At 44.5% G+C, this 1,115,314-nt stretch overlaps 20 protein-coding genes, 6 long non-coding RNA genes, 1 other non-coding gene and 3 pseudogenes across 94 annotated transcripts; 18 read left to right on the top strand and 12 right to left on the bottom strand.

Moving 5' to 3' along the window:
- Positions 1-1,486: 1,486 nt before the first annotated feature.
- On the bottom strand, positions 1,487-12,576 carry GRM2 (glutamate metabotropic receptor 2). Of its 4 annotated transcripts, none has more exons than XM_025456025.3 (6): positions 12,444-12,576; positions 10,152-10,737; positions 6,960-7,797; positions 4,225-5,300; positions 2,261-2,441; positions 1,487-2,041 (listed from the first exon to the last, which is right to left on the bottom strand). In XM_025456025.3, exons 2-6 carry the CDS (start codon positions 10,599-10,601, stop codon positions 1,968-1,970), a joined length of 2,619 nt encoding a protein of 872 aa, XP_025311810.1. In that variant the 5' UTR covers positions 10,602-10,737; positions 12,444-12,576; the 3' UTR covers positions 1,487-1,967. The 4 variants fall into 4 exon arrangements, 3 of the variants coding, with proteins under 3 accessions (XP_025311810.1, XP_048953971.1, XP_048953972.1); XR_004807188.2 differs by lacking the exon at positions 1,487-2,041 and adding an exon at positions 2,977-3,131 and having other exon boundaries at positions 2,304-2,441; XM_049098014.1 differs by lacking the exon at positions 10,152-10,737 and having other exon boundaries at positions 6,960-7,094; positions 12,444-12,558.
- Positions 12,577-15,256: 2,680 nt separating this feature from the next.
- Positions 15,257-45,577, bottom strand: TEX264 (testis expressed 264, ER-phagy receptor). The gene is given in 7 exon segments (XM_025456024.3): positions 15,257-15,845; positions 19,268-19,307; positions 19,309-19,437; positions 32,501-32,722; positions 42,045-42,337; positions 44,545-44,619; positions 45,359-45,577. Coding segments are annotated over 5 exon segments (942 nt in total). The 5' UTR covers positions 42,303-42,337; positions 44,545-44,619; positions 45,359-45,577; the 3' UTR covers positions 15,257-15,552.
- A 190-nt stretch (positions 45,578-45,767) lies between these two features.
- On the top strand, positions 45,768-48,214 carry LOC118351570 (uncharacterized). The gene is made up of 2 exons (XR_004807190.2): positions 45,768-46,267; positions 47,929-48,214. It is a non-coding gene; the product is annotated as an uncharacterized LOC118351570 (long non-coding RNA).
- RAD54L2 (RAD54 like 2) lies at positions 48,149-174,296 on the bottom strand. 8 transcript variants are annotated; one of them, XM_049098535.1, is made up of 24 exons: positions 172,259-172,359; positions 169,585-169,729; positions 155,391-155,572; positions 126,004-126,196; positions 79,203-79,404; positions 77,684-77,823; positions 76,940-77,056; positions 76,391-76,617; positions 75,391-75,573; positions 75,067-75,200; positions 73,515-73,711; positions 71,895-72,237; positions 71,032-71,209; positions 69,497-69,748; positions 69,157-69,275; positions 67,408-67,526; positions 65,066-65,165; positions 63,902-64,107; positions 63,337-63,509; positions 62,634-62,830; positions 59,383-59,582; positions 58,209-58,298; positions 55,762-55,854; positions 48,149-54,094 (listed from the first exon to the last, which is right to left on the bottom strand). In XM_049098535.1, exons 4-24 carry the CDS (start codon positions 126,140-126,142, stop codon positions 53,100-53,102), a joined length of 4,404 nt encoding a protein of 1,467 aa, XP_048954492.1. In that variant the 5' UTR covers positions 126,143-126,196; positions 155,391-155,572; positions 169,585-169,729; positions 172,259-172,359; the 3' UTR covers positions 48,149-53,099. The 8 variants fall into 8 exon arrangements, with proteins under 8 accessions (XP_048954492.1, XP_035558336.1, XP_048954493.1 ...); XM_035702443.2 differs by lacking the exons at positions 155,391-155,572; positions 172,259-172,359 and adding an exon at positions 174,211-174,276; XM_049098536.1 differs by lacking the exon at positions 169,585-169,729 and having other exon boundaries at positions 172,259-172,375.
- LOC112665854 (SNRPN upstream reading frame protein-like) lies at positions 86,755-86,937 on the top strand. Its single transcript, XM_035702448.2, has one exon. It carries the CDS (start codon positions 86,755-86,757, stop codon positions 86,929-86,931), a length of 177 nt encoding a protein of 58 aa, XP_035558341.1. The 3' UTR covers positions 86,932-86,937.
- On the top strand, positions 133,438-133,950 carry LOC112665853 (cytochrome c oxidase assembly factor 3 homolog, mitochondrial-like). Its single transcript, XM_035702447.2, has one exon. It carries the CDS (start codon positions 133,438-133,440, stop codon positions 133,756-133,758), a length of 321 nt encoding a protein of 106 aa, XP_035558340.1. The 3' UTR covers positions 133,759-133,950.
- Positions 172,443-180,327, top strand: LOC112665855 (uncharacterized). Of its 2 annotated transcripts, XR_007404404.1 has the most exons (5): positions 172,443-173,114; positions 173,292-173,381; positions 175,316-175,509; positions 176,019-176,082; positions 180,220-180,327. It is a non-coding gene; the product is annotated as an uncharacterized LOC112665855 (long non-coding RNA). The 2 variants fall into 2 exon arrangements; XR_003140580.3 differs by lacking the exon at positions 173,292-173,381.
- Positions 180,328-191,483: 11,156 nt separating this feature from the next.
- DCAF1 (DDB1 and CUL4 associated factor 1) lies at positions 191,484-269,070 on the top strand. 7 transcript variants are annotated; one of them, XM_025456012.3, is made up of 25 exons: positions 191,484-191,607; positions 206,558-206,675; positions 211,732-211,808; positions 214,174-214,247; positions 216,933-217,046; positions 224,072-224,209; positions 225,733-226,245; positions 226,550-226,651; positions 231,046-231,204; positions 232,933-233,112; positions 234,180-234,389; positions 235,105-235,274; positions 238,162-238,286; positions 239,228-240,491; positions 241,085-241,283; positions 242,634-242,716; positions 243,281-243,365; positions 246,105-246,338; positions 246,924-247,017; positions 247,551-247,655; positions 247,868-247,941; positions 248,663-248,764; positions 258,116-258,124; positions 263,713-263,965; positions 268,105-269,070. In XM_025456012.3, exons 2-25 carry the CDS (start codon positions 206,566-206,568, stop codon positions 268,161-268,163), a joined length of 4,533 nt encoding a protein of 1,510 aa, XP_025311797.1. In that variant the 5' UTR covers positions 191,484-191,607; positions 206,558-206,565; the 3' UTR covers positions 268,164-269,070. The 7 variants fall into 7 exon arrangements, with proteins under 7 accessions (XP_025311797.1, XP_025311796.1, XP_025311799.1 ...); XM_025456011.3 differs by lacking the exon at positions 191,484-191,607 and adding an exon at positions 196,887-197,045; XM_025456014.3 differs by lacking the exons at positions 191,484-191,607; positions 258,116-258,124 and adding an exon at positions 196,887-197,045.
- On the bottom strand, positions 241,723-263,713 carry LOC125753130 (uncharacterized). Its single transcript, XR_007404201.1, has 3 exons — positions 256,195-263,713; positions 251,752-251,912; positions 241,723-244,725 (listed from the first exon to the last, which is right to left on the bottom strand). It is a non-coding gene; the product is annotated as an uncharacterized LOC125753130 (long non-coding RNA).
- A 3,479-nt stretch (positions 269,071-272,549) lies between the features above and the next one.
- On the bottom strand, positions 272,550-275,908 carry RBM15B (RNA binding motif protein 15B). Its single transcript, XM_025456018.3, has one exon. It carries the CDS (start codon positions 275,587-275,589, stop codon positions 272,899-272,901), a length of 2,691 nt encoding a protein of 896 aa, XP_025311803.3. The 5' UTR covers positions 275,590-275,908; the 3' UTR covers positions 272,550-272,898.
- A 1,972-nt stretch (positions 275,909-277,880) lies between these two features.
- On the bottom strand, positions 277,881-281,586 carry MANF (mesencephalic astrocyte derived neurotrophic factor). The gene is given in 5 exon segments (XM_025456019.3): positions 277,881-278,306; positions 279,623-279,764; positions 280,503-280,630; positions 281,357-281,532; positions 281,534-281,586. Coding segments are annotated over 5 exon segments (669 nt in total). The 5' UTR covers positions 281,572-281,586; the 3' UTR covers positions 277,881-278,121.
- An 829-nt stretch (positions 281,587-282,415) lies between these two features.
- Positions 282,416-791,259, bottom strand: DOCK3 (dedicator of cytokinesis 3). 16 transcript variants are annotated; one of them, XM_035702450.2, is made up of 54 exons: positions 790,842-791,259; positions 712,851-712,934; positions 662,464-662,504; positions 620,436-620,491; positions 595,551-595,647; positions 489,499-489,647; positions 472,707-472,791; positions 448,929-448,970; positions 448,153-448,307; positions 409,237-409,318; positions 404,070-404,130; positions 402,646-402,793; positions 390,110-390,198; positions 385,099-385,224; positions 374,945-375,069; positions 373,145-373,307; positions 372,508-372,614; positions 371,760-371,931; positions 371,288-371,385; positions 368,555-368,638; positions 367,385-367,485; positions 363,942-364,023; positions 359,242-359,412; positions 356,158-356,350; positions 352,087-352,214; positions 349,568-349,672; positions 347,514-347,612; positions 337,754-337,848; positions 335,499-335,574; positions 334,875-334,975; positions 334,556-334,614; positions 332,253-332,401; positions 324,927-325,012; positions 322,548-322,574; positions 322,316-322,411; positions 317,464-317,524; positions 316,855-316,948; positions 314,275-314,423; positions 309,170-309,256; positions 307,617-307,721; positions 303,825-303,966; positions 302,434-302,600; positions 302,216-302,302; positions 301,575-301,754; positions 300,860-300,943; positions 300,620-300,736; positions 298,289-298,410; positions 296,889-297,027; positions 296,222-296,369; positions 292,114-292,232; positions 290,862-290,949; positions 286,916-287,038; positions 286,298-286,380; positions 282,416-285,500 (listed from the first exon to the last, which is right to left on the bottom strand). In XM_035702450.2, exons 1-54 carry the CDS (start codon positions 791,233-791,235, stop codon positions 284,991-284,993), a joined length of 6,531 nt encoding a protein of 2,176 aa, XP_035558343.2. In that variant the 5' UTR covers positions 791,236-791,259; the 3' UTR covers positions 282,416-284,990. The 16 variants fall into 16 exon arrangements, with proteins under 16 accessions (XP_035558343.2, XP_035558345.2, XP_035558344.2 ...); XM_035702452.2 differs by having other exon boundaries at positions 292,114-292,214; positions 296,222-296,303; positions 349,526-349,672; XM_035702451.2 differs by having other exon boundaries at positions 296,222-296,303; positions 349,526-349,672.
- Positions 288,566-300,642, top strand: LOC112665850 (uncharacterized). The gene is made up of 4 exons (XR_003140577.3): positions 288,566-288,991; positions 289,139-289,841; positions 290,425-290,594; positions 299,611-300,642. It is a non-coding gene; the product is annotated as an uncharacterized LOC112665850 (long non-coding RNA).
- Positions 594,596-594,699, top strand: LOC112666132 (small nucleolar RNA U13). The gene has a single exon (XR_003140757.1). It is a non-coding gene; the product is annotated as a small nucleolar RNA U13 (small nucleolar RNA).
- On the bottom strand, positions 599,884-601,776 carry LOC112665847 (RNA transcription, translation and transport factor protein-like; annotated as a pseudogene).
- LOC112665849 (cofilin-1-like) lies at positions 699,932-700,639 on the top strand (annotated as a pseudogene).
- On the top strand, positions 747,643-757,418 carry LOC112666089 (eukaryotic initiation factor 4A-I-like; annotated as a pseudogene).
- Positions 791,260-815,199: 23,940 nt separating the features above from the next.
- Positions 815,200-842,682, bottom strand: MAPKAPK3 (MAPK activated protein kinase 3). Of its 5 annotated transcripts, none has more exons than XM_025455987.3 (12): positions 842,498-842,655; positions 841,976-842,243; positions 829,964-830,086; positions 824,175-824,314; positions 822,930-822,994; positions 822,405-822,484; positions 819,910-820,033; positions 818,652-818,727; positions 818,178-818,302; positions 817,641-817,726; positions 817,287-817,367; positions 815,200-816,595 (listed from the first exon to the last, which is right to left on the bottom strand). In XM_025455987.3, exons 2-12 carry the CDS (start codon positions 842,189-842,191, stop codon positions 816,440-816,442), a joined length of 1,272 nt encoding a protein of 423 aa, XP_025311772.1. In that variant the 5' UTR covers positions 842,192-842,243; positions 842,498-842,655; the 3' UTR covers positions 815,200-816,439. The 5 variants fall into 5 exon arrangements, with proteins under 5 accessions (XP_025311772.1, XP_048953587.1, XP_048953588.1 ...); XM_049097630.1 differs by lacking the exon at positions 829,964-830,086 and adding an exon at positions 824,455-824,591 and having other exon boundaries at positions 842,498-842,648; XM_049097631.1 differs by lacking the exon at positions 842,498-842,655 and adding an exon at positions 832,467-832,643 and having other exon boundaries at positions 841,976-842,112.
- Positions 842,683-846,902: 4,220 nt separating this feature from the next.
- On the top strand, positions 846,903-852,305 carry CISH (cytokine inducible SH2 containing protein). Of its 2 annotated transcripts, none has more exons than XM_025455992.3 (3): positions 846,903-847,061; positions 850,229-850,449; positions 850,697-852,305. In XM_025455992.3, the coding sequence occupies exons 1-3, from the start codon at positions 847,042-847,044 to the stop codon at positions 851,227-851,229; spliced, it is 774 nt and encodes a 257-aa protein (XP_025311777.1). In that variant the 5' UTR covers positions 846,903-847,041; the 3' UTR covers positions 851,230-852,305. The 2 variants fall into 2 exon arrangements, with proteins under 2 accessions (XP_025311777.1, XP_048953743.1); XM_049097786.1 differs by lacking the exon at positions 846,903-847,061 and adding an exon at positions 847,338-848,436 and having other exon boundaries at positions 850,225-850,449.
- A 21,773-nt stretch (positions 852,306-874,078) lies between these two features.
- HEMK1 (HemK methyltransferase family member 1) lies at positions 874,079-884,505 on the bottom strand. 14 transcript variants are annotated; one of them, XM_049097605.1, is made up of 13 exons: positions 884,354-884,451; positions 884,080-884,217; positions 883,244-883,346; positions 882,768-883,114; positions 882,389-882,480; positions 881,987-882,080; positions 877,751-877,885; positions 877,421-877,485; positions 877,098-877,147; positions 876,037-876,145; positions 875,099-875,194; positions 874,833-874,946; positions 874,079-874,490 (listed from the first exon to the last, which is right to left on the bottom strand). In XM_049097605.1, exons 4-13 carry the CDS (start codon positions 882,993-882,995, stop codon positions 874,397-874,399), a joined length of 1,077 nt encoding a protein of 358 aa, XP_048953562.1. In that variant the 5' UTR covers positions 882,996-883,114; positions 883,244-883,346; positions 884,080-884,217; positions 884,354-884,451; the 3' UTR covers positions 874,079-874,396. The 14 variants fall into 14 exon arrangements, with proteins under 14 accessions (XP_048953562.1, XP_048953561.1, XP_025311764.1 ...); XM_049097604.1 differs by having other exon boundaries at positions 882,768-883,119; positions 884,354-884,450; XM_025455979.3 differs by lacking the exon at positions 884,080-884,217 and having other exon boundaries at positions 884,354-884,455.
- A 1,450-nt stretch (positions 884,506-885,955) lies between these two features.
- Positions 885,956-899,390, top strand: C20H3orf18 (chromosome 20 C3orf18 homolog). Of its 10 annotated transcripts, XR_007404086.1 has the most exons (10): positions 885,966-886,235; positions 887,286-887,401; positions 887,753-888,141; positions 891,002-891,027; positions 891,569-891,716; positions 892,939-893,866; positions 894,973-895,082; positions 896,134-896,820; positions 898,924-899,034; positions 899,149-899,390. XR_007404086.1 is itself a non-coding variant. In XM_025455983.3 (6 exons), the coding sequence occupies exons 3-6, from the start codon at positions 887,908-887,910 to the stop codon at positions 893,017-893,019; spliced, it is 489 nt and encodes a 162-aa protein (XP_025311768.1). In that variant the 5' UTR covers positions 885,956-886,235; positions 887,286-887,401; positions 887,753-887,907; the 3' UTR covers positions 893,020-894,471. The 10 variants fall into 10 exon arrangements, 4 of the variants coding, with proteins under 4 accessions (XP_025311768.1, XP_025311769.1, XP_025311770.1 ...); XR_007404082.1 differs by having other exon boundaries at positions 896,134-899,034; XR_007404084.1 differs by having other exon boundaries at positions 898,924-899,390.
- A 10,641-nt stretch (positions 899,391-910,031) lies between these two features.
- On the top strand, positions 910,032-913,897 carry LOC112665834 (uncharacterized). The gene is made up of 2 exons (XR_004807472.2): positions 910,032-910,322; positions 913,620-913,897. It is a non-coding gene; the product is annotated as an uncharacterized LOC112665834 (long non-coding RNA).
- Positions 913,898-943,455: 29,558 nt separating this feature from the next.
- On the top strand, positions 943,456-1,081,834 carry CACNA2D2 (calcium voltage-gated channel auxiliary subunit alpha2delta 2). Its single transcript, XM_049098208.1, has 42 exons — positions 943,456-943,708; positions 969,009-969,090; positions 1,014,170-1,014,287; positions 1,016,052-1,016,171; positions 1,020,011-1,020,144; positions 1,020,607-1,020,726; positions 1,049,950-1,050,009; positions 1,057,188-1,057,232; positions 1,060,427-1,060,568; positions 1,063,856-1,063,987; positions 1,064,150-1,064,207; positions 1,065,087-1,065,137; positions 1,065,262-1,065,361; positions 1,065,469-1,065,627; positions 1,065,863-1,065,970; positions 1,066,068-1,066,146; positions 1,066,685-1,066,734; positions 1,066,907-1,066,996; positions 1,067,169-1,067,240; positions 1,067,444-1,067,518; positions 1,068,852-1,068,926; positions 1,069,003-1,069,074; positions 1,069,161-1,069,232; positions 1,069,337-1,069,398; positions 1,070,279-1,070,355; positions 1,071,490-1,071,510; positions 1,074,182-1,074,242; positions 1,076,356-1,076,453; positions 1,076,657-1,076,747; positions 1,076,865-1,076,927; positions 1,077,077-1,077,180; positions 1,077,436-1,077,534; positions 1,077,627-1,077,715; positions 1,077,916-1,077,966; positions 1,078,194-1,078,265; positions 1,078,379-1,078,531; positions 1,078,687-1,078,739; positions 1,078,854-1,078,909; positions 1,079,071-1,079,197; positions 1,079,345-1,079,454; positions 1,079,554-1,079,636; positions 1,079,728-1,081,834. The coding sequence occupies exons 1-42, from the start codon at positions 943,494-943,496 to the stop codon at positions 1,079,866-1,079,868; spliced, it is 3,840 nt and encodes a 1,279-aa protein (XP_048954165.1). The 5' UTR covers positions 943,456-943,493; the 3' UTR covers positions 1,079,869-1,081,834.
- Positions 988,567-990,196, bottom strand: LOC112665833 (uncharacterized). Its single transcript, XR_003140567.3, has 2 exons — positions 990,006-990,196; positions 988,567-988,760 (listed from the first exon to the last, which is right to left on the bottom strand). It is a non-coding gene; the product is annotated as an uncharacterized LOC112665833 (long non-coding RNA).
- Positions 1,081,835-1,084,168: 2,334 nt separating the features above from the next.
- On the top strand, positions 1,084,169-1,088,899 carry TMEM115 (transmembrane protein 115). The gene is made up of 2 exons (XM_025455954.3): positions 1,084,169-1,085,486; positions 1,088,131-1,088,899. Exons 1-2 carry the CDS (start codon positions 1,084,636-1,084,638, stop codon positions 1,088,333-1,088,335), a joined length of 1,056 nt encoding a protein of 351 aa, XP_025311739.1. The 5' UTR covers positions 1,084,169-1,084,635; the 3' UTR covers positions 1,088,336-1,088,899.
- A 637-nt stretch (positions 1,088,900-1,089,536) lies between these two features.
- LOC112665828 (transmembrane reductase CYB561D2) lies at positions 1,089,537-1,093,679 on the bottom strand. Of its 3 annotated transcripts, none has more exons than XM_025455967.3 (4): positions 1,093,544-1,093,679; positions 1,091,530-1,091,681; positions 1,091,034-1,091,071; positions 1,089,537-1,090,364 (listed from the first exon to the last, which is right to left on the bottom strand). In XM_025455967.3, the coding sequence occupies exons 2-4, from the start codon at positions 1,091,654-1,091,656 to the stop codon at positions 1,089,861-1,089,863; spliced, it is 669 nt and encodes a 222-aa protein (XP_025311752.1). In that variant the 5' UTR covers positions 1,091,657-1,091,681; positions 1,093,544-1,093,679; the 3' UTR covers positions 1,089,537-1,089,860. The 3 variants fall into 3 exon arrangements, with proteins under 3 accessions (XP_025311752.1, XP_025311750.1, XP_025311751.1); XM_025455965.3 differs by lacking the exon at positions 1,093,544-1,093,679 and adding an exon at positions 1,092,108-1,092,263; XM_025455966.3 differs by lacking the exon at positions 1,093,544-1,093,679 and adding an exon at positions 1,092,099-1,092,255.
- NPRL2 (NPR2 like, GATOR1 complex subunit) lies at positions 1,092,279-1,095,777 on the top strand. Of its 2 annotated transcripts, XM_025455951.3 has the most exons (11): positions 1,092,279-1,092,505; positions 1,093,055-1,093,146; positions 1,093,259-1,093,427; positions 1,093,567-1,093,675; positions 1,094,161-1,094,297; positions 1,094,384-1,094,481; positions 1,094,602-1,094,638; positions 1,094,757-1,094,850; positions 1,094,933-1,095,050; positions 1,095,332-1,095,474; positions 1,095,560-1,095,777. In XM_025455951.3, the coding sequence occupies exons 1-11, from the start codon at positions 1,092,428-1,092,430 to the stop codon at positions 1,095,625-1,095,627; spliced, it is 1,143 nt and encodes a 380-aa protein (XP_025311736.1). In that variant the 5' UTR covers positions 1,092,279-1,092,427; the 3' UTR covers positions 1,095,628-1,095,777. The 2 variants fall into 2 exon arrangements, with proteins under 2 accessions (XP_025311736.1, XP_025311738.1); XM_025455953.3 differs by lacking the exon at positions 1,094,602-1,094,638 and having other exon boundaries at positions 1,092,291-1,092,505; positions 1,094,384-1,094,455.
- A 679-nt stretch (positions 1,095,778-1,096,456) lies between these two features.
- Positions 1,096,457-1,100,951, top strand: ZMYND10 (zinc finger MYND-type containing 10). 3 transcript variants are annotated; one of them, XM_025455950.3, is made up of 12 exons: positions 1,096,457-1,096,567; positions 1,097,203-1,097,311; positions 1,098,238-1,098,354; positions 1,098,475-1,098,528; positions 1,098,649-1,098,783; positions 1,098,890-1,098,978; positions 1,099,071-1,099,171; positions 1,099,499-1,099,671; positions 1,099,893-1,100,018; positions 1,100,101-1,100,222; positions 1,100,343-1,100,468; positions 1,100,557-1,100,951. In XM_025455950.3, the coding sequence occupies exons 2-12, from the start codon at positions 1,097,240-1,097,242 to the stop codon at positions 1,100,630-1,100,632; spliced, it is 1,191 nt and encodes a 396-aa protein (XP_025311735.1). In that variant the 5' UTR covers positions 1,096,457-1,096,567; positions 1,097,203-1,097,239; the 3' UTR covers positions 1,100,633-1,100,951. The 3 variants fall into 3 exon arrangements, with proteins under 3 accessions (XP_025311735.1, XP_025311733.1, XP_025311734.1); XM_025455948.3 differs by lacking the exon at positions 1,096,457-1,096,567 and adding an exon at positions 1,096,701-1,096,940; XM_025455949.3 differs by lacking the exon at positions 1,096,457-1,096,567 and adding an exon at positions 1,096,707-1,096,893.
- Positions 1,100,952-1,101,236: 285 nt separating this feature from the next.
- Positions 1,101,237-1,109,990, top strand: RASSF1 (Ras association domain family member 1). Of its 4 annotated transcripts, none has more exons than XM_049097935.1 (6): positions 1,101,237-1,101,509; positions 1,103,369-1,103,475; positions 1,107,775-1,107,879; positions 1,108,060-1,108,357; positions 1,108,478-1,108,593; positions 1,108,946-1,109,990. In XM_049097935.1, exons 1-6 carry the CDS (start codon positions 1,101,260-1,101,262, stop codon positions 1,109,180-1,109,182), a joined length of 1,113 nt encoding a protein of 370 aa, XP_048953892.1. In that variant the 5' UTR covers positions 1,101,237-1,101,259; the 3' UTR covers positions 1,109,183-1,109,990. The 4 variants fall into 4 exon arrangements, with proteins under 4 accessions (XP_048953892.1, XP_025311740.1, XP_048953893.1 ...); XM_025455955.3 differs by having other exon boundaries at positions 1,101,242-1,101,509; positions 1,109,036-1,109,990; XM_049097936.1 differs by lacking the exons at positions 1,101,237-1,101,509; positions 1,103,369-1,103,475 and adding an exon at positions 1,103,501-1,104,168.
- Positions 1,109,991-1,110,846: 856 nt separating this feature from the next.
- Positions 1,110,847-1,113,838, top strand: TUSC2 (tumor suppressor 2, mitochondrial calcium regulator). The gene is made up of 3 exons (XM_025455973.3): positions 1,110,847-1,111,153; positions 1,112,258-1,112,378; positions 1,112,510-1,113,838. Exons 1-3 carry the CDS (start codon positions 1,111,008-1,111,010, stop codon positions 1,112,573-1,112,575), a joined length of 333 nt encoding a protein of 110 aa, XP_025311758.1. The 5' UTR covers positions 1,110,847-1,111,007; the 3' UTR covers positions 1,112,576-1,113,838.
- Positions 1,113,839-1,115,314: the final 1,476 nt, after the last annotated feature.

Genomic DNA, 1,115,314 nt, shown 5'->3' on the forward strand with positions numbered 1-1,115,314 from the left:
GGAGTGGTGGTGGAAGGAAAGGAATGTCCTCAGAGGACTGGCCCTTAGAAGCTTTTTACCCACCTCTTGCCCCCAGGTGATGGGTGACAGGGATAGGAGAGTCTTCACTGAATATCCCTTGTACCTCTTTAGCCATGAACCATGTTAATTACTACCTTAAAAAATTATAATTATTACATTTTAAGGCAAAGAGCTGACACCATGGAAGGAGGGTTAGTTTCCCGGTGCAAAAGCATCAGAGCTCACTCTGGCCTGTCCAGGGGCTGGGAATATGGGCAAATGTTTCCTGGGTCCAATTTGGCAGGAAGACCCAGAAAAGGCCACATTGGAAGCAGAGACCAGCACCACAGGTACCATGGGACACTGCCCCGGTGCTTAGCCACTGAGGGCTACATGCAGGCCCAGGGCATTCAAGACCAGAAATCTGGAAAAGAGACACTCCGGTAGGCTCACCAAAATTAGCTAATGAAAATACAGGATGCCACACCCCTACACTTCAGGTATCTGCTGGAGAGGAAAAGCCATTCCTACAATTTTTTTTTTCAGTTTTCTGTTTATGTTTTTAAAATTGTTAACCCAAATTTCTACAACCTTGCTGGCCTGTAAATGCAAATGAGTTAACTTCAAAATAGCCAATGTCCTTGGCCTGCCAATCTCCTGAGCTAGGACCTTGTCCCTCTGTGATACTCCCACCAGAAGTTGCCAGGTTCTGCTCCCCTTTGGGCTGTGTGCCCACTGCCACCTCCGCCACAGGAGGGCAGTGGTTGGTTGAGCACTGTGGCTGAGGCTGTGCCACTGCACCCTCTCCTGGTGAGCCCCGGACGGCAAGTGGGGGGGGGCACCCAAGAGTTCTTGGCTCCGCCCCCCTGCTCCTGGGTGAGAGCTCCTCCAAGACTGGAGAAAGGTCCCTTCTCCCACCTCTCACAAAGTCCAACAGCAGATGGCCTCTCCAGCTGCCCAGCCTCTGTTCTTCCTGCTTCATCGCTTCCCTCCTCATGAGCTCTTTCTGGCTTTGTACAAGCTGCATGAACAGGCAATGTCCAGCTCTGTGTCTGCTCTTGGCTCCCTCCACACCAACACTCAGCCTGGCTCTGTGCTAACCAGTAGCTCCTCCAAGGGGCAGGTTGGCCAGCTGTGGAAAAGCCCACAGCTACCTGTCACAGTCAGTGGCCCTTCCTGCCCCATTGCCCACACCATCCACATCTTCCCCTGGACTGTCACATGAGCCTGTGTCCATTGAAGCCTCCTGCCCTCATCCCACTAGTTCCTTGGCTGCTCTGCAGTGGCTCCTTCTCAGAGAGGATGGCTTTTTCATTTTCTATCTCTCCATAAAGCAGGGCTGGGTCTGTCTTGCTGGCCACCAGGTTCTAGCATCTGGCACAGAGCAGGCACAGAGCAGAGTCAACAAATACTATTGAAAGGAAGATTAGGAGGCTCTGAAGGGCATGAGGAGTTTCCCTGGGTCAAAGGCAATGAGTGATTTTTTTTTTTAAATAAAGACACTTTATTTACAGATAATACAAAATAAACCACAGGACAAACTACTATGCAAGGAAGGGATGGCCCCCACAAAACCCCCCTCCCCATCCCAGAAGAACTTATGTAAAAAATTAAAAAGGCCCTAGAAGGAAGGAGAGGTGGGGCTGGAAGCACCTTTGCTGATTGGGGATTGGGGCCCACAGTCCTCAGCCATCCTGTTCCAGGGCAGAGTAGACCCTGGCTTGCTTCCTTCGGAGTCCTGGGCCTAGCAAGGAGGGGACACGCTGCAAGGACAGTTGGTGGCTGTTGCAGAGGCTGCTGGGCCAAGGACCCTGACTTCTGACTCTGAAGGGTTGGAGTAAGTGGGTTTTGGGGATGGGCATGGGAGTGGCATTATTGCAGTGCTCCAGCTGACTTCTTCCTGGCCCTGTATGCGGGTCTGCACCAGGTTCCAGGGAGCAGCTGTGTCAGGGAGGAAAGCAGGGTCCTCAAAGTGACGATGTTGTTGAATCTACCACCTCACGGCCGTTGCAAACGGTGGGGACAAACTGGGAGCCAGATCCTAGGAAAGGAAGCCAGAGATTGGGGCCAACTCTGAGGTCCTTCACAGAGAGGGGGCAGCAGAGGAGGCAGGCTCCTTCCCCCTTCATTCCTCCCTCTCCTGTCCAGCCTCATCTGAGGGGCCCTCCACCTCCAGTCAAGGAATCCCAGCAACCCAAGGAGTATCCCCCATGCTGAGGAGCTGAGGCAGAGAGAAGACTGCTTAGGATGAGTTGCTGACCTTGGCCGAGGCTGGAGCTGGCCCTGGTGGCGGCGCTGCTGAAGCGGCTGGTGGGCGCACGGTGGCTGACCACATTCTTCTGTGGCTGGAAAAGGATGATGTGCAACTTGGGTGCAAAGAGACAGCCGAGCACCACAGAGCCACTGAGGCTGACTGATACGCACATGGTGGTGGTCTGTACCTGGGATGGGTGAAGTCAAGGATGAGTCTGGCCCCAGCATCCCTGCCCAGGCTATGGGGGTAGGGAGTAGGGAAATGGTAAGCATCCAATACCGGGCCTTGGTCCATTTGCTAAGCCCCAAAGGATTTCTAGGAAGGTGGGCACAGTCCCAGCATCAGCCTGTGGACCACCTTCCCAGGGAGATCAAAATTCCAGCTGAGGGCGTGAACATGCAGGGGTGCAGGGGTGTATGTGTGCATTGGAGTACACGTGCTGGTGTGTGTATGAGTGTGTATCTGCATGCATATGTGTGCAGGTATGTGTGTGTGCATGAGTGTGTGCCTATGTGCACGTGTGCATGTGTGAGTACTATGTGTGTCCAGGTTAGTCCTTAATCACCTATGATTGGCATGCAAATGCAAATCATATGCAAATGCAGGCTGAGTCAGAGCAGATTCCCTCCCCAGCCCTGGCCTCCACCAACCAGGCAGGTGGCCCAGCAGGTGCAACAGCAGCCAAGCCCAGCCGCCCTGGCCCCCAGCACTGCCCACCATACCTCTGTCCTGGGGGAAAGGGCCTTTCCAGGGGCTCTTGTCTCGATTTTCCTGCTCCTTTAATTGTTAAGATTGTCAGTTCAGACCCTGCTCTACACTCCCAAGCTGAGTGACCTTAGGCAAGGGATTGAACCTCCCTGAGTCTCCGTTTCTTCGTCTGTAAAATGGGGAGAGCCACGGAGTTTACTCCAGAGTCGTGAGGACTCACCAAGATGATCCTTTTATTGTTCAGAGCTCAGCTCATTGTCACCTCCTCAAAGAAGCCTTCCCTGACCACCCCATCAGAAGCAGCCATTGTCCCCTTGAAGCTAAGGAGACCTACTGAGACACTCAGTGCCAGCTGGAACTTTGCTTGGAAGCCACCAACTGGGGTGCCATTTCCACCTGCTTTATCCTTCCTCAACCCTGTATCTCAGATCTCAAGTTGCTCTGTGCTTCACCTTCTCTGCCTTCCCTGCTTTCTTCTCTCAACCCCAGAGCTGCACACTGCACAGTTCTGAGAGGCATCAGAATTGTGCCCTTTGGGGCCATATGGCCTGATAGCCTTGCCATTCCCATTCCTGCTTTCCACTCTCACCTCCGCCTACCTTCCACCATCTGTGCCTCCTCTCCTTGAGGGAGGTCAGTGCACACCTTCTGCTCCAGTCAGCCTCTGTATTGACTACCCTCCCCTATCTTCTCCACCCAACTTATCCAAATCTGCCTGTCTTGCAGAATGCAGTTCAAGGACTCCTCTTCCAAGAAGCCCTCCATGATTCCCTCTAAACAGACACACATCATACCACACCACACCACACCTCCCTCTTCTGTGCTCTTTCTAGGACCTTTGGTCAACCTAACCAAATCAGCAACATTTCCTGACTCAATTCTTTAGTTGATCCCCTGATCACCCACCCACTAAACCAGGTGTCCCCTTCTGCAGCTAACCCCTCAGTGGAGCAGGGCAGTTCATTTGGACATATTTCAGCTCATGCATCTCCTCAAGCTTAGAGCATGACATCCAAGTCCTAAAATCTCAGCTGTAACTCCTCCACCTCCTTGGTCATTGCCTTAGGCCCCACTCAACCCTCCTGCCCACCCCCCCCACTGGGGTCCAGTCCCACCTGGGTCACCACAAGCTGTGTGCCCATGGGTGAGCATTCAGCCTATTGGAACCTCTGAGTTATCAGAAGAGTAAACAAGATACTGGGAAACAGAAGGTCCAGTGTCCACTCCCACCCCCAGCTGCCACTCTGCAGCAGGTAGCTCACCCGGTAGTCACTGGAGGTGACATAGAAGATGGGCAGGAAGGCCAGCCAGATGATGCAAGTGGTGTACATGGTAAAGCCTATGAATTTGGCCTCATTGAAGTTCTCAGGGCACTTGCGGGTCTTGAAGGCATAGAGTGTGCAGAGTGCGATGAGGAGCACGTTGTAGGCCAGTGAACCCAGCATGCTTGCATCTCGATGGTTGCAGCGCAATGTTACCACCTCCCGCCGCTCTGGGGCTGTCTCCTTGCCCGTGCCTGGTGCTTCCACCACCAGCCAGGCAGCTACAATGAGCAGCTGGCCCGAGATAAGTGCCAGGCAGATGGCCACCTGCGAGGCAGGACTGATGAAGCGTGGTCGCTGGGCTCCCTCCCGGGCCCCACCAAAGATGCGTGCAATGCGGTTGGTCTTGGTGAGCAGAGCTGAGTAGCAGACAGAGAAGGCGGTGCCCAGACCAAGGCGCCGTAAGGTACACACCACCGTGGATGGCTTGGCAATGAAGATGAAGGTCATGCAGTAGCAGAGGAAGACACCGCCCAACAGGATGTAGCAGAGCTCCCGTCCAGAGGCCTTGACCACTGGTGTGGCATTGTGCCGCACAAAGACACCCAGCACAAAGAGGGTCGCCAGGGCACCTAGACAGGCGATGGTGACAGGTCCCACAGCCCAGGCATCACCCCAGCGGATGTACTCCTGGGGCAGCTCAAAGCAGCCGGTCAGGCTGGCATTGGGCCAGTAACCCAGGCCACAGTCAGCACAAGTGAATTCGTCCAGCCGGTACTCGTAGGGCTGGCAGGGGATGCAGAGCCAGCAGCAGACCTCCCCTGGCTGCACGCTCTTCACTTCATTCTGGAGACAGGGCTCACTGCAGCGAGAGGCGGGCAGGGAGCTGGCCGAGGGCGAGGCCCATGGGATGAGGCTGGTATCCAGGGTTAGGCCTTCTGCCCAGTAGCCTACCTTCTGGTAGCGATAGCGCCCACTCCCTGCCCGCAAATAGGTGAAGATGTTGTAGCGACCAATGCCATCACCAAAGCGGTCAAAGCGGACCTCACTGTGCGTGTCAGCCGGGCGGAAGGGGGCTGGAGTTGGGGAGGGAAGAGAGGGTTGGATTGGTGGGTAATCTTGATGTGACCTCCACCCTCACCCTACATGGAACCCAAACCACAGAGCTGAGGCCACTCCTTGCTCTTCCAAGCCTCACCCCAACACTAAAGTTAGCCTTCCTCCCCGCCATTTTTCTAAGTGAGAGGCTACAACAAATCTCAACTCTAAACTCCGAATAGAACCTGAACCTCAAAGCCTAGGCACCTCCACAGACCAACTGCCCTCACCAATCCCCAACCATGACTCTCCAAAACCTAGCCTTATACCTACTCTCCCATATCTTCCAACCTAGATCCCAACCTTATCATAAGACACACCACAGCCCTCTCCCCAGACTTAACATGGACTTCCTCCCAGCTAAATTCAGCCTCATGTCCAGTCCTGGTCCCACTTAATCCACTTAATGACAATCCAGACCCTCCAGTCCTACTACTAACCCCAATGCTAGCCAAACCCCAACCTCAGTGGTCATCTATAACCACTGATGGTCACCAGGATGTACTCATCAGGCAGCTCACAAGACACTTCAACTCCTCATCTCCCCTGGCCTGGGAACCTCACATCTCCCAGCCAGGCTCAGGAGGAAGCAGGATCCCTGTCATCCCAGGTGCCACTGAGAAGTTGGAGTTCATGCTAGCATATGATGTGCTTAAGGCCCCACCATGAATGGTGCAGCCTGGAGTCCCTTGAAGGTCCCCCACAGCCTGAGGCATCAATTGTTCTTAAAACCAGGAAGTTTATTAAAATAAATTTGGGTATGAGGGCGCCACTTAACTGGCTCAGTCAGTTAAGTGTCTGACTCTTGATTTGGGCTCAGGTCATGATCTCAGGTGGTGAGACCCAGTCCCACATCAGGCTCTGAGCTCAGCAGGAAGACTGCTTCTCTCCCTCTCCCTTTTCCCCCTGCTCCCACTCATGCGAGTTTGCTCTCTCTAAAATAAATAAATCTTTTTTTAAAAAGGCCTATGGGGCACCTAGATGGCTCATTCAGTTGAGCGTCTGCCTTCAGCTCAGGGCTTAGGTTGTGATCCCAGGGTCCTGGAATCAGACCCTCCTGTCTGGCTCCCTGCTCGGGAGGGAGTTTTCTTCTCCCTCTGCCCTTCCCCCCACTTGTGCTCTCTCTCTCTCTCTCTCTCAAATAAACAAAATCTTAAAAATAAATAGATAAATAAATACCTATAAAAATAGATTTTGGTATGAAGAGACTGGCCACCTTGAATGAAAAAAAAATCAAGTCTAGGAATAAATTTTCTCAGAAAACGGAGTATTTCTTGCTCACTTTTAACCCATCCTTACTCTGACTCTCACTAATGTTTTCCTGCCTGAGAATGGGCTTGAGTACCGCCAGTTCCCACTCCCTGCAGGATAAAGAGTCAGGAGGGAGAGAATTCAAGGCCCAAACAAGAAACTAGAGACCCTCCAAGTGCAGTACCATGCCAGAAAGTGGAACCTCAGTCCTGGCTCCAGTTGGAGAGCCCTGGCTAGCCATCCTTGTCCTGGCTCTGCCAGCACCCTGGGTGACTCCCTTGCTTGCTGTAGGCCATGTTCCCTTAGCCAGGTAATGGAACCTGAGGACCCACTCCCTCCTATCCTCCAAAGGCCAACAGCTGGTGGCTACTGGCTAGCCTCATTACCATCAAATTTGACGTTGAGTACGAAGTCCTTGTAGAGCCGGCGTCCGTTGACAGGCCGCATTGCATCACAGAGTTGGGTGGTGTTGGGGCAGAGGGCTCGGTGCATGTTGTGCAGCGCATGGGCCATGGCATACACTGCATTAACGACAAACATGATCTTGGACTCTTGCTCAAAAGGCACGGCCTGTAGTGAGTGGGCTGCGCAATCTCGCCGCCGGAAGCTACAGTGGAACCTCTGCTCCCAGAACTCACGGAACCAGGGGTTCCGGCTGTTGTTCCAGGGGTCCAGGCTCCGGAAGTAGGAGGCAAAGTCACTGATGGGATAGGAGGCCAGCTCAATAGTGATGGCACCCTCAGCAGCCCTCTCACTGCCTGCCACCACACTCTCCAGGGCCCCCCAGCCATCGCTGGCCACCCAGGTGAAGCTGGCATTGAGGCGCTGGGTAGCCGCGAGGAGCTCGCGGGCATCCTCAGAACGGGTGAACAGGACAGCCACACGGGCACTGGGCTTCTGCAGCAGGGCTCGCACCACACCCTCAAAAGCTGCGCGGCTCATGGCACGGCCCACTTTCTCCGAGGTGGCCACACAGATGTTGCGGGCACGGGCCTCTAGCTCAAAGGCTTCGATGCCTGTCTCGCCATAGTCACCCTCAGATGCCACAGTGGACACATAGGTCCAGTTGAAGAAGCGGAGAATCTCAGCCATGGCTTTGGCTTGGAAGAAGTCGGGGGGCACTGTGCGGGCAAAGTAGTCATAGCGGGACTTGTCACTCAGCTTGGCGCTGGTGGAGGCATAGCTAATCTGTGGGATCTGAAATAGCCGCAGGAGGTTGGCCACCTGGGAGAGGGGTAGAGCAGGCAAAGATCAGAGATCAGGTCAAACTCAAAAGACAGATGTGTTCTTCACAGCTACTCAACCTTGGGATCAAATGTCTGTGTGGTCAGCCTTGAGGTCTCCCTCACCCCAAAGACCTATATCCTGTCTTGATGTGTCTTCCCTCTAAGGGCACGGAGTTTTCCTTCCCAAAGGCTGGGAGAGAGAAGACCTAGGGCTGAGGCACCAGGCTCCTGAACCACACTAGAACCCTGCTTTCATCTCCCTTCAGATGCATAGCAGTAGCAAAAGTAGGGAGGCAAGGGAAGGCCCAAATCCTGAAAGGGGAAGAGGTTGGCACTTGGCTGCACAGGGCAGCAGAGGGCACTAGCTGGCATTTGGGCTGCTCAGGGTTCTTAGGTTTTCTATGTATTTGGAGCAGATATCCCTTTGCCAGAGTCTATCCCGATGGAATGATAGAGAAAGAAGAAAAAAGCTTCCCCAGGAAAGAAGACCAGATCTGAAAGCCTATGGCCTTGAGAACCCAAGAATTGGTCTCTACTGGATGGCTGAGCTTGAAATAAACAAGGCTTCCTGCTTACCACTGACTGCCTGGGACCAGCCCCCAAGAGTGGGGTCCAGACAAGGACCTGGTGAGATGGGTAGGTAAGAGCAGGACAAAATCCAGTTCCCACAGGAGGGAGTTAGGTCTGTCTTTGCACGCAGGCTCTTACTGTGAATCTCAATGCCTCTCTTGTACTTTCTGCATGTGTCCCTGGGCAAGTTAGCAAAACTCTCTGAGCCTCAGTTTCTCATTCCTGCCTGACAAGGCTGCTGAGCAGATAAAAATGAGAATGTATGTGAGGCCACAGTGACTGGCATATGGAAGACGAGAGGGATTTGGGCAGGAATGGGGAAGAATGATTAACAGGCAGGTGTAACCTAAGGATGAAGGGCTGGGTCTTGTTTTGACTCAGACAAGGAAAAAGTAGACCGATGTTAAAGTGTGGGTCCTGCTATAGGAGGCAGCAGCTTGGGGTGGGAGGAAGGTGACTGGGTCCTGGAGATGAATGCATGGAGCCCTGAAGAGAATTATGGAGAGGGTGGATGCTAGGAAGGCACCTCAGAGGCCCCTGAAGACATCAGCCAGTGGGAGGTGGCACATGTAGGTGGCTGCTACCGGCCACCTCCAGTAGGTGGGACTAGCAGAACCGGTAATTCACTCCCTGCAGTAGGGGGATGAGCAGGCCTCCCTGATCCTAGGCCAGAAGCTGCCTCCATAGTGCAGACTCCTGCTTCATTTCTCCTGAATAAGAATTCCACGTCAGGGGTCCTGGCCTGCCTCTAATTCCAGTGCTCTCAGCCAGACTCCTAAAAGAAGCTTAAGCCCCAGCCAAGGCCCTCCTTGCAAATCCCGACCCTGATCCCAGTTCTGACCTCATCTGGCAGCCTGTTCTGGGGACCAGGCAGGCAAGGGTCCAGGTAAGAGGTGGGACCCAGTCTGGGAGGGGGAAGATCCCACTTGGGCTAAAGCAGCGAGGTGTGCTCAGGGATATCAGCTGGGCCAGTACAATCTGCTTACCTCTTGTGAGAAAGCAGGAGGATGGAGGACCTTGTTTCCACCCCTTCAAATCCTGTCTGTACCCCTTGAAGACCCTAGGGGACTCTCCCCCTGCTAGACACATTCTGCTTTTCCTTCTCCAGGGTCTCCACCCCTGTTTCTCTTCTCTGGGGTTCTCCTGGCTTCTGTCTTCCACCCCTTTCAAGCCCATGGAGAGATAATCTGACAGAGCTGGAGGCCCTTAGCTGAGGGCCCTGGGGGATTGTTTTCACGTGCCCAGCACCTGCCTCTCTTCAAGCCTCAGTTTCTCCATCTATAAAATGGGGTATTAATAACAGCAGCTAATATTGATTACGCCTGATACATGTTTTGCATGTATTATCTCATTAGATTTCCAACACAACTCTAAGAGTGGCAAATGTTAGTATTGTCCTATTATTCTATAAGGAGGAAACAGAGGCATAGAAGAGAGAAATAGTGCCCAGAGTCACATAGTACTGGGAGAGCCAGGGTTCAAACCTGGAGTTCTGACTCAAGAGGCCTGGCTACTAAGCTTCTCATGGCTGTTTAACCTCAGGGGTGTGTGTGTGTGTGTGTTTGTGTGATGGAAGCGGGATCTTTTCCTTACACAATCTCTAAAAATCAACCCCCACTATATGACAGAGGCATTTTCTTAGTATCACACAAAAAGCTACTTATAGGAAGCTCCTAGTCCCTTTTCCAATGTGTGGCATCACGGAGCCCCTGTTCAGAGGGAATTCTGGGCTCCCACCTCCAGACTCCCTACCCAGCCCCCAGTTGGATAGCCCCTACATACCTGGATGGAGACATCGCTGTAGGAGCCGCCAATGACACCAGTGATGGCAGTGGGAGCATCACCGTGGGTGGCATACGAGCCATCGGGGCAGATGTGGCGTGAGCCATCGGCACCACGGCTAAGCGAGGCACGCACGAAGTCGAGTGCCTGCTCCAGGGCATGTGTGTCCTTGGAGCAGCTGTCGAGAATATGCGCGCCCAGGCGCACGCCTGGCAGCAGGTGTGGGTCACGGTTGATGCGGTCCAGTGCAAAAAGCATGGCCTCCAGGCGCTGGATGCCACGATGCTCATTGACAGGCCCACACTCCTCTGCTGGGCCACCCTTCTGGTGTACTGGAAACAGCCCACCCAGGACCAGGTCCCCCTCCAGGGTCAGCACCTTCTTGGCAGGGCCCTCAGCCACAGCACCCCATAGCAGCAGCAGTGCCAGGAGCCCAAGCAGTGATCCCATAGTCCCAAAGGGGATGGATGGGTCCAGCAGACCTGGGCCTCCGGGGGATGAGGATAGAAGCAGCAAAGGCAAAGAAAGGAGGAAGCAGGAACCAGGAAAGGACAGGCAGGAAGAGAATTTAGAAGGGACCCAGCTCCTGCAGAGAAAGAGACAGACAGACAAACAGGGAGAAGTGGAACCCAAGAGTGGCCAACCCTTCTAACTCTGCCTTCCCCAATTCCCTTCCCTAGGGACTTTTCTAGGGAGTCAGGGAGAGACAATATCACAAACTAGGCTGAAAAGCTCCTGGGACACCCTTTGGCCTGTTTCTCAACCTTGCCCTGATCTGGGTCTGTAGATGGGCTCCATGCCCATTCCATACTCAGCAGAGAAGGAGGGAGGCAGAGAGTAGAGGCCCAGACAAGTCAGAAGACCTGAGCCAACACTAATCCTGTTGTGAATCAAAGAGTGTCCAAGACCTTGTACAAAGCTTCTAGGACCCCAAAGTCAATACTGCAGCAGTGGCCAGGTTAGAGTATAAACTTGGGGCTCTAGTCCCTATGCTGAGACTTGTGTTTCCAGAGATGGGCCATTGTGGCTGAAACCCACCAGGAAAGAGGGAAGGAAAAAGGTTTCCAAAGGGTAGTTTCCAACTCCTACAGAGACTGGAGCCCAGGTGAGCACCCAAGGGTCCTAGCCCCTAGTTCTTAAAAATCCATCCCCAGAGCCCCCTGACTGAGGAAGTAATAGAATCTCTAGGCCCTGGGAGTTTGACAGCAAGGTGGAGAGGCTGGCCCCAGGGAGGGTCACTGAAGTGGCCTTAAGTGGTCTTAAGTCAACAGGGAAAGTAGATGTGAGCATATGTGTGTCCAGAGTCAGGGGCAATTCATCTGGTCAGAATCTCAAAACACTGCTCAAGATGAGACTTTTGGACACCTTAGCTCTGCATTAGAATGCTGTTCGAGACTTTATGCCTCTGTTTTTTCTTCAGCTCAGATCCAAGTAGAGACAGTCATCATCTCTCATCTCCCTATCGTCATCCTCTCCCCATCCTGTCCACCTTGTCCCTGGCCCTCAGAGACCCCTCCTTCCCTCTTCCACTCTGCAGTTCATTGTTTGTACCCCAGCTACCCTCCTGGATGCCCACCCCACACAGGCTCTCACAATCACGCAGGCTTGGGAAGGCTGGGAGAGGGAAACTGAGGCTGAAGAAGGCCAGCCACTAGTTCAAGGACCCCAGGTCCTGACCACAGAAACTGGTATTCTTCACTTTGTCCCTCAGCTCCCCAGGGTTAATCTCTCCCTGGTGCCAGGGCAGGGAGACTGGGATCCTGTGGGTACCCAGAAAGAAGCAGTTCAACCAGGCAACCAGGAGAGAGAGAGGCAAGCATGAAGACCAGGACAGATAGGGAAGGGACCCAGATGGGGGCTGAGGCCCAAACTAGTCAAGACCACAAGCCTCTCACAGGGGCAGCCAGGACCAAAATCCAGACAGGGACAATACCCTGGAGGGAGACAGAACCCCAGAGGTAGACAGCCAGGGGGCCTGTGCCACGAAATCCGGGCAGGGAGTGATTGAGCCCGAGAGGCTAACACAAAGACAGAGGCACAGACAGACAGACCAGAGGATAGAAGGAGAGGAGGAATGAAGGAGCGTGATGCAGGGCGTGCGTTCTCTGGGGAAGAAAGGCGGGATGCCTGGGGCTGTCTTCCCGCTTCCTGGAGCTCCTGGCAAGCACTGTCTGGGCGCCCTGGCCCGTCCCGGCCCGGGCGCCCCAGAACTCGAGGGCCCACGGGTCTCCAGGACATGGGGTCAGGATCGATAAGGTTGGCGGTGGCCGCGGCACCACGGGCTTACCCTACCTGGCGCGCCCGACTCCGGCGCGGAGAGAAACGGAGAGGAGCCGGGGGCGCAGGGTTCCAGCTCTCGCTCAGTGGCTTGCTCCCTCGCTCAGCAGCTCTGCGCTCTCCGCCCGCCAGCTCGCCCGGCCGCTTTCAATCGCGGCCCGCCCCGCCCCTGGCCCCGGCCCGCCCCCAGCCCCTCCTCCGTTCCTCCCCACTCCGGATCTCCCGCTCCCAACCCGGCCTCCGCCTCCCTCCAGACTCCAGCACAGCTCCTTGCCCGGCGCCTCCGGCTTCTGTTCTTCGCGGGGCTTCTGTCCCGGAGCTGTCCACCGCGTGGTGCTGAATCCTCGGGCGCTCCTGCTCTGCGCAGGAGCAGGTGTCTATCAGGCCCCCTCCACCCCGTGGTCACACTGCAGCCCACAGAGCAGCGGGTACGGGACACAGGGACGGGAAGGTCACTGAGTCCAAAGAGGTATACACAGTGTCATGGGTCCCATCTTTGAGAGCGGAGGGGCTAGCCTTAGGGTTGCAAAGTGCCATTGGGAGATATGTAGAAGGACACCTGGGAGATAGGTAGAGAGCTTAGCCTGCTGCAACAAGTCTGTCCCTGTCCTCACATCCATTCTCTCCAACCACAGACTGCAGCTCAGTCCACAAGCCAGGCTTGGGGTAGGGGCATATGCCTTTGGCCCGATGTGAGAGCTGGGGCTTGAGTCACTAGGAGGAAGACATGGGGGAGGGGTCAGAGGAGGATGGGGTTTCCTCTTCCTGCAGATGACCTTTAAAGCTGCTACCCACCACCACCCCCATACCTAGCCCTGACCTCCTGCCCCACCAACCTCCACTAATCCCCACACTCATGTACAAAGGGTATTTATGGCAAAAAGATATCAACCTGGGGTGCGTGGGGGGGTGCTGCAGGGCCAGGGACTAGGGTCAACCCTAAGGAACATGCTGGGGCTGGCAGGGGCATCTTGGGGAGGAAGGGAATAGGGAAGAGGCTCCTGAAACTGGCTGCTGTGTAGGAGGGAATGGGAGCTGGAGCCCAATCAGAGGGAGGACAGCTCTGAGAAGATGCTCTTGACTCTTCTTCCCTCCTGCAGCAGAATGGAGGACGCCCCTGGGTAGAAGGTGGTGGAAAAACTGCAGCAACCAATTGTGCTGAGGGTTTGGGGAGGGGGCCTGCACTCAAGTTTAGCCTCAGAGCCTGCATGCACACCAGGTGCTAAGGCAAAGAACATCCCTACATATGCTCCCCTGGTGCTGCCCTTCCTTCCACAGGTGTCAGTAGAGGCAAAGCTAGCTTAGACACATGCTAATGAGCACATGCCAAGCCCAGGTCCCTCTGGCACATACATCTACATGTGCGTGTGGCAGTTAGGGGGCAGGAGTGTCACCAAGGAAGGACAGGCTTTTTCCCTGGACGCAAAACCCTGATGCCCCACTATGCTGGGAAAAGCTCAGCTGTAAAACAGACAAACACATCAAACCCAAACAAACCCAAACTCCACTATTAATGGGAGGTGAGGTGACAGCAGGATGAGGGTTCAGAGTTGTCAGACAAGGCTGGAGAGACAGATACACTGTCTTCCAGCTCTGGCTGCTCTCATCATCTCTGGCTGGTTCAAAGCAACTGCTGCCTGGGGGAGGTGAGTGATGAGCTGAGCCATTGGAGCAGTGGGGTTGATAGCAGCAGGGTGCTGAGGTGAGAGGAGCTGCACAGCAATCCCAGCCCACTCACTAAGATAGCCTCACAAAAGACCTAGGGCTTTAAATACAGCATCAGTCCCAGAGGCCCATTACACGGCCCGCAGCAAGCAGGCTACACAGTGCTGCTGCAGCACATGGACAGGCAGTTATGCACCCGGCTACGCAGCCACCACTCCCAGCTGTGCCCACAAAGACATATACCCAGTCTTAGTCTTATAGAGCTGTACATATGGACACGACCACAGAGAAGTACACACAACCACACACACAGCTTTACATGTAGACACATAACTGTATTCATGGACATACATGTGGACATGTCTACACATATACAGATAAACTCATAGACATAGCTGTACTGACCTATAGCTTTACACATGAACACACAGTACAGCTGTACACAGACACAGAACTACACATGGAGAGCTGTATATGGACAAAGCCCCCAAAATGATGCTTCTAGCTGGTCAGTCTCACACCCCTATTAGTACCTCCACACATAGTTAAGACACATAAAGGAGAGCATCATGTGAATATAATAACCACATAGCCATCCACACAAACACAGCCATACCCAGCCACAATCACATCCTAATGCCTGCTTGAGTACAGCTTCACGCAGGGCTACCACAAGCAGACCCATCCACGGTTACACACACAGAACCAAAGATGTGTGTATGTATGTGCTTCTGCAGGTACATAGTCACTGACAGGCACAGCAGGGATATCCTCACCTGCTGAGCAGATACCAGCATGAGCACAGGTACACTCGAGCCACAGACACAAAGGCATCCCTTGGAAGTAGAGGCTGTGAGTTCCCCACTCCTGAGCCCTGAAGGATACCCTATGCTTGGCTCTCACACTCCTTGACCTGCTCTGCCTGTTTCCCGGCAACCTGGGGGAGCCTCTGGGACAGATTCAATGGAGGAGCAGCTGTCAACTGGGGCCACAAAGCAGGGAGTAGAGAGCCTTCAATATTCCTTTCCTCCTCTCACCCTATAGTACCTTGCCACATTTCCTCCTCTCCTCAGCCTGGGGGTACTCCTGCCCACTCCCAGCCTGTCTGCACAGGGCTCCTCAAGGTGAAACACACACACACAAAAGCACAGCCCAAATCCAGATGAAACAGGAAAATCATTTGCTTTATTCTGGGTCCTGGAAGCTCCAATGTGAATCTGAAAAAACATGTCAGAGGGGCGGTAGCCCCGGGGTCTGGGTGCAGAATATAGTCCCTGGCTTCTTTGGCCCTGGAAGCCGAGAGGGTGGTGAGAAGGCTTGGCTAGAGCCCGGGGCAGTGGAAGTCAGGTCCCCCTGAAACCCCTGGCCCCAGCTTGGGCCTGAGAGGTGAAGAAGAAGAGGGCTGGAGAGTCTGCTCAGTTCCTCAGCAAATGCACCCCAGAAGGGTACAGGCCTAGGGTTACTCCTCACCCTTTTCAGGAGTACTAGGTTCCCGGGGCCATTTGGTAGCCCCCAGGGGCTCAACCTCAGGGCTCAGCCTTGGCTCCCCCAGGGGTCCCTCGCCTTCCAGGTCCAACTCTTCAAAGGATGAGCCACTGGCGCCTGACTCGCTATAGCTGTGCTCACTACGGGTATCACCGTCGTCCCAGCCACGGCTGCTCACTCCAGGGGACAGTGTGGCAGCTGAAGTCTCCCGGCTGCCAGGACCCACCTCCAGGCTTACAGAACTTGTGTCACTCGTCGTGTCAGCTCCTGTGCCAGGAAGAGGGAGCACACATTAGCTAGGACAGGGAGAGGACAGACGCCCTGCCATTTGCTTAGGAACCGGCATGCACAGTGTGCTCATGAATAATAAAGTAGGCCCTAGCTCAGGAGGCTCATTCCAGCTGCCCTCTGCCCTCACCAGAGCTGCACTGACAGGGCAACGGGAGGGAGGGAGAGGGAGAGAAAGAGAGAGAGCACAGGCAGGCAGCCTGCTATGCACTCCTCTCCCTTCCCCTGAATTAGCCTTACAACTCCCTGTGCTCTCACAAAGCCTGCTGTCCCCCTCCCCCCAACAGTCCATTAAGGACCACTCAGCCCTGAGGTGAGGATCTGAGGATAGAACAAAGAGACTCAAGCTAATGTCCCCTTCTCCACATCCCATTTCAGGCTTGGAGAGAGGTTTGTCCAAGGCCAGCTATAGATAGTACCCATAAGGCATGAGGACAGGAGAATGGACCAGGAGGCCTACTCTCTTGTCCCCTCCCCCATGCAGGGCTCCCCAAGGAGCAGCTATATCTAGGAAGGCAGCTGGCCTCAGCCTCTTGCCCCGGTTAAGTCCTGATGTGAGAGGGCAGCAAGGGTATGGAGAAGTGGGATAGAGAAGTCCTGAGAAACCAGTTCCAAGGAAGGAGTGTACTAGGATAAAGCTTTTTAAAGGCTTTCTTCCCCTATGCCTGGGTCACCCCAGAGGAACCCTTAATTATCCCCAACCATTACTGGTGGTTCATGCACCACAAAGCAGCAGAAGGGGACCATGAGAGCACTATTCTGGCAGCTGGAGAACCTTGAGACAGGGCTGAGGGTCCAGATCCCTCCCAGTCTGTTCCTCCCACCCCTAACACGTCCTCCAGGCAAGGAGACACTTCATCTGCCCTGTTCAGGAGCAACCCCTTAATCCCTTAATTTATCTCCCCATATCAGAGGCACTGACAACAGTTGGTGAGGGGCAAGGAGGAACAAAGAGCCCAGGCCCACTGTGTAGGAATCTAGATTGAAAGAAGGCTGATATGCCTCCCTTCTGTGTTATCCGGAGAGAGGCAGCTGTCAAACATCACAGAGGTGAGGGGTGGGCCAACTTCCCCAGATCTTGTCTCCATGGTGATGGAGCCCAGAGCCAGGAGCAGCTGGGGACTGTCTGTTTGGCATTTGGACTTGGCCTGCAACTTTCACTGAGCCTCAGATGGGGACTAAAGTAAGGGTGGGGGGATTTGAGGCCTGCTCCTCCTGTTCCCTTGGCTCCAAGAAGATGCCCCTTGGGCCTATTGGCAGAGGTGAGGTGGGCTCTGGAAGTGCCAGGCTACTGGCCTAGGGCCCTCTTCTTGCTGGGGCCCCAGTCATGGCATCCAGAATACAGGCAGCCAAAAGTGAGCCTGGGCTATATCTTCAGTTATGAGTGGTTGCCTTCTAACTCTGGGGCAGGACTCCAGCTCTTTATTCCCTCTTTAAATGACAATCAGTGCCCCGAGTGCTACAGGCCTGAAAGGAGCAAATGAAATGGGGCTCCCAGGCCCCATTAAACTGTCATGTTCCACCAGCCCACCTATCCAATGGCTCTCTTGGGACCCAGGATGGGAACCTGCCTGCTTGCCAGGAGGCTGACTCCTCCCTCTCCCAGCTTCTAGGATAGGAATGATCAGAAGAAGGAGTCCAGGGATGCCCCTTCAGGCTAGGGCCCAGTATGCTAAGATGAGGACAAGCCCTGGAGACATGTGGACACTTCTGGCAAATAACTCCAAGGCAAGAAAAGTGGCATCCCTCCAGCCCCACCATGGTCTGCACCAGAGGAAGTTCCAAAGTCTTGGGCCTGTGTCCCAGGGCAGAAAAGGCCAGGCAAAGAAGGGAAGCACCTATGTCTCCAGGGCAGCTAGGGCAGGGAATGAAGCTGCCATCTTCACCCCAGTCCCTCCCTCCTCCACTGCCCACAGCCAGTGCAAGGAGATCAAATATTCATTGCCTCTTTGGAGCTAAATAATACATCAATGTAATAACAGGCATAAGGCAGCTAATCACCCCCTTTCACCTCCTAGCCCAAGTGGGGGCCCCAGTGGGGAGGCAGGCAGGGGCAGGCCAAGCCTTGGGCAGCCAGGCCCCCAGCATACATTGCTGTGCAAATGGCATGCACCTGGCAGGCACATACTCAGAGTCTGCCCTGAGTGTCAGGGCAGACCCTGTCAGAGGTAGGCAGACCCCTCGGCACTCCCACCAAGGAGTGGGCGGGCAGGCTAGTGCGGAAGACAGGCCAAGGCGCTGGGGGCGTGGGAGCCACACTGTAGCCAGCTGTAGCCGGTGCCAAGCAGTCCTTCAACACCCCTGGCAGGCAGTGTTTGGGAGAGAAGCTGGGTGGGTGGGCCAAGCACGGGGATGTAGGCAGCAGAAGGAGGTTGAAGGAAGGTCAAGACATCCCCCTTCTTGCCCTGGGGACTGCCTGGGCCTGCTGACCTTGTGCCATGTCTTGTGCTCACAGTAGGGGCACTGGAGAATGTCTGCCGGGCACTACCAGGCGGGTGGGAGCAGTGCCCCACGGAGGTAATTAAACAGCAGATGAAGTTAACTGTGTTGGACATGGCCTCTAGGGAGTGAAGACTGCCTGCCTCTCAATACCCCCACCCGCCGCCACAACATACGCCTCTCTAGGGTGACCTTGGCTATTGAAGATTGGCTGGACAGAGGAAGTCTCCTAAAGAAGGAGGGATACCTGCTCTCCTCCCCACTGTCCATTGGGGGGAGTGTACCACTCCCACAGGTCATGGACCTCCACAGTTCAAGGCTCCAGCAGCATGGACTAGGGCCCCCCTGCTCCTGGGGAAAGCCTAGGGTCACAAGAGATGATGGCAGGGAGGTGGGTTGAGAACAGACAAATTACCAGCTGGCCTAGACATGGAGTATGAAGGCTGGCTCTGGTGGAAGGGGCAGGGCACTTATCTCCTGGCCCCCCTCGGCAGGCTTTCTGATTGTTCTTCAGCAGGGAGAAAGTAGCTGCCTCTGGGTGGGGCTCCGTATTGGAAACACCCTATTCTCCTCTTTACCTTCCAGATCAGTGCCAATCTCATTTCCTGATGAGCTCCACCCAAGTGATGCCTTTCCTGAACAGCCTCATTCTCCTCCCATGAGCATCCAGCTGTCTGTGATCTCTGTATCCAGGGTACTCCCCGTTGCATCTGGAGGGAATTCGGGCAGGGTCTTTGTATCTGTACTGCCAGGGCTAACACACATGAATCCAAATCCAGATGGATCCACATATCTAGAAATATGCAATTCTGCATATGGGTCCTGGGGTAGGCAGGTCTCCTTCCACCACTGCCAAGTTTAGTCTGGAACACTCACAGTGCCAGTCCAGGCAGGAAAAAGTCTCCTCAACCATGCCCCACAAGTCCAGGGATAGGCTTCACACAGGGCCCCACCCTCCATACCTGTGCCATCCATCTGGGTGTCACTGGCCTCCTGCAGGCCCCCGGCTTTTCCGCTCTGTCTCCTTCACCTCAGGCACATAGAAGTCTCCCTGCCGTGCCAGTGGACACATGAAATAGATCTGGTCTTGCTGGTAGATCTCCAGCCGAGGGTGGGCACACAGCTTCCGCTCCTTGTCAGAAAGTGGCAGAAGGTGGAATGAGCCCTACAGGGCTTCTGACCCACTTGTCTCTGAGAGGCCCTAGGAACTATCTATTGTTCACTTCCTCCCAGAGGGCTGGCTCTGCCTTTTGCCTCAATCTCCCCCAAGTACCAAACCCCTGCTGAGGGAGGGACACCAGGACAGGGCCCTAGACTCCAGGAGGCAGTGATCTAAAGGACCAGGGGGTCCTTGGGACAATATGCTGGGACAGGTGCTAGAAGAATCCAGGGGCCTGGCACCCTAAGCCAACCTACTTGTATGTCTGCAACCAAAAAGCTGTTCCAGAAAGCACTAGCCTCAAGCTATGATGCTTAGCATCCCAGACTACCCCAGGGACAGGGACCCCATGAACTCTGGCCCCAGGCACCCAAGCCAAGCCACGTTCTAACTTCCCATCCCAGGATCTCCTGACCCTGACCTCTTTCCCACCCTGGACAATGCTGACTGACCCAGAGCTCTCAGAAAAGGCCAGGGTCCCTGACCCTTAGGCTTTCAGCTCCTGCTCTTGTAAGCATGTTACCAACAAACCCTGGACAGGGGCTCCAGGCCAGCAGAACCCCTCTTCCACTCCCATTCCCTACTGGTTTGGGTCTATGCCAACCTCTGGGATTATCAGATGTGGTTGGTTCCCACCCCTTCTAGCACCTGTCCAGAGTTCCAGCCAAGGGCAAAGAGGCAGACCCTACACCTAGAGGCATAGACAGGACAAGTAGAACTACCACTGAACATTATCCTGACTCCCCAGTATGCCAAAGTAGCAGCTTATAGGGCCCCAAGCTCTGAGACAAGCACATTACTTCCCTCTGCCCAGATGCAGAGCCCAAAGCTCCCCTCCCCCAGTGTGTATGGAATGGAGCTCAGAGCTGCACTGAGGCAGGCAGGGATGATCAGAACAGAGGTCAAGAGCGCACTGCTCCCCAGCCTGTCCCCCTTTCCTGCCATGGAGTGCAATTACCCACTGAGATGACTGTGAGGCCCCGGCCCTGTCACTGCTCACCCGCCAACCTTCACAACACGACTATTTATAGCACCCGCCTGGCTCTCACCACGAGCTCTGAAATGAGCCTTCCACTTAGCGGTAATGAAAGACTTATTGCCTGGTAGGGAGAAGCCACTCTAGGGCTCCACTTGTCCGCCTGCCTGGCCAATATTAGGGTTGAGGAACCCCTTCCAACTAAAGTAGTGAAGAGGGTTAAAAAAAATGAACCCCCCCCTGCCTCCAGGGAAAGAGAAGAAAAAAGGTGGGCCCATATGATTTATCAGCCAGGATGTCCAGCAGCCAGTGGGGGGGCAGGGTATGCCTAGGAGCCCACAGGGGAGATGGATGGTCTGGCCAAAGTCTAGCTACAGCTCAGCTAGCCTGACAACATGGGTAACCCAAGCACGGTCCTGCACATTAAGTCTCCATGCGCTCAAACACAGAGAGGAACACCCCAGCCCTGACACCGCAGGGTCAGTGAAGAAGTCATTACTTTTAATAGTTTTGAGTCCAGTATTTTATTGCCAACCTGACTGCTCTTTGTGCCACCTCATGATTCCATGGGTCCAGCTCCTCCCATCTCTGCACACACTGATGGCTGCCTCTTCTTCTTCAACTGCCCACATACTTACCCAGCCCTGGTCCTCAGAAGGCTGAACAAGGAAGCCATGGAAGCAGGAGCTACCAGGCTCTGGGGCTACCCTACTGCCAGCACTTGGGAATGAGCATCTGCCAAACCTGAGCCCCATGCAGTGAACTGAGAAATGTCGCCAAGCCCAGGGTCAGAGGACTCCCTAAAGAAGGTCTAGGTCCTTCCCTGATAGCTAGAGGGAAGAAAAAGGCCACTGAGTGCAATCAGGGCATTCAAAAGGTCCAGAGGAAATCTGCTAAGTGGTCATCAACCTGGTAGCCCATCCCTCAAGGGCTGTAGACATTTGGCTTTGAAGGATGCTCCCAGGAACCACAACCTGTGACTACCAAGAAATTCCAGGGACAATGGAACCCCACCTCAACCCTTGTCAACATTCAAGCCAGGCAGTAACAGGGATGATAAGAGGGAGTAGTCCTCTTTATCACTCTCCCTTCTAGGCTGGGCATCAGGGTGGGCAGTACCAGGCAGCCACCATTACCACCTGCTCTGCCAGCCCCCTCATTGGCAGGCGGGAGGCAGCTCTGCGGCTGCTCTGCGCATCTGCCTCCTCCGGAGAGCCCAGCTCTGAAGTTGCCTGGCTGTGGACAGCCCCGTTGCCATGGAAACTGCATCCTCCATCCTTGCCGTCGCCTTCATCTCAAAGCCATCGGGGAGAACAGAGGAACAGGGGAGACAGAGGAGAGAGAGAAAACTGGTCTGGCTACACAGCCCTTCCTTCCCTGCCTAGCTCTTCCTTCTTATAGCATCCCACACAGGGACTGCCAGCCGCCCAAGCCTGCCCTCAGGCCCCTGGAGGGGCAGCCTCCCACCCAAGCCCAGCCTGGTCCTACCCCTACCACCTGGGGGCCCCTGGAACTAATTAAAAATCTCATTGACGGCTTAGCCTCAAATCATTTTAACACATGCCAGGTCCTGCCAAAATTCAGACTCAGGAGAGGAGCAGGAAGAAGGCAAAGGTGCAAACTTCCAACTCAGGCCCATAGGCAAGAGAGGGAGTTTTTAGTTGTCTCCATGGCATCTCCTCAAGACTCACTCTGCGTTCTGCCCCCAGAGCAATAATAAGCCCAATCAGGACTGGGGCAGGGGAGGAGGGACAGAACTAGCCATAAGCCCTGTCTCTAAGTGATCAGCAGAGGACAAGCCCTTTCCTTCCAAGCCAGGTACAGACTCTGAGGGAAGAGAGGGTAACCGTGGGCCAGCTCGCAGGTCCTCACTGCACAGCAGGAGCTGTGGCCTGGGCCACATGTCAATGAGCTGATAAATATTGGAAAATCATTGGAGGAAGGCAAGACCAGCTGCTTCTCCCTCAGCTAGCCCCAGGGAGCCCTTGGAGAACAGACTGCCAAGGGCCAAGGACACCAAGTCAATGGCACACTGGGCTAGGACTGCTAAGGAAAGGGGCCTGGATGGGCCTGATGTCCTTCCAGCCCTGGGAACACCCCTTCCCAAAGCCCAGACAGCCAGAGGCCCCAGGAAGCATCACCAGGACAGGGGAGCCTGCTCTGGCCACTGAAGCTACTGGCCATCTGATGAAGCCACAACCCAGAGCAACTCAATCCTACGCAGAATCAAGGGGACCACAAGGTTCTCTCCAAGGAAGGAGAGATGCAGACATCCACAATCCTCCTCACCTAATAGGAAGAAGTTGCCATGTTAAGGTGCCATCAGGAACTGCTATAAACTGGATTCAGGAATTCTAATCTCTCAGACATATATCTCCAAGGCTTGCTTTCCACAGCAGAAATAAGAGAGGGACTCGGAATACTATTCACAATGCAGGGACTTCCAGATGGCCTCAGTCACCAGCACTTCCCCCAATACCACTGCTGCACCGACATGGGCTCACCCCCTGCCAGGGGTGCTGGCAGACAAGGGAAGGGGCGGTGTACATAGGCTGCCATGGTGCCACTGCCTCAGCTACCTTGGGAACACACCCCACATTCTCTTATCACTCTAGGATGAGCTCATTCCTGAGTAGTGGGCATGGATTTAGCCCATGCAGCTCAGGGCTCCCACAGAGACTTAGATGGCAAGGTTGCCCCACAGCACCCACACTGCTTCCCCTGTGAGTTTATATTGCATCAGAAGAAGGGAGGAGGGGGGAGAGAGAAGACCTGAACTCCTATTTGGGCACCAAACAACCCATGCCTTTGGCTAGGGGTGGGGAGGAGGTGTGGGGCAGAAAAGGTCAGGTCCAGGTGGAGACTGAGGGTGGATCCTACTCCCAGGCTGCCCAGAGGCTGGGTTTGCTCAGAGCTGGGTGGTCTCAAATCCCCAAAAGGATGAGGCAATGGGTACAGGCCAAGGATTGGGTCACACATCTCCCACCTCTACTTGAGCCCCAGAAAAAGTTCTGCTCTGTTGTTTCTACCCAATCACAACCCCCTAACCTCCTACCTCACTGGCATGAGGGACCCTGGGCCTTCCTGCTTACCCTGAGCTGCCCAGTCCTTCCTTACATCCCTCCACTCCAGGCTGGACAGCTGGGCAGCTACACAGGCAGCAAACAGCTGTTGCATCCCACCCGAGGTGGTGGCGTCTCCTCACTGGGTGAAGTGAGGCATGTTCATTTTTAATTACAGAGACACCAACATGTACCCGCCTGCACACAGCACTCCCTGCAAGTGGGGGCTCAGACCCTGGAGGCCCCTTAGGCAACTGGTCTGCATCGCACGTGCAAAGTGATGGGGGAGGCACAGCAGGCGCTGTTGCAGCTAGAATGTGGCACATTGTTATTATTCTGCCCAAGAGCTTCCGTCAACTTCCCTCTCCCTGGCTGCCCCTCATCCTCACTGGGCCTCCCAAGAGCCTCTGGCCCAGAACCTAAACCTTCTGTGGGGCAGGAGGTGACAGCAGGAGATAGCTCTGCAGGCCTTGCAGAGCCAGCAGGGAGAGCCTGCAGAAGGGTTGGTGAGCATCCTCCCCCTTGTAGCAGGAGGGCCCAAAGCTATGAAAATGAAAGGCCAAGGAGACAAGGAGAGAGATGGGGCTTCCATGGAGGGAAGTGAGGAAGCAGAAGTGGCAGAGAGAGCTCAGGCAGGATCCCGGAGCCTGGCCATTGACAAATAGGTAGTTTCTCTCTGTGTCTCAATATCCTCAACTGTAAAATAAAGAGACTGAAACAGATGATCCTAAGAAAAGTGAGAACTGGAAAAGGTGAATAAAAACACCATCACTGAAAGATAATTATATACTTGAAAAACCCAAAAGGAATCAATGGGAGAAATTACCACAAATGTTAAGATTGCAAAATTAACAAAAAAGCACAGCCCAGTTTTCTGTGTGCCAGTCAGCCAGTTAGAAAATAAAATGAAGCAACAGATGAAGGCCCTCTTGGGGTTAGGTCTATCTGGGAGCCCCTCAAATGGCAGAGGAAGGGATGGCAGAGGAGCCAGGCCTGGGTGGGAGGCTGGGGAAGACTGCAGAAAGGGGAAGGTGTGAGGAAGAGCGGGGTGCGGAAGCAGGGTGCTGTGCCTGGCACCCCAGCCTGCTGTGCCTGCTGGTGCCACTGCCTCAAGACTTTTCATTTTCACCTCAGAGCTGACAGCTTGCCATGTAATTTACACCTCTGCTCATATTCCTGTGCACCCAGGCTCTGGCTTCCTGGGCAGCTTGAGAGGGGGCCTCAGCAGCCATCAGAGCAGGGTGGGCTGGGGCACTAAGGAGCAGGGGAGGGTGATTCCTTCTAAGTAGGCACAGGGGACCCCTGCTCTGAAGCACCCTAGTATGTATCTGGACCAGGAAGCCTAGCCTTTCCCTCGCTAGGGCCCACAGAGCCAATTTCCAACACCAGCTCAGTCCTACTCTGGCCGCCTTGGGCTCTCGTGGAACAGGACCAGGAGAGGGGAGTCTGAGGGTACTCAGGGAGACTATGGCTTGGGGGCTCAGCCCTGGGATCCTCCACTCTCCTTTCCAAATCTGGGAGGGAAGTCACCGACTCCAGATGCTGTTGCTACCACCACAGGCTCACCCCTTTCCAAGATCCAGCCATTCTCTGCAGCATCTGTGCAGTCAAGGACCTTGAGCCCCATCCAGTTCACAGGCTGATGAAAATGCTACTGATTGATGATCCAGCAGCAGGAAGGCTGCTCAGTGCAGATGGAACCATGAAGGCTAGCACCTGGGAGCCAGAAGCATCAGGAAATGCCAGAGGGGAAGGACAGGTGGGCAGGTAAGGATGAAGAGGAGAGGGGGAAGGAGAGGAGGTAGGTGAGGAGAAGGCAGCCCTGAATTTCTCATCTCCAACTGGTATCTCTGACTTCTGTCTTCCATCTACCCCCAGGAAAGCCCTTCTCCCTAGAGCCTTAGGTTTCCAATCTATATAACCAGGCAGCTAATCTCCCCTTATACGAAGGCTCTGTTAAGGGACAAAGTGTTTCTGCTCGGGAGGGCAAGCCTCCTCAAAATCTCTCCCCCTTCTCCTCCCTCGTTGCTGGAATCCCAAGCTTTCTGGAGAAGAGCAATAGAATTCTTCCTTGGTAAATCCCATCTGCCTGGGGAATAAGGCTCCCTCTGAATTAGTGACAGCCCAACCCCACAGAACCATCCAGACAAGCCTCAGCCCCCAGGGTCCTGCAGGGCTGCCAAGCTACCACATTTGAGCTGGTATTTCAAGAGTGGTGGCTCCCACACCCGCCCCAGCAAAGGCTGGCTTTGTGCTTTCAGTTCTGAGGTAGGGGAGTGGGGAGAGGTGTAGCCAGAGAGACTGAGGAACAGGTTCCAGGGCCTAGGCCAGCAGTGAGGAGACCTGGCCTCCTATGGGCAGCTCCCTAAGTGGAGAAGGGAACCCAAGCCCTGGTAAGGGAAGGGGGGAGGGGGCTTCTCTTGGCTTGAGGGTATCTGGGAGTAGAGTCATTCAGAGCTCAGTTCTGTGGCCTCCACCTCTCCCTCCTCAACTCCCTGTGCTGAAGTCCTATTCCAAAGCCCAGCCTAGACTAGAAGCAGTCATTTATCTACTCAGACACCATCAACGGTTCCCTAGAGCTTCATCTCCTGGGTCCAAACGCTTGCTCCTCCCTTGCACTCTAGCCACAATGTACATAAAAACCATGCCCAAATCAGTAACTCTGCCTGACCTGCCCTTTCACCTAAAGAATGCTACCCTTCCTTCAAGGCTGAGGACAAATGCCACCACTTTCCAAAGGTTGCTTTGCCTTCCCTGGTGAATCCATCCTTCCTCTCCCTATCCCACTCTCCCTGGGCATGGCTAAATCCTGTGTCTGGGAGAAATGGGGGAGAAAAGAATTCTGGGGGCCCATCACTCAGCCCCAGGTCTTGGTGCTGCTGAGAGTGCTCTTCTCCCTGAGTTGAGACAGCCAATTAGCATTCGGCAGCACTGGCAAGTGAGCTGGCCCTGGAACACCAGTAAGGGAAGCCTGGGAATGGAGCCGTCTCTACCTCACTGAGGGTGAAGACATGAAGCTCAATAAGGCACCTGCAGCAGCTGCATCCTGTGCCCAAAGTGACTGCCAACGTCTCCCATAATGGGCACCTGCTGGGCAAATGGGCAGCCAGGTTCTCCCTGCCCTTTTCTTTTGGCTCCTCAAGCTAACTCCCAAACCAGCAGTTTCAGCCCTGACTCTGCCCGCCGGGCCTACAGACAAGGGCCAATTAGATGTTGACCCAATGTGCTGCCATCCCAGGCCCACCATGGGGACCATCTCAAGTGTATCCCAAGTTCATGACAGGTCTTGGGCCCAGCACTACTCATGGATGGGGCAAAGTGGCAGAAAGCACATAGCCATCAGAATGATCCTCAGCCCAGGGCACCCAGTCTGGACTCAGCCACTGCTTCATCCATTGACCCTGCGTAACCTCCCCTCCTCAGCCCTCAAGTCTCCCCATTTGTAAAATGATGGGAATGTTGGCTTTGATTATGACCCTATGATTGCCTCCTAGTTGCTTCCCCCATCCCCTAAATAATACCATATAAAAGGCTCAGTAAATAACTGCTGAGTAAGCAACTGAGCGGAAGGGCTGCCAGGTGGCCTCCCTCATGAAAAATAAAGTTCCAGACCCTTCCATGTTGTTCAGCACAGGTGATAGGCACATAAAGAGAGAGGACCCCAAATTTCATACCCCACTGGGGCATCCTCACCTAGGTTCCCACTGCCAGGGCTATGTTGCTTCCCACTGGTGTTCTAGCCCCAGAATGGACTCAAATTCCCCACTTCCCTGCACTGACTCCCTCAAAGTTCCCCAGGTAGGTAAAGGGGAAACACAAAGATTCTGAGCCACTGGACAGGACCCTAGGCTCTGACCATGCTGCCTCTCAAGAAGAAGCAACAGACTCCCACAGCTCAATAGGCTGACTCACTCCCACAGGCACCTTGCTGAGGCCACTACTCCTTAGGGCCAGCTGGCTGCCCTAGGACAACACCATCTGATCCACCACTCAAGAGTTCAGTCACTACCACCCCAGGGAGAACTGCAGGGCTCCCCTCAGGTCCAACTCCCAGTCAGTCATGCTCCCCAGAAACAACTGCCTCTTTTGGCAGCCCTGTCCCTGCCTGCACACAGGACAAGCCCTGGTGTCTCCCAGATCCATTCACACTGCAGCTGCCACAGTGTCCTCAGGATCTGCAATGGACAAGCAGTAGGCCAGGGGTGAAGCAGGATATTGCCAAGCTGTGTACCTCTCTGAGGACTGAAGTTTAAAACCACTTAAATCTCAGATGCCCTCCTCCAAAGAAAAGATCACGAGGTCATCTGGTTCATTAAAACCCAGAGGCAGAGCTACTCCAGTTGAAGCAAGTAAGGGTCCAAGTGCAACCCCCAAACCTGGCAGCCAAGCCATGGGGACACCTCAGCATAGTCATAGGCTCCTGCCCCAGAGAGGTCTGAAAACTATGGTCTGAGGTTCCTGCCCACTTTAAAACCCCTAGTAAGACAACCCTGTCAACCCAGCTGTCCCAGAACTTTACCACCAAGACACCTCCCAACCAACCAGCTCACTATATCCACCCTACCCACCCTATCCCCCAATTTCTCCACAATTCTATGGAGAAAGAGCCAATGTCTGACTCCCAAGGCCTGCCTGCACTTCCCAGCCAACCAGCTTCCACATGGACAATGCCCTGTGTCTTCCTAAACTCAGGAGAAGATAGCCAAACATCACAAGGACCCTCTCCCTGAAAACTCCTGGAAGGCAGGGACCCTGGGAAAGGGATTTATGAAGATTAAGGATTCCGTTGAGAGGAAGTCAGGCACAAGGGAGAATTGGCTAAGCAGTCTAACACTCTCAGTGACCTCTCTGCCAACTGCTGAGTTCAGGGGCCTCTCACACACAAGGCATCCCCAGTCCTCTCACTTGGTCCTGGTCTGTCCAGGTGCCCAAGCCTTCCCTGGATACTCATTAAGACTGGTTTTATCCTGTGGTGAATTCTGGGGCCCTTGCTTTTTGCTCTGGATAGACACCTGGGTCCCAAATCAACTGTGGCCCTACAATTTGATGGAAGTTCAGCACCCTCCTGCAGCTGCCAGAAGACTCCCTCATTCCTGAAGCTCAGGGGGTGATCTCTTTCTGTCCAAGTAGGCCATCTCCTTGGACTCTGGTGGAGCAGCCTAACAAAGCTGGGGCACCTTCCACATAAAATGATAGTCACATGGTACCCAGGCATCCCCTCGCACAGATGCTGCCCAGATTGCTCTGCCTGGGGCCCCCCAGTGGTTTATGTGAAGAAAGGCAGAGTTTTAGCCCTTACAGCTCAATTTGCCAGGCTACCAAGCTGAAGAGGGCTGGCCAGAGAGTCAGGGGCTTTCACATAGATCACAAAGCTGGAATCTATACATTCCACAGAAACCTGACAAATGACTCTCTTTGGGTTCCTCACAGTGACCCCTAGGACGTTTCTGTCCCATCAGGTCAATCCTACCCCAGTCTCAGGCACATCTGCAACTGCCAGGACAGCAGCTGCTCTCTACCTCCCTCACCCAAAGTTCTGAGACCACTCACCCCTGTCGCCTGTCCCAGCCTGCCAAGTCCTCCCTCCCATCCTTCTGGCAGCAGGGTTACTGGCCTCCCTTACCCCTCACGCCTCCTGAAACAGAAAGCCAATGGTTGCTGTCATTCTATTTGAAACACCTCCCCAGCAGACCTAGCCTCAGATCCAGAGAGAAAGCAGAGAGGTGGAGAAAAAGAAGGGTGCACATATGCGTACACACACACACACACACACACACACACACACACACACACAGGCAGCCAGCTGTCAGAGCTGGGAGAGCCCACAGTCTCATTATCAGCCTCCTTTCTCTGGTCCCAGGCCAGTGGGGAAGAGGGCAGCTGTGGGAGGGAGCTTTCTATTCTTTTCTCTCTGTTTCCCAGGCTAAGAGAGGCCCAGGGCCACTCCTCTATCCACTGCAGGCTGAGCCCCTTCCTCGTTCACATGGTACGCCCCCCAGAATGTAAGATCAGGCTAAACACAGGGGCAGAGGTGACCTCTGCCTCCAGAAACCATCAGAGCACCTTGGGCCATGTCTCCACTGTGGGAAGGCTGGCATCTCTCTCACTCTCCCAGCTGGTGGCCAAGCCACAGCAGCATGCCTCACAGACATCCCTGGAGAAGCCCCTTGCTCTCTCTTGTATCTTTGGCTTCCTTATCCAAGGCAGGAAAGAGAATGGTGGCCCCCTGCTCCAGGCCCCACCCCAGGAGAATCAAGCCCAGAACACAGCTGACAGGCTCCCACGGGAGGAGGAGGAAGGAGGAAGGGCTTTCATCAAAGAGGTGACGTCAAAACCAGGCAACTTGTGAAGCTGTCAGGGGCCGGGAAATTTGGACAAAGGTGTCTAAAAATAAACCCCTGAAGCCAGGAAAAGGCTTTGGTGGCTGAGTTGCTCGCCACCACACCACATGCTACACGTCCTGTTCTGAGGTCTGGAACCCAGAAAGTCTCTTCCCGGGGTGCACCTCCAATCCTGAGGTTGAGGATGGCATCTACAGGACTAGAGACACTGCCCAGCAGCCTTCTTCGGTGAAATGGTTGAGGCCCCCTCAAGATGCATACTAAGCAGGCCTCAGGCACCAATGTCTGCCTTCCTGCCCTCATCACCAACCAGCTACCCCACCTCCTGCCTCACTCTGCCCAGAGTCTCCAGTCCAACTCACCCCCAGGCAAGCAGCTCCTCCTCAGCACACTTCTGGCTGCCACTGGCCAGCTCACAAAGAACTCCACCTCTATTCTCCCCTGCCCCTGCCCTACCACAGCAATAGCCGTCCTGTTTCTTCTCTTCCTGTCCTTGACCAAGAAGGCCACAGCTGGTGACCTATTTAGACTCCTTTCATCTCCTTAACCAACACCTGTCTCAGCTCCTATTTCCATCACCAAGGCCTTGTCCCTTCCTCTAGGCTGCTCTGGAAAACACCCATCAGGTTCCTTCAAATCCATCAAATTCAAATTCCTGCTTTCTTCCCCCGAACCTTGACCCCAGCCACACTAGCCATGCCCTCTGCACAGCCTCTGCCTAGGAGCTGCCTCCAGGGCATACACTTTCCACAAGCTCAGGTCCCTTAAGATAACCACCAGCCCAATCTTCTCTGAGGTCTAGATCACACATAGCACTGGGGATTCCACACCTCTACCTGAATGTTTCTCAGGCAGCTCCCCACTACACAGCCTACTGAGCTGGTTGCCTCCCAAACCAGATCCTCCCTCGGATCTCCGTATTTCAGTGAAAAGCACCACTACACACCTGTCCACCTGCCCAGGCTGAAAGGAACTGGAGCCTGCTGTGACTCTGCCCTCCCAGCTCCTCCACAACATCCAATCCATACACAAGTCCATTAGTTCTGGGACACCTCAATAGCTTAGTGGTTGAACATCTGCCTTTGGCTCAGGGCATGATCCCGTGGTCCCAGGATCAAGTCCCACATTGGGCTCCCCATGGGGAGCATGTTTCTCTCTGTGTCTCTCACTAATAAATAAATAATACCTTAAAAAAAATCTCAACAAGTCCATCAGTTCTATCTCCAAAATAGATTGTAAATTTCCACCTTTTCTGCACCTCTACAGCCACTGCCCCAGTCCAAGACAACCATTCACATAGAAATCCTGCCTCCTTAAAAAAAAAAAAAAAAAAGAAAAGAAAAGAAAAAAAGAGAAAAAGGAAATCCTGCCTCCTAAGCACCTCTGCTGGCCCCTGCGATCTGGATCTAGTCCCACCTTGCCCAGGATGAGAGAGCCTGTCTTGTACATGTATGACTAAGACGGTCAGATCATGTGTTACTTTCCTGGATGGAACACTACAGTGACTTCCCAGTATCTTTAGGTCACCCCATGACCTAGGGTCCCACTCTGCTCCCACTCTGCTCTGCTTGGAATCTTCTTATCCCCTTCTCCAAGGTTACCTTGGAGAGGTTACCTCCTCCAAGAGGCTGTACCTGACCACTCTATCCAAGTTAGTCCCCGCACTTCCTCACCATTCTTTTCTAGCACATATCCCATTTTTGTCTGACATTTATTTTTTAAGATTTTAAGTTATCAAAAAAAAAAAAAAAGATTTTAAGTTATCTCTACACTCAACGTGGGGCTTGAACTCACACCCTCAAGATCAAGAGTTACATACTCCACTGACTGAGCCAGCCAGGTCCCCTATCTGACATTTATTACCTGTCTCTACCACTTGCTGTAAATGCCTATTTCATATACCAACGCTTCACATTGTATCCAGCACAGTACATAGACATTCAATAAATTCAAGTTGAATGGATGACTTTCAAGCCCAACTGAGTCATTCCCTAGTACTCAACTTTACAAAATGTTCTAGAGGACGAAGGATGTGCAACAGGGAAAGTTTAAAAAAATCTGTGGAAACAGAGATGCACAATCAGATCTCCTGGTGGTTGGCTCTTTTCCTTCCTCCAAGTAACCCAGTCTGCAAGCACTGCCAATGACCAGGTCAGGAACTAAAGGAGACAGGCTGCTGCTGCTGCCCCAGTCCTGTGCTCAGGGAGGAAGTGCATAAGCTCATGCAGGAGCCAGGCCTGGGGCAACACATGAACACCTGGGGACTGCCAGCCCCTGGAAGCCTCAGGGCTCTTGCTCTGTGGGCCCCCAGCAGGAAAAGGTCAGGGTGGACCTCTCCATCCATCTGAGCCTGGAGTGGGGAGCTGAGAACTAAAAATGTCTCTGGTCCAAGCAAGAGTTGAATTGATCAGGCTAGGTTTCTGAATAAGCTCCCTACGCTCCTAGTAGATGCTTTGGCATCCATAAGGTCTCGGGCATTTGGGATGGATGCAACAACCTCTACCCATCTTCCTAGCTCCACAGGCTGCTCTATGAGGGCCCCAGGGTGCTGCCCTCACAAAAACAGCTTTTCATCCCAGCCTGGACAGTCCTCTCTGGCTCCTACCCAAAGGACTAGCTGTCCCCCAACATACACATACACTAGACCTGTCTCTCACCTTGATGTAGGCATCCAGGGCAGGGTGGACACGGCGGGTAGCCAGCCAGATGGACAGGGTAGAGGTGTAGGGGAAGGTGGTTGTCACCACATGGCTGGGTGCTGGGAAGGAGAACACCTTGAAGCCAAATTTCTGGTAGAACTGAATGAGCTCAGGGGAGGGTGACTCCTCACCCTCACTCAGAATGCTGCCCACTGCACAGCGGCACTTCTCAGGGGGTACCTGGGGAGGAAGAAGAGGTGTGTCAGGGTTGAACAAAGGAATGAGGCTCTCAGAACTCTTGCCACCTAGGTTCTGTGCCAGCTTAGGCCTGGAAGAAGCAGGAGTTCCAAAAGGTCACAGCCCCAGATACCACAATGGAGAAGAGTATTTTCCTTTTGAAACTTACATGACCCCAGTCTATGGCATCCTGCTATAGGACTCATCCATCCTTTCATTTATGCCTCCAACAAATATGCTATGCCCTGTGCTGTGGAAGGGGTACAGGAAACACTGGTCAGGAAGCAGGACCACACTGAACTCTGGGTTGCTGATGAAACAACCATCTTTGGGGAAGATCCTCATCCCCAAACCCTCAGGCTGGGCCAGCTACCATCACCAAAGCCTCCAGACCTTCTCTGTAACCTGTGCCCCATCCCAGGCCCTGTCACACTTGCCAAGTACCTTCTTGTCTCAGCTATAGATTGCTGGTTTCCCTCCAAGTGTCTCTGGGCCCCCAGTACCTGTACATCACTGCACTCTGCTCCCCTCCCTAGCTGCCCTCCCTCCCCTGAATCCCATAAACCTAAGGCAGGTCGGCTCAATATTAGTCTCCAACACTTACTAAGCCTGACCCCAGACTTACAAGGTCCAGCACTCACCTCTTCTCCTGGCATCGAGGAGCCCCAATTTGTCTCACTTCCTGCAACTGAATATATACCAGTCCCTGATACCCCCAGGGGTATCTGATCCTAAATCTAAGACACTTTTCACGGACCTTGTTCTGTTAATCTTGGATTTCCCTCAACCTGAAGGTCCCTCTCTCCCACTACCTGGGTCCCACTGGCCCTTAAATTCAAACTTCCGCTACCTTCAATTGCTTCTCTTGGCTTACCTTCACAGCACCTGAAGTTATTTTTACCTGTTCTTCCTTCTGCTCTCCCTTTCTAAGCCCTGCCAACAATCCCCTAGGGGTTTCTCAGCCTAGTCCAGCCCTGTCCTTGGAATCTCACTTTGCCTGGGACTAATGCACCCACTCCAGGTTCTCACTTCCATGCAGTCCCTGGGGGTCACTCCCAGCTCTCTGCAGCTAGGGGCCCCTTGCTGCCCCTTAGAATCCTATGTCATTAAGCCTAGTTCAGGACTTTTCTGGCAGGCAATATGGTGCAGTGGTCAGGACCACAACTTCTGGAGAGAAGCAGGACTGGGTATGAATCTTGAGTCGTGTAACTTTGCATAAGTCTCTTGGTTTCTTGGAGTGAAAGTTCCTTACAGGATTGATGTATTGAATGAGATACTTCATATTAGGGTTCAGCCGGGTACAGCACTCAGAAACTGCTATAAAGGTCATTGGTTATCAGCAGCTATGACACAGGCCAAAGAAGTGACCCTTGGCCTGCAATTCACCAATTCACCATTCACCAAACTTCTGAACACGTAGTTCCTCCCTGCCCATTCTTTAGGTTCGAGCACCCTCCAGGGGAGTCTTTCAGGGTAGCTTGGTGTCACACACCAGCACCCCCTCCAAACACACAACATTTTGCTGTGAACTCCTGCTTCCATCAACTCTACCTGGTAGCAGTCACTTTGGCTGGCCTGACACTCCTCCCACCCTACCCAGGCAGAGGCACAGGAGACAAGTGCAGTACCACTTCCCGACTATAGATGGTGCAACTGCTCCATTCACATCCCAGGCTTGAGGCAGGAGGCTCTGGCAAGGCCTCCCGCTGACAGACTTAGGGACAGTGCCCACTGCAATGCCAATCACTATGATCCTGAGCCCAGGAACTTATAGATGTACAAAAGAAATATTCAATACAGTTTAGATGAAGAAATGGGTTAGAAGGTCACCTGACTGATCATCTCTGGCCTACCTGGGTTTGGGTCCCGGGGTCTTTTGTGTGATCACTTCAGCAGCCTTTATGGAGCTCCCAAGTTCAATATCCTCCTTGATCCCCCAAAAGCACAACACCCCAGAAAGCACCACAACACCCGTGACCACCCTGCTCAAAACTTTTCAATGGCTCCCAATTCTGCTCTAGGTTGAAACTCTTGAGCCCAGCATGCAATGTTGTCTTAAGTTATCCATGCAACACTGCCTGGATTTGTCCACACACTCCCCTAGCACTCCTTTTTTGCATTCCTAGGCCCCAGAAGGGGCCAGAACCCAGGTGAGCAGGTGTCCACTGAGCATCTGAATGGCAGAGGGAGGGGCAAATCCAGGCTTTGGGCCAGCCCGCCTTGCCAGCCTCCTCTCCCACCACAACCCCGCACACACCCACACAGAACTATTTGCAGCTCCCCAAACATGCCACGTCCTCCCATGCTTCCTGCCTTTGCATAAGCTACTTTCTCTGCTTGGAATGTCCTTCTTCACCTTACTCCAGGGTCCCTTCTGCCTGGGAAATTCCTGCCCATCCTTCAAGATTTAGCTCAACCAACCTCCTCAAAGCCTTCTGATGCTCCCTGCCTAGAGCCCTTCCTCTGTAATCTCAAATAACCAACTGAAGGAGCAGGCCTTGTGCTGCACAGTAACTGATGGTCTCTCCATCTCTCCCCACCACTCCAGGCTTCTAGGCAGAAAGGCCCAGGATCCTGGGTACACATTAAGTTCTTGGGGTATGCTCAGCAACAACACATGCACACACAGGCCCTGCACATTAGCAAAATTCTTCTCCCTCTACCTCGAAAGAGGAACTCCCACTACAGGGAAGGGAAGAAGCTAATAAAGAGACAGGACTCAGGATGCCTGGATGACTCAGTGGCTGAGCACCTGCCTTCCACTCACGGTGTGATCCCGGGGTCTGGGATTGAGTCCCACATCAGGCTCCTCATAGGGAGCCTGCTTCTCCTTCTGCCTATGTCTTTGCCTCTCTCTGTGTGTCTCTCATGAATAAACAAATAAAATCTTTAAAAAAGAGAGAGAGAAAGAGACAGGACTCCTGAGATCTGGGAGGTGTGTTAGCCACAGGTATTCTCTTTCTGCCTGAGCAATCCCTCAATTCCACAAGTGAGGATACTTCCTGCCCTGTTCTGCCCTGGCCAGTGACTAAAGGGCATCCTAGGAAGTTACTCAGCAAACCCATCACCAGCTAAGCAGCCCTGTACTGAGCTGGAACCAGAAGGAAGCTGAACCAGGCACATCTCCAGCAAAGAGATGGAACAGGCCCTAAGACCAGCTGGGGAGTGGCAAGGCTGATCAGGGGAAGGCTTCCCTGGACTCCCTGGAGAGCCCATGCCCACCACCAGGAGAATGGCCCGCTAAGGTTGTCAAGGGCATGGAAGATAGAAGAGTGTCCTGATAGCTAGAAATTCCACACACCTTGGTTCAATGCAATGCCTCGATTTGGGCCTGACCCTAGGAGGTCAGCCTGAGCCTTTCAGTTCCAACTGCTTACTCCCTTTCTTCCCTGAATCAGTCATTTCTTTAGGTACCTGAGCCCAGAACAAGAGCTGTGAGAACTCTTGGCATATGAGAAGAGGGCAGTCTGCTTGGAATCTAAAGCTTCTGGGTACAAGCTGGCCCCAATGCTCCTTCCAAAGAGGTCTTGCAGTACCAGGTTGCCCTTGTCGGTGAGGCCATCATGAAAAGAAGTCCCTGCCTGGCCAAGACTTCATGGAGTCTAGAAAATGGACAAGACTGTTATCTTCCAGGATCAAGGAAGAAAAAATGGTGTAAGCTGGCCCAAACCAAACCCAGATATTGAGTTCAATAGAAATGGCCAGCCCTAGATCCATAACCTGCAACATCTGATGAGGACAGATGCAATGCCTGCTGATCCCAGGCCCAGAAGGCTGCCATGACTCCTCCCTGGCTAGCATACCCAGCCCTGTGTAAGGTGACAAGTAGGGACAGTACCCTTCACTGGCACTGGTACCCCTGAGGAGAAACAGAGCAGCCACAGCTGTTCATAATTGGAGGGTAAACAATGGGTTCATTTAACCTTCAGGGTGCTGCAGGTCAACACATCAAGCCCCACAGGTCCAACTTCCCCAAGCAGGTGGTATCCAAAGGCAAAAGCTGGGCTGGTACTAGGTCAGGATATGGGTGACACAAACAGCAGGGCCAGAGGACAGGACCTATATTTCAGGCTGGAGGGGAGGGGAGTCGGCAGGACACCAACCTCCAAAGAGGGGTCCAGGGGCTTTCTGGGAACTCTCACCTAGAGGTCTTTCAGGGCCTTCTTTTCACCCCCAAGCATAATCCTAACAACAGCTGATATCTGACAAGGTGCTGTCTGCCCCAGTTGTTGCCTTCCACCCATCAGCTCATGCAATCCAAACAACACTGTGCAATAGGTACCATTATCAACTCTGTTTCTGAGACCCAGACAGCAAAACTATTCAGCAAGGCCCATACAGCAAGGCATTGTTGGAGTTAGGATTCAAACCCAGTAAGACTGGCTCCAGAGCAGTGCCACAGGACCCAAAGCCACCTGGGAGCCCTAAGAAATAGGTCCTGGCTAGGAACAGCCTGTATAACAGAGTCTCCCTATGCTGCACCTCCTCTCATGGCCCAGGCAACCTGCAAGAGCCTAGGCCAGAGGTAGGCAAGCATGATTCCCAAAATTACAAAGTCCTAATGGCATGAGGCCCAGGGGAGGGGACTGCTAAGTATCTACTGGGGGCCAGGTACTGAGCCTCATCCTTATTTAGTCCCCAGAAAAACAAAACTCGAGGTAGGGATTCTCAGAAAGAACAAGTGACTTCCTCAGAATCACATTCTAGTAAGCGGTGGGGCCTTGATTCAAACTCAGAAAGAGTCCAAAGACCTCTTCTCCCACACCTTCCTCCCTACCAAAGGCAGCTCTACTAAGAGAGATCTGTGTCTTTCTAGTGCTGCCCCACACAGTTAACCCACTGCAGAGCAAAAGCCTGGACTCCATCCAGAAGAAAAATCATCACACTGGGGTAGGGAGGGAATGGCCTGGGCCCTTGGAAACAGCAGTTAGCCCACATTCCCACTGTCCTTGTTGAGGTCAACCCTGGGAAATCCTACTCTCTCATTACTTCCCAGGCTCCATGTGGTCTTAGTGCCTCCAGGGATGGCAGGGGAGGCCCCATCCCCACACACACTAAAGGGGAAGGGGAACTGTGGCATAAGCCTAAATCAATACTTTTACCAGCCTTAACCCCTGCAGACTTGAAGGTCCCAGGCTGACTCTCAGTGGACTAGGAGAAAAAAGGGAGCTTCAATACAGTCTTGTTTACTAAAGGCAGAACCCAAGCACCACCAGTTCTCCAATCTGCCTGAGACCTGGGGCAAGCACCCCCTCCTAGGCTTCAGCCAGGTAAACTGAACCAGCTGCTATGCCCCATTTGCCTCAGCCAGACTCCCCATAAGGGCAGGCAGACAGGTTGCTTAAGGCAGTGTAGGTGGTAGCAGCAGAGGGTGGAGCAGGAGGTAGAGGGCCAAGATGACACACAGGACAGATCCATGGGCATGGTAATAGCCACTGAGCCAGAAGGGTCCATCCACAGGCCAGAGCTGGCTAGGATCCAGTGAGCCACTCACGATCCTCCTGGCTCTTTCGTTCCCCTCTGACAACCCCAGGTTCCCAGAGAGACCAGGCTAAAGTCACTGTCTAGACCCCCATACCCCACCTCAGAAGCAGGGATGAGGGCAGAGCAATCTTGATTCCTCTCCAGCTTTACAAGAATAGAACTGGATCTGTATGTGTATGTTCCCATGTACACTGTGGGGAGAGGGCAGGCACAGATCGGTGACTGACTCTGGAACTCATTCCTTTCCCTTGGTACTTAGAAGAGGAAATGGCCGCACTCCAAGAATGCTGGGCCCTGGAGAGGAGAGGAACACCTATGAGCCACTGCCAGGGTCTCTCCACTTCCTGTCACATTTTCCCTCATTCATCCTCCTACCTCTCCAAAGGCCCTCAGGCATGGAGAATGGAATCCTTTTCTCTTGCCCAAGAACCAGTTGCCCAGACCCTAAAACTCCCTCCATACAAAACTCTCACGACCTGGAGTTGACTGACATATATAGGCTGACCCTCCAGGACACAGAGTTAATGATATATATGCTCCAAAAGCATCTGACATGAAAGAGTCTACAGCAACTTGCCTTGGCGGTGCCCTTTCCTGTGTCACTCCTGGGCCCACAGTCAGACCAAGTGAGGCTTCGCCAGGCCTTTCTCAGAAACCCTGTCCAGCTGAATCCAGGAGCTGAGGCCTGGAAGGGGAGTGGCTAGAGAGCTGTCAGTCTGCACCTCATGGGGGAGGGCAGCATTGACCGCAGGTGGCCACCTCTCACCTGGTCACTCCCTGCCCCACTCACAGAGCCTAAAATAGCCTCATTCCTCCGCACGCACACTCACACAGGAGCAGGTTCTGGCTCCCATTGTGCTCACTGGGGAGGGAGAAGGTATGGGGATGGGCCACAGAAAAGCTCAGCCTATATCCTGCCCCTCTATGAATCAAAATATGCAGGGTCCCATGCTGGACACTGCTTAGGGAGGCAGCCTAGGAAGAAGGCTTGGGTTCTTAGCTTTCCCTAGGCCTGGATGGGGTCTCTCAGCCAGGCTCCCCTGATACACCCACACTGAGAGGTCCTGAAGGCTGGGCCCCTTGGTCCTCACGGAGCCCAAGTGTCCAGCAGCGTGGCACAGATCAGGTGCTCAAACATGTGTTAAATAAAAACAAGAAGTATGAGCGAACTGTATGAGATCAATACCTCAACTCTTGCTCTCTGATCCTCAGTCTCCTCCTCTATAACATCAGCAGTGTGGACCAGACAGTCTGCGATAACCAAGAGCACCTAAAATGTGGGGGTCCATGGTTCCTTAAACCCTCTGTGAGAATCCCTCCTAGGTAGAGAATATACTGCCCAGCTCTCAGAGTAGATGGAGACTATACATCCCTAAGCTATTCTAGGTGTCAGGGTATGACCCAGCTCTGACTGGGGATACTGGTATCTTCTGGAGTGACCCAGGACTGAGAGGGACAGGATCAGAGGGGCCACTTTGACTTATACATTCATTCTCTGAGCCAGCCAGATGTCCACAGCCAAGCCAAGGGTCTAGGCCTTGGTCCTGAGTGCACAGGATGATGCTTCAGTGCACCTAATTAGCACGGATGTTTTATCCACCCATTTTTTGTTGTGGTTAAACAGCTATCAAGAGCCAAGTGGCAGGATGAATGCCTCACATATGTCACCTAATTTAACTCTTGCCAGACAACATACGAAGCATATATCTTAACATGGCTCTATAGATGAAGAAACAGAAACTCAGAGATATTATATGATATGCTCAAGATCACACAGCATGACAGTGATGAAACAGAATCAGAACTCAGGACTGCCAACCTTGAGGCTGTACTCTCAGGCTGTGGCCCCACCCAGACTGGCACCCAAGTCAGGCTGCACCCAACCAACCCTGGACATCCAGGCCCACCACCTCCTCAAGGACAGCTATATGGTGGGTTGCCTTGAGGCAGTGGCTGGGCCAGGAGGCCATGGGGAGAGCACACCATGCCAGGATTCTTCTATCTCACTGCTCCCATTGTGCTCACTGGGGAGGGAGAACAGCCTCCCTGGATCAGCCTCTAGCACTGACCCCAAGGTACATTGCTTCCTTGGCCCTTTCCTATTCCGGAATTAGCATTTCCAACCTAAGAGGCAATGCGCTGCTTTAGTAATAGAACATGTGGATGAGGAAAGAGGTGACTGCAAGGACTCTCCTCCTTCCCACCAAGGCCTTGCAGAGGGCTCCAACTAGGCCAGATACTGAAGGAGGGGCAAAAACTTACAGAACAGAGCCTGTAGGAGTGGGGGTCGAGCATCTGGTCGAGCTCCTGCCCCGCATCACCTAGGCTCCAGCAATCTCGACTCCCACTTACTGCCATCTCCCAACCATGTGACCTCAAATCCTCATTGTCTACTCATCCCTCAACCAGGCCATGCCACCTCTCACTTGGGGCAAGCCCTATCTCCTCAATGGCCTCCCTGTCTCGTTTCCTCCTCTCCTCCATCTGCCATCCAGTTAGCTTCCTAAATTATAGGGGGCTGTGTTGCACCTTGCCTCCCAACCTGCTGTTCCTCCCACTGCCTGGCCCAGCAAACCCTTCTACCGCTTTCTTCAGCCACCACGTGTTCACTGGCCACACTTCCCCCATTGTCTCATGTCTGCAAGCCTTTACTGTTGTACTTCCCTCAGCCAAGAGGCCCCTCGTGGCACAGCAAAGTTCGACTCGTGGGAGAAGTCCCAGGTAGAGTCTGCCTCCTCTCTGAGCCTCTCAGGCAAACTTGAGGTATCCTCCCCAGACCCAGAGCTCCAAGCTCTGTGGGCATCAAATTACAGTGCCTATTAGAGATTCATCTATAGTGCTGACTTGCCAACTGCATGAAACTTTTTGAGGGCAGGGCTAGGTTTGTTCATCTCTGGAGTGTAGGTGTCGAGCAGAACCTGGCACAGAGTCAGCACACCCTTGCTTCTTTAAGTGCCCCCGTGAGGCTTGGTAGCAGATAGCAGGTAGGCAGTAGACCCTGCTTACTTGAGCTCTTCAGGCAAGAAAACCAGAGCTGGGGATTCCCAGGGCTCTGTCTGCCAAGACTCAGAGCTGAAGGCTGAAGAACTCTTGGTAGAGCTGCCAGCCCACGAAGCTGTGGGCAGTACCATCCCATGGTATGGCAAAAGGCCACATTGGTGAGACCTGACCCAGGACAGGCTGTAAGTACAGCCAGACACCCACAGGGTGCCAGTGATGCTAGGCTCATCTCTGACCCCAGCATCCTAAACATTCTGGGCAGCTCACCTGGTTCCACCTGTCACTCCCTTCACTCCCCCTCCAAACCAGGCAGTGTAACATCCAAAGAAAGGCCGTATCACTGAGGCAGGGGCCACTAGAATGAGGTAGGATTTTAAGCTCTATGCCCAGGACTTGCTCTCTCAACAGCTTGAGGAGCTGTAGCCACAGCAGGAAAGCTGAAAGAGGGAAGGCACAGAAACAAGATACGACCCCAAAGAGCAGGTGGAATCTGAACAGCTGGTCTTAGAGTACTAGCCTCAAGTGGGGATGGAAGAGAGAGGGACAGCAAGAAGAGGCAGGAGACCAAAGCCCTGGAAGAAACTAGGGACACACAATGATGTGGCCCCTGCAGTCAGAAGTCCATGGGTAGCCATGAGCCGAGAATCAGATCTGGAGAAGTAGAAAGGATACCTGGAGTAAGACTCCAGGCTAAATCTGAAAGGAGCTTCAAGCTCACAGAGGAGGTGGTCTGTAGGACCAACTCATAGATTTTCCCACCCCTTCCTCAGAAACTACAATACCCCTGCCCCATGTCCAGCCATGGGGTGGAACCCTAGCCAGGGAACAGAAGGTTCCTTACCACGTGGGGGTTGTCGTAGTAGATGGCGATGGAGCGGAGCTTGGGGGAGACACTGCAGCTCTCGGTGAAAAGCCGCCCAGTCTCGCTGTAGGGCCCAATGTGGAACTTGTAGGCCACGGTGACATTGCGGATGGGGGGTGAGCCGGCACTCACCGTCACCCCAGCCAGCAGCCCTGAGTATCCAGCAAAGGCCAGCAGTGTCAGCAGGAGCAGCAGAGTCAGGCCCCCAATCAGGCCTAGGAGGAGCAGGTCAGACATGGCTCTGTGCCCCCAACACCGTGCCCCCAAGACAGCTGCAAAAGAGACAGGAGGGAGAGGAGGCTGGTAGCCTGCTCTGACCAATGTCCCCACCTGCCTGCCAACCACTTCTGGCCCAATCTCAGTCCTGCCTTGGGTGCTCTGACCCAGGAGGGGGAGGAGCCAGGGTGTTTACACACAGAGTGACCCAGAAGAGAGCTATAAAGGATGACTGAAGCCACAAGCCTCTTTATTTCTTAATCACAATTGTTGAGGATCTCAGAGCAGCTCTGCCTGTCAGCTGGCAGCCTTGGTCACACCTGGGGAAACTGAGTCATAGAGGAGCACAGGAGTGAGTCAGCCAGGGACATACTCCCAGCACTGACCAGCCTCCCCAAGATGGGCAAGACGTCAGCCAGGCTGCCTTTTCCCTACATTACCCCTTCCTTCCCACACACTGCCACACTGCCTGCCCAGCCTCCCCAGGCCTCATGGACCACTGCCAAGGGGAAGATGGGCAAGTGCTAGGCCCAATCATTTATCAAAAAATAGGGAAACCATAAGGAAAAAACCCCAGGGAGAAAATGACCCAGGAAGAGACTCTCACAGGAAACTCTCCTTTGCTAAAGCACATCTGTCCCTCAGAATCTTGTTATCCAGCCAATTCATCTATCCAGAACCAAGGAAAAGATGAAACCAGCCTGAGCAGCCAGAACAAAGTCCAGCACTGTGCTGCCCAGACTTGAGCCACTGGTGCTAACAAGCTTCACCCCACTTTTTCAGCCCATAGATTAGAAACAAGGGGGAGGAAGGAAAGTTTGCTAGAAATGGAAACACACCAGGGAGAACAATTACTCCCTGGCCCAAACACTTCATCCCATGGGGAAAGGGTGCTGGCATCGGGGGAGTAACAGCTGGGGCCACTTGCTGGCCTTATTCTTCCCCTCCACCAGCATCTCCAGGTGTTTTTTGTGGTTTTGATCCTGCCACCCCACCTCCTCTACTAGATAGTTCACAGCAAGGCATGAGGTGAGGTGCGGGAGTCTTTTTTTCTTTTTTGTGTTTATGTTGTTTATCTGACAATTGCCCTCTCCACTGGCCTTTCCTCATTCCTTTTTGTGTAGTACAAGACATTCATATCAAGGAAAGAAAAAAAAAAAAAGCAGAGAAGCTATCCAAGAGCAGGCCCAGAACACAACAGAGGCTGGTATGTGAGCCATTTAAGGCAGACCATTCAGCCTTCCATGAAGCTTGGGGCCAGAAGTCTAAACCTCTTATACAGAGGGCTTGACCTGAATCACCCAGGGGGGAAAAGAAAATCATAGCACAGAGAAGACTGTTTAAAGAGGAAGGGAAACATATGACCCACTAGAGGAACATTCTCACCCCAAGAATTTAAAATTCAAAAGATTTGGGAGCTGTAAGACAACACTTCAGCCCTATAGAAAACTTAGTTCTGTGGAATAATTTGTTCCCTGTGGGTTCTGGGAATCAATTTTTTTTTACTGAAAAATTCTTTGGAGTCAATGTACACATAATGTTTGCCTCATAAAGAGGCAAACTAAACTCCTACATCTTTGATGTCCTAACATTGAGGTGCATCACATTAGTCTTCTTACCCATATGTGTTCCTGCCCCACAGTTGTGCTTCTTTTTGGATGCATTTTGCCTCCACTTAATTTCATTCCTGTTCTCTTTGGTGATAACGATGATGATGATAAATCTTTCACCAAGTACTTACTATATGCCAAGCACTATCTAAATGTTGAAACACAGCTACTTTATTAATCCTCAAGACAAGATAGATAGGTATGAATCAAGAGGTTAAGAGACTTGCTTAAGGTCACACAGGTACTAAATAGAGCCCCAGACTAAAATGCAGGCAATGGGAATCCAAGCAGTCTGAATCCAGATCCATTTCCACATTTCTCCTTCCCGATGACAAGGTTTCCTCAAGCATTTAATCCATGCTGGGACATGTCTGAACCCAAGGCTCTCAGCTGGGAGCTCTCACTCAGCAGCTAGGTCTCTCAGTTGCCTTGAGAGTGACCATCCCTCATTTGACCTACCCTCTTTGCTGCACACTCTCCATCCTCCTCAAAGCAACGCAGTTCCCACCTCCCTCTTCCTCTCACCTCCTGAACTACCCAGAAGGGAGGGGAAAATGGGATCCCAGAACTTAGGTCTGCACAAGACTGAGGCAGGGAAAAGTGAATTCCCCCATATTCAAGAGAAGGGCAGGAGGAGGGCTGGGGAAGCTCACCTGAAAAGACAGGCTCACTTTAGCAACTCATAGCATCCAGCGCCGCAGGGACCAGGTGCTTCAAGTGCTCCAGTGCTGGGGGCAGAGAGAAAATCACCACTGAGCTGGGCACCCCTGCCTTGACTGTTCCCTCTTCAGGGAAAGCCCACTAGGGCCTCTACAATAACTCCCTCTTCACCACAAGGTTGCACCTCTACCTCGTCCTCCTACCCCTTCCGGAAATCAGAAGCCGAACTCGGCCTCGGAAGGTCAGCTCAGGGTGGGGCCATGCTCACGCCCCCGTTCTTGGGAGTCCTCTTCCCGGAGGGTTCCGGCCACTGCACCTGGCTCTGAAACAGCCCCGGCCGCTGATACGGGGCAGGCTGTCCCCCTCTGGCTTCAGTTTCTCCTCAGGTCAGAGACCGGGGGTGGTCGCCTCAGGCGGCGAGGTTGTGGGCGGGCTGTCCCGCGCCGGCTTCCTGAGGCTGCTCCCTTGCGCCGCGGCAGCGGGCCAGGCCTTTCAACGTCGGCGCCGGCGGAGAGCAGACAGACCGCGGTTCCGAGTGGCCTGAGCGGGAAGGGGGCGCGCCGCCTCCCACTCTGGGCTTCCAGCCCTGCTCACCCGCACCTCGCGTATTTACCCAGAACCTTTCTTTTCAGCCACGACCTCACCGGGCCTCACACACCTCCCTAAGTTAAGAGACGCTAAAGTTTGTAGCCACCGCTGCGAGGCGCGGCCTCCAGGGGCAGGGGCGGAGCTAAAGTGCGGTTCTGGCCTCAGTTCCCCACCCCCACACCCCGCTCCGGCTTCACTGCCTCGGGGCGTGCCGCGCACCGGAGGCCGAGGCAGGGGCGGCCCGGGGCGGTAGACTGGCCCAAGACCTTCGAGCCCTGGGACCGGGTGGGGGCCAGCTGCGGGTGAGACGAGATGCAAAGAGCGGCCTGGGCCGCGAGGATCACGGAGGGGACGCGGGGGCCCCTGAGGTCACGCCCGGGCGGACGGAGTTCCAGGCCCTCAGCGCGCGTGGGGCCGCCCCGGCGGGGACGCCTCTCCTCTGGCTCGGCCCTCACCTCAGCGGCCGCCCGCCGCGGACGCCGATGGGCGCAGGCGGCTCCAGCCTAGGTCGCGGAGCCTGCGCGCGCCCGCCCGCCGCGCACGCTCGCTCCGCCCCCTCTCGCGGCGGGACGTGGCCGTGGCCGTGGGCGCGTGCGCGCGGGCCCCGGAGGGCGGAGGCCTGCCCCGCCCAGTCTCCATAGCAACGAGCGGCGCCCATTCCGCTCCTCCCCAGCCGTCGGGGGCGGAGCCCGCTGAGCACCTTCCCGCCTTCCACCACTTACCGGGCCTCAGTCGTGGGAGGCCGATGGCAGTCAGCGTGGTGGGTCGCAGTAGAGAGCTGGGCTGGGATCCAACAGGGAAGACCGCACCAGAGTGAAGCGTTTGAAAAGGCTTGGGAAGTTCAGCACAGCAGCATCCGCCTCTGGCATTTATTTGTATCACACTTCGTCTTGCCACTTTCTCTCACTGAAGCTTCCCGGTAGACCTGGGAACCCAGCAAGGCAAGGCTACTTGCCCCCCTTTTACAACTGAGGAAACTGACGCCCAACTTGGACTCAGGGAAGAAGCGAGCGGATCCAACCTCTGCAACAGCGCAAATGTCAGTCATGTCTCCCAACACTCCACCCCACCTCACCCCTAACCAGAGCACAGGAGTGGTCGTTCATCCATCCACCCAACACTTATTCAGTAAGCTCTCTGCCAAGATAGTTCTAGGGATTGGGGATACTGAGGGAGCAAAACCAACGCCCCGCCCCCTTGGAGCTAACCAGGAACCGCCCCCCTCCGGGCCCCTTTCTCTTGAGCCCAGGATGTGCTTGGGCGGAGGTTGGTCTGCCCTTCTAGTTAAAGGTGTTCTAGCTAACTCCCAGATCCATTGTAAGCTCCTCGAACATAGGTTGAATCTTCAGCTCATATTTCCGAGAGGACCTACAAACTACAAAGCACTCTTCTAGAGCCCCAAAGATCAAACTTTGCCCTCCTGAGAGGCCCAGTCCTGCAGTGGAGGGGCAGGGGGATGGGACAGCTATGCTAAGCTTGGCTACAAGACAGGCTGGGCCAAGAGCTAACTTGGTGCTCCTGACACGGAAGATTGCTATTGGAAGAGGAATCATCTTAAAGTGGATTCCACTGCTGCACTAGCAAAGGGCAGAGTGGGCACAGAGGCACTCATAATCCTGGCTTCCTTTCCCACCACTTCACACAGTTCCTTCCACAGGCAGGAAAGGATGACCCTCATCCACAGGGCCAAGACTGTCCTCAGCTCTCCAGACAAACACTGGCAGAAAGAGCAGCTGGCCTTTCACAGGCACTCAAGGTTGGGTTGGCAGGGTCATGGCAGTTGTTTTGCTTATGGACATCAAATACATGATCAAATCCTTTAAGTGTTCCAGGTAAGTGGGCTATACACTTAGAACCATTTCCTGTGAGATAAGGGCCAGTTCATGGTTCAGAGACAATACAGCTTCTGCCCACAATATTTGCTGGGGCGTTTTTCTTGTTCTCAGAATCTGATGAGTTTCTCCTAGGAAACCGTTGTATGGAGCTGCCTTTCCTCTTGCCCTCTCTGCTCACTTCCTTCAGGCTGGTTGGGGAATTCCAAAGGCCAACTCAGAGTTCAGGGTGTGCCTTAGGAGCTTCACCGCCTCTGTTGTGAGAGTCAGCCTGAGACTAAGGCTGCTGGCCATAAGACCCCCCTACCTCCTTTATCTCGGTCAGCTTCCCAACTGAGCAAGCCCAACCCTGGTAGGGATCTCAAGACCTCAGCTGGCCACCAGGAGGCAGCAGCCAAGACAAGCCACCAAGTGAATTGTTCCTCTTCCCTTTTGAAACAGGTGTAAGCTGACATGTTCACCTAGCCATCTGCCCTATCCACACTCCACTCCCAGTTCTCTCCCCCAATAACATATATTCTCTCATGAGCTCAGATTTAGCCTTTTTTCCCTCCTGCCTTTCTCTGTCCAAGAAATCCCCACAGAGCTTCTTTAATTCTCCTCCAGTAAACTTCCAGAGACTGTTTCCCTAGGGCTCCTCCCCTTACAGGGGCCAAACTTGGAGAGACAAAGGGTGGACTACCCCCACCTTCCCTTATCTCCTCATATTCCAAAGCCTGGCTAATTCTGTGAGGCAGTGGTTAGAATCACTAACTCAGATGACAAATGGAGAAGACATATACAGTGTAAGATGGTCTGCAGACCCTGCCACCAGCCATCTCCCACCCTCTGAAGACATGCATGCTGTACCTAATCCCCAGCCACCCACTGGTTAGGGCTGCGCCAACAGGACTTGCCTTGATTGAGGACCATCTATCCTCAAGCTACTCTGAGTCAGTTTCACTGTTTCCTCTATAGCCTGGAAATGTGGTTTTCTTCAGCGAGCAAAGGCAGAAAAAGCCTAGTGAACCCCACTGCAACAAAGCCTGCCAGCAGTCTGCCTTCTATTCCCACCTCCCTCTCCCAACCCACCAAACCCAAGTGGCATCTCAGTGTCCACTATACTCTGGTTATATCCCTTTCACCACCATCCAGCCAAATAGCTGTTCAGACAATTCCTTGATCAAACAACACTGCCTTCTTGAGTTTAAATTTTATTTTACAAAAAGAGAAATAAAGAAAACTGATAGGCAGTTATACTGACTTACAATTGTTCTGTTTGCTTTTTTAAAAAAGTGACATGAAACACAAGTAAAAATAAATACGTCATAGAAACAGCCAGTTGCCCAGTCTCTGGGGCAGGAGCACCTGCCCTGATGAGAGAGGAGGGAAGCCCATGATCACACCAGCAGCTGGAGCACCCAGCCACAGATGCTCCTCAAAGCCAGGTGCAGCAGGTCCCAGGCCTCAGGGGGCATCCTGAGGAAAGAAGACGGAAAACCAAAGCCAAGTGCCAGGTCCCTGGGGCCATTTCATATCCCCCTACTCTTCCCGGCAGCAGTGTGGCCTTAGTGGTTATCCATTGCGACCCCCTCAACCCACCTGGACCCTTCCCCTGACCCTTCTAGAGAGGGTACAGGAAAAAAACCAGTCTTGGGCAGGCTGAGGGGGATTTTTTTCCCCGTGAGTCCCCAGCCCACCCTGAGTAACACAACCAGATAACAGTTTACACCCATGCCCATGAGTGCACACTCTATCTCGCACGTGCACACGCACGCACCCATGTACACGCACACACACTCATGCACATACACACTTGGGCTGAGCTCTCTTCCAGAGGAGGGTCCTGGGTCAGGTCACAGTATGAGGTCCCCTCTTCAGAATATCATCCCAGTAGTGGTAACAGAGTATCTAAATCTCCCCAGCCCTCTGCACTAGACTCTGCAGCCTACCTGGCTACCGCTTCCCAATGCACTGGATTACTATAACCAACTAACTTGTGAAAGGAAAGGGGCAGACTCGGGTCCCTGAAGAGTGAAGAAGTTGGACACTGCCTGCTTGGGAAGTTCATCGTTAAGACTTGGGTATTCATAAAAGGCCTAGGGCCAAGCTAGTGGCACAGAAGAGACATGAAGGAGTCACATTGGAACACGTAGGGCAGAAGAGTCAGTAGAAGGGGACAGAGTCTGAAGGTGACTGATGGAAAGCGCAGCATTCTCAGGCCTTGAGGTGCAGATTTCCTGGGACCAAGTTAGAGGAGGGCCAGAAAGTCTTCTGTGGGTCCATTGGGGTTAAGAGCTCTTCTCTCAGAGGTTTTTTGGGGAAAGAATGACTTAGCTGAGTGCACAGGAGGCCATGGCTCAGAAGAGAAACTGGTTTCCTGAGAAATCACAGGAAACAAAGTGGGAGGAAGGGGGTCATGGCCAGGAACACTAGGAATAAGGAATGTAAACCCCCCAGACTTTCCCCAGGGGATGAGGACTCAGTTCCAGAGCAACGCTAAGCTCTAACGGACTGAGACCAAGGGCCTTGCTCTGCTGAAAGCTTTGGGAGTGACAGTCCCATCCAGACTGCTACAGTTTGGTTGAGTGTTTCAACCTATCAGCAAAACTTTACCCCAGCTATTTGCTTCATGCCCTAGAGAGGGGAATTTCATATTTAGTTTTGAATCACAAGTATACAGAGAAGTACCACACACTAATTCCTAGGGAAGAGAGTTCCAGGGACCAGAAAGATATAGATGCTCAAGAAGCATAACTTGAGGGGGTGAGGACTTGGCAGATATCCGATGATCTGATCCAACATGGTTCACTTACTTTCTTACTGAAATGGCTACTTTGTCTCTGGTTCAATTTTTATCCACAAAGATATTAAGAAAAGGAAATTGTGTATCATTACAAATGGTAATCCTGAATCATTAATGTAGTGTTATATACCCTAGCCTGAGGATTTAGGCTAACTAAACCAGAAGGATGGGACTTGAATACATCCTATGGAAGACAATGGTGAGGGAAAATTCTGAGGGGCCTGACCTACTGCACCCCACCCCCACCTCCATCCCATATCACCACCCTTCCTTTACTCAGCCCTGGATGGATGGCAGGTGGAAGCCACCACCAAGTGTTTCTGATCAAAGAGGCTGTAAAACATGTAAAACATGTTCTTAGGCTCTGAGACGTTTCCTGCTTCCCTCACACACATGCTCATGTTTGGTGTGCATGCACACTTGCCTACCAGCATACATAAAGAGACAGCAGAAAAGTCAGAAAAGTGTTTTTCAGATTAAAAAACAAAAACAAAAAACCCCCAAACATGAAACTGGTAGCATTCCAATTTCCCATGATCCCACCCTATCCCCCCCTATACAATAAATGCTGCACATATCAAAGAAAGTCTTCTCTAGCCAGGTCAGCCTCCCAAAACTATTGCCTCTTCTGACCTGAAACAAGACCCAGCCCCTGGAATCGGTGGGTAGAGAAAAGGTATGTGCTGCCTCTCAGAATACCCATTCACTTCCTGGTACCTTCAGAGACCCATCCCTCCAGTGACTGGTTTCAATTCCTTGCTGATAGTTTCCAGATTCTCAGAGCCTGCTGCTATAATTTCCTAGAGGTGAACACAGACATACTCCTCCTTCCCCAACACCATACACACATACACACACACGCGCGCGCGCGCGCACACACACACACACACACACACACACGTCTCTGGGATCTCAGTATTCCGGGGCCTTAGAGGCATCAATTGTAGCCCAGGTTGTGAGTGTGCTCTGCAAATCAGAGATCCAGGCTAGCTCACTCCTACTGCACCAGTCTCAAACCTGAGAGCCCACTCCAACTGAGTCCCTTCAGCATCCATTCTTGGGATGCATCTGGAAGAGAAAGCACTGGTTGGAACTGCTATTTTAAAATTATTAAAATAATTTGCATAGCTAAATTGTAGATCTAAGGCTTCTATGAGTAGGAGAGTTAAGTGTCTGACAGGGTACCTATGAAAACAGAGAGTGAAAGCTCCTTAAGTTCCACTTTTGGTGCAACCAGACAGCACATAAACGCGCGCATGTGCATGCACGCACGTGCGTGCACACACACATACACACATACACACACATGCATGCAGCCCCATCAGCCATTTCCTTGTCTCTTCTCTGGGGACAATACCCCAGAATGTGCTAAAGCCCTACAACAATGGAAACAGGCTGGTCAGAAGAATTGCAGAAGCAGCTACTATTAGGGGTGACCTGGCTAAGCTGCCTCCAAAGTTGGGAAGAGGCAAGTGCAGCAGCTGCTCAGTGGGGAGTGACCCATGAATAGGTGGCAAAACTGTAAAGCCAGACAGGTTTGTTCATCATAAAGAACTGCCTAGCAAAGTCTTGGTAGCAGGGGGAAAAACAGCCAATAGGAAGACAGCCAGTGTTTATACTTAAAGACTAGATGCCCCTTTCCCCACCACTGACAAGAAAGGTAGACCCAGAATGCCTGATGCATTCTTTCAGACAAAAGCCAGACTTAAGGCTCCTATAGAGGAAGGGCTGCTCTGTGTTCCTTCAGAGGACAGAGCTAACAAACACCAGGCCCACAGTAATCATCTGATAGACTGAGGAGGCCACAGCATTTCCCAATAGGAAACCAACAGCCTATTCTCTCAACCCAGCAGTCACCAATGCATAGTTTCACTGTTCAGCACAGAGGGCCTGCCTCTAACGTCATCCGAAGAGGACATAGCTCCAAGTTGGGGGTCACTGACTTCCCAAGAGCAAACTCCATGATCCCAAGTTTCAATCTCTGTGGAATGAGTCTCACCCCCACTAACTATCCAGTCACAAGATTCTCTGATCTTCCTGAGAGGCCATTTCCCGAAAACACAGTTGTTTAGTGTAACCTTTGGTCAAGCCTAACTCTCTTTCCTTGGTCAATTCACCATCTACCTGGGATTTATTCACCAGCAGCTATGGGGTCTGGGAGATCTTAACATTTCCCTTCCTATTTCCTACCCTCCCCAAATCCAGCCCCACCCCCCCCCAAACAAGACACAAGGAAAGTCCGAATAATAAATAATTGCCCATAAAAAATAAATTAACATGGAGCTTTCTAGAGGGGAAGGAAAGGAAAAGGAAAGGCCACAAGGATAGGCAGGTGGGGGCTCAGTTCCATCCTTGTGAAGGTCTATTCTGGCCACAACTTCATGACCTCTTGCTCATATACCGCAGTATCCCCATCCCAGCCTCTGCACACAGACAATCTCACACCCTGGGAAGGGAGATCTGCTCAGAGACAACCACTGGGGAAAGATACAGAGATTGATAATGCCCCATTTTCTCTCATAATTTCCCCTAAATTCAAAATAAATGTGGCTCTGATAACCAGGGACTTGGATTAGCTGGGCCTTCTTTTCACCCAACTAGAAGGAAACTTATGGGTTCCATGGCTCTTCTCCTGGGCTCATCCCAATGTTCCTAATAATAGTTGCCATGAACCACCACACTCTTATTTCCACTTTAAAAACAATAAATTCATTTTTTAGTTTCCCCCTTAGTCTCTCCCACCCTCCCCTCCCACCTCCATCCCTGCTGTTACATACACGTATAGACATAAAAACACACATGCACGCGCACACACACACAAACACACATACCTGGTCTGCTTCTTTCCTGCCCCTAAAAGGACTCCACTTCACATGAAATCTCCATCTGCTCTCCCTGCCCACCCTCCTTCACTTACCCTTCTTCCCTCCCCTCCCCTCTCTAGGCCAAGCTAAGTCACCCAGTAAGGCAGCTCTCTTGGGAGAGAATGTTCCCAAAGACAGAAATGGGATGTGAGCTTCTATACTCAGATGGCAAGCAAGCAAGCACACAGCATAAGCAAGGCAGGCAGGAAGAGAGGCAGGCTGCCCTGCCCCTCCATTCCTGTTTTGGGTCCCTGATTTCCCACTATTGCTGCTCTGTTGGCTTTTTTTTTTTTTTTTTTTTTTTTTGCCTCTTTTGTTAAACAGCAACAGAGCCCTGCCATTATGGTCAACCACCTTTCTTTGTCCTCTTCCTTTTCTCTCCTGCCAAGTGCCCAATCTCAGAAAGCCCAGATTGCTGCCTTTCAGCTTGGTGGGCAACCTGCCGGGGGCTCCAAGTGAGGTGGAGAGGGGCTCCCCAGCTATTTACCAGTGACCTCTATCACATCATCGTCCTTATCCTCATCGTCATTAGAGCTGAACCCCACCTCAGCAACCTCATGAGAGTCAAATGGAGGCACCTGGGACCGGAGGAGGCCACTAGCTGGGTAGCCTGCATGTGGGGACATGTAGCCTGGGTAGACAGACATGCCCCGTGAAAGGTTGCTGGGTAAGACAGGGGAAGGAAAAGGCGCGAACATCCTCGGCTCGGACAGGAGTGGCTGTGAGAATGGGAGTGAGTAGCTGGGTAGTATCCCTGGAACAGAGGGGTTGAGCATGAAGGTGGGGTTGCTGGCAGTGACTGAGGTAGCCGTGGAAGAGGAACTGACGGGGCCTGCTGGCACCAGAGGGTCAGTAGTCACTGGAAATACCAGGCGGGCATCTGCCAGCAAATTGGACAGCTGGTAGTAGGAGGGGGTACTGCCCATAAACAAGGAGTTCTCCCCAGCCTGGGAAGTGAAGGGAGCGGTGAGGTTATGGTTTAAGGAGACGGGTGGCATGGCAAACCCGCCAGAAACTGGATACCCGTGTTCATACGGCTGCACGGGGGCTGGCAGGTGGCCCTTCCTGGACCGCCGGCGGGCTGACTCCTGGGCAGCAGGCGGTGTGGCCAACTTTCGCTTATGGCCCCGTAAGTCCAACACTGGGTTCCTGTCACCACAGGGCTGGCCGGTCACCAAGAGGGAACTATTGAGGCAATGACCCCCATGTCGAGGCTCAGTCCCGAGAGCTGTCCCAGGAACAGCAGTGCTGTCCACAAGTTGGGCTGGGGGTCCAGGCAGGCAGGCATTGGAGCTTGGGGAACTCTGTTGGGATTCCCTGGCGGCAGCCACATCTGCATACTGCTGGAGCTCACTGATGATCTCTGGGCTGTCTGGAGAGACGGGCCGAGCCAGCCCCTCAGGGTCGGGGGCTTTGGGTGATGAGGCACTGTGTCTGCCATTGCTTGTGGAGTCGAGAGAAGGCCCCTGGGAACCTGGGGAATAAAATGTAGGTCACTGAGAGAAGGAGGACATAGGAAAAATTCCATTAAAAAATAATCTTGTCCTGTGGTCCTCCAAATTCAAAGAGTATGATATCCAAACAATATCCTTCAGTCAACTTTTCCCAGTCACAAAGAAAGAAATCCTTTGATTGAGGAAACAAGTCTATGATAAGACATGTAACTTCTCCACATCCCAGTTCCCCAGTCTGTGAAACTAGATCAAGGTGAATCCTAGGAGATAATGAATATGAAATGCTAAGAAATCCTTCTTATATCTAGCTGGATTCTTTCTGAGAAGGGACAGAGACAGCCAGTGACCAGGATGGGACAGAAAAGGAAAATGAAGTTTAAAAAGTGGTCCATTCTTGTTTAAAAACAAAACCAAATCCACACTGTAAAAGACAACTGGGACAAGTGAGAATACAGCCTGGATTTTAGGTAATACTATGGAGTTGTAGGTTTTTGTTTCAGTGTGATAATGGTGTTGTGGCTAGGAGGAGAATCTCCATACTCTTAAAAGATGTGTGCTGAAGTACTTAAAGGCAAAATGACATGACATCTTCAGCTTACAAATAGTTCCAGTAATAGGAGAGAGAAACAGAAGAAAGTTTATGAGAATAACAGTCATTGGATCTAGATGTGGGGTACATGGGTGCTGTTCTTTCAACTTATCTATAGGTATAAAAATTTCCATAATAAAAGTTGGGAACAAGAGCAGTGTAGTGCTCATACTCCATGGCAGGAGGATAGATGAAAGCCACGCTATAGAGGAGAACCTGGCGAGAGCTCCTAACATTATTAATGTGCCACACACACTCTCTTTTGACGTAATCCCACTGGTAATCCCACTTCTAGGAATTTATCTTTTAGACATATCCACATGATTATGACCTGTTGCTGTTAAGGGGGGGGGGGCAGAGTGGGGCGGATAAAACAATCTAAATGTTCAAGGACAGGGAACTCGGTAATGCACTGTGTTATACCCATCTAATAGTGTCCTGTGCAAACCATCAATGAGGCACATCTAAAGAAATGATAAGGAACAAGCACTGAGATACACTAGTGAGTGAAAAAAATAAAAATAAACAGTATGGTATTGTCAGTTAGCATTTATTTTAAAAACATGGAGATGGGTGCCTGAGTGGCTCAGTTGGTTGAGCTTCTGACACTTGGTTTTGGCTTGGGTCAGGACCTCAAGGGTCATGGGATCAGGCCCCATGTTGGGCTCTTCACTCACCCCAGAGTCTACTTGTGAGTCTCTCTCCTCTCCATCTGCCCTTCCCCACCCCCACTCTCTCTCTCTCAAGTAAATATATAAATCTTTAAAGAAAATGGAGAAAAGAAAAAAAAAATGGAGAAAAGTTATGTATATATATTTAACACAGAGACTGACACACATACATAGAAGTGCACATACATTCCTGTATATGTATAATAGATCTCTGAAAAAAGCAAATGAGAAAAGCACCTCCAGAAAGGAGCAATAGATGGTTGGGGGCTTGTAGGGAGAAGAACTTACTTTTCACTTTACCTCTCTTACACCTTTTGTTGAATTGTGAACCATGTATACATTATTCAAAAAATAAACTAATTACATACCAAACAAAAACAAACAAAAAAATGCCATGTAGATCTATAGAAAGTAGAAGCCACTATACCTGAGGCAGCCATCCGACCATCTTCTGGGACCTTCGGTTTGCCAGTTGCCCGGACAGCAAAGATCCGCCCATCACTGGTGCGGATGTATGTCCCTAAGAAACAGGAGGAAAACTGCTAGGAGCAGACATGCAATCAGCCAACTTTGGGAAACTCTAGGCCTAGACACCATGGGTTGGGAAACAGCTATAAAATTAGGTCTCATACCCTCTCTCAAGGTCCCTAAGATAACAAGTGGAGCACTGAGCTATGGGCCTGAAATTATTCATTCATTCCACACAGCACGACTACCATGTCTGAGGTATTGTTCTAGACACTGAAGAGCACAAGACAGAAAAGGGCCCTGTCTCATGGGGCTCAGCCTCTAGAGGAGGAGAAAGACAAAGATGCCAGAAAATATCGGGAAAGGTTAACGCAACGGAGGAAATAAACAGGGTGCTGGGAGAAAGAGTAAGATGGCTGCCTTGGTTCTGGCCAAAGGACTCTGGCAAGGGTCTTCTTCTTGATCTGTGAGGAAGGAGCCTCATTGCCTCAACACTCTCTTCTCCCTTGGAATAATTCAAGACCAGCATTCTATTCCCATAGGACACTAACCTACCTTCTGTCTTTTGATCAATCTCCTGGAAGGTCAGAGGTCAGCAAACATTTTCTTAAAGGGCCAGTTAGTAAATATTTTTGCCTTTGTGGGCCATGAGGTTGCAACCACTCAACTCTGCTACCATAGCATGAAAACAGTTGGAGGTGGCTGTTCTCCAAAGATCTATCTTTATGGACTCTGAAATGTGAATTTCATATAATTTTCAGGTTCCACAAAATATTTGATTTTTTTCAACCAATTGAAAATGTATAACCCATGCTTAGCTCACAGGTACAGAAACAGGAGGCAGGCAGGATTTGGCCCATGGGCCATAGTTTGCTGACCTATGCTCTAGGCTAAGACAAGCCTAGTAAAGGGGCTGGGTATAATCTTCTCTTTATGTCATGTGCTTCATGGCATCTTTTTCCTGAGCCTAAAGGTACTTTGACCCAACAAGGCAAGGTCAAAATCTCCTTGATAAACAAAGAACCCCAAGGAGCCTCATACAGTAAAGGATGATATGAACAATAGGCTCAGATTGCATCCTGACAATGTCCAGTCCAAACTTCTAATTCCAGCAATCTCATCTCCCTCTGTAAGGAGGCCAGAAGCAGTGGACTTTTAAAATTACCACACTCAAGGGGTGTCTGAGTGGCACAGTTGGTTAAGCATCCAAGCTTGGTTTTGGCTTAGGTCATGATCTCGGGATTGTGGAATCAAGCCCTGCACTGGGCTTCACATTCAGCACAGAGTCTGCCAAGGACTCTTTCCCCCTCTCCCTCTGTTCCTCCCCATCCCTCTCTAAAATAAATAAATAAATCTTAAATTGCCACACTCAAAATATCTGTCATGCAACCCACATATACTAATTCATCTACTCAATGCATTTCCTAGTTGGAGACCTCAACTCTACTCTGAGCAAGTGGGTAAGGGGACACAATAACATATATGTTCACTTATAATCCATTCCACAGCTCTTTCTCTCCACTTTTGGAATCCCTGTGTGTAGTTTAAATGCCAAGTATTAAGCTTTCGATGGCCAAGGCATCCATCTTGATTGAATAAACAAATTGCACCTGTATGACACAGCTTCTAACTAAAGAACTAGATAAGGAAATAGGCTGTCCTCACCAAGTTCCCCTTGCAGAGAGCCCAGAGTAACCCAGAAAGCTTAACCTTGAATGGACCCTGCTTTTCCCTTCCCATGCCCTAATTTCTGCTCTTATGTTTTAAATTCATCAACAAAAGTAAACTCCAAGACACTAACCATCCCAACACCTGGACTCTAGTAAAGACGCAAGTCTCCTTTCTCTCTCTCTCTCTACCTATGACCTCACTGTGTGGCCCTGGAATGCTGTATGCCCTCCAGGATCTGTGAGTAATAAACCTTGTTTTTTCAAAGTTCACTGGTGGTTGTTGCTAAGGTACATCTTGCAATCATAGTAAGAACCACAAGTGCCAATTCAGCCATGACACTGGCTCTGGTAAATGTCTGTGGGGGCTTGCCACAATTAGTATACCAACAGGCGAGTCATGAGGTGCTTTTAGCTAAGAATATCATTATCAATAGGCTGAGACTGACACAAAACACAGTTGTCTATCCAAACCCATCGCAACATTCTCCAAAAAAACAATGGCGAAATGCACGGGCCCTAAGTCTCTTCTTTTAAGCCACTAACAAGTCTCTTTTGGGCCTGCTCCAACTCTGCTAAGCTCTTAAAATTGTCTTTTTCTCATGCTTCTTCCACATGTGACACTCTTATAGGATAATCCCTAACCTCCCTCTAACTCAAGCCATATATATTTCTTCTGCTTCCTAGCTCCACACTCTGAACCAAAGGTAAAGGATGGGCATCTTGCTCAGGCTCTCACCTTTTGTCCCACGGATGATGTGGATGCTCTCACCAGCATTAATTCTTGCCTGCACATCTGTGGAGCTGTTGAGTCCAGGAATAACAATATCTAGTGAAGAGAAAGACCTCATATTTAGATTACTTGATTGAGAGGGCAAGAAGATGCTAAGTCTCCATCCTCCCCTGTTCCTTAGTAGCTTCCCTAAAACCTCTCAGTGGAGTGGAGGTCTGAACCAAGGAGGATGAAGCAAGCAGGACTTCTTCTCACAGTTGTCTAACAGAGAATACTAGGAAAATGAGAAACTTTTTAGAAACCCAATCATCTTTCTGATCAATTTCCTTTGATTTAATTAAAAATTCATAGAGTTTTAGTTTGGAAAAGGTTCTAGATCAGGTGGTTTGTTTGTTTTCCTCCTCCCTAAGCTATCTGCATCCATCTGCTCCACATCTCTTTAGACTCCAAAAGTGGCCTCATCTTCTTCCTTGCTGGTATTACTTCACACCTAACTAAAAAATAAAAAGTATGTTCAAGAATCAGCAGAGAAGTAGGATCACAAGGGGTTCCCTTTTTATTTTTACCCATTTCACAAATATTTTACAATAGACATGCATTATTTTCATACTCAGAAAAATCAAGATATTTTTATTAAAATTTATATGCCATAAATATTTCTAGATAATAAGATGAAACACAGCTCCAAGAAATGCTTTCCTTCCCAATTACCCTGAATCACAGAACCAATCGCAGGGACAGACTGATTGCCAGCCTCCTACCACAGGCCCACCATGCTCAACCCATATCACTCACAAAGAAAGAAGCAAGTGGCATTCACGTATTCTAATTAAGTAGGGAGTTTGATGTTGTCCTTTATACACAGCTAACCCTACAGTTAGACAGGACTCAATACATTCATACCTCTCTCAGACTAACCCTGTGTCCCAGTGATATTTCCACAACCTCTGAAGTGCTCAGAGTCTATCCCACATATCACATTTTAAAAAACCCTGTTCTGTTAAAATTCTTAAGATACTCCATCAGAATGCAAATTCCTCAAGATCAGGGACTATCTTCTCTATTTTTACCCACAGTGCCAATGCAGTAAGGCCTAGAATACAAAAGGTGTTTAATAAATACTTCCTGAACAAACAAAAAGGGACAGGCAGCCCCAGAAGAGGACCTAGGAATTCCCAACCTGTTGTGGTGACCACCTTCTGCACAAGGACCCCAGCGCGCTGCAGGTAGTTGATCGGGAAGTTCATAGCTGGATTTGTGCTAGAGGCAGAGCTTACACTGCCTCCCAGTGGGACATGCCGGGGCATCATGGGGATGGGGGTGGACTGCACAGGGCGAACACTGGCCACAGGCTTCTCATCACTCTTCAGTGTTGGCTGCCTATGAGAGAAGGACAAGCAAACTAATAAAGTTCAGCAGAACAGCCCTTACTTACCTTTCTGCAAAGGCTGCAGAGCTTCTCTAGATTCCCCCATTCTACAGCCTTACTTGCTGCTCAGAAGGATCAGAAGAATCTGCAGAGTAGGAGTAATTCAAAAGGAGACTAGAGGGGATCCCTGGGTGGCGCAGCGGTTTAGCGCCTGCCTTTGGCCCAGGGCGCGATCCTGGAGACCCGGGATCGAATCCCACGTCAGGCTCCCGGTGCATAGAGCCTGCTTCTCCCTCTGCCTGTGTCTCTGCCTCTCTCTCTCTCTCTCTCTGTGACTATTATAAATAAATTTAAAAAAATTAAAAAAAAACAAAAAACAAAAGGAGACTAGAGGTAGGACCAAGACCGAGTGCAAGTGAGGGATAAAGCCTCTCAGAGTCTAAGAAGAATCAGATGTTGGTGAATAATACCTTTATGGAGATGCAAGGTGACACCTGCTCCTCTAGAATTTGGACTGTCTACATACTTTAGGAATTAGTCCTTGGAGGGAAGTTAGGGAGAGGTAAAGATGCAATAAGGGAGAAAAAACTCTTAAGAACACAGTGCATTGCCAAGTTGAAGACAAATGGGTGAAACTTTCCCACTCACCCAAGGAAAAAGGGCCATGTGATGTCACACATTCAGGTTCTCTTGAGAGAGCATCTATCCAACTTCAACCATCTTTACTCTCTGGAATCTCAAGTTTCTTTTTTTTTCTTTTCTTTTTTTTTTTTTAAGATTTTATTTATTTATTTATTCATGAGAGACACAGAGAGAGGCAGAGACATAGGCAGAGGGAGAATCAGGCCCCTCGCAGGGAGCCCAATGTGGAGACTCATTCCAGGACCCCAGGATTATGACCTGAGCTGACAGCAGACACTCAACAGCTGAGCCACCCAGGCATCCCTGGAATATCAAGTTTCAATAAGTAATGCAGACATCTCTCTCTCCTCCACATTACCTTTCATTGGGCTCCTCCGGGGACCAGTGTCCAAAGTGGCCCTCTTAAGTCATCACCACCACAAAAGCAGCAGCAGCAGCCAAAAAGCTGTTCACAGAATCCAGGCTTCTAAATGGCACATGGCCATGGCCATCCTGAGCACTAGCTATGCATGTCTTAAGCCAGCATGCCAAAAATGCTATCCCATGGCGCTCCTCATTCTTTACCTTTTCAACTGGATTTGGTACCCTGAGAAAGCTATTCCTGATTCAAGATTTTTGAAATTAAGACCCTGTCTATAAGCATTCTGAAGTTTGTGCCTTTGGTCTTTAGTTTTGGGGGAGAACCTCCCTGGACTGGTATATTCTTCCTTACCTGACTGAAGAACATTGCTCTGAGGTTGCGATAGGCACCTTTGGGCAGCCCTCTGGGCCCTGTGGACTCCCACATTTCAAGATAGGCCAAACAGCACAGCTAACTCACCATTTCTGGGTCCCATTTCCTTAGTCTGCCCAGGGTGGCTTTGCAGGAGCTACAGGGCTCTCGTCAGAGGTCAGTGGGACTCTTCCCAGGATCCAAAGTCAGATCAGAGTAAAAGTCAGGGTAACAGGAACCTATTGTAAGCCCCCTACTCTGGAGGAGCTAAAGCGAGGAAACTGGGCCTGAAACGCTCTTCACGTACACCCAGACAGGAGGAGCAATCAGCAGGATCATAGTATGGCTTATCAAGTGCTATGAGAGGCTAGTGCCTCCCATAGGGCCAGAGCTGGGCCAAAAAAGAAGCTGACATTACCTCAGAGCCCAACCAATTTGTCACATCTTCCCCCCGCCCAACCCCCCCCCCCCCAAAATGGCTTTTCTTCCACTAGCTTTAGGTTTGGGCATTCCTGTTGTTACATGGGAAAGCCCAGAAAAGAGAACAAAAGGGGTGGAGGACAAAAAAGGAGAACATTCCCAGGCAACACAATCCTGGAAAATGACACAGAAATAAAGTCTGAAGGCTATGAAAGAGAATAATGTTTTTCTTCAAAGCATCTTGTACCAAAAAGCAGCAAATTTACTCACCAAATGTAAGAGTCTTTCATAAAATTTACACGGTTTCAGTTCTTTTACAATCTCATTTGTCATTTTTTAACACGTAATTTTCATAAGAAAAAAGTTTTAAATCGCTACCCTCAAATAAAAGAATCTTTAATTCAAGATAATAAAAAAGTCTTTTAGGGGATCCCTGGGTGGCGCAGCGGTTTGGTGCCTGCCTTTGGCCCAGAGCGCGATCCTGGAGACCCGGGATCGAATCCCACATTGGGCTCCTGGTGCATGCAGCCTGCTTCTCCCTCTGTCTCTGCCTCTCTCTCTCTCTCTCTCTCTCTCTATCAGAAATAAAAATTAAAAATAAAATAAAAAAGTCTTTTAACAAACCACTCAAAAATTAAAAAAATTAAAATAAACAAACCATTCAATCAGGTGGCTGATTCTGGTAAGGCCTATGAGGCACTTTGTCTTGAAATGAAAAAAAAAAAAGGACATAGATTAACAGTTTTGTAATGTCTTAGAAAGAGCAGAGCTCTCTCTTCACTCAGCAATTGGCTTCCATCACGTTAATACTCTGAACAGTTCTAGAAGTTGTTTCAAGAAAAGTATTTTTTTCTCAGGATCATGGCACAACCACAGAATAAAATCTCATTAAGAGCAGGAAAATTCCTTGACTATAATCTAAGACCCACAAAAGACCTGGCCTTCACCCTTGAACTTCACTGCTTAAGCAAGATCTAGGACCAAGGCACTATGGATATGAAGGCAGCTATGTGGAAGGGTTAGGCCTCTGTGTCTTAGGAAGCTGCACTTCTCCAGGAGTCCAGAAGGACTCTCCTAAGTCATAAGGCCAGTGGCTCACTCTTCCAGCCAGAGCCATTTAAAACACCAGGGCTGCTGAACTGCTTTGGCACCTCATCCAAGAGCAGAACCTGTCAGTTCACAAAAGGCAACGAGCATGTTGTAGGCTCTCCCTTTGTTTAAAAACAGAACCAATCAAAACGTTTGGGCTGACCCAGCAGCATATCTTCCTCCTCTTTCAGTGACTCACCAGTTTCTCTGACTGAAAGCAGGGATGCTGGTTAGGCTCTGGTCACTGGCGGGGTAATATTGCGCATATGATGGGCGGGTGTAGGGGACGGATGTGCGCTTATCTTCTTCATAGCTTTTCTTTGCTGCTTTTTTCTCAGCCTTGGTCAGCTTGTGATCCTTTCGATTAAGGAGCAATGACTCATGCTCAAAAGGCTCCTGGGGACACAGGAGGATGTTGATTTAATTACCAATCTTTGCGCCAACATGACTGATATACAATGAAGTTTCCTCTGAAAACAAAATAGGGCTGGCTATCTCCAACACCTGCAAAGAACCTGCTCACAGACACCCAGGCAGGTTTACCGTCTTTTTGACAAGAGTAGAATTCACGACTCTAACCCGGCCCCACCTTTACAAAACCCAAGTCTACTTTCTATATCAAAAGGATGTTAAAGTTCAGAGAATTAAGACTACATTTCTAGAATTTCCTCCCTTCTTTCTGCTAGGAAAAACTCACACTGGCCAAATTATTCCACATAGCTGAGCTGAGCACTCCCAGGACAAGACTGGGGTAGGAACAGGTGGCTGGGGGACTGCATGGGGCAAGGAGAAGAATCAGCTGAGTTCAAGTCCTCTGCATGGAACAAAACTTTAGTTTTGCCAGATAAGCCTCCCTCAGGGAGACTACTGTACCAGGAACTGCATGCAAGCCAGGTTCTGACCTTGGTGATGAGGTGAGGGTACTTCAGACAGGCAAGTTGCAGGACTGGCTCCTTGATCCCCTTTACATTCAAGGATGCTTGGGGAGCTGGCTCCTTCTCAACAAAGTGCAGTAGGTTCTCCACCTCCTTCCGGGTAAAGTTCAGCATTGGATTGAGATCATCTACCACCCGATCTAGAAGGGAGAAGACATGGAGAAAGTCAGTACATGGCAGAGAAGACTACAAAAGCATAGCTACAAAGGTTGGCAGAGAAGAGAGGTTGTTACTGGCATAATTATCACTAAAGCTAAAACTACCTCAGGCCATCCCATATTTAAAAGGTCTGAGGCTCTGGTGAAGTGGAAATATTATAAAAGAAACCTGCACACCTAGCTCAGCTCTTTTCATTATACCTGGCCTCAACAAGTTGAGTTCAAGTCCCTCTTAAAGCAATTATTTGAACTGGGATAAGATGTGAGGAACTGCTGATTTTCTGTGATTCAAACCTACATCTGTTCCCACTCAAGCCCCTCCTCTCCCACCACTCACATAATAAGGATAGTATTGAGCCTGAAGGATGCCCTACCTGACATGCCCTGCTTGGAAATCTGACGGTCATAGATCTTCTTTTCAAGGGTGAAATCAGCCACAAGGCGATAGATATGACAGGGCTTTTTCTGGCCATAACGGTATACCCGACATACTGCCTGGGCATCATGGCAAGGGTTCCAGGAAGCATCAAACACCACCACTCGGTTGGCACCGATCAGATTTACACCCAAGCACCCGGCCCTTTAAAACAGAAGCCAACAATCACAGAACTTTTAGTTTAAAAACAGTTTTAAAATTGGTTTTACTCTGTGATTCCTGCCCCAGTATTACCTCCTTTGTCCTAAGCACAACATACTGGAAGATTCTACTGTTCTGCTGATGAACAGTACATTCCTCAAGCACTGAAAAATATGCCCTGATAATCCAAAACAGAAGTGCCTACCAGCTCAGAAAGAAAACCCACTCACTCGGGAATCCCTGGGTGGCTCAGTGGTTTAGCACCTGCCTTTGGCCCAGAGCGTGATCCTGGAGTCCCGGGATCGAGTCCCACATCAGGCTCCCTGCAAGGAGCCTGCTTCTCCCTCTGCCTGTGTCTCTGCCTCTCTTTCTCTGTGTTTTTTCATGAATAAATAAATAAAAATCTTAAAAAAAAAAAAAAAAGAAAGAAAAAGAAAACCCACTCTCTACTCCTCTGTACTGGGAAAGGCTCCTGCATCCCGGCTCCAGAGCAATGTCACTCAAAGGGAGACATCTGTATCCAGATGTTTCTGGTGTGTTTAGTCTACCAGATAGGAAAATGACTATTTCATACCCATCAAGGGCATTGTAGTGGCAGAACAGAGCATAGCTTTCAAGCTGCTTGGCATGAGACAAATAATGCCACCAGCCTTTAATAGTTACATTACACTTTCTACTTTTTAAAGCACTTTGATGTTAATCCCATCATCTAAGAGAATATTTCTGAGAGTAGAGCTAATTATGCCCATTGTTAATGAAGTTCTCAAAGAACTTCATGACACTATCATGATCACCCTCCTGATACAACTTCCTTTTGGGATCCCCTGTGTGACCTCAAAAACAAGTCACACACCTGAGCAGATCTCTTCTCACAGAACTTGGATGAGCCTTTGGGTATCTGCCTATGTGACCAACTGCCCTGAACACAGCCCTCTGACCTCACCTCTCAGGATCCACTCACCTTGTGGACAGAAGGAATAGCCAGGTGGTGAGGTTGCTGGGATCATTGAACTGATTAATGAGCCGCTCCCTCTCAAAGGCAGGGGTGCTACCATCTAGCCCTAGGACAGAAGGAAAATCATAAGAAATGGACACATGAGGGCAGAGGTACACAGCAAAATCACTGGGAAAACGTGTTTTAAAAACAAAAACCAAATATACTACAATACTCAGATTCCACTCGCTTGGACATTTCATGGGTTTATGGTGAGACCCAGACATCTATGATTTAAAAATACCCCATGTGCAACAAGGATTATAAACCATGTTTCTCCCTTTAGTATTTTAGGTCAATTCCAAAGTTCCTAGACTTCAGAGTGCATAAGAATTATCCTAAATAGGGCAGCCTGGATGGCTCAGCGGTTTAGCGCCGCCTTTGGCCCAGGTTGTGGTCCTGGAGACCCGGGATAGAATCACAAGTCAGGCACCCTGCATGGAGCCTGCTTCTCCCTCTGCCTGTGTCTCTACCTCTCTCTCTTTCTCTGTGTCTCTCGTGAATAAATAAATGAAAATTTTAAAAATGCTTAAAAAAAAAAGAATTATCCTAAATAGGGAAGCTTGGTAAACATTGGCTCAGGGTGACCTCTCTGCTTCAGTCCTGTAAATCTTGGTGAGTGCAGAAGGACCAAGAGTTCTATTTTGATATGGATTATATCCCTCCATCAGGAATTTGTTAACAAACTCCTATGATTAAGGACTTGCTCTAAGGAGACATTAAAAGGAACAGATCTGGAACAGTGGAATGGGGTATATGGCTGAAAAGAGGGAAGCTCAAAGGAAGGAGAAAAAAGTAATCTTCAGTTTAGAGGAAGCATGAATAAGAGAAGAGGGGGCTTTGTCACCCCAGGGAAAAAAGAGAAAAGGGCGAAGCTAAAGAGATGAAACACCACATGGAGAACTGGATTGCTACTGCTATAGGAAGCCTTAAAGTGCCTGTATTAGAGGCTCAATCAGCACCCAATCGGAGTTCTCACAATTTCCAAGCACAGCTCAGCACTGACTCACACTTGGCAAGCCTGCAGTCAACAAAAGGCTGTGGGCTAGGTCCTGTGCTAGAGGTCTTCCTACAACCCCCTGCACCTCCATTCTCTAAATACTTCCTTTAGGCCAGTGCTTCTACAACAAGGGTGATTTCCTTGCCCTCCCCCTCTAGAGGAGACATTTGGTAATGTGTGAAGACATTTTTGGTTGTTAAAACTAGGTGGATATTAATACCATCTAATACCAGGATCCCTGGGTGGCGCAGTGGTTTAGCGCCTGCCTTTGGCCCAGGGCGCGATCCTGGAGACCTGGGATCGAATCCCACGTCGGGCTCCCGGTGCATGGAGCCTGCTTCTCCCTCTGCCTATGTCTCTGCCTCTCTTTCTCTCTCTCTCTCTCTCTCTCTCTATCTCTCTCTCTCTCTCTGTGACTATCATAAATAATAAATAAATAAATAAATAAATAAATAAATAAATAAATAAATAAATAAAGAAAAAAAATACCATCTAATACCAGGGACGCTGTTAAACATCCTACGATGCACAGGACCACCCGCCTAAAAAGAACTATTTGGCCCAAAGTCAATATGCAGACAGTAAGTACCTGAGGTTAATATCTCTCAACTTTTGCTTTTCATTACCACCCTCTTAAGGAGCCTTTTTATACATTTTTTTTTACCAATCAACATGCCCTTCATGAAATTTTAAGTATCACAGATAAACTGCCTATGTTTATTTATTACATGCCCATTTGTGCCCTATACTTTTGAAAAGTTAAAAAAAAATTTGTCCCCTCAAGAACTAATTTTTACCCCTTTAGGGACACGATCTCCCCTATAGAGAATGCATGATCTGGGCTTATTTACCTTCACTCTGCTTCTTCTTCCTAGAATGACCTTTGGGCCACACTAACTCTATATATTTAAGTTCTGCCCATATTTGCAAGTCTACTGCAAGTTCCACCTCCTCTTCAAGGAAGCTTTCTCCAACCATCCTCCCCGCAATGATTCTGTTTTCCTTAGAAACTGTTAGGGCGCTTGACCAGTACTACTCTGCATTTGTCTTAGAGTTGTCAAATGAAGACAAGGCTTATGCTTTCTACTTCTTTCTCTGCTCTCCCCCTATCTCACCCAAGCTCCTCAGCCTCCAGAATAATCCCTCACACACAGCAGCTTGTTCTCAGTGTCTCTCTGCTCCTTGGCTACTCCAGATACTCCTATGCAATTGATGGAGAATGGAGTAGAAGACAAAAAGGCAGAGAAGGAAAGGGAATCCTTAAGCAGAACCTGCCAAGACTCTAGAAACAAAGCAGCAATGAACTCACGGAAGTAGCTGACGTTTCGAACCCACTTCTGTACTCCTTGCCCATCAGCACCAGGTAGACAGGGCACTTCTCGTTTCCCTAGGAACTCCTCGATGAGAGCCAAGGTGGAAAGGCTCTGGCTGGAAGGGACAACATTTGGTTCAGAAGGCTCCCAGACCCAAGGGAATCTTGTTCCCCAATGGGCTCATAATCATGTGCAGCCTTCTGACAGTAGGAGCTACTAGAACCTGGCCCCTTGAGGGATAACCCCACAAAGAACCCCCAAGGGTATTCTCCCTAGCTCATAATGGGAGCAAAGTCATCCACACATTTATTATCACCACTTCACTACATATGTTACCCTATTACTTCCTCAGTTGAAAAATTCTGGGGTTTAGCTCAAGGCATAGTAACAAATAGCATCATTAAAAACCAACATTGCATGAATATACATTAGATGTAATTATAGGCCACAATCAATATTATCTGTCTCACTAAGGAGACAGAATTATTTGGCTGCTTTCAAAAGTTATACAGAGAGAGAGGCAGTCTTGTATATGTTAAGTGATAACATAAAACCAGTGGAACACTAGACTGTCCCCTAGTTAGAATCACTGCTGTCCTCTCAAAGTGTGTCACACATGGAAATCCTTACTCTGGGAGGCTCCCATTAGCTCTTGTTGGAGCATTATTTAGTCAGAACAACAACAAAAATCAATCAACTCTATGTCTATTTCCCTGAGGAGTCAGGCCTTGATGGACATCAAAGTTCTGGCCAGACTGAGAATGTGACTCTGGAACAAACTGTATTATTTATTTGGCCTTATAAACAAAGTATATGTAAGTTCCACACCCAACACTGGGCTTGAACTCATGAGCCTGAAAGCAAGAACTGCATGTTCTACCAACTGAGCCAGTCAGGTGCCCCCCCACAAAATCTATTTAGTTAAAAAAAAATAAACGTTGGGTAAGGACTGAAGCAGATTAGACCACAAGTCAGCAAATGTTCTCTGTAAAGGGCCAGATAGTAAATATTTTTAGGATTTGCAGACTATACACAGTCTGTCAAATATTCTTCTTTTAAAAACACTTAAAAATGTTTTTTAACATTTTTAAGTGTTTTTAAGAAAACATTTAAGTTTTCTTCTTTTTAAAAACACTTAAAAAATGTAAAAGCTAGGGGTGCCTGGGTGGCTCAGTTGGTTGAACGTTCGACTCTTGATTTCAACTCAGGTCATCATCTCAGGGTCGTGAGATCCAGTCCTATGTTGAGTCTGCTTGTCTCTCCCTCCTCCTCTGGATCCCCCCACTCAGCTTGCTTATAAGCACTATCTATCTATCTATCTATCTATCTATCTATTAATCAATCTTTTAAAAACAAATGTAAAAACTAGCTCTATCAATCAATCTTTTAAAAATAAATGTAAAAACTAGCTCTCAGGCAGGCCATAGGCCAGATCTGACCTGGGCCATAATTTAAAGAATTAGACTATGACCTCCGATGTCAGCCTAGTGTTTTATTTTTTATTTTTTTATTTTTTTCAGCCCAGGGTTTTAAATTGTTCTCTGCAGAGAAACCACATTGGGTAAAATAAGAAAACTCCAAGAAAGAGATGAAATGTAAGAAGGTCCTCACAAAAAGCACTGGGCTGAAGAGGCATGAAGGAAAAAAAGTGGGGGAGCTGTGGTGACCCAAGATGGTCTCACTCTGCAGGGGCTGTGTCACTCTTCTACAGAGACACAGTGTCATAGGGGAATTTCTCTTTCTACCTGAACACAAGAATCTTGTCCCCAAGCTTCACACTTTCCTCAATCAGGTGGAAAAGCAGTACCATCTTAGGAGAGTTCTCTAAGACCCCAGTCTGGTAATTAGTCAAAAGGTCCTTAGCCTGTAAGACAAAAATGAGGCAGCTTAGAGCAGGTCCATGACAGAACACTAGAAATAAAATTCACCTTTCCCAAGCAGAGGCTCATGGGCAACCTTTATAGTTCCCTGCAGAGACCTTGGTAGTATAGTACACTGTGCAGCCCCCACCATTTCCCCACATAGAATTTGTACCATCCCTTCTCAGCAGTGGTTTATGGGCACAGAAGGATCTGCTTGACTCACCCATTCATATGTAACAATGTTGTTGCCTCTCTCCTGGAAAGGGTTGAAACCAACCCCCTGTAGGAACTTGCTGTTGGTTGCCTCTCCCATCGAGGAGGCCAAGGTGCTGTCTTCCCCCTTGCCTTTTGTTCCCTGGGATGGGCAGCGGGCACTAGTCCCCGCTGAGCCAAGCTCTTCCACATCTAGGTCCTGCTCATTGGCCAGACTCTCCTTCTGAAGGGCTTCATATAGCACATCCGGGTGATTCCAGATCTGAGGTTCAAGTTAAAGGAGAAATGGCACAGGGCAGAGAACAATCTAAGGGTATCCAGGAAGCCTGGAAACATGCACTTGCTCAAACACACACCTCCCATAGCATAGTGTCACACCAAAAATCAAAGTATCTCCAACCCCCTCATATCCAAAGAGCCTACACATTCATTTTAACTAACCAGCTGTGACCATTGTAATGTGAGTGAAAGAGTTCATACCAGTGGGCATGCCCATGTTTGGTACATAATCAGAAAGGCTATGTCAAAGCCTTGCATTCTTATTTAAATAAGAATAATAATGTTCCTGATTTGCTGTGTGGCTATAGCCAACGACTACATGAAACTATGAAATAAGACTAATCTCTCCCTATGGACAAATGTATCTGACTTACAGATGACCAACCAGAAGTCATTTCAAGGACTACTCCTGGTAGGAGTTGAGAATTCGTGGGGTACAGGGGGCTGGGGGAATGGGCGGGTGGGGGGACAGGAAGGGCATGTTGGCTCAAACACTATGTCTGCTCTAGCTTTCTGGCTCTGGTCTAGGACTGTGGCTACAAAACAAACAAACAAACAAACAAACAAACAAACAAACAAACAAACAATTTGAAATCCCATCTGTCCCCTGACATACACCTTCAGCTGACTTATTAAAGCAATGGTCAATTGGGAATAATAACCAACAAGTCAGCTGAGAGCTGTCAAAGAAACAAGCCCCTCATTAGGCAACAGGGAGCACATACTAAAGATAAGTCAGGGTTTATCCACCTGTTCATGAAGCTTGGTGCTGAAGATACCTGGGCCCTGCTCTCCCCAAAACCATCTCAAGCATTACGAGGATGAATGATATCTCAATCTCATTAAACACAGAATCAAACAGAAGGTACCCCAATAACTTGTCTAAGCTATATATTTCTTGAATCTTGATTACATTAACAATCATAAACTGCCCCACAATGTTCTTCCATTACCCCATTTTTCCAAGGGAAAAAATTGGTGAGAAAGGAAGTGGTTTCTCAAATTTTGTACAAATTGTACAAATGAATTGCACAACCTCAAGAAACACCATTTATATCCTCGGCTATGAGTGGCACCCCCAGGAATTGTGCAGCACACATTGGCACACCTCTCTTTGGGCTCCCCTGTTCCCTGATGCAGCCAACCGGGGAAGTAGCCCCTCTCATTTTATTCTTCCTTTATCAAGGACTCCCAGTAGGAAGAACTCCCTTGGGACTGTGTGCATCCTTCATCTGTGTGTCAGTATTCCCTGAGGCCTCAACACACCTTGCAGCACACGCAGAAAGCCTTGAGGGGGTTCAGCCCCAGCCAGCCACTGCTACCACAGTCTCGGAAGCGGTCCATAAACTGTGTGTACAAATCTCGCTGGATCTTCGAGAGCCGCACCAGGATTACATTTTCTTCCTTGGCAGGGAGATGAATCTTCAGCACAGTGTGGCCTCTCCTACAAAGGTAGAGATCAGAATTGTCAAGCCTGTGTGGCCAGGAGAGGTCAGTGCAGGAAAACAAGAGAACCTTGCATTTCTGCCATACCTCCTCTTGATCTCACCGTTCACAGCAGCCTTGCAATAATGAGAACTGGTTTAGCGACCATCAGAAGAATCACATTTTAAGACTAAGAATTAAAGCAAAGAGGATAGGGTGGCAGAGACTGGGAACTTCAGATTGGTACCTGGATCCAGGGCTATTTCTTTAAGCTTTCTGCACACATGCCATCTTAACAAGCAAAAATAAGGGGATTGCTTTAGACTATCCTAACTACATCTACCAAGATGCTGAAATGGGTGAGGCCATGCCCCTGAGAACCAGCACTTGTATGCTTTTGCCAAGTCAGCAGAAGGCTAGCTCTCTTTTGCTTTTCAGTAAGTAAGGCAGGTATCCCTGGAAACTTCAAAGATTAACTTCTGAGGGAAGCACTTCTAAGCCAAACTTTCAGAGGACTGAAACAGTGGCTATCCATCATCTGTGTGCTATTCACGAAAAGCTACTCACTAAAAAGAAAGTTTTACTATCACCCACTAGGAATGGACCCTCCTGCTGTAACAGCTCCCCTTTGGGACAGCTTTGCATGCCCATTACACCAAGGTCTCCCTGAGGGTTCAAAACACAGGGCCCTAAGGATGGCTCACCTTTGCACAAAGCCTTCTAGGAGGCTGTGCAATACGTGGCTCCGGTAACGCATTAGGCGAACATCCTGAGGCGTGCTGTCAATACACTGTCCATTCAGAATGGGGCGTTCAAACATGTTGCTGAACTCCTGCCGGGTGCCAAGGAAGTCTGGGCGCACAAAGTCCACCATGCACCAGTACTCAATGAGGTTGTTCTGCAGGGGGTACCCGGTCAGCACCACCCGACGGCGAGAGCGAATGTTCTTCAGGGCCTGCGAGGTGCTGGCCTGGCAGTTTTTGATGCGGTGTCCCTCGTCACAAATCACCACATCAGGGCCAGGGCGGCATAAGGCCTTCTCAAACTCTAGGGAGGGAAGAGGATCCGGAGTCAGAGGGTGAGAGGGCCTGCTCTTAGTCAACAATATGAGAAGTAGGGGTGCACCCTGGAGGAGACAGAAGAAATGAAGGAAGCAGGAAAGCAAGAGTCAGCCCCCATTAGTGAAAGGGAGCCAGCCATCCAGGCTCCTGTGCATTTGGTGTGACATATTAACCTGGACTATTGACTCTTGCAGTAAGTATCTTTTCCTTTCCTTATTTTTTTTTCTTTTAGGCTAAAAGTAAAACACCTTGCATTCCTAGGGCTTATACCAACTGGTGGCAGAGAGTGTGACTTTACAAAGTACCAGACTAGGATTAAAAACGAGTCTGGGTGAGACTGATGGGAATCATCCAGACATTGAGGTGGCTCTCACCCTTGTCAGCGTCTTGGCACCATCTATGGACTGGCTGGTGGGGAGCTAGCTAAAGGACAAAGTCTTCCTGGAGTTACCTGCCAGAATTTGCCATTGCTAAATGGCAAATTCATCCCAGCACTACCAAAGAAGCAAACCTAGAACATAATCTACAGATGAAGAGACCCCTATAAAATGAAACAGCTTCTGAACTTAAAACAAACTTTTTTCCCAAATGGGCAAAAAACCCTTAGAAGAGGGAACAGAACTAGAACTATGAGAGGAATGGCTTTCAGTAAAAAAACTGGGTTAATTCTTTTATAAATTCATAATATTATCACTGCTCTGTATGCCAGTGATATAAATCTTTTATAAATATTTTCTTTTTTTTTTTTTTTAAAGATTTATTTATTTATTCATTCAGAGAGAGCGAGAGAGAGGCAGAGACACAGGCAGAGGGAGAAGCAGGCTCCATGCAGGAAGCCCGATGTGGGACTCGATCCCGGGTCTCCAGGATCACACCCCGGGCTGCAGGCGGCGCTAAACCGCTGCGCCACTGGGGCTGCCTATAAATATTTTCTTATTGCTATTCCAGAACACCTCTAGGACGAAGTGAGGTGAACGGTCACTCTCCCAACTGCTCTGTGAGAGAAACAGGGCCAGATGGGCAGAGGAGTCTCCCTGAGACAGCCTGTATGTGGCCCACCCAGAATTCCATAGCAGGCAAGGAGAGCAGTACCTTCTCAAAGCCACTGGAGGTCATTCCACCTATCTTAGGGGTCAGGATTTCTGGTTCATGACAATACAACTCACATCAATAATCTCCATATCTGACTTGGTGCTACTGCAGACACTATTTCTTTTTTCCTGAAATACCACCCCCAAGAGTATCCAGGGATAGGCTGCCTACCTCTCCGAAACTCCTGCTGTCGATCTTCCTCATCTAGATCAATGATGACCGGGTGAGAACGTTTCTTGGTTTTCTTCGATCTACCTGTGGCAAAGGATTTCTTCAGGGTGAGGAGTCTGTACATTTCGTAACCCATCAGCAGCACCCCACCCTCTGACACCCAATCAGCCATCACTTTAGCACGAGCTGCCATTGTCCTGCAAGAGTGAACAGAGAAAAAATTACTGCTTCCACTGGTCCCTAGGAAGAATTGCTCACAATCAGAGCTATGATGATGGACATTCAGTGGCAGCATCACAGTGGCCGGCCAGCTGCCCCTGGACTTTCCCAGCATCTCAGAGATGTTCATCACACTGAGGACGGACTGGTTGGCTGATGACAGTTAAATAGTAGAAAAACAGAAATACAATGGCACAAGGCAAACAAAAGTGACAACTCCTGGGACACCTGGGTGGCTCGGTCAGTTAAGTGTCTGACCCTTGATTTTGGCTCAGGTCACAGTGTTGTGCTCAATCCACACCCAGCACAGAGCCTGCTTAAGATTTCTCTCTCTCCCTCTCCCTCAGCCCCACCTCTTTGTCTCTTAAAGAAAAAGTGACAACTCCCTTAGATATACATGCATGGCTATAATTCTACATTTGAGAGAAAGAATTTCAAGTTATTCCCATAATAAATACAAGGTAAAAGCAAGGACAATATTCCACATTTTACCTGTCCAGGCCCTAGTGAGTAAAGAACCAAGGATAAGCAGTAAATGAGAAAAAGTAGCAAAGCCCAGATGACACTCAGCACAGTTCCTCTACTCCTAAACAACTGAGCCCTGACTGTAATTCATTAACTGCATGTGGACTAACAGTCCTGAAATCTAAGAAAAAAGAGCAGGTGATCAAACCATTTAGGGGGCCACTCACAGTTTTCCCATTTTGATGTATGTGACCAAACATCACAAAAGGCAGCCTCTGCAGAAAACAAAGTCTATCTTCTCAATTATCCATGCCAGTAAGGGGAAAGGATAGCATGGATAGCTAGCTTGAACCAAGAAACAGTTTTAGAGTTTTGGAAATCAAGTTGAATTTATGGAATGGAAATATAAATAATTTTATTTAAATCTAAAACAAAAGCTTGTACTTTTCAAAGCTGGAAGTTGTACCATTAAAGGTCAACTATAGATAAGTGCTGAAAAGAGACTGCTGATTATGCTTCTAAGAAAGAGAAATGTAAAAGGTGAAAAGTTAGAAGGTGGACAGTTTTATTTCATCATGTTGAATTCTATTACTATCCACATGGGAAAATAAGACGATGTATGCATATTTTTCAGAATATAAAAGCATCTTTAAGCAGAATGTAAGAAATTTCCCAGGCTACCCAACTCTGACTTTACTGAAAAGCTAGGTAGGGAAAAAAATGAGTAAGGGGGGAGGCGGGGCAGGACACATTGAGAAACCAAAAGAATCTAGGAAGGCAGGATTCAAATGCAAATAGACTCCCTTAATATCCAGACCCAGGGAAGAAGTTTAAAAGGAAAGGGCAAAGCGGAAGGTAGGCCACCTACTTGTGCTCATCATTCAAGATGTGAACTTTAAAGAAACGAGGCTGGACTTCTTCAGGCTTGTTGTCAGCTGGAAGGGCTTCAGGAGCTGGAAGCCACATGTTGAACTCTGCCAGCCAATTCTGAAGAGTATTAACCTGTCAGATAGCCAAGTCCAGAAAGATGGTTTTAAGAAATAAGCTCAAAACAAAAACAAAACAACAAACAAACAAACGAGCAAAAAGAAACAAGCTCAAAGCTGGGCTCATTGAGCTTTTCAGTACCCAGCAAGGCATTAACTCAGACCTCCTCTGGGGCTGACTAAACAATGCCTTCCCCAACTCTTACCGGCACAATGGCAAGGACAGTTTTGGCTGGCGTGTGGCGGAAGAGGACGTCAATGAAGGAGATCACTTGCAAAGTTTTCCCCAGACCCATGCTGTGGGCCAGAATACAGCCAAAACCACTACTGGTCTTAAACCTCTCAAGAGATTCAACCAGGTTATCATACAGGAACCGGATCCCACCAATCTAACAAAGGACAAACACAGACAATAGTTAAAGGAGCTGGCAAAGACCAGGGCTCTAGTTTTATTCATTTTGGAATTAGTCAGAATTAAGTAAATGAGCAGGCACCACAGCAGACAGTTGGTATGGACAGCTACAGAAGTTTCCTGTACCCTGACTAGTCTATAGGCTGGTGACAATTTTCTTGGAGAAAACACAGAAAATCATTCACCTGGTAAAATGGCCCATATAAGGCGAAAATCTGCAGTACCAAATTCTTGACAGGGCCTCTCACTCAGCCCTTGGTTCTTACCTTAAGAGAGTAACTACTAATGGAGTAACTACTCCATTAGGAGTAGTTCTTATTAAGGGTTGTTATGTTAAGTCATCTCTATCTTCATGGAACTTCCACTCATTGGTCTGGGTTCAGGGCTCTGGGTCAATACAAACTACTCTGCCCCCTCCTATCAGAAAGTCCCTCAGACTCCTGACTCTTGGATCTCTTCTGGAACGACTTCCAGAATCAAAGCAATTTCCTAATCAAAGCACTGCCCTCTAGATAGCATCTTAATCAGTCTTGCAGATCTCACAGAAGGAAGCTCAAGATCATCAAACCAAGAGATCCAGCACCTCCTACACAATAGGGCATCTAAGGCTTGCCCTTCCCATTCATCAGAAATCCTGAAGCATCAACTGTTAGGAGGAAGGATCAGGCCTTTCCAATAGCTGCTTGAGGTACCAAACAAGTATTTCATAGACTGTGGTGCTAAAAACTACCAGCAGGTGATGCCCTCAGCAAGGAAGCTGAAAGGAAACAGAGGAGAGTCCAGATCTGCTGTACCTGATGAGGTTTCACTGCCCTTGCCAACTGCGGGGCCAGGAAGACATTCTCCTCCTCTGGAGGGTGGTTCAGGTTGACGAGGACCCGCCCCAGAGCATCACGCTGGTTTAAGATGTCATTCACATGGGTGCCACCCTTCTCCTCTTCCTCATCCTCCTCACTGACAGACTCACTGCTGTCTACAATGTGCAGAGTGTCCTCCTCTCCAGAGCTCAGTTCAATCACCTCTGAGACAGCCAACAAAACAAAAACAAAAACCCAGGGAGCAGAGATAATTTATTGCCCATCATTAAAGCATTATAGCATGGAAATAAAGTTAGAATTTGTCATCACTTGTAAAATTTTAAGTTTTATTATTTCTCTCTTCCAACTTCAAATTAAGATAAGATAAGGGAAAACTCTACATTTACAAGGAGACTCAGGGACATTTGTTATGGTCAGACCCCAAACCAAATGGAGAAGGACTAATTTTTATTCAGAGGTACAGCCAATTACTCGGGGTGAACATTGAGTAAGGAGAAAGTAGAGGTACCTCTGGCTCAACCTTACCATCTCTACTGCTTTTTTCATCCTCACTGCCACTGCTGCTGTCCAAACAAATGACTTCCTGGGCCAGCACCCGAGGAGGCAGCTGGGGACCATCGCTTGCTCTTAAGACAATTTCCTCTAGGGAAGGAAAGATGGAAAGGAATGTGACAACCACATTTAGCTCAAACCCATCTCCCCAAATGATTCATCAGTTTCTTTCTTTGTTGCTTTCAAGGGGACTGAGGAGAGAATTAGAGGGGGGTGTCTCAATCCCCTTCTGTCCCCCTAACTTCCCTTGTCTTTACTAGTTCTCACCTCTGAGTGTCCACCTGACCACTAGAAGAGATCCTAATCCCTTGGCAGGTTATGATCCAAAATTATGGGAGAAAAAAAATCTAAATAATAGGTCAATCTGAGGAGTATATTTTTTTAAAAAAACCACTTATTATCATTATTGCTTTATTTTGTTTTTTTTTTTTAAAGTAAAGTCTATGCCCAATGTGGGGCTTGAACTCACAACCCTGAGATCAGGAGTCACATGTTTTACCCACTAAGCCAGCCGGGGGCCCCTGAGGGGTACATTTTTATTCACTTAACTTTTTAGATGTTTCTGATCATTTGCTCCTAGAAAACTGAATGACTGAGAGGCCATGGTCTTAATTCCCACGGTTTTATTTCAGATCTGCCCTTCACCACTGTGTGTCCAAGGCCTCTTCTCCCTACACTGCAGGGCCTCTCCCACTGCCTCCACTGCCCCTGGCTTACCGGGAAGGAACTCCAGGGGAACTGTAGGAATGGGAGCTGCATAATCCTTCCTCTGCTGCTCCAGGCGTTTCCTTCTTTCCAACTCTTCCTGTTGTGCTGCTTTGGTAACCGGCTCCAATTGATCCTCCCGGAGCAGCTTTCTAAATATTACAATAAGAGTGAGCATTTGGGTTGGTTTACTTGAGATTTGGGCAACATAATGTCAAACTAAAGAGCTCACTGCTGAGCTCAGAAGTCTGAGGCAAGAGAAAGAGAAGCTCCATCAGTCCCCACACATCCATGCAATAGGCAAGGTTTAAAAAAAAAAAAAAAAAGGACTTCAAGGCTCAGGTGATTCTGGGCCAACATTTTTTCCATATTATTTAACTTCCTGAGACATGCCACTGAAGTTTCATCTTTTTTTTTTTTTTTTAAGATTTTATCTATTTATTCATGAGAGAGAGAGAGAGAGGAAGAGAGACAGGCAGAGGGAGAAGCAGAGGGAGAAGCAGGCTCCATGCAGGAAGCCTGATGTGGGACTCAATCCCAGTAATCCAGGACCACTCCCTGGGCCAAAGGCAGGCACCAAACCACTGAGCCACTCAGGGATTCCCCCCTGAAGGTTCATCTCTGCACATAACAGATCCAAGAACAAAACAGAGCAATTCGTGATTCATAAAATAGAAAAACAATATTTAAAATAGAGTTGTTATATGGGAAAGTAGGATTATAGATGATTCTGCATCTTTATTTCCTAAATTTTAAGTAATGTTTTTAAGCTATCATTATGATTTAAAAAAAAATGAAAGTAGGAGGAGAAAAAGATCTCGGTGATCTCCTTTCAATAGCAAAAAGGGTTATGTGGCAGAAGGAAGAGCTGTGAGAGATTTGGACAGTTAAGGAAGCTCACATCTGCCACTCACTTAGGTCAAGGAAAAAGCCCTACTTTGGACCAGACAATTCCTACCAAACGAAGGTGAGCTCTAAGAAAATGAGGATTCAACTTATCTCCTCCTGTTTTTGTTGTTTTGTTTTGTTTTTATTAAGATTTTATGTATTTATTCATGAGAGACACTGAGAGAGGTAGAGACAGGCAGAGGGAGAAGCAGGCTTCCATGCAGAGAGCCCAATGAGGGACTCAATCCTGGAACTCTAAGATCATGCCCTGAGCCAAAGGCAGATGCTCAACCACTGAGCCACCTAGGCATCCCTATCTCCTCCTGTTTTGAAACATAAGGGAAAAATAAAGGAAAAAACAGAGTCCAACCAGAGTTCCCTATCATCTTTAGGCTGCCCCCAGAGCCTCCAGAGAGTAAGAGACTCCCCAGCACAGCTTGAGCGTCCACCACAATTACCCATAACCTCTCACAGCATGAGGTTGTCCTGAGCTGCATCTCTCTATAAATCAGGAACACAGATTACACCTTTCTTCTTTGATAAAGGGACTCTCTTGCTCAAACCAGTCCTGCTACTGACAGCCTTCAAATGAAAGTAATGCCTCTATTCCTTCCCTTCTCCTCTTATCCTGAGCACAGCTCACCGTATGTTTCTCCTCATATGGGAGGGCTTCTGAGCTCTCTTCTTTTTGGGGTCCTCGGAGGCTAGGCTCTTGCCTTGGTGGCGCCTAAGCTGCTCTGAAGGCTCAGACTGAGATGAGGTAGTTGAAGTGCACCGTGGTGGCCGCTGCCCATCTTCGTCCAGCTGGGCACACTCAGTGCCACACATGTCTTCCAGGGATGGGTCTGAAAAGACAAAGAGAGAAAGGTGCCAGGGACTGAACTTTACAGGGAGAAAAATTGGTTTGTTTTTTTTTTTTAATTTTTATTTATTTATGATAGTCACACAGAGAGAGAGAGAGGCAGAGACACAGGCAGAGGGAGAAGCAGGCTCCATGCACCGGGAGCCTGACGTGGGATTCGATCCCGGATCTCCAGGATCGCGCCCTGGGCCAAAGGCAGGCGCCAAACCGCTGCGCCACCCAGGGATCCCGAAAAATTGGTTTTGATGCCAGGCAAACCTGAGTTCAAATCTCAACTCAGCAACTTATTAGCTGGTAAGCTAGGGCAAATGACTTAAAGCTCTTTGAATCTCAGTGGGCTGATCTATAAAATGAGAGGAGTGATGTATACATTTCAGAGTTGTTACTGAGAACTAAATAGTGTGCATGTCTAGAACCACGCTGCTCCAGAGTAGGCTCACAACAAATGATAGCCATCATGCTTGCTTTAATTTAGCACTCTGCTCAGAGTGAGGAAGCTTCATGGCCTCAGAATGCTTTGAAAGGGGCAGTAGATTCCAAATTCAGCTCACACTCATTTGTGTCTCATCTGCCAACAAGAGAAATATCCCTCCTTTCAGGGTCCTAAAGCGTTCATTCCTTCTTTTTTTTTTTTTTTTTTAAGATTTTATGTATTTATTCATGAGACACACAGAGAGAAACAGAGACATAGGCAGAGGAGAAGCAGGCTCCCTGCAGGGAGCCCAATGCAGGACTTGATCCGGGGATCACCACTTGAGTCAAAGGCAGATGCTCAGCCACTGAGCCACCCAGGTGCCCCGCATTCACTCCTTCAATTCACTGGCCATTTAATGACAGCCTACAACATGCCAAACACTGTTTCAAGATGCTTCAAGGGATGTTTAGAAGACCTCTTCCTTGTAAGAAGTTTGTTTTCTAGAGATAATAAGGCAAGATGTGCTAACCACCACAGGAAGGGCAGGCCAACTGACCTAAAGAACTTCAAAATATAAGACATTACTTTTCTAGCCAGAGATAATTAGCTAAATCAAGAATAACTGCCTTAGAGTCACAAGAATATGAAAGATACTACTTTGTGGTGTGATCACACAAGAATTTTTGAGAGGTAAAATCTGAGTGAGGCCTTGTAAAGTGACAATGTCTAAAGATACTGCCTTAAGGGGGGGGGGGGTGGAAACGAGGAAATTCCTGGCAGAAAGAATGTCATTTGTGGCATCAAACACAAGCAAAGACTGGGGTTGGTGTAGGAGGATCCGTGTGCACATCCCTCTTCCTCAGTCTGCTGAGCAGCATTCTGTTTACTGGATGGGCAAGCCTTGATAGTCACACAGACCGTAAGCCTGTCCCCAAATCCACCAGAGCCTCCCAACTATAAGCACTACACAACTAAAAGGTCTTCCCCAAAAGTAAGAGCAATTTAAAACTAGAACACAGGGATGCCTAGGTGGCACAGCGGTTGAGGTCTGCCTTTGGCTCAGGTCGTGATTCTGGAGTCCTGGGATCAAGTTCCACATCGGGCTTCCTGCATGGAGCCTGCTTCTCCCTCTGCCTATGTCTCTGCCTCTCTCTCTCTGTGTCATTCATGAATAAATAAATAAAATCTTAAAAAAAAAAAAAACTAGATCATAAATGCTGTAACTAAGGTGTCAATGAAACTTGGCTTTCAGGCAGGTAGGAAGGACTCAGGAAGTCTGGGGTTTTGGTGGGATTTTTTTTGTTTGCTGTAATTTATTTTTATTTTTTAAATTTTTTTAAGGATTTTATTTATTTATTCATGAGACACACAGAGAGAGAGGCAGAGACACAGAGGGAGAAGCAAGCTTCCCATTGGGAGCCAGATGTGGGACTCGATCCCAGGACCCTGGGATCATGCCCTGAGCCAAAGGCAGACACTCAAACACTGAGCCACCCAGGTGTCCCTTTTGTTTGTTTTTTAACTAAAGATTTGCTTGTTTGCTTATATATTTATTTTAAAGATTTTATTTATTCATTCATGAGAGAGAGAGAGAGAGAGAGAGAGAGAGAGAGAGAGAAGCAGGCTCCTCACAGGGAGCCTGATGTGGGACTCAATCCCAGGACCCAGGAATCACTACATGAGCCAAAGGCAGATGTTCAATCACTCCCACTCAGGTGACCTGATTTGTTTATTTATTTTAGAGAAAGAGAGCATGGGCAGGAGGGGCAGAGGGAAAGGGAGAGAGAACCTCAAGCAAGCTACACTGACCATGAGGCTGAAAGGGGGCTCAATCCTACAACCCCAAGGTCATGATCTGAGCCGAAGTCAAGAGTCAGACATTCAACCAACCACACCACCCAGGCACCCCATGTTTTTAACTAAACTTTAAAGTTTATTTGGATTTCACCAGTTTTCCACTAATCACTAATATCCTTTTTCTGTTATAGGATTCCATCCAGGATATCATACTGCATCTAGCTCTCATGTCGCAGTCTCTCTAAACTGTGACAGTTTATCAGGCTATTTTTGTCTTTCATGACTATGACAGTTTTTTGAAAAGTACTAATCAGGTGTTTTGTAGACTGTCCCCTAATTTGAACATCTAATATTTTCTCATGATTAAACCACAGAAGTAAAGTGTCTTTCTCATGACATCTTACCAGGATACATGATATCAATATGACTTATTACTGGTGATATTAACCTAGATCACTTGTTTAAAGTGGTGTCTGCCAAATTTCTTCACTATAAAATTACTACTTTGTCTTTTCCATATTTTTATTCATTAGAAGCAAATCACTAAGCCCAGTCCACATTCAAGGGGAAGAGAATTAAGTGCTATATCCTGAGACGGGCAAAGAATTTCTGGACATATGTTAAACCACGTGAAAATATTTGGAGTGGTAGGGAACTGTGAGGCTTTGAGAATGCAAATATCCTGTTTCTAAAAATTTACCCACCAGTTTTAACATTCATCAATGGCTCTTACCTGGAGAAATTATTACTATGGTGTTCTAATGGTGGCTATTTCCCTCTGTGTCTACATTTATTATTTGGAATCCTTCTCTTCTGTAAGGAAGATTTTGTCCCTTCTCCCTCATTTACATATTCAAAATTTTTTTATGTCAGTATGGACTCAGATGCCAAAGGGGGGTAAATAAGAAACACTGAATACTGTAGGCTTTGATAAAAGATACAGTGTTGCCATAGGCCTCAATGAGTGAACCAGTAAGCTGATGTCCCCACACCAAAAGAAAAACATACCATAAGTCATCATCATATGCACTTAATCACCAAAAAAACAACAAATGGACCATCTCATCAGTCAGTGGCAAGTCAAAGAATCATGAGTGTCTCAGACACTCCATCACTGCTTACCTGCTATGGTTTACTATACTTCTATTACCATTGTGAGTTCCTTATGATCTCTTTCATATTGATGCCCGGGTTCTAGAACAGCATGGAGTTGGAAACTAACGTTTCCTGAGAGATAACCGGGCACAGGGGTTCACTGTGGACACTGAAACCAGACTTCTGGGGTGTGAATGTCAGTTCTGTCCCTTATTTGTTCCTCAATTATAATAAGGGAATAACAACTGTCATGCTATTCCTCAGTCCGACGGTTGAAGAGATAGTTATGTGAGGTAGCCTAGATGAAGCTCTGGAACAATGCTCGACACGTAATAAATACCATATAAAACAGCTGCTGCTTTGTCTAGAACTACTACCATTCCAGGTACAAGGAATGGGTTTGGTTTCTTATCTCCTTTTTTTTTTAATAACTGCAAGGTGAATTTTGCTCCCTTCATTCTAAATTTGAAAACCAAAGCCCTAAAAAGTTAAAAAAGAAATAGCTGGTCTATGGGTATATCATAAACAAGAAGAAACACAGGAGCAGACAGTTAACAGAATGAGCTTCATAGGTAGTACTAGTGCTGAATCCTGGCTCTGTCACTTACTTACTAGCTCTATGTTCACAAGTTCAACTTCTCTGAGCCATAGTTCCCCATATTTGTAAAATGGGGATGTCAATAGCTCTCTTCAGGAAAATATTCTTTTTTACACCCAGGTCTGCACACTCCATGGAACTTCATACTCCCAACGACATTGAACTGTCTAGCAGCAAAGCTACAGGGCTTAGTCAGCCATGCTGAGTAGTAATATTTATTTGTGTGGAAAATTCAAACTTTAACTTTTTTATCCTAATCAAAAATCAGAAAATAAGAAAGCAAAAGGAGGAGAAATGACATAAACTGCTTTGTTCTCACAAAGTGTTTCTTACAAATACGCATTTGTGTGTATACCCCTCACACACATACCACCAGCCACATGAGACTATTGACCACATCTTTTTCTAAAACTCTCTGCATGAGACTACTGCAAACTAGCCACTGATGCCTTTTCCTGCCCCTTGCCTTTTAGTTTAGCCTAACACACTAAATGAGCATTTATATGAGCATTTGAGTACCAGCTCTGCGCCAAGGCACAATGGAATGATGCACATGGGAAAACACATGAGGTGAGCGCCTAATAGCAACAAATCTTGGGGAAAGGACACCCAATCCAGCCTTGCCTAGGGCTGGGCATGGGGGGCAGAGTGCTTCCTTGAAAGGTGAAACCTGGGTTTAATCTAATACAGTAAGTAGGCACCAACTACTACAAGGGGGAAAAAACATTCTAGGGAGATATAGGAGCATAAGCAAAAGGAATAGAGACTTTAGACAAGGTGGAATAGTTGGAAAGATACCTGCAGTTCAATACTGGCTAAAATTAATTAAGCAAAACAGCAGCAGGAGGGGCCTCCCAACCCAACAACCACTTCCCTACCTCTCCCCAGGGAATAACCCCTTATCCAAGGCAGGCTGAGGTGTAGACCCAAAAACCTTCCTGGATGCTGGCACAGACATCAACCCCTGTCCCAGGGAGGACTACTTTCAAGACCCTTTTTTCCTAGCCTTCTACATTCCACTGACAACCGTTTGGTGAGGAGAGGAAGTTAATGTAGCCAATGTAAAATTTGGGGCTGGGGGAGGGTAGTGGGTGTGGACATATGTGCACAAATGCACACAACACTCACATGTCAGTACCCAGGGTGATTTACTCTCCTGCAGCAGCAGTGGAAGCATCTTCCTTGGCCCTCATGCTGAGTGGTCACTGAAGGTTTTTAGTTAAATAACTTTTGCTTTTTGAAAAGCAAAGGGGAAATGGCGAAGGGAGGCACCAGTCAAAAAATGTTCATGAGGGGTAATGCAATACCATTAACAGGAGGGAGAAGTTAAAACATCACAGTCCCCTCTCCATTACCACAGGATCCACAGCAGGCCTTTTGTAAAAAGACATCCCAAAGACAGCAGAGTCCAGGGTGACAAAGAGCATTGGGAATGCAACAGGAGCCTTGGCTCATGCACATCTTCCACCCACTGAGAAAGTAAGGTGCTACTGCTTGTGTGCCCAGCCAGACACAAGAACTAAAAGAGAAGCTCCATAAGAGCTGCAAGTCTCACTGGCTGCCCTCTCAAGTTTACTATCCTCCCATCAAATAGTCCTCTCCTATTTCCTCCTGAAGCACTACAAGAGGAAAAGTCAGCAATTCTGTTTTCCTTAAGAAGAATTACCATTCCTTCAGGCCTCTCACCCCTCAAAAGAGCTAATATTTCCATGGCATTATCACATATTATTGTCATCTCTCTCCTAACTCACAGTTAATTTTTCCCTCCTAAAGGAAGAGGCTATTATATTCTTCCTCCCAAAGGAATAGGTGGCTGGACAGCAGAGTCCCTAAGAGGGGATCTCTCTTGCTAAATGGCTACTTCCATCAACACTACAGCTTGCCCTACACAATTACATGAGGCTGGGTTGGCACACTACAACTTGGTGTTTTGCTAGGTCCTCTGACCTGGTTCTGATAATGAAATTCGATGTTCTCCTGGCCTTAAGGCCTTTTGTTTCTATTTCACAAGCCAATTTATTGGGTAACCACTTGGAGGGAACAGGTGGAAGCAAAGTTAGAGAGTAGGCAGATAGGACAGAGTCACAGTATAGAGGATAGGCCTTGAATGTCAGATTAGAGTCTGAACTTGGTCTATTGGGCAGAGAAATTTGTTGCCAACTGCTGTATTTCCTTTTTCTGGTTTCTGTCTTGTAGAGGTCTGTTTCTGGGGGGAGGAAGACAGAATCTGATATCACAAATTCACAAACATTCCAACTTGTGCGGTCTCGCTATAATTCCTGTTTGATTCAGGGTTGAATGTGTCCAAGTACAGTAGCAATTTTAAAATGATCATAGTATATATAATTCTCACATACACATAGTAGAGACAAAGAAGAGACAAAAGTTTCCCCTTTATACTGAGGATACAGGTCCAAACCGGCTTCTTACCAACTGGTATTCTTCGAATGAATCTTCAGCTTCTGGGTTCAACAATTACTATTTATTTGTTAAAGAGTTTTAGTTTATAGATGTACTAATATTTAAAGTTTGTTGTAATGTAAGTCAATGTTTTACAAGTGCTTCATTGCTGCTTCATGATGCTTATTATGAAGTTTCTGGTTTTTACAAAACATTTTGTACCACATCTTAAACTATTCTTGATAATAAATTATTATTTCAAAAATCCTATAATTAATTTTCCCTAAATCAAAATGTAACTTTCCACTGCATGCTCTTTTGTATCTTCTGAATAACGTACCATGTGAATTTACAACCTAGTTAAAATAAATTTAACTTTCAAAAAAATAGCCCTCCCTAAAATTCTGAAATATAATCTACCAAAAGCCACTAATGAAAAAGAGAAAAGAGTCAACAAAGAGGTAATGAGACATGCGGCTTAAAAGTCAATGATTATTACCACCCAAATGCAGGATCATAGAATCAGATCTGGTTGCAAATACCCCTGAACTTTCTCCTTCACGTGAGCCAGCTGTGAGCAGCAATCACCAGAGTTATATAAACACCAATGAACACTTACATAAGCTTCTCAGGAATGAGTTATGAACACCACCACAACAAATATGACTAGGCAAATGAGGAACGTTGAAAGAAAAATTTGTTTCACTCATTGGGGGTATGAGATATAAGCACTTCCAGGAACCTTTCTTTCTCTAGCTGTTCCACCTCTTCTTCTTCCTTCCCAATCCCATCTGTATAAACAAAGTTCAGTGAATTCCAAGTTTTACTATATGCCTCCTGATGTGATCCAATAGGATGTATACACTACAGCTATTATGTATGTGTGCCAAAACGTTACTTGAATCTCAACACACCTTGAGATCTCACTACTAGTTTGCAAAAATACAGGAAAAAAGGACCATGTTGACAGAGTGGAGTGGCCACTGGAGATGCCTGACACTCTGTTCTGAGGAGTGACCAGCTGTGTGATGGAGCAGGCCAGGGATCGCTTACACCTGAGATATACTACAGGACAGCACGTACCAGAGGTGGAAGTCCAAGTCAAACGCAGAAGGACAGCCTCACTGAGCAACCAAGAGTGTCATCTGTACCCGAAGCGATTTCAGCAGCAGCCAGTACCTGTGGTGGATTTCCAGGTGAACTGAGGCATTCTTAGCTGAGACACCAAGATGTGGTTAAAGCAGTATTAGAACATCCAGGTAGCTGACTTCCAAGCAAAAAACCAACTGACAATGTATTGATGTATTTGAATCAGTTGACAACGTAATAAAGATAATGTCCATGGTTTTTAGAAAACAAAAGAATTATATTAAATTTGTTAAGCAAGACTACAAGGATGCAATCAGCAAAATCTAGAAATGCACAAAACTACAATAACAACTGAATCCTAAAAAAAAAAAAAAAAAAAAAAAAAACTGAATCCTTTTCTTCTGCAAGCAAGTTGCAAGAAAAAAAAAGAAAAAAAGAGGTAGGGAAAGTTCAGATTGAAGAGATTTAAAAGACAAATGAACTAAATGTGGAACTTGTATGGATTTTAGCAAACTGGCAGTAAAAATAATCTTTAAACGATAATCAGGGATTATCTGGATATTTCATGTTATAAGGAATTACTGATTTAAAACATTTAGATGCGATAATGGTATTGTGTTTGTTTTTGCTTCTAGGAGAAGATTGAGTAAATACACTATGAAGTTTACCGATAAAGTGTTACAACATTAAGGATCTACTTCCAAATAATCCAAGGTTGGGGGGAAACAGATTAAACAAGACTAGCCTTGTATTCACAACTACTGAAGAGAATACTGAGAAATACAGGGTTCATTTACTACTGTCTCTTTTTATTTCATTTGAGATTTTCCAGAATAAAAACTTCATGGCTGTTTAATTTTAGAAATTTTAACAGAAGATAAAAAATAATAAGCACTAACCTCTAAACTATTTAGATATCAACTTTTCCACATTTGTTAATATACATTTGCATATTTTATCCTGGTAACCAATGAATACACATCATTTTGTGTTCTGCTTTGGTCACTTATTACATACATATAAGTATTTCTTTGACATAGTCCACATACTCATCATTTTAATGGCAGGCTATCAGTATATCATAGAATGCTTTGTCATTCAGACTAGTTCTTAGTTTTTATTTGCGTCTACAATGGCATAAATATCTTTGTACAAATTATTTTTCCTTTTGATTTATTTATTTATGGTACAATCCACTACAGTTGGGGAAATGAGAGAAGAGCTTAAATGTTCGGATATTGGCAAACTTTTTCTATGAAAAGCCTGATAGTAAGTGCTTTAGGTTTGTGGATCATAAGGTCTCTGTTTTAACTACTCAAGTTTTCCAGAGTAGCTCAAAAGCAGTCATACTTAAACATATAAGTGAACAAACATAACTGTGTTCTAGTACAATGTTGTTCACAAAAATAGGGAAAAATAATTTTGAAAAAGAACAAAAGAGGACACACACTTCCTGATTTCAAAACTTACTATGAAGCTACAGTAATCAAAACAATGTGGAACTGGCATAAAGACAGACGTATGGATCAATGAAAGGATAGAGAGCAGAGAAATAAACCCTCAAATACGTGGTCAAAGGATTTTCAACCAGAGTACCAATACCATTCATAGGAAAAGGACAGTCTCTTTAGCAAGCAGTGATGGGAAAATCAAATTTCCACAGGCAAAAGAATGAAAATGGACCCTTACCTTATACTATATACAAACATTAACTCAAAATGGTTCAAAGACCTAAATGTAAAATCTAAAACTATATAAAACTTAGAAGAAAACATAAGGGGAAAACTTCATGACACTGGGTTTGGCAATGATCTCTTAGACAGGAAACCAAAGGCACAGGTAATAAAAGAAAAAAAAGACAAACTGAACTTCATGAAAACTTAAAAACTGTGGGCATGAAAAGACACTGTCAACAGAGTGAAAAGACGACCCATGGAATGGGAGTAAACATGTGCAAACCATGTATCTGATGAGGGATCAATATCCAGAATATATTTTAAAAAACTCCTAAAATTTCAACAGCAAAAACCAAACTGACTCAAAAATGGCAAAAGATATAAACAGACATTTCTCCCAAGAAGATCTATAAATGGCCAATAAGCACCTGAAAAGATGCTTAAAATCACTAATCACTAGGGAATTGTAAATCAATACTACAATAATGTATCATCTCACATGCATTTAGAATGGCTAGTACTAAAACAAAACAAAACAAAACAAAACACACAACAACCAAAGAACCAGTGTTAGCAAGGATATGGAAAAGTCGGAACCCCTGTGCACTGCTGGCAAGAATGTACAATGACACAGATGCTATGGAAAACAGTATGGCAATCCCTCAGAAAGTTAAAACATTGGATTGCCGTATGATCCAGCCATTCCACTTCTGGATGTATACTCAAACTGACAGTAGGGTCTTGACATGACATGCAGCCATGTTCATAGTATCATTTTTCATAAATAGCTAAGATGTGGAAACAACCTACGTATCCAATGATGGATGAAGGAATAAGCAAAATGTGATAGATGCATACAATGGAATATTATTCAGCTTTAAAAAGGAAGGAAATTCTGACACATGCTACAGTATGAGTGAATCTTGAGGACATTATATTAAGTGAAATAATGCAGTCATAAAAGGACAAATACTATATGATTCCATTATATGAGGTACTTAAAGTAGTTAAAATCATCAAGACCGAAAGAATAATGGTGGTTCCCAAGAGCTAGGAAGAAAAAGTAATGGAGTGATGGTTTAATGGGTATAGAGTTTCAATATGGGATGATGAAAAAGTTTTGGTTATGGATAGTGCTGATAGTTGTAGAACAATATAAATGTACTTAATACCACTAAATCCTACACTTTAAGATGGTTAACATAGGTGCCTGGGTGGCTCAGTCAGTTGTGCATCCAACTCCTGATCTTGGCTCTGGTCTTGATTTCAGAGTTATGAGTTAAAAAATAAAAAATTAAAATGGCTAAAATGGTAAGTTTTATGTTACATATATTTTAACAAACACAGTTGGTGTAGTCATTATGCTAAGTTAACGAAGTCTGACACAAAAGGCTTCATATTGTGTAATTCCACTTATAGAAATGTCCAGGACAGATAAATCTTATTAGATCGCAAGTAGGATAGTGGTTGCCAGGGACTGGGAAAGAGGGTGACTGCCTATGGATAATGGGGTTTCTTTTTGGGGTAATGAAAATGTTCTGAAATTAGATAGTGGTAATGGTTCAACAACCTTGATATACTAAAAATCACTGAATCATAAGCTTCGAAATAAGAATATATACATATTTTAAAATATTATCTTGGTGCTTCTGCATCTAACTAAAGTGGAATAGCTTGAGGCAAACCAATGCTTGTTAGAAATATGTTGTCAAATTTAAAAACAATAATAACAACAACAAAGCCTTTTGAAGGCATTGAAGAGATGCTGAAAGGACCAGAAGTAGAAAGGACAGGAGCCTGGGTGGCTCAGCAGTTGAGCATCTGCCTTTGGCTCAGGGCATGATCCCACGGTCCCGGGATCAAGTCCCGCATCGGGCTCCCTGCATGGAGCCTTCTTCTCCCTCTGCCTGTGTCTCTGCCTCTCTCTCTATCTCTCATGAATAAATAAATAAAATCTTAAAAAAAAAAAAAAAAAAGGACAAGATTCCAGAGAAAGGGAAATCAAGAAGAAATGAGCCAGCATTCTACTGCCATTTATTCCCCTCTTTTGCCAAGTCTGGGTGCTGGGGCAAGCAGAGTCACCAAAATAGAGGGCTGTCAATATGAAGCAAAGAAACCAGAAGAACTTTTGACCATTTCATAGGACTAAAAAAGACAAAACTTGACAACATGAGGGGCCACAATCCTGATGAAATGGGAAAGGCAGAACTGAGCCAAAAACTAAACTCAGTTTATTTACATTCATTTACTCCACTCTAAAGCTGAATGAGATGAGAGGTTAAGAAAATACACAGAAAACCACTGAAAAGCAGAGCAGATGTTTCTGCAATCTTGAGGTGCAGAGAAGATAAGGATTAGAATTTAGGAACCACTAGAGTAGATGGTCCCAGTGAACATCTTGGCTCTCAGCTGGAACCCATGTGGGATGGCCACACTCTAGAAACAGGGGTGTGCCAGAAGTAAACAAAGGCTTCTAAACTATGATCAGCATTTAATCAGCTTTGTCCTGCTGGATTAAGGTGATCAGCCCCACTATATCTGCCTAGGAGAGGAAAAGGAAACCCTCTCTAAAGATATCATCCATAGTCTCAATAATTTTTTATAAACATGCTCAGTGTTCAATGAAATATTACCAGGTGTGCCAGAGACAAGATCAAATGATCAAAAATTAAGAGGGACAAACAGACAACAGAACAAGAATCACTGGCGATCTAGATATAAAATAATAATAAAATGTGCAAAAAAACAAAGAAAGAAATGGAGAAAAAAAATGAAAAGATGTATAATGTCAACTAGGTAACCAGAATATTTAAAAAAAAGAGAATCAAAGGAAATTCTAGAAACATATAGTAACTGGAATCTAGAAGCTCTGTGGATGACAGGTAGGATAAAGCAGAAAAAAACTAAAAACACAACAACAACAAAAAACATTCCTATGGAAATTATAAAGCAAAACTGTTGAAAACTAATAAAGAAAAACTGTACAAGCAGTCATGAGTGGGGGAGAACACATTACCCTCAAAGGAGCAACAATAAGAACAATGGATTCTTGAGACATGAAAGACACTAGAAGACAGTGGAAAATTTCTAAGTTTTGAAAGAAAATAACTGGCAATCCAGAATTTTGTACCAGCTAATATATCATTCAAAACTGAGGACAAGGGAATCCCTGGGTGGCTCAGAAGTTTAGAACCTGCCTTTGGCCCAGGGCGTGATCCTGGGGTCCCGGGATCGAGTCCCATGTCGGGCTCCCTGCATGGAGCCTGCTTGTAGAACTCTCTCTCTCTCTCTCATGAATAAATAAATAAAATCTTTTTTAAAAAATGAGGACAAAATAAAGCTACTTTCAGACAAACAAAAACACAGATTAAATCTGTTGCCAGAAAACATATCCAAAATAAACACCAAAGGAAATCCTCCAGAGAATCATCTCAGACAAAAAAGAGAAATGAAGGAAGGAATGAAAGACAAAAGTGTTCCTAGCCAAAAAAAAAAAAAAAAAAAAGTGTTCCTAGCCATTTCCAATTGGCACTGCTTGATTTGATGTTTATTCAAATAAACTCCTAAAAATAAAAAAGAACAACAAAACGGGTCTAGGTGTGGAAATATAAATGAATACTAACTAGAGAAAAACAACAGTTTGTGGCATTTAAAATGTGTAGAGTTAAAATAAGGATATATAACATAAAAGGCAGGAAAGAGGTAAACAGATTTAAGATGTTCTAAGGTAGGGTGCCTGCATGGCACAGTCAGTTAAGCATTCAACTCTTGGTTTTGGGTCACGTTGTGATCTCAGGGTGTTGAGAAAGAGCCCCACATCAGCTCCACACTCAGGGCAGTCTGCTTGGGATCCTCTTTCCCTCTCCTTCTGTCCTTCCTGCTCATGCTCTCTTTGTCTCAAATAAATAGATCTTTTTTAAAAAATTAAAAATAAAAAAAATGTTCTAAGAAATTGGAAGGTAATAAAAGCAGTGATTTATATTAGAGAAGGACATATACTGCAATTTAGGATAACCACTAAAAGCATAGTAAAAGATTGTGTAACTAACAAGCCTGTAGGGAATCATTAAAAAAACAAAAAACAAAACAAAACAAACAACAACTTAATCCAAAGGAAGGAAAAGAACAAGATAGAAGACGAGATAGAAAATAAATACCAAGATGATAAATTTTAACACAACTATATCAATAATTACATTAAATATAAATAGACTAAATGTTCTAATTCAAAAACGAAAACTGTTAGACTGAATTAAAAAAACAAACCCAACTAACTGGTGCTAGCATGAAAAACTTAATAGAAAAAAGTTGAAATAGAAAAAAAAAGTAAAAAAACCGACATTAATTTAATGTCTGCTAACTAAAAGCTGACACATCTATACCAGGTGAAAGAGATATTAGCATAAGAAGTATTACTGGGGGGGAGGGGCACCTAGGTGGCTCAGTTGGTTAAGCATCTGCCTTTGGCTCAGGTCATGATCTCCTGGGATCCAGCCCCACATTGGGCTATCTGTTCAGCAGGGAGTTGTCTGTTTCTCTCCCATCCTCTGCCTGTGCCCCCTCTGCCTCTCTGCTCATGCTCTCTCTCTCTCTCTCTCTCTCTCAAAGAAATAAAATCTTAAAAAAAGCAGCTTTACTAGAAATAAAAAGGGATGTTTCATAATGACAAAAAGGTCAATGTACAAAGAAAATATACTAGTATCAAATCTGTATGCACACAATACCTTAGCTTCAAAATAGATCAAAATTGACAAAACTGAAAGAAGAAATACAGAAATCTATATTTCAGAAATCTACAATCATAATGAGAAACTAACATGATCACTTCTCGGCCTTTTGGCTAAGAGCAAGTGTAGAAACTAACATGATTCTTTCAAGAATAAAAGCCAATTGACAAAAAATACCAGTCAGGCCACACAAGAACTGAATGAAATATAATTTAGTTTCATTAACGAACTTATTTAGAACACTTCACTCAACAATGACAAATGAGATAAACAAATATCACACATTCTAAATGTGCCCCCCCCCACACAACACATTATAATCACACATTCTTTTCAACAGCTTATGCAGGATTTATCAAAATTGCCCATTTACTGCACCATAAAGCAAATCTCAACAAATTTCAAACATGGAATCATTCATTGTATGTATCTGGCCACAGTAAGAGCAGAATAGAGATAGTAAATTCTAGCAGTGCTAGAGAAAGAGCAGTGCCAGGGCAACCAGGGAGTTCTAAACTTGCCAGAGTTGAAAGATCTCATTAACATCTTGTATAAAACACCCCTATCATCCAGCTGAGACAAAAGAAAGACTGTCCCTAGGAGTAAGAACCATACTCCAGAGTAAGACCTATACTAGATCCTCCCTGAAAAGCCTAAAACCAAGCCCTGACATGGTCTGCAAAATTCAAAGATTGAGTCCTATACTAAATTAGATTGGGAAATATCTTGAACTTTTTTCACAGATTGGTACTAAATGGCATAAAACCAAGGCTTCACAAATTCAAGGTGATCAATCAGTAATTGAACTGCCCACTAAAATTAGAATGAGTACTCTTTAGAGGAAGATCACAGAATGCAGAGCCTCTATGATAATTATGTACAAAGACCATCTTATTTAATTAAAAATCACCAGTAATGCAAACAAACAGGAAAAATACCCATAGTCAAGAAAAATTGAATCAAGAGAAATCTAGGAGTGCTTATCTGGTTCAGTCAGTAGAGCTTGCAACTCTTGATTTTGGAGTGGTGAGTTTGAGTCCCAACGTTGGGTATAGAGCTTACTTTAGGAAGGAAGGGAGGAAGAAAGAAGGAAGGAAGGTAGGAATAGAGGGAAGGGGATCCCTGGGTGGCGCAGTGGTTTAGCGCCTGCCTTTGGCCCAGGGCGCGATCCTGGAGACCCGGGATCGAATCCCACGTCAGGCTCCCAGTGCATGGAGCCTGCTTCTCCCTCTGCCTGTGTCTCTGCCTCTCTCTCTCTCTCTCTCTCTCTCTCTCTCTCTCTCTGTGTGTGTGTGTGTGTGACTATCATAAATAAATAAAAATTAAAAAAAAAAAAAAAGGAATAGAGGGAAGGAGGAAGGGAAATTTTGATGGCCTAAATGTTAGGACTGTCAGCCAAGCAGTAACCATGAGAAATGAGAAATAATAAATGTTACTGTATTAAATCATTTAAGTTTTGGGGAAACTTATGACATAGTATTAGTAAGTGACACAGAAACTTGCTACTCTGGGTATATAAAAATTAAAAATTTAATAAAAAATAAAACTATGGCCTCGTGTTTGGGGTCAAGTGGTTAGTGGAAGCTAGAAGAGCCATGAGGAGACTTTATAAAAGCCCACAGGGCCTCAAGGAGATGAAGGCTTAAAGGAAAATGTTATAGGAAGCTAAAGGAAAAGAAACACTGTTTCAGAAGGTTTAGCAACTCTATCACCAGCAGTAACAAAAAATTAATGGGCCTCCTGGCTAAGTCTGTTAGGCATCTGACTTCAACTCAGGTCATGATCTCAGGGTCCTGGGTCTGGCTTGCACTGGGCTCCACGCTCAGCAGGGAATCTGTTTATCCCTCTCCTGGGCCCCTCTCCACACCCATGTATAGTCTCTCCATCATGTGCATGCTCTCTCCAATAAATAAATAAAATCTTTTTTAAAAAACATGAAAACTTGAAGTCAAATCCAGGGTAGATCTGTAAGATTCTTTGTTATGATATCAGAAATATTTAAAGTAATACCTCATTGACCTTTTCAGACAAAAGGCCTCCTAAAGATTCTGCAGGCATGCCTAACAGATCTTTCTCTGTTAAAAAAAACAAAAAAAACAGAACTTAGAAAAATCTGAGAGTATTATCCTATAGCAACCTCCCAAGAAGGCCAACCAGGAAAGAAATTATCTTTTTTTTTAAACATTTTATTTATTTATTCATAGAAACACACACACAGAGAGAGGCAGAGACACAGGCAGAGGGAGAAGCAGGCTCCATGCAGAGAGCCTGATGCAGGACTCGATCCAGGGTCTCCAGGATCATGCCCTGGGCTGCAGGCGGCCCTAAACCGCTGCGCCACCAGGGCTGCCCGGAAAGAAATTATCTTGAAGAGATTTATGGATACAGTTTTTATCTAATGAAGTGGATTTTATGCTGATACACAAGTTTATAAAGCAAATATATGAGCCTGAACTAAAAGGGATATAAACAATACAAAAGGAAAAAAGGATTTAGACTGTCAAACTTCTAGAGGCAATCAGCCAGCAACTGCAATCCAAGCTACTTTTTGTGAAATGGAAGGATTATTCAGAGGGTAGAACTAAGATCCTAGAGAATAACAACAAAATCCCTGGAGAAATATTGAGCTCCCAATAAGTAATACTGAGTTCTAATCAAGAAACTAGCAAAATGCTCAGCTAGTGATTTCAGAACTGCTATGGATCAATGATTGCTGTGTGCCTCTCATTCCCTTCTCTCTTCCAACCTCCTCTGCTCCATCTTTTGAATGAGAGTATATATCTTGTCCCCATAATCTTAAGTTGATAGAGAGGCAGATAATTGGTCTCTTTAGTTCACAAAAGTCTTCAGATAAGAGAAACTGTACTTAAGGAGTGAACATAAGAAACAACGATTGAAAGCCACATTCATACATAGATCTGAGTTATAGTCTTGGACTATAAACTGATGCTGTACTGGGATGAAAGTTTGGGGGTCCTGAGGAAAGGAGGCAGCGTATTTTGCATAGGGAATGATGTAAATTACTGTGGCCAGAGGGTGGAATGCGGCAGTTTTTTCCAAAGATGAATGCACTAATATCTTTTATTGAGAAGTAGAGTCTAATCTTTTTCTTTTGAGTCTGGGTAGGCTTATTACTTGGTTATAACCAAAAGAGCAACATAGAAGTGAAACTGTAACTTCCAAAGTTGCATAAAAGGCAATGTAGCTTCACACCCAGTTTGCTATTTTAACTGCAGCCACTATCTGACTGCAATTGAAATTGATGAGTCTAAAATTTTTATGAAAATGCAATGGTCCTAGAGTAATCAAAATAATTTTTTAAGACAACAACAAAGTTGCAATTCTTGTACTACCTGATTAAAACTACATGAATTATGATTTTGAGCAAGGACAGACAGTTATTAATGTAATACAGTCCAGGGATGCCCAGGTGGCTCAGTGGTTTGGGTCTGCCTTTGGCTCAGGGCGTGATCCTGGAGTCCCAGGATCAAGTCTCACATCTGGCTCCCCATGGGGAGCCTGCTTCTCCCTATAGCTGTGTCTCTGCCTCTCTCTCTCTCTCTCAATCTCTCTCTGTCTCTCCTGAATAAATAAGTAAAACCTTAAAAAATATAAAACACAGTCCAGAAGTAGACCACATATTTGTGGTCAACTGATTCTTTACAAAGGTACCAAAGTAATTCAATGAAGAAAGATAATCTTTCCAAAACACCATCTGCATTAGATACAATCCTCACCTCATTCCATAGCATACAGAAACAATTTTAAGATTTTATTTATTTATCCATGAGAGACACACAGAGAGAGGGAGGCAGAGACACAGGCAGAGGGAGAAGCAGGCTCCTTGCAGGGATCCCAGGACTCTAGGACCGTGCCCTGGGCTGAAGGTAGACACCCAACCACTGAGCCACCCAGGGATCCCTGAGAAACAACAATTCAAAATGGATCAAGGCCTAAACATAAAAGCTTAAGCTATACTTTTAGTAGATAACATAGTGGGAAATCTTTGCAACTTTAGAGTAAGTAAAGATTTCTTAAGCAGGACACAAAAAGCTTGAACCACAATGGAAAAAACTGATAAACTGTCCTTCATCAAAAGTAAAAACTTCTGATCCTTAAAAGAAAAAATAGGGATCCCTGGGTGGCGCAGCAGTTTGGCGCCTGCCTTTGGCCCAGGGCGCGATCCTGGAGACCCGGGATCGAATCCCACGTCAGGCTCCCGGTGCATGGAGCCTGCTTCTCCCTCTGCCTGTGTCTCTGCCTCTCTCTCTCTCTCTTTCTCTTTCTCTGTGACTATCATAAATAAATAAATAAATAAATAAATAAATAAATAAATAAATAAAAAAAGAAAGAAAAAATAAATCATAGTCTTGTAGACAGTGTGTGTGTGTATATATATATCTATATATGTATCTAATAAACAACTTGTATCCAGAATATATATATATTTTTTAAGATTTTATTTATTTATTTATTTATTTATTTATTTATTTATTTATTTATTTAGAAAGTGCGAGCATGTGGAGGGAAAAGGAGTGTGGGCAGAGGGAGAGGGAGAGAGAGCATCTTGAGCAGGCTGTACTGAGCACAGAGGCCAACATGGGCCTCAATCTCATGACTCTGAGATCATGACCCAAGCCGAAATCAAGAGTCATGCACAACCAACTGAGCCACCCAGGCACCCCTACAACATATTCTTTTTTTTTTTTTTTAAGATTTTATTTATTCATGATAGACAGGGGGTGGGGGGGTCAGGCAGAGACACAGGCAGAGGGAGAAGCAGGCTCCATGCTGGGAGCCGGACGTGGGACTTGATCCCAGGACTCCAGGACCACGCCCTGGGCCAAAGGCAGGCACTGAACTGCTGAGCCACCCCGGGATCCCCAATATTCTTTAAAAACTCTACAGCTCAATAAGAAGATAACAACAAAAAGCAAAAGAGGAGGTGCAAATATTCCACAAAAGAGATACACAATGTTCAATGAATACATGGAAAGATATTCAATATCATTAGGGAAATGCACATTTAAACTACAATGATAGAATAGCTAAAATTAATAATACTAACTGAAAGAAGATGTCAACTACTTCCATTTTGACCTCAAACTTTCTAATTGATTAAGCTCTTCTTTCCAGCTTATCTCTTAACTAAGGCAAAAGACCCTGATGCAGGTAAAACACTCCCTGATGGGAACCAAAACTACCACACTTCAAGCAGTAAGAACTGTCTTGAGCCAGCAAGATCTCAGGCAGTGATTGACCCTAGGACAATGATTGACTTGACCTTCACTGCCCACCTGCACATAACCACTGACCTTCGTCCCACATTTTCCTTATATAAACCTGGAAGTATTTTTAGCACTTTGGAGACAGCTTGGGACACTAGTCCACTATCTACCCCATGTTGGCCTCACTAAAACAAATTCCTTTCTTCTTTCACCACCATTAGTCTCTCTGCCTTTAGATTTTGTCAACAGCAAGTAGCCAAACCTGCTGTGTTTGGAACCCCAGAGCCAGGTGCTCTTACACCTCTGTGCTTGGCTATATGACCATACCAAGTGCTTACATGCACACTACTGGCAGGAGTCTAAAGTGGTGTAATCATTTTGGAAAACATTCTGGTAGTTTCTAATAAAGTTAAATATATACCTACCATATGACCTAGCAATTCACATCTTGGTATTTTATCCAAGGGAAATGAAAACTTATCTCTAATGATTAAAAACCAAGTTAACTTCACAGGAATGTTCAGAGCAGCTTTACTCATTAGATTAAATGTCTATCAATAGGTGAATGGATAAACAAGTTGTATTTAACTTTTTGCAGTTGGAATACCATTCAACAATAAAAACGAACAAACTAAGGACATGTGCAACAACAGATGAATCTCACAGATATTATGCTAGGAAGAGGCTAAACGCAAAAAGAAAAAATGTACTATGTAATTCCATTTATATGAAATTCTATAACAAGAAAAGCCTATCTATAACGACAGAAATCAGTTCAAGTGATCTCCCAGAAAATGGACTACAAATGGGTATGAGAGGACTTTCTGGAAAAATGGGTATTTTCTGAACCTTGATCAGGTAATCATATTTGTCAACAGTTACCAATTTATATATGTGAATTTTACTGTATGTAAATTATACAGTAAAACTGATTTTTAGAAAGATTTTATCCATTTATTTGAAAGAGAGAGAGCAAGAGCAAGGGAGGGGCAAAGGGAGAAGGAAAAGTAGACTCCCCACTGAGCAGGAAGACTGATGTAGGTCTGGATCCCAGGAACCTGGAACCACAACCTGAGCCAAAGTCAGAAGTTTAACTGACTGAGCCACTCAGGTGTCCTTAAAGTTGATTTTCTAAAAATCTGTGATATTGCTAAGTTATACTTAAAAATCTGTGATATTTAAGTTATACTTAAATGTAAATCCACAGCCTAAAATCTGTAATCAAAAAATAATAAAGAGGGCAGCCCCGGTGGCAGCGCAGCGGTTTAGTGCCGCCTGCAGCCTGGGGTGTAATCCTAGAGACCCGGGATCAAGTCCCGCATCGGGCTTCCTGCATGGAGCCTGCTTCTCCCTCCGCCTGTGTCTCTGCCTCTTTCTTCGCTCTCTCTGAATGAATGAATAAATAAAATCTTTAAAAAAATAATAATAATAATAATAATAATAATAAAGAGTGAAAACCAATGCTGTAAACTTTCTTCTCAAAAACTGACAAAAGAACAAGAAATTAAACCTAAAGAAAGTACCAGGAAGAAAATAATAAAGATAAGAGGAGATGGGGCGCCTGGGTGGCTCAGTCAGTTAAACATCTAACTCTTGATCTCAGGCTTCTGAGTCCAAGCCCCATACTGATCTCCAAACTGGGTGTGGAGCCTACTTTAAAAAAACAAAAACAAAAACAAAAAACAAACATAAGAGCAGTTGAATCAAATAGAGAGTAAGTTCTTTAAGAGCAAAAAACAAAAACAAAGTTGGTTCTTTGAAAAGACAAGCATAGTCCTACGTCCTCAGAAAGCCCTACCACCATTCCCACCACCGCCCTGGCTAAAGTAGACCCTTCCTCCTTAGCCCTGGGGCTCTTTCTCTTCCTTTATGGTCTACATGGTTCTTTTGTTGTTGTTGTTGTTTTAAGATTTTATTTATTTACTTGAGAGAGAGAGAGAGAGAACATGAGTAGGGGATAGGAGTAGAGGGAGAGGGATTAGCAGATTCCCCACTAAACAGGGAGCCCAATGTAGGACTCAATCCCAGGACCCAGAGATCACGAACTGAGCCAAAGGCAGATGCTTAACCAACTGAGGCACCCTGCCACCCAGGCAACCATCTACATAGTTCTTATCAAAATCTGAAGTTACTTTAATAATTTGATTCAACACTTAATCATCTGTTTCTCCTTCAAGGCAGGGACTCTGTCCATTTCTTTCACCAGTGTATCTCTAAAGTCAAACTTAAAATGCTTGCCACATAACAGATGCTCAAAAAAACCCAAAAGTCTTGATTTTTTTTAAATGAGCTTGTTTATATAAAAATTGCTGGGGAGTCCGGGTGGTTCAGCAGTTTACTGCTGCATTGGGCCCAGGGCCTGATCCTGGACACCCGGGATTGAGTCCCACATCGGGCTCCCTGCATGGAGCCTGCTTCTCCCTCTGCCTATGTCTCTGCCTCTCTCTCTCTCTGTCTCTCATGAATAAATAAATAAAATCTTTAAAAAAAAATTGCCACTAGAGGGACACCTGGGTGACTCAGTCGGTGAAGCAATCAACTTGATTTGGGCTCAGGTCATAATCTCAGCATTGTGGGATTAAGCCTCATGGTGGGCTCCACACTCAGCGGGAGAGTCTGCTTCTACCTTCTCCCTCTGCCCCTCCCCCTGCTCATACGAACACACTCTCTCTCTTTAAAATAAATAAATGAAAGTCACCCTCGTGCCTCAGTCGGTTAAGCATCTGTCTTTGGCTCAGGTCATGATCCCGGAGTCCGCAGATTAAGCCCCACATTGGGCTCCCTGCTCATCAGGGAGGCTGCTTCTTCCTCTACCCCCCACACCTCACTTGTACTCTCTCTCTCTCTCAAATAAATAAATAAATAAAATCTTTAAAAAAATAAACGAATCTTTTTAAAAATTGCTACTAGAGAAAAAAATGCATATGAATAAAAAAATCTACTGAAGTATATCAGATCTTATTAAATATGTTTATTTATCATATGTAGGCACATATTGACAGTTGTCTAGGACCAGCCTTCTCTGACTCTGCAAATGTCATGGAAAGCCAATATATTTGCCAACAGGCCTTAATAACTTTAAAAGTCATGCAAGCCAAAATGTGATTCACCTTCAAAATAATGCTGGAAGCCAGATTAAGAGAAAAAAAAAATTCTCATTATACTTGCTCTTTGGGAAGAATAAATTTTCATAGTATTAATATACTAAAAAGCATTAGTGGATTCTAAATTAAACACATTTTAAAAAATGCAATCCAAGAGCAAGGGAACCAATACCATTCTGACTATTTCATGAAACAAAATAAGACACAAAGAGAAAAAATGGCCAGCCTTCCCACTTGGCTCTCACAAGCAGAGGGGAATGAATGCAAATCATTTTCAGATATCAAGCCTACATAGGGTTTCTCAACCTCAGTACTGCTGACATTTTAGACTGAATAATGCTTTGTTGTGGAAGACTGTCCTGTGCATTGTGGGAGGTTTAGCAGCATCCCTAGCCAGACTATAATCACACCTTCCCAGTTGTGACAACCAAAAATGTCTCCAGATATTGCCAAACTGTCCCCTTGGGAACAAAACCACTCCCTATTGAGAAACACTGCTTTTAGCACAATCAAGACAAAAACTATAAGGAAACAATTATTTCTAAACACAACTACACACCTTTTCAATCAATCTGAAATTCTAGCCCTGTGCTGTGAATGATTTAACTTGGATTCTGCTCAGCATCATGATGATTTTTGGCCTTCTCTGCAACCACAGGTAAAAATTACCGGGTTCTCAGCAAAGCAGCAAAGCAGGAACCTCTGAGCAAAAGGTGGAAAAGCAGACAGACTAAGGCTGATTCCTTGAAAGAGTCTAGTCTCATTTCTGAATAACATTTAAGGAGTTATGAGAAAATTTAAAGCAAATGCCTGGTTCTACGAGAGTCTTATAGAAAAGTAATATCTAAAATAACTTCATAAAATCAAAATTTAAAAATCCATATAAAACCATAGATGCTGATGAAAACCACATTCCAATCTTTAAAATATGCATTCCCTATGTCCTCTTACTGTTTTCGCCCATGAAATAAATGACTATCAAATCATGCAAAAGCTTATTTAAACTGACTACAATAAAATTACAGATTTTTTTTTTACAACAAAGAACACTGTAAATGATGTTAAGAGATAAGCTACAGAATATATGCTATTTACAATGTAAATAACAAAGGATTAGTATATCCAGAATATAATAAAGAACACTTATAAATATGAAAAACTTCAGGACCTCTAATAGTCAAATCTGAAATCATGACTTCAGAAATTTAAGTTGGTTCTTGAAATATTTCTTCACTTTCTCCAATTTTATTATTCCATCAGCCACAAGAAAACATCCTCTAATTTTGTCTCTCCTTAACTAAAGTCTTCACGTTAAACACAAATGCTGAATTACACACTCAGCCTGATTAATGCCATCCTTCCATCCCCCAGAATTCCAGAAGCAATCCCACACCTAGCCATCGTAACACGTTAAGGAAAGGAAACCCTAGTGCCCAGGGTGCGAAGGTGGAGAAAGAGCTGAAGCCTATCTGAAACTGGCTACAGCCCATCCAAGACCAATACCTGAGCCAAGGTACCTAAGTGACTGTGGCATCAAGCAACATGCAGCTAGGTGCCTGGGGCAGGGTGTCTTCCTTTCAGACTCTGCCAAAGGCCTCAAGTGATAATATACTAGCCAGTCTTTCCTCAAAATTTCCCCCTTGCAATTTTACTTCCAAAAGTCTTTCATCTCACAAGTAAAAAGAAATAGGTTAGGGGGGCCTGGGTGGCTCAGCTGGTTAAGCATCTGCCTTTGGCTCAGGTCATGATCCCAGAGTTCTGGGATCAAGCTCCAAATCAGGCTCCCTGCTCAGTGGAATCTGCTTCTCCCTCTACCCCTCCTCCCACTCATGCTCTCTCTTGCTCACTCTCTCTCTCAAATAAATAAATCTTTAAAAAAATTTTTTTTTAAAGGAACAGGCTAGGGATCTTAATGGGAAGACAGAAGCAATGAAATGTTTCCTTGCTTCCCAAAGTATGAGTGATTCAAACATGGAAAAAATAAAAATAGAATTAAATACTCAAGCTTAAATTATCCCTGGAAACTTCAGAATTACTAAAGGGTCAGTGCTTCCTCCACTTGCCATTCAGCACTACAAGGAATAAAGTGGCTCCAGAAGCTGCAGCTGCTTGATGTTATATAACCAGTAAGAGGTATCATAACTGGAGCTAGTTCAAGGGCCATGTCAGTCCATGCTGGGCTCCAGCTCTTCATGGGAACTCCAACTGGCAAGCCTCTCTCAAGGAGGTTAGAAAGCAATCTCCTGGCACCCCCATTGAGCCTGAAAGCTGAGATTTACAGAAGCAATCAGGATTTCTGCATCCCCAAAATGAGGATTTTAAAAGAATGAAGAGAACAAGCCTGTTTGTGACCTTAAGGATCTGTGGCCCCTCCCTTTGGAGCTCAGACTGGTAAAGCCCCACATACATTCCCCCACCTGGAAATCCATTTTAAATGGTAGCAGAAGCACAGAATAACATACAACTCTTTCCATAGCATGAGAACTCCACTAGGGCCCCATGTAAGGGTATTCACAATAAGCAAGAGGAAACTAGGACAGTGTAAGTGCTGCCTCTTTTAAGAGGGAATTAGCAAAGAAATAAATACCAATAGCTCATTCCCTTTCTTTTGAGAGAGGACTTGGGTACACAAACTAAGGTGATAATCCTCCAAAATTGTTCTCGCATCTGTGAACCTAAGAGTGAAGAAGACAGTAAAACTGGTCCAATGGGCAAACAAAAATATGCTAGTAACCTGTATGGCAGTGGGGGTGGGGTGGTGGTTGGTTGTAAATTAACAGAAACTCCTTTTACTATTCCATTCTACTGATGAACACTTTGAAGCACTGAGGCTACAACCACAGAAAATAAAGCCACAAAATTCCCAGAGGGACTTGTTAGTTGAGAAAAGGCTATGAACAAAGACTGGGGTTTCACAAGCACAACATCAGACTTCACAACAGAAATCATGGTGGGAAAGCACAGGAAGAAAGAGAGAAGATACCTTCATAAAATGCCCCAATTAGAGAATCCTGCTACAGCACATAACTTCCTCTACAAAATGCATTCATGTGTAACTGAAATATTTAAATGATCCCTTCAGACTCTAAATGATCAGAATTTCTGATCTGACAGCAGAGAAGTGGGTAGGTTGAGAAGCAAATACTGTGGAGGGCTGGGCCCAATGATCAGTCCCCACAGTCCATCCTCAAGAGAGCATCACTGAAAGTCACATCTTGGCAAAATAATAAACTAGTTCACATCACAGATCTTTGGAACAGTCTTGTTGGTTGGAACCTTAAATGTTAACTCTATGAATGCAAAAGACTATAGAGGGTGACTTTGATCAGAGAAAGAAAGGTAAGGCCTTTCCAATTGATCACATTAAAAATTAAACAGGGATCCCTGGGTGGCGCAGTGGTTTGCCTCCTGCCTTTGGCCCAGGGCGGGATCCTGGAGACACGGGATCGAATCTCACATCGGGCTCCCAGTGCATGGAGCCTGCTTCTCCCTCTGCCTATGTCTCTGCCTCTCTCTCTCTCTCTCTCTCTCTGTGACTATCATAAATAAATTTAAAAAAGGGATCCCTGGGTGGCGCAGCGGTTTGGCGCCTGCCTTTGGCCCAGGGCGTGATCCTGGAGACCCAGGATCGAATCCCACGTCGGGCTCCCGGTGCATGGAGCCTGCTTCTCCCTCTGCCTGTGTCTTTGCCTGCCTCTCTCTCTCTCTCTGTGTGTGTGTGACTATCATAAATCTAAAAAATAAATAAATAAATAAATAAATAAATAAATAAATAAATAAATAAATAAAAATATAAATATAAATATAAATATAAATATAAATAAATAAACAACAAACCTTTTCTGTGGGCAAAGAAAATATGTACTTATCCAGGAGCACACTGCAGCCTTGCTTCCCGATGGGTGAAGGGGATAATTAAAAAAGAGTGGCTAAGAACAGAAGTACAAAGTCTATGGTGAAAGAGCATTCCATAGTGGCTCTCCTAGCACCTTGCACCAGAGCAGCAACTCTTTAGACTTCCACCAAGCCTCATCTTTCCTTTTTTCCTCTCCTCATATTTAGTCATGAATTCTATGCCTGAAGAAGGTACCTAAATATCTCTCTCCTCTTCTCTCCACACAATGGTACTACCGGGTCTGGTTCCTGCTCTGGCCTCTAGAGTCTCCCTGCTTCCGGCCTGCTCCTCCTATAATCCACACTGCAGAGTGAGCTTTCTGAATCTACTTCAGTCAGTTTCCAGGCACTCAGGATCTTTTAAGACACTTTAGAATGGTCCCTTCTGCCCTTAGGATAAGACCTAAAATCCATCAGGCCCTTCCAGATAGCTAGCCTCCAGCCTTCTTTCTGACCACCAAGTACTTCTCCTCCACCCACACCATGCTCTCTAGTCTCAAAAGCATAATGCTGTGTCCCTCTTTCCCCACCTCCTTATCTAACAGGTATGTATTAGATTCTAATTTCTAATTTACTTCTAACCCATACTCTCTTTCAGGTCTCTGCCTGAAGGTTAGCTCCTTGAAAGCCTTCTATAAGGTTTCTTCCTTTTTATTTTTATTTCAGTGTGTTCCCAAGATTGCTAGGCTGCAGTGCCTGTCAATATATCTGTGGAGAAAAGGTTAATAACTGTTGCTTTCTCTCTTGGTATGCTGTTTGGGGAATTTTATTTAAACTGGCACACCCTGCTTCTGTACTCTTAATTGGACCAAAGATTACTTTAAAACTTCAGAAGACGATTCAGAGAATATTTTAAAACCTTCCCTTCAGGAAGGTTACTGGGAACTCTGAATCAGGACAGAGAAAGCAGCTAGCGAATGGCTATAAACCCCTCAACAGGTCTGTGGTGAGCCCTACTAGATAATGGACCCAATGCACTGCCTCCCCAGTCATGCTGGAGGCCAAACAACAACCGCTCCAGTCACTAGAACTGCCCCCAGAAGCACTGGGGCTCACCTCACCAATAATACTTACTATCAGTTAGATTCATGTTACAAATATTATAAACATTGGGGTGCTTGGGTGGCTCAGTCAGTTAAGTGTCAGACTCTTGGTCTCAGCTCAGGTCTTGATCTCACAGTTGAGAGTTTTGGAGTCCCTCTTTGGGCTCCGTGCTGGGCATGGAATTTATGTACATACATAAATAACATTAACTCATTCAGTCCTCAAAACAGCCCTATTAAGTAGATGATACTATAATTATTCCCATTTTACAGATAAGGAAACTTGCTCAAAAAGCTGTACATAGTAAAGACTGGATTTGAACCCAGGTGACTGATCTGTCTCCAGAATTCATGCTCTTAGCCACCATACTGCATAATTTATCCTCTATTCCCATTTCCCTTCATGAAAGTTATATAGAAAAAAAATAGAGTTCAGAGAAAGAGCTACATATGTACTGTGCCTCGGTTTACAACAAAAGGTGTAAGAAAATGCAATACAGAATTCTGGATCAATTAGATGATCATATTTGGGGAAGAGAGGGATGAACCTTGACCCTTACCTCATACCATACAAAAATCAATTCATGATGGATCACAGACCTAAATGTGAAGGCAAAACACTTAAAGCTTCTGGAAAATAGAATATCCTCAACCTTGGGGTAGCACAAAGCACTAAACATAAAAGGAAAAAATAAATCTGATTTCATTATAATTAGAACATCTATTCATCAAAAATACAATTGAAAAATGAGCATAAAACTGCAAAAAAAAAAAAGGAAGAAGAAGAAAACTCAATTAAGAGGGTGAAAAATCAAGCAATATAGAAGGGAAAGATGTATGTGTAAGTGTACCCAATAAAATTCATATCCAGATATGGAGAATTTCTATAAATCAATAAGATATAGATGAAAGGAAAGAAAAATGCTCCAAAAAATGTGTTCAGACACTTCCCAAAAGTGAAAATGGTCATAAGTATGTGGAAAAAGGCTAAGATCTTAAATAATCAGGGAAAGGCAAATTAAACAAACCCACAATCAGAAGCTCCCATCCCCTGGATTATTGGGAAGAGGGTTAAAGGTCCTTCAAAGTCACTCTGAACAACTGTGTCAATATCTGACATGCTTTCCTAATGCAGATTTTCAAAACAATCTTCTCCTCCCAGCACACCCAAACTCTACCTATTTGTGTTTTTAAGCTTGGAATGCAGAAAAGGACAGGAAATGGTATTAAAATTGGCACTACTTCATTTCTACCAAGAAGTCAACCTATCTTTCTCTGACTTATTTCACTTAGCATAATACACTCTACTTCCATCCACATCATTGGAAATGTAAGTTTTCATTCTTTTTGAGGGCCGAGTAATATTCCATTATATACACATATATGTATATATAATGGAATGTATGTGTGTGTATATATATATACACACATATACATACAAACACACACATATACTTACCTACACATCTTCTTTATCCATTCATCAGTCGATGGACATTTGGGCTCTTTTCATAGGTTGGCTATTATTGATAATGCTGCTGTAAACATTGGGGTGCATATACTCCTCCAAATCTGTATTTCTGTGTCCTCTGGGTAAATACCTAGTAGTGCCACTGCTGGATCATATAATTCTATTTTTAACTTTTTGAGGAACCTCTATACTGGCTACACCAGTTTACATTCCCTTTCTTTCTTTTCTTTTCTTTTTTTTTTTTTGCTTGTTTTAAAGATAGTATGTATTCATTTATGAGAGACACAGAGAGGCAGAGACATAGGCAGAGGGAGAAGCAGGCTTCTCACAGGGAGCCCAATGTGGGACTCAATCCTAGGACCCCGGGACCATGACCTGAGCCAAAGGCAGATGCTCAACTGCTGAGCCACTAGGCCTCCCCTAGTTTGCATTCTTAAGGAAGGCACATGTTGTGCTATATGTAAGTGACGAATCACTGAAATCTACTCCCAAACCAATACTGTGTTGTATGTTAACTATGTAAAATTTAATATTTTTTTTAATTTTTATTTATTTATGATAGTCACACAGAGAGAGAGAGAAAGAGAGGCAGAGACATAGGCAGAGGGAGAAGCAGGCTCCATGCACCGGGAGCCCGACGTGGGATTCGATCCTGGGTCTCCAGGATCGCGCCCTGGGCCAAAGGCAGGTGCTAAACCGCTGCGCCACCCAGAGATCCCAACTATGTAAAATTTAAATTAAAAAATTAAACATTAAAATTTAAAAACACTCAGAACAGTTTTTTTTTGTTTTTTTTTTTTTTTAATGTCACTCTACACTCTCAATTTAGGCTATTCTGAAAGATCAGTCCAATGACAGATATTCAAGTTGTCTCAGGAAAAAGTTATACAATTTTCTGGGGCGGGGGAGAAGGAGGATAAAACAAATACAGAATAAAAAGATCTGTCTTGGGGAACCTAGATAACTCTGTCAGTTAAGCATCCGACTTTTGATCTCAGTTCAGGTCTTTGATCTCAGAGTTGTGAGTTCAAGCCCTACATTGGGCTCCATGCTGGGTGTGGAGTCTACTTAAATAAATAAAAATCTAAAAAAAAAAAAAAAAAAAAAAGATCGTCTTAAATCCGTAATTTTTAAGAAAACAAACAAACTTCTATTTATTTATTCCAGAGAGAGAGAAAGACAGCAAGTGAAGGAGTAGGGAAAAGGACAAGGCGACTCTGTACTGAGCTCTGAGCCTGACGCAGGACTAGATCCCAGCATCCTGAGATCATGACCTGAGCCAAAACCAAGAATCAGATGCTTAACTGACTGCTCCACCCAAGCGCCTTCGTCTTAAATCTGTAATTTAAGGAATGGTGCTGGTCATCTAAGTTGAGAAAAAAATGCTGAAATGCAATAGAGATCTATTTACCCTGTCTGTACTGCATTCAGTCACATGGCTAAACTGGCCTTTCAAGCTCATTCATAGCCCTTTTCTCTGCTTTGGTGATTTTTCTTCTTTGTTCCTAAAAAACATGCCCATCCTTCCCCGTCCTCATCTAGAACAAGAGAACAACAGATCTAGAGTTTAGGTTGCAGAATTTCATCTTGTGGAAGTGAACCTAAAAGGCTTAGCAAGGTTTGCCCAAGATCACAAAAGTTTAGATGAAGATGATTACTTTGGCCTGAGGGCCCCTTTAGCAGCTGAGGCAAAGGCTTTTTCCCAGGCCCTAGGCAGTATGGACTGCCCCCAATTTTCCTGCCTCATCTATTTCTCCTTCCCTACCAGAAAAGCCCCATTGGCAAAAAGTTAAGATAAAACCTTTCAACTTTTAAAAAAGCCTCTCCTTGGTCTTCATTTACTGTTTTGATTTCCTTGTATACCAAAACTCCTCAAAAATACTGTCTGTTCTTGGGGTCTCCAATTTCTCTCCACCTCTTCTTGTTTATGCCCTATCATGGCATGGAAACTGCTCATCAAGGGCACCATGAACTCCCATACTGCTAAATCCAACAGCCAATTATTCTCCTTTAATTTTAATTCCAGTGTATTAACAGTGTTATATTAATTTTAGATGTACATTATAGTGACTCAATAGTTCCATATCTTACTCAGTGCTCATCAAGATAAGTCTATTAAGGGGGCACCTGGGTGGCTCAGTCAGTTAAGTGGCTAATGTTGGCTCAAGTCATGATCTAGCCCCACGTTGGGCTCCATGCTCAGCAAGGAGTCTGCCTCTCCCTCTCCTTCTGCCCCTCTCCTTGCTCATAAAATCTCCCTCAAATAAATAACTGAAATCTTTAAAAAAAAAAAAAAAAAAGATAAGTCTATTCCTAATCCCTTCACCTATTTCACCCATGCCTCCACCCACCTCCCCTTCCGTAAGCATCAGTTTGTTCTCTATAGTTAAGATTCTATTTTTTATTAGGTCTCTCTTTTCCCCCTCCTTTGTTCATTTTTTAAATTTCACATAAGAGTGAAATCATATGGTATTTGTCTTTCTCTGACTGGCTTATCTCACCTAGCATTATACTCTCTAGATCCATCCATATTGTTACAAATGGCAAGATTTCATTCTTTTTAATGGCCAAATAATACTCACAAAAGAGTGAGTATAGAGTATTATCCACCTCACATCTTCTTTATCCATTCATCTCCTGATGGATACTTGGGCTGCTGCCGTATTTGCCTATCCTAAGTAATGCCACAATAAACATAGTGGTACATGTAACTATTTGAATTTGTGCTTTTGTAATTTGGAGGTAAATACCCAGTAGTGTGATTCCTGGATTACAGCGTAGTTCTATTTCTAATTTTTTGAGGAACCTCCATACTGTCTTCCACAGTGGCTGCACCAGTTTGGATTCCACCAACAGTAGTACACTAGGGTTCCTTTTCCTCCACATCTTCGCCAACACTTGTTTTTTGTGTGAGATATCACTCAGTGATATCTGTCATTTTGATTTGCATTTCCCTGATGATGAGTGATGTTGAACATCTTTCCATGTGTCTGTTGGCCATTTGATATCTTCTTTGGAGAAATGTCTGTTAATCTCTTCTGCCCATTTTTAATTAGATTATTTGATTTTTTTTTCAGTGTTGAGTTGCGTAAGTTCTTTATATACTTTGGGTACAACCCTTTATCAGATATGTCACTTGCAAATACCTTCTCCCATTCAGTAGGCTGTCTTTCAGTTTTGTTGGTTGTTTCCTTTTGTGCAGAAGCTTTTTATTTTGATGTAGTCCAATAATTTATTTTTGCTTTTGTTTCCATTGCCTTCAGGAGACGTATCTAGAAAGATGTTGCTATAACCAGTGTCAGAGAAATTACTGCCTGTGCTCTCTTCTAGGATTTTTATGGTTTCAAGTTTCATATTTAGGTCCTTAATCCATTTAGTTTAGTTTTATGTATGGGTGTAAGAAAGTGGTCCACTTTCATTCTTTTGCATGTAGCTGCCCAGTTTTCCCAACACCATTGTTGAAGAGACCTTTTACCCTTGCATATTCTTTTCTCCTTTGTCAAAGATTAAGTGACCATGTAAGTGTGGGTTTATTTCTGGGCTTTCTATTCTGTTTTATTGATCTGTGTGTCTATTTTTTGTGCCAGAACTTTACTGTTTTGATTACCACAGCTTTGTAATATAACTTGAAGTCTGGAATTGTGATACCTCCAATTTTTTTCTTTTTCAAGAATACTTTGGGGCTATTGGGGGGGTCTTTCTTGGTTCCATTCCAATTTTAGGATTATTTGTTCTAGTCCTGTGAAAAATGCTGTTGGTATTTTGGTAGGGATTGCGTTAAATCTGTAGGTAGCTTTGGGTAGTATATACATTTTAATAACATTTGTTCTTTTGATCCATGAGCATGTAGAATATCTTTCCATTTCCTTGTGTCTTCAATTTCTTTCTTTTTTTTTTTTTAAAGATTTTATTTATTTATTCATGATAGTCACAGAGAGAGAGAGAGAGAGAGGCAGAGACACAGGCAGAGGGAGAAGCAGGCTCCATGCACCGGGAGCCCGATGTGGGATTCGATCCCGGGTCTCCAGGATCGCCCCTGGGCCAAAGGCAGGCGCCAAACCGCTGCGCCACCCAGGGATCCCAATTTCTTTCATCAATATTTTATAGTTTTCAGAATACAAGTCTTTTACTTTTACCTCTTTGGTTATGTTTATTCCCAGGTATTTTACTATTTTTGGTGCAACTGTAAATGGGACTATTTTCTTAATTTCTCTTTCTGCTGCTTTTTTATCAGTGTATGGAAATCCAACAGATTTCTGTATATTGATTTTGTATCCTGTGACCTTACTGAATTCATTTATCAGTTCTAGTAATTTTTGGTGGAGTCTTTAGGGTTTTCTATATATATAATCATGTCATCTACAAATACTGGAAGTTTTATTTCTTCCTTACTGATGTGGATGCCTTTTATTTCTTTTGTTGTCTGCTGTGGCAAGAACTTCCAGGAATATGTTGAACAAAAATAGAGTGTACATCCTTGTCTTGTTCCTGATCCTAGGGGAAAAATTCTCAGTTTTTTTCCCCACTGATAATGATGTTGGCTCTGGGTTTTTCATATAAAGCCTTTATTATGTTGAGGTATGTTCCCTCTAAACCTACCTTATTGAGTGTTTTTTATCATGAATGGATGTACTTTTTCTGCATCTACTGAAATGATGATACAATTTTTATCCTTTCTCTTAATTGATGTGATGTATCACATTGATTAATTTATGAAAATTGCAAATATCCAACAGTCAATTCTTTTTTTTTTTTTTTTTTTCAACAGTCAATTCTTATTCCTCATAGTACTCTGGCTATTGCTAGACTTTGACACAGTTAATCACTTCCTCCTTGAAATAATTTTTTTGGGGGGCTACCATAGCAATTTTCTCTTTTCTACAACCTCAGTGGCCATTTCTCCTCAGTCTTGTTTCCTAGACCATCTTCATCCCCCTCCCCACCACTGAGTGCCTAGCACTTAGTCACTCAGACCACTTTTCTCAACTTCTCTTATTTCTGGGATGATCTCATCCTGTCCCATGATATATATTTATACACAGATATATCCCATGTTTTTATCTTCAATGTAGAGTTCTCCTCTGAACTTCAACTCCATAATCTAACTGCCTTCTAGATATCTCAACTTATCAAATTTAACATGTCTCCAAAACGAGGCTTTGTCTGTCCCCAATCTGTTCCTCTCCCTCAATCTTCCCAAGCTCAGCAAATGGCATCTTCAAGTTGTTCAGTCCAAAAACTTTGGAATCCATCCTTGTCTTCTCTTTCACACAATCTATATTCACTTTATCAACAAACCCTATTGCTCTATCTTTAAAACATATCCAGAATCTAACTACTAACCATCAAGCCACCAATCACCTCTTGCCTGGATCTTGCAGTATCCTCCTAGTTTGTCTCTCTGCCTTTTGCCCTTATCTCCTTTAGCCTATTCCCTACATATCAATCACAGTGATCTTTTAAAACCTAGACCAGATCTCATTCCTCTGCCCAAACCTTCTAGTAGCTCCCATCTCACATAATAATGCCCCACACGGTCTGATCCCAAGGCTAGCCTCTCATCCAGACATATTCTGCTTCAGCTACCATGGCTCCCTTGTTGTTCCTCTCACACACTGAGAAAGCTCCTGCCTTTGGATCTTTGATCTTGCTATCCTACCTCTCTGGAATGCTTTTTCCCTAGACAATCACCAGACTAGCCCCCTAACTTCCTTCATGGCTCACTCAAAAATCACCAGTTCAAGTGAGGTCCTTCTTGACCATGCTACATAAAATGAATGCAATATCTTTTCTACCTAATGAATAAAAATCCCATGTGTAGAGGCAATGTTATCCCCTGTTATATTTTCAATGCCCATGACAATGCTTAACAAAGAGTAAGTGCTCAATAAATATTACTGAATGACTAAGTGAATGCATTCCTTTCCCCTGCCACTCTTGCACACTGTATTGCACTCCTAATGTCCTCTGCTCTCTTTGCAACCTGCCACTCTTTTAGGCATTGAAACTCACTGGACTACACAGATTTTTTACATAATTTGACTCCTAAAAGACTCTATTAGGTACCTTTCTCACAAAAACTTCATTTCGGGTGCCTGGATGGCTCAGTCAATTAAGTGTCTGCCTTCAGTTCAGGTCATGATCCCAGGATGCTAGGATCAAGACCCATGTCTGGATCCCTGCTAGCGGGGAGCCTGCTTCTCCCTCTGCCCTCACCTTGCTCATGTTCTCCCTCACCTTGCTCATGTTCTCTCTCAAATAAATAAATAAAATCTTTTTAAAAAAATTTCATTTCAACAAATGCATTTAATAGCCTACTCTAAGAGTCTTATAAATAGATGGTGGTTGGTGGGCTGGAGAATAGTCATTTGGACCTCAGAGAGATAAATAATCTTATTCAAAAAAAAAAAAATCTTATTCACTGAACATCTAAAGAGAAGTCTCTAGCAAAATGTCATTACATTCAATTCTCAGTTCTGATTCCCCATGACTTGGATAGCTAATAGAGATGACAAAAACCATCATTCAAGTAAAATGAAAGCACATATCCATACAAAGGCTTATATATGAATGTTCATAATGGTTTTAATTATAATAGCACAAAACAAAAAGGAAAGAAAGATGGAAGGAGGGAGGCAGGGAGGGAGAACCCACAGGGAATAGATAAACTGGGGTATACCCATACAATGGAATACTATGCAGCAATTAAAAGAAATGAACAATTGATATACACAACATAGATGAATCTTAAAATAATTATGCTAGGTGAAAGAGGCCCAATGCCCCAAAAGAGAATGAATACCCTACATGGTTTCAATTATACCAAAATTCTAGAAAGTATAACCAATAAGGACAGAAAGCAGATCAGTGCTTCAACAGGGACAGGGTTCAGGGCAAAAAAAAGGAAGGAATTCAAAAGGGAATAAGGAAACTTTCAGGGGTAATGAATATGCTCATTATCTTGATTTTGATGAGAGTTTTAAGGGTATATACATACCATACAATTAAACCTCAATAAAGCTGGAAAAAAACAAAAATCCAATATACAGTACCCTGACTATACAGCTTAAGTGGGATATATTAAAAGAAAAAAAAAAAAAACTGCAAAGAAAAAAAAAAAACACACTATTGAACTTTAGATTTATTGTCTGTAACGGAACTATCTGAAACTATTTTGAGTCTACCGTAAAACCAAGCAAGTGAAAAAATACACTGATGCTACTGAGAACCAGGTTCTCACCATGAGAGAAGGGACTTCAGATACGGAATGGGAGAAGGATTAAAATTTAGAGCATTGTTCATGAACACAATTTTTAAAATAAACGTATTTCCTAGCTCTACAGACCAAAAGAACCTACAATCAGGGATGTGTGAGTGGCTCAGTGGTTGGCGTCTACCTTCAGCTCAGGGCATGATCCCAGGGTCCTATGATCGAGTCCTGCATCAGGCTCCCTGCAGGGAGCCTGCTTCTCCCTCTACCTATGTCTCTGCCTCTCTCTGTGTGTCTCACATGAATAAATGAATAAAATATTAAAAAAAAAAAGAACCTACAATCAACGATATCCCAGAAGTACTGAACACATGTATAGCCCAGATCTTGGTTTCTCAGTACCATTTCCTTCTAAAAGAAACCAGGAATCTTTGGAGAAAAAGCCAATTTCCAGGTTGGAATAGAGAAAATACAAGGTAGGCCTGGAACACTGCTGTGCCAGAAAGAAAAGGTAGTGTTCATAAATTGTAGGAAACATGTCAAAGAACACTGAAGTTACCTGGAACACACTCACGCTCCCACTAGCCAAATCTAGGACAATTTGAGCATCAAAATAAACAACAGAATGGATTCTATCACTCTGAAATCTTTTTTACAGATTTTATGTATTTATTTAAGCAGCGGGAGGGACAGAGCAAGAGAGATAGGGAGACTCCCCACTGAGCATGGAGCCCGACACAGGGCTCAATCCCAGGACCCTGAGATCATGACCTGAGACGAAGTCAGACACATAACCCACTCAGCCACCCAACCAACTCAGCCACCCAGATGCCTCTATCACATTGAATTTTTTAAAAAAAGGATCTGAGACCCTACAGGTATTTCTAAAATAATAATAATGATGATGATGATAAAAAATAAAGTGAAGAGGGAAAACTCATCTTTACTGAAAAATACAAATAAATGTAGAAGGAAACAGAATCAGGTAAGTCACCATTTTGCAGCTACCATATTAAGAAAGTATGTAGGTAGGAATCATAAATGGAAGCTGAAAACACTGGGTAAAAGACTGGAGGCACAGGATATTCCCAGAGTTTTAGGTTCACAGCAAAACTGAGAGGAAGATACAAAGATTTACCATATATCCCTGCCCTAACACTCGCATAGCCTTTTTTTTTTTTGCCCCCGGAGAACCTATTTTTATTCCCGGTTGAGACCTTGAGCCTCTTCTCTCCATGTAAAGGGTACAGCAATGTCAGGGCACAATGAGGTCAGTATCTGCTCCTCACCAAACCACCCCCACCAGCCCCTGGGCCACAGCTCTAATGCTAACTGATGAGGAGCTGAGCCAGCCAGCTTTCCTCAGGACGGACAATGGCTTCATGAGAAATACAAACATGTTTGCAGTAAAATAAGGAGTCACTATCTTAACCAGAAAGGGGGTGCAAATGGTGGCATCTCAGGCACTGAGACAGGCGAGGGGAGATGGGGTTTGAGGGTTAAGGGTCTCCCGCGGTATGTGTATGGGGGGGGGAAGGCTATCCTTTATTCTCTGCATTGAGAGTCTCTGATCCCATGCCCCATTATCAATATTGCCCAGCAGAGTGGTCCATTTGTTACAGTGGATGAACCTACACTGTCACATCATTATTACCCAAAACCCATAGTTTACATTAGGGTTCACTCTTGATGTTGTACATTTTATGGGTTTGGACAAATACATAATGACATGTATCTATCATTATAGTATCATACAGAGTAGTTTCACTGCCCTAAAAATCCCCTGTGCTCTACCAACTCACCCCTCCCTCCCCTCTAAAGCCCTGGCGATCACAGTTCTTTTTTTTTTTTTTTTTAAAGATTTTATTTATTTATTCATGATAGACACAGAGAGAGAGGGGCAGAGATACAGGCAGAGGGAGAAGCAGGCTCCCTGCGGGGAGCCCGATGTGGGACTTGATCCCAGGTCTCCAGGATCACACCCTGGGCTGAAGGGCGGTGCTAAACCGTTGAGCTACCCCAGCTGTCCAACCACCGTTCTTTTTACTTTTACTTTTTTTTTAAAATATAAACAGAAAAGTAAAAATAAGTGGAATATCATGGAATTACAAAGCCACCATAATTCTGAAGAATTTTAAATGGCACACATAAAAAGGGATACACAATAGCATTCTAGTTTTGTAAAAATACATATTTGCATAGCAAAAAGACAGCAAAAACTATGACAAAATATCTTGCTATCTCTGGCTGAAGGAATTATGAGTGATTTTGTGTCCTTTATAATATTTTGTATTTCCAAAATTTACCGAATAAAGCAAATATTACTCATGGTCACAGTTATTAAATAGTAAAGTAAAAACAAACAAACAAACAAACACATAAATCACAAAAAAAAAAATAGTAAAGTCAACAAGCCACTTGGCATTACAGATTTTGAAATATTATCCAAATTCTAGCCACATTCTCTAAAGAAGGATCTAGGACATTAGGCAATCATAGCATCCATAATGTTTCTTTAACACTATTCTTAGAAAATAAATCTAGGTTCAAAATAAGGATATTTGGGATCCCTGGGTGGCGCAGCGGTTTGGCGCCTGCCTTTGGCCCAGGGCGCGATCCTGGAGACCCGGGATCGAATCCCATATCGGGCTCCCGGTGCATGGAGCCTGCTTCTCCCTCTGCCTATGTCTCTGCCTCTCTCTCTCTCTCTCTCTATCATAAATAAATAAAAAAAAATTTAAAAATTAAAAAAAAAACAAAATAAGGATATTTAATGTGACAGAAAGACCATAATAAATGGTGCAAACTTTATAGTTTTCCATTAACCTATGCTGCCTTGTGAAGGGCTCTGGGGGCTTCCATATGAGGGAAAAAACATTGGGTAGGACTCCCATTAGATTGCTGAAACCATTCCTCCCAGGTGCAATTCTTTATGAAATAAAACCACACATTCTGATCTTAGTACAAATTTCTGGAAGTTCTCCCACAGTTCTTGCACTTCCAGCTGCTCAGAGAGCATGACTTTTACTGCAGGGTGTTAACCATTTACTGATATGTCCAGAACTCACAGTGAGGATCTGAAAGAGCAATGACTAAGACCCAAACAAATAAACCTGGGCTTCCAAGTATATCTCAAACTGCCACCACTGGCCCTACCTGCTGAGGGACCTGCCTATTGTCATCCCAGACCACTCTGGCCTTTACTCTAAGCTCCAGCCACCATGGCCTCTACATTCCTGATTCTTAAACAAGCAAATTTATTCTCAACCAGGGCCTTTGCCCTGGCCCTCTGCCTAGAACATTTTACCCCTGATTCTTTACATTGTAAGCAAAGAGGAGAAACAGAAAGGGGTCAGAGAAAAAGCAAAAAGCAAACTCCCTGCAGGAGAGTCAGAGATCTAGGGGTTGAGAAGGAGATCAGCCTTCCCTACCCAATGATACAAGATGAAGAAGGTCAGCCTGAGGCCAGAGTTAGCTTTCTGTCAACAAGATGGCTATGAAGCAGGTTCCAGAAGAAATATATCTAACTGCAATTCCAGGATCTCAGTACCCTGATATGCCATGTAAAATGGACAAGAATAAAACGAAAAAGAAAAAAAAAGAAGAAGAAAAAGGCCTTCACATTCTAAAAAGATGTACCCATCAAGGCAGTCTGTGCCCAGATCTTGACTAATGTAAACTAGGACTTGTCAAATGTTTCCACTGAGGTGTTCCTAAATGCCTGCAGAAAACGTTCTTATCCTTTTGGGACTGTCAGGGTACCATTCAAACTCTACTCTAAAATTTATTTGAAAAAAATCCTATTTTACTTTAAAAATGCATATTAATTCTAGTTTCTATGCCTAATTTTCATTACAAAAATGTTTTTAATTCCTTACCAGTTAAAGTACTAACCCTCAAGCCCCAACACCATTCCCCCCAATCTCCTGATAAAATTGGCACTCCAACAAGTTCTATCATGTTCATCCTGAAGCTCCATAAACTTCCAATATGCCTACCACAACCCAAGGAACCAAGTTTGGAAATAAAACTCTTCAGCAAACAATCATTCTTAGAATAACCAGGAAGTTCTTAGTCTGCAGTTTTTGGCTAGGGCTTTGGTTTGTTCTCTGGTAAAACTCCTTTAGAAAAACCCTACTCTTCTCTTAGCTTAAGAAGGCTGCTCACAACATGGGCCAAAGAGCTTCAATGAGTAGAATGCTCTCAGAAGAAAAGGGCAGTGGTAGCCCCAGAACCCTGCTAGAGAACCAGGCAAAGGCTGGAGAAACTGACACAGGTAATAAAGTAAAAATACCATAGGAAAGAAGTGGGGCTTCTGGCTTTTCCTTGCAAATATTTCACAAGAATAAAGGTAGCCTACAAGAAGTGCAAGTGGTAGTGGAAGGGGGAATCATATTATTAACTAAGATTCATCATGCACCTGGAGAACAAGCAAAATTAGGAACTGGATCCATTAATCCAGGTGAATGTTAACAAGAAATACAAGTTCTTATTTAATAAATATCTTTAATTTTAAGCATCTCCTCCACTCACCAAACCTTTAGGGCATATTTAGGTTCAGGTTTCTTTCCCATGTCTCCCTGCTGAAGGGTTACAAAAAGCTACCTTGGGGAAACTGATGTTAAGATTTTTGCCATTTGTATAGATGGGAAAACACTTGGAAATACCTCTTGATCTAAACTCTATCACTTGTGGTTGCCAAAGCCATGAAAGGAAGAATCTACTATAGGCTTAGAGTGGAGTGACGCTGAGGAAAACAAATGTGCCAACAAACCACCAAGGCAAAGGAAGATCTCTTTACAAAGCTAAGTAAACATAGGACTCCGTGACATGAACAAGCCATGTCTTACTTTCACATCCACTAAAACACACATTAAACAGCAACTGAGGGACACCTGGGTGGCTCAGCAGTTGAGCGTCTGCCTTTAGCTCAGGACGTGATCCCAGGGTCCCGGGATCAAGTCCCCACATCGGGCTTCCTGCATGGAGCCTGTTTCTCCCTCTGCCTCTGTCTCTGCCCCTCTCTCTCTCTCTCTGTGTGTCTCTCATGAATAAATAAGTAAAATCTTAAAAAAAAAAAAAAAAAACTGAAAAATCTTTTTTTATAAAAGCTAAATTATTCTAGGAGTTTCCTTCATCTAAATATTTCAAAGTATCTTATCTGGGATAAGATATTGGACCTAAAGCTGAGCTAGAAAAAAATACCAAGCCAGAAAAACCACATTTCATAAGGAAAGTCAATTCCAGAGGCACCAGGTTTTTTTTGTTTTTAAAGATTTTATTTATTGAGATGCCTGGGTGGCTCAGTGGTTGAGCGTTTGCCTTCAGCTCTAGGTGTGATCCTGGAGTCCCAGGATCAAGTCCCACATCAGGCTCCCTGCAGGGAGTCTACTGGTCCCTCTACCTGTCTCTGCCTCACTCTCTATGTCACTCATGAATAAATAAATAAAATCTTAAAAAAATATATTTTATTTATGTGAAAGAGAGAGAGAGCACAAAGCATGGAGGGGTAGCAAGGGAGAGTGAGAAGCAGACTCCCAGGTGAGCAGAGAACCCGACTCAGGGCTCGATCCCAGGACCCCAGGATCATGACACAAGCCAAAGGCAGACATTTAACCAAATGAGCCACTTAGCCATCTCCAGAAGCACCAGGTTGTGAACTTCTGCCTCTGATAATGATAGACCCTAAAGGTGCTGCCATCTAATTTCTCCCACCATTCCAAAAGAATAGAGAAAATCCACACAGACATTAGGAGAAAAAAATGGGAATGAAAAACCAATCCAAAATGTCTTACAACATGCCATAGTCCCCCAATATGTTAGAAATGGAAAGCAGTCTTCTCCCCACTCTTTTTAAAAAGATTTTATTTATTTATTCATGAGAAATACAGAGAAAGAGGCAGAGATATTGGCAGAGGGAGAAGCAGGCTCTGTGCAGGGAGCCCAATGCGGGACTCTATTCCAGGACCTTGGTATCACGCCCTGAGCCAAAGACAGATGCTCAACCACTGAGCCACCCAGCGGCCCTCTCCCCACCTTTTTAAAGACAAAATCAGGGTGCTGCTCCCCTAAAGCCAAAGCCTCCATGTTCTCAGACTGCTATCCCACATGTCAACATTCAAAGATCAGTATCAAAGGGAGTCAATGCCCTAACTTAACATAGCAAAGCTAAAAATATCTCTAACTCCCTCACCCACTACCTATCTATCCCATTCTTCCCACGTTTGTATAGATTTCATCATCCTCCCAAGTTTTACCTGTTCGATCTTCAACTTGCCCCACATATGCAATAAGTCACCAAGTCCTATGAATTCCACCAGAACAACTCTGACCTTTTACTCCTCCTATGGGGTGAAGTGACCCCAACAGTTCAAATACTCACTAACCTTTCTATCTAAAGGTAGAAAGTACTACCTTAAGTGCTACCACAGACCTAATTGGTCTTTACTATCTACAAGCCATCTCTTCTGTACACTGCTAAATAACATTCCTAAAAATTAAAGGTCTAATGAATGTTCTTCTGTAAAAACTTCCATCAATTCAATGTTGCCTTTATTTTGTTTTTCCCATGCTGCCTTTAAAACAAATTCTAACTCCTCCCTAACTTGATTCCAGGCTATCACTCCAGTCTCACTCTGGTCATCCCTCTAATGTGTAACCAGTTCTATACCAAATAAGATAGGTCATCATTCTTTAGCATATGTCATACTTGCCCTTCTACTATGCCTTTACTCATGCTATTACTTCTAATTATCCTCTCATGTCTAGTCAGCAGTATTACCAATCAACCTCTCTCCTAAAAGCACAAATTGAGAGAGAAAGCAACCCATCACAGGCAAGGTAATTACATGAATCTATAGTCTCAGAAGTAGCATGGGTTTGAAAAAGGAGCACCACTTTGGAAACCAAAGGCCCAGTTTGTCATTTTCTGCCAAAGTTATACTGAGTGAGCCATTTGCTTTTCTGAGCCTCAATCTCATCTCTAAAGTATATCTGCCCTACCTAACACACAGGATTATCAAGATAATCAAGTAGGATAAAGTGTGCTAAAATGCTGTGAGACGATGAACTAAAGCAGTACTTAAGAGGGAAATTTACAGTTTTAATTGTTTTTATTAGGAAAAAAACATAAGCACATTCTTTAAGATTTATTTATTCATTTGAGAGTAAGCAAGAAAGCACAAGCAGGAGTGGCAGGGAAAAGGGCAGAGAGAATCTCAAGCAGACTCCCTAGTGAGTACAGAGCTGATGTGGGGTTCAGTATCATGACCCTGAAATCATGACCTAAGCCAAAACCAAGAGTTGGGCGCTTAACCAACTGCACCACAGAGGTGCCCTGGTAAGCTCATCCTTAAAAAGTTTGAAAGTGGGCAGCCTGGGTGGCTCAATGGTTTAGCACCACCTTCAACCCAGGGCGTGATCCTGGAGACCAGAGATCGAGTCCCACGTCAGGCTCCCTGCATGGAGCCTGCTTCTCCCTCTGCCTGTGTCTCTGCCTCTCTCTCTCTCTCTCTGTTTCACATGATAAATAAATAAAATCTGGCAGCCCTGGTGACTCAGCGGTTTAGCGCCGCCTTTAGTCCAGGGCCTGATCCTGGAGACCCGGGATCGAGTCCCACGTCAGGCTCCCTGCATGGAGCCTGCTTCTCCCTCTGCCTGTGTCTCTGCCTCTCTCTCTCTCTCTCTCTCTGTGCCTCTCATTAATAAATAAAAAATAAAATCTTAAAAATAAATAAATAGGGATCCCTGGGTGGCGCAGCGGTTTAGCGCCTGCCTTTGGCCCAGGGCGCGATCCTGGAGACCCGGGATCGAATCCCACGTCTGGCTCCCAGCGCATGAAGCCTGCTTCTCCCTCTGCCTATGTCTCTGCCTCTCTCTCTCTCTCTCCCCGTGTGACTATCATAAATAAATAAAAATTAAAAAAAAAAGAAAATAAATAAATAAATAAATAAAATCTTAAAAAAAAAGAAGTTTGAAAGTACTGTTAAATAAACCCTAATGAAGTAGAAGAAAGAATATTATAAAGTAGAGGTTACAAAGAAATCAAACACAAATAGAGGGAATCACGAAAGTCAAAGGACAGTTTTTAAAAACATTAGTAGAATTATTCAATGTTTGTGTAAATGAGGAGGAAGCCTATAAAAGTAAGTTATTGTCATCCAATAGAGATGAAACTTAAAAAAAAAAAAAAAGGAGCTGAAGGGTCTTTTCCTTTTCCTTCAAAAGGAAAGGATTTCTCAACCTCAGCACTACTGATATTTGAGGACAACAGTTATGTGTAGGATGGAGTTTTCCTATGCAATGTAGGATGCTTAGCAACATCCCTGGTCTCTGCCCACAAGATGCCAGTAGCATCCTTCCCTTACCTTCCAGAAGTCATCACAGTCAAAACTGTTTTCAGACATTGTAAATTGTCCCCTGGGAGGCAAAATCATCCCAGGTTGAGAAACACTGCTCTAAGAGAACAAAAGGCCACATCACATTATACCAGCTAAGACTATTCATAGCTATTTCTAATTTTAGAATAGCTTGCTGCTCTACCCATTAAGACTGTGGGATGACCAGCAAGCCAAGGCAGGAAGGGCAAGACTGAAAAAATAGGCAGGTCTCAGATGTTCAGCAAAATTGCAGTATTCAATTTTGAGAGAACCAGGAAAACTACAAGCTCTAAAACAGAGGAAGAGTTGCCACAAGTAACAGAAGTATCACTTCTATTTGGGAGTGACTGGATGATTAGAGCTCGAAAACTACTGTGAAACATCAAAAATTGATCAAATTCCAAGAAGTGAAATACCCCAGCAGAGCAAGAGAAGAAGACAGTACCTATGGAATATATTTTTTAAGACTCTGAACTTCATAAGTAATAAAATAATTCATTTGAAATGTTAAAAAATCATCTCATCTGAGAATTATATATTTATTCTTTTTTAAAAACTCCAGTCATGGGGCACTTGGGTGGCTCAGTTGGCTAAGTGTCTGCCTTCAGCTCAGGTCATGATTCTAGGGTCCTAGGATCGAGCCCTGTGTCCGGCTCCTTGCTCAGCAGGAGCCTGCTTCTCCTTCTCTCCACCACCTCATTCATGCTTTCTCATGCTCTCTCTCTCAAATAAATAAAATCTTTAAAAACAAAAAACAGGGCAGCCTGGGTGGCTCAGCAGTTTAGCGCCGCCTTCAGCCCAGGGCATAATCCTAGAGTCCCATGTTGGGCTCCCTGCATGGAGCCTTGTTCTCCCTCTGCTGTGTCTCTGCCTCTCTCTCTCTTTCTCTCTGCGTCTCTCATGAATAAATAAATAAAATCTTTTTAAAATAAATAAATAAAATAAAAACAAAAAGAAAAACAGAAACACTCCAGTTACATAGCTATACTATTCTGAAACAAACCACAATTACATTCTCACCACTTCTAAATAAATAATAATAAAGTCCACAGAAGCATGACTTTTTTTTTTAATAATTAAGAATCTAACAAGGAAAACAGAATTCCAAGAAGCCAAGATAGAAGACAGCGTGTATATATCGATTATACCCATCAGGAGCATCTAAAATCCAATTTAAACTTGACAAGATTCTAGGGGGTGCCTGAAAATATAATTCTGAGAACCCAAATGATAAAAAGCAAAAAGTGATGCAGACACCTGGGAACTCTAATGCCATCTTAAGAACCATGAGAGCCAAGTAAGATAGTCTGATGGTGTACCCCTCCAGCACTATCCTCCCCTATTTCTATTTATTCTACTTTATAGAAAGGAACTACAGAACCAGTTAGGGAGACTCCAACTGAACAAACTAGCAGTGTATAGCAAACCATATCAGGAAAAAAATAAATTAAAATGGTAATTTCTCTCCCAGCAATGAAGTGGAAATGGAGCAGAGACTCCTAAACAGTATAAATGAGGGAAAACTGATCCCCGAACCATATGACATCTGTTAGGATGAATGAGAACTGAACATAGTACTTCAGCAAAGAAAAAGGACCAATGTTCATTCTTTTTGAATCTGGAGAAGAGTAGTAGCATATTTTCCTAGGCTCCTGCAATGCTCAGTTCTACCAAGGTGGTTTGTTATAAACAGACAAAAACTATTCCTCAGTCAATAGGAAGCTTACAAACAACTAAATCCTATGTCATGAAAGGCTAGAATTAATTGAGAAGCCTTGTGGCTGGCCAGATGACCTGACATTAGACCGAAGATGAAAAGAAAAAGTCAATGGCACTTCAACAAGTTGGGGGCAAAGGAAAGGGTGGCCAAATAGGAGTCCAGAGGGTCTACTAGCTATGGAGGTGCAGTTCTCTCCCCTTAGGAGCAATTTACAGTTACTGGTAGTGACTGAAAAGCAAAGCAGCACCACAGGAGATGCAATAAACTTTCTGGAGTGGTGAACTTACCATCCGAGAATCTCTCTCCACATAATCCCCTCATGTCCATACAAGAAGAATTATAATTTCAGGAAACTCATGGTTACCCCCATGCCTGCCTATGGCCACCTGATGAATCCATGACCCCAGACCACAAAGTCTCACCACAAGGACTCTGCCATTGACTCCTCTATGACTTGGGCAAGAATGCTTCACTCTCAAATCTTTGGATCTGAACCTGCACATCTGTCAAAGACAAGTTAAACACTAATGTTTCTTCCAGCACTAAAGTGAAGCCTATATAGGACAATCCATTTCCTGAAAAACAGCATATGGGTTAACTGTTGCTGTTACCAGTCTCTGCCTTCTCACAAGAGATGACCTAAGAAATCCAAGTGAAAATACCATGCTCTCCCAGCAAAAAAAACCCATGACAAGAAAAGATAAGGCCATCTATGTCACTCACTAAGAGCCACTTACCATCTAGTAGGTCTTCCGCATCATCCCTGCCGTGCTCCTCCACTGCCACCTCCTCCTCCTCCTCCTCCTCTTCCGCATCCTCCAGCTCCACGTCCGGGTCCAGGTCTGGATCGCTCCCTGAGGCGGATTCGTCTGACATGGCTCCCAGAGGTCCTCAGTGGGCATTACCGACTCATGGTCCACCACAGGGGTCCTGGAAGGAGGACAAGAGGCATCAGAATCACCAAGCACTTCACTTAGGAACAGGAATCTTTCAAAGAGAAAATGCCAAGGATGAATTTCAACCTTCTTCACAAGTGCACTGACACTGATACATGTTTTGGGGACTCTGCCAGCTCAAGCTTCTCTTAGGTGCTTGGACAAGAAAAAAAAATTTTTAAGAAAATATTTTAAAGTGAAAAAACAAACGCACTCTATGTCTCAGAATTTCCATTTCTTCATTCCTTCAATTTCCTGAGCACCAATTCTTCATATCTTGATATATCCATACACATATATATATACATTAAGGATATTTAATCACAGACACTATACTAGGCTTTGGGGACACAATAGGAAGCACAAAAAATTATGTTGGGGGTTGGTCTATGCCAGAAGGAGATCAGAGGCCAGAGGGCGCCACACAGACATCTGGAGGGAGTGTGTTCCAGGCAGAGTGAGCAGCAAGGGCAGAGCCCTGGAGTGAGAGTAACTGAGAGTACTCAGGGAACAGGGAGTGGGTCCTGCCTGGAGCTGCCTTAGTGCACTACCTAGAAGATAGTACACTCTCCTATCACCTGGATGGAGGGCATCTAGCAGGCACCACACTGCCATTCTTCCTAAGTATGTGGGGAGCTTCAGGCTCCTATAACCATCTCTACTCTGAGGCCCTGCCCTATCTCTTATCCCGGTTCCAGCTCCATTTCTTCCAAGAAGTCTTGGTCAACTGCCCCTAGTCTTCTGGAATCAATTCCCTTTTCTGAACTCCAGTAACCATACTTGACCATGCTGACCTTCACATGGGCTACCCGGCAAAGTGGTTTGCCTTCTGTGGTTTCTCAACTGCAGACCCAAAAGAAACCACTAAGGGCAGGGGACTAAGTGGGAACTGTTTCTTTGTATCCTGGAGATGGAAGCATGTCCTATTCAGATCATTCATTCATTCACATTCACTCCCTCATTTGTCAATTTGCTCTATTATGTCTACTATGTGCCAGGTAGTATGCATGTCTGTCTGTCTCTCTCACTTGCTCTACTTTACTATTAGCTATAAAGGTCATTTCTCCTTGAGAGGGAACACAACAAGATAAAGAGAAAGCTAGACAAACTGCTTTGTCATAGAGCAAACATTAGCAAAATGTTAACATAAAGATTCACTGACCAATTATTTCAATTATTCTATATATTTCAAATTTTCCATAATGAAATGTGGGGGAGGAGCACAAAATAAATAATCTTTTCTAAGACAAACTGCTACAGACAACCACATCCACAATCAGGTTATCCTAAAATTCCTCCCTTCTCCCAAAATAAAAACCAAAACACAAGTCTCTAATTATTCAACACAAAAACTATTCCAGAACTGAAATCTCTTATTAAGGTCCAGACACAATTTGAAACAGAACTTTTACATTCTCCTAAGAAGATAGAAACAAAATGAAGTAAACTGAATCCTTAGAGTTCTGGAAAACTAGAATTTAAATTTAAGACTGTTTAGTTAACAACCATAGGAATTACGAATGTTGTGTGTACTGATGGATCATGTACTTAGCCTCTCAAGGAAATGAAAGCAAAAAAAACAGCTGAAACATGATTTAGTAATAAAATTTAAATTTTCTCGTTAATAGCATACTTCCAAAAACACCTACAAAGGGTGTTAAGGCAGAGGAAAGAAAGGTGTTCCACAAATACAAATTAATATAACTAATGTATTCACTGAATAACAAAGCATATTCCAAATTTCTGAGGGAATAATTATCTTATGTCTTTAAGTTCATTAAGTTTTAGAAAGGAAGCAGTAAATCAATTAGATGTCATCAGCTTTGGAAGTGAAATTTATTCTGAATATGTGTATGATGATAATTCAACAGCAGCTACTCTGTGTGGAAGTCAATGTTTGTAATCAGCATAACCCCTCTGGTTCATCCTACACTGCTTGAGATAAGTGTTTTGCTTACAGCGTGTTTGCCTGATTATGGAGTAGCTTTTAGAGGACAATTTTTAATTAGCCAGTACCTTTAAGTAATCTGAATGCCTGTCATTTTAGAGAAGAAATTGTGTAGTAGTGAAAGAATGACAATCACTTAGATGTAAACAGCAACAAGGAGACGCCTCCTGTAAGCCCCCAGTTAATATCTTCAAAAACCTCAGCCCCAAGCTCCTGATAGAAGCAAATATCACTTAAACATCAACAACCACACATACTATTAGAATATGAGACATTGGTCCAGACTCCTACTCAAAACATTTTAAAAACAGGACACTTTGGAGACGCCTGGGGGGCTCAGTGGTTGAGCATCTGCCTTCTGCCTAGGGCGTGATCCTGGAGTCCCGGGATCAAGTCCCTCATCGGGCTCCCTGTATGGAACGTGCTTCTCTCTCTGCCTATGTCTCTGCCTCTCTCTCTGAGTTTCTCATGAATAAAAAATAAATTAAAATTTAAATTAAAAAAAAAAAACACACAAAAACCCAGGACACTTTAAAACAATACCCAGGTGATCAGATGCCCAAAACGGAGAATACACTAGAAGTGATGGATTTCTTAAGTCCCACCAAAATTGGTTATTTTCTTTCCCTACCTTCTTTGAACCACCAAATTTCTTTACAGAGATGACACAATGAATTCTTTACTCTTCAGAATCACACCAACTACTTAAGGGGCAGGTTTTGCTGTTACTGATCTCTTTCAAGAAAGTAACAAAGGGAAAACAGCAGGGGAAAAGCTGATCCTGGCCGGCAGCACCGCAGTCAATTACATTCTGTCTCTATGGAGCTCCACCTACACATACGAACACTTCCAAGTCAGTACAGTCTTTCAAACACAAAGAAGGCAGCCCTGATTCAAGAAATTAACTCTCAGTAGAACTGTTAAGCAGACATAAGGAAAAAAGTTGGTAAGGCAAAAATGCATCTCCCTCATTTGCTCCTCAACCCATGTAAAACTCTGTCTCAATCTCCAGGGAATAGGAACTCTAGGAGAGATTATGGGTATGCTGTACCTTAATGAGGACCTGTATTCCTACAAAGCAAATTCTGGGAATCAAATTCTATTTTAATGAAACTGGAGAACTAGCTATTTAAAGAAGCTCTAAAAAGAACCACTCGGAAAAGTAAATATTCAATCTCTAAGTAATATGTTAATGTCTATAGTTTAATATATTGGGTTTACTAAAGGAGGCTGTAATTATGAAGAAACCCACAGCCAATCCCTTTCCAGCTCTTTATAGCAATCTTTTTTTTTTAACTTTTTGTTTTTGTGGTATATTTTTTAATTGGAGTTCGACTTGCCAACATATAGTATAACACCCAGTGCACATCCCATCAAGTGCCCCTCACAGTGCCCCATCACCCAGTCACCCCTTCCCTCCGCCCACCTCCCATTCCACCACCCCCTGTTCGTTTCCCAGTTAGGAGTCTCTCATGTTCTGTCACCCTCTCTGATATTTCCCACTCATTTTCTCTCCTTTCCCCTTTAATCCCTTTCACTATTTTTTATATCCCCTGAATGAATGAAACCATACAATGTTTGTCCTTCTCCAATTGACTTACTTCACTCAACATAATACCCTCCAGTTCCATCCACGTTGAAGCAAATGGTGGGTATTTGTTGCTTCTAATGGCTGAGTAATATTCCATTGCATACATATACCACATCTTCTTTATCCATTCATCTTTCGATGGACACCGAGGCTCCTTCCATAGTTTGGCTGTTGTGGACATTGCTGCTATAAACATCGGGGTGCAGGTGTCCCAGAGTTTCACTGCATCTGTATCTTTGGGGTAAATCCCCAGCAGTGCAATTGCTGGGTCATAAGGTAGCTCTATTTTTATCTCTTCGAGGAACCTCCACACAGTTTTGGAAAATGGCTGTACCAGTTCACATTCCCACCAACAGTGCAAGAGGGTTCCCCTTTCTCCACATCCTCTCCAACATTTGTTGTTTCCTGTCTTGTTAATTTTTACTGTTCTCACTGGTGTGAGGTGGCATCTCATTGTGGTTTTGATTTGTATTTCCCTGATGGCAAGGGATGCGGAGCATTTTCTCATGTGCTTGTTGGTCATGTCTGTGTCTTCCTCTGTGAAATTTCTGTTCATGTCTTTTGCCCATTTCATGATTGGAATGTTTGTTTCTTTGTTTAATAAGTTCTTAATAGTTCTGGGATACTAGCCCTTTATCTGATATGTCATTTGCAAATATCTTCTCCCATTCTGTTAGGTTGTCTTTTAGTTTTGTTGACTGTTTCTTTTGCTGTGCAGAAGTTTTATATCTTGATTAAGTCCCAACAGTTCGGGGATCCCCGGGTGACTCAGCAGATTGGCGCCTGCCTTTGGCCCAGGTGTGATCCTAGGGTCCCAGGATCGAGTCCTGTGTCAGGCTCCCTGCGTGGAGCCTGCTTCTCCCTCTGCCTATGTCTCTGCCTCTCTGTGTGTCTCTCATGAATAAATAAAATAAAATTTTTTAAAAAAGTCCCAATAGTTCATTTTTGCTTTTGTTTCTCTTGCCTTCATAGATGTATCTTGCAAGAAGTTGCTGTGACCAAGTTCAAAAAAGGTGTTGCCTGTGTTCTCCTCTAGGATTTTGATGGATTCTTGTCTCACATTTAGATCTTTCATTCATTTTGAGTTTATCTTGGTGTATGGTATAAGAGAATGGTCTAGTTACATTCTTCTGCATATGGATGTCCAATTTTCCCAGCACCATTTATTGAAGAGACTGTCCTTTTTCCAGTGGATGGTCTTTCCTGCTTTGTCGAATATTAGTTGACCATAGAGTTGAAAGGCCATTTCTGGGTTCTCTATTCTGTTCCATTGATCTATGTGTCTGTTTTTGTGCCAGTACCACAAAACACACAGCTTGATGATCACAGCTTTGTAGTACAACTTGAAATCCAGCATTGTGATGCTGGCTATTCGGGGTCTGGTTTTCTTTTTCAATATTCCACTGGCTATTCGGGGTCTTTTCTGATTCCACATAAATCTTAAGATTATTTGTTCCAACTCTCTGAAGAAAGTCCATGGTATTTTGATAGGGAATGCATGGAATGTGAAAACTGCCCTGGGTAGCATTGACATTTTCACAATATTAATTCTTCCAATCCATGAGCATGGAATATTTTTCCATATCTTTGTGTTTTCCTCAATTTCTTTCAGAAGTATCCTGTAGTTTTTAGGGTATAGATCCTTTACCTCTTTGGTTAGGTTTATTTCTAGGTATCTTATACTTTTGGGTGCAATGGTAAATGGGATTGATGCCTTAATTTCTCTTTCTTCAGTGTCATTGTTTGTGTATAGAAATGCCACTGATTTCTGGGCACTGATTTTGTATCCTGCCACACTGCCTTCCATCTTCAATCCTAAGACCTTCAATCTTAAGATGAAGAAAAAGGTTCCTCTGATTTGCTAAGTTCAAAAACATGGACACCTGTCTATAAAGCAGTGCCTAGCCAAGAATCAGTGAAATTAATCATGCGGGCACAGCCCTAAGACACAACCCTGGGGAAGAGAATACACAGAAGAGAAAAACACAAAGACAAACACATACTTGCAAAGTCTTCACAAAGCAGACCATGCTTAGAGAGTCTACACTCAAATCATAAACACACAGTTCATGTGGCACATACTGCCTCCCCCCTTCAGGGCAGCCCATGCAATTTCAGAGATGTCTTTCTGGTCCTCAGCAGCATCCTGATGCTGTGTTTGATATAAAAGAAACCATTCCAAGGGATGCCTGGGTGGCTCAGCTGTTGAGCATCTGTCTTCAGCTCAGGGTCATGATCCCAGGGTCCCGGGATCAAGTCCCACATAGGGCTCCCTTCATGGAGCCTGCTTCTCTCTCTGCCTCTCTCTCTCTGTCTCTCATGAATAAATAAATAAAATCTTAAAAAAGAAAGAAAGAAAGAAACTATTCTAAACTGCCATGTCCTCATTAATTTTGGTGACCTTGAGTTGTATTAAATTTCCTCAAATTATCTCAAAGCAATTCCACAGCCGAGTGCCACACACACTTCTTTTTCCATTAAGAATATAAACAAAACCATGCATTTATGCTAATATACAAGGGGGGAAAGCCTTAAGAGCATGAAAACATTCAGTCTAAAACTTTAGGCAACACTTATCCAAAGAAATTGCATTATTCAAGCAGTTTATATAATTCAAAGACTTACAAAAAAAAAAGTTTAGTCCATTTCCAGTACTCACAGAGTATCAAAAGGATTCTTCCAGCCTGCTGAGAGATCCACTATGGATCTCTTAAGTTATTTCAAAACACCTTTTCTGGGCAAGAGAAAAACCTGACACATATATGTAGTCCAAATGCCTTTTGATTATCTTTCAGTTACTTAAAAACACATTTAATACATACAGCCGCAGCCACAGAGCTAGAAAGTGACACAGCTCAAAATATTTTATTTGGAAATCTAAGGAGACTTCTGGCAATATGGACCTTAATTAAGACAGAATAAGGAAGAGAAGGTGAACAAAACATTCAGGACTCCAAGGAGCAGGGCCACAGGAGACAACTCTCTCTAAATGGCAATGCAGTGAAGCCAGGTCCAGGGACTCAGCACCAAGCACAACGAGGAACTGGAGCCATGTTTATAGAATCAGTCAAGAAATCTAAATTCTAGCCATGCTTTATGGGAAACTAGTTGCACAACCTTGGTCAAATCAGTTCTCCCTCAGCTTCCATCATCCCTTTTACACTACCCAGGAGATAGACCCAAGTTCATCTTCCAGATTCTATGACAGCAGTTCTCAGAGGGTGGTCCAGGGACCCCTGGGATCCTCAAGACTCTTTCAAGGCAGCCACAAAGTAAAAATCATGCATAGGTTAAAGAGTCATTCAAAGTGCAAGATAGACCAATAGATTTTAATGCAACAGAATATAAACAGTTCTTTGATATAATTTCAAATTCCATATTACAATTAATCTTGAAACTACCACTAGTCAGAGTTATGGTACAGCATCAAAGAATACAATTATCTGAAAAGGCTATTAACATAGTCCTCCCTTTTCCAACTACATTCTTCATCTGCTTCAACAATACAGTAAGTCAACAAAACAGTAAGTCACGACATAAAGAAGCAGATCTGAGAATCTGTCTCTATTCAATCAGACATTTTCAAATTTTCAAATCTGTAAAACAATTCTACTCCTAATTTTTTCATTTTGGAAAATATAGTTATTTTTTATTAAAAATTATTTATGTTTTGGACTACGAAGGGTGGAGCAGCAACATGGCAGTGCCTGGTGCAGGTGACTCTCTCAATGCTAAGAGCGGACAGGCCCCTGTGGCTCAGTGCATTGACCCGACCCGGGAGAAGCTGACTCCCGCGCAGCTGCAGTTCATGCGGCAAGTGGAGCTCGCCAAGTGGCAGAAGAGGCTGCCGCAAAGGCGGACCCAGAACATCCTGACCAGCCTGGGCATCAGGGCTGTGGTGTTAGCTATTTATGGCTACACCTTCTACTCCGTGTCCCAGGAGCGTTTCCTAGATGAGCTAGAGGATGAGGCCAAAGCTGCCCGAGCCCTAGCCCTCGCGAGGGCATCAGGACCCTGAACCAGATGGACACTGCACGTCTCCAACCCGCTGGAGCTCCTTTCACGTGGTGGATGATGCCCGGTGACCCTGTGGAAATCCAAGCCTGCACACAGCATTGATGGCCTCAACCTTGAACGATGAGTGAGCCCAAGAATTTATTGCATTTGGCCAGGTCAAGGGAGTATTGCCCACCTTACACAAACTGTGTCCACTGAGCCCTTCTTGTAGTTTGTTTCATTTTTTGAGAGCTGTATAACCTTGGCTTTTCTCAGGCTTTCAGACTTTGCGGTTTACCCTCTTTACCTCCCTGGGGCTTAACTGTTATGGAGGTGGCAGCTGTGTATAATGTTGGAGCCTGAAGTGGGAAAGATGGAGTTAGGTTGAGAATAATAAACTGAGTCACCTCTCTTGGAGCCAAAAAAAAAAAAATTATGTTTTAATAAATAAAGAGTTTATAATTTTTTTAAAGAAATTGATATTTTTGTTTTAGTTTCTAACACAGTAAACATTGACCATTATAAACCATATAAACAAAAGCTTTATGGGATCCTTCAATAATTTTTAAAGTATAAAAGGATTTAAGAACAAAGTGTTTGAGATCTATGGTCTTAGAGTCCCTATTTTCAGGTATCATAAAGAAAAATTAGCATTTTTTAAAAAATGTAACAAACAGAACCACATTACATGAATAACATAAATATTTAAACAGCTCCATTCTGTATTCAAACAAAAAGTACAAGATTAATCTAATATATTAATGATATACATGGGTTATTTTATAAATATAATTAACCATCAAGGGCAAACTTTCCCAGTGACTTAAGTTAATATTACATTTCCAAAGTCAAATTTTTACTTTTGCTATGGAATCTCTGCTATCCACATGCCACTTTAAATAAGTGGTCAAGGGTTGGGATGTCTGGGTGGCTCAGCGGTTTAGCACCTGCCTTTGGCTCAGGGCATGATCCTGGAATCCCAGGATCGAGTCCCACATAGGGCTACCTACATGGAGCCTGCTTCTCCCTCTGCCTGTGTCTCTGCCTTTCTCATTCTCTCTCTCTCTCTCTCTCTCTCTGTCTCTCATGAATAAATAAAATCTTTAAAAATAAATAAAACATTTTTAAAAATAAATATAACATTTTTAAAAATAAATAAAATGGTCAAGGGCTGAGGTTCCCTGTGCTTGCCCCCAAAGCTTCCCTAACTTAGGTCCTTCATCCAAGAGGTCACTGAGCAGCATATCCCTGCAGGATCAGTCCCAGGCATTTTGAAGAAGTAGTAATAAAACTCTAGAAGGCTGCTACTGAGGGAAGCAAATTTTAAAAACTCATTTTATTCTCCATGGAGTCAGCTGGAAAAAAAAGGGAGAAAGAGGGTGATAAACAATCGTGTTGGGAAGATATAAGCTAAAGCAGAGTGACAGCTTTGGCTACGAGAAGGCTGTGTGATATAGGCTCTGCTCCTCAGAGGGACATGGGCTCTGAAAAATCCTCTCCCTCTCTCTCTCAATCATAAACACACACCACCAGTATAATGTGAGGGTGATTAAAAAAAAAAAAAGAAAAGAAAAAGAAGAAAGTAAGTTTCCTGAATCTCTGAATATAGAGGATGAGGCATGAGAGCCCTGCAAACATTAGGCACCAACTTTGGTGAAGACTTCTCTGTATCTAGTCAACCTATCCACCAGACACAATCCTGAAAACTTCTAAGCCAGTAGCATTTCGACAAACCAAAGCTTTTAAAAATAAGACTATAGCAGAAACTCTACATAAATCCTTCTATAATACAAACAATAAACACAATTTTCCGAGTTGATATGGATCACTTTTGAGTTCCAATTGTCATTCATTTTAAAATAGCTGTAACTACATGGTATACAGGTTACATACTATGGTTTTTCCTAAAATGGCATCTATTACAGACAAAAGTTTTAATGTAGGGCTACTATTTTATGACATATACTCATATTTCCAAAATATTCTACAGGAAAAAAATACAACATACTAACATGACTGTTTTTACATGGTTACTCAAGTTTTTCACTTTGGCTTTGCCAAGTGACTTGGGCACTCCGTGTGCTTAGCTCTTAAACACATAGGTAAATTCTTAATATCTTTTTTCTTTTTTTAAAGTAGGTTCCACACCCAACATGAGGCTTGAACTCATGGCCTTGAGAACAAGAGTTGCATGCTCTACCAATGAAGCCAGCCAGGCAGGTGCCCCAACATAGGTAAACTCTTCTGGCTCTGCTTCTCTCAGTTCTAAAATAAATGGTAATATTAGTCAGGTGCAGACCCCTATGGTGCTTGTGGTACAAAACAAAAATGTATTTGGTCTTTTCCCCTGGTTCCTGGCAGAGCTCCCAAAATCCTTGGAATTTTCTGAGTGACAAGAGTGTCTTTTGCTGTTTACACTGAGCCTCCTTTTGATCAGACCTGAATTTGTGCCAATGAAGTGACTTGGGTGGGGCCCCCAGATAGCCTCAGGATGGGACTGGTCATCAGAAAGATTGAGTCTAGAAGGTTGGCACTTTCAGCCCTACCCACCAACCTCCCAAGATGGAGATGGGGAGCTGGAGATTAAGCTCTATAAAAACTCTTGAACATTTAGATTCAGAGAGCTTCTGAGGTCAGTGAACACATCAAGATACTAGGGGAATGGCACAACTAGAAAAGGTATTGAGCTCCATGCCACCCCTCCTCTATACCTTGCCCTATGCATCCCCTAGGCGTCTTCTTCCATTTGGCTGTTCTGATCTACATCCTTTAAAATAAACCGGTAAACATAATCAAAGTATGTTCCTGAGTTCTAAGAGTCATTCTTAGAAATTACTGAGCCATTTTGAGTTTATCTTTGTGTATGGTGCAAGAGAGTGGTCTAGTTTCATTCTTCTGCATGTGGATGTCCAATTTTCCCAGCACCATTTATTGAAGAGACTGTCTTTCTTCCAGTGGATAGTCTTTCCTCCTTTATCGAATATTAGTTGACCATAAAGTTGAGGGTCCACTTCTGGATTCTCTATTCTGTTCCATTGATCTATGTGTCTGTTTTTGTGCCAGTACCACACTGTCTTGATGACCACAGCTTTGTAGTACAACCTGAAATCTGGCATTGTGATGCCCCCAGCTATGATTCTCTTTTTTAAAATTCCCCTGGCTATTCGGGGTCTTTTCTGATTCCACACAAATCTTAAAATAATTTGTCCTAACTCTCTGAAAAAAGTCCATGGTATTTTGATAGGGATTGCATTAAACGTGTAAATTGCCCTGGGTAACATTGACATTTTCACAATATTAATTCTGCCAATCCATGAGCATGGAATATTTTTCCATCTCTTTGTGTTTTCCTCAATTTCTTTCAGAAGTGTTCTATAGTTTTAGGGTATAGATCCTTTACCTCTTTGGTTAGGTTTATTCCTAGGTATCTTATGCTTTTGGATGCAATTGTAAACGGGATTGACTCCTTAATTTCTCTTTCTTCAGTCTCATTGTTAGTGTATAGAAATGCCACTGACTTCTGGGCATTGACTTTGTATCCTGCCATGCTGCCAAATTGCTATATGAGTTCTAGCAATCTTGGGGTGGAGGCTTTTGGGTTTTCTATGTAGAGTATCATGTCATCGGCGAAGAGGGAGAGTTTGACTTCTTCTTTGCCAATTCGAATGCCTTTAATGTCTTTTTGTTGTCTGATTGCTGAGGCTAGGACTTCTAGTACTATGTTGAATAGCAGTGGTGAGAGTGGACATCCCTGTCTTGTTCCTGATCTTAGGGGAAAGGCTCCCAGTGCTTCCCCATTGAGAATGATATTTGCTGTGGGCTTTTCGTAGATGGCTTTTAAGATGTTGAGGAATGTTCCCTCTATCCCTACACTCTGAAGAGTTTTGATCAGGAATGGATGCTGTATTTTGTCAAATGCTTTCTCTGCATCTAATGAGAGGATCATATGGTTCTTGGTTTTTCTCTTGCTGATATGATGAATCACATTGATTGTTTTACGAGTGTTGAACCAGCCTTGTGTCCCGGGAATAAGTCCTACTTGGTCATGGTGAATAATTTTCTTAATGTACTGTTGGATCCTATTGGCTAGTATCTTGTTGAGAATTTTTGCATCATACACTGTTGGTGGGAATGTGAAATGGTACAGCCACTCTGGAAAACTGTGTGGAGGTTCCTCAAAGAGTTAAAAATAGACCTGCCCTATGACCCAGCAATTGCACTGTTGGGGATTTACCCCAAAGATACAGATGCAATGAAATGCCGGGACACCTGCACCCCGATGTTTATAGCAGCAATGTCCACAATAGCCAAACTGTGGAAGGAGCCTCGGTGTCTATCGAAAGATGAATGGATAAAGAAGATGTGGTTTATGTATACAATGGAATATTACTCAGGAATTAGAAATGACAAATACCCACCATTTGCTTCAACGTGGATGGACCTGGAGGGTATTATGCTGAGTGAAATGAGTCAATCAGAGAAGGACAAACATTATATGGTCTCATTCATTTGGGGAATATAAATAATAGTGAAAGGGAATAGAAGGGAAGGGAGAAGAAATGGGTAGGAAATATCAAAGGGAGACAGAACATGAAAGACTCCTAACTCTGGGAAACGAACTAGGGGTGGTGGAAGGGGAGGAGGGCGCGGGGTGGGGGTGAATGGGTGACGGGCACTGAGGGGGGCACTTGACGGGATGAGCACTGGGTGTTATTCTGTATGTTGGCAAATTGAACACCAATAAAAAATAAATTTATTATTAAAAAAAAAAAAGAAATTACTGAGCCAAGGACACCTGGGTGGCTCAGCGATTGAGTGTCTACCACTGGCTCAGGACGTGATCCCGGTGCTGGGATCAAGTCCTGCATCAGGCTCCCTGCAAGGAGACTGCTTCTCCCTCTATGTCTCTGCCTCTCTCTCTGTGTCTCTCATGAACATATAAATAAAATCTTTAAAAAAAAAAAAAAAGAAAGAAATTACTGAGCCAAAGGAGAGAGTCACGGAACTCTTGATTTACGGTCAGTCAGAAGTATGGGTAATCAAGGACTTGCAGCTGGCATCTGAAGTAGGGGCAAGTCTTGCAGGAGTTCGTCCTTAGCCTTAGGGTCTCTGCTAAATCGAGATAGTGTCAGAAATGAATTGTTGGATCCCTGCTCGGTATCTGGAGAATCAGAGAATTGGTTACTGGTACTGGAAAACATCCCAGTGCCACAAGGATTTAAGTGACAAATCACAGAAAAAAAATTATATATGAAAAGTACAGAAAGTCTGAAGATCCACTGTTTCTTGACTTCCCATGTACAAAAATAAATTGTGTATTTACTTCAATGCAAGAGGTAACCTGCACCTTTAAACTATTAAATGTCACATTTCTGGTGGACTTAGATTATTAAGTGGTGCAGAGATTAAAAATGAAAATCCATATTAGGTTCACCTCTCAAATCACAAAAAAGGAAAAGAACCACAGATCAGTCAAATCTGTTTCAGATGCATTCTTTTCTGTATTTCTAATGGACGATAAAAACTGATTATGAGGAGAAAACTCACAGAACCAATAAGGATCATTAGTAATTTAAGCAGTTCAAAATACATATAAAGTCTAACCATTACCTGTCTATTAGATACTTCCCTTAGCCAACAACACACCCTCTTACACTACCAAATCTATTAGCAGCTGCCAAACGTGGAAGAATAAAAATGAGTCCTATTCAAATACAACCCCTTTCTTCTCAAAGTGGCAGCACCCTTCTCTAGAATGCCATGAGGAAGTCAGGATTAGAATGCAAACTAGAAGGTAAGAATAGTGGGGCTAACTGTGTGCACCCCACCATATATGTAAAATAATTCTTGAAAAATTGTTTCAGATTAGAGGAGACTAAATGCAATGTGGGATCCTGGATTAGATCTTGGACCTGGGGAAGAAAATAGCTATAAAAGCCAGTCCTGAGGACAACAGTTGAAGCAACTGAATATGAACTATAGGTTATACAATAGTATTGTATCAATATCATGTTTCCCAAAGAAAATGTCTTTGGGGTGGGGGGCGCTGCTGGGTGGCTCAGTCCATTAAGCATCCAACTCTTGATTTTAGCACAGGTCATGATCTCAGGGTCCTGAGACTGAGCCCCCTGTCTGGGCTCTCCGCTCAGGGGGGAGACTGCTTCCCCTCTCTCTCCCTCTGCCCCTTAACCTACTCATGTGTACAAGCATACACATGCTTGCGCTCTCTCTCTCTCTCTCAAATAAATAAATCTTTAAGAAAAAAGAAAATGCGGGATCCCTGGGTGGCGCAGTGGTTTGGCACCTGCCTTTGGCCCGGGGCGCGATCCTGGAGACCCGGGATCGAATTCCACGTCAGGCTCCCTGCATGGAGCCTGCTTCTCCCCTCTGCCTGTGTCTCTGCCTCTCTCTGTGTGACTAGCATGAATAAATAAATAAAATCTTTAAAAAAAAAGAAAAAAGAAAATGCCTTTAGGAATTACACATGAAGCATTTAAGAAATACACAACGAAATTAAAAATCTTCTAAAAGACAGTTTAACAAGAGAATAAAATTATCTATTCCTAGTTCTCCAAAGATTTAAACACTTGAGTACGAAAATCTTATTTCAAAGTACAGAATTGAAAGATTACCTATCTGACTATTCTCTATAGTTAATTAGTAACACATCAGTATGAAACTTCCTTTTCTTTAAGACACAAAAATGTAGGGTTAAAAGGCTTATAATTAAGCTTCCCAGCATCCCCATGTGCAGACAGGATGTCCTGGGTAGGAGATAGGCCTCTCTCTCTCTCTTCTCTTGAGCCCAGCAGGAGCTGGAATCATCTCTGAGGCAAGTCTCACCTGGGTTCCCTCTGGAAGGCTCTAGGTCTGGTCAATATCATAAACAAATAGCACCCCACAGGCAGGTAGAAATTGGACTCACCAGCTCATCCTCCCTCTTTGTATAGATGTGGTCCAATCTGAATAGTCTTCTAAGGAGCCTTATGTAATTTATCTAGATTACATGTTTCACTGTTACTTATGGCCAAGGTTACTGAACCTGTGCTCAGTTCTTAGGCTCCTACACACACATACACACACACACACACACACAGATGCATGTGCATGCATGCACTTCAGCATTACAGAAATAAGGAGCTTAAAATTCATACCACTGAACCACTTACTTAAGTACACTTGCCCTATGTCTCTCTCTGGTCATGAGTATTGATGAAAACAGTGATATCTGAACATTAGCAAAACTAAGTGGAAAAAAGAGTGTACACTTGACCTAAAGCCAATATAGTGAAGTAGAAAAAAAAAAACTGCTTCTTTCAAACTTCTCTCTTCTCTGGGGAAAAGCATATGGAGTCTGGACAAAACTCAGGCTTCAGATTTTGTAAGTAAGAAGAGGACCTGCAGGGGGTGCCTTGGTGGCTCAGTGGGTTAAGCATCTGCTTTTGGCTCAGGTCATGATCCCAGGGTCCTGGGATGAAGCCCCAGAGTCTGGCTCTCTGCTCAGTGGGGAGTCGGCCTCTCCCTCTGCACCTCTCCTCCACTCATGTTCTCTCTCATGTGCATTCACTCTCTCAAATAAATAAAATCTTAAGAAAGAAAAAAAGAAGAAGACCTGCAGGAAAACCTCATCTCTATAAACAAGATAACAGATGTTGACCATCTCTCAAAGACTGGAACATGGCTTGTGTAGTAGATGCACACACCAAACCAGGTACCTCTCATCCCTCTTCAGATAAAGATGCTTATTCCATGAAAACAAGCCGTAACTTCATTGCACCATATAGGATGTACAGAAACCAAGATAATTCACACAAGAATCTTATGGCCATGATACTGTCTTGGTAGAGGGGACAAAGGGCACAGATTGAGATGAACAAAAAGTCTGAGGAAATACTTTAAAGAAAAAAGTAACTGACAGTTATTTTGTAGAAAGAATGGTCAAAGGAAAAGGCAGAAAGGTTAGTGATGAATTCAGTCCAAAACCTAGATATGATATAAAAAGACACTATGCTAGGCATTATGGGAATAATACAAATATATGCCTCACAGAATGATGCAGAGTAAGAAGCTATAAGACTATCTGACTCCAAAACAGAAAGAATCAATGTCATTTTGGGACACCAAAGAAATCTGTAGCATTTGAGTAAATAACAAATACCAAGTCAAATCTAGTCTTTTTTTTTTTTTTTTTATGATAGGCACACAGTGAGAGAGAGAGAGGCAGAGACACAGGCAGAGGGAGAAGCAGGCTCCATGCACCGGGAGCCTAACGTGGGATTCGATCCCGGATCTCCAGGATCGCGCCCTGGGCCAAAGGCAGGCGCTAAACCGCTGCGCCACCCAGGGATCCCAAATCTAGTCTTAATTTAAAATGATGTCCCATGGGACGCCTGGGCGGCTCAGCGGTTGAGCGTCTGCCTTTGGCTCAGGGCATGATCCCGGAGTCCCAGGATTAAGTTCCACATTGAGCTCCCTGCATGGAGCCTGCTTCTTCCTCTGCCTATGTTTCTGCCTCTCTCTCTCTCTCTCTCTGTGTCTCATAAATAAATAAAATTTTTTAAAAAATAATAAAATAAAATTACATCCCTAATACAAAAATGGAAAATGACATTTTTGTCCCACTAGGAAATTTACAATGCATTTTCCCCCTAATTATACTAAACATTTGCCCTAAATACATTCACACTCTCTTATTTGATCCCTGGTGCCCAAGATATTCATTCACCCTCATGCAGTTAAGGGCACAGTCCAGACCCACATGGTTTCTCTCAAACCAGGGTGAGGCTGCCCTGGAATTAAACCACAAGCCTCTGCCACCATCAGCACTTACTATGCCGACCTACAACAGTTGGCAACCACCATCCTAGAATAATCTAGTTGACTGAGAGTGAAGAATACAAGTGGAACACCTAGAGATAACTGCCAAATCTCAAGGGCAGAGACTCCAGGCCTGTGTTTGGGTGAGATTAAGAAAGTTCCAATCTTCTGATCATTTACTCAACAATTAGTTATTGCTACTTGTTCTTGTGGCTTGTTCTCAAGTGGACATTGCCCCAGCACCATGGCTCAAATAAAAATGTACAAAAAGGAGAAAAAGAGTGACAGAAAAAGGACAAGATGAGGAGGTAATCCTTCCTCCTGCTCACCACAGCATGCAAGAATGAGTGTGACTCACTGTTACATCACAGTGAAGCTAAACAAAAAACCCAGCTAAGACAATGATGGCTCTGGCATAGTTAGAAATGCAGGGCTAGAGGCTGCCATTCTGCCAAGCTAATTGAGAAACTATTAAACTACTACTGTCACAGGTAGTTCCAGAATCTCCTAATTCCATTAAATAAAGATTAAAAAAAAAAAAAAAAAAAGGGCAGCCCCAGTGGCACAGCGGTTTAGCGCCGCCTGCAGCCCGGGTCGTGATCCTGGAGACCCGGGATCCAGTCCCACATCGGGCTCCCTGCATGGTGCCTGCTTCTCCCTCTGCCTATGTCTCTGCCTCTCTCTCTCTGTGTCTCTATGAATAAATAAATAAAATCTTAAAAAAAGAAAAAAAAAAAACAGTGGCTTCCACAGCAAACAATTTGGACAAGTAAGGGTCATCACATGCCAAATGTCCCATTTTAAGATAGTGCTTTTTTATTTATTTTTTTATTTATTCATGAGAGACATAGAGAGTAGAGAGAGAGAGAGAGAGAGAGAGACAGGCATAGGGAGAAGCAGGCTCCTTGCAGGGACCCTGAGGAGGGACTCGATCCCAGGTCTCCAAAATCATATCCTGGGCTGAAGGGGGTGCTAAACCGCTGAGCCACCCGAGCTGCCCGATAGTGTTGTTCTTAATGAAGTTATTATCATTAATTATTTTTGCACTAGTTTGGATATGACATACTAGGCAGGCCTCTATATATATGGGTGTGTGTGTGTATACATATATGTGTGTCTGTGTGTATATATATATACAGCTATGTATATATATATACATATGTATATATGTGTGTGTGTGTGTGTATATATATATATATATATATATATATATATATATATGATTTATTTGAGAAAGAGCACGCTCGTATGCATGTACAAGCAAAGGGAGAGAATCTTGAGCAGACTCTCTGATGAGCATGGAGCCAACTACAAGGGCTGGATCTCATGACCCAGAGTCAAAATCACGAATTGGACACCTAACTGACTGAGCCACTTGGGTGCCTCTGTATATTCTGGACTAGATGTTAGTATTATACTAACTGAAGTTACTCTTTACAATAAATAAAGTACTGAAATTATAATAATACATATTTTGAGCTTGGGCTCAAAACTGCCACTAACATAAAAGTATGGAAAGAACCTGTATCATTTTACAAATGCCTTTAAGTGCGGAGTTATCTTGATCACGAACTATGATACATTCCATTTCAAATTTCAGATTTTGTAAAAACCAAGATTAAGTGTGATATTTTACAGCTTCCCTATGGATTACACTTTTGCCCCAAAGCCTATAAAATTATTATCTGCGAGTAAGTACTTGAATATTGGTTATGCAAGAGTCATGAAGGTAGGACAGTACCAGAAGATGATATCAGGTCAACAGCTCTAGAGCTTTCTAGTAGAAACCAACAACATAGCACCACAATGAATAAAGTCCATCTAACAATTTGGATAAGGGCTTCCTGCTTCTGCTTTGTACCTTGGCAGACAGGAGACCTTGTAAATACTCCTGCTGCAAAACACCTAGAAATATGGATAAAGTTATGTATAATACACATCCATTTTAAATCACATCTGTTTTTGCATACACACAAAAAAATTTGAATAGACCAAGGACCAAGAATTAAAGGCAAACTGCAAATACAAATACTCTTGCTGACCCTATGGCAGTCCTAGGAGAAGAGGAGGGTACCAATCTTCTGGGTAGGTGTAAGTCAGATAAGAAATAATCCCTTGAGGTTCAATGAAGCTGAAAAGGAAAGAAAACGTTGAAAAACTGCAACCTCTACATAAAGACAGGAACTTAAAGAGGTATACTCTCAGGATTCCTGGGTGGCTCAGTGGTTTAGGGCTTGCCTTCGGCCCAGGGCATGATCCTGGAGTCCCGGGATCAAGTCCCACATCAGGCTCCTTACATGGAGCCTGCTTCTCCCTCTGCCTGTGTTGTCTCTGCCTCTGTGTGTGTGTGTGTGTCTCCCATGAATAAATAAATAAATTCCTTAAAAAAAAAAAAAAAAAGAGCTATACTCTCAGAAAAGAGTGGTGTAGAAAAAAATCTAACCACCAATACAGAAGACAACATAAAAGCTTATGTCAACCTTGTTTGGAGGAAGGATAAAAAATATTCAGTCTACATGGTCCAAGAAATTAATCAATACTAAAATGGTCCAGGAGCACCTGAGTGGCTCAGTCAGCTAAGCATCTGACTCCTGATCTCAGGTCACATCTTGATCTCAGGGTCATGAGTTTAAGCCCCACATTGGGCTCCATACTGGGCATGAAACCTACTTAAAAAAAGGTGGGGGGGGGGCAACCTGGGTGGCACAGTTCAACTGTGTTCAACTCCTGGTTTCAGCTCAGGGCCGTAAGATGGAGCCCCACACTGGACTCTGCGCTCTGTGTGGAGTATGCTTGAGATTCTCTCTCCGCCCCCTCTCCCTCAGCCCTTCCTGCTCAAATAAATAAATAAATGAATCTTTAACAACAACAAAACCACTAAACCAAAGTGGTGCCAGGCAAGTGATAGATACGAGTTGCCAAGAAGTAAATGTAACACATCCCTGGGACATACCTCAACCTGAGCCACGTATGAGTCCCATAGATAAAACATTACTGAAGATGAGCTTACAACCCCAAATTACAAACACATAAGCAATTAATCAAACAAAAGTTTTAGTTTCCTAAAAACTTCTGATAATAAAACTACCAGATTAAAGGAGATAAACTACATACTATCTGAAAAGAGGCAGAAAAAACTTTAAAACCAGGACACCTGGGTGGCTCCACGGTTGGGTGTCTCTGCCTTTGGCTCAGGGTATGATCCCAGGATCCAGGATTGAGTCCCATATTGGGCTCCTTACAGGGAGCCTACTTCTCCCGCTGCCTGTGTCTGTGCCTCTCTCTCTGTGTCTCTCATGACTGGATAAATGAAATCTTTAAAAAAAAAAAAAAAAAAAGCTTTAAAACCCATGCATGATGACAAAAGCAAACAAACTCTTCACAAACTAGATGAAAACTTCTTTGACTGGATAAAAGGAATCTACCAAAATCCACCACCCAAAATAATAAATAAAAATTCTGACAGCCATCCCAAAAAGTCATTTCTTGGCATTAAAAATCAGTTTCAAAAAAAAAAAATCAGTTCATATAACACATTTAGTATGAGACACTGGGGCATACACTATAAATTCAGGAATAAGATACAACTGCATGCTACCAATATTTCTATGATTCTTTTTTTTTATTCTTTTTTTTAATATTTATTTATTTACTTTAGAGAGAGAAAGAGTGAGCGCAAGCAGGAGAAGGGGCAGAGGGAGAGAATACCCAAGGAGATTCCCACTGAGCGCAGAGCCCAACATAAGACTCAATCCCAGACCCATGAGCTCAGGACCTGAGCTAAAACAAGAGTCAGATGTTCAATCAACTGAGCCACCCAGGCACCCCAGAGTTGTTAGAGATTCTAACAAACAAGTAAGACACACACACAAAGCATAGAGACTGAAACAAAGAAAGAAAATTGTCAACAATAGAGGATCCTATTATTTCAACATAGAAAATCTACAGGTAAACTAATATTAGAAATACAGAAAAGTGGGGATCGCTGGGTGGCTCAGTGATTTAGCGCCCAGGGCGCAATCCTGGAGTCCCGGGATCGAGTCCGCGGCGGGCTCCCAGCACGGAGCCTGCTTCTCCCTCTGCCTGTGTCTCTACCTCTCTCTCTCTCTATGTCTATCATGAATAAATAAATAAAATCTTAAAAAAAAAAAAAAAAGAAATACAGAAAAGTTTAGTAAGGCAATTAGATGAAAGAACAATATGGAAAGGTCTATCTTTAAAAATATATTTTTTATTTGTATTTATTTGAGAGAGAGAGAGAAAAAAAACACAAGCAGGGGGAGAGGCAGAAGGAGAGGGACAAGCCAACTCCCTCTGAACAGGGACCTCAATGCAGGGCTCAATCCCAGGGCTCCAGGAACATGACCTGAGCTGAAGGCAGACACGTAACCGACTGAGCCACCAAGGCACCTCAGATCTATCTTATTTCTATACGCAGTCAACACTCATTTAGAAAGTATAATGTTAAAAATAATACCTACAAGAGTAACAATGACCATAAATTATCTGGCAATAAATCTAGGGAAAGATATGTAAGACTTTTGTGGCAAAAAGTGTAATGCTTCACTTAAACAGACCTAAATAATCAGAAAGATTTGACATGTTCTAAGATGGACACTATTACAGAATGTCAACTTTCTCTAAAAACTCCACGCACTTCTAATCAAAATCCCAAGGCACAAAATATGTAATATAAAGGGAAAGATCAATAAATTTCACTACATCAAAAATGAAAATATAAACAAAGCAAAGATAAGCAACAGTCTGGGGGATATCTGCAAGCATAGGACCAGTAAAAGGATTAGTATCCACAATATACGAGAAACTCTTAAAAACCAATAAGAAAATAAAAGATACAACTAGGTAACTCTTAGAAGAGAAAACTCAAATGACCAAAAACCATTTCACACACATTTGAATAATTGGAAATATCTAGCAAGGTTAAAGATTCCCAGCCCTATGAATCATAAATTTTGCTCTTAAAAAATTCTAGAACAGGTATACAAGGAAATTTGCAATCTACATTGTATCATTGTAAGGATCAGTGGGCGGGGGGGGGAAGCAATCATTCATCATTCATTAATAAGAAAATGCACAATTGTTGTCCTCTCACCTAATGGAATATTATAACACAACTTAAAAATAAATGAACCAGAATATAACATAAATCAATATGGATAAACTTCAATAGCATAATATTAAGTGAAAAAGAAAGTTACAAAAAAAAAAAAAGAAAAGAAAGTTACAGAAAATTAAATACAAGATAATATCCATTTATATAAAGTTTTAAAATATACAAACATCTAATTGTTGTCAAGAAAACATACATGCAGTAAGAGAAGGAAAACATGCATGGGAATAATATATAATTCAGCAGAGTGTTACTTCTGGGGGTAAGGAAGTAAATGTGACTAAGAAGTCAAATATCTTCACTCTGGTTTGTTTTTTTAAGTATGAATATCTGAAACAGAATTATGATATAATATCGAGATATGACAAAGCTGGAGGGTCGTAAGTATTTTTTGTTATATTATTCTGATTACTTTTCTATATGTTTGAAATAAATGAAATGAACAATAATTAACCACCACCCAAAATAATAAATAAAAGTTCTGAGAGGCAGCCACCCCTAAAAGTCATTTTTCAGCATTAAAAATTAATTTCAAAAAAAGCAGTTCTGGGGCACCTGGGTGGCTCAGTCATTTGAGCAACAAACTTTGGCTCAGGTCATGATTTCAGAGTCATAGGATCAAACCTGAGTCGAGCTCTGTGCTCAGTGTGGAATCTGCTTCTCCCTCTCCCTCTGTTCCTCCCTACCCCCACCCCTTTCTCTCTAAAATAAATAATAAAAATAAAATCCTTTAAAAAATCAGTTTCAGCTCTTATGATGGAAACTTGGATAAGTGGAGGTTCATCACATCATTCCAGCTGGTAACCCAACCCTCAATCACCTTTGTCAGTGACTTGGGGACACACACTACTGGCAATATGATCTGCTGAGTTTCCTTCCACAGGCATGCTAAGTTTCACAAAATTCTCACATTAGTGCCAACTGTATTAATATGTATAGATTTTTTTTAAGTAATAAGAATCAACATTTGATTAACATAAACACACTGTGAAGGAAGACCACACTTGCCAATTAAACAGGAGAGCATCTAGGCTAGTTTCTTCAATAGGCTATCTCTGGTTTAGACAAGAAGCCAATATCCATGGTGTACTAAAACCTAAGAATATTAATTAGCCTCTTCTTTAGAGGGTTAAAGGAAAAGAAAACTCCACGTTTGTTTGTTAGTTTGTTTTTATTTTAAGTGGACTCCATGTCCAACATGGGGCTTGAATTCAATACCCTGAGATCAAGAGATACATGCTCATGCTCATGTTCTACCAACTGAGCCAGCCAGGTGCCTGAAAAAGGAAGACTCCAAGAGCACTCCTTATACTCCAAGAACACCCCTTATGCCTCATATCTAGCCATTTCTAACTCCTTGCTCTGTTTATATTTGGTTAGATGTCCTAGATAACAAACTTCACATCTTCATTTATATATAACGTAGGATTCAAAGTCTACTGTATTTTACTAACTGGCCCACTGTAGGCATGTGTTTTCCTATGTAAGGCAGAGAGACAAATTCCTTCATTCTTTGGAAAGGATGCTCCTGGACTAGATTTCCTGGGTCTTTACCAAGCCCTGGCAGCATCTTCAAAGACTTCAGAAGATTTATTATCTATACAACACATTAACACCAGGATAAAGACATTACCACCAGCTGACTCAAAACCCCGAAAAACACATCAGTAGCTGAATCAGTTATTTAGTCTGCTTTCCAAAAAGTGTTTCCTCTAGGCTGCCTCTAAACTTGACAGAAAGTAGAGTGATCTTTCCCTTATCTGAGATGGTCTTCCTTCTGATCTATCATCAGAAGATCACTGGTAACCTAACACTACGTCACGACGCCTAAGTCATCCACCTCACTTCATCTCATCACACAGGCATTTTATCATCTCACATCATCACATGAAGGGTGAGTACAATACAGAAAGATATTTTGAGAGAAAGTGACCACATTAACATAATTTTATTACAGTATATTGTTATAATTGCTCTATCATTTTTATTGTTAATCTCTTACCGTATCTAATTTATAAAATTCAACTTTATTGTAGGTATGTATGTAGAAGAAAACACAATATATACAGGGTTTGGTACTATCTGCAGCTTCAGGCCCCCACTGGGGCTCTTGAAACATATCTCCCACAGGTAAAGGTCGGGGGGGCTGTTGTAATCAATTTTTAAGGAAGATTCTAAAATAACCATAGTATAATTAGGGAACTGAGAGGAACATTAGTGAAAGGAAAGGGATTATGATCATGGAGGACAAGCTGATACTCTACCACCTAGTAACTAATCCTCCCATACCTGGGCGTTTTCCAGTGTCAGGGAAAGTCAATACTTCCATTATCTGCAGACTTAACAATCAGTTAAAACTCACTAAATGTACTACCAAATGCTTACACATGGAAAAGAGTTAAAAAGGAATAAACCGTTCTCAGCAAAATGATAAAGCAAATACTATGGTACTACTACATTCTAACTGGTGACCCTTGTGATTTTTGATAAACACACTGGGGCTGATGAGGGGTGGGTGGTAGAAGGTAGAAGGAAGGTATAGAGACCATGACTTTACAAACCAAGAGGTTCTTTTACTAAAATTCTCTGGGAGGTGCTTGGGTAGCTCAGTAGGTTTAGGCATCTGACTTTTGATTTCAGCTCAGGTCATGATGTTGGGGTCATTGGGTAGAGCCCCCCAACAGACTCTGCACTCAGCATGGAATCTGCTTGTCCCTCTCTTGCCACTTCTCCCCACGTGCACACATACATGTACACTCTCTCTCTAATAAATAAATAAAATCTTTTGAAAAATAATAAAAATAAAATAAAATAAAAATGCACCTTCTCTGTACTCTGACATAAAGAGGCTCTGCAATCTTGGATCAAGCTCTTCTATGAAGCTTCAGAGAATGAATAGAAGTGATGATGGAGAACCAGTACTTGAAAAGCTCAAATACCATATGAAACCAAAGCCAGTATTGGTTTGGCTCCTGGGGTTCTAGTCAACAAAGAATACTGAGTAGCAGTAGAGGTCCACTCAGCTCAGTATTTAGCATACTCTAAGTTCAAAACATGGCCTAGATCTATACTCTAAAAACTACAGAGCACTTATCAAAGAAATTGAGGAAGACACAAAAAGATGGGAAAATATTCCATATTTATGGATTGGAAGAATAAATATTATGAAAATGTCTATGCTACTTAGAGTAATTTACACATTCAATGCAATCCCTATCAAATTACCATGGACTTCCTTGACAGAGTTAGGACAAATAATCCTAAGATTTATATGGAACCAGAAGAGACCCAAATAGCCAGAGGAATGTTGAAAAACCAAAGCTGGGGGCATCACAATGCCTGACTTCAAGCTGTGTTATAAAGCTGTAATCATCAGGACAGCATGCTATTGGCACAAAAACAGACACACAGATCAATGGAACAGAATAGAGAATCCAGAAATGACCCTCAACTCTATGGTCAACTAATCCTCAACAAAGCAGGAAAAAATAACCAATGCAAATATAGTCTCAGGACGTCTGGGTGGCTCAGTGGTTGAGCATCTGCCTTTTGCTCAGGGCATGATCCCTGGGTCCTGGGACTGAGTCCCACATCGGGATCCTCTCGGGGAGCCTGCTTCTCCCTCTACCTATGTCTCTGCCTCTCTCTCTGTCTCTCTCATGAATAGATAAATAAAATCATTAAAAAAAAATAAACAAACAAACAAAAAAAAAACAGTCTCTTCAATAAATGGTGTTGGGAAAATTGGACAGCCACATGCAGAATGAAACTAGACCATTCTCTTACACAAAGCTAAACTCAAAATGGAGGAAAGATCTAAAAATGAGACAGGAATCCACCAAAATCCTAGGGCAAAACACAGGCAACAACCTTTTTGAACTTGCCCACAGCAACTTCTTGCAAGACACATCTATAAAAGCAAGGGAAACAAAAGCAATAATGAACTATTGGGACTTCATCAAGATAAAAACCTAGGATACCTAGGTGGCTTAGTGGCTGAGCATCTACCTTCAGCTCAGGGTGTGATCCCAGGATCCGGGATCAAGTTCTACATTGGGCTCCCTGTCAGGTGCCTGCTTCTTCTTCTGCCTATGTCTCTGCCTCTCTCTCTCTCTGTGCCTCTCGTGAATAAATAAATATTTTTTTAAAAAAGATAAAAACCTTCTGCACAGCAGAGGAAACCGTTGACAAAACTGAAAGGCAACATACAGAATGGGAGAAGATATTTGCAAATGACATATCAGATAAAGGGCTACTAACCAAGATCTATAAAGAACTTATCAAACTCAACACCCAAAAAGCCAAACAATCTAGTCAAGAAATGGGCAGAAGACATGAAGAGATATTTCTCCAAAGAAGACCAACACACAATAACCACATGAAAAAAATGCTCCACATCACTTGTTATCAAGGAAATACGAATAAAAACAGTGAGATACCACTTTACACCAGTGAGAATGGCTAAAATTAACAAAACAGAAACCAACAAATGTTGATGAGGATGTGGAGAAAGGGGAACCCTCTTACACTGTTGGTGGGAATGCAAACTGGTGCAGCAACTCTGGAAAACAGTGTGGAAGTTCCTCAAGAAGTTAAAAATAGAGCTACCCTACGACCCAGCAATTGCATAACTGGGTATTTATTTACCCCAAAGATACAGATGCAGTGAAATGACGGGACACCTGCACCCCAATGTTCATAGCAGCAATGTCCACAATCGCCAAACTGGAAAGAGCTGAGATGTCCTTCGACAGATGAATGGATAAAGAAGATATGGTGTGTTTATATACATATATACACAATGGAATATTACTCAGCCATCAGAGAGGACCTACCATTGACATGGATGGAATGGATGGAACTGGATGGTATTATGCTGAGTGAAGTAAGTCAACTGGAGAAAGACAATTATCATATGGTTTCACTCATATGTAGAATATAAGAAATAGTGAAAGTGACCATAAGGGAAAGAGGGGAAACTGAGTGGGAAAAAATTAGAGCGGAAGACAAATCATGAGAGTCCTAACTCTGGGAAAGAAACAAAGGGTTGCAGAGGGGGAGGTAGGTGGGGGGTAGGGTAACTGGGTGATGGGCATTAAGGAGGGCACATGATATAATGAGCCCTGGATGTTTTACTGTATGTTGGCAAATTGAATTTAAGTTAAAAAAATTTTTTTAATTAAAAAATAAACAAATACAAAAAACATGGCCTGGGAGAAAAATCTGCTAGAAGAAATGCAAAGATGGAGTAAACCAGGAAATAGAGCCAGTTAAAAAGAGGAAAGGCCAGAACTGAGAACTATTTAGGAGATAAACAGGTAATGGAAGAAGACTGTTCTTCAAGTCTCAGTGAAAGTGTAAAAGACACATGAGGCATCTCTTCCAGGTTTCTCTAACCAATGCCTAGGGTGCTGCTGTCACCTCCTCCTCAGACACCAGCCCAGGCTGGAGACCAGATGTCATGCATATGCCAGCTTTTACTATCAGCAATGTTGAAGAGGAAGTGGGTATATCACAGAGTGGTGTTAGAGAGACTCAGGTTAAAGGCACCACTTAACTGGAGCAAATTATTTACCTTCTCATCTGAGTAATGACACCTTACACATCAGGTGCAGTAAGGTTTCACAGAGCATATGACCCAGCAACATAAGTACTTAATAACCTAGCACAATGCAAACAAATACTACATCAATGTGAAACTTATTACACTTATTACAAACTTATAGCCTTATTGCAGCTCCAGCCCATTTGAAAACTCCAGTAGGTGAGACTGCCCAGTATACAGTAGTATGTTGGTTCTCATATATTCAACCAATGTTCCACTTAGGGAGAGACCTGTTTTTCTTTCCAGTGTAACATCTACCATAATACGTACTATCTGGTTTCTAAACAAATAAAACTGTTTTTGGAGAGCTCATCTCTGTGGACAGCAGCTGAGTTACTATACAGTTTTACCCAAAAGTTAAGTAAAAAATTGGTCCTATGCCCAGAAAATAGGCATTCCATCCAGACAAAACTGGATAAACCAAGTCTACAAACAATGAGTGAATAAAACAGCAGGGAAGAGAAGAATACACAGACAGTAAGAATAACCCACACCAAAAGGCCCACTCACAGAACCAAATAGGGCTCTGAAATGTATCAGTTCATATCTGTAGCAATCAGGTGAGGCAAAAGTTAACAAGTTAACTGTTAAGATACCACCAAAGTTACTAAATGAAAAATATCCAGGACAGAGATATTCTGCCTTTAGGCTAGAAATAAGATTTATGTAAGCAGTAAGAACCAAATGTTCTACCCACATTAAGATTCAAGATTCCTTGTAAGAGGCTAGATAGCTTGAGAGACATAACCTGGGAAAGGAAGAATATCAGCAGATACAAAATTTAAACATATTAAATGTGAAAGACAAAACAGTTTTCACTTCAATAGGCTATCTTACTGAGCTGCTACTATTGCACAGATTTGATTTCTTGCGAGTAATGCAATGATTTTATACTTCACAAGGCACTCTTTGCTACTTTCGCTTATGGAATAATAGTGCGAGAAGTGAATCTTCACGGGGGAAAAACTAGCCAAAATACCCTTGATGTGAAATTGTTAAAATGCTATCATAGTACATGGTTTCAATTTAATTTTAATTTAATAAAAGAAAAAAAATTCAAGCCTTCCTCTAAGCATCTAAAATGTTTTTTAAAACATTTAATATGAAATATCCACTCTAGTGTCAATAGATGAGAAACAAGTCTAGAAGGGAACATCTGATAGATGAGACCAGGTCACAAGTCTCTCTGATAGAGAAATTTAGGCTGAGAGCACTGGTTGGGTCAGTTGGGTGAATTCCAATTTGCCCTAATCAGAGTTTGCAAGACAGACCTGGTGAGGTTCATAAACAATTAAGTCTACCAATATATGAAACAGATGGCTCTATCAAAGAGGCTTCTAACCTTTACAGGAAGAATCTGAGAGCATAGACACAGTAGAACAAATTTCAGGAAAGAGTTTCAAGACCATTTTTATAATATACTTTTTTTTTTTTAAGATTTTACTTATCTATTCATGAGAGACACAAAAAGAGAGCGAGGCAGAGACACAGGCAGAGCGAGAAGCAGGCTCCATGCAGGGAGCCCGACCTGGGACTCGATCCCGGGTCTCCAAGATCACACCCTGGGCTGAAGGCGGCGCTAAACCGCTGAGCCACCCGGGCTGCCCTATAATATACTTTTGTATAAAAAGTACCCAAAAGGCTTATTAATATTTAAATCCCAATTTAAAAAATAAAGTAACACTCATGCAAGTATTTATATATGCACAGGAAACACACAAACACAAAGGAAGTGCACCCAAAGGTTAACTGTTTTTATCTCTGGGTGGTAGTTTTACCAAAAAAGTTATCTTCTTTATTCTTTTGTTTTATAATAGATATGACTTTATAGTTGTAAAATCAGCATTTTGCCTTTATACAAGTATTCTCTCTCTGTAAAGTCAAGCCATCAGAGAACAAATTCACCTTGGCCTCATCCCTATCCTTAGTAGTATCGTATTTTTCAGGCTGTGACTGCCCCTATTCATATTCACATCCAGTGACCACACTCTCATTCTGCCAACAAAAATTCACTAGGTACCTACTACACGGGCTCCATCTTAGCTAGGGCCCCCATGAAGGCCTAAAGCAGCATGTGAAAAAAAATCATCAATAAAGTCACCTTTGAAAAGCCTTTTCAGGACGCCTGGGTGGCTCAGCGGTTGAGTGTCTGCCTTTGATTCAGGGTGTGATCCCGGAGTCCCAGGACCGAGTCCCACATCGGGCTTCCTGCACGGAGCCTGCTTCTCACTCTGCCTATGTCTCTGCCTCTCTGTATGTCTCTCATGAATAAATAAATAAAATCTAAAAAAAAAAAAAAAAAAAAAAAGCCTTTTCAATTTTTCAATTGTCCACATAAATATAGTATATAGTTCCATGTATGTATTCCTGTAGAGATATATACACTGAAAATAATTCCAAAATGGTTATAGTATTCAGAAATTAATGTGTTTTGTTGCTTGAACCAGTCCAAAAATTTTATGAAGATTCCAGCTTGCAGACTTTCCCTATTTATCATCTTCCTTATCATTTCCAACAAATCTTTTTAAGTCAACAATTCTCTATGACTCCCCATTATCATTCTACTTCTCCTTTTTTTGGTAGAATATTATCAACTCATCATCACACCACCTAAATAATTTCTCTCCTACCAATGGTCAAGAATTCTTTAAATGTATAGATTTTGTCAACCATATTAATTATAACAACACTGCCTGTGGGTATTCATTCACTGAGTAAAGTGGTGAGTAGAAATTACCTCACTGTTTAAGTCATTATTTCTTGCTCTTTTTTTTTTTCCTTTTGCAAGGAATAGTTCAATTTAAGGTTAGATATAATTCCATTACATAATTAGAGTACCTTTTTATTGGGAGTACAAAAAAGGAATCAGTGTTGGTGGACCTACTGTCAATCCAGTTAAGGACAGAGTTAAGATTATATTTATTAAGTGCCTAATGAATGATAGAAACCCCAAATGCACCAGAGTTCAGACTAGGAAGCAACAGCATCTTCTACAGAGGCTACAGGTTTGAATACTCTTGGAAGGCTTTCTAGAGAAGGCTGACCTTGACACAACCCTGAAGCACAGCAGAATTAGACAAGTGAGGAGGGAAGGAGAAGACATTATCCACACAGGAATCAGAGCTTGGATCTGAGGGATGCTGAAAAGGCAGAAAAGTGTCAGGTTTTCTAGGAAAGGAGATAGAGGGGCAGCCTGGGTGGCTCAGTGGTTTAGCGCCGCCGTTGGCCCAGGGTGTGATCCTGGAGACCAGGGATCGAGTCCCACATCAGGTTCCCTGCATGGAGCCTGCTTCTCCCTCTGCCTGTGTCTCTGCTTCTCTCTTTCTCTTTCTCTGTCTCTCATGAATAAATAAATAAAATATTAAAAAAAAAAAAGGGAGATAGAACAATTCATCACTGAATAATGATTAAACATCTACTGACCAGTACTTGTAGGCACTAAAGATATGCAGAATCCTGGTCAAAGAGTGATAAATGGGAGCCCTTTAGGGATCATCCCATCAACTGACACAGATATGTAAGCATACACTGTAAGCAATTTGGTAAGTACAACATATGACTAAGGTTCAACTGATGAGGGCAGCCCTGGTGGCACAGCAGTTTAGCACCGCCTGCAGCCCAGGGCGTGATCCTAGAGACCCGGGATCGAGTGTCATGTCAGGCTACTGCATGGAGCCTGCTTCTCCCTCTGCCTGTGTCTCTGCCTCTCTCTCTCTCTCTCTCTCTCTCTCTGCGTGTGTGTCTCTCATGAATAAATAAATAAAATAAAAATCTTTAAAAAATAAAAACAGTATTTCTTAAAAAAAAAAAAAAAAAAGGTTGGGATCCCTGGGTGGCGCAGCAGTTTGGTGCCTGCCTTTGGCCCAGGGCGCGATCCTGGAGACCCGGGATTGAATCCCACGTCGGGCTCCCGGTGCATGGAGCCTGCTTCTCCCTCTGCCTGTGTCTCTGCCTCTCTCTCTCTCTCTCTCTCTGTCTCTCTCTCTCTCTGTGGGACTATCATAAATAAATTAAAAAAATTAAAAAAAAAGGTTTAACTGATGAATGGATTAACAAAACGTAGTATATCCACAGAATGGAATATTATTTAGCAATAAAAGGGAATGAAGTACTGACACACATGCTGATGAACCTTGAAAACATCACACTAAGTGAAACAACCCAGTCACAGAAGGCCACATACTGACTGATTCCATTTATGTGAAATGAGAATAGGCAAATCCATAGAAATAGAAAGTAGATTAGCAGTTACCAGGAGATAGGGGGAAGGGAGAATAGGGAGTGATGACTTAATACCTATGGGTTTCTTTTTGTAGTAATGAAATGCCCTGGAATTAGATGGTGGTAATGGTTGTATAATCTTGCAAATGTACTAAGAGCCACTGAATTGACTTAAAAATAATGACATTTATGATATATGAATTATATTTCAGAAGGAAGGAAGGAAACAGGGGCACCTGGATGGCTCAGTTAAGCATCAGTCTTGCTTTCTTTCAGCTCAGGTCATGATCTCAGGGTTGTGAGATCGAGACTCATCGGGCTCCGTGCTGGGTGTGAAGCCTGCTTAAGATTCTCCTCTGTCCAGAACACCTGGGTGGCTCAGTGGTTGAGCATCTGCCTTCAGCTCATGGTGTGATCCCAGGATTCAGGATCGAGTCCCACATCGGGCTCCCTGCGAGAAGCCTGCTTACCTCTTCTGCCTATGTCTCTGCCTCTCTCTCTGTGTCTCTCATGAATAAAAAAATAAATAAATCTTAAAAAAAAAAAATTCTCCTCTGTCCTTCTCCCCCTATCCCCTACTTGCATACATGAGCGGGCTCTAGCTTTCTCTCTCTCTTTCCCTCAAAAAATAAATAAGTAAAAAATAAAAACACAAATAACACTCTGGTGACTGCATGGAAGCAAGATTAAGTAGGAAGCTGCCATAACACCGGGCAAAAGGTGGTGACACCATGAACCACAGCAGGGACAGTGAGAAAGGAGAAAAGTGGAAACATTAAAGACTGAGGACACAAAACCTGTAAGGCTTCAGGAGCCAACTGGAGCTCCATTAGGGCAGCCTTGCTCACCAATATCTCCCCAGCATCCATCACAGTCCTTGGTACATAGGGACGGCTCCATAAAATTTTTTTAAGATTTATTTATTTATTTATTCATGAGAGACCTAGAGAGAGAGAGGCAGAGACACAGGCAGAGGGAGAAGCAGGATCCATGCAGGAGCCCGATGTGGGACTCAATCCCAGGACTCCCGATCATGCCCTGAGCCGAAGGCAGACACTCAACCACTGAGCCACCCAGGCATCCTGGGCTCCATAAATATTAATGAGATTGTTATTTAATTTTTTTTTTTTTTGAGATTGTTATTTTATTGACATTCTCTCATTATATCTTCAAAATAATACCATGAGGAAAGTAATGTTATCCCCATTCACAAAGAAGAAACCTAAAGTTTATTAGAGAGGTTAAGTGACCTATCCCAATTATACCCAGCTATATAGTGGTAGTTCAACTCAGACTTCTAACTCTAAGTTCTTATCAATGGCCCAGGTTTCCAGCTTGAACAATGGTGTAGGTAATACTGTTGTTAAATAATAAAATGCCAGAAACAGCTGGAAAATGAAATGGGGTCAGAGATACAGATTTGAGTGTCCCTGCCATACTCTGGTAGCTGAAGTCCCAAATATGTAAGAGACTCAGGGAGTATGTGTAAAGGGGGAAGGAGAGTAAAGGAAGGTCAAACCATGAGGGAGTGGAGAAGAAAGCCTGCAGAGAAAGTCGTAGAGGCAGAGGAAGAACCAGCCAGGGGAGTATGCTATTCAGGAAAGACATCAGCAAGATGGGCATAATCAAGAGTCAAAAACTACAGAAATTTCACATATGGAGGGATCATGGAACCACAAAGACATTTTAGAAGGAATTCTAAAAGGAATTGAAGGCTGCCTGGTGTTTCCAAAACCTGGTGCTTTTCAGGGCATCAGAATCTGAAGACCTTATTAAAATACATAGTTCCCGAGTTCGTACCAATAGTGATCTAGTATAAGTGCCTCGGTCTCATGAAGCCTCTGTTTTCTCATCTCTAAACTGCAAATAATAGCATCAAAGTCATACTGTTATTCTAAAGACTTTATATGCATTAAAGAAGCCCCACAGATAATTATGACACTATTTGAAAACTGGTTTTTAGAAATCACAGCTACAGGAACCACAGGACTTTTAACTGGAGGTAGATGGGGGAAGACAATCCTTTTGTGAAGAACTGCAAAGATTGAAGAATGGAGGAAGGAAAATCAGCTGTCACAACCCTGGACTAGACTTAAAGGGCTTGAGTTAAGGGAAATGCAAAGAAACCAGAAAAAAATTAAGAAAGGGTAAGGCATTATCAAGGAAAACTCAACAGAATTTTCTGCCCAGGAAGGAATAAGAGGAATTAAATAGGACTCTGGGTGGGATCCCTGGGTGGCTCAGCGGTTTGGCACCTGCCTTCGGCCCAGGGCGTGATCCTGGGATTGAGTCCCGCATTGGGCTCCCTGCATGGAGAAATAAATAAAGAAAGAAAATAAAATCTTTAAAGAAAAATAAAATCATAAATAAAATAAAATCTTAATAATACTTGTAATAATAAGTAATAATACTTGTGCCTCAAGTAAAGAAATAAAATCTTTAAGATAGATAGGATAGATAGGATAGATAGATAGATAGATAGATAGATAGATAGATAGGACTCTGGGGCTTAAAATCTAGATGATTCCAAGAACAATGGCATACCTTCACCAAAATCAGGAAGAACAGAAGGGTACTTGGTTTGGGAAGGAAAAAATAAATTCACACAAGGTATTCAATAAGGAATGAGTGAAAATAAACATCAAAGAGTTAACTGGCAGTAAATGTGTTCTGAATAGGAAAGCAGTAAATCAATTAAGAATATGGGCTCTGAAAAAATAAATAAATAAAAAATAAAAAAAGAATATGGGCTCTGAGATAAGATGGTCTGGGTCAGAGTCCTAGCACTGCCACTTCCTATCTAAAGAACATTAAAGAAGTTCCCTAATTTTGCTAAGCCCACATTTAATTTATAAAATGAGAATAATGAAGTGTATACTTCATATAAGATTTTTTTTAATTAAATGAAAAAATAATTAACACATTGCCTAGCACACGGTAAGTTAAATTTCTTTTTTTTTTTTTTAAGATTTTATTTATTTATTCATGAAAAACACAGAGAGAGAGACAGAGACAGAGACATAGGCAGAGGGAGAAGCAGGGTCCATGCAGGGAGCTCAATGTGGGACTTGATCCCAGGATTCCAGGATCACGCCCTGAGCCGAAGGCAGACACCCAACCGCTGAGCCACCCAGACACCCCAGTTAAATTTCAATAAATGTGATTACCTTTAGTTATCCCATAATGACACAGTGTTAACAAAGATTCTTCAGAGAAGCTAAGTCATATTATTCAAGAGTTAGAAAAATCTCACAACTCTGAGACAGGACAGGAAAGGAGAGGATTCTTTGAATTTTGGAATCAAGGAATTAGTACCCATCTGTACCATTTCACAATCCAGGCCTTCTTTATTCTTGACTATGTAATTATCACATCTTTTGAACACTCAGGTTTAAAAACATTTCTGTAAATGTTCTTACCTTGAAGCAAAGTCCACTTTATTTTTTTTTAAAGTTTTTATTTATTTATTCATGAGAGACACAGAGAGAGAGAGAGAGAAAGGCAGAGACACTGGCAGAGGGAGAAGCAGGCCCCATGCAGGGAGCTTGACATGAGACTCAATTCCGGGACTCCAAGACCACGCCCTGGGCTGAAGGCGGTGCTAAACCGCTCAGTCACCTGGGCTGCCGGCAAAGTCCACTTTAGTTCAGGCACTTATTCCACCACTATTTATTGCAAAACTATAAGCACAACAAATTGTATTAGACACTGTATGATGCAAAACTATACATAATGTACCTGTACTAAAGGGGATTACAAACTAGAAGGTAAAAAAACAAAAAAACTTATGCAAATATATGAAACCAGGCATACTGTGAAATGTCACTGAAATAACACCAGTCATGAAGAGTCGGAAGAGGGAGGACTCAATTCCACAATGTGGATGAAGTGTCACCTGAACTAAGCCTACAAAGATGGTCATAATTTCAATGGCCCAAATACAGGTTTGAGGAAACAACATGAATACCACCAAAGGATACAATGTGAATACAGATACAAAGCTGAAAAGGCCCAAAGATGTGTTCCAGGAAGAGCCAGGAATCAAGATTACCTGAAGATCTATCCATGAGGTAACTAGCCCTATGCTGATGACAAATGAGAGCAAAGAGTCACAGGGTAAAGCCTGGATTTCCCAGACGAGGCCCTGTGGGGAAAATCAGAAACTTGTTTGGGGAGCAGAATGGTGGCTCTGGTTCCATCTATGCTGAGGACATTTCTAAAACTACCTTTTCACAGCTGATAGGCCTTTAAAGCTACAGAAGACTTCAGACTCTAATCCAGCCCTTCCGTCCTTCTGCCTAAGGACATCAAGACCAAGAGAGATGACTAACTGCCTAAGCCATGACATTAGTGGCCAAGATGGAGTTGCAACCCTAGTTTGCAGACTCAATTCAGTGCACTTTACACTCATCCCACTGGCCAGACAGAAATGTCCAAAAGTCAAGATGAAATATAGGTTATAGAATTGAGTCACCTGGACACACTGAAGTGGTGGGAGTGAAAAAGCAAGGTCTCTGAGGGCCAGGAATGGAAGAGAAAAACAACAAATCTGGGTTACATCCATATCCAGGGGGATAAAAGGAAGGGCTTCTACAAAAGCACATCTGAGAGACAGGCAGAGAATCAAGACAATGTAGAACCCTAGAAGTCAAGGTCAGTGTTTCCTCTTCAACTAAAACATACATGTTCAAAAAATATCTGCTGAATGAATGAATGGATAAAGACAAGAGTGAGACAAAAAAATGTTTGTGCCTCACATAGGTGAAGCACTGTGCTAAATACTTTATGTAGGAGTATATATGATAATCTCACAATAATCCTATGAGATAGAATTATCATGATTATCCTCACTACCATTCAAGAGGAAAAAAACATGCTTATAAATTACCCAAATTAAACAGCAAGTATCAGAGCCAGGATTAAAAATCAAGTCCAGCAGTGCCTGGGTGGCTCAGGCAGGTAAGTGTCTGTCTTCAGTTCAGGTCATCATCTTACCTGGGATTATGCCCCACATTGGGTTCCCTGTTCAGCAGGTAGTCTGCTTCTCCCTCTCCCTCTGCCCCTTCTCCCACTTGTGCTTTCTCTCTCTCATTCTCTCTCAAATAAATAAATCTTTTAAAAAACAATAAAATAAAAAATCAAGTCCTCACAAGTCAGGAAATAGTGTTAATTTTTATTAGGGTAGAAAATGGCAAGGTAATGTTTAAAAAATAGAATGTTCTTATTAGTAAGGCATAGTGACAACGTCTGAGATTTCGCTTTGAAATATGTCAAAAAGAACAAAAAAGTGGGGAGGACAATTGAGAGAAAAAATTGGGGAAATGTTGATAATTGTTGAAATTGGGTAACAGGTACATGGTATTCATATACTATATTCCCTGTTGTTGTTGTATATGTTTGAAATTTTCCATAATAAAAACTCCACTCCTGCATGGCTTCCCTCCCTGCAAAGATGGTGGAAAGTGAGTTGGTCAAAAGAAGAAACAAACATCAAGAAAAAAAATCACTGTCCCAGCAGTACGGAATTCACCTCAGATAGTGTTCAGAAGAAATGCAAGACCAGAAGCCAGACTACAAAGCATTAAGAGACATAGATAAAACAGGTGGTAAGGAAATGGCAGTAAAATTGCACTTTAGATAAGAAACAGGGATAAGGGGCGCCTGGGTGGCTCAGTCAGTTACACATCTGCCTTCACCTCAGGTCATGCCCTGGGATCAAGCCCGGAATTGGGCTCCCTGGAGCCTGCCTCTCCCTCCTCCTCTTCCTCCCCCCTGCTTGTGCTCATGTTCTCTCTCCCTCTGTCAAATAAAATGTTAGAAGAAAGAAGAAAGAAAGAAAGAAAGAAAGAAAGAAAGAAAGAAAGAAAGAAAGAAAGAAAGAAAGAAAGAAAAAGAAAAAGAAAGAAAAGAAAAGAAAAGAAAAGAAGAGAGAGAAGAGAAGAGAAGAGAAAAAACAAAACGAAACAGGGATAAGAAAGAGAAGACTAGGGATCCCTGGGTGGCGAAGCGATTTGGCGCCTGCCTTTGGCCCAGGGCGCGATCCTGGAGACCCGGGATCGAATCCCATGTCGGGCTCCCGGTGCATGGAGCCTGCTTCTCCCTCTGCCTGTGTCTCTGCCTCTCTCTCTCTCTCTCTCTCTCTCTCTGTGACTATCATAAATAATAAATAAAAATAAAAATAAAAAAAAGAAAGAAAGAAAGAATGAGAAGACTAGGGTAACATGAGAGGCCCAGAACTAAGTAAAGTTACTATGGTTCTACCTTACATGTACGTAAAAAACAAAAGGGGAGAGGAGGATAGGAAGATGCTGGAAAGGAGACACTGATTAATCAACTAATTAATCAATCAATTAATATATACAAACACATGGAAAGACGCTCATCCTCCTCAATAAGAAAATGTTACCCAGGCTTCAAAAAAAAATTAGTTCAAAATTAGGCTTCAAATTGGCAGAGATTAAAAATATTGATAATGTTCCGTGATAAAGGAGAACGATAAATACAATCTTTTCAGTTATTTGGTATTATCTAGAAAAATTTGAAACATGCATATCCTTTTTTTTTAAGGTCTTATTTATTTGAGAGAGAGTCAGCACACACAAACAGGGGTGAGGAGTAGAGGGAGAGGGAGAAGCAGACTCCTCACTCAGCAGGGAGCTGATGTAATGGGATCAAGACTGGAGCCAAAGGCAGAAGCTCAATTGACTGAGCCACCCAGGCACCCCAACATGCATATGTTTGGCACAGAAATTCCACTTGTAAGACAGTACAAAGAACTATACAAAGTATAGAAATATGTATACAATGTATACAAAGAATACAAAGATACATATACACAAGGATCCTTGTAGCTACAAAGACAGAAACAAATGTCTATCACCAGGGGACTAGAAAAACTGAGACAAATATATAATATAATATGTAACTATTAAATATATGATAGATAGGTGTATTAAACATGGGAAAATGCCCAAGATAAAAGCATTAAATGGAAAAAAGTCACAGAAGAGTAGATACATTGTAATCCCTTTTCTGTAAAAAGGAATTACTTTACCTCTCTTCCTCTCACACACATATACATATACCCTTACACACATTAGCATAGACAGTGGGAAAAAATGTGGATATAGGTCAAAAAAATTTTTTTAAGATTTATTTATTTATTTGAGAAAGAGAATGAGCACACAGACCCACACAGAGGACGGGCAGAGGGAAAGGGAGAGTCTTAAGCACACTCTGTGCCCCATGCAGAGTTCTATCTCAACCACCCCAAGATCATGACCCCAGTCAAAACAGAGCAATTTTTAATGGTATTTTATACTGAGACACAGGATTATGGGTTTCTTTCCTTATTTAAAAAGGCCTAATTTTGCTGTACTCAAATACGACTAGTATAATCGGGGGGGAGGGGGGTTAAAAAGCCAAGGATTTTCCAAAAGCAAAAGACTGAGCGATGAAAGTGTCATGATAGAAAGGTTAGGGTTGAAAAAATAGGGAGCAGGAGCCTTAAAGTGAGGTCACAGTCAAGAAAGAGGAAGATGGAGAGTAGGTAGATCTACGGCCTACGGTAAAAATGAGCCTTGAGGTACCTGGCCAGCTCAGCTGGTGAAGCTGCAACTCTTGATCTCAGGGTTGTGGGTTTGAACCCAAGTTAGGTATAGAGAATACTTAAAAATTTTAAAAAGAAAAAACGAGCCTTGGGAAACATACAAGCAGTTGCTATGGGAAATGCCCTGAGAAGGCAAAGGAGTACCATGAGGGACAGACAGAGCTCAACTCAGGGGGGAAGTGGGAACTGCTGTCAATCAAGACATCCCATTTTCTTGACTCCTCCAAAACACTTAGCAGCCTAGGATTGGTTAGCAAAAGAAGCCCTGGGATCAAATCCCGCATCAGGTTCCCCGCAGAGAGCCTGCTTCTCCATCTGCCTATGTCTCTGCCTCTCCATGTCTCTCATGAATAAATAAATGAAATCTTAAAAAAAAAAAAAAAAAGAGGGCAGCCCGGGTGACTCAGTGGTTTAGCACCGCCTTCAGCCTAGGATCGAGTCCCATGTTGGGCTCTCTGCATGGAGCCTGGTTCTCTCCTTTTGCCTGTGTCTCTGCCTCCTCTCTCTCTCTCTCTGCGTGTCTCATGAATAAATAAATAAAATCTTAAAAAAAAAAAAAAAAAGAATTTTTTCCCAAACTTTATTTTGGTCCAATTGCTATACATCATCACATTAGGAGGAAGATCACTACTAGCGTCAACTGTTGCAAAAACATCTCGACCTGGGCAGCCCAGGTGGCTCAGCAGTCTAGCGTCGCCTTTAGCCCAAGGCCTGATCCTGGAGACCTGGGATTGAGTCCCACATCAGACTCCCTGCATGGAGCCTGCTTCTCCCTCTGCCTGTGTCCCTGCCTCTCTCTCTCTCTCTCTCTCTCATGAATAAATAAAAAAAAAAAAAAAAAAAAAAAATCTCCACCTGGCTCTAGTTTTTCTCTTGAGCACTAAGTGATCTGTGAGGAAGGTGGGGCTTCCTCTAGGTTCCTCCCCCATCCAGCTCTTTCAAAGTTTCCTGGCTGTTGTTAACAGAACAGGTGGTCTACGCCCTGTGTGGCACTAACTTCTTTGTGTGTACCTTGTACTGGCCAGAAGCCTGAAATAAGGAATAACTGTAACCCAGAGTGAAGCCCAAACGATATCCTATAAAGACATAAATGGGGTCCTAAACTTAGAATCAGAAAATCTGGCATCAAGTCCCAGCTTTTCTTCTTATTGGCTTTATGCACTTGAAAGCAAGCCACTTCATCTCTTTGTTTTGCTTCCCCATCTGTAAAATGGCACTACCTGCTTCATAGGGTTGTTGGGAGGGCAAAGTAAAGGAAATGTATATTAAAGTATTTTATGAACTATATCATTCATATGCAAGGTATAATTATCATAAAGCAAACATTTTCATTTCTGCCTATGTACAACTTTCACTGATGGTATCTTAAGACCATTAAGTGGGCACGGGTACTCCCAATGTGTCTATCCTGGCTGAAATGATCCTTGTTTTTATTGCTTCTAACCTATAATATAACAATTTCCTTCTCAAAATCTCAACACTCTTCACAAAATATCTTCAACTTAACTGCTTGCCATAGTTAACACGTCTTAAACTTTGCTTCAGTTTTCCTTATATCAATTTTTTTTATCTTTAACTACAGTTACTTTTCATGCTTTCCTTTTCTGCAGTCTGTTATGTTCGTTACCTGCATGAAACAACTGCATTAAATAGGCTTTAAAAAGGTTCCTCATACCTAGCCCTTCAGTGGGATTCCTATGTGGTCTGATCAACCATGAAAACTAAGTCAAAGTAATTTAGATAGTACACTCCCAAGTTAATTTACCAAGAAGAACCAAGAGGGTGACTTAATGAATCAGCACAATTCCATAATTTCTAGGTTAGTAACTCAGAACACTTAGCCTCCTACCAAAGAATTAATTCATTAGTTTCAGTGTTAGTCCGGTATTAAGCTGAGCAAAGAACTAGTGTTACAGATAATTTCATAGTCACTGAACTCAAATTCCTGAATAAAGTTTGGGCAAATAATCCTTTATCCCTGAAAATGCTGATATTGAGCTCAACTTCCAAAAGAAAAAGTCACAACATACTGGTGTTAAATCCATTACCCACTCCCAGGCTGGCTGGCCACTAGTGTCTGGAGACCTTGTGACCCAAACTGACTAATCACTCTTCTTCACACATGAGAACAAAGTCCTCAGAGCAGTAAATGGCCAAATGAACATCTAGATAATACCAATGAAAAACTTTTATTTCTTCCAAAGCAAACTGTTCCAAGACCCACAGAAAGCAAGGAATAGCCCCCCAGCCTGAAACCAAAAACATATGGAATAAGCAATACATTTTCAAGCAAAATACTGCTTTTAACAACATGGAAGTACAAAGGCAGAAGCACTATTTCAGCTAGGATGAGATGCAGCCATAAAATCAGAATTCTCATCACACCACCAGCTCCATAAGGAATGACTTCCTTCAGTCATTTTGCATTCAACCAACATTTACTGAGTACCTTTTCTGTGCCAGAGATGGTTAAGTATTAGGATATAAGGATAAACAAGACAAGGTCCTGCTCTCAAGTAGGGCACAACCTACCACGGAAAACACACAAATATACCAAAAGTTAAGAGTACAGTCTAATTATGAAAGAAGCTTAAGCAGATTGCAAAGGCCACACAAAGAAGCATTCAGCTTAATCTAGAAAGAATCAAAGAATCTTTTAAGAGATAGTGGTGCCTTAATTCCTGGTAAATGCAAGCCTAGGAGTCAGAAAATCACTAGAATGGAGAGGAAAATTAGCAGGAGAAATATCCTACGCATGCCAGGACCCTTAAGGAGTTTACTATCACTAGGGCCTCAAGTGCCAGAGAAATTGTGGCAGAGGAGGGACTAGAAAGGAAGATACAGAAGAGGCTAGGTCATAAAGGTCCTTCTGAGATGTTGGAGTAGAGACATACCAGGATCTAGATGTTCATCATATTTTAAGGTCAAAGGAATACTATTTACTTTTTTTTTTTTTTTTTTTTTTTTAGGATTTTATTTATTCACAGAGACAGAGAGAAAGAGGGAGGCAGAGACACAGGCAGAGGGAGAAGCAGGCATCATACAGAGAGCCTGACGTGGGACTTGATCCAGGGGCCCAGGATCACGCCCTGGGCTGCAGGCGGCGTTAAACCACTGCGCCACCGCGGCTGCCCTATTTACTTTTAACTGGAGTTAAAGACCAGCCAGAATGGAGGGGGAATTTGACTGAGGAAGACTAGAAGAGATTTGGGGCCAGTTATTTCTAATCAGTTCTATCAGGCTCATATTTATTTTTCTCTTGACTTTTTTCCTCTCACAGGGGAAAAAAATAAAACTGAACAATTCTGTAACAAAGGCTGTGAACCTTCTGTTCGTCAAAAACATTTCTGAACAGAGTGCTATATTCTATCAAAATAGACCAAATTAGAGAGAGATGACAAATCCCTCCAGCATCTGGAGTCTTCCTAGCAGAAAGACAAAACCAGGTCTCTGATAAGACGAAAACTATAGAAACATCCTGACCATGGCCTACACAGAACATCATGCTGCCTGGCATGGGAATGCTTACAGTTCTCAAAACAAGGACATACCAAACAGTTACCTCCTGGCTTCTCCACAGAAACTGCCAGGAAAAAAACCTACCAGTGCCAGGAATGACCTTGGACTTTATAGTATGATCTCCTGCCCACCAGTACTAGATAAAGACTACCTCGACAATTCTCTCACCTGTCCAGAGTTCAAACAGGTATAGGCAGCAGGCTGCCTTCCTCAACAAGAAACTGAGCCCCTCATCCACGCATGGCACCCAGCTATATTCCTAATTAATACTACTGAGAATAGTGCCACCATTACTACTTCTAACTACACTAACAGCTACTAACAACAACACACTACTACTAACACCAAGTACTGACCACCCACAAAACACTAGGCCCTCATCTCCAGTCCTCAATACAATCTGCAGAGAAGGTTATAGTAACCCTATTTTACAGATGAAAAAAATAAAATAAAAAACAAGGCTCAGAGAGGCTAACAGCTTACCCAGGTCAAAAAGCAAGCAAGAGGTGGAGGTGGGGTGACTCTAAAGATATGCCCTCCCTATTGTACTAGGTATCTCAGAACTTTCCTAACTAAAAAAAGCAAAAACTCTGAGCTTTCTTTCCAAGAGTTCCTGAAGTTGATCCATTTGACTAAAAGGTAGTCAAATCAAAACAACATATGTAAGCTAGTTTTTATTTTCTTTGGTCAAGTGAATATTCTAGATAGAGAATAAAAGGTATTTCAAAGAATTTGTTATGTGAATGCCTTGCTTTTAAATTTCTTCATTTATTTTTGGCCAAAATATAAACACAGAGAAGACAGCAAAGGATAGAATTTCATTCTACTAGATCAGAATGGAGATTAGCAATTAAGGCAAAAAAAATTTTTTTTCAAATAAAATTTACATTATATTTTACGCAATGAATAACAAAGGGCAAGCAATTTCAAAGAGACTGAGCCTTACCTCAATCTTATTCCTCCTGTTCTAGGGGACAGCACTCCAAGTGATCAGCAGATATTCCCAGCCTACATACAGTGAACCAGACAAAGGGGATAAGCAACGCCTTCATGCTCCCAAACCACAGTGGAAAGGAAAGTGTGACGGCTTCCTGGGGAACCCAAGCACATATACAGTATTCATAAATCACTTTTCATCCCGACACACAGAAACAAAATGTTACCTGTGGTTTGTCTACAGAAATACTTAGTTAAGGGGTGTATTTAAATGAAATCATGCAAAAACAATCCCATACTAATGTAGCTAACCTTTTTCATGGAAATATATAACCAACTGTCAATAGTCAAAATTAATACTGTATAAAAACTTCATTCAACAGTTTTACCAATTAAGAGCTTCATATACTTGAATCACTTCTTCCTTCACAGGCCTATAGCCACTTCTGAACTAAGAGCTACTATTAAAATGTCAAAAATGGGATCCCTGGGTGGCGCAGCGGTTTGGCGCCTGCCTTTGGCCCAGGGCGCGATCCTGGAGACCCGGGATCGAATCCCACGTCAGGCTCCCGGTGCATGGAGCCTGCTTCTCCCTCTGCCTGTGTCTCTGCCAATCTCTCTCTCTCTCTCTCTCTCTCTCTGTGACTATCATAAATAAAATTTTTTTAAAAAATGTCAAAAATATCAGATGCCCTACACGGTATCTTGCACAATTCAACAGATATTGGTTTATGAAAAAATTAATGATTTAAAACAGAAAATTTTTAAAGGAAAAAAGAAATGAAGGGAAATAAATGATTTTTTAAAGATTAAGGGGAAAAAAACAATCCCAGAACTATTAGTACAACTACAGATAGAATTACCTCACATTCCACCTGAAAATTTATAGTATACTCCAGTACCTCTTAACACTAAATAAACTCAGAAGGTGCAATGACTCTGACACTGTTTTTTCCATCTAGGATTTGATACCTCATCTACAGACAACACACCAACTTTTGTCTGAATACTACAAACAGAGCTCTGGTGCACAGCTGCAGGCCTCAGAGCTGGAGTTTGCACACTGCCTTTGAAGAATAGAGACGAGACACAGTGTACAGACCAAACTCATTGAAGGCGGATAACACTTCTAGTGAAGATAACGTCCTGTGAGAGCTCAAATAGCAGTCACTAAGATTTAACAGATTTAACATAATGACTTCATGGCAGTAGGAGAAAACGAAGTTTCGTGAATTTGGGGATACAAAAAACTTCTAACAACATAAACAGTTAGGGTCTTCACATCCCCCTCTAGAGTTGCACACATTAAACAATGACACAAAAGTCAGTGAAAAAGGGATCTTAAATTAATCTAGATTTATAAGAATTGGACTGAAAACCCCTATAATTTACATATATCACAGTGTCTAAGTTTGTCTAGCATTACAAACAATAGCCCCAGTGCTGAAAAGAAAGTATGAGTCACAATTCAAAAACAGGAGGAAAAAAAAAAAAAAACTGAACAGAAGAAAGCTTTGGATCCAAATAACCACACACACACACACACAAAAAAAAATTTCTTTACTTAAAATATTGTCAATGACAGCCACCATTCTGACTCGGGAGTGAGAAGGAATGATTTCACACTACCTTCTACTCAGGAACAAGCTCCTTCAAACCCCCAGAAGCCCTTCCCATTCCCATCCACCTTGGTGTCCTGCCACTGAGAGAGTCAGCCACATCCACTAGCAAGCACTGGAATTCAAACAGATCTGAGTCACCCACTCCCCCGCAGGAAGAGGTCATTCTCTATCGGGAAGCCCACTCTGCGAAGTTCTTGATCATCTCCCCAGGCTGCCACCACCATGGCCCACATAAAGCAGCCTACCAAACTCGGCAGCCTACCCACACACTCCTCTACACTCTCGAAATCACAACTCCGGCCTCATCCTATCGCCCAGGTGGCCAACGCTACTCACCGTAGCACTCTTGTGACACTCGGTCCCCCTGCCCGAGAATCTCTCAACGCCAGGATGCACCTGGGCCCCGGAGAATCAACTCCCCCGTGCGGGGCTGAGCTCCTGCCTTTCCAGGAACTAATCCTTGGACACCCACCCCCACCCCCACCCCCACCCACCCACCCCGCCCGCAGAGAAGCTAAACTCTCAGTGCCTCTTCTCCCCAGCCAGACTCCATCTAGTCCGCCAAGTTCACAGACCTCGGGCGGCGGCGGCGGGGAGGGAGAAGAGCCATCCGATGCGCCTTAGGGATCAGGCACAGTGAGTGAGGCCCCTAGAATTCCAAACGCAAGCACCACCACCACCCCCACCCCCACCCCACCCCCCACCCCCAGCCACCCCACTACGGTCAGCCTCCAGGGCGTCCGCATCCAGCGTCAAGAGCGCACGCCGCTGGAGTTCGTCTCCGTGCCCCCGTGACTCCCTTTCCTGGCTACCACGATACAAAATAGAAGCCACCGAGGCCCCAGGTCGAGGCCAAGACCGCCCCCCTCCCCCCCACCAGGCTCCGGCCACTGGAGTTTCCCAGTGAGGACCCAGCTCCCCAAGGCCCGGGCCGCGGGGACCGGCTTGCTGCCCCAGGCCGCTCAGCGCCATGGGCCGGGCGGGCCGCGTCCCCACTCGGTCCCCATTGTTGCGGGTCCCGGCGGCCCGAGCCGGGGGCCGGGGGCCGGCACCGGCACTCACCTCCCGCGCCGCGGCTCTGGGCCGCGCAGGGCCGGCAGGGCCAAGTGGCCGCGCGTCCCGCGGCTCCGGCCTCGGCGGCGTCGGCGCCCGGCGGAGGCGGGGGTGGCGGCGGAGGCGGGAAGCGGCCGGCCAGGCCCGGGCGCCGCGGGCTGGCTCCGGCCGAGCGTCGGTCTTCTCCGGCGGCGGCGCTCGCAGGCTCCGCTCGCGGTCCGCGCCAGAAAGCGTCCCCCTCCCGGCCCGCGCGCCCGGCCGCCCGGACGGGAACACGCGCCGCCGACAGTAAAGTTCCGCTGAGAGCCGCCCGGAGGCCGTTCTCCCCCAGCGCCGGGTGAACCGTGATTCTTCCCTCCCGGATAGAGCCATCTCTGCCACAGATGACCGTTTCAGGAGTGAAAGCTCTACGAAAATACCAGGCCTGAATCCACCTGGGAACGGTTCCGGGGTGGGATCGACAGAATGGGTCTGCACCCCGCCAGCTACCTGGCTACTAAGTGCTTCGACTGAACCTGGTTCCTCTTCGCTCTTCACTTAGGGGAGGCTTGTTAGGATTGAATGAGATGATGCAAGTGCCTGGCACGGAGATGTGGGGCCCAACATTGGGGCCCGATCATTGGTGATGCTGCTAATGATGATTGCTGCTATTACTACCATCTCATACAGAGGTTGTGCACAGCCCTCAAGGACCCTTGAAATTGATGCGCACCCTGTAACTCTGGGTTCACACACACACACACACACACACACACTCACACACACCTCCTTTCTTTTCCTATTGACTGAAGCTATCTTCAGAACCCCCTAAAAGAAAAGCAGGGAAAAGAAAGGGCTTTTTTAATCACTGACACGGGGACAACAGGTAAGGATGCAGATTCTCCTCCCTTGAGTTGGGAATTGCTGCCTTGTGGGCTCTAGTTAATGAGAATAGTGTACTGTGTCAGCTCTCTCCCTACAATCTCAGGTTTTCCTCCTCCCTGCTCCTCCTCCTCCTCCTCCTCCTCCTCCTCCTCCTCCTCCACCACCTCCTCCTCCTCAGCCTCAGGTCCTCCTCCTCCTCCTCCAAGGAAGTGAACATCGGCAAGATGATTTAAAAAAAAAAATCTAAAGACGGATCTTTTTTTGGAAGGTTTGTTTTGTTTTCTTTATAAAATCAAGAGGATAAAAAAATCTTTTCTCTTTCCCACTTCCTTTTCCTTCTAGGCCTTCACACCTCTGGATATCAGACATAGTTATTTTTGGAACAAATTAGGTTATAAAAATCCAAGTGTGTGTTCCAAGCTATTGATGGGAATTTAGATCTGCAGAGGTCCTCCAAAAAATATTATTGCTTTTCCATGTTCTCAAATGTCCCATTCTCAGTCCTGTGGCTACTGAGACTCAGGACATTTTGCCTTGATACCCTTCTCCCTTGTCTGAAGGGACTTTCCAGAAAGGCTCTGATATCAGTCATTTGCACCTGAATAAAATTTTGTCACTGTGTCACACACTTATACATTTCCTTTTAGATTATCCCCTGGGAATAGGGAAAGGGCTCTGTCTAAAGGCATTTTGATAACCAGCTGGAAACGCAGGCTCGTGGATTAGAAAGCAGCCCTCTCAAAGCCTCTGGAGGCTCTCTGCTCCCTCAAGTAAAAGGACTTCATCCTATGCTCTTAAAAGACAAAGGATCCCTCAAAAGCTCATTCACTTTTCTTAGCATCCTGAGGTCAGATCAAAACTCTGATGCCTCCTTGCTCCAGGTCTTGAATTTTCCTAATTGGCCTCTTAGTTTGGACTCCTTGTGTGACACATAAAGCAGATTTGGTCTCAAGAATTGAAGCAGGTTTAGATAAGAACCCTTAAGATAACCAAAGTGAGAAAAAAGAAGCCAGTGAAGCTAGGCAGATGCTTGGAAAAGGAATCATATTGTTTATCTCCCCTCTAAAAGACCAAATACACAACCATCAAAGACTTACACTTATCTTCCTCCTTTGTTACTGAGATTGGAGCAACAAGGGCCAGCACTTGCTCCCCTTCTATTCCCTCTTCCCAAGATGCCATTGTCCTTCTGTGACATCACTATTTCCTTTCCTTCCAGGAGCTTCCTTGACTACTTGGATAATATTATGCCCTCATGATCACCTCTAGGGATCATAGTATCCCCAATTCACCTATAGGAAATGGATTCTATTAGGAGGAGTCCCTAGAGTGAGTTAAATGCATACCTTCTTGTTGATGGCCCTATGTTCAAGAGAGGTTTAAAAATCTGGATCTTCCTGCTAAAATTAGGGAATTCACCAGCAATTTGCTAATCAATCAGAAGCTAGATCTAGGCCTCCTCCATCACTGTGAACTCACACTTGGAAAAAACACCCCCTACCTTTTCCCTGTTTCACCAGCTCCTCATTCCATAGGAGCCAGCTTAATCCTTCCTCCACCAGCCAGACTTCCATCCCATCCCCACTTCTGGATGCCAAAGATCCCAGATGCCATGATCACTCTGAACCAGGTTCCAAAATGGCAGATGATTGTATTTCTTTCTTCAACAGCCGTCTTATTCTTGGAATGTTTTTTTAAACTATCTGCTTACACACCACTTCCTTCATACTAGATTATAATCTCTAGGAGGCTTTTTTTTTTCTTTCTAGGAGGCTTTTTAAAAAAAATCCACCAAAGTCTAATGAAAGCCTGGCAAAAATTGCTATACCATAAAATTCCACGTTCAGCAATTATTTATTGAGTACCAGGCACTGCTGGATGCTAGAGAATAGTAATAAGACATGCCAAACATAACTATAAGCATTTTATAGGTATTAACTCACTTAATCCTTACATTGACATTGTGAAGTATATACAATTAGCATCCCTCCAAAGTTAGAAAAACTAAACCTGAGAAAAAGGAGGTTGGGGTTTGAGTACAGAACACTTAGGGCCAGAGTCCACTCATAATCACACACTAAAGTGAATGAAGAATTGAGCTTGGAGGACTCTTCTCTGTAGAGTGTGAACTAATAAAATCCTGTTCCATGTGGATGTTCATTCAGCAGATATTTATTGTCCTGTCCCGAAACTGTATTTCAGATGCTGATCTAGGCCCTGAGGGGCACAGCACTGAACAAGAGAAAACATATCTCTGCTCTGAAGTAGCTCTTCTAAACAGGAAAGATAAACACTACAAAATCAAATTCTAATGATTGCTGAAAAGAACATACAACAGAGATCCGTATGGGAGAGGCAGTCAGGACAGGGGAGACATTGGATAAGACCCTGATGAGGTAAGACCCTGAATGCCAAGAATGCTAGAAAGACACACATAAAGGCTCAGGGAAGAAGAATTCTAGGCAGAGGGACCAGAGAGCAGGGCAGCACAGTGTGTAGTGAGAGTCCCAGACGATTATCCTAGAGAGAAGTGGCCTGTAAGTCTGCTCCCAGATTGCATGGTTTTGAGACATCACTTTTAGGGTTCGCCCTGGAAAGGGTGTGAAAGATGCTGTTGATCAACTGTCCTAGGGAAGCAGCACAGATTACTGTACCTGATAATTGACCATGTATATCTGTTAAGTCCATACACAGTTGTCATGGAAACAGTTGCTTTTAAGAAAGAATATTTCCATTCAGTTCCATCAACTCTATCCGCTTCCTCAGAGAAGCCCTCCATGACTACCTACCCAGTCTAAGTAGCTGCCCAGGCACCATTTTACCACCCTATTTTCTCTATCTGCAGAGAATTTAATGCTATCTGATATTCTTCTTCATTGGCTTATCATCTCTCTCCCCTAATTAGATTGTGAAGTCCATGGAACAAAGAACTTTGTCAATCCTATCAAGATCCCCAAGACCTAGAAGAGGTACAGAAAAACTCAATAAATATGCTTACCAAGCATGAATATGTGTTGGGCCCATCCTTGAAGCAGGCCTATGAGGCACTGGAGATGAAAGGGGAGGAAATAAAGAGCCCTTGGACTTTCTGGCATACCTGGTGGAACTTACCTGAATCCTGATACCCTACAGAATGAGGTCATTTCTCCAAATCATGGGCTATGGGAAAGTAAAAGGGGTGCAAAGAGATCCCCTGCACTGGGTGGGGATGTAATGAAATGGAAGACTTTCCAAAAAGAACCCTTAAGGATAAGGCCTTGGGGAACAGCATGGGGAAAATCGGGGAAATAGATAAGAAAAAAGTCATCTTACCTCTTAACTGTAGAGAATCAACCAATGGGTACCAGAGGGGAAGTGGGTGAAATAGGGATGGGGATTAAGGAGTGTACTTGTTGTGATGAACACCAGCGATTAAAATAGAAACCTCAAGGGCAGCCCCAGTGCCTTAGCAGTTTAGTGCTGCCTTCAGCCCAGGGCCTGATCCTGGGGTCCCAGGATCGAGTCCCATGTTGGGCTCCCAGTATGGAGCCTGCTTCTCCCTCTGCCTGTGTCTCTGCCTCTCTCTCTCTCTCTCTCTCTCTCTCTGTGTGTGTGTCTCTAATAAATAAATAAAATCTTTAAAAAAAATAGAAACCTCAAAAAATAAAAATAAAAGATGCATGGCTCAGTCAGTTGAGTATCCAACCCCCGATTTTGGCTCAGGTCATGATCTCGGGGTCATGGGATGGAGCCCCATGTTGGGAATCCACGCTCAGCAGGGAGTCTGCTTGAAGTTCTCTCTCTCCCTCTCCTTTTACCCCTCCTTTTTAATCATGAAAAGGCCAATTTGGATGCTTTTTCACTTTTCTCACCTAATTGCTCTGACTAGAACTATAATTGACCATGTATATCTGTTAAAATAAATAATTCTTTAAAAAAAACAAAAATAAATCATCCTAGCTGGACTTCGGGATTTGGCTTGATAGGTTGGGATGTATAACTTCTGACAGCTCTTTAGTGGCCACTCCTAGATCACCTCAGAGCCAGAGGTTTGGTGGGCTGGGTGGGAAATGCAAAGGAGTCTTGACTTAAGAGTCATGAGGATTTGCCTACCCTCACTACACATGGATCCTCCCAGAGGCAGGGTTCACCTTCATGATAAAAACACTCAGAAAACTAGGAAAGTGGGATGCCTAGATGGCTCAGCGGTTTAGCGTCTGCCTTTGGCTCAGGGCGTGATCCCGAGTCCCACATCAGGCTTCCTGCATGAAGCCTGCTTCTCCCTCTATCTATGTCTCTGCCCCTCTCATGAATAAATAAATAAAATCTTTTTAAAAAAGACAAATAAGTTTTTAAAAAAAGAGAACTAGGAAAGCAAGGACCTTCATTAACATGATAAACGGCATTTATAACAAATCCACAGCTAATACCATACTCAAAGGTGAAGTACTGAAAACTCTGAAAGCTTTCTCCAGACCAGGAACAAGATCAGGATGTCTGTTTCACCACTGCTATTTAACATTGTACTGGAAGTTCTAGTCAGAGTAATTAGGTGAGAAAAATGAAAAGCATCCAAATTGGCCTTTTAATGATTAAAACAAAAACAAAAAGATAAATACTCAACATCTAGAAATAGAAAGAACTTACCTCAACATAATAAAGGCCTTATAAGAAAAGTCCACAGCTTATATCATATAGTCAATAGTGAAAAACTTAAATTTTTCCCTCCAAGATCAGGAACAAGACAAGGTTGTCCACTCTCACCACTTCTTTTTTTTTTTTTTCAAAGGATTTTTATTTATTCATGAGAGAGAGAGAGGGACAGAGACACAGGCAGAGGGAGAGAGAGAAGCAGGCTCCATGCAGGAAGCCCGACATGGGACTCAATCCCGGGTCTCCAGGATCACACCCTGGGCTGAAGGCAGCGCTAAACCGCTGAGCCACCCAGGCTGCCCCACTCTCACCACTTCTATTCAACACAGTACTGGTGGCCCTAACCAGAGCAATTAGACAAGAAAAGGAAATAAAAGGCATCCACATTGGAAAAGAAGTAAAATTATCTGTTCACAGATGTCATGATTTTATATGTAGAAAACTCTAAAGATTCTCCACCCCCACAAATGGACTAATAAATATTCAGCAAAGTTGTGGAATACAAAACCAAAATATGAAAATCAGCTGCAATTCTATATGTGAACAATGAATAATCTGAAAAAGAAATTAGGAAAACAATTCCACTTACATTAGTATCAAAAGAAATAAAATACTTTGGAATAAACTGAAGACCAAAGACTTATACTCTGAAAACTATAAAATATTGGTATAAGAGATTAAAGAAGATACAAAGAGGGGATCCCTGGGTGGCGCAGCGGTTTAGCGCCTGCCTTTGGCCCAGGGTGCGATCCTGGAGACCCGGGATCGAATCCCACGTCGGGCTCCCGGTGCATGGAGCCTGCTTCTCCCTCTGCCTATGTCTCTGCCTCTCTCTCTCTCTCTCTGTGACTATCATAAATAAATAAAAATATTTAAAAAAAAAAAATAAAGAAGATACAAAGAAATAGACATTCTGTGTTCATGGACTAGAAGACTTAATATTGTTAAAATGTCAATGCTACCCAAAGCAATCTACAAATTTGATGCAATCCCTATCAAATTGCAATGTTTTTGTTTTGTTTTTGTTTTCTGCAGAAGTAGAAAAATCCATCCTGAAATTCATGTGGAGTCTCAAGGGATCCCAAAGGGCCAAAACAAAACAATCTTGTAAAAAGAACAAAGCTGAAGATTATCTGATTTGAAAACTTACTACAAAGTTACAGTAATCAAAAGAGTGTGGTACTGGCATAAAGACAGGCATATAGGCCAATGGAATAGCAGAGAACCCAGAAATAAACCCTCACAAATATGGTCAAATGATTTTCTACAAGGATGCCAAGACCATTAAGTGGGGGGGGGGGGGGGAGGAGAATCTTTTCAACAAATGGTGATAGTCACATGCAAAAGAAGGAAATTGGACCTTACACCATACACAAAAATTAACTCAAATAGATCAAATACCTAAATGTAAAACCTAAATCTATAAAACGCTTAGAATAAAACATTGGGCAATAGCTTTATGACATTGAATTTGGCAATGATTTCTTGGACATGACAACAAAGGCACAGGCAACAAAAGAATAGTCAAATTTGACTTCATGAAAATTAAATACCAGTATGCATCAAAAGACACTATCAACAGAGTGGAAAATGCAAACCATGGGATGGAAGAAAGATTTCAAATCATATATCTGATAAAGGATTGATATCCACAATATATAAAGAACTCCTACAATTCAATAACAAAAGACAAGTAACCAGATTCAAAAATGAGTGAAGGACTTAAGCAGACATTTATTTCTCTAAAAAAGATATGCAAATAGTAGGTATGTGAAAAGATGCTTAAAATCACTGATCATTAGGGAAATGCAAAGAAAAACCACAATGAGATACCACTTCATACCCATTAGGATGCCTTTTATACAATAATGCAAAAAAAAAAAAAAAAAAAAAAAAAGAAGAAGAAGAAGAAGAAAAGAAAACCCAGGAAATAACAAGTGTTAGTGAGGATGTAGAGAAATTGAAATACATATTGTCGCTGATAGGAATGTAAAATGGTGCAATCACTGTGGAAAACTGTTTGGCAGTTCCTCAAAAAGTTAAGCATAGAGGTGCCTACATGGCTCAGTTGGTCCAGCATCTGCCTTTAGCTCAGGCCATGATCCCAGAGTACCAACTCTGGGCTTCTGGTCAGGCTCCCTGCTCAGCGGGGAGTCTGTTTCTTCCTTGCCTTCTGCCCCTCCCCCTCTCCCTGCTCTTTCTCTCACTCTCTCTCAAATATTTTTTTAAAAAAGTTAAGCATAGGGCAGCCCCGGTGGCGCGGCGGTTTAGCGCCGCCTGCAGCCTGGGGTGTGATCCTGGAGACCTGGGATCGAGTCCCACGTCGGGCTTCCTGTAGGGGGCGTGCTTCTCCCTCTGCCTGTGTCTCTGCCCCTCTCTCTCTGTGTCTCTCTTAATAAATAAACAAAAATCTTAAAAAAAAAAAAAAGTTAGGCATAGAATTATTACTATTAACCTAACAATTTTACTCCTAGGTACATATCTCAAAGAATTGAGAAGAAAAAAAAAAGAATTGAGAAGGAAGACTCAAACAGATACTTGTATGCCTATGTCCGTTGCAACATTATTCACAATATCCAAAAGGTGGAAACAATCCAAGTGTTTATCAGCAGACAAATGGATAAACAAAAGCAGTATATTCATACAATGGAATGGAATGTAGCCATGGAAGGAAAGAGGTACTGTGATATGCTACACATAGTACCATATTGAAAATATGCTGAATAAACCGATCTAGACACAAAAGCCTACATATCGTATGATTTCATTTACATGAAATATCCAGAATAGGTAACTCCATAGACACAGAAAGCAGATTGGTAGTTGCCAGGGCTGAGGGGTAGGAGCCAGCAGAGGAGACAGTGAGTGGAATGGAGAGTAACTGCTTCATGGGTAGAGTTTTATTTTGGGGTGGTGAAAATATTTTGGAAGTAGAAATGGTGATTGTATAACATTGTGAATGTACTAAATGCTACTGAACTGTTCACTCAAAGTGGTTAACTTTATGTTATGTGAATTTTACCTCAATTTTTTAAAAAAGAAACTAAAGCTCAGAAGTTGAGCCAGCAACTGGTAGAGCCGGCAACTGGTGGAGTCAGGATTTGAACCTAGTTTAAAATTTTTTTAAATATTTATATTTTTATGTATGTTACACAGTGAGAAAGTAGGAGAATTTATTTACTTCAGGGGTAAATGACTTAACACTAGGTATTTTTCTGAGAGCAGGTTTATTATTTACAAGGGAAAAGAAACGATGCCTTCTACACCATAGGTGTTCAATAGTTCTTTTTTCTGAGCAGAGGAGGAAGAATGGTCACCATTTACAGGCTTCAAGGTTTGGCGAGAACTTGAGATTATCTGGAAGGAGCTGTAACTCCCTCCACGCAGTGGGAAAGAGGGGTGTCTTCCTCAAGGATGGGGTTTGGGGGAGGGACCAGCTCCTCCCACATGTTCTATGACCTTGGGCAAATCATTTAACCTCCCTGAGATGGGTTCTTCATCTGTAAAGTGGGAATAGCATGCTTGCAATGGTGAGAAAGAATTGAGAAAATGCCTAAAAACATTCTTTGAAGGCGCTAAATGTATGCGCAGGTTTATTTAGTTCAGAAGAAAATTAGGCTAACATCTTTACTGTTAAGTCAATCCCACTATCTTCTTCTAGGGAAGATTATAGGCTCGTATTCACCTCTACAAGAGATTGGCTGGGATTCCCAGACTCAGCTACATTTTTGCAATTATCTCAGGCATCTATTTCGTTCTTATTGGAAATTGTATTTGACTCTTTCAGATAGAACTAGATTGGCCCATCTCAGTAGCTCCAAAGTCTAGTACAGGATTGGGTTCCATGAACATGTATTGGACAGAATATTAGGGGTGTCCATGGTCCCTCTTTGCCATAAGGGGATTTAGTTGCATTCAAAAGACCCTGGGGATTTGTTATACAAATATGAAAAGCACACAGCCCCTGAGGCTCCTGGGAATACAGGCACACAAACATAATTATGATACAGTCTTAACTCCTGTGAGAACAAACTATCAGTGGGGGTTCAAAGGAGGAAATATTTGGTTTGGACACTCTAAGAATCTAATCTCCCCTTTGGCTCCTCCACACCCCTTTCAAGGCCTTACTCTGCTCCCATATGTGTTTTTAATTGTTGGGTGCCCAGTAATGTGTGATTGGACCAATTCAGGCCACAGGGCCACCATCCTTCCTGCTAAACCTCTACTCCCAGTTAGTAAACTCACTCTGCTTTAATGCCTGGGCCAAATGTCATCTCATTTAGATGGCCTACATGAATGTGAAGGCCAGTCCTTTCTCTGGGCTTTCTTGGCACCCACAAATATTTATTAGTCACATTCTGTTTCAGCCCTGAAGACAGTTATACAAATTGTCCTAAGAACTTATGTCCACTGGGGGAAGCAGACCAGTAGCAGACAGACCACTCAAGAGAGAAGCACAAATTAAATACCATAGGAGTTGCAGGAGATACCTTTGGGGACTACTTAGCACATACTCCCCTTTCCAAACTTCCCACCCACTCAGAAGTGAGTCCAGAGGAGTATGTTTGTGTTGTGTGACTCTAATTACAGATGGGTCAATTGGACTCTGTACTCCAAAAATTTGGAATTAAGTTTCAATGATACAGAAAGCTAGGAAGCAATCAGTCAGAGGGCACTGGGCTGAGAGGCTCAGAAAAGGGGAGGGAGAGGATCCCTGGGTGGCTCAGCGGTTTGGCACCTGCCTTTGGCCCAGGGCGCAATCCTGGAGTCTCCGGAGCGAGTCCCACGTCGGGCTCCCGGCATGGAGCCTGCTTCTCCCTCCTCCTGTGTCTCTGCCTCTCTCTCTCTCTCTCTATGTCTATCATAAATAAATAAATAAATCTTAAAAAAAGGGGGGGGAGGGAAGGAAGCACAAGGGCTCCCACCTGAGGAGTCCAAAAAGTACCCCCTTCTCTTACAGTCAGTACCTTGTTTACCTTACAGGAGTTTCAGGGTTTTTGAACATCATCACAATGGCCCCAACTGAGCCAGGCAGGCTCCCAACCTAGACTGGGGTAAAAGGAGAGGAGGAGACAGGTAGGTCAGCTCAGAAAAAGGAGTGAGAGTTGATTGAAAGACAGAAGAGGATTCTGAGCAGGTGCTGAGTCATGAGAGCCTCTTGAACTTTATTGCGGGCGTTTGGGTTGGGTCCTTAGCATCTGTGTTTCTATTAAGCTTTCAAGTGAAGCCAGGGCTGTTGTTTCTGGTCCCCCTGCTTTGAGCAATGAGGCTCTAAGCAATCATACCCTCTCTAGCTTCTTTGCCTCTCAGGCAAGCTCCTCTCTCTACAAAAAGTATCTTCAGGTAGGTAGGTGTCACCCTGTCTCCTCCCTTGCCTTAACCCCACTTTGAGTTATGAAGACCTAGCCATGCCATTTCCTAAACAGCTTTGACTTCAATTTGTCCATTTGTGCCCTCTTTTCCCCTCCAGTTTAGTACAGCAATAGCTCCTGCTCAGACGATCATAAAGTTCTTACTCCTCCCCCTGATATGATCCCCTGCCTTCATTCCTATTGCAATTTAAATTGCAAGTTGTCTTAGGCTTTCTTTTCTTTTCTTTTCTTTTTTAAGATTTTATTTATTTATTCATGAGAGACACACAGAGAGTCATCAGTGTCAGCCCCATTCTTTTTCCCTTGTCTTGCTCTCTACCCAGTTTAATCTATCAGGGACCATAGAGAATTTTCAGCTCTTCACCAAAATTTTTACGTAGAGATCCCTCCCTGGGTTTCAGGGATCTGTGAAGATCCTGAATATGTATGTAGACTTTGAGGTGTATGGGCAGTTCTCTGAGGAGATGATCCATAGCAAGGTAAAGACCTATAAGCTAAATTAAATAGACAATAGGAAAATAGAGAAAATTCATGAAATCAAAAGTTGGTTCTTGGGCAGCCCAGATGGCTCAGCAGTTTAGCGCTGCCTTTGGCCTGGGGCCTGATCCTGGGGTCCCAGGATGGAGTCCCACGTTGGGCTCCCTGCATGGAGCCTGCTTCTCTGCCTCTCTCTCTCTTGCTCTCTCATTCTCTGTCTCTCATGAATAAATGAATAAAATCTTTAAAAAAATACTAGCAAATCAAATTTAGCAGCATAATAAAGGAATATATACCACATCCAATTGTGATTTATTCCTGGAATGCAAGGATTGTTCATCATACTTCAATCAATCAAGGTAACCCACTACATTAACAAATTGAAGAGGGGGAATCCACATGATCTCAACTGATACAGAAAAAACATTTCACAAAATTAAACACCTTAATATGATAAAATCACTAAAAAATTAGTAATAGAAAATACTTTAACATGTAATATTATATTACATGTCATATGTAAAAGCCCACAGCAAAAAAACCAAAAAACTTGCAGAAAAAATCACAAAAGCTTTTTTTAAAAGATATTTATTTTTTATAAATTTATTTTTTATTGGTGTTCAATTTGCCAACATATAGAATAACACCCAGTGCTCATCCCATCAAGTGCCCGTCACCCAGTCACCCCCACCCTCCGCCCATCTCCTCCCCCCACCTCCCCCTCCACCACCCCTGGTTCGTTTCCCAGAGTTAGGAGTCTTTCATGTTCTGTCTCCCTTTCTGATATTTCCCACTCATTTTTTCTCCTTTCCCCTTTACTCCCTTTCACTATTTTTTATATTCCCCAAATGAATGAGACCATATAATGTTTGTCCTTCGATTGACTTATTTCACTCAGCATAATACCTTCCAGGTCCATCCACGTGGAAGCAAATGGTGGGTATTTGTCGTTTCTAATGCCTGAGTAATATCCCATTGTATACATAAACCACATCTTCTCTATCCATTCATCTTTTGATGGACACTGAGGCTCCTTCCACAGTTTGGCTATTGTGGACATTGCTGCTATAAACATCGGGGTGCAGGTGTCCCGGTATTTCACTGCATCTGTATCTTTGGGGTAAATCCCCAGCAGTGCAATTGCTGGGTTGTAGGGCAGATCTATTTTTAACTCTTTGAGGAACCTCCACACAATTTTCCAGAGTGGCTATACCAGTTCACATTCCCACCAACAGTGCAGGAGGGTTCCCTTTTCTCCACATCCTCTCCAACATTTGTGGTCTCCTGCTTTGTTGATTTTCCCCATTCCCACTGGTGTGAGGTGGTATCTCATTGTGGTTTTGATTTGTATTTCCCTGATGGCCAGTGATGCAGAGCATTTTCTCATGTGCTTGTTGGCCATGTCTGTGTCTTCCTCTGTGAGATTTCTGTTCATGTCTTTTGCCCATCTCATGATTGGATTGTTTGTTTCTTTGCTGTTGAGTTTAATAAGTTCTTTATAGATCTTGGATACTAGCCCTTTATCTGATATGTCATTTGCAAATGTCTTCTCTCATTCTGTAGGTTGTCTTTGAGTTTTGTTGATGGTATCCTTTGCTGTACAAAAGCTTCTTATCTTGATGAAGTCCCAATAGTTCATTTTTGCTTTTGTTTCTTTTCCCTTCATGGATGAATCTTGCAAGAAGTTATTGTGGCCAAGTTCAAAAAGGGTGTTGCCTGTGTTCTCCTCTAGGATTTTGATGGAATCTTGTCTCACATTAAGATCTTTCATCCATTTTGAGTTTATCTTTGTGTATGGTGAAAGAGAGTGGTCTAGTTTCATTCTTCTGCATGTGGATGTCCAATTTTCCCAGCACCATTTATTGAAGAGACTGTCTTTCTTCCAGTGGATAGTCTTTCCTCCTTTATCGAATATTAGTTGACCATAAAGTTGAGGGTCCACTTCTGGATTCTCTATTCTGTTCCATTGATCTATGTGTCTGTTTTTGTGCCAGTACCACACTGTCTTGATGATCACAGCTTTGTAGTACAACCTGAAATCTGGCATTGTGATGCCCCCAGCTATGGTTTTCTTTTTTAATACTCCCCTGGCTATTCGGGGTCTTTTCTGATTCCACACAAATCTTAAAATAATTTGTTCCAACTCTCTGAAGAAAGTCTATGGTATTTTGATAGAGATTGCATTAAACATGTAAATTGCCCTGGGTAACATTGACATTTTCACAATATTAATTCTTCCAATGGCTTCCCTGGGGAATTCTGAAAAAGTCAGTAACTGCCACCAGAGGCCTGACTGCAGCATCACCAGTTAAACCATGTGACTGAGCTAGTGACAAAGCCTCTGGTGCCTCAGCATCCTGAGATAAAGGGTGGGAAAGATCTGTTCCCACCATCTCTCTCCCATGAGTGGCAGCTGAGAGGAAACCATGGGACAGGGACAGCTTTAGAAAAAACAACAATAACAACAACAACAACACAAAAGCCAACCCATATTGAGCAATTACCTGGGTCAGACTAAGTCTTTTACGCCCATTAGCTCATATAATCCTTGCAAACACTATAAGAAGGACACTATTCTCTGTATATATCAGTTTATTTCTGTCTACTTACTATTTTTAGAGCAGTTTTAGGTTCATGGCAAAATTAAGCAACAAGTACAGAGATTCCGAAACCCCCCTGCTCTCCCACCCCCCAGCCTCTTCAACTATCATCATCCTCCACCATAGTGGTATATTTATCAGAGTCAATGAGCTACAATGAAGTGTGGACTAACACATCATCATCTCCCAAAGTCTATAGTTTACATTAGGGTTCATTCTTGGTGTTTGTACATTCTATGGGTTTGGAAAAATGTATGGTGACAAGTATAGTTTTAATTTCAATACAACTTATTTTTACAAAAGCAGTACATGCTTAGTGGCTTCAAAGCTAGAATACAAAAAAAAGCTTATATGAAAAACCAACCCTGGGATGTCTGGTGGCTCAGTGGTTGAGCGTCTGCCTTTGGCTCAGAGTGTGATCCCGGGGTCCTGGGATCAAGTCCCGCATTGGGTTCCTGGTGGAGAGCCTGTTTCTCCTTCTGCCTGTGTCTCTACCTCTCTCTGTGTATCTCTCATGAATAAAAAAATAAAATCTTAAAAAAAAAAAAACCAACCCTGCCCTGATCACTCTTCCTTTCTAATCCTGGGCCCAGACCCCAGTGGCAGAATGGCATCCTTATTACGTGGTCCTCAGCCTCAGGAGGTTGCACCCTTAGTACTGAGGTAATGAACCTTCTTTCCTGGGTCAGGAATATCAAAAGGGACTGGGGACAAATAGACCATTGGGGCCAAATGGTCAGAATGGCTGAATATACCCTCTACCCCAAGGTCAGCCAGGCATCTCCAATAAGACATCCTAGAGGTTACTATAAAATCCCCACTCGCTTCTTTAGAAGCTCCAGCAATCAAGTTTGGACTTTTGCCAGATGAGGAGAGCTAAAGCCCAGCACAGGAAGGCTGCCTTTGTGAAGCTGCTGGGGTGGAGGAAGATTGGGTTGTGGCTGTCTTTGTATCCTGGGCAAATTTCTCCCCTCTGGACCTTGAGATCTTCATGTAAAAAATCAGAGGGTTGGACAACTGATCACTAGGACATTGCCTCTGCTGAAAGAGGGAGTCTGAGGGTTGGCTGCTTAGCAGCCCAATCTCTGGTGCTCTTCTTGTGAGCTGGGTACTTCCTCTTAACCACCCTCAAAGTAGGCGCTCATTTTAACAGATGAGGAATTAAGACCTAGAAGGGTGTCAGGGTCACATAGCTAAAGAGGGACAGGGTTCTAAACCAGGGTGCAGGGGCACATGGGTGGCTCAGTGGTTGAGCGTCTGCCTTTGGCTCAGGTCATGATCCTGGGTCCTGGGATTGAGTCCCACATCAGGCTCCCCTTGGGAGCCTGCTGCTCCCTCTGCCTTTGTCTCTACCTCTCTATCTCTGTGTCTCTCATAAATAAATAAATAAATAAATAAATAAATAAATAAATAAATAATCCCCCCTAAAATAAATAAACCAGGGTGCATGTTCTCCTTCTCTGGAGCTGGATCACTGACCCTTCTGTCTTGTCTGGCTTTCACTAGAATAGGTGTTCTGGTGTATGTGTGGCAGGTGAGTGGGTGTGTAGGTAGGTGGGAAACAGGGGATCCCATGGCTTCCAGTAGCAGCAGGGTCCATCTCGGCCCCCAGGATTTCAAGCCTCTAGGCTCCATGTCAGGGTGAAGAACATCACACTCATGTCCTATTTGATGCCAGTCTCTACTCCCAGACCAGTATTTCTCTGCCTTGGCTGTAATGGATCACCTGTGGAACTTTGGGAACCAATGATGCCTATGACCCATCTGTAGAGATACTGATCTAGAGTTGGCACTCCACAGGTGATTCCAACGTGTAGCCAGTGTTGAGAACCCAGCCTGTCAGCTTACTGAAGGGCCTGGTTTGTTGGCTCATCATGCCTGGCCATAGGGAATGTCTGCTTTTCTTTGTTTGCCTCCCTAGCCATAAGGGCAGAACAACCTTTGCTTTAAGATACAATGTAACTATCTCTCCCTGTAACAAGGTCCACAGAACCATTATTCTGGCCTCTTGAATTTGCTGTCCTTAGAGTAGTCAAGGCCAGGATGCTTTTTATAGATTCTTTCCAAGGAAAGCCCCTGGAATCCAGTTTTGCCTGCTTTGGGGGCAAGGAGCTCATCTTACTTGAATCCCCTCTACTCTACATCTTTGAGGAAAAGAAATGGCGAGGGCAAGGCTTGCTCTCTACCCAGGCTGCCTTAGGTATCTTCTGGCTCCTAGGTAAGGCTTGCTGGCCCCATGAAATCAAATATGTCCTGCATTCAAAAAGGACAAGAACAATTCTGGAGGCTACAAGAATTTCAGGAGAGAGTCAGACAAATTTGAATGCTACCCAGAGAATGAGAATCTCCCATCTCCTGCTTAACTGAACTCAGGTACAGAAAGGTGCCTGTTTTAGGGTATCTATGTGGCATTGGGCCACAGGGGCCTGGATGCTGATTTCAGAACCCATAAGTCTAAGTTAGGAGCAGATGGCCAGATGAGAGGTGAGTTGGGGATGCTGTGGCAGTTATAAATAAGCTGGACCAGAACCAGGAAACAGAAGTGGTAGTGGGGAGAAGATTCTCAGGACAGGACCCTGAGGTGGCTACTAAATATGGCATTTGTTGGCTTGTTTTCTTTCTTTGTAAAGCCTGGAGTGTGAAGTCACAGATTAATGGCAGGTCAAGCTTAGACGGGGCTGGAAGCCACATGACAGTTTTCTTTCTTTCTTTTTTTTTTTAATGTTCAAATGTAATTTTATTTTTTTATATAATAAATTTATTTTTATTGGTGTTCAATTTACCAACATACAGAATAGCACCCAGTGCTCATCCCATCAAGTGCCCCCCTCAGTGCCCATCACCCATTCACCCCCACCACTCCCCTCCCCGCCCTCCTCCCCTTCCACCACCCCTAGTTCGTTTCCCAGAGTTAGGAGTCTTTTTTTTTTTAATTTTTTTTACATTTTTATTTATTTATGATAGTCACAGAGAGAGAGAGAGAGAGAGGCAGAGACACAGGCAGAGGGAGAAGCAGGCTCCATGTACCGGGAGCCTGACGTGGGATTCGATCCCGGATCTCCAGGATCGCGCCCTGGGCCAAAGGCAGGCGCCAAACCGCTGCGCCACCCAGGGATCCCCAGAGTTAGGAGTCTTTATGTTCTGTCTCCCTTTTTGATATTTCCCACACATTTCTTCTCCCTTCCCTTATATTCCCTTTCACTATTATTTATATTCCCATATTCCCTTTCACTATTATTTATATTCCCTAAATGAATGAGAACATACAATGTTTGTCCTTCTCCGATTGACTTATTTCACTCAGCATAATACCCTCCAGGTCCATCCACGTTGAAGCAAATGGTGGGTATTTGTCGTTTCTAATGGCTGAGTAATATTCCATTGTATACATAAACGACAGTTTTCAAACTGAGTTCCTTTGAATCCTCGGGAGTTCCTCAGAATTGGTAGTAACTCTGCCACACCGTGTCTTGCAACACCTAACATAGCTTCTTTTATCTACTTAATGAATAGCTGTATAAGATTTCACTGGGAAAAACAGGATTCTACAGTAAATTAATACTAACAAAATTTGAAAACCACAGATCTAGTAAACTTCTGATGGGGAAACTCGCCCAGGATCATCCTCTATTCTTTTGCTTAGGCTAAGCCTGTCCCAACAGTTCACTCACAAGCTCCACAGAGTAGACAACAAAAGGCCCTCTGGGAGGCATGGCTTGAATGCTGCAACAATAATGGCAATGAGAGGAGCCACAAAGGGAATGGCTGCTCTCAACAAATTGAAGGACACAAAACCCAGAACTGCAGTGCCTGAGAAGCAGGGCGAAGCTGCCCTGGCTCTAATGTCCAAAAGCCCTCAAGATTCCAGTGTGTTCTTACCCTCAGGGAAATGTGGGGGCCTGGCCTCAGAGGCAGGGCTCTAGGGTTCCAGGCTGCCCCACTACTTCCTGGGAGATTAGCCTTCTCCTTGAGAGAGGCAGCTGGGCACAGCCACTGAATCCCTAGACTATGGGCCCTTGCGGGCAGGACATGAAATCTCTACCTTGTGCTGCATTCTCCTCAGCCCAAGAGACACAGGGCACAAGGCTAGGCATAGAGACAGAACTCAGGGATCCTCAAGACTGAACATATTTTTTTGTTGATTTGTTTTTGAAACAAGGCTTCGCTCAAATAGCTCTCCCTATCCCTCACAAACAAACAGTGGCTTTCTACCCTACATGTAGTGAAACTTTCTTCTTCCTTCTTTTTTTTTTTTTTAAGATTTATTTATTTATTTATTTACTTACTTATTTATTCTGAGAGAGAGAGAGAGGCAGGCAGAGACATAAACACAGGCAGAGGGAGAAGCAGGCTCCATGCAGGGAGCCTGATGTGGGACTCGATCCCCGGTCTCCAGGATCACACCCTGGGCTGAAGGCGGCACTAAACCCCTGAGCCACCCAGGCTGCCCCTCCCTTCTGTCTTCTTTCCTGGCTTGGCTCATATGGTGGTGAAAATCTCTACTTTGGGGAGAGTGGGCTCCAGGCACTCCCATTTCTTTTTTTTTTTTTTTTTTCTAAATTTATTTACGATAGTCACACAGAGAGAGAGAGGCAGAGACACAGGCAGAGGGAGAAGCAGGTTCCATGCACTGGGAGCCCGACGTGGGATTCGATCCCAGGTCTCCAGGATCGCGCCCTGGGCCAAAGGCAGGCGCCAAACCGCTGAGCCACCCAGGGATCCCAGGCACTCCCATTTCTTATCCCAACTTTCTTCCTCTGAGCAGTCCGATGGGTATCAGGGCTATTTATCAATGCAGGAGAATTTGAGATCATGTGCTTGCCCAGGAAACAGGTGGAATATTCAGCTACAAGTGAATCATTGATGTATTGCACTGAGGAGAAGATTGGGTCCCCGGCTCAAAGGTCTTAACCTCTCTTTGCCACAGAATATCCAGAACATCAGATTAGAAATTTCGTATGTTCTCAGTTTGTGTGGGGCCCTCTAGTCCCCCTCTTCCCTGGTTTCAAGGGACAGAATGATGGCCAAACTCCACAGATCCAGGCTCCTGCTGTTCTCACCTGCTGACCATGACTAAGATCTGAGAAATTGTCCTCATCCCCAGGTCTGTGACTGACCCCCTCATGCTTTACAATCTGAGCCTCTCCAGACCGTACACATCTCTCCAGAGTTCAAATGCCGCTTCTGAAACCCTCCGTACCACAAGTCATGCCTGCTTGTCCTAGTCCCTGGTCCTAGTCCCTGGTCCTGTGGGGAGGCAGCCAGCTTTGTGACTTCACAAATGGCTATCTTGTGACAAGTTTGGACCGGATGAAGCAGAAGCTGGGCAGAGGGGCTCCCCCCAGAAACATCATGTGACTTTTCGTGGAGAGACATCCCCACCTCTGAGGGAATGAAGAGGAACTGCCTCATGGTAAGAGCCCAGGACATCTACACGTAGAGACACCTTTCCTTGATGACTTTGGGTTCCAGTCCTGACTGGATATTCCTGGCTACACTGGCAATATTTTTCAGAGGTCCAGGCCCATTGCAACCAGGTTTAGGCAGGAGCAGGAGGTGATGCTTACTTCAAGTGATAGTGGTGAGCCTCTCTCTGGTTTTTGAATCTGAAGTCAGACCAGCTTCCTCTCATTAGACAAAGCCATTCTTCTCCAGGCTTTCCAAAGTGAAAGGACTGATAGAAGCTTTATGTGGCTCAAGTCTTCATCAGGGTTGGCCCTAGCAGTCTCCAGTATGCATCCAAATGGCTCAGGACTGAGATCCCTGAATTCCATAGAAAGGTCTCATGACCACAAACAGGTATTGTCAAAAATTGAAGGTCTTTTCTCTCCAGGGCTGACTCCACTGTTGTTTCTCCTGAAAGAATTTATGATTCCAGGAACCTGAGGCAAAAGAGGTTGGGGGTACTTTCTCTTTACCTTCCTTGCACCTGTTCCCCCACCTCTGGAGCATAGCCCCAGGGCAGGCCCCAGGAATCAACTGGCAGCCAGGTAGGGGCATCTGAAGGTCCTGGCGGGGGGGTACCTGGAAGGCAAAGGTTGGCCCTCTTCATGCACTAGCGCTTGTTTGTGCTGCGTGGGTTCATTGAGAGGGGAGCCCAGGGTATATTTCTGGCTAACCCCTCCACCCTCTACTTTGATTGTGACATCACTGTCCTGTCAGAGGACCTAGAGAAAGAAGCGAGCGTGCTCTGGGAAAGGGTTCCAGATGCAGGTTTCATCCTGGCAGGGAGCCAGGGTGGATAGGCTGGTTTGGGGAGAATGACATGTCTGGCTTTTACATCCAAGGGGCTCCTTGGCCTTGACTGCCTTCACCTTTTTTTTTTTTTTTTAAGATTTCATTTATTTATTCATGAGAGACATAGCAAGAGAGAGAGAGAGAGAGAGAGAGAGAGAGAGAGAGATAGGCAGAGGGAGAAAAAGGTTCCCAGCAAGGAGCCCGATGTGGGAGTCAATCCCAGACCCCGGGATCAGGACCCGAGCTGAAGGCAGACGGTCAACCGCTGAGCAATCCAGGGATCCTGACTGCCTTCACCCTTGATCAGTGGTAGCCCTTGAAGACATGAGGATGGCTAGGAGTAGATCTTCTTAAACCACCCTCTGACCTATGATGTTTTCAGTTCTGGGCTGGGACAGAGAGTGGATAGTGATCCCTGGGGGTGGTTACTTCACTACTTCCTAGCACTTCTTAAAATATGCCTGATGATTTTTCTGGTGAGGTGCTCATTTCTCATTTAAATGAGGAAAGTCTGAGTTCTTCCAGCAGGCAGTCCTGAGGAGTGGGGGGCAAAGAGAAACCAGCGGAAGAATTGCAACAGTGATGGCAGCATTAGATCAAGAATAATCAAAATAGGGATCCCTGGGTGGCGCAGCGGTTTGGCGCCTGCCTTTGGCCCAGGGCGCGATCCTGGAGGCCCGGGATCGAATCCCACGTCGGGCTCCCGGTGCATGGAGCCTGCTTCTCCCTCTGCCTGTGTCTCTGCGCCTCTCTCTCTCTCTCTGTGACTATCATAAATAAAAAAAAAAAAAAAAAAAAAAAAAAAAAAAAAAAAAAAAGAATAATCAAAATAATCAGAGTAGGAATAGTCATCACTTCCCTGGCAGTTGCTGTGTGCCAGGCCTCAAACTAAGCATTTTACATGCATTATCACATTTAATTCTCAATGCTAGAAAGGAGATCTTATTCCCACTTTCCAGCCAAGGAAACTGACACTCAAGAGGTGAAGTGATTAGGGCAGGGTCCCACAGCTGGTAAATGGGAGCACCAGTATTAGGATGGAGGTCTGTTTTCTTCCAAAGCTGGACTCAACTGCTGACACATTTTCTGCAAACTCTTCCCAGGAAAGAGGAAAAGCTATTTTCTCATTCTTGACCATAAGTGATAGAGTTAAAGAGAGAAAGGTGAAAGGGAAGACCTTGAGCCTTCCATCACCCACATTGTCAGCTTGCCTGCTTGGCCTGTCTAATCTTTAATGAGACCCATTGGGAGCCAGCTGTTCTGATTCACTTCTAAATATTTTGCAGATGATTTAAGAGGGGCTCTGGGGGCCACTGGTGGGGAGTCCTTGGGGTCTGTGGCTGAGCAGTGGTTCTGGGGTTGCCAGATAAAATATAAGATGACCAGTTCACTTTTAATGTCAGATAAACCATATTTTTAAAAATATAAATGTGTCCTAAAGATTGCATTCTGGGGGTTCCTCAGTCTTGCTGGGCCCCTAGTAGGTGGGAGCTGGGGTGGGTCTGGGGGTTGGGGGGAAGGTCATTGCTTCATTTTTCACTTGAGCCTCAGGCCTCTCTATAGAGGAGGGGAATAGGAGGCAGGACTGGGTTCTGGAGATGCAGGTGCAGTGGCCACTGGACAAGGTGGGCTTAAACTTGTCTTTGTGGAGCTTCAATTTCTTCCTCTGCAGAATAAGAGTGGTGGGTACGAATGCTATTATACAGGAGTGGTTGTTTTGCACACTGCATGGGCAGTGGGGATAGTGTTACATTTCTCTAGAGGGCTGCCATGGTTCTCAGGCAGGGAGAGGGCACCCACCAAGCGAATGACTGGAATTCCCTCTTTGTCCAGACTGGGGTCCCCAGAGCCTGGCAGCCCTAAGCTTCTCTATGGTGGCTCCTGTGACCCTTGGACACTTGCTGCAGCAGTCTTGTTCAGCCAACAGTGGAGCAAGGGTGGATGTGAGATAGCTGGCTTTGTTTTCTGGCCCCAAGGAGTTGAAGAAGGTGGCACGGGAACTGTGTGGCACCAGGGTGGGGATGGGCGGGTGAAAATACCTGGACCCTGTGAGCCTGGAAGTAGGTGACTGGAGAGAAGGAGTGATAGAGAGGGGTGGAGCATCCTGAGGCCGAGAAGACTTGGTGCTATTGATTTTCCTACTCCAGTGCACGGGCATACTTAGTAAGGGTGAGGGCAGGTAAAGCATATCTGAGTCTGTAGCCCTTGGTGTTGGGGCCAGGGATGGGCTGCTCTTGCTCTTTCTCTGCCACCATGCAGCCCTATTAGCATGACTTATTGCCCTTTTGGATGGTGGCTGCTGCTTTCTGAGGCACACCACAGGGAGGGTTTGGGCACAGGCAGAGCAGGGGGAGACAGTCCAGAGATGTTCTTTCAAAGAGGCCCAAGAATCTCTTTCCAGTGATTCAGGAGTAATGTGCCAGACCAAGCCAGGTGTGTGGGTTTGTGCTTGCATGTTCTTAGATGTGAAAGTGATGTCTTTGCATATGTGTGCCAATGCATAGGTGTGCATTCTTCTGTATCAGGTACATGTTCCTGTCCTGTGAAATATGTCAGTATGCCTGGGAAGTGTATGTAGCCCGGAAAACCAGGGTGTTGTCCCTTCTGCTTCTCAGAATGGGAATCTGGATGTGCCATCAGTTGTGTGGCTGTGTGTATGTGTGTTGGTAGGGGTAGGGAAGCTGCAGGCATTATGGAGCAAAGATTCTGGAGGGAACAGCTCTACAGGCCCTGTAAAGCTCCTGCTCTGCTTCCCCAGTCTCTTGGGTCCTGGCTTCTCCAAAGCCATCTGTGATGCTCTTCAATCCCATCATTGACCAGGGGGAGGGGGGGTGGGGTGGGGGTGGGGGGGGGGGCAGTCTGGGTTTCTGAAGGAGAGCAGTGCCATCTGGTGGTAGACTAAGGTTGCACCAGGAGCAGGTGAGCTTGGACTGTGGGTTCCTGTAAGGGCTCTTTGAGAACCCCAGCCAAATGGAAGTCACCATGAAGTTAGCTAGACCATGGACAGAGAGGGAGGGTATCTAAAGCTTACATGTTTCAACCTCGTGCATTTTGGGTATGTGGCTCAGGGAGGCATGGCAGGAAAGTCAGCCAAAGGAGTGCTGGAGGATAGGTGTAGGAAAGTTGTGAGTGCAGCCTCTGGACCCACAAACCTGGGCCCCATTTCTTGAGCCACCTCTCTAGGTTCAGATTTCTCATGTGTGTAGGTGGCTAACTGTATCTACCCTGCGGGATGGTAGTGAAGGTTATATGAAAACGTTTGGTTTAAACACTTGGCTCAGAGCTGAGCCTGAGGTGAAGTCAAAGGAAATGGTAGTGGCCATTATTAATACAGGTAAAGTTCCAGAAACACATAGGAGAGAGCTGTGTGTCATGGCAGGTGAAAGGTTTGCAGAGAGGTGACAGGTTTGTGGCACTGCTGCCCCACACTCTAGAATTTCGTGCCTGAGCAGTTGCTCCAAGTTACACACTTAAAATGAGAAGGGAAGTCTCTTTTCTGGAAAGAGAGGAATGGAATCAAGAGAACCACATCCAGGCTCTGGCTAGCTTCTTAAAAGTGTGGAACCTAAGCATAGCAGCAGGATTGCTGCATCCTGTGTTCCCACCCCTTTGAAAGTGGTGTCTGTGAGGACTCCATAGAAATGCATAGAAACTTGTTCAGTACTTCTAGAGAAAGAAAGACTGGGTAGGATCTTGTCAGGGAGAGATTCTGCTCAGCTGTGGCATCATATTTATTTTTCATGTCCCTAAAAAGGGATACCTGAGTTAGAGTCAGGAGTTGTTCTGGTTCCACTGCTAATTGGTTGTGGAACGTGTTGGGCAACTCATTCACTCTCTGGGCCTTTTCTCAGACGCAAAATAAAGGAATCAAATTAGATAACCTCTGAGGTCAGCCCTGCCTTACTCTATGGTCTTTTAATTTTTTCCTTTTCTCTTCCTCCCGTGAGACTTAGGATAAGTATTTATTGATCCTACAGGTTAGGTCTTGAACAGAAAGACAAAGAAAAACCAGTGTCTTCTGTTTAATGAGTGCTATGATTTCTGATCCTCCTGTGTGTAATATTTTCCTAGATGCTGGTATACTCTAGGTATAATGGGGCCAATGAGAGAATAGAACAGAGGTTCACCCCTGCCACAAAGGGGAGAATAAGGTACTGAGAATGTGTCAAGTGGTTGTAGCCCTGGCTTGGGTGGATCGGGTCCCCTCTCTATTCGCTTCCGCCTTCCGAAGCCGCCAATGAGTACACAGCAGTTCGGATCTATGCGGAAAAACTACAAAGTCCAGAAGTCACTGCGCGGGGAGTAAGTACTCAAGCACCAATCAAAACTAGCGGGCCCCGTTCCTATAAGCGGAACTTCATTTCCCAGACGACCCCGGGGCTCTTCGATTTCTCCTCCCGCCCCCTGCCAGCGAGCCTCGCGCCAAGTCGGGGCGCGCGCGCGCTACCGCGCGCGGGGCACGTAGCACGCGAGTGACGCATAATATGTGGGCCGCTCTGGATCTGTGGTCGCGCTGTGTGTGAGTGAGGGAGAGTGAGTGCGGGACCTGAGGCGGTGTGTGTGAACTGTGGCCGCTGGCGGGGTCAGGGGGGAGCGGCGGAGCCGCCCGGGAAGGTGAGTGGGGAAAGGAGGGAGACGGCTCTCTGGGAAGGCGGAGAGAAGACAGGGCGCGTGGCCGGGCAGGAGGGAGAGTGGGCGCCGGACTGGGGGAGGGGCGGCACCTGCCTGGGCCGCCGGCGGGGAGGGGGCGGGCCGGGCCGCCAGGGAGGCTGGGTCCGGGGCCTGACAGGACTTTGCCTCCTCCAGATTCTTGGCTCGGGGGCGGGGCCTCCACGCTTTTCTCCCAGTCCGCAAAAGAAGCTTCCCGAGAGTAACTCTTCCGCCCGGATTGGGGGGTGGGGGTGCGCTTGCCCCTGCCTGGAGGAAGGGTGCCTCTCGTTCCCCTCGTCAACCTTTTTCCTTCCAAGTCTTCCCATTTTCCGTTCCGTACGGGCTGGGGGGCTCCATCTTCCCTGCCGTACGGCGGCCCCCTTCCCAAGCTGTGTCTCCGCCTCCAGCTCCAGTCACCTGGGCGGGCTCTCCCCTCCCTCGGCCTCGTGCCACCTCCCTTTGCACCCGTCCGGCTTTCTGACCGGGCGAGGAGGGCGGAGCTTTCCGGGCACTCCTCCCACCCCCATGGTGGAGGGGAGGGGTGGAGAGAGAGGTGTGTGGGTCTTGCCGCGTGGAAACAAACCTCGGAGTGCCTGCCTAGCTTCCCGGGAGCCTATTTCCGGGGGTTATGGTCGTTTTCAGCTGGGGTGATAGGCATTTCCTTAACTCTTCTCTTCCTAGACGGTTTCTCACTTCCTCTTACTGTAGGGTTAGCGCTTGGGTTTCGCATCTGTTGAATAATTTTGGAGTGTGTAATGGTTCTTTTTAAACCCCAAACGTATGGAAATGTCTTTCCATACCATCCCATTGTCCTGTTTTTTTTTTTTTTTTTAACTCTGCTTTTTCAGGGAAGCCTTTTAATTAGTGTACACGTTTAATTAGCATCATATTCCTGTTCTATATGCTTTGTTAATGTATAGAGTGAGAGGTTCATTGGCAATGTCGTCCTGTAATTTTCTTTTTCCAGTGTATTGGAGTTTAAAGTTTACATAAGCTTGTATATTGTAGACTCTTTAGGAATTGATTTGGTATTTTTTTGCTTGATGCTGGCGAGATTTTTGTATAAAGCAGTATTATTTTTGAGTTGTGATATTTTGGATGGCAAGGAGGTAATGGATACAGAAAGTGGATAATATAAAGGAAGTCATTTTATGAACAAAATCTCTGATTGAGCACAGTGTTTTACTGTTCTTGTAAAGTTTTTTGATAGGGGAGGAATCTGAGAATGAACCACAAACATAGTTTGAAGTTAATGAAGTTGGGTCTATATCAGTTTCCTTATTATAATTTTGTAGTTGACATGGAGGCTAGTAGAATATTGTTATATGTGATCTTATCTGTCAAACCAATTATTGGGTAAATTTTACTTGAAGCTCTAAACTTGGATTTCTCACCTCTCTCCTCCTTTTTTTTTTTTTTTTAATAAAGTAGAATGCTTTTAGATTTGTTTCATGATTTTAACCTTGTGAGATCTGTCCTTTACATGTACTTGATTTTAGTCTTTCGTATAGTTTCTACTGAATAGGCCATTATGAATCATGTATTTGGGGAGGACAGATTTTATGATTTAAAAAATTCTAAAAGTTTACAAAGTAGCAGAAAAATGATAGAACTAGCATACTCTGAAAAATCCTTATCCTACCATTATCCCTCAGAAAGTCTGTTACTTGCACAAAAGTAATAGGTATTATCTGTTTCTTGTGTGTTCTTCCAGAGATATTCAAGGAGCAGGTGCATACACACGCACACACACATTTTGCTTTTTTCTTTTTTTTTATAATTTTTTTTCTTGTGATGAGAACTCTTAAGATCTGTTTTCTTAACAACTTTCTTTTTTTTTAATATTTTATTTATTCATGACACACACACACACACACACACACACAGAGGCAGAGACACAGGCAGAGGGAGAAGCAGGCTCCATGCAGGGAGCCTGACGTGGGACTAGATCCCGGGTCTCCAGGATCACGCCCTGGGTTGAAGGCAGTGCTAAACCGTTGAGCCACCCAGGCTGCCCACATTTTGCTTTTTTCATTTGGCATATATATATATATATTTTAAAGATTTGTTTATTCATGAGAGACACAGAGACAGACAGAGACACAGGCAGAGGGAGAAGCAGGCTCCATGCAGGGAGCTCAACATGGGACTCAATCCTGGGACTCCAGGATCAGGCCCTGGGCTGAAGGCGGTGCTAAATGGCTGAGCCACCCAGGGATCCCCTCATTTGATGTGTATTTGAGATTTGGTTCACATTAGGAAAGGAAATGCTTTTTAATTTTTTCAACTTCTTAATTATGGAAATTTTCAAATAGTTGAACGAATAGTGAAATGAACACTTGTTTATCCATTCAGATTCAATAATTATTAATATTTTGTTATATTTTCTCTATAGATGTGTATTTTTCTTATTTTGTGGAATCATTTGGAAGTTAGTTGCAGATACATCACCCCTAAATATTGGCAGGCAACATTTAGGATAAGGATGTTCCACATATTTTTTGTAGGGCTTTATATTATTTCATTACATGGACAGTATTACCATTTAATCCTCACAAAAACCATTTCCATTTTACAGATAAGGAAATTGAGATTGGAGAAGTTAAATAACTTGACCAAGATCTCACAGGTTTATCTGCAGAGTTGGCATGTGAATGCTTGAAACCCTTTTCTACGAAGTTACCAGTTGATTGGTCTTTGGGACTTCTCTGAGCCCGTTTTATCATATGTAAAAAAAAAAAATAGGGACGGTGGCTGTGAAAATTCACAATAACATAGGAAATCACCCAAATGTCTGTCCAATATTAATATTTAGTAATTGGGGGAATCTCAGGGTGGCTCAGCTGTTTAGCACCTGCCTTCGGCCCAGGGCCAGATCCCGGAGTCCCGGGATCGAGTCCTACATCGGGCTCCCTGCATGGAGCCTGCTTCTCCCTCTGCCTGTGCTTCTGCCTCTCTCTCTTTTTCTCTGTGTCTCTCATGAATAAATAAATAAAATCTTAAAAAATTCAATAATTGGTAACTATTGTGTTATTACGGATAGGCCATAAATTCTGTATACCACTTAGCTCACTTTAAAACATGGTGAATTGAGTAACACACCATCACTGTTGGATGCATAACAGGATGACTGCACCTTTAACGTTTTATATTAATTGTCTTTCATTGATAACTAAATGAGTTATCATTGTTATTATTTTAGTCTGAGTTTATATTTTTCTTGGGCAAGTGATCATTCCCAAAGTTATAATTATTCTTCATCATAATTAATTGCAAGTTTTGAAAATGATGCCAAAAGAAGATGTTTCTGGGGATCCCTGGTGGCTCAGCGATTTAGCGCCTGCCTTTGGCCCAGGGCGCAATCCTGGAATCCCGGGATCGAGTCCCGTGTCGGGCTCCCTGCGTGGAGCCTGCTTTTCCCTCCTGTGTCTCTCTGCCTCTCTCTCTCTCTATGTCTATCGTAAGTAAATAAATAAATCTTAAAAAAAAAGAGAAGATGTTTCTAAATTAAACTCTAAAATTTTAGTATTTTGGGGCACCTGGGTAGGCTCAGTGGTTGAGTGTCTGCCTTTGGCTCAGGTCGTGATCCTGGGGTCCTGGGATCAAGTCCTGGATCAAGCTTCCCAGGGGGGAGCCTGCTTCTCCCTCTGCCTGTGTCTCTGCCTGTCTCTGTGTGTCTCATGAATAAATAAATAATATCTTTAAAAAAATTTTAGTATTTTAATGCCCTTGAGTTGACCTTTATTAAATGTAATATTTTCCTTAAACTTTGGCTTTATATGCTCTACTGTGTTGATCACTTATCAAAGAGACATTCCCTCCTGATCTTTTTTTTTTCCACTTTATTTTTTAGTTATTTTTAGTTTTTTAAAGTGGGCTCCATGGGGCTTGAACTCATACAACCCTGAGATCAAGGCCTGAGCTGAGATCAAGAGTTGGACCCTTAGCTGACTGAGCTACCCAGGCACCCCGTTTTTTCCGCTTTTAAAAGAAATTGTGGTAAAATTCACATACCATAAATTGATCGTTAACCATCCATAGGAGTTGTTTATATATCCTGGATACTAGATCCTTATCAGATACATGATTTGTAAATATTTTCTTTCTTTTTTTTTTAAATTTTTTATTTTTATTTTTATTTTTTTATTTATTTATGATAGGCACACAGTGAGAGAGACAGGCAGAGACACAGGCAGAGGAAGAAGCAGGCTCCGTGCACCGGGAGCCTGACGTGGGATTCGATCCTGGGTCTCCAGGATCACGCCCTGGGCCAAAGGCAGGCGCTAAACCGCTGCGCCACCCAGGGATCCCTATAAATATTTTCTATTTCATGGTTTGTCTTCTCATTTTCTTGATTATATCATTTGATGCACAAAAGTTTTAAAGGTTGGAACCAATTTTTCTGTTTGCTCTTTTGTTGCTTATGCTTTTGGTGTCACAAGTAAAAATCCCTTGCTAATTTCAAGGTCATGAAGATTTATCCCTATGTTTACCTTTCAGACTAGTATAGTTCAAGCTTCTACATTTAGGTCTTTGTTTTATATGATATGAGTCAGGGATTCAACTTTATTCTTTTGCATGTGGATATCCAGTTTTCACAGCACAATTTGTGTGTTTTTTTTTTTTCTTTAAGATTCTAATTTATTTATGAGAGACACAGAGAGGCAGAGGCCTAGGCAGTAAGAGAAGGAGGCTCCCTGTGGGGAGCCTGATGTGGGATTTGATCTCAGGACCCTGGGATCAGGCTCTGAGCCGAAGGCAGATGCTCAACCACTGAGCTGCCCAGGCGTCCCTTCACAGCACAGTTTGTTGAAATACCATTTGACTTTCTACTAATGGTCTACTGGTCTTTCAATAAATTCTTTTCCCTGTTGAATGGTCTGGCACACTTGTTGAAAAATAGTTAGCCATAAATGTGAGATTGTATTGCTGGGCTCTCAGTTCTATTGCATTGGTGTTTGTGTCTATCCTAATGCCATTACCATACTGTTTCGATCACTATAGCAGTATCTAAGCTTTGAAATCAGAGGTATGAATTCTCCAACTTTGTTCTTTTTAAGATAGTTTTGGTTTTCAGTATTTCCATTTTTGCAAAAAAAGGTCAGTAAAATTTTGACAGGGATTGCATTGACTGTTGACCACTTTAGAGAGTATTGTCATCTTAACAATATTAAGTCTTCTTATCCATGAACATAGGATGTCTTTCCATTTATTTATTTAGTTTTTCTCTAATTTATTCCAGCAGTGTCTTGTAATTTTCAATGTATAAATCTTGTGCTTTTTGGGGTAAACTTATTCTTAATATTTTATTATTTTTGATGCTATTTTAAATGATATTGTCTTCTTTTTTGTAAGCTTAACTCCCCCCCCCCCCCCCCCCGTGATCTCTACATTCAATGTGGGGCTTGAACTCACAGGCCTGAGATCAAGAGTTGCATGCTCTTCTGATTGAGCCAGCCAGCCAGGGGCTCCAATGAAATTGTTTTTTTTCTTTTTTTTTTTTTTAAGATTTATTTATTTATTCATGAGAGACCCAGAGAGAGTGAGGCAGAGACATAGGCAGAGAGAGAGAAGTAGGCTCCATGCAGGGAGCCCAATGTGGGGTTCAGTCCCGGGACTTAAGGATCACGCCCTGGGCTGAAGGCAGACGCTCAACTGCTGAGCCACCCAGGCGTCCCTTGTTTGTTTTCTTGTTTTAAAGATTTATTTAGTTCTTCCTTTCCAACTTGGATACCTTTACTTTTTCTAGCTTACTCTGGCTAGAACTCCAGTACAATATTTAATATAAGTGTGAAAGCAGGCATCCTTGTCTTTTTTTGTAATTTTAGGGAGAAAGCTTTCAGTCTCATCATTGAGTATAATGGTAGCTGTGGGTTTTTTAAAATACCCTTTACCATATTGAGGAAGTTCTCTTCTGTTCCCAGTTTGAGGTTTTTTTTTTCTTTCGCAAAAGGGTAATGGATTTTATCAGATGCTTTTTCTTTTTTAAAAGATTTTATTTATTTATTCATGGGAGACTTAGAGAGGAGAGAGAGAGGCAGAGATAGGCAGAGGGGGAAGCAGGCTCCCCACAGGGAGCCCGATGCAGGACTTGATCCTGGGACACCAAGATCATACCCTGAGCTGATAGCAGACACTCAGCCATCTGAGCCACCCAGGCGTCCCTCAGATGCTTTTTCTATATCAATCAGATGAGCATGTGTTTTTTTTTTATTCATCCTATTAATATATTACATTAATTGATTTCTGTGTGTCACACCCACCTTTGCATTTCTAGGATAAATCCCACTTGGTCATGATATATGTTTCTATTAATGTGCTGCTGTATTCATCTCGCTAGTATTTTGTTGAGGATTTTTGCGTTTCTATTGATAAAAGGTATTTGTAGTTTTCTTGTGATGGCTTTATTTGGCTTCAGCATGAGGGTAATACTGGCTTCATGGAATAGATTAGGAAGTGTCTTTCCTCTTTTGTGGAAGAGTTTGAGGATGATGTTGATTTTTTTAAAATGTTTTATTAGAATTCACCTGTAAAGCCATTTCGCTCTCATACTTTTAGGACGTGCCTTAAAAGCTTAATTTTGCTGTTAAGTGCTTTGCACAATTTCTAGATCTTTATCATAAAATCCCCCCTTAAAATCCTTCCTCAAGATTGTCAAGGTCGTGGAAAACAAGGAACAACTCAGAAAGTGTCATAGACCAGAGTACATAAAGGAGACATGACACCTCAATCCAATGTAGTATCCTGGATAAGATCTTGGAACGGAAAAAGGATGTGAATGGAAAAACTGGTGAAATCTGAATCAAGTTGATTCAGATTTTTTTGTTTTTAAATCATTTATTTTTCTTTAAGATTTTTAAATTTATTTATTCATGAGGGGGGCGGGCAGAGACATAGGCAGAGGGAGAAAAGCAGGCTCCATGCAGGGAGCCTGATGTGGGACTCAATCCCCCGTCTCCAGGATCACGCCCTGGGCTGAAGGCAGGCGCTGAACCGCTGAAGCACCCAGGCATCCCTCAAGTTAAGTTTAGGTAATAGTAATCTACCAATGTTGGGTTTCTTAATTTTGACATTATATAACTATAAAATGAAATGGCAGCATTAAAAGAAACTGGGTGAGGGATATATGTGAATTCTCTCTACTACCTTTGCAACTTTTTTGGTAAATCTAAAATTATTCCAAATAAAGTTATTTAAAAAAATGCATAGTTAGTCAATTGTGGTTGGCTTGGGTTTTCTCAAGTTAAAGCTTGGGTTTTCTCAAATTAAAGTCAGAGGTCCTATTAGTCACACTGCAGCATTTCCTTTTTGTGACTCTGGCTAGAAAGACTGAAAATGTGGATTCTTCTCTGTAGAAAATAATGTTTTAAATTAAAAAAATTTTTTTGAAATATTTATTCTTCTTTGGTGACATGAATCACTGTTCGTTATTAGAATTGCCTCTACTTTATTAAAACACGATGTTTACATTTTAGAGTTGGTGGTATCTTTCCCATGTATTTCCTTTGGCCTTATGGTGGGTATCTTTAGAAGAGTCCATTATAATCCTAGATCAGCCAGTAATCTTGTGCTAATATTAGACTGTTTTCGTAGAATTGTTGCTTTTTCTGTGAAAATACAAATTTTGCATGGAAGGTCTGCCATTTTGATCCTAAGGCCACTTTGGCAAATAAGTCGATCTGTAAACCATATAAACAGTTGGGTCTTATCCCTTTTGGAGCCCTTTATAAATAACCCTCTCTTACTCATGTGAATTTCTCATGCAACTCCTTCAAAGCTTGTTTCAGCTCCCTGTCCTTCTATATCCCTGGGCTGACCACTCAATCCAGCAGCTTCTCTCTCTCTAGCCTCTCATGCTCCTTTCAGGAAATCAGCTGTGAGAGAAGTTAGGAAGCCTGATGGACAAATGGGCTTATAATTGTTATACACCTTCCCAGTTTTCATGCTGATAATGATATCCGCTTTAGTTTTTGGCCTTCTGTTAAGAATGGACAGGGGGAGACGCCTGGGTGGCTCAGCAGTTGATCATCTGCCTTTGGCTCAGGGTGTGGTCCTGGGGTTCCGGGATCGAGCCCCACATTGGGACTCCCTGCATGGAGCCTGCTTCTCCCTCTGCCAATGTCTCTGCCTTCTCTCCATGTCTCTTATGAATAAAATAAAATCTTTAAAAAAAAAAAAAAAGTATTGACAGGGATAGGGGTACCTGAGAGGCTCAGTCAAGATTGAGCCCCTGCATGGTAGGGGGGTCTGCTTCTCCCTTTCCCTCTTCTTCTGCCACTCCCCCTGCTTGTGGTCTCTCTCAAGTAAATGTTCTCTCTCTCTCAAATAAATTCTTAAAAAAAAAATTAACAGGGACATGTTGTTTATCTTTCATAAACTTCACCTGGAAGACTTAGAAGAGCAAAATATTTTGGAGCAGTGGTTTTTGCTACATTTTCTATTAAAAAAACTTAGCTTCAAAGTTTTGGACCTTAGAGGTCTAGATTAGAGTTTTGTGTGTCTGATATGTAGGTGTATGCATTTTTTAAAAAAATATTTATTTATTTTTTAAAAAAATATTTATTTATTTTTAGAGAGGAAGTTGGGGGAGGAACAGAGGGGAAAGGAGAGGGGGAGAGAATTCAAAGCTGACTCTGCATTGAGCCCTATTTGGGATTTGCTCCCATGACTGGGAGATTATGACCTGAGCCAAAACCAAGAGTCAGACACTTAACCACCTGAGCCACAGAAGTGCCCCAGGTGTATGCATTTTTGAGGAGAGAAAATGAGGACCCTAGCTTTCTGTCTGTTCTTAGAGGGGTTTCTAATCCTAAAAAGGGTAAGAATCATGATTTTGATTCAGTTCCTTGTCTCATTTGACAGTTGAGCAAATTGAGGTTGGGAGGGGGTGAAAGGACTTGAAGAGTATCCTGGTTCCCAGTGCTGAGTTTTCCATTGTGTCACAAATAAAATTATCTGAAGAGTCTAGAAGTTAAGCATTGTTGCTTGCTCACCTCTTTTCTCCGTCCTCACTTTTTTTTTAAACTTTTTTTTTTTTTTAAGATTTTATTTATTGGGATCCCTGGGTGGCGCAGCGGTTTGGCACCTGCCTTTGGCCCAGGGCGCGGTCCTGGAGACCCGGGATCGAGTCCCACATCGGGCTCCCGGTGCATGGAGCCTGCTTCTCCCTCTGCCTGTGTCTCTGCCTCTCTCTCTCTCTGTAACTATCATAAATAAATAAAAATTAAAAAAAATTTTTATTTATTCATAGAGATGCGGAGAAAGAGAGAGGCAGAGACACAGGCAGAGAGAGAAGCAGGCTCCATGCAGAGAGCCTGACGTGGGACTCAATCCAGGGTCTCCAGGATCACGCCTGGGGCTGCAGGCGGTGCTAAACCGCTGCGCCACCGGGGCTGCCCCCTCCTCACTTTTAGGAAGTATGTCAGGTTTATTTGCCTGTGTTCATGTGTTACTTATGTATATTTTTGATTCCTTAGGCCAAGCCATGACTACAGTAGCGGTGCATGTGGACTCTAAAGCTGAGCTCACTACCCTGCTGGAGCAGTGGGAAAAGGAACATGGCAGTGGGCAGGACATGGTACCTATCCTTACCAGGTATGAACAATTATTATTATTTTTTAGAAATTCATTTTAAAAAAGGGAAAAATTAGAGAATAGTATGGGAACATTTTCATCTTGACTATGAATTCTAAAACCGTTTTGTCTCTCAGAACTAGTCTTTATCTCAGTACTTCTTGAAGCTCTTTAAATTTCTTACTTTTCCTCTCAGGCTGTTGGTCCTTATTCTCCTTTGTAGGTTCTTTTCTTGTGTTTCAACCTTAGGGTTTTGTTGGTGGTTCTTTTTTCTCTTTACCCTATATATTCTACCTAGATAGTTTCATTCCTGCCCATGATTTAAAACATTATTCTTAGGTTAACTTTCAAGTCGCTATTTCTACTTTAGACATTTTTTAAAATTTCAGACTCTTTTCTCAGCTGCTTGGTGTACACATCTTTACCTGCCTGTTTGCAGACACCTGAAACGTACCATGTCTACAGTAGGGCTTATCATCTTCATCCTGCCTCCTTTCTCCTTCACAGTTTGTACTTTTGTACTCCCCACCTTGGTGTACGGTGTCTTCCTGTACTAGCACAGTTCAGTCTCTACACCCTGTGAGGATTTCTACTTTCTCTTCTTCCCCAGTCCCCCATACCACTTCCTTCATTAGATACTGGTTATGTTTTGACTGGCCTCTTAGGCAGTGTGAATTTTCTCTCCATCTCTAGATTACCCTCTTCTAATACATCTTCCTCTTTGCTAAAGAGTCTTCTTCCTTATATACAAATCTAATTGTCATACCTTTGATCATAATTCTCTGGCTCTGTTTTTCTTTCAGAATAAAATGTAAACTTTTTAGAGGGGCCAGTGAAGCCATTTATGGTTTGGCCTCTATCTCCTTTCTCTGCCTCCTAATGTTAGTTTCCTTCAGTAAGGGATAGTACCATATTTTCTAATGTCTGTGTGTGTTTACACTTGCTATTCCTTGCCTGAAATGCCTTTCTTTGGTACATCTATCTGCCTGGCAAACTCTCACTCAAAAAGCAATTTGAGAATCATGTAGAATTTGTAGAACCTTCTCTGACTTTGACATCCACAGGTGTGGGTTTGGGCACTCCTTTATTTTCTTTATTAATACTCCAGTTATGTGTGTGTGTGTGTGTGTGTGTGTATGTATACACATACAAATGTATATATAAAATGTGGTATAATTATAATTCTCCCCTTCTTAACTCTTACCACATTGTACTAAAATTATTTTTTTTGCATGTGTAACTTCACTAAATTGTAAGTTTTTTTTTTTTTTTTTTTTTTAATTATAAATGCTTTATAGACAGGTACTGCACTTTTATTGGTGTCTCCTCAGGCAGTGACTTGTGCATGCCTGGTACATAGTAACTCTGTGGGACATTATTTTCCTGAATGATTGTGTGAAACAGGAGAGTGAAAAATAAAGGCTGGAGAGGAATGCCCATAGGTTTTCTAAGTAGGAGGTTCCTGGAACATGGAGATCTTTAACATTTAGCCTTTGATATGGCAGAGGAAAAAGCCTTTTGTTTGTGCAGTGATGTATTCTATATGAATAAAGAGAACTATGGTCCTATGAAAGTTTAAGAGGGGCTAAATGCTTTGTTGCTCTTGATGGGGGAATATGTAAAAAGTACAGATTTTTTAGGGACAGGATTATTGCTGACTGGTGGAAAGTGGATTTTAATTTGTAGAGGCATTGGAGATTAAGAACTACTAATCACAAGATATTTGAAATGCAGCCACATGAATTAAAGAATCTGATTATTGTGCAGTTAAAACGTGGATTGATGTAACTATGAGAGGATAAAGACATAAATGGGGATGATAATGTCAATGGTAGAGTCACTTAATTGGAAAAATATTTATTGAGAACATATAGTAAAGATACTCATTGTTTTATTTTTAAGATTATTTCATATCCATGATCATATTTGACCCTCAACTTTGTCACTGTGCTATGATATTCAGTAGTGCAAAGCCGAAAATAGAGGGACTCTGTCTTCAAGGAAATAACCATCTGGGAAGTAACTAACAGATATGAAACAATGCAGAATAGTACAAATAAGTATATAATGAGGTGCTAAATTTGGGAAGTATGATTCCTGAATATTGCATGGGTTATGAGAATGAATGAGTCAGTTTCTTTTATTCACTCAACAAGTATTTGAGGACCTTTTGTGTGTGGGAATTGTCAGATACTTCTCTGAACCTAATTTCCTCTATTGTCACTAGAAGTATCACTGAGAGCTACATTGTTAAACTACAACCATTCTTGGAGCTGCTTGGAAAAGACAACATAGGTAGACAGTGGAAAGCTAAGCTTGGAATTTTGGATTTTAACTCCTAACTCCACTGGGCTTTCCAATATAGGATGTGGTAAAGTTTTTTTGGAATAGGGACTTGAAAGGTGGTAGAATATAGCTTGATGAAAAGCAGAGAATCAGACTTTTCTAGGAAAAGTGAAAAATGTGACTCCCTAATTGAGAGTAGAAGGAACTGGGACATGTTTTTGTGACAGTGAGGAAATGGGCCTCACCAGAGTGGAAGGTGAATATAAGGTGGAAATGGAAAATAAAGTTACATGGAGCAAGATCTTTAAAGGATCAGCAAGTGTGAGAGATAGTAGGATGAATTAAAAGTATAGTTTATTTTAGAAAGGGGCAATTCCCATTATCCAAATTGTGGGTGTATTAGTTCATTGAATATTTCCTGAAGTTCTTTCACATATCTGTGGTCTCCCCCTTATCCCCCAGCTTAGCTGGCTGTAGGTTTTTCATTAGAAAAACAATGAATTTCAGGCTTGCCTATTTTATTGGCCACAGCTTTCATGATTTTTGGTCAGTTTTCCTAAGAAAAATGTGTGGCTTCTTATAACTTTGACTTTTTTTTTTTTTTAAAGATTTTATTTATTTATTCATGAGAGAGACAGAGAGAGAGAGGCACAGACACAGGCAGAAGTAGGCTCCATGCAGGGAGCCTGATGTGGGACCCGATCCCGGGTTTCCAGGATCACACCTTGGGCCGAAGGCAGTGCTAAACCACTGAGCCACCCGGGCTGCCCTTACCTTTGACTTTTTATTTATTATTTGTATTGTTGTTTTGTTTATTATAATCAAGCCTTTGACTTGATTCTGTGAAAAGGGACTAGCATTGGACCAAGCTATGTGAGTACTACCCAAGTTCTGTGATTTGTTTTTTTATATTACTGAGATATATACTGTATAGTACTCTGCTTGATGGATTCTCTACTTGTAAAACTATCACCTATATCAAGTTAAAGAACTTGAGTACTGTGTCCACAAGGCTCCTTCCTGCCCTGTCCTAGTCAAATCTACCTTAAATTACTTTTCTGTTTGTTTTTGATTCTCAGTATTCATTACAATAACACTTAACTAGCTTTCACATGTCAGGTTTTGTTTTAAGCAGAGAACATACGTTACCGTAAACATCAAGGAACCTCTATAAGATAGGGACCTTTATTTTACAGATGAAGCATAGAAAGGTTAAATAACTTGACCAGAGTCACACAGTGGAAGAGGTATGGTTTGAACCCTGGCCAGCTGGCCCCAGAATCCATGTTTTTTTTTTTTATTTTTTTTATTTTTTTATTGGTGTTCAATTTACTAACATACAGAATAATACCCAGTGTCCGTCACCCATTCACTCCCACCCCCCGCCCTCCTCCCCTTCTACCACCCCTAGTTCGTTTCCCAGAGTTAGCAGTCTTTACGTTCTGTCTCCCTTTCTGATATTTCCCACATTTCTTCTCCCTTCCCTTATTTTCCCTTTCACTATTATTTATATTCCCCAAATGAATGAGAACATATAATGTTTGTCCTTAGAATCCATGTTTTTAACTTCCATTGTGCTATATTGTTAGTTTCAACGGAAGATACTGATAGATCTTATATTGTGTAATTCTAAACATATTTTGTGTGGTAGCCCTTTGTGGCAAAGTGAATTTTCACAGCTTGAAGGGGAGAGTAGAAAAGTAGAAATATTTTTGAGCCTTAATGGGGAAAAATATGCCAGAGTGGGCACAAGTTTTTCCAGGAAGCTAACCTTTTAAGACTAGGAAGTATGGTTTTGTGGACATAATACATACAGGAGAGTTTGAGTTAGGACAGAGCATAATATATGTTGGAGAGTGTATTTGCCTTGTATTTGACTATCATGATAGGTTAAAGTGTCATTCTTGCTTAGGGTATTCAAAATGTGATTTTTCTTGTTTCAAAAAAAAAAGAATGCATGAATAAAAAAAAAGATGATTGATACATGCAAAAAATAACATGGATCATTCAAAATATGCTGAACTCAAGAGACCAGTTACGAAAAGGGTATATGTCATTTCATTTGTATGACATTCTAGAACAGGCAAAACTAATCTGTGGTGAGCAGATAATTGGTTGCTTGGGATAGGGGTGGGAGCTTAGGGGGGTGAGGAATGTTACAGACTGAAGTAATAGGACTTTGGCCATGAAACAGTTATGAACTTGGACTCTTTGAAGAGCAAAGAAGGCCATGTGACTAAAGCTTATGAAGGGAGAGTGGATAGTAGAAGTCAGAGATGCAATAGAGGCTAGATTAGTATAAGCCATGGTAGTACTTGGGTATAATTGAAGTTATTGTGGTAAGTTGTTGGGAGATGGAGAATGAATTGTGTCAAGCACTAAAGCAAGAAGTTGGGGAAAAGGCTGTGGCAAGTAGTTCAGGCAGTTGATGGTGTTCTGGGCAAGGATAGGAATGGTCAAGATTGAAAGAAATGATTGAAATCAGGAGATGGTAGGTAGGGCTAACAGGAATTGTTGTGGGGGATGAGGAGAAAAGGAAGGTTTTAATGATGACTTAGGCTTCTGAGGAGATGGTAGTGCTATTTTTTGAGACAGGAAAGTGGAGATAAGGAGTTTGGGAGTGGAAATTGTTTTATGAGATGATTGCTTAGATCTCTGTTCATCAAGAAAATACTTTTTGCTAACTTTTTGCTTTTATTTTACACCTTCATTGTTGAATTGACTATTGTAGGTGGTGGTACATTTTTTTGTGTACTTGTTTAGAGTTGACCCTGTCTTCCCTTTGTGCTAGGATGTCTGAATTGATTGAAAAAGAAACTGAAGAATATCGTAAGGGGGATCCAGACCCATTTGATGACCGACATCCTGGTGAGACCTGTGTTCTCTTAAGCCTGGCTCTAATTTTCTTAAAAAAGAAAATAGCTTAATAGGAAAATTTACATTGAAATAGCATCTTTCATGATAAGTTGTAAGATCATCTAATTGTTAAAATATTGCTCAAGGTGGAGGTAGTGAGGAAAAATAAATTCCTGGAAAATTGAAATATTTGTAATATTTATCGAATAGAAGATAACTAACTTCAGGGAACTAAATTATGTTTTATAGCTTACTGACTCCATTGGAATGTTACTTAAAAAGAGAATAATGTTCTCTGTTCTTGACTTTTAGCCCCAAAGAGGTTATCCTCTGTGCCTTCATCTTTCAAACAACAGTTTGAAACAGTTATGTACTTGGATTCTTTGAAGCAGAAAAAGGGATAATTATGCCTTAACTAATGAGGAAATGTAGTTGAAAATACATTCAGTGCCTTGTTTTTGGTTATAAAATTGATACTTGGAACCTTGAATAATAAATAGGTTTCTTGATGTCTGCTTTAGTATCTCAGCAGCTAAAGTATGGCATCTCATGTTAATTTGGTTTTATTTTGGGCTGATTAGAACCATGACAATCCAGTCTGCTTTGGCATGGAATTAGGTATGATATAGAGCTATATGAGACTGGAGACTTTACCATTTTATGTTTTCTCTAAGGTAGAGTACTAGTGGGTAAAGCTTAAATCATATGAGCCCATGCTGCATATCAACTTTCTCTGTGTAAAGTCAGAAGCAGTCTTTTGTTGGAAAAAGAGATTGTATGTGGAGAGATATGAGAATGAGTGAGACTAATTAAAAAAAGGGCGTTGTATGCCTACCTGAATGGTATAGGTTAATTTCTATTTCCTAGATTTTTGTTCTCAAATATAAGTAAGTTAGGCATTTCAGATTGAGTATCCAGTTATTTATGTAATACTTGTTGCACTTGTCCTAGGCATCCCCACTTGTGACTTTAGAGGATTACTTACCTATTTAATTCTTTTTTTTTTTTTAAAGATTTATTTATTTATTCATTCAGAGAGAGCGAAGAGAGAGGCAGAGACACAGGCAGAGGGAGAAGCAGGCTCCACACAGGAAGCCCGATGTGGGACTCGATCCTGGGTCTCCAGGATCACACCCCAGGCTGCAGGCGGTGCTAAACCGCTGCGCCACCGGGGCTGCCCTATTTAATTCTTCAGTAAGGCAATCAAAGCATGAAGAAGTACGAATGTGAATGTGAATAAGAAATTAAGTTAACATTTGGGGTTATGAAAAGAATTAAAAGAGAGATGATCATGTTTAGTGACCTTGGAAGGGATGAAATGGTAATGAGGAAGAAGGAAGAGACAGAATTATACCCTTTTTTTAGTAGTAAATTTAAAGAGTTATTTTTTCCTCCCTACCTCTTACGTTAAGCAATAGTTGTCATTAGGCATAATTTCTATTAATAAAAATGAGGGTGTCATTTTCATCATTTGTAAAAAATAAACAGAAAGTTAGGTAATCTGAGGTCCTCCTCTAGTTTTTATGATACCATTCTGTAACTTTTCTTTTTGTAATTTACTTTGGAATACTAACTATAGCTTGGTAGAAACTTTGAATCAGTAGCTCACGTCTTTTCTTCATCCTAAATTGTATCCTTTGACTAAATTTGCCACTCTAATGATCTTAAAGGAAAATTAAAATAGATGGTATCTGTTTTAAAAACCAATAATTCCCTCAATCATTAAGTAATTCTTTTACCTTTAGGCTGTGTATTGAGTAGATCCTAGGTTCCTGGCCTTTCTTTCCCCAGGAACTCAGAAAGTTAAGATGGCCAAAGTTACCATATCTTTAGAGTTGGTGATTGCTTAGTGGGATTTCCCCTCCTGTACCCTGCCCCCACAACCTGGGGTATCATTACAGGTTTGAAGATGCATCTCTGCTATTGTTGGCATTATAGTTGAAAGATTGGACTTGGGAGTCTTATCTCCTCCAGGCCACCCATCACAATAAGTTGTGCTTCCTACCTTAATCTGGCTGGGATATCAGGGTTTTTCTTTCTCTTAAATCTCCTTTATGATTCTTTTTTAGACCTTGTACACTCTTAGTAATGCTGGTCTGGGTCTATTGCACAATTATTTAATTTAGCATTGCTGGGAGATATGCTGGGAGATGGGAAAGTTAGCAGTGTTTCGAGTTTTTATATTAGCACTTTTAATTTTAGAGTATGTTTCTTATGAAATCTAATTCATCAAGAGAATCTTTTCTTTGTTTCCATTTATTTTTGCAGCATTTTAATAGTACTTGTAACAACCTAGGTGCCTTTCCAGAGGTTTAATTTACTTGACTGGGATGACTTACTCATTCCTTTGTTTGTTCCTCCCCTCTTCTTTTGGTAGGTCGGGCTGATCCAGAGTGTATGCTGGGCCACTTGCTGAGAATACTCTTCAAGAATGATGATTTCATGAATGCAGTAGGTTTGCTTTTTACTTTTCTCGAGAGATTTTCATCAGCAGATGCTATACACTTTATTATTTGTGAATAGTTTGCTTTCTCCTAAAGTCTTGACAAAATTGGGAATAGAGTGCGTAGATTTTTTTGTTTGTTTGGTATTGGTTCAACGAGATAAGCATCATGGATTTCTTTCTTACCAAAGTCTTGGTTGTGGCTAAGGTGTTTTCTTTTGGTGTATACCTTGTTCAGTTGAATATCGTCAAGGACTCACAAGGCGTCTGCTCATCCTTGGGCAAGGTGATTTTGAGTTTGGGAATATAGACATTTTCTTGGGTTTCTGAATAGAAAAGTAAAAGTAATATATGAGGCATGATTCTGCACTGAGACTGTGGTGTGTGCATTGGGCATGTGGAGGGAGAGAAAGATACTAAGTCGGCTCTTGAGAAGTAAATATATCTATTTCTAGTGTTCACAGCTCCTGAGACATAGTAATGGTTCAGTAAGTTGTAGCTATTAGGTTTGTTTTGGGAGGCCGAATTGCATGATGTTTGAGAGCATGGGTTTTGGGGTCCGTGTTTTGGATTTAAATGCAGTTCTATTGTTCACTGACAGTTTGATCTTGGGGCAACTTAAGCTTCTAACAACCTTCATTTTCTCCAAGCTTTATTTTCCTTTTTTAAAAAAAGATATATTTATTTATTCGAGACAGAGAGAGAGGCAGAGACACAGGCAGAGGGAGAAGCAGGCTCCGTGCAGGAAGCCTGATGTGGGACTTGATCCCGAGACTCCAGGGTCACGCACTGAGCCAAAGAAAGATGTTCAACCACTGAGCCACCCGGGCGTCCCAAGCTTTATTTTCCTAATCTATAAAATAGGGATGATCTTACCTTAAAGATATTTTTGTAGTCTTTAATGAAATTAATCATGAAAAGTTCTTTTTTTTTTTTTTTTAAAGATTTAATTAATTTATTCATGAGAGACACAGAGAGAGAGGCAGAGACATAGGCAGAGGGAGAAGCAGGCTCCATGCAGGAAGTCCGATGTGGGGACTCGATCCAGGGACTCCAAGATCACGCCCTGAGCCGAAGGCAGATGCTCAACCGCTGAGCCACCCAGGTGTCCCATAAAAGTTCTTAACGCAGAACCTGGTACATGAGGTACATGAGGGCTCAGTAAGATTAGCTATTATTATTGTCTGTATTGTATTAGCTCCTAAATTTATTTCTCAGTTATCAGCATCTCTTCTGTACCTCAGGTTATTTCCAGCAGCCTTCTAAATATTCCCACCTGGATATTCTCCACAGGCACCTTGAATTCCACATGTCTAATTGTTGCTCTACAGTCTTTTTCTCTTGTTTTCTAGCTCAGTGATGGTGTCCCTGTGTAGCCAGCTAGAAGCTATCCTTTATTTTTCCAAGCTCTCTTATTCAGTGAACTTACAGGTCTTACCATTCCCATTCTATTAACCTTCACAAATTCCTCCACTTCTTTCTGCCCTTGTTGCCAGACTTTAGTTTAACCACTACCATTTCCTGGCTATTACAATAGCCTCTTAACTGATTATCATCTTGTCTGTTCTTCAACCTATTCACTTTATAGCGCAGAAATTTTTCTAAAATGCAAAAAGTGATGGCACCCTTTTGCTTACAATCCATTAGTGGTTTCCCATTGCCCTAAAAATAAATTTTAAGTTCCTTAGTTTGAAATACAAACCCAGTTTCTCTTTGGCCTTTTTGTTCTCTTAATTTTAAATTGTCACCCTTTGGCTCTCCTCCCCTCCCTACTCCTTAGCTATTCCTACTTTTCCTTTACAGTCTGCCTTAGAATCCCTTCTCCTTTAAAGTCTTCTTTGATTCCTCTGCAGGGGTTGGGTGGCCTCCTACAGGCTTCTGTAGCATTCTGTATTCAATGATACTTGTTTTTCTGTCACCTCTTTTGGATTATGAGCCCTTTGATGGTGGGACTGCATCTTATTCACTGTTGTATACCCAGCACAGAACACAGTGCCTCTTAGTAGTAGAGATTGAGTAATATTTGAGTGCCAAGAGGAAAGTTTCGTTAATACATTTATATATATAATTAGAATTTATGTGTAATATTAAATGTATTTATGGTGTAAGTACAAAGTTCAAGTTTTTTATTCACCATTGTCAGGAATGGGCAGGGGGTTATCTTGCCCTACTTTATCCTTCTGAAAAGGAGTAGGGGGTAAAAAAATGATACTCTTTGAGCTTTAATTCTGTGGTTGTTGATAGGTTGTTTTGTAGGGGGATTTGATTTTAAAGCTGCAGAAGAAATAATATATGACTCCATCATGGCTCAGCAGGATTGTAACTGTTTATAATAAATAAAGGTGTAATGAGAAATCGTTAGTTCTTAATATCCCTGAGGCAAGTGATGGGAATATATTAAGGATTTATTAGAATTTATTCATTTACTTATTTTATTTATTTGTTTATTTTTAAATATTTTATTTATTTATTCATGACAGACACAGAGAGAGAGAGAGGCAGAGACACAGGCAGAGGGAGAAGCAGGCTCCATGCAGGGAGCCCGACGCGGGACTCGATCCCGGGTCTCCAGGATCACACCCTGGGCTGAAGGCGGCGCTAAACCGCTGGGCCACCAGGGCTGCCCTTTATTAGAATTTATTAATATGATTGGGTTGAATTTCAGATGAAAATTATTCCTCCTTTTTTTATAGCTGGTGAATGCTTATGTGATGACAAGCCGAGAGCCCCCTTTAAACACTGCAGCTTGCAGACTCCTTCTGGACATCATGCCAGGGCTGGAAACTGCTGTTGTCTTTCAAGAAAAGGTATTTACTAAAAAGAAAAGTCATCATTTTATTTTTAAGTTGGATGTTGATCTGTTTGATTTGTCTTTGTTAAAATATTATAGATTCTTATAACAATAATGTAGAAATGTAAGAAATCAAGCAATAAGAAAAAATCTAAGAATAACTGTTTTCATGCTGCTTAGGTGCTATAGTATTTCTTAAAATCTTAAGGTCATATGTTTTTATGATCTCATTCAAACTCTTATTCTTAATGAGTTGTCTTAGTGAGGAAGGACTTTCTACTTTGAGGAGGCTCATTCTCTTCTTCTTGGTATTTATTTTTTAATTTTTATTTTTTTTCTTTTGGGTGGTATTTAAAATTTCTTAATATTTGAAGACATATTTTGTGCTGTGTTTTATCCTAGGGGTTGGTAATATTTTGTCAGCAAGATGGGAGCTTACATTCACATAATGTGTCTGGGAAGGCAGACACAGATAAACTGATAATTTCAAATAAGGATAAGTACTAGGAAGACCAGAAAATGATAATTTGATAATGACTGTGTGTGTATACTTTAAACGTAAAAAATTACTCTGTTTTTATAAGTAATGTAGATATTTTTGTTCTCCGCGTTAAGAATTTGCACATGGCTTGCTTTCTTTTTCAAAGTCATTAAAATTTAATCTTCTGAAACAGTCTGTAAGCCTTAGTGTAGTTAAATGTATAAACCATTCTTTTTTTAAGATTTTATTTATTTATTAATGAGAGAGAGAGAGCGTGGCAGAGACACAGGCAGAGGGAGAAGCAGGCTCCATGCAGGGAGCTTAATGTGGGACTTGATCCCGGGTCTCCAGGATCAGGCCCTGGGGCTGAAGGCGGCACTAAACCGCTGAGCCACTTGGGCTGCCCTAAATGTATAAACCAAATGGAAATAGATTTTCACTTAACTTTTAAGAAAATTTTATTATAGAATTGTGTAACATAAAGGCTTTTCAAGAATAATGTTGCAATTAATGCTACAATTGTATACAGACTAGATTTAAAAATCCCAATTAGGGATCCCTGGGTGGCGCAGCGGTTTGGCGCCTGCCTTTGGCCCAGGGCGTGATCCTGAAGACCCGGGATCGAATCCCGCGTCGGGCTCCCGGTGCATGGAGCCTGCTTCTCCCTCTGCCTGTGTCTCTGCCTCTCTCTCTCTCTCTCTCTGTGTGACTATTATAAATAAATAAAAATTAAAAAAAAAAAATCCCAATTAGTTTACTATTGTGGGAGGCTAAAAAATATCTATATGCTTGTCAGAAATATTTTAATATGAATTCTTTTGAAAACAGAATGACAAGTGAAGCATTTATAGCAATGTGTTTATATATGCAAGATTTGTAGATTACAGATGATTTTACTGTGCTTTGTGAAAGTTTCCTGGTTGTCATTGTAGGAAAACCATCTCTGGTTCCTTTATAGTTTCATCATTGTATATTTAGAATGAAGTACATACCCTTTGGATGTCAGAAACACTAAGGGATATTTTGAATAATAAAGCTTTCTGCAGTTGGAGAACACTTTTGTTTCTTTTTCTTTTCTTTTCTTTTTTTTTTTTTTAGAGGGGAAGTGGGGAGAGGAGGGAGAGAGAGAAACCCAAGCAGGCTCCATGCCCAGTGTGTGGAGCCTGATGTAGGGCCTGATCTCACTACCCTGAGATCGTGACCTGTGCTGAAATCAAGAGTTAGCTGCCCAAATGAATGAGCCACCCAGGTACCCCCAACAGTTTTGTTTATGAATAATTTTTTTGGGAGAAGTGAATTATTAAGGAAAATCATAAGAAATAACATAACCTTGAATCCAGTGTCCTAGAAACGCAGATTAAAGACTTTTTTTTTTCTTTATTTATTTATGATAGTCACAGAGAGAGAGAGAGAGAGAGAGAGAGGCAGAGACACAGGCAGAGGGAGAAGCAGGCTCTATGCACCGGGAGCCCGACATGGGATTCGATCCCGGGTCTCCAGGATCGCGCCCTGGGCCAAAGGCAGGCGCCAAACCACTGCGCCACCCAGGGATCCCGACATTTTTTTTTTTTTTTTTTTAAGATTTTATTTATTTATTCATGAGAGAGAGAGAGGTAGAGGTACAGCAGAGGGAGAAGCAGGCTCCCTGCAAGGAGCCTGATGTGGGACTTGATCCTGGGATCGCGGGATCATGCCCTGAGCTGGAAGCAGATGCTCAACCGCTGAGCCACCCAGGTGTCCCACAGATTACAAACTTCTTGGATATTATGAGACCTTACTGTTGGATTACATAATCTTTATCTTTCAGAGTATCCTATGCATATTTCTTGATATGAATCAATATCTTATTTCTTTAAAAAAACATTTAATTATAGTTTGTTAATGAGTTGGAAATCATTATTTTTGGACAGATTGGCTACTGGTGTTTCACAGAGCTGTGGTTAAGATGCATTGCTTAGGGCAGTGTTTCTCAAACTTTGTGAAACATAATGTTTTTACATGCAATCCATTACATACATTGTATGTATGAAAAGTTTTTTGAACATTGTTTACTCTTTGTTTAGTGCATTCATATTTTGTTTCCTTTTTAGAGGTGGTTGCAAGTCACTAAATTGATTCTACTACTTTTAGCCACCATTTTATAAAGTTGCTAATTTGTACTTTGAGATACTGAAAATATCTTTAAATTTTATCTTTTTTTTTTTTAATTTATTCATGAGAGACATACAGAGAGAGGCAGAGACATAGGCAGAGGGAGAAGCAGGCTTCCTGAAGGGAGCCCAATGTGGGACTCAATCCTGGGACTCTGGGATCACGCCCTAAGCCAAAGGCAGACGCTCAACCTCTGAACCAACCAGGCATCCCAGTTATTGATTTTTCACTTCATTCCATTGTGATTGGAGAAAATTCTTTTTTTTTTTTTAAGATTTATTTATTCATGAGAGACATAGAGAGAGGCAGAGACACAGGCAGAGGAAGAAGCAGGCTCTCTGTGGGAAGCCCAATGTGGGACTCAATCTGGATTCTGGGATCACGCCCTAAGCCAAAGGCAGACACTCCACCGCTGAGCTACCCAGGCATCCTTGGAGAAAATTCTTTATAAGCATTTATTCTTGGGACACCTGGATGGCTCAGGGTTTAGCGCCTCCCTTTGGCCCAGGTCATGATGTTAGAGTCCTGGAATTGAGTCCCACATCAGCCTCCCTGCATGGAGCCTGCTTCTCCCTCTGCCTATGTCTCTGCCTCTCTCTCTGTGTCTCTCATGAATAAATAAATAAAATCTTAAAAAAAAAAAAAAGAACAACTTTTAAAATTTATTACCAATGGTGTTGCCTAACATGATCTATCCTGGAAACTGTTCCATGTGTACTTAGGAAGAATGTATATTCTGATCTTGTTGCGTGGGGGTATTCTCAATATGTCTATTAGGTCTAATTGATTTATAGTGTTCAACTCTGTTTCCTTACTGATCTTCTGTTTGGTTGTTCTATCCATTATTGAAAGTGGGGCATAGAGTTTTTTGTTGGGATAATAAGTTCTGGAAATATAGTGGTGATGGTTATGCAACATGGTGAATGTACTTAATCCCACTGAATTGTACCCTTAAGAATGGTTTGAATGGTTCAAAATTATTGAATGTAAAAGAATTACAACTCTCAAGAAAAGTCCAAGACTGTGGGAGACAAATGGCCATTTGGGAAAGGAACCAGAGAACTACTGGATATAAAAAGTAACAGTTACTGAATTTAAAAACTTAGTAGATGAATTAGAGTTAAGTTTAGACTCAGCTAAAGATAGAATTAATAAACTGGAAGATTTAATAGGATAACCAATAATAAAGCCCCTAGAAATGAGAGCTGAAAAATAGGCAAGAAGTTGATATATAGAGACTAGAATTAGAAAGTTCCAAGTGTATCTAAAAGGAATTTTTAGGAGGAGAGAATAGAAAGAAAAGGGAAAGGTAATATTCAGGGAGATGAGGCTAGGATTTTGCAAATTAATTGAAGACGTGACCACTCAAGATTCAGGAAGCCCAATAAAGAAATACTAAAGACAGATGCGATCTTAAAAGCAACCAGAGTAAAAAAGATTCCTGCAAATAATCAAACAGAATGAACTTTGCCACAGCAGCAAAGGTAATAGTAGAGGCCAGGTACTAGTAGAAAATGTCTTCAGAGTACCTTTGTAAACCTAGAAGTATTGACCAAATAAACAAAAGAGGGAACAAAAATTCTGAGTAAAATGTAGATAGAAGGAGCTCATTGGAGTTAGTATTTTAAAGTTCTTACACTGTTTGGAAAGAGGGGAAATAAAAGGCACTTAAAATACTAAATATGTTTTCATGTCAAATGTTTTTCCTTTTTAAAGATTTTGTTTATTCATAAGAGATAGAGAAAGAGACATAGGCAGAAGAAGAAGCAGGCTTCTCACAGGGAGCCTGATATGGGACTTGATCCCAGACCTGGGATCATGCCCTGAGCTTAAGGCAGACGCTCAACCACTGAGCCACCTAGGCTCACCTCATGTCAAATGTTTTAAAACAAAAATTTTCAAAATGTATTTTTCAGAGTGTTAATTTTTTGAAAAGAGGTTAAAGTATATAGAAATATGTGGGATAATGACTCCATGACTCTAAGGAAAGGTTTAAGATACACAAAATGTACAAAATTTAAAAGAAAATATTGTTAAGTCTGATTACATAAAAATTAAGAACTTGTGTTTATCATAAAACACCTTTAAAAGATGTGTATTTCATAGAAGTAGAAGCCTGAATGGTCAGTAGGCATGAACTGTGCCTAACCTTATTAATAAATGAGGAAATTAAAATTAAATGCAATGCCTTTTTTTCTTTTTCTTTTTCTTTTTTTTTTAAAGATTTTATTTATTCACTCATGAGAGAGACAGGCAGAGACACAGGCAGAGGGAGAAGCAGGCTCCAAGCAGGGACCCTGTTGCGGGACTCGATCCTGGGTCTCCAGGATCATGCCCTGGGTTGAGGGTGGCATTAAACCGCTGAGCCACCTGGGGTGTCCGCCTTTTTTTTTCTTTAAGAGAGAGCATGTGAGGGTCGAGTAGGGGGAGGGACAGAGGGCAAGAGAGAGAATCTTAAGCAGGCTTGCTCCACACCTTAGCATGGAGCCCAACACGAAGCTTGATCTCATGACCCTGAGATTGTTGACCTGAGCCGAAATCAAGAGTCAGACACTTAACGGACTGAGTCACCCAGATGTCCCTGCAATACTGTTTTTTTTTTTCATTTGTTTTTATTGAAGTTTGATTTGCCAGCATATAATGCCCATTGCTCATCCCATCTAGTGCCCTCCTCAGTGCCTGTCACTCAGTTACCGAACCCCCCCACCCACTTCCCCTTCTGAAATATTGTTTTTATACCCACCAGACTGTGGAAAATAAAAAGTGTGACAGTGGCCATGTTTTGACAAAGGTGTAGAAAAAAGAACTATTCACTGTTGTTGGAAATATGAATTGTTGCAGTCACATTGGAAGATAACTTGGCATCCTTCAGTAAAGTTGAGCGCATACATATCCTGTGATTTAGCAGTTCTGATCTTAGATTTCATCCTAGGGATATGCTTGCACAAAAATAGTTGTAGTTGCTTAAACTAACAAAATAGCAGCAAAATATGGAGGTGAAGAACATCTGGAGGTTGCTACTTGGGATCAGACACCCTTCTGCCACTCATATTTCTTAACCTTATTGTGACTCCGTTTTCTCTTCTGCAGGTACTTACCCAAACATATAGGGTTGATACGAGAAATTAATAAGTTTTTTAAAAAGATTTATTTATTTATTTATTCATGAGAGACACAGACTGAGAGAGAGAGGCAGAGACATAGGCAGAGGCAGGCTCCTCGCAGGGAGCCTGATGTGGGACTCAGTCCTGGACCCCAAGATCATGACCCAAATGAAGGCAGCTGCCCAACTGCTGAGCCACCCAGGCATCCCTAAATATTTTTTTTTTTTGAATTTATTTATTCATGAGAAACACAGGGAGGGAGAAGCAGGCTCCATACAGGGAGCCTGATGCAGGACTCGATTCTAGGATGTCAGGATCCTGACCTGAGTGAAGGCAGATGCTCAACTGCTAAGCCACCCAGGTGCCCCGAGAAATTAATAAGTAGTTATGTCCAAAGCCTATCTTACGTTGAATGCTGTGGGTGACAGCTTCATGTAACTATAGGTGAATGTAAAAAACATGTTGAGTAATAAGTTGAAGAAAAATACAGTACCATGGGGTTTATATAATTCAAAGTATGATACATTTAACAGAAGTTTAATAGGAAAATTGTTAAAATTCCGTTACTGTAGATACCCTTTGGGGAGAGAGCATAGGAGTGGCACAAAGAGGGACATAGGGAAGGTTTTTATTAATCTCAGTGGTAGATCATGGGTGATTTTCATTTTCTTTGGATTATATATGTTTGCATGTATTATTTCATAATAAATAAGTTTGGGATATGTGGAGTTAAGTACTTCTTTGATGGATGACTTCTCATTAATATTGTTAATTGTGCATTGTGAATTTCAAAGGAGGACATAGAATTTTTAGTGCTCCGTACTTGATTATTGAACATTTTGGGTCTTAAACATCTAATGTAGGACTATATTATGTGGTTATTGACCTTTAGCTTGGATTTTAATGGCTAAATAGGAATCTATTTCACAGATGCTCAGCTATTTTTTTTTTTAAGATTTTATTTATTTATTTGAGAGAGCAAGAGCCAGGGAGAAGGACAGAGAGAGAGAGAGAGAGAGAGAGAAACAGACTCCCTGCTGAGCAGGGAGCCGATGTGGGGCTCTGAATCCCAGGACTCTGAGATCATGACTTGAGCTGAAGGCAGACACTTAACCAACTGCCCCGATGGATAGCTATTTTAACTAAACCATTTGGAAACTTAGTTTACTTGTGCTTTTTAATCTTATAAGCAGCATTGAAGTATTTTATTAACTTTTTTTCACAAGACTGAAATCTTTGCTTATATCTTTAATTATGAAAATGATCTTTGCTGAATTGTACTATTTCATTTTCTTTACTATATAGGAAGGAATCGTTGAGAATCTTTTCAAATGGGCCCGAGAGGCTGATCAGCCATTGAGGACGTATTCTACTGGATTGTTAGGAGGTGCTATGGAGAATCAAGATATTGCTGCCAATTATAGGGATGAGAATTCACAGCTGGTAAGGATTATGTTGGAATTTCTTTCTGTATAAGATTGGAGCATATTCACAAGTTTTTTCTTGCTACCTGAACTCAGATAGTAGATCTTATTCATTACTTTGTATTGGAGTATAGCTATAATTTCGATATTGGAAGATTATTTTTCACGTTTTGATTTTACTTTTTTTAAAAAAGATTTTATTTATTTATGAGAGAGACAGAGAGGCAGAGATGTAGGCAGAGGGAGAAGCAGACTTCCTGCAGTAAGCCCGATGTGGGACTCGATCCCAGGACCCTGGGATCACAAACCCAAGCCAAAGGCAGATGCTCAACCACCAAACTACCCAAGCGTCCCTGATTTTACTTTTTTTTAACTTGAAATAGACATTTTCCATTTTGCCAAGGATCATGATAGTTTGTACTAGGTAAAGAATAGTACCATCCCCTTTCTTTTCCCAATATTTGCATTATGAAAATTTTAAGCATATAGCAAAATAGAATTTACAGATAGTAGCTATATACATCCACTTAAATTATTTGTGAATGTTTTAGTATACTTATTGTATACCCATCCACCCACCTTTCTTTCTATTCATCCACCATTTTTTGCAGATAACTTTTTTTAAAGATTTATGATTTTATTCATAAGAGACACAGAAAGAGAGGCAGAGACATAGGCAGATGGAGAAGCAGGCAGGGAGTCTGATGCAGGGCTCAATCCCAGGACCCAGGGTTCACAACTTGAGCCAAAGGCAGATGCTCACCCACTGAGCCACTCAGGCGCCCCTGTTTTTTTTTAAAAACTAAGCATACTACTACATTTTAGGGTTGGCTTAAAAAAATAAGTACTTTTTTTTTTTAGATTTATTTGTTTATTCATGAGACACACACACACACACACACACACACACAGAGAGAGAGAGAGAGAGAGGCAGAGACATAGGCAGAGGGAGAAGCAGGGTCCCCACACGGAGCCCCATGTGGGACTCAATCCCGGATCCTCGGATCATGCCCTGAGCTGAAGGCAGACGCTCAACTGCTGAGCCACTCAGATGTCCCAAAAAATAAATACTTAAAAGAAAAAGTGAAAAAGCGGTAAACTTGAAAACTAGATCATGTAATTATGTAGATGGCAGTATCTAACAATACAATTTATAACAGGTACAAGTTTGAGAAAACCTTCATGTTTTATTTTCAAAGATACTTTTTAAAAATCATGAATATGTCTGGTGTCTTCCTCATTAGGTGTGATGGTCCAGCCCAGCTTGATCTAGGTAGATCAATTGTGAAAGATGTGTGATATGTAAATGTGGTTTAGGTTTTCTGGGACATTTTATGAGGAATGAGACTTTTAGCTATTGCTTATTTTATCAAACTATAGAAATAAAGTCAAAATATTTATTAAGTCTTTACCATTTCCAGATATTAAGATGACTGCTTGAAGATTTAGTTTTCCTTAAATGGAAATAAGAATATTTATTAAGAATCCTTTAAATTAAGATGCAGGAGAAATAAAGCTTTTTACTCCAATATCTATTGATAGGTGGCAATAGTACTTCGAAGACTGAGGGAGCTGCAGCTTCAGGAAGTGGCTTTACGGCAAGAAAACAAGCGTCCCAGCCCACGAAAGCTCTCCTCTGAACCTCTTTTACCTCTGGATGAAGAAGCTGTGGATATGGACTATGGTGACATGGCTGTAGATGTAGTGGATGGCGAACAAGAGGAAGCTTCTGGGGACATGGAGATCTCTTTTCATCTTGATTCAGGCCACAAGACCAGTAGTAGAGTGAACTCAGCAGCCAAACCTGAGGAAGGAGGATTGAGAAAAAACAAGGCAGCAAAACAGGGTGACAGAGAGAGTTTTAGGAAAGCCAAGCAGAAGTTGGGTTTCTCAACGTCTGATCCAGATCGCATGTTTGTTGAGCTGTCTAATAGCAGCTGGTCAGAAATGTCACCTTGGGTGATTGGCACCAATTATACCCTTTATCCTATGACCCCTGCTATTGAGCAGCGTCTTATTCTCCAGTATTTGACCCCTCTAGGAGAATATCAGGAGGTAAGGTTACTGTTCATGCTTTGGGACTATTGTGCTTATTTCTGAGATAATTTATGGTAGCATTTTATACTTTGATATGTTTTTACTCTAATGCAAAAAAGGCTTGGCCCTAAACTGGTGAAGTCTTATGCTACTGGTAAAGTCTTAGGTCCCTTCTGATGCAGCTCTCTTTGATAAAAGTGTGTTTGTATGTTCATAAAGGAATAGAGGAGAGGTATCTCATTTTTAAAAATTTTTTGTACTCAGAATAGAAAATATGTGAAAATAAAGCCAGTGTTAAGATTTATTTTTGTCTTCATTTCAGTTACTTCCCATATTCATGCAACTTGGATCACGGGAACTGATGATGTTCTATATTGACCTGAAACAGACGAATGATGTCCTGCTTACGTTTGAGGCCCTCAAGGTAAAATTCTTTTCCTTTTAGATTTTATTTTTACCCAGTCTCTACAACTCAATATGGGGCTTGAACCCACAGCCCTGAGATCAAGAGTTGCATGTTCCATTGACTGAGTCAGCCTGGTGCCCCACTCCTGGTAAAATTCTTAAAAATATTAGATACTGGGATCCCTGGGTGGCGCAGCGGTTTGGCGCCTGCCTTTGGCCCAGGGCGCGATCCTGGAGACCCGGGATCGAATCCCACGTCGGGCTCCCAGTGCATGGAGCCTGCTTCTCCCTCTGCCTGTGTCTCTGCCTCTCTCTCTCTCTCTCTCTCTCTCTCTCTCTGTGACTATCATAAATAAATAAAAATTAAAAAAATAATAATAAAATAAAATTAAAAAAAATATTAGATACTGACCATTTTATTGACATGGATCTTACCCACGTGTTTACCACGTGTTTGGTCTATGGCATCTCTGGATTTTATTGCTCAGGGCTTTCTATTGCCAGATGTGACAAAATTGTAATGAATGAAAATTTCTTATTTAGATAGAACACATGAGGGTTACCAAGTGCTTTCACAGAAATTCAGGGGTCAATTCTAGGGGGTTGAATATTAATGTAGAAACTGGATCTAGATTTTGGAGTGGCCTCAGTTATTATTGCTGAATAGGAATGGAAAACTGTGTAGTACCTTATATCTTACTAATTTTTAAAATATTACCCCTGTCAGGCACCACCACTTTTTCTGAATTTGTAATTATATATACTGTGTGATGTTAGATTATTTAGATTGAACAAAATACAAATCAGAAAAGAGGTAAAGAAATAAGAGGCCCACCCGAATTCAGTAGAGGTAAATGATTTCCTAGGGTGCAGAGGTATTAAATATGGGAAGGCAGGTTAGTCTAGCCCACCAAATCCATACTTTTCTATGATAATAAAGGTAATCTGTATGGAGAGAGAGAAGTTGAATGAATAACATTGTGGCTGTCATATAGTTCTACCAAGCAGGTAACTGATGAACAGAGTGCTTTTCTGTGAATGTTTACAATGTTAAGATTAATAGATCAAATCTTTATGATTTGGTTAAGAGAGACAGTCATGTAAGCCTATGATTTCTTTTAGATATTACAGGTGTTGTGGAAAAAAGTATAGGATACAAAGGAAGAGGTGGTTTCTTCTACCTAAGAAATGTTTCCAGAAAACACCTCTGAAAAAGAAGTGATGCGCCCTCTGGCTCTTTAAAGTTACAACTTGAAGAAAAAAAATAAAGCTACAACTTTATATTTGATATTCCAGAGCTGTGCTGTCCAACAGAACTGTTAGTAATGATGGAAATTTTTTGTATCTCTGCTTTTCAGTACAGTGGCTACTGGCTGTATGGGCACTTAATATGTAGCTAGTGCCACTGAGGCATTGAATTTTTATCTTAATTTTAATTTAATTAGCTGCATGTGGCCAGTGACTACTATATTGGAAAGGACTGTTCCACAGTATTTTGAAATGAAATAGAAATGAGGAAAATTGTCTTTCAGATCCCAGAAATTTTAAATTTGGAGGAGGACAGATATACACTGGGGTTACTTAGGTTCCTGTGTGTGGATGTGTGTGTGTGTGTTTGTAAATTCATTATACTTTGAACAATGAGATGAAGCTGGAGGTCAGAGTTCTCTCTGCTTCAAAGGTGTTGCTTTCCAGTGTAGCATTCTGTCCTGAATAGGATATAGCAGAAGAGGGGATTTGGGCAGTTATTATTTCTATAGGTTACATATGAGGAGTTATAATGGGTGTCATTATTAAACTGTTTCCATGCAGAGTTGTATAAAGGATTAAAGAAAATAAAATAAGGGTGAATAGGGAAAAATCACAAAAGAGATCTTTATTATGGAGAAGTAGTAATGTAGATGGGGCCCCTGGGTTGCTCAATTAGTTGAGCATCTGGGCTCTTGGTTTTGGCCCAGGTTGTGATCTCAGAATTGAGCCTTATGTTGGTTCAATAGAGCCTTATGTTGGTTCTGTGGTTGGTGTGGAGCCTGAGATTCTTGCCACTCTTTCTCACTCTGCTCATCCTCCTACTTGGGCACGTGTGCGTTCTCTTTCTCTCTCATAAATTAAAAATAATTAATTAATTTAAAAAATCTTTAAAAAAGTAATGTAGAGGGGCACCTGGGTGGCTCAGTGGGTGAACATCTGCCTTTGCTCAGGTCATGACCCTGGAGTCCTGGGATCAAGTACTGCAGCAGGCTCCCTGCAGAGAGCCTGCTTCTCCTGCCTGTGTCTCTGCCTTTCTCTCTGTTTCTCTCATGAATTAAAAAAAAAAAAAAATATATATATATATATATATATATATATATAATGTGTGTGTGTGTGTATATATATACACACACACAAATATATGTATATATGTGTATATATATAGAAAGGTGTACTTTTTTATTCAAAAGGAAAACTCAGTTGTATAGGAGGAGGGACAGGTATTGAAATTAGTAGAAACAAAATGGATTAAAAGAGTAATTTGAACCAGCCCTTATATGGAGACACATCATAAGGACTGAAAATAGAATCTCTGTTTACACTAGTGATCTAGGTTATAGGCTTTGTATTGGTATATGTGCTGCTGAAGCAAGCACATAAGCTTTGTATTGTTGTAAAGGGTGAGCCTGCTTATTCTGTTTTCCCACCTACCTATCCTGGCAGTGAAATTGCCACTTTATGGTAGTGGCAGACATGTGAAAGACTATACATTCAGTGGCTTAAGGGTAGGAGGGGAACCATATGTGGTTTAGCTACTTCTTGGGAGATGGATTTGTTTAACAGACAAAAAGACTAGAGAGGGAAGGGATTTGAATTACATATAAGGATTAATTGGAATATGGATGTTGAGAGAACTTCCGAAGAGGATACATGCCTGTCTTTTTTAGCCATTGACCTTGGCAAGATTTGTATCAAATTATGGACTTGCCAATCTGTGTTGTCTGCACTTGTGCAACTTGTGTCACCACCCAGAAGACACCTTGGTAGGAGAAACAGGAGGGGGAGCTCTAGTTCTTCTGAGGCCCTGTCCACGTTCGCCTAGGTTCAGTCATCAAGTAGCCTGCTGCTTAGCATTATACTTCCTGCCTTTAAAATTGACCCCGAAGATCAGGTCCAGTGGAGAAGCTAGTGGTTATTGAACAGGAAGTTAACAAAGTTTTAAAGATAACAAACTTTTTTTTTTAAGATTTATTTATTTATTTATTTGAGAGAGCAGGGAGAGGGGCAGAGAGAAGGAGAGAAGCAGACTCCCCACTGAGTAGGGAGCCACATTAGGGGCTTGATCCCACAAAAGTTTGAGATCACAACCTGAGCCAAAATCAAGAGTCATCACTTCCTATGGAGCCACCCAGGTGCCAACTTTTAAAGGTCAATTTAAGGTGCATTCTGATAAGTTTCAAAAATTTTACTAGTTTTGGTAATTTGTTGAAGATGGTATGTGGGGTCATATATATTGAGAATCAGTATAAAAGAAGACAAAGTTTGTTATTTTATTAGATGATGAATCCGTGACCGAGCCAAAACTAGAACATAGAACTGATTACGTTAGAAGGATTTATTTTTATTTATTTATTTATTTTAAATTTATAATATTTTTTTAATTTATTTTTTTATTTATTTATGATAGTCACACAGAGAGAGAGAGAGGCAGAGACACAGGCAGAGGGAGAAGCAGGCTCCATGCACCGGGACCCCGACATGGGATTTGATCCCGGGTCCCCAGGATCGTGCCCCGGGCCAAAGGCAGGCGCCAAACCTCTGCGCCACCCAGGGATCCCATGTTAGAAGGATTCAAATGGGAAGGTTAAAAATCCTTTAGGGAAGCTATGTAATAAAATGGTTATGGGATTATGCCGTTTTTTTATAGCAGTATCTTTCATATCTTGTTTTTCACTCTTATGAAAACCTTTGATGTTAGAAGGGAATATTATAAAATCTTAGAGTTTTTTTGGATTTTTGGTTTTCCTTTTTTAAAATCTTTTACTTTATTTTAATTAATTAATTTAGGATTTTTGGTTTTCCTTTTTTTTTTTAAAGATTTTATTTATTTATTCATGATAGTCACACACACACAGAGAGAGAGGCAGAGACATAGGCAGAGGGAGAAGCAGGCTCCATGCAGGGAGCCCGACGTGGGATTCGATTCCGGGTCTCCGGGATCACGCCCTGGGCCAAAGGCAGGCGCTAAACCGCTGCGCCACCCAGGGATCCCCGGGTTTTTGGTTTTCCTTAAGCAATACTGGTTTTACTTCTGTTATTAGGGAGTGGTTGTCTACTTCAGGGGATTCCTTCTATTTAGCAGTTTGACTTAATGTTTTGTGAAGAGATTTTGTGATTATTCTAGATTGTTCCACAATAACATGTGTCCCTTTTGCTTATTAGCACCTTGCATCTCTCCTGCTCCATAACAAGTTTGCCACAGAATTTGTTGCACATGGTGGAGTACAGAAATTACTGGAAATTCCTCGTCCTTCTATGGCTGCAACTGGTGTATCCATGTGCTTGTATTACCTGTCCTACAACCAGGATGCTATGGAAAGAGTAAGTCCAGTCCATTTAGGGTATGGAAATAGAATTGGGCAGGCAGTCACTCTAACACATTCACAGAATGACTTTTGGGTAAGACAAAATGAATAGTTAGAGTAAATTTTATTGTATTATTTTAAAGATTTGTCCATTTATTTTAGAGAGTGTGGGTGGGAGGAGGAGGGGGAGAGGGAGAGGATGAGAGAATCCTCAAGCAGACTGCCTGCTGAGCATGGAACCTGCTGTGGGGCTCAATTTCAGGATCCTGAGATCACAACCTAAGCTGAAACCAAGAGTTGGACGCTCATCTGACTGAGCCACCCAGGTGCCCCTTGGAGTAAATTTTAATGAAAGAAGCAAAGAGCATGAATATATCACCTTTAGAAAGCATTCTAAAATGTAAAATTGTTTGCAAAAGTTTGTTTTTTCCTGACTTCTGAATAAAAACAAGCAAGATGGATTAGAGTCTTGGGGCTTTATTTAGTTTATGCCATTTCTGTTGAATTAATATTAGTTTTGGGGCTCTCTTCAGGAGTACCTCCCTCATGGAGTTATATTTTGGATTTTGAGTCAGCCTGTTATAAAAACAGTAGATAAGACTTTGTGTATGTTATCAAATATTGGGTGGTGGAGATAATAAAATAATTCCAGTTGTTTTTGGGGCTCCAGAGGTTCCCCATCTGGTTCTTCAGTTTTTCCAGTTAAGACTTTTTTATTTAGTGATTAAAAAAATATTATTAAGTTATATTTGAAAAATAATGGGTCCTTAGACACACTTGGGGAAGATTTTATCATTTCTATGCTTGGAATATTTTTCTAATATTCTATGTGGTGTGGCTTTGCTGGTAGAGTGAAGTTGGTAAATTCTTGGGCTATGGCTTGATTCATCTTTGCATATGTATTAAAAGGTAATGTCTTAGTTTTAATTTTTTTCCCTCGAGATCAGCATTATGCAAAGATATGTAGTCTCTTTGAGAGTAGTAACCTAATCAATCTGTGGGTGTATATACAAAATTAATTATGGCTAAGATAAAAAAAGCAAACCTGGGTAATGCTGTAGAATTCATCCATCTATAAGAGACATCAGATGTGTGAAATGAATCAGTGAGTGGTTGGATAACAAACTTGTAGACTTTAGTATCAGAAGGCTTGGTCACTTTTATCACCCTGGGGAAGTCCTTTATCTCTTTGAACTTCTTTCTCTCTCTCTCTCTCTCTCTCTTTTTTTTTTTAAGATACTTATTTGAGAGAGAGAGAGACAGCACAAGTAGGGTAAGGGGCAAAAGGAAGAGAAGCAGACTCCCCATTGAGCAGGGAGCCCAACACGCGGCTCAATCCAGGACCCTGGGGTCATGACCTGAGCCAAAGGCAGACGCTTAAACTATTGAGACACCCAGATGCCCCTCTTTCTTACCTTTTAAGGGGCAATCCTAATACCTATGGAACTGAGCACTGTGAGCATTAAAGGATGTTAATATTTGCAAAATTTGGCACTCAGTAAATACAGCTCAGATTTAAGTATGTATCTAAATTTAGGTTTTCAGGTTTGGAATAGATTGTTACAGAATTTCATTTGTAACTTAAGCTTTAAACTCAGAATGACTGGATTAGTAGTGATCATTGCATTCTGCAAAGATATTTATACACTGCAAAGTTACTCACTACACTGGTGAATTTTTCATCTCTTTTGAAGGTTCCTTTGCCTGAAATTTTTAAAAATTATGTTTTGTTTATTGTTTGCAGGTTTGTATGCATCCCCACAATGTTCTGTCTGATGTGGTGAACTATACCCTGTGGTTAATGGAATGTTCTCATGCCTCAGGATGCTGCCATGCTACCATGTTTTTCTCAATTTGCTTCTCCTTCCGGGCCGTGTTGGAGCTCTTTGACCGCTATGATGGTCTTCGTCGTCTGGTGAATTTGGTGAGGTTCTCGATGGCTCCTCAAAGTGAGGAGTAGGGGTCCAACTTCTCTTCACTATCTTTCAGCAGTGTTGAAGGGAGGAAGCTTTTTTCTTTCCTTTTTTTTTTTTTTTTTTTAAAGATTTAATTTTTAAGTAATCTACACCCAACGTGGGACTTGAATTCAAGAGTCATGTTCCACCAACTGAGCCAGGTACCCTGAGAGGAAGCTTTTGACTGGAGGAATTTTGCTGTTATTCTCTGTGAATGAAGTCTTTTTCCTCTCTACAGTATCAAATTTCTCTTCCTCTTAAGTGGTTAGAGGACTCTGTGCTAAAAGACATGTCTTGAATATAGTAATTTCATAAGGGGATTTGTGTCTATAATCTTGATCTTCTTAAAAGCAATGGCTATGTACCTGAATGTCTTTCAACATGTTTAAGAGCTATGTAATTTTGGGACGGCTGGGTGGCTCAGTGGCTGAGTATCTGCTTTCAGCTAGAGCCTGATCCTGGGGTCTGGGGATCGAGTCCTGCATCGGGCTCCCTGTGAGGAGCCTGCTTCTCCCTTTGTCTATGTCTCTGCCTCTCTCTCTCTGTGTCTCTTATGAGTAAATAAACAAAATCTTAAAAAAAAAAAAAGCTATGTAATTTTTCTTTTTTCTTAAATTAATTTATTTTAGAGAATGCATGTGCCCAAGCAAGGTGTGGGAGGGACAGGGAGAGAGAGAATCACAACTGGACTCCCTGCTGAGCAACAGAGCCCAACATGGGGCTCAGTCTCATAACCCACGAGATCATGACTTGAGACGAAACTATGAGTCGGATGATTTAACCAACTGAGCCACCCACGCACCCCAAGCTATATAATTTTTCAATAACTTTGTTTTTTATTATTATTTTTAATAACTTTATTTTTAAAAGCCGTTTTGCTTTCATATGGCTACTCTTAGCATGTTGTATGGATAAACTTTGATGTTTGTCAATGTTGTTGAGCATAAAATTTTAATGTAATCTTTTTCTTCCTTTTACTTTTTTCTCTGTTTTTCCCTTCCTCCTCTTTTGCCCTATTTTGTCTCTTTCTTAATAGATTAGTACTTTGGAGATTCTAAATTTGGAAGACCAGGGTGCACTTCTGAGTGATGATGAAATATTTGCCAGCCGCCAGACTGGGAAACACACTTGCATGGCCTTGCGCAAGTACTTTGAGGCCCACCTGGCCATTAAATTGGAACAAGTGAAGCAGTCCCTTCAGAGAACTGAGGGTGGCATTCTTGTCCATCCTCAACCCCCGTACAAGGTGAGAGGACCTTGTCTTAAAAGGAAAAATTGTTAGCTCTCCATAGAATCTTAGTCTTTTTTTTTTTTTATTTATTTTTTTATTTTTTATTTTTTTTTAGAATCTTAGTCTTGAAAGTCATTCAGATCAGTATGGCATATCCATTGTTGGTGTATACATGCCCTTTGGAGGCAGAACACTGTGAAAATGGGTGTACCAGGGACTTGTTTTGCTCCCAGTTCTAGGTTGCTACTTCTCTGGGATATTAGAACTAAAAGATGAACTGAGGTGTGTATAAAAGGGCTTTCTTTTATGAAAAGTACTAGATATCCTACCTCCTTTGTGGAATTTTTTTCCTGAAATGGTACATCTGTTACTCCACTTCTCTATCATTTTTTAACTTGGCTGTGTTTTAGAGTGAAGATTAATATCTGCATGTTACAAAAATCACATATTGAAAACAGACCAATTATTTTATGTGGTGCTTCTTTAGCTGTAAAACATGCATCAACATGTTGAATGTTTTGTTAACTTTTTTGGGCAAAATGTATTGTGAGTCTGGTTATAAATAAAAGGTTAAACAAATATTATTTCACATGTGAGCTATTGACTCATTTGTGGAATTCGAAAGCTCTTATTACTTAGCTTTATTAAAACCTGTTGGCCACTGAGCTGTGATGGAGAAGGTAGCAGACAGGTAATAGAATTCCTTAATAATGTGTATATTTCCTTATAGGCATGTTCATATACTCATGAACAGATTGTGGAAATGATGGAGTTTTTGATAGAGTATGGCCCAGCGCAACTGTATTGGGAACCAGCTGAAGTCTTCCTCAAACTTTCTTGTGTTCAACTCTTGTTGCAGCTTATTTCAATTGCCTGCAATTGGAAGACCTATTATGCAAGGTGGGATTAGGGAAAGGTTTTAAATGAAATTGGATTTTGCTTTTTGGTATAGTTGATGTTGGTTTGTATATAGTGTATGCTTAGCAAACCTTTGTTGAACTGAAGTGAAATTTTGGGTGTGAATTTGAGAAATTAGAGTAAGGATGATAATATCCATATGTTTTTTTAAAGATTTCATTTATTTGAGAGAGCAGAGAGAACACGAGCGAGCAGGTGGGGAGAGGGAGAAGCAGGACTCCCCGCCGAGCAGGGAGACTAACATGGGAGCCTGATCCCAGGATCCCGGATCGTGACCTGAGCTGAAGGCAGATGTTTAACTAACTGAAGCCACCCAGGTGCCCCAAGAGGATAATATTTTTAATTTAAAGAATACTTGTTTATATTTATGGTTCTGATGATGAATACTGCATGATATGCAGAGATCAACATCTCTACTCTCAAAGAAGCTGTATAATTTACACAGCTACAGAGGTAGGGTTGAAGTCCTGTCTTGAGACTGCAATCTAGTATTTTTTGGTACTTAGACTGTAAATATCTCTCTACTGTTTGACAGCCACATGTAATGTTTATCTTCCTCTCACATAAAACTGTATTTTGTGCTTTTGTTAATGATTTTCACGATTCAGTTAAGATTCATTGGTGCAAAACAGGAAGAGGCTCAGAAAAGGACAGCTGATAGAATTAGGAGCTTGGGTGGCTTCTATTTGAGGATGATGTAAAATAATGAAAACTATATTTTGGAAAAGATAGAATCTGAAGAGAAGATAACAGTTTATAAAGAGTGGCTCTTTACTTTTTTTCCCTACCCAGCCATTGCTATTAAAGACAAGATAGGCTTATTTAGGGTGCATATGGCTTGTTTGAGAAATGTCAGGATATCAAATCTTAAGGAGATAACTTTTTGCAGCAGCCACTTCAAACTTTTTGGTCTCAAGACCATTTTATTAAAAATTATTGAGAACCTCAAAGAGCTTTTGTTTTTGTGTTAAAATCTATTGATAGTTAACATTTGAAAAATAAAACTGAGAAAGTATAAAAATACTTATGAATTTACTTAAAAATCTGAGTTAATGACATCGATTAGCATTTTTTATGAAAAATTTCCATAATAAAATCTGATAATTTCAGCAGAGTTGAATAGAGTATGGCTCTATCTACTTAATACTTCATATCTGCCTCTGTATTTACTCTTTCGTGACATCACACATGACATAGCCTCTGGAAAGCTCCAGTATCTATCTGCCTGTAAGAGAATAAGAGTGAGAAAGTATAATATCTTGGTGTTATTATGAAAATAGTTTTACATCAAAGGACTTTCTGAAAGGGCCTCAGAGAACCCTGGGGTCCCCTAACCACACTTTGTGAACCATTGTTTTAAAATATTAAAGTAGGTTATTATAAGTACTTAAATGTTGTTGAAAAGATGAAAGCTCTAAAGAGAACTAGGAAGATTATAAAAACATTTCTTTGAGTGGTAAATCCATAGAAATGTAAATATATTGGGAATACATACTGTAAAAGTTTATTTTTAGAAATAAAATTAAGTACGTCTGTTTAGAATATACAGATCCTTAGAAAATTATTCTTAGCCACTGTTAATTTCTCCAGTCTTTTTTCTATAATGTATGTAAATATACATAATTGAGAATATAGTATTTAACCAAATTCATCTTTTTTATGAAATAATTAAAAATATAAAAAGGTACAGAGACCAATAAAACAACTACTTAGTGCCCAGGGTTGGCATGTGGTGGCATTATTCTTTCTCAGTTCCTTTTTCTGCCTTCCCATAGTGACCAATCTTATGAAGTGCATTCTCTCCATTTTTTTTCATGTTTTTATATGTATGTGTGTGTATGTAAACAGTAATGTAATACTTCTTAGTTTTTTAACATATATTATCCTGCATGTATCTTTTGCAACTTGCTTTTTTCACCCTATGTTTGAGATTTATGTGTGATATTTATTTGAACTCTTGTATTTCTTTCTTTTTTTTTTTGAACTCTTGTATTTCTATATTAGTTTATGATTCTATTGATGGGTATTTAGTGCTCGTTACTTCTTTTTTGCTGTCATGTGAATGGTACCACAAACCTCTTTTTAGAGTTTCTTTGAGGATATGATGTATGTAGTCTGGATTATAGGGCACCTGCATTTCATCTTTAGTAGATGTTGCATACCATTTTCATCTCTCACCAGCAGGATATGGGGGTTTTCATTTCTCTACCTTTTTTTCAATAACTGGTAATGTCAGACATAAAATATTATCTTATGTTCTCCATTTCATTAATGTTGTATTTTAGCCTTTCCCTTTGTCCTTTAGAGTTCTTTGAAAACAACTGTCTGCAGTGCAGAGTAGTTCATATGAATGTACCATAATTTGACACTCATGTATTCCTATTGTCTTTTAGATTTTCTAATTCTTTTGTTATTTTAAATGATGGGGTAATGGACATCTTAACACCTAAATGCTTGTTTGTACTTTTGATTATTTCCTTAGGACAGATTCCTCCAGGTGAAATTTCCTGGACCAAAGTTTATGCGCATTTTAAGAATCTTGTTTCCTATTTCTAGATTATTTTCTCAAAAGAGGGTCCTATTTCTACTTCCACCAAAAGTTTGAGAGAGCATTTGTCTTTATACATCCTTACCAGCATCGGGGATTATCCTTTGTTTTTAATCTTAGCAGCGTGAGTGGTGAAAATTCCATTCTCATTGTTTTGGAAGTAATGTCATGGTGACTTACAAATCCTCTCTTGATGTCATGTCTAGGGACAGAGCCACACAGGTAGTAGTTCTGATCCATTGTGTATCTCTCTCTTTTTTAACTCTTGTTTCTTTTGGCTGTATCCTAGTTTCTATTTGAGTAATTGTTTTTCCTGTCCAGGAATGACACTGTACGCTTTGCTTTGGATGTCCTGGCTATTCTCACTGTTGTGCCAAAAATCCAGCTCCAGTTGGCAGAATCAGTGGATGTGCTGGATGAGGCTGGCTCTACTGTCTCCACTGTAGGTAGGTTGTACCTTTCCATTTTTGTGATTGCTTGGTCTGGATTTGTTTTTGTTTGCTATTCTGGCCATGTTTGTTTACTTAATTTGCAACATTAGAACAGAAGGTAGTAGTGGAGGGTGCGTTGTCCCATCTATGTTGTGCCATACGCTTTTATTTAAGGGAAGTTAAGTTAGTGAACTCAGGTTTTCTGAGTAGTACATGTGCTATGATGGCACATGTTCATTCTTGAAAACCTTATACATTGTAGAGTCTTGTGCTAAAAATAAAGTTTGTGGGAAAAATGGGTTGGGACAGACAGTAAAAAACTTAAAACTACTTCATAATCTGAGCTCTAACAAAATCCGTAATTGGCAAGCAGCTCAGAATGGACAAAAGCAATCATACACAAGAACAAAAGGAAAATACAGTTTTTTGAAATATACTTTATTAAGAGAAGGGCTGGTAAAGGCTCTTGCTAAGGTGAGCATGCAGAGTGGTGTGACTGGTTGTGAGTCTTGGGTGTACCACTTTGGGGAGAAAGCCTGAGATGCAGCTATTTGTTTTTACCTTTCTTCATATGTAGCAAAAGGGGTTCCTGATGCCACTGTGACATCCAGGCTGAGGGCTCTTCCCTTTTTTGCTAAAGGTTTTAATTTATTCCTACTATTTTTCTTCCCCTTACCCAGGAAAAATTGCACATAACCCTTAGTGACTTTCACATAATACTGACATCATTCCCCTATTTAACAACTGCATATGATGTATTGCGTCATGAAGATATATTGTAGTAGAACTGATTGCATTTTATTCAAAAAAATTCTTGTACTTTAATACAACAGTGTGGTAGTTTTAAGTGGAACAACATGAATGGAAGTCTGAATTTTGACTCTGGAACAGTCATTGAAGTTGCTTGTTAGTTTTATGAGGAACAATATGAAATGTTTTGTATTTCTACTCCATAGGTATCAGCATTATTTTGGGAGTGGCTGAGGGTGAGTTCTTTATCCATGATGCTGAAATTCAGAAGTCAGCACTTCAGATTATTATCAATTGTGTGTGTGGCCCGGATAACCGAATTTCCAGTATTGGCAAATTCATCTCTGGAACTCCTCGGAGAAAGCTGCCTCAGACTCCCAAAAGCAGCGAGCACACCCTGGCCAAGATGTGGAATGTGGTCCAGTCCAACAATGGCATCAAGGTGCTCCTGTCCTTACTGTCCATCAAGATGCCCATCACTGATGCAGACCAGATAAGGGCTCTGGCCTGCAAGGCCCTAGTGGGCCTATCACGCAGTAGCACCGTGCGGCAGATCATCAGCAAACTGCCTCTTTTCAGCAGCTGCCAGATTCAGCAGCTGATGAAGGAGCCTGTTCTGCAGGACAAGCGCAGTGACCATGTCAAGTTCTGCAAGTATGCTGCTGAGCTCATTGAACGAGTATCAGGAAAGCCACTTCTCATTGGCACTGATGTGTCTCTGGCACGACTGCAGAAAGCAGATGTTGTTGCCCAATCGAGGATTTCCTTCCCTGAGAAAGAGCTGCTTCTGTTGATACGAAACCATCTCATTTCTAAAGGGCTTGGGGAGACAGCAACTGTGCTGACAAAAGAGGCTGACTTGCCCATGACTGCTGCCTCTCATTCTTCTGCCTTCACCCCAGTCACTGCTGCTGCTTCTCCTGTCTCTCTTCCCCGAACCCCTCGCATGGCCAATGGCATTGCAACTCGACTGGGCAGCCATGCTCCTGTGGGTGCCTCTGCCCCTCCTGCTCCCACTGCCCATCCTCAGCCACGGCCCCCCCAGAGTTCACTAGCTTTGCCTGGACCATCTTATGCAGGCAGTTCCCCCTTGATTGGTAGGATCAGTTTTATCAGAGAGAGGCCATCACCCTGCAATGGCAGGAAAATCAGAGTGTTGCGGCAGAAGTCGGACCATGGCGCCTACAGCCAAAGCCCAGCCATAAAAAAGCAATTGGACAGACATCTTCCGTCCCCACCTACGCTGGACAGTATCATCACAGAATATCTTAGAGAGCAACATGCTCGATGCAAGAACCCGGTTGCCACCTGCCCACCTTTCTCTCTCTTTACTCCTCATCAATGCCCTGAGCCAAAACAGAGGCGGCAAGCGCCAATAAACTTTACCTCAAGGCTAAACCGCAGGGCATCATTTCCAAAGTATGGAGGGGTGGATGGAGGGTGCTTTGATAGGCACCTTATCTTTAGCAGGTAAGGAGAGGCCACCTCCCTGGGAATTGGAATGATTCTTCTATTTAAAACAAAGTGTATGGGTGATACTAGTATAGAATGATGAATCCAGAATGCCAGACTGTTTGTTGGCCTGAAATTCCAGTGATTATCTCCTTGTGTGAATACATGAGTAATGTAACTATACCCCCTTTTGTCAACCGTGGGTTCTTTGTGTGATTGTTGTATATTGTTAGGATACTCTGTGTTCTTGTTATAACTATTCTGTTTTCTAGAACCCATGCACCATGGTGTGCCTAACTAGACTCCCAAACTATTTTTTTTTTATTGGTGCAAGTTGTTTCCTACTCTGATCCTTCACAAATTTCATATAAGATGATGGAATCGCAAGGTTTAAACATGGGGATTTTTGTTAAAATTTGTAAGTAGAAGTCCTTTTCTCTCACTTAAAATGCAAATGAACCACTGAACGTCACTGTGATGTTTTGGAAGAATTTTAAACATATGTGTTTTGTTTCTTCTTTCAGACTTCTAGCAAAGTTTTCTTTTTTGGAGTCCTTGTGCATTCTTTGTTTCTGATTCTTCTTTTTCCTTTCTTTCTTTTTTTTGCTTAGGTTCCGTCCAATTTCAGTGTTCAGGGAAGCCAATGAAGATGAGAGTGGCTTCACTTGTTGTGCATTTTCAGCACGGGAGCGGTTCCTGATGCTTGGCACCTGCACTGGGCAATTGAAGCTCTATAATGTGTTTAGTGGACAGGAGGAGGCCAGCTATAACTGTCACAACTCGGCTATCACACATCTTGAACCTTCCAGAGTAAGGATCCCTTCTTAGGTTGTTCTAGGTCATTCTTCTAAGGTGGGTTGGTGAGCTGTGGGCTTGTAGGCTGGCTCTTTATTTGTATATAAACTTTTATTGGAACATAGCCATGCTTATCCATTTATATACGGTCTGTAGCTGCAACTGTGCTACAATGGCAGAGTTGAGTAGTTGTGACACAGACATATGGCTCACAAAGCCCTTCAAGTGAAAGTTTACCAATCCTCTTCTAAGAGGGGGAGCTGTGTGTGAATGTGAAAAAAATTTTTTTTTAATTTGCCTCAGATGGAAACAGTCTATTAGCTATGATCACAGAAGTTTTCTTTTTGTATTAGGAAGAAATCTCAAAGTACTGTTTTTAGGAAAACATTATAGGATCCTAGTGGGTCCTGGTTTATTAGTATTATTCTGTGGATGGAATTGATACTTTGGTTATTTCTTTTTTTTTTTTTTTTTTTTTACAATTTTTTATTTATTCATGAGAGACACACAGAGAGAGAGAGAGAGAGAGAGAGAGGCAGAGACACAGGCAGAGGGAGAAGCAGGCTCCTTGCAGGGAGCTTAATGTGGGACTCGATCCCAGGTCTCCAGGATCACGCCTTGGTCTGAAGGCGATGCTAAACTGCTGAGCCACCGGGCTGCCCTGTTATTTCTATAAGTCATTAAGAAGTCTATATAATTCATTAAGATGACAAGGGTAATTTCCTTGATTTTAGAGTAAAGGAGACTCAGCTCTTATTGGGCTTTTTTTTTTTTTTTTAAGATTTTATTTATTTATTCATGAGAGACAGAGTGAGAGAGAGAGTGGGGAAGGGGAGGCAGAGACACCGGCAGAGGGAGAAGTAGGCTCCATGCAAGGCGCCTGACGTGGGACTCGATCCTGGCAGGATCACACCCTGGGCTGAAGTCGGCGCTAAACCGCTAAGCCACCCAGGCTGCCTGGGCTTTTTTCTTTTGAAAGAATTTTAAGAGTTTTTAGCTAAGAAAGTCTAACAAATTGGTATTTCAGATGAGGGAGACTGAGGTATAATATAGCCAAATATTTAAGAAAGGAGGAACCATCTTTGACATCCAAGTTTTTTCTTCCCCTACCCTTGTAACTATTATATTTTTTTGTTACTAGGTCAGGAGGATTTAGTATTTCCTAAATTTAAGTATTTTTTTAGGACATTGCATGTGCACATATTGAAATTCTAGCAGCTTCAACCATTTCTTGGTTCTTTGTGGAGTTTTTCTGTTTTCTATATAATACAGTAGTATTTTTTTAAGCTTGCATTTTAAAATGCTAAGGGCAGGTAGCATTTATATAAACGTGATTACCCACTGTGGGCCTCCTTCTTCTTTTAGGATGGGTCCTTGCTGTTGACATCTGCTACTTGGAGCCAGCCTCTGTCTGCACTTTGGGGAATGAAATCAGTATTTGATATGAAGTATGTATCTACTTTTATAACCCTAGTCTTTCTGTTCTATAAATCACCTAATTTGTATTCCCCTTCATCCAGTTCTTCAACTTGAAGCCTTTTGGGAAAAGATGAATGCTGTGAGTTATTGTTAGTTTCTCTTTCTCATCTGTGGCTCATATTTAATAAGATTGTATCCTTTTTAATTCCAGGATATTCTTACCAAGTATTCTTACCACTCCCATCACACAGCTGACCCTTCACTAATCCAAAATGGCACATCTGTGTATTTTCTCATGTTCACATATGACAGTTGCACTCTTTATCTTTCAAAGACATGTGTGGCCATTTTTTTTTTTTAAACCAAGTAACTCCTGTTAATTACCTGTAATTAATTCTTTTGGGTCTTCTTGGTCAAACATGGAGGAAAAAATTTTTTTTTTTTTTAATATTAAACATACAATTTTTCCTCTTTCGTTGCTGGGAATCCTGAGATGAGTATGGTCAGGCAGGAGGCTGAGAATCATGTTTATTTTCAGTGTTGAGTGGATATGTTCTGAAGGTCCATTGCTTATGTACTTCTGTTGTTTGTAGGCATTCCTTCACAGAAGATCACTATGTTGAGTTCAGTAAGCACTCTCAGGATCGGGTCATAGGTACAAAAGGAGACATTGCTCACGTAAGTACTTAATCCCCTGCTTTCAAGCTAATTATGCCCATTTGTTTGTGCTCAAAGCTCCTGGACTGAAGGACAGTCCTAAGGGCAACAATAAATTACTTAGTGATATTCTTTGTAGATAGAATCTAGAAGTGTAATTAAGTAGTTCTAAGCTATATGGGACCAAACATGAACTAATCTGGCAATTCGAGAAAGATGTCATTAGCATAGCAGTTATTTTCAAATACTTACTAAGTTTTAGATGAATTTTAAGTCTCTGCCTTTATGAAGCCTTACTGGGGAGACAGTATATAAGCAAATATATAGTATGTCTGTTGGTAAGTGCTGCCAAGAAAAAGAAGCAGGGTAAGAGGAAGTGGTGGTGATGGTGTGGGGGACTTGTATTTTATCTAGGATAGTCAGTATCACTGACTGGGTAATGTTTAAGGAATATTTTGAAGGAATTGTGGATGTCATGTAGATATTTGGGGGAAAAGTATTTTAAGATAGAGGGAATGTCAAGGGAAAAGTCCTTACTTGGGAGGTGGGAGAGAGAGGAGGGGGAACAGCTCAGGTCAGTGTCAGGGGGAGAGGGTGACATGTCATAGTAGCATCTGACAGGCTGTTGTTAGGACCTTTGACTTTTCCTGTGAATGAGATGCAGACACTATAGGGTGAGCAGAGGACACATGACTGGCTGTAAAGTTCCTAAAATGTGAGTCTAGAGCAAGAGCAGGCTTTCCAGTTAGGAGGGTGTCATGACAACTTGCATGTGAGGCCTGCAATGGGCTGGGCCCAGTTGAGCATGGCACAGGTGATGAGAAGTGATACAGCTAGGCCCTGGGATTCTGGATGCATGCAGTTCTTCTATTAGACATTCAAGTAAGAAATGGCAGTTGAATATACAAAATGGGAATTCAAGAGAGAGGTCTGGGATAGCAGATACTAATACAGGAATTACCTACATGTTGATAGTCTTTAGAGCCATGAACCTGGATGAGATCATTAAGGAGGCTAGAGAAGAGAACTGTGGGGACAGTCCTAGGATGTGCCAATATTTCAGATTTGCCATGTGACCAGGACTTGGGAGGGAGACCAAAGAGAATGGCCAGTAAGACAGCAGGAGACCTTATGAAAAAAATATACCACAGACGGCAAGGGAAGATTCTTTTGAGGAAGACTCGATCAGCTGAGTCAAAAACTATTCATGAGTTTTTAAGATGAGAGTTTGAGAGGTGCTTTTGATTGAACAATTGGAGCTTTTTATTAACCACGTGAGGAGCTACTTCTGTGCATCAGGGCCAGTCTGATTAGAGTAGGTTCATGAGAGAACAGGGAAGTGGAGGCACTGAGTAGAGACCAGTCTTCTGAAGTATTTTTGCTGGAAAACAAAGCAGAGAAGTGGGGTATAGTAGCTTGAAGGGGGAATTCTCTCAAACTCTTCACTTGAAAATGTTAAAATACATAGAAAAGCTGAAAGAGTAGTACATATACCGACCACCTAGATTCAGCAATGTAATGTTTTACCATTTTTCTTTCTAAATATATGTATGTGTTTCTGAATCATTTGAAAGTTAGTTGCAGACATCGGGACATTTTATCTCTACGTCTTACAGCATGCATAGTCTAGCAATAAGGACATTTTACTACATAATAATATTCTATTATCAAACATAAGAAAATTTATATTAGTTCCCAAATAATCATCTAATATTCATCCGTACTCAGTTTTCCCCATTGTTCCTTTGTTCCTGATGTGTTTGGTTTCAAGTGCCTTTTTTTTTTGAACCAGGATCCAGCCAAGATTCACATAATTGCATTTGGTTGTTATGTCTCACTAATGTTTTATTTTATTCTATTTTTTTAAAAGATTTTATTTATTTATTCATGAGAGATACAGAGAGAGAGAGAGGCAGAGACACAGGCAGAGGGAGAAGCAGGCTGCATGCAGGGAGCCTGCTGTGGGACTCAATCCTGGGTCTCCAGGATCACGCCCTGAGCCGAAGGCAGGCGCTAAACTGCTGAGCTACCCAGGGATCCCCTCACTAATGTTTTAAAGCCAAGCAGCATTTCTTTAGTTTTCATGACATTGACTTTTGAAGGGACCAGACTAGTTGTCTTGTCTCATGATCTCAATTTGTTTGTTTTCTTGTGGTGTCTCCTTATTTGTTCCTATATTACAGGAGGATTTTTTTTTTTTTTTTTTAAGATTGGAAATATTATATGTGTAAGCTGATGGGAAAGATCTGGTCTCTCTGCATGGGTTTCACACTGTAGACTTTGGAACTGTTAGTATTGTAGGCTAAAATACTGGGAAATTTTAAGGAGAAAGGGTCTTTCATTGATACCTTTCTCCAAAAAGTGACCCTTTAATAGTATCTGGGTAATTATTGGTCAATCCATATGAATTTCTCCATTTCAATCATAGAAACATTTTCTGTTTCTTGAAAGGAGGAGGGGTAGAAGAGGGTTTTCATATCTTTATTGCAATCTTTTTTGTTTTGTTTTGTTTTTTTGCAATCTCTCTTTTAATTTTCCTGTGGGAAAGAGACTTTTCAAACCTTGAATGGGAGCCAAAGCACTTAAACTTTGCTTGGATTGGTATAGTCTTCCTACTTTTCAGGTATTCTACAACATTAGGACTTCCATGATTTTGTTGGGATTTGGAAAGCATGGAAAGATATTTTACACAGCTTCTCTTTGAATTGTCAGTGGATGGATTGTTCTGATTTTTCTCTTCCCACCCCTTCTTCTCTAAAGATTTATGATATTCAGACTGGCAACAAGCTGTTGACTCTGTTTAACCCAGATCTTGCCAACAACTACAAGAGGAACTGTGCCACCTTTAATCCTACAGATGATCTTGTCTTAAATGATGGCGTCCTCTGGGATGTCCGCTCTGCACAGGCCATCCACAAGTTTGACAAGTTCAACATGAACATCAGTGGTGTTTTCCATCCGAATGGACTGGAGGTCATCATTAATACTGAGATTGTATCCTTCATACCTATGTCTTACTTCCCATTTGTTAGCTGGTTTGTGATGCAGAAATAATTTATCTTTCTACCAACATCCTGTTAAAGTATCCACACAGGTAATAATTTGGTGCCTCTCCTTTGATTGGAAGTGTTAATCTCCAGTGGTTGATAATTACCAATGACTTTGATGAGCATGTTTTTCTTTGTATGGAGAAGAGTGACCAGATTCCTCCTTGTGCTTTTCCAAGTATTAAACAGATTTTCATGTCTTCAGAACAATTTTACTTTTGCATTACAGAAATCAGTTGCTAGATGTAAGAGTAAAATGAAGTGCTACTATTGAGAAGAAGGGAATTTGTATCACTTTCATGTATATATGTGAGAATACCATAGTAAGTTTTCAGGGACATTATTCTATAATACGCATTCTAAATGCTTTTGTTTTACTTTGAAAGCATTTTTATTCTGCCTTTAAAAAAGTGTACTTTTAAGGCATTCATATCTCACAGGAGGGGAAAAAAGTGGTATTTCAGAATTTTCCTCATGAAGTTGCATAAGAAATTTTGTATAAAATAGTTTTCCTTGACCACTCTCCTCCTAGTGGGATCTTCGCACTTTCCATCTTTTACACACAGTTCCTGCTCTGGATCAGTGTCGTGTGGTATTTAACCACACGGGGACAGTGATGTATGGAGGTAATAAACTTTTTACTTTTCTACATTGTTATTTTTCTCTTTTCTCTTCCTCCTCATTAATTTGTTTGGAAATGTCTTTCAAATGTGAATTGGAAAGCATTTTAAGGCTGTAACATAAAAGACAAAATGATAGCACAAATGGTGACAAAGTTTGTTGATGAAAATAATGTTGATTTAGGGTGAAAGGCCACTAGTTTTGAAGATAACAAACTTTGTATATAGAGAAATTTCATGCATTAATTTCCCATCTGTATCTTTATGAACTTGAAGAATCTTTGCATTTGTGGTCTTGTGATGTTGTAAGCCTTTAGCTGTAATACTTGCTGAGAGCTAGATGAGAGGTTGAGGATCCTGTTTGGTGTATGCAAGGAGGATGCATTGAGAGGAACTAACTAGATAGAGTGAATTTACTACAACGAAACTCACTAAAGTCTTGATTGTCCATTAATACTTCTGCACTTGTGAGTAGGGGATGTTTCTTATGTCTAATTGTATTTTGCTCCTTGCCCCTTTTATCCCTTTTTCCCAATTAGCTATGCTGCAGGCAGATGATGAAGATGACTTAATGGAAGAGAGGATGAAAAGCCCTTTTGGATCATCCTTCCGAACATTTAATGCAACTGACTACAAACCTATAGGTAAGCATGAAGAAACAGACATTCATTTTGTCATGTTTTGTTTTCCTTACGTAATCCATCTCTTTTCTGTAGTTTTTCATTGAAAAGCCAAGAAGTTATGGAAATATTTATGAACAATCACCTTGAAATTCCTTTAGAGGAATTTTTAAGGTGATTGTTTTAAGGTCACAGCAATAGTCCAGTCCTGAGTCTTGTCACATTCTGTTTTCCAGCAACCATTGATGTGAAACGGAACATCTTTGACCTGTGTACAGACACCAAAGACTGCTATCTTGCTGTCATTGAGGTAAAGTGAGCCAACAGAAACCTTGCTGTTTTGTTCTGATGTTTAGAATAATTTTCCAAGTTTTACAGGCATTTTGTCTGATCTAAGATATGTTCTAAAGTTGATGCATTTCTGAAGGTGGTTATTGATAACCTACTCATTTGATCAGGAGATAGACATTGTAAGAGATATAATAAGAAAATTCCAATATAAAACGATATGGACAATCTTATCTTCTAATATCTTGGAATCACTGTTATCCCTTTCTTTTTTTTTTATTTTTAAAAATATTTTATTTATTCATGAGAGAGAGAGAGAGAAAGGCAGAGACACAGGCAGAGGGAGAAGCAGGCTCCATGCAGGGAGCCTGACGGTGGGACTCGATCCTGGGTCTCCAGGATCAGGCCCTGGGCTGAAGGCAGTGCTAAACCACTGAGCCACCCGGGCTGCCCCTGTTATCCCTTTCTTAAAGGAGTCTAGATCTCTTGCCAGAGCAAGATAGGTTCATTCTAAGGATGGTGGTCTCTCTTTTGTATCCCTTGCTCTTCTAAAGCCTTCTCATCTTGCTTTCTTTCCCTTTCTGTGTTCCAGCCAACATTTTCAGAATTAGTTCAAGAATTTTGAGTATCAGAAGCTTTGACAGTTATAGGGTCAAGGTGCATGGGTGCTAGTCATAATTGAGATGTAGATGTGGGCCTTCTGAAAACTAACTGCTCTTTTTGGACTGGGTGTTCTATTTCAGAACCAAGGCAGCATGGATGCTCTGAATATGGACACAGTGTGCAGGCTGTATGAAGTGGGCAGGCAACGTCTGGCAGAGGACGAGGATGAAGAAGAGGACCAGGTCAGTGGTCTTTGAGATTTCTTGTTTCTAAACAATGCTTTATAGAACAATAGATTTTGCTCTTCTGCTTTTTGCCATAAAGATTTTTTATTAGTCTTTGCTACCTGTTGGTATATTCTGCAGGTGTATCAGCCATACAATTACTAAAATAACTAAAACTCAGAAGAAAGTAGATTTTTGTTATTCTAAAACTTTAACCCCAGTACTTGATGGTCTTGTGAGTTCCATTTGTAGATTAATTTGGATGTTAGCAATCTCTGAAATTGTTTTAGATGTTAGATGTTTCCTTGAACTCACTTTTGGACCAGTGCCCTGTATGGCTTCAGGATGAGCAGTCCCCATATTCCCAGTGTCAGTACAAAACAATGTCAGTCTGCTGAGATGGGTCTTAGAAAATGGCTTAATAAGCCTTGTAAAGGTCTGGTTTGCATTTTCTGTTTTATGGCATAGTCTCTTTTCACAGTAATCGATTGGAGCTTATAAGTAAAGAAGATTTTGATGCTTTTGGAAATTAAACATTTATTAAATGTGGATAGATAGTATGTTTCACAGTTTTTTTCATAGGGGATTTTAAGTTATGGTCAAACTATGCTAGATGCTTGCCTATGTGGTGTATTGGTATCTGTTATGAAGAGTTTCTTAAACTTCTGACTTTGAGCAGATCTTTCCTTTCAACTGGGCTCATATCACATTCTCTATGCATAAAGCTCCTATAAATATCCATGCTTTTGTGTGTTTCAGCTCCTTTGGGTAGATACTAAGGAGTGCTTTTGCTATGTTGTATGGGAAGATTTATATTTAGTTTCATAAGAAACTGACAAACTCTACCAGAAAGGCTGTATACATACATTTTGCATTTTCACCATCAGTAAATGAGAATTCTTGTTCCACATCCTTACCAGCATTTGATATCATGTTTTGGATTTTGGACATTGTTATCAGTGTTTTGGATTTGGGACATTCTGATAGGTATGTAGTAGTATATATCACTATTTAATTAAATTAAAAAATTGATAGACATTCCTTTTACACACAGTCAAAATGTGTGGTTTGATTTTTTTGGAGTAGAAAGGAATTAGTCTTGTAGTTTTATGAACCTCTACAAATGTTCTCTGAGAATGATTTATGAACCTTTGACACCCTTCCTGATGGCTGATACCAGACCAAAAGGAAGGAGACTTTCTCTACAATCCCTTTTGGGCTCCTCCCGCATTTCAGGGAGCTTCTTTTTAAGTGGAAGGCTCTCATTATTTTAATTTGCATCTCCCTGATGGAGCATCTTTCCGTATGCTTATTTGCCATTTGTAGATCTTTGATGAGGTGTCAAAGTCATTGGCCTATTTTTTAAATTGGGTTGCTTGTGTTTTTATTGGGGTTTTATGAGTTCTTTAATATTTTGGCTAATAATCCTTTACCTGCAAATATTTCCTCTTAGTTTGTAGCTTCTCATTCTCTTGACAGTGTCTTTCAGAGAGCAGAAATTTTTGTCTTCATGAAGTCTAGTTCATCAGTTATTTCTTTCATGAATTGTGCCTTTGAGGTTGCATCTGAAAAGTTTTCAAACTCAAGGTCATCTAGATTTTCTCCTGTTAATTTTCTAGGAGTTGTATAGTTTTGCATTTTGCATTTAGGTCTGTGATTCTTTTTCTAGGAGTTGTATAGTTTTGCATTTTGCATTTAGGTCTGTGATTCTTTTTGAGTTAATTTTTGTGGAGGGTATAAAGTCTGTGTCGAGATTCATTGATTTTTTTTTTTTTTGGATATCCGGTTTAAATTCCATTTGTTAAAGACTTTTTTTCCCATTGTATTGCCTGTGCTCCTTTCTCAAAGATCAGTTGACTATTTGGGGGAGATGGGGAGCAGATGGAGAAGGAGAGAATCCTAAGCAGGTTCCATGCCCAGCACAGAGCTTGACATGGGGCTCTGTCTCATGACCATGAGATCATGACCTGAGCTAAAATCAAGAGTTGGACACTTAATCGACTGAGCCACCCAGGCTATTGACTATTTTTATGTAGATTTATTTCTGGGCTCTCTACTGTTCTGTTGATCTATTTGTCTATATTCTTCAGAACCACCGTCTTGGTTACTGTCATTTCATAGTAAGTTTTGACAAAAAGTTGGTATAGTGTCAGTCCTCCAACTTTGTTGTTCTTCAGTATTGTGTTGACCATTTTGGGTTGTTTGCTTCTCCATATAAACTTTTGAATCAGTTTGTTGATATCTGCAACATAGCTTGCTGGGATTTTTTTTTTTTTTAATTTTATTTACTTATGATAGTCATACAGAGAGAGAGAGGCAGAGACATAGGCAGAGGGAGAAGCAGGCTCCATGCACCAGGAGCCCGATGTGGGATTTGATCCCAGGTCTCGAGGATCGCACCCTGGGCCAAAGGCAGGTGCCAAATTGCTGCGCCACCCAGGGATCCCGCTTGTTGGGATTTTGAATGGAAGAGCATTGAATTTATTTCTATACCAGGTTAGGAAGGTCTGACATCTTGACAATATTGAGGCTTCCTGTCCATGAACATGGACTCTCTCTTCATTTATTTAATTATTTGATTTTGTTTATCAGAATAATGTAGTTTTCCTCCTACAGATCTTGTACATATTTTGTTAGGTTTATACCTAAGTACTTAATTTTGAGAAGTGGGGCAAATGTAAGTAATACTGTGTTTTTAATTTTAGTTTCTATTTGTTCATTCCTGGTGTACAGGAAAGCTGTCCTAGGAAAGATTATGAATTCACTTTGTGTCCTGCAACACTGCTATAATGGCTTAATTCAGTTTTCATTGTCAGTTCTTTGGGATTTTCTGCATAGAAAGTCGTATCATCTGCAAACAAAGAGTTTTATTTCTTCCTTCCCAGCCTCTACCCTCTTTTTTCCCCCCTATTCTTGTCTTACCGTATTAGCTAGGACTTTCAATATGATGTTGAAAAGCAGTGATCTTGATTCTGATCTTAGCAGGAAAGTTCTGAGTTTCTTACCATTAAGAATGATGTTAGTTGTGGTTTCTTTATAGATAGATGTTCTTTATCTAGTTGAAGAAGTTCCCCTCCATTCCTATTTTACTCAGAGCTTTTAGTTATGGGTGTTGGGTTTTGTTAGTCTTCTTCTGAATGTGTTGATACGATCTTTTTTCTTTAGCCTGTTGAAGTAATGTATTACATTAATTGATTTTAAAATGTGAACCAGCCTTGCATAGCTGTAATACATTCTATTTGGTTGTGGTGTGTAATTCTTTTTATACAATGTACAATATTTTGTTGAGGGTTTTTACATCTGTGTTCATGAGAGATGTTGGACTGTAGTTTTCATTTCTTGTGTAGTAGTCCCTTCCCCACCCTCCAGCCCCCCATCTGTAGTTTCACTTTTCTGTGGTTTCACTTTCCATGGTTTCAGTTACTTGCAGTCAACTCCAGTCTGGAAACAGATGTTCCTCTTTCTGATGTATGGTCAGAAGGTCATTAGTAGCCTACATCACAGTGCCTCATTCACCTCACTGCATCTTACCATGTAGGCATTTTATCATCTCACATCATCACAAGAAGGGTGACTACAATACAATCAGATTTTGAGAGAGAGACTATATTCACATTAATCTCTTACTATGCCTAATTTATAAACTAAACTTTATCATAGGCATGCATGTATAGCAAAAATATATATATATATATAGGGTTTGATGTTGTCCTTCGTTTTCAGGCATCCACTGGGGATGGGGTATCTTGGAACATATCCTTATATCCTTATTGGATAAGGAGGGGGGCCTTACTGTAATCTCTTTGGAGTTGGTATTAGGGTAATGCTGGATTCTTACAATGAATCAGAAAGTATTTTATCTGCTTCTTTCTCCTAGAAGAGATTTTAGAGAATTTATATATATATATATGTACATGTATATGTACATATGTATCACACACATATATAATATATTATATATGTATTATGTTTAAGTAGGATTCATCAGTGAGCCCATGTGGGCCTTGTGCTTTCTGTTTTGGAAAGTTATTAATTATTGATTAAGTTTCTTTTTTTAAATTTTTTTTTTTTTTAATTTTTATTTATTTATGATAGTCACACACAGAGAGAGAGAGGGGCAGAGACACAGGCAGAGGGAGAAGCAGGCTCCATGCACCGGGAGCCCGACATGGGATTCGATCCCGGGTCTCCAGGATCGCGCCCTGGGCCAAAGGCAGGCGCCAAACCGCTGCGCCACCCAGGGATCCCTGATTAAGTTTCTTTAATAGCTAAAGCCCTATTCAGATTATCTATTCTTCTGTGCATTTTGGCAAATGGTGCCTTTCAAAGGGTCAGTTCATTTCATCTAGGTTATTGAATTTGTGGTCATACAGTTCATAGAATTCTTTTATCCTTTAAAATTTTTTTCTTAAAGATTTTATTAATTTATTTATTTTTAAAATATTTATTAGAGAAAGACTTTGTGTGTGCGAGCAGGGGGAGGTACAGTGGGGTATGGAGCCTGATATGGGGCTTGACCCACAACCCTGAGATCATGACCTGAGCTGAAGCCAAGAGTCAGCTGTTCAACCGACTAAGCCACCCACCCAGTTGCCTCAGAATTCTTTTATCCTTTTAATGTCCATGGGATCTATAGTGATGTATCCTGTCTTTCATTTCTTTTTTTTTTTTTAATTTTTATTTATTTATGATAGTCACAGAGAGAGAGAGAGAGAGAGAGAGGCAGAGACATAGGCCGAGGGAGAAGCAGGCTCCATGCACCGGGAGCCTGATGTGGGATTCGATCCCGGGTCTCCAGGATCGTGCCCTGGGCCAAAGGCAGGCGCCAAACCGCTGCACCACCCAGGGATCCCTCATTTCTGATATTAGTAATTTCTGTCCCCTTTTTTTCTTAGCGTGGCTAGAGGCTTATCAATTCTATCAGTCTTTTTTTTGAGATTTTATTTATTTATTTGAGAGAGAGAGATCGAGCAGGGGAGGAGCAGAGGGAGAGGGAGAAACAGAAGCAGCATCCCCACTGAGCAAGGAGCCCGAAATGGGGCTCAATCCTAGGACCCTGGGATCATGACCTGAGCTGAAGCCAGACTCTTAACTTACTGAGCCACCCAGGTGCCCCCAATTTCATCAGTCTTTAATATTTAAAGAATCAGCTTTTTTGACTGCATTGATTTTTCTCTGTTAATTTCCTGATTTCAATTTCATTGGTTTCTACTCTAATTTCTGTTATTTCTTCTTCTGCTTGCTTTGGATTTGATTTGCTCTTCTATTTTTAGTTTTCTAAGGTAGATGCTTAGCAACTGAATTTAGATCTTTATTCTTTTCTAATATGTATTCAGTGCTATAAATTTCCCTCTATGCACTGCTTTCATTGCACCCCACAAATTTTTATAAGTGTATTTTCATTTAAAGTATTTTTTGAGATTTCTTCTTTGACTCATGGATTCAGAAGTGTGTTGTTCAATCTACAAGTATTTGGAGTTTCCGAGCTATATTTCTGTTACTGATTTTTAGTTTAATGCCATTGTGGTCTGAGAGCAAACATTATATAATTTCTATTTAAATTTGTTATGGTGTGCTTAATGGTCCAGAATGTGGTTTATCTTGATGAATGTTTCATATGAGTTTGAGAAGAATGTGTATTGAGTTGTTGGACAAAGTAGTCTATGGATGCCCATTATATCCTGTTGATTGATGATGTTGATCACTTCAAAAATGTCCTTACTGATTTTCTGCCTGCTCTTTCCTTTTTTTTTTTTTTTTTAAGATTTAATTAATTTATTTGAGAGAGAAAGTACAAGTAGGGGGAGGAGCGAGGGAGAGGGACAAGCAGACTACGCTGAGCACGGAGCTTAGTGTGGGGCTCAGTCTCAGGACCCTTGAGATCATGACCTGAACCAAAATTAGGAGGTGGGTACTTAACACTGAGCCACCCAGGCACCCCTTTATCTTTCCATTTCTGATAGAGGGGTATTGAAGTTTCCAGTTACAGTAAGTGGATTCGTCTATTTTGTCAGTTTTTGCCTCTTGCATTTTGATGCTCTGTTGTTAGGCATATGTATGTTACGGATTGTTACGTTTCCTTGGAGAATTAACTCCTTAATCATCATATAATGTCTGTCTTTATCCCTGGTAACTTTCCTTAGTCTGAGTGTCTTGGTCTGAAAGTAGTTACCCTGGCTTTCTTTAATTTGTGTTAGCATGATATAGCTTCCTCCATCCATTTATTTTTTATTTTTTAAAGATTTTATTTATTTATTCATGAGAGACAGAGAGAGAGAGGCACAGACACAGGCAGAGGGAGAAGCAGGCTCCACGCAGGAGCCCAATGTGGGACTCGATCCTGGGTCTTCAGGATCACGCCTGGGCCGAAGATGGCACTAAACCGTGGAGCCACTGGGGCTGCCCTGTCCATTTATTTTTAATCTATATGGGTCTTTCTATTTGAAGTGGGTTTCTGGTAGACAGCATGTACTTGGTCTTGTTTCTTGATTCACATTGATAATGTTTTTTAATTGATGCATTTGGAATATTGACACTCTAAGTGATCATTGGTATAGTTGCCTTCGGGGCACCTGGTTGCCACCATATTATTAAAGGCCGATTTACAGCAGGTCTTTTCACCCAGCACATCATATCCAGGTATCAAGAAAAGAAAAAAATTACAGGATGCCTGGGTGGCTGAGTTGGCGGAGCATGTGACTCTTGATCTCAGGGTTATGAGGTTGAGCCCCGGTCATCAACACACGTTGGCTATAGAGATTGCTTAAGAATAAAATCTTCGAAAAAAAGAAATTTTAAGACCTACTAAGAAGGAAAAAAACACAGTTTGAAGAGACAGAGAAAGCAATGGAACCAGACTTAGATATGACAGGAGTTATTAGACGAGGAATTTGAAACAACCATGATCACTGACTAACCCACCCAGGTGCCCATTACCAGTGGTTTTTGAATGCCTTATTTATTAAAAGATAGGCTTTGGAGTTTAAACCACTTTACCCAGTGCTTCTAGGGAATTCCCTAGTGTGGAAGGGGATTTCTGTTAATGTTTTCCAGCTTCATGGCTTGGAGAGTCCTCAGTGATCTCCTTGGTTTCATGGATGAGAAGGAGCCTGTTTTGTTGAAAGTTCACGTGAGTTTTGAGATACGGACAAAAGGGAGAGGTCTTCAGAAGGATACTTGAGGATTTTTTGTTGTTTGTTTGTTTTTTTTAATAGGCTCCATACTTAGCATGGAGCTAAAACATGGGGCTTGAACTCACAACCCTGAGATCCAGACCTGAACTGAGATCAAGAGTTGGTCGCTTAACCAAGTGGCTCACTTGAGATCTTTGTGACATGGATCTTCATGTTCTCTTGAGTGTTATACTATTTAACTTGTACATGTTGGTAGTGTTTCTTGGTAGCAGAGCCCACAAGTGCTACTAGATCCTCCAAATGTTACATGGTTACCTTGATTTGGTGGTTTCTTAATAGTGGCCAACTGTTATCTTAGTCACCTCACTCAATGCATACTCTTTTCCACTGTAACTGTCATGAAACATGATGTAGTTTATCCTTGAATAGATACAGAAGATGATGTTGTTGAGCTATTTGTCAGTATGTTACAGTGGTACAGATGATCTCATCCTCTATGGCTTCATTCATCACTACTCCCGTCACCTGTAGATCATTACCACTTATCAGTTGTCTCAAGCTTCTTGGATGTTGCACGTTGTACTGTAAATTTAAAGCAGAAATGGAGTTTATTTATCAATACCATTATTCCTACCCTCCTAACATCCTTGCAGTTTATGAGGGAGTGGCAGTAATAGTCTTGGGACTGTCACCTGGATCCAGTCCATGTGGTACCTATTATCTTTGAGGAAGAGGTCAGGAGAATTAAAACTAGCATTGCCCTAGACACCTTGGGATCTGGAAGGCTGCTGTTCTCAGGATTGGCCTCATTCTTCTTGCAGACGTAAAGTGATGAGAAGTGAGTTTTCTCATGGCTGGCTGTGGAAGCAAGAGACCACCATAAAAGAACAACTTTAGGGAAGGGACTTCTTGATTCTTTTCCTATGCTTCTGTTTAACTTTCCTTTTGGTAAGGTTAAGAGAGAAGGAGAAAGGGGGCTGGGTAGGGTAGTTGTTGGGACTTCTGACTGTGGTACAGGAAGGAAAAATAGAGACTTTCTTGTCACAAATAGCCAAGGTCGAGAGAGGCAGGCTCAAGAAGGCCCTAATGAATGGCTCTAGGCCATTGTGGACTATGTGTCTGTGTAGGCAATGTAGGTGAGTTAGCATTGCTTCTGGATTTCAAGGCTTGTTTCATTACCTAATGACATCACTGTCCTTAGGGATCATCTGGTGCATTGCACTTTTGAAGGACCTCCTTAGAGATCTGGTTTTACTCTCAAGCCCTTGGCATTTTGATTTTGATTTAGAGTTGTTTTAGTGGGAGATACCATATCTATCTAAGCACATTTCCTTTGTCTCCTGAATTCTGTTGATTTATGTGTCAACTTGGAATCTTGCAGTAGTAGTATTTTGCAGTATTTACTACTATTTCCATTAGATTTCTGTCTTCCGTGTGCCAGCTTGATTTTATTTTTAACTCCCTTTCCTTTGTGTGCTTCACCTAATTTTAAAATTAGAGACTTAATTTTCTTGCAAGTCATTTGCCATTCAAAGTTTTGTCCTAGTCTAGATATCTGCTCTCAGGTCTCCTCAGATGTCCCAGGTATGACTTATATGGCTCAGGGATGCCAGCACCTGTGACTGACACTTTGAATTTGCCTTTTCACCTTAGCAAAATAAAATTAGAAGTATGAATGATCAGCTGCCACCTGATAAAATTGTCCAGCATAAAGTGCCTATATAAATATTTATTAGAAAGCTTTATTGAGATATAATTTACATACCATAAAAATGGTTGTTTTTTGCCCTTACATTTCCATAAATTTGGAGATTAACAAGAAGGAACAAATAGAATCAATATATTGTTGAATGAAAACATCTATGATGTATTTGGCTTCCATAAATATTTGGTTCCTAAGGTTGCTAGTCCTCCAGCCTTCAGGCATTTGATGAAAGCAGAGATAAGCCAGTCATTTATGAAAGCTCATACTATCCATTGGAATTTTGGTATCTGTGTTGTTCTTTTACAAATCAATTCAGTCAACTTTGATGTTGGCTTTTAGGAAAATTATAAAATCAGATTAGTAATTGATCATTGTTTCTAGATTTTGAAAAGGCAATACATTTCAACTAATTATAGTTAACCTTAAATTTAAAAAACAAAAACAAGGGAATAATGCTCTCTTTTCTCCACTCCATTTTGGAATCTGGGACACACTGTGTGCTGTGCTTCCTGTGTGTTCTCCACTGCCTAGAAGCGGATGGTAAGAGTCTTTACTGATTACACACCTGCTATAAGCCTGGTCATTGATTCCTAAAAGACCTTTTTCTCCCCACTAAATTTTTTAAATGTATGTGAGTTAGATTCTACCTGTGAGATGAAAAACCACAAGTTTATGACTCTGAAATGAACCTTTTAATGATTGTTAAACACCAGGAACAACTGTCAAAAAGAGAAGCAGGAGTTTAACTTTTATAAGATAAGACATGTTGAATGAACTGTCAAGAAGAGTAGGCTCAGATTTCATTTCATTTCATTTCATTTCATTTCATTTCTATTTATTTATTTATTTATTTATTTATTTATTTATTTATTTATTTATTTAAGATTTCATTTATTTACTAGAGAGCGAGCACAAGCCAGGGGCAGCAGCATGGAGAGAGGGAGAAGCAGGCCCCTGCTGATCAGAGAACCCATTGTGGGGCTCAATCCCAGGACCCTAGGATCATGATCTGAGTGGAAAGCAGACGTTTAATCAACTGAGCCACTCAGTCACCTCTAAGCTCAGGTTTTAATTACATTTTTATAAAGTTATCTTGATTTTTAGATTAACTATTCTTAAAGTATGACCAGAAGTTTGGTTTTCTAAGAGGTTGGTTATATTTTTGAAGGTAATATATGCTAAAAGCAAAAAAATATATTTATATCTATATATATATATTTTTTTATATCTATATATATATATGCTAAAAGCTGTTTCTCTTGAAAATGAGACATATTCAAGAAGAATTTTGAATGGTCTAGGAACAAATGCTGCACTGATTTAAAAAATCAAATTGTTAAAAAAAAATCAAATTGTTTAAGTTCTAGACAACAAGACAGTTGGATGTAGCAGAGAACATCAGTGAAATACCTGGAATTACCTTTTTGGTTCTGTTTTTGGGAGTCTGTGGATAGGGTATATTATTACAGAAAAGGAGAACATTAGAAGATACTTATACAGAGATTCTTCATTAGGGGTGCACTTCACAGTTCCTGGGGAAACTTTCCAAAATCCATGTGTGTGAGCTTCACTTGTAAAAGTTAGCTCTGTCAGCCTGGACCCTGGGTGTGGTTTGGAATTTGTATTTTGGGAAACTTTTTCCCAGGTGCTTCTGATGATCACATTTGAGTAGGAGCCACTCACCTCTTTATCAAGAAATTGGGATTCACAGAGGTTGGCATTAGAGAGTTGTTCAATAAGTAGTGCTTCCCTTGTAATTCTGGAACATGGTCAGTATTTATGGATCTCCTGTGGTTTTGGTTCTGGGAATGGAAAAGACCATAGAGAGCTGGAGAGACTAGAGACGGGCAAGAGAAGGGAGATGCATTAGTGAGTGTAATGAGAGTGGGTAGGAGGGAGTCCTGGGTACCTGACATTTGTGGGAAACAGTAGTCAATTGGATGTGAAGCCATAGGAGTGGGAGAAGTGAAAGATAGTTGAGATTTTCAGCTGGTAACTGGGAGAAGTATAGAAAAGGTACTGGCTTTAAAGGTGCTTTTAGAATTAGAGTTAGTTTTAGAATTAAGAGATTTTAAGTTTCTATGGTATGAATGGATAGAGCCACCTGAGAGTTCAAGAATTAGGAATTAGAGGAAATATGAAGGCAGAAATTAAAGTTGTAGGAACCTCTGGGCTGAGGAGATTTGCAAGAGACCAGGTACAGATGAGCCCATTGTAGAGGCCAGGATTGGTGTCAGTCACCAGAGAGAAGCCCCATGATTGGCTCTCCAGGCCTTCCTGTTCCTTTAGGAATGTTTCAGTCATTGTAATAGGAACAACAAACTTTTGTTGAACACTTTGTATATAATAGGCACTTTTCAAAGTGATTATATACATACATGTGTACACATTATTTCCCTCCTTTAAGCCCTAGCAACAACCCTATGAGGCAAAGTAAGTCATCCAAAAATCAGTTATTCCATCTGTAGAGTTTGGGTTCAGTGGCAGCAGCCTGGCTCCAGAATAAACACCATTAATTACTGCCCTATGGAGTGATGGGGTAAAAGTCAGAGTCCAGTGTTAGAGGAGGAGAGAGTGAGGGAATGAGTGAGCAAGTGGCGGTGGGGTACATGGAGGCCTGGAAGCAATGTGGAGCCTGTGTGGATGGAGCAGTGTTTAGGTTTGGGCAACTTTGACCCTCCTCAGGGGTGAGAAGCCAGTGGAGAGAAGTGTTGAAGGTGGGTGTGTGGGGGTGGCAGGTGGGTGGCAGTGGTAATGAGATCCAGAGAGGACTGCTGTGCAGAGTATGAATGAAAGGCTGGCTTCCTACTCAGACCAGGGTTAAGTCAGGTTCAGATGTGGAGATGGGATCAGAGGGCAGTGGAGGGAGCTCATACCAGTTGACCTCCTTTCTGTACAAGGAGGGGAATTGGGTTCTTTAATTTGCAGGGGTTTGGGATTTTGGATAACCATGAAATTGACTTAACAGTAGAATTGATGGGCAGCCCGGGTGGCTTAGCGGTTTGGCGCTGCCTTCAGCCTAGGGTGTGATCCTGGAGTTCCGGATCGAGTCCCACGTCTGTCTCCCTGCATGGAGCCTGCTTCTCCCTCTGCCTGTATTTCTGCCTCTCTCTGTGTCTCTCATGAATAAATGAGTAAAATCTTAAAAGAAAAAAAAAATTGAGACAATTCTGGATTCTAGCAAGATTTTTGTTTTCATTAAGTAATAATTTTTAGTTTCTTTTCTTTCCTTTTTTTCTTTTTTTAAAACCACTTTTGACAACTCCTTAATTCTTTAGATATGAAAGAGAGGGGTTCATGTTACCAACTAGGTAACTAAACCAGCAGAGAATGCTGCTAAAATTACTTTCTAAACTCACTTTTGGGTTCAGCTACAGAATTAGATTCTATATTTTGTTTTCTTTCTTTTTTTTTTTTTTTAAGATTTTATTTATCTGAGAGACAGCACTAGTGGAGGGGCATAGGGAGAGGGAGAAGCAGACTCCCCATTGAGCATGGAGCCTGACGTGGGGCTTGATCCCGGGATGCTGAGATCATGACCTGAGCCAAAGTCAGACACACAACTGACTGAGCCACTCAGGCGCCCCAGATTCTACAGTTTTTTGGACAGATCTTGTGAGCCTCTGTTTCATGATTTGGGTTTCAGATTTAAAATTTAGAAAGTGAGTATACGGCCATATCCATGTATAACAAAATACGTGTTAAACCAGCATTGGTCATTAACCATGGAGTTTAAAAAATGATGGATTCAGGTAGACTTTCCTACTCGTTTCCCTTGCCCTGTCATGGTCACATAAGTCCTCATGGCCTTCCAGGATGAATATATATAAACTATTTCTTCTACAAGATTAGGTAAGGTTAGATTTGTAATAATCTGGAATGTTATCTGTAGTTCAGAGCTCAGACCCTGATTGACCTATTTTCTAAGAATGCTTTTGATTTAGGAGTTGTTTGCAGTTCTGGATCAGCTAGGCTTTGATATTTTTAGAAGTGAAAAAGAAGGGTCTACCTAAATTTGCTGGTTATTAACAGGTGCCTGTTTGAACCATGTAACCTTTTATATACCCACTCAGCTGTGGACCTTTAAAAGTTATGGGACGTTGAAAATTCATGTAAATTGCCCGTGTTCACACACCATGTAATTGGCAGGGCTAAGATTCTAACCAGGCGTGTTTGATCCCAAAGCCCAGGCATTTTCTCCTGTCCCATACTCTTTATTTATTTATTTTTTTCCATACTCTTTAAATAATGCCAAATGTGTATCCGTATCAGTAACTGTGTATTAATTTCGGAATCAAAAATAAAAATAAAAAAGTTCTCTTAATTTTTAAATGTAATTATATTGTCCCATAGAGGCTTAAGAACCATAGGGCTGTGGATACTCTGTTCTTTAGTGTACTTGTTTTTAACTATGGTACTTTATTAATGGATTAGAACTAATTTTGGTCAAGGCCATGAAAATATGCCTGAAGAGAGGCAAAAATTGTAATCTGGTAAGCACTTTGGATTATTTCCCTGAATTTTGACCTTTCTCCCTTTTTCCTAGTATTTGTATGAGCTGATGTGCTTGTAGGGGCTAAGGAGCTTGTCTCTGGTTCAGTTTGTCATTACTGCCTCCAAGCACTCTCAATGCCTTTCCAGTAAGTGAATGCTTAGTAGCCATCCATATGGAGGTAATAATGTAGCCTAGGCTGTGGAACAGTGATCTAGGCTATCATGTGTGTTCTCATATACAAGCACGTGCAAGTTCTGGTTTAGACCATACACACATTTGTACAAGCCTTAGGTTTACTGGGTAAAGGGGTTAGTCTTTCCGATATAGCTGCCAAAAATTGTTGAAAAGTCTAAGTCACTGGGCCAAACAGTATATCAAAAGTCTCTAAAGGGTGGTTCCAAAATTATCAAAAGTCCATAAAGCATGGCTACTTTCTCTGCTGAACATTAGTCTAGTTTATATTATAGATGATGAACACTAGTGGCCAAATAAGTACAACATTTTAGGTTTTTAAGTGATTGGCATGCAGCAACACTTTTTTTTTTTTTTTTTTCCCAGCAACACTTTTAAAAATGTGTTTTACCTATTTTTTCCTGTATATCTTGGGCTTATTCTTTTTTGACTCTCCTTAGGATGATGATGTATTAAATGAATTTTATATTTTATTATTGCAGGAATTAGAGTCCTTTTGCTACTGGCAAGGTTGACAGTTGGTGTTTGAGAAGAAGGATAAGTGAATGATGGTCACATTTACTTGGGGAATACCTGTTACTCTTTTCACAACAGGGGTGTCTTTGTTTCCTTTCAAGCAGAAGACACAGTTTGGATTCTAGTGCAAAGTTGAAATCTGTGGCAGATGCTAGAATGTATCCTTTACAAAGCCCAGTACAAAGCCAGTATTTCATTAGTTTTCTTGGAGTTTTCCTGACTGTCTGAAGATCTCTTGAGAATGGAGGGAAGGACAGTTTCTCTAGCACACTTTGTGTTTTCATGTGTGTGGCTTGTAACAGAAAATGTACATATCTATGTTCTGTATTGTAAAGTCAGTTTTATTGGATCATTAGATACTTATGATAGCACTGTTAAGAGGTTTACCTACTTCTTTATAAGATCAAGGGCAAGACCTTGAAGGGTTTAGGCTTCAGCAGTTGTGTTCTTTGACTCAACTTTGTGTTGACTCAGCAGTTGTGTTCTTCCTCTGTCTTGTTAAAGCACTGATTTTTAGATTCCAGTAGAAGCTTTTGTTCCAGTGGCCCAACTGATTTCACTTGGTTTGGTTGATGCAGGAGAGAGAGAAGAGCTCCCTTGGTTTTGTTATTAGGTATTTAGGAACCTAGAATGTTGATGGCAGAGCCTTCTGTGAGTGAGCTATGTGTTTTTTCTTGGATAAGGGCTGTGTAACCAGTAATGCCTTTGTGGAGTGACCAGTAATCCTTATCTGAGAGGTGCTTTGAGTATCTTGGGGGCCATGTGTGTACCTGTCTCAGGCTTCATTAGATTCTCTAGATTACCACTCTCTCTCTACTGACAGTTTCCTCCACTGCCCTTTGGGAAGGAGGGAAAGACTGCCCATGTGGCGCATGTGGGTTAGGCCTCTCTGTTTTTCCTAATGGACCTCATGCTCTCTTACCAGGAAGAGGAAGAACAGGAAGAAGAAGATGACGATGAAGATGATGACGATACTGATGACCTAGATGAGCTTGACACTGACCAGTTGCTGGAGGCGGAGTTGGAGGAGGATGACAACAACGAGAATGCAGGGGAGGATGGGGACAATGACTTTTCTCCCTCTGATGAGGAGCTAGCAAACCTTCTAGAGGAGGGAGAGGATGGGGAGGATGAAGACTCTGATGCAGACGAGGAAGTGGAACTGATCCTGGGGGACAGTAAGTCTAGGGCCGACCCTGAGGCTGAACCTTGGGACCCAGGGGAAGGTCCCTTCCCTGCACCCTCCCAGGAAGCAAGCCACACAAGGGTTCTGTGCCCCCATAACTATAGATTCACCACTCTGACCCCTTGAGGAAAAGCAGTTTCATATCTCTGATCCTCTGTTCTTTTACCAGACTGTGTTACTAAAAGGCTGTTATCTTTAAAATAGAGGTTGGCAAACTTTTTTTCTGTAAAGGCTGGACAGTTAAATATTTTACACTTTGTGGGCCATATGGTATCTCTTGCAGCTCCTTGGCTCTGCTGTTATAGTGTAAAAGCAGCCAGAGATGAGACGTAAATTAATGATTGTGGCTGTGTTTTAGAAGTAAAACTTTACTTACAAAAATATGTGGTGGGCTTGGTTTGGCCTGTGGATTCTAGTTTGTTCACTCCTGCTTTAGAGGATCAGCCTTAGAATGGAAGGCCAAAAGGTAGTGCTTCCCACCTAAGTGCCCTGTCCTAAGGGGCAGAGCTGGAATTGGCAGCTGCTTATGGGGTGCCCTCCCTGCTTCTTTCTAAATTTATAATGTAAAAGCCCCTTTGTGGAAGAGTCTTCCTGTATGCTTTTGCCTAAGCCCTCTTAAAGGCCAACTGACAAATGTTTCTCTTTGGCTTGTTTTGTTGTCCCCACCCCCTCTACGTTATAAAGTACAAGCTCTAATTTTTCTAATAATTTCCCTTTAGGACAGGTTTCTGAAGTCAAATTGTCCCCTGACTTTGCTAATGAATCCTGAATAAACCAGCTACTAGCTCTAAGAGTCTGCTACTTCTGCAGTTATAGTCTGCCCACTTCAAGAGGATATATCTGGCAGCATCACTGTGACGTGTGTCACTGCTGACAGACTTATGCTTGCGGTGATCTTGGTTCTTGTGCTACCCTGGCTAACTGGGGGGTAATCCCTGTGATATCCAGCCATTTTCATGTTGCTAACCAGGCCATGATGCTCACAACTATGGCACATATTATGCCTAATGTGGTAGCCACTAACCACATGTGGCCATTAAAATTTAAATTAAAGATTCATTTCGTCATTTTGTGTCCACATTTGAAGTATCTGGTAGCCACATGTGATTACCATATTGAACAGCACAGATAGAGAACATTTACAGGAAATCTGAGTGCTGGCCTAGGCCCAATTTATGCCAAAGCTCTTCATAGTAGATCCTTGGTTTTTATAATCATTGGTGGTTGGTGGTAGGAGGAAGAGTGTGCATGTACATGTGTGTGGTAGCAGAGGGTGGGTGATAGTGTTTATTTAAGCATACGTATAAAAGATTCTATTCTACAGTGACCCAAGTCCATTTTCTTTGGGATAAAATCTTATATGTGCTTCTAGCCCTCAAGATTGAAGGTGGGTTTGGCTTAAGGGAGACTTTTTCTTACATAAGTCCTCTTACCAAAGTTGTATATTGAGGAAACTGGGGCGGGAGGGAAGTGGGGCTGGGAGTGCGTGCTTTTTATCTGCTCATCTGCTGTTTACAAGCTTCCATTTTTGCATATTTGGAGGTTGAGGTGATTCAGTGGAGGAGGACTTGCCTTGTCCCTAGTCGTGGTCAGAGAGCCAGCTAAGAAGGATTAAAGGGCAAGGCACACATGACAGTATTCAGAGTAAAAGGGCAGTTTTTACTGAACCTTTTTGTCATCTGTGAATAGTGCCATGTGGGATACAAGTTCTGTTTCCTTCAATTACAAGTAACAAGGTAGGAGAGCACTAGTATGGTATGCCTGACATGAGAGGATCACTAATTTTTTTATTCTTAATTTGAATATAAAGCCACTAAATTTGTATTTGGCCTATAAAATTACTGCCTCTTTTAACTCTTTAGGAAATTCCTTCCTTTAGGCCCAAGAGGTACTGGAAAAGCTTAATTCTTTTATGAACAAGAATATCACCTTATTTTTGTAGGAATATTTATGATGTAAAAATGCCATAATAGTTGACAACTTGAGGACATTTCAGTTCAGGCATTAGAATTGAGGTGGTGATATGGAGGTGGCATGAGTAGTGTGTCCTGCATTCCTGTTTGTTTTAGAGAGGCCTCCAGGAGCTCACAATAGAGCAGGCAGGAAGAGCATTCTCTGTACCCTTGGTGTGCTGATATTTTGCTGTAGTAATCATCTAGAACATTAGTTCTTAACCTTTCTGAGCTTATAGAGCTCTTTTAGGATGTGATGAAAGTCCCCGAGACTATAGAAAACCACACTCCCATGCTATCCCATAACTTTGTGAGGCCCCAGATCCCATAGAGCCCCAGTGATTGGTTTCAGATGTAGAACCCCAACCCTAGGAAGAGAAAACACCTTGACTCTAAAGTCTTTTTTGTGTTTCTCTGTTCTAGTCAGTTCTACCTTCTCTCAAAGCCTGTATGTTATAGAGCAGCAGGTTAAGCTTTGCAGGTATTGATTATTTACATCTAGACTGCCTTTGTCTCAAAGGGCCTTTCAGAAGAGGCCCTGACCAGGGTCTGGAGTTGGGTTTTTAACACTTGAGGATGCGAAAAGGCTGAGGAAGGTAGAGAAAGGAGCCATTGACCACCTAGAGGGAGTCCGTGCCTGGTCCTGAAGGTTCTCAAACACTGTGCCTGACGGTTATTTGTGTAAAGAAGACTGTGTCCTGGTCCTCATCCAGCTGCATTCATACTCCTTACATGTGATGCAAAGTTATTAAGACTCTTAGCAGCCGTAGAACTGATGGACTGGTCTCAGGCAGTTGGTCTGGCATGGTCAAATCATAGACTGCAGGAGCACTGGGAGTCTCTGGGGGTCTGCCTGGGGCAGGACACGGCGCTGTGCCTGTTGTCCCTTGTTGGCACTTCCTCTCGGAGGTCTTGCAGCAAGGAAGCTGATGAGGCCATTGGGCTCACCTTGTTAGGTGTGTGTTTCCCCCACTCTTCACCAGCTTTTGGGCTCTGCTCATGCCCTCTTAGGCCCAGGAGTCCTGGCTTTTTCCAGACATCTCTTTTGTTTACATCCAGGACTTTTTTGTATCACAGCCAGGCGTTTGCTGATTTTTCTTTATCTGTTTCAGTTTTCTTTGTAAAGGAGATTGTGGTGAATGAAAGATTTGGGAATGTGAGGCGTCTGGGAAAGGCTGATGGGGAATTCTGTGGAGCCACTGGTGTCCCTCTCTGCATGGGAAGCCCACGCCTGGGGATTCATAGTCTATCCGTCCACTTCCCTGGAAACCTTGTTATAAAATGGTTTCACACCTTCTTGAGCTGTAATCAGAGGGGGCACGGAGATCTTTTCCTTACCTTCACTCAGCAAATACTAGAGCCCTGAGGAGCTAGGTACTATGTTTCTCTCCAATTTTGACCAGCCACACATGATGTATCGATCTCATTTTGAAGGTTCTTTTGCCTAGTTTCAATCCTCAGTGGTTCCTTGCAGAGGTGTTACTTAGTGTGGTCTGCTCACTGCCTGAGAAGGCAGGTGGTCAAGTGTAGGGCTCCTCCTGTGCCAGAGACCTGGTGCCACCTTCCAGGAGGTCATAGTTGCTGCCTGCTGGCCTCTGGTCTGGAGTTTCCAGGTACTTGTTCTCTGGTATTGCCACATTCTGGGAACCCTTTTGGGAACTTGTTCCCTGCTGATTCTGTTCAGAACTACAGAGGAGTGAGTCCTAGGGTGACATCTCAACCTTTATGAGGCCTTCTGTTAAGAGCTGTTGTTTGAAAGAAATCTCATTCTTGCCTAAGGCTCAGCCTGCTTAGTGGTTCTAGGTGGGTCAGGTAGGTCTGTGGTCTGTGCACCCATCCCAGGAGGAGGATGTGAGGCTAAAGAGCTGCCGAGGCTCATTCATTTCTCCCTTGGCCCTGTCCCTTCAGGGCCCCCCAGTCAGGGAGAACCTCTAAATGGCAGAGAGTGTTGCATCCAGGTCTTTTGAAAGGTACAAGAGCAAGAGGTCCCAGGAGTGGCCACTGTTGCCAACAAGTATATTCTCCAGAGCCAGCTCCAAGGAGTTAATTGGTGTGTTTTCTTCTAGAAACTGGTGATTAACTTTGCTTAGGTATAAATGTATGTATATGTAGGTGCTTCCTTTGTGAAAGCTTCCCATAAGCCTGATGCATAACCTAGTCTTTCCCTCTTACCTTTCAGCGGACAGCTCTGACAACTCTGATTTGGAAGATGACATCATCTTATCTCTGAATGAGTGAGGAGCCGTCACCATGTGGAAGACATTCTTGATAGGCGAGAAACTGAATCAGATGAATTCAGAACACCTTCCTTTCCCTTTCTCCCAGGGCTGTCTTTTAAGGAACTGCATGCCCTGCATTCAGAGGATTATGGCTTAGAGAGCCTCACTGGAATCTGAGGGTCCTTCTAAAAACAATAACAACCACAAAAAAGACAACAGGGGTTAGGCCCTATTCTGCTTCCCCCTTCTCCTAGGATGGACAGCTCTTTCCTCAAGGGGAAAAAAAAACATGTCTCTGGGGTTATTTCACAATATATTTTCTTTGTATAACGTTCTTTACTTAAAGAACAAGAAATAGTTTTTTATAAAATTTAAAAAGAAAAAAAAAAACAGGCATTTATAACTGAGGGTATGAACTTATATCCACCAGGTCTCTTGTCCCTGCACTTCATTTTCTATGGAAGAAAATGATGTCTAAAGAACAATATAGAGGCATTTTTACATACGTATTTAAATGAAAAGGAAAATCGTGGTTTCTTAAATTGATAAGGATTAAGAATATTTTATTATAAATATAATATATGATTTTTTAACCTGTTCTGTTGCCTCATATGCTGTCAGGTTAATTTGTTTTCCTTCGTGCCAGAGGTGGGGAAGAAGGTAGTGCATTGCTTGCTGAGTAAATGCCTAGATTCACCCACCTTCATGGTTTGGGGGCAGCAAGGTCGTTGTGGATATTGGTTTTGTGGAGTTGAGGGAACTTAGGATATAAGTTCACTCCCTCTATTTTTCTTTGTGATTCAGTTTTTCAAAAATTTTTTTTTCTTCCCTTTCTCCCCAATGTGGAAATTACAAATCAAAGGCCTTTTTCTTTAATGTAAAGTGTATTTATTTAAAAAAAATACAAAATAAACTACAAGTCTGTCTTTGTTTGTTTATGGCCTTTCCCTGTTCTCTTTTACCAAAGTGCAGTGGTCCCTTTCCCTGCACCTCTAGCCAGCCAGTAGAGAAGACGCCTTCCGAGAGGCAGTCCAGGATGGTGGTGAGAACACATTCTGCCCAAATAAAGCACTCTGGGGAGAAAAGTAGCTTAGTCACAGTGTCTAACCCTGGTCTGCTGCCCTCCCCCAGAGGGAGTATCGGTTTGTGCCCGAGAAGCACGCTGGGGTGGAGGAGGAGGTGCTTGGGTCTGGTCAGCTGTGGACACCTCTCTGTCCTAGGTTCTGACTAAAGAAGGCAGCTCTGCAGTACAGATCTAGTGGAGCTGACATGATTAGGGGTCCTGGGTGCTGGCAAAGCTAAGGAGTGGCCACCTCTCTAGTTAGTTGGGTGACTGTCATTACGATTTCCTCAAGGGAGAGTTAACAGCGGACCAGAGCTGTTTTTCACTTTTGGCAGTTTGGAGGCAGCGGGGGCTGGGCCGGCTGGGTTTAGACAGGTCTCAGGCCTCTGAAATCAGCCTGTGGTTGGTGAACATGGGGAACCGCCAGGGAAAGTGCCACATGCTCTGACCTTTTCACTTAACCCACCTCACCCTTTCCTCCTACAATAAATAGGAGATTGCAGTCTCTTCGAGTTGTCCAAGTAACAGCTTCTTGGTTTCTATTATGTAGGTATCAAATAGCTAGGGACTTTTCTCCCTTTGCTGAGAGAAGAGGGGACAAATTTGGTTGTGAAATAAACAAGACAAGACGGGCTATAACTCACCAGGGGCCAGCAAAGCCCTGCTGGGCTTCAGAGCACCATACAACTGATCGCACACTGAAGTGGGCCTGTGTCACACAGGTACCTCTTGGTCCTTTAGAGAGCAGAGGTCTCAGCTCTTATGTTGCTTCATGCCTCAGCTTAAATGGGTTACTAACACCTAACCAGTGGAGTAGCCTTGACTGCTGGTGCTGGATGGGTGCATCAAAAGAAAGCAGGTTAAAAGTCAAGAAGTAAAAACGCTATTCTAGTCATGAATTCAGCTGAGCTGCTGCTGGCTGCCTCCCTCAACTCTGCCAACAGCTCTTGGGAGTGCCTGCAGGTCTCTGTGGTGGCGATGGGGGCCTCCAACAGGGAGGCGCAGTTCTGGTTGACTTGACAACTCGCCCTTAGGGCAGCGCCCTGAGAGGCTAAGGAGACATCAGCCTTCTTTCTTACTATACCAGAGCTGAAAATCTGAGTCACTCAGAAGAAACCCATACAATTTGCCTCAGATTAATTTCCTCCCCCCCATTTAAGTGACACCTCAGACAGGATCTGAACCCGCAGGTGGAGGCGCTGGACCCCTGCAGTTAAATTGTTCTCTTTGTGGGGCAGTCCTAAATCAACCAGCGCCTTGACCTCCTGCCCTACGAGGGCTGGCCAAGGCCTGAGAGTTCACAGAACCTGTGTCTTAAGAGCCAAAGGAAGGAAGTGGTTGAGAAGAGGGTCACACAGTGGGCTGTGGTTCTTTACCAAAACTCTATAGTTCTTTTTGGGGCCAGAGAGCACCTATCCCTGGAAAGTAGACAAAACAAAGGTTGAAGTGTCTTCTCCAACCACATTTCCTAGCAGGTTTATATCTGGAAATGCTGCTAGGTGGTGTAGCATTCTGGGTTCTGAGCACCCACCCTATGAAGAACAGCCCAGAGAAGTTTTGGACGTAACAGGACAAGGCAACTCTGGCTGATGCGTGACCGAGGCATTTCTCAGACATCTGCAGGAAGCCCTGCAATACGCCTTCAAGCCACCCCTACCTTGTTTACTCTGAACAAGGCCCATTCCTGCTTCTGGCAGTACGAGCTACCCTGGGATGGTGGCGCTGGGGTCAGCTGGTCCCCTCCACGGACTTGCTCAGACACCTGGCAGTTGTGCCACAGCTCAAGTACAAACTGGCAAACACATTTAACACTTCCTTTGTTCATGTTTTCTGTTGTGAACATGCCTGTTCTCTCATGAGCACCAGCTATAGCCCAGTGAGCAGTACCTCCCCAGGCACCTTCCCCTGTTCATTTTAAATCCCTAAGGTCTCAAAAAGCCACCTCTTCCCTGATCCTTGTGAAGCATGTATCGTCCAGGCAGTCCACCCTCCAGGCCTCACCCTCCACCTCAGGATGGTCTCTCAAAGCATCCCAGCCGTCCCGTGTTGCCCTGCATGGACTGGGAGTGGACCAGGCCAGGAGAGTGGAACAGAACCCGGAGTTCCTGGCCATTTGGGGGGCTCACTTCTCTGAGGCTTCTGTTGTCCCCCAGCTCTGACAGTGATCCTTTGGGACATCCAGACTGCCACACAACACACTCTGAAAAGTCTATTTGGGCAGTGTTCTATGTTGACAACTGCTCTATGACTGGCTTCCCTCCTTGGTCGACGGTGCTGTCCTATGACCTCATTAGAGACCAGGGATGACAGCATTTTTCTCTTTCAAGCCATCTTTCTCTCCCAGCTGGAAGATGCCTCCACATTCCTCCCCAGCTTGGCTTCAGTGGCTCTGACGAGCACTGCCCAAACACCTTGGCACCTGTGACTTCATTTCCCCACAGAAGCACCCTTCTCCCACCTCAGCAGCAGGGCAAGAGGCTGAGGCACACGTTCTCACCTTACACCCGTGAAACTGATTAGTTAAGAGTATCTGTCTAATCCACCGTGCTCCCTGGCAGCACTGCAAAAATTCTTCAGTCCAGGGTTTGTAGGGTCCCCTACAAAGCTCTAGGTACTGGGAAGAGGTCCCCTCCACTATACATCAGCCCCAAAACAACCAAAGGAAGAACCAGAATTCACAAACACTGGGTAAATTTCAAGAATTAGCCAAGAGAAGCTTCCTCCCACCCTCCATTCCAGCACTTGGCCTTCAGGGTTCCTGGGGGGTCTGAGGCAGCTCTGCCTCCAACGGGGTACTCCTGGGCTGCCATGTTAAGGCTGGAAGGGAGGCTGAAAAGAAGGGGAGCCTGCTTCAATCTGTGACACCAAGACGCTGTGGCATCAATACTGTACTCTTCTTCCCCGTGTCTACAAGACCACAGAACTGCTAAAGACTACCTGCCTGCAAAAGGCCTCAAGATTAGGCACATTGTCCAACAGCTACGGTTCAGACAGATCAACACACACATTTAGGGCAGAAAACAAGAACTCCAAAACTACCAAAGCTGCCGGCTATAGACCTTAGGCTCACCCCCTTCCTTTGCATGGGCTCTGCTCAAGCAGGCAAGGCAGGGTGCCAGAGGCAAAACGAAGCCCACCTGCTCTCAGCCAAGGTTAAAAACAAATGTGAACGCAGTCCCGACTCGGCCCAAAGAGCTGAGGGGCCGAGAGCCACCAACACAGCAGGACTTTGAGCTAATACCAGTGCTGTGAAGTTGACGTAGGGCATTTGTGTGCGTGTAGTGGGGAAAAGTCTTCCATTCATTGAGGAAAAACTCGATTAAACCAGGACTCTGAACAGGATTAAAAATCCATCCTCTGACAAAGGTTTTACTGACAACTTTCCATACAGTTAGTCAAAAAATAAAAAAAATACAGAACACAGCAGACAGTATCTCGTACACTAGAAATCAACGTGACAGGAGTCCCTTTTCTCATTGCTGGAAAAAAACAAAACAAAACAAAAAAACAAAATCCCCAAATTTAAGAACTTAGTTTTGGTGGGGGTCAGGACTCTGGTTCCCCCATCAAATGAACCAAAATAACCCAGCAGAGAATTCAAACCAAGGGGTAGGATGTGGGGAAGGGTGGTGGTCGGATTTTAAAAGAACTGCTTTTGTGACACAAACGCGGAGCTGGAGCCAGGTCTGGGCTAGGCAGTGTCTCTTACTATAACTATCACCATGTGTTCCTCCTCTAGCTTGCCCAATGTCCTCAGTGCTGACTGGAGGTACTGCTGTGAAAAGTCGCAGGGCGGGAAGGCGTAGAGCATGCCTGTGCTGTCTCTGCCCTTGGACCCACCCACCGGCAGGCTGATCACCCCTGCGGCCTGCTTCTGTTTCAAGTAGGAGACCAGGTTCCTGAGAAGCCGCCTCTGTAGGCCTGGCTCCACCGTGGGCATCCCCTCAGTGCCAGGCCCGCTGGGGGTCGCCTGGGTGGCTAGGAGCACCGCATAGCCATTGGGGCTCCCCTGCTTGATGCGCCGCGTGACCTCATCGAGCTTGGGCTGGTCCAGCCGCAGACGCTGGGCAATCTTCAGCTGGGTCAGCTTGCTCCCGGAAGTGTGGTCTTTGAGGAGGCCCGTGATAACCCCTTGGTCCCCCTCTAGGATGTGCATAGATGTTGGGAAGCAGCTGTTTTTCAACACTAGGAGCCCATTCCAACCCAGCTGCAGTGTCTGGGCATACTCGGAAAGATTCTTGAGCTTTTTGGTCTCGTGTTTTGGCTCTTCCAGAGGCTTGGGTTCAGCCTCAGCGGTCCGATGATTGCGCTCGCTCTCTCGGGTCTTCTTCCCATGGGAAGAGTCTGGAGCCTCGTGGTGGTGGTGGTGGCTCCGCTCCTCAGCCCCGTGTCTGCTGTTGCTGAGGGAGTTGCTGCTCGACTCCTTGGTCCCATCACTGGAGTGATTCTCCTTACGGCTGCGCTCAGGAGTGCGGTCAGAGCCCCGGTCCACCTGTGGCCCACCACCCTTGGTCCTGCTCCTCTCCTCGTAAGGGGAGTGGGTTGTCCTCCCGCGGTCACTGGAGAGGCTCCTCCGCTTCCGCCTCTCCTCCCAGGGCTTGGGCAGGCCACGGTCCCCATCTCCCCAGCGCTCCCCACTCCGGCTGCGCACTGAGCGGCTGTAGCCCTCCAGGCTGTTTCGGCGGTCAGAGCTTTTACTAGGGCTGGTCCAGTCCCCTTCCAAAAAGGTCCGGTCCCGGTCTGAGTACAGGAGGTGTGGGGGGGTCCTATCCCGCACCCGGAGGTCTGCATCCAGGCTTCGATGCCGGGTATATCCATCTGGGAGCAGCTCATAATGCACAGGGAGGGGTGAGGGCTGGTACTGCTGGGGATACCGGGTCTCCTCTGCTTTGGCAAAATCCACACGCAGCCTTCGGTCTGGACCACCCAAGGGAAAGCCCCTCATTTTTGCGCAGGCGGCCTGAGCTGCATCCAAGCTCTCATACTGGATGTAAGCAAAACTATCTCCCTTGACGTGATCAATGGTCCGAATGCTCCCGAAGCGGTCAAACTCCCGGGCCAGAGCGGCCAGTGAGGTGTTAGGTCCCAGGCCGCCCACCCAGAGGCGAGTGGTGGGGTTGGCCTTGCCATAGCCTATCTTAATGGGGTTTCGGCCAATCACCCGGCCCGACATGGCCACCTTGGCCCTGTGGGCCATGTCTAGATTCTGGAACTTGAGGAAGGCATACGCACCACCCTGGCCACGGGCAGGTCTCTTGATGACCACCTCCTCAATGATGCCGTACTTCTCAAAGGCCCGCCGCAACTCCACCTCGGACACGCTGTGGTCCAGGTTCCCGATGAAGAGGTTGCGCGTGGCCCGCTGGTCGTCCTCAGGCATCAGGTCCTCCTCGCACACGGCGGGGTAGCCGTATGGGCGCCCGCGGTCGTCGTACAGACCGTAGTAGTCCAGGGCCCGCTCCCGGGACAGTCCTACTGCGGCGGCGGCGGCAGCATCCAGGGCAAAGGCCGCCGCGGCGTGGCGGGCGCGGGGCTCCCGTAGCGGAGGGGCGGCCACTGGGGACAGAGAGCGCTGCTTGTACTGGTAGCCGCCGTGCAGCGGCAGGTAACCGAGCGGGTCGGCGGGCGCGGGCGGCCCTGGGGGCGGCGTGGAGGCGGCAGCACTGCTGCTGCTGCTTCGCCGGCTGCTCCCGCCGCCGCCGCCGCCGCCGCCGCCGCCGCCACGCAGGTACACCGGCTCCACCTTGAGCGGCCGGTCGTAGAGCAGCAGCTGGCGGGCCAGGGCGTGCTGGCGGGCCTCGCGTGCGTCCTGCGGGTGCCGGAAGTTCACGTAGGCCACGCGGCCCAGCTCTGGCGTGTGCGACAGGCGCAGGCTGATCTCGCCAAAGCGCTTGAACTGGTGGAAGAGTCGGTCCTCGAGGTGCTCGGCGGGCAGCGCGGGGCTCAGGCTGCTGATGAGCAGCGTCTTGTACTCGGGTGCGGCCGCCGATGAGCCGGGCCCCGCGGGCTCGGCCCCGGGCGGTGGCGGAGGTGGCGGCAGCGGAGACGCGCGAGGTGATGCACCTGAAGCGCCTGGGTCCCCGGAGGCCTTGCCACCGCGTCCCCCGCCGCCAGCGCCCGAGCCCGAGGAGCGGCCGCTGCTCGCACGGTGATTCGCGTCCCCGGCGCCGCGGCCGTCGCGATGCCCACCCCCGCCGCCCCCGCTACCGCGGGGTTTGTCGCGGGCCCGCGTTGGAACGGGATGCTTGGCGCCGCCCGAGGCCTTGTGCGCCGCCCGCCGCCCGCCCGCCTCCGCCTCCCGTTCGCGCTCCCGCGGCCGCTTGGCCGACGATGACGAGCCGCGCCCGCTCGGGCTCGAGTCTCGCTCGCTCTGCCTCTTCATGGCGCCGGCGCGGCGGGCGGGCGGGCGGCCCGCAGGCCCCTCACAGCGGCGGCGGCGGCGGCCGAGGAGGCAGCGCCCCCGGCGCCGCCATCTTGGACAAAAGGACTCGGCGCGGCGGTGGCGGCGGGGCGGGGCGGGAGCGGCGCCCAGGGGCTGGGCGTCGCATTATCAGGCAGCGCCGGACTGTCACGTGACCCCGCGGCGGGCGGGGCGAGAGCTACGCCGGGTGTGCGTCATCGGACTGCGCCGCCCCCATCACGTGACCCCCGGGGGCGGGGCAGGGGCCGGGAGGCCGGCGGGCGATCGCGGCCCGGCATTGAGCTCTGGCGCCACCGCGCGGCCTTGGGGCCGGGCTGCGCGGAGATGGGGGCCATCGCGAGAGCGGGCCTGGTTCGCTCCTGCCGGCCCTAGGCTTCCCGCTTCCGGCGCGGGGGCCCGCGCTGCGTGGAACAGGAGTGGCAGTGCCTGTGGGCGCCGGGCTCCCGACTCTTGACCAGCGGCCTCTTTACGTAGCATCCCCCGACTGGTCCGGGGTCGACGGTGAAGAGGATCTAAGCACGCCGCTCCCTCAGCCCTGTCCAGCGCCCACGCCCCACAAAGCAGGGATCCTCCGCATTCAGGTATCACCTGCTGCGGTCCCTGGAAAGGCCGCGATGACCAAGGGCTGTCCATGCAAAAGGCGAGGCTCAGCAGGGTTGAGGCGGAGAAACCCGCGCCAGCAAACCCGCCGTTTACCGAGTGCGAATTGGCGCCACTAGGCTGCGGCCCTCCGAGCAGTGGGCTGAGGGCAGGGCCACGGAGCCAAGGGCGAAGAGAAGGCCAAACCCAGTCGTTAGCACAGCTTGCTACGCTTACCTCTTGAGGCTGACCAGTGCCCTTCTATCCACTTCGAGGGCCAGGACCTCTTCTCCAGAGGTGAGGTGCGGGGGAGGCGGAGAGAATCCTGCCTGGGTGCCCAAGCGGCCTTGGGATGGTTTTATTCCCGAGAGCTGCTGGAAGCATCGCAGAACCTGACCCTTCTGCACGGAAACCGTGGGGGCGGGGAAGAGGCTGCCAGTTCCTCCTCCTCCTCCTCCCATGACCATACATAAAGCAGCTCCTGGAGCAGCTGAGGCAAGTGCAAGGGGAAAGCTCTTAAAAGAAACATCTGTAACATTGTCTGATCTTAACTCCCCTTCCAGCAGGAATGAGTTAACCCTTTGTAGATAACCGTGGGGGTCAGCCCTAGAGTGGGAGTGGTTGGGTTGTTTTTCTGTTCCTGTGTTCAGTGTGGCCTGTAGGCCATGGCCATCTACTTCCTAAGATTTCTATCGCCAGCCGTGGATTTTCCCAGCACCTATAAGGGGCTCAGGACACACTGCGCTGGTCACATCTCAACAGCCCACCTATTTTCCCCAAACAAGAAAGTCTCGGCCTGAGGAGTAGCTTAGCGTTCTTGCTTTCCTCTTAGACATCGTGATGAGGATGTGCTGAATGTGGGGCTGCTGTTGGTTGTCATTTGTGGAAGCCACGGCAGGTTGTAACAAGGCCTACATAGGCAAACTGAATTCAGCCAACTGCACAAATGTGATCTGCAGTCTTCCTAGGAAAGCACTGCTTTAGTCCTTCTTTCTGGTAGTCTCCGGAGGCCTGAGATGCAGAGGGGTCTCCACCAAATCACAGCTCATGCTGACAACTAGGTTTCCCAAAGCCAACCCTGGAGATGAACTAAAAAACCAGACTTGGGACAAGACCTCATCGATTAGCCTTATCTTGGGAAACAATGCAAAAGGGAGTCTCTCACTGATTCTTTGTATAAACCAACTCCTGCAAATCGAGCAAAACTCCAATTAGGCATCAGAACTTGGAGCTGAGAGCAGACCACAAACTCAGATGACCACATAGATGGCCAGATCTAGACAGTGCTTGGCGGAGGTAGCCAGGCTGAGAGCATCTTAGAAATGTGATGGTACAGGATGCAGGCAGTTACTGAGGTCATCCTCCTGGAAAGCCACACCAATCATACTCTCAGTCCTGCAAGAAAGCCCCTCCCTCCTAACACCAGATGCAACTCCCTGTTGTGCTCTGCTGGGAGCTGTGTGGCCTCCTGCTCCTCTTGTGTGACTTCGCCTCAGTGACCTCAAGTGACCTTGGAGGGGGCGCCTCAGGCACAGCCTCCTCCAGGACTTGCTCCAGTCCTGCTCAGCACCCTCCCTGTGCCTCAGTCCTGCCCTGGAGGACTAGAAAGCATAAACTGGTGGGATCTTCATTAGGGTCCAAATCCTATTTCAGATTAACTTTAATTCTCCAAGGACAGCTAGAAATTTTCTTCCTTTAATAAAAAATTCCCAGACACACTTTGAAGTCCTAGAGAAAACCAGCAACAGAATAAAGTGAATCCCCCCAGGGGGGCGCTGGAGAGCCAGCATCGTCAGGAAAGCTCCAGGCTTCACACGGACTTTCAGGAGCCCGCCTAAAAAATAAATTACAAAACGGCTGTGGGGAAGGCGCAGGTGCGCTGCCTTCCCTCAGGGGCAGCAGGGGCGGGGCAGACTACAAGTCAGTCCGTGAACTGGCTGCCTTGGGGGCATATTTAGGCATCAGTTCATTAATCTTCCGTATGTAGTCAGACTTCTCTGCACAGCCTTTGCATGTCTCCCCCCAGTCGTCCAGAATCTTCTTGAGCTCTCTAACCCGGAGCTTCTTCAGGTCCACCGTGCGCAGGTCGATCTGCTTGTCTGGGGGAGAGAGCAGGGAGAGCTGGTGGGAGCAGCAACAGACACCTCCCTGCCCCAGACACGGTCCCAGGACGGGTCACACCCACAGGGCCCCCCAACCCTTAAAACAAGCAGCCCTACTGGCTGGAGGGGGGACAGATGCTTCCAGATGCATGCTGGTGTGTCAGCACCCACGGCCCCACACCAGGGGCACTGACCCTTACAGGACAAAGGTGGTTCCCGCTCCCCAAGTGCCTTGACAGTCACTGTAGAGTGACAGCTCCAGGGTGACAGAGCAGATAGATCCCCCAGCTCCAATTTCCCACCATAGGCCCTGGTCGGAAGCTTGCCCTCCATGACTGCTTGTGACCAGAGGCCTGGGGCCAACCGCCCGTTCCAGGGCACCTCAGGAGACCAGACATCCTTGATGCAAGTGGGCAAACACAGGCCCTTGGACACTTGAATCGCAATAAAATAAGTTGGTGTTTAAATTTTATAGACAAGGACAACTATTCCTGGTCCTTACTCTTTCTGAGCACCTGGCCTGCTTTGTTCTACCAGAGAGCTCTTCCACAAGAGGTGCCGCAGTGCCAGCACTCTTCAGAAGCATACACCAGTTCTCTTCAATATAGTCAAGATTGCTGGGCCTTCAGCAGGATGAGCCTATTAAGCCCAAGTCAGCCCACATCCCTTCTCTGCTCAAAAACCCATGTTCCTGGGGCCTGGGTAGCTCAGCCAGTTAAGCGTCCAACTCTTGATTTTGGCGCAGTTTGTGATTTCAGGGTCATGGATCGAGCCCCTCATTGGGTTCTACAGTCAGTGGGGAGTCTGCTTGAGATCCTCCCTCCATGGCTCCCACACCCTAAAACAAATCTTAAAAAAAAAACAACAAAAAAAAAACACCTCTCTGTCCCCCACCCCCTGGACAAAACCAAAACAAACCAACCCGCATTCCCAACTTTATTCAGATTAAAGATCTGAAGCCAAATCTTCACCAACCTGCAAGGCCCTCTGTGACCTGTCCACACATCATGCCACTGCCTGCCTCTGCACGGCCTATTTCCTCTGCCTGGAATGCTCTTCCATTAGCTCCCTTTGGCTCATCTTCTACTGCCTTGAAAGTTGGCTCAATGTCCCCTCCTTGGGGAGGTTTGTTCTAACCTCCACCAACCAAGAATGCCAGATCCATAGCCCCTCACTTCACACCATCTAGCCTGCTGTAGATCTCACACACCCTGGCTCTGGTTTCTCATTGGCCTCTTCCAGCTAGAAAGTCAACTCCATAAAGCTTGAGCACACATGCTCTGTGTTGGTTACACAGGCCTGGCCACACTCACCATACTTTAGCTCACAGATCTGGCTGTCCTTCTTCTTGAGCTTCTCACAGACCTTCTCCACAGGGATGTGGTGGGCCAGGGGCTTTGACACCTCGTTGATGATTTTAGTGGCAGCATCGTCTGTGGCCCCAATGTAGTAGCACTGCAGCAAGAGAGGACAATGGCCTTTAGGCGCTGGAGAGCCTTCTCCTCCACAACACACTGACACCTCAAAACCTCTGTTTCTGGCAGGGACCTCATGTTCCCATGCCCTGCCTGGACTGCCATCAGACTGTCAGTGTAAACCCCGGGCTCTTAATACATGCCCGGTCCTCAAGCAGACAGCCTCCAAGTAAGTTTACGAGTTACCAGGATTCAGACCTTTACACAGACAAACCAGCAACCGCCAGGGAGAGTAAAGCTACAAAAGCTGTCATTTTGTCAGGGCTCTTGTCTTCAATTCAGCCCCAGCCCACCCTGTGCCCACTGTTCTCCTGTGTCCTTGCACGTGGCCTCTGGTACTCACAAAGGCTGTTCCCTCGGCCTGGGATGCTCTATCCTGTCCAACAATGACGACTCTTCCTCAGAGAGATTCTTGACTATTCTGCCTAAATCAGCACCCACCCTCTCTGCCAGAGCACCCTGGTCATTTTCTCCAGGACCCTCATCTCACGCCATCATTTGTTTGCCTGTCATTTCTTACCGCTGATACTCCCGGTGCCCAGCACATAGTAGGTGCTTGATCAATTCTAACAGGATGAAAAATATCCTAACTGCAGACTGCAGGAAAGCACTTGCGTCCCACAGCAGCATCCGGGCAGAACAGAGGACCTCCTGAACAGCAAGTGGACAGGGCCAGCCCGGGAGGGTAACCAGCCCGGGAGGGTAACCAGTTACTCACCAACCGATTCTCTTTGCCTCTTGCTTCCCGGCAGAATTTTATAAGTTCTTTTTCAATAGAGGATGGTGAGAATGTGACATCTCTGTCTTTGAGGTCCTGATAAAATCTTCCCAGATAAGAGATGCAGACTGGAAAAGAGAGGGGAGATGCTCAGCAATCACCAAGTTGTACCCCAATCCACCAGGAGGAAACTCCGTAAGCAATTTTAACAGGAGACACGGAGGTGAGTTTTTCCGTCACCGGGGTTTCTCAGGTGCCCGACTCAACCCGGCTCCAAGTTGCTGGGGTCCCCCCGCCCCCGTACACCCAGGGCACGCGGGGTACGAGCATCACCCGGTGACCTACACACGGCTCCTCCCTGCTCCTTCCACAAACTTTAAGGCGAGAATGAACACGTGTCCTTGAGATGGACTGACTGTGACCTCGTAAGAGGCCAAGCCGGAGGGCGAAGACAAAAACGATCCCAATGCTTCTCGTTTCCAAACACAACGCCGAACCCCGAGGTGCGGCTTCGCAAGCGCACGGGCCCGGCGCGGTGCCCACGGCTGGCCCTAGGGGCTCCCGACCTGAGCCTGGGAGAGCCTCTGCTCAGTGATGGGAAACGACAAAAACTCCGGCGTTCTCTCAACGTCAAGCCAAGTTTTCTGCACGACCTAGTCCCAACTTTTTCTTGTCGGGCCAGTTTCCTAGGCCCAGGAACTATGTTCTAGGCCGGCGTCTGCCCCTCGGGCAGACCCCGCTGGGGCCGGTCGCCGCCCCCTCCCGCTCCAACCCCGGCCTCTCGGCCGCTCGGTGGTTTTCGGCGCCGCCGCCGCCAGGCGGGCCTCGGGGCGCGGACCCTGGCCCTGCCGCACCTTCGCAGTCGCCCGGCCGCAGAGTCCGGCCGCCGGGCAGCACGCTCAAAGCCAGCGCCACCGCCAGCCCGTGCGTGGCCCACATCCTCCACCGCCTCCGCCGCCGCCCGACTGAACCGCGCCCGCCGTGCGGCGCTACCTCCAGGTCCCGGCCGCGCGCCGTAGTTCCCCATTGGTGGGCGGCCCCCGCGCCCTCCTACTCGCCGCGTTCCCATTGGTCCACGGGCCTCGGAGCCCAGACGGGCGGCTCCACGCTCCCCTTCCCTATTGGCTCGTAGCGTCGCCCGCCCTTGGCCCTAGACAGTTGTCGGCCGCTGATTGAACCAGGGTGGCCCGCAGGAAGCGGCGGCGGGGCCGGCGGAAGCGCCTGGGCCGCCATCTTGAGTAGGGGCAGCGGCTGCGGCTGAGGCCGGACGCCCTGCGCCCGCTGTACGGTCCTGAGTACCCCCTGCTCTGGGCACCACGCCCTCCCGGAAAACCCCGCGGGCTTCCCCTCCGGGAGCTCCCAATCTTGGCGCAGGCCAGCGGCTGTGGAGTCAGCCGCGGCCCGAAGGGCAGGCTCCGGGCCGCTTCCTTTTCTTTGCATTTTTTCACACAATCCCGTGGGCGGGGGATCCAGGCTCCCGCGCCCGAGGCCCGCCGACTAGATCCGAAGGTCCGCTTCAGGCCGGAGGCCGCCTTGTTCGGGCCGGCCGGACACTGGCAGGGCGGACAGACGCCGGGCGGGAGGACTTCCCATAGGAAGGGCCCCCCCGAGCTACCATCCTAGGCCCCGGGGGAGCGCCTGGCCCGGTTGGGCGCTGCGGCTTGGGATCCGAGCCGGCCTCCCCGGGAGCGCTCGGGGCCCTGGCCGCCGGGGGCGCCTCGCGAGTAGGTCGGCCACTGGCGCTCGGAGGGGGCTTTCCTCGCCGGCTGCCTCCTTTCGAGTGCGAGGCTTGGCTGGCTGGCTCTGTGCTCGGTGCAGAGGTTCCTATGGGGCTACAGGGCTTGGAGCCCAGCAGCGGGGGTTGGAGAGGGGCACTTGGGCTGCTCCCATTCAGTGAATTCAGTGGGTCAGTATCAGGTATTCATCTTTAATTCATTTCACAGCAGTCAAGGGAGTGGGGAAAGGGGGAAAATCAAGTGGCAGATATTTACATCTAAAATTCACATTACTTGTTGGATTTAGAACATGCTACCACAATATATACAGTAAAATACCTCTTGGGACACTAGTACAAATTTTTTTTTTAACTTTGCTTTCTGGTACAGGTAAGATCATTTTTAAATCACTTTTTTTAAACATAAATACACAAAAGAAATGGTTAGAAGTTTTCTTATTTTAAATAAGCACAGAATGCCGGAGGTTAAAAACACATTTATAGGGCTGAATACCAATTGGACATCACACTCTATACATTTTTTGCTCAAATTCCTGTACAAATACACAGCATTCAAATAGGTATTTACAAATAAGCTTGAAAGAATGAAAATCAGTATTTCACAATCTTTTCAGAGGATTCTCATTTCTGACCTCCCACTTCCCCTCAGACTGGCGTTCTCCAACGAAAGGGATTTGGATTATGTCCTTTTCATCCAGTTAGGGAAAATGGAAAGGGAAAACACAAACCTAGTTCACCTTGCATAAAAAAGCAAGGCCAAAGCAACCCACACTCCCCTCCCTACTATCCTGTGCTACCAGGTGGAGAAGGTCGATGTTCTTATGTGATGACTGCCTTGTCCAGGGAGTGATGTTCAGAAGTGCCCTAAGATCTAAAGATGCCCTCCTACCTAAAACTCATACCCAGAGCTAGCCCCTGACCCTCTAACACTTGTGAACACCAGATGCTTCAGGCCTGCCCTCTGATGTTGAGGTTGCCATGACTGACCCACTCTGCCTGAAGCCAGCCTTACAGTATCAGAAAGGACCCACACTGGTGAGAAACACCCTCCAGATACCCTGAAGGTAAGCGGCCCTCCATCTTTCCCAATAAGTTACTTGCTGGTATTCCTGTTCAATAAGCTGGCGTTTGTTTAAAAGAGAACACCCTGACCGGCCTTGTCTGTTTGGAAAGAGGAACTGTGGGGAAGGGATGGGATCTAGGGCCCCAGGCCTGGCCACGGAGGTCAGGCCAGTAGAACTATGGGAGAACACACCTGCTCAACAAGGAGAAGGCCGCCTTGTGACCATCAAAGTTAGGAACTCAGGCAAATGAAAGAAAAATATTTTATCTGTAGGCTTTTTTTTTTTTTAGAGTAACTTAGAAGCACCCTGGTAAAATACTATTACCACCCCACCCTATCCCCCCAAATAATAAACCAAGAGGAAAATCAGTGCCCTGACCTGAAAAAGTTTCCTATAAAGATACCTCTGCACTCTGCCCAACAGACTGGGGAGGCTGGAGAAACTGCCTTCCTGCCCGCCCGGAACCCTGAGTGCTGGTCCCTAAGGGCCTGGAGCAAGGGGTGGGGGGGCGGGGACGACTGCACTTGGCCACTTGGGAGAGGATAATTCAACCTGCATGGCTCTCTGCTTCCAAAAGGAGGAGCTCCGTCCCACCCCCTTTACCCAGGAGCTTGCTGAACCTGACCAGGAGTCCTCAGGGCTGGAAGCCTGGCTGGGCAGCCAGCCCCACGGCTCAGAGGTAGTGCTGAAAATCCCTGATTCAGGAGCTGGATGACAGGCATTCTGGCCACTTCTGAAAGTTCAGAGGATTTCCGGCCCCTGCCACACCCTAGCCTCATTACTATGCCAGCTCTTTTCTCAACACTTGGCCTCCTGGGCCCTGGGGAGGAAGGTGGCTAGGGTCGTCCCTCTGGCTCCACACCCCTCCCACAAACCCCAGAGGGCAGAGAATCACCTTTGCAGATCCATTTGCCAAGGGGGCTCCTGCAGGACATGAGGTGTATTGAGAGTGGAAGTGAGCAAATGGTCAGAAATAAAAGTGATGGAGGGAAAAGTCCAAGGTAGAGTGGGAGGCAGGGCTGGCCCATGGAAGCCCGGCAGTGTGCCCTGGGCGTGCAGTTAGGCCAGGTCACATGCCTGAGCTGGCAGGATGGCCCAAGCAGCCCCTCAGTTGCACACTCCTGGACTCAAGACTGGGCAGGTGGGTAGGCATTTGTGCAAAACGGCTTGTAGCTCCCCTGTCCACCTGTGACGTGTAGTCCACGTGGTCCTTGCAATCCCTGAATACAACCATGAGCTCTTCTGTCCATGCAGCAACGGAAGAAGTCCCTAGTGCAATTTCCATTCTTCTGTGCATCTCTGCCCTGGAGGGAGGGCCTGGGCTCCTACCTCTGGGCCCCACAAAGCTGCAAAGCAATTCTGTCTGTGCAATATCTCCGAATAGCTCCACGTGGTCTGGAACTGCAGGAGGAAGAAAGCATCTACTGCACAAAGGAAAGAAAGGAAAACCCATAGAAATGGAAACGTAGAAAATGAAATAAAAAGAGAAGCCACAAGCCTTCATGCTGCTGCGGCCTCTGCACATGGCAACACACGAGTTCACGGCAGTAGAACGTAGACTCGGGGTGGTTCTCTCCTGAGTGCCAGGCCTCTCTGGCTCCCTGGCGGGGGGGACTTGCTTTTCCGACCTGGAGTGGTTGGGCAAGCTGCTCACTGAGGGCGGCATCATAGCCGCCCCCCACCCGCCCCTCACTGTTCCCCACGGCCGTGCTCCCATGCCATGCGGGCCTGCTCTTCCTTGGCACTCCCGGGGGGCAGCGAGGCTTTGCGGTGCAGGCCTCGAGGCCTGTCGGCATCTTCACGTAGCAGCACGCCCTCATCGTGCTCTAGGGCCGGCAGGCGGGTGTGGTAGGGCTTGGGGGGCAGCGCAGGCGGGTCCATGGGGTCCTGAGGGATGACGCACCCTGGGGCTGAGTGGCTTCGGCATGGCTGGGCCTTGATGGAGTCCAGGACGGCGGACTCGGAGAGGCTGTAGTGGACAGGGAGGTAGGGTGGCTCAAGATCTTCATCGGCGTTCCAGGCCTGGCTTGGCATGGAGTCCATGGTGTCGGTTCGAGGTGGGGCCTCCGAGGAGTGCCCAAAGTTACTCTCGCTCAGGGAGGACACGCCGCTGCTGGCACTGCCAGACAGTGTAGAGTTGCTGCCGTCCAGACCCGACTGGGGGCTGGTGGGGGAGGCCGGGATAGGGTGGAGAGGAGACTGCAAAGGAAAGGGTGGGCACGTTAGAACCCCTTCTCCAGGTGGGCTGGCTCCCGTGGGAAGAGAGGGCCAGGCACTTGTACACATCAGCTGTACACATGCATCTTTAGCAGCCATCCCCTGGCTCCCCCTGCCCCCAGCAAGCTAGTGGAGCCCCAGAATCAGCTGCATTTGTGTGAGCAAAAATGGCCCTGCCCTGGTTGCTAGGCACTTGTACCCTGTGGCTCTGGGGTGCTGACAAAAGGGCTGGGTCATCAGGCCATTGGGGACAGCAGAAAGAATCCTAGGGACCATGGGCCAGATGAATGTATTCTGCTGCTAAAATCTGTGACAGAGTCCATCTTTTCCAATGTGCAGAAAAATGAATGAGTTTTCACGAGGCTTTGCTGCCGCCTGCTTCTTGCTTTTGACTGGACTCTAGTTTAAAATGCTCTACCATCTACCACGGGCATATTTCTTTACTTCTTGAAGGGTAGTGTGCCGATAACCCACGGTGTCAGCAAGGAGCCCCTCCAGCCCCTCACTGCCCCTTGCCCATGCACTCTGTGCTCTGGGTCCCACGTGTTGCTGTCCCCAGGACCCTCTAACCTCCCTGTCCCTGTCGCTTTGGTTGCAGGACACATCAGTCATCTGCATCCCGAGCGTGGCTCTGGCTGCTCCCAGCTTCTGCCAGGTTGGGAGCTCTGGGACAGAGGAGCAGGGGAAGACTGCAGTTCTTTTTGTAGAGCCAGGTGATTCCAGAGGAGATGAGAAGATTCTTCTCACACCCTGGTGGGGCTGTTGCTTCAGTACATTACCTTGCGCAGAGTCCGGGCAGGCAGGGCTGGGGGGGTGTCACCCAGGGGGTGGTGGAAGGCGTCAAAGTGTAGGGAGTAATGACCTGCAAAGGGAACAGAACCAGAGCCTCAGCTGGGGCTCTTCTTGGGCTGTGTGCCAGCATATCCTGCTGAGCCAACTGGGCAGCCATAGGAAGAGGCTCCTGGGGACCCCTCAGTATTGAAGGCCACAGAAAAACCTTTTTTCACTGGAGTTCTCCGAAACAGGCTCCTGGAGTAAAAGACACCTGTGCCACACAAAAGGTCAAGAAAGTCGAGTATGTCAGAGCCCATGGAACGACGGGCCGCAAGCAACTGCAGCTCTCTGACAAGTTGGTAGGCAGCGGGCTCAGCACAGTCAGTTCCATGGTCTTCAGCCCCGCTGGCTGGGAAGGCATTACTGAGTTCACCTGTTGTACTCGGAAACCTCACTGACCCCAAAGCCCAGCAGGATCCTTCCTGTGGTTGGGATGTGTTTTCCTTTGCTGAGTCAGCCCAGAGAATGGCCCATCTTCTTAGTTTGGAGGGCTCTGCTGCCCTTGCCCCTGAGTAGAGTCTGTCCCAGGGACTATCTGGGGGACCCGCTGGAGGTCTTCTTACCATGCAGCAGGCTTCGGGGAGGCACTGGGGGGGCCAGGATGTGCCCCATGTGGGCAGACAGGAAGGGCTGGGCCTCTTGGGCTCCGCTATCCAGGCTCCAGCTGCTGGGGGCTGCTGGCACCGCTGAAGGGTGGAAACAGATGGCATGAAGGGAGGTTACTTCTTGAGCCATCCTCAGGGAGAAGCCTGTCCTACAGCCTATGGCTTCTCCAGGTGTCTGCTAGGTACCCAGCACATGTGAGAACGGCATGCCAGCCTCTAAAAATGCTGGCCAAGTGAGACACTGTGGCCCATGAAGGAGGGACAGAAGCTGCTTAAGAGGATGGCAACAGAGGGAACTGACATCTGAAGAGTACTCGGGGAGAAAGCTGAGAGGGCAGCAAGAATCAAACAGCAAGAATCTGCCTCTGGGACTTGCCAGGAGGAGGATAGAGAACAGAAGAAGTGAGCAAAGCAGAGTGGAACGGGCTGATGAGAGAATGCAGACATACAGCAGGCCATAGGGCTCCTCCCCAGAGCCAGGTCAGGGCTCTCCAACTGCCCTGGCCCAGTGGGAAAAGCAGGGAGCATGGTGGGTGGGAGCCAGAGACCACCCCTCCTAGAGCTAGTGCACGGATAGGGGGTGGGCAAGGGCTGTCTTCCAAGGTGCCTGTGGTAACAAACAAGCTGTGCTCATCTTACTACTTCTCTGCCTACTGACTGGGTTTGGGAAGCACAGGGGTTTTCAGGCAAGGACTAGTGTTCACTGTGCCTGCTGGAGGAAAGAGTATACAGCTCAAGAGCTGTGGCTCATGTCTGGCTGGACTGGCAGCTTCCAGAAGAAGGAGGACTATAGAGCCAAGGGTGCTTTTAGGCCTGCAGAGAGGCCCAGTTCCTGGCACCCACATGTCATGGATACAGGATAGAGTGGGCACTGGACAAGGGGAAACCAAGAGTGTCTACCTATGCTAAGGAAGGAGTTCAGTGCCAGAATGCTTCCCCTTCGTCCCCCAGCTATGGCTATGGTGAGTGACTTTGCAGGAAGGGAGACAAAAAGAGGAATGGCTGGAACTTGAACTCTGAGGGTGCTACTCTGCAGGATGTAAATCCTGTTGGCCAACAACTGGAGACCAGATCCCACTGACAAGAAATGTACCTTTTCTCTGATGGGGCCAGGCAAGCATAATATCCCTTTTGGGCTGTCAGCAGCAGCGAAGAAGCTCACAGTCCAGGCACCTAGGTGCTGGCTTTGTTCTGAGGCAGCTATAACTAAACTGTGCCTCAGGGGGCTGGGGTTTAGAGTCTCCATGCTCCAGGTACTGACTGGGGAAAGCTAGGGCCTGATGGGACCTAAGAGGTTCAGGAAGGGAAGGAGCTGGAATCTAGCCTTCAAGAAGGATGTGGCCAGGAGCAGTCGGGCCCACATAGTCTGGGGATAAGGTGGTGATGTCCTTTCTCTCTTTCCCCATGCTTCTGGAACTATAGTGGGCCTGCAGCAAAACACAAAGTAGAACTCCACTGTCTGAACAGCTTCAGTTCTCAGGACCATTCAGTGTCTTGGGATGGTTGATGGCTGGTGGTAGGAGGGAGGGAATGGTGGTGACCAGGTGGGCAGACCCTCAATTGTGACTAAAGAGAGCAAAGAATTCTGAGTCTGATGAGCACCACCAGGTAGATTCCACCATAAAGCCTCCTCAGGAAGCCAGGGGCACCGGAAGAACAGGACAGACCCATTCTCACATAGGCTTCCTCAAAATGGAGCAGGAGCTTCTGGGTCCTCAGCACTGAAGCTTTCTATCTCCAAAGAGAGAGGTTCCAAAGAAAGTCACCTAATGTCAGAAATTAAGAAGCTTGGGAGATGGGTATGGGCAGCTCCTCAAAGGGGTGCTAACAGTGCAAGACCTCACATGTACGTCTAGGCCCTGGAAGACCTGTGGGGCCATAGAAGTTCACCCACAAGAGCCAAAAGAAACCTGCAGGCAAGGGAGGCTATGGGGGAAGAAAGCTGGCAAGGCTGCAGTGCTTTACAAAGGGTGCCTGCTTGAGTCACTCCATGTGAACCAAAAGTCATCCAGTTCACCTTGTAGCCTGAGATTAGTGAGTAATGAGGCCTATGGACTTTTGCTATGTGGCACAAGTACACTGGGACTAGGGGAAAATCTAAGAAAGAGTGACTTAGCATGGGGGGGAGGCAATCCCTGCTGTGGCCTGGCCATTTCTCTCTCTCTCTGTTTCTGTTAACAGAGGTCCAGCACTAGCCTGAGGTCCCCACTGCACAGTCTACAGCCCTGAGGGCAGGCTTATCTGGGCTGGGAATCACTGGCAAAGAGAGATGACCACAAGTGAGAGGTGGAGTCCTTGTGGGACTCAGGATCCTGATGATAAGAATGGTGACAAGTATGTACAGCTCCTGCCCTGGAGGATCCAGGTAGAGACTTAGGGAGCTATTACTCTGGCCTGTGTGTTCCCACTAGGTAAATGTCTCATTTGCTGCCCTCGAAGTGCCGGCATTGTGGAGTGGATGTGCTTGCAGTGGGCTCAGACTCTTTCCTTCCCACACCTGGGAAGTGTCCAGCTTCTTGCTGCAGCCTGGTCTGAGGCCTGATGCTTTTCTGTGTCCAGCTGGTGTAGAGTCCTGGTCTGGCCACCAGCACCCATTTGAGCTCTGAGCCTGTCTGTGCTCTTGGCTAGCTGCCAGAGGGCTCCGCATCTCAGGTGAAGAAAAGGCACTGTGGATTTGGGCCGCTGAGGCACTCTGTAACAGGTGCAGGGTCCAGGTAGGCTGCATATTTCAGGGATGTGCCGCCTTGAGGCTAGGAAAGCATCTTCAGCCGGAATCTCCGTAGCCTTTATGGTTGAGCACCTGGTGCTGATGTCCACCAGCCACTGAGGCTGTGGACCTTGTGTCTGGTCTCCTTAAAGAAGACACAGAGGCCTGTCCTCAGTGGTGAGTAAGGAAGGAACAATGACAGTGGGGATAGCAGACAGCAGTTGGTGAGGAGGTGCAATGACAACATGACAGCTTTTTAAGGACAGGTTCTGATGGGACAGCAGGTAGTATACCCGGGGACTGAGTGTGCCCTACACTCCAACATATGGGGGAGAGAGAGGGGAAGCTACAGGGAGGGGGGCTGGTATGGGCCAGGTTCTGGGTGGCAGGTGTGCTAGCACAGTCCTCATAAAGGTATTGCTCTGGGTTAAAATGAACTCAGATCTCCTCATGTGAGGCTTTGGGCCAAGGTCCTGTGGGTCCAAGTCTGCTTCTTCCATCAGCTTGCTATGGCGGAACACCAGGTAAAAGTGCACTATCCACACAGCCTCTGTTCTATGGATTGCCCAGCCTCATGCCCAAGCTGATGGGCCTGCAATGTATAAGACGGACTCACAGCAGCCATTGGCCAGAGTGGTTACAGGAAGACTAGACTCAGAGTACCTGGGCCTCCCTTAGAAATGACTGTCTCTGGGAAATTCACTTTGCCATGTCTCTGGAAAATTCACTTTGCCATGGTCTGTCCTTCCCATTCTTCTAGGGGCTTGTTTGGCCCAGGCCTATTCTGGACAAGAAGGAGAGGTACCTGAGGGCCCAAGCTGAGAGTGACCAAAGGGGCCACAGGGCCGGCTGAGTTCTGAGGCTGGTTGGAAGGAGCCCAGAGGAGTGACTGCCCACAGCCTGAACACAGCAGCCTGAGTTTCCATAAAGGTGGGCTCAGGGCAGGTGGAAGCTGGAGCCTCTCTGAGGGTGGACCCTGGGGAGGGAGATCTATAAACTAACAGGATCAAAACTTAGCATCAAGCCAGACATCGGTTTAACAGTGAGCACAGGAGGTGATCAGGACTCTGGACAGACAGACAGGCCTGGGTGTTGAAGGATGGCACAGCCTTGGCCAGTTGGTGCTCAGGGACAAGAGTCAGACGCTCAGGATGGGAAAAGACATGGGGGGAGGCCCCCTGGGAAGGGGAACAATACCTTTTTCAGCCACAGACAGATTGGGATCACTGCAGGGTTTGCAGGATCCGACCACTTGCTGGAACAGGGCCCGCTGGAAATTTGGCAGCTGAGGGAAGGAGAGAAGTATCAAAGAGGGTGAAAACAACCAGTTATACCTTGGGGAGCAATGCTGTGGGCCCAAGAGCCAGGACATTTTAAGAGAAGACGGGGAAATCAAAGCAGTGGTAGGGTTCATGCTTGAGATGTGTTGAAAAGCTCAGGCCAGCCAAAAGAAGACTGTCCCTCGCTGTCTGGCTCTGAGTGCTGCTATGGCAACATTGGAGTCACCTCCCTACCATGCCTGGCTGGGCTCCAAGCTGTCTTGGGCATGGCCAAGAGAAAGGACATAGGCACGTGAAGGTGTCTACCGGCATCCCTCTGTCCTGCAGGGAGACCCACTGGCAGAAAAGGCTGAGGGACCCCTTGACCCCTCAGCAGTGGCAGACTTGGCCTCCTGAGGTCCTCACACAGGCCCAAGTCAGCACTGAGGGTAAGAAAAAAGGGCAGCACTCAAGCCGAGAAAGTCACGGACAGGACCCACTGTTCTGATGCACAGCTGCCAAGCAGGCCTGTTCCCTCTGCCTGGCGGGGCTGATCAGGCACAGAGAGGTACTGCTGAGCAACTCCTGGCACTCTGGAACTAGGTAACAGTTGCTTGGAGGTGACTCTCATGGACTCTGATAGAAGGGTAGGCAGGCTGGGTGGGGAAGGAGTTAATCTCCCACAGCTTCTGGTTCAAGACCTCTAGGTAGGGTGTCTGGAGGGCTGTGCAAACGGCATGGAATAGTCCCAGCAGCCAGTGAGGGGTTTCCGGTAGATGGATGGCCAGATGAAACAGGCAGAGTTTGCCCAAGTGAAGATGGCCTTTACACACACACACGGAGAAAGGCCATCCTCCAGACCCACATCTACCACTGCCTTCTAGGGACAGGAAAGAGCCAGTTTCCTCCACTAGAGGGAGGAGTCCAGGAGACAGGCAAGAAGGACAGATAGCTACACAGGCAACAGTGGCTCCACCACACCACCATTCTTCCCACAGTTGCTCTCCATCTGGCTTGCTGAGCCTCAGAGCCACTGTAGTCCCCATTCAGGGGCCCAGCAGCCTTCTGAGGGTCTCATGGCAGAACGAAGGAGGCACGGAAGACAATACAATAAGCCTAGCAGATGCAATGAGAAAAGCCCAGGCTGACGAACTTGCAGCAGAGGGCAGTCAGGAGTCTGTGTCTACTACCTGTCCATTCTCCAGAATGGCTGCTGGATACATGGCACTGCTTGGGCGGTCCCGGTGTGTGGGCAGCAGCAACATCATTTCCCGGGCGTGGCGGTACTTATCTGGCAGAGAGGGAGAGCCTGTAACCAAGTGAGAACAATCACGCACAGATGACAAGCCACAGATGAAGGGCCCAGCAGGCAAGCATCCTTGGGGCCAGGGAACCAGGGTAGATGTCCCCTCGCAGCTGGGGTGAGGATGAGCTCAGCAAGCACAGGAGGAATGAAGCAGAGCCTGCTGGTGAGATGGGGGGTAGGGGTGCTGAACCTGACGTTCCGGCGGAGGTGGTGATGCAGGCCCACTGACAGAGCCCCTTCACCATGCTCAGAGGCAGGAGAACTGAGGACTGGAGCCAGGCCCCAAAGGGCCCCCTGCATCCAGCACTCTTGGGAGATGGATGTGGCCTGGATCTGGGCTCTCTCAGGGGGCCCAGGCATGGGCACAGGCCGGCTTGCAATGGAGTCATCACACAGAGACAGACACTCAGATAACATAGTGGTACAGTTCTTGTTTGATACACTGTGTCTCCATACACTTACCTTCTCCAGACACCATTGGCCCTGTTCTCAGCTGGCTCCCTAGCACCTTTTCCCAGAGGCTTCTCCTTCCCAGATTCCAGGCCCCCAGAGCCTGGTCTCTGCTTTGCTGGCCATCCTACTGCAGCCCCAGAGCCAGACTGGCAGGAGCTCCAGAGCCCTGCACACAGGTGGCTCTCTGGGGTTTCTCACTCTGAGACTTCCCTTCAGTGAACTTGGGAGTCATGGAGCTAGGCTGAGGGTTGTGGGCCTTTAACCCAAGGCTCTTGAGTTGACTTGGTTCACGCTTTTCTCTTGTGAGGTTTCTGTGGTGACCTCTGGCCCGAGGGGCTGTTACAGAGGTCAGACCACCCTAGATTTGTGGCCCAGTTTCCATCAATGCAGGCCATAGCTACAGGCCCAGAAACCTGCTAGCCCATGGTCCTTGAGGGGACCTTCCACAGAAACAGATCATAACTTGCTGGCTTTCCTTGGGAATGGATAATTGAGAAGGCCCTCCACATGTGTACCACTCATTCTGCCAGACACCAGCACATCCATGAGAAACTGGCTGCCTCTGGCTGGCTCAGGTGATTGAAACCCTTCCGTGGCATGCCCTCTGTGAAGCTGGTGAGCTCATGAGCTCCAACTGAGAGGTGAAGCTGGAACTCTGGAGGTGCTATGTCTCTGAGACCCAGGGTCCCTGAGTGTGCAGGGCACACACTGTCAGGGCACAACTATAAAAGGTCTCTCTAGTCAGCCTGCCCCAGGAGTCCTTGAGATAGCCCTCCTGTACTCATTTTAGACCAAGAAGATGAGGCATAAATTCTTTGCAGAAGTCAATATAATAATAATCAGTGGCTGTTTAGAGAACAATAGAAAAGAGCTCCTAATCCCACTGATTTCTATAGTGCCTTCCCACCAAGAAACTGAATGCTCCCTGAACCCTGCCAGCCACAGCTCTGGACAGGGCTTCCCTCCACTTAATGTGCTCAGAAAGAGATGTGTGCCTTTTCACCAATTCAGTTACATATGACTTCTACTGACACCCATCCTACACTAGGCATGTATCTGGCACATGACATACTGCCTCACTGGGGCTGACTATGGTCCTTGACCTTGCAGAGCTCACTGCCTGCTTATCAGGCCAACCTCAGATCTGCATACTCAATGTCCTGATACGTGTTGGGGGTGTTAGGATGGAGGGATGGAAGCCTGCAGGCCCTGGGTGCTCTGCAGAGGATCTGAAACCGTGTGATGGGGGCCTCTCTGGTACTATAACAAAGGGGTGCTCTGTGCTACGGCTGCTTTTCAACTCTACCATCTACTTCTCTCCCACTGCTCTCAGCCCTGGGAAGCCAATCCCATGGGAGCAGAGAGTGATGGATACTTTTTGTGAATATATTTAAACATCACAAGAACTTTTTTGTCACAGGACTTCTGCACTACTTGAGCTGTGGTCTGGGTAAACCCAAAGGAAGCTAAGTCCCAGCACGACTGAGTTATTTAAAGAGGATCAGAATCCCCCTTTCCTGGGATCCCTGGGTGGCGCAGCGGTTTGGCGCCTGCCTTTGGCCCAGGGCGCGATCCTGGAGATCCGGGATCGAATCCCACGCCGGGCTCCCGGTGCATGGAGCCTGCTTCTCCCTCTGCCTATGTCTCTGCCTCTCTCTCTCTCTCTCTCTCTCTGTGTGACTATCATAAAAAAAAAAAAAAAAAAAAAAAAATTCCCCCTTTCCTAACCCCAATTAGTCTTTTCACCACTAGAGGGAGCTACCTACTTACAGAGTTTAGAGTGTGCCTTCCACGCCTTCTGGAAGGTTTCCAAATCAACAGGGACCACAGCAGAGAGTATCAATAGGCTTGGCAAGGAAGACCACTGGTGTCATGACCACTCCTGGGTGTGGAGGAAGTACTTCCAATGCCAAATACCCTCCAGAACACCTTCTCCTTCAAGGCCTTCCCTTCCACCCATAACACCAGAAACAGAGTGGACTGCTTTCTTCCTTCTGGGCCCCCAGAGCATCTCCACTGCATCTCCCACATTTATCTGACAATATCAGCTTCCTCTGTGATGTCTAGTCTAGGTCTTCTCTCTATCCTCTCTCATAGGGCCCACCGCTGGTAGGTTACATACAGGGCCCATGGTTTCCTCCATATTGGCCTGCACATGGATTGCATGGATGGTGTAGCCTGAAGTGAATCCTGCTCTTTCTTAGTTGCCTCTGCCATCATCACCATACCCTGCCAAGTTCCATTTAACCTCTCTGTTTACTTTGTGTTTAATGTCTACTCCAGAAACGGAAAGGCCTTCTGTAAACCTTTCTCTGTGATATTCTGGAGTTTGATCCTGGTGATAGCTTGCCTCCAGAGATGGCAACCATCAATGCCTTCCCTCCAAAACACAAATGCCACTCCTCACATGAAGAGATGGAGTCTCCTTCCCCACCCTGGTATCTAGGTTGGCCTTAGTGACTTGACCAGACAACAGAATGTGGCAAAAGGGACATTCTGGGATTTCCAAGCCTAGGTAATAAGAAGCCTTGCAGCTTCTGCCTAGGTATCTTGGAATGCTTGCTCCGAGAAAATTCAGCTGCATGTTGTGAGAAGCCCAAGCCAGGGTGAAAGGCCCTAAGTAGGGACTCAGGTCAGTAGCCCCAGCTGAGCTCCCAGGTAACAGTTACCATCAGCTGTGTGAGTGAGCCATCCATCCTGGATGTCCAGCCTAGTTGAACCTTTAGATGACTCTAGCCCTAGGTGACATCTGACTGTAGGCTCATGAGAGACTGCAAGCCTGGCAGCAATAGCCAGTAGTGACTGGCCGGTGAGCTCTGACCACTCTCTTCTGTTGCCATCCCGCACAGTCATTCCGGGAAGCACTAGTTACTACAGCCAAGTATACCATTCTACCACAAATGCTTCTGTCTAAATGGACAGAGAATCAAATTTCACTGTGAGAACTAGGATCAGACTTTGAAAAAGATGCTTGCTCCCAGAGAACAATATTTTTTGCCAAATGATAAGAAGTCGGGCAATAACTGGCAAAGTACATGGCTTTTCACAGAGCTTTTTACATCTCTCCTGATTAAGCCTTTCTCAATTGAACAAGGTCTTTTTGATTGTTGTTACTTTTTAGAATAACATTTTTCAGGGTTAAATTTAGTCCTCAAATTGAGTTTTCACACTGTGCATTCACATTCTATTCCTCAAGACAAGACTCACTGTTGCCTTCACTTTGATTTTTATTCTTGCAAACATTTCAATGGAAAAGAACTGAGCTTTCTCATGGACTGTGTATCCTCTTACTGAGGTGGAGATGTGACAGCGGGCCACCTCTGTGGCAGCACAGCAACATCCACTGCTCAGAGCAGGGCCTGGAGCCAGCCAGAGAGAGAGCCAGGGCTAGGAACCCTTGAGTCCTTAGTGCTCAAAGGGGAGCATTCTCTAAGTCCCAGGGCCACTTTCAAAGACAGAGCCACAGATGAGAGGAGGACAGGTGGGGCTCATGAGGCCCTCTCCTCTCCCTTCTGCAAGCAGCGCCCTGCCCTCCTTACCTCGGGCACTGGAAGGGGCAGAGGTAATCATCTGGGATGGTGCTGAGTGAGTGGAACTCAGGCTGGAGGAAGAAGGGCTTGCCTGGGACGAGGACAGAACAGAGACGTTGGTGACTGAGCCCTGGTACCTGGGGTTGGGATACGCGAGCTGCAAAGGGAGAAAAATCAGCAGGATAGAGGTCTCAATGGCCAGGATTGTAGGGCTGACCCAGAGTTGGCTTCTTCATGCCATGAGGTGCCAAGACCCGGTGTCTGATGCAATACCCTAGGTCTGATGGAGGCCAGGTTAATGGCTGGCACTAAGGGTCACCCACACCACCCATGGAGCAGGGTTGTTGGGTTGACTTTAGTGATGGTGCCCACTGAGGATGCAGGACTTAGCCGTCAGGAATGCCAAGGAAGGAGGGCAATTTGGTGGAGGACCTCTCCCATGGGATCTCTAAGAGCAACCAGGACTGAAGCTAGATTTCCTTCTTGGGAAATAAAGCCTGGGAACTGTGACATGGGATGGTGTGGAGGGAAGGCAGTTTTACTGGCTCTGGGTGTTCTAAATTCAGAAACTAGAAAACTAGGCAGTGATGCCAGTGCTCAGATCAAATCAGCCAGTAGAGAGGTGAGTCCTCCAGATATGGTGCCCTGGCCCATTCTCTTTGGACAGCTCTGGTACCTGCATATGATGGTATAGGTCCTCGGGAGCCTCGCCCATGGAGCTGTCACCCAGCATCACCACGTTTCCCGCTTCACTAGATGCGTGTGAGGAGAGAGAGGATGATGAATGGCGGCCTGTGCCCATCAAGTTCATGGGGCTGTGAACAAGAGTGGTAAATAGGGAGGAGTCAGGCCTGGAGCTGAGAAACCTTGCTAGGTGGTAGGAGGACAGTGTAAGGGGATGTGTGAAACAATCACCTCGAGCCTCAGCCACCAGTGGCCTGGAGGGTTTCATACCTAATACTTATGCCTATCTAAGGTTTGGAGCAGTTGTGAGCCCAACCTGCTGCTCAGGGTTCCCCTGGTGTGGGAGGGCCAATAGTAGGCTGGCAATATCTCCACCTGGAGTTAAATGGTTTATGGCCACTCAGTCTGATAATAACAGCAATTTCTCAGGAGGATTGAAAATGATATGCTGAATCAGGTCAAGGATTCCAGGTCCCCTTGCTATGGGGTGTTAGTCTGAGCCAGCAGCCACCCCCTGCTGGGATTTGCTCCTAGGCCAGGAGCATCTTCCTGGAATGGGCAAGCTATTAAATAGCTGGTTGGCAACCATCTATTGGCTTTTTTACATGTGTGGTCACAGGCTTGCTAGTACTCTCCTCTATCAACAGTAGGCAGCCCCTCATTCATTCCTTCCATCTCCTTTATGGAGGCCCAGTCTGTGCTGATTGACTGTTTATGCTGCAAAACAAACCCAAGAGTGAGGGGCTCCTCTCCCTGGCTCCTCCTCTGAGCTGGCCTTCCTGCCCTGGAAACTTGGAGTATCTCCAATTGAGCCCAGACAGACCAGGACTCCTGAGTTCAGAGTAGCTACACCTTGATGTGTTTCTACTTTACCATGTGCTTTTCTCCCTTAAACCGCCTAGTGATCTTCATTCCCCTTGGGATCAGGTCCAAAGGCCTGAATAAACGTGGCCCATTTAGAGCTGGAACTGTCCCCCTTCCATGTTCTGGAATCCTGCATTACAGCCACGAGGCTCTGCTGGTGGGGATGACCAGGCTGGCTTATTTACTTCCTGAGGCATTTGCATGTGTCTGTCTCTTTCCCAGATCCTGTTTCATCACCCTCCTAACCTCAGCTCATTTCTGCCTCACAGACTTCTACTTATCCCTCTAGACTTACCCCAAATGCCCCCTCCTCTGTGGTCTCATGATATCATGCACACTCCTTTGTCACCCAGAATGACTGGATGTGAGCGTGGGTCCTGTGGCAAGAGCTGTGTGTTTGCTGTGTGCCATGAGTAAGACAGTATGTGAGCAAGTACACACACCTACTATTTCAGACTTCCTAGCTCTGACCTTTGACATCCAGACTTCCCTCTGTCGAGGGGACCCTCCCCAGCCCTAAGGCCATACCTGTGCCGGTGGGTCATCTTGATGTTCTCAGGGCTCATGGGACTATGGGATGCTAGGACATTTCCCCGTGGGGTGCTGGTGCCTGAACATGCAGGACTTAGCTTGTCCAAACCCGGAAACTCCTGTTGAGAAATGAATGCCCCTTCATCAGAGTAAAGAATGAGTAAGTAATTAAGGGGTGAGTGGGTAGAGTGTGGGCTGGTGGTAAAAATATAAAAGAAAAAGAATCTGATACTGTTGGTTGAACCTGAACTGCTGACTACTTTTGGGCAATGGCCCCTTCATGACTAAAACACCCTTCTAATGGCACTGGAGTCTAAACCAGAGGCCAGGAGGCCCTGGGTTAGTCCCACTAAGAGAATGCATCTGGAAGAAGCTGACATTGCTCTGAGTTCATAGGAGTGTGTTAACAGGCATTCTCAGGACAGAATAAGAGTAATAAGAGCTGGGAGCAGGAGAGGAAGAGTTGATTATCAGCTGTCAGACAGTGGGCACCTTTTACAGAAGTTGGGTTTCTTGGATTGTTAAATGGTTCGGCTCTTAGGGACCTGGGTTAAGTTGCCTATGACACAGTCTATGGGAAGATAGGATCCCAAATCCTGATATTTGTCCCTGAAAAAACAGTACAGTTCTATTTTGGCATGATTAAATTCTTATTAAGTAGATAGACATCTTAGCAGAAATTTTTGAACCCAAACCCTCCTGGGTAACACACATTGGTCTGTGTTCCTATCTGTGACTCTGGAGAAACAAAGCACTACTGTCTAAATTCCTTCAATCCTTCACAATCCGTGGGTCATAAGTCCTACTGGGGATGTTTCTGAGATTGACCTGAAGAAGCAGCTGGTTTTCCAACCCCCTCCTGCCACAACATGGTGAAATATAAAAAACAAGGGCAAACTGGAAAAACACCTGCACGTGTTTCCTGGTGACTCTGATGTATGCAGGTGAGTATTTTCTGATTTTTGCTGCAGTGACCCAACAGTCTTGCATGGCAGAGAACATTTCTCACCCCATTGGCCAGGCTCCAGTCTGCCTGGGTCACCTGCTGTGATGTGGAAGTTTGCACACAGTAGAGACCAGCCAAGAATGAGAGTTCATGGAATACCCACCAGATTCGGTGCTATTACCCAGTTCTTTACTAAATGGACATCTTAATTTTAAGGGGGAAACACTTCCTCTGCATGTTTCACCCTGAAATACTATGACAGAATCCTTACAAAAAGGACAAATTTCAGGCTCTGGAAAATGTACCCATTTGTCAAACTACAGACAAACTTCTTTTTCTCTTTTTACATTTCATGCTATCTATACCTGTGCAGGAATGGCTGGGGGCCTGAGATCACCAGAACCTCTACCATCAAGAACAAGGCAGGTCAACCCCAACAGGTCAGGTCCACTGAATCTGAATGGTTCAGCTTCCCCCAGCCCAGTGATCATCCCTGAATAAGGAACTCTTGTTTTTGATGGCCTTGCCCTACACTGAACAGCTACTTCCCTTGCCACAGTACCTGGGTTCACACCCCTTGAGATCTGGCAGCCAACCTGTTCAGCAGATAAGTTTTTCTAGAAAACACTTGGGAGTGTTTTGAAAATGGTTGAAAATGGGGTAAGAGTATGTAAACAGGGGGCTCAAGACCACTGAACTCTAGTCCTGGAATACAGGCTCTTCTTTTGCCTGTGTGAATCATTCCTCAGGCCAAACCCTGCTACGGAGGCCTAAGAGCCAGGTTAGAGTCAGGGAGAGCTTCTGGAGCCTGGGCCCACCCTAGGTTTTGTCAGATGTGAGTCTGGGTTACCAGACATGTTGGAGGAAGAGGGATGGACAGACAGAAAGTAGGTAGAATTTGGGAAAGGTAAAGAGAAGGAAGAGGGATGGGGGAAGAGAAGGAAGAGGGATGGGGGAGGAGATGGCATGCAGATGGCGAGGGAAAGATGGGAAAGAGGGAGATGGGGAGAGAGGGCTGGCTCAGGCTATGCCTTACCTCTGCAGGGTCTTGGGATGAAAAATATCTCCAAAGAGATATCTACGTGTGGGCCTTATACTTTAGCTCTTTTCTTTCTCATATGAAAATCTCTCGTCACCAACACAGTATCTTGAAAAATGTTCTTTCCCTTGAATCTGACTCCTCCTCAGGGAGGGGAGTGAATGAGGGGATCCTGGGCATCCTTCCCCTGGATAGAGCACTCACCTCTGCCTCCTGCCCCTCTGTGGTGGGAACAGCTTTCTTTCACATTCCCCGCCCCTCTCCCCTTCCTTTGGCTTGTGGCACTCTGCAGGAAATGACACCCTTTTCTACTGCAGCAGGGGCATGACAGGGATCAGCTTACATGGTAGAGACTGGCACGCATCATCTGGAACTGATCAATCAGCTTCTTATGCAGGGGGCGCATCTCTGGGTGCACAAACTTCTCGTGAACTGCCAGCCCAACTCCAAGGACGTGGACCTATTAGGGTGACAGACAAGGACACTCTGCAAGCCAAGGGGGTAGCCCTTGAGAACTACAGGCATCCTGTGGTACATAGCTGTTCCCTTCTGGCCACTGGCCTCTAAGCTCTGCAAGACATACCTGCTCCTGCATGAGCTCCTTGAGCTGAGTAATTTTCTCTGCATCTCCTGGGTGCTTGGTGATATAATCTTTATCAAAGAAAGCCTGTGAAAGGAAAGGCTAAGTCAGGAAGACTCTTTTCAGGACTACCACTTACAGGAGGTCTGGGAAGCCTGAGTGTAAAGTGCCTCTTGAAAGGCAGATCCTCCCCCCTCAAAGGTATACACACCATCTCTAGTCTGGCCTGCTTGAACCTCCTGCAATCACAGGTGTGTTTTTTGTACCTAAGAAGGACTGAAGGTAGCCAAATAATTTAATCCTGGAGGGCTGGTCCCAGTCCCTCAGGGAGCCTGGATGGCCTGCGTGGGGCAGGCAGGGCTTGTGGTCAGGGTGTGGGACCACTCTCTTAGCCACACACAACTTGCTTCTTGTGAAGGGCTGAGCTCCAGGGCTCCTCTTGGAGGCCACTTAACACCTTCCATAATCAGACAGATTACCCATCTGTCAGAGTTCAGAGAATAAAAAAGAAGAGAAGGCCCCCTGGGAGAGCCAGGCCACAGAAAAAGGGAGTGGTAGGGAACTTAAAAGCCTTACCCCTGGACCATCCTCAGTCAACTGAGGCACAGTGAGGAGAGGGCTAGTTGGGAAAGCTGTCTTAGGAGGTTGGAGTCTCAAGAAGAGGCACCCAACCCACCTTCCCAGCAAGATCATGGGTTTGGTCCAGGACCTAGCTCACCTCTTGGTAGCGTGCAATGCCCCCATTGACAGCTGCATCGATGACACCATTCAGGCACATGCTGAGCAGGTTGATGTTGCCATGCACCTGTTTGTGTTGATACTGGCTGATGAGGGCCCGTAGCTCCTGGTTCTTATTCTCAACCACTTGGATGGCATTCTCCAGAGGACTTACCTCCACCTGAGGGCACACAGCATACAGTGTCATCTCAGGTACAATGACAACCCTTCCCTTAGCATAGTCCTAAGAGCAGTGGTGATCTAAGACCAGTGGTGCTGATTCCCACCCTTGTTCCTGTGGATTTAAGATTCCTTGACCTCTTTTGAATTTTTTCTTCTGATCTGTAGGTACTTAGAAGTACAGTAAATAGTGAAGAGCACCAGTTCTGAAGTCTGAGAGCTCTGGCTTCCTGAACCTCGGAGAATAGTTTCCACATATGTAAACTGGGAGATTAAAAATACTTGCTGCCTAGGGATGTTATGAGGATTCAAAGAGAGAAGGTGTACAGAGCTGCTGGCATAGGATTGGCTTGTGGCAGCCCAAGCCAGGCAGGTGGCTGAAGCTCGCTTTCTGTCTTCAGTCCTTAAAGGAAGGTCCCCAAAGCCAGGGCTGAGGGTCAGCACATCTGAAACATATCTCACCAATTCCCTCCTCTCCACTTCGAACCACCGAGAGATGCCGGGCAAGCTGTGGGTGAGGGTCAATGTGGTGCGCTCGATCCACAGGCTCTGTAAGGAGGGCACAGGCGGGTACAGGCCATTAAGCAATTTTTGCCGTGCCTGCCTGCCTGCCTGAAGGATGAGACACTGATGAGATTCCAAGAAAGTGGGGCTTGCCCGGCTTTCCTAGAGTTGTTCACCTTGAATTCATTCTCCTTGTCCTTGGGGCCTTTGTGAAAAGGCCTGTCGTACCGGAACTTCCTCACATTGTTGACACGGTAGAAGCTCTTGACGCGATCTGGGACCCTATCCATCTGCAGGACATCCACATAATCTGGAATGGGTGTCACTGCGTAGATCTGCAAGTCTGGGCAGGAAGTAAAGGGGAAACCCAGGCTTGCCAGAAAAATGGATCTGAGTACTCATCCCCGTTATCCCCTAAAGGAGAAGAGAATACCACAGCCCCTGTCCCCTACTGGTGGCAGCAGATGCATCTCAAGGGCCAGATGAAACCCAAGTGCAGTTAGACCAAACCTCCCTATCTGTATCCTCTTCCTGCTCTAGCACTGCGTCTCCTGAGCACCAGCCAACATGAGATGTCAATAGCCAAGAAAAAATGGAAAGGGGTCAGGAGAATGCAGGTGCCCACCCTGCAGGAGCAAGAAAGTTGCAAGGGCCAGGGCCTGCCCACTGTAGGTAAACTGTATTTCCTGAAGAAGAATCTTTTAATAACAGTACTTTTTGGGGGATCCCTGGGTGGCGCAGAGGTTTGGCGCCTGCCTTTGGCCCAGGGCGCGATCCGGAGACCCGGGATTGAATCCCACGTCGGGCTCCCGGTGCATGGAGCCTGCTTCTCCCTCTGCCTGTGTCTCTGCCTCTCTCTCTCTCTGTGTGTGACTATCATAAATAAATAAAAATAAAAAAAAAACAGTACTTTTTGGGGTCTTTGTGGAGAGATATCATGGGAGTCCACCTGCTCTCCCATCTCTGGAACAAGCCTGTACAGTCATCATGACTGTCATGAGGTCTCCAAGGAAGCTATGTGAAGGGGAGGAGGGAAAGGCTAGTGTTTGCAACCAGACTTCCAAGTGCCACTAAAACCACAGGCACTCCCCATCGCCTTCCCGACTCCCTCCACATCCACTCCCAATGCTGTACCTCAGTCCTCCTCACAAAGACAAGGCATAATAACAGATGCACATAGAAGCAGGGCACAGAAGTGGTGGTTATCCCTGTGGTAAGAGCCTTGGTGGACCCTAAATCATCCTGTTATGTGACTGTTCCTAGATGCCTAGACAGGTCCTTCACAGGGCAAGGTAGGGACTAAGGTAATGGTAGCAGTGAACCTCAGGGATAAAGGTCCCCCTGAAGCTCTACTTAGGCACTCCATGGCTAAGGGCATGCCATGGCTGCCTCTGTGAGGCATGAGGGCCCTCCTACATGTGGGTTCAGTGATGAGGACACACTCTATTCAGGACGTATGGGTAATCTAGTCTGTAAGGCCAACAACACAGCAGAGACACAGCTGACTGGGTGGGCCTCACCTCCCAGGATCCCAAAATGCCATCCCCCACCAAGCATCAAAAGATACACTGGGCATCACACTGCAGGATGGCATCGTCAGGGTGGTTGGGGTGCTGCATGGCAACAGCCTGTGGGAACTCGCTGAGCATCCTCTGCTGGAAGGCCTCCAGCCTCTCGTAGTCATGGCCTCGGCACACGTATTCTTTGTTCTGCCACAAACAAGAGAACATGCTCTATGCCTTGCCTCCAGTCTCCTGCCTCCACATGGCTGTCATCAGCTACTCACATCACAAGCATGTCCTAGGAGCTCCTGTGATAGGCATAGCAGTCAGTCCCTGCCCTAGGGGAAGCGATGATCAGAAGGAGGGGGACAGACAAAGGTAGACTTGCACTGTGATGTGGCAACCTGGAGGCAGGGCACAGGCTGTGGGAAGCTTGGAGGAGGGAGGGTATCTTACCCAGGAAGGGATTGAGGTGGGGGGGGGCGGATTTTAGAAAAAGTCACGCCTGAAGGGAGTACTGAAAGGCCCAACTGGGTCAGCTCTAAGAGAGAAGTGGGGAAGGGCACTCTGTGTGGGTACAGTGACAACCAGGGCCTGCTTTGGAAGGACTACTTTTATTAGCTGGGAAAACAGTCTAAATATCGCCCAGTGTTCAGTAGGTATTCAACAATTACTCATTGCACTGGCAATAAATTCCTTTGCAATTACATCAGCAGAACAAACTGTTAGGACATCATCCTAACTACACATTTCTTAAAACCTTGTGTTACATCATATTTGGTTTGAGTTAGGTCTCAGTTTCTCTCCTGGTGGGCTGATGACATGACAAGGCGCCCTCAATCCTGATGCTCTGCCTACCTCACAGCTGGTCACGCATGAGTGAGTGGAAAACTCGTTCAGACCTCTGGTGACATGGGTCTGCCTGCCTAGCTGCCTCACTAGATTCACTTTGACAAAGTGGCATCAGGCATGGCAACCCCTCCTCTTGGCATATTTTCAGAGGAAGAGAGACAGAAAGGTCCATAGGGCCAGCCATATACTTACCGGTACGGGGATGATCACTGGCCAGGCCTTGGAGGACCTTAAATTTTTTTGGAATAGAACCTCTGCCCCCTTTTCACTTCCCCTCTTACTATGGGAGAACTCAGCTAAGGCTGGGCCACATGTCTGGATGGATCAGAATGAAAATACCAGAAGAGAAGTCAAGGTCAGGAGGAGCAGGCTGGCCTCTCTGGTGGAACACACCAACAGTCAAAGGACAAGAGACATTTCTAAGTCCCTTGCCTGATAAGCAGAACTAACAAAGAAGATAATGATAAAGAACTGGTCTTTTCATATCAACTTGCAAATGTACTATCCTTACCAGTATTTATTCATGGGTCAAATGAAGAGAAATAGAAATTCCCCCAAGAAGGGAGGGCTGGATGTTTTCCTGACTCTGAGCAGATTAGTAGATAATCTCGCTTTGTGAAGCGAGAGAGGCAGATGGTCCAGAGAAACCAAGCTGACAGAGCCAAAGTAATAGATGGCCTATGTGTTCAAAGGAGGTGAGGGAGTGGCCTAGCTTTCTGGGGAAGACTCAGCAGGAGGAAGGCACATAGCATCGACCTTGAGGCTCGTTGTTGGTTTCAAGTTTGCCTGCATAATCTTCATGTGAGACAGATCTGGCTGCCATTGCTTTGTACTTGGTCCTTGCCATCTACCAGGCAAAACAGCTACCTCCACTGGGACTTATTCCATTTGCCAAAGATTAACTGAGCAGCTGCAGTAAGGGAAGGCAGCATGTGGCTAGGCCAGGCAGATCTGTATGCATGAAACATAGCTCCTAGGAACTGCACCTTGTGTGGAGATGGTGATGGACTGAAGTGTGACGTTTCCTAATACCCACTGCTATTTTTCCTCCATTACTGGCACCACTGAACATTCAGACCGTTGTTTCCAAGCATTATTTGGATGGGCCAGATGCATGCTCTGCATGTCGTGAAACACCGAGATGCCCTGTGACATGAGCATGTGGGGTGGAAGCCAGGGAAAACTATGATGGAGACCTCTGTTTGGCAGAGACAGAAATGAGGATACCAGGGCCCGATTTTGTAACATCCAAAATAATGATGTTTGATTGATGATGATTTTAAGAGTAAAATCTGGTTTTGATATACAAATTATGGGACCGAACAACGAGAATAAAATGACAATAAAGCATAATTTTCAAAGACAAAATGAGAAAGAAGTTATAAGGCCAGAATCATTAGTTTGTCTAAGGACTTTCTAGAGATGCTTTTGGTTTCTGATTCTTGTGTGATTCCTTCTTTCCCTTCCGCTGACCTCTACTCCCATTGCTTTTGCATGACCTAAGCTTGTGGGGGCAATAAGGATGCCACTTCTGAAATGCCTGAGGTGGATGGTCCCTAGAGAGTGAACAAGTCCAGTTCCCCTGAGGAGACCCTTTAACTAATTAATTAATTAATTTAAGGGAGACATTAAGGGCACCTGACCGGGGATCCCTGGGTGGCTCAGTGGTTTAGCACCTGCCTTCGACCCAGGGCGTGATCCTGGAGTCCCGGGATTGAGTCCTGTGTTGGGACTGCATGGGGCCTGCTTCTTCCTCTGCCTCTCTCTCTATGTGTCTCTCATGAATAAATAAATAAAATCTTAAAAAAAAAAAAGGGCACCTGACCTGTAATGTGAGATCAAGCTCATCGCTGATCACTGGCTAAAGCAATTTCTCTGATAAGACAGGATCTCAAACATATCAAAGTGATTCTATGAACTTTCCCAACTGCTTTTTGAGAATTGCAGACACAGAACTTTAGTAATATATTGGAACTGGGGACATTCAGAGCTAGCCCTAGTTCTCAAGAGCCCTAAGGCCCTTTCATCAGCACAGCTTCATTTTTTTTTAAAGATTTTATTTATTCATTCATGAGAGACATGGATAGAGAGAGAGAGAGAGGCAGAGACACAGGCAGAGGGAGAAGCAGGCTCCACACAGGGAGCCCGACATGGGATTCAATCCTGGGACTCCAGGATCATGCCCTGGGCCAAAGGCAGATGCTTAACTGCTGAGCTACCCAGGGATCCCCATCAGTACAGCTTCATTTAGGCCACCTGAGAACACTCAATCCCTCTGGGCTACAGCCTACAAGCCTCCGACTGCTCCTGGAGCCTCTGGCTTTTGTGGAATAAAGAAGAAAATTACAACTGTTCAGCTAGTGTCAGTCCATCTATCCTCAGTCATTCCTTCCACTCTGTTGGTGTACCCAGCTCAGACTTCCAGGGAATGATGGGGAGAAATGGCTTTTACCCTCCTGGGCCAGAGATCTGGCTGCTTAGAAAAGGCTTTCCATAACTAGATCCCCTCTGGCAGCTCCGACAAATTCTCTGAAATCAACAGGTTCTCCATCCTGGCTGCATAGCCTATAGTACAGCCAGAGGGAGAACCATTATCTTAAATGACAAACCAAGAGGCCATCCTACTATTGAGGTCAAGGCTGTATTGGTATCCTATCTGGCTGAGAATGGTCACAATGGAGGATTCCAGGCACTGGAACTTGAAGTTGGAAGGTTTCTAGACATACCTTATGGGACATTCTCAGACTTGGTCATTTCCTAAAGGAATAGGTTTTGGTAAGAAAATCACCCTTATATATTCCAGGTTGCTACAAAATAGTACAGCAGAGTAAAAGTCTAAAGTTGGCAGCCAGTCCAGTCAAACAAAGTCAAATGCCTTTTGTTCACTAGTTAGTCCTTCAAAAAATAGTATTCAGTAGAATAGGGAAAAAGGTTTAAAAAAAAACCCAGTTGTAAATGAATTATGTGTAAAATATAAGTTCTTGTGACTACCTCAATGGACTCACCCGAAGAAAGAAAGGAAACTTCCTGCCATAGAAGCCGACCCGAAAGAACTCGGGTTCTAGGCGTTGCTGCTCCATGATGTTGTCATAGTAGCTGGCCTCCATTTTCTGTGAATGAAAAAGGCAGTTGCCTTCAGGCTGGCCTGACTGCTAGTGGTGTCCAAAGCAAGTTCTCCCAGGCCCAAGAAGACATTATCTTTTGGAAACAGAACATGGCAACTCAGACTGTGTAAGAAGTGAGCCCTTTACCATGATCAGCCTCTTCTCAGGTGGCAGCATGATGGCAGAAGCAGACCTCCTCCTTCATCATCTTCTGACAGTGGGGTGGGGACAGTGGCTGAGTGTCCTACCCAGTGTGACCCAGTGTGTAGACCCAACCCCACACAGATCCAGGCTTCTTGGTCTTTCAGGGGCACATGTTTAACATGGACTTCCCCCAGGGATTTCTGGTTTTGGTTGACACTCATTACACACAAGTTGACTTCTGGCTGGTGTTAGTTATAGGTGGTTGGTTAATAGCTCTTCTCAGCACCACTTTCCATCAGTCCAGCTGCATTGCTCTTGTCCATCTATCATCTGACTGACAAGGCTAACAGTCATAGTGAGAAAGTCTCAGTTGCCAGTATCACTGGTACTGTTCCAATTTAGGGGATCTTAAACTTTAAAAATTCAACGAATATCCATGATATCTGGCATTACCAAGGTGAGTATATTTCTTAGTACTGGCTGACCTGGCTTTACATTCAGAAAAACTTGCTGAATTTTGACTAGGAAGGTAGCTCTAGTGCACTCAATCAAGCCAGCTTGCTGGAGAGCAGTGGCCGTCAAAGACCAGTCAAGAAGCTACTTCTAGAGAACCCCATTTGTTATATAGACCCCAATCCCTACCTGGAGCAGGAAACATGGCAGAGCTACCACACGGACTGGGTGGAGGAGGATGGTGAGCTGAGACTGCCGACTTCTCTCTGCTAATGAAGTCTGTAGCTGCTTTGACTCATAATCCAGCACTAACAACCAGGAAAATTTGGGGAGACCTTCAAAGTCCATGGGACATTTCACTTAATTTTTGAATATTTTGCATCAAAGAATGGAGTAAGAACAAGGTGCTTGAAAGTGACCACAAGCCAAAGCAGAAAAAGATCTTATAAAGTTTTCAGATGAAGCATCCCTGAACAGAATCATTTTAGGAAAGCTTCTCTATAAAGTTGAGCTGCCACCTCTTTCTTCCTTGAACCCCCTCCATCTTATTCTGCATATGCTGCTTCTCCCTTCCCTGAGCACCAGTGGCTCCTGCGGTCTGGATATCATCCTTTGTCATGAGCACCAGTGGCTCCTGCGGTCTGGATATCATTCTTTGTCATATGCGTGTTTTAACTAGTTCCCCAGTCAGACTGTAAGTGTCTTGAGGGCAGGAACCTTGGCCTCTGCTTCTCTCATACTGTCCGCAGCACTAAAACAAGGGCTAGGCCCGCAGTGAATTCTCACTCAGAAGTTGATGCCAGGAAAGTGCTAGCACCTCCAGTCAGGTTTGGGATAGGGGAAGGGGCCAAGCTCACCCGAATCCAACTGAGGCTCTGATAGTCGTAGAGGCTCTCATACTGACATGCCAGCTCCCTGCACAATGGGATCCCAAACTCCCAGCTCTGTGTCAGAAATAAAAACAAGGCTTCAGCACATCAGACATCCTCAGAACAGTCCAAGCTCACATGGAACACATCAAAGGGCACAACCAAAGGCCTCCTGCAACTCATCACAAGGAACATCCACTCAAGAGGAATCTGTGGAGCACAACACATAGTGCTGTGGCTTTCTAGCTCAAGGCATAGCTCTCAAGTTTCTCCTCAAATGTCTTTACTTCAAAGAGGCCTTTCCCTGATTACCTCATCAAGGATAGGAACTCCCCCATCCCCTGCATTCTGTTTTGTTATTCTCTTTATTTTAAAAAAGTATTTACTTTTTTGTGTATTAGTCTCAATTAGATGACAAACTACATGAAGACAGGAACCCTGTTTATATACTTTATCCTCAGAGCCTAGAGGAGTGCCAAGCATGAGCAGGTATTCAATAAAGATTTATTTAATGAGTGAATGAAGGTAACAATGACTTTTACTATTTTTAAGTTTTTATTTAAATCCCAATTAGCTAACATACAGTATAATATTAGATTCTGGTGTAAGGGATCCCTGGGTGGCGCAGCGGTTTGGCGCCTGCCTTTGGCCCAGGGCGCGATCCTGGAGACCCGGGATCGAGTCCCACATCGGGCTCCTGGTGCATGGAGCCTGCTTATGTCTCTGCCTCTCTCTCTCTCTCTCTCTCTCTCTCTCTGCGACTATCATAAAAAAAAAAAAAAGATTCTGGTGTAAAATACAGTGATTCAACACTTCAATACAATATTCAGTGCTTACCACAACAAGTGTACTCTTAATCCCTATCACCTATTTCACTCATCCCCCCACTCTCTCCCTCTCTGGTAACCATCAGTTTGTTCTCTATAGTTAAGAACCTGTTTCTCAGTTTCTCTCTTTTCTCCCCTTTGCTTATTTGTTTTGCTTCTTAAATTCCACACGAGTGAAATCATAGGGGATTTGTCTTTCTTTGACTGATTTATTTTGCTTAGCATGATACCCTCTAGCTCCATCCATGTTGTTGCAAATGGCAGGATTTCATTCTTTTTGATGGTTGGGTAATAATATTCTCTTGTATACATATATACCACCTCTTCTTTATCCATTCATCTGTCAATGGACACTTAGGTGGAAACAATGACTTTTAAATTAAGATTACTGAAGCTCAGAAAAAAGTATGGAAGCCAAGCAGATAGTGACTACCCAAGGACTTAGTAATGGCTCTATTTCCTTTATAGAAATATTCTAGTCTTAAAGAAGGTTTCAAATGATCCTTACCTAGTCAGATCCCAGGGTGCCTCTGAGGTGTGGCCTCTGATATGGTGATAGGCCCACATAACGAGTGCCTAAGGAGGGCTTAAAAGGCCTTCACTGAAGGCCAGTATTGCTCATTTCCTCTGCTTTTTAATATAGTGCTTTGTTTTGTTAGATTGGGAATCATTGGCTTACTTGATATTTCAGCTAGGCTCTTCTCCCCAACTTCTAAGTTCTAATTAAAATTTTTTATTATAAGACATTTTAAGCATATAGAAAAATAGAAGAATGAACCCCTAGGTACTCATCACCCAGCCTCAAGAATGTCCAACTAATCGCCAGTCTTGTATCATTCAGACCCCAATTGCTTATTGCCCCCCAGAGTTTTTGAAGCAAATCTCAGACATCATATAATTTCACTCAGTCATATTTCAATATGAATGCATAAATAATAAGAACTATATTTTAAAAAATATTTGAAATAGCATCAGGGAGAAGGATAACACTATGTCATTTGGGACGTGTTTCTCAAAAAGAGCTTATTATTTCTATCCTTTGAAAGAATTAGTGCCATATGGATTGAAACTGCAGGACCAATTAAAAATATTAAAACAAATCAAAGGGAATTTTTAAATAAACTCTAGCTCCCTGAGCCAATACAATGCCTCTGCCTCAGTGGGCTAGAAAACCTCTTACACCCCCATACTGCATCTTTCAAGGGGGGACATGTCAGCCCTCTTTCTGGCTCCAAGTGCCACTAAGGCAGGCTTCAGCCAAGTACCCACAACAGGGTCTGCCTGGCAGGCAGCTCCATGGGGGCTGGCTAAGCAGCCCAGCTGTGCAGACTTCTGGCCAGCTTGCCAAGAGCACCCCGTGGGGAGCTGCTCATTTAGGTGATGAGAACCCCACGTGGGGCTAAAGGCACTCAGTCTGCTGACAGTAGCTCCTGCTAAAGCAGATCTTCTCCCCTACTGGGATCAATGCTCATCTGCTTTGCTGGCATTTCTGCCCTAATTTGTGTAATCTGCTCTCCTGCTCTAAGCCCTCCTCCTACCTACTCCCAATTATCCTTAGAGTGAGCCAGGACCAAGAGTTTGAAGACATTCTGTCAGCCTTAATGGATTGTGCTGGAACCCTGGTATGTCTGGGTGCTTTGAGAGCTGCCTTTCAACAAGGGTAAGGAATGTGCTGCAGGTATACTGCATCCCTGCTATAGTTTTTCTCTTGGTCTCCTTCTTCTGGCAGAAGACAAAGCCAACTCTAAAACTCCTTATCAATGTATGAAATCCAGTTATTTCTACCAACTCTGGCAGACGTATGCTTTTACACATCCTTGTGGCCTCTCTGAAAGGGATGGCAAAAAAGTTACATGATTTAGGGCTCACTCTAATAAAACTGGAAAGGAGCTTTGTAAAGGCCTGGGACTCCAGCCTGGTGGTCTTTGTACTTCTGTTTACACACAGCATATAAGAAGCAACAGATTCAACATTCCTTCAGAGGAGCATGGGCAACAGCAACCCTTAGTAGGAGAGCCCAAGCCCAGCTCCACAGAGAAGGCTGTGGAATACTGATTGGGTACTGATGGTCTGTATGCCAGATAATTAGAGGTCAGAGGCCTTTGTCCAGCTTCCCTTCCTGTTTGCTCCCTCTGTCCTTTGATGGAGGACTTATTCCCATCTTCACACCTCTCCTTCCTTCTTTCAACTCCCACTCTGCCAGACCCTTTTTGAGTGCTCCTCTCTGTCTGCCTGGGAATGCTGACCCTCTGTGGACTGGAACCCAGTCCAGCTTGGGGCAGGCTTCTAGGTTAACCACCTCACCACTGGAGAGAATGGCCCTGGGCTAGACTATGACCTTGAGTTGAACTTCTGACTCAATCCTTCTAGGTGCTTATGAATAAACACAGCATCACAGGATGTTGAGTTGTCTGTACGTGGCAGATAACAGAAAGGCTGGATGTGTATGGGAGAAAAGTGGAGAGCCCGCCTTGTGAGGCAGGGTGTGCTGGCAGTGCTGAGGGCTAGAACTACTTTCCCTGCTCCTCCCCAGATTTTCCTTTTCTGCTTTCCTCCTGTTGCTAAAGTAGGTTTTCTCCTGGCACCAAGAACCCTATAGGAACACTTTTGTGTGTGTGTGACAGCCAGGTTTTGCTTTTTTTGAGCCCATAAAAAAACTTGAATGCTTTCAAGAATTGGTTAGCCCTATCTACTGGTTCTATCAGGTACTGATACACAGAAACTGGACCTTCTGTATGAACCCGAGAGGATGAATCTGACAAACATCTCTTTGAGGATGAGCTTATGAAAGGGCACAGAACCTGTTCCCTCAGAAACTCACAGCAAAAACAGGGCTGCTAGAGCAAGTGAGGGATGCTCAAGAAGGTAGTCCATGGAGTCTTCTGGTCCTCTCCCCTATCCTGGTCATCTACAGTACTCAGGCAGCTTTTGCATTTCATTCTCTTGTCTTAGTTTACTAAGCTGTAAACTTCCTTTTCTAAACACTACTGTGTGCTTAGAGTGTGGAATGAAGAGGGGAACCATTCTCCTACTGGTAGGCTCCATCAGATTAGGTTAACTCTCCACTCTGTACTCTGTGTCCCCAGAAAGAAAAGAGAATACACTAAAAGCACTCATGCACACTCCTACAATGCTCATGCCACTCCTTCCAAGCTGGCAGGGCTTGCTGGGCATGTGGATAAACGGCAGACTCAGCTGGGCTGGGTACCAGAAAGGCAGGCCTGAAAGTGTACTGGTGTGGGCCCTAAGTCCCAGCCCTGGACTGGCAAGGAGAGGAGGCTTCGGGATGGCACTGTGGATCAGTCATGCATGGGCCTCCTCCTGCGTTAGGTTACATGAGAGCTCCTGAGGATTTGGAAAGGTTCCTGCATGGATGAATGCTTCTAACAAAGATATCTCCTATGTTAAATAAAACTGATGAATGTTTCCTGATTTCTGTGCAAAACCCATCAATGTTTAAATCTTTCTTTTTTATGATGAAAAAATTCATTTAAAAAAAAAAACAATTTCCATTCAAGTCAGGAATTCAGCCACAATCGTTCCCTGAGTGATCCAAATTCAGCTTTTTAAAGCATACTCAAAGCTGAATAATCAGCAAACACTATTAACAAGACCCGAAACCAGCCATTCCAGTACATGGGCCACAACCAACATTAGATGGTCAGAGGGTCCCATGAGAAGCCTTCTGGAAAATGGGAACAGGATAGCTGGGAAGTCTCCAGGAGGCCAACACCAATGCTTACAGTGCCTGTCAGGATTACAGATTTGAGCTTGATAGGGAAGAACCACAATGAAAGAAGTTCAGTCTGTGCTGAGAGAAATTCAAGATAACATGTACAAGTGAGAGGCAGGACATACCTCCTTTGACTAAGGTTAAAATCTACTCATTCTTACAGCTTATATTTTCTATGGCAGATTAGGAAAGCTACATTAATTCTTTAAGTAAATCTAATAAATGTAAGTGGGGCCCAAAAACCCCTGCTGTAGGAGCAGCAGCATTTATAGATGTGCAAAGCTGGTATGTGGGGTTGTCTCTTACACCCTCAATCTGGAATTGGCTTCTAAGCCACAGAATTAAACTGTTATATATCTTTTTTCCCCAGAGAAAAAAATCATGCTGCCTCCAAAGGTAATGCACACCCATGGGCATCTATCCACTCACCGCCCCACACACCACCCTCTAGCTTTTGCCCTTCCCTACGTGTCGAGATGCCATGCATTATAGCAGAAGTGTAAGAGTTGAAAGGCTAGTGTAATGGCACCTACCTTGCCTTTGTTGAAGTAGTGGATGATCTTGCGGCATAGTCCCTCTTTCCGCTGCCACTCTGTCTGGGATGGGTAGTGCAGGAATTCCCGCAGTGGCCGTTCCTCCCACTGCAGCAGCTCACAGTAGAGAAGCAAAGTGAATGCGGCCTCTGTGGGGACAGGCAATGTGGAGGTCCAGGGGCTTCTCATCAGGGGTCCAGGAGTAGCCTGGTGCCAGGCGACTAGGCTAAACACCATGATAGGGCAGGGCATGTGCAGCCTGGATCAGGGACACTGGATACCAAAGGTAAGACAGAGGGACTGTGCAGCCAGCCAATAACCCTTGCCCATAGCTTTCAGGGGCCTAAGATCCTGGCAGACATTTTCCTCTCATGGCCTAATCACTAATGGGGGGCTCCAGATAAAGGATGGACTAGTTCCCTGAGAATCTGTGCACAGGTTGCCTTACTTTGGGACACTGACCTGTCAGAGAGTTGTTGGGTTCCTTTTTGGTCAACTAACTACAGCTTCTTTCCCAACCTTTTCAGACTGGCTCTTGTGGGTGAGCACTGACCAAGACTTCCCTCAGCCCTTCCTAAGCCAGCCCCAGTGCCTCTAGCATGGTTTTTTGACCTCAGCATGGCCCTTATCTCTACTATTTCTAAGAGGACCAGAGAGGAGTATAAATGGTGGTAACTATCTGATGGGCATGTAGCCAGAAGCTCCATTCCAGCATCTAAAGTTGATGCTGGAGCCAGACCAGAGGACCAGTGACACCTTACCCTGGATGTGGAACTGTTGGAGAGGGTTACAGAAGACAAAAGCAACTAAATACTATGGTTCCCTAAATTCTAAGGCATGTGTCACCCTGAATTATAACCACTGTTGTACTTGCTCATTTTTAGTGGGCCTCTCCTACTGGCAAGGTGATTAGCCCAGTTTCTGCTTGGCCTTCAAGGCCTACTCACATCCACGCCCCATGACTGTGACGAATCTCATTTCTAACTATCCCATAACCCCCTTCTAGTTTTAGCCAAATACAGCTACCTCCAGCCACTCTCCAGGCTCCTTCTAATAGTCTCTCTGCCTGTGCTCTGGCCACTGACCTTCCTGTCCAGGGATGCACATGCCTCCTCACTGGATCCAGATGGGAAGTCCTTTCTTTCTGGGGGCAAGACCCTGAGGCACTCAAGGCCTCCTCTGGAACTGAGGAAACCAGGTGAGATCTTTTCCTTTCTTGGCTGTATCCTTTACAGATGTTATTCCTGAGGCCACCAGAGATGTGGTTCAGCACCCTCTCTCTATCCAAATCCCTGACCCAGCCTCTCAGTCATGGCCAGTCCTTGAGGAGTTTAGTAAATGCCTCTAGAGTCCATGAAATTTATCAAAATCTATTACTTCACCACTTTCTCAGAGGGTTGCTGGAATCATGAGTGGAAGCAGAGATTGTCATAGTCAGCCCAGTCATTTCAGATTTTAATTCTTGCCAACCTGTGTGGTCAGGAAAGGTTGTATCTATGCCATACAGTCTCTTACATTTAGAGATAAGGAAGGAGGACTCTGTGTTTCTATAAATCCATCTAATTCTAGTCATGTTTATGGACAAGAATAGCTTGAATTTCCTGGTCTGTCACACAAATTCAAGTTGTATGGCTCAAAAGCAAGGATATGGTGGCTGGTCACTACAGTGAAGAAGGTGGCTATTTGGGGGGAACTATGGTACAAGGTGATCAGGCAGGAGAGACATGCACATATACCCACCTAACTAAGAGCGGTACTCAGTAAACAGCATGACAGGCAGGCTGACTGCTGTTAAATTTATTCCATTAGAAAAGGCCTTGGGATGCCTGGGTGACTCAGTGAGTTGAGTGTCCGACTCTTGATTTCAGCTCAGGTCATGATCTCAGGTGGTGAGATCAAACCTGGAGTTGGGCTCTGTACTCTAGGGAAGTCTGCTTAAGATTCTCTCTCTCCCTTTCCCTCTTCCTGCCCCTACCCCTCCAAAAAAAGAACAGGCCTTAGTATGGATTAAGTTGTAAATACAATGAAAAGGTGTCTGGCCTGTCAGAAAGCCAGATGAACCCTCTCCATATTCTCCATTGGGAGCTCAAAGTGGGGCTGCTGTGCAGTTGCAGGGCAGGGCAGTGTAGGCTGCAAAGCAGTTCTGCCAGTGAGTTCTGGAAGTCCCAGGGTTAAGTGGGTATTTCTGTGTTATGGTCTCCCTTAGCTCTGGCTATGGAGGTCCTTAGGAAGGCTCTGCTCATGGAGTGACACTGAGCTCAGGATGCTCTGAACCTAGCACATCAGAATTTGAGGTTACCCTTGAGGCCTCACAGTGAGTAGATATGAGGCAAGGAGAGAGCAGAACAGCTTCAGACAGCAGAGGACCTGGCATGGCAGTACAAGGACGATTTCTGCCCACTTTCTCTCCACTACATGTTGCAAAGGAGTTGAGGGAAAGCAGTGAGGTGAAGGCACAGCACAGACCCCAACACTCTGCTAAGATCTGGAAGGTACCAGATCAGAGCCTTTTTCTGCCAGCTGTGCATTCCTGTCCAGCCTGTCCTCAGGGGGAGGCATGACTGTCCCCCTTCCACTCACCTGTATAGTTTTCAGCCTGCAAATGCATATCACAAAGCTTATGGATGTAGCGGATATACATCTCTTCTTTGTTAATTTCAGATTTGTAAAAATTCTATAAGAGAGAAGGAAATATACATAAAGATGAGAGAGGCTTCCACCAGTAGTGGCCATACCTGAGCTCCAGGCAGCTGGCCAAGGTCCTGGGTGTGCTGGGCAGGAGAAGGAGGGCAGGGTATGGAGGCATTCAGCACCAGAAAAAGAAAGGACCAGCCAGAAGGCACACCTGCTCCCCAGGTGTGGTGGAGCCTGTGACAGATCTGCAGGAGTGCTAAGTAGTGAGAAAGAGGAAGAGTGCCAAGGCAGACTGAGAATTAGGATATGTCAGGGTTGACTTGACCTTGCCAAGAGGCCAGGGTGGAGTTTTGCCCAAAGAGAAGCTCATGTCATTCCTTTTCCAAATGGGAATGTGACTGATGAGGTGCCAGTCTCCACGATACCAGGGACAAAGCTGAAATCTTGACTCAAACCCTTAGGCTCACAGCCACTGTAGAAGGGCCATGCCCATCACAGTGCAGGACAGAAACCATTCCACTAGGCAGATAGGAAGAAGGGCCCATGTCCTCTCACCATCAGGTTAACAGTGCAGCCAATCTTCTTATTCTCTGTTTCCTCTCCTTTCATGCAGTCCCTGGAAGGGAGAACACAAAGGAATGTCCCATGGCATAGAACTGCAGTATCATGGAGGTATCAGTATGACTAAACCCTAAATTAGGATGCCCTCCAACAGGAAATGCTTCCACAGATGGGGACTGTACAGTGAGCAACCTCTGAGCTTTGGGCCCACTTTTAGGGTTCAAAAGTCTCTGTTCAACTGAACCCCTCATTCTGGTGGCAGAGTGTAGGGCCCAGATAGTACACAGGGCATTAAGTGGCACTGACCAATATCCTCAGCACAGAAGAATTTATCAGTAAAACAGAATATTGAATCCCCAAGTCCCCAAGGAGAGGCACAGAGCTTTTCTTTCAGGGAAGTTTCTTTTTTTTTTTTTTATAATAAATTTATTTTTTATTGGTGTTCAATTTGCCAACATACAGGGAAGTTTCCTTTTGTAGGATAGTGTTTAACAGAAGCTAAGATGCTCTACTTCATGGACTGAGCTTCAGGACTCTGTGGCTACAGCAACCATAGCATGGTTGCCATGTTAACCACCTCACTGGCTTTTCTCCCTGTGGTCTCCTTCCTGTGCATTAATAAGAAGCAGCACATTTGAAGTTTCTTTCTGGCTTAGGGGTAGCTTCAGCCAGGGCTGGGTGTAGTAGGGGTCAGGGCTGGCCTGGGAGACACAGAACAATGGGAACCCTGAGAATGGATCTTTCCCTATGGAGAGAGGGGTCAAAACTACACTCCTCTTGAAGAAGCAGAGGCATGGCACGAAGAGACAAAGGAGAAGGAGAACCAGACTGGTGAATCCTGCAAGAAGCCTCCTGTGCACACAGCCAGTCAGAGTCCCATTTGCCTGTTGTGCCTCTTTGGCACCCCATACTGCTCTGGTATATAGATACAGCTCCTTGTATAGCTGTAGGTTAGAGAAAGGCTGCATAAGCGGGTTTATGGAACACTAAGATCAGGTGGAGAGGGTGCCTTGGCTTTCTCCACCTACAGGCATGGGGCACAGTGAGGAGCATCACGACTGAGAGTCAGGAGCCCTAGTCCAAGTCACTGAACCTCTGGGTGATCGTTTGACAAATGCAGTTATCTGCACCTTCCCAGCTGCAATCCAGCTCCCAGAAGGATGATGACTTTTTTGGAAGAAAGAATACTGAGAAATCTACACAACTCTCATGATATTCCACAAAGTCAAGTGTCCTTCCATCTATGGAGGGTTACTATCAGAGTTGGTGGCTCTTTGGGATTTGAAACCAAGGTCCTTCTTGTTGGGTTCCCTAATATCAGTCATAGGTATTTGGTTCCTTTGTAGCCAGATATGGGTGTCCTGAACATGCCACTGCAGAACCTTTTAGATGAATAGGAAATGCCCCTTTTGGAGCTAGCAGGGATGGGAAACTGCTGTGACTTTTCAAGAGGAGGGCCAGATGGTCAACTTGTTACAAGCAACACACAAGGTAGCAGGAGGCATCTGTCTCTCCAATAAGTTGGCCCCACATAGGGCAGTGAGATCTCAACTAGATACTTTGGCATTAAATGGTTTGTTTTTTTCTAGAAAGCATCTGAAACACTTACCAGGCATCACCTTCTGTTTGGCCATAACTAGAACTTCACTGCCAAGTCAATTAAACAAAAGCAGTGGCCTCAACCCTGTGGTGCTAGGGACATTTCCTATTCATCTTTGTGTGCTATGACCACCTTTCCGATGCACTGCAAACAGCTAACATTTTTCTTCTGTGTGGCTACTCAACAAAGATGATACCTTTTATTTTTTATTTTTTAAAGATTTTATTTATTTATTCATGAGAGACATAGAGAGAGAGAGAAGCAGAGACATAGGCAGAGGGAGAAGCAGACTCCACACATGAAGCTTGATGTGGGACTCGATCCCAGATCCCAGGATCATGCCCTGAGCCAAAGGCAGACGCTCAATCGCTGAGCCACCCGGGCGTCCTGAGAGGGTATCTTTTAAAGCCAATGACTTGGGTGCAGCCACTGCTCTGCTCTCCTTCACTCTTTCTCTGGAGGATGAATAGGGAAGACTCTCCTAAAAAGGCTTCTGAAGCAACTGGCTGCGAGCATCTCGCTGGTGCTGATCTAGAGTAGGGCCAGGGCAGCCTTTAGTGAGACTGGAGAGGTGTGAGAATGAAGGTTCCATAACCTCCAGTTCCTCTGATTCCACTTAAATCCTCAAGGGTTTGGCAACTCTATCTCTGTCCTAAGAACCACTCCCCCCAACCCTGACCTCCAGGGGGTCTGCTTCCTCACATGGAAAGTATAGCTGCCACCAGTGAGCATCTTTATATCTGACATAAAATGTCACTCACACAAAAGCTGAAGACATTAACACAAAAGTTGAAGAGGTACTCTTCAACTCTGAGGTACTCAGATGAGGTTCATGCTGGTCTAAAACGGAGTCTCCCACTCTAGGTTCAGGTCATTCTGGAGTATAACCTAAACCTATTAATTATTTGTATAATTAATGTATATACATTTAACTGCCAACAACTATTTTCTTTTCTTTTTTTTCCAACTATTTTCTTAGTAGGTTCTTACTGAACTAAACTGCATTGTGGTTGAAGAGACTTCCTTGGTTTCTGCATGGTCTCCCAATCAATCAATATGTACTGTATACCTGACAGAGAACCATCAAGTCTCCATGCAGGGAACCAGGGAGATAAGGACAAGGTCCCTATCCTTAAGGAGCTGCTCTCTTCAATTGAATGAGTCAGAAAGGTGACAAATGATCATCATTCAAGGTGACTGATACTTTGAAAAAAGTATGTGCAAAGATCCAGGTAAGCTCCTATCTGCAACAGCCTCCTTGATGGAGCTTGGTGGGACGCAGTATGTAAAGAAGCCTAAAGAGAAGGATGTGAGTGGTGACAACATGGATGAAGGGGCAGGGCAGGGCTCCTGAATCAGATGTGGGTTCAGATCCTAGCAGTGGCATTTCCTACCAATGGTATTTCTTCACTGATAAAAACCAGGATAACTCTTCAGGACTGCATATGGGCTTAGATACAATGTTTATCAAGCACAGAGCACATGATATTTAATATTTTATTCATTTATTTATAGAGATGAGAGAGAGAGAGAGAGAGAGAGAGAGAGAGGGGCAGAGAGAGCAGAGGGAGAAGCAGGCTCCATGCAGTGAGCCTGACGTGGGACTCGATCCTGGATCTCTGGGATCACGCCCTGGACCGAAGGCGGTGCTAAACCACTGAGCTACCTGGGCTGCCCCACATGGTATGTTTTTAATAGATAAGAGCCATTATAAACATTATGGTGTTTCCTTTCCTGTTAACAAGGAGCAACAGTAGGAGGTTAGAGTGTACACATGGGCAGTGGGGACTGTCAGGGGACAGGGCTGGAGACATGGGCAAAGGCTAGTTAATGAAGGACTTTTATGCCTTGTGAAAGAGTATGAACCTTGTTTTTTTTTTTTTTTTTTAGGAACCATTTCTGAGACAATAAATGGAAGAGAATGAAATTGGTTTTGGCCATGAATTTGAGTTGTTTGTACAATGTAGGTACAAAAATAAAAAAGACAGCTAGAAATTAATTTTGACTCTTTCTGGTAGGCCACAATGAATAGAACTGACCTTTAGTAAATGTTTTGGTGGAGAAAAGGTTACAGAGTTTTGTCCACCCTTCTTCCCTGTCTGATGGCAGGTGCAGAAAAGGTTGGGAATGTGGCATGAGCAAAGGAGTTCACTATTCTAAAAGGGGTCCCCAAAAGGCCACTTGTGACCTCCTTAGACCCCCCCCCCCCCCAAATGGGCTAAAACTCACAAAAGCACAACTGTGCTACAGGAAGAAGGGATGCTTAAGATGCAAGCCCATTTCTCAGGAATCTCATTTCCATGTCTGGCTAGTGCACTGGACACCTGAATTTTTGCAAAGCAGAAGTCTTGGCATAGCAGTACCCTCTATTCAGCAGCCACTGAAGGTGGCCTCCACTCCCTCATTTCCTGATACGTGGATTGAAAGTGCTCCCCCTAGTGTTTGCACATCTTGTAGCAGAGAAGAGACAACTACTGCTTGGTGATGGATTTCTTCTGTTATTCTTCCTCACTCCCTAGCACCTTCCTCTAGGCTCCCAAAAGGTATCCTTAGCCACCATATGAACTCTGCTGGGAAAATAAACCTGTCATGGGGGCCTCATTGCCACTTCTGGAGTAATTCAAACCCATGATATGATAGAAGGCAAGACTTCATGAAAAAATTAATTTTACATGAATTCTCAGAGTGAACACAGCATAAAGATCTCTCAGCTCACAGTCTGCTTCCTCTAATCTGTTCATGGCCAGGACCGAGGAATAGAAATAAATAGACTTTAGGCAAAGAATAGAGGCATGGAAAAGTAGGGTCTCCAGTCCCTGGAAAAACCAACTGGAAGTCCTATGAGGTCACACTTCTGCACCAGGTGACATTTCCCTACCCATCTGCCATATAGCCCTCAGGAACATCTGCACAAAGGCCTACAGTTGTTTCCTGCATTGCTAAGCTGTGCCCATTCCTCTGAGCCTTTTCTGGATGGAAAGCCAGTTGGTGGCATATCCCTGGGATACCCCCCGGTGGCACATATTATGGGGGAATCCCAGGAAGCCCTGGCCTACTTGTGGGAGAAGGCTCTTTCCCTCTCTTTCCTGCCCATCAGTAGATTCCTAATGACTAGTGATGGCACTGAAAACAAGAACATGGTTTTGAGGGCTACATGGGCTCAATTTTAAGGTCAGGGGATGTCCTTGCTGAGGAAAATATCCTGATCAGAGAAGAGGTCAGGTAGGTAGTTGCCTGAGAAGATACCTGTAGTCAAGCAGACGTTCCATGAGGCGGGTTACTGAGGTCACAAAGGAAATGCCAGTTTCACGCCATGTTTCCTGTTCAACCTTCTCCAGCAGGCTATTGGTAGGAGGGTAGGGGAAACAAACACAACATACAATTCATGAGCCTTCCCTGGGCACCAGAGTGAGGTCCCGGAGCCCATGGGGCCTGTGATGGATCTGGAGACGGCAGACTTACCACACTGCAGTCTTACCTGGGGTAGGGCCCAAACAGCTGGGTTCTACTCCATGCAGCAGAAAGCAAAGACAAGGTGATTACTGAACTGGCAGGAACAGATGAGCATATTTTTCCATTTTCCTGTATAAGTTCCTAAGGATGCCAATGAACTGAGGAAGGTGTTTTAAAGCCCCAGCCCTTTAGTGTCACTGTGAGGTTTGAGGTGAAATAGCAGCTGAGTGAGAGCCCACTGAGGATGGATCTGGCTTTGTAGTTGGCTGTCTACCTCTATCACTGCTCAAGAGGCATCCTTGGCAAACATACAAACTTATCTTTTCACATAAACCAAGAAAAAGGTTCCAACTACTCTTGAGGGTCCAGTATGAAGAGTAGTGAGGTAGCTCCAGGAGCTATATCTAGTCATCTTCACTGTCCAGGGATGCTTTCCTGTGAAATGTACCAGAGCCAAGAGCTAAACGCCCAGGTCCTTTTCTCATCTGCCAGCCCATGTTCCTGGTACCTCAGGGCAGCCTCTGGCTTCTCTGCCTTCTTACATATCTCTCCTAGGGGATGATGACCTGGACTCTCTGCTTGCTCCAGTGATAAGCCCAGGTCCAGGTCTCTTTCCTGATTCTTTTCCACACTGTCTCTCACTCCCTAAAAGTCATGAAAAGTCACCTGGAATGGCAGGTTCAGATAGAGGTCCAGCCTGGCTGCTGTTAATGCTGCCATGATGGTGATGGTCTTCCCCACACAGTGTGTGGCTTTAGCCAAAGCTTTTGGGAAAGTGAAGCTTTCCTATGTGACCCATATTACTCTAGAGAGAAGGCAGAACCATTGCTCTGGCCTCTAAGCTGTGTGGATGAAGCCGCTGTCAGTATTTTCTCAAACTACAGAGCTCTTCTGTCTTGGAGGACTGAGAAAGGTATTCTGTGAACAAAGAAGCCTGGGAAATGCTAGTCACACACCTTTTGGAGGTATTTCACATCTTTCTTTGTGTTGTAGGCTTTGAGAAATCCTAAAATACAGAGGACTGTTCAATTTTGTCTAATTGAATCTTTTTCTGAACTGATTAGCCCATGATCCACATATTTTTTTTTCCCAGCATCTTCCCCTAAACACAAATTGGGAAATGCTGCTCCATGGCTCTCAGCAGCTTTTTATCCTCAGACATGACTTAGAAGAGTTTATGAAACACTATTTGGTCAGGTAATCAGTAACTACAAGTTATTTGTGTGCTTTTTTCCTCTGTAGTAAAATCATCTGCTAGTGACTTAGGAAGAGATTTCTCTGCATTATTTCCATAATTAGAAACATCTTCAGCTAAAAGAAAAATACTATAATATGGATTAATTTTCATGAATTATAATTATTTAAATTTCAAATAAATTCAAATTTATTGTGTGACTCATCCAAGAACAAAGTGGGCAGGATATAGCAGAAAGATTTCCTGCTGTCAAAATTAGAAGATCTGAGTCTTCCCTCACAGAGCTGCTTCTCACTGGTCATTCAACTGAAGGCCTGCTAACACTTACTTTCTTGATCTCAGTTTTATCACCTCATCAGGGTAATTTTTGCTCTGACCACTTCACAGGTGTGTTGTGAGGATCAAGCAAGAAATGTCAACATATTCTGTACACTGTAAAGTTCTAAGCAAATGTACAGTATTATTATTGGAAAAATATGTTACAGGCTTATCTTTAAAATGACACTAAAACAAAATATTAAAGCTGGAAATAATGAGTAAGATGTGAGGGGACTTTAGAGCTGAAAGAGTCTTAAGATTTTGTTTTTTAGGAAGATAAAGTGTCCAACATCACTATCTAGGAGGACCATGGCTCCCCGGAGTCCCTCTTTTGGACTTAGCCCTATGGCAATTCCTATAAGGTCTCTTGGCCTCCATCAGTTCAAGACAGAAGCTATGCATGGTGGACTTGGGAGAACCCTTGACATAATTCAGTACAACCTCATTTCACAAACAGGGAAGCTGGCCTGGAGAGTGGGTACAACGTGTTAAAGTCACAATATCCATGGTAATGTTTTTTTTCAAGCTAATTATATCATGTTACAAACCAGGGACTTAAGTTTTTTCCTCTTAGAAATGCCAGCACTGAGCCCTCGCTGAGTCTCCATGGGCTGTTTGCCCAGCTGGATACAGTGCATGCTATGAAGACATATGATGATCCTTTTCCTATCAGCAAATATAAGAGCTCGGAGTTATTGCCCATCTCTACCTCTTTAGTCAACTATGGCAATCCCTGAGAGAGCTTGCTGCCTAAATGCCACCTTCCTGTTGACTAGGAACAACCCAGGTCTCTCCTGATACCTACCCTCTGAAGCTTGGGTTGCACTACCCTTTATCAGCCCACTTCACCCCCTCCCCCAGCGTGGGGTGCCATGGGCTGAAACAGCTTACAGCAGGCCGAAGAGCTCCCTGTAGCTCTCGTCGCCTTTCCCTTCTGACACCATGCTGTCCAGTTTGTCAATCAGCTCGGCCTCCACCTAGAGGGAAGCAGAGACTTTGTAAACCCATGCTGACTTCAGAGGAAGGATGGGAAATCCAGGTCCTACCACAGGTGAGGATGATGGGGAACTCCTTCCTGATTTTTTCCTTGTACCAAAAAAATCCTAGGGAAGGCAGGATCTCATCTACAGCACCAAGAAACCACCCTGTCTCCCCCGATTAGGAAGGCCTCCCACTCCAGTGGTTTAAATAAAAGTTGGAACTTACACACCTCAGATACTCTTTTCCCAGTCTAGGGACAAAAGGCAAGGATTCCCTGGAAAGAAAAGTATTTTGGATCCAAAAGAGGCCTTTATCAAGTATTCATCTTTCTTTAAAAATGCTCATTCTGAAAAATTTGTGTAAGTAAAATATATTTGGTTAGAATTTTCTCCTCTAGTCAGCCAGTCAGAAAGGAAGCTTGCTGCAGAGCTAGTCCTCACTGTAATGGCTGATATGATTCTGAGGTGAGCCAAAGATGAGTGCTTCATTCAGAGATTCTCCTTCAGGATACAAAGCTCTGCTGTTTGTCCTAGGACCTAAAAGCCCTTGGAGCGGCTGCTGCTGTCTCATCACTGGGGCCTCTGCATTTGTTATTGAATTCCTAAACTGTAGGGAGCAAGACTGCACTTGTTCCCACCTCACTGATCTGCAAGGCATTCAGCAGTGCTCAGCCTCTTTTCTAATAAGCCTCCCTGGATTTACTCTGAGGTGGGAAATTAGTTGTAAGTGGTGTGAGATAAAAATCTTTAAAACCCCTCATTAGCCTTTAAAATGTGGTATTGTGGTATTATTTATACAGATAGTTCATATAAACAAAAATGGCATGGCTGCTTTTAATGATGAGCTATAACAGAAGCATTTTCTCACTTCACATAGGGCCAAAGAGTCCTAAGGCAATGAAGTAATAAAAAAATAATTGAATTAGGAAATTCATCAAAAGCAATTATGGCTTCTGAAATCCCTTCAGCAGAAAATGAGAATGGATGAAGAAATACAGTCCTGTTATAGTGGGTCTGCTATGTGGCCAGGATCGACTCTCATACATTTATGTTTGGCCTGGTGAGTCAGCTGCTTGAATATACATTTCAGAGAAAATAGAAAATCTGAGACCAGGGGTCCTTAGGGATCAATGCCATCCATCCTTTTTTGTATGGAGAAGAGCCTTCAGCAAGGACTTGCCTGGAGTTATACAAAGTCAGAAAGAGCCAAGCCCAGAGGCCAAGGTATCTCCTTCTTGGTTCAAATTTTATCTTGTCTTACTGGGTCAATCATCTGGCTACAAGCCTCCTAGGGGAAGAAGGGTCTGTTTATAACAAGGGATCTCTCTTAACACATGCCATACAGGAAGACTGCATTTTTCAGAACAGGGCAAAGGTGGGGAGGGGACCTGGAGCAGCAGAGAGTAAAATAGTGCACACATGGGTGCAGCAGTTGCCTGGGGTTCTCAAAATGGGTCTCTGGGCCAGCATTATCAGTCATCAGAGATGTTATAGAAGTGCAAATTTTCAGGGTGCCTGAGTGGCTCAGTTGGTTATGCATCCAACTCTTGATTTTGGCTCAGGTCATGATTTCAGGGCCATGAGATTGAGCCCTGCATTGGGCTCCAGGCTCAGTAGGGAGCCTGCTTAAGATTCTCTCTCCCTTGCTCTTTACTCCTACCCCCACTTACGTGCCTGCAGGTGTGTTCCCTCTCTCAAATAAATAAATAAATCTTAAAAAAATGCAAATTCTTAGGCTCCCAATGGATCAGAAACTTGAGAAGGGGAGATGCACCCTGTTTCAAACAAGCCTTCCAGGGTAGTTCTGATACCTATTCAAGTGTTAGAACTTCTGTGTTAGGCAAAGGAGCTGGTGATAGAAGGCTGTGGGGACATTACATCATCAACCTCTGCAGTCTGGATAAAGGAAGAAGTTTTAGGAGAAACTGAGAAATCCAAAATAGGGAAGGCTGCAGATCAATGTATGCAAAACCAATGTCTTTAAGTCAAATGAAATGCTAAGTTCTTCAAATATATCATGTCATAATTGGCAATACTGACAATTTTAGGTTTGCAGAATTACTTTTATTCTATGGAACCAGGATTCCTAAAGTGACAAGTGACACCTTGTTATTCAAGACATATCAAGACAGATTCAACAACATCTGTCTTGTGACAACCAGCCACCTACTTCCGAGCAAGATAAGATATTTCCTCTTTCAGCTTATGTTTCCTTGCTTTTGAAGCAGTAACAGAGGTTAACAGTCCTCTTTGGTATTCCTGTGCCCTAGCTCTTGGAAGTGTTCAATGAATGCTAGTTTGGATTTTCGTCTCCATGAATCTAGCATGTCTCAGGTACTATGTTGAGTTCTAAGGAATAAAAGCACAAGAAATAGCCCTGTTCCCCAATAGCTAGCTCATCATCTGGTAGAGGAGGGAGGGACAACAGCTGACACAGCTCAGCATGATCAACGCTTGGGACAGTGCACAGAGAGGGTGGCCTGCAGTCTGAGACATCAATGGACAGCAGAATTTTGAAAAGTAGTGTTGTAAAAACTTAAGGAAGGCTTTTTGCTCTTTGATCCAGTGATTACAGGTGAGTTTACCTAAGAGAGGAATTAGGAATGGATATGTTTTTTGCAATATTACCAACAAAAATCTGGAATGAATCTGAGTTTCTAAAACTAGGAGCCTAACTAAAAACACTGTGATCTAAGCCATGCAAAGGAATTCTGTGGCCTCTAAACTGACATTGCAGTACCAAGAAGCATTAACTGACTGGAACAGACAGTGATGACAAAGTACTACTAAAAGGGAGATGAAAACTCAATAGACACAATGGTTCCTGAAACAAAATACACTTTTTTTTTTTAACTTCAAAACCTCAATGTATGGAAAATGTCTAAAAAAGACATACCACACCCCACTACCCAAGTTACTAATTAGTAGGATTATGGATTACATTTTTTCATTATAGCTTATTTATAATTTAAATTTTTCTACATTAAATAACTACTGGTTTTATAAGTAAAAGAAATATTTTTAGTAGGTGGGAAGAAGTAAGGGAATAGTTAACAGAGCCAAAGCTGTGGAAAGCAAAATTGGAATCAAGACAAAAAGTCACTGAAAATTGATGATTAGAAGGTAACGGGTGATCTTGAAGACAGCAGCTTCAACAGAAGTGGGTACATAATACACACTACACTGAACAGATAGGAGGAGGGTCAGAAGCAGAAAAAGGGGGATGCAAAGAGTAGACCACTCTGTTAAAATATTTGATAGGGAAGCAGCAGCAGGATTTTTCTAACCAGGGACAACAAGGTTTACATGGCTTGCTAGATATCAATTATTCAAAACAGTCTTTTTCGGGGGAGGGCGAGGCCAGAGGGAAAGGAAGAGAGAGAATCTTAAGCAGGCTCCATGCCCAGAATGTAGCCCAACATGGGACTTGGTCTCACAACCCTGAGATCATGAACTGAAATCAAGAGTTGGACTCCTAACTACTAAACCACTCAGACACTGAACAACAGTCTTAATGAGTGAAAGAACACAGCTTAACAGCTGAGTCTTAAAGTGTGAGACAAAGGAGTTCCAACTTAGTCTTCCACAAAGCTAACCTTCTTTATTCAGGAGTAGTAATGGAGGAATGCAGCCTAGCCCCTCTTTTAACAGACTCAGATGATCCATGGTGCAGCTCTGCAATGCCATCTACTTCTTGGTAACTAGGTTCTCTCATCAGGCAGTTGTGAATTTTGCACAATTAGAAGGCTGTGACAACACAGAAAAGCAACAGTTTTTTTTTTGTTTGAAGTTATTATTTCCCCAAAATATAAAGGCATTAGAGCTGCATGCTCCCCAAATGGATTTTTATGTTAAATACTATTTACCCATGATAAAGAGCATCTATAAAAAACCTAGAGCTAGCATCATACTTAATAGTGAAATACCAAATGCTTTCCCCAAAGATAAAGAGCAAAGCAAGGTTGTCCACTCTCATTACTCTTATTTAACACCAGACCAGAGGTCTTAGCCAGTGCAATGAGGTAAGAAAAAAAAAATAAGGGGTGTCTGCATGGTTCATTCGGTTAAGTGTCTGACTTTTGATTTCAGCTCAGGTCATGATCTCAGGGCTGTGAGATCAAGCCTTGCATCAGGCTCTGCACTGGGTGTGGAGCCTGTATAACATTCCCTCTCTCCCTCTCCTTCTACCCCTACACCTCCATTTGCACCTGCACACATTCTCTCTCTAAAAGAAAATATAAGAAGAGAAAATAAGAAACATACAGATTAGAAAGGAAGAAACAAAACTGTCTCTGTTTGAAGGTGATATGATTATCTAATAGAAAATCCCAAAGAATTTCCAAAAACCTTCTGGAAGTAGAAGTGAGTTTAGCAAAGGTGCAGGAAATAATATTAATATATAAAACAACTGCATTTCTATGTACTAGCAACAAACTGAAAAATAAAATTTAAAAATCAGAATAATTTATAATAACACCAAAAATAGGAAATACATATAAATCTAACAACATGTATAAGATATGTATACAGAAACTATAAAACATTAGTGAAAAAAATAAAAGAATATCTAAAAAAATGGAGATACATTGCCTTCATTGACTAGAAGTATTAAGTATTACTAAGATAGCAGTTCTTTCCAATGTGATCTATAGATTACAATGTACTCTCAATCAAAATTCCAGCAAGAAGTTCTGCAGATGTTGACATGCTAATTCTGAGACTTATAGTTAAAGGAACTAGAATAGCTAAGAAAACATTGGGGAAAAAAAAGAACGAACTTGGAGGATTTACACCACTTGATTTTAAGGCTAACTATAAAGCTACCATAACCAAGAGAGTGTGGTAATGGTAAAAGATAAGACACAGATCAATGGACTAGTAAGTCCAGAAAGAGAACTGCACACATATGGTCAACTGATTTTTGATATAGTCTTTTCTTTCAATAAAAGGTATTGGACATCCAAGTGGAAAAAGAAAAAAAAAAAAGAGTCTTGATCCCTACTTCACATCTTATACAAATGTTACCTCAAAATAGGTAATAGATCTAGATATAAAATTATATAACCTCTAGAAGAAACACAGGAGAAAAAAATTTGTGGTCCTGGGTTAGGCAAAGGGTTCTCAGATATGATTCCAAAAGTATGATCTATAGAAGAAAATTACTGATAAACTGGACTGCATAAGAATTAAAAAATTTTGTTCTATAAAAGACACTGTTTGATGTAAATGAGAAGACAAGCTAAAGACTGGGAGGAAATATTTGTAAAACATATATTCAACAAAAGACTGACACCCAGGTTACATAAAGAACTCCCAAAATTCAACGATAAGAAAACATATAACCCAATTAAAAATGAACACAAGTTTTGCATAATAATTTCACCAAAGAAAGTATAAATATGGTAAACAAAAATATTAAAAGATGCTCAACATCGTTAATCATTAAATGAATGGAAATTAAACCACCATGATATACATCTATATGCCTATTAGAATGGCTAAAATAGGGGCACCTGGGTGGCTCAGTTGGTTAAGCGTCTGACTCTTGGTTTCAGCTAGGGTTATGATCTCAGGGTCCTGGGATCGAGCCCTCTATTGGGCTCTGCACTCAGCAGAGAGAGTCTGCTTGAGGATTCTTTCTCTTTCCCTCTCCCTTTGCCCCTCCCTCCACTCACATACACACACTCTCTCTCTAAAATAAACACATACATCTTTAAAAAAGAATGGCTAAAATAAACATGCAGAGAGATAATACTGAATTCTGGTGAGCATATTGATCAACTAGAACTCTCATACAATGTTGTTGGGAAATGGTATAGCCACTTTGGAATAAAATTTGATAGCACCTCATAAAATTAAACATATATTTACCACAACATCCAACAATCCTATTCCTAGATATCTACCTAAGAAAAATGAAAGTTTATATTTATGTAAAAACCTGTAAAGAAATGTTTTTTAAGCAGCTTTATTCGTAGTCAACAAAAAGTGGAAATAATGCAAATGTCTTTTAGATGGTAAATAAACTGCAATGGAATACTACTCAGCCATAGAAAAACTGACATGTGCAACAGCATGGATGAATCTCTTGATAGCATTATGCTGAGTGAAAGAAACCAGTCTCAAAAGGCTACAGGGTACACGATTCCACTCACACGACCTTCTGGAAAAGGCCCACCTACAGTGGTGGAGAACAGATCAAGGGTTGCCATAGGTTAAGGACAGGGGGAAGGTCTGACTACAAAAAGGTAGCAAGATGGAACTTTTAGGAATTTAGGAAATCTTGGTTGTGGTGGTGGTCACATGCCTATATGCTTGCCAAAACTTGGAGAACTGTGAATCACAAAGAATGAGTTTTACTCTTTGTAAATTTAAAAATAAATAAGAATTAAAAAATTATTGTTTGCTGTTTCTTACTGTTATAATCACTCACTTTAAGATCACTGCTTTAACTCAGAGTCACAGGGTTGGGAGGGAACTTAGTGGGGAACTGGTACAGTCCCCAATCTGATACAGAAATTTCTTAGAGGCCTCCTGGGAACTTCTGCTTGAGAATCACCAGCAAAGAATTCCTCATCTCCTAAAGCAGGCCAGCTTACACTGGACAGCTCCTGTTACTAGCAAGTTATTTCTTTTATTAGATAAAATCACTTTTCCTGACACTGATCCCTACTGATTCTAGGTCTATCTTCTAGAGCTACACAGAGAAAGGAAGGGGCATCTCCTTTACCTTAGAGGTAGCAGAAGGTCTGCACAGAGGGACAGCTTGAAGCTACTTAGTCAAAAGCTAAGGGCTTACACCTCCTGAACCCACCTCTCTCTGTAGGGGTCTGTGTAATTCTGGGCTACCCTGAGCTATGAAGTCATCTGGTCTCGGCTCTAGTCTTAGAAATGCCCAGATCATGCACCAGAGAGGAAGGACAACATGCTTCCAGGGCCCTCTCCTGAATGAAGCTGGGAGGTTACAGTCTCAGCCATTCTCTCCTTGAACAGAAAGTTTCTTTCATATGATGCTCATTCCTTTCCTCTGATTCTTTCTGACCTCTAACTTCATAAAGAAAATCTATAAATCAATTCTGGCTAGCAAGTAAGGGAAAACCCCTGAATAGGATTCAAGATGGCCAAGCTCTGGCCCATTCCCACTGGAACCATGGTCTGGCCATTTGGATCATCTGCCTGGACAGAAGGGGTCCATGCAGAGGAGAGCACCCAGAATACTGTCAGGCATTTGTCTTACCTGCTTGAAGTTGCCGTTTTTCCTCTGCTCCCAGTCCATCATGTCATGAAAGATGGGAATCATGATATTCCGCACTTCTGGCTGTGGGACCAGTGTCACGCCCAGAAAAGGACCAATCATTCCCGGAATAAAGTGGATCTTATGTTCACCTGAATAACAAAACCCAATAGATATTAGTTTATGCTTTCTTTGCTCCTTCTACAGAAGCTTCCCAAGTAGGGCCACAGTATTTACTTTCAACTGCCCTGGAAGCATCTGAGAACAAAGCAAGCTCTTCCCTATGGCTTTCTGAGAATTCATAGGTAAAACTGGCCTAGCCCAGCTAAAACAAATGTTCAATAGGCACAAACTGCCTTTCCAAAGAATTCATGGAAGGCTCAGTAAACTATCTGAAAATCATTCCGAGGTCAAGGGACAGAATTCATTACGTTAGACAGAAAAGGATTTTTGAATAACCCTATGATAGTTTCAGATTGTCCTGCTCAGGGTTTATTTAGCAAGAAAAATCCATATATTTCTGCTTAAACACTATCCTTGGGGGTTCTACCTCTGGTCTAGCAGCTATAGGCCTAAAATTCATGAGCCTCTTCACTGCCTGTGCTCATGTATGCCCAAGAGGTTTTCTCCTTAGTTAGCAGGAGCCTCCTGCACAGCCCTAATAGGACAGAATAGTTCAGGGACTGTCTGTGATCCTCCCCATCCCTGCCCCTTGTCTTCCCATTGCATTTTTGATGGTAGCACTACATCTACCCAGGCCAGCTCAGCATATCCTCCAATGTTCTTATGAGGTCTTTCCATAGGAAGTGGGTAATGCAGGTTTCCCTGTGACTGGCCTGTAATCTGAGGCATATTTCTAGAGGCCAGGGCTAGTTCAGAGGACTGTGGGATAGAACTTTCCTCTTCCTAGTAGTGGTGAAATAGAATGAGCCATCTTCTAAGAGCTCTGCTTTCAGTCCTTCAGAAACTATAAAGAGGACAAACTGCGGGCCTTGTAATGATTGCTCCAGCCAAAGTAAAATCAGTTCTTGAGGACCAGAAAATTCCATTTGCACCAAAAACCAAAATGAAGCAGGAATGGCTTTATCAGGCAAACTTGGCATCTATTTTTATTTCCTCCATTGTGAAAGCCTATCTAAGGAGCAAATGTTAGCCCTGAGGCTGACTCTACATATTCCAATCTCAGTATTTGGTACGGTTTGTTAGTACCTTGTGTTCCTGGGAATATGAATGTCAGGTTGAGGATTAAAATCTATACCCTGACTATGCTGGATGAAGGATGTAGGAATACTGAGGCTGGAAAGCCTTGGTTAAATGTATCTTCATTCATGGAGGGAAGCCTTAGTGTTAACTGGCAGGGATGCCTCATACCTTGTTTGCTGCTTCCAGGGTTAGTGATTGAGATGGTTAATGGAAAAGTAAAATTTTATGCCCATCATTCCTAAGGCCTCAGAATCATGATCTCAGTTGAAGAGTAATAGGAAGTATAATGGCCTCTCTAGCATCCTGAGAGGCCACTTAGAAGCCTATATACCAAAGGATGGCTCTCCTAGTCACTGGGGCAATCCAAGGATTCTATCAAACACTGACAATTTCAGATCAAAAGCACTGGATATTAGAGAAGCTACAAATAGAAACTGCCAAAAGAAAGCGGGATAAAATCAATTTCACCTAGGGGCTACAATTCCCTTCTTGTGTGCAATCATCATGTAATTGGTGGCAGAAACCTGATCTGCATGGTCTTAATACCAGAGACACCAAAAGTGTTTCAATATTTATGAAAATGAATAGCTGCCCTTGCTCATTTGCTGAGTATTTCCAATATCTATGCTTCTATACACCTATCATGATAAACACTGAGTAATGTATAGAATTGCAAAATCACTATATTGTATACTTGAAACTAACACAACACTGTATGGTAATTATATTGGAATTAAAATTAAAAAAAGATCTATGCTTCTGAACCTGCAACATCTGGAGTGGGATAGCACAAAGGATCTTACCAGCATGAGTCCTTAAGCTGGGAAAAACTCCAAGAGCCTTTATATTCTTCTCTTTTTGACTTCAGTTCTCAAAAAAAGGAGTGTGCATATGTGTTACTGGGGTCTTGCTTCTCGGCCTCTCTTTGCCAAGAGCTCTGTGCATGTGTGCTATGCCACCTAGCTGAGGTGTTACATTAAAGATATGTAAAGGTCTCTTGGGTCTGAGTTAGTATTCATAAATCTGGGGGAATTTGTTAGTCTTGTCACTTTTTATTTGGCTATGCAATATGTGGAAGGAAAAAATAGGGAGAAAAGACCTACCCAAATTCTGCCACATGCTGAACAGTTCATAAGCCATCATCACACGCATGTCCCCATACCTGGAAATAGTAACAGTGAAGCCAGCTTTCAGTGGAAGAAAGTTCAGGAAGGCAGGGCCACAAAATACAATAAGGCTAGCACTTCTGTTTCTAATGCTTCCTCCCAATACTGAGTCATTTGGCTGTCAACTGAACTCTCACACTTGGCTCCCTGGGAAGCTACCCAGTGAGAACCTTGTGGACTTCTGAGGAGCCTCTCACTTAAACATAACCCCATCTGGGCATGTGATAGGGAGGTGAAGAAGAGACATATGTCTTACTTATCTAGAATCTTCTTCCTCTTGGCTGAAGTGATGATTTCTAGCTGAAGGCTTGGCTGATTTATGAACAGAACTGCCAGGCTAAAATAAGAATTCCACACCTAGAGAGACAGAGAAACAGAAAACATGTGACAGCCTGAGTCCTTAACCTTGCAAAGAGAAATTCTAAATATATGGATGTAACAGAGAATTCATTTCACAATTTTAAATCTTGATTTTTTTTCTCCTTTTCAAGTATCTTTGCAAACAGAACTTTTTTTTTTCTTTCTTGACTCCTTGAAACCAGTAGTGTTGATTCTGGGCTAGAAAGCCTACTCCTGGTTGTCTGGCTCCCAGTACCTCCAACAGGGGGGCTCTTAGGTTATATCCTAGTCACTCTCAAACTTGGAAGTGGTTCAATACTTTACAAATATTTTAATAAAGCAAAAATCAGTCAGCTTGCCCCAGCTCTTAGCCACCCATCCGACACCTAGCAGTCCTTCTGAAATTCCTGACCTGAAGAATTGTTAGCAAAATAGAATGGTTTTATTTTTATTTTAGTAAAAACAAAACAAAAATAGTGAGCTTGTTTTCTGGCATCCTAGTGTTATTACAAAGATAGTGATGGATTTCAGGAGCTCCTACCTTAAAGTCAAAGTCTGTCTCTGTGAAATTCTTGTGCAGTGCAGAAGACAGGTACTGGACAGTAGTGACGATAATACTGCAGTAAGGGAACAAGGCATTGGCAGGGTTAAAAGACTAACAATAGTGTCCAATAACTTAGCATCTATGACCTATGAGTAAACATCTTGAGTACAACTTGCTCTCATATAAGATATGACTATAGAGATAGATGGCACGAACCTCACAGAAAACTGATCTTGGAGAAATGCCCCATAGTTGGCAGTACAGGATAGAAAGAACATCAGTGGGTTCTAGGCTTGGTTTTGCCATTATCTGGCTTTGGCACAACTTCTGTCTGGGCCCCAGTTTCCCTGCCTATAAGAGGGGATAGGAGGAATTAGTTGGTTCTTTAAGATTTCTTCTAGTTCAAAGAGGGATTCTAGTATTTTGAGGACTTCTGGGTAATGAATGTATATTATGGGCTTCCAGAGGGCTTAGAGTATAATTTTATTATTTTACTTGATAATAAGGGCTTATAATGATTAAATCCCTATTGTTGTCACATAGTATTATTTTTATCTATAAGTTACTTGTTTTCAGTCTTTGGTCTAGAATATTAGTTCCTCAATTTTAACCTGGGTATACATAAGGAGCAATGGGAGGCTGGCTTGCTGGAGCCGAGGTTCAAGTAGAAAGGAAATGAAGTGGGACAGGCAGAGAAGGGTTTGATTGCCTTGGGTGCCTGGCAAAGGAACACTGAGCACTCTGGCTTTGGTGCAGAAGAGGGGCAAGGCAAAAACAGTGCCTAGTCTACTGGCAAGGCAAAAACAGAGAGCCTAGTTTACTGGCAGAGGAGGTGACAAATTTGAAGGGTAAAAGCCTTGGAAGAAGAGGCTGTTCCTGTAGGATGGGCTCAGGGCCCTGAGTGCGCTGAGAAGAGCTAAGAGATAGAAACAAGAGGGGGGAAAAAATAAAGAAACAAGAGGGAGTCAAATGGAAAATCCACTATTTGAGAAAATATGTATGCAACTTTGTTTATAACCATTCTTGCATTCTGTATAAAATGTTTGCAGTTTTGAAAAAAGAAAAAAGTGCCCTTTATATAAAAGGTACAAAGTGGAATGATCATGGTGATAGCTTGCTAACAAATCTAACATAAGTAATATCACTACGTTCTGCATAATGCTGACATAAAAAGCAGATCAGGGTGCCTGGGTGGCTCAGTCAGTTAAGCATCTGACTCTTTTTTTTTTTTTTTTCCAGAAATGGCCATTTTAATGCAGAAAACCATGATAATTTACAAAAGCATCTGACTTTTGATTTCAGCTCAGGTCATGATCTCAGTTGTGAGATCAAGCCCTACATTGGGTTCTGTGCTGGGCATGGAGTCTGCTTGGGATTCTCTCTCTTCCTCTCCCTCTGTCCCTCTTCCTCCACTCTCTCTGAGAGAGAGAGAGAGAGAGAGAGAGAGAGAGAGAGAGAGAGAGAGAGAGAGAAAGAAAGAAAAAGAAAGAAAGAAAGAAAGAAAGAAAGAAAGAAAGGAAGAGAGAAAGAGAGAAAGAGAGAAATAAAGAAAGAGAAAGAAAGCTGATCAGTGGGAGAAGGCAGCAGGTTAGCGAGTGGAGGCCAAATGGCCTTCTCCAGAGTAGAGGGAGACCTGATGAACCACTACTATGCTACCTGCATCACCCATCTGGTTTGCCAATTAGGCTAGAAATATGAATGGAACAGGCAATTTGGGGGCAGTCTAAGAGTGAATTATGTTGCTGGAGTCAGAAGTGGTCAGAGCCTTACAGCCAGTTTTCGGGTGGGTAATTAGCACTAGCTATGGGAGGCAGATAGTGTCTGGCAGACAACAGAAGTCAAATCAAGAGGAGGTCTTGGGATAACTACCTGAAACTATAGAGCAACAGAGGCCAGTGGTCCATGGAACAGGCCTCCCTCAAGGAGGATCCTTCTTTAGGTATTATTATTTCACATTCTTTACATTCCTTTTCTGTCCTGACCATGACATCTCTGTCAGGCACTTAAGGCTCCATTTTGAACTACCTTTAACACTTTCGTCTTCTTGAACTTATGGTAAATGGTCGTGTCCATCTGATTATGCTTCCAAATATTTTTCAAATTTACCCTGTCTTCTCTGCCCCCATGGCCTTCACAATGATCTCTGTCTTGCTTTCTCTCTCTGCCACACATATACACACGCACATACATACTCTCTCCTTAGTCTGAGAATAGCTCTGTTGATGCTGGGTGCAGGCCCCTTCCACACTCACTTGCTTGTAAGAAGTCTCATCACCATCCAGTCCCGAGGGAAGACACTCATCTTCATCAGGTTCCGGAAGACACAGAAAATCTTCAGCAGGAATTCCTGATCCAGCAGGAAAATCTGATGTGAGACACCACTACCACTATAGCATGCATTTCCTTTACAGGGCTCTCCTGACCTCTAGACCAGGAGAATGGATGGGACTAGTGGGTTAGATTCTGGTTTCCGTTGTGAGTTATTTTTTTTAGAGGCCTACATGAAAGTGAGATCTAGGCACTCTATCAGGCCAGGTGGGAGCAGACCCAAACTGGGTAGAACAGAGCCAGTTCTATACCCCAAGCCCAGTAGCTAAAACCCAAAGTGTAGAGAAGGCTACAGGCCAGCAGAACTGGTATCCAACTGGGTTTGTGAGTCTCTTTATTTGGGCCATGACCCTTGAGCACCTGACTATAAGAACCTGTCTTTTGGCGCGGGTGCCGGGGTGGCTCGGTTAGGTGTCTAACTCTTGATTTTTGGCTCAGGTCATGATCTCAGGATCCTGAGATTGAGCTCCATGCTCAGCCTGGTTTCTGCTTCTCTCTCTCTGCCCCTCCCCCCACTTGCATGCGCGCTCTCTCTCTAAAATAAATAAATAAAATCTTAACCTGCTTTCTTGGATGTTAAGAACACATTGACAGGAGAAGCATTTTAGGAATGGCAGAGTAAAGACCTCCATAATGTGCTCCTTCATTGAAGTAATGAGAATACTGGCAAAGTCAGGTTAAGCAAAGATTTGTAAACAATCCAAGGAGTGTTATTCAAGAAAAATAGTTGAATTTCAATAGAAATAGTGAACTTTGTTGCACTTTAGCTTGTCTCATTACTCTTCCTCTTCCTACCTCTATGGTATCCTCTTCCTACCTCTATGGTATCCTTGAAAATAAGCAACTGCACAACCACAGTGGTAGTGAGCTCCTGAAAAAACTCCCGCCCCAAACTGCTACTTTTCTATCTGTCTGGCAGAAACCTGGGAAGTCTCCATTCAGAGGGCTTATTTGATCTGACCCAGAGCTCACTCAGTGAAGGCTTTTTACCTAGAGTATTTATGGGAAAAAAAATCAGCCATAATAATTTAAGATTCTAGCCGTATGAAGCAGCCATATTGTTAGGGCATCAAGAAAACTGCCAAAAGAATTAAAAGAAAAATCTGGGGAATGGGATATCTCTAGGGAACTTTGAAAAGCTCTGACATACTCCTTGGTACCTAGAAGTCCACACACATGTTTAGGGCTGTGCATATTCCCAGGAAAGACCTGAGAAGCGTAATCTCTTATCCTGGCTGATTTTGAGGCTCTTTGTAAAGCAGGACGTGAAAGCTAAGGCAGTAATATAAGCTGTTGGAGCACTGAAGGTGAGCCCCAACACACACATACAGACATTCAGCAAAGTATCAAAGACTTATTGACTTAAGACATTTTAGAAAATTTCTGTCCAGGTATTAGCTGACCACTGAGCTAACAGAAAGAAGATCTCAGTGGCTGGACACAACAAAGAATATAGACATTGTAGAATTAGTCCAAGAAAGTCACTAAACAAGCAACCAAATATATATTAATAACAACAACAAAACAATAAAACGTAAAAACCCCTGGGATGTGGTGGGGGGGATATAATTTCCAGAGTTGCTGAATTATTTAAATTGTCCAGTTTTTAACAAAAAATTATAAGATAAGAAGTTAAATATGGAAGTATGACCCATACACAGGAAAAAAGAAGTCAACAGAAACTTTACTTGAGGTAGCTCAAATGTTGGACTTATTGGGGAAAAAAACTTTAAAGTAGATGTTTTAAATATGCTCACAGAATTAAAGGAAATCATGCCTAAAGAATTAAAGGGAAATACAAGAACAATATCTCAACATATAGAGAATATCAATAGAATAGATAGAAATCATTTTAAAAGCATCATATAGAAATTTTAGACTTTAAAAGCACCATAAGTGAAATGTAAATCTTGCTAGAGGGGCTCAACAACAGTTTTGAACTGACAGAAGAAAGAAGCAGCAAATTTAAAAGATACGTCAGATTATCCAGAGGAATAGAAAGAAAATGAAGAAAAACAAACAACATGAGACCTGTGGGATACCACCAAGTATAAAAACATTATAATAGGAGTGTCAAAAAGAGATGAGAGAAAAAGAGGAAGAGATTTTGAAGAAATATTTGAAGAAACATTGGTTAAAAACTTCTCAAACTTGAAAAAAACCTTTAATCTACACATCTAAATAGTTCGACGAACTCCAAATAGGAAAAAAAAATCAAAGAAATTTACAAACAGACATAGTCAAACTATCAATTGTCAAAAATAAAAAAGAGAATCTTGAAAGCAAGAGGAGAAAAATAATTTATCATGTACAAATTATTCTCAATAATAATAGGTGACATACAAGCAGATATGATGGAGGCCAAAAGGTGGTGGAATACCATATTCAAAGTACTGACATAATGTCGATAAAGAATCTTAAATCCAGCAAAACTATCATTAAAAAATGAAGAAGAAATTAAAACATTCTCAGATTTAAAAAATACTGTGAGAATTTGTTATTAATAGAACTGCTCTAAAAGAAATACTAAAGGGAGTCTCAGACTTAAATAAAAGGACACTAGACAGTAACTTGAATCCATATGAAAAAAGAAAAAGTACTAGGAAAAATGGCTCTACAGGTAAATATAGAAGATAATATATAGGTAAGTTTGTAACTCTTTTCCTATTTGATTTACAAGGCAACTGCATAGAGCAATAACTATAAAATTATGTTGATGAGATTATAAGGTATAAATATGTAATTTATATGATAGAGACAGCAAAAAAAGGGAGAAAGGATTGGAGCTTTAGTGGAGTGAAGTTTTTGTGTACTATTAAATGAAATTGGTAGATTGTTTTGAGATGTTAATTATAATTCCCAGGGCAATTACTAAGAAAATAACTATAAAAATACACTAACAGAAACAATGAAGGAATTAAAAATATTAAACATAAAAGAAGGCAGAAATAGAGAAATAGAGGAAGAAAGAAGATATAAGACAGATTTAAAACAGCAAAATGGTAGGTGTAAATCCTAACTTATTGGTAATTATATTAATTATAAATGGATTAAACATTCTAATCAAAAGGCAGAGATGGGAAGATGGAAAAAAATACACATGATCCAATTGTATGTGGTCTACAAGATACATAACTTTAGATTCAAAGACATAAATACATCAAAAGTAAAAGGATAGGAAATATATATGATGAAAAATGCACCCAAAATAGAACTGGTGTGGCTATTTTAAACAATAGAGACTTTAACAAAAAGTGTCATTAGAGACCAAAAAGGGACATTTTATGACAAAAGAGCCAATATGTCTGAAAGACTTAATTATAAACACATATGCATTTAAAATAGAACCTCAAACACATAAAGCAAAACCTGACAGAATTAAAAGGAAGGAAAAATAGACAATTCAACAATGATAGCTGGAGGCTCCAATATACTACTTTCAATTGTGTATAGAAAAAACTAAATAGAAGATCAGCAAGGAAGAAGAAATCTTAAAAAATACTATAAACTAACTAGACTTAACATCTATATGACACTCCTTAACAGTAGCAGGATATACATAGAAGGATATATGCATTTTCTTCTCTAGGACAGACGTGATGCTAGTCCAAAAGAAAGCCTCACTATATTTTAAAAGAACTAAAACTCATATAAAGCATGTTTTCCAACCATTATGGAAGTGAGTTAGAAATCAATAACACAAGGAAATTTGGAAAAGTAAAAAAAATATGTGAATTAAACAATATATCCCAGGTAACCAATGGTCAAAAAACAAAGCATAAGTAAAACAGGAATACTTTGAGAATAATAAAAATGAAAATACACCAAATCAAAATGTATGGGATGAAGCTAAAACTTACAGCTTTAGTGCCTACATTAAAGAGAGTGAGGTCACAAATCAATAACTTAATTTATGCCTTAAGAAACTAGAGAAAGAAGAGCAAACTAAACATAAAGCAAGCAGAAGGAAGGGAATAATAAGTGATACAGAGATAGAAAAATAGAGGAAAAAATAAAACCAAAAATAGGTTCTTTGAAAAGATCAACAAAATTGAGAAACCAAGAAAAAAAAAAAAAAAAGAAAAACAAAAGCGAGAAAGATGACTCAATTACTAAAATTAGGGATGAAAGAAGGGAATAATTACCAATGTTAGAGAACCAGAAAGGATTATAAGGGACTACTATAAACAAATGTATGCCAACAAATTATATAACTTAGATGAAATGGACAGATTCTTAGAAAGATACAATCAAAATTCATTTAAAACTAAACAAAATCTGAAGAGACCTATCATAAGTGAAGAGATCAAATTAATAATTTAAAATCTTCACACAAAGAAAAGTGCATGACCAGATGGCTTCACTGGTGAATTCCACCAAATATTTAAACTAGAATTAGTACGAATATTTGTCTTTTTGATGATATCCACTTTCAGTGTGAAGTGGTATCTTATTGCAGTTTTGATTTTCATTTCCCTAATGACTAATGATGTTGAGCATCTTTTCATGTGTGTTTTGACTGTTTATGTATCTTCTTTGGGGAAATGTCTATTAAAATACTTTGCCCATTCTTTTTTTAATAAAATAATTTTTATTGGTGTTCAATTTACCAACATATAGAATAACACCCAGTGCTCATCCCGTCAAGTGGCCCCCTTAGTGCCCGTCACCCACTCACCCCCACCCCCCGCCCTCCTCCCCTTCCACCACCCCTAGTTCGTTTCCCAGAGTTAGGAGTACTTTGCCCATTCTTAAACCAAGTTGCTTTTTCATTCTTGAGTTGTAAGAGTTATTTATATATTTTTCATGCAAGTTCTTTATTAGATACATGATTTGCCAATATTTTCTTCCATTCTGTGAGTTGTCTTCACTTTCTTGTTGGCATCCTTTGAAATATAGTAATTTTGATGAAATCTAACATCGATTTTTTCTTTTCTTGCTTGTGCTTTCGGTGTCATAACTAAGAAATCATTGCTAAATCAAGGGACATAAAGATACACTTTTTTTTTTTAAGATACACTTTTGTTTCCTTCTAAGAGGTTTATAGTTTAGCTCTTACATTTAGGTCTACAATCCCTTTCCAGCTGTTTTTTTCATATGGTATAAGGTAGAGGTTAGATATTAAGTTGTTCATCATTTGCTGAAAAGACTTCTTTACTCTTTGTATTGTCTTGATAATATTATGAAAATCAACTGAGTGTAAATATAAAGGTTTATTTCTAGACTCTCAATCCAATTCCATTGATCTTTATGTCTATTTTTATGCAAGCACCAATTCTGATTACCATTATTTCGTAAGTTTTGAAACTAGAAGTGTGAATCCTCCAATTTTTTCTTTTTCAAGATTGTTTGGCTATTCTGAGTCCCTTTCATTCCTCTATGAATTAAAGATCAGATTGTCAATATCTACAAAAAGGCAGCTGAAACTTTGAGAGGTCTTGTATCAAACCTGTCCATCACTCTGTGAAGTACTGTCCTCTTAATAATATTAAGTTTTCCTATCTATTAACATGGGGTGTCTTTCCACTTATTTAGGTCTTTTTAAATTTCCTTTCCTATCTATTTTGTGTTTTTATACTATTATAAATGGAATTTTCCTCTTAATTTCCTTTTTGAAGGAAGGAATATTGCCAAGAAATATAATTGATTTTTGTATATTAATTATATATTGTGAAAATTTGCTGAACTTATTACTTCCAATAGTGTTTTTATGAATGTCTTAGGATTTTCTGTATTCAAAATCATGTCATCTGAGGATATAAATAGTTTTACTTCTTCCTGTCCAACTTCGTGCCAAATTGCTCCAGCTAGATCCTCTAATATAATGAGTGTAAGTGGCTAGACCAGCTATCTGTCTTTCTCTTGTTTCTGATCTTAAGAGGAAAGCATTCAGTCTTTTGTTATTAACTATGATGTTAATAATTTTTCATAGATGCCCTTTATCAATCTAAAGAAATTCCTTTCTATTTCTAGTTTTTGAATGATTTTTATCATGAAAGTTTGGTGGATGGATTTAAAAAAATGTTTTTTTTAAAATATTCATTATGATGGTCTTGTTTTTGTCTTTTATTCTATTTAATGGTGTATTATGTTGATTAATTACCGCATGTTAAGCAAATCTTGCACTTCTGGGATCAATCCCACATAATCATGGTGTATACTTCTTTTACTACGTTCCTGGATTCAGTTTGCTAGTATGCTGCACTTATATGTTTATAAGGGATATTGATTTATAGTTTGCTTTTCTTGTGATGTCTGCCTTTCGTTTTCATGTCAGGGTAATATGGACCTCATAAAATGAGTTGGGAAGCGTTCTCTCCTCTTCTATTTTTTTTGAGAGCTTGTAAAGGATTGGTATTAATTCTTCTTTAAAAATCTGGTAGCATGCACCAATTAAGCCATATGCTCTTGGGCTTTTCTTTGTGGGAAGTTATAAATTATTAACTTGATCTTGTTATTTTGTGAGAAGTCTTTTAAGATGGATATAATCAGAGACACTGAATTGTACCGTTTAAAAGTATAAATTTTATGGTATGCAAATTATATATCAATAATGCTGTGATAAAAAAAGAATAAATGTGCTGAACTCTATATTTGGTGTGGTGGACTGCATATGTCCCTCATCTGTTTCAGCTCAAATCCTCTAAAATGACAGTCAAGTAATAAATATATACCCACAGAGACAAAGGAAACAGGAAATAAGAACACAGTAATGAGAAGAGGTGAATACATTTTTTTTTTGAGGTGAATACATTTTGAAAGCTTGTATGTTACTGACTTAATATACTTGAGAAAGATGATAGCCAACAGCCTTGGGAAGTGACAGCAACAGGAAGCAAGAATCTCAGAAACTGCAGGCATCACTAAGTACCTCTGTGGGACTGGGATATGAAGGCTGAAAACAGGAAGACTGATTTACAGTCTCCCAAGACCTCTTCTGTCATCTCTTCTCATCTCATGTCCTTGGGTGACCAGGCTTTCCCCATCCTGTCAGAAGACTGAGGGCTGCTTTCTGGAGTAGTTGATCACTGAGGATCTGTTCTCAAGGATATAGCAACAGGTAAGGGCTGAGATACCAAAATGAAAATAGGCATTGAGAGAAAGTTCACCTGCTGAGCTGGAAGGTTCCCAGCCTCTTTTTGCTATTTGATCCCAAAATATTGGTGGGCTATTCCATTCCTAGGAAGGGAAAAGGATTCTTTTTCTCAGGAAACAGACAAGTCCAAGAGCACAGACTAGTTGATACAGAGATTAGAGGAGGCTCTGATCAGACTTTTTTCAGTCAGCTACAGGGAAGGCCTGCACACAGATACACATACACAAAGCGCTTCTCATTAGCACCAGAGTGCCTCACTTTAGACATAGACTAATATTCAAAAGATGAATGGATAAAGAAGATGTGGTTTATGTATACAATGGAATATTACTCAGCCATTAGAAATGACAAATACCCACCATTTGCTTCAATGTGGATGGAACTGGAGGGTATTATGCTGAGTGAAATAAGTCAATCGGAGAAGGACAAACATTATATGTTCTCATTCTTTTGGGGAATATAAATAATAGTGAAAGGGAATATAAGGGAAGGGAGAAGAAATGTGTGGGAAATATCAGAAGGGAGACAGAACATAAAGACTCCTAACTCTGGGAAACGAACTAGGGGTGGTGGAGGGGGAGGAGGGCGGGGGGTGGGGGTGAATGGGTGACGGGCACTGAGGGGGCCACTTGACGGGATGAGCACTGGGTGTTACTCTGTATGTTGGCAAATTGAACACCAATAAAAAATAAATTTATATTTAAAAAAAGGAACAACGAAAAAAAAGTCTCTAGTAGGAGGAAAGTCTCTAACATGAAAGTTAGAGACTGAAATAAATAAAAACAGGGCAAGTTTCTAGGAAAAGAAAAAGTGACTGGACAGTATCTGACAGATCTGATCTTGGGGAAAGCTGGAAGAAGAGGTTTATTACAGAAAGGGAAAAGAAGAAATCCTAGCCAGATTTGAAAATCAAAAGAAAACAAAAAATGTGCAAATAACAAAAGAGGCAAATAATTCCAGGAAAAAACCAATAAGTTTTATAAGAAAGGAAGTGTAATAGTGTAGCAGCTGGCCTGCCACAGTATTTACCTAGCTGTAATAAAGAAGTCGATTGCCGATTTAAACAAAAATGTATGCAAACTATATTGGAAGAATGAGAGGAAAGACTTGTGTGTGAGAGAGGAATGATACAGGAGAGTCACTCTCATTTTCCATGGGAATACGAAAATAGATAATAACTACCAGTTAAAATTTAAAATGGCAGTAGAAGTTTAAAGAACAGCTTTTGCTATTCAAAGTGACTGCTTTTTGGAGAATAGAAACTTGATATGAGGCTGAACCAGGGAACAACCATTTCATGTTATAAGCTTTGTAACATGCTTTTGGCTTTTAAGAGTATGTATACATATTCACTGTATATTAAACTATACTAGAATTAAAATTTAAAAACCCATAAGGTCTGGGTATAATGCTTACATATAGCAGGCTTTCAATAAATGAAGAATAAATTTACAATAAAAAATATGTATACATATTGCTGTTATAAAAATAAACTTGTAAATAAAAAGTAAGAGAATGATGACAGCCTAAGCTTCTGATTGTGAATCAGTTAGTAGAAAACACAAAGGATGAAAATAATCTAGAATAGCTAACACTGGATTTTCAGGCTCTACAACCCAGCTCAAGCACTGCTTTGGTCTCTGGCTAACTTTTGGTTCACTTCAAGGGCTGTCAACTCATCCCTCCAAGAAGACAGTCTGACCTTACTGAAACGAGTTAATGACAACAATCTGCAGAGCTCCATGTCTGTGGAAAGGCAGGCAAGACCAGATACTAGAAAGTGACACATAATACTTATTAACTGATACAATATGATTAATAAAGGTCATAAAAATGAAAAAAGGGTAATGCATTACTATGAAATGCAAATGACTTGGTTCTGAATAGAGGCAGAGCATACCACTAAAATTTGCAATAGTTTGTTTATCCAGGGATGAATTGAGTAGGGCATTCTAAAGCAAAGACAAGCCCCAGAAGTTTGTCAACAGCTAATACCACATGAAGCTTGGGAATGTTCTTCTGTTTTGTGGATCATGGGCCCATTTTTCTGCACTATCTGCCCCAGTGGTCTAGATCCTGAATCTGGTAGCCAATGGGCACTGCTCACTTTTGCTTTCTATAGGGCACTTCCAGAAATACATGCTAATGAAGAAAAGTCATCATCATTATTATAATTATAGCTATTAAACAGCAAAGTCTGGTTTGCAGGGGCAAAATATAAGGTGACTGTTGAGTCAATAAGAAAGGGAAGAGTTCTGGTTTGTGGATGACTACTACGACCTAGAGCAGCCTCTCACTGAGGCAAATAGTCATAGGACTGCTAGGAGTCAGGGAAGACTTGCTAGTGTTACTAGAATCTGTCTAAAAATATAAAAAATTAAAAAAATAGAATCTGTCTAAGAACATTGCTGGCTTTTAGCTTCTGGGAGCACATACATCCCCAGTTGTAAAGGGGGCTGGTGAACCCTTCACCCTAGGCAGTCCTGATCACTTGCACTTGCCCCCTGGTAGGAGGAAAGCCCTTGGAGAGTCTTAGCTGCATGCATCCTTTCCTCAAAAGTCAGTTTTGAGATAGGTTTGTTGCCCACCTTGAGTTCATCTTTGCTCTGGAAGTTGTCCAGGAGGTGCTGGTAATGGGTGTCACACATCTGGCGGAGCAGTGAAAGAAGGCAGGACACATACTCACCCTGGGGATCAACCAAAAAAACCACTCAGCACAGCTAGTCACAAGGGCTGTGTTTCCCCAATCCACAGAGGGCAAGGAGAGAAGGAAGGGTCTGAAATGGCCCCAATGATCATGAAAGGGAAGGGGAGGACTCTGGCCCTGAGAATGAGTTTTCTTTTCTGCTAAAGAGAGGTCTGAAGGGCTTGGGAGTTTTAATAAGACCTCTGCAGCATGGGGCTAATGGAAAAACCTTAACCTGTAACAAAGAAGTACTGCAAAGTGAGACAGAGAGTCTAGATTTTTCTCCTAGGAAATTTCTGGCTAAACAGTCCATTGTCACTATATATTTCCAGGCCACCACACTGAGGTCTAAAGGGGTTCTTCAGAACAGGGTACTTGGCCTTTTCTGGGCAGAATTTGGGCTCTTCCCATCATACTGGGTTGGAGTAGCCCTTCTACAAGGATCTCTTGGGGACCTCCCAGAGCTTATATATGGTTACTGGACCAGGAAGATGGAACACAGTAGGTCAACATAGCTTTCTGGAAACCAGAGGAGTCAAAACTGACCTTTATGAGAAGACGTTAGGGGCTTTAAGATAAGAAAAAAATCTGAGGATAAAAAAATGAATCTTTAAAATTTCTTTAAGTTCCAACTGCAGTAACATGGAAGAAAATCTTGTTTTAAGGACTTCAAGATTTTCACCATCCTATGGCAATTTCTGTCATGGGGCAGCTGACCAAGTGTTTTTAAACTCATGGAAATTTTACAATAGATTTTATTGTCTCTCAAAGAATTTCTACACACACAAAATTATTATAGCATATGTATACACAGAATATATATACATGTATATGAACCACAGTTTTATCTGAGAAATGGGCATAATAAGCCATAATTCATAGATTTGTTATGAGGGTCAGAGGAATGAATATATATAAAGCTTCTCAGTGGACAAGTCCAGTACATAAAGGTGTGCTTGGTAAATTATGCAGTTATTATCATCTTCACTACATCTATGTGATTTAATATTGCTAAATGAAAGGGTACAGAGTAGAGTTTGGCTCACAGCAAGCACTGTGTGGTTGTTGGATAGGACAGGTTACCAGGACATAGCAGGGCACAATTGTTTTTACCTGCAGCCAGAGTGCCCTCAATAGGAGCTCCCAAGGGAACAGACATTCTTTCTAAACCCAGTGCTTCAGAACACATGTCTGCTCTCTGCTCTCTCTAGCATGCTGGAGCTTGGCTTACTCCCACAGAGGACTCACTTCAAAGAAATCACTGTAATCTCCCACCTGCCAACTGGAAGAATCCATGCAATCTGTTAATGGAGTTCTAACATCAGGGTTAAGAAGTCCACTCTGGGTACAGGAGTGGGGGCTGTCTCTCTGCCTCTTCTGAGAAGCCTCTGCAGGCCACTTCTCTTCTGTCCAGTAAAATCAGTGCAACTCTACCTCATCACAGTTTTCCGGATGCTAGATATTTGGATACAAACATTGTAGACAAAAACAACTAATCTGTAGATACAACCTAATTCTAAGAAGATTATTCTGCTAGTGCACAACATTTAGGAGAACCTGCTCCTGTAAGGAAAAGTCTATTTTTCACCTTCAATCTCTTACTACATCTCTGCTCCATTCTACACAATAGAAAATGAGTTGGCATAAAAGCAAAGGCCAACAGAGACAGTGTGCAGAGAAACAGGACAAGAAGCATTCCCTGCATCAACTCTATAGTAAATTTCTGGGACTATGAACCTAGAGCTTTCAGAGTGGAGATGGGAACCAGGTGCAAAAAGGGAAGAAGGCAGCATGCTGACAACCATGCAGGAAGGGAGGTGGAGATGGAGGTGGTGCAATGAGGAGGTGGGGGTTGGTGTGGAGGAGCCCCAGGTTAGAAAAGAAAGCAAGAAAACCTGAATGTTAGTTACTAACAGTGATCTCGGCTGTGCACTGCGGGCACCGCTGCCCTCTTACCGCCTCCTGAGCGTGCGATTTGCTCATGATGGTGAGCAGAGTCTGCAAGAGCACGTCCAGGAGGCTCTCCACCATCATTTCTACCTCCTCCATGACATCTGCCTCCTGGAGCGAGCAGCGAGAGAGCACACCGTTAGCACCCAGGCCAGGCTGACACACAGCTGGCAGCACTTACTAAGTCAGCGACGTCAGGAGTGGTCTTCTGACTGGATTCTTAACACTGAGCTCCGGCCTCACTAGCATGCAGTGTCAAGGAACCTGGACAACAGCTCTGAGAGAAGGTGAGGCGAACCTGCCTCTGTTGCCCTGGTATGGTGGCCAGGGCCTTCGCCTAACCCAGCACCACCTGACACCCACAGTTCTGAACCTCAAGTAGATACATTAATCACAATATACAGGACAGAAGTGACCGTCCTGAGTTACATGTTTTCTTTGGTTTCCATAGAAAAATCAGGAAAAAGCACAACACTGCTAACACTGTGAGAAAATGGTAAAGTGTTCACGCCATAGGGTGTGGTAGTAGCACCTTCACTATTGCTAACACAACTGCTAATGCACATAGAAGTATCTCAGTCTTTAAGATGATTGTTTTCTCCTCAGGATTTTCTCCTTAGGTGATCTCAAGCTTTGCTGGCCCCAACTGCTGCTCAGATATGGCTGCATCTCACTTCTAGCTCCTCAGCATTTTTGCTTGTGTTCCCTAGTTCACCTGAAGGACTCTGGTCTCAATGTGTCTTTCTTGGGCAGACTCACAGAAACAACAGAGCATACCTCCTCACTAAGTTCTGCTTCTCAGCCACCACACTCTAAATTTAGAAAGAGTCTGTGCTATCCTTTTACAGGCCTCTCAACACTGAATCTCAAATCAGATTTTATTTATCTGAAAGATTCCCATTGTCCCTTCTCTAGCCTCTTAATATTATTACTGGTATAAATGTCCATCTGTCGATCCATCTACCAATCCATTATTTATTAAGCCTTTACCATGTGCCAGTCACCATTTGTGAACCTGAGTATACAGAGGTAAACAACAAAGATAGTATTGCTACTCTCATGGAGCTTAAATTCCACCCCAACCCATTCATTCAATGTAATTATATTGTGCCCTAGTCCACATGAAAAATGTGAGGAGCTCCTGGGGCCAAAGTCCTCTTTCTCATCTGCTGAAGTGACTGTAACACTCTGATTTGGAGTAACAGTGTGATGTCTGACTAGTTGTAAGCTACTAATTGCACCCAACTCTCTAGCCCCACAAATAGAACCAGACCATTCCCTTCAGGCTTTTACCTGTTTCCATTCCTCTTCCATTCCTCTCCCGTCCTTTATTTTCTCCCTTTAATTTCTCTCCTTCCTTTAGCAATAAGCCTCCAACCTCCTCAAGTCTGACCTTGGGCTGCTAAAAGACCTTATGTGTCTAGAGTTGCCTCTCTGAGGCCCAGTGGGAAGGAGAGCTGCCAAGCCTTGCCTGGAGCCAAGAGCAAACAATAGGGCCACTACAACCACCGTAGGCACTCTGCCAAGTGAGGCCCCTGACACCAGATGGCACTTTAAGTCTAGAACCAGAGCACCCTATTGGGTCCCTAATCCTGCTCAAAGCAATCACGCTCTTTTCTTTCAGGACTTCTCCTGCTCTACATGGATAGCCTAACCTTGTACATTCTTATCACCTGGCTTCTGGCCTTCATTTTAAATGTGGTTGAAATTTTATTCTCCAGAAACTTTATTTCAGCTTAGTACAATGTTGTAATAAAAAACTCATTCTTGTTCTTGATTTCTCTCTTTATACTTCCCTAGTTTACAAACTTTCTCTAATATGCATTTCTTCTACTATAATATGTATAAAATAAATATCATTAAAATAGATTCCTACCCTTATTCATGCCTAATACATGTCTTTCCTTCCTTCCCTCCCCTCCCACCACAGAACTCTTTTTAAAATAAAAAGTAAAGAGGAAAGAAAATAGACAAAAGCATTACTAGTTGCAACCTCATCTTTAAAGTGCAATTCTCCCATCCATGAGGCTCAGAGCTCCTGCGGGCAACAATTATCTCTCGTACATCCTGACCTCATCTGGCATGGTATAGGAATGCCATATGGGTGGAATCAAGCTGCTAGGAAGCTGACAGAAAAGTCTGAATGAGCAAGCTGCCTCTCAGCCTGGGCCTACCTCCCTGTGCTTGTGCCTGAGTATCCTCAGAATACTCCCAGGAACACAGGATTAATACCTTTTGATAGAAATAGAACATGGCACAGGATTCGGCTTTCTGGTGTTAAAGATAACTACATTTCTGGGTGGATTTATGGAAACGCAACTTTTTCAAAAAGCAAAGCTGCTGTGTGAAGAAGCCTGCTGGGCATACACAGGCCTCCATTCACTTGGGCACCTTCCTCTCACTGATGAAAGCTTCTCTGAGGAATGTACAAAGTGATGTTTGTTGCTTTGTGTCTGGCTAAAGTAATACAAGACTGGGGCAGAGCTGATGGGGAGAGGGGGGTGGAGCAGATGTGGGGCCACTACCAGAGAGCTGGTCTTGACGATGGAGAAGATGCTGCCGAGAATCCCTGAGCAGATGAGCAGCTCTTTCTGCTGCCTCAGGTGAAGGTGAATGTGATGGAGAACCACGGGAAGCAGGATGCGGCGGGATTCTGAGAGAGAAAACACAAGGGTGAAGCAGCCCTTCAGAGAACTAGCTACCTCTGGAAGCCAGTGACACTGGGGGTCTTAAATGGTCTTAAAACAGGTGGGGCTAAAACTGGTGCCAAGCTGGAGGTCACTCCTTCCCTTCTGAGGGCGTAAAAGACCACTTCTGGACATTACGAAGACATCCCACAGCATTGTCTTTCCATCTCTCTTTCCTTCTTTCTCATTTTAAGCCTCAATGTCTATGGCATTTTGTGCAGGATGAACATTAGGCTACTTCCAAACAAAATCTCTTAAATGACTAGATTTCAAATTAAAAGCATAGCTTACAGTGAAAATTCCATTTACATGACACACCTAGTTCTGTGAACTCTACTGATTGGACCTGCAGACTTGATACGGATTATAAATGGTCGTTTTTTATGACGCTCTGGCTAGGTGGCCTGGCATGAGCATTAACTTGGTGGCAGCCATTAGGTCTATCTCCTAATGGCTCAGGGGACAGGTCTGGCATGTTCAGAGCAATGAGTAGAATAGTAGCAGGACTTTGTTTTGTCCTAAACCTTTGATAATGAGCTAATGCTAATGCTTTTCTCCTTAATGTTACCTGAACAACATTTTCATCAGGAGATGACTATATTTAGAACTGTCAGGAAGGCTGAATCCTCGTTCAAATTCCTTTATTAACTCACCCTAAGGAACCTTAGGCAGGTTCATTCCTCCTATAGGCTTGCTTTTTCCCATCTGTATGATGAGGTACTAATGGCCTTTTCTGCATTTACTTCACAGGTGTGATGAGAAGACAAAGTGAAATACAAGTGTGAACATTTCTGGTGCTCTGCACTCCTATGTGGTCAGTGACTGTGTGACTCTGCAGGTACTCTCCTATCTGGCCAACATGATGTAGTCAGATTACCAATAATAACAACAAACAAGCCAGGGCATTTTGGATTTATTGTTCACGTCTGACCATAATTAAGTGTTCCAGACAAAATTCAGAAAGAATTGTTTTTTTCAGCCAGAGACCAATTACATGACTTACAAGAGATTTGGGGCTGTCTTGTCAAATACTTAGAATATATTCAAATAAAATGAATGACAGCTATTTTATGTTTAAAATGATGGTTGGACAAAAGAGGAATTCATAATACATTCTGCAGGCCAAAATACCAACAGAGAAGAATTTATAACAACCAATAACTACCTGCAGAGAAAACAATAGTTTCTTGCCAGAACCTGCTGAAGAAGAGACCAAACTGATGTGCTCTGAGAAGACTTTTAAGTGTTGCCTAAAAGACAACACTGGTAAAAATCTCGCTTCAAGGGAGATGCTGCAACTCAAACATTCAATGAAACAGAGATGCAAATGAAAATCTGGTGGTGGCCTGTCATCTCAAAATCCAACTACAAAGTTCTACTGTCACATAAAGTTTAGAACGGTTGTTGTTAAGTGATTATGGGAAGGAGTAAGTACGTGCAAAAATGTTAGAAATAAAGGATGTCAGTGAGGGCACTTTGCTGTCCCCCTTCCCACGTTCTTTAAGCAGTGCACAAAGCTTGAACGTATGCAGTGGCCTCCGTGTCAATGCATACAAACCAGTGCTAAAAATCTCCAGCCCATGAAGTGGTGAAGGGAGAAGTGTTTACTATAAATAGTTATTGGTAGAGAAAAGCTAACTTTCTTAGTGTCAGCTTTGCCATGAATAATACACTAGCAGAATTAAGTTAAAGGGAACATTTATTTAGTATTGCAATTGTGTAGCATTTGGTTGAGAAATTATTGTTCTTATATTTTAAAAGTCAAAGATTTTTACTACCAAAAATTCTAAAGGTAAAAATTCTAGAGACACCTGGGTGGCTCAGTGGTTGAGCACCTGCCTTCAGCCCAGGGCATGATCCTGGAGTCCCAGGATGGAGTCCCGCATCGGGCTCCCTGAGTGGAGCTTGCCTCTCTCTCTGTGTGTCTCTCATGAAATATTAAAAAAAATTCTAATAACAAGTGTTTCGTTACTGTTTGAGATTTATTTTTGTAACACAGAAGTTTATCCTATGACTGTGATATTCCATTTAAAGGCTAAGGCTCATATTGATCTTAATTAACATTTGGCCATTGAGCACTTGGTACTACTGCCAGGCTGATAATGCTAAATGTAGTTTAAGGTATGAATCCAGAGGTTCTTTCTGAAGGGAAGTCTGGGCTGTTTATTATTTGTTAGGCTGCCGTGAGCTCTTGGGGTGTGGAGGGCTTACTGTTTATTTCTTTGTCTAATCCTTAGAGGTTCTTTCAAAGACTGGAAAGGAATCTATCTGAGACAAGGAACAAAGTAAACACAGTGGGTCATCAGGGCTCCCTTTCAGTGTCTCTCTAATTTCCTTAACTTACTCTTTTTTTTAATAATAAATTTATTTTTATTGGTGTTCAATTTGCCAACATATAGAATAACACCCAGTGCTCATCCCGTCAAGTGCCCCCCTCAGTGCCCATCACCCATTCACCCCCACCCCCCGCCCTCCTCCCCTTCCACCACCCCTAGTTCGTTTCCCAGAGTTAGGAGTCTTTATGTTCTGTCTCCCTTTCTGATATTTCCCACACATTTCTTCTCCCTTCCCTTCTATTCCCTTTCACTATTATTTATATTCCCCAAATGAATGAGGACATATACTGTTTGTCCTTCTCCAATTGACTTACTTCACTCAGCACAATACCCTCCAGTTCCATCCACGTTGAAGAAAATGGTATTTGTCATTTTTTTTAAATTTATTTTTTATTGGTGTTCAATCTACCAACACACAGAATAACCCCCAGTGCCCGTTACCCCTTCACCCACATCCCCCGCCCTCCTCCCCTTCTACCACCCCTAGTTCATCTCTCAGAGTTAGGAGTCTCCACGTTCCGTCTCCCTCTCTGACATTTCCCACACATTTCTTCTCCCTTCCCTTATATTCCCCCTCACTATCATTTACATTCCCCTAATGAATGAGACCATACAATGCTCGTCCTTCTCCGACCGACTTACTTCACTCAGCACAATACCCTCCAGTTCCATCCACGTTGAAGCAAATGGTGGGTATTTGTCATTTCTAATGTCTGAGTAATATTCCATTGTATACATAAACCACATCTTCTTTATCCATTCATCTTTCGATGGACACTGAGGCTCCTTCCACAGTTTGGCTATTGTGGACATTGCTGCTGTAAACATTGGGGTGTAGGTGTCCCGGCGTTTCACTGCATCTGTATCTTTGGGGTAAATCCCCAATAGTGCAATTGCTGGGTCATAGGGCAGGTCTATTTTTAACTGTTTGAGGAACCTCCACACAGTTTTCCAGAGTGGCTGCACCAGTCCACATTCCCACCAACAGTGTAAGAGGGTTCCCTTTTCTCCGCATCCTCTCCAACATTTGTGGTTTCCTGCCTTGTTAATTTTCCCCATTCTCACTGGTGTGAGGTGGTATCTCATTGTGGTTTTGATTTGTATTTCCCTGATGGCCAGTGATGCGGAGCATTTTCTCATGTGCATGTTGGCCATGTGTAGTATCTGTTCTTATCAGTTTAATATCTGATACGTCCTCTATCCTTAACTTACTCTTATCCCTTTGGGCTATACCCTTCACTCTTGTTCCCCCTCCTTTCCTTCTGCTTTCCCAACCTGCTAGAGGTGTGGCAGGCCCTATGCTTGGCAGCTGTAGACTTGTGAGCCTGGAAATTGCTCTGCAGGCCATCCCATGGGCATGGCCCAGGCTGTGGGTTCTTAAGGATAAATCATGAGTGAGGCAGTAGGCCTACATCTTGGCTGCATTATCTAACATAGTTCCTCAAATACTCTGCATTTTTAGGGCCACAGGCTTCTTGCATAATGGCTGATAAAACCAATCCTTTGGTTACAACTTGATAACACCCTGGAAAGGAGGAAAGGTGATTCTGACTCTCATCCCAACGTGATTTACCTGAGAAAGAAAACAGGCGGCTATCCACAGTTCTGGCGATGGACTGTAGCTTCACCACATCCATTGACTGTCCAATGTGCACAGTGCTGGGCATGCTCCCTAGAGTCCCTCTGACAAACTCTGCCACCTCCTGCACGGTGAACATCTGCAGCAGCTCATCAAAGATGGTTGGGAAGGAATTAAGGAGTGCAGCCTGCAGAAGCAAGTGAGGCTGTGGTTAGCACAGAGTAAGGTGTCTAACTCATGTGATCAGACAATCATACCCAGGGGTGAGAGGCTGAAAATGCATTGCAGCACCCCTGCCTCATGGAGGCTCCTCCAGGGCCTTTAACTCCACACATCCCCTACAGCACTCTTGGGGCATGGAACACAGGAGCAGAAAGGAAAATAAAACAAGAAAATTTGCTGGGGCCCAGGCCACTTGAAGCTTTCATAATTTGCCAATACATTTGCTGGCAGGAGAAGGGAATATAAAAAGAAATCAGCTCAATATGGTTTAATAGCCATAGCTGTTTTGCTCACAAAATGGATTTAAATTTTTTGTCTGTCTCTATGGTCAAACTCTCAACTTTCTAATTTTGGTCTCAAATTCAAGCCGGGAATTGCTCAAAGAAAATACGGTGGAGAGAGCTGAGCACCACCAAGCAGCATGAGCTGAGCTCTGCTCACAGCCCTGTAGCCAGCAATCTAGCTCTGAAAACTGAACCATTTTCCCAGGATAGGGACATTGACTTGAATATATAAAATCTGACGACTTTGTAAATCATGTCCTTCATGTGATGCTTGGCAGTGGCAAGTATAAATCCACAAGGTTGGAGAATGTGTGGATTTAGTCAGCTGTGAACTCTTGAAGACTGGGGGTGATGCTGGCATACAGTCTGGCAACCTAGGTGGCCCAGACGGGAGTGTTTGTATTTGGAGATTTCTCTTCATGGATCTCAGCTCTGGTAGACCCATGAAGTGGCCTCTTCAGGACAATCTGATAATAGTTCCAGAGCCTTTCAGAGGCAGTGTAGTATAGGAAAAAGAAAACAGGTATTGGAATTAAACAGACATGAGTTCAAATCTCAGCTTTACTACATATCTGTCACATAATCTTGGGGGAGTTACTGCCTATTTCTCTGTTTTTCTCATCTATAAAATGAGAATGATGCTATCACTTATCTCCTGGTATTGGCACGAAAAAAAATTAAGTGCATTAAGTTAGTTTCCAGCAGAGTGCCCAGCACCTCACTGGTCTTTGATAAATACTGGTTCTCCTTCTTCTATGTGGAAGCAACACAAAAGAGGCTTTCCTACTTCTCAGTCCTCTTACACAATTAACCCAGAATCCACAAAGGGGAATGGAGTGTCACTGTGAGATCAGAAAGTGAGGGTGCATTCCTCTCACGTGGCAGGTAGTGATGGGGAGTGGGGTGGGGCTGCTTTCCTTAACTGCTTCAGCAGGCAGTAGATACTTGCTTACAGTAAGTGAAAATTTATGCCATGGGGAAACAGGCTGGTTATCATACTGTAGTCTGTATTCAGGCCAGACCTAAGGACAGAACTTAGATGAATTCTATCTACAGATTTATAACTCCTTGGGATATCAAAGAGATTTTTTTTTTGCAGCAATTAGAACAAGCACAAAAACCTATTATCATAAGCAGTTAGATACAAAAGACAAAGTGGGAAAAACAGGCCTTTCATAATCCACAACAAACCGTAAATGTTTTCTTAAATGGCGAGCTTTCCTATACTTATGCACTGGGACAGAAGGACATTGGCATCCTAACATCTCCTAGTAGTCAAAGAAAAGACATATAATCTGACTGAAACACAGACTTGCTGAGAATTCTGAAACTCATAAAACATGAGCCTGACACCAAAGAAGCAGGTCTAAGCTGAGACTAGATCTGAACTCTCCTGATGTGATAGGGACATGCCACTGAGTACAAGGCATTGCTAAGTTCTGAGAAAGCATATCTGCCTTGCTCGGCTAGCTACCTCTGAACACCTCATATCTCTGTATGCTGAGGGGAAAAGTAGGTGTCCTGGGCCCTTCTTGGTTTGAACAGATGGGCAGGAGGACAGATAGGAGGAGGAGGATGCATTGTGTGAGGTGTTTCACAAGGGAGGCCATGGAATGACCTTTTCTTATAGAGACACTAGAAACCTTAGGGAATTCCCACTCTTTTATAAAGTCTAGCTTGCAGTTGCTCACATGTTCTTTGGTCCAAGGGGCTTAAAGGCAATTGGCATCAGGGGCAACATACGGTCAAATGGAAAACAAAAAGCAGACTATTCTAATCTTAAAGGAGGCATTTAAACATACATTTGCACTCATGACAGTCCTGGTAGCAACTGAATGAATGGACGGGAGAGTGATCATTGCTGATAGGTTTTGAGTAGTAATTGGCTTCAAAAAAAAAATCAAAGAAATGCATCTATTAGATAAAATTCTGACATTTATTTATAAGAGAAAATAACCCCCTTGTGATAGGGTATGTAATAAACAATATCCTTGATCCTTTCTAGGGTGAGGCTCCCTGGAAAAGGTAACAGCTGACTGGAGATTTGTAATATAAGGAAGTAAATTTTCTTCCCACACTGATATTTCTAATAAAATTTAATCTTAATTCTTAACTGAAGTTTTCTAGTTATGTCTGCCTATTTTACTCTTAACTTCTGGAGTGGATAAGTACTAATCTAAAGTTTATTTTTTTAAGTTTCTTTAAATTAATAGAGTGACTAGGAAACAAAATTCTCTATACATTCTGACCATTCCCTCTAAATAAGATGTTCATAAATGACAAATATTATGGTAACTAAATAAATGTGGTGCAAAGAGGGCTTCTGAGAATAAGTTGTGCTTCTTCTCTACCATAAAGTCACTGGGCTGTTTTATATTTGGCAGCTGGGGCAGAACTGGCTTTGAAGTAAAAGTAGCGTTTTGTTCTATTAGGTATTTCCTTGCAAATCACCTCTCACCCAAACCTCAGGAGTCTGGCAGTGCTTCTGCAACTCTAGAAGCCAGAGGACAAAGAAACAAACAGGGAAGGCAGACAAGAACTCAGCAGCAAAACATCCCTGCAGCTCAAAGACCTGAGTGAAAAGAAGTGTTTCCGAGTTTCTGCTGTCCAGACTGAGCACAAAGCGGATGGACTGGAAAAGTTCTTGGATGCTGGACCGGAACTGCTCCTCCTCCATCCCACAGGTGGCTCGGGAATACAGGATCCTTGACTGCACAATAAACTTGAAAAGGTACTCCAGGGCCTGGAGGGGATAGAGAGGTGTTACAGATAGCCAGAACTAACACAGTAGGGCATCAAGGGCAAAGTAACAGTAAATTCTACACCAAAATCAGGTGATGGACAATTTCAACTGTGGAGACAAGCACTTTTTTTTTTTTTTTTAACTTTTCCTCAAAAGCCCAAATGGGCACTGAACAGAAGCTGACTTCTTACTGAGAGAATCACCAAATTGTTTCACAACTCTTTTTGTGGTTCTGGAAATGAGGAACCACAGACTGTTATGGGAGCAGTTGAATTCAAGAACATACAGGATCAAAAGAAAATTAAGTTTCTTTGCATTTTTTTTCAGGTTTGGAAATAGGAGGCTTCAAAAGCAATGATTTAACTTCTCTTGAATTTGTTCCAAGAAGGAATTAAGGAGACTTCTGCACCTTTGAGATATAGCTAGGGCCTGATACAGTGCCAGCCTTCTCACTGGGGATCAAGTCTAGAGAAAACTTACCCCAGGTTGCACAGCCCCAGGCAGAACTGACACATTCACTCTCTATCCTCTTCCAAACCAGGACACATTCCATACCCAATTTTTGACCACTGCAGAAGATGAAGCTCTCATAACATGTTTTAGGAGCAGAATCTCACTCTGAGGAGTCCCTGCAGCTTGGCCCATGCTTATGAGCACAGTAATTATCTTTTAAAAGAACAGATTGAAAATCTAAGACTCTGCATTCTCATCAAAGAAATGCCACAGATTTTCCAGATACTGGAAAGGCAGAGACACTAGAGAAACTTATCCAAGAATGAAACAAATGGAGTTCAGCTACTTAAAATATATAGTAGGAAATAATTCTTAAGCTACCTTTCATGACCTATGCATGTATAAGGTTTGGCAAAACAAACAAACAAACAAAAAAACAAAAACAAAAAACAAAACAAAACAAAACACACTTTGTTTTGTGGCCCAGATAGAATTCAGTTGGCATTGCAGAATGGCTAGGTCAGAAAAATGCATCTTCCAAACCTTGTACCAGTAGAAAAAAGTTACAGTGTGTGGCCTTATCAGCATAAATGCTACAGCCTCTGTTTCTGTAGCCTTTTAATGGTGGTCTGGAAAGAACCAGGAAAATCTGTGCTACATACTCTAATTTTAAAAAGAAAAATGACCATTTTTTCTTCTTTCAGTTTGAAACAGCTAACACAAGAAAAGTATTGAATGGCTTGAAACATCCACTAGTTTCACAGTAAAAGACAGAACTAAACAGCAGAATTTCTTGCACTTCCTGAGCATGAGTGGTGGAGCCTATGAGATTTATGTAAAGTTCTAGGGTGCTCCTAACCCTGTGTGGAGACAATGGACACTTAAACTGTGGGTGAAGAGTTTGCTCTGTCAAATTCTACTTAAGTTAATAAACCTGAAGGGAAAAGCGATCCTAAGAATTATTATAACCCTCTATCACAAGAAGATCCACTGTGCTTGCTCTTTCCTGATGCCTGGAGGACCTGATGCAGCTCAGCAATGAAAAGTGTGCTATCTTTTTAGAATGTTGCCAAATACCATCCTCAAACCCACCAAAGATATCTCCTACAGGCCATTCACAAGGGAACAAACAACCGAGTAAGAAAATCAAGGACTCTTTGTTTTCACTTTCCTTAGTGGTCAAACTTTCTTAGAAAGGTCATGACTTTGAAAGTGAAAGGAAGACATGGGGTATGGGTGGCAACATGTATTGAATCAAGAGTAATGAAGAACAGGTTTCCTGGTCCACACTTTATCACACCGAAAGGAGAGTTGCCAGACCAGAACAATGTGTATACATGAAGGATGAAAAGAGGATTGGATATGGACTTACTGATTTAGTCAAGAGGATTTATCAACTAAAATTTGATGAAGGGGGGGATCCCTGGGTGGCTCAGAGGTTTAGCACCTGCCTTTGGCCCAAGGAATGGTCCTGGAGGCCTGGGATCGAGTCCCACATGGGGCTCCCTGTGTGGAGCCTGCTTCTCCCTCTGCTTATGTCTCTGCCTCTCTCTCTCTCTCTCTCTCTGCATCTCTCATGAACAAATAAATGAACTTTTTAAAAAAAAATTTGATGAAGGGGAAATGACCTGATAGAACCTTAATATGGTATAGATTAGTATGAGATGCCAGTCAAACAAGCTTGAAATGATGAGAATAAATATGAAAGTACCTCAAAAAAGTGCTCCCCCAAAGGGAACTCCTCTTTCTCTTCACCCAAACCTGATATCCTGAGGTACATCTCCTGAGGTAACCCTGAGATCAACCTAGCTGATCTAGCTAGACTCCTTGGAACCAGCCTCAGTTTTTCCCTTCTGTTACCTCTCACATCAAATTTATCATTTGAAATCCCTTGCTTTGGTCATTATCAGCCACTTTTTGGTTGCTTGAAAACTCAAGCTTCCCAGGGTTTTGTTTTTGTTTTTGTTTGTTTTTGTTTTGTTTTGAGACCAGAGAGAGAAACTTAAGCAGTCTCCATGCCCAGTGCATAGCCTGATACAGATCATGACTTGAGCTGAAATCAAGAGTAGGAAGCTTAACCAACTAAGCCATCCAGGCACCCCCTAAAGAGGGTTTTAAACATGCTGTTTCTTGTTTGGAATGCTCATCCTCCTACTCTGAACATTGATTTAAGTCCAGAGGTTACCTCCTCAGAGAAGCTTTTCCTAAAATGTCTGAAGTAAACCTTCCTCTCCAGCTAGTCTATCCTATGATCCCGTTTATTCCCTTCATAGTATTCATCAAGTTTTTTTTCACGGACTTTGTGTATTTATCTGTGTTACATGTCTGTCTCTCCTCCACTTGAATGGAAGTGCTATGAAGGCCTAGCCTTTTCTGCTTGGGCCCCTGCTGAATCCCCAGTGACTACTACAGTGTTTGACACATGGCAGGTATCAAGCAACACTGAGTGACTGGATGACTGAATGAATTATTCTTAGGAGAACAACTTCTGTGTTTGCTTCAGTATCCTGAGCAATTAATTTTGAGACTCACATAGAATATCTTGCATTTAACTCAATTTTTATCCCCTCAAATATCTATGAGGCATCTGACAGGTACTGGGTTAAGAGAAGAACAGAACTCAGGCCCTGCCCCCACATCAAACTCAGAACACTGCTCTACATCTGTGCTTCATGCATGCTTCACTGGGAATGTTTTCTTCAAGGGGAAAGGCTTATCTTACTCCTCTTTGCATCCTAACACCCACGATAGATGCTGACTGCTTTGTAGATACGTATTATTTGAAGGAGCACAGAAATAATACTTGTGGCCTTAGAGTTTTACAGAATGTACAGAGAAGAGGCAAGGGAACACAGACCTATGACTCTGCCTCTTCAGTCTGATGATGCTTGGGGAAACACCTGTCTCACCTGTTACCATGTGGATAAGAACAGCAAAATCACAGGCCCAGTAGTACTTAGAGCAGATGATGTGAAATTAAAAGAGGACAGAGAAAAAACAGAACTTTGTTGCCCTTCTTTTATTGCTAACTGGAAAGGGTGGGAAAGACATAGTTAAAAAGCAAATGAAAAAAAAAAAGTAACTCAAGAACAAGAAAACGTAGGGGCCAAAAGGGAGAAAGCACGGACTCGCTGTGAGTTCCCAGAGGTTATGGCGGCTTTCTTTAAATAGTTATCTGGAGAACTGTTGAGCAAAAAAGGGATCAACAGTCTCATAGGTGGTTCATTACAGTAGAAGCAGTACCATAAAAAGAAGTTACCAGAAAGTTAACTTGCAATGAGGATTTCAGTACCCTGAAAACTGGAGCTGCCCAGAAATGCAAAGGGCTGCCTTATCATGGAACCTGTCCATAGAGGAGCACTGCCAGGGGTTACCCTGGGTTCCTCCAAAGGTCAAGGTTTTAAGATTATCTTCTTCTCAACACATCCATAGATAGTGCATCCACACTTAGGTCTTTTTTTTTTTTTAATTTTTTTTTTAAATTTTTATTTATTTATGATAGTCACAGAGAGAGAGAGAGAGAGAGAGGCAGAGACACAGGCAGAGGGAGAAGCAGGCTCCATGCACCGAGAGCCCGATGTGGGATTCGATCCCGGGTCTCCAGGATCGCGCCCTGGGCCAAAGGCAGGCGCCAAACCGCTGCGCCACCCAGGGATCCCCCCACACTTAGGTCTTTTTATTTAAAACAGTTCTACAATGTTTAGTTACCACTGAACAAGGGAAATTGTTGGAAGATCAGTTCTAATCAATGTTGCCATCAACATTTAGAAGGAGATATGATGCTTTGGCCAGCAGAAGCAGAGACGGATGCTGTTGACAAAAACTAGATAGGCAGGATGGCCAGGAGCTACATGCACATCATCCATCCTGCCTGCCTTAAGATAACATTATCCAGAATAAAGATCTTCTGGGGCAAAACCAAGGTGAGGAAAGGGGAGTTATGTGGTCAACAGCATTCCTGAAAGCACACTAGTGTACTAGGATGTCTGCTTGTCCTGCACACTATAAACCATTGAGATTACTGACAAACAACTGCAGGGGTGGTCCCTTTATGTACAGTGAGCTTAGTACATTACCCGCATGGCTTCCTGAATATGGTCCTGTCGAATCAGTTCTGCTGAGCAGTCCATGTACCACTTCAAACAGCGGATGAGCTCCCTGGGAAAGAGAACAGTTCCAGAAACCCCACTTTAATTCAAAAGCAATGCAGCTTGAAATTTTTGCAGCCCAGAATTAGCCACACAGGAATAATATCCTGCTGATGAGCCAGAATGTAATGATGGATCCATTAGGCTGTGGAATCTCCAGATCATCTGAGACCAGACAACATATCTCACTCAGACAGCCTACTTCCTCCACAGAGGTGCTACATTTTAATTAGCAATTATAATCATTCTTTCTCACTCTCCCTGACACACATTTATTCTTTGATTATAAGAAATTACCCCAAATCCCGGATTTTACATGTATTTTTATTTTGTCTAAAATTGCTATGTCTCCGGAACATACAACAATTACTAGTAAATAGTAGACACAGATAAAGGTATATAGTCCTGTATGCTCCTCCTTGCTTCACCTTTATCCTATATATTTTATTTCCTTAGGCCCAAGTAACCTGAGTGAAAGGAGATGACAAGATCAGAAGGCCTGCTCCTTTATGTGGCAATAGAGCACAGAAGTCAAATACAGGCCTTGGTCAGACAGCAGGGTTCACATCTGTGGCCTATCAATTTCTAGCTCTGTATCCTTGGGCAAGTTATTTGATCTCTTTGTGCCATTTTCTTTATTTAAAATACAGAGAAATCAATAGTACACTTCAAAGTTATTGTGAATACTAATGAGATGATGATGCTTAAAGCACAGCATAGTGTCTGCCCTACAGACTGACATCAAAGCACCAGAGTACCAGTAACTCCACAGTCTTGTTACCTTGGGTTTTACTTATATTTACAAAACTTGTGGTAATTCCACAGAAGAAAGTGATGGCTTTTTAAAAAATTGCTTCAATCGTTCTAAATAACCTGTTTCCCATGTTAACTATTTATATTTTTTATCAACTTTTTATTTCTTTGACATTTATTTGTGGGTGCTATATTTACCTATTCACGTTTCTCATGAAAAAAGCAAGACTTACTTTTAGTAGCTTTGCCATCATTTCCTAGAAGGAAAAGTATGACAAGTATGTAGCAAACTATGGTTTAAAATGTCAGCTCAAAGACCATACATAGCTAATACCCTACTCAACAGTGAAAGAAAGTTGTTTCTCTAAGATTAGGAATTAGGCAAGGATGCCTGCTTTTGCCATTTCTATTCAACATAGTACTGGAAGAACAACAGTTAAGCAAGAAAAAGTAATAAAAGGCATCCAAACTGGAAAGGGAGAAACAAAGTTATCTTTGCAGCTGACTTGGTGTTATATATAGAAAAAAACTGAAGATTCCACAAAAAACCTTTTAGAACTAATAAATGAATTCAGCAAAATTACAGGATATAAAATTAATATACAAAAGTCCTTTGCATTTCTATACACTTACAATGAGCACTTCAAAAAAGGAAAAAGGAAATTATGGGAAAAAATCCATTTATAGTAGCATCAAAAAGAATAAACTACTTAGGGCCAACTTAACCAAAGAGGTGAAAGACCTGTAGAATTGTACTTTGAAAACTATAAAATGTTGTTGATAGAAATTAAAGAAAATATTAATAAATGGAAAGACATTCATGTTCATTGATTGAAAGACTAAATACTATTAATATGTCAACACGACCCAAAATGATCTACAGATACAACACAATCTGTATCAAAATCCCAATAGCAATTTTTGCAGAAATAAAAAAATTCATTCTGAAGTTCATATGGAATCTCAAGGCTCCCCAAATAGCCAAAACAATCTTGAAAAAGAACAAAGTTAGAGGACTCATATTTCCTGATTTCAGAACTTACTATAGAGCTACAGTAACCAAAACAGCATGGTACTGGCATAAAGACAGGCATACACATCAATAGAATAAATAGCCCAGAAATAACTCCTCACAGAGACAGTCAAATGATTTTCAACAAGGGTGCTAAGACCATCCAATGGGGAAAGGATCATCTTTTCAACAATTATATTAGGAAAACTAGATATCTATGTACAAAAGAATGAAGCTGGATTCTTATGTAACACAATAAACAAAAATTAACTCAGAGTGGGTCAAAGACCTAAATGTAAGATCTAAAACTATAAATTAAATTTGTAGACAAAAACATAGGGGAAAAGCTTTATGACATTAGATTTAGCAATGATTTCTTGGGCGTATCATCAAAAGCACAGGAAACAGAAGAAAAAATAGATAAACTGGACTATATCAAAATTGAAAACTTTTGTACATCAAAAGATACAACAAAACCAAGAGAAAGAAATGCAATGGGAGAAAATATTTACAAACTGTGTACCTGACAAGGGGTTAATACTTAGATTACATAAAGAATTCCTAAAACTCAACAATAAAAAACCAACCTGCTTAAGAACTGGGCAAAGGACTTGAATAAATTTTTTCTCCAAAGAAGATACACAATAAATACATGAAGAGATGCTAAGCAACATTAATCATTAGAGAAATGCAAATTAAAATCACAATGATATACTACTTCACACCAATTAAGGGTGTTTACTATAAAACCCCCACTCTTCCCAAAAAACCCAATAGAAAATAACAAGTCTGGGCTTGAGGATGTGGAGAAACTGGAACCCGTGAACACTGTTAGTGGGTATGTAAAAATGATGTGGCCACTGTGGAAACTAGTATGGTCATTCCTCAAAAAATTAAAAAAATAGAACTATCTAACTAACAAACTCATGATCCCACTCCTGGTATATGTCCAAAAGAAATGAAAGCAGGGTCTTGAAGATATATTTGTATACCCATGTTCACAGCAGCATTATTCACAACCAAAAGGCAAGAGCAACCCAAGTTATTTATCAATGGGTAAGTGGATAAACAAAATGTGGTATATATGCACAGTGGAACATTATTCAGACATTAAAAGGAAGGAAATTCTGACACATGCTACAACATGAATGAACCTTGAAGACATTGCGGTAAGTGAAATAAGCCAGATACGAATAGGTAAGTATTGTATTATTCAATTGACATGAGGTATCCAGAATAGGCACATTCAGAGATAGAAAATATAATGGTGGCTGCCCAGGGGCAGGGGGAGAGGTGATGGAGAGTTAATATTTAATTGGTACAGAGTTTCAGTTTTGGAAGATGAAAAAAGTTCTGGAGATGGCTGTTGTACAACAATGTGAACATACTCAATGTCACTAAGCTATATACTTTAAAATAGATATTTTATATTCTATGTGCACTATGTACACTTAAAAATAGAATATTTTATAGTATATATATTTTACCACAATTAGAAAAAAATTAATTTAAAAAAAGGTCAGATGAATGAATGGTGGTTGTCACTGAGCTTTTTTTAAGCTTGTCCTTCTATCCAAACACAAGTCCTAATGCTAAATGAACTTACTTGTATGCCAGGGCTCCAGCAAAGTGCTTCTGGATGTATGTGTCCATTACAGGCCGGAAGTGGAAATACTTAATGTCTCTGAGCAGGTTGATGATGAATACCTGGAGGACATGAAGGGTACCAGGGTTCACTGAAGGCCTTGGACTTCTCTCCAGCAGAAAACAGAACTCATGTTTCTCTAAAGAATGACATACTGTCGGTATTTTCTCTAGTGTTCCCCATGGGAATGTAAGATTTCTATTCTGGGTCTGTATTTCTGTCTTGTCTCTTTTATTCCTATGGCCCCCAATCTCTGAATTCAGACTTGGGGCTTATCTGTCTGTTCTAGTATTACTATAAGTCTCTCTCTTCTCAATAATGTTGGGTGGTGCAATACAGATTTGGAAAAAGCAAAACAGTACCTATGTAAGGTGGCATAAATACTAAGGTGTTTCAAAAAACTTAGAAAAGAGAGGGAAAAAAATTTTTTTTTTCCTCTGAGCTAGCTCAGCCTATGAGAGGCTGTGATCTTCAGAAATGGGGCTGGCAGGCCAGGAGAACAAGGAAGAAGAAAAGTCAAAGGGGCAAGCTATGCAAGTGTCATTTTAACTCTCACTTCTTCTCATCTATCAAGTAGACTTAGAGTATGTGGTTCCCTTTGAATGGACAGCACTCCTATGGAACTGGATATATTAAGCTAAATGCACAGAACATTCAAATCACTGCCCATTCTCACTAAGCAACCTTTGGAGACTCCAGTTTCCAAACAACTGCACACAGGGAGACAGTGTGATGCTCAGACCAGAGCAGGTGAGTCTCTGCTTTTCTTGGTGGTTATATCCTCCTGTGTAGGTGAAAGAACAAGCCATCTGGTTTCCTATATTAGTCTCCGAGCATTCTGTTTTTATAGGTCTCTATTTCAGAGGTTAGGCAGCTCTGCAAAAATGATGAGACTAAGTATACGAACTGCAAAGTTGAGGCATGGACCAGACCAGGCTCAATTCTTCAAATCTGATACTGTAGGGATCTACCTGGTAAGTTGGTTGGGTGGACTTCCTTGGGTGACACTTTTCAACTAGAAACTTCTGTATCTTGTGTTGACTCATTCTATAAATTGTTTCCCTTGGATTTTTAAAAACATTTGACAGAAATAATTAATAAGAATGAAAGTCAGGAAGGATGATAACTTACCAAAGACTGAAACACCAACAGGCCATATTTCTCTGTATTATCATCCAAAATCACAAAGAGTGTATCTAAGATGTCTTGCAGAAACTGTAACATAAAAATCAGGGGGCTCAAGTGTTAGGACCTAGTACAAGCTTCCATACACCATACACCAATGAATTTATCTTCCAATAAACAAACTCAAAAATCTCCCAAGATCTCAAATCACTGTTTAAAAATAAATGAGTATCCTACGTCTACTTAGCTAAAGGATAACTAGGTGGACTCAGGGTGTTTGCACACAGCCCAAGGGTCCTGAGAGAGATTTTCAGAGGCTCTTTCTCCTGGGTAAGTGCTAAACTTCTAAGAGCAGTTACCTAAAAAACACAGGACATCCATGTAGATTATAATTTTGAAACAAAGACAATTGTAAGTGATTCTGATGCCAAATTAATTTTGAGAAAAAGAGCTCACTTTCCCAGGACCCCAGAGAGTGCAGGAGTTCCTTACTGTCTACTGTAGCCTAACTCAATAGAGGACACTTGAACAAGGGTGTGGCAAGTAGGTCTTAAGTACAGAAACCATGTTTTGGTCTAGAAATCAGTATTCTGGGAGAAGAGAGGAAGCTGCTGATGAGGGCTATCAACAAGGGTAAAAGATCTGGAAGCACCATTTTGGTTTTGTTATGTTTTGTTTTATTTCTAACATATGCCTTTTTCTTTCTGAGATGCAAAATCCATGGAAAGGATGAATACTCACGGATATTTGCAGTCTTTAAAAGTCAAATCTAACATTCTGTCAGTCAAAAGGCAATTGAATGATACTATGTTTACAGTTTATTTTATAGCAATGTCTAATGTGGTAGGTGTGGATAGGGGTGCTGATGGGCAGGACTGGCCACAGGATGATTGTTGATCATCTAGGTGATAGGTACACATAGGGTTCTTTATACTATTTTACTTTTGTGTATGCTTGAAATATTCTAAAAAAAGTCAAAACAAATTTTTTTTAATTCTAGCAGATTCTTTTCATACTCTTCTGGTGGCTTGAAATCAATTATTGATGCTAAAACCATATATGCTGATAGGATATTCTCTTATCAGGAATAAAACAACTCAGCCTTAAAAAGATTACAGAGTTTTTAAATACATTTTTGTTTACTAATTAATATTTTTAATATTTAGAAGAAAAAAATGCCCTGAAGATAAACTGATTTTTAGTTTCAAAAACTAGTATTAGCAGGAGCACCTGGGTGGCTTAGTTGATTAAGCGCTCAACTTTTTTTTTTTAAAGATTTTATTTATTTGAGAGAGAGAGTACAGAGAGAGAGAGAGAGAGAGCATGAGCAAGGAAGGGCAGAAGGAGAGATAGAAGCAGGCTCCCCACTGAGCAGGGAGCCTGACATGGGGCTTGATTCCAGGACCCTAGGATCATGACCTAAGTTGAAGGCAGATGTTCAACCATCTGAGCCACCCAGGTGCCCCTAAACACCCAACTCTTGATTTCAGCTCAGGTCATGATCTCAGGGTTGTAAGACTGAGCCCACGTCAGGGTCTGTGCTGGGCTTGGAGCCTGCTTAAGATTCTCTCTCTCCCTTCCTCCCTCCTTCCCTCTCTCCCTCCCTCTCTAAACAAAACAAAACTAGTATTAGCTTGTTTAAGAGTTCTTTGTTTCTGCCTCTCTCTCTCTATCATAAATAAAAAAAAAGTTTTTAAAAATCGATGATACTCTGATTAATTGATGAAAACAAAATTCAGACAAGACTTTATAAAAATACACAGAGGTATACAGACTTTAAAACTGTTTCTCATTGGGAGACATCATGTATATTACTGAGTCAATGGAGCTGTAAAATAAAGTATTGGCAGGATATCTGTGTTGATTTGGTAATTACAATGACAGAACTAAGAATGCTCATTGATGGACAAGGTGCCTTCCTGAGATTTAGTCTCTATCCTACATTCCACTGCTCTTGCTGATCATCAAAAGCACCTCCATTTTCCTCAGCAGAGTTCAGTTCATCGTGTAGAATCCACCTGCAGGGCTTACAGCATCAGGAGGTACTTCGGGGTTTTCTTGTGCTAAAACCAGGTGGGCAAACACTTTGTACAATGCAGAGAAGCCCTTATGGAAGACAACTGAGGACTGGTAGTATTGTTGTCAGTCTGCTCAGGTCATTAGATGGGAAATGTCACAAAGGTACCTGGAGAAAGCAGTTGAGGCAGGGAGTAGGGAAGGATCCCTGGTATAGACTGAGAGACTGGGCAAAATCAGAAGCTCTAGGTTAATGGAGAGTATTTTGAGTTCTCCTATATAATCAAATGAGTAGAGTCAGAAAAAACTTCAGGCTAGGTTTGTGGTTAAAGGGTTACAAATAAGGAAAATAAGAGAGACCTAAGGAAGGAGAGGAGACAACACAAAGCACTGGGTGTGTTTCTGAGAGGATGGTTTGACCACTACCCTCTAATTATTGTTTTGCTTTCTAGGAAGAAAAATAAGTCAGAAAATAGAATTTATAACCTAAATATAGTTTCTTTTTTTCTAAATATAGTTTCTAAGAGGTATAAGCCCAATGTGATACCTCTAAAAAGGGAAGCTAACAACAGTAACAAAAAGGAAAAACAACTTTATTTCTACTCATCTGATTATATTTCAAGAAGTGGTCTTAGAGGGGTACTGGTAGAAATCAAGGGGAAGTAAAGACCTTCTGCCCAGATTCTTGCTCAGGCAGCATGTATGAATTTCAGAAAGCCATACCTTAACAATTTCTTCCCCACTGACATGCCGCAGTCGCCCTAGGATGTCCATGATCCGGTCTGGAAAAGCCTTCCATTTCAGCAGAGCGAGGAGGTCCACTAAAAAGCAAGTGCAAAAGATGGTGAACACTGACTATGCCAAGGGCAAGCAAAACCCAGTCTCTCCCTGCCAAGGACAGGCGGAATATAGAGGAAGAGAAATAGCCACAAGCATTAAAACAAATCTCTTTAGTGCTGACGTTAAGGCCAAAGGCACATCCATGAAGTCTAGAGGTATACTCCAGAGCTGCTAAAACCACGGGAAATCTTAAAGGCTGTTATTGCCAAGTGGTTCCTCCAACTTCAGGTGAAAAGAATGCCCTCATTGTGGCATGAAAAAGCAATGAATTTCTGTCTCCCTTAGTATGCATCAGCAATATGAAACCAGCCAGTGAGGACAGGGAGGGCAGTACCCTGCAGATCCCATCACCTACCATTCTGGGTGAGTTTGGTGGAGGAGAGCTGCGTGGAAATGAAGAAAGACTCTTTGGTGCTGCGCTGGAAGATGAGGCTGGAGGGGATGTTAGGGCAGCCATTGTAGTCCTCTTTGCAGCAGGGCAAGCCCAGGTACAGAGCATGGTTGTTAAAGGTACTATTCTCATCACACTACAGGCAAAGGTAGAGAACAAAGAATGTTTTCTGAACCATGCCATGTTTAAAAATCAGGTTGCAGGAGATTTTTTGATGTTGATGTTTGCTCTCATCTTCCTGAGACTAGATCTTGGGCCTCAGGTCCTCTTAGAAGAGTGATTTCTGTTTGGAAACTCCCAGAATGGCTCACATGCCTTTTAAAGAGAACATGTTGGGGCAGGTGGCTTCCACCTGGTGTGCAGGCAACTTTGGGTGGCAGCTGTGTTGCAACAGCTGACAGAACCACGATCTCAAATGGCAGGTCTCTGAATGTTTGAGCCAAGGCCACAATGGCACAGAGGAGTTGGTAACAGATTTCTATTACTTGTGAAGTGGGAGGTGGGAAACAAAGGGACTGCTGACATTATTTGTGGAAGGAAGGCCACTGTGGCTGGAAAACAAAAGCCTGCCCACAGTTGTCCTGCTGTCATCCACCAGGGCATTACCCTGGATCCTTTGTCCTGCCCACTGAAAACCACCTAGCTGAGAACTATGTGTGAGAGTTGTCTTAGGGGTGTGAGGGTTGAGGTAAAAGACAGCCAGGCTCCATACCTTGTACACATAGAGCTCATGGATGTCATCTGAGAGAGTGGTGCCATCATCCCGCATCAGGGGTGAGAATGCAAAGCCAAAGAGTTTCTTTTCCCCTTTGTCCTTTGCTGCAACCAGAGCTAAGTGTTAGTTGTTTTTACCCCTCACTCTGCTTTTTAACAGAAATTACCCTGGTGCTTATCACCTACGTTCCTTACTTTTTCTTCCCTTGCTTTCATTAATTAGGTAGCTACCTGACTGCAGGACTGATGTACTGGACTGAATTTCCATTTATATCCCAAGGTACACAGGCTACCTAGACCCAAATAGAAACTAGATTGCTGGGCTTGATAAACCAGAGGCTCTTTAAGAAGCAGTTTAATATGTAGAAAGGAAATACCCAAAGGAGAATGACACTGGTAATTATTCAGTGTCTGGGTCAGACACTAGGAAGGGCCAGTACCAGGCGCCACGTTTTGAATAACCATCTCAACAACAGCCTCTGATGACATCCCATCTTTGAGGACCCATTTATTCAGAACTCCTCATTTTCTTGTCCCAATAATAAGAACCCTCTGAATTCTCTTTCTGAGGAAAGAGCTCTGAGACAATAGAACATTCATATCCTCCAAGGAATGTGGAGAGAAGTCTCACTCACTGGAACAATGTCTGAACTCGAAGCGCAGGTGGGAGCCCCGGAACCGGTCAATGGGGATGGGCAATTTGATAATTTCTCCCCAGCGAGGACTATTACTGTGGTAGAGGACAAAGGAGTGGTAGGAACTCCTATTTGGCTCTCCTGAACCCAAGCTTATGCAATCCTGAAAGAGAGAAGCAAAATAAAGTGTCATCCTCCCAGAGGAAGACCCTGGATTTCTCTGTGGCACTAGAACACTTTCTTCTTTGTCCAGGTCTTATTTTCCCACCAGGCCAAATCTATAAGATGAGAAAATTCATTTGACTTAAATTAAATACTTTTGGAAACAACTGTGTAGATGGCATAAAGAATCAGCAGTCAACAATGCTCCTTCTTTTCCTTGGGGTGGAAGTAACCACACACACAACTCAATAAGCTGAAGAAGGTACCTAAACCACTAAGAAAGGCTCTTCATCCTCATTAAGAAAGGAAGCAAGGAGTCCACAGGAGAAATCAGCCATACATACACTTCACCTGATCAGAAAATTAATTAATATATAAAGTGAAAAGACCTTGTTTTCTAATCTTCCTTACCCCAATGTTGCACTGGCATTTTAGGTTGCCCTTGGCTAACTGTCCTTGGGTATAGATAAGGCAGACCAGATTTAACTTGGCCCCCTTTCCGAATACTGCCATAAAGATGTAGTCCCATATTCCTGGAAGACAGGCAGTTGCAGGCAACACTATCAGGGGCAGCTCCCTGTCTGCACATGGGTGGTATGAGTAGCTGACAGCTCTGCTGATCTTGGCATTATCCATGCAAACAATGAAACAAAGGATATGCCTTAGGCCTTGAGGTAGGTTTTTTACTTTTTTTTTTTTTTTTTTTTAGTAATCTCTACATCCAACATGGGGCTTGACCCAAGATCCTGAGATCATGAGTCACATGCTCTTCCAACTGAGCCAGCCAGGCACTCTTCTTTTAAATTTATTTCCTTGAGGTGAGTTTTTAAAATGAAACAGAAATCATTGTTTCTATCACCAATTAAACATTCTCCTCTATTTCTTTCTAGTTTGGGGAGATGATTTTGACTACTTTTACCTTTTTTCTTCCACAAAATGTGGATGATCATTCCTGTTCTGCCTACTTCACAAGGCTATTGTCAACATACAGGAGTAAGATCTGTAAAAGAGTAATCTGCCTTCTATCAAGTACTATGCAAATGATGCCTTGTTGTTTGTCAGGGACTTCACCATGACATACCAACCATGGAAAAACAACATTCCAGGACTTCACTTTGAATGAAGAATGACAGAAAATATACTTGCATTTTATACTGGCATTGGTTGGAAATAATCTTTTAGAGCCTGACTCTGCTATTCCTTGTCATATTACTTGTTACCAGCAAGTGAGTGCCTAAGTCCCACAATTGACCAAAGAGCAAATGTAGCTTTATTAGCTTAAGGAACAAAAAGAGTGGGGCCTAACAACAGTTACCAAAAGTAGGCAGCTTGATGCTAGACAGAATGGCATAAAGAGTAACATGTAGGACAGAACTAGAGGGAACAGGTCTAAATTGGAGCAGGAAGGATTGAGGTCAGACACAAGGAAGAGTTTCTAAACAGGTTGTCTGACACTGGAAGTCATTATCAAAGCATACTGTAGGGTTTCCTTGAAGAAAAGAAAAGGCAGAGAAGAATGCATATGCAGTGATGTGAGTGCAGTCTGCATGAAGAGAATGGGTCTCTGGACAAAGTCCATAGACTTGCTAGAATTATTACAGGATAAACCTCCATTCCAAACTGACTGGCAAATCTTACCTTCAGTATTTCGCCATCTGCGTAAAGCACATACATGGTCACTTCAATATTCTTTTGTACACTCTTTCCTCCTCTCTCGAAATCTCCCTTCTCCAAGGTTAGGTACAGGTCGTTGCGGATATCGCCTACAGGGAAAGAAATGCCATTTCTTCACAACCACAGAAGCCATACTGCCCCTTGTGTATGGAGGACCAGGCTAGCATTTGAGTCCTCCAGGGTTCAGGTGGGTGCTCAGGGCATTGCAAGCTTGGTTAATAAGAGTGGACAGTCTACCCATATCAGTGCAGCAGTACTCAGGTTGGTTAGTTGGACATGTGTGCTCTAAGTCTGGATTCTAAAGGTGTTCACCACACCTTGTCCAGGGTGGGAAAAGGTGGGGTGGAGAGTCTTTTCTTTTATCATAGATGACTGCTCAGTCTCTCAACCCTCTAGGAGAATAGCTGAAATCTAAGCCTTCCGAAGGGGAAAAACTTTAGAATATATAGTATTCTAAATTTCTTATTTTTATCATGTCTATATGCTTTAACTACTAATCCCTCCTCCTTTCCCTCCAAAATAAATTAAAAAGTAGTTGCCTTTTTCTTCTATGGGTTTTCTTTTTTCGACTTGTAACCCTTCTGAGTCTTCCTTTTTTTAAAATTTACTTAAATTCAATTAGCCAACACATAGTACATCATTAGTTTCAGATGTAGTGTTTAATAATTCATTAGTTATGTACAGAGGATACACTAGTTTTTCCTTCTGGAGGCTTAGATCCAAATCCTGTCCCTTGAGGAGTGCCAGACCCAGGTTCCTGGGCTGTCATTTTTTTTCTTCTTTGTGTTGCAAGTGCTCTGGGAACAGGTGACTCCAGAGTCACAGGTGCTAAAGCACTGGGGTGACAATCTGTTGTTGCTCTCCCTGCTACCCTGTGCTCTGACTCCTGCCCACTTTGCCAATATCTGCTGCTAAAGACTGGGCAGGAGAAGCTCAAACTGCAAACTGAAATGACCTAAGAAGTGACCACATCTGCCTTTTTTAGGGGAATGGGATTGTCTGTTCAGATATAAGAAGAGCTCATTTGCCTGCACTAAGCTTCAAAATTTGTAACATGACCAGTTTTATTCACATATTCTAAAGGGCTTTTGAATTTCAGAAAAAAAAATGTAGTAAAGTCTCTGGGAAAAAATCTTCGAAGAAAAAATGGCAAAGGAAAACACACAAGGCCAAAGTGAAGATGTGTTAGTCTGAAGAATTCAATTGAGAGGTGATAGAATGATTAACTTGCAAAGCAAGTCAATTTGGAGTATTTTTTTCTACCTCAGTTCTTAGCAAACCTGGCATATCTAAAAATGTTTATTACTTGGAATCACAATGGCATACAGGTATTGTTTTTGGTTAGCAAGTGTCTTTCTGGTACATGATGATGGCTCCTTTTCTGTACAGACCACCTCTCTGATTGTGGAAGTGTCTCAATGTCTCTTATGAATGAAACATGACAGACTAGGACTGGCATATACCTGGGTTTTGAGTTCTTCATGACCAGACATTCTATTCTTCAGGTCATCTTACTATACCAGGAACGTAGCCATAGTTATTTGGTTGCATAATGAAGCTCTTAAAATATTTCCACTCTAGTGGAGAAGAGCAGCCCATAAGAAGCAATTAATTATTCTCTGACAGCCCAGAGAACTTTCTCTAATATGTGAAAAACATCATGTTTCCCAAATAGCCCTGAGGCTACCATGAAGGGAAAGGAAAATACATTCTGGAAATCACATACAAATACAACTAACTGCTGGATAGGTAGGACACCCTAGAGGGTGTCTCTCCTTTGCAGTTCACACAGACTTCTCCCCTGGGGTGAGGAGAGCCTCTACTTTGAATTCTCCTGAGTCTGTACTTTAATCTGCCTCCTTTGGGCATCTCTGCTTGGGCCTTCCTAGCATATCATGAAAACAGCACTCAGGTGTGCAGGAAGGGTAGGAAAGGAAAACAGAAGGGAAATTCAAATCCATCAGTTTGCTACTATATGGGCAGAAGCTGAGTAAAACCAGTACTGAAAGTAAAAATCAAAATTAAATGGGAACTTTACTGTAGGTTATTGCTATTATAATGGGATAAATAAGAGTTGGTTATACCTTGAATTTTTAATAACCGAAACATACATTTTAGAACTTTCTTTTGATGTAAGTCTTTTAGTTACACATTAGCCTTTCTATGGAATTTAAGTAATTATTAAAATTCTAGGCTGTTTTGGCATGAAGTGAATAGTTCGGAGAATTTTAATGTCTAATCGAAAGAATAGGTGCTTTGTTTAACTACTACTCTTTTTTTTTTCCTGAAGATTTTATTTATTTATTCATGAGAGACACAGAGAGAGAGAGAGAGAGAGAGAGAGAAAGGCAGAGACACAGCAGGCCCCATGCAGGGAGCCTGATGTGGGACTCGATCCCAGTACTCCAGGATTACACCCTGGGCCAAAGGCAGGTGCTAAACCTCTGAGCCACCCAGGCAACCAGCACTCTCTAGAAATTATTCAAGATAATACACATGACTTGTAAAAGCAGATACTAGCTCTTGGCAATAGTATTCTAGCTTGTACAAACATTTTAAATTTCTGTGACTCTATACAAAAGTTAGCTATAAATAAATGTGTCCTTCAAATGAAACATTTAAATGTTTCCTAACAATATGTGATATAGAATACTCATGCAAAAGAAAGTATTATCTTGGAGACTGATGACAGAATTTGGTCTGTGTTGATTTTATAGGGTGAGCCCATGGTTGCTGGGCAGCTCCTCCAAGGCATTTTAAATCAAAATGTCAATTTCATAGGAAAGAGCTGAGCTAGATATTCCTACAGTTTTCATTCTTTTTAAATTTTCTAGAATGCCTTTAGTGGTATCTTGCTGAGCAAATTTATCAATAGAAGTAAACATACCCTCTGAGTTACAGACTGAAGCAGCTTGATTTCATCAGATTTTTTGCTGCTCTTTATTTGGAGAACAGACTTGCCTAAGACTGGGGCTATTCTCAGCAGAATGGATATTAGCCTGCTTTATGGGTTGCAATTTTGCAAATTATGGCCTCAATTTCAAGAACTGTGATAGTTAATGTTGCTGGGGCCTTCTTGTCAAAAACTCTCTGGGGGATCATTTAAATAGAGCTCTCCACTAATTCTCCTGGAACTAGGAGAAAACCTAAGAAGCGTCAATGTGAAAGCCCTCAAGATTTAATGACCCAGCCCTGCCTTATCAATAGCCTCCTAGGTTCCCTGATCTTCAGCTGTCCCTGTTACATGTTCACAAAGCCTACCAGTGGAATCATGCATTTGGATTAAGGCACTGTCTCCAGGAGGCTCCTGTAAACTTTAGCATCAATTGCAAGGAAATATTGAGAGGTTCGAGGACAGGCAAACTACAATGAGGATGGGAAAGAGAAGGCCTGAGCAGTGATTTGTGATATTAGTTTGCAGACCACTGGTTGGCTGGCTGTATTCTAACCACCTAGGGAGCTTATTAAAACTAGATTTCTAGCATCTACCCCTTGAGATTCCAGTTGGTCTTCGGTGGAGTTTGTGTACGTACATTAAATGAACTAACAAAATCACCAGGTGATTCTGATGCTCTCCAGGGTTTAAAGCCAGGGGACCATAGTTTAATGCCATGGGGTTTGCTGGGAAGATGCTTATGAGATCTGACTGGGTGTGCGGGGCTAGGCAGCTCTTAGGCAGCACAGAGAAATGCTGAAAGCATTCTGGGAAGGGGAGGTTTCTCTGTACAGTGTGGGAGTCGGTATCATTGAGGGTGGCTCTGCCTCCCTTTATTATATGACCTCTGCTTCCTGAGGTTAGCCGAGTTTTTGTAATGGCATCAGCAACGCCTTGTATCTCTGAGTGCTTAGTGCTCAGCTGACATGCAACAGAGTTTCTTGAATGGAAAAATGATTGAATGAAGTTGTTCTAGTCAGAGGGCCTCAGAATATATTGTCTCTTCCTTTTCACAGTCTCCCAGAGTAGCCAATGCCAGCTGATGGTACAGCTGCATACCAGGAGACTAGAGACTTAAGAAGGGTAGGCAGAGATCGGCAGACTTTTTCTGTAAGAAGACAGGTAGTACATATTTTAGGTTCTGTGGTTCACATAGGTCTCTGTTACATGTCGCTTTCACAACCGTTTTAAAATGTGAAAAAACATTCTTAGCTGGCAGGTGGCTGGATTTGGCCCAGGGACTATAATTTCCTGATACCTGGCTTGGGAGAGTTTACATGTCAAGAACAGTTTCACTACACTACAACTATACATCAGATCCAGATTCTTCTAAGTCTACACAAGCAGGTGCTAGGCAGGTGCAAGGTAATGAAACTAAGACCACTTTATTACACCAAGGATTGGTCTGAAACATTCTGGGGTCTTTATGGAGTGAGAGGTCTTAAAAGGAAACTGTTTTTCAGCTACCAAAAACCTTAGGGGGCTGGGAGCACTGTGACAGAGCTGCATCCAACAGTGATAGAGAACCGCATGCCTCAGTGGCCAGGCGGGATCCTCTGAAGACTGGCATCCTAGTATGACACTGAAGAAACTGAACTCACAATGTGTTTGCACTTCTCTTCTGAGAGCAGATTCTAGCAATTTCAGAACCTCTGAAGTCTGGCTCAGGCACCAGAGCATCTGTTAGGAAGAGAATCTCCTGCCAGACACTCCAGCTTTACCAGGAATTTTGGGGCCACACGGTTACAGCCTATCTGGAATTCTATCCCAGGAGAAATGATCCAGGACAGCCCACACAGGTTTGGGCATTCAGACTTGTTTGGATTATTATATTCATGCTCCTTCTGTATAAATTAGTCACACCACATTTTAGGAGGCTTTGGGTTCAAGGATACTAGTATTTATTACTGTATTACTTATACCTTGTCTACTTCTAGATAGGGTTATCAGGGATAGTGCTTTCTTTCCCTTAAGACCATGTGAAACTAGAACTAACCTACTCTTAGAAGACACAGCAGCCTGCTCAGGACGGCACCAATTTTATCTCTTGGCAGAATAGGAGTAAAGTCTCCTGACAGCATCATGGAAATATGGAGACATTAACAACCATTCAACTTAGACATACGACTGATGTTTTATTTTGTTGTAGTTCTTATTTTAAGGAAGAGACCTTCTCTCTCCAAAAAAAAACCTCTTCTTCAGAATATCCAGGAGGGATGGGTTCATTACTTTTAAACCATGTCTTCAGTGTCACACTTCTAGTGGTTTGTACTGTTATGAGGCCACGGATGTTCTCTGCTCTATCAGGAAGATAGGAATGGGCATAGTACAACATCATTATGTTGTTATTCCTTTCTTGGGTCAAGGATGTGATGATCTTTCAACCTGCTCTGGGACCAGATATGATCATTCCTAAACTATCCCTTACATATTGCCAAAACCTCATTTGACACCCAGACTTACCACAGTCCTATAAATCTACTTGTGGTAAATACTTTCATCACTCCCTTTGAGGAGAGCTTTCTTTCAAAAGTCAGGTCTCTGTGTGTCTGCTTTTTGTGTGAGATGTGTCCAACAGAGCAGAAAAAAAGCTTTCTACCTTTGTGATTCTGTGTAGCTTGGTATAAGTATATCTCATTTTCTTTTCAGTGGAAGTGGCTGATGCATCTCCTAAAAATCTTTCTGTGTAGTTATACACCTAGGGCTTGTTAAGGTTTTTTTTCTTAATATTTTATTTATTTATTCATGAAAGACACACACAGAGAAAGAGAGGCAGAGACACAGGCAGAGGAAGAAGCAGGCTCCATGCAGGGAGCCCAATGTGGGATTCAATCCTGGGTCTCCAGGATCATACCCTGGGCTGTGGGCGGCGCTAAACCACTGAGCCACCTGGGCTGCCCTTATTAAGGTTTTTTAAACATTCCAATATGTTCTTAGTTTCCTCAAATCTCAATGAGCACCTAAAGTTATACATAGTATTCTAGGCTGGGCTGGTATCTTCTTTTGTTTTATGTTTTGTCAGTTACCCCAAAAAGTGAGGCTGATGAAGGATTAATAATGTACATGATACCCCACCCAATATTGCAACATTCCATGAGACAAATGAAGATGGAAACAAAGCAGGCAGAAGCAGACAGGGCACACAAAAGCAGGAACTTACACCCAACTATCTTCATCTCTGCACCAGAAAGAAAGGGGCGAGAATGAAGGGACAGCACAAAGAGAGACAAGAACAATTAAGACAGACAGGAAAAGAGAAAAAAAAAAAATCATCACTTGCAGGTCGGTGATGAAGCATGCACTTTTTATCAAGGGTCAAAGCAAAGGACAGAGTGTATTTCCGAGCACGAGGGCAAGAGTCAGAGGGTCCCCTAGAAGGATGCCATGCCTGCAGAGCTGTCTTCTAAGGGCAAGTTTGGAGCAATGCAGAGAGGAGCACTACCTGTGCCAGGTCTGACTCAGGGAGGGACAAAGCCTCCCTAAGGCAGAGTCTCCCAAGGACATGGTTCTCAAAAGGGGTCCCAAACTAGCAGCACTACCATCACCTCAGAGCTTGTAAGGAATGCAAATTGTTGGGTCCCACTCCAATCCTACTGTATCAGAAACTCCTGGGGGTGGCCAGCAGGTTGTTTCTCCAAGCCCTGCAGGTGACTCAGATATGTACTAAGGATGGAGAACTACTTCTTTGGGGGAACACCTAGTCCTCAGCCAGAGCACATTACATCAAAGGGCAGGTTTCTTCTGACAAGATGGAAGACCATTTAACTCATATGAAACGTGGCCCATATTGCCCACAGTAAGTGAAAACCTTTAAAAATTCAAGACTTAGAAAGTAAGTTAAAATGTAATTCCCACAGGCCCCTGACAGAACTCTGTATTCCTACTGACTCCAGGAAACAGACTTAACAGGAAAGCTAAAAATTACAGAGGGATATATAGAAGGTGGTAGCCAGGCTCTGCTGGCCAGGCATGGTCTGCAAGGAAGAGGGGATAACCTCCTCCTGAGCAAAAACTTTTAAATCATTCTTTTCAGTTTACAGTCTCCTGGCCGGCAGTTTTCTTTAAAGTTTTATTTTGGCTACTTCACTGAGAACAATGTTAACTCCAACTGGTTCACCTGGAACACTTGTCCTGCTTTAGTAATTCCTGCCCATCTTCTTGAAAATAAATCTAGGAAGGGAGTTATTAAATGAGTTTGGAGAGAAGGAAGAAGTACCCACATGAATATGGTAACCAACCTATAAAAGGCTGTGAGGGCTTGGTTTCAAAATTAGGCTTAAATTCTCATATCTATTTGTTCTTCTATAATCTAGAATATCATCTGGTTGGTATGTCTTCTCTGAGACCTCCTAGAGCACTAGCAACAGCAATTCTGCCTCTTGTTCACCACCATGAGTCATGAGCAGAGTTGGACCTCAGCTGTGGCACAGAATAGTACATCTGTGGTTCACAGTGGTCACGTGGTGTGTTACACACCCATGGAAAGCAAAGGGAGACCATCAAAGAGACCTTTTTCAAAATGATATGTTGGATACTGGGGTGGCTAGAGCCTGGTTGAACTCTGTAACTCAGAGATCTAAGCTCTGTCAGTATGCTTTCATAAAGTCCCATCTAGGCCATCCTGGCAAAAAAAAAAAAAAAAAGACCTCCCCAAATAAGTGCCTGGAAATTTCTATCAAATTTTGGATAGTTTTAAAACAAGAATCACAGTTTATGAGTCATTCTAATTTTTCCATTTACTCTAATTTCTCAGACTTAAGTGTTGAAATCTCACAGTTACTGACATAATTCATTGCCTTGTTCATTTCCCATATATATGTCCATGTATCAAGAAATTGCAACTTCTTGTAATTTGGTCTTACCAGCACTATATGGGCTGGGGGACTGCTGTAGCCAGTACAACATTCCCACAGGGGAAGGGTGGATCAGCTGCAGGAAGTCTCACCAAGGGACTTCAGAGCATATGGTTTCCTAAGAGAGTGGACTGTGATGTAAAACATTCCTGTACACTTCCTGCTGTTCCAGCAGAACCTGCAGGCCAGCCCTATCACTATGTCTGAGAATGGCAAGCTCACTCTGATGATATCTTGGAGTGCATTAAGAGGTCAGTCAGTTGTTAGCTCACAACTCTGGGAGTGGCCATCTGCAAAAAAGCTCTTTTCTCACGGGGTGGAAGGGTAGAGGAGGAGACAGATTATGCACAAAGGACTGCTTCCTGCCTGTGAGGCAATCATTAACTTTCAGCTCTAGCACTTAGTACTCAAAGGCAGACAACCCAGGAAGCAGCATACTCACAGGCCTGGCCTGGACCTTTCAGGGTCGCCCAGTGTCTCAGCCCTGGGAGGGGAAATCATATGATGGTCCCTTAGCTGACTAGGGGAGAGAACGTAACTACCTTAGCTTTAGCTTGCCTCACCAGTGCCTAATACAGCTGATTCCTGGACAGGCCTAGCATACCCAGAGGTCCTTTATACACCTATTTATCATTGATGCAGAGAGATGTGTTTTGCTCCACAAAAAGATTTCTTTCCACAGATGAGAGTTAGACAACATAACTCTTGAAATTAAACTTTGTTAAAATTTTTTTTTTGACTGAATTTTGTTCCTTTTTAGTCTCTATTCACTTGGTTTTAATTCTCTGTGAAGACTAAAAGGAAAGAAATGTATAATCTTAGGCAAAAAAGCTCTTAAAAGATAGGAAGAACTTTAAGTATATCTCTTAGAATATATTTTACCACCTCATGAGCCTGGATAACCAAGTTTTAAAAAAAAATCACCAGATCAATTTTGGTAAGCATCTATTTTTTCTTCCAGACATTTTGCTAAGAAGCCAGGACTATGCCTGGGCTCTTCTTGTCCTGATAACCAGGGGTGAGAAATGGTGTCAGGACAGGATGGAAGAAGTACCCTATGAAGGATATTGATGGGAGCCTTTCATAAGTATGAAGTCTCCCTAGCATTTAAAGATAAACATGGAATTGATTGAGTGGCCTAGGTTTCCCATTCAAAAGATTTTTCTGTGTGCACGAGCAGAAGATGAAGGCTGTTCATAGCAGCTTCCTCTGCATTCATAGTGTCTATGGAGAGGGGATGCAGGCAATAGAAAACAAGTCCAGGCACACTGTGGGAAGTTGGAAGGCAGTTGGAATCCATTACGGGGCCCTTCCCTGTGCTCAGGTCCTACTCCTCTTTGGGTATGTGCTGACAAATATTTCCAACAAGTGGATTTAGAATACCACGAAGAGCTCTAAATAGGTGATATATAGTAGAGTGGTGACAATCAGTTCAGTCTGGCCTGCCCTGGCTGTTTCAAACAGAAGCAAACAAGCTTTTATCAGATCATTAAAATTCAATGGAAAAGGTAGGTCCATAACTCCTGTAATCCTTCAGAAAAGCAGTTATTAGCCTGTTCTGATTTCCTTCTCTTTGTTACTTATCAGACTACCTGCCCTCCAACTGAGCCATGCCTCTATCCTTCCCTCAATCTCTAGGGCCCCCTTGGCTCTGATGGTCTGTTTCAATCCCCTTCTCTAGCTTTGCCTGCATCGACCTGACTAGGAAACATGAACCTGGGACTGACTTTCAAGAACCACACTTGACAGTTGATGCATTCCCACTTTCTGCTCTGGCTCTCCACTGGGCATTAAATGAGAAGAGTGAGCCAATTCCTGAGAAACTGGCTAGGTAGTACTATTCCTAATGCCTAACATACCATTTGCCTGATTTCTTTTCTGATACATTAAAATGTATCTGCTTTTTCTACATGAATTGGATTCATCAATTCTACAGGCACATATTTTGGAGTATTCTTCCCATTAAGGAGGAAGGTCTTGTGAGCCAATTCTTTTCTAAGAAATGTAATGGAAGAGAAGAGTGTATAAGACATCCCCAAGAAGAGTTCCATGTTGGTTCCTAGCATCCAGTCTCTACAGGAGACAACAAAGCCCATCTGCTGGATTGTCATGTTGCATAGGTGAATATGATGTGGGGGCTTTTGGAAAAGAACAGATGCCAACAGAGAAACCCTTGACTACAGATTGTAGTCAGCAACTTGACTTGGAATTCAGCAGCTTTTAATGGCTGCAGGGCTTCTCCACAGCATAGTTCACCATCTGCTCATGAGAACACCAGACCTCATCCTTCTAACCCCTCTCCCAACCTAGCCCCAAGAAGTACTGCCTACCTGGCATGATGACATCAGGAAATCCCAATTTTCTTGTTATTGCCAATCCCCTATTAAATATCATGGGGTTTTCTCTCCTAATCTGTTCCATGTCTCCACGAAGAAGCTGTAGAGAAATAATAAGACCTGCAAAAACAAAAGCATTTTCTTATTCAGAATACATTTCCACCCTGTATTCTGGTACTAGAAAACACAGTAAAGAGTCACATTTTTTTTTCTGGAGGAAAATATGCAAAGTTCAGCACTTGAGAAAAATTTTGATGCAGAAAGTATATGTTATTCTAAAGAAACATTCTAGAAAGCTAAAGGATCTTTTTTATTGTTTCAATTTTTATTTTAATTCTAGTTAACATATAGAATATAATACTGGTTTCAGGGGTAGAATTTAGTGATTCATCACTTACATGTAACATCCACTGCTCAACACAACACACATGTCCTCCTTAATATCCATCACCCATATAGCCCACTCCCGCCCACCTCCCCTCCAGCAACCCTCAGTTTGTTCCCTATAGTTAAGAGTCTCTAGGGGGTGCCTGCATGGCTTAGTTGGTTAAGCATCCAACTCTTGATCTCAGCTCAGGTCTTGATCTCAGGGTTTAAGCCCCTGTTGAGCTCCGTGCTATGCATGGAACCTACTTAAAGAAAAAATAGAGTCTCTTGTAGTTTAATTCCCTCTTTTCCCCCCATGTTCATATATTTTGTTTCTTAAATTCTATATATGAATGAAATCATGTTGTCTTTCTCTGACTTATTTTGCTTAGTATAATACGCTCTAGCTCCAACCACATCGTTGCAAATAGCAAGATTTCCAGTGTGTGTGTGTGTGTGTGTGTGTTTGTCTGTACAACATCTTATCCATTCATCAGTTGATGGAGATATGGGCTCTTTCCATAATTTGACTATTGTTGATAATGCTACTATAAAACTATAAACATTATGCATCAGGGTGCATGTATCCCTTCAAATCAGTATTTTTGTATTCTTTGGGTAAATATCCAGTAGTGCAAATTGCTGGGTCATGGGATAGGTAGTTCAATTTTTAGCTTTTTGAGGAACCTCCATATTGTTTTCCAGAGTGGCTACAGCGGTTTGCATTCCCACCAAGAGTGCAAGAGGGTTCCCCTTTCTCTACATCCTTGCCAACATCTGTTGTTTCCTGTGCTGTTAATTTTAGCCATCCTGACAGGTGTGAGGTGGTATCTCATTGTAGTTTTGATTTATATTTCCCTGATGATGAGTGTTGTTGAGTATCTTTTCACATATCTGTTGGCCATCTGGATGTCTTCTTTGGAAAAATGTCTATTCATGTACTCTGCTCATTTCTTTTTTCTTTTTAAAGATTTTATTTATTTATTCATGAGAGACAGAGAGAGAGAGAGAGACAGGTAGAGGGAGAAGCAGGCTCCATGCAGGGAGCCTGATGTGGGACTTGATCCAGGGTCTCCAGGATCACACCCTGGACTGAAGGTGGTGCTAAACCACTGAGCCACCTGGGCTGCCCATATTCTGCTCATTTCTTAACTGGTTTACTTATTTTTGGGGTGTTGATTATGATGAATTCCATATAGATTCTGGATACTAACCCTTTATCAGATATGTTGTTTGCAGATATCTTCTCCCATTCTGTAGGTTGCCTTTTATTTTGTTGACTGTTTCCTTCACTGTGCAGAAGCTTTTCATGTTGATCAAGTCCTTATAGTTCACTTTTGCTTTTGTTTCCCTTGCCTCCAGAGACATGTCTAGTAAGAAGTTGCTGAGGCCGAGGTCAAAGATGTTGCTGTCTGTATTCTCCTCTAGGATTTTGGTGGTTTCCTGTCTTATATTTAGGCCTTTCATCCATTTTGAATTTGTTTTTGTGTGCCTCCCTGCACTCTGCAGGTGTCTTTTTCACTAGAGCAAGTATGACTGAGAACCAGAGCAGCAGTGGGTCCCTCTCCCATAAGACCAGCACAAATCCCCTGCACACACCAGGTCTATGGATCATAGAGTACTGCAAAGCTTCCACTTTAGTAGAAATAGGACCATTTCATCTTACGTTAAAGATTGTCCCATAAGAAAGTAATTGCACGAACTGACATTTGTTTGGAATATTGGAGAGTCAGCAACCTGGTCCCTGTACTCTCCCCAACCCCATCCCTGTGGAAGAGCTGGATGAGGATTAATAATATAAATTAACCCCACCCCAAGACATGTAAATAAAGCTGTATAACAGTCATTTAAAATACACAGAAAATCTAATGTGTCAACTGTTTTATTTGTCTTCACTTGTTTTTAATGACCTTCGCGCTACTAGAATTACTAAAAATTAGGTCTGTGGCTACGTGTCTAAGAGGCCAACCTAAGGGAGTTAGTGCTGAATGATATACTTTTAGTCTCAGCATTTAAAACTAATATAGCAATTCCTTCTGCATTTTTGTATGATTTGAATGGAACAGAAAGCACTACTGATTTCTGAAACAGAATTGCCAAGGCAATGACCTGTCCTTGATGTTTAACAAAGATGAGTGACAGTTTATAGCAAAGTAAAATTTCAATGATGATATATCTTTAATTAGGAGACTAATAAAGACCTGAACTATTACTTGAGTAATCTATAAAATTTTCTGACACGAAGACTCCAGAGTCTTCCTGCACTGGAAACCTCATGCTCAGAAGCTTGGCAACAGAGTGGAAAGCCAGTGACCTGGAGTTTGGAAACCTGGGTTCCCTGAGTCAGCCACGAAGTCATTTCATGGAACTTCAGTTCCCTCTTTTATTTAATGAAGGAGTTGAAACAAGTAATTTCCAAGATCTCAACCAGCTTCTAAGTCAAGCCTTGCCTAGAAGATGTCAGATATATACTTCAAAGAGGAGCAGCCTATTTCTCTTCCTGGCTATTCTATAAGTGCATGGAGACCTTCTCTAACTGGGCTATCCTCACTGAGGCTCTCTGATGTCTGGGAAGCCTTTGTAACACTGTGAAAAATGGCCAGTGTTTGTGAGTTCTGGACAAAAACCACAGACACTGAAGATCGTACCATCCCTGCTCACTCTGGGGAGTGAGACACAATTCAACATCTTGACCTGGGGAGGTGATGGTGGAAACTAATTTTTCAGTTGTTTAAAAAAACGTAATATTACTACCATCTTTCTTTTAAAATGTTCTCCATATTTTAATCATACAAGAACTTGTAGCCAAGGGCAGCTCTTTACAAATCAAGTAAGTAAATAAAGCAAAGAACACCATAAATATAAGTGAATGGTAGTCTTCCAAAGTACCAGTAACTTTCTTATATTTTAAAAACAAGATTTTATTTGCTTCTTGCTTTAGCTTTGTTTTAGAAATATGGGCTCCCCTCTCCTGTAAGCACACTGCATGGAGCTCCTTGGCATCCAGGTACATACATAGGAAAAAACAGTCCCTTAAAAATAATGAGAGAGACCCTGAGGCTTTCCGTGCTAGAGTTTTAGAGAAACCAAGTACTCCCAGCAAAGGTCTCAAACTTCGCAGCCTCTGGTGTGGAGCTGCTCTGAGGACCCTCACAGTTAAATATCTGCTGACCCTGATAAAGAAAAAATTAAGTTCTTTTTTTTTTTAATTTCAAATTAGTTAACATACAGCACTGATTTCAGGAGCAGAATCCAGTGATTCATCACCCACATATCACACCCAGTGCTCATCCTAACAAGTGCCTTCCTTAATGCCCATCACCCAGTTAGCCTACCACCCCACCCACGACCCCTCCACAGCAACCCTCAGTTTGTTCTCTATATTTAAGGGTCTCTTATGGTTTGCCTCCCTCTCTGTTTTTATCTTATTTTATTTTCCTTCCCGCCCTCTATGTTCATCTATTTTGTTTCTTAAATTCCATATATGAGTGAAATCATATGGTACTTGTCTTTCTCTGATTTATTTTGCTTAGAATAATGCACTCTAGATCCATCCATGTGGTTGCAAATGGCAAGATTTCATTTTTTTGATCACCGTGTAATATTCCATTGTATATGTGGACCACATTTTCTTCATCCATTCATCAATGGACATTTGGGCTCTTTGCATAATTTGGCTATTGTTGATAATGCTGCTATGAACAAGGGTGCATGTGTCCCTTTGAAGCATCATTTTTACCCTTTAGGTTAATACTCGGTAGTGAAAACTTAGTTCTTAATAACTTTGGAGACTGCCATGCCTTGCAGTGGCTTTGCACTTTCTGTGCAAAAAAAAGGCCCACTTCCTGTTTACAACAAGGCTATGGAAGTTAAAAAACAAAGAAAATTATGTAAAAGATTATGAGATAACTGAGAGATTAAAACTACTAGAAGAAACATGGTTCTGCATACATTTGATAGCTATCTTCAAGTGTGCATAAAAGCTCAGAGGCTTTTAAATAGTGCTTCTAATTTAATCAAGCAATTAATGTTTAATTTAGATAGTACAATCTTTCTAATGTGTGGAATTGCACCAAGATTTAGATAGGAATCAAGCAGTTTTAAAAGAAATGGAGGGAAAAGGAAAAGAAGTTGAGCTAAGATAAAAGCTGTTATAAAATAAAGATTGTTTATTCCAGTTCCGAATGATATTGGCACACTAATCACTGATTCTCATTAGTGTCAGGCTTTCTTGGTGATGCTAACACTGAACAGGAATAGAAAAGGTGATTATTAATATCTGTCTTTTATTTTTGGCTGGGGTGTGTATTATTTGCTCAGGAAAACACGGACTTCACAATGTGACAAACCCTGCAACACTTTTGTTCCCTCTGGATTTAAATTGGAACTCAAGTTACCTATCAAAGCACATGGAATCCATTATAGAAAGAACAGAAAAATGTATTTTGGTTGGAAGTAATTAGGAGAGGTCTCAAATTATCACAAAAGAAATAGTAGAAAGTGATTGCGGAGGAGAATAAATGTCTGTAGGGAATTGAACTTTACATATGGCAACAGATCAAGCACAAATTCACTGAGGTCTGTATGATTAGCAACAGCAAATGCAAAGCAAAGTTTTCTAGCCAGAGAAGTATGTTACCATGGCTGGCGCTGGGGGCAGAATACTTGGCGCTGGACTTGCGGATGATATTCTCATGGATCTGGGACCACTCACTCTCATTGTTGCACCTGCAACAGAAGGACAGGCATTATGGCTCTTATGGCTTTTTCAACATCTGGTCTGATGTTCCAACTGAAATGCTAACTTTGAAGGGAAATTTCAAACTCACTTTCCTATGTTTTACTAAAGGCCTGTTTTCCATTTAGGCCCATAGAAGATTCACACTTGGGGGAAGTGCTGAAATTCTAAAATGAATCTCAACAAATATTTTAAGTGGCAAAATATCCTATTCTCTGAAGCAGCAGTCTCCCACATGACAAGTTTTTCTCTTCCAGTCCCTTATACACACACACACACACACACACACACACACACACGGTTCCAGAGGCAAGTTCCTGAGAGGGAAAATACTAGTTCCTTAAAAAAAAAAAATACTACTGTTCAGACACTGCCGTGCCTTGAGCATTGGTTTTGTACGATCATTCAGTAGTCATTATACTGGCCCCAGAGGAAAATCCTGCTAATAAGCTCCGGGCAGTGTAGATATTTGCTTGGGGCTGTTTTAGCCAAACCAAGAGAGGAAGAAAAGTTTAGGAGAGCAGTGAGTTTGATCCACAGTGAAATCCTCTGTAGTCAAGGAGAAGGAGGGCTTAGCAGAGAAGGCTGAATGTCTGAACATATAAAGTCCTTTCCTAGGGGCTTCAGGATTGGGACAAAAGAGAGAACAGAGGAACAGCACTGCACCTCTGTTAATTTCTGACATTTCAGAGTCTTCCTGCAACCACACAAGTACTTGTTAAAGTTTAGAAACAGAGACTAGGAATTCCTCATCTTAATGCAGACACCACAATGAAACAACTGAAATGAGACTAGGGTCATCTGTTGAAAATTCCATGTGACATCAAGAGTCCCCATAGCCTTAGCTCCACCCCTCTCCCTGTTGCATAGGAAGGTATGGATCCATACCTTCTGATCCTAAAATGGAAGACCAGGACAAAGAAAAGCTCACAGGATCTTTTCATGGTTACTCAGAAGGGTGCAGTCCAGTACAGCCACTTCAAACAGGAAACTCAGTAAGAGTCTTATCATGAGAAATGATTATGATTTTTTATTTTCTCAGTCTGACTTGGTAAAATGCCCTCTAGGTCCATCTGTGTTGTCAAAAATGGCAAGATCTCATCTTTAATTTTTTTTAATTTAAATTCAATTTAGTCAACATATATGTATTATTACTTTCAGGAATAGAATTTAGTGATTTATCAGTTACATAGAACACCCAATGCTCATTATATCAAGTGCTCTCCTTAATGCCCGTCACCCAGTTACCCCATCTCCCCACGCACATCCCCCTCCAGCAACCCTCAGTTTGTTTCTTATAGCTAAGAGTCTCTTATGGTTTGTCTCTCTTTGTTTTTATCTTATTTTAGTTTCCTTCCCTTCCCCTACATTCATTTGGTTTCTTAAATTCCACATGAGTGAGATCATATGCTATTTGTCTTTCTCTACCTTATTTCACTTTGCATAATACCTTCTAGTTCCATCTGCATCCCAGCTAATGACATGATTTCATTCTTTTTGATGGCTGAGTAATATTCCAGTGTGTGTGTGTGTGTGTGTGCGTATGTGTGTGGGTGTGGTGTGTTAAATACATCTTCTCTATCCATCCATCTGTTGATGGACATCTGGGCTCTTTCCATATTTTGACTATTGTGGACATTGCTGCCATAAATGTTGGGGTGCATGTGCCCCTTTGAATCTTTTTTTTTAAAGATTCCACAATATTCCTGTGTGTGTGTGTGTGTATGTGTGTGTATACCACATCTTCTTTATCTACTTGTATATCAATAGACACTTGGGTTGCTTCCATATCTTGGCTATTATAAATAATGCTGCAATAAACATAGGGGTGTATATATTTTTTTGATTAGTGTTTTTGTTTTCCTTAGGTAAATACCCAGTAGTGGAATTACTGGATCATAAGTATTTCTGTTTTTGTGGTGAGCATAGCATAAGGTATAGAGAAGATGAACTGCTATGTTGCACACCTGAAACTAATGTAATGTTGTGTATCAACCATATTCAGATAATAATAAAAAAGAAATCAAAGAGTAAGGAACTGAAAAAATAGTATAGACTTAACAGAAAAAAAAGTCATATCATGTGCCATCCAAGAGTGTGAAGATTAACTACATAAAAGGGTTTATAATAAAGAAGCCATTCAGAGATAAAGGAAATTATTCATTTTGTTGACTTTTGTTAATTTTGTTACTCAATCAGTGACTCTTTAGAGTTTTTAGTCAGTAAAAAGTCTCATTTACTCAGAGATGCTGCAAAAATTATCAAAGATGAAGTTCTCATAGTCCAGAGCTGAAAGGATAATTTCTACTTACAGAATTCCTTCCAAACAAAGGAAGGGGGAAAGTGTTCTTTAAGATGAGCACTTGTGATTTAGCAACTCAGTTGGAAATCAAAAGTGAGAGGTGCTGGCAACAGCACATCTAGCCCTTCCTGTCTGACATGCACACTGTCTCATCTCTTCCAAACAGTCGGTACATCAGAGAAGTGCCCAGCTGGTGAGGTTTCAAAGACGTGTCTTTCTGTCAGTTTTTTTTTTTTTTTGTCACTTTCTAGGTTTACAAGATCAGTAGTTACTTTCTTTAACAGAAATCTGACTACAGTTTGTCATAAATAACATACTCCCCCTCTCACTTCAAAAGAAGAGTCTTGAAAATTAATTCCCTCCCTCCAATAGATGGTGTAATTTCAGCATTTCTCCTGTAAAATACTAATTTTTTTTTGCAATATAGTGGAGACAGTGCTTTGTCAACCACGTTCACAGTGACAATGTGTATTAATTCATTCATCTCTCCTCTTCATGGCCTTGGTTCAGCCATTATCATCTCTTTTCTGGACCTGTGTAGTCACCTCTAACTGATCTTTCAAATATCTCCTTTTCCTGAATGCCAAGGAGCTGCTCAAATCATCTGAAAATAAGTGGACGTGGTGTCATCAGCATATTTTAACCAATCACTAGGATATTTTGTAAGGACAAATTATAAATGTAAGCATTTATTAAATAATCAAATGAGTTGTGATTATAATGAAGCATGATTATGTTATATCCAATCAAATTAATACTTAGAGCATGATTACTGATGTTGCCAGTTTGTCCTCAATCATAAGACACATGAGAGACTATGATCTAAAAGAGGTCTGTATGCCTCTGTAGCAGTCTGTTTCCTCACAGAGGAGATAAGCAGCACAGCACTTCAACTACTACATGTCCAGGGATTTTACTCAAGGAATAGGACAGAGAGGTGAGAGGTTTTTGGTTTTTCTACATGGGATTCACAAGTGCTCAGAGGCACCGGAGAAGGAGTGTAGGTTCTTCTCAACAGAATGCAGAGTACTCTTCTCATTCACTCGTGTACCAAAGCACAAGCTAGCATTTGCCTCTTCCCTACAATGTCTATAACTTCTTAATTTCTGTGTTTCTGATGGTTATTCACCCAACTTTCTTCTCCTCTTTCTCCAGGGTAAGCAACACAAAAAAATGTTTAAGACATTTTAAAGGATTTTAAGACCTTTAAGTTTGCATTTTAGTTTTTATTTTTTTAAGTTTGCATTTTAGAAGGAGGTCTACTATATAGATAGGCAATGGTTGGGGTATATTCCCATATTTTATTTCACCTTAAGTGAATTAATCTCATAATCCGGTAAGATAGGTATTATCATGTTCATTTTACTGAAAAGAGTGAAGTGGAGCTGGAGTCTAAACACAGATCTACCTGGTCCCCAAAGCAAGACTGGTAGGCAGGGTTGGGGTTGGGGGCAAAGAGAAAAAGGCTGAAGACTATAACTCTGAAACCTTACTTCTGCACCAGGCTTCAGGGCACTGTGTCTTTGAAATCAGTCAGCATTCTCATTTTGTCTCTACCTAACTACAACTATTTGGTCGTGACTATGGTTGACAATTGAATTTAGTGCAAATATTCCAATTAAAATTCTTTCTCTTTGGGTATTATTTTGGCCTTTATTTGGTTGAAAGTCCTAGTAAGCTAGAAAATAAGCAACAACCTACAAATTTAAAACACTACCGATGCTGACCATTGTTTCATGTAGTCCTTATTCCTTATTAAAATGCAAAAAGGGGCAGAAGTATCCAGAGGATGAAGAAAAACAGCACATATTTCTATAAAAATGGGCTAATTGAACAGAATCTCCAGGACCAAGCTGACACAAATACACCAATTTTATACATTCTTGATATGCTCTCATAGGCCATGAAATTGCATTTTATTTATGAAAAATTTAAACTGTTTTACAACCTATATATGTTTATTTTGGCACAGAGTATTAAAAAAAGACAAATAGTGCGTGCACATACATACACACTTTAACAGGAATACTTTTACTCCTTCTTTTTCCAGGTGGTAGAAGGGCTTCCATAAGTAATATTTCTGCCCCATTTAGTCACTTTCCTGGGAGAAAGAGAGACCTCTTTGGCCAGAGCTTCTAGAAGAAGGACCTGGGCACAAACATCTCAGTTCTGCCTCTTCCCTCTTTTGGGACCAACCTGTTTGCAGAGAACACACAATCCCTTCTGCACCACCAGGTTCCATGTTGATGATGACTTTAATAGTCTTTCTGACTCAGGGTTCATGTTAATCACAAGTTGTGGTGGGTTGAATGGTGGTCCCTAAAAAGATATATCCATATCCTAATCTCTGGAACCTGCAAATGTTACCTTATTTGGAAAAAAGGGTCCTTGCAGATGTAATTAACTTAAGGATCTTGAGATCAGAAAATAATCCTGGATAATCTGGGTGAGTCCAATTTCAATGACAAATGTCCTTAGAGAGTGGCAGAGGAAGATTTAGGACATGGGAGAGAAGAAAATGCAGATAGGAGAGGAGGAGGCAATGTGACCACAGAAGCAGAAATTAGAGTGATGAAGCCCCAAGTCAAGGCATGCTGACAGCCCCCAGAAGATGCAAAGAACGGATTTGCCCCTAGAGTCTCCAGAATGAGTGCGGTCCTGCTGGCATCTTGATTTCAGACTTCTGGCCTCCAGATTGTGAGAATAAATTTCTATGTTATAAATCACCATGTGTAGTAATTTGTTATAGTAGCCATAGGAAACAAATACAAAAGTCCATGGGCTCATAGATCTAAACCATGATTTCAAAAAAGTTTTCTTGCTAATCAAAGTGACATGTTTATATATACTATTTATACATATTTACACAATACATATGTACATACACACATTATAAAATTCCATCTATGCTATTCTATATTATATACCCATTTTTATCTATACCTGCTTATTAACATTGTGCTCTTAGAACCTATCTACTGATATCTTTTAACCCCCTCAAACTGCAACAAACAGCATTTTATTCTGAGTTTACTAAGCTGAAATTGTTAAGTAATTGGGAATGAAGATTGACCTTTGTCAAGTATCTTTTTTGATATCAGGATGAGTATACATACGTCTTTTCCCTTTTGGATGACTAATATGATGCATTATATGCTAATTGCACTGTGATCAGAGAGTGTGGCTTGTGCCTTATGTAATTTATGGAAATTTTTTCTATGAATAATTTTAAAAAATATTTTATTTATTTATTCATGAGAGATACAGAGAGAGGCAGAGACATAGGCAGAGACATAGGCAGAGGGAGAAGCAGGTTCCATGCAGGGAGCCTGATGTGGGACTCGATCCTGGGACTCCAGGATCATGTCCTGGGCTGAAGACAGGCACTAAACTGCTGAGCCACCCAGGGATCCTCAACTATGAATAATTTTTTATAAATGTTCCATGGACACTGGAAAAGATATATTCCATTTATTGGATAAAAGATTTGTCTAGAGGTGGGAAGACCACATGGCCTGGCGAGCTGGGATACTCCATTTATGCCTGCTGTGCTGGCAACAGCAGCATTCCTTTTGACTATCAGAATGTCCTGATTTAGATGATAAATTATGCTCACCCTATTTGGAGGTAGGAGGACAAGAGGTTAAGAGCCTCTTAACCAGGCTGCTCAGGCACATGCCTCACCACTCTGTGCCCTGTTACCTATCTGTAAAAGTAGGGTAACAACAGCCCATGGTGAGCATTCAAAGATGCTGTTATTATCTGTCACATCAACCTTATTCAGATTCTCTCTTAAGTCAGAGTTAATTACTTGATTTAAGTATTTATTTCCATCCTTCATTTTTGTCTTTCTGTATGTCAAGAGGCATGTTAAAAGTCTCTTGCTTTTATTGTGCTTTTATCCTCTCTTTGTATTTCTAATAAATTGACTAACAAATTTGAGTTTTATGCATAAGGGTCATGACAATTAGATCTTCACTATAAATTATACCATATATCATATAAAATGATATGAGCATATAAAATGCTCTTTATATCCCTGTGAAGGAATAAAAGGGCATTCTGGAACTCTGGCAAGCTGGAGGCAGAGATGTTGGCAAGAACACCTAGGCTTGGGCAGCCCGGGTGGCTCAGCGGTTTAGCGCTACCTTTGGCCCAGGGCGTGGTCCTGGAATCCCAGGATCGAGTCCACGTTGCGCTCCCTGCATGGAGCCTGCTTCTCCCTCTGCCTGTGTCTCTGCCTCTCTCTCTCTCTCTCTCTCTGTGTCTCTCATGAATAAATAAATAAATAAAATCTTAAAAAAAAAAAAGAACATCTGGGCTCTTGGGCTGCTTTCTCTCACCAGTTAAGAAAGATGAATTTGGTCAACTTCTTCTTTAAACTAGAGTACGTGGACTGTTGAGCAAATTTTATGTGACTACCATAGGTAATGAAGATATTATACATTGAATTATATATTGTAGTTCAGATGTAAAAGTGGAGCTTACCTATAACCAAGAGTCATTAGTAAAACAAAACAAAACAAATCCTAGGAAACTCCTTTTTAGATGGCACGTAGTATGCCCATGATTTGGGTATATCTCATTGCCTGAGCCACTGGTCCACCTGTTTATTTACCATCTTTTTCTGTTTGACTCACTAGTTCATATGGATTTCTTTTTTTGGTCTCTTATATTACCTTATTCCTTTTTTTTCCTTCAATTTTGTAGATGAAGAAACTGAAGTTCAGAGAATTAGGGTGATTTTCCCAAAACTCACAGCTTCTGTCTACCAATCACCTCATCTATCTAATCTATTCATCTATCTAATAGATGAAAGCATTATCTTTTTTAAAAAAACACACACAAAAAAAAACCCAAAATGGAATCACACATACCACTGACTACTTTTAAATCAGCTAACAGGGACAGGGACGCCTGGGTGGCTCAGTGGTTGAGAATCTGCCTTCGGCTCAGCCTGCTTCTCCCTCTGCCTATGTCTCTGCCTCTCTCTCTCTCTGTCTCTCATGAATAAATAAATAAAATCTTTTTAAAAATCAGCTAACAAAGTTGTTATATCAAGGCAGATCTGTGTTTGTCTACTCTTAGAACCATCATTCTTTCAATGTGACTTTCCTGCAGGAACAGCACAACAGAAAAGGAAGGGGGAAGACAGATGTGTTTTCCAAGCCTGTGGCAGAGAATATTTGAGACCTCAGTGTGCCAACACTTCTATGTTAGAGTCGTGAGCCTCCTCGCCTCTACATGAACAGGACTCATCCTGAGCTGACTTTCTTTACTCTGGCTCATTATTTAGTGAGTTCTGTTTTGCACTAGCACTAACACACAAACAAATCTAACTAGGCTGTGAGGCTAGAGATGGTGGGCACTGCAAATCAAAACAGAGTAGTTCCATGGGCACGGACCTACTGGATTTAGATCTTCTTTGTAATGGCCCGAGCAGACATTTGGCACAGGTCCTCACACACTAATAATACAGCATATAATAGTCCTGGGTGGATGATGATCCATGGAAAATTGTAAAGGAATGATCCATGGAAAATTGGGAAGGCCTGGGCTAGGAGAGGGAGAAATATGAGTCATTTACTTCCTTAAATGATTTGTAAGTGAGGAGCAGCATTTTCATCCAACATTGTTTTATATATATAAAGACTTGAGCCTTCTTTTCTCTGTACGAAAATGAGGATGGCCCAATGGCCCTTCACTCCTTTTAAGAATGGGCCTCCATTTAAGAATACCTCTTATACAAGTACCCTCAACTCAAGGCAGTTTCGTGGATAAGGTGGCTATGAAACAAAGACCCCAAAGTGTTCAGAGGAAATGCATGTCTATCTCACAAAAGGAGAGAGTCCCTTCCAGTCATCACAAAAGAGAACAGATTGCCATCTTATATTTATTTCCATTCTCACAAATCCTCTCACGTTATGGGGCATTCTCCCCTGTATCCTTTTTTTTTTTGGATGCCACAGCTATTTTGGGTAAGTTACATAGCCTGAAATTATCTGAATCAATGCAAGTTTTAGATGCTTATATAACTTATCTGACAGAATTGGTTAGAGACTTTTTTAAAAGAGCAAAACCACATAGATTTAGTAATTACCCTTGGTATGACCTCCAAACTGAATAGCTGGATGTTACTGTAAAGCTCACCTTAAAAGCAGCATAGTAAGCAACTCTATCATTAAGGTCACATACCTGGGTCTATAGGACAAATAAAGACACAGAAACAGCAAGTGTCCAAATATTCAGCAAAAATGTAATTGAGCCTCAAGATGAAATTCCAGTGAAAGCATTATCAAGGATTTAAAGAGTGAAGTATCAAAACCAACCTGATGGAAGTAAAAGAACACACCTTGGAAAACTGTATCAGATGACTCAGAAAGTGGCTCTAATGCTGACAAAGACCTGATGGCATGGTTGCATATGAGGAATTTGAATAAAATCTTCTCGTAACACATGAGAGTGGAGAAAATATAATAATACTTCTCAATTTTATATAACATGTGATTGAATATGTAATGGGTAATATACAATTTTTATAATATGACTTAAAATATAACTGACATAATATATTTAATATTCTAGGTCATTATTTACCTATTTCATTAAGGTTGGCCTAAAAATATATATTTAGACTGTGTCGCATTGTGAATTTTGAGAATGGTCATTGCATATGCAAAAGCATCTTGTATTGGTCACATGCATTATTTATGGCACCTTGACTTCACCCTAGTGTTGGCTTTAGCTTCTTAGCACTCCTCTCCTTTTGTGTCCTAGGCTCCAGGTTCAACATGTCCTGGGCCTGCCTGTGACTCTAGTCCCTCTGGCCACGAGGAAACATGATATCCGTATTTGACTGAATTGCAAATAGTGGTTATCTATGATTTTTCAGGATTCTGTCTCATTAGGAAGCAACCTAGTTTTCATGTCTCAGCTTCTTATTGATATTTTCTTAAAATTATGTGGGATCTTCACCACATACACACATGATATTAAACAACATCTATAAAACCAGAGTAATGGCTATAGCAAGAGACACACAGGTCCTTGAAACTTCATTGGTTGAGGCCAACTGAATAATGACAGAAATGATGAAAATGTCAACAGCTAATGAGGTATTACGCCAATTCACTGATTAAAACTATACAAGGTAAGAAACAAAAGCAAAAATGAACTATTGGGACTTCATCAAGATAAGAAGCTTTTGCACAGCAAAGGATACAGTCAACAAAACTAAAAGACAACCTACAGAATGGGAGAAGATATTTGCAAATGACATATCAGATAAAGGGCTAGTTTCCAAGATCTATAAAGAACTTATTAAACTCAACACCAAAGAAACAAACAATCCAATCATGAAATGGGCAAAAGACATGAACAGAAATCTCACAGAGGAAGACATAGACATGGCCAACATGCATATGAGAAAATGCTCTGCATCACTTGCTATCAGGGAAATACAAATCAAAACCACAATGAGATACCACCTCACACCAGTGAGAATGGGGCAAATTAACAAGGCAGGAAACAACAAATGTTGGAGAGGATGCGGAGAAAAGGGAACCCTCTTGCACTGTTGGTGGGAATGTGAACTGGTGCAGCCACTCTGGAAAACTGTGTGGAGGTTCCTCAAACAGTTAAAAATATACCTGCCCTACGACCCAGCAATTGCACTGTTGGGGATTTACCCCAAAGATACAAATGCAATGAAACGCCAGGACACCTGCACCCCGATGTTTATAGCAGCAATGGCCACGATAGCCAAACTGTGGAAGGAGCCTCAGTGTCCAACGAAAGATGAATGGATAAAGAAGATGTGGTTTATGTATACAATGGAATATTACTCAGCTATTAGAAATGACAAATACCCACCATTTGCTTCAACGTGGATGGAACTGGAGGGTATTATGCTGAGTGAAGTAAGTCAGTCGGAGAAGGACAAACATTATATGTTCTCATTCATTTGGGGAATATAAATAATAGTGAAAGGGAATATAAGGGAAGGGAGAAGAAATGTGTGGGAAATATCAGAAAGGGAGACAGAACGTAAAGACTGCTAACTCTGGGAAACGAACTAGGGGTGGTAGAAGGGGAGGAGGGCGGGGGGTGGGAGTGAATGGGTGACGGGCACTGGGGGTTATTCTGTATGTTAGTAAATTGAACACCAATAAAAAATAAATTAAAAAAAATAAAAATAAAATAAAAATAAAATGTAAAAAAAATAAATAAAAAATAAAACTATACAAGGGTTTTTTTTAATCCTTGCAAAATCCTGTCCTAACAAAGGCTAAAGCACTATCAATACCAATTATTAAATCCTTAAAGCTTCCAATTCAATCTAACAAACATGTGCCATGAAACGTATTGGAAAATATTGCTTCTCCTGAGGGCTAGATTCACTGTGCTGATGTGGATTTAAAACACTAATCCTAGAGGAATTCCATACTCTGCACAAAATCAATTTCACAAACATGAAGTTGGAAGTCTATTTGACAGTCTTCATATTTTCAAATGGAAAAATTATACTACATTTTGACTGTATTAGTCCTTAACATTTTTTTTTGATAATGGTCTTCTGTTGTTTTAGAAGCAATTAGGCCAATTAAGCCTGACAGCATGATTTCAAGAGGGATGCTGTGCAAGCCCCTATTCACAATGAGAATCAGTAGTAAAGCAAGGAACAGCTGATACATGCAAAGAGATGCAATTTGGGAGTGCTACCTATAAATTTTGGGAGTGCCCCTGGGAAAAATAGAGTGGAGTAAGAAGATAATGATGATGATTTTGGATTTCATTTAGTCCTCTTCAAAGGAGGGAAGTGTATCAAAAGCAGTTCCCAATAGCCATCAATGAAGAGATTTGGTATATGGAAAAAGTCTGTGACTAATGAATAAAAGGAAGAGAAAACCCACCAAAATTTCCTTTGTAAGTTACTATTCCAAAGGAAGATCCTTATCCCATAAAGAACACCACTCTGAACAGAACAGTGCTTAAAGCAAAATAGGTAAATAAGGAGGTCTAGACTTTTATTTTAAAATTAATAAAATGTAGTTGATATATAAAGGTTCAAATTAAGTGTAATGGTGAATTAAGTTCATTTCCTGCCTGAATCAGAACAGATAGTACAGAAAAATATTAACATACATAAAATACAATATTATGATAAAGATATATTATCATGGTGATGGATAGTATTAGATTTCAATTGGAAAAACAGTATTGGGTTAAAACCAAAATAAGACAGATGATTTTTTAAAAAAAATTCTCATAGTTAGAAACACTTAATTTAAAAACTCACTAAACTCACCACAGATCATATTTTCAGCACTACTATTCACTCCTAAGTCTGCAAAGACGGATGGTATGCCTGGATTCTGTTCTTTTTCTTCATTTATTTTTTTCTACTGCTTAACAAGAATCAGGAGGAGATGCATCCCTCCTATAAGGCAGATCCACTGGTTAATGAACACTAAAAATAATGCCATGACTATTTGGGTGTGACTTATGGATCTGTGGTCACAGAAATGAAGAGTGAAACCACAGATCCTCAGAAAAACTTGCTTTTCTTCAACTTGACTTGTGATCATTCTCTGAAGCGATTTGTATCAGGATCTAGCTCAGTTACAATAGCTAGGGGGCAAGTATTAGACAAAGAAGACTCTTTTATATCCAAAACACATGAGAAATTACATTATTACTTGAGATGACAAAGCTCAAACACAGTATAGATCCTTATCCCAAGGTGGGCTGGTCTTAGTCATGTGAACAGATAAGATCGACAGTACCTATTCATATCACATGGGCAACTATATATAAATGTAGTAATAACTACATTATTAGTTTTTCTGTAAATATGTAATAATGTTGGTTAATCCTAGACAGAAGAGGTAGTAGAGAAGGCTATATACCAGATTTCTAGTTTAGGCTAGAGGTTTCCAAATTCAGCTGCTTCAGAATCACCTGGAAGGCTTATTAGAAATACAGACCTGATTAGAAATATATTAAGAACATATTAGAAATATATAAAAATCTCTGCATTTTCAAAAAACTCCCTATCTTATACTGCTGCTTTCAAGGGTCATGCTGGAATGTCTTATGTTGTAAATTATTAATATTTCTGATATCTGTTACTCACGTGTAAACCTTAAGAACAAAATCCTTTTCTTCCTTTAATTCTGTGAGAGACTGTAGAACATCCAGGATGCTTAGGACTGCACAGCCATATGGTCGCCGGTAGTGCAGGTGAGCGGGGCCTTTCTTTGAGTCATTCAGGAGCATCCGCCCTGAAGCACAGTAGAAAACACTGGTCAGATTGGGAACTCCATGCTCTTCTCCAGTATCACCTGACTGTCATCCAAGGATGCCAGAGTGATAGGCACCTTAGAGAGTTATCTCTAAATTGGAAGACTCATTTAGAATTGAAAGGAGCCATCCAAGGATGCAGAATATTTATGTGGAGGAATGCTAAACAGGCCTTTGGCCAGGGCTCTCCCCCTGCACCACATTCAATCAATTATCCTTATTATCTATGTTAATACCAATAGTTCGTTTATTAATCATATGAGAATGAAACAATGGTTTTATAAAATTCTTAGGAAAATCAGTATGTTAATAGATTTAAATTTCTTAGGCATATTAAGGATACAAAGTTTAATATTTTAGTTGCCAGGTAAAAACTATATATGCAAAGATAAGAACAATGTGTTATTCTTCCAGCCAAATTTTGCTGTCAAAGCTGCTCCTAAACCACTGCCAGAGTGAAAGTTGTCTCAGAAGGAATGGGAGCAAAAAAAAAAAGAAGGAATGGGAGCTTGCTCTTCCTCCTACTGAGGCTGTGCCTATGGAGCTGGCAAGAGGACTTGCAAAAGCAGAACCAGAACTTCAGCAAATGCTTACGAAGTATAGCAAAACAAAAGTACAGCAAAATTGGTGTTTTGTACAAGATATGTACAAGATATGCCAGAATCCAAAACTATGGAGGAAGACTTGGTTAGTCCTAGCACCCCAAATTATGCCAAATGCTTCAAATAAGGCTGAGTAAATCAACCATAGAACAGTAGCAAAAATCACTGTTTTCATCTTAGGTGGGATAAAAGTGAAATACCATACATTGACTGCAGTAAGGATAGTTAACTGTCATTTTGTGGAAAATAGTACAGATACATACTTCTGGATACAAAACACAGCAAAGGCCATTTACCACCTGTTAAGATGGCAACCCGCAACCTGTCGTAAGATCTCTGCAGTGGAAAATGTGGTACAAAGGCAAGACACTGGGATGGAAAGAATGCCAAAAAAGCAGACCACTTAAAGAGTCTGGGTCCAAAAACAAGTTGGGAGCAGAAGATTTCAAGTGGAAAAAAAAAGCTTTCATTTATGTCAAATTCAGCTACCATAGCAACTGAGCTTAAGGTAGAGTTTCAATACAAGCTGGACTCTCATCCTGAGACCTAACATTACAGGTAAGAGTAAGGCAGATGACAAAGCTCAAACACAGTATAGATCCTTATCCCAAGGTGGGCTGGTCTTAGTCATGTGAACAGATAAGATCGACAGTACCTATTCGTATCACATGGGCAACTATATATAAATCTCTCTTCATATCTTTGCTGCTCAGATCCTAAGAAAAGAAAAAAAAGTAAATTAAGGCATTGAATATACAGAAAATAGTAAATTTCATTTTGAACCTCATAATCATCAGCTTTTGTTACTTTAGCATATGCTATAGGTGGGGTGGGGGACCAAAAGCACATTGTGGTTTAGTGTTTATAAGATTCCTACAGTGAAAGTTTGAATAACTTATATGCCTGTGGAACTCTATTTTATTTGTAATATTTTCCCAGCTTTTATTTAGAACACCTAACAAGTATCTCTAAGAGTTCTCACATTAGAAATCTTCATAATATTGCCTTATCTATGTTTATTCTAACATCACATAAAACATTTTAAGACAAAAGACATGCTTAATGCAGAAAAAAATGGGAAAACAAAAAAGTTTATTAATGACTGAAATTCTAAAAGTTTACCCTTTACTAATTTTATCTTTATTCTGCGGTCCACAATGATTATTATACACTAGATATATTCCCTTGAGAAAAGATTACTTTGGCCTTAGTGAAACCTCAATAATTTGATTTTCATTTCTAAATTTAGATATGCATCATCTGTACTGAAGTATAAAGCTGAAAATAATCTTATCTAAAAAATTCTAAAGGCTTCCTTTAAGTAAACAAATCCGATCCAATAAGTAATTTTTAAAACTAGAGTTATGAAAATAATTTTATACATTAAATTATGTTTAGAACACATTTTGAAATAAAATGTTCATTTATGGGTATTTTACTTTAACATGTTGTACTTAAAATAATAAAACTTTCTTTAAATATACTGTTTCAGACTTCTCACCAGGTCAACTTGCTGCTCACTCAGACACACTGCTGTGAATCAATGAGGATTGGTGGAATAATCTCTGTCCTTAATGGGACAGTTTCCCAAGATTTCTCTTTGGCTTCTAGGAAAAGGTCCCTTAGATCCCTTTCCTTCCCATCTTTTATCTTTTGATTGGTCCCAGATGCTTGTCTCTTCTTAAAAAAGCAGGGAAAAGGACAACCAAGTAACAGTTATAATTTCAAATGAGCTTTGAGATCCAGAGTCTCCATGTTTGCTTTATTTTTATAAAAAAAAAATATAAAACTTTCTTACAGGGTTAGGACTATGGTAAGGCAGGCAAGGCACCCAAGGTGCAAAGTTTAAGGAGGTCTCACTATCAGGATCTTGTGCTTTGCTTGCCTTCTTGTAGTCCCAGCTCTGCTCTGTAGAGTGGTCTTAAACATATGAAAGGAAAGGAGACATTATAAAGTAATGTGCAATGGTGAAATTTAAACTTTTAGATTCTAGATCATTATGAAGTTACACCAAATTTTTGATGGAATAATGAAATATGCTTATAATGAAATGGGTTACAAAATAATTCAACATAAATTTGTATCTTTGGAATCACAAAGAAATATTTTTACATGAAAGTTGTCTTTTGAAACTGAAAAAGGATGTTCAGGCTCCATTTCACCAATTCCTTTAATTTAGAAATGGGGTTTAAAATTATATCCTCAAAATATCTCTGTATTTTAACACTTAAAATGGCTACTAAATAACAAATAAAAATTAAAAAAAAACCAGATTACCACTTTCATGTGCTTTTTTGGGGATCGAAACATGTCTATTTACTGAAAGATAGAGAAATGATGACACATTTCGAAGTGAAATGGTTCCTTCTACATAGCTTGGACTGTATTAATCTGAACTACCAAATAACGTATGATAATACCTACATCTAAGAATTCATGCCAGTTACCAAAGATGATCAAACACTAATCAGATCAGTTGATCTGATATGATCACTAACATATCAGCATAGGACCTCTCTCTTGGCTCTAAGTGATGAAAAGAAGAAAATGGAAATATAATTTATGGTATTTTCCAAGTAGATGGAGTAGGGGCCCTTTCTGACTATTTTGTAAAAGGTACTCAGAACTCTCCGTGGTATATATTTGAAGTCAGTAAATATAAAATGGGAATAATCAGTGCAAAAAAATATTTTAAGTAAAATTATTGTTTGTGAGTTCTACACAATTTCAATGTCGAATTTCAATGTGAAAGCTATCTTATTAAACCTAAGTGTATGGTTAAACACAGTTACCATAGAGTAAGTAAACATTCACTCTTCAAGATTAAGCACTGAGTGTGACTATCCATGTTAAAATACTCACAAAACCTGTAAAACCAAGATGGGAAAAGGGATTCCCACCATTCACTTGGTGAGGACAGTTTCAATTTAGATTTACTCACTGAAGCATACCCTCCAATCCTACATAATTAAAAGCTGGTTCCCAACTATATGGTAGTCATAGGGCAGTAACTCAGGGTTCAGCATCTTGGACTCAGTTACTGATGTTCCATTTGAAACATGGAAAGATCAACTCATTTTCCTGTTCCTGAACTGCCCTTTTTCTGTAGAGATAATAGAATTTACAAATATAAAACAAAGCCAATTTATTCATACTTATGCTATAGAAGAAGCAGAAGATACGAATAAATATAGAAAATACAATGCCAATGAATGCAGGGAAAACAGCACAAGTTTATTTTCTGAGTTGGTCATTCAAATATAATAAAAAATAAACATATTCATTTACTTATGTAACAAATCATTACTGAAGTCTTAGTATTTGCCAGGCATTGTATGTGATGCACTGGATATCTAATAAGAAGTAAGTTCACAGACATGCTCTCACATGCTCATACACATAGCCATTGTTTATCAAGAAAGTTAGGAAATCACAGTAGACATCCACATAAATATGAAACACCTCCTTCTAGATACAATTCTTCCTTGATAGGGAGCTCTGAACTCTAACAAGGTAAAACAAACAAACAAACAAACAAACAAACAAAACCACCAGATTTTACAGAGAACAAGGCTGAGCCATAAATAATGTGATGGTCTGCAATGTGACTCTGAAGTCTGTTTGAGTAATCCTGCAAAACTGCTCAGTTTGTCAGGGTTCCCTCTTCTTGATGCTAAGGTAAACTAACAGGTTGGCACTGACCACAGCTGTGGCTGCATTTTCCTGTATTACTCTCACATTTTGTAGCAAATATGTCAATCTGGAAAACTCCTTTAGCGCACGGGAGGAACTCAAGTCTTAGATGAAAAATAGGTTCCATCAAAATTATTATTTCATAAAGCTTAAAGCAAAACATGAAAATCCTGGCTAAGACAATCTTGTTCAAAAATTTCATGTGCTTTGTAAAAATCTCTCAAATCATTCTTTGGGATCTTAAAAAAGGGCTATACACTGCAAAGGGAACTATAGAAGTGGTATTTTTAGCAGCCTTGTGTCTTCCCATTGTGGCAGAATAGGAGCACAACATGAATGTTATATGCATCTTTGATTTATAAAGTCAGAGCTACAACTTATGCCTCTGGGCCCATACAGATAATTAAAGTGCTGCAAAATGAGAATTTTGATTTACTGTAATTACATTCAAATATCATCATAATTAAGTTCATTTTTCAAGAGAAAAGGACTGCACTCCTAGTCAAGGATAGCACAAGCACACAGTTCTGTTCTCATAATGCCAAAGGACAAGGAATCAGTGATTTCTTTTGCTGCTTTACCAAAATAATATCAGAGAAAGGATCTAGAAAAACCTCCTAAAGTCACTGAGGCATTCTAGACAGATGGTTTCTTTCTATTTGTTTCTATTTCTTTTCTCATTTCTATTTCTTTTTGTTTCATTTCTTTCTATTTCATTTCCTTTCTCATTTCTTTCTATTTGTTTCAGAAAGGTGGCCCCAAAGGACCTCCTCAGTGTTTAGACACTTTCACTTCAGAAGCTCTCTCCCAATATTTTAATCTAAATCCCCATTAACTGCAACTTGTACTTTTTCCCTTGTTTTTTTCCTACTGAAGAAACAGTGTTGCTTCTCCCAGACTATACCATCTCAACTCCCTTAACTATCTTCATAGGTCTGCTTTATTTTTTCTTTCTTCCTGAATTATCTCCTGAGGTCTGAATGCTGAGCTCAAAGATGGGTTAAAAAAAAATCACTTTAGCTTAACTAGATTTATAAATGCTTCTGTACATCTGGAGCATTTTCAATAGAAGCTATCCCTGTAAAGTGGCTTCTGATTCTATAGTAACATTGTTTTGAGGTTTTGAAAAATAAAGTTGTAGTAAATGAACAAAATAATCCAATTTTATCTTCCAGAGAAAGTCACATATCAGGTACCTAGGTAATCCCATTTATGTTTAAGAGGTACACTGTAAAAAGAAGAGGTACACTGTAAGCTCTGAGACACCTGACTGTCAGCCATCAATCATGCACCCCATACCAGGGCAGTGGCACTGTGAGATTATCACACCTCCCAGTGTTAATGGGTCTTAGTGTATCTCAGTATCATTGAAGCAAATCAAAGACTCCATGACAATCAAAACTTGTTTAAAGTTGTAGCACAGTCTTGTTTTCTCCTTCAGCAAATAAATTAACCGAAATAAACAAAGCTGCACATTAGTTTTTTTTTTTTAACTAAATAAAAAACATTTAGTAAGTCAGAATCAACTTGAAGAATACACAAGGCAATGTGGTATTGTGAGGCTGAGCACCTTCCAGAAGCAGATTACTATGTCTTCTTTGAACTGATGAGTGTGTGATCCTGGAGACCATGAATGACAGCATGGTTATTCAGAAAAAATGAAACTACAGATCAGAGGAAAAGATTCTTCATTTGATATGTGAGAGAGAAGAACTACTTAGTTTGTCTCTCTCTATATGCATTCACTAAAAAACTGCAGAACTGTAAATTTGGTTGATGCCTTTAGAAAATTATACTTCTACATCAGAGAAATTCCCAGTGGCCTTGAATAAGAATAGTAAGAAAGACTTCTTTCAGATTTCGTCTATTATATTAAATAGCTTCTAAAATCTATATTAATAAAAGGTACTTGATTATATTTCTTTAATGAAGAATTCAATTAAAACTATAGCTGATTTCAGTTTTCTTTAAATATTTCATTAAAACTTGATAGAAGCATAAATCAAGTCCTAATCTTCCCAGTGTGTGGGGAGGTAAGAATAAATGCTCGTTTCCAGGGTGACAATATCCACATAGCAGACCCCTGGTTAGAGTCAACAGCAGAGAAGGGAAAGAGAATTTGCACATACTGTAAAAAGGGCACACATTCGTTCTATCTTCTCTGGGTTCCTTGGCCCACCATTCTTGTTCAGTCTCACCAGAAACCGCTCACTGAAATGTAGGAGAGAGAGACAGAAAAATGTAAGGGACCACATGCTCCAGAACAAACAAAAAGGGCATTTATAGAGAAGCCCTAAACACTTTCAGAACAGCTCATCATGACAGGCAAGGCCAAAAGTACATATCTAATGGCAGGACACTATTTTTCTTGCCAAGCAGCATGCAATGGACACTACAAACTGCCTAACAGCTGTTGCTATTTATTTGCTGGTAGTGGCTCTTATCTCCCTAAAGGTGTGTGTTCCCTGAGGGGAGCAATGAAGATTGTATCTTTTATTTTTTTCTCCAAATACCTCCAAAGCTCTAGTCATAATACTAAGCCCATAACAAGCATATACATTCTCTGATGTGAACACTCAAATCATAAAAATATCCATCATACTTGAGCCAAAAGAATCTATATTATCCAATTTACATCTCTTAAGAATAATTTCAGGACTAAGAAAAAAATGTTACAGGGGCTTACAAAATTTGGGCAAAAAGTCAAAGAGAAATAATGTATTATAACTAAAGCTGCAAGGTGCCTGGGTTGCTTAGTAGGTTAAGCATCTGCCTTTGGCTCAGGTCATGATCTCAGGATCCTGGGGTAGAGCCCCACATTGGGCTTCCTGCTCAGTGGGAAGTCTGCTTCTCCCTCTCCCTCTGCTCCTTCCCTCTGCTCATGCTCTCTCTCTCAAATAAATAAAAATAAATAATAAAAATAACTAAAGTTGCAATCAGAATTTAATAGGGCCATTAAAATACTTTATTGCATAAACAACACAGGTTAATTCCTGAAGTAAATTATTGGATTAAAAACCTGAGATACAGTGTTTATGACATCTGCAGAGGTGTCTCCTCATTCTCTTACTCCTGCCTGCTCCTTCTTAGGATTTCCCAATTTCCCATCTCTTCATCCCAAGGCTTCCCCATCAACTGCAACAAGAAAACTGAGCCATGGCAAAGACCAGGTATGTGATTCTAAAAGTAATTTACTTCTCCTGTGCCTACAATCATGTACTCACCACATATATGTGGTATCAGTGAAAAGGTCAATATTAAAATATTGTCTTAGAATTATAAGATTTAATATCAATTTCACAGGTTGCATACTTTGTTCATGTATTCATTTGTTCATTTAGTCAAATAGTTACTATGTTCTGGTGCTAAACATGGGAATACAAATGTTGACAGGATACATACAAGGTACTTTTCTTCATAGAGCTTGTCATTCTGGTAGACATATACAGAAATGAAGCTCAGAAAATATCTGGGCCAGATACAAATGAGATTTTTTTCAGCCAGAAGGTTGGATGGCAACAAAGAGAGAATGCGCATAGAAGGAGCAGGAAAAAGGGCTTTGGTCTGAATCCTGAGGGACGTTGATATTTAGGAAGAAAGAAGTAGAACTAGCAAAGTAGACACAGGGACAAATAGGAAAACAAGAAAAATGAGGAGGAGGTGGGATGCTATGCTAGTCAAGGGAAGAAAATGTCTGAAAGAGGACGGAGGGGTCAGTGAGGTCCAAGGCCAGTGAGAATCACATGAGATAAGCACAAGAGCGTCCCTCTAGCTGTTCAGAACAGAGACTACTGTGATTCTTGCAATAACTGTTTTAGTGGGATGGTAGAAACAGCCCAGTGTGAGGAATAAGAAGTGAGGAGATAGAAACAATGAGTCTAGACTACTCTTTAATAAATGGCTATGGAAAGGTAAAAGTGATGAACTTATATTTGAATAGGTACATTGGGTTGAGGGAGGTCTTTATTAACATGTGGGATAACACATATGTTTATATTTAATTAGTTGTCAATAATTTCAACAGAGCAAAGAAATTTCAACAAATAGTACTCAACAATCCATATGAAAAAAACTAAATCCTTGATTTAGTTTGCCTTGATCCTTGCCTACAAAAGATTAACTTGAATGGATCACAGACATAAATATAACAGCTAAAACTCTAAAATTATAAGAAAACACAGAAGAAAATGAAGACAAGTACCTTTGTATATATTATTCATATTTGTATTTCCGTATTTAGCATAAAAGAGAAAAATCTTTGTGATCTCAGATTATTGAGTATCATGAATCACAACAAAATGATAAACTGAACTTTTCCAGAATTAAAACCATCTTCTCTTGAAAAGACACTGTTAAAGTGCAAAGACAAGCTATCGACTGAGAAAATATTTATAAAAACTCATCTAAGAAAGGACCGTATTAAGAACATATTATGGAGTTCTGAGAGTTCTTTATAAGTAACAACTCAATTTAAAAGTGGACAAAAGATCTGAGTAGATCTTTCACCAAAGAACATACAGGGATGGCAAATAAGCTCAAGAAAACATTAATCATTAGAGAAATGCAAATTAAAAGTATAGTGAGATACCTCTACACACCTATGACAATGGCTAAACTAAAGATGAAGTATGCCAAGGGTTGGTGAGAATGTAGAGCAACTAGACCTCTCATAAACTGTTGAGGGGAAGGCAAAATGGTATAGCCAGTTTAGAAAACAGTCTGACAGTTTCTTATAAAGTTAAACTTAGACTTATTATATGATCAAATCATTCTACTCCTAGGTATTTACTCAGGAGAAATGAAAACTATGTCCACACAGAGGACATATACGTGAATATTTATACCAGCTTTATCACAACAGCCAGATCGCCAGAATAGCCATAAGGAGATGAATGGACAATCCAAATAATGGAATCTCCATACAATGGAATATTCCTTCACAATAAAAGAACTACTAAGATGTATAATAATATGGATGAATCTCAAAAACATATGCTAAGTGAAAGAATCCAATCAGTCACAAAAGACCATATACTGTATGTCTCCACTTATATTATAATCTGGAATAGGCAAACTATAAGGAAGGAAACTAGATCAGGAGTTGTCAGGCCTGAGGAAGGAGGGCAGGGAATGACTGCAAAGGTGCATGAAGGAACTTTCTGGGTGGTTTCACAACTATAAATGTGTTAAAAGTCACCAAACTATGTATTAAAAAGAGCAAATTTTACTATATGTAAATTACAGTTCAATAACCTGACTTCAAAAAAAGATGGGGCACACTGAAGAACATTTGCTTTTAATAGGACAATGTTTGTAGACAGTGAAGTCCTAAAGACAGAGGAAAGAGAAAATAACTGACAAAGGAAAAGGTAGTTCCCACCTCCTTGGGAAAACAGAGAATCAAGGAAAGAATGGAGGAGGAAACAACATGTATAGATACACATAAGTTAGTAGTTTTAGTAATGGAAAGTTGAGGTTTATCAAAGGAACAGGAGATAAGAACATCAAAGTAACATCTTTCTGTTACTGTACTGGATCTATCCTAACATGTATATTTGCATTTAACAATCACCCAGTTAGCTCTTAACTTGATACACGAATAGAAAAACATTGGAAGTTTATGTCTTCTCAAGAGAATTTATCATTACTTCTGCACTCTTTGTTGAAGGAACACCTGCAACTGCTCTATCACATTACCAACCGCTCAAGGACAGACATCTACAAAGCAGGCTGTTGTTGGAGCTGCTGGACATCCACAGAAGGGTATATGATTTGGAGGGGCTACATCAAGCTCTGGTCCAAAGAAAAAGGGTACATAAAGCAAATTCCTGAGTGGACAGGGTTGCTGGCCCTATCAGAACCCAAGAACTTCTCTTTCTCAACAGTGAGAGGAGGCCCCTCAGTTCTCACAGTGCCCACAGGACCTTCACATGTCCTAGAGCCTTTTATGCTTCCGGTTTTGCCTGGCCTTCTTCACAATTTGTGAAACTGAAAATAACTTTTTTTTTCATTTCATAGGGCTGAGGATATACATCTAGTTATTTCCTATTTTGCTAGCTTTTCCAATGGGAATGATAAACAAATAATGCTTTCTGTTAACATTCACACTATTTGAAGGCAAATATCTATCCAATGTTTCCTGAAGTGGCCCTCCCCTGACCAAAAAAAGTGGGAAATACTGCATTAAACATGGTTAAACAGTTTTCTATCCTCTAGGACTTTTCAGAGGCTTAAAATACTATATGTTTTAATATCAATGGGACAGATGACATTTGTCTCCACAAGCTGCTTTTATGTAAGGCAATAGAGTCTGTACAAAGTTTGATAAATGCTGATCAAATCTACTTGCCAATGAGAGCTACAGCAACCACTCACATTTCCCAAAGGTCTGAAAGGAACTGTAGCCAAGAGAGTAAAATTTATTAATGAGATTTTAGGAACATCACCTATATGAGAGCAACAGGTCAATTTTCCTCTTTGGTAAGAAATATGGGTAAGAAAACTTCAATTCTTTCAAAAGAAAAAAGAGATGGTATTAAATTCTTACTTTTCAATAAGCAACATAGTAAGAGAACTGCTCCACATTTAGTTGTCTTTATGATGAGCTATGCATGAAGAGTATATGAAGTTATATTAATTTTATAATTTCATATTATTGAGCATGTTGCTACAAATGAATTCCATAATTTGAATCTGTGGCAAGTCTAACAGAGTGTTTCAATTTTAAGATGACTTGATTTTATGAAAGTTCTAATTCACACACTCATACACATCTCTGTCAATAGGAATTCATGCATCCCTACAGCAAATGTTCAGTGGCCACCAATAAGATGCCAGCCTATGTTGAGGCAGAGAGTCTCTGATACTTAGGAAGGATATTTCTTGAAGACTCTGTTTTGGAAATACAAGCATGTTCCTTAAATAAGTTCAGAGGAATTCTTTCAACTCTTTCAATTTAATCTTCATGTTTCTCATTTGGTTCTCTGTGGAGATGGATAGCAACTACTTAACATCTCTTTCCTGATAATCTCCCAGGTGCTTAAAAACAGACAAGTAGCCCCAAGGCCATAATACATAGCACAATCAAACAGATTAAAAAATCTCTAGTATTTCCTCACAGATTCATTTTCCAATTTAGATCATTTGGCTTTATTTTTCAAGTTCTTCAAGTTTTCCCACTTCATTCTGAAGCACAAGAGCAGAAATGCATAAAGGGGTTTCATAAAGGCAAACCAGTACTGTGGCTTTCAAATTTATTTTTAGTATCAGCTTTTTCTCTTCAATAAAACCTTACACTGTTCAATATATGCAAAATTGATAAAGATGGCTACTTTAGCTCAAAGAGAGGAAAGGCTGGGGGTGGGGGAAAGAATCCTCCCAATTTAGGCCTCTCTCCTAACCACCACCTGCCCTGAGACACTTCAGGGCTCCAAAGAATACTTTTGTAACTTTGTAAAATTCAAGGATTCATTCCAGCCTTCTTCCCTCCTTTTCATTCATTTCAACAGGCATTCATGAGCCTCTACCATATTCCAGAAACTGAGATGGATACTGGGAATAGAGAAATGAATGGTGCCTCCCTATCCTCAAGATTTTGAGTCTACTGGGAGACAGACACACATAAACCCAAAATTACAACACAATGTGAAAATGCTAGAATTACACAGAAAGGGGCTACTGACAAATTCTATTGGGATAGGGATAGGCTGCCCAAATGAGATACTGTAAAGTATTCTTGCAATATTGCTAGGCTTTCAGTATTTGGTAAGATGTAGTTAGAGATGAAAAGAAGGGGATTCTAGGAGAGTGCTCCAAGTGCAGATTCTCAAAGGTCTGAGGCAGCTTGATGGTGAAAAGGATTCAACCATGAGTTAGGAGGGCACTGGAGATCTGAGGAGTGGTCAAGGATGCTATGCAACACAGAGTGGACAAATTCAAAGTGGACTTGTATGTGAGTGTTCTCCAAACTTGGCTATTATCAGAAGTAACTGGCAACTTATTAAAATACAGATTCCTGGACTCCGTCCCATGTTTTCTGGATCAGAATCTTTATAGGAGGATGCCTGGGTGGCTCAGCAGTTGAGTGTCTGCCTTTAGCTCAGGGTGTGATCCCTGAGTTCTGGGATCGAGTCCCACATCGGGCTCCTTGAGAGGAGCCTGCTTCTCCCTCTGCCTGTGTCTCACCTCTCTCTCTCTCTGTCTCTCAGGAATAAATAAATAAAATCTTTATTAAAAAAAGAATTTTATAGGAAAGGACTCAGATTTCTGGAGAGAGTGCAAAAATCTGCATTTTAAAAAAAGTCTCGGTTTTTAGGATTAGCAAGTTTGGAAAATCCCCATTACGCCCTAGAGAGGCCCAGGAAGTTCACCTATGAGAAGCAGTGTTGACCATCCTAAGTTCTTAGAATGATTACTTGGGCCACAAAGTTGAAAGCAAGTTGAACATAGAAAATACTCTGAAGACAACTAGAATAGCCCCAGAAAGCTATGATGCAGTTTGGGAACAGAAGAGAGGAGAATGGATGTAAGATACAAACTGACCACATGCAGTAGTTGACTGGATGTGGTAGTAACCAGGGAAGATAAAAAGTTCAGACATGTATGTTGAATTTGAAGTCTCCGTAGAATATGCAGGTGAAAAAAAAAACAGGAGGATTAAAGCCCAAGTCTGAAGTTCAGGGGAAAAGACATGGGTGGGAGATGAAGCTCTGGATACCCAACAACTTGCTATAGCAACATGCAGCAGCAGCCACTTACTATCTTTTATATACTGGGCATTGTTGTTTTATTTATTTGAGAGAGAGCATGTACAACATGTACAAGGGAGGGGCAGAGAGAGAAGTAGAAGCAGACTCCTCGCTGAGCAGGGAGCCCAATGCAGGGCTCCATCCCACGATCCTGGGATCATGACCTGAGCCCAAGGGCAGACACTTAACCAACTGAGCCACCCAGCGCCCCTGTACCAGGCATTGTTTAAACTGTTTCTTTTCTAGCCTAATTGTATTTAATCCTCATAACAGATATTTAATCTCTGAAGAAACAGAGACAGAGGTGCAAAGTTCCTGGTGTGAGATCAGAAAGTAGAGAGAGAACAGTGAAGTTGGAATTATAATCTGAATCTGTTTGACTTCAAAGCCCATACTTTATCTGTATTTCATCCTGTGAAATGAGCATTGGGAAAAAAAAAAAAGTGATGCGGGAGCGGGAGAGGGATTCCATGGGTAATGCTTGCCCATGAAATACACAGTGAATGTCTGTGTCACATGGGCTCCCAGAGGTGCTGCCTGAAGGAAATCCAGCTAACCCCATAATCCCTATTACCTACAGGGGACACTTAACCCATTTGATTAGAAAATTATATGAACTAGGGGTGGTAGAAGGGGAGGAGGGCGGGGGGTGGGTGAATGGGAGACGGGCACTGAGGGGGGCACTTGACGGGATGAGCACTGGGTGTTATTCTGTATGTTGGCAAATTGAACACCAATAAAAAATAAATTTATTATTAAAAAAGAATTTTGATTGAGATTTCACTGAATCTATATATTGGTTTATGAAGAGGATTTTAATATATATATATAAATAAATATATATATTTAATGTAAAAAAAAGAAAATTTATGCTAAACTCTCATCCCAGTTCTGCTGGTGACACTTAGTCTGTTTGAAGTTTATGGCACTCCCATCCAGGAGACTGAGAGGTGATGGGAACAATGGTTTGCCTGATTTGGAACAAGCAGAGACTTGAATGACAAACAATCCCAGGAAACAGATTCTTTTCATTTTCTCTGAAGCAAAAGAGACACATGAGTAAACCTGTTATCACATATTCTCCAATATGTGATAATAGTAAACCTATTATCACTATTCTTGAATAGTATTTTTCTAATTATACAGCCCCTACAGGGTCTTTAGAAATCATGTACTTCTCATGAAATCAAACTAAATGGTAGCTTAATGATCAGTTATGTGGGAAGCTACAGTTTTTTACTCTAATGATTTACGCTCTCAGTCCAGGATCAAGCTCCCAATTCTAACAACAAAAAGCACATATATGAGTAAATGGGGGTGCAATGAGGGTGAAGTTTTGCTGACAGGACAGCACAATGCTGAGTCAGTTCATCTTTGTCACCTTCAACATTCAAGTCAAAATGCTTCTAAGAAAAGTGTATATCCATGTGGCAAAGTTAGGCAGAGGGAATGACCCTGCCTTTTGTGTTTTTCTAATTACATCTATGGGGTCTAAAGAAGTATCACACCTTTATAGTTCTTAGTTGTAGGTAAAGCAGTCTGAAGTGTTATAGGAAAATAATCATATTAGCCCTTGATGCCAAATAAGCAATGTTAGAACAGTGGTTTGCTTCTCTGTATTCAAGGACAGCTCTTTAGTCTGGCATAGACAAATGCACCCTTCATAGATAGGTCCTTTGGAACTTCTTAAGAGTAACTCAGACTTAGTAGTTCAGAAAGAATGCTAAACAAATAATTTAATGAAGGCTGAAAAAGACCATTTCTCTAAGAACACATTCATCAAGTGTATAGAAGGAATACTACTTCATAATTTATCTGACTGTACTTAAATATATGGCCAAGCACTATCATAGAAAAATAAAGCACTTAAGAGCAAATCACTGATAACATGATCTAATGTCTTTCTATTTATTTATTACAATGTTTCCCAATGTATTTACTATGCAAACTGGAAAGACTCAAATAAATGCTAAAGTGTGCTTACATACTAAGGCTTCATGTAAAAACTGTCTTGGCAGTAATACAGAAAAATGACTGTCTTTTATGAAAGATCATACCCAACATAGTCCAATCATGGTGTTTCCTAATGGATATTCTACTAACTAGAAAAAGATGACCACAAAAATTCACTCTTTCACTAGTAGGTTGTGACTGCAAGTAAAACAAACTTTGAGCAAACGTCACTCTCTCCAGGAATTCAGTGCATGAAACTTTTCAGTCTTCACAGTTATGCTCTGGAAATTTCTATACGGCATAATGTAAATGAAACACACACCAAGGTTTTGAACAGGATGACAGCAATTATCAACGCGTGTACTACATTTTATAAAATTTATCAGCATTTTTTCATACATTACCTCATATGATATGCAGGAACCTGGCAGGAGTACTCCAAGTTTTCAATGGAAAGAGTATCTTCCTGACCCTGCTCCCTTTCTCCCTTGTCACCTATATTTATATTGATAATATTTTGTTCTGTGCTTTCCTGTTCTTTGTTCAGAATATAAACAGTTTTGTCTCTTAAATTTCATTCATTTACTCACTACACGTTTTTCTGTTTGGCATGATATAGAGTAAGAAGAATATATATTCACAGATGGAAGCAAAATCATAGCATTTGCCTGAGGTTTTTCATGGTCTGCTATTTCTCTCTCTCTCTCTCTTTCTCTCTCTCTCTGCTACAGACTTGGGATATTGTAACTACATAAGTCCTCTAAGGATACCAGAATATACATTATTTATATTTATTAGCTTGTTCTTGTCACTATTTCTGCTGTTGTTTCTATGCTTCAATGAGGCTGTTTTGCTGTTTAATATATTATATGTCAAGAGGGAATCCTGATGGGAATAGCAGAGCTTACAGAAACCAAAATAAATATACACAGGAGAAACAGAAAAATCTTGATTGTTTTCCGAGTGGAAGCTAGAAAACTGAGCCAACTTGAAAGCCCAATGAATATTTAAATCCATCAGACATTTTACTAGACATTTTCTAAGCTTTTAAAGAATAACACTGAGAAGCCCAGAAATAATCTCAAGGAACAACAGCAAATAAAGATTTCCTAAGTACTAAAACTGAAAGTATTTAAAAACTCTAATTTTTTTCCAGGAAGTTTAAAATATAGGAACAATGTTCACTGTAACTATGTCAAATTCTCTTTTATTCTTCCTTAATATGGGACAATTAGTGATGTCATTTTTTGATACATATATCTGCTTTATTATCTCAGTTCATTTCAAAATGTGCAGTTGCCGTCACAATTGTCCATCATTACATGTACTGTAGATTTTATATGATTTTAATGTGGTAAAGATGTGCATAAATTGCTATGTCTTTGATTTTTTCTTTCACTTCTTATTTCATGACCCTCACTCAGATAGGCTCATCTGTGCTTGTAACAAAATAAGACCCACCAGCTACCACATGAGTGTGTACTTTCTTCCTTCCCAAGCTTTTCTCCTCACCTGTTTGTGTCCCTGTAGCTCACTGGGGTGCCTGCAGGAACCGATCCCCACCAGATTCAGTAAATGTTCATTGGGGATGGCCACCACTGAGGCAGGCGTGCTGGGTTCCTCGTGGAACCCAAAGTGATGTCATTTTTAAAAAAGATTTATTTATTAGAGGAGAAGTCCAGGGGAGGGGCAGAGGGAGAAAGAGAATCTCCAGCAGACTCTCTGCTGAGTGTGGAGGTGAAAGCAGGGCTTGATCTCACAACAACCTGAGCTGAAATGGAGTCTGGTGCTTAATCAACTGAGCCATGCAGGCGCCCCTAGTGATATTATTTTAAAAATAATATTATAGTAACATAGCTAATAAAGTATAGAGACAAGATTTCTACTCGTGTCTGGATTCTCCAAGCCTGTACTCATTCCCATTGTCTTCCGTGATATATATTTAAATGATGAAAATAAGAACATTGATCAAAAAGCAATAAATCAATTTGAAAGTAACTATACATCTCTAAATATTACATACCTATAAATGTACACAAATGTATACATCTGAGACTAAAAAAGGATTTTCTTGTTCTTAATTTTACTATTTTGCTTCATGTTTTCCCCTCCTCTTGATATTCCATGCCCACAGACTCAATCTACCCACCCTTTCTGCCATGATCCTTCACAACCAGTTCAGGAGATCACTCAGCCTACCAGGTTCTATGCTGTGCTGTACACAATATGGTAGCCACTAGCTGCATGCAGTTACTAGTATTTAAACTTAATTAAAATTAAATATAATTAGAAACTCAGTTCTTGGTCAGTGTTAAATAGCCACGTGAAACTAGTGGCTACCATGCACACCATAATGTTCTGCCATACATAGAACATTTCTATCATTCTGTTAAGTTCTATAGGGTCTGTGGGGGGTCAGTGGGACAAAAGACTCTGTACTGCATAGCAGCACTATTCCAAGGTACAAAATTATAATGCTAGCAACACTAGAGCCAGTCTGCATAGGCAGGGTTTGAGGGTTGGAGGAAAGGTGTTCAGAGGGCCAGATTTAGGAATGACACTCCCTAGGTGCAGACATTCTTAGTTCCTAAAGCTTAGAAATGGGCATGTGAGAGGTAAGTTGACCTCTGAAAACCTAGCAACCAAAGCATAGATAAGGAGTGGTCTGCACGGATGGGCTAGGCCAAAATTCTGTGAGCCAGGAGCATATGGCCAAAGTGAGACAGTCTGAGACGTCAATAGCCAAGGATATGGGACAAGAATCCAGGAAGTCCGATAGAATATAAAGAAATGCCAGTGAGCACGTCCCATGTGGTCTGCCCTCTGGCCCTTTCCAAACTTTTTCTTGAGAGAGAGGCAGCCTTGTAGCTTCATGAAAGAAGGTGTACTAAGGTCAGAGATTTGTTCTACCTGTGCTTGTGGCTGGGCCAAGACAGCCAGATACTTGTGCAGGCTTGGAATGGGGATTTGGTAGTTTCTGAGTACTTTGATCAGTGTAGGGTGTACAATATTTTTCAGTAAACATAATCTCTTTTCTGCATTTAGAATGCTGCAGCACAAATTCACTACACATGTTAAGACAGACTTAGCTAACTCTTGCCTATCAGCCAGGCTACTCTGGGTATTTTTAAGGCACATATAGAGTCAGACTTTACCTTTCCCATGTCTTGTATGTAACTCCTATAGAGTGAGGTGGACCAAAAATAAATGGGCAGATTCTGAAGCCCAGGTCCTTTAGGAACAAGTCCAGGTATCTTCAGTAACCTTCCATCTCTAGGCAGGTCAACCTGTATTATCACCCCTATACGCATCTTCTGCAAACATAGCTTGAACTATACAGGACTTCCTTTATTTTTTTTTTAATTTTTTTTTTATTTTATTTATTTTATGATAGTCACACACAGAGAGAGAGAGAGAGAGGCACAGAGACACAGGCAGAGGGAGAAGCAGGTTCCATGCACCGGGAGCCCGACGTGGGACTCGATCCCGGGTTTCCAGGATCGCGCCCTGGGCCAAAGGCAGGCGCTAAACCGCTGCGCCACCCAGGGATCCCCAGGACTTCCTTTAAACAAAAAAAAAAAGATTTCACTTATTTATGAGAGAGAGAGTGTGCGTGCGCCAGCCAGGGCTCCTCTCCCTGTATTTTTTTTTAAAGATTTTATTTATTTATTCATGAGAGACACACACACACAGAGAGGCAGAGACACAGTCAGAGAGAGAAGCAGGTTCCATGCAGGGAGCCCGACTTGGGACTCGATCCTGGGTCTCCAGGATCACACCCTGGGCTGAAGGCGGCACTAAACCGCTAAGCCACCTGGGCTGCCCAGGACTTCTTTTCTTAAAAAAGAAATCTTCAGTACTGCTCCAGCTCTGCAGATGAAGCTCATAAGCTTCCACCTGGCAGACCAGACCCTCTAGCATTTGTCCTCTGTCTCCCTAGATTCTTTTACTTCTATCAACATACCTTGTTTCAGGCCAGATGGGCCTGCTTGTCTTTCTCTAAAAAGCATTCTTTTTTCACTACATCCTATCTTTCTACTTTCCTCTTCTGCTCAAACTCTGCCTATGCTTTGAGGCCTAGCTCAAACATGCAGTGTAATGAAGGCTTCTTTTTTTTTTTGTAATGAAGGCTTCTATGGCCCTGTCAGAAAGCATCTGTCCTCCACTAACATCTAACCATTTATGGCTATGCCTGTGACAGGCTAGCATTAGAGCTGGTGTGTACATATGTGACACCTTCTCTGTGCAGAAAAGAGTTAACATAGCAGGCCTGAGGCTGTTATCTTAGAAAGGTATGCTTTCAAGGTTAGCCTTTGGCTGACATCTGGGAATTTACTTCTTAAAGAAGTAAACAGAACAGTTAGGGGTGGCTCACTGTGCCTAGACTGTTTTTGTGGGCAATATGGCTTATGCTGAACATCGGCTTCCTTTCTGGGAATTCTGTACATGGTAATCAAAGAGTGCCTATGTGACAGCTCCCTATAAACATGGGATAATGAGTCTTTAATGGACTTCCTAGGGGAAAACACCGCACAGATATTGCTGCACTTTCAAATGCTGGAAGAGTGTGCTCTGTGTGATCCCTTTACGTGAAGGAGAAACCATAAGTAAGCCTGCACATGGATTCTTCTAAGCTTTGCCTGTGTTTTTCTCCCCTATGATCCAGCTCTGTATCCTTACTATGTCACTGTAATAAACCTAAGCTATGGATACAGCTATATGCTGAATCCCAGAAGTCCTTTTAATGAATGACCACTAGGGGTTGTCCTGAGGTTCTCTAACATATCCTTTAAGTCCAGCGTCCTTATCTGCAAAGTAGCAGGACAGTGTCTCCTGCAGCCCTCAAAGAATCAAGCATAGAGGCTTACAGCTTACAGAGACTTACTAAATAAAAATAAATTTTACCTAATGAAATCTTGACTTCTAATGACTTTATGTTTTTAAGGACAACACAATTAAAATATCAAGGTAGCTGAGAGCAAAATAAGAAATAATAAAAGGGTAGTTTTCCCCACAGAAGGCTCCTATCTGTACATACACAGCTTTTTTTCCTGCTTTAAAGGCTCTCAAGAGCTTCACAGCAATAAATGAATATTCTGAATGTGCCTGCTGCCGCCATAGGGCTCTGATGATATCTTAGCATCATGGAATCTCTCTGCTATCCTGTCACCCAGGCAAAGCTGGCAAAGATCATGCTACTTAAGTCCTAGGGAAGACTGCCTGCCAGGTGCCTAGCAAAAGCAGGGTCTCTGTGGTGGGAAGAATCTTTGCAGCGACAACCAATCTTTATATGCCCTTCCTGTCTTTCACAAGCCCAGCTAAAGCATATAAAGAACACTGATGTTTAGATTCAAGAGCAAAGCTTAAACATGTATAATAAAGATGATAACTGTGAATATTTACTGAAATTTACTATCTTCTAGGGCCTTGTTCTAGGGACTGTATTGTCACTTTAATTACGGAGACACTACTATTTTGTTTTTTCAAACAAAAGGTCTCACATATTTATTACTGAACCAACCTACTGGTGCAGCAGCAAAGTAACAGAAAAACCATCTTCTCAATAAAACATGTTGTTCAGGTAGTAGTGATGTTTACAGAGTGATATGATGCGAGCAAGTGACCTCACACAGCATAAATATGTGTGCCATCTCATGTGTGATTCCTTATAGACCCAGCTTGGTGGTACTCCAATGTCTCCTCTTGGAGTTATACTTGATTTCATTACCAATTTTCATCCAAATCCATTGGGGAATGTGATGATTCTGCTTTTGTTTCTTGGCCAGGAATCACCTGATACTGATATTTCTGTGAGAAGATATGGCAAAGAACAGTCAACTACACACACTACAATGGGGGAGAAAAGGCGAGATACTATTTTATAGTTGAGCAAATGAAGGCACAGAGGAGTTAAGCAGTGTAGCTTAGGAGGCAGCATTAACCATAGTAAGATAGGTAGGCTTGCTCTGTCAGGAGTGTGAGTTCAGAGTTTAACACAAGGGCAAGGACAAACTTTGGAAATCAAGTCCAGGAATCTTGATAGGTCCTGACTTACAGGAGTGAGGCGAGAGAATCTCAGGCAGAACTGGGATTGGCGATGAACCATGGGTGGGTTGAATTATCTTCAGGGGCAGTGGGATAAAGCCACAGACTGGTGATGGATGATCACACCCTGGTCAGAATCAGAGTGTGGAGCCAGAACTGACAGATGGAATAATGTGGATGCCAAGGCATAGCTACTAAGATAGCACAGGACCTGTTCCTAGGGGGCTATTTCTGCCTTAAAGGGGAGTTCTCAACTTGTGATCAGACAGGTTTCAGAAGCTCTGTGTACCCTCAGAAGATGGATGTAAAGGGGTTATGTTAATTGCTTGTGTGCACAAGCAATCTTCCAAGAATATAGTACCAAAGGATCCTGTTCTCCTCACTGGTTTACATCTGTGTCTTCATTCATCCATAAATCTTGCAAGCCCATGTGCGATACCAGGATGCTCTTCTGGGCATGGGAAGCTCACTGCAAGGTGATTCCTCCATTTTCTCTATAGCCATATATATATATTTTACTTTTGGCCCTACACAAATGTCACTAACCAATTAAGATAAATTAGGTCACTTGTAATTCTGAAGCTATCCATATGGTACTCAGCCTTATCAGTTTAAGCTATAATATACTCCACAAATTTCTTTTTTGTTTTGTTTTGTTTTAAGATTTATTTGAGAGAGAGACAAATTGTAGAGTGTGGGGGAAGGGCAGAGGAAGGGAGTCTTAAGCAGACTCCAAGCTGACTGGGGAGCCTGATTCGGGGCCCAATCCCATGACCCTGAGGTCATAACCTGAGCTGAAACCAACCAAGAGTTGGACACTTAACCAATTGCACCACCCAGGCAGGTGCTTCCATCCCACAAATTTCTTAATGGAAGTAAAAAGACGTTTCAGTGCAGAAATTCAAAGCAAACCAAGAAGTAAAACAACTTATATTTCAGGGTTTCTGAAGCAAATAAATGTTTAATTTTTGACCTCAGTTTTTCCTTCAGCTTTTCTCTTAAATCTGGGCTGCTGATGTGCTTCCAGTGATAGAACATTCAAACATCGAGAATCTGTATCTTAGGGGATTGCTGATGGAGAAATCTACTTATTTTTGGAAGGTATGGTAGGCAGTCACCAAGTACAGATCCCTTGGCTGCTGGAATCCATGACTATGACCATTAAGTCTCCTTAAAATTTTCTGATTTCTATCTTCTGGTGTTCCTGCAATCTGCTTGCCTATTCTTTCACAAATCCCTGTGACATTATGATGTAACAGAAATACAGGGGGTGGCGGGGGGGCAGACCGGGACTTGAATCCTGGACTGGACACCAGCAAACTGTTCACACTCCAAGTTGATGTAGGGACTGAATTAGGTGACATTGTAAAGCTCCTGGCATGGGGCTTGACACATCATATGTACCCAAGGAGTACTCACTTGTGTCCTTTTCTATTTCTCCTTTTCCACAAAGATTGATCTAAACCTTTAATTCTTCCTTAATCCTCAATGGAAAGTAAGTCTTTGGAGAAGGATGTATTCCAAATTTATCATAGCCTAATCCAATTTATTTGTGATTCTAGGCACTTCCATTCCTCCTCTCCAGCCCTTGTGTGACCATGCCCCATTGCACTATCTCTTCTCACTACCTTCATGCTCCCTTCTAAAAGCTCCTTCAGCCCTGCTGTTCTTTCTTTCTTTTTTTTTTTTTTTTACCAAACTTCTTCTGAGTATCCTCATCCCTGCCTCTACATTTCTGTACTACCCATTCAATCACCTGTTAGCTTCTTCTTATCCAATGGTTAAAACACATCATTTAAAACCTCCCGATAATCTCCAAATTTAGTCATTGTCATTGTGTCTCAAAGTAATTTTCCATCCACTAACTTCCAAACCTGCACTTTGGCTATAAAATTCCCATTTTTCCTTGTAATCATAGTTGAGCCCAGTCTCTCTCCTCTAAGACAAAATCCTATTGCAGTGGTCCTTAAGCCCGTCATAATGGTTCTGAAAGTCTGTCTTTCTGTCTTTAACAAGTGTCTGAATAATATCTTTCTTTAACAAAAGCCCTTTGGCGATCAGTGGATATCCCAAGCAGGGCCCTGACATCTCTGGCAGAAGCTTTCCACTGGCTCTAATAGACTGTGGTCTGCAGTAGCTGTATTTGAGAAGACTATAGCAGTTACTTAAATGATTTTTTGGGCCAGGATGGAGCAGTGGATCCTTTGAGAGCTCTCTTCTGTTGACTAGCAACTGGTGAGAATGAGCAGGCCAAGGTGTGCAGTCAAGTAGATGCTGGGACAGGAGTGGGACTGACTAACCTGCCTGAATCACTCTATATATGGCTTTGGCCTTGAGGCAGAAGTAGAAATGAGGGAAATGAGAGAATGCTTTTTATCTGAATTCATCTAGATTCTACACAAATTCATTTTTCTAACTGTAGAGTTAATGCTGGAAGTCCATCTTGATAGTTTATAACAAGTCATTATTTCTTTTGATAAATGTTACCATCTCACTTCAGGCTCTGTAACATTTTTGGGTTGCACATATAATACTCAAAATAGAAGTGAGGGAGGAATTAATGTGTGTGTATCGTGGCAATTTTCTAGTTTTCAATTTAAGTTGAAAAACTTGCTCAAAAGTTATTGCCACTTTATTCACAAAGGATTTTCCTTCTACCATAAGTTCTCTGTTTTATTCTCTAGTGTCTTGATGATTTTGACATCTACAATCTAGCAATTTTCTAATAAAGACTAATTAAATTTAGCCACAGAAGCAATTCTTATCATTTTGAATATACCTGAAATTAAAAAAAAAGATTTTATTTATTCATGAGAATATACAGAGAGGAGAGAGAGAGAGAGAGAGAGAGAGAGAGAGGGAGGCAGAGACACAGGCAGAGGGAGAAGCAGGCTCCATGCAGGGAGCCTGACATGGAACTCAATCCTGGGTCTCCAGGATTACGCCCTGGGCTGAAGGTGGCGCTAAACCGCTGAGCCACCAGGGCTGCCCTATACCTGAAATTTTTATACCTAAAATCATACTCTCTTAATGTGGAGTTGGCTTTTAAGACACCATGAACATGTAGTTTAGAATGTGAAAAAACAAAGGACCAAAATATTTCTAGGCAATATTTTAGGATTCCATTTAATTTACCTATGGGATTTTTATTTTTTAAAGGATTTTATTTATTAAATTGCAAGAGAGAGCGTGCACACATAAGAAAGGAGGAAAGGCAGAGGGAGAAGCAGGCTCCCCACTGAGCAGGGACCCTGACATGGGGCAGGATTCCAGGACCGAGATCATGACCTGAGCCCAAGGCAGCTGCTTAACCAACTGAGTCACACGGGCACCTCTATTTCTGGGTTTAGCTATACTTCTTTGTATTATTTTATATATCCTTAATTATTCATGATAAATTTCGTGTTAATATTTTCCTATTTTACATAAAAGGTAGAAATAATTTCTACTTTAGAGGCTATATTACCATTCCCCATCATCCTTTCTGCTATAGTTGTCATATGTACTACATGTACATACATTATAAATCTTCAAAAACTGTTATTTTTGCTTTAATAGTCATGTATTTTTTAAAGTTTAGAAGATAAATAAACTTTTATATTTACCCATATATTTACCATTTCCAGTGTTCTTCAATCATTTCTGAAAATATGGGTTTTGCTCCAATTCTTTCCTTTAGCCTGGAGAATTTTGGTTAGCATATCTTGAAGTGCAATTCTGCTGGTGATATATTCTCTCTCTTTTTCTTTATCTGAAAATGTCTTTATTTTGCCTTCATTCTTGACTTTTTCCACTAGATATATAATTTTGTGTTTGTTCTTCAACACTTTAAAGATGTTTTTCTTTTTTTTTTTTTTCTAGGGTAAGTTGTTTATTAATCCCATTTATTATCACTGTCTTAATATACCACAAAAATAATTGTTTATTTTTCTTAATAAAACATGCATAATGGATAATGAGATTGTTTTCCAGTGAAGCCTGTCTTGTTACCAGGGTTTACTGATCTTATTGATATGCAAGGAAATTCTGTAAATCTCTTTATAGCTTAGTGTAGGATAGGTAGCAATGACAACATTGAAAGCTATTGTTTTGAAGGGCAGCAAGCTATTAGAGATTTGTCAGTAGAAATATAACGTCTGCAGTCGGTGCATTTTGGAAACATGAAGAGGTTACAAGACATTAGCAAAAAAATATCTGAAATAAAAATGAGGGGGGATGTGATGATTATAATCTTATGACCACAAAAGTGAAGGAAATCAAGAACACAGTAGGAGTTAGACCACATACTGGATAGAACAGTGGCTCCCAGAAGCCCTAATTATAGGGTCCTCTCTCACTGCTAAAAAAAAAATAATCATATGAAAATTAGTAAAGAGAAGTTAGAGATGAAAACTTAGTCTAGTGGTTCAGTTGAACTACTTTGGAAGAAGTCTGAAAAGGTTTGGAAAAGAATTATATTGCAAAAGCTAAAATCAAGAGATAAACAAATTGCATTATATGTAAAATGTTTATGTAAATCCTCACACTGGGAGTAGACTAGGAAGAGGCTGGAGTAGGAAGATCCTAAGTTTAGCTTATCCCACAGATATACCTAGATAACAGCCATAGTGGTGTAACTAACCCAGAAAACCACTTAAAGACTGGTAGAACAGACTCTCCACAGTTAAGCATAGAGCATACGCCACCTTGAAAATGGTTGGAAGGGTAGAGATGTGGTCAGAAATGAGACTAACCTTTCAAATTAACCACAAATGGTAGGGACACCACAAGCACAAAGAAGGGAGAGGAACAAACTCCATACCATGTACCCAGACACAGAGGTGGGAAAAGATGTTTTTCTACTTTCTTCTGGTCTCTATAGTTCCTGATAAGAAGCCCACAATCACTTGAATTGTATTTTCCCTGTATCCCTGTATACAATGTGACATTTTTTACTAGCTACTTTTAAGACTGTATTTTTTTTATTTTTTGGTTTTAAGTAGTTAGACAATTATGTGTCATTTATCCAGTTTGGTGTTTAACAGGCTTCTTAAATCTGTAAATTCATGTCTTTCACCAAATTTGTTGAAGTTATTTGTTATTATTTCTTCAAATGTTTTCTCTGACCCATTCTTTTTTTCTCCTCTTGAAATTTCAGTGTGAGCCTTTTGAAATTGTCACCCTATGGTTTTGTTGTTTATTTTGCTACATTTCAATATTTTTCTTTTTTCTTTAGACTGGATAATTCATATTGGTATTTATATTCACCGATTCTCTCTGCTACGATCTCTTGGTTCAATTAACCTCACATCCAGAGATATTTTTATTCCAGATATTCTTAATATAGATATTGTATTTTTCAGTTATAAAATTTCCATATGGTTATTTAAAAAAGTATTTTATATTTTTGTTGAGATTTTTACTATTTATTAATTCATTGAATATGTTATAACAGCAGCTTTAAAAGCCCTATCTGATAATTTCAACATCTGAGTTATCTCAGGAGTGGCTTCTGTTGATTGCCTTTTCACCCAAGAATGGGTTGCATTTTTCTGGATCTTTGTCATGTCCTAAAATTTTAGACTGTATCTTGCACATTGTAATTGTTGTGCTATGGAGATGCTGGATTCTTTTATAGTTTCAAGAGGGTTAGTATTTTTGTTTTAATAAGAATTAGCTTGGTTAGACTTAATCTGTAATGTTTCTCCTATGATTGATGACAAGTCTCAAATATCAGTTTTCAGTTTTCTTTCAGCCTTAAGTTGCTGTCTTGAGTTTTTCTTGCCTATTTGTGGTTCAGGAATCAACCTGCTGACATGGGCAGAATTCATATAGAGAATTTGGGACTGTCCATCTCCTACACTCTCTCCTCTCCAATACTCTCTGCAGTGGTCATGCTTGCTCTAGACTCCATCCCTTGGTTCCTCAGACTAAAAATATGACAGGCTTTCTGCAGGAGTTTTAGCTACCCCATGGTGTTCTGAGACCATACTCAGACAAAAACCACAAAAGCAGGAAATTCAACATGTGTTGATTCCTCTCTCCACGTTTTTACTCCCCTCCAATATTGGCCTGCTTTTGTTCATTCTGCAGAACCTTAAGGTGATTGTTTTTTGGTTTTTAACCAGTGTTAATAGGTAATCGTGAGAGGTCTTGCCTGTTAGACCACCACAACAGAAATGAAACCAGCATAGTTCTACCTTTAAGGCACCCTCATTTCTCATCTATCTATCTATCTATCTATCTATCTATCTATCTAGTTTATTTATTTATCCTTAAATTGGCCAAGGGTAAGGAAACTGATATAATTTCATCCCTTGGCTCCACCTTATTAATTTGGAAGTCATTTTGAGATCCACTGATGAGAGGATGGTAGACAAGAGGTCTTTCCCCTGGAAGACAGCCCCATAGTATTTATATTCACGTTCTCAGTAAGACCTACGCTGAATACTTTATTCAAGATAGCAAATACTCCCTTACAGTTTACTTCTTTATATTAAAATAACATTTACCCCTCCAAATATACTATACACTTTATTTATTTATTTATTGACTGACTCCTGCTACCAGAACGTAAGCTTCACGAGAGCAGGAATTTTTGTGTGTTCTATTCACTGCCATATCTCTAGAGACTGTAGCAGTGGAAGCACATAGTAACTGCAAATTAAATATCTGATTTATAAATAAACGACTACACCAATCTACTATAACTTCTACTTCTGGTACCCCTTAATTCTCCATAAGCCTCTCTAGGCAGGGATATTTTTTGTTTTTTTGAACTTAGGTCAGAAGCATTAGTTGCACTGTGCATTATCATCTAAATAGAGCAGAAAGCAAATTTCTTCTAAACAAAGATCTTCTTAAAGAACGTGACCATTTCTTTAACTGTTTTCATTTAAACTCTGTAACACACTGTATTAAAATTTTTTTGTCGCCTGACAGCTAAACTCAGAGCATGATAACCACTGGCAACTTCTAATGTTATTCTCAGATGAAAAAAGACATGGGTTTAACCATAGACCAAAGTACATGTCTAAAGGAAGTTTCACTTTGTGTATTCCTTAGCAGATTTTCACTTTAACGTTTCTGAACAAGACCTGATGCCCTGGGCATATATATGAAAGCATGCTGGGTTGGCTTGGCCACTGGAATGAAATATATTAGGTTTAAACCAGATTTACATTCATTCCATATTTTCAATTTTGTGTTACATAAGAAAATATATTAATGAAAAAACTTGCAAAATAATAGGATTATATAGAGATTCACTCAAATATTTGTGTGTGGGTTTCTCCATCCACAGGTCCCTGGCTTTCTTTATATGAGAGAGAGTGAGCTAATTTTCATATCCATAGATCTCTAATATCCAAGGAAGATATGCATATTGACAATGACTCTAGAGATCAGAATAGAAAAGGAAAGTGATGGTGACAGTCACCTAAGCCAGGGTACTAGCTCCTCTTATTTCTCCTGGGACTCACAGGAAAATCCTTGGACTGGGAGTGGGGTGGTGGTGGGGGGTAGAGGGAGAGGTGGGGAGTGGAATGTTGGGTAGTGAGCTGGAGGCTATGTCCCAGACCAAGTTAAAGGAGGGTAGACCATACCATGGGGCCCTGAGTGGAAGGACCAGGACTGAACTTCAGGTCCCTCACTGGCTGTCTGAGCTCCTGCCAGTAAGATCCAGTTGTATTGTAAGACATGACCTTTTTCGCAGAGGGAAGCAAAACTGTTTGACTTAATAAACAAAATTCTCACACATCATTTTAAAAGAAAATTCCTCTCCATAACACCTGAGATTTTCACAGAGGCAAATTATCTCATTTGAGTAGCACACTGGACTCTCAAGGAGAGTTCTGTACTTCAACTATAGAAACAGCTGATTTTCAAGAAAAAGTTAATTCCACACAAGGGTATTCAAAAGCTGAATAAACTCTAGGAGAATAATAAATAAGCATTTTAGCTTGCTTTGCACAGCAGCTATGAGAAGATAGCTAACATAAGTGTTTTCATGTGATAATAAAGAAAAGATGAAGTTTTTGAAGGCAACTTTGTGTTCCCAAAGCCTAGCAGAAAAATCTGGCATACGGAAGGCTCTTTAGGGAAAGCCAGTTGAGTGATGAAATCAATCACTGGTACCCTGAGAATTTAGAGCACTTTGCTAAATTGGTAAAGGGCCAGCAAGAAAACTAGGCACATTAAGAGAGGGCCAGCATGTAACCAGAGGTACACAAAAAATAAGCTAGTTACCCAATAACACTCCTTGCATGAAAAAGGAAATTCACATAATAGAATAAGTGAATCCATACAGAACCAAATATAAACCATAACACAAATTCAATTCTAAAAAAAAAATTATTTGTACTATTTTGAGGAGGTAATTATGTGGTAATTATTAACTAGATTAAGATAACGGTTAATGATCTTAACAGATATGTATTCAGAAAAAAATTAAGGCAATGCATTCCTTTTATAGACGGGGAACCTATGATATTGGGGAAAAATACAAAGGACATTTTAAACTCTGGCCTTTTATAGGCTTTCTTCTTCTATTACCTAATTGTCACTTAACACAAAGCAGATGTATATTCCACACTGACATCTGGAGCTGGCCATTTGATGAAGGGGAGAAATATAAATGAAACATTCTGGTCTATTTATCTACTCATATAGCAAAGTCAGTGTTTGTTATAACTTCCTATAATTGTCTCTCTCCTAAGAAAGTTGCCAGTCACTTTAAGAAAGTATCACTACCAAAACTTTAAATGTCTGTCAGTTCAAGAATTCTTTTTAGGAATTTTAGTCCCTTAAAAATTATTGAAGATTATAATGTACATTATATGCATACAGACATATATTTTTGACCCCCACAAATATAACCCATACTAAACATACAACTGTAAACTTGCTGTTTTCACTGAAGAATATTTCACTAACTTTAAAAATATATAGAACAGGTTGATGTAGAGATAATCCCTGCTGTAGGCAGATTCTAATATGGTCCCCCAAAATTTCCTCCTCAATCTTGGAGTTTCATAATCCCTGTGACTGTAAATATGGTGGCATTTACTCTCATGATTAGGTTATGTTATATGACACAATTGAATGCAAGATAGGGAGGCTGACTGGGTGAGTACGACTTGTGCCATGAATCTTTTAAAAGTGCAGAATTTTCTTCTGCTAATTGCAGAAAAGACAGTCAGAGGTTCCAAGCATGGAAAAGATTCACTGCACTGCTGATAACCTAAAGATGAAAGGGGCTGCATAGCAAGGAAAGCAGGTGACCTTTAGCTGCTGAGAGCAGCTCCTAGCTGAAAGCCAGCAAGGAAATGGAACTTCAGTCCTACAACTACAAGAAACTGAATCCTGCCAACAACAACCAAAGATCTTGGAACCATATTCCCCTCAGAGTTTTCAGACTAGAATGCAGCCCAGCTGACACTCTGACTTCAGCTTTGTGGTACCCTGAGCAGAGAACCCAGTCATGTCTTGGCAGACTTCTAACTGACATAATAGTGAACTAAAAATATTGGTATTCTTTTATCCATAAAATTTGCTATACTTTGCTGTGCAACAATTGAAAATTAATTCAGTTCCTCTCTCACTTCTTTCACCTCAATCTTTTCAAAGGTTATACTATTATTTAGTTATCTCTCTACTTATAGACATTTAGACTGCTTCAAGATATCTGCTATTACAAAAATAACACTCATATATGAACCCAAGTTTATTGATGTCAAGTTGTTCACAGTATAGGTATACAATTAAAAAAATGTGTTCTATGACTCCAAAAACACAAGCAACACAAGAAAAAAAAAACAGATAAAGTGGACTTCATCAAAATTAAAAACTGTTGTGCATCAAAGGACATTATCAAGAAAGTGCAAAGACAACCAGCAGAATGGGGAACATATTTGCAAATTATATATCTGTATCTAGTATTCAGGAAATACAAAGAGCTCTTACAACTCAACAAAAAGACAAACAACAATCTTGAAAAAGAAAAACAAAACTGGAGGTATCACAATTCCAGACTTCGAGTTATATTACAAAGCTATAGTGGTCAAGACAGTATGGTACTAGCATAAAAACAGACACATAGATCAATGGAACAGAAGGGAAAATTCAGAAATAAACGTACAATTATATGGTCAATTAATCTTCAGCAAAGGAGGCAAGAATGAAATGGGAAAAAGACAGTCTCTTCAAACAAATGGTGTTGAGAAAATAGGACAGCTACATGAAAAAGAATGAAACGGGACCACTTTCTTACACCATACACATAAATAAACTCTAAATTAATTAAGAACCTAAATGTGATACCTGAAACAATAAAAATTCTACAATAGAGCCAAGGCAGTGACTTCTTGGACATCAGCCATAACAACATCTTTCTAGGTAAGTCCTCAAGGCAAGGGAAACAAAAGCAAAAATAACTATTGGGACTTCATAAAAATAAAAAGCTTCTGCACAGCAAAGAAAATGACCAACAAAACTAAAAGGCAAACTATGGAATGGGAGAAGATATTTGCAAATGACATATCTGATGAAGGATTAGTATTCAAAATATATAAAGAACTTATACAACTACCAAAAAACAAATGATCCAATTGAACAATGAATGGAAGATATGAACAGATATTTCTCCAAAGACATACAGATGGCCAACAGACACATGACAAGATGCTCAACATCACTCATCAAGGGAAATGCAAATCAAAATGACAATGAGATATCACCACACCCCTGTCAGAATGGTTAAAATTAAAAACTCAAGAAATGACAAGTGCTGGTGAGGATGTGGAGAAAAAGGAACACTTGTGCACTGTTGGTGGGAATGCAAAATGGTACAGCCACTGTGGAAGACAATATAAATGTTTCTCAAAAAATTTAAAACAGAACTGCCCCATGACCCAGTAATTGTACTACTGGGTATTTACCCTAAGATTAAGAAAATACTAATTTGAAGGGATAAAGGCTCCTATGTTTATTGCAGCATAATTTACAACAGCAAATTATGGAAGTAGCCCAGTGTCCAACAATGGATGAATGGATGAAGAAGATGGGGTGTGTGTGTACACACACATACATACACACATACAAACACACAATGGAATATTACTCAGCTATCAAAAAGAATGAAATCTTGCCATTTGCATCAACATGAATAGAGCTAGAGAGTATAATGCTAAGTGAAATAAGTTAGAGAAAGACAAATACTATATGATTTCACTCAGATGTGGAATTTAAGAAAAAGAATAAATGAGCAAAGGGAAAAAAAGAGAAAGAGGCAAAACAAGAAACACACTCTTAACTATACAGAAAAATTGATGGTTACTAGAGGGGAGGTGGATTGGGGTATGGGTGATGGGGATTAAGGAGTATATGTGTCATGACGAGCACTAGGTGATATATGGAATTGTTGAATCACTATATTGTACACCTGAAACGAATATAACACTGTATGTTAACTACACTGGAATGAAATTTTTTAAAAATTGGTTGTTTATAGCAGCATTATCAACAATAGCCAAATTATGGAAAGAGCCCAAATGTCCATCAACTGAAGAATGTATAAAGAAATTGGAGGGATCCCTGGGTGGCGCAGCGGTTTGGCGCCTGCCTTTGGCCCAGGGCGCGATCCTGGAGACCTGGGATCGAATCCCACATCGGGCTTCCGGTGCATGGAGCCTGCTTCTCCCTCTGCCTGTGTTTCTGCCTCTCTCTCTCTCTCTCTCTCTCTCTCTCTGTGAGACTATCATAAATAAATAAAAATTAAAAAAAAAGAAATTGGAAAAAAGGAGCTTGTGGTATATCTATACAATGGAATATTACTCAGCCATCAAAAAGAACGATATCTTGCCATTTTCAAAGATGTGGGTAGAGCTAAGAGTGTTTTATGCTAAGCAAAGTCAGTCAGTCAGAGAAAGATAAATACCATAGGATTTCATTCACATGTGGAATTTAAGAAATAAACACATGAACATAGAGGGGAAGAGAAAGAGACAGGCAAAGTATAAAACAGACTCTTTTTCTTAGAGAACTGAGAGTTGGGGGGGTAGGAGGGGGGGATGAGCTAAATGGGTGATGGGTGTTAAGGAGGGCACTTGTGATGAGCACTGGATTTTTTAAAAATTTTTATTTATTTATGATAGTCACAGAGAGAGAGAGAGAGAGAGAGAGGCAGAGACATAGGCAGAGGGAGAAGCAGGCTCCATGCACCGGGAGCCCGACGTGGGATTCGATCCCGGGTCTCCATGATCACGCCCTGGGCCAAAAACAGGCGCCAAACTGCTGCGCCACCCAGGGATCCTGAGCACTGGATGTTTTATGTAAGTGACACATCACCATTCTATACTTGAAACTAATATTACACTATATGTTAACTCACTGGAATTTAAATAAAAACTGAAAACAAAATATTCAGTTAAAAATATATTTTAAATTTCTAAGAAAAAAGGACAAGTAATCTAATTAAAAATAGGCAAAGAACTTGAATACACATTTCTCCAAAGAATATATACAAATGGGGAATAAATACATGAAAAGATGTGCACATCATTAGTTACCATTAAAATGCAAATTAAACCACAATGAGGTACTAATTCACATTCATACCCTGCAGGATAGCTAGAATAAAAAAAAAAAGAGAAAAGAACAAGTGTTGCTGTGGATATGCAGAAATTGGAGCCTTCACACATCACTGGTGGGAATGTAAAATGGTTACATCTCTGTGAAAAACAGTGTGGCAGTTCCTCAAAAGTTAAACATAGAAATACTATATGACCCAGCAGTTCCACTTCTAGATATTTAACTACAAGAATAGAAGGCAGGCAATCAAACAAATACATACACATATATGTTTGCAGTAGTACTATTCACAATAGCCAAAAGGTAGAAACAGTGCAACTATTCAACAGTGAATGAACAAATAAATAATTCATGGCATATCCATACAATGGAATATTAATTAGCCATATAAAGAAATGAAGTACTGATGCTATGTGCTACAACATGAATGAACCTTAAAAAATATTATACGTGAAATTAGTGATCACATATTTTTATATGATATGATTTATGTGAAATATCTAGAATACATAAATCTATAACAATGGAATGTAGACTGGTGGCTGCCAAGAGCTATAAGCAAGGGTGGCCTGAGGAGGGAAATAAAGAATAACTGCTTTTTAGATTCAGGGTTTCCTTTTGGGGTATGAAAATATTTTGGAAGTAGACTGAGGTGATGGTTGTACAACACTGTGAATATAATAAATGGTACTCAACTATTCATTTTAAAATAATTAATTTTATGCTATGTCAACCTTACCTCAATTTAAATAAATGTGTTCCATTTAATTTTTAATATTTATAGCTTATCTGTGTCTCTTTTCTTGATTACTCTTGCTATTGGTATGCCTATTAAATTATTTTAAATTGAAGATAATTAACATACAGTGTTATATTAGTTGCAGGTATACCATAAGATGATTCAATAATTCTATACATTTCTCAGTGCTCATCAAGATAAGTGTACTCTTCATCTTCTTTTTCACTCCTCCCCTTCCCCACCTCCCTTCTGGTGACCACCAGTCTGTTCTCTATATTTAAGAGTCTGTTTTTTTTTTTTTTTGTCTCTTTGTTTGGTTTCTTAAATTCCATATATGAGCTAAATTATGTAACCTGTCCTTTCTGTCTGACCTACTTCACTTAGCATTATATCCTCTAGGTCCATCCATATTTTTGCAAATGGCAAGATTTCATTCTTTTTAATGTCTGAGTAATATTCCATTGTGTGTGTGTGTGTATGTGTACACATACCACATCTTCTTTATCCATTCATCTAATGATGAACACTTGGGTTGTTTTCATATCTGGGCTGTTGTAAATAATGCTACAATAAACATAGGGATGCATATAGCTTTTCACTAGTGTTTTCATTTTCTTTGGGTAAAGATCTAGTAGTGGAATTACTGGATTACATGGTAATTGTATTTTAAGTTTTTTAAAGAACCTCCATACTGTTTTCTACGGTGGCTACACCAATTTGCAACCTCACCAACAGTTCCATACCAACAAATCATACAACTCTTAGAAAAAAAACACAGGCAGTCCTTTCTTTGACATCAGCCACAGAACATTTTTCTTGATGTGTCTCCTCAGTCAAACCAAATCTTGATATGTCTCCTCAGAAATCAAACCAAATTAAGCTACTGAGACTACATCAAAACAAAAAGCTTTTGTACAGCAAAGGAACCATCAACAAAACAAAAAGACAACCTACAGAAAGAATGGGAGAAGATATCTGCAAATGATATACCTGATAAGGGCTTAGTATCCAAAATATATGGAGAACTAACAGGATTCAACATCAAAAAAAGTGATCCAATTAAAAAATGGGCAGAGGATCTGAATAGGCATTTTTCCAAAAAAAAAAGGTATATCAGATAATCAGCTTTTATTATATTGACCCTTTAAGTTCTATTATTATTTTTTTTCTTCTGCTTTCATTAGGTTTACTTTATTTTTCTTTTTCTAGCATCCCAATCTCAAAATGTAAATAATTTATTTTTCATTTTTTGGGGGGTGAGGGGCTACTTGCCAATGATCTGGTTTGTTAACAATTGATGTGTAAACATGGAGGAGGTACTCAACAAAACAGGGGCACAGGAAGGCATCCACGCACCGACAAACATTTATGCAATGTTTAGGCAGCTGCCCACAAAGGCCAGCAATGTGGAGGTAGCTAAAGAAACAGCTGTATCATGGCTCTTCCATGAGAGTAATGTGCACTGTCAATGGCAGTCTTTGACCGTACTTAAGGTCACATCTGACTCTATGTTGGATTAGAGAATCTAGGGGTTTGTGAACAACTTTATTTCTTAAATTTTAATTGTATCTGTGTCCAACAGTGCTTTCTTTAGAAGTCAATTAGGGTGGATCCCTGGGTGGCGCAGCGGTTTGGCGCTTGCCTTTGGCCCAGGGCGCGATCCTGGAGACCTGAGATCGAATCCCATGTTGGGCTCCCGGTGCATGGAGCCTGCTTCTCCCTCTGCCTATGTCTCTGCCTCTCTCTCTCTCTCTCTGTGTGTGTGACTATCATAAATAAATAAATAAATAAATAAATAAATAAATAAATAAATAAGAAGTCAATTAGGGGCAGCCGCGGTGGTGCAGCGGTTTGGCGCCGCCTGCAGCCCGGGATGTGATCCTGGAGACTCGGAATCGAGTCCCACGTCGGGCTCCCTGCATGGACCCTGCTTTTCCCTCTGCCTGTGTCTCTGGCCTGTCTCTCTTTCTCTCTGAATAAATAAATAAAAATATTTTTTTAAAAAAGTCAATTAGTTCAAAAGTTTTTTTTGATTGTTGTGGTGGTGACACCTTTAATCAAAACACCATAAATCATCAGTGAGCTTCATGTCTTTCCCCAATTTATACTATATCCATTAAGAACAAAGCATTTGGGCCCAACTTAGATGTTCTAAATTCACCATCACCATAGAGTGAAATGGTGGGGAAGAGAACAATTTCTATTTAACAACTTTGGCTTTTCCATCCTCTGACAACTGTCAAAGAGTGCATGGTTCCTGAGGAAAAATCTTATGAGAGCAAAGCAAATAAGCAATCTTTTATTTGTGCGTTTATGTCTTTCATCAGTAATGAAAATTTTCACTCTTTTCTATTGTTCTGTGATTCTAGTTAGTGTTTATTATACTCTCATTCTATTCTCCATGTCCCATAATACTTCTTTCATTTTTCATCTCCTTTTTTTTTTTTTTTTTTTTTTTTTTTTTTTTTTTTTAGATTTTATTTATTTATTCATGATAGTCACAGAGAGAGAGAGAGGCAGAGACACAGGCAGAGGGAGAAGCAGGCTCCATGCACCGGGAGCCCGACGTGGGACTCGATCCCGGGTCCCCAGGATCGCGCCCTGGGCCAAAGGCAGGCGCCAAACCGCTGCGCCACCCAGGGATCCCTCATTTTTCATCTCCTTATGTGTCTTTGCTACATTCTAGATAGTTACACTCATTTATTCAACAAATATTTATTGAGCACTTAATAGGTGGCAAGCACTGGTTTAGGCACTTGGGTACCTCAGTAAACAAAATAAAAACATCACTGCCCAGGAGGAGCTTTTATTTAAAAAGGTAAAATGAGGAAACAGTTAAGTGATAAACATGATAAATGACTAACCTATGTAGAATATAGGAAGTGATAAATGCCATTTAAAAAAGAAGGGAGTAAGGTTAGTTCCTCCTATTTTTTTTCTTCAGAAGGAAAGATAATTTTATTTTTCTGTAATAAGATCACTGGTTATCTTAGAAAATTCTGTTTCAGAGCATGAATAATGTTTGTCATACTGGTTATGTGATACATATAACATTTGAGCTAGTAACTCTTAGATTGTTATCAGGTGCAACACTTGCTAGGAAAATTCACATCGCCCCATATTTCTTTTTTTAATCACTTTATTGAAGTATGATTGACATGAAAAGTTGTATATATTTCATGTATACACTGAATGAGTTTGTAGGTAAGTATATACCCATGAAACCAGCACCACAATCTATGCCATGAACATATGCATCACCTTTAAAAGTTTCCTCCCACTCTAATTATTACTATTTTTTATAGTGTGAGATAAAAATACAAGATATGATCTACCCTCTTAGCAAATTTTAAGAAACACAACACAGTACTGTCAACCATAAACACTATGCTGTACATAAAGCTCTAGGACTTACTTCATGTAACTGGAACTTTGTACCGAATACCTCTGCATTTTCCTTCTCCCCCTCAAGGATCTGACAATCATGATTTTACTCTCTGCCCCTATGGGTTTGACTATTTTAGATTCCTCATATAAGTGGTATCACGTAATATTTGCGCTTCTATGTCTGGGTCATTTCACAAAACATAATGCCCTCCAAGTTCATCCACATTGTTGCAAATGGGAGTATGTCTTTCTTTTTTTAAGGCTGAACAATATTCCACTGTACGTATATACCACATTTTCTTTATACATCCATCCACTGATGAACATTTAGGTTATTTCCATGTCTTTGCTGTTGTAAACAATACTCAATGAACATGGGAGTACAGCTATCTCTTTGAGATTCTAATTTAAATTGTGTGTGTGTGTGTATGTAAAGATGGGATTGCTAGATCATAGGGTAATTCTATTTTCTATTTTGTGAGGAATCTCCATATTGTTTTCCACACTGGCTGTACCAATTTACATCACTAACGTGTACAAGGGTTCCCTTTTCTCCACACTCTTCCCAATACTTGTTATCTTTTGGTTTTTGATGATAGGTATTCTCATAGGTGTGAGGTGATATCTCACTGTGATTTTGATTTACATTTCCCTGTTGATTAGTCATGTTGAACATCTTTTCATAGCCTATTGCTTATGCATACGTATGTCTTCTTTGGAGAGATGTCTACTCAGTTCCTTTGCCCATTTTTATTTATTTTTATTTTTATTTTTATTTTTTTTTCCTTTGCCCATTTTTAAAATGGGTTTTCTTTTCACTGCTGAGCTGTAGGATTTCCTTATATATTTTGAGTATTAATGCTTTACCAGATACACGGTTTGAAAATATTTTTGCCAATATCATAAAGCTGCTTTTTAATTTTTTTGTCTGTTTCTTCCTTTGCTGTGCAGAATAAAATTTTTAGTCAGATATAATCTCATTTGTCTATTTTTTGCAAAAAAGCTTGTGTTTTTGGTGTCATATGCAAAATATCATTGCCAAGGTCAAGGTCAATAAGCTGTCTCTCTGTGTTTTCTTATAGGAGTTTTAAGATTTAATGTCTTACGCATTAAGTCTTTAATCCACTTTGAGTTAATTTTGGGGAATGGTGTGAAAAATTTCATTCCTTTGCATATGGATATCCAGTTTTCCCAACACCATTTATTGAAGAAACTATCCTTTTCCCACTGTGTATTTTTGGTACCCTTCTCAAAGATCAGTTGACTGTTTATGTGTAAGTTTCTTTCTGGGCTCTCTGATCTGTTGCATTAGTCATTATGTCTGTGTTTATGCCAGTACCATACTGTTTTGATTATTGTAGCTTTGTAATATATTTTGAATTCAAGTACTATGATGCTTCCAGTTGTGTTCAGTTTCTTTTTCACTGGCATTTATTCTCCAACCTTAAATGACTTTCTAAATTATTTGGCAGTAGATTATTGTACATGTTAGGTATACATAAAATGTTTTCTTAATGACTGAAATATTCTCTTTTTTGCCCTTTGCTCTTCTCACATGTTCTCACTTTTTCAGATAGCTTTGTTTCTGTATGCAGAAACTATTCCCATGAAAATTCTCATTTCTGTGACATCTTACCTGTATCCCAGATGCCCCCACCACATGACCTGTGGGTTATTTAGTTATCACTTCAAACTCAACAAATCCCAAATTGAACTCATTTCCTTCACTCAGCTGGCTTCAATAATTATAGCACCACTCTCTGTCTCCAAAGTAAAACAAACAAACAAACAAACCAAAACAAAAAAACAAACCCACTGAATTACAGGTTTTAGAAATAGAAAAAGTGATTAAGAGGAATAACTAAGTTTATTGTTACATTTAGTAGAACTAATCGTTTCAGCAAATAATTATTGAGTACCTACCAAATGCCAATACTCTGTTAGGTTCAGGGGATTTGCTGGTGAATAAGATTAAAAAATCTGTTCTCATAGTGCTTACAGTCCAGTGATGGAAAACAGATAATAAAAAAGGTAAATATGTAAGCTATTTAGTATTCTAGATGGTGCTAAGTGCTAAAAAAGAAAAAACCCATAAAACAAGGAAAAGACACTGAGAATATGCATGTGTATGTGGGAAATGGTGGTAATGATGATTTTTTAAAAAGATTTTATTTATTTATTCATGAGACACACACACACACACACACACACACACAGAGAAGCAGAGACACAGGCAGAGGGAGAAGCAGGCTCCATGCAGGGAGCCCAACGCAGGACTTGATCCCGGGTCTCCAGGATTGCGCCCTGGGCGGAAGGCGGCACTAAATTGCTGGGCCACTGGGGCTGCCGGGTAATGATGATTTTAATTCTAAAATTTTATTTGAGAGAGAGAGAAAGTACAAGTGGGGGATTGTGCAGAGGGAGAGGGAGAAGCAGACTCTCTGCTGAGCAGGGAGCTTGATGTGGAGGTGGTGATCCCAGGACCCTGAGATCATGACCTGAGCTGAAGGCAAACGCTTAACTGACTGAGCCACCCAGGTATCCCTGATAGTTTCAATTCTAGATAGGGTGGCCAGGAAAAGCCTGAAAGGATGATATTTGAGTAAAAACCTAAGAAGGTGAGGATGCAAGCACCGTGATGATATCTGGGAAATAGCAGATGCAAAGAAAGGCCCTAAAGTAGAAACATGTTATATTTCAGGGAATAGCAGAGGCCAGTATAAAGTAGAGTGATCAAGGGGAACAATAGGAAGTCAGGCTATAGAGGTAACAAGGCTGGGCATGATGCCCTATCTTCTCTTATCTTACTACTAGTTTCCTTATCCTGGGGCTTTATCACTTCATGGCTGCAACAGCTTCTAACTTACCTGTTTTCTAATTTAACCTATATATTACCACTATGATAATATCAACTCATCATTTTCAGCATGTCATTCATGGCATCCCCTTGCTCAAGGATTCATAAGGGTTATTCATAAGCTTACTGTCAATACAAACCTCTTCCTGTCTCTAATAACCTCTTCTAATTACCTGCATATATACTTTGGTGTCTTTGTTGTGTCTGACTCATGCTTTTGTCTTTGCTACTTTTTGTGCTTGAGTATCTTCTCTTCTTGAATTTACAATAAAATCCAAAATGCATTCATGGCAATAAGGTCTTGTATAATCTGATCCTTGACTATCTCTTCAATCCCCTCTTTATATATTCTTTCCTTTTCTCATTTGCAACATTCTAGCAACACTGAATGCCATTCAGTTCTCTGAATACAGTTTTTCCATGCATCAGGCCTTCTGTCTAGATCTCATTATCTACTCTTTCTGTTTACTCATACTTTAAGCCTTCAACATGGATGCCATAAGTGCCTCCTCTCACTACAATTCACATGAGGTTTCAGAGCACTCTGCATGATTTTCCTTCATAGCACCTATCACATTTTTAAAACTAATATACTTATTCATGTCATCATATGTTTAGTGATCTCTCTAGTAGAAAGAAGTGTTCTCTCTTATAAATCATGAGCTCTAGGAAGACAAGCAGGTATTTCTCTTGTTCACCTCAGTATCCCTAGGTTCTATCCTAATGGCTAGTAGATGATTAATAAATATCTGCTGAACAAATGAATTAGCACATTATCTAGATCCTGACCACTCTTAATTATACTACTTTCATTTTCTCCAAGAGCCTGGCTTCACAGCCTTTCAATGATCCTCTTTTTCTCTAACTTCTTTTTTAAAAAATTGTTCTTTGAATATGGAATTCAAAACCTTGGTGACAACTGATCTAGCTCACTATGACAGAAAAAGCTGTCTCTCTCAGTGTATTACATGGTAAAGTTGACTGTATCTCTTTCCCACACTATAGTTTAATTCTAAATACAAAGCAAGGTCTAATATGTAATTGATTAGAAAAAAACCAACAACCAATGATTTACGTAAGACTGCTCACTTTTTTAGCCTAAAAAACTCAGTAAAAGCTTCTATCTAAAAAGATTGTATTTTTTGTTTTTTCCTGACTGTTTATTGTGCTTAAAGTCTTGCTGCATCTCAGTAAGACATATATATGCCTTAATCTTACTTTTCCACTTAGCTTTGATACTTAAAATTGGGAAAATATATTGTCACACCTTCTAGAAATCCTGTAGTGCCCTGATCAGACCTCCTCAGGGTCAGGGACATTCCTTTTTAACCTCTAAATCCCAAACAATTATTACAGGGGCCCACAAACAAGAAATTCTTGCCAAAATATTCAACTAAATAAAAATTTCTCGATCAGTACTTATTTGACAGATGAATGATTATTCATTCACTCACTCAATAAATATTTATTTAATGCTCTAATATCCAAAGTCCTGTGCTTAGTACTGGGGCAGGGGGTGGGAGGGATGGTACAAAGACCACAAGAATGCTCCTATTCCAGTCGGGGAAATCTACATGCATGTGTGTAATTACAATTTCACATCTAATTATGGAATAAAGCTAGGTACAGGGTGTTAACATGTGCACAATGAAGTCCCAGGGCCGGACTATACTCATAAATATTGAGGAAGGTTTCGTATAGCTGAATTTCAATGGACAGGAAATTACCAAGCCAACAAGGATAGAGAGGCATCAAAGAGCAAGGTATGTTTAAGGAAAGACAACTAAGTCACCAAGATGTAGGAAATAAGGTTAAAGAAATAGAATTATATCATGCTGGTCCTTTTATATCACATTAAGTAACAAGGGCTGTAGGTTAACTGAGAGCTGACATGAAGTTTGCATTTTTAAAAGGTTAAGTATGGTGGTGGCTGTGGACAATAACTCAGGGTAGTCAGTAGATTCAGGGAATCTGTATTTGGTAGAAACGTGAAGGATCTGGGATGACAACAGGGATGGAGTAGGGGGAGTGATCTGATTGATATTCGGGAGACAGAAGTTGCTAAGATATAGCGATTAATTGAGAAGGGAAGGAGACAGGAGCCTAAGAGGATGCCAAAGTTTCTGACATGGATCTCTGAGCAAATGATAATGCCTTTCACTTGATTTAAGGAGCACAAAAGGAAATATGTGTGTGAGGAAAGAAAATGAATTAAGTTTAGGTATCCTGAGGTAGAAATATCTGAGGGACATCCAAGGACAGATGTCTGGTAGGAAAAAGAAAATGAAACTCTGAAGCTCAGGGGAGAGGTCTTAATCGGAGATTTAGATTTCAAGGCTAAATATTTATGATTTTGTACACAATGATAAAATGTCACAAAACCAGTTACAGCTACTAAGGCCCTACCAGCTGCTGTTTCCTCCTTCCTGCAGATCTTTTTAATACTCATCAGTCAATATCTATCAGGATGTGCTATGCAGGTTTGCAGTTTGTCATTCATGGGAGCCTCTCTAGGTTTGCCTGTAAGATCAGCAATGAGACTCAGCGTGCAGGAACATCTGGTCCTCTCTTTAGCCAGCTCCCCCTGCTCACGTATACTTTTTGGCACAGAGGTGAGAGTGTCCTGGCAATACCAAATACTAGACTAGCACTGTTTGATTGATAATCTGATTGCTTTGTATCAACACTCTGTGCACCTAATGTAATATATCCCTAACCTTGCATGATTTCCAATAACTGCTTCTAGGAAGTAATATATGCCTAATCATTATGATAGCAAACTTAGCTGGTATCATCAGCTCAATGAACTAAAATTTTTGAGGGCTTATACAACTATACAAATGCTAATGGAAAGAAGAAGGAACACTTACCAATAAAACCTAGATCTAAAATTCTGCAAAATAAAATAAAATAAAATAATAAAATAAAATTCTGCTTATTAGTTCACTCTTAAAACTAAAAGTAAATGGTTATTTTCAACTAAGGACCTTACAGGTTTATTATATGAATGGAAAGGTGGTATAGTTCTCTAATAATAGGGATTTTTAAATGAGCAAAACATTTCTAGCAACTCTACAAAAGATTTTTTTTTACTTTCTTCTTTTAAAATGTCTTATTGTTTCTTGAGGCTCAATTATAAAATAATAAGTGATGCATGATGCACTTATGATCCTGCATGGATTATAAACCAGAGCAGGGGTGTCTCTGCTGGGTGTGGATCTTCTCTGTGCAGTAAGCCCTATAAAGCATGTATTGGGCATGTACTGGGATCATGGAAAGAGAAGACACTAGCACTCAAGGATGATAAAGTAGGGTACTCTGGTTTTCAAACTGCAATCCAAGGGCTTTCAGTGGTTACACACAGCACTGAGTGGGGGAAAGGGCATAGTGAGATTCCTATTATTTACCTTTTCCCTCCAATAGTAAAGTAGTTCTATTTCATTTATTGAGCTTTCTCATATAACTTAGCTTGAAAAGAATTCTTCCACATACAAAAATAAGTAATAAAGTTTACAAATCTGGCCTACTAGAAATACAGAGGCAGCAAGAATCTGCATCCACATAGCCCTGGCCTGAAGTTTTCTTGCCTGTGCACAGCAGCTGTAGCTACTATTCCTGCCACAATTACCTTCTACCACAGCTTTCCTAGACACACATAATGGGAGACACCAATGACAAGAAAACCCACATGCTCCCATCAATGAACTCATCATTTTATCTCTATACCAAAATGAAGCAAGGTGCTTTAATTTTCAGGGCAAGGTGTGTCAAGGTACTGTGGAACATGCTAATTAATTGCTTTTTATGGGTACTGTTATAACTTCCATTCTTAATTTTCCTATATATAACATACATTTGGAAAAATGGACACCTGTTTTCAAGTTTTATGTAAAAAAGCAAAATAAAAGACCCATAAAGCACTCTGAATGCAGGAAGTTTCCAAGCAATATAGAAGTATCCCCAAGTTTATTTTCTCTCTGCCCCACCTGGAAGACAACCAGAGAAGTGTTTGGACTCCCTAAAATTGGCTACAATGATCATATCACCCCATCAAAGCCTTGCTGGCCTGTAATGAAAGCGAAGCCTTGAGTGTCTCCTTGACTCCTCTCCACCTTTCAAGAAGAAAGCGCTGCTGCAGTTGCTCATGTTTAATTGCTTCACTGCTCTGCCAAGATACATGGTCTACTGAGTATCAGACCCATTCTGTGGCCTCATTTCCAATCCAAGGAGAAGAGGAATGATGGAGTCAGACCGACCTTCCTGTCTGTCCAGAAGATGCTCTCCCCTTTGCAGGGCTGGAATGGCATTGAGGGCTGAGGCTGCTCTCAGACAGGAAGACACCATTAGCCTATTCCCCTGTGAACCCTCTCTTCCACCTGTAGTAAGGCAGGGGCCAAGGCTTCCTGCATTCTAGAGCTGGGCCTCTGCTGAATTTGCTTCATTCTGTGTTTCTCCTATGCGTTTCCTCTGGCACTGAATAAATGCATCCTTTTCTCTCCCTGAGGTGGTGACAGCCAAGACTGAGATTTGAATTTCCATATGGAAATAGGCATAGGATAAAAAAGAGGCCACACACAACTTCAAGGTACACTGGGATTTGAGGCAAAACTCCCAGCTAAGTAAGAGGTTACTTTATCTTGTTTTTCCTTCTCTGTGCATCTATCTTCTCTGAAGGCCAGAAATGCTTATGACCCAGGCAATACCATCCTTATACAGTCTCAATCTCACCACAACTTCTACTAACTTTTACCTGATCTGCTTGCCTTCTCTCATATCATATAAGGAAAAGAAGACATCGGTGTCTTCCCCAATGGTATTGTAGGTGAAACTCTTCAGGCTGAGGAAGAAGTGGTGTGGCACTGGCATCCGACAGGCTTCCCCATGACGTGGGCGCATTGTATCTACCTAATGAGGAAGGCAAAAAACAGTGATTCCTACTTTAGTTATTCACTATATTGACCATAAATAAAATGAAACCTAAATGACTCTCTTCATACTACCAAAGGGGATCACTGAAGAGAGACAGAGGTGTCTTCTGCTAGTAGGGGAGTGCTGCATCAATATGCTTGGTTTGAGGTGAGCAAATATGCAGCTGGGAGAAGTAAACTGAGTGAAGGAGCTATGGGAACAGCAATTCCAACTTATGAGTGAATTATATATCTTCACCAGGTCACACACTTCTAAATCCTCCAAGTTATTCCTTGGAGATGCTGTCACCCTGATGATGTACTTGATTTACATTGTTAGATGGTAATAGATACCATTCTAAATGACATTCTACTTTCTTCCAGATGGATTCATTTTAGTCTCCCAGTCCATATTATTTTAATTTGTGCTTATGTAAATTTGCACAGAGGAATGAGTGGAATGGCCAAATCTGCTTGGAGGTCAGGGCTATTTAGACGAAAGGAATCACATGATCAAGATGTCAGTGATGGCTATCCTTGCCTGATGCATTCCCATGCTGTGATCTCTTAAAATGAAGTGCTGAGGCAAAAGACTGGGAGATCTAGTTAAGCTGCTTACCTGGGATGTGCTTTGCTGGACACTCTGTCGACTAGATAAGTGCTGTAGAAAAAAAAAAAGAAAGAAAGAAAGAAAGAAAAAGAAAAATTCACTCAACTGGGAAGGAAACTAACTTTTATTAAGCATCCTCTACATGCTAGGCATTCTGGAATCTTTTACATATATGTTCTCATTTAATTCTGAAAACCTTTTTAGAACAATGTTATTTGTATTTGACTGAGGCAACTAAAGGTTGATGTAAAGAAGTGATGTGCTGAAGATCATACAGCAAGAAGGTGGCAAAGTCTGGATTCAAACTCTCCAGCTCAAAGTACCAGTCAAATCACAGGTGCTTGCTACTGGATTTATGCTTTGGCGCTGTTCTCTCCACCCTCTACCACATCCCAAGCTGTAAGATCCAGCTTCTTCAGGCTCTACACTGGAGGAAGTCTTTAAATCCCTCTCAAACATGCTGTTCCTTTGCTGCTGGCTCATGTTAAAAGCATATTTCAATCCCAGCTACATGTAAATGAATTATGAAATCAGTCTCCCCAAGAGATATTTTCCTTGACTGTAAAACTAACATAAAAGCTTTTATTGTTTTCCTCATAGAGTTATTGTGAGGCTCAAGTTATATAATAGGATGTAGCACAATACATTAGTTAGGGACCTAACTGCAGAAGTCAGGACATTTAGTTTTACATCTTGACTCACATTTGTGTTTGCTGATTTACAAAGTAAGGATAATATTTTGTACTGAACTCAACCTCATAGGGTTTTGTGCAGATTGACCTGGCACAGTTCCTATTATATTGTAAGTGGCTGATCAGTCTCATTTTATTATTACTGGTATTCTTCTTTATAAGTAGTTATTACAGAAAAGTCCGTCACATTTAGGAGACCCTGGCCAGGAAGAATTGTGGGTTCAAACAATTCAGTCTCTGGTCTTGGTAAACTCAACAATGAGAGTTTCTATCTGTTTCCTTTGGGTCTCAGAAGTGTGAGACAGCACTCATTTGGTGAACTACTCTACATCACATGAGTAGGAAGGATGGTCGCTAAGTAGAATAGTTTCATTTCTTTTATTTAGGGTTAAATGTATTTGGAAAACTGAATACAATTAAATATTAATTTAAATGTATTTTACTAGCTGTATTTGCCAATTATTAAATATTCATGTGTATTATTAACTATATTAGTTAATTATTATTGACTATTAATGTTCATTCTTGGGACTAGATTATTCCATGATACATATTAAATATCACAAAATAGGCCACCATCAGCTTGGGAAATCATCGCATAAAATGTGATGTAAGAAGAAAGCATCATATGCAAAAAAGGTTTAAAAAAATCAAGTCTCCTATGGTTCACTGGCCCATATACTACTGGGAAGTTTACTGGCCTAAAATACTTTCCTTGGTTTTATTTTACTTTCAGGGGCTGCACTAAGTCATTCTTCTCAAGTGGATTTACTGATTAACTCTTAAAAATCACTACCAATCTTAAACATAAATGTTCAGTTATACTATATATAGAATTTTACAGCTAATTTCAGTGTAAAACATCCCTGTTGACAATAACAAATGTCATTCTAGATTTCAGAAGCATAAATTTGAGGAGAACTTTCAAACCAGTCTAAAAGCACACCACATGAGTGGCCAGAGAAGGGCATCAAAACTGGCATTCTGGAACATCTTTCATGGCACTATAAGGAAAAACCACTTCCCTGTTACCAGGCAGTATTCAGCTGGCCAGCTGATACATCCCTCTTCAGAACCATCACCACCTGTATTAGAGCTATAATGTATTATGTATATGTCTCCATGTTTGCTACCCAATTCTAGACTGCCCTCCCAGGGAGCAAAAAACCCTATCTTAATTGTCTTTATATCCTAAGTACATCAAAAGTATAAATTCATTAAGAATTTCATGGACATTGCTAGTGGGAGTATATATTGTCATTGTGAAAAAAATATGGCCTAATATATTAGAGCTGAAGATGTGATTACCTAATCATTCAGTAATTTGTCTCCTGATTATAAACCTTCAAAAAATTGCTTGCTGTTAATGTTATAATTATATTTTCTAATTAATAATATAAAATATTCAAAGACTTTTGTGAGTATATATAAAATATTTGGCTGGCCAGAGGTCTATCTATCTGGTCAGCCAAATACTAATACTTCTTTCCTTTAAATCTGTATTTCTGGGGCACCTGGGTGGCTCAGTGGTTGACTGTCTGCCTTTGGCTCAGGTTGTGATCCCAGGGTCCTAGGATCCAGTTCCACATCGGCCTCTCCGCAGGGAGCCTGCTTCTGCCTCTGCCTATGTCTCTGCCTCTCTCTCTGTGCCTCTCATGAATAAATAAATAAAATCTTTAAAAATAAAATAAAATAAATCCGTATTTCTGATAATATGGGTAACTTATCTTTTCCTAGGGAAACTTTTTTATTTTAGCCAAGTTTTCTCATTTATTACTAGATAATTAAAATATTCTCTTACAATTGCTTCTGTGTTCCTTTATGTTTGGAATAAATTTTCCTTTCTCATTAAAAAAAAATGTATGCACTACATTACTGTTCTGCTAAATTTCCTCCATATAGAAGGCATTTTCATCCCTTTGAAGTCTCTGGTTCATTTAGCCTACAAAAGTCTACCAATATGAAAAAAAAAAAAACCCACTGCTGCTTTAGACATTCTATTCAGCTGAATAACACAATTAATTGCCTGCTATAAAGGTTTAGAATTATGTTAACTATTGTGGGTCTTACAAGGAAATATAAGACATATCTAGTCAGGATCGCTAATAAAATGATGCTTCATTGTTGGTAAATAATCCAATCATTTAATTTAGTCCAGAAAAGAAAGTACAAACACTGATCTAATAAAAATATTAATTACCACTGGAAGATAACAGACTAACACAGTTCCCAACACATGCTAATGTGGAAAGATAATAACATAACAGGAGGTTATAACATGAGTGCTCTGTTAGATCCTCGCACAATTTAGAAGCTCTTATACAACCTTCAAGTGTCTACATTCCCCAAAGCGGCATACCTAATTAAAATTAATATAAATACTTTGTTGTTGCCCTTTGAAATGCTTTCTAGTTTGGGCAGCACCAATTCTCTGTTGCTAAAAGTGGATTTGGACATGTTACTATGCAGAAGCAAGAAATGAGGAGCATTAGTGGCTTCCTCTGGCTCCTGTCATATAGAAGAGAAAATCCATTTGTGCATTTAAAGAGATTTTTATCAATTATTACCACTCATCATTTGCACAGGGGATTGTTGCCTTTTTTTTTTTTAAGAAAAACAAAATGTTCTAAATGTCAGCTTAAGGTATAATCCTACTCATAAAGGTTTCCTTGTAAAATGAGTGACAGAGTATTAATCAGAAAGTTTCACATAGAATCTGTAATCTCCAGTAATAAATACATTTTATTTATTTATTAAAGATTTTATTTATTCATTCATGAGGGACAGAGAGAGAGGCAAAGACACAGGCAGAGGGAGAAGCAGGCTCCATGGAAGGAGCCCAACGTGGGACTCCATCCCTGGTCTCCAGGATTACACCCTGGGATGAAGGTGGCGCTAAACCACTGAGCCACCCAGGCTGCCCTCCAGTAATAGATTTAAATGTTAATACAAAAATGTTCTAAATGGTTATTCCTTTGAAACTTGTTGATAAATTTAAAATATAACCCAAACACTTACTGTGCATTTATTTACTGTATGCAATTTAACATAAAAATAAGTGGTTTTCAATAAATGTATGGACTTTCAAAAGGTTGGTTTCAAATGGTTTTTCTTCACTATATCTAGTTCTTTCTAAAAGCAAATACATGGGATAAAATACAGAAAAAAACAATATGAAATGAAAACAATTAAAAGGGGCTTGAACTTTTCTTTGGCCTTTTTGGTAAGTTAACATTTTAAAATTAACATTTAAGTATGCTAAACATAATATAAGCATACAGTATTAAAAGTTAAATAACCCTAAAAGCCTTGAAATAAAATTATCAGTCCTCTACTCACCTGTACTATTTCCTAGAAGTAAGTACTTCAAACTTTTTACAACTTTTTTTCCAAAATTTGTCGAATATTTCTAAAGGTCACATTTAGTTTTAGATTTACCTACTGGCTTCTTATAATGGCAGCTAAGGATTTCCACATCTGTTTAAATCAATTTCCCTTCATTTATCTTCCTAATATTTCACAAGCTTTGGTTAAAACTTGTTTATAAGATTGTAACTTTTAAATATTGTTTACTGGTGAGCCAAATAGTGTACTTCAATTACATTTCCTTTCTTCTACTACATTCTGCTTTTCTTTGGAATCTCAGTTGTATTTAAACTATAGCATCTTCTCTTATGCCCTCCTACAACTCTATAAAATACTTTTCTTTTTAAAATAAAATACCTTTGAAAAACATTCTCCATGTGGTAAAACTATCCAATATTGTCTGAAGTCGTTTTCCTCCTGGAGAGGTTTCCTGGCTGCCCTCTGCCTTCATCTGAATCAGTTACTCTCCAGGTCTATTGCATGAATGTCATCCTGGAACCTCCCTCTGATGGTAATCTGAGAATTCTTTGCACCTCTCCTGGTAGTCAGAATCCTTTTGCTGGATGGCACATAACAGCATCTTTTGGTTTATTCCTTCATTTTAAAGAAATAATTTATCCTTCAGTAGTTTCCTGAAAAATGGTTAAAGAGACTTTTTGTTTGTTTTGATAATTTGGGTGACCAAAATTTTCTTTAGGCTACTTTCCCATTTGATTGATAATGTAGCTGAATAAAAATAACATTCTAGGTCAAATTTTATTTTCCTCAGAATTTTAAAGGCAATATTTCATTATTTTCTAGTCTTCAACGTTACTACTAGGAAGACAAATGTTATTTTTATGATAAATCCTTAATAGGTGACTTATTTTTCTTGCTGGAAGCGTTCAGCTTTAGTGAGCTGAGATTTCATAATTAAGTGCTAAATATTTGTTAGGCCCTTTCAATCTGGACACTCATATCTATGTTCTGGAGAAGTTTTTTTCAGCTTTATTGAGGTATAATTGACATAAAACATTATATAAATCTAAGGAACAGAACATGATGATTTGATACATATATAATACTGCAAAGTGAGTACCACAATAAGGTTAATTACATACTTCATCTGACATAATTACTTTTTTGTTATTGGTATGGTGAGAACATTTAAGTTCTACTCTTTTAACAACTTTCAAGTACAAAATATACTACTGTTAAGTACAGTCACTATGCTTCACATTAGATCCCCAGAACTTAATCCTCTTATAATATCTCATTTTCCCTTCTCCCCAGCCCCTGGAAACCATCAATCTACTGTGTTTTGGGGTTCTGCTTTTTTAGATTTCATATATAAATGAGATCACAAAGTGTTTGTCATTCTCCGGCTTATTTCATTTAGTATAATGCTCTAAAGGTTTATCCATGTTGTCACAAATGGCAGGATTTTATTCTTTATTATGTATGATTAATATTCCATTGCATGTATACTATATTTTATTTATCCATTCACTCATCAATGGACACTTAGATTGTTTCTGTGTCTTGGTTATTGTAAAAAAGGCTGCAATGAACAAGAAAGTGCAGTTATCTCTTTGAGATCCGACCCTGAGATCATGACCTGAGCCAAAATCATAAGTGGGCCACTCAACCAACTAAGCCACTGAGGTGCCCCAAGAGTTCTCTTTTCTATACATCCTTGCTGTTATTTATCTCATCTTTTAAAAATTGTTTCTTTTATTTTTGATTATTGTAATATAAATGACATATGTTAGTTTCATGTCTATAACACAGATTCAAAAATACTATTATTAAATGTTCACCAAAGTTGTGTAGTCACTTTCTGTCACCATTTGATGTTATTACAATATTATTGACTATACTTCCTATGATGCACTTTCCACTCCATGAATCATTTATTTTATAACTGAAAGTTTGTACGTACCTTGTCTTTCTGATGACAGGCATTCTAACAGGTATGAGGTAATATTTCATTGTGTTTTTGATTTGCATTTCCCTAATGATTGGTGATACTGAGTACCTTTTCATGTATTTTTGTGTCTTCTTTGGAAAAAAGTCAGATCCTTTGCGCATTTAAAAAATCAGATTATTTGTTATTTGCTCTTGAACTTAAGGAGTTCCTTGTGTATTTTGATTATTAAATTTTATCACCTATATGGTTTGTGAATATTTTTTTCCAATTCTTTTTTTGAAAGATTTTATTTATTTGAAGGAGAGTGAGAGAAAGGAGCGGGGGGAGGGGTAAAGAAAGAGGGAGAGGCAGACTCCCTGTTCAGCTGGGAGCCTGACCTGGGGCTCAATTCCTGGGACTCCTGGATCACAACCCTGTGATAAACAGCTGAAAGCAGATGTTTAACCAACTGAGTTACCCGGGCACTCCTATTTTTTCCTATTCTGTAGGCTGACTTTTCATTTTGTTGATTGTTTCTTTTGCTGACTAGGAGCTATTTTGTTTTAATGTTGTCCCACTTGTTGATTTTCACTTTCACTGTTGTGCTTTTGGTATATTCAAAAAAACACTGCCAACACCAATGTCAAGAAGCTTTGCTCTGTGTTTTCTTCTGGGAGATCACAGTTTCAGGTCTAATATTTAAGGCTTTAATCCATTTAGAGTTAATTTTTGTGGTGATTTTAAGACAGAGACACAATTTCATTCTTCTGAATGTGAATATCCAGTTTTCTCAATATTTACTAAAGAGACAATCCTTTCCCCATTGAATATTATTGGATCCTTTGTCAAATATTAGCTGATCATACATGTGTGGGTCTACTTCTGGGGTCTTAATTCTGTTCCATTGGTCTGTGTGTCTATTTTTATGCCAGTACCACACCATTTTGATTACTATAAATTTATAATATAATTTGAAATCAGAAAGTGTGATACCTCCATCCTTGTTCTTTCTCAAGATTGCTTTATCTATACAGGGTCTATTGTGGTTCCATTTGAATTTTAGGATTTTTTTTCTAATTCTGGAAAATTCCACTGGCATTTTGATAAGGATTATATTGAATCTATACATGGATTTATGCAGCATGGACATTTTAAGAATATTTCTTCTTCCAATTCATAAACATGGGTATCTTTCCAATTACTTGCATCGTCTTCAGTTTCTTTCATCAATGTCTTATAATTTTTAGTGTATAGCTCTTTCAGTTCCTTGATTAAGTTATTCCTAAGAATTTTATTGTTTTTGATACTATTGTTATTGGGATTGTTTTCTTTATTTCTTTTTCAGATAGTTCATTGTGAGTGTATTCTGACTTTTGCAATTAACTTTTGTGTGTTGATTTTGTATCCCTGAAACTTAACTGAATTTATAGTTAACAGTTCTGGGGGACAAACTTCAGGATTTTCTATATATAAGGTCATGTCACATGCAAATAGAAACAATTTTACTTTTCTCTTTCCAACTTGGATGCCTTTTTTTTTTCTTGTCTAATCGCTCTGGCTAAAACTTCCAATACTAGGTTGAAAAGGAATGGTGAGATTAGGTACCCTTGTCTGTTTCTGATGTTAGAGGAAAAGTTTTCAACTCTTCACTATTGGGCATGATGTCAGCTGTGGGCTTGTCACATATGGTCTTTACTATGTTGAGGCAAGTTGCTTCTATGTCCATTTTGTTGAGAGGTGTTTTTTTTTTAAATTATTTTAGAGAGCGAGATGAGAAGTGAGAGGCAAAGGGAGAGGGAAAGAGAGTCCCAAAAAGACTCTGTGCTGACCCTGAGATCATGACCTGAGCTGAAACCAAGAGTTGGGCACTCAACCAACTGTGCCACTCAGGTGTCCAATTTTTTTTTTAATCATGTTAGGATGTTGAATTCTGTCAAGTGCTTTTTCTGCATCTATTGAGATGATCCTATGATTTCAATGTATCATTTCATTAATGTGGTGTATCACCTTTATGCTGAACAATCCTTGAATTCTAGGAATAAATCCCACTTGTTCATGGTGTATGATCCTTTTAATAAGCTGTTGAATCTGATTTGCTAGTATTTTGTTGAGAATTTTTGCACCTCTATTCATCAGGGATTTTGGTCTGTAGATTTTTTTTTTTTCCTGGTATTCAGTCTTCTTAAATGTTCAATAGAATTCACCCATGAAGCCACTTGGTCCTCAGCTTTTGTTGGGAAGTTTTTGATTACTGATTTGCTCTCCTTACTTGTTACTAGTCCGTTTTCTATTTCTTCTTGATTTAGTCTTGGTAAATTGTATGTTTCTATCTAGACTGTCCAATTTGTTGGCATATAATTATTCATACTACTTTCTTATAATCATTTGTATTTCTGTTGTATCAATTGCAATGTTCCCTTTCATCTACAATTTTATTTGAGTTCTCTTCTTTCCTTGGTAAGTCTAGCTAAAGGTTTTTCAATTTTATCTTTTCTAAAAACAAAACAAAACAAAACAAAACAACCCTTCAAATCTTAGTTTACTTTCTTGATCCTTTCTATTGTTTTTCTATCCATTTTCTATATTCTTAGCAGGACTTTATCTCCTTCCTTCTGCTAAATTTGGACTTTGTTCTTTTTCTAGTTCTTTGAGCTATTAAATTCAGTTGAAATTTTTCTTTTTTTTGTAATGCAGGCATTTATTACTGTAAACTTTTCTCTTATAATTGCTTTATTTATTTAATGTTTAATAAATTTTAGCATGCTGTGTTTCCATTTTTTTGTCTCAAGATGCTTTTTAAAAAAATTTCTCTCTTGATTTGTTCTGTGACCCACTGGTTATTCAGGAGTGTGGTGCTTAATTTTCATACATTTGTGAATTTTCCAGCTTTCTTTCTGTTATTGATTTCTAGTTTCAAATAATCATTGTCATAAGAAAAGATATTTCATGTAATTTTAATCTTCTTAAATTTGTTAATACTTATCTTGTAGCTTAACATATGATCTGTCCTGTAGATTGTTCCATATGCACTTGAGAAGAATGTGGATCCTATTTTGTTTTAGGATGGAATATCTGTTGGTGATAAATGTCTGTTAGGTCCATTTGGTCCTAAGTATAAGGACCTAAGTCAAGTCTAATGTGTCTATGTTTTTCTGTTTGGATGATCTATCCAATGTGGAAAGTGGGGTATTGACATCCCTGTTATTATTATATTGCTATTTATCTCTTTAGTTTCATTAATGTTTGCTTTCTATATTTAGGTGTTCTGAAGTTGGGGACACATACATTTACATCTGTCATATGTTCTTAGTTAACTAATCCTTTCATCATTATATAATCACCTTGTCTCATTACAGCTTTTGACTGAAAGTCTATTTTGTCTGATATAAGAATAGCTACCACTGCCATCTTTTGGTTTCCATTTAAGTGGAGTATCTTTTTTTCTATCCCTTTACTTTCTGCCTATATGTGTCCTCAAAGCTAAAGGAAGTCTGTTGTAAGTAACATATTCTTTGATCATTTTTTAACCTATGTAGCCACTTTATATCTTTGATTGAAAAATTTAAACCATTTACATTTAAAGTAATTAATGAGGAGGAGGGGCAAGATGGCGGAAGAGTAGGGTCCCCAAATCACTTGTCCCCACCAAATTACCTAGATAACCTTCAAATCATCGTGAAAATCTATGAATTTGGCCTGAGATTTAAAGAGAGGACAGCTGAAACGCTACAGTGAGAAGAGTTCGTGCTTCTATCAAGGTAGGAAGACGGGGATAAAAGAAATAAAGAAACAAAAGGCATCCAAGGGGGAGGGGTCCCGCGAGGAGCTGGGCTAAGGCCGGGGCGAGTGCCCCCAGGACAGGAGAGCTCCGTCCCGGAGAAGCAGGAGCTGCACCAATCTTCCCGGCAGAAACGCGCCCGCAGGGAGTTGGAGCAGGACTCCAGGAGGGCGGGGATGCCCTCAGGCTCCCGGGGACACTAACAGACACCTGCGCACCCAGGAGAGTGCGCTGAGCTCCCTAAGGGCTGCAGCGTGCATACATTGACCCGGGAGCAGATCGGAGGGGCTCGGGCGCAGCTCCGCGGAGAGGCGGCTGCGTGGCCTAGAGAGCTAATCCAACAGCGCAGGCCCGGGAGCACAGGGCGCCGGGACACAGCCCAGGATCCGGCCTCCCCCTGGACAGGCAGAGGCCGGGAGGGCACAGGACCGCAAGGACACTCCTGCCCGGAGCTGAGCAGATCAGCGGCCCCGCCCCGGAGCCTCCAACCCCTGCAGACGGAGATCTCTGGAGTTACTGCGGGAGCTGACTCCAGGGCTCCAGAGCTGGCCCCGCCACTGTGGTTTTCCTCCAGGGGCCTCACGGGGTAAACAACCCCCACTGAGCCCTGCACCAGGCAGGGGGCAGAGCAGCTCCCCCAAGTGCTAACACCTGAAAATCAGCACAACAGGCCCAACCCCCAGAAGACCAGCTTCCAGTTGGACAAGTTCCAGGGGAAGCCAAGGGACTTAAAGTATACAGAATCAGAAGATACTCCCCCGTGGGTTTTTTTTTTTCTTTTTGATTTCTGATTGCTTCCCCCACCCTTTTTTCCCCTTCTTTCTTTTTCTTTCTCTTTTTCTTCTCTTCTTTCCTTTTTTTCTTCCTTTTTTCTTTTTTCTTTTTCTCTTTTCTTTCCTTCTTTCTCTCTCTTTTTCTCCTTTTCCCAATACAACTTGCTTTTGGCCACTCTGCACTGAGCAAAATGACTAGAAGGAAAACCTCAACTCAAAAGAAAGAATCAGAAACAGTCCTCTCTCACACAGAGTTACAAAATCTGGATTACAATTCAATGTCAGAAAGCCAATTCAGAAGCACTATTATACAGCTACTGGTGGCTCTAGAAAAAAGCATAAAGGACTCAAGAGACTTCATGACTGCAGAATTTAGATCCAATCAGGCAGAAATTAAAAAGCAATTGAATGAGATGCAATCCAAACTAGAAGTCCTAATGACAAGGGTTAACGAGGTGGAAGAACGAGTGAGTGACATAGAAGACAAGTTGATGGCAAAGAGGGAAACTGAGGAAAAAAGAGACAGACAATTAAAAGACCATGAAGACAGATTAAGGGAAATAAACGTCAGCCTGAGGAAGAAAAGCCTACGTTTAATTGGGGTTCCCGAGGGCGCCGAAAGGGCCAGAGGGCTAGAATATGTATTTGAACAAATCATAGCTGAAAACTTTCCTAATCTGGGATGGGAAACAGGCATTAAGATCCAGGAAATAGAGAGATCCCCCGCTAAAATCAATAAAACCCGTTCAACACCTCGACATTTAATAGTGAAGCTTGCAAATTCCAAAGATAAAGAGAAGATCCTTAAAGCAGCAAGAGACAAGAAATCCCTGACTTTTATGGGGAGGAGCATTAGGGTAACAGCAGACCTCTCCACAGAGACCTGGCAGGCCAGAAAGGGCTGGCAGGATATATTCAGGGTCCTAAATGAGAAGAACATGCAACCAAGAATACTTTATCCAGCAAGGCTCTCATTCAAAATGGAAGGAGAGATAAAGAGCTTCCAAGACAGGCAGGAACTGAAAGAATATGTGTGTGACCTCCAAACCAGCTCTGCAAGAAATTTTAAGGGGGACTCTTAAAATTCCCCTTTAAGAAGAAGTTCAGTGGAACAATCCACAAAAACAAGGACTGAATAGATATCATGATGACACTAAACTCATATCTTTCAATAGTAACTCTGAACGTGAACAGGCTTAATGACCCCATCAAAAGGCGCAGGGTTTCAGACTGGATAAAAAAAAAAACCGTCTATTTGCTGTCTACAAGAGACTCATTTTAGACAGAAGGACACCTACAACCTGAAAATAAAAGGTTGGAGAACCATTAAACATTCGAATGGTCCTCAAAAGAAAGCAGGGGTAGCCATCCTTATATCAGATAAACAAAAATTTACCCCGAAGACTATAGTGAGAGATGAAGAGGGACACTATCTCATACTTAAAGGATCTATCCAACAAGAGGACTTAACAATCCTCAATATATATGCCCCGACTGTGGGAGCTGCCAAATATTTAAATCAATTAATAACCAAAGTGAAGAAATACTTAGATAATAATACACTTATACTTGGTGACTTCAATCTAGCTCTTTCTACCCTCGATAGGTCTGCTAAGCACAACATCTCCAAAGAAACGAGAGCTTTAAATGATACACTGGACCAGATGGATTTCACAGAAATCTACTGAACTTTACATCCAAACTCAACTGAATACACATTCTTCTCAAGTGCCCATGGAACTTTCTCCAGAATAGACCACATATTGGGTCACAAATCGGGTCTGAACCGATACCAAAAGATTGGGATCATCCCCTGCATATTCTCCGACCATAATGCCTTGAAATTAGAACTAAATCACAACAAGAAGTTTGGAAGGACCTCAAACACGTGGAGGTTAAGGACCATCCTGCTAAAAGATGAAAGGGTCAACCAGGAAATTAAGGAAGAATTAAAAAGATTCATAGAAACTTATGAGAATGAAGATACAGCCATTCAAAATCTTTGGAATGCAGCAAAAGCAGTCCTAAGGGGGAAATACATTGCAATACAAGCATCCATTCAAAAACTGGAAAGAACTCAAACACAAAAGCTAACCTTACACATAAAGGAGCTAGAGAAAAAAGAGCAGATGGACCCTACACCCAGCAGAAGAAGAGAGTTAATTAAAATTCGAGCAGAACCCAATGAAATCGAGACCAGAATAGCTGTGGAACAGATCAACAGAACCAGGAGTTGGTTCTTTGAAAGAATTAATAAGATAGATAAACCATTAGCCAGCCTTATTAAAAAGAAGAGAGAGAAGACTCACATTAATAAAATCATGAAAGAGAAAGGAGAGGTCACTACCAACACCAAGGAAATACAAACGGTTTTAAAAACATATTATGAACAGCTATATGCCAATAACTTAGGTAATCTAGAAGAAATGGACGCATTCCTGGAAAGCCACAAACTACCAAAACTGGAACAGGAAGAAATAGAAAACCTGAACAGGCCAATAACCAGGGAGGAAATTGAAGCAGTCATCAAAAACCACCCAAGACACAAGAGTCCAGGGCCAGATGGCTTCCCTGGGGAATTCTATAAAACGTTTAAAGAAGAAATCATACCTATTCTACTAAAGCTGTTTGGAAAGATAGAAAGAGATGGAGTACTCCCAAATTCATTCTATGAGGCCAGCATCACCTTAATTCCAAAACCAGACAAAGACCCCACCAAAAAGGAGAATTACAGACCAATATCCCTGATGAATATGGATGCAAAAATTCTCAACAAGATACTAGCCAATAGGATCCAATAGTACATTAAGAAAATTATTCACCATGACCAAGTGGGATTTATCCCCGGGACACAAGGCTGGTTCAATACTCGTAAAACAATAAATGTGATTCATCATATCAGCAAGAGAAAAACCAAGAACCATATGATCCTCTCATTAGATGCAGAAAAAGCATTTGACAAAATACAGCATCCATTCCTGATCAAAACTCTTCAGAGTGGAGGGATAGAGGGAACGTTCCTCAACATCTTAAAAGCCATCTACGAAAAGCCCACAGCAAATATCATTCTCAATGGGGAAACACTGGGAGCCTTTCCCCTAAGATCAGGTACAAGACAGGGATGTCCACTCTCACCACTGCTATTCAACATAGTACTGGAAGTCCTAGCCTCAGCAATCAGACAACAAAAAGACATTAAAGGCATTCAAATTGGCAATGAAGTCAAACTCTCCCTCTTCACCGATGACATGATACTCTACGTAGAAAACCCAAAAGCCTCCACCCCAAGATTGCTAGAACTCATACAGCAATTTGGCAGCACGGCAGGATACAAAATCAGTGCCCAGAAATCAATGGCATTTCTATACACGAACAATGAGATGGAAGAAAGAGAAATTAAGGAGTCAATCCCATTTACAATTGTACCCAAAAGCATAAGATACCTAGGAATAAACCTAACCAAAGAGGTAAAGGATCTATACCCTAAAAACTATAGAACACTTCTGAAAGAAACTGAGGAAGACACAAAGAGATGGAAAAATATTCCACGCTCATGGATTGGCAGAATTAATATTGTGAAAATGTCAATGTTACCCAGGGAAATTTACACTTTTAATGCAATCCCTATCAAAATACCATGGACTTTCTTCAGAGAGTTAGAACAAATTATTTTAAGATTTGTGTGGAATCTGAAAAGACCCCGAATAGCCAGGGGAATTTTAAAAAAGAGAACCATGTCTGGGGGCATCACAATGCCATATTTCAGGTTGTACTACAAAGCTGTGGTCATCAAGACAGTATGGTACTGGCACAAAAACAGCAGACACATAGATCAATGGAACAGAATAGAGAACCCAGAAGTGGACCCTGAACTTTATGGTCAACTAATATTCGATAAAGGAGGAAAGACTATCCATTGGAAGAAAGACAGTCTCTTCAATAAATGGTGCTGGGAAAATTGGACATCCACATGCAGAAGAATGAAACTAGACCACTCTCTTGCACCATACACAAAGATAAACTCAAAATGGATGAAAGATCTAAATGTGAGACAAGATTCCATCAAAATCCTAGAGGAGAACACAGGCAACACCATTTCTGAACTCGGCCACAGTAACTTCTTGCAAGATACATCCACGAAGGCAAAAGAAACAAAAGCAAAAATGAACTATTGGGACTTCATCAAGATAAGAAGCTTTTGCACAGCAAAGGATACAGTCAACAAAACTAAAAGACAACCTACAGAATGGGAGAAGACATTTGCAAATGACGTATCAGATAAAGGGCTAGTTTCCAAAATCTATAAAGAACTTATTTATCTCAACACCAAAGAAACAATCCAATCATGAAATGGGCAAAAGACATGAACAGAAATCTCACAGAGGAAGACATAGACATGGCCAACATGCACATGAGAAAATGCTCTGCATCACTTGCCATCAGGGAAATACAAATCAAAACCACAATGAGATACCACCTCACACCAGTGAGAATGGGGGAAATTAACAAGGCAGGAAACCACAAATGTTGGAGTGGATGTGGAGAAAAGGGAACCCTCTTACACTGTTGGTGGGAATGTGAACTGGTGCAGCCACTCTGGAAAACTGTGTGGAGGTTCCTCAAAGAGTTAAAAATAGACCTGCCCTACGACCCAGCAATTGCACTCTTGGGGATTTACCCCAAAGATTCAGATGCAATGAAACGCCGGGACACATGCACCCCTATGTTTCTAGCAGGAATGTCAACAATAGCCAAACTGTGGAAGGAGCCTCGGTGTCCATCGAAAGATGAATGGATAAAGAAGATGTGGTTTATGTACAATGGAATATTACTCAGCCATTAGAAACGACAAATACCCACCATTCGCTTCAACGTGGACGGAACTGGAGGGTATTATGCTGAGTGAAGTCAGTCAATCAGAGAAGGACAAACAGTGTATGTTCTCCTTCATTTGGGGAATATAAATAATAGTGAAAGGGAATATAAGGGAAGGGAAAAGAAATGTGTGGGAAATATCAGAAAGGGAGACAGAACATAAAGACTCCTAACTATGGGAATCGAACTAGGGGTGGAGGAAGGGGAGGAGGGCGGGGGGTGGGGGTGAATGGGTGACGTGCACTGAGGGGGACACTTGATGGGATGAGCACTGGGTGTTATTCTGTATGTTGGTAAATTGAACACCAAAAAAATTAATTTATTAAAAAAATAAAAAAGTAATTAATGATAGGGCAGAATTAATTCTTGCCATTAAAAAAAAACCTGTTTTCCAAAAATATATATATATATATTTCTTGGCTCTTTCTGTAGTTCCTTTATTCCTGTCCTCAGCTCTCTTGTCTTTCTTTGTGAATTGATGTTTTCCCATAGTGGTATGCTTTGATTCCCTTCTCTTTATTTTGCATGTATCTACTGTAGGTTTTTGCTTTCTGGTTACATGAAGCTTACATAAAACATCTTATAACTGTAACAGCCTATTTAAGAGGATTACAACTCAACTTCAATTCCATACAAAATCTCTACCCTTTTACACAACCCCTCCCTCTTTACATTTTTTATGTTCCAATTTATATTTTTTTATATTATGTAACCATTAGCAAATTATATTAGCTACAGTTACTTTTTCATGTTTCAAATTTTTATTTAAATTCTAGTTAGTTACCATATAGTGTAATACTGGTTTCAGGAGTAGAATTTAGTGAACTGTAACTTACATACAACACCCAGTACTCATCACAACAAGTGCCCTCCTTAATATCCATCACTCATTTAGCCCATCCTCCACCTATCTCTCCTCCAGCAACCCTCAGTTTGTTCTCTATAGTTAAGCACCTCTTATGGTTTGCCTCCCTCTCTCTATTTTTCTTCCCTTATGTTCATCTGTTTTGTTTTCTTAAATTCCATATATCAGTGAAACCATTTGGTATATATAATATATATATAACCTCTTTTTATCCATTCATCAGTCAAAGGATATTCAGGTTCTTTCCATAATTTGGCTATTGTTGATAACACTGCTATAAACATCAGGGTGCATATGCCCCTTCAAATCAGTATTTTTGTATCTCCTGGGTAAATACCTAGTAGTGCAACTGCTGGGTCATAGAGTAGTTCTATTTTTAACTTTTGAGGAACCTCCATGCTATTTTGCAGAGTGGCTGCATCAATTTGCATTCCTACCAGCAGTATTCCCTTTCCTCCACATCCTAGCCAACACCTGTTTCCTGTGTTGATTTTAGACATTCTGATTGGTGTGAGGTGATATCTCACTGTAGTTTTGATTTCTATTTCCCTGATGATGAGTGATATTAAGCATCTAGATGTCTTCTTTGGAAAAGTGTCTATTCATGTTTTCTGCCCAATTCCTAACTGAATTATTTCTTTTTTGAGTGTTGAATTTGATACTATTTTTTTATAGATTGTGGATACTAACCCTTTATCAGATATGTCATTTGCAAATATCTTCTCTCATTCTGAAGGCTGCCTTTTACTTTTGTTGTTTCCTTCACCATGCAGAAGTTTTTATCTTGATAAGGCCTCAGCAGTTCATTTTTTCTTCTGTTTCCCTTGCCTCCAGAGATATGTCTAGTAAGGAGCTGCTATGGCTAGTGTCAAAGAGGTTTCTGCCTGTGTTCTCCTCTAGGGTTTTAGGTCTCACATTTAGGTCTTTGATCCATTTTGAATTTATTTTTGTGTATAGTGTAAGAAAGCAGTCTAGCTTCATTCTTCTGCATGTTGTTGTCCAGTTTTCCCAACATCATTTATTGAAGAGACTACCTTTTTTCCATTGGATATTCTTCCTGCTTTGTCAAAGATTAGTTGACCATATAGCTGTGGGTCCATTTGTAGGTTTTCTATTCTGTTCCATTGATCTATGTGCCTATTTTTGTGTTAGCTATAGTTATTTTAAATTTTTCTGTCCCTTAACCTTTTTTTTAAATTTGTTTTTTATTGGTGTTCAATTTACCAACATACAGAATAACCCCCAGTGCCCGTCACCCATTCACTCCCACCCCCTGCCCTCCTCCCTTTCTACCACCCCTAGTTCGTTTCCCAGAGTTAGCAGTCTTTACGTTCTGTCTCCCTTTCTGATATTTCCCACACATTTCTTCTCCCTTCCCTTATACTCCCTTTCACTATTATTTATATTCCCCAAATGAATGAGAACATATAATGTTTGTCCTTCTCCGATTGACTTACTTCACTCAGCATAATACCCTCCAGTTCCATCCACGTTGAAGCAAATGGTGGGTATTTGTCATTTCTAATAGCTGAGTAATATTCCATTGTATACATAAACCACATCTTTTTTATCCACTCTTAACCTTTTTAAAAAAAGATTTTATTTATTTGTGAGAGACACAGAGCGAAAGGCAGAGACATAAGCAGAGGGAGAGGCAGGCTCCCCATGGGGAGCCCGATGCAGAACTCGATCTCAGGACCCTGGGATCATGACCTGAGCCAAAGGAAGACGCTCAACCACTGAGCCACCCAGGTGTCCCATGTCCCTTAATCTTTATACTAGAGTTATAAACCACCACACTACAGTATTGGAGTATTCTGAATTTGACTATATACTTACCTTTACCATTGTGTTTTATCTTTCCATCAGTTTTCATGCTACTAATTTGTTTTTTTGTTTTTTTTTTTTTCATTTCAGCTTAAAGAACTTGCAGCATTTCTTGTAAGGCAGATCTGGTAGTTTTGAACTCTCTCAGCTTTTGTCGGGGAAAATCCTTATATCTCCTTTATTTCTGGAAGGACAACTTTCCTGGGTAAAGTATTCTTGGCTAGCAGGACTTTTTTTCCTTTCAGCATTTTGAATATGTCATCCCACTCTCTCCTGGCCTGCAAGGTTTCTGTTAAGAAATATGCTCATAGCCTTATGGGGGTTTCCTTGTAAGTGACAAGCTTCTTTTTTCTTGTTGCTTTCATGATTCTTTGATTTTTAGACAGTTTTATTGTAATGCTTTGGAGAAGGATCTCTTTGAGGATTGAAATTGTTTGGAGACCTATGAATAATATCATGAACTTGGATGTCCAAATCTCTCCCCAGAAGCCACTATCACTTTAAATAAGCTTTCTGCCCCTTTCTCCTTCTCTTCTTTGGTACTCTAATAATGTGTAGATTAATTATCTTAATGGTGTCTTAAAAATCTCACAGGATTTCTTCAATCTTTTTTCTTTTTTCTCCTTCAACTTGATAATTTCAATTTACCTGTCTTTGAATTCACAGATTCTCCTGTTTGGTCCATTCTAATATTGAAGCTCTCTATTGAATTTTTCATTTTTTGTATCCTTCAGCTTCAAATTTTATTTGGTTATTTTTTATGTTTTCTTTTTGTTGAACTTTTCATTTTGTTCTTATTTACCTGATCTTGTTGAATTGTTTTTCTGTGAGAGATATAAGCTCTCTAAGCATCTTCAGAACAGTTATTTTGAATTATCAGGAAATTTGTTTATTTCCATTTCTTTAGGGTCATTGAAAGTTTAATGTGTTCCTCTGGTGGTATCATGTTTCTTTAATTATTCATGACTCCTCTACTATTGAATAATTATCTGTGCATGTGAAGAGCAGTCATTTCTTCCAGAACATATTTGGCTGACTTAGAAGTGAGGAAAGACCTTCACCAATGGGTGGGGGTATGCCAGGGAATGCTGTGACTTTGGGTCTAGTGGTGCAGGGTGCCATATCCATGTGGCAGCTCTGGGCCCAGGAATGTGTATCTCACTGGTTTAGGCCATGTGGGTCCACAACAGCAACAACCATGTGATCCTTGTGAAGAGCTGCAGAAAGTCCACAGTGTCTGCAATGATTGCTGGGGTCCTCAGTAGCTCTTCCAAGTCCAGCAGCTAGGAATATGAGCAGAGAGCAGTGGTGGCCAGAGGTAGTAGTGTGTATCCTCAGCTGCAGGTACCTGCAAAGTGTCAGGGGAAAGCTGAAGACACAGAGGTAAGGTAAGGGCTGGGACCAGCAGAAGAGGCTGATGCCAATTGCACATGCATTAGCAACTGCAGGGGCCCTGGTTGTTGGCATGCATTTGTGCAGCTCTAGAGGCAGTGAAGACTGGGACAGGAGTTGGGTTGGCAGTAGGCAGATACATACTTGCAGGGGCTAGCTTTAGGTGAGCCCAGTGATGCAGGCCATTGACAAATGTCAAGGGCAGATATGGGCCCATAAGCGGCTGTGGGGGGCCTTGGCTGCTGTATACACTTCTCTGTCTACAGGAGTTCACCATGGGAGCATGCACAACAATGGAGGCCAGTGATGGAAGTCAGGCCAGCAGTGTGCAGGTATACAGTTGCATGGGCTAGGCATGAACATATACATAACTGTGAGTGTCAGCCTTGGGAGTCTAGGCTGGCATATTACATATTCATAGCCACAGAGGCTACAGCTGGCTGCTGCATATTTCATGCCCCAGCAAGGGGTAGGGAGAGAGCATGAGATGGTCAGGGGGTTGGCATCTGTGAATGCAAAGTCCTATGGAGTGAAAAACTTGGTAAAAAAAAAAATCTGCAGGGGTTCTGTGGCAGCTTTGCTGGCCATTGGTTTCTTCAAAGGTGAGAGATGCTGGGGTCCTCTGTGAGCAGTCTGCTGGGATCCATGACGAGGTCCTCAGGGATGAAAGCTGAGGGAGTTTGCAGCATCTATAAGGATTGTTGAAGTCCAGCATTAAAGGATGCTGGGATCCTATGTAGAGCAGCCCAGTTGGAACCATGGTCACTCTCGCTGTATGGCTGACATGGGTAGCCCCTACCCTTTTCCTTGGTCCTACCTATCTCTAGATGTATCAACTTTGCCAGTCTCTAGGTGGGGTAAAACTAAAGTGGGTCTTTGTACAGTGGCCTAAAGGGCTGGGAAGCTGGTAGCTCAAGGACTCAAGGAGAACTCCTTTAGGACAGGGAGTTCTTTCTTTTCTTTTCTTTTCTTTTTCTTAAGATTTTTCTTTTATTTATTTATTCATAAGAGACACAGAGAGACAGAGAGACAGAGACACAGGCAGAGGGAGAAGCAGGCTCCCTACGAGGAGCCTGATGTGGGACTTGATCCCATGACTCCAGGATCACACTCCAGGCCAAAGGCAGACGCTCAACCGCTGAGCCACCCAGGCATCCCTAGGCCAGGGAGTTCTTTCTTGGTGCTGAGCAGTACCAGTTTGGGGTATGGAATGATGCAGGAAAATGAAATTGTTCTTCTTACCCTTTTTTATGGTTATTCTAAGGTTTTGCTCTACTGTATTACTGAAGCTTCTTAAGTGAAAGCTTTCTCCTGAGCTCTCCCAGAGCTATTTTTCATTTGTGCTGAATTACTGATCTTCATGGGGAACAGAGGATGGAAAACTCCTACTCCACCATCTTGGTGATATCACCACCCTGGAAAAGTTTTTAATAAGATTTCTTTGGGAATTTTCTTTCTTTTTCTCTGTTTTCTCTTCTGAAACTCCATTATCTGGATATTGGACCTCTTGGACCAAACCTCTAACATTTCTCTCCTATTGCTAACTTTTTGTTGCTGTCATCCTATTTTCTAATCTTTATGTCGAGTTTATCCCAGTTATCTCATTTGTAATTTTTTAGAGCTTCTTCAATTGCTTCTTCGATTGCTCCAGTTTCCTGGTTGTTTCCTCATTTCTCTTTGCAGACAGCAATCACCATATTCTTCTACTGACTTGTCTGTTTCTTCCAAGTTCTTTTCACATATATTTGTTCTGGTCTCTAACTTTTATGTGGGAGGTTTGCTTCAATGTTTATTGATGCTTGGCTGTCTGGAAGTGCTATGTAGGATCTGCTAACGCTGGGTCTCACTGTATGGAGATCTAACGAAGGGAGTGGTCAACTCCTTCAACAGCTTTAAATACCACATATACTCTGATGACTGAAACTGTTCTATCTGAACTTCACTTCTGAGGTCCAGACTTTCACCATCTCAGTTTGGCAGTTTAAAAGTCATCTCAAACTTGAAAGGAAAAACCAAACCAATACACTGATTCCCACTGCTATATTCCCAAACCTGCTTCTCCCACAATATTTCCTATTCCACTTTTTAAGATCAAAGTCGGGAAGATCAAAACATGAGAGTCATTCTTCTCTGACCTTTCTCTTTTTGTACACACATACCAAATCAATCTATTAACAACTCCAAATGGATTTATCTCCAACACACATTCAGAATCCAACAATTTCTTATTATCTTCTTTGCTCCAACTCTAGCCTAAATACTGAAAATTAAAATATTTTTGTTTGAATGACTGCTCCCTGCTTCCATTCTTGCCCCACTCCAGTCCTTCTGCATACATCTGCTGGAGGGAGCCATTTAAAACATAAGCCAGATCATGTAATTCCTCGGCTCAAATGCCTTCACAGACTTTTGTCACACTTAGAATAAAATGCAAAATTCTCACCAAAGTATCTTCTAAGCTACTACTGTGAGGGAAGTTCTTAGCCTCAAACTCTCTCTTCACTTTCCACATCTAATTGATCAAGTTGATTTTTTACTAACACCTACATTCTCTATTGCATTTCTTTTTCATTTCTGTTGCTAGCTAGTCATTATTTATGGCCCAAATCATTTTTATGGTGTCCTTCCTCCCTGATTCCAGTCTTCTGCATCTTATATTCTCTATAGACAGAGACAGCATTAAAACTCATATCCAGGGGTGCTGGGGTGGTTTCAGTCAGTTATGTGTCCAACTCTTGATTCAGTTCAGGTCGTGATCTCAGGGTTGTGAGATCAAGCCCTGCCTTGGACTCCATGCTGGGCATGGAGCCTGCTTGAGATTCTCTCTCTCTTAAAAAATAAAATATAAAACTCATATCCCAAAAAAAAAAAAAACTCATATCCAATCACGTTACTCCCTTGGTTACATCAGACTACTGAGCAGAGTGTACTTTGGGGCTTACAACACTCTTCATGATCTGACCCTTGGCTCCTTCTGCATCTTACTATCCCAATCACTAACACATACTTATATGCCAAAGTTACCATATATCATATAGTTCCCAGGAACTACCACTTCCCTATGCTGTGTGCCATCTGGGAACAGCTCTCCTTTTTTGTCTTCTGGGTTAACCCCTGTCCATGCCTCAAGATTCACCTTCTGTATTACTGCTGCTGGAGCTTTCACTGATTTTTCCCAGCCCTAAGTAATCAGTCACTCCTTCTAACAACATCAGTGTATATGCAACACATATATGGCTACTGTTTGTTTGTGGTCTATTTGATCCCACTAGAATAGTTTCTAAGCATGAGGACCAATTATAGACTTCATGGGCAATCATCAGAAGGAACTGCCAATTCCCTAAAACTGAGTGTAAACTTTACATGTAAAACCATACTTGGGTTGTCCTGGGAAGAAATTCTATCTGATCTTCATGACCCAGAAAGGGTTAAGAACCAATACTGCAGATGGTGATATTCTTGAGGAAAGGGATAAGTCTTGTTCATTTTTAATCTCTACATCCCATTTTATCACATTGAACAGAGCATAATTAAGGCAACTATACACAAATGCTTTTGTACACTAGCAAATACACATAAAGCAATTGATAGGTTACTTGTATATTATTTAGGCAAATTTCCAAAGATTCTCAAACAGGCAACATCATATCCTCAAAGTTCCCCATAAAAAATTACATTTATAATTCTTTCTAAAACCTATAATTCTCACCAGTAGATACTTCTCAAATACATAACTCCTCAAAGGTTTTACTCAGTCCCTTAGTCTAAGCATAATAGTTGCCAAAAGTTTCTGATGTTTGTTTTACCTTAAAAGTTTTTACCTTTCTTTTAGCTACTTCTCATTCAGCCTGTAAAATATAATCTTGATCGTCAATTAACTCAATACATTTTAATAATAGCCAACAGACAGCTAAGGATGTATCAGGTCTGTCTCACTTAGAAATATTGGTACCTTATTTATAGGTTTAATCATTACATTAACCAATAAATTGGCTCTTTATAGCTTCAACTACCTTCTATTTTTAAGAAGTGGGGAGAGACAGAATTTTGGTAACTTCTACAGGCTGAAGGAACTCCATTCACCAGAAAAACAAACAAATAAATGACCCCTGGATATTATGGTACAGCATTACACAGTAATGCCATTTAGAAAACTAAGGTGGTATGTTGTGTCATAATAAGGAAGACCCCTTACCTACAGTGGGACGGACAAAGGAACAACTTTAGCAATACTGTTTCATAGTATAACTAGGGATGAAAAAGGAGGAAAAAAATGATAAAAAAAAAAACGAGGTGTACAGGAACATGCATACTCTGCGTAGATTTCTTACCATTTTATAGAGATCTGAGACACTAATCTGGTCTGAATCCACTACTTCAAAGTCCTTTCGAGGCACCAAATCCAGGCCCAAATGTCTAGTAAAAAGAAAGAACACACTCAGCATGCCATGTCCTCAGATTACTCATCTTTCTTTATGTAACTGGAAGCTCATAATTGCCATGACCTTGTGGATAGAGATTAAGACACTACCCCAACAGGGACATGCTTTTATCCAGTAATACCTAATTGTGCTCACCTAAGGTAAATAAATGGGGTTGGAGATTTTAAGACTGACAATTTTAATCACCAAGAAGTTTCGTCTTGTGATGGTAAAAAGAATCCATTCAGTATCATGTCTATAAGAGAGTGCTTGAGTTCGTTAAGGATATATTTTCTATAGATCATTAATAAGTCGTGTTTTTTCTCTTCCTCCCAATCCTACAAGTATGTTCAAGACTCAGTCAAGCATTACTTTCATTAGGATGAAAAAATTATTCAGGGTCTAAGCAGATTTGTAATTCAACACATAAAAAATTGCCTCCAAAAGATACTGAACCCAAAGAAAGGTATGTTTGAGTTTTTATCTCATTTTCAATTTAACTGATACTGACACTGGTTATAGTACAGACCTTAGCACATATTAGCCAATACCTTAAGAAACTTTATATGAAACTGTAGCCAAGGAGTATTACTCCTAAAAAAAATACCCCATATTTGGAATTTCTGGTATAATTTGGGGAGGCAAGAATAAGAGATGGTGATTAGTGACTAACTAGGGCAGGCAGTTTGAGGCAGTGTAAATAACTCAAGACAGTCAGACTCCTGGGTTCAAATATGGTACATAATTTATGTTCAGTAAATGTTTTAGCTCTTTTCTCACTCTCTAAACCTGGAGTCAAATGGAGCTATGGGGCTGTGGACTCCAAAATTGCTTACAACAGTATGTATGTGTGTTCATGTATGATTTTTTTTGAGGAGAGGATCTATAACTCTCATCAGGGTTTCAGAGCTTCTTGGTGACCTTACTATACACTCGAACACTAGGGTTATAAATTACTGCATCTGGCAAAAGTATCCCATAGACAATGAAAGAAGTATATATATTTTTCTCTTCAACTAGACTATGAACTACTTTTAGAAAATGCTAGCAAAACTAATTCTGTAGTCTCTTTCTGTGGATAAAACTACCATTATTTAAAATAAAACCGAAGATGGTGGAAGAGTAGGGTCCCCAAGTTGCCTGTCCCCACCAAATTACCTAGATAACTTTCAAATCATCCTGAAAACCTACGAATTCGGCCTGAGATTTAAAGAGAGAACAGCTGGAATGCTACAGTGAGAAGAGTTCATGCTTCTTCTTCTTCTTCTTTTTTTTTTTTTTTGAGTTCATGCTTCTATCAAGGTAGGAAGACGGGGGGGGGGGGGGGGGGTTGGGAATAAAGAAATAAAAAGCAACCAAGGGGTAGGGGCTCCGGGAGGGGCCGGGCTAAGGCCGCAGGGTGAGTGCCCCCAGGACAGGAAAGCCCCATCCCGGAGAAGCAGGAGCTTCACCAATCTTTCCAGAAAGAAAGGTGCTCGCAGGGAGTTGAAGCAGGATCCCAGGAGGGGTGGGGATGTCCTCAGGCTCTAACAGAGGACCTGCACCCCGGGGGTGGGGGGAGTGCACCACATACCGCAGCCAAGCTCCCTAAAGGGCTGGAGCGCTTGCCCGGGGGACCCGGGAGCAGCTCCGGCTGTGGCTCAGGCAGAGGGGGCTGTGCGCCCCGGCGAGCACGATTCCATCAGCGCAGGTCCCAGAGCCCAGGGCACCGGGGGACATAGCCCATATCCGGCGCTCCCCCCGGGACAGGCAGAGGCCTGAGGGCCCAGGACAGCCAGGATGCTCCTGCCACCGAGCGGCCCGGAGCTGTGCAGATCAGCAGCCTCCACCCCCGGAGGATCCAGGCCCCTGCGGACTGGGAGCTGCGGTAGTTACTGTGGGAGCTGACTCTAAGGCTGGAGAGCTGGCCGCAGCCACTGTTGTTCCTCCTGAGGCCTCATAGGATAAACAACCCCCACTGAGCCTCACAGTGGCCTCACAGGATAAACAGGCACCAGGCAAGGGGCTGAGCAGCTACCCCAGGTGCTCACACCTGAGAATCAGCACAGCAGGCCCCTCCCCCAGAAGACCAGCTAGACGGACAGGGGGAAAGTGAGTTATTGACCAAGCAGCACTGGAAAGTTCCAGGGGAAGTCGAGGGATTTACAGTACATAGAATCAGAGGATACTCCCCCTTGTTTTTTGTTTTGTTTGCTTCCCCCCCACCCCTTTTATTTTCTTCTTTTGTCTTTTCTTTTTTCTCTTCTTTTTCTCCTTTTTCCAGTACAAATTTTTTTTGGCCACTCTGCACTGAGCAAAATGACTAGAAGGAAAAACTCACCTCAAAAGAAAGAATCAGAAACAGTCCTCTCTCTCACAGAGTCAAAAAATTTGAATTATAATTCAATGTCAGAAAGCCAATTGAGAAGCACAATTGTAAAGCTACTAGTGGCTCTAGAAAAAAGCATAAAGGATTCAAGAGACTTCATGACTGCAGAATTTAGATCTAATCAGGCAGAAATTAAAAATCAATTAAATGAGATGCAATCCAAACTAGAGGTCCTAACGAGGGTTAACGAGGTAGAAGAACAAGTGAGTGACACAGAAGACAAGTTGATGGCAAGGAGAGAAACTGAGGGAAAAAAACAGAAAATCAATTAAAAGATCACGAGGATATGTTAAGGGAAATAAATGACAGCCTCAGAAGGAAAAATCTACATTTAATTGGGGTTCCCGAGGGTGCCAAAAGGGACAGAGGTCAAAGAATATGTATTTGAACAAATCATAGCTGAGAACTTTCCTAACTTGAGAAGGGAAACAGGCATTCAGATCCAGGAAATAGAGAGATCTCCACCTAAAATCAATAAAAAACGCTCAACACCTCGACATTTAATAGTGAAACTTGCAAATTCCAAAGATAAAGAGAAGATCCTTAAAGCAGCAAGAGACAAGAAATCTCTAACTTTTATGGGGAGAAATATTAGATTAACAGCAGACCTCTCCACAGAGACCTGGCAGGCCAGAAAGGGCTGGCTGGATATATTCAGGGTCCTAAATGAGAAGAACCTGCAGCCAAGAATTCTTTATCCAGCAAGGCTCTTATTCAGAATAGAAGAAGAGATAAAGAGCTTCCAAGATAGGCAGAAACTGAAAGAATATGTGACCACAGAGCCAGCTCTGCAAGATATATTAAGGGGGATTCTGTAATAGAAAGAGGAAGTCCAAGGGAACAATCCACAAAAACAGGGACTGAATAGGTATCATGATGACACTAAATTCATCTTTCAATAGTAACTCTGAACGTGAATGGGCTTAATGACCCCATCAAAAGGTGAAGGGTTTCAGACTGGATAAAAGGGCAAGACCCATCTATTTGCTGTCTACAAGAGACTCATTTTAGAGGTAAGGACACCTACAGCCTGAAAATAAAAGGTTGGAGAACCATTTACCATTCAAATGGTCCTCAAAAGAAGCAGGGGTAGCCATCCTTATATCAGATAAACTAAAGTTTATCCTGGAGACTGTAGTAAGAGATGAAGAGGGATACTATATCATACTTAAAGGATCTATCCAACAACAGAACCTAACAATCATGAATATTTATGCCCCGAATGTGGGAGCTGCCAAGTATATCAATCAATTAATAACCAAAGTTAAGACATACTTAGATAATAATACACTTATACTTGGTGACTTGAATGTAGCACTTTCTACAATCAACAGGTCTCCTAAGCACAACATCTCCAAAGAAACAAGAGCTTTAAATGATACACTGGACCAGATGGATTTCACAGATATTTACAGAACTTTACATCCAAACACAACTGAATACACACTTTTCTCAAGTGCCCATGGAACTTTCTCCAGAATAGACCACATACTGGGTCACAAATTAGGTCTTAACTGATACCAAAAGATTGGGATTGTACCCTGCATATTCTCAGATCATAATGCTTTGAAACTAGAACTAAATCACATGAAGAAGTTTGGAAGGATTTCAAACACGTGGAGGTTAAGGACCATCCTGCTAAAAGATGAAAGGGTCAACCAGGAAATTAAGGAAGAATTAAAAAGATTCATGGAAACTAATGAGAATGAAGATACAACCATTCAAAATCTTTGAGATACAGCAAAAGCAGTCCTGAGGGGGAAATACATCGCAATACAAGCATCCATCCAAAAACTGGAAAGAACTCAAGTACAAAAGCTAACCTTGCACCTAAAGGAGCTGGAGAAAAAATAGCAAATAGATCCTACACCCAGTAGAAGAAGAGAGTTAATAAAGATTCGAGCAGAACTCAATGAAATCGAGACCAGAACTGTGGAACAGATTAACAAAACTAGGAGTTGGTTCTTTGAAAGAATTAATAAGATAGATAAGCCATTAGCCAGACTTATTAAAAAGAAGAGAGAAAAGACTCAAATTAATAAAATCATGAATGAGAAAGGAGAGATCACCACCAACACCAAGGAAATACAAATGATTTTAAAAACATATTATGAGCAGCTATACACCAACAAATTAGGCAATCTAGAAGAAATGGACTCATTTCTGGAAAACCACAAACTACCAAAACTGGAACAGGAAGAAACAGAAAACCTGAACAGGCCAATAACCAGGGAGGAAATTGAAGCAGTCATCAAAAACCTCCCAAGACACAAAAGTCCAGGGCCAGATGGTTTTCCAGGGGAATATTATCAAATGTTTATTTATTTATTTTTTATTTTTTATTTTTTCAAACGTTTAAAGAAGAAACCATATCTATTCTACTAAAGCTGTTTGGAAAGATAAAAAGAGATGGAATACTTCCAAACTCGTTCTATGAGGCTAGCATCACCTTAATTCCAAAACCAAAGACCCCACCAAAAAGGAGAATTATAGACCAATATCCCTGATGAACATGGATGCAAAAATTCCCAACAAGATACCAAACAATAGGATCCACAATACATTAAGAAGATTATTCACCATGACCAAGTGGGATTTATCCCTGAGATGTAAACTGGTTCAACACTCATAAAAAAATCAATGTGATTCATCATATCAGCAAGAGAAAAACCAAGAACCATATTATCCTCTCAATAGATGCAGAGAAAGCATTTGACAAAATACAGCATCCATTCCTGATCAAAACTCTTCAGAGTGGAGGGATAGAGGGAACATTCCTCGGTATCTTAAAAGCCATCTATGAAAAGCCCACAGCAAATATCATTCTCAGTGGGGAAACACTGGGAGCCTTTCCCCTAAGATCAAGAACAAGACAGGGATGTCCACTCTCACCACTGCTATTCAACATAGTACTGGAAGGCCTAGCCTCAGCAATCAGGCAACACAAAGAAATAAAAGGCATTCAAATTGGCAAAGAAGTCAAACTCTCCCTCTTCGCAGATGACATCATACTCTACATAGAAAACCCAAAAAGACTCCACCCCAAGATTGCTAGAACTCAAACAGCAATTCGGCAGTGTGGCAGGATACAAAATCAATGCCCAGAAGTCAGTGGCATTTCTATACACGAACAATGAGACTGAAGAAAGAGAAATTAAGGAGTCAATCCCATTTACAATTGCATCCAAAAGCATAAGATACCTAGGAATAAACCTAACCGAAGAGGTAAAGGATTTATACCCTAAAAACTACAGAACACTTCTGAAAGAAATTGAGGAAGACACAAAGAGATGGAAAAATATTCCATGCTCATGGATTGGCAGAATTAATATTGTGAAAATGTCAATGTTACCCAGGGCAATTTACACGTTTAATGCAATCCCTATCAAAATACCATGGACTTTCTTCAGAGAGTTGGAACAAATCATCTTAAGATTTGTGTGGAATCAGAAAAGACCCCAAATAGCCAGGGGAATATTCAAAAAGAAAACCATAGCTGGGGGCATCACAATGCCAGATTTCAGGTTGTATTACAAAGCTGTGGTCATCAAGACAGTGTGGTACTGGCACAAAAACAGACACGTAGATCAATGGAACAGAATAGAGAATCCAGAAGTGGACCCTCAACTTTATGGTCAACTAATATTCGACAAAGGAGGATAGACGATCTACTGGAAAAAAGAGTCTCTTCCATAAATGGTGCTGGGAAAATTGGACATCCACATGCAGAAGAATGAAACTAGACCACTCTCTTGCACCATACACAAAGATAAACTCAAAATGGATGAAAGATCTAAATGTGAGACAAGATTCCATCAAAATCCTAGAGGAGAACACAGGCAACACCCTTTTTGAACTCAGCCACAGTAACTTCTTGCAAGATACATCCACGAAGGCAAGAGAAACAAAAGCAAAAATGAACTATTGGGACTTCATCAAGATAAGAAGCTTTTGCACAGCAAAAGAAACAGTGAACAAAACAAAAAGATAGCCTACAGAATGAGAGGAGACATTTGCAAATGACCTATCAGATAAAGGGCTAGTATCCAAGATCTATAAAGAACTTATCAAACTCAACAGCAAAGAAACAAACAATCCAATCATGAAATGGGCAAAGACATGAAGAGAAATCTCACAGAAGAAGACACAGATATGGCCAACAAGCACATGAGAAAATGCTCCGCATCCCTTGCCATCAGGGAAATACAAATCAAAACCACAGTGAGATACCACCTCACACCAGTGAGAATGGGGAAAATTAACAAGGCAGGAAACAACAAATGTTGGAGAGGATGTGGAGAAAGGGAACCCTCTTGCACTGTTGGTGGGAATGTGAACTGATGCAGCCACTCTGGAAAACTGGGTGGAGGTTCCTCAAAGAGATAAAAATAGAGCTACCCTATGACCCAGCAATTGCACTGCTGGGGATTTATCCCAAAGATACTGATGCAGTGAAATGCTGGGACACCTGCACCTTGATGTTTCTAGCAGCAATGTCCACAATAGCCAAACTGTGGAAGGAGCCTCGGTGTCCATTGAAAGATGGATAAAGAAATGTGGTTTATGTATACAATGGAATATTACTCAGCCATTAAAAATGACAAATACCCACCATTTGCTTCAACGTGGATGGAACTGGAGCGTATATGCTGAGTGAAATACGTCAATCGTAGAAGGACAAACATTATATGGTCTCATTCATTAGGGGAATATAAAAAATAGTGGAAGGGAATAAAGGGGAAAGGAGAAAAATGAGTGGGAAATATCAGAAGGGGAGACAGAACATAACGACTCCTAACTCTGGGAAACGTACAAGGGGTGGTGGAAAGGGAGGTGGGCGGGGGTTGGGGGTGACTGGGTGACGGTCACTGAGGGGGGCACTTGATGGGATGAGCACTGGGTGTTATGCTATATGTTGGCAAGTTGAACTCCATTAAAATAAAAAAGAAATATAGAAGGTGTTAGAATGCTAGCAGCTATAAAAGTAAAATAAATGGAGATATGTGTATCAAAAATAGGTCAAACTTTAGACAAAGACAAATATATGATATCAGTCACTTGTGGAATTTAAGAAACAAAACAGACGAACAAAGGGAGGAAAAAAAGAGAGACATACAAACCAGGAAACAGACACTTAACTATAGAGAAGAATCTGGTGGTGACCAGAGGGGAGATGGGTGTGGGATCGGAGAAATAGATGATGGGGATTAAGGAGAGTACTTGTGATGAGCACTGGGTGTTGTATGGGTGTTGAATCACTGTGTTGTACACCTGAAACTAATACCACACTGTGTGTTAATTCATGGAATTTAAATAAAAACATAAAAAATAAAATAAAATAAAACCATGTGAAAAAATAAATTATTTTATTTAAAAATTAAAACCATCTATACATCCAAAATACATTTGTTTTATTTATAATTTGTGACCTATTTATAGGAAAAGGTATGAAGAGATTAAAGAAGTTTCAATAAGATTGCTAAAATAAAAACAGAAACTCAAAACTATATGAAAAAGGTAGAAACAAACATATTAATTGTATAGGCTAATATGATAACCATGATTAAGAATGAAAATTTAGATTGGTGCTTTTTAGTGGGGGAAAAAAAAGGATATACCTATTTTTCTACTAAAAAGATAAAATCTCAAGCCTTTCTATTATATATTATAACTTACATTATTCTTTAATAGAAAAACATGAGTTTTTATAGGGTGCCTGGGTGGCCCAGATGGTTAAACATCGAACTCTTGATTTTGGCTTAGTTCATGATCTCAGGGTTTGAGATTTAGTCCTGTGTTGGGGGGCTCTGTGCTGGGTGCCAAGCCTGCTTAGGATCCTCTCTCTCCTTCTGCCCCTGCCACCCATGCTCTTTCTCTCTCTCTCTCTCGAGAGGGAGAAAAGAAAAACATGAATTTTTAAAGAAGAAATAACTTTGGGTACGATTATTGAAGTTAACGTATTTAAGTTGAGAAGCGATTTGATTTTTCTAACACTAGGATCCTGCCTTCTTATATCAAAGAAATATTGCATTTAGTCACTTTATTAGTTATCCTTAATTTCTTTGATATAATTTCAGGTCTCTAGCCTCCAACACTTACTGCAGGTAAAGGCAGCAGTGTCATGGAAAGTACGAGAAAGCTGAAGCACAACCTTTCCACCTCCCTTGTCATGAAAAGCAATTTACATCATAAAGATAATTTTGCAGATATGATCTCAAAAGTATTTAAAATACTTTTATAAGCATGTAGAAAAGCAGTGAAAAGATAATAGATGACATTAGTATTTATATTAGGGAAATGGAATCATACATTTGAGCACTAAAAACATTTTCCAATTTTCTATAGTCATGCTATCAAAACTTTTTTAAATACAAAAATGAGAATCAAAATTCCATACATATTCTTTAACCATTAGTGCTCATAACATATATGATAGTTAAATGTCACAGTTAAGTAACAAAAAGGCCTGTGTGAATATTGCAAACAAAACAGGTATTTTCAAAACGATAGCATTAGAAATAAATCCAATGGACCTAAATCAATACGGCTGGGATTCAGTGTATGTGCTGTGTGGTTGTGCACCATACACAGGGATGGGCTGTGTAGACTGGCATTTATGCAAATTCTGTCTCAGTACTATGACACCCTTAGCTTGCTTGTCCACTCAACTGTCCATGCATACACCCAACCACTCACTCACAGGGATTCTCTGAGAACCTATAATTTCCCCCCCATGATCTTGGATACAGGGAATACAGCAGTTTTGAGGCAAGCAAATGTTCATAATTCTCCCAAGAATAGTATTTTCTGTCTCCTAGAAGTCACCAGAGCACAATACTTTTTAGATTCTTGATTTCATTATTTAGGAAATAAGAAAATTATTAATGAGAAATCTGCTAAAACTGAAGACTGAGTTCCTTCTACTAGTCCACTAGTCTTCAATGGAGGAAGAGTAATTTTCAAAAGCTAAATTGGAGGACTGGCCTCATTGGAAAAAGGCAGAGATGCTGCATGGTGAAAAGCCACAGAGGCTCACTACATATTTCATTCCGGAAAGGAGGTTTCTGGCTATTTCTGTCTGTAGTTTACCCTAAGAATAGTGAACAGCAAGTACAGAGAGTGGTTAATTTAGTCTCTTCTCTGTCTTCCTAGCACAGGGAGGTAGGGCAGCAGAGTTCTGAGGAGCATGGGCTCTGATGTCAATTGCCTGGTTTGCATTTTGGCTCTTCCCCCAGGCCACACTGTCATATCTATCATAAGCTACTGTAAAGCATTTAGCGCACTGTCTGGCATTGTAAACTGCCACTCCTGTTATAATTATCATAAGTATGTGTTACTTTACTAGCCAAAACATGGCCTAAAGTATAAGGACTGTGATCAAAGAGATACGATGTCTGAAAAAGAGACTCTTGAACAGATGGACACAAGCAGGAGGTATACATCGGTATACAGATGTAGTATAGAGCTGTTTTCAAAAATGGTCTTACTAATTGTTTAGGTGAACAGTCTTCACAGAAACATTTAGTGTTGTCTCACCACATGCCATTGATCACTCACTCATTTATTTCAATAATTCAATAAATATTTATTAGCATCTACTCTGTGCTAGGTTCACGCTGAACTTAGGGACACAGTGATGAATAAGAGATACTCCCAGTCCTACATTCTTTCAGGCACACCTCTTAAAGGCCCTGAATCTCTATACCAAATTCTTTGAATTTTACATTTCCTTAGAATGTTCTCTATTCTCTTCTATTTTCCATGTTACCGTTTTCTTCTGTGGTTCCTCATCTGAACCACAGAACATAGAAAATAATGTGAAGTTAACTAATTACAGACAATGGATGTTTTAAAGCATCAGCACTTAATTCTCCCCCAAAATTGGTTGAGAAAGGCTAAAGATATTAAGATTTCCTGTAGGTACTAGCTTTTTCTAATACTCATAATAAAGAGAGCATACAGATAATAACTACACTAATGAAAGTATATTTATATAATAAGATATAAATAATAATAGCTACACGGGACGCCTGAGTGGCTCAGCGGTTGGGCATCTGCCTTTGGCCCAGGGCGTGATCCTGGGATCCGGGATTGAGTCCCTATAGGGCTCCCTGCACGGAACCTGCTTCTCCCTTGGCCTATGTCTCTGCCTCTCTCTCTTGCTGTATCTCTCATGAATAAATAGAAATCTTTAAAAAATAAAAAAAAATAAAAAAATAATAATAGCTACCCTTTGCTGAACATTTACACGGGATAGGATGGAGATATCTATCTATCTATCTATCTATCTATCTATCTATCTATCTATCTATATCTCTTATATAGGCACCAAGGGAAGTAGACAGTATTAGATCCATTTTATAATTGATGAAACTGAAGTCCAGAGAGGTTAATGAAGTCAACTATGAAGGGCGCAGAGGTGGGCTTGTCTCAAACTATATCTATCTTACTCTGAGCCTATGGTATTTTCACTGTACCTGCTATCTTCCTACTAACAATTATGAAAGTTAAACACTAATAAGTGACTGTAATCAATTCAGTCATTAACAGTTTGAGGGATAATTTTGTGCAAATATGTCAATCCAGAAGGAAACAAATACAGGTTGGCGAATGAGTGTCCACCAGGCATAAGAACAAACCTATTTTATTACTTAGATTCACGTTCACGTAGTGCCTGTCAAGTGCAGACATTGTGCTAAGTGCAGATGAGCAAAACAGATGCACAAAGAGTGAGAGAGAGATAAAGGAAATTTACTGATTTGAATATAACTTCATGGAAGGATTCTGACACATGCACACTTTAAACATAGTTATCTCTGACTTCTTGGATACAGCAAGATAGTAACTGATGGGCACAACACCCTATATCAGAATAACTCTAAGAAGAAGTTGTTGGAAACTTCTACTAATTTCAGATGTCCTGAAGCTCAAAAATATAAGCACATTCGTAAAGGCAAAGTACTGAGCCATAAGTCCTTCTGAGTCCTAGCTACAAATCTATTCAGAGGAAACTTGTTGGCACAAAGGCTGGGGTGGCAGTATTTTCTGCATACTACAATCCAAACTTCTGCTTGTGTTGCTTCCTCTAAAAGAAATTCCCTTGGTGAGGAATATAAACTATGGAAAAAGAAGGGGATATGGGTGGGTTAGGACATATGAAAGTCTAAGGGAGAGAGTACAAAAGAGAGAAGGAGTAGAGAGACTATGATAGAGGGAGAGAAAGATAATATAAGAACTAGAAGTTATATATTTATTGGTGATTTGTCTTAATCATTGAGACCAGAATATAAATATATGAATTATTTCATTTGATACTTATAATCTACAGAAACATCATTCTAACTCAACAAAAGCTTATAAAATTTTTACACTGTATTCAAATCTGTACTTTCTACCTAAAGAAGAAATACAAAAATCTTACAAATTATTCTATGAATAAAGCATTTCTTACTTAGATATTTTTCTAAGGCAAAGATCAATTAAGCTGTGTTGGTTCTGGGTTAACACAAGTTCAACTTAGGTATGCTATAGTAGTGATGACATTAGAATAAAAATAAACTTTTAGCAACACTTTTATGGAAGATGTTGAAAATATTAACACAATGAAATTCTATTGCTAGATAAACTTTTAAAATTCCACTGGAGAGGATATAATTAACTGACTTAGTCTTTGTATAGGAGACTTACGCAGAGATAATGGCTAGTTTATTTGAGCAAACTTTGTTTTATGCCCTTCCTGTATTTCAGTTTCTAAAAATATAAGAACACAACTTACAAGTACTGATTTTTACATGATATAATTTTAGTAATTTTAACTTATGGAATGAGTGTACACATATGCAAACAGGCTAACAAGTATAAACCAAATAAACAAAATAAAAATTGTGGTTATAAAGACGTGGAAAGCTCTGCATTTATTTTAAACTCTAAATAAAAGAGTATAATACCAATTTAGTTTCTATCCTAGAAAGTTCTAATTCAATGTGAAATCAAATATACACTATGGGACATAGAGTGTTCATACTAGGAGACTAGAACAAAATCAAATAACCCATAGACTAGAAATACTGGCAATAATTTGCTTAGTTTTAAGATTCGCACTTAAAAATAATCAGAGAGATGGTAAGGTCCTGCATAAAGTTTATGGGCTTTGGGATCAGCTCTGGGTATAAAAACCAGTTCTACCACTCACTGTGCAACAATAGAAAAAGTACTTTGGAGCCTCAGTGTCCTCATCAGGTAAAATGGAGCTCTTGTCTTGGAAGAGCATAATAGCATTTTATTGTAACAATGCATATGTTAGGGGTTCCTGGGTGGCTTAATTAAGCGTTCGACTTTTGGCTTCAGCTCAGGACATGATCTCATGGGTTGCGAGAGCTCTGCATCATGATCCCTGAGGAGTATGCTTGATTCGCTTCATTTGCCCTTCCCGAACTCACATGTGGACACACTCTCTCTCAAATAAATATTTGAAAAAACAAACAAACCCAACAATGTATGTTAGTCCAAGCACTTACCACTGTGATATAAGTAGATGTACTCAATAATTAATAGCTGTTATTAATAGCTTCTAAAATAAGTTCTGAAAAGGCAGAGCTATGATGTCTGTGTAAGGGCTTATAGAAAAGGCATAAAAGTTAAAAAATTATATGATTCATATTTACTTTTATCAATTAAAGCATAAAAATATATTCCACAAACACTGGAATGCATCTCCCACATGCCAAGATATGCTAAGCTTCAGTATTTTATGGCACTTATAGAAGCGTGGTGGTTCAAAAAATGTGGAACTCTGAGGCATAAAACAGGAACAACGGATATGGTTATCAGTGCTCAGGTACTGTGTGGAACATGTCTTCTTTACATAACCTAATGTACAAAGTGACTTTATTTTTACAGTATACTATCCCTTCTTTTAAAGTAAGAAGGAAAACTTTTTAAGCAAAAGTTATTAATGAAAGTGGGATAACTGCAATTTACTGACAGGTATTTACAATGGCCTTTGCCTTTTTCAAATATAATTTGAACTCATTTCCAAGCTATCATCTTAAGTTTTCAAATTTGATTGCAAAATCTGATTGGTCTGCTCTCCAAGTTTTATTACAAAGATGTACTGAGGGGATCCTGGGTGGCTCAGCGGTTTAGAGCCTGCCTTTGGCCCAGGGCGTGATCCTGGATTCCCGGGATCAAGTCCCACGTTGGGCTCCTGCATGAAGCCGGCTTCTCCTTCTGCCTGTGTCTCTGCCTCTCTCTCTCTGTGTCTCTTGTGAATAAATAAATAATATCTTTAAACAACAACAACAACAAAGATGTACTGATATTTGTTAGTATTTTTCTTCATTTACTAGTATGCACAACTGCAGCTAAACTATAACATAATGACTTATATACAACTTAGTGTCATCAGTTCAAGTTTACAGTTTGCTTGGCACATGGTGATGTTACTTTTGCAATTATTACTGTCATTAATTTATTAAACAAATGTAATAATGCCATTTTATAAGATGGCACTGTTTGAGGCTGAGGGACAGAATCAGCTATGCTGTAAGCTAACATACAGCATTTTGCCAGATTTTTATTGCCCAAAATTTGATCTAGAGAAAGCTGTCTGATCTATGGTACATCTGAAGTCATATTATATCATACCAGGAGTCTATGATGTATGCCAAGCAACTCTACTGACAGTCATGAAAGGGTGTAATTTAATGAAACAAACAAGGATAGTATGCTATCACTTTAAAAGGTCAAAAATAGCCAATTTAGGGTTGTACTTGTTTTCTTTTCTAAGGATGAACAGCAGCCACTCTTGGTTGGATTGGCTGTATTAGATTCTATTTCCTCTTTCCTGATTTGCTTTTCCATTTCTTTTTTTTCTTTTTTAAAGATTTTATTTATTTATTCATGAGAGACACACACAGAGAGAGAGAGAGGCAGAGAGAGAAGTGGGCCTTACAGGGAACCCCATGTGGGACTCGATCCCAGATTCTGGGATCACACCCTGAGCTGAAGGCAGACGCTCAACCGCTGAGCCACCCAGGTGTCCTCTGCTCTTCCATTTCTGTAAGAACATATTCTCAAGTCCCCCCCCCACCCATTTTTAAAAAGATTTTATTTATTTATTTGAGAGAGAGAAAAAGAGAGAGACAAAGAGCACGAGCAGGGGGGAGAGGGAGAAGCAGGCTCCCCACTGAGCCAGAAGCCTGACATGGGGCTCCATCTCAGGACCTAGGAATCATAACCGGAGCCAAAGGCAGAAGCTTAACCAACTGAGCCACCCAGGCGCCCCTCCCAAGTCCCTTCTTAAGAAACGGGTCATCAAAGGTAACTTTCACATTCATGAATGCTTTAAAATGGCTTTGGTTGGCCTTTACACTTGATTAGATAGTTTGGCTGTTTATAAAAATCTGGCTGGCAAATCATTTCCCAACAGAATTTTGAAAATATTATTTCACTATATTCTAGGATCCATTGTTACTGATAAAACTTTCGAGGTTGGTGTGATTCTTATTCTTTTGTAAGACTTGTGTCCCTGCCTGAAAATCTTTTAGGATCTTCTCTTCATCCCTGGAATATTAAAATATCTTAAAGTACATTGCTGTGGGTTTTGGGTCCCCACTCCATTCATTATACTAGGTATTGGGTGGGCTCTTCAATCTAAGACTCCTGGCTCTTTGGCTCTGGTAAATTCTATCACTTCTTTAGAATTTTCTTTTTATTGCCTTTGCTCTTTTCCTGGAAATTATAATATCTGATGTTAGACTCCCTGGATTGAACTGCTCTATTGCTCTTTTTCCTCAACCATTTCCCATCTTCTTGTTTTATTTTCTCAGAGATAATATAAAATGATCTTACTGCTCTCTTCTTGAATGTTTTATTTTGGAAATCACATTCTCCATTACTTTTTCAGAGTATTTTATTCTACATAATGGATCTTGATTCTCTTTGAGGATGCACAGAGGATTTTTTTTTTTTTTTAGAAGTTCTTTACTACTAATATCTAGTTGCCTCTGGGGCCAGGTTATTTCCTTGGGGGGTGGGCAAAGTATTGTTTTGTTTATCCTGGTCTCTCTCTCTCTTGTCCGGGGAAGGATTTTAAATACCTGGTGATACTTAATTTTCCATCTCAATTTAAGAGGCACTAGAAGTGTGGGGAGTTTTTGCACATGGTGGGTGACTAGCAAGCTTCTCTTCCCAGTAAGTGGAAGGGATCTGGTCATTACATTTTGGAACTCTTAAATGGTAAAATATGGAGAACTCTGCAATAAGGTCCCAGGGCACATTCTTGTTGCCCAATTCCCCCCAGGCAGTCTGTCTTTGTATATGTTTATCTGAAGGGGAAACATCTGGCTGCCATTCTTTCTACTTGTGGCAGTGGGTTATTCCTTTTTATGTACTTTTAAGCACCAAGGCACACTCCTATCCTCCATGATTCTGCAAACTGCAGGACAGAACAACTCTTTCATTAGCTAAAGTTTCTTCCACATATACTTGGCTTCCTCCATCATCACTAAATATTCTATACATTTTCCAGCTTTTAGAAAGGATTTCATATACCTCATTTATTGCTGGGCCCTCTACCATTCTTTTTATATCACTTCAATGATGTCTTGAGAGACATGGGAGAGGGGATAAAGACTTGTACTAAAATATATTTAAGGTATATGTATATCTTAAATAGAAAGCAAACTGCTCACTTCAAAGTTTAATGGACTTGACTTTAAGATAATGAGACAAAATCGCTTGAAAATTATATTAATTATATGTAGGAAGAAATATATTTGAATACTATCTACTCTAGCTTCCCATGCCAAAGTCTTAGAATACTACTTATATAAAAACAGCAAACAATCATACCTACTGCATAAATGCAGGACTACCTTTGAATGACAGATTAGTTAAGAATACTCTCAAGTACAGATGTAGACAGGGTTCATTTGTAGTATATGCTTAATCAGATTAATTGTGTGGCTATAAAATACAAAAGACACAGAATTCACATGAAAAAATAGATACTAAAAGATGAAACAGAAGTGTACTCTGATTCATGGATCCAGAATCAAGTAATTCGAGCTAGAAGAAACCTCAGAGGATAATGCAGTCCAATTATTTAATTTTCAAGAAGTAAAAATAAAGACTGAGAGAGTTTCAGTGTATAGAGCCAGTACTTTGCTAACCTAAAAGAAACAACTACTCATAGTAAAAATGATCAAAGCTTAGTGGAGAATATAACAACATCATTTCATCACTAAAGAGAAGCTTTGATCAGGTACAAACTCTGGAAGAACTAAGTTAACATATATGTAACTGAAATGCCCAAATGATATTCATACTTACTCATTACCCCAGTCCAGGCGCACGGTGATATGCCGTTTAACCTCCCGCACCTGATCCTGAGTGAGGTGACCAGACAGTAGCTGCCTTCGAAGGTCAATAAGTTCATTCATCACATGGCGTAGCTTGTAGAAAAGATCTACTTTGTGTTTCTGAAAGGGCATTTTTGGTGTTGGGTGAAATGAAAAAGGGATATGGAAAGAGAATGAAAAAAGAAAGAGAAATAGTTAAACTATGAAAAGTGTTCATTTCTCTAACCTTCTAAAAAAGGCAATGTAAAGAGGAGCATATTTATGAATCTTAAAGTCCTTAGTTCCTACTGCCTAAAATTCTCTATATAATGACATCTCAAGTAATATAATTGATCTGGATCATGCAGAATACCATTTATCTCTACTCCATTCTGGAGAATTCATTTTCTAGTAAGTCAGAGTTACTAAACTTTATCAGAACAGAAAGTTAAACAGGGGCCTAGAGTTGCTTTCTCTGTCAGAAGTTCCTATGTACGTAACGTCTCTGTTTCTTTAGGAGGGATACTCAAATTGCAGAGGGCACAGGGAGAATCACTTGCCCTACTTTGAAGGAACTAAGGTTTCAATAAAGAGCTACAGTCTCTAGAGTAACATTCACACTCCAGGTTTCCAGGCCTCATCTAGTTTTAATTAGCTTTTGTAAACAATATGTGTCCCTAGTGTCACAGGTTTCTATTCTTTTCAGTTTAATAATGTGTCACCTTTATAAGAGTTAAGTGGAAACATCCTAATGAACTTAATTATGGTTATCATAGGGGTTTCAATCTTATAGGCAAAAAAATTTAAATGCCATGACAGTAGATGATTGAGGAAAAAACTCAAGACTATAGATTTAAGAACTAAAGTCTTATTTGTTCACAAGTATCATCTTGGTTTGGAAATTTTTAGATTTATGTTTCTGTTATAGAGAAGCAGGATTTTATATGATAACTAAAAGCCTTGGAATGTAAGTTATCCATAAAGAATGCTCTTTAAGGTCATATCAACCTGTACCATAAGATTAGGAAAGCCTCTATCTAGAATTTCCCCTAAAAAGATCTCTGCCAAAATAAGCTTGATTAAAGTAACTATAAATAAAATTAATAACAAAGCAAATTACAAACTAGCAGAATCAGCTAATATTCTTAGGTGGCAGTGACATTATGATTAAAATGTTCAGGACATCATGCTACTTAGAAATCATCTAATGGAGCATGAGACCTTTAAAGGTCTATCTCAGAGAGAAATTATTTTTAAGTAGAAGACCTTAGGAATCATGCACTCTAATGATATCATTTCAAATAGCATGCGGTCCTTTCTTCACTTGATCATATGAAGAAAAGTTAAGTACCTTGATGGCACACAATGCTGGCAGAAGGGCAGAACTCACAAATTCTTGCCAGTTCAAGTAACAAGGCCTAAGCAAAGTATATCATCTGGAAAATTGAGATCTTAAGGTAAGCAATAAAGGCAATGTGGTCTTTGCTTCCAGCACATGCATTTTTTTTTTTTTTTATAAAACAGGGTTACCTGTCTAAGTTTAAAATAGAAAGTTAAATTCCCATCAAACCATATGCAATAATCTACTGCATATACACATAAGCATTTATTCATTCACTTGGTTTACAAATGCTTATGGAGCACCTGATGAGTGCTATCACTTTATTGTGATCAGAAGTCCCTACTTTCAAAACAAACAAAGTCCCTACTTTCAGGACACCTGGGTAGCTCAGTGGTCTTCAGCAATGGTCTTCAGCTCAGGTTGTGATCCCAGGGTCCTGGGATTGAGTCCTGCATCAGGCTCCCACAGGGAGCCTGCTTCTCCCTTCTGCCATCTCTCTGCCTCTCTTTCTGTGTCTCTCATGAATAAATAAATAAATAAATAAATAATTTTTAAAAATTCCTTACTTTCATGGCTTCATTCTAGAGAGCAGAGACAGATCAGAGACAAATAAATAATGGTGGTGATATGTTCTAAAAAGAAAATTAAAGCAGAATAGGGAGATTAGGTGGCCAATGGTGGGTTGGCTGGGGGAGTAGGGGAAGATACTGCTTCAGGTAGGGTGGTCAGGGAAAGGCTTCTTTGGAAGCTAAGCTTTAAGTAGAAACCTGAATAAAATAAGGTGACAGCATTTGGGAGAACCAGGGAAGTTTATTACACTGTTTGTTAACTAACTAGAATTTAAATAAAAACTAAAAAAAAAAAAAAAAACCTGGGGAAGTTTTTGAAGCATAAGAAACAGCAGGAACAATTGCCCTGATGTGGAAGTAGACGTGGCATGTACATGGAGAACATGCACCTGCAGCAAAGTCAACAAGGGGGGAGAGTGGTGATGATTGAGTAAGAGAGGCAACAGGGACCAGATTAGGCAGGGCTTTTGTGTAAGCCATGTTAAAGGGTTTGGCTTTTATTCCAAGTAAGACAGGGAGCCACTGGAGATAGGGAGCAGAAGAGTGACATGATAGGACTTATGGCTTGAAAACGTCACTCTGAGTGCTGCGTTGAGAATAAACTATGAAAAGGTAAAGAGGAAAGTAGGAGTTCCAGTCAGAAGGCTATTTATTACAACAATCCACAGGATGGCAGATGACTAGACAAGGGTAAGAATGGTAATGTAAAACTTTTAGGGCTTGGAGGTTTCTAAGTTTTGTATGTAGAGATGTTAGGATCTGCTGATGGATTAAATGTGGGATATGAACGGAGTCAAGGACTACTCCTTTTCCTGGCCTGGGGAGCATGTCTGGAGGAGGGAAACAAGGTTCAATTTGGAACATGCTGGGTTGACACTGAGATCCAACATCTGGAGGTCAGGAAAGTGAGGAGTATCTAGCAAAGGAAACTAAGAAGGAAAAATCAGTGAGATGACAGGAAAAGGAGTGTACTGAATATAGGGTTTAAAGGAGGACCCTGTCAAATGCACTGAGAGTTTAAATATAGACTGAGAGTTAGCCACTGTATCTGGCATTGTGGTGGCCACCAGTAACTACCATAAAGGCAGTGTTTAATTCAAGAGTATTGGGAGTAAAGAGAATGGGAACAGAGTACAGATAACTCTTTTGTAGAATTTTCAGTAATTGGAAGCAGAGAAATGAGGTAGTAGAACAGTATTGTGCAATCAGGAGAGGGTGTTATTAAATGAGACTATTTGTATGCTGAAGAGAATGATCTAGTAAAGAGAACAAATTTGATGATGCAGGTGTTAAGTCCTCCAAGAAGAGATGCATTCCAGGTCAGAAAGGAAGGCTCTATTTAGGCTGAATATTCTATATATTGTCACAGAGGAAAGGCAAAGAACAAGGATTTGGGAGATTTGGTGACAGGAGAACTAAATTTTTTCTCTGGGTGCCTTATTCTCAAGGAAATAAGAAGCAAGGTCATCAACTGAGAGTGAGTAGGGTGGGAGGGGGTGTTAGAGATTTGAGAATAGAGAAGATATAAAACAATTTCATAGGGAGTGGTAACACAATCTCAGCAGGTGATAGGTAGTTCAACTGTCAGATGGTTTTGAGATTTGTGAACACTAACTAAGAGTGTGGTTATGTGTGTGGTTTTTTTTGGGTTTTTTTGGTTTTTTTTTATTTTTATTTATTTATGATAGTCACAGAGAGAGAGAGAGAGAGAGAGAGAGAGAGAGAGAGGCAGAGACACAGGCAGAGGGAGAAGCAGGCTCCATGCACCGGGAGCCCGACGTGGGATTCGATCCTGGGTCTCCAGGATCGCGCCCTGGGCCAAAGGCAGGCGCCAAACCACTGCGCCACCCAGGGATCCCTATGTGTGTGTTTTTAAGCCAAGTGTAATGATGTATATTGATACTGAAATATCATGTATGTATGTATATATGTAGTACATTTATGTATGTGTATGCATGTATATCTATGCACAAATGCACATACACAAAATATTTATGTAATATATACATGCACACATATATGATATTGATGCCAGAATATACTAATAGAGTCTTTTAAGATACTAAACATTTATTTTCTTAATCAAGAATGTAGGGATTTTTAAAAAGATTTTATTTATTTATTTATTTGAGAGAGGGAGTGAGAGAGATCACAGAGGGAGAAGGGAGAAGCAGACTTGCTGCTGAGTGGAGAGCCTAATGAGGGCTCAATCCCAGGACCCTGAGATCATGACCTGAGCCAAAGGCAGACACTTAGCTGACTGAGCCATCCAGGCTCCCCATTAATCAAGAGTTTCTAACAGACTGTACTGTCCAAAGATGACTACAATACCTCCCAAGTACTATTCTGCAAAAATGTGACCCTCACATTCCTCTAGTATGAGACGGAATTTATTTCTTCACACTTCTGAATCTGGGCAGGCCCTGAGACTACTCTGATCAATTGAACACAACAGCAGGGAATTAAAGCAAGTCCTAGAAGCAGCCCTTAACTTGTCTGGCAGCTTCAGCTTCCTGCCTCTTGGAATACATGCTCCTGAGTACATTTTCCAGCTGTCATGCTGTGAAAAGTCCAAGTTGCATGGAGAAGCCACAAGGAGACACTCCAGTAAAAGCAGTCCCAGATGTATGAGTGAGCCATCTGAGATGCTATGCCTAGCCCAGTATAACATTCAGGGGACTATAGCTCCCACCCAAATCTGACTGTAACAGAATGAGAAACCCTATGTGAAAACCATCCAACTGTGCTCACTCTATCCAGAGAAGAATTAAATATAATAAAGGGTGTTTTAAGCCACTAAGGCTTGGGGTAGTTTGTTATGTAGATAGTTGGGAAAATTGTTCAGTATTTTTTCCAAATAGAATAATCAGTTATTGCTTCTAATTATACGAAGCCAGGAATGCTAATCCTGCACTAAGAATGAAATGGAACACATAATCAGAAAGTAGAACTATTATTACAATCCATGTGGTGCTAATTTTTCTTCAGTCCAACCTAATGACCTCTTTGACCAGAAGACCTAGCATTAGAGGCTGTTCCACTAGCACTGCTCTGATGCCACACTGCACTCTTGGGTTTGCTACCAGAAAACACACACCATTCAAGGTGAGCAATCCTGAGTGACTGGTACCAGAGCAATTTACCTAGGATCACTTGACAGCACAGGACAGCTGAATGTCCCACTCAAGCTGAACAATCCTATTCTACGAAGAGTCCTGCTCCTCAGTAAGTTAAAATAACAGTACAATTAGGTTGGTGGTGAGGTTTAGCTTTCCAGTGTAATCATCCCTAGATCCTGTCAAGGCTAAAATAAAAGCAGGAAAATTAAAAAAAAAAAAAAAAAAGAACAAAAAGCAAAAGAAATCTATGGCCCTTCTTAACAACACGCTCAGCCTCTCTAAAAGCTCCATAGTCTAATATTTGTCAAAAAAAAGTTGTAGAATATTTGGGAAGTATATTGAACAGTCAGTAGAAATGATACATTTAGAATAATTAAACTACTCTGCAACCACAAGCCAAGCAGAATTTGCCTCCTCATTGTGAAAGAATCCCTGGAACTCTGCAAGAAAAAATGTGAGTTTTAATACTTCTGATTTTACTTTATTTTTTAAAAAAGATTTTATTTATTCATTTGAGAGAGAGAGTATTAGTGGAGGGGAGAGGCAGACTCCCCATTGGGCAGGGAGCCAGACACTGGGCGCAATCCCAGGACCCTGAGATTATAACTCGAGCCAAAGGCAGATGTTTAACTGACTGAGCCACCCAGGCACCCCTTAATACTCCTGATTTTAGAATTATTTTTACTAAACTGATTGTAATCCAATGTGGAAAGAAAGGCTGTGCTGCAATGCTGCTTCTTACAGTTAGCAAAGGAGCAAGGCTACTAAGTGTCCATCACCAAGTATGCTAGCTTTATTCTAAAACTACAATGCACAAAGACTGGTTAACACATGCTAATGAAAGATTATAAAAATCTAATTTAAAAATTACATCAAAGTACTGCTACCCTCAAAAAGAACAATTTCCTGCCATGAGTACTAAAAACTTAAGGTGAAAACCAATTTAATGGACGTTAGACACTGCATCTAACTTAAGTTGCTCAAGTTGTTAAGAGCAGATTCCCAATCTCTCTACATTTTACTTCTTATTTTTGAACATTCTTTTATTTATATATAGGGAGATGGCTTATTTTCTCACTTTATTTCTTGAAAACAAACTAATCATAAAGAACTTGGGTTTACTCAAACTTCTGAAACTATTATAACACTGTATATTAATTATACTTGAATAAAATAAATACATTTTTTAAACTCCAGAGATGCCTGCATGGCTCAATGGTTAAGCGCCTGCCTTCAGCCCAGGGTGTGATCTTGGAGTCCCAGGATCACGTCCCACATCGGGCTCCCTGCATGCAGCCTGCATTTCTCTCTGCCTGTGACTCTGCCTCTCTGTCTCTCATGAATAAATAAATAAAATCTTAAAAATTTTTTTTAAACTCCAGTAATTTTTATTGCTGTTAAATAAAGTCTACTATCATGAAGTAACCTCTAATCCTATTCAAACTGTTTACATTATACATCAGAGCTCTAGGACTCATCCCAGTGTAATATAAAAATATCTATAATGCAGTACTTGCAAGCCCAGTGACTTTTCTGCCAAAAATATCGTTAAACTCAGGAATTTAGACTGTCATTTTAGGTTGTTCCACACATAGTTGGGCAAGGCTTGAAACTGAGTTCAAAAGAGAAATTTCTGTGAAATGAAACAGTATCTAAATCCAAGCAATTTAACAAGGATCTTCAAGCACATATTTGCAGGGAGTAAAAATACAAATGTGGGAATTCTTTTTAAATTGTTCACAAATATGGGAGTATGCCTAATACAATCTACTTGCCTTGCATACATATTTATTCCTCCACCTCTGGGGGGCCAAGATATTTTCCTCATTTCACTCTCAACCCAAACAGACCCTCCCTCACGGAATTAATGAGAACCAAAATAACACCCTTCATAACGTCAATCTTTTTTTTATAACACAAGTATTTGCAGGAGAGCTAAGACTTTAAAAATTCTTTTTACTTTAGTTTAAATAAGTTGATCATATTCTTTCCTAGAGCAGATATGAATCTTCATAAGAAGGAAGCAAAGTCAACTGAAAGGTAAAAAAAATATTAGCGATACAAAAACTGGAGACAGCAGTTGCTGCTGTCAAAGTCACACATTCACAATTCTGAACATGATGAATTTACCTGACAGTGGGATGTGGACAGCTCAGGCATTCTCAGGCTCACGGTTGCCACCCTTCTACACAAGACGGAACAAACCCTAAGAGAGCATTTAATCTGTCTCCAGGAGGTACCTACCTCTTCTTAGACAGAAACCAGTAAGAAATCAGCCCCAATCCTACTCCAAATGCTAAATATAAAAGTTGGAAAGTAGGCAACTTGTCAGAAATTAAAAGACTGAAAACGAAGCCCTGGGGACAAGGAGGGGGAATACAGCTGGGGAGGGTAAGAGGGTCAGAGTGAAATCAGTAAGAACTGGGTCTGTTATCTATACAGAAAGATTCAGGGATTGGAGGTACCAGGAACCCCTGAAGGGGTGTGTGTGTGTGTGGTAGGTCTGAAGTGTGTACCTGGGGAATGGAAACAGAAGTGGTTATAAGTCTTTTAAAAGTTTGTAAGACTCTTAACTATGGAGAACAAACTGATGGTTACCAGAGGGGAGGATGTATGGGGGGATGGGTGAACTAGGTGATGGGGATTAAGGGGTGCACTTTGTGTGATGAACACCGGGTATCGTAGGAAAGTGCTGAATCACTAAATTGTATAACTGAAACTAATATTACATGGTATGTTTATCTGAAATTTCAATAAAAACGTAAAAAACAAATAGAGTTTTCTAAAGTAAAATAATAAAATAAAGTCTATCTTTTTTCTATTAAAAAAAAAAGTCTTTAAGACCTTCAGGTCATTATCCCTAACTCTATTCTGCCAGGCTTTCTCTTTTTCCATGTGATAGTTAACTCTCTGCAGTGGTTATAACAGGGAACCATACATTGGAGGGCCCCAGATAGAGCTGATGGTGTCCAAAATAGTGAAATTAAGTAAAAAATTATATAGTAAATGATAGAATCCCTGGTGCCCTTCCCACATTGAGCTCCCAAAATGCTGCCAGCCAGGCTTATACTTTCCTAGAAAGGAGTATGCAAGGTTCCTCACTAGGAAAATTCAGCCCAGGGGAAAAGACCCAGAAATACTGATGTTGCTCTCCTTCTCCAATGAAAAGTCAGTTCCTCTTCTGATCATTCCATATTAATCTCCTCTGGCTAGTAAATACTAGTCCATTCACAGAGCTTTCTGGCCACTTTAACACTCTTAAAGATCAACAGAAAAGTATAACATATAATGAAGTAAACTTCCAACTTGAAGTAAAGAGACCAAAACAATCAGAAAAATGGAAACTGGGGAAACATACAATGCCAGAAGTAAAAGAAAATTTCAAAAAGGTAATAGTTAGTATTTTCAGATAGCATAAAGATTATAGTATATCCATGAAATAAGAAGAGGATATAACAGAAAAGGAAAAAAAAAAAGATCTAGAGCCCAAAATAACTTTTGAAAGTTCTAAGTAGGATCAATGTAATTTAAAGCAAAATTCAGTAAAAGTGATAAAATAATAAATTGAAGAATTCTGCCAGAAAATAGAACAAACAAAGTAATACAATGGAAAAATGGAGGAGAAAATACAAGAAAATTAGTGAATCTTTCCAGGATGTCCAATTCTAATAAATGAATTGTAGGAAGAGAGAATTATAGAAACAGATGGGAAAAAAACATCAAGGAACTAATATATGTCCTAGGACTGAAAGAAATGAGTTTCTAGAATGATAGAACTTACTAAGTAGTCAGCATAATCAAGGAAAAAAGATAAAACTAAGACACATTATTGTAAAACTTAAGAACACTGGGAACAAAGAGATGACCCTAGAATCTTTCATGGAAAACTTGTCAATAAAAGAATAAGGAACTAGAATGACACTGGAGTCAACAATACTAAAAGCTAAAAAATAATGAAAGAATGCTTTTGAAACTTCTGTAGTTTATTTATAACCAAGAATTTTATATCGAGCCAAACTATCAACCAATCTAAGGGTAAAGGCATTTCAAATATGCAAAATTTCAAAACAAATTCTCACATATACTTTTCTCAGTAAGCTATGCAGACAGTGATTCATCAAACTAGAAAGTAAACCAAGAATTAAGATCCCACTGATTTAACCCAGGAGACAGAGGGACCTAGGAGAGGGGCAAAGAAAATCCTAAGGCCAGATTAACTCAAGAGGTTAAAGGGTTCCAGACAAGACATCACTGAGAAAAAAAGTAAACTGGTATAATACATACAATGTTTGAATACGCTCAAAGATTTTCATTTTTGCCAGAAGGTTAAGACTTAGAAAACAGAGGAAACAAAACAAATAAAAAGAGAGACAATTATTAACTACAAAAAAACCCCAAAATTACATAAGGAAGGAAATGTAACCTTAGTTCATTATATGGCTCAGATATGAAAGCAGTCATATAGGCATAGTAGCAATTGTGTATTGATTCAACAACAACAAAATGGTAATACAACTACTTAGTAAGTATTGGAGGAGGGAAGAGTATACACGTATGGAGAAGAACATTCAGAGCTTAATTTCTCATCTTCTATACTAGGAAATCATGAAATGATACCTAAAATAGAAAAGAAATCAAGATACATATTAAAAGAAAATATTTAGATGTATGAATTATCAGAAGAAATAGCTAAAAAAACTGAATCACATGCATGTGCAATGGGAATCAGAAATGGGGAGAGACAGGGCCAAAAACCACTATTTTCATTAAAAACCCAGTTGCCTTGGGGATCCCTGGGTGGCTCAGTGGCTTAGCGCCTGCCTTTGGCCCAGGGCATGATTCTGGAGTCCTTGGATCGAGTCCCACATCAGGCTCCCTGCAAGGAACCTGCTTCTCCCTCTGCCTATATCTCTGCCTCTCTCTCTCTCTCTCTCTCTCTCTCTCTCTCTCATGAATAAATAAATAAAATCTTTAAAAAAAACTTCAGTTGCCCTTAATATATATGATTTTAAAACCCATATAAACATATCTTTGATTTTTTAAAAGATGAAATTAAATAACCTCTACCATAAAAGGTCCTCCTAACCCTCCTATACCCTCTACCCCAAGTGGCTTGCTCTGGGTCACAAACTTAAGCTATCCAATCCAGGCTTCACTGATGTTTATTACTTCACATATTAACATGAAACCAACCAAACCTAAAATAGTGCAATGATTCCCTGTCAGAATCAACAAAAAAGCGAGACCATTTATATATCTTATTCCCAGAGTGGATGAGAAAGGAAACACGTTACACAGCAGAAGAATGCCCTAGAGAAAGCTTTGTCTCTTAACTACAGCATAGTATCTGTTCATTCAGAGCTTTCACACTCCAGTGACAATACATACAGAACTGGGATGATAGCTGCCCTGCCAACCAAGCCCCTTCAGGATATGACTCACCCTGCTGCAGCAAAGAAAGGGAGAAAGCAAAAAGTGCACATTTGCATTCAGTTATCTATTTTTTAAAAGATTTTATTTATTCATTATGATAGACAGAGAGAGAGAGAGGCAGAGACACAGGCAGAGGGAGAAGCAGGCTCCATGCTGGGAGCCCGACGTGGGCCTCAATCCTGGGACTCCAGCATTGTGCCCTGGGCCAAAGGCAGGTGCTAAACCACTGAGCCACCCAGAGATCCCCCTGCATTCAGTTATCTAGAGATGCATCACAAACAGTACTTTCACACCAGGTTATAATGCCAAGGGCATTAAGGGATTGTGTTGTGCTAAATCCTACCAGTCTGCTCTAGCCCTTTTAAATGACTCTGTCTTACTTACTGAAACAAAATAGCTGGAAACTTTAAACAAAAACACAAACTTCTTCACCCTCTCACTCCACCCTTTACCGTTTTCCCTCAAGTTTATGACCATTAAAAACACTGAAATTTATCTAGACAATCTCCTGCCTTCCTACTACTGAATCTTGCTCTTGAGTTTCATGATTCTTTAACGTAGAGACAACATACCATAGTGGGTAAGAGTATTGGTTCTAGGGTCAGAATGTGTGGTCTTCTATTTCAACCTTGCCAACTATGGTGCTTTGGGGAAATTTATTAAACTCTGTGACTTTTAACAAAAACAATAAAAAGAAAGCATTTCTCTGGGGTTATTATAAGTATTAACTGTGCCTGGAACCTAGTCAGTGCTCTTTTTTTTTTTAAAGATTTTATTTATTTATCCATGACACACACACACACACACACACACACACACACACAGAGAGAGAGAGAGAGGCAGAGACACAGGCAGAGGGAGAAGCAGGCTCCATGCAGGGAGCCTGACGTGGGACTTGATCCTGGGTCTCCAGGATCAGGCCCTGGACTGAAGGCAGCGCTAAACCTCTGAGCCACCTGGCCTGCCTGGGACTTACTTATAAAAGCAGAATTCAAAGTAAACCACTAAAATGAATATACTATGAAAACTTTGCTGATAAAATTTTAATTTTTTTTTTAAATTTTTATTTATTTATGATAATAACAGAGAGTTACAGAGAGATAGTTACAGATAGAGAGAGAGTTACAGAGAGAGATAGTTACAGAGAGATAGAGATAGTTACAGAGAGATAGTTACAGAGTTACATGATAGTTACATGATAGTTACAGAGAGAGAGAGAGGCAGAGACACAGGCAGAGGGAGAAGCAGGCTCCATGCACCGGGAGCCCGATGTGGGATTAGATCCCGGGTCTCCAGAATCGCGCCCTGGGCCAAAGGCAGGCTCCAAACCGCTGCGCCACCCAGGGATCCCAAAATTTTAATTTTTTAAATTACAGCGTAATTAACATGCAGTATTGTATTAGTTTCAAGTGTTCAATATAGTGATTTAACAATTCTATACATTTCTCAGTGCTCATCATAATAAGCATACCTTTAATCCCCAACACGTGTTTCAACTATCTCCCAACCTACCTCCCCTCTGGTAACCATCAGCTTGTTCTCTATATTAAGAGTCTGTTTGTCTCTTTTTTTCTTTGTTTGTTTGGTTTCTTAAGTTCTACCGATGAGTGAAATCATATGGTATTTGTCTTTCTCTGACTTATTATGCTTAGTGTAATACTCTCTAGATCCATCTATGTTATTGCAAATGGCAAGATTTCATTCTTTGTTGTGGCTGAGTAATATTCCGTTATACCTTTATAAATATATATTTAAATATAAATAAATATAAATATACACACAAACACACCCCACATTATCTTCATCCATTCGTCAGTGAACATTTGGGTTGCTTCCATAATCTGGCTATTGTAAATAATGCTACTATAAACACAGGGGTCCATATATCTTTTTTGAATGAGTGTTTTCATATCTTTTGATAAATACCAGTAGTGGAATTATTGGATCATATGGTATTTAATTTTTTGAAGAACCTCCATACTGTTTTCCACTGCACCAACTTATACTCTCACCAATAGTGCAGGAAGCTTCCCCTTTTTCTATATCCTTGCCAATACCTGTTATTGTCTTTTTCACTTTAGTCACTCTGACAGGTGTGAGGTGATATTTCAGTGTGACTCTGATTTGCATTTCCCTAATGATCAATGATACTAAGCATCTTTTCATGTGTCTGCTGGTCATCTGCATGTCTTCTTTGGAAAAATATTCATTCATGTCTTCTGTACATTTTTAAACAGAATTATTTAGTTTTTGGGTGTTGAGTTATAGAGGTTCTTTATATATTTTGGATATTAACCCCTTATCAGAAATCTCATTTTCAAATATTTTCTCCCACTCAGTAGGTTGTCTTTTAGTTTTTTGACTGTTTTAACTACGGGAAACCAACTGAGGGTTGCTGGAGGGAGCAGTGGGTGGGGAGATGGAGTAAGTGGGTGTGGGCATTAAGGAGGGCATGTGATGTAATGAACACTGGGTATTATATACAACTGATGAATTACTGAACTCTACATCTGAAACTAATGATACACTCACTATATGTTAACTGAATTTAAATAAAGTTTAAAAAAATTAAAGCACTAATTCAAAGAGATGTGTGCACCCTTGTGTTTATATTACAACATTTACAATAGTCAAGATATGGAAGCAACCTGAGTGTCCATGAATAGACAAATGGATAAGGGAGATAGAGTGTATACACACACACACATACACCACACACACAGGAATATTATGAAGCCATAAATATGGATGAGACCTTGCTACTGCAATAACATGAATGGACCTAGAGAGTTAGTGAAATAGGTCAGACTGAGAAAGACAAATACCATATAGTTTCACTCTATGTGGAATCTAAAAACTAAATGACTAAACAAACAAAAACGCAGAATCAGAGCTGTAAATACAGAGAACTGATGGCTGCAAGAGGGATAGGTGAAGAGGAGTGAGAGGTACAGGCTTTCAGATATGAAATGAGTAAGTTGTGGGAATAAAAAGCACAGCATAAGGAATATAGTCAATGATACTGTAATGCATTATATGGTGAAAGATGGTAGCTACCCCTGTGGTAAGCATAGCATGATGTATAGAGAAGTTGAATCACTATGTTGTACACCTAAAACTAACATTGTATGTCAATTATAATTTTAATTTTTTAATTACCAATTAAATACTTTGTACACTTTAAGTATCTTATATTTTATCAATCATACAGCTTTACCTTAATAAAGCTGTAAAACACAAGAGAACAAAAAACATAAATAGAAGTGAAATGTACACAATAATTGAAAAATTAGAAGGGGGATACTAAATCTATTCTGGTATAAGGGTCTTACATAGGGTTCTGATATGGCATACATAATTTGTACATCATTATATGCAGTATATTCTACTGTAAGGTTTTCATATAAAGTTCTTATATATTATAGATTCTAGATACTAGTCCTTTATCTGCTATGTCATTTGCAAATATCTTCTCCCATTCTGTAGGTTGCCTTTTAGTTTTATTTTTTCATAAGTTGCCTTTTAGTTTTATCGATTGTTTTTTTTGCTGTGCAGAAGGTTTTTATTTGGTGAAATCCCCAGTTTGTTTTTGCTTTTGTTTCCCTTGCCTCAGGAGATGTATCTAATAAGAAGTTGCTCTGGTCAAGGTCAAAGAGGTTGCCCTCTGTGTTCTCTAGGATTTTGATGGACTTCTGTCTTACATTTAGGTGTTTCATCCATTTTGAATTTATTTTTGTTTATAGTGCAAGAAAGTGGTCCAGTTTCATTCTGCATGTGGCTGTCCAGTTTTCCCAACACCATTTGTTGAAGAGACTGTCTTTTTTTCCATTGGATATTTCTTCCTGCTTTGTCAAAGTTGACCATTTAGTTGCAAGTCCATTTCTGGATTTTCTATTGTTCCATCAATCTATGGATCCGTTTTTGTGCCAATATCATAACATCTTAATGATTACAGCTTTGTAATACAGTTTGAACTCTGGGATTGTGATGCCTCCACTTTCCTTTGCTTTTTCAACATTACTTTGGCTATTCAGGGTCTTTTCTGGTTCCAAACAACTTCTGGGATTCCTTGTTCTAACTCTGAAAAACACTGGTGTTATTTTGATAGGGGTTACATTGAATGTGTAGATTGTTTCAGGTACTATAGATATTTTAACAGTATTTTTTTCTTCCAATCCATGAGCATGGAATGTTTTTCCAATTCTTTGTGTCTTCCTCAATTTCTCTTTCTGTTGCTATTTTATTGGTATATAGAAATGCTTTTATAACCTGTGACTGTACATTGCTTTTATAACCTGTGACTATACTGAATTTATGTATCAGGTCTAGCAATTTTTTGAAGGAGTGTTTCAGGTTTTCTACACAGAAAATCATGTTGTTTGTGAAGAGTGACAGTTTGACCTCTTCCTTGCTGAACTGGATGCCTTCTCTTTCTTTTTGTTGTCTGTTTGCTGAGGAACTTCCAGTACTATGTTGAACAACAGTGGTGATAGTGGACATCCCTGATGTTCTTGACCTTAGGGGAAAAGCTCCCAGTTTTCCCCCATTATGATATTAGCTGTGGGTCTTTCATAAATAGCCTTTATGATGTTGAACTATGTTCCTTTTTTCCATACTCTCTTGAGGAGTTTTATCAAGGAAGGATGGTGTATTTTGTCAAATGCATTTTCTACATCTACTGAGAGGATCATATGATTCTGATCCTTTCTCTTACCAATGTCATGCATTATTTTAGTTGTTTTGCAGATACTGAACCACCATGGAAGCCCACTTGATAATGATGAATAATCCTTTTAATGTACTTTGGATTCAGTTAGCTAGTATCTTGTTGAGAACTTTTGCATCCATGTTCACTGAAATCGACACCCCCAAAATAAATAATCCCATTAAGAAATGGGCAGAAGATATGAAGAGACATTTCTCCAAAGACATACAAATGGCTAACAGACACATGAAAAACTGCTAAACATCTCTGATCATCAGGGAAATATAAATCAAAAATCACAATGAGATACCACTTGACTCCTGTCATAATGGCTAAAATTAATAACTCAGATAACAACAAATGTTGACAAGGATGTGGAGAAAAGGGAACCCTTTTACACTGTTGGTGGAAATACAAACTGGTGCATTTTGCATTCCCACCAACAATCTAGAAAATATAGAAGTTCCTCAAAAAGTTAAAAATAGAACTACCTTATGACCCAGCAGTTGCACTACTATTTACCCAAAGGATACAAAAGTGCTGATTCAAAGGGTCACATGCACCCCAATGTTTATAGCAGCACTATCAACAATAGCCAAATAATGGAAAGAGCCCAAATGTCCATTGACTGATAAATGGATAAAGAAGATGTGGTGTGTGTATACACACACACTCACACACACATACACATGAGAATATTCTTCAGCCATAAAAAAGAATGTAATCTTGCCATATGCAACAACATAAATGGAAATAGAATGTATTGTGCTAAACAAAGTAAGTTGTCAGAGAAAGACAAATATAGGATTTCGTCATGCAATTTAAGACACAAAACAGATGAACATAGGGAAAGGAAAGGAAAAATAAGACAAAAATAGAGAGGGAGACTCTCTATTTTTGAGACAGAGACCATAAGAGACTCTACAGTTAAGAGAACAAACTGAAAAAAAAAAAAAAAAAAAAAAAAAGAGAACAAACTGAGGGTTGCTGGAGGGGAGGTGGGAGGGAGGATGATCTAAATGGATGATGGGTATTAAAGAAGGTATTTGTTGGGATGAGCACCGGGTGTTATATGTAAGTGACGAATCACTAAATTCTATTCCTGAAACTAATACTACACTATATGTTAACTAATTTGAATTTAAATTGAAAAAAAAAAAAAAAAAAGCAAGGGATGCCTGGATGGCTCAGAGGTTAAGCTCCTTTGGCCTGGGGCGTGATCCTGGAGACCCGGGTCGAGTCCCATGTCTGGCTCCCTGCATGGGGTCTGCTTCTCCCTCTGCCTATGTCTCTGCTTCTGTGACTCTCGTGAATAAATACTAAATAAAACAAACAAACAAACAAACAACATGACCAATAGTTATAGCCTTTAAAAAAAAAAGAAAAAAAAAGCAAGTTCTTATATATTTTAAAAAGTCAATCTCAGAAACAAAGAGTTGAATGCTGCTTGATGAGATGGGTGGGGGACAAGGAGAGATATTGATCATAGGGCCCAAACTTCACTTACAAGATGAGTAAGTTCTAGAGATCTAATGATACAGCATGATGACCATACTTGGTAATATTGTATTGTATACTTGAAATTTGCTAAGACAGTAGATCTTAAGGATTCTCACCATACACACAGAAAAAAAGTAACTATGTGGGGGAATGGATGTGTTAATTAAATTGACTGTGGTCAAATATTTCACAATGCATATCTATATCAAATCATCTTGTTGTACACTTGAAATATATACTATTTTATTTGCCAATTTTACTTCAATAAATCTGGAAAAAATAGGCATATTTACTACAATGCAGCAATCTTATTCCCAGTGATATCCCAAAGAAACTCTGACACAGTTTCTTGAGGAAGCTTTTGCAGGATGTTTACTACAAAACTATTTGTAGGGCAGCCCCGGTGGCCCAGTGGTTTAGCACCACCTTCAGCCCGGGATGTGATCCTGGGGATCGAGTCCCACATCAGGCTCCCTGCATGGAGCCTGCTTCTCCCTCTGCCTGTGTCTCTGCCCCTTTCTCTCTGTCATGAATAAATAAATAAAATATTTTTAAAAAAATTTTTAAAAAAATTTATTTATGATAGTCACACAGAGAAAGAAAGAGAGAGAGGCAGAGACATAGGCAGAGGGAGAAGCAGGCTCCACGCACCGGGAGCCCAACATGGGATTCGATCCCGGGTCTCCAGGATCACGCCCTGGGCCAAAGGCAGGCGCTAAACCGCTGCGCCACCCAGGGATCCCATAAATAAAATATTAAAAAAAAAAACTATTTGTAGCATCAGGAAGTTGGAGGCAAACTAGGAGCAACAGCAAGAAATAATAATCTAAATGTACACAAAGCAGGGGAACCCTGGGTGGCTCAGCAGTTTGGCGCCTGCCTTTGGCCCAGGGAGAGATCCTGGAGTCCTGGGATCAAGTCCCGTGTCAGGCTCCTGGCACGGAGCCTGCTTCTCCCTCTGCTTGTGTCTCTGCCTCTCTCTCTCTCTCTCTCATGAATAAATAAATAAATAAATAAATAAATAAATAAACAAACAAACAAATCTTAAAAAAAAGTACACAAAGCAACATATTGTTTGGGGAAATACAAATTACAATAACTTATGCAAAATTAAAAACACATGCACAAAATCTGGGAGGAATAATAACATATCTAAGAACATATGTTAAATATATTAGAATAATTGCCCACAGTAGTGGCAGGGGAAGAATAGGAGTAGAGATAGAGAATAATGGGAGACATATGTAAATAAACAAGGGAGAAGCCTTAAGTGGACAGATGATAGTGTGTGCCATAAACTAGCAGCTTTGAATATCTCAAACCTCACCTGAGGCTCAAAAGAAAATATAATAAACACAACAGTATGTCAAGTTATTACTCTACAATGAGAAACATTAATAGAGCCTGATATTAGCACTGACCTTGGCAACACTATACATAAACAGTCAAAACATCAGAAGGTTGCATATCTGGAATAGACTCTAACAATGGGAAATGAGTGTGTTACTTGGATATTCAAAGGATAGTTTGATGGTCTCATGGATACATTTCCACAATGTAATGAAACCAGAACTCTCTCTGCTGTATAAATGCCTCTCTGCTTCTATGAAATTTCCACTGGTTCTGATTATTCTTAATGGTTTCTACTGCAGTACCTAGCTTTTACCTCTCTCTGGGGCAAATCTTAAATTCTACTTTATTTTATAGCTGACTTCTGAAAAATCAGTTCTCTCCCGCCTGGATCCTGGAACCTTGCCAATCCATTGCATATATACCTCAGCTTACCAGATAAAACATGCCCCAAGAAGGGAAGGAGTAGAGCCAGTCTAACTACAAACTATCTGATTGGGCAGTATTGACATTCAACTCTGAAATACTCCTTTTTCCTCTACATGTCTATTATTTAAAAATCACCCTTCTAACAATTTTTCTTAAGATAAATTCATATTAGTTCCTAAAAAGTCTAAGAGGCAGTATTATTTTCCTAAGGTAATTGCAAGATGCTATGAACAATTATATATTGCTTTTGTCATTAACTCTCAGAGATAAAGTTTATTTTCTCATTTCAAAAGTTCTTGGGAATGATAACTTCATTTTTACTTTCTTTTATTGCCTTTCAGGCCAGATGTAGCACTGAAGTAAGACCTAACCTCTAAATTGTTTCTTACTGATATTCACTGACTTACTTGATGCAATGAATTCCTCCCCAGTAAGCCTTTTCTCTTAATCTTCAGTATACATTGTTTATAGGACCTTTGACTCTGATTAGCATTTGTTAAGCTTATGGTAGCTTTATGTCATAGTTCAAGAATCATGAGCAGAAAATCAGAGTTCTCCTTTAGTTGAAAATAAAATACTTTGGAATTCAGTAAGATGAAGTGATATGAAGTCACTTTAACAACACTGCTATTAAGTAAGGAACAATACAACAAATAATAATAATCTTTTAATTACTGTCAGTATTGTTCCTTATTTTAATGGCAGAATCACTCTACTTGCATCTTAGAATAAAAGAACTCATGTCATGTTATGACTATTTATAAAAAGTAAGTTTAATTCATAAGCAGGATCACTTTCAAATACAAAGGAGAATAAACAAAAGTCTATTTTTGAATTACACTCGGGTAAAGCTATTTCAAGGCTCAAATCCAAGGAAATGACATATGCAAAGAAAGAGCACTGGAATGCTCTTAATTCTCTTTTAAAAAGTCCTTTTCTTTCTGCATTAGGAGCTATTGTCAAACACTAGGAGAACATGACTAATACCCAAACCTGTTATCACCATACTCTACAATTAACAATGAATCAACATGTGCCCAACTTCTTAGCTCCTCTCAGATATTTGCTAAGAGAAATAAAAGTTCAAGAAATCTATGCTAAGTTACTCTTCTTTCCCATGTTAAAAATAATAGGGGCACCTAGGTGGCTCAGTGGTTGAGCATCTAACTTTGGCTCAGGTCATGATTCCAGGCTCCTGGGATTGAGTCCCACATCAGGCTTCCTGTGGGGAGCCTGATTCTCCCTCTGCCTATGTCTCTGTGTCTCTCCTGAATAAATAAATAAAATCTTTAGAAAAAAACTTAAAAGAACACTACACCAGAAAGATACCAGCTCACACTCGTCAGAATGGCTAAAATTAACAACTTAGAAAATAACAGATGTTGGCAAGGAGACCGAGAAAGAAAAATCCTATTACACTGTTGGTGGGAATGCAAACTGGTACAACCACTCTGGAAAACAGTTTGGCGTTTCCTCAGAAAGTTAAAAATAGAACCACCCTACAATCCAGCAATTGCACTACTAGGTATTTACCCAAAGGATACAAAAATAGTGATCTGAAGGGGGCACATGCACCCAGTGTTTATACCAGCAATGTTCACAATAGCCAAAATATGGAAAGAGCTCAGATGTCCATTGACTGATGAATGGATAAAGAAGTTGTGGTGTATATATACACAATGGACTATTCCTCAGCCATTAAAAATAATGAAATCTTGTTATTTGCAATGACATGGATGGAACTAGAGTGTATTATGTTAAGCAAAATAAGTCAGAGCAAGACAAACAGCATATGATTTCACTCATACCTGGAATATAAGAAACAAAACAGATGAACATCAGGGAAAGGAAGGAAAAGTAAAGTATGATGAAGACAGAGCAGGAGGCAAACCATAGGAGACTCTTAATTATAGGGAACAAACTAAGGGTTGCTAGAAGGGAGGTGGGTGGAGGTATGGGGTAACTGGGTGATGGGCATTGGGGAGGGCACATGATATAACAAACACTGAATGTTATATGCAATTGATGCATCACTGGGTTCTACCCTTAAAACTGATAATATACTTTATGTCAACGAACTTGAATTTAAATAAAATCTAAAAAAAGAACAACCCAAGAAACACTACTTCTCTTTAGAATTCTTAGGGGTAATATTCACTTACCTAGACCAATTTCCTTTCTATATATTTAGTCTTAGAAATGACTGACTTAATATAGTTGGTACAATACTGTTGCTTTTAACAAGGTCATCAATGGTTAAGGAGAAGGAAGACTAGTTAAAACGCAGTGCTCTTTTTTTTTTTTTTTTTTACATGATAAGACAATGTCTCAGTCCTTTTGGGCTGCTATAACAAAATACTATGGATTGGATGGCTTATATACAATAGAAATCTATTTCTCACAGTTCTAGAGGCTGGAAATGCAAGGTCAGGGTGCCAGCTTGGTTAGGTTTTGGTGAAGGCCCTCTTCTGAACTTCAGACTGTGGACTTCTGTGTCTTCACATGATAGGAGGTCTTAGGAAGCTTACTAGTGTCTCTTTTATAAGTGCTTTTATAAGAGCACTAAGACCATTCATAGGGCTCTACCTTCATGACCGAAGCACTTCCCGCAGGCCCCACCTGTGCCATCACATCAAACATTAAATTTTCAACATATGAATTTGGGGGGGACATAAACATTCAGACCATAGTAGACAACGATTTAGCTTAAGACTCAGGTGACAGATTCATCAGATATACTAAAATAAGCTGAAAGAGCTGGGTGACTCATTCCTTATCAGTAAGTTGTCTTCAGGAAAGAAAACCAACATGTTTATAGGGGCTGGGATTTTTGCCAGTATTGGCTTACTGCTACTTTCTAGGGCATAAAATAGCTTTTTTAAGTACACAAAGTTTGATAATGATTAAAAGAATGAGATAATGAAAAAGAAACCTTATTAATGGTATATGGGTATGATGCTATTCAATAAATCTTTTTATAGATTCTCTGAGAAGTATTTTAATAAAATTCACCATAAAACGGAGGTCCTATAGGCTGTAAAAAAGTTCATGAAGATAGGTATTGTGCCTATTTCATTTACAGCTACATCTCTAGAATCCATAACAACGTATGACATGCAATAAATGATAATTATTTCAGAATGAAAGAATAAATGAAAAGCTCACAAAATCATCACATGGAAAATCATAGAGAAAAGAAGGAAATGATATCACAGAAGTCAAGATAATGGTGATTTCAGCAGAAGAGGGTCACAATAGGCTTTCTAATATTCTATGTGTGTGCATGTGTGTATACACACATCTTCCTTAACCGTCTGTCTATCCACGGACATTTGGGTTGTTTCCACATCTTGGCTATTGTAAATAATGCTGCAATAAACACAGGGATGCATATATTTTTTTGAAGTAGTGTTTTTGTTTTCTAAATAAAATTAGTGTTTTGTTTTGTTTTCTACCCAAAAGTGGAATTACTGGATCATATGCCATTTCTATTATTAATTTTTTGAGAAAAGTTCATACAGTTTTGCATGGTGGCTGTACTAATTTACATTCCAAACAATAGTGCACAAGAGCTCTTTTTCTCCACACCCCCCCCAACACTTATTTCTTGTCATTTATATATAAATGGTTTTAGCCATTCTAACAAGTGTGAGGTACAACTCATTGCAGTTTTGATTTGCATTTCTCTGATGATTAATGATATTGAGCATCTTTTCACGTGTCTATTCTCCATTTGTAGGTTTTCTAGAAAGTATTTAAATAAAAAGTAGAGCAAAAGGTGTGCATGACAATGGCAGAGTAACAGGTATAAGACTTTAGCATAAGAGAAACTACCTGAAGGTAAAATGTTCATCCATTTATGTTGATTACCTCTCAAACTGCCAGGTAAAGAGTATTTTTGTCTCTAGACTTAGAACTGATTAACAAGAACAATAAATTCTGTGAAGGTTTGTTGTATTATAAACAAAGGGTGCCAGGTATCAGGGCTTGGTAGATCACAGTTCTACTTCATTCTAGCCTCTCAAGAAGGAATATAGTATTGAAGTTTCACTCCCCAAAGAAAAGAGTGACTATCTAACAAATCAATCCTTCCACAAACCCCAGTTCAACTCTGGGCAAAATACAAAACAAACAAACAAACAAACAAACAAAACCCAACTATCTGAGAGTTCTGGAGACTGAATGAAGGCAAACAGATTTTGGAAGGGAGTCAAATGTGAAGCTATTAACATGAAGTAAACAACACCTTCCCCACACTTTTTGAAAAATGATTTTGTCTTAATGGAAGTTGCAGTCTTCATTGCTCCCAAAACTCTAATAAAAAGCCAGTAATTTTTACGGCTAAAGGAAACAGGAAAAGATTCTGGGCAGTCAGAGTACTATAAAGGGGAGAAAAATAACTAATAAGGAGACAGTCTGATAAGGGTAACCCTGAATTCTGCGTTTAAATACAGATCAAGGGGATCCCTGGGTGGCTCAGCGGTTTAGCGCCTGCCTTTGGCCTGGGGCGTGATCCTGGAGTCCTGGGATCGAGTCCCACATCGGGCTCCTGGCATGGAGCCTGCTTCTCCCTCCTCCTGTGTCTCTGCCTCTCTCTCTCTCTCTCTATTACAAATAAATAAATAAATCTTTAATAAATACATACATACATACATACATACATACATACATACATACATTCATACATATCAAGTCTCTGGCTGGCTCCTGAACCATGCCTCCTTGGAGCAAACTGAAAGCAGCTTGCACCCAAGGCTTAGAGAACTGAACCAAGATCTGAGCTACTGTACTGCTTTCCACAGGCATAAGAGCATGCAGGTAGCATCGAGCCAAATTAACTGTTTGCTAAAACCAAAACCTCAACACTCTTAGGAGCAATGTAAGAGAATCCAGATTCTCCACAACATAACATTCACCATGATCAGGACATAATCCAAGGTTATTATTCTTTTAAATCCAAAGTTATTTGATCTGAATCTCATGAGCTTGGAAAATGTTACTTAGTTTCAAGGGAAAAGACAATCATCAGATGCCAAATCTGAGATGTCAAGATATTGGGATTATCAAACACTTTAAAGGAGCTATTATAACTACATTTAGTGAAATAAAGGAAAATATGCTATTATTAATGACAACAAATCTCAGCAGAAAAATAGAAAATATAAGCAATTTTGGAAATTTTAGAACACAAAATATGAGAAAATTTAAAAATTCACTGAATGAGCTTAATGGCAGAATAAAAATAACAAATGAGTCAATGAACTTGAAGACAAATGAACAGAATAAATCTGATTTGTAAAGAGAAAATAAACTTGAACAACAAAAAAAGTAGAGCCTCAAAGATCTGTGGAACAACTTTAAAATTTCTACCATAATTAGAATCCCAGAGAGAGGAGAGGAGAAAGAATGAGGCAGAAAAAAATATTTGTAGATGTAATGGCAAAAACAAAAAACAAAAAAAAACCTTCCCAATACTGGTGAAGGACATAAATTTAGAAGTTCAATAAGCTTATTAGCAAACTTGCAAACATACTATGTATAGTTATACCATATCCAAACTATGAAACACCAAAGATAAAGAAAAAATATTAAAACGGTAAATTATAGACAGCAAAATAATGATTCACATTTACACTGATTTTTCATCAGAGACTACAAGGCCAGATCACAATGGAACAGTATATTTAATGTACCAGAAAAAGGCAATCCAAAATTCTAACTCCAGAAAAATATCATTCAAGAATTGAAGATGAAATAAAAACATTTTAAGAAAAAGGGAAATGGGATGCCTGGGTGGCTCAGTTGTTTAAAGTGTTTGCCTTTGGCTCAGGTCATGATCCCAGGGTCCTGGGATTGAGCTCTGCATAGGACTCTTTGCTCAGTGGGGAGTTGGCTTTTCCCTCTGCTCCTTATCCTCTCTCTGCTTGGGTGTTCTCTCAAATAAATAAAATCTTTAAAAAAATAAAAAGGAAAATTAAAGACAATATTGCCACCAAACTCACATGATAAGAGATGTTAACAAAAGTTCTTTATAACTGAAGGGGAAAGGACACCAAAGGAAAACTCCTGGACTTCATAAAAGAGTAACATTGGAAACACTAAATATATGGGTAAACATAAAGAATATTTTTGCTCTTAATCTTTTTTGTTAGAAGAATTTGATGTGTAACACTGTATATACATTTAAGGTACAAAGCATATTATATTAATACATTTGTATATTATAATACAAATGTTGATCACATACATAATACAATATTATTGTCTATATTCATTATTCTATCCATTAGATCTCTCTGACTACTTACTACTCATTACAAGTTTGTACCCTTAAACGCTATCATTCTTATCCCTCCCTTCATCCCATGGTAACCACCATTTTACTTTGTTTTTTACAGGTTAACTCTTAGATTATACATATAAGTGACACTGTAAAGTACTTCTCTTTCTGTCTGACTTATCCTGCTTAGCATAATATGCTTAAAGTCCATCCATGTTGTCATAAATAAGAGGATATCCTCCTTTCTTGTAGCTGAATGATACTGCATTATGTGTATGTCCCACATATTTGCCTACTTATCTGCTCATGGGCTTTTGGGTTGAATCTTGGCTATTTGTGTGAATAATGCTGCAATAAACACAAGAAGGCATAGATCTCAATGAAATCCTTTTATTTTCTTTGGGTATATATCCAGAAGTGCAATTGCTGTGTAGTATGATAAATCTATTTTTAATTTTTTGAGGGAACTTCATATTGTTTTCCATAGTGGTTGGGCCAATTTATATTCCCACCAATAAGAAATAAAGGTTCTCTTTTCACTGCATCCTCATTAACACCTGTTGTTTTATTAGTCTTCTTGATAACAGCCATTCTAAGAGATATGAGGTGATCTCTCACTGTGGTTTTGATTTGCATTTCCCTGATGATTTAGTGATTATTTAGCATCTTTTCATATATCCACTAGCCATTTTGATATCCTCTTTGGAGAAATGGTATTTAGTTCTTCTGCCCATTTTTAAAATAGAGTGTTTGAGTTGAAGTTCTTCATATACTTTTGGATAATAAGCTTTTATCTAATATATGGTTTGAAAACATTTGCTCCCATTCTGTAGGGTATCTTTTTATTTTAATCAATTGTTTCTTTTGCTGCAAAGAAGCTTTTGGGTTTGATGTAGTCCTGTTTGTGGATTTTCTCTTTTGTGGCTCCTGCTTTTGGCGTCCTGTCCAAAAAAATTACTGCCAAGACCGAAACTGATGAACTTCTTCCCTAAGAGCTCTTCTAGAAGTTTAACGGTGTCAGCTCTTATGTTTAAATCTTTGATCCATTTCAAGTTAATTTTTTATGAGTGGCATGAGATAGGGGTCCAATTTCATTATTTCCCAGTTGTTTTCCTAGTTTTCCCAGAACCATTTGTTAAGAAACTATCCTTCCCCATTGAGTGTTCTTGGCTCTGTTGTCACATATTAGTTAACCATATATGACAGAATTTAATTCTGGGCTCTCTAATCTGTTTCATCAACCAAAGTGTCAATTTTTGTTCCAGTATCATATCCTATTTTTGTTACTATGGCTTTTCAGCATAGTTTTTTTTTTTTTAAGATTTATTTATGATAGACAGAGAGAGAGAGAGAGAGAGAGACAGGGGGAGGGAGAAGCAGGATCCATGCCGGGAGCCTGACGTGGGACTCGATCCTGGGACTCCAGGACCACGCCCTGGGCCAAAGGCAGGCACTAAACCGCTGCGCCACCCAGGGATCCCCTCAGCATAGTTTTAAATCTGGAAGCATACCTCTGGCACATTTGTTCTTTTTTTCTCAAGGTCACTTTGGCTATTTTTGTGGTTTCACAAGAATTTTAGGATAGTTTCTTCTATTTCTGTGAAGAAGGCCTTTGTTTTTGGTAGCGGTTACACTGAATCTGTAGGTGACAGCCATTTTAACAATATTAATTCTTCTGATCCATGAACAGGATGTCTGTCCACTTGTTTGTGTCTTCTATTTCTTTCAGCAAAGTTCTGTAGTTTTCATTGTACAGAACTTTCACTTTCTTGATTAGACTTATTCCTAAGTATTTTATGCTATTGTGAATGGGATGGTTTCTTTTTCTTTTTCAGATGCTTCATCATTAGTGCAAAGGAATGCAATTGATTTCTATATGCTGATTTTGTATTCTGCCATTCACTGAAATCACTGATTAATTCCAACAATTTTTTTTTTAATTCCAACAATTTTTAAATGGATTCTTTGGGATTTTCTATATACAGGATTATCAGTGAATAATTATAATTTTACAAAAAAATAATTATAATTTTACTTCTTTTCCAATTTGGATGCCTTTTATTTCTTTGCCTTGCCTAACTGCTCTAGCTAGGACTTCAAGTACTATATTGAACAGGACTGGTGAGAGTGGCTATCTTTCCTTTGTTCCTGACCTTAGAGGGAATGCTTTCAATTTCTCTCCACTGAGTATAATGTAAGCTATGGGTTTGCCATATACAACCTTTATTATGTTCAAGTATGTTCCTTCTACATCCAGTCTGTTAAGGGTTTTTATCATGAAAAGACGTTGTAGCTCTTAATTTCTTTAAAATCTGATTGACTAAAAAATTATAATACTGTCTTAAGTGACTTATACTATATAAAGATGTAATACAGATGACAAATACAACAAAGAATGGCAGTGGGGTGTGTTTTGTAAATATACATATACAGTTGTAAGGTTATTTATATTTCATATGAAGTAAAACAATGTTAGCACTGCATGACTATGAAAAGCTATGGATGTATATATTATAATTCCTAGAGAAATAATCCAAAAATGCAAAGAAGTACAGAAAACAGCCAATACATAAATTATAATGGATTTTTTAAAAATATCCAAATAATTCCAAAAAATATGATAAAGGGGAAAAGAAGAAGGAAAAAAAACAGATGAGACAAACAAAAAAATAGCAGATGTAAATCAGTATTAATAATTACACTAAATCTATGGAGAATCAATACTCTAATTAAAATGCACATAATATCATAAAGGGTAAAATGCAATATTCAACTAAATGCCACCCACAAGAAATGTATTTTAAATACAAGGACACAGAGAAGTTGAAAGTAAATGGAAGAAAAGATATTTTATGCAAACAATAAGCATAAAAAGGCTGGAGTGGCTATATTAACATAAGATAAAATAAACTTCAAGACAAGAATACCATTGCCAAAATTAATAAAATTTTACCCCTTAAGTGGATATGCTATATTATATGTAAATTATTCCTCAACAAAAAAATTTTAAATTATACAGTATCATTAATAAGCACTTATGGAAATAGAGTGTCATTTAGGGGTTGGGATTACTAACACAAAACTGCGGCTGAGGGGCTAAAGCACATTATGGCTAAAAGCAATTTCCTGTTTTGTTAAAATTACAAAGTAGTTGGGGATGCCAGCTACTTCTCCCAAAATAAACTTAAGAAAAACAAAATGAGAAGTGAAGATTCCAGGGACTAACCACACACAAGGGGAGGGGGGAAGAGAAGAAGGAGAGGTAGGAGTATGAGAATAAGAGACAACTTGGGAAACAAAGAAGCAGAAGACTATCTCTTTTTTGTTGTTGTTGTTAAAGATTTTATTTATTTATTCATGAGAGACACAGAGAGAGAGGCAGAGACGAGAAGCAGGCTCCCCACAAGGAGCCCAATGTGGGACTCGATCCTCGATCCTGGGATCACACCCTGAGCCAAAGGCAAGCGCTCAACCGCTGAGCCACCCAGGTGTCCCACACAGAAGACTATCTTAAACTGATGTGTGTAGAAGGTGGGTAACCATAGCACAGGACACCACTTTCAATAATTTTTTTTTCTTTCCCAAACATTGAGAACGTTATTGTTGGTTCTTTTACTATAAAATCAGCAATAACAATTAGGGTTGTTCTATCAGCAGGATAAAATCAAGATAAAGAACATACAGGGGAGTTACAAAAAGAGGGAGGCAGTTGAATCCAATAAAGACAACAAATATGGACCACCCTGAGTAGAAGATAGGATGGATCATCCATCCGTCTGTCAGCTTGAAGTTAGGGACATCTCTACACTCCTATTCAGCAGGAAGAAGTTACAGAAGATAAGACATTCTTCCTTCAACAACCTTAAAGATTTAAGGGTCAAAATTGTTCAGGGGGGAAATGATGATGGAACAGAAGGCTCATTGAAGACAAAGCCCAAGCAGACACCATGTAACGTCCCCACACCAACCCCAACCCCCACTCCAGGATGGGATATATGTGATACTCCTACAGAAAGCTGTCAAATGTCTTAATGTTAATGCCTTACTAGAGGGAAAAATAACCCTGACTTGACAATGGTAAGGCCTCTGGTATCCTGTGAGTCTTCTTTAACATAAGAAAATCCTTTTGAAATCTCCCTTTTCCTTATCTCCCCCAACTCCCAAGTATATATATAATCAATCACCCATTATGACCCCAATGCATCAGCTCTTTCTGCCCACAGATCCTTTCTACTTTCCCTGCAATTTAATAAAACTACCATTTTGCACGCGCATGCACACACACACACACACACACAAAAGATAAAGAACAAACTTTGCTGGAACAAAAGTACTGCTGAAAATGAGTGTTGGCACAAACATCTACTTTCTCTTGCTTCTCCACTCAAGCCCCAAGGCTTGTGAATTAAAACATAAAATAGCTTCCATCCAATGTTGCTCCTCCTTAAGAATTTAATAATACAATAATGACCAGAAATTGCCTGGAAAAGTAATGCAAACTAGAGTTATCAACATGGTTTTGTGATTCTTGTATTTTCTTTCCTAAAGTTGATCTCTTAAAACTGACAAGGATAAATAGGCATTAAAGCCCAGATTTCTTTTTTTTTTTTAATTTTTTTTTTAACTTATGATAGTCACAGAGAGAGAGAGAGAGAGAGGCAGAGACACAGGCAGAGGGAGAAGCAGGCTCCATGCACCGGGAGCCCGATGTGGGATTCGATCCCAGGTCTCCAGGATTGCGCCCTGGGCCAAAGGCAGGTGCTAAACCGCTGCGCCACCCAGGGAACCCTAAAGCCCAGATTTCAACTCTAGTTCATACCAAGATATATTACCAACAGTGTATATGATCAAGGAAAAAAAGGATGAAAGGATGAAAATAAACAAAGCATGGAACCAGAAAAAAAGGTCACTGATTAAAGATGTATCAAACTGAAAAGTATGAAAACTTCTGCCTCCCAGTGATATAGAATAGCTGGAGCAGTCCAATGCTCCTGTGAACATAACTAAAAATGCTAGAAATATACAAAATGCATCTTTTTAAAGCTTAAGAGTTTTCAAGACAGCCAAGCCTTACAAGGCCAAGATTCAAGAAAGAAGGAAAACAGTGAGGTGGGTTCTATGATGTGGGAAACAAAGGTCGAAGAAAAATTACTAAATTTCCTTATTACCTACAGCCCATTGACAAGTTGTTGAAATAGGTAGAACTTTTATTGAAAGAATAAAAAATAAGTATTAATCTAATAATTAGATTAGATTATTACTCTAATAGATTAGGTTATTATTAATTATTATATCTTCTCTTATATATTATTAGATAATTATATATATATTATATTATATATTAATTATAATTACCATTACCCACAAACAACATGACCTATTATATATGCACAGAACTTCCAAAAGAATCTACTTGTAGGGATCCATGGGTGGTTCAGTGGTTTAGCGCCTGCCTTCAGCTCAGGGCGTGATCCCGGAGTGCCAGGATCGAGTCCCACATCAGGCTCCCTGCATGGAGCCTGCTTCTCCCTCTGCCTGTGTCTGTGTTTCTCTCTCTCTCTCTCATGAATGAATAAATAAAATCTTAAAAAAAAAGAATCTACGTATAAATCATTACAACTAATTAATGAGATCACTAAATACAAAGTGAATCTACCAAAAATACATGGATTTTAAAAACTGGAAAATAAATGACTAAAATTTTTAACCTGCAATAGGAACAATTAACACATATTTCTAAGGATAAAGCTAATGAAATAAAGGTAAGACCTCTAAACTGAAAATTACAAAACACTGAGAAAAATTACAAACTTATATAAATAAAAGAGGTATAGACTATGTTCATTGATTAGAAAACCTAATATTGTTTAAATGTCAGTTCCCCTAGAAATGATCTACAGGTTCAAATATAATCCCAATCAAAATCCACAAGGGATTTAATGAGGGGGAAAGAGCAAATTTAACATTTCTTAAAACTAAAGAAATGCTCATTTTATTTTTTTTATTTTTTAATTTTTATTTACTCATGATAGAGAGAGAGAGAGAGAGGCAGAGACACAGGCAGAGGGACAAGCAGGCCCCATGCACCGGGAGCCCGACGTGGGATTTGATCCCGGGTCTCCAGGATCGCGCCCTGAGCCAAAGGCAGGCGCCAAACCGCTGCGCCACCCAGGGATCCCAGGAACGCTCATTTTAAAATTTAGGTAGAAATGTCAAGGGCCAACAATAGCCAAGAAAATCTTTTAAATATTCCTTAAATCTTAAAGACTCTGGAGAATTTATATTAGCAAATATCAAGACTTGTAAGTCCGTATTAATTAAGACATGTTGTATTAGTATAAGAATAAATAAATAAACCAATAGGATAAAATAGAAGCTATAAACAGACTCAAAGATATATGGTCACTAGGTTTGTGACAAAGGTAACACTGCAATATAGTAAGAAAAGGATTTTCTTTTTGATACGTGTGCTAGGTCAACTGATGAACTGACCTCATATTTCCGGGACCAAAATTCAACTTCAGATATACAGATTTAAATGTGAAAAGTAAAATAATAAAACTTCTAGATTATAACACAGTCATGAATTTCTGTTAGACAATTATTTCTTAAACAGGACACAGAAAGTGCTAAGTATAAAGGAAAAGGCTACTACATTAAACTATTATGAAATGAAGACTTTCTGTCCATTAAAAGACACCATTAAGAGATTAAAAATACAGGCTGCAGTGTAGGATAATATATTTCTAACAGTTTATACAACAAAGAATTCTATGCAGGATAAATAAAAATGTCTACAAATCAATAAAAAATATATATTTTTAGACAGGAGAAGAGAGAGAGACCAAGCAGGGGAGGGGCAGAAGGAGAGGGAGAGAGAAAATCCCAAGCAGGCTCCACGCCCAGCACAGAGCTCAATGAGGGGCTCAATCCCACAACCCCAAGATCATGAGCTGAGCTGAAATCAAGAGCCAGAGGCATAAGTCACTGAATCACCCAGGTGCCCCAATAAAAATTTTTTAATTTAATAGAAAAATTTTAAAAAACCACGAAACTTTAAGAAACTGATACCCAAACAGACCGTTATCTTATGAAGAGATATTCAACTTCAGTAGGCAAAAACAAATTAAAAAAATAAAGTCACAGTGAAACACTGATATGTGCTAAACTGAATGGCTAAAATTAAAAACACTGACAAAGCTAAGAATTTTGATGGGGAAAAAAACATGAAACAACTGAAATTGTCATATATTGCTGCTAGGAAAGTAAATTGTTCTATTTAGAAAGTTATTTGGCAGTGTCTATTAAAGTTGGCTATTTGCCTACTTAGGTAATAGGTAATAACCCAGCAATTCCATCCCATCCAGCAATAATTATATTGCAACATCTTTGCAAAAGCCTTTAATACCTTCATGGATATATATACATAATCCTGAAAAACAGGTGTGAATTGACCTACGAACTGACAGTCCACTCAATTTAATTCCAAATCATCATTATCCAGTCTTTCTGGAAAGGCTATATTCTATTTATATTTCTTTTACTGTCTTGGATAATAGGGATATCTGAGAAATTAAAGTACTGTCATTTCTTGGGATATTTAAGATATTTATGAGAAGGGACTACTTTCTTCTATTCACACCTCCACCTTCAAAAATTATCTGGGTTTCACAAATCATCAAATCTCTCAAAGGACCAGAATAATCTCTTCTTATATGAAGAGATTGATAAATAGATGATGCAGGTTCGAGTCTCTTATCAGTCTTCCTAAGCAGGCCACTTGGAATTCACTCCTGAGCAGCAGGAGTTTGGTGGAAAAGATCCGGAAGTGGTTGGTATAACTGCTAAGGAAACAAATGCCCTACAAGAATCAATTGCTGAATTATATATGCCATATGTCCTCTGTTCAAAGGAAGAAAGGGACACCTGGGTGGCTCAGTGGTTGAGCATCTGCCTTCTGCTCAAGGAGTGATCCTAGGGTCCCCTGATCAGATCAAGTCCCACATTGGGCTCACTGCAGGGAGCCTGCTTCTCCCTCTGCTTTGGTCTCTGCCTCATTCTGTGTGTGTGTCTCTCATGAATAAATACAAATAATGTTAAAAAAAAAAAAAAAAAAAAAAGGAAGACAGAGTGCCAGTTTACAGAGAACACAGTACAGAAGACCAAGCTGAAAGAACTAACAATTATCTCTACTGTGTGTCTACTTCTAGAATATATTTCTGTGTGACTTAGGCGAAAGTAATTTTATGACTAAAAGAGTAAATGCAAAGTTTTTAATTTGGAGAATGTAAGCCTTGAAATGGGCTGAGCCTTTAAAAGCACACAGACGCTGTAAGCTCAGAGAAATAATTACGGTTATCATGAGGTTTATGGGGATAAAGTTAAATAAAGTAGAATATTTCCTCAAAGGAAAAAAGGGTTTCAAAAAGGTCTATAAAAGCTAGAGATAAAGGAAAGATATCTTTTCTGAAAAGAATCTGAAAAGTTTAAGTACTCGCATGGACTGAAAATGACAAAGATTTTGGCATTCCCAAGAACAAATGCTGAAACAGAGAAAGAAAGTAGCAATTACATAACAGGGAACATGAAGTAAGGAAAATAGGAAAATATATAAAGCTCCTAATTACATTTCAGATAGTTAAACTCTTGCAAAATACATCTCTTGTAATCTTCACCACAAACCTGGAAGGCAGATATTGTTGTACTCTTCTCCACTTGGTAGATGAAGCATGTAAGGTTTGGAAGGGCTATATGACTCACTCACTCTGGTCACTGCTTAGATGCAGCAGGGGTAAGACTCAGAGCTAAAATGAGTTTCCTAATGCACAGAACCATTATAGCAGCACTGTGAGATAATACTATCACCTCCATGTAGTGGTAAGGAAACTTTCAGCAGAGTGCTCATGTAACTTCATCAATTACTTTTTCATGATGTTATTATGCCTATCCATTAAGTCACACATTTACCAAACACTACTATGTGCCCAACCCCATGGTAAACATTATAGATGAAAAAAAGTCACTGACTTTAAGAAGCTTAAACTCCAGAAGGGTTGGTGACAAGGCCCGATGAATGAACAAAAATTTAGAATATACTCAAATAAGTGCTATTTCAGACAGGTAGCTATGGGAGGTGGGCACTGAACTCTGGGAAGGTTTCTCAGAAGTGGGTATGCCGGAGCAGGGATTAATGGGATGAAGATACTAGAGGTGTGGAAGAATTAGCACCTTCCGGGACTAGTCTTCTGGAATGATTTAGAGCACTGGATGTTTATGGGGAAATAGGAAGATTAAGCTAGAGAGGAAAGGAGAGCTAAATCACAAAAGGCCTTGTATACCATGTTACAGAGCCCAGGCTGCATTCTGTACACGACAGCAAGCCACTGAAGGCATTTAATCAGAAATAAAATGATCATACTTATGATTAGGAAGTGACTCTGGAAGTAATGTGAAGAATGTTGGATACAAGTGATGAAGGAGGTGGAAATTGCAAGGGAGAATGAGTCTGGAACAGTAAAACTAGGTAGGAAGTCCAGGTAGGAAATGATGAAGGTCTGTGGAGGTACAGCCAGAAAGGAAGTGATAGATTTCAGAAGTATTTAGGAAACAAGTGGTGAAATTTGATCATTCAAAGGGGTGAAGAAAAGGGAAGAGCCTATGAGGACTCCCAGGTTTCTTCATAAGGTGTTTGAGGGGACTGTACTGGAAGCTACTGGAGGAGCATTTTTAAACATATTGAATTGAAATATCTATGGGATCTAGTAGAGAAGTACAATAAATAGTTGGCTATACAAGCCAGAAATTCATGGCAGAAGTCCAGGATGGAGCTATAGAAATTTAGTTTGTGACTATAGTGGGTATGTATGAGAATACCCAAGGAGGTTATACAATGGACAAGAAAACATGGCTAAAGACACTGAAGGGGGAAAGGCAGAAAAAGAGAGATCCATGAAGCAAAACTCTCACATAATTGTATTTTACATATCCAGATATAGAATATTCAGTACTCCTAATTCTTCAGATTTTTACACTTCAGTAAGCATAATACACATACAATGAGTAGATGAATACTGAAGGATGTGAGACACAGATAAGGCTATCAAATAAGCTAGGTGTTCTGCAGAATCCCCAATCAGTACTATTTTTGCCACAGAATAACAAAATGTTCATGCAATTCTAGTACTTTTTCCCTAGACTGTCATCATCTAAAGGCAGCAGAAAAATACTCTGTCAGACTATGGGCTATTTTTTCCTTTTGAAAATACTGAAAGTAAGAAAAACTAAAATGTAGAGTAAGAATGCAGGTTCTGGATTGGGTTCCATAGACAGCTGGTTTGTCTTTTGGATGATGGCAGTGGAAGTGCAAGGAGCCATCTTTTTGAGTGCTCTGGGCCTGTCATCACAGAAGCCTCTCAAAAAGAGCACCCTGCAGGCCCCCTTCTTCCACTGAGTGGAGAGGACAGCTTTGCCTTCTGTTAGACTCAATTTACTCTGACTGCAGCTGAGTCTTGAACAGCATGGGCTTGAACTACACAGGTCCATTTACACACAGTCTTTTTTCCTGATAAATACAGTACAGTAAATGTATTTTCTCTTCCTTATGATTTTCTTAATAACATTTTCTTTTCTCTAGCTTACTTTATTGTAAGAACACAGTATGTAATACATATAACATACAAAAAAATGGGTTAATCGACTCTTTATGTTACTTGTAAGGCTTCCAGTCAACAATAGGCTGATAGTAGTAAAGTTTTTGGGGAGTCAAAAGTTGTACAGGGAGTCAACACTCGTAGCCCCTACATTGTTCAAGTGTCAAGCGTACTTCTTGGATGTTCATTCTTCAGCAAGTACTGACAAGGTAGTTAAGATCCAGTCTACTACTTATCACTCAGAAGTACCTCTGAGATTCAGTTAGTAACAGTGTCTTTAGCAATGGCAGTTGAAAAGGTACAATGCAGTTGAATGTACAATTTTAATAGTATATTCCTTATATTGTGTGTGGAAGAAATGAGAAAAAAATTTTAAGTAACAAAAAAGGCATACATAGTGAAAGAATTCTATTAATAGTGATCTTAAAAATCTCAAAACCATTTGCACATCAAGAGTGCATCTATACATCATCATGTAATTCTGTTACTGACAATAATTAAACTGCATAATTTGTCTTAGAAAATTCTTATTTAGTGATATTTCATATGCATAGCCAAATTACCAGCTATCTTATTAGTTTGAATATGAAACTGTCGTTTTTTTAGGTTCAAACAGATCAAATATCAGCAATTTTACGTGATTTAACTTAACAGTTCCAAAATAGATGCTTCTTCAAGAAATTCCACCAACAAAGGCATTTATGGTAAATCATCAATATTTACGAAGGACCCACAATGTGCCATGCACCATTTTAGATACTAGGGTTACAGCAATGCACAAAATTTTTTAAAAAAATCCCTTCTCTCATGAAGCTTCCATTATAGTAAAAAAGAAAAAAATTACATAAGTAGAATATATAATATCCTAGAGGTGATAAATGCTACAGAGAAAAAGCAGGATTGGGAAATAAAGGAGTGTGAGGGGGAACATTTATAATTTTTTTAAAAATTTTAAAATTTTTATTTATTTATGATAGTCACACACAGAGAGAGAGAGAGGCAGAGACATAGGCAGAGGGAGAAGCAGGCTCCATGCACCGGGAGCCCGACGTGGGATTCGATCCTGGGTCTCCAGGATCGCGCCCCGGGCCAAAGGCAGGCGCTAAACCGCTGCACCACCCAGGGATCCCGAACATTTATAATTTTAAATATGATGACCAAGAGACTGTGGCTGAGACTACAACATCAGCAGAGATATGAAGGATAAGATGGCAAGACCTATAAAGAAGGTCATTACTCTTAAATGAAGTAATGAAGGAATTTTAAAGTCAAATTAACTCCATCTCTACAAAACACTGTTCTCAAATGAAGTATGAAACATTAAAAATATATAGGCCTGAATAACCAATATGGCTTAAAAACAGAAAGACTATGGGAAATCTATTCCATTTAAATAAGCTACATCCTTAAACCAAGTCACTGTGATCATCACTATTCTACATTTCCATAGAATAAGGAAATTCTAGCCATCTATTGAGAAATGATGCAGGAAGGGTATACTTACCTATTTTACAGACTGGGGTTATGTCAATGCATAAAACAATTCTTAAAAATCTCTCATGAAGGTTGCATTATAGTACAAAGGGGAGAGAAATTACTTAACTGCAAAGTAGAAAATATAGTATCTCAGGGATGATTAATCATGTTTTAGGCTCTTACTGGTTCCAAAATTCTGTTTTCATAAGCATGGGTGTAATCATAATCTCTAGTATACTCATGGTAAGAGAAGGCTTAAGTGTTTGTTATCTATTAACTATTTAGTTACCTATCTATTGCTGCATAGCAAAATACCCTACAACCTGGTTAGAAATTAAAAACATGATCTCATAGTTTTTATGGATCAGGAATCTGAGAATGGCTTGGTTGAGTGATTCTGGCTCAGGATCTTTCATAAGGATAACAAGTAGTACATTGACCAGGGCCTCAGTCATCTCAGGATCTGGCTGAAGTAAAATCGCTTCCAAACACACTAATTGGGCCTCTTCACAGTCTGCCTTGAAATAAAACAAAACAAGTAAGCAAAGGGAAAAAATGAAAGAAAGATAAAGCAAAAACAGATTCTTATTTATACAGAACAATGTGATGTCATCAGAGTGGGAGGGGGTTATGGGGATGGGTTTAATAGGTGATGGGGATTAAGGAGTGCACTTGTGATAAACATAGGGTGATGATTTATGGAAGTGTTGAACTATTAGACTGTATACCTGAAATCAATATAATACTGTATTTTAACTAACTGGAATTAAAATAAAAACTTAAAAAAGAAATATGGCAGCTAGCTTCCCCCAAGGTGATCCAAGAGACAGAAACAAGAACCCAAGATGGGAATTTTAGTCTTTCTAAAATCTAATCTCAGACGTGAAATCCTATATCTCTTCTGTTGTATTCAATTCATTACAAGCAAGTCATTTACATTCAGCCCAAACTCAAGTGGAGATTTCACAAGCATGGGAATACCAAAAGATAAGGTAAGGCTCACAGGGGTACATTTTAGAGGCTGCCTACCACAAACACTTTTGCCAGATATATTTACATATTTAAAATTTACATATTTAAGATTTCCTGATCTTTAGGAAGGTATTCCCTAAATATTTTTACATGAAAATATTTATGTAAATTTTTACAGAAAAAAAATTATTTTTATGTATTTTTACATGAAACATGTTAATTTTTGGTTAATACCCTAACAGCTAGCAGAGCCAAAAAGCAAGAAGTAGGTCCAGTGAGACCTACCACACATAAATCCTTAGAGTAAATGTATGACTTTCATTTATTTGCACTTTTGTGAATTGTTCTGTTAATGGAAACTGTACCTATAAATTTGTCTCTCTTAAGATTTAACGAATAACAAAATATATAAGGAAATGTGAAACACAGTGATTCTAGACTTACACTTTTATTGTAAATAGACTCTGTCTCTTATGCTTTGATATATGACCCTTTGCTCTCATTCCCAACTAATCTACAGACTACAGAGAATAATAATATATTACTCAGGTTGAACATATTGTTTTCTGCTAAAATTGCTAAGTGGCTCTTTAAGAAATATAAAAAGCCACTAAGATCTTTTTGAGGTATTCTTCTCATTTTCTTTTTGTTACTACTTTTTTAATGAATTGACAGAAAAATTCAAAGCACTGAAGAGAGCTATGGAGAAACTCTAGAAGTCTGAAACATTATTTTATGTTGGGAACAAACATTCACAAGTTTGCCTCTTTTTAAATGTTTCTAGACCCTACACCATATGATCTAGTAATTCTACTATGAGATATTTACCCAAGAGAAATGAAAAGACATATACATAATACATGTACATGATGTTCATGACTCTATTAGTAAGGGTTCTCCAGAGAAACAGAACCTACAGGAGGTGTGTGTATATATATATATGAAGACTTATTACAAGGAATTGGCTCACAAAATTATGGCATCTGAAGAGTCTCAAAATCTGTAGTCAGTAAGCTGGAAACTCAAGAGAGTTGATGGTATAGTTTGAGTTTAAAAGCAGGAAAAGACCAATGTCCTAGTTCAGCAGTTAGGCAAGAGCCATTCACCCCTTACTCATGGAAAAGTCAGCCTTTTGTTCTATTCAGGCCTTCAACTGATTAGATGACAGCCAACCACATTAGGGAGAGCAATCTGCTTTATACAGTCTACGAAGTCAAATGTTAAATCTCAATCAAAACACCCTCACAGACACACATAGAATAATGTTCAAACAAATATCTGGACATCCTGTGGCAATCAAGTTGACACAGAATTAACCATCACAACTGCCTTATTCAGAATAGCTCCAAGTAGGTAACAAGACAAATGTTCACAAACAGGTAGACAACTTGTCATATATCTTGTCCAATGCAGTACTTCTCAGGATAAAAAGAAATTAACTGTGTGACATTAGAAAATGGTACAGTATGCTCTTAACAATAAAAGAAAGTTAGGGTGAAAGATGGAGAGAGGTGAGTGGGGAATGGGTTATAGGTATTAAGAAGGGCACTTGTTATGAGGAGTAGTGGCTGCTTTAAGTGATGAACCACTGAATTCTACTCCTGAAACCAACATTGCACTGTATGTTAATTAACTAAAATTTAAATACCACATTGAAGGGAAAAAAGGAAATGGCACTTTAGGCAGCTCCAAGCATTTGTTTTCTCACAGAAACACTGAAAAACAAAACAAGCAAAACGATCAAAACCAATATTCTCAGAACTCTGGAAAATAATCAAAAGATTATAGAATCCAAGTGAATGCTGAACCAAGAAAAATGCAACCTACAAGTGATAGGAAAGTTTTGTGTTGTTTTTATTTGCTCTTGCCTAAGACCCTTTCTAGTATGGCACAGTTCTAAAGCAGTAGCAGTCTTAAAGTGGCAGCAGGCTGTGTTTCGAGTAAGGGACACTGGTCTTTGGTTCTAAAGGGAGCAGAGCAGACTTTACTCAGAAATAATTGTGTGTGTATGTTTTAACTTGTCTGGGGGATCCTGACGGACTGATGGAAGACACTGTCTCTCTTTAGCCTAATTTGGACACAGGTTGGAAAAGCATGCTTCCTTAGAAAATGGTATAAACTAACACACCACAGACACCTGAGACCAAAAAGTATGGTTCAATACATAAAATAGACAACTTAAGGTCTAGAAACAAAACGTGGGATAGGTTTTTTTGAAATTAAGACACTCAAAAGTACGCATGCCAAGACAAGACCAGAGAAGACCCTCAGCTTCCACCTTGGGCTGATTCCTAGGGTCAATGTAAGCCTACCTAAGTTTTAAAGAAATATTTACCACAGAATCAACATCAAAAGACAAGAAGTGCTTGGTGTTCTTGTGTGGTACAATTAGCATTTAAAGAAATCTCTCTCAAAATCACAGCTGAACCACACTCAAGGAAGAGCAACTTCAGTGACCACACATGATGAGGAATATATATATTTAAGTTTGGTGAAGTCAAGAGACTTTAATGTTTGACCTGAGGTACACTAAGAGAATAGAATTACCATTTAGCAAGATGGGGAAGAGCAAACTGAGGGGACAGGGTATAAGAGTTTGTTTTGCACATGCTGAGTTTCATATTTTTATTAGACATCCAAGTGAAGATGTTAGATAAACAGTGAATATACGGGTCTGGTGTACTAGGAAAATGTCTGGCTAGAGATATAAATTTGTGAGTCATCAGTATAAAGATCAGTATTTAAAGTCACAAAGCTGACAAAAATCTAGAGTATAAGGAAAAGCTAGAGGAATGACCCTGTGGTGCTCTAAGTTTAGAGGTCAGAGGATATCTACTGTATAGTTAAAACTGAGTTTCTATTTTGAGAAATACCTAATATAAATATGTGAATGAAAGCAAGGGGAGGACTCCTGGGTGGCTCAGTGGCTGAGTGTCTGCCTTTGGCTTGCATCATCATCCTGGGGTCCTGGTATGGAGTCCTACATCAGGCTCCTCATGGGGAGTCCGCTTCTCTCTCTGTCTATGTCTCTGCCTTTCTCTCTGTCTCTCTCATGAATAAATAAGTAAAATCTTCATAAAAAATCTATATAAAAAAGAAAGGGCTAGCTACTATCTCCAGCCCTTGACAGTCTACCATATAAGTCTCTACCACAGACAGCCAGTCCAGTGTCTAGCCCTAAAGGTCCTCCATGTATGAATACATGAATTATTTATTTTTATTTTTTTTTAAAGATTTTATTTATTTATTCATGAGAGACAGAGAGACAGAGAGGCAGAGACACAGGCAGAAGGAGAAGCAGGCTCCATGCAGGGAGCCCGACATGGGACTTGATTTCAGGTCTCCAGGATCATGCCCTGGGCTGAAGATGGCGCTCAACCGCTGGCCACCCAGGCTGGCCACCCAATTCTTTCTAATACATGAATTATAAGAAAAAAAAATACCACAGAGCTCTATTGCAATGGCTATGCCACAGACTGAAAAGGATATATGGAAAAATCAGAACCTCTGCTAGTAGGAATGTAAAATGGTGCAGCTACTTTGGAAAATAGTTTTGTAATGCCTCAAAATGTTGAACACAGAATTACCATATGACCTAGAAATTCCATTCCTAGATATATAGCCAAAAGAAAGGAATTGTACATGAAAGTTGATAACAGGATTATTCATTCTAGTCAAAAAGTGGAAATAGGCCAAATGTCTACCAATACTCAAACAGATAAACTATATACATAGTATACCCACACAATGGAATATTAGTTGGCCACAAAAAGGAATGAATACATGCCACAATGTGAATGAACCTTGAAAGTATGCAAGGCAGAGGAAGCCAGACACAAAAGTTCAAATATTGTTTGGTTCCATGGGATTTCTTTTGGGAGTAATAAAATAGTACGGTATTAGTGATGATAGCTACACTACTTTGTGAATACACTAAAAAGCCACTGCATTGTGTACTTTAAAAAGTGACTTCAAAAGCAATAAAACTGCGGCTCCTGGATGTCTCAGTGCATTGAGCATCTGCCTTCAGCCCAGGTCATGATCCCAGAGTCCTCAGTTCAAGCCCCGAACTGGGCTCCCTGCTTGGCAGGGAACCTGCTTCTCTCTTTCTCTGCTACTCCCCCTGCTTGTGCTTGCTCTCTTTCTCTCTCTCTGTCAAATAAATATATACAATTGTTTTTTTAAGCAGTAAAATTAAGTGTCTCTGTAAAAATCAGTCAAGAGAGTCACAAAATAGAAGGATGTAAAGTATGATACCATATACCTAAAACATGGTAGAAGAGTAAAACTTTAGGGCTCTTAGAATGAATTCAAACTTAAGCAATCATCAAGGTAATACAGACTGCTATATGCATAAGATGTCTTATAACCACAAATCAAACCCAGGAATAGATATGCAAAAAAATAGAAAGAAATCTAAGTATATCACTAAAGAAAGCCAGAAAAACATGAGAGAAGAAAGGAACAGAGAGAAAATACAAAAACAAGAGGGATGCCTGGGTGGCTCAGCAGTTGAGCATCTGCCTTTGCCCCAAGGTGTGATCCTGGAGTCCCGGGATTGAGTCCCACATCAGGTTCCCTGCATGGAACCTGCTTCTCCCTCTGCCTAATGTTTCTGCCTCTCTCTCTGTGCCTCTCATGGATAAATAAATTTAAAATCTTTTTAAAAAATAACAAAATAGTAATAAATACAGACTTATCAATAATTACTTTGAATGTAAATGGTCTAAACATTTCAATCAAAAAATACAGGATGCAGAATGGATAAAAAAGCAAGCCTTATCTATATGCTGCCTACAAAAAGACTCATTTAGACCTAAAGACACATGTAGATTGAAAGTGAAAGGATGGAAAAGTATTTATCATGCAAATGAAGTAAAAAGAAATCTGGTATAGCAATACTTATATCAGACAAAATAGACTTTAAAACAAAGATTTTGACAAGAAACAAAGAAGGACACTAAATAATCATACAGGGAAAAATCCAACAAGAACATAAAAAAATTGTAAATCTTTATGTCCGCAACATGGGAGTACCCAAATACATAAAACAGCTAATAACAAACATAAAGGAAATAATCATTGTAATACAATAATAATAGGGGACTTTAGCACCCCACTTACACAAATGGATAGATTATCCAAACAGAAAATGAACAAGGAACAGTGACTTTGAATGACATGTTGGACCAAATGGATCTAAAATGTTCCACCCTAAAACAGTGGAATACACATTCTTTCAAGTATACATGGAACATTTTCCAGAAGAGATCACATGTTAGGGCACCAAAAAAGTCTAAGCAAATTCAAAAATACTGAAGTCATACCATGCCTCCTTTCTGATGATATAAACCTAGAAATCAACCACAAAAAAAAAAAAAAATCTAGAAAGTTCACAAGCACATGAAGGTTAAATAATATGCTACTAAACAATGAATAAGTCAACTGAGAAATCAAAGAGGAAATTAAAAAATACATGAAGATAAATAAAAATGAAAATATAATAGTTCAAATTTTTGAGATGCAGCAAAAGCTATTTTAATAGGGAAGTTTATAGCAATACAAGCTTACCTCAAGGAGCAAAAAAAATTAGGTAAACAACCTAATCTTATACCTAAAGGATCTAAAAAAGAATAAACAAAACCCAAAACCAGTAGAAGGAAGGAAATAACAAAGATTAAAGCAGAAATAAATGAAATAGTTCATCTGTTTCTGAAATTCCACATATGAGTGAAATCATATGGTATTTGTCTTGCTCTGACTTATTTCACTTAGCATAACACTCTCTGGCTCCATGTTGTTGTGAATGGCAAGATTTCATTCTTTTTGGTGGCTGAGTAATATTCCATTGTTTATAGATATGACATTTTCTTTATCTACTCATCAGTCGATGGACATGTGGGCTCTTTCCATAGTTTGGCTATTGTTGATAATGCTGCTATAAACATTGGGATACATGTGCCCTTTAAATTCATATTTTTGTATCCTCTGGGTAAATACCTAGTAGTACAATTGCTGGGTCATAGGGTAGTTCTTTTTTTAACTTTTTGAGGAACCTCCATGCTGTTTTGCAGAGTGGCTGCACCAGTTTGCATTCCCATCAACAGTGTAAGAGGAAGCTCTTTCTCCAAATCCTCACCAATATCTGTTGTTTCTTGAGTTGCTACTATTAGCTGTTCTGACAGGTATGAGGTGGTATCTCATTGTGGTTTTGATCTGTATTTCCCTGGTGATGAGTGATGTTGAGCATCTTTTCATGTGTCTGTTAACCACCTGCATGTCTTCTTCGGCAAAATGTCTGTTCATGTCTTATGCCTGTTTCCAAACTAGATTATTTATTTTTGGGGTGTTGAATTTGATAAGCACTTTATAGACTTTAGATACTAACTAACCCTTTATCAGAAACAGATGAATATATGGGAAGGGAAAAAAAGAGGGAAGGAATCAAACCATAAGAAATTCTTAACTACAGAGAACAAACTGAGGGTAGATGGAGAGAGGTGGGCAGGGGATGGGCTAAATGGGTGATGGATAATAAGGAGGGCACTCATGAAGAGCACTGCGTGTTATATGTAAGTGAGAAGTCACTAAATTCTACATCTGAAACCAATTTTACCATATATTAACTAGCTAGAATTTAAATAAAAACTTAAAAAGAAAAAAATAGTAATTAAAAAAAGATAAATAAAATAGAAACTAAAAAACCCCAATAGAACAACAGATCAACAAACCCAGGAGTGGTTCTTTGAAAAGATCAACAAAATTGGTAAACCTTTAGCCAGACTCATCAAAAGGAAAGAGAGGACTCAAATAAACAAAATCGGAAATGAAAGAGGAGAAACAACAAATGACACCACAGAAATACAAAGAATTATCAGAGAATATTATGAAAAATTACATGCCAACAAATGGAACAATCTAGAAGAAATGGATAAATTCTTAGAAACATATAACCTCCCAAAACTGAATCAGGAAGAAATTTAAAATTTGAACAGACCAATTACCAGCAATAAAATTGAATCAGTAATTTAAAAAAACTCTCAACAAACAGAAGTCCAGGATGACACAGCTCCATAGATGAATTGTGCCAAACATTTAAAGAAGAGTTAACTTCTTCACAAACTATTCCAAAAGACAGAAGAAGGAAAGCTTCCAAATTCATTCTATGAGGGCAGCATCACCAAAGCTAGATAAAGACACTATAAAAAGAGAGAGAGAGAGAGAGAGAGAGAACTACAGGCCAATATCTCTGATGAACATAGATATAAAAATCTTCAACAAAATATTAGCAAACCAAATCCAATGATACATTAAAAAAATCATTCACCACAACCAAGTGGGACTTATTACCAAGATGCAAGAGTGGTTCAATATTCACAACTCAATCAATATCATACATCACACCAACAAGAATAAGGATAAAAACCATGGGATAATTTCAACATATATAGAAAAGCATTTGAGAAAGTATAATTCAAAATAAAAATCTTCCACAAAGTAGGTTTAGAGAGAACACACCTCAACATAATAAAGGCCTTGTATGAAAAACCCACAGCTAACATCATACTCAATGGGGAAAACAGGGAGCTTTTTCCCTAAGATCAGAAACAAGATAAAAAGGTCAACTCTCACTTTTATTCAAAATAGTACTGGAAGTCCTAGCCACAGCAATTAGACAACAAAAAGAAATAAAAGGCATCCAAGTTGGTAAGGAAGATGTAAAGCCTTCACTACTTACAGATGACAGGATACTATAAATAAAAACCTCTAAAGACTCTACCAAAAACCTACTAAAATTGGTAAGTAAGTTCAGTAAGGTCACAGAAAATAAAGTCAAAACACAGAAATATGCTGCATTTCTATACACTAATAATGGAGTAGCAAAATGAGAAATAAAGAAGACAATCCCATTTATAATCTCACCAAAAATAATAAAATACCTAGGAATGAACTTAACCAAGGAAGTGAAAGGCTTATACTCTGAAAACTATAAAACACTGATAAATGAAACTGAAGATGACACAAACAGAAAGATATCCGTGATCATGGATTGGAAGAATAAATATTGTCGAAATGTCCACACTACCCAAAATAATCCACAGATTTAATGCAATCCCTATCAAAATACCAACAGCATTTTTCACAGAACTAGAACAGATAATCCTAAAATTTGTATGGAACCACAAAAGACCCCAAATAGCCAAAGCAATGTTGAAAAAGAACAGACTGGAGGTATCATAATCCCAGATTTCAAGATATACAAAGTGGTAGTAACCAAAATAGTATGGTACTGGGACAAAACAGACACATGGATTGATGGAACAGAACAGAAAAGCCAAAAATAAATTTATGCTTATACAGTCAATCTATGACAAAGGAGGCAAAAATATGTAATGGGGAAAAAGTCTCTTCATTAAACTGGACTGGAAAACTGGACAGCAACATGCAAAAGAGTGAAACTGGACCACTTTCTTACATCACACACAAAAATAAACTCGAAATTGGTTTAAAGACCAAAGTGTGAGACCCTTAGAATCCTAGAGAAAAACACAGACAATAATTTCTCTGATACCAGCCATTATTACATTTTTCTATATATGTCTCCTGAGGCAAGGGAAACCAGTAAAAATAAACTATTGGAATATATATTTTAAAAAAAGCTTCTTCACAGCAAATAAACAACAATCAAAACTAAAATACAATCTACTGAATAGGAGAAGATATTTACAAATGACAGATTCAATAAAGGGTTAGTATCCAAAATATATAAATATACAACTCAACACCAAAAAACCCAAATAATCCAATTAAAACTGGGCAGAAGACATGAACGGATATTTCTCCAAAGAAGAGATATGGATGACCAACATATACATGAAAAGATGCTCAACTTCACCTATCATCAAGGAAATGCAAATCAAAATGACAATAAGCAATCACCAGAGACCTGTCAGAATGGCTAAAATCAACAATACAAGAAACAACAAGTATTTTTGAGGAAGTGGAGAAAAAGAAACCCCAGTGCACTGTTGGTGGTACTGCAAAGTGGTGCAGCCAGTATGGAAAACAGAAGGCAGGTTCCTCAAGAAGTGGATCCTAGATCAGGTAGGATCTAGTAACTCCACTACTGGGTATTTACCAAAAAAATATGAAAATACTAATTCAAAAACACCTATGTACCTCTATGTTTATTACAGCATTATTTACAATAGTCAAACTATGGAAGCAACCGAAGTGTCCATTGACAGATTAATGGATAAAGGAGATATGGGGTATATAGATAGACTATTAACCATAAAAAAAGAAGAGATCTTGCCATTTGCAATGACATGGATGGATCTAGAGGATATATTGCTAAGTGAACTAAGTCAGAAAAAGACAAATACCATATGATTTCACACATATATGGAATTTAAGAAACAAATGGAGAAAATGAAGAAAAAAAGAGACAAACAAAAAAATAATCAAATATAGAAAACAAACCGATGTTACCAGAGGAGAAGTAGGGAAGGGCAATAAGTGAAATAGGATAAGGGGATTAAGAGTACACTTATTGTGATGAGCAACAATATACAGTTGTTGAATCACTGTGTTGTATACTGAAGCCAACAGAACGTTGTATATTAAAAATAATAGAATTTAAAAATTTAAGGATAAAAGGGTGACTTTGTGGTGTATGAATATCTCAATAAAATAATAATTTTAAAAAAGGATATAGGCCTTTGATACCTCTCTTCAAAAATTTCAGATTGAGTTGAAAAACTGACAAGTTAACCAACAACTGTTATCTGTACTTATATTTAACTGATAATGAACACAGATTTTCAATTTGGGTTGTCATTTTCTGGTATGTCATTCTATAGATTTTTTCAGCAGAAAAATTCTTTAGTAGTATTTGCTTAATCAATAGCAAATAAATGCTATACCACAATAAGCAGCGATTTTAACTTCTATTTTTTAATTCTTAAAGAAACCTTGCTGTTAATTATATGAATTTAAAATTCAATAAAAATTAAATAAGGGGCTCCTGGGTGGCTCAGTCTATTGAACATCCAACTCTTGATTTTGGCTTGGGTTGTGATCTCAGGGTAATGAGATTGGGCCCCATGTCAGCTCTGCTCTGGGCATGGAGTCTGCTTCAGATTCTCTCACCCTCTTCCTCTGTCCCTCCTCTCCCCTTAAAAAAAAAATTAGATGAATATTACTTAAGTACAGATTAATGATAACATTTCAAGCCAACATTTTGGGATGACTGTTTCAAGTTTTGAAATTAACCAAAACAATGTCCAAAAGAAAAAATTCTATAATCTATTTACTCAAAATCCAGGATTTGTGTTTAAATATATTTCTTACCTGAATTATAGTTTTTTTATTTATAAAATAAAGATTTTTAAACTAACCTAATTTATTGCTTTGTATATTAAATTTCAGTAATCCCTTGTTTACAAAGAAGTCATAATATTGTTTTATAAATTCTTTATTGTTCAGTTTTATAAGTTCTGACTCATTAGTATCCAAAACATCAGATATGTCATTCGCAAATATAATCTCCCACTCCAAAGTTTGCTTTTTAATTTTGCTGTTTCCCTCACTGTGCAGAAGCTTTGTATTTTGATGAAGTCCCAATAGTTTATTTTTACTTTTCTTTCCCTTGCCTCAAGAGAAATATCTAGTAAGAAGTTGCTATGGACCGTGTTAAAAGGGTTATTGCCTGTGTTCCCCTCTGGGATTTTAATGATTTCCTGTTTCACATTTAGGTCTTTAGGCAATTTAGAGTTTATTTTTGTATATGGTGTAAGGAAGTAGTGCAGTTTCATTCTTCTGCATGTCACTGTCCAGTTTTCCCAATTAGCACCATTTTGTGAAGATACTGTCTTTTCTATTGGATATTCCTCCTTCCTTTGTCAAAGATTAATTGCCATATAGCTGTGGTCCATTTCTGGGTTTTCTATTCTGTGTGTAAGTGATGAATCACTACATCCTATGCCTGAAACTAATATTGCACTGTACATTAACTAGCTGGAATTTAAATAAAAACTTGGGAAAAAATTTTTTAAAGTAATAAAGAATGTTTATTCTTAACAAACATAATGTTTGTTAAGTTCAATAGAAATATATTCATTCACTTATTTGATTTTGTTAGGCCTAATGAATATTTATTAGGAAAATGAACAAACGTATACATACAGGTGCACTATTAGGTGATATACAAAGATAAACAAAACAAATACTTCAGGGAATTCACAGATTAGTGGGGGAAACAATAAAAGCTTAATTATAAACAGAAGAAATCATTGAATGTAATCCACATAATAGTGTGATAACAAATAATCAGGACATCTACTTCTGTCAACTGCTAGGGAAAGTGTCTTAGAGGAAGCAACATGTAAGTAGAAACCAAAGAATAAGGAAGAGTCAGAAAACAAAGAGCCAGGGATGAACATTCCAGGCAGAAGAACAAGCAAGAGCAAAGATCCCAGGTGGGAAACAGTTTGGTGCTTTGGAAAACGGGACAGGGAAATAGAGATGCAGGCAGGGATCAAGCCCAGGGTTTGGCATTTATTCTAAATGCAATGGGAACCACTAAAAGGCTGACCAGTGAAAGGACACAATGATCCCACATGCATTTTAAAGAGATTATGGTTCCTGTAGTGTGGAGAGACAAAGGGAAAAAAAAAATGCCATACACATCCCACTTCTTCTCTTTTAGGCCAGTGTTACATAGATGGTTTCCCCTCCTCAGATTCAAATCAACAAAAAAGGGATCCCTGGGTGGCGCAGCGGTTTGGCGCCTGCCTTTGGCCCAGGGCGCGATCCTGGAGATCCGGGATCGAATCCCACGTCAGGCTCCCGGTGCATGGAGCCTGCTTCTCTCTCTGCCTCTCTCTCTCACTGTGTGCCTATCATAAATTAATAAAAATTAAAAAAAATCAACAAAAAAAGCAGAGATGGAAAGAAATTGAGAGACTCAAGATATATTATGAAGACAGAAATAATGGGGCTTACTGAAATATTATTTATGTTTTAAAGAATAATGAAGAAAAGGGAATTATAGATTTTTAAAAAAAAAGCACTGGGAAGAACACTTCCTAAGAGGGCATATGAGATTTTTTTTAACTTTATCAAACAAATGAATACATCATAATTCTTTTAACTAGTCCCTACTGAAGATTTTTTGGTTATTACTATCGTCTACAATTAGCAATGATGGTCCCACAGATTTTCTTATACTGATATAAGACCAGGGAAAGCTTATCTGTGTCATAGTCTTAGAAGTGGAACTGCTTTGCAGAAGGATGTGCATGTTTTACAGTTTGAGAGATATTGTCAAATTGTACTCCAAAATGTCTATATCTAGGGACACCTGGGTGGCTCAGTGATTGAGCATCTGCATTTGGCTCGGGGCATGATCCTGGGGTCCTGGGATCGAGTCCCACATCAGGTTCCTTTGTTGGGAGCCTGTTTCTCCATCTGTCTGTGTCTCTGTCTCTCTCTGGGTCTATCATGAATAAATAAATAAAATCTTTTTTTTAAAAGGCTATATTTACATCAACATCAAACACTGGGTATTGTCAATCTTTTTTGTTTTGTCAACCTGATAAGTAAAGTTCCTATCTCCTCTTAATTTGTATTTACTTCAATGTATGGTTGGACATGTTTCCACATATTTATTGGTAGTTTGTACTTCCTTTTTAATGAAATGCCTACATAAACATTTTGCTATCAGCATTTAGAAAAATATCATCAATGGCTGTTATTTAGTACTGCTTTTGGTTCTGGCCAAAATTCTTCCAGAAACTTTAAAATCATTCTGCTATACAATCTTTCTTAAGACATGGAGCTGTGTTTTTTTGTTTTAGAAAAAGTAACTGCTGTGATGCAGAAAAAATAGCCAAATGACATTTCCATTTATAGACTAATACAATGGCAAAATGTGGGAAAGTGAAGCAAACTAACACTGTGGACATAAATGTTTGTAAATCTGTATATACAAATACGAGCATGGCAAAAATAGGCTGAAGGTCTCCAGGGGTTACACAGATGCCAGCCACAATCTATTTCTTTCAGGATATGTTTGCCAGCCAGCTGCCTTTAGGTTGAGTTCCTCGTCTACTAGCCAACTACTAGACTAGTATCTACTAGAGTCAACTCACTCTCAAAGAAGAAAAGGCATAAATGATATGAGATCACCGAAGAACAGAAAACACAGAGCTCTCTTGAGAATGTAAAAAAGAAGACTGCACCCCCAAGTAAAGATGGTATAAAAAGCTACAGTTACATTCCCCCCGCCTTTTTAACTGTTTATATTTGGGATGGCTATACATATGTGTAGTCAGCAATGTTTAAGTTTCAGGCTGATATTTTTATATGCCCACTTCTCAATTCTGACTTATACAAAACTACCTTCCATGAGTTGTATAAGAATTTTTGATTGCCCTTCACATTTCTGGTAACTTTAGCAATGTTATTAAAATAAATTCCTTATAAAGATATCTACATCAGAATTGATATCCAAAACTAACTACCACTGTTAACAGACATTAGGTGTGGTCTCAATATCCTGCATAATACTCTATAAACAGGAGTTTGACAATACTTAATGCAAGAACAAATGGCTAAATAAATTGATGCACCAATGCCTGACATTACGAGACTCTGACCACTTTCTCTAGGTTGGAACACTTCCTATTATGTGCCTACCAACTAATGATCTTCCTATCTTTTAAATTTACTTTTTGTTCTTGACCATCCTTCCTGAACTGTCATTTATCTCCAACTTTTAAGACCTGCAGTACTCACTGCCTTTAGTACTTATTAGGGAGTAGGCTGATTTTTTAAATTGCCCTTTATCACCTCTCTTCTGTGAACCTTTCCTTCCCCCAAGGTCTGTAAGTATCTTGAAATTTGGGGCCATATTTTATAATTATTTTTTTTTTTTTTTTTTTTTTTTTGTTCATCAAATGTGAGCAATTTTATTTTATTTATTTTTTTTTATTTTATTTTTTTTTATTGGTGTTCAATTTACTAACATACAGAATAATACCCAGTGCCCGTCACCCATTCACTCCCACCCCCCGCCCTCCTCCCCTTCTACCACCCCTAGTTCGTTTCCCAGAGTTAGCAGTCTTTACGTTCTGTCTCCCTTTCTGATATTTCCCACACATTTCTTCTCCCTTCCCTTATTTTCCCTTTCACTATTATTTATATTCCCCAAATGAATGAGAACATATAATGTTTGTCCTTCTCCGACTGACTTACTTCACTCAGCATAATACCCTCCAGTTCCATCCACGTTGAAGCAAATGGTGGGTATTTGTCATTTCTAATAGCTGAGTAATATTCCATTGTATACATAAACCACATCTTCTTTATCCATTCATCTTTCGTTGGACACCGAGGCTCCTTCCACAGTTTGGCTATAGTGGCCATTGCTGCTAGAAACATCGGGGTGCAGGTGTCCCGGCGTTTCATTGCATTTGTATCTTTGGGGTAAATCCCCAACAGTGCAATTGCTGGGTCGTAGGGCAGGTATATTTTTAACTGTTTGAGGAACCTCCACACAGTTTTCCAGAGTGGCTGCACCAGTTCACATTCCCACCAACAGTGTAAGAGGGTTCCCTTTTCTCCGCATCCTCTCCAACATTTGTGGTTTCCTGCCTTGTTAATTTTCCCCATTCTCACTGGTGTGAGGTGGTATCTCATTGTAGTTTTGATTTGTATTTCCCTGATGGCAAGTGATGCAGAGCATTTTCTCATATGCATGTTGGCCGTATCTATGTCTTCCTCTGTGAGATTTCTGTTCATGTCTTTTGCCCATTTCATGATTGGATTGTTTGTTTCTTTGGTGTTGAGTTTAATAAGTTCTTTATAGATCTTGGAAACTAGCCCTTTATCTGATATGTCATTTGCAAATATCTTCTCCCATTCTGTAGGTTGTCTTTGAGTTTTGTTGACTGTATCCTTTGCTGTACAAAAGCTTCTTATCTTGATGAAGTCCCAATAGTTCATTTTTGCTTTTGTTTCTTTTGCCTTTGTGGATGTATCTTGCAAGAAGTTACTATGGCCGAGTTCAAAAAGGGTGTTGCCTGTGTTCTTCTCTAGGGTTTTGATGGAATCTTGTCTCACATTTAGATCTTTCATCCATTTTGAGTTTATCTTTGTGTATGGTGAAAGAGAGTGGTCTAGTTTCATTCTTCTGCATGTGGATGTCCAATTTTCCCAGCACCATTTATTGAAGAGACTGTCTTTCTTCCAATGGATAGTCTTTCCTCCTTTATCGAATATTAGTTGCCCATAAAGTTCAGGGTCCACTTCTGGATTCTCTATTCTGTTCCACTGATCTATGTGTCTGTTTTTGTGCCAGTACCACACTGTCTTGATGACCACAGCTTTGTAGTACAATCTGAAATCTGGCATTGTGATGCCCCCAGATATGGTTTTCTTTTTTAAAATTCCCCTGGCTATTCGGGGTCTTTTCTGATTCCACACAAATCTTAAAATAATTTGTTCTAACTCTCTGAAGAAAGTCCATGGTATTTTGATAGGGATTGCATTAAACGTGTATATTGCCCTGGGTAACATTGACATTTTCACAATATTAATTCTGCCAATCCATGAGCATGGAATATTTTTCCATCTCTTTGTGTCTTCCTCAATTTCTTTCAGAAGTGTTCTATAGTTTTGAGGGTATAGATCCTTTACATCTTTGGTGAGGTTTATTCCTAGGTATCTTATGCTTTTGGGTGCAATTGTAAATGGGATTGACTCCTTAATTTCTCTTTCTTCAGTCTCATTGTTAGTGTATAGAAATGCCACTGACTTCTGGGCATTGATTTTGTATCCTGCCACGCTACCGAATTGCTGTATGAGTTCTAGCAATCTTGGGGTGGAGACTTTTGGGTTTTCTATGTAGAGTATCATGTCATCGGCGAAGAGAGAGAGTTTGACTTCTTCTTTGCCAATTTGAATGCCTTTAATGTCTTTTTGTTGTCTGATTGCTGAGGCTAGGACTTCCAGTACTATGTTGAATAGCAGTGGTGAGAGTGGACATCCCTGTCTTGTTCCTGATCTTAGGGGAAAGGCTCCCAGTGCTTCCCCATTGAGAATGATATTTGCTGTGGGCTTTTCATAGATGGCTTTTAAGATGTCGAGGAATGTTCCCTCTATCCCTACCCTCTGAAGAGTTTTAATCAGGAATGGATGCTGTATTTTGTCAAATGCTTTCTCTGCATCCAATGAGAGGATCATATGGTTCTTGGTTTTTCTCTTGCTGATATGATGAATCACATTGATTGTTTTACGGGTGTTGAACCAGCCTTGTGTCCCAGGGATAAATCCTACTTGGTCATGGTGAATAATTTTCTTAATGTACTGTTGGATCCTATTGGCCAGTATCTTGTTGAGAATTTTTGCATCCATGTTCATCAGGGATATTGGTCTGTAATTCTCCTTTTTGGCGGGGTCTTTGTCTGGCTTTGGAATTAAGGTGATGCTGGCTTCATAGAACGAATTTGGAAGTACTCCATCTCTTTCTATCTTTCCAAACAGCTTTAGGAGAATAGGTATGATTTCTTCTTTAAACGTTTGATAAAATTCTCCTGGGAAGCCATCTGGCCCTGGACTCTTGTGTCTTGGGAGGTTTTTGATGACTGCTTCAATTTCCTCCCTGGTTATTGGCCTGTTCAGGTTTTCTATTTCTTCCTGTTCCAGTTTTGGTAGTTTGTGGCTTTCCAGGAATGCGTCCATTTCTTCTAGATTGCCTAATTTATTGGCGTATAGCTGTTCATAATATGTTTTTAAAATCGTTTGTATTTCCTTGGTGTTGGTAGTGATCTCTCCTTTCTCATTCATGATTTTATTAATTTGAGTCTTCTCTCTCTTCTTTTTAATAAGGCTGGCTAATGGTTTATCTATCTTATTAATTCTTTCAAAGAACCAACTCCTGGTTCTGTTGATCTGTTCCACAGTTCTTCTGGTCTCGATTTCGTTGAGTTCTGCTCGAATCTTTATTAACTCCCTTCTTCTCTTGGGTGTAGGATCTATTTGCTGTTTTTTCTCTAGCTCCTTTATGTGTAAGGTTAGCTTTTGTATTTGAGTTCTTTCCAGTTTTTGAATGGATGCTTGTATTGCGATGTATTTCCCCCTTAGGACTGCTTTTGCTGCATCCCAAAGATTTTGAACGGTTGTATCTTCATTCTCATTAGTTTCCATGAATCTTTTTAATTCTTCCTTAATTTCCTGGTTGACCCTTTTATCTTTTAGCAGGATGGTCCTTAACCTCCATGTGTTTGAGGTCCTTCCAAACTTCTTGTTGTGATTTAGTTCTAATTTCAAGGCATTATGGTCCGAGAATATGCAGGGGACAATCCCAATCTTTTGGTATCGGTTCAGACCCGATTTGTGACCCAATATGTGGTCTATTCTGGAGAAAGTTCCGTGTGCGCTTGAGAAGAATGTGTATTCAGTTGAGTTTGGATGTAAAGTTCTGTAGATATCTGTGAAATCCATCTGGTCCAGTGTATCATTTAAAGCTCTCGTTTCTTTGGAGATGTTTTGCTTAGAAGACCTATCGAGTATAGAAAGAGCTAGATTGAAGTCACCAAGTATAAGTGTATTATTATCTAAGTATTTCTTCACTTTGGTTAATAATTGATTTATATATTTGGCAGCTCCCACATTCGGAGCATATATATTGAGGATTGTTAAGTCCTCTTGTTGAATAGATCCTTTAAGTATGATATAGTGTCCCTCTTCATCTCTCACTACAGTCTTTGGGGTAAATTTTAGTTTATCTGATATAAGGATGGCTACCCCTGCTTTCTTTTGAGGACCATTCGAATGGTAAATGGTTCTCCAACCTTTTATTTTCAGGCTGTAGGTGTCCTTCTGTCTAAAATGAGTCTCTTGTAGACAGCAAATAGATGGGTCCTGCTTTTTTATCCAGTCTGAAACCCTGCGCCTTTTGATGGGGTCATTAAGCCCGTTCACATTCAGCGTTACTATTGAGAGATATGAGTTTAGTGTCATCATGATATCTATTCAGTGTTTGTTTTTGTGGACTGTTCCACTGAACTTCTTCTTAAAGGGGAATTTTAAGAGTCCCCCTTAAAATTTCTTGCAGAGCTGGTTTGGAGGTCACATATTCTTTTAGTTGCTGCCTGTCTTGGAAGCTCTTTATCTCTCCTTCCATTTTGAATGAGAGCCTTGCTGGATAAAGTATTCTTGGTTGCATGTTCTTCTCATTTAGGACCCTGAATATATCCTGCCAGCCCTTTCTGGCCTGCCAGGTCTCTGTGGAGAGGTCTGCTGTTACCCTAATACTCCTCCCCATAAAAGTCAGGGATTTCTTGTCTCTTGCTGCTTTAAGGATCTTCTCCTTATCTTTGGAATTTGCAAGCTTCACAATTAAATGTCGAGGTGTTGAACGGTTTTTATTGATTTTAGGGGGGGATCTCTCTATTTCCTGGATCTGAATGCCTGTTTCCCTTCCCAGATTAGGAAAGTTTTCAGCTAGAATTTGTTCAAATACATATTCTGGCCCTCTGTCCCTTTCGGCGCCCTCGGGAACCCCAATTAAACGTAGGTTTTTCTTCCTCAGGCTGTCGTTTATTTCCCTTAATCTATCTTCATGGTCTTTTAATTGTTTGTCTCTTTTTTCCTCAGTTTCCCTCTTTGCTATCAACTTGTCTTCTAGGTCACTCACTCGTTCTTCCACCTCGTTAACCCTCGTCGTTAGGACTTCTAGTTTGGATTGCATCTCATTCAATTGATTTTTAATTTCTGCCTGATTAGCTCTAAATTCTGCAGTCATGAAGTCTCTTGAGTCCTTTATACTTTTTTCTAGAGCCACCAGTAGCTGTATAATAGTGCTTCTGAATTGGCTTTCTGACATTGAATTGTAATCCAGATTTTGTAACTCTGTGGGAGAGAGGACTGTTTCTGATTCTTTCTTTTGAGGTGAGGTTTTCCTTCTAGTCATTTTGCTCAGTGCAGAGTGGCCAAAAGCAAATTGTATTGGGAAAAAGAGAAAAAGAGAGGAGAGAAAGAAGGAAAGAAAAGAGAAAGAGAAAAAAAAAAAGGAAGAAAAAGAAAAAAAAAAACGAAAAAAAAAAAAAAGAAGAAAAAGAGAAAGAAAAAGAAAGGAGAAAAAAGGGGGTGGGGGAAGGAAACAAATCAAAAAGCAAAACAAAACAAAAACAACAACAACAACAACAAAAAAAAAGAACCACCGGGGAGTATCTTCTGATTCTGTGTTCTTTAAGTCCCTTGGCTTCTCCTGGAAGTTGTCCGTCTAGCTGGTCTTCTGGGGGAGGGGCCTGCTGTGCTGATTTTCAGGTGTTAGCAGTTGGAGCTGCTGTGCCCCTGCCTGGTGCAGGGCTCAGTGGGGGTTGTTTACCCCGTGAGGCCGCAGGAGGAACAGCCCCAGTGGCGGGGCAGCTCTGGAAACCTGGATTCAGCTCCGGCAGGAACTCCGTCTGCAGGGCCTGGAGGCTCCGGGCGGGGCCGCTGATCTGCTCAGCTGGGGCAGGAGCGTCCTCGCTGTCCTGGGCCCTCCCGGCCTCTGCCTGTCCCGGGGGAGGCGGGATCCTGGGCTGTGTCCCGGCGCCCTGTGCTCCGGAGCCTGCGCTGTTGGATTCGCGCTCCCGGGCCGCGCAGCCCCTGGAACCGCGCAGGCCCCTCCGCACGGAGCCTCTTCCTCTGCCCGAGCCCCTCCGAGCTGCTCCCGGGGCCGCGCAGCCCCCTCCGCGGAGCCGCCGCCCGAGCCCCTTCAGCTGCTCCGGGTCCCGCCGGGTCCCGCCGGGTCCCGCCGTGCGCGCTGCAGCCCTTAGGGAGCTCGGCGCACTCTCCTGGGCGCGCAGTTGCTGTTACTATCCCCGGGAGCCCGAGGGCATCCCCGCCCTCCTGGGTCCTGCTCCAACTCCCCGCGAGCCCCTTTCCCCCGGGAAGGTCGGTGCAGCTCCTGCTCCTCCGGGACGGGGCTCTCCTGTCCTGGGGACACTCGCCCCAGCCTCAGCCCGGCTCCTCGCGGGGCCCCTCCCCCTTGGAGGCCTTTGTTCCTTTATGTCTTTTTCCCCGTCTTCCTACCTGGATAGAAGCGCGAACTCTTCTCACTGTAGCATTCCAGCTGGTCTCTCTTTAAATCTCAGGCCGAATTCATAGATTTTCAGGATAATTTGAAGGTTTTCTAGGTAGTTTGGTGGAGACAGGTGATTTGGAGACCCTACTCTTCCGCCATCTTGCTCCTCCCCCCCATATTTTATAATTAAGTGCATTCTCCATACCCTATCCCTTTTCCTAACTGCAAAACACAGTCCTCAGAGGAGGAGGAGGAGTGCAAGAAATAATGGCTGATCACAAATTATTTTTTTGCTTAAGACTCCCCCCTAATCTTAGATTCCATACTGTAGCTCTTTGGTAGCTTCTCAGGTAACCTGGCCTCCACCTTCTCAGCATGTTAAACTGGAAAAAGCTATGTGAATGATGAACAGCACTTCAGAGCCCAAGTGACATTTTAGAGCCTTATTGCTAAGAACTGTGCCTCTTAATTAAATATTAAATAAGTTTTGTAGGTGGCACTGATTAAACTGCTAAAAAAACTTCCATATCTGAATCTGCTTAAGACAAAAACTAAAAAACAAACAAACAAACAAAAAAAAAAACAGCAGCAGTCACTCCTCTGTCAGTTAAAATTAGGGTCTTTATTATAGGTGTCAAAGGTTATTTATGTCAATTGGCTCTTCCAGATTAATTTAATCATCCAAACAAGGATATTTCTCCTACTGAGAATGTTTAAACAAGTGACAATAATACTTATGTACATCAATACAGAATGCTATATAAAAAATAATCCTAATAATGTCAATCCAAATCCTTTTTGCTGTTTCAGGAATAGAGAGTTACTTATGGCCTATGGAATTCCTTATCTTTCACCACATACCTAACATAACATCATAATTCAATTTAAGTAATATAATTCAATTTATCACACTGTTGTGTGTTTAAAAAATCAAAATTTTTGTTGCTTTTGTTGCTTCTCATCCTTTTTTTATTCTTTATATATATATATATTTTTTTTAAAGATTTTATTTATTTATAGAGAAAGAAGCAGAGACATAGACAGAGGGAGAAGCAGGCTCTATGCAGGGAGCCCGATGTGGGACTTGATCCTGGGACTCTGAGATCACACCCTGAGCCGAAAGCAGACACTCAACCGCTGAGCCACCCAGGCATCCCTCATCCTTTCTTTTTTATGCTACACAATATTAATAATAACAGATACCACTCACTGAGCTCTCAGTGATCTAGCTACTGTGCTAAACACTCTTCACGGTCTTATCTAACTGAATCCTCAAAACCAGGCATACAAGGTCACACTTTTCCTTAGATAATTTTGGGACTTTCTATGGCTCTGGTAAACATCACTAATGACTGTCTATAACCTCATTCTCCAATTCCACTCTCCCTTTGCAAATCCACACCTACATTTTCAAACGTTTATAGAGATCTCCTAGATGTCCAAAAACAAACTATTTTCCCACTTTCTTCCTCATCTTCAGACATATACACACTATTCCTCAAAGTCTGCTCATCTTCTTATGTTTCATATTTTAGTTAACACAACTACAGTACACTGGATTTCTCAGGCAAGAAATAACACAGGTTTGAAATCACACTGTCAGAGTTTGAAATATCTCAATTGCTCAACAGCCATGCCAAATAGGAAAAGTACTTAATCTCTCCATGTCAGAATTTCCTTTACTGAAAAACTGAGGATATTAATAGTATCTATCTCATAAGGTGACTGTGAAGAATAAAAGCAAATATACTAAATTGTTTATAATAGTGTCTAATATACAGTATTACTTGATAAATTTACATGTGAAATAGTTTATTGTAATTTTCTTTGACTTCCCCTTTTCCCTTGCCAACCACATACAGTAAGTTGCTGGATTTCACTAATTCCAATTTTAATTTTTTTCTTGTATGCAACCTCTGCCATCCTTCTAGCCCAGGCTCACAGTATTTCTCACCTTCACAGATTCCTCAGCCTCACCACTCTACTCTACTCCATCGTCAATGCTGCAAGAGCAGGCATTATTATATCCTTCCATTGCTTAAAAACCTTATCAAAAATTTTTTAAAAACCTTATAACCTAAAACTTTTAGCCTCTTCTAGTTATGTATTATCAAGACTTATCATTAAGGCCCTCTGGCTAGGGGCAGCACAGATTAGACCCTATGAGGCCTGACCAACAATAAGGATTTGGGTTTTGTCCTGAAAATCAAGGTAAGCCATTAAAGGATTCTAGCTGGGCAATGTCATGATCAATTTTTTAACTGAAGTGTAACTGATATATAACATTATATTGGTTTCAGATATACAACACAGTATTTGCATACATTGCAAAATAGTCACTACAATAAGTCTAGTTACCATCTGTCACCATACAAAAAGTTACAAAAACTTTTTCTTGTGATGAGAACTTTTAAGACTTACTGTTAGAAACTTTCAAGCATGCAATATAATATTACATACTATAGCCACCATACTGTACATTTCATCCACATGACTTATTTTATAACTGGAAGTTTGTACCTCTGGACTCCCTTCACCCATTTCACTGCTCCCCAACCCCATTCCCCTCTAGTGGCTGTTTTATGTATTAGAAGTTTGGTTTTGTTTGCTTATATTAATTTTTTAAAAGATTTAATTTATTTATTCAAGAGAGACAAAGAGAGAAAGGCAGAGACATAGGCAGAGGGAGAAGCAGGCTCCCTGCGGGGAGTCTGATGCAAGACTCAATCCCAGGACCCTGGGATCATGACCTGAGCCAAAGGCAGATACTCAACCACTGAGCCACGTAGGTGCCCCTGCTTACGTTAATTTTTAAAAGGTAATTTTGACTATAATATGAAGACCAGAATATAGGAGCCTAAAAATGGAGTTGTACATTATACTACAGTTTAACTGGTGAGAGATGATGGATCAGAATGGAAGCAATGGAGGTGGAGAGATTTAAAAATATGATGAAAGAAAGAAAGAAAGAAAAAAAAGAAAAGAAAGAAAAGAAAAGAAAAGAAAAGAAAAGAAAAGAAAGAAAGAAAGGAAGGAAGGAAGGAAGAAAAGAGAAAAGAAAGAAAAGAAAAGAAAAAAGAAAAGAAAAGAAAAGAAAAGAAAGAAAAGAAAAGAAAAGAAAAGAAAGAAAAGAAATAAAGGTAAAAGGAAAAGATATGTAGTAGCAAAAACATGGAAAATTAGGTGATGAGTTTACAGTAATTTTTCATATGCATGGATAAGCTGATATGGAATGGAGAAAGACCAAGCTAAAAAAGCAGAAGAGGCTGGGAGTCTTATTTTGGAAGTACCAGGTTTGACATGCTTTGAGACAATCACAGAGAGAAGATAACTAGGAAGGTTTCCAATTCCAGTTATTCCAGGCTGAGTTATTTAAATCTTCATGCTAAAAATATCTAAAATTACTGCATAAAATATTTCAAAACCCAGTTTCTTAAAAGCATCAAAGAGCCAACAATACAATAAAGAATTATTAAGCCAAATTTGAAAGAAAGTAAAAACCCAAAGAAAGAAGCTAAGCAACCTAACTCCATTCCCCTAAGGGCAATGGCTAATCTAGGCAAAACCACAGCACTGAGCCTGTTCAGGCTAGAGACACAACGTGATGTGAGAACTCACCCAAGTGAAAGGTCTAATGGGAGACACTCCCACATTAAACTAGCACCTCAAAAGACTACACTCTGGATATTGAGAAACTAGAAGTAAATCACATTACTCCACAGGACTGAGGAGATGGTCTACCACTACAGAAGATGAGAGTAGAGAACCTTTTCCCTAAAGGCTGTAATCACTATTTTAGTGCTTTTCTGTATATTTGATGTTCAATGTACATCCTGGTGTAGGCCAAAAAACCTCAACTTTATTTGTTATAAGTGGTTCCAGACTAGCATTCCTAGATCTAACAAAATTAAATGCAAATTCTCTCCAGAGGAAGGCTCTTCTGCTTTAGTCCTCAAAGTACCACTATAAATAAAATTTCAAAACAATGAGCAATATAGCCAAATATCCAAGCACCTCAGGTACCAGGGTAAAACCAGTAGCAGAACATCAAACATCAAAAGCAGACTTAAGTTACTGGAATTATCAGACAGATTGTAAAACAGCTATGCTCATTATATTTAGAGGTGGCAAGTAGGCAGCTGGATATATGGGTCTAAATATCAGAAGAGAAGTCAAAGCCAGAAATACGTTTCTGGTAGACACTGGTAGAGAGACAATTAAAGCTGTGGGTATGACCTAGGAAGAGAGTAATGAGAAGAAGAAAAGGGAGTGTAGGACTAAGCCTTAAGGAACTCCAACATTTAAAGCCACTGGAGTTCACAGAACCACTTTGGATCCAAACCTATACCCAATTCCCAATCATTTTGAGGCCTATGCACCTAAGATTTTACTGGGTTCCTATGTAATAAACTAATAACATTACTTATAATAGTAACTGAGAAAGTCTATTCCTGACAACTGGAAAACCTAAATAGTATGATGAACTTTGTTTTCCTTTCATGTATCAAAAGTTATGCTACACAAAACCATCTACAATCTTCTGAATATCCATGTACTTTCACATCCTCATGTTCCTTCTGCTTGGAAAACTTCCCATTTTCTCTACTAATGAGAATTCTAATTATCAATGAGATAGCTCATAATTCTGTCTTTTGGTATCCTTTTTATCATTTCCAGACACAGTAATATTTCCCCCACCCCCACCTCTACTTCCTAGAGCCCTTTCCTCATATCTCTTTTACAGCTCTTATCACATAGCCCTATTACCTGTGTACTGGTCCCTTTAGTAAGAACAAGAGCTTCCTGAAGGCAAGGACTACATGTAAGTTATCTGCAAGAATAGGCGCTAAAATATTAAATGAAATGTGTAGTGAGCTTATTAGTTGGCAATAGTAAAAAGACAGAAAATTTCCAGGTAACACTAAAACTAACCCCATTTATAAAAGTACTTTTAATCTTCATTCCCACTTTAAATTGTCATTTTTTGTCACTGAATAAAATATGGTCACATGAACATCCAGATTAAATTAAATGTGCATATCAGTGATGTGTATTTTATCATTTAGATTCTAAATATGTGGGATTTTAGTATTTGGTGGCTACACATAGACACAATGAAAATCTCTTTTAATTATCCAAGAAAAAGAAGCTATGGGCAAACTGTCAGTATTTGTCATTATTTTAACAGTCATGAGTATGAATAATATATCTCACCTAAACACAGGATTCTAGTCAACAAAGTCAATGAAAAAAATTCATTATTTTTCTAGTTTCTGAATATGATAGTTAAATATATTAAATGAATGAGGTTACTCCTATAACAGCAAGATAATAAAAATCGCTTTGAAAAAGCTCAATCTTGAAACATTAGGACTTTAGTTCAGTTACTCAGAAAAGCAACTGGACAGCAAGCCGTACATTAATATATTTCTTTTATTTAACCTTAACCAACATGAAAATTAATTTTAAATGTAAGACTCTAAGTACTTCTCTAGTGTATTCTTGCACAAATAAGCCATAATATAGTTATTTTCTCTTCAGCTAGAGATAGGGGGTAGAAGGGAGAAAAGTAAGAACATGGGACTAAGGCAGAGTTGGAGGAGTTGGATTGATAATATACTCATTATGTGGCCTTGAAGCAAGATTTTCCTGCCAAAGTCATGTTTCTTTTACCTGTCAAAGGTTTTTACAGCACTCTGCAAGCCAGTACTCTTTACACTGCATCCTATTAGTCAGTCATAAAATCTACCTAGAGGGTTGGGATAAGCAACTACTTTAAAATAAACCAGAAAAATAAAGATAAATAAATAAAAAGAGGAAAAAAATAAAATAAACCAGAAAAAATCATGAGTGCAATGTATAGAAAAAGTATTGTTTTATTACTTTATAAAACATTTTATTCCTTTATACTTGTTTCAGTGTATCTCTGGGTATGTCTGTGTTTATTTCTTATAGATATACTTGTATACATAAATTTTTTCTATATATGTGTATTGGGTTGCAATATAAAATATATTTATTTTTTTAAAGATTATTTATTTATTTTAGAGAGAGTAAGGGTGTGAGAGGAGGTAGGGAGAAAGAGAATTTGTGAATAGAATCCCCACTGAGCGCAGAGCCCAGTGTGGGGCTCAATCCAGGACCCTGAGACCATACGACCTGAAGCAAAACCAAGGATCTGCTGTTCAACTGACTGAGCCATCCAGGCGCCCCACAAAATGTATTTCTAACTGTGGGTTGGATGCAAAAATTTTACAGTCACCTGACACCAAAAACACTCATTAAAAATGAGCAAAGGACCTAAATAGACATTTCGCCAAGGAGGACATAAAAACAGCTAACAGACACATGAAAAAAATGCTCAACATCACTGATCATTAGGAAAATACAAGTCAAAACCACAATGAGATACTACCTCACACATGTCAGAATGGCTAAAATTAACAACTCAGGAAACAACAGATGTTGGTGAGGATGTGGAGAAAGGGCAACCCTCTTACACTGTTGGTGGGAATGCAAACTGGTGTAGCTGCTCTGCAAAACAGCATGGAGCTTCCTCAAAAAAGTTAAAAAATAGAACTACCCTATGACCCAGCTATTACACTACCAGGTATTTAAAAATGCTGATTTGAAGGGTCACATGCACTCCAATGTTTATAGCAGCATTATCAGTAATAGCCAAATCATGGAAAGAGCCCAAGTGTCCATTGACTGATGAACAGATAAGGAAGATGTGGTATATGTATACTATGGAATATTATTCAGACATCAAAAAATGAAATCTTGCCATTTGCAATGATGTGGTTAGAACTGGACTGAATTATGCTAAAAGGAATAAGTCAGTCAGAGAAAGACAAATACCATGATTTCACTCATATGTGGAATCTAAGAAACAAAACAGATGAACACAGGGGAACAGAAAGAAAAACAATAAGACGAAAAAGAGACAGAGGCAAACTGTAATAGACTCTGAACTATAGAGAACAAATTAGGGGTTGCTGGAGGGGAGGTCAGTGAGGGAATGAGTTAAATTGGTGATAGGTATTAAGGAGGATACATGCTGTGATGAGCACTGGGTGTTATATGTAAGTGATTAATCACTAAATTCTACTCCTGAAACCAATACTACACTATATGTTTACTAATTTGAATTTAAATAAAATCTTGGTGAAATAAGTCAATCGGAGAAGGACAAACATTATATGGTCTCACTCATTTGGGGAATATAAAAAATACTGAAAGGGAATAAAGGGGAAAGGAGAAAAAAAGAGTGGGAAATATCAGAAGGGGAGACAGAACATGAAAGACTCCTAATTCTAGGAAACGAACTAGGGGTGGTGGAAGGGGAGGTGGGCGGGGGGTGCGGGTGACTGGGTGACGGGCACTGAGGTGGACACTTGACGGGATGAGCAATGAGTGTTATTCTGTATGTTGGCAAATTGAACACCAATAAAAAATAAATTTATAAAAATAAATAAAATCTTTGAAGTAAATAATAATAATAAAGGACATATTTGCTACAGATTTAATATATCAATCCTACCAATGTGTACTCAACAGCAGAAAATCAGTATCATGGTAAAGAGACTATAAGGAAACAAAAGGAATTAAGAATGCACATATCTGTTGACATATAGCCCTTATGGGACGTAATCACAAAGAGAAGCAGCAGTCTTTGCTAAAACATTATAATGTCTATGGCTGAAAAAGATGAAACACCAAGATATTCAAAATGGACTGGAGAATAAACAAAAAGCAGAATCAGAACTATAAATATAGAGAACTGACAGTTGCCAGAGGGAAGGAAGGTGGGGAGAGAGGTAGTATCAGTGAAGGGGAATGGGCTTCCAGTTAGAGAATTGTTAAGTCATGGAAAGAAAAGGCGCTGCATAAGGAATATACCAGATAAGGAATACCATAAGGAATATATAGTATTTTATTAATAGAGTTGCATGGTGAGAGATAGTAGCTACACATGTGGTGACTATAGCATAAGGTATAGACTTGCTCAATTACTATATTGCACACCTGAAACTATGGCATAATTGTGTGTTAACTATACTTAAAAAAAAATAGACTAAAAAAAAAAAAAAAAAAAAAAATAGACTGGAAATTAGAGAATGTTGCCCAGAAAATGGACAGAGTTAGTATGTGGTTGCTAAGCAATGAGTTTCCAGGCTGTAGCACTTTAGGATTACAGTGTATTGTTTCTATAAATGATACTTTTCCCACAAATCAAAGTACTATGCTTGAACAACTTTTGGATCCTTCCATAACACCCCTTCTTGTAAGATATAAGCCTAAGCTTAGATTGATATAAAGAGTTCAATGTAAATGTATACTGTTTCTATGATATGTACTTTAATATGCTCATAAAGAGTTTTTTTAAAGATTTATTTATTTATGATAGACATAGAAAGAGAGAGAGAGAGAGAGGCAGAGACACAGGAGGAGGGAGAAGCAGGCTCCATGCCGGGAGCCCGATGCGGGACTCAATCCCGGGACTCCAGGATCGCGCCCTGGGCCAAAGGCAGGCGCTAAACCGCTGAGCCACCCAGGGATCCCCTGCTCATAAAGATTTTTAATGCTATTCTTTTAAAATATAAAATGTGCCATATGTAAGGCAGAAGCAGAAAGAACAGATCTAGCATAATGTCAAGAGAGAAAACCCCAAAGAATGTGGTTATTCAGAACATCCAGAAAGGCAATGCAAACTGTATTTGGTTCATTTTGAAATCCCACAAGATATTCTAATAAGAGTGAAAACCAACCTAAGAAAGACTGTATCAAGACCATGTCACTCTGCAATTGGATGAGGACAGAGTACAGTGTGTGTGTGAATTAATCACATTTGCATATTTGACCATGGAATTTATAGTGTCCAAACTCATCTTCACAGTTGAATATGGAATTTGTCATTCTTGAAGATACATGTCACAGACAAAATCAAAGAGGATTAAAGGGGTTTACAGTAAGGAGGAAGGAATGGACACAATGTAGAAGGGTTTTGTTTTAGATTGTAATTCCACATGTGCATAGTTTTTAAAATAAAGACTTTTTAATAACAGTTTTAGCTTCACAGCAAAATTAAGAGGAAGGTAGAGATTTCCCATATATGTTCCTCCACACGCATAGCCTCCCTCATTATCAAGGCCCCCACCAGAGGTGGTACATTCCTTACAAATGCTGGCCCTACATTTACACATCATTATCATTCAAAGTCCATATGTACAGAAGGGTTCACTCCTGGTGTTTTATGTTCTGATCTTCATTATTTTCATTTTTCTATTTACTTTACATTCATATGCTCTTCTTCCTCCATTTTCTTAAAATGGATTCTGAGATTACTGAGGTCATTCTTTTTTTTCCTAATTTTTTAAATAATAAATTTATATTTTATTGGTGTTCAATTTACCAACATACAGAATAACACCCAGTGCTCATCCCGTCAAGTGCCCCCCTCAGTGCCCGTCACCTATTCACCCCCACCCCCCGCCCTCCTCCCTTTCCACCACCCCTAGTTCGTTTCCCAGAGTTAGGAGTCTTTATGTTCTGTCTCCCTTTCTGATATTTCCCACACATTTCATCTCCCTTCCCTTATATTCCCTTTCACTATTATTTATATTCCCCAAATGAATGAGAACATACACTGTTTGTCCTTCTCCGATTGACTTATTTCACTCAGCATAATATCTTCCAGTTCCATCACGTTGAAGCAAATGGTGGGTATTTGTCGTTTCTAATGGCTGAGTAATATTCCATTGTATACATAAACCACATCTTCTTTATCCACTCATCTTTCGATGGATACCGAGGCTCCTTCCACAGTTTGGCTATTGTGGACATTGCTGCTATAAACATCGGGGTGCAGGTGTCCCAGCGTTTCATTGCATCTGAATCTTTGGGGTAAATCCCCAACAGTGCAATTACTGGGTCATAGGGCAGATCTATTTTTAACTCTTTGAGGAACCTCCACACAGTTTTCCAGAGTGGCTGCACCAGTTCACATTCCCACCAACAGTGTAAGAGGGTTCCCTTTTCTCCGCATCTTCTCCAACATTTGTTGTTTCCTGCCTTGTTAATTTGCCCCATTCTCACTGGTGTGAGGTGGTATCTCATTGTGGTTTTGATTTGTATTTCCCTGATGGCAAGTGATGCAGAGCATTTTCTCATGTGCGTGTTGGCCATGTTTATGTCTTCCTCTGTGAAATTTCTGTTCATGTCTTCGTGGATATATCTTGCAAGAAGTTACTGTGGCCGAGTTCAAAAGGGGTGTTGCCTGTGTTCTCCTCTAGGATTTTGATGGAATCTTGTCTCACATTTAGATCTTTCATCCATTTTGAGTTTATCTTTGTGTATGGTGCAAGAGAGTGGTCTAGTTTCATTCTTCTGCATGTGGATGCCCAATTTTCCCAGCACCATTTATTGAAGAGACTGTCTTTCTTCCAATGGATAGTCTTTCCTCCTTTATCGAATATTAGTTGACCATAAAGTTCAGGGTCCACTTCTGGGTTCTCTATTCTGTTCCATTGATCTATGTGTCTGCTGTTTTTGTGCCAGTACCACACTGTCTTGATGACCATAGCTTTGTAGTACAACCTGAAATCTGGCATTGTGATGCCCCCAGATATGGTTTTCTTTTTTAAAATTCCCCTGGCTATTCGGGGTCTTTTCTGATTCCACACAAATCTTAAAATAATTTGTTCTAACTCTCTGAAGAAAGTATTTTGTATTCCATGGTATTTTGATAGGGATTGCATTAAACATGTAAATTGCCCTGGGTAACATGGACATTTTCACAATATTAATTCTGCCAATCCATGAGCATGGAATATTTTTCCATCTCTTTGTGTTTTCCTCAATTTCTTTCAGAAGTGTTCTATAGTTTTGAGGGTATACATCCTTTACCTCTTTGGTTAGGTTTATTCCTAGGTATCTTATGCTTTTGGGTGCAATTGTAGATGGGATTGACTCCCTAATTTCTCTTTCTTCTGTCTCATTGTTCGTGTAGAGAAATGCCACTGATTTCTGGGCACTGATTTTGTATCCTACCGTGCTGCCAAATTGCTGTATGAGTTCTAGCAATCTTGGGGTGGAGGCTTTTGGGTTTTCTATGTAGAGTATCATGTCATCAGCGAAGAGGGAGAGTTTGACTTCTTCTTTGCCAATTTGAATGCCTTTAATATCTTTTTGTTGTCTGATTGCTGAGGCTAGGACTTCCAGTACTGTGTTGAATAGCAGTGGTGAGAGTGGACATCCCTGTCTTGTTCCTGATCTTAGGGGAAAGGCTCCCAGTGCTTCCCCATTGAGAATGATATTTGCTGTGGGCTTTTCGTAGATGGCTTTTAAGACGTTGAGGAATGTTCCCTCTATCCCTACATTCTGAAGAGTTTTGCTCAGGAATGGATGCTGTATTTTGTCAAATGCTTTCTCTGCATCTAATGAGAGGATCATATGGTTCTTGGTTTTTCTCTTGCTGATATGATGAATCACACTGATTGTTTTACGGGTGTTGAACCAGCCTTGTGTCCCAGGGATAAATCCTACTTGGTCATGGTGAATAATTTTCTTAATGTACTGTTGGATCCTATTGGCTCGTATCTTGTTGAGAATTTTTGCATCCATGTTCATCAGGGATATTGGTCTGTAATTCTCCTTTTTGGTGGGGCCTTTGTCTGGTTTTGGAATTAAGGTGATGCTGGCCTCATAGAACGAATTTGGAAGTACTACATCTCTTTCTTTTTTCTAATATAGACATCTAGTGTTTAAGTTTTCCTCTAAGTACTGCTTTAGCTGCATCCCACAAATTCTAATATGTTGTGTTTTATTTTTTATTCAGGTCATTTATCTTCTCATTTCCTTTTTAATCCTTTAAAAAATTTTTTTAGTCAGATGTCCTGTTTATTCAGGTTCATAAATCAGTAATCACAGAACTGTATCCTGATAAGTCCTGCATATCCCTCTTCTGCCACTGTCACCAACAACCTCATCCCTTATTTCCTTTTTCTTTCTTTTTTGTCTCATGGACTTTTTAGAAGTTATGTGTATTTTTTCCAATATTTTTGCAAATTTTCAGTTATGTTTCTATTACTAACTTCTAATTTAACCCCACTGTAGTCAAAGAACATACTTTGTATAACGTAAATTCTTTCCATTTTATTAACACTTGTGTTATGACCCAAATGGCTTACTCTGTTAAGTGTTCTGGGTGTACCTGAAAAAAATATGTATTCTGCTGTTGTTGTGTGAAGTATTTCATAAACACCAATTAGATCAAAGTTGGTCAATACAGTTATTCAAGTCTTCTATAATTCTTACTAGTTTTCTAATTGTATCTAATTATATTACTGAGTGAGAGAGAGAAAGGTACTGAATTGTTACTGTAACTGTACATTTGACTATTTCTCCTTTCAGTTCTAGGATTTTCTTCATGTATCTTGAAGCTTTACTATTAGGTACAAGAATGGCTGGGTAGGACTCTTACATCCTCTTGATGAACTGATCTCTTGATATAATAAAATGACTCTCTTTATCCTTGGTAATATTCTTTGCTCTGTAATCTACTTTGATATTAATATGGCCATTCCAGTTTTATTCTGATTGTTTTCACAGAATATCTTTTTCTATACTTTTGCTTTTAATATATTTAAAGTTGGATCTGTTGGGGTGCCTGCATGGCTCAGCTGGCTAAGCACCTGACTCTTGATTTTGGCTCAGGTCATGATATTAAGCCCCAAATTGGACTCTGTGCTGGGCATAGAGCCTGCTTAAGATTCTCTTTCTCCCTCTCTCTTTGCCCCTCCTTCTGCTTGCACACATGCTCTTTTACTCTCTCAAAAAAAATTAAAAAAATAAAGTGGATTTGTTATAGGCATCATTAGTTGGGCTTTTTTTCTTTCAAGATTTTATTTAAATTAAAGTTAGTTAACATATAGTATAGTATTAGTAAGGTTAAAATTTAGTGATTTATTACTTGCATATAGCACCTAGTGCTCATTATAACAAGTGCCCTCTTTAATGCCCATCACCCATTTACCTCATGCTCCCATCCACCTCCCCTCCAACAACCCTCAAGTTTGTTCCCTATAGTTAAGCACCTGTTATGGTATGCCTCCTTCTCTGTTTTTATCTTGTGCTCTTTTTTTAAAAAAAAGATTTAATTATTTATTCATGACAGAAAAAGAGAGAGAGAGAGAAAGAGAGAGGCAGAGACACAGGCAGAGGGAGAAGCAGGCTAAATGCAGGAAGCCTGACATGGGACTCAATCCCGGGTCTCCAGGATCATGCCCCAGGCTGAAGGCGGTGCTAAACCGCTGGGCCACCGGGGCTGCCCCATCTTACTTTTTAAATCCAATTGACAATCTCCATCTTTTAATTGGGGTGTTTAGACCATTCAACCTCTGCCATTTAAATTGAGTGTTTAGACCATTTACATTTAGTATGATTATTAATATGGTTGTGGTAAAGATTTACCATTTTTCTATTTGTTTTATATTTTTCCCCACCTAGTCTATGATTCTCCTTTCTTCTTCTCCTATTTTGGATTAATTGGGAAATAGTCATGATTTCATTTTATCTCCTATATTGGCTTACTAGTCATAACTCTTTGTTTTATTATTTTATTTTTTAAAAGATTTGAGAAAGAGAGAGAGAGAGAGCAGGGAGGGAGGGACAGAGGGAGAGGAAGGGAGAAAATCTCAAGCAGACTCCCCGCTGAGCCAGAAGCCTTACTGTAGAGCTCAATCTCACAATCAAGATCATGACCTGAATGGAAATCAAGAGTCAGAAGCTTAACCGAGTCACTCAGGTGCCCCTGCTTTGTTATTTTAGTGTTTGCTTTAGGCTTTATAAATATTTATTTATGTTAGAGAGACAGCATATGTACACAAGTTGGGAGAGGCAGAGGGTGAGAGCCTTCAGCAGACTCCCTGTTGAGCATGGAGCCCCCTGCGGGCCCGATCTTATGACCTATAAGATCACAATCCATGAGATCATGACCAAGAGTCTGATGCTTAACTGACTGAGCCACCCAGGTTCCCCTGACTTAGGCTTATAGCACATGTCTTTAATTTACCACAGCCTATCTTCAAGTGATATTATATCACTTCATGTAAAGTATAAAACTTTACAAAAGCATAGTACACTTCTATTTCTCCCCTCCCAGCCTTTATTACTATTGTTATTCATTTTACTTACACATATGTTATAAACCCCACAGTGCACAGTTAACATTTTTGTTCAAACTATCAGTTATCACTTAAAGGCATTAAAGTAACTAAATTGCTGTTTGAAACTATTTTTTTTTCCATTTTGAGTCTGTTAATCCCATCTAGTTTCAATTTTACCCCAAACGCTGAAGTTTTCATCTCTAGAAATTCAACTTGTGCTTTTTGTATCTTCCATGTACCACTAAAGTTTTTGAACATACTAAATCTAATTGTAACAACCATTTAAATGTCCTTGTCTTCCAATCCTAACATCTATGTCAGTTCAGGGTTGATTTCAAATGATTAATTACTCTTCTTTATAGATCATATTTGGGTCCTGGTAATTTCTATATTTCTTTTTTTCTAAGCTTTATTTATTTATTTATTTAAGAGAGAAAGACAGTGTGTGTGTACAAATGGGGGGAGAGACAGAGGGGAGATGGAGGAAGAGAATCTCAAGTAGACTCCATGCTGAGTGTAGAGTCCAAGGCAGAGCTCAATCCCACAACCCTGAGATCATAACCTGAGCCAAACATAGAGTCAGATGCTCAACTGACTGAGCCACTCAGGTGCCCTGGGAATTTCTACATTTCTATAAATATTCTTGAGTTTTATTCTGGGACACAGTTAATCATTTGGAAATAGTCTGATCTTTTCAGGTCTTGCTTTTATGATTTATTATTTTCTGTGTTCAACCAACAGATAATAATTCCACACACCTGAGGTAAAACCCTCCTGAATAGTCTACCTAATGTTCCATGAATCACAAGTTTTTTTCAGTGTGGTTAGTGAGAATAGGCACTATTACCAGTACCATGTGTCAGATACTGTACTATAATCCAATCTTATGATTTTTTTCTCCAGCCTTGAGTAGTTTCCTCACATGTGTAAACTGGTCATCACCTTGCTGATTACTCTTAGGGGACCCTCTGAAGATATCTAGGATTTCTCTCTTCCTTCTTATTCTGTCCTCTTCTCTCTCTGTAGCTCTCTCCTCTTAAGTACCATTACTTGACAACTTTGGCTGTCTTGTTCTCACCAGATCTCAAATCCTGGAGTCCACTAGGCTCCACTTAAATTTCACCTCCCTGTGATGCAATGTGGAAACTCTTTTAAGGCAGTAAGCTGAGATAATCTTAGGGCTCACCTTATATCTAGTCTCTCAAAAGTCACTATTCATTGTTGTTTGATGTCCAGTTTCTTTATATTTTGTCTGAGTTGTTGTTCAAGTGAAGGATATATAGAGTCAGTTACTCCATCTTGGGTAGGAATAGACGACTACATTGATTTTTAAATGTTAAACTAAATCTGTATTTCTGAGATAAACAACTCTTGGTCATGATGTGTTATCTTTTTTATATAGCTAGATTCAATTTGCTAATATTTTGTTTCATGTCTAAGTTCATGAACTAAAATAGATACAATTAATGCCACAAGGGGAGGGATAACACTGCCATCCCATCATATTTACTATAAGTAATTAGAATGAGAAAAGCCTAAAGACAATCACAGAAGTACAAAGCTTATGTAATACTTTAGAGATGCTGATAAAAGCAACTCAGAACTTGCATGTAATATAGTATGGGTACATTCCACAAAATATTTTACAAGAGTATTTAACAAACAATGTATTTAAAAAGCTAGTTTGATGCATTTAAAATTGAGATTAACAAAGCTATTACATAAAAGGGGGAATATTTATATACTCTATGACTACAAAGATCGATATACTCTATGACTACAAAGATCTATAAAAGAATCAAGTAGAACACAGAAGGTATCAAAGCACAAACAAAGAAGAACAGGATTTTAGATAGATATATATAGAATATCCGTATCCTATATATATCACATATATGATACACACACAGAGAGCCCTGGTCATTAGCCATATTTTCTGAGCTACAGATCTCACTGGATCTGTCTCCTTGCATAATAATAGTATTTTCCTGCAAGCCTTTGAGTTTTAATAGAAATCTGGCTTAAATATTGATAGCATATATGGATTTATTGAAGATCTGGTAGTGTCGGCCATTCTTGCTCTTAGAATGAACTGGATATTCTCTACATCTGTCTAGAAATATAACTGTTTCCCATGGCAGGTATCATTCTAAGCCCCCATGGAAACTAGGAAGTGAGAAATAAAATCTCATACAAAAGAATTCCATAGACTTCACAAAATTCACCCTGGTGTGAAAAGTGGAGAGAGTCACTTTAATACCAAGATCAGGGCACCTGGGTGGCTGAGTGGCTGAGCATCTTTGGCTCAGGTCATGATCCCAGGATCCTGGGATCGAGTCCCACATTAGGCTTCCCATAGGGAGCCTGCTTCTCCCTCTGCCTATGTCTCTGCTTCTCATGAATAAATAAATAAAATCTTTAAAGAAAAAAAAAACAAGGTCAGGGAATTATATAACAGTTTTTAGCTATCAGCTGAGGAACCTTCACTCAAGCACACATTATAAATCATAACTTTAAAAAAATATACCTTGGAAGTCTTTTGTTGACATGGGTTCTTGTTAGGTGGATGATTTCAAAGACTTCTAGTAGTTATATACTATGGACTAAGCAAAATTATGCTTTAGATTTCTCTCCATAAGAAATGAGAATGGAGAAACATTTAAAAGATCCTAGTACCTTTCTATTAAAATTCTGAGACCATTTCATACACATTATACTGAATGGATCAGAAGTGTAATAAGAACAAAGGAATGAATCAAGATGGTAAGAGGATAAATTATATCCTGCAATGCTTGTACTGCCTTTGGAAGAATCATATTCACCCTAAAATAAATGTTAATTGACTTTCATTTCATTTAACCTTCAGATAAATAAGATGAAGTCTAGTTAAAGCCATACTACTATGATCTCATCTTTGGTCCCTGGGAAAACACAGTGTGTTCCTGAGTTAGTAAACTCAGAGTTTTTGAACTTGTTCTTCCTCTGACAAGACCACTTTTCAGATACTGCCATGGTTCATTTCCTCACACTCTTCAAGTTTCTGTTCAAAAGTCACCTTATCCAGAAGGCCTTCTTTCACCACTGTTTATAAAACAGCAATGCAATATTATCCCTAACGTTCTTATTTCTCTCACCTCATTCTTTCATTCCTTTGCATGTAACATCATTTGATATTTTACCATATTTACTTGAATCTAAGATACCATCCAGTGTAAGTCACATCACTATAAAAGAAAAAAGGCTGAAAATTATAAGGGGTCATTAACTGGAAGATATTTTTTAATTTCTTTGACAAGCTAACCTGAAAATTTATATGGAAATGCAAAGGACCCAGAATAGCCCCCCAAAAAAATCTTAAAAAAAGAAGAACAAAAGTAAAGGACACACACTTCCAAACTGTAAAACTTACTATTAAACTATTGTAATCAAGACAATGTGGTGCTGGCATACAAACAGGAATACAGAACAATGTGACAGAACTGAGAGTCCAAAAGTTTTCCCTTATCATACTTGTGTTATATTAATTTTTTACTATGGAGGGAAATTTCAGTCTTCTCAACAAATAATGTTGGAACAATTGCACATCTATATGTAAAAAGATTAGACTTTTATCATATACCAAACAAAATATTAATTCAAAATGGTAATGGGGGACGCCTGGGTGACTCAGTGGTTGAGCATCTGCCTTCAGCTCGGGTTGTGATCCTGGAGTCCTGGGATTGAATCCTGTACAGGCTCTCTGCAGGTAGCCTGCTTCTCTGTGTCTCTCATGAATGAATAAATCTTTAAAAACAACAACCACCACCCGAAATGGGTAATTGGTCTAAATTCATAAAACTTAAGAAGAAAACATACAGCAAAAAACAAAAACAAAAACAAAAAACAAACAAAAAAAACAAACATATAGTGACCGTGGGTTAGGTAAAGAGTTCGTAAATATGACAACAAAGAACAACTCCTAAACAAACAAAAAAAGATAAATTGGATATTAAAACTAAAAATCTCTCCACTTCAAAAGACATTTTAAGAAAATGAACAGAACAGCCACACATTCTGAGAAAATAATTGTAAATCATGTATCTGACTTTTAAAAACCTTACATAGAGAATATATAAAGAACTTTTAAAAAATGTTATTTAGTTGGAATATAGTTAACATACAGTATTACCTTAGTTTCAGGTGTATAACATATGGACTTGACAGCTCTATACTTTATGCTATGTTCACCAGAGTGTAGCTACCCTCTGTCACCATACAACACTAGTACAATACCATTGACTATATTCCTTTCATCTCTGTGACTTATTCATTGCATAACTAGAAGCCTGTACCTTGCATCCCTCTTCACCCCTTTTCCCCTAGCTCCTGATGCCCCCTTGCCTCTAGCAAGTTCATCCTCTGTATTTATGGGTCTGTTTTGGTTTTGTTTCTTTTGTTTATTAGATTACACGTTAAGTGAAATCATATGGTATTTGTCTTTGACTTACTTCATTTAGCATAACACCCTCTACATCCATTCATGTTGTCAAAAATGGCAAGATCTCATTGTTTTTTACGGCTAACATTCTTTTGTGTGTATATATGTGTGTGTATGCGCACATGTGCATGTGTATACACACATATGCACTACATCTTTACCCACTTAAATATTCATCTACTGATGGACACTTCGCTGCTTCCGTATCTTGGCTATTGTAAATAATGCTGCAATAAACATACAGGTGCAGGGGCCTCTGACTCTTGGGTTTCAGCTCACATTGTAGTCTCAGGGTGGTGAGATCAAGCCCTGGGTTGGGCTCTGTGCTCAGCATGGAATCAGCTTGAGATTCTCTTTCTCCCTCTCCTTCTGCCCCTTCCCCCATATGCATGTTCTCTAAAACAAATAAAATCTTTAAAAAAACATATGGATGCATATATCTTCTTGAATCACTGTTTTCATTTTCAATTTCCACCTAGTAGTGGAATTATTAGATCATATTATATTTCCATTTTTAATTTTTTGAAAATCCCCCATGTTGTTTTCCTAAGTGGCTGCACCAATTTATATTCTAATCAACAGTGCACAAGGGTTCCTTTCTATCTCCTCACTAACATTTGTTATTTGATACCAGCCATTCTGACAGGTGTGAGATGACATCTCATTATGTTTCTGATTTACATTTCCCTGGTGATTAGTGATGTTGAGCATCTTTTCATGTGTCTGTTGGACATCTGTATGTATACTTTGGAAAATGTCTATTCACATCTTTTTTCCATTTTTAAAAATCAGATTAGTTTTTGAGTGTTAAGTTCTTCATATATTTTGGGTATTAACCCCTTATTGGATATATCATTTGCAAATATCTTCTCCCATTCAGAAGGTTTCCTTTTTGTTTTGCTGACAGTTTTTTGCTGTGTAAAAGCTTTTTATTTTGATGTAGTCTCAACAGTTCATTTTTGCTTTTGTTTCCCTTGCCTCAGGAGATATCTAGTAAAAAGCTGCTGATGCCAATGTCAAAGAGATTTTGCCTATACATTTTACGGTTTTAGGTCTCACATTTAGGTCTTCAATCCAGTTTAATTTTGTGTTACGTTGTGAAAATATGGTCCAGTTTCTTTCTCTTGTATGTAGCTGCCTAGTTTTCCCAGAATCTTTTATTGAATAATCTGTCTTCCTCATTGTATATTCTTGCCTCCTTTGTCACAGGTTAGTTGACCATATAAGCATAATTTATTTCTGGACTCTGTTCTGTCTCATTGATCTATTTTTGTGCTAGTACCATACTGTTTTGATTACTATAGCTTTGTAGTACATCTTGAAATCTGAATTTTTTAAAATATGTATTTATTTAAGAAAGAGAGAGAGCAAGGGGAGGGGCAGAGGAAGAGGGAGAGAAAGAATCTCAAGTAGACTGCCCACTGGGTGGGGAGCCCCATGTGGTGCTCAATCCTACCACCCTGAGATTATGACCTGAGGTGAAATCCAGAGTCAGATGCTTAACCAGCCACGCCACTCAGGTGCCCTGAAATCTGAAATTTTGCTATGCCCGTCTTTGTTCTTCTTTCTCAAGATTCTTGGGCATTCAGGTATCTTTTGTGGTTTCATACAAATTTCACAATTATTTGTTCTAGTTCTGTGAAAAATGCTATTGGTATTTTGATAGGGATTGCATTGAATCTGTGGATTGTTTGGGGTACTATGGAATTAATATTGATTCTAGTAATCCACAGGCATGGGATATCTTTACATTTGTTTCTATTGTCTTCAATTTCTTTCATCAGTGTTTTATAGTTTTAGGCGTACAGGCCTTTCATCTTCTTAGTTAAGTTTACCCTTAGGTATTTTACTCCTTTTAGTGCAATTGTAAATGAAATTGTTTTTTAATTTTTCTTTCTGCTACTTCATTATTAGTGTGTAGAAGTGCAACAGATTTCTGTGTATTAATTTTGTGTACTGCAACTTTACTGAATTCATGTATTACTTCTACAAGTTTTTGGTGGAGTTTTTAGGGCTTTCTACGTAGAGCATCAGGTCATCTGCAAATAGTGACAGTTTTACTTCTTTAACTATGTGGATGCTTTATAAAGAACTTTTTCATATTAATAAGATGGCAAAGAACCCAACAAAAATTGAGCTTAAGATTTGAATGGACATTTTACAAAAGAAGATATATGAATGGCCATTAAGCATTTGAAAAGATGCCAAACACCATTAGCCATTAGGGAAATGTAAATCAAAACTGCAAGATATGCCATTTATAACATAGATGGACACAGACAGTATTACATTAAGTGAAATGAGTCAGAGAAAAACAAATAACATATGTTTTCACTTATATGTAGAATCTAAAAAACAAGGTTACCTCGGTGGCTCTGTCAATTAAGTGGCTGCCTTCAGCTCAGGTCATGATCTCAGGATCCTGGGATCAAGCCCTGGTTGGGCTCCCTGCTCAGCAGGCAATCTACTTTTCCCTCTCCCTCCACTCTTCCCCTTGGTCAAGCTCGCTCATGCTCTCTCTCTGTCTCTCTCAAATAAATAAAATCTTTAAGAAAGAATCTAAAAAAAGAAGAAGAAGAAACAGCAGACCAATCAATCTATAAATACAGAGAACAAACTGATGGTTGTCAGAGGGGAGAGAGGTGGGAAGATGGGCAAAGTAGGGGAAGGGGAGTGGGAGATACAGGTTTCCAGTTATGGAATGAATCACTCACAGGAATAAAAGGTACAGGATAGGGAATATAGTCAATGGTAGTACAACAGCATTGTATGGTGACAGATGGTAGCTACACCTTTGGTGAGCAGAGCATAATGAATAGAGAAGTTGAATCACTATGTACACCTGAAACTAACATAAACATAATGTGTCAACTATACTCAAAATTTTTAAAAAACAGCAAAAAAAAACCCCAAAACACCAAACCTTATAATAAGATACTATTTCTCACCCACCAGAAGAGCTTTGATTTTTTTTAAAAGGCAGATGATAACAAGTGCTGCCAGAAATATAAAGAAAATGAAACCCTCACACACTGCTAGTAATAATGGAAAATGATACAGACACTGTGGAAAAGTTTGGAAGTTTCTTAAAAAGTTAAACACAAATTTACCCTATAACCAAGAAATTCTACTCTTAGGTATCTAACTCTACCCCAAATGAACATGTCCACAGAGAGACATGTAAATAAATGTTCACAGCAGTATTATTCATAATAATAAAAAAAAACGTACAATCCAATGTCCACCAACTACTGAATGGATAACAGAATGCACACATAGAATGGGATGCAATTCAGGATTAAAAGGAATGAACTACTGATACATGAATGATACAATGAAATATTGATACATGCTACAATGTGGATAAACTCCAAAAACATTTATGCTAACTAAAAGAAGCCAGATACAAAAGGCTATGTATCACAAGATTCCATTTAAATGAAATGCCATAGGGCAAATATACAGAGAAGGAAAGCAGATAAATGGTCACTCGGGGCTTTGTGGGAGTGTGGATTGATTATAAATGGACATGAGGGACGTTCTTGGAGTAATGGAAATATTCTAAAGCTGGATGTGGCGATGTTTGCACTACTCTGCAAATTTACTAAAAATCATCTAACTGTATACACAAAATGGATGACCTTTAAGATATGTAAATTATTAAACTATTTTTAAAAAAGCTTCCCAATTTTTTCCCCAATTTTTGATTAATCAGAAATATGAAACACCCTGTTTTTCACAATATATTAAATACATTTCTTGTTTGTTCATTATCTGTTTTCCACTATAGAAAGTGAGCTTTGAAAGGACAGGGACTTTATCTTTTCTGTTAACTGCTGAATCCCCAGCAGCAAGGCAGGGCACTGTAATTACTGAACATCGAACAATATGCTGAAATGTATTGAACATTTAATATTCATGAATGAATACATGAATTATTGTTTTCCTCTGAGAAGAATATCAAACATGTATGATGCTCTGCATTGCCCACTATTAATCCCATACCCTTCTACAAGTGTACCCCGAACAGTGATTATCAAAGACTTATATAGGTATTATCATAGTTGATCCTCACAAAAGCTTGAGGACACAAAAAAGATGAGAGAGAACAGAGACTGGGACGGACATGTTGGTCTTGAGCCACCTCTAGTACATCTGGGCAAATATCACTAACAAGCCAATAGGCAGCTAGAAATAAAGGGATGCTGTTTAGTGGCGTGATCTGGCTCATCACATCTTGTGACTCATCATTTTTGTGAAACCACAAGTCTGAGTGAGCAGAGGCAGTGTATACAGGAAAAATTAATGTGCTCTTCTTTCCACAGAAAGCAACTTAGTCAAGGAGAGTTTACAAGTAGAAAAATAACATAATAAGAGTAACATAAATAGTTAGAGGAAAAAACAAACTAAATCTTACCAGAGAGGACGAAATTTCAAATGACAGAATATGGGACTGGATAGAAAGAAGGGAAGCTGAAAGTCCTATCAAAGGAAGAATTGCTACAGGTAAGAAAATATATGGTGCCTGCAGGGTAGGAGAAAAAGAGAAGAACAATCTACAGAAAAGAAAAATAAACTGAGAGTCCATAAAATTAAAAAAAAAAACAACTTGAAAATAAGCTTTCAGAGAGACAAAAGAATAAAGTAAGGAAATTATAGAGTGAAAAGTATGGTTATGTTAGGTAATATGTAATTTAGAAATCCTTCTTTTTAAATTTACCTAAATGAAGTAAAAAAACAAATGAGGAGAACCAGAATTATTCTCACACCTTGCTCAACTGCATGTTTTAATACAAATATTTAAAATGTAATAAAGATATTTAGGGAATAATACAAACAATCTGTCATGTATCAGAAGGTTTCTGGATGAAAATTTGAAAGTCTCCATCTGGTGTATTCTGATATTCTGTCTGGCGTTCAACAATGTAAGCATTCCTTAAAATATTTACCTGAGCGCCACAGATTTGGTAAACAGAAATGCTATTTGTCTTTAAAAAAAAAAAAAAATCCCTCCCTAAAATACATTGTTCTACTTTAACAATGTGTTGCTATGGAAGTGCTCAGAATGAGGAGATAAAAAGCCAGTGCTCTGTTTTTAGCCACACCAAAGGGAAAAGTGTCCCAGCATTTGGTTCTGACAGATTAGCAGTGTTATTTTCAGAATAAGGCAATCCTAAAATCATCCAAGATTTGAAACGCCAACTAGGTAATGTTAGATTACAGAGGCTAAAGGAGTAACTAGAAATGAAACCTAATGCTCATTAAATGTCAGTTTTTAAAAGCAAGTGATTTTATATTAAGTTTCAATTTGAAGCCAAATTGAGTATCAATACCCAGCTATAAAAATTTTCTTCTCTGTTGACAGAAAGGTTTTCTTTCCATGTTTACACAATAGCTATTTATTTGCAATATTATGAATCAAAATCTTAAAGTTTTAAACATTTGAAACAAATCTAGAAATATTAACGAAAAGGTTTAGTACAATATTACAATTTGTCCACTTCTTAGAAGTATCCAGATGTTTCAATGAAAACTGATTAACATAAAATACCAACTTAAAAAAATCCTTATAATTAATAGTTAACAAGAACTGTCAGTTTGTTCAACTTAAGTGAAGCATGGAAAACTTGGGAGTCAAAGTAGAATACCCTATTCTATTTCCATTTTGCCTACTTATCTAATTAGAATTTATCTCCTTCAGCTGATTATGATACTCTTTATTCTCTAATTTTCAGTTTCCATATCTATAAAACAGAAGCAGAGGGTAAAAAAGCAATCTTCCTTCCCCAACTTCTTAAACATAGTAAAGATAAAGTGAAAAAATGAACACCAAGCACTCAAGCTCCAATATACCAACCACATATATGGCAATATTATCATACCAAAATTCAACCTGTACTTCACAAAATCAACTAGGCTAGTTGTTTTTATTCAATTTCAAATCACAAATAGCTGAAATGAGTTAAGCCCAACTCTGACTCACAAAGGTACGGATAAAGAATCTCTGAAGACTCCGGGAATCTTCCTCTGACAATGTGTGATTCTTAAAATAACCTGTATGCACCAACATAATCTTGCAATCACTAGTGCATGGGTACTCAAATTTTTATTTTTTATTGGAGTTGCTCTCCAACCATGGACTTTTTCCTATTCTCACATATTTCCCCAAAAAATCTTCCATAAAAGGCAATTTGTTGTTTTTAAAAATTAGTGTCTTTTTTACTGGTTTCTAAGAGATCATTTATGACTAAGGATGTTAGCCATTTGCCATACATTGCAAATGAAATACCACATTTTCTCGTCAATACTTTACTGTGATGTTTTACTGTTTGGCTGGACAGAAGTTGTATATTGAAATATAATGTTCTGCCTTAAAAAAAAAAAAAAAAAAAAAAAAAAATAATGTTCTGCCTTCAAATTTTCTTTTAAATTCTGAACAAAATACAAACACAACAGTCGCTGATGGACTGATGAGCTTAAAAAAAAAAAAGTAGTGTATAGGAAATATGCAGCTGTCCTCAGTAAAAAGTCAGAATCATAGTCTAGGCAGGCTCAGCTGTGGATGAAGTCCCATGAATGAGTAAATACTGATTTGAAATGATAATCTGCAGCACTAGTGTCATCATCCTCAGAGGGCATGGAAAAGCTAACAGCAACATACATCAGAGTCATCATTTAGAGCTGGGAGTAAGGGTAACAGCAAGAAAATATATGCAGCTTCTAAAAGCAGGTTTCTTAAAAAAAAAAAAAAAAAGGTCTTTCTTTAGGAGAGAATTTTGAGAAAAACAGGCATCTGCTTTCTTGGAAATACTCTTTTCTATGAACAACAATAACAATTTCTTAGCCCCCAGTTTAGTCTTTTGGGGAAGAAACAAATTTATACCCTTTGAACCAGTTCTAAAACTGTTGTGTTCCTCCAAGTTTTTGATACCTACTTTTGGAACATCTAATACTTGAAATAATCACTTCCAGCTCCTTTTAGGTAAAAACATTTCCCAGGAATTAGGAAAGTATTGTAATATTTTAGGCATTTTAAATATGCTGCTGTTGTAACTCAAATTCACAAAAAGCAAGTCTCAGAAGTGGTTATATTACATTGAAAGAATGTCCTTGGGTATAACTTGCTCACCCAATGCTCTGCAAAGAGGACATGCAACCCCACTGGGGCTGCCTCTGAGAGAACTCAAGCTTCCCAGCCAGTCCATCACTGTTTGCCTGAAATATTAAATGCATTTCTACTGAAAGTGTGTTTATTTTTTTTTAATTTTTTATTGGTGTTCAATTTACTAACATACAGAATAACCCCCAGTGCCCGTCACCCATTCACTCCCACCCCCCGCCCTCCTCCCCTTCTACCACCCCTAGTTTGTTTCCCAGAGTTAGCAGTCTTTACGTTCTGTCTCCCTTTCTGATATTTCCCACACATTTCTTCTCCCTTCCCTTATATTCCCTTTCACTATTATTTATATTCCCCAAATGAATGAGAACATATGTTTGTCCTTCTCCAACTGACTTACTTCCCCCATGAAAGTGTGTTTAATGAAGACTAATAACTCAGCCCAAACTACATTAAACAGGATGCCCTTTTTCACAGAAACTTCAATTTTACAGAATGTCAGAAATGAGTGCTGTGATATAACTGCCACAGTTCATAGAGGTATCCAAGGGTAAGTACAATGGAATCAAGTGTTAAGGCATCATAGCAGTAATGAGGTCCTAGGTTTCATTTTTCTCAGTCTTATTTTAGAACTGTGTAACTCCTCATAGTTTTCATAAAATGTCCTTTCTCAAGATTAAAACAAGACAACAGCTTAAAATGTTCTTAGTAAAATTATGAATGATTACTATTAAAGAATTATAGGACAACCCAAACAGCCTTAGTGATCCTAATATGAATGAAGGAAAAGTTCTAAAAACAGATTAGACAAAATAATACATCTTTAAATAATCGTTTACATCCACTCTTCTATGGACATAGATCAGGACCAAATGGTCACCAGTGGATCAATATTTCAATGTCATTTTTACTCTGATAACTGCCCCTAAATTGGTTTAAAGTAAAAGCCATTATGAAGTCCATAAAGAATTCATATTGGAACAAGATACTGGTTTTTTATTTGTGAATTCACATGAAGTCAAATATGGAGAAGTAATGAGGATTATTTTTACAATGTACAAATACAGTGAGTCTTTCTGGGATTTGCTTAGAGACAAGGTTTGAGGCAAAAAGAACACCTCAGATTTGTTCACCCATCAACTCCCATCTAGTAAAACCCAGGAGAGGAAGCAAAAAGGGAGGTAGCATGTTACCATGTCACCTTAAGTAATTTCCTAGTTCTGCAATTTACCAGAGTATAAAGTGAGAATGTTAATGCCATCTCACAAGACTGTTATGAGTAGAAAATGGTTATAAATGTATAAACAGTGTTGAGTCCATATAAATCATCAATAAATGATGGTCAGTTTTTGTTAAGGGAAGAGAACCCCTGGGGAAAGCTGTTTTAAAGAAGAAACAGAAGCACTCTGGAACATAGAACACTTACTCTAAAATGTAGGACTATCACAAATCAGATAGAGATAACCCCTCACATAACATAAAACCTATAAATAATAAATAACATGAAAATGAAAACAAAACATCTAATATCTGACTGAGTGAGGAAAATAAAGCCAGAAACTACTATAACATCAAAATACAGAGAACTTATCATTGCATCTGCACTTATCCTCAGGGTACCAGCTAATCCCTGGGTTTTAGCCAAGTATCTTAGGTCAGAGCTAGATGGGAGGTGGGATCAAACCCTGCAAGGCTAGGATTCTAGAAGGCAGATACCCTTGGCGAATAAATTAGGAGGAAATAAATCCCATCACACACAGAGATACACATGATGAAGTATGTGTCTCAGCCTTCATTATAGATGGAATGAGGCACAAAAAGGAATACTAACTCCAAATGAGCATTCCCATGGGTCTGAGGAGGGAACCCACTCTACTGTTACAGCTTAAGAAATTCCAATCTAAAATTTTTTAGGTTTTTACTTAAATTCCAGTTAGGTAACATACAGTATAATATTAGATTCTGGTGTGCAACATAGTGATTCAACACTTCCATACAACAACTGGTGCTCATTACAGCAAGTGCACTCCTTAATCCTCTTCACCTATTTCACCCATTCCCTCACCCCCCTTCCTTTTGGTAACCATCAATGTGTTCTCTATAGTTAAGAATCTGTTTTATGGTTTGCCTTTTTTCTCCCCTATGTACATCTGTTTCACTTCTTAAATTGCCACGTATGAGTGAAATCATATGGTATTTGTCTTTCTAACTTATTTCCCTCAGCATAATATACTCTAGCTACATTCATGTCATTGCAAACAGCAAAATTTCATTCTTTTTAATGGCTGAGTAATATTCCACTGTATATATACACACCACATCCTCTTTATCCATTCATCAGTCAATGGACACTTGGGATGTTTCCTTAATTTGGCTGTTGTTGATAATATTGCTATAAACATTGAGGTGCATGTATCTCTTTGAATTAGTGTTTTTCTATGTGGGTAAATATCTAGTAATGCAATTGCTATATCATAGGTAGTTCTACTTTTAACTTTTTGAGGAAACTCATACTGTTTTGCAGAGTGGCTGCACCAGTTTGCATTCCCACAAACAGTGTAAGGGGGTTTTCCTTTTTCTGCATCCTCACCAACACCTGTTTTTCCTGTGTTGTTAGTGTTAGCCATTCTGACTGGTGTGAAGGGATATCTCACCATAGTTTTGATTTGTATTTCCCTGATGATCAGGGATGTTGAGCATCTTTCATGTGTCTGCTGGCCATCAGTTTTGGAAAAAGTGTCTATTCATCTCATCTGCCCATTTTTAACTAGATTATTTGTTTTCTGAGTCTTGAGTTTTATAAGTTCTTTATATATTTTGGATCCTAACCCTTTATCAGGTATGTCATTTGCAAATATATTCTCCCATTCCAAAGGCTACCTTTTAGTTTAGTTAATTGTTTCCTTTGCTATACAGAAGCTTTTTCTTTTTGATGAAGTCCCAATAGTTCATTTCTGCTTTTGTTTCCTTTGCCTAGGGAGACATATCTAGACAGAAGTTGCTATGGCCGATGTAAAAGAGGTTACTGTCTGTGTTCTCTAGGATTTTAATGGTTTCCTGTTTCACATTTAGGTCTTTAATCCATTGTAAATTTATTTATGTGTATGGTGTAATAGAGTGATCCAGTTTCATTCTTTTGTATGTTGCTGCTCAGTTTTCCTAACACCTTTTGTTGAAGAGACCATATTTTTCCCAGTTGATATTTTTTGTTGCTTTACCAAAGATTAATTGACCACATAGCTGTGGATTCCTTTCTGAGTTTTTTTTATTATGTTCCATTGATCCATGTGTCTATTTTAGTGTCAGTGCCATACTGTCTTGATCACTACAGCAAACCAAAAACCATAATAAATATAATCAAAGGAATAAAACTAATCAGAGGTAAAAGATTTGTACTCTAAAAAATAAAATAAAAACCATGATGAAAGAAATGGAAGAGGACACAAAGAAATGGGAAACACTCCATGATCATCAACTGGAAGAACAGATATTGTTAAAATGTCTATACTACCCAAAACAATCTACACATTTAATGTAATTCCTACCAAGAAACCTCAATCTAAATTTTAACATGTTTTCAGATACATAATACCACAAGAACCTGGCAAAAACAAATGCAAACTTTCTCTGAGAAATGTTTTAACCCCAGCTTTAAAAAATTCCTAGAGTTAGAACTCCAAAGAACATCAGCTCAAAAAAACACCAAAATCAGGATTAAAGCAAGCAAATATGAGCAAGTCAGCAAAAAGACAACTGAATCAGAATAACAAAAAATGAAGACTGAAATGATTACATACAGAATATTAAATGGGTATCTATAATATGTTTAAATAAGTAAATGAGTACAGTATATACCAAGAAGAAAAAGGCTGTAAAAATTAACCAGACTTAAAAAATAACCAAACAATTCTTGTTTTGTCTCTCTTACTATTTTCCTTGTGCTTTTCTTATATTCCACACATGAGTGAAATCATGTAAGATATTTGTCTTTCTCTGACTGATTATTTCACTTAGCACAATACTCTCTATTCCATCCATGTCATTGCAAATAGCAAGATTTCATTCTTTTTACAGCTGAATAATATTCCATTGTGTATATACCACATCTTCTTTATCCATTCATCAATCAATGGACACTTGGGCTACTTCCGCATCTCGGCTATTATAAATAATGTTGCTATAAACATCGGGGTGCATGTATCCCTTTTGTTTTTTTTTTTTTTAAAGATTTTATTTATTCATTCATGAGAGACACGGGGAGAGAGAGAGAGAGAGAGGCAGAGACACAGGGAGAGGGAGAAGCAGACTCCATGCAGGGAGCCTGACGTGGGACTCAATCCTGGGACTCCAGGATCACGCCCTGGGCTGAAGGCAGGGGCTAAACCGCTGAGCCACCCAGGGATCCCCATGTATCCCTTTTGAATTTGTGTTCGTGTATTCTTTGAGTAAATACTCAGTATTGCAATTGCTGGATCAGAAAGTAGTTCTATTTTTAACTTTTTGAGGAACATCCTCAAAGGTCCCACTGTTTCCCCCAAAGGCCCTACCAGTTTGCATTCCCACGAACAGTGTACAATGTTCCTTTTCTTCCACATCCTCACCAATACCTGTTGTTCTTGTGTTGCTGATTTTACCCATAAGACTCTTAATTATAGAGAACAAACTGATGGTTACTAGAGGGGAACGTAGGCGGAGAGGATGGGTTAAATAGGTGATGGGGATTAAGGAGTACACTTGTGATGAACACAGGGTGATCTATAAAAGTGTTGAATTACTATACTGTACACCTGAAACTAATACAATAGTGTATGTTAACTGGAATTAAAATTAAAACTTTTAAAAAGTAACCAAAGAATTTCTAGAACTGACAAATATAATCAGTATAACTTAGAGAAGCAGAGAGTAGATCAGTAGTATCAGAGGCTGAAGGAATGGGGAGACGTTGCTCAAAAGATACAAAGTTGCAGTTACACAGGATGAATAATCCAGAGATCTAATATACAGGTGTGATGACTAAACTTACTATTACTACACTGATTACTAAAAATATGCTGAGACAGTACATTTCAGGGATACTCATCACACACAAAGAATGGTAACTATGTGAGGAGGTGGTGACATGTTAATTAGGTTGCCTCTAGTACCCATTTCACCAATTACATATGCATTGAATCATCATGTTGCACACCTTAAATTATATGCAATCTTCATTTTAAATATATAAGTAATGAAAAAAATTAATTGACCGCATCTATCTGGTCAATTATGGTCTCTATTCCACTGATGTATATGCCTATCCTTTTGTCAATAATACCTTTTGTCTTGATTATTACGCTTCTTAGTAACTCTTGAAATCACATATACAACGACCTCCAACTGGGTTCTTCCTCAAGTTTTCTTTGGATACTTCAGCCATTTGTATGTCCATATATATTGTAGAATTAATGTAATCAATTTCTATTAAAAATGCCACTGAAATTTTGCTTGTTACTGTACTGATGCATACATTAATTTTGGAGTGAATGGACATCTTAACAAAATTGAGCTTACCACTCTACAAGCATGACTTCTTGCTCCACTTATTTAGGTCTTCTTTAATTTCTTTCAGTAATATTTTACAGTTTTTAGTAGGCAAATGTTACACATATTTCATTAAACTGACCTAATATTAACTAGGCATGCTTCACAGTTTCTTAGCATATTTTGTGTGTGGGTGGTAGTGGGGGGTAATTCCAGGCCTTAAAATAGGATGTAAGTGTATGTAAGATAGAAACAGTCCAATTTTAACATTCTGTTTCCATACATCTATCCCTGTGTTATATTATTGTGTTAAAACAATTCCCCAATGATGATATAAAAGTAATCTAGGAACCCTAATAAATCATTTCTTTTGCAATACTTTAAAAAGAACACTGAAATAAAAATTCACTTCACAAAGAAAATTTAGCTCACTAGAAAAGGCAGTATAACAAAATGAAATAATATCTACTACTTAGGTAATCTGTTCTTTAGTTATCACATCTTCATGAATTCAGTAACTTTTCAAACAAATGTAAATTGAATATGCCTGCATTTGTATAGAAACAATTTAAAATTTTTTCTTTCCACTTCAATAAATATAGACAATAATAAAGGCAAGTCCACTGTTTTACAGAAAAAATAATATTAGTGAATTAAAAGTAGTGGTAATCAATCATTTATTGAGTCAATTCACTTTTCCTTCACTGACATCTCATATATCAATTAGACTTGTGTTTGGCTACATTTTATAAACCTGATAAAAATAATCAAATACAGGATTATTTTTTCACATAACAAAAAGTTCCAAAGTGAATAGTCTATGGCACTAAAGTGACTCTACAGTATCAGCAATATCTTAGACATCTATTTTTGTGCTCTGTAATCCTTGGAAGGTGATTTTTAACCTCATAAATGTCATCTCCTAGCAATAAGATGGTAATTCCACCATATACCTATGTAGTAAATTCACTTGTTTTTTTATAGAAAAACAATGGCTTTTCCAGAAACCACTTGTAGAAACTTCTGCTTATAGCTCATGGCCAGAAATGCATCACATAGTCTCTGCTAGCTTCAAGGGTATCTAGAAAGGTTGTACTTTAGCTGTACACACTGCTGAGCTAAACAGTTTGGGGCTCTTTTAATAAGGAAAAAGAGGAGTGTGGATACCGGACAGCCACAAGGATGTCCACTGAAATATTATTTTAGATTTTAAACCTAGCTAAAACAAAATATATTAAAAGTTATCCTCAATTGAAAATACCAGGCTTAAAAATCATTAAAAGGGTGGTAGGAAATATCAGAAAGGGAGACAGAACATAAAGACTCCTAACTCTGGGAAACAAACTAGGGGTGGTGGAAGGGGAGGAGGGCGGGGGGTGGGGGTGAATGGGTGACGGGCACTGAGGGGGACACTTGACGGGATGAGTACTGGGTGTTATTCTGTATGTTGGTAAATTGAACACCAATAAAAAATAAATTTATTATAAAAATAAATAAATAAACTTATTATTAAAAAAATAAACAAAAAACCCCCACTGATTTACAGAGTATATTTGGAGAGAAAACCTTTTAAAACTATCACTTTGTTATATATAAAATATATTTGAAAAGGCAACAAGAAAAAGAAGTTGCCCTTCTAAAGATTAATATTTTTAGGATAAAGTGGAATGGAGGCTAGGATATCTTTGTAAAAAATGTAGGACTAAAGAAGATGGAAGAGTTGCTTTAGGAACAGACTCCTACAACAGGAAACGTTATTCCTATTAAATAACAACAAAAATGAAATAATGAGTAAGCATTTAATCAAGCATTTAAAAACAGGCCAACCACCATTCTAAACTTTTATACCATTTAAGCGACCTGACAACCCTAGGAGGTAGATACCATTATTATCTCCTAGGAGGAAACTAAGAAGCACAAAATCACACAGCTACCAAGTTTGAATTTGAAGTCCGGGAGTATCTCTTCAGAGCTCATGCACTTAGCCACTCTATCATGTCTCTCTGCTGAATTCCTCTCATATGGACCCTAAACATATGATGAGGTAAGCACATATGTTCTTAATGCTTGGCAAATCAATATTCTTAGGATGACCATAAAAATGAATTTTCTATCCTCTGTTGTTTAGGTGGACCCCAACATGACATGCCACCTTCAATTTATAAATTTAATCTTCCAAAGATTAGAAAGATACTATACAGCAGAATTTAGAGAGCTGTGCTTTCTTTCTAGTAAAATCTAGGAACTGTTCATTTCTTAGGGCTTCCTAAAAAAAATTAAAAACTTTTTACTTAATACAAAGTAGAAATGTTAAAAAGCACACTTTAATATCTATATTCTATTAGCAATGTGTGTAATATTTTCCTATAACATGAAAATATTGTTATGTTAAGGTATATTCCATCACAAAGGAAAAGTAAACTACAGGATAAAATTCACTACAGATCCCACTTAAATAAAGGTAAGTTTTAAATATGAAAGCAAAAATTCTAATATCATGTCATCCTAAAATAATACAAATAAATGACTAAAACAATTTAGATACCATTATAAAATGCTTCAGTTATATACTTAAGGAAAAATTAATATTCCAAAATTAATTCAAGTACACATAATTTTATATCTGTAGTGTCACCTTTTTTGTTTTTAAAGTAGGCTCTGCGCCCAACATGGAGCTTGATCCTGAGATCGAGCACATGCTCTCCTGACTGAGCCAGACAGGCATCCCTATAGTGTCATCTTAACAGACACTGTAATTGCTTGTTAAATCCACTCATAGAAAATGAAAACAACTATATATAGTTATTTGATAAAGACTTCTTACTTGTTGGAAATTCTTTTTTCCCATTGCTGTGAGAACTCTAAAAATGAAGAATAAAGATAATTCTGGATAATACATTTATTTTCTACTTTTATTAATAATTGACCTCAACTGTTATCTTGGCAAAAGGAGAAAGATACCTTTTGTTTGTGTGATTTTTTTTTAAGATTTTTAAACTTATTTTTGAAAGAGAGAGAGCATGAGAACACAGATGGAGGAGAGGGAGAAGTAGACTCCCCACTGAGTGGAGAGCCCAAGTAGGGCTCGATCCCAGGTTCTGGGATCATGACCTGAGCCGAAGACACACATTTAACCAACTGAGCCACCCAGGTACCCTGTGTGTGATTTCTAATGTGCTTTTGTTTAAAGAAACCAAAAAGTGCTTGTAGCATAAATATTTAAAATTTCACAATCTTTTTTTTGACAGGAATGGGTAATGATATCACCATTTTCCATAAACAATGGTTTTCACATCAGAATAAGGTTACTGGAATGGGAGATTTAGGTTTTAACTGCCTCAGAGGGATGGAGATTTTTCCATCCTGGCTCAAGTATTACATACACTCTTATCCTAGCACTCCATTATACCTCATTATACAAATGAAGTCCACTGCATTGAGTCTATATTTCTCTACAGAGAGAAAGAAACTTAAGTGATGAAAGTATCATTCTAAATACCATCTATATCAGAAAATAGATGTCAATTATGTATACCTGGAGAGACATATAATTCATATCAAAAACAAGATAATACTGACTGAGTGCTTAAAGATTTATATGCAATTTTATTTAATCTCTAACAACCCTGTGAAATAGTTTTCTTGTGTATAAATGAGTATTATAAATCTAAGACTTAATAAGAAGCCTAACATAAGGTGACAGGCCCAGATTTGAGCCTAAGTCCAAAGCCCTTTCTCTAGAATTTAATATATACTTGCTGATGCTGTGATAAAAGCTAAATACAGCAAATTAATTAGTATAATCTCCTATGTTCAGCTCTTGTACATATATCTTATTCACTTAACACTGGTAGTATTATTTTACAATATCATTCATTATTTTAATGAAAGTTTTATTTTTTCCTAACAATTAAAATAATATATATTAATAATTCAAAATTTTTTAAATAGTTAAGAAAAAGACATCTAAAATCTTGGCCCCTCAATCTCCATTAAAATTATGGTGCATTTTCTTCATGCATATTCCAAATATATTTTCATAATACAGGTGGAATTATACTTTATATATAATTTGTACATAAACTCACCTTATTATATACTATTTAAATTTTTCTAATGGCTCTTTAGATGTAAACACTAAGTCATCTATGTCTTAACTGGACCACAGTTGGCACATTTGGAGAAGTAAATTTATTTTTGCTACTGCATATACTGCTTCCATGGAAATATTTATGAAATAGAGATTTACTCCATTCTCATATTTAACCTTATTATCTTAAAACAACTTCCCAGAATTAGAATTACTTTTATTACTTAAAAGTCTGAAGAAATTTAAGGCTTTTCCTAAATTATTTTTTAGATAGGCTAACTAAAACTTGATATCCACTAGCAAAGTATGGAGAAATTCAATGGTAGAGGATAATTTTTACTTTCTTAACTGTTAATTTGAAGGAGAGTATCTAGGAATGGTTAGGGTTATCTCATCATCTGATTGATTTAATTTACACCTCTTACTAGTGATACTATTTCCTTAGTATATTGTTTTGTGAATGTCTTGTCTCTATCTTTGCTGATTATCTACTGGTGTTCTTACTGGTTTTCTTATTTTTATGTACTTTATACACAGAAAGATGTTAATCTTCATAGTTATACATGTTGAGACTTGTTTCTCAGTTTACTCTTCATCTTTTATTTATATTATTTTTCTTTCATTTTCAGAATCAGATAAATTAGACTTTAAAAGTTGTTACCTAGATTCATTTTGGTTCTTAAGTATACTTTTTCCTCAAAGGACAACTACGTTATTACTTACCTTTTAGTAAAGTCACATTAAGAAGAACTATAAGGCTTGAAATTAAGTAGAGAAAACAAAGGAGAATGTTTAGCTATCTTACTGACTTCAATAATACAACAAATTTATTCTCTTCCAGTAGAAAGAGTCATGTGGAGAAAATGTATATTCATTTGTTTTGAATTTTATTGGCTACACATCTGACCTCCTACATCCATTATAGAAAAACAACAATCATTTGACTACTTGTCATATTGACAATATTTTTAAAAGAACTAACCAAAAACACTGCAATTTGTTAAAATGATAAAGAAAGGCAATATTCCATGTCAGAAGGTAAATTTAAAAATTACCATGGCAATTTCAAATTTTAGTTATAAAATATCAAAAACTACTGTTCGCAGCTGTCCTTTCCAATACAGCCTCCTCCTACTCTCAAGGTTTTCCATGTCTCTCAAAAATCAGTGAGTATATTGGCCTCAAAGCATACCTGAAAGATTTTTCAAATTTTAAATGTCCCAAGCTATTGCATTAAATAGCAGCTCTAATTTATTCACATTTCTGATCCTGAATCCTTGATAGACTGTAGAGCTGCCATAACAGATCCAGAATGCCTGTGCTCTCTTGAAAAAGAAAAAAAATGTATTTTCTTTAAAACACCAGTACTAAAAAAAAAAAAAAAAAAAAAAAAAAAAAAAAAAAAAATAAACACCAGTACTGTTTTCAAGTTTTTATTTAAATTCCAGTTAACACACAGGTAATATTAGTTTCAGGTGTAGAATTTATTGATTCATCACTTACATTCAGCATCTCGTGCTCATCCTAATGAGTGTCCTCCATAAGCCCCATCATCTTCTTAATGTATTGTTGTATCCTATTGGCTAGTATCTTGTTGAGAATTGTTGCATCCATGTTCATCAGGGATATTGGTCTATAATTCTCCTTTTTGGTGAGGTCTTTGTCCGGTTTTGGAATTAAGGTGATGCTGGCCTCATAGAACGAGTTTGAAAGTATTCCATCTCTTTTTATCTTTCCGAACAGCTTTAGTAGAATAGGTATGGTTTCTTCTTTAAACGTTTGATAAAATTCCCCTGGGAAGCCATCTGGCCCTGGACTTTTGTGTCTTGGGAGGTTGTTGATGACTGCTTCAATTTCCTCCCTGGTTATTGGCCTGTTCAGGTTTTTTATTTCTTCCTGTTCCAGTTTTGGTAGTTTAGACGCAGAAATGCGTCTATTTCTTCTAGATTGACTAATTTATTGGCGTATGGCTGTTCATAATATGTTTTTAAAATCGTTTGTATTTCCTTGATGTTGGTAGTGAGCTCTCCTTTCTCATTCATGATTTTATTAATTTGAGTCTTCTCTCTCTCCTTTTTAGTAAGGCTAATGGTTTATCTATCTTATTCTTTCAAAGAACCAACTCCTGTCATCTATTTAACCCATCCACCTCTCCTCCAGTAGCCATCAGTTTGTTCTCTATAATTTTGTTTCTTAAATTCCACATATGAAAGAAATCATATGGCATTTGTCTTTCTCTGACTTAGTGTGCTTATCATAACATACTCTAGCTCTATCCACATCATTGCAAATGGCAAGATTTCATTTGTTTGATGGCTAATATTTCATTGTGTATATATATCACAATTCTATCTGAATCATTCAGCAGCCAATTGACATTTGGGCTCTCTCCACAGTGTGACTATTGTTGATAATGCTGCTGTAAACATCAGCGCATGCACCTCTTTGAATCAGTATTTTTGCGTCCTTTGGGTAAATGCCTACTAATGCAAATTGCTAAGTCATAGAGTAGTTCTATTTTTAACTTTCTGAGGAACTTCCATGCTGTTTTGTAGAGTGGCTGCACCAGTCCACATCCCCATCAACAGTGTAAGGGGGTTTCCCCTTCCTCCACATCCTAGCCAACACCTGTTGTTTCTTGTGTTGTTGATTTTAGCCATTCTGACTGGTATGAGGTGATAGCTCTCTGTAGCTTTTGTTTCTATTTCCTTGATGATGAATATATTGAGCATCTTTCTGTGTGTCTGTTGGCCATCTGTATGTCTTCTATAGAATAATGTCTATTCACATCTTCTGCTCATCTTTTAGTTGGGTTATTCATTTTGGGGGTGTTGATTTTTTAAGTTCTTTATATATTTTGGATACTAATCATTTATCAGATATGTAATTTGCAAATATCCTCTCCCATTCCATAGGTTGCCTTTTAGTTTTGTTGTTTCCTTCACTGTGTAGAAGCTTTTCATTTTGATGAAATCTCAAGAGTTTATTTTTGCTTTTGTTTCCCTTGCCTCAGGAGACATATCCAGAAAGATGTTGCTATGGCCAATGTCAAGAGGTTACTGCCAGTGTTCTCTTCTAGGATTTTTATGGTTTCAGGTCTCCTATTTAAGCCTTTAGTCAAATGGTACTTTTGTAAAAATTTGGTTTCCAAGTGCTCATTGCTAATATATGGCAATATAATTAATTAATTGAATGAATGAATGAAAGAAAAAGAGAGTATTTTGAGTTAATATCCTGTAACTGTTTAGGAGTATCTTTGGAACACTCTAGTGGGTTTTGTTGTTTGTAGATTATTTGGGATTTCCCATGTAGCCAATCACTATCTGCAAACAGGATTAGCTTTTCTCCTTCATTCTAATCTGTATCTCTCTTCTTCCCTTGCCTTGCCTTATTGCACTAGTCAGGTCTCCTAGTAGTAAGCTGAATAAAACTGTTAAAAGCAGACATCCTCACCTTGTTCCCAAAAGCAAACTCTCACAATTAAGCATGACATTTGCTGTAGTTTTCATAAATGCCCTTTTTCAGGGTGAAAAAGTCCCCTTTATTCCTAGTTTGCTGAGAGTTTTTAATCATGAGAGAGTGTTGGATTTTCTCAAATGCTTTTTCTGAAACAATTGATGTGATCTACTAGTTTTTTTTCTTTAGTCTGTTGGTAGAATTTACCAGTGGAACCATCTGGGCCCAGACATTTCCTTTTTGGAACGATTTTCATAAATTTAATCACTTTGAGGAGCACCTGGGTGGCTCAGTGGTTGAGCATCTGCCTTTGGCTCAGGTCAGAGCCCTGGGACCGAGTCCCACATCAGGCTTCCCACAGGGAGTCTGCTTCTCCCTCTGCCTATGTCTCTACGTTTCACTGTGTCTCATGAATAAATAAATAAAATCTTTTTATAAATAAATTAATAAGATTTTATTGCTTTGATAGCTGCAAAAAAACTTTGATAGCTTTTTTGTAACTGAGATTACCTATTTTTATCTTGGGTAAATTTTGGTGATTTGTGATTTTCAAGGACTTGTTTTATTCATATAGATTCTCACTTAAATGTATGAAGTTGTTTATAGTTTTCTCTCATTACCCATTTAATGTCTGTGGCATCCACAGTGGTATTTCTTTCTTTAGTCCCAATATATTGGTAACTACTATTTTCTCTTATCTTCTATGCCAGTCTTGGCAGATGTTTATTAATTTTATGGATATTTTTTAAAACTGACTTTTGGGTTGATTTTTTTTTTAAGATTTTATTTTATCATGAGAGACACAGAAAGAGAGAGAGAGAGGGAGAGAGAGGCAGAGACACAGACAAATGGAGAAGCAGGTTCCTCACAGGAAGCCTGATGTGGGACTTGATCCTGGGACTCCAGGATCACACCCTGAGCCAAAGGCAGATGCTTAACTGCTGAGCCACCCAGGTGTCCCTCTATTTTTCTATTTTTAACCTCATTAAATTCTGCTCTAGTTTTCCCTTCATTCTGCTTTCTTGAATAGGAGCTGAAATTACTGATTTGACACCATGGATTTTTTTTTTTCTAATAAATGCAGTTAATGTTAAAAATGTCCTCTCAGCACTGCTTTACCTGCATCCCACACATTTTAATATATTATATTTACATTTATGTTCGCTTTAACATATTTTTTATTTCTTGATATTTCCTCTTTGACCATGGATTATTTAATAGTATATTAATTTTTAAGTGCTTCAATATTTTCCTAGTGTCTTCTGGTTGTTGATTCTACTTTGTTTCTATTAGCATCAAAATATCCTTTGTATGATAGGAGTTATCATAAATTCGTTGAGTTGTTTTATGACCCAAGATATTGTCAATCTTGCTAAATGTCCCATGTATGCTTGAAAACAACCTGTATTCCAATTTTATTGGATGAAACATTCTAAAAATTTCAATTAGATCCTGATGGTTGATGGCACTGTTCCATCCTTAATTATCCTTGGTGAATTTTGTCAAGTGGTTGTAATCAATTACTAGGGAAAGGGTTATAAATCATCAAGTATAGGAGATGATTTCTCCATTTTCTCTATCAGTCCCTTCAAGTTTTACTTCATTTATCTTGCAGCTCTATGTTTTGGTGCATGTATATTTAAAATTTTTATATTTTCTTGGTGAATTTTTTTAATAAACTTATTTTTTATTGGTGTTCAATTTACCAACATACAGAGTAACACCCAGTGCTCATCCCGTCAAGTGCCCTCGTCAAGTGCCATCCTCAGTGCCCGTCACCCATTCACCCCCACCCCCCCGCCCAACTCCCTTTCCACCACCCCTAGTTCGTTTCCCAGAGTTAGGAGTCTTTATGTTCTGTCTCCCTTTCTGATATTACCCACACATTTCTTCTCCCTTCCCTTATATTCCCTTTCACTATTATTTATATTCCCCAAATAAATGAGAACATACAATGTTTGTCCTTCTCTGATTGACTTATTTCACTCAGTATAATACCCGGCAGTTCCATCCATGTTGAAGCAAATGGTGGGTATTTGTCGTTTCTAATGGCTGAGTAATATTCCATTGTATACATAAACCACATCTTCTTTATCCATTCATCTTTCAATGGACACCGAGTCTCCTTCCACAGTTTGGCTGTTGTGGACATTGCTGCTATAAACATTGGGCTGCAGGTGTCCTGGCATTTCACTGCATCTGTATCTTTGGGGTAAATCCCCAACAGTGCAATTGCTGGGTCGTAGCGCAGGTCTATTTTTAACTCTTTGAGGAACCTCCACACAGTTTTCCAGAGTGGCTGCACCAGTTCACATTCACACCAACAGTGTTAAGAGGGTTCCCTTTTCTCCGCATCCCCTCCAACATTTGTGATTTCCTGTCTTGTTAATTTTCCCCATTCTCACTGGTGTGAGGTGGTATCTCATTGTGGTTTTGATTGTATTTCCCTGATGGCAAGTGATGCAGAGCATTTCCTCATGTGCATGTTGGCCATGTCTATGTCTTCCTCTGTGAGATTTCTGTTCATGTCTTTTGCCCATTTCATAATTGGATTGTTTGTTTCTTTGGTGTTGAGTTTAATAAGTTCTTTATAGATCTTGGAAACTAGCCCTTTATCTGATACGTCATTTGCAAATATCTTCTCCCATTCTGTAGGTCGTCTTCTAGTTTTGTTGACTGTATCCTTTGCTGTGCAAAAGCTTCTTATCTTGATGAAGTCCCAATAGTTCATTTTTGCTTTTGTTTCTCTTGCCTTTGTGGATATATCTTGCAAGAATTTACTGTGGCCGAGTTCAAAAGGGGTGTTGCCTGTGTTCTCCTCTAGGATTTTGATGGAATCTTGTCTCACATTTAGACCTTTCATCCATTTTGAGTTTATCTTTGTGTATGGTGCAAGAGAGTGGTCTAGTTTCATTCTTCTGCATGTGGATGTCCAATTTTCCCAGCACCATTTATTGAAGAGACTTTCTTCCAATGGATAGTCTTTCCTCCTTTATCAAATATTAGTTGACCATAAAGTTCAGGGTCCACTTCTGGATTCTCTATTCTGTTCCATTGATCTATGTGCCTGTTTTTGTGCCAGTACCACACTGTCTTGATGACCACAGCTTTGTAGTATAACCTGAAATCTGGCATTGTGATGCCCCCAGATATGGTTTTCTTTTTTAAAATTCCCCTGGCTATTCGGGATCTTTTCTGATTCCACACAAATCTTAAGATGATTTGTTCCAACTCTCTGAAGAAAGTCCACAGTATTTTGATAGGGATTGCATTAAACGTGTAAATTTCCCTGGGTAACATTGACATTTTCACAATATTAATTCTGCCAATCCATGAGCATGGAATATTTTTCCACCTCTTTGTGTCTTCCTCAATTTCTTTCAGAAGTGTTCTATAGTTTTGAGGGTATAGATCCTTTACCTCTTTGGTTAGGTTTATTCCTAGGTATCTTATGCTTTTGGGTGCAATTGTAGATGGGATTGACTCCTTAATTTCTCTTTCTTCTGTCTCATTGTTCGTGTATAGAAATGCTACTGATTTCTGGGCATTGATTTTGTATCCTGCCGCGCTGCCAAATTGCTGTATGAGTTCTAGCAATCTTGGGGTGGAGGCTTTTGGGTTTTCTATGTAGAATATCATGTCATCGGCGAAGAGGGAGAGTTTGACTTCTTCTTTGCCAATTTGAATGCCTTTTTTGTCTGATTGCTGAGGCTAGGACTTCCAGTACTGTGTTGAATAGCAGTGGTGAGAGTGGACATCCCTGTCTTGTTCCTGATCTTAGGGGAAAGGCTCCCAGTGCTTCCCCATTGAGAATGATATTTGCTGTGGGCTTTTCGTAGATGGCTTTTAAGATGTTGAGGAACGTTCCCTCTATCCCTACACTCTGAAGAGTTTTGCTCAGGAATGGATGTTGTATTTTGTCAAATGCTTTCTCTGCATCTAATGAGAGGATCATATGGTTCTTGGTTTTTCTCTTGCTGATATGATGAATCACACTGATTGTTTTACGAGTGTTGAATCAGCCTTGTGTCCCAGGGATAAATCCTACTTGGTCATGGTGAATAATTTTCTTAATGTACTGTTGGATCCTATTGGCTCGTATCTTGTTGAGAATTTTTGCATCCATGTTCATCAGGGATATTGGTCTGTAATTCTCCTTTTAGGTGGGTTCTTTGTCTGGTTTTGGAGTTAAGGTGATGCTGGCCTCATAGAACAAATTTGGAAGTACTCCATCTCTTTCTATCTTTCCAAACAGCTTTAGGAGAATAGGTATGGTTTCTTCTTTAAACGTTTGAAAGAATTCCCCTGGGAAGCCATCTGGCCCTGAACTTTGTGTCTTGGGGGGTTTTGGATGACTGCTTCAATTTCCTCCCCGGTTATTGGCCTGTTCAGGTTTTCTGTTTCTTCCTTTTCCAGTTTTGGTAGTTTGTGGCTTTCCAGGAATGCGTCCATTTCTTCTAGATTGCCTAATTTATTGGCATATAGCTGTTCATAATATGTTTTTAAAATCGTTTGTATTTCTTTGGTGTTGGTAGTGATCTCTCCTTTCTTATTCATGATTTTATTGAGTCTTCTCTCTCTTCTTTTTAATAAGGCTGGCTAATGGTTTATCTATCTTATTAATTCTTTCTTGGTGAATTAATCCTCTTATGATTTTGTGATATCCCTTTGCCCCTGGTATTTTCTTTATTCTGATGTCAATTTTTTCTTATAGTAATATAATTCTTAAAATATTTATTTATTTGAGAGAGAAAGAACATGAGCAGCATGGGGGAGGAGCAAAAGTAGAGGGAAAGAGAGAATCTCAAGCAGACTCCCTGCAGGGAGCTCAATACAGGGCTTGATTTCAGGACCCTGAGATCATGACCTGAGCTGAAACCAAGAGTCAGATGCTTTAACCAACTGAATCACCCTGGGTACCCCACTTATAAAAAGTAATATAATTAATTTTATTTTTATTTATATAAGAAAGAAATAACCATAATTAATATAATAATCTCTTTTTAATATAGCTTTCTTCTGATTAGTGTATGCATGGCATATATTTTTCTAACTTTCACCTCCTGTGTTATTATAAATGAAGTCAGTTACTTAACAGACAGCACACAGTTAAGTCTTTTTTATCAACTCTGTCAATTTATATATTTCTATTATTTATACGTTAGGATTTAAATCCACATTTTAGTATTTGTTCCCTCTGTTTCACTTTCCTCTGTTTTCCCTTTCTTAATTTCTTATAAGGTTACTTGAACATTTTTAGTTATTCCATTTTGGTTTATTTACAGTATTTTTATTATGTTACTTTATTAGTATTTTTAATGATTGCTCTAGAGATTATAACATACATACATAAATTATAATCTACTCATATCAACATCTTACCACCTGAAATAGAATGCAGATACCTTACCATAATCTATGCCGCTTTCCCTCACCACTTTAGATACAACTTTCTTAAATATAATATAACCTTGATATACATTGAGAACTGTACCAGTGTCATAATTTTTGTTTTGTATCCTCTAAGACAATTTTAAAAACTGAAGAGACTTTACCCCTTCCATTGCTTACTTCACTCCTATGTTCCAAGTATTCTTCCATCATCTCTTCCTCTATAGTTACTATTTTAAAACCAATCCACTATCAATACATTTTCTTAGCTTTCCTTTATCTGAAAATGTGTTTATTTCTCCTTCATTCTTGAAGTATATTTCTCCAGGATACACAATCTGGGGTAACATCAATTTTTTTTCTTTCAATGGTTAAAAAATGTTGGGCTACCTTCTTGTGTCTTCCGTAATTTCTTATGAAAAATCTGCTGTCATTCAAATTGCCATTTCCCTAATAGGGGAACACACACACACATACATACACACACACACACACACATACACACACACACACAATGGAGTATTACTCAGCCATTAGAAGGGACAAATACCTACCATTTGCTTCGACATGGATGGAACTGGAGGGTATCATGCTGAGTGAAGTAAGTCGATCAGAGAGACAATCATCTTATGGTTTCACTCATACAGGGTATATAAAAAATAGTGAAAGGGATTGTAAGGGAAAGGATGGAAAATGAGTGGGAAAAAAATGAGTGACAAACCATAAGAGACTCCTAACTCTCTCGGGACACCAACAAAGGGTAGTGGAAGGGGAGACAGGCAGGGGATGGGGTAACTGGGTGACAGGCACTGAAGAGGGCACTTGATGGTATGAGCACTGGGTGTTATATGTTGGCAAATCGAACTTCAATAAAAAAAAAAGATGTGGTATGTATGTATGTATGTGCATGTACACACTCACACACATATATAATGGAGTATTACTTAGCCATCAAAAAGAATGAAATTTTGCCATTTGCAATGACATGGATGGAGCTAGACTGTATTATGTTAAGTGAAATAGTTAGAGAAAGCCAAATACCGTATGATCTCACTCATATGTGGAATTTAAGAAAGAAAACAGATGAACATATGGGAAGGGGAAGAAACAGAAAAGGAGTGAGAGAAATAAGCCATAAGAGACTCTTATTGACAGAGAACAAACTGAGTGTTGATGGAGAGAGGTGGGTGGGAGATGGGCTTGACATGTGGTGATGAGCACTAGGTGTTGCATGTAAGTGATGAATTCTACTTCAGAAATATTGCATTGTATGTTAACTAAGTAAAATTTAAATAAAAAATTTAAAAACATGAAAAAAGTGGTATACTTAATGTAAGTACTAAGTAATGTAGAGAATTACTAAATCACTATCTTGTACACCTGAAACTAATCTAACACTGCATATTAATTAAATTGGAATATTAAAATACATAAAAATTTTAAAATACATATATACATATGTATATACAAAGATTTTTTCATTTAATTTTCAGAAGTTTAACTAATGTGACTGTACATGGATTTATTTACATTTATCCTGTTTGGAGTTCACTCAGCTTAAGTCTGTAGGCTTACGTCTTTTGCCAAATTTGGGAATATGTAAGCCATTATTTCTTCACAGTTTTTTTTAGGTCCACATTCTGTCCTATCTAGTACAGAATGCTTCAAATGTTAGATCTTTTGTTATTGTCCCAAAGGTCTCTGAGGCTATGCTTACTTTTTCATTTAGTTTTTCACCATTATTAAGATTGGATAATTTCTTTTGATCCATCTTTAAGCTCACTAATTCCTTCCTCTCTTCTTTCCATTCTGGCATGGAGCCTATCCAGTAATTTTTAAATTTTGGTTACTGTATTTTTCAGTTCTAAAATTTCCACTTGATTCTTTACATTTTCTACTTCTATTGCTGCAGTTTCTTATGTTTTCATTTGTTTCAAGAGTGTCTCTAATTGTTTAGTGGAGCAATTTTACAAAAACAGCTTTAAGATCCTTGCTGATGATTCAAACATCTGTGTCATTTCGAAGTTGGCATTGTTGATTTTCTTTTCTTATTAGAGTCGAGATTCTTCGTATAACAAGGAAATTTGGTCTGTACACTGGACATTTTAAGTATTATCCTATGACATTAGGAGTCCTATTTAAATCTTTTAATTAGCAGGTCAACCAGCTTAGCTTCAGAATGTAATCCTAGGCTCACTTTTGTGGACTGTCAATTTAAATGTCAATTTAGTATATAAAGTCTTTCCAGTACTCTTCTAGTTTCCCCCATTTGTGTGTTATGTAGATAGCAGAACTCCACTTTACTTACACTCTGCATGGATTTGGGTGGGGAAAAGCACTGCCTTATTTCAGCAGGACAAGGATGAAAAACAGGGTATTCTTGACATGGTGTACTAGAGAAGGGCACTGTCTCATTAATTGGGGAGATGTGAGTCAGTCCTGCCTACAGGCTCAGCTTGGGAGGGACCCACTTATTATTACAGGGGAAGTGGAAATCAAGAGCTCTAACCACAGGGTCCTCTGTAGAAGGATGCTTCTTCCTTACTTCAGAGCACAGGAGGAAGTCAGAGTTTTGCCCACAGAACTCTGTAAAATAAGGGCATCACCTTGTTAACACTGGGTAGTTGTGAAATCCAGAGTCCCACCCACAGGCTCTGCTGAGGAAGGTGCCACCTTGCAAGTACTCGTGAAGTTGCAGTTGGAATCCTCCTACAAGCCCCACTCAAGAGAGGTACTGCCTCATTACCACAGCAGGAAGGGGTAGAAGGTCAGAGTTTGGCCTGAGGTTCCATTGGAAAGGGACATCTTGTTATTGCAGGTGTGGGGAAGAGTGTGTGTAAGATGGAAGTTCTGATCACCAATTCCACTACTGTAATGCCTGTTGGGTGGGTACAAGGGGGTGCAGCTTTTATTGCAATGTTCTCTAGAGAACAGAAAGGATAGGTTAAAATTAAAAGGTTTCTGTCTTGATCCTTTTGTAGTTCATAAGCATGGTGATTGAGTGTTGATGCCACTATATGACATGTGCTTCACTCAAACCTTATTACAACCTCTGCACATAACTGGTCTGATATGAAGGGGAAAAAAGGTTTCTGTTTTGCTGGGTCATCCTTTGGCTAAAAGGAAAAGGTTTTCTTTGGTGCTTTCTGTGTGCACCCATTAGTATTCCAAGTGGTGGGCTTCTCTAGAGCCCAGACCAAAGTATATGAGAGGCAAGAAAAAACAACAATCAGGGACCTCACTCAATCCTTGAGTTCAAAGGTCCCTAGTCACTCCACCTTCCTTTTCTTTCAGAGTTTTCTGGTAGATGATTTATGGGTTTTGTCCAGGATTTTTGTTGTGATTAGTAAGAGGAGTATAACAGAATGTTCAGATGGAATAAACAGAACCCAAACCTTGACACTTATTTTTAGCCTAGATTTTGTGTCCTCCATTCACTCTATGCTTCCAGAGTATATGGACTAGGTTTTTACTATTCTTTCTATTAATTGTGGGCTTAGAGAAACATGTCCTATATAGCATACCCTTTAAGCTTAGTAGCTGTAAGAAACTGTTGAGACAACTTCTTGGCCTTTACTCACCTTTAGGTACACAATGAAACTCTTAAGTCTGTACATTCATTCAGTAAACACCTGTTTTATGAAAGCTTCTGGGGCTCCAGCAGTAAGGCAGCTAAAATTCCTGGTGTTATGGAACTTATATTCATTCTAGTGACTAGGATAGCATAGAGGGACCGGAGGCATACGAATAATGTGTTTTCTTCAGGTTGAACAACACTCAGTATACAATGTTTCAGTTAATATTAGGAACATTGAAAAGTTGTGATTATTCATAAATCTAAAAATTTGTAATTGGCATATATAAGATAATTCTTTTTTCATAATAGAACTTTAATGATCTAGTAAGCTAGTTATCAATACTTACCACATAGAGTTGTTTCCATAGACTGGCCCATTCTTGTAGAGTTGCTGTAACCTCAGTCACAATAGAATCTTCAAGTGGAACCACAGTTTCATACTGCCTAGAACCAGAGCCACAACAAATAGCCACATTATCTTTCATAAAATACCAGAGTGCTATCTACTGACCTTTTCAATGTGTGTAACTCAAACTTTAAATTCATGCAAATACAAAGGAGAGTTACACCCAACCGACTTTAGACTCTTTGCCATAATATACTGCAATATTTAAATGAACTAAATTAACATAAAAACATCTGCGTTTTCTATGTAAGTCCTCAATTTTACTTTCAGAAATACTGTCTTTATTTTTTTTTAAGATTCTATTTATTTATTCATGAGACACATGGAGAGAGAGACAGAGGCAGGGAGGCTCCCCATGGAGAGCCCAATGTGGGACTCAATCCCAGGACTCCAGGATCATGCCCTGAGCCAAAGGCAGACGCTCAACTGAGCCACCCAGGCATCCCTAGAAATACTGTCTTTACAACAGTTTTTTAAGGGGCACCTGGGTGGCTCAGATGGTTAAGCGTCTACCTTTGGCTCAGGTCATGATACCAGGGTCCTGAGATTGAGCCCCACATTGGACTACCTGCTCAGCAGGAGGCCTGCTGCCTCTTCTCCCTCTGCTGCTACCCCTGCTTATTTCTCTCTCTCAAATAAATAAATAAAATCCTTAAAAAAAAGTAAAACTAACTTTTTAAAAAGACTTTTTTAGGCTTTTTTCTTTAAGGCCATATACTGCCCACATCTTGCTTAAATTAATTTTTTAAATTATTAATGTCCTTTAACATTTACTAGTAATGCAAATTAGCTCCTGCTCTTGGTATAAAAGATCTGATGAAAATGGGATAAAGGGCACCCAGGCACTGGTTTTTGAAACATTTTATAAACTCTCCCTTATATGGGTATTGTATTTCCTTTGAAAATTGTGTCAGTAGAGGAATTCTGGGTCTGGTAGAAGAATTCTGATCTTGGTAAGTATCAGAAAGATGCTGGGGTTCCCTTAGTCCCATCCAGTATGGTGTCAGTCCCTGTGCTAACTGCCAAGGATTTATCAGTGAACAAAAGTGGACAAGGTCCATATCTTCAGAGATAGGGACCAGATAAGGTCTCATCGGAAGATAGGGACCTTGATTTGGGGAATATAAAAAAATAGTGAAAGGGAATAAAGGGGAAAGGAGAAAAAATGAGTGGGAAATATCAGAAAGGGAGACAGAACATGAAAGACTCCTAACTCTGGGAAATGAACTAAGGGTGGTGGAAGGGGAGGTGGGTAGGGGGTGGAGGTGACTGGGTGACGGGCACTGAGGTGGGCACTTGACGGGATGAGCACTGGGTGTAATTCTATATGTTGGCAAATTGAACACCAATAAAAAATACATTTATAAAAAAATAAAAATAAAAAAATAAAAGTCAGCCTGCAGAACCAAAAAGAGAGAGAGAGAGAGAGAGAGAGAGAGAGAGAGAGAGAAACAAAAGCAAAAATGAACTATTGGGACTTCATCAAGATAAGAAGCTTTTGCACAAAAAAAAAAAAAGAAGCTTTTGCACAGCAAAAGAAACAGTCAACAAAACTAAAAGACAACCTACAGAATGGGAGAAGATATTTGCAAATGACGTATCAGATAAAGGGCTAGTTTCCAAGATCTATAAAGAACTTATTAAACTCAACACCAAAGAAACAAACAATCCAATCATGAAATGGGCAAAAGACATGAACAGAAATCTCACAGAGGAAGACACAGACATGGCCAACAAGCACATGAGGAAATGCTCCGCATCTCTTGCCATCAGGGAAATACAAATCAAAACCACAATGAGATACCACCTCACACCAGTGAGAACGGGGAAAATTAACAAGGCAGGAAACAACAAATGTTGGAGAGGATGCGGAGAAAGGGGACCCCTCCTGCACTGTTGGTGAGAATGTGAACTGGTGCAGCCACTCTGGAAAACTGTGTGGAGGTTCCTCAAAGAGTTAAAAATAGACCTGCCCTACGACCCAGCAATTGCACTGTTGGGGATTTACCCCAAAGATACAGATGCAGTGAAACGCCAGGACACCTGCTCCCCGATGTTTACAGCAGCAATGTCCACAACAGCCAAACTGTGGAAGGAGCCTCGGTGTCCATCGAAAGAGGAATGGATAAAGAAGATGTGGTTTATGTATACAATGGAATATTACTCAGCCATTAGAAATGACAAATACCCACCATTTGCTTCAACGTGGATGGACCTGGAGGGTATTATGCTGAGTGAAATAAGTCAATCAGAGAAGGACAAACATTGTATGTTCTCATTCATTTGGGGAATATAAATAATAGTGAAAGGGAATAGAAGGGAAGGGAGAAGAAATGGGTAGGAAATATCAGAAAGGGAGACAGAACATAAAGACTCCTAACTCTGGGAAACGAACTAGGGGTGGTGGAAGGGGAGGAGGGCGGGGGGTGGGGGTGAATAGGTGACGGGCACTGAGGGGGGCACTTGACGGGATGAGCACTGGGTGTTATTCTGTATGTTGGCAAACTGAACACCAATAAAAAATAAATTTATTATTTAAAAAAATAAACTAGTGTTTTCTTCTTGTTGCAAAAAAGAAGAGAAGAGAAGAGAAAAGAAAAAGAAAAAGAAAAAGAAAAAGAAAAAGAAAAAGAAAAAGAAAAGAAAAGAAAAGAAAAGAAAAAAGAAACAACAAATACCCACCATTTGCTTCGACGTGGATGGAACTGGAGGGTATTATGCTGAGTGAAATAAGTCAATCAGAGAAGGACAAACATTATATGGTCTCATTCATTTGGGGAATATAAATAATACTGAAAGGGAATATAAGGGAAGGGAGATGAAATGTGTGGGAAATATCAGAAAGGGAGACAGAAATGAAAGACTCCTAACTCTGGGAAATGAACTAGGCGTGGTGGAAGGGGAGGTGGGCGGGGGCTGGGGGTGACTGGGTGACGGGCACTGAGGTAGGCACTTGACGGGATGAGCACTGGGTGTTATTCTATTATGTTGGCAAATTGAACACCAATAAAAAATTTAAAAACAATTAAAAATATAAAGATAGGGATCTTGTCTGGAGAAAGAATCAACAAATAATCACAACATATTGATATAAACAGTGATGAATCTAAGAAGGAAATTAAAGTGTACAACCAGTGATTTTAGCTGGGGGACATGATTTTTAAAAAGGATCAGTGAAATCTTCTCTAAACAAGTGTTAAGGCCCAAAAGATGCAAAAGGTCATAACAGGAAAAATGTATAGGGAGGAAGTGTGTAGGGAAGAAGAGAAACAGGTATAGTGCCACCTGCAGAGGAAACAGTATACAAGAAGCCACCGATAAGGGAAAGAATTTCATGATAAACAAGAACTTTAAAAAGGCTGGTATGCTGAGGCCAGCTCTCAACCAGCCTTTTCAAATGATACTAAACATTCCAGATCTTAAGTAAAATGAATGAAAAGTTACTGAAAGGTTATTCAAAGGAGGGGCACCACTTGATAATATTTTTACAATGCTTATGCCAGTTGTGAGAGATAATGAAGTATTTTCTGGACTAAAAATTTTAAATACTGATATGCTAAGGTGATTAGAACCCATAATTCTGATTTATTAGCCACAATCAACCACTTGGAAAGTGCAAAGGTAAGTGTATTTCACAAAATTAGCATTATGTATTATGACTTTACACAGGAAGATAGCTGACAAACCACACTGTATTCAAAGATGACTCAATGCATTAATATCAAGTGTCAATGAATAAAGTTACTTGATGATGTTTTATGGCTTTATTATTTTATTTTGTGTGCTTTATTTCAGCAGATAAAAAGAATCTTCTTGGAATGATGCCAGAGCATTATCCATATTCATCAAATTTATAAGCTGATTAAAATAAAAGCTTTCATCAAGGACTTTGTGAGAGTAAAATGTGATACATTTTTTTCCTTGTGTCATTAGCATCCAAGGTAGTGATTCCTAGACTCAACTTGACCAATTATTTCAAGTACTACTACAATACTTTTTAAATAAATGGTTTAATTTACTTTAATTTTTTTTTACTTTAATTTTTAAAAAGTAAGTCATGCTGAACTTCTCAGATGAAGAGTACAGCCAATGGCAAATGCCAGACCTGAAAAAGAGGAAGTCTTAATGACTTCCTACGCAAAACTGAACTGAATGATAAGCCATCCTTTATTTCTCCAAACTACTGGATAACTGGGTATAAATGTTAATTTCTGAAATTATTTTTATATGTGTTAATGCTATAAAGATAATCAGGAGATTTATAGAAACAATCAGACAAATTACAATTTTTTCCCACTTTCCTGAACTTTATTAAAGAAAAAGGAATGATGGTAAATCTCAAGAACATAGTCAATTTTCTAGGATTCTTCCCTCAAAAATGTGACATTTGATTTCCAAATACATGCCAGAGCATAACATGGTTCCCAATTATACTAAGTAGGTGAGAAGCTGAAATCCTAAAACATTCATCTTCCAACTTTCTCCAGTCTGTGGTTTGTCTTTGGATCAGCAATAATTGCCTGAACAGCTACTATGGCTTCATTAATTTTTTTTTTCTGTAGCTCTCTGAGCTATATTCAGCAATTGCAGAATTTGAGCAGTTTCATTATGAACTGCATCTCCTGTGTCAAAACCAAGACTGTGTTTATCTATTGCAACAGGCAAGCCCTCTTTTGTTTGGTTTGCTTTAGCAACTGCATCTTGTGTCAGGCACTCCTGGACCAAAACGTGAATTGCCTTAAGCATTACCAGGTAATCATCAGGACGCTGAATCTGAAGAAGGTTAGCCAAAGCCAGCCTTAAAATCAGGATTATTTACATCCAAATTGATAAATAGCTCAGCATCTTTAGCTGCATTGTCAGCATTTTTGTATTATCAGGTGCCAAGTCCTTGTATTTTTCAGCATTATCTCCACATTCAAGTCTAACAGCTAAACCAAGAAGCCAGTCAATTGCATCTTGTCAATCTTGAATCTTGAGAAGACAGTTAACATCTCTGAGATATTTTTCAAAGAACTTGGGCCAGTCACTGCTGTGGATGTTTCTTAAATCACCTCTCTCTTCGATCTTGTAGTGTCTGATTTTCTGGTCTTCAAGCCAAACAATAGAGTTTCTAAATTCTGTTTCATCTTTGCAGTTGAAGCCAGCCAGGTTGTGGTAGTTGAGGGTCATCAACTTGCATCGGAACATGGTCCCCCTGTCTCGCTTCAGTCCCCCGGGGCTTCAGTCGGGAGAGGGGAGTCAAGGAGGTACGGGACGAGAAATTACAATCTTAATGACAAAACTTAAATATAATTTAAGCACAAATAGGTGCTATGTGGTATCAACTATGAGTTCTAGTGCAGTTCTGAAGGACAGAGTTCACTGCAAACTGATGATCAGATAAAGCATCATGAAGGAAGTAATGTTCCTAAAGAAAGGTTAGGTCTGAAAGGCAAGGAGATAGAAAGAGCCCTGTTGGCTCTAACAAGCTATGAAAAAGGTACAGAGAAATAATGAGCAAAACTTTTTAACATATTAAAAAAGATTCATGCTGGGGACACATGGGAAACTGAAAAGATAGAAAGGTATTGTCAGGGCAAGGTTAAGAGATTTAAACTTGACCCTATGGAAACAGACATGGAGATGTTATAAGAGTGCTGTGGTTTGTAAGATTAAAGCAGAAATGATGTATGGAATAAAGGAGAAAGTTTCATCTATTACATGTTCAGCTATTTTAACTAGGGAGACCCATGGGAAATTTAAAATGTTCGTATTTTAAAACCATAAGGTTTTGGATTCACCTCAATTTATACTAATCTAAGTTTAAACTAAAACTAACTTATTTTTCTTAGATCATAATACACAATCAGTATCACAGACTCTTAAAATACATATATAGAATTATTACAAACACATTTTTCCACAGGCCAAGTAGAAAAAAATTCCTACTGAACCTCACTTGGAACTATGGCTTTTAGCAAGCTCAAGGGCTAAACAGATTGGACCTGAAGCAGTCCCCTCCTCCCCTCAGCCTAAGGTCAGGATCTGCCATAGCCCCAAATAGCTCTAGGGAAGGAGATCTAGCATTCTGTTTTAAGACTTGGTTCTACACGGGGGCTTTAGGAGCAGGCAGAGGTAACTGCAGAAGCACTAGAGGGATGTGCTCAGAAGAAGAGAAGGGAAGGAAAAACAAAATCTTTCATTTCCAAAAGCCAATATTGTAAAACATATGAAAATATAATGTCAAGGCTTAAAAATAATATTAAAAAAATCTTTTCAGAATATTATAAAAATCTGATAAACATTTTTATATGTTTATAATGTTTAGAGAAATGAATAACTTCCATTTTAAAAAGGAAAAGTATGGCAGGCCCCTGAGTGGCTCAGTTGGTTAAGTATCTGCCTTTGGCTCAAATCATGATCCAAGGGTCCTGGGATTGAGCCCTATGAGCTCCCTGCTCAGCGAGGAAGCTGCTTCTCCCTCTCTCTCTGCCTACCTCTCCCCCTGCTTGTGCTTGCTCTCTCTCTCTGCCAAATAAATAAATAAAATCTTTTTAAAAATAAAAAAGGAAAAGTATGAAACACAGGCAAACACAAATAAAACAAGAGACAATGAATGTGGACAGAAGAACCAATGAGAAATTTTCCAAATGAAAAGTATTATGAAGAAAGTGTCCATTGATGGTTTAATAGAAAAATGAAATGTAATATGTATATATAAAGGAATGGTATTCAACATTAAAATAAATGAAATTTTGATACATTCTACAAAATGGATGAGCTTTGAAAACATTATCTTAAGTAAAATAAGCCAAAAGAGCAAATACTGCATGATTCTATTTACATGAGGTACCTAGAATAGGAAAATTCATAAATAAAGAAGAAAGGTTCCCAAGGGCTGAAAGAAGGGGGAATGGGGAGTTACCTAAGAGCTACAGAGTCTCTGTTTGGGATGATGAAAAATTCCAGAGTCGAATACTCATGAAGGTTGCTGCCAACACTGTGAATATACTTAATGCCACTGGATTACACTCTTAAAAAAAATGGTTGAAATGTTCATTTTATGTTATGAATATTTTACCACAATTTTTAAGATGTCAAAAAATAACAGCAGTGGGGAAAAAATAACAAACCTCAACAGAAAAGATACATGTTGGGCAGAATTCAAGAGAAAAATAATAGCAAGGTAGTACTGAATAAATCACTCCATAATGTAATCAGAGCAAAAGAGTAACCCAAGTATGAAAGACTACTTAAGAGACATAAGGGAGGGGATGCCTGGGAGGGGATGCCTGTGTGGGTCAACAGTTAAGCATCTGCCTTTGACTCAGGGTGTGATCCCAGGATTCTGGGATCAAGTCCTGCATTGGGCTCCCTACAGGGAGCCTGCTTTTTCCTCTGCCTATGCCTCTGTCTCTCTCTCTGTGTACCTCATGAATAAATAAAAATTAAAAGAGAGAGAGAGAGAGAGAGAGAGACATAAGGGAGAAGTAAAAGAATTCCAATCTACCCGTAACAGGATTCCTAGGAGAAAAGAATGGCGGCGTTATAGAAAACTGTGGTTTTCTTTTTCTTAGCTCTCCAGTATTATAACTCCTTTCTTTGATAAAAACCCCAAATGTAGAGACAGAGTGGCCTTCTACTATACAAGCAGAAAATAACAGACACTTGATTTCTCAGCCCCTCTATGACTATGGTAATGGCTTATTACCTGAGCTCCATCTATCCCAGACTTAGAAAGGGAAACCAATTACCCAAAGAAACAGAGACTACAAAGAAACCAACTTGGTGGCAGCTACAGTTAGTTTCCAGAGGCAGCAGTCCTGTGGAAGGATTCAGTTTTAAGATAGTGAGGGGACTAGAGGAGGCTGAATTAAATATGGTAGTCAGGATATGTCTCATTGAGATTTGAGAAAAGACTTGAAAGAAGTGACAGAGTTTTAGCTAGGCATAGTACTCCAAGGAGAGGAAACAGCATGAACAAAAACTTTAAGGCAGAAGCATATCTGATATGTTTGAATAAAAGCAAGGAAGCCAGTGTAATTGAAGCTGACTGAGAAATAAGTAGAGCAGAGGAGGCAAAGTCTGATCATAAAACCCTGTAAGCCTTTGTAAGAACTTTGGTTTTTATGCTGAGATAGGAGCCATTGGAAGGTTTTAAACACAGGAGTAACATGATCTAACTATTTTTTAAAAATTACTCTGGCAGCTATGTTGAGAATAAACTGTTTAAGAGGGCATGAATAGAAGGGGAGAGAGCAGTTAAAAGATACGGAAATAATATAAGTAAGAACCATAATCATAGAAAGTCCCTACTTGGGGAGAGGCAAGATTGTGGAAGAGTAGGGTCCCCAAATCACCTGTCCCCACCAAATTACCTAGATAACCTTCAAATCACCCTGAAAATCTACGAATTCAGCCTGAGATTTAAAGAGAGAACAGCTGGAATGCTACAGTGAGAAGAGTTCGCGCTTCTATCAAGGTAGGAAGACGGGGGGGGGGGGGGGGGGGGGGGGGGAATTAAAGAAACAAAAAGGATCCAAGGGGGAGGGGCCCCGCGAGAAGCCGGGCTAAGACCAGGGCGAGTGCCCCCAGGACAGGAAAGCTCCATCCCAGAGAAGCAGGAGCTACACCAATCTTCCCGGGTGGAAAGGCACTCGCAGGGAGTTGGAGCAGGACTCCAGGAAGGGCGGGGATGCCCTCAGGCTCCCTGGGACACTAACAGACACCTGCGCCCAGGAGAGTGCGCCGAGCTCCCTAAAGGACTGCAGCGGGCACGCATTGACCCGGGAGCAGCTCGGAGGGGCTCAGCGGCTACCACAGGCATATATTAGTTTAAGAGAATGATGTCATAAACTCAGTAGGCTGTGTTCATTCCTTTTCATTCATTTTTTTTTCCTTTTTTCTCTTCTGACTGGATATTTTTAAGTGACTTATTTCTGAGTTCACAAATATTTTCTTCTGTTTGATCAAGTCTGTTGTTGATACTATTAATTACAGTTTTTATTTTGTTTACCATATACTTCAGCTCTAGAATTTTGAGTTCCATTTCTCTGTTGAACCTCTCATTTTGTTCATTTGTTCTTTTCCTGATTTCACTATCCATCTGCGTTCTCTTATAGCTGCTGAGCTTCCTTAAAATAATGTTTAATTCCTTTCCAGGCAATTTATAGACTCTATTTCTTAGGATGGTAAATGGAAAATTAATGTGCTTATTTGGTGGTGTCATATTTCCTTGATTTTCCTTATTCCCTGATGTTTTTGCATTGCTGTCTTTTATTCTAAGAAGTTACCTTCTCCAGTCTTTACTGAGGGCCCTCAGGAGAGAAATGCCTTTACTAGTCAATCCAGGAATAAATTCTAAAGCTCTCTTAGATCTTTTCTATATATGCCATAGCTCCACATCTCTGATTACTGCTTTAGTGAGAATTCTTAATATTATATGCCTTCTCTTGATCTCACAAAGCCAGGCCAGGTGCTGACTGATAACTTCTCACTTTCCCTAGAGCAATACCTGAAATGCTCGAGTCATATGCCTTCTCCTGATCATGCAGAGCTTATCTGGCTTTCTGCAGAATCACAAGTCATATGCAAAGGCTTGCAACTCACCATCCATGGAGCACATGAAATGTAGGTGATATAGTTACAGGAAGAGTGGGTAAGGCAGCCAGAACATTCTAAGTGTCCATGAGCCAGTTAGAAGAATCTGTAGGAAGATGTTCCCACTGGTTTATAGGCAGGCTTCTTGGTGGGAGTCTCTAAAGTGGCTAGTTAGTCAGATCTGTGGTTCTATGATGATTTGTGAGCCCTGGTTGTTATGAGTCCTCACATCTCTTACCAGCTTCCAGCCTCTCTCAACCACTTTGCTGTGCTGATTACTTCAGGATTCTAAGCATGGAGCCTCTAAAGTGGTTAGTCAGTCAGATCTGTGGTTCTTTGATGACTTCTGAGCTCTGGTTGCTGTGAGTCCCATCTCTTAACTGCTTCCAGCCTTTCTCAACCACTTTGCTGTGCTGATTACTTCAGGATTCTACGTATGATGAGAAAAAAGCAGGCCTCTAGGGCAGCATCCTATATGGCAAGAAACTTAAGTGCTCATTCACTGCTCTCACAATCCCCTAGTAGAAAAACTGCAGGCCAAGTGAATCTCTCTTGGCAATAAGCTGTGACTCCTTTGGGAAGGATGACACAGGTAAAGTGAAACTTTTCTTATCCTCTTCAATGCATCTATTCTCAGATTTTTCGCTTCAACAGTATGCTACATTTCTTGAGTGGAATCTCAACAGAGCAGAAATGGAAAACAATGTAAAACTTCAAAAGTAGCATCCGGAACGTAATGTCCATTATCTAAGTCCTGAATCCAGATTACACAAAGGTAATCTCGTCCATTGCTAGTTTTAAAGATTGATGCTTCTGTGAGGACATGGTAGAAAACTCCCATTCCACCGTCTTGCTTGTCACTCTTCAAGTCCATTTTTATTTTTATTTTTATTTTTTTTAATTTATTTTTTATTGGTGTTCAATTTACTAACATACAGAATAAACCCCAGTGCCCGTCACCCATTCACTCCCACCACCCGCACTCCTCCCCTTCTACCACCCCTAGTTCGTTTCCCAGAGTTAGCAGTCTTTACTTTCTGTCTCCCTTTCTGATATTACCCACACATTTCTTCTCCCTTCCCTTATATTCCCTTTCACTATTATTTATATTCCCCAAATGAATGAGAACATATAATGTTTGTCCTTCTCTGACTGACTTACTTCACTCAGCATAATACCCTCCAGTTCCATCCACGTTGAAGCAAATGGTGGGTATTTGTCATTTCTAATAGCTGAGTAATATTCCATTGTATACATAAACCACATCTTCTTTATCCATTCATCTTTCGTTGGACACCGAGGCTCCAACCACAGTTTGGCTATCGTGGCCATTGCTGCTATAAACATCGGGGTGCAGGTGTCCCAGCGTTTCATTGCATTTGTATCTTTGGGGTAAATCCCCAACAGTGCAATTGCTGGGTCGTAGGGCAGGTCTATTTTTAACTCTTTGAGGAACCTCCACACAGTTTTCCAGAGTGGCTGCACCAGTTCACATTCCCACCAACAGTGTAAGAGGGTTCCCCTTTCTCCACTTCCTCTCCAACATTTGTTGTTTCCTGCCTTGTTAATTTGCCCCATTCTCACTGGTGTGAGGTGGTATCTCATTGTGGTTTTGATTTGTATTTCCCTGATGGCAAGTGATGCAGAGCATTTTCTCATATGCATGTTGGCCATGTCTATGTCTTCCTCTGTGAGATTTCTGTTCATGTCTTTTGCCCATTTCATGATTGGATTGTTTGTTTCTTTGGTGTTGAGTTTAATAAGTTCTTTATAGATCTTGGAAACTAGCCCTTTATCTGATATGTCATTTGCAAATATCTTTTCCCATTCTGTAGGTTGTCTTTTAGTTTTGTTGACTGTATCCTTTGCTGTGCAAAAGCTTCTTATCTTGATGAAGTCCCAATAGTTCATTTTTGCTTTTGTTTCTTTTGCCTTCGTGGATGTGTCATGCAAGAAGTTACTGTGGCCGAGTTCAAAAAGGGTGTTGCCTGTGTTCTCCTTAGGATTTTGATGGAATCTTGTCTCATATTTAGATCTTTCATCCATTTTGAGTTTATCTTTGTGTATGGTGAGAGAGTGCTCTAGTTTCATTCTTCTGCATGTGGATGTCCAATTTTCCCAGCACCATTTATTGGAGAGACTGTCTTTCTTCCAATGGATAGTCTTTCCTCCTTTATCGAATATTAGTTGACCATAAAGTTCAGGGTCCACTTCTGGGTTCTCTATTCTGTTCCATTGATCTATGTGTCTGTTTTTGTGCCAGTACCACACTGTCTTATGACCACAGCTTTGTAGTACAACCTGAAATCTGGCATTGTGATGCCCCCAGATATGGTTCTCTTTTTTAAAATTCCCCTAGCTATTCGGGGTCTTTTCTGATTCCACACAAATCTTAAGATGATTTGTTCTAACTCTGAAGAAAGTCCATGGTATTTTGATAGGGATTGCATTAAACGTGTAAATTGCCCTGGGTAACATGGACATTTTCACAATATTAATTCTGCCAGTCCATGAGCATGGAATATTTTTCCACCTCTTTGTGTCTTCCTCAATTTCTTTCAGAAGTGTTCTATAGTTTTGAGGGTATACATCCTTTACCTCTTTGGTTAGGTTTATTCCTAGGTATCTTATGCTTTAGGGTGCAATTGTAGATGGGATTGACTGCTTAATTTCTCTTTCTTCTGTCTCATTGTTTGTGTATAGAAAAGCCACTGATTTCTGGGCATTGATTTTGTATCCTGCCGCGCTGCCAAATTGCTGTATGAGTTCTAGCAATCTTGGGGTGGAGGCTTTTGGGTTTTCTATGTAGAGTATCGTGTCATCGGCGAAGAGGGAGAGTTTGACTTCTTCTTTGCCAATTTGAATGCCTTTAATGTCTTTTTGTTGTCTGATTGCTGAGGCTAGGACTTCCAGTACTGTGTTGAATAGCAGTGGTGAGAGTGGACATCCCTGTCTTGTTCCTGATCTTAGGGGAAAGGCTCCCAGTGCTTCCCCATTGAGAATGATATTTGCTGTGGGCTTTTCATGGATGGCTTTTAAGATGTTGAGGAACGTTCCCTCTATCCCTACATTCTGAAGAGTTTTGATCAGGAATGGATGCTGTATTTTGTCAAATGCTTTCTCTGCATCTAATGAGAGGATCATATGGTTCTTGGTTTTTCTCTTGCTGATAGGATGAATCACATTGATTGTTTTACGAGTGTTGAACGAGCCATGTTTCCCGGGGATAAATCCTACTCGGTCATGGTGAATAATCTTGTTAATGTACTGTTGGATCCTATTGGCTCGTATCTTGTTGAGAATTTTTGCATCCATGTTCATCAGGGATATTGGTCTGTAATTCTCCTTTTTGGTGGGGTCTTTGTCTGGTTTTGGAATTAAGGTGATGCCGGCCTCATAGAACAAATTTGGAAGTACTCCATCTCTTTCTATCTTTCCAAACAGCTTTAGTAGAATAGGTATGGTTTCTTCTTTAAACGTTTGATAGAATTCCCCTGGGAAGCCATCTGGCCCTGGATTCTTGTGTCTTGGGAGGTCTTGGATGACTGCTTCAATTTCCTCCCTGGTTATTGGCCTGTTCAGGTTTTCTGTTTCTTCCTTTTCCAGTTTTAGTAGTTTGTGGCTTTCCAGGAATCCGTCCATTTCTTCTAGATTGCCTGATTTATTGGCATATAGCTGTTCACAATATGTTTTTAAAATCGTTTGTATTTCCTTGGTGTTGGTAGTGATCTCTCCTTTCTCATTCATGATTTTATTAATTTGAGTCTTCTCTCTCTTCTTTTTAATAAGGCTGGCTAATGGTTTATCTATCTTATTAATTCTTTCAAAGAACCAACTCCTGGTTCTGTTGATCTGTTCCACAGCTATTCTGGTCTCGATTTCGTTGAGTTCTGCTCGAATCTTTATTAAATCTCTTCTGCTGGGTGTAGGATCTATTTGCTGTTTTTTTCTCTAGCTCCTTTATGTGTAAGGTTAGCTTTTGTATTTGAGTTCTTTCCAGTTTTTGAATGGATGCTTGTATTGTGATGTATTTCTCCCTTAGGACTGCTTTTGCTGCATCCCAAAGATTTTGAACGGTTGTATCTTTATTCTCATTAGTTTCCATGAATCTTTTTAATTCTTCCTTAATTTCCTGGTTGACCCTTTCATCTTTTAGCAGGATGGTCCTTAACCTCCACGTGTTTGAGGTCCTTCCAAACTTCTTGTTGTGATTTAGTTCTAATTTCAAGGCATTATGGTCTGAGAATATGCAGGGGATGATCCCAATCTTTGGTATCGGTTCAGACCCGATTTGTGACCCAGTATGTGGTCTATTCTGGAGAAAGTTCCATGGGCACTTGAGAAGAATGTGTATTCAGTTGAGTTTGGATGTAAAGTTCTGTAGATATCTGTGAAATCCATCTGGTCCAGTGTATCATTTAAAGCTCTCGTTTCTTTGGAGATGTTGTGCTTAGAAGACCTATCGAGGGTAGAAAGAGCTAGATTGAAGTCACCAAGTATAAGTGTATTATTATCTAAGTATGTCCTCACTTTGGCTATTAATTGATTTAAATATTTGGCAGCTCCCACAGTCGGGGCATATATATTGAGGATTGTTAAGTCCTCTTGTTGGATAGATCCTTTAAGTATGAGATAGTGTCCCTCTTCATCTCTCACTACAGTCTTCGGGGTAAATTTTAGTTTATCTGATATAAGGATGGCTACCCCTGCTTTCTTTTGAGGACCATTCGAATGTTTAATGGTTCTCCAACCTTTTATTTTCAGGTTGTAGGTGTCCTTCTGTCTAAAATGAGTCTCTTGTAGACAGCAAATAGATGGGTCCTGCTTTTTTATCCAGTCTGAAACCCTGCGCCTTTTGATGGGGTCATTAAGCCTGTTCATGTTCAGAGTTACTATTGAAAGATAGGAGTTTAGTGTCATCATGATATCTATTCAGTCCTTGTTTTTGTGGATTGTTCCACTGAACTTCTTCTTAAAGGGGAATTTTAAGAGTCCCTCTTAAAATTTCTTGCAGAGCTGGTTTGGAGGTCACACACATATTCTTTCAGTTCCTGCCTGTCTTGGAAGCTCTTTATCTCTCCTTCCATTTTGAATGAGAGCCTTGTTGGATAAAGTATTCTTGGTTGCATGTTCTTCTCATTTAGGACCCTGAATATATCCTGCCAGCCCTTTCTGGCCTGCCAGGTCTCTGTGGAGAGGTCTGCTGTTACCCTAATACTCCTCCCCATAAAAGTCAGGGATTTCTGTCTCTTGCTGCTTTAAGGATCTTCTCTTTATCTTTGGAATTTGCAAGCTTCACTATTAAATGTCGAGGTGTTGAACGGGTTTTATTGATTTTAGCGGGGGATCTATTTCCTGGATCTGAATGCCTGTTTCCCTTCCCAGATTAGGAAAGTTTTCAGCTATGATTTGTTCAAATACATATTCTGGCCCTCTGGCCCTTTCGGCGCCCTCGGGAACCCCAATTAAACGTAGGCTTTTCTTCCTCAGGCTGTCGTTTATTTCCCTTAATCTGTCTTCATGGTCTTTTGTTTGTCTCTTTTTTCCTCAGTTTCCCTCTTTGCCATCAACTTGTCTTCTATGTCACTCACTCGTTCTTCCACCTCATTAACCCTCATCGTTAGGACTTCTAGTTTGGATTGCATCTCATTCCATTGATTTTTAATTTCTGCCTGATTGGATCTAAATTCTGCAGTCATAAAGTCTCCTCTTGAGTCCTTTATGCTTTTTTCTAGAGCCACCAGTAGCTTTATAATAGTGCTTCTGAATTGGCTTTCTGACATTGAATTGTAATCCAGATTTTGTAACTCTGTGGGAGAGAGGACTGTTTCTGATTCTTTCTTTTGAGGTGAGGTTTTCCTTCTAGTCATTTTGCTCAGTGCAGAGTGGCCAAAAACAAGTTGTATTGGGAAAAGGAGAAAAAGAGAGGAGAGAAAGAAGGAAAGAAAAGAGAAAAAGAAAAAAGGAAGAAAAAAAAGGAAGAAAAAAGAAAAAAAAAGAGAATTAAAAGAGAAAGAGAAAGGGAAAAAAGGGTGGGGGAAGCAAACAGAAATCAAAAAGCAAAAAAAAAAACAAAAACAAAAACAAAAAACAAAAAACACGGGGGAGTATCTTCTGATTCTGTATACTTTAAGTCCCTTGACTTCCCCTGGAACTTGTCCCTCTAGTTGGTCTTCTGGGGGAGGGGCCTGTTGTGCTGATTTCAGGTGTTAGCACTTGGGGATGCTGCTAAGCCCCTGCCTGGTGCAGGGCTCAGTGGGGGTTGTTTACCCCGTGAGGCCCCAGGAGGAACAATCACAGTGGCGGCGGCCAGCTCTGGAGCCCTGGATTCAGCTCCCGCAGTATCTACAGAGCTCTCCGTCCGCAGGGCCTAGAGGCTCCGGGGCGGGGCCGCTGATCTGCTCAGCTCCGGGCAGGAGAGTCCTTGTGGTCCTGGGCCTTCCCGGCCTCTGCCTGTCCCGAGGGGAGGCCGGATCCTGGGCTGTGTCCCGGCGCCCAGTGCTCCCGGCCCTGCGCTGTTGGATTCGCGCTCCAGGCCGCGCAGCCGCCTCTCCACGGAGCCGCCTCCCGAGGCCCCCCGAGCTGCTCCTGGGTCAATGCGTGTGCACTGCAGCCCTTAGGGATCACGGCGCACTCTCCTGGGCGCGCAGGTGTCTGTTTGCGTCCCAGGGAGCCTGAGGGCATCCCCGCCCTCCTGGGGTCCTGCTCTAACTCCCTGCGGGCGCCTTTCTGCCCAGGAAGATTGGTGAAGCTCCTGCTTCTCTGGGACGGAGCTTTCCTGTCCTGGGGGCACTCGCCCGGGTCTTAGCCCAGCTCCTCGCGGGGCCCCTCCCCCTTGGATGCCTTTTGTTTATCCCCCCCCCCCGTCTTCCTACCTTGATAGAAGCGCGAACTCTTCTCACTGTAGCATTCCAGCTGCTCTCTCTTTAAATCTCAGGCCGAATTCGTAGATTTTCAGGATGATTTGAAGGTTATCTAGGTAATTTGTTGGGGACCCTACTCCTCAGCCATCTTGCCCCTCCTCCCAAAATATGTGGTTTAAATGAGTAATGATTTAATCAAATGGGTTGTGTTTTGTTTGTTTGTTTGTTTGCATCTATTAAATCCATTGCATACACACAACCCAATCTCTGCTCTTCTGCCACTTTCCTGATAATGTGAATGTCAAAAAGAGCCATACGGTTTGGAAAATAGTAAAACTTGAAGAGTGGCACCCAAAGAGACTGTTCATTAAGTAAGTTGCTATATTCTAGCTTTTATCCTTTTGTAACTGGTATATCTTTTCCTTTCATTCTGTGAGCTATGTTAGATCTTTCTAATAATTTTTTTCTTTCTAATAATTTTAAGGAAAAGTTTTAATTTCTATTTCTAGGTCATCTCGTTTTTTATTTATTTTTTATTTACTTATTTTTTAAAGATTTACTTGTTTATTTAGAGAAAGCATGCACAAGTGGCAGAGAGGTGCAGAGAGAGAGGGAGAGAAATCTTCAAGCAGACTCTCTACTGAACCCAGGGCTCAATCCCAAGGACCTTGAGATCATGACCTGAGCCAAAATCAAGAGTCAGACTCTTAACCAACTGAGCCACTCAGGCACTCCTCATCTAGTTGTTTTTATTCAATATGGCTATGGATTAGGGTTATAACCCATTGTTTGCCATCAGAAACCTACTATATTAGTATCAAATTATTAAAGTCTCTAACTTACTCATTTACCCATTATGTTTTACTAAGTATGTATATATTTCAGAGAATGAGCTGAAGATGAAGACACACGAGTAGGAACTAATAGAAGTGTAATAGATCATTGGCACAAAGAAAGAATTGATAAACATTCCTGGACAGATGTTCAACCAACTACAAATACAATTAACTTTGTTCTGGTTTTCCCATAAACAGGCTTTGCTTATTTTACTCTAGTGGTATAAGTAAGTTTTGTTACAGAATTATATGTGTGTGTTTTTAAAAATAAAAACTATAAAGAAGGCAAAAATGAACATAATGTACCAAATATACTTATTCATATTCAATAAGCACTGTTGCATAGCCAATCTTGAGAAATTTTGCTGTGAAAAAAACAAGTAATGAGTTCAAGAAGTTGTAAGCTGATGAAAATTATCTAATAAAGAGGGAAAGTGGAACATTTAGGGGAAATTGATGCTGTTCTATGTGCTCCTTATATGGCACATGTATGCTCCTATGTATATCCTCCCACACACACTCACTCCACTTTGAAACCAGGCTCATTAAACCAGACTAAAGAAGTAATATCCAAAAATTAATATGAACATGAATAATTCCTTGAACAGAAAGAACATAAGAGTATGTCACTGGCCTATCTGTAATATCTGGTATCTCCCTCCTAAAATAAATTTAGTCCATTATAATTTGACCCTAGATTTAGAAGCTTTTTTTCTGGGATAAAAGATATATTTTTCCTTTTATTCTTTTTTTTAAATTAGTTTCAGAGGTAGAAATTAGTGATTTATCAGTTGCATATAACACACAGTGCTCATTACATCAAGTACCCTCCTCAATGCCCATCATCCAATTATTTTTCAATTAAACTGAAATTTGTTAAAAAAAAATAAAATAAAAAAAATAAACTGAAATTTGGTTAGTGATCAGTAAAACTGACAATTCCTAAGACTACAGAAGTTAGCCATTCCTAATTCGAATGACTAATTTTCCACAATTCAAAATAAAAAAAATATTTATAAGTGTTTCAAATGTAATGGTGTTACATAAATGTGTGAAAGTGACCTCCTCTATATTGGGCCCTTATGCTATTTACTTCTTCACAGCAAGGAAACACCATTAGCTCAGAGCCCACAAGTGCCAAAATTTTTATACATCTAACTGCTTTTAATATAATCCAAATAAGCATATTTTTAAGCCATTTAGAGCCTGCCATTTTACATTGTACTCAATGCCTGCTACCCAAAGATTAAACAAACCTTAGTACTATTAAAGATCATAAACTGCTGTTATTCTATGGTGCTGACTCAGAGATTTCCCATATTTCAAATGAATAACATAATCTAGACATACAAATCCATTCTCTCCCAGGGGTTCCTGTGCACTCACTCTTCCTGTTAAAGGGGTGGCCCTGCATTGTGGTCTCTGGAAGGTCTCAAGCTGTGAGGGGCTTACCTTTACAACCTGTCAAAGCAACACAACTGTCAATTTCCACTTAGTCACAGAATCCATTTACACTTAATCATTTATTTTATAAACATTTAAAGAGTTAATACCTATGCTTCTGAAACCGTTCCAAAAAAAAAAAAAAAAAAAAAAAAACAGAAATGGAAGGAAAACTTCCAAATTCATTCCATGAGACCAGCACTACCCAGATTCCAAAACCAGACAAAGACCCCACTAAAAAAGCAACCAGGGGCCAATATCCCTGAAGAACATAGATGTAAAAATTCTCAACAAAATACTAGCAAATATAGTCCAACAGTACATTAAAAGAATCATTCACCATGATCAGGTAGGATTTATTCCGGGGTTGCAAGGGTGGTTCAATATCCACAAATCAATTGACACAATATATCACATTAATAAAAGAAAGGATAAGAACCGTATGATCTCAATAGATTAAAAAAAATTTGACAAAGTACAATATATATTCATGATAAAGACCCTCAACAAAGTAGGTCTAGAGGAAACATACCTCAACATAATAAAGGCCACATACAAAAAAACCCACAGCTAACTTCATCCTCGATGGGAAAAAACTGAGAGCTTTTCTGTTGCATTTCTATACACCAATAATGAAAAATTTAAATTTTTTTTATTTGAGTATAGTTGACACAGAATGTTACATTAGTTTCAGGTGTACAACATAGTGATTCAACATCTCTATATATTATGCTATGCTCACCACAAGTTCTGTCACCATACAACACTTTTACAGTGACTATATTCTTTGTGCTGTATCTCTTTTCCCCATGACTTATTCATTCCATAACTGGAAGCCTGACAATACTTAATTCTTGATTGGATCTTGGACCATACCCCCACCAAAAAAAAGCAAACAAACAAAACAGCTATAAAGGATGTTTTTGGGAAAATTAGGGATATTTGAATATGAACCAGGTATTTTTTTTTTGAACTAGGTATTTTATAGTACTATTTGTATCATTAAATTTCTTGAGTATATTATATTGTGATTATGTTAAAGAATGTCTTTTTCTTAGAAGATACATACTCAAGTATTTAACAGTGAAGTCTTAGAATGTCTAAAATTTACTCTTATATTAAAAGCAGAGGTTAGGGAAGCTCAATATGGCAAAATGATGGTAACCAGTGAATCTATGGAAATGGATATAAGTGCTACTTATATTATTCTTGTAACCTCTGTATAGATTTAAAATTTCTCAAAATAAAATAATGGTTAAGAATCAGATAATTTTTTTAATTTAAATTCAAGTTAGTTAACATATAGCATAGTATTGGTTTCAGGAGCAGAATTTAATGATTCAGCACTTCCATATAATAATACCCAATGCTCATCCTGGAAAGTGCGCTCCTTAATGCCCATCACTCATTTAGCCCATCCCCTGCATACCCCTCTTCCAGCAACCCTCATTTTGTTCTCTAAAGTTGAGTGTCTTATGGTTTGCCTCCTTCTCTATTTTTATCTTATTTTCCTTTCCCTTCTCCTATATTAATCTGTTTTATTTCTTAAATTCCTCATGTGAGTGAAATCATATATTTGTCTTTCTCTGACTGACTTATTTTGAATCAGATGATTTCTTTAAAGATTTGAGTGTGTGCATGTGTGTGTGTGTGTGTGTGTGTGAGAGAGAGAGAGAGAGAGAGAGAGAGAGAGCAGGGAGAGGGGCAGAGAGGGAGAGAATCTCAAGCAGACTCCCTGCTGACCACGGGGCCAAATGCAGAACCCGATCTCGTGACCCTGAAATCATGACCTGAGCCGAAATCAAGAGTTAGATGCTTAACTGACTGAGCCACCAGTGCCCTAGATGATTCTTCTAAAAGGACTACACAGAAAAATTATCCCCAAACCAAGTATGGTGCCATCCGCCATCAGTTATGGTTTAAGGGCCATAACTTGAGTCTACTGTATTCTAATTCCTCTTCTTTCATTTTCTGTCAAATCTTTTATCAGGTTTTCACTCTTACCAATATATGTGAAGTGCTAACAAGATCTTCAGTCTTACTCAACTTCAACAACACCAGACATATTTGATTAATCCACTCTCTAATTATTTCCTTTGATTGGTCTCCAAGACACTACTGTTACATTATCTACTTCCCTGGCCACAACTTTTCAGATTCTTTTTTTTTTTAATTTTTATTTATTTATGATAGTCACAGAGAGAGAGAGAGAGAGAGGCAGAGACATAGGCAGAGGGAGAAGCAGGCTCCATGCACCGGGAGCCCAACGTGGGATTCAATCCCGGGTCTCCAGGATCACGCCCTGGGCCAAAGGCAGGCGCCAAACCGCTGCACCACCCAGGGATCCCAACTTTTCAGATTCTTTTGACAGATTCTCCTCTTTATCCTATCTTTAAATACTACAGTTCCCCAGTACTCTCTCTTCACCTTGCTTCTTCTTTATCTATAGTAATTCCTTTTCTGTTCTTATCCAGCCCTGTACCTTTAAATATTGTTTGAAAGCTGAGGATTCCAAATCATGGAGTCTGAAGCTCCAAAATCTCCCCAAAACTCCACATTCACATAGTCAGCTGCTTACCTGACACCTGAGTATCTAAGGATCATTTCAAATTTAACCTGTTGAAAATTGAATCCTTCAATTTCTTTCCTAAATATCCATTCCCAAACATCCACATTTCAGTGAATGGCAACCACATCCTCACAGTTATTAAGACAAAAGACTCTGGAGTCATCTTCAATTCCTCTTTGTCTCTACACGCTCAGCAAATCCTTTCAGCTCTAACTTCAAAATATATACTGCACCTTACCACTTCTTATCACTCCAGTGAACACATGAATTCAAGTTATCATTTTGTCTTCCACGGACTAGTGTAATATTCTACCAAGTCTCTCTGCTTCTAACCTTGTCCCAATATAGTCCTAGTTTCAACAAAGCAGCCCAGAATAATACATTTAAAATTAAATAAAACATATCCCTTTTCTTTCTGAAAGTTTTTGGTGGCTTCCTGGCTCATTCAATAAAAGACTCCCCTCACATGGCCTACAATCCCCTACAATATTTATCCTCTTGCTGTCATTCAACTTATTTCCTTTTACTGGTCTCACCTCTACATCCGTAATTAAACCATCTGCCTTATTCCACCCAGACAAGACAGGCACGCTTTGCACATAAATGATGAGAGTAGAGATAAAGCTCATGAATCAATAGTATAAGGGCTTGGAAGAGGAGTAGGAGTCTGAGAAGAATAACAAAGGGGAGCCCAAGAGGAAGAGTGAAAACAGGAATAGTCATAGGAACTAAGGAAGAAAAAAACAAAACAAAACAAAAAAGAAAGATATACCATCAAGGTAATATTATTAAGCGTGGGATAAGAAGGATAAAGGATAATTAGCTTATTACAGGGAACAGAGTAAAACTACCATGCATAAAAAAATGGGAAACACACTAACCCATTACAGTTGCTATTTCTGGATGACCGTATTGAGTGTTTTTATGTTCTTCTAACATCCCGTGTGTTTTCAGAGGTTTATACTTTGTTAGGACTGGACTATTTCACTTTTGCCCACATACCTTTGGTTTTTCCTTTATCCAAGAGCATGGCCCTACATTTAGGGGATATTCCTTTAGGGATCTCAAGAGAAAGAAATGTTTTACCAAGGCCCCTGTAACTTGCCAGTCCTTGAACTCATCAATATTTTTCTCATCAATATTATGTGGCTGGTAAGATCTACTCAGTTTGTTAGCTGTACTTTTCTACTAAGATTCCTTGAGTCTAATACAGCCCAAAAGAAGCTAAAACTCATTCTATTACTTAGGGGGAGTCTGTAAGCAGATTAAGGTCCTATTCTCTGAGGTTCTCTCCTTTCTGGGTTTTAACCTCTTACTTCTTATCAGTTCCCCTGAGAGTTCCAAACTCCAATGTCTGTTTCCTCATCCCAGAAAGACTACTACTTTCTGTTTGGGATCTGCTTGCTCCATCACATCATAGTAAACTAAAAAATTCTCTGTGGAAAAAAGCCAAAATAAACATGAACTCTTCCCATATGCATCCCTTCCTTCAAGAATCAACAGCTACCAGAGGGTAGAGGGCTGGGGAGATGGGTGAAATAGATGATGGGAATTAATTAGCGCACTTGTTGTAATGACCAATGGGCATTGTATGGAAGTGCCGAATCACTAAATTCTGCGCCCAAAACTACTATTACACTGTATGGTAACTGGAATTTAAATAAAAACAAGGAAAAAAAAGATCCACCTATACATTGATTGCTTTTCAACACCCGAAGTGTTTTTTTTAAATAATTTTTTTCAGATTTTAGAAATCTTATTCTGGACATCACAAAGGCTGTTTCTCTGCCTTCCTGAAACAAACTGAATCTAGGTACGGATTTTTCTGCTAACAAAGTGGTCCCAAATTTCCTTTACAACTATTATAAATAGAAACAGTGCTCCTGGATTTAAGATGAGTCTCTTGTTATCAGGAAGTGTATGATTTTGCTGGCATTTTCTAAAGCACTGTATTTCTAGATCCCTAAACATTCTATCTCCTTTTCTCATCTCCCCTTCATGTTGCTTCTGCCACATTTCAGCTCTCATCAGTCTCATTACAGAAGTGTTATAAGTCAGAGATAATATTTTTGTGTTTCAAGTTGAGCTATTCACATTCAGAAAATGTATTTTAGAAATACATGCCTTCCTGATCCTGACCTAGGCACTCCCTTTTCCTTTTTCCACACAACTTCTAACAAATCTTGATGCTTTTGGCAATCCTTACCTATAAATTTGAAGTAGCATATTATATGTTGCAAAGGTTCACTAAAAGAGCACTTTCAAGTTTCCTGTCTCTATATCCTTGTATCTCTGATATTTTATAAAAGAAAGGGAACAATAAAAAGTATGCTAGTCATGCATTCATATAAATATCTTATTAGTTACAGTCTTACTATTCCTCAAAAACAAATTTTATCTTAGAAGGCATACCAGTCATTTACTAATACTTCTTATCTCTAAATACACCCTTCTAAGCACTGACTCTTGAGGCTGGGATTTGCTCTCAAGCTCCTTTGTCTGGTGGGCAGCACTAGAAAGATACTGGGGAAAAGGAAGTTAAGTGTTTCCCATAAACCATTCCACTAGAGAAAATTGGTTCCAGCCTCCAGTTTCTTTTGGTATTCCCAGAAACAGCCTCACTGCTCTTCTTCATACATACCAACAGCAGCCATGTGATGCCCTTTCCTCAGAATCTGAGCTCAAGTGTCTCAACAAGATCCATCTTCCTGAGTTCTGGTATCCCCAATCCATTATCTTTTGTTTCCCCAGCCATTAGAGACTTCTTTATGCAGTTATTATTTTGGGTTCTATCTATTTATTACTATTTATGACTATTTATTAACAGACAGAACTATTATCTATTTCCTCTTTTTTTCCTTTCACTTAAGCATGTGTGTAAACAATTCCCTACATTAAATTCTATCTTAGAAAGTAACTCGTAAGAGTCTCTTTTCCTGACTCAACCTTAACTAAACTGATGCTTTCTCAACCTGTTCAAAAATATTTCTAGAACCAAAAGCTACCATACTTAGATAGTACCTTAAATTTTATATTTTAAAATTATAAATTTTGAAAAATAAAATCACAATTTTATAATAATACATATTTATTACTTTTAACATGAAGGCATGATGGTAAAGAATTTCTAAAAATCACTCATAATCTGAATGTGCAAAAATAACAAATGTTAACATTTTGATATATTTACATCTTGTCTGTCTTCTATTCAGAGATTGCACTTGTTATCCTATCAGAAATTATTCCTGAAATGTAAATAACTGTAAAAAACATACTGCAAGCATAATTGTTTTTATAAAATTCACAAAAACACAAGTTACCTTTCCAGTATACAAGAAAACAAATTAAAATTGTCAGTATTTTAAGAAATAGTTATGTCCTCAGAATTATATATATATATATGATAAAGTAAATTTATTTTTGGTAAGAAAACAAGTTAATAGCATATTTTATACTACAAACCAAAAAGAAAGCAAGCCTTCCTCTGCAACCTATAAAAATTATAAATAAATTTAGTAAGGCCAACTACTCACCCCCTATTACTGACAATTGCCTTTTTCAAGTGAATGTAATTTGCAGGAAAGATCCCCTGTAAAAGAGAAAAGATTTCTCATTAGAAAAGGAAATTTGTAATTAATATCTCATATATACTAAAATAGCAGCCAGATTTCAGCATGGAAGTACTCTATCAATAATACAGTAGATCTCTTAATGTAGCAACTACCTTGTATATTAAGAATGCAGGGCAGCCTGGGTGGCTCAGTGGTTTAGTGCTGCCTTCAGCCCAGGGCGTGATCCTGGAGTCCCGGGATTGAGTACCACGTCAGACTCCCTGCATGGAGCCTGCTTCTCCCTCTGCCTGTGTCTCTGCCTCTCTCTCTCTCTCTCTCTCTCTCTCATTCTCTCTCTCTCATGAATAAATAAATAAAATTTAAAAAAAAAGAATTCAAAGTTGCACAAACTATATACATTAGATAGGAATTTTATTGTCTATCCTCAGGGGAAAACTGTGATCTTAGGTAACCATCAAAAAGATTTTTTAAGTTATGGATTGGAAATATTCTATCTAATCATTCTCATAATACAGACTTATGTACAGAGTTTGGTATGTATCTATAAAACCAACAATATCACCTAACCAACAGGTTACATGTAATCCAGCTCTGAGCTAGAGAAACAATTCTCAGACTCTGACTAACATTTATATTCACAAGAATGAATAAATTCAGAAGTTTATATAAACATTTCTTCTTTGGGACACCTGGGTGGCTCAGAGGTTGAGCGTCTGTCTGCCTTTGACTTAGGGCTTGATCCTGGGGTCCTGGGACGGAGTCTCACATCAGGCTTCCTGCATGGAGCCTGCTTCTCCCTCTGCCTATGTCTCTGCCTCTCTCTCTCTCTCTCATGAATAAATAAATAAATCTTTAAAAAAATCAACAACAACAAAAATGTCTTCTTTCACTCTTTCATTAGAGTTTCCATTCGGATATTTATTATAATTTGATTTAAATTCCTAAAAGATAAAAAATGAATTGTTTTTAAAAACAACTGAGTTGGGGATCCCTGGGTGGCTCAGCGGTTCAGCGCCTGCCTTTGGCCCAGCGCGTGATCCTGGAGTCCCAGGATCGAGTCCCACATTGGGCTCCTGGCATGGAGCCTGCTTTTCCCTATGCCTGTGTCTCTGCCTCTCTCTCTCTCTCTCTGTCTATCGTGAATAAATAAAATCTTTAAAAAAAATAAAAATAAAAATAAAAACAACTGAGTTTTCTAATCAGCACTTCATTCCTTCTCCTGATGCATGAAACTCCCTTGAAATAAAATACAAACCCTTAATTTTTTATATTCTCTGGCCTACACCACCAATCTATACCACACAAGGCCATCAGCAGCTGGACTACAGTAATGCATTTTATAGTTTTCAGTGTACAGATTTTCACCTCCTTGGTTAGATTTATTCCTAAGTTTCTGCTTGCTTTCAATGCTATTTCGAACAGAACTGTTGCCTTTATTTCTTTTTTCAGATATTTCACTGTTAGTGAACAGAAATACAACTAAATTCTGTGTGTTAATTCTGTATCCTGCAACTTTACTGAATTTGTTCATTAGTTTTAAGTTTTTTGGTGGAGTCTTTAGGATTTTCTACATGTATCATATGCAACCAAGCACATACAATTTTACTTTGTTTTTTTCTGATTTGGATACTTTTTGTTTCCTTTTCTGACCTGCTTGTTCTGGCTAGGCCTTCCAGTACTTTAATAGGAGTGGTGAGAGTGAGAACTCTTGTTTTGTTCCTCATTTTCAACCTTTTAGCATTGAATATGATGTTACCTATGGACTTGTCATATTATGGCCTTTATTATGTTGAGATATGTTCCTTCTAAACCCAATTTAACAAAATGTTGCATTTTGTTAAATGCTTTTTCTGAATCTGTTGAAATGATTATAATGATTATAACATTTTTATCTTTCATTCTATCAATGAGGTATATATCACATTTATCAGTCTGAATCTGTTGAAATGATTATAATGATTATAACATTTTTATCTTTCATTCTATCAATGAGGCATATATCACATTTATCAGTTTGATAAGGTTGCACCATCCTTTCATCCCTTGGATTAATCTCATTTGATCATGGCATATGATCCTTTAAAAGGCTGTAAAATTCGAGTTGCTAATATTTTGTTGAGAATTTTTGCATCTGTATTCATCAGGAATATCACCTTTGTTTTTCTTTTCCTTTAATGTCCCTATCTGGCTTGGGTTTTACTGGCCTCATAAAAATGAGTCTGGAAGTGTTCCCTCCTCTTTGATTTTCTGGAAGAGTTTGAAAAGAACTGGTATTAATTTTTTAAAGTTTGGCAGAATTTATCAGTAAAGTCATCAAGTCCTGGACTTTTCTTTGTTGGAAGATTTTAATTGCTCATGCCATCTCCTTACTCATTATTTGGATGATAAATAGTTTTTGTTTTTTCTTGATTTATCCTTGGTAGGTAATAGGTTTCTAGGCATTCTTCCATTTCCCTCCAGGTTATCCAATTTGTTGGCATTAATTGTTCATGGCATTCTCTTAACAATCTTTTCTATTTCTGTGATATCATTTTTGTTAAAGATTTATTTATTTATTCTTGAGAGACATAGACTGAGAGAGAGAAGCAGAGGGAGAAGCAGGCTCCTCACAGGGAGCCTGATGTGGGACTCGATCCCAGATCCTGGGATCACAACCTGAGCCAAAGGCAGGCGCCTGACCACTGAGCCACCCAGGTATCCCTGTGATATTATTTTTAATGTTTTCTATTTCATGTCTCATTTTATTTGAGTCTTTCCTTTATCCCTTAGTCTAAGGGTTTGTTGATTTTGTTTAGGAGAAAAAAAAAACAGCTCTTAGTTTTATTAATCTTTTCATAGTTCTCTGGTCTCTCACTCTTTCTACTCTGATCTTTGTTATTTCCTTCCTCCTACTAAATTTGAGCAGTTTGTTCTTCTTTTTCTAGTTCCTTGAGATGTAAAGTTAGGTTGTTTATTTGACATCTATTTTTTCATTGTAGGCATGTATTACTACAAAATTCCCTCTTAAAACTGCTTTTGTATTATCCCATAGATTTTGGTATGGTTTCCATTTTCATTTGCGTCAAGATATTTTTTTATTTCCTTTGTGATTGGTTTGGCCCACTGGTTGTTCAGAACTGTGTTAATTTGCACATATTTGTGAATTTTCTAGTTTTCTTCCCACTATTGATTTCTATTTTCACATATTGTGGTCTGAAAAGACACATGGCAAAATTTCAATCTTCTTAAATTCGCTAGGCCTTGCTATGTGACCTGTCCATATGATTTATTCTGAAGAATATTCCATCTTCAATTGAGAAGAATGTATATGCTGCTGGTGGTGGATGAAATGTTCTATGTCTGTGAGGTTCATTTGGTCCAAAGTACAGTTCAAGTCCCATGATTCTTTTTTGATTTTCTGTCCAGATAATCTATCTACTGCTGAAAGGGAAGTACTGAAGTCTCATACTACTATTGTATTATCTAATTCTCCCTTCAAATATGTATTTAATATATTATATGTTAATATACTAGTTTCTGATGCACCTTTATGTATGACTGTTATTATCTTCTTGAGTTGATCCTTTTATCATTATATAATGACCTTGCTGGTCTCTAGTTATAGTTTTTGTCTTAAAGTTTATTTTACCCAATGTAAGTACAGCTACCTGTACTCTCTTTTGGTTTCCACTTGCATGAAATATCTTTTTCTATCCCTTTACTTACAACCTACATGTGTCCTTAAAGTTAAAGTAAGTTTCTTATAGGCGGCATGCAATTAGTTAGGCCTTGTCTTTTAATCAATCCAGCCACATTTGTCCTGTTTAGAGAATTCAATCCATTTACATTTAGAGTAATTATTAATAGATAAAGACTTACTACTACTACCTAATGTTTCCAGTTCTTTCATAATTGCCTTGCTCCTTTCTTCATCTCTTGCTGCTTTCCTTTGTGAATTGATGATTTTCCACAGTGGTATGCTTTGATTCTCGTATATTTTATCTTCCATGATTCTACTGTAGATTTTTGCTTTGTGCTTACTATGGTTCTACACATTTTGTAACACTATTTTTTTAAAGATTTATTTATTTATTTATTCATGATAGACACAGAGAGAGAGAGAGGCAGAGACACAGGCAGAGGGAGAAGCAGGCTCCATTCCAGGAGCCCAACACGGGACTCAATCCCAGGACTCCAGGATTGCACCCTGGGCCAAAGGCAGGCGCTAAACCACTGAGTCATCCAGGAATCCCCCTTGTAACACTATTTTATATTGATAACTTAACTTTGATCATATACAAAAACTCTACCCTTTTACTCTCCCCTTTTTTTTTCATGTCACAATTTAGCAAAATTGTATTGTATATTTTAAAATTACTGCAGCTATGTTTTTTAATTCTCTCATCTTTTAATACTAGAGTTAATACACCATTATATTATAGTATTAGAGTATTCTAACTTTGACTATATAATTATCTTTACCAGTGTGTTAGGGTTTTTTTTAAAGATTTTATTTATTTGAGACAGAGAGAGAAAATGAACAGGGGGAGGGAGAGAGAGAAGGTAACTCTGCTGAGCAGGGAGCTCGATGTAAGACTCTATCCCAGGGCCCTGGAATCATGACCTGAGCCGAAGGCAAACCCTTAACTGACTAAGCCACCCAGGTGCCCTTTACCAGTGTGTTTTATATTTTCATGTTTCCATGTTCCTAATTAGTGTCTTTTCATTTCAGCTTGAAGAACTCCTTTTAGTATTGCTTGTAAGGCAGGTCCACTTGTGATAATTTCCTTCAGCTTTAGTTTAACTGGGAAAGTTTGTATCTCTCCTTTTTTTTTTAAGATTTTATTTATTTATTCATAAGAGACATAGAGAGAGAGGCAGAGACATAGGCAGAGGGAGAAGCAGTCTTCCCACAGGGAGCCTGATGTGGGATTCAACCCCAGGACCCTGGGATGATGAACTGAGCCAAAGGCAGATGCTCAATCACTGAGCCACTGAGATGCCCTTCTCTCCTCCATTTCTGAAGGACAGCTTTGCTAGGTAAAGTATTCTTGGTTGGCCAGGTTTTTTTCCCTTTCACCACTTGGAATATGTATCCTATGCTTCTATGGCCTGTAATACTTTTGCTGAGAAATCCACTGATAGTCTAATGGGGGGTTACCTTGGAAATTACAAACTTTGTTCCTCTTGCTGCTTTTTCTCTTGTTTTCCTTGTCTGTGACTTTGACAATTTTATTATAATGTGCTTGGGGGAGATTTCTTCAATTTGTCTGATGACCTATGAACTTTATGAACTTGGATATACAAATTTTTCCCTAGATTTAGAAAGTTCTTAGCCATTATTTCTTTAAATAGGTTTCCTGTCTCTTTCCCCCCTCTTCTCCTTTCAGAACTCCAATGATTCACAAATTGGTCCTATTGATAGCTGCCACCAATCATGAAGGCTTTATTCACTCTTCCTTGTTTTTTTTCTTCTTTTCTATTCAGGTTTCCTCTGTCTAGATCATTTCAAAGTCCATGTCTTTAATTTTACTGATTCTTTCTTCTGCTTGATCAAGCCTGCCATTGAGGTGCTCTACTGAATTTTTTCCCATCTCATTCACTAAATTCTTCAATTCAAGACTTTCTGTTTGGTTCTTTTTCATTATTTCTATGTCTTTGATAATTTTTTCATTTTGTTAATGTATTGCTTTCCTGATTTCATTGAATTGTCTTTCAGTGTTTTCTTTAGTTCATTAAATTTCTTTAAAACAGTTTTGAATTCCTTATCAGATACATTGTGGATCTCCAAGTCTTTGGATGAAGTTACTGGATGATTATTGTAGCACAGATTTCTTTGGTTTTTCATATTTCATGGAGTTTTGTGTTATAGTCTTTACTTTTGAAGTTGCAGTCACCCTCTCTAGTCTTTATTGTCATCAGGATAGAAATACCTTCCATCATTCTTCCTAGAGATTATGCAAATTTCTCAAACCTTTCATGAACCTGCTCCATGCTTCTTGCTCACTTTTGTGGCAGGGCAGAATTCTTCAGCATGAATGACTTCTATTGATCCTACAATGCACCAGGCTGAGTGCTGACAGTCTCTCTTGTGTTTTCGAAGAGATGGCACTACAACTCAAGTTTGTGGTCTCTGGACTGCAGATTCTGCCTGCTTTCCATGTGTGTTCATGAGCAGTCTTCCAAAGCTTGTTCTTGTCACTACCTTAAGAAGATTGCACAGTGACCCAGCTGCAACATGGGGGGTGGGGGTAGTGTGAGACACACAAAACACTAGGTATACTCGTGACCCAGTGGGGGAATCCATGGGTGGGGCCTTCGCAGCAGTTAATGGGTGGGTTTCTTGATAGAGTCTGCTGAACAGTAGGTTCTATGTCTCTTTAAGGCTGCTCAAAAATCCTATGTGCCACTTTCCCAAACTCTTTCTACATCTCTGTCATGGAACTCTCAATTTAGTACTCTGGATAGGGATAAACAGAAATGAGCCTCTCTGGCAAGATCTGCAGAGCTGAGAAGCTGGATGCTCATTCACAAGCTCTCTCTTGCCCTCACAGGAGAAATCATGGGTCTAAAAAGATGATCTATAGCCTTAATCTATGCTACTCTGTGGTAAAGTTGATGCAGGTAAAGTGAAATTGTTCCTACTACCTATTCCATGTATCCAAACTCTTACTTTCTGCTCTGAGTGCTGGATCTTCATCTATAGAAACCTAGACGTCCAGAAAGTTTCTCTCATCCAAGAGTGATTGTGTTCATAAACTCTAAGACGACAACCAGGGTCACTTCAGGGTACACAGCTGGGACTGAGGTCTGTCTGCCTAATACCCAATGCACAGATGAGTTAGACTTCCCCTTGGGTCCCTTGTTATATGACACAGGATGCTACAGATCCCCAAAACACTTTTGTTTGTGGATGGATACAGAACGTTTGTTGTTGAGAATGAGAACAAAAACTAGGGACATCTTATGGCACCATGATTCTGACATGAAGTCTACCAGTAATATATTTTATATATTGGTCCATAATAAAAAATAACCTATACCAACAGGGGAATCCTAATACAGGAGAATATGGACTTAGAATAAAACACACAACTGCACACAACCAAAACTAAATGATGACAATGCATTATCTATAAAGGAAGAACAGTAAAAAGTAAAAAGACAGGATTAGTGTATGCTTTCAGGAAGATGGATGAGACATACTTTTCACTATTCCTCCTGCTAAGTACAAAGAAAAACTGTAGACAAATATGTAATATATACATAAATATACATATATTTCACACATATAACATGTATATAATATAAAGCATATGATATACATCATATATTTTTAAAACTCTAGAAATAAATGTGTTTTTTGAAAAGGAAGATTCTGAAAGGTAGAGAGAAAAGGCAGATCAACTAGAGACCCTGAGATGCAAGAAAAAACACAGTAGTGAATTCCCTAGATTTTCTTTTACCTTTTACATCTGCTACTTGAAGCTGAAAAGGCTAGAAACTTAGAAACACCAACAGGCACAGACAAAAAAGGACTGTTCTCTCTAGCTTAAGAACCAGGAGAGAGTCAACCTGTCAACAAAGAAAACATCTCAATAATAACCACTATATTGCTTCCAAACATCACCAAAAAGGAAAGAAAGGAAAAAAGCTATGGCCCAACTCCTACCCACACAAGCAAGGTTAACAGGAGAGACTGAACTTTCACCCTCATTGAACTATAATTAACACATTCAAACCCTGCACTGGTATAGTGTCTGAAAAGGCCAAGTTGGGAGTCAAGACATTCTACCCAAGTGGGCAATAACAAGCCACAATCATTGAACGGCAGTGGAAATTATCTGAACTTCTATCCCTAACCTGCATTAGTGAGATCCTCTATCACTCTCCCCTGTGGTGTCTGAAGAGGCCTAAGAGAGAGTGGGGGCTTTCACCACTGCTCAGCAATAACAAGGCCACCACCGTCCTCCTGGTAGTATCAGAGGCCACATGGGTCACAGAAGATGGCTCTACAATGCTTTCTAGCTGGTGAATAATTAGTGGAAGACTACTGGAAAGCTAGAATTCCCACACCTATTCGACAGTAACAAGGAGCCTGCACCCTTCAATATCAAGAGAACCTGAGTGGGAAACATGGACTTTCAACCCCCAAATGGCAGTAATGAGGCAAATTCTGTCCTTCCCCTACAGCAGCACTGTCACAAAAGCCAGATAAAGCAAAAAGTCTAAATAAAAGCAGTATCTCATAACATAATACCCAAAAGGCCAGGTTTTGTCATACCAAGAACCAGGAAGATCTTAAATAGAATGGGGAAAAAAAACAATACATGCCAACACCAAGAAAACAAAGATGTTAGAACTATTTGACAAATATTTTAAGGGAGCCATCATAAAAATGTTTCACGAGTAATCACAAATATGTGTCAAACAAATGGAAAAAAATTTCAGCAAAGAAATAAAAATGTCTCAACAAAGAAACCAAAGATGGATGGATTCACTCAACGGCAGAATAAAGGAGACAGAGGAAAGAAATCAGTGAGCCATACGTCAGAAAAATTTAAAATGACACTGACTGTGATATTGTGATACAATAACATGTATTTCTTCATCCCCAATCACTGACATAAGAGTTTCTAAAACTCTTGGAATTTCTGGATAAGGATAGGAGAAGCATCAACTTTTGTTATTCATGATAAGCCCCTTTCAATTGTACTGGGATTTATGCTAATGAGATGACCCTTGGTAGGCCCCCAGACAGCTTTAGAATGGGAGATACCAGGAGAACCATGTGATTAGTGGGTTGGAACTTTCAGCTCCATTCTCCAACCCCCAAGGAGAGGAGAAGAACTGGAGAATGAGTTAATCACCAAGGGCCACTGATTTAATAAATCATGCCTTCACAATGGAATTCCCATAAAAACAAACAATAGGGTTTGGAGAGCTTCCAAGGTAATGAACACACAAAGTTGCTATGAGGTTGAAATGCCAAAAAGGGGCACAGAAGTTCCGTGTCCTTGTCTACATACCTTGCCCTAAGCATCTTTTCTATCTGGCTGTTTCTAAGTTGGATCCTTTATGATAAACTGATAATAGTAATTAAGTTGTTTTCCTGAGTTCTGTGAGCTATTCTATAAAATTACCAAACATGGAAAAATGGGATATGGGAACCCTCAACTTATAACTGGTTGTTCAGAAGTATGAGAAGCCCAGGACTTGAGACTGGCATCTGAAGTGAAGGTGGGACTGAGCCCTTAACATGTGGGGTCTGACACTAACTACTTAGTGTCAGAACTGCACTGAATTGTTGGAAACCCAGTAGGTATCCCAACAGTTGTAGAAATGGTTGTTGGGTGTTGGAAACCCCACACTTTTTATGAGAAGTGTTGGGAGACTAAAGAATAAAGAGAAAACAGACTGAAAAAAAAAAAAAAGTGAATAGAGACTCAGGGGCCTATATGACTGTGGCAACGACAAAAAGGTATCTAACATTCTTGCCATCAAGTCCTAGGAAGAAAGAAGGAAAGGGCAAGGCTTAAAATGTGCATGAACAGAATAAAGTCTAGTGAGAATATGGAGCAACAAGAACGCTTACCCATTACTAGTGAGAATGCAAAATGGTACAGCCACATTGGAAGACAGTTGGGCAGTTTCTTATAAAACTAACATACTCTTACCACATAATCTAGCAATTGCATTCCTTGGTAATGACCAAGTGAGCTGAAAACTTATGTCCACACAAAAACCTGCACACAAATGTTTTTATAGTTACTTTGTTAATGCCAAACTTGGAAGCAACCAAGATGTCTTTCAGTAGGTGAATAAATAAACAACCCATAGTCTATCCAGACAATGGAATACTATTCAACAATACAAAGAAATGAGCTATCAAAGTGCCTGGATGGGTGAGTCAGTGGAGTATACAACTCAATCTCAGGGCCGTGGGTCGAGCTCTACATGGGTGTAGAGATTACTTTAAAAAATAAAATCTTGGGATCCCTGGGTGGCTCAGCAGTTTGGCGCCTGCCTTCAGCCCAGGGTGTGATCCTGGAGACCCGGGATCGAGTCCCACATCAGGCTCCCTACATGGAGCCTGCTTCTCCCTCTGCCTGTATCTCTGCCTCTCTCTCTCTCTCTCTCATGAATAAATAAAAATCTTTAAAAAAATCAAATCAAATCTTGGGGCGTCTGGGTAGCTCAGTCGGTTCAGTGTCTGCCTTTAACTCAGGTTATGATCTCAGGGTCCTGGGACTGAGCCCCACGTCAGGCTTTCTGCTCAATGGGAAGTCTGCTTCTCTCTCTCTCTGCCACTCCCACTCTTGTGCTCTCTTGCCCTCAAATAAATAAAATCTATTTTTAAAAAATCTTAAGAAAAAAAAAACAAATGAGCTATTAAGCCATGGAAAGACATGGAGGAATCTTAACTGCATGTTGCTGAGTGAAAGAAGTAAATCTAAAAAGGCTACAGTCTACATGATCCCAATTAAATGGCATTCTTTAAGAGGCAGTAAAAAGATCAGTGGTTGCCAAGAGTCCTGGAGAATAAGGAAAGGAGTGAATAGGGGGAGCATGGGGTATTTTAGAGCAATGAAACTATTCTTATGACAATGTAATGATAGATCCACGACATTATGCATTTGTCAAAACCATAAAATTATACAACACAGTGAACCCTAATGTAAATGATAAATAATACTAATAGTATATAAGTATTAGTTCACCAAATATAATAAATGTACCACACAAATGCAGAATGTGAATAGGAGGAGAAACTGGGAGAGGGAATCCTGTACTCCTTGTACAATTTTTCTGTAAACCTTAAACTGTTCTAAAAAATAAAGTCTAATAAAATTTAAAATTAAAAAAATGACAGAAAATTTCCCAAATTTGGCAAAAGGCAAGTCTACATATTAACGAAGCATAGCAAACTGAAAGAAGGATAAACTAAAAGAAACACATATCAAGATACTACATAGTTTCATTTCTAAATACCACAGGCAAAAAAAAAAAAATCTTAAAATTAGCAAGAGAAAACAATGCCTTACCTCTAGTGGAAAAAATATTCAAATGACAGTGAATTTTTCACTAAAATCAGAGAGAACCAGCATCACTACTCACAATAGCCAAAGGTAGAAATAACTCAAGTCTCCATCAATTGATAAGCAGACACACAGACTGTGGTATATCCATACAACGGAATGTTATTCAACCATAAAAGTAATTAAGTTCTGATATATGCCACATCAATAATGAATCTTGAAAATATTACACTGAGTAAAAGAAGTCAGACACAAAAGGCTATGTATTACATGATTTCACTTATATGAAATATCCAGAATAGGCAAATCCTATTCTACTATCTGACAACACAGATAGTAGTTGCCAAGGGCTGGGCAGCAGGGGAATGGTGGGTATAAGGTTCCATGTTTGGGGTGATGAAAAGGTTTGGGAATTGGATAGTGGTAATGCTTGTAAAATACTATGAATGTACTAAATGTCAACATGGAGGGGTATCTGGATGGCTCAGCTGGTTAAGCATTTGACTCTCAATTTTGGCTCAGGTCCAGCTCCACGCTCAGTAGGGAGTCTGCCTGACATTCTCTCTCTCCCTCTCCTTCTGCCCCTCCCCTCTGCAATGTGCTCTCTCTCTCAAAAAAATAAATCTTTTTTAAAAATTCACTACAAGTATAACAACAAAGGCAAATAAGTAAAAGCATGAAAAAACATATTATGCAAAAATTAATGAAAAGCAAGAGTTAATATTAGGTAAAGTAGACTCAAGAACAAAAAAAAAAATCAGACACAAAAAGGAACACTATATACTGATACAAAGTCAACCACCAAGAAAACAGCAATCATAAATGTATATGCACTAAACAAGAGAATCAAAACTCACAGAAATAGACAAAAATAGACAAATTCACAATTACAGAGACTTACAGAACTAAACAGAAAAATAATGATAGAGAACTCAACAACAACATTGACCAATAGGATCCAGTGGCATTCACAGAACACTCCACTCAACAAAAGCCGATAGACATTCTTTTCAAGTACCCACAAGACACATACCAAGATAAATCATTCCTGAGCAAAAACACAAATGTCAATAAATTTAAAGCAATCAAAAGCAAACACAGAATGTTTTCTTAACCACAATGAAATCAAATTGGAAATCAATCACACAAAAATAAGAGGGGCAGCCCGGGTTTAGCAAGGCTTAGTGGTTTAGCGCCGCCTTCAGCCCAGGGTGTGGCCCTGGAGACCCGGGATCCGATCAAGTCCCTTATGTCAGGCTCCCTGCATGGAGCCTGCTTCTCCCTCTGCCTGTGTCTCTGCCTGCCTCTCTCTCTCTCTCTCTCTCTCTCTGTGTATGTCTCTCATGAATAAATAAAATCTTTAAAAAAGTAAAAAAAAATAAAAAATAAATAACAGAAGAAAAATCTGGATATGTTGGCTATAAAACATATTTCTAAATAATCCATGCATCAAAGAGGACTTTTCAAAGTAAATCTAAAAATTACCCTGAACTGAATTAAAATGACAATACAATATATCAAAGTTTTGGGACAAAGGTAAAGAAATGCTGAAAGGGAAATTACTGGCATTAAATGTGTACGTTATTTTTTTTTGTCTCAAGTTTTTATTTAAATTCTAGTTAGTTGGGGCACCTGGGTGGCTCAATTGGTTAACTGTCTGCCTTCAGCTCAAGTCATGATCTCAGGGCCCTGGGATCAAGCCCTATATCAGGCTCTCTGCTCAGCAGGCAGTTTGCTTCTCCTCCCTCTTCCTCTGTTCGTGCTCATTTTCTCTCTCTCTCTCTCAGATAAATAAAATCTTTAAAAAAAATTTTTTTTAATAAATTCTAGTTAGTTAACATATAATATTGCTTTCAGGAGTAGAATTTAGTGATTCCTCACTTACACATAACACTCAGTGCTCATCACAAGTGCCCTCCTTAATACCCATCAACCATGCAGCCCATCTCCCTCCTATCTTCATCACCAACCCTCAGTTTATTCTCTATGGTTATGAGTCTCTTATGGTTTTGCCTTCCTCTCTTTTTTTTCCTTCCCCCTATGTTCATCTGTTTTGTTTCCTAAATTCCACATATGAGTCAGAATGGCTAAAATTAACAACACAGGAAACAATAGATGTTGCCAAGGATGTGGAGAAAGGGGAATCCTCTTACACTGTTGTTCGGAATGCAAGCTGATAGACCCACTCTGCAAACCAATATGGAGGTTCCTTCACTCATATTAGGAATCTAAGAAACACTGCAGAGGACCATAGGGGAAGAGGGAAAACTGAATGGGAAAAAAATCAGAGAGGGGTCAAACCATGGGTTTAAACAACAACAACAATAACAACAACAACAACAACAACAACAACAACAACAAAACACTACCCTACAACTTAGTAATTGCATTTACTAGGGATTTTACCCAAAGGACACAAAATACTGATTCAAAGGGATACATAAACCCTGATGCTTACAGCAGCATTATCAACAATAGCCAACTTAGGGAAAGAGTCCAAATGTTCATCAACCGAGGAATGGATAAAGAAGATGTGCAGGCACCTGAGTAGTTTAGTTGGCTAAACTTAAGCATCTGACTCTTGGTTTCAGCTCAGGTCATAATCCCAGGGTTGTGAGATCAAGCCATATTGCACTGGACTCCATGCTCAGTTTGGAGTCTGCTTGTCCATTCCCCTTCCCCTTCCTCCCTGCCCCTTTCCCTCTCTCCTCCTTCCTCACACGCATGCACACCCACTCTCAAATAAATAAAATCTTCAAAAAAAGAAAAGAGATGTGACATATATACACAATGATATATTAGCCATCAAAAAAACCGAAATCTTGCCATTTGTAACAACATAGATGGATCTAGAGTATATCGTGCTAACTGAAATAAGCCAGTCAGAAAAAGATAGATGCATTTATCAAAAAAGAAAACTGCATGGGGCACCTGGCTCAGTCAGTAGAAATGTGACTCTTGATCCTACTTTAAAAAAATAAATAAAATTTAAAAATAAATTTAAAAATAAAAATAAAACTGCAAATCAACAATCTAAGCTCTCTCATCAATAAATTAGAAGGAGAAGAGCAAAATAAAACCAAAGCAAACAGAAAGAACAAAAAAAAAGTAGAAATCAAAAAAATTTAAAATAGAAAAACAATAGAGAAAATATAAAGCTGGTCTCTGGAAACATCAACAGAACTGACTAATTTCTACCAAGACTAAAAAAGGAAAAAACAGATGAGACACATGTTATCAATATCAGGAATGAAATGGGATATTATGTATTCATTAAAAAGATATTAAAGGAATATTTCCAAAACTCTATATAAATAGACTGCATACATGAAATGGACCAATTCCTTTTAAAATATAAAGTACCATAACCCAATCAATAAAAGTATATACAGTTGATTCTTGAACAACACAGGGTTAGGGGCACCAATCCCCCACACAGTTAAAAACCCATGTATAACTTTTGACTTCTCAAAAACTTAACAACTAATAGCCTACTGTTGACTAGAAATCTTACTGATAACATAAACAATCAACACATATATTGTATATGTAGTATTATATAGTTTATTCTTACAATCAAGTAAGTTAGAGAAAAAATATTTTAAAAATCATAAGAGAAAATACATTTACAGTACTATATTGTATTTATCACAAATCCACACAAATGTGGACCCACACAGTTCCAACTCATGTTATTCAAGGATCAACTATAATTTGAATAGCTTGAACTGCTCTATGACCATTAAGGAAACTGAATTCATATTTTAAAACTCCAAAGAAAAGAATCCCAACCTAGATGGCTTCACTGCTTTATTCTACCAAATGATTGAAGAATGAACACTACTACTACCCAATCACTACCGTAAAATAAGAGGGGAAAGAAATTCCCAATTCATTTTATGAAACCAGTATTACTCTGATACCAAAATCAAAAACAGTATAAAAAAAAGAAAACTATAAGCCAATATCCCTCATGAATATAGATGTAAAAATCCTTAACAAAATGTTATCCCGGGTCTCCAGGATCAGGCCCTGGGCTGAAAGGCAGTGCTAAACTGCTGAGCCACCCGGGCTGCCCTGTAATCTACCATATTAAATCTAATAAAGAAAAATCAAATAATTACATTAATTGCATAAAAAGCATATGACACACTTCAACACTAATTCATGACTAAAATAAGACTTGTAGGGAAAAAGGTAATAAAATCATAGAGTAACATACATAAAATGGAGGAATAGGAGTTTTCTACCATTTTTCCACCAATGAAAACTGATTTTAACAATCAACCATAGACAAGAAGAATGACCTTGTGGAAGTTCAGGAGTCCAGTGGAAAAGTCCCAACACAGTGTGGGAAGAAAAAAAAATCTGAGACTGGATGCACTGAAGAGAGTAAAAAGAACAATTTCACTCTACCTGCATTATCCCTCCTATAAGGCAGCCCCGCTCGGTGCCAAGAGAGGCCTTCCTGATCTGTGATTTCTCCCATGGGGGAAAGTGAGAGCATCTGAGTGAGCAACTGGATTTTCCCCAGCTTTATGGGATGCTGCTGAAGAGGCTCATTTCTTTCTTACCCCATCCAGCATATTGAGGTGTACTACACAACTGAAGGGTAAGAAGGGGATATTAGGAGAGCAGCCAGGACTCTCAAAAGACATCAAAGAACCCTACTAATCACTTTATGGACTCCCTGAGGAAGCCTCCATGAGCCAGTGGGGACATCTTACCTGCAAATCTTGCCAAATGACCCACAGGCACCCCCAACACACTGCACACGTCTCCCAGCTACTCTCCAACTCCATGGCCAGTTCCCTGTGCAATAACAAATATAACCCTTTGCAGATGGTTATTGAGCATATGCAGGAAGCTACCCAACTCTGTGGGACTGGGAGAAAGCACAGAAACTTGAGCATTCACCATTGCCTTAGGTAAAGCACACAAGAGACTTAGCAATTGGCTTGATTTTTGCAGGACTGAAAGAAAGCATACAATCTTAAGAATTACACCCCAAAAAGGAACAAGAAGTGTGGAGCAGGTACATCCAAAGGAAAGGACTAAGAGAGTTTCAGAATACCAAACAGGGCTAACAGAAGTTATTTCTCTACAAAAGACAATGAATAAAAATGGAGGAAATGATTGCTTCTTCAAATGCAAAAACAGCAATGCAAGAGTTCAAGAACATGAAAAATAAAGGAACTGAGTACCACCAAAGGAATATAACTTTTTCTAGTAACCAAGACCAAGGAAACAGATCTTGATTTGCCCAATAGATATTCAAAGTAATTGTTCTTAAAAAGCTCCGGAAGAAACAAACAAACAAACAAAAAAAAAACACGGACCATCAAACAAAATCAGGAAAATACACAAACAAAAAGAAGTTTAATAGATAAATAGAGATCATTAAGACAGAAATTCTAGAGCTGAAGATTACAATGAATTAAATGAAAAATGTAAAACAGAGTACCAAAAGCAGACTTGATCAGCAGAAGAAAGAATCAAGATTAAAGATTAAAGACAGGAACTGTGAAATTATCTAGCCAGAAGAGAACAAAGAAAAAAGAATGAAAAAGAGTAAAGAAAGTCTATGTGAATTATGGGATACCATTAAGGGAAACAATCTATGCATTATTGTAGTTCTAGAAGGAGGAAGGAGAAAAAAAAGGGACAGAAATTTGATTTAAAGAAATAATGGCTGAGAAGCTCCCAAATCTGGGAAGGGATGTGAATATCCAAGTTCATGAAGGTAGGTCCCAAAAACAATCAATTCAAAGACCCATAATTAAACTAAAATCAAAGACAAAAAGAATTTTAAAAGCAACAAGAGAAAAAAAGTTTGTAACTTACAAGATTAACCCCCATAAGGCTATCAGCAGAATTCAGCAGAAATTTTGCAGGCCAGGAGAGAGTGGGATGATATATTCAAAGTACTGAAAGAAAAAAATTTCCAACTAAGAATATTTCATCTGGCAAAGATGCCCTTCAAAAACAAAGAGATAAAGACTTTCCAAGACAAAGAAGAGCTGAGAGTTCATCACAACTAAAGATGCCTTACTGGAAATGCTGAAAGAAGTTCTTCATGTTAAAATTAAAAGACCCCGATTAGTAACATAAAAAACATATAATAAAAACATAAAAGACACTGGCAAAGGTTAAAGTTTATTAAATTAAAATTAATTATAATTAAGTTATAAATTTAAATTCTTATTTCTCTAAAACTGTAATATGTCAGCATATTAATCAATTAACTCCAATAAAGAATAAAGAGCAAAAGTATTAAAAATAACTATAGCTACAGTAATTTGTTAAAGAATAAACAATATACAGAAATGTACACTGCAACATCAAAAATATAAAATGTGGGTAGGGATAAAAGAATATACTTTTTATATGAGATTAAAGTCCAAATATTATCAGCATAAAGGTGTTTTATGTAAGCCTCATGGCCACTACAAAGAAAAACCTACAACAATACTCGAAAGGAAAAGAGAAAGAAATCAAACCATACCATTATGAAAAATCATCAATTCACAAATGAACACAACAAAAGGGGAAAGACAAAGGAACTTAAAAAGGGGCCAAAAAACAATAAACAAAGTAATATTAGTAAGTCCTTACCCACTAATAATGAAATGTAAATAGGTTAAATAAACTAACCACAAGGCTAACAGTTGCTGAATGGACTAAAAAATATAACTCAACTGCATGCTGCCTACAAGAAACTCACTTCACCTTTAAGGATAAACATAGGCTCAAAGGAAAGAAATTAAAAAAGATATTCCCTGTAAATATAAACCAAAGAGAACAGAGTTAGCTATATTTATATCAGACAAATTAGATTTCAAGTCACAAACAAGAGTCAAAGAAGGAATTTTTATCATGACAAAGGGGTTAATTCATCATGAGAATAAAACCATTGCAAATATATACACACCCAAAAAAACAGAACACCTAAATACATTAAACAAATAATGAAATCTGAAGGGAGAAACAGACAATACAAAAAAAGTAAGGGATTTCAATACCCTCTTTCAACAATGGATACGTCCAGAAAATTTGTAAGAAATTAAGCTTAAATTTTATTTTATTTTATTTTTATTTTATTTTTTATTTTTTATTTTATTTTATTTATTTTATTTATTTTATTTATTTATTTTATTTTATTTTATTTTATTTTATTTATTTTTATGATAGTCACACACAGAGAGAGAGAGAGAGAGAGGCAGAGGGAGAAGCAGGCTCCATGTACCGGGAGCCCAACGTGGGATTCAATCCCGGGTCTCCAGGATCGCGCCCTGGGCCAAAGGCAGGCGCTAAACCGCTGTACCACCCAGGGATCCCCTTAAATTATATTTTAGACCAAATTCAGCTGACAAACATATAGAGAATATTCCATCCAATAACCACATAATACACATTCTCCTCAAACACACACAGATTATTCTCAGCATAGATAACATGTTAGGCCACAAAACAAGTCTTAAATTCAAGAAGACTGAAATCATACCGATTATTTTTTCTAACTGCAATGATGAAACTAGAAATCAATAAAAGGAACAAAGCTATAAAATTCACAAATATGTGGAAATTATACAACACACTCCAGAACAACCAACTGGCCAAAGAAGAAATCAAAAGAGAAGTTAAAAAGATAACTCAAGAGACACCAGGATCAAGGCTCCAGGATCAAGTCCCATATCGCGCTCCCTGTAAGTAACCTGCTTCTCCCCCTCTGCCTATGTCTCTGCCTCTCTCTCTCTCTCTCTCCATGTCTCTCATGAATAAATAAATAAATCTTAAAAAAAAAAAAAGGTAACTGAATATAATGGAAATGGAAGCATAACATACCAAAACTTATAGGACACAGAAAAAAATTGCTCTAAGATGAAGTTTATAGCGATAAATGCCTACAATAAGGAAAAAACTCAAAAGAACAACCTAACTTTATACCTGAAGGTATAGAGATAATTAATAAGCCCGAAATTAGCGAAGGAAGGATATATAAAGATTAGAGAGAAATAAATGAAATCGACAATAGAAAACAATTGAAAAGATCAATGAAATTAAGATCTAGTTATTCGAAAAGATAAAATTGAAAACCATTTAGCCAGACTAGTAAAGAAAATAAGATAAAGAATCAAATAAAATAAAAAATGAAAGAGGAGGCACTACAACTGATTCCATAAAAATACAAAGGATCATTAGAGACTACTATGAAGGATTATACACCAACAATTGGTTAAGCTAAAAGAAATGGAAAGATTCCTAGAAACATACACTCTGACAAAACTGAGTCAGAAGTAGAAAATCTGAACAAACTAATTATAACTAAGATTAAATCAGAAATTTAAAACTTCTCAAGAAACAGATGGTTTCACTAATGAATTCTACCAAAGACTTAAAGAAAAATCAGTATCAATCCTTTTCCAGTCTTCCAAAAAGCTGAAAAGGAAGGAATACTTCCAAACTCATTTTACAAGGTCAGCATTACCTTGATACCAAAGTCAGACAAAGAGACTACAAGGAAAGAAACTTAAAGACCAGTATCCTGATGAACATGGATGCAAAAAAATTCTCAACAAAATATTAGCAAATTCAAGAGCACATTAAAAGTCACACACTGTTATTAAGTGGGATTTATCCATTAAATGCAAGGATAGTTCAACATATGAAAATCAGTGTGGTACACACATTAATAGAATGAAGGATAAAAATCACATGATCATCATAATAAATTCAGAAAAACATTTGACAAAATTCAACAGCCTATTATAATAAAAACTTCAACAAATCAGGTATAGATGGAATATATTTCGACATAGTAAAGGCCATATATGACAAGCTCACACCAAATATCATACTCAATGAAAACTGTACCTCTAAGATCAGATAGGACAAGGATGCCAATTCTTACCCTTTCTATCAAATAGAAGCAGTAAGAGCAACTAGGTGAAAAAAGAAATAAAGATATCCAAATTGGAAAGGAAGAAGTTAAAATTGTCTGTTTTTGCATATGACAAGATCTTACATAGAGAAAACTATAAAGCCTTCACCAAAAAATTTTCATAACTGATTAACCTCTTAAAATTGCAAGATACAAAATCAATATACAAAAACTAGATTGCATTTCTTTTTTTAAAAGATTTTATTTATTTATTCATGAGAGACACACAGAGAGAGGCAAAGACACAGGCAGAGGGAGAAGCAGGCTCCATGCAGGAAGCCCGACGCAGGACTTGATCCCAGGTCTCCAGGATCACACCCTGGACTGAAGGCGGCGCTAAACCACTGAGTCACCCGGGCTGCCCTAGGTTGCATTTCTTAAACTAATAATGAACTATCAGATAAAGAAATTAAGGGATCCCTGGGTGGCGCAGCAGTTTGGCGCCTGCCTTTGGCCCAGGGCGCGATCCTGGACACCCGGGATTGAATCCCACATCAGGCTCCCAGTGCATGGAGCCTGCTTCTCCCTCTGCCTGTGTCTCTGCCTCTCTCTCTCTCTCTCTGTGACTATCATAAATAAATTTAAAAAAATTTTAAAAAAAGAAATTAAGAAAACAATCTTCTTACAATAGCATTAAAAAGAATAAAATATTTAGGATTAATTTAACCAAGTAAGTGAAAGATCTGTACACCAAAAACTGTAAGACAGACAAAAGAAATTGAAGACACAAATAAATGGAAAAATATCCCATGTTCATGCATTAGAAGAATTACTATCATTAAAGTGTCCAAACTACCCAAAACCATCTACAGATTCAATGCAACAACCTACCAAAATTCCCATGGCACTTTTCAAAAAAATAAACAATTCTAAAATTCACCTGGAACTACAAAAGATCCTGAAGAGTTAAAACAATCTTAAGGAAGAAGTGCAAAGCTGGAGGCATTACACTTCCTGACTTCAAACTATATTACAAAGCAATGTTAATCAAAATATTAAGGCAATGGCATAAAAACAGACCTATAAATCTATGGAACAGAATAGAGGAAAACAGAATATTATATTATATATATTTATTATATTTATACCAGAAATAAACCCATATATATGGCAAATTAATTTATGACAAAAGTGCCAAGCATAGACATTGTGGAAATGATAGTTTCTTCAATAAATGGTATTAGGATAACTGGATATACACGTGCAAAAGAATAAATGTTAACCCTTATATACTATACTCAAAAATCAACTGAAAACAGATTAAAGATTTAAATATAAGACCCCAGGGCAGCCCCAGTGGCGCAGCGGTTTAGCGCTGCCTGCAGCCCAGGGCGTGATCCTGGAGACCCTGGATCGAGTCCCACGTCAGGCTCTCTACATGGAGCCAGCTTCTCCCTCTGCCTGTGTCTCTGCCTCTCTCTCTCTCTCTGTCTCTATGAATAAATAAATAAATAAATAACCCCAAACCATAAAAATCCTAGAAGAAAACACAAGGAAAATGCCACCTGACATCGGTCTTGGCAATGATTTTTCTGGATGTGACATCAAAAGCATAGACAAAAGCCTAAAGTAGATAATTAGGATTACATCAAACTAAAAATTGGCCTCTGTACAACAAAGGAAACTCAACAAAATGAAAAGGCAACTTATAGAATGAAAGAAAAATATCTACTAAAAATAACTCTTACAACTCAGAAGTAAAAAACAACCTGACTTTAAAATGGGCAAAGGAACTGAATAGACATATTCCAAAGACATACAAACAGTAAAAGATAGGAGAAAAGGTGTTTGACATAACTAATCATCAGGAAATAGAAACCAAAACAACAACAAGATACCACCTCACATATGTCAAAATGGCTATTATCAAAAAGTTAACAAGTCTTGGTGAGGATGTGAAAAAAGGGAAACCCTATCACTACTGGTAGCATAAAAACTGGTACACCATTTTGTAAAACACTATTTAGGTTCCTCAAAATAAAAATAGAACTACTATATGGATCAAGGAATCCTACTTTGGCTATATATCTGCAAGATATAATCTTAACTATAAACTCAGTCATGTCTCAAAGAGATAGAAGAGATAGCTGCACTCCCACATTCATTACAGCATTATTCACAATAGCCAAAACATGGACATAACCTAAATGCCTATTAATGTATGAGCAGATAAAGATGATGTGATACACACACACACACACACACACTCAAACACACACATAATAGAATTTATTCAGTCAATGAAAAGAATGAAATCCTGCCATTTGCAACATAGATAAAATGGGAGAACATTGTGCTAAGTGAAATTAGCCAGACACAGAAAGACAAATACTGTATGATTACACTTGTATTTGGAATCTATAAATAAATAAGCAAGTAAGTAAATAAATGTCAAACTTATACAGAGAGTATAATGATTGCTACAAGGGGCTGGGGGATAGGGGAAATGTGCTGATCAAAGGGTACAACCTTTTAATTATAAGCTGAATAAGAAACACATAGCTGATGAATGAACTCTGAGGATTTGACATATTACGTATTATTATTAATAAAACTGGATTGTATATGGGAAATTTGGTAAGAGGATAGATCTTATGCATTTTTACCAGAAAAAAAAGTAAGTACATGAGGTAACAGATATGTTAATTAACCTGACTGTGGTAATAATTTCACAAAGCATACATATATCAAATCGTCACATTGAACACATTAGACATATACAACTTTATCTGTCAATTATACCTCAATAAAGTTGAAAAATAAGTAAAATCAAAACTAGGAACAGATAAAAAAAAACTAATTTGATGAAAAGCACCTACAGAGAAGCATTATACTTAACAGTGAAAGAATGAAAACTTTTCCCTAAGAACAGGAGTAAAGCAAAGAAGTTCATCTTCATCACTGTATTCACCATAGAACTGGAAGTTCTAGCCAGTTCAGTAAGACACTAATTTTAAAAAGGAAACAAAAAGGCATACAGTTCAGAAATGAAATAAAAATGACCCTATTTACAAATTACATGATTGTCTATGTAGCTTCCCAAGGAAGCTTTAAAAAAAAAAAACCCTTCTACAATCAATAAGAGAGTTCAACAAGGTCAAAGGATACAAATAGACATATACAAATCAATTGTATTTCTATACACTACCAATGAATCTGTGCACACTGAAAATAAAAATACGATACTATATATAATCTCTCAAAACCAGGATATTATATTATATATATTTATTATATTTATACCTAAATATTTATTTATATTAGGTATAAATCTAACAAAACTGATACATAACTTGTATGCAGAATAGTCAAAAATACTGATAAATCAAAGAGATATGCTAAGTGCATAGACTTGAAGACTCAGCATAATGTCAATTCTTCCCAAACCAATAGACATTTATTCATATAATCCCTATAAAATCCTAGCAAGATTTTTTACATACACTCAAGTATTCTAAAATTTATATGGAAAAGAGGGAAACTAGAATAGTTAAAAGAATTTTTAAATAGAATAAAGTATGAGGGGACGCCTGGGTGGCATAGTCGGTTAGGCATCAGACTCTTGGTTTCAGCTCAGGTCATGATCTCAGGGTCATGGGATCAACCACCACTTCAGCCTCTGTGCTAAGGGTAGAGTCTGCCTGAGATTCTCACTCCCTCTCCCTACCGCTTGTGCACTCTCTCTCTAAAAGAAATAAATCTTTTTTTTTTTTTTTTTTTTTTATGATAGTCACAGAGAGAGAGAGAGAGAGGCAGAGACACAGACAGAGGGAGAAACAGGCTCCATGCACTGGGAGCCCGACGCGGGATTCGATCCTGGGTCTCCAGGATCGCGCCCTGGGCCAAAGGCAGGCGCTAAACCGCTGCGCCACCCGGGGATCCCAGAAATAAATCTTTTAAAAAAGAATAAAGCATGAGAATAAAATCAGTCTATCTGATTTTAAGAAATGTTACACAGCTACAGAAATCAAGTATTGGCAGAGGAATAGAAAAACAGATCAATGGAAAAGAAAAGAGAAACCAAATTTAGGGAGATCCCCTGGGTGGCTCAGTGGTTTAGCGCCTGCCTTCCGCCCAGGGCGTGATTCTGAAGTCCCGGGATGGAGACCCACATCAGGCTCCCTGTATGAAGCCTGCTTCTCCCTCTGCCTATGTCTCTGCCCCCGCTCACCCCATCTCTCATGAATAAACAAGTAAGATCATTTTTTTTTAAAAGAGAGAGAAACCAAAATTAGACTCACACAAACATACCTAAATATTTTTACAATAGCAATAGGGGGGAAATAACCTTTTCAACAAATGAAGCTGGAGCAATTGGACATCCAAAGCAAAACAATAACCCTGACATGAAAATCAATCAAAGACAGAATAAATCAACCTAACCATCATAACTGCTCTAAAAATTAACTTCATATAGATCACATAAAATTGTGTAACTTTAGAAAAATATAAGAGGAAATTTTCTACACAGGAGATACAGAGGTAGGAAAGAACTTTTAAGACTTTACATCAAATGCACAATCCATGAAAGAAAACACTGACAAGTCAGACTTCACCAAAATTTAAAACTTTCTCTATGAAAGACTCTGTCAAGAGCACAAAAGGAAAAGCTACAGATGGAGAGAAAAATTTTCAAACTACACATATGATATAAAACTAGTATCTAGAATATATAAAGAACAAAAAGAAATAAAAGGCATTCAAATTGCCAAAGAAGTCAAACTGTCCCTCTTCGCCGATGACATAATACTGTACATAGAAAACCCAAAAAGACTCCACCCCAAGATTGCTAGAACTCATACAGCAATTCAGCAGTGTGGCAGGATACAAAATCAATGCCCAAAAATCAGTGGCATTTCTATACACGAACAATGAGACGGAAGAAAGAGAAATTAAGGAGTCAATCCCATTTACAATTGCACCCAAAAGCATAAGATACCTAGGAATAAACCTAACCAAAGAGGTAAAGGATCTATACCCTAAAAACTATAGAACACTTCTGAAAGAAATTGAGGAAGACACAAAGAGGTGGAAAAATATTCCATGCTCATGGATTGGCAGAATTAATATTGTGAAAATGTCAATGTTACCCAGGGAAATTTACACGTTTAATGCAATCCCTATCAAAATACCATGGACTTTCTTCAGAGTTAGAACAAATCATCTTAAGATTTGTGTGGAATCAGAAAAGACCCCGAATAGCCAGGGGAATATTCAAAAAGAAAACCATATCTGGGGGCATCACAATGCCAGATTTCAGGTTGTATTACAAAGCTGTGGTCATCAAGACAGTGTGGTACTGGCACAAAAACAGACACATAGATCAGTGGAACAGAATAGAGAATCCAGAAGTGGACCCTGAACTTTATGGTCAACTAATATTCGACAAAGCAGGAAAGACTATGCATTGGAAAAAAGACAGTCCCTTCAATAAATGGTGCTGGGAAAATTGGACATCCACATGCAGAAGAATGAAACTAGACCATTCTCTTACACCATACACAAAGATAAACTCAAAATGGATGAAAGATCTAAATGTGAGACAAGATTCCATCAAAATCCTAGAGAAGAACACAGGCAACACCCTTTGTGAACTTGGCCACAGCAACTTCTTGCAAGATACATCCATGAAGGCAAGAGAAACAAAAGCAAAAATGAATTACTGGGACTTCATCAAGATAAAAAGCTTCTGCACAGCAAAAGAAACTGTCAACAAAACAAAAAGACAACCTACAGAATGGGAGAAGACATTTGCAAATGACCTATCAGATAAAGGGCTAGTACCCAAGATCTATAAAGAACTTATTAAACTCAACACCAAAGAAACAAACAATCCAATCATGAAATGGGCAAAAGACATGAACAGATATTTCACAGAGGAAGACACAGACATGGCCAACAAGCACATGAGGAAATGCTCCACATCACTGGCCATCAGGGAAATACAAATCAAAACCACAATGAGATACCACCTCACACCAGTGAGAATGGGGAAAATTAACAAGACAGGAAACCACAAATGTTGGAGAGGATGTGGAGAAAGGGGAACCCTCTTACACTGTTGGTGGGAATGTGAACTGGTGCAGCCACTCTGGAAAACTGTGTGGAGGTTCCTCAAAGAGTTAAAAATAGACCTGCCCTACGACCTAGCAATTGCACTGTTGGGGATTTACCCCAAAGATACAGATGCAGTGAAATGCTGGGACACCTGCACCCCGATGTTTATAGCAGCAATGTCCACAATAGCCAAACTGTGGAAGGAGCCTCGGTGTCCATCGAAAGATGAATAGATAAAGAAGATGTGGTCTGTGTATACAATGGAATATTACTCAGCCATTAGAAACGACAAATACCCACCATTTGCTTCAACGTGGATGGATCTGGAGGGTATTACGCTGAGTGAAGTAAGTCAATCGGAAAAGGACAAACATTATATGTTCTCATTCATTTGGGGAATATAAAAATTAGTGGAAGGGAATAAAGGGAAAGGAGAGAAAATGAGTGAAAATATTAGTGAGGGTGACAAAACATGAGAGACAGCTAACTCTGGGAAATGAACAAGGGGTAGTGGAAGGGGGAGATGGGCAGGGGGTTGGGGTGACTGGATGATGGGCACTGAGGAGGGCACTTGGCAGGTTGAGGACTGGGTGTTATGCTATATGTTGGCAAATTAAACTTCAATAAAAAATAAATTAACTAAAAAAAAGAACTCCAAAACACAACAGTTAAAAACAGAAAGTCCCCCACAGTTAAGAGTCTCTCATGGTTTGTCTCCCTCTCTGATTTTTTCCCATTCAGTTCTCCCTCCCTTCCCTTATGGTCCTCTGCACTATTTCTTATATTCTGCATTTGAATGACACCATATGATATTTGTCTTTTTCCAAATGGTGATGTGATGAGCCCTGGGTGTTATACACAACTGATGAATTACTGAAAACTACATCTGGGCCATTGCTCACTAACGCCAGCATCACCTCTAGCCCACAGAGCTCAAGTCCAAGAAGAGAAGTAAGGAAGGAGGTAACCTGTAGCAGCCTGTAACCATGGCTGCTACAGAGCAGATTGCAGGCAAATCACAAATCCACCTGTAGTAAAGCACTGAGGAAGCAACTAGCTACAAAAGCCATTTGCAGGACTGCGCCCTCTACTGGACGGGTGAAGAAACCTCATCGTTACAGGTCTGGTACTGGGGCACTCCAGGAAATAAGACGTTGTCAGAAGTCCATTGAACTTCTGATCCGCAAACTTCCTTTCCAGGGTCTGGTGCAAGAAATTGCTCGGGGCTTCAAAACAGATCTGGGGATCCCTGGGTGGCTCAGCAGTTTAGCACCTGCTTTCAGCCCAGGGCATGATCCTGAAGTCTCCGGATTGAGTCCTGCATCGGGATTCCTGCATAGAGCCTGCTTCTCCCTCTGCCTGTGTCTCTGCCTCTCTTTCTCTCTCTGTGTGTGACTATCATAAATAAATAAAAATTTTTTAAAAATTTAAAGATTTTATTTATTTATTCGAGAGAGAGAGAGGCAGAGACACAGGCAGAGGGAGAAGCAGGCTCCATGCACTGGGGAGCCCGACGTGGGATTCGATCCCGAGTCTCCAGGATTGCACCCTGGGCCAAAGGCAGGTGCTAAACCGCTGCGCCACCCAGGGATCCCAATAAATAAAATCTTTAAAAAAAATTCTCTTCTTCCTGTTTTTGGTAGTTCTGAACGTTAGATTTTTTCCCCCATGGGGTCAAAGGTACCTAAGTATATGACTGCAAGTGGAAAAACAGGGGACAGAAATCAAGTATTGACAGTTTTCCCATTTTCATTTGTGTATGAATTTTTAATATAAATGCAGGGGCATAAAGCATTAATGGTCAAAATGTTTCAGTGAACACGTTTCAGCAGTTCGACTGTATAACAATTATAAATAAACCTGTTAAAATTTGCTGGACAATGCTAGCATTTGGTTTTTTTTAAAACAAGTAAATTCTTACTAATGGCAACTAAGTGGTGTTTGCTGCATTTTTATCATACAGTAGATTCCATTCATTCACTATACTTTTCTAGCTGAGTTGTCCTACATGTAAGTACATGTTTTTAATGTTGCCCGTCCTCTGTGCTGTTCCTGTAAGTTTGCTATCAAAATACATCAAATTATTTTTTAAAAAAAGAGAACTACATCTGAAACTAATGATGTCCTATATGTTAGCTAACTGAACTTAAAGAAACTTTTAAAAACACAGGAAGTGCAATCAGAAAATGGGTAAAAGGCATGAAAAGCATATATAAATTGGCAAATAACCATGTGAAAAGATAGGTGTTCAACATCATTACCCATTAGGGAAATGCAAATTAAAACTACAAAAAAAAAAACTACAATGAGATATAACTACACCTATCAGAATGACTAAAATAGAAAATAGTGACAAAATCAAATGCTGCCAAGAATGCAAAGACCCTAGATCTCTCATACACTGCAGTCGGAAATGTAAAATGCCACCACCTGCCTAGAAAATGGTTTGGCAGTTTCTTAACAAACTAAATCTGCCACTATCATATAAGCCAACACAAGTGCATGCCTGGGCATTTACCACAGGGAAATAAAAACTTTTGTTCACAAGACTATAAAAACGTGTACCTAAATGTTTATAACAGCTCTCTTTTAAAGTAAAAAACTGGAAACAACTCTGATAACCTTCAAAATGTGAATAGCTAAGCAAATGGTGGTACATTCATACCATGAATATAACTCAGAAATAAAAAGTAATGAACTATTAATACATGCAAAAACCATGGACAAATTTTGATAGAGTTATGCTGAATGAAAATCTCTAATTCCAAAATGCTGCATACTGTATACTTCCACCTACATATATTTTTTTGAAGATTTCATTTATTTGAGAGAGCATACCCATGTGGGAGAGAGAGAGACAGAGAAGGAGCAGGGGCAGGAGAGGAAGAAGCAGACTCCCCACTGAGCAGGAAGCCTGGTGCAAGGCTTGATCCCAGAACACTGCAATCATGACCTGAGCCCAAGGCAGACGCTTAACCAACTGACTACCCAGGTACTCCCACCCACATACATTTTTAAATGACAAAATTATAAATCAACAACAACAACAAAAAGAACAGAGAAGGAATTAGCTGGTTGTCAGAGATTATCAGGCAACAGAGGTGGAGGGATGTGGGTATGGCTATAAAAGGGCAACATGAGAGATCCTTGTGGTGATGGAAATATTCTGCCTCTTAATTATATTTATGTCACTATCCTGGTTTTGATACTGTACTACAGTTTTACAAGATGTTTTCAATGGAGGACTTGGATATCTATTTATGATAACTGCATATAACTTTTTAATCATCTCAAAAATATAAAGTATAACAAAGAAAACCACATCTATCATCTGTCAAAAACAACTAAAAAACTGAACAAATTATGTGAAGCAACTGTTTTCAGACACTGGACAACCAGCAGCACAGGAATGTATAATCACTAGGAGAAGGGAAACAAATGAAGTGAGTGATACAATTTTCCAACATTTTTTGTCTAGAGGCCTTTATAGATCAGAAAGAGACAGTACAGAGCAAAGCACTGTCAAGCATTATTAAGAGTGGGAGAGGTGAATTCTGTGCAACAGAACAAAAGGGAATCATGAAGACCAAGAATTAAAGAATTCCTCACAGAAATTTCCTGGAGTCTTTGCCTGAAAACTAAGCTGTAATTGCTGAGTGAGACTCTACAAGTCCAGGGAAATGGCAACTAACTAACGGGCAGCTAGAAGTTAATTCCTGAAGCAAACATAAGGTTGGTACACATTCAAGTTCTAACCCGGCAGAGTAGAAAGAATTTAGTGAACCCATGGGTATTTCAATAAAGACCCAATAAAACTGAACGTTAAGATTAAGGTCAAAGAATCCTAAAGTAAAGGCTACTCTAGACCTATTCTAACAAACCTTATGGATCAAGCTGAATTATAAGTAAATCAATTCCCTGCACAAATGAATTAAACTTTTAGGGGCACCTGGCTGGCTCAGTGATTCTTAATCTCAGGCTCACGAGTTCAAGCCCCACACTGAGCATAGCGCCTGCTTTAAAAAAAAATTTTTTCTTTAAAGAAAGGTAACAAAATTCAGATCAAAAAATTCAACAACATAACTTCAAAATTCTAGAAAAAAAACTACTAGGTATGAAAATATATAAGCCATAAACAGGAGAAAAAGTAGCCAGTAAAAAGACCAAAAATGATACACAACGGGAACTAGCAGGAAAGAAGTTTAAAACAGCTATTAAAATTATTGAACACTACATCTGAAACTAATGATGTACTTATTATATGTTGGCTAATTGAATTTAAATTAAAAAAAGAAAAAATTTGCTCAAGAATTTAAAAGAAAACAGGAACACAATGAAAGTGCAATACATATATAAAATGGAACAAAATGGAAATAAAAGAGCTGAAAAACACATCTAAATGAAAATGTTCATTCAAGGTGTTTAGTAGCAGATTAAATACCATGGAAGAAAGAGTAGCACACTTGAAGACCTAGTATTAAAACTATGCAAGTAAGAGAGTTGAGGGAAAAGCTGAAAAATAAAACAATGGTTAAAAAAAACTGTCAAGTAATATAAAACAGTGTAACATATGTAACTGGAACACCAAAAAAAAAGTAGCAATGAAATATTTGAGGAAATTGTAGAAAAAAAGGTCAAAGTTTTTTTTTATTTCTACATTATTTCAAGTTTTTATTTAAATTCCAGTTAGTTAACATACATTGTAATATGATTTTCAGGTGTAGAATTCAGTGATTCATCACTTACATACAATACCTGATGCTCACCACAAGTACACCCATCACCCCATTAAACCCATCTCATTCTCTATGGTTAACAATCTGTTTTCTGGTTTGGCTTAGGTTGTGATCCTGGGATTAAGTCCTGCATCAGGCTCCCATCAGGGAGCCTGTTTCTCCCTCTGCCTATGCGTCTCTGTCCCTCTCTGTGTATGCCTCAGGAATGAATGAATGAGTGAATGAATGAATGATCTTGAAAAAATAAAAAAGCATTAAAAATAATAGCTTGTACAGTAACAAAAAGAAAAAACAAAATAGACAAATTTCCTACAAAATACAACTAACTCAACTGACAGAAAATGAATTGGGCAATACTGAAGACAGAACATTAGCTCTACCATGACAAATTAGACTTCATCAAAATTAAAATCTATTCTTCAGAACAAAACATTAAGAAAATAAAAAGGCAAGCCACACACCAAGAGTATATTTAAAATATACAAAATGAAGAATTCATATAATTCAATTTTTAAAAAACAGTAAAATATGAGTGAAAAACTTGAACAGACACTCCACAGAAAAATGAGGTGAAACGCCAATAAACATTTGAAAAAGTGTTCAACCTCATTAGTCATCAGGGAAATAAAAATTAAGATCATAACAAGATACTGCCAGCCCATTCATATGAATGGCTAAAATTTCAAAGACTAAAAATGAAAAGTATTGCTGAAATCGCAGACCAACTGAAACTCTCATACTTATTTTTAAACTTAAATTTGGGGAGGGTTCTCACCATTTGCTGATAAGAATCATTCACATTGCCTAACTATTTGACACAAAGAATATCATTTATGCTGAACACCTTTTTTCCTTCTGGGATCGTGGAATTTTGTTACATGCTAGACAGAAGCTGCCTATGTGACCAGTGCCCAATAAAAACTCTGAGCACTGGATCTCAAACAAACTTCCCTGGTTGATAACATTTCACATGTGCTGTCACAGTGTTGTTGGGGGAATTAGGTTTGTCCTGTGTGACTCCATTGGGAAAGGACTCTTGGAAGTCCTTGAGCCTGATTTCCCCAGACTTTAACCCATGCATCTTTTCCTTTTATTGATTTTGATTTGTATTCTTCACTGCAGTAATTCATACCTTTGAGAGCAACTATATAATGAACCCTGTGGGTCCTCATAGCAAATCTTCAAATCTAGGGTTGGTCTTGAAGACTTCCAAACACAATAAAAAGTATGCCTGGTACAAAATACCACCTCACCTTCATTCTTTCAACTTCTACCACTTTCTCCCCACCTACAACAATACAAATACACTAATAATAAGGCGCATCGATGAAGTACACTTAACATGTCGCTGTAAGATAAAATACAAACCACAAACATAAAATGCCAATGCTGAGTAACAATGATAAATATTATTTTTTAAAAGTTTTCAGTTAGGAGAACTCCTACTGATAACTAGTTTTCTTTCATTTAAAAAAAATCGTTAGATAAGGTCTCAGTATTACTTGATATTGACCAAGCCTGTATCAAAACTAACCACTAAAACTAAAAGTAAATTGAAAAACTGAGATGATAACTCTCAGAGTGAATGTGAAATCACATCTTCAGGGTTTGATATAAAAATCTTTTTTTGGGCAGCCCGGATGGCTCAGTGTTTTAGTGCTGCCTTCAGCCCAGGGCCTGATCCTGGAGACCCAGGAAGAATTCTCAGGGCTCCCCGCATGAAGCTTGCTTTTCCCTCTGCCTGTGTCTCTGCCTCTCTTTCTCTCTCTGTGTCCTCATGAATAAATAAAATCTTTTTTAAAAAATCTTTAACAATTGAGGTATAGATGACATACTACACACTGCTGATATACAAACTACACATAGTATAGAATTTGATGCCTTTTGGCATATAGTATATTTGCCAGTGAAATCATGAGCACAATTAAAATAATAAAATTTGCACCATCCCCAAAAGTTTTCTCACATCTTTTTGTCATCCATCTCTCTCTTCAACACTATTGGCAGGCAACTACTGAACTTTTTTAAGGCATTATAAATTATTAACATTTTCTAGAATTTTACATAAATCAAATTCAAAATGTTCATCAGAGTCCTCTACTCCCCAAACCAACAACCATATACTCCGTAGAATCTACATCTACTTCATTCCTTTCACACATAACCTACTCACTAGATTCTGGCTCTGTGCCACCGTTATGCTATTAAAAGTGATTCCCTTAAAAATCACCAGTGGCCTTCTAATTGCCAAACATAGTAGGCCCTACTCAGTACCCATTCTACTAGACTACTCCACAGTACCTGAAATCATTAATTACCCTTGAAAGAAAAAAAAAAAAAAAAACCTTTCTTCTCCTTAGCCAACTATCACTTCTATTTCTCAGCCTCTCTGTGCTAGTTCCTCTTATTCTGTCCTCTGAGTGTTGTCAAGTCTTTAAAGTCTTATTTGCAGCCCTATGCTATCATAGCAGTAGTTGTTATAGAAACAGAAGTAAATATTTATTGTGCTGTTATCGTGTGCTAATAAGCACTGTGTTAAGCTTCATGTAAATTCAATGATTCCTCATAACAATTCTATGAAGTAAGTATCCCTAAGGATAATGTTATCCCTAAGGCACCTGGGTGGCTCAGTGGTTGAGCGTCTGCCTTTGGCTCAGGTCGTGATCCCGGGGTCCTGGAATTGAGTCCCGTATCGGGCTCCCTGCAGGGAGCCTGCTTCTCTCTCTGCCTATGTCTCTATCTCTTTCTCTGTCTCGAATGAATGAATGAATGAATGAATGAATGAATGAATAAAAAAATAAAATGATAATTATCCCCATTTAAGATACATACAGAATTAGACAGAATAACATACTCTACACGAACCTATCATTCAGTTTTAATGATGATCAATGTCAATTTTTTTTTTAAGATTTTATTTATTTATTCATGAGAGACACAGAGAAAGAGGCAGAGACATAGACAGAGGGAGAAGCAGGCTCCATGCAGGGAGTTCAATGTGGGACTCGATCCCGGGACTCCGGGATCATGCCCTGAGCCAAAGGCAGATGCTCAATTGCTGAGCCACCCAGGTGTCCCAACATTTTGCCAATCTTGATTAATTAATCCCCACATACACATTTTTACCTACTGCAGTACTTCAGAGAAAATTTTAGAATTCATCCATAAATACTTCAATATGTACCTTTAAGAGGTGCTTACTATTTTTCCAATAAACTCTTTTATAATTATGCTGTATTTGGGCACCTGGGTGGCTCAGTGGGTTAAGTGCATGTCAAGAGTCCGACTCTTAATTTCTGCTCAGGTCATGATCTCTCAGGATCATAGGCTGAGGTCTGAGTCAGGCTCCATGTTCAGTGAGGGGGGAAAGGGGAGGTTCTGCTTAAGATTCTCTCTCGGGGTGCCTGGGTGGCTCAGTGGTTGAGCATCTGCTTTTGGCTCAGGTCATGATCCTGGGGTCTTGGGATCAAGTCCCACATCAGGCTCCCTTCAGGGAACCTGCTTCTCCCTCTGCCTATGTCTCTGCCTCTCTCTCATGAATAAAATCTTAAAAAAAAAAAAAGATTCTCTCTCTCTTCTTCTGCCACTCCCTCTCCACTCTCTCTCTCCCACCGTCCCTCTCAAGTAAATTTATTTTTTATTTTTTTAAAGATTTTATTTTTTTAATAATAAATTTATTTTTTATTGGTGTTCAATTTGCCAACATACAGAAGAACACCCAGTGCTCATCCCATCAAGTGCCCCCCTCAGTGCCCACCACCCAGTCACCCCCACCCCCCGCCCTCCTCCCCTTCCACCACCCCTAGTTCGTTTCCCAGAGTTAGGAGTCTTCCATGTTCTGTTATTATTATTATTATGCTCTGTGGCAATCGTAGATCCATGATTCTGTTAAATGGCAGATTTCCTGTGGCCAGAGAGACAAAATCCAAATTCTTTAGCATTCTTTATATTCTTTGGCATATAACAGTCTTCAAATATGGATCCAACCTACCTTTCCTTTCCTGCCTTGCCATCCATCACTTTCCTGTACTAGGCTCTACCCAGTTTGGACTATCTAATAATCCTTGAACATTTCTTATAGTTTCATGCCTCTATCTCTCTACTTGTGATATAAAACATTCTATAAGGCACTGTAGCTATCTGGCAGAATTCTTGGTATCCAGCTGACAGTAGTTACATAAAAGCTAATCCTGAAACTACAAAATGGAAAACATAAACTCTCTTGAATTTTGCTCTTTTCCTCTTAAGCACTCATTTTATTTAAAAAACCCACAAAATTGGGCATCCCGGTGGCTCAGTGGTTTTGCACCGCCTTCAGTCCAGGGTGTGATCCTGGAGTCCCAGGATCAAGTCCCACGTTGGGCTCCCTGTACAGAGCCTGCTTCTTCCTCTGCCTGTGTCTCTGCCTCTCCCTCTCTGTCTCTCTCATGAATAAATAAATAAAATCTTTAAAAAAAAAAAAAGCCCACAAAATTATCATCAAATATCTACTGTTGTTATCTTACTCTCTTATTCTTTATGTATGTTCTTAAGAAAGCTAATATTTTGGCAAGCCTAACAATTATATAACATGACATTTCACCAGAAGATAATATTATGTATCAAAACTTCTGATTTCTAAAATTATAAAACCAAAATAAGTTCTACCCTACAGTATATGCTGTAAAAATAAAGTCTTCAAAGAAATGCAAAAGACAAAAACCTATCATTCTTAAGATAAATGAGCATAAAACTGAGTAGCATATTTTTCCTACATATTATCCTTCTCTTAAACTGTACAATTTTATTATGTGGTCACAAAAATATATAACTGAAAGGGTATTTTATAATCATCCTGGTTTTCTCTTAAGAATGTAACATCTTACTACAGAATATTCATAGGGAACAAAACAATTCAGCTTTGAGATTTTCTTGTTTTATAGAAAGAAATGTTTTACCACTTAGTAAGATTTTTGAATATGATATTTGCTATCTAGTTCAGATATTATTTTATTTGGGCTATTTTGAATTTTAATTTTAGCATAAGTCATACACAACTAAAGACATCCTAATAAGCCACCTTGTAAATTTATTTAACCGCTAACAGCTACAAAAAACCTACTGAAATTTTTACTTATTATGACTATAATATTAAGACATAGGAATTTTTTATCACTTTAAGTGTATGGAATCATTAAATGAAGATATTTTACAAACTAAAGAATTATCACCGTGATTCCACAAAATATTATTGCCACAGGAAATGAAATTGCTATTTCCATTAAATTTTTAAAGTTTAACAAGACAAGTACAAATAATATAAATACAAGCTATTAAAAGTATACAGATGTTATTAATAAATGCTACAATCTAAGTTTCTAGAATGAAGTTGGTATTACCAAAATAGACAATTTCAAGAGTATCACATTAGTCAAAAGTAAAGAAATTAAAAGAGTCTTATCAAACAAAATGAGCCCTAAGACTTAAGATTAGTTTAATTTGGTTTCTTCATTTTGATTAGCTTATGAAATCACCACTAAGATTAATCACAAGGTGGCCTCTCCCACAGTCTGTAAATATCTTTGTTGCAGAAAAAATAATTTAGAAAATAGGTATGAGATTCTGAGCACCTTTCCCTTACTCTAAAACAGAATTCTGACTGGGGCACCTAGGTGTTCAGTTGGTTAAGCATCCAACTCTTGATTTCAGCTCAGGTCATGATCTCAGGGTCATCTGATCAAGCCCTGTGTCAGGCTCCACACTGAGCACAGAGTCTGCTCATCCCTTTTCCTCTGCTCCTCCCCATTCTCTCTCTCTCTCTCAAATAAATAAATAAATAAATAATTTTAAAAATAAATAAAAATAAAATAGAACTCTGACTACCTGCTAGAGAAGCCATATGGAGAAGGACAGACCTTGAGACTAGATGGAAGTCTAGCTATTTCAGAGATTTGGCTAAGGACAGCCTTCCAGCCATCCTTGCCAGGTTGCCAGACCTGTGAATAAACCCTCCTGGACACTCCAGCCAGCTGAGCCTCCAGATGATTGTAGCCACAGGTGGTATCACATATACCATCCCATGTGTATGTCTCACAAGAAGGTTTTCAAACCACACACCATTCATCAACTGGTTATTTTAATTACAATCATGTAATAATTTCAGTGACCATCGTCTCCACAATGATCCTCAAACACTAGTATTGGAAACAAGGTGACGGGGTGGCCAAAGTCACAAATATTAACTAAAATAAATAAAAAGCATGTTATATCATAAATTACAACTCTCTGATCATTTATAAAATTTCTCATTTATTCAAGTTCTAATTTTTTATGATTTTAAGTTAAAACACATAAAATACAAATAGAAATTATTTCCACAAGAGCACTCTTTTTTTAAAAAGAATTTTTCTTTTTAAGATTTTATTTATTTATTCATGAGAGACACAGAGAGAGGCAGAGACACAGGCGGAGGGAGAAGCAGGCTCCACACTGGGAGCCCGATGCGGGACTCGATCCCAGGTCCCCAGGGTCACACCCTGAGCCCAAGGCGGGCGCTCAACCTCTAAGCCACCCAGGCGTCCCATCCACAAGAGCACTCTTGAGGTAGAAATAATACCTGAAAGTTTATTTTAAAATTAGAAACACAAGAGACACCTGGGTGGCTCAGTTGGTTAAGCATCTGCCTTCACTTTGGGTCATGATCTCAGTCAGGGTCCTGGAATGGAGCCCCATTTTCAAGTCCCTGCTCAGTGGGGAATTTGTTTCTCCCTCTCCCTCTGCGTCTCCCAGCCCCACTGCTTGTGGGTGCACATCTGCTCTCTCTCTCAAATAAATAAATAAAATCTTTCTTACAAAACCAGAAATACACAAAAAAATTACCTATGAGCAATGGTTCTCATTGGGGCAATTTTACCACCACCACCACCACCACCCCATCCCTAGGGATGATAGGGGAGGGAGGACTTTGGCAATGTCTGCAGTCACTTTTCATTGCCACAACTTGAGGGTGGAAATGTTATTGACATTTAGGAAGTAGAGGTCATATATGTTGCTAAACATCTTAAAATGCACAAGACAACTCCCCACAATGAAGAATTATCTGGCCCAAAATGTGAACAATGCCAAGGATATGAGGAATTAAAATTTGAAGATACTGTCCTCTTAAAATCATTATCTTAAAAACAAAAATGAATGATTGATTCTACTGGAAAAATTGATGGTTAGAACTCTGAACAATTTTTTAATAAAAATAGTAATTCTGATATTTTTCAGTATAAGAAAAAAGCTAATATATTAAAATTCAAGCTACAGAAAAAATATAAGAAAAGCTGTTAATAAAAAAAAAAAGAAGGGCAGCCCAGGTGGCTCAGCGGTTTAGCGCCTGCCTTTGGCCCGGGGTGTGATCCTGGACACCTGGGATTGAGTCCCACGCCTGGCTCCCTGCATGGAGCCTGCTTTTCTCCCTCTGCCTGTCTCTGCCCTTCTCTGTGTGTCTCTCATGAATAAATAAATAAAATCTTTAAAAAAAAAAAAAAAGTAAGAAAGAAAGAAAGAAAAAAGAAAAGCTGATAATATTAATTACATGAAACAGTAAGTAGAAAGAAGTTTTTGCAAATGCATTACTGGAGAAAAATGTTCCTAAATATATTATATCCAGCACTTAAAATATACGTTGTTTGATCAAATTAATATTATTGGTAACAGAATAAATATATAAAATCCGGTTCACAAAAGTCATATTTAAATCCATATTTTAACAAGACTATCATCATCAACAAAGACATATAACTGAAAATTATTTGAAAGTTTTTTTCATTTTGTATTTTAGAAATAAATTCTTCTATATAATCACACGGGTCTACAGGACTAGGACTCTGAATAAGTCAACTTACTTTTCTTTTAAATTTTTTATTTAAATCCAACTTAGTTAACATGTAGTATATCATTAGCTTTATGGGTAGAATTTAATAAGTCATCAGTTGCATATAACACCTAGTGCTCATTACATCAAGTGCCCTCCTTAATGCCCACCACCCAATTACCTCATACCCCCACCCACATCCTTCCAACAACACTAAGTTTCTTCTCTATAATTAAAAGTCTTTTATGGTTTGACTCCCTCTCTGTTTTTATCTTATTTTTCTTTCCCTTATATTCATGTTTTATTTCTTAAATTCCACATATGAGTAAAATCATATATTTGTCCTTCTCTGCCTGATTTACTTCACTAAGCATAATACACTCTAAGTTCCATCCACCTTGTTGCAAATGGCAAGATTTCGTTTTGATAGCTGAGTAATATTCCATTGTATACATAATATCACATCTTTATCAATTCATCCATTTGGGCTCTTTCCACAATTTGGCTACTGTGGACATTGCTGCTATTAGCATTAGGGTGTAGGTGCCCCTTCAAATCACTGTTTTTGTATCTCTGGGTAAATACTTGGCAGTACAATTGCTGGGTCATAGGGCAGTTCTACTTTTAACTTTTTTAAAATGATTTTATTTATTTATTCATGAGAGACACAGAGAGAGGAAGAGACATAGGCAGACAGAGAAGTAGATTCCCTAAAGGGAGCCTGATGTGGAACTCAATCCCAGGACCCTAGGTTCACGACCTGAGCCAAAGGCAAATGCTCAACCACTGAGCCACCCAAGTACCCTACTTTTAACTTTTTGAGAAACCTCCATACTTTTTGTTCCAGAGTGGCTGTACCAGCTTGCATTCCCACCAACAGTGTTAAGAGGGTTCCCCATTCTCTGCATCATCGCCAACATCTGGTGTTTCCAGACTTGTTAATTTTAGCCATTATGACAGGTATGAGGTAGTATCTCATGGTGGTTTTGATTTGTATTTCCCTGATGCCAAGTGATATTGAGCATTTTTCATGTCTGTTAGCCATTTGTATGTGTTCGTTGGAGAATATCTATTCATGTCTTTTGCTCATTTCTTGATTGGATTTGTTTTTTGGGTGTTGAGTTTGATTAAGATCATTATAGACTCTGGATACTAGCCCTTTATCTGATATGTCCTTTGCAAATATCTTCTCCCATTCCATAGTTTGCCTTTTAGTTTTGTTGCCTGTTTGTTTCCTTTGCTGGGTAGAAGCTTTTTATCCTGATAAAGTCCCAACAGTTCATTTTTGCTTTTGTTTTCCTTGCCTCTGGAGACATGTCACAAGAAATTGCTGTGGCCAAGGTCAAAGAGGTTGCTGCCTGTGTTCTCCTCTAGGATTCTGATGGATTTCTGTATCACATTTTGATCTTTCCTCCATTTTGAATTTTTGTGTATGTTATAAGAAAGTGGTCATTCTTCTGCATTTGGCTGTCCAGTTTTCCCAGCACTATTTGTTGACACACTATCTTTTGTCCGTTGGATATTTTTTTCCCGCTTTGTCAAAGATTAGTTGACCAAAAAGCTGTGGGTACATTTCTGGGTTTCTATTCTATTCCACTAATCTATGTATCTGTTTTTGTGCCAATACAAAACGGTCTTGATGACTACTGTTTTATAATACAGCTTGAAGTCTGGAATTTTGATGCCTCCTGCTTTGGTTTTCTTTTTCAACATTACTTTGGCTATTCAGGGTCTTTTCTGATTCCATACAAATTTTATAATTGTTTCTTCTAGCTCTGTAAAAAAATGCTTGTGTTATTTTGATAGGGATTGCATTGAATGTGTAGATTGCTTTGGGTAATATAGACATTTTTTTTAATATAGACATTTTAACATATTTTTCCTTCCAATCCATAAAAGCATGGAATTTTTTTCCATTTCTTTATGTCTTCAATTTCTTTCATAAGTGTATTATAGTTTTCAAAGTACAGATCTTCTACCTCTTTAGTTAGGTTTATTTCTAGGTATCTTATGGCTTTTGGTGCAACTATAAATGAGATCAATTTCTTGATTTCATTTCTTTCTGCTGCTTCATTATTGGTATACAGAAATGCAACAGACTTGTGTGTGTTAATTTCATATCCTGCGACTTTGATGAATTCCTAATGAGTTATAGCAATTTTTTGGCAGAGTCTTTTGGGTTTTCTACACACAGTATCATGTCATTTTAAAGTGTAAATTTGACTACTTCTTTACTGATTTAGATGCCTTTTACTTCTTTTTGTTGTCTGACTGCTGAGGCTAGGACCTCCAGTACATTGCTGAACAACAGTGGTGAGGGTGGACATCCCTTGTTGTGTTCCTGACCTTCGGTGGAAAAACTGAGAGTTCTTCCCCAATGAGGATGATATGAGCTGTGGATCTTTCATATGTGGATGGCCCTTATGAGGCTGAGGTATATTCCCTCCATTCTTAGATTGTTGAGAGTTTTTATCAAGAAAAGATGCTATATTTTGTCAAATGCTTTTTTTCTGCATCTACTAGAGGATCATATAGTTCTTATCCTTTTCTTTATTAATGTGGTGTATCATGTTGATTGATTTGTGGATACTAAACCACCCTTGTAGCCCAGGAATGAATCCCACTTGGTCGTAGTGAATAATCCTATTAATGTACTGTTGGATCCTATTGGCTAGTATCTTGGTAAGGATATTTGCGTCCGTGTTCATCAGGGATACTGGTCTGTAATTCTCATTTTTAGTGGGGTCTTTGGCTTGGGGATCAAGGTAATGCTGGCCTCCTAGAATGAGTTTAGTAGCTTTCCTTCCATTTCTATTTTTTGGAACAGCTTCAGAATAGGTATTAATTCTTCTTTAAACATTTGATAGAATTCTGCTGGGAAACCATCCAGCCCTGGATTCTTATTTGTTGGGAAGTTTTTGTTTACTGCGTCATTTTCTTTGCTTGTTATGGGTCTGTTCAGATTTTCTATTGCTTCCTGTTTCAGTTTTGGTAGTTCATATGCTTCTAGGAATTTATCCATTTCTTCCGGATTGCCCAATTTGTTGGCATGTAATTGTTCATAATATTATCTTAAAATTGTCTGTATGGCTTTGGTGTTGGTTGTGAGGTCAATTTAGTTTTTGACAAATACTTGAAGGAAAAAATAGTAAATGATCTGAACAGGTTTTTTCAAAATAAGCTTTGTAGCTATGATCATACAGGTATTTTCTGTCCTTTTAAAAAAAAACATGTTAATATTGCTGACAAAGAGCAGAGTCTGATTCAGCTCTGTAAAGGAAACAATGGGTATAACTATTGCAAAAGATTAGAAGATGGACAAGTAACAATTGTTTTTATATCAAATGAACATACTAGGTAGCTTCCTACATTAGAAAAGGTAACAATAAACTTTTACCTTTACATTTGGCTTCTTTGTTGAAACTCCTCTGTACCAACCTAAAACAAAGCATACAAAGGATATTAAAATCATAATGTTATTTTCTATAAAACACATAATATGACTTTTTAAGAGGAAAAATTAATGCAAAACAAATAGTGTACCTTTATTAGCAGTAGTTTGCTCTAGAAGGAACAGTCCTAGAATACACTTCCAATTTTCTTCAAAAGGTAAAACTTTCAACCGAATAAAGCCCCCAAATTAAAAAAGACCTCAGAGAACATGTAATTCAACTCCATGAAAATTCAGATGAATTAGTTAGGGGCAGGAAAATGCCAAAATCATATAGCTTTTTTGGTAGCAGATAGGGACTACAGCCCAGACTTTCAGTTTCCTGGTTTTATTCAATGTTCCATGCACAAAACTACATTTCTTGGCTTTCCAGATGCTAAAGTTGACATCTCTTCTTCAGTTATTTCTTCTCAGCATTCACACAGCATTAATAATCAAAGTTTCAATTACAAAATAAAAACAATTTTCAGGAAAAAATTTCATTATCAACTTTTCTCGATTCCAATCTATTATTTTTAGAGTTTTGTTATAGTTTCTCTCCTTGAGTTTTAAGAGGAAAATGTTCCAATGAGGTGTATTGAATGAAGAAAATGAAGAAAAGGAGATTATTGATAATAATTAATAATAACTAAGAGCTTATAGTTCTATGTACTGCAATAGAGAGGTTGTTCTACATGAGAGACTCCTAACTCTGGGAAACGAACTAGGAGTGGTAGAAAGGGAGGTGGGCGGGGGGTGGGGATGACTGGGTGACGGGCACTGAGGGGGGCACTTGATGGGATGAGCACTGGGTGTTATTCTATATGTTGGCAAATTGAACACCAATAAAAAATAAATAAAAATAAATAAATAAATCAGAGAGAGGTTGTTCTATATGCATTAATCTTTAAATCTTGCAAAAAAAGCTATGAGGAAAAAGTCAACTTTCCTGAAATCATAACAAACAATAAAAGAAGAAATATCCTTGTTTAGAAGATATTTGCAAATGACATATCAGACAAAGGGCTAGTTTCCAAGATCTATAAAGAACTTATTAAACTCAACACCAAAGAAACAAACAATCCAATCATGAAATGGGCAAAAGACATGAACAGAAATCTCACAGAGGAAGACATAGACATGGCCAACATGCATATGAGAAAATGCTCTGCATCACTTGCCATCAGGGAAATACAAATCAAAACCACAATGAGATACCACCTCACACCAGTGAGAATGGGGAAAATTAACAAGGCAGGAAACAAATGTTGGAGAGGATGCGGAGAAAAGGGAACCCTCTTACACTGTTGGAGGGAATGTGAACTGGTGCAGCCACTCTGGAAAACTGTGTGGAGGTTCCTCAAAGAGTTAAAAATAGACCTGCCCTACGACCCAGCAATTGCACTGTTGGGGATTTACCCCAAAGATACAAATGCAATGAAACGCCGGGACACCTGCACCCCGATGTTTCTAGCAGCAATGGCCACGATAGCCAAACTGTGGAAGGAGCCTCGGTGTCCAACGAAAGATGAATGGATAAAGAAGATGTGGTTTATGTATACAATGGAATATTACTCAGCTATTAGAAATGACAAATACCCACCATTTGCTTCTACGTGGATGGAACTGGAGGGTATTATGCTGAGTGAAGTAAGTCAGTCGGAGAAGGACAAACATTATATGTTCTCATTCATTTGGGGAATATAAATAATAGTGAAAGGGAAAATAAGGGAAGGTAGAAGAAATGTGTGGGAAATATCAGAAAGGGAGACAGAACGTAAAGACTGCTAACTCTGGGAAACGAACTAGGGGTGGTAGAAGGGGAGGAGGGCGGGGGGTGGGAGTGAATGGGTGACGGGCACTGGGTGTTATTCTGTATGTTAGTAAATTGAACACCAATAAAAAAAAAATAAAAAAATAAAAAAAAAATAAAAAAAAAAAGAAATATCCTTGTTTATGTTTAGTGCAACAGCCGAGATAAGAAATTTGAATAACTCAATTCTACCTGGAGAGTTTCAGTATCTTCATTTATTAAAAAGAAAAAAGTGATTTACCAAATGTGACATTTTATAGTAACTTAAGAAACAGCACAGAGAATGATATCAGCAGGAATGGCAGAGTAAGGATCTCCAAAAAAGCCTCTCCTCAATAAAAGGAATAAGAATGCTGGCAAAAACTGTCAAAATCAAATTCTACAGAACTCTGGAAGTAAACCAAAGACATGATGTAATCCAAAAAGTACTTATTCAAGAAATCTGATTCTTGGTAAGAACAAAGACCTTTTTAATTTGCCCTGCAAGCCTTGTATTAGACTTGAAAACCAAAAGTCCCATGTTAGAGATGAAAACCAGAAAACTAACAGCCCCTGAAGGAGACAGAACAGGGGAAATAAAAAAATAAATAAATAAATAAAGAGGTTTATCATGTGTACAAACTGCAAAACTCAGTACTATTAAGATGTCAATTATCCCTAAATTGGTCTATAGATTCAATGCAATGCCAATCAAAATCCCAGCAAAAATCTTGGTAGGTATTAAGTTCTTTCTAAAATTTAGGTAACTGACTACTAGAATAGTCAAAATAATTTTGAAAAGGAATAAAAAATGTTATTTCCAATGAAATACACTGGAAAACAAAAAAACCCACATGTAACTAAACAACTGATTTTCAAAAAGGGTGCAAAGAAAAATAATAGTCTTTTTAACAAATATCCATTGCTGAAACAATTGGATATACATAAAACAAACAAAAAAACCCCTCAAACCTACATAAAATTGCCTCAAAATATATCACAGAGTTAAATGTAAATGGTAAAACTGGTACAAGAACAAAAGTAGAATATTTTCGTGACCTTGGTTTAGACAAGGATTTCTTAAGCATACTCTATAAAAGAATTAATAATGTAATCTTCATAAAAGTTTTAAAATTTTGCTCTTCTAAGAGTCACAAAACTGTTAGAAGAAAACAGTGAAAATCTTCATGATATAAACTTGAAAATGATTTCTTGGATATGATACCAAAAGCACCGGTAACAGTAAAAATAGTAAAGTAGAAATAGATAAATGGGACTACATCAAAATTTAAAACTTCTGTGCATCAAAAGACAAAATCAACAGCATGGAAAGACCACCCAATGCCAATAAAAATCTCAACAAGTTGTTTTCTGAATACTGACAAACTGAGTCTAAAGTTTATAAGGGAAAGTAAAAGACCTAGAATAGGCAACATAATATTGAAGGAGAGTAACAAAAATGGAAGACTCACACTACCTGACTTCAAAACTTACAATTATAAAGCTACAGTAATCAAGACAGTGCAATATTAGAGCAAGAACAAATAGATCAACAGAACAGAATAGAGAGCACTGAAGTAGACCCACATAAATAATAGTCTGATCTTTAAAAAGGAACAAAGATGCTACAACTGGTGCTCGGAAAACTAGACACAACATTTTAAAATAATGAATCTAGACACAGACATTTATGTCCTCACATTCTTCACAAAATTAACTCAAAATGGATCAAAGATCTAAATGTACAACACAAAACTAAAAGAGAAAATCTAAATAACCTTGTGTATAGCAATGACCTTTAAGGTTGTACACCAAATGCATGATCCATGAAAGAAACAATCAATAAGCTAGACTTCATTAAAATTAAAACTACTGCTCCGCAAAAACACACTATCAAGAGAATTCAAAGACAAACCACAACCAGGAGAAAATATTTATAAAAGGCACATCTCAAAAAAAAAAAAAGGCACATCTCATATAAGACTGTTACCTAAAATATACAAAGAATGTTTAAAACTTAATAATAAAAACACCTCAGTTGAAAAATGGGCAAAAGACCTGAATAGATACCTCACCAAAGAAGATATACATATGGCAAAATGCATATGAGTGTTCAATACCAAATATGATTCAAGAATTGTAAATTAAAATGAGTTTAAAACATATCTACTATAATGGCCATAATCCAAAACACTGACAACACCAAATGCTGATGTGAAGCAACAGAAACTCTCACTCATTGCTGGTGGGAATTCAAAATGGTACAGCCATTCTGAAAGGTGGTTTAGCAGTTTCTTAGAAAACTAAATATAGTCTTACCACAGGATTCATCAGTCTGACTGTTTGGTACTTACTCAAATGAACATTCATGTCCACACAAAAATCTGCATCTGGATGTTTACAGCAGCTTTATTCATAACTGCCAAAATGTGGAAGCAACCAAGATATCCTTCAGGTAAATGGATAAATAAACTGTGGTACATCCAGACACTGGTATATGCTGAATACAGTGACAAAAAGAAATGAGCTATCAAGCCACAAAAAGACATGGAGGAACTTAAAGTGCATAATACTAAATGAGAAAAGCCAAATTGAAAAGGTCACATACCATATGATTCCAACCATATGACATCCAAAAAAGGCAAAACCATGGAGGCAATTAAAGTATCAGTGTTTGCCAAAGGCTGAAGGGAGTGAGAGTGGGAGGAATAAATAGGTGGAGAGGATCTTTAGGGCAGTGAAACTATTCTATGTGATACTATGGTGGTAGATACTTGTCATTATACATTTATCCAAACCAATAGTACAATACGAAAAGTGAACCCTGATGTAAACTTTGGATTTGGGGTGGTAATAATATGCCAATGTAGGTTCAATGATTGTAACAAATGTATCCACTCTGGTATGGATGTTGATAGTGGGAGAGGCTATACATGTATGGGGGTAGGGGGCATATGGGAATTTCCTGTACTTGTTGCTCAGTTTTGTTGGGAGCCTAAAACTACTCTAAAAAATAGTCTATTTTTTAATGCATTTTCTATGTGATCCACAAATCCCACCTCTAAGTATTTAATCAATAGGAAAAAAACCCATACTAAAATCTATACACAATGTTTATAACAACTTTATTCATAATCTTCAAAAATAAAGCAACTCAAATGTCTATCAACTGCTACATGGATAAATAAAATGTGGCTTAGATCTGTATGACAAAATACTACTCAGAAAAAAAACAAACCACAGACACATACAATATGAATTAATTTTGAATGCATTATGCTAAGTGAAAAAAAGCCAGGCACAACAGGATATACAATGTATGATTCCATTTACATAACATTTTAGAAAACACAAAACTAGAGGGACAGAAAACAAATTGGTGGTTTCCAGGCCTGGGAAAAGAGGATTAGGAAGGTTGGTTGACTACAAGGAACCTGATGTTACACTTGGGGGTGACAAAAATGTTCTGTATCTTAACTATGGTTACAGTTATACATTTATCAAAATTCAGTTATATGAATAACTTAACTATGGTTACAGTTATACATTTATCAAAATTCAGAGAAATGTACTCCAGAAAGGGTGACATTTACTGTTCATAAAAATACCCCAATAACCTGACTAAAACAAACATACACACACACACACAACAGGATAACACTTCACATCTACTACATTGGTTAGAATTTTTATTTTAAATTCTAGCAATAGCAGATGCTGGCAAGAGATTCTGGAGCAATCAGAGAGTGCTAGTGAGAGTGATAATAAATGGCCCCCACTTTCAAAAACAATGCAGTATTTATTATACGTGTATTGTATAACACTAGAAATGTACTTCTGTATCTTATCCCTCCTTTATACAGTAGCATTGATTTGGAGATATTACTGCATTCTAGAGAAATTTTTGGAAATGGGGAGGGTCGAGTTAACGACATTAAAAATATTTATATTTTCAAAATGCAAAGATTCTTAGGAGAAACACAGTGTAAATCATGATCTTAGGTTACACTGTTTCATGCACAAACAACAAGAAAATAAATTTGACTTCATCAAAATTAAAAGCTTTGTTCCTCAAAGGCCATAAAAAAATTAAAATATAACCCACAAAATGGACAAAAATATTTACAAATCATATACCTGATAAAAGACTAGTATCCAGAATATATAGAGAACTCATAACTAATTGAAAAGATAATTTTTTAAAACAGGCAAAAGATTTAAATAAACATTTCTCCAGAGAAAATACACAAATGGCCAATAAAAACATGAAGCAAAGTTCAACATCATTAGTCATTAAAGAAATACAAATCAAAACTATACTGAGATACCATTTTTCCCCCAATAAAACAGCTGCAATGACAAACACAGTGACAAGCATTAACAGAGATAAGGAGATACTGGAATGCTAGCACATTACTGACAGGTTTGTAAAATGGTGCAGCCACCTTAGAAAACAGTTTGCCAGTTCCTCAAAATGTTAAAGGTAGAGCTACCATATGACCCAACAATTCCCCTCTTGAGTATATAACAAAAAAATTTTAAAGCAGGTATTCAAACAACTATCTGCATACAAATGTTCACACCAGCACCATTCACAACAGCCAAAAGGTGAAAACAACCCAAATGTATGTCAACTGATAAATGGATAAATAAAATACGGTATATGTCTACAATAGAATACTACTTAACTATAAAAAGAAATCAAGTTCTGATACATGCTTCTATATGGATGAATCTTGAACACTGTGCTAAGTAAAAGAAGCCAGACACAAATTCAATAATTACGCTTATATGAAATGTCTAGTATAGGCAAATCCATAGACAGAGAAAGTAGGCTAGTGGTTGCCAGGGTCTGGGGGGAAGAAGATTACAGGGAGTATTTGCCAACAGGAGTGTGGTTTCTTTCTCAGGTTATACAAATATTCTAAAGTTAGTCAGTGGTGATGGTTGTAGTTGCACAACTCTATACTATAAAAAGAGTGAACTGTGTGTTTTTAAAGGGTGAATTTTATGGTATGTGAATTATGTCTCAATAAAGCTATTATAAAAGGGAAAAAGGGGCAGCCCAGGTGGCTCAGTGCTTTAGCGCCGCCTTCAGCCCAGGGCGTGATCCTGAAGACCCGGGATGGAGTCCCACATCAGGCTTCCTGCATGGAGCCTGCTGCTCCCTCTGACTGTGTCTCTGCCTCTCTTTCTGTGTGTCTCTCATGAATAAATAAAATCTTAAAAAAAAAATAAAAAATAAAAAAATAAAAGGAAAAAAGGCAGGACAGTACTGGGTCTGAAAAGGTTGAAAGCTGTGCCCTTAGAAAATTTCCTGTACATACGCACTGAAAGACATTTACAGGAATGCACTGTTGCTGTTAATACATTACATACAATATCAAAGTACTGGTCACCCTTTCACATTTTCTCATATTTCATAAATCCTTGGGGCCACTTTGTTAAATCTTATGAAAGGTATTTTTATATCTGACTGCAATGCCATTCATGTTAACATTTGAATCTCCCTTATACTACTCAAAGAAAAACTATTAACAAGTCATGTAATCCATATGCTTCAATATAACTAACAGATGTTTTGGTGCAAATTACTATATTTCACTTATTTTTTGTTTTTATAAAATGATAATGAGAGAATAACTAGAATGAAGCACCACCTCAAGATTTAAAGTAAACAATCAGATAGCATGTTTACAAAAGTCAGTAATTTGTCATCCAATGAATTCTCACAATATTGCTTATTAAAAGCTGCTTCCTTATTACTTAAATATTTATATTAGAATGCAATATAAACTCTTGCTTCTCAATAGGAGGTCAGGGGACAGAGGAGAGAAGCCTGAGACCGGTTCTGTCAAATACTTAACAGCTTCAAAAACACAACATTATCACCTCCAGGGGATGCCAACATTGTGAGGGTCATGAGGGCTGTGCTCAAAGAATTTCAGGCATCACCTTTTCTTAAAATCAAATCTCTGCTACAAATTTTGCTAAATGTGTTCACTCTATGCATGTAAGATTTAAAACTGAAGAGAGTCAAGAAAGGATAAGAGAGAAGGAAGAAGATAGCGAACTCACATTCCTTTTATGCCTTTTACATACAGATCAAAAGCTCATAACTTCTCAGATAAAAGAACCAAAAAACCAACTCAAACATTTCCAAAATCATTAAGAATCGGTTAAAAAAAAAGGATGTTTTTAATTAGCTAGCACAATAAAGCATCTTTTAAATGTCTGTTTTTCTATTACAAGAACCCTGGACAATCTACCGTTATAGCTATAAATCTCTCCTTTCATTTTCCTCATTGATCTTTGACTTACCAAGATTTCACAGTGCTTGGTCATACTGCCTGAGACCTCATCAATTTTGCCATCATCATATGCATTAAATTGAAGAGTATACTGGAGTCATTATCATCTTAAGTCAACATCTGATGGTTTGATCACTAAGTTTAATCTGAACTTAAGATTCAGAGATATTTTTATCCTCTAACATTTTCAGATCTCAATTTTTATGGAAAAGTGAATGAGTAAAGGAAGGCATTATTACAATATTCAAGATTTTAATTTTCTACAAGACTGTTCCCTTCAGGGAACCAATTAACATGTATATTTTTAACTTAAGTCATAATATCATGATTGAATTCTAAGAAATGCTAAACAAGTACTGCCTCCAGAAACACCAGATCTTCCCTTCCTTAATAATTGGTTGCAACTCTCTAACTTCTAAGCTAGGGACATGTTACTCAAGGGAATACTGGGAGAAACAGAGAATTCTTCACTTCACCCAAATGTCTAGTGATGAAACTTTACAATGCAAGAACTATTGGGAAAAGTTTGGGTGTTGTCTTCAAATTCCAAAAGCAAAGTAAAGATCTTTGAGCCTCAGAATACCTCTGCTTAAACTGTCTAACGTTAGTTATCCCATCCCAAAGTCCTACTACAGGCTCTGCTGATCTTATCTCCCACCACTCTCTCTGCTCCTCCCCAATTAACCCTTCTACTGAAGCCACACCAGTCTCCCTGCAATTCCTTCAACTCACTAAGTAAGCTGCCACACTGCAGGCATTTATACTTTCTGCACATATGCCTGGACTGTTATCCTAGAAAACCACAGGATTGCTTCCTTACCTCCACATATTCTCTGCCCAAATGTTATTTTCTCAGAGAGACCTTCCATGATTATCCTATATAAATACATAGAAGAAGCCCACCCCACCCCATCACCCTCCCTCAATGCACACAGTCACTCTATCTGCTACCTTCTGTTCTGTCCTTCCTTAATCTTCTCATTGAGAACAGGGACTTTGCTTTATTCTTTTAGATCTGAGCCCCAGGAGCTACAAGAGTGCTTCATCTCCATTAGGCACTCAAATATTTGGTGAAAGAACGAATGCATCTGTAATATACGGGGTGATAATACCTACCTGGAAAGTTTGTTGATAAAATGTAAAGTACCTTGAGCAATTTCAAACACTCTGTAATAACTCAGTTATGGAGTGGGCAAGGTGTGACAGAGGAGTAACTTACACTGAAACTGTTTGCTAAATAACACTGTCAAGTGGAGACTTTACAGAGGAGCCTGGACTTATGAAATAAAAGAACTGCAACCTGAAGTTTCTTAATATAAATGGTATTCATTCTAAAAACATTAGGGGGTCCAAAAATACAAACTCCTAAATAGCTCTCTTAACTCATTTTTGGAAAAGGATGTAAATTTTTTTAAAAATACTCTTACCCATCTAACAAAGGTTCAAATTAGTGCATGAATTAACATCTACATCTTCTTTTCTTATGAGCAAAATGTTAATACACTCTAACAGAGATTTACCACCTGCAACAAAAAGTACAATCACGGAACATAAAACCATAGTAGATGAGTAAAGAGCCTCCAAACCCATGGAAAGTAAATAACTCTTCCAACAAAATAAGATTTTTTCACCATATAATCTGTCCAACATTACTGATCATTAATGAAACCTAAATTCTTTGCCTGACAAATATGATTTTAGCCACAATTTTATTAAAAAACCATCTCTTGGGCAGCTCCGGTGGCGCAGCGGTTTAGCGCCGCCTGTAGCCTGGGCTGTGATGCTGGAAACCCAGGATCAAGTCCCACATCAAGCTGATCAAGTCCCACATCGGGCTCCCTGCATGGAGCCTGCTTCTCCCTCTGCCTGTGTCTCTGCCCCTCTCTCTCTCTCTCTCTCTCTCTGAATAAATAAAATATTTTTAAAAAATCTCTTGTGCTTATAGCTCAGTTTCTTTTTTTTTTTTTAAGATTTTATTTATTCTTGAGAGACACAGAGACAGAGGCCAAGAGGAGGAGGAGGAGCCTAGATTGGATTTTAGTAATTTGGTGAAAAACATATAGTGATACTGTGGCACAAGTATCTAATAAAAATACTTGTTTATGGCGTTATTTCTCCAGTCTTAGCCTCATCTGATACAGAAACAGTCCCATGCTATGCAAACTTCTTTTACCCAGACATCATAATCCTAGTGGAGAGCTCTGAAAAAGTGACACATATGCATTTCATCAACTTAAACAACACTGATTATGTTTACTAAGAATGGTAATATTACATAAATTTAAAAAGTATATACTAGTGAAATTAGAAAATTTATTAATGTATTTCCAAGAATTCTACATTAAAAAATATCATACACCTTAGCTCTAAATATGTCATTTTATAAAATGTGATTAAAAATTAAGGTAATAAATAAAATAAATTTTTAGCTGAGATGTAGTCTAAATCCTATTTCATACTGACATCACCAGAGATTTTAGAATTTAAGAGTTATTTAAAATAGTTCAAAAAGTTATTCAAAGAGTTATTTTACTTAAGCAATTAGTTCAGTAATAAGATGAAAACAAATATAGAAAAAATATATTTTTAAAAATAACCACATAACATTGAAGAGCCAGAAGCATATTATAAATTTTAGATAGACTAGGATTCACTATATTCAAAGATAATAGAACTTAGAAAAGCATTACATTAAAATATATGTCACACAAAGTTTGCCATTTTAATCATTCTTAAGTGTACAGTTTAGTGGCATTGATAGAATTGTGCAACTATCATCATGATCCATCTCTATAATTCATCTTGCAAAACTGAAAATCTGTACCCATTTACCAATCAGTAATTCTCCATTACTCTTTTCTCCCAGGTCCTGGAAGCCACAATTCTACCTTCTGACTCTGGAAATTTGACTACTCTAAATAGAATCATATCTTTTTGTGTCTGGTTTATCTCACTGAGCATAATATCCTTAACATTCATCCATGTTGTATCACAATTTATTCATTTTTAAGGCCAAATAATATTTTATCCTGTGGAGTTACCACATTTTGTTTATCCATTCATTCATCCATGGAAACTTGGGTTGCTTCCACCTTTTGGCTATTGTGAATAATGCTGCTATAAATAGGAGTGTGCAAATAGCTGTGTGAGTTCTTATTTTCAATTCTTTTAAGCAAATGCCCAGAGGTGAAATTGCAGGATAATATACTAATGATATTTTAATTTTTTAAGGACTCACCATACCATTTGTTATTCATATTTCACTATTTCATATTTCCACTAATACTATAGTTCTTTTTTATCCATATATATATGATTTGCAAATAATGATAACTTTACCTGTTCTCATCCAATTTTTATGCATCTAATATCTTTCTTTATCAAATATCAATAAGGCACAGTTTTCTGCCATAAAATTTTCAGTTATATAACATGAGATATTTATCTTCAGGATTTAATTTAATGAAATGAACCAGGTTCACTCATTGTCAAAAAGCAAGATTCTAAACCAAATATTTCAGAACACAATAAATCATTACTTTTAAATGAAAAAGAATCTCTATTAGCTAAAATATTACCATAACTTGGCTATAAGACCTTTGTATTTTACTGATCTAATTAACTGTCATAATTCAGTATATATTTATAATTAATAACTAGTGTGAATTCTTCTATTTTGAGTTAATGTACAACACAAAATAAATGTTAAACTCTGAGTATATTTGACAAAGGTAAATCGCAAGTATTTGAAATTTCTAAAAAATATATTATAGAACATATTAAACTATTACTAAGTACTATGAACTAAATTGTGTTCCCTCAAAATTCACATGTTGAAATTCATATGTCCAAAACCACAATGTAACTATATTTAGAGTTAGGGAAGCAATTAAGGCTAAATGTGGTCCCAAGAGTGGGCCCTAATCCTACAAAACTGGTGTCCTTATAAGAAAATGAGAGAGACCAGAGAACTATCTTCCCATTTGTACAGAGAAAAGACCACTGTGAGCACACAGCAAGAAGGCGGCCATCTAAAGTCAAGGAGAGAAATCTCACCAGACACCACCATGTTGGTACCTTGACTGTAGACTTCTCACCTACCGTACTATGAGAAAATAAATGTCTGTTGTTAAAGCTTAAAAAAAAAAAAAAAAGCATTACACTATTTAAAGGTAATTAATGTAAAAATATAGAACTGAGAATACTAGATAATTGTCATAGAAGTAGGACAGCAGTAGACTAGTGTGTATCTGTCCTTATCACTAAGTGAATTTTCAGTAAATACTTACTGTATGAATGAACTGGGATAGTTGTAAGAATATGCATTTGTCAACTTAACTCTGGATTACGACTTCCATGATCGATCATGCCAAACACACTTCGTGTATATACAAAAAAAGTCACTTAACTGTTTTTTTTTATTTAAATCCAAATTTTTTAATATATAGTATAACATTGATTTCAGAATTTAGTGATTCATGACTTACATATAACACCCAATGCTCATTATAAGTGCCCTCCTTAATGAACATCACCCATTTAGCACTTCCACCACCCTCCTCCTTCAAGTAACCTCAGTTATTTGTCTGTGTTAAGAGTCTCTTATGCTTTGCCTGTTTGTTCTTATTTTTCCTTCCACTCCCCATATTCGTGTTTTGTTTCATAAATTCCATGAGCGAAATCATAATATTTTGTCTTTCTCTGACTTATTTTGCTTAGTATAAAACACTCCAGTTCCATCCACATTGTTGCAAATGACAAAAGTTCATTCCTTTTGAAGAATGTATACATACATATATACATGGACATTTGTACTCTTTCTACAATTTGGCTATTGTTGATAGTGCTATAAACACTGGGGTGTAGGTGCCCCTTCGAATCAGCATTTTTGTATTCTTTGGGTAATACCTAGTATTGCATTTCCTGGGTCATAGGGTAGTTCTATTTTTAACTTTTTGAGGAACCTCCATACTGTTTTCCAGAGTGGCTGTACCAGCTTGCATTCCCACCAACAGTGTTAAGAGGGTTCCCCATTCTCTGCATCATCGCCAACATCTGGTGTTTCCTGACTTATTAATTTTAGCCATTCTGACTGGTATGAGGTAGTATCTCATTGTGGTTTTCATTTGTATTTCCCTGATGAAAGTTATATTGAGCATTTTTTCATGTGTCTATTGGCCATTTATATGTATTCTTTAGAGAAATGTCTGTACATGTCTTCTGTCCATTTCTTGACTGGACTATTTATTTTTTGGGGTGTTGAGTTTGATAAGTTCTTTATAGCTCTGGGATACTAGCCCTCTACGTGATAAGACACTAGCAAATATCTTCTCCCACCCCATAGTTTAGTTTACCTTTTAGTTTTGCTGACTGTTTCCTTTGCTGTGTAAAAGCTTTTTATCCTGATCAAGTTGCAATAGTTCATTTTTGCTTTTGTTTTCCTTGCCTTAAGGACTTATCTTGAAAAATGTTGTTATGGCTGATGTCAGAGAAGTCACTTGCCTTTGGAGATGAGTCTAGCTAGAAGTTGCTGCTATCAAAGAAGTTGCTGCCTGTGTTCTTGTCAAGGATTTTGATGTTTTCCTGTTCCTACATTTAGGTCTTTCATCCATTTTGAACTATTTTTTGTGTATGGTGTAAGAAAGTGGTCCAGTTTCATTCTTCTACATGTGGCTGTCCAGTTTCCACATTTGCTGAAAAGATTTTTTGTCCACTGGGCATTTTTTCCTGCTTTGTCAAAGATTATTTGACCAGAGAATATTGGGTCCATTTCTGGGTTTTCTATTCTGTTCCACTGAACTATGTGTCTAGTTTTGTGCCAGTACTATACTGTCTTGATTATTATAGCTTTGTAATACAGCTTGAAGTCTGGGATTGTGATGGCTCCTGCTTTGGTTTTCTTTTTCAACATTCCTCTGGCTATTGAGATGCTCTTACCAATTTAATTTTTTTTTTTCTCTTACCAATTTAGATGCCTTTTACTTCTTTTTGTTGTCTGACTGCTGAGGCTAGGACCTCCAGTACATTGTTGAACAACAGTGGTGAGAGTGGACATTCCTGTTGTGTTCCTAACCTTAGGTGGAAAAACTGAGAGTTCTTCCCCATTGAAGATGATATGAGCTGTGGGTCTTTTATATATGGATGGCCTTTACAAGGCTGAGGTATATATTCCCTCTATTCTTACACTGTGGAGAGTTTTTATCAAGAAAGGATGCTGTATTTTGTCAAGTGCTTTTTCTGCATCAATTGAGAGGATCATAGAATTCTTGTCCTTTTCTTTATTAATGTGGTGTATCATGTTGATTGATTTGTGGATATTGAACCACTCAGGAATGAATCCCACTTGGTCATGGTGAATAATCCTATTAATGTACTGTTGGATCCTATTGGCTAGTATCTTGGTAAAGATATTTGCATCCATGTTCATCAGGGATACTGGTCTGTAATTCTCATTTTTAGTGGGGTCTTTGTCTGGTTTTGGGATCAAGGTAATGCTGGCCTCACAGAATGAGTTTGGAAGTTTTTCTTCCATTTCTATTTTTTGGAACAGCTTCAGAAAAATAAGTATTAACTCTTCTTTAAATGTTTGGTAGAATTCTGCTAGGAGACTACCTGGTACTGGACTCTTGTTTGTTGGGAGGTTTCTAATTACTGCTTCAATTTCTTTGCTTGTTATGGGTCTGTTCAGGTTTTCTATTTCTTCCTGTTTTAGTTTGATATATTATATGTTTCTAGGAATTCATCCATTTCTTTCAGATTCCCTAATCTGTTGGCATATAATTGCTCAGAATATTTTCTTACAATTCTATTTCTTAGATGTTGGTTGTGATCCTTTCATTCATGATTTTTATTAATTTGGGTCCTTTCTCTTTAATTTTTTTAAAGACTTTATTTATTTGAGAGAGACAGAGCTCGAGCAGAGGGAAGGGCAGAGAGAGAACCAGATTCCCCACTGAGCAGGGAGCGCAATGTGGAACTCAATCCCAGAACTCTGGGATCATGACCTAACTGAAGGCAGACACTTAAATGACTGAGCCACCTAGGCACCCCCTCTTTACTTTTGGAAAGTCTGGCTAGGAGTTTATCAATTTTGTTAATTCTTTCAAAGAACCAGCTTCAGGTTTTGTTGATCTGTTCTACTAGATTTTTAAATTTCCTGTTACTTATTTCTGCTCTGATCTTATTTCCCTTTTTCTGCTGGTTTTAGATTTTATTTGCTGTTCTTTTTCCAGCTCCTTTAGATGTAAGGTTAGGCTGTGTATCTGAGACTTTCCTTGCTTCTTGAGGAAGGCTTGTAATGCTATAAACTTCCCTTTATGAGCACCTCTGATTCATCCCTGGACTATCATGTTTTCATTTTCATTTGCTTCCACATATTTTTTTTTCTTTCTTCTTTAATTTCCTGGTTAACCCATTTATTCTTTAGTATGATGCTCTTTAACCTCCAAGGATTTGTGGTCTTTCCAATTTTTTTTCCTGTGGTTGACTTCAAGTTTCCCAGCACTGTGGTTTGAAAATATACATGGTATGATTTCCATCTATTTTTTTTTTTTACTGGTTGAGGCCTGTTTTGTGACCCAGTATGTGATTTATTCTGGATAACGTTCCATGTGCACTTAAAAAGAATGTGTATCCTGTTGCTTTAGGATGAAATGCTTTGACTTTACCTGTGAAGTCCGTATCGTCCATTGTCATTCAAAACCATTGTTTCCTTGCTGATCTTCTCCTTAGATAATCTGTCCATTGCTGTGAGTGGGGTGTAAAATGTACTATTATTGTATTATTACCAATAAGTTTAAGTTTGTTATTGATTTTTATATTTGGCAGCTCCCAAATTGTAGGCATAAATATATGCAACTGTTAGATCTTCTTGTTGGATAGACCCCTTTTTTCTTCATCTCTTATTAGTCTGTTTTATTTTTTTATTATTATTTTTTTATTAGTCTGTTTTAAAATCTATTTTGTCTGGTATAAGCATTGCTACCCCAGCTTACTTTTGATGTCCATTAGCATGATAAATGGTTCTCCACCCTCTCACTTTCAATATAGAGGTGTCTTTGGATCTAAAATAAGTCCCTCTTGCAAGCAGCATATCGCTGGGTCTTATTTTTTTAATCCATTCTGATACTCTATGTCTCCTAATTGGAGCATTTAGTCCATTTATATCCAAGGTAATTACTGAAAGATAGGACTTCAGTGCCCTTGATTTACCTATAAAGTTGTTGTTCCTGTAGATTGTCTCTGTTCCTTGCTAGTCTTTGTTGCTTTTGGTCTCTTTCTCTTGCTCAGTGGGTCTCCTTTAACATTTCTTGCAGAGTTGAGTTAGTGTTCATGAACTTCTTTAGTTTTTGCTTGTCTTGGAAACTGTCTATCTCTCCTATTCTGAATGACAGCCTTGCTGGATATCGTATTTTGGGCTGCATGTTTTTTTTCCCATTCAGTATGTTGCATATATCATGTTACTTTCTCCTGGTCTACCAAGTTTCTGTGGACAGGTCTGCTGCTGACCTTGTGTGTCCACCCTCGGAGATTAAGGACCTTCTGTCCCTAGCTGCCTTCAGAATTCTCTCTTTATCTTTGTATTTTGCAACTTTCACTATGATATCTCTTGGTTTTGACCTGTTTTTGTTGATGTTGAGGGGAGTTCTCCGTGCCTCTTTGATGAGAAGGCCTGTTTCCCTCCCCAGATTAGGGAAGTTCTTAGCTATAATTTGTTCAGGTAAACCTTCTGCCCCCTTTTACCTGCTCTTCTTCTCCTGGGATTCCTTTGACACAGGTATTATTGCATTTTGTGGAATTGCTGAGTTCCCTAAGTCTATTTTCATGATCTATTAGTTTTCTTTCCATTTTCTTTTCAGCTTCATTGTTTTCTTCAATTTTATCTTCTATATTACCTATTTGATCCTCTGATTCTTCCATCCTCATTGCAATTACATCCAGTGGGCTTTCACTTATAGCACTTTTTTATTTTGACCTAACTAATTTTTAGGTCTTTTATCTCTGTAGCCAAGGTTTCTTTGATGTCTTCTATGCTTCTTTCAAGCCCAGCTAGTGGTCTTATAATTGCTGTTCTAAATTCTTGTTCAGATATATTGCTTACATCTGTTTTGAGCAAATCCCTGGCTGTGATTTCTTCTTGATCTTTCTTTTGGGGAGAATTCTTCCATCTTTTCATTATGTCTGGGTTTCTGTCTTTTGTGTATTAAGAAAGATTGTTATGTTTCCTGCTTCTCAGAGTAAAACTATATTAAGAAGGGTCATACACTGTCCAGGGCCTGGTGCTTCAGGGAGTGTTTCTGGTATATGCTGTGTGCACTCTGCTGTTGTGTTTTGGCTGTTCTTTCCCCCAGGTCAGTCCTCTACAGAGTTTCTCCTTGGTTGCAGTGGGAAGTGTTTGGACCTTTAATTAGGTGTGCTTTGATAAAAGCCTGATAAAAAGAAAAAAAAAAAAAACAGCCTGGTCCAAGAAAAGGGGAAGGAAAAGGAACAGAAAAAAAGAAAACAACCAAATAAACAAAAACACTATAAACCTGATTCCAAAGAAAAAGAAAGAAAAAAGAAAAAAAAAAAAAGGAGCCAGATATATATATATAAAAGGAAACAAACCAACAAAAACTATGAGCCTAATTCCAAAGAAAAATTAAAAGATTAAAAAAAGAAATTTATTCCTATTTCCACCAGAACTGAAGCTGACATTTTGGAGCACTCTATGATCAGTAGACTTGGTTCATGTTGGGGTGGGGTGACAGCTGTATTGGTCTTCTGAGTGAAAGGCCCACTGCACTGGCTCACAGTCAGACCTGCCCTAGTAAAGATGTCCCTGCAGAGTACAGGGGGGCAGTATTTGGTGTAAGTAACTTCAGCCTCCATTGGAAGCACTGTGTTTCTCTCTGAAGTCCCACTGTGCTAGTGGGCAGGGGATGGTGAGGGCAGAAGATCATATCACCCCGCCCTCTCACCCCCAGGAAGGGGAACGTGTGGCATTGCTGTTCAGGTGGCCATCACAGAAAAGCGAAAAATCTTCTCTTCTGTGCTCCAGGCTTTTGTCAGATCTTTGCCCTCAGCCATTAGCATGCTGGGTGCCACGGTTCTCCTTTGTTTCATCTCTGGCCAGAGGCTGGGATTCAAAACTCCAAATCTTAAAGGACCATAAAGGCCCACACCTGCTCCCCTCCCCCAGAGGAGAGCTTCCCAGCACTGCACCCAGCACTGCTCTGTCCCAGAAAAGCAGTCACATACTTGTGAAGGTGCCTAGAGTCTATGGTGAAGCCCCGTAGACAGCAAAAAGCTGTGACCAGGTAATCTGCCCTCTACTGTGCCTCATTCCTTTTCTGTTGATCAGCTGTTCAAAGGTGCCCAGCAGGCCTCCTATACTTGAAGAGGCAAAATAACCTCTTCTAAATGTAATCCAGGAAGAGGAGCATTCTCTTCCAGTGCAACCCAGGGGATCCCCACACTGGGATGTCTAAAACAAACCCTACACTCTGTTCTCTCTCCTGCTCTCTTCCTGACTTCTTTCAGGAAAAAGGGCTGCCTCCTCTTCGTATCACTAGGGCTTTTCTCTCCCCCAATTCACATCTCTGAACCTTGCATCTGCCATGCTCTCCCTCCAATTGTGGAAGCTGTTTCCATAATCCTCACATCAATTTCCTAGTTATTCAGAATGATTTGATGTTGATCTAGATGTGTTTGAGGGACAAGGCAAGCTCAGGGTCCCCCCAATACTCCACCATCTTAACTTCTCACTCTGATTTTTTTAAAAAACACTTTTCTTAAAATTTTAATACCATTAGGTTAGAATAGCAATAAGTAAGAAGGGAAATACAAATTAATCAATAGGGAAGGCTATTTAGAAAAATACTCTGGGTCTTGTGTATAAATATATATACAAATATTTATAAATCTATATAGATAGATATTTAAGTCATCTGAAAGTTACAATTATTTAAACATTTAGGCAAAAAGTAATGGTCAGGGCATCGGTCTGGCTCAGTCAGTACAACGTGCAATCCTTGATCTCAGAGTCACAAGTTCACGCCCCATGTTGGGGATAGAGTTTACTTATTAATAAATAAATAAAGTGCCAGGGAAAACTTTCCCTTTAAAAAAAAAAGTAGTGGTCACCTGTCCCTGTGCCATGCTCTGTGCTAGGTGTTTTCACATTTATAATCTCAAACACAGCTGACCACTGCTTTGTTAAATATGCATTATTTAGGTTGTGAATTGTCCTTGTCAGTCTCCCAATGTAAGGGAAGCTATACTATCAAAAAGAGCCAACAGTACCACTACAATGGCTACTGGCAGAGAGGCAGCAGAACAGTGTCAGCAGTGTTAAGTCAAAAGAATAAAGCTTCTATAGAGTTCAGGACATGTGACAGTCAACAATAAGCAGTCCTTTACAAAGATACTGGGTACAGACCAATTAAGTCAAATCAAAAGCACCAAATGCAGTTTAACAAAAAGTACCGTTCAACAAGAAGTTTCAAGCTTTTTATTTCAAAGGTGTAACATATCTTCACCAACAAAAGGAAAATAAATGCAAATTTATTACCCCCACCTACTATCCTGGAAGAGGAGCAGCACAGGAAGTAGAAACAGGTAGATGACAACCACAACTTCTATTCTATATCATGATTTTTTTTTAAGATTTTATTTATTCATGAGAGACACAGAAAGAGAGAGAGAGAGGCAGAGACACAGGCAGAGGGAGAAGCAGGCTCCATGCAGGGAGCCTGACGCAGGACTCGATCCCAGAGTCTCCAGGATCATGGCCTAGGCCGAAGGTGGCGCTAAACCGCTGAGCCATCCAGGCTGCCCCCATATCATGATTAAAAATAGCTTAATAAAAAAATCACGGTCCATTGTAAAGGGCAGACTTCCATGTAGATCAACTTTAGAAATCATTTACGTAACCAACTAAAAAATAAAGGGCCAAAAACAAAATCTATAATTATCTAAAAATACTGATTTTTTCTTTGATACATCAATAAAAACATGCACAGCTCACACAATTTTTCATCCTTTTCCAATTACATAATAGGCAAGAAAGAAAGTGCCAGCCACTTGTATCAACTTTTATAGAGAATTCAGCCCCAAAACAGGAAACAAAATTATTCAAAAGGTCCACATTCAAAATGATCTTGCCAGTATTTTCACTGAAAACAAAGAACAATCTACTCCACATATTTGCATAACTTAGTGCTATTTTCAATCTTCATTCATCAGCAGTTAAATATAAAAGACAATTAGCAATAAATAAATGCACATTTTAAAAATGAGGTCTTTTACTTCTAAATGAGTTACTTTTTCCTTAAAATTAGTCCCTTTGGAGAGCCACAAACAAATTTCAGTAATACTGCCATTGATTAAGATATTTTTAAAACTCTATTAGAATTCAAAAGCTTATAAACTTCTGGTCTTAGTCCTGACAAACTATTTGCATTTAACGAATACAAACCTGAATGAATACATGAAACAATTGCGTAAGAGCACTGGAAAGCAACTATCATAGATAAGACCTGAAGTACTATAATCCTTTAGAAAAGAAAACATCAAAATGAGATTCTCATTCACCTGACTTTCCATGAAGGGATCCAATAAAAAAATTTCAGTTTCACTGAGATAAGAAGAAAAAGATTAACACTGAGAGCTACCATTACAATCTCCACTTTTGGGACTGCCCAGTTCCTAAACAGGATGCAGGGAAATGCTCCAACAAGCCCAGAAGAAAGAATCAGCCAAGAGGCTAAAGAGTTGAGCAGAGCCACATTACATTTACGGGAATAATAAAACATGCACAGTAACTTTTCAACAGAAACTACAGAAATCAAAAATTAATGAGTAAAATCTTTAAAATATTAAAAGAACATATTCATCAACCTTGACTTTTATATCCAGGGAAAACATCTTTCAAAAATGATGACAAATTAAAAACTGATTGGGACGTCTGGGTGGCTCAGTGGTTGAGCGTCTGCCTTCAACTCAGGGTGTGATCCTGGAGTCGCGAGATCAAGTCCCACATCGGGCTCCCTGCATGGAACTTGCTTCTCTCTCTGCCTATGTCTCTGCCTCTCTCTCTCTGTGTGTATGTCTCTCATGAATAAATAAACAAAATCTTTTAAAAAATAAAAAACTGATTCACATAGAAGCTGAATGAATGTGCAGCAAACCTGCACTAAAAGAAACACTATTAAAATGAGTACTTGAAGTTTTCACTCAAGATGACAGAAGAGTGGTCACCTGGTCCCTTAAATTTAGCTAGATAACTATAAAAGCATTCTGAACACCCATGAATTCAACCTGGGATGTAAGAAAAGTATACCAGAACTCTTCAAGTAAAAATGTGACCACTTTTGGCAAGGTAAGAGGTGCAGAGAAGTGAATCTGGGGGAAGATAAACGGCAGGGTTAGGGGGGAGCCTCTGTAAACAGGCTACTGGAAAGTGATACCACTCCCGAGGGCAAAATCAGAACCCTTAGAAATCTACTCCAGTGAGAAACATCCCTGCCTCAAAGGTGCTCAGGTGGTGAAATGGGCAGAATTCTAGGTGGGACAGTATGGTCTCAGGATCCTTAGAGTCACAGAATTAATGCAGTGGCCTGAGCTAGTAGAGTTCCCAGGTAATGGGGCTAGAAAACTGGCTGGGGTCAGAGAGCCCAGGAGGGGGTTCTCAACTTTGTCACCATAGACCAGGAGCCAGCCTATTGGGTGACTTCTCTCTGCCTGCGGAACCTGCAGAGGACTCAAATGCAAGGACCCTCCATCTTCCTCTGGGAAGGGGAGAGCAGGTGCGTTGCACATCCCACCACTGCTCTCACTGCTAGCCCCCTACAAAATGCAGTAAGGCAAGACACTCCGACTTTCCCCAGGAGTATTGGTATAAGCATGTACCACAGGAATATGCAGACTGTGGCACACACAAAAGTGAAGACCATTTATCCCTGAGGGTTTACTGAAGAGAAGGGACTGCCATCTTTCCGCTCTAGGGCTAGAGATCAAGGCCTGGTTATTTTTATTTGGATGGTCTAAAGAGACCAAAAAGCCTTCAGAGAACAAAAGCTACACTGAGGATCAGCTTTCACTGAGCCCAGCCCCCTGGCAAGGTTGGGTGCAACTCCGCCCAGGCAGACACCTGAGAAGCAGCACAGCAGGCCCTCCCCCAGAAGACCAACTGGAAAAACAGGTGCACAGCAAATTTACAGATCCCATAAGACTAAAACTCCAGAGCTAGGGGAAAATAATATATAGCGTTCAAGGCTTTTATCTCATGATTCATTTATCTTTCAATTTATAATTTTCCATTACTTTTTTCTTTTTTCTCTTTTCAACTAGTTTCTTATTTTATCAACTCTTCGTTTTTAAGTTTCTTTTTTTAACTTTTTTTTACATTTATATTTAATAGATATATACTTCATTTTTTACTTCATTTCACTCTATTCAATTTTATTTTTGTATAATATAAGTTTTGATTTATTTACAACCTTCAGATTTAGTGTCTGCTAATACAGAGACCAAAATACACTCAAGAACAAATGGATTATCCTGTTTTGTCCACCCTGTGAGATTGTATTCCCTCTTCCTCCCTTTTTGCTTTTTTTCCTTTTGCTTTTTCTTTTGCTTTTCTGTTTTCCTTCCTGACCTCATCAGATTTGTCTAGTGTATATTTTGCTTGGGTCATGGTTGATATTTTTGATTCTGTTCACATGTTCATCCTTCTCTGGACAAAATAACTAGAAGGAGGAATTCACAACAAAAGAAAGAACAAAGATAATACTCTCTGCCACAGATCAAATTGATACGGATTTACATAAAATGTCATAGATGGAATTCAGGATAACAATTATAAAGTTACTAGATGGGCTTGGAAAAAGCATAAAAGACACTAGAGAATCTCAGTGTAGAAATGAGACCAATCAGGCTGAAATTAATAATACTCTGAGATGCAGCCTAAATTGGATGCTCTAACGGCTACAGTAAATGAGGCAGAAGGGACAGTAAGTGACAAAGACAAGTTGATAGAAAGGAAGGAAGCTAAGGAAAAGATTTAAAAAACTAATAGCCCATGAGGAGCAGTTTTGAGAAATCAGTAATGCCATGAAAACAACCAACATCAGAATTACTTTAGTGTCTGAGGGTGAAGGGGGTGCCAGAAGGTATATCTGAAGAAATCATAGCTGAGAACTTCCCTAATCTGGGGAAGGAAATAGACATTCATATTCAAGAGGTAGAGAGGACCCCTCCCAAAATCAATAAAAATAGATCAACACTCTGACATATAATAGTGAAGCTTGCAAATTTCAGAGATAAAGAGAAAATCCTCAAAGTAGTTCAAGACAAGAGATTCCTAACATATAGAGGCAGAAACATTAGATTGACAGCACACCTATCCACAGACACCTGACAGGCCAGAAAGGGCTGGCATGATATATTCAGGGTACTAAATGAGAAAAACATGCAGCCAAGAAAACCTTATCCAGCAAGGCTGTCATTCAGAATGGAAGGAGTGACAAAGAGCTTCCTGGACAGATAGATACTGAAAGAATATGTGACCACCAAGCCAGCCCTATAGGAAATATTAAGGGGGATCCTCTAAGCGAAGAGAGAGCCCAAGAGTAACATAGGCCAAAAAGAAACTGAGACAATCTACAGAAACAGGGTTTTTAGAGGTAATACAATGGTACTAAATTCATACCTTTCAATGTTATTCTAAATGTAAATGGGCTAAATGCTCCAATCAAAAGACATAGGGTATCAGATTGAATAAAAAAGCAAGACCCATCCATATGCTGTCTACAAGAGACTCATTTTTGACCTAAAGACACCTCCACACTGAAAATGAGGGGGTGGAGAACCATTTACATACAAAAGGACCTCAAAAGAAAGTTTGGGTAGCAATCCTTATAACAAATTAGATTTTAAACCAAAGACTGTATTAAGAGATGAAGAGGAACACTATATCATACTTAAAGGGTCTATGCAACAAGAAGATCTAACAATCATGAATATTTATGCTCTTGAGAGCAGCCAATTATATCAACCAATTAATAACCAAAGTAAAGAAATACATATAATAATACATTAATAGTAAGAGACTTCAACACCCCACTTAGAGCTATAGATCATCTAAACAGAAGATCAGCAAAGAAACAAGGGCTCTAAATGATACCTGGACCAGATGGACTTCACAGATACATTCAGAACATTCCATCCTAAAGCAACAGAATTCACATTCTTTTGAACTGCACATGCAACTTTCTCCAGAAAAGATCACATACTAGGTCACAAATCAGGTCACAACTGATACCAAAAGACTGGGATCATACCCTGTATATTTTCAGACCACAATGCTTTGAAACTTGAACTCAATCATAAGAGGAAATTTGGAAGGAAGTCAGATACCTGGAGGTTAAAAGCATCCTACTAAAGAATGAATGGGACAGACAGGAAGTTAAAGAAGAATCAAAAAGATTCATGCAAACTAATGAAAATGAAAGCACAAAACCTGTTCAGAATCTTTGGGATACAGCAAAGGCAGTCCCAAGAAGGGAGTATATTTCAATACAAGCTTCTCTCAAAAATTTTTTTAAAAACTCAAATACACGAGCTAACCTTACATCAAAGGAGCTGGAGAAAGAATAGCAAATAAAGCCTAAACCAAGCAAGAGAAGAGAAATAATACAGATTAGAGAAGAAATCAATGAAATAAAAACCAGAAGAACAGATAACAGATAAACAAACTAGGGGCTGATTCTTTGAAAGAATTAATAAAATAAATAAAACTCCTAGCCAGACATATCTAAAATAAAACAGAAATGATCCAAATTAATAAAATCATGAATGAAAGAGGGGAGATCACAACCAACACCACGGAAATACAAACAATTTTAAGAACATATTATGAGCAACTATATGCCAATAAATTAGACAATCTGAAACCAATGGATCCATTCCTAGAAACATATAAACTACCAAAACTGAAACAAGAAAAAATGGAGGAGGAGGGGCAAGATGGCGGAAGAGTAGGGTCTCCAAATCACCTGTCTCCACCAAATTACCTAGAAAACCTTCAAATTATCCTGAAAATCTATGAATTCGGCCTGAGAATTAAAGAGAGAACACCTGGAATGCTATAGTGAGAAGAGTTCGCGCTTCTATCAAGGTAGGAAGACGGGGAAAAAGAAATAAAGAAACAAAGGCTTCCAAGGGGGAGGGGCCCCGCGAGGAGCCGGGCTGAGGCCGGGGCGAGTGTCCCCAGGACAGGAGAGCCCCATCCCGGAGAAGCAGGAGCTGCACCAACCTTCCCGGGCGGAAAGGGGCTCCCAGGGAGTTGGAGCAGGAACCAGAAGGGCGAGGATGCCCTCGGGCTCCCGGGGACACTAACAGAGCAACTGCGTGCCCAGGGGAGTGCGCCGAGCTCCCTAAGGGCTGCAGCGCGCATGGCGGGACCCGGCGGGATCTGGAGCAGCTCGGAGGGGCTCGGGCGGCGGCTCCGCGGAGGGGGCTACGCCGCCCAGGGAGCAGCTCGGAGGGGCTCGGGCAGAGGAAGAGGCTCCGTGCGGAGGGGGCTGGGCGGTTCCAGAAGCAGCTTGGGGGGGGGGCTCGGGCGGCGGCTCTGCGGAGGGGCTACGCGGCCGGGAGCGCGAATCCAATACCGCAGGCTCTGGAACACCGCGCGCCGGGACACAGCCCAGGATCCGGCCTCCCCCGGGACAGGCAGAGGCCGGGAGGGCCCGGGACAGCAAGGACGCTCCTGCCCCGAGCTGAGCAGATCAGCGGCCCCACCCCGGAGCCTCCAGGCCCTGCAGACCGAGAGCTCCGGAGTTCCTGCCGGAGCTGAATCCAGGTTTCCAGAACTAGCCCCGCCAATAGGGCTGTTGCTTCTGGGGCCTCACGGGGTAAACAACCCCCACTGAGCCCTGCACCAGGCAGGGGCACAGCAGCTCCCCCAACTGCTAAAACCTGAAAATCAGCACGACAGGCCCCTCCCCCAGAAGACCAGCTAGACGGACAACTTCCAGGGGAAGCCAAGGGACTTAAAGTACACAGAATCAGAAGATACTCCCCCGTGGTTCTTTTTTTGTTTTGTTTTGTTTTGTATTGTTTTGCTTTTTGATTTGTTTCCTTCCCCCACCCCCCTTTTTTCTCCTTTCTTTCTTTTTCTTTCTCTTTTTCTTTTTTTTTTTTTTTGTTTTTTTTCTTCCTTTTTTTTCTCTTTCTCTTTTCTTTCCTTCTTTCTCTCCTCTCTTTTTCTCCTTTTCCCAATACAACTTGCTTTTGGCCACTCTGCACTGAGCAAAATGACTAGAAGGAAAACCTCACCTCAAAAGAAAGAATCAGAAACCGTCCTCTCTCCCACAGAGTTACAAAATCTGGATTACAATTCAATATCAGAAAGCCAAGTCAGAAGCACTATTATACAGCCACTGGTGGCTCTAGAAAAAAGCATAAAGGACTCAAGAGACTTCATGACTGCAGAATTTAGAGCTAATCAGGCGGAAATAAAAAATCAATTGAATGAGATGCAATCCAAACTAGAAGTCCTAACGAGGAGGGTTAACGAGGTGGAAGAATGAGTGAGTGACATAGAAGACAAGTTGATAGCAAAGAGGGAAACTGAGGAAAAAAGAGACAAACAATTAAAAGACCATGAAGATAGATTAAGGGAAATAAACGACAGCCTGAGGAAGAAAAACTTACGTTTAATTGGGGTTCCCGAGGGCGCCGAAAGGGCCAGAGGGCCAGAATATGTATTTGAACAAATCATAGCTGAAAACTTTCCTAATCTGGGAAGGGAAACAGGCATTCAGATCCAGGAAATAGAGAGATCCCCACCTAAAATCAATAAAACCCGTTCAACACCTCGACATTTAATAGTGAAGCTTGCAAATTCCAAAGATAAAGAGAAGATACTTAAAGCAGCAAGAGACAAGAAATCCCTGACTTTTATGGGGAGGAGTATTAGGGTAACAGCAGACCTCTCCACAGAGACCTGGCAAGCCAGAAAGGGCTGGCAGGATATATTCAGGGTCCTAAATGAGAAGAACATGCAACCAAGAATACTTTATCCAGCAAGGCTCTCATTCAAAATGGAAGGAGAGATAAAGAGCTTCCAAGACAGGCAGGAACTGAAAGAATATGTGACCTCCAAACCAGCTCTGCAAGAAATTTTAAGGGGGACTCTTAAAATTCCCCTTTAAGAAGAAGTTCAGTGGAACATTCCACAAAAACAAGGACTGAATAGATATCATGATGACACTAAACTCATATATCTCAATAGTAACTCTGAATGTGAACGGGCTTAATGACCCCATCAAAAGGCGTAGGGTTTCAGACTGGATAAAAAAAAAACCCGTCTATTTGCTGTCTACAAGAGACTCATTTTAGACAGAAGGACACCTACAGCCTGAAAATAAAAGGTTGGAGAACCATTTACCATTCGAATGGTCCTCAAAAGAAAGCAGGGGTAGCCATCCTTATATCAGATAAACTAAAATTTACCCCGAAGACTGTAGTGAGAGATGAAGAGGGACACTATCTCATACTTAAAGGATCTATTCAACAAGAGGACTTAACAATCCTCAATATATATGCCCCAAATGTGGGAGCTGCCAAATATATAAATCAATTATTAACCAAAGCGAAGAAATACTTAGATAATAATACACTTATACTTGGTGACTTCAATCTAGCTCTTTCTATACTCGATAGGTCTTCTAAGCACAACATCTCCAAAGAAACGAGAGCTTTAAATGATACACTGGACCAGATGGATTTCACAGATATCTACAGAACCTTACATCCAAACTCAACTAAATACACATTCTTCTCAAGTGCACATGGACCTTTCTCCAGAATAGACCACATATTGGGTCACAAATCGGCTCTGAACCAATACCAAAAGATTGGGATCGTCCCCTGCACATCCTCAGACCATAATGCCTTGAAATTAGAACTAAATCACAAGAAGAAGTTTGGAAGGACCTCAAACACGTGGAGGTTAAGGACCATCCTGCTAAAAGATGAAAGGGTCAACCAGGAAATTAAGGAAGAATTAAAAAGATTCATGGAAACTAATGAGAATGAAGATACAACCGTTCAAAATCTTTGGGATGCAGCAAAAGCAGTCCTAATGTGGAAATACATCGCAATACAAGCATCCATTCAAAAACTGGAAAGAACTCAAATACAAAAGCTAACCTTACACATAAAGGAGCTAGAGAAAAAGCAGCAAATAGATCCTACACTCAGCAGAAGAGAGTTAATTAAGATTCGAGCAGAACTCAACGAAATCAAGACCAGAAGAACTGTGGAACAGATCAACAGAACCAGGAGTTGGTTCTTTGAAAGAATTAATAAGATAGATAAACCATTAGCCAGCCTTATTAAAAAGAAGAGAGAGAAGACTCAAATTAATAAAATCATGAATGAGAAAGGAGAGATCACTACCAACATCAAGGAAATACAAACGATTTTAAAAACATATTATGAACAGCTATACACCAATAAATTAGGCAATCTAAAAGAAATGGATGCATTCCTGGAGAGCCACAAACTACCAAAACTGGAACAGGAAGAAATAGAAAACCTGAACAGGCCAATAACCAGGGAGGAAATTGAAGCAGTCATCAAAAACCTCCCAAGACACAAGAATCCAGGGCCAGATGGCTTCCCAGGGGAATTTTATCAAACGTTTAAAGAAGAAACCATACCTATTCTCCTAAAGCTGTTTGGAAAGATAGAAAGAGATGGAGTACTTCCAAATTCGTTCTATGAGGCCAGCATCACTTTAATTCCAAAACCAGACAAAGACCTCACCAAAAAGGAGAATTACAGACCAATATCCCTGATGAACATGGATGCAAAAATTCTCAACAAGATATGAGCCAATAGGATCCAACAGTACATTAAGAAAATTATTCACCATGACCAAGTAGGATTTATCCCTGGGACACAAGGCTGGTTCAACACCCGTAAAACAATCAATGTGATTCATCATATCAGCAAGAGAAAAACCAAGAACCATATGATCCTCTCATTAGATGCAGAGAAAGCATTTGACAAAGTACAGCATCCATTTCTGATCAAAACTCTTCAGAGTGTAGGGATAGAGGGAACATTCCTCAACATCTCAAAAGCCATCTATGAAAAGCCCACAGCAAATATCATTCTCAATGGGGAAGCACTGGGAGCCTTTCCCCTAAAATCAGGAACAAGACAGGGATGTCCACTCTCACCACTGCTATTCAACACAGTACTGGAAGTCCTAGCCTCAGCAATCAGACAACAAAAAGACATTAAAGGCATTCAAATTGGCAAAGAAGAAGTCAAACTCTCCCTCTTCGCCGATGACATGATACTCTACATAGAAAACCCAAATGTCTCCACCCCAAGATTGCTAGCACTCATACAGCAATTCGGTAGCGTGGCAGGATACAAAATCAATGCCCAGAAATCAGTGGCATTTCTATACACTAACAATGAGACTGAAGAAAGAGAAATTAAGGAGTCAATCCCATTTACAATTGCACCCAAAAGCATAAGATACCTAGGAATAAACCTAACCAAAGATGTAAAGGATCTATACCCTCAAAACTATAGAACACTTCTGAAAGAAATTGAGGAAGACACAAAGAGATGGAAAAATATTCCATGCTCATGGATTGGCAGAATTAATATTGTGAAAATGTCAATGTTACCCAGGGCAATATACACGTTTAATGCAATCCCTATCAAAATACCATGGACTTTCTTCAGAGAGTTAGAACAAATTATTTTAATATTTGTATGGAATCAGAAAAGACCCCGAATAGCCAGCGGAATTTTAAAAAAGAAAACCGTATCTGGGGGCATCACAATGCCAGATTTCAGGTTGTACTACAAACCTGTGGTCATCAAGACAGTGTGGTACTGGCACAAAAACAGACACATAGATCAGTGGAACAGAATAGAGAACCCAGAAGTGGACCCTGAACTTTATGGTCAACTAATATTCGGTAAAGGAGGAAAGACTATCCATTGGAAGAAAGACAGTCTCTTCAATAAATGGTGCTGGGAAAATTGGACATCCACATGCAGAAGAATGAAACTAGACCACTCTCTTTCACCATACACAAAGATAAACTCAAAATGGATGAAAGATCTAAATGTGAGACAAGATTCCATCAAAATCCTAGAGAAGAACACAGGCAACACCCTTTTTGAACTCGGCCACAGTAACTTCTTGCAAGATACATCCACAAAGGCAAAAGAAACAAAAGCAAAAATGAACTATTGGGACTTCATCAAGATAAGAAGCTTTTGCACAGCAAAGGATACAGTCAACAAAACTAAAAGACAACCTACAGAATGGGAGAAGATATTTGCAAATGACATATCAGATAAAGGGCTAGTTTCCAAGATCTATAAAGAACTTATTAAACTCAACACCAAAGAAACAAACAATCCAATCATGAAATGGGCAAAAGACATGAAGAGAAATCTCACAGAGGAAGACATAGACATGGCCAACACGCACATGAGAAAATGCTCTGCATCACTTGCCATCAGGGAAATACAAATCAAAACCACAATGAGATACCACCTCATACCAGTGAGAATGGGGCAAATTAACAAGGCAGGAAACAACAAATGTTGGAGAGGATGCGGAGAAAAGGGAACCCTCTTACACTGTTGGAGGGAATGTGAACTGGTGCAGCCACTCTGGAAAACTGTGTGGAGGTTCCTCAAAGAGTTAAAAATAGACCTGCCCTACGACCCAGCAATTGCACTGTTGGGGATTTACCCCAAAGATACAAATGCAATGAAACGCCGGGACACCTGCACCCCGATGTTTATAGCAGCAATGGCCACGATAGCCAAACTGTGGAAGGAGCCTCGGTGTCCAACGAAAGAGGAATGGATAAAGAAGATGTGGTTTATGTATACAATGGAATATTACTCAGCTATTAGAAATGACAAATACCCACCATTTGCTTCAACGTGGATGGAACTGGAGGGTATTATGCTGAGTGAAGTAAGTCAGTCGGAGAAGGACAAACATTATATGTTCTCATTCATTTGGGGAATATAAATAATAGTGAAAGGGAATATAAGGGAAGGGAGAAGAAATGTGTGGGAAATATCAGAAAGGGAGACAGAACGTAAAGACTGCTAACTCTGGGAAACGAACTAGGGGTGGTAGAAGGGGAGGAGGGCGGGGGGTGGGAGTGAATGGGTGACGGGCACTGGGGGTTATTCTGTATGTTAGTAAATTGAACACCAATAAAAAATAAATTAAAAAAAAAAGAAAAAGAAAAAATGGAAAACCTGAACAGACCAATAACCAGCAAGGAAATTGAAGCAGTAATCAAAAACCTCCCAACAAACAAGAGTCCAGAGCCAGATGGTCTCCCACCAGAATTCTACCAAACACTTAAAGAAGAAATAATACCTATTCTACTGAAGCTGTTTCAAAAAATAGAAATGGATGGAAAACTTCCAAACTCGTTCTGAGGCCAGCATCATTACCTTGACCCCAAAACCAAAGACTTCATCACAAAGGAGAATCACAGACCAGTATCACTGATGAACATGGATGTCAAAATACTCATCAAGAGACTAGCCAGTAGGATCCAATAGTACATTAACAGGATTATTCACCATGACCAAGTGGGATTCATTCCTGGCTGCAAGGGTGGATCAACATTTGCAAATCAATTGTGATAGATCACATTAAGAAAAGAAATGACAAGAACCACATGATCTTCTCAATTGATGTAGAAAAAGCATCTGACAAAATACAGCATCCTTTCTTGATTAAAAACTCTCCACAGTGTAGGGATAGAGGGAACATATCTCAATATCATAAAATCTATATATGAAAAGCCCACAGCCAATATTATTCTCAGTGGGGGAAAACAGATCTTTTTCCCTAAGATCAGAAATACAACATGGATATCTACTCTCACCACTGTTGTTCAACATAGTACTAGAAGTCCTAGCCTCAATAATCAGACAACAAAAAGAAAGAAAGGCATTCAAACTGGCAAAGTAGTAGTCAAACTCTCACTCTTTGCAGATGACATGATATTGTATGTGAAAAACCCTAAAGACTCCATCCAAAAATTGCCAGAACTCATATAGGAATTCAGCAATGTGGCAGGATACAAAATAAATGCACAGAAGTCAGTTGCATTTCTATATACTAACAATGAGATTGAAGAAAAAGAAATTAAGGAATTAATCCCATTTATAATTGCACCAAAAACCATACGATACCTAGAATAAACCAAAGCGGTACCTTTACCTCTGTACTCTAAAAACCATAGAACACTTATGAAAAAAATTGAGAAAGATGCAAAGAAATGGAAAAACATTCCATCCTAATAGACTGGGAGAACAAATCCTGTTAAAATGTCTATGCTACCCAGAACAATCCACACATTCAATACAATCCCTATCAAAATACCACTGACATTGTTCACAGAGCTGGAACAAATAATCCTAAAATTTGTATGGAACCAAAATAGAAGAGGAATGTTGAAAAAGAAAACCAAAGCTGGGGTACCAGAATTCCAGACTTCAACCTCTATTACAAAACTGTGATCATCAAGACAGCATGTACTGGCACAAAAACAGACATACAGATAAATGAAACAAAATGGAGAACCCAGATATGGACCCTCAACTCTACGGTCAACTAATCTTTGACAAAGCAAGAAAGAACATCCAATGGAAAAGAGAGTTTCTTCAACAAATGGTGTTGGGAAAACTAGATAGCCACATGCAGAAAAATGAAACTGGACCATTTTCTTATACACAAAAATTCAAAACAGAGGAAAGACCTAAATGTAAGACAGGAATCCATCAAAATCCTAGAGGAGAACACAGGCAGCAACCCCTTTGACCTTGGCCATAGCCACTTCTTTTAGACACATTTCTAAAGGCAAGGGAAACAAAAACAAAAATGAACTACTGGGAAAATACATGTAGTATATTCTCCTATTCAATTCAAAGTTTGGCTGGATTTTGATAAAAATTCTAGGTTATAAATCATTTTCCATCAACATTTTGAAGACATCACTCCGCTGTCTCCCACAGTTAAAGTCCAGTCCTTTGTATACACCATGCTCTTTTCTATCTCTGAGTGATAGCTGAATCTTCTTGGTCTCAATACTCTGAAATTTCACAATGATATGGCTCTATTTTCATCCATTTGTGTTAGGTATTTGCTGGGTCCTTTCAATATGAAAAGCCATGTCCTCCCATTCCGGAAAATTTTCCTGAATTATTTCATAGCCAATTTCTTTCCCTCAGTTTCTTTCCTCTATGTTTTTCTGAATCTCCACCAACTGATGTCCTCTTAAAGCCGACTTTGCATTGTCCTATCTTCTCTAATCTTCTATGACTTGTATTTTTTTTATTTTCCAACCCTTCTACTGAGATTTTCCATTCCTGCTATCATGTTTTTTAATTTCCAAGAACTCCTCTCTGTTGTCTAATGTTCCTTTTTAATAGTATCCTGTTCTAGTTTCATGAATGCAATGTCTTCTTTTATCTCTGAGGAAATCATTCACAAGGCTTGTTTTCTAAGTTTTCTCCAACCTATGTAGTCTCCTTCCCATGAGTTTCTTTTTCTTTTCTTTCTTCTTTTTTTGGAGGAAAGGAGAAGAGCCATTGTTCATATTAAAGGCATCCTCAAATACCTGGTATCATTGGTTGTCTGCTCATATTTAAAAGAAAGGAAATCAAAAGTATATTATAAGCTCTAAATGCATGGGTGAATGAATCTTGCTGACCTTATGATTCACTGTTTAGAGATCTCACTACCATTTGTTGTGAAAACCCTGATATCAGAGTATCAACTGGGGTCTAGTCAGGAGACAAAAACCAATCTTTCAAACAAAAAAAATGTATTATTAAAAAACCATTAATAGGTAAAAGATGGTAAATGACTAAAATATAAACGAGAACTCTAAGATATAACCAAGGTAGCAACTATGAAAAGATATTGCCATCTTTACAGCTAAGAGAAAAGTAAACAAGAAACACAGCTTAGTAACTTACAGAACAGGTCTCAAAAAGCGAAGATACTGATCTTTGATGAAATGGTGGGCCACCGCAGAAACATGCTATTCTGCTACAGTGGTAATTGCTGGAGGCCACTCACCAAAACCAAGACTGCTACTTGCCATGAAGAATAGTGTAGAGACCAACTGCCTGAAGAGCAGTTAACTACAGGGATAAAATAAAAACAGGAAGAACCAAGTCCGTTCATCACCCAAGCAAGTAGTCTCCCTACAGTACCTCTTTATTGGCAAAATCTAACAAATATTCAGCTGGCAAAGAAGAAATGTGGTTTGCAGAGTCTCCAGCTTTAGCATCACAAAAAAAGGGCTAAGAAGGGCAGGTTCAGAATTCAGAGACAATAAGTCAATAACTGGCACAATCAATATTTCTAAGTCCCTCATCTTGCCCTACCTATTCAGACTGTCCCCAAAGAGTCTTCTAATCTTTTGTTTTGGAAGGTAAAGGTCTGACTTCCAGTATTTCCAGAGCCAGGTGGGAGATGAAGGCTAGAAGTTTCTGTATTCAGTATGCACATTGTCACAATCCCCAGTTTTCAATACAAAGCCTATCTCCTATGGAACTGTGAAGTCTCCCAACCCACATATGCTCTATTTATCCTCTAACAAAAATAAACCTCAAAACTTCTACCAGGATGGGGCACCTGGGTGGCTCACTTAATTAAGTGACTGACTTTGGTTTCAGCTCAGGTCATAATCTCAGGGTCATGAGATCAAGCCCCGTGTTGGGCTTTGTACTTAATACTGAGTCTGCTTTGGGCTCTCTCTCCCTCTCCCTTTGCGCCTCTCTCTCTCAAATAAATAAACAAACAAACAAACTACCTTGTACCAGGATAAGAGAGGAGCTGCCACCAAATGAAATGAAGGGAGAAGAAGAGCTATATAATTTCATGCTCATTTCCAAAATTCCTGTCTTTCAATTCCTGTCTTTTAAGGATCTGCAGTATAAAGAAGGTTGGTTCCCAGCTTTTTTCTACTACATGCCTGGGATTCAGTTACTTTTGGTGGGTAAAACCATAGTTTCCACTCTTCCAATGCCTTGCCAACTTTGCCTATTCTTGTGGGTGCACTGCAATTTTAAACCTCTATACTTTCATTCTGTAGTATTTCAGAAAAAAGTAAAATCAAATACGAATATTCAATACTCCATCATAACCCAAAAGTTCCCAAACATTCTTTCAATATGGTAGCAAATTTTCATCCTTTTGGGAGTTTGTAAAATTATTTTGAGGGGCATTCCAAATAATTTTTGAAAAAAAAAAGCTCAATATTACTAGAATTAATTATATAATCTACCATTGTGACTTCTCTAAACATAACATTCATCTAGATGTATATGCCGTAACATTTATTTTTACACTGTTTGTAAATTTATGGTCACATTTAATAATAAATGAAAGAATGATTAAAAAGAATTTTTAAAAGGCAGGCAATTTTTAAAAGAATTTTAAAAGTCTTTTAAAAAGACCTGGGGTGCCTGGGTGGTGCAATCAGTTAAGCATCCATCCAACTCTCTTGGTTTCAGCTCAGGTCATGACCTCATGGTCCTGAGATCAACCCCCACAGTGGGCTCCATGCTCAGTGTAGAGTCTGCTTGTGACTCCCTCTCTCCCTCTCCCTCAACTCTTCCACACCACACTCTCTAATAAGTAAAAATAAATATTTAAAAAAAAATGAATACCTGACAGAGGTCACCTGGGTGGCTCAGTTGAATATCTACCTTCTACTTAGGTGGTGACCCTGGGGTCCTGGGATTGAGCCCCATGTCAGCAGGGAGCCTGCCTCTCCCTCTCCCTCTGCCCTTCCCCCCCTGCTCATGCTCACATACTCTCTCTCTCTCTCTCTCTCTCTCAGATAAATAAATAAAACCTTTAAAAAAAAAAGACCTGGCACAAAAAGGGATAAAGATGGTATACAAAGACGCATGATCTGTTCTCAGTCCTAGTAGCAGCACCCAAAGTGTAATAGAAAAATTGAGAGGAATACCATCCAGCATATCTGAACATACCTGTGCTTTTCCTGCGAGAAGCCCAAACTTCACCTATCAGCCTAAAATGTCTATGGAAAAAATAGCTATTTTGAATATCTTACAGAGCGGAACGTAAGGCATCACAAAGTCATGCTGTTATAAATCATCCACAACAGAACTAGAAGTAGAACCCTGGTCTCCCAAGATCCATTCCATTTATCCTATTCACAAAACCAATGGTGTATCCTGATGAAGGTATACTAGGAAACAGCAGTGAATAGGTAGGAAATGAGAGTACAAAGAGAAGAGAGAACAGTTTAAGATGCCTGGGCCACTCATCAAAGGTCTCATGAGACTTAGATTATCAGCATCATTCTGAACCCCTGACAAATCTGATTTCAAGTATAAATACAAAACTACAAAAAAAATTTACAATCCTCCTCTGCACCACAAACCCAAAGGAGGCAAACACATCTCTATTTAAACTTCAAATCCTGAGGCTTCTTTTTTATAACCCAAAATATATTAGTAACTTAACAAACTCTCATACAATACTCCACAAATGAAAACCTTCCTAACTTCTATTGTTCAAATGTCCAAAAACAGAAAGCCTCATAAACACACCTGTTAAGTGTTTATTTGTTCACTTATGAAAGTAACCTATTTCAAATAGTAACCTTTACTATTTGAAAGTAAAGAAACAGCAAGCCCTACACAACTCAATAGACTTTAGAAGTGAATCTCAAGAAATAGTTTTTCCAAAACTAGAGTCTCAATGAGTTCCAAATAGCTTACTCAGAGCAGACAAGCAGAATCCTTTCTGCCACATACTACCTATCTTCTCTTCACTCTCATAAGGTTCAGTTTCCTCAAATAAATATGGAGGCAGTAATGTTTCACAGGTCACATTAAGTATTAGCTGAAATAATGAATGTATAATATCTACCACTATTGCCCAGAACATGGTAGAGAGCAAATGATTATTATGAAACTCTTAATTACTTTTAAACATTAACTTAAGTTGCAAACATAATTAAAAATCTTCCAAAGGCATTTAAAAGTAATAGTTAAGAGTTCAGAGTTATATTATATAAACGTACACTAAGTACCGTGATTTGAAATTCTGTGACAAATACATAAATCATACATAAATCATTTCTTAAAGTGAACAGAAATAGTCTTTATAGTCACAAGGAGACTTATCAGAAAGATGCAAATTTTCTTATCCATAAAATTTCTTTAAAACTTAAAGTTTTTATTTTTTTCAAGTTTTTATTTAAATTCTAGTTAACAGGTTCAGTTGGATCCTGGCGGCAGCTGCAGCGGCTCTCATCTCTTCTGACCCGTTTTGCTATCTCCCTTTCACTTCCGGAAACATGGCCTCTGGCGTGGCGGTTTCTGATGCTGTCAGAAGTGTTCAATGACATGAAGGTGCGTAAGTCTTCAACACCAGAGGAGGTGAAGAAGCGCAAGAAGGCAGTTCTTTTCTGCCTGAGCGAGGACAAGAAGAACATCATCCTCGAGGAGGGCAAGGAGATCCTGGTAGGTGACGTGGGCCAGACTGTAGACGACCCCTACACCACCTTTGTCAAGATGCTACCAGACAAGGACTGCCACTATGCCCTCTATGATGCAACCTATGAGAGCAAGAAGGAGGACCTGGTGTTTATCTTCTGGGCACCTGAGTCTGCACCCCTTAAGAGCAAAATGATTTATGTCAGCTCCAAGGATGCCATCAAGAAAAAGCTGACCGGGATCAAGCATGAGTTACAAGCAAACTGCTACAAGGAGGTCAAGGACCGCTGCACCCTGGCAGAGAAACTGGGGGGGGCAGTGCCATCATCTCTCTGGAGGGCAAGCCTTTGTGAGCCCCCTCCAGCCCCCTGCCTGGAGCATCTGGCAGCCCCAGACCTGCCCATGGGGGTTGCAGGCTGCCCCCTTCCTGCCAGACCAGAGGGGCTGGGGGGATCCCAGCAGGGGGAGGGCAATCTCTTCACCCCAGTTGCCAAACAGCCCCCTCACCCTCTGGATCTTCCTCCTCCCTCTATCCCTGACGGTTCTGGCTTTCCCAAACCATTTTTGATCTTCTGATTCCTTTTGGGTTGAAGCAGACCAAGTTCCCCCCAGGCACCCCAGTTTGGGGGGGGGGCTGTATTATTTTTTAACGACGCCCCAGCTCCTCACCTGTTTCTCCCTTTTCCCATGCTGCCAACTTTTTTTTTAAATTTTTATTTATTTATGATAGTCACAGAGAGAGAGAGAGAGAGAGAGAGAGAGAGAGAGGCAGAGACATAGAGGGAGAAGCAGGCTCCATGCACCAGGAGCCCGATGTGGGATTCGATCCCGGGTCTCCAGGATCGCGCCCTGGGCCAAAGGCAGGCGCTAAACCGCTGCGCCACCCAGGGATCCCGCTGCCAACTTCTAACCGCAATAGTGACTCTGTGCTTGTCTGTTTAGTTCTGTTTATAAATGGAATGTTGTGGAGATGACCCTTCCTTGCGCCACCTGGTTCCCCTCCCCTTTTCCCCTGTCTTGGCACTCATGGAAACAGGACCAGTAAGGGACCTTCAATTAAAAAAAACCAACAACACACACAAAATAAATAAATAAATAAATAAATAAATAAATAATAAATAAATAAATAAATAAATAAATAAAATAAATTCTAGTTAACATATAATGTAATTTTGGTTTCAGAAGTAGAATTTAGTGATTTAATATTTACATATAATATCCAGAGCTCATCACAAGTGCCCTCTTTAATACCCATCACCATTTACCCCATTCCCCTGCCCACCTCCCCTCCAGCAACCCTCAGTTTGTTCTCTATAGTTAAGAATCTCTTATGATTTGCCTCCTTCTTTTTTTTCCTTCTTTCCCCTTTGTTCTTTGTTTTGTTTCTTAAATTCCACATTTGAGTGAACCTTTCTCTGACTTATTTCTCTTAGCATTATATTCTCTAACTCCATCCGCATCATTACAAATGGCAAGATTTCATTCTTTTTGATGGCTGAGTAATATTTGATTTTATACAGATATCACATCTTTATTCATCAGTTGATGGACATTTGGGCTCTTCCCATATTTTGGCTATTGTTGATAATGTTGCTATAAACATTGGGGTGCATGTGCCCCTTCAAATAAGTGTATTTGTATCCTTTGGGTAAATACCTAGTAGTGCAATTGCTGGGTCATAGGTAGTTCTGTTTTTGTTTTGTTTTGTTTTTAAAAGATAAACATTTTATTTCAATAGCTTCACCAAAAATGTTATTCCTCCTTTTTGTTTTTGTCTTTTTTTTTTCAAAGATTGTATTTATTTATTCATGAGAGACACACAGAGAGAGGCAGAGACATAGGCAGACGGAGAAGCAGGGAGCCTGATGTGGGACTCAATCCCAGGATCCCAGGATCATGACCTGAGCCGAAGGCAGATGCTCAACTGCTGAGCTCCCCAGGTGTCCGGTAGTTCTGTTTTTAACTTTTTGAGGAACCTCCATATTTTCCAAAATGGCTACACCAGTTGGCATTCCCACCAACAATTTAAGAGGATTTACATTTCTCCACATCCTCACCAACATCTTTTATTTCCTGACTTGCTAATTTTAGCCATTCTGATGAGTGTGAGGTAGCATCTCAGTATAGTTTTGATTTGTATTTCCCTAATGATGAGTGATGCTGAACATCTTTTCATGTGTCTTTTAGTCTTCTGTATATCTTCTTTGGAAAAATGTCTATTTGTGTCCATTTCTTTTTTTTTTTTTTTTAATTTTTTTTTTTTTTTTTTTTATGATAGTCACAGAGAGAGAGAGAGAGGCAGAGACACAGGCAGAGGGAGAAGCAGGCTCCATGCACCGGGAGCCCGACGTGGGATTCGATCCCGGGTCTCCAGGATCGCGCCCTGGGCCAAAGACAGGCGCTAAACCGCTGCGCCACCCAGGGATCCCAATTTGTGTCCATTTCTTAACTGGATTATTTATTTTGGGGAGTGTTGAGTGTGTTATGTGGACAGCAACATGTAGAAGAATGAAACTGGACCACTTTCTTATACCATACACAAAATAAATTCAAAATGGATGAAAGACTTAAATGTGAGACAAGAAGCCATCAAAATCCTAGATGAGAACACAGGCAGCAACCTCTCTGACCTAGGCCTAGCAACTTCTTACTAGACACATCTCTGGAGGCAAGGGAAACAAAAGCAAAAATGAACTGTTAGAACTTCATCATTCTGCACAGTGTAGGAAACAATCAACAAAACTAAAAGGCAACCTACGGAATGGGCAAAGATATTTGCAAATGACATTATAGATAAAGGGTTAGTATTTAAAAGCTTAAGTTTTTAAATGCCATTAGAAAGTGGAAGCAAATACTAATCCAAAAAAGTACAATAGAAACTAATAAAGATGGTACCTAAACTTGGAGTCTCTTTATTTATTACATAATTTTTCAACAATACCTTCTTTCATTTCTATATATATAGATATAGATATAGATATAGATATATAGATATATATAGATATATAGATATATATATATCAAAGTTTACACTGGTTTGCAGATGCTGATACTGACTCTTAGTCTGAATATTATAGAAAGGCAAGATAAGAAAAGGAAAACCAGGGGCAGCCCAGGTGGCTCAGCAGTTTAGCGCCGCCTTCAGTCCAGGCATGATCCTGGAGACCCGGGATGGAGTTCCACGTTGGGCTCCCTGCACGGAGCCTGCTTCTCCCTCTGCCTATGTCTGTCTGTCTGTCTCTCTCTCTATCCCTCATGAATAAATAAAATCTTTAAAAAAAAAAAAAAAAGAAAAGGGGGATCCCTGGGTGGCACAGCAGTTTAGCGCCTGCCTTTGGCCCAGGGCACGATCCTGGAGACCCGGGATCGAATCCCACGTCAGGCTCCTGGTGTATGGAGCCTGCTTCTCCCTCTGCCTATGTCTCTGCCTCTCTCTCTCTCTGTGTGTGTGACTATCATAAATAAATAAAAAATAAAAAATAAAAAAAAGGAAATGGGTGATAAGTTTTAAAAAAAAAAGAAAAGGAAAACCAAATATTAAGCAAATGAAAAGTTGATACAAAATAGTCTTACTGGTTGGAATATGCATGAATCAAAAATTAGAAGAGGAAATCAGGAGATTTCTAGATGACTTATACTGGCTCACCTTGCCTATTCACTGATAGATTCACCTTGAGCAACATGAATACTGAATTAATTATTTCTTTTCTCCCTCTGCAAACAAAATAACTATTGTACATTTGGATTCATTCTAATCACAGAGAAACTAAAGAATTAATAAATATTTACATTACTTAGATCCCTTGGAATAAAAGATTATTTTTAAACTTTTTTTACAAGTTGCTTTTTCACACTTTAAAAAAGAAACCTGTTATTAAATATATATTATATATATATTATCGTATCTATAATATAATTTAAGAAAAAAATCAGATGTACACTCTCCAGCTTGGTAGTGGAAATTTTCTTACAGAAAAGCCAGCATCAACTTTAGGACTAAGGACAGCACAGGAATAGGCAGATAAGTCAAATCAGACTAAGACAATAAGAAAGGGGACAGAAGACAGAAATGTTCAAAGTAAAATGGAAGAAGGAATTGAGTAAGAAACCCATAGTAGGAATACCTACAAGACCCAAAGTCAAAGCACCCTATGGATCATGAATCTAGACAGTAAAACAAGGTATGAATAAGATGGCTTTGGAGAGCTATACGGGTAACAAATCAGCAAACAGACACAATGGGGATAAGTGACATGAGTCTTCCAGCACAAAGCATATGTCATAAGCAATAAATACTATCTCGGGAAGTATTCTCTAAGGAAGCCAGAGAATTTTACTACACACTGTCATTTATAAACATGAGCCCAGCAAGTGAATTTAAGTGGAATTCCTGGCTTGGAGGGAATGTAATAAAGACAGAGTACCTGCTTGAATTGGCTCTTGAAACAATTAGAATCTGGTATTATTTATGACAGGGAAAATGATGTTAACTAACCAACCAAAATCCAGTCTGAGGCCACCTGACTGCTCTCACAAAATAACTTCTAAATCAAAATTCTAAATTTAAATTCTAAGCCAAAACACAATGAGGTATTACCTCACATCTGTTAGGATCACTATCATCAAAAATACAAGAGATAACAAATGCTGACAAGGATGTAGAGAAAAGGAAACCCTGGTGCACTGTTAATGGAAATGTAAATTGGTACAGCTACTACAGAAAACAGTATGGAAGTTCCTCAAAAACTTAAAACTAGATTCTTTTTTCCATTGTTCATTGTAGCATTATTCACAACAGCTAAGACAAAGAAACCTAAGTGTCTATCAGTGGATGAATGGATAAAGAAAAGGTGATATGGGGATCCCTGGGTGGCGCAGCGGTTTGGCGCCTGCCTTTGGCCCAGGGCGCGATCCTGGAGACCCGGGATCGAATCCCACATCAGGCTCCCGGTGCATGGAGCCTGCTTCTCCCTCTGCCTGTGTCTCTGCCTCTCTCTCTCTCTCTCTCTGTGACTATCATAAATAAATAAAAATTAAAAAAAAAAAAAAAAAAGAAAAGGTGATGTGTGTGTGTGTATTTTATTTATTTATTTATTTAAATTATATACTTGTTAAATATATATGTCAAATATTAATTCTAGAAACCAAATAGTAATACAAGATACAGTGATAATATACTATATATGTATCAGCCATGAATTAATCATAGTAATAAAAACAAATACTAGGGATCCCTGGGTGGCGCAGCGGTTTAGCGCCTGCCTTTGGCCCAGGGCGCAATCCTGGAGACCCAGGATCGAATCCCACATCGGGCTCCCGGTGCATGGAGCCTGCTTCTCCCTCTGCCTGTGTCTCTGCCTCTCTTGCTCTCTCTGTGTGACTATCATAAATAAATAAAAATTAAAAAAAAAATACTAATTTAACTAACAGGATGATAAGTATATTGGAAGAATGTAAGAAGCATGTTTGTATATGTTTGGGATGGGAAAGGAGAACAGGGCTAAAATCTTATCTTCCACTGCAGAGTAAATACATAAGAATAAAATGGAAAAAATTAGGGGCGTCTGGGTGGCTCAGTCGGCTAAACATCTGCTTCTGGCTCAGGTCATGACCCCAGGACCCTGGGATTGAGCCATGCATGCATCAGACTTCCTGCTCTATGGGAAGTCTGCTTCTCCCTCTCTCTGACCCTCCCCACTGCTTGTGCTCTTGCTTTGTCTCTCTCAAATAAATAATCTTTTTTAAAAATTTGAAAAAATTAAGAAATAGAAATATAAACAAGTTATTTTTCATGTTGTTTTCTTTATTATTTTATTGCCTTTTTTTTTTTTACATTTTTCCAGCTTTACTGAGCTGTAATTAACATATAACTGTGTAAGTTTAAGGTGTACAACATTACACCTTTGATACACTTTGATTTGATACACATATATACTGGAAAATTATTACCTCCATAGAGCAGCTAGCTAACCCTTCCATCAAGTTACATAATTAGCATTTCCTTTTGTAGCGATGTTTGAGATCTACTCTTAGCAACTTTAAAATATATATTACAGAATTATTAACTGTAATCATCATGCTATATGTTAGATCCCAAAATTTATTTTCTTTGGTAGACATTTAGGATGTTATCAATTTTTTGCTCCTACACACAATGCTGTAGGTGTCTTCATATGCACATTTGCAGAAGTTTCTCCAGACTAATACATTCAAATATTTCCTACCATGGCCTAGATTTAGAAATAGATTTTGTATCATAATCCCATACACATGAAATTGAAGCAAATCTCACAAAGAAAAAAATCTATGATGCTACATGCAATTATGCCACCTACCAATTGACTACCCCTCAGGACCAATCTACCCTTGTCTATCCTGCTTTTTAATTCTGGAATTAAGTTCTATGATGGTTAATCCTATGTGTTACTCTGGCTGCACTACCTGCGTGCCCAGACACTGTTAAATATTATTCTGGGTGTGTATATGAGAGTTTCTGGATCATATTGACATTTTTTATTGGTAAACTGAGTAATAAAACAGATTGTCTTCCCCAATATGAGTGAGGCTCATCTCATCCAATTTACTGAAGGCTTGAATACTACAAATAGGTGGAATAAGAGAGATTTCACTTTCTTTGCCCGTTTTCAAGCTAGGACACTGGCCTCCTCCTGCCTTCAGGTTTGTACTCCAACTGAAACTTACACCATCAGCTCTCCTGGTTCTCAGGCCTTCTGACTCTGACTAGAACATTGGTTCACTTAAGTCTGTAGCCTGCCAACTCTAGATCCTGGGACTTCTTAGCCTCTATAACCATACAAACCAATTCCTTGTAATAAATTTATACATATGCTTATATATCTCCTACTGGTTTTTCTGGCAATCCTAGACTAATATAGAGCCTATCAACATTTCTTCTTTGCAAACTCACCCACATTAGGCTTTGTCAATAGAGTACTCATGTGACACGGCAAGCCCATAGCAGAAAGGAGTTTCCCTTCTTGGTTCCAGTGCACTCTTTTATTGTCAGCACCCTAGCCAGATGACCGGCATGTTGGAGGCCCAGCAGTGCTTATCTCAGCCACCTCCACAGACAAGCTATGGCTCTTAGGCTCTGGCATCTGAGGAACTGCACTTATGGACCAGCTCTGGCTCACTCATACCATTCCATAAGTTTTACTGCTACCCAGCAGGTTGTTGCTATTGGCCAGCTCTAACCCATGCCCTCCGGCAAGTTTCTTGACCACTGACAGGCCACATGTTCCTATGGCAGCCATGGCCTTTCCAAAAGGATCTGAATCTTTGCCTTGAGACAGGAGAGTGTTCTTTTAAATTAATTCCTTGCTTACTGACTTTTCCTCAGTAGTCACTGACTTTGGCACCTGTTACTTCTATAAATTTTTAATGTTTTTTTACCCCTTTTAGTAATTACTTTTTACCAGTTAACATTTATATTAAATATTCCCTATTCAAATTATTACTGTAAATAGATCATAACTGATATAGCAAAATATTCCTGATATTTTTTATTAATGTTGATAGTGAGCACTAAATGAAATTTGTAATCCACTAATGATTTGATGAGGATAGCTTTAAAAACACTTCTTTAAGGTATACACTTAGCCATTTAAATGCTAAATCATAGGATATGCACATCTAACATCACAAGATATCCCCATTATCCTCCATATAAGAATTCCCACTGAAAAATATCTGGGTCAACATCTGGATAGATCAGACTAATTTTATTCTCAAACTAGTATGTATAGACTTGTTCATCACTCTGATTGTAGCTTGCTATTCTTTGTTGACAAGACTGAGCATTTCTATGGAGTCCATAGTCATATTTTTGTTCATTTTTCTATTCACTTGTTATTTATTAGCATTGGTTTACATGAGTTCTTTTATATTATCCTTGTCATTTATATCGCAAAAAATTCCAGTTTGTAACTTGGTTTTTCATTAATCCATTTCATTGATGCATAATTTACATACAATATCATGCACAGACTGTGAATGTACCATTCTATAAGCTTTAACAAGTGTAATACACACATAACCCAGATTTCATCAAGACACGGAACTCTTCAATCATCCTGAAAGTTCCTTCATGCCTCTTTCCAGTCAATACTCTCCTAGGCAACCACTATTCTATCATCACAGATTTATAGTATTGCTTGTTCTTGAATTTCATATAAGTTGAATCATAGAGAATGTAATTTTTCATATCTGGTTCATTTGTTCAATGTATTTTTAGATATAACCATGTTGTTGCATCTTTATACTTCTCATAAAATTTACCAAGTCCTTTTATTTTTTAAATTTTTTACTGGTATGTAACATTCATAAATGTGAAAATCATTAGTCTACAGCTAAGTAAACTTGCAAAGAATATACAACTGTATGTCCACCACTCAGATAAGTAAAATAATAGCAGCATCCCAAATGCCACTCCTGTCTCTTTCAGTCATTAACATGCACACACTCTTAAATTGAAAGTGATACAGAAAGGAAAATGGATTGCTACTACAAATAACAATATCACAGATATAACTGTAGCAAAAGAAGCCAGATATAAGGGTGGTTATTTCAATATTCCGACAAATATCACCAGCTATATTAGTTTTACCTGATTCAGTACTTTATGTGTACAGGACCATAACGGCACGAACACTTACATCTGACTTCAATCAAGAGTGTATCTGTGAAACTGTGGAAGGAGCCTTGGTGTCCATCGAAAGATGAATGGATAAAGAAGATGTGGTTTATGTATACAATGGAATATTACTCAGCCATTAGAAACGACAAATACCCACCATTTGCTTCAACGTGGATGGAACTGGAGGGTATTATGCTGAGTGAAGTCAATCGGAGGAGGACAAAAATTATATGGTCTCATTCATTTGGGGAATATAAAAAATAGTGAAAGGGAGTAAAGGGGAAAGGAGAAAAAGTAAGTGGGAAATATCAGAAAGGGAGACAGAACATGAAAGACTCCTAACTCTGGGAAACAAACTAGGGGTGGTGGAAGGGGAGGTGGGCGGGGGGTGGGGGTGACTAGGTGGTGGGCACTGAGGTGGGCACTTGACAAGATGAGTACTGGGTGTTATTCTGTATGTTGACAAATTGAACACCAATAAAAAATAAATTTATTGAAAAAAAAAGAGTGTATCTGTGAGACTCATCTGTAATGCTGTACGTAATAATTCATTCACTTCCTTTTTGTGTCACATTCAATTGTATGAATATACCATCCTGCTGTTGATGAACATATATTTTTTCCAGGTTGGTTTGCAACAATTATGAATAAAGTGATCACTAACATCTTATACATGTATTTTGCTGTTGGATTTATACCTATGAATAGATATGTTAGATCATCAGGTATATGTACATTCAACTTTAGTTAATAATGCCAAATACTTTTCCAAACTGGTTACCCCATTTCCTCTCCCACCAGCAGTGTATGAAAGTAACAGTTGTTCTACACCTTACCAGCAGTTTAGTATTGCCAAAGTTTTGAATTTTAGTCATTCCAGTGGCTGTGTTGTGGTATCTCATTGTGGTTTTAATTTGTATTTCCCTGCTGAATGAAATTAAATACCTTTCCAAACTTTTTTTTTTAAGATTTTATTTATTTATTCATGAGAAACACAGAGAGAGAGAGGCAGAGACACAGGCAGAGGGAGAAGCAGGCTCTCCAAGGGAGCCGGATAAGGGACTCCATCCCCCGACCCAGGATCACGGCCTGAGCCAAAGGCAGACCTCAACCGCTGAGCCACCCAGGTGTCCCATCACCTTTCCAAATGTTTATGAGCCACTGGAATATGTTTTGTGAGGAGCCTAATCAAGCCTTCTGCTCGTTTCTATTGGAATATCTTATTTTTGATTTGTAATAGTTTAGATACTTTAAATACAAGTCCTTTGTGAAACATCTCTCTCGCCGTGACTTGCCTTTTTTCTCTCCTTCATGATGTCTTTTGAAAAGCAAAATTGAAAAGGTCAAGAAGAGTATTTTCCTATATCTCCTTCAAGGTACATTATGGTTTTACATTTCACATTTAGGTCTACCATCCATCTTAAAATGGTGTTTGGGACAAATGCTATGAGGTAGAGATCACAATTCATTGCTTTCAATATTGACACAATAACACTTACTGAATGTGCTATCATTTTTTTATTCCAGGTGGTCCCGTATCATCTCTTGCAAAGGATATCATTTCCCCAGTGCACTGCAACTTTCACTTTTTTCATGTATCACTGATGATGATATACATGATGGTATGTTTCTGGCCCCTCTATTCTGTTTCATTTATTCTGTCTTTGCCCCAAAACCACAATGTCTTCATTTATAATAAGTCTTCATATCTGGTTGTATAAACCTTTCACTTTCTTGCCTTCTTCATGATTGTGTTGGCTATTTGTTACCTTTTGCATTTTCAAACGAATGATGGAATCGGCTGTTCAATATCCATAGGAAAAAAAAGAAAAAACCTGATGGATTTTGTTGGGATTGTATTAAACAAAGATCAATCTGGGAAGAACTGACATCTTTATGACAGTAAGTCTGTCAATCTAAATATGGTATATGTTTCCACTTATTTAGATTTTCCTTAATTTCTATCAACAATGTTTTTGTAGCTTTTAATGTAGATGTCTTGCATTTTTTATTAGATTTACTTCTAGGCATTTGATGTTTGTGATACTATATAAATAACCTTATTTCTTTAATTCTTTTTCTAGTACTTAGTTGCAAATAGATATAAAATAATGTATATTTAATATATTGATATTGTACCCATCATATTTTTAAGTTCCCATATTTATCCCCAGAGTTTTTTTAACAGAAACTATTGGATGTTCATATACACAATCATGTACAAATGATAGTTTCAATCTTATCTCTCCATTCTTTACGTATCTTATTTTTCTTACCACACTAGCTGGTACTGCCAGTATAATGTTCAACATATACAATGATACCAAGTCTCCTTGTCTCATTTTCAGATCTCAATGAGAAATCTTTCAATATTTTATAAATGAATAATGGTATTTGCTATAGACTTTTTATTAGACATCCTTTACCAGATTAAGAAAAATCCCTTCTATTATTTTGCCTAGAGATTTTATCATGAAAGGGTACTGATTTATATTTGTTTTAAGAAAATGTTAAATGACTGCTGCACAAGAGCTCCCTTTCCAGAAAAGTGCACTCCCAAATTTACATATTCCTGGGTCATGGTAGGTTATACTTACTTCCATATCCACCTTAACAGTAGGCAACTGGATCAGAGCTCCATTTACATGGCATTGTCTCCCCTATCCCCATGCTCATATAGCAACATTTCCATTCTGTTATGTAATTTTTATACATTTATTTTTTTATTGGTGTTCAATTTGCCAACATATAGAATAACACTCAGAGCTCATCCCGTCAAGTGTCCACCTCAGTGCCCGTCACCCAGTCACCCCCACACATCCCCACCTCCCCTTCCACCACCCCTAGTTCATTTCCAGAGTTAGGAGTCTTTCATGTTCTGTCTCCCTTTCTGATACCTCCCACTCATTTTTTTCTCCTTTCCCCTTTATTCCCTTTCACTATTTTTTATATTGCCCAAATGAATGAGACCATATAATTTTTGTCCTTCTCCGACTGACTTATTTCACTCAGCATAATACCCTCCAGTTCCATCCACGTTGAAGCAAATGGTGGGTATTTGTCGTTTCTAATGGCTGAGTAATATTCCATTGTATACATAAACCACATCTTCTTTATCCATTCATCTTTGGCCACAGTAACTTCTTACAAGATACATCCATTCTGTTATATAATTTGAGATGGCTTCTAGTCCTGCTGAACTGCCAGCCTAGGCTGCCCAGATACCCATGGTATCAATTTTGGTTTTGTCAATACTCTGATTTTATGTGATTTCTCCCTAACTTAATTTTTCCTATGTATCTTGTTGATCTGAGTGCATGATTTTTTTTTAAAGATTTATTTATTTTAGAGATGGAGAGAGAGTGAAGGGGAGGGGCAAAGAGTGAGGGAGAAAGAATCTTAAGTAGATTCTGTGCTGAGCCCAGAGCCCAACACAGGGATCAATCCCACAACCCTGAGATCACAACCTGAGCTGAGTCCAATAGTCAGATGCTTAACCAACTGCGCCACCCAGGTGCCCCTGAGTGCATGATTTTGAAAAATGTTACATTTTTATGTTATGTTTATGTTACATTGTTATGTCAATAATACATAGATGTTATGGCAGAAATAACTATATACATCACAGAAGAGGCTAATAGTCAAGCCAAACTTCATTTGAGCATATTTACTGCCTTGTTTTAATTATAACCGATCACATCCAGTCAAACAGAAACACACAAATGAACTAATTACAATTCAATTCTATTCAAATGCAGCTAAGCATGGGTGGAAGATTATTTGATTATAAAATTAATCATTTAACATAGTATGTAAAAATTACGTTCTGAGGGCCAACATTGAGTTATTTAATTGTTGCTATTAGATTAGAACCAAAATAGCCTACATTTATGATAAACATAGATTAGGAAGGATTTTATAACAATATATCATAATGTGGTCAATTATGCTTTCAAAATGATTGTTTATAATCTAAGATTACACAATAAATGTATATAATACTACCCAAAATTATCACTAATTGTGTACTATATAGGTCCATACTTACCTTCACATTTTTCAAGAATCTGAACTGTTTCTCCTATTTCTAAGACCAACCCTTGAGGGACAGATCCTCGAAAGCTGCATATCACTAGGAAAACAAAGGTAAACACACCAATTAGCATTTTTAAATACTGAGACAAGGTCAGTGTCACAGAAAATAATTACTAATTTTTCTTAAATACATACTTTCCCTTCTTCACTAATTCATCTTTCAAATACATAAGCTCCCTTCAATTCAGTCTATATTTTGAATAGTAATATAAAGTAGCTCAGTATATTGAAGGACATTTTAGCAAAATTACCCCATACCACACATGTGTATAAAAATGCTTCTGTAAGCAGAGTCTTTCTTTCCCTCAGCATAACTTGTGTTCACCTGTCCTTTTGGGGCAAATATGCTTCAATTATTTTTTTTTCCTATGTACATATATATATAGATTTATTTATAAAACCGGCCCCCCACCCCTGTTTCAATTATTTAAAAAGAAATTAACACTGGAGGCTTCTTATCTAATATAAACAGTTTTATATTATATTTGATTATGATTATAAAGATGATTATACTTTGAGAAACAAAGTCCCCATAATAAAAATATAAACAAAAATTTTTGCATCCATGTTCATCAGGGATATTGGTCTGTAATCCACGAAGGCAAAAGAAACAAAAGCAAAAATGAACTATTGGGACTTCATCAAGATAAGAAGCTTTTGCACAGCAAAGGATACAGTCAACAAAACTAAAAGACAGCCTACAGAATGGGAGAAGATATTTGCAAATGACATATCAGATAAAGGGCTAGTTTCCAAGATCTATAAAGAACTTATTAAACTCAACACCAAAGAAACAAACAATCCAATCATGAAATGGGCAAAAGACATGAAGAGAAATCTCACAGAGGAAGACATAGACATGGCCAACACGCACATGAGAAAATGCTCTGCATCACTTGCCATCAGGGAAATACAAATCAAAACCACAATGAGATACCACCTCATACCAGTGAGAATGGGGAAAATTAACAAGGCAGGAAACAACAAATGTTGGAGAGGATGCGGAGAAAAGGGAACCCTCTTACACTGTTGGAGGGAATGTGAACTGGTGCAGCCACTCTGGAAAACTGTGTGGAGGTTCCTCAAAGAGTTAAAAATAGACCTGCCCTACGACCCAGCAATTGCACTGTTGGGGATTTACCCCAAAGATACAAATGCAATGAAACGCCGGGACACCTGCACCCCGATGTTTATAGCAGCAATGGCCACGATAGCCAAACTGTGGAAGGAGCCTCGGTGTCCAACGAAAGAGGAATGGATAAAGAAGATGTGGTTTATATATACAATGGAATATTACTCAGCTATTAGAAATGACAAATACCCACCATTTGCTTCAACGTGGATGGAACTGGAGGGTATTATGCTGAGTGAAGTAAGTCAGTCGGAGAAGGACAAACATTATATGTTCTCATTCATTTGGGGAATATAAATAATAGTGAAAGGGAATATAAGGGAAGGGAGAAGAAATGTGTGGGAAATATCAGAAAGGGAGACAGAACGTAAAGACTGCTAACTCTGGGAAACGAACTAGGGGTGGTAGAAGGGGAGGAGGGCGGGGGGTGGGAGTGAATGGGTGACGGGCACTGGGGGTTATTCTGTATGTTAGTAAATAGAACACCAATAAAAAATAAATTAAAAATATATATATATAAACAAAAATTAATGAAATAAACAGCAAATGTACAAGAGAAAATCTATAGTATCAATCAAAATTCCGTATTTATTGCAGCATTATTTACAATAGCCAAGGTATAGAAGCAACTCAACTGTCAATTCATAGATGAGTAAAGAATATGTAGTGTATATGTATATACATGCATGTATATATGTAGTATGTCTGTATATATACATACACACAATGGAATATTACTCAACCATAAAAAAGATTGAAATCTTGCCATTTGTAACAACATGGATGGATCCAAAGGGTATAATGCTAAATGAGATAAGTCAGTCCAGAAAGATAATGCCATATAATTTCAATCTTATGTGGAATTTAGGAAACAAAACAAAGAAAGAAAAAAAAGATAAACAAAAAAGAAGAGACTCATGAATACAGAGAACTGCTGGTTGCCAAAGGGGAGGAGATGGATGGGAGATGGGTGAAAGAGGTGTAGGAGACTAAGAGTACACTTATCATGATGAGCATTGAGTAATGTATAGAATAGTTAAATCACTATATTGTATACCTGAAAATAACAGAACACTGTATATTATTATACTAGAATTAAAAATTGTTTTAAATTTCATCCCATGTCTTTTTTTTAGGAAAATGATAATTTTATTTCAAAATTTATATAAGAATGCAAAGAAACAAGAATAGCCTTGTCAATCTTGAAGGACTTATACTACTATATACCAAGTCTTATAATCTAAAATCAGTTCTTTGAATGGCTAGTGTCAAAAAGACAAGAAATAACAAGTGCTGATGAGGATGTGGAGAAAAGGAAACTTTCACGCACTGTTGATGGGAATGTAAATCAGTCCAACCACTGCAGAAAACAGTATGAAGACTCCTAAAAAAAACTTAAAATAAAATGGGATGTGACTCAGTAATTCCACTACTAGGTATTTACCCAAGGAAAATAAGAATATTAATTAGAAAAGATCACCAATAAAAAATAAATTTAAAAAAAACTGGTAACTCTCCTAGCATAAAACAAAACAAAACAAAAAGATATATGCACTCCTTTGTTGACTGTAGCATTATCTACAATAGCCAAGGTATGGAAGCAACCTAAGTGTCCATCGATAGATGAATGGACAAAGATGATGTGGTGTGTGTGTAATGGAATATGATTTATAAAAAAGAATGAAATCTTCCCATTCATTACAATATGGATGGACCTAGAGGGTATTATGTTAAGTGAAATAAGTCAAAAAGAAAAAGACAGGGATCCCTGGGTGGCTCAGCGGTTTGGCGCCTGCCTTTGGCAGGGGCGTGATCCTGGAGTCTCGGGATCGAGTCCCATATCAGGCTCCCTGCGTAGAGCCTGCTTCTCTCTCTGCCTGTGTCTCTGCCTCTCTCTCTCTGTGTGTCTCTCATGAATAAATAAAATATTTTTTTTAAAAAAAGACAAATACCGTATTATTTATGTGTGGAATCTAAAAAATAAAATGGACCCAAAAAAGTAGAAACAGACCCATTAATACAGAGAACTAATAGCTGCCAGGGATTGGTGAAATAGGCAAAATGAGTGAAGGGGAGTGGAAGGTACATGCTTCTAGTTATGGAATAAGTCACATGGATGAAAGGTACAGTATTAAGAATGTTAGTCAATGATACTACAATAATGTCATATGGTGACAGATGGTTAACTATACTTGTGATGAGCATAGCATAACCTACAGAACTGTTGAATCACTATGTTGTTCACCTAAATTTAATGTAATAGTGTGTGTCAACTACATTTCAGTGAAAAAAGATGCAAAAAAAGTGATAAACCCCTCATCAGAGTAACTCAAAACAAATAATTTCTATAAGAACATTCATAGCAGCTTTATTCACAATAGCCCAGAAATGGAAACAACCCAACTGGCCATCAATAAGTATAGATAAAATATGCCATATTCAAAAATACAGTATCACTTAGCCATAAAAAAATAAAGATCCACTGATACAAGTAATACATTGGACAAATATCACAATCATTATGCTGAATAAAAAAAGTTAAATGCAAAAGTGTACATACTACATAGTTCTATTTACAAAAAGATCTAGAACAGGCTAAATTAATCTAAGATAAATAAAATCAAAATGATTAGGTAGCACAAAAAGAATATTCTGGAAAGACAGAAATAGTGTATGACAATGAGTTACATAAGTATAGATTTTAGGCAAAACTGTACACCTAATTCAAAATATGGGAATTTTACCTCAAAATGGATCAAAGACAATATAAATGCTAAACTATAAAATTCTTAAAGAAAATATAAGAGTAAATCTTTATGACCTTAGTCAGTGCTTTCTCATATATGACACCAAAACTATAAACAAAAAAAGAAAGAATAAATTGAACTTCATTAGACTTAAAAACATTTGTGCTGCAAAGGATACCTTCAAGAAAATGAAAAAGAAAATCCAGGGAGGAATGTATGGGTAGCTCAGGGGTTAAGCATCTGCCTTCTGCTCAGGGCATGATCCCACAGGCAGGGATCAAGTCGTGCCCCCCCCCCCAACACTGGGCTCCCTGCAGGGGGCCTGCTTCTCCCTCTGCCTGTGTCTCTCTCATGAATAAATAAACAAAATCTTGGGGGATCCCTGGGTGGCTCAGCGGTTTGGCGCCTGCCTTCAGCCCAGGGCGTGATCCTGAAGACCTGGGATCGAGTCCCACATCGGGCTCTCTGCAGGGAGCCTGCTTCTCCCTCTGCCTGTGTCTCTGCTTCTCTCTCTGTATCTCTCATGAATAAATAAAATCTTTTAAAAAAAAGGGGGGGGGGGAAGAAAAGAAAACCCAGATAATGGTAGGAAATATTTGCAAATAATATATCTTACAAGGGATTTGCATCCAGAATATATAAAAGAACATTTACAATAAAAAATTAAAAATTGAAAAAGGATCAGAACAGGTATATCTCTAAGGAAGATATACAAGTAGCCAATAAAACATGAAAATGCGGGATCCCTGGGTGGCTCGGCAGTTTAGTGCCTGCCTTCAGCCCAGGATCCAGTCCTGCATCGGGCTCCCTGCATGGAGCCTGCTTCTCCCTCTGCCTGTGTCTCTGCCTCTCTCTCTCTCTCTCTGTCTCTCATGAATAAACAAATAAAATCTCTTAAAAGAATGAAAATGCTCCGATTCACTTATTTCACTCAAAATAATACCGACCAGTTCCACTCATATGTGGAATATAAGAAACAGTGCAGAGGATCCTAGGGGAAGGGAGGGAAAACTGAGAAGTCATCAAAGAGGGAGAAAAACCATGAGAGACTCTTAATTATAGCAAACAAACTGAAAGTTGCTGGAGGGGAGGTGGGTAGGGAGATGGGGTAATTGGGTGATGTGATGAGCACTGGGTATTATACGCAACTGAAGAATTAGTGAACACAACATCTGAAACTAATAATGTGCTATATGTGGCTAATTGAATTTGAATTAAAAAAGAAAAAAACATGAAAATGTTCAACATCATTAGTCATTAGTGAAATGCTAATCAAAACCATGAGATGCCATTTCATACCCACTACAATGGCTATAATCAAAAAGACTGACAATAAAACTGAGGGATGTATTGCTGGTAGAAATGTAAAATAGTACAGCTGCTGTAGAAAATCGTTTGGCAGTTCCTCAAAAAGTTAAACATATAATTATCACATGATCCAGCATTTCCACTCCTACATATATACCCCAAGAGAACTGAAAACATTTACTCATACAAAAAGTTATCCACAAAGGATCATAACACAACTTGTAATAGACAAAAGTGGAAACAGACCATATATCCATCAAATAATTGACGGGATAAACAAAATGTGGTATATCCATACAATAGAATATGATCATGCATAAAAAGAAGGAAGTACTAATATATACTAGTGTATGGATGAACCTGAAAACCTATGCTAGGGCAGCCCAGGTGGCTCAGCAGTTTAGCACTGCCTTCAGCCCAGGGCATGACCATGGAGACCCGGGATCGAGTCCCACGTCAGGCTCCCTACATGGAGCCTGCTTCTCCCTCTGCCTGTGTCTCTGCCCCTCTCTCTCTCTCTCTCTCTCTCTCTCTCTCTCTCTGTGAGTCTCTCAAAAAAAAAAAAAAAAACCCTACGCTAAGTTAAAGCAACTGGACACAGGGACGCCTGGGTGGCTCAGCGGTTGAGCGTCTGCCTTCAGCTCAGGGTGTGATCCCAGTCTGGGGATAGAGAGTCCCATATCGGGCACCCTTGGAGAGTCTGCTTCTCCCTCTGCCTATATCTCTGCCTCTCTCTCTGTGTCTCTCATGAATAAATAAATAAAATCTTTTAAAAAAAAGAAACTAGACACAAAAAACCACATATTGCATGATTCCATTCATATGGAATGTCCAGAATAGGCAAATCCCATGGACATAGAAAGTAGGCTAGTAACCGTGATTTTCTTGGACAGGAGAGAAAAATGTGGAGTGATTGTCATTGGGTACAGGGATTCTTTATGGAGTGATGAAAATATTCTGGAATATGATAGTGATAACAGTTATTCAACCTTCTAAATACATTAAAACCACTGAATTATATACCCTTATTTTTTAAGGATTTTTATTTATTTGAGAGAAAGAGAGAAATGGAGAGAGAACACATAAGCGGGGGTGGGAGCAGAAACAAGACTCCCCACTGAGCAGAGAGCCCAATGCAGGGCTTGATCTCAGGACCCTGAGATCTGAGCCAAAGGCAGCCTCTCAACCAACTAAGCCACCCAGGCATCCCTGTATATCTTTTTTAAAAGGCAAAGAAATCCTAGCGGCTTCCCTTGATTTTTTGTTTTGTTTTGTTTTTTGTTTTTTTTTTTTTTGTTTTTTGTTTTTTTTTTGCTTCCCTTGATTCATGAGTCAACATGTGTTACTGATCCTGCTCCGTTATATTCAAGAAGTGAATTCCAAGTCTGAAGTGACTGAACAAATGGAGTCAACACTAACTCAGTACCATGTGATGTGGAAGCTACTAAGATGTGTTATGACTGATGTAGTGAAAATATACACGGACAGAAAATAACTTGGACCAGTTTACAAAGCTTGTAAAAACATGTAAGATGTTTAAAATCTATGGTTATTCAATATTTGATTCATTAGCAAATACTCTGTAGAAATTATATGACTATTTCATGTGTTATTCTGCATCAGTCAACAAAGAACTTCATCTGCTCTCATGAACTTGATCAGCTTCACTTCTGTGAATTTTTATAAGAAACAGAAAGCAAGTATCCTGACTTGCTCAAGTGCACAGTAGCAAGATGACTTAGTAGTGCTCAAGTTTTATTGTAACTTTATCGCACTTCAAGCTGTGGCTGAAATTTTTGTGAAAACTTCCCTCATCCACTATTTTTTAAACATTTTATTTAAAAAAAAATCTCTAGGGCAGCCTCGGTGGCGCAGCGGTTTAGCACCGCCTGCAGCCCGGGGTATGATCCTGGAGATTCGGGATCGAGTCCCACGTCAGGCTTCCTGCATGGAGCCTGCTTCTCCCTCTGCCTGTGTCTCTGCCTCTCTCTCACTCTCTCTGAATAAATAAATAAATAAATATTTTTTAAAAATAAATAAATAAATATAAATAAATAAATTTTAAAAATCTCTACACCCAATGTGGTAGTTGAACTCACACCCCAAGATCAAGAGTCACATGCTCCACTGACTGAATCAGCCAGGTACCCCTTCCCTCATCCACTATTACTGTCAAATAATAAATGGTTTTGGAAATTAGTTTTTGATTCAGTCTTGATAAGGCTTCTTAATGAATGCAACTTAAAACTGCACTTATTTGTGAAGCATATCTATATTAAAGATATTCTGATGCCAACTCAAATCACAACTAATGTTAAACTGCTTTCCAAACTTCTCATACTTTCAAAAGTTAAAAAAAGAAACAATATCTCCACCATTCTAAACCAAATTTGGATTACACACACATTTTTGTACTCAAAATACAGTTCCTGTAGGGTTTTTTTAAACTTCAATGCAACTACAAAGGAAATTTCCATATTTCAAAATCCATATAATGGTCAACTGAGGAACTTCCACCTGACCATCAGTTGGAAGTACTCTAATCTGCAATGTAATAACATGCTAAATGGCAAATAACAAGAGAAGATGCTAAACAAATTCCATAAATGCCTTCCAAATGATGCATAGTCTCAAATTAAAACATGTCTACAGACTGACATCAGTATTTGGCAATACTTGTCTGAAAAAGTATTTATAAAGATGAAAAATATAAAATCTCATTACAGGTCAGCATTAACAGATTAAGATTTGTGACTGATTTTGATTATAAGGAACATTAACACTAAAGACAATTAATCCAAAAAAAATTTTATTCTTATCATTAGAGATATATTACCAAAAACATTGTGCTCAATTATTTTTAAATTTCATCAATAAAAACTGTGTGGAAATTTATTTACTTTCTTATTGCCTAAGTATATCTACAAAACATACATCAATTTTGCCTTTGTAGGCTAACAAAGTTAAAAATATTTTACTATCTGGTCCTTTAGAGGAAAAATTTGTCAACTCCTAGTCTGAAACAAAAATAGTTCCAATGTGTTGTGTATTTGTAGTATTCTGAAAAGTAAAATATGTGACAAAAGTAACACCAAGTATAGGAGGGAGGAATTTATAGTGTGTTGTGTGTTCACTGACTGCCTCCACTTTACGGTCACAGAGTAGTTTTTTTCCTCTTCACTAGCATATTTTAAAACTACATAACACATTTTTTAAATATATATATATATTTATATTAGAGATAGGGAGTGCAAAGAGGGGGAGGAGCAAAGGGAGAGGGACAAGCAGACTCCACACTGAGTGCAGAGCCCAACACAGGGCTGGACCACAGGACCCTGAGATCATGACCTGAGCCAAAATCAAGTTCCACGCTTAACAAACTGTTAAGGCGCCCCTACATAATACATTCTTCTTACAAGGAATTCACAAACCTTCCTATGAATTATCATTTTCCACTTGATAACTTCCCTATGAAGCAGGAAGGAAAGTATAAACAAAGAAAATTTCTTATGGGTACTGGAGTTTATTTCAAACATAAAAATATAAGAATGAAGGGCACTTGGGTAGCTCAGTGGGTTAAGCCTCCAACTCTTGATTTCAACTCAAGTCACAATCTCAGGGTTGTGGAGGCAGGGCAAGATGGTAGAAGAGTAGGGTCCCCAAGTCACCTGTCCCCACCAACTTACCTAGATAACTTTTAAATCATCCTAAAAATCTATGAATTTGGCCTGAGATTTAAAGAGAGAACAGCTAGAATGCTACAGTGAGAAGAGTTCAAGCCTCTATCAAGGTAGGAAGACAGAAAAAAATAAAGAAAAAAGCATCCAAGGGGGAGGGGCCCCCCGCGAGGAGCCCGGCTAAGGCCTGGCAGCAAGAACCCCCCGGACAGAAAAGCCCAGTCCCAGAAAAACAGAAAGTTTACCAATTGTCCTGGACAGAAAGGCGCTCGCAGGGAACTCAGGCAGGATCCCAGAAGGGGCAGGGATGCCCTCAGGCGCCCAGGGGCACTAACAGAGGAACTGTGCCCCGGGGGAGAGCACACTACACACCGCTGCCGAGCTCCCTAAAAGGCTGGTGCGCATCCAGCAGGACCTGGGAGCAACTCAGGCAGCAGCTCGGGCGGCAGCTCCACACAGAGGGGGCTGTGCCGCCCTGAGAGCATGATTTCAGCAATGCAGGCCCCGGACCAAGGGCGCTGGGGGACACTGCCCGAGATCTGCTCCCCACCCCCCCGGGACAGGTGGAGGCTGGGAGGACACAGGGCAGCAAGGACGCTCCTGCCGCTGTGCGGCCCCGAGCTGTGCATATCAGCGTCCCCTGCCCCTGGAGCATCCAGGCCCCTGCAGGCTGGGAGCTGCAGTAATTAACGCGGGAGCTGACTCTAGAGCTGGAGAGCTGGCCACCGCCATTGTTGTTCCTCCTGGTGTCACCTTGTACCTGGGACTGAGCAGGGGCTTCACAGGATAAACAGCTCCCATTGAGCCTTGCACCTGGCAGGGGGCTGGACAGCTCCCCCAGGTGCACACACCTGAGAATCAGCACAGCAGGCCCCTCCCCCAGAAGACCAGCTGGAAGGACAGGGGAAAAGCAACTTATTGACCAAGCAGCTCTGGAAAGTTCCAGGGGAAGTGGAGGGATTTACACTATATAGGATCAAAGGATACTCCCCCTTGTTTTTTGTTTTGTTTGTTCCCCACCCCTTTTTTTTTCTTTTTCTCTTTTTTCCAGTACAACTTGTTTTTGGACACTCTGCACTGAGCAAAATGACTAGAAGGAAAAATTCACCACAAAAGAAATCAGAAACAGTACTCTCTCCCACAGAGTTACAAATTTTGGATTACAATTCAAAGTCAGAAAGCCAATTCAGAAGCACAATTATAAAGCTACTGGTGGCTCTAGAAAAAAGCATAAAGGATTCAAGAGACTTCATGACTGTAGAATTTAGATCTAATCAGGCAGAAATTAAAAATCAATTAAATGAGATGCAATCCAAACTAGAGGTCCTAACAATGAGGGTTAAAGAGGTAGAAGAACGAGTGAGTGACACAGAAGACAAGTTGATGGCAAGGAAGTAAGCTGAGGAAAAAGAGAAAAACAGTTAAAAGATCATGAGGACAGGTTAAGGGAAATAAATGACAGCCAGCCTCAGAAGGAAAAATCTATGTTTAATTGTGGTTCCAGAGGGCGCCGAAAGAGACAGAGGGCGCCGAAAGAGACAGAGGGCGCCAAAAGAGACAGAGGACACCAAAAGAGACAGAGGACCAGAAAGTGTATTTGAACAAATCATAGCTGAGAACTTTTCTAACTTGGGAAGGGAAACAGGCATTCAGATCCAGGGGATAGAAAGATCCCCACCCCCAAAATCAATAAAAACCGCTCAACACCTCAACATTTAATAGTGAAATTTGCAAATTCCAAAGATGAAGAGAAGATCCTTAAAGAAGCAAGAGACAAGAGATCCCTAACCTTTATGGGGAGAAGTATTAGGTTAACAGCAGACCTCTCCACAGAGAGCTGGCAGGCCAGAGAGTGATGGCAGGATATATTCAGGGTCCTAAATGAGAAGAACATACAGCCAAGAATACTTTATCCAGCAAGGCTCTCATTCAGAATAGAAGGAGAAAAAAAAAAAAAGAATAGAAGGAGAGATAAAGAGCTTTGAAGATAGGCAGAAACTGAAAGAATATGTGACCACCAAACCAGCTCTGCAAGAAATATTAAGGGGGGCTCTGTAAAAGAAAAAGTCCAAGGAAACAATTCACAAAATCAGGGACTGAATAGGTATCATGATGACACTAAATTCATCTTTCAATAGTAACTCAGAACGTGAATGGGCTTAATGATCCCATCAAAAGGCGAAGAGTTTCAGACTGGATAAAAAAGCAAGACCCATCTATTTGCTGTCTACAAAGACTCATTTTAGACGTAAGGACACCTACAGCCTGAAAATAAAAAATTGGAGAACAATTTACCATTCAAATGGTCCTCAAAAGAAAGCAGGGGTAGCCATCCTTTTATCAGATAAATTAAAGTTTATCCCAAAGACTGTAGTAAGAGATGAAAAGGGACACTATATCATAAAGGATCTATCCAACAAGAGGACCTAACAATCATGAATATTTATGCCCTGAATGTGGGATCTGCCAAATATTTAAATCAATTAATAACAAAAGTTAAGACATACTTAAATAATAACACACTTACTTGGTGACTTGAACACAGCACTTTCTATAATCGACAGATCTTCTAAGCACAACATCTCCAAAGAAACAAGAACTTTAAATGATACACTGGACCAGATGGATTTCACAGATATTTACAGAACTTTACATCCAAACACAACTGAATACACATTCTTCTCAAGTGCCCATGGAACTTTCTTCAGAATAGACCACATACTGGGTCACAAATCAGGTCTTAACAGATACCAAAAGATTGGGATTGTACCCTGCATATTTTCAGACCATAATGCTTTGAAACTAGAACTAAATCACAAGAAGAAGTTTGGAAGGATTTCAAACACGTGGAGGTAAAGGACCATCCTGCTAAAAGATAAAAGGGTCAACCAGGAAATCAGAGAAGAATTAAAAAGATTCATGGAAACTAATGAGAATGAAGATACAACCGTTCAAAATCTTTGGGATGCAGCAAAAGCAGTCCTAATGGGGAAATACATCGCAATACAAGCATCCATTCAAAAACTGGAAAGAACTCAAATACAAAAGCTAACCTTACACATAAAGGAGCTAGAGAAAAAGCAGCAAATAGATCCTACACTCAGCAGAAGAGAGTTAATTAAGATTCGAGCAGAACTCAACGAAATCAAGACCAGAAGAACTGTGGAACAGATCAACAGAACCAGGAGTTGGTTCTTTGAAAGAATTAATAAGATAGATAAACCATTAGCCAGCCTTATTAAAAAGAAGAGAGAGAAGACTCAAATTAATAAAATCATGAATGAGAAAGGAGAGATCACTACCAACACCAAGGAAATAAAGACGACTTTAAAAACATATTATGAACAGCTATACGCCAATAAATTAGGCAATCTAGAAGAAATGGACGCATTCCTGGAAAGCCACAAACTACCAAAACTGGAACAGGAAGAAATAGAAAACCTGAACAGGCTAATAACCAGGGAGGAAATTGAAGCAGTCATCAAAAACCTCCCAAGACTTTTTTATAAAAGGCCAGGGACAGATGGCTTCCCAGGGGAATTGTATCAAATGTTTAAAGAAGAAACCATGTCTATTCTACTAAAGCTGTTCGGAAAGACAGAAAGAGATGGAGTACTTCCAAACTCGTTCTATGAGGCCAGCATCACCTTAATTCCAAAACCAAAGACCCCACCAAAAAGGAGAATTATAGACCAATATCCCTGATGAACACAGATGCAAAAATTCTCAACAAGATACTAGCCAATAGGATCCAACAATACATTAAGAAGATTATTCACCAAAAAAAAAAAAAAGAAGATTATTCACCATGACCAAGTGGGATTTATGATTCTCATCTTTTAGTGCAAGTGTTAAGTGCCATAAAAATTCAGCTTCAGCAACCAAACAAGGAAAGTGGTCATACTTACCTTAAAAACTGGCAGCCAAATGACCTATCAGATAAAGGGCTAGTATCCAAGATCTATAAAGAACTTACTAAACTCAACAGCAAAGAAACAAACAATCCAATTGTGAAATGGGCAAAAGACATGAACAAATTTTACAGAGGAAGACATAGACATGGCCAACATGCACATGAGAAAATGCTCTGCATCACTGGCCATCAGGGAAATACAAATCAAAACCACAATAAAATACCACCTCACACCAGTGAGAATGGGGAAAATTAACAAGGCAGGAAACAACAAATGATGGAGAGGATGTGGAGAAAGGGGAACCCTCTTGCACTGTGGGTGGGAATATGAACTGGTGCAGCCACTCTGGAAAACTGTGTGGAGGTTCCTCAAAAAGGTAAAAATAGAACTGCCCTACGACCCAGCAATTGCACTGCTGGGGATTTACCCCAAAGATACAGATCCAGTGAAACGCCTGGACACCTGCACCCCGATGTTTAAAGCAGCAATGTCCACAATAGCCAAACTGTGGAAGGAGCCTCGGTGTCCATCGAAAGATGAATGGATAAAGAAGATGTGGTATATGTATACAATGGAATATTACTCCATTAGAAACGACAAATACCCACCATTTGCTTCGACGTGGATGGACCTGGAGGGTATTATACTGAGTGAAGTAAGTCAATCGGAAAAGAACAAACATTATATGGTCTCATTCATTTGGGGAATATAAAAATTAGTGAAAGGAAATAAAGGGAAAGGAGAGAAAATGAGTGAAAATATCAGTGAGGGTGACAAAGCATGAGAGACAGCTAACTCTGGGAAATGAACAAGGGGTAGTAGAAGGGGAGGTGGGCGGGGGGTTGGGGTGAGTGGATGATGGGCACTGAGGGGGGCGCTTGGTGGGATGAGCACAGGGTGTTCTGCTATATGTTGGCAAATTGAACTCCAATAAAAAAATTAAATAAAAAAATCAAGGTTATGAGATCAAGTCCCACATTGGGCTCTGTGCTGAGCTCTGTGTTGAGCACTCTCACCACTCTGTCTCTCTAAAAAATAAAATTAAAGAAAATAAGAAGAATGGACCTGTGTGGGGGCACCTGGGTAGCTCAGTTGGTTGAGCAGCCTACTCTTGGTTTCCTTTCATGTCATGATCTCAGGGTCCTGGCTGGGATCAAGGCCCATGTGGAGCTCCACACTTAGCACTAAGTCTGCTTGAGGATTCTCTTTCCCTCTCCTTCTACCCCTTCTCTGAATCATGCTCTAAAATAAACAAGTAAACCTTAAAAAAAAAACAAAAAAACAAAAAAAACCTGTGTTTTCCTGTTACTGTACATGTAATTCATTGCTGTTACAGTATCATAGTAATCTCAAGATAGTAAACTACTATCAACTTAACTTTTATTTATATAAACTTTAATACCTATGATTCATTACAATAAAACTAATTATAAAAAGTCAACTTGGGGCACCTGGGTGGCTCAGCCGATTGGGCATCTGCCTTCAGCTCAGGTCATGATCCCAAGTTGCTGTGATAGAGCCCCACACCATGCTCCCTACTTAGTAGGGAATCTACTTTTCTCTCTGCCCCTCCCTCTACTTCTCTCTCTCAAATGAATGAAAATTTTTAAAAAGTCAACTCTTCTTAAGCCCCTGCAACAAACACATTATATGTCCAAAGACACATGAAAAAAATCACTTGAAAGTATTTTTTTCCATATAGTTTAAATATAGACTATGTATACCACACGATCACCTTAGTACTACTTTAGAAACTCACAAAAATATTATCAGTATCTTAAATATTTTATTTTTTTAATTTCTAGGTTAAAAAAAATCAAAATAGTTTGCATTCAACACATTATTGCTTTGCTACTTAGTTAATCCCAGGATGAATATATTAAATGAGAAACAATCCCAATAAGTCATTTCTGTATTATCCATATCAATGAAAAGAAAAAAAACATAATTCAAACAAAAATAGTTTGTTTGGCTTGGCAACACATCATTTTCCTTCAGCAGATTTGTCCTCTTAAACTAAGTCTTATTTGGGCCCAAAATGAAGTTAATTTGCATTCCTTCAGCAGGATGACAGAACACATCCTGGGAGGACATGGATAGCAAAGAAAATCTAGCTTAAGGCACACTACAATTGGCCATGAATAATGCCAAAGTAATTCCCTTTGAGGAAAGACCTCTTTCCCAACGGATAATTAACTATAGCACTACATCATGCAAAACAAATGAAGCACTGTAATATAAAATAAAAAAGTGTATTCCTTCAGAGCTAATAGAAACTGGCCAAAGTCTATTGTATATAATAATTTGAAAACAGAGATGGAAATAAGAAAATTAACTATAGAGCTAGGTTCTTAAAAGAAAAACACTATCAGTTAAATGCCACCTCAATCTGTAATGATTACATTTACAGCAAGGGCCCAAGACTTTTATCTGATCTCTTACTAGAAATTAAATATAACAATTTAACTGTAATTTGCTTCTAGAGAGACTTCCCTTCTTTTTAGAAGAGCTAACTAGGTGATAAGGAACACCTATGATAGAATTTTTCTATAAGCCATGCTTAATCCTCAGTGGTAAAGGTAGCCACAGATGATACCCACTGATAAGACTGAGAAAAATTTAAAAAAACAAGTTTGGGGGCAGCCTGGGTGGCTCAGCAGTTTAGCACCACCTTCGGCCCAGGGCATGATCCTGGAGACCTAGGATCAAGTCCCACATCAGGCTCCCTGCATGGAGCCTGCTTCTCCTTCTGCCTGTATCTCTGCGTCTCTCTGTCTCTCATGAATAAATAAATAAAATCTTAAAAAAAAAAAAACAAGTTTGGAAAGGGATATTGACTATAGATTGATTCCTGAAAATATCTATCCTTAATAAGCCACTATACACTTAAGCCAAACATAGTTACTAATCAGCTCTCTAAAACTATTTAAAAGGCCAGGTAGAGAAGAAAACCATAGCTTTTACTTTTCTTTCAACTTCCCTTTGCTCTAAATATAATCTTTCCTTCCCTATTCCCATTCCCCCATGCCATATCATACTAAAAATGTACTTCCAACAGAACGTAAGTGACAAAAACTATATCATCTACAGCTATGCAAACATTAAATGTTCAATGTTAAAATGTCTTAGGCTGTGAAAACAGAATAAGATGTTAATTAAGTATGAGAAGGAAAGACTATTTTTTAAGATTTATTTATTTGAGAGATAAAGAGAAAGTGAGCACCGGGAGAGAGTGAGGCGGGGACAATAGGGGCAGAGGGAAAGGGAGAAATTATTTTAAGCAGACTCCTACAATGAGCAGGGATCTTGGGATGCCTGGGTGGCTCAGCAGATGAGCATCTGCCTTTAGCTCAGGCATGATCCCAGAGACTGAGATCAAGCCCCACATCAAGATCCTCACAGGGAGCCTGCTTCTCCCTCTGCCCATGTCTCTGCCCCCACCCCATCCCCTCTCTCTCATGAATAAATAAATAAAATCTTTTTTAAAAAATGAGCAGGGAGCCCAACCCAGGGCTTGATCTCATGACCCTGAGATCACAACCTGAGTGGGAACCAAGAGTCAGATGCTTACCCCACTGTGCCACCCAGGCACCCTCTGGAGTAAGATAAGACTATTTAAAACTATACCTACAGTGGCACTTGGGTGGTTCAGTCAGTTAAGTGTCTGACTCTTGATTTCAGCTCAGGTCTTGATATCAGAGTGGTGAGTTCAAGCCCCATGTTGGGCTCTACACTAAGCATGGAGCCTACTTTAAAAAAAAAAAAAAAGGTATACCTACAAAGGCTATAGGGAGGAAATGAGCATTGATAGATATAGACTAACTGATGAAGGCCTACTCCTGTCTCCAGCACTTTCCTAGGCATATCACACATATTATCTCATTAAATCTTAATTTAAGAAGGAGGGAAGGGAAGGAAAAAGAAGGGAGAGAAGGAAGTGGAGAGGGAAATTTAGTTATTAGCAGGCGAAACCTAGATGAAAGTATTCTAAAAGACCTAAAATAGAACATTATTTCTTACAACAAATAAGAAGACATTCCAGGGACGCCTGGGTGGCTCAGTGGTTGAGCGTCTGTCTGCCTTTGGCTCAGGGCATGATCCCAGGATCCAGGATCGAGTCCCACTTTGGGCTCCATACAGGGAGCCTGCTTCTCCCTCTGCCTGTGTCTCAGCCTCTCTATGACTCTCATGAATAAATATATCTTTAAAAAAAAAAGAAGGCATTCCAAGAGACTTCATCTGACACCCATAGTTACCCCAATCTAACCCCTCAATAATCAATCACCAAAAATAACCAATCTACTACGTAGCTTTTTAACACTTAACTTTCTTTCCCAGCATCCAAGACATGTCCACTTTTCAAAGCAATACTACTGGCAGGAGAATATACAAGCCAATCAGAAGGTAATTTGGTAAGCAAGAAACCATTGTAAAAGGAGAGTAAAGAGTTTAAAGGCAATATTTCATCCAAGTCATGCAAAACCTAAAAGTCCCATCCTTGTCCCACCATTAAGCACTATTCTCTAGAAACTGTACTTTGTTCAAAAAACTCTCTTCTCTGAAAAACACACAAATGCTACCAACATCTGGCTCTCTGGAGTTCACTTTTCCACTCTCTTGACCGACTATGCCCTTTATTCATTCGTTCCCCCGTTGTGATCACACTGCAGTCTTTGCTCCTGACAGAGAACAATTGCAAACTCTCTGGCATCCTACATCATTTCTTGGCTTTCCTCCACAGCGGTTACTGACATTCACTGTGATAACTCACTAGTTTAATTTTCAGAAGTCAATTTATAAGACTGAATCCTTTCTCTCTAAGATGAGAAAAAAGAAAGGATGCCCACTCTCACCACCTTCAAAACTGTATTTAAGAATCTAGCCAGCACAGTCATGCAAGAAAAAGAAATAAAAAGCATAAAAATTGGAAAGGAAGAAGTAAAATTCTATTTGCAGATGACATGATTATCTAGCAGAAAATCAAATGGAATCTACCAAATAAGTAACGAGAAAAGGTAAGTTTAGTATGTTTACACATTACAAGATCACTAAACAAAAATTAATCACAGGTGGCTCAGCGGTTGAGCATCTGCTTTCGGCTCAGGGCGTGATCCTGGAGTCTTGGGATCAAGTCCCGCATCAGGCTCCCTGCATGGAGCCTGCTTCTCCCTCTGCCTGTGTCTCTGCCCCTCCCTCCCTCTCATGAATAAATAAAATAATTAATAAATAAATAAATAAATAAATAAATAAATAAATAACAATTCTCCAAACTGATCTATTGATTCAATGCAATCTCAATCAAAATCCCAGTTTTTTGTTCAAACTGACAAACTTATTTTTTTTAATTATATAGAAACGAAAGGACATAGAACAGCCAAAACAAATTTGAAAAAGAAAACAGTTAACAAGAGACAACTAGGGGGCTCAGCAGTTGTGTGCCTGCCTTCTGCCCAGGGTGTAATCCTGAGTCCGGGATCAGGTCCTACATCAGGCTCCCTGCATGGAGCCTGCTTCTCTCTCTGCCTATGTCTCTACCTCTCTGTGTATGTCTCTCATGAATAAATAAAATCTTTAAAAAAATAAAGAAAATAGTTAACAAGATTAACACTACCTGATTTCTATAATTATTATAAAGTTACAATAATCATAACAGTATGTATTTTTTTTATAATTTTTATTTATTTATGATAGTCACACAGAGATAGAGAGAGAGAGAGGCAGAGACACAGGCAGAGGGAGAAGCAGGCTCCATGCACCGGGAGCCCGACGTGGGATTCGATCCTGGGTCTCCAGGATCGCGCCCTGGGCCAAAGGCAGGCGCCAAACCGCTGCGCCACCCAGGGATCCCCATAACAGTATGTATTAATGTAAAGATAGATGTACAGATGAGTGAAACAGAATAAAGCACCAAGAAAAAAATCCACACATATACAGAGAGCTAATTTTTTAAAAAGATACAATAAAAATGCAGTATGAAAAGGTTAGCCTATTCAACAAATGGTGCCAGAACAACTGGATATCAATACAGAAAAAAAAAAAATGAGTGCAGGTCCATACCTTGCACCATATCAAAAAAAAAAAAAAAACTGGGACGCCTGGGTGGCTCAGCAGTTTAGAGCCTGCTTTCAGCCTAGGGTGTGATCCCGGAGTCCCAGGATAGAGTCCCACACCGGGCTCCCTGCATGGAGTCTGCTTCTTCCTCTGCCTGTGTCTCTTCCTCTCTCTCTGTCTCTCATGAATAAATAAATAAAATCTTAAAATAAAAAATAAAACAACAGCTTGAAATAGATAACAGACCTAAATATAAACCCAAAACTATAAAACTTCCAAAAGACAACATCAGAGAAAAGCACTGTGACCTTGGGCTCGGCAAAGATTTCTTCAATAGGACACTGAACACATAATTCCACAAAAGGACAAATTGATAAACTGGACATCATCAAAATTTAAAACTTTTGCCACTTACAGACACTTTTAAGAGAATGAAAAGACAAGACTCAGACTAGAATAAAACCTTTACAAAGCATATATCTGATAAAGGACTTTTGTCCCAAATACGTTTTTTAAAATTGTTAAAATATGGGATGCCTAGGTGGCTAGTGGTTGAGCATCTGCCTTTGGCTCAGGGTGTGATCCCAGGAGAGCCTGCTTCTCCCTCTGCCTATGTCTCTGCCTCTCTCTGTGTGTCTCTCATGAATAAATAAACAAAATATTTAAAATTAACTAATTAATTAATTTCTTAAAATCCAGCAAGAGTGATATTACACAGAATGGCAGAGTAGCAAATTCTGTGAGTTGATCCCTCCACTGAAAGAACCTGTAACTGGAAAAAATTACTAGAATCAACTATCTTAGAACTCTGGAACCTAACTGGACACTTTAACAACCAGAGGAGTATTCACTATGAAGGGATGAAGGGAGATGTTGCAGATCCTGGGTAGTAGAAAAACGTATGTAAATCGGCTATCCCAGGCCCGTCCCTCAACCCTGTTCAGCAATGAGAATAGCAGCCTGCTTTCCTGGAGCGGCTGCCTGGTGCCAGAACAGGCAGTGTGGATCTCATCCTCCAAAAAATTCAGTGTTACACATTGTGGATGATCTGACAGGTTCCTGAAGGACCACTGCAGATACATGCCTTGGTTGTGACCCAATTCCATTTTCAACACCATCAAAAAGAATAAGATACTTAGAAATAAATTTAACCAAAGAGGCATGAGACTTGTATGCTAAAAACTACAAAACAATGCTGAAAGAAGTTAAAAATATAAATAACTGGAAACATATCCTATGTTCATGACTGACAGAATAGTTAAGATGACAATACCACTCAAAGCAATCTACAGATCCAATGCAATCCCTACCAAAATCCCAAGAGTATTTTTTGCAGAACTAGCAAAACTCACCCTAAAATTCATATGGAATCTCAAAAGACTCCACATAGCCTAAATAATCTTAAGAAAGAACAAAACTGAAGGGTCCCTGGGTGGCTGAGTCAGTTAAGCATCTGACTCTTGATTTCAGCTCAGGTCATGATCTCGGGGTTGTGAGATTGAGCCCTGCGCCTCAGGCTCTGGACTAAGTGGACAATCTGCTTGAGATTCCCTTCCTCTCCTTATACCCCTCCCCCTGCTCATGTTTGTGCATGCTCTTTCTCTCTCTAAAATAAATAAATCTTTAAGAAAAAAAAATAAAAACGAAGTTGTTCTCGTATGTTCTAGTTTCAAAACTTACTACAAAACTACAATAATCAAAACATATGGGAGGCACCTAGTTGGCTCATTTGGAAGCGCATATGACTCTTGATATCACTCAAAGTCATGAGTTTGAACCCCATGTTGGGTGTAGAGATTACTTAAGAATTAAAAAGAAGGGACACCTGGGTGGCTCAGTGGTTGAGCGCCTCCCTTTGGCCCAGGGTGTGATCCTGGAGACCCAGGATCAAGTTCTGCATCGGGCTCCCTGCATGGAGTCTGCTTCTCTCTCTGCCTGTGTCTCTGCCTCTCTCAGTATCTCTCATGAATAAATAAATAAAATCTTTAAGAAACAAAAAGAATTGGGATCCCTGGGTGGCTCAGCAGTTTAGCACCTTCCTTTGGGCCCAGGGCATGATCCTGGAGTCCCGGGATCAAGTCCTGCGTCGGGCTTCCTGCATGGAGCCTGCTTCTCTCTCTGCCTGTGTCTCTGCCTCTCTCTCTCTCTCTCTCTCTTTCTGTCTCTTATGAATAAATAAATAAAATCTTAAAAGAATTAAAAAGAAAACCTTTTATAAAAAGAAAGAAAACCAATATAGTACTGGCATAAAGACAGATATACAGATTCAGTGGAATGTAATTAAAAGTCAGAAATGAATCCTGACAAATATAGTCAATAGATTTTAACAAGAGTACCAAGACCATCAAATGGAAAAAAGACTCTTCAGGAAAAGAATATCCACATGCAAAAAAATTAAGTTGGATCCTAACCTTTTGTATACCATATACAAAAATTAACTCAAAATGGACCAAAGACCAAAACATAAGAGCTAAAACGATCAAACTCAAAGAAGAAAACACAGAGGCAAAATATTTGTGACAATAGATTTGGCAATGATTTCTCAGATATAACACCAAAAGATCCAACCAAAGAAAATAAATAAACTGGACTTCATCAGAATTTAAAGTTTTTGTCCATCAAGGGACACTGTTAGGAGAGATAAATGACAGTCCATAGAATGGTATAAAATATCTGTAAATCATGTCTTTAATACACAGAATATATAAGTCCTACAACTCAAAAAAATTAAAATTAAAATTAAAATTAAAAATATATCCAACTCAAAAACAGGCAAAATACTTTAACAGACATTTCACAAATGGCCATAAGCACATGAAAATATGTTCAACATCATTAGTCATTAGGAAAATACAAATGTAACCTGCAAGATACCACTTTACACCCACTAGGATGGCTGCTTTTTTCTTTTAAAAAATGGAATATAGTAAGTGTTGGCAAGGATGTGGAGAAACTGGAATCCTTGTGCATTGCTGGTGAGAACATAAAATGGTTCAGGTGCTATGAGAAACAGTTTGGTGGTTCCTCAAAAAGTTAAACATAGAATTACCGTATGATCCAAGAATTTCACTCCTACATATATACCAAAAAAAACTGAAAACAGGGACTCAGATAGTTGTACATCAATGTTCACAGCAGCATTATTCACAGCAGACAAAAGATGGAAACAATCTAAGTACCCTTCAATAGATTACTAAACAAAGTGTCATACAGACACACACAAACACACACACACACAGAAATACTGTGGACCATAAAAAGTAATTAAGTACTATTACATGATACAAGTGGATGAACTTCTATGCTAAGTGAAATAAGCCAAACACAAAAGGACAAATGTTACATGATTCCACTTATAAAATATCTAGACTGAGGGAGAGTGGAATGAGGAGTTACAATCTGATGAGTTCAGGTTTTGTTTAGGATTATGAAAAGTTCTGGAAATAGACAATGGTAATGATTATATCACACTGCAAATATACTCAAAAAATAGAAAACAGAATGGAGGTTCCTCAAAAAGCTAAAAATAGAGCTACTCTATGACCCAGCAATTGCACTACTAGGTATTTACCCAAAGGATACAAATGTAGTGCTCCCAAAGGGACACATGTACCCAATGTTTATAGCAATAATGTCCACAATAGCCAAACTATGGAAAGAGCCAGATGTCCATCAACAAATGAATAGATAAAATAGATAAAATTATACACACACACACACACACACACACACAAATGGAATATTACTCAGCCATCAGAAAAAGAAATCTTACCATTTTCAACGGCATGGATATAATTGGAGAGTATCATGCTAAGCAAAATAAATCAATTAGAGAAACACAATTATCATATGACTTCACTCACATGTGGAATTTAAGAAAGAAATCAGGATCAAAGCAGAAGGGAAGGAAAAATAAAATGAAATGAAATCAGAGAGGGAGACAAACTATAGTTTCTTAACTTTAGGAAACAAACTGAGGGTTGCTGGAGGGGAGGTAGCTGGGGGATATGGGGTAACCAGGTGATGGGCATTAAGGAGGGCACATGATGTAATGAGCACTGGATTTTAAATACAGATGATGAATCACTGAACTCTACCTCTGAAACTAATAACACACTATCTGTTAATTTAAATAAAATTTTACAAAAGAAAAAGAATGGTTAAAATGGTAAAGTTTATGTTATGTATAGTTTACCATAATTTTTAAAAGCTATTATGGTAAAAAGAAGAACCCAGATATGGGGCATGAAATTTTAAGATCATGGAAAGCATGGCTAAAATAAACAATTCTAAAACTTCAAAAACAGTGACAACAAAAAAAGCCCCAAAACAAGAAAACAGCCTGATTTTTAAATGGGCAAAAAGATATGAACATTCACTCCAAAGAACATTAAAGGATGCCCAACATCATCAGTCACTAGGTAAATGCAAATTAAAGACACAGTGAGATACCATTACATACCTACAGATGGCAAGCATTAAAAAGACTGACCATACTGGCAAGGATGTGGAAGAACTAGAATTCTCATGTACTGCTGGTGGGATTATAAATTAATAACTATCATTTTGGGGAAAAAAAAGTTAAACCATATTTACCACATAATCCAATCTTTCCAATCCTAGGTATTTCCTCACGAGGAAAGGAAAAATACAACCATTCAAAGACCTATACATGGGTGTTCATTGTTGCTTTACCTGTTACAACAAAAAGGTGGAAACAATACACATATCCATCATGGATGGTATGTCCATACAATAGGATTCTATTCAGCAAGAAATAAACTATTGATGGATAAACAACTGTGGTATGTCCATACAATGGGTTACTATTCAGCAAGAAATAAACTATTGATGGATAAACAACTGTGGTATGTCCATATAATGGGTTACTATTCAGCAAGAAATAAACTATTAATACATGCAACAGCACAGGTAAATCTCAAAATAATTAAGCTAAATGAAAAGAAGCAGGCAAAAGAAAAGTACATGCAGTATGACTGATTTATATAAAATGCAAACTAATGTAGAGTGACAAAAAAGCAGATCAGTAATTGTTTGAAGATAAGAAAAGAGGCAAGAAGGGATGCAAGGATGGGACCAAAGAAACTTTTGGAGGTGATTATAGTGATGGATTCAAGGGTGAATACGTGTGTCAAAACTTACCAAATTGTACACTTTAAATAGGGGCAACTTACTGCATGTCAATCGGAATTTGATAGTTTTTTTTTTTTTTTTTTTTAGGCAGTCAAGGTTAACTGGGATAGCTCAAGTTAAATCCAACAGGTTTAGTTGCCAAGTCTTATAGAGAAAGAAAAAGATAACAAGTTGTTCAATTAGCCAACCTCAGGTCACAAAACTAGTAAGAAGTCAAACCAGGATTCAAATCCAGTACTGTGTAGTAATCAAGACCTTTCTCTTCATACTTCTTTTGAAGAAGAAAAGCATATGAATGGGTAGAGATCCATTCAGTAAGTATTTATTATACTTGGGACTACTGCAGGCTCTGGAGATATAGCAGTAACCCAATGATACAAAACCTTTGCACCTGTGGAGCTAAAACATTCTGGGAATAAACCGATTATTTAAAAAAATAAAAATTATGGGGACCCCTAGGTGGCTCAGTGGCTTAGCACCTGCCTTTGGCCCAGGGCATGATCCTGGAGTCCGGGGATTGAGTCCCATGTCAGGCTCCCAGCATGGGGCCTGCTTCTCCCTCTGCCTGTGTCTCTGCCCCACCCACCCCCACCCCCCCGTGTGTGTGTGTGTGTGTGTGTGTGTGTGTGTGTGTGTCTATCATGAATGAATAAATTTAAAAATCTTTTTAAAAATTATTTAAAAGTCAAAAACATATGGTACAGTGTCGAGTACATGCTAAGATAGGAAATAAAATGAAGTGCTATAGAATGGGTTGTTCAATTCTTTTAAAGTAGAAAAGTTTGAAGGAACAATACAAAAGACAATCACTAATGTGAAAAGGACAGGTGGGAATGGAGGGCCAACAAAATGACAGCTGACCTAAAAATAAAATAAACAAGAAGGAAAAGATACATTAGTAAATTGGCTCTACCTTAAAAAAAGTTAATTTATTAATCCAATTCACTGGTATATATCCATTCTGCCTAAGGACAGTTACACCATTCCCCACTATAGGTCAATGAGAAAAACAAAACAGCAAGATGATACAAAAAGCTACAAGAGATTAATATTTGAGAAAATTAATGAACTAGAGATACTTAAAAGTATACTGTATCTAAATCTAAATAAAATGCCAAAAACCTCAAGTGAAAGAACATAACTCCAAAAGTTAGCATAATAATCATAGCACACAATCTCAATGTGCTGTTTATTTAGCTGGAAAACTGTCACTATGCAGTAGCATAATTATAAAGAACTGTTTCTGCCTGGAAGTACAAAAAAAATATGATTTTAAAAATATTTGCAATCATAAACCGAGATCTGAAATATAATAGTTTAAGGCTACAGATGCAAAATCACAAACCTAGAAAATTAATACAAACCAGGCTCATTAGACACAGCAGACAAACTGAAAACAAGTTAATAAAAATAAAGCGATACTTTATTTAAGGCAGAAAAAACACCCTACAATTTTCTATTATGATTTGCAAACAGTTCCTCACTGTAACTGACTGCATAAAGGCCAACACTGACAAAATGCTGGGATTCAAAGGGTGGATCTAATCTTTACCTATGACAGAAGAAAACAGAATAAAATCCATAAATCACTTCACTTTAATACGTAACTTCATGCCTCAAGCAGAGAAACTTAATTGAGAATTTGATCAAAGCTATGGCCACTCTTTGAGAAATATGCATCTAAGTTCACTGATATCTATGAAAAAGTTAATTGATTTCTAAAAATCTTGCAAAAATATAGCACTCAATCTTAAATTCCTGGGTCAAGCATTCAAGAGAATAGGACTTCTGGTTCTTTATGGGAAAAACCTCTTCAAACTATATACTCCTCTGATATTGGTATCCCAATACCTAAGAATTAATTACTTGATGATTTACCAGGTTTGTTAGGATATGAAGGTTTAAAAACCATCATTTCCTTCTGCTCCAACAAATACTTGAGCCATAAAATTTTTAAATTTAAGTTGCAAAGGAAGCTAGCCAAATGCAAGCATCCAATTTCACTCCCTCCTAAAATCTAAAACCATAGTTAAGGAAAAAATTATTTTTAGTCTTGTAACCCATAGGATGAAGAAAATGGGAAAGGAAACAAAACCTAAATAATTTTGAAAGCTGAAAAACAGATGGGCAAGTCTGAGAAAACCAAACCCATACCAATAGTAAAAAGAATCAACCCAATTTACACCTCAAAATCCTTAACAAGCTCAAGAATTGGCAATAACAGGTAACTACGGAAGTGGTGGGAAGGCGGTAGGGAGGAAGGTGTTCAAGGGAGAAGCTAAAATAAGAAAAGATGGATTTAAAATTTCTAGACATTTAAATCATTAGATTCACCTCCTTCAATCCACATCTCAATGTGTTCCCTTTCCTCCACTGGAAAGTTTATTCTCCAAAAGAGTAAATGGACTTTTACTCTATATTGGCTGACACCAGGCTCATCTAAGAGTCGAGATGAGTACAAAAAAATAGAAGAGGGATCTCTGGGTGGCGCAGAGGTTTAGCGCCTGCCTTTGGCCCAGGGCGCGATCCTGGAGACCCGGGAATCCCATGTCGGGCTCCTGGTGCATGGAGCCTGCTTCTCCCTCTGCCTATGTCTCTGCCTCTCCCTCTCTCTCTCTCTCTCTCTCTCTCTCTCTCTCTCTGACTATCATAAATAAATAAAAATTTAAAAAAAAAACTTTACAAAAAAATAGATTATATGAACATACACAGGAAAAAACTCCAGCCCCCTTCTAACCCTAAACTCTCAGAATTCTGGTATCCTAGGCTTTTTACCTCTGGGCATTCTCATGCTATTAATTTAGAGCTAATCAAAACGGCCCCCAAGGACCCAACATGTTGGACAAAAATAAACCCACCCTAAAGAATATACTGTGAAATCTCAGAACCCTGGCAGCAGAATTATGGTTCTATTAATAAGCTTCCAAATATGAAAAACAGATCATATCCAAAAGATTCAGAGCCACAGGCTTAATACTAACACTTCACACCAGAAGACAATGGACAATGCCTTAAAAATGATGAAGGAAAAGAATATCTGAATAGTTTTTTTTTTAAAGACTTTATTCACTCATTCATGAGAGACACAGAGAGAGAGAGAGAGACAGAGACAGAGACATAGATAGAGGGAGAAGCAGGCTTCCAGAGGGGAGCTGGATGCAGGGGACGACCCCAGAACCCTGGGATCACACCCCAAGCTGAAGGCAGACGCTCAACCACTAAGCCACCCAGGCATCCCAAGAATTTCTAACCTAGCATTCTATACCTAGCTGAAGAGTTACAATAAAATGAAGACCTCTTCAGACATGCAAAAGATTTATAGCTGTAGAAGAAAATGTTAACTGAAAGCACTTGGGAAACAATTTCTGGCATTGTCTTCTCAGATTGGACTATGCATATGCTACAATTCAGCAATTCCTCTCCTAATCACATATCCTAAGAAAAATAAACATGTATGCCAGGAAGCAACACAGAAGGTTCAAAGCAGCACTGTTCTTAGTAACAAAAGAGAAGGAAAAAAAAACACGTAAGAACTGACAGAAGTAAGGATTAATGAAGTACAATATATTAGAGCTATGCACAACACTGGTAAATCTTAGACTTACATTAATTTTTTTAATTATAAGTTGAAACTTTTTCTTTCCCAGTGTATGATTCTATGACTCTTAGCACATGCATAGATTTATGTTACTATGTTATATTCAGAATAGTTCCATCACCCCAGAAAAATCCCCTTATGATATCTCTTTCAAGTCACTCCTTCCATCTCTACCCATGGCAACTGCTTATGTGTCTTCCATCACTATAGTTTTGTCTTTTTGAGAATGCCATAAAAATCTAATCATATAGCATATAACCATTTGATTGACTTCTTGATTCAGCATAAGCCCCCTCAAACTCACTCAAGTTGTTGCATGTATCAATAGTTCGTTCCTTTGAACTGTTAAACAGTACTTTATCCTATGGATACCTCACACTTTGTTGACTCAACCAATGCCAAACTGATGACTGGGTGATGAAGACGTGGGACAAGTTGGAGCCAATAGCTCAGTTCATTGACCACTGGTATGTCTTCTTTTGTAAAGACTGTTAGTCTTTTAAAGTCTTTTGCCCATTCTTTTGTTGCATTATTACTGCGAGTTTTGAGATTACAAATCATCTCCCATATAAATGGTTTGCAAATAATTTCTTCAAGACTATGTATGACTGCCTTTTAGCTTTCTTCACTGCATCATCGGGCTCCCTATGGGGAGCCTGCTTCTCCCTCTACCTATGCCTTTGCCTCTCTCTCAGTCTCTCATGAATGGATGATAAAAATCGTTAAAAAGGGGGGAAAAAAAGGAAAGAAAAATATTGAGGTTATTTTTCATACAGAAATCCAGCTTTTCCCACACCCTTTGTTGAAAAGACTGTCCATTCTCCTGCTGACCTGCTTTAGCATATCTGTCAAAATCACTGAGCATTAAGTATGAGTCTACTTCTTTTTTTTCTTTTTAGTTTCAGAGGTAGAATTTAGTGATTCATCAGCTGTCTACTTCTGGATTCTATCCAATTTAATTGATCTATATGTCAATAGTTATGCCAATACTATACTGTCTTACTTATAGTAGCTTGATATAGGTCAGTCTTGAAATCAGGTATTGTAAATCGTATAATATTACTCTTCTTCAAGATAGTTTTTATATGTTCATTGTCTTTCCATTTAAATTTTTGTAGATGCCCTTTAATCAGCTGCAAAACTATCTTTTATTCTCAGTTTGCTGAGAGTTTTTATCATGAATGGGTGTTTAATTTTGTCAAATGTTTTTGCACTTATGAATCAAATTATGTTATGAATTATTTAAGTTATATATGTCAAATGTTTTGCATTTCTTATTGATCCTAGTAAGCAGATTAAACTGATTTTCTAATGTTAAACCAATCTTAATATTCCCAGGATAAACCCCAAATGTTCATGGTGTATTATCATTTTCATGTACCTTTGCATTCAGTTTGCTAAAAATATAGTAAAGATTTTTGAGCCAATGTTTATGAATTTTGGTCTGTAGTTGTCTTGCAATATGTCTGTCTGATTATGGTATCAGGGTAATATCAAATAAATAATAAATAATTGGGAACGGTTCTCTTCTCTATTTTCTGAAACAGTTTGTTTAGGGTTGGTATCATTTCTACCTAAAATGTTAAATTTGGGGGCAGCCCGGGTGGCTCAGCAGTTTAGCACGGACTTAGGCCCAGGTTGTGATTCTGGGGACCCGGGATCGAGTCCCACATTAGGCTCCCTACACAGAGCCTGCTTCTCCCTCTGTCTGTGTGTGTGTGTGTGTGTGTGTCTCATGAATAAATAAAATATTTAAAAAAATAAAAAATAATAAAAAATAAAATAAAATGCTATATTTGTCAGTGAAACCATCTGGGCCTGGAGTTTTCTTTGTGGAACAGCTTTTAGTTACAAATTCCATTTCTTTAGCGGATATAGGGCTATTATAGTTTCCTATTATTCCTTGAATAACTTTTGTTAATTTGTCTATTTCCAAGAATTTTCCATTTCACCTAGGTTGCAAAGTTCATAGGCATAAAATGTATAATATTCCCTTTTTATCCTTTTAATGTTTATGGGATCTATAGTGATACACTCTCTTTTGTTCTTCATATTGGTAACTGGTATCTCTATTCTTTTTTCTAAATCAGCCTGTCAGCTTAGTGTCCCTCTCTCTTCAATATATAAGCTTTCATTCTCATTGATTTCCTGTATTGTTTTCCTAGTCCCATTTTACTATTTATACTTCTATCCATTATTCTTTACCCATATATATATAGAAAATTATTACTGCAATAAGTTCAGTGACTATCCATCATCTAACAGTTACAATTATTTTTTCTAATACTAAGAACTTTTAAGATTTACTCTTAGCAACTTTCAAATATACAACACAGTACTGTTAACTAGTCACCACACTGTCCATTATATCCCCAGAATTTATTTTTCTTATAACACGAAGTTTGTATCTTTTGACTATCCTCACCCATTTTCCTCAGTCTCCATCCCTGCCTCTAGCAACCTCCAATGTGTTCTGTTTCTATGAACCTGTTTTTTCTTTTCCACTATCACACAGTATTCTTCTTTATCTGCATGACTTATTTCACATAGCAGAATGCCCTCAAGGTCCAACCATGTAGCAAATGATAAGATTTCCTTCTTTTTTATAGCTGAATAATATTCCATTGTACATATAACACCACATTTTTTTAATCCATTCATTTGCTGATGGAAACTTTGGTTGTTTCCATGTCTTGGCTATTATAAATAATGCTGTAATGAACTTGGGGATGAAGGTATCTCATTGTCAATACTGATTTCATTTCCTCCATGTATATCCCATAAGTGGAATTGCTGGATCACTTGGTAGTTTTATTTTCAATTTTTGAAGACCCTCCACACTATTTTCCATAGTGGCTGCATCAATTTACATTCCTACTAATAGTGCACCAGAGTTCCCTTTTCTCCACATCCTCATCAACACTTATCCCTTGTCTTTCTGATAATGATCATTTTTTAAGATTTTATTAAGTTTTTAAGTAATATCTACACTCAACATGGAACCTGAACTCACAACCCTAGGATGAAGGGACATGCTGCAATGACTGAGCCAACCAGGCACCCCTATAATGACCATTCTAACAGGTATGAGGTGATATTTCATTGTACTTTTGATTTGCATTTCTCTGATAATTAGTGATGTTGAGTACTTTTTCATGTACCTCTTGGTTATTTGTAGAACTTCTCTGGAAAATATCTATTCAGTTCCTCTCACCTTTTTTTTAAAGACTGTATGTATGTTTATATTTATGTATTTATTTGACAGAGAGTGAGTAAAAGCAGAAAGAGCAGTAGAGGGAGAGGGAGAAGCAGACTCCCCACTGAGCAGGGAGCCCAGTGCAGGGCTTGACCCCAGGACCCCAATATCATAACCTAAGCTGAAGGCAGGCATTTAATCACCTGAACCACCCAGGCACCCTAGCCCTCTATCCATTTTTAAATCAGATTTTTTTTTTATTGAGTTATATGAGTTCTCTACACATTTTAGGTATTACCCTCTTATCAGATATATAACTTGAAAATATATTTATATTATTTGGGAAAGATAAGAATAGGATCAAAGAAAAAAAAAAGTACAGGATCCCATTACATAGAAGAGTTAAAGGGCATACTGTGAAATCAAAAGTGATCACTTCTCGGCCTTTTGGCCAAGATCAAGTGTGAAATCAAGAGACTATAGTCAGAACAGTAAGCAGTTTTCAAATGACAACAATGCAGAAGGATAACCAACTAAACACCACTGAAATCTGGATGCTTTTATATTAAAAATTTGCTACACACGGTTTAGCGTCTGCCTTCGGCCCAGGGCGTGATGCTGGAGTCCTGGGATTTGAGTCCCACATCAGGCTCCCTGCATGGAGCCTGCTTCTCCCTCTGCCTGTGTCTCTGTCTCTCTCTGTCTCTCTCTCTCTCTCTCTCTCCGTGTCTTCCATGAATAAATAAATAAAAATCTTAAAAAAAAAATTTGCTACACAGCAGTAGCAACTACACAGTAATTACTGCTGCTTATACTATTTTGAGATTTATAAAACCTTCAAGACGGTCATTTGGCTTCCATTTTTTAGTTCTAGGGTAGTCAACGTATTGGCAGTTACATAAATCCAAATCACAACACATCCTCCCAAACTCTATAAACCAAAAAGGAAAAGACATCAAAAACAAACAAATCAGGGCAGCCGAGGTGGCTCAGTGGTTTAGCGCCGCCTTCAGCCCAGGGCATGATCCTGGTGACAGGGGATGGAGTCCCGCGTTGGGCTCCCTGCATGGAGCCTGCTTCTCCCTCTGCCTGTCTCTCTGCCTCTCTCTCTCTCTCCCTCTGTGTCTCTCATGAATAAATAAATAAAATCTTTTTAAAAAATCAATTAGGAAGACAAGAAAACTATACTGATATCAGAATTCTCAAAAACAAGGCAACAAGCAGCATTTTCAAGAAACCATAGGAAAGAAAGTATGAATGAAGGACTATCAAATCAAACTGTCTTTCAAGTACCAACACATTTTTTTAAATTTTGAATTCAAGAATTCAGGGAATTCTATATACCCATGTCCCCTTCTTGAGCAAACTATTAAAGAATGAGACTCGTCCAACCAAAAGATGACTGGAGAAAGAATTATAAAGGAAATGACTATAAATCTGATATACTTAATTATAGATCTAACAAAATATAGAGGTGAGGGCAAAAATAATATATAAATGTTATATATTTTGATGACATATAAATAATGCAACTAAATATTAAAGAAAGGAGGAAAAGGAACAAAAGTGAAATTAGCTTACTGCTCATTGTATAATAGGTGAGAGATAAAGGATAACACCGGAAAATGGCTAACTATATAGTAATATAGGACATTAAGTGCATTGAAAAAAAGTATAGCTTGGGTAAAAACATAAGTGTTGCTAAATATCTACAAGATTGAAAAAAGGCACAAAAAGATATAGAGAACATCACACTATAACAAAGATAACAAATATAAATCACATAGCAATTATTTTAAAAAGTAGGGCAGGGTCAAGACCAAAATTAAGTCTTATCTATAAATGTGAATGGGCTTTATTCATCCATTAAAAGACAAACATTTTCAGTTTGATACACACAGCAAGACCCAACCACATGCTTTATTTAAAAAGGAAACACATATAAAATAAAGTGACTCAGAAATGCAAAAAAAGGAATTTTTCAGTCTATGAATCATTTCAAATTCGTTTTTGTATACGGTGTGGACTAGAAGTCAAGACTAATTTTTCCATGAATATCAAGTTCTTCTAGTACTATATGATTAAAAGATTGTTCATTCATTATTCACTGAATTACATGGTCTCTTTGCCAAAAATCTCCATATACATAAATCCATGTGTACATAAATAAATCCATATACACATAAACTAGTTATGTATATATGGATTCTATTGCATTCCACTAATCTAAATGTCTATCTTTGCACCAATACCATAATGCCTTGCTTATTGTCGCTTCAAAAGAAGACATGAAGTCAGATCCCATACACTCTCCAACACTATTCTTTTTAAAAATTGTTTTGACTATTCTGTATATATATTTATATATATATAAATTTTAGCTTGTCAAATTATGCAAAAAGTCTGTTAGATACTGATTGGAATAATAATATGGAGTCCTCCAATCCATAAACATGTTATCTTTCAACTTACTTTCAGTTCTCAGCAATGTTTTGTTATTTTCAAAACAGAGCTCTTACATATCCTACAAATTTTGTTGTATTTATTCCTCAGTATTCAATGTTTTTGCTATTATTGTAAAGATGTTCTATAATTTCACAAACTGTTCATTAGAAAAACAAAAATATATAACTGATCTTACATATATCGGCCTTATTCTGACACGCTGCCAAACTCCATAATTAATTCCAGTAATCTCTTTTCAGATTCTTTACAATTTTCTATGTACATAATCACAGTGATCTATAAGTTTGAGTGTTCTACCTCTTTATTTCCAATATTCATGTTTGCTATAGGCATACTTCATTTTATTGCACTTTGCCTTATAATGCTTCACAGATTTTGCATTTTTACAATTGAAGGTCTACGACAATCTTGCCTCAATCAAGACTGACAGTGCCATTTTTTCCACAGTGTTAGCTCAATTCAAGTCTCTATGTCACATCTTGGTAATTCTTGAAATATTTTAAACTTTTTCATAATTATTATTGTGATCAGTGATCTCTGATGTTACTACTGCAACAGTTTTGGGTGCCATGAACTGTGCCCATAAAAGAGGTAAACTTTATCAATAAATGTTGTGTGTGTGCATGTTCTGACTGCTCTACCAATCAGCCATTCCCCTCTTTCCCTCTCCTCAGGCCTCTCTATTCCCTGAGACACAAAAATATTGAAATGAGGACAATTATTAGTCCTACCATGGAGTATTCACCTGAAAGGAAAACATACATGTCTCTCACTTCAAAATCAAAAGCTAGAAATGATTCAGCTTAGTGATGAAGGCATGTTGAAAGCCAGTAGGCCAAAAGCTAGGCCTCTTGCACCAAATACTTAGCCAAGTTGTGAATGCAAAGGAAATGTTCTTGAAGGAAATTTTAAGTATCACTTCAGTGAACACACAAATTATAAAAAAGCAAAGCAGTCTTATTGCTGATATGGATGATATATGCTGGATAAGAGATCAAACCAGCCTCAACATTCTTTAAAGCCAAAACCTAATCCAGAGCAAGGTCCTTACTCTCTTCAAAGGCTGGGAGGGATGAGGAAGCTGCAGAAGAAAAGTGTGAAGCTAGCAGAGGTTGATTCATGAGGTTTAAGGAAAGAAGCCATCTCCCTAACACAGAAGTACAAGGAGAAACAAGAATGACTGATGTAGAAGCCGCAGTAAGTTATCCAGAAGATCTAGCTAAGATAAGTAATGAAGGTGGCTAAACTAAACAATAGAATTTATATGTAAACAAAGCAGCCTTATATTGGAAGACGCCATCTAAAACTTTTGTAGCTAGAGGGAAGTCAATGCCTGGCTTCAAAGCTTCAAAGGATAGGCTAATTCTCTCGTTGGGAGCTAATGCAGTTGGTGACCTTAAGGTGAAGCCAATGCTCACTTAAATTATGAAAATTCTAGGGCCCTTAAGAATTATGCTAAATCTACTCTGCCTATGCTCTATAAATGAAATAGCAAAGCCTAAATGACAGCACAGCAGTTTACAACACGGTTTACTGATTATTTAAGGCCACTGTTAAGACCTACCATTCAGAAAAAGGTTCCTTTCAAAATATTACTGCTTGGTGACACTGCACCTGGTCACCCAAGAACTCTAATGGAGATGTACAACAAGATTAATATTGTTTTCATGCCTGTTAATATAACGCTAACACAACATCCATTTCAGCCCATGGTTTGTGAGGTAATTTCAACTGTCAAGTCTTATTATTTAAGAAATAAATTTTGTCTAGTTTCTAAGAATCATGTCTGTCTGCCATGTCAAAATTCCTGATCCAGACACAATGGCCCCAATGGGACAGAGCCCAAAGGTGTCACTGAGAGTAACTGGAATGAGCTTGTTGACAGCTAGATGACATGAACCTCTCTGAGTCCCTTTTCCATGGCATCTATGCCTACGGTTTTGAGAAGCCTTCTGCCATCCAGCAGCAAGCCATTCTTTGTATCAAGGTTATGATGCAATTGCTCAAGCCCAATCTGGGACTGAAAAAACAGCCACTTTTGCTATATTAATTGTGTAAGAGACTGAACTGGATCTAACAGGCTACATAGGCTTTGGTCCTGGCACCTACTAGAGAGTTGGCTCAGCAGATACAGAAGGTAGTCATGGCATTAGGAGATTACATGGGTGCCTCTTGCCATGCCTGCATTCAGGGAACCAATGTACATGCTGAGGTGCAGAAACTTCAGATGGAAGCTCCGCATATCACCATGGGTACCCCAGGTCATGTATTTGATATGCTTAACCAGAGATACCTATATCCCAAATACTTCAAGATGTTTGTACTAGTCAAGCTGATGAAGTGTTAAGCTACAGATTCAAGGACCAAATCTATGACATATTCCAAAAGCTCAATAGCAATACCCAAGGGGTTGTGCTGTGAGCTACAATACCTTCCAACATGCTTGAGGCGACCAAGAAGTTCATGAGATATCCCATCTGGATTCTGGTCAAGAAACAAGAGTTGACCCTGGAAGGTACCCGCCAGTTCTATATGAATGTAGAACAAGAAGGGTGGAGGCTGAATACACTGTGTGACTTGTATGAAACCCTAACCATCTTGCAGGCAGTCATATTCATCAACACCCAAAGGAAGTCTGATTAGCTCACTGAAAAGATGCATCCCGAAGACTTCATTATGTTTGCCATGCACAGAGATATGGACCAAAAGGAAAGAGATGTTATCACAATACTCTGGCTCTAGCAGAGTATTGATTTGCTGGCCAGAGGCATTGATGTGCAGCAGTTTCTTTAGTCTTTTTTTATTTTTTTTTATAGTTTTTTTTTTTTAAACTTTTATTTATTTATGATAGGCACACAGTGAGAGAGAGAGGCAGAGACACAGGCAGAGGGAGAAGCAGGCTCCATGCACCGGGAGCCCGACGTGGGATTCGATCCCAGGTCTCCAGGACCGCGCCCTGGGCCAAAGGCAGGCGCCAAACCGCTGCGCCACCCAGGGATCCCAGTTTCTTTAGTCTTTAACTATGACCTTCCCACCAACAGGGAAAACTATATCCACAGAATTGGTCGAAGTGGACAATTCTGCCTTAAGAGTGTGACTATTAAAAAAAAAAAAAAAAAAAAAAGCGTGTGACTATTAACATGGTGATAAAAGAAGACAAGGAGATTCCTTGTTCAAGATATCAAGACTATCTACAATACCTCCACTGAGGAGATGCCCTTCAGTGTTGCTGACCCTGGAGCTATCCTGCTACCTAGCCCTACCCAGGGTTCAGTCCATGGGGGGCTGAAGACAACAAGGAAGGGGAGGGAAGGGAGCCAAGGGATAGATGTGTCATTTTTTTTTCTTTGAATAAGTGTCACGTTGGAAGGAAGGAAGGAAGGAAGGAAGGAAGGAAGGGAGGGAGGGAGGGAGGGAGGGAGGGAGGGAGGGAGGGAGGGAGGGAGGGAGGGAGGGAGGGAAAGAAAGAAAGAAAGAAAGAAAGAAAGAAAGAAAGAAAGAAAGAAAGAAAGAAAGAAAGAAAGAAAGAAAGAAAGATCTTCTTTAGTGATAGTGATTCCTTTTTCTGGACACAGCAAATTGAAAACCTTCTGGAAAGGATTCACAATTCTAGATGCCATTAAGAACTTTTGTAATTCAAAGGAAGAGGTCAAAATATCAACAAAGAGTTTGGAAGCAGCTGATTCCAATCCTCATGGGTGACTTTGAAGGATTCATTATTTTCATGGAGAAAGTAACAAAAGATGTGGTATAAACAAGAAGAGAACCAAAAATAGTAGTAGAGCCTGAAGATGTGATTGAATTGCTATAATCTCATGATAAAACTTGAACAGATAAGGGGTTACTTCTTATGGGTGAACAAAGAAACTTTTTTTTTAAGATTTTATTTATTTATTCACGAAAGACATGGGGGTGGGGCAGAGGGAGAGCAGGCTCCATGCAGGAAGCCCAATATGGGACTCGATCCTGGAACTCCAGGATCACGCCCTGGGCCAAAGGCAGATGCTCAACCGCTGAGCCACCCAGGTGTCCCAAGAAACTGGTTTCTTAAGATGGAATCTACTCGGGATGCCTGGGTGGCTCAGCAGTTGAGTGTCTGCTTTCTGCTCAGGGCATGATCCCAGGGTCCCAGATCGAGTCCCACATCGGGCTCCTTGCAGGGAGCCTGCTTCTCTCACTGCCTATGTCTCTGCCTCCCTCTCTCTGTCTCTCTCGTGAATTAATTAATTAATTAGTAAATAAATAGTGGAATCTATTCATGGTGACAATGCTGTTAAGACTGCTAAAATGACAACAAAGGATTTAGAATATTACATCAACTTAATTGATAAAGCAGCAGCAGACTTAAAAGGACTAACCCCGGGATCCCTGGGTGGCGCAGCGGTTTGTTGCCTGCCTTTGACCCAGGGCGCGATCCTGGAGACCCGGGATTGAATCCCACGTCGGGCTCCCAGTGCATGGAGCCTGCTTCTCCCTCTCCCTATGTCTCTGCCTCTCTCTCTCTCTCTCTGTGTGACTATCATAAATAAATAAATAAATAAATAATTTTTTTAAAAAAAAAGGACTAACCCCAATTTTGGAAGTTCTACTGTGGTTAAAATGCTATCAAACAGCATCACGTGGGATCCCTGGGTGGCGCAGCGGTTTGGCGCCTGCCTTTGGCCCAGGGCGCGATCCTGGAGACCCGGGATCAAATCCCACATCGGGCTCCCGGTGCATGGAGCCTGCTTCTCCCTCTGCCTGTGTCTCTGCCTCTCTCTCTCTCTCTCTCTCTGTGACTGTCATAAATAAATAAAAAAAAAAATTAAAAAAAAAAAAACCAGCATCACGTGCTACAGAGAAAATCATTGTAAATAGAAAAGTCAATTGATGTGGCAAACTTCACTGTTATTTAAAGAAACTGCCACAGCCATGCCACTTTCAGCAACCACCACCCTACTCAGTCAGCAGCTGTTAAGACAAGACCCTCCACTAGCAGAAATATTATAACTTAATGAAAGCTCAGATGACAGTATTTTTTTTTAAAGATTTATTTTTTTACTTATTTATGATAGACATAGAGAGAGAGAGGCACAGACACAGGAGGAAGGAGAAGCAGACTCCATGCCAGGAGCCCGATGTGGGACTCGATCCCGGGACTCCAGGATCACGTCCTGGGCCAAAGGCAGGCGCTAAACTGCTGAGCCACACAGGGATCCCCTTGACAGTATTTTCTTAAAGATTTATCTAAGGGGAGGGGAAAGAGGAGAGAGAGTGAGAGAGTGAATCTCAAGCAGACTCCCCACTGAGCCCAATGCAGGGTTTGATCTCATGATCCTGAGATCATGACCTGAGCCATAATGAAGAGTCAAATGTTCAACCAAGTGAGCTACCCAGGTGCCCTGATAGCATTTTTTAGCAATAAAGTGTTTTATAATTTGGGGGGAGGGGACTATAAATACTCTTTTAAAGTGTTTTTTAAAAGATTTTTTTATCCATGAAAGACACAGAGAGAGAAGCAGAGACATAGGCAGAGGAAGAAGCAAGCTTCTTATAGGAAGCCCGATGCAGGACTCCATCTCGGGCCCTGGGGCCATACCCTAAGCCAAAGGCAGACACTCAACCACTGAGCCACCCAGGCATCCCTTAAGTTTTTATTACAATTCCAGTTAGTTAACATGCAGTGTAACTAATACTATTTTCAGGTGTACAGTATAGTGATTCAACACCTCCAAGCAACACTGATGGTCATCACAACTGTACTTCTTAATCCTCATCGCCTATCTAACCCATTCCCCCATCTACCTCCCCTCTGGTAGCACTCAGTTTATTCTATATGGTTATGACTCCTTGGTTTGTCTTTCTTTTTTTTCCCGTTGCTCATTTGTTTCTTAAATTCCACAAACAAGTAAGATCACATGGTATTTGTCTTTCTCTGACTTAAGGTATTACACTGTTTTATAAACATAATGCTATTGTACACTTAAAAGACTATAATTTAATGTAAACATAACTTTTACATGCACTGGGAAACCAAAAAAATTCATTTGACCCACTTCATTGTGATATTCACTTATTGCAGTGGTCTTGGAACCAAACTTACTACAATTTCAAAGTATACTTGTCCTTCTAGATTTATGGGACTAACAAAGCTCCCAAAACAATGTCAAATAGAAGTTGTAAAGGCAGATGTCCTTATTTTGTTCCCAAAGTTTGAAGAGGAACATTCTATGTTTCATTAGTAAGCATAATGTTAGATGTGGGTTCTTCATATGTGCCTTTTATTAGATTGACAAATCCAGTATTATATAAAATATATAGGCTATATAAATTAAATATTTGTTTATATTAAGGGTTTTTACATCTATAATCATAGGGGAATACTGGTCTACAATTTTCTTTTAATATCCGTGTTAGGTTTTAGATCAAGGTTACACTGGCTTCCTAATGAGTCAGGAAATGTTTCATCCTCTTTTGCTTTCTAGAAGTATGTTTTGGGCACCTGGGTGGCCAAAACATACTTATAGCGTCTGCCTTCAGTTCAGGTCATGATCTCTGGGTCCTGGGATCAGTTCCACATTGGTCTCCCTGCTCCTCAGGGAGCCTGCTTCTCCCTCTGCCCCTCTTTCTTTCTGTCTCGTAAATAAATAAAATCTTTTTTAAAATAAAATAAAATAAAAGTATGTTTCATGGAATTCACATGTCAAACCATCTGAGACTTGAGTCTTCTTTGTGAGAAAATTTTCTTGATAGAAATTTAAGGGCATCTGGGTGGCTCAGTCAGTTAAGCGTCTGCCTTTGGCTCAGGTCATCCCTCTGCCCCTCCCCACCACACTCATGCTCCCTCTCTCATTCTGCTCCCTCCCTCAAATAAATAAAATCTTTGGAAGAAAAATGTAATTTATTTAATATATTTATCATTCTGATTTTCTATTTCTTTCTGTGTCAATTTTGTTCAAATATGCCTTTCAAGGAATTTGTTAAGTAAGATGATTCATAATATTCCCTTATGTTCCCTCTTTCATTATGAATATGTTCTATTTAGATCAGTCTTACTAAGACTGATCATATTTATATTTATCAATCCTTTCATTTTTTAAAAATGGTTTTTATTTATTTATGATAGTCACATCAGAGAGAGAGAGAGGCAGAACACAGGCAGAGGGAGAAACAGGCTCCACGCACCAGGAGCCCAACATGGGATTCAATCCCGTCTCCAGGGTTGCACCCTGGCCAAAGGCAGGCACTAAACCGCTGCACCACCCAGGGATCCCTTATCAATCCTTTCAAAAAATTACTTTTAGGGCAGCCCCGGTGGCCCAGCGGTTTAGTGCCGCCTGCAGTCCAGGGTGTGATCCTGGAGACCCCGGATCAAGTCCCGCATCAGGCTTCCTGCATGGAGCCCACTTCTCTCTCTGCCTGTGTCTCTGCCTGTCTCTCTCTCTCTCTCTCTCTCTGAATGAATAAATAAATCTAAAAAAAAATTACTTTTAGTTTAATTAGTTTTCTCTAGTCTCCATCCATTTTCTACTTAATTGATTTCTGCTCTGATTTTATTTCTTTCATTCTATTTTTAACTTGCTATTGTTTTTCTAGTTTCTCTTGGTAGGTAACTTGAATCACCCACTTTAAATCTTTCTTTCCTTCCAGCCACTCTGGAAAAAGAGTATGGAATTCCTCAAAAAGTTAAAAATTGAACTACTCTATGACCCAGCAATTGCACTATTAGGTATTGACCCAAATGATACAAAAATACTAATTTGAAGGGATACATGCACCCTGATGTTTGTAGCAGCATTATCAACAATAGTCAAATTATGGAAAGAGCCCAAAGTTCCATCAACTGATGAATGGATAAAGATCATGTGGTGTGTATAAATATATATGTGATATAAATGGAATATTACTCACCCATCAGAAAGAATGAAATCTTGCCATTTGCAATGACATGGATTAAGTTAGAGGGTATTATGCTAAGTGAAATAAGTCAGAGAAAGACAAATACAATGATTTCACTCATACGTGGAATTTAAGAAACCGAACAAAAAGGGGTGCCTGGATGGTACAGTCAATTAAGCATCCAACTCTTTGTTTCAACTCAGGTTGAAATGATCTCAGGGTCATGGGATCAAGTCCTACACTGGGCTCTGCACACAGCACAGAGTCTGCTTAAGACTCTCTCTCTCCTTCTCCCTCTTCCCCTCTCCCCTGTGATGCTTGCTCTCTCTCTAAAATAAGTAAATAAAGCTTAAGAAAAAAAAAGAAACAAGACAAATGAATATTGAGGGGGGAGGCAAACCAAGAAACACATTTTTTTTATTTTATTTATGTGAGAGAGAGACAGACAGAGAGAGACAGAGAGAGAGAGAGAAAGAAAGAACAGGGTGAGTGACAAAGGGAGAAGCAGATTCCCCACTGAGTAGGGAGCCCAACGTGGGGCTCAATCCCAGGACTCCAAGATCAAGACCTGAGCCACAGGCAGATGCTTAATGGACTAAGCCACCCAGGTGCCCCCAAGAAACAAATTATTAACTACAGAGAACTGATGATTGCCAGAGGGTAGGTAAGTGTGTGGTAGAGGGATGATGGCTTAAATAGGTGATGGGGATTAAGGTGAGGGCACCTTGTGATGAGCACTAGGTGTTATAGTATGTAGGTGATGAATCACTAAATTCTACATGTGAAACTAATATTACACTGTATGTTACCTAACTGGAATTTAAATAAAAACTTGAAAAAAAATCTTTCTTTCCTCCAATATAAGCACTTAAAACTATAAAATTTCCCCCTGCTATGATAAGTGCAGTTACCTCTGTGGTATTCCCCCTGAAAGCCCAGAACTTCACCTTACATCAGACAGACCCTGAATGAAACTCATTGAGACACTCTCACAGTCCAGAACAGGCTCAGAAGAACTGCCAAAGATGAGGTGGGGCCTGGCCAGACTAGGCCTGAGAGGCACACCCAGGCAACAGAGCCGTGCATCAGTCAATGGACCAACATTGCTTCCGTGAGTTAGACCAAATCACCATGGAAATCTGAGACGCTGGCATCAGGGGAAACTGAGCAAGGGGTACAGGAGCCCTGTACCACCCTCCAACTTCTCTGCAAACCTAAAATCACTCCAAACTAAGAAGCTTATTAAAAAATAAAAAATAAAATAAATAAGACTCTAAAATTTCCTCTAGCATTGCTTTACTGCATCCACAAATTTTGATGGTATGTTTTCAATATTAAATTCAAAACATTTCCTAATTTCCTTTGTAATTTTTTTAAATTGATGGATGGGTTTAGAAGTATTTCCAAATATTTGAGGATTTCCTGATTATCTTATCATTGCTCTAATTTTATTCTAGTTAGAAAATATCCTCTGTATTATTTCAATCCTTCAAAATGTATAAAGATGTTTTTTGGGTTAGTGTATAGTCTATCTTGATGACTACATTATGCAATTTAAAAATCTGTCCTCTGAACTGGTGCAGCCACTCTGGAAAACTGTGTGGAGGTTCCTCAAAGAGTTAAAAATAGACCTGCCCTATGACCCAGCAATTGCACTGTTGGGGATTTACCCCAAAGATACAGATGCAATGAAACACACGGACACCTGCACCCCGATGTTTATAGCAGCAATGGCCACAATAGCCAAACTGTGGAAGGAGCCTCAGTGTCCATCGAAAGATGAATGGATAAAGAAGATGTGGTTTATGTATACAATGGAATATTACTCAGACATTAGAAATGACAAATACCCACCATTTGCTTCAACGTGGATAGAACTGGAGGGTATTATGCTGAGTGAAGTAAGTCAATTGGAGAAGGACAAACATTATATGTTCTCATTCATTTGGGGAATATAAATAATAGTGAAAGGGAATATAAGGGAAGGGAGAAGAAATGTGTGGGAAATATCAGAAAAGGAGACAACGTAAAGACTGCTAACTCTGGGAAACGAACTAGGGGTGGTAGAAGGGGAGGAGGGCGGGGGGGTGGGAGTGAATGGGTGACGGGCACTGGGGGTTATTCTGTATGTTGGTAAATTGAACACCAATATAAAATAAATTTAAAAAAATAAAAAATAAAAATAAAAAAATCTGTCCTCTGCTGGGTGTAGTGATCTAAAATTTCAATTGTGCCAAGTTTGAGCTGATAGTGTGGTTTAAATCTTCCAAAATCTTACTGATACTTTGTCTACTTGATCTACCATTTATTAAAAGACATATGTTAAAATCTCCCAATTATTATACATATATCTATTTCTCCCTTTAGTTCCATGAATTTTTGTTTCATGTGTGCTAAGGTTCTATTAATTGGCACATACACATTTAGGATTTTTGTATCTTCAGTAAACTGAAACTTTTATCATTATTAAATGTCCTTTGTCTCTAGTAGTATTCCCTGAAGTCTACTTTATCTGATAATAATACAACAAAATCAGTTTTCTTATGCATAATGTTTGTACAGCATATTTTTTTCTATCCCATTTTAGGTATTATCTATCAATATCTTCATCTTAAAGTTCATTTCCTGTTAAGAGTGTACTGTTGAGTCTCACTTTTTTTATTCAGTCTGATAATGTTGGTCTTTAAAATGGATTAGTCTACTTAGAATTAACATAATTTTTATATGGTTTAGGTCTACAGTCTTGGTTCTCTGTTCCTCTTCCTCCTTTGTTTTTGGCAAAACATCATTCTCCTAGATTCCCTTAGTTTTGTGCCCATGGTTTCCTTTAGCTCTATGAGTGTGTTTAAGGCAGATGATAAAAAGTCACATGTAGTTAAAGTCCAGTGTCCAGGCATTGTCAGGGACAGTTTCTGTTAATTTCTTTTTTTCCTATGAATAGGCGATAGGTTTTGTTTCTTTGTATATCTTATAAGTTTTTTTAATTAGAAACTGGAAGCTCTGATTATTATAATGTGGTAACTGAAAATTTAATTCTTCTCCCTCCCCAGAGTTTATTGTCGTTGTAGGCTATAGTCATTTGTTTAGTGAGTTTCCTCAACTAGCTTTGTAAAGTGTATTGAGAGGTTTATGGCCACTGACATCTCTGTTACATTGGCTTAGTGCTCAGCTTGTGATTTTACAGAGATTTTCTTAAAGGCCTGGAGCCAAAACGGGGAAGTGAGGAGAAGTACTCCCCTGTCTTTGCAGTCTGGCTTGAATTAGGGCACTCCTTCAATGTTTAGCCAGTCCATTTACAATTCTGACTTAATCTTCACTTTCTGCTCACACAGAGCCTGAAGACCGGCCAGAAGTGCAAGTTCAAGTCTTCTCGGGTCTTTTTGAGCATGTGTCTGTCTAGCTCTTGATATGCACACAGACTTTTAATTCCCTGGCATACACTTTGTAAAGCCTATTATTCCCCCACTGTATCTCCTTCACCAGCCTATCCCTTCCTAGGCTTTTCAGTGTCTCTGCTGCTTATCCCATCTGTGGTCCCTTGCCCCAAGTGATTATAACTAGTATACGCACAAGGAGGCTATTCCAGCCCTGAAAGAATTCTGAGGGAAGGCAAAACAAAGGCAAGTCCCTGAGCTGATCCCTCACAGCACTACTAGACAGGTCAAAGTACACAACCTCAATTCTTTCAGAATCAAGTCCATATTGCCCCCACTCTGGCCCTAGCAAACCACACCAGGAATGTGGGTTATTGCTCCCGTAGCTGCTACCAGCCAGGGAATGGGGGGTGGTACTTACCATAATACCCTTTTATCAAAATTTAGCAGCCTCTTTCCCCTAAGTATTCACACCTGGTTGTTATAGTTTTGTTTTTTTTTAATTAGATTCCAATGCTCAAAAGAAAAGCTCATCATGACAGTTTTTACCAGCTTGATCACTGCTTCAATAGAGGGGTGAATCCTTAAAGTGCCCTACTCTGCCATTACTGGTGACCTCATGTCCCCCCTTTGTTTCTGGTTAACAAAGAACGTTTTACAATTTCAATGGTTTCTTTTTTTTTTTTTTTTTTTTTGAGGGTAGTTTGTGTTTTGGGTTTTTTTTTTTTTTAGTTTCAGATGTAGTGTTCAATAATTTATTAGTTGCAAATAACACCTGGGGCTCATCACATCGCTTGCCCTCCTTAATGCCCATCACCTACTAAGCCAGTTCTCACATTGTTTCTGAGGTATTAAGATACTACTTAAGGAAAGACTACAGTAAATTAAGGATGCATACTGTAATCTCCAAAGTTCTAAAAACATCAAATAACATACCTTAAAAAAGTCAGTTGAAGACTATCTTCACTATCTCTATTTTCCCATCATCTGTGCTCCTGTTGTCATATTTTGCCTCTAGATATTTATAAACTCAACCAGACATTATTCATTCCTGTTGTTTCCCCCTTAAGGTGCCTTCTAACTCTGGCTAATTTTAAGGTTTTCTTTGAATGTATTTACCTAGGTAATCCTATTTGGGTTTCTGTGAGCTTGTTGGGTCTGTGCACTGGGGTCTTTCATTCATATTGGAAATTTCTCAGGCATTATTTTCTCAATTATTTTTTGTTCAACTTTCTATCTCCTGTTAGAATTCCAAGTACCCACATGTTAGCTTGATTTTATCCCACAGATCTGAAAAGCTCTGTTCAGTTTTATCATCATCCATCTTTTTCTTTATAGTTCAGTATGGATAATTTCTATTCAGTAGTCTATGAGCTACCTCATCCTTCCAACCGTTGTGTCCTCTCTGCAGCTAAGCCCATCAAATGAATTCTTCATTTCTGACCCTGTACTTTTTGGTTCTAAAATTTCTATATGGGGCAGCCCGGTGGCTCACCGGTTTAGCACTGCCTTCAGCCCAGGGCGTGATCCTAGAGACCCGGGATCGAGTCCCGTATCGGGCTCCCTGCACAGAGCCTGCTTCTCCCTCTGCGTGTGTCTCTGCCTCTCTCTCTCTCTCTCCCCGCCCCCGTGTGTCTCTCATGAATAAAGAAATAAAATCTTTCTAGGAAAAAAAAAAAATGAAAATCTTCAAAAATAATAAACTAAAATCATAAAGAAAAAAAGAAATAAAATTTCTATATGGCTCACTCTTTTACAGATTCCATTTCCCTGTTGAAATCGTTCATCTCTTTGTATATGTTGTCCATCTTTCCCATATACCCCTTAGCATATTTATCAAGGTTATCTTGGAGTCCCTATCTGTTAATGCTAACATCTCTGAGGCTGCTTCTATTGACTATTTTGTTTTAGACTGAGTCATTTTTATCATCATTCATTGCAAGTCTCACAATTTTTTATTGTAGGCCAGACAACCGTGCTTTGTAAAGCATGCCCTTTCCTCTATCAGGCCACTAGACTAGAAGACTAAGTCCATCTGGGTACTTACACTAGGTCTGGCTTTATTTCACCTTTAATTTGATTATTTCAACTTTATTTTGATTTAGCTGACCACTGTTTCATGAATATTTGGACACAGAATCATAACTTTCTCTTCAGCAAGGTTAGAGATCTGGGTGCCAGCAAGATTTTTAAGATCTATGGCTTTCTAGCCCAGCTGAACCACAAAAGCTCTCTCTGCTTCATAAACCACAGAAGCTCTCAACCTATCTCACTCTGGCTCTCTGACAGCCAAACTACCAGCCTTTTAGACTCCTGGATTTTTATATCTTGGGAAATCACTTTGTACCTACCTGCCTTCTCTTAGTTTTCAGCAGCTGCCACTATGCTCTTGATGAAGTACTCCTGAATCTCAGGGAGATCTCTCTCAGCTTTCATGCCTTCTTCCCAGCCACTTGCACATCACTGCCATGCATTTAGTAAAGATCAATGACTCTTGGGGGTTTCCTCATAATCTCCTTGCCTTTTCCTCAGCCTCTGGCACACTTTCACCCCACGCTAAGTGAAGACCGATGGGAAATAACTGGCAGGTAAGTGCAAACTTGCTCTGTGACTCTTGGTCTTCAAGATTCTGATGAATCATTAAAAGTTCAGTGAAAGTTAACTTCCCCCTACCCTGTGATGAGTTCTCACGTCCCCCCACCATTCCCCTTGGGATAAAAGCAGCCAGCTATGATCTATTTGGTCACAGAAAATATATGTTCCTCTCTAATCTAGTAGCAATACTACTCAGCAATAAAAAAGAAAAAACTGATATATGCAACATGAATGAATTTCAAAATAATTATGCTGAGTAAAAGAAGTCAGGCCAAAAATTAAATGCATGCTTTTGATTCCATTTACATAGAATTCTGGAAATGCAAATTAATCTATAATGACACAAAGCAGAGTTGCCTAAGAATGGGTGGAGGAGAGGCAAGAAAGAGGGACTGCAAAGGGAACTGAAAACTTTTGAGAATAACTGATATGTTCATTATCATGCTTGTAGTGATGGCCTTACAAATATATACATGTTGAAATGTATCAAATGGTACACTCTAAATATACACAGTTTATTGTGTGTGAATTATACCTCAATAAAGATGCTTTTTAAAAACAACCAGAGCGGGGATCCCTGGGTGGCTCAGTGGTTTAGCGCCTGCCTTTGGCCCAGGGTGCAATCCTGGAGTCCTGGGATCGAGTCCCACGTCAGGCTCCCAGCATGGAGCCTGCTTCTCCATCCTCCTGTGTCTCTGCCTCTCTCTCTCTCTCTCTCTCTCTCTCTCTCTCTCTCTCATAAATAAATCTTAAAAACAACAACAACAACAACAACAACAACCAGAGCAGTACGGATATAAAAATACTAAATGAAAAATGGTGGACAAGAGCAGCAAAATGTACGAGCAAACAAGGAATATCCTTCACTATCATAATGGAGAAGACAAAAGTTGTGATCAAACATTTCATCATTAAAAAACATAATAAAGCCTATGAAAAAGGACCACAACGCATTAAGTACTCTTGTACATTAACATTTATTTATTTATTATTATTATTATTTATTTATTTATTAACATTCTTAATAAGAAATGTTAGGGCAACAGAAGAAAATGAGACAAAAAAATGACACAACTCAAGGAAAAAAAAAAGATATGAAGACAAAATTAGGAGGCACAAGAAAAAATAAGCACTGCAGAATGCATAGTAAAAAGCAGAGGATGGGGTGCCTGGATGGCTCAGTCAGTTAAGTGTCTGCCTTTGGCTCAGGTCATGATCCCAGGGTCCTTAGATTGAGCCCCATGTGTGGCTCCCTGCTCAGTGGGAAGCCTGCTTCTTTCTCTCTGACCGCAGCTCCCCTTGCTTGTGCTCACTTGGGTAAATCCCCAGCAGTGCAATTGCTGGGTCATAGGGCAGTTCTATTTTTAACTTTCTGAGGAACCTCCATACTATTTTCCAGAGTGGCTGTACCACTTTGCATTCCCATCAACGTCAGAAGGTTCCCCATTCTCCACATCCTTGTCAACATCTGATGCTTCCTGACTTGTTAATTTTAGCCATTTTGACTGGTATGAGGTGGTATATCATTGTGGTTTTGATTTGTATTTCCCTGATGTCAAGTGATGTTGAGCATTTTTTCATGTGTCTGTTGGGCACTTATATGTATTCTCTGAAGAAATGACTATTCATGTCTTCTGCCCATTTCTTGACTGGGTTATTTGTTTTTTGGGAATTGAGTTTGATAAGTTCTTTTTTTTTAAGATTTTATTTATTCATGAGAGACACAGAGAGAGAGAGAATGAGAGGCAGAAACACAAGCAGAGAGAGAAGCAAGCTCCTTGCAGGGAGCCTGATGTGGGACTCCATCCTGGGACCCCAGGATCACACCCTAGGCCAAAGGCAGGTGCTAAACCGCTGAGCCACCCAGGGATCCCCGATAAGTTCTTTATAGATTTTGGATACTAGCCCTTTGTCTGATAAGACATTTGCAAATATCTTATCCCATTCTATAGGCCGCCTTTTAGTTTTGTCAACTGTTTCCTTGGCTGTGCAAAAAAGATTTTTATCCTGATGAAGTCCCAATAGTTCATTTTTGCTTTTGTTTCCCTTGCCTTTAGAGATTGTCTAACAAGAAGTGGCTATGGCCAAGGTCAAAGTGGCTGCTGCCTGTGTTCTCCTCTAGGATTTTGATGGATTCCTGTCTCACATTGTCTTTCCTCCATTTTGAATTTTTGTGTATATTATAAGAAAATGGTCCAGTTTCATTCTTGCATGTGGCAGTCTAATTTTCCCAACACCATTTGTTGAAGAAACTGTCTTTTTTCCATTGGATGTTCTTTCCTGCTTTGTCAAAGATCAGTTGACCATAGAGTTGAGGGTCCATATCTTGGTTCTCCACTGTGTTCCACTGATCTGTGTGTCTGTTTTTGTTCCAGTACCATGCTGTCCTGATGATCACAGTTTTGTAATAGAGGTTGAAGTCCGGAATTCTGATACCCCCAGCTTTGGTTTTCTTTTTCAACATTCTTCTGGCTACTTAGGGTCTTTTTTAGTTCCATACAAATTTTAGGATTATTTGTTCCAATTCTGTGAACAATGTCAGTGGTATCTTGATAGGGATTGCACTGACTGTGTAGATTGCTTGGGTAGCATAGACATTTTAACAGGATTTGTTCTCCCAATCTGTGAGCATGAAATGTTTTTGCATTTCTTTGGGTCTTCCTCAATTTCTTTCATTAGTTTTCAGAGTACGGATTCTTTACCTCTTTGTTTAGGCTTATTCCTAGGTATCTTATGGTTTTTGGTGCAATTGTAAATGGGACAGATTCCTTGATTTCTCTTTTTTATGCCTCATTGTTAGTGTACAAAAATGCAATTGACTTCTGTGCACTGATTTTTTATCTTGGCACTTTGCTGAATTTCTGTATGAGTTCTAGCAATTTTTGGAAGGAATCTTTTGGGTTTTTAACACAGAGGATCACGTCATCTGTGAAGAGTGAGAGTTTGACTACTTCTTTGCCAGTTCGGATGCCTTTCATTTCTTCCTGTTATCTGATTGCTGAGGCTACAACTTGCAGTACCATCCCAAACAACAATGTTGAGAGTAGACATCCCTGTCGTGTTTCTGACCTTAAGGGGAAAGCTCTGTTTTTCCCCATTGAGAATGATATTCACTGTGGGCTTTTCCTGTATGGCTTTTATGATATTGAGGAATGTTCCCTCTAACCATACTACACTGTGGAGAGTTTTTATCAAGAAAGGATGCTGTATTTTGTCAGTGCTTTTTCTGCATCTATCAAGAGGATCAAGAAAGGGTTCTTGCCCTTTCTTTTACTAATGTACTGTATCATACTGATTGATGTGTAGATGTTGAACCATCTTTACAGCCCAGGAATAAATCCCACTTGTTTGTGGTGAATAATCCTGTTAATGTACTGTTGGATCCTATTGGCTTGTATCTTGGTGAGAATTTTTGCATCTATGTTCATCAGGGGTATTAGTAATTCTTTTTGGTGGGATCTTTGTCTGGTTTGGGGATCAAGGTAATGCTGGCCTCATAGAATGAGTCTGGTGGGTTTCCTTCCATTTCTATTTTTTGGAACAGCTTCAGAAGAATAGGTATCAATTCTTTAAATGTTTGGTAGAATTCCACTGGGCAGCCATCTGGCCCTGAACTCTTGTTTCTTGGGAGATTTTTTATTACTGTTTCAGTTTCTTTGCTGTTATTGGTCTGTTCAGGTTTTCTATTTCTTCCTGTTTCAGTTTTGGTAGTTTATATGTTTTCTAGGAATGCATCCATTTCTTTTAGATTGCCTAATCTGTTGGCATTTAGTTGCTCATAATCTCTTCTTATAATTGTTTGTATTTCTTTGGTGTTGGTTGTGATCTCTCTGCTTTCATTCATGATTTAATTTACTTGGGTCCCTTCTCTTTTCTTCTTGATAAGTCTGGCTAAGGGTTTATTGATCTTATTAATGCTTTCAAAGAATCAGCTCCTAGTTTTGTTGATCTGTTCTACTGTTCTTCTGGTTTCTATTTCATTGATTTATTCTCTATTCTGTATTATTTCTCTTCTCCTGCTTGGTTTAAGCTTTATTTGATGTTCTTTCTCTAGCTTCTTTAGGTGAAAGGTTAGCTCGTATATTTGGGACTTCTCTTGTTCCTGAGGAAGGTTCATCATGCTATATACTTCCCTCTTAGGACCACTTTTACTGTATCCCAAAGGTTCTGAACTGTTTGTTGTATTTTCATTTGTTTCCATGAATCTTTTTAATTCTTCTTTAATCTCCTGGTTGACCCACTCATTCTTTAGTAGGATGCTTTTTAACCTCCATGTACTTGTAGTCCTTCAAATTTTCTCTTGTGATTGAGTTCAAGTTTTAAAGCATCATGGTCTGCAAATATGCAGGGAATAATCCCAATCTTTTGGTACTGGCTGAGATCTGATTTGTGACCCAGTACGTGATCTATTCTGGAGAATGTTCCATGTGCACTTGTGAAGAATATATATTCTTTTGTTTTAAAATGAAATGCTATAAATATATCTGTGAAGTCCATCTGGGTCCAGTGTGTCATTGTTTCCTTATTGATCTTCTGCTTCAATGATCTGTCCATTGCTGAGTGGAGTGTTAAAGTCCTCTACTATTTCTGTACATCTATCAGTGTGCTTCTTTAATTTTTCTAATTGGTTTATATAATTGGCTGTTCCCAAGTTAGGGGCATAAATATTTACAATTGTTAGATCTTCTTATTGGATAAACCCTTTAATTATTATATAGCGTCCCTCTTCACTCTATGATAGTCTTTGGTTTAAAATCTAGTCTGTCTGATATAAGGATTGCTACCCTAGCTTTCTTCTGATGTCCATTAGCATGACAAATGGTTCTTCACCCCCTCACTTTCAATCTGGAGGTGCCTCTGAGTCTAAAATGAGTCTCTTGTAGACAGCGTATCTATGGGTCTTGGGTTTTTTTAGCGAATCTGATACTGTGTCATTTGGAGCATTTAGCCTATTTACATGCAGAGTAACTACTGAAAGATATGAACTTAGTGCATCATATTACCTGTCAAGTCACAATCCCTTTCTGTTCTTTGTTACTTTTGGACTCTCTCTTTGTTCAAAGGATCCCCTTTAATATTTCTTGTAGGGCTAGTTTTGTGATCACAAACTCTTTTAGTTTCTGTTTGTCCTGGAAACTCTTTATCTTCCTTCTATTCTGCATAACAGCCTGGCTAGCTAAAGTATTCCTGACTGCATAGTTTTCTCATTTAGCACCTAGAATATATTATGCCAGTCCTTCTGGGCCTGCCAGGTCTCTGTGGACAAGTCTGCTGCCAGCCTTGTGTTTCTACCCTTGTAGGGGTTAAGGACCACTGTTCCCACACTGCTTTCAGGATTTTCTCCTTATCTCTGAAATGTGCAAAATTCACTAGTATATGTCGAGGTGTTGACCTATTTTTATTTATTTTGAAGGGGGTTCTCTGTGCCCCCTGGGCTTAAATGTCTGTTTCTTTCCCCAGATTGGAAAAGTTCTCAGCTATAATTTGTTCAAATAAACCTTCTGCCCTCCCCCCTCCTTCTCTTCTGGGACACCTATTATTTTAATATTATTTCACTATATATAGAGTCACTGATGTCTCGAATCCTCCCCTCATGATCCATTTGTTGTTTTCCTCCCTTTTTCTCAGATTCCTTATTCTCCATCATTTTGTCTTCTATATCACTGACTCTCTCTTCTGCCTCATTTATCCTAGCAGTTAGAGCCTTCATTTTTTACTTCATTTTGACAGCCTTTTTAATTTTGGCCTAATTAGATTTTAATTCTTTTGTTTCTCAATTAACAGATTCTCTAATGTCTTCTGTGTTGTTTCAAGCCCAGCTAGTATCTTTATAATCATTGTTTTAAGTTCTAGGTCTGACATCTTACTGCTATCCATATTGACTAAATCCCTGGCAGTGAGTACTGCCTCCTGTTCTTTTGGGGTGAATTTCTGTCTCGTCATTATGTCCAAAAAATAGATGAGACAGAAAATGCAAAACAACACTTGAAAAATATAAACAAAACAAATAAGAACAGAAACCAAAAAGAAAAAAAGAGAGAAAAAGAGAAATCAAACAAGAAGTAAAACAGAACTCATAGCTAACATCATACTCAATGGGGGAAAACTGAGATCTTTTCCCCTAAGTTCAGAAACAACACAAGGGTATCCACTCTCACCACATTTATTCAACATAGCACTGAAAGTCCTAGGCACAGCAGTCAGAAAAGAAAAAGGAATAAAAGGCATCCAATTCAGCAGGAAGAAGTAAAACTTTCACTATTTACAGAAGACTTACTATATAGAGAGAACCCTAAAGACTCCACCTAAAAACTGCTAGAACTGATAAATGAATTCAGTAACATCACAAGATACAAAATCAATATATGGAAATCCACTGCATTTCTATACAGCAAAAATGAGGCAGCACAAAGAGAAATTAAGGAATCGGTCCCACTTACAACTGCACCAAAAATAATAAGATACTCATGAATAAACCTAACTAAATTGCTAAAAACTTGTATTCTGAAAACTATAAAACATTGATGAAAGAAACTGAAGATAACAGAAAGAAAAGGGAAATATTCCATGCTCATGGATTAGAATAAATATCATTAAAATGTTTCTATTACCCAAAGCAATCTACACATTTTATGCAATCCCTATCAAAATATCATCAACATTTTTCATAGAGCTAGAACAACCAATCCTAAAATTTATATGGAACCACAAAAAAGAAAAAAGAAAAAAAAAAGAAAAAGAAAACCTGAATAGCCAAAGCAACCTTGAAAAAGAAAAGCAAAGCTGGAAGTATCACAATTCTAGACTTCAAGGTATATTACAAAGCTGTAGTCATCAAGACAATATGGTACTGGCACAAAAGGACACACAGGTCAATGGAACAGAATAGAAAACCCAGAAAAGAAACCACAACTATATGGTCAACTAACCCTTAACAAAGTAGAAAACAATATCCAATGGAAAAAAAACGGTCTCTTCAACAAACGGTGTTGGGAAAACAGGACAGCCACATGCAGAAAAATAAAACTGTCCTACTTGCTTACAACATACACAAACTAAACTCAAAATAGATTAAAGACCTAAATGTGAGACAGGAAATCATTAAAACCCTAGAGGAGACCACTGTCAGTAACCTCTTTGACATCAGCCATAGCAACTTCTTTCTAGATATGTCGCCCACAACAAGGGAAACAAAAGCAAAAATTAACTACTGAAACTTCATCAAAATAAACCGCTTCTGTAGGACACCTGGGTGGCTTAGTCTGTTGAGCATCTGACTGTTGGTTTCAGCTCAGGTCATGACATCACAGTCATGAGATAAAGCCTTGCCTCGGGTTCTGTGCTCAGTGGAGAATCTGCTTGAAATTCTCTATTCTTCTTCCCCTGCTCAATAGTGGGCACACACTCTCTCCCTCACCTGCCCTCTCAAATAAATAAATAGTTTCTGCACAGAAAAGGAAATTCATTCAACAAAACTAAAAGGCAACTTACAGAATGGGAGAAGATATTTGCAAATGACATACTTGAGAAAGGGTTAATATCCAAAATATATAAAAGACTTATTAAACTCAACACCCAAAGCAAATAATCCAGTTAAGAAATGGGCAGAAGACATGAATAGGTATTTTTCCAAAGACGACATACAAGTGGCCAACAGACACATGAAAAGATGCTCAACATCATTCATCACCAGGGAAAGGCAAATCAAAACCACAAAGAGATACCCCCTCACACATCAGAATGGCTACAATCAAAAACACAAGAAACAACAAGTGCTGGAAAAGATATGGAGAAAAAGAAAACCTCTTGCACTGTTGGTAGGAATACAAACTGGTGTAGCCATTGTGGAAAACAATATAAAGGATTCCTCAAAAAATTAAAAATAGAACTACCATAATATGATCCAGTAATTCCAATTTAAAAAGACATATGCACCCCTATGCTTGTTGCAACATTATTTACAATAGCCAAAATATGGAAGCAGCCCACATGTCCATCAATTGATGAATGGATAAAGATGTGGTATATCTACACAATGGAATATTACTCACTCATCAAAAAGAATGAAATCTTACCATTTGGAACAACATGGATGGATCTAGAAAGTATAATGCTAGGTGAATAAAATTAGAGAAAGACAGATGCCATATGATTTCACTCATATGTGAAATTCAAGAAACAAAACAAATGAACATGGCAGCGGTGGGGGGGGGGGGAGAAGAAAACCAAAAACACACTCTTAACTATGGAGAACAAACTAAGGGTTACCAGAAGAAGTGGGGGGTGAGTTAAATAGATAATGGGGATTAAGGAGAGCACTTAGGTGTGTATGTAAGTGCTGAATCATTAAACCATACACCTGAAACTAATGTTCCCCTATATGTTAACTGGAATAAAAACATATTTAAAAAAAGAGGGGTGCCCAGGTGGCTCAATGGTTGAGCATCTGCCTTTGGCTCAGGGCATGATCCCAGGATCCCAGGACTGAATACCGCATCAGGCTCCCCACAGGCAGTCTGCTTCTCCCTCTGCCTACGTCTTGGACTCTCTCTGTGTGTCTCTCATGAATAAATAAATAAAATATTTTTTAAAAAAAGGAAGGAAAAAAGGATCAAAGGAACAGAAACAGACCCATGCAGAAATTATCACTTAATTAACGATAAGGAAGCCAAGAATATACAATGAAGATAGGGTAGATTCCTCAGCAAATATGGTGCTGGGAAAACCAGACAGCTACATGCAAAAGAATGAACCCAACTTCTACTTTACATTATATACAAAAATCAACTCAAAATGGGTGAAAGATTTGAATGTAAGACCTGAAACCATAAAACTCCTAGATGAAAACATAGGGGGTAAACTCTGTTTCTGTTCTGGAATTAGACAGTGGTGATGAATGCACAACTCTGTAAACAGACTATAAACAAGTGAATTGCATACTTTAAAGGGTGAACTATATGGTTTGTGAATTGTATCTCAATAATACTACCTCTTGAAAAGACAAAACCAGAAAGGAAAATAGCATGCAAAAGGTGACAAGTATCATGAAAGAAAACTAATCCCAGGAAAGAGAAGAATTTTTTTTTTTTTACCAGAGTAAAAAGGAAATTTTATATAACTGATATTTATCTCAAAAAAATTAAAAAGGCACAGACTTTAGAACCTAAGACCAAATACAGCCATTAATCAAAACAAGGATGAAAGCAGCTATCTGTACAGTCAGAAAAAATCCTCACAGGAGAACTTTAAATGCATTACAATAATTTGAGAATTACAATCAGAATGACTGATTCTATCATACAGAATTAAATAAAAATATATGAGTATGTAATGATACTAAAAAAAGAAAAAATGGCAAAATAAGAAGTAGAAACAAGCAAAAGAAGTAGAAACAATATATAAAAAGGTAAATTAGGGATCCCTGGGTGGTGCAGCTGTTTAGCGCCTGCCTTTGGCCCAGGGCGCGATCCTGGAGACCCGGGATCAAATCCCATGTCAGGCTCCCGGTGCATGGAGCCTGCTTTTCCCTCTGCCTCTCTCTCTGCCTCTCTCTCTCTGTGTGTGTGACTATCATAAATAAATAAAAAAATTTTTAAAAAAGGTAAATTAATAACATAAGAGCAGGCTAAAAAAATGTGTACACAATGGAGAGAAAAGACAAATTGAAATGTTGCAAGTAAAGATTTTTTTCAGCTCAGTCCAAAGATGAACTTAAAGTCCATAAATACTCTGATATGCCCAGTAAAATTTTATTTTTGCATACGTGGATGTTCCTGAAAAGAGATGGTCTGTAACATTTAACAGATTCTCAAAATGGAATTTGACATTTACCCCCTCAAAAAAGCACTACATGAGAGAAAAGATGACAGCTTTAAAAGACCAATGATACATAGTAAGTGTTTACCTAAAAGGTTTTAAAAGCAAAACCAAGATTTGTTTTCTCAAGTAGATGATCTGGGACAAAGGTAGGTTTGTTCTTAGTCCCCACAGGGAGGGAGGCATCTTCCCACTAAAGCTAGTGGCTGAAGACACAAGCTCCAAAAGCAAAATGCCTGGGTCTGAAACTTAGCTCTAGCACTTACTGGTTATATAACCTTAGGCAAGGTGCTTAGCCTTCCTGTGTCCCAGTTTCCTCAACTTTAAAATAGGAATAATATATACTTCACAGAATTATAGTGAGGATTAAAGAGCTAACATATGTAATAGTACCTAGTACAAAGTAAATACTACATAAGTGTTTGAAATTATCACTCCACTATTTACTCTGAAAAACGTATGTACATACATATATTTTAGCTATACATAGAGTCTGAAATACCAACCACTAATAGTAGTTACCTGAACTGGGTGAAGGGAGAAACAAGGCTATATTGGGAGGACAGGGTGGGAGAATGAGTTAAAAGGAGACTCTCACAAGTTTTATTTTCAAATTTTTTTTAAAACCCATAACGATTTTTAAGAATTAAGTACACTGGGATCCCTGGGTGGGTCAGCGGTTTAGCGCCTGCCTTTGGCCCAGGGCACGGTCCTGGAGTCCCGGGATCGAGTTCCACATCGGGCTCCCGGAATGGAGCTTGCTTCTCCCTCCTCCTGTGTCTCTGCCTCTCTCTCTCTCTCTCTGTCTGTCTCTCTCTCTATGTCTATCATAAATAAATAAATCTTTAAAAAAAAAAGAATTAAGTACACTGTATTTCCTTATGTCATACATACACACATTCCATCTGCATAAGCATTCCATAGTGTCTCTAAAGCTCAAGCACACCACCCAGGTGTCCCCATAATATTTTCTTACTAAAATTATATATGAACTCTGATCTCATATGAGGAAAGATAAGCATATTTATTTTACTGAAAAGGCAAATAGAAAACAGGTAAGTGATCTGTTCACAATTATTATATGTTTTTCATATTAGGAACAGTATAGCTTAGCTCCTCTGGAAATAAATTCCATTGTTTTTTTATCTAAGTTTTCTGATCTAAAATCACTCTTAGGGGCCCCTGGGTGGCTCAGTAACTGAACATCCGCCTTTGGCTCAGGTCGCGATCCCAGGGTCCCAGGACTAAGTCCCACATTGGGCTTCCTGCATGGAGCCTGCTTCTCCCTCTGCCTGTGTCTCTGCCTCTCTCTGTGCTCTCATGAATAAATAAATAAAATATTTTTAAGAATATAAAAAATAATAATAATAAAATAAAATAAAATAAAATAAAATAAAATAAAATAAAATAAAATAAAATCACTCTTAGGCTCCTCCATTTACCTTTCTAAAATACCTTTTTTCCCTTGATCAAAATATTTCAATGGTTCCTCACTGCCCACAGAGTAAGGGTCAAATTCCTTATCCTAACATTCAGGGCCCTTCACACTCTAAGCCAAACACATCTTCCCAGTCTTCTCTAAGTCACAGGATTTGGTCTACTCACAATTCTCCAAAAACATTTTGCATAAGTCTCTAGTTCATACCTCACTGTTTCCTACTGCCTGGATCTCCACTCATGCTTCCTCTTCACTTACAAAAATCCTATTCACTCACCAAGACTCCGTTATTTCACTTTGAGGAATATTTCCTGACGTCCCAGGGTCTGAACTCCTATGGCACATTCTACTTCTATATTTGACACCTACTATGGTTTTGTGTGCATGGTGTGTACGCATGTCAGGCAGTCTTCCCTCCTTACTGTTTTATTTTTTTTTTAATTTTTTTTTTAATTTTTATTTATTTATGATAGTCACAGAGAGAGAGAGAGAGAGGCAGAGACACAGGCAGAGGGAGAAGCAGGCTCCATGCACCGGGAGCCTGACGTGGGATTCGATCCCGGGTCTCCAGGATCGCGCCCTGGGCCAAAGGCAGGCGCTAAACCACTGCGCCACCCAGGGATCCCCTCCTTACTGTTTTATATGCCCAGCATTCCTAATCCTCCCCCTTTACAGAAATTCTCCCACTTTATGTGATTCAGTAGGGCTGTCAGGTAGAACACCTTCAACCACATGATGGCAAGTGAAGTAGACTGGGCTATATATCATTCATTCCCTGAAGTCTTTCCAACAGGAAATAGCTCTTTCCTATTCCATCATGCACTATAAAGATATAACCCCAGAGCTGCCAGGAGCTATGTTTCCCAATCATGAAAGAAGCATATTTAACAAAAAAAAAAAAAGAATTTAATACATAGACATATGCCAAAATGCAAGAGGGAGACAGAGTGGTCTTGATGTCTTGAGGCCCTGATCCCAGTCTATCCTGAAGCCAGATTCACTCATGTCTTTTCTGGTTACATGAAATAATAAATTCTCCCTTCTCCTTCAATTTGAGATGGATTTCTATTACAAATGAAAGAATCCTTTGCATAAACTCCTCAAAAACAGGAATGTTTGTTTCCTTTATTAATTCTACTATATAGAAGGCATCTGATGAATATTTCTAGACTGATTCCTATCTTCTTCTGACTTTTCTTTTTTTTCCAAGATTCAATATATAGGAGAAAAAGCCCTGTACGGGAAATTAGGATCTGAATTCAAGACCTAAACATCCAAACTGGGTGACCATAAGCAAGTCACTATACATCTCTGACCTTGCTGATATCAGAAAAACAAACGTTGGGATCCCTGGGTGGCTCAGTGGTTTGGCGCCTGCCTTCGGCCCAGAGTGTGATCCTGAGTCCCGGGATCGAGTCCCACATCAGGGTCCCTGCATGGAGCCTGCTTCTCCCTCTGCCTGTGTCTCTGCCTCTCTCTCTCTCTCTCTCATGAATAAATAAAATCTTAAAAAAAAGAAAAAAAAAAAAACAAGGAAAACAAAGATTGAACTACATCATTGTGGTCTGTTCCAGACCTAAATTCCATGAATATATAATCCTAATATATATATATAATCCTTAGCTAAAAATTCTTATCCACTGGCACTGTTTAAACTATTATCTTCATAAAACACAACTTCCCAAATATAATTTTCACAATCCTCTAGATTATAGGTCTTTGGATAGAGCTGTGCCGTCTTCCTTCATTATTCCCCAGAGCCTAGATACCAGATCTTCAACAAATGTCTACCAAATCAATTAAAAAAAAAAGAAATTCAATGAGATATCTTAACTTGCCAATTAGACTTATACTTTTAACTTCATGTTACTACCTATGTTTTTCATTATCTCAAAAAAATATCTTACTCTTCCACTTTTGCCAAGAAGCACAGTTTAACGTTCCTTTCTTCCAACAACTGTAGTTGATCCAACTACCCAATCTTTGTAACCTGTTAATCTCCATACCATCTTTATCCTCCATCTCTAAATCATAACTAAACTCATCTCCAAGTCTACATGTTCAGGGCTGAATTGTTCTTTAACAATTTCTATCTACTTATACCTTCATATTAAATGTCTGAAATGCTTCCACCAACCTTCCACTGACTACAACTGCATGAGTTCCTTTCTCTCAACATTGTAGTTTATTTTAAACTACATGGTTTCTATGGAGTGAAGAATTAGCTAGAACATCCCCAAGTGAAAGTACATGTGAGAACCACTTTTTTTTTTTTAAGATTTTATTTATTTGAGAGAGAGAGAGGAAAAGGGCAGAGGAAGAGGGAGAAAATCTCAAGCAGACTCCATGCTGAGCACGGACCCCAGGCAGGGCTCGATCCCAAAATCATGACCCAAGCTGAAACCAAGAGTCCAACACCTAACCAAGTGCACCGCGCCCAGCCACCCTGGGAGCCACTCTTATGTGTTGATTCACGAAGATCAGATTGACTTTAAATAACTTATCTTCAAATTCAACTTTCAAATCATTTTCATTTGATTAGAGGAGTCTGAGGGGAACCATAAAAAATAAATATCTTGGGCAGCCCAAGTGGTTCAGCGGTTTAGCAATGCCTTCAGCCCAGGGCTTGATTCTGGAGACCCAGGGTCGAGTCCCGTGTCAGGCTCCCTGCATGGAGCTTGCTTTGCCCTCTGCCTGTGTCTCTGCCTCTCTCTCCTTCTGTGTGTGTGTGTCTCTCATGAATAAATAAATAAAATCTTAAATAAATAGATAGATAGATAGATAGATAGATAAATAAATAAATAAATAAATAAATAAATAAATAAATAAATAACTCACTCTGGGTAGTAAGATCTGAGCTAAATAAATGTGTTTTACCCATTTCTACCTTCTACTTTTCCAACAATAACCACAGGTTAACTTGTGTAATTTTAAACTACTGTTTAAAGGGATCCCTGGGTGGCTCAGCGGTTTGGTGCCCGCCTTTGGCCCAGGAAGCGATCCTGGAGTCCCAGGATCAAGTCCCACGTCAGGCTCCGGGCATGGAGCCTGCTTCTCCCACCTCCTGTGTCTCTGCCTCTCTCTCTCTCTCTCTATGTCTATCATAATTAAATAAATAAATAAATAAATAAATAAATAAATAAATAAATCTTTAAAAAAAATAAACTACTGTTTAAAAAATAAAATAATAAAATTATTAAAAAATATTCTTTAGAATTATATAAATAAGTTTTTAGTATCTTCTCTTCACTGTGAGTATTAACTTTATGGCAAGAAAGAATCAGGACTGAGGAAAGACACAAAACTACCAACAAAATGAGGCATGAATTCTGAGAGGAAGAATGAGATTAAATGCCCATATTCAGGTGATACATTTTTACAGATAAAAACAACGTGCAAAGCAGGGCCACTAACAAGTAGTAGCATGAACTAAGTGAAATGGAAATTAATTTGCAGCTAAACAAAAAAAATAAGAAAAACCCACAGCTAGCATCATACTAATGATGAAATACTGAAAGCTTTCCCCCTCAAACAAAGATGCCTGCTTTCACCTGTTCCACATAGTGCTAGAAGTTCCCACTAGAGCAATTAGGCAAACAAAACAAAAAAGAAAAAAAGAAGAAAGAAAGAGCATCCAAATTGGAAAAGAAATAAAATTATCTCTCTTTGCAGATGATAGGATCTTATATATTTCTTACAAAAAGAAAAGAAAGAAAGAAAGCCTTACAGAATCTATATGCTCCCCCACAAAAAATCAGAGTTAATAGATGAACTCAGAAGTTGCAGGATACAAATTAACATGCAAAAATCAGTTGTATTATATGCTAAGAATGAACAGTACAAACACGAAATTAAGAAAAAAATTCCATTTATAAAAGCATCATTGAAAAAAAAAAACTCAAGTATAAATTTAACCAAAAAAGAGATGCCTGGGTGGCTCAGCGGTTGAGCATCTGCCTTTGGCTCAGGGCGTGATCCCAGAGTCCCGGGGTCAAGTCTCAGGATCGTGTCCCACATTGGACTCCCTACATGGAGCCTGCTTTCTCCCTCTGCCTGTGTCTCTGCCTCTCTCTCCCTCTCTGTCTTTCATGAATAAATAAGTAAAATCTTTAGAAAAAAAAATTTAACCAAAAAGGTGAAAGACTTGTGCACTGAAAATTACAAGACACCGTTGAAATTAAAGACAACCAAAACAAACATAAAGACATCCATGGTTATTGACTGGAAGACTTAATTTTGTTAAGATAACAATACTATCCAAAGCAATCTACAAATTAAATGCAATTCTAATCAAAATCTCAATGACATTTTTTGCAGAAAATTCATCCTAGAAGTTCACATGGAATCTCGAGGGATCCAAAAGAGCCAAAAACAATCATGAGAAAAAAACAAAGTTGAAAAACTCACATCCTGATTTCAAAACCTACTACAAAGCTACAGTAATTAGTACAGTGTGGTACTGGCATAAAGACACATATATGTCAACAGAAGAGAGCCCAAAAATAAACACTCACATTTACAGTCAAATGATTTTCAAATAAAGATGCAAGACAATTCAATGGGGAAAGGACTCTTAAATAGTGCTGGGGAGACTGGACATCCACATACCAAAAAATGCAGTTGGACCCCTACATTACACCATATATACAAATTAACTCAAAATGTATCAAAGATCTACATGTAAAAGCTAAAACTATAAAACATTTAAAAGAAAACATAGGAAAAGCTTCATGATGGATTTGACCATGATTTTTTTCTTTTTCTTTTTTTTTTTTTTTTTTTTGGATATAACACCAAAAGCACAAGCAACAAAAGAAAATATAAAGTAGACTTTGTCAAAATTAGAAACTTTTGTGTATCAAAGGACACTATAAAAGAGTAAAAAGGCAAACCATGAAATGGGAGAAAACATTTACAAACCATGTATCTGATAAAGGATTAGTACCCAGAATAAAGAGCTACAACAATAACAAAAGATCTACTTCAAAATGGGCAACATAATAAAAAAGAATGAAATCTTCCCATTTACAATGAAGTGGATAGAGTTAGAGAGTACTATGCTAAGCAAAATAAGTCAATCGAAGAAAGACAAATACCATATGATTTCACTCATATGTGGGATTTAAGAAACAAAGCAGATGAACACAGAGGGGAAGAAAGAGAGCAAACCGGGAAATAGACTTAACTATACAGAAAAAACTGAGGGTTACTGGAGAGGAGGTATACAGGAGAATGGGTTAATAAACAGGTGATGGTGATGGGTATTAAGGAGGGCTCTTGTTGTGATGAACACTTGGGTGTTTATTTAAGTGATAAATCGTTAAATTCAACACCTGACACTAATATTACGCTGTGTGTTAGCTAACTGGAATTTAAATAAAAACTTGAAAAAGAAAAAAATGGACAAAGTACTTGAATAGACATTTCTCCAAAGAAAACATACAACTGGCCAATGATCATATAAAAAAGATGTTCAATATCATTAATTATTAGGGAAATGCAAATCAAAACCACAATGAAACCCACTCCACACCTATCTGGACAGCTATTATAAAGACATATTTTTAAAAAACAGAAAGTAACATACTGGACTGGCAAGGATGTAGAGAAATTGGAATTCTTGGACATTGCTAGTAGGAATGTAAAATACTGCAGGCACTATGAAAAACAGTATGGGGGCTCAGTCAGTTGGGCGTCTGACTCTATTTCAGCTCAGGTCATGATCTCAGGGTCCTGGAATTGAGCCCTACATTAGGATCCATGCTCACTGGGGTGTCTTCTTGAGATTCTCTCTCCTTCTCCTTCTGTCCATCTCCCCAGGCACTCCCTCTCACACGTGTGCTCTCTCTCCCTCTCTCTGGAATAAATAAATAAATCTTCTTTAAAAAAAGTATAGTGGTTCCTCAAAAAACTAAATACAGAATTACCATATGATAAATAATTCTACTTCTAGTTATATACCCAAAAGATTTGGAACCAGGGAGTCAGATACTCATATGCCAAATGTTCACTGCAGCATTATTCATAATACCCAAAAGGAAGAAACAACCCAAGTGTCCAAAAACACTGGATAAACAAAATGGAATACACACAACACACACACACACACACACACACACACACACACACACTGGAATATTTTTCCAAAGATCTACAGATGGTCAATAAGCACATGAAAAGATGGTCGACGTCACCAATCACTAGCGAAATGCAAATCAAAACCACAATGAGATACCACTTCTTATCTATTTAAGATGGCTATTATCAAAAAAAGGAAAATAAGAAATGTTGGTGAAGATGTGGAACTCACACACTGGTGCTAGTAAGGGAAAATGGTATGGCTGGTAGAGAAAATGGTTTGGTAATTTCTCAAAGGTTAAATATGGAATTACTATTTGATCCAGCAACTGAAAATAAGGACTCAAACTGAGACACTTGTACACCAATGTTCATATAGCAGCCTTATTCACAAGAGCCAAAAGCTGGAAACAACCCAAGTGTACACCAGCAGACAAATGGATAAGCAATGTCATATATATACATACAATGTAATATTATTTATTCACAAAAAGAAATGAAAGTCTGTTACATGCTACATCATGGACGAACCTTGAAAACATTATGCTGTAACATAAGCCAGAAACAAAAGGACAAATATTGTATGATTCCATTTATATGAAGTTTCTAGAATAATCAAATTCATGGAGACAAAAAGTATAATCGAGATTTCCAGGAGCAGCGGGGGGGGGGGGGGGTAGTAAAGAGTTTCTGTTTGGAATGATCAAAATTTTCTGGAAGTAAATAGTGATGTTTATACAACAATTTAAATGCATTTAATGCCACTGAATTATACACTTAAAATTAGTAAACTGTATATTTTACCATAATAAAAATAATTTTTAAATATTAAAGAACTGTGATTCCTGGGTGGCTCAGTGTTCAACACCTGCCTTCAGCCCAGGGCATGATCCTGGAGTCCCAGGATCGAGTCCCACGTCGAGCTCCCTGCATGGAGCCTGCTTCTCCCTCTGCCTGTGTCTCTGCCTCTCTCTCTCTCTCTCTCTCTAGCATGAATAAATAAATTAAATCTTTAAATAAGTAAATAAATATTAAAGAACTAATCAATTAAAATAGATCATTACTAATACAGAAACCTGCTACAGCATCTGAGAAAGTAAATCAATAAAAACAATGAGTGTTTTATGGGACAAACACAGTATCATTACTTACAATCATAAACCACAGTCTCCTAAAAGCTTAAGTATTCCAATACGTTTAAATGTATCAAGGGCACTTGAGTGGCACATCAGTTAAGCATCCAACTCTTGGTTTCGGCTCAGGGTCATGATCTCAGTATCATGAGATCAAGCCCAGTGCAGAGCCTGCTTAAGACTCTCTGCCCCTCTCCCTCTGCCCCACCCCTCCACACTCTCTCTAAAATAAAACCTTTAAAATTTTAAAAAAATAATAAATGAATCACAATATTTTCTTTTCAAAGGCTCCTTCCCTCCAACCATAGTACTTAAATCCCTTTCCCATACTGAAAAGTAAAACGAAACTTCCTTCTTCCTGGCTCTCCTCATAACAACAAAAATGTTGCAGCAGTACCAGATCATGTCCTATCTACATGTACCTGTCCACAAGGAAAAGTGTCCTCTGAACAGACTAAATTTACATTAGGTTTTACCACTCTCAGAATACTCTCTGTTTCAAAGACAGGCCTTCATACAGAACCCAGCCTTGACCATGAGTCAGAAGTTTCTTTTAACAGGACTGAATCTATCATAAAGGCACTGACTCTCACTCCAAAGAAGAAAGGAGCCACTTTAGTTTTTCACATGGCTGATTACCCAATTTTCCTTGAACAAGTTCAATGCAGGTCTAGCTTGCAAGTGTATTGCTAGGGAGAAAAGCAAAACAGCAATGTGTGGCTAGCAAATGCAAAAAAGAAAAGGATGATACTCAAAGTACCTACCAAGAAAAGAAATGTACAGAGAAAGAATACAAAAAACAAAAACAATTTCAAGTCATCATTAATGAATCAGAGTACCACATATCCCACCCCAAACTCCCTAAGTGCATCACAGCCAGGTGAGAAAAGGAGCAAACGAGAATCACCAAATGGAATTAGGGATTTCAGTGAGGAAGCAACAAATATCACTGTATTAACATTATAACCATTTGTTTCTATAAATAATACCAAAAAGAAAGTTCAGTTAAACAACTGATGCCCAAGAAATCAAGCCGTAGTAGGAAACACTTTATTTTTGTAATGCTTAAGGATTTATTCCCCTCAAGTATGTATCAATTTTGAATTTTTGAAAAATGCAAATCTGTAGAGAAAGTATTGTCCTAAAAGGACAAGGGTGCAGAGAAATAACAACCCTCATTGTCCTGGCAATCATTTCAACCAACCAACTGTTCAGAAGTAGGAGTAGTACATCAATATTATGGAACAGTAGACATTAAAGCAATGAACATTCCAGACATAAGAAAAGGTTCAGCATCACCTTAATTCCAAAACCAGACAAAGACCCCACCAAAAAGGAGAATTACAGACCAATATCCCTGATGAACATGGATGCAAAAATTCTCAACAAGATACGAGCCAATAGGATCCAACAGTACATTAAGAAAATTATTCACCATGACCAAGTAGGATTTATCCCTGGGACACAAGGCTGGTTCAACACCCGTAAAACAATCAATGTGATTCATCATATCAGCAAGAGAAAAACCAAGAACCATATGATCCTCTCATTAGATGCAGAGAAAGCATTTGACAAAATACAGCATCCATTCCTGATCAAAACTCTTCAGAGTGTAGAGATAGAGGGAACATTCCTCGACATCTTAAAAGCCATCTATGAAAAGCCCACAGCAAATATCATTCTCAATGGGGAAGCACTGGGAGCCTTTCCCCTAAAATCAGGAACAAGACAGGGATGTCCACTCTCACCACTGCTATTCAACATAGTACAGGAAGTCCTAGCCTCAGCAATCAGACAACAAAAAGACATTAAAGGCATTCAAATTGGCAAAGAAGAAGTCAAACTCTCCCTCTTCGCCGATGACATGATATTCTACATAGAAAACCCAAAAGTCTCCACCCCAAGATTGCTAGAACTCATACAGCAATTCGGTAGCATGGCAGGATACAAAATCAATGCCCAGAGGTCAGTGGCATTTCTATACACTAACAATGAGACTGAAGAAAGAGAAATTAAGGAGTCAATCCCATTTACAATTGCACCCAAAAGCATAAGATACCTAGGAATAAACCTAACCAAAGATGTAAAGGATCTATACCCTCAAAACTATAGAACACTTCTGAAAGAAATTGAGGAAGACACAAAGAGATGGAAAAATATTCCATGCTCATGGATTGGCAGAATTAATATTGTGAAAATGTCAATGTTACCCAGGGCAATATACACGTTTAATGCAATCCCTATCAAAATACCATGGACTTTCTTCAGAGAGTTAGAACAAATTATTTTAAGATTTGTGTGGAATCAGAAAAGACCCCGAATAGCCAGTGGAATTTTAAAAAAGAAAACCATATCTGGGGGCATCACAATGCCAGATTTCAGGTTGTATTACAAAGCTGTGGTCATCAAGACAGTGTGGTACTGGCACAAAAACAGACACATATATCAGTGGAACAGAATAGAGAACCCAGAAGTGGACCCTGAACTTTATGGTCAACTAATATTCGATAAAGGAGGAAAGACTATCCATTGGAAGAAAGACAGTCTCTTCAATAAATGGTGCTGGGAAAATTGGACATCCACATGCAGAAGAATGAAACTAGACCACTCTCTTTCACCATACACAAAGATAAACTCAAAATGGATGAAAGATCTAAATGTGAGACAAGATTCCATCAAAATCCTAGAGAAGAACACAGGCAACACCCTTTTTGAACTCGGCCACAGTAACTTCTTGCAAGATACATCCATGAAGGCAAAAGAAACAAAAGCAAAAATGAACTATTGGGACTTCATCAAGATAAGAAGCTTTTGCACAGCAAAGGATACAGTCAACAAAACTAAAAGACAACCTACAGAATGGGAGAAGATATTTGCAAATGACATATCAGATAAAGGGCTAGTTTCCAAGATCTATAAAGAACTTATTAAACTCAACACCAAAGAAACAAACAATCCAATCATGAAATGGGCAAAAGACATGAAGAGAAATCTCACAGAGGAAGACATAGACATGGCCAACATGCATATGAGAAAATGCTCTGCATCACTTGCCATCAGGGAAATACAAATCAAAACCACAATGAGATACCACCTCACACCGGTGAGAATGGGGCAAATTAACAAGGCAGGAAACAACAAATGTTGGAGGGGATGCGGAGAAAAGGGAACCCTCTTACACTGTTGGTGGGAATGTGAACTGGTGCAGCCACTCTGGAAAACTGTGTGGAGGTTCCTCAAAGAGTTAAAAATAGACCTGCCCTACGACCCAGCAATTGCACTATTGGGGATTTACCCCAAAGATACAGATGCAGTGAAACGCCTGGACACCTGCACCCCGATGTTTATAGCAGCAATGGCCACGATAGCCAAACTGTGGAAGGAGCCTCGGTGTCCAACGAAAGAGGAATGGATAAAGAAGATGTGGTTTATGTATACAATGGAATATTACTCAGCTATTAGAAATGACAAATACCCACCATTTGCTTCAACGTGGATGGAACTGGAGGGTATTATGCTGAGTGAAGTAAGTCAGTCGGAGAAGGACAAACATTATATGTTCTCATTCATTTGGGGAATATAAATAATAGTGAAAGGGAATATAAGGGAAGGGAGAAGAAATGTGTGGGAAATATCAGAAAGGGAGACAGAACGTAAAGACTGCTAACTCTGGGAAACGAACTAGGGGTGGTAGAAGGGGAGGAGGGCGGGCGGTGGGAGTGAATGGGTGATGGGCACTGGGGGTTATTCTGTATGTTAGTAAATTGAACACCAATAAAAAATTAAAAAAAAATAAATAAAAAATAAAATAAAATAAAAAAATAAAAAAAAAGAAAAGGTTCAGAGCATAATAGAAATAAAAGGTTGTAAGACCATATACACAGGATGGCCTTAAATTTAGTTTATTTTAAAAGCCAACTTACTACTTTTTTAAGTAGTTTCCATGTCCAGTGTGGACCCCAATGCAGGGTGCAAACTCACAACCCTGAGCTCAAAACCTGAGATGTTATCAAGAGTCAGACGCTTAGCGTACTAAGCCACTGAGATGCCCCTAAAATGCCTATTTAAATGCGTACATAGAAAAAAGACTAGAAAGATATACTAATAGGTTGACAGGAGTTATGGGGTTACAAAAGTAAGATATCACCCATATTCTTTTTTTGTGTATTTTTCTATATTTACTGACATATTTCTAATGAATATATAGCTTATGTAATCAAAAGGAAAATGTTAACACAGAAAGAGAAGGCTTGAATGTATTTCACATATTGAAATCACAATACAGGGAAGAATATATTTTAGAAAAAATTCAACAACAACAACAAAAGACAAAATCTTTTCTTGGTGCTTTTAAAGGTTTAACCTTGAGTTCTCTGGAAAAGTCATTCACCCAAAACATAGCTTCTCCAAAGATGTCAAATGAAAGAATTGTTGGGGTAATTTCAAACTACATCCCAATTACCTGCTACAAGATTTCTGAATCACTGTTGTGATAACTGTGAAACTCTAGGTGAAATGGATTCATACTGGAATTCTAAAACTGCCACCCAAAGTCAGTTAGTTGAACTCAGCAGTAAACCTTTCTAACAGGCTTAAGAAATAGAAAGGCTAAGGGGGAAAAAAATGTATTCATGATGGCACAAATTTCTAACTAAATATTATTAGATTTACAGCCTGACTTTTAAAATACTACCAGGATTAACAAAGGAAAATAAATTAAAACTCCTGACTAGACTGGACTCCTAATTAAGCATTTATTGATCACTCACTCTGTGCTAGGTCCTGGGGTTACAAACATGAAGATAAAGTTCCTTCTCCTGGAGAAGCTCAATCCCCTGAGGGAGAGAGAGGCAATTATGCGTCCAAAGGGATAAGTACCAAGAGGTTGGTACCAACTGCTGTAGGAGCAAACAGCAATGCTTATTTATATCCAGCAGAGCTGGGGAAGGCATCAAAGAGATGACATTTGAGCTTTTTTAAGCTGGCATTCCCTAGGCAGAGAAAGGTATTTCGTTCATCATATTATAAGAACCTAAGCAAAGTAACAAAGGTAGGAAAGTTATAAAGCCTGTCTGGAAAAGGGTGAGTTGAGTTGTCCACCCAAATCTAGTGAAGCAAATGTGAAGACCATGGCAGAAACAAAACTCTAGAAGTCTGGTGCCACCCTTCCTCCTAAACATGAAATGCACATGAAATCTGATACAGACGATGAAAATGGACTTAACATCTTTCTAATGCTAAATTTCCTTGTCCCCCACACTTAAATGTACAGCTACACAGATCTCTTAGCAACATCTTTCCTCTGTGGCTATAGAGTCCATCCTAATCCCAACCACCATCAGGTTCACAAAGGTGGCAACAGCTGGCAATTTCATAAAATGTTCAATAAATCATCCAGATAATTTGTTTTCAAAACACAACATAGCAAAATCTATTTGTCTATAAACTAGACACTTCCCTCTAGACAGTAAAATTTTTCTGATTCTGTTCAACACTTTTATCAGCCACTTGGAAAAAGAAGACAAGTTTATCAATTGTGTAGATAAAAGTTCAAAGAAAAGATAGTGAGATCAAAAACTCAAGCTTCAAAAAGACTTGACAGACTATACTGCTGAGCCAAATACATCTAGTCCCCCACCGACTCAGAATCTACAGTGGCAAATCAAATATGCTCCCCCTTGATGAAACGTAATGGAAATATAAAATCTTTTTAAAACGAAACTAAAATTTTAAATTTATGTTTATTAGTAATCATAGAAATTCAGGGTGGAAGAGATCTAGCTTGACTCCAGTTCATGTAACAGAAAACCTAGAATTTAATTACTATAACTTCAACATGAGTAATCAGTGTGAAACGGTAGCCAAACGTGTCCAAAAATCAGGCTTTATGCCACATTAACTTAAAATGTCCAATTCTATTCTACAAATATGTGTATAAAACCTTCTACATGCCTGGCACTGAGTTACGTCTGCCAAAAATACAAATAAAAATATAACAATCCCTACTTTTAACAGTTTATAGCCTAAAGCAGCATTTTTTCAACAATGGGTCACAAAGTCCATTCAGTGAGGTACCACCAATATTTCTTAGTGAAATAGAAATTAATAGAAAATATCAGAGTACACTGTACAGAGTCCTATATCATTAAACTTTTGTTTAACTTTTTCATATCCTTGTATATATGCATATATAGATACACATACACACAAAAGAGATAGCAACTTTAAATCTATTTCTTATTGTAGAGCACAGTCAAAAGTTGGAAAGATACTAGTCTAGTGGAAGAAGACAAATATACCACTGCAAAGTACAAGGTTCCATGAATTTTAAAAGAATAAAATCTATCTGGCTGGAGAGAGGGTCAAGGGTCTAGAAAAAGACTTACAAAGATAACAATATATGAAAGGAACCTTGCCAGGCAGGAAAAACTTGAGATGTGGAAAAGGAAAAAGACCCCACGTAAAAGGAATAACATGAACAATACATGATGCAGTAAAAATAAGAAGTGTTTAATAGGTGACAAGTAGTGCTGGCACATGGCAGCACTGGTATAATTAGAGACCTGGAAGACTTGGGGAAAGTTCAGTTTGGCTAAAGTGTAAAGTACAAGCAGGTCTGCAGATGAAACTAAAAAAGCTAATTTGAGCCGTAAGAGAGCCATAACATGAAAGTGCTGGGCACAGAGTAAACACTTAATGAATGTTAGCTATTCCAAAAGACTTATTTAGTTCTAGAACCTTAAACCAAGTATCTTTAAGACCCCTTACAATTCTAACATGCTATGAATTACTGAAGGGCTATGACGCAAAATTATTCAAATGTAAGCACAGGACGTGGACTTATAAGAAATTACAGAGTATATTCACGAAGGAAGATGTTCAAATCATAGCTGTCTAAATAAAATGGAGCTGTCCCAAAAAGTAGTAAGGGCACTATCACTAGATGTATCTGAATAAAGGCCAAATGCACATCTGAGATATGATACTAAGTCTATAATATAAAGTTCTGCATTCATCATACGTTAATTCCCCCAACAATCTTGGTTCTCACTCACCAATGAGTAAGAGCTCATGAATGAGTTTTGAAGAGAGAAAGAGAAACAGATGGAAACAGGAGGTTGGGATTTTATTCCATTAATGAAAAATAGGAAAACAGGAAGCTTCTGAATAACATTTCCCAACACGGTAATTATCTCTACTAGAGTATCCTAATGTGTGATATAGCAAATCAACTGCAAATACCTGGACCACAGCTAAAATAATTTGACAACGTATTTACGAAAAATGTTTTAAGTTCCTAGAGGCTTTATGTGAAAAAAAAAAATCTTACTTCTCCATACAAAATCTGTCAAGAAGGGTTATGCAAGAGTTGAGAGCATAATCACAAACAAGTTTATTCATTAGAGTAAAAGCATAACATTGGAATTAAAACCCTAATATAGCATACTCTATAATGCTTACACATTGGGAAAAATTTCCCTAGACACAGAATAAATCATCAAGAATAAAGACACAGAATTCAAAAAAAAAAAAGGTTCAAAATATAAACTATTAAAAATTAAAATTCAGCACCAATGTAAAAATATGGTATAAAGTACTTTCGATCTCAATGATCATTATTTTGAGACCGCTATGCTTTCAAATGTGTCTAAAAATGCTAAACAGAAAAAGGTGTCATGTTTATAATTTAACTTAATGTTTCCACAGCACATTCTCTTGTAACAATGCATGATAAAATGAACTGTAACATTTGAGTAGACTACAGAATATTGTTGCGTAATGACTTTTCTATTTAAAATGTTGATAATTTACTGTTGGTTATTTTCTGTTTGCTTTACAGAATGACAGGTCAAAACAAAGACCTCTTGGTTTGAGGAGGCACTCAATAAGTATTTGCTAAATTCACCTTCTTTCCCCTCAACCAACAGTGTCTTAAGAAAAGGCAATACAACCCAACATACTGTTCAGGGCTGTTTAAAAACCTGCCTTCTGACTCGTCATGCTCTGAATATGTACTCATTACCAATGCAAATTATTATAATTAGAAGAACAATAAATACCATGTAGGCTTATAAAAATGTTTAATATAGAAATAAAATTCCTTAAGTGTAACTATCAAATTTAAATGGAAAGGTCTGTAGAGAATGCCTTATCTTTTGAGCAAGAGACATACACTACCAACAAATTCCTTTCAGAAACAACATGATATAATAAAAGCAGCTGTGGCTTAGAATTCCAAAATCCTACGTTCAAATCTCAACTCAGCAGTTACTGGCTTAAATTACTTAGATCAGTCACCTAACTTGTCTCTTAAAGTTTCTCATCAGTTTTAGTAAGAGAGGAGAGGTGATATTATAGTAGAATAATGACTTGGAAGTTCCTGTAAACACTAAACCCCAACCATTAAAGATCAAGCACAGCCTCACTTTTCAGAACAAAATAAACTCTTGGGTATATGACATCTTCTCTACTCTAGTGGATGCCTTTACTAAACTCTGAAAGGGATTGGGGCCCTTTCGGAAGCTTCAAAGACTGGGATTCCCTTGTGAAACAAGTAACTAAAAAGCCTACTGCCTTCACACTATTTTAGTAAGTTGTAGCCTATTTACCAACAGATTTACTAAAATTCTGTGATCACTGGTTCTTTCCAATTTGGTTTCATCAATCTATTCCCTCCCCAGTTTCAGCTGTCTCTGCACTACAGGATCTTCACAAGCTAAATTTCTTTTAAGGACTCAGGGCTTCTTTTTTAAAGTGCTTTTTTTCCTTACCTGGGGAAAATCAAGCAAAAGGAAATCTGGTAAAAGTAAGGCAGAAAATCTAAATTACTTTTTAAATTAGATAAAAATAAATATAACAAATCATTTTTAATTACATAAACAAAACATTACAAAACTAAAATATAAGTTATTCTGGTTAATAATGAGGAAAAATTGTCATGGTTTACTAAGTGTAGATTAGGAAATCAGCAACAAATGCCCTGAGTTATTTTTTAAAAATTGCCTTATGACAATATGACATAATAACAAATTGCCTTATGACATATAACAAATGACAACCTGAGGCAAGCTTCCACTCCTAAAATGCCAAACAAGTACACATGTACTAAAATATTGCTGCTATTCTATTTTAGAAGTTAATTATAAACATCCTTGTTTTGTTATTGGTGGTTGCTGCTGCTACTACTGCTTCGGTGATTAGAGGATGAGAAAAACACTTTCTTGGTCTTCGGTTTCTATATTTGGTAGTTTGGGTGCCATCAGTACGGGAAAAGACAAGTGTTTCACAAAAATTGTTGGACTGTTCTCACCTAATGCACTTTAGAACAGGAAGCTTCTTGGAAAGGTAAAGAATGAAAGATGCAGGGCTTTCCAAGCATAAATGGCAACAAAAGCAGAGAACCTGAGAGGGAAAGAGAGCCCCAGAACATGGGCTAAAGGATTCAGTTAAAAAACAGCCCCTTTAATATTAGAGAAGGATAGCAAGAAAGTCAAGTATATCACAAAATATTGCCCATTGCCAAAAAGAAAATAAAGGCGCATATTCCATTTATGAAGGACAAAAAAAGACTAACAACCCCTGAGATCCAGTTAGATCTGCTCTACAAATCTACATGGTGTAACATAAGTGAGAATTCCCAGCAGCATGCTGACCGGCCCACAACTAAACCTCAAACAAGGACAGTTTCCTCTCCTTCCTCTAAAGTCAACCACAGAATATTACAATAAAAATGGAAGCTCAGATACCTACTTCAAAGTGGATAAATCAAATAATTTGAAAATGCTATGCAGAATTTCTGTATTTTAAAAAAATTAAAAACTAGTATGATGTTTCTACAGGATCTCAAACACCTTACCAATGTCAAATACAGATGAACAGCTGCAGTGGAAAAAAAACTCCTTTGCACTGCTGCAACAGGGGGCTCCTTCCCTAACACCCAGGCAATTTCTCCAAATTAGTAGGAAGTAGGTACAAGTTTTCCCTCCCTGCTATAAGGATTATGGATTAGCAAGCAGAGATAGAGACTTGTGCTCCACACTGGTCATAAAAATCAAAGTTGAAACTCAAAATATTTTCTCATAGGAATAGTGGTAACAGATTTTTCAAGCTAGCAATTAAATTATGCAGCTAGAATACTATTTTTGATTAACTGGTTTTCTTAATGTAAGTGCAATATTTAAACTACTTTATAGCTAAACTGCATTTTATTAAATAAAAGACCTAGGAGTGTAGCCCTAACATGTTTATGGAAAGAGATGTACCCTAAATTTTGAACAATGTTTCAGATCATAACTGAGGAAGAGACAGTAAAAGAAAGCTATGAGAGAAATAGGAAAAAAGATGCCTTGTTCGGCAGAAAAGGCATCTAAATTACACTAAGTCACTGCTGTCAATGTCTTCCGAATAACAGTCTCTCTCATTTACCAAGCATTTAAGTCCTGCCCTGTACCCAATGTTGTGCCCCTTCCTGGGAAATAACCATTTTTCTAAAACTAAACCCACATTCCTCAGAATACAAAAATTTTATTCCATCTTCCCATTATATCACACACCAAATCTTAGTGCTTTGAGATTTACATATACCTATCTTGATTGCCTTGCATTGCCTCCTTCTAAGAACTAACACACCAGAGGAAATACCTAGTGTTATTAGTACTCTAAGTACTAAAGGGAAAAGAAGAAATTAACATTTATTAAGCTCTTGGTATGCTCTCACTTGATTTTCACGACCCTTAGGTAAATACTAGCCCCTATTTACACATTAAGAAAACGATGTTAAATAACTTGCCCACAACGCCTGTAAAAAGAGGCCAAGACTCAGAATTTGGCTAACTCCCTTCTCAAGGGTTCTTCCCCAGAAGGAATTATCACTTAGATGCCACTGAACAGTTGACCACTTTCATATCAATTATTTGTTATTACAGTTCAGCAGTTCTGAAAGCAAGTTATGGAGAAGATAAGCCATCAACCCTTCACCTCATGGAATCTATATAGTATTTAGAGAATGCTCTAAGAGAAAGGGTAAAATGTCCCCAAAGGTGAATCCGGGCTCTGAGCACCATTTCCCAATTCCTTCTCAACAGTGACTCAAGCTCTAGGACTCCTTTTATCACTTCCGTCCTAGCATGTTATCCTGCCATTATTGCACAGCTCATTAAAAACTTCAGAAAGTTACCTTTCAAAACATGGTTGTCTACCAGCATAGATCTCTCTGCAGGTCCTTAAATTTAAATAAATTCAATTTTCACATGATAACTTGCCTGATGTTATTCCTAAATGTTTGTAACTACTGTCAGTTTGAAAAGTTATTTCGTAGTGCATTGTGAGCTAAATCTTGATTGAACTGCAGTTTTAAAAAGGGAAATAAAAGTCTATGTTTGGAGAGATTCCTCATCTATAGCTTTCCATTACAAGCTTGAGAGGGAGAGGAATCTGTGCGTTCAACATTTTAAATCTGTTTTTGACTCAACAAGATGACCGATGACTTACAATAATGCAATGTGGCTGAACCTTTCTATCATGTTATTGCCACAAAACACGAACATTGTAAAAGGAAAACTGACGTCCAATCTCTTAAATTATTGAACGTTCCTTTTACACAAGTGTAATGTTACAAGAATTATTTAGTTTCTAGAGTTAACAGATTAAAAGAAAGAGGATTCTAAAGAGGACTAACAGTCTCATCTGAAAACAGGTCTTGGCTGCTGTTTTGTTGTTGTTTTAACAAAACTGTGACCATAATACATACTGAACTTAACGCTGAGACATGTCCAAAAACACTTCTCATTGTAAGGTAATTATTTCTAATCCTGAAGGCAAAACAAATTAAAACAGATCAAACATTTGCGGTCCAATGTCTGCAAAAATTTGGACTGGAGAAAAATGATGTCAACGTGGTTTGTTTGTTTTTTTGTTTGTTTTGGTTTGGTTTGGTTTTTTTTTTTTTTTTGTCCTTTTATCTGAAAGGTTCCAGTCCAAAAATAAACAGCCATCGGGCTCATCAACTCAGGTGCAGAAACTCATTAAAATTGAGAGCGGAAAAAACAAGCCCCGGATTTGGCTTCTTAGGTAAAACCGCCTTGTGCCCCACGCCAGAGAGCTCGCGCGGTCACAGGGGCCCCGCCCGCGGGCCGCACCTGCCGAGGCCGCGCCGCCAGCGCCCCCTGCCGCCCTCCCCGCCCCCCGCGCCCCGCGCCCTGCGCCCCGCCCGCGCCGCCCCCGCCCCCGCCCCCGCCCCGCGCTCGCCCCGCGCCGAGGCCGCGCAGCCTGCGGGCAGGGGCGGGGGCGCGGGGGCGCGCGGGCGCGAATCGAGGCGGGGCCGCGACGGGGCCGAGAGCACGGGCGCGTCCCCGGGACCCCCGCTGCGGCCAGGCCGGAGCCTCACCTACCTACGCCGTATTTCTCCTCCTCCGTGGGGGTCCACATGGCCGGGCCGGGCGCGGCCCCGCGGGCGCGGCGGCCGGGCGACAGCGCGGCGGGGTCGGCCGCGGGCCCGGCTGTGGCGCACCGCAAGCCGAAGCGGGGGCGGTCAGGCGGCGCGGGGCAGTGGGCGGCGCATCCCTCACAGGCCGTCCGGGACGCCGCCGCCGCCGCCGCCGCCACGTCCGGACCGCGAGGCTCTGCGGGCGGCCCAGCAGTCCCGGGCGGCGCGGCCGAGGGCTCTCCACCTGTCCGTCGCCGCTGCTCCCGCGCCGCCGCTCGGTCCCTCACAGCTCCGCGGCTCGGCTCCCGGCGCCGCCGCGGTTCGGCTCGCCTCAGCGGGCTCGCAGGGCGGCCGCGCATGCGCCACTCCCCGGCGCGCGGGGGCTCGCGCTGCCCGGGCTCGCGCCGCCCGAGCCCGCGCGCGAGCCCGCGAGCCCACGCGCCGCCGCCGCCGCCGCCGCGCGCCAGCGGAGGGAAATCCGCGAGACGTGATTGGACGGCCCCGCGGGGCGGGGGTCAGGCTTGGCTGCGCGGCGGACCCCCGCCCTCCGCGGTTGCAAGCGCTGGAACAGGCGGGCTGGGCAGGTGGGAGGCCGTAGGCCCTTGGAGTCTGGCTCCTCCGGTACCTCCCGCCAGGCGCACCGGGATCGCCGCGAGACCCCTGTCCGACAAGGGAAGGATGCTGGCTTCGGACCCATCCCAGTGTCACCCACAGCGTGGTCCATCCGTGCTCCATCCCCGGAAAGGTCCCTGGAACCACCCCGCGTATCGCCAGACCCGAAAAGGTGGTGAAGTCGCAGCCGCGGGAGAACCAGGTGGAGCGTACTGAGGCCCCTCGCTCTGCCCTTCGTCTCTGGGATGCCTTCCAGCCCAAAGTCCTGCCGCCTCTTCCATTTCTTGTTTCGCAGAGTTGGCCTATGCGGTAGATGTTTGGAGTCTGAACAATCACAGTAGGCTTCCTGGTAAGGAAGCACTTCCTCGCTGGGATCCTAGATCCTGCCCTAGGCTGGATCTAGGTCACTGCTGTTCCTAAGTCCCTTGCCTTACAGGCTGCACGGATTTTCTGGCTCTGTCCCAAAACTTTCCTCCTTTCTCTCCTCCCCCAAAAATCTGTTCCCTCTTCCTTCTGCAAATATCACCTTGTGACTCTAGGTCAGCCATTCGCCAAAGACCAGTATAATCCTGGCAACTACAGGACTTCTCCTTTCCGCCTACATCTGTACCACATTGTGTTCCCAGCCCTAATCCCAGCAGACTCATCCATCTCTGTTACCAGCACTTCCAAGCCAAAACCCAGTGTCATCCATCCCTCAATATCATTCTTGAACAAGCCCACTCTTCAAAGCCCAGATCAGTGTACTTCCAGGAAAGTTCGCCTGATCCTGCAGCTAGCAGACTGGATCCTTCCCTCTTTGGGCTAGGATTCCAATTCTGTGTGTTTGTGCCTTATTTCTCTCATAAGACTGACAGTTCCCAAAAGGCAAGCTCCAGACTAAAGTCATCTTTTTGGTTCCTCAGCACCAAGCACCTCACCTAACATCTGACACATACCTGTTGAATAGGAAGCAAGACTAATACAAGAATATCCTGGTAATCAACAGATTTTGTTGACTCTTCATAATGCCCTTTATGATTGGTTCCTCCTCCCAGGCCTGACTAAGCTCAATTTGCCATGGACTTCTAACTCCTTCCCTATAGACTCTTCCCACAAACAGAGGCTGCCCACTCTTGTCCTGGGAAAATATTCTGTAAATAATTGAGTTTCTCAATGGTTAGATACATTGAGGTTCGGGGTAGTTCAAGAACATAATAAAAGAGAGACCCTTATTTATGCAGCTAACTGTTCCAGAAAGACCTCTGCCCAGTACCACCATGGACTGTCACAACAGAATGAAGCCACATTCCCACAAAGCTTTCTCCAGGGAGCTATCTAGTAAGTGATCCAAGTTATACAGACTTTCTGAACAACCTTACAGCTCTTATTTCACCTCCTAGTTCCACCCCATTGGCTGATATACATGATCACAGTCTCAGCATAAGGACTGGTTTTCCCAAAGCTTACTCTCTTATTCCCAGTCTGAATTCACCCTAGGTGACAGCTTCCCCCAGACGAAGACAGTCCCAATCAGCAACTACACACCACAGCTCAGGGATAGGAATGCATTAATCCCAACTTTAAAGAGAAAAGAAAAGGAGCCAAGGTGAGAAGAAGGGCATCTGGTAAGTCCCAGACTCGACAATCTTTCTCTTTATACTAAATTTAGATTGTTTTCTTGAGCTGAAGCAAAAGAGTGTAGAGCACATCATAGAGAATTGGCCTTCAGCAGGGATATACACCTGCTCTCCTGCACCCACAGCATCTGCTCTGAGCCCTTCCTAGTGCTCTCTGTACACTCTCACCCCACATATACACACCCCTCTCAGCATGTGAGCCAACCTCCAGCTTGCTTCTGAAAGTCAGGACCCTCGGTGCCCTGCCCTCCCCTCCTCTCCATCCACTTCCTTATGTTTTCACCACCACCCAGCTTTACTGTCTGCTCCTTATCAGGATCCTCAGGAACTCACTGCACCATTGTTGCTACCTGCACTCCTTTTTCACCTGGTTCTGCTCCACAGGTTCCTTCCAGGAACATCTGCTCTGTTGGTACTCTCATCCACCATTCCCCCTCTTCCTCCTCTATCTAGACTTTGAAGAAGAATCATCCACTCTGGATCATTTCAATGTAATTCATCTGACTCTCAAAAGGTCTTGTTTCTGACCCTCTTACCTCCCAGAAATTGCTCTCCCAGAAATCTCTAGGGCCATCCCAACTCCAGATACAAGCAGCTGCCCTTTCCTGGCTCTGGGTGGGCCTTTGCAAACAGTATCCCTCAACCTGTGTATTCTCCTCTCTTGAAACTCATGGACCCTTCTCACTTTCCAAGGACCAATCTCCCCAGGATTGCTTCCCCAACTGTCTTTGGCTAAAGGGGATTTTGCTTTCCCATGAGGGCCTTTCCTGTAGCACCTACTCATCCCACCTTCCTCCAAGAGACCAAATGTGTCTGCCTTGCACAAACATCTGTTTCCTTCTTCAGTGGCAAAGATTGCTCTTTGTTTATTTTTACCGCACACAGAGACTAACAATGCCTATCACCTAACAGGAAGTCAACATAAACTCTTGGGGAATGATCTACTTGTATGTTTCCTGAGACTATGATGCAATAGGTTGGAAAGAGAACTGAGAAATTTATTTCAGCAAGTCACAAGTCTCCAAATTCAGAAATCTGAGTTAATAAGAGTAAATTTCCTTGATATAGGCACATTGACTTTAAAATGCATTGAGGGACACCTGGGTGGCTCAACAGTTGAGCGTCTGCCCTTCGCTGCCCTTGGCTCAGGGTGTGATCGTGGAGTCCTGGAATCGAGTCCCGCATCAGCCTGATTCTCCCTCTGCCTATGTCTCTGCCTCTGTGTGTGTGTGTCTCTCATGAATAAATAAATAAAATCTTTTTTAAAATGCATTGATACATCTTACTAAGTAGCTATGTAAAAGATAAACATGCTTTCTTATCTAAAAAAACAATTCTGCAAACAGTTTGACTTAACATGTCACTATTACTTTTGGACTGAACTTATTACCTAAGATGATAAATTGCAACTTGCTGGCTGAGGAAGGGATCAAGTCTTCAGCAGGAATGTCCTTGAAGATGGGTGGCTATTAAAAATAGCCCATAACCAAACAGATTTTGTATATAACATACAAGGCATGCAGACAGCATCATCTTTTTCACTTAAATGAAACTTATGTTAATCAAGTTTTTACCATAAGCAAACTCCATAATGATAAATCCGCTCATCACTTTTGGCCAGTGAGATCAGCCCTCTCTGCAGAGCTCAATGAGCTACACTTCATATCTTCTCCCATTTTTTTCTGCTGCCTGGAGAATCAGATAGCAGCATTTAAGGAGTCAGCCAGTCTGATGACTCAGCTCATAAAACAATGTGTGGCCACAAAGATGATGTTTATCCAGGAGCATTCTGGAGGCTTTTGCTACTGAAGTCAGTGAGCGGTAGACAAGTGGTACATGATGCTCAGTCTCCCAAGAGTTTCTGGCCATGGTGCCAGAGCAGCACTCACTTCCTCTTACCAGTGGTTGATCTCATCTGATACTTTATCCAAGCAGGATGGTGGGGAAATTTCAGAGAAATACAGTGCCTAGAGAGGTGAATCTAAGAGTAGAGGTGATAGTGGTGACTATTCTGCCTTCTCTTCAGGCGGTGCCTGCAGTTGGGGCTTATGGCCATAAGCAGCCCAAGGGCAGGTGGATAGGATGCTCAGAAACACCTGTTACCCAACATCTCTGCCTCACTGGGATCCTCTAGGGGTGAGTCTACTCTGGTTATTAAAGCATCTACAAAACTAGTTTTCTTCATGGCAGAGAGACGCACGAGCTAGTCTCACTTCACCTCCACCCATTATGTTCCCCCAAAGCAACACCTTTTTGGAAGCCTCCTCTCAGGAGGCAACACTGGAGTAAAGAGCTAACAGAGTAGGTTACACAGAGGTGGCTGACAAAGTTAGGGTCCTTTCAGGTAAGAGACCTAAGTGACTAAGAAGATATTATTAGTAATTTGCTTTAAATTTTGCTGCATCTGAATATCTTCGAGGTGGGGAGGGGATAGAGAAGAGTGTGAAAAAGAGACAGATTAAGCAGTGCAATATTTCATTATTTTCCCTAAAATGACAAACTTTAACCATCTGTTCCTGTTTTATCAATCCATTCAAAATATTATTAAAATGCAGATTCCTTGCGGTTAGCCAAGGTCTTTCAAATGAGAAATGACCAAAAGTTCCCTGGCTTCAAAAGCTCCCTGGTCTCCATCACTGAAGACTGATGTGGCTCTTCTGCATGGGCTGTGGCTATCAAGCCCCACCATGAGAGGCACCCATGGATATGTCCCAGGCTCCTCAGATGCCCTGCTCACTCAAGATTGTGAGCCACATGGAAACAGTACCATGCTGTAGTCTTTCTGGTATTCTCAGTGCCTTGCACACAGGATTTGAAACATAGTAGGTGCTCAGTAAATATTGTTTGAATGAATACATTAGTAGATGAGTGCTTTTGCTTATTTTTCCACAAATATATATCATTGTTCCAAAACGAGTTTTGTTTGTTTGTTATTTCTTTCTGGCCAGGAAAAAGGGAGGAGAAAGTAAGAAAAACAAATACCACCCCCCACACACACACACCCAGAAGGAAGGGCAAGTAGATACCAAACTTGGCATTACTCAGTCCTCCTTTCCCTTTGGGGGAAATAACTGTGCCCTTGAATTTCTGCATTAAGTCACCAAGGAGGAATTGAAATTAAAAACCTTGGAGAGTAATTAGCAACAAAACGTTCTAATGTCAAGAAGTGAATTTTATGGGACCATATTTGTAATATTAATTGGGCCTCTGCGTAGCCAAATGGTGAAATTATTGCCCTAATACAAATAGGCCCAAAAGAGAAAAACAGCCCAAAATAGCACGGATATTGCAAATCAGGACAGAGGTAATTTCTCTACACATAAAAAGCAACCAATTGCAGTGCCTTCACTAATTCACTTAAGTGCAAAACAATGCCTGTTTGTTTGGTGTAGCACCACCTACCTTATCTCTGAATTGCTATGGGGCTGGGGCTAGAAAAGGAACCTTCATTCCTACCAGCTCCTCACACCTTTCACCTTGAAGTATGGGAAATTTTAATCATTCATTCACCAAATATTTATCGAGCACCTGCTATGGACCAGGTCCAGAGTAGAAAATGTTCACAATTTTTCCCATCACAGAGTTTACTATCTAGTTGGGGGAAGAAGAATTGAACCAATTATCACACAAGCGAATATCCAGTTGGTGACATAAGTACTAGAACAAAAGATTACAGTGTACAAAGGGAGCATATACCAAGGGCCCTGACCTAGTTTGGTAAATCAGGGAAGACTTCCTGGAGGAAATGGTGTTTAAACTGGAACCTGACAATGCAGACAAATCAGCCAAGTAAAGAAGGAAAGTGCTCTAGACAGAGGGAGCAGCATTTTAGGAGGGAGGTCTGGTAAGGAAGGAGCTTGATATACCTGAGGAATGGAAAGGCCAGTCTGACCAAGGTGTGATAAGTGAGCAAGCAGAGAATGAAGAAAGATGTGGCTGGTATGGGAAGCAGGTACTGGAGCCTTGCTGGGTCCCATAGATCTTGGGGGTACCAACCATTGCCAGATCTTGGGTCAGAAGCAGAGATGAGAGATATGAGTAAGACCAGGCTCCTCAAGGAGATTGTGGGCTTGTTAGGAGGACAACGGAAGCAAAGTCCTGTCCCTTTATATGCTGGGCTCAAAAGCATCAGTGCACACTCCCCAATTCTTAGAGCACCCAACAAATGCTGCACAGAGCCACTTCTCACCCAGGACCACTCCAGACTTCCCTCTTCTATTCAAGCCAATCCTTCCTTGATTCTCATGATGGCACACTTGAGCAGAGACTCAGCCCTCATCTCTCAGGCTCAGAGGGGAGAGAAGCTTATCTCTTGTTGGAGCCAACTCCCCAAAGTCTAGAAGGGTCTCTGCCCCCTCTTCAACTGTGTTCTCAACACCTTGCTTGTCATGTCCAGCCCTGTCCATGCTAAGGTTTCTAGAGAAAGAACATCACCAAGCATGCCAATCAACAACTGGCTCTGAATCCAATCAGAGACCACTGCTAATCTCTTCCTTCAGGAACATTTATACAGTAGAGGATACAAAAAAAGAGAGAAGAGAAGAGAAGAGAAGAGAAGAGAAGAGAAGAGAAGAGAAGAGAAGAGAAGAGAAGAGAAGAGAAAGAAGAGAAGAGAAGGAAAAGAGAACGAAAAGAGGAAAGAAAGAAAGAAAGAAAGAAAGAAAGAAAGAAAGAAAGAAAGAAAAGAAAGAGAAAGAAAGAAAGAGAAAGAAAGAAGGAAAAGAAAGAAAGAAAGAAGAAAGAAAGAAAGAAAGAAAGAAAGAAAGAAAAGAGAAGAGAAGAGAAGAGAAGAGAAGAGAAGAGAAGAGAAGAGAAGGAAAGAAAAGAAAAGAAAAGAAAAGAAAAGAAAAGAAAAGAAAAGAAAAGAAAAGAAGAAAAGAAAAGAAAAGAAAAGAAAAGAAAGACGGCAGCCCCGGTGGCTCAGCGGTTTAGCGCCTGCCTTCAGCCCAGGGCCTGACCCTGAAGACCTGGGATCAAGTCCCACATCAGGCTCCCTGCATGGAGCCTGCTTCTACCTCTGCCTGTGTCTCTGCCTCTCTCTCTCTCTCTCTCTCTGTGTGTGTCTGTCATGAATAAATAAGTAAAATCTTTAAAAAAAAAAAAAAAAAAGAAAGAAAGAAACTCTTTGAAGAACTCTCTTCTGAGAACACACCTTGGCTGTGTACTCAGAACATGTAGGACACTGACGCAGGCATGGCAGGAGCAGGACTCGTCCTGTTGACACTGAAGAAGAGAAACTCTAAGAAATAGAGACTATTTTCTTCTCCAGGTAGCACTGAGGTTGATGGATCAGAGTCCATAATATGCAATCATGAATTATGGAAAGATTGGGGTAATGATCACAAACCAGAAACCTGTCATGCCAGGATCCATGGCAATTTTCCATGAGAACTGGTTACCATGTAGCCCAGCAGAAACCACAACCTACACTCAGACTGCTCCAAACCCAACTTGTCACTCATGGACTTTTTTCAAGTTTAAGTGACCTAGTAGCAACAAATAGCATTTGAAGTCCCTGGGTTCACATCCAGCTCCAGACACTTCCCAACTGGGTGATCCCAGGCAAGTAGCTTAACCTCTCTGAGCCCAGTTTCCTCCTCTGTCAAGTGGCAATAATAGCTTCTGCGTCAGAGATGCTTAGGAGGGTGATGCCTGTGAAACTCTCAACACAGAGCCTTCCACAGGGTAAGTGTTTACTCAACATTGGAACCCCACTCCCTGCCCCAGCAACTCCAATCACTCCCCGGAAATGCTGGGTCTCCTTGCCTTTGTGGAATCAGCTTCTCCTTAGAGCCAGCTTGTGATTCAGTCACCCCCATCCAGCTGGGCTGGCCTCCTGCATCCGCCTCTCACCAGCCAGCTCTTAGCTCAGCACCAGCCCTTCTCTCTATCTAACACCAAAAGGTATTGATTTCCTCGACCTATTTCCAGGATGCAACACCCTTGAAAGCCACATAGTACCCTCACTTTTCCTCCATGACCATCACATTCCCTACTCACAGCCACTTTCCCTAGAGCCACAGGTTCCTCAGGGGCCGAGGCTTAGATCAGTTTCATTTTACACTGGTTTAAAGGTCAAATATGAATTTTTCCCCATTATTGTACTGTGACTTGTCACACAGACTCTCTCTGTTTCATGCATTAGTCACAGTCTTGCTATCAAATTAAATATTCCTTGGTGGTTATTTTTAGAGAAATCTTTTTCTGACTCTACGTGGTGCAATGATGTGTGTGCACCCACAGCTCTGGGATCCAGGCATTACCAGGTGGGCTCCAAATTGTGTGAAGGCTCAGATTCCTCTAGAAAGCAGCAGCCAGTGGAGCAGTGGAGTTTGTAACCTGGCTCTGTCCATGGAATCCCCAGCCGAAAAAAAATAATCCTGAGGCCTTGGATGATCCAGTCATTCATCAGTCACTCCAATAAAGGCTCAAAGTAGGCTCTTAGCCCAATTGTGAGTTAAGCAAAGCAAGTCTGTAGCACTCCACTGCTAGTTTGGTTCTCTTCTCATTCCTAGTATGAGGGTACCAGCAGTAATTGTGTCCCCACACCCTGCACCCCCATGGAAGCCTGCTCTGAGGAAAGGGCCTATTACCTTCCTGACTGAGCCTGAGTGAACCACTGGCAGTGGTTACACAGCTACCTATGCCCATGGGGTCTCCAGCTACTCAGGCCAGCATCAATGGAGAAATGAAGCCCACTGAACAGAACTACAGACCTCACCGGTGTGGGTGCACATGAAGAAGGAGGGGCTTTCCAAGAGCCAATTCTCTTCACCCTCTCCGAAGGCACTGTGAGGATCAGAAGCCATACATACCTTAGAATGAAGGAGCTCACAGTGGAGTAGAAGCAGCAAAACCCATAGAAAGTGACTGTGTAATAAGACAGGATTTAGCACTTCTCCCTGGTCATGGACTGCAGGGAAAAGTGTGGATTTCTCACTTTCCACATGCTGGTCTCCAATGGCTGTGATGCCTGGGCCTCACTCCCCCAGAGCAGTGACAATGGGGAAGAGGGGTGGAGAGGGAGAAAGTGAGCTTAATCTTGGGCCCAGTTCACAGGTCCAGCTGGCCTCACTGAGCTGCTTTTCAATGAAGAAGATGATGCTTTAGCCTCCATCTAGGTATTATTTCTCAATTTGTTCAGAAGTGGAATGGGGCAGAGGGGATGATTTATTGAGGGCCCTCTCAGGGACCCCATAGAGTATAAATGCTATGGATGTTCAGAGGCAGGGAGGCCAAGTGGACTGGAAACCAGGAAGGCTTGACTGAGGAGGCAAGTTCTCTGAGGATGAGCCTAGTTGAACATGGCTGGCTCAGGAGTAAAGGGGCACTCTTGCTGAAGGTTTTGTGACCAAGGCACTGAGAGAAGAAGTAGCCAAGACATGGGGAAAACAGCAATAGGCCACTGTGACCAGAGCCCGAGACGTCCTTGGGAGAGATGGCAGTTGGGTGGAGGAAGAGGACTGAGAATTCCGAGCAGCCAGTAGAGACTAGATTGGTCAGTTGGTCAAAGCATGTTACCCAAAGACTTTGCCAGGTCCAGGGGAAGTGACTGCAGGCAGAGTTAAGGACAGCTTAGAGGAGAAAGTACAGGACAGGCTGAAAGGTTACTGTGACTGTCCCACAGGTCCCTGATGCTGGGATGTGGGCCTAACCTGGGGAAGTGGCACTAAAACCCCTGCAATTTTATGCAACTAATAATGACAATGAAAGCCATATATCCACATGGAGAAGGTCTGTTATATAACATTCGGTGGAAAATAATCACACCTAAAACTCTGTTCATAGCAAAGTTATAATTATGCAAGAACAATTACATGTAAAAACAAAACCGAGTAAAATATACCGAGAAGTAAACCTTTCCCTCTTTTCTGCAATTCCCCAAAGAGTATGTGTTGCTTTTAGGACAAACTTACCTGTACAAAGCAGTGCAGCTTTCTTAGGAAACAACACACACAGGCAGGACGTGCAATTAAGCCACACTGCACTCTGCTGCCCTCCACCCAGGGGACCACCGCCCACCCTCCTTGAGCTCATCCCTCCTGGTAATGAGCATGATAAGTTCTAGAAGCTGGACGTTTGTTATAAAGACCCAGGGCCAGCACTGGGCATGGATTCCTATGTTTGCTTCATCCTCTCATCCCTTCCCAAGGTTGTCTTCTCCTGGTTGACCCAACCCCTGACTTCCAAAGCACAGGACCCATTTTTCTTTTTCCCCACAGCCAGTGAGGGCTTTGGTCTCTTTGCAGACACCTAGAACTCCGCAAGACTCCTTACTGGTTGCTGGAAGAAAGGCTGCCACTCTCCTTCACTGTGCTATCTACAGTTCCCACCTCCCCAGCTGGGCTTCAAGCTATATCACTCCACTGAAATGCCTGTGTTGGGTCACCTGCGTGGTTCAGCGGTTGAGCATCTGCCTTCTGCTCAGGGCATGATCCCAGGGCCTGGGATCAAGTCCCGCATTGCTCTCCTTGCAGGGTGCCTGCTTCTTCCTCTGCCTATGTCTCTGCCTCTCTCTATATGTCTCTCATGAATAAATAAAATCTTTTTAAAAAATGAAATGCCTGTGTTAAGGCCACCACGGACATTTGTGATGGAAAATCTGATGGTCGTCTCTCTGTCCTTGTCCCACTTTTCCTGCTCAGCAGCAGCCAACACAGTAACCACCCCTTTTTTGGAACATTTGCTCCAAGAGACTTCCAAAAAACTATACTCTTGGTTTTCCTCCTACCTCACTGTTCCCTCTCAGTCTACCTTCCTGGCTCTTTCAAGTTCCTGGGCCTCTGCCCCAGGATTATGTCTCCTTTTCATCCTTCTCCACATTCTCTCCTTTCTTGTCTGGTCTTATGGCTTTGGATCCCATCTAAGTCATGATGTCTCCCAAAAGCTGTGCCCCAAGCTTCATCACTCATGTTGCCCTCCTGACCCCTTGGATGTCTTAATAGTATCTTGAAATGAAAGTGGCCAAAGCTGCATACCCCAAAGTCTCCTCACCTCAAGAGACAGCATCTCTATCACCGCCCCCACAGATCATGGCAATACTAGCAATCATCCTTGGTGCCCTTCCCCTCCCCTCCCCACCCTCCAGATCTATTCTATAGTGAGTTCTATGACTCTGACTCCAAATATATCCCAGATCTCCCATCATCCCAGGCCAAGCTACTCCCTTTCTCACTAGGAATTCTGCAGCCTTTTGTTGGTCTCCCTGCATCCACTTTGCCCCTACAATTCTTCCCAGGCAGCCAGAAGAATTTTTTTTAAGTGTAAATCACAGCAGGTCATTCCTCTAGTCAAAAGAATGGCCTCCCAAGAAACAAAGCCTCTACTCTGCTCTCACTGCAGCTATCCTACATTGTATTAGAAGTCCCAGTCAGTGTACAGGCAAGAAATATAAAGGCATAAAGATTGGAAAGGAACAAGTAAAGCTGTCTTTATTCACAGATATTATTGTGAATGTAGAAAACTACTAGAGCTAATACATAGATTTAGCAATGTCACAGAATACATGATTAATACATTAAAAAATCTATTGTAGTTTCATAAACTAGTAATAAGCTATTGGAAAATTTAAAAATTTTTAGATTCTACTTTAGAATAACACCCAAAACCTAAAAATACTAGCAGTTAATGTAATCCAAGATGTACAACACTATAAAATTTTGCTGAGAAAAAAATGTTAAAAGATTTAAATGGAAAGATATGCCATGTTCATGGATTGAATGTAATCAAGACCATATGGTATTGGCAAATATGTAGACAACGAGGTCATCAACAGAAGAGAATAGAGTCCAGAACTAGACCCACACATATATAGTCAAGTGGTCTTTTATAAGAGTGCCGCAACAATTCAACAGGGAAAGAAATGTTTCTTTTTCTTCAAGATAAATATAAACCTCAATCCTAAGTTCCTACCACACTCAAAAAAATCAATAACAGGTGGATCATGGCCCCAAATGTAAAAGCCAAAATTATATAGATTATGAGGGAGAACATAAAAAGATGTTCATGACCTTGGTGTAAGTAAAGATTTCTTAGAACATAAAAAGCATAATCATAAATATTAATCTTCAAAAAAACTAAAAACTACTGTTCATCAAAAGCACCCATTAAGAAAACAAGTAGATAAGTAGAGAAGTAGATAAACCCAAACACTTCCAACACATATCTATAAAAATGGGTGTGTATCCAGAGTATATAAAGAACTCCCATAACTCAATAATAAAAAGGCAAACAACCTGATGTTTTGAAAACAGGCTAAAGACTTGAACAGATTTACAAATGGCCAGTAGTCACATGGAAAAGTCCCTAGCATTGTTAACCTCAGAGAAATGCAAACTAAAATTATAGTGAAATACACTGAAAAATAACAATGAAATACTATGCATCCATCAGAATAGCTAAGATAAAAAGGACTGATAACACCAGATGTTGATGAGGATGTGGAGCAATCAGAAGTCTCATAAATTATTGATGGGAACATAAAAGGATACAACCACTTTGGAAATCTTGCATTTCTCAAAAAGTTAGATATATCCATAATGTACATTCAGAAATTTCACTTCTGAGTATTGACTAGCCATTTCAGTCCTAAATAGTTACCCGAAAGAAATGAAAATATATGTCCACATAAAGACTTGTGCGTGAATGTTCCTAGCAGCTTTTTTTTTTCATAATAGCCCAAAACTAGAACAGCCCAATAACCATCAAATTGTGGTATGTTCATAAAATGTAATACCACTCAACAATTAAAGGAAAGAACTACTAATCCAACAACATGGATAAATCTTGAAAAGTAGCAAAAGGCACCAGACACAAAAAGCTACATACTTACCTACTTGTATAATCCCAGTGATTATATGAATTTCCAGAATAGGCAACACTTATATATGGTGATAGAAATCAGATCAGTATCTGTGATAGGGGGTTATTAGGGCACTTTCTGAGGTGATGGAAATGTCCTATATCCTGACTGGGATCCTGGTTACACGAGTATATGCATTAGATTAAAATGATCTCATTTAGCAAAATCAGACCTATAAATACAGAGAACAAACTGATGGTTGCCAGAGACAAGGGGAATGGGAGGATGGGCAAAATTGGTAAAGGGAAGTGGGAGATAGAGGTTTCCACTTATGGAATGAATAAGTCACGAGAATAAAAGGCACAGCATAGGGAATATAGTCAATGGTACTGTAACAGCGGTGTGTGGTGACAGATGGTAACTATGCTTTTGGCGAGCACAGCATAATGTATACAGAAGTTGAATTACTATGTTGTACACCTGAAACTAATGTGACATTGTATGTCAACTATATGCAATTTTTTAAGAAAGGGAGTGGGGGAGTTGGTGAGGGGCAGAGGGAGAGGGAGGGAAAGAATCTTAAGCAGGCTCCATGCCCCACACGGAGCCTGAAATGGGGCTTGATCTCACAACCCTGAGATCATGACCTGAGCCAAGATTAAGAGTTGGACACTTAACTGACTGAGCCAACCAGGCTCCCCAACTCTACTCAAATTTTTAAGAATTATTTTTTAAGTAAACCTCTTGAAAAAAAAATAGAAAAAAGTATATGTCCTTAAAAATATTATTTAAAATAATACAATAAATATTTTAATATATATTTTTAAAATAAAATAATTTACCTTTACACTTAAGATTTTACTTAATAGGGAAGCCTGGGTGGCTTAGCGGTTGAGTGCCTGCCTTTGGCTCAGGGTGTGATCCTGGAGTCTGGGGATCAGGGATCGAGTCCCACATCAGGCTCCGCGTGGAGCCTACTTCTCCCTCTGCCTATGTCTTTGCCTCTCTCTCTCTTTCTCTCTCTCTCTCTCTCTCTGTGTGTGTTTCTCATGAATAAATAAATAAAATCTTTTTTAAAATTTTACTTTATATAAATTATAAAGCATAAAAAACTTGGGAAACGACTTGTTTATCCACAACAGGGACCAACTAACAAATCCATGGACTGTTCTTAGAGCCTGTCACAGACCCAATGCTACTCCTTATAGGAACTGAGGTGTGGATGTTTCCCTAGCTCCACCTCAGATGTGCTTTGGAGGATTAGACAAATCAAGGCTGAAAGCATATAGCCTATATTTGACCTGCTTCATTCATCAGGTCAAGGCCAGGTATTGACTTCTGGGCTCAGAACTCTGGCCTTGGAGTGGGTACCGGTCTGTGCTCTGAGAGATAGACAAGACTGTCAGGGAATGGGCTGGAGCCAGGGGCTGAAGGCTTTCCATCTTTGGACCAAGAACCAGATGGTACCCTCAGGATTTGTCTTATGCTTGGGAAGTGGACGTTGGCCTCACCAATCTGAAGCTTTCCCATCCTGTCAACCGGTTCTGTGGGCAGGAGGTGGGAGACTAACTCTCCCACACCCAAGGCCTGAAGGAGGACTCAGGTTCACATGTAGTCTTTGGAAAAGACAATCCGTCTTCTACTCCCTCCCTCCACTGTCTCTTTCCTCCAGGCAGGCTCCCAACACTGCTTACTTCTGCCTCCCGGGACCCCAAGCTTTGGCTATTAGGAACCCTTCTGGGTAAATGGCACACCACCCTCGGTGTCTGTACTGCAGAGGTCTTGGCAAGGCATAGGAGCCTCTGGATTCCTAGATGCTTCAGTCTTCTTGTCAGACCAGTTTTCACTTCCCCTCCAGATCCTTCTCTTCTCCCCATACTAGAAAGAGTCCTGAGCTACCAGGTGAGTGGGACTATCTCAACTCTTGGAGCAGCAGACTCTGTAATTATGGTGTTTTCTCCTGCGTTCTCACATTGAATCCTCTCAAGAACCCTATGAGCATCCTTGTGGCCATTTTATGGGCAAGAAAACTAAGATTCCAAAGAGGGAAAGAGGCTTGCCCAAGATCACACAAAGCAGCAGACCCCAGAGCTCCAGGTGTTTCCTGGCATGGAAACCCCTTCTCCATAGCAGGGAAGAGCAGTGGCCAGTCTTCGAGGGGCTGGTCTTCAACCTTCTGCAAAACTTGGAATAGGCAGTGCCAGACCTAGCACTATGACATCTGCAGGGAGAAGTCTGGAAGCTGTGGAAGATACTTTGGGGGAGAGGAGTAGGGAAGGCTTTTCCCTCACCCCCACCCCATCCACCTCAAGGATATGGCCCAAGTTTTGGGGTTTTTCTAGATGCAGTGCTGGCAACCACTGGCCAGTGAGAGACCACTAAGGGTGGTCAGCTGGGGTCAAGGTCACCAAACCAAGCTTAGTAGCAAAGTCATTCAAGGAGCTAGTAATAAATGTAGGTGCCATCCAGGCTAAGGCAGGTTCTCTTCTCTGGAGAGTCCACCTTGAAGGAGTCTGCAGGGAGCAGTCACACCTTCAGCCAGAAAGCAAGGACTCCAGATCAAACAGGCCACAGGTTCCAACATTTCCACAGCTGCAGTCCTCTCGGTCCTCAAGGCACAGCCAGGAAATGCCTTGTGCATTCAGGTAGTCCCAATCCTGGGAGTGGCCAAGAGGGAGACATCAACAGTCAACCCGGGAGCCAGAGGTCTCAGACTCAAAGAAGCCCCCTGGGCTCCAGCAGAATCTGCACAAGGAAGCCCCACCCTTCAGGCCTCCACACTTCTTGGCTGGAGCAACCCAATGCCTCTAGGACCAGCCTACCCGCACACCTATCCCTCTCTGCTTGTCCCTGGCAGGGCCCCATACCCCTGCCAAACACAAACCCTCCTGTCACCTGAAGGCCTCTGGAAAGGAAGCCCAAGTGAGAGCCGTGGAGGCCCCAAGCAAGTCACTGACAAGTCCTATTCAGGAGCGAGTGAGAAGGGAACACAGTTCTGCAGAAGGAGGTGAGAGCCAAGAGGGCCAAGAGAGAACTCTGAAGCCAGGGAAGGGGCCCCGGGCAAAACAGGAGGCAGGCAGTGCATGTGTGGGGTAGCTGTCTAAGCTCAGAGGCTGGCTTGTGAGCCTCAACTTTCTCATTTATAAACTGGGAAATAAATACAATAAGGCACCTTCCAGCTCTGACCTTCTCAGATCCTATCTAGATCTGCTCTCAAAGCTGTGTCTGAACTTACCTGTGATGACTTTCACTGGTCCTGGGTCCACTCCCATCTCTGGAGGGCTGGGTTTGGCCCACCCAGGAGGACACATAGAGAGATGAGAAAGTACAGGGACCCGAGAGGCACCACTTGCCCTCCAGGTAATCTGACTCTGAGAAGCCCTGAAGCTGGAAGCCACAAGCTCTTCTGGGCTCCTCCCATCCTGATGCCCTCTTCCCTGCCCCCAACTTTATGGCCATTTCAGGAAGCCTTCCTCTGTCCACAGCTTCACTACTAGCTTCTGTGTGGCATTGGATGAACCAGATGGCCTCCGGCCTCCTTCTTCCCCAGAAGACAGAACATGGCCACCTGCCTTTCTCCTTAACTTCCTCCTACCCATTCCACCTTTGTCTCCTCCAGGCAGCCCTCCCAGCTTCAGGTGGGCAGAATTTATTCCACAGAATTAACTGAGAAAACCCACCTGACCTCAAGAGCAACAGAGAAAAGAAAATCTTCCAGGGTCAGGCCAGGGCAGGCATGGGAGGTGGGGTTCTTGTTCTGGGAAGAATACTTTGGGGTCCCCTCATCCCTTGGCAGTGTTCCCAGCCAAGGGATGGGTGGCCCGCATCGAGTCATGGGCTGGAGAGAGGAGGGCCTTCTCTTCCCCTGACTGAGATTATGGTGGGTGACTAGTGCTAAGAACCTCTGCACATCCCTTGCCCCAGGATATCCCGCCTGAATAGTCACATAACTCCAATAAGAGTGAATCCCAGTTACAGTTGCTCATTAACAGGAATCAAGCCCCTCTCTCCTGGGCCCAGAGGGCTGCAGCCTACCTCTGTAGAACCTGCCTCTAGAGAGAAACTCTACCTTACTGCATCTTGTGTAGAAACAGACACGGCCACTGGCTTTGCTGATGTTAACGGTCCCAGCAAACTTTAGATCCACAGTTTAATGGGTTCGATTTATTGCCAACAATTAGATATTAAAGCTGTTTCAGGAGCTGACGTTCTATTTGTAGAGACAAGGGCCTGATGGGGGCCGATTCACATTTGTCTAAGTGTCCTAAGCCCTGGGCCAGACCCTATTCTAGATGGTCAGTGGCAGAGCCCAGAGAAAGACACTTCCAAAATTCCTATTTCCTGGTGCTCCATAAGGCTGCCCACACATCCACTTCTGTCCAGCAGCGGCTGAACTGGACTGGCATTCTCTAGGCATATTGTGCTCAATTTTGCCTCTTAGATACTTGAAGGTTTTTTGAGCCCCAGGGTCTTTACACTGGCTATTCTCTCTTTGGGATGCCTTTCCTCTTGCTCTTCTTACAACCAACTCCTTGTCATTTATCCTCGGTTAAGTGTCCCCTTCTCAGAGACATTCCCTGACTTCCTGTCCCTGCCTGACACCCCACTTTGGTATGAGCTCTGTCATTAAAGAAGGAGTTCCAACTGCTTAGCCTGCCCCTCTCAATAGCCCAGAGAGATCTGCTCACATTGGACACTCTTGAGTCAGCTCATCCTCTCATCTGGCTAATGTCGTGACCAGCATGTGTCCCATAGGACCCCTTCATGACCCTGTGAGGAGGAGTTCTCTGGACCTGCCTGGTTGCCATTGCTCCAAGCCTCCTCTGCCTCACCTGTCTACCCCCCACAGCCCAGGCCAGTCCCTCTGCACAACCCACTAGGCCCTGGTCTGACAGGAACCTTCAGAGAGAGAGGCCCCAAGAGCAGGTGGGCTGCTCAATCAGATGGGAGCTCTGACCGCAGCTTTTCCCAGGAAGACAGCCTCCTTTCCAAAAGCTTTTAGCTTGAAACTCAATACTTTCCTGGACACCATCAGACCCCATAGTCTCTCAGTGAGGTGACATTTCTCAGGACCTAAAACATGCTGAGAGCTCTGCAGGGCTCTGTGCCTTCCCTTTCACAGTCTCATCGTCCAGGGGAGAGGTATCACTTGTCCACATGTTCTAATGAGGAGACGGGCTCAGAGAAATTAAGGGAGTTGTCCAAGGTCACAGAACAGAGCTGGGAGGAGACCCCAGGCTGTGTAACCCCACCCAACTTCTATCTCATCCTCAGGGAAGTTCCCTGACCATAAACCATCTTAGGAGGTGGCTGGCGCTCCCTTTCCAGGTTCAGGGATTAGAAGGCATGAGCAGTCACCCTCAAGAGCCCTTCCCCTGGCAGCCAGGGGCAGAGAAGCCCAGGGGAGAAAGGGGGCAGGTCTGTGATTCCTCCAGTCAGGCCAGGTCAGGGGAGAGGTCAGCTGAGGTTGGGACTCTTTGGACAGGGACAGCCTTCCTGTTAGGGAGGGTATTCTAGAGCCCCATACTCCCAGGTTCAGACCTAGCCCTACCACACACCACATTTAGAAACCTGGGCATTCTATCTTGGTGCTGCTCAAGCCTCAGTGACTTTGTCTGCAAGGCATAACCTCTGCCTAGGAGGGCTGTTGGAAGGAAAGAAATGTAAAGGAGATCTTGTATGAGACATTCCTGGCACACTCTAGGTGCTCAAAACGTGACTGGAAGGCTAAGCCCAGAGCTGGGAAACCCAGCCCTCTCACCCACCGACCTTCCCTTGGGCCCTGAGACCTTCCATGCAGCCCCAGCAGCCCAGATGGGGAGACATGGCCCATTAATCAAAGTCTCATCAGCTGGAAGGGAAGGCGTACCAGGGAAGGTTTCCACATAGGGGCTGTTCCACGGGGTGGCTCAAGGACTCATCGAGTTCCTACACAGAGAATCCTGGCCAGGTCTTAGAGCTGACTGGCTTGCTGTGAACACAGATGAAGGCCTGAGGTGGGGACTTCACCCACACTGCCCTTGCAGCCAGAGAAAGCATCGTAGGATAAGACCAGCTCGCCAATGCCCCCTCATCCCTATCACTTCTTTGTCCTAACTTTCTCTGAATTCCCCACAAGAAAGAGGAAAGTAAGCCTGCCTAAAAGAGCCATGATCACCAGTCACCTCTGCTCCCTCTTAGTGCTTGGCTGCTGCCCACCAGAGAGTGCAAGTAGCTGCTCCCTGCCTGTCCCGGTGGATTCTGGACTCTCTGAGGGCAGGGACAGTGGAGAAAGGACAAGCCTGAAGTCAGTCTGCCTTGTCAGAGCCCAGTCATGGACCCTGGAAAGCCATTTAGCCGCTCTGAACCTTGGTTTCCAATCTGGAAAATGGGATCATAATGCCTACCTGCAGGATTTGAGATAAATTTTTTTAAGTGTTTAGCTCAATGGCCCATAAAAATTTTTAAGCACATAAACTCTTTTTTTAAGGATTTATTTTTATTTATTTATGATAGACATAGAGAGAGAGAGGTAGAGACACAGGCAGAGGGAGAAGCAGGCTCCATGCCAGGAGCCCAACGCGGGACTCGATTCCGGGACTCCAGGATCGCGCCCTGGGCCAAAGGCAGGTGCGAAACCGCTGAGCCACCCAGGGATCCCCAGCACATAAACTCTTGTTCAAATTACATCTCAGGAGAAACCCTAATACACAAAATAGCTCTGTTGGAAGCAGGGGTGGAGGGCCCTAGGACTCCTCTATCACATCCTGAAGACCTGAGAAGTCAGGTGTGGAAAGATCTGGCCCCTGACAAGCAACACAGGAGCCACCTGGAAATGTCACAGCAGCAAGAGGGGGTGGATGGGGTTGTTTGACAAACATGCATCAAAAACCAGGTTGAGCATCTGCCTTCTGCTCAGGGTGTGATCCTGGAGTCCAGGGATCGAGTCCCACATTGGGCTCTCCATGAGGAGCCTGCTTCTCCCTTGGCCTGTGTCTCTGTCTCTCTCTCTGTATTTCTCATAAGTAAATAAATAAAATCTTTAAAAAAAAAAAAGAAAGAAAAGGGTACATTTGTAAGGAGGCACATATGAATGTGGGGAGGGGGGAAGACGGAGTGCACTTGGAGTGCTTAGAGGGAGAAGCTGCTACCAGGTGCCCATCTTCTCACCCCTGAGGTCCCCACTTTCCCTCCCTTTAGGAGATGGGATTTAAAAACAAAAAACAGAAGTCTCGGGGTGGGGGTGAATGGGTGATGGGTACTGAGGGGGGCACTTGACGGGATGAGCACTGGGTGTTATTCTGTATGTTGGTAAATTGAACACCAATAAAAAATAAATTTATTTAAAAAAAAAACAGAAGTCTCCTTGTTTGAACACCAATAAAAAATAAATTTACAAAAAAAGAAAGAAAGAAAGAAAGAAAGAAAGAAAAAGAAAAAAGAAGAAAGAAGAAAGAAAGAAAGAAAGAAAGAAAGAAAGAAAGAAAGAAAGGAAGAAAGAAAGAAAGAAAAAAGAAAGAAATCTCCTTGCCATGGCTGCCTCTCATTCATTAAACCTACTTGTTCGCCATTCTTCACACAAGTAGAGCCCATTCCTGCCTCCTCGCTTTGCCTCCCCCTCTACCTGCCAGCTGGAATGACTTTTCCTAAATGTTTTTCTTTCCAAATTTGACTTGCCCTTCAAATTCACACGTCACCACATCTGGTAATCCTTCCACAATTGCCCCCATCCAAAAGTAGTATTCCTTCCTATGACCTTCTCCAGCAGAGAGGGCAATGGCTAAGAGCTTGGGGCTCAGTCTCCCCATCTGGAAGATGGGAATGTGAGAACTGCAATGGTCCATGTGAAGTCCCTGCTCCATCCTGGCACACAGTAGGCACTCAATAAACAGCAGCTGTTCATTGTGATGCTGTGGCCGCCCCCTCCACCCAGGCAGGACCACAGCTCTCTCAGGCTCTGGCACACAGTAGGTATCTACTGAATGCTCACTTGGGTGACCAGCAGGTGGCCCCACACCCCAATTAACCTGCCCTGACCAACTGCTTCAGGCCTAGGAAACGAAGCTCCCTGAGTCTCCTGCTGCGTTCTCCTGGGGATGGGTAACAGAGAAGCAGCAGAACTGGCCGAGTCCTGGCACCTTGGTGTGTTACCCAGCAGTCACCTGGGCAACACCGGTGACCAAGGCCTCTGGGCTTGGCTGTCCCTCTACCCTTTTCCACAGCCTTGCCCACCCTTGCAAGGATTACTACCATCTAAGAAGAAAACCGAGGCCCTAGGACGGCTGGGTGGCTCAGTTGGTGAGCATTTGCCTTCAGCCCAGGGCATGATCCTGTAGTCCCAGGATCGAGTCCCGCATCGGGCTACCTGCATGGAGCCTGCTTTCCCCTCTGCCTGTGTCTCTACCTCTCTCTGTGTCTCTCATGAATAAATAAATTAAATCTTTAAAAAAAAAAAAGAAAAAAGAAAACCGAGGCCCAGCAAAGTGCATAATCTGCCTTCGGTTGGTGGCAGCACATATGCCAAGGGTGGAGGAAGGATCTGACCCTGCTTAATCCATGTTTCATGTTACTGGTGAGGATGGGGAACCTCAAAAACTGGAGCAGCCTTGCCCAAGTCCTCCAGTAAACCAATGCTCAAGTATCCTGGCTCTAAACTAAAGGCATAGTTTAGTTAAACTAAACTAAATAACCCCACCCCACCCCACCCCAACCACTGGGAGGAAGGTGGATCTCCCAGCCCCTCCCCCCACCTGCTGGCCTTGATTCCAAGGGGTGAACATGTCGGATGCCCAGTGAGACAAAGGGAAGAATTTTACCCTACTGGCTTTGAGGGCAGCTGTGAGGACCCACCAGAGAGGCAAAGGCTCTGTCTAAGGCGGTCAGGTCTGGAGATCCCCAGGGCCTCTGCCTCATCCCTGGGCCTGCCAGAGAGAGTTTCCAGCAGGCCTGGGAGCACTGAGCCCCCTACAGAGATTGCAGCAGGCTGCATTTGAGGCTCAATTCTGACGCTGCTGTGGAGGGGCTGAATCGAGGGCGGAGAGGGGCTGGTGTGGAATAGCAATGAGCTGGGCTGCTGGAAGCCAGCCAGCACCAGGTTTGCAAGACAGAGAACTCTGCTGTCAGCTGGGTCAGGGGGAGCATCACTGGGAAGCAACGTCTTTCTCTCTCTCTCTCTCTCTCTCTCTCTCTCACACACACACACACACACACACACACACACACACACGCACACAGATGTGCACTCACTCATGCACACATGTGAATACATCTCTCAGGGATTTTTATTGAAAGCTCCCAGGGAAGCCACCATGGAGGCCAAGCAAATGCCTGTGTCTGAACAGGCTGATGAGAATATGTGGCTACATGGCTTTTTCACCTAATTCCAGATGATTGTCAGGGGTTTGTTATTATTTCACAGAGAGCCACACTGAGGCCCAGAGTGTGACTTAACTGGGCATCCGGCCTCCTAGCCCTGGCTTGTGAGAGCTGTACCTGATGCCAGAGATCAGGGGACCACACTTCTCTTCGGCTCCTGGAAGTGCCCTAGCAGACATGGGAGATCCAGGGGCAATCCTTCCACCCTCTCCTTCGCTAACTACCTCTTGGGCACCTCCACCAACCTAGTCACCCACCTCCTTCCCCAAAATAGTGATGAGCCAAGTATGGCTGATAAGAATCCTTCCCTGGGTCCGGAGTGTAGGCCCCTGGCAGATGCCTCCTGCTGGGACTGCTGAAAGCCAAAGTCTTCAAGGTCAGCCCCAGGAAGAAGCAAAGGCAGAGCTGAGGGCTGCAGAGTCCCTCTGTCCCCAAGGCCATGGTCCCTGCAGTTCTACCTTCAATCTTATAATCCTATAAACCAGGCATGCTCCCCAGCCACTGCGGTGCATTGATTCTCTCTTTGGTTTAAAAGGCCCTATGACACAGCCTTCTCAAGCCACGCCCTTCCTTCATAGACCACATGGGCCCGTGATTCAGTACGCATTTGTGTGATATTTTGTCCTTCTTTCTGAGTGTAAACTCCCTGAGGTGAGAGCCCTGCGTGCAGCTTTCACTGCCACTTTCCTTGTACCCAGCAGGGGGGCTCAAGTACAGTGGGTGCTCAGCAGCTGAGTGAAGAGCCTGTCTGAAGCTCTGTGACTACACAATTTGCCTTTGCATCTGGCCAGTATTTCACTGGCAGAGTACATGACGACAACGATGATGATGATGATGGTTGGTCTGAACCACAGGCTCTGAGTCCCCCACAATTCATCTGGGGAGTGTAGGGGCCCTTCAGTAGGGTGGGCCACCCTCCTCAAAGCCCAGGGCTTTGCCTGAAGCTCAGAAAACCTATATGATGCTGCTCTGGAGAGCAGGCCCTTGGGAGTAAAACCGCTTGGGTGGCGAATGCCTGATTTTGGGGGTGGAAAGTCCCTGTGGTAGATTTGGGGATGGGTGGCTTTTCCCTCTTGCAATTTCAGGTACATCTCTCCTTCCTGATGGCTAAGGGTGGCAGATGGGTGATGGGCACAAGCCATGCCCCAGGCAACCCACTAGGCATGTCACACAATCATCTGCCTGGATCCCCCAGATGACTGCCCAGGGTGGGCACCACCTCCTGGTTGCAGTTGAAGAAATTGAGGCAGGAAAGCTGGGGGATTTGTCCAAGGTTGCCAAGCTAGGAAGCAGCCCACATTCAGGAGTGCTGGCTTCTCCCTGCCTTCTACCACCTGTCCCCCCTCCCCAACATCTCCCAGGGGACAGGAGGTGGAGGAAGGAGAGCTGTGGGGCTGGTTGGGCTCTTAGAAAACTGGGAGGTTTCAAGAGAGGAGCTGAGGGAATATGCCACAGTCAGGGCCCCCCCTCAAGGCTGCCCGCAAGGGCTCCCGAGGGCTGAGGGTGCTCTATTGCCGAAATAGTCAAAAGACAGTCTCCAGCATCCCGCCCCCTCCCATCCCCGACATTCTCACTGCCAAATGAAATCTGGCAGCTTCTGAAAATAGCTCAGCGCTGCAGCAGGCTCTCTGCCCGCCCTTCAGCAGGCTGGCATGCAGCTGGGGGTGGCCACTGTGGGCAGACACTGGCGCACGCGGGGCCTGGGGGTGGGTGTCACACACACAGTGCACTGGGTGCCCCAGAACTGGTGGCATAAGGCAGCTGCCACTCCTCTGCTCCTCTGACCTTTCCAACACCTGGCGAGGCCACAATGGCCCTGAAGCCAGCCTGGCATGTTTACTAGGCCTAAAGGGAGGGAAATTACTAGTAGGTGTGAGCAGCTGCCCTTGGGCCACTTTTGTCCACTCATGTAGACAGAGAAATCCAGGAACCAGGAGGAAATGCCAAAATGGTATTTATTACTATCTAGATGTAAAACCCAGCAGTGTTTTTCTATCTGATGTGGGCTAGGCTTTCCCAGCCAGTGAGTGAAAGGTCAGGAACCAGGCTGGGTTGCAGGCACTTGTCAGGCCCATATCAGGCCCTGAGAGCCATGAGGCTACCCTGGGCAGTGTGACATTGGGTAAGCCTGGGCCAGCAAGGAAAGGATCCTCTCTGGAGGGTCCAGACTTTCTAAGCATCACTCAGCACTTCTCTCCATTGCCTTGGGTCTGACCAAGAGTGTAGAAAGAGACCCCTGATTAATGGGAAGCCCCCACCCTCACAAAAGTACACCAGGAAACAGCCCCTGCCATCAACCAGAACAAGGTGAAGGATGAACCGTTACAGAGAGAAGCTTTCCTGCCTGGGATCCAATGAGTGGGTGGGGGCAGGAGAACTGTACTGGCTTTTGTCACAGTGACATTTTCCAAAGTAGAAAAGGGTTAAAAATACCTCCCACCCTCCCCTGAGATGAAAGGCCACTCTTTGGGTAAAAGGTAGTAACAGGATCGGTAGGCCCAGGGACTCGAGGAGGGAGCTCCAGGGGCCATGTGCGATGGAGTTGCAGCAAGACAGGCGGGACTGCCCAGTAAGGCAGGCAGACCAACCCTGGGCCTCCGACCCTGCGGCCTCCCTGAGGCCTCTGGAGACCGAAGGGAGGAAGCCTGAGAGGGTCGAGCAGCATGAGGGGCCCAGCCTCTCCAAGCAGGCAGAGGCAGACCCTCAACTGCCCCTTCTCCCTCCCTGGCTCTCTCACTCAGCATTCACAGCAAGCCGGTCCCTGGTCACCATGGCAACCAATGGCCAGCCACCTTTCCCAAGGCCAGGCTCATCTGACCACCCTATAGGGGGGTGTCTCCAAGGGACGAGGGAAGCCTGCCACAACTGCTGGTACCCTAGAAGTCTAAAGCCATGCCCCGGCACAGAACAGAGCTCCATCTCACTCAGATTGCTCTGCCCAAAGGCACTGCAGCTACAGCAGGTGGCTCCCTACTCCCAGGCTCTGGGCCCCCTCTAAGGAGGTTTGGAGTCACGGTCCCTCATCCTGATGTTCTAGGTGACAAATTAAAACACAACAAAATGATCATTTTGTTAAAAAAAAAAAAAAAATGACCCCAGGCCCTCTGGGGCAGGGCCTCAGCACAGTCCCGTCTGTCCCCCACGTGGAGAGGCCTGGCTCGTCCATGGCCCCACGCGCTACTGGTTGTTGCAGCCCTGTGAGGCTGAGGAGCCACTGCCTGCTTGCTTCTTTCTCCGCTTGTTGAGCAGCCGGTTGTTAGAGGTCTTCAGATCCTTGATCTGCACCTGGTCGTAGTCCACACGCATGGTTGCCAGGGCACTGGTCATCTCCTCCTGATGACAATTGTCCGCAGAAGTCAGGATGTACTGGCCTCAAGAGCCATCACCCTCTTGTCTCCAGCCCCTTACTAATGTCAATGAGGGCAGTGATAGCCAATATTGCCCGAGCACCCACTGCACACCCAACAGTGGGTCATCCCCTGTGTCACATAATCCACACTCCATTTCCTTTGTGACTTATCTACTAAGGCAGAGAAAGTATAGTGACCCCCTGCGACCACACCAAGGGTGAGTAGGACAGGGACCTGGACCTATGCCACTTGCTAAGAATCACAGGCCTGCAGGGGATACCATCCTGTGGGGGACCCAAGGGACTGAAGCCTAAAGACTGTGCCTGGGGTGTCCTGGGGCTCTGAGCTGCTGTCCCATATGCTCACACCAGGCTCAAACCTGCTGAGTCTAAAGCCAAGCTGACCTCCCTCCCAAATGTAGATTGTAAGGGGGGTTATGGCCAAAGCCCCTTCCTTCACTGAGCCCCTGGCCTCAAGTCCCAGTGTGCCATGAGTGCCATCCTGAATGGGGTCATGCCACCCAGTGCTCTGAATGCCCCGCTGGACCACTGGTGCAGTTAGTGACACCCTGTGCACTGGAACAGGGGAGAGGCTGATGACTCAGGCTCTCAGGAGCCACCACTCTGGAGTTCCTTTTCCCAAGACCGTGGGAGACTAAGACAGTGTTCACTCACCTTGACCTCATCCCAATGGTCTCTATCTTCCTGCAGCACTCGGGCCGTGTGAAGAGGCGTCTGGGGCACCACCATTGATTGCTGGAAGGAGCCCCAAGCCCATGGATTAGAACAGGTGCATGGGACAGCACTGGCTCCCAGCCCCCACCCCCTTTCTTCTGGCCTCAGATATGGGAAGCAAGGCTCAGGGAGGTAAAGGAGCCTAAACAGAGCAGTGGCAAAATCAAGCTCTTGGTGGGGTCCCACCACCCATCTGTGGCTTGCACCAGGGCCCTCCAGAACTGTTACCCTCCTGCCCACTGCCTCACTCCAGCTCACCACCACCCCCCCACCACAGGACAAGGAGGTGCTCACGTTGATCCAGGGATGGTTCATGAACTGTGTGATGGTCAGCCTCTCTGTGGGGTCAGTCTTCAGCAGGAGACGGATCAGCTGCTTGGCTAGGGAATAGAGGGGGGTGGGGAGGTCGCAGAGTTCCTCAGAGCCAGTTGCCCTATTTCTACATGTGCTGCCAAACTCCTAACCCACCAAAACTGAGCTAATAACTGTTTCTTGTTTTAAGTCACCAAGTGTTGGGGGCAACTTATTAAGCAGCCATAGAGAATGGATACAGGGCAAATTTGTCTGTGGTCCCCAAAGGGAAAATATTAATAAGGGATAGGAGTTCAAGGAAGTTTTGAGGAGGCAAGTTTTGAGCCCATTTAGCAGATATAGAAACTGAAGTTCAGAAAGTTTGGGTGACTTGCCTAGGGTCACACAGCTGGGAAATGGGAAGTGGGATGTCACATACCCAGGATTTGAAAACAGGTTGCTTTGACACTGAAGTGGTATCTCGCAGGATGAAGGCTAATGGGGTCTGGTGGAGCGAACTGGGGCAGAAGATTCACTCACCATCTTCAGAAACCTCCGACCACTCAGGATTGGGGAAGCCATACTGGCCTAGGCGGATCCTCCTCTTCATCCCTGGGGAGATAGCCTGGCCCGTGTTGGAGTAGAAGGGCGGGAAGCCACACAGGCTGGGAGAGAGTGGAGGTCATTCGGCACAGGTGTGAGGGCAGCATCAGGGTGGACTCATTCCCCCCAAATCCCTGACTGGGAAGACAGCCACCAAGGCAGCCACCTTGGCAAGAATACTAGCCCTCTGGACTCTGGGCTCATCCCAGGAATGTCATCTGCCCTTGGCATGGAGAGACCTTCCAGCAACCTGAAGGAGGGATGTCCCCTGACCAGAAGGGAAGAGCAGCCTGCATGATGAATGGCCCAGTCAAAGCCCTCACCAAGGGTTGGGGTGGGGATGGGGGCAGAAGTAGTACTGAGTACACAAGGAAGTAGGCAGTATAGGAGGTTGAGGGGGGTGGTACTCACAGGATGTACATGATGACGCCCAGGGACCACATGTCACACGATTTGTCGTACTTCTCTGGACCCAAGACCTCAGGAGCTACCAGGGCAGAGGGCACAGGAGGGCTCTCAGCCCCAAGGGTCTTGGAGCCCAGATAGGAGCCTGAAGCCTGAGCAAGGTGGGGAGCAGGTGCCTGGGTTGGGGGTGGGGCAAAGCAGACTGGTGTCTGGCACCTTCTGGGAAGGCAGCATGTGTGTGAAGTTAGGGGAGGTAAAACAGCTCCCAGAAAAAATAAACCCACTTTTCGGCTGGGCTGTAAAGAATGATAGCCTCCTAGCTTCTTTGGGGGCGATATCAGCCTTGGTGAGGAAGAAAGGGAGAGAAGGAAAAAAAAAAAAAAAAGAAAGGGAGAGAAGGCCAGTCTAGGATTTGGTACGGCCCCACCACAGGTGAGAGAGCCTCAGCCCCCCAGCTGCCCTGGGTCCCTGGTCTCCGTGGATGCATGGCCTAGGCCGCGGCAAGGCGGGGGCTGGAGGAGAGCTCCGGTTTCCACCTGCAGCTTGGCCACCATCCCATGGGGCCTGGTTCTTCCCACCTGTGTGATAAGATGGGTAGGCCAGAAGATTTCTAAGCTAAGATACTGCAAAACACATCCTGGTAAACAGGATGCCATCTCAGCCATCTCAGGGGCTCCCTACTCCTTAAGTAGCTCGCTGAGAAGGCCTCCCCTGAGGGGAAAGAGCCCTTGGTAAAGCGAGGCATCACACCTCTCAGGTCAGGGGCCTTTTCAGCAGGGGCTTTTCCAGATCTGGGCTCCCCACTCGCAAGGGAGCAGGAAGTTTCTCCAAGGCAGCATGAGCATGTGCCACCTCCAAGTCTGATTCCTGCCCTGGCCTAAGGGACCCTCTCCCTCAAGACAAGTGGCTGGCTGTATCCTTCTAATATGAGAGGAAAGGCCTGCCTACTTTCTGAATATGAATCCCAGAAAGATAAAAACTGGAGAAAAACAACCACAGTTGGGCTCCGTCCCAAGCTGATGGCAGCCTTTTATCACGTATATATTTAGAGCTGCTGTGATGTCATTCAGCTCACAGGCCACAGCCAGAATTTTCCTGGATCTATTTTCAAAAGCAGAAGCTGAAGTTTGGGAGAATATTTTTGCAGCCTCCGGCCCCCCACGTCACCGCCTCCACGAAGACAGAATCCTTCCTCCTTACTGGGCTTTAACCCTGTGGCTTCTGCCACTCACAGGCCCCACAGCAAGCAGGGCCCAGGACTCACCCACATAATAGGGAGTGTAACAGGGTGTCTGCAGGGCATTTTGGGTGGTCTCCTTGGCAAAGCCAAAGTCGGTGAGCTTGAGTACTGCATCCTTCTCCTTGGACGTGTAGAGCAAGTTTTCAGGCTGGGCCAGGAAGAGAAAGCATTGGTCTGTAGTCAGGCACCAGGTGGGGGTAGAGTGTCAAGATGATCTTCAGGCAGACTTCCATCACCCCAATCAATTCAGAAGGAGCCAGCTCCATCTCACTAAAAATACCTGGGCCTTGGTCGCCAACAATGCGGGTCAAATATGGAGAAGACCAAGGTAGCTAGGAGGTGATCCTCCTTTTGCAGAAGGGAAACAGAGGCAAGTGTTCAGCCAAAGCTGTGAAGAGCCAAGTGCCACAGAGAGGCCAGGGGTAGGAAATTTGAGCCTGAGTTGGTGATGCTGCCATGAAATACCAAAATGACCATTCTGGGGCAGGATAGGCTGCTTATGTCGCCAAGCACATGTCTTGTACCCAACCCAGAACAAGGCAACAGGGAAACCCGCCTGAGGTTGCTCAGGGAGAAGGCCCCCACTACTTAGACCCCAGGAGCTGCACAGAGGCAGAGGCCTGGAGGAAGACAGCAGTGGGGAGGTATGCACGGAGGAGGCAGCCCTGAAGCTAGATTTTAATGAATGGGTAGGACCTAGGGCCATGTAGGAAAGGGGCGACTGTCGAGCAGAGCTAGGCTAGAAAGACAGGGTGCTGGATGGAGTTCCAGTCTGGGGCCAGTGAAAGCCTTTTCTCTGGTTCTATTTGAGATGATCTGACCTTGGACTGGGATAAAAACAGGAAAGTATGTTTAGTCTACACAAAGGAGTCACCTCTACAGAAGGTTTTTCTCTCCTTCGAGGGGAAAAAAAGGAAGCCAGAGCCAAAATAAAGTTCAGAAGGTGAGCCTGTCATGGGTCCATGTGTATCCAGAATCAAAGGATAAATGGGCTGGCAATACTCAGCCAGAGGAAGAACCTGATGCCGCAGCTGGGCCCTCAGCTCCTCTCAGCCCAGTCTCAGGAGGAAACAGACCTCAAGATGATACTCTAGACCTGGGGCAGACGACTCAGGACTTGCAGCTTCTGCTCTGGTGGTGGGCACATATATGTGTACGTACATGGGGCTGCCTCACATGGTTTGTATTTCACCCATTTGTTCCTGCTGACCTCTAGGACCCAGTCCTCCCTGGATAGGACATGTAGAGAGCCCGTCCACTGAAAGAGCAAGCAGACCCAGGAATGGGACCCCCTCTGCTCATTCCTCCTTGCCTCCTAGCAAACAGCTTCTTTCCCTTAAAATGCTGGCATTAGAGGCACCCAGGTGGCTCAGTCAGTTGAGCCTAGAACTTTTGATTTCAACTCAGGTCATGATCTCAGTCTCCTGGAAAGGAGCCGCGCTCAGCGGGGAGTCTGGTTATTACCACCTTCTCCCTCTGCTCCTCCCTCCATACCTCCCTCCACTCGCACACATGATCGCTCTCTCTTGCTCTCTCTCTCTCTCTAAAATAAATGAAATAAGTCTTTTCTAAAAATGCTGGCATTAAAAAAACATTTTTTTTTAAATGCTGGCATTATAGGGCCTAATCTATCGAAACTAAGGCTGTTACTTCACAGAAGCCCCAACAGTGGCAGGCAGCCTCTGCCTCCTCAGATCTGGCACACTGAATGTTCACAAAAAATCCTTGATGAGGGCACCTGGGTGGCTCCATCAGTTCTGCACCCAACTCTTGGTTTCAGCTCAGGTCATGATCTCAGGCTCCTGGGATGGCTCTACATTCAATGGGGAGTCCGCTTGAAGGATTATCTTCCTCTGCCCCCCAACCCTCCCCTCCTCAAATAAATAAATAAATCTTAAAAAAAACAAAATAAAAACAAAATCCTTGCTGAAAGAATGAGTTAATGAATACCAGTGCAGCATCTGTTCAGGCTTAGGCAAGACACAATCTCTGAGACTTGTTTTCCTTTTCTGTAAAATGGGTAATGGCACCTACATCATAGGGTTAGGTAAGGATTAAACAAGATGCTTGTCAGGGTCTACTGGCTTGAGGTAGGTATCCAGTTCTTCTAAAGCCTACTGGGGGTGGTGCCTAGGTACCTCAGTGGTTGAGTGTCTGCCTTTGGCTCAGGATGTGATCCTGGGGTCCTGGGACTGAGTCCTGTATCAGGCTCCCCGTGGGGAGCCTGCTTCACCCTCTGCCTGTGTGTCTGCCTCTCTCTGTGTATCTGTCATGAATAGATAAATAAAATATTTTTTTTAAAGCCTATTGGGATTACACAGTGTTTGAAAGAAACAAGGAGACTGATCTGGCTAGAGCAGAATGAGTATGCTGGAACCACAGGAGAAGTGGCTGTGAAGAGCGGTCTGGGCTGAGGGACAGAGAATGAAGATCAAGGAAACCTGCCTCCATCTAGTGGGTGCTGGGAGCCATTGGGGGTTGTGTATTCCCTTCTCTGGTTCCCCAACCTAGTGTTTCACCTTGACATCTCGGTGGGCAATGTTCTGGCTGTGCAGGAACTGGATGGCGGTGCCGATATCCCGCATGATCTCTGCAGCTTCTGCAGACACAGAGAGAGGAAGGGCCAGTGATGCCAGCCAAAGGTCCAGGAGCCTGGGGCTTCCACCCTATCATTCCTCCTGCAGCAGCACAAGATGGTGATAGCAGTCCTGCTACCCAGGACACCCATCCTATACCCCAACACAGTCATCCTAATTTCCTCTGGGGATGCCGCAGCCCATCTGGACTTCTTTCCTTAGGCCTGGGCTACCTCTTCCCAGATAAGGTGCTGGTTGGCACCAAGAGGTTTTGAAGCCTCCATACCAAGGCCATGGACAATCCATCTCTGACAAGATGTTACAAACTTATAGAACTCTTGGGGTATGGACATCCTGCCCCACCCTCTCTTGTTCAACTGGGGAGACAGGCATAGAGAGGAGCAGGGCCATGCCCAGCATCACACAGCAACTCTGTGTGGCCCCTCTGGCCCTGATACACACACATACCTCTTTCGGTGAAAGCCAGGTCACCACGCTCCTGAATCCGGCTGAATAGCTCACCACCTTCCATGCTGGAAGAGAAAGTGACTAAAAGTAGGGCCCCCTGAATCAGGTGTCAGCCTGCCCCTGCCCTGAATCGTGGGCCCAGAGATTAGGCTTTGCCCACCCTAACCCTGGGGAACAGTTACGGGCAGCCTCCCTGTGCCCTGCAGAATCTGGTGTATAGCAGGCCATCAGCTTGGGTGGGTTGACCTGGTCTCCTAGAACTAGGGTAGGCTCAGATCCTCAGATCATCAGGGGGCCCTTGCATTCCTAGGGCAGGCCAATCCTCATCCAAGTCTGAGTTTTCCTCAAATAAGGGAGGAAATGTCAGTTGTCATCATCATAACCACTATTTCCTGAACACCTACAGTGCTATGTGACCCTGGCCTGGTCCCTTTACCTCTCTGTGCCTCAGCTTTCTCTTTTGTAAAATGAGATTTATAGCACCAATATCACAAAGTTGTGCAAACTGAATAAGCAGTATACACAGAGCACTTAGAATGTGGAGTCAGGTATAGGCAAATACTACCTTAAGATCTTCTTCCATATTTTACACAGCAGTTACAGAAAATCAGAGAGGTTAAGAGCTACCCAAAATCATACAGCTAGTGGGCGGTAAAGCCAGGATCTGAACCTCAAATCTGACTCAAGAGCTGCTAACCTGTAGGATGACGGGGTGCTTAAAGGTAGATGGGGAGGAGCTCAAGGTCCAGACACGAGACTCAGGGTTTGAGGAAGGCTAGGGCTGAGCCACAGTGCTACTGGAAGAAGTACAAGGTAGAAGAGGCCACTGGCTCCTAGTATCTGGTGGGACACGGGAACAGAAACCCAGGTAAGAAGGAAAAGGTGGAGGTGATTGTGTGTGTCCTGTTCCTCCCAAATCTCTCCCCAACCCCCCACCCCACCCACACTCAGGGCCTGCCTACCTTTTCTGACAACTCTTTCAGCTCTTCCTCACAGAGTGAAATCACACCCAGGGAGCCATATAGGAGCCCCTGTAGTTCCCTGCCCACTCTGGTGGGAACAGCCTTGTGGCAGCCATACGGCTCCATGGGCAAGGCCTGCAACTGCCCCTCCATTACTGCTCAGGGGTTGGGGTGCCTCCCAGAGCTGCTATCTTAAGAGCAAGAAGGTCCCCTAGAAGAATGGTGGGAGCCTGGGGACCACAGGAGTACCAAAGAGGCACCAAAGCTGGATGGGCCAGCATACCATTCCATGACGATGAGGAGACAGCGCTTGCTGTGATGCATGTTCTCATACACGTCCAGGATGCGCACAATGTGAGGGCCACCCGAGGCCTGCCAGTGGTGGTCCACCTCCTGCCGGGCCTTGGGGCTGTCGTACAGGAGCTGAGAGCAGGTAGGCACAGAAAGTGTCAGGCACACAGCCCACTTCCCCAGCAGCCACCCAGAGGGTGCCACCACCCTCACTTTGCAGACAAGAATATGTGAGCTCAAGAGAGGCCTGTGACCTGCCCAAGGTCACCCACCTTATGAAGGGAAGAATGAGGATTCAAATCCAGGTTTCTGTGATTTGTGGTCCAATGACCACAAGAAGGCCCTGGGAGGTACTTGATGGCTTGGAAAGGTTCAGAGGCCAGAGAAAGCCTGCTTTCCTTCTTGGGGGCTGCAAGTGAAGTGGCAGTTGAGTGGGCTTTTTGGACAAATCACACATCAGATGGAAGACCCCAGACATATCCCTTGAACTCCATTTTTACAATGGGGTGGCTCAAGAGTTGTAGAGCCAGAGGTAGAGTCTGGGTGCAAGAGGGACCCTAGCTGAAGGAGGGGACAGCCCAATGGGCTGAGGCCTGGGTTTGGGGCTGAATTCCTCTCATGACTCAGTGTGACCTCAGGCAAACATTCACAGCTCTAAGCCACAGCCCACAACTCTGTGAAATGGAGTAATAACAGAATCATCCCCATAGGATGCATCACAGCATGGAATGCAGCCGGTGGGCGGGAGTCAGGATCCCGGCTTAGGTTAACTCAGCCCCAGGCTGTCCCTAGGCTATGGCTGCCAATCAGAAGGCCAATCACTGGAAATGAGCAAGGCCCTGAGCAGTCCTGCTGGGTGGAGGTGTAGGGGAGAAAACAGCATGCAAGGTGAGGTGGTCCAGAATGTGGAGAGCAGAGCAAACCATCCTCCCACAGCACTGCTCACCCGAGACCCTGCCTAATTTGTTTCCTAGTTGATCAGGTTGGGGACCACGGTCAGACCTCAAGCCTAGGCCTCAGATCAGCTTCATCTTTCTCAGTACCCACAGGACCCTGGGCCATCCCTGGCCTTGGTGTCCTCCTCTACAGGACTGTTTCCCCTCTGCCAAGGCACTGCATGGGGCAGACTCCAGGACCAAGCTCTCTAAGCAAAGGTCGACTGAGGTATAGAGGAAGCCTGTAGGTTCTCTCATCTATTGCCCTATGGCTGTTCCTCCATCCCTGGAGCTGCTCACCTTGGCCCTAGCCTGGGGGTAAAAGGCCCTCCACCAGTTTTGGGACTGCTCCATTAAGCAGTCCAGGATGGGGGCACATAGAAGCTGCTGTGGACAGACTCCCAGCTTGGAAACCAGTCCTTGCTCCTGCTGCCTTTGCCTCCCAGAACATCTCTCAGCTCCATGCCCACATGGCTACTGAGCACCAGCTTTTTGCTCACATTGCTGGGAACAGGGGCTCAGTCACCCCCACTCACCACACCAGCTCACCCCCACTGTGTAGAGGTGGTTCTAGCCAAGGGTATCCCAGTCTTTAGCCACAGGACCCAAGATGCACCATCCTCCCTCCCTACTCTGTCTCCTCTGCACCCTTTTCTGCGTGGCCTCCCTACACTTCTCTCTGCCCCCTGCCATCTCCTCCCCAGTCTGGCCAGACTTGACAGTGTCCTGTAGACATCTCCAGGCTGGCTCCTGGATCCCCTCCTCACTCTGCCCTGCTTCTGGCATCTTACCCTACACCCAAATCCTCTCTCTTCTCTCGTAAAATCCCAAGTACACAGCCAGAAACCTCCCAGTGGGGTCCTCAGCCCCACCTATCCTTGCCCCCACTCTTTATCCCCACCTCCTTCCCTGGCACTCAGGCTTGCCTCCCTCTCATTGCCTGCTACCCCTGACCCCCAACCCTTTCTGTTCTGGTCAGAATTATGTACTTGTTGACTGGAGCAGTCCTCACTCTGCCTATGCTATGTGCACTCTTGCCCTTCTCCTTCTCCATTGGGTCAAATCCCTCTTTTTCAGGAAACTTCTGGGCTCAGTTCAGATGTCTCCTCCTCTGGAAAGACCTCCTGGCATCTCCTCCTATGGTTTTTGCCTCTCTATCTCCCACCAGGCTGAGAATAGCTTTAGGGGAATTCCAGTCGGGTTGGCCTGTAGGCTCCTGGCCAGGGCCACAGAAAACACTGGGCTCCTGAACAAACAAAGGGTGGGAGGGTGGACATGGTGTTAGAAGGAAGGCCTGTGGAAGGGAGAGGAGGAGGGGAGCAGATGGCCAAGGAGGGGCCCGAGGGCTTCATGGCCTGAGCCTATACCCTGTGCCTCCCTGAGGTAGGCGAGCAGGTGGAGCTGCCCTGAGTTGGAACCTCTGAATGCCTCCCACCCTACTCAGTCCATATTTAGAAACCCATTTCCCACACGGATGAAAATAGTCCTTTTCTGAGTGCCAAGGCTCTGAGAACAGCCACAGGGGTGGGGAGAGGACCATACCCAGAAAACACAATAAATGTCCCCACTAGCCTCTCTGTAGGGGTGAGAGAGGCCAGAGCCCTGCACCTGACCCACCTAGGCCCAGTTGCCAAGAAACCTCCTGGGCTATCACTCTCAATCTTTCCGGTTGGCCTTGAGTGTGGCCCCAAACCTCCTCAGTTTCCTCATCTGTCTTCCCCATAGCCAGAACCTTCTCCTCTTCCCTTTCTTCTTTCCTTTCCCTCCAATATCACCTCTTCTCAGAAGCCCTCCCTGACCACCCTGACAAAGAAGGACATCAAGGATCCCTCACTCTCCCTTCACCTTTTCTTTATTTATATATGTGTTTTGTTCACTGAGGTATACTTCACATATAGTAAAGTGCACAGGTCTCAAGAGACCATCTTGATGAGTTTTAAAAGCTATGCACCCCTATGTGACCCACACCCCCAAGACAGAAACGCTTCCAGCTTCCCAGCAAGCTCCCATGTCATTGCCCTTCCTACCACCCTCCTGTGCTGCACTGACTCACAACCTACAATTAGCTTGTTCCTTTGATAACTCTTTAAACAAACACACATGTATAGATACTGCACTTTCGATGTGCCTGGCTCTGTTCTGAGCCCTTTCTAAATATTAGGAGCAAGGGGCTTCATTTTCCCCATTCCTTAGCTGAGAAATAGAGGCACAGAGAGGGGAAGTAACTGGTCCCAGATCCCACAGCTGATCCCCCAGCCTGGTGAGCACCAGGCTGCCTCCCTTATCAGATCATGGGCCCTCAAGGGCATGGTCAGCCTGCTGGGTCACCTCTGGGTCCTAGTACTGGGACTCAGAACCTGGCACAGAGCACTGGCTCAGTTTATATTTGTAGGCTTATTGAACAGATCTGTAAGGTGGGGTAAGAGGAAGAAAGACTCACAACTCATCATGAGGACAGAATAAAATTAAATTGAGAAGGACCCAGGAAGGGTCAACAAATGAGAGACATGACAACCTGGCCAAACTTGCTCCCCACTGTGCCTCACCCACCCTCCCTTTAGACTTTACCTTCTCTTCTAAGGAGCCCATCCTGACCACTTCAGCCCACAAGGCCATTGCTATAAATGGTAATCCATTGGCTTCATTCACGCAGGTACATGAGTCCACATAACCCTTCATATAAGATGTCCCCAAGTGAGAGCCCCAATATTCCCAGGCATGGAAATGAGCACCGGTCTAGGAGAGGAGGCTCAGGTCCTTCTCTTACTTTCAGAGTGACCTTTGGTGGTTCCTTTGCCTCTCTGGGCCTCTCTTTCCCTAAGGTTGAGCTACAGTGCTTGGGCTAGATTGGGGGAAGGGAAACCTCTGGTCAGGGTCTCCTCCCAAAGTAACTACTATGGCCCCACTCCCACATCACCTCCCCATGGCACAGCCCCTGAGGCTCCACAGACCCACATCCAAATGCCTGAACCCAATGAGGGCCACCTGGTCCTGGATCACAGCTAGGAAGGAAAGAAGATAGCATAGCCCTCTGACAATCCAGTTCAGCAGCCTCTGCCCTTGCCTCCCTCCCACCCCCTGTCCCTGGGCCCCAAAGGGGTCCACCAAAGCTGAGGGCCTGTGATGGCTCCTGAGAGCTCCAGCCAGTGCCCAGCAGGCACCCACACACCCAGGAGACAGAACCCTGGCTTGCTCCGCGGGGAGGGGCTCCTGGCTGTACTGGAGCTGTGGCCCCCACTGGAGTTAATGAGTCTCAAATCTGAGAGGACATTTCCTTGAACAAACGACTCTGCTTTAGCCTCAGGCTGTGATGAAGCAGTTTCCACCTCTCCCTTCTCCCTCACTCTCCTTTGCCAAACTCTCTGAGCTCCCAGAGCCTACCGCCACATGGCCAAGACCCCTGCAAACCCCACCGGACAGTAGACCTCAGCCTCAGCAGACTTTGAGGCAGAGGGGCCTGTGCCACCCACCCACCCCACCCCGCCGCCCGCCCCAGCCCCAGCAGCACCAGGTGAAATGGGAGACTTGGCCTAGCAGGGCTCCTCCCTCCCTCCACACTGCCTCCTCCCCCACCCCAGGACAGCCTTCACAGGGAGGACTCCCTAGTTCAGGAGCTGGGAAAGCCAGAGCAACATTTGACTGGAAAACAATTTGCAGTTTACAAAACACTCTCTCCCCTTATCTCATGGGAACACTGGTGCCGCCCTGTGAGGCCAGCTGGGCAGGACCAGCAACTCCAATTTACAGACTGAGGAAAGAGAGGTTCAGGAGAATGAAGTCACTGCCCTGGGGCCACCACGCTGGAGTGTAGCAAGGCTGAACAGGGAAGAGAAGGGACTTTTGAGTGTCCAGACAACCCCTCCCTGAGGGGAAATGAGAGAAGGGGGTGGCACCAAGTTGTAGAGGCATCGACCAAAACTAACACTTACAGGCAACGGGAAACTTGCTCTGAAATGAATGTGTGCACAGGTGTGGGTTCCGCAGGGGTGTGGGGGGGCGCCGGGAGGGTTGCACAGGAACATGGATGCAGGCACATATAGGGGTATGCCCCTGGGGCTGTATAGGTCTAGGGAGCATGGGGGTGGTGGATGTGTGCGAGTATGGGGCCATGGGCGTGCATGTCTCCAGCCCCTGCAATAGTGACTCTGAACCCCCAGAGAGTGGAACCCACCCATCTGTCGATTTATTCATCCAATATTTTCTATCTCTCGGAAGTGCCTACCAGGGTACTGGGCACAGAGAGGTGCCCAAGAAAGACTAGAGATCTTGCTGCCACTACTCATCATGTGACAGCCTTGCCCAAGCAGGTGACCAAGCCCAGATCCCTCCACTCAGACCTCCTCTCCCATCTTCTGCATCACCTCACATTGCCCAGAGCTGTAAAAGCACTCTGTCTGCTTTCCTAGAGCATCAAACAGAACTGGGATGTCTGTAAAGACATAACTTTGGGACAAGCCCCCAATACCCTACTCTAGCCACCTCTTAGCCCCCAAAAGGCCACCTACTCAGGCCCATGTGCTCACTCACATACCCAGTAGTCCATATCTGGCTAACCCCATGGCCGGGGGTTTCTCAAGTAAAAAGTGTTCATAGTATCTCCATCTATCTCACACACAAGGCCACTGGCCTGGACAGGCATCCTCCCCAACCAACCCAACCTCCACACTCCCGACCAATTAACCTACAGCCTGGGCCAAGCTTCTCTGTGGCCTCTGTGAGAACACCTACTCCTTCCGGGGGAAGAGATCTGGCTTGCAATCTCTCCCATCAGTGAGGCTCTAACAAATTAAGAAATACTAACTCTGGATTTCATGACACCCCACAGACTGAGAAACATCATCCTTACAGCAAAGGGAATCTCCTGGAGGCCAGGTATCCAGTTGTTCTCACTGCCCAGTGGGCCACTTTTAAGTCCCATTATTTCCACTGCTCTATTCCTGGACAACAGGATTTCAGGCATTCTATAATCCTAAAGCATGACAGAAATCAAATAAAAAAAAAAAAGTCAGATTCTCTTTAGAACGCAGAGAAAAATAAAATGTACCAAAAACCCATGTAAGCTCATAACTATAATTGAGGACAGACACATTTTAATTCTGAGCTTCCTGAGAGTCTTGGCAAAGAAGGAAACCAGATAGGCTCTGCTGGCTTTCATCACCTCATAAAGAGAAGCATAGACATTCACTGAACTTTTTCCAAGACCAGATTCTTAAAGGGATTCAGCATCAGATCTTACATGAGGGAGAAGTATAACACTCTGAGGATGCCTTCGATAATAATTTTGGTACAGAAAGACTTGTATGAAACTATCTGATATAAATCCCCTCCTAAAGACCAGGGCCAGCATGTGGCATTGGAACCTGGCATACCCACCAGGGGCCTGAGATAACATCACCAGACCCTCTACTTTCTGGGAATTCCAGCTTTGTTCTGTGCTAGAGTATGGAGAAGAGGGAGACACATAAGAAGGACTAGTATGTCCCCCCACAATACCTCGTCTCCCACTTGGGGATCTCATCCCAGCCTCAGGCAAGGAAGGGCAGACTTTCTAGAACATTGAAGAGCTGCATGTCTGGGCTATTGATTACATTGGGCTGCACACGTTCAATACCAAACACTCAGGCTATAGAATTTAATGGAATGTTACAGGAAAATACGGGTTTTCAACTCCTGTTTTGTTCATTGTGAGAAACCTCTATTCTCTACAGAGAATAGAGGTCATGGATAAGAAAAAGCACTTTGAACCTAACATACTCCCTCCTTCATAAGAGTGTTCAACTCAGCCACGTCTAAGGTCCCTTCTGGTGCCTGGTTCTGATTATTTGGGATTATTTTCCCCATTAGACAGATCTCTAATGTTATGAGAGACACACCACTGGAATAGCTAAATTCATTTTATGGTCAGTTGTTGAGACCACTCCTACCTTGTGCTGCTAGCACCACAACACACCTCACTGTGGTCCCTGGCCAGCCCGTGATCGTCGTAGGCTGCTCTGTCCACTCAGAGCAGAGGCCACAGCCTCAGGGATAGGATGGGATAGACTGACCTCAAATTCAGAATTCAGAAGCGGGAATTTCTTTCTTAAGTCCTCAGTATCCTCTTATAAAGCCAGACCCATGGTCCCTCCTCCCCCAACCCCCATCCCATCCAAGGGCACTAGTGCTATTTGGAGAGTTGCCTGCAGTGTCAAATCTAACTTTCTAGCCACAGTTTCAAATTAGAGCCTCAGACATGTGCCGCTACTCTGACACACACTCATTTCCCCAGCTTTTGTAGCTCATTAAAGGAGCTAATGGAACCAATTTTGCAGCTATGGATTAGTTGGCCTCATGCCAGATCAGACCTCACTTCATTAAGTTCTGACCGTATCCTGTCCTCCGGCTTGCCTGGTTCATTTCCCACTCCTCCTCACAGGCTAAGTTCCAGGGAGGTCAGCTCGCATGACACCACTGACCCCAAATGCCCAGGCCCAGGCTAGATGCTCAGGGGCTGATAGAGTCGGATCAGTTTTAGCAACCCCCTCATGACAGCTGTCTCTCCCTGGTGCTCTGCCAGTGGTGTGTTGCCCACAGCATTTGATCACAGACATCACCTCATTCAGTGTTCACCATACCCTGAGAAGAACTAGTATTATCCTTGAACTGTGGGGAAACTGTGGGTTAAGTGACTTGCCCAAAGTCACACAGCTGGGCAGTGAGAGTCAGGACTTGAACCCATCTGTTGGCTTCTAGGCAGTGGGGCCAATGCAGATAGCCACTTTGCTCCTTTCATATGCAGGGCTTGGCCCCATATCTTGGGGTCTAGACTAGGGTCTGCACTTGGTGGTTGTTATAACAGTGACCCAGGAGACTGAGGCTCAGGGAAGTTTTGTGGCTTACATGTGGCCACCTCTGCATCCGGGAGTCTTCTGGGAACCAAGATTCATCCTGATGCCTAGGGAGCCCTGCCCATTTTATAGATCCCACCCCTACTTCTGCCAACATTTACTGGCCCTGCCTGAGGGCTAGGCCTGGAGCTGGAGCTGGAGCTGAGAATATGGCCACAGGCACTCTGTCCTTAAGGATTTGGGGGTCTATGGATGAGTTACTGCCAATTAGAGTGCTTGATGAGGATGTAACCCCTAGGGAACTGGTCCTGGCTCCTTTTCTCCCTTTTCTTTTCTTTCTAGAGCCAGACCCTAGCAGAGCAGGCAAGACAGGGTAGCCCACCCAAGGGAGCCCAGGAAGAAGAAGAGCCCCCAAACAACCCCCTTCCAGGCCAAGTCCAGAGCACCTGATGGCAGGGAGTAGAGCACAGGAGTGAGGGTAGGGAAGCTGCTAGGCTGGGAGCCTCCCTGACTGCCTCCTACCAGGTCCTGAGAGAGGAGAGGATGGTTGAGGCTCCAAACCGGCTGTCTTCCCCGGAAGCTCTGTCAACAGGAGATCCAACACACATTTGGAAATTGTCGAGTCTCAGGAACAAAGGCTCCTTCAATTTGCTAAATTTTGATAGCCTGTTTATCTGTTTCCCACCAGCCACAGATGACCTGGAAACAAAGGCAAAAGTACCAGGTCTGGGGAGAGCTAGAAATGGGTGGGAGAGGGGAAGAATGCTTCCAGAAAGAGGAAGCTGAGCTGGGCTCCAAGGCAGGGAGGGAGAGGGACAGCAGGAACATAAGTGCTAGTTGGGGGCAGGCTCAGGGGTCCCAGTGACTTCAGCCGGGGGACTATGTACTATGAAGGACACGCTGTGGGCACAGGCCTCCAGGTCAGACAGATCTGGATGCCAGATGCAGGGGTCACTTCCATCTTCCACATGCCTATAGCTTTGGACAGGCCATTCAACCTCTCTGAACCTCAGTAGTCCAATCTGGAAAATAGGAGCAGTGACAGTATGCATGATCCCAGGTGGCCAGGAGGATGGAACAAGAACACATAGAGAGCTCAGATTAGCACAGTGCCAAGGGATACTGAGTGGAAATGGGCTTTGAGATTTGCCCAATGGGCTTCAGGATTCCCCTGGGTCTGCCCTGAGGTACCCCACACCCTTTACCTTTAGAACTTGGGGAAATCCAGATGCAGCCTCTGGGACCAAGGGGAGACAGACTCCCTGCAATCCAGCATGTCACAAGAAATGGTCTCAAACCCTGAGAGGGACAGGATTGGACCTGGCTTTGCAAAAATGGACCAAAAATCAAGAGTCTCTGGAGCCTGCTTTGCTGTGAAAGGCCCAGAGAGAAAGGGACAGACCCTCCGGGGTGGTGAGAAGATAAGATGGCTGATCCCAGGGGAGGGACCCTGGGATGGGGGTGGGAAGAGCAAGGTAGAGCCCTGATAACCTAAGCCAGCTCTCAGCTTTGGCCAACTAGGGAAGGGGCACATCTTCACTCTCAGATGGCAGCCACTTTGATACCCCTCAACTCCTCCATGCAGCCTTTTGAGAAACGTCCCCTTCTACAAAGTATGTGGTGACTCTGGGCTGATCACTTAATGTCTCTCAGCTCCAGCTGTGGAAATGGGTGTGCAGTCTCCTCACACATGGCAATGGGGACAGGAGGATAGGCAGGTCTGGGACTACCAGCATCTACTTCATAGGAGGAGAAAGAGGCCCAGAGAGAGCTACAACCTTCTCTTTCTCTTTCTCTCTCTCTCTCTCTCTCTCTCTCCCTCTCCCTCTCCCTTTCCCTCTCTCGGATATTACATGAGAGTAAGTGGCAGAACCAGAAGTCCCTTTGCCCCAGGCAGGCATTGGAGCCCAGCAGTCCACCCACAGAATTCTGACAGAGGGTTTGAGGAAAGGCTACTCGGGTGCCTTTTGAGGCCCCTGACTGCATACTCAGAGGTCCGGGTTCTATTATCCTCCTTTTAACTTCTTAGAGGAAAAAAAGCCACCTTTTTGGAAAAAATCAGCTACATCATTGGTGAAACATTATCTTGGTTTTTATTTCTCCTATGACAGTGTAAAAATAGGACATTTTCATCCTAAGACTGGAAAATTTCAGCAAGTGCAAGTGTTTTATTCTAATCTCAGAAGCAATGTCCCTTTAATGGTCCCTCCTTGTGAAGAGACCCCCCCCATCTCAGCCACTGTCTGAGCCCCCAAACAGCCAGTTGTGCCACAGTGATGCCTACACAGCCAATGGGGCTACAGAGGGCGGTGGTCATGTTCCCTAAGCAGGAGATGACCAGGGCAAGTGAAGCCATGCCCAGGGGACTCCTGCTGAGGCACCCAGCAGGCCATGCCCCTGGCCAGCCCTAGAGACAGGAGACCCAATGCCCTCTAGCTCTGAGATGAGTGACAGCTGGTCTCTGTCCCCCTGGAGGAGATGTCACAAAGATAAGAGAGGAATAAATGGGGGGGGGGGGAGTACAGACTAGACTACTCCTAGAGGCATAGTGTAGAGATCCTAGGGGACCTTCTAACTCCATCCCCCTAGATCTGCTCTTTCTGAAGCCAACAGCCAACATCACATCTGCTGGCAGCTCTATTTCCCTTGGCTTCATCCATGTCCCTATAGCTCCCCACACAGGCTTGGGTGAACACAGGCAGCTATTGCTTTACTCAGGTTCCTCCCAGCAGAGGCAGGGACAGTGGCTTCCAACTTCCTTTGGCCCTGGCCTTCTCTCTCCCTTGCTTGTGTTCCTGCTAGAGGGCTCTGATAGTTCCAACTCCTGGGAAGATGTCCTGGTCTTTGAGCATGCCCTGGAGCCATAGCCACGAGGAGGGGGAAGTCCTCTGAGAGACCAGGATAGTGGCCTGGCAGCACTGAAGGACACTTCCACCCTGGGAACAGGCAACAGTGACTCTTTCCCATCTCAGGCCTTCCTACGGTAAAGATGCACCCAGTACAGGCTCAGCCTGACTAAAGGTTTTAGCTGGGCAATGGAATAGAATGGAAAATATCTTCAAACCTAAGTCAGAACTCTGAGTTCCTGTCTGTAGCAGGACACAGACCCTGCTAGTGGAGCCACACAGCTGACGGTTCTCCAGTAACATCATTTACTAGCTAGCTCGGGACAAGCATCTTGGAGGCACCTCTAGCCAGTCTCTACACTGCCCATCTACTTGCACCACTACTTACCTGCCTACTTCCCTGGCAATGCCCACAATCACTGCCCACCGAAAAGGTCTTCAGAGCTAGAAGGGGGGCTCTTGTCAAGCAGAGAATCCAGCCCCTCAGTTTATAGATGGATGGACTGTGGCCTGGGAGAGAGGTCTGGCTCCTGACCCCCAGGGATAGCTTCCAGCCCAGCCAGGGCATGTCCCTGCTCTGACTCTGAATGAGTTGCTTTGCCTTCCTGAATCTCAGTCTCTGTATCCATGACATGGAGGTGACACAACCCATTCTTAGATTCTTCTGTGTTCGTGTTTAGCATGTAGGAAGCACTCAAGGGATAAGTGGGTGCTCTTATCCCCATCCCCCCACCCCCAACTTCTACCCCATGTGCACTGCCTGCCAGAGAGCATAGAGAGTACCTGCCTGTTCCTCCACCACAACCTGAGAAGGGGGCTTGTTTAGGTTGGGGAACAACTACAGAACAAGTTGTGAGTCCCTTGTTGGAGGCTGAACCCTTAGGAATGGAATGGTGGGTGTGGCAAGTTCAGGCCCTGGCCCATCACACCCCTGAAAATAGCCTCAAGTGTCACTGAGCCAAGGGGGTCAGGTGCAGGGTGCAGGCCAGAGAGTCAGATGCTCTGGGGTACTCATCCCAGCTGGTGCAAGGCAGCTCACATGCAGCTTGGGCCCCTAGAGCAGATGTAGGTTGCACTTCATGTTCCAGCCCTCCCAGTCTGTCCACAAGTTCCTCCCACTGGCTCTGAGGCTCTGGCCCTGACCCGAGCCCCTTCTCTACTCAGCCTCAGCCAGAGAATCCTTGGGAGTCACAGTGTTCCTGGTCTCACACTGTTGTCCTGAGCAAAAGTCTCAGACCACTGAGCCATAAAAGGAGACCCAGTAGAGGTCACAGGCCACGGCCGAAGCTGACTTCCCACACTCCACAGGGGACTCCTCAGGTTACAGGCTTGGCCCAAATGTTCCTGACTTCACTGCTCTGACTGCCAAGGCCAGCAGCAGGAGAGGACATTGTGAGTGGCATGGTTACAGCCAGATGCTCCTCCTTCCTGTCCTACCCCTACCCTACGCTGTCACTGTCGGGGGGAGACTTTCAGGGTGACTAGGATGACTCTTCAACACCTGACCAGCCCCCATCTTTCCTCTACCTGTCCTTGGCCTGCGGGCTGCAGAGAAGAGGCCCATTAAGTCTGAAACTCTTGAGACAGAGAGTAGCAAGGCCAGAGACGGAAGGGACTAAGTGACAGCAGGGGAAAGAAGAAATGAAAGGGACAAGGAGGAAAAGAAGAACAGAAAGTGCCATAAAGAGAAAGCAGCAAGGACAAAGCCCTAGTCTAAAGAAAAAGGCAACCCAAATACCAAATCTGCAAAAAAACAAAACAAAACAAAAAAAAAACAAAAACAAAAACAAAAACCAAATCAATATTCTCTGTGTCTCTCACCTGTCCAGTGCTAAAAAGGCCTCCTGAGGCTCCTTGTCTCCTCAAACGGCAGCCTCCTCTCTTACTCCTGCTCTAAGCAAAACCCCCACAGTTCCCAGGAGCAGGATTTTATCCACAATTCCACAGGGCCTAGTCCCCCTAGTTCCAAAAGGGTGGGAGGGCAGGGAGGAATCCAGGACCCAAAGTTCCTTTCACACTATTCCTTCTCACCCCACACGGGGCTGGCTTCCCCAGGTGCACAATGGGCCCAAGGGAACCCTCACGAAGGCCAGTAACAGGCTACTGAAAGATGTACTCGGCAGCCCTCGGAGAGTGTCTGCTAGCCTGTGCTGTCTCATAGCAGGAATGCAGGGACAGTTATGGCCACCAAGACTCAATCCCCCTTCTGGCCACATGTTCAAACCCAGGGTTCAACTGCACCACAGAGATGATGGTTTTGCAAAAGATTCTCAAACTGCGTTTTGTCCAAGGTCATTCAGGGAGAAAGTGTCAGGAAGGGTTTCAAGTCCAAAGCCCTTCCCTCTCTCAACCCCAGGGAGCCTCTCATATGGGAACACATAAGTTCTTGAATAGACAGAAGCAAGGCTAGCAGAATCGAAATTCTCCTAGAAAAATACAGGAGCCATGTTCTTATTGCCCTAAGAGCAGCAGACCCACACACAAAGGACGGCTGGGTGCATATTCTTACCGCACCTAGGGATCACCGCTGTCTTCAACTCTTGCCTGGTGACCAGCATCTTTGGACACCTGGCAGCCTGTCACCAGGCTGGACCAAAAGAGGTGAGGGGACTACACAAGTAGATGCTCCATCTACTGCCCACTCACAGAGGTATCCTGTGATGATATCCCAAGGAGGCCCTCAGAGGAAGAGATGAGGGATCCAAGTAGGGAAATAGCTCCCCCAAGTGCAAACCCCAGCAGAGACCTAAACAGACCTCTGTTGCCACAGAGACCAGGCCCTTCCTTCCCAAACGGCCTGAACTAAATGACAGCCCAGGTGACCTAGAAGCCCCTAGAGCACCCTGAGCAACAGTGCTCCATGAGGGTTTTGCTGATGTCATGAAAGAAAATTCTGGGGGAAGGAAGGAGAATTTTTGCCCACTGAGTGAGGGAAGATACCAGAGACAGAAAGAGGCCCCTGGTGGTTAAGGTATGAATCTGAGTTGTGGGAGAATGAAAGGGAGAGTCGCTGACCTTTTTTCAAGGCCCTATGTAAAGAACTCTTCTTCCACAGAAGAAGACTCAGCCCTCAGAGTCCTTCCACAGCTCCCAGCATCTGTCGGGGCCTGGACACTTGCCCCATTAAGATCAGCCACATCCTGCCAGGACACACACGACTGTGAGTGGGGAAGTGGTACTCTACAGCAGGTGCTGAGCAGTCAAAACAGACATGTTGTCACATATATCCTGTGCCCCCCTCTGTCATTCACATCCTTCTCAGACCAGAGGCTTAGAATAAAGCTGGCAGTCTCTTCTAGGAAGTCTCCCCTAGCTGGCCCAGCCCAGACACAGTTTCCTCTCGCCCACTGACTGACCTCACTTCCTGCCTGTAGCAGTCTGGAGTCTGCTGGGCTGGGCTTGTCTGAGACTCACAAGCCTTGGGATGAACCACACAACCTTTCTGAGACAGTTCCACAGCCATCTTGTCCTTGTGTGCTGGCCTGTGGGACCATCTGTCCACTCACAAGCAGAGAGTCCTGCACAGTGAGAAGAGCTGGGCAGATATAGACAAATATGAGCAGCAGCACTTGGTCTCCTGGTGGAACCACAGAAGATGGTGCCAGCGGCCTCCTACGTCCCCATAAACTAGCATGAGGCATGGGTGATTTAAATGCTGAGACTCTGGTTTCAAACTGCTAGGCTCACATCACAGCCTGCCACTCTTCAGCTGTGCATTTAGGCAAGTCATCCACCTTGCTGAATATCAGTGACATTATCCTCAGAATGGGAATGACAGGAATTAGGTAAGAGAATATATATCATGCACTGGGGACAGGGCCTGCCAGGCACAACAGTCTGGAAAACTGTTAGCCATCTATGAGAATATTAGAATCCATAGTACCAAGGCCTGAGGCCTAGAGAGATGGCATTAGCTCCTGGATAGGATGGGAAGATCCTGGCAGTCCCAGCAGAGGGGATCCCCAGCAGAGGTTTAGGCTTTGAGCACAGTTTCTAAACCTGTGAGCAAGGCCACCTGGGCAGATGTGAAGCAGCTCAAAACAATCTCTGCCAAAAACTCCACTATTTGCATTTTTTAGGGTTTGATGACCCTCCTAGAATCTTTTTTTAAACAGAAAATTAAATTAAATGACAGCTCAGCAGGTTCCACCAGCATGGTAGCACACGAGCTCCTCAGCTTCTTTCCTTCCAGGAGAGGGGCAGCCTGGGGAGGAGGCTGGGTACAGTGAAACCCCTACTGGGGACTCCATTGGACAGGGCTGCCAGCCCCTCCACATGCTTCCTGATTTGTTGACTCAGTAACAAATGGCCCTGCCAAGGCTGATCTGACCAGTCGGGGGATGGCAGGTGAGGGGGTGGTAGCTGCCAAATGAGAAAGTACCTGGCCTGCCTGGCAGCCCCACCCAGCCTCAAATCCAGCTCTACAGCACCAGCTTCAACAGGTCAGCCCCACCCATGGAGCAATGCGGGAACTCCCCAGCATGTGGATCCAGCACCCCAGCACTCTACTCGGTTTGATAAAGAAGAGGAGAGAAGAGCACTGGGGGCCCAAGGGGTCTCCAACATACTCCCATGGTCAGAGAGGAGGGCTCCTAGCCCCAGAGCCCAGAAAGCAGGGGCAGGAAAGAAGACTCTACTTCTCCTCCCACGTGCAGAGCCCTTCAGTCTTCTTAAAACCTCATATTGCTTTTATTTATCTAAGTGCCATGGTCACTTCTGCCTGCCATGAGGCAGAGGACCGTAAGTGGGCTGGGCAGGAAGTTAGTAGGGAAGGAGATGCTGGCCTCTGATACAATCTCTCATCCCAATCAAGCTACATGATTTCTGACCACTGACTCCAGTGGTCAGGGACTGAGGGAAAGGGGAAGAGGCCCAGCGCCCCGGGGAGGAGTCTGTCTCTCCAGGGCCCCCAGCTACAAGGACACTGACCACAACTCTTCCTGTTTTATGAATGCCTGTTACATTCCAGGCTTCAAGCTAAGCATTATCTGCCATCTTGAGCAACAGGGCAAAGAGGACAGGCATGGAGTGAGGCCAGGGCACTCAGCCTGTACCACCAAGAAGGACAGAGATGGCAGAGGGCAGAGGCTAAGCAGAAAAATGCCACTCTCCTCCTCGAGGCTAGAGTCATCACTCACAGTACAAGTACAATATTTCAGAGTTGTGCTAGCACCATCTTGGAAGATGGTAAAGACCTCCCAGATGGTAGAAAATTCCAGACTTGGTCACTAGAGGAGGGCTGGGGGCAAGCAAAGGAAGGTGTTGGAGTGGGAGGCACATTTAATCCATGTTCTCCTAGGGCCAGGTCCTGAAGGCCCAAGGCAGTAGCTCTAGCCATATTCACCCATAAAACCTAAAGGGGTCTCAGAGGGGAATTTGTTCTAGGCCTGTCCTACTTCCCAATCTAGATCAGAGAAAGCATTGAGGCCCTAGATTCAAGAGGAGGTATCTTGGAAAGTGTTGCAGTCAGAAGTTCCCCAAAGTCACTTGTCAGACACAGCACCTATGGAGAAGAGATTGGACCCAGCCCTGCTTAAACCTGGTGCTACCTGGCCCAAGATCTCTGTCTTCCTACTACATCTCTGCCTTGCTCACAGCATCTGAAACACCGCAGGGGCGGGTCAGAGCCCAGCCCTGGCTCACAGGGCCAAAGCCTTGGTATTAAGAAGAGTTCTCTGGCTTCCATTGGCCCCTTGTCTACCCAGACCACCCCTGACCCCAGCACAGATGAGAGAGCTAAGACAGTACTGAGGGAAGGGATAGAGACTCTCCTCTGAGAAGAGCCACTTTTCCCCTAAAGGAATCAGAGATAAGGCCCCACCCCCCACCCCATTCCACTGCTGGGTTAGTAGATGAGGAAGCTGTGCCCAAGGCTCAGCCTCACCAGCCCAGCCCTGAGCCTCCTCCAGACCCATCCTATCAGCCCTAGTGCCTCCAGGAAAAACACAGGGAGTTGGACCCAGGTCCCTGCTCAGATACTTGCAAACACTGTGCCTTAAATAAGTCCTCCAGGCCTGCATCAGGCCTAGTACCAATTACTCTACAGGCATCATCTCATTCCAAGCTCACATCAACTCTTTATCTTTCCCCCTAAGCAGAGGCAGAAACCTTGTTTCCAGAGTCCAGGACCTAGTCCAAGGTCACAGAGCTGGTAAATGCAGGCCAGAGATTAGAGCCACATATTCAGAACTCTGCACTCAGGCTCATAACTATAATGTCTGTAAAATGAGAAGATCATTTGCAGTATTCTAACCTCCAGGAGCCACTTTCCTTGCTATGATCTACCTGTCCAGGTGGCCAATGGCACAAACTGCTCTTGAGTGAAGCTCCCAGTGGCAACAGATTCAAGGCATTCTGGGTATGGGGCAGGGTCCTGGGCCCGGAACTAAATGACTTAAGCCAGAAATATGTGGCTAGATCAGCCACCCCCAGAACTCCCTGGATTCCACCTGTATCAGTGAGTTCTTTACCAGGCCTCCAGGGAGCCTGTGGTGTGACATGGATAGAGCTGGCCTGCCCTCCGCCCAGGAACCAGGGTGAGTCAGGCTTGGAGGAAGACCTGCCCTTTTCGACGTAGGGCCAGTGACTCAGCTGGAGCCCATCAGCAGCCTCCTGTTCACAAGTGTGATGGGCACCCTCCTTGCCCACCAGCCAGTCCTGGGAGGCTCCCACCCCCTACTCTAGCCCATGCCATCAGGGGCCACAAGAGAAAGCAGCCTCACCCCAAGGCTTGGTGGGGACTCAGCCTCAGATAGAGGGAAACTCAGATCCATTCCAGTCAAAAGAGTTTCTCATGAAAAAAAAAAAAAAAAGAGCTTCATATGGAAGGAACAACCTTCCTTCCAAGTAAGCCCCTCCCCCCCACCTTTGGTCAGAACACAGAGGCCCAGCCACAAACCCAGAGTCAGGAACCACTCCTTCCCTGTTTCCGGGACCAACAGACTCTACCCATACTGACTCCACCCCTTGCTCTCTGGGACACCCTGAGTTTAACTGGACTAAGCTTTGTTTCCCCCATCTGTAAAGCAAGGAGAACCAGGAGCCTGACCTAACAGGGGAGTGTGAGAAGGAAAGGAGATACTGATCCTAAGAAGCTTAGTAGGGTCCTGGGCATATCTTGGTGCACCCCCAGGCCTCTGCTGTTGGGCCCTCCAGGTACCCACGGAGCAGTGAGGGGCCACTGACCTTCAGGGCACATTTCTGCCCAGTGCGCCTGTGGAAGCACTCCAGCACCTTGCCGTTCACACCCAGGCCCAGCACTTGCTTGGACAACTGGTAGTCATCGGTCACTGCATACTTCTTGGGCTCCCGCCGCCCCCCGAGGGCAGGAGCGCCAGCTGAGCCAGGTCCGCAGGGTGCTCCTTGAGGGGGCACAGGCTCCTCTGCTGTCTCACCATCCATGGCCCCCGCGGGGCGCTCAGAGGCGACCCCAGCCTGGCGCGTCCGGGGTCACCTAGGGGGTAAGAGAAGAATGAGTTCGGCCTAGACTCCTCCAATACACCCCAGCCTGGAGCCCCTGAGCCTGGCGGGGCTGCGGGCAGCGGACTGCGCCGGGAGCCGGGCGGGAACTGTCCGAAGTACGGACGCGAGGCAGGGGGCGGTGGTGGCGCGACGGGGCGTAGCGAGTCCTGCGGGACACCTGGCAGGAGGGGAAGGGGCTGCGCGCCGGAGGGCGTGGGAGGTAGAGGGGGCCCTAGGAGGGCGTACCTGGCGAGGCCGTCCCTGCCAGCAGAGTACCTGGCTGGCGCCGGCGAGGGGCAGGGTCCGCGGTCCCGGGAGCCCCGGGCGCGAGCGCCTAGAGCCGAGTCGCGCCGGCCGCAGCCCACGTGACCGCCCCCCACCCCCCACGAGCGTCCCGGACTTGGGGCCCGGCTCGGTCAGCCTTAAAGGGCCAGGCGGGCCCTGGCAGGACCGGGCGGGCAGGAGCCCTCGGCGGGCCCCGCCCCGGAGCCTGGGCAGAGCAGGAGGCGTGGCTTCTCCAAGGGGGCGGAAACCTCCTGGCTCCCGGCCCCCAGCGGCCCGCGAGGACTGCGCCAGCCCCGGAGTTTGCCAGCGACCTAGGAAGTGACAGCGCAGAAACTCTTGTTTCTCTTGGAGCTTCAGGAAGCCCTGGAGTCGGGCGTGTTCTCTGCACCCTGCCGACCGCCCTCCAGCAAGGCTCGTACGGCTTGCGACTTCCTTAGTGGTGGCCCACCGCCAGCGTACCTAAAGTCCTAATTTTTGCCACCAGGCAGAGTGAAATGGCATTTCGTTGTGATTCTCCTCTTTCCAATCCCTGGGGGTTCTGGATGTCTTTCACATTGTGTGCATCTCCTGCTCATATCTGTGGCTTATTTTTCCCCTTGGGATACACAGGGTACTTAGACCAGATATCCTAAATTCTCATTTTGCCAGATCCATTAACTTTTCACTTTATACTTTGAGCTTTTGGTGTCGTGTTTGAAAAGTCTCCTCCTCCTACTCTATATACTCCATATTAGCTATGGTGCTGCCGTTCACTTTTAGGTTTCTATTCTGAGCCCATCTTAGGTATTTTGAGCCAGTTTTTCCATCACAGGCTGTTAAACAACTCTTATTTCACGGATGAGGAAACTGAGCAACCTCCCCCCCCCCCCCCCGCCTCCCCCACCACACACCCAGAGGAAACAACTTGTATAGAGCCGCAGGGGGTGTTGCTCTCTGCTGAGACAAATCTGCACTCTTCCAGCACACCGCGCCCATTCCCCAACCCTCAGGCTGAGGGACTGGAACTTGGTGGCTCACTTAGGACTGGGTGGGTGAGGCCTGGGTCAGGGTCCCTGCGCGAGCCTCTGCTGCCATCTACAGGCCACTGTCAGGACTGCAGGCACTGAGGCCTCGGCCCCTCCCGTGCCTCGGAGACCTTCCTGCTGTTGGTAGGATTGGGCCCAGACAGCTCTCCCACCAACTTCCCCATACCCCAGCACACACGCAGGTGGATGCACGTGGACTCCTGGGCTGAAGATCCAAGGCTCTTCAGATCAGCAGTTCCTGGAGAACTGGCACCTGCTCTGTACAGGGGTTGAGCCAGAAGAAAGGGCCCGGCACTCTGCCCTGTCGCCTTGAGACAACCTTCAGGCTAGAAGAGTTTGGTGAAACAGAAACCCTGACGATGGCCTCAACTTACTGAACCCTTTTCTTGGATCAGACACTGAGAGGGTGTTCTACCTGGGAACTCCATGATCTCACTGGGACCAGAGGCGACAGGGTTATACCCACGTCATGCAGTCTACAGGACAGACACGCAAGACAGACAAGACCTGAGAGATCAAGCAACCAGCCTGAGATCAGTAAGTCTCATGGCAGGGTCTCCATCCGAACCCCCAGAGAACAATTCCAGGGCCCAGCTCTCACCCTCAAATGATGCCCTCCTGTCCTGTGCCTTCCTGTCCCCTCCCACATCCACTTGTACAAATATGCTCTTACACATGTTCACAGATGCACAAGCACAGATTTGCACATGTGTACAGACACATGGGCATACATATGCACCACACACACACACACACACACACACTCACATTTATGCCCAGCTGGACCCAGACCTCGGTCCCTGAGCCCCATCTCAGAATCTGATCTAAGATCTCAGAGATTTGGAGGAAGCTCCGTGATCTGGAAGCTTCTACAGCTTGGAGAGTGGAGATGGATCCTCCCTCTAAAGGTGATGGTTTGGGCCAGATGAACCCAAAGCTGAGCAAGATCTTTCTGGACAAGCAGGGTCCTACTCACAAGCAGAGCGCTGAGGGTGGGGGCTGGCTCCTTTCCCAGCCAAATTATCTCAGTGTATGCTGTGATTGCTATCTTAGTTTCTAAAAATCGAATCTGATTATAATTGTTCTAAACATCTTATAATTGTATTTTTTAAGTGATCTCTTTTTAATTCAAATTTTACTTGCATAAGTAAAACTTCCTTGTTACAATAAATTCAGACCATAGGGAAATGTGAAAAGTAAGCAGTGGTGGTGATCCCTGTCCCTTTACAGTCTCCACCACCAATGCCAATGCTTACACAAGCACACACACATGTCCCACATAGGTCCATCATAGATGTTCTGAACTATTGATTCAACCCAAGAGACTCAGAATACATGGTTTCCCCTAGATGCTCATTTTCTAGCAACCACTTGCATACTGGTGTGAGAATTCACTATTTGGGATGGCTGGGCCAGGATAGGGGTGGGTTCATGGTGGCAGACTTTGTTAAAGGGGTCCAGTGTGTGTGTGCGCGCGCGTTTATCAAGGAGTAGGGATGGGGAGTAGAGGACTGAATATACATACCCCCGACACATATACACACATACACACCTGTGTGGACTATTCTTCAGGGAGAGGAAAGGCTGAAATGAGGAGACTAGAGAGACCAAATGAGCCACACTTTGAGGAAGGCACTGCTGTGTATTATTATTGTGATGACCCATCTTGTGACTACTCCTGGTGGGGAGGAGCAGGGACTCCCTGCAGCAAGGTGCAAGGAGTGCCAGGAGGGGTTATCCTGGAGAGAACAAGAAAATTTGACAAGTGAAACTGAGAGGAATTACCACTGGGTGGCATTGTGGGCCCAGCAGTCAGAGCAGGGTTGGGTAGGGAGTAACCAGAGCAGGAATGGTGATAAGATGGCCAGGAACCCACAACACCTGGGGCAAAACAGGGGCACACCACATACCAAGCAGAGACGTGAGGTGCTTAACTCTGTCAAATTCACAAAAGGTGGTTGGAGGGCAAAATCCTTGGGGCCCTTTAACCCACAGAACTGCTTAATCACTGACATCTGTAAGGGAGCTTCCAAGGGGACAGCTGTGGTGCTCTGACATTGACTGGCAGGGAAGCTTCACCGAGGGCCTTAAAGCTGGACCTTGAAGGATACCTAAGAGTTGTTAGGTCAGGGCACCTAGATAGGATGGGTGGGGGGGGGTGGACTGGGCTCCAAGCACCAACTCACCACTTGCCAGCTGTGAGATTCAGGGTACATTTTAACTTCTCTGTGCCTCCATCTCCTCACCTGTGAAGAGGACCCAATATGTAGTGGTTAGATGAGGCTGGAAATCACTGATATAGTACATGGCACATACTAAGTGTCCAGTTAGAGGGAACAAGTAGTCCCGGGACAGAGAGCTTGGGATTTGGTCCCATAGAGACCCAGGTTCAAATCTTAGTTCTGTTGCTTGGCAGCTGTGAAACCCCTTTGTCTTCATAGTGATGGGGGCGGTAGAGAGTTTCTACTGAAGAGACTGCACCCTGCATAGGTGCCCCATGGTGGGGTCTCCCAGTGCCCCAGCCATCAAGTGGGTAATGAGGTCGCCACACCTGCCCCCATCCCAAAGTTGGGGTGCGCCTTCTCCCCCAACTCTTTCAGAGAAAACGTTCTCGCTGTGGTGGATCCTTGACCCCCGAGGACCTGTTCGGATCTGAGGCCCCCCTCTGCACTCCTCCCCTCCTCCTATGTTCTCAAAACCCCCACCCCATGCCACTCACTTCCCCACCACCCCACGCAGAGTCCGGGGATCCAAATGCGGCCGCAGGGGGCGCTTGCACGGCAGACCGGCCGCTATGGGAGCGGCGCTAGCTGGGAGGACAGGCCCGTGACCCTGCTCTTGCCCTGCCACCAGGTCAACAGAGAGATAAAGGCGCCGGTCCCCAACGAAGCGGAAGCGGAATGCCCAAAAGAAGTCTGGGCTCGGCCAGGTACAACCCCTACGCCTCCCCGGCCTTCTCCAACCGGGTCTTTCCCTACTGGCGTCGAGGTCACGTTCAACCCAGCTCTTTCCTCAGCCTCCTATCCCAAGGCTGCAATTGGCCCGCCCCGGCCACTCGGCTCCGCCCCCCGAGCTGCGATTGGTCGGCGAGCGGGACCCCGCCCCATTTTCCTGGAAAGTTCTTGGAAATCTGTCAAAGGTGTTTCCTTTAGCGGCCCCCAGCGCCGCGCTAGGCAGCCGCCGCGCCCCCGCCCCGCCGCTCCCCGGCCCGGCTGCACGGCCGGCGGTTCTAGGAAGACGTCGTTTCCGGGAAGGGCCGGGACACGGAGGACAAAAGATTAGGCGGCCGCCCCGCCCCGCCTCCCGGCCCGCCCCCCGCGCCCTCCCGGCCCGCCGCCCGCGCCGCCGCCTCCAGTCCCAGCCCGCCGCGGGTGCGCCGGGGAGCCTGCCCGCGAGCGAGAGCTGCGCCCCCGGGTCCCTCCAGCCGCCGCCGTCCCGGCCGAGCCCCAGCTCCGGAGCTGCCGCCGCCGCTGCCGGGACATGGTCCTCTGCGTGCAGGGGTAAGCGCGCTCGCCGCCCCCCGCCAGCCCCCCCCCCCCCCCGGCCCCGGCGCCCCGCGGCCTGTGCGGAGACTGCCGAGCGCCGCGTGCTCGCTGCCGGCCGTGGGAGGGCCTGACGGGTCGGAGATGAGCGGGTGCAGGGGGACCTCGGGGTGACCAGCGGGAGCGGGGGGGCCCGACACGGGAGGTCGGCTGGCGGCGGGGTGGGCCAACCCTGGGTGCTGGCTGGAGCCGTTGACCGCCAGCCGGCGAAGCTCGTCCTCCAGGCGCTGGCTCCCCCGCCCCGAGCTCTCTACCTCGCCCGCGGGGCCCGAGGCCGCGGGGCCTCCTGGTGACCTTGGGCTAGCCCATGCCCCCTCCGCCCCACCCGCCGTGCTGCCGTGGGCCAGCAATTAGGCTCTTCTTGGGAAGCCGGCCTGAGATCCTCGCCTCCCCCCAGGTTGGCCCCTGCCGACCAGCAGCTCTTGGAGAGTCTGATCTGGGCCTAATTTTGCCTGTGGTGCCCCATCATTGCCTCACCCCTCCTTTCGGCCCAGTCTGGGATCTCAATGTGAGGACTTGGCGCCTGCCTCCCTTCTCCAACTTTCCCCCCAAAGACTGGGGTAGGGTGGGGACTGATAAAAGACAGAGTCTTGGCCTCAACTGAGCATTCTTGGTACATTCCTTCCGCCTCAGCATCCCTTTCAACCAATAGGTCTGATGCTCTCCGGACTGATCTGACAGGAACTCAGAAAGCTCCAGGGAGATAGAAAGGAGAGATGAGTGTGTTCCCCACCCAGGGAGAGCTGGGAGGCCCAGTGACTGTTGTTATCAGAACTGGCATAGTACCAAGTGAAGAAGGGTGGAAGGTGGGGCCAGGCTGAAGTGTCCCTTGCTCTGAGCAGTTGCCAGGGGGGAGGGCTGGAGGTGCTAGGAAGACTACACTACTATACTTTTCCCCCTAATTGTCTCCAGTATCTCCTCTGAATTTTGGGACTCCTAAACACCCCCACACCCTTGTCCTCAGGACCCTTCCCCCAATTCTGGGGTCCTACATTCTCTTTTTACTTTGTTCCAGATGAAGCACTTTGGAACCTCAGGGCCAGTGTTCACAGTCAGGGAGCAAGATTTTTAAGACCTCCACATGCACAGCCACAAACCAGCTGGTGCCCTCCTGGGGTAGGGGACAGAGACTCCCAAATGTAGATTTGGGCAGCCGGCTTTGTGTGAGGGGTCCACCCTTAGGGCGGAGTAGGCTCCACTGGCATGTGTCCCCAGTCAGGACTCACAGGTTGCGCTCTGCAACAGGCACACACACGTACAGGCCACCCACACCTGGAACACACCAGCCATCACCACCACCATCACGATGACAGTTGTGGACACACCCCTCCTCAGATACACAGTCCTCAGGAGGTTGTGGAGACCAATATAGCTGGGTTTTTTACTTTTTTTTTTTTTTAAGATATTGATTTATTGATTTGTTCATGAGACACACAGAGAGAGGGGCAGAGACACAGGCAGAGGGAGAAGCAGGCTCCTTATAGTGAGCCTGATGTGTGGGACTTGATTCCAGAACCCCAGGATTACGACCTGAGCCAAAGGCAGATGCTCAACCACTAAACCACCCAGGCGTCCCCAATACAACCGTTCACACACCCAGACACCACATTGACTCTAGAGGTGCCCACACCTACAAGTGCCCTGCTAAGCTGCCTGGAGATGGCCAGAGCTCCTATAATGCACCCAGAGTGGGTGTGGGAAAGTATTAGGCAGGCTGTGGTGAGCCGGGGTCCTACAGCCCCTTCTCCTTATTTGTCAAAATCTTCTAACGCTCACCTATAACCTACACTGTGAGATCTGGCTCTTCTGCCTGCATCCTGCCAAGGCTTCTGTCCACCTCTCTCTGCCGCATAAGAAACCTGGCACTGTTCACCCATACTGTCATCTCTGCCTGGAGTGTCTTCCCCCCTGCTCCTTCCTTTGGCCTGACAGACTCAGCTCAGCAACAGGCAGACCTTGACTCCCCCATGACACCCTTTGCTTTTATGACTTTGGATTATAAATTCTCCTGGAATGCAAGCCCCATGGTTTTGTTATCTTGGTGTCCTGAGGCCCAGGAGGGGACCAGACCGAGAACTGGGGCCTGAGGATATTATTTCCTGAGAACTGAGTTAGGACCAGTGGTCTCTTCCTTGGGAGCCAGGGCCTACACCCCTCACTCCCAGAAAGCCCCAGGATCACCAAACTGGATGACCTGTCCCTAGAGAAAGTCTACTGCTCAGAGTGAGGCTGGCTCAGCAACCCAACTCTAGCCACCTGGGAATATGGTATAGCCAAACCCCTCAGGATCTGGACAGGTCACATCCCTTGTTAGGGGATGGAGAAGCTGAATAGCCCTAGTGAATAGCAAGGTTTACATAGGATCATAAAGCCTAGTAGGGCTGGCTTGCCAGGGTGAGATCTGGAATGTGGAATGGGTACCCTGCCCTTTGCTGGGAGCTCATGTTTATGGGAGGTGGGATGTTTCAGTGCCTTCGGAGAATACTGTCCACCCTAGACCCTTAGCTAGGAGGAGGAAGAGACAGGATAGGAGTCTGACCTGTTTGGGGAGATTGTTCCAGACTCTCAGCCCTAGCCAGTGTGGACCTTGGTCCCTCCGACAAATACTCCTGTCCATTGGAGGTAGCATGTAACCTCAGGCATCCTCCCATAGTTTGGGGGCCTCTCTGGAGCACTCCATGAAGGCCCCAGCCATGGCACAAGCAGGACCAGTGCTTTCTGATCAGCCCACCGCAGCTTACAGGGCACAAACGTGAGGCTTCTTTGCACTGGATCTTAGCAGTGGCAGAGACACCAGTTGCCCATTCTGAGCTGGAAATGCCTATAGGGAATGATCTGTGTTTCCGGTTGGTGCAAAATAGAGACTAATTACTGTTCAATAAATACAGGAAGGTGGAGAAGTCTGTTTCAAAAGAGAATCAACATGGGGAGAAGGCATCAAGGAGGCTTTTGTGATAACTGGGAGGTGTGGTGTGCTGACCTCATTGAGCCCATGAGTGGGCAGAGGGGAAACTGAGGTGCGAAATGGACTAGCCAGAGGTCATGTAGCTGTCCGGGGTGCAGTGGATCTCTGGAAATAGGGAGCGCACAGAGCTGACACTCACTGCCCATCCAACCCCTTCTAGACCTTGTTCTTTGCTGGCTGTGGAGCGGATCGGGCAGCGGGCCCTGTGGGCCCAGTCCCTGGAGCTGCCCGAACCAGCTATGCAGCCCTTGCCTGCCGGGGCCTTTCTGGAGGAGGTGACAGAGGAGACCCCAGCCGAGCCAGAGAGTGAGCCCAAGGTGCTGGACCCTGAGGAGGATCTGCTATGCATAGCCAAGACCTTCTCTTACCTTCGGGAATCTGGTGAGTTTGAGGAGGGAAGCAGGCTGGATGTTCTGGGAAGTCCACTGGGGAAAGCTTAGCTCTGTCTGCTGAGTCTGATTTGAGAGACATGGCCCCGCCCAGGAGAGTCTGATAGGGGAGGTGCAGCCCTCCCCAGGAAGCATAAATGGGGAGGCAGCGTCCTCCCCTGCCCTGCCCTGCCCCGCATCGGTGCCCCCAGCTAAATTCCCCTGTAACCAGTCTCTTGGCCCCCTCTCCACTTGCCTAGGCTGGTATTGGGGTTCCATTACCGCCAGTGAGGCCCGGCAACACCTGCAGAAGATGCCAGAGGGCACATTCCTAGTACGTGACAGCACCCACCCCAGCTACCTATTCACACTGTCGGTCAAAACCACCCGAGGCCCCACCAACGTGCGCATCGAGTATGCCGACTCCAGCTTCCGCCTGGACTCCAACTGCCTGTCCAGGCCGCGCATCCTGGCCTTCCCCGACGTGGTCAGCCTTGTGCAGCACTACGTGGCCTCCTGTGCCACTGACACCCGAGGTGACAGCCCTGACCCTGCACCCACCCCGGCCCTGCCTACGCCTAAGGAAGATGTGCCCGGGGACGCAGCGCCGCCTGCCCCCGCAGTCACCGCCGTACACCTAAGGCTGGTACAGCCCTTTGTGCGCAGAAGCAGCGCCCGCAGCCTGCAGCACCTGTGCCGCCTTGTCATCAACCGTCTGGTGCCCGACGTAGACTGCCTGCCACTGCCCCGGCGCATGGCCGACTACCTCCGGCAGTACCCCTTCCAGCTCTGATCCGTCTGAGCATCTGCCTAGCCTCCCCCAACTGTACCCTGGAGGGGACAGCGGCCCCAGCTGGACTCGGGCCCCCCGGCACCCCTCCTCCAGTCATCCTGGTGATTGCATGCACCTGATAGCTGGACCAGGAAGAGTCCGCAGGAACAAGGCTGGGGGTGAGGGGTAGAGAAAAGCATCACACAGTTTGGAGGTCAACACCCCCAGCATCCTTGTGGCTCTGTTGTGGTGAGCCATGTGTCAGAAAAGAGGGAGACAGGCAGGACCTTGTCTCACCCTGTGGGCTCGGCCCAGGCCCCCACTCGCCCACTCTGGCCTCCTGAACTGTGTAGACTTTGCTGGCCCCGGTTTTTCAGTCCACAGGGTGGGGCAGGCCCCCTCCTTCCTGCCTCCCTGTCTCAGGGAGGATGGCAGCCAGAGGAACTGAGGTTGACAGTGACAGTCCCCTTATGGGGTAACAGGCCAGGCTGGGGGACTGCAAAGTTAACCTGTATTTATTTATTTATTCTCCTTGGGGTGGCCTCGAGGTGAGCCAACCCCACCTCTCTGCCCTGAGCCCTGAGCTCTGGAGACCCCAGCTCTGCCCCAGCTTCTCTGGTTCCTCTTTGCGGAGAGCCCCATCCTGAGACATGTTGCTGGACCCAAGGCAGTTCTGGCTCTCCTGGCGCTGACCCACCCAACCTGTGAATGTGTCCCCGGTCTTCTGCCCCCAGCCCTGCTTTGGGAGGGTGGGTAAATAGACAAGAGATTGGAGCCAAAGCGTCAGTGCCCAGCAGAGCCTGCCGCTCGCCCCTTGCAGGGCAGAGCCCTATCTGCACAGAGCTGATCTGGCTGGGCTGCAGGCCTGCAGAAGACTGTGTGCTGTGTCAGGAAGCGGTGTCTGGCTCAAGGGCCACCGCTCCAGGTCTGCTGGGCCTGCTTTCTGCCCAGGAAGGTGCCTGCACATGAAAGGGAAAGAAATACATATCTGATAAGACTTTATAAAAGAATTATTATAACAAGCAAAACCCAGTTTGGTAGTCTTTTTCTTCTACTGATTTTTCTGTATTGACAATAAAATTGTACTTTTCATTTAAGGAGCCCCCAGTGGGTCCTCTTTTGAGTTCTTACACTATTCGTCCCTTTTGATATTATTATTATCCCCTACTCTATGTCTGGGTCAGCTGGGGCCCAGTGACCGTATGTGGCTGAGCAGGGCCTGCTAGGGGACTCACTAAAGAGTGGATGTGACCAGGGGGCAGCCTTTCTCTCTCACTACCTCTTATTCCCCTTGGAGGTTGGGAGGCAGGAGGTGAAGGCCAGCTGGACTGCCCGCAGGGTCACTGACCAGGCCACTGCCAAGTAGGGGGTGATGGCGGAAGAGCACCAGACCCAAGAGATGTGTAAACAGGAGATGTCAATGAAAAATTGAAAGTGGAGAATGCTGGGGGATGGGTGCTGTGGGGGCGTCCACTCCTGGGGACAGTGTCTTTTGAGATGAGGAGGTCAACAGAGAAGTCAGGGCCAGTCTTTCCAGGGAGAAGGTACAGGGACTGCAAAGGCACCAGGGCACGACTGGGAAGCTCATTCCCAACCATAAGGAGGCGTAGGGAAGGCTCATTCTGTGTGGTGGAGCAGAACAGTGGAGTTGGGGAGAGCGGTCAATAAGCTGGCAGAGCCCCGGGGGACCCAGAAGGGTTCTGGCACAGGCTAGCTGGAATTGGGGGACCCCTCTCCTCTCAGGGCCCTATACCCCAGAAGCAGATGGGAGAGCAATAAAAATGAAAACACTCTCTGTCATCTGATGGTCTGACTTTGTAACGTAACACTTCAGTACCTGAAATTCTGCTGTATCCTGAAATTTTCTGCACTTTTACTTGAATAACTCACAAGAAAGCTCCTCTGAAACTCATTTATAGCCCTCTAACCCTAATTTTAGAAATAGTCCTAACCTTCCTGTTTTCTTGGGCCTTAGGTGATTAGAAGAGACAAATGCTGGCAGATTGAGAGCAGAAAGGTATAAGGAGTGGTATATTGATGGCAAGGAGGAAGCAGGAAAGGATAAAAAGCCAGAATTGTGGAGGCCCAGAAATGTGTGGGCATGGACATAGTTAGAGAAAAGAAAAGAGCTAATACTGGATGAGAGTAAACAAGAGGTGAGTGAAGACTGACTTCACTGGGATGGGTGCCCAGGCCCAGGTGCCCAGCCTGGCACCTTCTCTGTTGCTGGCTGCAGGGCCCGATGGCACGCCTCCTCCAGGTCATCATGGCCCTGCCAGGGATGCTCACTGTTCCTCATTGCCTCAGCCTGGATCTTAGCCCCTTTGTGACTCCCAGAGTGCTTGAGGTGACCATTCTGTCTGTTTTAACCCCAGATCTCAGTCACCTGATGGGTGAGTAGTGGACACAATGGGGCCAGAGGCAGGGTGTTCTCCACTTGGCGACATGGCTGGGCCCGAAAGCTGCAAGAGGAAGCCCACAAACTCTTCATTGTCTGTAGAGGGGGAGGCATCTCAGGGTGCCTGCCAGCTGCTGGCAATAGACGAGGGCTTTGCACCCCATGCAGTGTTCACCAGAACTGTGGAAGTAGGGATCCCTGGGTGGTGCAGCGGTTTAGCGCCTCCCTTTGGCCCAGGGCGCGATCCTGGAGACCCGGAATTGAATCCCACGTCGGGCTTCTGGTGCATGGAGCCTACTTCTCCCTCTGCCTGTGTCTCTGCCTCTCTCTCTCTCTCTCTCTGTGTGACTATCATAAATAAATAAAAATTAAAAAAAAAAAAGAACTGTGGAAGTAGATCTAAGTATTACCCATACCCCACAGATGAGGAAACTGAGACCCAGAGGGGGGCAAGACACTAGCTGAGGGCGTGAGGCACAGAGCGAGCTTGCCTTGGGGGTGTCCCAACGACCTATCTGCGCCCGGGCTACTACATGAGCTGGCAAGAGCTGGCCGCGGGGGCTGGCAGCTTTCAGGTGAGATGAAGTTAGATGCTGGTTTTGTCCCCCTATGTCCCTTCCTGCTAAGGTCTCTGGGCCGGACATTGGTTTGGTCAACAGGATCCTGCCCCCCCCCACCTTCACCTCAGTACAAGCCAGCGTCCAGCTCTTGGCTGAGGAGGGGCTGCCGACTACCTCAGACACCTGATATTTCTCTGCTTCAATCTTTTCGTGTTTCCCTCTGAGGGGAGTGAATGATGCCTGCCCAGAAGAGAGACAATAGAGGGCATGTCGTCAGGCCCAAACCCAAGTCAGAGACCCAGCCTAACAGATGCTGAAAATCCTCTCGGTGGTGCAGTCACTGCCGGCTGGTTCTGGGCTAGTAAAAGGGGGGTGCCCTGCCAGCACTGGCTGGGGACAAATGCAGGAGCCTTCAGTTAAGTCCTTTATTAGCACACACACTCCTCAGACACCAGCTGGGCCCAACTCCATCTGGGCCCTGGGGACACAGCAGGGGACAAGAGGGATGTGGTCCCGGCTCCTGGGCTGCTGAGCAAGAGATGAGAAGTGAACAAATGGGCACTCAGAGCAAGTTTTAAGAGTGTAAAGAAGGCAAAGCTGGGGGCAGGACAGAGGGCGGCTTTGGATGGGGGGCACTACCACCAATTGGATGATCAGGGAGAGCTCTGGGGGCACTGAGCCTGGACACTCGAGCAAAGAAAGAACCGGCTGTGCAGAAAACATAGATGAAGGACATCCAGGGAGGAGGAACTGTCAATGCCAGGGCCCTGAGGCAGGAACAACCTGCTGTGATCAGGAGTAAGAGGTCCAGAATGGCTGCCCAGGAGGGCTGAGGAGGTCAAGTTCCTCAAGGAAATGCTACGGGTGCCACAGGGTGCTGAAGGCACACAGAAAGGGGTTGGGGGTTCCGGAGCACTTTCTGGAGGAAGCAGTGGGGAGCCCAGGCCTGCAGAGGCTCCACTTCTCCTGGCAGAGGAGGACCTTTGTGAGGTCTCCAGAATCCACCTGCTTCTGGGAGGGGCTGATGGGTTTGGAGAATGATCCTGCATGGTGTCCCCTTCCTAGACTCACTGGAGCCTTCTGGAACGACTGGGACAGAGATACGACTGGGCCATCCAGATTTCTCTCGTCAGTAGGGTCTTGCTGGGATGTTTCTTCCATGATCACCAAGTGTCCTAACACCCCCTGGATCATCGGTGCCCCTGTACCCGGACTCAGCTTTTAATATGTCAACTGAGCAACGTCGCTGGGCCAAGGCCAAACGCAATTCTGAAGAGGGCTGGGGGCAGAGCTGGGCAGCTCGCACTCTCAGCTGGGAGCCCTCTCACCCTGCACAGCTGCTCACGGTGAGGTGCAGGCGGGCACTTGAAAGAAGTCCTGACCAAGAAAGCAGGAGGATTCTGGGGACCTCACAAAGGTCCTCTTCTTCCAGAAGTGGAGCCTCTGCAGGCCTAGGCAGTCCCTTCACACCAACCTGTTAGACCAGTTTTAATATAAAGCAGGTTCAAGCTTTGCCAGAAACTCAACAACCTCTGATAGTGAGTGAGTCTTCGCCACCCGGACTGCATGGCTTGGGCCTTCCTCCCCAGTTTAGGCCAGCCATGCAGCTAGCCCCTTGGGCAGCAGGCTGAGCCTCACGGATCTGAGATTCCAGAAGAGGAGGCCCTGGAGATTTAACCCTGGCTAACACAACCCCACCCTGGTTTTACCCCCATTCCCCTCCAGTCTGGATTGTGTGCCGTGCACTCGGCTCTGGGGAGTCTCTCTCAACCTCACTGACCCAGGAGAGATTCCTGGCTGTGAAGTGAGGAGAATGACAGCACCTCCCTCAGGGCGGACATGGGGAGCACAGGAGGATTTATGAGGTGATGCTGAGGAGAGTTGCTGCGGCTGTCATTGCAACTCTCCCCAGTCCATCATTCTCGTCTTTTTTGAGAGGAGGGCTGGGCAGGTGTTGATGTCTGCTGAGGTCCCCATCGGGGCTGTAGGGGAGCTGGGCTAGAACCGCCTGGAGCCATAAGCTGGCCCTCTCCCGACTAGCTCTGCCCTCTACGCCCAGCCCTCCACCCTCAGGAGTCAGTTGCCAGGGACCTTGGGTTCTGGTCCTGGTGAACAGACCCTTTGGTCTGGTTTCTGAGTGGGCTAGGGTGGAAGTAAGGCCAGCCCAACCTTCTAGCAACTTCTCTCATAGTAATAGTAAAGATTAGGCCATTTGCTACCCTGCCCCAGACCCAGAGGATGGCCTCCCTCAAGGTTTGTTCCTTATCTGGCCATCGGTATTCTGTGCCCTCAGAGGTGAACTACAGGTGACAGAGGTGAGCTGGGCAGGGGCCTCTGCGTCTGCCTCCATTTCAAAGATGCAAGCCTGAAACCTACAGAGGCAAAGTAGCTTGTCCATAGTCTCCAGGAGGAAGTGCACATATGGGGTTAGAGCCAGGGCTCTGAGTCCCACCCCAAGGCTTGTCCCTCTCCCCCTCGAACTCTTGCACTGGAGTCAGCTGCCTGCTGGCTGCAACTTGACGAGCCTGGCTCATGGCCCCTCAGACTCCCCGTGTCTAAAGCTGGATTCTTCTTCCTGGAGCCTTAGTGTCCTTATCCATCTAACAGAAATAGTTAGTGGTCAGGCCCATGCCCCAGGGTGATTGGAAAATGGCTGGGTCTGGTTTGCGGAGTGAGTGGAGTGATGCTCACCTGTGAACCCCAGGAGATGAGGTAGGCCCAGAGCAGGAGGAGCCTTTTTGGTGCACCCAAAGCTTTATGCTGAATGGAAAGATAGTTGCTCCTATGACCTTGGCCTGGCTGAGGCAGGCAGGCTCAGAGTGCCAGAAGTGGTCTGCGAGGGCCGAGGGACCTTGGGACTGCCATGACTCCTCCAGACAGTCCTCCCTAGTGAGACTCACACTGAGATGGTGCCCAGCAATACTCCCCAGGTAGAGCCCTATCCGAGGACTCTCACACAGCATCAGTGAGCCAGACTGGGCTCTTCCTCAGCAGAGCTGGGGTCCTCCTCTATCAGAGGGGAGAATTTTACTTAGTCTGGGTTGGGCCAAAACTTTGATCTGGAAAGGGCCCTCTAGGCCCTCAGCCTCCTCCCAAAGAGCATTTCACTGCTCTCTACCCCCATTAGTCCCACCCCTGAACAGCACTGAGTGTGTGTGTGTGTGTGTGTGTGTGTGTGTGTGTGTGTGTGTTGACCTTTCCACTTGGCCAACATTCCTTTGTTTTTCTCAGCTCTTTTGGATAGATGGCCATAGTAGGAGGAGCCATAAGGAGAGCAGGTTCTCAGGAAACCTTTTCTCCAAAGCCCCAGAGACATGGAGTCCAGGGAGACACTAGATGATTAAGGCCTATTGAAAAGAAAGTGAGTTCCGGCAGTTAGAGGAGTGTGGGTAAGAGACAAGGACCTCCTCACAGACAGCACTCTGGCTCCGGGCTCCGGCTCCAAGGTAAGTGACTTCGGGGGCTGCCCTGGGGCATCACTGCCAGGTCAGTGTTGTCAGCCTGGCCAGCAAAGCTGGGTGACCCCGCACAGCTAGCTTTATCTCTCTGAGCCACATGGGTCTCAAAGAAGCCGAAGTCCTGAGTCTGCCGTCCGCACGTGATCTCTCTACGCCAGGGCCCAGGCTGGGTCTCTGTAGCCCTCTACCTCTTGGCTCAGAGCCAGCGGGCCCCCGATTGGGGCAGTAGCACCCCTGCCAGTACCTTGACAATCACTCCCTTTCTCCTCTGAGTCTCACTGGGCAAACCAGGGCATGCTAGGCTCCAGGAGGATCCCTGGGCCTTTCAGAGGGCGGAGAAGGCTGGTGTCGCACCCCCGCCCCCACCCGGGGTGAGGTGTTTTCACTAGAATCGGAGCAGCTGCGGCTGGAGGCCTCTTCCCAGGAAGAAAGAGCAGAGCGCCTCTTCCAAGAACTCAGAGGAGGCCCACAGGCAGGGGAGGGAGGAGTGGGGGAGTTAATTTTAAACCAAACAGCCTTCAACGCTTCTCAGGAACTGGTTGCTCAACGTGATCTGGCAGGTCCCAGGCGGGCCAGGCAGGGCTGCCAGCTCAGCGGGGGTGGGGGTGGAGGACTGGCCCGTGACCTTGACGGAGGTTGGGGCCTGTCCTTGTCCATGAACCTGATCCTGTCCCCCGGACCCCCCTCTACCTGACCTGACTTGCTGAGCTATGCGGTGGGGTGACTTCCTCTGTCCTAACCAGGCTAGGTGAAATTTTAAGAGTATTAATAATGCAGATGTCACATCCTTCCAAGAGCCCCAAGACTGACAGTCCCATTCCCCTCTCGCAGCTCTGAGCCTGCCACTCCTGTCCCCTGGCCTCTCCCTCTGGAGGTTGTCTGATGAAGGCCCCACTATGAGGCCAGATTAAGGCCTGTGCCTTTCGTCCACGGGATGGGACCCCAGGGTGCCAGGCTAGCAGGGGCACAGAGTGAGATGTTGGGTGGAATTGCAGCAGCCTACTAAATTCCTGGGCCCAAGGAGCGAGCCTCCTGTGTGTGCAGCGAGGCTCTGAGCTGAAATCACTGGACGGGCCCCCCCCATAGCAACAAGGGGTCAAAGCACCCTCACACTCACTGACTTTCTGGCCTCCATCCCCTCCAGGCAGACAGCCTGGGCCCCCCTCCCAGTGTCTGGTTCCTCCAGAGGCTCCTCCCAGGGTACCCCCTCCTCCACTACCTCCACCAGCTGCCCAATAGGCTCCAGCAGCCTGGGCGGGGCAAGGCCTGTGTTCTAGGAAAGGATCCTGAGCAAGCCCTGCCAGGAGCTACAGTTCTTGGAATCAGCACTGCAGGGTGAAGGGACACTTCCTGGAACCTGCTGGCCACTCCAGGGAGAGAGGCTCAGAGGACAGACAGTGACCTCAGTGAGGGGGGTAGGGGTGCTGAGGCCTCAGTTTGGGTCCTCACCTCCAGGAAGCCCTACCTGACTGCAGCTGCCTCCTGAGACTCCACCATCTCAGCATTAAGTCTCCTGGGCCCCAGAAGAGGCCTAGTTCTGGCACAGCCTCTGCAGTACTCAGCTTCCAGCCCAGAAATGGGCACAGAGTGGACAACCAGAAACAGTAGGGAAGGGGGGTGTGTGCATGTGTGTCTGGGGATTGGGTCAGCATGCGGGTGTGAGCACACAGGTATAGGTGGGATGTTGGGCACAACTGTATTGTTCAGACCAGTGAGCAGCAGTGTGCGAAGGGCTAAGGAGAGCAGGAGGGAGAGCAGGGCCAGTGGTGCCAGGCCTGGCTCACAGAATTCCCCTTCCTGATGGACAGACAACCCCTGGTCAGAACTCCTGTCATTCCTACAGGCAGTCTTTTCCTTTGTGGCCTTTCCCTCAGATCCCCGTCCCACAGTTGGGGTACAGGCCTCAATCTTAGCGTCAGGCCATGTAGAGCAGTCCCAACCCAATGCCCAGCTGGGCAGCCTGCAGCACACAACCAGCCAATTGGAGCCTCAGTTTCCCTGCCTGGCTAATGAAGATGATATGCTACAGGGCCCCTAGGAAAGCCCTTGGGGGCTATGACCCAAGCCTGGGACAGGGCTGGGGTTCAGCTACGTTTTGTGAGTGTGGCTCAGTGTTCCCCTTACCAGGTCCCAGGGTGGTCACCATCAGAGTAGGAGCCTGAAAGGCTGGCTGAGGGGATTGAGGACAGATCAGGATCAGCACAGAGAGCAAGTAAGGGCCTCCCTCTCTGGCTGGGTGGCTTCAGGGCAGCCTTCTAACCTCTCAGGACAGGTTTGCCTTCAGAAGAATGGAGAACCCTCTCTAGCCTAGGCTGGACAAGAGGCAGGGACTTATCCCTCCCCTCATGCCCTCAGGTCACTCTTTGACTCTCACTGAGCACAGCCCCAAGCCTGCTACCACCCTCCCCCAACACATCCTCCAGGGCCAGTCCTGGCATTGAGAAGTCCTGAGGTTCAGTGCCCGGGTGGGGCTGTGAGTCAGACCTGTGACAGAGAGGTCCTTTGACCCCTACAGGAGAATGCTGGGGCAGCCTAGGGACACAGGTCATCAATGTGCTTGTGTCTGGGCATGCTGGTGCTCTGAGGCTACCTGAGGCAGCTGGCAGTGGGGGAAATGCTGCATTCTCCACCACCTAGAGGCCCTGCACCTGCACCCAGGTCAAGCTGGCTGGAAAGAACCTGAGTAACAGAGCTACTGAGTGGCATCTACTAGGTTTGCAGGGGGATACTGCTGCCCTGCTGTAGGTGGTTTCAGAACTAGGCAACCTGCGTGACTTGAGCCATTCACGAATCCTCTCTGAGCCACCCTCTGTAACATGGGGATGATGAAAAAAAAAAAAAAAAAACATGGGGATGATGTTATCACTTATCTTTATCACAGTAAGGAGCAAATGTGTAGATTAAGTGATTTCCTTTCTCCTTGGGGTTTCCTCCTTAGTCTTACTACACCCCCCACTCCCCGTTAACATGAACCCACGAAGATGTGAACCCCAGCAGCACTCTTTCTCTGGCCATTGTTGGGGCAAGAAGTACCCATGGACATGTCTGCTCTTCCCACCAGAGCACCGGCCCTGACTCTTCAGTGCTCTGGGCAAAAGGACACATGCAGGGCCATATTACAGAATTTACATATTTAAACATCATAAATCAAGCTATAAAGTACTAGCAAAATATGTTCTATCCTCCTATTCAAGAAAGAAAATTTCATAACAAAACAAAATCTGTGTATCTGTGGTTTTTCTGTCTGGAAGTCACATAAAGATATCAGGAAGTCAGATATCAAAGATGATTAAGTTTCATGATTATTGCTCACGTCCAGGTGTTCAGTGGTGTTAGATGAGTAACATCTAGAAAATAAAGACATGCCTAACTCATAAAGTATTATATATTAATTCTGTAACATTCACTGTTCTTGTTTTATTCCAGTTAAACCTATTGGTTATCTTAATTATAATCAAGATTTTTCATATAATTACTATCCTATTGGCAGTAATGATTTAAAAGAGTAAAGTGAAATATTACATTCAAAGAGCACAAAATGAAATATAAATTAAATATATTTAAAAACTGAAAAGAAAAAAAAACTGAAAAGTATTGGGGAGCATGAGTGGCTCAGTTGGTAAAGTGTCTGACTCTTGATTTTGACTCATGTCATGATCTCAGGGTCGTGAGATCCAGCCCTGCATCAGGCTCCACACTGGGCGTGGAGCCTACTTAAGATTCTCTCTCTCCCTCTGCTCCCCCCTGAAAATTTTAATAAACAAAAATGGAAAACTATTTAAAATATACTCAAAAAGCGATTTTAACAATAATCAAAATTAGTACAATTAAAAGGCAAAATATGTTACAATGAATTGATAACATTTAAATTAAAAAGATGTAAAACTATAACTTTTTGAAATTTTTATTCACTGTTAATTATTTTTATAGAAATAAACCTTCCCAATTCACATTCAAATCCTCTGTGAACTCTGAGGCAGGGTCATAATCTCTCTGCATTTCCCCAGGGCCTGAATGGTATCATCACGAGTAGGTGTTTGGGTCTGTCTCACCCTGTGCCAGCACTGAGGGTCAAATCCCCAATGATCGTGATGCCCACATATTCTTTAGCTCATTTATTGTGAATTGATCATTTGTGTGTTTGTGATATGTTCTAAATGACAGGACCCAGTCAGATGAGAAAAGAGCAGTAAGAGACCAGACACAATTTCTAATAAATGGTATTGGAATGCTTTGGAAAAAAAAAAAAAAAAAAAAAACAAAGTCCAATGTCTACATGACACAGGCAACCACCATAAATGTTAAATATTTAAACATGATAAAGGAAACCCTAAGAGCCCTTTAGAGCACCTCCCTCAGGGTCACAACAGTATTGATTCTGGGTGAGGAAGCTTCTTCTTTCATGTGCTCCCCTGAATTATTTGCAGGGCATGTCGGTCTGCGGAAAGGTGAGTCACATCAGAAATCCATTAATGCCCTTTTAGTGTCTGGGAGGTTGGGGAGGACTTCCCCAGAAGTAGGCCCTAAGACAATGATCCAAATGCAAGTAGCTTATTTGGGAGGTGATGCCAATAATCACCAGTAGGGGTGCGCCTGGGTGGTTCAGGCAGTTCAGCATCTGACTCCATCTTAGCTTAGGTCTAGATCTCAGTGTCATGATTTCAAACCCTGTGTTGGACTCCATGCTGGGTGTGGAACCTACATCGGAAAAAAAAAAAAAAAAAAAGACTCGCCATTAGGGTCTTGGGAGACAATTCTCCATGGTTCTCTCCCATTTCCGTATCCTTACCTATAGAGGCAATGACTCCCTTGTTCCAAACAATCCTTTCAAGAGTGATTATTAAACTGAGCAGCCTTAGAAAACAGAGACAATATCTCTCTCCAGGGAAAAAGGCAGATTTCTTTCTTCTCCAGCACAGCAAAGACAGTAGCTCCCTCTGAGGCCAAGGTTGGCAAGTTTGCTGGCAGCCTATTACAAAACATTCAGGCCCCCAGCCCCAGGGCTCCTCTCCTGTAATACAAACCCACTGTATGTGCAGGCCCCATCTGGTGCTTCCTGGGTCACCTTTGGTAACTGGGGTTCAGGGAAGTGGTGCAAGAAAAAGTTGATCCTCTGTCCCCTGCTGTTACTGTAACAAACCAATCCTTATTTCTGAACCATAAGTCTTGTGCCTTCTGGCAGCAGCTTTGAGAGTATAATGGGCTAACTTGTTAGCCTGTGAGTCAGGCAAAATCATAGAGCCTTCCCAGTTACTGACATAGAGGAGAGAGGAAGCAAGGCAGGGAAGGAAACTTAGCTAGGTATGGTAGTGAATGGGTTCCCTCTGTGGGCAACTGGGGCTCATTCCTCAGCTGAGAGATAGAGCAGAACATACCTCATGGTTTCCCACCCAAGGAGTGAGGAAGTGGGGGTGTGTAGCCAACTCCCACCTTCCCTGGCTTGGGCCTGCTCCAGGGCATAGGCTTGGAGCCCACTTACCAAGCTGGCCTGTGTATCAGAGAAGGCCTCAGGCTGAGCACTGCAACTGCTGTGTGGGAACTTCAGTGGGAGAGGATATGAGGCCCCCCCACCCCGGGGCTTCAAGGCAGCAGGGCTTTATGTGAACATGGCCACCCCAGTGCCCTGCATGGTGCTGAGCAGACAGCTGCCAATTGCATGCCATGTGGCTGAAAGACAAGGACCTGTTCACTTGCCTCTAGCCTCCACTGGGCAGTGCGCTCCTTAGGGGCAGCATCTGTGTCAAGTTTTCCTTCATACTCTAGTACCAAGGGTAGGCCTGACATCAGCACTCACTGAAGGTTTGTCACACAAATGATGCAAATAAAGAAGCTTCTAAAATAAACAAACAAAATGGAGTCAGCTAGGACTAGAATGGAGCCATCCTTAACTAGAGAAAGGCTGTCTCTCCAAAATCAAAGCAAGTGCACTTAACAGGGAGGCACCAGTTTCCCTACACATATGGGAAACAAGGTACAAGTGCTCTAGCCATCACTATTTTACAATATTATATTGAAGGTCTTAGCCAAGCCAAAAGACAATGAAAATAAATAAGAGCTATAAATATTAGAAAGGAAAAGACAAATGTGTCATTATTTTCAGCGGTAAAATATCAATGTAGAGAAGGTACCCTATGATCTCACTCATGTAGAATTTAAGAAAGAAAACAGATGAATATATGGGAAGGAAGGAAAAGAAAAAAGGGAGAGAGGGAAACAACCATAAGAGACTTTTTATGACAGAGAACAGACTGAAGGCTGCTGGGGCGGGGGGCTGAATGGGCTAGATGGGGGATGGGCATTCAGGAGGGCATTTGTTGGGATGAGCACTGGGGGTTTTATGTAAATGGTGAATCACTGGATTCTACTCCAGAAACCAATATCGCACTGTATGTTTAACTAAAATTTAAATTAAAAAAAAATTTTTTAAACAAAAAAAAAAATTAAAAAAAATCTAAGAGAAGCAAAGAACAATGGAGCTAAGAGAAACTAAGAAGTGGTCAATTATAAGATAAACCACATAAATTAACAGCTTTCCCATGCATCAGCAAGAACCAGTTAGGCCATCCCCCTGTATAATAAATAACAACAAACACTGTATGACTGTATAACAGATAAGTAACAAAGCTAAATTTTCATGAGGGGCATGGACCTGAAAGAGCCAGGGGAGGAAATGAGGCGTGAGAAACTGAAAACCGCTTTCCTCTTGACTGTAACTTTTACCCCCCTACCCCCCATAACCCACTGAACCTTCTCTGGGGCCCCAAGCCAAGTGCACAGGCGAGATCCTGATGTGCTCCCCTGCATGGCCCCTCTGCACTAGAGGCTGGACACAAGCTGGCCCTTCCAGGGGCTGGGTGGGCTGGGTCCATTCCCTGAGACACAGCAAAGCTAGCAGCTGTAGGCCTGGACAGAGTTCTTAGCTCTTTGGGGTGGGGAGGAGTGAAGGCATGGCCAGGTAGCAATGGGGCTTAGAGCCTCATGGGGCAAAGGCAGTCCCTCTGCCCCCTTCCTGAGACCAAGTGGAACTAAAGAGCTCTGCAAAGGAGCAGAGAACTCAGTCCGGGGCCATTTAATGAAAGAGCAGCACCCATCAAACCCGGGGTTCTGTACACTTTGTCCAGCCCCCATCCTTCACCTGGCCAGACACGGGCACAGGCCTAGCACACAGCTGAGGGGTGCTCGGGGCGAGGAGGGATAAACACAACCCGGAATGGCAAATCATGGGGAGCCCATCTTGCCTAGAGCACAGTCTCCTCCACCCTCAGAGGACAGGGCTTTGCTGTGCCTTCAGAGAAGCAGCACAGTTGGGGGCAGGTGGTGATGCCTAGGAGAGGCAGTTTCCTGTCCTAGCTCCGGGCCCATTCCAGTGACTGGCGAAGTCTGAAGGGCTGAGACGCCTGGGTCCACCATCACTGCCTCAAGGAGCCTCCACTGCCAGCCGAGGCCTGTAGAGACCAATTTTATATTTATTAGTGGGTGAACAGTAGGTGAAAGTAAGAGGGAGAGATGCTTAGCAGACTCCAGAAAGAGGGAAAACTTATATGGGGTCACAGAAGGTAGAGGAAGCATTTAAATAGAATATAGAAGTCTGGATTTCATTCAAGTAATAGGGAGGGAGGGGGGAAAGAGAGGAGAGAAAGAACGAGAGCATTCCAAGAATCTAGGACAAACCAACCAAAGATGTAGTGTGTGGAAAATCCCTGGCAATGGTCCATAAAGCTTGGGAAGACCCCGTGGTTGGTCCTCAGGTGAGTTTGCTGGGAGAATCACCAATCTCATCTCCCAGAGTTTAATGCAGTGTGGTCATCAGGGAGTTTCAAACCCCAAGTTCCAGGTCAAAGAGGTCAGGAATGTAGGCAAGGCACCCAGGTCTGGTTCACTCACTGCTCAGATCTCCCCTAACTTACTGTGTGATCCTGGCTGAGGCATGAGCCCTCTCTGAACTTCAGCTTTCTTTTCCATGAAATAGGGTCACAGCACTCAAGTTCCCATGGGTTCCCATGACTCAAGAGACAGTGGTTAGGCCTCCGAGACAGAGTGAGACCCCCCCAACCCCCCCCCCCCCACACACACACACACAAGGCCTTGACCTGGCTCCCAGAGTCTAGAACTCCACCAACCATGGGAGGCCCTGCATGGATACCTGTGATCATGGACATAGACCCAAGTGCTCAAGTCTCACACCTATGCACATGCATGTACACACAGGTCCCTGTGTAGGAGTGTACAGGTCCCTATAATGGGCGTGTGTGATGTGGCCTTGTTCCTTCAGAGCCTAAAGCTTCCCATGGCTCCCCATTGCTGACCAAAGCAAACCTAAGGACCCAGCCATACACTGGGGACCTGTCAGAGGGAGTCCCTGTACCAAGTCCATGAGTTCCTCAATGACCAGGGAACACCTGAACCACCCCACCCCATGGATTGGTTTATAGTTGGTGCTCAGTGCTTGTGGGTGAACAATGGGCCTGGCAATGGGAGGGGAGACACAACAGCTAAATACCTCAGTTCCCCCAAGCTTGGGAGGTTAGCCTCAGCCCTCAGTAACCTCACAGAGGATGTTGGCAGGAAAAAAGGACTGTCCCAGATGCTGCATCCTCACATGACCCTGAATCCCACCCCACCCAAGTGGCCCCAAGAGGAGGCTGAGCTACTAGGCTCTTGGCTGTGACTCAGCGGAAGGAAGGCAGGAAGGGGGGGGGGGGCAGGCGGGGAGCTGCTGGGCACTAGGGTTTTGCTTCTCATTTCTCTCTTTCCAAAGCATAGCAAGTTCCCAGAAATGAAGGTACCCAGAACTATAGAAACCCCAGGCTTTCAGGGGCACTGGGTTCCCCAGTCCTCTCACCCCTGGAGACACCACCAGAGGGCCCAGGGAAGCCCCTAGTCTCTGGCCCCTGCTTGGCACCTTCTTCCCTGCCACAGAACTAGGGATTGAGTACCTGGAAGGTCCACACTGGAGCCAAGAGGAGATTGTGGATTCCTGAGACTTTTCAGTGAATCTGTGACCCAGATTCATTTCCTGAGACAGATGCTAGGTGAAAAGAGGCTCTGGGAATCCCCAGGATATGAAGGGGTAGAGCAGTCAGGGCAGGCTTCCTGGGAGAGGCAGAAATGGAGGCTGCCAACACCAAGAACCCAAAGGAGCCCCACATAAGCTTCCTCACCCTTGGCTTCTCCTTCCTCATTCCCTTCTCTTCCCTTCCTCCTTTCCTTCCTCTTGCTTTCCCTCTCTGTTCTTTTCATATTTTTAGTTATTGTTAAGAGCCCAATTTGGGGTACCTGGGTCGTTCAGTTGATTAAGTGTCTGCCTTTGACTCAGGTCATGACCCAGGGTCCTGGGATTGAGCTCCACATCAGGCTCCCTGCTCAGTGGGGAGCCTGCTTCTCTCCCTCCCTCTGCCCACCCCCCGCCCCTTTTCTTGTGCTCTTTAATAAATAAAATCCTTGGGGAAAAAGAGCCCAATTTAAAAACCCACACACAGACTCAAACAGGCACACTATCAAATTATGACACATGTGTCCAGGGAACCGGGTTTGTGCCCGGTTGAAACAAGGCTTCTCCTGCTGTCCCTGTGAATGAGTGAGCCTGTGAGATGGCCTTCAGAACCACCACCACCACTTGTAACCACATATCTGTGAGAGTCGGGCGTCACCTGGTCCTGTGTCACTGAAATCAAACATGGAAAGAAACTGATCTCCGAGGCTGACACAAGACTGTGGCTTCTATCTCAGCCCTCAGTACAAACGTGTTCACTGCTGTTTTTGATGGACTTAACGCTAAGATGTTGAGTATGTGAACCTTAAAAATAAATTTATGCTTAAGATATTGTTTTTATCTTTGTAAAAATACATATTTGAATTCCACCTGAAACTTAGTTTGAAAGAACAAACCCCATGGTTCTAAGGGGCTGGGCAGAATGAGGAATCGATGGTGGACTTGTGAGCAGGCAAAGAGGGAGACCTGTGGAATGCCTTTGAGAAGGGTTGCAGGCACATCCACTGGGCGCCTCCTTCCAGAACCCCCCAGGCCTGGGGACCTAAAACTCCTTGACTGCCACAGCTGGCTTGATCCCCTTCATGCTGAGATGGGACTTTCTGTACCTGCCTATCAATGGAGAAGCAGAGTCTGAGGTCTCAGTCCCACCCCATGGCCAGAGAACATGTCTCCTTTCAGTAGTGGCCATGCTCTGCCCTGCACGCAGGGCCCTTTGCCTGGTTCCTCCCATGCTGAGCGTGAAAACTGCATACCTGGAAGGGAAGGATGCTTGCTCTACACTTGATGCTTCTGGATGATTCAGCACATTCCCCTCTACCTAGAAGACCTGGTCAGCCCTGCTGCACCCCCCTACCCACAGGTAGGTGGGGACCCTCCTGGGAACTGAGGCCCTGGGCTACAGTCAGCCTCCCAGACCTGCTCATTGCCTTCCCCTTTCCCCATCCTCACTCCCCCCACCCTGGCCTCCAGCTGGGACATCAGAGGACCATGGCCACTTCCTGGTTGTGTGACGTTGGGCAACTTAAGCTCTAGTCTCTTCACCCATCTAGCAGCCAAGAAAGCCATCCCTGATGTATGGATGGGATTTCTGCCAGTGTGGGCAGCACCTGGCACCTGGAGATGCCCTGTTAGTTGCTGGCCATGTTCAGGACTGGGAAGAGTCTTCCCAATTTCACCTCACCTTCCCAATTTGACCTCTGCCCTGGTGGCCTCTGGATCTCCTGACACCTGCCCATTGTCTGACACTGCCTCTGAGATGTCCTGATGGCATCCCACACTCTCAAGCTGACTATCCCTACTACCCCACTCCCGAATTTATGGTGGCCCCAGGAACCCCAGGCTCCAGTCAGAGTCAAGGGCCCCACTGTGGCCTGGTGGCCTCTGGATCTCCCGACACCTGCCCATTGTCTGACACTGCCTCTGAGATGTCCTGATGGCATCCCACACTCTCAAGCTGACTATCCCTACTACCCCACTCCCGAATTTATGGTGGCCCCAGGAACCCCAGGCTCCAGTCAGAGTCAAGGGCCCCACTGTGGTCCTGGCCACCCACTCCTCCATCCAACTCCTCAGCAAGGGTTAAGTCAGTTTTGCTTAGGAGCCACATGAAGAGCTATATGAAAGAGCCACACCATCCAAGTAAATGACCTCAGGCCCTTGGCAGCAATGGAGGCTGAGTCAGGAGGCAAGTGTTATGCGACCCTGAGTAACCCCCTTCCTTCTGTTTAGAAAAAGGGAAGATCAGGGAGTGGACACGAATCTTGCTACAATCTACCCCATCTAATACAATCAGGCCCTCTCAGCTTCATACAAAGCGTATCAGGAGAATCCACAGTCCCAGACATGCCATGAGCACACCAGCCCATGTCTGGCCTCCTAGTAGCTCTCCCTGTGGCTCCTGAGATGGGACTGTGGCTTCCGAAGCCCCAGGCCTTGGCCAGGTGGGATGGTGCCTCCAGATCCCTGAGTTCCCTTCATCTGGAGTGGAGTCTTGGTCCCAGTGTGGACAGACACAGGGTCAAGGACTCTAACTGGCACCTTAGCTTTGGGAACCACAGGGCTGAAAATCCTAGGAATGATTTAATTCTATCTGAGCCACATAGCCCAGTCCAGGCCTGTAGCAGGAGCTGGGCACTGGCTGGTGGCTAAAGCTGAATCCTCCAAAGCTTACAGAGAGGGGTCGGGGTCATCAGCTTGAAGTCAGGGACTATGGTGCCCATTTCACAGATGTGGTACCTGCATCCCAGAGAGTACAGAGCCCCTACTCATCCTCAATACTCAAGAGGTGCTGGGCCAGCCACATGACTCCATGGGGGCCAGAACCACACTCAGATCCAGTCTCTGAGATCCTCTCTGAAGGCCTGGGTGGACCCCATGCCACCAGAGATGGGCCATGGAACCAGCCTTGCTTCCTCTCCCAGGATCATAGTCCCATTCCCCAGCTGCCCCAGGTGCCAGGTTAGCTTCTCCAGGGCCACCCTGAGCACTCTTCTAGTCTTTTTGCTATACGGGCCAGCTCTACCACATGTGAGACCTGTAGATGGGGGGCCGGGGCAGCTCAGGTCTCCAGATGGAGAAGGGTTCCCCATCCCAGCCACCCCACCTCTCAGAGCAGAGGCAATCTATCATCACCTCAAAATTCCTCCGGCCCCTGCCCATTGCCAAAGCCACTTCCATTTTTAGGTATTTGTTACAGCAGCACTTCAAGTACCACAATCTGTATTAGTTTCCTATTGGTGCTATAACATATTACCACAAATCCAGCAGCTTAAAGCAACACAAATTTAATCATCTTACAGTTCTGGAGGTTGAAAATCCAAAATTAGTTTTACTAGGTGAAAATTTAGGTGTTGGCAGGATTCTACTCTTTCTTGAGGCTCTAGGGGAGAATCCATTTCCTTGCCCTTGCCAGTGTCTAGCGGCTGTCTGCATTCCTTGGCTCACGGCCCTTTGCTTCGGCTGCCTCACTGTGACCTCTGCTTCCCTCATATCTCTTCTGATAGCCCAGCCCTCCTCTTCTAAGGACACGTGTTGATTACACTGAGCCCATCTGAATAATCCAGAATAATCTTTCCGTTTCAAGACCCTTAACTTGATCACACCAACAAAGTTCCTTTTGCCAAATTCACAGGTTTGGGGGATTTAGGACACGAGCATCTTTGGAGCCATTTTCCTATCTGCCACAGGAGGGGCACGGTAGCTTTGCCACTCCCACGCCCCATCCAGGGGGCTGATCTAGGACTGAGGAGTCATGATGGGGGGCTCAGGCTGCTATTCTGGCCAAGACTCTGGCTGCGGGCTGGCTGGAGCCCAGAGCTCCAGGAAACCTGGCGCCTGCCCCTGCTGCCGCCAAGGACAGCCTGTACTCCTGGCGCAGCCACTGTGCATAGATCAGGTGCACTTGAGCCCATTAGCAGCCATGGCTCAACTTGAATAGCTGCCTAGCTCGGATGGGAGGTTGGGCCCTCATGGCTTCTTCTCCCTACTGGTTAGAATATGCAAAAGCTGCTATCAGAGCAGATGTGAGCCACACAGAAGTTCCAGCTTCATTCTAAAAAACACATATATTGTTGGTTTATTAGTGGATATGACTGACCTTGGGGTGTACCAGACCCACACAGGGCCCTGGAGAGATGAGGGAGACCAGAAGGTTACCAAATGCATGGGGCAGAATGTCACTGGTATTGGCAGAAGTTTCACCTAGGGGCTGGCGGGGAGAAAGAGAAGTCAGAAAAGGCAGGTGTTCTGGAGGAGGCAGCATTTGTGCTGGAGCTTGAAGGAAGGGATCGTTAGGACTGGCAGTGGTGGGCAAGTCACTCCTGATGGGAGGCATACCTAGAAGAAGGGAAGGAGTTGCGTTTAGGGAATGGAAAGTTCTGCAAGGAGGCTGCAGTCCAGAGCTGTGGACAGGGAAGGACATGCTGGTCTGAAAAGGTTAAAGCAGTTCTCAAAACTGTTGAGCAGTAGAACCCATTGTTTTGACGGACAGGAGTGCTTACTCAGAGCACTGATGGGGCCCGAAAAGGGTCCACAGGGCCTTTCCTGGAGCCATCCTGCCGTACCTCTTCAGACCTGGACTCTGTAAGCCACAGCAAACACACTCAAGTTATGATGAGACAGCCATGGGTTTGAGGCAGGGACTGGCAGCAGTTAATGGCTCAGGGTTCAGATAGAGGCGAGTGGCAGAAAAGGGTTTGGGGGGCACACATCAATAGAGCAGCTAGATGAGCCCTCATGGAGAAACCCATGGGCAGCTAGGACAAGCATCCAACTGTGAGGCAAAGTCTCGGTTTCCTCAACTGTCAGCAGAGGGGATGGAGTGGCTTTCAGAGTACATCAGTCAAGGACTCCTTCACTCGGTGCCCATGCTTAGGGCTTGGCTGAAGGAGGCTGGACAGGCAACAGGCACATCCCTCAAGACCTCAGGGACCTGAAGATGGACTGTACCATCAGTTTCATGACACATGCCAGAGGGGACAACTCAACTCAACTCTTGCTCTGGCCCCAGGAAAGCAGGAGGACAGGGCAGGTGAGCCTGGCTTTCTCCAGGCAGAGCCACCAGCCGTTATGGCCTGGACCTCAGGACATTCAAGCCATGTGAGGAGGGACAGGAGAGGCTGAGGGAAAATCTGGGCAACCAGGCTACCAACCTCTCAGGGGCTCCATCTCCAGAGGGCAGGTAGAAGTCAAGAGCCCAAGAGTAAAATCCCAGCCTTCCCTCCTTTCCAGACTGCCATGACTCTGCCTGCTTTGCATTGGTGACAAGCACCTGACAGACCCATGAGGGTACACAGGCCCTCCATCTCCCCACATCTGCTCTCTGAAGCAGCAGTGAAAACACTCACAGTGCCCCATGGAAGGTGCATCCCAGTGACTCCTCAGAACCATCCTATGAGATAAAGCATGTGGTCCCGTTTATTAGGTGTGGAAGCCAAGCTGAGGGAAGTGAAGTGAAGTGAAGTCACCTGCCCAGGGTCACATCTTGGCGAAAGGCAAATGCCGGGATCTGCACAGGTTGATGTGGCTCCAACATCAGAGCTCAACATTAAGGCCCAATCAAGCCAGTGGCTATAGGCTTGAGGCCCTGCCTGTCAGTCCACTTGGCCTGAACCTCTTTACCAAAGGAATCAAGCTTTCTGGGAAGGGTTGTCCCCAAAAGTGGCTCCTGCTTCAGTGACCCCAGCTGTCCCTACATTGTCACTCTCTTCATTATGTCCTTTTAAGGTGCCATATCCACATGCTTGCCAAGACCTTTCCTCAGTGATGGGTCTGAGGCCAGGAGGTTGAGACCATCAGGGAAGCCAGCACTGGCAGAAGTGTGGCCCAGGCTGTGAGACCAGGGGTTAACTGATGGCTAGGTCAGGACAGTGGCCCTGAGATGCTGCTAAAGACAGCACGAATCGAAGGGCACAGCAGGAGGGGAAGGGCAACACCAGTAAGGACCTACATAGGCAAAGGTCCGAGAGCAGAAGGGGCTCTGAAAGCCAGAAGCCTACTCTGGCTGTGTTCTACACGGCACCCTCCCAGGTTCCTTCCAGACAGCTGTGACAGGGAGTCCCTGCTCCTCCTCTGAGGAGTCCCTGCAGCTGGGGCTGGGCAAGGGGCATGATATTGGAGCCCTGGGAGCTGCAGTGTGGTCCCTGCTAAGCCACAGTGTGTGTGTTTGTGTGTGGGGGTGTCATTCAGGCCAGGTAGGATCCCAGCAATATAGATCCCAAAGGCAGGGATCTCACTTCCCATCTCCACTTGGCTACCTCACAATGGGATGTGAAGCAGGCCATATCTCTTGGGGAGTCCCTGTCAGGAGAGTGAGAATTCAGATGCCAGCTACATACACCACTTGGCTTACAGAAAGTAAAATGAGGCTGCTACCTTGCACTGGGCTTGGAACCAGTAAGAGCCAGCTTCTTGAAGGAAAAGGAACTGTCCTGGTGCAAGACACAGCCCTGGAACCCAGCATCCTGGCTCCAGCAGAGGATGCTGCTCACTAGACCACACTGCCTCTGGCCACCGCACCATGAGGTCAGGCCCTTGAAAATGCCAGTGGGGTGAGCCAGTCTGGTCTACCACATTCCTCAGGACCCAACCTGATGCAGGTTCATACCAGCACTTGCCAACTTGGAGGTTTCTGCCACTATGGACAGAAGGGCTGGGCTTTTAGGCCTCCTGGTGGTCACACATCTGCACAGACCAGAGCTGGGGTCACAACCGGGTGCCTGCTTTTCTGGACCTCTCACTCTCCCCAGCCCCAACCAGGGACAGATGGGTTATCTGAAACTCCAAAGTCAACCTGGAAGGAATATTTTAGCCAAAAACTATGAGAATAAAAAGTAAAGGGACGCCTGGGTGGCTCAGTAGTTTAGTGCCTGCCTTCAGCCCAGGGCATGATCCTGGGGTCCTGGAATCGAGTCCCACGTCGGGCTCCCTACATGGAGCCTGCTTCTCCCTCTGCCTGTGTCTCTGCCTCTCTCTGTGTGTCTCTCATGAATAAATAAATAAAATCTTTAAAAAAAAGAGAGACAGAGAGAGAATAAAAAGTAAACATAAACCCTGCTCACTCCTCACTGACACAAGCCTCCCATTAAATAAATGCGGATATGTGATAAGAGAACAGTGCAACAAAGTCCCTCAGCCCACTCCCCTCCTGCAAAGCAGGCAGCTGTCTCTGAACTGAAGTTCAGATGATATTCCTGTGCTCAGAACCTAAACGCATCAGGGAAGTATGTGGGAGCACATCTGGGGCAGTGGAGGGCTAAGTCAACCCCAGAAGTGAGCTGCTCAGAGCCGTGCACCCTGAGATCCAAGGCCAGGAAGAGCACCCATGTGCCATTCTCCACACTGTGCTCCCAAACCCCCACTGGCTGGGAGACTGATGGATTGAGGAGGAAGCTTTTACCCCAAGCACTGGGGACCAGGGGGTCAGGGGACCCACAAATCACAGTAACAAAACATTAGATCACTATTTGTTGGTCTCTCAACACTTTATTGGCCAACCTCCCAACTTCCCCAAGGCAATTCCACCCACAGAGACATTGAGCAACCTGCCCTTGGCCACACTGATGTGATGGAGCCAGACTGGGATCCTGGGCCTGCTCAGCTCTGAGCCAAACTATAGATGCCCTTGTTCTTTGCCACTCCACCCTTGCTTCTACCCTCAAGTCTCCTAGGATATATAGAACATACAGAAATGTAGAATCACAGAACCATGTGAAATGTCAAATGCACCTGGGTTCTGGAAGGTACCATCACCTCCCTCCGAGTAGCATTCCAGGAAGAACTATCAGCCAGGCACTCTGGCAGGCTGGGGCCCTGGCCAGGCATCTGCAGGGCAGCCACGTTGTGGCCCAGACCTCTGGATATGCAGGAACCGGGGCCTAAGGAGACAGAAATAAGAGACCAATTACTGCCTAGGTCCCAGGGGATGAGCAGAGTGGAAACAGCACACTCTCCCTATAGCCAGAGCTGTAGAAAGACAAGTGTGGGGCAGCCCCGGTGGCGCAGCAGTCTAGCGCCGCCTGCAGCCCAGGGTGTGATCCTGGAGACCCAGGATCAAGTCCCATATCGGGCTTCCTGCAGGGAGCCTGCTTCTCCCTCTGCCTGTGTCTCTGTCTCTCTCTTCGTTCTCTCTGAATGAATAAATAAATAAATCTTTAAAATAAATAAATAAATAAAAGAAAGACAAGTGTGGGGGTGGAGGTGGGGTGGGTAGAGCTCACCTCCCACAGAAGTCTCTGCGCATAGCCACGAGATCAAGGGACAAGTCAGGCTGGCTCTGAAGCCAGTTGCCAACAAGCTCTGGGTGTCTTGGGTCCACTTCTAAGAAGATGCTCCTACATGGGGGAGAAATGGGTCAGCTCAACCAGGCTAGAGGTAGGACCTGCACTTCTGCATTGCTTGGGCAGGGAGGACTGGGATAAGAATGACTGTTAGGACAGGCCCAGTACACACTGGGACAGATCCAGGAGACCTGCCCTATCCATACCCAGAGTCCTTCAGGAGCCAACGTGCCAGGGCCAAGATGTGGATAATGATGTCCATGCCCTCCTCCCCACCATCCAAGGCTAGTGGGTCTTCATAGCTGAAGGGGAAACAGAGGGAGGTGTAAAAAGTGTGGAAGAGCTAAGCAGGGCCCTCCACAAAGGGGCCCTATGGAACTTACACTCTCTGCCTCAGAAAATCTGAGGAGCCAGAAGAGGGGGCCCCCAAATGGCAGCTCTGATTCTCCTACCTCCCACAGGCAGCACCCCACCAGGCAATGCTGGGCGTTCTCAGTGAATCCCACTGAGAGCAGGGCATGAAGATCTACCCACAACAAGGTTGTTCCCATGTTTGGTCTGGAGAGGCCTGGAGCTGGCCCAGACCACTCCTGAGAACCCAGAAAAGGGGAGCCAGCACCCTGATCTACATTACCGCTGCCCTGTCCAAGGACTCCTGGGCTACCCTTGGTTCTCAGTCCCTGTTTGAGAACAGGATGGCTCAGAGCAAAGCTTGGAGTAGGGTCTTAGTCCCAGCTTTCCTGCTCCGCCCCCACATGGCCCTAGACCAGGCATCTTTCTTCTCTGGGCCTCAATCTTCCGTAAAATGACATACCCATCTGAGCACCTTCTATGTATCCTATACCACATCTGTTATGTCAGTCATTGCTAGGTCTTCCCCATGGCCCTACAAAGCTCTAACACTCGCCTTTCAAAAGCCAGAAATGAGGCTCAGAGAGGTTCAGTGATTATCCAGTGTCTTAAACGGGAAAGCAGAAGTCAAACCAAGCAGATTTGTGGGCTCCAGAGTGAGCCTCCCTTGGAACATCGCTGCCCCTTTCAGCCCCTTCTCCCTCCCTGTGCCTCCCAGTGGTACAGTCCCCCAGGGTAGACACAGCCCACTAGACCCTCTCAGGCCCAGCCTCCCTCCCACCACACCCTGCACCTGCGGATCTCAGGGGCCAGCTGCTCCATGTCCTGGTGGAAGATGTAGGGAGGGTTGCTGACAACCAGGTCCACGGGGCCCCAGGGCAGGAGGTGCGCCCAGCTCCCTTCTATGGTCAAAGGGAACATACAGCAGAGAAAGGGTGACAACTCTACTTCCCACCATGTCCCTTGGGTGTCCCTCTCCCCAAGCCATACCTTGGGCCTGTCTCTAGCCCTGATAACCCAGAGTTGCAGATTAGTGCCCAGGGTCCCCGCCTACAGATGGGTCAGGAGTGGGTATACTCTGAGATGACAGCTCTTCCCTAGAATATCCTGCCCTCTCTTCTTCCCGTCAAAAATTTCCCCAATAAGCAAAATTCAGTTCAGGTGCTACCTTCAGGAAGCCCTCTCTGATTGCTTGGTCAAAGCAAGAGCCTGTGTCCTCTGCAGCTCCACTGGCCCTGCCATACACTGCCTCATAACCAACGTGGGCTGAGTGTATGGAGGGCATGCCTGGTCTCAGTTAGTCAATTCCTGGCAACTGTTTACTGGGTCTGTCCAGGAGCCATGTGCTATACCCAGTGTATCACACTCTAGATGGTGCACACAAGGCTCAAAGATCCTACAGATGCGTAATGAAGCCAGAACTGGAGCCAGAACCCAAGGACACTCTGCAAAGGTGTGGCTGAGCCATACAGTGTCTGGGCCAGATATGAACAGGGCAGGCAGGCACTAAAGTATTAAAGTATTTTGGTCCTAAAGGCTTTCTCTTGAGCTTCTGTTCATCTCTTAACAACAAGCAAGCCCTAGTTATACTCATTAGTTATGGGGGGTTCAGAAAGTAAGAAAGGTCCTGTGGCCAATCCCTGCATGGGTCAGATCAGCCTATGATGCAACAGGGCCTTGTGTGTCCTCAGCAGGGATTGGTCTGAGATACCCCTATGTTTGCGTGTGCATGTGCGAGCACACGTATGAATGAACATTGGGGAAGCTCTCCTTTCATCTCTGCAGAATCCCCACCCACAAAGCAGTACCCATACCCAGGATCCCCACCCCAGGGAAGGTCAGTAGAGAAAGTACCTAAGGTCACATCGAGGGGGACAATCCGAATTCTGTCCAGCAACCGAAGCCTGGGGAAATGGAAAGTGAGGGTGAGCACGGGGGAGACTCCTACTCATGGCTACCAGGACTGTGAGAATAAACCCTTCTTGGACTGGCAGATCTCTGGTGCCCACCATCCCTCATAATCCTGTGGGATCCAGGCTAGGCCACCCTTCCCCGTCTCCCTTTTCTTAGGAGTGGAAAGCAAATGTCAATGAGTTTAACATCTGAATAGGGACTGAGATCAGGGCCCAAAGTTGGATTTCCCCAATTCTGACCTTCTGTCCCCTCTGCCCACCTACCTCTGAGCATTCTCCTCGGTAAGACAGATGGCAGCTTCTCCTTTATCCACAGCAATGACTCGGCTCTGCACCAAAAACAATCAAAGGGTACGTAGGAGGCAGGGTGCCTGGAGAAATACTCAACAGCTGTCCCCTCTTTGTAGCCAGAGTCTGGCCAGACAGAAGATGGGAGTTAGAGGCTGTAACCATGATGGGCTGGAGGCAGCCCTGTCCTCTCATGTGTGGCCACCTCCCTTCAAGTGCTTCTAGCAGAGATGGATGGGGAGAGGACCAGTGAGTGGCAGTCCCAGTCTACTCAGGGTGGGGCACAGGGATGCAGAGGGGGCTCACCTGGGGAAGCTGACTCAGTAGACTGAGGGAGATCGCTCCCGATCCACAGCCCACCTCCAGGATGAGGGGGCCATCTTGGGTTCCCATTGCACAGGGACTCTGGGCTACCTCCTCTAGCACCCACTCAACCAACTCCTGTGAGGCAGAGGGATCTGAATCAGAGTTAGCGTCAACCTGGCCTCCTTGGGGGTCTTGGCAGAGAGGCCCAAGCATGGTTAGCTTTTGTGTGAATGCAGAGGGGATGACTAAAGCCAGACAGCTTCATCTCCCTCTCTACACCTCAGATTCCCCATCTGTAAAACTGAGCCACTGAGGATAACCAACCTCATCGGAGTGTCTGAGGGACTAAACAGAACCGCATTCATGAAACACAGATCCTGTTCCCAGTACGTGTTAAGTGTCCAATAACCCCAGCTAGGTCCTTTATAGACAGTTTTCTGTCTCGTGCTCATGGCAATGCTAAGAACCACACCTGATGGTTCCTGGCCACTTCTTCTGTGACTGGCCCTGCTTCCAGAGCTTTCCTTCCTTTAATCTGTTGGATCCTCACAACCAGCTCATGAGGAAGCCAAGGCCCAGGGGTCAAGGCCCCTCCTAGAGCCCAGCTTACAGCTCATAGTGGCCAATCATCAGGAGCCAAAGTTTCCCCAGCTTCTTCCTAGAGCTGAACTTAGGACGCTCCCAGGGAGGTTCCCAGGCCAAAAGAACAGGGAATTCCCTTCATAGGGGTGGGGCATAGTAGAGACAACAGAGTCCTGCCTGAGCCCCATCCACACAGGGCATGGGATAAGTGGGCATGGAGTGATGGGAGGTGCCTGACTGCACCATACCTGTCTTGGAGGCTGGGGGACACTTCTAGACACTGTCACTTTGGAAACAATGGTCTTGTCCACCATCTGCCACCTACGGGGGACTGTGCATGGAAGCCAATAGAGGGAAGAGGTGAGGGCTAGAGGGGGCTGCTGCTGCCCAGAAGCCAATCGTTTCTAATGAGTAGTGGAGTGAGGCCCCAAGTAGCTGGCATGGGGCTGGAAAAGGGCAGTGTCCCTCCTTCTCAAAGGCAGCCCTGAGGAGTGATTGTCTTACTTGGGACTCCTGGGATCCCAGGCAGGGCTGGCTCAGGGAATGGGCAGAGGGGTCAGCAAGTGGGTGCTTCCATCATCTATAAAGAAGTCTACCTCCTCCAGAAAGGCTTCCTCACCCCCTGGCAGGGTCTCTCTCATGGTTTTCCTCACCATGAGTCTCAAGTCTAGGATGCGGTTTGCCTCTCCCACCAGACTGAAGGCTCCATGATGGGAAGACCAGGGATCTAACCCATCACAGCGTGTCCCACAGGCAAGGTCTGACCCTCAGGGAGGCCTCCTGACTACTTCACAAGGGCTTTGGAAAGCTCTTTCTCAGTGATTGTGGGAAGTTACCCTCTGAGTTTCAGACTCCCTCACCAGGTCCCCCCAAACCTCCAATGTCAACAGTCAGGCTCAGTGGCTCCAGGTCACTCAGATCCGTTTTCCATGTAAGCTCCTCAAGTGCTGAGTCCCAAAAGGCATTTCACTCTTAGAGGCCCCCCAATACCAGGAGCAGAGAGCTCACCTGTCCCTAGGTAGCAAGTCCAAGACAAGTAGAACTTGGTCAGTGGGTCCAACCCTTTCTATTCCCCTCACTTGCTCCCGCCAGCGCTGTAGCAGGCACTCCTGGAGACTGTAAGGGTGCTTGCAGCAATCTGGCCCCACAGTGTTGGGAATGACATAGCGCAAGCAATCTAGGGCTACAGTGGAGACTGTGGTGTCAGCGCTGAGGCCACATACTGAGCGGTTGATAGAATAGCTGAGACTTGTCAGTGGTGTGAACTTCTTTTGGTTTCCTGGCCACTGACAGACCTACTCTGGTTGGAGAATGACCTCTTGACCAGCCTCCTCACAGAGACACCCCTGACCTCAGAGACGCATACCACATATATGAACGGCCACCCCAGGCAGCATGTGAAGTGTAAGACTGGGCCTCCACTGCCCCCAGTGCCCTCTAATCCCTCTGTTACACTCCAGACCACTCGAGCATTATCTTAGCTTTGGGACCACCTGGGTGCTAGGGGTAGAGACCACCCGCAAAAAGTCCAGAAACTTTCCTCCTCACCAAGTGAAGAGCCTCCAGCCTCCATCAGCATGAAATTGGTGGCTCTTTAGGGGAGGCTGAAAGCCAAATGGTCACAGACCCAGGGCACCTCCTCCAGGTAAATAAGAATCCAAAACCATGATGGGATGGGGGATGGGAGAATGTGGGGAACAGGCAGCTTTTTGGCTCTACTGGAGCCACTGTCTCAACAAGACCCCAGACCCCCTCAAGAGATCAGCCAAGGCCTCAGCAGGACCTGGGATGGGGGATGGGGAAATGTGGGAAATAGGCAGCTTTTTGGCTCTGCTGGAGCCACTGTCTCAACTGGACCCCAGGACCCCTCAAGAGGTCGGCCAAGGCCTCAGCAGGAACTGAGTGCTCTGAGTACCCTCCATTAGGATCCTCTTGGTAGGCAGCCCCAGGAGGGTGGCACTATCTCCCGCAAGCCAACCACAGACAAGGCGTTGAGCCTCCTACACCCCACAGAGCCTCACCTCTCCAGGTTGGATAGGGATGGCTCACACTCCCAGCCTTGGGTTTCCCACTGCACACACTGGCAGGCCGAAGACTAAGCCACCCTACCACCCCCAGGGAAAGCCCAACTCATTGAGCCACATGCCACATACACCTTCACATTTCTGACTTCTGCCCCCGTTAACCAAAACTGCCTTTCAGTGGATGGAAAGAACATAGGCACCATGATCTCTCCCCTGCAACTCATTCTCCCTACTCCCTGCCACAGGCCACGTCCTTTCAAGTTCTTGGTAAAGCACCCCCAATGTGGCTTCACAATGGGGCAAACCTGGCAAGTTCTCAGAAACGTCTGTACAGTGAGGTAAGGACCTGGCCTCCCAACCACAGCCTCCCCCTCTGTCTTCCCTTTCCCCTCCCCCTTGCAGCAGAGCTGCTTTCTTGGCTCAGACCCACAGAGGAATGGGGGCCGGGGGGCCGATGAGAGCTGGAAGTCTACATCCGATATTCAGAACCCTGGAGCACATGGCTGGTGCCAGATCAGCCCTGAGGAGGACTCAAAGGTCATCACTAGTTTCCCTCCCCTGCCCTGACCCTTAGCAGCCTCAGAAGACTCTGAGTGACCTCCCAGCCAAAGTTCACATGCCTGGGAAAGACACTGGGTACCCTCCCAAGAGGCTACAGGTGGCAGGTCACATCCTGCTCTGGATCTCTGCACTCCATCCCAACTCATCCAATCTCAGATAGAGTAGCCCCATGGGAAGGATGGGGCCCCGACTGAGTCAGGAAGTCTAAATGCTGCCCCTATGCTCCTCCCCTTGGCAGCCCTGCGACTTCAGGAAGTTCTCATATTCCCTACTGTCCCTCCCAACACTGGGCCGTAAAGTGAGGACCTGGCTTCTCAAGCACATGATATGGAAGCGAATGGGGTCAGAGAGTTTCTTGGCTCGGGGGGAGAGGCTAGGAAAGTGAGGAGGGGCTCTGGGTCCCTTTTTGGGCAGGTGAATGAAGCCTGATCTTTCCCGGGAATGGTTGTATGCCTGGGTACGTTTCAAGAGACACCCCTGCTCGGAACCTGGTGCCTTCTTGCCCATCAGCCCTATCCATCTGCTCTGCTCTCTCTGGCTCCCTACAGTGTTAGGGGGAAACCCAAGAAGGGCCACAGGGAGCATCTCTCCCAGAATAAGGGTGTATCACCAAGGAATAGCACACTGGGGCCACACAATCCCTATTAATAGTAACATGAGGGACACAGGTGATTACCTGACCAGACAGTAGATCTAAGAGGACCAAGTCAGATTCCCTCCCTAGGCTAGAGGCCCTTAGGTCACACAGCTGTACCAGGCCTCTGGGTGTCCTGCTGGAACACTATCCATTTCACCCATGCTTCCTGAGAAGGAAGAGGGAATTTTTTCCCCCACCATGGATTGGGTAGGCCAGGCCTGGGACACGAGGACAGTCAGGGAAGCCAGCAGGAGACCTCTGTACTCTTGGCCCCTCCTACTCAGCCAACCATGAGACACCAGTAGCCAGAGAAGGCCTCTGAGGACAAAAATCATGGGGTCCCAGCGCCCCCTGGAGGAAATATGGGGCAAGAAAGGTGCTCAAAACCCCACTGTTCTTATCCATGCTGCCCTGCCCTGGTAGCACACCTACCTCAGTTTCCGGGCGAGGAATGAACACTGGGGGGGCCATCTTCAGACTGAGCCCTTGAAAGTCCCATTCACCCAGGATGTACTGCACAGGCATCCTGCAGAGGGGGCAGCTGGGTGATCATCAGTGCCAGAGCCTGGACCAACAGGACCACGACTGGGTTGAGAGATACCCCTTGCGGGATACCAAAAATGTCAGGGTCATGCTTCCTGTACTCCAGGACTCTGAGGCAAGGCATTCCCTCCTTCCCTTCTACTTGCCTGATCCCCCTCTCATCCATACCTTATACCAACACCTCCCTAGTCCTCGGATACTTTCTTCCTCCTGACCGTGCATGAGTCGGCCTGGTGGAAACCAGACACCTGTTCCTGACAGAGTCCTCAGGTCTGGCCCATGGGTGCTCACCTTTGCAATCGGCGGCTACTTAGCTCCTGGATGCACTGCAACTGCCAAGGGGTCAGGGGCTGTGTCCAAAGTTCTGGCCTCAGGCTCTGAAACTGCCCCACAGAGAATGTGAGTGGCTGACTCCCCAATCGAGGGCCTGACCCAGGTTTATGTGAACAATACCTGTGGGCCCAACACCAACCCATCCCTGGACCCCTACTGCCTGACACACACTGTAATAGTTCATTGGATGAATAAATAAGTATCTACTAAAAACATTCCTCCAGAAAAACCCATCACTCTCAACTCAGCATTCTCAGTGGGGCAGAAATGCCTGGATGTTCTTCCCTAGGTCTCTCCCTCCCTCCTCTTCTGCACTCTTGACAATACTGCACTTAACTGTTTTGGCTCCAAGGACATGAGCCACGATGTACTCACTGGATGCCTGGGCCTCAGGGATCCCCCTCTTCTCAAAGACTGCAGTCCAGTGCCTGACCAGTTCTTTGGCATTCAACAACCCAGCCAGAGGCAGATGGGGTTGCCATGAGCTGAAGGCCCAGCCCCTGGTCCCTCCCCTCCTCCCAGGGCCAGACAGGAGGGCCCAGAGCATTCGGCCCCCAAGCTCCATATCTTGGGGAATGATTCTCCTGAACACTCCCAAGTCCGTAAGTCTTCCTTGTGATGTCAGTTGCCAAAGATGGTCATGGACACTGGTTCCTCAAGGTGGTTCTGCTCCAGATGTGACTGCTGCCCTGGGAGAAGGAAGGAGAACCAGGAGAGCAGCTGAGCCTTGTGTGACCCACTCCCCTCTGACCTGCTGCCTGAGACAGAGCATGCCCTTGCTCTGCTAACCTCAATCCCATTTTAGACCCTCACCCATCTATTTCATTCTTCTCCTCTGTGACCAGTTATGTCTTCTTCATGTTTTTAGCTGAAGTGGGCTGAATCCGGAGCTCAGTCCCTGGCAATGCACCGTGGCCTAGGATTGAGGTTTGAACAGATCTGTTCCACCTAATGTGTGTGACCTTGGGAAAGTCATTACTTCTAAGTTCCAGTGTCCTCCTCCATGAAATGGGGGGACAATAACACCAACTCCATAGCAAGCAGTATATTATACAATGAACGTCAAGGGCCAGGAACCAGTTCAACACACAGAAGGCACTCTGTTGCGTGCCCTTAACTACTTACAAGAAAGAGAAGACTGCCTTTGCTTAGGAGCTTTGCTTTTGACATTTTCTTGTACTGTGATTGACCTGTATGCTAACCCCCCGCCCCCGCAACCCCCGTCTCACCCATAATCCTAAACATCAGGATAAACTGCCGCCTTAAAAAAAAAAAAAAATTATCACTTTTGTTAACTTTAATTTGTCACAAAGTCTAACAGAAGGGTTAAAATTAGTGGTTCCCCTGGGAAACGAACTAGGGGTGGTGGAAGGGGAGGTGGGGGGGGATGTGACTGGGTGCCGGGCACTGAGGTGGGCACTTGACGGGATGAGCACTGGGTGTTATTCTATATGTTGGCAAATTGAACACCAATAAAAAATAAATTTATAAAAAAAATAATTAAAAAAATCAAATTAGTGCTTCCCTTTCCCTTGGCACAGACCAAGGTCCAAACTAGCATGTATTAATAGAGCCCCTGCTGGGTGTCACATCTCCAAAGAGAACCTGAAAGAGAAAGGAGGCTACAAGAGGGAAAGCCACTGGCCTACCATCACCTCGCTAGACGTGTCCCACGCAGGACACAAACCCAGGTCCCCCGGACTTCAGAGGCGGCTCTGCCCACTAAGCGTTGCCCCAGGAGGCGCCCGAGGTCCGAGGTCAGGGACGCAGCTGCTTCCCTCTCAGCTCTGCAAGGCATTATTAATGACCCAGGCGACGTCGCCTCTCCCCAAGCCCGTTTCAGCATCTGTATAACGCGGGGGGAGGGACTCAAGGGTGTGGCAGTCCGGGGGCCCCGTCCCGGTTCCCACTCCTAGCGCATACCTGCCTGGAGGCTTCCCCCCGCCGGCCCGCCAGGCTGCGCAGAGGCCGGGGCTCGGCTCCCGGATATGCCGGACCCGCGCTGCGCCGAGCGTCGGAGAAAAGGGTCGGGCGGACCCGGCCGCTCAGCTCCAGGGTTCCTAGCGCTCCTGGGTTCCGCCGGGGGAGCCCTGGGGACGCTGCAGCAGCCGCGCGAGTCACGCCCGCAGCCCCGCGGGCCGGGGGAGTGCGTGGATGTGCGGGAGCTGGCTCCCTGCGGGCCGCGACCGGCGATTCTTCCTGAAGGTCACGGAAGGGACGCGCTCGCAGCCCGAGGGGACTACTCCGAGCTGGCGTTTGGGTACCCGGCCGCGGCGGCGGGTCACCAGCCAGCTCGGGTTCGAGAACCGGGGCGCCGGGTCGGTCCAGGGGCGTGGTCTAGCGTTGCCTCCCGCAGGCCCGGCAGCACGTGGACGGATTCCAGGGTTGGGGGCGGGACCCCGTGTCCACTACTCGGCCGAGGAAGCTGCCGGAGCCGCGCTGGGGGCCGGGTGGCCACTAGACCCCAGGACCGCTCTGGAGCCTCTTGCTCCCGGGTTTCAGGGTTTGGGGCAGGAAGGTTCAAAACCGAACGCCGGAGACCTGAGTTCGAATCCCGACCGTTGGCAGCTCACTCTGTGGGCCTCAGCTGTTCCTTTTACAAAATTCATGACAGTGTCCCACCAAGTGTGGTGCCGACGCCCTACCCCATCAGAATCTATTGTTAAGTAGATCACTGTTAACTGATGTTAAACATGCAGTTTCCTGGACTGGGTCCCAGACCGGAGGGGAAGGGGGGAGGGGGGCTCAGGGATCTCCTTGGTAACAGAAGCTTCTCCGGTGATCCCCATAAACTCCTTTGAAAACCCGAGGATTAGAAGGTATCTGAGGGTCCCTCCCCTGAGATTTCGCGCCATAGATGGGGGCTATTGTTAGGGGTATATGTAGTCTTGCTTGTGTCCGGCCGACCAATAATAATAATAATAATACCAAAGGCTCCCAACTTTTCTGGACTAAGCTGCCCTATTTTTAGCCCGAAGTGGGTGTCGTTTACCAAGAGCCCTCTCAGTAGAGCCCTTCTAAGCTGGAAGCCGAGCCCCCGGGAGGGGAAGCTTGTCGGTCAAGGTAACAAAGCAACAGAGGGGGGAGCCAGAGGTCAATACAGATCCGAGGACTCCCAGTACAGTGCTCTCCCCGAGCCTCCAGCATCCGCCTGCGTCCTGGGGGCACGAAGCCATCGGCGGAGGTGGAGCTCCGCGCGAGTTCTGGGGCAGGAAGGGCTTGGCCACCCCCACGGACCCCCACCCGACCTCGGCGTAGCGCACGGGTGGTCACGGGTGGTCTCCAAGACCCGAGACCTTGTGTCCGGCTCCTACTGGGGGCGGAGCCAGATCCCGCGGCGGGCGAGAGGGCCGGCGCCCGGCAGGCTGTGGGCCTGGCAGCCAATCGGGAGCCGGGGGCGCGGAGCCGGCGTGGAGGCGAGGCGCCGGAGCGCGGGGGACCCGCGGGGCTCCCGGCCTCGGCCCCGCCCCCGCGGTGGGTCCAGGCCCTGCCTGCCCGCGCCCGGCGGCTGAGGCTGGCTGAGCCGGCGCTCGCGGCTGCCGGCCGTGCGCTGCAGCGGGCCCAACCCGCGGCTCGGAGCTCACCCGGAGGGGGAGGGCGGACGCGGGGTCGGCCCCGCCGCCCCCCGCCCCGGCCTCCTGCCGATCGCCAGCACCCCTAGCCTTTCCGGCTGAGCTCGGCGCCCCAGAGAGGATTAAGTAAGTGCTGAAGCCGCAGCTTCTGTGCAGGAATGGAGGAATCACCGAGTCGCAGAGGCGGGGATGGGGATTGGAGCAGGGAGGACTGAGGAACCTGGCAGACAACGGTATGCGGGTTCTCGAAGGTCGCGGTGCCAACCCATTTCGCCCGTTTGGACCCCCTTCTCTTGCCCTTTGGACCCCCAGGCAGTCCCAGACAGTGAAGAGCAGGGCCTTTTTCTCTGCTGTGGACCCAGGAATAAACAGCCCAGAGCAAGAGTTAAGGGTCAGGCCCAAGGTCACGGTTTGGGGTCAGAGGCAGAGCCAAGAAAGAACCTGGGACTGCTGTCGCGTTCAGCCCAGCCAGAGAGAGAGGGCAGAGAAGGATGAACCCCCACATCTCCCTGCCCACCTTGCCCCTTCCTGAGGAGCAATCATTAGTGTGTACGTGCCTCACACACACCCATGCACCTGCACAGGGAGGCACCCCACAAACCCCCATGAGCTAGTGCAGGGATGCATGTGTACAGCCAGGAGCTGTGTATCCCCCCTCTCCCTAGGCCCCGCCCTTCTGCACCTTGGCTGGGACCCTGTCCCACCTGGCCTTACCGGGGGCCTTCTGGCCTGGGAAGATGTAAGCCACACCCTGGTCTGGGCCCATCTCTCACCCTCTGTTCTCAATGGCGGAGGGTGAGGGAGGAGAATCACCTCAGAGTGGGAGCCCCATCCCTGCATGTGAATATATGCTCCCTGCTCCCCTTGTCTCCCTTGTCCCTGGCAGCCCCTAGCTCCCCATGGAGGTCCAGTGACCCTAAGAGCCTGCAGGGAAGCCCTGCCAGAGGACCTGACTTTAGCTGTCTCACCTTCCTGCCTTCTGGTCTCTCCATGCTTACCATCCACCCCCCTCACCCCTGTTCCACAAACACAGCTTGGATTGCACAGTGGGCTAGGTGGGGAGCTCCTGTGGCTCCTCTTCCCAAGCTCCAAGAAGCAGTTGGTGTGGGGGGGGGGGGAACGTCTATATACTGGGTACTTACTGTGGGCAGGGGTTGCGCTGAGCTAAGTCTTTGCTAGGGACAAGTTCATTCTGACATTTCAATGACCTTATGACCTGTGAGGCTGTGAGGGAAGTGGGGTATTGTTTGTTTGTTTGTTGTTAATCTCTACCTAAAACCCAGGAGATCTGAGACCCAAGAGGTGGAGTGACAAGCCTAGGGTCATCTGACTCTTGGGCAAATGTTTCCCTCCTGGAAAGGAAAAAGCTGCAGTATTTTTTTTTTCCTCCAAGAAGGAGGTAAGGGATATGGGGGGGCAGGGAGTGAGGAGGTGGGAAATGTGGGGAGTAGAGGGGTGGAGAAGTGGGTATTTTGCAAGGGAGAGACTTTCTTTCAAATCTCCCGACTACTTTTCATATCTTCTAAGTATGATCACTATGGTTATCATACCCTCAAAGAAGGGGCAGGGCTTCATTTTCACCTTCCTAAATCCACGAGGGAGCTATACTTAAATAAAGCATATGTCCTGATGTCCCCTGAACCTGCCTTTGCCCTCAAACTTTTATTACCCCAGTACCTCCAGAACTTGGGGGTACTTGATGTCACCACTGAGTCCTGTCCTAAGCCTCATGTTTTTCATTCTTTTCCAGCACCCAGGGGGCCAGGGAGCTCCTTTTCTCCCAGGAGGTGGCAACCTGCAAGTATAGGAAGGGGCCACGGGCTGGGACACCACTGATGTCAGAAGCGAGTTGGCAGGTTGACTGACCACAGGCAGTCGCTCAGCCAGGGCCCTGTCAGTATCAGCATGAACTCCAGGATCCCCCCTGCCCGGGGCTGGTTCAGCAGCAGCCCACCCACCTCTGAGCCTGACCTGGAGCCTGCCACAGAGGGGCCAGCCTCCGAGACCACCACCCTCAGCACAGAAGCTACCAGCTTTAATGACACCAGAATCCCTGATGTGGCTGGTGGCACAGCTGGCGTGGGCACAATGCTTCTGTCCTTTGGGATCATCACCGTCATTGGACTGGCTGTGGCCATGGTAAGAGCTGAGAGGCTGGGGCTGACCCAGGTGGCCGCCAGTTGGAGGAGCATGGCTGGTGTTTTGATTTTAGATACTCTAATCAAAAGAGAATCGTCTGTGAATGATAGCACAGGATTCCCCTTCTCCAGGGATTTGTCCACTGGGGATCCAGAGACCAGAGGGGCTACCTCCAATTGGAAGAACGAGAGAGGGTTCTGAGGATACATGGCAACTTGAGCTGGGCCATGAGGGCCACGTAGGAGTTGAGGAGGAGGGTGTTCCGGGTGAGGGTCCTGATGGGCAAAGTTTGGAGGCAGGCAGGAGGTTCTGTGAGCAGCAAGCAGGACAATGAGGCAAGGGGGGGAAGGGGTGTGATAGGAGTAGAGGCCGGAAGGCGATGGGAATAGATCATGGGCCCTGGAGTGTGCCTGGGCATGGCAGGCTGCTGGCGGCGTTTATTCACTTGGCAGGGATTTCCTAGGCCCCTGCCCTCGACTGAGCCTTCAGCTCCCTAGGGACTAGGGAGACCAAGTCCTGCCCAGTGGTTCTTCTGGGGAATAGGAGACAGATAAAACCAAGGCTGCCAAGGGAAGTCCAGAGGGACTGGGTTGGGGAATTGAGCAGGAGGGCTTTCCAGGCTGGGCCGTAAGGGACAAACTAAAGAAGCAATGTTAGAGCTGAACCAACCCCAAAGTGGACCCCCAGGACCACAGGAAGGAGCAGAACTGGGCAGACCTCAGGATGGAGGGGAGCTGGGGTGAGGACTTGATGATGGATATAATCTTTCCAGATCTGGTGCCTGTCCCTGCAGATATGGGCGCTCCCCCTAATCTGCCACATGGATGCTCAGAATGTCGCTGAGGGCCTGCTGAGGATTGTGCTGGCTGAGACCAGGAAGGGGAGGATGTGTGCCTGAGGTCCCCCAGTGGGCTGACAATGGTTGCATCCTGTCCACTGCTCCTCCAGGGCTCTGATGGCTGGCCTCAGGCTCAGGACCATGTTGCTCTGGCAAATAGGGCTGCGGATGGTCCATCCGTAACCTGGCTGGAGCTGCTGTTAAACCAGGGTTGCCATATGGGCCCTGTCAGCTCCGGATCGCTGCCAGGGGACAACTGCTGGCCAGTGAGCAGGGCCAGGATGCCACACGCAGAGCGAGCGGCCTCCTGGGGCGAGGGTGAGGCAGAGCGCCAGTGTTTCCCCACAGCCCCCGTGTGGCTGTTAAGCAAACTGAAACAACCTTACCTCAGGGGAAAAGTGGGGTCTGGAATCTGCCCTTGTAACTGTAGGCAAAAGATTGTGTCCGGGAACTTGGGAGGACTCCCTTATGCTTTGTTCTGGAGGAATTTTCAGAGCGCCAGAGTAGAGGGCCTTCTTGCCCAAACCAGATGTGGGAAGATTATGGGACCAAAGCAGTGGAGGGCAGGAAACAGCTCCTGGGCTTTAGGGGACAGGTCCAAAGATGCTCCCGAGTGCTTCTGCCTCTCGCCTCATGCCAGCCCCCAAGTAGGGCCATGCTGGAGACAAGGAGGAGCAAATGAGTGCCAGGCTGTGTGCCTCAAGCACACAGAGCAATATGAGTGAGCTTCTCAGAGGAGATAGGACCGTAGCTGGATGGTGAGGGGTGGGGAAAATTTGGAAAGGAAGGTATGTGGGAGTATGTCAGCAGTTGAGGCAGAGGGAGCAGCAGGGGCAAGGCTGGAGATTGGATAAATCTCCGGCCTCTTGTGAAGATCCCTCTGGAGAACAGGGCCTTGGGGCAGGGAGGAGAATTTGGGGCTGGGCCAGAGTGGAGGGAGAACAGGGAGTCTGGGTGCTGGGCTAGTGCCACTGGCTCAGAGCAGGCAGGGGCTAGGCCTGAGACCTGGAGCTCCTCCAGCATCCTACCCACAGGAGAGCATCCCCTGGAGGGAATGGGGAGCAAGGGACACCTCAGTTTCTTTTCGGGACTTTGGGGTTTCCCAGGAAACAAGCAACAGGAGGAACTCTGGGCCAGGCTAGAAACGAAACCAGATTAAAGCTGTGAATGAGGCACAAAGGGTATGAGAGCCATAGAGGGTTTGAGACAGAGTCTAGGGACATGGCTTTCCCCCAGGCAGAAGTGGTCGTGCTCCTGGTGGTCAGAAACTACCAGTTTAGGGAACAGCCCGATGGTAGGGGAGGTCCCTGGAGTCCCTGCCCCAGTGGTCAGCCCTTTCTCCCCTCTCTCAATGTGTTATATACAGGGATGTCCTGCTCCAGCCTGGAGCTCTTGGGACTTGTATGTTTTTTCAGGCTGCCTAGCTTAGGTCTACAATGGGGGTTAGGGTCCAGGGGCCTTCCTACCTTCCTCCAGCATCTGGGTTCTGGCATTTAGTCTGGGCTGCTGGACATCAGCCTCCCATGGAAACCCTGGAAGCCCAGCCCTGAGTCTTGCCTCAAGCACAGCCCCGCAGAGTCTGGGCACTACCGGTCCCCTGTTCTTTTTTCCCATATTGGCTCTGGCCCTTAAGGGAGTTGAGAGGAGGGGATGTACTAAAATCTTCCTCTCCCTTTTCAGCTGGGAAAAGTCCCAGGCAGGTGCTGAGTGGCTGGAGCTGGGGTGTGTATTGGCAGAGAGAGGGCCCTCCTGCTTCCGGGCCAGGCCTGACTATGTGTTCTTCCCAGGCTGGGCTCCCCTAGCGCAGGCCTGCTCCCCCTTGGAAGCCCAGACACTGTCAGCATCTGATAAACATCAAAAAGAGGCACGAATGCAGGACGTGTGTGTCCCTGGGAGGGAATCCCTGAGGACAAGGGGATCCACTGCTCTCCTATTCATCAGCCTCAGGCTGTCCCTTCTCCCAAGGATCTGCTGGTTAATCAGGGACGTCTTAGCCATTTGACGCTGTTCCTTCTTTTGCAGGTTTTGTACATCAGGAAGAAGAAGAGGTAACTCCCCAGTTGCCACCCAAAACTCCAGCCTGTTGGCAATGTGGAGCTGGACTCCAGGGGACGGGGGTGGGAAAAGAGAAGCCCACCAGCATCGGGGCTCTGCTCCCTTGTTAGGGAGCCAGGTCCTCTTCTGCCCGCTGATGGCTGGGATGACTACTTTCCCTCAGGGAGTGCTGAGCCACCCTCGCCCCACTGCCCCGAGCTACAGGTCACTGACTCCCTTCCCCTGCCTGGACCCCACAGGCTGCAGATCACACAAGGCCCTGGCCTAGGCGGTCCCTGTAGACCCCACAGATGATGCCTCTGTGGGCTGTGGTCCCATCTGGTCTCAAGAGGGGGTAGCTATCCATCTGAGGGGGGAGGGGGTACTGCAAATACAAGAACATCTTTCCTTTAATCCCAAGGGAAATCTGAGCTTCCCTCCCATCCTCTCTGCCAAAACATAGTTGTGTGCTATGGCTCAGGGGGACAGTGGGCAGGCCTGGTAAGAGGAGGAAGGGCCTGCCATGCCCCCAGCAGCCTCTGCCCCCACCCCCAGGCTGGAGAAGCTCCGCCACCAGCTCATGCCCATGTACAACTTCGACCCTACGGAGGAACAAGATGAACTGGAACAGGAGCTGCTGGAGCACGGGCGGGATGCTGCTTCCATGCAGGCTGCTGCCTCTGTGCAGGCCATGCAGGGCAAGGTGGGCACTGACCGGGCTCCCCCACCCAGCCTGCAGCCTGCTCATGAACCTTCCACTGCCACCCTCCCTCCTTTCTCCTGCAGCATTCCAGCACCTGCCATGTGGTCAGGTGGTGCCTATTAGTTATATAAGGTTTGTCAGGTTTGTTTAGCAACTGGTAGAATTTCTCCAAGGCCACCTACAAACTGACTGCACAAGGCCAGGGAGCCCTGGGATCCAGCCCGGCTCTTCCCTGGCTAGCCTAGTGATCTTGGCAGCTCCCTTGGTCTCTCTGAGCCTCTGCTTTCTCATCTATGACTGAAAATCCTAATTCTTGCCCTGTGTCCCCATGTCTTGGCAAGGAAAGCAGGAGAGGACTGATGGGAGAGATTGTGGAGGGCTAAGAGCCTTTGGCGCCCTGAGAGCCCATGTTTCCTGAATGGATGGGGTTAGATTCTGGAGCAATGGCTCCTCTGAGTAGACTAGTGGGTGCTAGTAACTGACAGACCTTGGGCAGGTGGTGACCCCAGCCAAACTTGCCTCCTAAGTCAAAAGGGTTGGATACCCATGTGGTCACGTGGCCAGCCCACCCACCCACCAGTCCCCCAAGCCCCCAAAGGCCAGAGCACCATGAGGAGGCCTGGTCTTTCCCTGACCCATGAAACCGCTTTGCATTTCTCCTTGCCTTGACCTCACAGGTTGCTGGGGGCATCTGGCCTTGCCAGAGGATAGAATTAGGAGACTGGACTCAGGAAGAGTCCAGACTGGGAGTCCGGAGAACCCCTGGTTTTGCCACCAGTACTGTGGCAACTGATCAGGACATATTCCCCACTTGGGATATTCAGGAAATCAGGCTGAAAACCTTGGTCCACCCCACCCGTGGGACTACTGACAATTTGACCATTGTTTCCTGTGTGCCTCCCTCTGTCCAGTCCTTGTGCCATAGCTAGGGGATGCGGAGGCGAGCCCTCTTCTGCTGGGAGAGAGTAGTGCATACGTAATTAATACAGTCTCTAGGCCCACAGGGAAGGGCTCGCAGGCAAGCTGGTGATGGCTGTGGGGGGAGGAGTCCTCAGAGCCAGATGGTATTTCCAGGCTGACTTGCAAGGAGGGCATTCCAAGCAGAAGGCATAGCTGGTGCCAAGCACAAACAGGCAAACCGGGAAGCAAGGATGGAAATGACTGGGCCAGAGAGTACATGGCTTTGGCCAAGGTCCCTAATGCCCTTGACATCTCTCCACAGACCAGTCTCCCCTCTCAGGGCCCACTGCAGAGGCCCAGCCGGCTGGTGTTCACTGACGTAGCCAACGCCATCCGTGCATGATTGGCCCGAGGACAGACCTGGACCTCTGGTGAAGACATCTGCCACTGTGCCCCTTGAGCTGCCCACTCCGTGATTGTTCAGACCCACTCTCAGGACCCACACTGCTGAGGCCCAGCTGTTCCAAGGACCCACCTGCTGACTCTCTAGGCTCTAAGAGAGGGCCTGGCCAGGCTGCACATCTGGCTACTAAGGTCTCCTGATTAGGAAGAGCCGCTACTGGCTCCTTGTGTCCTGCCCAGACCCCTCACATTGGGGTCTGCTCCTCTAATGTGGAGGAAGTGGAGGGAGAGATGGGATGGGAGGGGGAATGGGAGGCAAGTGGGGAGGGGTTCCCCTTTGTCAGGGAGAGACCTATCTTTGGAATCTGGGGCCTCCTCTGGAGCAGGGAGGGGCAATCAACCAGGTCTTGGGGACAGGGTGTGGTAGCACCCCGGCAGAAGCCCAGGGATGGAACGAGAACTGCCTGGTGGGCAAGGATGCCAGGAAGAGGGCTGCTCCTACCCAAGGCCCAACTGTATCTTGGAGGGTCCCCAAGGCCTCCCAGTGCCCGCCGCCTCCCCCCTGGCAGCCAGCCATTGGCTTGGTAAGGGAAAAGAAGGCAGGGGAATAGGTGTAGAGGGCCCCAGGCATGTGCTTGTGTGCAGGCATGTGCCTGTCCCAGCACAGGGTAGGAGGGACATGCTCTACATGGGCTCCACCCTCCAAGTCCACCCTACCCCATGATGTGTGTGGGAGCACCAGGATAGGCCGCTTACTCTGCCTCAGTGGTCAGTGACTGAAAGGAGAGGGAAGCCAAGGTGAAGGCCCTGCTGCCCACCACATCACTTCACTGGGCTCTACAAGCCAGGTAACCTGCTTCTGAAAACAGTTCTCCATCCTGGTGTATAATGGGAATCTAGGGTTGTGGGAGAGGCTACTGGTTAGAGGGCAGTGGTCCCAGGCTGTGGGGTATCTGGGGACATTCTGAGCACCTGAAACGGGGTGGGGGTAGCCCTATGAGAAACAGACCTATTTTTGGATAGCACAGCCCACCCACCTGTCATCCACCCACCCCACATCCCTCAGGAATTCTTCTACCAGTCCGGGGCATCTGGGCAAGGCATGGGATCAAGCCAGACCCCATGAGTGACTTTCTACTCTGGGCGAGGATGCCCAGAAGCATGCTCTGTGCCCAGCCTCTCCACCATTGCTGCCCTCCGCTGCTTGGAAGGGGACACGGGGGCAGCAGCACAGCTCTTCTGTCGGGCATATAGCATGCGTCAGGAGGGGAGGGCCAGGGAGACCCGTGTGGGGAAGATTTGGGATGTATTCCCTCCTCTGGAGGTTATAAATACATTAGCACTTGAACCAACTGGAGGGCTGTGGGTAATTTAGGATATGCACAGACGCTGTAATGGAACTCAGCACCTCCATGTGAGAGCATTAAAGATGTAATTAAGATGTTTACACAAAGAGAGTGTGAGCCTGTGACACTTGGGGTGTGAAACCCCAGGAGGGACAGGATGAGTTAGGGGCCGTGGGGGTCCTGGGAATAGTCACTTGGATCCCAGCTATGAGCTGGCAGCCCAGCTGGTTTTCCTTGATCTGTCTGATGAAATGCCTCTGGCCCTGAGTTCAGGCTGCTCTGGGACCTTGTGCCTCAGCTGTGGAAAGGAGTCACAATGCCTGCCATCCCCTTGGGTGGCAAGGCCAAGTGGGCAGAACCTTGTGGGGCCTGAGGAAGAAGGGGGCTTGGGCTCCAAGGTGCAGGGGTAGGTGTGATGTCTCAGGATCCATAGGAGCTGGGTCTGAAACAAAAGGAAACAAAAGAATGTGGTCTTTCCAGAGCACAAGGGTTCAGGGGATGGATAGGGCTGGGAATCATTAAGGTTATCTGCATGGAAACTACCTACAGGGTTCAGAAGGGTTTGGGGAGAATGACACTAGGGTGACCAACTGTCTTGGTTCTCTCAGGATGGCCCAATTTACAGCATTGGAAATCCCACAAACCAAGACTCTATGTGACACCCAGATCCTCCCCTAAAGAGCTGAGCCTTTGGGCCAGAATAGGAAACAAAGATGGGGTGAGCACCCCAGTTCTGTGGTGGAGGGCTGGGTGGAAGGGTTGAGGGGCAGGGTCTTGGGTAACAGGGAGGCCCCAGGACCCCATGGGCCATCCACATTGGAGTCAGACAGCTGGCCTTGACAATGATGACCGTGGTCTTGCAGAGGGGGTCTCCTTCCCCCAGCAGTTAACAGAAGGATTCCTAAGGGCCATAGGGTGAGAGAAGTGGGGGTGGGCTCTGTGCCCCCATTCTGCTGGGTAACCCCTCAATCCAAGAATGTGGGAGCTATAAAAGACCCAATGTCTGAGGGACCCTGAAAAAACCGGGCCTACAGAGTAAGGCTAGCACTTAGGATCTAGGATGGAGGTGGGGACTCCAGATGGACCCCTGGCCTGCCTCAGCCCCCTTTCCCACAGATGGGCCTAACTAAGTGGTGGACAGGGCAGCTTTTCATGGGTGATGGGGCCACTGCCTCATCCCTGTCCCCTCAAACACCTCCTCTTTCTTCTCCCCACCTTCTGTTTGCTGGCTCTCTTTCCGAGTCTTGGAGAGAACCAAACTCTCCACAAGTTCCCAGGTCTTCCACAGGGCATGGGGTCAATAAATATTGGGGTGAAAGGATCCAGTTGGCATGTCTTGGTGACCATGGGCCTGGCAGGCTGACTAGAACTCCCCTCACCGCCCTCGCCAGGCAGAGTAGGACAATCACCTGCTGCCTTCATTGCTCCCGAAATTGTCTGCTAAAGGAACCCCTTGGGAAACGCCCCTGCAGGACACACATACATGGACCGGCGAAACCCCTATTCATGAGTAGCAACCAGGGCTTCAGGGCAGAAGCTAGAGCGGCTTGCAGTGGGTGCCGTCAGGGCGGACGCGAGTGGGCCTTCCGAGGAAGCCGTCTTGTTTAATGAAGTGAAGTGTCACTACAATACAGTGAATACAATAATCCCGTTGCCTCGCTGCAGGCAGATGCCAGGGACACCTACAGAATGTAAAGGAAAGTTCTTGTGGACGCGAGCCCCAAAACTCCAGTAGAGCCATCTGACCAACTACTATGGATTCCTTCCAGAAATGTTGCTGAGCCCAGTGCTGTGGTCCTGTCAGTGAACCAGCTCCATTGGGTGGTGCCTGCATCTCCATTTGAGATGGGAGGAAGCAGATGTCAAATAGGAAGAAAGGATGAATGCGTGCATGTGTGATGTGTATATGTACACAACTATTTGTCTACATGTTTACATCTATATGTAAAAGAAGACAGGAGTACCTGGGGAGGCAGCCAGAGGGAAGGGCAGATCATCCCACCCTATCCTGTCCAGTAGCACCCCTCACCAGTCCTCAGTATGGAGGGTCTTGACTGAGGATACCCGAGGGAACACCAGGAGCTGCTGGTCTGGCATCCCCATCCTGCCTGACGTCTGTGGGCTGAGGACAGGGGCCAACTGCAGACAGGGGTATCTATGGCTGTACAGAGGCCACTCTTGAAAGGCCAGCCATGCAGAGAAAGGAGGAGGGAAAGGGGAGGGTGTAAAGACCCTCAGGTGAGGCTGAGAGGGATGAGGCTGGGATGCCATCCCACCTGCACCTGGGTCTGCCCTCAGCACTTCTCTAACTCCCACCTCAAAGCCCCTCGGCAGTGATCCTCACCCCCATTCGTCACCCTGGTTGCTTGGATTCTGCAAGTGGAAGCTCAGGGCAGGTGTCTGTTCTCCCCAGGGAGGATCATCTGCACAGTGCCTGCGGGAGCCTGCTGAGGAAGGTCAGTAAGCATGCCTGGGGAGGAACATGAAGGTCTAAAGAATCCCTGAGGTCTAGAGAATTGCTCAGCCCAGGAGGGTGTCTGTGTGAGGAGCCGAGGGTTTGGTGGGACCGAGATCCATCTGGGAAGGGGGGTTCCTTTTTCCAGTCCCCGGTCGGAGGAATGCCATCTGGCTTGGAGACCACCCATCTGGGGCAGGATTTCCCCTCAGCTTTGGAGGGTCCCTTTCTTTCTCAGGGTTCAGCTTGAAAGGTAACTCTCTGGGTGCCTGGATGAATCCGTGAATGTATAGGCCACCTGGGATTCCTGTGTGGGCTGGGGAGGGAGGAAGTCCCCAAGTATCTCACTAGGGACCAACATACATCATGTCTGATGCCCACAATGGCTTGGGAAGGTGGCCTGTCTCACTCCCGCTTCATCAGTGAGGACTTTGCAACTGAGCAGCGAGGGGAAAGCAGCCCAGGGCTCTGGGTACAGCCGGTGAAGGGCACATCGGGGCTTGGTACAGCCTGGGCACAGCAACTCATGTAGCCCAGGCAGGTCTCAACGTGGAGCCTTTCAGTACTAACAACACTGCCTACAGCCACTAGGGTGGCCCAAGGTGCCCTGAGCCCCTGCCCTCCTGGTCCGTAGCCTGGCGGGAGGCTGGGCATGTCCCAGACCTCTTACACACAGGCATCTCAGAGGAGACGGTCATAGATTCAGCCCAGCTTTCTTAGGCAAAGGGTAGGACTGGATCCCTTCTGAGACTCTGTAGCAGCCTGGATCCCAGCCACCACCACCACCACCCCTACCCCACTTCTCCTCAGGCCCCATCCTTGAATCTCAAGCCTGCACTCAGCCTCTCCCCCACTTGGTGTGGAGAGCAGCCCTCACGCTGCAAGCCCCACGTCAGGGGTTCACCTGGCAGGGCCAGGACGAGTGTGAGGTGAATGGGGGCCCCAGATTCCAAATGTAAGAGCCACTCACTCAGGAGCTGAAAAGGCACATGGACCAACCTGAATGTGAGAACCTCCTTAAATTTGTGCCCCAGATGCCTCACTCGCCTCGTCCTAGTCCTGGTGCCACTGCCTGGTCAGGGTCCAGCAGGCAGATGCTGATCCCTACCCCCCCCCCATGCCAGCAGGCTGGAAGCCCCAGGAATCTGGGCAGGGAAAGTGAGGGCCCCTGCCCTGCTGGAGCTCACAGACATGCTCTTCACCGGGAGGAGGCTGAGAACACCAGATTATGGGAGATTTAAGGGGCTTAGCAGCAGTTCAATAATAGGTCAATAAGGTGAAGCCTTGGGCTAAGGAGGAGGCCAGGACTCCTGCTGTAAGTCCCTGTGGGCAGGTCAGACCCAGAGTCTATGTGTGTGAACCTCCTGGGACACTCATGGGCAGAATCAGAACCCATATAACCCCCTAGCAGCCCCAGAGCAGGGGCATCATTTGTGCCCTCATATCACAGATAGGGAAACTGAGTTTGCTCAGCATGAAGCAGGGCCCGGATTTGACCCCAGATGGCCAGCCCCAGAGCTTACACCCAACACTCCCGAAGAAGGAAAGGAGGCTCTCTGAAGACAGAGAAGCCACCTCCTCTTGCCCCTCATTCATTCCCTTCAAAAGCCTCCCAGTTCCCATACTAGGGCCTCTGCTGGGCTCTGGAGCTGAGAGGCATCCAGGAGGGGCTGGCCATGGGAAACTCCCACCTGGTATGCAAGCCAGAGCAGTGACAGGGAGAGCAACAACAAACCCTCCTCAGGAAGTGACAAAGATGCAGTCAGGTGACAGGAGAATTCGAAAGAGGCCATCACTTCTGGCTGGAGCCAAGGCAAGGCTTTCACCGACCTGGGTCTTGCACCGGGTTTGGACACAGGTGGTGGGGGATGTTTCAGGCTAGGCAAGGTGTAAGGAACCATGGGCTTCCTCACATCCAGGGCGTGAGGGATGGGGATCTCCCCAGGTGACCCCACACTCATGGAGGGCTCACGCTGTGCCGGCTGGGACACTGGTGCTGGTAGGAGAGTGGATCCATCAGAACCTGCTCTGCAAAAACCAGGACAGTGGTGTTGCTGATTAGCGGATCCCCCAGACAGACCATACCCATCTCCACTCCCTCCAGGAGGCCTCAGGGGGCCTGGCCCCACTCCCAAGCCGTGACCTTCCCAGGCCTGATTTTCCTGCTGGAGACAAGGGCACTCAATTCGGAGCCCTTTCCCAACATGACCACCAGGTGGCGGTACAGGCCCAGATTTGGGGGCGGGGGGTGTTGGCAGGGGGAGGTGGGCGCTGGGAGGTGGAGGGTGATGTGCTCTGAGTGAAATTTGGCCTTGAGACTTTTTTTCAGGACTCTGAATGGCTGGTGCAGTGAAACTGCTTGCTTCCTGCCAGGAACAGGTCTGGACTGGGGACAGTCAAGGAAACTGTTCTTGACTGTGGCCTGAGCCTCCAGAAAGGAGCCCTGTAGGTGCTCAGGGTTATTTAATGAATGGAGGATTGATAGGTGGTTCTTGCCTCATGAGGAATTAAATGAGTTAATATATAAAAAGCACATGGAGAGTCTTCAATAAATGTATGTAGTTATTTGTACTTTTATTATGAAAGATGGTTCTTCCCAGAGCACAGGCCCCAGAGGCCCTACCCATCTTGGGCTTAGGGGTCTGAACTATGGGCCCCACCCCAGGATCTGGTCAGCTTTGCCCAGGAGGGGATAAGAACTGAACGCCAAAGGCCTCACCATTCAATGCAGCAGTCCTGTGGATATTTGGGGACAGCAGGGATCTGTGCCCAGCACTGAGGGTGGCAGGGGGTTTGGGCTCCCTCACTTCCACCAGGAGTGTTCCATAGGAGGAGAGAGAGCCAGATTCTCTGTCTTGGCGCTCTGGCCCGCTGGCAGGGTCAGGTGGCTGGAGCTCGGGCAGGGGTGAAGCTGGGGAACTTGACCTTTGGTGGCCATGACCCAAGCATACAGATCAGCAGATCACCCCCTCCTGGAACTTTCTCACTGCCACCTGTGCCTCTCCTGACCTCCACTGTAAATGCCAGTCCTGTACCTCAAATCCCAGCTCCTTACAGTGCCCACCAGGGCATCAGGCAGAAAGATGATAACTGTCTCTCCCTTTCCCCAACCATGGAGGCTTTTCTCCCCCCTGAACTCTCATGAGATCGGTCAGCTATTCCACCTGAACCCGAGTTTCAGCAAGGTTGAGTGACTTGTCTTAGGTCGCACGGGGTTTGAACGCAGCTCTGTGGCCATCCTCTGAACGGATCTGGTTTATTCCTACATTCCTCGTGGCAGTTTCTGGTCTGGTCCTGGGCTGAGGCCGGTTCCTGGGTACACACCGAGAGGCCCTTTCCATTCAGCTGTGGTATCCTCATGAGTGAACACGCGAGATGGGGCGTTTGCTGCCTGCAGCAGCCAAGCTGTGTGTCTGGGGAGGGCAGGAGCTGCACCATCTCCTTCCCATACATCATCTCCAACAAGGCAGAGATAGCAGGAAACAAGCGGCTCCTGCAATGTGATTACCGGCGGTCAAGTGCAGCAGGCAGAATGACTCCAAGGACGAAGTGGTGGTACAACTGGCCCTGGATCCTCTTCCAGCTGCCAAGAGGAGGAATGGCTCATGGCAAGTCAGCTCTGCCTTCCACCATGGGCACTGGTGCCAGGGATCCCAGAGACCCCTGCCCAGGGACTCCGGGACAATTGGACTCACCTGAATGCCCCCTACTGCATGAACGAGCTGGTCTGGATCCCAGCTCAACCACTATGCAGCTCCAGACAAGTCTCTGAAACTCTTGCCTCAGTTTCCTCATCTGTAAAGTGGGGCTGGTCCTCCCTTCTTCATAAAATGAAGAATTCATATTTGTGGAGGGCCCTGAACAGTGCCTGACACATAGGAAACACTAGGTAAATAAACAGTGCACTGAAGATCTAAATGGTGGCCTGGAGAGTAGAGGGCCTTCGCAAGTGAGGGAGGAGGCACATATAGGCTCAGGCTTCCAGCAGCCCTGGCGTCCACAGGGGCTGCAGGTCCACCTGGTCCAAGTCACACCTCCTGAGGTCTTGCCCTCTAAACCCTGAGTCGCCCAAGTTGTACAGCTGCCTCTGCCCACGGTGCATATGGCCCCACTCAGCCCTCCTTGTCCAAACCTGACCTGACTTGGGGCCTTCTGGGAACACAGCTCAGACTCTGGGATGTGGCCTGGGAGGGACAAGTGGTAGCAGCTAGGGAAGGCAAGAAGGACAGGGCAGAGCCAGATAGCCCTCTGACTTGGCTCGGAGCCACCTCCTTGAGTTTTTTCCTCTGGGACAGATGGGATTCCCTCCGGTTCCTGACAGTTCCTGAAAACCAGAGGATGGCAGAGGCTGCTTGGCCACTCCCCAGTCACTCCTAATGCAAGAGCCACAGATGTGCTCAGAGCCAGGAGGCCTGGGGTCCACAAGCTGCAGGGAGGGGCTGGCCCCTTGTCCCATCACTTCCTCTAACTGGGGAATGCCAATTGCTTTCCCAGTCCCCAGGCCAGAAACTGGGGCCTTCTCCCATTGTGCAGCCCTCAAGACCAAGTACCTCCCTCCCCCTACCCAGTTTTTGTTTTTGTTTTTTTTAGATTTTATTTATTTATTCACGAGAGACACAGAGACAGAGGCAGTGACATAGGCAGAGGGAGAAGCAGGCTCCCTGTGGGGAGCCCGATGCAGGACTTGATCCTGGAACCCCGGGATCATGACCTGAGCCAAAGGCAGATGCTCAACCACTGAGCCACCTAGTTGCCCCCAACCAAGTCTTACGAGTATACCCACACAGAGCACCTGGTCATCTTCCCTGGGCCTCCCAGCCACCCCAACTGGGCTCCCAGCCATCCCTATTGCCACATCACCCCCATGGCCCTTCCATCCACTCACGGGCCAGCAAGGCTTCCACTGAACTCTGGAGCTCTCTAGTCTAGTCCCCAAGGCCATCAACCTGCTGCCTTCTCTGCCCAAGCCATGTGCTCAGATCATTGCCAGCCCCCTGCCCTCTAGCCCCATGCCTGGGCTGGGGTCATGCCCTGTGCTGCCCCCTGGCTGGCTCTTGCCCCTAGTGGGCCATATCCACCCTCCCTGCCCTCCTCCCAGCTCTCTGGCAATTACCCGAGTGATTAATTTGGTAATTAATTTGGTAATTAATCATGCTCTGGCTGCTCAAGATGCTTCTCTTCTGCTGGCCTGGCCTAGAATATAGATCTGCTGGGCTTTACTTTCCTGGAAAGGGGGGCTGAGCCCTGAAGACAGGACGGTTGGCATCCACTCTGTGTCCATTGCCTGCCCTCCCCTGGACGCTGCCAGGCACACAGGGGCTGCTTGTAAAGGTAGCCATGATGAGAATTAGCTGAGAGAGAGAAATTCTCTGCCTCTGGGGAGGCCCTGGGGGTGCCCTAGGATGCTCTTTAACACTGCTTCTCAGCCTGATTCTTTCCTGTCATGGGAGCACACTACCCCAGTGGCAGCCCCCCCTCTTGGCTTCTAGGGGAGCTGAGCAAGTGATACAGAGATTCTGTGAGCTGGGCACTGGTGGAGAGCCATAGTCCTGGTTCTCCCGGTCGTGAGCTCCCAGTTTCTCGAAGCCTCCAGACAGACCAACTCCCCCATCTGGCTGGAGGAATAAGATGGCCTCCTGACAGAGACACTGTTTCAGGTGGGCTTTAATCAGCAGTAGTATTTGGTGGCCCAGGAGAAACTGAGTTCTGTGCTTGGTGGGGTTTGGGCCAAGTCCAACCGAGGTGGCCCTGACCTTGCCATGGGCTCCAGTGGGGCTAGTCACCAGTTGTGTGGCCCTGCAGGTAGCGCTACCAGATGCACCACCAGGACAGGGTCCCTATGGAGCCAGCCCTGTGGCATTGATTGAAATGGCCCCCTGCCAATTAGGATTTTTTAAAGAAATGTATAATGATTCCTAATTGGCACCCTCATTAGGTGCCAATTAAACACTTAAGCATTTCTTACAAGTTTAACACATTAATAAGGCAACTCATTACATGTTAACGAGATTTATTTCTCATATTTATTATATTGTTTCACCACTGCTGACAGCAGAGTTATTTTTAAAAACGTGACTTCTGGTTGCACACAGCCCTCTTCCTACCCTGTCCTACTAGGGCTCTCCCCTGAGTCTTGGTCTCCAGTCCCCTGGGTCCTCCCTGGACTCTTTTGGTCCAGCCTCCTGTAGGTGAGTCAAGTAGGGCACCTTCTTTCCAAAGTCTGGGAGAACCAGAGCTGGGCCCCACAACAGAACTCCGACTCGGAAGGTTTTTCAGAGACCAAGAACCTTGCAGAACTACTGTCCATTTGGCCAAACTCTGCATTCCAGGAGCACTGGTGAGGCTCAGGAAAGAGCACTCCTGCTTTCAGCCTCCTGGCAGAGCCCAGCCTAGCAGCAGGCACTACAGTGAGGGCTGACACTATGAGGGCAGGAGCACAGCAGCCAGGAGAGGACAAGTTTGGCCTGGGAGGCTGTCCCCTCAGGTAGGAGCACATCGCAGGCAGAGGGAGCTATGGTAAGACCAGGAGCCTGGGAGAGATTTGGAGGTACAGAAGACAGGGAGACGGCCGGAACAGACCCTCAAAAGCCATGGCAGGGCCTCATGATCAGAGGTGGGGATTGACTTCTACTCAGAGAGGGATGGGAAGCCACGAGTGTGAACAGGGAGGAATGTGACCCGATTTCCATTTAGAAAAATCAAAAGGAGGATGGACTGGGAGGGACCAAAGGAATAAGCACCAGAGAGAGGGCGGAGTCAGATAGAGGACACCCAAGGCTCAATTTCCTGGGACAGGGCAAGGAAGACAGGGGCTGAGAGGTCTGGAGGGCACCTCAGTGTTCCATAACACTTACCCTTCTTTATAAAAACCTTAAGATTAACATCCTGTGCATACACTGCACCTTGTTCTTACCTCCCTACATGGAGCGCCGCCCCACCCTCATCTGTTCTAATAGTTGTGTAGTCTGTACAAGGAGGATGCTCCATAGTCACTCAGCCAGGCTCCTGGGGCGGGGTGTTTCCAACCAATTACTCTTAGAAACATCACACAATGAACGTCCTGGGGTATAATTTCACATGCATATGAATGTATCTGTAGGATAAATTCCTAGAAGTGGGCAGTGCTAGGTCAAAGGACCTGTGCATTTTTAATTTTGATAGATATTGCCAAGTTGCTTTCATGGAGGTTCTACAATTTCCACTCTAGGAAGCAGCTACGAGTTGCTCTCATGGGGGAGAGCATGTCTCCCCCATGTTCTCCAGAAATGAAATGCGAAATGTGGAATGTGCAATGCTGAATGCGAAATGCTCGAAATGCTCAGTGACCTTTCACAGCTTTGCCTATTTAATTTGCATTTCTCTCAGAGGAATGAGGTTGAGCCTGGTTTCAGTGGTTGAGTCTTTTGGATTCCCTTTTGTGTGAACTCTATGTTCATCTCCTTTACCCATTTTTCAGTGGGATTGCTGGTCTTTTCCTTCCAGATTATAGGAGCCTTTCGTATGTTACAGAAGTTTGCGACTTTTTCCTTATTGTTTGTCTTTAAACTTTTTTTTCTTTTCTTTTAAGATTTTATTTATTTATTCATGAGAGACACAGAGACAGAGACATAGATAGAGGAATAAGCAGGCTCCTCACAGGGAGCCCGACATGGGACCGATCTCCAGACCCAGGACCATGCCCTGAGCTGAAGGCAGACGCTCAACCCCCTGAGCCATCCAGGCATCCCTAAACTTTTTTTTTTTCATGTGGAAATGTTTGATGTTTATGTAGTCAAATGTGTCTGGTTTGTTTCTTCTTGTGACTTTTCTGGGTTTTACTGCTGCTGTTGTTATATTTAGAAAAAGTCCTATCAAATTAAAACTCTGCAAAAATCCCTTTCTTTTCTTGTGGAAATGTGTTCTTCATTTTTGGTTCCTCTAGCCTTGATCCAACTAGAATTGGTGTTTGTTTTAAGGTGTGAGGTAGGGATCCAAGTTAATTTTCCCCTCAAACTATTGCCTAGTGATTTTAGCATCATCTTTTCTTAGAGGTTATTCTCTTTTTATTATTAAAGATTTTATTTATTTACTCATGAGAGACACACAGAGAGAGGCAGAGAGAGAGTCCTGCTCAATGCAGGACTCAATCCCAGGACCCTGGGATCAGGCCCTGAGCTGAAGGCAAATGCTCAACCACTGAGCCACCCAGGTGTCCCTCTTGGAAGGCATTCTTGATGAGTCACTGAGACTTGGGAAATATGCCACAGGAGGAATAGCATGTCCTGTGGCCTGGTGTCCTACTGGTGGGTGGTCAGGGGCAAACAGCGTCAGGAGATCAGCACCAGTAGGACAGGGTGGCAAAGTGGATATAGCCCTTGGAGGTTAAGAAAAGGGAAAGAGAAGCCCACATTAGGGGCTGCATTTGATTTTTTGCTTGGACTCCAGAAATGGTCATTTTAGGTACTCAGTTTTAACTTTGCCTGTCATACCATAGTTCCTTCAGTCAATTTTGTGACCTTGGTATAACCTTGATGCAGGCAGAGTGGTGGGGAATTAAAAGATAGCAGGAAGGGAAATCTGTTCCTGAGAACCATTTGAGGGGTCAGTTGGCCAAGGCCTAGCCTCCCCAGTTCTGGTGTAGGGAGAACTATTATGATGCGTGAGGCAGGGCTCAGCTGGGCTGCACCCGCCTCCCCAGTCCCCCTTCTCTCTGCTCCTCTTTTTCTCTGCTCCCTCCAGGCTCCTATTCCTTCCCCTTTTCTCTGCCAAGACCCATTAGCTGTGATCTCGGATGTCATTCTGGCCCCTGGTCCTCCCTTAATACAGTGGAGGTCAGATGGGCAATCTCTAATGCCAGACCTGCTTTGAAGGCATTGTGGGAAGTTCTGATGTGTGTCTGATGGCACCTGGAGTTGCTCTGGGCCAAGGCAAGTGAGGGCCCGGGTTCTGTGCCAGGAAGCTAGCGGGGGTGGTGGTGGAGGAGTGAATATAGTACACACACACCCCCACCTCCTCTGGGCCTCTGCCCCCAACCCTAAAGATGTCCCTCCCTCCACCTCCTTCTGGAAATTGGAATAGCAGATTTGTTACCTCTTTCAGCCACTTGGTGGCAGCAGTGGAAGCCTTAGTGTGCCTTGTTCTGTCCTTTCTCAGTGGAGCTTTCTCAGTGGAGCTTGACCTCCACGGAGACCCTGAGGTTATCTGCTGGTCCTGGACCTCCAAGAAGCTTAGGCAAGATGGGACCACATCTCCTCCAAGGCACAGGATCTCCTTCCATCTCAGAGGGATGAGGGGCCGTGGCCCTGACTCCTCTCTCAGCACCACTTCTGTAGAGGCTCCTGGGGCAGTAGCTGGGTAGGAGGAACAGAGATTGAGGACTGCTCCTGAGGTGGGTCTCAGGAGCTTGGCTACCCTAACCATGCCCACTGCCTCCCAGTCGGTAACCAGAGAGGATCCTTCCTGGCGTCTGAGGACCCTGGAAAGATGAAGGAGGAGGAAGAGGGTGAGAAGGAAGCCAGGACTGTTGGACAAGATCCCACTGCCCCCTGCTTGGTCCCCCATCCCAAATTCAGCAGTAGGGTGGCACTGAAGGCTCTAACATTACCTATCCGTGGGCTGAGACTGAACTTGGCCCACCCCTCCCAACAGCAGCATATCTCCTTTCTCTCCACAGAGAGATGAGGGACGGTGTCCTAGAGGGTTTATGAATTCTCCCAGCATCTCATCCCCCACTGCCTTGTCTCCCTCCCCAAGCCCTGCATCACTCAGGCTGCACCAGCCTCCTTGTCATCCACTCCAGCTCCAGACGCCTCTCGTTTATCTCCATCACGTTGGATGAGGAGGTGCCCAGACTTGGTGTCAATCTCCACATGTACCGTCTCTGTGCCCCAGCCACAGGGCCTAGCCCAGGCAGGGCTTGAGGAACCTGCTTTCTGGGTGTGTAGGGTTCATGGAGTCATGGCCATTTGAGCCCCTTCTGACAGGCTGCATCAAAGCCTTAAGCCTCTATGTGGGATCATCAGCGACAGGCAGACCATTGCCCTGGCAATCATCCTCTTGTTACTGGCCCATGAACAGGGCCTGCCTTATGCTGACCTGACTGGCCCCGGGGTCCTGGGCACTCACGGACCAGTAGGGAAAGCAGCTGAGTCCTAGCTCCTAGGAAGGGCTTGGTGAGGTGATGGCTCCTTTGGGCTCCCCAATGCCTGGGAAAGACAGATGATAAACAGACGAACCAATAAACAAGGTATTTTTAGGCTCTGAGGCAGACAAAACAGAACTGTATGGAAATAAGAAGTGGAGGAGGAGCTTCAAATGGGCGCTAAAGGAAGTGCAGCCACCTGAAGCACAGGGCTGACATTCCAATGTCCAGAGTTGCTATCCACATGTGCACCTGGGGCAGGAAGGTTCCAGATGAGAAAAATGACAACAGCAAAAGCAGAGGCTAGAGGTTTCTTAGAGAAATAGTCAAGAGGCCAATGTGACAGAAGATGCCAGGGAAAGGGAGGGCCTGGCCTCATTGGGTGGGGAAGGGCTTCTAGCAGGCCAGAAAGAACACCAGGGACAGACATGAGAACAAATGAAGAGGTGAATGAATGAACACACAAATGAGGCCTGGGGCCAGGCTCTCCAGAGCTCAGGTCTTGCCCTGAGGTCTTTGTGAGGAGGGTCATGACAAATACGTCCAGGAAAATGCGCCACTTCCTATCTGGACAGGGGCTTGGCCCCCAGGGCAGCTGTGGACCCAGCAGGGCCTCGGCTTCCACATCTGTGACAGGGTGGGTCCGGCCTCTCCTCTTCCCCAGACTCTCAGCCCCCAGCAGAGGTGGGGCTGTGGACAGCTGGGTCCCTGCTACATGGGCAGATCCACTGCAGGAAGCCTCTCCAACTTCCTGGCCCAGCTCTCAGTCACTTGTCAGGCCCAAGGCTACCTTACCCAGCCCTGACCCCCACCCAGACAAGGACCATTTATCTCCATCAGCTGTTCCCAGCAACCAGGCCCTCGGCCAACAGGTCCTATCTCTACCCCATGGGGCTGACACTGGGCAGCCCTTCCCTAACTCCCAGCCTCATCAGCTGGACCCCCCCAGGGAGGAAGCCACCACAGGTAAGTCCCCACACTGTTCTGCAGGGTCCTGGAGAAGGAACCCCTTCCTACCAAGTCCCTGGGAAACCCAGCTTCTAAGAGTTCAAGATTCATTCACTGCAGGCATCTATGAGTGCCCATAACATGCTCATGTGGGTTGGGTATTGGGCACAACAGAGGGAGCAAGGCACAGATCCCACCATCACCCATACCAGGAAGGACGCTATCACCAGGCCCAGCCTTATGACCAATGCAAACTCAGGGAGCCTCAGGCCTGGGTTCCTCCAGCTCAGAACAGGGGCCCGTAGGCCTCCACCAAGGGCCTGCTTCATCCTGCCTCTGGAGGTGAGGAGGAGCGTCCTCAGGCTCTAACTCTGAGAATGACAGCTTCCACCAGGGCTCTTACCCCACCTGGTACTGCCCGCCCCTGCCTAACTGGTATGGGCATGTCTCCCATTCCCCTATCCACCCCGGCCCCAGGTGAGAGGCCCCAGGTACCAAGCAAAGGTGGGGGTGTCTGAGAGACTATGTGTGGCCATCAGTAAGGACACAGCTGCATAGGACACATATGTGAAGGGTAGCGAAGCTCCACCAGGGCAGGGATGGTCCCTGTCACCTCCATGCCTGGCACACATACTTGCCAGGGTGTGAGCATGCCAGGCTGGTATGTGGTGGATGGGCCATAGCCATGAGTTGCCTTCTTTGATTGGAGGTAATAGGGTTCAGGGCAGGCTCCCCCCAAAACATGGCATTTTGACATACTGACTTCTTGAATCAAAGTTACTTAAGAGGCAGCTGGTGCAAGAAGGATGTTCTGACCCTCCTCTGTCCCCCTGAAAGCAGGAAATAAATCTCCCACTTGAAGGGTACCTTCCCCATACCAGGAGGTAGAGACACATCCTCATTACCAGAGATGGGGAATTCAGGGTCAGGAGGGCCGCATAAACAAACCTTGTTATTTCTTCACCAACTTCCTACCCCTGGCCCAAACTTCTTTTTCTTGTCAGCTCTTCGCAAATTTAGTATTTCTTTGTCTGAAAGGCACAAAAGCTGCCTGTTTGGTCACTTCTTTGAGTCTCATATTTTATGAGCTCCTATACATATGAAATGAAATGTTTTTCTACCAGTTAATCTGTCTTATGTCAATTTAATGATTAGGCCAGTTGAAGAGCCCAGAAGGGAAAAAGGGAAAACTTTGCCTCCCCTACAGCTCAGGGGATCTTCCACCCTGCCTTGTCCCTCTGGCTGGGTCCAGGCCTGAGCCTGTTCAGGAGGCTCACTGGGCTGCAGAGATGAATGGGGGTGGGGCTTTTCTCATTGCTCCCCAAAGGCACAGGGGTCCTCTGAAGTAAGATCTCTCTTTTCTCTCATCCCTTCTCATAGGGCAGCCTCCCTTCTTGAATTTCCACCCACAGGCCCAGGACAGGCCCTTGGAGCCCTTAATCCCTGCTCTCCCATCAGCCCCGTCTTTCTCCCCAACCTTATCTATCTCCTGCAGCCACTGCAGGCTCCCCTGCGGCCAGCCTTCCCCTCCCTCTAGCCTCACTGCAGGTCAGGGTGTGTGGTTGTATGTCTGCCTCCCCTCCCCTCCCTTCCCACTTCCTCCCCTTCCTTCCCTTCATCTCCTCTCTTCACCTTCCTCCTCCCTACCCTTCTCCCTCTAGTCTCCCCCCACCCCTGCCAGCCTCCTCACCCTCCTCCCTACCTCCCCTCCCTTCTCCCTCTTTTCTTCCTCTGCCGCTCCCCCTCCTCCTCTCACCACCTCTTCCTTCCTCCCTTGGGGAGAGAAAGGAGTTGGAGGGATGGCTATGGACAGTAGCCACTGTACTCACTCATCCAAGGTCAGCTTCCCAGGCCAAGTGCTGGACAAAGACCCCTTTGGTCACTTTCCTTCAAAGGGGAGGAGCAGCTAACGTTACCCCACAAAGAGAGGCCCCAGGGGCTGTGGAGATAAGAGGGCACTGGATGTGAGCTGTGGCCTGGGAGGGATTGCATCCCATCCCTAGACATGCTCCCTGTAATCTGGAATCCAATCTGCAGGAAATTCTCAGGAGGAAGCTTTGTCTTCCAGAAAGAATACCATGTATTGAATACCATGCATGCTGCGGGGCATGGAACCACCATGCATCTTTCTTTCTTGGCCTCAGGGCTTCCGTCTTCCTACCTGTCTAGAAGATGTCGAAGGAGTTGGATATCAGCCAGCCCAATGATGACTTGATCCAGGGTCAGTTCCTGCCTCTGCCACTTTCTACCTGTGAGCTCCCCAGCAAGTCACTTAAACTCTCAACAACTCACCTTCCCCATGTATACAATGGGGTTATGAGGCACACCTCTACCATAGAGCCTGTGAGGACCTAAGAAGCTGCCTGGCACATGGACCTTGGCCAGAGGAGGCAAGATCAGAGAGCATCACGGCAGAAATAGCGAGATGAACCTAGGTTAGCAGTGAGCGAAAGGGACAATAGAGCCCACTCTCCCCCTCACCCCCTACCCCAGGGTTCCTGCTTGGCCCAGAGAGCAGGTGCAACTGGGATTTATCCTTGGCCAAGGAATGCTGGAGAGGGGGAAGCAGGGCAGTGTGACTTGGGATGGGCACTCCCCGAGGAGCTTACTGCTAGTTGGACGGGGAGGGGGGACGTGGAGCGTGTGCAGGCAGGGGACAGGATGGCTGGGATTGTGATGAGCACCAAATGGGACAGCAACAGTGGTGTCAAAGTTCCTCACATACTAGGTGCTCAGTGAGGGCTCATCGTCTGACTCTGCCTCCTCCAGGATGGGTCTTCCTTGTCACCCCTCCTCCTTTTCCAGAGCTCGGGGTTAGCTCAGGGCTAGGCAGAGTCCAGGTGCTGCCCAGTGTGGATTTGAGAGAGGAGGGAGATTGTGCATGAGTGTGAGGCCTGGCTCATCCCTGCCCACCCTGTCAGGCTCAGCGAGAAGTGCCTGTAGAGTGGAGCCCCCAGAGTGACTGGTGCCTCCCCAGATGCACAGACAGACTGATGGACAGAGATGGAACGCCGCCTCCTCTGGTCAGCCCCCAGCGTCCCCGGGGATACCTTGAGGAGGTGTGGCTGGCATGGTCTGTTGAGGCTTGATCATGGAGGCCTTGAATGCCAGGCCTAGGAGAGACAGCTGTTGGCTGTAGCTGGTAGCAGAGTATGCCAATGAGTGTTGTGTGTCCAAGAATGCATGTGTGAGTAGGTGGGTACACTCTCCTACTACTGCCCCGGCCTCTCTGGGAAGCACATCCGTACTGTAATGCTCCCAGGTGGGCAGGCAGGTGCCCACTCAGGCACTGAGACACCCCAGCTCTCTGCCTATCCACCACCTTAGCCACTTCTGCCAATAGGCCACGTAGGCAATGAACACATCAGGCAATTAAACAGCAGATCAATTCAACTTAACTTCTTAGAGGAAAGCAGCTGTACTCAGTGGAGGGAGGGCAAGGCTGCAGGAGACAGAGGCTGCACTGGGAGGGAATAGAGTTGGCAGGGCAAGGTGAGGAGGGGGTGGGGGGCTGCTAGAGACAGCTACAGAATGCACTCTGGGGAAGAAAGCAGAAGCCAAGGGGAGGGCAAAGGAACTATGACCAAGGTCACTGACCAAAAGGACCAGGGCAGGACTGGGTGGTGGCAGAGAGAATAAGAAAGATGGAAAGGAGACCCAAGGTGGGCAGAGGAAGAGCTTGTGTCTTCTCAGCTGCCCTAGGGTCCCCTCCTGGTGGGGCAGGGGCCAGTGGTAAGAATACACACATATGGGACACCTGGGTGGCTCAGTGGTTGAGTGTCTGTCTTCAACTCAGGGCATGATCCTGGGATCCTGAGATTGAGTCCCACATTGGGCTCCCCACGGGGAGCCTATGTTTCTGCCTCTCTCTGTGTGTCTCTCATGACTAAATAAATAAAATCTTTAAAAAAGATTTTATTTATTTAGTCATGAGAAACAGAGAGGAGAGAGAGAGACAGAGGCACATGCAGAGGGAGAAGCAGGCTCCATGCAGGGAGCCTGATGTGGGACTCGATCCCGGGTCTCCAGGATCATGCCCTGGGCTGAGGGCGGCACTAAACCGCTGAGCCACCCGGGCTGCCCAATAAATAAAATCTTAAAAAAAAAAAAAAGAATACACACACTTTTCCAAGCTTGCAGGATGCTTTAGGACTTGCTCTATTGGTCATGCTGGTCCCGGGCTCTCCCAAGGGTGCCCTAGGAGGCCTCTTTGACCACATCTTGCACACAGGAGAACTGGCCCCATGGGTGAAAGTGCTGGAAAGTCACTCATTCATTCATTCATTCATTCGGTGATGTTCTCTGAGCATCCACTAAGCACCAGGCTCAGGGTTTGCCACAAGCAGACCCGAAGAGGACGTCAATGCACACATGGGTAAACATCCTCCCGCAGGGGAGAGGACAGGACAGAAGGAGTCTGGTTCAGGGAAGAGGGCACAGAAGGATCCCTAGACTGGGCAATCTCTGACCTAAGGTGGAAGAATAGGAGCAGTTAACCAGAGGAACGTGTGGGTGTAGGGAGAAGACAGGAAGGGAAGGCATTCAGGCATTGGGGACAGCAGGGGCGTGGCCAGAGGGCCAATGAGCCCACCCTCTGGAGATGGCACTTTGTCTATCTGTGGGGACCAGGGGTCTGTGGGTGGGTTGGAGCAGTCAGTGTGGTGGGAGTGGGTGGGAGGAGCTCAGGCTGGTCCTGAGGGCAACAGGGCAACAGGGAGCCAGGGATGGTTTTGAGCAGAGGTGGGATGGGAAGCCCCATCTGGAGGTTGGATTGTCCAAGCCAGAAGCCCTGCAGGAAGTGCAGGGCTGGGAGGAGGGATGGATTGCTTGTGGGTGGGAGCAGCATGTCTGAGGATAGATCTGGAACTCAGCATAGAAGATACCCCATGAATCTCCTATATGAATAGGACCTATATGTGCTACAGCCCAAGGGTGAGAATGAGGCCACAAGCAAGGATGGACTCAGAGAGAAGGTGTAAGACCAGCAGTGGGGACAGAGCCCTGGGACAGGCATGATCCAGAGAAAGCTGGAAGAAGACACGTTTGAAGAGACTGAGGCAGTGTAGCCAAGGGGCAGTTGTGTGATGTAGAAAGCAGTCGCTAACAAGCCGCATGCTGGTGAGGGGCTGCTGTGTGCATGTCAGAATCAGTGGGGGGCCTGGGAGCTGCACGTGGCAGCTTTGGAACAGAGGAAGTAGAGATCACAGTGTGGACACCCTGGGAGGAGTTTAGAAAAGATGAGTAGACAGACAGGCAGACAGCTGTAGGCACGTGCGGGAATGGGGGTCGTGTGGTGTGGGGGGGATGGCTGTGAGAATGCTAGGAGGAGGTTGGGAAGAGGGGTTGATGGAAGGGTAACGGAGATGACATGAGGAACAAAGCACAGGGCCCCTTAGTATGAACACAGATGTGTGATCTTAGCCAAGCCCCTGCCTCAGTTTCCCCATCTATAATATGAGGGGGCTCCTCCTCACTCATAGGCACTGAGGATCCTGTGGTGAATAAGACAGGCTGGTTCCTGCCTCTGGGCTCACAGCCTAGAGGGGGCCAGGCAAGAAGAGAATTGCCCCTAGAAGAATGAATCAAGGAAAGAGAAGTTAAGGCAACAGGCAGGCCCAGCAGAGGCCAAGCCTGCTCAGGTGCTCATTCCCAGTAATCCCTGGGGAGTCCCTGACCCCATCATTCTCCCTCCTTGGGTTGGAGACAAGCACATTCCCCCATCCTTGGTGCAGGCCTAGCCAATCAGCTTCCTCCAGCTTCAAGACCACAGTGACTTTCTGGGATGGAATGTGACCTACTCGGCACTGAGGCTTCTGCTGGCAGTATGAGAATGAGGTATCCTGAGGGGGCAGGACTGGGAAGTCCTGGAGGAGCATGAAGTTCATACTCAGAGAAGTACAAGATGGAGAGGCTATGTTCTGATAATAATGTTTAAGCATTTACATCTAGCCATGCTCAAAGACCTAGACTTTCAGTTACTTGTGCCAATAAATTCCATTTTGTTAATGCAGTTATATGAGTCATGGTTCCTACTTCCCAATTTATGACCTAAAGGGTGAAAGTACCCTCGTGCTTGCTCAGGCCAAGTGAGGGGGGAAAAGTTTCTCAGCAGAGAGAATAACATGAGCAAAGGCCCTGGGGTTGAAAAAAGCTTGACACTACTGAGGCATTGAAAAAAGCTGCCAGGGCAGGGAGCCCAAGAATGGAGATGGGAGATCAAGGAGTTGCTGGAGCTGCCATCTCGGTGAGAGCTAACGGGGTCTGTTAACTAAATCCATCAGTGGTTGAAGTGAGCAAGAAGGGATGGTGGGCAAGAAGGGATGCTGGGTCCAGTGAAGAGTGAAGAAGACTAGCCCACAAGGCTTTCCATTTGGGGCTCAGGAGAGAACCTGAAAGATCCCAGGAAGACTGGAGTCTTAGAGGGACCGATCTCAGAGATGGAAGAGTGACTACTGGAGTAGACTCAGGATGGAACCCTAAATAACAGGCAAGTAATGGGGCAGAAGGAGGGCAGTGGGGTCTGGGGAGCCAGGCCACCTCATCCACTGTGTGCGGTATGCCTGGTGAGGTCTTTGGTGGCCTTGCCCTGAGCCATTTCCAGGGTGGGACAGGGGAGCCGCATGGGGATGGGAAGGGCGCATGAGGCTGTAGACACCTGGGCTCGGCAGACGGCAACAGAGAGGCTGAACAAGCATCTTCTGGGCATCAGATCCAAAGACTGAGGCGTCTCGCCCCACTCCTCCACCAGGGCTTCGGACAGGAGACACAGGACCAGTGAGGAGGAGCCAGGAAATTAAAAGTGGGGCATCTAGAGAGTCAGCGGAGCAAGGGATCCTAGCGGGGGTGGTGGGTGGGGGGAGTCTTCCCAGACTGTACGGAGCGGCTAAAGGGGACTATTCCAACACAGTCAGGAGGCGAGCAAGAGAGGGGGTGAAGCGGACAGCCTGACGGTAGGACCCAAGAGACACCAGGAGGCACGGCGGGATCCAGAAGGAGCCTTGGCTGCTTTCTATCCTGGGGAGATGGGCTGCCCCTGAGGCCCCCAGGATGAGGCTCCGAGGGGCAGACACCCAGGCCTCGCCCTGAATCAAAGCCTTCCCAGGCCCCACCCTACCCCACCGGGTGGCTAAAAATAAAAGCAACGATAATTTCCCTAAATGAAACCTCCACTTAAACACTTAAAAAGCAATAAAAACTCAATTTTCTTTCTCTCAATTATTTTACTTATTCCATTTTCCAAAAGGTTCACCCTGTTATGAAGATGTATTTTTCCCCATCAGCGGCAGCGTTCTCCGCCATTACTCAAACTGACTCAGCCTCCCTCTGCCAGGAGGGTCGCCTGGTCTCCGCGGCAACCGGTGCAGCGCACCAGGGAGGACCGTGAGTGACTTCACCACCACTGCCTTGTGGCCGGGACATGGAGGGGGTGGTATCTGCCACCACCATCACCATATCCCCCCATCACCCCCAGTTTGTGCCTCGGTTTCCCGGACTGGCCTCCTTGCCTCCTCCTCAGCACTGTCCCTGGGCCTCCCTGCCTCCTAGTGTCCCCACCAGCCAGTGCCCTCTGCCCCCTGGCTTCCCCGTGCAGGCTCCTCTGATGCGTGGGGAGGGAGACCAAATGCCACCGACCTCAGACGGCACGAGGCTGGTTCAGGGGAGCAGGCCCAGTGCTTCATCACACAGTCCTGACACCGTAAAAATTAGGTTTCCCGATGTCATTAGCGCTTTGTGATCAGCTCCATTTGTATCGTGCCTGCCCTGTTGCCTCATCTCTGCTAATTGTTTTACTCACTCCTTCCATTTTTAAACTGCTGTCTTGTTGGCTTTTAATTTTTAATTATTGCTGTCTCCCCTTCCTTCCTAATTGGTCCCGGCCCCTACTGAGGCTCCCTGTGCTATGGCTGGAGCTGGCTCCCTCAGGGTGGCTTTGGCTTGCTCACCACCTGCCCTAGTTAGCCCAGGGGGGTTACAGCCTTGCTCCAGAGGCTGGCCACACAACTGGCTCCTGATGCAGTGAAGGCATCTCAACCTGGGTCCATCCTCCAAATGCACATTGGGCACTGTGCAGAGCTAATGGGTACAGCCACCCTTGGGGTACGATAATACCCCCCTTCCAGAACTGCCTTTGTCCTGTTATGGCCTTGCCTGGGGTTGGCAGGGGCATGGAGGGGGACGTACTCACTTTTTCTCCTACCTTCCAACCACTTGCCACCCCAGCCCTGCCTTCTGTGTGGCCCTGGGTCTCTGAGCTTTACTGAAAGAGACACCAGCCTCCTCCCTAACTGCTCAGAGCCCCGATATCATTCCCAGCCTCCTCTCAGAGCCCTTGCTCACCCAGGCCCTCCTGCCTGGAATACCCTTCCTCCTCTCAGCTCTGTGGAATCCTGCTCAGTGCTCTCTGTCTGTTCATTGCCCATTTGTCTATCCACCTGTCCATTGTCAACCCATCTATCTTGCGCCTCCATCTATCCATCTCTCTGCCTGTATGCCTGTTTGTCAGTTTGTCAGTAGGTCTCCTAGTCTGATCATCTGCCCGTTAGCCTGCCCACACCCCTCTTTGCATCTGCCCTAGCTTCATTCCTTCCCTCGGTGCTTGTCCCCTAAGATTTCTGGTTTTCCCTTCTCCACAGAGGCCCCTCTGACATTTCACTCCGGTACAAGCAGGTCAGAGCCAAATTCTTTGGAAGTTTCAAAATTGAACTTGTCCTCCCCCAGCCTGTGTCACACATGTTCTTTTTTTTTTTTTTGTCACACATGTTCTTGCCTCAAGATCTTCACTCCCAGCAGGGATCCCTGCCAGATATGCTGGCCCCTCCCCTTGATCCATCCAGTGACTATAGACTCCCTCCACCTAGAGCCAGTAGGCCTGGGCCCTCTCTTGGGTCTGCTCTCTCTTGCTGTGTGACGTTAGCGAGATCCTTTCCTTCTCTGACTTCCTGCTGTTCTCATCTGTAAAATGGGAACAAACCATGGTCTCTGCAAGGCCCCTCACAGAGCCGTTAGGAAATCCGTGGAGTTTCTAGAGGAATACATAACCACATAACTAGTGGGCAGGACCCCAGTCCTTAACCTATCCTTTGGGACCTCATACCCAGGCCCACCTATCCTTTCTGTACCTTCTCCAAGAATGGAGTCTTTTTTTTTTTTTTTTTTTTATGATAGTCATACAGAGAGAGAGAGAGGCAGAGACATAGGCAGAGGGAGAAGCAGGCTCCATGCACCGGGAGCCTGATGTGGGATTTGATCCCGGGTCTCGAGGATCGCGCCCTGGGCCAAAGGCAGGCGCCAAACCGCTGTGCCACCCAGGGATCCCAAGAATGGAGTCTTTACTGGGTTTCAGGAACTGCGCTATCTCATGCCATTTGATCCGCAGCACAACCCTATGAGGTAGGGACCGTCAGCAGGCCCAGAGAGGGAAGGGATATGCCTAAGTACCCACAGTTAATAACAGCAGAGTAGAGGGGCACCTGGGCGGCATAATCAGTTAAGCATCCAACTCAGTTTCAGCTCAGGTCATGAAATCAAGTCTGGAGTTAGGCTCCACGCTCAGTGCTCAGAGTCTGCTTAGGATTCTCCCTCTCCTTCTGCCCCCAACCCCTCCTTATGCATGCACTCTCTCTCCCCAAAAAATAAATAAATAAATCTTAAAAAAAAAAAAAAAAAAAAGACAATAACAGCAGAGTAGAATTTAAACCCAGAGCTGTGGCAGCTTGTTTTGGTGTGGGTTAGTGGTTGCTGGTGAGTCTGGGTGCTCTTGAGGATTGGGGTGGGCAGCGCCAGCCTTGGTCAGCAGTATTATTTCACCTGAGCACTGGACCCATGTTCCAGATAGAGACAGCCCAGAGAGGGAAGGCACCTGCCAAAGTCACATGTTAATCCTGGTCTAGCAGGGTCTCCATCTCCCAAGCTCCTCAGCTCCCTGGTGGCAGGGAGATGGGGCCCCACTATGCAAGGGGAGAGCTTGCACGGCCAGCTGGTCTGGGGAATACTGTGGTCACAAGTGACCTCACACTCAGTTGTCCTTCCTCCCTGCCCCCGTTTGTTTGCTTCTTCAGTTGGGGGAGGTGGTGGACAGCGCCAGAATGGAAAGGAACTTTTATTTATTTTTTTATAAAAGATTTATTTATTTATGATAGACAGAGAGAGAGAGGCAGAGACACAGGCAGAGGGAGAAGCAGGCTCCATGCAGGGAGCCTGACGCGGGATTCGATCCTGGGACTCCAGGATGGCACCCTGAGCCAAAGGCAGGCACCAAACCGCTAAGCCACCCAGGGATCCCTGAAAGAAACTTTTATTGAGCAGCTATACTGTGCCAGGCACAGTACTGGGCGACACTTAATTCCTGAAGCCACACAGTTCAGGGAGCTATTATAATCCTGCTTTGCAGATGCACAGCCTGATGCTTAGAGGGGGCAGTGACCTGCCCAGGGCCTATCCCTGGGAATCTGATGCTCCTCACTCACCTGCCAGAGCTGCCTGAGCCAGAGAATATCTTCCTTCCAGCCGCTTCTGAGAAAGCAGGGTGGGGTCTGTAGTTCGAGCCTCTGGGGCAGACCCCTCCCCTGTCTTGCTCGTCCTCCTCCATGTCAAGCCCCAGCACAGGCCTGGCTCAGAGCAGACGTTCTGACATGTCTGGTGGTGACTGGATGCATGAAGGTATAAGGAGGAATGAACGTCCCAGCCCCACTTGGCCACTACTGAACGCAGCCCCAGACACTAAATGGAGGACGACGGGGAGGCGAGGCCCTGCTAAGGGAATCGCCTGCGGCAAAGTTGGGAGATGGCTGGAACGGGTTGCACGGCCACCGCGCCCCGCAGCCGCCCAGAGGACCGGGGCTCCCGGTCCGCTCTGCCGTCCGGGTGTCCCACGCGCGGGACTCCCGCAGGCCCCTGGAGGCGGTGCTGCGGCGGCCGCGGGCTGGGGGAGGGCAGGGCCCCTCGAGCGGTGCACATGCGCGGAGCCGCCGGGCCCTGCCGCCGCAGCGCCCCCCGCAGCCGCCCGCGCCCCCGACGCGCGAGAAAAGCAAACAAAGACGTATTGGTTTCTGCTCTATTAGAGGCTCAGGAGGGGGGAAATCAATGTTTAGTAAATGGGAAAAGAGAAAATCGTTCAGGAAAGACAGTCTATTTCCAAGCTGGAGAGGGGTTCGTAAACAGCACAGGCCATTGCGGAGGAAGCCCCGCGGGCCGTCAGACTCCCCAAGCGGAGGAGGAATGCGCACTTAGCGAGCCGAGCCGCTGACCCTGGCTGACCCTGGCCGAGGGGAAAGGGCCTGGCGTCCTCCCATTAAAGCCACACCCAGGAGCCTCCGTTGGTCACGCTGTTCCCCCTCAATCCTTTCCATGGGTCCCCATTGCCTGGACTGCTGTCTGCGCCTCCTCCTTGGCCTGCAGCGGCCTGCAGGGTGGAGCCTTGACAGATGCTCTGTCCTCCCTCACTGCGTCCAGTCTTGGGGCTCTAGTCACCCTGACTGCGTGGGGGTTGTTTGTTTCCAGGAAGGCGAGGGCCGGCACCCTGGAAGAAGGGCATTTGAGGGGCACCTGGGTGGCTCAGTGATTGTCTGCCTTCGGCTCAGGTCGTGACCTTGGGGTCCTGGGATCGAGTCCCGTGTCAGGCTCCCACAGGGGGCCTCCATCTCCTTCTGCCTGTGTCTCTGCCTCTCTCTCCCTGTATCTCTCATGAATAAATAAAGTCTTAAAAGGGGGAGGGGGCTTTTGAACTGGACCTTGAATCATACAAAGGAGTTCCTCAGGTTAAGAAGGAAAGGAATGGTGGGATCCCTGGGTGGCGCAGCGGTTTAGCGCCTGCCTTTGGCCCAGGGCGCGATCCCCTCAGACCCCGGGGTCGAATCCCACGTCGGGCTCCCGGTGCATGGAGCCTGCTTCTCCCTCTGCCTGTGTCTCTGCCTCTCTATCTCTCTCTCTGTGACTATCATAAATAAATAAAAATTAAAAGAAGGAAAGGAATGGTGATCTGAGGTGAGGAACAGCCAGTAAGTATATGCAAAGGCCAAGGGTACTTGAGAAATGGCCACAGATTCTGAGGGGATTGAGTGCAGGCAGGTAGAGCGGAGCTTTTGTTTCAGAGCAGGTAGCTGAGGGAAGAAAAGGCTGGGCACAGAGGAGTAGAATTGAGTGGAGACTGGCATCCAGGTAGTTGGAGAGGCTCAACCTATCCTGTGGTCAGGCTACAATGGCCCCAAAAGGCCCAGAAAAAGCACAGCATCAGAGAAGGAACATCTGAACCTCTGGGAGGCTATAGATGGGAGACAGACTCAGAGTAGTTCCTGCTCTGGCCCCAACTGGGCTGCTAGACTGTTAGGGGGCCCCTTTTGGGATGGCTGGACTGCTGCCCTGCTGCCCTGCCTCTCTGTCCCTACTTGGCCCCTCATGGCTGATGGTTAGATGTTCCAGAGAGCAGGGAGTGTGGGTAAGAGTCTTTGTCCTCTCCATTCATCATAACCCAATGGGCTACATTGGGAAGTATTGTATTTTAGCTTAAGATGGATGGTACGACTAGAGTCTCCTTTACAAATGAATTATATTCTGTTTACTATTTGTGCATGTGTAAGAGCATGTGTGTAGACTAGATGGGAATGTGAATTTGAGGGGCACACCCCCACGGGTGAATATGTGCATGGAGAGAAAGTGGTGGCTGGGGTGCAGGCAACTCTTGCAAAAAGTTTGATAGAGACATTATCCTCAAGGGTGGGGCCAGGGCCAGGGATGCAGGAAGGGCAGCAGCTTTATTATTACCATTGCTCTTATTATTATATTGGTACAGGACCCTGTTCCCTGCACTCAGTCCTTTCCAGGTAAGTCAGCTTCATAAGATCATGTGAGATTGTGAGGTCAGCTCTGTCATCACCTGCATTTGCTGGAGAAATGGAGAGACTCAGAGAGGTGAGACGACCTGCCAGAAGTCATGTAGCAGGATCCTGGAGCTGGGACTCCAGAGTGTGACTGGATCTGAGATGATTTTCCTGATGGGGAGGTGGCCCTAAGAGAAAGCCAGGGATAGAGAAGAGACAGTAGAGGGCAGAGGTTGAGGGATGTGGGGGGAACTGGAGCACCCAGGGCAGAGCATTGAGATCTTGATTGCTCTGGGCAGGAATAAAGGCTGGAGAGAAAATGCACCCAGGTGAATAGCCCAGCAGAGAGGCCTGTCTTGAGGTCAGTGAGGGAAACCAAGTGGACTCCTAACCCTAACCTCTCCTCGGGACTTTGCAACCCCACCTCCCATCCAGGATCCCTGCTTCCATTTCACCCTTCTGGGCCTCTGCTCTCCCATCTGTACAACAGGGTATTTGGACTGGGTTAAGGAAATGAAAGACTTCTGGGCTTCTCTGGGCTCTGATTTTTGTTTCTTTTCTTTTCTTTTCTTTTCTTTTTTTTTAAGATTTTATTCATGAGAGAAACAGAGAGAGAGAGAGAGAGGCAGAGACACAGGCAGAGGGAGAAGCAGGCTCCGACGTGGGACTCGATCCTGGGACTCCAGGATCACGCCCTGGGCCAAAGGCAGGCGCCAAACTGCTGAGCCACCCAGGGATCTCCAATGGGCTCTGGTTTTCTGGAACTCTGTTAGACATATGCACAGGCATGTGGATACATGTTTTGGGGGGAGTGTGTGCCTGCCTAGTGGGGAGCACAAGTACAAATGGGATCCGAAGGAACGTGAACATGTGCTTGTGTGCATCCTAGCCCATAGGCGTGGAGTGGGGGGGGAGCATGTTCACACAGAGGAGGGGGTAATTCAAGGGTCAGCAGGTCAGCTGAGCCCAGGATGAAAGGAGGGAATGAGTGTGGGCATGAATAGTGACTTAGGGTAAGCCAGGCCTGTGCCTGGTCCAGGGGTGGGGGAGTAGGGACAGGGTTCCGGTGCAGAAAGAGGGGGCAAAGGAGACCCTTGGATCTCAGGACTTGAATTTCCACATATCGTGGCCCAGTCCCATCCCTGCACTCACTCGGCCCCACTGCTCAGGGCAAGCACAAAGAAAACAATTTTGCTCCAGCTAAGGCCTCGGGAGATGGAGATTGTGATAAGGGAGCTTCAAGGTGAAATCAGCCAGCATGGCCCCTATGCTGGGCAGGGGAGGAGTCCAGAGTGGGGAAAAGGTTAAGAGAAGGGGACTCAAAGAGGCTCTGGGATGAGGAATGCCTGAAGAAGGATGGATGATGGGAAAGGCTGCCCCAGGGGCCAAACTATGGGAGGGGACAACAGGCTCAAGGGCACCAGAAGGGGACAGACAAGTCAAACAGAATGTTGGCACTGAGGAGGGGGCTTTTAGTCTCAATCTCCGTGGGGCCCTCAAAGAGATATTTACCCCCAGATACCTCCTGAGTCCTGCAGTTGTCATCATTATGAGCATCCGGGGCAGCTGTACCTGGGCTCCAGAGTCAGGGAGCCCAAGTGGCAAGAAGAGGCCAGGGCCAGGCTTTGACCTTGACTGCCAGTGGAGAATTAAACATGACCATCCTCAGGGCTACTGAGCAGGAAGGTGAATAGATGTTCCAGAGGTGGTGCACTTCCCCGCTTCAGGAAAACAGGTGGCTTTCATCTAGCCACCTAGTATCATGTGGGTACCTTCACCAGAGGGGTCATTTCCAGACAGGGACCCACTTGCTGATGGGGGGGCAGGCACTAGAGTGCAGGACCTATCAGCTGACCTGCTGTATCTAGTTCTACATCTTACCACACTTTGAGGTCAGGCAGTACTTAGCCGTAGGCTTGAGAAGTGGGAGCAGCTAGGTGGGTGGGACCAGGGGTAGAAGATGATGGAAAGGGGAGAGGTTCAGGCAGGTGCCCCTGGTGGCAAGATGTCTCACCCCGAGGAACTTGACCCCCAGCTCAGGCTTTGTCCAGCTACATGGCCCTTGCTCCCTTACCGTGCCCAGTTCATCGTTGTTTCATGGCAAGCACCTTACAGATGTCCCTGCTGTGACTACTTTCAGAATAGGAAAGGGAGCCTGGCAGGACTAGCTTAGAGCATTCCTCCTCCCATGGCTGAGGGTGTGTGTGTGAAGGACCCAGGGACTATTGCTGGGAGTGGGATGTCATTTTAATGCATTTTGCTTATTGACGAAACAGATGGGTCCCTCAATCTGAGGCCAAGAAGCCTTTAGAAAAATAGCTGCCACCTCAGAATTCTCCTGGTTCCTTCAAGGGGGCAATCTAGAGGTCCAGGCAATCTATGGAGGGATGGGAGGAAGGGCAATTTTTGTCACTCCAGCCTTTATCAGCCAACCCTTTTAGGAGTTGCTGTCTATCCCTTTGGACCCAACACCCCCCATGCTCTGAGTATCCTCCCTGCCTCAGCCCAACTTCACAGGCTCAGGGATGCAGAGATGCTAAGTACCTGGCCTTAGCTTCAAGGTGCTGTACATCTAGTATCTGTATCAGACCACAACGGGAAATGCCATCTGCTATGGAAACATCATTTTGGATATGGTCCATCTGCCCCAGGCAGTGAGGGCCTTTGTCAACCCTTCAGTCTTTCTTTTGTTTCTACCTTTACTGAAGCAGCTTTGGGAAATCTCATCTTTCTCAGGGGGAGAAGAGAGGAAGAAGGTGAGGAGGGACAAGGAGAGGAGTGTTTCTGGAGGAGGAACTGGATAGGCGGGACAAACTGGGCCCTCATGTGCCCTGCCCCCCAGGTCCCAGAACTAGGCAGAGAGGGAGGGATATAACTAGGCTATAACTAGGCTGGATGGGCAGGGCTTTACCCAGCGGATGGGAATCAGAACCATGGAGAGCTCCCACAACCGACCCAGGCCCCAGGCAGAGAGACAAGTCTTGGCCTGTGAGTCAGTGTCTGGGGTCTCTCCTGGTGAATCAGATGGGTCTGTTGTCTCCTCAGTGAGTGGTGTCACATCTTTCCTGTGTCTCCTCCACATTGGCCTGGATGGGCCAGGATTTCAGGAGCAGTTGTTTGTTGACCAACTGAATCATGGTCTCCCAGGCTACTTCCACCCTGCCCAGGCTGCTCTCTAGTCCTGGGGACCATCTTCCCACACTCTCCTTCCTCTCAAAGTTTTAATTTAACCAAGCCATCTTTTCTTTTCCCTGAAGAATCAATATTTTCTCTGTCTTTTGACACTTATTTTATTTTATTTTTACATGCGGCCTCCCAAAGGCTGTAATTTACGGCTAATACCATGCAATCAGAGACAATGGTTGGGTGCCTGTGAGCAGGAGCAGGCAGGCTCCCTGCCAGGTGCCCCCAACCCCCCTCCTGCCCTCACCCACTCACAGGGGTGCCCGTGGCTGAGAGGCCTCTGGATGCAGGGTCTATAAAGAACCTGGGAAAGACATGAGCCATGGCCTCAGCCATTATTTGGAGGGCACAAAGGATGGATCCTCCAGCTGGGGAGAGGCTCTGGAGCAGCCTAGAGGTGTGGAGGCTTCTATAGGGCCCTAGTCTGAGTGGAAGGGCAGGCAAGGTGTTCATGGGCTCCCCGCTGGGCTGGCCTTAGCTGCAGAGAGCTCCCCCACACACCCCCCAACTGAGGTGCTAGAGCTATGCCTTTCTTGGCCCGTACCTCCTTACCACCCCCTCACCCCTGCTTTGCCTCTGGTGTACTGTGCCCACGTGGCTCACGTGCTGTAATCTATGGCGCTGTTACTCTGTGTCAGTGATTTAAATCCTCTGATGGAGCTGGTGACAGCTTAAATGGCTGCCATCCCCTCCCCATACTCCGCGGGCCCTGACAAGGCCCCATAGGGGGAAGGGGAGGCTGCTGAGGTGGGATTCAGACAATATTTTCCAAGCTTGAGGGTGGCCAGGCTGCTGTTCCTCACCCCTCTAGAGAGGAGGGAGCCAAGCGTGCCCTCTCCTTCCCCTCACTGGTGATCAAAGAGGAATGATAAAACCCTCCATAAATTCCCAGGAAATGGAGTGTCTGGAACACGCTCAATTCTACCTGCCCGCAGGTGAGAGGTGCAGGGATTGGGGCAGGGTGCCCATCCCCAGAGATCCTTCTCTGTGGCTTTGTAGTCCAGGACTATAGGGAGCTAGACAGGCCTGGAACCCAACCCTGTGCCTCGGGCCCAGCTTCAACCTTACCAGTCACCCCCAATTATACTGACACTCAAACCCCAGCCCTGCTCCTAGATCCTTGCTATCCTAGAGTCTTGCCTCCATTCAGCTGTATAATTCTTAGTTACAACCCTGCTCAGCTAACAGGATGGGGGGCATACATGTGAGGAGAACAGAGGCACATAGAGACAGAGCTAATCAGGGTATGTAATCCAGAAATTAGTGGCAGGGCAAGTCCTCATCCCAGCCTCTGCCTCATCTTGGGTTTCTTGTTGGGACATTCTGAGACTGGGGTTGACTTCCTTCCCTGGCAACACATCCAGAGCAGAGCCCTAGGGTTGGGTAGGGGAGAGAGATGAAAGCTCTTGCTGCTGAATAGGGTCTTTCAGCACCGAATAAAGAGACCCTATGAAGGCCTAGCACTGTCTTATCCTTTGGCTCCGGGGTCCTGTACCCTCCCAACATAGCCCCAGAAAGAATGGCTAGCTCATTCCAGCAAGGTCTCAGGCTTGGTTAGGGTGGGTCTCACGTGGAGGGGGGCACGAGGTCCCGGGTCTGCTGGTGGATGTCAGAGACAAGACTTGATTTTGGGGGGCCATGCCTAATGGGGCAGATGAAGCCCTTGTCAGGCACTGTGTGATCAAAGGGAACAGCCCAGGGGCCATGGGAACACCCAGAAGTCCCATTCAGATTTAGGGAAGATCCTTATAGCAGAGGCTTGAAAGTGGAATTCTCTAGAAGTAAGACCCATGGGAGAGGGTAGGTATTCCAGCCAGAGGGAACAATATGGGTGAAGTAGCCCCCAAGGGAGTAGCCAGGACTTTGCCTTGATGGCAGAGAGGCAGGGGGGTGACATGACACCCCGCCACCCCTCTGCCATCCAGACCAGGAGAGACAGACAAATCTTGTGACCTGCCTTGCCCTGTGTGAGGAGACAGGTAGCAGCATCCACTTTCTCCAAGGATGGAAACTGAGGTGCAGCAAGGTTAACTGACTTGTCCAAGGTCAACAGTTTGCAAGTGGGTTGAGCTGTGACTTGATCCCAGGTCTTATTGCTGCCCCTCAGCTCCCACCCCAGACAGGACACAGGCTAAGCTGGGCTTGTAGATTGCCAGCCTCCTAAACTCCTGCAAATCCCTTATGGGAGTAAGAAGTGTCAGAGGAGTAATTAAATGATTGAGTGAGCAGGGCCAGCTACTGAAGCAAGGCACCCGGCCACACCAGGTGTCCTTCCAAATAGCCACATGTCCTCAGTTGGAGGCTCTGAGAGTCCGAGCTAGTAGGAGGGGCTGATCTCCCCGTCAGAGGTGGGTGAGAGTCAGACAGACCCTCGGCTTTCTGTGCCTGACCCTCAGGACTGCTGCAAAGTGGGCTCAGGGAGCAGTATGCCAAATTGTTCCCAGAGGGACCCTTTACTGCCACTGCTCTGTCCCGTGGAGCTCACGGTCTGGAGGAACAAATTCTAGACAGCTGAATAGGCCTAGGACGGGGTTGCGGGGGTGGGGGCGGGCACTGACTTTGAAGGTCTCATTTCACCTTGCACAGGCCCCTTAGATAGAGTTAGGCTTAGGAGCAAGACAGACCTGGGGTCCCCTCCTGCTTGCAGAGGTCCCCTTGCCTACCGCCACCCCCAGATCCACAACTCTGACTCAGCGGCTTAGCCCAGCTCCCTGCACCTCCCACTCCAAGTGCCTTAATGACTTTTTAATAAATTGAAAAATTGTTTCAATACCAAATGCGATCCTGGGACATTGTTCGTGACTATATTGAGCTTAAGTCAAATGCTTTGCATCCTCAAATCCGACTGATTAATAATTACAAGGAGCAAGTCTGTCTTTACTGTAATGTGTTTAGGAAAACTGATGGATTTAATTTTTTTATCGGCCAAAGTAAGAAAATGTAATCTTTCTGAAAGTATCTAATACAACAATGCACCATAATTAGTTTCTCTGGAAACAGGCATAATGGAATAGAATAATAAATCACTTCTCCTTTCGTCCCTTCCCTCTGATGGAGAGAGATTTCCCCTCTGTGGGGCTGGAATAGGACAGGGAACAGAACTGGGGGATCAAGGTGGCCATGGCTCTGTAGCCCTGGCTCCTCTCTGCTGGTTCAACAGGATTTGGGCCTGCTCCACCCTCCAAGGGGCTTGGAAAGCAGGTCCTCCATTCCCTGGCCAGAAGCCAGAGCAGCTCTCCAGAACTGGGATCCAGGTTCCAGAGTGGTGGTTCCTCCCCCGCCCCCACCACCTCCCCGCAGCCAGACTCATATCCACTGCTTTGGATACTCCCCTGTCTGGGAAGCCAAGACAACATGCCCTCAGGGGCAGTGGAGACAGATTATTTTGTCTGAGTGTTTAGGGATCCCGGGATGTGGGAGGTGGGATAGGCGGACAGAGGATGGTTCTTAATTTGTAACTAGGATCGCTCACAGTTACTACCTTCCCTGATGTGTCCCCTTCCCCATGCTTAGGCTGCTCAGGGAGAGGGACACCAGCAGGAGGGGAGTGGGTAAGAGGGTGGGCCAACCAGCCCACTCAGAGCCAGGTGGGGACTGGCCTGCATCCCACCTCCTTCAGTTAGAGCTTAGTCCTCCTGCTTTGCTGGTTCCAGGCCCTGCCCCCTATTCCTGGGCAGCCTTGCCTGGCGGCCTCCACAGTCCTCATCTCCTGCAGCCCCCAACCTTGGCCAATACCCTAGGTGTGGGCTGTCGTCATCAGAAGCTCCCCCACACCCCAAGTGCTCCTCCCTCAGCTGCTGCTTCTGCCCCAGGCTCACAATCAGTAATGACAGGATAATTGTTTGTTTTATTGATCATAACCAGCCTTCTGTGGCCCAGTGATGGATGATGTGGGAAGAGACACATTTGCCCTGGCACAGGCACCCCAGCACCAGGAGAATCAGATGTGGCCTCACCTGGATCCAGACTTTCCCCATCCTGCCACCTCATCACCCACCTCCAGCCCTGGCCCATGGTGGTGGAGCAAAATGAATGCTAAATTGGGAATCTGGAGTCCTGAGGCTGATTTCCAGAATTCCAGAGCCAGTACCCAGAGCCCCCAAGCAACCCCTTTCCCCTCCAATCTCTAGTATCAGATTTCCTCCTACAGTCTAGCCACTTGGGAGGCCTGGCTGCAGGTTAGAGGTTTGGAAGAGCAGTGTGTAACTGGGGTGCCCCAGGTGGTGCCTTATAAATGCCTGTGCACACAGCCCAGAACTAGCCAACCAGCCAGTCACCCAGAGCTGCTGGCCACCTCTCTGGCCACCTAATTCATCATTTTCCTCTGTCATGGCCTCCCACCAGCAGCTGGTGCTGCTTTTCGCCCTTTCAGAATCCCTACGAGACGCTACTGGCTGATCTCTGCCTCAGCCTCTCCCAGCCCACCCATCACCACACCTGTGGCCAGTCATGGCCTAAAGCTCAACATGGATCCTCCTTCCCTTTCCACAAGGCTCCACCAAGACAGGACAGGCTCCAAGAACTTCTTGGCTCATCTAGCCTTATCCTCTGGGGGACTTCTTTTCCTGAAGCAGGAAGCCCAATTCATGATCCCAAGGGACCTGAGGAAGCCGCATGTCAACCCTCGAAGTCCAGCTGGGCTAGCATTTGGTGAATGTGGGTGCCCTGGGTCTGGAAGGTGAATGGAAGGAGAGAAGGAAGCGGGAATCTCACAGCCACTGTTGGCAATTGCCAAATTCCCATTTTCCCTGTTTCCAGCCTAAAGGCAGAGTTGCTCCTTCCTGCCCCCTGATGGTCAAGTGGAGCATAGTGTCTGGCTCTGACCAGTGAGTAATGAACAGAAGCCACACTTACAGGCCAGAGCAATTAGTTGATGGTGTGAGACCTTTCTGGGCCCTGTTCCCCTCTTCCACGACAGTTTCCCAGGCTTTGGCTGTTTCATCAGCCTGGTCTCAGTATGAGGATGACATAGGGCAGAGCCTTGGTTACTGTGAAGGATACGTAGCAGCACAAAGAAAGAAACCTTCGTTATTTGAAGCCACTAAGATTTTAGATTTGTTACTGCAGCCTACTTAAGCCTAGCCTGACTGGTATGGGGAGGAGGGATACACTCTGAGACCAGGTGGTATTGGGAGAAAGGAGGAGAGGGATGGTAGTGAGGGTAGGCTGTATGCCAGGAGGCCAGGTTCCCCACCACCACCCCCGGCCCTTTGCTTCTCTATGCCTCAGTCTCCCCACCAGCAAGACACCTGTATATCTTTTGGATTGGGAAGAAGCAAATGAGGGGACAGTGTGAAAGCCGCTTGAATTGGGAAGAATAAGCACAGGTGAGTATGGATGGGGATAGGGACAGTGAGGCCCTAGCTGGATGTTGATGCTACTATGATGGTGACAGCAATGATGACTGTGAGGGTGACAGCAACACTGAGCTGCTGGAGGCAGTGTTGGTGACAGTGTCTGTGCTGGCGGTGGGGATGCTGACAGCAATGGAGTCCAGCCCTGTCAGCCTAGCCCAGGCCCTGACTTCCACCAGGGCACTGGCTCAGCAGTGATCACAGCAGACCCAGACGGAAGGCCTCGGACATTGATTAATTACCTCCGCTGGGGCTGGCTAATTGTCTGCTGATCTCTGCTCGTCAAGTGCCCTGCCTGCCTGACCTGTTCGAGCCTTCCAGAGCAGTACTGCATGGTGTCAGGGCAGAGGTTTTCCAGATATGCCAGCCCCCAAAGACCTCTTCATTTGCCTTAGCTGAGCATTCCCCCACTGGGCACAGCAGAGGCTCCTCCCGGGGAGCTGGGTGCTGGGCTGGGCAGCTGTACAAAGCATCAGATGGTGTTTTCCTGACTCTTGATGAGCACAATATGGAGTTGCCATGTGTCAATGATGTGCGCGGGGTCCAGGGCTGGGAGGGACTCTCAGGGACTTGGCTAACGAAGTCCTCTCTTGGATACTCCTTGCAGATGTCAGGGGAAGTAGCTTTGGCTCTCGCAACAAACATCTGTGTCCCATCCATGCAGGGCCACGTATTGGCCACTGGGGGCACCACCGACTCAGTAGTAACTCCACTCTGGCCTGCCCTCTGGGAGTCCGGCTGTTGTGAGTAGGCAGTTCTGGACACAGACACACGGGGTGTGATGAATTTGCCTCATATGCCTGGGCGAGGGCCAGGGCAGAGCAGCTCTTGAGCTGTAGGCACCGCGGCTCCAGCCCACCTCCTTCCTGGTACCAATGGGCAAACTGAGGTCAGGCCGGTGTGAGATAGGTCCCAGGTCACACAGGGACTTAGGGGTGAGCTGGGCCAGAGCCACATTCCTTTCTCCAGGTCAGGGCTCCTCACAGCCACCCCAGCTCCTCATTCTGAGCTTATTTTTGCTGGAAGGCACAGATGAAGATTAAAAAAAAAAAAATCCTCCATTTTGTTTTTGCTGAATCGGCACTTCTGTCATCCCAATCTAAGGGGCTTGGCTTGTCTGCTATGAGGGGGGGAAATGCCTCCATTTAAAAGCAGAACCAAAAGAAAAACATCCACAGGCCCCATTTCACTGCAGCAGACATGATGAGCAAACCATGGTCGTTAACATGATAAAAGTCACTTTGTCTGGGTGTAAAATTCATTTTTCCCCATTTAGCACATGGTGCATTTGCATCGTGCTGCAGTTCCTGGGCTGCGGTCTCCTCCCAAGGATGCCCTGAAATTGTTCCCATTCCCTAGGCAGTGTCCCCGACACTTGGGCCCAATGAGGCCAAGGCCACGGCGCTGGGCGGGGCCCACTGTTTGGGCGGTCCCTTGGCCATGGAGCTATTCTGCCCAGGTAGCCTCAAGGGGGACCTTGGAGCCTCACACTCTCTGGCCGGGCCTGGAGGGGCCTGATCCCAAGGAGCCCCCTCTGGCCCAGTCCTTGCCCCGGCTCTGACACAGAGTACCCACACAAGGCCACCCAGTCAGCCCAGGTGTCTCATCACCCACCTCAGCCCCAGGAGTCCTGACCTAGGAGGCAGGGCGTCATGGGGCTCCTGACTCAGAGAGGGGACGGAGTGGCTTACAGTCACCAGGGCAACTGAGGCAGAGATCAATGTGTCCCACCACATGAGGGCTGAGGCTTCAAACCCGAACATTTGTGCCAGCACCACACCCACAAGGGTTTAATGTTTAATGCCAGAGCTGACATAGACAGCCTGGGTCCTGTCTCCTATCCTGCTTAGAAATATAGCCTTGGGGGACGCCTAGGTGGCTCAGCGGTTGAGTGTCTCCCTTCGGCTCAGGGCATGATCCCAGGATCTGGGATGGAGTCCCACATCAGGCTCCCTGCGTGGAGCCTGCTTCTCCCTCTGCCTGTGTCTCTGCCTCTCTCTCTGTGTCTCTCATGAATAAATAAATAAAATCTTTTTTAAAAATTAAAAAAAAAAACTATAGCTTTGGATCTTCCTTTCACTCAGACTCAGTGTCCCCAACCATATAGTGGCAGGTTCTATGAGCCAGACTCTGAGGTCTGTTCCAAGTCTATCCTTCCCTGAAGGGTGTTCCAATATTGTCTGCTGTTCATCCTGACTCTTGGGGAGACCCAGCAGCTGTGGGCTGAGGGGCAAGTGGACAAGGAGAAAGGGAAGGCAAATCTCTCTGCCCCTCTGTCCAGCAGGCCAAACAGGATCCACAGCCTTCCCAAAAGGCCCTGCCTCCAGCTCCTCCCCATAGAGGCTGGGCTGGCTCCAAGGAGGAGGTAGCATGGGGCCCACAGTGGCCCAGGTGGAGCTGGCTGCTGATGGAGGGGCTATGGTTGAGACACAGCCCCAGAGTTTTGGGAGGTGGGAACCCCTTTCTGGAGAGCTCTGCCAGCAGACATGGGAGAAAGGAAAAGACCCCTGGGACCTTGGCTTTGGCTCTGGGGGGCTTTGACACAGTTGAAATAAAGCTCCTAGCTCTGGTGGGCAGGGAACCGAGCAAAGATTCCTTCTTGAGAGAAGGAATGCTGAGGCCTGTGGGTGGGAGTAGAGGAGGCTCCAAAGAGGAGTTGGCAATTGGCCCCAAGACAGAGGAGGGGGGAGCCCCTGAGGTAAAATGCTCACCTGGCCCCGAGACAGGTCTGGACAGAGTGGACTCAGAATATGCACAGTAACCATAATGAAGTTGCTGGGTAACCCTGCCCTGCCCCCTTTGAATGGAAAGAAGGAAAGGCCAGGAAGTCCTGAGCAGTGGATGGCCATCCTGTCACAGAGGAGTATATGTCCAGGTCACATGGCAGCAGGGTGGGCTGGAGGCCCTCTACCACTGACATTGGGGTGCCCACATCTGCTTTCCTGGAGAAGGCAGGACTTGGGTAAGGCCATGGTCTCCTAAGCAGGGGGAGGTCCAAGCCGCCCTCCCTCCAGCCCGGAGGAGGGGGCACCATGCCTCGCACTCCACAGCTTACATTCTGCTGCCAGAACAGGGGTCCCTGACTGCCAGCCAGAGTAGAGTTCTTGGGGACTCTGGGGCGCCTGCAGAGGGGAGAGAAGCCCCCACCCGGTGACAGGGTGCGGGAAGAGCATTGTGCATGGCGGGCGGGGCCCAGCAACAGCTGTTCACTTACTGAAGCTATTTTATAATATTGCTGGAGCTTTTAAAATAATCCCATTTCTGCAGAATATTCCCAGCTAATTGGAGCTGTCTCTTTCTTATTAAACAGAAAGGTTATAAAAATGTGTGTTGAGGGTTTAAGAGCAATACCTCTCGGCTGTTCTGATTGTTATGACAAGGATAACGTACCGGAAGCCTGTGCTTGGCGGGCTAGGCGGAGCAGGCTCCGGTGGCTGGGCAGGGGCAGAGCATGGACTGGGGCCTGGGCAGGGCCAGGCTGGCTCTCCCCTTGGAGCCTTGCACAGCACAGGCTTGAGGAATGGCAGCCTTCCCCAGAACAATTGCTCTCTAAACACTTAGGCTGCTGTGACAGGGCTGTCCATCACCCAGGCCTCTGACTGGGGGAATTCGCATAATTTACTGAGAGGCAGGGGAGAAGGGGGAAGCAATTCCAATTAGCTGAGCCAGGAGGCAGATGAGTTCCCCAAGACTTCAGTGCTTCGGGAAGATGAGTAAATACCCCCTCTCTGTGATGGGGGGAGAAGTCTCTGCCCCTGTTCTAGCAACTGAGGGCAAAGGTACTAAAAGGTACCCATTCTGCAGATGGGAGCATGAGCCCCCGGCTGTAAAAGGCCTTTCCCAAGGTCATCCAAAGAGGGTGGAAACAAGTCCAGACCTGTCTGGAGCCAAGGCCTTGTGCCCAGTACCCAGCCCTCCCTGTACCCATCTTTGGGGTGGGGTGTACACCCTAACTCTGTTCTGGAAGCCTCTTGAACCTCTTCCCCTCTGCCATCCTCCATCAGACCAGCCCCACCTTAATCTGTCATATATGGGGGATCTGTGTCAAATTTAGTTTAAAATGAATTCCATGTTGCTTAAGAAGACAGTTGGAAATCCAGTGTCCTGGAAGAGGCTGACAAGATTTCCACAGACCCTTCCCTGCTTGGCAGCTGCCCCCATCTGACCCATTTAATGAACAAATCAGTTTATTCCCTAGAATCCTTCCCTGGCCCTCTCTCACAGAAAATAAGCTTCCAGACTGACCTGGGCCACCCGCCACCTGTTCCTGTTTATCACATTTCTCCACAGGCCACCCTACTCTCTGTGTATTTCAGGGGCTGCAGGAAGGTCTCTGTACATTGCCCCAACTTCACTGACACATCACTCTGAAATGTGATCCAATCCTAGTCCCGCCCCTGGCTTGGGGCTCACTTCCAAGCTGTCCAGGGCAGTGTCAGTGTGTGCTGGGCCTGGCTCACTGCCTCAACTAGATGGTGTGTGTAGGGGCGGGGCAGTACTCTTGCCCCTCCTCCCCCATGGTTTCTGGAGGACCCCTCTCCCCACTCGGGTGCAGCTCTTCTAGCCTGCTTATGATTCAGCAATGGATCAAGCCCCAAATGGCTTCCCAGCAGCTCTAAGAGGAAGATGAGGGGGTTTATTAAACCCATATTACCTTCAAGGAGACTGAGGCACAGTGACATTAGGTAATGAGCTCAAGGTCACCTGGGCCGGCTGAATGTCCGCTGCCTCCCTAGCCATGAATCAGGCCAAGCATGGGGATGACTGTCCTTTCCACCCTGTGCTCATGGGACATTTCTCCTATGATTTGCAGCCACAGCTATATCCAGCTCTGCCACCCGCCTCCTGGCCTCTTGGCTTGCCTGCTCCAGTGCAATGGGCTCTTTCATCATGGAAAACTCACTTCTCGAAACAGAGCAGACCTTAAATGCTCTGCTGGCTTTCCCTGTTGCAGATCCTACCTTCACACCTTTTACTAGTTCCTCAATGTTCCCTTCACCTAGAATGCCCTCTCCTCTACCTCCAGAAAGCCTTCCCATATCTCCCTGAAGAAAGCAGTCGCTGTCCTCATGCATCCTGAAGTGCCCAAGTTCAATTCTACTGGGCCAGGGGCTTCATGGATGGGAAAGGGAGGAGGCGGGGCAGGGCCCCACTGGGGACAGATCTGAAACTGCTGCCTGCAAAGCCCTGCCTGGAAGTGCCTTGGGTAGGCAAACAGTGCAGAGAGGTTCAGTCCAAGCAAGAGAGACAAGACCTGTTAGACACTGGTCAAGCTTGAAGGCTGCACTGCCATCCTGGGAGCAGGCAGGAAGTGCTATTTTGCATGCGGTGTGTGTAGTTTTGCATATTGAGATAAGATGGACTTATTTTAAAAAATTCTTTTTTTTTTAAAGATCACATTGTGCTCCTCATGACTCAACCCAGGAGGAGCTAGATTGGGAGTCAAATCCCATCTCCGCAGCTTCCAGGCCAGATAGAAAAACTCACTCTGAGCCATGGGAGCCTTAGTTTCCTCCTCCGTTCAAGGGGGCTAATGCTATGTACTTGGCAGGTTATTGTGGGACTGAGGCCTCCTCCCAGCTGTGCCTGGTATGTGTGGAAAAGGAGGGGCTGGACCGGAGGGGGAACACTGATGGGACTTATTATTCTCATTCATTTTCAAAAGGAAAGGTTCTCCCTTGAAATTCACAGGAAAGCCAGAGTGACCCAAGGCAAGTTCTTTTCCTCGTACAGGAACCAGAAGGTTCTCATTTCCCAGGAAAGTTTGAGAGCAGGGTCACTCCTCAGTGCTGTTTAACAGAAAGATGCAGCAAGACTCTTAATGATGTCCAAGTATGGTCCTCGGACTCTGCCAAGAGCAAGTCTGGAGGGCTGGGGTGTCAGCAGAGCCTGGAGTGAGGAGATTCCAGATTTGCCCAGCTTTCTATAAGAGCAGCTAGGCCAGTGTTCTGAGGCTAGCCTGAATGGGCAACGGCTGTCCTGGAGTGTCCAGCAGAATCGCTACAGTGTGAGGGTGGCGGAGCATCAAGAGGCTGGGGCTTATGGGGAGCCCTCAGTCCAATCAGAGACACGTAGCGGGCAGAGAACAGCACAGGAACCTGGGAGGAGTCTGAAGGCAAGGTGCACCTCGCTCCCCGGGATCTGACCAGCAGGACTGGCAGTGGTCACATGGCAAGCCTGACTCCAGACCCCAATACAGTGGAGGTGATATATTATTAAATAGTCATTTAGTCATTCATTAGTATTTGATAATTCCCTGCCCTTTGGGGGGCCTGAGCATGCCCAGCATATCTACTGCCCCTTGGTTCAAGCACCATCCCCCACTCCTGTCCCATGCCTGAGTCATCAGCAGTCTTTCCTGTCCATGGCGTGCTCCCAGCCACCCGAAGGCAGCTGGCTTGGCTTTTCAGGCAAGACCTGAGTGTCTCATTGCAAAATGCTGAGTCTACATCCTGATCCTCCCTGAGGTCTCTCTCTGTCTCTCTCAGCGTGTCTCTCCATCCGCCTCTGCCTCTCCAAAACTCCTCCTCGCTCATTTAGAAATTAAGACCTCAGCAAGATGGTGCACTGGAGCTGCCAGACTGGGCTTAGTGAGGCCGTGGCCGTGGGTGGGGAGGATCCCTTCCAGCTGGGGGGAATATAAACAGGCAGAAACCTCCTGTCGTCCCCCTGACTCTCACTGGCCTACCGGGGTGCACCTTCCCAAGCACCCCCTTCTGCCTGCCTGGAGCCCAGTGAAGCTCTCTGACATCCTTACTTTACAGAGAGGCTTAACTCTGCCTTGAGGGTTCCCTACTGTCCTTTGAAATAGATTCTGGGGCCCAATCATCTCCAGAACAGCCAGGATGTTTCCCACCTGCCTAGACCCTGGGCCCAGCTGGGAAAGGATCCAGAATCCCTGCAAGCCACAGTCAGCTGTGGCGCTTGTACCCTGGACAACCTCCCTTCCCCCGCCCCATACCTTCTGGACTGTAAGTACCTCTCTCTCAGCTAGCCCATCTGGGGCACAGTGGTCCCAGGCCAGCCTCTGCCCCTGTTTCCCACCACACAGCACAGGCTGTGCCTTCCGTCAAGACCAGGTGCCCCCTTCATTTGCCTAACCTGGTACTACTTCATGCCTAAGAGGGAAAAGAGGTATGTTTCCGCTCAGGCCAGGGAGAGGGACAGCCCTGCCTGTTTGCCTCTTTGTGTGGCCTGAAAAGCTGGGGCTTCCAGCTCTGCTGCCTGCCCAGCCTGGGCCCATCTGTGTTAAGCTCCCCAAGCCTCCACTGCACCCCCTAGAGAGCAGAGTAGCCTCCAACCCACACAACGTTCCTGAGCAGATCCTAATGGCTCACTCATTCCCCCTTGAGTCAGCATCACTGAAGGTTTCACAGGGGATTGGGTTGGAAAAATCTCCTCCTTCTCCAAGGGCCTGGGTCGTTGGTAAATCCTAAGTACACCTGGATTGTGCTTGAGGCTAATGTCCCGGATTCTGTGACAACAGGTCCAGCCTAAGAGGGGCTTCTCTGTGATCTACATCCCCCCGCCGCGCCACCAAAATGGGAGGGGCCCATGCCTCCTTCCTTCGGGCTCCCTGTTCTACTTCACTTCAGACCCTGGGCTAGGCAGGGGTCTCAAAAGATCTAGCCCAGGGAGATAGTGAGGCTGAAGACAGAGCCATGCTTCTGAGAGTGGAGAGACTCACACCCAGTGCTAATGGGAAATCTGGACCGGCTCTTAGCAGAAAGCCTCCCTTCTCCTCCCTGGTGTCCGAGGACCTCAGGGGGAGGGTCCTGAGTGCTAGCACCAGCCCCAGGAGGCAGCAGCCTCATGGAATGGGACAAAGCACCCTCTCTGGAGACTTCCAGCCTCTTACAACACACTGTTCTGAGTGGTCCTCCTGCCACCTCCCACAGTGTCAGCGTCCTTCAGTAGTCGAAGAACACCTAGCCTCATCCATCTTCCAGGCTCAACAAATGAAGTGCTAACTGCCCCTCACAGGAACAGCAGCCATCAGTTAAATTAAGTGATGGTGGACCTGTGTCCTGCCCTCCCCTCCCCTCGACCACCTAGCAGAGGATAATCCACGAAAGGGTTAGAAGACAAAAGCCAAGGAATACTTTTAGCAGAAGAAGCAAAAGAACCTTCCTCAAGGAGTTTCCCTAGCCCATTGCTTAAAGAGTTACTCCCTGGAGTCCAGCATTGGTCTCTCCTACCATTTTATGTACCGTCAATACTTATTGCCTCCATTCAAGCGCCTTTTGCTGTTGGGGAGGGGAAGGTGGATGGCATGAGGTGTGGATTTGGCCTCAGAGAGCCCTCCCTTAGGAAACAGATTTCTCATTCTGTGCTCACACTGAGCAGAGCTAACTCATTCAGATGACACATCCATCAAGGCACCAAAACCCTCTGTGCCTCAGTTCCCTCATTTGCTAAAGGAACAAGTTAGGGACAGGTTATTCTCTTTCCCAGTCTTGGTGGGGGAGGCCAGCACCCACTCGTCTCTGCAATCTGAGGGCCTGGAGGGGCGGCTATCAGAGGAGGCAATTTGCCGTGGCCATTCTGCTGATGGGGCGTTAGGCGGTGATGGAAGGCAGACTCCGTCAGAGCCTGACTTAGCCCACCGCTGACACTCTTCACTTCCACCTGGAGGCAGAAAAACATGTCTAGTGGAGAGTTAGAGCCACTGTCAGTCCTGGCCAGGGGCTCCGAGGAGACTTTTATTTATTTGGAAGCCATTTAGACACCTAATGCTCTTCTGAGGGGAGAATTTCTCTCTTTTATTTGTCCTCATTTTCTCTTGCCATGGTGGGATGAAGGCCCCAGGGCCAGGGGGCGAAGCCAGCATCTGAGCCTATGTGCCATGCAATCAGCACTGCATGTGGGACATAGGGGCAGCCCCTGGACCTCCAGGGGCTGATGTTCAGATCAGGGTTCTCCCAAGAGGAGTTCTGGGAATGCTCTAGGGGCTGGGAGGGGCACAGAGTATGGAACCTAGACCCAAGCCTATGGCCTGAGTCTCTTTGCCCACCATGACCCCTCAGGGGTCAAGCCCTGCCCCTCCCTGGGACTCAGTTTCCTCATCTGGAAAAGGAGAGGCTGGACCTCTCTGAGAAAAACTGCAAACTGTCCAGAACAGCTACTGGTGGGAGTGGGGACTACCAAGACAGGGGCTACTCATGGGAAGTTGTGTCCATCGCCATCCTGCCTAAGTTGGTTAAGGTTGGTTAATTTGGCTAAGGGCAGCTAGGGCAGCAAAGGTGTGCTTCCCTGTACTCACACAACCAAAGTTCCTTCTCTAAGGATGAGGCCACCTGGGCTTCTGGAATCTCAGTGCAGAGGGGAACAGGCTGTCCTGACACCCTCGCTCATCGTCACCCCTGAGCTGAGCCCTGCCCCACGCTGCCTGTGAAGCTGAGCCATCCTGCCATCCACCTCCCTGCCTCTGCCAGGAACTCCTCCGGGGGGCTGTGTTCCCACCTCCGCCTCGAGAAGAGGTCCAGGGAGAAAGAAGCCGGAGCCTGGGCAGACAGTCTCCTCACTGCAACCTGTATACGTCTGGCTCCATCCTGCCTCAGCCCTTTGCTCAGATGCTCTCCCAGAGATGCTCTTCTCTCCATCTCCAGCCACTCATCCATTCAAGCCTTCCCACTTCTTCTGTGTCAGTTTCAAAGCCTCTTCCTCCAGCAAGCCTTCCCTGATCACCAAGCCTCACATTGCTGAGTGACCACATACTCTGTTTCACCCACAGGATGTAACTCATCGTTTGAGGTATTCGTTGTGTTTTTGCCTATGTCATATTTCCCTACTAAGTGGAGAGTTCCCAGGGGCCAAGGATCAAACCTCTACACCTGCCAGAACCTACCTAATTAACTAATGTCTTCTCTAGGTCAAATAAGCAGAGTTCAGTGTCGCTCAAGATGATGGAGGACTTTCCAGGGAGCTTCCACTATAGTACCAGGAGGCCTGGGTTCCCCCAGGAGCACTGTACTGGGTTCTTGATATCAGAGGCCATGATGGGGACACAAAGGTCTGGGTGACTGGCATTACTCTTGGTCATGGGGAGACAGATCTGGGATGACAACCTAGGTCTTCAAACTTGAAGCTCCACCCTTGATCTGCACTGACTGCCAGCCTCAGGCAAGTCTCCTCACCGATCTGGGCCTCAATTTCCCTCTCTGTCTAACAAGGAGGTCCTATAGGCTCTGACAGTCTGTAGCCTAGGACTTGTCCCTGACTTTGACCAGTGGTTATGGTTTACATTACCTGAAAGGGTTAAGCTCCGGCCCCTTCCATTTATTACAATAAGTGACACTAAAGGGATTGTGGGTCATTTACTGTGCAGAGAATCCTTGAAGGATTTTTAATGTCTTTGGAAGTGGGGTCCTGTCTGATTACACCTGGAGGTCATGCTGCATCTGCACCATGATCAGGCAGAAACATTTGTGGGACCATCACATCCCTGGATGTCCCTAAGGAGTTAGTGGGCGAGCCAAAGTAGCCACTGGCAGGTGTGAGCGCTGGCAGTCAGCCCATACATGGAGGTGTCCTGGCTGGGGGCCCTTAGGGACCACTGGCTCTAGCCCAAAGCGGGCAGAGAATCGGCACATCAGAGGGGGCTAAATGAGGCGAGGACAGCCTCCTCTTATAGAAGGATACTTGCCAGGACAGAGGCAGAGCTGGGTCAATGGGGCTCAGAATGGTGGGTCCTGGCTCAGGTCATGGTCAAGTCTGGGGAGTCTCCTTTCTTTCCTTCTCTGATATGCCCATCCCATCTTGCTTGTCTTACAAGGCCAAACTGGAATCTCTTCTTTTCTAGGAAGACTTCCCTCCCTGCCGGCAAGTAGGCCCTGCTCTTCCTGGGGATGCCTGAGTCTCTCTGTGGTTTCCTTTCATTAAGCCTTGGCTAGGTGCCAAGCCTTGCCCTTGAGGTTTTACATGCTTTGGGTCTTCAGAATGCCCCTTCCAGTTGGGTACCATGGCTCCCATTACATGGATAAAGAAACGGAAGCTCAGAGAGGCAAAGTGACTTACCCTATAATATCTGATGCCAAAACTTTCACTTCTCATGCCCAGACTAGACCACTCTTCCCAGGCATACCCCCAAGCTCCTGGAGATGCCACTCAAAAGTCCTTATGTCAATAATTCTTGCATTCTCCTAATGGCCAGGTTCTGTGTGGAGCCCTGAGGATGTGACAGGGACAAGGGAGGCTCAGGTCCCAGCTTAACAAGAGTCCAGTGTGCAAGCATTTTCCTGAATCTAAGATGGAGGCTGCAGGCTGTGTGTGTGTGTGTGTGTGTGTGTGTGTGTAGAAGTGGGGCCAGGAGAGTAGGGACTGGAATGGGAAGGGCTTCCTGGCATAAGCAGTATTATGGTTCCATAAATATCCTGGGTTCAAATCGAGGCAACCATAGGAGGAAAGCCTTAAGAAAACAGGGAGCTGTCTAGCCCACTGGCTAATGGAGTGGCAAAGGGTGATGAGAGGGAGGCTGGAGGTGAGGGAGTGCTGGAGGGGGGATCTTGCTGGCCCAGGTATCTGAGATGGACATTCCTGATGGGCTTCCTCCTCCCTTGTATGGCATAATCAAACCTAGGACTTGCTTGGCCCACTGGAGGGTTTCCATAAAGACTTCTTGGTTTCTTCTGGTCTGCTAAGATGACCTCCCCTCAGCCTGCATGCAGAACTGGCACCTGCCAGGTCCCCTGCCATGGTTGGCCCCCCTCTGCCACCCCCTGTGTTCCAACACAGGCGCTTCTGGCCAGGTGGGTAGCCCCAGGCCTTTGCTGCCAAACATATCAATGTACCTGCCATGGAAGTCCCCGCGTTTCTGGGAAGTCTTGATTTTTCCTCCCATGACTTTATACTGTGGCTGGAGCCAGCCGCCAGGAAACCGAGGATGTTGTGAGCCTCAGAAGTTGGAATGTGTAAACTCTTACTACCCGTGTACTCTTAATTACCTCCCCTCCTTATTTGTCTTCCTTTAACGGCCTGTCAACCAAAATCTCCCGCCTTTCCCTCTGTGCCAGCAGCCTCAATTAGGTGCACATCTGTGGTGGCTGGAACTGAAATGCCCTACTACCAAGGCCCACTCACCGTACCCAGTCTGGATATAGGTGCTTGATGGCTTGTGCACTCTTCAGCTACAGTACTGTCACTCTGGTGTCAAAGGGCAGAGACACTGTCCCTGACATTTCTTACCCTGACACTGCAGAGTCTGCCGTGGGAAGGTTCCCACCTAACCCCAGAGCACACCTAACCCCAGAGGGTAACACCCTTTGTGCAGGTTCCCTGGAGCCATGCACTACAGGCATTTTATCCAGCAAACAGATGGGGGAAGACACCATGGGCCCATCCTGCCCTGAGTATGGGAGAAACAGAGATGCTGGAGACAGGTATCAGCAGGAGGGGCTGGGAGGGGGTTGGTTAGCTCAGGGTTTGTTGCCTCTTCTGTGCAGAACTCCCCCACCCCCTACCCCCTTCTGTCTAGCCTGGAGGGTTAGCCCTATCCAGAGGTGGGGGTGGGGACATCTGGCACAATCAGGCATCTGCTTGTCCCCATATAGCTGGCCTAGCTTGGCCTCTCAGAGTCCACTAGGCCCCTCCTGCTCACCAGGCCCCAAGACTGTCAGGGGTTTGAGGTCCAGGGCATTGCCTTTCTCTGATAATGTTTTTGGGGCCTCAGAGTTCGTGGCCTGTTGGCAAACCTCACTTAGATCAGGGAGGGGGAAAACTTCAAAGCTGTCCACTTGTCAAGCCCTGGCTTATGAGGGTGGGGGCAGGTGTGGGACACCCCAGGCAGGACTGGGGAGCTAGTAAGGATTGTCCCAAGCCTTATTTCCAGCCCCTGACCTCTGCCTTCCTTAGTCTGGGGGCCATCATTCTTCCCTCCTCAACATTAAGTCTTCCTCAGGCTGACTTATGAGTGGGTGATGGAAGGCTCACACAGATACCATAAAGTGGGGACTCTTCCCCACATGGCTACTATTCCTCATTCTTCATGTTAAACTCCCAGAGTCTGTGGTCAGCTACTGCTAAAAGAATCTTGCCCCAAGCCAAGCTGGCAGGAAGCACTCTTCCATCCTGTCTAGAGGGAAGAGCAGAGTTCCAGGGGCAACTTCAGGGGAATCTCTCAGATTTGGGAATCTCTGCCAACCAAGAGTGTTTCAACTTACCAAGCAATACACTCCCATTCTCACTTCATGCTAGAAATCGGGTTAAGCACCCCACACAAGTATCCACAAAAGAGGAAACTGAGGCTCTGAGAGGCCCACAAGCTGCAGAGTCAGAAGCCACACCAGCCCCAGGCTTCTCCCTGCAGCAGGGAGGAGCCAGGGGCCTCAGGACAGAACTGATCGGATTGTGGTGCAGGGATGAGCTTCCTGGCCCTAAGGAGTCTAAATAGAGGCTCTGGAAGTCTCGCGGGGGGGTGGGGGGGGGCGGCTAGGGTCTGGTCTGCACACACTGCCTGCTTAGGCCCGTGAAGTAAATGAGTAGCTGTAGAGGGCTGCATCCTGCCATTCTCAAACCCCGCACAACTGTGCGATTAGACCCGGGAGACCGAAACCCTTCCTTTCTGTCAGGGAGTGAGGACCCCAGTCCCCTACGAGAGGACTCTTGCAGGTAGCCGGAGCCGCTGGGGGTGTGAGTTTAGCACCGATGCCCTTTTCTCTGGTCTGAAGTCTGCCATTCCACCATTAAACCTGCGACTCCAGGCCTCGAGCCTGTTGAAGGTCGAGCCCCCGTAAGGGTCACCCGCGCGCCTGCCGTGGGCCGCGGAGCCCGGAACTCCCACGGCGGGCGCGGCGGAGAGGGGCGGCGGGGCTGGGGGCAGAGGCGCGCACCGGGAGGTCGGCCGGGGCCGGGGCAGGACGCGCGCGCACAGGCTCCGCTCGGCCGCGCGGGCCAGCAGGGCCGGCTCGGGGCTGCGCGGGGACGAGGGGCGCGCGGGCACGGGCGGGCGCGCGGCCGCGGCGGGGGCGCGCGGGGGCGGGCCGGCCGGGGAGGGAGGGGGGAGGGCGGCGCCGGCAGGTTGGCGGCGGCCGCTATTTGAGCGCGGGTCCCGGGCCGGGCGCTCAGAGCGCTTCGAGTCGGCGCGGCGGGGAGGTCGCGGCGCGCAGCCCGCAGAGGCGCTGCGGCCCGTGCAGCCCGGGAGGCCCGGCGCGAAGGAGGCGGAGGAGGCGGAGAGGCCGGATTGCCGCCCGCTGCCCGCGCCCCCCCACCCGGCCGCCGCCGCCCCCCCTCCCCGCGGCGCCGCATCTTGAATGGAAACATGGCGGTGCCGGCTTGGACCTGCGGCGCCTCTCGGCCCGGCCCGGCGCCGACTGCGCTCCCCTGGCCCGGCCGCGGCCCCCGGCCCGGCCCCGGCTCCCGGCGCCCGCCGTCCGGGCCCCCGCGCCCGCTGTTGCTGCTGCTGCCGCCGCTGCTGCTGCTGCCGCTGCTCGCCGCCCCCGGCGCGTCTGCCTACAGCTTCCCCCAGCAGCACACGTAAGTGGCCTCCTCGCCGGCCGCGGGACCCCGGCCGAGCCCCGCGCGCCCCTCCGCCCCCGGCCGCGCCAGTCCCTCCCCGCGCCGGGGCGGGGCGCTGGGTCCGGCCGCCCGCTGCGCCCGGGGGCGGCGGCCCCGAGACCCGAGGACGGGCAGCCGCGGTGGCAGCCGCGGTCCCGGCGCTTCTGGCTGCGTCGCGAAACTTCCCCGCGGTGCCCCTTCTAGCCCCCACCCCCACCCCAGACGGGGCAGAGCAAGATCTGCAAACCTCGGCATGGGGTGGGGGGCTTCCGAGTTTGCCCGCTGCTTGCCCTGCCGCTGTCCCGCTGAGAGGGGAGCCTGAGGTTGGGTGGGGGGGTGGCCGGCGACCCCTGCCCGGCAGAGTTGGAGCCGCGCGTCTGCTCCACGTTTCCTCCCCAGGGGGAACCCGGCGCTTTTGAGCCAGAGGCGGAGGACACCTCCACACCTGTCTTCGTTGGCCTTTTCCTTTGACGGGAAGGACTGAATGCAGAGGGTGCAAGCACCTTCTTGCTGTGGCCAGTGCCACAGAGGGGGTCAGTGTCCCTTGTGCTTGTCCCCTCGCTGCACCTGAGGGCAGGGTCCCCTGGAGAGCTGGGAGGTGAAGGTGCTGGAATGGGGGCAGAAAGTGAATGGCAGGGTGGACCCCTGCCTGCCTCTGCTGCTGCTGCCAACAAGGGAATAGCATCTCCTGGCCCTGCCAGCTTCTGCCGGTTTTCATGGTCCTTTTGAGCCTTCTCTCCCTCCCCAAGGGCCAGCAAACTTGGGCATCCTCCTCTGATGAGCTCAGCCAGATGTGTCTGGGGCTTGGAGTAGGCATTCAGTGCCCGTGGCCTCTAGGACAGCAGCTATTTCTGTGGGCACCATGCCCGAGACTTAGGTCAGTGCCCAGACACCTCTCACCCCTGTGGCTTTGGGCCGTGGTGACTGCCTTGCTGTCTGCTATCTGTCTCCAGGTCTGTGGAGCCACCTGTCCCTGGGATACTTCACCAGTAGCCAGGCCTGGGGTTTGGGAAATGAGTAGCTGGGCTGCTAGTGGCCAAGGGGAAGGTTCTGGCCTAAGGGAAGGGGAGAGGCTGACTCTGCGTCATTAGACCATTTCTGCCCAAGGGTAGGAGACCCTGGTTTTGCCTCAAAACCTGCCGACTCCAGCTGGTAGGTTCGCTCAGATGAGGGAAAAACAAACTCGGAAAGGCACTGCTGAGTGTCTCTTCATCTCGTCATTTCTTTCCTCATACAGCCTGGCTGTGCTCAGGCGGGTGATCAGTTGGCAAATTACAGGTGCCGCACGGACGTGTCCTCTGTCAACCGTCTGGATTTGTGTGTGTGTGTGTGTGTATGTGTTGTGGGGAGGGGGTGCTCAAGGAGAGGAGAATCATATGGAAGTTCAGGGCCTGTGGGTGCGTTATTGTCTTTTATTTGCTGTGATGAAAATGGACTTTAGCAACAATGTTTAAAAAAGAGCAAAAGCATTATTTTTGTTGTTCTTTTTTCCTCAAAGCCAAGCCACAATATTTTTTCCCTAGCCATTTTATAGCTCCTTGAATGAAGGTTTAAATAGATGTCTCTTTTCACCTCTTCCCACCTGGCCCCCTCTCCTTGCAACCTGCAATGGACCAGATGGCTGCTGGGCCTGCGTGGGTCTCCATTGGAAGGACAGTGTGAGACCCTGACCAGAGTGGACACCTGTCACTCTGTCCCCAGCAAGAAGAGGATGAGGCGGGTGTGATGGCAGCGGCACATTTCCAGCTGGACGCTCTTCTCTTGTCCGTAGAGTTGGAGCTAATTTGAGGGTTTGGGACATGTCTCGCAAACCATAATTAGAGAACGAGAGTGGGGGTGGGACGGGGGCTGCGCGGCTCTGAGGGTCCAGGGGGAAGTGACTAATGTGACGACGACACACAGGGTTTACCGTGACAGCCAGCGCCCTTCAGCTGCCCTGGTCCCGCAGATGCGGATGCCCATTGATCCTCACAAGGAGGAAGGGGAGGGAATGGAGTGAGGGCCCCTGCATGGCTAGCTGGAGCAGGGGCTTTTGGGGCTTTTGTCGAACTCACATAAAAGGCTGAGGCGGCTGCCTGCCGTGGGGCTGCCTTGGGGGCAGATGACCTCCCTGAACTCTTCCTGGGTCAGCGGCCAGGCTAGGATGAGACTTTGATACAGGTGGCTTTCTGAGATGGGAAGTGGGAGCCTCATCGTCATGGCACTGGGGTGACGACCCCTGGGCGGAGAGGGCCCTAGGTGGGAAAGTCATCTCCTCGTCTGCGTCTGGCAGAGCTCTGCGAGCCACTGGTTTTAAGCCAGTGTCGGTTTGGGGTCCGGTGGCCATTATTTCTGTGCTTGCTGTGGCAGAGTGGCTCTGTGCCCATCAGGCGAGTGGACCGAGGCAGCAGTGAACCAAGGAGGGCAGAGGAGTTGCCGCTGGAGTGGTGACAGGGCTTGGGTTTTGGCAGCAGAGGGTGGGGGGAACTCCCTCACCCCGCCTGGACCTAAATCGGGGTTTCAAACGAGGAGGCCATGAGAGCAGGTACATGGATGTGTACCCGTGCACTCGTGTGTTTGGGGGTGAAGTTGGGGGAGAAGGAGTCAGAGCACATTCTTCCCTTTTACCCACCTCCCCATTCCCAATTCTGCGCACTCCCGCCGTGGCCCTGAATGGCGAATGGCCACCGCTGCCTGCCGAGGGCAACTGCTTTGCCTCTCTCCGCGTCTTTCTCCCATGTGTCTTCTGGTCCCCTCCCCTGCCGCCCTCTGGGGCCCCCGCAGCCCCACTCCTCCATTTCCTTGCCCATCCCTCTCAGTGCTCTGTGACCGCCTCTTTTGGGGGAACCTCTGAACCCAGTTCTCTGGCATCCCTGGCTTCCTCCGTCGCCTGCTCTGTGGGGCCCTGGCTGAGTGCTGTGGGAGCCCCAGGCTGAGCTGCCTGGCTGGTCACCCCCTCTTAGCCCCACTCTGTCATGGTGACAGCACTGGCCAGCACTCCCTTCCTCTGGCAGGGTGAGTGGGGAGCTGAGAGCGGCCCGAGGGGTCTGAACCCACCTAGCAGATTAATGACAGCTGGAGTACGTGCTCTTTTTCCTGAGTGCCCACGACGGGGCATGCGTCAGTCTAGCTATGGTTAATGGTGGGTGACGTGTGCCTGTCTGGGCCTCGGAGCCCGCGCCTTCACCTCCCTGTGACTCTCCCTGTTAGAGGGAGGCAACATCACACATCTGGGTCCCCCATCTCCCCAACGACCTGCCGCAGCTTTTGCAGGAGGGAGGGGTGAGACTTCACAGCCTGCTGCCACCACCACTGGTGTGCAGAGCTGCCAAGGGCTCACATCCCTCTTGGTGTAGAGACCCCGGGCTGCTGTTCCTGCTGTGCCCTACCCCTGTTGGGCACCTCCTTCTGGTGAGCCATGTCAGACTAACCCCTGAGGAGGTGGGGGAGCCATTCTTTAAGATGAGTCTCCTCATAATCTGTGGGCGAATCTCACTCTAGATTCTCAGTCACCCTGGTGTCCCCAAGGAGAGACTGACTTACAAGTAGAGTGAATACTTCAATACTCAGTGCCTCCTTTTCTCTGCTGCCTGTATGCAGGTGGGCACCGTCAGCTTCTGGCACCTCAGATGTGTCTGGGGGACCCTGCCAGCTCCTGAGAGGAGGCAGTTTGGGGACATGCTGGGTGTCAGGTGTAGGCCCAGCAGGCTCAAGCGTTGGCCTCCAGAGCTGACCCTCTTGTTGGGATGACCTTGCTTCAGTTTCCCCAGCTGAGATAATAGAACCTGCTTAAGAGGCTGGTGGTGAGAATTCCTGTGAGGGGACATAGCCCTCTGAGGGGTGGGGAGGCTTCCACGGGTGGGCACCGGGGCACCTGTTGTAAACGTCAGCATCTCGCCCTAATGCTGCAGCCAGACAGGCCTCTGCCCACCAGTCTTTTCACATTGTTCCCAAGGGCTGAGCACCTCCTATCCTGCTTTGCTGGTGATTCCCCTCATCACTGCATGCTTTGTTGAGGGGTTTAAATACCTCTTTCAAGGTCTCATACCCACACCTTCTAAAGGCTTCTGGGTTGTACCCACCTACATAGGTCTCATACCCACACCTTCTAAAGGCTCAGACTATACCCTACATAGGGTATCAGCTCCTGGAGGACAGACTCTGGGCCACCTCCCTCCTTCCCTCCCTGAGCCCAGCTTGACTGTGGTGGGGAGCATCACCAGGCTAATAGTGGGCCTCCTCTCAGTAAGCTCAGGCCAGGCCCTTAGATACATTACTCCCTTGGCCTTAAAACCTGGGCTCATGCCCATTCCACAGATGAGGACACTGAAACTCAGAAAGATGAAGGCCCTGCCCAAAGCCCCACAATTTCTGAAAGCAGCCCTGGGAGAGGACTGATCTGTCTAGATGCTTAGCTGCCCTGCCAGGGGCCTGGGCACATCTGAGCAGTAGGCCCAGGAAGTTGGGGGTGGGGACCCAAAACCTGGGTCTTTGGATGAAAATGAAGAGGCCTAAGACCTGTGAGGCAGTGTGCCTAGGCCTTCCAGCTGTAACCTTTCTTGCACTGTCGCTTTGCTCTTCCAGGTCTCAGAAGAGCCGGGCGGGGGGGGGGGCTTCTTCCTTGCCCCAAGGCTGCCCTGCCGGCCCACTTCCACCCTCTTCCACACATACACACGTGATGATGGGGCCCCCAACTCAGGTGTTCTTTTCCAAGGCTTTGAGTCATCAGCCAGACCTGCCTGGTATGGGGGGTTGGGCAGGAGGGGCTCCCAGTGCAAGATGCCAAAATGCCATCTCCCCCTCCAGATTCCAGTATGATTCTGGAGAGAAAGGGCATGGGGGTGGTTAATGGAAACCTGAGGCTGGATCCTCTAGTCCGTTGGGAGTTTTGTCAGCCCCGTGGGGACTTCAGAGGACTCAGGCTTTATAGACCTTAGCGGTTTTCATGCTCCAAGGACTGGTGTGGCCTGGGGGACTATGAAACTCTTCGAGGGCCAGCTGGAGGTTTTGGGAGTCAAATTAGGCAGGCCTGTGGGATGAGCCTATCTGGCAGGTAGTGGTGTGTGTGGGTGGGGGCTGGTCTCTTTCTCCTTCCCCTTCCAGTACCCCTGCCCTGCTGCTGTCCTTGCAGTCTTCTAGATTGAGATCTGCCTCAGGAACTGGTGACCTGTGTCTTTAAGTGAGTGGGCTTAGGGCCTCAGGTGGGGGCAGGATACATCAAGGTCTGGGGTACTGTGAAGGCAAGGGTGGGGGGCTTTCCCACTGCTGGCTACAATTCCTTCAGCCAACTGGCGAGCTTCTGTTCATGTCAGGTTGGTTTTTTTTTTTCCTCTGGTGCCTACTGTCTAAACAAGAAGCTACAGAATCAATATTCGTATTCCCAGAGGGAGGTGTATGTGTGGTTTTTGCTTTTTTTTCTTTTCCCTTCTTCTCTTGTTCTGTGTAACCTAAAGAGCCTTCCGAGTTGCCTGTGGCTAAGGTCGGTGGGGGAGTTGGCAGTGCAGGTGACCACCAATGGATTGGGATGCCCCTGGGGGGGGGGGGCACAGGGATCTCGTAATGCTACCCAAAAGGAGTCAAGGATGCTGTCATTCAGGCCCACACGGTCTGAGCCCTACTTTATGTAGGCACAACCCCGAGGCTTGACTCTGTCTGGTCCTGCCCTTCCACTATGGGACTTAGGTCATAGGTTTGGTGTCCCTGGGCCTGATCCTGCTTGTGGGCCACCTAGTCCCTTTCCCATCTGAGCTGGGCCCCCTCCTTCTGGGCCTGGGCTGGTCCGCCTGGCTTCTGGCCGCTGTGTGTGCTAGTGCCTGAGCCTGTGGGGAATGGAACCTCATGGAGTAGGAGACCCTGTCTAGCTGGGATTAGGTGAGGGAAAGCTTCACATGGGGGGCCTGGGGGCCCTTGCCTCGGGTTAGCCTGGTTCTGGGAGGGACCTCTGTCAAAGGCATTTCCAGCCCAATCCTGTCAGCTCGGTGGCTTGCATGCCAGTGACCTTGGACAAGGCCCCTCTCCTCCACCTGGGCCTCAGTTTCTTTTCCAGGGCTCAACTGACTGACATCCCCATGTCCTAGGAAGATAGGCTCAGGGTCTTCCTTTCCTCTTCACGCTGTGTTCTCGCTGCAGAGTGAGGCCTGACCCCCCAGCCCCGCCAGACCCTCCCTCTGCCAGCGGGAGGGGCACGCACCTCACATACTGGCCTCTGGCCACACCTTGGGTATCTCGAAGCTGCTTCTCAGACTGACCCACTTTGAGCTCTAATCAACCTAATTGTTTAGCAGAGAGGGAGGGGCATGGGAAATCTTCCCTGCTGGTCATTAACCAGCTCTCCCCACCTTGGAAATGGCTCTGTTAAACGAAGAGGAAAGGAGTGGTGAGAAGAGGGGGGAGTTGTCCCCTCTGCCTTCCTTCACTGCCCTGCGTAGCTGGTGGGTTCCTGGCTCCCACCTCGATGCCTTCCTTGCCTGCCAGCCAAATCTCTCTGAATGAGCGCCCTGCTTGGTTCACCCTCAGGCTGTCACACCTCTCACCAGCTGTGCGACCTTGGGGACTTCCTCGGCCTTTCTGGGTCTTGGGGCCTCATCTGTAAAATAGGGTTTCCTTGAGCGTGCTGCCTCACAGGGCTGGGGTATGAAAGGTCCCAGGGGACGGGCCTGGCCCCGGGGAGTACATGATAAGGTTGTGTGGATCCTGACTTGATCTGCTACGGTTCTCAGCCCAGCCAGGCCCACCCTCTCAAGTGCCAGAAACCTCTCCTGTCACCCACAGCACCCCTGGCACCTCCAGGCCCTATAAGCACCTGACACGCAGCTGTAGTTTCTGTGTCTTTCCTCCTGTGCTTGGCCCTTGCCTTGGGCTGTGTGTGGATGTATCTAAGAGTATGCTCTTGTGTGTGTTTGTGCACATGTGTTGGGTATGCTCACGTGAACACATACTTGTGTGAATTCCACTTGTACACGAAGATGTGCTTGTGTGGGTGTGTGTGCATGTGCATATGTGTCCCTGTGTGCGTGTGCTGGCATATTGTTTGCACATGTGCAGGTATGTGTGCATGTATGTGCTCATGTGTATACATAGGTGCAGGTGTGCATGAACAGGAGCACAAACATGGGTGTGTGTTGTGCATGTGTGCATATGCAGACGCGTGGTTCATCTCTCTGTACCCAGGACGTGCTCTCAGTGCCCCCTCCCGCACCCGCCTTTGAAGTTAATGCCACAGCTGGCTGGGCAAATGCTGGCAGCAGGAACTAAAGCAGCCTGGTTGTTAGGGCCAGTGTTTTGCAAACTTTTATGTCAGGAACAGCCCGAGTTAAGGCTGATCTGGAAAGTTTGATCATCTACCAACTGGCTCGATGACAGTCTGTGAAGGAAACACACAGGCTGCATCCTTGGAATTCAAATTTTTGCAAATTGAGTGGTATTTAGATGCACTGGAGGACTTGGGACTCAGAGGAGCTTGGTGAGTCCTCTATGAAGTGAAGCATCTTTGCAGACAGACCTTCCCTTGTGGGGAATGTGAAGGGTAGGCAGGGAGGTTGGGTAGTGAGAGTGGGAACCCTTGCTGTGTGACCTTGGGCTGGCATTTTCCCCCTCTTGGAGTGGGTGCTTCTCATTTGCACGGCAAAGGGAGGGAGACTGGCATCCTTGGAACATCTGCTGTAGGTCTAGGGTTCTCACCCCTAGGAAGATATTTGTGCAGTCGGTTGCTGGCATGATTTGGGGTACAGAAGCTCAATGATCCCCATATGTTTCTCTAGTTAGGGCACCTCCCATGAAGTCTCTTCCTTCCAAGGATGAGTTTTTGTCTACTGGGTGCTGGCCCTTGGGGCTGTTGTGTGCCCAGCTGAGCTCTGGCCCTGATATGATGGGTTCTGATGTGGGTTCTGATGGCTGAGCGGATCATAAGTTTTGCTTTCCTGGCATTCTCAGGGTCTGTGTGTTGTCAGTACTGGGGTATCCCAATGTCCTCGGCATTTTGGGAGGGGGCTTCTGCAAAAAGCAGAAGTGACTGAGAAGGCCTCTGGAGCCTGCAGGACCAGTGGGGGTTCCGGTTGGGGGGCAGGGTGCCTGGGCGGGACTGTCTCCTTGGGTAGTATGGACTTTGCATGGTTCCTTGTCTTGGGAAGGACATATCCCAACCACAGAAGCCTCTGGGGACCCAGGCACCTCCATTTTAAGACAAGGAAGCTGATGTCTGAGATGGCAGAGAGGAACCTTCAAGCCCTACGTGTCTTCGCTTGCACAAACCCTGTGGATAGGGCTCAGTCCCCAGTGCTCAATACAGGCTGCTCAGAGAATGATCCCAGCTTAGCTGTCCTTGCACTATCACATACAACTGGTTCTCTTGATAAAAAACATCCCTGGGGTGTCTGAGTGGCTCAGTCAGTGTAGCATCCTACTTTTGATTTCGGCTCAGGTCATGATCTCAGGGTCATGAGATCAAGCATCAAGCTGGGCATGGAGCCTTCCTAAGATTCTCTCTCTCCCTCTCCCTCTGTCCCTCCACTTCTCTCTCTCCCTCTCTAAAAAACAAACAAAAACAATCATCATCATCATCCCTGACATGGGATGCAGGAGCAATTTGAAGCCTCCTCTGGCAAATCCTATAGAGCAAGGTGCCTGTGTGGTGTGAGGCTCCAACTCCTGGTCTTCCTCTGGGACAGACGTTGGTGCCTCCCTGCCATTTTAGAGTCAGCAAGGCTTTCAGGGTACCCTCGGAAAGGACAGCTTTGTCGCTAGGCAGGCAGGAATGGCCTGGTGTGTTCCTGAGATGGGTAGAGGCCCCTGCTCTGCTTCGAGTTCCCAGCCTGACGTGGCATTTTAGCCTTGATAACTTCCCTCTGCAGCCCCGTGTTCTTTGCCTGCCGGCGCCGCCTAAAATGCTGTATTTGAAGCCTTAAAGGTCAGGCCTGGTGCTGCTACCAGTTCCAACAAACAAACAACAAAACAACCCACCTCAGCCCTGCCCCCAGCTTCATTTATTAGAAAAGAGAAATGAGCTGGTGAAACAGGCTTCTGTGCTGATGGCTGTCACAGATGGACGTTTCTCTTTTCTCCTTGTGAGCTGAGGCTGGGATGGGTGGGGGGAAAACCTGGAAGACTTCCCTTCTTTTCCTGGACCCCCTGGCATGCTGCAGTGTCTCCTGCTGAGGGGTAGTGATGACCTTGTACCCCAGAAGCCTACTGTGGGCAGAGCCCCATTTCCCAGGCCAGCATTGAGGCTGCTTGGGCTGGCTCTATTCTCTGGCCACTAGCCCTGTGACGCTCCAGGCTCCAGCCAGGCCCAGCCACTTGCAGATCCTAGTAGGAGCTCTGGCCTTTGTACCTCCTGGCCCTTGCTCATCATATCCTTCTGTCAGGCTGGTCTGTTCAACCCAAGTACTGAGGCAAAGAGCCCTTCTCACCCATGCCTGCCTCTGGCTTCCCAGCCCTTTGTGGGCCTTTCTGACAACCCTATGCCCCAGTGTATAGGGCCCTTCCAGGAGTAGGCACTGGGCTGACTACTACCCCTCCAAAATGTGAGTCTGAAGAATACATTTGGCTACTACTACGAAAAGGAGTTTATGCATACACCATGGCGACTACAGCATGATGATTTTTTTCATTGTGGTTAGTCCTTTTATCCTCTGATAGGGAGGTCAGAGCTGTCATTAAGGACTGAGTCCACCCCTGCACTCTGCCTGACTGGCCTCACTTTTAGTGGGTCTATTCTTGGCCAACTCCCCTCGTGACAACATGATGGCTGCCATAGCTCCAGGCATCACAGGTACTAGACAATAGGAGTGAAGGAGATACTGGATTCCTCTTAAGAAGCCAGGAAACCTGGCTCAGAAGCCCCTAGCCAACTTCGCCTCACAACTCATTGGTTAGCACTTGGGTCACATGTCCACTCTAAACCAATCACTGGCAAGGGAGAAAGTGTACTGTGATTGGCTCTGGCTAATCAGGATTTACCCTTGAGCAAAGGATGGGGTCACCTTGGGGCTGGAGGCAGGAGAGATGCTTACAGACTTGGGTTTTGTTAGCAAGAAGCGGGGAGCAATGGAGAATAGGAAGCGATTTCTGCTCCAAGATCAGACCAGAGGCCTAAACATGGGATGGGGGTGAGGAAGAAGGTGGGAGGGAAGGAAGGGAAGGGGCATGTCCATGCTCAAGGAAACATTGTTAGGAAAGTGGTTATTTTAACCACATCACCAATCACTATGAGCTGGGCCCTGAGTAATGTGTTTCATGTATCCTATCCAGTGAGATCAATCCATTTTTATTCCCATTTCATGAACAAGAAAAATTGAGGTTCAGCAGGGCTGAGTGATGCTGAAATCACACAGATAGTAGTGGAGGTGGGATTCCTACTCCAGTACTCAGGTCTGAGCACCCAGCCACAGCCTCACATGGCCCTCCTGCAGCCCACCTCCTCCTTCAGGCTTTCTCCCATTAGCCAGCTGGGAGCTGACAGTACTGTGATCACCCATGTGGACAAGTAGCAGGGGAGCAGGACAGCCTAGATTCACTCCCCCCTTGCCCCCACCACTCTACCTACCCTTCACCCTCCATCTTCCCACCTGCTCCATCCCCCAACTCCCACCCATCCCTGGTGGTGCCTAGATTTACCCATGGGAGACTCAGAAGCAGCAAGGTCAAGTATTTAAGCCAGACCCTGGCTGCTGAAGTGCCCAGAAACCTCAGGAGATTGTGCTGTAGGGACTGGGCCTCCCCTTGCCCTTCCTCCCTCTGTCGGTGTCCTCCTACCCCACCCTATCCTTGGTCTGTGTCCAGCTCACTGTGGGAGTCTGGGCAAGCCACTGCCCTCCTCTGAGCCTCAGGGTCCTCATTATTCCTGGGACCCCCCCCCAGATTGATGGATCTTTCTTCAGCTGAGGATGATGCTCTCCTGATACTCCATCTGTGTGGCTCTTCTCTCTGTCCTCCCCTGTAAGCTGGTGCTGTGGAGACCATAGCCAAGGGGGCTGCTTTTTTTTTTTTTTAAGAGTTTATTTATTTATTCAGGAGAGACACACACAGAGAGAGAGAGGGGCAGAGACACAGGCAGAGGGAGAAGCAGGCTCCCTGGAGGGAGCCCGACGAGGGACTCAATGCCAGGACTCGATCCTGGGTCTCCAGGATCACACCCTGGGCTGAAGGCAGCGCTAAACTGCTGAGCCACCTGGGCTGCCCGAGGGGGGCTGCTTCTCATGGGCCTAGGAGTGGGATAGCAGGATAGCAGCCATCACTTTCCATGGGGGTGTAACAAACAGCTACTGTGAGCCAAACGTGGAGTAAGCCAGGGAGTGGTCAAATGGGCTGCAAAGGGCCTGCCTGTGGTCCAACTGACCTCTGCCTGTCCCTTAGTGATTGACTGGGAGTCACTGTTCCCCAGAGCCTCCCCTGACTTCCCCTTGTGGGTCAGAGGCTCCCTAGGCTGCCTGAAGGTTCCCCTATTCTTGTCTTGCTGTAGACCTTGCTGCCTACCCTTCGAGGCTGTGTGCCTGGGATAGGCAGGGGCAGGGCCACTCCTCAGTAAGTGAACTCAGTAAATGTTCACCAAACAGAGTCTACACAGGTGTCTACAGACCAAGCTAGTTGTGTCTTTGGAAGCTGGAGTAACTAAGGTCTAGGACAGGGCCTCCATATGGGCCTGGCTTTGCTGGTGCCAAAAGGCAAAGGCCATTCCACACACCCTCCTGTGGCTCTCTCACAAGGAATTGTCCCAGCTCAGGGGCTGACTCTAAGGTCTGCCCTTAGGGGAGAGGGGGAGGTGGGGTCCAGGAACCCATGAGACTATGTTATTTAATTGGGTGGGGGCAGGGCCTAGGTACCAGTATCTTCCAGAGCCACCCAGGTGAGCCAAGGTAGAGAAGCATGGCCATAGGGAATAGGAAAGTAAACACAGGACCCTCCCCTCTGCCACCCCACCCCACCCCACCTCCACAGCAAGGGAGATGGAGGCTTCCAGGCAGAAGGGGTAGGGGTTGGCATACTGGTTCTGGGGAGTCTCCTGGTTGTGGTGCCTCTGGAAGCTGTCTGTTCCCAGGTTCCTCTGCATGTGGCCAGTGGCCAGAGTCTGTGGCCTGTCTCAGGGAGATCACCAGGCTTCCTCAGCTGAGTGCCCCCACTCCCTCCTGACATGCTCTTGCCTCATGCACCCTGCTGACCACTCCATAGCCTGCCCGTGTTTCAGAGCCCCCCTCCTGACCACCCCTTCCCGCCTGAGTCCACTTAGCTGTGTGCTGGGCCTGCTTTCTGGGAGCTCAGTCTGTGGGGGAGACCGTCAGTGAAGACGAAATGGAAGCAAGGCTGAATAAATAATAACTATGCGTGACTGGTGCTCCAAGCAGCATCCAAGGGGTGAAGAGACATTGCCTCCAGTAGTGGTGGGGGAGGTGGGGCAGGGCTCATTTTCCAGATGGAGTTCAGGCGTCCTCAGGGTCTCTGCCATTCCCATGATCCTGAGCCTCCCCCAGACAGGGCTGTGGAGGCTGGGGAGAGCACTCACACCCACTTCCCTCTGAGAGAAAGCGTGTCCCCCCCCCCACCCCCGCAAGGACAGGGGCAGGGGTGTGGTAGGGGAGGGGTTTGCCCGTACAGATCCAGCCCAGTTTCTGAAGCTCCAGGCAGGCTCCATCCGTGTCCTGCTGTGCACCTAGCACCCAGGACACCTTGGGCTGTGCACTGCTTGCGACTGGGGCCCTGCGGCACTGAGTTCCGTGGCACAGAGCAGCTGGAGAAGGGTGGCAGGGAACAATCCCAAAGGCCGTTAAGTGGGGGTGATTTACATGGTTTCTGAGCCAGCGCCTGAGGAAATAAATTCACAGGTGATTTCCAGATTGGTGGCGTATGGAGGCCGTTACTCTAACATGCAGAAGGGTGGGGACTCCCTGAGGCTTCCAGAGGGACCCAGAGCCATGGACTCTACTGGCTTTGTTGCACCTGCCTGCTGCTTGCTAGAAAACCTGGTCAAGGAGGTGGGAATTGAGAAGGAGAGAAGCTATGGGTCCTAAAAAGAGTCCCAAATATGATTTTGTTTGAGTCATTTTTGTGCCTCAGTTTCCTAATCTTTAAAATGGGATCATATTTCTTGGATTTTTTAGTTGTGAGTATAGAGCATCCAGTCTTTTAGCCAATGCTTTCTGAGCACCTGCTATGTGCCTGGCCCTGTACTCAGGAGGTAGTGTTTTTGTGACAGTTTTTGTGACAGTCAAAAACATCAGGGAATTTGTGAGTGCTTTGCACTTGCGGGCACCTCTGGCTGGAGTGGCAGCAGGAGGGTCTTACTGCTGGAGCCCCATCTAGCCTGTGCAGATAATAATACTGTTCCCAATCCCTAATGTACATTGAGCTGAGATTCAGTGCTCTTTGCTGGCCCCAGCCAGGGGGCTCGGGGAAGGGGGGTGACTGGGGGAGGTATCAAGGTCACAAGTTACAAAGTATGGGGCAGTGTTGGGATGCCCAGGGCAGGAGGCTCTGCACCAGGGCCTGGTTGTTAGTCTGGAATGAATGAGTAAATGGAGACTGAGCACTCCCCTGCCAGTCTGTTCCCCATTCTCCCCTGCCCAGAGGGCCAACCTTCCCTGGGTACTTCCAGACCCATGCAGCCCGGGGCCCTACTTCTCCCAGATGGAGAGATCCCAGAGGGTAGGGGCCAAGTGTTAAGCACCTCTCCCATCGGGACAAGTAGTAGGAAATCTTGTGTTAAGCCCAATTTACAAAGTTGCTGGGCAGCCACTCTGAACCCTGTTTTTCTCATCTGAGAAATGGGGAGAGGCAGACTGGCTTGGGTGAATGTGAACTGGGCTGGTAAACATAGGGCAGATACCCTTGCAAGTCAGTGAGAGGGGGACACAAGGGCCTTGCTCTCCTTATCTCCCCACTGTCAGGAGCCCACCACCCTCCACCCTTCGGTACATGGAAGTGCTCCCCATGTACTTGAGGTGGGAATTCTGCCAGGCTCTGTGTGGGAGAGCAGCCTGCTTTGGTGCTCACGCTTGTTCTGTGTGTTCACAGGACGTCGCTGTGGGCAGAGCTGTTGGGCTTTGCACGTGCTGCACCTGTCAGGACTGCACATCAGCTCTGCAGTGCTACCTTCACCTGGCCAGACCCCTGGGTTGGGTCAGGCCCTTTGGCACGCATCCCACCCCTCGAGGCTCGCTGGACTCCTCTTCTCTCCACTCATCGGGTCTGAATCCGATCAGACGTCCATCCTTTCTGCTTGAATGCCAAGCTCCTGAGGGCAGGCCCAGATCTGCCCTGACCACCACTGTATCCCTTTCCGGGACCCAGCCTGCAGCCTGGCGCAGGAACCATCTGAATGAATGAATGGAGAGGGAGGGAGCAAGCTAGTGGGGAATTTGCAGAAGGTTGGAAACACCTGCAGAGTATGTTGTCGGTGATAAGCCCTGCCGGGTTTGTCTCTCCTCCGGCCAGCCCCCATGACAACTCAGGCTTACCAGGCAGAGTGGCTCATATTGGCCTGGGCACCTCCCTGGGGCTCCTCAGAAGGAGGTGCTGCTGCTGAGGTGGCCTCTGAACCCCCCTCCTTGCTGTAGCCACGGATCCTGCACAGCACAGCCCTCAGAGAGGATTTGCATTGCTAAAGGATTCACCACAGAGCACCTGTGAGGAACCAGCCCAAAGCATGTCAAGGCGGGTTGAGTACTCACATTCGATTTACATGCAGCTTCGAGCCTCTGAGAAGCCAGGGACTAGCAAGAAGCAAATCCCAGAGGAAGTGGGCATCCTCCCCACCCCCAGCCCTGACTTAGTCCAAGCTCCCTGGGGTGGGACAGCATGACTAGGATAGGACCGCTCTGGGGAGAGGGTAAGAACTTCCCAGTTACACCCAGCTTTGGCTTGCTTGAGGAGGCAGAAGGTGGGCCCCTTATCAAAACTGGGAAAGGTCATAAAAGAGGGGTGGCCCTTGTCTGCACCTTATTTCCTACTTTAAATCTTGGCCATTGACATCCATCCTGGGATTAGGGAGGCCCTGGAAGATAGGGAGCCATACTGTGCTGAGTTCAAATTCTGGTTCAGCACGGACCAGCTGTGTGGCTTTGGGTGTGTTGCTTCATCCCCTGAGCTTCAGTCTTCATCCATGAAATGGGCCTGGTTTGGTGTGCACCTAGCCAAGGGTGCTATGTGACATCAGTGGGAATCGCACACAGAGCACCCAGCATACCATAAGTGCTCCATATCGTTGGTCCGTTTCTTGGTGCTCTGCTAGCTGTTGAAGTTGGAGGCCCTTTCCCAGCCTGCCCTGCAGCCTCTGCCCCACTGCTAAGGTAGGTGAACAAGGCAGGTGCCAGTCTGGGTATCAGAGGATGTTTGGATAAATCTGTCCCTAGGCATTTCCAGAAGACTCTTCTTTGCCAGCCTGCAAGCTAAGTTCTGCAGGGAGCTTGGTGATGGGATCAGGCTATAGTCCCAACTTAAGGCAAGGGTTAGTAAAGTGGGATAAGAACTATGGGTTTGAGAGGGCATGGGGGAAATCTGGGAAGACTTCCTGGTGGAGGTGACTTGGTAGAGGTGAGTCAAGGCCAGAGAACAAAGCTGGCCTGATAGGTTGAATTCTGGTCTTTGCTCTACCTCTTCTCTGTACCTGGGTGTCCTCCAGGGACCTGCCAGCTTCCACAGACGGATCTTTGCCCTGAGAAGGAACTAAGGACCCCCAAGTAAGGGGTTTCTGTTCTTCTCAAGGCAGGAGGCCATGTCGAGGATGAACATAGAGGACAGCTATTTGTGGCTCAGCGAGGATTTGACTCATGCTAGGGGGTGGGGAGGATGTGCAGGAGGGGAGATGGGGACGTGTGAATCACAGAATCTGACTGAAGTAGTTGGTGACACACGGATAGAACCTATATTGCCATCTCCAGTCAGCCTTCAGCTATTGGTGTGGGGCAGGGAGAGGTGGCTGGAGCTCCTAGGTTCCTCCCTGACTCACCCGGTGGCCTCTAGAGGGGCTTCATCCATACTGTGTACCTCCTGAGAGCAGGCATGGCTCCCCTATCACAGCACAGGGCTGAGCACATGGGGTCTGCATCAATATATCTGCCTCTTAAGAGTCAGCTTTGCTAAATCTCAGTTTACCCATTTGCTAAATGGGCCTGGTTAGGGGTTACCTTCCCATTGTGCCTGACTCCCTGGGGAATATACTGGGGTGAGAAGCAGGTGCTACAGACCCAAAAACAGGCCTTGATCTGTGCCAGTAACTAGGGCAGGTGGCTCCTGGCCTGGGGAGCAGACGGTGGATCCTGGGCAGACTGGCTGGCAGGTACCCTGTGTCCTTGGCCTGGACCCTTTGCTTTGCTCGGGGGAGGCCTCAGCTGCTTCATGAACTCCTCTTGCTCATTGCTACATCCCAGCTCTAGACTGCTAGGAAATTTGCAAACAGTGACACCTAGGTGTTGGTACCCTGAGACCCATGATCCTCACCCAACAGGGGAGCCCAGGCGGATGATCCTGGTGCCACTGCAGTTTGAAAACCACAACCCCATCTGTCCACAGATGGGAAACTGAGGCACAGAGACAGGAGTGGGTGAGCCTGCACAAAGCCCAGGGACTCAGGCCCCAAGAACCAGAATCCAAGTATGCCGGAGAAGGCAGCATGGGGCAAGGGTGGGTGGAGGTGCTGGGCTGCCCCAGGTGGGACAGGGAGGCAGACATTCGCAGAAGACAGCCCAGCTCTGGGCTACTCCTTCTCTGTACTTTCTTCTTGCTTCCTGGAAAAATTGGCTGCTCCAGCACCCAGTCCTTCTGGGAGAGCCATGAATTATGCACAGAAGCCACAGGCCTAGGCAGGCCCATCATAAATGAGCTTTAATAATTCATACGGAGAGGAGCCAGGGATAGGGAGGGCCTCCTGGGCCAGCCCTGGGGCAGCTGCAGCACTGCCAGCCCCTCTGCAGTCTTCTGCTGCCCAACCCACCTGCCTGCTCCTATGCCGGCCACGCGCAAGCTAGGGCAGGGTGGTGGGGAGGCCACTCCGACTCTGGGGAGGTGCAGCCACTCAGCACATGGCCCGTTCTTCCAGGCCAGAGAGCAGGAGGCTCCTCTCTTGGCTCTCATAGACCAGGTTGGACGCGGACAGTAGACAAAAAGAGAGGAGGTCTACTAGAATGCTAGCTAAAAGAGTAACCCCACGGCGCATGGGGAGATCAGTTGCTGCGTGGGAGGCCTACTTAAAGTGGGGTGGGGGAGTGGATTACCAAGCCAGTGATGTGTGTGCAGAGACCTGGAAGTGGTGAGAGAGGGCCCTTCTAGACTTCTGAGGAAAGGCCAATCCAGGCGGAGGGAACAGCATGTGCGAAGACCTGTGCATAGAGTACAGGAGTGTATTTAAGCCCCAGTGAGGAGGCCAGTGTGGCCTGAGGAGTAAGGGCAAGAATGCCATTGGGAGCAGAGCCGCTGGATGGACTTTACCTTTCCTGTGGTGGCCTGGAGCTGCAGCATGGTGTTGACAGAGGAAGGACACCATTCCAACAGGACACTCTGGCTGCATGTGGATGTGAACAGACTAGGGGCAGTGGGGGTGAGGGCAGAAGCTGGTGACGGCACGTGTGCTGGGGGAAGATGGTAGTGGCCCAGGGCAGGCTGTGGGCCAGAGAGGTGGCAGGCAGTAGGCAGATTTGGATACTTAGTGCAGGTGGAGCCGACAGGACTTGCTGATAGAGAGAAAGCAGGTTCCGGGTCACCCTGAGGCCTTGGGCTAAGCAGTGGGACCTGCTGTCAGCTGAGCCAGAGGCGGTGGCCAGTGAGGGAGAGAAGGGAGAATGTGGATCCAGAGGGAAGTCAGGGTCTCAGTTTTGGATCCATTCAGTTCTAGAGACCTATTGGACATCCCAATGGCCCTGGCACCCAGCAACCGGGCATTTGAGACCAGGACCCAGAGGAGAGGTATGTGTCATCCTGATGGGCATTCATTAGCTGTGTGACCTTGACCTCATCACTCAATTGCTCTGTGCCTCAGTGTTCTCCTCTGAAGAGTAGGGATGAGGGTTTGACAGCCATGAAGATGAATTGAGGCAGTGCAGTGTGAGCCCTAGTCTCAGTCACCGCTGCAACACCCAACTCACAGGGGAAGGAAGACCCCAATTACAGCCCTTGGGAAATGAATCCCTACATGGCCTGTGGAGGGTTCAGGCCACCCCTCTTTGGGCAAAGAGAGAGAAACAGAGATCTGGAGAGGCCAAGCACAGTGCTATGGCTGGTACACAATGGCTGAGGGAAAGACGGCTCTAGGGCCCCTCCCCACCCTCCAACCTGAGCTCTGGCCTGGAGCCCCACTCCTCCCCTGCCCCTTGGCGACTTCTCCAGCCACTCTGATAGTACTGCAAGGGCTGCTTCCATGGAAGCTGGAGCAGTCCCCCTTAGGGCCTCCTCCCCACTGCTGGAAACCTCAGACCAGGCATGATGAGGGGCGTCCTGCTGGGGGGCTGCTCAGGAACCCTGTGGCTGTGGGTGATGACAACCACCTCACTTTCTAAATGAGAGCACGTTACCAAGGTCACACAGCTAACCATGACAGAAACAGAAGTCAAATTCAAGTGACCCTCCATACTACTGGGGAGCCCCGCCCCCACATCCCTGGCTGAGGCCTGCCGCATCTGTGGGTCCTTCCTGACTGCTGGGGCCCCTGTGGACCCTAATCCTGCATTCTGTGGAATGAGGCTGAGGTCTGTGACCATTTGCTGTGTGAGTCCATCCCTCTCTGGGCCAGGTGGGCTGCCTGGTTCTCCCAGCCCTGGGCCATGCTGCTCCCGGCTCTGGGTCTTCTCCTGTCCTCCCCTCATCAGGCTGTTAGGAGTAAATACTGGGCTGGACCCAGCGCCCTAATTAAAGCTGGATGATTCTTCACTGTTAGTCTGAGGGGGGAGGCACAGTCTCTCTGCCACCACTGCCTCCTAGCCGAGAGCCAACTAGAAGGAAAAGCGTCTTCCCGGGGAAAGATAGGGAAGGGACAGCCCGTAATTAATAACCTCATTAAGGAGCAGTATTTGGGCAGGGTCCCAAGACACACATAGTCGAGGCCAATGGATTTGGACTAATTCGAGCTTCGGCAGCATCAGCTCCTCCCCAGCTCCCCAGGGTCCCTGAGGATCTCTTGTGATAAGTGGACTGCCTTTGTCTCTGTGTATGTGGAATGGGGGCTTGGGAGCTAGGGAGGGATGACTTGGGGGAAGGTTTGGGTACCATGTTGCTCACACTATAGGGCTTTCCTTAGCTGAATCCCAAATCAGTTGAGGATGGGCCGGTTTCGGTTCCTTTGAGTCCTGTGCCTCAGTTTACATGCTGAAGGGGTGGGCAGCTAGCTGGGGAGCCTCATTCCACCCTGAATCAGCTGAGCCAGCATGCTCCCCACAAACTGTGCTGGCTGGCCTCTACCTCTGTAGGCACTCTCATGTCCTTGGCCAGGAGTGCCTGGACCCAATTGGCCTCTCAGGAGCAGATGACCTTGGCTAGACTTTTCCCCTCTGCTGTCCTCAGGAGACTGTAATCAGATCAGGGTCCAGAGTGATACCCCGGGCTTTGAGCCCCAAAAGACGCTGAGGCCCAAGCATCTTCTCTCCTGAGTAGACAAGGGAAGGATGCTCCTATCACAGGAGGCCCTGGCCTTCCTGAGGGGTTGCCCCTGTTGTCAGGGTCTCTGAGGCAGTGCAGGGGGGTGCTGCAGCCCAACTGGAGGCTTCAGTCTAAGGAAAAGGCAAGGCCACCCCACACTTAATGAGCTGCAGGTCTGAGGAAGAAGATTGGACTGTGGGTCTGTGCACATGAGTGTGTGGGGCAGGCAGCACTGCTGATGTCCCTTCCATAGGGCTGTGATTTCCACCTGCCTCTTCTAAGGGTTGTGAGAGATAGACAAGTGGTGAGCTTTATTGCCATTTTCCAGATGGAAAAACTGGGGCCTAACAGGACACGTCTGGTTCAAGGCCTCAAAAGAGCCAGGGCTGATCCTGGCACTCAGTCTCGGTAGAGAGGGACATCCACCCGAGCAGTCAGGGAGGACTCCCTGGTGGAGGTGGCTGTGGAGATGCCACAATCCTGGGGTGCGGCCTTGAGCCTCCTGCCATTTGCCATGTGCCCATGGTCTAGGGGCCACATGTGCTCTCTGAGCTTGGGGTAGCTGTTGGGGGACTAGTGCCCTCTCCAGGCCCACTCACCAGTCATCTTCCCCCAGGCTGGGCTCAGCCTGATACAGGCCCTCTAGCCCATCTCTGGGGCTCTCTTCATGTCTGTGTCTCTCTGTCTGTCTCTCCCTCACCACCCTTCTCCTGCCCTATCTTTTCTTCTTTCCCCTTTAGAAGACTGTGAAGGCGCCGAGGTGGGAGGTGGCAGGCCAGCTGAAATATAATCAGAATAATTAAATAACAATTTATTTTAAATCGTTGCCTCCCCCAGCGCTGGGAGAATAATTGGCCAGCCTGTCACAAGAGAAGTAGGAGACCTGTGGGCTGCCATCACTGCCAGGTTTGGTTTGCATGCCCTTAGCAGCAAGTGGCCTTCATGGCCCTCACCTGCCCCAGCCCATCCACCCCTCCTGCCTCACCTGCAGTCCCACCCTTGCACCCTGCCCCCCACCTACCCGCCCACCCGCCCTGTCACGATGGCTGCTCTGCTAAGCTAGTGGGAGGACAGCAGATTGCTTATAGGTCCCCAGTGGAACCAGGTTTATCCAGGCAGTCTGCCTGGTGGAGGCATCCTGCAGCAGGGCTTTGATGGCAAAATGCCTCCATAGTGGTGAAGAGGCCAGCAGAGGCAGAGATTGGTAGTCCTGAGGCCTCGGCCTCCCTGGGTCTGCCCCTGTCTGCTCTGGAACAAAGCCTGCCTCCTTCCCTTCTTGCCCTTCTGCAGGGTCCAGATGCCCACACCCACCCATGCCCTCTGAGGGGAAACCTGCAGTGTCACCTGTCTCTGGGTTTTTGATTTGTTTAATTATAGATGAGTTTTCTGCATAATTTATTCCAAAAGCCTGGATTATACTGTACAATTAAATCACATTCTGATCAACAACTTCGTGTATAAAATTAACAACTGGCAACAGTTTAATCTGTCCTGCGGCATCTGCACGCAGGCTCTTTCCCTCTCTCCTCTCCCCCTCCCCCCCTTTTCCTGCCCCATTCTCCTGCCCTGCTGCTCCCCTCTGGGGGAGCCTGCACAGCTGGCCTCCCCAGGTTCAAGCTGGGCTCTCTGTGGGTCCGCCTGCTGAAGGGGTCCTCGGCCTACACGCAGATGAGCCCACACCCTTGCCTGAGAGTGACAAGGCCTCTTCTCTCACACACCCTTCTAGGTTCTGAAGCGTGCCCTGGAGAGCAAGGCCTGGTGTCTTGCAGCACCTTGGTTCTTCTTCCCACTGGGCTGCCCTCCGACCGGCAGGCCCAGGATGAGTGCTCTCTGCCCTGTGCCCACTCCCTGCCTCTCTCAGGCTTTGGGGGAATTCTTTCCACACTCCCTCCCCCCGCACCCCTCTTCCCAAGTGTGGGCATTCGTGGGAGATTTCCTAAGCCCTGGGCCACTCTGTTGGGTGTTCTTGTAGTCCCCAGGAGTCCCTGGTAACTATGCATTGAGGCTGCCATGAGGATTTGGCCATTGAAGCTTTCAGCCAGTCATTCCCCCCATTTACAGATAGGAATACTGAGATTTGAAGGGAGCTGGACTCCCTGAGTCAAGGTCACACAGCCTCCTGGGCCTGAGGCCTCCCAGAAGTTGCTGAACCCTGGATGGGTGGGGTCAGGGAGCTGATAGAGCAGGAAGGACAGGTCTGGCTTCTCTGTGAGTAGGTGGCCCCTCAGCCATCCTTGCCAGGGGCCTTTGCGTAATGGGGGCCTGGCAGCTGCACCTCCCTGTATTCAGGCACATAGAGGACACACAGACACAAGGGTCTGTCCTCAGCCTCTCTTGCCCATACCAGTCATCCCAAGGGCTGTAGCCCCTGGCTGCATGTGCTTCCTCCCAGACACTTTTTCTCCTCCTGTCTTGCTAATTTGGCACTCAGAGACACTTATAGAGAAACAGTGTCATCTCGATGAAGAGCATGGAAAATCACAGGGATGGAGGGAACCAGCAGGTGTGTCTACCCTATTGGGAGGGTGACCCCTGGGCAACACTGTCTGATAGGGAGGCGTGGCACCTGGAGCCAGGCTGATGGGAGCCCAGGCAAGATTCTGTCAGCTTGCCTCTGACCCAATGTGCCTGGTGTCACACCTTGTAGCTAGGTCTGTACACCAGCCAAACCCTGGAGCCCACAGAATCTCATCTCTATGATAGTGAAATGATTTATCTATCATGTTCTTCTTAATACTGGGGCACACATAATTGCCTTCCTAATTGGGTTTGGTTTAGGTGAATTATCAGAACAACTTGTTTTCCCTGGCATTGTTTTGATGCTCAGTGCAGCTAGGGTCTGGGGGTCTGTCCATCAGGCAGGTGCTAGACCAAGGGCTAGGGCCATCCCCAGGTTCCAGGAGGATGTGTGTGTCCTGCTGTGTCATGGGCGGACTGTCCCTGTGGCCTACAGCAGAGTCTAGAGCTGCTGAGTCTGGGGGAAGAAGTGGGGAAACCATGTGAGTGTGTGTGTGTGTGTGTGGGGGGGTGTGTATGAGTGTGAGAGAGAGTAGCAGGGAGGGAGGGAAGGAAAGAGTGTGTGTGTCTTGGAAAGAATTGGACTTTATCCTGAGATTTGGCTCTTCTAAAATTCTTTTAGTGTTGAAATAGCCTTTTTAGATGAAATGATGGTGATTATAATAATAATAATGTGTTGTCTGAACAAAATAAAAACTTGGCATCCATGTCTGTTCTTCCAATTAATTTTCTTTTAGTTATCTGTGAAATTCTAGAACCAGAGACCTATAGATACAGTAGAAAAGAGTCAACAGCCTGGGGCTGAATCAGTGGTGTGCTAGTAAATGTTTACAATTCCCTCTCCAGGGGGAAAAAACTGTGATTTGTAACATTTGCCGATTTCTGTGGTATAAATATTCCCACGATGGCCGATTTCAAGTTCTCAAAGTGACAGTACTAGCTGCAGAGCTGGGAGGAAGTACACCCTTTTGCTTGGCTCTTGCTGACTCTAGCACGTCTGTGTATCAAGTTCTGTGTTCACCACTTCTTAGGTGGGTAACCTTTGGCTGGTCACGTAAAGCCCCCGTGCCTCAGTTTCCTGATCTGTAAATTGGGAATGATGATGTTTACAGCTTTGTGAGGATTGAAGCAAGAGAGCAAGTGGCACGCTGGCACCACTCCATATGCATAATGGGTGCCCTTGTACATATTAGTCCCATAAAGGATTATGATTGGCATTCGTCCCATAAACCAATGAGTGGCTGAGGGCAGGGGCAGAGCAGAGTTAATGGTTCCCTTTGGAGATCAGCTCCTTGACCTCACCCATTTTTGTATCTAGCTGGACGCAGGACTGTGCAGCAAGCCATCTCAACATTGGCCGCCCTGGGCTCTGTCTCAGGAGCACAAAACAGCCACCTGCCCCCCGTCCACCCACAGCCAAGGCCAAGCGATCAGCACCTGGTGCATAGGAACAGGGGCCAAGCAGGCTTTCCATTCTCTGCTGGGCTTTGCCCTCCCCTGGCTAGCAGCTGGGGCCTGATTGCCCTTTGTAGCCTGGTCTGCAGCCTTGCCTCCTCCTGAGCTTGGGGTTAGCTTTTTCCCTGTGCCCGGGAGTGGAGGTGGGCATCAGGCTGTGGCTTAGCCAGCAACATGCTGAAGCTAATACCTATTTCTTTTGATGTTTGATTTTTTTTTTTTTCCATCATGGTCCTGACATTCAGCTTGGCAAATTGCAATTAGTGATCCGCCCGCCTCCCGCTCCAAGTTCCCATGCCAACCGACCCAGGCACACACAATGGCACAGGCCCAGCCCCCCAGCCACAGGCCTGAAGATGGATGTGGGGCAGGGGGCTGGGGTGGAGGCTCAGGCTCTTCTGACCCAGAGAGCTAGTAGAGTCCTGGCCCCGCATGGCACTGGGGAAGGTAAGGCAGGTAGCAGGCCCAGGGCAGGCGCCATCTCCTGGGTCCTGTGGGTTCTGGGATACTCCTCCAGAGACTGGGGGGCTGGCATCACCCACCCCTACCTTTCCCAATGGGCTATGCCTAACCCATGGTGCATTTAAATCTTTGTGGTAACTCTCCTATGAGCCCTCCCTGGAATGGCCTCGTTCTGTGTGTGATGGGATGAGGAAGTGGAGGCGCCTTTTCAGATGCATTAGGGCAGGGGCTCTTGGTCACAGCAGAGAACACCTCTGGAAGTGTGGAGAACATCTCCCTGGTAGGCTCTTGGCAAAGACTGGTAGGATTTTGCTCACCTGATCTGGCACTGCCTGAAGGAAGGATCACAGGTTAGAAGGTGGACCAAGCCTCTCCCCAAATGCCATTCCTGTTCGTGGGTGTGGGCTGGAAATACTGGGCCATGAGGCCACTTGTCCCTCCTGTCCACTCACAAGTATCCCTGTGTAGCACTCTTGACCGCCTTTCCTTCTCATACCCTATGAGGTGGCCCCAAGTTATCCCCACTTTCTGGAGGAGGAAACTGAGACACAGATGGGTTCGAATGAGTTCAGAGTAACGCCAGCGTAAAGGAGGCCTACTTAGGCTGGTGGCTCAGGTGAACGACTCATGGGGCTTCCCAGGCCCCCAGAAAGGGTCAGGATGGTCCGAACTGGACCTGCAGGTGGACAGTTCATGCACGGCATGCAGCAGTGAGCTTCACATAGCATCTGTGTTTTAGAGAGCCAGAAAGGTGAGGGCTGCCTCCACCAGAAGCTTTCCATGTCCGCATCTCCGGTGAGGCCCACAAGGGCAGGAACCTGCCCCGGCTACACAATGACTTGGTGGTGACAGCAGTGACTCTAGCTGGACACAGGACTCCAGGCCTCATGGAGCCTCGAGGACCGGAGGCTTTGAGAACCAGCAGCCCCCACATCGCTCACTCATATTCCCCTCCTCCCTAGTGTCCAGAGTCCCCATGTTCAGAGCTGCAACATCAAGGGCTGACTCTTCACGGTGAGAAATAGTCTCCCTGCAGGCTTCTTGGAGCTGCTAGACTCCCTCAGTGCATTTAAACTACAATCCGCTCTCCTCCCTGTCTGTCCAATAGTACATGAGGAGAGCCTGGGCCACCAGGTCTAGGCTTCAAAGGCAATCACAGGCTTACTGTGACTCCTAGCCTTTGTTTCTCCTCCAGTGGAAATTGGGTTCTGAAGGAGTGGTTGCTACTGGTCACACCCCAGATCACTTGGTGTGGGGCTGTGCCAGTGCTGGGTGGGGGGGCCCTCCTGACACCTCTCTTCTCTGCACACAGGATGCAGCACTGGGCCCGACGCCTGGAGCAAGAGATTGATGGCGTGATGCGGATCTTTGGGGGTGTCCAGCAGCTCCGTGAGGTAAGTGTGGTACTCTTTGCTTTCTGCTCAGGGTTCCTCTTCTGACTGGGAATGGGAGAAGGGCTTCAAAGATAAGGAGTGAGGTTAGGTGTGGTGGAACACTGCTGGGCTCATCAGGGCAGTTGAGGAAATAACTAGAAAAACAGCCTGCTCTTCCTGGTACTGAGCACTATCCAATGAGCTCTGCTGTCAGGGTGTTGGGCTTGCAGGGTTTTAGGATTTGTTTTTGTTGTTGTTGTTGTTTTTAAAGATTTTATTTATTGGGATGCCTCGGTGGCTCAGTGGGTTGAGTGTCTGCCTTTGGTTCAGGTCATGATCCTGGGGTCCTGGGATCGAGCCCTGCATTGGGCTCTCTACTCAGCAGGGGGGCCTGCTTCTCCCCCTGCCTCTGCCTGCCTCTCTGCTCACTTGTGCTCTATCTCTAAGCAGTGGGAGAGGGACAAGCCAACTCTGCACTGAGCACAAAGCCTGACATGGGGCTTGATCCCATGACCCTGAAATCATGACCTAAGCCGGAATCAAGTGACTGAGCCACTCAGGCATGCCAGGCTCTCAGGTTTTTAAGTGGGTGAGGTCTGTGTTTGTGGTAGCGCCTGAGGCAAAAGGCCAGGCCTTGGAGCGTGCAGTGGATGTGGTTGCACACAGAGGCTGAGGGGCTGTCCACACAATGAGTGCGGTGTCCAGGCCGAACAACAGTGGAGAGCTGCGCTGGCCACACAGGACACTGTAGCAGGAGACGGGTTGAAAGCCTGTGCTTGGTGAGTTGAGGGATCAGGGCAGGAGGGGGTGATTGATTAGGCGTGAGCAACCACATTCATCCTTGGAGATTATGTTAATGTTTGAAATAGTGATGTGAAGAGCAGGCCATCCGTCACCCCCAGAAGGCTGCAAAATGTGTCGCTGTCAGGTTCCTGAGCCGTCGCTCGTTATGTGGAAATGCAGAGGCTCGGAGAGCTGAGCTCTTGGAGTGCTTGCGTGGGACTCCCAGGGACCTATGGGGACTTCAAGAAGCTCTTGCTGAAGGCTTGGGCCAGGACACCTAAGCAGGGAAATAACAGGGTTCACCTGCCGATGGTTGTCCTGGAACAGCAGAGTAAACAGAGTTTCTTGTTGGTGGTTCAGCCAAGAGTCTGGGTCTGGACATTGTTTGTGACATCCTTCTTGGTCAGGACTGGGCTCAGTGCGTGTGGGGAAGCTACCATGGGGTTTTCTCCTCGGTCCTTTCCTCCTCCTTAGCTTAGAGCAGGTACCCAGGAAGTGGGGCTGGCACTGGACTAGTGGCCCAGTCTCTCTGAACTCCTCCACCGTAATTGCTGGGCTTGAATTGCAGTAACCCCCACCCCACTCTTCCTGTGAACTCTCAATGACTCAGCCGTACTTGGAGGCCAGCAGAGCTTTCCAGAGAAAGCACTGTAGGAAAAGCTGTTCCGGAACAGAAGTCAATTTATGCTCAGGAATTGCACCCGGCACTGACTAGGTTCTAAGTGGGCTCTGCCAAGTGTAGCCGTGTAGGTTAATGAAGAAGGGATAGTACCCTGAATATGTGTCATGTGCCTTTCCAAGTTTTGTGTTGGAACCTAAGATGTACCCCATATAAGCAGTTAACTAAACACCTCCAGTCAAGAATCTTCCATGCTTTGAATTTTCAGCTTGAGGCCATTGCTTATTTTATGGTCATGGGCAACTCAGACCACGAAAGTTTGCCAGTGAGAAGATAATGCACACATTTCATGCGTGAGATTTGATTCTGTGAACCATTGAGCTCCCTAGCTGGTGAGAAGCAGAGATGGAAGGCTAGCTCAGCATCCCCACTGTGTGCTTCTGGGCGAGTCCTAGACCCTCTGTAATCCTCACTCTTGGTCTATGGTGTGGCTAGGAGGTATGATTGGAGGATGAGGTGGTGAGAATAACAGTGGATGGACTGACACAGACACCACCTTTTCTGGAAATTTGAATTTCCTTCCTTGATCATTTTCCCTCCTAGGACATGTTGGTCCCTTCCTTTCTGATGGGAGTTGAGTGATTCCAGACACTCTCATCAATGAGCACATCCTGCCCCCACCCGGCCAGCCATACCAAGAGTCATACAGCTGGCTACGCCAGACCTGAGGCTTGGACCAGGGCTCCTGACTCTAGGGCGCTACCCCTTCTCTGGTTGCACCTCTTGGAAGGGAGGCAGGGTGAGGCTGGGGAAGTGGGGAGCTGGGCTGGAGTAGGGGCCATGTTTGTTGCGGCTGTGGCCAGCCTGGCCGCAGGCAGAGAAGTGCTGACCTGGCGTTCCCGGCTGGCTCCTCCTGGCATCCTCTGCCTGCTGCCGGCTGCCAGCTCTCCAGCGGCTCTCTGTCCTGCTCCAGTTTTTTCTCACCTGCTTCCTCAGTCTCTTAGTTCCTGCTGACAGCTCTGGGGCTGCTTCTTGGCACCAGGCACTCTGGTGAGGGTGGGTGGTAGAGAAGCAGGTAGAGTTCTAGAGAAGGACAATCCCATGGGAGTGGGAGGGAGCCAGCCTCCCCACCCCCACAATCCACCCCAAACCTGACTGAGTCACCACAGCTCTCCTTCAAATGCGTATGAGTGGGCCTGTGTGCCTAGCCTATGTCCAGCTCTGAGTCAGGAGAATGCTTGCAGCACAGCCCTGACCCAACTGCTGATGCTCCTGGGGATCCTGGCACCAGCTCTGCCAAGCTGCCAACCTCAGCCCCCAGTGGCCTCCCCAGGCTCCCTGAGCTGACTCTATGCTCCCCCCAAACACCCTGCAGTTAAGGTGTCCTGGCATCTGGGTTCCCTTGGCCTTCTTCCCCTGCATGGCTGCCTTCTGCCTCTACTCCAGTCCTAGAGGCTGTCCCCCTCCCAGAAGCTAGACACCGCAAGAGCTGGCAGCTACAAGAGTCCAGAAACTGCAGGCAGTGGCATTTGGGAGCACTTTCCTTGCATTGGCACTTTGCTCCTCCTGAGCACAACCCCTTGGGGACGTGGCTGGGTACAGACTGGGGCCCACTTATAGGTTAGGAACCATAGCACACCAAGGTGGGGTGTGTGGGCTGTCTGCAAAGACCCCACCATGTTTCCTCATCTGAGTTCAGGGCCAGCACATAGTGGGTGCTCCCACTGTGGCCTGGTGCTCATGTGCCATCCCCACCCCCATGCTTAGCCAGACGCCCCTGAGCCATGTCCCTGCTGGGTACCCTACTCCCCCCCATGCCTTGGCCTACTCCTAATGTGAACAAGCCACAGAAGTGTGGACTCTGTTTTAGTGTGCCCTCTCCAGAACCCCTGGAGGCTGATCAAGATCTCCAAGTTCCTTCTCTGCCCTCCCCCATCAGCACCATATTGTCCCCATCCTGGGGGGAGGGGAGGTGAAGAGCAGAGAGCAGATGCTTGGGCTCTGAGCTCATTTACATAATGAGGCTGATCAGGATGAATAATTCATCAGGTGCCTGGGGGTGCTTGGGGGAAGATATGGAGATGGCCAGTCTCCCAACTCTGAAGCCCAGGTCACTCTGACAGGTACAGCCAGGAACCTCCTCACTTCTGACTGAGTGTCCAGTGCAAAAGGAGAACAACTCTAGGGACCTTGTGGGAAAGCAAAGCAGGAGAGATTATAGTCAGACGTAAGGAAGAACCAGTGGCTCAAAAGTGCACCACCATCCGGAGATGGGTTCCTGACCTGGGTGAAACACCTTCCTTGGAGGGTCTCTAGAGAAGGATGTAAGAAGATCGTCTCTCTGGGGTGAGAGGAGGCTTCCTGGCCGAAGCTGGGCTGGGAACAGAGACCTAGGATGACCGTGTCTGGGGTCCACAGACCACTCTCTGGAAAGTGTCAAGCCAAGCCTGGGCTCTGGGAGCCTTTGTATTGACATCAACCACTCCTACCTCACCTTCCAACTGGGGCAGAAATGGCTTAGAACCCTGTCAACATCCCTGGCTGCCTCAGTTCCATGATGACTGTAGCTCAGCTGCATGCTGCTGGTTACTCCTGTGGTCTTAATGTACAAATGGGAAAACGAGGGTCCTGAGCAACTGTCTCCACCATACAGTCCCATCCTGGAGCCCCGACAGGCCAGTCTTAAGTGGTAGTGGGATCGGGGAGAAGTACTAAGCCAGAGGTGCAGGTCTGAGGCCTGTCTGGAGGAGCTACCCCGAGGAAGCCCCTCCCTTCAGCTGTTGAGCTGTGTCCACAAAGAACAGGAAACCCAGGTCTCAGAGACCTTTAACCCCAAAACTCCTACTCCCCTCCCCACTGATGTGCTCCTTTGGATAGCCATGGTGATTCAGACTGATGGCGCCCATGTGTCCTCACTTCTCCAGGTGGCCAGGAATGGCACTGCTGAATGGGTGATGGTGCCAGTCCCAGCCCATCTTGTTTGCCCCTGGCCATCCCTGTACCCTGTCTGCTTCATGCTCCCTGGGAATGTGTAATTAGTATCTGCAGAGGGCCACATCTGGAGTAGGCTCCTGGCAAGGACCAAAGTCTGGCCACATAAAGGGCCCCTTTCCTAAGGGGCTCAGGGAAGCAAGGACAGGGGTTCCTTCATACATTTCCTTTGAAACAGGCCTCCCACTGTCCCTCCAGCCCTCCCCCCTGGCTGGTACTGCCAATTCCTGCAACTCATGCATTCTCACATGCTGGCTCAGGGGTACTGGCCAAGGCTGTGGTTGGCCCCCATCTGTGGAGGGTCCTCTCTGGGTATCTGGGCATTCAGATGCGGTTAGTAGCAGTGTTCAAGAGCGCCAGAGAAGCTCAGAACCCTAGAGGGACTGGGACACACACACACACACACACACACACACGCCCAGAGACCGGCACAGCTGTCCTGGCTGATGTGCTCATAGTCAGGTGAAGGGTGTGAGGGAGCCCAGACAGACCTATCAAAACCCCTCCGTAAGTCTCCCAGAAGCCTCAGAACCTTAGTCCTAGGGCCTCTGCTCTTGTTCCTCCCAAAGCCCCTACCCCTCCTCCAGCCACCTCCCAGTAAGGCCCAGCAGCGCCCTCCTTTCTCCCGGTGAAGATGATCAGGATGTGGGGTGCATGGGGGTGGAGGTGGTGGGGGGCACGGGTGTGAAATATGCTACTGGGTAGGGATTGCTGCCGCTCGCCTCTCTAAAAACCCACATATATTATTCTTTAATGGAAAGTTAATTGTCTTATTATTCCCTCCATATGGTCCTCTTGCTCGGCACCCAGCGGGGATGCATGGGGCTGAGGAGGGGCTCCTGGGAGGGCGTCTGAAACGTGGTGAGGCCGCCACTTGAGCATAATTAGATACACAGAGGCAGATGCAGGGAAGCCCGGCCAAAGCCTGCCTGGACCCCCTCTCTGTCCCCCCAGCCCAATCTGTTCCCCACTCCTTCCCTTCCCAGACCTGCCCTGGGGTGGCCTCTTCTGCCCCTCCCCCACATAAGGTCTGGGAGTGCTGTCTCCTGAGTACTGGGTGGGGAGACAAGAGACCAGGAGGCAGGGAGACTGTGTGTCCTACTTGCCCCCTCCCCACACACACTCTGTTGTCGCCTACAGGAGGAAATTCCATTTTTGAAGCTTTTCAAAAGCCATTTCATCAGTGGCAGGAGCTCCTGCCTGCGGGCCAGCTGACTAGCTTGGGTCTCCAACACCCCTTCCACGCATCCTCCCACCAGAGAAGGGGTGCAGGGAGGTCAGTGTAGGGGGAGGGCTGCCCCGAGACACTTTGCCTGGGGACCCTGGTTTACGTTGATCATGCCTTCCATGGGCACCAGCTACTGGAGCCTCCCGCACCCCAAGGGCTCCTCCAGAGCTGCTAAGGCTGGGCCAGTACCTGTGACCCTCTCAGCCCCCATCCCCTCCCAGGCCTCTCCTTTTCCTACTCCCCTGGATGTGAGTGTGTTAGGACAGAACAGCTTCACAGCAGGTGGAGGATGCAGTGATAGGAAAGTCCCCAGAGGAGCATGAGTGGGTGGTTGCCTCCATGGCCAATTCAGAGCCCATTGCTCTGGAGTCTTGCAGGGGGAGGCTAGAGCAGGGAGCCCTGGTAGGAGGCTTTGGGAGTTCTGGCACAGCCTCAGTGAAGAGCTGCTACCCAGTGCCTATAGAGGTTGTGGGTGTGGAGGGGACAGGTCTGCGGGAGAGGCCTCTCTGGGTGTGATTAGCAGACCCATGGCTGGTGGCACAGGCCTGGCAGATGGACCACCAGCTTCCAGTTTATGCCACAAGGTCACCACAGTGCCATGGCTGAGGTCACCTCCAGAGGATGGGGACTGGGTTGGAACAGGAGAAAAGAGTTGTGCATTCCTAAGGTGAGACCTGCCTGAGGTCCCGTAGCTGGTACATGACAGAACTGGGACTTGAATCTGGCACCTGTGCCATGGGCAGCAACCCCCCGGCAGGAGGTGGTGGAAAGAGTCGGGTGGCAGGAATGGCAGTGCTGGGCCTTCCCACGCTGAGGGGCCTGGAGCTTGTTGTCCTGCCCCTCCCAGCCTCCACTTGTGAAATGGGCAGCTGAGCACCTCTGTCCTCACGGGAGACAAGAGGATCTCAAGGGACCACGGGCAAAGAAAGGCTACAGACAGAGCCCTATAAATGTGGGGGTACCTTTGCCCCCGCTCCACTATCAACTCCTTGCCCTTCCAGGAATTAGTCATAGTTTGAGGAAGTTCAGATGCCCACGATGTCCCTTTTGCTTAGCTTAACCCAGGAATTTGGAAATCAGTTTTCTTGTCCCTGCCGTCTGAGTCCGTTGTAGCTTCTATAACAGAATACCATAGACTGGGTGGCTTAGAAACAACAGGATTTCTTCCTAATGGTTCTGGAGGCTGAGAAGCCCAATATAAGGGGTCAACAGGTTTGGTGTCTGGCAAAGGCCCACTTCATGGTTCATAGACAACTGTCTTCTCACCATGTCCTCATATGGTAGAAGGCGGTAGAAAGAGCTCTCTAGGGTCCTTAATAAGGACACCAATCCCCTTCACAAGTGGCTCTGCCCTCATGACCTAATTACCTCCCATAGAGCCCACCTCCAAATACAGTCATGTTGGGATTAGGTTTCAACATGAATTTTGGGGTGGCACAGGTAACTCAGTCCCTAGCACTGACTGAGCATGCCATCTTTAGAAACCTTACAGGGCTTGGAGTGAAGGGCTGGCCCCAGGTATTGGCACTGGGGATAGGTTAGTGGGTCAGAAAATGATGTGGCTAAACCCAAGGCTGAGGATCATGGGTTCTTAAGGGTGGTAGCTTCCTTTCTCTGGAAGGTTCTGTGACTAGGGTCCCTCAGTTTCCTTATTTTTATTTGTTTAAGTAATCTCCACACCCAACCTGGGGCTTGAATCTGCCACCCCAAGATCAAGAGTCACATGTTCCTTCAACTGAGCCAACCAGGCCTGGGGTCCTTCAGTTTAAAGAAAAGACAATCTCAGAGGCCTGGTTATAGTTGAGAACCCATGGCTTTGCTGCACGCTCCTTCCCTGACACAAACACACACACACACACGCACACACACCCCTCCACCGACACACACATGCAGTAAGATAGTTCTAATGAACACCCTGGCTCTCCCCTAGAGTCCCCAGAGAGGCTGGCCTTGTAGCAGGACAGCTGGGGATCAGCTCCAAGGGGGGCCCAGTACTTGCAGATAGTTGAAAAGAGGCCAGGGACTCTTCTGCTCCATCCTGGCCTCTGCATCCATCTCAGGAGCAATGGGGCTGCAGATCCAGAGCTAAGGGCCCGTCTGGATCATCAGGGGTGGTAAATGGGGGATGGGGGTAGAGGGCCAAATGGGTTTCCATGCTGCACCCCCGGGTATGGCTGACCCGATATGCATTCCTCTCTCCTCTTCCACCCCCATCTATTGCGGGATTGGTGACAGCCATGGGGACATGTGCCTGAGATTTGTGGAGCCCCAAGCATTTGGCAGAGGCAGAGAAGTAATTGGTTCTGACAAACCACAGCTGGCCTCAGGGGTGGTATGAGCAGCATTTACCATGACCAGGCAGGAGACGGAGGCTCAGCCTGGCCTCCCTCCACCTTCTCTGAGCCTTGTGAGCAAAGATCTAGAGTTTGGGGAACGTTACAAAGCCCCAAACTTCCTGTCTTTCACATACTTCTCTCCCAGCCCTGGGACCTAGTGGCTCTGCAGGGCAGCTGGCTGGCTACTTATGTGTGTGTGTGGGTGGGGTGGGGCAGGGGGGCAGATGAGGCAGAGGTCAGGGGGATCCTGGACAGACTCCTCAGCTCACTCCTTGTGCATCCTTGGGTTCTCATGAATCAGTAAACTCCAAGGCTTAAGCGTCCTGGTCTAAGAGTGTGGGGTTGGGGGCTGGGGGATGTACATTCTGGGTGAAGAAGCAGGCTGTACACGCACAGGGTGCACATATACACACATGCCTGTGGTGCACAGACATGCATATATGTGCCCACAAGGCTGGCAAGGAGTAACTGTTTACCTAGTAACTGTTCAATGGGTAGATAAGCAAAGCGGCAGGCATCTGAAGACTGACAAGGGGGAGACCAGGACCCTGGCGTTCCCACAGGACCTTGGGAACTACCCAGCCCATATGGAGAAACAGATCCAGTGTATCAAAGTACAGCTTCAGTGCCAGATGCCTTGGGAGAAGTAGGCTCGCATGGGATTTGCTTGACCTCACATAGAGGGTCCTGGATTGCTCTTTGTGAGGGAATGGGAATGGAGGGTGTGGGGGTCTGGAAGAAGGGCCAAGAGAAGAGCCAGCTGCAAGGTGTGCTAGCACCCAGATGTCAGGCTGGGGTGGGGGAGGCTGGGCTGTTACCGGAGTGACTTGAAGGTCTGGCCAAGGTGTGTAGCTTGGGCAGGGGAGCAGGGAACCTTTGGGCCTCCCAGCCATCCCTGTGCCCTCCCGGTCCCCAGCTAGACATCCCACCTTCTCTCCCTAGTGCACTTGCCACTCTCCTCACACACCCCCATCCCCTCCAGGCCTCACCCCAGTTTTGAATCCAGCCAAAGCTCCCTCACCCAGGAAGCCCTCCAGGTCAGGGCTGAAGCCAGTAGTGTCCAGTGCTCTCTACAACCTTCTGCGCTTGCTTGCTTTGGGTACAGACAGGAGGCAGGAGCTGCCAGGACCCTGGGGCGGGCATCAAATGGGGTAGGGAGACCGTGACCAGGAGGCAGGGTCACGCCCAGGCTCCTTGGAGTCCACCTGAACACGGGCAGTCAGACCTAGAAGGCAAGCAGCCCCCGGGGCACTCCCCACCGTGATTCTTGATCCCTGTCTCACTGGGAGAAGGCTCTCTGACCTGCGGAGGCTGGTATAAGTGGAGTGAGGCTGACCACATGTGGGAGAGGACAGAAGCATGATGCCGCGAGTGGGAATGGGAGTGTATGTGCGCCTGGGAGAGGACCTGCAAATCTGTGTGCATGCGTGCTGCATGTGCGGGTGCAAACATGTGTGAGTGTGTGCTCGGGAGAGCATGTGTGCTTTGTAGGGGGGTGTGACCAGGTGAGTGTGTACACGCAAGCATGTGTATGCGGCTGAGTTCTGCGTGGAGGTGGGAGCGGGCACACTACAGAGCAGGGTGGGACCACGAGGAGGCAGATGCCAGGAGCTCTGTGTCACCCGAGCAGGCGAGAACTACTGAACTGGTTAATTAGTGAAGCTGAGAAATCTCAGTTGTGGGCGAGGAGCTCACATTCATGCACACACGCCATGTTCCCATGCGCAGTAAACATCCTCCCCACCTCCCCACCCAGTTACTCTGCCTCCTGCGCTGTGCTTGGCAGCCCTGCAGGGGAAAGGGTGCCCGTCGGCTGTGGATCTGTGTCCTTACAGCCCCGTGTGTCTGCATCCTGGGATGGGTGTTGAACCAAGCAGCCCTTCTTTGGAGAGCACAGGGCTTGTGCAGGCAGTCTTCATTGTCCCCAGTCCAGTGCTCAGAAAGGCTGGGTGGTGAGGCCCCTGAGACAGTGTTCCCATTTCACAGATGAGGGAACCGTGGCTGTGAAGGGGTGTGGGCAGGAACCTCCTTTCCATGTCTTGGGCATCCCGGTGAGGGAGAGTAACCCTTCCTGCCCCCTGAAGTGTTACTTTCTGGGGGTGGCCGAAGAGTTTGGGTGCCTGTGGGCTTAGAGCAGAGCCAGAGCTTCCTGCAGCACAGGACGGACCTCTCCAACATACAACTGCCAGTGCCTTGTCACCAGCTAGCTTCCTGTATATGCCCTGCAGGCAGGCCCAGGGCCTGATCCCGCCCCCCCCCCCAAAAGCCTGCTGAATACCTCCCCTCTGCTGTCCTCCTATGCACCCCAGCTCCCACAGCCCCACGTATCTCCCCGTGTATGTGATGGTGGCTGCCCCTCTTCCAAATCCTCCATTTAAGTGCAGCTCCTAAGGCTCTAATGGGGTATGTCGGGCTTGGCTCTGAGGCCCAGAGTCTCCTGGATGCCAGCTCCCCACTCTCCTGCTGCCCCCACAGACCCCTTGGCCCTGCTGCTGCCTGTGTCGTCTTTGCGCAGAGAGACCCGGAAGCTGGGTCAAGTGGCAGTCACTTGCCTCTTGATCAGGTGTTGACGGAGGAGCCTTCATTATGCTCCATCTACAGGCACAGAATAAATTGGTGTGCAGTGAATTTATTCTTTTTAAAGAGGGACTTTCACACTGGGGAAAACTTTTAAAAAGAACATTTATATAAAAAGCAATTACCATGCCAGTAATTTTTATGTATTCTCCCCCTTCCATCGCTGCCTTTGTGTTTGAACGTGACCACCTCCTGGGCAGCTGCAGCCTAGCTCCCTGGCCTCTGGCTATAGCTTCATGCCTGCTGGAGTGCCTCCTCCTCCGGGAAGTCTCTGGATGCAGGGCCCCGGCCCAGCAGGGGTGCAGGCTCCAGAGCACGGCTGGGTGGATTTATGTGGAAAACTCGGGTGCTTTGGAAATTTCCTCTTGCATGCATCTCTGTCCCAAGGTTGCTCCAATTCCAGGGCTGGTTCGGCCCTTCCAAGGCCCCTCTTGGCAGCACTGAGCACTTAAAGGCACCTGCTTCCCAGCAGCATCACGGCAGATCCATGATGGGGGAGGTGGTGGTGTGGGAACAGGTATTTTCTCTCCCAAGGAGCCACTAACGGGCACCCTGCTTCCCCAGCCATTATTGCTCTTACACTCGATGCATTATGTAAATTGTCTGTTGCTAAGTAGAGGAGCTGCTCAGGGGGAACGGAGGTCTGGAGCCTTCTGCAGGGGGAAGGCAGGAGACTGGCCCTGAAAACTCACTGCTCCACATCAAGGAGGGTCTGGCAGCCCCCCAGCTCAGACTAGGACCTCCAGGGCTTGCACGCTGTCTCCTCTGACCACAGCTATATGAGGGTGGTGGCTGCACCCCACAGCAGAATGGATCTCCCTGGAGGCCAAGGAGCTCTCTCATTGGACAGGGCCATCAGACTGGGCCTTTGCTTCTCACCTTGAACTGGCTCCCAGGGTAGGACATGTGCTTCCCTGCTGCCTAAGGAGGCATGCTTCTGCCACCTGCATGAGTCTCACCAGCAGCATATTTGCCCACCGAGCCTCCTCAGAAACCCTTGACGAGCTGGAAAAGGTCATGTCCATCCCTGGGGCTGGGTGAGCCACTGCCTGCCTCCTGGGGACTTTGGGGCTCCTTTTGCAGTGAGGCACAAGGAGGCACATAAGGGGCATGAGTGGGACAAGGCCTGGGTGACAGAGGGTACTTGTCTGGCTTTCGATCTTCCCTTTTGAGACATAGACCGGGGGTCTGGGTCCAATGTCTGGTTCTCCATTCTCCGAGGGTTCCGGATTTCCTCCTGTTGAGCCCAACTCTCATCTGAGCTTATACTCTGTATGCAGCTTCTCCATGCAGGTCTCATACCTGTCCTCCCTCCCTCCCTGGGACTGGGGGCCCCTGGGATGAACATTTGTCCAGTCCAAGGAAGCCAGTGGGTAAAGGAGTTGCAGGTTTTCACATTTGCCAGAAAATTGCATGATTAGTTGGGGATTCCAGGGAGGGAGTGAGAATTTGTACAGATGTTTGTAGCTCACCCAGCCCCATTTCTCAGGTGGTCCCTTCCCTCCACAGCCCTCCCCAGGCATGGCTGCCTGTGAGTCTCAGTGACTCACCTCAGCATCAGTTTAAACAGAGGTCGGGGCAGAGGTAGTGAGTACACCATGGCTTCAGACACAGATCCACACAAGGAAGGTGTGGATCTTCTTCCTCCCATCCAGTATTGCTCCCCACTGTGGGCCACTGTCCCTCGGCTTGCTTTCTGATTACCTTCAACTTTGGGGAAATGTAGAAGTGAGGGTGAGGGGTCACCCAGATACTAAATGGGTGTTTTAACCTAAGGAGCCAGGTCTGTGTACTTAGCTGATCAGGGAATTGAAACCTTAGAACTGTCTTCATTTGCTGGAAGTGTAAACAGAGGTGGTTGTGATGTCAACAGAGCATGATATCAGCTCTGCCCTTTGGGGGCCTCCAGAGGCTGGAGTCAAAGCAGTCAGTCTCCTGCCCCGACTCCTCTGCCTACATTATCCTTTCTCCTTTCTTCCACATCCCCCTCCTTCCTCCCTTTCTTCATATTTTTAAAATTTTTCTTACCTTTCTAGATGGATTTTTAAAGTCAGGGTTTTAAAATGAAAGTCATATGCGCACATGGTGTAGCACCATAGCTTTACCAGGCATGTTGTGTTAGGGGCGCAGCATCCCCTCCTTTCCATTTCCAACTCCCTAGAGGCTATCACTTTCTTGTCTCAGAGCTCCATATCTCTAAATGACATACTTATATGTCACTACTTCATGATTGTTCAGTTTTAGGCATTATCCATGGACATGCACTGGGAGAGAGGAGGACTTAGCTCTTAGCACTCCTCTTCTTCCCATGCATAGCCCTATCTCTAACCCTCCCATTACCATCCCATGGTCATGTGGGTGGGTCAGGACTGGTGGATCAGGATACAGGGTTGATTGACACGGTCTTGACTCGGGCAAATGCTCTTCAGAGCTGTAACTCAGTACACACTTTGGGGTACAATTTTTGCATTTTTTTCTTGCAGGTTAACAATTGTCTGGGGACTGCTTCATTTTCTGTGAATCTTTGCTAATGCTGCCTCCTAAACTCCCTGCCCTCCTCTCTGAGCGTCCTGCCATAGTGCAGATGCAGCTGGGGTTCTGTCCAATTAACCACTCAGAGAAGTCTTACCTGGAGCCTCCTTACTTGCTTTTCTGGCCTGGGACTCACACTGTGCCTAGAATTTCCCTTCCCCTGTCATCTGGATTGGAACCCCGGATTCCTGGATATCATGGGCTCTACTTCCTTGATTTCTGATTTTCTCCCTCATTTGGGTAGAGGACATTTTCAGTTGGTTTCTTGAGGAAAGGTACCCAGGAGCCAGACTTGAGACTTTCACATTCCAGAAAGCCTGCCCTTTCCCTCACACTTGGCAGAGGTTTTGGTTGGGTGTGCAAGTCCAGGATGGAAACCATTTGCCTCAGAGTTCCTATGGCAGTGCTCCATTCTTTCCAGCTCCTTGAATTGCTCTGGAGAGATCCAAAGTTCATGTGGATTCCCAATCCATTGTACATGACCTGGTTTTTATCTCTAGAAACTTTCTCCCTGTGCCCAGTGTTCAGAAATTCCACATTGCCATAACTTAGTGGGGTTTATTCTCACTCCTTACCATTCAGCAGACACTTCAAGCTGGATTTTTACATCCTTCAGGCCTGGGAAGTTTTCTTGAATGATTTCTTTGACCATTTCCTCCCTAATATTTTCTCTCCTCTTTTTCTAGAACCTTTAACTCAGACCTTTTTTTTCCCCTCTCTTTTCTCTCTGATTTTCCATCTCTGTGTTTTTTTTTTTAAATCAGGAGGTTTCTTAATTTTATCTTCCAACAGTTCTATCAAATTTTATGTTTTATTTACCATGTTTTTGATTTCCAGGATCTCTTTTTGGTCCTTTTAACAAATAACATCTAGCTCTTGTTTCATTGTTGCCACAATGTCTGTTAGCTCTCTGAGGATGGTAGTATTATAGCTTAAAAAAGACAGCAAAAAAAAAAAAAAAACAATTCCTTTAGGGGCCCCTGGCTGGCTCAGTCTGTAGAACATGGGACTTCTGATCTAGAGGTCATGAGTTCAAGCCTCGTACTGGGTATGGAGCCTACTTAAAATCACAGATATGCGTGCATGCACACACACATACACAGACACACACACACACACACTCCTGTATTTTGAGATAATTTTAGACTTACAGAGAACTTGGCAAAATAGCACAGAAATTCCCTAACGCTTCACCCAGTTTCCTCTAATGTTATCATCTTGCATAACCATAGTACAAGTACGAAAGCTAAGGAGAAATTGACGTTGGTACATTACTATGAACCAAAGAAAAGACTGTATTTGGCTTTCACCAGTTTTTTCACTAATGTCCTTTTTCTGTACCAGGATCCCACACTGCATTTTGTTATCCCACACTGCATATCTCCTTAGGCTCCTCTAATCCATGACAGTTTTGGTAGTGTCTTTTTTGTGATCTTGACACTTTTTAAAAAGTACCCATCTGTTATTTTGTTTAACATTTGTGTTTGATGTTTTTCTATGTGTAGACTTAGGTTACGCATTTTTAGAACACCATAGGAATGATGTGTTTTCAGTATATCAGTATACCGGGGAGTACATTATGTCAGTACGATTGGTGATGTTAACTTTGGTAATTTGGTTAAGGTAGTGTCTGCTTGCTTCCCCCACTATAAAGTTGCTATTTTCCCTTTATAATTAATAAATTTCTGGGGAAAAGCTTTGAGGTTAAACAAATATCTTGATTCTCTGAAACTTTTGTTCATTGATTTTAGCATCCATTGGTGGGTCTTGCCTGCAGTGGTGTTCTAATGGTGCTTTTCTATCCTCTCATTCCTTCTACATTTATTAATCAGAATCTTTCTATAAGGAAAAACTGTCCTTTCTCCCCTGTTTTACTTATTTATATCAGTATCAACTCATGAATTACTCTATGGGTTATAATTCACTATTATCATTATTTATTTTGTTGCTTGAATTATTCCAGCTTTGAGGGTGCCTGCGTGGCTCAGTCGGTTAAGCATCTGCCTTTAGCAGGTCATGATGTTAGGGTCCTGGGATCGAGTCCCCTGCTTTGGGCTTCTTGCTCAGTATGGAGCCTGCTTCCCCCTCTCTCTCTGCTCCCCTCTCTCCCACTCATGCTCTTTCTCTCACTCACTCTCTTTCTCAAATAAATAAAATCCTTTTTTTTAAAAAAAGAATTATTCCCACTTTGGCCATTGGGATCTCTTCCATGTTGACTCCTCTGCCCTTTTAACATACTCCTCTCCTTATTTGAGCGCTTTCTTACTTTCTGTTGTTACAAGATACTCCAAGATCATCTTGTATTTTCCCTGGAATCACCCACTTCTCCGAGGAGTTCTGGTTCCATTTATTGGCGGATGGTACTTAGAAATTAAGATTTGTGTGCCGTGTGTGCTCATTGCTCCTAGGGTGTTACTGCTTCCAGGCCCTCTCGCGATCAGAACATGGAAATGGGAAATATGTGTGTGTCTGCTACCCATGTCTTCAGTCCAATGCAACAGGCTCAATCAAGTCTTCCTCCCTTCCTCTTTGGTGACTTCCTTCTCCAACAGTGAGACACCCAGTTCTCATTGTCTATAATACATTTACAGATTTCTTCAACCCTAGCATGCACAGTTGATGGAACTTTTTTCACACTTCCGTTTCTGTGTAGCCCGGGTTCCTTCAGGTATTTTTTGTTTTGGTCTCTGACTACTATGTGCCCATCTCCCCTCCATGTTTGGGGTTCCATATAGTCTACTCATATATGTAAGCAGACAGGAGATTATGTAATAGGAACTGAGAAGTGGAGCTCACAACCCTCGGAGCCTCATCAAAAACCACCAGAGAGTGGGCCACTGAATGTGGAGCTGAGAGCTCCAGGCACGGGAGTAGGGGTATGGGTGTTCATGGACTTCGGTTTCATTGTGGGTAATCTGGCCAATGGCTCTTCTGGGCTACAGGTTCCCAGGGAAGTTTCTTTTAGCCTCCCATTTGGGGTTTTAGGGCTTACTCTTTGGGGTTCCCCAACCTCAACCTACTGCTGGCACAGGTGACCCTCCCAGGGCCTGCTGAGTCAGTCATCATGGTCCATCTGCTTCCAGCTTCCAGATGTTGTTTCTGGCACCTCCTCCATGTTTTCGTTGACTCATAGGTTTTTGCCATTTTGAATAGCCCTTTCTTGTGGTTTCAGGGAGTTTTGATAAAGAATAGAAGTTCAATCCACGGGGATCCCTGGGTGGCTCAGCAGTTTAGCACTTGCCTTCAGCCCAGGGCATGATCCTGGAGTCCCAGGATCAAGTCCCATATCAGGCTCCCTGCATGGAGCCTGCTTTTCCCTCTGCCTATATTTCTGCCTCTCTCTCTCTCTCTCTCTCTCTCTCTCTCTCTCTGTATCTCTCATGAATAAATAAATAAAATCTTAAAAAAAAAAAAAAGAAGTTCAATCCACTAGGCACCACCGCTGTCATGCTCTTCGAGCAGCTGAGCCCTTGCCATTTTTTTAGTGAAATCCATGCAGGGCCCCTGGCCAGTGAATGGATAAGGTGGGGGTTCTCTGGCTGAGGGAGGCAACAGTCAGGCTGGCCTCCTGACCTCCCTCTCACAACCCCTGATCTTCCACATGATCCCTGCTGCTTCCTGACCAGGGTTCCAGAGAACACACTTTGAGAACTGCTGCCCTGTGCCTGGGAGTACAGCAGGCCCAGGGCTTGACTTAGGGTTAGCATTGAGAACAGAGGAAGGGATTTGGAGAGAAGGCAGAAAGGCAGGGGGCGCAACAGGAAACTTCAGCAGCCAAGTTCTCTCCCTATGACCAGGTGCCCCTTATCCCAAGCCTCAGCTCCCCCATCTGTGCCATTGGAAGCCCCAACCAGCCTGGCTTATGCAGTCAGCAGTGGGGAAGAGCTTTGCAGATAAAGTTCTGCCTTGAGAGCAGCCCTGGTGGCCTGGTGGTTTAGCGCCGCCCTTAGCCTGGGGTATGATCCTGGAGACTAGGGATCGAGTCCAATGTCAGGCTTCCTGCAAGGGGCCTGCTTCTCCCTCTGCCTGTGTCTCTGCCTCTCTCTCTCTCTCTCTCTCTCTCTCTCTCTCTCATGAATAAGTAAATAAAATCTTAAAAAGAAAAAAAAAAGTTCTGCCTTAATAACAGCATGCCAGTTATTCCCTGGGTGCCGCCAGCAGCAAGCACCTTCTTCATGCTCAGGTAGGGTTACCTAGGGCTCCCATGACCAGGGCAGGGCATTTCCCTGAGCCTGGTTGGGGGCTGGGGCATCATCCACTAGAGCAGCTCCCAAAGACTCAGGCTGCTCTGAGTGAGTCAGAGTCCTTTCTTCAGCTCTGCACAACATGTCTAAGCCTCCCCAGCCAGGGCCATACCCTTGCCCTGCTTATTCCACCTTCCTTAGTCTCCACCTGTTCAAATTCAGCTTCTCCTGAAGCTGTCACGGTGAGTGGGGCCCTGCCCCTCACAATCAGGTGACCTGAGACTCAGTGTCCTCATCTATAAAAGAGAGAGGGTTGTCTGCCCCTGGGGTTGGATTGAGATGACAAAAGATGTGGAGTTGCTGCAAGTGACAGCACCAAGCCCTATGTATGCTAAGCTGCAGTGGCAAGAGCTGGACTAGGGACCAGGGGCTGGACTCGGCTGGAGGCAAGGATTGGATGTGAGGGCATGGCTAGCCAGTGGAACAGGGAGGCTGAGCGATGGACCAGGAAGCCAGGGCAGAGGGCTCCAGGGGCTGAGGCGAGATGAAGCTACCTTCCTCGGCGCTACAGATAGGGCTGGGCTGTCTGATGCCTTCTAGAAGCAGGCCCACAGGCTATTTTTGAAAAGCTCAGAGCAAGGTTATGGAGTAATTTTTTGCAGCTACTGGTTACCAGGAAAGATACTAGTATGAAAGGAGGTCTCAGTTCCAACTTCCCTGATGGCATTTTGGGAGATTGGGCAAGCTGGACCACCCGCCAGAGCCTGATGTATAGCTTTATGCCCTGGCTTCCTTCTCCAAAGGATGGGGGCAGGGAACAGAAGATACTTGTGAACTCTGAGGAGACTGCAGCGTTCGTGGGGAGCTCATGAAGAGCATCGTGAAAGGCATGGAACTGGATCAGAGAGCAGGTCCCGCCCTTGGCTGTGCCTTCTCTGACCTCCACACAGTGGCCTTGGGCATGTGACCTTCCCCTCCCCATTTCTGAGCTTTTGTCTGTAAAACCAGCTTGGGGTACAGAAGAGTCCATGCTCCTGATGTGGGGCAGGTGGGCAAGGAGGAAGGGCAAGTGGACAAAGGTGGAAAGGTAGGGCTGAGTAAAGAGAGGCAGAGAGTGGAGGGGGTACAGGCCTGGAGGGCAGCAGAGTTCCTGGCAGGGCCTCTGTCCCTCAGATCATTTGGCCATCCCTGAGGAAACCGAGGCCCAGAGAGGACAGGGACAGACTCTCAGTCACACAGCGAGCTGGTGGCAGAGCTGGGCCAGAACACAGGTGTGCAGAGTCCATCCTAGGCCAGGGGGTAAAAATAGGGGAGATTACAATGTCACCTGGGCCATAGGAGGCAAGACACATCCACGTGACAGACCTGTCCCAACAGTCCTGTGCCTCTTGAATGTGTGAGATTCTCCCGGGAATTCCCCACTCCACCGGTCTTTGCCCCTTTTTGCCCTGGGCAGCTTTTGTTTCTCAGAAACCGTCTCTGGAGACTCAGGTTTGGTGCTAATGAAAAGCCACCAAGCCTCCTTTCTGCAGAGGCCAAAGCCCTCTGCCATTAGCATCCAGCCCGGGCTAGTAACTAGAGTTGTCTGGGTCTGACTTCTTCTCCATCCTTTCTAGCCTTGGGCAAGTGACTCTACTTCTCTATGCTGCCTCAGTTTCCTCATCTGTAAAGCAAAGATAGTACTCCCCATCCTGCCTCCTAGGGTTTCACTAGGTTTAAAGGACATATATCTTATATCTATCTTGGTCTGGGCCTGCAGGTACTAGGAGCCTTGAATGATGGGTGAGAGCTGTCTTCCTCAGATTGGGGGAGAGGGGATCACAGGATGCTGCCCAGGGGTCTGCCAGAAATGGATGATGTTTGGCAGTCGGGACAGGCCCAGATAGATGGGGGCAGAGCATGGTGAGGATCGGTGGGGGGTGCATGCAAGCCTGAATGTCTGTTTTGCTGATTGCTCCTTTTGCTTTCAAGGAGATTAAACTATTTTTAGTCTGCGCCACTGCTGGTGAGACGCCGGAGGAAGCCTTTCCATCGCTGAGATTTTCTAGAAGCTGCCAAGTGTGGTCTTCAATTCGATTCTGGGAGCCTCCCCAAGCGGGCGGGAGGGGATGTCACCGTCTGGGGGTTGTAGGGACAGGCTGAAGTGTGGTCGCTCCCCGAGGTCCTTGCTAGGCTGGCCTCTGGAGCTGTGCAGCCCTGGACCGCGGGGAGGAATCATCTGATGCGCCCGATGTTTGTAACGCCGTGTTTAAAAAAAGTAATTTATTTTCTAATTATTCCTTGTCTTGCATAACTGTGCATCGCCAAAGTGTCGCTATTTAAAATATTTATCTCTCCACGCCGCAGGAGCAGCTCTGGAGCGTGGAGGGGGAAGAAATAAAAGTCCACGTGCCGGTCGCAGGCATATTACTTTGACTCGTCCTGGCGGCTTTGACGTCTCCCTGTAAATACATTTATTTTTCATTAGGTTGTTTCTGAGTTCGTGGCTCCCAGAGAGCCAGAGTGATGACGCTGTTCATCTGGGAGAGACGCAATAGAGAGGTGCTCATGGAGTGAGGACCACCAAACACATCCCGTGCTTGATGGTCTGTGCCAGGGCAGGGGTCTGAGCGAGTGTGTGCATGTGCAGTGGCTGTGCAGTGCTGGGCTGCATGGCTCCAGGTGAGCCACGTGGCCAGGGACTTTGGCAGTTGGCTAGATGGAGAAACTGAGGCCCAGAGAGAGTCTGCTTTGGAATGGAATCACCTCACTAGCAAATTGGGCAGCACACCTGTGGCCTGTTCTATCCCAGGGGCCGAAGCTTCTCTATAGCCCATCAGGCTTTGAGGATTGGGTTCAGGGAAATCCTGGGTAGCTTCAAGGGGTGCACACATCCCAAAGGGTTGAGCAGAGGGCCCATGGGTTCCCAGCACACAGGATGGGGCCTGACTCTTCGCCTTTCTCCAGCCTCCCCCCACTCCAAGGCTGTGGGTCCCAGCTGTGTCGCAGAGGCTGTCAGCATCGGGGGCTGGAACAGCAGTGCCCCTCTTCTGGCCACCTGGCGGAGCAGGGACCAGACCTGGCTCCTCCACTAACAGGCTCTTTTCTAATCAAAAATAAATTTTTTTAAGCTCACTGAATCTAAGAGAGGGTTTTATGCTGAATTTTAAAATACCTTATTTTTTCCAGTCTCTAAACTACTAATCTCCCGGGCTGAGGGATTCTGGGACAAAGGCGAGGCCTCGAAGTGGAAATCTATAAAATTAGCTTCAGCAGTATTAGTGTTTGCAGTTGGAGATTGAAAAATTGCTTTCCCAGGGTCTGATTGGAGGCTCCACTTTCCTCAGGGAAGAGGCAAGAACTTAGCACAGTGACACTCGGGAAGGCAGGCTGGAGGCGGCTGAGGGACAAATGCTGGGAGGCTGTTATGGGGCTCAGGAAAGCTTCTCCTAAGGAGGCCCCCTCCTGGGGCCTGTGAGCTGGGCCTGCTCTGCAGAGCGTTTGCTGGGGTGAGTGTATCCTCTGCTTGCATCTTCCTTATCAGGACACAGCTTCTCCAGAGCTCTGGGTACACAGCAGGTGCCAAGTAAATGCTTTGGAGCCCAGCTGGGTCACTCCCTCTTTTCTTCCTAAGACCCCCTGCACCCTCCCAACCTCCACCTCAGTTCTCCCACACAAGGTAGGGGAGGGAAGGAGACTTCCCGAACCTGACTGAGGGGCCAGCTCTGGTGCCTGTGGGTGCACCCGCCTGTGTGGCCCATCAGGCCTCTTGTGTGCTTGATTGCCTCTGATTGGCTGCAGCTGAATTCAGCAAAAACTATTATTTGCCCTTGATGAGCCAATCAGATGGCCTCATTGGCCATTCTGAGCAGGCACCGGAACCTGGGGGGAGATGGGACACAGGAAGGTGGGGGCAGGGTAAAACAGATGCAGGACCTGAGCCTGATCTGTGTCCATCACGACCTTCACACAAATCACACCTCCCTTCCCCTACTTGTCACCCTAAACCAGGGCGCCTCACCCCACAGTACGCCTGTCTCCCAGCCTTTGCCCTCACTGCTCCGTCTTCCTGCAACACTTTTCCTTGCACCTCTACCTGCCTGAGCCCCAGAGCTCCTCCTTGGAGCTCCTTTCCACCTCTCCAGGCCAAGATGAGCTGTTCCCTCCAAGCTCTCAGAGTCTGTTACCTGTCCCTCTCTCTTGCTATGGCAGGAATTATGGAAGTCATGGGAATGATGGTCAAGGAGATTAAGACAGACTGGGACTCCAACTCTGATTAGCCCCCTTCTAGCACCAGGACCTTGGATGGGCTAGTTCGCCTCTAGAGCTTTGGTCTCTCCACCTGTAAAAGGGCCTTGTAATCACACCTCCCTGAAGAGGGTGGGGCCTGAATGTAGGCTTGGGAGTGTGAAGGCAGGCCTGGGGGGCTGGAGGTCCAGCAGCTGCGATGGCAAGGGCCTTCTTGAGCCTCTGCAGGCTGATCCGGGGTTTGACATGGATGGGGGCAGATAGCCTGGGCCCCATGTCTTGGGTCAGTTCCTGGGAAACAGGCTCTAAGACACTAAGATTCGCAAACAGAAGATTCATTTGGGGGTAGGGGGTGCTCTGAGGAACCACACTTGTAAAGGGATGAACAGAACAGGCCTGGGCAGGGAGAGAAGCTGACCACATGCAATTGAATGGAGGTCTCAGCCTGCCCTCCTGGGGAGCTCTGGGTCTGGGATGGCTCCTTAGAGATGTCCTAAATTGAGGCTGGGGTCCTAGCCTTTGTACTCGGCACAGCCCCATGCCTGGATGCAGGCTACTGCTAAGGACGGGGCATGACCACGGATGAGGTGGCTCCCTTCAACCAGAGGGGAGTCCCACATAGACTCTGCTGCAGGCCCTCAGCATCTGACAGGTGGGGAATGAGAGCTGATTCGGAGGGGGAACCTGCAGCAGTATCCACAGCAGCCTGTCTCTTCAGTCACTTGGACACCCTGCTTCATGTAGTAAGTTTTACCTACGTGGGAACTCAGTTGCTCTGGAATTCTGGTTGGTCCCTTTAGCTGGGAAACTTGCAAGAGGAAGGATACTGAGATGAGCTTTGCCCTCCCAACATAAAAGTCAGAGTTGGAGGCACTTGGGTGGCCCAGTTGGTTAAGCATCTGCCCCTGGCTCAGGTCATGATCCCAGTGTCCTAGGTTTGAGTCCCACTTCTCCCTGTCCTTCTGCCTGCCACTCCCCCTGCTTGTGCACTCTATCTCTCTGTCAAATAGATAAATAAAATATTTTTAATTAATTTTTTTATTGGAGTTCAATTTGCCAACATATAGCATAACACCCAGTGCTCATCCCATCAAGTGCCCCCCTCAGTGCCTGTCACCCACTCTCCCCCACCCCCCACCCACCTCCTTTTCCATCACCCCTTGTTCGTTTACCAGAGTTAGGAGTCTTTCATGTTCTGTCTCCCTTTCTGATATTTCCCACTCAATAAATAAAATCTTAAAAAAAAAAAAAGCCAGAGTTGTTACACATGCTCTCCCTCCCTTCCCAACCACCCTAGATTCCCCTCACCCTGATCCGTGCCCTCATCCCTGAGCCCCACATACTCTGCCCTTCTCAGGCCATGGCTGATGCACTTGTTCATCCTTTGTAACAATTAGACGTGTGGGAGTACAAAGAGGTTTCCCAGTGTGTCACCTGGGTATTCAATGTGTATTTCCCTGCTCCGGCATCTCCTGATAATGAGAATCAATTACCTTTCCGTGGCTGCTGCTCTTGTGGCTTCAGGAGCCTGAAGTGACCAGCCAGCAGCTGAAACTTAGACTGAGACTCTCACTGTGTCCCTTGTGATAACGTTCCCTCTCCAGGAACCAGGGCTTGTAGATTCACAGAGCCTAAAATCAAAGTGACTAGAAGCCAAAATTCCCCAGTCTGCAAGTGGGAGACTGGGAGTGAGGGGAGTGAAACCATTGTATTCTTGCCTATCAGGGATGTGGCACCTTTTTTTTTTTAAGATTTATTTATTTGAGAGTGAGCGAGCAAAAGCACACAAAGGGAGAGAGAGGCAGAAGGAGAAGCAGACTCCCCACTGAGCAGGGAGCCTGATATGGGGTTTGATCCCAGGACCCCAGGATCTTGACCCAAGCCGAAGGCAGATAGATGCTTAACTGACTGAGCCACCCAGGCGCCCCAGGATGTGGCACTTATATGCTCATAGATTGAGAGTGTGTACTGTGTCCTAGAGGGTGAGTCCTCATTCTTGCTAGATATCATCTCCAAGCTGATGGCTTTGCCATGCTTCTAAAGGATATTCCACCCAAGAGAATTGTCAACGTGTCCGTCCGTCCGCACAGAGCCTGTACACAAACGTTCATAGCAACAGTATTTGTAAGATTGTTTAAAAGTGGAAACAACTCAGAAGTCCATCAACTGATGCACGAATAAACAAAATGTGGTATATAGCTGTGTGATGGAATATTATGCAGCAGTGAAAAGGAATAAAGTTCTGATACACTCTATAATGTGAACAAGCCTTAAGAACAGTGTGTTAAGTGAAAGACACCCATCACAAAAGGGCACATATTGACATACCATTCAGTTTATACAAAATGTCCATAATAGACATATTTGCAGAAACGCAAAGTAGATTAGTGATTGCCAGAGACAAGGGTGGCAGGAATGGGGTACAGGGTTTCTTTTGGAAGTGATGAAAATATTCTAATATTAAGAGTGTTGATGCTTGTATAATTTCATGAATAGACAAAAATCACTGAATTTTGTACTTTAAAAGGTAAATTTCATGGCATGTTAATAAAGCTGTTATTAAGAAAGAAAAATGTCATTCCAACATTCTGTCAGACTGGTGGCTTTGGGGTGGTGAGATGAGTAATAAGACCAGTGGATCCTGTGTTCATGTGCCCACTGAAGCACCTCTTATACTATAATGTGGATTCCTTTTTTTTTTTTTTATAATGTGGATTCCTTGATCGCATAAACCGATGGGATCCCATGTCAGTAGATCAAACACTTGATGAACTTTCAAACAGCCAGTACCCTACAGGAAAGGAAAACTGACCTGATGTGTAACAGCATATGTGCCAATATTAGTCAAGATGAATCAGTGCCCCTTCTAAAATTGAAGAGGTCCAGTGTAATCAGTTTTCTACCAAATAGGGTGGTTGATCTCTTTGAGAAATAGTGCCATCATAGGAACTCACCATTTGGTCTCTGTTGCTGGCAGGTTGGGCATTCAGCAGCGGTAGCTAGATCAAACTTGGGCTTGGGCAAATGCATAGTCTCCATCCCCACCATCATGGCTACTCTGTTTGCACACCCATCATACCAGCCCTGGAGTGGCCAATGACAAAGGCTGGCTGATGGCAACCAGCTGAGTCATTTTGTCCAGCTTTTTGGTGCCCCTTTCCTGATAGTGCTGATAGTCATTGACACTCACAGATCTTCATGTCTGTGCCCATAGGTCCATCCACATACCTCTTTAGCAGGCTTTCTTGTCCATGATCTTCCAGACTTTCTTCATCTTGACATTTGGCCAAGCTGTTTGTCAATTTCCGTATATCTGTATATATTCTTACCATTCTTTACTTTTTATACAAGGTGGATGACCAAGTGTGCTGCCGTTCAGAGCTTTGCTTTGTGGGAGGATTTCTCCTTTACACTATGTTTCAGGGCCATCCTAGTGGGGCATAATATAGCTGCTATCTATTTTCAGCTCATACCAAGCTGACCCATCTGAGAATAACCTCAATCTTCTTCATCTTCCAACCATTGGTCATGAGGAACAACCCCCCTCCGCCCCCACAGCCTTCATGCAGTCTTGGTTGAGAGGATGAGAGAGAGGCACTCATGCAATGGTAGTGAATGAATGGGATCTGGACCACATGCTTATGCAGCCTTCTTGTGTCTTCTGACCAGGCTCATACTTGACTAAAGATGCATTTCTTGCTTCTTAGGTGGATGGCTCTTGGGCTTGTAAGATCTCATGATTTCATGGGTCTGCCAAAAGCCAAATGATTTAATATGCTTTGGTCATTAATCATGTTCCACCTGCCATCTCTGCCAGGACCCAGTAACAATCAGGAGCTGCTATCAGAATGGTACATTTTTTTTGTTGAAAATTGATTGGACCCTACAACTATACTGTGGTTCTCTATTAGAATCTGCCATATGGAGTGCCTGGGTGGCTCAGTTGGTTAAGCGTCTGCCTTCGGCTCAGGTCGTACTCCCCGGGTCCTAGGGTGAAGCCCCACATCGGGGCTCCCTGCTTCTCCCTTTCCCTCTGCCGCTCCCCCTGCTTGTGCTCTCTTACTCACTCTCCTGGTGTCTCTGTCAAACAAATAAATAAAATATTTTTTAAAAATAGAATCTGCCATAAACTCCACACAGCATCTTTTCCCCAAACGATACTTCTCATGTCATGGACCAGCTAGATCACACAGCCCAAGCTGCAGGGCCCTGTTCACCTCATCCTAAACCTGCCACAGAGCCCTTTCTCACTCTGGGCTTCACTCAGAACTGAGGTCCTTCCATGTCACCTGGTCTATGAGATGGAGCAGTATTTCCAGCCAGGCTGGTCTAAGAGGACAACCCTGCCTGAGTTTCTCTCTATGACTGTGTCCTTCTCAGATTGGCGAACAGCCTTCCCATGAAACATGGTCATGGTAGGTTTTCTGGCTTTTTGTGGTAGAACCATTGTGGTATGTCCACTTGTCTGAGCCTTTGATCCCTTTGTCAACTGTTTTTTATGGGAATTCTGGCATTTCTACTTCCCTTGGTATAGGCCCTTGCTTTTGCCAGCCTTCCCATAATCTCCTGGGGTCTTTGCTAGGGTGTTAGATCCCATATCGTGGGAAAGTACTTCCATATTAATGATCTCTCCTATATCCAACCTGTCTTCTGCCATCCTCGATCCAGCAACCTCAGGATCCAGTGCCAACTGTCAGCTAGGTTCTAGAGCACCTTCAGAGATAGTCCTTTCTTTTCCCAAAGCAGGCCCCACACTTCCTGGATTGGTTACGTTGTGACTTGACTTTATGTTGTGTTTGGTCTGGTGACTAGAAGGTACAGATCCTGAGGGGAGTGTGTGTTGTTTTATAACATGGAGATCTCTCTCTCTCTCTTTTTTTTTTTTGAATTTTAATTTTTATTTATTTATGATAGTCACACAGAGAGAGAGAGAGAGAGAGAGAGGCAGAGACATAGGCAGAGGGAGAAGCAGGCTCCATGCACCGGGAGCCCGACATGGTATTCGATCCCGGGTCTCCAGGATTGCGCCCTGGGCCAAAGGCAGGCGCTAAACCACTGCGCCACCCAGGGATCCCAACATGGAGATCTCTTAATCATCTTTAAGCAAGGCAGGGGTCTGGGGGACCCTAGCATCAACAAGGAGGAGTGGCCACTGCTATAGACTCAGAGAGTTTAGGGGAGTCTGGAGTTTCAAGGTCTCTAATTTAATGACCCAGATGTCCCCATCCCAGAACTCAAGGACCCACTTTTTCCCAATCAGGGTCCTGACCTTGGGTAACCAACCTGCTAGGATTGAAACTGTAACTCCCTCTGGATCTTTGCCACTCTTCTAATTAAGTCCTGTGCCTGACCCTCAGCTTTTTCTCCCTCTGGCTGCAGGAGATGAGAGTCTTTTTATATCCCGCCAAGGGGGCTTCTGACTTTCACACTTCACCTTAAATTCATGATTAATCACACTCAGCCTTTCATTGTCTCTGTCCAAAGTATTGATAGCCCTCAGCAACAGCCATCCCATTCCATAGTCCTTATAATTACACTTTCCTGAAACTCTCAGACACCTGAAATATTGTACCCATCCCCTGTTATCCTACATCAGTTCATAATGGGTGAACATTTGATCAATTGTTCCTTATCGCAGGCTCCACCTACCACCATGGTGAGGCCCTTGGTGCCAGCAAGACAGTGCCCACTTTAAAGTTGGCTTTCAGGGACCACTCCCAGCACTAGCTGCGGTGGGGTCAGTTCCCTGGAATCAGGTGTATGCAGGTGTTTCCTGGGGTGTACTCTCAGGGATCACACCTAGGAGGGGCAAAGGAAGCCGGATTGGGCAGCAAAAGTTTGGTTATGATGCAGTCATAACAGAAGCCTCAGCCAGTTCTGCAGAGGGTGCTGGAGCTGGCCTCACCCCTCAGAGTTGTCCCCAACTGAGGTCGCCTTTTGTGCTTCTCTGCATGATCTGTGTGTCAACCAGAGCGTGGATAAGGTGGCTCCCTCCTGCTCTGGCCACAGCCCAGGCAGGGACTCAGGTGGAGAGTGGGCAGTGTCTTGCAGCTGGGGGAATGAGGGCCTTGTCCTGAAGGGGCAGTCTGGGCAGCACACCACAGCGTCCATGTTGTGGTGCCACATGATTCAGATCCAGGTTCTAGTTGTGCCTCTTACCAGCTGAGACCTCGGGCAAGTCCCAAGAGTTCCCTGAGCCCAGTGTCCCAACTGTAAAACAAGGGGTTGCTAAGCCTCCAACCCCAGGACTATTAGGTATAGGACTCAGGGGCCAGACTGGAAAGAGCCCAAGGCTGCACGTGGCGGGGGGGCAGGGCCAAGTTTTAGTCACCATCCAGGTGGGGGCTCAGGCTTAGGGGCCTCCAACCACTGGAGCTAGCAGGCGCCCCATCCTCTCCCTCAACTAGGAAACCAAGGTCTGGGGCAGCCCCAGTTTAAAGAATTGGGAAACATGGACTAAGTCTGCATTGTTGATAAAACACTATCATGTTTGACTCCTGGCAATGAGTGAGATGACCCAGCTCTTGGTCGAGGGGTTAAGGGTGAAAAGTGTTTCCTCTGGAGGAACAAGCAGAGAGTGTTTGCTCAGCCTGTTCCATGGGTTAATAAATTAGTGGCCCATGGTGGCAGGCTGGGTTCCAAGAGCTGGACTCCATGATGACTGGTGTCATTTTTACAACAAAGTGACCAGATTAGGGACCATCAGGCATCTAACTGCGAGTGGAGGGGGCTAGTAATGATGGGGGCAAGCACAGGCAGCATGGCTGCCCATGGTGGGGGCACTGAGGGCTATCAGGAGGTGGACAAGGATGCCTTGCAGAGGCCACAGGCTGGTCACTTTTGTTGAGCCTTCTCAGGAGTGGTCTTGTATATGCCACAGTTGACCCTTCAGTGGCAAAGGCTCCATGCAGGTGGGGAGGTGTCTCAGAGGCTGTCCCATGTCCAAGACTGGCACAGGGTCAGAGCCTCTGGATCATGCTGGCCAAAAACACCTATGATGTCAGCCCGAGTGGCTGGTGCAGTGGGGCCTGACCACGGGGGCAGGTGCCTGTGGGGGTGCCTGTGGGCAGGGAAGAGACAGCAAGCTGGGAGGAAGGGGAGGCTCTACGATGGGCATGCGCATGGCGGGCATGCCTTTTAAAACTATCATCAGCCTTGGTGTTCCAACAGCCTCTTTCACTTTGTAAAAGCCTTTTCTTTTGAAAAATAAAAGAAGATTGGAGGCAAGTACAATATTTGGCTGTGGCGGCTGCTAATTTGGCACTGAATGTCACCTCCGCCTTTCTCTTCCCTGATGCCAAGTGCTCCTTCCTTGGCTCTGGGTGGGCGGGCAGGGTGATGGGGTGCAGGGCGGGCTCCCCGAGCCTCTTAAGATTCGAGATTCATTTCCTTAAACACACATTGTCTCACTCCAATTTCACGTCCGAGCAGTTCTGGCGAGGAATTAGCAGCCCCTGGGAGAGAGCGGGCGGGTTCTGTTTACACGGGGTGGGGGCGGGCTGGGGGCTGGGGGGCGGCAGTACAAGCCCAGGGCTTGGGGCTGTTTGGACAGGGAGCCTGCAGAAGACCTTGGTCAGAGGCTGCCTTGCCTGGCCGGACAGCTTTCCTAGGAAGCCAGGGCAACCTCTGTCAAAAGAATGTGTAAACCCTGCCCTATTTTAGATGTTCTGAGTACATGGAGGAGGAGGACCATATAACTATTTGGGGAGCAAATCAAGGATGTTGGGCTCTCAGGTCAGAAAGGACAGATAAGACCATTTGATCCAACCTCCCCCCACCCCCGCCCTGGCCAGAAAGGACTGACTGAGGCTGACCCCTTCTGTGATGAGGGCTCACTAACTCTGGAGGCAGCACTTTGCTTTTGACTCCGGTTCCCTGGACCCCTCCCCACATGGCATCTCACCTCTGTCTGTATGTCTCCTCCACAACCCCTGTCAGCCTGAGAGCCTGCCCTCCTCTTGTTCTGCAGGAGAAGCAGCTCTGCTCCATGGGTGGCTCAGGTGTCCCCCTATTGTCATCAGTCCTAAGGGCTCCCACACTGCAGACCCATCCTGGACCAGCTCAGGCAGCTCTGTGTGCGGTGACAGTGGTCTTAGGAGGCTGAAGAAGGTCAGCTGCACTTTAACCCCTTCCTCCATGGTGACCTTCACAGAGCATGACAACAGCCCAGGGAATTCAGGCCTCCCTGACTTGGGCCCACGTGTGTGGGGACATCTCCAAGGCTGGGGTTACCCTCTTATACCCACTCTACCTCCCCCCTGTTCATACCCACAATCCCCACCATCCCAGCCTCCAACCCTCACCCCTCAAGAGTCTTGGTTCCGGCTTGGGCACCCCAGAGATGCCAAGTCAGGGCTGAGCCTAAGGAGTACCGTGGGGGAGGTGGCCCATCCCCCAGCTCTCCTGGGCAGTTGCTCATTCATCACTTCTTAGAGGGGAGACCTGCTAATTTGTCAGCCCATTAGCTGGGCACAAGCAGCATATGGACCCAGTTCCTGCTGCCCTCTTCCCGCCTGCCTGAGATCGAAACATCTGGGCTCACTGCATAGCCAAGATCTGGGCCTGGATCCTGGGGGCTGCCATCTTGCCCCAAGGCTGAGCCCCTTGGTGAGGCAGCCAAGGGTTAGCACCCCACTTCTCCAACAAATCCATGTTTGGAATTAGCAACAAGACCTGGCTACAGCCATGGGCTGAGGAGAGCCCTGCTTTTAGGAAACTGGGCATTATTTTTAGTGTTTAAAGAAAGGCAATTTTTTCTCACCCACTATCAACAAGGAGATCAATTGTTTTCATGGTGTTTCTACATCTTCTGGGAGTGGGGGTAGGCAGGAAGGATCACCTCAGCCTGCAGTCCCATTGTTGCTACACACACACACACACACACACACACACACGGGACGGAGTTTGTGCCTTGGGGCTCTCTATGCTGTGGCCTGGCAGAGTGTACAGGGGGGCTTCTGTGGTGGTGGGGTCAGTGGCTGGAAGAGGCACCAGCCCAGTATGGCTCTGTAACCAGGACTGGGCTCTCATCCTTCTGAGATGACAGGCAGGGAGACAAAGATGCCATGCAGCCATGTGCTCAGCACGGCCTCCGGACTGCCCCTGCCATGAACACAGTCCTGCCTCCACTCCCTCTCCAGGGCCTGGACCCCTCTAAGTTGCTGTCTCTTCCTTCATCCCAGGAGAGTGCCCTGGGGAGCACATATCCTGGTGTGCGTTCGTCCAGGCTCACATGTGCACACAGGAAAAGCTCACTACAAATGAGGTCAGGTGCATCCTTCCCTGAGTGCAGCCCCAAGTCCCCTGTCCCTCTGCTCAAGTATAGCACACAGTAGGCCTCGGAGAACATCTGTGTATACACTGTGCATAGGACAGACCTGGGGAGACCTTCATGTCCCAGGACACACCCTAGAACGCGTGCTTAGGCGTGCATTGCAAAATCACAGGAACACCAACCCTCTTTTGTGCACACGTACTCTGCTGTACACAGCACGTGATGCCTCCAGGCACCCATGTACACACACTCAGGCATATACACTGGCCCCTGTGTTGCCCGCATTTATGGCAAGAGATAAATTTACAGTTTAGCAACCTTCACCTGCTAGCACCATAAACTCAAAGAGCCTGCTAGCTGGGGCTTCATGGCATGTTGGCAACCCAGCAAAGCATGGGGCTGTGTACAAGGACTTTCCCAGTCAGCTTGGCAGGCCAGCCTTCCGGGCACACTCAGTTCCCAGCTGGAAGAGGGGCCTGGGTAGAGACCACCTGTGCCAAGGTAGGGATGAGAAGCAGGGCGCTACCTTAAGGCGCTGGCCTGGGGCATCTCCAGTGCTCCCCAGGGCATTCTCCTGGGATGGAGGATGAGCAACTCAGAGGGGTCCAGGCCCTGGGGTGGGAGTGGAGGCCGGACTGTGTTCATGGCAAGTGCAGTCCAGAGGCCATGCTGAGGATGTGGCTGTATGGCATATTAGTCTGGTTCTGGAGTCTGGAGAAAGGGGCTTCCTGCTTGGACCCCTATGGGTCACTAGGAAGAACAGACCTGAGCATGTCCTAGTGAGGGTATGACAAGGTAGGGACTGTAATTGGATTCTGGAAAGGCTCAGAGTTCCCCAGGGCTCCATAGTGGCCGGGGCAGGGGAGAGGCCTAACACATGGGCTGCCCACCCCAGTGTACAGGCAAGAAAACCAGAGAGGCTAGGGTACACTCAGAAACACTCAAGGAACAATGACTGAACAGATCAGACCCAGGCCTTTTGCCCTGGTCCCATCCTGTAGGCCCCAGGAAAGGGGAAAGCAGGATCTTCCAAAGATCCTTCCCCAGTACCCCCAGTGACCTGGGCCTACAGACCCTGCTTGGGGGGGACTTGAGTGGGCCCCTGTGAGGGGTCTCCCAGTAGGCCCAGTGGCATGGGTGGGGGTGGAGTTGAGAGAAACACAGCTTCCCTGGTCTCCTCTCCCTGCTAAGGAGGAAATAGAGGCGCCTTACATAATTGGGGCAATTTGTTCCGCTCTTGTCCTGCTGGCATCATTGCCCTCATCGCCTCCTTGCTCAGGGAGCCCTTGACAGAGCTAGAAGCTCAGGCGTCCGTCCTTCTGGTAGAGGTCGCTGAGCAGAGGACACAGGAGCCCATAGCATCAACACTGCTAAGACCTGGTGGGCACCTAGCCCCAGGGACAAGGGGGTGCAGAGAGGACAGAAGCCCAGACCTCCCACCTCCGGTCTGCCAGGTGACCCCACAGTTCTGAGAGCGTTCACACCAGCAGACCATTCCCCCAAGGCTCCAGTGAGGGGTGGAGGACAAAGTTGCCTCTGCCCTGCCACTAGATACCCCTGCCCAGCAGCTTTCTTTCCTTGCTTTGCGCCTAGCTGCCCATTCACCTCTACCTTTGTTGGCCATTCCCCTGCCAAATGGACATTCTCTCTTCCCCACTCATGCCCACTCCTCTTCTGGAAAGTTTTCTCTGCCCTCCCTAGTACAGAAGGAGGTGCCAGCAGCTGGAACCTGGGTCTTCCTGGCCCTGCCCTGCTACTTACCTCTCCCTCTTGGACCTCAGTTTACCCATCTGTATCCTGAGATCCTAGACTTCCAGACTTGCAAGGCCAGGATGGTTTTCTGCAGGTAGAAGCACCTCTTTGGGGGCATGCCCACCACTGGGTCAAGTACAGATCAGTGCCTGTCCCTCCTACAGTCCTACTGAGCAGACAGGCTGGGCAAATGACAGACCTCAGGGCCTGGTGGGTCCTTTGGGTGCTGGTGGAGCCACTGAGGATTCAGTTGGCACCATGCATCAATCTGAGCAGATGACCCTGGGCAGATGAAATAGGGGCTCGCGGTCCTGAAGGGGCTGCATTTCCTGCAAGGATTGGTCCAGGTGCCTTTGAAAGATGAGCTTTCCAAGAACATTTAAAACAGGGCAAGATTTGCAAACACCTGAGTTCGCTGACCCCCCATTGATGCCCATAGCCCTAAGGCAAGAGATCTCATGGACATAGCTGAGGGGGCATTCGAGAGGCTTCCCAGAGGAGGAGGCCTGGGGGACAAGGTTGGGGCTGTGGAGGGTCACGGGTTCCCATGCAATGGAGACCAGCTGGTGGAAGGAGGGGGCGGGGGTCTGGAACATGGTCTAGTGTGTGGTTAGTCTGTGTAGTAGTCATTGAATCCCAGCTCCACTAATTACTCTGTACCTCAGTGGCCTTGTCTATGAAATGGGGACAATGTCTAGGGCTTATGAGGGTTTGATCTAACGGATGGCTGGCTGGTGTTAGCATTTCCTGTGGCAGTCCTCACCCCATAAAGTAGCCCCCAAAGTTGGGCACCAAAGGGGTGGCCCACCTGGAGTGGGAGTCTGGACACAGCATCTGCCTCCCTGAGCACAGCACTCTCACTTGGAAGTTCATGTTTAGATAAGGGCCTTCATAGCATTTGCCAGTATGGCTGGGCACTGGGTCCTGTGTGCATAGTTCGTTTGCATGGCAAACACTGCGCGTGGACGCAGTGAAGACAAATGCTGGCCCCAGCAGCCTCTGGGTTCTTACACTCATGGAGAGAGAACCTGGGGCTGTGGGCGCCAAAGATTGTCCCTCCCTCCCCACAGTATAGTGAGGGGAAACTGAGGTGCAGAGAGGGGCAAGGGCTGGATCAGGAGCACCTAGCCTGGAGGGGTGTGGAGATCCTGGCCCCCTAGCTCTGGGACACTCTCGTGTGGTGACTACTCTGAATTTTTCCTGTCCAAATGTGGGAACTTTTCTCTGAGGGATCAGGAGAGCCTGTGAATGACAGGAGACCATGGGCCCTCTGGTGTGTCCCCAGCATGTGCATGTCTGTGATGTACACACATCCCTAATGTGTGCCTATCCTCACTATGGCTTCAGCATGTGCAAGGCCTCCGTGTCCAAGTACTATTTGTTTGTTTTTGTATGCTTCCGACGTAGTCTACGGAAGATTTAAGGGCACTTACAGAGATACATAAAATTCGAGAAGAGCCTATAAATTGGAAGTAGGAGAAAAATAAAAGAAAAACAAGGGGAAGGACAAAGATGGGGTTGGGAGGTGCTGACGCAGGATGTGGACAAGATCGGCCAGCATGGCTGTGTTCCCTCATACACTCGCTTGCACACTCACCACAGTCAGGTTCCCACTTGGCTCTGGTACCCACTGCCTTATCAGTGCCTGACACTCGAGCACTGTGACCCTCCTAGGGACCTGTTCCAGAAGCCACCATCACTCAGGCATGTCCTGGCCCTCACCAGGCCCAGCACCCTGGCTGTGTGGAGCCTCTCCAGGACTGTGTCCATCAGGAGGATTTAGGACCACGACCTTCGGGTAGCCCCAACCATAGGGCGCCAGAGAAGTTTCACTGCTTAAAACATTTCAGATGGCTCCAGTCTACTGCAGAGGTACAGAAACCCATAGAGCTTACCCCAGGTGACATCCAGTGACAGCCAGTGGATCCATCTGGGCTGTGGTGCTTTATCTCTGTGAGCCTAAGTGTGAGGCCAGGCACGGTCCAGAGCAGCTTCCTGGGCACTGGGTGTGAATGTGGTGAGGTCAGTGTGTATGAGCTGATCTGGAAGGTCTAACTGGTGCGCCTGGACCTATAGTGTGTGCACAGGGATGGGGTGGGACCCTGTGATGACCCTACCCCCAGACCGGCCCTGGATGCAGGGCCACCTCCCAGCCTTACTTCTCTGTCTCTGCGAAGATACCTGGTTTGCAAAAATCTCATGTTTTCACAAAAGCAGCTGGCCAGAGGACTTCTCCTTGTGATCAGTGCTATCATTATTTGGGGACATCTTCAGCAGCAGGAGCAAAGGGCAGACCTCTCGCCTGCAAGGCCTAGAAGGTCTGGCCCTGCAGGGCAGCATGGGGCAGGGAAATCTCTCAGAGCCTTGAGAGCAGCCCTGGAAGAAGGCCCCATGAGAAGCCAGCAGCATCTTGCCTGTGACCTTTCATCATCGAGGAACACCCCCACGAGGCCTGGCTGAGGCAGCTCAAGGCTGTGTGGATGCTGAGGGCGAAGGCTCGTGCCAAGCCACCTGACTGGTAAAGAGCAGGGCCAGGATTTGGGCCACAGCTTCTTAGCCATTCTTGGCTACAAGTGGAGAGGACTCAGGAGCAGGAAGGGCTCCCCTTTGGACAAATTCTGGCTCTTTTGCCACTTCAGTTTCCTCGTCTGTGAGATCAGAAGCTGCCTAGCTGCTGAGCACCTCCTGGTGTCCTTGTCACAGGTCAGGGAGGGGGATGGATAAAGAAAAATCAGGTGAACCCACCTCCCTCCCCAGGAAGCCTGCCCGGGGACTCTCAGGACAGGGTTGGTTTCTGGACATTCTGGGGTCCCTGAGAGACCTATCCCAGACCCTGAAGAGGATTGCCAAACCTGCTGGGAGGGTGGAATGGAGGTGATGTGGGCAAAGGAAGCAGGCTATGTTCTTTGCCCCATCGCCTTCAAAACTGCCTCTAGCCAGCCTCAAACCTATTTCATGAGGGTCTTTATGGGGCTAAGTTTCTGCTACTCTGGACCGAGGTACAGTCACAGAGGAGATCTCCATAATAGCTAAAACCATGAAATGCTGAAGAGTCCTCCCTGGGTTCCCAAGGGTCTGCTGGAGCCGCTGTCCACACTGACTCCCAGAGCCCTGTACCCTGCCCTGCCAAGACTCTTGCCCCTGAGAGGCAGGAGGTCAGAGGATGAAGGACCTGAAAAGGCCAGATGGCAGACCAGTGACCAGGCCCCAGGTCTCTCTCCTTAGGCTGTTGTATGGGAGAAACGGGCCGTGTGCCCTGCTCAGAGGGCAGGGTACACATCTAAGGCCATGCTGGGCCAGGGCTCCTCGAAGTGGTGCCCCAGGTAAAGGGCAGACCAGGCTTTCGGGGGTAGGGGTGGTTTGGAGGCCCTAGGACCTGAAACTGATGACTAGACTGAGAAACCCAGTGTCATGGACTCCTCCACCCCCAGCCTAGTGTCCAGCCCATTTTTCCAGATGCCAGAGTCTTGGTTTCTTCGGCTGTAAAGCGGGGATCATAACCATACCTGCCTTTGGGGAATATTCTGCCTCATTGGGTAAAGTGCTGAGCCCTGTCTCAGCACCTGAAGGGTAGAACCTGTCGTCATTGTTGTCCCTCTGCAGCTGAGAGGCTGCGGAGTCCTGGGAAAAGGAAGGCGGGTCCCACTGGGTGGGGAGGCAGCCGGAGAGAGCTGAGCCAGGGTGGGTGGCATGGGGGCCCAGACGCTGGCACAAACAACCTGTTTCCCATAAACACAGGCGCCCACACCAGCCACACGAGTTGGGAAGCGCGGGTGTGTTTACTCGCACTCCCCCGTGCCGGCTGGTGTGCTGGGCACAGCTTCCCTCCCAGCTGCCTCAACAGCCGGTGCTCCCGGCTCAGGGCTGGGAGCCAGCAGGGGCCCCGGCTCTGCCTGCAGTTCCATTCACCTCGGGCTCAAGTCCCTCACTCCTGATGCTATCCTGAACCAAATCCGGAGGACAGGGCCCTAAGAATCTCCTCTGGTGTCCAGGTGGCTGAGGCGTGACATGCTCCCCTGCTCTTCAAGGGCACCTGAGCAGACAGAGGCCTAGAGGCTGGAACCATCAGCAACCCATGCCTTGTGTTTGGGCGACAGGTGTCCCTCTAATAAGATCCAGGCCCTTTCCATCCCCACAGTCCAGCTGCGTTCCCAGTGCGTGCTTCCCACTGGGATGTGGCCAGCACCCAGACACCTAGGCACACCCAGGACTAATGGCTGTATGGTATAGGTGGGTGTGGCGGCAGGGGCCCTGGTGCCCCACAGGCCCTGGGATGTTGGGGCTCCATGTTTCTGGTTCTCTGCTCCGTGAGCACCTTGTCTGAGCTCGGCAGTGGCAGCCCTAGGAGGCTCGTGCATCATCTCCCTGAGGTCAGGGCAGACTCATGGCTGGGAAGGGGTGTCCGTGGCACTGCATCACCCTCTTGAGATACAGGTGCCCAGTGCTGACACAGGCAGTCAGGGACGTTGGAGTGTGCTCTCCCAGCCCCCATGCACTTGACCATTTGGCACTGTCACCTCTGTGGTAGAGCAGAGGTGCTAGACAACCCCCTACCCTGTCAGATTCCTTTCTCATCTCCTTCCTGTCCCCAGACTATTTGCTTGACCACCAAGGGAGCCAGAACCTAGGGAAGAAAGTCACAGACTACAAGCTTCACACAGGCGCACAGCCGTGGGAATGCTGCTGCTAATGGCAGCCTGGAGACCAGCCCTGTGCAAAGTGACCATAAGTGAATTCCTGCTCAACACCCCTGATGGCTAGGCTTGTATGCTTCTTGTGATGGAGAGCTCCCTATTTATCCAGGCAATGTTCCCGGGGCTTGGGAGCCTGGAGCATGGGGAAGTTCCTTCAGTTCCCCTGATCTGGAAAATGCACCTGTCGTCACGGATGCCATCAGGAACCTCAGAGTTGTGCCCTCAGGAACCTTGGAGAAAAGTCTTGTACTTAGAGCTGGGTGGAGCCATGCCCCTCCAGGACTGCTCTCACCTGAAATACATAGGCCTTAACAGGGAGGCCTTGCTCCAAGTCAAGTCTGGAATAATGGATGGATAATCAGGATTACCACGGTTTTAAAGTCAGCTTAGAAATTCACATCTGTTTCAGAGTATGAAGACGGGCCACACCCAGGAATGGGCCCCGCAAACAGCCTATCCTTGTGGTGGCCCAGGCCTCAGCCTGGGGTATGTACAGCTGGCCTCCCGGAGGTGGGGGTCTGTGTGGGGGCAAGTGCAGGGAGGGCCGCGTACACTGGCCCTAGCTCAACTGGGAGGATTTGGTTTATTGTTTTGTGTTGGGTTTTGTGTCTTTTGAAAAACAAGAGACTGAGCCTTTTTATGACATGGATTTTACAGCGTAACGAGGCAGCGTAATTTCCCATTCTCAGCAGCAAGTGCACTTTTTACACTAATTGCATAATTAGACATAATGTACTAATTGCGGTAATGGATGACAGTCAACTAAACTTTAACTTTAACAACAGGGAGGCGTTGCTGGGGGTGGCGGTGGGGGCTTTGTGCCCCTGTGAGTTTTTCGAAGGGAAATCTGCTGGTGAGAGCTCCTAGCAGCTGCCTCTTGGGGGCCAAGGGGTCACTGAGCCACCAGGGCCAGCTTACCTTATAATCCAGGCCACACTCTCCCTCCACTGAGCCACCTGGGTATCCACCCCCCTATCTGCTCAGAATCTGTCCCCCCACCCAGCCCCCCACTTCCCTTCTGCCCTTCACAAGCCCCTGTGCTCCTGCTGCTGCAGAGTCCACTGACTTTCCTTCTCCCAGCCTCTGCACCTACAATTACTCTTGCCCGGTCTCTTAGCCCCCAGCCACCCCCAAGTCTGGCAGACTCCCACTTGAGCCTTTCAGACTCTCCCCTGTAAAACCATCCCAGTCTTTTCCTGGGCGGCTCCCTCCAGGGCGGCTGTACCCAAGCAGGCCTGCTCCATTTCCTGTGTCTCTTGCATACCTCTCCCCTCTGCCACCCCTCTACTCTTAGCAGTCTGAAGGAACATCTGTCCCCTCTGGATGGTGAGTCCCAGGAAGGCAGGGACAAGATCTGGTGCATTTCTGCTGCCCTGGGCTCAAGAGGGCCCCAGAGCCTGTGGCATGAATATGGCATGGCCCAATGGAAATGTAAGGATATGGGGGCGGGGGTGGGGAGGAAATGGAGCAATTAATAGGCCACTGACCCAGGAGGGCCATGTCTGACCCGCTCCTAGAAGCCACACCAGGAGCCCTCCTCCCCGCTCCCCCCACACTGCCTTGTGTTCTCCACTGTAGCTCACACAGGGCTGCATTGTAAAGGCCTGGGTGGTGTCTGCAACTTCCTCTAAACGGAGGGTTCATTCCAGGAAATCCCTATTCAGTATGAATGTTAATCATGTAACAGCGAGCATCACAATGTGCAAGCCCTGCTAGTGGCATGACACCATCTACAGCTAACTATGGACCCAGCCCACCACAGGATGGTGGCGGTGTGGCATGGCCACATGAGAACTACCATGGCAGCAGGTGAATATCAGCAGCTGGTGAACATGCAAGTGAGTGGCACCTAATCCCTGCCTGTGCACTGACTATGTGCTCTGAGGCTCCCTGGCCCTTGCTTTACTGTAAGTCCTGTACTAGGTAGGCAAGGGAGGGGCTACAACTGGCCCTGGGGAGCTGTCAGTCACACACATACATAGACCAGGGCCTGGTGTGTCTCCTGAGCAGCTGGGTTAGGGTTTTTCTGCACGCACAGTGGGGTAGTCCCCATTATCCCATCAGGAGCTGAGCTGTGGAGCTCAGGGTTCGGGTGAAGGGAAAGCCCAGGAGCCACAGCCTGTCCTGGATCTGTCCTGAGTGCTCTCCATGGGAGGGGACCACAGGGTATCTGACTATTCCCTCGATCCTATGGTCTTCAAGGGTGATTAGCAGCTATGTCAGTACCCTCGATCTTCCCCACAAATGCAGGAAATGGGCACCAGCCTGACAGAAGGGCAGAAGCCCAGAGCCCAGCTTTGTCTTGACAGGCTGGGGTCCCTGATCAGTCACCACCTGTCTCCCCCACCTCTTGGCCCAGATCAGGATCATTAAACTACCGTGAGACCCCTGTCCTCCCATCCAAGACTCTCCTGATCCCTGGCACAGGTGCACCCCATTCCAGCAGCTGTCCCCAGTCCCAGCCCCTGTGGCCTTTCCAGTGCTTGCCCTGTGGGGTCTAGCCCGCCATCTCTGGTCTGCTCACTGTTCTCCCTCCAGGGGGCTGTTGGCATGAGGGCTGGGCAGTCAGGACCCCCACCGGCTGCTCCTTGCAAGACCAGGGACAGGACACCAAGATGTGACTGGCAGGGGGAGGGGAGGAGGGGGTTGCAGAACACACATCCCTGGGGGTTGTATTGTGGGGCTCCACATCCCCAGTCCAGCCTGCGCCCTCCCCAGTAACATGGGGGGGGGTGGGGGCCAGGATGCTAGGGCCCCTCAGGTAGCCGAACACCCAGCCGAGCCTGAGCCTTTGAGGACACAGCCAGCAGCAGGGCCCAGCCTGTGTCAAATCTTCCTCGTTCCATTTTCTTTCTGATTTAATTTTCCAGAGATTAGGACCCGTTCACCTTCGCTGCAGAGAGGAGCCTCACATGCGTCTGCATCTGTTTTCACTCCCCGGGCTGGGTGGTTGGTTAGTTTATGAGGCTGATTCTGCTGGTCCTCCCCTCCAGGCCAGCTCCCCTGCTGTGACCCAGGTCTGCCCCCCAGGCCCCCCCATCCCTGGTGCCCCTCCACCTCACCTTGTACCTCACCTTCAAGTATGAGAATGAGTATGACCTGAAACAGGGGCTTCGGTCAGACAGATCCCCTTTGAATCTGAGTTCTACTGCATAACTTAAACTCTCTGGCCTCCAGTGTCCTGTCTGCTGAACAGACGTGATCAGAAGTGTCCCTCTTTGGGTTGTTCAAGATCGGTGAGGTCGAGTGTGAAAACACTCTGCATAGGAGCGTTTCCGGGGCCTCCATCCTCCTTGCAACTTCGCCCTTCTCTGCTTCCCCTCCTCACCTTCCTTTTCCTCTCCTTTCCCCACACCTTCCTCCTCTCCCCAGGCAGGTCGAGTGCTGGCTCAGGGCTAGGCCCCACTGCTGCTGGCTTTCTGAGACTTTGCAGAGTCCTCTCTGGTCTGACAGGGGCCTGTCCGGGTCCCTGGCCCTGAGGCCTGTTGTCTCCTGCAGTGGCTTTCTGTTTCCAGGTTCCTCAGAACTCGACCCCACTCTTAGAGCTGTTGGGAGCTGTGGGGCTGAGGCTGGCTCCATCTGCCCCTGTGCATGTCCCTGTGCCTCCTGTCCAAGGTCGCTGTTCTTCAAAGTGTCCTCTAGGTTCACCTCTTTATGTGGAGCCAGAAGCAGGGGCCATGGCGGAGGCTCTGGACCCCCTGAGGAGGCCTTAGCCTCCACCGGCCCTGGAAATCCCTAGGCTGAAAGGCTGGCCAGAAATGCTGCTTAACTAAAGAATCACTAGAGCTGAGAGAGGGTTGGGGTTGGGGCCAGCACAGGGCCGGGGGTGGGGGGTTGGGCAAGGAAGGAGGTGAGGAGATGAGGGGAGAGATGGAGGGACCGATGGGGGGAGGTGCCCTTTTGGGGAGGAGGCCATAGGTATCTGGTACAAGGGAGGGGAGCCGGGAACTCCTGGGAACAAGAGGCTGCAAGCTGCCTTCTGAATTATTGTCCCTTGAGGTCTCAGCCACCCCTGTTCTCCCTGTTCCCCCTACCCCACCCCTACATGCTCACCGGGCTCCAGCCAGCTTGTCTGCTAGTCTGCTGCCCTGTCCCACTACCATTCACCATCTCTATGGGATGGAGTCCCTGCCTCCTCCTTCCCCATAACTGCTAGTGTGAAACTGTGACAACCTGTAGACCTGCCGGCCGCCATCTATTTCCTCAATCCACCTGCCTGTGTAGAGGTGGAGACCTTGGAGGCTGTGCTACTGTGGGAGCTGCTGGGTTTTTCCAATTAGCTTGCTGGGCCAAGGACACCAGCGGGCATGCAGTCCTGCTGTGGTTGCTAAGGCCCTGCACTGGTGCACCCTGGCCTGTCTGTTGCATCCAAGCTGGCCCCAGAGACCAGGGCTAGAGGCTGGGGCTCAAGGGGAGCCAGCCCTGGGCATGCTGTCTGCCCTGGGCTCTCCCAGGCTCTCTCCTCGGCCTGTAGGTAGAAAGCACCTCCTCAGACAGCATCAATGGAGAGATGACCTATCTCCCAGGGTGGGACCATCTGCTGAACTCTATCATTCAGATCTCCCTGTGACACAGGGCTCAGCTCAGGGCCTATCCCAGGGGATAGGAGCAAGTGGAACAGGTCCAGGGAAATGTTGAGAGGGGTGAGGCACTTGAGATAGAGGGAACAAGGGCTGTTTCACCTCAGGGACTCTTAGGATTGGGGGACAGTGTTGGCTGGTAGCTTGACCAGCCCCTGCAGTTCTAGGATTCAGCTCTCATCTCCCCAGAAATTCCTTCTAGCCCTTGCTCTACGAAGGATTTAGGCAGGGAAGGATGGAAAAGAAGCAGGGACAGCATGAGCAAAAGTGTGGTAGTGGGCATCAGGATGGGCTGGGGACCCAGAAGCCTGCAGGGGCATGCCAGGCCCATGGGCTGCCACCAGGATTGAGCAGGAGGGTGTCATAGAGGGTTCTTGGGACAGGAAGGAAGCATGGCAGATGCAGCCCCAGGCTCCAAGGGGTAGTTCAGCTGCAAGCAGAAATACAAGGGTCAGCCTGCGGTCTAGCTGGTCTCAGAGCTCTGCTCTTGAACATGGAATCGGGCATATGCATTTGCCAAGGGTCCATTACACACAGGCCCAGTACTTTGGGAGAGTTAAAAGCGAGCTGTCCTTGCTATGCTGTATCAGTGGCGTCCCTGTGTCTAGGTCCCCCTGTTGTCACTTCCAGGGCCCAGCCTGAGGTGTTGGAGACAAAGACAGGATGGCTGGAGAGGGGCCACCAGGGAGGCCTGGGAGAGGGTGGGGCTGGAAGTGGGCCAACCCCAGGAGACCGAGGCTGTCTGCCCAAGAATGAGAGCCAGTGACTTCAGATCCTTAGTGTACAGATCTAGCAGAGTGGAGGCAGGGAGGGACTGTGATTCCTTCTGCAGAATTCTGGTGATCCTCAACAATAGCAGTAGTGACAATAGCATAGGTTCTTTGCAGGCCTCCATCAGCTTGCAAAGTGGGGACAGCTGCTCTCTCATTTAATAAATCAGACACTGAGGTTCAGAGGTGACTCTTGACAGAGTGCCTGCTTTCAAGCCCTTATGCCACCTTTCAGAGCCCTGGGGTATGACCCTGCCTCCTGGAGACCCATTCCCTCTGTGGCCCCAGAGCCTGGCCCAGTCACCATGCCAGGCTGCAAGGGATACCCTGGACCCAATGGAGAGGAACTCCCCGGCTCCCGGGGGAGAGTTGTCAGGAGGCTGCCACTGCTATGGGCAACCCTGTTTGGGACACCTGAGAATGACCTTGACAGGAGTCCGGTGTGGGAACTTCATTCCCTGCCCTGAGAAGTCAGGCAGCTGCGCCCCCTGCTGGTGCAAGTGGACCAAGGGTGCGCTTGGCCAGTGTGGCTGAGATGAGGCTCAAGGAGTGCCTGGGGCGGTGGCCCATGATTAGAAAAGTGTGTATTTTTAAAGTCCTAAAACCTGGGGAGCGCCTGGAGGGCACAGGTGGTTAAGCGACCTACTCTTGGTTTCTGCTTAGGTTGTGATCTCAGGCCCTGATCTCAGCTCATGAGATCCAGCCCCCGGTGTAGAGCTCTGCCCTCAGGGCACCAGGAATCACGGATTTGGCTTGAGATTCTCTTCTCCTTCTGCCCCTCCTACCTGTGATCTGAATCAGTCAATCAATCAATCTTGAGAGTCCTGAAACCTGGGAAGGAGAGGTCTGGGAGGATGGAGGACCTGGATTTGCCACTCAGAGTCATGTGGCCTTGACCTGTCCTTTCTTGTGTCTGAGCCTCAGTTTCCCCCAACAGTGGGCCCTAGGCTCCAAGGTCCCCATATTTCCCTGTGACCCCCGCCTCCGCCACTGAGCTCAGACCCCTCCTTGACCTCTGTCCCCATCACTGCCTCTCATCTGGGGACCTCTGCCCTAAGGAGCCCAGGGAGCAGACTGGCCGTGGTGCCCACTTGAGGTCCCCATCCTCCCTGCCCTGTGTCCAGGCCTCACGCCTCACCCTCTAATCGCCACTGCTCTGTGGGAAGGAGTGAATTCACCACAAATTATTTTGTTCTAAGAGAAGGACAAAAAGAGAAGCCAGGAGGGATGGGGGGGCGGCAGGAGGAGGAGACTGCCTGAGCTGGCTTTGTGTGGCACTTTAACCCTTGGGCTGCTGGGTGCTGCCTGGGCAGCAGGGCCCAGGCTCTAGCACCCAGCCCCCTACTTCCTCCCTCATCAGCTGCTGGAGGCCTTATCTCCCCCACGTCTCGCTGTCACTCTCCCGACCTTATCTTGCCTGCCTGTCTGTCTCTCATCAGCTGCCTCTCCCACCTCCTTATCTCCTCATCACCTCTTCTTTCTCTACATCCCTCCGTTTCTGCACAGCCCGATGGCACGGCCCAGTGGTGGCAGTTCAGTAGTGGCACGTGACCTCTGGGAAAGAGTCAGCTTGGGGAACAGACCTCCTGGGGTCATCTGGATGGACACATGCAGGGGTGTACGATGCACACACACATATTCATGCACATGCACACACTCACACATGTGCACACACCCAAGACCCTGGCCTGGAACAAACAGGCTCACTGAATTTTGCTTCTGTGACTCACATAGAAGCCCCAGGCTTCATCTAGAGGCTCTAACCCCACCCCCAGCACGCAGGCACGTGCACACAGATGGATGTGTTGAGCCATAACACACTCATACATGCAGATGCAAACTGTCAGCTTTCCACATCCATGTGCATGTGTGCACAGACCCAGTCCCCAAGGAGGAGAGGGAGGCAGATTTGTCTTTCCCACCTACCTTTTTCCTGGGTCCCTGCCCCCTTATTCTGTGCCCTGAATGACAGAGGAGCCCCTAGGGATGCCCAGAGTTCCCACTACAGTTTCTGTAAGTGCCCTGGGGCAGCACCAGCAAAAAGGGGTACAGATGCCTGAGTCCTCAGGGAGGGGTGGCTCTGGGTTTCTGATGCGTATGTAGGTGTGCATAGTAAGTATGACAGTGTCTTCGTGTCAGCCGGCATGTGGTATGCAATGTGTGCTTAGTGTTTCTGTCTCCCCCACACACCCACCCTGCCTCCTCGCCAGCCCACCCTTCTGCCTCTGCTGCTCTCAGCTGCTCTGAAGTCAGCAGGGGGGTATTGCTCATGCACCTGTGAAAGAGGAATCCTGAGTCCAGAGAAGGCAGTGACAGCCCCATCCCATCAGCCACAGCCAGGGCCAGCTGTGGAATCTATGACTATAGCCATCTTTCATGTTCAGGAGGGCACCGGGCCCAAGCCCCAGACATCCGTACTCTCTCCATGGCCAGAGCCAGAGTTGGGGCAGGGCCAAGGGCTGGACCATACTGGGCAGAGAGGATATGCAGGGGGTTGTGGCATAAGACTGTGGGACCACCCTGGCTTCACCCCTGGCTCCTGCTTCCTTCTAGATCTACAAGGACAACCGGAATCTGTTTGAGGTGCAGGAGAACGAGCCTCAGAAGTTGGTGGAAAAGGTGGCAGGAGACATTGAGAGCCTGCTGGACAGGAAGGTGCAGGGCCCTGAAGGTAGGTGCCATTGTGTGGGCTAAGGGAGGGCCAGGTGGGGTAGCGCTGCCGTGCACGGATGATGTCCCCACCTGGTGTGAACACATGGCCTTCCTGGCCCTCTAAATTCAGGCTGGGCTGTCACTGGCCATCCTGTGCCCACCTGGATATGGGCAGGTCTGGCAGGAGCAGGTGGTTTTATCAGGAGGAAGCTCCATGAGGCTGATCTGGGGTCTTGGGGGCCTTCCATGGGCATGAAGGTGGGATCCGGGCAGTCTTAGAGTCCTCTGATTCCTCTGTACTATGAGTGTGCCCTGGGGGAACACCTGTTGATGGCTGGGAGGGTGGGCTGCAGCTCTGATGGGGAGGGAGTGTGGAGTGGCCCAGAATGCCCACATAGAGAATGCTGGAACCATGTGATGCTAGAGGTCAGAGCCTCTGCTCTGCCCATGACCTTGAATGTTTCTTTGCCTCCCTCTGAGTGCAGTTTCCCCCTCTAATCTTGGAGAGGTTGTGCCTATCAGCTCCAAGGTGCTATAGTTCTGCAAGTTGACAGAACCTGCTAGGCTGCCCTGATCAGTTGGACAAAGCCAGCAGACCCCTCATCCTCCACCCATCCCAGGGAGTACAGGTGGGGAGGGGCTTCTGGAGCTGCAAGGTGCCCTGGGGCATATGGGTTGCCATGGGTTGTACAATAAATGAGGAAGGGTGTCCAAGCTGCCCCCAGATCAGAGGCACAGCTGCCATTGCCCCAGCCCTAGCCAGTGCCAGAAAGAGGAGTCCAGTCGAAAGGAATGAAGTAGTGATACACATGACAACCTCGATAACTTGAAAACATTCTACTAAGCAAAAGAAGGTAGCCACAAAAGACCACCTATTGTGGGATGCCATTTCTGTGAAACGTCCAGAATAGGCAAATCCATAGAAATGGAAAGTACATTAGTGGTTGCCTAGGGCTAGAAGAGAGGGTGGAAGGGGAGGGGGGATAAGGAGTGTCTGCTAATGGGTACAGGGTTCCTTTTGGGGGTGATGAAAATATTCTAAAATTAGATTGTGGTGATGGTTGCACAAATCTGAATATGCTTTAAAAAAAAAACCAACACTGAAATATATACTTTATGTGGGCAAATTTTGTAGTATGTGAATGTGTCTCAGTAAAACTAGTGACAAAAAAGGATGAGCAAATCCACACAGCCATACCCAAGCTCATGCCAGGGGCCTGGCTGAGTCAAATCAGAGCAGTGACCTGGCCCAAACACCCCCCACATCCAGGCCCAGGAGAGAACTAGGATCCACTTCCCCAGGACCTGAGCCCTGCTCTCCCCCTGGGGTCCCTTGCCCATCCCATGTGACCTAGAATCAGGATAGGGAGAGGTTGGCATCCTGGGACTAGAGGCCCAGAGGAGGTGGACCCTGACAGCCTCCCACCCAGTGTGGATCTAAACGACCTGGAACTGGGCTCAGCCTCCAGCCCAGCCTGACTTTCAGGATCTCATGGGGTCACAGGTGGGGAGATGACTGGAGAAAGGTAGTGCCATGGGAAGGAGGTAAAGCCCAGCCTTTGGCTGGAACAGCAGTCCCTGGAGGGGGAATCCATGAGTGTCTCCTCTGATTGTGAGAAACATTCTACTGCCCCATCCACCCAGCACATCATGTCTTCTCCTTGCTTTTCCCAAGACTGGGCCTGACCTGCATGCTCTTCCCTCCTTTCTCTTCTCTCTGGGTCTCTCTGTCCCATTCATTCCAGACTCCTCATTTGCTCACTACTTTGTCGCTTTGCTCCAGTTTACAAAGTACAGACCACCAGCCCTGAATTTGTGTTGAAACCTTCTGATGAATTTGGGAAGAGGCGTCCTTTGGGCCTTAAGGCCTGCTGCCGACCCCAGCTTTGGGACTGTCACCTCAGTGAGCGGTGCTGAGTACTGGTGATGACAGGTGCCTGGCCTGCCAAGCACACATAGAGGCCAGGGCCCAGCCCCCCTGCCCAAACTCTCTGGGCATTACAGGGCTGGGGGCCCTCCCCCAATTCCTCTCCCCACTCCTAAACAATCAACCTTGAGAGCTTGGCAGGGAGGAGAGAGCCCAACGCCTGGGTCCTGATCCCAACCCTCTCTCTGTACCCCACATGCTGTCCCCTACCCCATGAGGCAGGGCAGATGGCTCTTCCCTCCCCACTGCATCTACAACCTAGCCCATGGCCTGGTCCACAGTTGGCACCAAATACGAATTATTTTCAATAGCAGAATAATGGGAAAGGGGACTCACCAATTGGGTTCTCACCATGTGCGTATGTGCCACAAGCCACTCTCACAATCACCCTGTGGGGGAGGGCCACTTCACATAGAGGAGGTTTGCTGAGACTTGGACATGCCATGCATCAGGCCAGGATACACACCCAGGTCAATCTGATGCTAAGCCAGGTCCTTGACTCCGCACATGAGTCCCAAGGTACACACAGAACCCACAGCCCTTACCTTCCCAGTGCTCTGCTGGCCCACTCCTTCCTGCTGCAGTGCCTCTGGCTCTATGCCCATGAGATGCTTCTGTCCATGTCCCCAGAGGAAGCAGAGGACAACCATCCTTCCCTTGCCATGGTCCTAATTGTTCAGGCTGAGCTTCGGTCTTAATTATGTTTTAAATTTGCTTTTAATCAAGTTCTGGCCCTTCTCTCCTTTCCCACATTTGTTTGCAGCCTGAGTGCATATGGAGGCAAGGATGTGGGGGCCTGGACCCCTCACCCCCCACTCCATTGTTCCTCTCTCCCTGGACCCCATCCAGTAATCCAATTTAAATCCTCTTGCTCTGGTCTGGAATTTTAATTGGGGGCTTGCAAAGAGGGATCTGAGCAATGCAGGACGGAAGTTCATTGTCTCATCTAATCAGGGACAATCAGATGCTTGTTACGAGTTTCTCCAAGCTGCACAAGGTGATTTATGGGGCCAAGAGTCAGGCAGGGACAGGCCAGGTCAGGGGCCTTGCGACACAGGCAACCAGCCTTCCCAAGTCCAGGAAACCTGCTGGGGCCTCAGCTTTGGACACAGGGAGGGACACTGTCCTGTGACTTATACTACCCAGGGAGAGGGGTCCTCTGAGCAGGGCCCACTTTCTAAGGGTCCGGAGTCCCAGGAGGAGGGAAGGAGGTACCTGAGTTCTTACAACACATTGAGGCAGAGATGGACCCAAATCAGGACACTGTTGGACTCCCTGCGGGGCCCCTGACACACAACGCCTCTCTCAGAAAAATCATTTCCACTTGGTTGTATTTCTTTCTCCACTGAGTCATCCACAGTCACTAGTGGCCTCCTGTGTGCCAGGCGGTGTCGGGGGGACAGGGGCAAGGGGCAGGACAGGCCCTGTGCCTGCCCTCATAGAGCACTCAGTCCTATCCCAGGCCTTAGTCTCTCTTCTGTAAAATAGGTACATGAGACCATCCCAGCAGTACTTCTGGTCTCAGCTCCAGGAGCCATCATTTATAAAGGCCACAAAGAAAAAAGCGTCCCGAAGGGTTGTACCACCTTCAACACCATCCCTGGCACCTCTGCTATGTGGCTTAGAGAAAGGGCCACAGGAGGAGACACAGGCTTGGTAAGGTGAGGAGTGACCCCAGTGCAGGGGGCTCCAGCCTCCTCTTGGGGGTGAGGCCCTGGGCATTGTGGCTTCATTGTATTGGTTTCCAGAGAATGGGACATTAATGTTTCTAGAAACCTGCTCTAAGGGGGACCTCCTTACCTCCAACTTCAGACAAGCCAGAGGCAGTGGAGAGGCCTGCCTGGGGATCCAGGTAGACACCTTGGTCCTTAGCTCTGCCCTTCCTGCCATGCCATGTTCCCCATGCTCCACCTCAGGTACCTCCCACTGTTCCCAGGGCCAAGACCTTTCCAGGTTCCGTGCTTTTGTACCTTTGTCTTCATGTGGTGTTTTAAAATCTGCTCCAACATTGGAGTCACTTGAGGAGCTTTTAAATCATGATGCCCAGGCCCCAACCCAAACCAGATACATCAGATTCTCCAGGGGTAGACTTAGGCTTCAATATTTTCCAGTGCTCCACAGATGATTCTGTGTATATTCAGAGGTCAGAATGTTTCCCCTAAAATGGGCAGAAATAATTCCCTTCCGTGATTATTGGCCTCTTTCTTGGGACCTGCCAAGTGCCAGAGCAAGTGCCATGAGCCAGAACACTCCAGATCGCTTGCTCCAGATTCTCTGTACAAGCCAAGGGAATCTCATTCCCATCTATATTTGAGGAAATTGAACCCCAGAGAAGGTTAAGCCACTGACCCCAGGTCTCACACCAAATTCAGGCTTTAGACCTGGGCACTTGGGTTTCAGAACCCACAGATTGCCTCCTAGTGCTGACCCGCTCTATACTATTGCTGGAGGCCACATGACATTCACTGTCTGCAGGGAGGCAGGGCTGAGGGAGCAAGAGATGGGGCTCTGGTTTCTTCTGACGGGGCCTTTCTCTGGGATGACCTAGTGACCTTGGGCAAGTCTCTGCCCCCTCAGAGCTTGGGCAGTGGAGACTGAGCACCCCTCCCAGCCCAGCCCCATGAAGCCCAGATGCATAGAACAGGGGGTGGTACAGCTGCAGCCCTGGATCCGGGGGCTCCAGTGGGCAGCATTCCCACCCTCCCACCCTCGCCTCTCTGGAGAGCGAGCATCATTTAAAGAGTAAAATTAAAAACCCTTCTGCACACAGCCGCCCTGCTTTTGCTGCTAATGGCCACTTAACCCAATTAAACTGATGCATTGTTGGCAGTGTGGCCAGGTCTGTTCAGGAACCCGGCTCTGGGCTGGGTGCTCAGAGGAACAAGAGGAATGAGCCAGGGAGGGGGCCGAGGACGCCCCCTGAGCTGTGGAGCAGACCACCCCTTTCAGGAGGGAGCTCATTCCACTTAGCTCTAGCTCCTGCTTACTGGCTGCTTTCTTTCTAAGGCTTCATTGAAGGCAGGGTGTCGGCACTACTGACATTTTGATCAGGAGAATTCTTTGTTGTGGGGGCTGCTCTGTGCCTTGCAGGATGCTGAGCAGTATCCTTGCCCTCTACCCACTAGATGCCAGCAGTACACCACTCCCCCAGCTGTAACAACGGAAAAATATGTCCAAATCTTGCCGAATGTCCCCTAGGGGCAAAGCCCCCGCCCTCCCGGCCCCCAGTTGAGAACCACTGGTCTAATGGGAGAGATGCAGCCATGATGAATAGAAGCTCAGTAAGCAGGGGACATGGGGACCTCAGAGAGGTACAGATGGACTGGACCAGCCCCAGCAGGAAGAAGGTTCCTTCCGTTTAAGAGGGTAAAAGTGAGCTTAGGGCTGCCTGAAGGAGGCAGCAAAGATTTAGAGGGGGAAATTTGGCACGGGACAGCTGGAAACTGGTTCAGACCTAGGTGCAATCAGTGTGGTGCACTGATTGCTGGGTGTCCGACGAGTAGATCAGCCCGGCAAGGAAAGGCCTGGAGGAGGCTTGGCCTGGGAATATTCGTAGAAGTAGAACAAGTGCAAGGGCCGTGGCTCTGCCTTCTGGCTAGAGGTCCGCTGCTGGGATCTGACTCCAGCCTGGGAAAGCTCTACAAGGCCCAGTAAGGGGGGACAGACAAGCGGGGGACTCTGTAGCATGCGCTGCCCCCGCCCACCCTTCTTGGCGCAATTAAAAGGTGTTTATGTGGGGCCGGCGGTGGCTTCTGCCTCCCCTTAATTACGAACATTAAGATATCTTGACCCTTCCACTTTCCCGCTCTCGAAAGGAGCCGCAGACACGTGGAGCCAATTAGGCGCACGCGTGGGCGCCAGGGCCCTGCGCAGCCGGTTCTCCCTGATTGCGGCGTTTACAGCTCATTATTCTCCCCTCACCCAAACAGCGCTGCTACTTCCTGGCAAGGTGCCAGTGCCACCCAGAGGAGCCACCTGGGTCCCCCAGGGATGGGGGGAATGCTGAATGAGTGAATGGGCTCCTTGCGTGGGAACCCTCGGGGCCCCCCACCTAACCGAGGAAGGCAGCGAGGGAGCCGGCCAGCGAGGAGACAGGGCGGGGCCGGGCGGTGGTGAGCATTCAGGGGAGGCTAGGCAGCATGCGGTGGGGGAGAGTGACCACTCAGGAACAGGGCTCCGAGGGAGCTCCTCTGAGGGGGAGGCCTGAATGTGGCCGGGAGGGAAGGTGAGCCTTGGGCGAAGGCAGGCGGCCTCCCCTATCTGCGTCCCCACCGGATGGCCAAGAAGCCACAGCCCCCTCGGAGGCTTCCTGGCTCAGCTGGCCTCCTGGGAAGAGGGAGACCGTAGCAGGTAGGATGTGGCCACAGGATCCTCAGGGGAAATATTCCTCCTCTTCTCCTACCCATCCTAGCTGGTGGTGGCCAGATGTCGGCCTGGATGGGCCTGTCAGGCCTCAGGAAAGGCTGAGCTGTGTGTTTGGGCCTGGTTTTTCGATCCATGGGATTGTGCCTCTCCTGGCTCCTCCTATAAGGTAAGGGGGCATCAAGAAGGGTCAGAAGAGCTGTGCTCATTCCCCAGCATCTGCTAGCCAAAGGGGCAGGGGGCCTGGGGTACAACCCCTGAGGTCCCCAGAACCTGGTGGGTCAGCCTTACACTCACTCGCCCTCCTGCTGAGTTCTCCCGAGTGGCTGCAGGTCAGAGGAAACTGAAGGGCCATGTGTCAGGCCAGGAAGCTCCACATCCTGTTTGCCCGACCAGCATGGATTACCTCCTGTGGAGACAGGAGGAGACAGCTTAGCTGAGGCACCCAGGCCCAGATCTCCCTCCAAGATGGGGTGCCAGCCTTGCCTGCCCAGTGACCCTGCTCCTGATGCTAGGTGCATCCCCAGAGCTCTGCTCAGCCTCCCTGTGATTGACTTGCACACTCATTCAGCAGACTTTCCCACTGCCCGCAGCCTGACCCTGGGTGTGGAGCCAGTCTCCACTCACTATGGAGCAGAATTGCCATTTTACAGATGAGAAGACAGGCGCAGAGACAGTGCCAGCCCTGGCTACTGCCTGGCTAAAGCAGGGTCATGATTTCCCCCGCTCACCCTGGCTCCTGAGCCTGTGTACCTGCCCAGAGCTCCCAAGGATGGGGAGGAAGCCCCAGGTCGGGGAGGGAAAAGTTGAGGCTCTGCCAGTCAGAGGTCAGATCACAAAGAAGGGTCTGAGAACCATTGCCCTAAGTTCTTCTCAATATGTCTGCACCCTGACCCCTACAGGAGGGGGAATCAGGTCATGGGGGTGAGGGGCTGACCAGATGGAGACACACTGGATTCCACTCCCCCAGAGAAGCCTGCACCGAGGGAAGATCCTCTCCAGCTTCTGCCCACCTCCTTGGGGGGTCCTAGCTGGCCACGTGAGGGCAGATGCTGGAGTGTGGAAGGAAACGGGCCTGCAAGTGCCACAGGGACAAAACCAGTCTAAATCAGGATCAGAGAAGTGAGAAACTTAATTGAGTTTTAATAGCTTCTGGCCCTTTGTTCTGAAATCCTCGTGTACAAGTGCTGGGGGAGGGGAGAGTGCATCTAAGGCAGGGCAGGCCAGTGGCCCAGCTAGTCCCCATCCTTTAGGACCCCAGCCTTCGAGGAGACAAACAAGCTAAGAGGTCCTGGTGTGCAGAACAGCTGACAGGGGAGGGGCAAGTCTAAGGAGACAGCCTGGAGGTGGTGGCACTTAAGCTGGTGAAATATCCAAAAGTGGAGAAAGGGAAGAAGGAAGGCATCAAGCCCTGGCTTGACAGAATGAGCAGAAGTGAGTTAGGCTGTCTGCTGGAGTGTGGTGGGCTGTAAGGAAGCCGGGCAGGTACAGCCTGTGCATCACTGTTTCTACTGGAGGGGACAGGGGATGGAGAGGTGACAGAAGCAGGGGGCAGGGCTCACCACCTGACTTCTGGGGTGGTAGCTGCACATCTGTAAGCATGGCCCTTTCACATTTCAGCGGCCCTGGGAGCGGCCAGTTACTTATGTCACCCCATTTTCTATGGCTTAAAATACATAGGGACCAATGCCTTAACTCTGACAGCGAGTACCTCGGGAGAAGTGAGCCAACTCCTGGGACTGCCAGCAGGGAGGGCCTGGTCCCTTGGACCCAGCACAGGTGTGGTCCCTCATTAGTCTTTCCAGACACACCGGAGGGCTGGGCCAGCTCCTGGTGCCATGGTGACCCTGGGAGCAGAGTCCCCTAAGGTTTTCCTGGAAGAGGTCAGTTGACCCTGGCTCATTGTGTCATGAGATACCAGGTACCTCAGGTGCCCTTTGCCTCCTTCAGCCTCTGTTTACTGAGTGCTGAGCACCTGTTGTATACAAACACCATACTAGGTTACCAGGTACAGAGATGAGGGAATAGACCTATGGGGCCCCTCCCTCGAGGAGTGCAGTCTGCTGGAGGTGACAGTGTTGTGACCCATGCCACAAAGTGTGGAGCCAGGATGGTAAGCCCATGGATACTGACCAGGCCTAGGGGACCTGAGGTGGGGGTGGAGGCTGCTGGAGATGTAGCCAGACAGAGGTATGGGCTCCAAGTCAGTGGCACGGCAGTGTACAGACCAGAGGGAGAGCACATGCATGTCTTCATACTGGAGCGTTTGCATGCATGTGGTGATGGAGGGTCTTGCTCGGTGGCTTGGCTCTGCAGAGCATGTGCATAATGCAGTGAGGCATGTCTTGAAGCAGAGGTGTGCATGGCTGTGCCCAGTGCAGTCACCATTCCTTGGAGTCTACTGGCCTAGTGACTACAACTTGCACAGTCCAGACCTCGTGCTGCCCCCAAAAGAAACTCAGGCCATGAGTCCCACAGAAAAATGCAAGTATGGCTCATGATATGCATGACCAGGCCCAGAGCAGAAGGTGGCCAAGAATCAGGGACTTCAACCATTGCTGTGTTGCAGCCCCCACTCTGTACCTGAGAAGCACACCAAGCCCTTGGCAATTTCACTTTCTCTGAGCCTCAGTTTCCCTACTTGTACAATAGGAACAAGTATGGCCTCATCAGAGTTTATGCCCAGGCCTTGGTGATGCTGATTCAAGAATGGATACACATGGGATAGGCCCCGTGGACAAGACTGGCCTGTGCCCAGAATGGGATCTTCCCTGGATCTTCCATCTTTATGCCAGCTTGCCCTGCTCTGGATGCCTCATCAAGAGCCTGTCCCTAGCTTCCACTTCTGTGGACCACACTGTCCAAGCTGCTTAATATTTCCTGCCTCCTGGCACAGGACTTGGGTTCCTTGTTTGAGAGGCTGGTCACGGTCGTCAGGCCCTTTGTTCCAGCCTTCCTGTGTTTGCCCACTCTGTGCCTCGGCGAATGGGAGTTGCAGCATGTTTGCTGTGTCAACACCAGCTGGAGCCGAGGGTATGAGGGCCTATCTGCCAGCTGCCCAGGTGCCTTGGGTTCAGCCCCTCCCTGGGTGATTGGGGTTTGTGGGCAAGTGGGCAGCTCCCCACCTACGACCCACCTATTCACCCACAGGACTGCTGGGCCTAGGCTGGGCAGGTATGGGGAGCCAGCTAGGCAGAGAGCAGGACTCAGAGGGACCAGTACAGTCTCCCCTTGGCATCACTCGGGAGCTTCCTGGCAGAGACAGCCTTCAGGCATCTGAAGGCCAAGTTTAGGGCTTCCCCACTCCGTATGCTGAATCCCTCCCCAGGCCCAGCTCCACCCCTCACCCTCCCACCCCCCACCCCCCACCCCCAACCCTGTTCCTAGTCTTCGGACCCAGCAGCAGTCAGGGAAGTGAACAGATGGATAGACAAGCATTGAGACAGGGTCAGGGCAGGGGATTGAGAAGAGTCCACCTGGCGGGATTGCCAAGTGTTTTGTCTGAGCTGAGACCTGGCTGGCTCTTAGACACATGTGTGCTATGAGGTCATCACTGTTCCAGGACAGGGACTTGGACCTCAGGGAAGATCCTGTCACTTGACCTCACCTTGAACTTTCATCAACAGGTCCCAGTTATGTGGAAGCACAGCGAAGTAGTGCTGAGGCTGAGGCTGGAGGGAAGGAGGGGCTTTGCCTATCAGAAGGTGGGGAAGAACATTCTGAGAAAGAGAAGAGCATGGAGGGGTCCTACAAGTAGGAGTGGAGGTCAGGCAGAGTCCAGCGTGGTTGCTGGAGAACCCTCCACGTTCTGGGTTGGGGTTGCGGGGTGGGGGAAGATGGCGCTTCTGGGGACAGGGGGTCTTAGATGGGATAGGCTGTGGAGTGACAAGCTGAACCCCCGGGAGTCAATGGGGATTGTCAGCAAGTAGGCAGCATGCCTGCCTGCCCCCACCTTCCTTCCCCAGGTGTTTGCTGACCGCCCCCCAGACGGCCACCAAGTGAGGCTGGTGTGCAGCAGTGATGCCGGTGCTCGAGGTCTCAGGGGGTGGGACGTGTGGCCTTCCACCCAGACCCATTCACATCTCAGTCCCTGCGCAAGCTTAGCATCAGTATACATTCCCGCCCAGAGTTCCGAGGGGCTTGAGGGTCTTCTGAGCTTGCATCTTGGATCTTTGACTCTGGTCACTGGGGGCCTCAGAGCTCTGCTGGGGGCTGGTTTTTAGATGTGGGCTTTGGGGGTCCCAGAGCATCTTCCTGTGCACCCAGAGTACCAAGGGCTAAAGAACTGAAGAGTAGGCACCATGGGGTAAGGAGGAGCAGCCTGGGCCAAAGTGTCCCCACACCCCTCGGGTGGGAGGGTCCTGACTCCAGGGGCCAGCAGATGAGTAATGGGCATTTAAACAGAGCAATGGACCTACCGTGCTCTGGTAACAGCAGTGACAGCCCGGTTGGTGGCAGCTGCAGCTGCACTGTCCTCCGTCTTAGAAGCTCATGCGTGGGACCTTTACCCCAAGTGCAGCCCTAACCCCCAGACATGAGCTTGCAAGGGAGAGGCTATCGGGGAGGTCGGAGAGAGCGTGGCCATTCTTCTTTCTCCTGGGACACATGTGTGCAGTATCCCATGGGGGTGTCTAGACATGAGCATGTGTTCCTCGTGTGTCTGCACATACCTATTTCCCTGTGGTTGTAGCTGTCACGTGGCCCAGGACAGACCTACGTGACTGTGGCCTGAGTGACAGGGCTGCGGCCCTGGCTCCCCGTGGCCCAGGCAGAAGTACTGGGCCCCACAATTTCCCAGGAAGAGCAGTGACCTTTCCCCACCCCCCACATGCATACCTGTGCCTCCTTTTATGAAATATTCTGCTAATCTCATCTCCTTGTGTGACTGCCGTGTAATTAGCTCATTTTGCAAAATATTGCATCTGTCTTATTTCCCACCGCCTTTTCCTTTTCCCAGGAAAGGGTAGGCGGGGATGGGGTCAAGGAAGATTACTGGGGATGAGTCTACCTTACATCAGCCCTGGCCACCACCACCCCCCACACTCTGATACATGCATTGGCCCCCTTAACACACATCCTGGCACCAGGGCCTGGTGAGCAGATGGAGGCCAGTGGGCTGAAGGTATCCATGCCCTCCCTCCATCAGGAGGAAGGGATGGAGCAAGGCTGACCAAGCCCTGCTCAGGAGCACCCTCTGCACACCTGCTCACATGCTCACATGCAGGGACAGCTCAGGCCCAAGTTGGGCTCAGACCAATAAGCTACTAAGTGGAGTTGCCCCTTGTAGGCATGTGTATGGCAGACAGGCTGGGGGTAAGGGGGCAGAATGCCAAAGGCCTCTGCTCGGTGTGGATGGGCTGAGCCATGTGTGCAGCCAGTACTTGGTTTATAGGAATCCCAGTGGTCCTCATTATCACCTGTCTGCCACCCCCACCCATTGGACAAAGTGCCACAGCAGTTAGGCTACCCTGAACCCCCAAATCATCCCACCCCCTGCCCCAACCAGGGTCTGGTCTAGCTGTGAGGTGAGGGCTGCTTGGGACTGTGACTATGGACAGGGCATGTATGGAGCCACCCAGGAGGGTCACAGGTGACCAGGGCCAAGGCCCTGACCAAGCAGACAGCTCCAGCCAGGGGCACCAGGAACGTCTGCCTCCAGCAGTGAGGCCAGGCAGAAGGAACAGCGCTGGACTGTGAGCTGTTTATTAAGCCTCAGAGCTTGGTGCTACTCTGATCCAGCCATCGCTGCCCAGCCTCTGCCCCTGCCCCCATCTCCCCCACCCATTCCCCAGATGGGAGACCAGAGCTGCCCCGGCCTCAAGGCTCAGAGCTGGCTGCAGCCATGGGCCTGGGCAGCTGGAAGGATCGGGCTCCAGCCCTCAGCTGGCGTGGCCTACTTTTTCCCTCGACCCTCCCCCTTGCCCCTACTGTCTCCCCGCCTTCTCTTGCTTCAACTCCCTCAGGACGTGAATTCTCTTAAACTTTTAATTAAAAACATTCTCCTTTCTCCCCCCAAGGTTTGCTTCCTTGTGATTTTCCTCTTAGAAGGAGAGATGGGGGGAAGGGGATGGCGGGCAAGAAGTGGAGGTCAGGCCTTCCTGAGTCTCTGTAAGGGACCCAAGGGAGCCAGGGCCTGGCCTGGAGGAGGCAGCCGGCTGCCCCCTGCCCTGTATCACCCTCCCTGGCTTCCTGGCTATTGAGGGAGGCATCTCAGGGCTCCAGCCCTGGGTGCCACAGCCAGATTTTAGGAATGGTGCCAGCCCCTGAGGGCCTTCACACACTCCTACCATGCCCTGTGCAATCACTCAAGATTACCACTGAGTGGAAGGGGCTCCTGCTTTTTCATGAAAGTGTTGTCTGCTCCAGTGGCCTCAGGGTCACTCCTGAGTCTGTCGATCACAGGTTGGAGAAGTGTTCCCAGGGTTGGTGTCGGAGGCCCGAGGTCACCAGCTAGGTCATAGATACTTCATATACAGAACTCCCAGCTCAGCTTAGGGGCACAAGGTCAGGTCACAAGACTGTGGCCCCAGGAATGCTGGACACAGGTCCTTGATCCCAGGAAACCAGAACAGCTTCTCTAATCATGGGGCTGGAGGGAGGCTGGCCCACTCCCCTTCCCGCAAACAGTGGTATGTTAGCCTACCCCTCACTCTGGAGGGAAATGCCCCTGTGTCGTCAGATTCCTTTTCCAGAGCTGGAGCCCACCAAATGTCTGGAAGTTCTTCCTTAATGTCAGACCATGATTTTTCTTGCTAAATCTTAAGCCTTGGTTCCACCTCTAGGGAATTTTGGCTTACACTTCCTTGCCCATTGCCCATAAAGCCCTCCCTAGACCAGGAGACAGGGACTGAGTCGCCACCTCCCTGTGTTCCCATCTCTTCCTCCCTTCCTCTCCAGGCTGAGGGACTCCATCTGAAGGTGTCCAGGCACAGCCCAGGAAGCCCCCCACAAACTCAGACTCATCCTTGTCCTATCCTACAATGCCCCCAGCACAGATTGCACCTCTCCCACCCCCAAGGGCCAAGCCCCCAAAGGCTCAGGACTCAAGACCCCAGGCAGGCCTGAGCCCAGGGAAAGAGCAGAGACATTGCCAGCAGAGCCCATGCCTCCAGGGACCCAGCGCCTTATTACGTGCTTTGTTCTCCCTGTCCAGCCCACAGCAGTGGACAGAGGACACTGCTAGCCCTCATGGAAGCATTGCAATGGCTCAGAGAAGGGGATGCAATGGGGACATCGGCTCTGAGGGGCTAGAACAGAGGTCTCCCCACCCCCCTCTTCCTGGGCTACCCTTAGCACCCCTCCTGACACACTGTGTGCATCCTGCTCCACAGACCTAGAGGCTGCCCTGGCTGGCCCTAGAAGCACTTGGGAAGACATCCCCACAGAATCTGGTGGACTGGGACAGGATTTGGCCAAGGAATTGGCCAGGAGGAGGGGCAGGCCAGACAGAACCATAGCACAAATGTATGAAGGGGTCAAGGGCAGGGGCTGGCTTGAGGTGGAAGCAGTGCACGGCCAAGAAGGTAGAAATGGCAGTGGGAGGCCTTGAACCCCAAGCACAGGGATTTAGACCGCAGGTACTGGAAGCCCTGGCAGCCTCTTGAGTAAGGTAGGGATGTTCATTATACAGCATATATTGAGCACCTACTGCTTGCCAGGTCCTGTGTTGTGGCCCAGCTCCCAGGTAGTGCCCACACTCACTGCAGATGCTTTGTGGCTCTGGGGATGTCACTGGCAGTGATCATAGGGGAGGAGCCTGTGCATTCCCCGCAAGACAGAGGGGGCAGCCTCTTCTGACTCATAGGAGCAGAAGTACAGTCCTGCCTCTCACGGCACTGCCCTCTCCTCCTGGCTCACTCTTTCACGGGGCCGAGTGATTTCCAAAGCTGATATAGGCAGGGCTGGGGGACTCTTCCTCCCACTGCAGCACATCTCCGTGCTCCCTGGACCCATCATGTCAGCTTCCACCTATCCATTCATTTCCCAGGTATATACCGAATGTCAGGCTGGTTGTTTGAGGACTCCACAGTGACAGAAGCAGACCTGGTCCTGCTTTCTGGGACCTTGTGGTCCAGATAGGAGGCAGAGGGTAAACAAGTAATGTGAAGATGCATAATGGGGTTTCAGAGGGGTGTCAGAAAACAGTCACATCAGGGAGGCAAGGAGTGGGTATTGGCACCCAAACACACACATCTCAGAGCTGAGCAGGGCCGCAGCGGCTCAAGATCAAACCCAGTCTCCCAACCTGGTACACCACTTCCTGAGCATCTATGGGGTCTCCCTCCCACAGCCCAACCCGGCTCCTGCCAGGAACCAGAGTCAACAGGAGCCTCCCATAGATTGCAGACACCCACCTGTGCACAGAGCGCTGCTTCCAAGCAGGTGGTAGGAGATGCAGGGTCAGCTCAGCAGGCAGTGCTGGATCTTCCTGGGCTGCCCAGTGCCAGACCACCCTAGGCAGCTGCTCATGTCAGAAGAAAGAGAACCCCAACTGCCATTTAGAGTTCTCAACAATGGTGATGGAGCCTACCTGAGACCAAAACACAAGTGGAGTATGTCTCTGTTTGTGGGAGGCTGCCAATATGGCTGGGATGTGCCCCATATGCATATCAGGGCTGGTGCTGAATGGATATGCATGCCTGTGTGTATGGCCTAGGGGCAGGCCAGGGCCCTCCGTGATAGGGCCTGCATGCATGGGTGTACGTGTGATACGCAGGGTGTGCACTGGAAGAGTCTGAAGAGCTGGGGGTGGGAAGGCTGGGAAGAGCTCTCCTACCTCAAGGTTCCTGCTGCCCAACATGGCCCATTTCACAGGTACGCATGTGGGCATGCTTCAGGCACCCACAGACACGTATATGTGTAAAACCCATGTGCTTCCATCCCATCTCCTGCTCTGCAGCCAAAGCAGCACACCCAAGCCCATGCACCCACACTAGTGGCTACAGATAGACAGGCATACATACCTGCAGGTGATTCCCATGTATGTGTGCAGCCCGGCCTGTGCATGCACACATGTGTGCAACTGTGTGTCCCGGGTAGACACCCCTGCACATGACCATTCCTGTGTGGGTACCCTTTGTCATAACTCTCTCACCCCTCCATCCCTTCTGCACCACACACCTAGTGGAGGATGGCTCTGTTTTACAGACTGGCAAATTGAGGTGCAGAAAGGCAAAGGGCAGAGAGCGCTGGATGGCTCCAGCTTGAGCCCAAGTCTCCACGGATCCCATCTAAGTATGACACAGCCCCACAGCTAGTGTCGTGGCCTCCCGATGCTCCCTTGAGAGCCAGTGGAGTCCAGGACAGAGGCATGCTGTTTTCAGGGCACCCTATTCCTGTCTGCTCTCTCCTGGGCAGGGACTCCCTGAAGCCCCCAGTGGAGCATCCGAGCTCACAGTTACAATTTGAGAAGAAGCATTTTCCCTGAGCCTCGTGCAGGACAGTGGCCTACAGAAGCAATGAAACCGTCCACCAGGCCTTACCACCACTCCCAACACTCCCATCTCTGACCATCTGTCTTCCTGGGAGTCTGTCCTCTTCTCCCCATCCCTCTGGCCCTGTCTTCTGTCCTACAGGCCCACCACAACCCCCTCTTCCCTCCAACGCTATTCCTCAATTTCAGCGGCTCCTGACATCCCCAACTGGAAAACTCTCAGAGGGAGGCCAAGCCCTCAGACCCTACTGTGACCTCAAGAGAACCTGGTCCAGGGTGGCCAGCCTTTAAAATAGCCTGGTGCCTAGGTGGTAACCACAGCTGTGAGAGGCTAAGCAGGAAGAAGCTCAGCACAGAGTCCAACTAAGCTGGACGTTAAGAAGCAGGAAACAATTGTGTAGGCAGAGCAGGGAGGGGAATGACATTCTAGGCAGAGAGAATGTTCTGTGCAAAAGCATGGAGGTATGAGATATATGATAATCAGACACTTAATCGAGCCCCTGTCTCATGCATTTGAGTGTCTGTGCAGCCAGACATTTCTTCAGTCATTCATTTATGCAGCAAAGAGTTACCAAGAACTGGGCACAGCCTGTTGGGGAAATCATGTGACAGAGCAGGGACGTCTTTGATGAGGGCGTGTAGGTCCTGGGAGAACTCTGAGGAGGGGTGTGATGGGAGACATATTGGCATTTGGGGAACCCTCAAGAGGAAACCTTATGGAGGCACACAGGACACCATCAGAACCCCAGGGAGATCCGTGGCCAGGACTGGGGCTCATTTGTCAGTACTGGATATCCAGCTTTCAGAGGCCCTCAGAGCTGGGAAGGCCCTTGGCAATCCAGGTCTACATCTTACATTGTATAGACAGTAAAGCTGGGCCCTAGACCCAGAACTCAAGTCTCTAGGGCTCCTGTCTCAAGAGTGCAGTTGTAAAAAGAAAGAATATAGTTATAGTGGATAAAGCAAGGATTGCACCCTGGACTCACACATGACCCAGACCTCTCTGCACAGCACCCCCACCAGCCCAGAAATGGAATTGCAGGCCCAGGAGGCTGAGTGTTGTTTTGTAGTTTTTTTTGGAGGGGTGGGGAGCAGAGTGAGCCCTACCTAGGCTCTGTCACACAGGGGCCTGTGTCCTTCTCAGGCCAGCAGGAACTACTGGGGTCTTAGGCATTTCACTAAGCCTCGGTTTCCCACTACAAAATAGCAACGTGATTCCTGGCCTGTTACCACATAGGGCAGTTGTGACAATGGGGAGTGCTGGCTCCCATGACTGGAGCTCCCGAAGAGGCCTTTCTGCCAGGGGCCAGAAGGGGTGGTGGAGACCCAGGGCTGCCCCCCAGTGTGGCAGCAGGGCCGATGGCTGGCTGCCTCTTTTCTTCAGTGGCTCTCAAGCCATCCGTCACTTACAAATTCTCTTCATTTCTAAATAAAATGATTTGTTAATTTGAGTGAGTGATCACCACTCGTCCGAGCCTCTTTGCAGGCCCGGGAACAGCTTGTGGGCTCCCGGAGCCCCGTGCCGCCGGCCTGGCGCAGACTTGGAGGGGTTGTTTTCGATTTAAATGTGAATTGAATGAGGAGAAAAATGTTTCTCTTGGCAATTCCATAGGAGCTCGCTCTTCTGACAGATGTTGGAGTTTATTATCCCATCGGGCCAGTGTTTTGTCGAGCAGAATTGCTAATTATTTCAGAGGCCCGGCCACAGCCGAGGAGAGGAGGGAGGTGGCGGGCGCAGTTTTGGGGTGGCATCTGTCGATGATAAGCCCAGCCGGCCACCTCTCTACTTGTCGCCTAGGATCTGCAGATATTTGGGGGCAAGGAGTGCCCTAGAGGAGGCAGCAGGGCCTGTTCTTGCCAGTGCTGTTTTGGCTTCCTAGTAGGGATTCTGGAAGGTCACTTTGGGGGTCTGAGATTGTTTATATGGTGGGCCCATGAGTGGTGAGTGGAAAAAGGCTTCAGAGAGGCAGTGTTTTTCTCACTGTGTGAAGTCAAAGTCATTGGTTGTAACAACCACACCTAGGCAGGGGCTGTGCTTGCAAGGGCGTGTGGCTAGATGTCTTCATAACTGGGGGCTCTATACAGGCACATGGCAGCATGTGGGGATGGCGAGACCAAGTGCTGTGTTTGCGGGTCATAAGCAGCGTGGGGTGACTGCATGTGTCTGTGAATGAGATGCCCGCAGCTGAGCAGCTCAGTCCTTCAAGGTATGGCTCTAATTCACTTTTGTTCCTAGTCCTTGCTCTGCAAGGTGAAGAATTTGGAAGATTGATGGCCAGAGGGGACTAGACCTCAGGAAGGGCAGGCCAAGGCTGGCCAGGGTGTCCCTCAGCTGCTCTGGGAGTGCCCCAGACTTCAAGGGGTCTCCATGGTGAATGGCTGGGTTTCCCGGTGAAGATGGGGTCCTGGTAGCCAGCCCCCTGGCCTCCTAGTACGCTCAGCCCTGGGATCTTAACCTCCCCTGGGGCAACTTAGAGCAGCAGAGCAGGGCCAGTCCTCCTGATCCCCAGCAAGGGTCCCAGGATTTCTGCCAGACTGAGTCTGAGGCCTCCTGACTCCCTCAGCCCAGGTGTGACTCCAGGTCATCTCTAACACAGGGACTGGGGCTGGGACACATAATTCCTACTGCAGTGTCCCTGAGAAACACCCCCACTGAGAAATTCCCCCACCACTGTCCCCTTTATCATCCCATCTCTCCTTCCTGAGCCCTGAGACAAAGAGCTGGATGCCTGATCCCCCAATCCTGGCCAGCTCTGGATTCAGCACTTCAATCACTCTTATCCTAGTGCATCCCCATCCCCTCCCACCCTCCCTGTCAGCCTCCACCTCTGTTCTTCACCCTCACCAGCTCCAGGCCAACCGGAGCTCAGCTCCCTAGGTTTAACACAAAGGCAGCAGCAGCAGCTGGGCAGGATTTTATAACCCTAATTAACACTGGATTCCCTGGGGTTCCAGCTCTAGAATCCTGATGCAGGCCGAGACCAGCAGAGCACAAGGCAGGGAGGGTCCACCTGGGGCTGGGTCATTGGAGATGGAATTTCAATCCATAGTAGCTGGCCCCCAGTCGGTGACATGGACCCTGCAGCCTCAATCTCCTCTCACCAAGTCCTGGGCCCCAGCAACAGCCTTAGTGGGGGCACTGGCAAGTGGGGGTGCCCGGCCATCCCAAGGCTGAGATCCCGCCAGACATCTCTGATTGACCATGTGTCCCTAGAACCAGGCCCTCTCTCTCCTCTGGATAAAACCACCGTGACATCCTTCCATTAAATAGGGCATGTTCAGAAGAGAAAATTGCTACTATTTTCCCCTTTTACTTCACTGTCATCAAAAATTGATCCCATATTGCATCCTTATTTCAAAGAATGAGCTAAAAAAATAAAATAAAAATTCTCACTCCTCAGAGCGACAGCTGCATCAAGCTTCCCATTCCCTGCTCCCACCCCCCACCCCGTGGAAAGAAAGAAAAGAAATCATGGTCACGGTGAGGGGGAGGTGCACTGGCTGGCCCCACTTGGGCCGCTGAATGTCGCTTTGGGAGTGAGGAGGGGCAAGGCACATGACTTTGTGGGCAGAAGGGGATTTCGATCTGGTGAAATGTGGTAGAAAATGGGGTAATTGGGGGAGGTTAATTTGGATCTAAATGGAGCGATTCGTTATCTCAATAAGAAGCGTCTCGTTTTCCAGGGAGACGGCTGTCCCTGCCAGATGCTGGCCTACCACATTGGCGGGGTGGTGGCTCCGAGCAGGGCCTCACTGCCCACCCCCAGTCCATCTAGCCTCATGGAGGAATCCGCCCCGCTGGACTGGGAGGGGATGCAGAGATGGGCACAGGAAGGGTGAAAATTAAAGCTGGGGGGAGCAACTGGCCCATGGAGCACTGGGGCCTCCTGACTTCTGTCCAGTGTTCCTTCCAAGGGGTCTAGCTGCCTCTTAGAAAAGGGAAATGTGAGGGGGCACTGGGTGGTGGAGGAGCACAGTCAGTGAAGCATCCAGCCCTTGTTTTCAGTTCAGGGCATGATCTCAGAGTTCTGGGATCAAGCCCCACATCGTGCTCCACGCTCGGCAGGGAGTCTGCTTGAGATTCTCTCTCTCTCTCTTTCTCTCCTCCTCCTCCTCCTCCTCCTGCTCATGCTGTCTGGCTCTCTCTCAAATAAATAAAATCTTAAAAAAAAAAAAGGAAAGGAAAGCATGGACAGGTTGGGTAGCAGTTTAATGTGGTCTATTCACTAGTTCATTCAGCAGAGTACTGAGCATCTCTTCACAAAAACATACTTAGTAAAACATAGAATATGAATAATAAGGATGAGACAAAAGAGCCATGGTAAACAACACCTGATAGACTAAGCATTTGGTCTAGTTGAGTCTCTAAGTCAACTCTGAGCCTCCTGGTAGCCAAAGGAAAACGGGATACCCACTGCTTTGTGTTCTAACTATAGAAGAGGAGACATTGAGATCAAATTCCCATAGAAGCCAACTCCCACTTCCCATGGAATTATGTCTGGGAGTGACTTTGACAGTTGTGCCCTCAGCCCCTCCTGCCTTTACTAGAAACGGTTTGGGACCTAGCACATGGGCTGTAGTGTGACCCTGGGGATGTCCCACCTCCTCAGCCTCAGAGCCACTGAGAGTGCTGGGATTGCTGGTCACACAGGTACGGCCAATGCAGGCTAGTGCAATGCAGGCCTGGGCTTAGCAGCTAAACAGACTTACGTTTGGGTCCCAGATCCTCCTCCTGTTAGTTTTTCTTCTGAAAAACAGATCAGTAGCACCAGCCTTATTCCCCATGGTTGTGTTGGTCACATGAGTGATAACTGTAATGATGAAGGCACCTGTCAGGCAGGTGCTGTGAGACTATGCCCAAGACTTCCTCAGTCTGCATGTGCATCTGGCCTGGTATTGGCTGTACTGTGATTGCGGGGTTGGAGGGTGAGCATGGAGACAGGTGGAAGCCCCTACCCTCCACTGGGCAGTCTGGGAGGGTGGGACTGGGTCTGATTCACCCTGTGTCTCCAGCCCCCAGCGCAGGCCACACACATGCTTGTTGAAAGAAGAGGGGTCTTGGGGTCACCTTTTCATTTATTCCATACTATGGTGTTAGTTGGGATAAGATCACACAAAGCAAAGTGATCATAAGCTAGAGTGAGGTCAGGAAGGAAGGCAGACCAGGGAATAAACTGAGGGTACACTTCAGGAGGGACCACTCAGCAGGAACAAGGCAGGTGGTAGCCAGAAGAGTCTGTTTGACCAGGGAGGAGTGGGCAGGAGCCACAGGCCCAGTGAGCCACCCCACACCCAACCACAGCAGGAAGAGGCCTTTCGCCACCTGTGCCTTGGGACGGGAGTCCAGGACATGAAGGTGTGGACTTAACAGCCTTGTGTGAATGCGCCTGAGCGCATGTGAGGATGCATGCACATATACACTGTTCATATACTCCCACATGTGTATCTGTGTTCACATATGATTTCTTACGTCTGTGCGTGTGTTCCCATGCTCACATGCTTGTACTTGTGTATACATTTGAATGCACATGCACACACATCCTCCATGTAGTAGTAGTGCTGGAGGCTGACTGTAGGTGGCAGAGGGCTCCTGGGGGCCAGAGCTCGTGGGTGGCCTTGGTAAGAGCACACAGCTCCCCACCTTCTTAGGGACCCCTCTTGCCTCTTCTGGCGTCAGCCAGAGCGAGAGGGATGGACAGGAACTCCCAGGATGACAAGTGCAAGGTCATCCAGGAAAGCTAAGGCTGAGCTCAGGCCCATCCAGGTCTTCTCCTGTGCCCTGGATCCCTCTCCCAGCCCCATGGCATTCCTCCAACCCCATGCTCTCTGATCCATAGCCAGCCAAAGACCCACTTCCTCCTCAGTGGGGGCTCAGGGTGTCTCATGGATGAGTCAGTGAGTGGAGGAGGGGGAACGCCCTCCTCCTTGCTCTCAGAGAGCTATGGCTGCAGACAAACTGAGCAACCACATCTGAGCCTCGGCTTCCTGATCTGCAGCATAGGTTAGAAATGGGACCTGCTTTGTAGGGGCTGCTCTAGGGATTAATGAACGGTGCTGGGGCACATCGAGCACTCAGTGTGTATGAAGCACAGATACTACAAATTCACTTCCAGATGCAGGAATTCCTTCCTGGCCATGGATGTTTCAGGAACATTTTTTACTCAGAGCCCTGCCTGGTCACCTGGCCATGGGTTTCTCCTCCCTGGAAAATCCCTGGCTGTGATCTCTGCAGTTTTCTCTGGTTCTTCCTCTGGGGGCTGTCCTCGTCTTCAGGCAGGCCCGGGGGCCACACTCCCCCTACTGCCAGGTGACATGTGACTGGGACATTAGCCCTTCCTAATAAGCTCAGGTGCCCTTGGGTTCCCTATCACCAGCACCTCAGCATCCCCTGTTTTCTCACTGATGCAGGCTCCCTGATTGGATGGTTCCATTTTCCCATTTCTCAAGGAGGAAAACTGGGGCTAGGAGAGCTGAAATCACCCAGTCAGGATGGATCTGAGTCCACCATGGGTCTGTCACTAGAAGGGTCCCTTCCACACAAAGTCCAACCCAAAGGGCTGAGATCAGGGGCTGAGCAGCCTTAGCCCCCTGGGATCCAGGACCCCTTTCTTGGGAGATGGCATGGTAGAGGACAGACTACCAGACCGTCTTCCCAGCAGAGCAGGGCCGCAGGCTGAATGGAGATGGAAAAGATAACGTCCTAGACAGGCAGGCACGTGCTGCACGGCCGCCTGCCCCACCCTCCCCAGCTGGTACCATGGCTCTGCGGCCGTTGCTAGGCATCTGTAAGGCCCAGGTGGGCCCTACCTGTCGTGGAGCAGCCACGATGCATGAGGTGGGCATGGGGCCCGGGCAGGAGCAAGGCCGCCTCCACCTGCCCACCCTCCTATCACTTGGCAGCAGCAAGCAGAAGCCATTAGCGCCTGGCAGCCCGTGTCCCATGGCTCTGACAAACGCCTTAAATGTTGTCGCCAAGGCTCCAGCTGTCCCGCCGGCCGCCTTTACTCCTCATAATAACCAAGTGTCGAAGCTGATTGCAGCAGCGGGATGCAGCCAGTATTCAGAGCAGCTTTTACCCTGGGCGTTTCCTCCTGGCAACCAGGCTGTGCCCACCCCACCCTCCACCTCCAGGCCTTTGTCTGCCTGTCAGCTCTTCCCAGGCCCCCAGCATTGCCTCCGGGCCAACCAGTGCCCAGCTTTGTATTCCAGGTGGTGCTCATGCTGCTGCCACCAAAGCTGGTGGATAGTGATGAGGTTGAGTCTCAGGCATCACACCCAGCAGAGTAATGGCCTGAGTGGAAAGATCTGGCTCCAATTCCCACTCTTCTGGGTGACCTCTGCAGGGAAGCCCCTAACTTTGCCTTGGGTTAGGCTCGTCTCCGCCTTGGTGCCCTTGTCAGTAGAATGGGCATAGTGATTGGGCTCCATGGGGCTTAGAGGGAACACATGTGTGAAGCAAGATGCAAACCATGGTGTCCTATGGAAGAGTCTTAGCCACACCGTGAACACAAATACCCAAGGATGCTCAGGAGGAGCAAAGGCCTGCTTCAGCTGCCCTGGCCTTGACTGTCCTCTCCCCACAGAGAAGCAGCCCACTCATTCCCACCTCCACAACTTGGCCCTGTTCAGGCTCCCACTTGGAGTCTGCTCCTTTTTCCCATCCATCTGACCTTGTTTCAAGTCTGCTCTGCTGCCCCCTCTTCCCAGAAGCCTTCCCAGCCTGATCTAATCACTTTCCTTGCCCACAGGTTTTATGTGACCATCCAACGGGTCCTGGATGCTCAATATTCTCCTCTCATTATCTATTCTCATCCTCACACAGCCTTATGAGGTCAAGACGATTAGAAGCCCCACTTTGGAGATGAAGCAACCGAGGTTCAGACAGGGTGTCAGTCACCGTGTCACATATGCAGCTCCTTGCTCTGCCCCTCAAGATGCAGTGAGTGCTAATCAGGGGAGTAAACAAAGCCCAGTCTCCTAGGGGCTCTGTCGAGTGGCAGGCATCCTCAACTAGACCCTGTCTTATGGGCTTCCTTCCTGGGACACCCAATTATAAGCACCAGTGTCCAGGTGGTTGAGTTATGAGGTCTCTGATCACTGGATCATTTGTTTATGGCTTCTCTAACCTTCACATAATGCTGGAGGGTTATGGTCAGAGAAAGATAGAGTCCGTGGTCTCTACCTGTTCACCAGACTTCCCTGAGGGATGCAGAGGTGATGAAGCAGCTGGTGATCATGAGGTAATGTGAGGTGCTAGCAGAGATGCCCCAGTGGGGTGATGGCTACAGTGGTGAAGGTGGTGGTGGTGGAGGTGACAGTGATGGTGTTGGTGCCTGTGATGATGGAGATGAAGGTAATAATAGTAGTGGTGATTGGTGATGGGAGGACCAGTGATGGAATAATGGTGTTGGGTGATGAGCAATGTTGGTAGTGGTTAAGTGGGCATCAGTGGTGATGATGGAGATGGGGGTGGTAGAGCTGGTAGGCTTCCCATGGAGTGTACCTCATGAGGCAGTGCACCAGGCAGCTCTGTCCGATGTGTGGATTGTGCTCTAGCTGGAGGCAGGGTGCGGTGGGGCTTGATTCTCTTTTTCTTTTAACCTCTAGCGAGCATAGCCTTCTGGGTAATGAGATGCAAATTGACAGAAAAGACAATGAGCCAGCCTGCGGCCGGTGGGGCAGCTTGTAGAGTCAGGCTGATTGCCTCCGTGCCAATTTGCATGGCATTAGCTGTGCACATCTCCTCCAACAGGGCTCATGCGCTTCATCAGAGGTCACCTGGATGGTTGTGTCCAACAAGGGGTAATCCAGACCAGGGGCAAGGGCAGGGCCACTCTGACCCTAACTTGACTGGGGCTCAGAAGAGTCTGGGCCTGTGGGGAAAGCCACTAGACAGGGGTGAAGGGGGGCAAGGAGGAGGTCAGTATCCATGATCGGCCAGGACTAGGGACAGACCAGAGGTCCAGCTCCATGTGTGGTAGGTCTAGGAGGTCTAGTTTGACCAGCACAATGATTCCATCCATTGCATGTGGTGTAAAGGTGACAAACAGCCTTCAGGCAGAAGAAAGGTTAGACTGGTCTGGGAAGCCTCCATATAGGTCCAGGCTTGCCCCAAACTGGCACCATCACCTGGGTGGTCTGTCCAGGCCTTGGCTCCCCCACTGTGCAGTGGGACCCTCAGCCTCATTGTCTTTACATTGAAGGTGATGATCATCAAGCTCTGCCTATAGTGTGTTCAACAGTGGCCAGGGCCAGTTCTCCATGTGAAGGTCACACATTGCAGCCCTCTGAGCAGCTGGATCCCATCACTGTCATCACCACTTAAGGCAACTCCTGGGATCATTCCTGGAATGTGACCTAGACAGGGTAGGACCCAGGTAGATGCCTAAACCTGGCCCTTTGGGCCACCCTGCCAAGCCTGCCTGCCTCTGTCCATGGTTCTGAAAGTCCAGGCCCAACTTGCTCTGGGGTCGCTGCAGCAAGTGGACTGGGCGCCCCTTTCCTACTGCCCTGCTCTCTGACCCCTGGACCTTTCTAACCCAGTGCAACCCAAGACTCCACCCTGTACCCTCTGCCAGGATAGAGGACAGTGGGGCAAGAGGCTCTTTCCCTCTGCCCTCCATCCTCAATCCAGCCAATGCCCCCTCAGGCATATCCTGGTGCCCCACTGGCCCCACCTCCCCTCTCACTGTCCCACTCCCTCTCCCCCTGAGGTTGGGTCTAATCAGAGCTAATCAGAAAATTATGAGCTGCCTGATTACTGATTAGATTCCTAATGTTAATAGAGTCGAGAAGGGCCCGCTCAGGCTGTGTTTTAGGAAAAAGTATAAAAATAACATCATGGGAAGGGAGCATGGTGGCTGGGTGGGGGCTTGGGCTCTGCTGTCCTCACAGGCAGGGGCCTGGACTCCTCTACTCTAGTTGGTGGGGGGTGCTCAGTTTCAGCTTTTATGTGGAAATACATTTCATAACAGAGAGGCCTCTAGCACCCCTAAATTCTACCAATAAAGCTGCTACCCTGGGCAGCTGTTACTGTAGAGGCCTCTACCAAGTTCCATGCTTAGGACAGTAGGACTGAGTTGTAGTGATAAGATAGGTGGGATATAAAGAAGAACTTACAGAGGGTACACTGCCTAAGAGCAGTACCACATCTGTACTAACCTAGCATAGGTCAGGGACACAGTAGGTGCTTAATAAACATTTGTTGGCAGAAAAGAAGGAAGGTCATATCAATCTCTTCCCACTGGAACCACTACCCTCTCATGGCCTGTCCCTGAGCCATGGTGGGGCATAAGGACACCTGAGAAGGCTTCTTGGAGGAGGGTATTGGAGCATTATAGGAGAATGCACTGGTCTGGGGCCAGAGCAGGAGGACCCAACTCCTGGCTGACCTGGCCAGATTAGAGACCCATGTCCATCACCCCCCAGCCTCTCACTCTGGCAAGGCTTCAGTGACTTTTGCTTCTAAACCATTTTATCACTGACTTGGCAACAGCCAAGTGGGACTGGTGGACAACATTTTCATGAATTTCAGAGTGAGGCTGGGGTCCTGGAAGGCAGACATCTTCAGTTCAGACCCCTGAGGCAACCTCTTGACCCCTCTGTATGGGGTGCTCTGTCGGACCTGTAGTCAGCCTCACTCTACCCATTACCCTCACTCAGCCTTTACCTCTGCACCTTCTGGGATCCCCGTGTTCTGTCATCAGTGCTGTTTCTGGCCTGTTCTCTGCCATTTCCAACCCTCAGGGAAATCTGTGGTCTCTAAGCCAGCAGGTCTCTAAGGGCACCTTCTGATCATGCCCCCACCCCACCTCACTGACCAAGGGAGAAGCCTACACCTGGCACCAGGGTCACACACATCCGTGAATCAAGTCCATGCCCACATATGGGGGGAATCAGACAAAGTAGTGATGGAAGTACCATAGGGAATTCTGGAAACCAGACTGGCAGGAGTACCAGGCTTCCTGGAGGAGGTGGATGAGCAGGTGAGGGGGTGGAGGGACCAGTCCAGGTTTAGAGTACAGCACAAACAAGGGGAAGGAACCTAAGCATGGTGGAAGGGCAGAACTCCAGGTCAACATGGGGGAAGAGTGCCTAGGTTGGCAAGGCCAGGCCACACAGGTCCCCATAAAGGGTGACAACAGGAAAGAGGTGGTGGAAGGACATGGGCCTATGTGGGAGGCCTAAAGGTGTGGGGGCCTGGGGAGGATGAGCTTATGCTAAGCAGCTTGGGTAGGAGTCTGAAGTTGGGTTGAGGGCAGTTTTGGAAAGGTCCGGTCAGAAGGGAGAAGAGAGTCACAGGAGTAGGGGGCTTTGGAGGAGAGCAGCTTCCAAGGGATGGCCTTGGGGAAATGACAGCCCAGCTTGGGTAGAGTTGGTCAAGTAGGACATTCAAATGGATCCCCCCACTTCCCTGTTCTGTCCAAGGCAGGGTTAGGCTGGAGGCCAGGCAGGGTGCTGGGGGCCAGTGGACAAAGGCGAGGCTGAGGAGAGGGACAGTCCATTGGCATACGCTTCAAATGAAGCCAGGTCAAGCCAAGGTCAGAAGGCCTAAGAGAATCCAAGGCTGTGATAGAGCAGTCGGTGGGTCCTTGGGCAGAGCTGAGGGAAGGAGCAGCCTAGGACCTGGGGCTCTATCTCTAATACCCAGAGTGAGTCTGCATCCTGCTCAGAATCCTGCTCTCTGTCTAGACCTTATTCTGCATCTGAATTCCCATGGGCCTAAGCAAGCCCGGGTGGGATTCTGGTCCCCATCATACAAGTGAGAAACAGGTCCAGAGAGATGAAGGCATCGCTTCCCAAATTATACACTGGGCCAGCCTTAGGAGCTCAGGCCTCCTAGCCTCTGTGGCAGGGCCATTGTAATATACCTTTGTCTCTAGAACGTGGCCTGATGAGGGAAAGAAGTCAGCAACAAGTTCCATGGTACACTTTGATAAATGGTGTGTCGCTCATCTCCTCTAACTGGAGAGTGCCAACAGCCCTGGGCCTGGCACCCTCACCTGATGCTATCATCAGGAATGAAAGAAACATTGGTGAGTTACACTGGGTGATCATTCAGAGGGAGGAACCTGACAAAACTGGAAATTTTATGAGAAATTTCACCTGGCTCACCAGGGACCAATTCACCTATAGAGATACACAGGTTTCATGCTGGAGTCTAAGGGGGTGCCAGCTAGGTTGGTGGGTTCTCACCCATGTGAGCCTACCTGAGGGATTGTGCTGAGTGGGGCAGTACCTTGGAAGGAGCCCCTTCAGCCTTGGAATCCACATGGCCCAGCCCCCAGCTCATGCTCCTTGGGGGTAAGGTGCTTGCATACGGCTGGGCTCTGAGGCCGCAGCCCAAGCTCTGACCTGTGTGTTGGATGTATTGGCTCATTTCTCATCAGGGAAACTCTTGCAGGTACCTGTCAGGAAACTCAGGAGCAGCAGCAGTGACTGGGCAGGGCAGGGCCCCAAGAGCCGGGCCCATCCTGCTGCCCTCAGCACAAGGCTGTCCACACTCATATCTTCCTAAAGCAGCCCAACACCAGAGTTGAAATTTCCCAAGGGTGGACTTCATCCGCAGTTCCTGACAACTGCTCCGTAAATTCAAGCAGGCCCTTGTGAATGTCCTTGCCCAGCCACAGAGGCCCCCCCCCTTCTGTGCCCCTTGCCCCATTCACAGTGGATACATTTGGATCCTGCCCCATAATACACTGGACCCAGCTCTTTCTATACTGACTGTGGTTCCCACTGAAAGCTAAAACAGTGAAGCCAGTGGAATTTATGTCATCAACCTGAGTGCCAATTCACCTCCTTTCCTTCCTACTCTTCCCACATGGCTTCCTACTCTTGATGTTAAACTATCCAGTATAGGGTAACATATCAGTAACGAGAGAATAGGTTTTTTAAAAGTCCCCCCAGGCAAAATACAACACAGCAACCTTCCTTGGGCGCCCAGGATGTTTTGGGAAATCCCGTCCTGTCTGAAATTCAAGCTTCTGGGATACCAGATTCCCCAGCCCCATCCCCATTTTTAGTACAAGCTACCCCTCACTTCTTCCTATTTTTCCTGAGAAATTAAAGCACAGGCTGTCCTTGCAGGGAGGACAGGGGAGGCACAGGAATCGATAATGAGCCCAAGATGCCCACAAAGAGCAAGCAAGCCTGGGCCTTGGGGTGGAGAGGCAGTAGCCTCTCCAGAGGGGAACCACAACTCGAATGTTTTTTTTTCCTGGTACATTTATTCTGACCTTTTTTTTTTTTTTTTTTTTTAAGGAAAAAAATCCATCTTACTAATTTTTTTTAATAAACTCATAGAGAACATGTGCAGCTGGTGAGGGAAAAGGTGAGGGAGCCTGTTGCTGCCAACAATAGCTTGGGCCTCCTGTGATGGCTTTTCCCCAAGGCTACCTTCACTTCGAGGCCTGTTGGTTGTTTTCCCTGCAGTTTGGTCTGAGGTTTGAGTGTTTGTTTTTCATTGTTTTGGTGGTGGTTTTATCTTTCAGCTGAAAGTCTGGCTCATACAGAAAGGGTGGGTCAGGGGTGTCACAGGACAGGAGCCAGGTGTGTCCAGTGTGGACAGAGGCAGGAGGAGAGGAAGGAGGCAGGGAGGGGGTGGGGGAGGGCAAGGAGCTGTCCTGCCCAAGCGGCACTGGGGTCCATGTACATTTGACAGGAAGGCAAAGGCACAGGCATCTCCATTGACTACCGTGTGTAAGTCACGGGTCCAGGGCAACCCATTCTGCCCATGCCAGTGTGCTTCTTTCTCTCCACCCAGACAAATGGCCACTCAGGCCAAAGTAGCAGGAAGGAAGACACCCAGAGGGCCGTGACCCCCAATCCCACCTGCACATCGACCCTTATTGTCAGCCCTGGAGCTCTAGCTGCCTCCTTGCTACGTTGCATCTTGCTTCATTATTATGCAGATATTTTAATTATGCAGATATGTTTTTAGACAGTTTTAAATATGTATATTATTTACTCATTAGACCATAACAGCTCTGGAAATTGGAAATCTGTACTTAGTATCTATCAGTGCACAATACAGAGCTAATACAGAGCCCGCAGGCAGGGAGGGAAGCAGGGTGGTATCAGTGGCAGTGCTGGGTTGATCAGGAGCTGCTGGACACCCTAGTCCTTAACCCCTCCCAAGGTCTGGGCCCGTGACTCCAAGGTCAGCTCTCCAGGCTCAGAGCAGTTACTGGGAGCCCAGTTACTGATCCACTCTCCTGACAAAAGGACAAAGGAACTGCTCTTAGGGGCAGGTAGGGGGCATTGGAGCCCAAGCATGGGCTTGGCCAGACCTAGACTTTCCCTAAGATGCTCACTGTCCAACACTACTGATAGCCCTGGGTTCATGGCCCCTCTTCGCTTCTCCACCAGAGGCCTAGGGTAGTGGCACTACTGCTCCAAGTCTCGGTCCCCTCCCCCTGTAAAAGGCAGGAGAACAGAAGACTCCACCTCTCCAGTGTCTTGCTAGGATAGGATGGGGCAGATAAAGGAAAGGCCCAGTCTTCTACCTTTCAGTGGATGAACTGCACAGTCGGTGAAGCCCTGGCCCAAGGGAGCTGCCAGGAGTGGGGTCTGGTGTCACCTGCCACCAGTACCTTCCTTGCAACCCTCAGGCAATGTTTGCAGGGTATCTGCTTGGTGCTAGGACTTTGCAGCCCCCAGCCTCCATCTCAGGGTCTCCCATCATAGCTTCTGCCAGGCTCAGCCCTCAGGGGTCTAGATCTCAATATCCTGCTCCCCATGGGTTCAGGGCCTTTCATCCTAAGCCTCTTGTATCCTCTTGGAAGAGGGAGTAGCTATAACTAATTAAGATGAAACACCTCGTACAATCTTTCCCTCTGGGCTGCACGAAACAAATCCTGTTTGATAGACAGTCACTCCCCGGACCCGTTCGGACTAGGCCAGCACTGGGGTGAGAGGAGGAGGCTTGGGGGAAGTGGGGCACCCAGCATTGGGTGAGGGGTGGGCCCCCAATAAGGAGGGAGAAGCCTAAGGGCTCCAGCCCCCTCACACCCAAGCCCCGCCCCTCCCAGCGTGCAGCAGGGGCTGGACCCCCACCACCACCACCAGCTGCTGGCCTCTGAGGGGCACCCACCAAGGCTTCAGGCCCCTCATTGGAGATCATCAGCTCCATGGCAATGGAAAGACCTTTAACTTAGTGAAATCTGAAGGTGTCTGCACAGGGCTGCTCCGCAGGGGAGCTGCATCCCCAGCCCAGCACACCACCAGTCCTCCTCTCTCTTGCCTTTTCCTGTAAGAACAGTTTCCAGAGCTGAGGGAAATTGATTGTTAAGTGAAACTCTCTGATAATTGCCTCTGAAATGCCTGCTGTTATTGTGATGGACTTGGCCATGAGCAGCCCTGCCCAGCAGCCCCACCATGGCTCCTGCCAATGCCTTGGCCACAATGAGGACGTCTCAGGCCAGGCAAGCCACCATCAGCAGCTTTGCAGCAGCATCACCCTCAGAGGCCACACTAACCCTCCCCAGCGTGATGAGGAAAAGTGGCTGAGAGACGTTAAACCATATACTCTGGGGTCACGCAGCTGGTTGGCAGAGCCAGACTCCTGGCTGAGTCTCTACCCAGTTCAGAGATACCCTGACCTTGAGTTAGCAGATGTTCATTGTACACCTACTGTGTGCAAGAGGCCAGCTTATTGTAAAGTGAACAGCTATCAGATACAGCCCTCACCAAGCTTGGAGCTCAAGGAAGAAAACAATGAGATGTGATAGGGACAGATGGGGGCTTGGCAGGAGTCAAGGAGTGGTTAGAAGGGGTATGAGACCTAAGCTAACACCTCAGGGGTGAGGGAGCAAACCCCCTGAACAGTCTGGGTGATGATGCACAAGATAGAAGCAGAGTGCAGGGGCTGGTAGCAGGAGGCTACCAGTGGCTGAGGGATGAGAACAGAGCATATCTCCCCAGGCAGACAGTATCGCGGACATGAGACCAGGCTGTGAACCCACCTCTACCCTGGCCCTGCTGAGAGTCTTGTGGGTTGTCTTCACCTCTGGGCCTCGGTTTCTTTTTTTTTTTTTTTTTTAATTTTTATTTATGATAGTCACACACACACACACACAGAGAGGCAGAGACATAGGCAGAGGGAGAAGCAGGCTCCATGCACCGGGAGCCCGACGTGGGACTCGATCCTGGGTCTCCAGGATCGCGCCCTGGGCCAAAGGCAGGCGCTAAACTGCTGCGCCACCCAGGGATCCCTGGGCCTCAGTTTCCTTCCCCATCTTGCCTGCCCAGAGGCTGTCATAAGGACCCAGGAGAGGTAGGAAGGATGTGCTAGCACGATGAACCTTAGGGCAGGGTGAGCCTCAGCTTTGAGCACATGGCCCTGAGCAGGGCTGACCGCCCAGGCTCTGGGGAGATGGGAGCCCAAGGTTCTGAGTGCCTGACAGGGCAGAGGAGCCCCAGGGACTGGGCAGAGGCAAAAGGAGGCATCCAGGGGCGGTGACAATCTGATAGGGCTGACTGAGGTGAGAGGGAGCACATCCCAGGCAGAAAGTAGGTAACAGAGGAAGACCCAGAGGTGGGCAAAAGCCTTGTGTGCTCAGAGCCAACAAGAGAAACCCCAGGGCACTGGCCCCTCCAGTTTACAGACAAGAAATCAAGGGCCAGCAGGGGAAGCCACTTACTCAAGGAAGTTAGGTTTTGAACCCAGGCCAGGGCTCAAGACTCCAGGAGTCCAGGTTCTGGTGGCTGCTCGGTCCCCCCCAGGCAGGCCAGTGGGTGGGCCGGGTCTCCTCCTCCCCTCGCCCCCTCAGACCTGATGGGACCTCCAGCAGCCACAGCCTCCTTGCTTGCTCCAACCCCGTTCCGCTGTCTCCACCCGTCCTCCTGCACCACCAGGCCTGTGTGTTTAGCAGTTTCCACACGTCCACCACCCCGGGATGGGCTGATTGATCTGTAACACCGAACAAATAATAATGGCTTGATCGTTACTGAGGATTAAACGTAATCCTTTCGCTGTGGCTATTGCAGCCCCGTTATTCACGAGTCAGCGGGCTGACCTGGGCCTTCAAGCCCGTGGGACTTCGAAGAGGCTCAGGGCTAGGGCCCCCTCGGTCTTCCTCATCGCAGCTGTGCAGCTAGGGAGCCCTGGGCCTCGGGCCTGGGCCTCCCACAGACAGAGCTGAGCCTTGAGAGGGTGAAAGAGCTGGCACCCCTGGCCAGCAGGGAAGGTGGGTTCAGGAAAGGACAGCCCCTTGAGGCTGCGGCCCAGTTGGGAGACTCCAGCTGATGTCAGTTTGGTGTTTGCCACCCCATCAAGCCTGTGGCTTTTCTGAAGCAAGAGGCCTGATCCTGTTAATCCCACACACTACCATCGCCTCATCCCCTCATGAAGGGCACTGGTGTCAGGGGAGCCCCACGTGGGCTTCAGGCCTACTCTGAGAAAGGTCTGGGGTCCCTGGGAAGGTAGAGGCCACTGGGTAAGCAAAGGGGGCATGAAGTGATTGCCCAAGACTCACCCTGCAGGGGCTGTCCCTGGGCTTCCCACCCTCTCATCTAGCCCAGGTGCTAAGCTGGCACAGTAGATGCTCAGTTAACAGTAATAACAGCTATTGTGCCATGTATGTTACATAGTAATGTTGTCTGCAAAAGAACACTGCAGACTTGTGAATCAGGGGCCTCCCCCATCCTGGGTGTTGGGGTTAGGATAGGGGTATTTGTCATTTAGGCTGAGAAGAGGCCCCAGGATGGAAGTGAGTATAAGTGGACCCCTGGGGACCCTAAGAAAACTTTGCCTTTTCTATGCAGAGCCATAGGGAGCTGCTGAAGGGGTAGGGGGGTGGCCACAGGATCAGATCCACAGTGAGAGACTAGATGACAAAGGGTGAGAGAGGATACAGGAGCCTGAGGGAGGACAGAGCCAGGGCTGGGGATGAATGGTAGGTGATTTGAGTGATAGCACAAGTAAGAGATAGGTGGCAGTGGTTCTAGTGGGGATGGGTTCATTCCAAGAGGGGATGGCATGCACTCCAGTGGGCCTGAGGGCCACCCTAGGAGGGTGTCCAGGACCTCCCGGGGGCGCCAGGATTGGAGGCAAGATATGGGAGGTTTCTGGGAGTAGAGAGGCCTGTGGTCCTTGAAGCTCGGTAAAGGGGGTGGGGCCCCCCCAAGCATAACAGGTGGGCAGAGGCTGGAACCTACAAAGAAGACAGGTGGGATAACAGGAGGGAGAATTGGAGGCCAAGAGGGGCTCAGCATTGTAAAGGGAGGGTGCTTGACTTCAAGAGGGACTTTCCTACCCTGTCCCCAAGACCCCCAACTCATAGTCTTCCCAGTACTCATTGTTCTTGGCCTGAGGAAGGGGAGCTAGGCCCAGTGGGATTGAGGATGGCCCTGGTCAGCCCTTTTAACTGCCAGAGGTGACATCCTGCCCCAGAGAATGTAGGCACCACCACCACCCTGTTCCATGCTAGGGGGTAGCAAAACCAGTATCCCGAGTCCCGGCTCCCATGTCCCCATTATGGGCAGCTGCCAGGCTTTGGCCACACCAGGCCTGGACTCATGGATGGGCGCACGTGTCCTAAATGCCAAGAGGCCAGGGCCTTCTGAGTAAGGGCTGGAGGCCAGGAGGCAGGACCCACTGTTTCACCCATGGGATGGAGTGGGGCAGGGGTAGAAGACCAGAGCCCCTACCCCCACCAGAAATGCCCTGTCCCTCACCAGGCATGGTGGGCCCATGGAATGTGCCTTCAGACCTTGTGCAGGGGCTGAGCAAGATAAACGTGGTTGTAAAGCCCAGACTTTGGGCTGCAGCTTAACCTAGACAATGTGACCTTGGGAAGGCTGCTCACTGTCTCCATGCCTCGGTGTCCTCATCTGAGAAAGATGTTAGGCATGGACAGAGACAGGTATACATGATGTGTCACTGGCCTGGTGGCAGGCTTGGCATGTAGTAAGTGACCAGTTCATGATAACAGTCATCAATATGATTAATAGGACTTCACTGCACTCCGCTCTGCAGGAGGCCCCAGAGGGCCATCTTCAGGAGTTCCAGAGTTCCTGGAGGGACAGTATCCACAGAGGTGCAAAATAAGAATTACTGGGCAGCCAAGATTCAGGCCCTGAGGGTGGCAGAGTGCTAATGCCTCCTCTGGAAGCTTTCCCTGATGCCCCAAGTTCCCATCGCACTAAGCTTCCTGGAAACACTTCAGCTGCTCCTGTTCCAGTTGTCCTACCCAGTTTTGTGTCTGTTTCCTCCTCTAGACTGTGAGGGTCCGGGGTGGCCTGCCACCTCTCTGCACATCAGCATGTGCCAGGCATAGCGGTACCAAGGTGTGGGATAGAAGGGCTGCTCACAAGCAGAGGGGCCGTGATGGAGGAGAATGCGGGGACCAGCCCCAAGGGATGGCCAAGCTTGTGTGGACAGAGGCTTGGAGAGCCATGCTGGGAAGGGGCTCAGGAAGCTGGGTTAAGGACAGTGTGAATGGGCCTAGGTGGGCAGAAATGTGCTAGGGGCACCTCCTGCTGAGCCCTGAGCAAGCTGGGGCCCAAGATGCATCAGCAGGACACCCCATCACTTGTGGCGGCTCACCCTTGACTAGGGAGGACCTCCTCTTGGCACTGGAGTGACACTAGTTCATCAGAGATAAAGTGGCAATGGGGGTTGACTCCAGGGCCTGGGTCCACAAGGTCCTGGGAGTCACCCAGCCATCCTGTGGGCAGGAGATGTGGCTGGGCTGAAGCATAAGGAGTCCCATAGAGATGCACTCTGGTCACTTTGTGCAGGCTTCAGCTGTCCTGTGTGAACCCAGCTTTTGGGGGGGGGCAGCGCCCACTGAGCAAGCTGGTAAAGGTCTGAGCCAGGGAATCCCTGAGTGCTTGGCAGGATGGGGCAAGGGAGACCCGGAGCCAGCCTGGCCCCAGAGAGTACTAAGGATGGAGAGAAGGCTTAGGCTGGGCATGGACCTTCCTCAGCCTCTGACCTCCTCGTGCTCTGTTCCTCAGAGACTGGCCGATGCTGCCGAGAACTTCCAGAAAGCCCACCGCTGGCAGGACAACATCAAGGTAAGAACTACAGTGCCATCCCCAGCCCCTACGACCTGCCCATCCCCAGAAAGGGCAGATGTGAATTTGGGGAAGGAAGTGCTGCCCAGACTCACAGGGTAGCACTGAGGGCTCTTTGGAGTGGAGCCTGGAACCTTCATCCAGCATTCAGCAAGTATTTGAGGCTCCTCTTGGTGCTGGGACACAGGGTGCAGAAATGAACCTCTCATGCCACCCTAGAAGAGCTGTGGAGTCCCCTGTGGGCAGACAGGGTGCTATAAAGTGATGCTCCCCAAAGTTGGTGTCATCTGGAGAGACCCAGGGCAAAGAAATCCCTTGGCTCCAGGATCTTTCAGACTTTGATACACTGACCTCGAAGAGTCCCTGCAAGAAGGGAACTCTGTCCTCTCCTGGGACTAACCTGAGCAACAGCCTGTCTTCCAGGAGACCATCAGACTAGGATCAGGGACCAGGCTTGTCACAGCCACAGAAACTTCTGCTTCCACCAGGAGAGCTCAGAAGGAGGCCAGGTGCCAAGGGAGTGGTGGAGTGAGAAGCTCATATTAGGTCTCTTCTTGAGGGCTGAAAGGCCCCAAATGTGGGGAAGGGAAGGGAACCCTCACTGTCTGCCAGTCTCCACCCAGGTGGCCCTCACAAACTCAGGCAGCTATGTTTGATTTGGGCTGGTGCTGGATACACCTGCACCGTTTCCGTCACGCCAGTGTCTCAGAGCCATGGTCTCTCTGCTAACCACAGGAAGAGGCACCCTAGGCTGCCTGCTGAGGCCCAGGGGCCAATAAGGTAGGGTAGGCCCTTGCCACTCCAGCTCTGGGCCTTGCATATCTGGTGAGCAGCTGGATTATTATCTCTACTTAAAGGACCTACCTGAGGTATCTTTTGATGGTGGAGATTCACAGCCAGGCCGTCAGGTACCAGGGGATTCATGCCTATGATCCAGGCCCCCTGAACCTGTCTGTTCCTCCTCCCTGGCCTCCATCCCTCCCGGCCACACTGAGTCCTCTCCTGCCTTGCCCACATCATGGCATTCTTTCTTTGCTGCTGCCTGGTAGGTGCTGAGTGCTACCCTTAAGGAGCTCATGGAAGGGGGGGGGGGAATGGAGGCAACATGATTTTTTACAGCGAACACATAAATGAGTTGATGACTCCATGGGCTGACCCCACCTCCCCCAGGAGCTCAGGACTGGCCCTTCTCTCCCTCTCACCACCCATCCCTGCGTCGCCATGCCTCCTCGGTCCTTTGATCAGAAACACCCATGGTAGCAGACTCGCACCCACCACTCCAACTAGGCTACCACCTATGAACAGCCCCTGCCCTGGCATGTCCTCTTCAAGGCCCAGCCTGAGCCTGCACTTAGGGCCCCAGGATCAGGCTGTTCATGTCCCCCTGTTAACCTCATTCCTCACTGTGTTCCAGCCATGCTGAACACCTCACTCCAGGCCCATTCCTGGTCTCTGCCCAAATGCCTCTGTACCTCCTGGTGGCCTGACTCATCTGGTCCTTCCCAGTGAGGCTGCTCCTATGTCCCAGTCCATCAGCCCCTCCACCTTCTGGGCATCCAGGACCCTCAGCTCCTGCTCTTGCCTTTCCTTAGTTCCTGCCATATCTGCGTCCTTCCTCCCTTCCAGGGTGGTATGCAGAGCAGACACAGGACAGAATGAAGGACTAGGGAATAGGGAATGAAAAGCTGTGCCCTCAGCCTGGTCTCCTCTCCCTCACAGGCCAGGCCCCAAACAAACAAAGAGGCTGCCTTAGCCACAAACCTATTTTCTTTTCCTGACTGTAGAAAACTCAAAATTTAAGGATCTTTTTTGTTTGTTTGTTTGAATTTAAGGATCTTCCCGCCAGACTCCTGACGCCTAATTTTCAGCTACTCCCCAAGGCAGGAACAGCTTATCCCAAGCCAGAGCAGGGACCACGGGGACCTGCCAGGAAGGAGGGCCAAGGTCTTAGGGGCATCCTAGGGGTGCTGAGACGAGTGCGCTTGAAGCAGTATGCTCCCTGCACACTGAGTCCCCGTGGAGCCCGGCAAGGGTTTGCCCCTCTCTGGGTTCCAGTTTCCCCATCTGGCAAAGGACTCTGGTGTTTAATGCCTCCTACTGGCCCAGCCTGGGGTGTGAAAGGGTTGGTATACACGGCAGGCCATAGAGATGCCAGTTTGGTGACACTGTAGATGCATCTCTGGCCCTGGGTGCTCCTGCCCCAAGATGAGGCAGGAGTGGGCTCTGACTGGCCCCCTCCCCTTGGCTCAACCTGGGATGCCCCCAGCTGTGGAAGTGATCACAGGGCCAGCGGGTGTTTACCACCGCCTCCCCCTCGGTCCATTAAGCTGCGTGTCTGTCTGTATCTTGGGAGGGTGGAGCTGTGATCAGCCCCTCCTTCCCAGCTGCAGGGTCAGCGCCCTGCTCTTCAGCAGAAGCACTGCAGTCACCCCCGCTGCCAGGCTGAAAGGCACTCACGCTAAAGGTGGGCCCATTAGCTGGCACACCAGCCAGTCCTGCCTGGGCTGCCAGGGAGAGCTGGCCGCAGCCGCAGGTGGAGACCGCCCATGCCAGGGGGATATGGGGACTTGAGGCTGGGAAACGGATGGTATTTCTGTCCCTTGTGGGCACGCCACCCACCCTGGAAACCATGTCCTTCTCAGTGACCTTCAGGAGGTACAGATGAGAAGCATGTTCCTCCATGTGGCACTCAGGAGAGCCACAATGCCAGTGGCAAACTCGGGCCCTTTACGCAAGCTGGGTCTGTTCCCAGGAATGCCCCCCCCCCACCCCTTCAGAAGGGCAATGCCTCTCCCTCTCCAGTTATCTCCCTGGGCATCTTCTCTCTGGTCTCAGGCCTGGGACTAGCCCCCACGGCCCCCAGCGTCCATCTCCGGAGCCCCTACCCTGATAGTTCCCAGTACAAGCTGCCCCAGGCCAGTATCCCAGTGGACTCATCTGACTGCCCCACTCAGGGCTCCTCTAGGCCAGAAGCACTTGGGCCTGATTCACTGTTGCCCATCACCTGTCCACGTGCCCAGCCAAGGGCCCTGTGGATAAGTTGGCCAAGAGCAGCTGGGTCTCGGTCTTCTTACCTCTGAGATGGGAGAATGGCACCCGGAAGTTCTGGGCACAGAGAGGCTGCTTGGCACTTGGAATCCCCTGTGTGATCAGCAGGGTGTGGCCCTCCCTATGTCAACAGCATACAGGAGGTCTACATGCAGACCTCTGAGAAGTAGTGGTATAGCCACAGGTACACACAGACAGACACCACTGACACCAGCCCAGGGACCTGGGGGGTTCCTGGGGTCTACAGAGTCAGTACTGGCACATGAGAGAGAAAGAGGTGTCTGCACATGAAGGCCCCTGTTCCCCTCTTAGTCTCGGGCCAGGACTCCACACACCGGCTGTGGCAGAAGCAGGGAACCTGTGGCCACAGACCTGGCCGCAGCCCTGGGACACAGGGAAACCATGGTCCTTGTTAGAAGCAACAGCTCCCGTGACCCTGCTGCAGACAGGCAGCAGGCACCCATAGCAGGTGCCCATAACGTTTAGGGTAGATGACAATGTCCTGCTTGCTGGACATGGTGCCTGGCACCAGTACCGCTGTGCCAGCATTATCTGCCGTCTAGATTGCCACCAGGGAGGAGCTGAGCCAGGACGTGGGTGGAGGAGGTGGGGGAGGCCATTGGCCCCAGGCCCTCAGTGCCAACACCAGGGCCTGCGGGGGACAAAGTCCTGCCCTGGGAGTCTAAGAGAGGAAGTAGTCCTACCCTGGAGAATCTGAAGGGGGAGACACAGCCCTACCCTGCGGGTCTGATGGGAGACATAGCTGTCTGGGAACCCAAAAGGAAGACTGTGAAGGCTGGACCAGGCCAGAGGAGCCGGCTGGACAGGACAGGTGGCCTCCCCTGCCCGAGGTCTGCCCCAGCTATCAGGCCTGCCACCTGCCTCTCTGCCAAGCCGGCGACAGACGGCTCTCTCAGAAAACGGTCCTTTTGGCTGAGCTGAGCTGGCCATGAGCCAGGGCAGGAAGGCCAAGTATCCTCACTGTACCCCACAGTACCAGACATAGACACCAACTGCGATTCTCCATGCTTAGCCCGTGCTCACCCCCTCTTCATTTCCCACCTGCCAGCACCCCTTGTGCTCTCTCTTGGGCTCAGCTCCAGCTAGGGACAGTGTATATGTCATCTATACAGAGGCCCTGCAGGCCCCCTAGCCCCACCCTTCATGTGTCATTTGTGTACAGAAATCTACAAGGGGGAGAAATGTGAGTTCAGAAGGGGCGATTCCCCCCACCCCTGCCAAGTTTGAGCAAAATGGCCCCTAAAATACCATTAACAAGAGGGTGTTGGGTATGGACCCCAGACATTAAGGATGCCCATTTCTCCTCAACCAGAGGGTTTCCTCCAAATTCCAGCCCCTCCCAGGGCTGTGGAGCAAACATAAGAGCCTCCCATGGGTAGGGCTGGCCCAAACGCCTGGAGGAGCCCAGCTCCCTTTTTTATGCCCTCAGAGGAGGCATCGTCATCCCCATTTTACAAGTGGGAAATCAAGACCCTGAAGCAAAGCTTCACTGAGGCTACAGGATTTAACAGGCACCCTTGTCTCATCATTGAAATGGGGGTGACCTCCGGGAGTAGTCACGGGGCCCCTGGGGACTTTGGAGACTTCAGGCTCAGTCTTTACACACCATGCAAAATCCCAGAGTACACATGTTCGGGTCAGGATTTGAGGCCAGCACCCTTAGCCAATGCCCCTGTGTGTAATCGATAAGTACCACCTCCTCATGGTCTAACCAAGGCAGGACAGTAATGGTGGACACTGGGACAGTGTGCAGGCTGAGGCAGACACAGAGGCCTTTCCAGGGCCCCTCCCACCCGAACCCTGCTGGCCCCACTCTGCCACACCCCCAGCTCCACACTACATCGAGCATAAAGACCACAGCTGGGTTTACAATGCATTTTTACACATGTGACCTTGCCCGCCACCACCCAATGCTCATCCTCTCTCTACCAAGGAAGGGGCATGGCCTGACCCTGTCAAGGTAGAAGTAGGGAGGGGACAAGGGCCACATACCGATTCCTGAGCCTCACTCATTATCTACAGGGGACTGGAATCCTCCTGTATGACACATTCCCCCTGTGTCACTGATGCCACCAGCATCTGATCCTCTGCCGAGACCATGAAAAAGCAGGACAAAAAGACAAAGGGAGCCATAGGAGCAGCTGGAGGGGTGACCCAGGGGTGGCCCGAGTGCAGGCAAAACCCAGCCCAGCCTATGAGAGGAACGCATGTCTCCTGGCACCCCCCCTCTGGAGTTACCGACCCCCACCCATGCCCTTTCCTGTCCTTGCAGGAGGTTTGCCTAAAAAGTTGGTGAGTGAAGCCCTGTGTTCTAATCTGTAGTCCTCCCACCGCACCCGCCTGTTTTCATTACGGAGGGAAAGAGCATCAGAGCCGTGTTTATAACCCCCTTTTAGATAACAAATCACATTTTCTTTTTGCCAGCGAGTGTGTTGAATTGATATTTTTTCCCCTCGGTTTAATGGGTTTGTGTGTTCAGGAATGATCTTCATCAACCGAAACTCCTTATTGTGTTTGATGTAATGTCAGCTTTCATTATGTGCTTAGGTTGGAGCCAGGCGCAAGGGAAGGCCGAGCACCCTGGAGCCTGGGCCCCGGCCCCGGCCCCCACCCTGGGCCCACCCAGGCTCCAGTCTTTTTGGACTGTTGGGTGGGTGGTGTGGCAAAGGGTGAAGATGCCAAGGGAAGGCGGGTTGGAGCCTGGGTGCAAAGGCTTTCTTACCCATGCCATGTCCGCATCTGTATGATGGGGGTCGCAGGGCTCTTGGGAGAGCTCTTTACACAGTACGTGCAAAGCGCCGGCCGCAGCAGATGCCTCTGGTGACTGAAGTGGTCAGGTCGCCTCTGGCCTTCTATCCATCAAGCTGCTGTGGTCTGGCCCAAGTGTGCTGCCAGGCATGTAGTCAGTGTTGCAGAATGCTTGGACTGCGTTTACGGGTCCAGCCAGTGGCCTGTACCACGCCCCCCCTCCAGACCTCTGGTGGGAGACAACTCACAACTGTCCTCACAACAAGCACCCCCATACTGACCGCCTCAAACTATGACCTCAGACCCAACGCCTGGGCAGTCACCAAAGCCAGGCCCCTCCCTGAAGCCTGAGGAGCCTGAGCTGAGAGGGAACAGTGCAGCCCTGAGGTCACACAGCAGAGGGGTGGCCAAGGTGACTTCTGCCCACCAAACAGGAAGTGCTGGCTCTCTGCTGTTTTATAGCCAGACCATTGGGAGCACACTTGGTCAACACCCCCATTTCCAGACCACAAAGAAACAGGCTGCCAGGGCCACGCACCGAATTTTTGCTGTAGGAAACAGCACTGAGGAGCACTAGAGCAGGGTGACTCAGACCTCGGCCTTATCCTGTGTCCTGACCTTAGAGCCCATAGGGGCAGGAGTGGGGCAGCCCCTCCTGAGCCAGTGGCACTGGATGGCACCAGATTCACCTTCTGGCGGCCTCTGTCAGCGACGCTCAGTTCTGATTAAAGATCATTAAACATGAAATTAGCCCGTTTGTGTTACGGGTCCCCGGGGTGGCGGGTGATTATGACGTGCAGATGGCCAAGAACCCAGGCTTCGGGCCGGCGGGCGAGGCCAGGCCAGGCGAGGCTCACACCGGCAGGCACGGCGGGCCTGGGAGGCAGGCATGGGGGCCGAGCTTTGTTTTCTCCCACTCCTGTTGTGTAAACCCCCTTGCTTTTCACAACAAATCACAGATAATTAATAAGTACATGCCTGTAATGAGCAGGCTTTTTAATAGAAGAAATTGGAAGATGCGGTGTCGAGTCATTATTTCACTCTGGCCCAGACTCGGCTCTATTTTCCCATCTTCCTCACTCCCCCGGGTCCGCCTCAGCCAGAGTCTCTGCAGAGAGGCTGGCCCTGACCCCACCTGTCAGCTGGACTGCAGGCAGAACCCCTGGTCCTGGAGACTGTGAGGGCCTCTGAGGGAGTCTGTCTGTGGGGGTCGGGGACTGAGGGGGCGATGCCTGGCCTGATTCAGCCAGCCCTCCCCAAGGCTGCTCTGGACCCCCGAGGGGACTGTGGCTGGCCTCGAGGCAGGGGGCCCTGGCTGCACCTCAACTTCTGAGGAGCTATGAGGGTCTCTCTCTCACCAGGAGGAAGATATCCTGTACTATGACGCCAAGGCTGACGCTGAGCTGGTGAGTGCCCCACCTCTATTGGGGGAGGGAGGGCTGCCAGAGCCCCACACTCTCCCTGGGCTAATAGCCTCAGCTGTAAAATGTGAGGTCTCAGCTCTCTCCCACGTTCTGAGGTCACCCTGCAGAATAACAGGGGCACCGGCCTCAGGCAGGTAGTAGCGAGGCACTTGGATCTCCTCCTGTGGGTCAGTCCAGGTTGCCAACATGGAGGAGGCTGAGCACTATGGGAGCAGGGAAGAGAGGGAGCAGTTGAGAGGGCTTCCTGGAGGCGGGCAGGCAGGGGCCATGTGTTTCAGCTCATGCAGGTTCCTTCCCTGTGGTGAGGGAAGCAGCAGCTTCAGTGTACTGCATACCCCCCAGCTGGCCCTACCATAGGGGGCTCCCCTGAGCTCAGTCAGGCTTGCTCCAGCTGCAGAGGCAGCCCAGCCCTGTGCCTGTTCCTCCGACGAAGGCCAGGGCCCAGGCTCTGCTGGGGTCACTGCCCCGGAAGTGATGGCACCAGAGCTTTACTGGACGACCCAGACCCACACTGCTCCTCTGCCTCTGTGCCACTGACTGGCTAATGTCTGCTTGGGTCCCCATCACCAGAGGCCTCATAGAAAAGCCGGATGGCCATTTGGTGGCAGGGGACCTCCAGAGGAGGCCAGAGTGTCTGAGAGTGCAGGACACACAGAGTAGGCAGTGTTTGCTGAAACTGTCAAGGCCCAAGTCCATCTGCCTGCCTTTGAGGCAAAAGTAGTTGAACCTGACTGTCTCCTCTGCAAACAGAAGTGTCATAACAGCTCATTCTCTGGGGTCCCACCCGCTGTCACTGGGGCAGGAGACCCCAAATCCAGTGTTCCTCTCCCAGGCGTATTGGCCAGGGGCATTTCCTGGGGCAAGCAGGAGGTAGACAATGACACCAGGAGGTGGGTGGGCAGGAGGGGATCCCTGCAGAGGGTCTGTGGTGCCAGGCTGGCCAGGGTGAGCCTTCAAGAGGGCAGGCGGGCAGGGGGCCTGAGAGGGAGGGGTGGGTGGGCTAAAGCAGGTGTGCTTCCCCCTTGGCTGAGCCTCCGTGGCTCCCAGAGAAGTTGCTAAAATTAAAGCTGGAATCTGAAATTCAAATGAAGAGCGAACCTTTAATTAGACCCTGAATCTAATTCCTTACCCCCCTCAGCAGCAGGCTGTAATTTTAGCAATCAGTGCATTAAATATAAACCAGGAGACTGTGGTTGCCCACCATACAAAACCCCCGGGTGTGGGGGTGGCACAGAGGGGCTCCTTGGCCATTCTGGTGCCCCGTCCCCTGCCAAAATCCCTTCAACTCACTGAGCTCCCAGTGTCTAGGTCCCTCCCCCACCCCCCCTAAATCCCTGATTCTCTGTCTGCAGCCCTGAGGCAGGATAGGGACAGCCCCAGGCGGGAGAGTCACCCTGGCTGGGGCTGGGCTCAGGTCAGGCCAAAAGCCCAGCCCTCTATAAATATCGACATGCACACATTTGCCGACTCCCGTGCTTGTTGTGTTGTTTTGTTTTTTTAATCTTTGCCAGAGGTACAGTTAGAGATCTTTCTAGACCATTTACTTTTAAATTACCAGCCAGAAGGTGGGGGTGGGGGAAAGAGAAGGAAGGAAAAAGTTCGCCAGCTGATAGCTTATCAGAACGGAATCCAAATGTCACATTAGTTGGGAAAGTTGGGAGATTAAATTTTCCAGCGCCCTTCATCTGCCGCTGACATTTCGGGGGCTTTCTTCTCCCGCACTTCCCCCTCCTGCAAGCAGAACGTGAGTGGCTCACGCCTCAGAGGCCTCAGAGGCAGCAGGCTCGGCAGCTGCCTGCCCTGGCTTTACCCAGCATCCAGGAGCTTCTGAGGGTCCTCCTAGGGTGTGCCGAGGTGGCCAGAAGGGGGCACACGTGGCAAGGGGTGAGGGGTGGACAGCAGCTGGCTTGGATTTTGCTGTACAGAATCCACCCTTGAAGAGACTCCAAGGGTATTTGCCACAGCCCCATTCAGGCAGGAGGAGGGACCCAGAGCACTCCTGGGGTGGGGAGAGCACATCTGGCTGGGTAGGGAGGCACGATCACCCTTTCCCTGGACAAAATACAGCAGGAGACAGGAACACAACGTGTCCCAGGACCCAGCAAGCGGTGGGGTCTGCAGAGCCACAGGGGGTGGAAATGAGCTGAGCCCGGTGTTGACAGTGGTCACAGGGGTTGAGAGGCAGTGAGGGGGCCTGTGGATGGTCCAGCTATTTACATCCCTTCCTCCCAGGGCATAAGCCCCCCGCCCCTGCTCTGCCTTGGGCTCCGTCCCTCCCTTCCTCCTTGTCTGGCTCTTCCTTGTCTTCCTCTTCACTCTCTACCACCATCTTCCCTTCCCCCTTGCACACCTGCACCCGGGCCTGCCCACCCCCACCACCACCACCACCACCGCTCGGCTGCAGCATCAACGCTGTAGCCGCAGACCCATTCCTGCCAGCCTGTAGTGGTGGGCGGGGGTGCACGGCGCATGCTTAGCCTGCTCGGCCGAAAGATGCTGTAATTGGCACCTGTCAGACGGCTGCAGCTCATTTTAGAAAGTCAACAGGGGCCTTTGCCATCCTGCTGCTATCAGGCGCTGAGGACCCTCCCTCTGGAAGTTACCCGGTCTCAATGCTGGCCCCCACCCCAACCCAGCTCTCCCCCCAAACTCAACCCTTACAGCCACCTGCTGCAGGGGTGATGACCCTCCCCCAGATGGGGCAAGGACGCACTCCCTGTTGCCAAAGGAACTGCATGCAGGGATGGGTGCGGCCCAAGGCTCCTGGGAAGGGCTGCCTTGGCCTCCCTGTGATCGCACAAGCCCGTCCTTGTAAGCAGAGGTCAGCCGCCTGCTCCTTCTCACTGGGATTTGTCCTCTTCACTGATAATTGGTTTTCAAGAATGTGGGGAAGGGTCAATTTGGTTTTGGTTTTGAAATTTGGATTTAACAAATGTAGGGATGGTGTGGGAGGGGAGGGGCAGATGGGAGTCACAAGCCTCCTGGGTGAGAGGTCCATACTCCCTATCCATCTGTCCCTGTGTCTCTCCATCTCTCCCCATCTCTGGCTGCTATAGTCTCTGATTCTGAGACTGGACTCTGGCCCTGTCCTGCCTGCAGAGCTGTCTGACCCTGTTCCACCATTTTCCAGCCCTGATACTACCGTGGGGGGTGGGGGGCGATATCCCTTTCTGCAGGACGACCCTGAGAGTGAGGATGTGGAGAGGGGGTCCAAGGTCAGCACCCTAAGGCTGGACTTCGTTGAGGACTCAAACTTCAAGAACAAAGTCAACTATTCGTACACGGCCGTGCAGATCCCCACGGACATCTACAAAGGCTGTGAGTGTGCAGAGCGATCAGAAACAGCCCTCCCCACCCACCACGTCCTGGGCACTGCCACGTCCCGGGTGCTCAGCCAGTGCCATCTGCCTTCAGCCCCCTATACCCAAGGTCACACGTGCCCACCCACACGCAGGCGTCAAGTCATCCTCAGGCACAGCCTCACACTAACTCGCAGCAAGCTATGAAATCCTCGGATTCTCACCCCTGTGCGTGCACAATCTCCTGCCCCTGCGTTTGCATGTGCCCACACAAATGTGCACACACAACTTGCTCCCCCACAAGCCTGGACCAAATCCCCATGTGCCCCCAAAGCAACTCCTCCCCACCACCCCCCATTCCCTGGCCCCAGATAGCAATGGTGGAGGAGCTGCTGCATCAGAGGAACACTGGGTCTGGGGGAAAGGGTGCAACTCCTCACTCAACAGCTGCCAACTCTAGAACACCTCCTTCCTTGGCCAGGGTCAGGGCAGCTTTGCACGATGGGGAACCACGTCACTATAGCTGAAAGGATTTGAGTCAGACATATGAAGGAACTTCCTGAAGATCTTAGGAGGTGTAGGGGGACGAGGCCGAGAGTCACGCACTACAGAGAGAGCTCTGGCAGCAGGCTTTAGGGCCCTGGAGTCTGCTGGTTTGGGTAGAATTCTGTGAGCACCTACAGGGTGACCCAAGGGGGATCACTGGGTGGAGGAGCTTGGTACACAGGTCCCAGAGCTTCTGGAAGGTCTCCAGAATGCAGGCAATCCTCCAGGGTCCTCAGGGAGGCCCCCAACGCACTGGGGGTCAGCCAGGCCTTCTAGGCAGCCTCAGGTGGGGGTAAGGAGAGATGCTCCCCCCACCCCTGCAGTCCCTCCCACCGGCCGCCCGCAGGCCACCTGCCCGAGCCAGTCGAGGAGCACTATCACGGGCAGGCACACTAATTAAAACAGGAGCCATACCGCCCTCCCCAGTCACCCCTCGCTACCCACACAAATTACATTTTATATGTTTTTTATTTACTGTGTCACTTTTAATTAAATCTGTAATCGCCTGCCTGAGGGGGCATGGTCCCCGTTTCCCAACTCAGCGTGATCTGAGAGTGTGTGCACGTGGGTACGGGTGTGTGTATGTAGGGCTGAGTAGCAAGCCCTTTCCAGGCAGGGAGGCTGGAGTGTTTGCACAAGTGTGTCTTAGAGTGAAGGCGTGTGTGTACATCTTGTTGTGGATACCTGCAGGGGCAGCCCAGAGGCAGGGGTCTACCCTTGGCTCTTAACCTGAATCAGAAATGCCCCTCTGCCAGCAGCTAGAAGGGCTTCCAGGGCAGTCGGCTCTAGGCCTCTCCTTGGGAAGATGGGGAAACCGAGGCCCACTAAGGGTTGGGACTTACCAGGCTGACTCTCCCAGGGCAGGCAGTACTATACGAAACATTTGAGAACCCAGCTTTATTTTTTCGTTAAAGTGAAAAATAGAAATTGTTCGACTCACTAAGTTTCTAAATTAGGAACAGGACCATAACATACTGTTCAATAGGCACAGCCAATGCTAGAAATGTGTTTTGTTTTCACATTATGGTCAGTTAAGGGAAGCTACAAGGACAGAGCGAGCGAAGGGAGTGGGAGCAGAGAGAGAGAACAGGCCGCAGACAATATGCAGCAGAGGCCCCACGCTGGAGGGCGAGAGCAGAGGGCCTGTGCCCAGCAATGTGTCAGCGCCCCCGGACTGTGAGAGCCTTGAGCATTTGTATCTTTCAGTCACAGCTTTTCATCTGCTTTATAGGTTTCAGTGTTCCGAGGCTCTGCTCTGAAGAGAAGGGCTGTGCGTTTTTGGAAAGCATTCTCTGATTCTCACTTGGGGCGGATCTTTGATAGGGATCTCGGGGCGATGGTATCAGGGCTCCACCTGGGAAGGAAGGAAGTGGAGGAAAAAATATAGGCCCTTAGGGGAGGGGTTTAGGTACAGAGGCCTGACAGTGGTAGGTGTCTAGCACCTGGTGGGTTTCTTTTTTTTTTTTTTTTTTTTTTTTTTTTTTTTTTTTAATTTATTTATGATAGTCACAGAGAGAGAGAGAGAGAGAGAGGCAGAGACACAGGCAGAGGGAGAAGCAGGCTCCATGCACCGGGAGCCCGACGTGGGATTCGATCCCGGGTCTCCAGGATCGCGCCCTGGGCCAAAGGCAGGCGCCAAACCGCTGCGCCACCCAGGGATCCCCCCTGGTGGGTTTCTTCAAGTGTCCTATGTGCAGAGACCATGTATACTGCATGCAAGACACACATGCAGAGACAGGTATACCACATGCACACACACATTCATTTAGGGCTGTCCTGAGTTGGAGGATGGGGGTGCTGCCCAAGCCATCCTGTGTTTTTGCCCTAGTTGAGGGATCTATGGGACTGAGCCTATTCATCTGAGAGAAGCCTCGTTCTGTGAGTGTACGCAGGGGCGGGTCTGGCCAGGGGATCACACATGTGCCACCAGAGGTCAGGGGAAAGGGAGGGTAGGGGTAACTAGTCACAGGGGTGTGTGAGAGCAAGACCCAGTGCTGTCCTCCTGTGGGTACAGAGTGCTGTGCAGGTGTGAGCATGCGTGCCCATGCCCGCAGCAGCATTCGGGCTGCTGGGAAGGTAGGTTTGAGGACCAGGGACTCACACACCTGGCTGGAAACACAGAGGCTCAGTGCAGATATACCTGTTAGGGAGTACAGTCTGTGTGCATGCATGTATATGTCTGTGCAAGTGCACGTGCCTGTGTTGGAGCAGGATCATGACACAGCCCCTGCCCCTCCAAGAGCCTCCTCCCCCGCCCCTGCCTGCTTCTGGCCCCAGTTGATTAATCATGGAGCTGAGTGGCTTCCAGCTTATCAGGTACCTTAATAGCTGAATAATTCCAGCCCCATCAGCGGGCCCTTAATTGCTTTCTTGTGGCTGCAGCCCGGAGTGCATGCTGAGTGGGTGAGCTCCCAAGGGACCAGCTGCAAGCTCCAGGCAGCATGCTGGATGGGCATCCCAACTTACAACCCCTGCTACCTGGGCAGCCCCTCTCCAGGGGCCACAGGCCACAGCTGCCTGCCTGATCATATGGGGCCTGACTGAAGGGTAGGCTAAGCTGGCTTGGGAGGGGTGAGGACCTGGAAGTCTTCCTGGAGGAGCTGGCACAGCCCTCAGCTGAGCCCTGAGGAATGAGAGCCCAGCTAAGCAGAGAGCAGGTGAGACTCTCTAAGTGGGGGATATGTGCATGGGTGTCCTGGTGAGGTTCAGCAGGGGGACAGCCCAGGCACTCTTCACCCCAGACCCCTGTCTCCCCCACAGCTACTGTCATCCTTAACGAACTCAACTGGACAGAAGCCCTGGAGAATGTGTTCATTGAGAATCGCCGGCAGGACCCCACGCTGCTGTGGCAGGTCTTCGGAAGTGCCACGGGAGTCACTCGCTACTACCCAGGTAGGTGTCAGCCCATCTCTCCTGTCCACCCACCCCCCACTTGTCCTGTGGCATATGGGGTGGTTGGTCACCCTGTGGGCTGTGGGGTAGCCACTCTGGCAAGGGCGGCCTACCCTGGCCAGGCCCTTCCCTGCCAGACCCCCTGACCTTCTCCTCCCACAGCCACCCCATGGCGAGCCCCCAAGAAAATCGACCTGTATGATGTCCGAAGGAGACCCTGGTGAGTGAGCAAGGAGGAGCCGGGCAGGAACACCCCTCCATTCCCCCACCTCTGCTGCCTGCTCCCCTCCCTCCCGATATCCAGGACTCGGAGCAGGGCGCAGCCAGCTCTATCCAATTTTCATTTCACACATCGTTGCCACTGGAAAATGGATCCCATCACCCAGGCAGGCCTCCCAGCTGCCTCTGCCCCCCATCCACTGCCTGGCATTCCACCCCCTCGGGACTGAGGGATTGGGCCAGTGGGGGTTTCCAAGGGTGGCCAGCCCCCACGCCACCCATCTGAGCCCTGGACACCCCACCCTCTGCTCTGCCTCTCCTGCAGCATCCCATGACCTCCTCTCTCCTGTTCAGTCCCACACACAGCAAGGACTCAGACCTCAGGGTCTTGTCCTGGGACAGGGGACATGACAAGCCACTAAGACCAGGGAACATACCTCCTGCCCCCTCTCTGGATCACCCATTCATCCCTCCTTGGGGTCATTCATGTGCTGGGAGATTAGGTCACTCATGTAATGGGCAAAGACTGGTTTTTGGTTTGTTTAAGATTTGTATTTATTTGAGAGAGAGAGCATGAGCCAGGGGAGGGCAGAGGGAAAGGGACAAGCAGACTTCCCACTGAGAGGGGACACCCTGATGTGAGGCTCAATCTCAGGACCCCAAGATCATGACCCAAGCCATAGTCAGACTCTCAACCCACTGAGCCACCCAGGTGCTCCAGAACTGTTTTATTAAATGTGGTATCTTCAGTGCCTAGAACACTGTCTGACCATGCAGTAGACGCTCAATAGAAACATGTTGAATCAATATGTGGGTAAAGGAAGACAAGGCCTACAGGGTCCGAGTGAGGCTGACCCTAATTGAGGCTTCTCCCGGGCAGGTATATCCAGGGGGCCTCATCACCCAAGGACATGGTCATCATCGTGGACGTGTGAGTGTGTACTGCCTACAGGGGCATGGGGAGGAACGGGGTAAGAGTCTGCCACCTGGGAACCTCATAAGGGAACAGCATTAGAACTCCTGAGGCCTACCTGGCGCCTCCATGACCTTCCCAGGAGTGGCAGTGTGAGCGGCCTGACCCTGAAGCTGATGAAGACGTCCGTCTGTGAGATGCTGGACACGCTCTCAGATGATGACTATGTGAACGTGGCCTCGGTGAGTGCCAAGGTGGCAGGTGGGTGAGGAATGGACCACCCCACCCCATCCCATGCTGAATGCCCTGGCCAGCCTGAGGCCGCTCACCACCCTCACTGTCCCCACAGTTCAATGAAAAGGCACAGCCTGTGTCATGCTTCACACATCTGGTGCAGGCCAATGTGCGTAACAAGAAGGTGTTCAAGGAAGCCGTGCAGGGCATGGTGGCCAAGGGCACCACAGGCTACAAGGCCGGCTTTGAGTATGCCTTCGACCAGCTGCAGAACGTGAGCCCCGTGGGTGGATGAGCGGGTGGCTGGGGACAGGCAAAGGCCTGGCCTTGGTGACACCAGGGAAATCAAGATGAATGGCCTTGTTAGCGCCCAACAGGCAGCTCGGGCAGATTGCACCATCTGCTGTGGGGGAGAGGGCCTGAGGACCAGGCCTTCCAGGGGAGGGAAATCCACCCCGGGACCAGGGAGGGGCCAAGAGCCACCTGACCCAAGCCCTGCTCCTGACCAGTCCAACATCACTCGTGCCAACTGCAATAAGATGATCATGATGTTCACGGACGGTGGTGAGGACCGTGTGCAGGATGTCTTTGAGAAGTACAATTGGCCCAACCGGACGGTGAGGCTCAGCCCAGGTGGGGGCCGCCCTGACCCGTACCCGGTAGGGGGAGGGCTGTCCTCTAGCGGCCACAGCAGTAACCTCCAGCCCCAAACAGGTGCGCGTGTTCACTTTTTCCGTGGGGCAGCACAACTACGACGTCACACCCCTGCAGTGGATGGCCTGCGCCAACAAAGGTATCCCATCCAGCATCACTGCCTGGTGGCTTGCCGGCCATGCCCTGCTGTCCATCGGGTTGGTTGTCCAACTGTCCACCCGTATGTCCAGCTTTCCAATTGCCTGCTTATCCACTGTACACCTGCCTGTGCATGGGACTGTCCGTCTCTATTTGGCCATGTGGTTTGTCCATCTGACTGCATATCTTTCTGACCATCTGTCTGTCCGTTGTCCATCCATCTCCCAGTTTATTGCTCCTATGTCTGCTTGCTGGTCAGTCTCCCAATCCATGCATGTGGGCCTGGCCCCTGGATGGACTCAGCCTCAGGCCCTTGCCTTTACCCTGCCTCTGCTTCCTTGCACCCCTACACTCATGGCCCCTTTCCTGGCATTGGCCCCATTGATGGGGCAGTGGAAGGGGGCACTGAAGGGATAGGAGTCTGGGGGTAGTGACACCAGAAAGAGAAGGGGCCTGGACACACCCCAGGGTACAGGATCCCCTGTGCCATGGGTCCCAAGTACCACCCAGGCCCACCTCTGCCTCACCTTCCTTCACAGGTTACTATTTTGAGATCCCTTCCATTGGAGCCATCCGCATTAACACGCAGGTGAGACCCGAGGGGGCCCCCTCCTCCTAGCCCCTTGCTTCCTGAGCACAGTGTGAGTGCTGGGCTGCTGTGGTGTGAGAGCGCCCCCTGGTGGCATGCTGATATAGAGGGAGGCAGAACAGGGAAGGTGCAGTGGGAAGTGGACTTGTGACCCCTGTCACCTTCTCCCCAGGAATATCTGGACGTACTGGGCAGGCCCATGGTGCTAGCTGGCAAGGAGGCCAAGCAGGTGCAATGGACCAACGTGTATGAGGATGCTCTGGTAAGGCCTCGGGCCCCCACAGATGGGCCCACAAGGCCAAGTTCCTTAAGGGCCCCTTTGTGGGAGTAAACCAGAGAAGAATAAAACGAGCCTATGCCTGAGCCCATCCTCTGACCACTCAGGGTGGGGCAAGCTGGCCACAGGAGACTAACCTACCATCCTCTCCCTTCAGGGGCTGGGATTGGTGGTGACAGGGACCCTCCCTGTTTTCAACCTGACACAGGATGGCCCTGGGGAGAAAAAGGTAAGGTTCCCCCTCCCCCCTGGGAAGGGCCAGGCATCCCTGAGGGGGTTGGGCAGGCTCCTAGCAGGCCTGAGATGGAGAAGGGACAGGCAAGCCTTCAGACCGGACAGGGATAACTATGACTTGAGAGCGGCATGAGGTTTGGACCCTGGGGCTCCTCCGGGGAACTGAGCCCATGGCACGCCCCATGCCTCTGCTCCCAGAACCAGCTGATCCTGGGTGTGATGGGCATCGATGTGGCTCTGAATGACATCAAGAGGCTGACCCCAAACTACACAGTAAGTATCCATCTGCCCATCTAGCCAGCTCTGCCTCCCCCTGGACACAAGCCAGGCTCAGCAGAAGGAGTCAGATGGGGATGATAGCACCTCCAGGGAAACCTGTGAATTCAGGCAGTCAGGAAAGGCTCCTGGAGGAGGTGACCTTGGGCCTAGAGCTGGGGTCAGCAAACTTTCTGCGAAGGGCCAGACCATGAATATTTTAGGCTCTGCCAGCGTAAATACTCATACTCGGTTCTGCTATTGCGCTGAGAATGGCCACAGACAAAACAAATAGATGGACATGGCTGTGCTCCAATACAATTTTGCTTGTGGATCCTGAAATATAAGTTTCATGTAATTTTCACATTCATGATCTTTCTCAACCATGTAAAACCATAACAAAACAGGGGCGCCAGGTTAAGCGTCCGACTCTTGGTGTCAGCTCTGAGTCCCACATAGGCCGCTTGGCAGGGAGTCAGCAGAAGCATGTCTCCCTCTGTCCCTCCCCGCCACCAGTGCACACACATGCACGTGCACGCTCTCTCTCTCTCTCTCCCAAATAAATCTTTAAAAAAAGAAAAATGTAAAAAACATTCTTAGCCATATGGTGCCCATGGGCCATAATTTGCCAACCCCTGGATAGTCAAATAGACAGGAGGTATACCTTAGAGTTACAGTAAACTCTTTGAGCAAAGGACTGAAGATGAAAACCAAAGTCATAAAGCAGGGTAGGGGCAAGGTCAGCGCGGCTGGCCCAGGGCCTGTAGTGAAATCAGGCCTTCAGCTTCAGTCTTGGTTGTGAAAGGGGTGGGGAGTGGGACGTGTGTGACAGCTCGCCCAGGCCCAAGCCACATGAAGGCCCCCTGTCGTTGTCCTCCACGTGCAGTGAGAAAACAGCCTACAGAGCAAAGGGTGAGTCCAGGATCCCATTCACTCCTCCATCACTTCTATCTGGAAGAAGTACCCAAGGATTCCATGGGTACCCCCCTCCCTATGTGCCCTACTGAGCCTGGGAGCAGGAGGAGGCAGTAGTGGGGAGGGCACAGGGAGGGACCCCTGGAGGCAGAACATCCAGCTGCCTGACACCTCCAAGAGAATCAGGAGTTGTGGGGGCAGAAGGCCAAATGGAATCAGGGTCCCATGGAGCCCACCTGCCCCAGCAAGGGCCACCAGCCTGCCAGGCTGGACTTGAGAAACAGGTTCAAGGCCACATGGTGTGTGGGGACCCCTGGCCCGGGGAAGGCAAATGGTGCCTGTCAGTGGTATGGAAAGCAGGCTAAGGAAGAGCTCGAGAGTCTGGGGAATCCCTGCCCAGCCCTCCCAGCTCTGAGCCCCCAATCTGTGCCCCCAGCTTGGAGCCAACGGGTACGTGTTTGCCATTGACCTGAATGGCTACGTGTTGCTGCACCCCAACCTCAAGCCCCAGGTGAGCCAGGGAGCAGCCAGGAGGAGGGTCAACCCTACAAAATGGGGACCCCTGACTTCCTGCCCTGCCTCCACAGACCACCAACTTCCGAGAGCCTGTGACTCTGGACTTCCTGGACGCCGAGCTGGAGGATGAGAACAAGGAGGAGGTGAGGGAAAGGAGGGGAGGATGGATAGGAGCACCCAGAGCAGCCGGGAGCGGGGGCTGCACCCCTCATGTCTCTGGTGCTTCCAGATCCGTCGGAGCATGATTGATGGCAACAAGGGCCACAAGCAGATCAGAACACTGGTCAAGTCCCTGGACGAGGTGAGAAGGTGGTAGAGGGGGACAGAATCAGTGTGCGCATCCTCCCACTCTCCATCCCACCCCTGCCTACTGGCCCAAGTACCTGACCCAGCCTCTTCTCTCAGAGGTACGTAGACGAGGTGGTGCGGAACTACACCTGGGTGCCTATAAGGAGCACCAACTACAGGTGAGTGGGGCAGGGCTGGGCCGGCAGGGAGAGGCGGGGGCAGCCCCAGAGCCCAGGGTCTGTGGGTGCCTAGCAGCTACAGCCATGATCCTCGTGGAGCACCAGCAGCTAGGGCTGCTCACTACTCACCCCAGGACTCTCGGTCCCCCAAGGGCCTCTTGCTGGCCCTTCAGGAACAAGGGCCATCTCCCGGAGCACAGGACAGAGACAAGACAGTGCATCTGATGTCTCCCTGTGCCACACTAGCCCCTCATGTCACCCCTGCCTGGACTGTACCCCTGGTTGTCTGCACCCAGGATGTCCCTCAGCACATCCCCAGGCCTGCTCTCAACAGGCACCACAGCCCTCGGAGGAGTACCCTGTGGTCAGTCCCAGGCAGTGCAGGCTGTCTTCCTGTGCCCCCAGAACTGGTCTCACTCACACCCCAATCCCAGTGTGTGGTTGCTTCTCACCATGTAAGCCCCAGGCCTGCTTTTCACTGGCTTCACATGGCCTAAGTCCCTGGGGACTAAGGACCCAATCCTATGGCTGTGCACCCAGCAGCCTAGCTCACTGACAGTACTCTGGGCCTTGTGATTTTGCCGCTGGCCTGGCTAAGGAGGCTGCCTGGGTACCTGATGTGTGTTGGGGGGTGCTGCTGGAGGTGGGGAGTGGGGTGGGGACTTCCTCTGGGACTGGGCATTCTGAGGCCTCCATGAGAGTCTGGGGAATGACTCTCCCACAGCTAACAGGGAAAGGTGGCCCTGGTGGTCAGGAAAGGGGACATCACAGCCCAGGCCACTCTACCCAGCTCCCAGGCCATGGAGTGGGGGGATAGATGCCAGTGTGGCCCACCTCTCCCCAGCAGTGACAGATGCTTCTCCCCTCCCCTCCTCCTTAGCCTCGGGCTTGTGCTCCCACCCTACAGCACCTTCTACCTCCAAGCCAACCTCAGCGACCAGATCCTGCAGGTCAAGTGTAAGTGGCCCGCCCCCTGCCTGCGCCCTGCACCCTTGCCTCTGCCCCGCACCCTGGCCGGCCCCAGGCAGCATAGCCAGCCACTGGCGGCAAAGGCAGCCCCTCCTGCCCAGTCTGACCAACCCCACCCCCACCCCAGGCACCCGCAGGCTGGGGCACCAGCCATCGGAAAGTCTGTGGAAATCTGCATGCTCGCCTTTTCTCAGATTTGGTTCCAGATCATTCTCTCATGATTTCCGTTGAGGTTTTGGTTTTAGTTTCTCCTATTGCGTGTCTTCCCTCCTTAGCCTGCCTCCCCACCGCACACCCCTGGGGGCTGCATTCTTGGAAGACACCCCTTCCTCTCATTTCTCCTCCCCCCTGCGCCCTGTAGCTCTCCCCCTCTGTGGTGCCACACCCCCCAGGGTCTCTCTCCCCCTCCTCGCCCCCTCACTCATCCTCATTTCCCTCCTTTCTCTGACCCCCTCTGCCCTTCTGTCTCTCTCCCCCCTTCCCTCCCTTCTCTCTCCCCTTCTCCCTCCCTCCCTCCTTCTCTCTCCTTTCCCTGTACCCCCACCTTCTCTTCCCCCCTCCCTTCTGCTCCTTCCCTCTCCCCCTCTCCCAGCATCCCTAGTTTCTCTCCCTCCCTCCCTCTGCTCTCTTCCCCATCTTCATCCCCTACATCCCAACCCCCCTGCCTCTTCTTCCTTCTCCCTCACCCCCCTCTCCTCCTCTAGGACCTCTCTCCTTCCTTCCTTCCCTCCCTCGCCCACTCCTCTGCCTGTGGCTCATCCCTGCATGTCCTGCTCACCCTGGGCCTCCCCCAAGAGGCCTCCGGAGCCTGTGGCCCCGCCTGCCCACCGCCCGAAGTCACTGGGAGGGAGGCTGGGGCTCCGGCCCCACCGGGCGCCCCCCACCTGCCTGGCCGACTGGGGCTCATCTCCTTTGAGTTTTCTCGCTCTCTCTTTCTCTCTCATGTCGTTTTTTTGCAAGAAGTTTCCTTTCGGTATGATGATGAGACACAATATTTTCATTCAAACAGCCATTGAATAAAATATTGTTTGTGCCCCTCCCCTTCCCCTCCCCCTTTTCGTTTGTTTTTGTGTTTGTGTTGTTTTTGTTTTCCTCGCTTTCTCTCTTGGTGGACTGTCCCAGTGCCAATCAGCAAACTGAAGGGCAAGTATATTCAGAACCAGTGCACCCTCCTCTCCCCACCCCACCCACCCTCACACCCCTGCTTGCCCCCCTCCCTGCCCAGGACCAGCCAAACCCCTGCTCTCCAGGGCTCTCTCCCAGCATCCCCTTGGCTCCTCTAGTTCTTGCCTTTTCCCTCATCCCTAAAACCCCAATTACAGCCAGCGGCCCTTCTCCTGGCCCTGCCTGCAGGGTGGTCTCCGGGTGTTCTGAGAACTCAGGCCCCCTCCTCATCCTTCTTGCTCCCTCTGGGCAGGTCCCTGCCCATCCCCAAAATCTCTGTCCCTCCAAGACAGCTCAACAGTGGGGATAGGGCTGGATGCCTCTCCACCACCTCCCACCCAACAGGGCAGGAGTCCTGATAGGCAAGGGCTAGATGAATCCTCAGTGGGGCTTACGAGAGGCTTACGGGAAAGGAAAGCTGCAGCCACATGAGCCTTCCTCTGGGTTAGTTCTCCCTCCTATGATCTCTGGCAGATGGTCCAGAAGTTGGCAGCTCTCCAAGGAGTTGGCTCTGGAAGGCTCTGGAAGCCCCCCACTCTGATTCTGGGCAGGATAGGTCATCAGCCAGGCCACTGGGAGAGCAAGGCAGACCCAACCATCCAGGGCACTGGCCTAGGTGCTGACGCCCCTATCCCCTGCTGCCTCCACTACTTTAGACTTTGCTAAAGCCTGCTGGCCCAGCTCAACCATGGTACCCACTGCCACTGGGGCAGGTGCTCAGGTATAGAGAAGGCCTTCCCCTGGGGAATAAAAGCAGACTCCCAATGGTGCGCCTAGCCAGGAATGGAAGGAAATGTATCTGGACCCCAAAGGCCAGCAAAAGAGCTCAGAGGGAATCAATCTAGGAGTGAAGAAAAATTCTGGCACTTAGAGATACCCAAGCCAGAGACTCTGGAGTAACGTAGGCAATGAACTCACAGACTCGGGTGGAGAATAAGAGGAGTGGAGGGGGAAGCTCATGAGGGTCTCCACCACTGGTGCACAGAGATACCGCTCCCAGGGCATGCCTGGGTAGATGGGCATGGAGAGCAACCAGGGGATGGCCCAGGAAGCCCAAGGGGCCCTGTCCAGCTTAGTCCAGCAAAAGGGATATAGCTGGCCCCAGTGGCCTGGGTGGGGGTGGGGGATAGGCCCTACCCCCACTGGCTTGAGTTGTCTTTTCTCCCCCTTCCACATCCCTCCCAGTGTCCCCAGAAATGCAGGGCTCTGGTTACAATGACAACTACAGCCTAGTCTCCCTACCTCCTTTTTCTTTCTCCTCCTTCCCCTCCCCCACACCCGTTCCCTGTCGGCTTGTGTCCAAACCCTGCCTCACAGTCCCAACAGAAAGCAACAGTCCAACCAGTGACTGCCCAGTCCCTCCAGGCACCCCTAATCCACTTCCCAGAATCTTGCAGTGCATTGTGGGAGTATCTGGGAACACAGAAGACCCCTCTTCTGCAAAAATAAAGCCCTAGGGTGACAGAGAGGTCGGAACCTTGGTGAAGACAGGATTGGAAGGTGGGCTGCCCAGGGTGCAGCAGACCAAGGAGCAGGGGCACACCTCCAAGATGCGGATCAGCCAGGTAGCTGATCCACCTGGGCAGGGAGACACCACAGAGAAGCCTCAGATTCACTCACAAACCCACACAGAGACACTTGTATACATGCACACTTATGCAAACACACATGCTCTCCCATGTACATATATGCTCACTCTCAAACTTGTGCACAGCCTAACTGGTGGATCCCTGAAAAGCACCCCACTCTGGAGCCCCAGCACTCCTCTTTTGGCTGCTCTGAACCAACAGGTCCTGGAGGCTCGTTGTTCTTCCCCACCTGCCCTCATACCTCCAGCCCAAGAGGGCAGGTGTACAGGTTCAAGCAGGTGTCCCCTCCTGGCTCCCAGACCCTCCTCCCACAGCATGGGGACATTCCCAGATACCTCAAGAGTCTCCCCTCACCCAGCCTCCCAGTCCAGGAAGGACCGCTGGACCCCCACAATGCACTGCAGCCCAGCCCCAGCTGCCCATACCGTCTCTGGTTGGACTGTCTGTGCCCGTGAGAAATCCCTCGGTTTGGCCATGTTGATGCCTGACACAGAACAAAAGCAAGACCTACCAAAATGCAAACAGCTGCAGCAAAGAAAGAGAGATAAAAATCCGCAGCCAAAAGCCAATTCCCTTCCTCAAAGTCTCTTTGGAGGCAAAGGAAGCTCAGCATGCGGTTTTTTCCTTTATGGATATGATAAGAGCAAGACCGGTGCCTCCCCCAGACCATGCATATATATAGCAGTGTGTGTATATATATATGTGTGTGTGTGTGTCCGTGTATATGTGCTATACAGCCGTATGGAAGCATATACAGCCACGCCACGGGACTCACTGCCGACAGAGGACCAGGCCTGGGCAACATATTGGCTATAACTGCCCTCCTCCTGCGATGCTGTAGTCTCCACAGGCCCTCCACCCCTCCCCGCCCGCCCCTTCTCTCTGCCCGCCCCTTCTCTCTGGCTCGAACTTGAACGTGGAAGTGGCGGGTTCCCTCTTTGCTGGTGTCTCCCCCTCCCTCAAGCCACCCTCTTCCCTGTCCCTCCAGCCCTGTCAGCTCTGAGCCCCCTGGCCTCCTGCCTCCCCAGCCCCCGCCGGATAACCCCCCGTTTCTGTTGCAGATTTTGAGTTCCTGCTCCCCAGCAGCTTTGAGTCTGAAGGACATGTTTTCATTGCTCCCAGGTAGCTTGCGTGTGGCCTTGCTGAGGTGTCCTCCCCAACCCCAACTGCCCTGGCCCTGCCTCCTGCACTGCTGCCCGGAGCTCTGTGTGTGTGTGTCCTGTGCAGTGTCGCCCCCATCCCTACCCCCACCCCATGCATAGCCCCGTATGTGCGGCCATGTGCATACCCGGGCCATGCAGCCGCACCAGGCAGCAGTGGCCAGCCGCCGACAGCGCCAGCCCCCACTGAACCTGGGACAGGAGGGTTCCAGACTCCACTGCTCTTCCCTGCCTTCCCAGGCCACCAGGACGGACCCTTTCTGCCCTGGACAGGCTGTCCGCAGCACACTCTCCACTGGGCAGCTGCTGCTCTGGTCTGTAGGTGCCCTTCCCACCCCCTGCCCCGCACCCCATCCTTGTCCTGTGTCAGTCAGTGTTTGTGTGGTCTGGGGATGAGCCAGCCAGAGCCCCTGTCAGCAGTGCTGAATTCAGGTGTGGTGGCTCACGGAGGATGGGGGGAGGTGGGGAGTACAAGGCCTTCAAAGAGCTGCTCTGTCAAGTGAGGGGTCGGGGCCCCGCACCCTGGACCAGCCCTGAAGTGCACAGTCAGCATGCACACACATCCTTGGGTGCACACCCTGTGCCTCTTGGCCCACAGTGAGGAGGCCGACAGGCCCCCAGGTGGTGAAGCCCTCCACTGTGACCTGGCTTTGGATGAGGACAGGTGGATGCAGCCGACACAGACCCAGGGGCACTCTTGACTCTTGGCACCACACGGGGGCTCTGGACATTCCTGACCTCCATGTGTGTGCACGTGTGTGCATGCACCCACACATTTCTCTTGACTCTCTGTAGGTGTGTTTGTATTTGTGAGCAATTGTGTACATTCATAAGGGTCTGAATGTAAATGTGGGGTGGGCTGTGTGCCTGAATGACTGTGGAAATGAGTGAGAAAGGCCCGTGTGGCCCACATGACCCTGAGAGAGGGGACTGTTTATTTTTTTGACTTCTGTATCTTTGGCTTGGGAAAGCTCAATGAACACGTGTTGGGTGAGTGAATGAATGAAGTAATCCACAACCGTAAATGTACATATTATTGGGGGACGGGGGGTGGGGGGACGGCAGGGGAGTTGTATCTGAAGTACAACTGGATGGGTGTCACTCTGGATGTGTCTGGTGTGCCCTGCTACCACAGAAGTACAGGCTGGGCACTGTACAAGACCATCGGGGCCAAAGAGCAAGTGGGTGCTGAAACCCCACCCCAGGTGCCCTCACCAAACCATGGGCCCTAGCACAGCCCAGGGAAGCAGTGCATTCTAAAAACTCCCAAAGTTGCTGCCTCCAGGCCAGTGGGAAGGCCTCTGGTGGCAGAAGTGTGAACGAGGGATTGGGCAGGAGAGAGAGCTCCATCTAGCAGGGTAGAAGGACTGCTCGCCAACATTTCCTGGGGACCAGAGCCCTAAGCAGGCCACCCATGCCCCCAAAGTTCCCATGTTCTCTGGCCCCGGAGCCTGAGCCCAGCAAGGGCCTTGAAGGAAGTGAGGGATCTTGCCTGTCTGCTTCTGGGGGAAGAGCATTCTGGGCTGGGGGAACAACCAGTCTGAGGCCCCACGTGTTCCCACTGGCTTCCTGACACCCTCTGTGGTATGATGGACCACACTGAGACTTGGAGAGCTTGAGTGAGCTGTCCAGAGGTGCAAAGCCAGGAAGCGGCAGGCTGAGGTCTCACACCCAGGCTGACGAAGCCGGTGCCGGGACTTCACCCACCCTGTGCCCGCGGGAACACGACAGCATACAGGTGGACCAGCCAGAAGTGACACACTGCCTGGGGCCTCCCAGGTGGGCCGTGTGGGTCCAGCTCCACAGGAGGCGTGGGAGGCCCTGCAGGGCTATACCCAGGGGGGAGAAACAGCCAGGCTGGAGGAAGCAGACCATCATTCTTGTGTCAGCTCTGCCCCTATTCAGACGTGGCAGCCTGCCAGGCATGTAGTGGCTACAACCCATAAAAATACACATGCCCCTGCCTGAGGCCCAGGCTTCTCAGCCAACAGCCAGGCAGGCCTGTGGGGAAGCCTCAACACTACTGCTCTGTCCAGCCCCCCAAGCCTACTCTTCTTGCCCCTCCCCACCCCCAGAGAGTATTGCAAGGACCTGAATGCCTCAGACAACAACACCGAGTTCCTGAAAAACTTCATTGAGCTCATGGAGAAAGTGACTCCAGACTCCAAGCAGTGTGAGTGCCTGGTGGGGCAGCTGGGTCTGGGTAGTGCCCAGGCCAGAAGGGGGCAGCCCAAAAGAACCCAGAGATGGGGCAGGTATGAGGCAGACCCAAGCCCAGGCAGTGAGGAAGGCTCCTTTGGAGCCTTGAGTATGTGGGGGAGAACGGACAGGAAGCCATGAGATGACACCCCCTCCACCCCTACCCTCCCGTTCCAGGCAACAACTTTCTTCTGCACAACCTAATCTTGGACACGGGCATCACACAGCAGCTGGTAGAGCGAGTGTGGCGGGACCAAGATCTCAACACGTAGGCACCACCCAGCCTGTGGGGGCAGGAGGTGGGGATGGGCCCGGAGGCCCTGGCCCTGCCCTGAAGAAGGCAGGCCTATGACTCACCTCCCTGCTGCACCCCCCCCCCCACCAGGTACAGCCTTCTGGCCGTGTTTGCTGCCACCGATGGCGGCATCACTCGCGTTTTCCCCAACAAGTAAGTGACCTACCCTGCCACCCAGCACCCTGCCCCTGCCTAGGACCCTGCCTCTGCCCTGCTGCCCACAGGCCTCTTTGCACCTGCTGAGACACGGTCCCCACACACCACCCCTTCCACCAACCTCTCTGTCTGTCTCGGATAACCAGAGCAGCTGAGGACTGGACGGAGAACCCGGAGCCCTTCAATGCCAGCTTCTATCGCCGTAGCCTGGACAACCACGGCTATATCTTCAAACCCCCACATCAGGATGGTGAGTATTCTCCCAGGCGCCTAGCAGCAGGTGGGAAGTTGGGGCTTCCCTGTCTGCTCAGCCAGGGCTAGGTTCTGCTGTCTGAGACCCCTCTCAAACACGAGGCTAGCTGAGACTGGGGCAGATGAGAAGACAGAGCTAGGCTGTGCCGAACACTACACTGGGTACTGGGGGCTTGGCTTGGGCTTCTGGGTACACAGGCCCAGCACAGGGTGATCCATGTGCTCTACTCCTAACTTCCTCAACCCCCTCCAGCCCTGTTAAGGCCACTGGAGCTGGAGAATGACACGGTGGGCATCCTCGTCAGCACAGCTGTGGAGCTAAGCCTGGGCGGGCGCACACTGAGGCCAGCAGGTGAATGCCTGGGGCAGAGGTGGGGAAAGAGACGATGGGCAGGGTGCTGCCCAGGCAGGTGGGCATTGATGGCCCCTTGCTGTCCTCTCTAGTGGTAGGTGTTAAGCTGGACCTAGAGGCCTGGGCTGAGAAGTTCAAGGTGCTAGCCAGCAACCGTACCCACCAGGACCAGCCTCAGAAGGTACCTGGGTGGGGGTGGGGCCAGTAAGCCCAGCAGTACTAACTCTAGAGGCCCCCAGGAACCCCTAACACTCATTCAGAGTGGTTCCTGTGCCTCTGGGGAGGCAGTGGCTGTTGCAAATAGTGTGGGGACCCAGATATACGAAGGGTGATGGAGGGGGGAAACTATCAGGCACCTTACTGTCCTTGCTCTCTGCCCAGCAGTGTGGCCCTAGCAGCCACTGTGAGATGGACTGCGAGGTTAACAATGAGGTATGTGTGCCCTGAACCCTAGCTTACTCCAATCCCACACTTTAGTCCCCACTACAACTCCTAGCCCATCCCTTGGCCTGGGGGTCCCAACATCCCACTCTGACTTCACAGGTTTACCAGAGCTGGGGGGAGTGGTGGCCCTTCTACCCAACGACCCGACTGCCAGGGTCTGGGGAGGAAGATCTGTGCCTGAGTCTCCGTCTTCCTCCCCCTTCCCCACCTCTCAGGACCTGCTCTGTGTCCTCATTGATGATGGGGGATTCCTGGTGCTGTCAAACCAGAATCATCAGTGGGACCAGGTGAGGGTCAGGAAGAGGTTGGAAGGAGGGAGCCAGGGTTTGAGCCTTCTGGGGGTGTGGCACTACCTGCTCCGTGACTACCATTCCCTCCCATTCCCTCCCGGCCTTCCCAGGTGGGCAGGTTCTTCAGTGAGGTGGACGCCAACCTGATGCTGGCACTCTACAATAACTCCTTCTACACCCGCAAAGAGTCCTACGATTATCAGGCAGCCTGCGCCCCCCAGCCCCCTGGCAACCTGGGTGCTGCACCGCGGGGCGTCTTTGTGGTGAGCCTCAGCGATGCCTGGCCAGGAGATTGCGGGAGGAGTGGGGGGGGATGGGAGACCTGCCCACAGACGACGCTCCACTTCTGAGGAGAGAGCTGGGGGTGACCCGGGTCCAGGGACAGCAGTGGCAGCCCATGCCCCTCTCTTCACTGCAGCCCACCATTGCAGACTTCCTTAACCTGGCCTGGTGGACCTCCGCTGCAGCCTGGTGAGTCCCAGGGAGGAGGAGGGGAGGGCGGGGGCTCCCTGGGCAGGAGGGCACAAGAGAAGTGGTGGCGCAGGGCACTGGTCTCTGGTGAGCACTCTCACTCATACCCTGCAGGTCCTTGTTCCAGCAGCTCCTCTATGGCCTCATCTATCACAGCTGGTTCCAGGCAGGTAGGTCGGGCTCTGGAGGCCCCACCTCGAACCTCCCCTCCCCAGTCTAAGTTCAGACGACACCCCGGCCAAGAGAGGGCGGGGCTTACGGCTGAGCGCGGCTGGGGCCGGAGAGCTGGCCAGGGTGTACGGGTGGGGCTTAGGCGCTCTGGGCCCCGCAGACTCCGCGGAGGCCGAGGGGAGCCCCGAGGCGCGCGAGAGCAGCTGCGTCATGAAACAGACTCAGTACTACTTCGGGTCGGTGAACGCCTCCTACAACGCCATCATCGACTGCGGAAACTGCTCCAGGTGCCCGCGGGGAGCCGGACCCGAGGACCCAATGGGGCCCCGCGGGGGCGGGCCGGGTGGGCGGGGCCTGCGGCGGGGAGGGGCGGGGCCTGCGGCGGGGAGGGGAGGGGCGAGCCCCAACGCCCCGCCTTTCCGTGCCGCCTGCAGGCTGTTCCACGCGCAGAGACTGACCAACACCAACCTTCTCTTCGTGGTGGCCGAGAAGCCGCTGTGCAGCCAGTGTGAGGCTGGCCGGCTGCTGCAGAAGGAGACACACTGTATCCTGCCCCCGCTGCTCCCCGCCGCCCGCGCCCCCTCCCGTCTCCCCGCGCCCCCTCCGTGCCCTGCCGCCTCCTTGACTCCCCACCCATGCCCAGCGGACGGCCCGGAGCAGTGTGAACTGGTGCAGAGACCGCGATACCGGAGAGGCCCGCACATCTGCTTTGACTACAACGCGACGGTGAGGAAGGGGCGGCGCACTTGACTTCCCCCCTCCCTTCCTCTCCCCTCCCCGCGCCGCCGGCCGACACGCTCCCTGCCTCTTCCCGCAGGAAGATACCTCAGACTGCGGCCGCGGAGCTTCCTTCCCGCCGTCGCTGGGCGTCCTGGTCTCCCTGCAGCTGCTGCTCCTCCTGGGCCTGCCTCCCCGGCCTCAGCCCCAAGTCCCCGCCCACGCCTCGCGCCGCCTCTGAGCGCCCCCCCTCCTGCCCCTCTCCAGGCTTCCCCGCCTCTCCCCTGCTCCCCTGCCCCACATACCCCGCCTTAGAGCCTCGCCTCCTCCCTCACTGAAGGACCTGAGCGGCCAGGCCCCAGGGTCTGAGCCTTGGAGTGGGGGGGTCCCAAAGGAGGGTGCCACAGGTCTTTGGCCCCCAAGCCACATCTCACCGCTGAACTGTCAAAGTGACCCCAGACCCCTTATTCCCAATGGACGTACCCACCCCTGAGGGCTGGGACAGGGAAGCCACAGTACTGGTGCCAAACCAGGCCTCCACTGCCCACCCTGCCCCAAGGCTCCCTTTGTGCGGGAGACCTAGGCCCTGCCCCAGCTGGACTCCTCTAACCTGGCCCTTATGCCCCACCCAGGAGCAAATCTGGATTCCCTGGGAATAATGAAGTTGAGATGGGCAGTTTGAGGCCTGTGCATCCCAGCTTCCATTCTAGCAGGAGAGAATTCGTGAGGCAGCCCCACAATGGGCACCTGCCCCTTTCAGGCCTACAGCCACCTTCCTCCAGCTGTGGGGGTGACAAGCCAGTGACTGACACTGGTTCAGACACAACCCCATACACACCTGGAGCCCTGAGGGCAGAAACTGGACTCACATTAGACATACCAAGGAGAACACACACACACACACACACAGACACACACACAAACACACATATACCATGGGGTGGGGGCGGGGGCTCACAAAGCCTTACACAGGGCATGGGGTCGGTGGGAGGGTTGGCATGTGCACACTTCATCTCCTGCTCACCACCCGCCTCTAATCTGACCTGCAGCCCAGCTGGTCCTCTGTCTCTAAAGCTGAATGTCAAACAGTGCCAAATGCTGGGGCAGAGGGTGAAGACCCCTCTGTCCCATCCTAGCCGCCAGTATCCCGGAAACGTCCCTCACCCCGCCAGGTGCTCATTGTAACCATTTCGCACTAGTGTCAGGCCCCCAGTGGGACCACATGCGACTGCCTGCACCTCTTGGCAGAGGAATCTTCACCAGACATTGCCCTTTGCCTTAGCCAGAGTGACATGATCACTCCTGGCTGGGCCATCCCATCCCCAATCTGGCCCTTACACACTCAGGCCTGTGCCTATTCCCTGTTTCTTCTCTCACACACACACACACACACACACACACACACACACCCTGCCCCCAATGGGGGGGGGCAGACTGCTCCTCCCTGCTGAATACACTTGCACACACATACACACATGTACACACTCTGTGCACACACAGAGGCTGGGCCCAGGCACATGTCTTTACACCTTTCATTCTGATCATTTCCCCCAAAGGCATCCCAGCCTGGGGGCAAGTGGGGGACTGAGGGCAGGGGGGCGTGGCCATGAGGTTCAGATGGACTGGGAGGAGGGGGGAGGGTGATGCATTAATTAATGGCTCCGTTAATTAATGTCATGTTGCTTGTTGCTTTCTCAGTGTGTGTGTATGGTCCATGCCCGCTGCTGGTGCCAGGGTGGGCACCCATGCTGTACACCCAGCCTAGATGCCAGCCATGTCTTGCGGGGGCGTGTGTGTAACTGTAGTGTAGTCAGGTGCTCAATGGAGAATATAAAAATAAAAAAGAATCAAACATATATAGAAAAATATCTATTTTAAGTTTAAAAAACAGGAAAACAGACAAACAATCCCCATCAGATAGTTGTCCAACCCCCAGCTGGGTCTGATCCTTCTCATCACCCACCCGACCTGGCTGCCCCCTCACCTCGGGCTCGGGGGATCTGTGGGGGACTGGGGGGCCATTTCCTTTTCTCTGCCCTTTTTTTTGGTTGTTGTTCTATTTTGTACAGACAAGTCAGAAAAACAACAGTGACAAAAAAGTCAAGAAACTTTGTAAAATATTGTGTGTGTGATTCCTTGTAAAATATTTTCAAATGGTTTATTACAGAAGATCAGTTATTAAATAATGTTCATATTTTCACTTCAAATGGTTCCCATCCACTGTGTCTGCCTGAGGGTGGGGATTGGGTAGCTTGAAGACAGGTAGGTGGCCATGAGCTCAAAGTCCCATCTACCACTCCGCTGGGAGTGAAGGCCGTTGCAACCCAGGTACCCAAGAGGGTATAGGTCATAATGCTTCTTAGGTTTCCAAAATGCCGGATCCTTGACATCCTTTGTCTCATATAATCTCAAAAGCCTCTGAGAAAAGCTGTCCTTAAAGGCCAGGATAGTGGAAGAAGACAGATGAGATTCAAGGTTAGGCAGGCATCTAGGCATCAGGTCAGACCACCAGGGCTTAACGGGCAGGTCATCCACTTGGAGCAATGAGTTAGTACCTGGCCCAAGTCCAGGACCTGGTGCTTGAGGGCCCCATCCTGCTGTCCAGAGGAGGCCAGGGTCTGGCCCACCCACTAGCATGACCATGGCTCCTTTCCAGCCCAGGGGAGGCTTAAGACCCAGTGCTCTTGACTGCTGTTGCTCATACTAGAACCCAAAACGGAGTCTGTTTCGGTGAATCCTCTCAGACCTTCCTCTGGCCTGCCCGTGTCCATTTTAATCCCAACTCTCTAAATAACCCTAGTCCATGTGACCCCTCACGCTCTTTTCAAGGAGAGAAACTAGTAACCACCAAGTGTAAAGGTTTCCCAGTACTACTGATGTTCACTCTCTTATGATGCACACTTTGCACTCACCCAGTAAGCAGCCAACTTACAACCTTAGAGTTGGGTACTAGTTTATCTCCATACTGCAGATAGACAAAGTGAGACTTGGGAGAAATCCTCTCCCCCCACTGGAGAGGAGGGCAAGAAATCAGCAAAGGCTTCGGAGAGGAGGTGACCTGTGGCTGGGGGGCCTTAGATACTAAATAAATGGAGGAGGGCATTCCAGTCCTTAGCAAAGACATCCTTCCTCATTCCCCTCCATGAGTTGGCCACAGAGCAATGCCTAACTAGTAACCTGAGAGAGCTCCATGCCTTGCAACAGCGCTGGGTCCTGGGGTAGGCTTGCTAGATAAAATGTAGAACATCCAGTCAAATTTGGATTCAGATAAACAACAAATATTTTTTAGTATGTCTCCAATATTGCATGACACATAACTATACTAAAAAGACTGGGGCCATGCTTACACTAAAAAACTATTCATTTATATGAAACTCAAATTTGACTGAACACCCTGTATTTTGTATATGTGCTGCCGAAGCAAGCACAAACACCCTGTATTTTGATTTGCCAAATCTGGCAACTCTACCCTGGTGGCAGCCAGTGAGAACCTAGACCCCAAAGAAACGGGTGTCAACACCGTTTGTAACCTGGAAGCCTATGTGTGCAGTTGTGACTGAGATCAGTGGCTTAAAGGAAGGGGCTCTGCACTTTAAACATGTGCTTTGACATATAATTATTTTAATTATATGCACATTTTTAAAAAGTAACTCAATACACCAAAAAAAAAAAAAAAAAAAAAAAAAAAAACCGTGAACAGGATACAACCTGCAGGAAGCCACCGATGCAGTAAAGTGGAGGCCCAGGGACACCCTGGCCCAAGTCTGTAGTGACCCCTCTTCCTCAGGGCCAGAGATGAGAAATCTGTAGTGGGGAAGAGAGTCACTAAAAGCAGCCCACGCAGCCTTGCCTCTTTGGGGGCAGGAGGCCTGCGTCCGAGGCGCAGCTCCACCACACTTGTAACAAGGTTAGCCTGGCCAACACACTCACTGAGCACCCAGGCTGGACTGGCATTTTACACCACAATCCCCTTGAACGCTCGCTCATCTCCATTTTACGGTCCAAGAAATTGAGGAATTTGGCCAGTGTCACAGAGCCGCCAAATGGCAGAGCAAGAATTCCAACATGTGTCAGGTCCCATACACTCATACAACCTGGGTCAGGCGCACACGAGACTGCGGAAATTTCGGGAGTTCTCGCACCCTGGTAGGCACACCAAGACCGCCTACATTCTTACCTACACGCCTGTCCACAAAACACACTCAGATGTACTCAGATGTACCAGGAAATTCAGCAAGCGCGTGTCTGCAGTTGCGCAGCCGCGCGGGGACCCGCAGCTTTCCCGAGGTTAACGAAGCCGGTTCACTCCTCTCCGCCTCCGGGCAACCAGACGAAACGGTCTGGAGAACTACAACTCCCCAGCACACCCTTCTCTTCCCAACCGGAACGGCCGGAGCGCACAGCTTCCTGGAACTTGTAGTTTTACGCAGAACCCTGACTTCCGCTCGTGCCCGGCTTCCGCCCAGGACTCGGTGTCCCAGCATGCCGTGGAACCGGAAGGGTATCCCGCAGCTGCCCGAGGCGCGCAGGCGCAGCAGTGCTGTTTGTCGGCGCCTGGGAAGGGAGGGGGTACGCTCGCAGCCAAGACCAAGACCGAGGCCGAGCCGGAGCTGACAAGATTTGACCGGGGCCCGGAACTAGGCTCCATCCCCGCGCAGACCGCAGGGCTCTCGAGTGGATGGAATAGGCCGAGCCCTGAGATCAACGCCCGCCCGGTCAGCTTGGCGCGGGGCCCACAGGGTGGGCAGGCCGGCCGGCAGGCGTGCCGAAGCCTCCCAGGGCCTTCGCTCGGGTCCCCGGCGAGGGGCCTAGGTCCCGGGCCCTCTAACAGGCCCCGCTTGGCCCTTTTGGACCGGAGCCAACCCGACCAGAAGTGGAGTCTCCACCGGGGCCATAGGCCAGTGACTAGGCTAGGCGCGGGCCTCCCGTCGGGGCCGGACTGGGACGAGGCCCCGGGGAGGCCCCTAACACACTAGACCCTTCCCTCAGGCCGACGCCCTTCGGGAAGATGCAGCGCGCCCTACCGGGCGCCCGCCAGCACTTGGGGGCCATCCTGGCCAGCGCCAGCGTGGTGGTAAAGACCCTGTGCGCGGCAGTACTCTTCCTCTATCTGCTGTCCTTTGCCGTGGACACGGGCTGCCTGGCGGTCACCCCAGGCTACCTCTTTCCGCCCAATTTCTGGATCTGGACTCTGGCCACCCATGGGCTGATGGAACAGCACGTGTGGGATGTGGCCATCAGCCTGGCCACAGTGGTGGTGGCTGGACGTTTGCTGGAGCCCCTCTGGGGGGCCCTGGAGCTGCTCATCTTCTTCTCAGTGGTGAACGTGTCTGTGGGGCTGCTGGGGGCCTTCGCCTACCTCCTCACCTACATGGCTTCCTTCAACTTGGTCTACCTTTTCACTATCCGCATCCACGGAGCCCTGGGCTTCCTAGGTGGTGTCCTGGTGGCACTCAAGCAAACCATGGGGGACTGCGTGGTCCTGCGTGTGCCGCAGGTGCGCGTCAGCGTGGTGCCCATGCTGCTTTTGGGGCTGCTGCTGCTGCTGCGGCTGGCCACGCTGCTCCAGAGCCCAGCGCTGGCCTCCTATGGCTTTGGGCTGCTCTCCAGCTGGGTGTATCTTCGCTTCTACCAGCGCCATAGCCGAGGCCGAGGGGATATGGCTGACCACTTTGCTTTTGCCACCTTCTTTCCTGAGATCCTGCAGCCTGTGGTGGGGCTGTTGGCGAACTTGGTGCACGGCCTCCTGGTGAAGGTAAAGATATGCCAGAAGACAGTGAAGCGCTATGATGTAGGTGCCCCATCTTCCATCACCATCAGCCTCCCAGGCACAGACCCTCAAGACGCAGAGCGGAGAAGGTACTGTGGAGTCTTCCAAAACCTTACTGAGCTAAGAGACTTTTTATTGATCAAGTCCCATTCCATCTGTTGTGCTTGCTGTGTGTTGACTGGCAGCCAAGGGTCAGGTGTTGGGGCAGCCTCAGGAGATAAAATCTGGTTTGTGGCCTTGAGAAACTCGGCATTTACATGCTGGGCTCCAGTAGTGCTTTCCTACATTAGAGTGAAATTTGCCTTTCTCACCACTCAGACAGCTTAATAAGTCCTAAGAGATGCCCAGTTTCCTTTGATACTGTGTGAGGGGCTAATGGACAGCCAGATACACATAATCCTGGCATTGTCTCAGAATCTTGGAATCCTAGACACTGGTCCTGTGGGAGCCAGAAACAATCTACTGGTCCTATATCCCCAGTGAGAGAGAGACAGACAAGGAGACCTTCTTTATGAGGCAGTCTGGGCCACCCCAAATTCAAAATGCTGAACCATATCCTCTTCCTGGGTCTTAATTCAGATGCTGTGCTTCTCTGCCACGTATTTGAGAGGGAACCTTGGGGGTATTACTAGATTTACCACTCTGTCCTTTCAGCATGTATGTGACACCAAACCCAGGGGACAGCCCATGTGACCCACCAAGGGAGCCTGCTGACCACACAGGGAGTGGAGACGATTGTTTTCATTACCTGTAAACTAAGCCATCTGCACCATCTGGAGTCCCAGCTGAATTATTCACTGGATGCACCTTGGACAGGGCAGGGCAGATCTTTTTTAATCCAATCCTCTCTCTCTCTCTCTCTCTCTCTCTCTCTCCTCTCTCTCTCTCTCTCTCTCTCTCTCTCTCTCTCCCCCCCCCTCCTTCCCCCCTCCCTCTGTCCCTCTCTCCCAGGTCCATACTCACCAGAGTTGTCACTACTCCGTTTCCAACATTATCGCTGAGGGGTATTTTGAGGCAGTTACTTTAGTAGCAAAATCTGGAGCAGGCTCTGTTCCTACTTTCTGGTTTGTCAAAGGCTTCTACTTTTGCTCACCTGTGAAATGGATTCTTGGCAGGCAGCTTTATGAATTAAGCTGAAAGGTTATCCCTGTGCTTACTCTCCGCTGGGCGGTGGAGTAGAGCATGAGACACACCCCTTTCTTGAAGGAGTTTCCAGCTGGGGAAGGGCCACAGATTACTACTGCCTAAAGTGGTGGGTGTTGAAAAGCACACAAAGCATGCTGCAGGTCAGTATGTGGGCCCTATGGTGTCTCTGTAGCTGATGAATCGTAAAGACTGAGCTCTATCTTCACTTTATCCAGTGGAGACGTAGGACCAAGAGGGCTAGACCTGATAGAAACTGAGCTGTCCTCAGAGCTCTGCAGCTCCCAGTGGTGACTCCTCCTTTAGTGAGTCTTGGATTGCTAGAGTTGGCTGGAAATTCAAAACACCTCTGCTTTGGCCCAAGAAATGGCAGACCGGGGTACAGAAGGTTGTCAGGGAGCAGGTTCTTGACACAGCCTTGTGGTTGTTACTTCTCCAACCAGTTGGGCATCTGGCAGCATGCCATGCCCAAGCCCAAAGGGCTATTAGTAATGGGAGGCAGGGTTTCCTATCTTTGACCGTTGTGAGAAAGTTATTAGTATGCCACTGTCTCTCCATTTTAGCAGGCTTTAGAGAGAATTGCAAGGCAGTCTCCAAGATGGGAGCCTGGGTAGCATGGGGAAGAACCGTCCTTTCTGTGCCAATTTGCCATGTGTCAGGCTGGAGCACACGGTGGAATTGTGCTAGGGTTTTCTGTGCCCATGTTCTTGTTGCCTTTCCTGTCATGTTTCCTGACACGTTGGAGGCTTTGCTTCTCTGTTGGAATTTAGAAGGCTATTATAGGCTGTCCCCCATACCTACAGCACAGACAGGGTGAGACATCAGGGTTCCACAGTAACCACTGTTGGAAGTATTACCTGGCAGCATGGGCATTCCACCTCCTGGGTAGGGTCACATGCACACATGTATACCTTCCAGTCAACTTTCCCACCTCCCCTCAAAGTGAGGTCCAAAAGGGTTTGTCCATTGGAACCAGTAGGCTCTGGCTTGTGTTCTATACACATACGTTGTTCCTCCTCTTTTCTCCAAGCACTTGGTATGTTCCTGCTCTAACACGGGTCCTGGTGGCTTTGGGGTAGGAGAACATTAGTCAGGAAGGATGGGCTGACCTAAGTTGGCCCTGCTTCCCAGATTGAGATCCAACATAGGTGCTTGAGTTCCAGCATTCCCCTTCAACCCTTGCCAAGAGACTCAAAACACACCTAACAAGGAGAGAAAGAAGTAATAACCCTCTCCTTGGATGTGATGCTAGTGTCCACATCCAAGTGACTTACCCTTCCACCCATCTTCCTTGGGTTACCAGCTTTGTCCATGCTTAGGCACCACCCTTAGAATCATTCCTGAGCCTGGCCTGCTGGGCAGTCTGCCAGACACCCTACTGGCCTTCTCAGCCTGGAATTGCCCTATGAAGAGAAGGCTCTATATAGCCTTTGAATCCTCCTTCTGATGGCAGATTGGGCCCTGTCCAGTCCCTGCACAGGATTCTGAGAGAAGTCTGGGTGGTAGGAGGAGTCAGCTTCATGGGGAAATGTATAGGGCATGAGCCAAATCCAAACCCAAAGTGACTTGTCATCTTTCCTCTGGCTCCAGGCAACTGGCCCTGAAGGCCCTCAATGAGCGGCTGAAGAGAGTGGAGGACCAGTCCGTCTGGCCTAGCATGGATGACGATGAAGAGGAGGCAGGGGCCAAGGTGGATAGCCCCCTACCCTCAGACAAGGCCCCCACACTCCCAGGGAAGGCGGCTGCCCCAGAATCCAGCCTGATCACCTTCGAGGCAGCTCCCCCGAAGCTGTAACTCCAGACCACCTTGAGTATAGCACCTCCTCTCCCAAGCCCCCCTTGACACCTCTCAGCTACTCCAGGGCACTGACTGCTCTGAGGAGAGGGAAGAAGGCCTGCTGGGGGTTTCCACAGCCTTCTGCTATTTCTCGCCAACACTACCCGGGACTCTTGCTATCTGGTTCCAACTCCAGACAACCACTATGCCAGGCATCAGACAGCCCAGGCCATCTGAGGTAAGACTGTACCTCAGCAGAGAGCCCCAGGCAAGTGGCTGCAGGGACACCGGTGCCACAGCTCCTGGGCCAACCCTTATGCCTCATACTGGTTGCCAAGAGCCCTGAGCCAAGGCAAGGATTTGCCAAAAACATTCTGGGGGTCCAGCCAGCGCAGGGCTGCAATTCCCTGCCCACTCTCAGAAAGACTATGTTCATGTGAAGATTTCTGATTCCCTCTGCTGTGGTGGCTACGGCTGCTTCTGGGCCAGAAGAGCCACAGCTCCCAAGTATTTTCTACAGGACCACTTGAGTGGGCAGCCATGCCCAGCCTCGCAGTATCAATAAAGCAGTTCTTTGAGGTATGGCTCCTGAGCTCTGTCAGACCACCTCATGCAGCCCCCTCATCATGTTCAACTACAAAGTTAGGGACTTTACTCTAGGTTCTAGGGCTTGGTCTCCATGGCAACTCCAGCTCAATAAGAAGCCTATTGCCCCCACTCCCCCTACCACCACATGCCCACCATTAAATAACCTTCCCAGAGCTATCACTTCAGATCCCTACTCATTTTCTCTCCCTGATTCCCAGTCAGGAAGGCCCTGCCCAGATCTGATGATTGAGGGCCCCTCTATCCTAAAGAGCTGTTATTGATGGCTCACGCCAAAAACAGAGTGCTCAGTGCTTGACGCCTATGGAAATAGCCCATCCCCACCTCCGTATCTTATCGTTGTCCACATCTAACCACCACAGTCTAGAGATGCCAGCACAGTGGGCAGCTGGGAGACTGAAGGGACACACAGCTGTACCATTCACAGCTATAGCTCTAGGGCCCTGGTGGCAGAGGCCACTCAGCAGCCAGATCCTGGGAGCTTGCGTGCTGGGAGAGCTTCAGCCCCTCAGTGAGTGGTCAGGGACAGGGCTCCCCATCCTGCCCAGCTGCATGTTTTTTCATGCATTAGCAAGAACTATCCCCAACTCTAAGCTATTCCTCCCATCCAGTCTTTTCAGTCATTCTTTTTTATTTTTTTTTCTCTCCTGTAATTTCTGGACATACCAGTACAAGTACGAGTTGAGTTGCTGGGGAAGTAGCCTTGCAACCCCAATTTCATCCAGACACATCATCTGTAAGCTCCTCTGGGACAGTACAGAAGGAAAGGGGAAGCACTCCAGGATGAGGAGCAACCAAAAATGTCACACACAAGACTCCTACTCTAGACTGCCCCAGTGCCTGAGGTGTCCCCATAACTTAGCTGAAAGAGTCCAGGAGGTTCCAGCCCCAGCTACTACACTGAGAGGCAAATCCAGGCTTCTAGGCTGGGAAGAGCTCACGGCTGGATCCTTTTGCGGTACAGGTAGGCATTGCTCACCTGATTCATGATGACCAAGCTGGTAATGACAGGGCAGAGCACAGCCAGATACCAGACCCCACCAGTGACCGTGGCAGTGAACCACAGTGAACACATGCCCAACAAAAGGCTGGCAGCGCCCAAAAGGTAGCCTACTAGCCCAGAAGTGGCATGGTATAGCTTGAGCTTAGCCAGGGGCCATCGGGGTAGCAGTTTAGGGTAGAGCAGCCCCACCCCACCTGAGCATTGCAACCCCGCCCATAGCACAGCTATCAGCCCTGCCCGCCCATGCCACGTGGCCAGGTGGGCTTTGCCAAGCTGTTCCTTGTGGAGGATGACAAGACCTAGGCCCAGCAGTGCACACAGCAGGGCCAGCAGCTGCAGAACCCAGTGGCAGCGTGCTCGGCCCTTCCGTGAGAGGGAGCGCAGCAGCGAACTCTCAGGAGAGAACACCAGCAGTGCTTCAGTCATCAGGAAAGAGAACTGGGGAGATAGGGATGGGAAACGAAGTTAGGGTGCTGCTCAGCAGAAGAAAAAAAGAGATTTAGATAACTTTCTAAACTGCCAGTCATTCTGGGCAAAGTTCACCTCTTCATTCTCTCCCCAATGACAAGAGTATCCATTGGGTGGGGCAGGAGTGAGGAACTTCATCAGGGACAGAACATCTGCCCCAAAAAACTGGCAAGAGGTATGCACCTCTCCACACTCCTTCCTAGGTGGTATTTTGAAATGTCATCTCTGCTATATTACCCAGCAAACACAAGGTTTGAGATGTGGCAGTTATAAACTGATTCACAAGCTTTGTTTCCTTGAATGGAGCTAGATAAAATTTCTTGGCAAGAGCTGGCCACAGGGGTGCACTGTTTCAGGGAAAATTAGATGCATCGCTATTAAGTTAAGGTAAAAGGGAACACAGGTACACTCAAATGCATTTTCTAAGCTTCCTGCCTGAAGATAGGTGAAAATTTGCTTAGACAAATTTGCCCTGGGTTTTGAACACTACAGTTCCAGTCTGGGATATATACCATGGGCAGGAGTTGGAGCATGCAACTTTTCCAATCCCACATTCCATCCCTCCAAAGACCTGTCAGGGCCACCCCTGGTACCTATGCTCCCTCCCACCCCTAAGAGCTGGCCAGGCCCACTACTTACAGCCAAAGACATAAGTGTGGGGTGCCAGGAGAACAGACCTGGAATGAAAAGGAGGTTTGTTTTGTGAGGCTGAGGCAAGAAGAACCCAGCCACACCAATCCCTACAGGGTGAGGAAAATGAGCCACCCATCATCCAAGGAAGTGCTGCCAAAATGCTAGCCCCCTCTTACTGCAACAAGCTCACCCCCTACTTATCCTTGCTTCCTGGTCCCTCCCTGGAGCAGAGGCCATCCTTTGCCACTCTGGCAGTCCTCCCTCCTTGTAGCACTTCACAAAAGGTAGCCAAGTGGAGCACCAAGACCAGAGAAGCCAGGTACCTTGGCCAAACTGGTAGAGCCCCCAACACTCACCTCCTCCCCACTTATCCCTCCAGCATAGGATGTCGCCCAACCAGCCAAGCCTTTCCCAGGTGTCAGGCCCAAGGCTTCCTATTGCTCCTGCTCCCCAAGAGAAGGAGCACTTTCCTTTCCAGAAGTCAACTATGAATTCTACTTACTGGAGCCAGGCCTGGCAAGCACAGCCACAAAGATGGTAAAACCCAGGGCCACAAGGTGGGCAGCAGCCCCAGAGGCAGTGCGCAGAGCTCTGTAGATGTGCGACTCCGTCTCCACAGAAAGAGCCATGGTCAACCAGGCCAGTGACTGTAGCCTGAAAGCATAGTAGAATGAGCAAGGGTCTGAGGTGCCTGCTGTCCACTCCTCACTGGAGCAAGGGATGCAGGGCAGGAATGCCACGCTCTTCCAAGAAGTAAGGTAGGAAGGGACAGTACCAACACGGGTACCAGAAATAGTCGAGGACTGGCAGCGTGGCAGCGTGTACCCGCATCTGAACTGGCTGGCACTGATCACTGGCCCACCTTCCAGGTAGGATGCGCAAGGCCATGTAATAGACTACAAATCCCAGCGTGCATCATGCCGTCGCCGCGCGGAAGCGGCAGCTAGAAGAGCGTGAAGCACTACGGTCTTTGTAGTTCCCATCTGCGTATCATAGTACAGCCTGAATCCCTTCGCGCACTAGTCTCCCCACGTGCTGCTGGCATGCTGCCCCTACACGCTAGGGACTCGCCTGCCTCACCCGCAGCGCTGACCCGACGCGGTGGCTTCTTCCCGAGAAAGCGGGGTACCCGGGGCCCTGCCGTGCGAGCCGCCGCTCCGTCGCGGAGCCGCTTCACTTCCGGGTGCGACGTCTACCCAGCCGGGACTTCCTGAGACGAGCGCCTCCACGCCCAGCCACACCGCTCAGTCGAGCTGCGCAGGCGCTGTTAAGCACACAGCTTAACGGGTGTGAGTGCGCAGGCGTGCGTGATCTGGAGCTCCAGGCCTGCGGGCTGATTCCGACGGGTGTTCACAGGGGTCCGGGCGCCAGGGGCTGCACACCTGGGCCCTGCCAGCACCATGGGCAGCGGTTGCCGCATCGAATGCATATTCTTCAGCGAGTTCCATCCCACGCTGGGACCCAAAATCACCTATCAGGTGCCATTCGGGCTCTCAGGGCCGGGGGCAGGGAGGGGAGGGGGGCGGTGGAAGAGGGACGCTCTCGGGAGCTCAGCAAGCTTCCTGGAAGCGGTGGATTCCCGTGCCCGGTGCTGCACGCAGGCATACCACTTCTTCATTCGCAGAGAATCGTGACCGAGAGGATACTCAGACCCAAGTCCCAGACTCCCGTGTTGATGGGGCAGACAAACAATCCCATAGGCAGTGATTGTGGGAAGTCGGACTGTGGGGAGGTGCCAGGTCCAAGAGAGGCGGGGGCGCGCAGTCCAATAGTATTCCTGGATGCTTAGGAACTTAGGTGAAGGAGAGAGTGTGCCAGGTAGGGGAAGCAGCATATGCAAAGCCAGGAAGCAGGTAAGAACATGGCAAGTGTTTGGAAACACAAAGGAGGAGTAGGTCTGGGTGGATGGGAGAGAGGAGAAATAATGGACAAGAGGGCTTAGGCCTTGGGGATCTCCTACTGTACTCTGCTTAGTCCCAGGGTCCACTGAGGGGCCTCTTGCCACTCCCCCACTCCCTCACCCCCAGGTCCCTGAAGACTTCATCTCCAGGGAGCTGTTTGACACAGTCCAGGTGTACATCATCACCAAGCCAGAGCTGCAGAACAAACTCATCACTGTGTGAGGCCCTAACGGGGAAGGGGGGGGGGGATGTCCCAGGAGAAGTGAACAAGCTTGGGTCAAGAGGAGCCTGACTCTGTACCCACCTCTCCCCCCTCCCCCCCCCATCCAGCACAGCCATGGACAAGAAACTGATTGGCTGCCCTGTGTGCATTGAACACAAGAAGTACAGCCGCAATGCCCTGCTTTTCAACCTAGGCTTTGTGTGTGATGCCCAGGCCAAGACCTGTGCCCTCGAGCCCATCGTCAAAAAGCTGGCTGGCTACCTGACCACACTGGAGGTCTGCAACAGAATGGGCTTGAGTGGATGGGCAGGCAGACAAATGTTTCCAAAGCCCTACAGACCTAGGTATCTGCCAGGGCAGGATGCCAGCCAGGGGTCCCAGGGTATACCCACCATCTTGTCCATGCTCCATCCAGCTAGAGAGCAGCTTCGTGTCAACAGAGGAGAGCAAGCAGAAATTGGTGCCCATCATGACCATCTTGCTGGAGGAGCTAAATGCCTCAGGCCGGTGCACTCTGCCAATCGGTATGACCCAGCCTTTACCAAGGAGAACAGAAGGGTAGAAGAGGGATAGGAACATGGCAAGGGAAGGCAAGCCCAGCCATGGACAAGATTCATGAACAAATTGATGGCTAATAAATAGCCATGAGCTGGGTTGATGATGTCCAGAGTCCAGTGCATGTTGGGATTTGGGATATAGAGGCCAGCAGAGAGCTGTCTATGCTCCTTTGGCATGTTCCTGTTCCTCTCTGGACCTGTCTTTTGCTCCATAAAAAAGGAAGATTGGGGGTGTCTGGCTGGCTCAGTCAGTAGAGCATGTGAGTCTTGATCTTGAGGTTGTGAGTTCAAGCCCCACGTTGGACGCAGAGCTTACTTAAGAAGTGGGGGGTGGGGGAGATCGGCCCTACCCAGGGCCACCCATCTGCTTCAAGGGTTGCTGGGAGGACTGAAGGGTAATTGAGGGCCTCTTGAAAGAGATGACACTGAAGATATGGGTGGGGCCCCTACAGATGAATCCAACACCATCCACTTGAAGGTGATTGAGCAGCGGCCTGACCCTCCTGTGGCGCAGGAGTATGATGTGCCTGTCTTTACCAAGGACAAGGAAGATTTCTTCAACTCACAATGGGACCTCACCACACAACAGGTGAGCTGTCCCTCCCTGGGTATCATCACCTAGGGGTGGCCACAGCTCTGGCCTCATCCCACCTCTACTGATCCTGCCCTGCCCAGATCCTGCCCTACATTGATGGTTTCCGCCATGTCCAGAAGATCTCAGCTGAGGCAGATGTGGAGCTAAACCTGGTGCGCATCGCCATCCAGAACTTGTTGTGAGTAGGGCAACAGCCACACTCAGGACAGAGCTGCTAGCCAGGGAAGAGCCCCAGGACACTGAGTGTGTGGGGTGGGAAGGCATGACCCTCAGAAGCTGAGCACACTATCTCCCCCAGGTATTATGGAGTTGTGACACTGGTGTCCATCCTCCAGGTAGGTGAGTCTAGGCTTTGGTTAAGGGGAGAATGAATCATGTGGCTTGGCCAGACTAGGGCTATGTCAGATTTCCAAGCCCCTCACTCAGGCCCCTGTGCCTCCTGCTACCCTCCAGTATTCCAATGTGTACTGCCCAACACCGAAGGTCCAGGACCTGGTAGATGACAAGTCCCTGCAAGAGGCATGTTTATCCTATGTGACCAAACAAGGTAGTAGTGGGCTCTGGGGGAGGCCATGGCGGGGCGGGGGGCGGGCAGAGCCACCTACAGAGCTGACCCCTGGTACCCATAGGGCACAAGAGGGCCAGCCTTCGGGATGTGTTCCAGCTGTATTGCAGCTTGAGCCCTGGCACTACTGTGAGAGACCTCATTGGCCGCCACCCCCAGCAGCTGCAGCGTGTTGATGAACGGTCAGAAGGGGATTCCCAGGGTCATGAGGGGTTTACCTAAAAGCATATACACTCTGTATGTCTCTGGAGCCTTGGGTTAGAGAGGAAGCAGGAGATTCCCAGTGAGCAGAATCATGTGGCACTACTAGTCTAGGCAGGCTTTCCAAAACCCCAGGCTTTGGGTTTGGAAGGCAGTCTGGTCATTGAGACAAAATCTGAGGGGAGACTGCAGAAAAGGGTTGGCTTGGCTGGAGGAAGGCCCAGCCAGGGCATCACTCTTCTCTCCCTCAACCCCACCCCAGAAAGCTGATCCAGTTTGGGCTTATGAAGAACCTCATCCGCCGACTACAGAAGTATCCCGTGCGGGTGTCTCGGGAGGAGCGGAGCCACCCTGCCCGGCTTTACACAGGCTGCCACAGCTATGATGAGATCTGTTGCAAGACAGGTGGAGGCAGACATTGCAGCTGGGGTGGGGTCAGGGCAGGTGGCCAAGGCAAGACTGCTCATCTCACCTGCACTGTCCCAAACAGGCATGAGCTACCACGAGCTTGATGAACGGCTGGAAAATGACCCCAATATCATCATCTGCTGGAAGTGAGGCTGGTGGGGGCTAAACTAGGCACACGACTGTGGCTGCTTTCGTCCTGCAAAGCGCTGTCTGGTGCATGAGGGCTAGACCCGTAGACTAGTCCGTATTGTCTCAGGGGTGACCCTCAGTTCTGTAAATAAAAGCATCTGTTTCAACCTACCTTTATTGAGTATCGCCTCTGAACCAGCCACCTGAGAACTGGCAGTGAAATAGCTGTGGTCCTGGCCCACTGCTGCGCCATCTGGTGGCAGGACTAACTATGGACAAATGTGTCCACTAATTAGGAACTGAAATAAACAGCCAGAAAGGAACAATCAGGTAGCTGTGATCAAGAATGGGGTGGGGTGGGAGCTGAAGCTGTTCTGGATTAAATAAGCAAGGAAGGCCTCCCTGAGGTGACTTGAACTGAGGCTTGATGGAGGAAGAGTATTCCAGGTTGGGGTAACAGGTGCAAAAGCCCCAAAGCAAAAACAGCTTTAGGATGTATGAGGAACTCCAGAGAGGCCCACAAGGCTGGAACATAAGAGGCAATGGGGAGAGGGGCAAGAAATGAAGTACCGAAGGGGCAAAAGTGATACTGCAGAGATGCTGGTAAGCTGGTTTGGACATACTATTTCAAGAACTGGAGGCAGCCATACAGTCACCCAGAAAAAGATTACAGCAGTTAGTTCCTCACGAGAGGTGGTGGCAGCCTGTTAGACTGGGATGGAAAGACGTGGCCCCTGCGCAGTACCTGGGGGGGTAGAGCCAGCAGGCGGAGCCCGGCGCCAGACGTAGTGGAGCGAGAAAGCCACGGAGAGGGGCATCCGCGCGGCGGAGTTGGAGCCGCGACAGGAAGAGCTGGTGGGGGCAGCATGACCCTGTCCCTGAGCTGGTCTTGACGTCGGAGGAGGGAGCTTAGGCCACAGGAGTCTGTCGCTCAGGGCAGACCCTCGAGCCGCAGTCGGAGGTGAGGGAGAAGTTTGGGATCCAAGGGGCTTCCTTACCCGCCGCGGGGAAGGCGAGGCGGCCGGGGCCGGGGGCGGGGCCGGAGCCTGCGCGGGCCGCACTGCGCAGGCGCCGAGCTAACCGTTTCCATGACGGCGAGGACCCACGCGCCCCAACCGCTCCGCAACAGCTGCGTCCACAGCCTGGACCCAGCCGGAGACTTTCGGCTCCCCTGCCCCAGCGCCGGCTGCTGTCCGGGGTCAACTGAATCCCGCCTTCTGGCTCCCTGGCCCTGGCCACAACATGGGCGACCTGGAGCTGCTGCTGCCGGGGGAGGCTGACGTGCTGGTGCGGGGGCTGCGCAGCTTCCCGCTGCGCGAGATGGGCTCCGGAGGGTGAGGCAGCTGGATCCAAGGGTCGGGCGGTGTCACAGAGTCAGAGTCCTTGAATGGAGGAGTATGGGCCTGACACGGGGGAGAGGGTACCCAGTGTGGAGGAATCCCCAAGTGAGGAGACAAAGATCTCTGAGCCCCCTCTGGCCCCTCAGGATCAGGTTAGGCTGATTAGGTTCAGTAATACCCAAATTCAATAGTACCCAAACCCAGGTTAGGCTTCAGTAGCACCCCAAAACACATCCACCCCCTCTCTCTGGGGCAGGTGGAACCAGCAGCATGAGAACCTGGAGAAGCTGAACATGCAGGCTATCCTTGATGCTACAGCCAGCCAGGGTGAGCCCATCCAGGAGCTGCTGGTCACCCATGGGAAGGTATGCTGGGGTCACGGGCAGGGTTCCTGCCCTTCCTACCACCTCTCACCCCACCACTCTACCTCTCAGGAGCACCTCGGATGCCTTCACTTCCCTCTAGATGGTACTCTTGTCTTCCCCAAGAGAAAAGAGAGGAGTGTGTTACAGATTTGATTTTGCATCCCTTTTGGACAGGACACTGGCACACTAGGCCAAGTGTGAGACGTTGGTTGATTTGAGAGATAGTCGTAGATCATACAGCAGCCCAGGCTGTAGGGGGAGAGCCTACGTTCTAAAGACATCCTTGAATAGACTGTCAGGCCAGAGGGGGCCCTCACTGAAGTGGAGGTGGAACTTTGGCATGGAAGAAGGCAGCCTTCATAACTTGAGAGAAGAATTAGAAACCAGGGATGAGCCTACCTGGAAAATGAGCCAGGAGGTGACTCAAATAAATGACCTGAGATATCACTTGACAAAAGGGTTCCTCTGCAAAGAAAAGGTGGAGCCCCCTACTGGAGGGTGGGAGAGGACTAGGAAATTGTGCAGGGCCCTGAGTAAGGGTGAGGTCAAGGCACATGAGAACCTTGGAAGGCAGGAGGACAGGGACAAGGAGGGCATGAACAGGAGAGCCAGCCTGAGAGGAACACCTGGATGAGGACAGAGGGGACAAGGGTGTAGTTGGGGTGGGGAGGTGTAGGGGGCCAAGGCAGCCCAGGGACAAAGCAAGAGCCAGTTATAGGAAGCATGGGGAATGTCCCCACAAAGTTATTGAGAGCAGCTAGAAATGAAGGTCTAAGGTGCAGGAGAGAGCTTGGGAAGGTACCTATGGAGAGAATCTAGGAGCCTAGGGGAGTTTGAGGAGTCAGGCAGGACCAAGCCAGGGATGGGAGGGTGGCAAGGCCAAGGTAGGCCTACTTCATCTCTGTCCTTTCCTCTCCCCCTCAAAGATCCCAACACTGGTGGAGGAGCTGATTGCAGTGGAGATGTGGAAGCAGAAGGTGTTCCCTGTGCTGTGCAAGCTGGAGGACTTCAAGCCCCAGAACACTTTTCCCATATACATGGTGGTAAGCTGGGCCCCTGGTCACACCCTGCTCATGCCTTTAGAGGGCTCTGGATTTGACAAGAGAGCTGGTAATCTGATTCTTCCTTCAGTGGCTCCACGCTCTGTTCTCTTTATCTGACAGGTACACCACGAGGCCTCTATCATCAACCTTCTGGAGACAGTGTTCTTCCATAAAGTGAGGCATCAGCCCTGTCCACAAGCTGTTGCCACAGGCTAAGGCCTGACTGGGAAGAGGGGTTGTGTCTGTGTGGGGAGAGCATCAGAGACAGAATGTTCCCCTCTGCCTGTCCCTCAGGAGGTGTGTGAGTCAGCAGAGGACGCTATCTTGGACCTGGTAGACTACTGCCACCGAAAACTGACTATGTTGGTGGCCCGAAGTGGCCGTGGCAGCCCTCCCGAGGAGGAGTCTCAGGAGAGCACCCCCATTCAGGTAGGCTGAGGGTCCCTGGAGGTGCCAGTGGGTATAACACGCTCTCTCAAGGCCTGAGCAGGCAGGGGGTGGCCCAGCTAGAGCACCATGTGCCCCTGCCACCCAGGAGCTGCAGAAGCAAGCAGAGCTGATGGAGTTTGAGATCGCATTGAAGGCCCTCTCAGTGCTGCGCTACATCACAGACTGTGTGGACAGGTGGGCAGTCCTGCAAGGCCCAAGACCTGCAGTGGAGGACTGGGATCCTGGGCCTGTAGCCGCCGCTCACTTCTCTCCACCACCACCCCTAGCCTTTCCTTGAGCACCTTGAACTGCATGCTCAGTACCCACAACTTGCCCTGCCTCCTGGTGGAACTGCTGGAACACAGTCCCTGGAGCCGACAGGAAGGTGGTAAGGTCTTCCCCACCCCCTTGCCTAAGCCCCAGCTCATGGCTTCCCAGACATACCCCAGGATTGATGGGGACAGGCAGCTTGCTCACAAACTGCCCGCTAGCTCATAGAGGAGCCCAGAATGCCTCACACAAACTAGCTTAGACCTGGGCTTTGCAGCAGGTAAGGCCTGTGTGTCCACTGCTAAAGACTCACCCCGCTCTGGAGCAAGCAGACACCAGCCTTGGTGAGTCGTGCACCCGGGCAGCACTCAGGACCCCAGCCCATTCAGTTGGCTGACTCAGAGTGTGTAACACCTGCTCCTAGTGTTCTGGCTCCTCTCTCCAGGCAAGATGCAGCAATTTGAGGGTGGCCGTTGGCAGACAGTGGCCCCCACAGAGCACCCAAAATTGAGCAAGTTGGATGGGCAGGTGTGGATCGCCCTATACAACCTGCTGCTAAGCCCCGAAGCCCGGACCCGCTACTGCGTCACCAGCTTTGCCAAGGGACAGCTACTCAAGGTGGGGGAGCTCCTCCTGCACCAGTGCCACCCCATCCCACCCTGCCCTGCCCCACCCCTGCTGCTTATCACTGCCCACCTGCCTCAGCCCCAGTCCTCTTTCCAGACCCTGAAGCTCAGGTGTCGCAGCAGCTAGTGGGACGTGGTCCCCACAGGCACCCCAGCCCAGGCCCTCCCTGGTCAGCACCACTTCACACTGGCCTTCCCTGGACTCCCTTGCAGCTTCGGGCCTTCCTCACAGACACACTGCTCGACCAGCTGCCCAACCTGGCAGACCTGCAGGGTTTCCTGGCCCACCTGGCCCTGACGGAAACCCAGCCCCCAAAGAAGGACTTGGTGTTGGAACAGGTAGGTACCAGGAAGTCAGCTGCTCAGGACTACTGCCCACCTTGCCAGCTCCTCCCTGACACTTTCCACTTTTCTCTCTCAGATCCCAGAAATCTGGGAGCGGCTAGAAAGAGAGAACAGAGGCAAGTGGCAGGCTATTGCCAAGCACCAGCTGAGGCACATATTCAGCCCTTCAGAGCAGGACCTGCGACTACAGGCACGAAGGTGAGGCCCACTGAGTGGGCAGAAGGGATAGGAGGGATGCAGAAGGCATGGACACAGGCAGAGGTGCTCTTGTGCCCCCACTGGCCAGGCACAGCCAGCCTTTCCTGACCTCTTTCTTAGATGGGCTGAGACCTACAGCCTGGACGTCCTAGAGGCAGTAACCCCAGAGCGGCCCCGCTGTGCCTACTGCAGTGCAGATGCCTCCAAACGGTGCTCACGGTGCCAGAATGAATGGTATTGCTGCAGGTGAGGGTATCCTAGGAACTTGGACCCCTAAGCCCCACTTCTATACCCCGCACAAGCACTGCATGCTTACCAGCCCACCTGCCTGCAGGGAGTGCCAAGTCAAGCATTGGAAGAAGCATGGAAAGGCTTGTGTCCTGGCAGCCCAAGGTAACAGAGCCAAGTGAAAGCTGCAGCTGCTGAGGGCCAAGCACCCATGCCCTACAACCCACCCCCAGTGTGCCCTTGAACCTCTCGAAACCTCAGCCAGGGCTCCAGCCTCCCAGGTGGTGAGCAGAGCGAGCGCCGCGAGGTAGTGAGCACAGCGAGCCCAGCAAGCTGCTGACCCATCTTCCCCAGTAAAGGCTGCTCGCTTCCTGCCCTACCCTGCGGGTAGGCTGAGGGTGCTGCCTCAGCAGCTGGAGCGGGAGGCCTGGGCGAGGCAAGACAAGGGCCGGATGTGGGGACCCTGTGCCTCTAGCACAGTAAAGCTAGTCTCTAGAAACAGCCTGTCTCCGAGTGGCCCTTCTTGGTGGTCGTCGTCTTGGGACGGGGGGCGGGGGTGGGGTGCACCCGGATGCAGGAAGAAAAGGAAAGGGAGCGCCGGGACTCTGCGAGATCGCCCCCCGCCCCTACTCCGCCTGCGGGCCGACACAGCCCGGGCACCCGGGTTTGCACTGCGCCGCTCGCCCTGGTTCTCTCGCCGCCCAGCCTAGATCCCGGGGGCGGCGCCGCCTCGCGGCCCGCCCCGCGGCCCCGCCCGCCCCGCGCTCGCTCGCGCCCAAAGCCGGCGGGAGTCCGGGCCCGACCCGGCCATGTCCACCGAACCCGAGCTCATTGAACTGAGGGAACTGGAGCCCGCGCGGCGCGGAGGTCCGGGCCGCAGCCGGCTGGAGCGAGCGAACGCGCTGCGCATCGCACCGGGGACCGCGCGCAATCCGGCACGGCAGCTGGTCGCGGGCCGCGGCCACCACTTCCAACCTGCGGGGCCCGCCACGCACACGTGGTGCGACCTCTGCGGCGACTTCATCTGGGGCGTCGTGCGCAAGGGCCTGCAGTGCGCGCGTGAGTAGCAGCCCCGCGCGCTGGGAGAGCGAAATGCGCGGCCAAGGGGCAGTGCCGTCGCTGCGTGTCAAGTCGCAAAGGAGGGGGTCGGTCGGCAGGGTCGGTTCCTAACTGGCAGTGGGCCAGGTCCACTGCCTTTGCTCCATCGTGTAAGAAAGTGCAGGCAGACAGATGGTTTATAGCCTTGTTCTATACCACCTGCATTGGGCGCACATTTATGCAGAGGCGGATGCCTGTGAATAACTATGAACAAGGTGCTGATTTCAAGCTTTTTATCTTTTAAGTGCCTTGGCTCTTCTTGAGAAGTCTGTATTTCGACCAATCTCTAAGTCCATGTTCCCAAGCCTGCTCTTTCCCAAAGATTCACTCACTGCCCCACCCCCCCAGAATCTCTGGGAGGAGGGGGAATTTACCCACCTATGGAGGCAAGCAGGGAAAAAGTACCTTGGGTGGGTCTTCTACAAGCAAGAATTTAATTGAGCAAATACCTATTGCAGGCCCAGCCAACCAGGTGCTAAAACACAAAACATCACACACCAGCAGTCTTTCTGCCAGCAAGCAGAGGCTGCTGTCCCCCTGGCTATACACCAGCTAGAATTGGTTGGGATTTTACAGCCCTCCAAACCCCTATGCCTGGACTTCAGACCTGTTGAATCCATCACTAGGAATGTATCAGCAATTTACAAAAAAAAAAAAAAAAAAAATCATTTCAGTAGGCAGCCTGGAATTGAGAGCAATTGAGAATCACTCCTCTGGCCCATTTAGGGATTTAGAGAAGGTATCCTAGGCCTATGTAGGTGTAGAGACCCTCTCATCCAGTACAAGAGTCTGTCCTGAACACCAGAGCTGTGACAGAAAACCAAGCATGAGCAAGGGCTGAGACATTGCAGTGATCCCATGGAGAAATAAAGTGACATAGGGATGAAATACAGGACAATGTGTCAGAAGCAAAGAGAAGAGAGGGATCAAGGGTGATTTGGGATTTTTGCCTCAAACAGGGACAGTAGTGATTTTTGCTAAGATGAGAAGCTCTGGGGAGAGGAGAGGGGAGGTGAAAGAAAAGTTGGTTTTGGTCACATTGGGTTGACACAGGCTTTGATCTGAGGAGGGAGGTTAGGGATGGAAGACTTGGATCTGGGGTTGTACACAGAGCAGGGCAATGGCAGTGATCAGGATTGAGTCTCAAACACTCTTGCCCATTAGATCTGGGAGTTGAGGCAGAACCAAAGAAGCTGAGCAGGAGCTGCAGGGCATGGGAGGAAAACCGGGGCAATGGGGGGCCCTGGAAGCCAAGGGGAGCAAGCATCAAACGATGCTGGGGGGCATGGTGAGGATGCAGAAGGGATCTGGCATTGGAACGTGCACAGGTTGCTAAGGACCCTAACCATTATCCTGGAGGGAGGATCAAGCCTGACTGGAATGGGTAAAGGAGAGAGTGAAGATGAGGAATTACACTGTGTATGCAGATAAATGATATGTTTTGGTGTGAGGGATGTAGACAGATGACAGCTAAAGGGGTTAAAGGGTTAAAGATTTGGGGGGTTTGCCCTTCAAGTAAATGCTGGGGGCGGGGGGGGGGGGGCGCTTGACAGTGCGGAAGGGGGATCTCCGTGCTAGAGATCCAGCTATTCAACCGGCCTGGATCCCTAACCGCCTGAGGCCTTCCCGCCAGTTTCCAGACGTCGGGAGACCAACACTAGAATCTGCATAGCAGCGGCAGGGTACCCGGGCCGTAAGACAAGGCGGGTCATGCAAAGCCTGGCGGGCAACCGCCTTCGTCCCGGGGTTTCTCTGCCGTCCCCGGGATGCTTCTCTGAACTGGAGCCGGGGCTCCGCCTCACGGCCAGGCCTCTCTGCAGATTGCAAGTTCACATGCCACTACCGTTGCCGCGCGCTTGTCTGCCTGGACTGCTGCGGGCCCCGGGACCTGGGCTGGGAACCTGCGCTGGAGCGGGACACGAACGTGGTGAGCGCGGGGCAAGGGGTGGCGTACGGAAAAGGTGCGCAGACCAGCCGGCCACACGGCAGGAGTTGCTTAGGGCCGCCCGGTTACGCGCAATGCGCGTTCGAACAGCGGGTTTTCCCGCGGCCGAGAGCGGCTGGAAGGGGTACCAGGGATGCTGACTCCGCGCGGATTGCCCGGAATAGCCGAGGCTCCACGCCCGCGCAATTTCCGCACCTTCCCGCATCCGCATCCGGTCGTGCAGCCACGCTGGTGTACATGCGCAGACGCGCCGACTTGTTCCCCAAAAGAGGTGTGGTCTGCGAGGCGGAGCCGAGCTGGGCTGCCTGGGCTATGAGGTCACTCCTGGAGGCGGGGCGTGTGTGAACCCGCCCCTCGAAGTCCCCCCCCCAATGAGAAGGGAGCCAGATCGTGGCTGTCTACGTCTCGGCGTTAACGGTTGCGGCGCGAACCCTGATCCCAGCGCACGCGCACACGCGTCTCGGGCGGTGGTTGGAGGCCACGGGCGCACGGGGCTCGAGGAGCTGGCGGGCGGGCGCGGCGATGGGCGAGGTGGACGCGGGGACGCCTTCTTTCGAGATGACCTGGAGCAGCACGACGAGCAGTGGCTACTGCAGCCAGGAGGATTCGGACTCGGAGCTGGAGCAGTACTTCACCGCGCGTACCTCACTGGCGCGCAGGCCGCGTCGGGACCAGGTGGGGGCCGGGGTTTTGGGCGGCGGGCCGGTGATGATCGCCAGGCCCCTGCGCCTTTCCGCTGAGTTGCCGGCTCGAGTCGGTGCGCAGTCCCTCTCTCCCATCAGTGGGGATTCCATACCGGCCCGGGGCCCGCCCGCGGAACCGTGTGCCGGGCTCTCGCGCCTCGGTGCCGGGCGCCGAGGCCTTGTCGTCTCTGTCACAGACCGGTTGAACCAGGGGAAGCAGCTACGTGGCTTGGGGTAGACCCGGGACGGGCATGATCCACCTATGACTAAAGCCGACTGCGCAGTCTGGACGAGCACCTCGGTTTCTGCGTTCGGACGCTCCCACTGCCTCTGGGGGACGGGGGTGGAGGTGGGGGTGGTGGGAGGAAGTGGAAGGGGAGGTGTCCTCGCCGGGAACTGGGAAATGTGTTTAGCAGGAAGGTTCGGGCCCCTGCGTTTGTACTCCTGGTCGGAGCCAACTGAGTCCCCACCTCTTACCCAGCTTGGCCTGCCACCAGCTGCTGGAAAGTGGAGGATTCTGGAGTGGACCTGCCTGGAGTGCTCGCTTCGGGAGCACATATACTAAAATTGGTGTGGACCTGTAGGAAGAGTATTTGGGAATGGATGGGCAGGAAGCCTAGTTCTGGACTGTTAGCAAACAGGAGCATCTTATCCACAGGAAGTGAGGCAGGCTAGATAGTACAAAGCCCAGAGGAGGGGTCAAGAAAGAGGGGCCACTAACCCAAGACTGTAAGATGTGGTGCTAGAGCAGCTGTTCCTCTCGGAATCTCCTAGGTGTCCCCATTACCAGACACCTCTGTGCTGTGTGTCATGAGTGTGAAGGCCAAGCTCAGGTAACTGTTCTAGAGCTGGTACACCTCAGGGGAGCACCCTGGACAGAGCATCAGGGAAGAGAGACGGGGACCCTGAAGCTCAGGATATCTTGCAGCAATAGGGCAGAGTTCCTCACATGAACCTCGAAAAGGGACTTGTGAGTAATTCTTCAGATGAAAATTTTATACTCTTAGATTAAATTTTACTCAAAAGTTCAGCCCAGATCTTAAAATATAAGGTTTGAATGTGGATCCCTGGGACTGTCACTCAGGCTTGAGCCATTTTCCATTGTGGAACGGTGAGAAAACCACAAGACATGAACCAATTGAAAAGGAGTCTGGGAGGGGATCCCTGAGTGGCTCAGGGGTTTAGCGCCTGCCTTTGGCCCAGGGCGCGATCCTGGAGTCACGGGATCGAGTTCCACATCGGGCTCCCTGCGTGGCTTCTGCTTCTCCCTCTGCCTGTGTTTCCGCCTGTCTCTTTCTCTCTGTCTCTCTCCTCTCTCTCATCAAAAAATAAAATCTTAAAAAAAAAAAAAAGAAAGAAAGAAAGGAGTCTGGGGAGTCCCCAATTGTATGTAAAGTAAAAACCATCAGTCACTATGGACAGTGGTAGAGTGGACAGTGGGTCAGTGTAGTGCAGGAGAAGGGAAATTCCATGGTCCTGCTGTGCACACCTCTGCGATGGCTGTTGGAATCCTCCAACAGGAAGCTTTGGAAGTGGAAAAAGAAACTTTTTTCTTTTAGAATCCTGGCAGGACAATGCAGTGCCTCCTGTCCAAGTCCCTTGTTATATGAGTAAAGATGCTAAGGAAGGAGGAAAAAAAGTACTAAGGGAGGTTTGCCTGGAGAGGGTAAGAGACTAGAACATAGGTCGCTGCACCTCAGTCAGGGCTCCTTGATAACTGAGGAAGGGATGAGTAAGAAGCAAGTGTTCTCATCCTCAGGCTGGAGCTCAGAGCCATCCCAAGGAGGGGAAATAGGTTGGTGCCATCTCTCTGCCCACTGTTCTGTAAACAGAATTCTCTTCCTTCTGGTCCTGGTACTAGAGTTTACTCCGCTCTCCTCCTGCCCCATAGCACTCTCCCATCCTGGTACTTCTTCCTGTCCCAAGCCCTCTCCTTGGGCCTGAACAAATACATCCACCCTTTATTCCCAGGATCCAGCCTTCATTTTACCAGCCAATCTTCCAATCTCCCATTTCCGAGGGCCCACACTATTTGTTCATTACTAGTCTTAGAGGGTTTGTCCCTCCCCCCAGTAAGATTTCTACTGGAGTTTTCACTTCTTAGTGCTCTCCTCCATCCAGAGGATTTTTTTTTTTTAAACCTGGGGGAGCAAACAGGCTTCAGTCCCCACCTCTCCCCTAATACTTTTTCCCTGTGAGGCCCCCACTTCAGTCCTCAGTGCCACATACTTACTGGCAGGTTCTAGGTAAAGAGCATACTGCTAAAAAGCTGTTCCAGGTGTACAGTCTCATCTATCCTCCCTATTCATCCCCATCAGATGGTTTAAGCTTAGGGGCTCCAAGGCAGCAGTCAGGGAGAAGCCTGCCTCTCCTAGGCTCAGAGCTGGACACGAGGTTATTCTGCAGGAGACCAGCTGGTAAGAACTCCCCTGGGACAAAGCATTGGTCAGCAGTGATCTCAGCTGTGTCTGTGACACTCCCATTTCAACCAGGGCTGACGTCAACAGGAAGTAAGGCTGATGCAACGGAACCAGGGAGTTTGGTAGAAAAAAAAAAAAAGTTAATTCAGAGCTCTGGCTGCCCTGGTCCCTACTCTACCCTTCCAACAAGAATCCAGCCCCTGGAGGATTAGGGGCTGTGCTGAGTGGTAGAGCTAAAACTCTTTGGGCTGAACCTCCAGATAGGAGGGAGGAGGTACAGAAGCCTACCTGCTTGGCACTCGTGGGACAGGCTCTACTAGGAGGCAGATTGGAGCCTGGCCTGAAGCAACCTTTTGTGCAGCTTGTGTCAAGATCAAATGACATGTCACAGTGGTTTCCTCCCAATGTGTGAAACATAACAAAGCTGGCCCCAAGTCCCCCATGAGAGGGTGTTAACATTGTACAGGTTGCCCTCACCCTCATACCCACAGCTAGCTGAGCTCCTGGTGTACACCAGTCCCCATACCTTTCACCCTGTGGTCATGGCCCTTTGCCAGGGCAGAGTAGCCAAGTAGTCTCCCTTCTCTGGGACACCTCTGACCCCACCTAACTAGGATGCTGAAGTCAGGCTGTGCACTTGAAAGGTGGTTTTACTGTCAATAAGAATCCCACATCTTGGGATGCCTGGCTCAGCAGTTTAGTGCCTGCCTTCAGCCCAGGGCATGATCCTGGAGTCCTGGGATTGAGTCCCAGATCGGGCTCCCTGCTTGGAGCCTGCTTCTCCCTCTGCCTGTGTCTCTGCCAATCTCTCTCTCTCTCATGAATAAATAAATAAAATCTTATTTTAAAAAAAAAAGAATCCCACATCTTTTTTTGTATATTCAGTTGTCTTGGTTTTAAGGTATCCTTAGGGCCTCACCCAGTGCTGAGGAGACCTCATGTGGGCAGCATTAAGAAGCCAAATGACTCTGCCTTTGCTGTGCCCATCCATAGCATGCAAAACCAGGAGCAGTAATGGATTCTTCTCATCAGGACTCAAGCTTTGTAGTCAGTTTCCAAAGGCTCCCCCAGACGCAGTTTTTCAAAGTGGCCCACAGACTCACCTCCCTGTCTGTAACACACATTGCAGTGAGATAGGTTCTTTTAGGGCCCTATGTCCATCCTGTCCCATCTTTCAGGATGAGCCTGCGGAGTGGGAGATACCTGACCTTTCTCAGGCTGAGGTTGAGCAGAAGATAAAGGAATACAATAGCCAGATCAACAGCAACCTCTTCATGAGCCTGGTGAGTCGACAGCCTGGGGAAGGGGTATGAGGAGAGGCTACAGCTCTCCTGTATAAGGTATTCTTGGGTGGGCCTAAGCAGTGATTTATTCACATCCAGCCTAGTCCCAAGTGGACTAGCGGTGTCCAAGTCTGTTCCATCTCACTAGAACCTAGTCATGGTTCGGTTTCTCTTCTTCAGAACAAGGATGGCTCCTACACAGGCTTCATCAAGGTTCAACTGAAGCTGGTGCGCCCTGTCTCAGTGCCCTCCAGCAAAAAGCCACCGTCCTTGCAGGATGTGAGGCGGGGCCCAGGGCGAGGCACAGCTGTGAAGCGTCGCACCTCCTTCTACCTGCCCAAGGATGCTGTCAAGCACCTGCATGTGTTGTCACGCACGCGGGCACGTGAGGTCATTGAGGCCCTACTTCGCAAATTCTTGGTGGTGGATGACCCCCGCAAGTTTGCACTCTTTGAGCGGGCTGAGCGCCATGGCCAAGGTGGGCTTCCCATCTACCCCACCATGCATGAGGGTATATATGCATGCACCATGTGTGAGGGGCTAAGTGCACTGGGCCTGACTCTAATCAAACACTCTTGCCTCCCTGCCTGTCCCTCAGTGTACCTCCGGAAGCTGTCGGATGATGAACAGCCCCTGCGTCTGCGGCTCCTTGCAGGGCCCAGCGAGAAGGCCCTAAGCTTTGTCCTCAAGGAGAATGACTCTGGGGAGGTGAATGTAAGTACACAGCCCTCTTTCGGTTTCTTGGTTGTCATTGGGCAGGGCTAGTGGATTGCAGCTGCATTAAAGTTGGAAGGAGGAATAGGACTGGAGAAAAAGCCATGCAAAGCCTCTCCAGGAGTATGTGAGTCTTGTAGCTACAATGAAACTTTCTGGCTCCAAAGTATTGGGTCTGTGGAGACACAGTGTGGGCATAACCTGTCCACAGATTACTGGGGAACATCTGGTTTGGTTGCCTGTCTTTGAGGTGATTGCTCTACGTTGTGGGGCCCATCTTCTAAACAGACTATTGTCAAGAATCCTAGCTCAGGCCATTCAGGCCAGAACCTAACAGAAAGCCTCATCCTAGCTGTGCGACATGACTGCTGCTCTTCTCTGGGGAGGGCCTCCTGGTTTGGCCATGCCTGCTGCAGCCTGTTTCCCCCCTCTCCACCTGCAGTGGGATGCCTTTAGCATGCCTGAACTACACAACTTCCTGCGCATCCTTCAGCGGGAGGAAGAGGAGCACCTCCGCCAGATCCTGCAAAAGTACTCTTATTGCCGTCAGAAGATCCAGGAAGCCCTTCACGCCTGCCCCCTGGGGTGACCTCTCATACCCCTGGATGAAAGGAGGAGAGTAGGCAGCGCCGAGGGCGTGCCGTGTGAGTGTGACAGGGCCCATGTGGCCTGAAGAATGAGTGTGCATGGAGGTCGTCACTTACTGGGGGAATGAGCCCAGAGAACAGCAAGGGAGCTGGCCCCCTGTGTCCACCCATGAGTGTAGCAGAGTATGGCTCTGTACCCTTCTGCCCTTCGTGTAGTGGGTCATGGTGGGCCAGGGTTGCCCCTGGAAGCTGCTCCAAGCTTGCAGCAGGGATAGAGAAGAATTAAGTCTCCTTAATTCATGTCTCAGATACCAGAATCTTGGGAGACCCTACAAACAGAATAGGGTCATGTTTGGAGGGAGGAGGGCCCTCATCTATGGAGAAAGGTCGTATGTTTTGGGTCTTGGATGGGGGCGGTCAGGACAGTCAGAGCCAAGGGCGGGTGTTCAAGATAAGGCAAGCATAGGGGAAGAGTCTAGGTTTCCCTCTACAGTGGCTTCTGACTCCTCATACACACTGGGATCAGGGAATGCTTGCTCATGGTGCAGCAACAGTGCCTCAGTGCCTCCTCCAAGGAGGATGTCCCTAGGCCAGGGTCTGTGTGAGTGTAAGCACTGGTCCAGGTCTGTGCCTTGTTTGCCAATCAAAGCGAGGGTCTTTCCCTCAGTTATTTTTGATGATGTGTGCGAATGTATGTAATGTTTTGTGGCCTCAGCTGCATACCTCCTGTGGGGAAGGGGGTGGGGGTGACAGTCATCATCAGGGCCTGGGGCCTGAGAGATTTGGCTGAATAAAGATTTAAGAATTCTGCTTTTGAACTCTTTATTATGGGCCCTCAACTGAAGTTGCCCCTTATGTCAGTGGCTGCCAAGGGTGATGGACAGGCTCACAGAGCACCTTCTCAAAGTCACCATGTGATCAATTTGTGAAGGATATGGGGTACAAATATGTTCTATCATTTATTACACAGCACCATGGGGTTCAGGTGGTGGTAGGGGCAAGAATATAAGCTAGAGTTTAGGGAACTCACATCCCTCCCAATACACACATACACACACACACACTATATATATATATATACCCCAAGCTGTGGGAGGCGTTTTCACCAAATATTTACTGAGCTACTACTGTGGACCAGATACTGTTCATGGCACCGAAGATGCGACATCTGTTAATTCTTGCCTTCGTGAAGCATGCCTCCTAGTGAGTTTGTAAAGAACACTGAAATTCTTCAGACTGAACGTAGCTATACATTTGACCAATTAATTTTCCTTAGGTTTTGTTTCTCCTCTACATGCGACAGTGTAGATCGCAGAAACTGGGAGTAAAAGGGAGTCCAGAGGGCAGTGCGCCGCCTGGCCTGGGGCAGCCCTAAAGTGCTGGTTGCGGGGAAGCTGGTGGTTGGGCAGGCCCGCTGGACCTGACCTCTGCGGGTCGAGGACGTCGGAGCCGCCACACAAGAAGAAAGCAGGAGGACACAGCGTCCACTTTACTGGGTGGGAGCTGTCCCAGCTGAACAGAGCGTGGCCTGCTGGGACCTGACGTTTCGCGGTGCCTGCTGGGATGCCTAGCTTCTGAAAAGGCTATTGGTCCCGCCCCGAGGACCGACGAGAGAGCCAGCCAATCAGAGAAGGCAGCGTGCAGAGCGTGCGGAAGCGGAAGTGAGGTTTCCGTGGAGACAGCGGAGCCTGCGGAAGGCGGCGGCGGCGGCAGCGGCGGCGGCAGCGGCAGCACCTGCCAGCGGAGGCCGAAGCAGGGCATGGCGGCGCCGACTGTCCTGTGAGAGCAAAGCGGCCGCGGGGCTCGCCATGCGCCGGCGGCCCTGACATGGGCGCCAGCGGCTCCAAAGCTCGGGGCCTGTGGCCCTTCGCCTCGGCGGCGGGGGGCGGCGGCCCGGAGTCGGCAGTCGCTGAGCAAGCTTTGGTACGGCCGCGAGGTCGAGTCGTGCCCCCCTTCGTATTCACGCGCCGCGGGTAAGGGTGCGGATTCCGCCCCGGGGAGAACAGGCGGGCGGCGGGGCGCCCCACGTCAGAGGGATCTCCAGTTCGAGCCAGGAAAAGTCCCATGTTTCGGGCCCCCGTGGGATCAAGAGGTGGGGAAAGCAGAGCAGTCAGTTCCTAGAGACCTGGATGCTCTGAAGGTTTCCCTAGGGGAAGATTGGGCCTGCGGCTTGTCCATGGGCAGGCCCTCTGCACGGTAAAACTGAGATAAAGCCTCCCTGAGACTTCAGGATTTCTTCCTTTCATCCCTTCCAGCTCAGCATGCAAGTTGAAGGCTCCTAGCCTCCGTCTCCTCCAATTCTTCTGAAGGAGGAATAACCCTATTTTGGCTGTTTCCATACCCCACCGTGGTGGCGTTGGGTCTCTGAGGGTAGTAGCCAGGAAAGTAGGATCCTAGTGTTGAGGATGGAGCCTGGGTAAAAGGACCCTCACCCAGATACGTTCTTCAGATCTGGAGTGCTGACCTCCCCTATCTTTTCCATGGGCCCAGACGGACTACTATATTGGCCTGCCCCTGTTGGGCCCAGGGAAGTGGTACTCGTGATGCTGGAGACTTGACTGTAGATACTAGAAAGAGCCAACCGTGGTAGTTTGCCTACAACAGCCACCTGGGGTGGGTGGGGAGGATTCAACCTTTTTCTCTTTAGGCTCCCTCCTAGCTCAGGCAGCTGCCATCTCAGGTTGGCCCAAGGCCAGCAGTATTTTCTGGAGTGAGACACATGCCTAGGTCATCATGCTACCCACTCTAGAAGTCCTGGGTGAAGGCAAGGGCCTGATGTTGACGTGGCTACTTTTTGCTTAACAAACCAATGATGAGAACTGGCCTTGGCAATGTGCTCTGATACGATCTCTCTTCCTAGAGCCTGAGAGGGTAGCCCTGGCTACCATCCCACTCCCCACTTGCTTCTAGTAGACCCAGGCCCTAAACAAGGGTTTCTTCCAGCTTATTATCCTCTCTCCCTCCCACCAACGTTGTTCCTCCCCATTTGGAGATGGGTACACTTCCCTGTAGTCTGGTCATTTGCCATGACCGGGTATGGGGCTCCAGCCCAGCCCGTTCCCTGTCTTTCCACACAGCTCCATGTTCTATGACGAGGATGGGGATCTGGCTCATGAGTTCTACGAGGAGACAATCGTCACCAAGAACGGGCAGAAGCGGGCCAAGCTGAGGCGGGTGCATAAGAACCTGATTCCTCAGGTGAGGGGCTGGGCAGTGGTCATAGAGCCTATGTTGAGTATATGGAAGTAGACCCAGATGGGGTCTGCTGTCATGGTGGGGGCTTTTTGGGGGGAGGAGCTGGCCCTCACAAGCCTCTGTTTCCATGGCAGGGCATCGTGAAGCTGGATCCTCCCCGCATCCACGTGGATTTTCCTGTGATCCTCTATGAGGTGTGAGCCTGGGGAGTGGCAGGCATAAGCACTCCCTACCCCATCGAGAAAGTCCCAGGCTCAAGGTGTGGCTTCCATTAAGGAACCTAAGCTGGGGCCACAACCCTGAATAAACTGCATTGGCCTGGAAACTTCAGCTGTGAGCAGGGCAGTCCTGCAATATTGGTTGGGTGTTGGTTTGTATGTGGACAAGAGGTGGCTGGTGGCTGGCGAGGGCTATGGCAGAGTTACCAGCCCACCTTCCCCAGCAATCCCTATAAGGAGCATGGCAGGGCATATGCTGGTCAGGAATGCCTGGTTCCTGCACCCTTGCCTGGCCTGCTTTCTTCCAAGCTTGCCTAGGGCCCAGCCCTGCTAGGGGCTACAGCACTTTACAAGCAAGGTCTGCCTTCTTCCAGCCCCTGGGCTGTGGGAGCTATACACAAGTGGGAACTTCCTTTCCCTCATTTCCCTTACCCCCTTGTTGGAGCATTTCAGCCGTTTGCTACCTCGATTCCTTCTGTGTTGGACAGAGGCAGAGAGCAGTGCAAGCCTGATTCTTCCTGCCTGCCTGCTCATCTGTTCCGACTCTCAGATGGATGGACAGTTTTCTGGCTGTTAATAGGAGATGGGACTGGTGTGGGAGGATTCTCCCTTCACCCAGGGCTGGACTGATCCCTCCCCCATTGCAACTACTGTTGCCCCCCCCCCCCCCCCACACACACACACACACCCAGTTGAGAGGGCATAAGACAGACGGGATCAGGAAGGGCTATGATGCCTGTGCCTATGGGGAATTGCCCCAACCCACCTACTTTGTCTATTCCTCCTTGCCTTTGTGCCAGCCCCCCCAACACACACACACACACACACACACACCTACCTACCCCTGCTATTGGGAGGAGATCATCTGCCACCCTTTGGTGAGGGACAGCACGCTAGGGCTGGTGCCAGTAGCGGTAAGGAGCCCACCACCCTTTTTCCTACAGTATACCCATCCCTCAGGATCAGTCAACGGAAGGTACTAGAGCCCCTGGGTAGAGACATAAAGGAGAGATCAACCATAAAGGAATACTTAAAATGTGAAAGTTTGTAAATAGTCTAGTCCATGATGTTGGGGCAGAGTCTGATTTCTACATCAAAATGACTTTTTTTTTTAATTCCTTACTGTGCAAGCTCTGTGCTTTTAAGAGTATGGGAAATGGCTTGGGAAGGGTGGTCCCCAATCTAAGAAAGCTGTTGTGTTATTTGTTTAGTTTCAATAAAATTATTTGTAGACCCTGCATACAAGAGTGCCATCTGCTGTGACATCCAGTGTCTAGATTGGGCCACTCTGATGGCCCCCCATGTATATCAGCAAGGCTCAGTCCCAGTAAGCCTGAGCCCAGCCTGTGGTCATCCCAGCTGTGACCAGCAGGTGGCAGTGTATTCACAGCCCTCAGGGCAGGCCCCCTCAGAATGGAAGCCCTAACTTGTCTATTGTGTTTAATAGGTGGGGACTATTGGAAGGAATTGGAAGGCTTTGGGGTGGTTCACTAGGGATTGGCCCCACCTGCCAGACCTGATGTGAGACCATCACCTCAGGTAGTTCTCCAACAGCTATCCTGCCCCAAGCAGTGCCAGCTGACCTCACATGAAGTCACAGCACAAACCCCATGGACTGCCAAGACCCATCTTAAGTGGACAGCAATCAGATGGGTGCCACCATGCCCTTGGCCTACTGCCAGGCTATGTAGCCCAAACCCACCTGCTTCCTCCCAGGACTGCATGTGGATTCCACCAGGAGAATGGGCTTGGGGCTTCTATTCCATCATGCAAACTCACCCACCTAGTATGTTCTCCGTTTCTGACACTGTGTTCTCACCTCTAGTTGCACCCTATGTACATTTGGCCTGCACCTCTCAGGCCCTGCTATAAGGCTGCTTCTCAGCTCAGCCCTTGGCCATCAGCCCTCTTCTCGTTAGGGAAGAGGGAGTTTAGGGACACAGGCTTCTGGGTCTGGGGAGTTGGCCTGCCAGTCTTTTGGAGGCTTAAATTTGTCACATCCGGAGGAGGATCATCCTGTGCAGCCTTTGTAGTTCTTTGGGCACCTTCCCACTTTCCTGATCAGATGCCAGACATAAGGCCTGTCATCCTCCGTTATCCCCCTTACCGCCCCAAGGCCAGGGTTCTTCCATGCCAGATGGCATCCCATCTCCCATCACCACTCTCCCAGTGTGGGGGAACTCCCTGTGTTCAGCCTGCCCCAGCTGACCCCAAAGCTGGAAACAATGGGGGGTCAGGGCAGTGCTCCTCCACTCCCTTCCACTGGGCTGTGCTCACTTCCTTCCTGCTGGCTGCCTGAGGAAGTGTCCTGCCCTGGGACAGTCTGGTCTGGCCTTTGTTTCCCCAGGGGCCCCCACCCTCGCAGTTTCCAAGGCTTCTGTCCCTTGTGGAGCTAGCACAGTGGTATGAGGACACACCCTCCCTTGCCATGTCCTGGACTCCTTGGTCCTCAGGGACAGACTCTGAGGCATGTACCCAATTGCCCCAGTTGCCCAGTCTTCTGCAGCCTTCTGTTAGGACAGAGGCCCTGGGTATCAAGGAGGTGGGCTGGTAGGGTGAACAAGGTAAGCTCAGGGTGACTTGAGGATGTGCATACTTGTCCAACCCTCTGGAACAGTCTGCTGAGACTCTGCTGCAGCTCTCTCGGGCCAGCCCTGTTATAGGCACCCTCTTCCTATGGAAACAACCCTTTTCTCACCAGTTATGAGCTCCCTGCTCTAC

Source organism: Canis lupus, chromosome 20, assembly GCF_003254725.2.
Source record: "Canis lupus dingo isolate Sandy chromosome 20, ASM325472v2, whole genome shotgun sequence".
NCBI lineage: Eukaryota > Metazoa > Chordata > Mammalia > Carnivora > Canidae > Canis > Canis lupus.

What these genes read in the sequence shown, in the direction of transcription:
- GRM2 (XM_025456025.3), bottom strand. Translation starts at nt 10,601, where the DNA reads ATGGGATCACTGCTTGGGCTCCTGGCACTGCTGCTGCTATGGGGTGCT. An exon ending in ACAGCGATGTCTCCATCCAG is followed by an intron (nt 7,798 to 10,151) that starts GTATGTAGGGGC and finishes CCCCTCTCCCAG; the next exon opens with GTGGCCAACCTCCTGCGGCT. An exon ending in ACTCAACGTCAAATTTGATG is followed by an intron (nt 5,301 to 6,959) that starts GTAATGAGGCTA and finishes CCCCAACTCCAG; the next exon opens with CCCCCTTCCGCCCGGCTGAC.
- LOC112665854 (XM_035702448.2), top strand. Translation starts at nt 86,755, where the DNA reads ATGGAGCAGGCCAGGGATCGCTTACACCTGAGATATACTACAGGACAG.
- RAD54L2 (XM_025456021.3), bottom strand. Translation starts at nt 126,142, where the DNA reads ATGTCAGACGAATCCGCCTCAGGGAGCGATCCAGACCTGGACCCGGAC. An exon ending in GGGCAGTGAAACCTCATCAG is followed by an intron (nt 75,574 to 76,390) that starts GTACAGCAGATC and finishes GTCCTTTGTTAG; the next exon opens with ATTGGTGGGATCCGGTTCCT. An exon ending in CATCATCCGTGGGACAAAAG is followed by an intron (nt 55,855 to 58,208) that starts GTGAGAGCCTGA and finishes CCTGTTTCTTAG; the next exon opens with GGACATACATCCGCACCAGT.
- LOC112665853 (XM_035702447.2), top strand. Translation starts at nt 133,438, where the DNA reads ATGGCAGTGCCTGGTGCAGGTGACTCTCTCAATGCTAAGAGCGGACAG.
- DCAF1 (XM_025456012.3), top strand. Translation starts at nt 206,566, where the DNA reads ATGACTACAGTAGCGGTGCATGTGGACTCTAAAGCTGAGCTCACTACC. An exon ending in AGGCACCTTATCTTTAGCAG is followed by an intron (nt 240,492 to 241,084) that starts GTAAGGAGAGGC and finishes TTTTTTGCTTAG; the next exon opens with GTTCCGTCCAATTTCAGTGT. An exon ending in GCTATCTTGCTGTCATTGAG is followed by an intron (nt 247,942 to 248,662) that starts GTAAAGTGAGCC and finishes GTTCTATTTCAG; the next exon opens with AACCAAGGCAGCATGGATGC.
- RBM15B (XM_025456018.3), bottom strand. Translation starts at nt 275,589, where the DNA reads ATGAAGAGGCAGAGCGAGCGAGACTCGAGCCCGAGCGGGCGCGGCTCG.
- DOCK3 (XM_025455996.3), bottom strand. Translation starts at nt 791,235, where the DNA reads ATGCGCGGCCGCCCTGCGAGCCCGCTGAGGCGAGCCGAACCGCGGCGG. An exon ending in CAGATGGCGAAATACTGAAG is followed by an intron (nt 373,308 to 374,944) that starts GTAAGATTTGCC and finishes TCTCTCTTTCAG; the next exon opens with GATTGCATAAGCTTGGGTTC. An exon ending in CTGCCCGGACTCTGCGCAAG is followed by an intron (nt 285,501 to 286,297) that starts GTAATGTACTGA and finishes TTTCCTTTGCAG; the next exon opens with TCTCCTCTCCACCCTATCCC.
- MAPKAPK3 (XM_025455987.3), bottom strand. Translation starts at nt 842,191, where the DNA reads ATGGATGGTGAGACAGCAGAGGAGCCTGTGCCCCCTCAAGGAGCACCC. An exon ending in GGCAGAAATGTGCCCTGAAG is followed by an intron (nt 830,087 to 841,975) that starts GTCAGTGGCCCC and finishes GTCATGCTTTAG; the next exon opens with GATTATAGAATGCCTGAAAT. An exon ending in TTGCCCACCGAGATGTCAAG is followed by an intron (nt 820,034 to 822,404) that starts GTGAAACACTAG and finishes TTCCTGGCCCAG; the next exon opens with CCTGAAAACTTGCTCTACAC.
- CISH (XM_049097786.1), top strand. Translation starts at nt 848,307, where the DNA reads ATGTGTCCCCAGTCAGGACTCACAGGTTGCGCTCTGCAACAGGCACAC. An exon ending in TTGTGGACACACCCCTCCTC is followed by an intron (nt 848,437 to 850,224) that starts AGATACACAGTC and finishes ATCCAACCCCTT; the next exon opens with CTAGACCTTGTTCTTTGCTG. An exon ending in CTCTTACCTTCGGGAATCTG is followed by an intron (nt 850,450 to 850,696) that starts GTGAGTTTGAGG and finishes CCACTTGCCTAG; the next exon opens with GCTGGTATTGGGGTTCCATT.
- HEMK1 (XM_025455975.2), bottom strand. Translation starts at nt 882,995, where the DNA reads ATGGAGCTTGGGGGCCGAATGCTCTGGGCCCTCCTGTCTGGCCCTGGG. An exon ending in TTCCTCGCCCGGAAACTGAG is followed by an intron (nt 877,886 to 881,986) that starts GTAGGTGTGCTA and finishes TCTGCCTCACAG; the next exon opens with GAGTTGGTTGAGTGGGTGCT. An exon ending in TACTGAGTCAGCTTCCCCAG is followed by an intron (nt 877,486 to 877,750) that starts GTGAGCCCCCTC and finishes TTTTTGGTGCAG; the next exon opens with AGCCGAGTCATTGCTGTGGA.
- C20H3orf18 (XM_025455983.3), top strand. Translation starts at nt 887,908, where the DNA reads ATGAACTCCAGGATCCCCCCTGCCCGGGGCTGGTTCAGCAGCAGCCCA. An exon ending in TTGGACTGGCTGTGGCCATG is followed by an intron (nt 888,142 to 891,001) that starts GTAAGAGCTGAG and finishes CTTCTTTTGCAG; the next exon opens with GTTTTGTACATCAGGAAGAA. An exon ending in TACATCAGGAAGAAGAAGAG is followed by an intron (nt 891,028 to 891,568) that starts GTAACTCCCCAG and finishes CCCCACCCCCAG; the next exon opens with GCTGGAGAAGCTCCGCCACC.
- CACNA2D2 (XM_049098208.1), top strand. Translation starts at nt 943,494, where the DNA reads ATGGCGGTGCCGGCTTGGACCTGCGGCGCCTCTCGGCCCGGCCCGGCG. An exon ending in CCATCCGCATTAACACGCAG is followed by an intron (nt 1,066,735 to 1,066,906) that starts GTGAGACCCGAG and finishes CCTTCTCCCCAG; the next exon opens with GAATATCTGGACGTACTGGG. An exon ending in CGGGACCAAGATCTCAACAC is followed by an intron (nt 1,076,748 to 1,076,864) that starts GTAGGCACCACC and finishes CCCCCCCACCAG; the next exon opens with GTACAGCCTTCTGGCCGTGT.
- TMEM115 (XM_025455954.3), top strand. Translation starts at nt 1,084,636, where the DNA reads ATGCAGCGCGCCCTACCGGGCGCCCGCCAGCACTTGGGGGCCATCCTG. An exon ending in CAAGACGCAGAGCGGAGAAG is followed by an intron (nt 1,085,487 to 1,088,130) that starts GTACTGTGGAGT and finishes CTCTGGCTCCAG; the next exon opens with GCAACTGGCCCTGAAGGCCC.
- LOC112665828 (XM_025455967.3), bottom strand. Translation starts at nt 1,091,656, where the DNA reads ATGGCTCTTTCTGTGGAGACGGAGTCGCACATCTACAGAGCTCTGCGC. An exon ending in GCTTGCCAGGCCTGGCTCCA is followed by an intron (nt 1,091,072 to 1,091,529) that starts GTAAGTAGAATT and finishes TTTTCATTCCAG; the next exon opens with GTCTGTTCTCCTGGCACCCC. An exon ending in CCACACTTATGTCTTTGGCT is followed by an intron (nt 1,090,365 to 1,091,033) that starts GTAAGTAGTGGG and finishes CTATCTCCCCAG; the next exon opens with TTCTCTTTCCTGATGACTGA.
- NPRL2 (XM_025455951.3), top strand. Translation starts at nt 1,092,428, where the DNA reads ATGGGCAGCGGTTGCCGCATCGAATGCATATTCTTCAGCGAGTTCCAT. An exon ending in CAGAACAAACTCATCACTGT is followed by an intron (nt 1,093,147 to 1,093,258) that starts GTGAGGCCCTAA and finishes CCCCCCATCCAG; the next exon opens with CACAGCCATGGACAAGAAAC. An exon ending in TGAGATCTGTTGCAAGACAG is followed by an intron (nt 1,095,475 to 1,095,559) that starts GTGGAGGCAGAC and finishes TGTCCCAAACAG; the next exon opens with GCATGAGCTACCACGAGCTT.
- ZMYND10 (XM_025455948.3), top strand. Translation starts at nt 1,096,849, where the DNA reads ATGGGCGACCTGGAGCTGCTGCTGCCGGGGGAGGCTGACGTGCTGGTG. An exon ending in TGCTGGTCACCCATGGGAAG is followed by an intron (nt 1,097,312 to 1,098,237) that starts GTATGCTGGGGT and finishes TCCCCCTCAAAG; the next exon opens with ATCCCAACACTGGTGGAGGA. An exon ending in CTTTTCCCATATACATGGTG is followed by an intron (nt 1,098,355 to 1,098,474) that starts GTAAGCTGGGCC and finishes TTTATCTGACAG; the next exon opens with GTACACCACGAGGCCTCTAT.
- RASSF1 (XM_049097935.1), top strand. Translation starts at nt 1,101,260, where the DNA reads ATGTCCACCGAACCCGAGCTCATTGAACTGAGGGAACTGGAGCCCGCG. An exon ending in GCAACCTCTTCATGAGCCTG is followed by an intron (nt 1,107,880 to 1,108,059) that starts GTGAGTCGACAG and finishes TCTCTTCTTCAG; the next exon opens with AACAAGGATGGCTCCTACAC. An exon ending in ATGACTCTGGGGAGGTGAAT is followed by an intron (nt 1,108,594 to 1,108,945) that starts GTAAGTACACAG and finishes GCCTCATCCTAG; the next exon opens with CTGTGCGACATGACTGCTGC.
- TUSC2 (XM_025455973.3), top strand. Translation starts at nt 1,111,008, where the DNA reads ATGGGCGCCAGCGGCTCCAAAGCTCGGGGCCTGTGGCCCTTCGCCTCG. An exon ending in TTCGTATTCACGCGCCGCGG is followed by an intron (nt 1,111,154 to 1,112,257) that starts GTAAGGGTGCGG and finishes CTTTCCACACAG; the next exon opens with CTCCATGTTCTATGACGAGG. An exon ending in ATAAGAACCTGATTCCTCAG is followed by an intron (nt 1,112,379 to 1,112,509) that starts GTGAGGGGCTGG and finishes TTTCCATGGCAG; the next exon opens with GGCATCGTGAAGCTGGATCC.